The sequence below is a fragment of the Ambystoma mexicanum genome, chromosome 3q, assembly GCF_040938575.1.
Source record: "Ambystoma mexicanum isolate Mex_15411 chromosome 3q, UKY_AmexF1_1, whole genome shotgun sequence".
In the NCBI taxonomy this organism is placed as follows: domain Eukaryota; kingdom Metazoa; phylum Chordata; class Amphibia; order Caudata; family Ambystomatidae; genus Ambystoma; species Ambystoma mexicanum.
Genome location: NC_090926.1, coordinates 753954575 through 754970806, shown reverse-complemented (window position 1 = coordinate 754970806; position 1016232 = coordinate 753954575). Strand labels below are relative to the sequence as shown.

At 46.7% G+C, this 1016232-nt stretch overlaps 2 protein-coding genes across 3 annotated transcripts; one reads left to right on the top strand and one right to left on the bottom strand.

The window, feature by feature from the left end:
• Positions 1 to 239023: 239023 nt before the first annotated feature.
• WBP2 (WW domain binding protein 2) lies at positions 239024 to 656779 on the bottom strand. 2 transcript variants are annotated; one of them, XM_069654739.1, is made up of 8 exons: positions 656529 to 656779; positions 631777 to 631885; positions 592477 to 592612; positions 570326 to 570418; positions 509604 to 509741; positions 372791 to 372916; positions 303929 to 304005; positions 239024 to 240682 (listed from the first exon to the last, which is right to left on the bottom strand). In XM_069654739.1, the coding sequence occupies exons 1-8, from the start codon at positions 656585 to 656587 to the stop codon at positions 240632 to 240634; spliced, it is 789 nt and encodes a 262-aa protein (XP_069510840.1). In that variant the 5' UTR covers positions 656588 to 656779; the 3' UTR covers positions 239024 to 240631. The 2 variants fall into 2 exon arrangements, with proteins under 2 accessions (XP_069510840.1, XP_069510841.1); XM_069654740.1 differs by having other exon boundaries at positions 303929 to 304002; positions 656529 to 656680.
• Positions 656780 to 656902: 123 nt separating this feature from the next.
• Positions 656903 to 927139, top strand: LOC138582946 (E3 ubiquitin-protein ligase TRIM65-like). The gene is made up of 6 exons (XM_069654738.1): positions 656903 to 658672; positions 671687 to 671782; positions 687843 to 688076; positions 832655 to 832826; positions 924199 to 924285; positions 925349 to 927139. The coding sequence occupies exons 1-6, from the start codon at positions 658160 to 658162 to the stop codon at positions 925954 to 925956; spliced, it is 1710 nt and encodes a 569-aa protein (XP_069510839.1). The 5' UTR covers positions 656903 to 658159; the 3' UTR covers positions 925957 to 927139.
• Positions 927140 to 1016232: the final 89093 nt, after the last annotated feature.

Below are 1016232 nucleotides of genomic sequence, written 5' to 3'. Positions count from 1 at the left end.
AGCATACATTAGGGCATGTCAACCAACACGCATGATTTGATCTCCTCCAATTCAGGCCCCTAAAGGCCCCTCGGGTGTGTGGCAGAAAAGCATAGGGGCTCCAGGTGTATGTATACATATATTTTGGAGTTCAGAGAGCCTTGGTGCTTTCAGCATGGAGCGGTGAATGGACAGTCGATGTAGGTGTCTGTTTTCCATGCAAGGTCTATAGTGGGATCAGCATTCCGCAGGCAGCGTGTGGGGAGCGGGCAGGGGGTGCTTGGGTTTGGGCCCACATTAGAGCTCGAAATTCTGGATCACAATGGCATGCTGCTTTTCATTTCGGAGACATGTTTTTTTCTGTTGGGCTAAATCCTGCAACTCTCTACCCATCCTTCTTAATTCCTGATCTAGGCACAAGATTCTGGCCTCAGCGGGTCACTGTGCATCCATCAGGTTGGGTGCCATGAGGGCTTGTGGGATTCAGGTACGAGGTTTTGAGGGGAGGCAATGCTTTGTTGTGCTAGGGCCGCTTTTTTTCTCCATGCATAGTGTGCTGTATCGCTGGCATGGAAACCGGAAGTACAGTTGGACGGAGTTCACATCCGCTTCAGGTAGAGGTCAGGCAGGTAGTTTCCCATTGGAGATTCCACAGAACCTTGTCACCGCTCCCACCTTTAGCTGGTTCAGCCAGGTTTGGAGGAACGTGGGGCATAGTCTCGGGAGGCTCGGCTGTCTTGGCATTTGTAGATGGTGCCATACACATGGTGCTTTAGGAAGGCGTTGATGTGCACCATCTCACGGCCTGTGCACTGAACCTGCGTCTATCGTTTTCTTAGTGATCATCAATGGCAGGATGCACACAGACATGTTGGGGTAGCACAGTAGGTCTTTAGGTATTTCCAGTGAGGGTCATTGCAGGGAAATGTGTAGGGGGACTGGGTACTGCTGGAGGGCCATGCGCTGTTCTTCCAGGCTCTCCATGGCCGTTAACGGATAACAAGATGCACTGGCTCTATGTTAGAAGGTTAGGTTATGTTGTATCTATACATGGATGTACACTCTGTTGGACAATGCCAGGAGGTTTATTCCAGTCGGGTGACTACTGGCGGTGAATGGGCAGGTCTAATTAATACAGACCTGCACTTTATCGCATCTTGGTTTTTGTTGTCTTATTGAATGATTCTCACATTTGTGCGTCCTGTAACCTTGCAACTTGTCTTCCTACTTGTAACTTTAACTAGTGCCAAGATGCAAAACAAAGGGGGGTCTGGGAGTCTCTCTACCAGCACGAACACAGCCCATTGACCTGTTCGTGGGTGAATGGCCACTGGGAGAGTCTCAACCAAGTCTTTAGCTCACTGTCCCTTTCACAGAGGAGAAATATCCCCACATATCAGACTTTGTCCTACCTAGGATCAGTCCAGCACCGAAATGCTAGGCAATTCCTTTCTGAACAAGAGTACCAACAGCAGCCCCAGACACGTGTTTCGGCATAGTCGGGCCTCATCAGTGAGGTGGAGCTGTGCCTCTCTAAGAACAGTGAGCAAGGGATGCACGTCTGGATTCCCCAGGTAACTTAGGGTGAGACCCAAAGTTACTTAATATGCAAATCAAAGGGGAGTCTAGGAGTCTCTCTATCAGCACGAACACAGCCCATTGACCTGTTCCTGGGTGGATGGCCCCTAGGAGAGTCTCAACCAAGTCTTTAGCTCACTGTCCCTTTCACAGAGGAGAAATATCCCCGGACATCAGTCTTTGTCCTGCCCAGGGGCAGTCCAGCAGCGAAATGCTAGGCAATTCCTCTCTGAACAAGAGTACCAACAGCAGCCCCAGACACGTGTTTCGGCATAGTCGGGCCTCATCAGTGAGGTGGAGCTGTGCCTCTCTAAGAACAGTGAGCAAGGGATCCACGTCTGGATTCCCCAGGTAACTTAGGGTGAGACCCAAAGTTACTTAATATGCAAATCAAAGGGGAGTCTAGGAGTCTCTCTATCAGCACGAACACAGCCCATTGACCTGTTCCTGGGTGGATGGCCCCTAGGAGAGTCTCAACCAAGTCTTTAGCTCACTGTCCCTTTCACAGAGGAGAAATATCCCCGGACATCAGTCTTTGTCCTGCCCAGGGGCAGTCCAGCAGCGAAATGCTAGGCAATTCCTCTCTGAACAAGAGTACCAACAGCAACCCCAGACACGTGTTTCGGCATAGTCGGGCCTCATCAGTGAGGTGGAGCTGTGCCTCTCTAAGAACAGTGAGCAAGGGGTCCACGTCTGGATTCCCCGGTAACTTAGGGTGAGACCCAAAGTTACTTAATATGCAAAATAAAGGGGGGGGTCTGGGAGTCTCTCTACCAGCATAAACACAGCCCATTCACCTGTTTTTGGGTGGATGGCCCCTGGAAGAGTCTCAACCAAGTCTTTAGCTCACTGTCCCTTTCACAGAGGAGATATATCCCTGCATATCAGTCTTTGTCCTGCCCAGGGGCAGTCCAGCACTGAAATGCTTGGCAATTCCTCTCTGTCCGTGCCCCCCCTCCTTCCAGCACGAGCCCCACCGTCCTCCTCCCTTTCCCCGGGCGGCGGCGGGGGGAGCAGGGGAGAGGAGAAGGAATCAGCCGCCGGGACCCGCAGCGGCACTCCGCCCACTTCAGCCTGGCGATACCCACCTCGTATCGGCCCGAGGTGCTGGTGCGTTCTGCGGACGGGAACGGATCAGGTTCAGGGAATGTGCCTACAGTCCTTACACTGCCGGGTTCCTAAGTGCGGGCATGTATCTCTTCTTGCCGCTGGCCACGAACACTCAGAGGGGCACCGGCAGACCGCCGTGGGACTCACGGTTGGTGGATGTCTCCACTGCGGTTCGCCTCCGCCGGGGTCTGTTAGGGAGAATTCTCTGTAAGGCTAATTTCCCAAACCTAGTGAGTCCCCCAGCGGCATTACTGGATTTTTGGGGTTTATTTTTTCCTCTCCTGCTAAGAGTGAGATTCTTTTGCTCCCACTCTTAGACATGATTTGAGGTGTTCCTTTAACTTTCCAGGTGTTTTATGGGCTATGGGGTCTTTTACTCAATAGGGTCTCATGTGTTTTTTTGATGTGGGTTACACAGCACCCTCCGTGCCGTAACCCAGGGGTGTCGTAGTGACCCCCAATATAGACTCCATACCCTGGGACTGACTACTGTCTCCCAGGGCATGTAAAGTCACCATTGGCTTTGCTAATCCCAAATTATGAACAGAAACCAGTACAAACCATCATATTGTGGACGTATTGGTCAGGGCAATTCGATTGCCCCGGGGTCTGTTGTTCGAGGGGGCACGTCTCCGTCCCCCCTGATCGAGTTTTGGCTGGTGGCAGTGGATACTACTTTTTATATCCGACCTGCAACGACGACACCACCAGTGGAGCCCTGCTGAACCGTCTCACCACTTTTCCCAATGACAGAGGAGATCTCCAGCCCGGAGAGTCTTCTTCCTTCGACTGGTGGGGATAACCAGTCTACCTTCTTTTTTTGCCTTTCTGGAGCATCTCGTGTCCGCCTTGCCTGTGCCAAGCACCCCGGCAACCGGGATACCACGTTTTCACCACTACCGCGAACCAAAAGGGTAGTACCTTTGTACCGGAGAACTCCGCGGCTGGTTTCTTCCCTGGCAGTGCAACGACCTTCAGCTTTCCTCCACGACGAGATCTTCTCTTCCTCTGGACGACGCTGCGACTTGCACCCCCTGCCAGGAACAACTGCCCCCGCTGGAGGATCCTCTCCATTTAAGGTACCGTGTTCCGCCTGGCTTCCCTTGCAACCGATTGAATGGGGTGTATTAAATCCTCGTCTCTCGAACCTGGGTTAGCCTGGGACACCTTAGCTAACTTTTCTGAACTGAACTAAACCTTTTTCGAACTACCTCCACAAACTTCGAAGACTCTGTGTAACTGTCTGATCTTGGGCATCTTCCGCCTGGCTCCCTTGAAAGTGGGCCTGGCACCTAAACTTCCTTGCTGTGGTTCTTTAAAAAGTGTTTTGTGTGTGTGCTTCCATAATTCTGCTTTTCCCTTCCTTTTTATTTAACTTGTTGGAGTGCCATCGAACGTTAAGCGCTCACCTCTGTCTTGAAATAAGTGGTGTTAACTAAGACTTGTCCAACAAGTAATCAGGGATGTACTTATGATAATAGTGATTGTGTTTTGAACTGATCTTACCAATTTAGTGCTAGTGTGTTTTATAAGTGTGTGTTAAATAAATAATTATATACTTTTACACCCAAGCTCTGGTCAGCGTTTGCTTGTGCTACTGTATTTCTGTACCTATTTTGTATGCTCTGTATACTGCCTAGCTCTTCTTGAGGGAAGTCTGACTGCTCAGCCAAATCTACCAAGTGAATCTGTGTGGTGCAGACTGCTACCAAGTGGGTCTACTGCCAAACACCTGTAGTCTTAAATCTTTTGCAGTGGTCCCTAAGGAAACTGCACAGGTTTCTGCCTAACAGGGTCCGTGTCACACGCTGCTTCGCCACTCCTCGCTGCGCAGGGTGTATGCGCCTGGTGTTATGCAGGAGGCTTACGCTGTCCGGATATCGCTCCCCCAGCAGTATCTCACAGCGCGCCCGCAGCAAATCTCTTCTGCCACGCTGTCTCAAGGGGATAGGTTACTGGGCGACTGTCACTGCGTAGTTGTGGTCCTTACACGCCGCTCCGCTTCATTTCTTGGTTGGCCAACGGCCATTTTGGCCATACCACGTTGTCTGTAGTCACAGCACTTCTGTGCGTAGATCTTTGGCCCTGCAGTCCGGTTCAGTTCCACGTTTCAGCAGGCTCTTCCGTCTATCTTCCGCTGCACACAGATGTTTTCATGGAAGAAATGTTTGCACATTTAACAGGATTTAAGCAGGATATTCCTGGCGGCCTCAGGAGCACCGAGAGTTCACGTCTGCATTGCATGCTAGTTGGCCACGCCCCCCCTGCCTCCCACTGTTGATTAATTAATTCTAGCTCTTTTGACATAGGGTGAAAAACCATGATATAACAAGGCATACATCTTACTTTTATATCCCACTTGCATTAAATAAGATAGCATAGGGGTGTCAGGTGGTTCTTCAGCATATCTGGTCCAGGCATTTCAGAAAATGTTCCTGCTTGGACTTTATCATAATATATATTTGTCAATGTGTGGGGTCTATCAGCTAGCTGCATCCCTGCTTCTGTTGCAATCTAACTTGCAGAATGTATATGACTAAGCGTGGCAACCAATACTGTGTTAGAAGCAGGATCCATGCTGATACAAACACTAAGGGTACAGTTACGGTTACAATGCAGTCTATCTATACACGTTTGGGGGACAAGGACTCACTAATTACTATTATCTTTCCCGGCTCTAAAGCGTCCACAGAGGTGTTGAACACCCCTGGCAAAATCACTGTGTTCTTTCCCATCCTACCGAGACTGAGGGAAAAGTTTTCACTCTCTATGAAGGAGTGGCCAATCATACTTAGAGCCAACCGGGGCGTAATTGCTCATAAGGAGACGCGCTGAAAACTCTCCAACCGATTGATAGCAACTTTTGGGGGGGATTGAAAACTTTGTATTGCCATTTATAGATTACAAGGTAAACAATACATTAATCAAGTAGCTGCTATACCTGCAGCTCCCATTTAAGCAGGAGGATTTGAAAGTAACATCAAATAAACAAACATCAATCTACAGAAACATCAAAACACTGAGGAATTGACCAAATTATGCATACGTTGACGGTGCAAGATGTTAGATTAGATAACAATAATAATGAGTCCCATCAGTTCCACAGTAGGGCGGCTGCCATCACATAGGAGCATTCGAGCAGTCCCATGGCCCGCACTCCAGAGGGGCATCTAGAGTGGCATGTAGAGTCTGCATTGTGTGTCTGTGCATATGCCAAAAATGATCCCTACAACTGAAAAAAGGCCTGAACCTCATTTTCTGAGATGTAAACCACCTTCTCGAATCACACTATTGCCCACATGTGTGACCACCAGTCCTCCAAAGCTAGTAGCATCGGAGTTCTCCCGAAGGAAGCTATTGTGACCTTTGCTATGAGCAGCATAGTGTGCATCAAGGTGATGTTGGGGTTTTGACCGATGCTTGCTCCCCCCCGTAAGACCTCCAGCAGGCAAACAATCGGGTCAAGGGCCAGTGATCACCCAACTATACAGTTAAGCTTGTTCAGCACATCAGACCAGTATCGTGTGAGCTTAGGGCAACGTCACCATGTATGTAAGTATGTTCCTGTGCCCTTGCAGCCCCTCCAGCACAGCCCACTTTCATTCCCTCCCAATATGTGTCTCATCCTATCAGGTGTTAGATATCCTCTAGCTAAGAACCTGAACCTTTGTTCTGCATATTGCACACTCCTATTGGTCCTCTTCAGCCCCCTCCATTCCTCCTTTCGACCCACAGGTGGAAGTTCGAGTCCAAGATCACTGTGCCAGGCCACACATACGATGGGAGAGAATCTGCACTGTCCCCTCTCAAACAATAATAAAGGCCGGACAGGAGTCCACTGGATGCACTGGGCGCTATGTATCAGTTTTTCAAAATCCATAAACTTCCTAGTGGCCGCCTGCTAGATGGTAGGTTGCATCACCTAATGGCACAGCTGCCAATACTGGAACCTGTCACTCTCCTTTACTCCAAAAGTATCCTTACAGGACTCAAAAGACCGGATCTGGACATTATCAAAATGTGTCCTAAGAATTTGCAGCCCCCATCCTCCGGTTGGAAAACATAATCCTGTCATAGGTGTCACGCTTACCTGAGTCTCTGCAGGAGCAATGGAGTCCTCCAGTTCTGTCTCTGGTTCTATACCACCCCTCCATTAGTGGGAGTCTGACCTAACAGAAGAATTAAATGTTAGGGTTGAATTAAAGGGATTGTCTAGCCTCCTGCTCCTTCCCAGCCCCCCTAGATGCCTTATACACTATAGTGCGTGTCTCATCCGGGTGTTTAATTTGGTGCACACTCCATCCTGCTCATGCAGGGGTGATATATCTTGGGAGCTGCTCTGGAATTGCTGGGTTTTCTGCTTTACTTGCACGAGTTTGTGTTATCCAGTTACTGCACTGGGATTTCAGTTCAGGTAAATTCACAGGTAAGTTCAGGTAGGTAGAATCACAACATTCGTAACTGCCCAGTTACCTCACTGGGATTATTCAAATATGCTGTCTCCGATTTACCATGGCGCTTGCTAATTTGATTGCCAGTTCGCAGCACTAGACTGCAGCAAAAGCAGTGAGCAGAGATGGATGAAGAGTTCTAATGTCTTTTCTCTTCCCTTGCAGGTTACCCGAGTTGGGTGGAAGATGCGCGAGATATGATGGATCAATGTAACCGGTGCGCAAGGTAAGTTTTACCATTCTGCCTCAAAGCACACAGCGCAGAAATTTGCAGGCGTGTGTAACTCACTTTCCGCTAACTGCTTTCTCTCTCCCTTTCTTCTCGTTGCAGGGTTGATGAAGCCAGCGCCTACTCCGCTCGTCGGAAGAAATCGTATCGGGTAAAGACTGGAGACTGAAGACGTGGCGGTGGTAAGCATGTGCTCTCAAGCTTACAGGAAGTACACGAAGCACGTGCTGATCTCCGGGCGTGGCTTTTATAGAGAGCCACGCCCAAACATTAGAGACTGGAACGCCTTGCCACTAAACATTAAGTCGTCCAATTCCTTCCAGTCCTTTAGGAAACTTGCCATTGGGTGGCTATTGGCACAAAGTCAATCAGTACGTTAGACACAATTTACTTTCTGTATATACTGTACATGTATCATTTATGTCTGTTTTCATTGCCTTTGACTGTACTCTCTGTATATAACCCTTGCTAAAATTATTACTGTTAATTACCATGCATTGTGCTTTGTAACCTGTCCCAGCGCCCATTTACTCTCGGGTCCGGAGCGCTTTATAAATAAATAAACAAACAAACAAACACACTGTAGCTTCCAGGAAACTCGGATGTTCCACAATGTCCATATTGGAGTGACAGGAAATAATGTAAAAACCAGGAAGGTGTGCAGCTTTCTAAGTGATGGGAGTGTTTGTTTTGAGTGGCTGCTGTGAGTGTTTTGAATGCCAGGCTTTTACCCACTTGGCCCCTACCTGATTTCCCCACCTGCTTCTACTTGCCAGAGTTAAAGGGGTGACTGGTTTATATAATACCCTGAGTTTAGTAATCATGACAGTTCTCACCCTCAAGGCCCCCCTCAATGATGCATTCCCAGGTCCGGGTTTAGTGGGATTATCTCGGTGGAATTTACGTACCAATCGAGAGGCATGGATATTTGTTCTAGGTTCCCATGATCTGTCCTGGGGCCCAAATCCTTTCCAGTCTACTAGATAGTATAAGACCTTTCTTACTACTTTGGAATCTAGGATGCCTTTGACCTCAAATTCTGGTTCGTCACTTTCTATTGCTATGTGATCTGGAGCTTTTGGTAACCGAGTCCCTGGATGTACCAACTTGAGTAATGACACATGGAATACTGGGTGAATGCGCATGTGTTGCGATAAGGTCAACTTCATGGCCACTGGGGAGATTACGGCCTCTATGGTGAATGGACCCAGGTATTTGGGGTGAAACTTTCTAGGGCCTTTTAACAAGATGTATTTTGACGCCAACCATACTGAATCCCCTGCTTGATAACTTGGGGCCTGTTTTCGATAGTAATCGGCATACTTCTTCTGTGTGTCCTTGGCTGCTTGTAAATGTATAGCTGCATCCTTAGTGGCTTGCGTAATACGTTCATGCATGGTTTTAACCGCTGGCATTTCAATTGCCTCTGGTGGGTCATAAACAGATGTCCGAGGTTTTCGTCCGAATAAAATGTAGAAGGGAGTTTGTTGTGTGGAGGAGTGTGTTGCATTATTGTATGCATATTCCGCCATCCATAAGATCTCCACCCAGTTGCGGTCCGTTTGGTGTAGGAGACAACAAAGGTACTGTTCCATGGTTTGGTTTGTGCGTTCAGTTTGTCCGTCTGTTTGTGGATGGTGACTAGTGGACAGGCGAACTTCTACTCCAGCCAGAGAGCACATTGTTTTCCAGAACTGTGATAAAAATTGACTGCCTCTATCTTAAATAATCACAGATGGAAATCCATGTAGTTTCACGATGCGGTCCAAGAAGACCTGGGCTAGTTTTTGAGCAGAAGGAAGTCCTTTTAAAGCGATGAAATGGGCCATTTTAGAGAAAAGGTCAACCACTACTAAAATTGTAGTATAGCCTGAACTGGATGGTAAATCGGTGACAAAGTCCATTGATATGGTGTGCCATGGAGCGGGTGGTATTTCTAAGGGTTGAAGGAAACCAGCTGGTTTCTGCCGTGATGCCTTATTTTGAGCGCAAGTGCCACATGTTTTAACGAACTGTGCTGTGTCTTCTCGCCAAGTCGGCCACAAATAGAATCTTCTGATTTTCTTGAGTGTCTTAACTATGACGGGATGGCCTTCTACGTGTGAATTGTGATAACTGATGAGCACTCTTTCTTGTAGGGCATGTGTCGGAAGGTATAGGCGTTTCCGATAGAATGGAAGGCCGTCTTGAATGGAATAATGTGATCCTTTCATGTCCCAAGCTCTTAACTCTTCCGCGGGTAATTCTCGTCTAATGTCTTCTTTAAGGGTGTCCATTGCTGAAGGGTTATTCCTGCAGAGGCCCAAGATTTTGTCTCCTGGGATGATGTCCACTGGATCGGGTTTTTTAAAAGCTTCCTCACCCTTGCCTATACGGGAAAGAGCGTCGGCTTTACTGTTTTTCACTCCGGGTCGATAGGTCACTACAAAGTCATATTCCATTAGGGACAGGGCCCAGCGAAGCTGTCAGGATGACTGGGCCTTAGCTGGCCTTAGGTATTGTAGATTTAGATGGTCTGTTATGATTGTAATGGTATCCTTGGCTCCCATCAGGTAATGTCTCCACTCTTGGAGGGCATTATTGATTGCCAGCAACTTCTTTTCTGTTATTGCGTAGTTTAGTTCTGCAGGAGAGAATTTCCTCAACCAAAATGCCACCGGATGTAAATGACCTGTGTTTGGATTATTCTGGGATAAGACCGCTCCCATGGCCAAACTTGAGGCATCTGTTTTTATGATGTAAGGGAGATCTGGTTGTGGATGTTGGAGCACCGAAGCTGCAGTGAACTTGTCATTCAAGGCCCGGAATGCTTCTTCAGTGGTCCATTCAAACTTTCAGTTTTTGCATAGTAAAGATGTAATCGGGTGTACCAGATGCGAAAAGCCAGGTATAAAGCGCTGATAAAAGGTTGCAAAACCGAGAAAGCTTTGTACTCCCTTGAGTGATGAAGGAGATGGCCAGTTGAGAATAGCATTCACTTTTCGATTGTCCATTCTTATGCCTTGCGACGACAATATGTACCCTAAATATTCCACTTCGGTAACATGGAAAAAAAAATGTTCCAGCTTAGCATATAGGTGGTTCTCATGCAGCTTGTGAAGTACTGCCTGCACATGTGACACATGTTCTTGGATATTTGCAGACTAAATAAGGATATTGTTAATGTAGACGATCGCACATACGTCAACTAGTTCCCGTAGTACACCATTCATGAAATGTTGAAATGCTGCCGGTGCATTGCAAAGCCCGAACGGCATTACTTGATATTCGTACAGGCTGCATCTCCCTTCCTCACCCTCTTTGACGCACACTAGTTGACAGGCCCCTTGTAGATCTAACTTTGTGAAGACTTGTGCTTGTCGTACCTGGTTCAGCAATACCGGGATTAATGGTAGTGGATATTTGTTTTTCATAGTTATCTGGTTTAAGGCCCTGTAATCGATGCACGTTCAGAGATCCCCCTCCTTCTTGGGTACGAACAAGAGGGGAGAGGCGGCAGGTGATTTTGAGGGACGGATGAAACTGTTTGCAAGGTTTTGTTCCAGGTATTTCTTTAGATGAGCATTTTCCCCTTCCGTTAAAGCCTATATACGACTACATGGTACATGCGCCCCAGGGATTAGATCGATTTGGCAGTCGTATGAGCGATGCAGGCGTAATGTGTTGGCTTGTTCTTTAGCAAAAACATCATGAAACTCTTGATATTCAGCGGGCAAAACTCCTATTACGTTTGACGTTGGCACTGAGCTCAGGGATGTGAGTAGCGGGTGTACTGGAACTCGGTCTTTGGCATAACAGCGATTGCATTCGCTCAAGCAGGTCAAGGTTCTGGTATGCCAGTCTATCAGTGGGATATGTGTTTCCAACCAGTGCATGCCGAGTATCAACTGGAATTGTGGAGCAGTAATGAGATCAAACGTGATTTCTTCCCTATGAGCATTATGGCATATCTACGTAACCTCTGCTGTGCGTTGCATAACTGGACCGGAGAGTAGCTGCATGCCATCCACAGTGGTTACGTTATCCGCAGTGGTCTTGGAGCATACTGGTAATCCCATCCTGCCAGAAATTGCCAAGTCCATGTAGTTACCTACGGCCCCACTATCAATGAAGGGAATCATACAAAAATGTCACCCTCATTTGTGCGCCCCCGTAATTACTGCGACTTTGGGGGCGCACAAGATGAGGGCGACATTTACTGCGCCCAAGCAGAGCGGGGGTTGCGGGGGTGTCCCGCGCTCTGCTTGGGTGCCGTAACGGGAGTCGGGGGTTGCGGGGGTGTCCCCCGCTTACCATTTTGGCAAGCAGGGGACACGAAAGAAAAAAAAAGAAAAGCTCCCTGCGCCGTGAGCTCTAACCCACGTTAGTGGGAGGAGCTGATGCCGCAGGGATAGCAGGGTGCAGGCGGCACACACAGAAGTGTGCTGCCGTGAAAGGTAAGTTGGGAGTTGGGAGGGTGCGTGGCTTGGGCAGCCATGGAATAGGCTGCAATCCCTGTGTGCTCTGTGATCCGGTGACCAGATCGACTGCAAACGCATACTACTTCACCCGATCATAGCCACAAAATACATGGAAAGGCGTGGGAAGGCATCGGGCAGAACATGAGCAAAGCCGAGGAACAGCCAGACGGATACATTGTATTTCAGGACCAGCCGCGAGAGGAACATCAAAATGGCGGCAGTAGCTGAGAACAAAGAGATCCCGAGAAATGCGTCCCTATAATGGAATAGCCGTCTCCGTCAGATGGCTACAGTGACACATTGTGGAATAAAATACACGAAATGACATTTTGTTCGCTGCTGGCGGCTGCTAACAGCGTGTGTCCTCTGCTGACATAGCCGTGGACATTGGTGCACCGGAGTAGCGCATCGAATGAGTGTGCCCGATAATACCCAGTCATACGGCACGAAAAGCAGAACGGAGGAGTCACACCTACTGAGTGCAGAATCGAAAGCGGAGTGCAGCGGCTGACCCTGCAGAACAGTGGGCTGCCGCTGCAATACATATTTGATGCAAGCCCACGGAGCACGCCGTGAGCTCCCGGGACGGGTGCTGTGTGCTGCGAGCACCGCAGCGGAATCCCCGGAAGACTATCTAACGCAGTGGAGCTAAGACCAACATACTGTATCTACAAGAGACAGTCAGTAGCTGGCTGGTAAATGCACACGGACATAACAGAGAGCCGTGTGAAGCGCAGTGCGCGGGCGGACCCTCTGCCATACCGCATCCTGGGACTACGACCTGGGGGAGCCCGGCACTGAAATACTGACATATTACAGCTACACATGCGGATTGAAGGTGTACTGGGGGTAATCTAGGAGGTGGAGCACCACCGTATCCCCTGACAAGGCAAAGAGGGGGTAATGGAAATAAAGCGATCCCGGGCTTATTGATCCAGGCGCTCGACGGAGCTGGTAATCAGTCGTGAGACCAGTGGCACGTGAAACGGATGCAAGATGGCGCCGTGGCTGGAATGGTGGGGTTCCTTGTTGATGTGAAAAAATCCAGCAGGAGAAGCGGCTCCACGAGGAGTGAGACACTAGCAGCAAAACTGGGAATTAGGGGTGTAAACCAGAGGAGCCTGAACGGTTGCTGGAGGACCGCGACACAATAAGCAGGGGTTGTCCGGTCCAGACACAAGCGCCCAGGAGAAACCCGCCTTTGAGGTGGGTGTGTGGTGCTGGACTTCCTGGGGGCCTGAAACACTGTGGCAGTGACGGCTGGGCGGACTGAGCGAGCCTTAGAAACAAGCTGATGGCGCACAGATAATTGTACGCAGAGGATAGACCTGGGAGGACATAATCCACTTGAAATGCAATTTTACACACCGCAACATAACGCAACCGGCTGAGGTTGATGCCCCAGCGCCTGGAGGACCTGGGCGTGATACAACAACACTGAATAGTTGGAACCAGACATGCAGGAAGATTGCACGATGTCAGTGAAAGGACTGAGAGCCAAGTCTAAACAACCCACAATGGAGGTCTTTGCGAAAGCGCAGCGCACCCCTACAATATTGGCACAAAGCACAGGGGCGGCCTCCGCAGACGGCGCCTCAGAAGGAGATAACCATCAGGTCATAGCGCCCATAACAGAATTGAGCACCAAATGGGGTACAGCAATGGCGGACCTGCGGACAGCCCTGGAGAACAAAATTAATGCTGTGGGAATTGAAGTCACCCTGCTACGACAAGATGTTAGGGCGCTGGCAGAGAGAACGAGTGGCCTGGAAAGTGCAGTGAAGATTGACACAGATGTCAGCACGAACAACGCAAAAGAGGTCCACGTGTTAAAACAGCAGGTCGCCAACCTCGAGAATCGAGTGGAAGAAGCACAAGAAGAAACAACATACGGGTGGTCGGCTTGCCCGAGGGAAAAGAGGGCCATGACCCCACGGACTATGTGGAGAACATGATCCTCCAGGAGATAGGAGCAGTCAAGCTCTCACAAGGGTTCACTGTTGAGCGAGCGCATCGAGCCCTGATGAGGAAACCACGACCTGGGGCCCCACTGAGGCCGATAATCGTGAAAAGATCCTGGAGTATTTTTGTAAGAACGGAACAATAGAGAGAACATCCACCAACATCACGGCATACCCGGATTGCATGATGCTGGTGCATAGGCAGAGGTATAGCTACGTGGCCGTCAAGAGGAGGCTGCGCACGGCAGGCATCAATTATATGCTTCTGTACCCGGTGAAACTAAAGGTGCTGCACAAGAGCAGAGCACTTTTCTTTGACACCCCGGAGGAGGCGGCGCCATGGCTGGATCTGCAGGGCTGCCCGGAACAGAAGGCTGAACGAGATCGTCAGGAGCATGACAAGTGAGGAGTCTGTGTCATGGACATTGAGGGGAAAAGCGGGAGGGTGGCCCTCTCATGGCGAAAATGGGAGATTTGATTGACATTCTGTAGCCTTTGGACCTTATGCTCCGGCTGGACTGGAATATAGTGAATTAATTGCATGTAGGAGCTGAATAGCATTAACATTAAGCGTAGTAAAATGGAAAATAGGAGCAAAGGGATGGAAGCAATCTACACCTGAGAATTAGTAGTTAAGTGGCCACTAGGGTGACTTCACCCTACTGAGCCCTGAGTATAGGCTTGCTAGACAGGGCTAGATGTGGGGGTGCTTGAGATCCAGGGATGGAGCTGGGCAACAGTTGGGGAGGGTGTTGTTGGGTAAGGGCAGGGAAGTGGGTGGGAGGTAGGTGGGAGAGTTTGTTGTGTATATAGTTTTGGGGAGTTTAAGTTTGAATATGAGCCTACATAGAAGAGTTGAATGGTTGAATCTAAACTGCACTGGTGGGAGGAGGAGAGGGACTCGATCATGCCATGGGGGACCTTAGAATAATTACTTGGAATGTAGGGGACTTAATAGTTATTTGAAGAGAAATAAGGTGATGCTATATCTCCGGAGACAGAAAATTGATATTGCTTTACTGCAAGAAACTCATCTGACGCGAAACAAGTTAGAAATGATCTAGAGGAAATGGAAGGGAACGATGGTGGGTTCTCCATATTCGGCCTATGCCAGGGGAGTGATCATCTGGGTGGCGCCACACATCCCGTTTCAGCTGTTGCAGACTCGGGTGGAGTCAGATGGGAGACTGGTTGTGGTAAAAGGACTAGTGGAAAATAGGAAAATAAGTGTGGTTAACACGTATGCCTCGAACCAAAACACTGCGGCTTATTTCAAAATGCTGTGTAGCAATCTGAGCATGTGTGTAGGGGTTGCAGTGATTTGGGGTGGGGACTTTAATTGTGTATTAAATCCTAAGGTAGATAGGTCAGACGGGAGGCCGGATAGGCCTGCCCGTCAGCCAAGGCGTTACAGACACTTCTAAATGATTTTGGATTAGCGGATGTATGGAGGGAACACCATCCACAAGCGTGACAATATTCGCATTATTCTGCCCCACAGCAACTACACACGAGGTTGGACTATGTCTTTGCCACTCCAGAGATACTGACTGAAATCACGCAAATTGAATATAAAGCAAGGGTCCTCTCGAACCACTCGCCCCTGCTCCTTCATTGGCAATGTTGTCCCCCCAGAGCAAGAATACCGACATGGCGCCTCAGGGCAGAGGCGCTTAGAGACCCCATCTTTAGAGAGGACATGAGGGAAGAAATTGTTAACTATTTTGAGACAAACACAGGCAGTGTAGACTCAGCGGGCACTTTGTGGGAGGCCTTTAAAGTTGTGATTAGATGAGTAGCCATAGCGAAATCTAAAGGATTGCAGGGAGGGATCCTAGCGGAATTACAGGAAGCCGAAAGAGAATTGGAAAAGGCACTGGGGGGTGGGAATAATGCCATCCAAGACAGTGACCTAATACTGAGACTGCAGCAAAAGTATGCTGAGCACTGGGAAAGATTGTGTAACCTTAACTATAAGAAATATATAGAGAGGCAACATGCAGGAGGCGACAAACCAGGTAGGATTCTGGCATGGCTGTACAAGAGCGAAACCCTGAGACCCCCGATTAGATTGATAGAGAGGGAGGATGGAGTGGAAGCAGACACCCAGGAAGGAGTGAATCAGGAGTTTGCAAAATATTACGGGTTGTTGTATGGATATGACGGGGAGGATGATCGCGAGAGGATAGAAGAAACCCTGGAGGACATAGGATTGCCGCAGATTAGCGCAGAGGAAAGAGAGGAAATGGACGCACCGATTACACTGGAGGAGCTGGGAGAGGTGGTAAGGCAGTTGCCGACTAGTAAGACCCCGGGGGCTGATGGGCTACTGAGCGAGTTCTATAAAGCATTCAAAGATGAGGTACTCCCCCCGTCGTTGGACATGCTAAATGAGGCGCATGAGTGAGGCAGACTGCCAGAGTCACTGAGAGAAGCGATCATAATACCTCTCCTCAAACCTAATAAGCCTGGGCATAGCTGCAGTTCTTATAGACCCCTGTCAATGTTGAATCAAGATAGTAAAATTCAGACTGCTATTCTGGCAAATAGACTGCGTAAAGTTATAGACAAATTGATACACCCGGATCAGACGGGCTATGTCCCTAATAGGAACATATCTCATAATCTCAGAAGGCTCCACAGAGTCATTGAATACGGGAACAAGAGCGAGGATGACCTGGCAGTGGTGTCGCTGGATGCAATAACGGCCTTCGACTTGGCAAAATGGCCGTGGCTGATGGCGACCCTTGCTGGCTACGGGATGGGTCCGGGATACCTACGGTGGGCCAAAATGTTATATAGTGAACCTCTCGCTAGGGTTAAAACAGGGTCAGTGGTATCGGATAGGTGGAAACTTCGCAGGGGTACCAGACAGGGCTGCCCATGGTCTCCTATGCTCTACATATTGGCTCTAGAACCCCTGGCTATCTATTTAAGACAACAATATGACACAATAGGCATCCCTGTGGGCGATGAATGACACCTGATATCATTGTACGCAGACGATATACTACTGTATTTGCGGTAACCAGAGAGAACCTTCAACATGTACTGGGGTGATGGGAAGATATGCGGGAATGTCTGGTATAGCGGTGAACCCCCAGAAGTCTAGCATGTTCCCACTGGGTAGGTATAAAGGGATCCCCCTAGACCGCCTTCCAGTGCTACTGGTACCGTGGGCTGCCAGCACATTTTGTTATTTAGGAATAGATATCTACCACTCTGTGGAAGAAGAACACAAGCGCAATACAGAAGTAGCCATCACGAAAATTGAAAACTGCATGCGGTTCTGGGTTAAGCTCCCCCTGGCAATGATGGGACGTAGTGCAATGTTAAAGATGGTGGTTTTGCCTAGGCTTCTGCACTACTTCGGGAATATCCCGTATTTGAAACCTAAGAAGCTTTTTAGTAGATTGGCCAGTTTGTGTCAGGACGTCCTATGCCATGGCACATGTAACCGAGTAGCTCTCTGGAAGCTGCAGAACCCCTGCGAAAAGGGGGGTATAAAACTGCCTAATTATGAGGTTTACTATGTTGCGAGCCAGCTGCAATACATGGTTAAAGGGCTCTCAGAGGACACGACCACCGAAACCAGGATGTTCCAACGGGACTGCGCCCCATTCTACCTGAGAGAGATAATGTGGTTGCCCCAGGCTGTAATAGAAGGGCGTCCCACGATGATGGTACTAGGCTGGAAGATGTGGCGTAGGGCGTGCCAACTGATGGGGAACCCATGCCGTGCTCCCCTCAGGCACCATTGGTTGCACTGGCGGGTGGAGATGTACAACTTAGGGTGACAATTAGAAACCACTGGGAGCCGGTTGGGATAGTGACACTGGGAGATATCAGGCGGGATGGGACCATAGCAGACTTTGAGGAGTTGGGGGCAGAAACTTGTTTGCACTCCGGTCAGTATATCACGTACCATAGACTGGTGCGGAATCTTAAGAGAATGTGGTCTGAACTGGTGCTTGAGGAAGAACCAGATATTTCTATGGATACAATATATGATATAGCAGAAGGGGGACACAAGATATCTAGGATATACGAGATGATGATGTCTAGAGTGGGAAAGGAGTTTGTGCAACTAAGACTAGATTGGGAGGAAGAAGTGGGTAACCCGATGCAGGACGGGATGTGGGAACGAGTTCAGGGGTATCACAAGAAAGTGTCGAGAAATGCTAGACTTCAACAGATGCAATTGTATATTACACATAGGGCGTACTTGACACCCCAAAAGATGGCCAAGTTTAAGAATATGGGACGGCAGGCATGCCCCAAGTGCGATGAAGAGAATGCGAGCATAGTACATATGTTCTGGTCCTGCCCGGTCATTGAGGGTTTTTGGGGGGAAGTTGCATGCGCTTTGGAAGCAAAAGGTATTAGGCTTGTGGTGGATTCTGTGTGGGCCTGCTTGTTAGGGGGGGTTCCCTAGGCCACGAAAACTTAGGCATATCAGCCAATTGAAAGATCTAGCATATGCGCTTGCTAAGCGGAGAATTACTATGGGGTGGAAGACTTGCCACAAACCACGATTGGAGTTATGGTGGATGGATCTGCAAAAATGGGCAGAGGCTGAAACCATGGTATGGCAAGAAGCTAGCAGTAGTGGGGAGGAGGGAGAAACTGAGATTCTGATGGTCTGGAGACTGCTTATAGCAGAACTATTTGGGACAACTCAAGACCCTTCGGATTTAACAGATAGCGAAACCTCACCATAAAATGCAGGAATTGAATGACAGCAGTTGTAGCCTCGGAACGGGGGGAGGGAAAAGGGAAGCAGTGAACATGTCTGATTATGTATATGTGAAATGTTATTGTATCCACTGCAGCTTTGGTTTGTAATGTTTGTCAAAATCTAATAAAATCTTTTAAAAATAAAAAATAAAAATAAAAAGTTGGGGGTTGGGGTGGGTAGTAGGAATGGAAAAGCAGGCCGGGAAGCGGGCACAGTGATCTATATGATCACTGTGCCGCGTCGTAACTGGCGTCAGCATTTCGGCTGTCGCAGTTATGGGCGGCGCAGTGATCACATAGATCCTCAATGAAGGCTTCAACTGCATGCATCCTGGAAGGATCTTGTGGACCACTGATGACTACTGGCATAGCGAAATGTGAGGTCAAATGAGGTTTCTCCACGCTTGACAGGCCGACCTCTAGATCTGCCGGGCGTTGGAGTTTTCCGACTCAACTGCCTCTTTACCCCCACCCATTTCCCCAGCTGTCTTCCGGGAGGGCTTGGCAGGGCAACTAAGAAAGAAGTGACCAGAATGCCCACAATATAGACATAACTGTTCTTGGCGCCTTCTGTCTCGCTCCGCCTTTGTCAGTGGACCCCAAACTACGCCCAATTGCATGAGCTCGGCATGTCTTTCAGTGGACTGACGTGCGGGCGATTCCTTAGATCGCACGTAAAATGCTCTATTTTCAGAATGGGCGCGATCAATCAGTCTTTCGGTTTTGTAGACGATGATCAAGCTGAAAGGCCAAATCTATTTAATCTGCACAGATATCTGGAGGGTTTACTACCTATGTTAACATGTCCTTAAACTCCCCTCGCAGGCCTCTATAAAACAACGTGGTTCGTTTTTCCTCTGGCCAATTCGCCTCTGGTACTAGGCGATTGAATGTAGCTACATAAGCCAGGAGATCTTGACTGCCTTGTCTGAGAGATAAGAGTTTGTCGTCTAAGGCCTGTCCTTGTGTGCAACAAGCGAAGAGCTTTTCTAATTTGTGTTGGAAGCCTGCAAAATTATGCAGTAATGGGTTGTCCCTGTTCACCAAAGGAACTGACCAGTCTGCTGCATGTCCCCCTAGGTACGATAATACAGAGGCCACTTTTGACTGATCTGTAGGAAATAAACCAGGTTTGCACAAGCAGTGCAAACGGCACTGATTTATAAAGGTCCCAAACCTTTTAGGGTCTCCTAAGAACCTCTCTGGTGGCGCAAGTGGAATATTCCCCAGCACCACCACCTGTACAGGGGTCACGGGTGAAGGCTGTGGTGTCGGTGCTGAAGTAGCTCCACTAAGTAAGGGGGCTAACCCTGCTTGTGTTTGCAATAGCTGTCAGGCTATTTCATCAGTTTTGTCCCTGTTAACTACCAGCCTACGCCGCAACGCATTGGGCTCAGCGCGGGCTGCATGGACTTCTGTTCTCAAGTCCCCCAGTATCTGAGATAACTAATCCATCTCCGAAGTCTCCTTTGCTCAGGCAGAGTAGTTTAAGGATGGCTTTGTGTTCTGTCACGCTTACCTGAGTCTCTGCAGGAGCAATGGAGTCCTCCAGTTCCGTCTCTGGTTCTATACCCCCCCTCCGTTAGTGGGAGTCTGACCTGCCAGAAGAATGAAATGTTAGGGTTGAATTAAAGGGATTGTCTATCCTCCTTCTCCCTCCCAACCCACCTAGATGCCTAATACATTCTAGTGTGTGTCTCACCTGGGTGTTTAATTTGGTGCGCACTCCATCCTGCTCATGCTGGGGCACTATATCTTGGGAGCTGCTCCGGAATTGCTGAGTTTGCTGCTTTACTTGCACAAGTTCGTGTTACCCAGTTACTGCAATGGGATTTCAGTTCAAGTAAGTTCACAGGTAAGTTCAGGTAAGTAGAATCACAACGTTCGTAACTGCCCAGTTACCTCACTGGGATTATTCAAATATGCTGCTCTGATCTGCCGTGGCGCTTGCTGATTTGAGCGCCAGTTCGCAGCACTGGACTGCAGCAATAGCATTGAGCGGAGATGGATGAAGAGTTCTAATGTCTTTTCTTTTCCCTTGCAGGTTACCCGAGTCGGTAACTCCAATGATGGATCACTGTAACCGGTGCTCAGGGTAAGTTTTACCGTTCTGCCTCCAAGCATACCGCGCAGAGGTTTGCAGGCGCGTGTAACTCACTGTCCGCTAACTGCTTCCTCTCTCTCTTTCTTCTCGTTGCAGGGTTGATGAAGCCAGTGCTGACTCCTGTCGTTGGGAGGAATCGGTTTGGGTAAAGACTGGAGACTGAAGATGAGGTGGCGGTAAGCATGTGCCCTCGAGCTTACAGGGAGCACACGAAGCACGGGCTGATCTCCGAGCGTGGCTTTTATAGAGAGCCACGCCCAAACACTAGAGCACACTGTAGCTTCCAGGAAGCCCGGATGTTCCACAATGTCCATATTGGAGTGACAGGAAGTGATGTAAAAACCAGGAAGGTGTGCAGCTTTCTAAGTGATGGAAGTGTTTGTTTTGAGTGGCTGCTGTGAGTATTTTGAATGCCAGGCTTTTACCCACTTGGCCCCTACCTGATTTCCCCACCTGCTTCTACTTGCCAGAGTTAAAGGGGTGACTGGTTTATACGAGACCCCGAGTTTAGTCATCATGACAATAGGCTGGTTGGAAGCTGGGGTTGAAGTGGATGGGCGTGAGTGGGGACTGATACGAGGGCAGCCCCAGTTGCAACGCCACCACATCCTAAACCTGCATAGTCACCCTAGTAGCTGTTAGTTTGTATATTCTTAGCGGTATATCCCCTTCAGACAACCACAGGATGAAGAGAAGTGGTTTACCTGCAACGTCCTCTTCCATCCGACACCAACCTTTAGTCATGAAAGGGTTAATCCAGTCATGTATGACCCTTAGCTGAGCTGCACAGTAATATCTACGTATGTCTGGTAGTACCATACCAGCTTTGTCCCTGGACTTTAGAGAGTAGTTTTAGAGATTCGGGCTTCCCTCCCCCGCTTCAAGACATACACCATAATCTCATGCTTCCGCTTGGCCAGTGTACTGACCGGGATAGCGAGTGGGAGTGCCTGCTAATGGTATAGGAACCTTGGAAAGATATTCATTTTAATTGCTGAGACCCTCCCAAGCCAAGAAATAGCCTTCATCTCCCAGGATTGGAGTTCCTCCATTAATGGTGTCGAACAGGCCTGGGTAGTTAACTTCGTATAGGTCACTGCATCGTGGGGTAAGAAAAATCTGAGATATTTTAGCTTCCCTGGTGCCCAATAAAAGGGAGCCACCTGCTTCTGCACACCGAGAGTCTCTGCCCCACATGATAGATTCAGTGCCTCACTCTTGCCTAGATTCACCTTGAACCCTGATATGGGGTGGAAAGAGTCCAGGGTCCCCAACAACTCGGGGACCGAGGTTTCAGCCCTCAACAGAGTCAAGATCACGTTATCAGCCAAGAGGGATATTTTGTGCATGTCCCCCCATACGTAGTACCCTGTATGCGCTCATCTGCTCTAATCCGCACTTTTCACCTCCAATCAATGCAAATAATAGAGGTGAGAGGGGATACCCATGCCTGGTGCCTGTAGAAAGTGTGAACCCCTGCAGAATCCCACCATTAGCAGAGATCAATGAAGTAGGACATGAATACAGAGAGAACACCCCCTTTATAAAACCATCATCCAGGTTGCACCTCCTCAAGACTTCCCGGAGAAAAGGCACTCAACGCGATCAAGAGCTTTTTCGGCGTCTAACACCAGCAAAATGGTCAGAGTACCCGTACGATGGGCTACGTCAATGAGGTTGCCAATTTTCTGGACGTTATCTGCCCCCAGGTGCCCCCTTACAAAAGCTGCCTGATCGACCCCCACCAGCAGTGGCAGTACTTTATCAAGCCTCGAAGCCAGGATTTTAGCGTACATTTTTATGCTGGTATTCAAAACGACAACAGGCCTGTATGAAGTGCAAGAAGTAGGGTCCTTGCACTGCTTAGCAACTGGGAATATCCTAGCCTGGCCCATGGTCTGAGTTGAGATAACCTGCGAAAACATCCCATTAAAAAGTATACAAACAGGTTCCAAGAGACTACCAGAGAACCTCTTGAAAAAGGATATTATGCCATCCAGGCCACAGGCTCTCCCACCCTCAGGGATGAGATCACCTGCAGGATTTCCTCCTTGGTGATGTCGGTCTCAAGTAGGTCGTGCTGTTCTGCCATGAACTTGGGCATAGGAAATTCCCATACAGAGGCTTGGTCTAGCCGGTCATATGTATATAGTGCTCTCTGAACGGTATCGAACTCCCCCAGCATGATTCAATTGCAACACAATGACCTATCCTTAATGCTGGCAATCCTCCCTGAGCTAGTTCTCTGTTTAAGCTTCCGTATGAGGATCTTCCCTGCTTTGTTACCTTCTTCTAAGTATTTTTGATTGGCCCAAATGATAACGAATTCTGCCCTTGAGGTGTGAAACATAATAACTTGCCATTGAGTCTCCTGTAAGGTATAAAAAGCCTTGCATGAACCCGTTTCCCTGTAACCTGTTGCCCTGCTCTTCCGTTCCTAGGTAAGTAAGAAGGCTTGCTCTCTCCCGAGTCTGTTAAAAGCAGCAGCCTTTGAGATAAAAGCACCCTTTACATATGAAATAAAATTAAATTATATTTTATTCATATCGTGCTCCTACACAAATGTTATGCTTTAAATGCATCCCATCGGGTGACCTCCGGGACGTGACCCAAAGTATTGGTCTGGAAAAAACTCTGTAATCGTCACACTAATCTACTCCCATACAGTGGGGTCATTCAATGGTGCTTGGTTGAGCTTCCGGAATCTGTGACCCGCTTCACTGGGGGGTATAGTCAGGGTCATATGGATTGGAGCGTGGTTAGAGAAATCGATAGTACCTTTGTCGATTTTGCCCACTTTGGAAATTAAAGCTTCCCCCACCCAGAAATATTCTATCCTCGAGTATGTGTGGTGAGTGTGTGAAAAAAAAGTATAGTCCCTCACCCTTGGATGCAAGTGACGCCAAGCATCCACCAGTTGCGAGTCTGAGATCTGCTTGAGAAGAATATTGGAGGGCTGTATAGATCCCCAGTAATCCCTTTTTTGGGGTCCATGGGAAGTTTAAAATCACCCCCTAGAACAATATGCCCCATGGAGAATGCTATTAACTCCCCAAGTGCCACGCAAAAGAAGTCGTTCTGCTCTGTATTCGGCCCCGTAAATGGATGCTAGAGTGACATGAGAGCCCCCAAGTAGGCCTGCAATAAAGAGAAACCGCCCTTCCCCATCATATTTCACACCTTTGACCTGGAATGGGACCCTCTTTCCAATAAGGATGCCGAACCCCTCATTTTTTGAGGTGGTGCATGGGGAAAAACTGTTGCGGGAACTCCGTAGTGCTTAACCTACCCATATCTGCTCTACGTAAATGCGTCTCCTGAATGAAGGCAATGTCAACTTTTTTTTTTTAAACACTTTATTGTTTTTTTTTTTCATAACGTTACAAAAACGAACAAACATATACAATACAACTTATAACACATTACATGACTGGCTGCTTGGTACTCTGTATAAGTGTCCTACTTCTCTTTGCCCCCGAGTGGGCAGGCAACCTTGCCATTTGAGTTTGTTCTGTCTAGGTGGCGGTGTAGCAGTGCAGCGGTTTCCTTTTTCCACCTTCTTGTACTGGGGGGTGCTGCGAGCACCGTCCTCTACTGTTCTTCCTCCCTCCCCGGTTCCCCCTCTTCACTGTCCTCTCTTTAATCGAATAGGACCTGCATCAGGGAGTTCCACTCCATCATTTTTTGTCCCATTCCCTCTTCTCCTTTCTGCGCTGCCCTCATCCACACCACCGTTTCTGTCATCGCCCATTTCTTGAGATCCGCCCACCAAGAGTCATTTCTTGGGCCCTCTTTTGAGTTCCACACCATCAATATCTGTCGTTTAGCTAATATACATATTAAGTCTTTCATTTTTGAGAGGTGCAACCTATGTCTGCCTCCTCTAGGGAAGAGGCCCAGTAGGTATAGTTCAGGGTTCCCTACTTGTATTTGGAGTCCGCTTCCGGCCACCTTGCTTCTGACTCCGTCCCAAAAGACCTGTATCACTGGGCAGGTCCAAAACATGTGCACCATGCCCACTTGCTCCTCCGGACAGCGGGGGCATGTGCGGGGTTCTCCCAGCTTCATTAAATTCATCCTTTTGGGTATTAAGTACGCTCTGTGTGTGACATATAATTGTGCTTGCCTGAACCTTGCGTTCCTTGATACTTTCTTGGGATATTTCAATGCTCTGGTCCACTCCTGATCGGTAAGGGATCGTCCGAGTTCTTCCTCCCAGCTTCCTCTCGTAAGTGGCGCCTGTGAGTTATTAGATTTTAACAGCTGTTCATATAGCCTTGACGTTGTGTGTCCACCTTCTGCTATATCGTACCATACATCTAACTCCCCTTCTTCATCCTCTTGTTCTGGCCACTCAGGCCACCTCTTTTTAATTGTTAGTATCATCCTATTATATAGGATGAATTGGCCTTCATGTACATCAAAACTCTCCACCATGTCTTGGAACTCTTCCCACTGTTCTTCTATCCTCAGATCTCCTATTTGTGCCACCCCTTTGGCTTCCCATTGGGATCTGTATGTTGCAAGCATGTTCCGATCTGTACCCAATAGCCCGGCTAATGGGATCTGTGACGAGTAAGGGTCCATCGCCTTCTGGAGTGTCCACGCCCTTGCCCACAGTTTTGTCGCAAGCCTAAGCATGCTTGGTAAGGTCATGCGTAGGGATTCGTCTAGCCATGGGATTTCTCGTAGGTAGTATGATTTCAGTGCTGGTTGGAAGAGTATTTTATCTATTGCTTCATCCTCCCCCAGCCATTTGACCACAAATTGGAGTTGCCCTGCTAGGTAGTATCTCTCGAAATCAGGTAACCTAATACCCCCTGCTTCGTACTGTCTTTGTAAAGTTGTCATGGCGATCTTGAACCTCCCCCCCGCCCCATAGGAACCTCGGCGCCATTGTGTCTAATTTTCTGAAAAAGGCTCTGGGTATGGCGTGCGGGATGTTTGTGAAATAATATAGCAACCTTGGGAGTACTACCATCTTCAAGATGGCTGCCCTTCCCATCATCCCCAGAGGGAGTGTCTCCCAGAAGCTCATGGCTTTTTGTATTTTGTCTAATGCTACTAGTGTATTGAGTTCATGTGATTCTACAGTGTTATGGTGTATCTCTATTCCTAGATATCTAAAGGAGTTCGGTGCCCATGTCAGACCCATGTCCAGGAGTTTGTCTCGGGGGACTCGTCTGAGGTCCGCCACGGGAAAAAGGATCAACTTCTCTTTATTAATGGCTATCCCTGAGAGTCTGGTGTATGCGTTTGCTGCTTCCAGGAGGCGGGGCAGGTTAGTATGTGGGTTTTCTACAAAGAGCAGGGTATCATCTGTATATATCGAGATTTGATGTACAACTCCGTCTATATCTATTCCTGTGTCTCCGTATTCTGCCCTGAGGAAAACCGCCCATGGCTCCAAGGCCAATATATATAACATTGGAGACAGTGGGCAGCCCTGTTTGGTGCCCCTGTATATCCTTCAAGCTTTTGAGATGTGCCTTCCTGTCTTTACTCTGGCTCTGGGATCCTTGTATAGTAGCCTGATCCATCTAAGGAACCCTTCCCCTATGCCGAAATGGGCCAAAACACTTAGCAGCCACTTCCAGCTAACTGAATCGAATGCTTTGACGGCGTCTAGTGACACCACCGCGCACTCGACCTGTCTCTGGTTCGTCTGCTCTATAACATGATGTAATCTGCAAAGGTTCCATGACGTATTGCGCCCTGGGACGTAGCCCATTTGATCTGAGTGGATCAATGTAGGTATCACTATTTTCAAGCGGTTTGCTAAGACCGCCGTGAGTATTTTGGTGTCTTGGTTGATGAGGGAGATCGGTCTATACGAGGCACATTTCCTTGGGGATTTCCCAGGTTTAACGATCGGTACAATCGTCGTTTCCAACATGCTGTTTGGTAGTTGTATGTTCTCATAAGCTTCCAGGTATGTCTCTAATAGTTTCGGGGCAATGGTGTTCTTGTATACCTTGTTAAATTCTCCCGGGAGGCCGTCAGGACCCGGGGCTTTACCTGAGGGGAGGTCGGAAATCACTGTTTCAATTTCATCTAATGTGATGGGGGCATCTAATGATTGGGCCTGTTCTTCCGTTATCTTTGGTAATCTTATCTCGCCCAGGGCGTCCGGAATGTCTTCCGGTTCCACTTCCGGATTAGGAGCATACAGCTTTTCATAAAAGCCAGCGAAAAGGTTGTTTATATTTTCTTGACTTCTAACCTCTGTCCCTGTTTCATCTTCCAGTACCACTATGGGGTCCCTTTTGTTTTCTTGTTTCGTGAGCCATGCTAAGAGTCTGCGTGCAGTCTCTGTAGGTATTTCCCATAATTTAGCTTTCCCAATTTCTCCCAGAGTTCCATACATCTTATTCTTAACATCAGCAATTCCCTGGGTTCACCGCCCGCCTTTTCTGCCCTTTTTTCCTCCTTTCTTCTTTTTCTATTTTATCCAGTTCCTCCATGGCTGCCCCTTTTAGCCCTCCTGTTTTCCCAATCACCGCCCCCTTATCACTACCCTAAACGCGTCCCAGAGTGTGGCGTTGCTTCCTACACTTCCCTCGTTATGTTCAAAGTATTCTTCTATTACCTCTTGTAGGTGTGCTTCCAATTCGCTCTCCTCCAGCGCCTCCGCTCGGAGGCGCCATGTTGGTATTGGAGTTTTCCTATGGGTATACGCCCATGTTGCTATTACCGGGGCATGATCCGATAGTGTTCGTGCTTTAATGTCTATTCCTGTGAATTCTATTAAGGATTCAGCGCCTGTGAGCAGGTAATCAATCCGTGTGAATACCCCGTGGGGCATGCTATAGTGAGTGTACCCCCTCCCTCCTCCGTGTACCTGCCTCCAGATGTCCACCAGCTGCAGTCGTGTGAGTGTTCTATGAAGTTCCTTGGCTGGAGGCGCCGTACTCTTGTACTTGTCATCTGATCTGTCGAGGAGTGGGTCTAAGGTACAATTGAAGTCCCCTGCCCAGATGAGTGTGGCGTCTCTGTATTGAGCCACTCTGAGTGCCGCTTTCTTGAAAACTCGGATGCTTCGTGGTTCGGAGCGTAAGTATTGATCAGACATATTTCTTTGTTTTCTAGCATTCCGTGTACCAGCACTAGCCTCCCCTCCAAGTCCGGTTCTTGCTTCATGGGCTGGAACGGCACTACTGGTGCAATCCATGTTAGTGTCCCTCTTGCATAATTCGAGTATGTACTGCTATATACTTGTCCTCCCCATTTCTTTGCCATCTTGGCCTGCTTTTCCGATGTTAAGTGAGTCTCTTGGAGCATTGCTATTTTGACATTCATCCTGTTTAGCCAGACGTATACTCTGAGTCTCTTGACATAAGCATTGAGTCCCTGTACATTCCAAGTTGCTATTTTTATCTCGTCAGGGTTCATATATGCATTGATTCCTTCGGCTCCGTTGTCCCATAGCCTTCAATCCGTTTGTTGCCCTGCTTCCTACCAAGTTATCTCCTCCTTCCCCTCTGGGGTGGGTCTGCATGCTTTGCTGTTGTGTGATTTCTCGATCTCCACCCACTCGGGACATGCTGTAGTTGCTTGACTCATCCCACCTGTCGAGGGTGCCGTGTGCCAGTCGGCCATGTCTAATATCAACCAACACGTAAACTGTAACTTTCTTAACCCAAACTTCAACCTTTAAACTAACGCCCAGCCACCATCCCCCCGCTCGGGCTTCGCCGCTTCTCTTGTCATGCTCCTTTGGACAAAGTAGACTCGCCGCAGAGTGATACCTTAGAACTGGCATCCAAACTCTCGTGCGCTCTTCTTAGGGGCTTGGCCTTTCCCCCTCCGCCGGCGCTTCTGAGTGGAGCTAGTCGCTCCATTCTATCTGTCTTCACTCTCCAAACTCCCATTGTATATTCAATGTTTTTTTTTGGCGTCATTATTCCTAGTTGGCTGCGGATCCCTTCACCGGGGTCGGCCCCTTCCGTTATTGGCATCCCTGTGTGTCAGATGGGGGATCCCCTGCGCATCCATCCATGCTTGAGCTTCCTCCGTAGATTCAAAAAAATAAGATTTCCCTTTATATATCACCTTTAGTTTGGCTGGAAAAAGGAGCATGTATCTTATCTCTGCCCTTCTGAGGCGTTCTTTTGTAGGGCCAAACTGGGCTCTTTGTTTCTGGACGGTGGAAGTATAGTCCGGATATATTGTGATCCTGGAGGAATTTCTGATGATCTCTCCCCCTCCCCTTGAGAATGCCAGTATCCTTTCTCTGTCTTTAAAGTTCATTATCCTGGCGATCATTGCTCTCGGTGGGGCCCCGGGCCGAGGCCTCCTAGATAGTGCCATGTGTGCTCCTTCCACCACAAAGCCCTGGGATAACGACCCCGCTCCGATTTCCTGAAGGAGCATATTTTGTACATATTCTGTGGGGTCGTTCCCCTCTTCACCCTCCGGAACTCCAATTATGCGGACGTTGTTCCTCCTGGCCCTGCCTTCCGCATTCTCTGCCCTCCGCTCTACGAGCCTGACTTTCCGCAGCACTTCTGACATTTCTGTCCTTGTAACCATGAGATCTGCGGTGTTTTGTTGTAACTGCTGCTCTGTTGTTGACACCCTGTCCGTCAAGTTCCTAGCATCCTGCCGAAGGAGGCCCACATCCACCATGACTGTGTCCAGTTTCTGTTCCAGGGATGCTTTCAGGACACCTATAGCCATGTCCATTTTGTTTTTGAGACACGTCTTTAGGGAAGCAATCGCCTCCAGGACCTCTCCGTTTGTCCCGTTGACTAGTTGGCGTGGGGCGCTCGCCTCCGCCGCCACCACGTCCTATATGTTTGGTTGCTTATTCCCAGGTGCTGTAGCGAAAGTGTCCATGGTGACTTGTTTGGTTTTCACTTCTCTTTTCTTGTTGGTAGGCATTGCTTGTATATGGGCATTTAGGTATGGCTCTGCTCCCGTCCCTTTCACCCGTGATCTGCTCTCAATTCGAAACCGCTGTTATTTTATCTGGGGTTTAGCTTCCCCCGAGGGGCGAGCTCTTCCGCCGGGTTTCTATCAGCCGTGGCAGCCGGATTGGTGGGTGAGTACCTGCAATCCCGATCTGTTCTCCGCGGTCAGGCGTCTTCCCTCTGCCTCCTTCCACCGGAGGCGAGACTGCGGCCCAGGGCGGGCTCCGCTCCTCGCTGTGTCATTGGTGCGCTCCTCGTCCGCCGCCTCTCCTCCCGGGCCCGCCAGCCGGCAAGTCCGCGGTGGCCGCGAGGTGCAGGAGGCCGTGCCCAGGCTCGGGGGTCTGCGGGGCTCACTCCTCTCCGCCTCTGTTGCTTCAAGCGCTCAGTCGGTTCCCGGACGTCAGGGGTGACAGCGATGGCCCGTCCGAGCCCGCTCGCTCCGGGGGCACTGTTCCCCACCGTGTCGTTCATGTGTTCCTCGGTCACCGCCTCTCCACCAACCCACCTAGGCCTGTCAGCCTGCGGGTCGGTGACAGCCACAAGGTGCAGGCGCGCGGTCACACCCGGGCTCGAAGTCTGCAGGGCTCGCCCCCCGCCGCCTCTTCTGTTGTCTCAGGCGCTCGGTCGGCTTCTGGGGTGACGGAGATGGCCCGCCCGGTTTTACGCGCCTCGGGGAGCCCTCAGCGCCATCTTGGAGGATGCAGGGGGGTCCTGCAAAACAGCCGCTACCACAGTTTCCCTGGTCCGTTTTCTCTCCGGGAGGGCACCGGAGGGTAGGAAAATGGTTCAGCCAACTTTATTTGTGTTTGCTTGCCGTCGGATAAGTCTGTATCCGCCGTTACAGGATCATTTACAGGATCTCAAACGGGAGCTGCGTGGATTCGCGTCTTCACTCCATGCGTGCTGGCCACGCCCCCCGAAGGCAATGTCAACTTGGTGCCACTTCAATCTGTGTAGCAGTAAACTATGTTTCCTGGGGGAATTCAAGCCCCTAACATTGTGGGTCAGACATATTAATTCCATACCACCTGCGAGAGTAACATAGTGCCTACGGACGACCCAAGCCTACCCCACAACGGAACCAATTTTGGGACTCCCCTAACGGTAGTACCGTGAGACCCCTTATGTGCCGAAGCATCCTCCAACTTTACAAACAGGCAACAAGAGTAAGCACAAATAATAAACTTGAACCATATGAGGCGTGTAGAGGCAGATAAGCCCCTTCAGGAGCCACTTTTCCTAATCGGGCAAGTCTGCCTGCCCCTCCGTTGGCGAAGAACCCCTGGAAAAACATCCAGAGTTTAAATTCCCAACCAACATAAAAGGTAAGAGAACTGGTCACCAGACACCCTCTTTTGCTAAGGCAGTGCGTCATCCAGAGAGACCCTGTGCCGGGCCCCACCTCCCCCTAAAGCTCCTGCCCCGCACGCATCTCCATCTTCTCTCTATGTCCTCATAATTTTTCTGCTCCAGTGAGATCCCCAGGTCTTTTGCCACCTCGTCAGGCGCAGTGCAGCACCACTGCTTTCCCTCCCAAGTGAAGAGCAGGCCAAACGGGAATGTCCAATGATATTGAACATGTTCCTGCCAGTGTTTCCCCACAACTGGCCTGAACACCAGACGTTTTTGGAGAGTACGGGCAGCCAAGTCCGCAAAAATGAGGAGCTTCTGCTTGCCGCAGGAAATCTCCCCCGTTGACTTAGAGGCCCTTAGGATCTCCTCCTTGACTGGGAAAACATGACATTTCATAGGGATGTCACTGGGCTGGCGCCGCGGTCCCTTCCGGAGGGGCCCAACCCTTTGTACTCTGTTAAGGATGATGGGATCCATAGAGATGTCGGGGAAGGTATCCTTGAAAAAGTGGAGTACCCATGCCTTCAAGTCCGTTCCTTCAGCTGTTTCCTCAAGGCCTCGAATTCTAAGGTTTTCTCATCTATGTCTATTCTCCAAATCTTCAGTGGTGGAGATTAGCTCTTCGATTCCCTGTTGAGCTCCAGCAAGCTCCTACTGCAGATGGATGACGTCCTCTTGCAAGGAGTGTATTGACTCCTCTGCAGTACCCCAATCACATTTTGATCTGTTTTATGTCCCTATAGACCATATCCTGAGACTTCTGAATCCCTCCGTTGCAGATGCCATCTCTTTCCTGACCGAGGTGGAGAGCTACTCCTCTAAGGTGACCATGTACTTGAGCAGGTATTTCTTTGTGAGCGGGGAGGCCCTAGCTCCCACCTCCTTTGCTGCCTCCGTTGACTCTCCAGCCAGCTTACTGGTGCTGCATGACACTTCACGCTCAGCCACAGGGGTTCACAGGGATATCACCGACCTCAACTTCTTCTGCGCCTTGCAGGGTGACATATGGGTGGGTGCTGCAGTGCATGCCACCCCCCTCAACACTGCTGAGCTCCCCTCTGATGGCCCTGCACCGGTAACCAGTGAACCTCCTGGAAGCAGACCCCTAGATTGTCAGGTAGTACTCTGGCTGACCTAGCAGGGGAGAGAACATTATGGGCCACTAGCGTGCATCCATCCAGGCAGCCAGCAGCAGTAACCTCCACTATTGGGCAGATCCCAGATGGGGTCACGTGGATTGCTCAGCAAGACCCACGGGTCCCTCCTCCTTCAGCCCCTTACTGCTGCCAGCTTCTCAGCCAAGCCTCATCCATAGCTAAATGGCAGCCCCAGGGGCGTAGCTCCAGGTTCCTCAGCTCGCAGCTCCCAGTTACTCTCCCCAGGTGAGGGGGGAAGAAAAAGACAGAAAGGCCCTAACTGGTCTTCAATCAAGGTTCCCCACGTCATCTTCTTCCTACTAGATAGCCTGCACTGGCCCTCATGGGGCCCCCGGCGAGGCAAACAGAGCGCTGAGTAGTGCTCTCCACTCCTGAAGGACCCAGGGACCAGGGCGCGCTCTCCTCCATGCTCCAGCCTAGCCTGGACAACAGCAAGTCCCAGGGAAAGTGTTCGAACAAAGGGGTCCTGCTCCGGCAGTCCCCTGTTGGCAAGTGTCACCCAGGACCAGCCGCTGCTCACGTGGCCAGCTCTGTTATGGTGAGAGCCTGTCACAAGGACCCCTCAGTTACTGGCGTGCTGGGCCTCCATTCCTTCAGGACAAGGGGCCGCAATGCACAGCACCTCCCCAGATGTCACCGTGCAGGCTTTGGCAGACTGTCACGCGGCCAACCACTTCACCCACAGGCTCCAGTGCACTGCGCCTCAGCGCCTCCTTGTCCGGCGCTGCATGATACTGCCTGGGCAATCCGACACCCTGCCAACAAGGATGATCCAGGGTACAAACCGCCCAAAGTAGGCGGAGCTCACTTAAAAAGCAGACATCTTGGTTGTTGCTGACGACCCCCCTAACAACTCACTTTTAAACTAGTGTTATAGCTTGCAGCGGGAAGCAATTGTGGTGGGCCAGCAAAACGTACAGGCTGGTAAAGTGCCCTTGCACCCTAACCTTATTGGCTGTAACTTCTCGGCTACTCCTGATTTGGAAAACCTCTTTTCAGCAAAGAACTAACTCTCTCAGCGAACTATAGGAACTACAGTACTATATGTTCGGAGAGACTTTCAAGTGAGATTGGGGACATCCACGCATTGTTGAAAACTATATTAACCTTATACACGACATTTGCAAAGAACAGTTGAACTGCCAAACAACGCCAAACATGGTTGGTGAGGGATATACGGCACCCACGGCGCATTAGTCTACTTTTATTGAAAACCCCAATTGCTGAGCAATTCAAGCTAATTGGCATTAATGGTACATCTCACATGGAAGAGGGGATTAGGGCTCAGTCACAACTGCAACCTCAGATGGTGGAGGATCTGGCTCGGGAGAGTGAACCACATGTCCTTGGTTGTCAAAACAGCAATGATGTAGGCCAGCCCACAAATCTAAGTGGTGTGTTGGAAATAGACTCACTGCAGCCCATAAGGAAAAAATGCCTAAGGACAAATGAAATCTATGATGGGGCGACCATTTTAGAAAAATCGAACAAGACAACCCTCTTATAAAAAATACTCTGGACGTACTGCCTCACAGTCAATGACCTGTGTATCTAGGACTACTAACCACCAGCTTGTTGAGAAAGAGTCTTCACCTATGAAAATAAAGAAGAGAAGGAAGAATCAGAAAAATGTTTTTAATAAGGGGACACTGGGTTTGCCTGATATCTAATGCACCTAAAGGAAGAACCACCTGCTTCTCTAGTAATGTCGCTAGGTCTGGTAACATCCTTCACATCTCTGAAAGCCAGCTGGAACAGGATACCATCCCTTCTGTGGAATTATCGGTCATTGAAGCAATGGCTGACCCAGCCGATAAATCTATCGCCGGAAATCAGTGGATTAGTGCTTCTCCGCTGAACCTTCACACTGTTCATGAGATGATGATCACAATTACAGAATTATTTTCCACAATGGAAAGCCCTTATTTAAATCCTCTGTCACGGCTGTGCCACTGGAGCACCAATTGGCACACATCATGGACTATTTCGGACTCATTCATCTCCATAATCCTCCCTGGACAATGCCTATTTATATTTTTGTCTTGACTTTCAGTTTGCAAGACTTTGGAACTTCCTTCTTTAATTTTACAAACTACATATCCCATAATGCACAGTGTGGCAGTTCTCATTCCCTGGATATTCCTCTGCAGCAGTATTAGAACTACAATCCCTAGACGCCTTAGAGATCAGGGCTGCTTTCACTGTCCCTGGGTCAGAGAGGGAGGAGGCAGATTACCCTCAGGTGTGATCCTCCAGGTGTTGCTAATGAAACTGCTTCAGCACAGGGCAGGGCAGTATTTAAGCAGCTGCCTGCAGGAGCACTGGGCTCTTTCACTGAGTTCAATCTCAGCACCTTGTGTTTTGATCCTTGCATTTCTGCTGTGTCCTGTTGTTACCATAACCTGCTCCTGTCCCAGTGCCCTGTGCTCTCTGCCTTGCAGCCCTGCTACTCTGCCTGCACTCCCCTGCTTTCTGCCCTGCACGTCTGTGCTTCCTGCACTGCAGCCCTGCTCCCCTGCTTGCCGTCCTCTGTTCCCTGTCTGCAGCCCCTTGCTCTCTACCATCAATTATCTTGTTCCCTGCCGCTGTTCCTTGTTCTGCGCCCATAGTCTGCGTTACCTGCCATAAGCTTCCTAGATTACAGTCCTGGGTTTCCTTGTTATCTGTCTGCATTCCTGTACTTGTTATTCCAGTCCATACTTACAGTTCCGTGTTACGAGTCTGCAGTTCAGTCCTTGCTACCCTAGGCCAGAGTTTCGGTCCTGAGTTGTATTGTTTCTGGTGTATAGTTCAGTCTGCTGTTCCTTGATTCCGGTCTTTCGTTTATAGTCTGCAGTTCCAGTCAACTGTACCTGTGCACATTCTTGTCTTCTTGCCTTTCCTCTTTCTTCCTGTTCTGTCCTGAACTTTGCTCATTTTGACTTCCTATTCCTTCCCTGGATATTTCTGTTACTGTTCTTGTCCTCACTTGTGCTTGTGTAATTCCTTTGTTCAGAGTTTGGCTGCAGGGTTTCCCAGCAGCCAATCTCTGCCCCTTTCCTTTGTCACGTTTCAGTGTTGCACATCGTGCCATATTGTTAACAGTGTGCTGATTCCTGTTTCAGGAGGCAGTCACTGTTCAGTTCCTGCTGGACCCGTACAGGCTTCAGTCTTCTGAGTACTGTTTCCTTGTTCATGCCTTAGGGTGCAGACACATACACCCGCTCCTGCTGCTCCTTTCCATTCAGAGTGGGGTCCTATAATAGTAACCAGCTGAGAAGGCTGGTTTCCCCAAACCCTGAGGGAAACTCATTCTGCATACACCGCAAGTGGAAACCTAACTTGTGTGTCTTACTTGTACTCCCTGCTCCTTTCTGTTCACTGCCTTTGTTGCCTGTCTGTAGTTACTGCCTATCCTTTCTTGTCTGCAGGACTCTTTACATGCCTGTCTCTTGTGCACTTTTCTCCCCTCGGTTTTGAGGGTACGTCTCTTCCTGCAAGCCCCTGACATCCTCCCTCACTGAAGGATGTGGTGTTGGTGGTTATTCCTAAATCTGGATACAAAATAAATGGGGTGCGTTTACATTTTCGAAACAAACGGACTATAGATGTTGTCTTGAACATTGCCCCATATTTTCTAAAAATGGGCTACTCGTTTGAAGTAGGATCACCCTATGTAATTGGTGGTGTGAGTAGACCGGTTATAAAACAACAGGTTATTTCAAATAATCAAGTAATTCAAATGCTAGTAGAAAGTAAAACTGTACAATTTTCATCCGGTGGAAGAGTGGGTGTGGAGGCCTAGGGCTCCACCTTTAATGGTAAACATTGAATAAAGGATACAGGAAAGGGTGACCATTGGAAGTTGATTAGTTGCGCACATTATACGCAAAGGGATGCGGGCTCGAACATACTGCACAGCTATGATATCTTCCCATTTCAGGAAAATTGGTTAAACATCCTGTTCTTGGATGGATACAAGATGATAAATAGGATTGCAATCAGGGGTGTTACAGGTAGATCTGGTGGGGGTTTAGTAATAGGAGAAAGTAAATCCATTTGCTATATTTGCCTGTGTAAATGTTGAAAAAAGGGGTGCCAATTCAATATTATTGGTTAACACCTGCAACCCTCCAGGAGGGCGGGGGTAGAACAAACAAGGCAAATTATTGCATTCCTTAGGGAAATACTAACTGAATGGAACTGGATCTACCCCAGGGGGGAAATTATAACTAGTGGGGATCTGAATGCTTATTGTAGGAAGGCTCAAAGAAGATTGGAAGGTATAAAACTATTAAATGGCCCATGCACCCCAAAGGTGCATAATGACACCCAAATTAACCAGTGACTCAAGTGGTTGAGCTTGCGGCTTAGACCACCTAAACGTGGCAGATAGCAAGGGGTTGAATGATAATGACACCTGGACAAACGGCACATCAAGTAGCCGATTGGACGACATATTTATGTTAAAACAAACGTGTCTAAGTCTCTTGATATTTAAAATGCTGCCCACTTCCCTCAGTGATCCCAGGATCCTAGAGCTAAGGCTTAATGACATTCCCACTAACGAGAGTATCTGGAAGGAGGGTGCAATGACGTAAACGCTAAGGGCAATAGGATTTGGAATGAGCGTAATGCTGGTATACTCAACAAGAAATTATTTGCACACCAATCATGCATGTCAGTTATAGCCTATAGGGAGGTTGAATGTGTCACGGAAACATTCACCCTACATGCAAATCAGGTTCCCAGCCTCCAGTACAAATGTTCTCAGCGGTGTAACATCAACACATATAGAATTTATGATGAACTTATTGCTAAGAAAAAAACGAGTACTGAGATGTAATATAAGGTCGCTGATAGAATTGTGCACGGTGGGAGTTCTATCTGAAATAGAGTGCAGGCAAACCATCTCTAAACTGCGTCCCAAGTACAATAATTGGCTCCATATTTATAAGAATTCTAATAGGATAATACACTGGTAATGAATGTACAATGTGATGTGCACACATGACATCAAGAAGGTTTGGCAAATGATTAGAAAATTCCGGATCATTCCAGTCAAAAAGGAGATTAACCCCATTCCCGAGTCTGAGTGGTTGGGCATATTTAAAAACGATATGGCAAACCACTCGTGCATCAGGTTACTCAGGCCCCTCAGATCGGTTGCTCGACCAAGCTAAGAGATACATTAAATGAAGAGGACTTGTACGAGTTAATATGCAAGCTAAAATCCTCTCGTGCTCCAGGCCCGGATGGATTAGCTAACCTGGCGCTAAGGAAGGCCCGGTGAATTGGTCGAAGTTATGAAGCAGGGTCTTGGGAGGTAGCATACACAATTCTTGGAGAAAGTAATTATTAATTCCTGTATACAAGAAGGGTACTACAGGCGAGCCAACTTATTATATGCGTTTAGCTATTTTGCACGTCTCAAGAAAACTCTTATCACAAGATTTACAAACATGGGCGAATCAACACCAGTTATTACCCCTCCAACAGATTGGTTTTCGTAGTGGAATGGGTGTAACTCATAACACCTGAATTATGCAATAGTTGATTTGCAACACCCTTCGTAACAAGACACCCCCGCTATACATTGCTTTCAAAGATTACACAGGTGTATTCGATTGTGTTGATCCAAGTTAGTTGTGGCAGAAGTTACAAGTCTAGGGTATCGATCAAGGTCTTCTTAAATTGATAGTCCAGTTCTACATGAACACATCGGGCTGCAGTAAGAATGATTCAAGCGGGACAATTAACTGACTATATTCCCACTTCAATTGGGTTAAAGCAGGGATGTGTATTTGCCCCCCTGATATTCAACCTCTAAGTGGCAGATATGCATTTGGTATTGGAGAGATGCAATAATTATCCTCGTAAAATAGGAATGCAGCCTCTTTCTTGGCTATCATATGCCGACGATACTGTCATCATGGCCAACACCCCCATAGGGTTGCAGCAAGCGCTTACTGCCCTATACGATTACTCGGAAGAGAACCATTTCAGAATCAATTGTTCAAAAACTTAAATCAGGGTAGTGGGAAAGGGGCATGCATTTAGTCATTTCAACTGGAAATTAGCTGATACATCCATTGAAAAGGTGATATCATATCTGTACTCTCTTAACCACATCCTTAACGGCAGGCCATCAAAGGAGATCCTACCATCTTGGCCACAGAATAATTTTAGGCAAGTGAAGGACTTTATATTCTATGGAGGGTATGTTAAGAGTGTAAAGAAGTGCTGAATTGATGTGATACTTTGTTTTCCTGTGTGCTAACTGAAATAAACAAGTAAAAAAGAAAAGAGTGCACAAATAATGGTTTAGAGACCTACGTCAACATTCAGTTAATGTGACTTAAAACTATGGAAGGGAACCCCACAACGGATACATAAAATGAACAGTCCGTTCTTGCTACTATGCGGAAGAAGAGGAGACCTGAAACACATGGGAGGTCTTGCCCATAAGCCTGGTTCTTCTGGAAAGAGATAATGGAACACATTAAAGACATAGTGGGTGTGTAGCGCCCTGATACCCAAAAGTGATCCTGCTGTGAGCGATCGCAGAAGACATACGCTGCGAACGGAGCCAAGGCGACGCTTGCGGCAAGAATGACACGGGCCCAGGGGTGGAAAAACAAGGAGGGCCCTTTGGTGGCTTGGTGGTGGGTCAAGATTTGTGCGGTGTTGGCAATGGAGAAGGTATGCGCATTGGCAAGCGGAACATACCAGACATTTTTTAAAATATGGTTTCCCTTTCATGAACATGTCAAAGAGCGGGAACAACAGTTTCATACACCGGGCGTCCTTAAAAGCTTCTCAATGCTGTGAATAAAGGGGGTTGGGAACTCCTAGTGGTCAAGAGCAGTACAAATGATTGGCGTGCTCCATGGATTAATGTTATGCCACACTTGTTTTGGGTTTAATGAAGTTATGGTAATGAAGGGGCGGGGTGAAGTTGGTTATTAAAATACTGTTATTGTCGCTAGTGAAATGCACGGCAAAGGGCGGCATACAAACGATATTTCCTTTCAATTCCTTTATTATTTTGAAAATGTTTGTAAATGAAAATATTTGTATCAAGAGGCACTGGTGATGATGTACAAATAAAAAAAGTTTTAAGGGAAAAAACGGTGGAAGGGAAACTTTAGAGGTACACACTAGGACTCCCGCAATCATTGCCGGTATAAGCAATTAGAATTGTACTTGGGCTGATAGCTCTGTTAACCATAGCAGCAATTAGAATGAGTATATTGCTCTTTAGACTCTTGACTGACAATGGCCAAGCCAATTTGAGCTGGTATAGGGACTTAGGGCCTCATTACACAGATGCCGGAGAACCATGGTGCTATTAGCGCCATGGTTCATACCGGTAAAATACCGGCATCGCCTTCGCGGAAAGGGGGATTACCGCCCTATTCCAAGGTTGGTGGGGCGGTAATTCCCCCTTCCACCATTGCCCTTCCCCATTCCCATTTTTGCCCCATAGGGCATAATGGGAATGGGGAAGGCGCTAATTACGGTACCGCAAATTGCGGTACCGTAATTAGCTCCCTGGGTCCCTTTGCTGGTTGGTTTTTAACACCTGCAAAAAGCAGGCGTTAAATCCCCCAACCCGCAAAGGGACCTCGTAGTAAGGCGGTAAGGATTTACCAGTACCGGTATTTAAACCGGTACCGGTAAACCCTTACCGCCATCCGTGTAATGAGGCCCTTAGTCTCGCCCTACATGGAAACAAATATGCAAATAAAGGAGTTTGTTTCTATCGGTATGAAATTCCACAGAGTTATTGGTTGTAACTTTGACCTGTCCCTTAATATCACACTGACTCGAAAATCGATAATAGATAAAGCTTACCAATGGGACAGAATAAGCAACATTGACTATTTGTCGACAAAAAGGTTGCTAGACCAATATGCCAAGCAAGCAATTCCTTCCCTGTTGCCTTCCGATTATTTGTAGATCAAAATCTGCGGAAGTTCATAATGAAACTACGTCCTAATATATTGCCCTCTCTTATGGTTTTGGGAGGATAGCTCAGCAGCAATGTGCTCGCCTTGGAAGCAAGACGACACGGAGCCACACAGGTTTGATCCCCGGTCCGTGCTTAGAAACCTCTGGGTATTAAGCGCGTTATAAATAACCTATCAGATCATTGTCATTGGTGCCAGAGCTCGCCTCCGGCATGTAGACAGAGTTTGCAGAATTTGTAAAAGGGACCCGGAGACTAATAGGCACTTGCGTGAGGCAATGGAAGAAAGATATAAAAGGTGTTACTCACAATGTGTCCCTGATGGGGAGACATATCAGAAGATCCGTTCTAGGGTTCTTTTATATATGGGTTTTCAGGTCTGGAGTTTGTAGAATCTGTGCTGGACATTAATTGAAAAACCAAACAATCTCGTACCAGACAGATATAATCTGTTGGTCCTGCAATTTTCTAAAAGTATTTGTTGGTATGTTGTATGCACATGCTGATTCTAGATTTGCATGTTAGATATTCATTTGTGTAAAGGTTTTTTCTAGAACCAATAGCTGTTTTTAAATTGTCCATCTATATATATGTCCTCTACGGTATCCCTTATTCCATATTCTGATAAACTCCTATTGCGGCAGCTCTGCACTTTATCATGTTGACCAGGGAATGTTGCATAGCATATTGTGCCATATGTGCAGCTTGTGTTCTGTTTGCTGTGAGTGTCCAGTGGGACAAGTGACTAATTATTGCACCAGGCATTTGCCCCCATATTTCCATTTTAAAATGTCAGAGAATGCAGACTTTGAAATACAAGGGGCTTGAGGAGAGGGGTGCATAAGCACTGCAGTCAGCAGCAAATGTGAAAGTAATTGTAAAGGTCTTTAAAAAGGTAGAGAGTTGGGTCTTATCAGTCACAGGACCCCTTAAGGTGGGTCAGGGGTACAGGACCACTTCAAATACCTCTTATTGCTTGCCTTCGGGGCCCGACATTATCGAGCCAGACTTCTCTGCACTTTGCTGCAGTCAAGCCAGTTTCAGGATGGTCAAGTCATACTTCCCACTGGTGAGTCAGTGTCAAGATTATTCAAGGCAGGAGCTGACAATGGATTGAGTTGGGTCAAGACGACACTTGGCGGTGTCGCGTGTCTGTTTGAGATGGGTCGAATCAATGGATTCCAGCATGTACAGTCAGCATTCGAATTGGGTTGAGTGGATGCTTATGCCGGCTCAAATCGGCAGCAAGTTGGTTGCTTCCATGGAGTAGAGTCAGCGGTCGAATCGGGTCGGTCAATCAGCTTCAAAGTTTCTGGTTGGCTATATAACTGCTCAAAAAGCAGGCAAGCAGATGGAAACTGTTAGAGTGCCAAAGGCAGCACTGGAGGTCCTGTAGCAGATCAAAGTGGGCCGAGCATGGTCATGCTGGCTTGAAAACGCATCGGAAGGTGGGAGACAGACCTTCGGGCTGCTTTTGGGCTTCTGAGTTGCTGGGGGACCAATTTCAAGGTCCTAAAAGCAAGAGTAACCCTTGGATCTGCACTTCTATGCCAGGAAGCCCACCAGAGAGCACCTTCAGAGGCCCTTCGCCTCCAGTGAGTTGGATCCTGGTGCCAGTGTTCAGGCAGCAGATAGCCTTTGGTCCACAGCAGTCACCCCAAAATGTCGCTAGTGATGGCTAGGGAGAGGTTCTTGCCTCTTCCTTGGAGCTGTATGCCTTCACCTCTATGGAAGAGGGCTTTGGAGCAGGCAGTACTCTCAACCGAGTACTAGGTGAATTCTTCTTCTTTCAGAGTCCAAAGATGAATTAAGTAAGGGGTGGGTCTCTCCACCCCTTATATATGCTAAATGCCACAGCAGATTGGTCCATGCCAAGCCTGCTATTTAGGGGTCCAATCCAAGCTACTATGGCCTTTGCTTAATTTGTGCTGGTGTTTGGCGGGGTTGAGCCCATGCACTTTTTCTTCAGCACTGGCACTTACTGGGAGTGGGAGCTTATGCAACAATTGTCGACCCAGCTATTTGTGCAGCAGACAAGTGTAGTGTTTTCTAATTAGGCACGTTTCACTCATAGAGCATTGCTAATTGCTGTTTAAATTCAGAATTTCTTTTGAGGAACAACAGAGGATGAATCTACAGAATTACTTTATAATTTGAAGCCAAATAAACATCAGACAACTTGTATAATGTTCCTTTCCACTTACACCAGAGTTCTGAGATTGCTTGTTGGACTCCCAACCTTTCAGGTGCCATCCACATGCTTTCACTGATTGTGCCGCAGAGACTGGTTAAGGACGGAACACATGGCGAAGCCTCTAATACCAATCAGAGCAAAGGTTATGGCCAGGCTCCCATTCACAGTCAAAACTGTACTATGTATATGCAGGAGAAGTGCTGTAAATACGGTGGGATTGGTTCCATTAAATAATGTCCCCGCAAAAATGTCCCCTGACAAAAAAGTCGCTTTTTTTTGCAGAGACATTATTACATTGAACATGCGGAGGTCACCCCCACAGCCCGTTTTTTTTTTTTAATTTAATGGGAGCAGGGGACATCCCTGCAACCCGTCCCCAAACAAAATGTCATCATATATAATGTTGCTAATGGCGTTTCCGGCGACATTATGTGTGGGGACATTAAGCATGGGCACATTATTACCTGATATCGTGGGATCTGGATCCTGAGAGGAGAGAGGGAGAAGGGGTAGTCCTCCTTTTATGCTTGTGGCTGTTTATCTTGAAAAAACTGGCAAAGGAAAAACTAAGGCCAGTGCTTGCCTCCAGCAGAGAGAGCAATGTGCTCACGTGCACAAGTTGTACACTGCCTGGAAAGGGTTTGCTGTGCTGACAGACTCCCAAAGTGTCGATGTTGGCCCTTGGCAGCACTCCAAGATGTTGTTGCATGGCGTGAGTCATTGCGTGCAATCCCGAGCGTTTATTCTCACCCGCTGTTCCAGCCACCTGATTGGCTGATGGCCCTTCCCCGGGTGCGAATTATAAATAATCAATTATGTGTTTTTGAAGATATTTTCAGAGAACTATATGTGAATATATGAATCAATGGAGGTAGCACCCTAAAAATAATACTTTCTTTAGCGTACAAAAATATATGTGGTATCCACTTGGAAAACGTGCTAAAAATCAATATCCCAACCTCGAGGGCATGTAATAATGTAAATGCATAATACATAACTATATCTGCCATTTGTACATTTAATAAGACATGAAAAACATGTTTCCCCAAATGTAAATGTACAGCGAGAACAAATTAGTTGTCACACACTTCAGTTCAGTGGTGAAGCCGGATGTGAGACAGGTCTGCAACTTGTGCACGTGCACATGTATTTTATCACATGTAGTTAGTTGAAATGAGTATTAAGGTTTGACTTTTAAAAATACTCTTGTTTCATACAGATGACTTGAAAAGTACACTCACCTGGGCATCCCATAATAAACCGACCTGACATGTACATAAATCCATACAGATATATATTAAGCAAAAAGAGTATGATAGCGAATGGAAGACTACAAATACCAGAGCAAAAGCTGCGTGAACTTAAAAACATCCCACTGGGTTTATCAAAAGTACTGTGAACATTTCAGACAAACAACAAAATAAATGGTGCGATTAGGTTACCTGCTCGTAGTCATTGGAACAGGCATGCAACTTGTTGTAATAAACGTTGCAAAGAAAATGTGAATGTACTCATAAGCGCAAACCCCTTTTTGCGTGTAACAAGAAGCATATATAATGAAACTAAGGGAGACAGTTTTAAAAAAATGTATTTCAAATGTCTAGAAAGAAGAAACAGATGTGGGTATTTAACTGGAACAATGCAAGGACTTTCAAAATAAAAACGCACCCAACATTAAACATTAACACTGATTTATTGTGGCTGTATAATTGAGTAATCCCAGCAGCTACAATGTCAAAACCAGGCATGGCTTATATGTAGTTATTACAAACTGCCACCAGACCTCTGGGAGCAGACAATTATGACATTGCGAACCAGACGAGCATGCAGTATAAAAACCTCCCCTGTTGGAAGTTTGAATTCCAGAAACTGTGTTCAGGAATGTGCATGCAACCTTTGAACCTTCCATGTTGCCACTGCAAGGCAGCTGCTGAGGGACACCAGCACTCAGTCACAGCAAAGGTACATGTGTGTGCTATACTTTTGGGAGAGAGCATTATGAGGGTGAGTTTGATTAGCAGAGCCCACTCTCAGGGTCAGAATTAACCCCATAAATATAGCACTAAACATCTAAAAAGCTTGGATTATTTCTGCCCTCACAGATGGCATTCTGTCACATGTGCGGTATGGCTGGCTGCGCTGCTCTCCAAGCAACTGCGTTCCCGAAGATTCGGCTTTTCAGGTACTTGATGCAGCCTTTAATACCTACGTGAATCAATACGTGTATTGTGAGTGTTCGATCGGGACCCGGTTGTGATGTTAACTTGATCTTGATTTACATTACATGAGGCCTAGGGGCCCCCGATAGAGGGCATCAAAATGAAGATTTCTACAGCAAGTGGAGCCGGATCAGAGCCCAGACTGAGTCCAGCAAGCAGGGATATTTACCACAGCAGGTCTATGAATGAAGGAGAGGGAGCTGTGACAGCCCTTCAAGGTCCAAGCTCCAGTTAGGAGGGATGGGGTTGGTTCTATAGTTCTTTATGGTTTTAAGCACATTAATCTCCCTTAAAATTATCCTAACTTTGTATCTAAGCGTCCTCAAAGTAATGCCGAGATCTCAAACCCAATTACCAAGCTATTGAAGGTCATGCGGCCACACCTGAGCTTTCCCAGTCATTCCTCCCTCAACCGCTTCTGACACCCCTGCAGCCCAGAAGCATTCCTCCCTCGCTACACCAAGCCATCAGACTGTTATCAAGTGTGTGTTAGGCAGAAGTGCAAGAAGGAGAAGGAAAATAGAGGCTGGCAGAGAGGAGGAAATGGAAAGAAGTCACACACACCCCTTCAAGAAGTGATCTGCAGCAGCCCCCAGCAATGACCCGCAGTCATATGATTCTTCTATAGTTAGCCGCAACCTTGCGGAAAGGCCTCCGGGTGCAACTAACGAAGATGTAAATGCAGCTTTCCACAAGCCTCTTTACATCTCAACAACCTGGCCAAGAATGCCCAAGCCATCCCCCTGTGCGCCTATTTCCCAGCTTAAGAACATGAAAACTCTGGCAAAGTTCCTGGCTAAAAATGTAGAACGCGTCTCACCACAGCCTCACACCAATAAAGTACAAAAATGTAGGAGTTTGCAGGGGGAAGGAACATGTTCACACCCCGAAACCTTGGATTGGCAGTTTATAAAGAAGAGCGTACAGAGAGTAAATCATAGCGAGAACATAGAGACTCTCCTAACACGAGTGGAACGATTTAACTGGTAGAAAAACCGGTGCACAAAACAAAACACAAGAAGACAAGCCCCCCATAGACTACACTAATTACACTTGGAGGTCAAACCGAGGAAAGAGGAGAGACGGGAAGCAGACTTTCCAAATACAGCGCCTTGGAAGAGGAAACCTTTAAATTCTTCAGTCCTCCCACGTTCTCAAGCATCGCACTGCCTTAGAGGGGACAGGAATGCTGGAGGTAATCTCATGGAGTAACTGCTGAGGAATGTGCCAAGAGAGGCTGCACCAAAAAGTGGACCGAGGGCCAATACCAGCAAAGGAGCTGAAAGTTCTAGAAAGAATATTTACGAAAGAATGGCAGCCCACTAGCAGAAGAGATTTCATAACAATGGGGTGCGTAGAAAGCAACCTCCACCATTGGGTAAGAACCTGGAAAGTTGAACATCTATTTTGAAAATTGTCATAGATCCAATGGACCAAATAGGGAGTGATGCCGGATATCAGGTGGACGGCCACCGCAAACACAGACGCTAATGCAGTCTCGCGATCCTCAATGACATTCCGTTGGTACCGGATTCAATTGACTCCTACTCTTCAGTTGACTCCTACTCTTCAGTTGACTCCTACTCTTCAATTGACCCCTACTCATTCGAGTGATGCCGACGCTCAGGGTTCGCTGGTAATGCCACAGCCTTTGCTTATCCATCACTTTCCTAACCCCTTGGAATATTACCATAGACCTTGCAAATCGTGGCAAAAATTGCCGTTTACACAAAACATTGCTGCAAAAATGCCGTGGTTTTGCCTCTGCCATCTATGTAAAAGATGCAGGGGACACCCCCCTGATCCCCTTAAATGGTATAATGGGGTACACCTTTATCAGGTCAAACCACAGCATTTTTGCCGCGTTTTTTTGTAAAGGCAACATGTTTACTGCAATGTTATTACTGCATACCCAGCAGCACAGTATTGATTCAAGCCAGTAAAGCGCAATGGTTGGTCTGCATGGATGTTCATTGCTCCCTTTAAAACCAAGTGCACCCGTAAGCAGTGTCGCCAGCAGCAACCCACGGCTATGTTTTTTAAATTACAGATCTTAGTATTATTCTTGCATCAGTTCCTTGGACCCTATTTAAACTCATAATTGCACTCAATGGTCAACAAGAGACTCAAGGCAGAGTATTTTACTTTGATTTGTTCTACTGCTCAAATGCTCTTAATTCACATTGCTTCAGACCGAGTTGCCAACAGGTCCCAAGTTATCAGGAACATCTTCATCCATTCTTGCTTTTTAATCAGTGCTGCTTTGCATTGTCGAGCTTGTAACCCCATACTGATCATGATAAAAACGCATTCCTACAAGTCCCAGAATGTAAGGCGCTTCTGGCTACAAAGCCAGGACTAGATAGATGTGGCCCTCACACCCAGGAGTCGGTTGATCATGGTTACAGAGATCAAAGAATGACATAGCGGGATTTTCAACATTCTCCATCAGGCCACGAATGTGGGTTTCTCCCACTGGAGAGCCCAGAACCCAAAATATTTACAACTGGTTTCATTCCGACTGGCATATGATGTATAATGATCGCTTCCCCAGGCGAGTGCGACACAGAGCATCTGGCGCGGCTATAGTGATACTGCATGATTATATTTTCAAGTTGTGAACCCAGTTTTTCTATCGGCCATGCACTTTTATGGAGAGCACATACAAGAGGTTCTGCATTCAAAATTCTCTTGTGTGATGTGGTAGACATGGCTTATGAAGTACTGAAATTACTCGAATGTTCCTCTTTTACAACGTATTGTAAATGTTATGGCTTTCAATCTTTCTAAAAATTGTGCCATAAAGAAACCATTTTAACTCACTATTTCTAAAGACTAGAAATTCAGGTGTGTAGGGGCTGGGAGGGAAAAGTAGCTCCATAAACTGTCCTGCAGGCGTCCTAAGTGTAGTTAGCCCACACTGTTTCAATAGTTAGCAAGCTACCACTAATGACAACTTTGGTTTTAAACCATATAAACAATCAGAAAAAACCCACAATGTCTCGCTGTCTAGGAGCCCTAGAGGGTCTTTTTCCGGTCTTGTCTCGCAACGTGAACTGGAAAAGAAGACGCCACAAACTGGTTCCTCAAGTTGAAGAGTACCAACACTGACAGCAACTGACGACTTAGCCAGTAACTGGCTATGCACAAAGCACAAGATCAGCAATCAGTATCAGAAGGAGCTCTAAAGGAACATTGCCAGCAGAGGAATCAGCAGAAGAGCATCTGTCTGAGGAAGGCTTCCAATCCACCCTACTGTGAGTCCAGAAACCTGTGGGCAGATTATCCACTATCATCTGATCATTATCGTTAGAGCTCCTGCCCTCAGCCACAAACTATCTGATGAGGCAATTAACAACTATGATACCCCAAAGGCAGCTATCATTAGGGTTGATTGTTAGTAGTATCATCATGTCCTCAGGGAGGGTGGGCCGTCTGGGAGCATTTCTTCAGCCACAAATACTGTTGAATTCTGCAGGAATCCTGGCACTGTCCTACAAGTCCCCTTAATTAATTCTTTAGTCAACTCTTGTTTGTTCCCAATCCCCTTCCAATTCTCACACAGCCAGAACGTGGCCTTCTGTTCTTTGTAGTCTTCCCATCTGCCAAATCATGGAAGGACCTAGGTGCTGCTCTCCAAACCTTCCTTGGTGCCTTGCCATCAGTTAGCTTTCAAGCACTTGTTTTAGTTGGTTCTAATTGGTGTACAGCTGCCGTGCTTCTGCATTTTCCAAAATGAAATTGTGTGCCGTTGATCTTAGAATACTGACGCTTGTTTGCTTCCTGAACTCGTATGGGCTGCTTGCTGTTCGTTGTGCCCCTTGTCTTCCCTGTGGCAACATCATCTGTTCCATTATTGTTAAACCGTCTTTATTATTATTTGGCTGTTATGATTACTCTTTCTTGAGTCTATAAAAGTTTGTACTTCAAGTTCTTGTGTTACCTCTAATATTTCCTTCAGTCTATGCAGTATGGAATGTATGCATGTGTGGAATTTAGCAGGTTAGGGAGAATTTCCAAAGGGGAAGAAGTAGGGTTCAGTGGAGTGATCAGTGGTTGGTGAGATATCCTTAGAAGAGTAGGGTCTTCAGGGCCCAACTGAAGTGTAGAATGGCGGTAGCAGTCTTATCTGCCTCGATTACTTTATCAGAGACAGGGTGAATAGCAGGAAATTGTCTGCCTCCTAGTTTTTCAATTGTAGTTTTTTATTTCCAGGCAGTGTCGATGTGGCTTCTGTTGGTGCGTTGGTGTATTGAGTCTGTCATCGAGGTAGGTGGTGTTTTGGTTAAGACAGTTTTGTAGATGTTGCAGTTTTATTTTTATTTTTTTATTTTTTTTATTGTTTAATCAAAAATAAGATTTTTACAATACCGATTGATCATTCACATATTTGCACCATCTGCCTATGTTGTGCGTTTTTGTCATGGGTAAGTCTGTTGCTGTTGTTTGTTGTTTGTACGCATCTACTTGCTTGAATCACACATCAGCGTTAAGTAACTTGATGTCGATATATTCCAAGTTTTTAGCTGTGGCAATTTGCCAGGCTGTTCGGTTGTCGCCGATGAGCCTGCAGCACCATGTGTCTTCTTCTTGTAGGATGTCAAGTCCTACCATGGCGGACATGTATCGCTGTCTGATTTCCTTGGTTGCTGGACAAACCATCAGGAGGTGTCGTATTGTTTCATTTGGCGGCGGTACAGTGTCGTGGCAAAATCGACAGTGGGGCGATTGACCGAAGCCTCTGATATGTAATATTTAATTTGTTTTTAATAGATTCAGACGGGCACGTAAAATTAAGTTGCAGGCTTGTTTATTTGGGAATTGCTTTATTAGTTGTTGTGGCTCATTTCGTTTTGATGTATTCCATGGCAGATGTGAAGTGATCTGTAGTTTTGCTGCAGTGTCAATTGTCTTTGCCCAGCCCGCGTCTTTGATTTTGCGCAAAACTCTGCATGGATTAAAGATGAGTTCTTCTTCATCAGATGCGATTGAGTGGAGCAAGGCTTGATTTTCTTTTTGCCACTCAGTCCATCTCGAGTTTAATCATTCGGAATATTTGGTTGCTGTTTTCCATTCTGCATTTTCTGAACAGCATGATGGTATTTCAGCTCACTGTACTTTCTAGGGACTGGAGACTTAGTTTACGTCTAATTGCCACTCCTGATGTTGAATTAGGAAGTTTGAGCACCTGTCGCCAAAACGAGGCTTCAAGTTTGGCCCATAATTGCTTAGGAATGGTGGGCATTGCTTCAGTGCCGTATGTGACAGCGGGCACGACTTTCATTTTATAGAATTTGATAGTTGGAATCAGGGAGAATTTCCCGAATTTACTGCCTATGGCCTTAGCTTGGGCCGCTAATTTGTTGATCTTTGCATGCAGTTCAGCTTGCATGGTGGATTCGTGCCGCGAGCTGTCCAAGTAGACTCCTAGGTATTTAAACGTTTTGACAATCTCAATTTTTGTTTGACCCAGGTGCCAGTTGAAATCTGTGTTTTTCCTTTCATGCTTTTGAAGGATCATGATTTTAGTTTTGTCTTTATTGATTTCAAGATAGTTGTTATTTGCGTACTGTAAGAGGCCGTTTAATTGGCGTTGCAGCCCTATTTGCGTCTGGTCAAATAACTTGAGGTTATCCGCATAAAGTAGGTGTCCTATTGTGTTGTTTCCGATCTTTGGAGGAAAAGCTCTTGTTGTCTTCTCAATTGTTTGGATGTCTCCGATGTAAGCGAGAAAGAGTGCTGAGGCTAACGGACACCCCTGCTTTACTCCACGTGTACTGGAATTTCAGCTGACAATTCACCTTCACGACTCAAGCGCACTCTCAGCGTGGTGTTACAATGAAGGGCTTGGATTGGGGCTAGGATGTCCTCCGGACAGTTCCAGGTTTTTAATTTACCCCACAGGCGAGATCTTTCGACGCGGTCCAACCCTTGTGTGAAATTTATGAACACTGCGAACTGGCGTTGATTGGTTTGGAGGGCTTTACCTTTTAGGATGCTGAACACCAGGATTTTACAAGTGGTGCCTGCGTTTTTTTTAAAGCCTGCTTGAAGATCATTGTTGCATTTTGCAGTGGTAGCCCATGATTGAAATTTTTTCAATAGAAGTGTGGCATATACCTTGTCCATGACGTCTAATAGGGCTATCGGACGAAAATTTGATGGATCTGAAAGGTCGCCTTTCTTATAAATTGGTATAATCGTTGCCTTTGTCCATGTTGTTGGTATGGAACTGGTTTCCGCACAGCGCCGAAAGATGACACTCAGGAAGTCTGCCCACTCATTTGGATGAGACTTCAGTTCAAAATTTGTGAGGCCATCTGGGCCTGGTGCTCTTGAGTTTTTTATTTTTTTGATTATGTCCAAGATGTCATCTCTATTTTCTAGGTCGACCCACATCCTGACTCCTTGACGCTGGTCGTTAATGGTTTCTGCTGTAACCGCTTTAAACACAGTTGCAAAGTGATTTTCCCATGTAAGTTGGTTGATGTTGTTCAGAATTTGATTGTCCAGGGGTTTGTCTATGGCTCTCAGTAGCGACCAGAAATCTCTGCTGTTGTTTGTAACAAGCGCTTTTGTAATTTGTTCAGCGTCTAACTGGTACAGTTTGTGCCTGTGGAATCTCACCCAGGTTTTGTAAGCTGATTTCAAGCCTTTGATGTTTGCCTGTACGTCTGGTGTTGAGAGTTGTTTTCGTTGCTGAACGCAAGACTCTTCTGTAACTGCATCTTCTGTCGACTAAGTCTTTGTTATAAGAGTGATTTGTATTTGGTCTAGTGTGGTTCAGGTTTTTTTTCGCCTGTGTGGTATTAGCAAGGGTTGATATTCGATTGCACTGCTTGTTTCTAGTTGTGCTTTTTCTTTGTATTTTGACGTTAGGTCATTAATGGCCGCGGCACTAAGTTTTAGCCTGGTGCCTTGGGCATTCGGCTCAAACAGAAGATTTGAATGGATGCATTTTCTACTTGGCAGTTGCTACGCTGTCTCTAGCAAGTTATGGTCACTTGCGGATGTACTCCGCACATTGACCGAATTTGTGATGTGTAGGAGCGACTGGAAGACAAAGATATAGTCGATTGTTGATACAGAATTTCCTCGCTTACAGGTTGGCATTCTGTTTGTTTGTGGAAATGCGTCGCTCAAGTTGTGGAGTCCACGAGAGGTGGTGAAGTTGAGCCATAGTTTGCCTCGTTGTTTTGCGGCAGAATTTGAATTTATTGCTGAGACCTTCTGTTGTGGCTTGCAAACTGCGTTTAAGTCACCGCATAAGATTATGGTGATCGTTGGATCTTCTGTCGTGGCTGCGTCGATCGTTTGTCCACACAGGGCGATTAATTTTTTTGCGGTTGTTGCTGTCGGGTTCCAGTATGTGTTGATTATTACGGCTTTGTGAAGTGGAATTTTATAATAGCTTTCAATTTTCCAGGCAAGTAGGACTGCCAGGATTGATTGGTTTGCAGTTATTATCTTTTTAATGGATGCTCCACGACCATTACGGCATGCCATTATCAATCCTGAGGTTGGACGTCATGTACAACCTCTGGCTGCTGGCGCTAAAATGACTTGATATCCATTCAAAGTTGGAGTGTGTTGCAGCCATGTTTCCTGGAGGCAGATGATGTCGTGTTCGCCAAGATTTAGCCTCCCTGGTTGAGTAAGATGAACATGGCCTTGCGTGTTCCATGAGCAAAACGTTATTTTCTGCAGCCGCTCCTCTGCCTGTTGAGTTGACGGTGCCTCAAGGATCTTGGATGGCTATTTGTTACGTTGCAATGTAAGGGCTTTTGGTAACCAGGCCCATATTCCTTGTTTGTCTGTTCGCTGTGATTTTACCTTTTGAAGAGTGGAAGTATGGACGACTGTTTGTGCAAAGGTTCTTGTCGTCTTAGTCTCACTGTTTTGTGGCCATTGATGTTCTTTCTCTTTTTTTTGGTTGCTTATGCTACTGTTAATTGTGAGATTTTTCTCTCTCAGGACTTCTCTGTTGTGTACTCCTTAGTTTGGCATATTTGGACCCTCAACCGGATTGTGTACCTTTTCTTTTCCATGTTCGTTATGTTGTCTTTTTGATAACACTGTCTTTTCATATGCATTGTTGTCGAACTCGGGTTTCTTGTGTCTTTCTGTGTCCTCATGGTTTTTGTTATACGTTTGCTTTCCTGCTTGCTGATCTCGCTTCGTTGCGTCTTCCACATTAAATCCACACTTGTAGATGTTGTGTTCATATTTTTTTAATCTGTTTGTAGGCGATTGCTGATTCAAAATGGAGCAGCGCTGCTTCTCCATGACAGTTATGCCTGGGATCGACAATACAAGTTCTTCTTTGTTGCTGGATCTTGGTGTCATTTTGATTGACCATCTAAAGTCTTTCCTTTTTTGATTGGAGTAATTGTTGTTCTCAGAACTTGCTCTTAATTGAGTGTTGTTGTCGGTTTTTGATCGCAGTTTACTTGCTCTTCATCCTCTTTCCTGTCGCAGGTTGTGTTCTATGGTGTGGTGATTTGTTGTTGACCCTGCGCCGTGTTTATCTGCTATTTCATATTGATATTTGTTCTTTGATTCGTACTGCCACTTATTGAGTTTGGGTGTAGGGGGGTGGGATCTAGGCCTCCCTTCTGTACATTGTCCCTTTCTTCTGTCTGCGTCCGGGTGTTTGTTTCTTTCGTCTGTGCTAAACCTGGCATCCTTTCAATCCTCCATTTTTGTTAGCTTCTCTTGCAGTGAGTTGCTATTTCGCACTTGTGACTTTTTGTGTTCCCACCGCTGTGTTTTGTTGAGTAGTTGATTTAGTTTTTCCTCTAATGTTTTAAAGTCTTGTTCTTTACAGTCTTTGATATTGTTTTTTTTCCACGTGGGGGATGCTTCATAGACTGAGCGATGGTTCTGCTCTTTTGTTTGCCTACTTGGGAGTGGAGACATTGGTTGGTTTGAGTCGTTATCTGGATACACACTTAGGTTCATTAGTGTGTCATCTGGATCAGAATTTTCTGCTGGAATTGTGGCATCCAGTGGACTGTCTTTGTCTCTTATATCTGCCAAAGGCGCATGAGCGAGTCCGCCTTGCTGTTCCTTTTTGGAAGGCGATGGAATTGGAACGTTCAGTTTGACGGTTGTCGCAGAGGGTGGTGCGCGTTGGCTGTTGTTTGAGGTTTTCTGAGGTCCTGCTTTGACGGGTGGTGTTTTGCTTATGTCATCTGCTTTCTCTTTGCGGTTATGCAATTCAAATATTGCATATGATGTTTACGGGACCTCATTATCGATTTTATTAGTTGTAGTTGGTTTGTTCAATACTAAGACTACTTTTCCGACATTTTTTGTTTGCTCAGTGGTTACTTTGTTTGAGTTGTCGGATTTGTTATTTGAGCCTTTACGTTGGATCAATGCTTCTAAATTTTTGCTTTTGTGTGCATGATCGCTTTGCCTCCTTCGTGGAGTTTGTAGCACAAAGGCAGCTCTCGGGAGTTTGAGAGGTGAAAGATTGGCCGCTAGGGGTGTGGAATATTTCCTTTTGTCTTGCTGGTTGTGCTGTAATTCCTGTTTTGCCGCAAAAAATGCTTCGTTAGATTATGCTGCGTTTATGTGATTAGGGCAAATCGATTGCTCTATTTCCTTGTGGTTTTTTGGATCCGACACACTGTTAATTTCTATCTCTTCTGGCTGACTTGGCTCATTTTGCTTAGTTGTCGGTGTGGTGGAATTTGGTACACTCTGCAAGGGTGATAGCTCGTGAGCAAATTCTAGTTCTGTGCTCTGTTTTTTGGCTTCAGGCTTGAGTGTTATCTCTTTTGCTATATGATGTGGCAAATTTGTTATTTTTTCCACATTCGAGGGGGTTGTATCATCTTCGCCATTGTGTGTTGTGCTGGATTGGTTATGCGGCGAGGTACTGCTGGGGGGGTTCCCTGTATTCAAGAGCTGTTGTATCGTTGAGCGATGCGTTTTGATTTGACAGTGCTTCTGAAGGATTTTCTGACACCCGGGGTTAAGGAATTTCCGGTGGTCCTGCGTTATCTCTGGCAAGTTATTCAGTTTATGTTGTTTTCGGTGGGGAAATGGTTCTCTCACAGCAGCCAGCATTTCAGCGTCAGACAATTCACTGTATCTTTTGTTTTTTGTGAATATTTGTGATTCGAAAAAGTCTGTCAAGTATTGCATTGTGCAGGTTTTATTTCCTGCTGCCGAACTTGTATTTCTAATTGAACTGTCTTTGTTGGGATGCTGTAAATGCTTATTGTGCACCCGTGCGATTCAAATGTGCAATTCTTTGTTTAAATTTTTTTTTTTAGTTTGTCTCCTTGAACTTAACGCTTGTTTTTCACTGTCTTCTCTTGATCTTTTTTGCAGTTTTGTGCTGCTGTTAGTGAACTAGCTGAATGATCCAAGCAATTCTGCATATTGCCTTGCCTCAGTGTTGTTACTATGCCATGTTCATTGGACTGTTCACAGTTGGCGTGCACTTGAGCTATTGTAAGCTGAACAGCCTCTTGTGATATGAATGTCAATGTCCTGGAGGCGTCGTCATTTCCTGTGGCTTTGTGAGCCACGTGATCCTTTGTGATGGTTTTGGGCTCATACTCACGCCTTAGCTTTTGGACTGCCCTCTGCCGACCCGGGTCCTGGCTTGACACGGCGCACTGGTGTTACGATGGAGTCGCTGGACGCCTGGGCTCTGTGCCTGTCGCCAGGATGTTGGCATGTGGGGCTTCATCTGCCACCGCGCAGCCTTCGCTGCGTCACCTCGTCTCCCCCTGGGAGACTACAGCGAAAGCAGCGCCGCCACGCTGGGCGTGGAAGCCGAAACCTTCTGCGACGCGGCTCCAGTCGCTGGCCGGCGGTGGCGTGCTTGTTGCCTCGCGTGTTGTCTCTTCCTCTTCGACTTCAGGTGAGTCGGATTCTTCAAATGGGGACGTAGACGAGCTGGAGATACCTGAGGGGGTAAATCTCTTGTGCGACCGGATTAGATGTCGTACGCTGGCATTGGGGTGAACATGGGTGAGTTGTGTTACACCCTTTCCTTCTGTTGATGAACCATGACCAAAGCCTCCACCCCCTTTTGTTCGACCTACGTAGGCGATGGCTGTCTTCTTCGTCACACTCGCAGCCAAAGGCAACTGAATTTAACAGTTTTGATTTTGTTGCCATTTTCACTTCTTAGCTATATGGAGAGCGGGGGGGGCTAAAAATAGGTGGGGAGGTGGAGTGTATGTCAGGCACAGTTTGTGTGTCTTACCGTGAATCAGATGCACAGAGCCGGCATCAATCATGTGTGGCCAATGGAGTGTTGTTGTTTTGGGCACCCTGTGGCACCCTCGGTCTCCCACCGGACCACGACAGACCACTTGCTTCTCCACGTCCTCTCCGCGCCGCAAATGCTGTTTTATGCTGATAGCAGTCACAGAGAGCTGTGCTGGTCCTCCTCCAAAAGTATCCACGGAAAATAGACTCAAAGGTTAATGGAGTAGCCCACGACAGACCACTTGCTTCTCCACTTCCCCTCCGCATGCGCGTTGCAGTTAATCTTGAACTTGATGCCTACTTGAAGGGGTAGCCAGTGCATCTCCTTGGGAATAGGGTGATGTGGCTGAATTTTCTATGTCGAGTGATGGGGCATGCTGCAAAATACTGTACGGCTTCCAAAGGGGCCATGGATGCATCTGGGACACCTGTGTGTAGAGCATGTACACCACCCTGGGAGTTTGAACAAATTGATCAAAGACCTGACTTTGCAGAGGAGCTCAAGCTGGTACATGCTGTTTGCATCTTCTTGGTGATGATATGTGTTTAGAAAGAGGTCACTGCCGATGCTAAAGCCAAGAGACTTTTCTCTGTATGAAGGTTAAGGCACACATTTGTTGAGCTTCATGTCCTTCTGCCATCTTTGGACTTGGGCATACTTGGCAGAGTTTCCTAGAAGAATGAATTTGGTCTTGGTCAAGTTGAGCTTAAAGCAGGCACTTGACATTCAGGCTTGGCTGAGGGACAGGCAGTGTTTGAGTCGATGGGTGTTGATGCAATTGATCTTTAGGTAAACCCTTGTGTCATCTGCATATTGGTATATCTTGATATTTCTATTGTCGAGGTGTACCCCAGAGGTTCCATTTTGATGTTGAAGATGACAGATGTTGCTAGGTTCTGTTTAGGCCAATGTGGACGAGTTGCTCTCTGTTGGAGAGGTAGGAGGCAGACCGCTGTATGACTGGTATGTTGAAGTCCATGTGCGTGGTGAGGATGTTGAGGAGTGCTTTGTGGTCAACAGTATCAAAGTTGGCAGAGAGTTAAGTACAATGAATAAGTACTGTTCTCCTTTGCCTATTATATGGAGAGTGCTGTTGATAATTTGGAGGGAGGCGGTCTCTGTGCTGCAACATGGTCGAAATACAAATTGGTAGTCCTGCAGGAGATTGTGCTGAGTTATTCTTTCCTGCAATTGGATGGTGCCGGTCTTCTCAAACTCTTAGCTGAGGAAGGGGTGAGGAGTGATGGATATACTGACCAGGCATCCTGGTTTTGGTAGACAGTCCCCCCCCTCTCCTCACAAACTTCAGCAAAACAGTGAAAGATACTGGTTTTGAGGAAAGGCTTTATTACAATATCCTTAGAGCACTTTGCTGATAAATGGAGAGGGCAGGCCAGGGTACAGCTGCAGAGAAATCTGATATCGAAGAGGCATTGCAAAACAGACAATGTGTTTCTACTGATAGATGGTAAGGTGGATAACCGTAAAATAAACAAACTGAAATCAATCAAGAGTTGAAAGACTGCATGGAGAAGTGGTGGAATGCACAGAAGGAGTATGTTGCTTACCTCTAACTCCTGTTCTCCAGCATTGGTATCTTTCATGGATTGACATGCTCTGAATATTCCCTGCCGACAGGCTGCAAATCCACAGAAACATTTTACTATAGCTTATAATAGAGTTTTAAAGCTCATTTTAGTAGCCCACCTATGTCCTTTTGGGTGTATTGTGCCTCAGCCAATGGGACGTCGTGTGACAAGCCCCACCCAGGAGGCCATCTTCAGATTCTAACCCCAGATAGATGAGAGTTGTCAAAATGTAGTCTTTCTCCCATATGTGTGTGGTAGGTAGGTGGGCGCATGTGAATCCATGAAAGGTACCAACGCTGGAGAACAGGAGTTACAGGGTAAGCAACATACCCCTTCTCCAGCACTGACTCTTTCATGGATTCACATGCTTTGTATAGATTGCCACAGCAGTGAACATCTTGTAATACCTGTAATGGGAGAAGGCATACCTTATTGAAACATGCGTTGCAGGACGTCTCTTCTGACATTTGCTTCAGCCTCTCCTTGTCCCTCCATGCAGTAAAGCTTGACAAAGGTGTGCGGGATTGCCCAGCTTGCTACCTGGCATATGTCCGACAGGGGAATCCCTACCCATAGCGCTGCTGAAGACCACACTGCCCTAGTGGAATGAGCATGAACAGGTCCCTGTAATGGCTGATTGGCCCCGGTGTGCGTTGTGGAAATTGTGGCGCATATCCACCTGGCAATACCTTGTTTTGAGATAGGCCAAACTTTGTTAGGGGGCCGAGAAGCCACAAATAGTTCAGGCGTGTGTATGAAATTTGTTGTTCTGTCTATGTAGAACCTTATAACTCTTCGAATGTCTTGCGAGTGTACAGCCTGTTCCGCTGGAGTGAATGGATGTGCAAAGAAAACTGGCAGGGTAACCTCAGTTTGTAAGTGGAAGGTGGATTGAACCTTGGGAATGAATGTAGGGTTTGTTTTCAAGATGACCTTGTTCTTTTCAAACAGGAGATATGGAGGTTTAACAGATTGCGCATGTATTTCTGACATCCGTTGGAAGGACGTGACTGCTACTAGAAAAGCAGTCTTCCAAGACAAAAACTTTATGTCTGTACTCCTCAATAATTCGAACAGAGGTTTCATTGGGTCGGACAGCCCAGTGTTTAATCTTCACTGAGGTGGTGCTTTTTTCTGATGGGGGTAGATGCGGAATAGGTCTCTCATGAAGTGTTTTACGATGTGGGTTCGGAAAATGGGAGCTTTTCCTTGCTTTCTGGTGTATCTAGAAATTACAGCTAAATATTTTTTGATAAATGAGTGTGATAAACCATCTTTGGCTCATTTTAACTGGTACGGTAGGATTTGGTGAGGCTCCACAATTAACGGATCCGACTGTTCTTGAAAACACCAAGTGCAAAACCGATTCCACTTGTACTTGTATGATTTGTTTGTGAACTCTGCCGTGGCAACCTTTAGGATGTTTCTGCACTCCTGTGTGAGTGGGACTTGTCCGAACTCATTGAAGTCAGGAGCCAGGCCTTTAAGTTGATCACCCATGGATTGTGGTGTTGCACCTATGGCTGCACATGGTCAGCAGATCGGGGTCTTGACCCAGAGCAATTGGACGGTCCTGGGACAGGTGAACAAGCTCTGAAAACCATGGTTGTCTCGGCCATGTTGGTGCTATGAGAATGACCATGCACTTCTATGTTGCAATTATTTGTAGGGCCCTGCGTATGACCAGCATTGGAGGGAATGCATAGGCGAAGATTCCATCCCATGACATTGCGAACACGTCGCCTAGTGATTGATGGTGCAGATATCTACTCGCGAAGAGCAGGCATTTCTTGTTCTGCCATGTGGCAAATAAATTGATGGTCAGTGTTGCCCATCTGTTGAAGATTTGTAGGAGTTTGTTGTCTGCCAGTTGCCATTCGTATGACTGGTCATTGGCCCTGCTTAGCTGATATGCAGTTTTGTTTTCTTTTCCTGGAAGGTAAAATGCTTGTAGTTACATGTTGTTTTCGATGGCCCAGTGCCACAGCCGTTGGGCTACTATGGAGAGTACCCTTGATCTTGTGCCTCCCTGTTTTTTCACATAATACATTATGGTTGTGTTGTCTGGAAACACTCGTACCACTTTGCCTTTGAGCACTAGCTGGAATGAGTGGAGGGCGTTAGCGTTAGCCACTGCTTTCAGCTCCAGTATGTTGATGTGGAGTTGTGCCTTGGTCGGGGACCAAGAGCCTTTCACTGACAGTTGGTGTTTGTGCACGCCCCATCCTGTTAGTGAGGCATCTGTGACCAGGGTTTCTTGAAAAGGTAGATCCCTGAATGGGACTCCCTTGGAGATGTGGGATGGTATGAGCCACAACCGCAAGCTGTCTGTGAGCGATTTTGTTACTGTCAACTTGTCGTTCCATGTTCCCATTAGCTGGGACTACCAATCTGCTAAGAATTATTGTAGCAGTCTCATTTGTAACCTGTAATGCTGTAGGGGAATGCAGACATGGTGCCTAAGAGTTGCATGACGGTTCTGACTGTGATCTTGGCGCCCGGGTAGAACTTCATGATTAGACATGGTATTGATGCAGCCCTCTCTACTGAGGAACGTACCCAGCCCTCGTTGGTGTTGAACTGTGCCCATAGGAACACCAACGTGTTTGATGGCTTGAAGCAGGACTTGCTTGAATTTATTGCGAAGCCGAGGTGCAAGAGGGTGCTGGACACCTGCCGGATCGCTCTTTTCGCCACTTGGTGCAATGGTGCTCGTGCCAACCAATCGTCAAGATATGGATATACATGGTATCCGTTTTTTCCTGAACAACGCAGCTATAGGAGCTAGCTATTTTGTGAATGTTCTTGGAGCTGAGCAAAGGCCAAATGGGAGGACTTTGAATTAGTAGTGGTTTGTGCCCACAACAAATCTTAGGACCTTCCTGTGACTTTTACGAATCGAGATGTGAAAGTATGCATCTTTTTAGATCTAGTGATGCTAGCAAGTCATTCTCCTTTATTGACTTGATGACATCTGCCAAGGTCACCATTTTGAACTTTTGTTTCTTCACATATTTGTTTAGACTTCTTAGGTCCAGAATTGGTCGCCATGAGTTGTCTGCTTTTTTGATGACGAAGAATCTGGAGTAGGTTCTTTGCCCCTTTCATGTTGTAGGACTTTTTCGATTGCGTTTTTCATGAGCAGTTTGTCCACCTCGTCCTTTAAGATTTTTAGGTGCAGCTGGTGTTGAGATATTGGGAGCATTGGAGGAGGCTTTCCTTGGAATTCTATGGTGTGACCTTTGTTGATGATGTCTAACACCCACCTGTCTGTGGTTAACTGTTGCCACGGATGTAGATGGTGTTACAAGTTGCCTCCTACTTACTGCAGGTGGACCGTGGGTATATGTGTCTGACGGAGGTCAGGCTTGTTTTTGCCACCTGCCCCTCGAGGTGGATGTTGTTTGTCACCTTCTTGGAGCTTGCATGTAGTCTGTTTGTTTGTATGGGTACGACCAGTGATACCCCTGGTAGTACACTTGCGACTATGAGGATGCCCTCTGGTATGCCTTCCCGCCTCTACTTGTTGCTGTAAAATGACCAGAGGCCCCTCAGAAGGAGCAAATAGTGCACCTCACCGTCAGTGTGGTGCGCGATCTTGCTGTATAGGTGTCTGTTTTTATGGCTTTTAGGGTGTCATCAATTTTGGGACCAAAGAGTTGCTCTCCCTCTAAAGGCATGTCTAGCACCTCTGAAATCTGTCCATTTTAACCATGCCTGTCTCCTAAGTACTATCCCATTACTAATTGGTTTAAAATCTGTTTCCGCTATGTCAACTGCGATGCTGATAGCATGCTTTGAGATGTCTTCACCCTCTCAGAGGATGTCCAGGTCCTGTTTTCTTTTATCTTCTGGTAGGTAGTCTAACAGCGGTTTGAGCCGGTTCCACTTCTCACGGTCATATCTCAAGATTAGTGTCAGTGAGTTAGCTGCTTTTACTCTCGTGGCTCCTTTGGCTAGGACATTTTTACCAAAAGTGTCTTGTTTCAGGCTGCCATTATCAGGTGATACTGCGCATTTTTGACCTTTCACGTTTGACTTTCTGCACGCTGCTGCTGATACCACTGGGTCAGGTGTCAGCTGGGATGTAAGGCATTTAGGGGACACCTGAGGTGCCTTAAATTTCTTCTCCAAACAGCCTTTTAATACTGGTTCTGAGAAAGGTTTTCTCATGAGTAACAGCCCTTCTTTCCAAACGTGGTCTAGGATGGGAGTTGACATTACCGCCTTCCTGCGCATGTGCATTAAATAAAAAAGCAATCCTTTTTCTGCTCCGATGGTATTAGGCCAAATTCCTCCCAGTTATCTGGCTGTGTAGATTTTGAGGTAGAGGTATCAGTGTCTCTGTTACCTCCCTCATCGTCGGTGGTAGAGGATTGGAGTTCTCCTTCCTGTTGACTGTACGTGGAATGGTGTGGTATTGTGGAGGTCCCACATGTTCTATTGGGGCTTCTGGTCCTGTTGGGTCGTCTGTGCCTCATAAGCTTGATAGGAAGTTCTCTTTACCGTAAGGTTGCATGCTTGGTGGGAGTATCGTCTCTTGGCTCGTTCACCCAGTTTCCTGTAGCCATTTTGTCAGGCCTGCTGGGTTCTCCTGAAGTGCCTGCTGCCTCATTGGGTGTTTGCGGGTGAGGCTGGGTGAGGCTGGTTTACTGGTAGTCTGGTATCCAGTTGTTGAAGTAGGTTCTGAAGAGTAGATAGCACTTGTAAATATAACAGGGACTGTCGGTTGAGTAACGGTTCTGTTGGGTGTGGAGGAGCAGACAGGGTTGGTAATGTTGGCTGCGTTAACTCATGTAACCTTGTTCCACTGGTGTTTTCCAAGGCGAATATTGGTTTTCTTCAGATGATTGGGGCGAGTACCCCTGTTCAAACTCTGAATCAATGTGGTGCTCCAGTGTCTGGTCTGGAAGAATTGACGAGACCAGAGATAGTGTTGGACCCTTGGGGGCTATAGGTTCATCAGTGTTCCCTTCTGGTGACTGAGGTAAATAATGTTCCCCAAGTTCTGCTGCTATGTCCTGCTCTTCCACGATGTGAGGCGAGTGCAGGTGTCTGATAGGCAGTTCAAGAACTATTGGGCCTTGTTGTACATGTGCAGAGTCCTGTATTGCCTCTTGTTCCTTTCTATTTGGCATATGTTTGTCATCGGACTTGTGTTTGTGCTTGTTTTTCTAATTTTCCTCATTTTTTATATTTTGTGTGTGCCCATAGACGAGGATGCCTTAATGTCCTCCACCCATTGACGGCACAGTCAGGAAATGTGTTGGTGACCTTCCATGTACTGTTAGGGATGCCGCCGACGCTGTATTGCTTCCTGTGAATTGAACCATCGACAGGGAGGAGGTTTACGCTGTTGACTACAGGGTCTTTGTAGGCACGACTGTCGTCGACAGGCATTTGGTTCGTATTGTGGTTGACGAAGATTTGATCTAGTTTTATTTTATCTGGTTTAATGGTCGTTGACGATAACAAGACCGACGACTATGGTTTTGCGGTCATCAATGACGATTGTGTCTGGCGACGTTCATTGATGGAATACTTTTTGCGGACTCCGTCACCTGCGGGTTGCTCGTCTGCGAGGTTGTCGATGGATGGACCGATTTTTCTGTTTTTCCTCCCTTTTTTCTTTTGAGGGCAGCAGATGAAGAGGAAGATGACATTTTCTCCTCTGACCTTGTCCTTTTATATGTTTTTGGCCTATCTGGTTTGTCCTCCATCACACTTCTAGTGGATTCAGCCCCTGAAGGGGGTATCTACCCTCAATGAGCCAAAGGGCTAGTATTCTTATCCTATCCTTAAGGGTGTTTGTGCTAAATGTGGCACACATTTCACAATCTTCCTGAATGTTACTAGGATAGAGGCATTATTTGCATTCAGAATGCTTGTCTCCAACATACACATTCTTAATCCCACATGACTGGCATGCCCTGAAAAGAGCTTTCTGTTTTCCTTCCATATTATGAAAGTAAGAAGCAATTATCTGTACAAATGCTGTTTTTATAAAGTTGTGAAGAAATATTTCCAGGTTTTGAAGAAATATGCTGGTTTCTGGCTTCATTTGCCAGGAGAGAAAGTCTCGAGGACTCCTCAGCACGATGTGCGGTTAGTATAAGAAGATGGCCTCCTGGGTGGGGCTTGTCACTCGACGTCCCATTGGCTGAGGCATAATACACCCAAAAGGATATAGATGAGCTACTAAAGTGAGCCTAAAAACTGTATTTATAAGCTATAATAAAATGTTACTGTCGACGGGGAATATTCAAAGCATTTAAATCAATGAAAGATCCAATGCTGGAGAATGAATAGAAGAACACATAGACGGTAAATAAAAATAATGGGTTGGTGCAAGGAAAGGAAGGCATACAAATTACTAGATGTGCAGCCATAGCCCCGCTATTGTTTTATCAGAGTCACCATCATAAGCGTACTCTAGGAGATCACATAAAAAGACCCCAAATCTCCCAGAATAGATTTGAACAATTTACAATGTTCCTGAAATGGTTTCAAGAACAATAAAATTACCATGAAAAAGCTAAGTATGTCAAACATTTAGCTAAATGGAGGCAACTTTGTATATCATCAGTTTGTGGGCTCAGTGGTTCTTGTCTACCATATGTATTTTAGGGTTGAGCCTTTGATGTCCTTCTTCAAGGCCGGACTTAGGCATGGGCGTAGTGGGCAGTCATCCCCGGGGAGCCAAACTAATATGATTTGTATAGGGCGCCATAGCCTCAGCCATGCCAACATGGAGGAGCCTTTAAGAAGCTCCTTTGTTCTGATGAAGCAGCGGATGTGACACCCTATGTAAAATAAAAGTCTCTGCAATGCTGGCGCAGCAGCAAAGCGCACTGCTGCCATGCCAGCATGGGGGAGCCTTTCAAGGGCTCCACTGAGCTGGCATGGTGGAGCTGCCCTCTTTAAATGAAAAGCTTCCCATTCTCGTTCTGCCGCTGGGTGCTCCAGAACGGGAGTGAGAAGCTTTTCATTTGACTAGGGTGCCACTGCGCCAGCACATGGCAGCCTTTGGAAGGCTCTCCCAAGCTGGCATGGAGACGACACTCTATTAAAGTGAAAATCTTCATGCTCCCGTGCTGGAGCGGGAAGCTTTTCACTTTAAGAAGGTGTCACTGCAACGACAGCATGGGGCAGCCTTTAAAAGGCCTCCCTGAGTTGCCGGTGGGGCCCTATTTTAGTTAAAAGCTCCTCGCTCCTGTGTTGGAGAGGTGAGCTTTTCACAGGAATAGGGCATCGCTGCCCAAAAACAATGACCTTGGGCATCGCCTCCTCCTTAGGGAAGGGAAGAGGGGGCCAAACCTGGCATTTTGTATAAAATCAAAAAATATTTTGGGAACATTATTTTCCCAAAATGCACTTTGTATTTATGCAAAATGCGTGTTTCAAATGTAAAATCTTGAGCATTCTTATTGAGAAGGTTGTGGAGAATCCTGTGGATCGCCCACCAACACCCTGCCTAAAGTCTCCTCCCAGGTGGCCAGGGGAGGGTAGACGCTTTCTGATCCCAATCCTGGGGTGGTACTGCGGGAGGATCACATAGGTGGAGACAAGGACCAGGGTAGTGGGGAAATTCCGCAGGGCGAGGCATGGTATTTTTCCTCAGATACTCTTAAGACTCTTCCGAGAGAGGTTATAGCCTGCTGCAGTTTAGATGAATTTCTGCCTATGGTTAAGCCTAAACTAATAAAATCTGGGGTTCAAAAGTTTAAATCTGTCAAATCCTCAGAACATTTCTTTATCATCCCTAAATGTCCTCCCTGATATCAAAGGTATACTACAGTGAATGGTGAACGTGTTGCACCTCCTATCTATATCCACAACCCCTCTTCCAACAGCATGAAGGGAAGTAACATCCCTGTTAAAATGAGTAAAGCAGTAGGAAAATCGTATTTCCTTAAATTGTACTACATGCCCCAGAATCCCTCAGGGACTGTAACAAAGAAGAGTGCTGAAGAGGCATGTAGAGCTAAAGGACGGGCAGGCAAGCTTAACAGCTGTACCAGGGTCAGGCATTTACCACAAAGGGCCTACACCTGAAGACAATTAAAACACCTGAGGGGCATAAAAGGCTGCTGCAGGAAGAAGCAGTAGAAAGAAGCTGGAGCAGGAGCTGGAAGGTTGGCAGGAGTAGCAGAAGAAGAAGCAGAGCAGGAGGCTGGCAGTTCACTAAGAAGTGTGACCACAGAAGGGATGCAGGAGCGAAGGAAGAGCAGATTTCAACTGCAGGCTCTGAGTTGGTCTTGTGCTCCAGAGGGGTGTGGGTCCCAAGAGAGGCTGTAGCAGACATAGCAGAAGAAAGTCGGGAAATGGAAGGGGCACGCAAACGCGGTGACGTTGAACCCAGTGAGTGAAGCTCCGTACTCCCAAAGCACAAGAATTAGCTTGCTGGTAAGTGTAGCCAGTTGAATTCACACTGATGTAGAAGTTGAAGTGAGTGAAGTTGTTCGCAGTCGTGGGAAGTCTTCAATATCAAAGGGAATTTGTATCATGCATTTTCAGCACAAGTTAAAGTGCCTGTGTAAGAAGAAAACCTTTCTTTTTTCATTGTTGCCTTTAAAACCATTACCGGGATGTTGTGTGCCTCCTATGAAATGGGAGAACGTTATTGGTGATTAGTCGAGAAGTATTAATTGAATTTCCCAAAGTGGTACAAGAATATTTCACATCACAGAAAGGTTGTGCATGGGAAACTGTGTTTCCTGATCCTTGTTAAAGTAGAACGCTGCCTGAATAAAAGGCAACACAAGTTTGTAAGCTGAAGTTTATAATCAAAGAGAAATCGCATGCACCTACATTTGTTTCAGCAGGGAAAACGGACTCTTGTAACATTCAGAACAAATACTTAAGACATGTAGAGGTTGATGAAGTCATGAGCAGAACAAGCATTACCCAAGCCAGTAGACAGTTCCTTTATAAAGTGAAACCAGCCCAATCAAGTTCTGAACACTGATGCTCTGAAGTTGTTGAAGCTGATACAAACCCAGAGTCCTCTGTTACAAGGGTGACACGGTTTTCCGAGGCGTGAACAGTGGCAAAACAGCTGTAGGGTAATTACTGGAAATCAGAAGGTGTGCCTAAAGCTGGGGAAGGGAGTTGGAAGCTTGTTAAAAAGAATTCATCAATTATCTGTGAAGCTGGCTGAGACTGTTAAAGCTGACAGAAAGAAGCAGTCTAGAAGCCAAGAGAGATTTTTGTGGTAGCTACAAGACAGAAAGCAGAGGCAAAGAGGCTGCCTGTGCTTATAGCAGAGAAAGAAGAGTGCCTTGCAAACCTATGGAGGTTGAAGAGTCTTGTTTAAAGTTGCCTAACATATTTGTAAAGTATTCAGTTGGAGCAGAAGCAGTAGAGCTGTGGTGGTCTATCATTTTGTCAGAATATGTTTGTTTGAATGTAGTTCCCAGTGTCATTTGCAGAAGGGAGTTTGCAAGGAGGGAGCAAGTTCGTTAGAAGAAGCATCAAGACAAATTCTAATCAAGGCGCTGCAGAAGAAGAGTTGTTCTTAAAGCAGTGGTGTTCCTTTTGTTTTGAACTTTATCCATTCCATCCTGGATGGAGGCCATCCAGGATTACAATTGGTGCTGTTTTCTTTGTGGAATTTGGAAGGGGGAACTTTTCCACAAACCAAGAAGGAGCAGTTACTAGTGGATTTTAAGTTAACCTTTGTTTCTTTAGAACATTTCAAGAACTGATTTTAAACTTTTTTTTCCTTGGAAGAAGTTGACTTTGGACATTCCTGGGGAAGAAGATCTACCCAGGCCAGATAGAAGTAATCCAAGACACTGGTTGTTTGGTAATATTTTATTTGTGTTGTTTATGCTTTGTTTGGATTGTTTTGTTGTTTAGAGTGAGGCCCAGTTTTGCATATGCTAGGAGACTTTCCCATAGGTCCTAGACTACGTAGTAAATCCCCTGGTAGAGTGGGCTTAGTTAGGTTTCATTTGCATGTTTCCTTTGAAATAAAGACTACTGAGAAAACTACAAGCAGTTGTCCGCCTCGCATTACTGACTCCTCACAATGCCCACAATGTTCAATTGGAAACATGTCTGTTATGGTGATTCAGCAAGAAATCCTTTTGAGCAAGTAATGGAAGTTGGACTCTTCTGGTCACAATACTCACTCTAAGAAAAGAATGTGTGTAAATTGGAAGACATATATACAAATGTGGACATCTTTTGAACAGGCTGTTTCTGTATTCAGTCTTGTGCCAGGTCTTCTGAAACAGATCTGGGAGCTTCCTTTGTGAGCTCTAGTCCTAAGGAAAGAAAAGCTTCCTGCAGCACAATGGTGGAGCCAGCTCACATTTTTGGGGTGGGTGAGGGGTGGCTGGGTAAAAGTTTGTCTGAGTGCTACACCTGTGATGACCTTCTCAAAGAAGGAGTGGTTTGGTGAGTAGGAAGGCTCTGACTAGCTTAACATGGACCATTCATGCATTATTGCAGCATAGAGCTTTCATTGTTCATCTTTTCTCCTTCCACCCTACACCTTCCCTCTCTATTTCTCTCTGCATGAGAAGCAGTGCTTATCTCCCTGCCCTGAATGATGCATTCTTCTGCTATTGCCCGCCACTGGAAACACATGTTGTCCCCATCTGATTGACACAGTAGCCTTGATCCTGTCTGGGTTTCTCAGGTCGTGACTTATGGTCTAGAGAGGGGCTTCGAGGGAGCTGTTCCACAGTGGAGTAACTTTGCTGAAAATGTTGGGGGGGACATGACATCTGAAGAAAAGGTGCCCCATCCAAATGAATGGGGACAAAATGGTGTGGCATGAAAGTTTGGGGGGGACAAACACCCCTGTCCCCCCTAAAATTACGCCCATGCTGTTACACTTCTTCCTACATGTAACAATCTGAATAAAGGTAGAGCTGCTGCGCAGTCCAGTGCAGTAGGACTGGGCAGCATGTTCTTGTTTGCAACTGGGCCCATTTGTGTGTCTGTGCAGCTGAACAGTGTATGTGTGTCTATTTATTTCCGGCCTCGCTGGCAGGAGTCAGAGGCCTGAAGGTGCATGCAAGGCTTCGTCAGTGGAGGATGTTGTGGGTGGGGAGTTTGACGGCTGCCAGAGTATTGGTCAGTGTTTATGCAGTGCTGAATCTTGTGTTGGTTTTCCCAGATTATTAGGTTATAGTCTTGTTTCCACTATGAAAGATGCTACTCTTGAACCCTACCTGTAACCCCCGGGTGTGTTTCTTATGTACAGCGCCCCATTGCCTTGAAGTTAGGTTTCCACTTTATAAATCGCATGCACACATACAATTCGGTTATCTCAGCTTAGTCGTTTCTGTCCTCCCCTGATAGTACTCTTATCTCTTGCTTTGTTCCTATGCAATGTTCCTCATTTCAGTCCTTACAGATATGTTTTTGTATTATTGCTGTACTAGTGGGAAAGCCCATGTACACAGGCCAAAGTGCGTGAGGAGAGACATTTTCAGTGTGTTATTATATTACGTTGACAAACATACATCTGGCCTTATGTATTTCCTAAAACAACAGCTCCATCTAGCGGTCATAATAGGCGAAGCAGGCAGTCTCTACTGCACATGACTGCATCGGATAAACATACATCTGGCCTTTATTATATTGTATGATGTGTAACTCCGACTTCCTGAACTTTTTCCTGTTGCAGCCCTCAACCTGGCCCAGCATGGTTTTTATCTCAATTCAGCACACAGGTACACTAAATCTGTCACTACTGTTTTGCGCTGTACATATTAACATGTACATATTAACATGTAGTTGCCACTCCTACAACTCCTTTAGAATTCCCTTATTTAAACGCTGCTTGATGGCCCATTCTATCTCAGTTTCAGCAGTTTGCTATTACATTCATGTATTTACTCTTGTGTGGGAAAAAAGAGAACGGTTTGGTGTGAAAGACATTAGGAGTTTCACTGAGGACTAAATAGGTATTGGTTAACTGTGGATAGAGGGAAAATATGTCTGCCAGTTAATCGCTCAACCGAGATATCCGTCTTTCTGCCTGCAGGACATATTCCAATACGGACAAGGTCCACTCAATCTTCATGCTTTCGCGGTCGATACATATTTTTATTGTTATCAGTTTTGATGAAGGACCATGCTATTGAAGAGAACAGTCTAGATAGATGGATTTCAGGGTGCTCACCCTGGCGGCCCGCAGCACTGGGGCCAGCATGACAGCATGTTGTGCCAGGTTCTCTGGTGTCGGGGCTGCACTTGAGGCAGTGGCCATCGTGGCCACAGTGTTGGACACCCCACAATGGGCTGTGCAGTGAGGGATGGCTTCTCGAGTGGCGACTGGGATCTGACCTCTTTTCCTATGGAAGGTTTGGTTAGCTAGGGTGTCTGCTCTTGTCTTGGAGAAATGATTTCCTTGGAAAAGGGATGGTTAGGAGTTTCCCAAACAGTAAGGGTGTACAGATACCACCTTGCTGTCATGTTGTTCAGGTGCGGAAGTTGTTTTTTTCTGCTTCATGTGTCTCGCGGCAGTGGGCTTTGAAATGTGGTTTGGGTTATGGGTTATGCAAGCGCTCCAAGAGAAACGGCATACAAAGAGCGCATATAGCAGGTGTCCAGTTAATTGAGATAGTATAACCTGAACTCTTATGTTATTTACACAGCCAGATATATCATATCTAGTGAGGTTCGTGTTAGTAAGTGATAAGTGCAAACCTCTGTCTTAACATGATGTTATTGACTCCTGTTCATGGCAATATAGCGAACAAAGCAATTGCAAGGGCTGCGTAAATAACAAAATAACAGTTCAGTTTATGCTGCCTCAATAAACTGGACACCTGTTTACATACGCTCTGAATATGCCCTTGTTCTTGGAGCGCTTGCATAGGCATGTACCCACCCATGACTCAAACTAGTGTTACAGTAACACATGGTTGCGTGTTACCCATCCCTGCACTCTGCAGCACCAAGAACCTACACAAACTCAATCACTAGGAAATGAAGCCACTAAACAGAATCAGCCTGGCTGTCAATCAGCCACGCCCATTTTTCACAGGTCTTTGAAACGTGGACTGACCCTGGGTGTCATTTTAGGGGGGTCAAGGGTGTTTGTCACCCCCCCAACCTCAGCTTTTGTGGCACACCATTTTGTCCCACTCGTTTGGCAGTGGCCCCTTTCATTTAGATGTCATGTCCCCCACAACATTTTCTGGGACTGACAGTTATCTGTGTTGAATTGTTCCTGTTGCACCCCTTAACATAGAGGTTACCTCAGTCTGTTGATCATAATTATTATCACATGAATGCTTTGGGATATCTGCGGCCAGGAGCAAAGCCACCAGAAGACAAGAGAGGAGGGACACTGCAAAAGTGGAGGGAGACTGACAAGCAGTGCCAGGTGGAAGGTGCACGCTAGAGCAGAAGAGGAGTTCACCAGATCAAAAGAGGAAGGCTGACAAGCAATGAGTGCCGAAAGGAAAGAAAATCCTACCAGAACAGAGGAGAAGCATCGACGGTGAGTATCCTCTAAGAGGTAATGGCGAGTCCTGCCACGGTGTCATCCAACAAGGCTGATGGAAAACCCTTCATGCCTGACACCAAAGCCATCAGCGGTAGTAGTAAAAGAGAACAGGTGCAGGAGGCAGCAGAAAGCAAGCAGTCAACACCTCTGAGAAAGGAGAGTGCAACTATGTTAGCAAGAAGACAGATAACCCTCCAGCCAGAAAGTCACATGTTAGACACAGCGTCACCAATGTGGTCAGAGGGATGGAGAGTCACAGGAAGCTAAAGAAAGATGGAGAGAGCAGTGGAGATCCCAGGGGAGTGATTTATGTGAAATATCACAGATGTGTGATAGGACAATGCAACTCATATGTGAACAAAGAGGAAGCTCACAGTGGGAGGAAGTAGAAACACTAAAAGCCGCTGAGCAGGGAGCACAATGATTTGTTCCAGTGCTACAGATACCGGTACTGTATGCCTGACCACTTCAAACCCAGAAGTGCTGCCAGCTCCAAATCGGCTGCCTAATTGCCCAGAGGAAATAACGCCCCCAAACTTTGGGAAAGCCCAAATAAATGACCCCCCACTCAAACATGTCTTTACACAGGGCACCCCTAAGGAGAAAAGAGGTTCATAATTATCGAGTGAAACCAGATCAAAAAGGCAATAGACAATCTCAGACAGGGCAGATGGTGCCAGGTCCGTTTCAAAAAGCCAACATGGGTTTGGCTCATGCCCACCTCACCTCTATGCATTTAGAGATGGCTAAGGCCCAATCTCACCTATTGAGCTGCTTCTACTGGCCTGGCATATGGAACCCCATTAAAGGATACTGCCAGCCAAACCAAATGGCATGCAGTGGAGATGTTCCCAAATCCCACTACATTGTCAGATAAGACTGGCCCGCTCCATCCTACTCTTCAGGAAGGACCGGAAGACCCTACTCTTCAAAAGCATGTTAAGAAATGTGCGAAATTAAGAAATGTGACTTAAGCTTTCACTCATATGCAGACGACACTCAGGTGTTTATGAAAGTCAGTCACTTCATGGAGTCATCTCATAGAGTAGGTGAGTGCCTTGACGAAGTCAGCCTAGGGATGTCCCAGGATAGCCTGCAGTTAAACGCCAACAAAACAGAAGTGGCCCTGTTTGAACCCAAACATTTGTTAGCAGATATGATATGATATGATCATTTATTTATATAGCGCCTATACACAATGTGTTTCAAAAAAGGCAAGGGAGGGAACAAGGGAAAATACAATGACATTCTTATAGGCCATGAACAGTAAGGATGTGAAATTGACTATCGTACTTGGCCTGACGATATTTCAGATAGTGCAAGAGCTAAGACATAGATAAGGAAGGGACAGGGAGAGTGGGAAGGAAATGGAAACAGACAGGTGACTACTGTACTAGGCCTGATGACATTTTTGGTAGAGCCGGAGAAAAACAAAAGGTGAGGGAGATTGGTGCAGAAAGGGAGGGGAGGAACAAAACAAGCGACTATCGTACTAGGCCTGATGACATTTCAGATAGTGCTGGGGGGGGGGCAAGTAAGGGGAGAGAGGAGGAGACAGACAAGGTTGCTATCATTCTAGGTCCAGGGACAATTCAGTGCATAGAAGAAAGTAAGGGGAGGAGGGGAGGAGGTAGGAAAGGGGAGAGGAGGAGAAAACAGAGAGTAATCAGTCAAAAAGAATGGAGAGGCAAGAGGGGAGAGCGAATACAATTGCAGAAGTCAGCAGTAACACATAATGTTGCATGCCAGGGTACAAGATGAACATGGGAACAGCATGATTCAGGGCCACCACGAGTACAAGATGCAAAGGAAGTCCAGCATGAGAGTTGAGAAAGGGTGACGCACCGTGAGTCAATGAAGTCCATAAAAGTGAAATCCAGCATTGGCCACAAGACAGTGATGCTAAAACCAGAATGTACCAGGACAGACTCTTGCAGAAGTAGGCTGGAGAGGGCGGAGGGGGAGCTGGATAGATGAATCTAGCAAAACAGGCTACACCTGTGTGCGAGAAGGGGCAGCACAAGGGAACATCATGGGGGGACCAGAGGGGGTGGGGATGGTCTGCGGGGACAGAGGGAGTAAACACATGTTGGTGCATGCTTACCTGCTGTCTGAGCAGGGGGTCGGGCCCTGGGTCTTCCTGGTCCGAACAGGTCCAAACAGGAACTGCCCTTTTCTTTGTCTGCCCTTGTCAGGTCCAAACAGGAACTGCCCCTTTCTTCATCTGCCCTTGTCAGGTCCAAACAGGAACTGCCCCTTTCTTCGTCTGCCCAGGTCAGGTCCAAACAGGAATTGCCCTTTATCTGCCCTTGTCAGGTCCAAACAGGAATTGCCCCTTTCTTTGTCTGCCCTTGTCAGGTCCAAACAGGAACTGCCCCTTTCTTTGACTGCCCTTGTCAGGTCCAAACAGGAACTGCCCCTTTCTTCGTCTGCCCTTGTCAGGTCCAAACAGGAATTGCCCTTTGTCTGCCTGTATCAGGTCCAAACAGGAATTGCGCTTTTCTTCGTCTGCCCTTCGCTTGTGATGCCCAGGGGAGAGACGCACTTGATCTAAGAGTTAAGAGTCAGGGCTAAGAAGGTGGGTGGTGCTTAGGCAGGGTGACCTAGATCCACTTGCACCTGCTCCCCATCTGCAACGGAAAAGAGGCTGGGGGGCTCCTTAAGTAGGGGAAAAGAACAGGAACCTTGGAAGGCACCAGGTGGGCGGGCTTGCTAAGTGGGGAAAAAGAGCAGCAACCTGGAAGGCACCAGGTGGGCGGGGCTTGCTAAGTGGGGAAAAAGAGCAGCAACCTGGAAGGCACCAGGTGGTCGGGGCTTGCTAAGTGGGGAAAAAGAGCAGCACCTGGAAGGCACCAGGTGGGCGGGGCTTGGGCCAGGTGACCTAGATGCCTCTAAATGCTTCCTGGGCTCGAATTTCACCTTTGCCCCAATAGAAAAATCCGTGGAGGTATCTGGCAAGCAAATTTGCGTGGCGAAAATCAAGTGGGAGCCAAGGTACAGTCCTTTTTCTGCTATCTTCGACTTTTACGTCAGGCCCTTCCCTTTGACCATGGGTCAGCAACCTTTGGCTCTCCAGATGTTTTGAACTACGACTCCCATGATCCCCTACCATTGAATATGCTGGCTACAGCTGACGGGAGTTGTAGTCCAAAACATTTGCAGAGCCAAAGGTTGCAGATCCCTGCCTTTGACCATCAGAAGGATCATGCCGTGGTGGTGGGAGCATTAGTCAACTACGGAAATAGTCTTTAGGCAGGTTGTCCTGAGAGACAACTGATGAGGTTACAGAGAGCGCAGAACGCTGCAGTTAGGCCAACTTCTAAAGTACCTAAATCTACCCCCATTTCATTCTGAAGCAGACCTTCACACTGGATCCCGGTGAAGGAAAGAATCCATTTTAAGGTTCTTTGCCTTGTTTTTAGTTGTCTGCATGGTCTTGCGCCATCATACCTATCTGATAAGCTCTCATGTTACCATCCAAACCTGATTCCAAGGTCAGCTGATAAGCTACTGCTTGTAGTTGCACCCTCCCGATGTGTTTTCAGAGGGGACCAGTGTTTCACGGCCTACGGCCCTAGCCTATGGAATTCTTTGCCAATGGGAACTTCGAAATATTACAGAACTACTTCAATTTCGTACATCGTTAAAAACATTTTTGTTCAACCAGGTAGTGAGCACAGACTAGCCTGCCTCCTCTCTTTTAGATCATAGTCAGAGGACAGAGTCATGGAGTCCAAGTCTTCTATATTTTTTATTTATTTAATCTGTCCTGGTTTTACATTAAAACCTTTTCACAAATTCATTCATAAATAGCACAGATCACAAATAAATAACTTATACAAAGCATGTACATATTTTATGAATACCCAACATTAAACTCAATAGAAATACACCGTTATATTTATTTAAGAAAAACACATATCTAAGACTCACTCTACAACTCCTTAATAAAACAATATTAAAAGTTTCATTAAAAATGAATTCTTCAAACTTAATGATAGTTGGGTTTGTGGGGTTATATCGCCCCAACTGTGCAAACATTTCTTTTAACAATGCAACCAACTTCTAAAACGATTCAAATAAAACATGCTTGTTGCCACCAGTGTTCCACATTTTAGAAATGAATGTTGCAATTTCTCTTCCTCATCCCTCTTACATAGTCTACAAGTCCGACCAGGAGCGAGTAAGCCTATCCACGGCCATACCACCTACAGAGTATGCCAACAGTTCAGTCTGAAACCTACAGAGTATGCCAACAGTTCAGTCTGAAACCTACAGAGTATGCCAACAGTTCATTCAGAAACCTACAGACAGAGTATGCCAACAGTTCAGTCTGACACCTATGAGCCAGGTCCCGAAGTCTCTTGAAGGGGTCTTGCTAACATATTTGTGGCATTCAAGGCCTTATGTCCCGCCATAGCCTTACCGATAAATTCCCTGTATAGTGTCAGCTTATCCAAGGATTCTAAACACTCTATATCAGGGGTCTTCAAACTTTGGCTCTCCAAACTGCAAATCCCATCATCCCTACCCAGCATAGTCAATAGCTAGCTATCATGGGAAATGTAGTCCAAGACATATGGCGAGTCAAAGGTTGCAGACCCATGCTCTATATGATCCCATTCTTTCCATTTTTAAATAAGTCGCTGTCCTTTCTTTGAGGATTTATCAACGTCTCTCTTAAACTTCCATCACACTCCTTCATAAACACATTAAGAGACGTATCGAATACATCTTCCCTAATTCTGCAAACAAGTTGCCCCCTACTCCTGCCCTTAGTTTACAGTATAGACATCATGTATTGGCTAGAAGTGTATTCCACCAGGACACGAGGCCTAATTCTAGACGAATGCCACCTGTAGGGACTGGCTGCAGCCTCTTTAAAACTGGCCACCATACTCTCCCTTCCATAGTGTTTACCCACTTTCTCAAATGTTTAGGAAACAGCTCGAGACCATGCACATTCGCAGGAGAAGCCTTCCGCTGATTGGCTCGCTGCCCTGCTGGAGCTGCCTTGTGTAGTTCCTCGAAGCGGACATGCCTTTGCATGACCTCATTAAAAAGTATGTGTAATGGGTGAACAGCGCCATCCCAACCTCACTTTGAGTCACCCTCTACAAAGTTAAATATGCCCCGGAATGTGGCCTTGATTTCAGTGGCACCTTCTTAAAATAAAGGCCACACAGGTCGCATTTTGATGCAAAATAGTCCTTGGCAGAAACAAAGTGAACCATGCACCCACTTTTTGTTGCCTTGAGCAAACCCACCAAGGGAAAAAAATCAACATCTTGTGGAGTTGGAACATTTTCACCTCCACCTTTTGGTTGGAGGAAAAAAGATGCAGATTTTTGAAAGAGGGAAATCGGATCATTGTAACATTTGCAGTTTGTGATGCCAGATTGCCACATGCGGTTATTACGGTTAAGAAATGAGGTACTCTCAGGGCCACCGCGCCATCCCAACTTTACTGCCTGTGGGGACATCACGTGATCGCGGGAACGCGGTCTCACGAGATCTCGGCCAACGTGATCGCGGGAACTCTTGGCGCCAGTTGGAGCCTGGTGGAGCGCCAGACAGGTCGGTCTGGACAGCGCTGCTCCTTATGAGGGGCCAATGTGACTGAAGGCCCAAGTCAATACCAGCTCTCTTCCAGGGCAAAAGTCCAATGCCATAGTAGGCCGCCTGGGGGCCCTGGAAGTACACTGCGTGCAGTCCTCTGCACACCCACTTCCAATGAGGTTAACTGGGAAGCCCAGCCAAGACTGTGAGTACTCGCCCTGTCCCATCTCCCGGACTATTGCTACTCCCGTTCTATTGTTGAATAAAAGCAGTTGCAACTACCTTGGTGTTGGGTGTCCTGTCGTCCTTTGAGGCCACAACACTGCCCTACTAGCAGTAATGCGTGGAGACTTTCAGAAATACTGCATGCAGGACTTTCCAAAATCTGCAAAGCCACTGTTGGTACCCCCCACCAAAAAATCGACTGCGGCTTGCAAGTAGATTCGTACCTCGAGGATGATTGGCTGCTGTGCCGGGTACAGCAACGCACAGAAGCACTTGCACGGAGCCTTCTGTGCATGCAATTGCGCAGAGGGCGAGAATGCGGCCTCCTAGATGCACACTTCCTCTCCCGTTCTAGGGCCGCGCCCTGCGATCATATTTTCCTATATTGGGCTGGATGCGCAAGCGCAGCCCGTCGCATGACGGACATCTTTTTAGTTTTAGGATCACCTTTGCAATCTTTACCTCCATCTCCAGAGCAGAGGTAATCAACGGAGGAATGTTTCGAATGTTTTCCCCATCATAGTCATGCAGGATAGACTGCATATTCGGTATTCACTACATGATGCATTCCCCCAGAATACCGCATACGGTAAAGACCGCATGACATCATTGAGCGGGCAGTAAACATATTTCAACTTTATAACATTACTGGCAAAAGTACAAAGGCTGACCTTAAAAGTAAATACACAGATGTGCACACGCATTTGCATGTATTAGGAACAATGCGGTACGAAGAGGGCTTGTTAGAAAGATACATTAGAGTAGCCAGTGCAGCCAGGTGCCCTGCGTGGGACAGGAGTATGGGTGAGGCACCTGTGGCAGAGTGGAGGAAGGCGGAATATAAACCAGGGACAGTACCGATGCGAATTAACGCGGGGAAATGCACAGCGAGGGGGGTGGCAGTCAGATCACGAGGGTGGCAGGTGGAGGCTAAGGCGTTGCAGATCACGCTGAAGAGGGAGGGGGCTTGCTCACGTGGGAGGGGGTGGCGCGTGAGTGCTGGTTCAAATACGCGGATGTTACTTACTACTGATGTGTTTAATATCGACGGGTATATATGGAGCAAAACAATGCATTCAAGTATGTGTGCCTTCCTGCTACTAACCTGTGCAAATGCTGCCACCTGGGGGCTGCAGAAGGGATTGCAACCGCATTTTATTTGTTTTATTGTTTATGGTACATAACATACCTTTACAATATTACACATGTACAGAAAAAAGAGAACACATTTCCATCATCTAAAATTAATCGAAGGAGAAATGAAAAGAAAATTAACCTCAATAATAAATACATAACGTCCCGGCGAAGCATGACATGTAACATACTCTAAGGCCACCCCCACTTAATTTAATAGCTTTTTAAATTGAGATTTGCGTGGGCTCGTGTAGGCGCAAACACCACATCAAAAGGCGCTTTTCTTGCCCTGCCCAGGGCGCATTCCTCTCTTCCCGCCGGCTCGTTTCACTCGACAGTCAGCTCTGTCTGTTCCATGAGTCACGGGCACTGTTGTTGTTGCGTGTTAATTATTGCTTTCACCAGATAGTTCTCCGTTCACACAATACACCGCCGTCAGCAGGCCTGACCACGTCACAAAACTATCCTAACCATTAACAAGCATATCCTCTAACAGCAAGCCACCCTCTTGGGAATACGGCCGACAAGCCTCCTTGCCTCAGCTCCACGTCACTCGCTTCAGACCTACACGGACATTCTTCGTGTCCAAAAGTTCAGGCTCGGACAGGTGTGTGGCCACAGGTCAGGGCAGACATGCCAACTCCCCCGCAACTCCAGCAGAGGGAGACAAACTCCAGCACTCGTTCCCGCATAAAATATTTCAAGCCCCAATGCAATCCTATGGGGGAAACTTGCCATGTCAGGCAGGGGAGTATCTAGCGTGGCAGGAGTCCAACTATGGAAAAGGTTATTTTTTTGATGGGGGAAATTAAATCAAGTTAGCAAGACATAGCAAGCTGGTTCTTTTCTACGCGACAAAACCACTACAGCCGAGTAGATGGAGCTGGCGAACGTGTAAAATGCGGCGGTCTACATGTTTTCCCTGAATTGAACCGAGCAAGCACACCTAAAACTAATCCAGTACGGTTTTGACCAGTGTGTCCCATTATACATTTGTTAGACTAATGGGTGGAAATTGTGCATTTTACAGCAAACATTTCTCAAAAATTGGTGAACAATGCAGAATTTTCACTCTGTGCTTTAGGATCGTACTGAATCATTCAATTATTTCTCAAATCCAGCTGTGTATGGTACTATACTCAATTGATCTGTTGGACGTGGGCCTCGCTCCCACTACGCAGGACTCTCAAATCCAGTCGCTCTCGCACCATGCAGGGCTCCCGAAATCTAGGCACTCAGCCATACTGTGAAGATTAGGTGCAAAACATATAACCCACTAACCAAAAAGCTCAAACTTTCTGCATACTTAACTCACTCAAAAACTCACACAAACACCTCTCGCACCGCAAGCCGCACGCACGTCACCACACTGCAACAACACATATACCGCCTAACAGCACACAAGGACTAACATCGCTCCGACACTCGCACCAAAGCTCAGCACACAGTGTATACAGAGATGAAGCTGCCAACAGAACACCACTCCTCTCACTATCCTACTCCCTCCTCGCCCTACTAACCCATCCCGCCTTCTCGTTTACAGATGCGCCAGAGCGCCTGGGGACCAACTCCGTTGGTGACAGTGCGCGGTACAAATACCTTTAACATTTAACATTTAACCCTCTGCTCTGCAGGGCACACATAAAACACTCCAATAGATGCCAGGCCACAAACAGCACACAACAGCATTTGTAACAGGTGTTGGTGTTGGCTGTCCCCAAAGAATAAACAGGAAGTCTCACTCAACAATATACACCAGCATTGCCCCACTTTCAAGTAGGTTCTGCCCGAATCAGATCACGTGGCCTCTCCCCCTTCCACGCTCTTTGTGTCCTAAGAAAGTAATGCAAGTGATCTCAACAATACCTGTCAGAATTGCTCCTGTAAAACACATGTCCGTGCTGCACAGTGCCCCAAAAAAGGCCTGTCTGAACAATATATGCTTGCGCTGCCAATCTTTTATGCTGCTAGTGGCCAAATGAATTCTTCCATTCTCTCAATGTATGCACAAGCTGACCCCAGTTCTTCATCATGTCACTCTCAGTGCCCCCAGACACACACACACATCTAAACGGGGGCACATAAACACATTCACACAAACATGCATGCAAACACATTTTTAAACATACATTGTTCTTTGTTATGAGACGTGTTAATTATAAATGGTTATTTATCTCATACCTTTCATTGGAAAACTTGTAACTGTCCAATACAACTTAGTAAAATCAAGACGCAGACGCAGAAGAGTCTCTGAGATAAATCAGTCTACTTCTAATCATTGTTTGCCAAAGGTATGCATTGTGCACATATTTGTGCATCAGACAATCATCTGCGACACTTAAGAAAAGCTGAGGCTTTTGTGAGGAAAAGGCAACCCTTGCATTGTTTGTCATTACTTCTCCCAGGGAATGCAACTACAGTTAAAATGGGGGGTGGGGCTAGGCTAATGCTTCAAATGGTGTCTGTTTTTATTTTTTAAACTTTATTTAAATAGGTTCATGTTTACAACAACATGAATCCGGTGCACTGTCATTGTGGCATATAGATCCACAACTTGAATTACATCACTGTCAGCAAAAACACAGAAACAACAAACGAGCTGGGGGTAGATCCCTGTCTTCGGCTGGTGCCTCCCTTTGGAACAGCCTCACGGCCACCTTGAAACTTGAGGAAAAACATCTTCGGTTTCGGAAACTTCTCAAGACCTTCCTCTTTGCCTCTGCCTTTGCCCCCCTTCTCCCCTGTTGATCTGTTTCTTCTCATGGCATTGTGCACCTGGCCACCTTCTGTTCTTTCACCCTGCCACCCTCCTGCTCTGCCTCCAGGCCACCATCTGCACTAGGGTTCTGTATCTGTACCCATACAGTCCCCCTCCACGTTTCATCTGCACTTATCAGATATAACTTTCTGACTAACTTTCACCTGCCACTTGCTGGCTGCACTACAATGGTTTAAAGCCCTTATTTATTATTTATTCTATTTCATATTTATTTGTTTTTCTCTCCTCTGCTTCGCACTTTTCCCCAATTTTCCTTTCCCAGGCACTTGCGCTTTCTTAAATGTCACTGGACCTAGTAAGATCGCTGTTTCTTCTGTTTTTTCTCTCCCTTGTTCCCCTCCCTTTTTGCCTGGTCGCGCTCTGAAACACTTGTGTACGAGCGCGATATAAATAAAATATCATTTCATTTCAAACACCTGTGTCCTCGCACTCCCACACAATAAACAAGCAATTCTTATGCTGTCTCTGGCCCCTACCGAATTCCGTGTCACATTTCCCAACATTGCCCCCCCTCATATACCTCCCTCATTGGGCAGTCTCTTCCCTAGCAGAGCATGCCCCACACAGGGTCCCAAATCTCTGAGGGCCGGGAGCCCAAAGGTATTGTTTTACAGTACTCCTGCTCCATGTCGCAGCCCCAAGCCAAGTCTCTTAACCGCTTTGCCAACATCGGCCCCGCAGGACTCGACCAGAGCATTAATATACATCTTTTCGCCAGGATCATACATAATCATAGTAATTTCTCCCCACTCTTCGAGCTGCCCTGTACCAATCAGAACATGTAGCTTAAAATAGTCATGGGGGCCCTGCGGTGGACCATGCCCTCAATCACTTCTACCAACTGCTTCCAAAGGTGACCAAATGCGGACAGTTCCACAGCACAAGTAAAATATCAGCATTATCTATACAGCACCGGAAGCATCTACCATCGCTCCCAATGTCAAACTCTGCCTGGACTGCTGGGGTTAGGGATACTCGGTGGAGGATTTTAAGTTGAATCAGTTTAAAATGAGAGTTAATTGCCACTTTCTTAGTCTGCTCACACATGGCTTTCCACCTAGCACCCTCCACCTCCTCACCAATACCCCTTTCCCATTTCGCCCTACAAGTCATTTCTTGCCCAGGTGTATTCCTTTGGGCCCTGGCATATGTTGCTGCCACTGTCTGCCTGCAGTTTGCCGGGTTGACTATATATGTCATAAGCGGGACCGTCCCGGGCTCCACCGGCAGTGATGATGACCACGCCCGGAATGCCTCCCGGAGCCTGTGGAATTGAAATGCCAACCCAAACATATCCCAGGGCTTCTCCTGTACCTTTTCCCATGTAACAAATGATCCCTCTGGGTAGAAGTAACATTTGCACACCGTGCCTCAACCAGTCTCTACTAATTTTCCTTTCACATGTTGGGGCCAGAGCCTGAATATTAAAGACGCCAAGTTCTAGGGTGTACTGAAAGGGGGTATTCCATGTGCATACTGTTCATGCCACTGGATCAAAAGGGCATTTGTCATATATCCTAAATGAGAGCAGAAAGCTCTGTAACGAGTATGGGAATGCCGCCCTCCTTTTCAATTTAACATGTGGGGATTGTCCAGAAGTTGGCATCCAATAGAAGACAAATGACACCTGCGCCGCCAAGTAATATAGCCCAAAGTCTGGCAGTCCAACACCACCCCTATCCCACGGTCTGACTAAGTACTCCCATCTGATCCTGGGTGTATTTGGGCCCCACAGCAGCTTAGTCACTAACGACTTCAGCTCTGCAAAGAATTGGGACCCCAGCCATATTGGGACATTTAACAATAAGTACAATAGCTTAGGTAAGATAATCATTTTGACAATCGCTACCTTCCCGAGGAGAGAGATCGGGAGAACACCCCAGAAATCTATTTGGTTTCTAAGCTCCTCCATATAAATGCCATAGTTATCCTGAAAGAGCTGTGTTCTGGATCTGCCAATGAGTATACCTAGATATTTTGCAGATTCCTGCTCCCATCGAAATCCCTCAGTTTCTGCTGTTCTTTTTATACTCTCATTTAGCGGGAAAAGAATTGACTTGGACCAATTTACTCTCAGCGCTGATATATTCCCAAACACTTTAACTTCTTAGCTGAGGGGGGGTAGATTGCTAGCAGTTTTTTTTTTATTAAACAGAATAATATCGTCCGCATAGAGCGAAACCAATTCACGTGTACCTCCAAGCGCCAACCTCCGTTGCTCATGAAGACTTCTCAATCTCACAGCCAAAGGCTCCATCGCTAGGTATTGTACGAATTTACCGACTATAAAAGTCAGACCCCACCAAAAGACCTAAAACACACACCACGAAAAGTTCTAACTACCAAAAGTTTGAACTTTTTGTGGTGTGTGTTTAGGTGTTTCGGTGGGATCGGACTTGGGGCTGGAGGGATGTGCCCCCCAACCCCCGCTCACTGTAGTGAGCGAGGGTTGCGGGGGATGAGCAGGGGCTGCGGGGGACATCCCTCCAGCCCCCCACCAAATAAAAATAAAAAAGCCAGAGGCTGCAGGGGTGTCCCCCGCAGAACCCCGCTCACTATGCTATGCAGTATAGTGAGCGGGGTGTTGCGGGGACAACCCCCTGCAGCACACCCGAGAAGAAAAAAAAAATACGGGGGCTGCAGGACACAGCAACCACCCCTAACGGCTGTGGGGTCAAACTGAGATTTCCACCAATTGGGCAACCACACTTGAACAACTAGCACCCTCAATGTTCAGGCAGGAACTCCACAAAGGCTGCCACCTCAACTGGGTCCATAAAGAATAATGCCTTGTTACCATACACAACCCTCAACTTAGAGGGATACAACATTGCATACAATATTTCTCTATCCCATAGGAGTTTCTTCACTGCCAAAAAGGATAAACATGCTATTTGAACTGTATGCGTAAAGCCTTGAAAAAAGGATACTCTCACCCCCTCAAACTGAACATCACCCAGTTCCTGTGCTTTTCTCAGGTTGATGTCTCTGTTGCGATAGTTTTGAAGTCTTACAATGACCTGGCTGGGATTCTGCCCCGGCCTCGGGGTCTGTCCCGAGATTCTATGTGCTCTCTCCACTAAAAACTGAGATGATAGTTGCGGGTCTCAAAGCACCTCTTTGAAGAATGGTTCCATAAACTGCTCCAGATCACATGACGGTATGGACTCGTGGATCCCTGTAACCCAGACATTGTTACGTCTCTGGATAGTGTTTCCAAATCTTCATTTTTCTCTTCGATTTCCTTGACCTCCTTCTGCAGATTTCGGATCGCAGCTGTATCTCGACACTCATATCTTCCAGCACTCCGACCCTTTGCTCCTCTTCACTGAGTCGGCAGCTTTCTTTTTCTATTCTCTCCTCCATTCTGTCCATCTTATACTCCATGCCATCAAGTTTGGTGTTTACGGCAGCAAAGCCAGTCTTCATTTTGGCCAGCACCAACTCAGCTCAGAGGGGCGATCTGGTTCAGATTTTGTCAGGGCTTTCTGCATGCCGGAACTTGTTGCGGCTTCCATTCCAGCCATCCTGGGCGAGGTTGATGTGCCCTTATGCAGCGCCAGACCCTCCTTCTGGGTAAATTGCAGGGGGCCCTGCTTCCTGTCTCCCTTTGCCATTCAACTGTGGCAGCCAACCACACCTGTCCGCCCCAGAGGCTCCTCAGGGTTTAACCTCCACTCCCATCCAGAGTTACTGCAGCGACCAACTGTATTCCTCCAGTCGGCAGTCACACCATTCCAGGGTCTCAGCCTGTGCTGCCTCCGTCAGTGCCACTGCACTTATTCCTACTATGGTATGCCCAAGAACAGAGCTCCAGGAAACCCTCTTGATCATCAGCTGGCCTCCTCACCTCTGGGATCCTCCAGCACTCACAGCTGGGGCGGGGGGTGGCTCACACAAGTATCTACTGCTGCTCCGATGAGGCGCCCGTGCCCATTTCGTCTTGTTTCCCCCTCAATTCTATCAGGGCAATACTATGGGACCACCTATCTGCTGTTTGACTTAACCTCCTTGCATCCACCACCCCCTCGGGCCGATCCACGCCTTGCTCCGGTCCCACTCCGGTCCACAGAGCTGCCAACTCCAAGGAGCAACAACCCCCCCCTTTCCAAGCTGCAGCCTCACATCTTAGTCCCTGGGGGGGCACACTGCTTCGCAGGATCGCGGCTGGTCTTCCAGGCTCCAGAATACCCGAGGTTCAACACAGCAAGGGGCCCATATCTTGTTCCGGCGCACACGGTTGTACACACAATCTGCGTGCTCAGCCTCCTCAACTGTGCGCGGCCCCACCTCCAATGCTAGGCTTCCTTCGGGAGCCACCTCAACCAGTCCGTCAGCTCCCCAGGTGCTCAGGCAGCCGGCCTGGCTGCCAGAGCCACGCTCCCGTCCTTCAATCAGGGGGAGCCGCCTTCTTAGCGGGAAGCCGGCCAGGACCACAGGTGGCCGCACCTGCCGTAATCCGCCACTGTTTTTCCTCACAGTTCGGAGAAATTGGGTCATCAGCGGTCCGCAGTGCCCCACAGCAGATTTAAAATTATTTAGCCCAACTTAGGCATGCACAAGCCTCTTCCTCCACAGGGTTTGTTGCAAAGCTCAAATACCGGTGGCCATCTTGGTTGCCGACACTCGAGCGCCCCCCAAGTGGTGTCTTTTTCAAATGCTGGTTCATGGCCCATGTCCATATGCATTTTAACAGAATTCCATGTATGACCGTACTGTTGGAGTGTCTTTGAGATGTTAATAGACAGCCAGAAGGTAGGTCCCAGAAAAATGAATAGAAATAGTGGGCACTGAATTTGTGCAATGGCATAGTGTTCACTGATGCAGTACCACTTACCTAACATCCTATGATAGGGCATAATAAGACATAACAGCTGGAGAAAGAATGTTTTGTATGGATATATACAAATACACATGACTAACTGTGATGTTTCCAAAGTGAAAAAGTTTTCCCCAGGTATTAGGTGGCTTGTTGGGCAAGACATAACAAGAACCACTGCAAAAATAATCTACCACACACCCAAGAGACAACACATCTTGTTGCACGACTCCAGCCCCAAAACAACACAGACTACAATGGAATGCACCCCATCTTCAGACGTGTCAACACAAAATTTCCTTACTCACCACATTAACTCAGCACAGATAGACCGACACAACTCTCGACACTCCTTAAACACCACTTACAGGCACCACAGATAACCACACAATTAATTTACGTTTGCAACCTAGAGCATACATTAACCAAGAGAAAGCGATATCTTATCAAATCTGCGCATATCAACACATTGTAACCTTCCCCGGGCTCAATCTTCTGCGTAAGTCCCCTATCCCACCTCTTGCAGATCATGATGCACCAAGAACCTGTGAAAACAGCGGAAGGTGTGCGTTGCAACACTAAACAACATAACATAACAGGGCATATCGTACAATTTCACTCAATCGCCTCTGGGGCACTACTATGGATGGCCAAAACAACTTCAGTGATTGTCAGCAAGAGGGAAGTCAATTAACAGGGGTTCTGCTGCAGTCATTCTGCTATACTAGAATCTCTGGTTCCCTGACTGGCTTGCGAGACTATGTATATACCTGTCAAACCATGTGTTATGGGACAGAGGTGGAGCCTGTGCAAAAATAATGCAATTGTAGGTGAGGGTGTCAGGGGCCACTAACAGGCAGCACAAGCATTTTGTTTCCTAAAAAAATCCTTCAATCAGACCCATTGAAGACGTTTTCCCCCACCCAAGCGTCTTAACCTAATCACTTCTATGAATCCAATGGAATCTAAGGGTTTGGTGCGCATAACCAAATAAACAAAACAAATAAAGTCTGTTATATTACATTATTAGCCATGGATTACACATTTTGGTTAAGCAGTGAGGTCGATTTTTAACCATCGTGTGCAATTAGACACTTTACCAGATACTTTATAAGTTTTACTTGAAACAAATATTTAAGAATACAGTAATATGGTGTTATAGTGATTACTTTCAAAATGCACAAATCACATAGTTAAGCAACCTGACAATATTTAAATCCTTATAGAAACATGTTAAGCCAACAGACTGTAATTGTGTTTTTTTTTATTGTACTTATACAAAGCAATACAGTAAAAGCAAAAAGAATTGAAGGAATCATTTATACAGAAAGAAAAAGGCAAAAAAAGAACCGAAAACAACCTTCATTAAACATAATGCTCAATGCCCTAAATCCAGAATGCCTTGTAGAAAACTACAACCAGGCTATGAAAAATGGACTAGACATCATTGCCCCTCTAAAAATGCAAAAAAGCAAACAGCAAGCTCACCTGAATACTTGGTTCACCCCACATTTGAAAGAACTAAGAATGCGCAAAAGGAAACTAGAATCCCAATGGCGCAATACCCCCACAAAAGAGAACAAACTACAGCTTAAACTTTTCGCCATTAATTACAAAAAAGAAATCCTTGTCACTAAAAAGAATATATTTAATGAAAGAATCGAAAAATCCAATTCCAATACCAGCGAACTATTCACTATACTAAGGGAACTAGAATCCCCCATACTCCCGCCGGACAACATAACTAAAGACAAACAATGGTGCACCAGCGTACAAAACGCTCTATCTAATAAAATCAAAACACTCCAAACTAAAATCAAACAAAAAAAAGATTCCATAACCCCTAGCGTATCATCGCCTAGTCACCATGCCAAAACTACCAACCCATCATGAAGAATTGAGCAATGTGCATTTAATAAGATCTCTACAAGAACCAGAAGACTACCCAATGAATCAAACAATACAGGAGCTACAAATACAACCAGCTAGCCTAACCAGTAAAGAACTTAAACCAAAATCAAAATTCACATCACAACTATCACCAGACAACATGGTGGATGCATTCTATAAAGCGGTCATACAAGATTTATATCAATTCAGAACAAAACCCAAATCAAGAGGCGGAGGTCCTTCTAACAACCTTACTCAAAACGAAATAATAGCTATACGGAACCTACAATTAAACAAAAACTTGGTCATAAAAGAAGCGGACAAAGGTGGTATCATCATAGTAATGAATCGAGAGGATTATATCATGATGGCCAAGAACCATCTAGAGACTCCGAATTGCTACAAAAAATTGCCAACCAATCCAACGGTAAAAGTAGTACATGATTTAACAAGCTCAATAGATGCCTGGTATCGGCAAGGATTAATCTCAGATGAAGAAAAATTACATCTTCGTGTAACTAAACCTGTAATTCCAACTATATACATTCTGCCTAAAGTACATAAAACCTTTGATACCATCCCGGAAGGTAGGCCAATCATGAGTGGCATAGGATGGGCGACAGAACCATTGGCGGAATATATTGATAATGCGATAAAAGCAGAGGTAACCAAAATTAAGGCGTACCTAAAAGATACAACTGCTGTCATCAGAATTTTGGAAGAAATCCATTGGCAAGATAATTACATATTAGCTACCTGGGATGTCAGAGCACTGTATACATCGATTGGACACCAATTGGCTCTGGATGCAATAGACTATACATTCAAGGACAAGTCTGCCTCTCATTTCAATTATGTCTGCATGTTGAAAGAAAGGTTTATGGCCACTTTGGAGAACAATATTTTCATTTTTGACAACCAATTCTTTTGCCAGATGCGTGGGGTTTCTTTGGGTGTGAAATACGCCCCAGCCCTAGCCAACTTAGTGATGGGAATGTTTGAGGACGTATTTATTTACTAGTTGCAAGAATTTAAAGAGAAGGTAATACAATGGTCAAGATACATTGATGATGTATTTATTGTTTGGAATGGAACATCGGAAGAATTAGACTCTCTACTACATCAAGCCAATTGAAACCAATATGGTTTAGAGTTTACTGGACAAAGCAGCCGGTCAGAAATTAACTTTTTGGACCTAACCATCTATGTATCCAACACCAACTTTACACAAAAACGTACAGGAAAGAAACAGAAGTGAACTCCACACTTTTTGCAACTAGTTGACACCACCAACCAGTTATTTTGAACATCCTTAAAGGAGAATTTATTCGCGCAAGGAGGAATTGTACTGAACCATCAAATTTTGATAAAGAATGCAACTTACTATCGGATCGCTTCACGGCTAGAGGGTACCCTCAAAAAGCAATTACAATTGCTCAGAGAAAAGCACAAAGTGCGACAAGGGAATCAACATTACTTCAAAGGACCAGACAAGTACAATCAGAGAATATGATTCAGTTCATTACCACTTACTGTGTAAACAACAAGGAGATCAAGAGATTTCTCAAACGAAATTGGTATTTACTGATACTGGATCCACATGTAAGCAAACATATCCAAGAATATCCAACGATAGTTTACAGAAAAGCAAAAACTTTGAAAATGATGTTAAGCCCATCAACACTGCCAGAAAAAGAAGAGATGAGACCACAGACATGGTTACAACAACCAGTGATGGGTTTTAGGAAGTGTGGTTACTGCACAATGTGCCAATATGCGGTACCAGACACAGATGGGTTCTCAAATCAAGACGGGGTGAAAACTCGGATTAATTAACAAATAAACTGCAGATCCAAATACGTCATCTATGCGATTATATGTGTTTGTAACTCAATATATATTGGAAGTACCATTCGAGAACTAAGACCAAGAATTAGGGAACATTTATCTATAATTGGAAGCCAAGACAAAAACCTTCCATTGTCCCACCATTGGCAAAACCATCATCAATTACAGAATAAAAAAGACATCAAATTTGTGGGTCTGAAAAGAATTAAAATGGGCAAACGTGGAGGGGATGAAGAGTTACGTTTGCGGCAGGAAGAAATCAGACTCATTTGCCGCTTTAAAACTGTAGAACAAGGTTTGAACTCGGACAATGAAATGATTCATTTTCTTTGATAACAATAAGTGTTAACATTTCTAAAATCGTACCTGTATCAGTATAACAAATAGACAAATGGACAATGTGTACTATGGTACTGATCTATGTTTTGTATTTCTAAAGCTATTTATCAGGATTGAGCAATGTCCTGTATTTCTAAATAAACATTTGTTTCTATCAGTGACACAGGCATCTATACACACTATAATAGTCCCAACTCTTACAAACACAATACAAAGAAACTAAAGGTTCAAATTTGTGCAATGGCCTTCAAATCAGGGGGATAATAGTTCTAAGGGTAGGACCTGAACCAATTAATGGTCGGTTTTTTGAATGATATGCTAACCACTTGCATCACGACTGTAATGAAAATTAATACATCACTTTTTAAGGATGGAACTACATTACCGAGAATTCTTCTCAATGGACTCCACATTAGAATAGATCCTCATACTAACACTTGTGATGCTAATCACTTGCATCACGACTGTAAAGAAAATCAATATATCACCTTTTAAAGATGGAACTACATTACCCAGAATTCTTCTCAATGGACTTCACATTAGAATGGACCCTCATACGAAAAATAAACAATACAAACAATGTGAGGGATTCTTATAAATATAATTACTGATAACTGTGACCAACATCATAATAAAATTTGTCGGCAAGGATATATGTTTATTAAGTTAAATTACTTAATGTAGAGAAATGCACTCACAACGAGTGAATACAGGAAGAGAGGGGCTTAGATAACCCGTTATTAACTAATGCATGGGAAGGTATCCCAAAATATGGCCGCCACCTATAGAGGTGAGGAAAGTGATGAGGGACTTAGGGAAAATGAGTGCTGATAACAATCAGGGACCTCGGGAGAGAAGGAACCCGACGCTTGGAGCACGAGAAATAGAACTTGCAGGTAAGCCCTGGGATTAGGTGGGAAGCCCACCATCGGCTACAGGCACGTTTAAAAATCGTGCCGCACGAATGATACATGGAAAATTAATAAGGACAGAAGGGAAATGAACGCAGATTTCTGATACGCGTGACATGAGGGGGACGCTGTGTTTACGAGTTGGCAGTAATTAGCTTTCACAATGTTAAAACACGTCCATAAATAAATGATCTTGCTTTGTAATTTAAGGGAGGTACAATAAGGGCCAATGAGAAATGTATGTGTACTTTGCAGATGCTTAACATCTACAAATAACATAACACGTGATATTAGGGAAGGTACAACAGCCAGCTACCCAATACTAACATAAACAGCTTACTTAAAGAGCACATGGACATGGTGCCAAGCCAATTCAATTGACCTTTGAATCTGAATAGAATAAACCCTAATTTAACCTATGCTTGTACTCAAACATATATGTGTTTTCTGTGTAGGTGGGATTGAACCCAGGACTTTCTAGAATCAGACTATACAGTGGGTGAATCGCAATTTTACAAAGGGTAAGAGATGCCATTACAATGGGCACGTAATAAGTAGGTCTCAATCATTTTGCTTTACATTGAGGGTGTCGTTTACGTAACATACTTAATAGATATATGGGTTGTGACTATATAAAAAGGCAAGAGCACCTTATCGCCCCCGACCCCTCTCTCTCAGCTCCAATACACTGAAACATGGTTTTTTCAATAAGGGTTACACAAGTTGCACGAGGTGTGATGCTTTTTGCTAAATTGTTTTCATAGAGTCATGGTGTAGGTTTCAAACACAATGAAGTCACATTCTTTATTAAGTGCTGAATAACAGATGAGTATGTTATACATGAACCTTATTTTTTGTATTGTGTATTTGTTTCTTTTTCTTTTTGCATGAACATGAATAGCCCGGATTTGAAAAAGGTGAAGTATAGATGCCGAAACACGTGTCATCCACAAAGGGCTAAACCTTTAACAAAATAAAAACAAATTAACCAGAGACTTGTTTGGAATCATCCTTTCACGTATTTTGGCGCAAAGAAGTGCAGGCACAGGTGTGCGTTTTTTCCCAAGATTCTAAGACGGAGTAGAGGAACTCAGTGTCTCCGTGTTGGCCTACACTCATGCGACAAACATCAAAATAATAAGGAAATACACTAAGGGAAGAATCAAAAAGTACAAGGAGCATTTTCAAAATAGGTCGCGAAGGTACAAGTACATGATATCTGTACAAAAAAGTTCCTCAAAATCAAAAAAATACCAACCCATCAAGCCGGAATCCTTTCAAGTTCACCAAAATATCCATCCTAGAAACTGAAAGGGTTATAGCCTCACTCAAACCATCCAACTGCAAAGGCGACAACTGCCCACCCCAAATAATCAAGGATGCCGCCAGGGACCTAGCTCCCTTCATAACCAAACTGATCAACACATCCTTCTCCTCCAACACCATACCTAATAATCTCAAAGAATCATCCTGGGTTCTGCCTCTCCTCAAGAAGCAAACCCTAGACCCCGGTATTCCCACCAATTACAGGCCCATCACCACGGTACCGTTCCCGTTAAAGATAATAGACGAGTAGCATACCTACAAATCAAGCAATATCTAGAAACTTCCAAACTACTAGGCGCCCACCAATCTGGTTTCAGACCACAGCATGGTACTGAGACAGCCCTTATCAACCTTAAAACCCAGATCAATGAAATCAATGACAAAGGGAACACCGCCATGTTACTCCTACTCGACCTGTCGGCGGCCTTCGACCTGGTGGATCACACAGTTCTGTGCAAACACTTGGCCTCGGCAGCCCACTTCTCGAAAGAGGCCATAGACTGGATACAATCATTCTTGGACAATCGAACTATGAGAGTCTTCTCCTCAATAGCCTCAGCAGACCCCATCAGCATAACTTGCGGTGTTCCGCAGGGCTCCTGCATCTCCCATACCCTCTACAACATCTTTACCAAACCCTTATTTGACAAGTTGGACAGACTGGGTGTCACATACACTAATTATGCAGATGACACCCAGATCCTCATACCCCTTTCGGGTAACTTCGACTCAGATACGGCCTTGGTAAACAAAATATATCTCATCATTCAGGCATGGATGGCCACACACGGCCTATGCCTGAATGATGAGAAAAACCGTAATCCTGCTCCTTGGTTCCAACGCCAATCTAAAAAACTCAGCTCCAGCTATAAAGCGTTCAACATCGATGGCAATACCATTACAGCTGTCAAAACAGTGAAAACCTTAGGCTTTCACCTAGACTCAGACTTGTCACTAAATAAACAAGTAAACTCACTAGCATCCTCCACCGCATACAAGTGCAAGCTAATCAGAGCAAGCAGAGCATTCCTCTCCCAAGCTAGCTGCATCATCATCGCCAATGCCCTAATACTCCCCAGACTTGATTATTGTAATGCCATGTACCTAGGAGCCAACAAATATATAATCAATAAACTCCAAACTCTGCAAAACAATGCACTCAGAGCAGCCCTCAACCTACCCTCTAGGGAAGACATCTCTAACAAAAGAAGAGCACACAAATGGCTCAAAATCTGCGACCGCATCTCACTCAAAACAGCATCACTTACTTTCAAATGCTTAAACAATGCAACCCCCCCCCCTATCTCGCAGACAGGATAGTAAAAAAGACCTACACCCGCCCCACCAGAATGATTAACTCCCACTGCCTTCAGGTGCACAAATTTAGAAAAAAGAAAACATGCAGCAGTAGTTTCCCTGTCATGGCAGCCCAACACTGGAAAGCCCTCCCACTCAACACCAGAGCAGACCAATCCTACCACAGTTTCAGGCGAAACATTCTCACCTGGTTACGATCCAATGATCCCTACGACTGATCTCCGCACCCTCATACTAACAGAATATAGCCAACTTGACTGTATATATGTATATCCCTTAAAATGACCTGCCGAAATGTAATCAACTGTATGTATATATGTAAATATCTGCTTATCTTGTAACTAAGTTTTTATGTAACCTTATCTCCCTGTCCTCTGTTGCACCCTGTTACCTCTAGGTTTTGCGCGCCATACTAAATAAACAAACAAACATAATAGGCTGATTTCACCCTAATTTAAAACCGACAAATTTGTCAAGGAAGAAGAGAGACAAAAAACAAAAAAGGAGAAAGAGAAACTCTGCATTGTATAACCCACTCCCCCGTCGCCCTTATCACACCTGATGAGGTCTCTAGACAAGTCCAGTCTATGAAAGCCTCTTCTAAACATGCCCCTCCAAAACCATCAAGGACAATATTGACACTCTCTCCCCAGCTTTGGTCGACCTCTGCAACCTCTCTTTCGCCGCTGGAGTTTTCCCCTCTCCCTCAAGCACTCTCTTGTGCACCCTCTGCTCAAAAAACCCTAAGCCGACCCATCTATTAGGACAAACTATCGCCCGATCTCCATCACCCCTTTTCTGGGAAAACTCCTGGAGAAGCTGGCTATCACTCAACTTACCCTCCACAGTGAATCTTTTGGTTGTCTCCTTGCCCATCAGTCGGGCTTTAGAGCATCGATAGGCACAGAAATTGCTCTTCTGAACCCCCGTGTCCTCATTCTTCTCGTCCTCCCTCTTTTGCTTTCAATACAGTTAACCACAACATCCTGATCACCCGTCTCCATGATACCCTGGGCTTCACAAATCAGGCCCTGGCGTGGCTCTCCTCCTTTCTCTCTGACCGGCCCTCCCAAGAGGAACTTGGGTCCTTTTTCTCCTCTGTCACTCTCTCTATTTGTGGTGTCCTCCAGGGATCTAACATATATCCCTGGTTCTTCAATATCAACATGGCCCCCTTGGCCCACGAGATCTCTACCTTTACGTCTAACTTTCAGTGAATTGCGGATGACACGCAGCTCTCTTTCAGGCTACCCTCGGCCTCCTCCGCCTGCTTGCTCATCCCTGACTGTCTATCCAGAATTCAGTCTAGGTGTGCTACTAACGATCTGTGCCTGAAAGCCAGTAGACAGAGATCGTACTTATTGGGACCTCTACTCCTGCTTTTCCACTTTCACACTGGCTGGCCTCCCTTGGCCCTGCGCCCTCACCCACCAATGAGGCAAAAAATCTAGGGGTCATCTTCGACTCCACTCTCTCCTTCGCTTCTCACATCTCAGACATCTCCAAAACGTCCCACTACCAACTGCACCTCCTCAGAGGTATTCTACCTTTTCTCACTTTCCCTCAGAGGCTCACCACCTCGAGAGCCCTGGTTCTCTCTCGGCTGGACTATTGCAACAGCCTCTTTCCCAGTCTTCCTACTTCTACTCTCCTTCCTTTACAACTCATCCAGAACAGAACCGCAAGATTTATCCTTGGCCTCAAGCCCAGGGACTGCATCTTTCTGGCGCTGTAATCCCTCCACTTGCTCCCCGTGGCTGCAAGGATAAAGTTCAAGACCCTCTGCATAATCCACAAGGCGTTCTGGGACTAGGGCCCGCATTATCTACAACGCTCTCTTCCTAAATACTCTCCCTCTAGAGTCCTCCGCTCGTCGTCCTCCTCCAACTTTCTGTGGGTGAGCCACTTCCACAAACAGAGATTTGGGGGTAGTACTTTATCCTCTGTGGGTGTATCCCTCTGGAACAGCCTCCCTATCTCTCTCTGTCTTGAGCCGGAGCACCTTAAGTTCTGGAAACTCCTCAAGACCTTCCTCTTTTCTTCCTCCTTCTCTCTCCCTCTCCATCTCCCCTGCTAACCTCTGTTCTTTTATTCTCCTTCTCCTCCCTAACTCTGTTCAGTTTTTGCTAACTGGTTGCCTGGTTCACCTCCAGAGCCTTACAGGTCCCAGGCTCCTCTGCCAGTCTTTTGCACTTGCCTCCGGTCCACTGCACTGTTTCAGCATTACTGCACTTTCAGCTTACGCTCCATGAGCGGGGCAACCTCTCTGCACTTAACCCAGGGCCCTGCTGGACTGGACTCGTTTGCTCTCCCTCACACTACCTTCCTCGCACCTTCGTCTGTACGCATGCATGACCTAAATCTACTAGGACTAGTTAGTTCGTCTGTCTGTGCCCTCCTTTTTTTGTCCCCCCTCCTCAGTTTGGTTGCAACTGTAACACTTCATACACTTGCCCTAGGAGAAATGCCGGCAGGCCTAGTATGCTAGTTTTTCAGTTAGATCATTCAGAAACTTCAAGGCCTAAGAATGATTACTGTATTCCCTTCCCGCCTTGAAGTGCTCGGAAGCAAAGGGGAAACCCAAGACTTCCAAAAAACAGCCAACAGCAAACACTCCAGTGCTTCCAACAAGGAATTCCCCTAGGTTGTCCAAAGTTACACCTGTAACTCCACCTCCAGCTGAGGCTGAGAGGGAGGTACAAACCTGTATGGTGGAGCTAGACTCTGAAGAAGAGCTAGTGGAAGGCCAAGGACTCATTGGAGATCTGGATCCTGTTGACCATCCTGAGCTGCAGTCTTTACTGGCAGACGGTGGACCCAACTGGGCGGACTTCAGTAAGGGACATAGAGAATGTCCAACTCTGGAAGGTCTTCGCCAACAGGCAGCTTCTCAGGCTGATGGGCAAGAGCCTGGGAAGTATAGGTTGCACTGGGAAGATGGCCTCTTCTACAGTGAACCAACTGAGTCTGCACCTAGAGACTACAAGCAGCTTGTAGTACATCAAGAAAACAGACAACAGTTCTTGCAACTAGCCCATGAGATTCCTTTGGCTGGTCACTTGAGTTTCAAGAAGACCAAGGAAAGGCTCTCACTCTACTTTTATTGGCCAAAGATGGGGGCTGACGTAGATAAGTTTTGCAAGAGCTGCTATACCTGCCAGACTTCTGGTAAGGTTGGGTCCAAGAATGTGGCACCTTTAGTGCCTCTCCCAGTTGTGGGAGTCCCATTTGAGAGGGTAGGGATTGACATTGTTGGTCCCCTTGATCCCCCAACCTCCTCAGGCAACAGGTCTATCCTTGTTGTAGTAGACCATGCTACTAGGTACCCTGAGGCAATTCCTATGAGGACTGTTACAGCTCAGGCTGTGGCGAAGGCCCTCCTTGGTATTTTTACCAGGGTTGGGTTTCCTAAGGAAGTAATCTCTGACAGGGGGTCGAATTTTATGTCCCACTACATGAAAGCCATGTGGAAAACCTCTGGAGTTACTTACAAGTTCTCTACCGCTTATCACCCTCAGACAAATGGGCTGGTAGAAAGGTTCAACAGAACCATGAAGAGCATGATAGGTGCTTTAGAGGATCCCCTTAAAAGGAAGTGGGATCTTCTATTGCCATGCCTTCTCTTTGCTTATAGAGAAGTCCCTCGGGAGGGAGTAGGTTATTCTCCCTTTGAACTTCTCTATGGCCATCTGGTCAGAGGTCCATTGGGCCTGATCAAGGAGGGGTTGGAGAGTGCTCCTTCCCCCATGCCAGTCAGAGTGACTGACTATGTGATAGGTCTCCGCAGGAGAATGTCACAAATGATGGCAGAAGCTAGTGATAACCTGAATGCTGGACAAGCCCTGGTCAAGCATTGGCATGACCAGAAGGCTAACATGGTTGAGTTCACTCAAGACCAGCTAGTTCTAGTTATGATCTCAACAAGGCAGAGGGCCTTGCAAGATAAATGGATGGGACCCTTCAAGGTTGTGGGTAAACTTGGAGAGGTGAACTATCTGGTGGACTTGGGCAATCCCAAGGAGGCTCCTAGAGTCTTCCGCACCAACCGACTAAAGGCGTATGTCTCCAGACCTGAAGTAGGAGCCTTGCTTCTAGCTTCAACAGAAGAGGAAGAAGAGAGCGAAGCTCTACCTGATCTCCTCAGAGGCTTACCCTTGGATGAAAAGATTGAAGGAGTAAATCTATCTTCAAATCTGACACCTGAGCAACAAGAAGAGTGCAAAGCCATGTTAAATCAGTTTGCCTCTCTGTTCTCACTTTCACCAGGCATGACCCCTTGGGGACAGCATGATATACTCACTGGTGACTGTCTGCCAGTCAAAAGCAGAGGATATAGAATGTCAGAAAATGTAAGGACCCACATCAAAGGGGAGGTCAAGAAGATGCTTGATCGCGGGGTAATAGAGCCCTCTACTAGCCCATGGTCTAGCCCAGTTGTGTTAGTACCAAAGGCAGGATACAAAGAATTGAGATTCTGTGTGGACTATAGAGCTCTTAATGCAGTCACCAAGACTGATGCCCACCCTTTGCCAAGGACAGATGAGTTGGTGGATAGACTTGGTTCAGCCAAGTTCCTCAGCACATTTGACCTTACGTCAGGCTATTGGCAAATAGCCCTGACAGACCAAGCCAAGGAGAAGACTACATTTTCTACCCCAGTGGGTTCATACCAATTTAAGGTTATGCCTTTTGGATTGAAGAATGCACCTGCTACATTCAAAAGAATGGGGAATCAGGTTCTGAATGGGATGGAGGACTTCTGCATGGCACACTTGTATGACATTGCAGTATTCAGCCAATACTGGGAAAAACATGTGAACCACTTAGGGTATGTTTGCAGTCTCTTGGACAGGCCAATCTGACCATAAAGGCAAGTAAATGCCAAATCGGTCAGAGTAAGGTGGTCTACCTTGGGCATGAGGTAGGAGGAAATAAGGCCTTTGCTCAGTAAGATTGAAGCTGTGCAAAATTGGACAACACCTACTACTCAAACCCAGGTGAGAGCCTTCCTAGGCCTCACCGGGTGCTACAGGAATTTCATTGAGAACTATGGGACCATAGCTTCTCCACTGAATGTGATCTCCTCTCCAAAATTCCGTAAGGGGGTCAAATGGAATGAGGAATGCAATTAGGCCTTTGAAAACCTGAAGAAAGCTCTTTGCCAGCCACCAGTATTGGGAGCTCCTGACTATCACCAAACTTTCATTGTGCAGACAGATGCTTCTAATGTAGGTATAGGTGCAGTCCTTAGCCAACTGGATGAGAAGGGTAGGGAGCACCCCATTTGCTTCATCAGTAGAAAACTGAAGGATCCTGAGACAAGGTGGTCAACAATCGAAAGAGAATGCTTTGCTATTGTGTGGGCACTGAAGAAGTTTAGGCCATACTTGTATTGCTCTACTTTTGTCATTCAGACTGACCACCAAGCCTTGAGATGGTTAATGCAAATGAAGGGAGAACATCCAAAACTATTGAGATGGTCAATCTGCCTGCAAGGGTTTGATTTCACCATTGAGCACAGGTCAGGGTGTCACCATCAAAATGCTGATGGACTCTCTAGGATGTATGGCATCGACTAGAGGTATGAGGTTCATCCAGGAGTGGATTACATCCTCCTGTCCCTTAGTCTGGGGGGCGGGTGTTAGGGAGAATTCTCTGTAAAGGCTAATTTCCCAAACCTAGTGAGTCCCCCAGCAGCTCTGCTGGATTTTTGGGGTTTATTTTTTTTCTCCTGCTAAGAGTGAGACTCTTTTTACTCCCACTCTTAGACATGATTTGGGGTGCTCCTTTATCTTTCCATGTGTTTTATGGGCTATGGGGTCTTTTACTCCATAGGGTCTCATGTGTTTTTAATGTGGGTTACACAGCACCCTCCGTGCCGTAATCCAGGGGTGTTGTAGCGACCCCCCAACATAGACTCCATACCCTGAGACTGACTGCTGTCTCCCAGGGTGTTTAAAGTCACCATTGGCTTTACTAGTTCCAAATTATGAACAGAAACCAGCACAAACCATCATATTGTGGATGTACTGGTCAGGGCAATTCGATTGCCCCGGGGTCTGTTGTTCGAGGGGGCACGTCTCCGTCCCCCATGATCGAGTTTTGGGTGGTGGCAGTGGATACTACTTTTTATATTCGACCGTGAATACATCTCTATGGGATTTTCCCATTGTTCGAGGTTACCAACTTTAATTATTTAATTCTTATAGCCTCGAACATCCTGCCGGTTTATTTATTAATATTAATTCACGGGTTGGTATTTTTTGCCAGAACACGATTCTAAAATGGCGTTTGTGTTCTCTTCTGTGACTCCAACCCAAGTCGAGCCCTTTGTTCCACTTTTTGGCAGGCTTCTCCACAGAAGCCTCCAAAAGTGGTGCCACTCTGTCTGGGTACCACAGGGGGTGCGGGAGGGGGTTTAGGCACCCTGGATTGAGTTACCTTGGTAACTCAAGTTGCACTCTTGTGTGATTGGCCCAAGTGGTGAGCCAGCCGGCTCACCACTTAGCATGTTTGATTGACAGCTAGGCTGAGTGAATGGGGGTGTGCTGCATAAAAGCAGGGCTTTGGGGACTGGAACTTCAGAAGTCGCCACAGGACCTAAGAATCAGAGAAGGGAGAAGCTGAGCCGACCTGCAACGACGACATCACCGGTGGAGCCCTGCTGAACCGTCTCACCACTTTTCCCGACGACAGAGGAGATCTCCAGTCCGGAGAGTCTTCTTCCTTTGACTGGTGGGGATAACCAGTTTTGCCTTCTTTTCACCTTCCTGGAGCATCTCGTGGCCACCTTGCACGTGCCAAGCACCCCGGCAACCGGAAAACCACGGCTTACAACTACCGTGAAGAGAAGGGTAGTACATTTTAACCGAAAGAACTCCGCGGCTGGTTTCTTCCCTGGCAGTGCAACAACCTTCTTCTTTCCTCTACGGCGAGACCTCCTCTTCCTCTGGACGAAACACCGACTTGCACCCGCTGCCAGGAACAACTGCCCCCGCTGGAGCTTTCTTCACACTTAAGGTACTGTGTCCCGCCTGGCTTCCCTTGCGACAGATCGTTCGGGGTGACAGTAAAGCCTCGACTTTCTAACCTGGGCTGGCCTGGGACAACCTAGCTAACTTTTCCTGACTTTAATTTCATCCTTTTTGTGTGAACTATCTACAAGACTCTTTGGGCATAACCCCACTGTGTGAACCTGGACCCCTTCTGCTTGCTCTCTCCAAGAGTGGGCCTTGCAATTGACTTCCTTGCTCTCCAGTAGAACTCTGCCTATCCTGCCTTACTGTGGTTCTTTTAAAAGTATTGAAACTTGTGTGCTTTCATAACTCTGCTTTATTCCCTCCCTTTTTGTATAACTTATTAGAGTGCCATCTTATGTTAAGCGCTCACCTCTGTCTGAAAATAAGTGGTGTTTCTCACTAAGACTTGTCTAATAAGTAATTAGGGTTGTATATATATAAGTGACTGTGTGCTGAATTTACTTACCTCTTTTGTGCTAGTGTAATTTACAAGTGTGTCTTTAAATAAATAATTATATACTTTTACACCAAAGCTCTGGACAGTGTTTGCTTGTGCTACTGTATCTCTGTGCCTATGGTGTATACTCTACATACTGCCTAACTCTTCTTGAGGGAAGTCTGACTGCTCAGCCACAGCTACCAAGTGAATCTGTGTGGTACAGACTGCTACCAAGTGGGTGTACTGTCAAACACCTGTAGTCTTAAATCTTTTGCAGTGGTCCCTAAGGGAACTGCACAGGTTTCTGCCTAACAGTATTCATTTGGAGCAGAAGCAGTAGAGCTGTGGTGGTCTATCATTTTGTCAGAATATGTTTGTTTGAATGTAGTTCCCAGTGTCATTTGCAGATGGGAGTTTGCAAGGAGGGACCAAGTTCGTTAGAAGAAGCATCCAGACAAATTCTAATCAAGGCACTGCAGAAGAAGAGTTGTTCTTAAAGCAGAGGTGTTCCTTTTGTTTTGAACTTTATCCATTCCATCCTGGATGGAGGCCATCCAGGATTACAATTGGTGCTGTTTTCTTTGTGGAATTTGGAAGGGGGAACTTTTCCACAAACCAAGAAGGAGCAGTTACTAGTGAATTTTTGTTTAAGTTAACCTTTGTTTCTTTGGAACATTTCAAGAACTGATTTTAAACTTTTTTTCCTTGGAAGAAGTTGACTTTGGACATTCCTGGGGAAGAAGATCTACCCAGGCCAGATAGAAGTAATCCAAGACACTGGTTGTTTGGTAATATTTTATTTGTGTTGTTTATGCTTTGTTTGGATTGTTTTGTTGTTTAGAGTGAGGCCCAGTTTTGCATATGCTAGGAGACTTTCCCATAGGTCCTAGACTACGTAGTAAATCCCCTGGTAGAGTGGGCTTAGTTAGGTTTCATTTGCATGTTTCCTTTGAAATAAAGACTACTGAGAAAACTACAAGCAGTTGTCCGCCTCGCATTACTGACTCCTCACAATGCCCACAATGTTCAATTGGAAACATGTCTGTTATGGTGCTTCAGCAAGAAATCCTTTTGAGCAAGTAATGGAAGTTGGACTCTTCTGGTCACAATACTCACTCTGAGAAAAGAATGTGTGTAAATTGCAAGACATATATACAAATGTGGACATCTTTTGAACAGGCTGTTTCTGTATTTAGTCTTGTGCCAGGTCTTCTGAAACAGATCTGGGAGCTTCCCTGGTGAGCTCTAGTCCTCAGGAAAGAAAAGCTTCCTGCAGCACAATGGTGGAGCCAGCTCACATTTTTGGGGCGGGTGAGGGGTGGCTGGGTAAATGTTTGTCTGAGTGCTACAACTGTAATGACCTTCTCAAAGAAGGAGTGGTTTGGTGAGTAGGAAGGCTCTGACTAGCTTAACATGGACCATTCATGTATTATTGCAGCATAGAGCTTTCATTGTTCATCTTTTCTCCTTCCACCCTACACCTTCCCTCTCTATTTCTCTCTGCATGAGAAGCAGTGCTTATCTCCCTGCCCTGAATGATGCATTCTTCTGCTATTGCCCGCCTCTGGAAACACATGTTGTCCCCATCTGATTGACACAGTAGCCTTGAACCTGTCTGGGTTTCTCAGGTCGTGACTTATGGTCTGGAGAGGGGCTTCAAGGGAGCTGTTCCACAGTGGAGTAACTTTGCTAAAAATGCTGGGGTGGGGGGACATGACATCTGAAGAAAAGTTGCCCCATCCAAATGAATGGGGACACAATGGTGTGCCATGAAAGTTTGGGGGGGACAAACACCCCTGTCCCCCCTAAAATTACGCCCATGCTGTTCCACCTCTTCCTACATGTAACAATCTGAATAAAGGTAGAGCTGCTGCGCAGTCCAGTGCAGTAGGACTGGGCAGCATGTTCTTGTTTGCAACTGGGCCCATTTGTGTGTCTGTGCAGCTGAACAGTGTATGTGTGTCTATGTATTTCCGGCCTCGCTGGCAGCAGTCAGAGGCCTGAAGGTGCATGCCAGGCTTCGTCAGTGGAGGATGTTGTGGGTGGGGAGTTTGACGGCTGCCAGAGTATTGGTCAGTGTTTATGCAGTGCTGAATCTTGTGTTGGTTTTCCCAGATTATTAGGTTATAGTCTTATTTCCACTATGAAAGATGCTACTCTTGAACCCTACCTGTAACCCCCCAGGTGTGTTGCTTATGTACAGCGCCCCATTGCCTTGAAGTTAGGTTTTCACTTTATAAATCGCATGCACACATACAATTCGGTTATCTCAGCTTAGTCGTTTCTGTCCTCCCCTGATAGTACTCTTATCTCTTGCTTTGTTCCTATGCAATGTTCCTCATTTCAGTCCTTACAGATATGTTTTTGTATTATTGCTGTACTAGTGGGAAAGCCCAAGTACACAGGCCAAAGTGCGTGAGGAGAGACATTTTCAGTGTGTTATTATATTACGTTGACAAACATACATCTGGCCTTATGTATTTCCTAAAACAACAGCTCCATCTAGCGGTCATAATAGGCGAAGCAGGCAGTCTCTACTGCACATGACTGCATCGGACAAACATACATCTGGCCTTTATTATATTGTATGATGTGTAACTCCGACTTCCTGAACTATTTCCTATTGCAGCCCTCAACCGGGCCCAGCATGGTTTTTATCTCAATTCAGCACACAGGTACTGCAAGACTAGGAACACTAGATCTGTCACTACTGTTTTGCGCTGTACATATTAACATGTACATATTAACATGTATTTGCCACTCCTACAACTCCTTTAGAATTCCCTTATTTAAACGCTGCTTGATGGCCCATTCTATCTCAGTTTCAGCAGTTTGCTATTACATTCATGTATTTACTCTTGTGTGGGAAAAAAGAGAACGGTTTGGTGTGAAAGACATTAGGAGTTTCACTGAGGACTAAATAGGTATTGGTTAACTGTGGATAGAGGGAAAATATGTCTGCCAGTTAATCGCTCAACCGAGATATCCGTCTTTCTGCCTGCAGGACATATTCCAATACGGACAAGGTCCACTCAATCTTCATGCTTTCGCGGTCGATACATATTTTTATTGTTATCAGTTTTGATGATGGACCATGCTATTGAAGAGAACAGTCTAGATAGATGGATTTCAGGGTGCTCACCCTGGCGGCCCGCAGCACTGGGGCCAGCATGACAGCATGTTGTGCCAGGTTCTCTGGTGTCGGGGCTGCACTTGTGGCCGTGGCCATCGTGGCCACAGTGTTGGACACCCCACAATGGGCTGTGCCGTGAGGGATGGCTTCTCGAGTGGCGACTGGGATCTGACCTCTTTTCCTATGGAAGGTTTGGTTAGCTAGGGTGTCTGCTCTTGTCTTGGAGAAATGATTTCCTTGGAAAAGGGATGGTTAGGAGTTTCCCAAACAGTAATGGTGTACAGATACCACCTTGCTGTCATGTTGTTCAGGTGCGGAAGTTGTTTTTTTCTGCTTCATGTGCCTCGGGGCAGTGGGCTTTGAAATGTGGTTTGGGTTATGGGTTATGCAAGCGCTCCAAGAGAAACGGCATATAAGGAGCGCATATAGCAGGTGTCCAGTTAATTGAGATAGTATAACCTGAACTCTTATGTTATTTACACAGCCAGATATATCATATCTAGTGAGGTTCGTGTTAGTAAGTGATAAGTGCAAACCTCTGTCTTAACATGATGTTATTGACTCCTGTTCATGGCAATATAGCGAACAAAGCAATTGCAAGGGCTGCGTAAATAACAAAATAACAGTTCAGTTTATGCTGCCTCAATAAACTGGACACCTGTTTACATACGCTCTTAATATGCCCTTGTTCTTGGAGCGCTTGCATAGGCATGTACCCACCCATGACTCAAACTAGTGTTACAGTAACACATGGTTGCGTGTTACCCATCCCTGCACTCTGCAGCACCAAGAACCTACACAAACTCAATCACCAGGACATGAAGCTACTAAACAGAATCAGCCTGGCTGTCAATCAGCCACGCCCATTTTTCACAGGTCTTTGAAACGTGGACTGACCCTGGGTGTCATTTTAGGGGGGGTCAAGGGTGTTTGTCACCCCCCCACCCTCAGCTTTTGTGACACACCATTTTGTCCCACTCGTTTGGCAGTGGCCCCTTTCATTTAGATGTCATGTCCCCCACAACATTTTCTGGGACTGACAGTTATCTGTGTTGAATTGTTCCTGTTGCACCCCTTAACATAGAGGTTACCACAGTCTGTTGATCATAATTATTATCACGTGAATGCTTTGGGATATCTGCGGCCAGGAGCAAAGCCACCAGAAGACAAGAGAGGAGGGACACTGCAAAAGTGGAGGGAGACTGACAAGCAGTGCCAGGTGGAAGGTGCACGCTAGAGCAGAAGAGGAGTCCACCAGATCAAAAGAGGAAGGCTGACAAGCAATGAGTGCCGAAAGGAAAGAAAATCCTACCAGAACAGAGGAGAAGCATCGACGGTGAGTATCCTCTAAGAGGTAATGGCGAGTCCTGCCACGGTGTCATACAACACGGCTGATGGAAAACCCTTCATGCCTGACACCAAAGCCATCAGCGGTAGTAGTAAAAGAGAACAGGTGCAGGAGGCAGAAGAAAGCAAGCAGTGAACACCTCTGAGAAAGGAGAGTGCAACTATGTTAGCAAGAAGACAGATAACCCTCCAGCCAGAAAGTCACATGTTAGACACAGCGTCACCAATGTGGTCAGAGGGATGGAGAGTCACAGGAAGCTAAAGAAAGATGGAGAGAGCAGTGGAGATCCCAGGGGAGTGATTTATGTGAAATATCACAGATGTGTGATAGGACAATGCAACTCATATGTGAACAAAGAGGAAGCTCACAGTGGGAGGAAGTAGAAACACTAAAAGCCGCTGAGCAGGGAGCACAATGATTTGTTCCAGTGCTACAGATACCGGTACTGTATGCCTGACCACTTCAAACCCAGAAGTGCTGCCAGCTCCAAATCGGCTGCCTAATTGCCCAGAGGAAATAACGCCCCCAAACTTTGGGAAAGCCCAAATAAATGACCCCCCACTCAAACATGTCTTTACACAGGGCACCCCTAAGGAGAAAAGAGGTTCATAATTATCAAGTGAAACCAGATCAAAAAGGCAATAGACAATCTCAGATAGGGCAGATGGTGCCAGGTCCGTTTCAAAAAGCCAACATGGGTTTGGCTCATGCCCACCTCACCTCTATGCATTTAGAGATGGCTAAAGCCCAATCTCCCCTATTGAGCTGCTTCTACAGGCCTGGCATATGGAACCCCATTAAAGGATACTGCCAGCCAAACCAAATGGCATGCAGTGGAGATGTTCCCAAATCCCACTACATTGTCAGATAAGACTGGCCCGCTCCATCCTACTCTTCAGGAAGGACCGGAAGACCCTACTCTTCAAAAGCATGTTAAGAAATGTGCGAAATTAAGAAATGTGACTTAAGCTTTCACTCATATGCAGACGACACTCAGGTGTTTATGAAAGTCAGTCACTTCATGGAGTCATCTCATAGAGTAGGTGAGTGCCTTGACGAAGTCAGCCTCTGGATGTCCCAGGATAGGCTGCAGTTAAACGCCAACAAAACAGAAGTGGCCCTGTTTGAACCCAAACATTTGTTAGCAGATATGATATGATATGATCATTTATTTATATAGCGCCTATACACAATGTGTTTCAAAGCGCTTCAAGGCAAGGGAGGGCACAAGGTAAAATACAATGACATTCTTATAGGCCATGAACAGTAAGGATGTGAAATTGACTATCGTACTTGGCCTGACGATATTTCAGATAGTGCAAGAGCTAAGACATAGATAAGGAAGGGACAGGGAGAGTGGGAAGGAAATGGAAACAGACAGGTGACTACTGTACTAGGCCTGAAGACATTTCTGGTAGAGCCGGAGAAAAACAAAAGGTGAGGGAGATTGGTGCAGAAAGGGAGGGGAGGAACAAAACAAGCGACTATCGTACTAGGCCTGATGACATTTCAGATAGTGCTGGGGGGGGGGCAAGTAAGGGGAGAGAGGAGGAGACCGATGAGGTTGCTATCATTCTAGGTCCAGGGACAATTCAGTGCATAGAAGAAAGTAAGGGGAGGAGGGGAGGAGGTAGGAAAGGGGAGAGGAGGAGAAAACAGAGAGTAATCAGTCAAAAAGAATGGAGAGGCAAGAGGGGAGAGCGAATACAATTGCAGAAGTCAGCAGTAACACATAATGTTGCATGCCAGGGTACAAGATGAACATGGGAACAGCATGATTCAGGGCCACCATGAGTACAAGATGCAAAGGAAGTCCAGCATGAGAGTTGAGAAAGGGTGACGCACCGTGAGTCAATGAAGTCCATAAAAGTGAAATCCAGCATTGGCCACAAGACAGTGATGCTGAAACCAGAATGTACCAGGACAGACTCTTGCAGAAGTAGGCTGGAGTTCGGAGGGGGAGATGGATAGATGAATCTAGCAAAACAGGCAACACCTGTGTACGAGAAGGGGCAGCACAAGGGAACATCATGGGGGGAGCACAGGGGGTGGGGATGGTCTGTGGGAACAGAGGGAGTAAACACATGTTGGTGCATGCTTACCTGCTGTCTGAGCAGGGGGTCGGGCCCTGGGTCTTCCTGGTCCGAACAGGTCCAAACAGGAAATGCCCTTTTCTTTGTCTGCCCTTGTCTGGTCCAAACAGGAACTGCCCTTTTCTTTGTCTGCCCTTGTCAGGTCCAAACAGGAACTGCCCCTTTCTTCATCTGCCCTTGTCAGGTCCAAACAGGAACTGCCCCTTTCTTCGTCTGCCCATGTCAGGTCCAAACAGGAATTGCCCTTTGTCTGCCCTTGTCAGGTCCAAACAGGAATTGCCCCTTTCTTTGTCTGCCCTTGTCAGGTCCAAACAGGAACTGCCCCTTTCTTTGACTGCCCTTGTCAGGTCCAAACAGGAACTGCCCCTTTCTTCGTCTGCCCATGTCAGGTCCAAACAGGAATTGCCCTTTGTCTGCCCTTGTCAGGTCCAAACAGGAATTGCCCCTTTCTTTGTCTGCCCTTGTCAGGTCCAAACAGGAACTGCCCCTTTCTTCGACTGCCCTTGTCAGGTCCAAACAGGAACTTCCCCTTTCTTCGTCTGCCTTTGTCAGGTCCAAACAGGAATTGCCCTTTGTCTGCCCTTGTCAGGTCCAAACAGGAATTGCCCTTTTCTTTGTCTGCCCTTGTCAGGTCCAAACAGGAATTGCGCTTTTCTTTGTCTGCCCTTCGCTTGTGATGCCCAGGCGAGAGACGCGCTTGATCTAAGAGATAAGAGTCAGGGCTAAGAAGGTGGGTGGTGCTTAGGCAGGGTGGCCTAGATCCACTTGCACCTGCTCCCCATCTGCAACGGAAAAGAGACTGGGGGGCTCCTTAAGTAGGGGAAAAGAGCAGGAACCTTGGAAGGCACCAGGTGGGCGGGCTTGCTAAGTGGGGAAAAAGAGCAGCAACCTGGAAGGCACCAGGTGGGCGGGGCTTGCTAAGGGGGGAAAAAGAGGAGCAACCTGGAAGGCACCAGGTGGGCGGGGCTTGCTAATTGGGGAAAAAGAGCAGGAACCTGGAAGGCACCAGGTGGGCGGAGCTTCGGCCAGTTGACCTAGATGCCTCTAAATGCTTCCTGGGCTCGAATTTCACCTTTGCCCCAATAGAAAAATCTGTGGAGGTATCTGGCAAGCGAATTTGCGTGGCGAAAATCAAGTGGGAGCCAAGGTACAGTCCATTTTCTGCTACCTTCGACTTTTACGTCAGGCCCTTCCCTTTGACCCTCAGAAGGATCATGCCGTGGTGGTGGGAGCATTAGTCAACTACGGAAATAGTCTTTAGGCAGGTTGTCCTGAGAGACAACTGATGAGGTTACAAAGAGCGCAGAACGCTGCAGTTAGGCCAACTTCTAAAGTACCTAAATCTACCCCCATTTCATTCTGAAGCAGACCTTCACACTGGATCCCGGTGAAGGAAAGAATCCATTTTAAGGTTCTTTGCCTTGTTTTTAGTTGTCTGCATGGTCTTGCGCCGTCATACCTATCTGAGAATCTCTCATGGTACCATCCAAACCTGATTCCAAGGTCAGCTGATAAGCTACTGCTTGTAATTGCACCCTCCCGATGTGTTTTCAGAGGCGACCAGTGTTTCACGGCCTACGGCCCTAGCCTATGGAATTCTTTGCCAATGGGAACTTCGAAATATTACAGAACTACTTCAATTTCGTACATCGTTAAAAACATTTTTGTTCAACCAGGTAGTGAGCACAGAGTAGCCTGCCTCCTCTCTTTTAGATCATAGTCAGAGGACAGAGTCATGGAGTCCAAGTCTTCTATATTTTTTATTTATTTAATCTGTCCTGGTTTTACATTAAAACCTTTTCACAAATTCATTCATAAATAGCACAGATCACAAATAAATAACTTATACAAAGCATGTACATATTTTATGAATACCCAACATTAAACTCAATAGAAATACACCGTTATATTTATTTAAGAAAAACACATATCTAAGACTCACTCTACAACTCCTTAATAAAACAATATTAAAAGTTTCATTAAAAATGAATTCTTCAAACTTAATGATAGTTGGGTTTGTGGGGTTATATCGCCCCAACTGTGCAAACATTTCTTTTAACAATGCAACCAACTTCTAAAACGATTCAAATAAAACATGCTTGTTGCCACCAGTGTTCCACATTTTAGAAATGAATGTTGCAATTTCTCTTCCTCATCCCTCTTACATAGTCTACAAGTCCGACCAGGAGCGAGTAAGCCTATCCACGGCCATACCACCTACAGAGTATGCCAACAGTTCAGTCTGAAACCTACAGAGTATGCCAACAGTTCATTCAGAAACCTACAGACAGAGTATGCCAACAGTTCAGTCTGACACCTATGAGCCAGGTCCCGAAGTCTCTTGAAGGGGTCTTGCTAACATATTTGTGGCATTCAAGGCCTTATGTCCCGCCATAGCCTTACTGATAAATTCCCTATATAGTTTCAGTTTATCCAAGGATTCTAAACACTCTATATCAGGGGTCTTCAAACTTTGGCTCTCCAAACTGCAAATCCCATCATCCCTACCCAGCATAGTCAATAGCTAGCTATCATGGGAATTGTAGTCCAAGACATATGGCGAGTCAAAGGTTGCAGACCCATGCTCTATATGATCCCATTCTTTCCATTTTTAAATAAGTCGCTGTCCTTTCTTTGAGGATTTATCAACGTCTCTCTTAAACATCCATCACACTCCTTCATAAACACATTAAGAGACGTATCGAATACATGTTCCCTAATTCTGCAAACAAGTTGCCCCCTACCCCTGCCCTTAGTTTACAGTATAGACATCATGTATTGGCTAGAAGTGTATTCCACCAGGACACGAGGCCTAATTCTAGACGAATGCCACCTGTAGGGACTGGCTGCAGCCTCTTTAAAACTGGCCACCATACTCTCCCTTCCATAGTGTTTACCCACTTTCTCAAATGTTTAGGAAACAGCTCGAGACCATGCACATTCGCAGGAGAAGCCTTCCGCTGATTGGCTCGCTGCCCTGCTGGAGCTGCCTTGTGTAGTTCCTCGAAGCGGACATGCCTTTGCATGACCTCATTAAAAAGTATGTGTAATGGGTGAACAGCGCCATCCCACCGTCACTTTGAGTCACCCTCTACAAAGTTAAATATGCCCCGGAATGTGGCCTTGATTTCAGTGGCACCTTCTTAAAATAAAGGCCACACAGGTCGCATTTTGATGCAAAATAGTCCTTGGCAGAAACGAAGTGAACCATGCACCCACTTTTTGTTGCCTTGAGCAAACCCACCAAGGGAAAAAAATCAACATCTTGTGGAGTTGGAACATTTTCACCTCCACCTTTTGGTTGGAGGAAAAAAGATGCAGATTTTTGAAAGAGGGAAATCGGATCATTGTAACATTTGCAGTTTGTGATGCCAGATTGCCACATGCGGTTATTACGGTTAAGAAATGAGGTACTCTCAGGGCCACCGCGCCATCCCAACTTTACTGCCTGTGGGGACATCACGTGATCGCGGGAACGCGGTCTCACGAGATCTCGGCCAACGTGATCGCGGGAACTCTTGGCGCCAGTTGGAGCCTGGTGGAGCGCCAGACAGGTCGGTCTGGACAGCGCTGCTCCTTATGAGGGGCCAATGTGACTGAAGGCCCAAGTCAATACCAGCTCTCTTCCAGGGCAAAAGTCCAATGCCATAGTAGGCCGCCTGGGGGCCCTGGAAGTACACTGCGTGCAGTCCTCTGCACACCCGCTTCCAATGAGGTTAACTGGGAAGCCCAGCCAAGACTGTGAGTACTCGCCCTGTCCCATCTCCCGGACTATTGCTACTCCCGTTCTATTGTTGAATAAAAGCAGTTGCAACTACCTTGGTGTTGGGTGTCCTGTCGTCCTTTGAGGCCACAACACTGCCCTACTAGCAGTAATGCGTGGAGACTTTCAGAAATACTGCATGCAGGACTTTCCAAAATCTGCAAAGCCACAGTTGGTACCCCCCCCCAAAAATCGACTGCGGCTTGCAAGTAGATTCGTACCTCGAGGATGATTGGCTGCTGTGCCGGGTATAGCAACGCACAGAAGCACTTGCACGGAGCCTTCTGTGCATGCAATTGCGCAGAGGGCGAGAATACGGCCTCCTAGATGCACACTTCCTCTCCCGTTCTAGGGCCGCGCCCTGCGATCATAGTTTCCTATATTGGGCTGGATGCGCAAGCGCAGCCCGTCGCATGACGGACATCTTTTTAGTTTTAGGATCACCTTTGCAATCTTTACCTCCATCTCCAGAGCAGAGGTAATCAACGGAGGAATGTTTCGAATGTTTTCCCCATCATAGTCATGCAGGATAGACTGCATATTCGGTATTCACTACATGATGCATTCCCCCAGAATACCGCATACGGTAAAGACCGCATGACATCATTGAGCGGGCAGTAAACATATTTCAACTTTATAACATTACTGGCAAAAGTACAAAGGCTGACCTTAAAAGTAAATACACAGATGTGCACACGCATTTGCATGTATTAGGAACAATGCGGTACGAAGAGGGCTTGGTAGAAAGATACATTAGAGTAGCCAGTGCAGCCAGGTGCCCTGCGTGGGACAGGAGTATGGGTGAGGCACCTGTGGCAGAGTGGAGGAAGGCGGAATATAAACCAGGGACAGTACCAATGCGAATTAACGCGGGGAAATGCACAGCGAGGGGGGTGGCAGTCAGATCACGAGGGTGGCAGGTGGAAGCTAAGGCGTTGCAGATCACGCTGGAGAGGGAGGGGGCTTGCTCACGTGGGAGGGGGTGGCGCGTGAGTGCTGGTTCAAATCCGCGGATGTTACTTACTACTGATGTGTTTAATATCGACGGGTATATATGGAGCAAAACAATGCATTCAAGTATAAGTGTGCCTTCCTGCTACTAACCTGTGCAAATGCTGCCACCTGGGGGCTGCAGAAGGGATTGCAAGCGCATTTTATTTGTTTTATTGTTTATGGTACATAACATACCATTACAATATTACACATGTACAGAAAAAAGAGAACACATTTCCATCATCTAAAATTAATCGAAGGAGAAATTAAAAGAAAATTAACCTCAATAATAAATACATAACGTCCCGGCGAAGCATGACATGTAACATACTCTAAGGCCATCCCCACTTAATTTAATAGCTTTTTAAATTGAGATTTGCGTGGGCTCGTGTAGGCGCAAACACCACATCAAAAGGCGCTTTTCTTGCCCTGCCCAGGGCGCATTCCTCTCTTCCCGCCGGCTCGTTTCACTCGACAGTCAGCTCTGTCTGTTCCATGAGTCACGGGCACTGTTGTTGTTGCGTGTTAATTATTGCTTTCACCAGATAGTTCTCCGTTCACACAATACACCGCCGTCAGCAGGCCTGACCAAGTCACAAAACTATCCTAACCATTAACAAGCATATCCTCTAACAGCAAGCCACCCTCTTGGGAATACGGCCGACAAGCCTCCTTGCCTCAGCTCCACGTCACTCGCTTCGGACCTACACGGACATTCTTCGTGTCCAAAAGTTCAGGCTCGGACAGGTGTGTGGCCACCGGGCAGGGCAGACATGCCAACTCCCCCGCAACTCCAGCAGAGGGAGACAAACTCCAGCACTCGGTCCCGCATAAAATAATTCAAGCCCCAATGCAATCCTATGGGGCAAACTTGCCATGTCAGGCAGGGGAGTATCTAGCGTGGCAGGAGTGGAGGGGTCCAACTATGGAAAAGGTTATTTTTTTGATGGGGGAAATTAAATCAAGTTAGCAAGACCTAGCAAGTGCTTCTATCTACGCGACAAAACCACTACAGCCGAGTAGATGGAGCTGGCGAACGTGTAAAATGCGGCGGTCTACATGTTTTCCCTGAATTGGACCGAGCAAGCACACCTTAAACTAATCCAGTACGGTTTTGACCAGTGTGTCCCATTATACATTTGTTAGACTAATGGGTGGAAATTGTGCATTTTACAGCAAACATTTCTCAAAAATTGGTGAACAATGCAGACTGTTCACTCTGTGCTTTAGGATCGTACTGAATCATTCAATTATTTCTCAAATACAGCTGTGTATGGTACTATACTCAATTGATCTGTTGGACGTGGGCCTCGCTCCCACTACGCAAGACTCTCAAATCCAGTCACTCTCGCACCATGCAGGGCTCCCGAAATCTAGGCACTCAGCCATACTGTGAAGATTAGCTGCAAAACATATAACCCACTAACCAAAAAGCTCAAACTTTCTGCATACTTAACTCACTCAAAAACTCACACAAACACCTCTCGCACCGCAAGCCGCACGCACGTCACCACACTGCAACAACACATATACCGCCTAACAGCACACAAGGACTAACATCGCTCCGACACTCGCACCAAAGCTCAGCACACAGTGTATACAGAGATGAAGCTGCCAACAGAACACCACTCCTCTCACTATCCTACTCCCTCCTCGCCCTACTAACCCATCCCGCCTTCTCGTTTACAGATGCGCCAGAGCGCCTGGGGACCAACTCCGTTGGTGACAGTGCGCGGTACAAATACCTTTAACATTTAACATTTAACCCTCTGCTCTGCAGGGCACACATAAAACACTCCAATAGATGCCAGGCCACAAACAGCACACAACAGCATTTGTAACAGGTGTTGGTGTTGGCTGTCCCCAAAGAATAAACAGGAAGTCTCACTCAACAATATACACCAGCATTGCCCCACTTTCAAGTAGGTTCTGCCCGAATCAGATCACGTGGCCTCTCCCCCTTCCACGCTCTTTGTGTCCTAAGAAAGTAATGCAAGTGATCTCAACAATACCTGTCAGAATTGCTCCTGTAAAACACATGTCCGTGCTGCACAGTGCCCCAAAAAAGGCCTGTCTGAACAATATATGCTTGCGCTGCCAATCTTTTATGCTGCTAGTGGCCAAATGAATTCTTCCATTCTCTCAATGTATGCACAAGCTGACCCCAGTTCTTCATCATGTCACTCTCAGTGCCCCCAGACACACACACCTAAACGGGGGCACATAAACACATTCACACAAACATGCATGCAAACACATTTTTAAACATACATTGTTCTTTGTTATGAGACTTGTTAATTATAAATGGTTATTTATCTCATACCTTTCATTGGAAAACTTGTAACTGTCCAATGCAACTTAGTAAAATCAAGACGCAGACACAGAAGAGTCTCTGAGATAAATCAGTCTACTTGTAATCATTGTTTGCCAAAGGTATGCATTGTGCACATATTTGTGCATCAGACAATCATCTGCGACACTTAAGAAAAGCTGAGGCTTTTGTGAGGAAAAGGCAACCCTTGCATTGTTTGTCATTTCTTCTCCCAGGGAATGCAACTACAGTTAAAATGGGGGGTGGGGCTAGGCTAATGCTTCAAATGGTGTCTGTTTTTATTTTTTAAACTTTATTTAAATAGGTTCATGTTTACAACAACATGAATCCAGTGCACTGTCATTGTGGCATATAGATGCACAACTTGAATTACATCACTGTCAGCAGAAAAAACAGAAACAACAAACGAGCTGGGGGTAGATCCCTGTCTTCGGCTGGTGCCTCCCTTTGGAACAGCCTCACGGCCACCTTGAAACTTGAGGAAAAACATCTTCGGTTCCGGAAACTTCTTAAGACCTTCCTCTTTGCCTCTGCCTTTGCCCCCCTTCTCCCCTGTTGATCTGTTTCTTCTCATGGCATTGTGCACCTGGCCACCTTCTGTTCTTTCACCCTGCCACCCTCCTGCTCTGCCTCCAGGCCACCATCTGCACTAGGGTTCTGTATCTGTACCCATACAGTCCCCCTCCCACGTTTCATCTGCACTTATCAGATATACCTTTCTGACTAACTTTCACCTGCCACTTGCTGGCTGCACTACAATGGTTTAAAGCCCTTATTTATTATTTATTCTATTTAATATTTATTTGTTTTTCTCTCCTCTGCTTCGCACTTTTCCCCAATTTTCCTTTCCCAGGCACTTGTGCTTTCTTAAATGTCACTGGACCTAGTAAGATCGCTGTTTCTTCTGTTGTTTCTCTCCCTTGTTCCCCTCCCTTTTTGCCTGGTCACGCTCTGAAACACTTGTGTACGAGCGCGATATAAATAAAATATCATTTCATTTCATTTCAAACACCTGTGTCCTCGCACTCCCACACAATAAACAAGCAATTCTTATGCTGTCTCTGGCCCCTACCGCATTCCGTGTCACATTTCCCAACATTGCCCCCCCTCATATACCTCCCTCATTGGGCAGTCTCTTCCCTAGCAGAGCAGGCCCCACACAGGGTCCCAAATCTCTGAGGGCCAGGAGCCCAAATGTATTGTTTTACAGTACTCCTGCTCCATGTCGCAGCCCCAAGCCAAGTCTCTTAACCGCTTTGCCAACATCGGCCCCTCAGGACTCGACCAGAGCATTATATACATCTTTTCGCCAGGATCATACATAACCATAGTAATTTCTCCCTACTCTTCGAGCTGCCCTGTACCAATCAGAACATGTAGCTTAAAATAGTCATGGGGGCCCTGCGGTGGACCATGCCCTCAATCACTTCTATCAACTGCGTCCAAAGGTGACCAAATGCGGACAGTTCCACAGCACATGTAAAAAAAATTGGGCATTATCTTTACTGCACCGGAAGCATTTACCATCGCTCCCAATGTCAAACTTTGCCTGGACTGCTGGGGTTAGGGATACTCGGTGGAGGATTTTAAGTTGAATCAGTTTAAAATGAGAGTTAATTGCCACTTTCTTAGTCTGCTCACACATGGCTTTCCACCTAGCACCCTCCACCTCCTCACCAATATCTCTTCCCCATTTCGCCCTACAAGTCATTTCTTGCCCAGGTGTATTCCTTTGGGCCCTGGCATATGTTGCTGCCACTGTCCGCCTGCAGTTTGCTGACTTGACTATATATGTCATAAGCCGGACCGTCCCGGGCTTCACCGGCAGTGATGATGACCACGCCCGGAATGCCTCCCGGAGCCTGTGGAATTGAAATGCCAACCCAAACATATCCCAGGGCTTCTCCTGTACCTTTTCCCATGTAACAAATGATCCCTCTGGGTAGAAGTAACATTTGCACACCGTGCCTCAACCAGTCTCTACTAATTTTCCTTTCACATGTTGGGGCCAGAGCCTGAATATTAAAGACGCCAAGTTCTAGGGTGTACTGAAAGGGGGTATTCCATGTGCATACTGTTCATGCCACTGGATCAAAAGGGCATTTGTCATATATCCTAAATGAGAGCAGAAAGCTCTGTAACGAGTATGGGAATGCCGCCCTCCTTTTCAATTTAACATGTGGGGATTGTCCAGAAGTTGGCATCCAATAGAAGACAAATGACACCTGCGCCGCCAAGTAATATAGCCCAAAGTCTGGCAGTCCAACACCACCCCTATCCCACGGTCTGACTAAGTACTCCCATCTGATCCTGGGTGTATTTGGGCCCCACAGCAGCTTAGTCACTAACGACTTCAGCTCTGCAAAGAATTGGGACCCCAGCCATATTGGGACATTTAACAATAAGTACAATAGTTTAGGTAAGATAATCATTTTGACAATCGCTACCTTCCCGAGGAGAGAGATCGGGAGAACACCCCAGAAATCTATTTGGTTTCTAAGCTCCTCCATATAAATGCCATAGTTATCCTGAAAGAGCTGTGTTCTGGATCTGCCAATGAGTATACCTAGATATTTTGCAGATTCCTGCTCCCATCGAAATCTCTCAGTTTCTGCTGTTCTTTTTATACTCTCATTTAGCGGGAAAAGAATTGACTTGGACCAATTCACTCTCAGCACTGCTATATTCCCAAACACTGCAACTTCTTAGGTGAGGGGGGTAGATTGCTAGCAGTTTTTTTTTTATTAAACAGAATAATATAGTCCGCATAGAGCGAAACCAATTCACGTGTACCTCCAAGCGCCAACCTCCGTTGCTCATGAAGACTTCTCAATCTCACAGCCAAAGGCTCCATCGCTAGGTATTGTACGAATTTACCGACTATAAAAGTCAGACCCCACCAAAAGACCTAAAACACACACCACGAAAAGTTCTAACTACCAAAAGTTTGAACTTTTTGTGGTGTGTGTTTAGGTGTTTCGGTGGGATCGGACTTGGGGCTGGAGGGATGTGCCCCCCAACCCCCGCTCACTGTAGTGAGCGGGGGTTGCGGGGGATGAGCAGGGGTTGCGGGGGACATCCCTCCAGCCCCCCACCAAATAAAAATAAAAAAGCCAGAGGCTGCAGGGGTGTCCCCCGCAGAACCCCGCTCACTATGCTATGCAGTATAGTGAGCGGGGTGTTGCGGGGACAACCCCCTGCAGCACACCCGAGAAGAAAAAAAAATATGGGGGCTGCAGGACACAGCAACCACCCCTAACGGCTGTGGGGTCAAACTGAGATTTCCACCAATTGGGCAACCACACTTGAACAACTAGCACCCTCAATGTTTAGGCAGTAACTCCACAAAGGCTGCCACCTCAACTGGGTCCATAAAGAATAATGCCTTGTTACCATACACAACCCTCAACTTAGAGGGATACAACATTGCATACAATATTTCTCTATCCCATAGGAGTTTCTTCACTGCCAAAAAGGATAAACATGCTATTTGAACTGTATGCGTAAAGCCTTGAAAAAAGGATACTCTCACCCCCTCAAACTGAACATCACCCAGTTCCTGTGCTTTTCTCAGGTTGATGTCTCTGTTGCGATAGTTTTGAAGTCTTACAATGACCTGGCTGGGATTCTGCCCCGGCCTCGGGGTCTGTCCCGAGATTCTATGTGCTCTCTCCACTAAAAACTGAGATGATAGTTGCGGGTCTCAAAGCACCTCTTTGAAGAATGGTTCCATAAACTGCTCCAGATCACATGACGGTATGGACTCGTGGATCCCTGTAACCCAGACATTGTTACGTCTCTGGATAGTGTTTCCAAATCTTCATTTTTCTCTTCGATTTCCTTGACCTCCTTCTGCAGATTTCGGATCGCAGCTGTATCTCGACACTCATATCTTCCAGCACTCCGACCCTTTGCTCCTCTTCACTGAGTCGGCAGCTTTCTTTTTCTATTCTCTCCTCCATTCTGTCCATTTTATACTCCATGCCATCAAGTTTGGTGTTTACGGCAGCAAAGCCAGTCTTCATTTTGGCCAGCACCAACTCAGCTCAGAGGGGCGATCTGGTTCAGATTTTGTCAGGGCTTTCTGCATGCCGGAACTTTTTGCGGCTTCCATTCCAGCCATCCTTGGCGAGGTCGATGTGCCCTTATGCAGCGCCAGACCCTCCTTCTGGGTAAATTGCAGGGGGCCCTGCTTCCTGTCTCCCTTTGCCATTCAACTGTGGCAGCCAACCACACCTGTCCGCCCCAGAGGCTCCTCAGGGTTTAACCTCCACTCCCATCCAGAGTTACTGCAGCGACCAACTGTATTCCTCCAGTCGGCAGTCACACCATTCCAGGGTCTCAGCCTGTGCTGCCTCCGTCAGTGCCACTGCACTTATTCCTACTATGGTATGCCCAAGAACAGAGCTCCAGGAAACCCTCTTGATCATCAGCTGGCCTCCTCACCTCTGGGATCCTCCAGCACTCACAGCTGGGGAGGGGGGTGGCTCACACAAGTATCTACTGCTGCTCCGATGAGGCGCCCGTGCCCATTTCGTCTTGTTTCCCCCTCAATTCTATCAGGGCAATACTATGGGACCACCTATCTGCTGTTTGACTTAACCTCCTTGCATCCACCACCCCCTCGGGCCGATCCACGCCTTGCTCCGGTCCCACTCCGGTCCACAGAGCTGCCAACTCCAAGGAGCAACAACCCCCCCCCCTTTCCAAGCTGCAGCCTCACATCTTAGTCCCGGGGGGGGGCACACTGCTTCGCAGGATCGCGGCTGGTCTTCCAGGCTCCAGAATGCCCGAGGTTCAACACAGCAAGGGGCCCATATCTTGTTCCGGCGCACACGGTTGTACACACAATCTGCGTGCTCAGCCTCCTCAACTGTGCGCGGCCCCACCTCCAATGCTAGGCTTCCTTCGGGAGCCACCTCAACCACTCCGTCAGCTCCCCAGGTGCTCAGGCAGCCGGCCTGGCTGCCAGCGCCACGCTCCCGTCCTTCAATCAGGGGGAGCCGCCTTCTTAGCGGGAAGCCGGCCAGGACCACAGGTGGCCGCACCTGCCGTAATCCGCCACTGTTTTTCCTCACAGTTCGGAGAAATTGGGTCATCAGCGGTCTGCAGTGCCCCACAGCAGATTTAAAATTATTTAGCCCAACTTAGGCATGCACAAGCCTCTTCCTCCACAGGGTTTGTTGCAAAGCTCAAATACCGGTGGCCATCTTGGTTGCCGACACTCGAGCGCCCCCCAAGTGGTGTCTTTTTCAAATGCTGGTTCATGGCCCATGTCCATATGCATTTTAACAGAATTCCATGTATGACCGTACTGTTGGAGTGTCTTTGAGATGTTAATAGACAGCCAGAAGGTAGGTCCCAGAAAAATGAATAGAAATAGTGGGCACTGAATTTGTGCAATGGCATAGTGTTCACTGATGCAGTACCACTTACCTAACATCCTATGATAGGGCATAATAAGACATAACAGCTGGAGAAAGAATGTTTTGTATGGATATATACAAATACACATGACTAACTGTGATGTTTCCAAAGTGAAAAAGTTTTCCCCAGGTATTAGGTGGCTTGTTGGGCAAGACATAACAAGAACCACTGCAAAAATAATCTACCACACACCCAAGAGACAACACATCTTGTTGCACGACTCCAGCCCCAAAACAACACAGACTACAATGGAATGCACCCCATCTTCAGACGTGTCAACACAAAATTTCCTTACTCACCACATTAACTCAGCACAGATAGACCGACACAACTCTCGACACTCCTTAAACACCACTTACAGGCACCACAGATAACCACACAATTAATTTACGTTTGCAACCTAGAGCATACATTAACCAACAGAAAGCGATATCTTATCAAATCTGCGCATATCAACACATTGTAACCTTCCCCGGGCTCAATCTTCTGCGTAAATCCCCTATCCCACCTCTTGCAGATCATGATGCACCAAGAACCTGTGAAAACAGCGGAAGGTGTGCGTTGCAACACTAAACAACATAACATAACAGGGCATATCGTACAATTTCACTCAATCGCCTCTGGGGCACTACTATGGATGGCCAAAACAACTTCAGTGATTGTCAGCAAGAGGGAAGTCAATTAACAGGGGTTCTGCTGCAGTCATTCTGCTATACTAGAATCTCTGGTTCCCTGACTGGCTTGCGAGACTATGTATATACCTGTCAAACCATGTGTTATGGGACAGAGGTGGAGCCTGTGCAAAAATAATGCAATTGTAGGTGAGGGTGTCAGGGGCCACTAACAGGGAGCACAAGCATTTTGTTTCCTAAAAAAATCCTTCAATCAGACCCATTGAAGACGTTTTCCCCCACCCAAGCGTCTTAACCTAATCACTTCTATGAATCCAATGGAATCTAAGGGTTTGGTGCGCATAACCAAATAAACAAAACAAATAAAGTCTGTTATATTACATTATTAGCCATGGATTACACATTTTGGTTAAGCAGTGAGGTCGATTTTTAACCATCGTGTGCAATTAGACACTTTACCAGATACTTTATAAGTTTTACTTGAAACAAATATTTAAGAATACAGTAATATGGTGTTATAGTGATTACTTTCAAAATGCACAAATCACATAGTTAAGCAACCTGACAATATTTAAATCCTTATAGAAACATGTTAAGCCAAAAGACTGTAATTGTGTTTTTTTTTATTGTACTTATACAAAGCAATACAGTAAAAGCAAAAAGAATTGAAGGAATCATTTATACAGAAAGAAAAAGGCAAAAAAAGAACCGAAAACAACCTTCATTAAACATAATGCTCAATGCCCTAAATCCAGAATGCCTTGTAGAAAACTACAACCAGGCTATGAAAAATGGACTAGACATCATTGCCCCTCTAAAAATGCAAAAAAGCAAACAGCAAGCTCACCTGAATACTTGGTTCACCCCACATTTGAAAGAACTAAGAATGCGCAAAAGGAAACTAGAATCCCAATGGCGCAATACCCCCACAAAAGAGAACAAACTACAGCTTAAACTTTTCGCCATTAATTACAAAAAAGAAATCCTTGTCACTAAAAAGAATATATTTAATGAAAGAATCGAAAAATCCAATTCCAATACCAGCGAACTATTCACTATACTAAGGGAACTAGAATCCCCCATACTCCCGCCGGACAACATAACTAAAGACAAACAATGGTGCACCAGCGTACAAAACGCTCTATCTAATAAAATCAAAACACTCCAAACTAAAATCAAACAAAAAAAAGATTCCATAACCCCTAGCGTATCATCGCCTAGTCACCATGCCAAAACTACCAACCCATCATGAAGAATTGAGCAATGTGCATTTAATAAGATCTCTACAAGAACCAGAAGACTACCCAATGAATCAAACAATACAGGAGCTACAAATACAACCAGCTAGCCTAACCAGTAAAGAACTTAAACCAAAATCAAAATTCACATCACAACTATCACCAGACAACATGGTGGATGCATTCTATAAAGCGGTCATACAAGATTTATATCAATTCAGAACAAAACCCAAATCAAGAGGCGGAGGTCCTTCTAACAACCTTACTCAAAAAGAAATAATAGCTATACGGAACCTACAATTAAACAAAAACTTGGTCATAAAAGAAGCGGACAAAGGTGGTATCATCATAGTAATGAATCGAGAGGATTATATCATGATGGCCAAGAACCATCTAGAGACTCCGAATTGCTACAAAAAATTGCCAACCAATCCAACGGTAAAAGTAGTACATGATTTAACAAGCTCAATAGATGCCTGGTATCGGCAAGGATTAATCTCAGATGAAGAAAAATTACATCTTCGTGTAACTAAACCTGTAATTCCAACTATATACTTTCTGCCTAAAGTACATAAAACCTTTGATACCATCCCGGAAGGTAGGCCAATCATGAGTGGCATAGGATGGGCGACAGAACCATTGGCGGAATATATTGATAATGCGATAAAAGCAGAGGTAACCAAAATTAAGGCGTACCTAAAAGATACAACTGCTGTCATCAGAATTTTGGAAGAAATCCATTGGCAAGATAATTACATATTAGCTACCTGGGATGTCAGAGCACTGTATACATCGATTGGACACCAATTGGCTCTGGATGCAATAGACTATACATTCAAGGACAAGTCTGCCTCTCATTTCAATTATGTCTGCATGTTGAAAGAAATGCTATGGCCACTTTGGAGAACAATATTTTCATTTTTGACAACCAATTCTTTTGCCAGATGCGTGGGGTTTCTGTGGGTGTGAAATACGCCCCAGCCCTAGCCAACTTAGTGATGGGAATGTTTGAGGACGTATTTATTTACTAGTTGCAAGAATTTAAAGAGAAGGTAATACAATGGTCAAGATACATTGATGATGTATTTATTGTTTGGAATGGAACATCGGAAGAATTAGACTCTCTACTACATCAAGCCAATTGAAACCAATATGGTTTAGAGTTTACTGGACAAAGCAGCCGGTCAGAAATTAACTTTTTGGACCTAACCATCTATGTATCCAACAACCAACTTTACACAAAAACGTACAGGAAAGAAACAGAAGTGAACTCCACACTTTTTGCAACTAGTTGACACCACCAACCAGTTATTTTGAACATCCCTAAAGGAGAATTTATTCGCGCAAGGAGGAATTGTACTGAACCATCAAATTTTGATAAAGAATGCAACTTACTATCGGATCGCTTCACGGCTAGAGGGTACCCTCGAAAAGCAATTACAATTGCTCGGAGAAAAGCACAAAGTGCGACAAGGGAATCAACATTACTTCAAAGGACCAGACAAGTACAATCAGAGAATATGATTCAGTTCATTACCACTTACTGTGTAAACAACAAGGAGATCAAGAGATTTCTCAAACGAAATTGGTATTTACTGATACTGGATCCACATGTAAGCAAACATATCCAAGAATATCCAACGATAGTTTACAGAAAAGCAAAAACTTTGAAAATGATGTTAAGCCCATCAATACTGCCAGAAAAAGAAGAGATGAGACCACAGACATGGTTACAACAACCAGTGATGGGTTTTAGGAAGTGTGGTTACTGCACAATGTGCCAATATGCGGTACCAGACACAGATGGGTTCTCAAATCAAGACGGGGTGAAAACTTGGATTAATTAACAAATAAACTGCAGATCCAAATACGTCATCTATGCGATTATATGTGTTTGTAACTCAATATATATTGGAAGTACCATTCGAGAACTAAGACCAAGAATTAGGGAACATTTATCTATAATTGGAAGCCAAGACAAAAACCTTCCATTGTCCCACCATTGGCAAAACCATCATCAATTACAGAATAAAAAAGACATCAAATTTGTGGGTCTGAAAAGAATTAAAATGGGCAAACGTGGAGGGGATGAAGAGTTACGTTTGCGGCAGGAAGAAATCAGACTCATTTGCCGCTTTAAAACTGTAGAACAAGGTTTGAACTCGGACAATGAAATGATTCATTTTCTTTGATAACAATAAGTGTTAACATTTCTAAAATCGTACCTGTATCAGTATAACAAATAGACAAATGGACAATGTGTACTATGGTACTGATCTATGTTTTGTATTTCTAAAGCTATTTATCAGGATTGAGCAATGTCCTGTATTTCTAAATAAACATTTGTTTCTATCAGTGACACAGGCATCTATACACACTATAATAGTCCCAACTCTTACAAACACAATACAAAGAAACTAAAGGTTCAAATTTGTGCAATGGCCTTCAAATCAGGGGGATAATAGTTCTAAGGGTAGGACCTGAACCAATTAAAGGTCGGTTTTTTGAATGATATGCTAACCACTTGCATCACGACTGTAATGAAAATCAATACATCACTTTTTAAGGATGGAACTACATTACCGAGAATTCTTCTCAATGGACTCCACATTAGAATAGATCCTCATACTAACACTTGTGATGCTAATCACTTGCATCACGACTGTAAAGAAAATCAATATATCACCTTTTAAAGATGGAACTACATTACCCAGAATTCTTCTCAATGGACTTCACATTAGAATGGACCCTCATACGAAAAATAAACAATACAAACAATGTGAGGGATTCTTATAAATATAATTACTGATAACTGTGACCAACATCATAATAAAATTTGTCGGCAAGGATATATGTTTATTAAGTTAAATTACTTAATGTAGAGAAATGCACTCACAACGAGTGAATACAGGAAGAGAGGGGCTTAGATAACCCGTTATTAACTAATGCATGGGAAGGTATCCCAAAATATGGCCGCCACCTATAGAGGTGAGGAAAGTGATGAGGGACTTAGGGAAAATGAGTGCTGATAACAATCAGGGACCTCGGGAGAGAAGGAACCCGACGCTTGGAGCACGAGAAATAGAACTTGCAGGTAAGCCCTGGGATTAGGTGGGAAGCCCACCATCGGCTACAGGCACGTTTAAAAATCGTGCCGCACGAATGATACATGGAAAATTAATAAGGACAGAAGGGAAATGCACGCAGATTTCTGATACGCGTGACATGAGGGGGACGCTGTGTTTACGAGTTGGCAGTAATTAGCTTTCACAATGTTAAAACACGTCCATAAATAAATGATCTTGCTTTGTAATTTAAGGGAGGTACAATAAGGGCCAATGAGAAATGTATGTGTACTTTGCAGATGCTTAACATCTACAAATAACATAACACGTGATATTAGGGAAGGTACAACAGCCAGCTACCCAATACTAACATAAACAGCTTACTTAAAGAGCACTTGGACATGGTGCCAAGCCAATTCAATTGACCTTTGAATCTGAATAGAATAAACCCTAATTTAACCTATGCTTGTACTCAAACATATATGTGTTTCTGTGTAGGTGGGATTGAACCCAGGACTTTCTAGAATCAGACTATACAGTGGGTGAATCGCAATTTTACAAAGGGTAAGAGATGCCATTACAATGGGCACGTAATAAGTAGGTCTCAATCATTTTGCTTTACATTGAGGGTGTCGTTTACGTAACATACTTAATAGATATATGGGTTGTGACTATATAAAAAGGCAAGAGCACCTTATCGCCCCCGACCCCTCTCTCTCAGCTCCAATACACTGAAACATGGTTTTTTCAATAAGGGTTACACAAGTTGCACGAGGTGTGATGCTTTTTGCTAAATTGTTTTCATAGAGTCATGGTGTAGGTTTCAAACACAATGAAGTCACATTCTTTATTAAGTGCTGAATAACAGATGAGTATGTTATACATGAACCTTATTTTTTGTATTGTGTATTTGTTTCTTTTTCTTTTTGCATGAACATGAATAGCCCGGATTTGAAAAAGGTGAAGTATAGATGCCGAAACACGTGTCATCCACAAAGGGCTAAACCTTTAACAAAATAAAAACAAATTAACCAGAGACTTGTTTGGAATCATCCTTTCACGTATTTTGGTGCAAAGAAGTGAAGGCACAGGTGTGCGTGTTTTCCCAAGATTCTAAGACGGAGTAGAGGAACTCAGTGTCTCCGTGTTGGCCTACACTCATGCGACAAACATCAAAATAATAAGGAAATACACTAAGGGAAGAATCAAAAAGTACAAGGAGCATTTTCAAAATAGGTCGCGAAGGTACAAGTACATGATATCTGTACAAAAAAGTTCCTCAAAATCAAAAAAATACCAACCCATCAAGCCCGAATCCTTTCAAGTTCACCAAAATATCCATCCTAGAAACTGAAAGTGTTATAGCCTCACTCAAACCATCCAACTGCAAAGGCGACAACTGCCCACCCCAAATAATCAAGGATGCCGCCAGGGACCTAGCTCCCTTCATAACCAAACTGATCAACGCATCCTTCTCCTCCAACACCATACCTAATAATCTCAAAGAATCATCCTGGGTTCTGCCTCTCCTCAAGAAGCAAACCCTAGACCCCGGTATTCCCACCAATTACAGGCCCATCACCACGGTGCCGTTCCCGTTAAAGATAATAGACGAGTAGCATACCTACAAATCAAGCAATATCTAGAAACTTCCAAACTACTAGGCGCCCGCCAATCTGGTTTCAGACCACAGCATGGTACTGAGACAGCCCTTATCAACCTTAAAACCCAGATCAATGAAATCAATGACAAAGGGAACACCGCCATGTTACTCCTACTCGACCTGTCGGCGGCCTTCGACCTGGTGGATCACACAGTTCTGTGCAAACACCTGGCCTCGGCAGCCCACTTCTCGAAAGAGGCCATAGACTGGATACAATCATTCTTGGACAATCGAACTATGAGAGTCTTCTCCTCAATAGCCTCAGCAGACCCCATCAGCATAACTTGCGGTGTTCCGCAGGGCTCCTGCATCTCCCATACCCTCTACAACATCTTTACCAAACCCTTATTTGACAAGTTGGACAGACTGGGTGTCACATATACTAATTATGCAGATGACACCCAGATCCTCATACCCCTTTGGGCAACTTCGACTCAGATACGGCCTTGGTAAACAAAATATATCTCATCATTCAGGCATGGATGGCCACACACGGCCTATGCCTGAATGATGAGAAAAACCGAAATCCTGCTCCTTGGTTCCAACGCCAATCTAAAAAAACTCAGCTCCAGCTATAAAGCGTTCAACATCGATGGCAATACCATTACAGCTGTCAAAACAGTGAAAACTTTAGGCTTTCACCTAGACTCAGACTTGTCACTAAATAAACAAGTAAACTCACTAGCATCCTCCACCGCATACAAGTGCAAGCTAATCAGAGCAAGCAGAGCATTCCTCTCCCAAGCTAGCTGCATCATCATCGACAATGCCCTAATACTCCCCAGACTTGATTATTGTAATGCCATGTACCTAGGAGCCAACAAATATATAATCAACAAACTCCAAACTCTGCAAAACAATGCACTCAGAGCAGCCCTCAACCTACCCTCTAGGGAACACATCTCTAACAAAAGAAGAGCACACAAATGGCTCAAAATCTGCGACCGCATCTCACTCAAAACAGCATCACTTACTTTCAAATGCTTAAACAATGCAACCCCCCCCCTATCTCGCAGACAGGATAGTAAAAAAGACCTACACCCGCCCCACCAGAATGATTAACTCCCACTGCCTTCAGGTGCACAAATTAAGAAAAAAGAAAACATGCAGCAGTAGTTTCCCTGTCATGGCAGCCCAACACTGGAAAGCCCTCCCACTCAACACCAGAGCAGACCAATCCTACCACAGTTTCAGGCGAAACATTCTCACCTGGTTACGATCCAATGATCCCTACGACTGATCTCCGCACCCTCATACTAACAGAATATAGCCAACTTGACTGTATATATGTATATCCCTTAAAATGACCTGCCGAAATGTAATCAACTGTATGTATATATGTAAATATGTGCTTATCTTGTAACTAAGTTTTTATGTAACCTTATCTCCCTGTCCTCTGTTGCACCCTGTTACCTCTAGGTTTTGCGCGCCATACTAAATAAACAAACAAACATAATAGGCTGATTTCACCCTAATTTAAAACCGACAAATTCGTCAAGGAAGAAGAGAGACAAAAAACAAAAAAGGAGAAAGAGAAACTCTGCATTGTATAACCCACTCCCCCGTCGCCCTTATCACACCTGATGAGGTCTCTAGACAAGTCCAGTCTATGAAAGCCTCTTCTAAACATGCCCCTCCAAAACCATCAAGGACAATATTGACACTCTCTCCCCAGCTTTGGTCGACCTCTGCAACCTCTCTTTCGCCGCTGGAGTTTTCCCCTCTCCCTCAAGCACTCTCTTGTGCACCCTCTGCTCAAAAAACCCTAAGCCGACCCATCTATTAGGACAAACTATCGCCCGATCTCCATCACCCCTTTTCTGGGAAAACTCCTGGAGAAGCTGGCTATCACTCAACTTACCCTCCACAGTGAATCTTTTGGTTGTCTCCTTGCCCATCAGTCGGGCTTTAGAGCATCGATAGGCACAGAAATTGCTCTTCTGAACCCCCGTGTCCTCATTCTTCTCGTCCTCCCTCTTTTGCTTTCAATACAGTTAACCACAACATCCTGATCACCCGTCTCCATGATACCCTGGGCTTCACAAATCAGGCCCTGGCGTGGCTCTCCTCCTTTCTCTCTGACCGGCCCTCCCAAGAGGAACTTGGGTCCTTTTTCTCCTCTGTCACTCTCTCTATTTGTGGTGTCCTCCAGGGATCTAACATATATCCCTGGTTCTTCAATATCAACATGGCCCCCTTGGCCCACGAGATCTCTACCTTTACGTCTAACTTTCAGTGAATTGCGGATGACACGCAGCTCTCTTTCAGGCTACCCTCGGCCTCCTCCGCCTGCTTGCTCATCCCTGACTGTCTATCCAGAATTCAGTCTAGGTGTGCTACTAACGATCTGTGCCTGAAAGCCAGTAGACAGAGATCGTACTTATTGGGACCTCTACTCCTGCTTTTCCACTTTCACACTGGCTGGCCTCCCTTGGCCCTGCGCCCTCACCCACCAATGAGGCAAAAAATCTAGGGGTCATCTTCGACTCCACTCTCTCCTTCGCTTCTCACATCTCAGACATCTCCAAAACGTCCCACTACCAACTGCACCTCCTCAGAGGTATTCTACCTTTTCTCACTTTCCCTCAGAGGCTCACCACCTCGAGAGCCCTGGTTCTCTCTCGGCTGGACTATTGCAACAGCCTCTTTCCCAGTCTTCCTACTTCTACTCTCCTTCCTTTACAACTCATCCAGAACAGAACCACAAGATTTATCCTTGGCCTCAAGCCCAGGGACTGCATCTTTCTGGCGCTGTAATCCCTCCACTTGCTCCCCGTGGCTGCAAGGATAAAGTTCAAGACCCTCTGCATAATCCACAAGGCGTTCTGGGACTAGGGCCCGCATTATCTACAACGCTCTCTTCCTAAATACTCTCCCTCTAGAGTCCTCCGCTCGTCGTCCTCCTCCAACTTTCTGTGGGTGAGCCACTTCCACAAACAGAGATTTGGGGGTAGTACTTTATCCTCTGTGGGTGTATCCCTCTGGAACAGCCTCCCTATCTCTCTCTGTCTTGAGCCGGAGCACCTTAAGTTCTGGAAACTCCTCAAGACCTTCCTCTTTTCTTCCTCCTTCTCTCTCCCTCTCCATCTCCCCTGCTAACCTCGGTTCTTTTATTCTCCTTCTCCTCCCTAACTCTGTTCAGTTTTTGCTAACTGGTTGCCTGGTTCACCTCCAGAGCCTTACAGGTCCCAGGCTCCTCTGCCAGTCTTTTGCACTTGCCTCCGGTCCACTGCACTGTTTCAGCATTACTGCACTTTCAGCTTACGCTCCATGACCGGGGCAACCTCTCTGCACTTAACCCAGGGCCCTGCTGGACTGGACTCGTTTGCTCTCCCTCACACTACCTTCCTCGCACCTTCGTCTGTACGCATGCATGACCTAAATCTACTAGGACTAGTTAGTTCGTCTGTCTGTGCCCTCCTTTTTTTGTCCCCCCTCCTCAGTTTGGTTGCAACTGTAACACTTCATACACTTGCCCTAGGAGAAATGCCGGCAGGCCTAGTATGCTAGTTTTTCAGTTAGATCATTCAGAAACTTCAAGGCCTAAGAATGATTACTGTATTCTCTTCCCGCCTTGAAGTGCTCGGAAGCAAAGGGGAAACCCACGACTTCCAAAAAACAGCCAACAGCAAACACTCCAGTGCTTCCAACAAGGAATTCCCCTAGGTTGTCCAAAGTTACACCTGTAACTCCACCTCCAGCTGAGGCTGAGAGGGAGGTACAAACCTGTATGGTGGAGCTAGACTCTGAAGAAGAGCTAGTGGAAGGCCAAGGACTCATTGGAGATCTGGATCCTGTTGACCATCCTGAGCTGCAGTCTTTACTGGCAGACGGTGGACCCAACTGGGCGGACTTCAGTAAGGGACATAGAGAATGTCCAACTCTGGAAGGTCTTCGCCAACAGGCAGCTTCTCAGGCTGATGGGCAAGAGCCTGGGAAGTATAGGTTGCACTGGGAAGATGGCCTCTTCTACAGTGAACCAACTGAGTCTGCACCTAGAGACTACAAGCAGCTTGTAGTACATCAAGAAAACAGACAACAGTTCTTGCAACTAGCCCATGAGATTCCTTTGGCTGGTCACTTGAGTTTCAAGAAGACCAAGGAAAGGCTCTCACTCTACTTTTATTGGCCAAAGATGGGGGCTGACGTAGATAAGTTTTGCAAGAGCTGCTATACCTGCCAGACTTCTGGTAAGGTTGGGTCCAAGAATGTGGCACCTTTAGTGCCTCTCCCAGTTGTGGGAGTCCCATTTGAGAGGGTAGGGATTGACATTGTTGGTCCCCTTGATCCCCCAACCTCCTCAGGCAACAGGTCTATCCTTGTTGTAGTAGACCATGCTACTAGGTACCCTGAGGCAATTCCTATGAGGACTGTTACAGCTCAGGCTGTGGCGAAGGCCCTCCTTGGTATTTTTAAACAGGGTTGGGTTTCCTAAGGAAGTAATCTCTGACAGGGGGTCGAATTTTATGTCCCACTACATGAAAGCCATGTGGAAAACCTCTGGAGTTACTTACAAGTTCTCTACCGCTTATCACCCTCAGACAAATGGGCTGGTAGAAAGGTTCAACAGAACCATGAAGAGCATGATAGGTGCTTTAGAGGATCCCCTTAAAAGGAAGTGGGATCTTCTATTGCCATGCCTTCTCTTTGCTTATAGAGAAGTCCCTCGGGAGGGAGTAGGTTATTCTCCCTTTGAACTTCTCTATGGCCATCTGGTCAGAGGTCCATTGGCCCTGATCAAGGAGGGGTTGGAGAGTGCTCCTTCCCCCATGCCAGTCAGAGTGACTGACTATGTGATAGGTCTCCGCAGGAGAATGTCACAAATGATGGCAGAAGCTAGTGATAACCTGAATGCTGGACAAGCCCTGGTCAAGCATTGGCATGACCAGAAGGCTAACATGGTTGAGTTCACTCAAGACCAGCTAGTTCTAGTTATGATCTCAACAAGGCAGAGGGCCTTGCAAGATAAATGGATGGGACCCTTCAAGGTTGTGGGTAAACTTGGAGAGGTGAACTATCTGGTGGACTTGGGCAATCCCAAGGAGGCTCCTAGAGTCTTCCGCACCAACCGACTAAAGGCGTATGTCTCCAGACCTGAAGTAGGAGCCTTGCTTCTAGCTTCAACAGAACAGGAAGAAGAGAGCGAAGCTCTACCTGATCTCCTCAGAGGCTTACCCTTGGATGAAAAGATTGAAGGAGTAAATCTCTCTTCAAATCTGACACCTGAGCAACAAGAAGAGTGCAAAGCCATGTTAAATCAGTTTGCCTCTCTGTTCTCACTTTCACCAGGCATGACCCCTTGGGGACAGCATGATATACTCACTGGTGACTGTCTGCCAGTCAAAAGCAGAGGATATAGAATGTCAGAGAATGTAAGGACCCACATCAAAGGGGAGGTCAAGAAGATGCTTGATCGCGGGGTAATAGAGCCCTCTACTAGCCCATGGTCTAGCCCAGTTGTGTTAGTACCAAAGGCAGGATACAAAGAATTGAGATTCTGTGTGGACTATAGAGCTCTTAATGCAGTCACCAAGACTGATGCCCACCCTTTGCCAAGGACAGATGAGTTGGTGGATAGACTTTGTTCAGCCAAGTTCCTCAGCACATTTGACCTTACGTCAGGCTATTGGCAAATAGCCCTGACAGACCAAGCCAAGGAGAAGACTACATTTTCTACCCCAGTGGGTTCATACCAATTTAAGGTTATGCCTTTTGGATTGAAGAATGCACCTGCTACATTCAAAAGAATGGTGAATCAGGTTCTGAATGGGATGGAGGACTTCTGCATGGCACACTTGTATGACATTGCAGTATTCAGCCAATACTGGGAAAAACATGTGAACCACTTAGGGTATGTTTTGCAGTCTCTTGGACAGGCTAATCTGACCATAAAGGCAAGTAAATGCCAAATCGGTCAGAGTAAGGTGGTCTACCTTGGGCATGAGGTAGGAGGAAATAAGGCCTTTGCTCAGTAAGATTGAAGCTGTGCAAAATTGGACAACACCTACTACTCAAACCCAGGTGAGAGCCTTCCTAGGCCTCACCGGGTGCTACAGGAATTTCATTGAGAACTATGGGACCATAGCTTCTCCACTGAATGTGATCTCCTCACCAAAATTCCGTAAGGGGGTCAAATGGAATGAGGAATGCAATCAGGCCTTTGAAAACCTGAAGAAAGCTCTTTGCCAGCCACCAGTATTGGGAGCTCCTGACTATCACCAAACTTTCATTGTGCAGACAGATGCTTCTAATGTAGGTATAGGTGCAGTCCTTAGCCAACTGGATGAGAAGGGTAGGGAGCACCCCATTTGCTTCATCAGTAGAAAACTGAAGGATCCTGAGACAAGGTGGTCAACAATCGAAAGAGAATGCTTTGCTATTGTGTGGGCACTGAAGAAGTTTAGGCCATACTTGTATTGCTCTACTTTTGTCATTCAGACTGACCACCAACCCTTGAGATGGTTAATGCAAATGAAGGGAGAACATCCAAAACTATTGAGATGGTCAATCTGCCTGCAAGGGTTTGATTTCACCATTGAGCACAGGTCAGGGTGTCACCATCAAAATGCTGATGGACTCTCTAGGATGTATGGCATCGACTAGAGGTATGAGGTTCATCCAGGAGTGGATTACATCCTCCTGTCCCTTAGTCTGGGGGGCGGGTGTTAGGGAGAATTCTCTGTAAAGGCTAATTTCCCAAACCTAGTGAGTCCCCCAGCAGCTCTGCTGGATTTTTGGGGTTTATTTTTTTTCTCCTGCTAAGAGTGAGACTCTTTTTACTCCCACTCTTAGACATGATTTGGGGTGCTCCTTTATCTTTCCATGTGTTTTATGGGCTATGGGGTCTTTTACTCCATAGGGTCTCATGTGTTTTTAATGTGGGTTACACAGCACCCTCCGTGCCGTAATCCAGGGGTGTTGTAGCGACCCCCCAACATAGACTCCATACCCTGGGACTGACTGCTGTCTCCCAGGGTATTTAAAGTCACCATTGGCTTTACTAGTTCCAAATTATGAACAGAAACCAGTACAAACCATCATATTGTGGATGTACTGGTCAGGGCAATTCGATTGCCCCGGGGTCTGTTGTTCGAGGGGGCACGTCTCCGTCCCCCATGATCGAGTTTTGGGTGGTGGCAGTGGATACTACTTTTTATATTCGACCGTGAATACATCTCTATGGGATTTTCCCATTGTTCGAGGTTACCAACTTTAATTATTTAATTCTTATAGCCTCGAACATCCTGCCGGTTTATTTATTAATATTAATTCACGGGTTGGTATTTTTTGCCAGAACACGATTCTAAAATGGCGTTTGTGTTCTCTTCTGTGACTCCAACCCAAGTCGAGCCCTTTGTTCCACTTTTTGGCAGGCTTCTCCACAGAAGCCTCCAAAAGTGGTGCCACTCTGTCTGGGTACCACAGGGGGTGTGGGAGGGGGTTTAGGCACCCTGGATTGAGTTACCTTGGTAACTCAAGTTGCACTCTTGTGTGATTGGCCCAAGTGGTGAGCCAGCCGGCTCACCACTTAGCATGTTTGATTGACAGCTAGGCTGAGTGAATGGGGGTGTGCTGCATAAAAGCAGGGCTTTGGGGACTGGAACTTCAGAAGTCGCCACAGGACCTAAGAATCAGAGAAGGGAGAAGCTGAGCCGACCTGCAACGACGACACCACCGGTGGAGCCCTGCTGAACCGTCTCACCACTTTTCCCGACGACAGAGGAGATCTCCAGTCCGGAGAGTCTTCTTCCTTTGACTGGTGGGGATAACCAGTTTTGCCTTCTTTTCACCTTCCTGGAGCATCTCGTGGCCACCTTGCACGTGCCAAGCACCCCGGCAACCGGAAAACCACGGCTTACAACTACCGTGAAGAGAAGGGTAGTACATTTTAACCGAAAGAACTCAGCGGCTGGTTTCTTCCCTGGCAGTGCAACGACCTTCTTCTTTCCTCTACGGCGAGACCTCCTCTTCCTCTGGACGAAACACCGACTTGCACCCACTGCCAGGAACAACTGCCCCCGCTGGAGCTTTCTTCACACTTAAGGTACTGTGTCCCGCCTGGCTTCCCTTGCGACAGATCGTTCGGGGTGACAGTAAAGCCTCGACTTTCTAACCTGGGCTGGCCTGGGACAACCTAGCTAACTTTTCCTGACTTTAATTTCATCCTTTTTGTGTGAACTATCTACAAGACTCTTTGGGCATAACCCCACTGTGTGAACCTGGACCCCTTCTGCTTGCTCTCTCCAAGAGTGGGCCTTGCAATTGACTTCCTTGCTCTCCAGTAGAACTCTGCCTATCCTGCCTTACTGTGGTTCTTTTAAAAGTATTGAAACTTGTGTGCTTTCATAACTCTGCTTTATTCCCTCCCTTTTTGTATAACTTATTAGAGTGCCATCTTATGTTAAGCGCTCACCTCTGTCTGAAAATAAGTGGTGTTTCTCACTAAGACTTGTCTAATAAGTAATTAGGGTTGTATATATATAAGTGACTGTGTGCTGAATTTACTTACCTCTTTTGTGCTAGTGTAATTTACAAGTGTGTCTTTAAATAAATAATTATATACTTTTACACCAAAGCTCTGGACAGTGTTTGCTTGTGCTACTGTATCTCTGTGCCTATGGTGTATACTCTACATACTGCCTAACTCTTCTTGAGGGAAGTCTGACTGCTCAGCCACAGCTACCAAGTGAATCTGTGTGGTACAGACTGCTACCAAGTGGGTTTACTGTCAAACACCTGTAGTCTTAAATCTTTTGCAGTGGTCCCTAAGGGAACTGCACAGGTTTCTGCCTAACAGTATTCATTTGGAGCAGAAGCAGTAGAGCTGTGGTGGTCTATCATTTTGTCAGAATATGTTTGTTTGAATGTAGTTCCCAGTGTCATTTGCAGATGGGAGTTTGCAAGGAGGGACCAAGTTCGTTAGAAGAAGCATCCAGACAAATTCTAATCAAGGCACTGCAGAAGAAGAGTTGTTCTTAAAGCAGAGGTGTTCCTTTTGTTTTGAACTTTATCCATTCCATCCTGGATGGAGGCCATCCAGGATTACAATTGGTGCTGTTTTCTTTGTGGAATTTGGAAGGGGGAACTTTTCCACAAACCAAGAAGGAGCAGTTACTAGTGAATTTTTGTTTAAGTTAACCTTTGTTTCTTTGGAACATTTCAAGAACTGATTTTAAACTTTTTTTCCTTGGAAGAAGTTGACTTTGGACATTCCTGGGGAAGAAGATCTACCCAGGCCAGATAGAAGTAATCCAAGACACTGGTTGTTTGGTAATATTTTATTTGTGTTGTTTATGCTTTGTTTGGATTGTTTTGTTGTTTAGAGTGAGGCCCAGTTTTGCATATGCTAGGAGACTTTCCCATAGGTCCTAGACTACGTAGTAAATCTTCTGGTAGAGTAGGCTTAGTTAGGTTTAATTTGCATTTTTCCTTTGAAATAAAGACTACTGAGAAAACTACAAGCAGTTGTCCGCCTCGCATTACTGACTCCTCACAATGCCCACAATGTTCAATTGGAAACATGTCTGTTATGGTGCTTCAGCAAGAAATCCTTTTGAGCAAGTAATGGAAGTTGGACTCTTCTGGTCACAATACTCACTCTAAGAAAAGAATGTGTGTAAATTGGAAGACATATATACAAATGTGGACATCTTTTGAACAGGCTGTTTCTGTATTCAGTCTTGTGCCAGGTCTTCTGAAACAGATCTGGGAGCTTCCCTGGTGAGCTCTAGTCCTCAGGAAAGAAAAGCTTCCTGCAGCACAATGGTGGAGCCAGCTTACATTTTTGGGGCGGGTGAGAGGTGGCTGGGTAAATGTTTGTCTGAGTGCTACACCTGTGATGACCTTCTCAAAGAAGGAGTGGTTTGGTGAGTAGGAAGGCTCTGCCTAGCTTAACATGGACCATTCATGTATTATTGCAGCATAGAGCGTTCATTGTTCATCTTTTCTCCTTCCACCCTGCACCTTCCCTCTCTATTTCTCTCTGCATGATCAGCAGTGCTTATCTCCCTGCCCTGAATGATGCATTCTTCTGCTATTGCCCGCCACTGGAAACACATGTTGTCCCCATCTGATTGACACAGTAGCCTTGAACCTGTCTGGGTTTCTCAGGTCGTGACTTATGGTCTGGAGAGGGGCTTCAAGGGAGCTGTTCCACAGTGGAGTAACTTTGCTAAAAATGCTGGGGTGGGGGGACATGACATCTGAAGAAAAGTTGCCCCATCCAAATGAATGGGGACACAATGGTGTGCCATGAAAGTTTGGGGGGGGCAAACACCCCTGTCCCCCCTAAAATTACGCCCATGCTGTTCCACCTCTTCCTACATGTAACAATCTGAATAAAGGTAGAGCTGCTGCGCAGTCCAGTGCAGTAGGACTGGGCAGCATGTTCTTGTTTGCAACTGGGCCCATTTGTGTGTCTGTGCAGCTGAACAGTGTATGTGTGTCTATGTATTTCCGGCCTCGCTGGCAGCAGTCAGAGGCCTGAAGGTGCATGCCAGGCTTCGTCAGTGGAGGATGTTGTGGGTGGGGAGTTTGACGGCTGCCAGAGTATTGGTCAGTGTTTATGCAGTGCTGAATCTTGTGTTGGTTTTCCCAGATTATTAGGTTATAGTCTTATTTCCACTATGAAAGATGCTACTCTTGAACCCTACCTGTAACCCCCCAGGTGTGTTGCTTATGTACAGCGCCCCATTGCCTTGAAGTTAGGTTTTCACTTTATAAATCGCATGCACACATACAATTCGGTTATCTCAGCTTAGTCGTTTCTGTCCTCCCCTGATAGTACTCTTATCTCTTGCTTTGTTCCTATGCAATGTTCCTCATTTCAGTCCTTACAGATATGTTTTTGTATTATTGCTGTACTAGTGGGAAAGCCCATGTACACAGGCCAAAGTGCGTGAGGAGAGACATTTTCAGTGTGTTATTATATTACGTTGACAAACATACATCTGGCCTTAAGTATTTCCTAAAACAACAGCTCCATCTAGCGGTCATAATAGGCGAAGCAGGCAGTCTCTACTGCACATGACTGCATCGGACAAACATACATCTCGCCTTTATTATATTGTATGATGTCTAACTCCGACTTCCTGAACTATTTCCTATTGCAGCCCTCAACCTGGCCCAGCATGGTTTTTATCTCAATTCAGCACACAGGTACTGCAAGACTAGGAACACTAAATCTGTCACTACTGTTTTGCGCTGTACATATTAACATATACATATTAACATGTAGTTGCCACTCCTACAACTCCTTTAGAATTCCCTTATTTAAACGCTGCTTGATGGCCCATTCTATCTCAGTTTCAGCAGTTTGCTATTACATCCATGTATTTACTCTTGTGTGGGAAAAAAGAGAACGGTTTGGTGTGAAAGACATTAGGAGTTTCACTGAGGACTAAATAGGTATTGGTTAACTGTGGATAGAGGGAAAATATGTCTGCCAGTTAATCGCTCAACCGAGATATCCGTCTTTCTGCCTGCAGGACATATTCCAATACGGACAAGGTCCACTAAATCTTCATGCTTTCGCGGTCGATACATATTTTTATTGTTATCAGTTTTGATGAAGGACCATGCTATTGAAGAGAACAGTCTAGATAGATGGATTTCAGGGTGCTCACCCTGGCGGCCCGCAGCACTGGGGCCAGCATGACAGCATGTTGTGCCAGGTTCTCTGGTGTCGGGGCTGCACTTGAGGCAGTGGCCATCGTGGCCACAGTGTTGGACACCCCACAGTGGGCTGTGCAGTGAGGGATGGCTTCTCGAGTGGCGACTGGGATCTGACCTCTTTTCCTATGGAAGGTTTGGTTAGCTAGGGTGTCTGCTCTTGTCTTGGAGAAATGATTTCCTTGGAAAGGGGATGGTTAGGAGTTTCCCAAACAGTAAGGGTGTACAGATACCACCTTGCTGTCATGTTGTTCAGGTGCGGAAGTTGTTTTTTTCTGCTTCATGTGCCTCGGGGCAGTGGGCTTTGAAATGTGGTTTGGGTTATGGGTTATGCAAGCGCTCCAAGAGAAACGGCATACAAAGAGCGCATATAGCAGGTGTCCAGTTAATTGAGATAGTATAACCTGAACTCTTATGTTATTTACACAGCCAGATATATCATATCTAGTGAGGTTCGTGTTAGTAAGTGATAAGTGCAAACCTCTGTCTTAACATGATGTTATTGACTCCTGTTCATGGCAATATAGCGAACAAAGCAATTGCAAGGGCTGCGTAAATAACAAAATAACAGTTCAGTTTATGCTGCCTCAATAAACTGGACACCTGTTTACATACGCTCTGAATATGCCCTTGTTCTTGGAGCGCTTGCATAGGCATGTACCCACCCATGACTCAAACTAGTGTTACAGTAACACATGGTTGCGTGTTACCCATCCCTGCACTCTGCAGCACCAAGAACCTACACAAACTCAATCACTAGGAAATGAAGCTACTAAACAGAATCAGCCTGGCTGTCAATCAGCCACGCCCATTTTTCACAGGTCTTTGAAACGTGGACTGACCCTGGGTGTCATTTTAGGGGGGGTCAAGGGTGTTTGTCACCCCCCCCACCCTCAGCTTTTGTGGCACACCATTTTGTCCCACTCGTTTGGCAGTGGCCCCTTTCATTTAGATGTCATGTCCCCCACAACATTTTCTGGGACTGACAGTTATCTGTGTTGAATTGTTCCTGTTGCACCCCTTAACATAGAGGTTACCTCAGTCTGTTGATCATAATTATTATCACATGAATGCTTTGGGATATCTGCGGCCAGGAGCAAAGACACCAGAAGACAAGAGAGGAGGGACACTGTAAAAGTGGAGGGAGACTGACAAGCAGTGCCAGGTGGAAGGTGCACGCTAGAGCAGAAGAGGAGTTCACCAGATCAAAAGAGGAAGGCTGACAAGCAATAAGTGCCGAAAGGAAAGAAAATCCTACCAGAACAGAGGAGAAGCACCGACGGTGAGTATCCTCTAAGAGGTAATGGCGAGTCCTGCCATGGTGTCATCCAACAAGGCTGATGGAAAACCCTTCATGCCTGACACCAAAGCCATCAGCGGTAGTAGTAAAAGAGAACAGGTGCAGGAGGCAGGAGAAAGCAAGCAGTGAACACCTCTGAGAAAGGAGAGTGCAACTATGTTAGCAAGAAGACAGATAACCCTCCAGCGAGAAAGTCTCATGTTAGACACAGCGTCACCAATGTGGTCAGAGGGATGGAGAGTCACAGGAAGCTAAAGAAAGATGGAGAGAGCAGTGGAGATCCCAGGGGAGTGATTTATGTGAAATATCACAGATGTGTGATAGGACAATGCAACTCATATGTGAACAAAGAGGAAGCTCACAGTGGGAGGAAGTAGAAACACTAAAAGCCGCTGAGCAGGGAGCACAATGATTTGTTCCAGTGCTACAGATACCGGTACTGTATGCCTGACCACTTCAAACCCAGAAGTGCTGCCAGCTCCAAATCGGCTGCCTAATTGCCCAGAGGAAATAACGCCCCCAAACTTTGGGAAAGCCCAAATAAATGACCCCCCACTCAAACATGTCTTTACACAGGGCACCCCTAAGGAGAAAAGAGGTTCATAATTATCAAGTGAAACCAGATCAAAAAGGCAATAGACAATCTCAGACAGGGCAGATGGAGCCAGGTCCGTTTCAAAAAGCCAACATGGGTTTGGCTCATGCCCACCTCACCTCTATGCATTTAGAGATGGCTAAGGCCCAATCTCACCTATTGAGCTGCTTCTACAGGCCTGGCATATGGAACCCCATTAAAGGATACTGCCAGCCAAACCAAATGGCATGCAGTGGAGATGTTCCCAAATCCCACTACATTGTCAGATAAGACTGGCCCGCTCCATCCTACTCTTCAGGAAGGACCGGAAGACCCTACTCTTCAAAAGCATGTTAAGAAATGTGCGAAATTAAGAAATGTGACTTAAGCTTTCACTCATATGCAGACGACACTCAGGTGTTTATGAAAGTCAGTCACTTCATGGAGTCATCTCATAGAGTAGGTGAGTGCCTTGACGAAGTCAGCCTCTGGATGTCCCAGGATAGGCTGCAGTTAAACGCCAACAAAACAGAAGTGGCCCTGTTTGAACCCAAACATTTGTTAGCAGATATGATATGATATGATCATTTATTTATATAGCGCCTATACACAATGTGTTTCAAAGCGCTTCAAGGCAAGGGAGGGCACAAGGGAAAATACAATGACATTCTTATAGGCCATGAACAGTAAGGATGTGAAATTGACTATCGTACTTGGCTTGACGATATTTCAGATAGTGCAAGAGCTAAGACATAGATAAGGAAGGGACAGGGAGAGTGGGAAGGAAATGGAAACAGACAGGTGACTACTGTACTAGGCCTGATGACATTTCTGGTAGAGCCGGAGAAAAACAAAAGGTGAGGGAGATTGGTGCAGAAAGGGAGGGGAGGAACAAAACAAGCGACTATCGTACTAGGCCTGATGACATTTCAGATAGTGCTGGGGGGGGCAAGTAAGGGGAGAGAGGAGGAGACAGACGAGGTTGCTATCATTCTAGGTCCAGGGACAATTCAGTGCATAGAAGAAAGTAAGGGGAGGAGGGGAGGAGGTAGGAAAGGGGAGAGGAGGAGAAAACAGAGAGTAATCAGTCAAAAAGAATGGAGAGGCAAGAGGGGAGAGCGAATACAATTGCAGAAGTCAGCAGTAACACATAATGTTGCATCCCAGGGTACAAGATGAACATGGGAACAGCATGATTCAGGGCCACCATGAGTACAAGATGCAAAGGAAGTCCAGCATGAGAGTTGAGAAAGGGTGACGCACCGTGAGTCAATGAAGTCCATAAAAGTGAAATCCAGCATTGGCCACAAGACAGTGATGCTGAAACCAGAATGTACCAGGACAGACTCTTGCAGAAGTAGGCTGGAGAGGGCGGAGGGGGAGCTGGATAGATGAATCTAGCAAAACAGGCAACACCTGTGTGCGAGAAGGGGCAGCACAAGGGAACATCATGGGGGGACCAGAGGGGGTGGGGATGGTCTGCGGGGACAGAGGGAGTAAACACATGTTGGTTCATGCTTACCTGCTGTCTGAGCAGGGGGTCGGGCCCTGGGTCTTCCTGGTCCGAACAGGTCCCAACAGCAACTGCCCTTTTCTTTGTCTGCCCTTGTCAGGTCCAAACAGGAACTGCCCCTTTCTTCATCTGCCCTTGTCAGGTCCAAACAGGAACTGCCCCTTTCTTCGTCTGCCCATGTCAGGTCCAAACAGGAATTGCCCTTTGTCTGCTCTTGTCAGGTCCAAACAGGAATTGCCCCTTTCTTTGTCTGCCCTTGTCAGGTCCAAACAGGAACTGCCCCTTTCTTTGACTGCCCTTGTCAGGTCCAAACAGGAACTGCCCCTTTCTTCGTCTGCCCTTGTCAGGTCCAAACAGGAATTGCCCTTTGTCTGCCCGTGTCAGGTCCAAACAGGAATTGCGCTTTTCTTCGTCTGTCCTTCGCTTGTGATGCCCAGGGGAGAGACGCACTTGATCTAAGAGTTAAGAGTCAGGGCTAAGAAGGTGGGTGGTGCTTAGGCAGGGTGACCTAGATCCACTTGCACCTGCTCCCCATCTGCAACGGAAAAGAGGCTGGGGGGCTCCTTAAGTAGGGGAAAAGAACAGGAACCTTGGAAGGCACCAGGTGGGCGGGCTTGCTAAGTGGGGAAAAAGAGCAGCAACCTGGAAGGCACCAGGTGGGCGGGGCTTGCTAAGTGGGGAAAAAGAGCAGCAACCTGGAAGGCACCAGGTGGTCGGGGCTTGCTAAGTGGGGAAAAAGAGCAGCACCTGGAAGGCACCAGGTGGGCGGGGCTTGGGCCAGGTGACCTAGATGCCTCTAAATGCTTCCTGGGCTCGAATTTCACCTTTGCCCCAATAGAAAAATCCGTGGAGGTATCTGGCAAGCGAATTTGCGTGGCAAAAATCAAGTGGGAGCCAAGGTACAGTCCTTTTTCTGCTACCTTCGACTTTTACGTCAGGCCCTTCCCTTTGACCATCAGAAGGATCATGCCGTGGTGGTGGGAGCATTAGTCAACTACGGAAATAGTCTTTAGGCAGGTTGTCCTGAGAGACAACTGATGAGGTTACAGAGAGCGCAGAACGCTGCAGTTAGGCCAACTTCTAAATTACCTAAATCTACCCCCATTTCATTCTGAAGCAGACCTTCACACTGGATCCCGGTGAACGAAAGAATCCATTTTAAGGTTCTTTGCCCTGTTTTTAGTTGTCTGCATGGTCTTGCGCCATCAGACCTATCTGATAAGCTCTCATGGTACCATCCAAACCTGATTCCAAGGTCAGCTGATAAGCTACTGCTTGTAGTTGCACCCTCCCGATGTGTTTTCAGAGGGGACCAGTGTTTCACGGCCTACGGCCCTAGCCTATGGAATTCTTTGCCAATGGGAACTTCGAAATATTACAGAACTACTTCAATTTCGTACATCGTTAAAAACATTTTTGTTCAACCAGGTAGTGAGCACAGACTAGCCTGCCTCCTCTCTTTTAGATCATAGTCAGAGGACAGAGTCATGGAGACCAAGTCTTCTATATTTTTTATTTATTTAATCTGTCCTGGTTTTACATTAAAACCTTTTCACAAATTCATTCATAAATAGCACAGATCACAAATAAATAACTTATACAAAGCATGTACATATTTTATGATATCCAACATTAAACTCAATAGAAATACACCGTTATATTTATTTAAGAAAAACACATATCTAAGACTCACTCTACAACTCCTTAATAAAACAATATTAAAAGTTTCATTAAAAATGAATTCTTCAAACTTAATGATAGTTGGGTTTGTGGGGTTATATCGCCCCAACTGTGCAAACATTTCTTTTAACAATGCAACCAACTTCTAAAACGATTCAAATAAAACATGCTTGTTGCCACCAGTGTTCCACATTTTAGAAATGAATGTTGCAATTTCTCTTCCTCATCCCTCTTACATAGTCTACAAGTCCGACCAGGAGCGAGTAAGCCTATCCACGGCCATACCACCTACAGAGTATGCCAACAGTTCAGTCTGAAACCTACAGAGTATGCCAACAGTTCATTCAGAAACCTACAGAGTATGCCAACAGTTCAGTCTGACACCTATGAGCCAGGTCCCGAAGTCTCTTGAAGGGGTCTTGCTAACATATTTGTGGCATTCAAGGCCTTATGTCCCGCCATAGCTTTACTGATAAATTCCCTATATAGTTTCAGTTTATCCAAGGATTCTAAACACTCTATATCAGGGGTCTTCAAACTTTGGCTCTCCAAACTGCAAATCCCATCATCCCTACCCAGCATAGTCAATAGCTAGCTATCATGGGAATTGTAGTCCAAGACATATGGCGAGTCAAAGGTTGCAGACCCATGCTCTATATGATCCCATTCTTTCCATTTTTAAATAAGTCGCTGTCCTTTCTTTGAGGATTTATCAACGTCTCTCTTAAACATCCATCACACTCCTTCATAAACACATTAAGAGACGTATCGAATACATGTTCCCTAATTCTGCAAACAAGTTGCCCCCTACCCCTGCCCTTAGTTTACAGTATAGACATCATGTATTGGCTAGAAGTGTATTCCACCAGGACACGAGGCCTAATTCTAGACGAATGCCACCTGTAGGGACTGGCTGCAGCCTCTTTAAAACTGGCCACCATACTCTCCCTTCCATAGTGTTTACCCACTTTCTCAAATGTTTAGGAAACAGCTCGAGACCATGCACATTCGCAGGAGAAGCCTTCCGCTGATTGGCTCGCTGCCCTGCTGGAGCTGCCTTGTGTAGTTCCTCGAAGCGGACATGCCTTTGCATGACCTCATTAAAAAGTATGTGTAATGGGTGAACAGCGCCATCCCACCGTCACTTTGAGTCACCCTCTACAAAGTTAAATATGCCCCGGAATGTGGCCTTGATTTCAGTGGCACCTTCTTAAAATAAAGGCCACACAGGTCGCATTTTGATGCAAAATAGTCCTTGGCAGAAACAAAGTGAACCATGCACCCACTTTTTGTTGCCTTGAGCAAACCCACCAAGGGAAAAAAATCAACATCTTGTGGAGTTGGAACATTTTCACCTCCACCTTTTGGTTGGAGGAAAAAAGATGCAGATTTTTGAAAGAGGGAAATCGGATCATTGTAACATTTGCAGTTTGTGATGCCAGATTGCCACATGCGGTTATTACGGTTAAGAAATGAGGTACTCTCAGGGCCACCGCGCCATCCCAACTTTACTGCCTGTGGGGACATCACGTGATCGCGGGAACGCGGTCTCACGAGATCTCGGCCAACGTGATCGCGGGAACTCTTGGCGCCAGTTGGAGCCTGGTGGAGCGCCAGACAGGTCGGTCTGGACAGCGCTGCTCCTTATGAGGGGCCAATGTGACTGAAGGCCCAAGTCAATACCAGCTCTCTTCCAGGGCAAAAGTCCAATGCCATAGTAGGCCGCCTGGGGGCCCTGGAAATACACTGCGTGCAGTCCTCTGCACACCCGCTTCCAATGAGGTTAACTGGGAAGCCCAGCCAAGACTGTGAGTACTCGCCCTGTCCCATCTCCCGGACTATTGCTACTCCCGTTCTATTGTTGAATAAAAGCAGTTGCAACTACCTTGGTGTTGGGTGTCCTGTCGTCCTTTGAGGCCACAACACTGCCCTACTAGCAGTAATGCGTGGAGACTTTCAGAAATACTGCATGCAGGACTTTCCAAAATCTGCAAAGCCACAGTTGGTACCCCCCCCCCCCCAAAAATCGACTGCGGCTTGCAAGTAGATTCGTACCTCGAGGATGATTGGCTGCTGTGCCGGGTATAGCAACGCACAGAAGCACTTGCACGGAGCCTTCTGTGCATGCAATTGCGCAGAGGGCGAGAATACGGCCTCCTAGATGCACACTTCCTCTCCCGTTCTAGGGCCGCGCCCTGCGATCATAGTTTCCTATATTGGGCTGGATGCGCAAGCGCAGCCCGTCGCATGACGGACATCTTTTTAGTTTTAGGATCACCTTTGCAATCTTTACCTCCATCTCCAGAGCAGAGGTAATCAACGGAGGAATGTTTCGAATGTTTTCCCCATCATAGTCATGCAGGATAGACTGCATATTCGGTATTCACTACATGATGCATTCCCCCAGAATACCGCATACGGTAAAGACCGCATGACATCATTGAGCGGGCAGTAAACATATTTCAACTTTATAACATTACTGGCAAAAGTACAAAGGCTGACCTTAAAAGTAAATACACAGATGTGCACACGCATTTGCATGTATTAGGAACAATGCGGTACGAAGAGGGCTTGGTAGAAAGATACATTAGAGTAGCCAGTGCAGCCAGGTGCCCTGCGTGAGACAGGAGTATGGGTGAGGCACCTGTGGCAGAGTGGAGGAAGGCGGAATATAAACCAGGGACAGTACCGATGCGAATTAACGCGGGGAAATGCACAGCGAGGGGGGTGGCAGTCAGATCACGAGGGTGGCAGGTGGAGGCTAAGGCGTTGCAGATCACGCTGAAGAGGGAGGGGGCTTGCTCACGTGGGAGGGGGTGGCGCGTGAGTGCTGGTTCAAATACGCGGATGTTACTTACTACTGATGTGTTTAATATCGACGGGTATATATGGAGCAAAACAATGCATTCAAGTTTAAGTGTGCCTTCCTACTACTAACCTGTGCAAATGCTGCCACCTGGGGGCTGCAGAAGGGATTGCAACCGCATTTTATTTGTTTTATTGTTTATGGTACATAACATACCTTTACAATATTACACATGTACAGAAAAAAGAGAACACATTTCCATCATCTAAAATTAATCGAAGGAGAAATGAAAAGAAAATTAACCTCAATAATAAATACATAACGTCCCGGCGAAGCATGACATGTAACATACTCTAAGGCCATCCCCACTTAATTTAATAGCTTTTTAAATTGAGATTTGCGTGGGCTCGTGTAGGCGCAAACACCACATCAAAAGGCGCTTTTCTTGCCCTGCCCAGGGCGCATTCCTCTCTTCCCGCCGGCTCGTTTCACTCGACAGTCAGCTCTGTCTGTTCCATGAGTCACGGGCACTGTTGTTGTTGCGTGTTAATTATTGCTTTCACCAGATAGTTCTCCGTTCACACAATACACCGCCGTCAGCAGGCCTGACCAAGTCACAAAACTATCCTAACCATTAACAAGCATATCCTCTAACAGCAAGCCACCCTCTTGGGAATACGGCCGACAAGCCTCCTTGCCTCAGCTCCACGTCACTCGCTTCGGACCTACACGGACATTCTTCGTGTCCAAAAGTTCAGGCTCGGACAGGTGTGTGGCCACCGGGCAGGGCAGACATGCCAACTCCCCCGCAACTCCAGCAGAGGGAGACAAACTCCAGCACTCGGTCCCGCATAAAATAATTCAAGCCCCAATGCAATCCTATGGGGCAAACTTGCCATGTCAGGCAGGGGAGTATCTAGCGTGGCAGGAGTCCAACTATGGAAAAGGTTATTTTTTTGATGGGGGAAATTAAATCAAGTTAGCAAGACCTAGCAAGTGCTTCTATCTACGCGACAAAACCACTACAGCCGAGTAGATGGAGCTGGCGAACGTGTAAAATGCGGCGGTCTATATGTTTTCCCTGAATTGAACCGAGCAAGCACACCTTAAACTAATCCAGTACGGTTTTGACCAGTGTGTCCCATTATACATTTGTTAGACTAATGGGTGGAAATTGTGCATTTTACAGCAAACATTTCTCAAAAATTGGTGAACAATGCAGAATGTTCACTCTGTGCTTTAGGATCGTACTGAATCATTCAATTATTTCTCAAATACAGCTGTGTATGGTACTATACTCAATTGATCTGTTGGATGTGGGCCTCTCTCCCACTACGCAGGACTCTCAAATCCAGTCGCTCTCGCACCATGCAGGGCTCCCGAAATCTAGGCACTCAGCCATACTGTGAAGATTAGCTGCAAAACATATAACCCACTAACCAAAAAGCTCAAACTTTCTGCATACTTAACTCACTCAAAAACTCACACAAACACCTCTCGCACCGCAAGCCGCACGCACGTCACCACACTGCAACAACACATATACCGCCTAACAGCACACAAGGACTAACATCGCTCCGACACTCGCACCAAAGCTCAGCACACAGTGTATACAGAGATGAAGCTGCCAACAGAACACCACTCCTCTCACTATCCTACTCCCTCCTCGCCCTACTAACCCATCCCGCCTTCTCGTTTACAGATGCGCCAGAGCGCCTGGGGACCAACTCCGTTGGTGACAGTGCGCGGTACAAATACCTTTAACATTTAACATTTAACCCTCTGCTCTGCAGGGCACACATAAAACACTCCAATAGATGCCAGGCCACAAACAGCACACAACAGCATTTGTAACAGGTGTTGGTGTTGGCTGTCCCCAAAGAATAAACAGGAAGTCTCACTCAACAATATACACCAGCATTGCCCCACTTTCAAGTAGGTTCTGCCCGAATCAGATCACGTGGCCTCTCCCCCTTCCACGCTCTTTGTGTCCTAAGAAAGTAATGCAAGTGATCTCAACAATACCTGTCAGAATTGCTCCTGTAAAACACATGTCCGTGCTGCACAGTGCCCCAAAAAAGGCCTGTCTGAACAATATATGCTTGCGCTGCCAATCTTTTATGCTGCTAGTGGCCAAATGAATTCTTCCATTCTCTCAATGTATGCACAAGCTGACCCCAGTTCTTCATCATGTCACTCTCAGTGCCCCCAGACACACACACCTAAACGGGTGCACATAAACACATTCACACAAACATGCATGCAAACACATTTTTAAACATACATTGTTCTTTGTTATGAGACTTGTTAATTATAAATGGTTATTTATCTCATACCTGTCATTGGAAAACTTGTAACTGTCCAATACAATTTAGTAAAATCAAGACGCTGACACAGAAGAGTCTCTGAGATAAATCAGTCTACTTGTAATCATTGTTTGCCAAAGGTATGCATTGTGCACATATTTGTGCATCAGACAATCATCTGCGACACTTAAGAAAAGCTGAGGCTTTTGTGAGGAAAAGGCAACCCTTGCATTGTTTGTCATTTCTTCTCCCAGGGAATGCAACTACAGTTAAAATGGGGGGTGGGGCTAGGCTAATGCTTCAAATGGTGTCTGTTTTTATTTTTTAAACTTTATTTAAATAGGTTCATGTTTACAACAACATGAATCCGGTGCACTGTCATTGTGGCATATAGATCCACAACTTGAATTACATCACTGTCAGCAAAAACACAGAAACAACAAACGAGCTGGGGGTAGATCCCTGTCTTCGGCTGGTGCCTCCCTTTGGAACAGCCTCCCGGCCACCTTGAAACTTGAGGAAAAACATCTTCGGTTCCGGAAACTTCTTAAGACCTTCCTCTTTGCCTCTGCCTTTGCCCCCCTTCTCCCCTGTTGATCTGTTTCTTCTCATGGCATTGTGCACCTGGCCACCTTCTGTTCTTTCACCCTGCCACCCTCCTGCTCTGCCTCCAGGCCACCATCTGCACTAGGGTTCTGTATCTGTACCCATACAGTCCCCCTCCACGTTTCATCTGCACTTATCAGATATAACTTTCTGACTAACTTTCACCTGCCACTTGCTGGCTGCACTACAATGGTTTAAAGCCCTTATTTATTATTTATTCTATTTCATATTTATTTGTTTTTCTCTCCTCTGCTTTGCACTTTTCCCCAATTTTCCTTTCCCAGGCACTTGCGCTTTCTTAAATGTCACTGGACCTAGTAAGATCGCTGTTTCTTCTGTTTTTTCTCTCCCTTGTTCCCCTCCCTTTTTGCCTGGTCGCGCTCTGAAACACTTGTGTACGAGAGCGATATAAATAAAATATCATTTCATTTCAAACACCTGTGTCCTCGCACTCCCACACAATAAACAAGCAATTCTTATGCTGTCTCTGGCCCCTACCGAATTCCGTGTCACATTTCCCAACATTGCCCCCCCTCATATACCTCCCTCATTGGGCAGTCTCTTCCCTAGCAGAGCATGCCCCACACAGGGTCCCAAATCTCTGAGGGCCGGGAGCCCAAAGGTATTGTTTTACAGTACTCCTGCTCCATGTCGCAGCCCCAAGCCAAGTCTCTTAACCGCTTTGCCAACATCGGCCCCGCAGGACTCGACCAGAGCATTAATATACATCTTTTCGCCAGGATCATACATAACCATAGTAATTTCTCCCTACTCTTCGAGCTGCCCTGTACCAATCAGAACATGTAGCTTAAAATAGTCATGGGGGCCCTGCGGTGGACCATGCCCTCAATCACTTCTATCAACTGCGTCCAAAGGTGACCAAATGCGGACAGTTCCACAGTACATGTAAAAAAAAATGGGCATTATCTTTACTGCACAGGAAGCATTTACCATCGCTCCCAATGTCAAACCTTGCCTGGACTGCTGGGGTTAGGGATACTCGGTGGAGGATTTTAAGTTGAATCAGTTTAAAATGAGAGTTAATTGCCACTTTCTTAGTCTGCTCACACATGGCTTTCCACCTAGCACCCTCCACCTCCTCACCAATATCTCTTCCCCATTTCGCCCTACAAGTCATTTCTTGCCCAGGTGTATTCCTTTGGGCCCTGGCATATGTTGCTGCCACTGTCCGCCTGCAGTTTGCTGACTTGACTATATATGTCATAAGCCGGACCGTCCCGGGCTTCACCGGCAGTGATGATGACCACGCCCGGAATGCCTCCCGGAGCCTGTGGAATTGAAATGCCAACCCAAACATATCCCAGGGCTTCTCCTGTACCTTTTCCCATGTAACAAATGATCCCTCTGGGTAGAAGTAACATTTGCACACCGTGCCTCAACCAGTCTCTACTAATTTTCCTTTCACATGTTGGGGCCAGAGCCTGAATATTAAAGACGCCAAGTTCTAGGGTGTACTGAAAGGGGGTATTCCATGTGCATACTGTTCATGCCACTGGATCAAAAGGGCATTTGTCATATATCCTAAATGAGAGCAGAAAGCTCTGTAACGAGTATGGGAATGCCGCCCTCCTTTTCAATTTAACATGTGGGGATTGTCCAGAAGTTGGCATCCAATAGAAGACAAATGACACCTGCGCCGCCAAGTAATATAGCCCAAAGTCTGGCAGTCCAACACCACCCCTATCCCACGGTCTGACTAAGTACTCCCATCTGATCCTGGGTGTATTTGGGCCCCACAGCAGCTTAGTCACTAACGACTTCAGCTCTGCAAAGAATTGGGACCCCAGCCATATTGGGACATTTAACAATAAGTACAATAGTTTAGGTAAGATAATCATTTTGACAATCGCTACCTTCCCGAGGAGAGAGATCGGGAGAACACCCCAGAAATCTATTTGGTTTCTAAGCTCCTCCATATAAATGCCATAGTTATCCTGAAAGAGCTGTGTTCTGGATCTGCCAATGAGTATACCTAGATATTTTGCAGATTCCTGCTCCCATCGAAATCTCTCAGTTTCTGCTGTTCTTTTTATACTCTCATTTAGCGGGAAAAGAATTGACTTGGACCAATTCACTCTCAGCACTGCTATATTCCCAAACACTGCAACTTCTTAGGTGAGGGGGGTAGATTGCTAGCAGTTTTTTTTTTATTAAACAGAATAATATAGTCCGCATAGAGCGAAACCAATTCACGTGTACCTCCAAGCGCCAACCTCCGTTGCTTATGAAGACTTCTCAATCTCACAGCCAAAGGCTCCAACGCTAGGCATTGTACGAATTTACCGACTATAAAAGTCCGACCCCACCAAAAGACCTAAAACATACACCACGAAAAGTATTAACTACCAAAAGTTTGAACTTTTTGTGGTGTGTGTTTAGGTGTTTCGGTGGGATCGGACTTGGGGCTGGAGGGATGTCCCTCCCAACCCCCGCTCACTGTAGTGAGCGGGGGTTGCGGGGGATGAGCAGGGGTTGCGGGGGACATCCCTCCAGCCCCCCACCAAATAAAAATAAAAAAGCCAGAGGCTGCAGGGGTGTCCCCCGCAGAACCCCGCTCACTATGCTATACAGTATAGTGAGCGGGGTGTTGCGGGGACAAACCCCTGCAGCACACCCGAGAAGAAAAAAAAAATACGGGGGCTGCAGGGGTTTCCCCCATTTACACCCCGCTCACTGTACTTTATAGTATAGTGAGCAGGGGTTGCGGAGGAAACCCCTGCAGCTGTCTGAAGAAAAAAAAAAGAAAAAAAAAGGACCCTGCGGGGCTGGTTCCTGATCACAGAAGTGAAAGGGAACTGGCGCTGCAGGGACTCAGCGAGTCTTCACAGTTAAGTAGGGTAATGGTATGTTGGGGGTGTGGGTGTGGGTTTGTAGTTTTTTAAAATTTATGTTCGAATGGGAAATGTACAAATCTTTTGTGGTTCAAACATTTCTCATGCAAACTGTAAAAGCAGCCGCGGTCGGATCACGCAGCTCTCCATCGCTATAGTAAATAAAAGTGGGGATAGTTGAAACCCCTGCTGTGTCCCCCGTCCCAAACCGAACGCCTCTGAGAGTCTTCTAAATAACGCGATTCTGGCCCTCACCCCGAATACAGCATCCTAACCTAACACATGACAGAAAGTAAGAAGGGGTCCCAAACTTTTCGAGCACTGCAAACATGTAATCCCATGCCACCAAATCAAAGGTTTCTCCATATCCAGAAGCGCTGCTATTTCCTGACTGAGGGGTCCACCTGGGACAACACCCCAAAGAGCCTCCTTAGATTAAGAGTCGTACTCCTCCCTGGAATAAAGCCTGACTGATCTACGTGTATAAATACTGAGAGAAATGGTAGCAATCTGTCCGCCAAGATTATAGAGAAGCTTTTTGCATCAACATTGATACACTCGAGTCCCTCATCCCACAATTCTAATAAATATTGTGCAACCCCCGGGCCAAATTCTTTAAAAAATCTGAGGTGATCCCCTCAGAAGCCAGAGCCTTAACCCGTGGAAGATCTCTAATTGCTTTAAGGATATCCCCTGCAGTGATTGCAGTACTCAGTGCTTCCACTGCTGATTCGCTAAGCAGGGTCAGGGGAGCACTGGCCACGAAATGACGTAACTTGTCTGGATGGCCTCCAGCCCTCTCGGCGTATAAATTCTCATAGAATCCCTGAAATTCTGCCAGTATATCACCAGAGTCCGTCACCAGAGCCCCGTCCGAGGAACGTATCACTGGTATGTCAGTCTGACCTCTGGCACTACTCAGCATTCTCGCCAAGTACCAACCTGGCCTGCCTTCTTCCCCGTATCTACGAGCCAATTGCGGCATAGCTAGGAACCGCGCTCCCTGTTAGCCTCTGTATTGAATTCACTCAAAACCACCTGGATTTCGGCTAGGGAGTAAGAGCAGCCAGTCTCACCTCTGCCACTTTCCAGATTTGTGATGACAAATTCCAGTCCATCTAACACATTTTGGATGCTTTTCAACACACCACACTCGTCGAAATACAGCATCCCCTCAAGGTGACTTTAAACATCTCCCAGAGAGTTCCAGCGCCTCTCAAAGAATTCCAGCAGACTGTACCGAGCCCACATTTAACTCAAAGTAAGCCATAACACTTTCATGTACTTCACTAAGGTAAACCACATTCAGTAAAGCTTGACCCTTGAACCGTCAGCGAGGCAGAACTAATGACAGGCCTGCCAGCTGGAACTGCCACACCACAGGGGAGTGATCTGACAGTGTTCGCGGCTGCATTGTACAAGATACACTGCCTCAAATCAGCTCTGATCTTGCTAGGATATAATTGATGCGTGAACTTGTGTCATGCACTGAGGAATAAAAGAAGTAACCCCTCACACCGGATACAAGGCCCTCCAAACGTCGATCAAACACAGTTCCGACATCCCCCCCTGAATAGCCCTAGTAACCAGTGACTCAGTTCGCACCCCCATGGTGGATCTGTCCAGCCCTACGTGCAATACTGCATTCAGGTCCCCAGTCACAATTAATTGTGTATGCGTGTACTTCATGCATTTAATCTACATGGTTGTAAAGAAACTGGAATCTTCCATATTCGACCCATGCACATTTACTAACGTGACAGGGCAGCCAGCCTTCTCCCGAGTAACAATAACATGCCTCCCCTCTGGGTCACAATCCTGTTCAGAGAGCCTAAACCCCAGGGATTTGTGAACAATTATGGATACTTCACATGAATAAGAAGAAAAAGATGTGTGATATCTATTATCCCGCCATGATTTTGCCAGTCCCGCCAGTCCAGCATTCAGCCTTTCCAGCAGGTTAGTCTCCTGAAGAAACAATATTGTAGCATCATGCCGCTCGCTATATGCTATGATCTTGCACATTTCTGCATAGTTATTAAGGTCCCTAATGGTCCAGCTAAGGAGGGTACAACTATCAAGGCCTGTATCTTTCACTATTAATCTTGCTGACTGCATTGCCTTTCATCGCACCTGACTCAACAAGGCATAACCCATCAGTGAACTCAACCATAGCAGCGCTAAACCTTTTTTCCAAAAACCACATCAACTCCCCACACCCAGGTCCCCCTTTCGGTAACCCGCATCCTTCCCGTCCCCAAGACTGCATCATCTACATGCAGCACCTCCGCCCCCATTCCCAACGCCCAACTGGCAGTGACCACCTCCCTCCCTCCCCCAACAATGTCAACAACCATTTTGAACCAGGGTGCCTACCCGGGGGCGTCGGACACAGCAACCACCTACACTTCACCCACATCAGCCACCCCTACCGGGGGGAGGAGGCCCTTCGCCCAAGGATATTAAGCGATTGATCCTATTTGTTATATTATATCATCACACCCGGCTGTGGGGTGAAGCATTCCCAATTCGCCCTGCTAATGCCAAGAATCGGCCTATCTCCCAGACCAAACTGAGAAAAGGATACTCTCACCCCCTCATACTGAACATCACCCAGTTCCTGTGCTCTTCTCAAGTTGACGTCTCTGTTGCGATAGTTTTGAAGTCTTACAATGACCTGGCTGGGATTCTGCCCCAGCCTCGGGGTCTGTCCCGAGATTCTATGTGCTCTCTCCACTAAAAACTGAGATGATAGTTCCGGGTCTCAAAGCACCTCTTTGAAGAATGGTTCCATAAACTGCCCCAGATCACATGACGGTATGTACTCCGGGATCCCTGTAAACCAGACATTGTTATGTCTCTGGATAGTGTTTCCAAATCTTCATTTTTCTCTTGGATTTCCTTGACCTCCTTCTGCAGATTTTGGATCGCAGCTGTATCTCGCCACTCATATCTTCCAGCACTCCGACCCTTTGCTCCTCTTCACTGAGTCGGCAGCTTTCTTTTTCTATTCTCTCCTTTTGGCCAGCACCAGACTCAGCTCAGAGGGGCGATCTGGTTCAGATTCTGTCAGGGCTTTCTGCATGCCGGAACTTGTTGCGGCTTCCATTCCAGCCATCCTGGGCGAGGTCGATGTGCCCTTATGCAGCGCCAGACCCTCCTTCTGGGTAAATTGCAGAGGGCCCTGCTTCCTGTCTCCCTTTGCCATTCAACTGCGGCAGCCAACCACACCTGTCTGCCCCAGAGGCTCCTCAGGGTTTAACCTCCACTCCCATCCACAGTTACTGCAGTGCCCAACTGTATTCCTCCAGTCGGCAGTCACACCATTCCAGGGTCTCAGCCTGTGCTGCCTCCGTCAGTGCCACTGCACTTATTCCTACTATGGTATACCCAAAAACAGAGCTCCAGGAAACCCTCTTGATCATCAGCTGGCCTCCTCACCTCTGGGATCCTCCAGCACTCACAGCTGGGGCGGGGGGTGGCTCACACAAGTATCTACTGCTGCTCCGATGAGGCGCCCGTGCCCATTTCGTCTTGTTTCCCCCTCAGTTCACTCCTATCAGGGCAATACTATGGGACCACCTATCTGCTGTTTGACTTATCCTCCTTGCATCCACCACCCCCTCGGGCCGATCCATGCCTTGCTCCGGTCCCACTCCGGTCCACAGAGCTGCCAACTCCAAGGAGCACCAGCCCCCCCCCTTTCCAAGCTGCAGCCTCACATCTCAGACTTAATCAACGCAAGCTTATGACCCGCACTTACTGGGAATTCCTCGTTCATGGGAAATAATTGCAATCCCCAATCCCTATCACGAACGGGGTTCAGCGGGTTACCCGCACCTGTCGGCGAAGGGTAGACACAAGCTGATCCGTTCAGTGTAGCGCGCGTGCAGCCCCGGACATCTAAGGGCATCACAGACCTGGTATTGCTCGATCTCGTGTGGCTGAACGCCACTTGTCCCTCTAAGAAGTTGAACGCCGACCGCTGGGGGTCGCGTAACTAGTTAGCATGGAGGAGTCTCGTTCACATCTCAGTCCCGGGGGGGAGCACACTGCCTCGCAGGATCGCGGCTGGTCTCCCAGGCTCCAGAATGCCCGAGGTTGAACACAGCAAGGGGCCCATATCTTGTTCTGGCGCACACGGTTGTACACACAATCTGCGTGCTCAGCCGCCTCAACTGTGCGTGGCCCCACCTCTAATGCTAGCCTTCCTTCGGGAGCCACCTCAACCGCTCCGTCAGCTCCCCGGGTGCTCAGGCAGCTGGCCTGGCAGCCAGCGCCACGCTCCCGTCCTTCGATCAGGGGGACCCGCCTTCTTAGCGGGAAGCTGGCCAGGACCACAGGTGGCCGCACCTGCCGTAATCTGCCACTGTTTTTCCTCACAGTTCGGAGAAATTGGGTCATCAGCGGTCCGCAGTGCCCCACAGCAGGTTTCAAATTATTTAGCCCAACTTAGGCATGCACAAGCCTCTTCCTCCACAGGATTTGTTGCAAAGCTCAAATACCGGTGGCCATCTTGGTTGCCGACTCTCGAGCGCCCCCCAAGTGGTGTCTTTTTCAAATGCTGGTTCATGGCCCATGTCCATATGCATTTTAACAGAATTCCATGTATGACCGTACTGTTGGAGTGTCTTTGAGATGTTAATAGACAGCCAGAAGGGAGGTCCCAGAAAGATTAATAGAAATAGTGGGCACTGAATTTGTGCAATGGCATAGTGGTCACTGATGCAGACCCACTTACCTAACATCCTATGATAGGGCATAATAAGGCATAACAGCTGGAGAAAGAATGTTTTGCATGGATATATACAAATAAACATGACTAACTGTGATGTTTCCAAAGTGAAAAAGTTTTCCCCAGGTATTAGGTGGCTTGTTGGGAAAGACATAACAAGAACCACTGCAAAAATAATCTACCACACACCCAAGAGACAACACATCTTGTTGCACGACTCCAGCCCCAAAACAACACAGACTACAATGGAATGCACCCCATCTTCAGACGTGTCAACACAAAATTTCTCTATTCACCACATTAACTCACCACAGATAGACCGACACAACTCTCGACACTCCTTAAACACCACTTACAGGCACCACAGATAACCACACAAATAATTTACATTTGCAACCTAGAGCATACATTAACCCACAGAAAGCCATATCTTTTCAAATCTGCGCATATTAACACATTGCAACCTTCCCCGGGCTCAGTCTTCTGCGTATGTCCCCTATCCCACCTCTTGCAGATCATGATGCACCAAGAACCTGTGAAAACAGCGGAAGGTGTGCGTTGCAACACTAAATAAGATAACATAACAGGGCATATCGTACAATTTCACTCAATCGCCTGTGGGGCAGTACTATGGACGGCCAAAACAACTTCAGTGATTGTCAGCAAGAGGGAAGTCAATTAACAGGGGCTCTGCTGCAGTCATTCTGCTATACTAGAATCTCTGGTTCCCTGACTGGCTTGCGAGACTATGTATATATCTGTCAAACCATGTGTTATGGGACAGAGGTGGAGCCTGTGCAACAATAATGCAATTGTAGGTGAGGGTGTCAGGGGCCACTAACAGGGAGCACAAGCATTTTGTTTCCTAAAATCCTTCAATCAGACCCATTGAAGACGTTTTCCTCCACCCAAGTGTCTTAACCTAATCACTTCTATGGAATCCAATGGAATCTAAGGGTTTGGTGCACATAACCAAATAAATGAAACAAATAAAGTCTGTTATATTACATTATTAGCCATGGATTACAATTTTGGTTAAGCAGTGAGGTCGATTTTAAACCACCTTGTGCAATTAGACACTTTACCAGATACTTTATAAGTTTTACTTGAATCAAATATTTAAGAATACAGTAATATGGTGTTATAGAGATTACTTTCAAAATACACAAATCACATAGTTAAGCAACCTGACAATATTTAAATCCTTATAGAAACATGTTAAGCCAAAAGACTGTAATTGTGTTTTTTTTTTATTGTACTTATACAAAGCAATACAGTAAAAGCAAAAAGAATTGAAGGAATCATTTATACAGAAAGAAAAAGGAAAAAAAAGAACCGAAAACAACCTTCATTAAACATAATGCTCAATGCTCTCCCTGACAACCTAAATCCAGAATGCCTTGTAGAAAGCTACAACCAGGCTATGAAAAATGGACTAGACATCATTGCCCCTCTAAAAATGCAAAAAAAGCAAACAGCAAGCTCACCTGAATACTTGGTTCACCCCCCATTTTAAAGAACTAAGAATGCGCAAAAGGAAACTAGAAACCCAATGGCGCAATACCCCCACAAAAGAGAACAAACTACAGCTTAAACTCTTCGCCATTAATTACAAAAAAGAAATCCTTGTCACTAAAAAGAATATATTTAACAAAAGAATCGAAAAATCCAATTCCAATACCAGAGAACTATTCACTATACTAAGGGAACTAGAATCCCCCATACTCCCGCCGGACAACATAACTAAAGACAAACAATGGTGCACCAGCGTACAAAACGCTCTATCTAATAAAATCAAAATACTCCAAACTAAAATCAAACAAAAAAAAGATTCCATAACCCCTAACGTACCATCGCCTAGTCACCATGCCAAAACTACCAACCCATCATGAAGAATTGAGCAATGTGCATTTAATAAGATCTCTACAAGAACCAGGAGATTACCCAATGCATCAAACAATACAAGAGCCACAAATACAACCAGCTAGCCTAACCAGTAAAGAACTTAAACCAAAATCAAAATTCACACCACAACTATCACCAGACAACATGGTGGATGCATTCTATAAAGCGGTCATACAAGATTTATAACAATTAAGAACAAAACCCAAATCAAGAGGCAGAGGTCCTTCTAACAACCTTACTCAAAAAGAAATAATAGCTATACGGAATCTACAATTAAACAAAAACTTGGTCATAAAAGAAGCGGACAAAGGTGGTATCATCATAGTAATGAATCGAGAGGATATCATGATGGCCAAGAACCATCTAGAGACTCCGAATTGCTACAAAAAATTGCCAACCAATCCAACAGTAAAAGTAGTACATGATTTAAAAAGCTCAATAGATGCCTGGTATCAGCAAGGATTAATCTCAGATGAAGAAAAATTGCATCTTCGTGTAACTAAACCTGTAATTCCAACTATATACTTTCTGCCTAAAGTACATAAAACCTTTGATACCATCCCGGAAGGTAGGGCAATCGTGAGTGGCATAGGATGGGTGACAGAACCATTGGCGGAATATATTGATAATGCGATAAAACCAGAGGTAACCAAAATTAAGGCGTACCTAAAAGATACAACTGCTGTCATCAGAATTTTGGAAGAAATCCATCGGCAAGATAATTACATATTAGCTACCTGGGATGTCAGAGCACTGTATACATCGATTGGACACCAATTGGCTCTGGATGCAATACACTATACATTCAAGGACAAGTCTGCCTCTCATTTCAATTATGTCTGCATGTTGAAAAAAATGCTTATGGCCACTTTGGAGAACAATATTTTCATTTTTGACAACCAATTCTTTTGCCAGATGCGTGGGGTTGCTATGGGTGTGAAATACGCCCCAGCCCTCGCCAACTTAGTGATGGGAATGTTTGAGGACTTGTTTATTTACCAGTTGCAAGAATTTAAAGAGAAGGTAATACAATGGTCAAGATACATTGATGATGTATTTATTGTTTGGAATGGAACATCGGAAGAATTAGACTCTCTACTTCATCAAGCCAATTGAAACCAATATGGTTTAGAATTTACTGGACAAAGCAGCCGGTCAGAAATTAACTTTTTGGACCTAACCATCTATGTATCCAACAGCCAACTTTACACAAAAACGTACAGGAAAGAAACAGAAGTGAACTCCACACTTTTTGCAACTAGTTGCCACCACCAACCAGTTATTTTGAACATCCCTAAAGGAGAATTTATTCACGCAAGGAGGAATTGTACTGAGCCATCAAATTTTGATAAAGAATGCAACTTGCTATCGGATCGCTTCACGGCTAGAGGGTACCCTCGAAAAGCAATTACAATTGCTTGGAGAAAAGCACAAAGTACGACAAGGGAATCAACATTACTTCAAAGGACCAGACAAGTACAATCAGACAATATGATTCAATTCATTACCACTTACTGTGCAAACAACAAGGAGATCAAGAGAGTTCTCAAACGAAATTGGTATTTACTGAAACTGGATCCACATGTAAGCAAACATATCCAAGAATATCCGACGATAGTTTACAGAAAAGCAAAAACTTTGAAAATGATGTTAAGCCCATCACTACTGCCAGAAAAAGAAGAGATGAAACCACAGACATGGTTACAACAACCAGTGACGGGTTTTAGGAAGTGTGGTTTCTGCACAATGTGCCAGTATGCGGTACCAGACACAGATGGGTTCTCAAATCAAGACGGGGTGAAAACTCGGATTAATGAACAAATAAACTGCAGATCCAAATACGTCATCTATGCGATAATATGTGTTTGTAACTCAATATATATTGGAAGTACCATTCGAGAACTAAGAACAAGAATTAGGGAACATTTATCTATAATTGGAAGCCAAGACAAAAACCTTCCATTGTCCCACCATTGGCAAAACCATCATCAATTACAGAATAAAAAAGACATCAAATTTGTGGGCCTGAAAAGAATTAAAATGGGCAAACGTGGAGGGGATGAAGAATTACGTTTGCGGCAGGAAGAAGCCAGACTCATTTGCCGCTTTAAAACTGTAGAACAAGGTTTGAACTCGGACAATGAAATGATTCATTTTCTTTGATAACAATAAGTGTTAACATTTCTAAAATTGTACATGTATCATTATAACAAATAGACAAATGGACAATGTGTACTATGGTACTGAGCTATGTTTTGTATTTCTAAAGCTATTTATCAGGATTGAGCAATGTCCTGTATTTCTAAATAAACATTTTTTTCTATCAGTGACACAGGCATATATACACACTATAATAGTCCCAAATCCTACAAACACAATACAAAGAAACTAAAGATTCAAATTTGTGCAATGGCCTTCAAATCAGGGGGATAATAGTTCTAAGGGTAGGACCTGACCCATGTAAAGGTCGGTTTTTTGAATGATATGCTAACCACTTGCATCACGACTGTAATGAAAACCAATATATCACCTTTTAAAGATGGAACTGTATTACCCAGAATTCTTCTCAATGGACTTCACATTAGAATAGACCCTCATACGAAAAATAAATAATACAAACAATGCGAGGGATTCTTATAAATATAATTACTGATAACTGTGACCAACATCATAATAACATTTGTCGGCAAGGATATATGTTTATTAAGTTAAATTACTTAATGTAAAGAAATGCACTCAAAACGAGTGAATACAGGAAAAGAGGGGCTTAGATAACCCGTTATTAAGTAATGCATAGGAAGGTATCCCAAAATAAGGCCGCCACCTATAGAGGTGCGGAAAGTGACGACGGACTTAGGGAAAATGAGTGCTGATAACAATCAGGGACCTCGGGAGAGAAGGAACCCGACGCTTGGAGCACGAGAAATAGAATTTGCAGGTAAGTCCTGGGATTAGGTGGGAAGCCCACCATCGGCTACAGGCACGTTTAAAAATCATGCTGCACGAATGATAAATGGGAAATTAATAAGGACAGAAGGGAAATGCACGCAGATTTCTGATACGCATGACATGAGGGGGACGCTGTGTTTACGAGTTGGCAGTAATTAGCTTTCACAATGTTAAAACACGTCCATAAATAAATGATCTTGCTTTGTAATTTAAGGGAGGTACGATAAGGGCCAATGAGAAATGTATGTGTAATTTGCAGATGCCTAACATCTACAAATAACATAACACGTGATATTAGGGAAGGTACAACAGCCAGCTACCCAATACTAACATAAACAGCTTACTTAAAGAGCACATGGACATGGTGCCAAGCCAATTCAATTGACCTTTGAATCTGAATAGACTAAACTCTAATTTCACCTATGCTTGTACTCAAACATATATGTTTTTTCTGTGTAGGTGGGATTGAACCCAGGACTTTCTAGAATAAGACTATACAGTGGGTGAATCGCAATTTTACAAAGGGTAAGACATGCCATTACAATGGGCACGTAATAATTAGGTCTCAATGCTTTACATTGAGGGTGTCGTTTACGTAACATACTTAATAGATATATGGGTTGTGACTATATAAAAAGGCAAGAGCACCTTATCGCCCCCCACCCCTCTCTCTCAGCTCCAATACAATGAAACATGGTTTTTTCAATAAGGGTTACACAAGTTGCACGAGGTGTGATGCTTTTTGCAAAATTGTTTTCATAGAGTCATGGTGTAGGTTTCAAACACAATGAAGTCACATTCTTTATTAAGTGCTGAATAACAGATGAGTATGTTATACATGAACATTATTTTGTATTGTGTATTTGTTTCTTTTTCTTTTTGCATGAACATGAATAGCCCGGATTTGAAAAAGATGAAGTATAGACGCCGAAACACGTGTCATCCACAACGGGCTAAACCTTTAACAAAATAAAAACAAATTAACCAGAGACTTGTTTGGAATCATCCTTTCACGTATTTCGGCGCAAAGATGTGCAGGCACAGGTGTGCGTTTTTTACCAAGATTCTCAGACGGATTAGAGGAACTCAGTGTCTCCGTGTTGGCCTACACTCATGCGACAAACATCAAAATAATAAAGAAATACACTAAGGGAAGAATCAAAAAGTACAAGGAGCATTTTCAAAATAGGTCGCAAAGGTACAAGTACATGATATCTGTACAAAAAAGTTCCTCAAAATCAAAAAAATACCAACCCATCAAGCCTGAATCCTTTCAGGTTGACCAAAATATCCATCCTAGAAACAGAAATGGTTATAGCCTCACTCAAACCATCCAACTGCAAAGGCGACAACTGCCCACCCCAAATAAGCAAGGATGCCGCCAGGGACCTAGCCCCCTTCATAACCAAACGGATCAATGCATCCTCCTCCTCCAACACGATACCTATTAATCTCAAAGAATCATCCTGGGTTCTGCCTCTCCTCAAGAAGCAAACCCTAGACCCCGGTATTCCCACCAATTACAGGCCCATCACCACGGTACCGTTCCTGTTAAAGATAATAGACGAGTAGCATACCTACAAATCCAGCAATACCTAGAAACTCACAAACTACTAGGCGCCCGCCAATCTGGTTTCAGACCACACCAGGGCACTGAGACGGCCCTTATCAACCTTAAAACCCAGATCAATGAAATCAATGACAAAGGAAACACTGCCATGTTACTCCTACTCGACCTGTCGGCGGCCTTCGACCTGGTGGATCACACAGTTCTGTGCAAACACCTGGCCTCGGCAGCCCACTTCTCGAAAGAGGCATTAGACTGGATACATTCATTCTTGGACAATCGAACTACGAGAGTCTTCTCCTCAATAGCCTCAGCAGACCCCATCAGCATAACTTGCGGTGTTCCCCAGGGCTCATGCATCTCCCCTACCCTCTACAACATCTTTACCAAACCCTTATTTGACAAGTTGGACAGACTGGGTGTCACATACACTAATTAAGCAGATGACACCCAGATCCTCATACCCCTTCGGGCAACTTCGACTCAGATACGGCCCTGGTAAACAAAATATATCTCATCATTCAGGCATGAATGGCCACACCCGGCCTATGCCTGAATGATCAGAAAACCGAAATCCTGCTCCTTGGTTCCAACGCCAATCTAAAAAAACTCAGCTCCAGCTATAAAGCGTTCAACATCGATGGCAATACCATTACAGCTGTCAAAACAGTGAAAACCTTAGGCTTTCACCTAGACTCAAACTTGTCACTAAATAAACAAGTAAACTCACTAGCATCCTCTACCGCATACAAGTGCAAGCTAATCAGAGCAAGCAGAGCATTCCTCTCCCAAGCTAGCTGCATCATCATCGCAAATGCCCTAATACTCCCCAGACTTGATTATTGTAATGCCATGTACCTAGGAGCCAACAAATATATAATCAACAAACTCCAAACTCTGCAAAACAATGCACTCGGAACAGCCCTCAACCTACCCTCTAGGGAACACATCTCTAACAAAAGAAGAGAACACAAATGGCTTAAAATCTGCAACCACATCTCACTCAAAACAGCATCACTTACTTTCAAATGCTTAAACAATGCAACCCCCCCTATCTCGCAGACAGAATAGTAAAAAAGACCTCCACCCGCCCCACCAGAATGATTAACTCCCACTGCCTTCAGGTACCCAAATTTAGAAACAAGAAAACATGCAGCAGTAGTTTCCCTGTCATGGCAGCCCAACACTGGAACGCCCTCCCACTCAACACCAGAGCAGACCAATCCTACCACAGTTTCAGGCGAAACATTCTCACCTGGTTAAGATCCAATGATCCCTACGACTGATCTGCGCACCCTCATACTAACAGAATATAGCCAACTTGACTGTATATATGTATATCCCTTAAACTGACCTGCCGAAATGTAATCAACTGTATGTATATATGTAAATATGTGCTTATCTTGTAACTAAGGCCTTATCTTCCTGTCCTCTGTTGCACCCTGTTACCTCTAGGTTTTGCGCGCCATACTAAATAAACAAACAAACAAACATAATAGGCTGATTTCACCCTAATTTAAAACCGACAAATTTGTCAAGGAAAAAGAGAGACAAAAAATAAAAAAGGAGAAAGAGAAACTTCATTGTATAACCCACTCCCCCGTCTCCCTTATCACACCTGATGAGGTCTCTGGACAATTCCGGCCTATGAAAGCCTCTTCTAAACATGCCCTTCCAAAACCATCAAGGACAATATTGACACTCTCGCCCCAGCTTTGGTCGACCTCTGCAACCTCTCTTTCGCCGCTGGAGTTTTCCCCTTTCCCTCAAGCACTCTCTTGTGCACCCTCTGCTTAAAAAAACCCTAAGCCGACCCATCTATTAGGACAAACTATCGCCCGATCTCCATCACCCCTTTCCTGGGAAAACTCCTGGAGAAGCTGGCTATCACTGAACTTACCCTCCACAGTGAATCCGTTGGTTGTCTCCTTGACCATCAGTCTGGCTTTAGAGCATCGATAGGCACAGAAATTGCTCTTCTGAACCCCTGTGTCCTCATTCTTCTCGTCCTCCCTCTTTTGCTTTCAATACAGTTAACCACAACATCCTGATCACCCGTCTCTGTGATACCCTGGGCTTCACAAATCAGGCCTGGCGTGGCTCTCCTCCTTTCTCTCTGACCGGCCCTCCTAAGAGGAACTTGGGTCCTTTTTCTCCTCTGTCACTCTCTCTATTTGTGGTGTCCTCCAGGGATCTAACCTATATCCCTGGTTCTTCAATATCAACATGGCCCCCTTGGCCCACGAGATCTCTACCTTTACCTCTAACTTTCAGTGAATTGGGGATGACACGCAGCTCTCTTTCAGGCTACCCTGGGCCTCCTCAGCCTGCTCGCTCATCCCTGACTGTCTATCCGGAATTCAGTCTAGGTGTGCTGTTAACGATCTGTGCCTGAATGCCAGTAAGACAGAGATCGTACTTATTGGGACCTCTATTCCTGCTTTCCCACTTTCACACTGGCTGGCCTCCCTTGACCCTGCGCACTCACCCAACAATGAGGCAAAAAATCTAGGGGTCATCTTCGACTCCACGCTCTCCTTCGCTTCTCACATCTCAGACATCTCCAAAACGTCCCACTACCAACTGCACCTCCTCAGAGGTATTCTACCTTTTCTCACTTTCCCTCAGAGGCTCACCACCTCGAGAGCCCTGGTTCTCTCTCGACTGGACTATTGCAACAGCCTCTTTCTCAGTCTTCCTACTTCTACTCTCCGTCCTTTACAACTCATCCAGAACAGAACCGCAAGATTTATCCTTGGCCTCAAGCCCAGGGACTGCATCTTTCTGGCGCTGTAATCCCTCCACTTGCTCCCCGTGGCTGCAAGGATCAAGTTCAAGACCCTCTGCATAATCCACAAGGCTTTCTGGGACTAGGGCCCGCACTATCTACAACGCTATCTTCCTAAATACTCTCCCTCTAGAATCCTCCGCTCGTTGTCCTCCTCCAACTTTCTGTGGGCGAGCTGCTTCCACAAACAGAGATTTGGGGGTAGAACGTTATCCTCTGTAGGTGCCTCCCTCTGGAACAGCCTCCCTACCTCTCTCTGTCTTGATCCGGAGCACCTTAAGTTCTGGAAATTCCTCAAGACCTTCCTCTTTTCTTCCTCCTTCTCTCTCCCTTTCCATCTCCCCTGCTAACCTCTGTTCTTTTATTCTCCTTCTCCTCCCTAACTCCGTTCAGTTTTTGCTAACTGGTTGCCTGGTTCACCTCCAGAGCCTTACAGGTCCCAGGCTCCTCTGCCAGTCTTTTGCACTTGCCTCCGGTCCGCTGCACTGTTTCAGCATTACTGCACTTTCAGCTTACGCTCCATGAGCGGGGCAACCTCTCTGCACTTAACCCAGGGCCCTGCTGGACTGGACTTGTTTGCTCTCCCCCAAACCCCCTTCCTCGCACCTTCGTCTGTACGCATGCATGACCTAAACCTACTAGGACTAGTTAGTTCGTCTGTCTGTTCCCTCCTTTTTTTGTCCCCCCTCCTCAGTTTGGTTGCAACTGTAACACTTCATACACTTGCCCTAGGAGAAATGCCGGCAGGCCTAGTATGCTAGTTTTTCAGTTAGATCATTCAGAAACTTCAAGGCCTAAGAATGATTACTGTATTCCCATCCCGCCTTGAAGTGCTCGGAAGCACTCCACCTGTGTATGAGCGCTGTATAAATAAATAAACAATTACAATAAAACGAAAAGGAATCAAGGTAGTTAAAACAATAAGAATTCCTTGTCAATTCCATGTCATCAATACAATAAAATATATGTTATCGTATTGTCAACCCCACCATTCTAAGCAACTTGACCACTCTAATCAGAAATAGGGTCAAAGTCCCCTCTAAAACATAGTGCCAGAAGCCTTCCTCTTGCAATGAGCCTAGATTATGTACAAAGAGGCCAAAGACATCCTCCCTTATCTTCTGTAGCGCAGGACATGTGTTCACTAAGTGTTTTATGGATTCCACCTCCCTTCCACAATGACGACACATGGGGGTTTCCCACTGGCCTCTATAGAACAACATTTCTCTTGTGGGAAGCAAGTAGAATCTCATTCTCATGAAGGTGTCTCTAACACGGCTATCCGGACACTGTCTAAGGCATTTCAACAGGTGGTCCCTTTCCTCATGCTCCCGTTCTATTTCAATGTAGGGTGTATACTTCATTCTTTCCTCACATGTGCTTATCATATCCATTTCCATCATTCTTTTTCTTGCTTTATCCGGATTCTCCACCAGGGCCTCCAAGCTAATCCCATATGAAACCATTATATTGTCACAATCTTTCCGAAAGGGGGCCATACACTTTTTCTTGGCTGTTTGCAACTTTTTCCCCATTAAGGCAGATAGCGGGGGAGGCTCACTGGCCAGTAACTTTCAATATAACAATGTTTTCTTTATGTGTACCGCATTTTTCAAAGAGCACAGCCCTAATTCGATGAGCAAGATGGCAACCGGAACACAATTTGGAAGACCCAAACCTCTCCTACATATCAATCCCTCTAGTTTGTTCAACTCTAGCTTTTCGTTGTCCACCCCTATTTCCAGGCCATAAAGTAGTGCTGGGGTCACCTTACTCATGAAAAATATGAGCAATGGGCGAAGGGTGAACCAACAGTACTTTTTCTTCATGTGGGCCATTTGGGCAGCAAACTGTTTCCCCTTTGTCCATAATACATCTCTCCAAACCGTAAAATCGGAGGGCCTATCTAGGTTCAATCCCAAATACTTTACAGAGGACAGGACAGTCAATTTAACCCATCCTATTCTCCAACCAAATTGCGTTCTCGTTTCTTTTCTGCCACTAAAGCACATGATGATATAAGTGGATGGATTTACTGCAAGACTATTTATGCCCACATATGCCTCAAAGCTGGTGAGAAGTCTCTGTAGGCCCAACGGTGTCCTGTTCAATAGTAGGACATCGTCTACGTATGTGACCCAGAAACATGGTTCGCATTCCATTTTTGGGGGGGCTAAACCTGCCTTTCCCAGATCAGCTAACTTGAGGTTAAAGAGGCATGCTGCAAGAGGGCAGTCCTGCCCCAAGCCTTGTGCAGTATTAATGGGTCCCAACACCTCTCCCTCTCTCCCTTGGTACTTAACCTCACCTGCACCGTGGTATTCGAGTGTATCTGTACCAATATACCCAACAGATTTCTAGGGATGCCCCACTCCAGCAATTTTGACCACAACCTTGCCCTACTTACCATATCAAAAGCCAAGGTCAGATCAACACTTGCCACATACCGAGGGGCTTTGCCTTTTACACAGGCTTGGTCAGTGAGAGATTGTATAAGTAGGCCACTTGCGTCCATCCCAATCGATCTCCTGAACCCTGTTTGGAATTTTGAGAGTCTACTCGAGGAAGATATTCAATCCTCGAGACTTCCAAATAAACTCTTTGCAAATACCTTGCTCTCAACATCAAGGAGGGGAATTGGGGTCTAAACGGTTACCCTTCTTATGAATGGGACAATTATGGCTGTTTTCCATGACTCAGGCAAAGTCTTCCCCCCCAGTACACCACGAAACACTGTCTGTAAGATTGCAGCCAAAACCTCTGGGTCTTTTTTCCTAACCAAATTGCACAAGCCTTTGAGACCCAGTGCCTGGGAGTTTGAACCTGACCATATTATTCTGATAAGGTTTTCCAAAGCAATGTCGATTTCCCATTTCCCAGTGTACTCAAAGGGGAAATTCACATCATCAGCACTCTCATACAACTCCCCAAAATGGAACATCCAAATCTCCTCCGATATTGGGTTTATCATCTCCGGAAAGCTTGCTACCTGCCTATTGTTTACTAGGGACCAAACGTTCCTGGTGCAGGGCTTCAGAACTGCTTCTCTGCGCAAGAATAAGTGTCTGTGGGCTATCATCCAGTTCTAGTAATGTTGTTTTTCCTTCTAGATGGATAGTATTTTTTCTTTTTCACAAAGGCCAAGGTGAAGTATAACCCTTACTCTCCTTCGCATATTAGCTTTCCTTTCCTGAACCTCTTTATCAAAGGGGTGGGGACGACTCAACCTATGGGAAGTGCTACCTTGTGTTTTACATGCAGTCATCGCCCTGTCCACAAAAAAAGGGAAATTCTCCACAGAAAGTGCAATTTTGTCGGCAAATGTTGTTTCAGACCAAAGTTCCTTAATACATTTGGCAAAGGAGTCTAAGTTCTTATTATTCCAACCCAGGGGATTTTTCTGAGCATTTACCACCAGGTTAGTGCAAAACAATCCACCCAGAGATTTGGCCATCAATTTGAGGTGGAGGAACAACATGGGTGTTGTTAGGTCTGGAAAAGATCCGGGGCTACGCTAATGTCGGGACTGTCTGGACTTAGGGCTAGCTAGCCTTTTGGTTGTAACCCCTGAACTTCAATCCGGGGCTACAACCAAAAGACCCACGTCTTTAGCCCTCTCAGCCCCCCCTAGCAACGCCTCTGAAGACCAAGATATTGTGGTCACTAACCTTAGAGCTCTTCACCTCGAAGTGTGCAGCCTTGTTGAATATGCCCTTAGACACCGCAATATAATCCAACCATGATCTTGATTCATTCCTGTGCCAGATAGGCGTTGGTGGAATGTCCCCCAAAATCTGTCAGTTCGTAATCTGCATTCCCAACCCCCAAAAAGGTCAACCACTGTTGGCCCGGGGGTGCCCTGGCGTAGTTCATATTCACTCACAGACCCCTTTTCCCTCCCCAGTTCCACGGTGGGGGGGGAAGCAGTGAGAGTTAAGATCTCCCACCAAAATGATTTCTGAGGCCGAGTATTTCAGGTTGTACCTTTCAATAATATCTTTTAATGCTCCCAAACACAGCAATAACACATAACGAGTCGGGGGCTAGTAGATGTTGATTAGTAAATCTAAAAATGTGTCATGGGCACCCCTCTATGAGAACGAACACGGCAAAAACGACCTGTTCTATGGGATGGTACCCACTCTAGAGTCCCCAGCCACATTTTAGCTCACTGTACCTTTTACAGATGGGAAATATCCATTTGCATATCAGTCTTTGTCCCACCCAGATGGGCAGTCCAGCACCGAAATGCTATGGAAATTCTCTTCTGAACAAGATTACCAACAGCAACCACATACACGTGTTTCAGCCTTGTTGGGCATCATCAGTGAGGTGGAGCTGTGCCTCTCTGAACACAGTGAACAAGGGGTCCACATCTGGATGACCCTAGGACACTTAGGGTGACTAAACCTAAGACCCTTGAAAGAAATCAATAAATTAGTCATGGGCGCTGCTCTATGAGAACGAACACGGTAAAAATGGCCTGTTCTATGGGATGGTACCCACTCTTTAGTCCGCAGCCACATTTTAGCTCACTGTACCTTTCACAGATGGGAAATACCCATTTGCATATCAGTCTGTGTCCCACCCAGAGGTTGATTAGTAGTATATGGGTATGAGTTTGCCCAAATGCTGACTCAATATTAATCGCAAGTAGCCCCCGGAAAACCTCAGTAATCAAGGTTCCTGTGAAGCCCAGGGTGTGTTGAAGTACCACACATAAACCCCCTCATGGTCTTCCTCCATTTTGTCTGATTGCCCCTTGACAGAAAGTAGAGTAACCATCCCATATCAGGGGCCTCATGACTTCCTCCCCTGGTCTATTCCCTTCTCATTCTATTGCACACCTGCACCCCTTATCACATCCTTCTTTGGAACTTTCCTCCTTGCACCCTAGTGCCCATAATTGCAAAATGCAAAAAACAGCAGCAAATGTCAAAGCTATTGGCTTTGCCAATGCGTGTTTTCAATGCAGGTGAACTACCTGATGTCGTCTCCACTGCCCGTCTTTCATGGCACGTGATCTGCTCTGTGCTGTGTCCACCACCCCTCATTCATGGCATTTGATCTGCTCTGTCCTATCTCCACTGCCAGTCGTTCATAGCACATGACCTACTGTATGCTATCTTCACCTCCAGTGTGTCAGGGGTGGGGATACCACCTCGAGTATTGAATGGCAGGTGATCAGTTCTGTACTATCTCCACTGCCGGTCCTTCATAGCACGTGACCTACTATATGCTATCTTCACCTCCAGTGTGTCAGGGGTGGGGATGCCACCTGGAGTATTTCATGGCAGGTGGTCTGCTCTGTCCTATCTCCACTACCGGTCCTTCATAGCACGTGACCTACTATATGCTATCTTCGCCTCCAGTGTGTCAGGGGTGGGGATGCCACCTGGAGTATTTCATGGCAGGTGGTCTGCTCTGTCCTATCTCCACTGCCGGTCCTTCATAGCACGTGACCTACTATATGCTATCTTCACCTCCAGTGTGTCAGGGGTGGGGATGCCACCTGGAGTATTTCATGGCAGGTGGTCTGCTCTGTCCTATCTCCACTACCGGTCCTTCATAGCACGTGACCTACTATATGCTATCTTCGCCTCCAGTGTGTCAGGGGTGGGGATGCCACCTGGAGTATTGCATGGCAGGTGATCTGCTCTGTCCTATCTCCACTGCCGGTCCTTCATGGCATGTGACCTACTATATACTATCTTCGCCTCCAGTGTGTCAGGGGTGGGGATGCCACCTCGAGTATTTCATGGCAGGTGATCTGCTCTGTCCTATCTCCACTGCCGGTCCTTCATAGCACGTGACCTACTATATGCTATCTTCACCTCCAGTGTGTCAGGGGTGGGGATGCCACCTCGAGTATTGCATGGCAGGTGATCTGCTCTGTCTCCAACTGCAGTCATTTATAGCAGCTGGTCTGCAGATTAGACATAAGGTAACTCCGACCCATTGCAAACAGTCCCTCATGTTCCTTCCTTCACACTAGGGCTGTGCTACATAAAACACCAACTCTGCAGTGAAAGGCTGTGGGTAGAGATAGCATAGAGATCGTCTGCTGTGAAAGGCTGTGGGTAGAGATAGCATAGAGCAGATTGTCTGCTGAAAGGCTGTGGGTAGAGATAGCATAGAGGAGAAAATTGCTGTGAAACGCTGTGGGTAGAGATAGCACAGAGGAGATCATCTGCTGGGAAATGCTGAGGATAGAGATAGCATAGAGGAGATCATCTGCTGGGAAAGGCTGGGGGTAGAGATAGCATAGAGGAGATCATCTGCTGGGAAAGGCTGAGTGCAGAGATAGTATAGAGGAGATCATCTGCTGGGAAAGGCTGGGGTAGAGATAGCATGGAGGAGATCACCTGCCGTGAAAGACAGCAGGTGATGACATCACATAGCAGATCGCCTGCCAAGAAAAACTGCTGGAGGAGAGACAGCACATACTCAATCATCTGCTAAGAAAGATTGGAAATGGAGAGAGCACAAAGCCGATCACTTGCCATAATTGCCTGCTGGTGGAGACAGCACATAGCAGATCATCTGCCATAATTGCCTGCAGGTGGAGACAGCACATAGCAGATCACCTGCCATAATTGCCTGCAGGTGGAGACAGCACATAGCAGATCACCTGCCCTAATTGCCTGCTGCTAGAGACAGCACATAGCAGATCGCCTGCCATAATTGCCTGCTGGTAGAGACAGCACATAGCAGATCACCTGCCATAATTGCCTGCAGGTGGAGACAGCACATAGCAGATCACCTGCCATAATTGCCTGCTGGTAGAGACAGCACATAGCAGATCGCCTGCCATAATTGCCTGCTGGTAGAGACAGCACATAGCAGATCACCTGCCATAATGGCCTGCAGGTGGAGACAGCACATAGCAGATCGCCTGCCATAATTGCCTGCAGGTGGAGACAGCACATAGCTGATCACCTGCCATAATTGCCTGCTGGTAGAGACAGCACATAGCAGATCGCCTGCCATAATTGCCTGCAGGTGGAGACAGCACATAGCAGATCACCTGCCATAATTGCCTGCAGATGGAGACAGCACATAGCAGATCACCTGCCATAATTGCCTGCTGGTAGAGACCTACCATAATTACCTGCTGTAGAGACAGAACATAGCAGATCACCTGCCATAATTTCCTGTGGGTAGAGATAGCATAGAGGAGATCGTCTGCAGTGAAAGGCTGTGGGTAGAGATAGCATAGAGATCGTCTGCTGTGAAAGGCTGTGGGTAGAGATAGCATAGAGCAGATTGTCTGCTGAAAGGCTGTGGGTAGAGATAGCATAGAGGAGAAAATTGCTGTGAAACGCTGTGGGTAGAGATAGCATAGAGGAGATAATCTGCTGGGAAATGCTGAGGATAGAGATAGCATAGAGGAGATCATCTGCTGGGAAAGGCTGGGGGTAGAGATAGCATAGAGGAGATCATCTGCTGGGAAGGGCTGAGTGTAGAGATAGTATAGAGTAGATCATCAGCTGGGAAAGGCTGGGGGTAGAGATAGTATAGAGGAGATCATCTGCTGGGAAAGGCTGGGGTAGAGATAGCATGGAGGAGATCACCTACCGTGAAAGACAGCAGGTGATGACATCACATAGCAGATCGCCTGCCAAGAAAAACTGCTGGAGTAGAGACAGAACATACTCAATCATCTGCTAAGAAAGATTGGAAATGGAGACAGCACAAAGCCGATCACTTGCCATAATTGCCTGCTGGTGGAGACAGCACATAGCAGATCATCTGCCATAATTGCCTGCAGGTGGAGACAGCACATAGCAGCTCACCTGCCATAATTGCCTGCAGGTGGAGACAGCACATAGCAGATCACCTGCCATAATTGCCTGCAGGTGGAGACAGCAAATAGCAGATCACCTGCCCTAATTGCCTGCTGCTAGAGACAGCACATACAAGATCACCTGCCATAATTGCCTGCTGGTAGAGACAGCACATAGCAGATCAACTGCCATAATTGCCTGCAAGTGGAGACAGCACATAGCAGATCACCTGCCATAATTGCCTGCTGGTAGAGACAGCACATAGCAGATCACCTGCCATAATTGCCTGCAGGTGGAGACAGCACATAGCAGATCACCTGCCATAATTGCCTGCTTGTAGAGACAGCACACAGCAGATCGCCTGCCATAATTGCCTGCAGATGGAGACAGCACATAGCAGATCACCTGCCATAATTGCCTGCAGATGGTGACAGCACATAGCAGATCACCTGCCATAATTTCCTGTGGGTAGAGATAGCATAGAGGAGATTGTCTGCAGTGAAAGGCTGTGGGTAGAGATAGCATAGAGATCGTCTGCTGTGAAAGGCTGTGGGTAGAGATAGCATAGAGCAGATTGTCTGCTGAAAGGCTGTGGGTAGAGATAGCATAGAGGAGAAAATTGCTGTGAAACGCTGTGGGTAGAGATAGCATAGAGGAGATCATCTGCTGGGAAATGCTGAGGATAGAGATAGCATAGAGGAGATCATCTGCTGGGAAAGGCTTGGGGTAGAGATAGCATAGAGGAGATCATCTGCTGGGAAAGGCTGAGTGTAGAGATAACAGAGATCATCTGCTGGGAAAGGCTGGGGGTAGAGATAGTATAGAGGAGATCATCTGCTGGGAAAGGCTGGGGGTAGAGATAGTATAGAGGAGATCATCTGCTGGGAAAGGCTGGGGTGGAGATAGCATAGAGGAGATCACCTGCCGTGAAAGACAGCAGGTGATGACATCACATAGCAGATCGCCTGCCAAGAAAAACTGCTGGAGGAGAGACAGCACATACTCAATCATCTGCTAAGAAAGATTGGAAATGGAGAGAGCACAAAGCCGATCACTTGCCATAATTGCCTGCTGGTGGAGACAGCACATAGCAGATTATCTGCCATAATTGCCTGCAGGTGGAGACAGCACATAGCAGATCACCTGCCATAATTGCCTGCAGGTGGAGACAGCACATAGCAGATCACCTGCCATAATTGCCTGCAGGTGGAGACAGCAGATCACCTGCCATAATTGCCTGCTGGCAGAGACAGCACATAGCAGTTCACCTGCCATAATTGCCAGCAGGTGGAGACAGCACATAGCAGATCACCTGCCATAATTGCCTGCAGGTGGAGACAGCATATAGCAGATCACCTGCCACAATTGCCTGCTGGTAGAGACAGCACATAGCGGTTCACCTGCCATAATTGCTAGCAGGTGGAGACAGCACATAGCAGATCACCTGCCATTATTGCCTGCAGGTGCAGACAGCACATAGCAGATCACCTGCTATAATTGCCTGCAGGTGGAGACAGCACATAGCAAAACACCTGCCATAATTGTCTGCAGGTGGAGACAGCACTTAGCAGATCACCTGCCATAATTGCCTGCTGGTAGAGACAGCACATAGCAGTTCACCTGCCATAATTGCCTGCAGGTGGAGACAGCACATAGCAGATCACCTGCCATAATTGCCTGCAGGTGGAGACAGCACATAGCAGTTCACCTGCCATAATTGCTAGCAGGTGGAGATAGCAGATCACCTGCCATAATGGCCTGCAGGTGGAGCCAGCACATAGCAGATCACCTGCCATAATTGCCTGCAGGTGGAGACAACACATAGCACATCACCTGCCATAATTGCCTGCAGGTGGAAACAGCACGTAGCAGATCACCTGCCATAATTGCCTGCAGGAGGAGACAGCTCATAGCAGATTACCTGCCATAATTGCCTGCTGGTAGAGACGGCACATAGCAGATCACCTGCCATAATTAAATGCTTGTAGAGACAGCACATAGCAGATCACCTACCATAATTGCCTGCAGGTGGAGACAGCACATAGCAGATCCCCTGCCATAATTGCCTGCTGGTAAAGACAGCACATAGCAGATCACCTGCCATAATTAAATGCTTGTAGAGACAGCACAAAGCAGATCACCTACCATAATTGCCTGCTGGTAGAGACATCACAAAGCAGATCATCCGTCATGAAAGACAAGCAGGTTACATGCCAAGAAAGACTGTAGTTGGAGACAGTGCAAACAAGATTTTCTGCCATGAAAGACTGGAGTTCACACAACATGAAAGGGATTACCTGCAATTTTTTAAATTTTTTTTCTTTTAATTGAAACACCAGTCCGCCATGTCTCAATGCGAACATTGTGACATCAGACTTTTATTACAGTATAACCATATGTATCAAAAAAAGTTCCCAAAACTTAGTTTCATGGTGCTATAGCCGACACTTTGAGCCGTCTTAGAACATCCTGGCTAAAACATGTGTATCAAATAGAATTTGTATCGAGTCGTAAAGAGTCCATGTAGTCAACTACATCACAGCTTAATTTCATACAGTATCCAGCTGCCGCGTATGACCACCAGTCTCGACTGTTACCGTCCACTGGAATAAAGCCTCCCAAGTGCATCATCCGTTGGGCAGTGGTTTCTTTGCAACTAGTAAGGAGATGTTCCGAAGTTTCAATTTCACAATGAAACAAGCGGCATATGTTGTCTTTCACTTCTTTAAAGTGACGGTTCCACATCATTTCTTTTGTTTTTACAGCATTTAAGTGGAACCTTAAAAACTGCTCGCGCTGATGTCGAGACGGGCAGTTTTTTAAATAGTTACTTGTCACATTTAGCTTGTGTTCCCCTATTCCAGCATCTAAGGTGGTCGGCATCGAAAGACGTAAATCATTATTCGAAATCCATCACCATTGTTCGAACTTTTTTTTGACTTGTTGTGGTCTCAGCAGCAGGTCGTTCAGGTTGAGATCAACAGTAGCAAGAATCGACAGCATGATTTGTTTCCACTCAGCAAGAAGTTTCAAATTCCCTGTTTCGCTTGTAGCAGAGAAGATTTGGAAAACAGGCGCTGTTGGAGACAAATTCATCTTTCGCAATACTGTTAAAGATTTCCACATTACATGAGAGTGTAAAGAGTTTAGTGAGAGTTCGTATCGGATTTGGGTCATTGAAATATAGGTAGGAAGCTTCAAAACACGCCGCCAGAAGATTCCTTCCAACTTTTGCCAGAACGAGACGTCTATTTTTTTTTAAAAAAAGATTTTCAACTTATTTTATTGACTTTTATTCAATTACATACAATTGGTAACAAAGGAAAAGAAAAACAAAACCATGAGAACAAATAAAACTAATAACCTAAACAGTCTTCGATTTTTGCTATATAATTTTCGAGTTCATTTTGGGCAGGGGATCTGAAGGGCTGGAGCTACGGGAGGCCGGGGGAGACTTAGTCAAGGAACCCATGACGTTAGGGTGGTCTTTTGGTCTTTCTCGCTGGCATAGGCGGTCTGCCTAGGGGGGGCTTGTGATCGGCGGCAAAGTTTATGTCTCGGAGGAGCGCCTTTCATGATTCAAGAGTGTCATTCTCGCCATCATCTTCTGCATTAGTTCCGTCCTGCCATGCTCTGGTTTCCGCTTCTGTCCATCTCTCCAACTCCTTGATCCAGCGCTCTTGCCTGGGTCCTCCTGGCACCTTCCATGCCATTGCTATCGTTCTTTTAGCTAAAATACAGGCAATGTCAGCTTGGCTATGTGTTTGTATTTGCTTATCCTGGGATATGTACCTAACAAGCATTCTTTCGGGCTCCATTCATATCTGGACATCCCAGCATCCGTGCAGGTCTGTTGTGCTTTAGGCCAGAGTTTTCTCGTTCTGGCGCAAGTCCAAAACATGTGCATTAAGTCCACATCCTCAATACCGCACCAGGGACACTTCGATGATGTTCTGTAGCTGAAACCAGCCACTCTCTGCGGGGTCATGTACGTACGATACAATACATTTAGCTGTATTTGTCTAAATCTGGCGTTTCTTGACACCTCTTTAGGGTAGAGTAACGCTCTTTCCCATTCGTTGTCTGTTAGTGTGATTCTTAGATCTGTCTCCCACTTTTCTTTCAGTGATGCACTCTTCGGGTTGGGTTTGTCCATTAACCGACTGTAAATTCTAGTTATTGGTTTCCAGCCATCTGTGAGATCATACATCTCCTGTAGGAGGGGGTCCGGGGTGGGTTCTTCCGGCCAGCTGTCCCATTTCTTCTTGGCGATTTGTCTGAGTCGGTGATACCACAGGAACTGGCTGCTAGTGAGTCCTTCCTTATTTGGAGCGATTCGAACTCCCTAAATTCGTCTTCGTCGAACATATCTCCCCAGGCATAGAGTCCGGCTCTTTCCCAGCTTCTTGCTACCGTGAGGTCTGTTTGGGTTCTGCATGCGTCTGCCAAGATGGGGATCTTGGGGGAGTAGGGGTGCTTCGTTTGTCGGATCAAGCAGGTTCTTGACCATATCTGCCTACCCAGTTTTGCGATCTTAGGATCATTCCGTGTCTGCTTCAGTGGGTTCCAAAGTGTCTCTTTGGGGAATAGCTTGGAGGGTGTTTGTTTCAGCATCTCTGATTCGGCGGTTGGGTCATCTGAGAGCCACCTCGTGACATGGGTGAGCTGTGCGGATAGGTAGTATATTTGTAGATCAGGCAGCTGTATCCCACCTTCTTTGTACGGTAGTGTGAGAGTGGATAGTGACATTTTATGTCTGGATGGTCCCCACAGAAAGTCTCTGATTATTGCTTCCAGCTTTTTGAAGAAGGGAGGTCTGATATAGTAACTGATGTTAATAAAGTAATACAAGAACCGGGTCAGAATTATCATTTTGACAATTGCTGCTCTGCCCATCATCGCTAGTGGCAATTTGGACCAAAATTTCATAGAGTTTCGGAGGCCTTTTATTACTGCTTCAGTGTTGTGTTCATGTGTAAGTTCCCGGGTGTGCCTCACATTGACACCTAAGTATCTAAATGTTTCCGGTTGCCATTTCATCCCCACATTTGGCAGGTCAGTTTCTTTCCGGCCCCTGAGCCTAGCCAGGGGAAACGCACAGGATTTCAGCCTGCTGAATTTGATTCCGGAGTAGCGTGCGTAGTTGTCCAGGACTTCCAGTGCCACTTGTGCATTAAGTTGGGGATCTTTCATGTAAAGGAGCACATCATCAGCGTATAGCGATATTATGGAGTACTTATTGCCCATCCTTATGCCCGCATCAAAAAGCTGTCTCCTGAAATTTATGGCTATCGGCTCCAGTCCCAAGATGTACAGCATTGGTGACAGTGGGCATCCCTGTATATCAGGGTTCAGATATCATACCTCCGGTCCGGACTCTTCCCACAGGTGAGTTGTAAAGTACCTTGATCCATTTCACAAAGTCCTCTCCGAAGCCAAATTCTCTCAGCACTTCGATCAGCCACTCCCAGAATATGGAGTCGAAGGCCTTGATGGCGTTGAGCGACAACACTGCCAGGTCTTCGTCTCTCGTGTAGGTCTCCGCCATGGTGTGTTGTAGCCTTCTGAGGTTAGCTGTTGTATTGCGTCCCGGGACGAAGCCATTTTGGTCGTTATGGACTATAGTTCCCACTACTCTTGCTAGCCTCTTGGCCAGGATAGTGTGAGGATCTTACTGTCATAATTTACCATCGCTATTGGCAGTAGGAGTCACACTCAGAGTGGGGTTTGTTCGGTTTGAGGATTGGGGTTATTATCGTTTCCTTCATAGAGTTAGGCAGGATCCCGTTCTCATATGATTCTTGGTAGACCTCGTGGAGTATAGGGGTGAGGGTCGCTTCATATGTTTTGTAAAATTCGGGTGGGAGGCCGTCACTTCCGGGGGTCTTGCATGTCGCTAGGGATCTAATTGCTTCAGCCACATCTTCTGGGGTGTTCTCCATTTCTAGGGATTCTCTTTGTTTGTCAGAGAGTTTTGGGAGTCCTATCTCTTCTAAGGTGTCTCTTATTTCATCCCTGGGTAAATGTTTATCGTGGGCGTGCAGTTTGGCGTAAAATTCCGCAAATGCCATGTTTATGTCTTGTTGCGATCTATGTGTTGTCCCATTGTCGTCTGTGATTTCTGTTGGGAGGTGTCTTGGGTGCTTGCGTTTACAGAGCCAGGCCAGCAATCTTCCAGGTTTGTCGGCTTCTTTATGTGTTCTAGCAGTGTGGGTCGCGAAGTCAAACTTAGCTAGCCTGTCCCAGGCTGAGGCACATTCTTCTCGGACTTCCTTCAGCTTTACCTCCCCCTCCGGACCGGCATTGGAGTTTGTTTCCAGTTTCGTTATTTCCGCCTCGAGTCCTTCTAGTTCAGCCTTCAGTCGTTTGCGGATACCTCCCACTTTTGCTATGGCTTCCCCGCGTGTTACCACCTTCATGGCTTCCCATAGCGTGCCCCAACTTGCCACTGAGCTTTTGTTGTTGTTAATGTATTCCTCCAGTGCGGTGCCCAGGTCGTCTCTGAATTCGTGATCAGTGAGTGCTGCGGTGGGCATTCTCCAAGTTGGGATCGGTGGTCTAGGTCCCCTAACCTTCCACTGCATGAGTAGGGGGGAGTGGTCCGAGATCGTTCTGCCAAGGTATGACGTTGAGTCTGCCTTCGAAACTTGTTCCCGGTCTATGAACAAATAGTCAATCCTAGTGTGGATCTTGTGTGGGGCTGAGTAATAGGAGTAGCTCCGATCTGTGGGGTGTTGTTATCTCCAAGCATCCACCAAGTTTAGATGTTCAAGTGCACTGTTCAGCGACTGGGCTGCAGCGTTTTGCAGTTGGTGTGGGAGTTCGGACCTATCCATGGTGTCGTTCCTGACGCAGTTGAAGTCTCCTCCCCATATAAAAGTTCCGTCCCTGTGGTGTGCCATTTCTTTTCACAGGGCCTTGAGATGTGCGGGTATTCCGTGTTGTGGGAAGTAGGAGTTTACCAGGCAAATGGTCGTGTGTTCAATAGTTCCCCACATAATTAGGTACCTGCCCTCTTTATCGGCTTCAAAGCCCAGTAGTTGAAATGGCACGTTCGGGTTCACCCAGGTGAATACCCCTCTTGCATATTTGGAGTAGTGTGCTTCCCATCCGATGCCACCCCAACGCTCCGATATTTTGGATGTGGATTCTTCTGTGAGGTGGGTCTCTTGTAGCATTGCAATCGAGATCTTCTTTCTGCGGAGGTAGGATAGGATCCGGTTCCTCCTTAAGTATGAGCCCATCCCCCTCACATTCCATGTCATAACTTTAAGTTGGGATGCCATTCAGTTGGTATCTGGGTTCTGTCCCCTCGGGTGCCCCCCGATTTCTCGGGCAGATTCCCCCTCAAGCTGCGGGTTTTCGGGTGTTGGTTCAGGAGTCTCCTTATTCCTGGGTCCTGAATTCGTCCTATCCTGTGCCACTTTGGTTTTAGTGGTTCGAAGACTTTCTAACTAACAAAACATTTAACAAAACTGGAACTGGTGCGCCCAGCGGCTGCATTCATCCTGAGGTGCTCAGTCGCTCTCGTGTCCTCCAGACCCATTCGGGTATCAGGCACGAGTGGGGTCGGACTGTCTGTGGGGGTAGCGTCCTGTGCCTGGTGGGAAGCCGAGCGAGGGCCGCTTCTATACAGCCAACTGTTGTATTGATTACCTACTTATTTTCTGGTTGCCCTGTATTTGCTTCGGTAGTGCTGGTGCTTGGGTAGTTGTGTTCCTCACTTACCCAGGCTAGGTGTGTCTCTGGCTTCTGTTGGATGGCAATCTTTGCCTTCTGCGAGGTTATTGTCCTCAAGCCACATGTTGGCGGCTTCTGGGTTTTCCAAAAATATCGCTCGGCCTTTGAAGATGACTTTCAGTCTCGAAGGGTAGAGGAGCATATATTTCAGGTTGAGCTGACGGAGCCTAGCTTTTACTAGTACAAAAGAGTTCCTCTCCCTTTGGACTTTTTGGGTGTAGTCAGGGTAAATGGATATTTTGGAGTTGTCTCGTTCTATCGGTCCTTCTTCCCTGGAGTGCCTCAGGATGATTTCTCTATCTTGGAAGTTGAGTATTTTGGCAATTATGGGGCGAGGGCGTGAGCCAGGCGGAGGTCTCTTTTGTAGGGATCTATGTGCCCTTTCAACTGAGAATCCTTGTGTTAGTTACCCGGCGCCTACCTCTTGCTGTATCAGGGACTCTATATAGGCAGTTGGGTTCGGGCCTTCGCTCTCTTCTGGTACCCCAAGTATTCGGACGTTACCTCTCCTAGCCCGTCCTTTGGCTTCTTCGGATCGTGTCTCAAGCATCGCCAAATTTCCTTTCTAAGTCCAACACCTTCGCCTTCAGGACTCCTGTATCTTCATATGTTTCCTTTATGGCTGTCTCAGTGTTTGCTACTCTCCCTGTTAGGTTTCGGGCATCCTGACGCATTAGTTAGTTCAGATTTAAATTTGTCAATCCTTGTATCTATGAACGTCTGTAGTGATGCAATAGCTTCTAACACCTGTGATTGGTTGTCGGCGGGTTCACCTGCCCTTGCCTGTGGCGGTTCTGGGGTGGAAAGGCATGGTTGTGCAGGGGTCCTTGTCTTAGCAGAGACATAAGTGTCCAGGGTTGTTGGTTTCCCTTTGTTTCTGTTAGCCATATTGTGGCTTTATTAATGCGTTGTTCAAGTGTTCTGGTTGAGGGGTTTCTGAGCCAACGGGGTATTCTGGTTGTTGTTTGTTGAGCCCTTCCGTGTGGGAAGGGGCCAGTTCTGTGTTTTCCCTGGGATGCGGTTAATTGTTTGGGTGATGCCAGGTGTGTTGCCAGCGCATTATTGTATTGTGTAATGTCACCCTGGATATCGGGCGTATTGCCGCGACTTGGCAGTCTGTTCCTGGGGGAGGCCTTTGACCATGTGGGTGGTTTATGCCCCTGCTTTACATCTCGTAGAATGTGCAGCGTATTACCGCTGGTGCACCCTCCCCACGGATCTCCTCACCTCTGGGTGCGCCTAACCGCCAGGCGCTGGAGCTGAGTGGGGGAAAGGAGCCCTCAGCCTGTGGCTCCACGCGTTGTCTCTCACTCCGTCTCTCCACAAGGATCCCGTGCGTGCTGCTCCAGCCGCGTGCGTGCTAGCAGGCGTTCCCAGCAGCGGCGAGCGGTTTATTTGGATGGCCGTTCCTGGTGGTTCCCGGGGGTCCGTGAAGTCGTTCCGTCCCTCTTCTTCGTGCGGGAGGCGGGATTGCTGCCTCCGGGCGCCTCTTTGCCGATTTGCGGGTTCAGCTGGGTTACTGCCAGTGGATGTCAGTTCACGGCTTTGTGTGTCACTGGGCGGGAGAGAGAGGCTCTCCCTGGCCGCGACTTCTCCAAGGGCTTCGCCGTGGGTATATCGCACGGCGGAGACGAGAGGCGTTATTGGTGCCCCCAAAGTCACTGGGCAGGCGCCATCTTGGATGCGTGTGGAGGCTGGGGGGGGGACCCCGTTCTCGTCGACCATCCGCGAGTCCAATTGTTCTGCAGAGATAGGGAAGTTCACAGTGAATTGCGTTCCCAGTGTCGATGGGCAGTTTGTTTGGTTGGTCATTCCTAGCGGTTCCCGGGGGTCCGTGGAGTCGTTCCGCTCCACTTCCTCAAGCAGGAGGTGGGTTTGCTGCCTCCGGCGCGGGCGCCTCCCTGCCGATTCGCATCTGCTGGGTCGCTGCCGATGGGTGTCTTTTGGCAGCACTGCGTGTTTCTGGGCAGGAGGGAGAAACTCTAATTAGCCGCGGTTTCTCCGGAAGCGTCGCCGTGGGTGAATCGCACAGAGGAGTCGAGTAGCGTTATTGTTGCCGGCGGCCCCAAAGTCACTCGGCAGGCACCATCTTGGATGCGGGTCGAGGCTGGGGGGGGACCCCGTTCTTTTGGACCTTCACAAGTCCCCCGGGTCCGATTCTTCTGCGGATTTGCGGAAGTCTGCAGGGAATTGTTTCAGCTACCCTCGTAGCTACTTTCCAGCGCTGAGGGTGAGGATTAGGTGCGGCGAAAAGGATCAAGAAGCGGCGCCTCGGTCAGAGCTCCGTAGTTCAACCTCTACTCGCCATGAGCTCCAGGCCACACCCCCAGAACGAGACGTCTATATTCCAGCCTGATTCTGAACCAAAGGTGATTGCAGGAACCACCTTTTGGGTGTAAAAAATCAAGACTGGTGCAAGGCCAAACTTGCCATAACTTCTATTCAACAGCTGTCCTTGGATGCCGAATTGAATCATTCGATTGACCATGTCGACCTTCCAGTGATGTTCGTGGACTGAGTTGTTGAAGATAATTCCCAAGTATCTTATTGAGTTGACTGTTTCTAGGCAGTTATCCTCAATTTGTCACTTGAAGGTTTTTTGTCTTTTTGAATGACCTTGGCCGATGAGGATGATCTTAGTTTTTTCAGTGTTTAGCTCCAGGTCGTTTTTATGCAGGTATTCGTGAAGGTTTGATAGTTGCCGTTGGAGTCCTATCTGGGTCCTATCCAAAAGAACCTCGTCGTCAGCATATATTAAGCAGCCTACTTCGATGTTGTTCACTTTTGGTGGAAAGCATTGCACATCTGTGCGATGGGCAGGGATGTCTGAGATAAACAATTTAAAGAGTTCAGTAGCTAGTGGACATCCCTGTTTCACACCTATACTTGATGGTATCCTATTAGGTTTCTTGGGCAATTCCAGTTTTCCAATTTTTGCCACAGTTTGTTACGATTAATGCTGTCGAAAGCTCCTCTCAGGTCTATGAAAGCGAGGAATAATCTTGTCTTTGCCTTTTGGCTTTCTAATTTGAGGATGTTTAGGAGCACCAGGTTCACCTCCACCCCCACGCCCTTTGTGAAACCTGTTTGTCGGATGTCAAAGATTTGCTCTGACATTGACCACGCAGCTAAGCTTTGGCGTAAAAAAGAGGCAAAGATGTTTCCTATGGTATCTAGCAGGGCAATCGGGCGGTAGTTGGACGGATCTGCCCGATTGCCCTTTTTGTAAATTGGCACAATAATCGCATCACGCCAGGAGTCAGGTATCGTTGCGGATGTAAGCACACGGGTGAACAATAGTTCGATGAAAATAGCCCATTGCTCCTCATTCTTTTTTAACATCATATTTGATATTAAAGCTGGGCCTGCTGCGTGAGAGTTTTTCAAAGATCGTATCGCGGCGCTCAGGGCTTTAAGTGGGGTAAGAAATCGAGGGGGGGCCCTCATTTGGGGGCGTGGCTTGTGGGGGGCGTGGCCTAAAACGTACGCAAATCGTAAGGTATGCACACACATATATATGCATGTTATATATCTGTGTGCGTACCTTACTATGGTTTGTGTACTTTGCAAGCCATCTTTTATAACATATTTATTTCTATGTTTAGAAAAGATGGCTTGCAAAGTACACAAACCATAGTAAGGTACGCACACAGATATAGAACATGCATATATATGTGTGTGTGTGCATACCTTACGGTTTGCCTACTTTTCAGGCCATTTTTTTTTTAAACATTTCGGTTTTATAAAAGATGGCTTTGAAAGTACACAATTCAAGCCATCTTTTATAAAACTTTGACTACGGACAAAATTGTCCGTCGGCAAAGATTTATAAAAGATGGCTTGAATTGTGTACTTTTCAAGTCATCTTTCATAAACCTCGAAAAATGTCGAGGAATCCCCAGGTTCGCCGAGGGTTAAAGACGCCTCGGCGACCTGGGGAAACAAAGGGACAGTAACTGCCTCTGGTGACCCCTCGCGCGAGAGGTCACCAGAGGCAGTTACTATGACTTACAGAAGTGGCAGCCAGGCACAGCATCGCTGTGGTTGGCTGCCACTTCTGTCAGATGCCTGACTTCATGGCAGGCGCATCTCCCGTCGCGGCTGCCGCCGCGACGAGATAATGCATCCCGCCAATGTTGCGTACAGTGGAAGGGGGGGCCCCGGCAGGGCCCCGGCTCAGTCCCACTTTTTGGAGACTGCCGGGGCCCGGCCCCGGCAGGCCCCGGCCCACTTAAAGCCCTGGCGGCGCTTATATCTTCCCCTGTTATTAGCAGTTTCCAAGATGTCAACTCTTGTGCTGGTTTGCTGACATCCTCTTTAGGTGCTTTGCAAAAGATGTTGCCATAGTGCTTTTCCCATGAGTCAGCCTCAATCTCGCTTGATGGTAATGACTGGTGCTTCGAATTTCCTGCATTCAAAATTGCCCAAATTTCTCGGGAATTCTTTTGGACTAAATGCCTCATCAGCTGCTTGGCCTTATCCTGCTCTATTATCAATGTTCGTGATTTCAACCAGTTACGGTATTGTTGGCGACGTATTCGTATTGCGTTTTTGATTGCGTTTACGTCGCTAGCAGTTTTACTTGACTTCCTTAGGGTTCTTATGTCTCGTCTCATCACCTGTTTTGCGTGTGTTAAAATTGATGATGAGAGGTCTTTGTGTTTTGAGCCCATTATGCGATCAGCAGCTTTTACTGTGATGAAATCAGAGAGCAAGGGTACATAATTTACAGACAGTTCTGTGTCCCACCGTAATTTCAAGTTTATTCCCTCTATGGTTGGTCTGTCAATCTTCAACCGGTTTCTGCCGCTGTTTATGGAGATTACGGGGTCATATTTTCTTTGCTCAATTGCCCAATCCAGCACACAGGCCAACCGAAGCAGGTTGTGGTAGCTACTTGACATAGGGCTAATTGATAGTCTCATGTCGTTTTCAAAGAGATTTTGTGAAACCCAAAAGTTGTCAATTATTGATTGAGCATTTGAGGAAGACCAAGTTTTTTGGGGTGGTTGGTCGCCAGGAACTTGTCCATTTACGATATTGCAATTTCGATTTCGTAGTGCCTGGCTCCATGCCGACTCCCGACTTTTTACTTCGTCGTGTGTTAATAGCTTAAACTGCTTGGTTACGTGATCGTGTTTGAACCAGGAGCAGTTTAAGTCACCTGCGCAGATTATTGATAGATTCTTATAATTTAACAATGTCTGATCAATGCAAGTTGTTATTGAATCTATGAATTTTTTAGTGCTTATCTTGGCCGGGTTCTAGTAGCTATTTAGAATAAGCAAATGTGTCCTTGTTTCTTTGTCTTTGTTGGTGGTTTCAAGCAGTGCACTTTGCACAAATGGATTAGGACTGTAGAAATCCACGAGGCGCCACCTGTTATTCATTTTGATCATAATTATCAAGCCAGAAGAAGGTCACCCCCTTGCGTTTTTTATTGCAGGATTTAGAAGAGTCTGAAAACCGTCCCTTGATGGAGGCTCGCACAACCATGTCTCTTGTAGACATATAACAAAGACCTTTCCGATATCAGCCTCAAATTCATTAAATAAGTGGGTGAATCATCTAGTGTTCCATGAGATGAATTCACGCATACACTTATTACAGTTGTCTTATGGCTAACGTCGACCAGAGATGTCAGTGTGACTGCCATTTTTTGCTGGATGATTGAGGTTTGTGCGTGAGGTTTCTGTAAATGCCATTTCTCTGTGAAGCTCGACCCGTCGTTGTTCTTGCGAACCTTGAAAGGTGTCTTTTGAATAGGACTCCTGCGTGTCGGACCTGAAGCTCGTCGGTTCCACCGATATGTCAAATCCAAACATTAGCAATTCCTCTGATGCATTCCGAATTGTGTTTCGGACTGAGACTGAATAGATGTGTAGCAGAACCTGATTGCAGCATTTTTCAGTAGCATACTCTACTATACGTATGTCTTCAGACAAAATCGTTCTGAGTGATGGAATGCAAGAAAATAATTTCAGTATGTTTTTGCGATTCAGATTCAGGTCGTGATCTTCCTGATTTAAATTTTGTAATTTCAATTTGCAGTTTAAATAACTTGCTTCAGATCTCAGAGATGAGGAGACATTTGTGGGATATCTGACCTGCTTTTTTTCGTGAAGTCTGGGATTTTTTGGGTTAAGCCGTGTAGGCAGATTTTAACAGTCCCCTGACTTTGTCGGCCTGTTCTTGTAGTTTCTCTCCTTCCCCGCTCTTGGATTTAACCTGTGTGGAGGTTCTCGCAGGGTGTCATCGGGGACCACAATAGAGGGGATGATAGAACGATTGGCTGTAACTTCATCAGAGTAAGTAGAAAAGTTGCATATGTCAATTACTGATCCCGATGACTTGCTCAAGAGACTTTCGCTGTCTGAGTCAACTATTTGTCTCTTATTTGCTGGAGCGACAAGATGGTCTGTTCCACTCAGACTTTTTACTTCTTGGACATTTTTTTGGCCGTCAGATTTTGGCTGATCTGTTCTTCCGAATAGGCCAGCTCGAATATCAGGAGTCACGTTTCTGATAAATTTCTGTGACTTCGATTGTTGAACACGTTTCTTGGGATCTGACAGTTTTTTCCCAGGCGGTAACTGTCTTCCTTTCGGTTGCTGAGTTGTTTGAACTTGCCTCATGGGGACCTTTATTGATTTTTCCAATCCTTCAAAAATTCCAAATGAGGCCGCAGATATTTCAGAAGTCGGTTTCGGATTGAAACAATTTGCTTGATTTCGTACTCTGATCTCCGGCTTCTAGTTGGGTGGTCGTAGCTGGAGCTTCACTAGCTGCGTCAATGCTATTCAAGATTGGAGCAGTGACATTTGTATTCTGTGTTTGAGCATGAGAGTCTTTCGTTGTTTGTGAAGGGGCTCGAAGGTTTAGGTGGTCGAGGCTCGGGTTCATCATGGCTGAAGAGTGTCTCATCCATTTGACGGCTTCGAGCAAACCGTCGGATAAGGAGTCGTTCTGACAATGATGACGTGCTGCGAGGTCACTTAGACGCTCTTGCCATCTTATTGTTTGTTCCGCTTCTTGTGTTAACTGTTGTTGCAAGAAGTTTGTCGCAGAGTCGAATTCATCCATTTTTTCTTTTAAAGTTATTATGAAAGACGTCTGATCTTTATAAGCCTCGTGGAGTGACTCGTACATCTTCAAAAATGGAAGAAGTGCTGCAGATGATGCTGCCAAGACGTTGTTATAGATCTGCATAGCAGCTGCTGAAGACAAACTTAGTTTTGACTCAGTGCTAGTTTTGTCTGATAAGCCTGAGTGCCAAGTATTTGAGTTCTCCAAATGTGGGTCGCTTGCCATCGACGAGGTTGCAACCGTGGTTGCAGGGATTTCCTGTAAGAATTGTGATGTTGTAGGTCTTGCGTTCACATTTCTCGATTTTTTGGAGAGATCCATGTTGAGTGTTTGTCCTCCAGTCTTGGCATGAGGTGTACTCGAGGTACTGTCACCTGTTCTGCAGTTTCGATTGTCACATGCCGACAAACAGTTTTTGTTGATTTTTCCCATCTGAATGCGTCCCATGTTGTCACCTTATCTGTGAAGATATTCGGCATGAAAGCCGTAATTGCGACTGTATTGGTTAAATGAATGTTGCTGACTGCCATTTGCGTTTGTATGGCCGTAGGTGGTCTCGATGGTGTTTGACATTGTTTGTTCCTTAGTTTGTTGGCGCCGAGGAACTCTCAGCGGCGTGTCGACAATTGCGAGGATGTTTCTTACAGTCGCATGAACTGGATCTGAAGAGGGCGTAGTTAATGTGATTTCTTCATGGTCAAGTAAACATTCGTTTCCCTCCTCATCATGTGAAGCTTCCATAATTTCCACATCTGTTAGTTCAAAAGGTGAAAAAAATTCGTCAACTGTTTCTGAAGAAATCTTGTTCGGCTTGATTTGAGATGTGCTATTAAAAGAAAATATTTGTGACGAATTTAGGCCAATTGGAAGTAAATTGTCAAGAGTTAGTAGGGGCCTTTGTGGAAAAGCGTTTGTTAGTAGAGCGGCCTTGTCTGGCGAGGCACCTACTTCGGGTAGAGCGTTTGCTTCAGCCTCCCCAGATCCGAGCTCCGGCACAGACCCCTCAGACCCCATTACCACCGCAGCCCTGTCAAGGGTGGAATCAGACGTGATATGTCCACCTCTATCCGCTATCTGGTTTCCTGCGATGTGTAATGATAATGCGGGCTGCACAGGAGTTAGAACAGAAGTAGTAGGATTCACAGGGCCCGGGGTTGGTGAGGTAGGAGGAATCCTGATGTTTCCTGTTGACGAGCAACAGTTATTTATTTCTAGCTCCACCACCTCTGTGCTTCCTAGTGGGCACGATGTATTTGTGGCTGGTGCATCAAGGAATTTGTCATGTTGAAGAGGAGGAGTCACAGAGGGTTTGGAAAGGGACACAGGAACTAACACTGATTGGTTCTTCCCTATTAGTTCGACAATTTCTGGTGGCACTTTAGACGCACGTTTACGTGTAACAGTGCTTACCTTTGAAGTGTCCAAGGCCGCGTCTGCCTTCAAAGCTGTCCCCGGATTCTGCATCCGACGTTGTTGAATTGTTTTTCTCCTGGTTTGTGGGCCCCCCTGGCCTGATTGAGCAGTCATTGCAAAGGGTACAGCGATGCTGGCCGTAAAAGAACTCGGGCTATTGCGGTGCACAACTCCGCCTAGTTACACCGAATTACCAGTGCGCACTGCACAAGATATGTGGGCACTCAGAAGGGATCAAAGAGGTAATTTCTCCGCAGTCTCCCCAAGTAGAATTGACGCGCCACCAGCGCCAAACAGCCGCACAACAGCCAGCGCCCTTTACCCCGTCGGGCTTAACGCCGGAAGGGCGGGTTGTGCTCCTCTAAATGCCGGCAGAGAGTCACGTGAGCTGTCATGTGAGCGCGCCCGCGCTCCGCCTCCTCCAGGAAGCGAGCGTAAGGTCTTGGGCATGGAAGGCTGTATTTCCAACAGCGAGCAACAGCAGGTATCAGGTAAGTGTTTCCAACAGATGTCCAAAGAGGAAGTACGCGCCGCTCGGGTGGGTTGTGCTCCTCTAAATGCCGGCAGAGAGTCACGTGACCTGTCACGTGAGCGCGCCCGCGCTCCGCCTCCTCCAGGAAGCGAGCGTAAGGTCTTGGGCGCGGAAGGCTGTGTTTCCAACAGCGAGCAACAGCAGGTATCAGGTAAGTGTTTCCAACAGATGTCCAAAGAGGAAGTACGCGCCGCTCGGGTGGGTTGTGCTCCTCTAAATGCCGGCAGAGAGTCACGTGACCTGTCACGTGAGCGCACCCGCGCTCCGCCTCCTCCAGGAAGCGAGCGTAAGGTCTTGGGCGCAGAAGGCTGTGTTTCCAACAGCGAGCAACAGCAGGTATCAGGTAAGTGTTTCCAACAGATGTCCAAAGAGGAAGTACGCCTGCAATTAAACAATCAAGATGGAGAGGTTCTATGTGATATTTCTGCATATTGAAGGCCGAACACAAACAAGGCTGATTTGTTTCGGCTGAATTTCCGTGGCCTTCAAAATGCTGAATTATCACATTCTGGGGTATGGGTTCAACCCCAACAACCCCTCCGAACCTCAGGGAAGCCAATCCCTATTCGCCTAATCCTTCCAAGTAATCCAGTAACGTTCCCAGGACCACCCACATGTGTACCCAGACTACAACAGATATATGTAATTTGCTGTGTAACGATATGCTACACACTATGTAACCTTGTGCAGCCCTATCGCCCTCCATGTAACGCATCATGCACAACTAAGTACACATACGTGCAATTGTAACTAAGTGGAGTTCATGCAACAGCACCACGATGCCTCTGGGCTGTTTTGTGCGCTTTATAAATGCAAATAAAGAAATACATCCCAACCCTCTCTCCCGCTGTCAGGATATCTTAGAAATCACGTGTTTCAGCCCTCAACGCCCCTTTCCTCCCCCACCCAAATCATTCCCCTCAATCCCCACCACTGACACAGACATGCAAACAAACTAACATTTACCCACTCCCTTCCCCAACACAAACGCTGCCTCTCCCCCCCCCACATTGACACTCCCTCACACAAAACACTCACCTCTCACACCCGCGACTTCCCTTGCCAGCAGCCCGTGTGCACTTGTGTGTTTGTGTGCGGCAGGGGCATGACAGATCGATTTAGAAAGCCCACTCTCATCGACCTCAGAGCGATCTTTCCAAATCGACCTTTTTTTCGTTTGGGAAAAAAAAGAAATTTTGACTCAGGACCGGTGGGGATCGCAGAGAGACGATTACCTGCCATGAAAGCCTGCGGGGGAAGTCAGTGCATAATAGAGCACCTGCCATAAAAAACTGGGCATGGAGACAGCACAGAGTAGATCACCTGCCGTCATGGACTAGAGGTGAAGCCAGCATAGAGCAGGCCTCCTGCCATGTGGAGACTACACATAATCACCTAATATTAAAGACTGCAGGTGGACACAGCAGATAGAAGATCACATGCCATGAATTACTGGAGATGGAGATAGCACAGAGCAGATCTCCTGCCATGAAAGTCTGCAGCTGGAGATAGCACATAACAGATCACCACTCGTGAAAACCAAGCCGGTGAACTGCCATGAAAAACTATTGGTGGAGACAGCATGGAACTGATCACCTGCCTTTAAAAACTCTAGGTGGAGACAGCATGAGAGATAACACCGGTAATGAGAGAATGCAGGTGGAGATAGCAGAGAGTAGATCGCCTGCTATGAATGACTGCAGGTGGGGACAGCACAGAGTAGATCACTGCCATGAATGACCGATGACTACAGGAGGAGAAAGCAGATTACAGATCACCTGCCATGAAACACTGGTAGAGGAGAGATCAGAAAGCAGATAATCAGATATGAATAAACAAGCAGATCGCCTTCCTTGATTCACTGAATGTGGAGACAGAATTGAACAGATCACTGCCTGCAATGACTCCAGGCAAAGACAACACAGAACAGACCACCTGCCATGAAAGACAGGATAGAGGAGAGCATCTGCTGTGAAAGGCAGTGGGAAGAGATAGCATAGAGGAGATCATCTGCTGGGAAAGGCTGTGGGTAGACATAGCATAGAGGCGATCATCTGCTGGGAAAGGCTGTGGCTAGAGATAGCATAGAAGAGATCATCTGCGCTGTGAAAAGCCTGGGGCAGAGATAACATAGAGGAGATCATCTGCTGGGAAAGACTCTGGGTAGAGATAGCATAGAGGAGATTGTCTGCAGTGAAAAGCTGTGGGATGACATAGCATTGAGGAGATCGTCTGCTGTGAAAGGCTGTGAGTAGAGACAGCATAGAGGAGATCATCTGCTGGGAAAGGCTGAGGGTAGAGCTACCATAATCTGCTGGGAAGGGCTGTGGGTAGAGATAGCATAGAGGAGATCATCTGCTGGGAAAGGCTGTGGGTAGAGATAGCATAGAGATCATCTGCTGTGAAAGGCTGTGGGTAGAGATAGCATAGAGGAGATCGTCTGCTTGGAAACGTTGTGGGTAGAGCTAGCATAGAGGAAATAATCTGCTGGGAAAGGCTGTGGGTAGAGATAGCATAGAGGAGATCATCTGCTGGGAAAGGCTGTGGGTAGAGATAGCATAGAGGAGGTACTCTTCTGTGAAAGGCTGTGGGTACAGATAGCATAGAGGAGATTGTCTGCAGTGAAAGGCTGTGGGATGACATAGCATAGAGGAAATCATCTGCTGTGAAAGGCTGTGGGTAGAGACAGCACAGAGGAGATCGTCTGCTGGGGAAGGCTGAGGGTAGAGACAGCATAGAGGAGATCGCCTGCTGGGAAAGGCTGTGAGTAGAGATAGCATAGAGGAGATCATCTGCTGTGAAAGGCTGTGTGTAGAGCTAGCATAGAGGAAATCATCTGCTGGGAAGGGCTGTGAGTAGAGACAGCATAGAGAAGATCATCTGCTGTGAAAGGCTGTGGTTAGAGATAGCATAGAGGAAATCATCTGCTGGGAATGGCTTTGGATAGAGATAGCATAGAGGAAATCATCTGCTGGGAAGGGCTGTGGGTAGAGACAGCATAGAGGAGATCATCTGCTGTGAAAGGCTGTGGTTAGGGAGAGCATAGAGGAAATCATCTGCTTGGAAAGGCTGTGAGTAGAGATAGCATAGAGGAGATCATCTGCTGGGAAAGGTTATGGGTAGAGATATGATATGATAGTTTATTTATATAGCGCCTATATACAATGTGTTTCAAAGCGCTTCAGGCAAGGGAGGGAACAAGGGAAAATACAACCACATTCTTACAGGCCATGAACAGTAAGGATGTGAAATTAACTATTATACTCGGCCTGACGACATTTCAGATAGTGCAAGAGCTAAGACATAGATAAGGAAGGGAGGGGGAGAGTGGGAAGGAAATGGAAACAGACAGGCGACTACCGTACTAGGCCTGACAACATTTCTGGTAGAGCCAGAGAAAAACAAAAGGTGAGGGAGAGGGGTGCAGAAAGGGAGGGGAGGAACAAAACAAGCGACTATCATACTAGGCCTGACAACATTTCAGATAGTGCTGGAGGGATGGTGGGGAGGAAAAAAAACAGTAATGGGAGGGTGGAGGAAACAGACGAGGTTGCTATCATATTAGGTCCAGGGACAATTCTGACGAGTAAGTGCATAGAAGAAAGTAAGGGGAGGAGATAGCCACAGCTAAGCGGCAAAGAGGGCTTGGACTAGGGCGTAGTCAGTGCAGAAGTAAGGTCCTGTCAATGCGCTAGAGCGCGATGATAGCTAAAGTGTTTGTGAGAGTAGCCAGGATTTTACTTTGTGCCGGAATGAGAGGAACATAGGGTCTGATCTTAGATTCAGAGGTAGCTTGTTCCAGGCCTTGGCTGCCAGCACTGGGAAGCTGGAACCTCCTGCTTTGGACAGCCTGAATTTGGGAATGTTAAGGCAGTGTGTGCAATTGACTCTGGTAGGTCTTGTGGATTAGTTCTAGGAGAATTTGTCAGCCAGATACTTGGGGCTGCGCTGTTTAGGCACTTATGGATGATCATGAGTGTTCTGAACGCAATACTGTCTTGGATAGGGAGCCAATTCATGCTCCGTCTGATTTGTGAGATGTGATTGGACCAAGGAATGTTTAAGGTGGATCTGAGGACATTATTCTTTAATGCTTGTAGCTTGAGTAGGTTTCTTCGGCTGGTGCCAAGGTAGAGGGTGTTGCAATAGTCCAATTTGGACAGTATTAGGGCTCTTGCAAGGGTGGTGTAGCTACTAGTGGACAGAAAGGGCCTCCAGACAAGCATCAATTTTGATGTGTAGGCTGTTGTGGAAGATGTGGAATTAATGTGTCTTTAGGGTTAAGACAGAATCTAAATAGTAGCCTAAGGTTTTGGCTTTGTTGTCTACTTTAATAAGATTACCATCAATATTGAAGCTGGAATATTTGGGGCCAAGTTTGTTAAGTCTCAATGAGTAATACCTCGGTTTTATCGTTGTTGAGATGTAATCCGTGATTGGCCATCCAAGCCTGAATTTTGCTGTAGATTTTGTTTAGGAGAGTGGAGTCAGTTGGTAGTTGCCTGATAGTGTGATGAGTATTTGCGTATCATGTGCGCAGTTAGTATATGATACGCCAAGTTCATCTAGGAGGTCAAATAGGAGCTTAGTGAATATATTATAAAGGGTGGGGGAGACACAGGAGCCTTGTGGGACTCCACATGAGATGGGGGCAGGATCAGCTGACGCGGTAGGGGAGAAGACCATCATGGATCTGTCTGAGAGGAAGGACTTGATCCAAGCTGCTGCTTTCTTTGAAAAGGCAGCCACTGTGGTTAGATGGTTGGTTAGGATATTGTGGTCGACTAAGTCAAATGCTGCCAACAAGTCCAGTAGGAAGAGTAGTGCAGTTTTTCCATTTTCTCTTGCCTCGTCTATTTGGATTTTCAAATCCAAAAGGGCCGTTTCTGTCCCATGTCTTGGGCGGAATCCATATTGTCTGAGGCCTAGGAGGTTATTGATCTCAAGATGATTCTGAATCTGGACATAGGCTGCTTTGTCTAAGATTTGTAGGAGAAAAGGCACTGTGGTGACTGGTGAAGTTAGTGGGAAAGTTGGCATAGATGTTAGGTTTTTTGAGAAGGAGCATGAGCCAGGCATCTTTGAGGTTTTTGGGCACTGAGCAAGAAGCGAAGGAGGTGTTTATAAAGGAGGTGATAAAGGGGGCAAATTCTTTGGCTTCTTCTTTGATGATTGAAGCTGGGCATATGTCTCCTTGACATTTGGATGGCTTGAGACTTCTAATGATAGACTCTACTTCTGATGTAGTGACAGGGGAAAATTCGAAAGCTCTGGTTGGAGTGGTAGGCAAAGGCTGTTGAGGGTTTAGAATAGGTGGTGGAATGGTTAGGTTTCCAGATGTATTGCCGGACAGTAAACTGGATTTTTTGCCTTCAATTTTAGTTTGTATTAATGACATTTTGTTCAATAAACCTTTTGAATATTAGCACACCAGAGGGTGTCTTTTTTGCAGGTGTCTGATGGGGAGATGAGAGTTTCAAGTTCTTTGATGATAGTGAATAACTCCTTGGTGCTGGATTTGTCGTTAGAGATTCTATTGTTGTAATTTTCCTTTTTTGTTTCTAGGATCACATTTTCGTACAACGGTGAAGCAGTTGTGAAGTTGTCCTTGTTCACCGCCGAAGGGTTCTTTTTCTAGGATGCCTCTGCATCTATTTTCGATTTGCGTAAGGTTTTCAACTCAGCAGAGAACCATTTGTTAAGATGTGCCTGCGGTTTGACTTTCCTTAGTTTGAGAGAGGCTATCTGATCTAAGGCCTTAAGGAGATTTTCATTGTATATTTCTAAAATTTTTGAGGGATCTAGGTCGGGAGGCAGCTGTTCAAGGGTGATGGGTTTGAGTAGAGGGAGTATACTTTCTAGGGAGATAAGGCAATTGTTTCTAGTTACGGCTGGTGGGGCTTAGGTATCCTTAGGTGAGGCTTGTTTTGAGTCAAGACTTTCAAAGGAGATGGCATTGTGATCAGACCATGCGCATAGCTTATTTGAGTGGATTTTGGTGTGGCAGTTAAGGTCAGCGATCCAATCTAGGATTCTACCTTTATGAGTGTGGGGTCGGATATGCGTATTGTAAGGCCTAGTTCAACGATGGAGTTTTGGATGATCAGGTCATTCCTGTCCGATTTGTCTCAAAGCCCTAGATTCAGGTCACCTAGAAGTAGAATTTGTGATCCAGATTTAGTATTTTGAGAGAGAAGATTTGTTAGGTCTTCCTCAAAGGAGGATAGTGGTACGGGTGGTCTATATAGGATGTGGATGAGGAGAGTCCGTTCTGACAAAAGGGGGAGTTTAACAGATAGTAGTTCCCCTGAAAGGAGAGGTGTGGAAAGACTTTCTCTGATGGCCAGTGTGTTTTTATCTATGATAGCTACTCCACCTCCTCTTTTGGCGGTTCTATCAGTTCTGATAATGTTAGACTCGTCAGGGACAGCTAACATGAGTGCAGGGCCTGCAGCTGTGTGTAACCACGTTTCTGTGATTGCTAAGAAGTCAAGCTTATTGACGGTGATGAGGTCTGATATGTCCAGGGCACGGGCAATTTGCGATCTCGCGTTAATAAGAGCCCCTTTGATGGCTGTAGCTTCCGGTTGAACTCAGGCTGAGAGAATGCTAAGTCGAGGGGATTGTGATGCAAGAGTTGCAGGGGAGGGTGCGTCTTTGCTGGATGCACTATTGAGGTGAGGGGCATCAATAAACATGAGAGACTTGTGTTTTGCTCTGAAGTTTAAGGATGTGTAGGCGCCTAGTCTATTGTTTCTACGGGTGATGGTGCAAGGTAGGAATAAGGTGTTGGGTACTGTAGTGTGCATGGTAGGGCTGGGGATTAGGGCATGGTGGAAGATGGGTTTATAGTTTGCAGGGTTAGGAGTATGTTGGACTGCTATGCCTGGATTAACAATGGACAGGGTGTTGTGAGTGCAGACAGTGAGGATACTGCAGTAGGTGTATGACATACCCCCAGATCACCATGGGCAAAGAATCGGATTTGTTAATCACTAGTGTTGGCGCAGGGGTGGCTGAGGCACGTGCGAGTCTGTTTGGTCGTGTTTTAGACAGCAGTGAGGCAGTTGGTGTAGTTAGAGATCATTGGGACAGTTGAAGAGTTCTGTTTCAATAAGTGTGGTATACAGTAGGCAGAGGATACAGTGGGCAGTGCACTTTGTGTAGTGGGCTGAGGTGGGCAGGCAATAGGGATGGCAATGACTAATGAGGTAGCGAAAAGGTCACCAATTATTATGGGAGTCTTTTGGTGAAACACAAGAAGTAACAGCAGTCAGGAAGGCTGTAACTAAGGGTTGCCAGAGGTGCTGATTAGTAAGGATACAGAGGCAATAGGTGGGTGTCAAAGAGTCAGTACTGTCTGCGGTGTGTACAGTTTCCAGTGACGAGCTGACAATGAATGTAATAATATTGCATGCAGTATCAATGGTGCAGAAGTGCCGAAGGTACAAATTAGTGGCAAGTTATCAACAAAAACAGAGTCATGGCACACATAATCAGAAAATGCACTAGCAATGGGGGCAATTATTCAGAGGGTATCAGTTAAGCAGTGAGTAGCCTCAGATACAGTGGCATAGCATACATAAACAGCAAATGCAGAAGCAATGGGGCAATTATGCAGAGGGAATCAGTTTAGAGGTGAGTAGCCTCAAATATAGTGGCAAAGCATGCATAGGCAGCGAATGCAGTAGCAATGGGGGCAATTATGCAGAGGGTACCAGTTTAGCAGCGAGTAGCATCAAATACAGTGGGGTGGTACACAAGTGCAACAAATGCAATGTTAATGTTTCAATGCCAAACAGGTGTGGAGGGGGTACGAAGTCGTTGGTGGGCTAATCGACGTTGCAAAGACCTGCAGAGGGTGCCAATCAGAAGCAGACTATCGTCAATGGCTGGCGAGGCTGGATGCAACCTTAGGTAAGGAGGGGGTCGTCGGCGTGATGCGATTGTGTGCGGACAGGTGAAGGTGCGCACAAAGTATATTAAGATAGCGCAAGTGGTGGGGGGAGCGGACCGGAAGCAACCAGAGTGAATGGGTTTTGAATAGGTGGACTGGCAGTCAGGTTGGGATATCCGGCGATCCTTTACTAAATGGTAGGAGCATGTGGATCGGCAGGTAAGGCTCGTGTTTGAGCGGTTCTTTAGAGGGGGTTGGCGAACAAATCAAGGCATCGATACCTGAAGGATTGTAAGGTCCGAAAGGGCAGAGACTCTGGCCAATGGCACAGACGGCTATGGACAGGCTAGGACAGAAAGTAGCTTTTGTTCGATGGCCTTAGTTTGGAGGGCCGGCTTACTCCTGCCAGCGTCTCATTGGGCACAAATAAGATGGATTGGCCAATTGGGCTGCAGCCAGTAGACCTGGGTGGGAATTAGGCTGGGATGAATGCAGAGGGATCTATGGCGGCCATTTTAGATTGGGCGAGCACGTGAAACCCTATGTAGGATCACAGAATCAAAAGGAGAATAACCAGCGTTACGAGGAAGAAATGCCTGCAACACTATTTCTTGGCAGAGTGGAGTGTAAATGCGCATTCAGCAGCGCTTTTCTGTAGAGAATAGGCAAAATTCTGCCATCGATTGTAATAGGCTCATAGGCTTACCTTGTTGCTGGTAGAAGCTACAGCTTTTCGGCTGGGTGTTGCAGTGCTCCTGCAATGGTAAGGGGCTCCTGCTCCTCCAGTGAGGGTAGTTGTGGATAGCATAGAGGAGATCATCTGCTGGGAAAGGCTGTGGTTAGAGATAGCATAGAGGAGATTATCTGCTGGGAAAAGTTGTGGGTAGAGATAGCATAGAGAAAATAATCTGCTGGGAAGGTCCTCGATTTTTGGACCGGGATGACGTTCCCTCTGTATGCATTTGGGACGATTACGAGAGGGGAAACCCATGGCATCGGACCAGTTGCTGGCTCAATGGTGTCATTGCGTAACAGTTGATCCAGCTCCTTCGAGACTGCCTCTTGTAGATGGAAGCCTACTCTGCGTGGTTGTTGTGGGACTGGTCGGATAGTTGGGTCAATGTGTAGCTTTTTCGGCGGGCCTTTCATCCTGCCTAGGCCATGATACAGTTGTGGAAATTCTCTAATAATGTCTTCCTTCGTGATGGCGGTGGTGCCAGGAGATTCCAGGTCCACGTTGTATACTTGTTCATGTTTCCTGATATGTGTCTCTGATGACTTCATGACATCACAGTCTCGGACGGGTATGTTGATTAGGCCTAGACATGACACCGTTTTGTAGCTCAGCAGACATCGCCCTTTGGTGGGGCTCCGGATGACCTGAATGACAGTGTTGGTAGCTTTGTCACCAAATGTGAGCCTTCTCTTGAACGAACCTACACTGTGCAATGGGGCATCTGCTCCCCATTGATATATCTTTGAGGTTGATGGGGTTAGTGTGGGTTTGCTATGAAGTAGTTGAAATTCCTTCTCCCCATTATGTTTACTGTTGCTCCTGAGACAATCAGAAAACAAAATTGTTTATTGCCAATGTCTATCTGTATTCTGGGTGCCTCCTGAGCTTCCTCCTCATCCATAATGAGATTGACAAACTCATCCTGGGCATACATGTTGTAGTGGTCACCTTCATAATCGAGGTTTCCTTGTGTTTCAAACCGAGGTCCTTGTCGCGCCTGAGGTGGGCCGTCATATTCATCACGCAATTGCTATGTTATGTTCTTGTGTCCCATATTCCTGACTGTCATCCTCAGGATATACTTCCTCTACCACTCGCATGTATCTTCTCGACCCCTGCTAGTAGGAACGTGCCTGGTGAGATTGACTTAGGAATATTCTTTGAATTGTTTTGTATTGCGGGGCGGCACCCATGCGTGGTGTGGGAAACGGTTTTCCTTCCCTAAACACAGATTGAAAATGTCCTTCCCTGCCGCAGTTGCCACATTTTTGGGAGAGCAGGGAAAGCCCCGGCATGAGGAAAAGCAATCCCACATTTGTAACATTGTCTTTGCATTCGTGGGGTGAATGTGTTACTTGGGTTAGTGCTTCTTTCGTTTCCTTTAAAGTTGCCTGTGTGGATACCTGCCATGATGTCACTTTTCTCATGTTTGGTGGCTGTGTTGCTTGTCATGTGTGTGGCTTGTTTCTCCACTCTCTCCAGTATTCGTGCCATCTCGCTCACTTCCTCAATAGTGACAGGTTTCTTTAGAAGTTGTTTCTGTAGTGTAGCTGACACACACCCTTCAATTACTCTGAGTCGAATCGCTTCATCTAGCGAGAATGCATCAAACTGACAGTGCGCACCTTTGACGGGAAGTCTTGTGATGAATTCATCCACCGTTTTGTCATTGCGCTGTGTGCACTGGTTGAAGACATAGCTTTCATTATCCCTGTGTGGAGCGATGACAGCCGTTTGTTTAGTGCTGTTATGAGGCTCGCAAAGTCAGGGATTTCTGTTGGAATAATTTTGATCAATGTCTTTATTTTAGTACCCACAATGTTAATAAACATGCTGCGTAGGCGTGGGGAGGTTTCCTCCCCTGCGGCATCTATGAAATTATTGAAATCCTCCAGCCATTCCACCACCTTGCTCCTTTATCAGCTTGCGGTGTCATGGAGAAACGGTGGGGGGCATGCGCCATGCCGTGGCAGTGGACCTCGTGACTGTTGGTGCCGGTTGTGAGCTGGACGTCGCTTGGTCTCCTACTTTGTGGACTGATGCTTCACGCGGTACTCGCTTTGTGCTGATATTGTTGGCGTCCCACTTTGTCTTGTTGTTGGCCTAGAGATGTCTGGGAAGCCTGCACCGTGTTTGTCTTTGGTGTGATTGCTTGCTCTCGCTTTCCGATGGTGTCTGGTGGTGGGATCACCCCAGTTATTCCTTGTGAGGGTGGGTTATAGGAACGTGCTGGTGGTGGTGTCGCCACAGTATGTTCCTCGTGGGTCCCAAAGGGGGGTACTGGGATGAAGAAGATGATGACCGTGGCGCTGCAGGTAGGAGGCAGGACACAGTGGGATCGCTCGTGTATACTCGGATGCAGGAGTGTCCACACAGCGAGATCGCGCGTGTGTATGGAGAAACAGAAACCGGGTGCGTCACACGCGTGTGCGCGTAACCGGCTGCAGGAGCGGAGGACCGATGGCTAGAGGGATCACTGGCATTCATCAAAGAACACACGCGGAGGGATCGCCGGCGTGTGGAGGAGAAGGAGGACCGCTGGATGGACGTACGTCGTCGCCAGTTGTTGGGGGTTTGGATGGCCCCAAATCAAACACGGACACCAGCGTGTAATTGTAACATCTTCTTTATTCAGATTCCCAAATTAGCTGCCTCTCCCCGGCGATTCCCCCGGTCACCCTACGTCACTTCCTGCCGTGACGTATCCCCCTGCAGTGGCTGCCTTAAAGGGGCAGTCACCCATAACACATGGTCAATGAGCGTCTTAGGTAGGGGGGACAAAATGGGGGGGCACAGGGTTTCACAGGGGGGGACCCGGCCCACCGAGGCCCCCTCCTAGCGACACCACTGTCTGTATGTAACCATTCTACAGTATCCACAAACCTTCCAAAATGATTTAATGGAAGGTCTTTTGCGCCCCTGCACCCAATCAATAGACGAAACAGAAAATGTGACTTTATCAATCACTTCTCTTCTCTCAAGTGCTTTAAGTGAGATGCAGCATCAAGGAGTGGCTCTAACATGGGGGTGTGGTCAAAGAGCGGGCCTGGCCTAAGAGGTGCTCGGCGTGGCCTAAATGAGGGGCAGGCGGCTTCAGCAAGGAATGCAAACAAAACATCACGTGAGCCTGCAAACATGTATTTTGGGATACTCGGAATGTTCTCAAGTGGTCTTCTTTGCATTCAGTCTGCATACTGTAAAAACACATCCCCCTGACTCAGTTTATAAATAAATTACTGTCTGTAAAAAAAACACTTTAATTGTTTTTGTTTTTTCCTCACTCAGTATATAAGCATTTCATAAATTAGTAAATCACCCTCCTTCTGTAAATAAAGGATCCTGGTCTAGGAACAGGGTCAATGTAATAGTCCTTCTTAAATACTCATTTGGGGTTTTTAGCGGCCCGGTGGCTACCTTCCATTGTTCTGCTGTTCCGAGGCCAATACACCTGTTCTGTGATAATCTGCAGCTACTCATCCCCTCCCTCCATTGCATTATTTAGGGTTTTACAACACAATGCAGCCCCGAGGTGGGGCCAGTGGTATGCACATATTTTCTAAAGTGGCATCAGTCTTCACAAACGAAAGGCTGAGTCTCTTTAAATGTGCATTAGGTGGTCAAAGACACACCTCTTTAAACAGTGTCAGCTTGTCACTGTCATGTTTTATCTTGCTTTTTGCTCTTCGGTGTAATGCAGGGAATAAGCTTGGAGAGGAATGAAGTTCCAGGTGGGAGTCAGTGAGGAACCCAGGCAGATCACTCATTGGAGTTTGCATTCGGAATCATCTGTGCATCACGCAGCTCCCTCAGAGGGGCAACGGTAAAGGGCACCAAACCTAATTCTGAAATGGTCCCCCACACATCTTCAGCTGGCCCTGGAATCCCCTATGAAATAAGGGAAGGGGCAAATCCCAATTGCGATGCATACCATAAAAAAGCATTTGGGGAACATATGGCCAGTGCTGGCGATTGGGCCGGCTCTCAGCGTATCCGAGATCCGGCACTAGATGTGCAGCCGGATCTCTGGATCCGGCCAGAGTCAGAGCTGGAAAAAAAAGAAAGGCCTGCCAACAAACTGTAACTTCCTCTGGTGACCCTGTGCAAGGGGTCACAGGAAGAAGTCCCAGTCCTCAGCCACAACCCGGATTATTTATTTATCTATGCAATGTTTGTCGGATACCTGTATCCGACAAACATCACATACATAAATAAATATACAGGTATCCGACAAACATTGCATGAATAAATAAATACCCCATTAACATTGAAAAAACACACACAATGCAGCCACCCAACTGCTTTCAGAGGGGAGTTGCAGAAGCTGTGCCAAGTGCGAACAGAAATCACCCTGTTTGAATAGTACCCAAGGGGGAGTTCTAAAATGGGATGTAAATTGTGCATTTTAAAGAATACTTACTCAGCAACACTAGTCAAAACGATTATCTGCATAGTGAAGTAACTCATCACCAATGCCATGGAAGTGGTTTAAAGTGGAATTGGTATATAGTTTGGAAAAGAAGCGGCATGAAAGAAATAGCGATGTTTAAAACTATCATTTTGGCCATTTCCTTTGATCGGAGGTCAACTGCCAGCTCCGCCCCTCTAAACCCCTTTGCCAATGATGCCAGCCTGTAGCCCTTCTGAGCAGGCATTAGACTGGCTTTGCTGCTTATTTCATTTGTGATAACTCTGAAGAGTAACATTTTTGTAAACCATGAGTCATACGCACTCATTTCTATCACCTCAGTCTTTGAGCTTGAGGCATTGGCTGTCCTGCCTGAACAGGCTTCTGGTTTTCTTACACATATTCCTTTCAGAGCTGGTTCTATTATAAACAGGCAAGACTCCTGTACCTGCTTTCATGAACTTGACTTGCGCTCAGGAAAAATTGTATTGGGGGCTTATTTTGTGGGGACAGATGCAGCCCCACAGTGCCCCGGCAAGCCCGGGCCCACTTAAAGCTTGAGTGCTTGCCAATACAGTTGTGCCATTCAGCGGTGTGGTAAAAAATGGGAGCTATTGTTATCGATTTTAATGGTGATTATTTTATTAAGTCTAAAGGGTGAAAGGCTGAGCCAGTCCTAATGGAATTCATTTGCGCCTTAGATGTGCGGCTGGCTGCAGGTAAAGCTCAGCATGACCACTGAGATATCTCACTGGCTAATGGCATCATCTATGTAACTGCCCCATTTCTGGCAACGGGAAGAAAGTTGGACTGGGCGGGCCATAGTATCCCTGCTGAAAGGAAGGCTAATGCGAACTTCATATCCAGGTTCCGAGCATAGGGTGTCCAGCTCTCGGCAGGGACGGCATCAGGGCCTCTCCACTTTTTCAGTTGAAATGGGCCCCCGAGCTTCACCCCCCCCCCCCAAAACAGATTCCTGCATGTTGGCAGTCTTACTACACAGCAACACATTTGTTTAACTCATGACATTCAGGGCCTGATTCACAGAAGCGCCTTATAATGGTGCAAACCCTTAGGACAACGCTCTGTGAATGAAGCCCCAAGTGTGAGCTTTGCCACTGCACATGCTACAGGCTGCTTTTGCAAGCTCTGAGCATCATCCAGCAGTGTTATCACCTCATTGCCATTGACTACGCTATCATCTGCTGACAAAGAGCAATTGCTAGCTTTTCAGTGCCCATTTAGCATTTTAGCTCCCACTGGCTGCCTGCCCCGTGATAATCTGCAGCGATTAACATCCTCGCTGCATTCCTTGGTATCTTTTATTATGCAAGCACCCCACTGGTGCCAAAGACTGTTTTGCTGAGCTGTAGGCAAGGGAGGCCCGCAAACATCGTAGTGAAATCGGGCTCCAAGACCCCTGAAAAAGCCACTTGGGATGCTGAGATAGTGAACTGAGTGCTTAGGACCCTGCTAGGTAAGTGCAGAGAAGCCGTACTAGAGCCATTCCATTGGAGTCTTTACACTCTGAGCTGGAGCAGTCAAGGACTTGGGAATGCTCAACTCCCCTATGACCAATCGACAAAGCCTCCCTTCTGAGGTTCGATCTCTCCAGCCAAACAGTACAGCTGTGCCCCTCCTCTGTGCCCCTCTGTATCCTACCCCTGCTGTATTTCTGTTATGTTGTTACCACTGAAAAGCGCTCAGTTATGCATCTGTAATGTTGTTACCAGTGTAAAGTGCTCTGTTATGCATCTGTGTTGGGTGTCTACCTCTATAAAGCGCTCCATTGCTTCTCAACGCTAGGTCCACGCTCAATAAATACAATAATAATAATTATCCAGCCTTCCTCGTTTCTTTATCGGGGAGGGTTACATGTGCAGGACGTGTTAGGGTGCATGTTCCGTCATACTCCATGATCAAATCACCATGGTAGCAGTTTCAGAGACCTAGAGGCCGATCCTGAGCTCATGATAAAAAGAGCGTGGAAATATGACATTCACCCCTCCAGTTTCCAGCACCAGCACCACCATTCTGAAGTGGGTGGAAATATTGGAGGAGAGATGTCGTACTTTCCAGCAGCAAAAGCTCTCTCAATGTGGGGCAAACATGTGCTCCGGCGGCATTGCAGGCCTTTCTTTAAAGACTGCCACTTTTCTAATTGGAGAAAGTTTTCTTAAACTTTCATTACACTAGAAAAGTAGTGCTGCAGTCTAAGAAATGCTATATTTATAAAGGGAAAAGGCGTGCACCTCAGAGGTGTCGTATTTGAACTCCTTTTATTCGTGTGGCTGCCCTGCTTTCCTGATGGTTGCTAGGGCTGTTGTCAAGCCATTAATCAGGGCCAGGAAAAAGCAGAGGCATTAGTGTCCCTGCGCCACATTCTTTCCCTGCCAGACTATGGTGCTTTTAAAGAAATGTTTTGCTCAGCTTGGAACAACACATTTCTTTTTTTATTTTTATATATTTTATTGTAATTTTACATAAATGACAGAAATAAGAACAAATGGTACTTTCGATAAAAATTAATCAGTAAAAATCCATACAGAAATCTTGCAAGAAAAGATAATATCTAGATTCTATGGCAAAATATACAAGAAGCACCATATTTACAGAAAACGAGGTTGAGAAAGGAGAAAGAGAAAAATAAAAAAAGGTGTAAATAGAAACAAGGGGTGGGAGAGAAGCAGATGAAAATAGGGCAGAGAGAAAAAAGGAAAGAAGGAAAAGAAAAAGCACCCCATCAAGGAAATAAGTGGGGTGGCAGAAAATCGGAGGGGGGGTAGGTGGAGCTGCAGAGGGACCCAAGGGATATCAAACATATAATTCATTAAAGGCATTGCAAATCGCAAGATACTTGTCCATTGTTTTTATTTGTTGAGGACTGGTTTTCTCTCAGCTAGATAGAATGGACAGCACATTTCTATTTGTACATGGACTCCTGAATCAGGCCCCTAGTGTGTGCGAGTTTCTGGTCTTCCCTGGGATGGTCATATTGTATCAGTCTCTGCCAGCAGCATGGCACCTCCTGTTGTGCATTTTGCTGAAAAAACGTCCTCATCTATGAGGGTCTTCCAGAGCATCATAGACGCCATCTTTCCCGCGGTTACTACACGTGGCGCAGCAACTTTTTGGCTTCTGTTCTGGATTCCAAGATTATAAATGGAGCTTCGTAACCTTAAAGCCTCTGAATAATATCGCCTGCCGCCGTTTTCACCAACCTATTGGATAAGCCTCCTATGCCCCCACTGCGCCCATGGTTCAGCCTCGGCGTTATAGCAGTATGAACCTTTACACACTGGAAGCCGTGTTGGAAATACCAAATACCACAGGGAAATCGCCGGCAGACCCCAAATAATGAAATGACAATATAACGATATTTACCGAGCTGGCGAAGCAGGAATACTTCCGAGACTCACAGAGGGCACGCCATGTCCACGTCTTCTCGGTGCGACACCCAAAGCAATAGTGAACGGCAATGGCAGAGGCCCAATAAGCACATGGGGGAGAGATATGAGGGCAGTTTCCTTCCTGTCCGCCCTTATCACAGCCCTACACGAATGGTCGGGCTGGAGGGGTCCGGATCCCGCCGCGGATCTGGCCACGTTATCCAGTGAATCTCTCAGCTGGGAGCAGTGCCAGCTCTCGGCCGTTGGATCGCGTGGCCGCAGTCCGTTGGGCCTATGCTGTGATTTTTTTTTAACCACGGTCTCTGTACACCCTCCTCAAGCTATGGATTGGAAGTCAGGATGTTTTGGAAAGGCGGGTTCCCAATGCACCCTGTTCTCTCTTCCAAGGAAACTGGATTTCTTCTGCTCATCAATTGTGGCTTAACCTGTGCCTATAGGTCCTTCTAGGCCCTGTCACTGCTGCATCAGAATCGACTTGCACCCAGTTTCTCTTCGGCATCAGGGGGTGGGGAAGGGGCAGATTTAAAGCAACGTGCCCCCGTGGGCAAAAATGACAGAGGGCCCCCATGTGGGCGTGGCACGGAGGCAGGGCTCAAAGTGGGCAGAGTTGCACAATGAGGAATTTTTTAGACAAATGTTAAATTTTTTAAAAACTTGTGTTTCTTTAAACAGTTTTCTGTGTTTGCAGGTCTGACTCTAGCTGGAGGCAGCTGGGTCTCCTCGCCAGGTTTTCCTGTCAATGGTGGTAATATTGCATGATCAAGCCTGAAGCTAATGTTGGAAATAAAAGGGTTCAAGACAATGGGAAGGGACATTGCAGGAGCTAATATCACAGGATAATCCCTACAGCATGTAGATCTGTTTTGTGAAGGTCCCTGGTGTTCTTACCACACTCTTGAAATGTCATTGAACATCACAGGCTTAAAAGGAGTTCACCTTTTAATCTCAAAACATACCAAGGGTCACCTTTTTTGTGGGTGCTGCTTGCAGCACTTGAACGACCCCTTAATTTCAACCCACACTGCCATATATCCTACAGCTCCACAGAGCCTTGCTGCACAGTAGTGAATGCAAATGGAGAGGAACTTTGGGCAGGGGAGGGAGGGAGGGAGGAAAGTAGAGATGGGGCAGGTGACATGAACACTGATGAGACAAGAGAACGAAGGAGGGCAGATGTGTGAGGGCGAGATTGAGAGTGACGGAAGGCCTGCGATGGGGTGATTGCAGGGAGCCAGGTGAGGGTAAATGGGCTAATGGGTACAGAGAATGAACGAGGGCAGGAGAATGGATCAATAGTTAATCAGGCACAAGAGTGAGGGGAAATGGAGGGTAAAGAGGATTAAAGGGAGGGGAAATAGAGAGCAGGGGGTTCAGGAGTGTAATGAGAATGGGGAAATAATGGCGGTCTAAAGAGTCAGGGAGAAATGAACAGAAGGGGGCAGACGGAAGCAAAGGCAGACCAGTGATTGAGAAATGGGGAGTGGAGGGGTAGCAATGTAAAGGCTAATTGTGTGTCTGTGGGTAAACGAGGGAGGGAGAAATTGAGCGAAGGAAGGCAGGCGAGTATGCAAATAGCAGCAAAATGAGGAAGAGGGTGGGATCTTTATAACAAAAAACCTTTGGCAGAACTGGAGAAAGAAAAAGGCAGGAGGAGTAAGGGAATGAGGCAAGAAGAGGGGACGGCAAAGTGTTCACAAAGAGCAGGATAGTAGAGAGGACATTACTAGTAACGAAAAAGAGGGGGCAAAAAGAATGATGTATGGTAGAAAAGGGAAGCAAGAGGGAAAGGAGAAAAAGGGGAGCATAATTTGTGATGAGAGGTGGGCAGGTGCTTGCACTAGCTGCCCACCTATATGCAGTCACAGGTGCAATATCTAAACAAACAGGCAAACAATTAAAAAATGAAGACACTTAAATAAGGTTGTATTGAAATGGGACAAACAGATCCAGATAGTTGACGAAAATCCCCTTTCTCTGAGTTCTTTGTGATCACCTTATACCAAGTTGGCAGCTAAAGAAGCCCAGATGAAACCCAAAGTTGAGGAACAGGGCTGGGTGTGTCTACGTGGTGGCCAACCATCCCGCATTTTGCGGGACTGTCCCAATTTTGTAGGCTCTGTCCCATGTCTCTTACACAGCCAGCTCGGGACCAGTATACGCCCTGACATTTCTCCTTTAAAGCAGGACCAGCTGTCTAAAGAAGTTTTCCCAGTTTACACTTTTCATGTGACAGTTAAAAGCGCAGGGAAGCACAGCACCTTTCCTGCTGTTCCCCGAACACCCCTAGCTTTGTGTCAACCTCATTTCAATAAGCATGTTAGAGGTTGATGACACAGACATGGGAGCACCTGGTTAAGGACTGTTGACCCTTAAAAGGTGCAATTAGTGGCCAATAATAAATGGGAGGGGAGTAGAACGATGCATGCTGTTTTTAAAAACCAAATGATATTGTTTATAGGTCCACATTCCTTTGCAGGATGTTACTACAATCTTGCATTTAGGTCAGCGAAAATAAAGTTATACATGTGTCAGGTTGGTTTCTTACGTGGTTTGTGTACTTTTCAAGGCATTGCTAGAAAACCAAACTATTTCGTTTTTGGAAACTCAAACCTTAAAAAATATTTATGGCCCTATCACTGGGAAGATATGTCATCAAGTGATTAAATCACAGCCTGGGCCCAGATACTGATTTCACCACTATAACGAAATGTGTGAATCTGCGCAAATCATTTAATCTTACTGTGCTTGATCTGCTGACATTGGATGTCACTAGAAGTGATTTAGTTCGCAATGTTTGCTATGAAGAAAAACCCTCATGGTTAACTAAACTATTGAGTTGTTGCATATTAATAATAGTGAATCTGTCTATATATAAAAGGAAAAAGGTGTGTGTCTGTTCGAAATGTTCAACATACTTCCCAACATGCTACAAACATGAAATTTGGCATGTGGGTAGGTTCCATGGTGTAGGCAATGCAAAAAGTATAACATACATATTTTTAGAATTATTATTATTATTTTTTTTAAAGTGGTCTGCAATACTTATCCCTGCCATATGGGGATGTGTGCGTCCGTTTGAAATGTTCAGCATACTTCCCAACATGCTACAAAACTGGAATTTGGCATGTGGGTAGGTTCCATGGTGTAGACAATGTAAAAAGTACAAAATGTAAAGGTTGCTTATTTTTGTGGTCTGCAATTCTTGGATATGTGTGTGTGCGCATCTTTTTGAAATGTTAAGCATACTTCCCAACATGCTACCGACTTGAAATTCGGCATGTGGGTAGGTTCCATGGTGTAGACAATGCAAAGTATAACATATACATTTTTAGAATTCTTTTTTTAAAGTGGTCTGCAATGCTTACTCCTGGCACATGTGGATGTGTGTGTCTGTTCGAAATGTTAAGCATACTTCCCAACATGCTACAAACCTGATATTTGGCAAGTGGGTCGGTTCCATGGTATAGACAATGTAAAAAGTCTAACAAACATTTTTCAAATTTCTTATTTTTTTTAAACGGTCTGTAATGCATACCCCTGACATATGTGGATATGTGTGTCCGTGCTCCTTTTCAAAATGTTCAGCATACTTCCCAACATGCTACAAACATAACTTTGGGCATGTGGGAGGTTCCATGGTGTAGACAATGCAAAAAGTATAAAATATACATTTTTAGATTTTTTTTTTTTAAGTGGCCTGTAATGCTTTCCCCAGCCATATGTGGATATGTGTGTATGTATCGGTTTGAAATGTTCAGCATACTTCCCAGCATGCTCCAAACCTGAAATTTGGCATGTGGGTAGTTTCCATGGTGTAGACAATGTAAAAAGTAAAACATTTACATGTTGCACATTTTTGCGGTCTGCAATCCTTGGATATGTGTGAGTGTCTGTTTGAAAGGTTCAGCATACTTCCCAACATGCTACAAACATGAAATGTGGCATGTGGGTAGGCTCTATAGTGTAGACAATGTAAAATGTATACAATTTACATTTTACCCTCAAAAATATTATGCGGACTGCAATGCTTTCCCTGCCATATGTGGAAATGTGTGTGTGTCTGTTCGAAAGGTTCGGCATACTCTGCAACATGCTACAAACCTGAAATATGGGTTGTGGCTAGGATCCATCGTGTACACAATGTAAAAAGTACAAAATGTACATGTTGCTAATTGTTGCGGTCTGCAATGCTTGAATATGTGTGTGTCTGTTCGAAATGTTCAGCATACTTCCAACATGCTACAGATCAAAAATTTGGCATGTCGGTAGGTTACACAGTGTAAACAATGTAAAAAGTACAAAACAATACATGTTGCAAATTTATAAAATATACATTTTCCTAATTTATTGTTTTTTAAGCCGTTGGCATTGCTTAACCTTGCCATATGTCGATGTGTGTGTCTGTGCGAAATGTTCAGCAAACTTCCCAACATGCTAGAAACCTGAAATTTGGCATGTGGGTAGGATCCATGGTGTAGACAATGTTGAAAGTATGAAATATACCTTTCTCAGATTTTAAGCGGTCTGTAATGCACACCCCTGCCATACGGCTCTTTGTACCGTAGTTCTGGCGTAGTCCTACGTAAACTTCAGAATTTCATTGTTCCTAAACTTTCCACACTATCGGCATTCTAGGTGACATTAGCAGCTCTCACATTTGAAGTCATTCAGGTGACACAAAACACTGCTTTTGTAGTAATGCGGTTGACAGGAAACAGCGCATTTCCCTTCAAAAGTGTCCGCAATGACATTGTCCGTCACATCGTGGCAAATCTCTCATGATAACTACAGAAACTTCATTTGCCACAGAAGGTGATGAATGTATGCCATCTCAACATTACGAAGCTTGCATGCTTCCGCCATATGCTTATGGGTACGGCGCTTCAAACTTACATGCTTCAGCCCTACACATACGGCACTTTTGAGGTAGCTGTAGATCAGAACACCAATAATGTTGCTGTGCAATCTCAATGGTACAACTCAAAGTAGCTGGGTTCAATTTATGGGATTCATGCTTTTCTCATGGTCAGCTTTATGTGGCTTGCTCAAGAGTTAGAAACAGAGAAAACTTGTTCACACTAGCTCCTACAGAAAAGACTAGCAATATTGTCTACAAAGAAGCATTGGTTCAGGGATAAGAGTATACCAATGATGGCAGTAGTTAAATTGTGCCGTCCCGTACAAATGAAACTCCCCATAACTCTCCATACAATACAATTCTCAAACACGGTAGTAGTCAGACAGGCCTGCCGGGACAAATCAAACTCACCATAAGGAACGATGCATGGTCCCCTCCAAGTGTTGTTATTCGGGTAATGCAAACAACCATGCAACATCATCATTCATATTCGTTCATTGAACAAGCGTCAAATTAGGACTGAAGGAGAAATTACTGTCCAAAGCATGGGCACCTACTTATATATATATTGCACAGCACAATATTCTCTTGGCTTACAAGTGAAAACCTATTTTAACATATTTACCAATGGTGTCCTAGAGTATTAAGGACTGATGCAACTGCTTGTAATGTTATTTACTGTGGTGACGCTTCTGAGCATGTCAATCAATATTGTGCAATCTAGGCTTCTGCATATCATCTGCTGTATAGGTCTGGAAGACAAATTAAAACATTTCAGTGCATTGTATGCCTAACAGTCCCACAGTGTTGTGATTTTGTTGTTCTGTCTATGTGTTCAAAAGTCTTGGGGAGGGGGCCAGGCACTGCCCCTATTTTGGCAGTCTTACTACAAAGCAACATATTTCTTTCTTTAATGGCATTAAATGTGCCCTTTGCATTGCATGCAATGGAATGGGGATTTACAAATTTAACGCCGTCTGACTTCCCAGCTGCTAGACTCGTAAGGCACCGGGAGGAAGAGGCATAGACATGGTAGGGCCCGAGCAGGCAGGGCCCGCCCAAAATCTGTAAATGCCCACTCAGCAGTGCTTCGTGGGCATTTACAGATGTTAATGTCACTGCCTTGGGCCCAACTAGATTTGCTTCATGCCCCATTTGTTAGACAATCCTGGCTACTCTTCTGCCGGGAAGTCAGGCACAGGTAAATTTGTATGGGTCCGGCGGTAACCCGCCAGTAGCACCGGCAGGGTTACCACTGGACTCATAATGAGGCCCAATGTAAATTACCATGAAGTAAATGACCACAAAGTAATTTACTTTGATGAAACCACATAAGAGCATATTTGTTTCTGAAATCCCACACACAGCTCAAGTGAGCTACCCAAACGTTGCCCCTATTTTCTTGATGTGCACTTGTGGACCTTCACATCATATGTAGCAACATGCTCCATGCCTGTCTCAAACAAGCAGGCAATACTATCATGCAGTATCTTTTGTTGTGCGGTTTTGCAAGTCATGCAAGTGCATTTGCAAACCTTACAGGGCATTTCCTTATGCCCACATTATTTTGTATTCTAGTACTTGCCTTAAATCATACTCTTGTTGCTTAATATATCATCTTGGTATTTCTGTATTTGAAAGGTTTATTATGTGATTTGTGTACTTTCCAATTCATCTTTTTAAAACATAGCATTAACCAAATAAGGTGAGAGTGAGAACCTGTGCACCAGTTCCTTAAACATGGAAGAGAGGACAGAGAGAAACAGAGGGAGTTGAGAAAGATGAAGTGCGCCATCAAGCTGAGTCCACTGGACAGAAACCCGGGTCCAAGGTATAAAGTTGCACGTCATGACCTACCACAGAGCAGCTTTAAGAGTAAATGCTATGAAAGTAAATATAAGGCACACTGAATACTGGCACTCGGAGTTCAAGTTCCTTGAGCAAACTTAACAATTCTACCTATGAGGAACACAACATGCTGGGAAATAAATTGTGAGTTCCAAGCGCACACTGAGAAGAACAAGTAAATTTCTTACCTCGTAATGTTCTTTCGATGGGTTGTTCCTCCGACGTATTCCTTATCTTTGATGTTTCCCATTACAGCTTGCTGGCCTCGGAAATTATTTTTTTTTCAGTAGAGGGCGCTGCGCGTCGACGTCCGAGTCCCTCGACAGCCTCCGTATCGGCGCCAATGTCATCGTGCGTATAAATAGACCTACGCAGCGTCCGTTGCTCACTTCCGTTTTGAAGCTTAAATTTGCTTTGCATGAATTGGTTATTGACCTTGAAGGAGCGTAAACTGCAACTACAAGGGAAGTTTTACTGCGGGGATGGATGGGAGGGGCGATAAGGAATACGTCGGAGGAACATCCCATCAAAAGAACGTTACCAGGTAAGAAAGTAACTTGTTCTTCGAAGGGATTGTGTCCTCCAACATATTCCTTATCTTTGATAGACTCTCATAGCCTTAGTGTAAAGAGGAGGTGGGAGTAAAAATGAAATATTTCCCTTTAAGAATGTACAGAATGCAACACAGCTTTCCCAAATCTGGTCTCCTGGCTAGAGGAGGAATCCAGGCTGTAAAACTTGGTAAAGGTATGTGCAGATGACCATGTGGCAGCCGCACATATGTCTTTCATTGGAACCCCTCTTTGGAGAGCCGAAGAGGCTGCGATACCCCTGGTTGAATGAGCCCTAAAATGTTGAGGGGGTTCTTTTCCTGCCAATATGTAGCATTCTAGAATGGTTAAAATGACCCACCTTGAAATGGTCTGTTTCGTGATTGGCAATCCTAATTTGTGCCCTGCATATCCTACAAACAGTTAGTCTGCTTGCCTTATCCTAGCAAGTCTGCTAATATAAAAACTCAAGACATGCCTTGGATCCAGCCTGTGTAATCTTTCTTCCTCTTTCCCTGCATGGGGAGGAGAATAGAACGAAGGTAAAGTTATTTTCTGAGTAATGTGGAATTCAGAGACCACCTTTGGGAGAAAATTAGGCTTCACTTGTAAAACAACCTTGTCTTTATGAAAGATTGTATGAGGAGGTTTGCAAGATAGGGCTTGTAATTTGCTCACCCTTCTGGCAGATGTTAGAGCCACTAGAAAGACTGTTTTAAGAGTGATAAATCTTAATGAACAGGAATGCAGTGGTTCAAAAGGAGTACCCATCAGAAATTTTAAGACTAGATTTAGGTCCCACAATGGAACTTGAAAAGGCTTTGGGGGATAAACATTAGTTAACCCGTTCAGAAATTAGATTACCAAGGGTAATTTGAAATATGAAGGCTCCTCAACAGTACGCTTAAAGATTGATAGCACTGCGAGATAGCCCTTGATCTTGCTTTACTTGGAAAATTCAGGTCTTCAAATTGGTACGAACGATAACACCATTGGTGTATTGCATGAAAAGGGTTCAATATTTTTTTCTCTACACCAGCTGCAAAATTTGTTCCAACGGCAGCAGTATAAAGTTTTTGTTGCTAGCCTTCTGGCTGAAAGCAACACCTCCACAACGTCATCCAGGAGATCCCAATCCTTGTATCTCAACCTTTCAGAAACCAAGCATGAAGGTTGAGGGTTCTGATGTCTGATGGAGAACATGACCTCCCTTCTGCGAGAGAAGATCCTCTCTTTGCGGAAGACGAATTGGAGGGCAGATGGACATGTCCAGAAGGTCCGGATACCACGTTCTCCTGGCCCAATCCGGGGCAATTAGGATCATGGGTTTCCGGAATCTTCTCAACCTCCTGATCATTTGAGGAATGACAGGGACTGGAGGAAATGCGTACAGGAGCGGAAACTCCCAGTCCACTACGAACGCGTCTCCTAGAGCTCCTGTAGGGGGAAATTCCCTTGAACAAAACTAATCACACTTCCTGTTGATGCTGGCGGCAAACAGATCCACTTTAGGGGTTCCCCAAAGGGTGAAGATCTCTTGAAGGACTTCCCGAGCTAGCTCCTACTTGTGGGAAACTGTGCTCTGCCTGCTCAGAGCGTCCGCCGTCAAGTTCTTCTCTCCGGCTCAGTGAACTGCCGATTGAGAGATTCCTTCTTGAAGTGCTTAAAACCAGAGCTGCATTGCCTCTCTGCACAGTGGCAGTGACCCTACGCCTCCTCTTTGGTTGAGGTAGTGCATGGCCACTGTGTTGTCCGTCATTATCAGGACATTCTTTCCCTGTACTGATGGCAAAAAAGCTTTCAGCGCTAGTCTGATTGCTCTCAGCTCCAACAGGTTGATATGTAGTCTGGACTCCGATGGAGAACAACGACCGCTGAAGGTCAAGTCGTTGGCATGGGCTCCCCACCCCTTGAGTGAGGCATCCGTGACTACTGTTATCTCCGGCCATGGTTGCCAAAACTGTTCTCCTTTCAAGATGTTCTCCCGACAGGCCCACCACTGAAGGTCTCGAGCTACTCTGTCCGGGACTTGAAGGAGACCCGAAATTCTTCCTGAGAATTGCGACCATTGGTTTCTTAGTGCCCACTGGAGGTGTCTCATTCTTAGGCGAGCCTCTGGCACTAGGAAGATGCAGGATGCCATGAGGCCTAGCAACCTCAAAAAGTCGAAGGATGTTAGATGTTGCGCATTTTGAAACTTGGTGACCATCTGTAGAATATCTTGAGCCCTCACCTCTGGTGGCAAGGCTTTTCCCAGGGACGTGTCCAGGACTGCTCCAATGAACTGGAGTCTCTGTGACGGTATCATCTGTGACTTCTTTAAGTTGAGGGAGAAGCCCAGCTTGTGAAGGAAGTGGCAGACAATCTAGTTGGATCTGAGCTTGTTCCGAAGATACTGCTCTGATCAACCAATCGTTCAGGTAGGGGTAGACGTGGATCCCTTCCCTCCTTAGACTTGCAGCCACTACTGACATTAGCTTGGTAAAGACCCTCGGGGCGGAGGTCAGCCCAAATGGCAGAACTCGAAATTGGTAGTGAGAGTTGCCAATTGCGAACCTCAGGTATTTCCTGTGTTTGAGATGGATTGGCACATGGAAATAAGCATCCTGAAGGTCTAGAGATACCAACCAGTCCTGAGGCTGGAGGGCCTGAAGGATCTGAGAAAGGGTTACCATCTTGAACTTGTCTTTCTTGAGGAATTTGTTCAATTTTCGCAAGTCCAAGATGGGTCTCAGTCCTCCGTCCTTCTTTGGTACTAGGAAGTAGGGGGAATACCAACCCTTGTTCCTCTCCGCTACGGGTACCGGTTCTATGGCACCCTTCTCTAGCAGCTCTACAATCTCCTGCATAAGGAGCAGGTCTGGAAACATCAAAGAGTTGTTCCCCGGTGGATGACTGAGGAATGTGTAGGAAGGGCAGGCAGTAACCTTGGGCAACTGTCTCCAATGCCCAAGCATCTGAGGTAATAGTCTGCCATTCTGCCAGATGTTGAGTTAACCTGCCCCCTACTGGTGTCTTGTGAGGGGAGACCTTACAGGGGTTTAGAAGCGGCTGACGCAGATGCCGAAGGTAAAGTGTCACCTGCTGCAGCTTTTGTACCTTTGACCCGTCCAACACGGGTACATCGTTTCTGGCCCCTTTGAGCTGGCTGTCCTCTGCCTTTTCCGAATGCGGAGTAAAAGCGAAAGGACCTACCCCTCCAGGAAGCTCCTGAGGGGCGATTTGGAGTCTGCCGGATTGCAGCCCCAAGAGATTTCGCTTCTGCTTTGGATGTTTGTAATCTCTCCAGGCTGTCATCAGCCTTCTTACCAAATAAAGAAGTGCCGTCAAAGGGCATGTTCAGAAGTCTGGCTTGTACATCTGGAGCAAAACCAGACTTCCTCAACCACGCAAATCTGCGGATTGTGGTACTTGCCGCCATGGCCCTGCTGATGCTGTCAGCAGAATCAATGCCTGTTTGGAGGGACTCGCACATTGCATCCTTTCCATCCCTGATGATGTTTAAGAATGCTTCCATTTCTTCTCCTTCTAGGAGACAGTCAGCCGCAGATGAAGCACACTCCCAAAGTGTGTGGCTGAATCTTGCTAGCGTGCAAGTGGCGTTGATAGACTTAAGCGCCATGCTACATGCCGAAAAGACTTTTTGACATGGCATCAAATCTTTTATCATCCCTGTCCTGTGGAATAGTAGGGTATGCCGACCTACTGTTAGATGAAGTTGGTGCTTGTACAACTAAATTCTCTGGAGTTGCAAGCTTGCTCAGATATTCAGGATCTCAAGCAGATACACTGTATTTAGCAGAATGTTTTTTATTTACTGCAGGGATAACTTCATGCTTTTCCCAATTTGCAGAAATGTTTCTTTGCAGAGTAGTATGAAAAGGAACAACAGGATCCTCCTGGTGGCCTTTATCTAAAATATCAGTAAGGTCATCCTGCTGAAAAGAAGGTGTAGGTGTAGACCACCCCATGAATTCAATTATTCTGGCCATCAGAATCCTATAAGGGGTCTCAGCATGCTCTCCAGGGTCTGGTTTAGCAAACTCTACTTCTGGAGAAGTATCTAAACCACTTGCCTCATGTAGAGAGTCCTGAAGGTCTTCTAAACTATTCTCTTCAGAGATTAATTCCTCTGGCATGGGTATTGTAGTCCTTTGTAAACCAAAGGGTCTCTCATGGTCGGAATACTCCCCTTCCTCATATATAGAGGACAAGGTTCTAAAGTAGTCAGACCTAGGATATGGTTTAAAACCCATTTCTAGAGCAGAAGGAGCCAAATTGGTTGTCACTGGCTGAGAAAATGTCGAGGTTGTCGACGTGGAAGTCAAAGGCTTCGACAATCCTGAAAAAGGCGTTGAGAAAGTGAAGGGACCTCGATGCACTCGAGAGGATCGGAATCCGACTCGGCGTCGTCGAGATCGTCGATGGCATCCTCGACATCATGGTCGAAGTTTTCGACACCTCTACTGTCTGTGACGTAGTGACAGTTGTAGGTTTGTCTTTTATCGGAGTCGACAGTGGCGTCGAAGACAGCGTTGATGCAATCTATTTATGCGTCGAAGGACCCTTCGACAAAGGGGTCGATGACGCAGATTTGCGAGCCGAAGAAACTTTTGACGACGGCGTCGATGACGCGGTCTTACTGCTTTTACTCGAGGGTTCATGACGCTCTCGAGTAGTTTCTCTCGCCAGGTTCAACGACTCGCGGCGTCTTTCACCCAGGGTATCACCTTTAGACGTCTCCGAGGGGGTCGAGGCCGCTTTCTCAAAGACGCTAAGCATTTTTTTTACGGAATTCCTCCCACTTAGCTGGAGAGCTGTGTTTCGTAGGGCAGGTGACCCTTTCTGGGGAAGTAGAGGAAGAGGAGGAGGGAGATCTACGACGCCTCTTCTTAGAGTGTTTTGATCTCAAAGACTGATGAGAACCGCTTTGAGATCTTGAACGGGAATGTTTCTTTTGTCGACGAGGAGACAAATGTCTCAACTCAGCCGAAGAAACTTTCGAGTGAGTAGATATTTTAAAGCCCTTACCTCTTTCTAACTTCCCCTTACGCTCCTTCAAGGCTTTCGCCGTCATGGACATACAGTCCTCGCATTCCGAACAGTGATGCTCCGATCCCCAGGCACCACAAACAGATCCTGCGAGGATACGTCACAGCATTTTTTGAAACCTGACCGTGGAGCCGATGGTTTCGGATGAAGAAGCCATCGTATTAAGGTAAGAATCTTCGAAGAATAAGAAGGTTTTTCCTAAAGAAAGGAACTGAGCGTGACGTTTTCAAGGCCCAAAAGTGCGGAAAAACGGAACTGAGCAACGGACGCTGCGCGAGTCTATTTATATGCACGATGACGTCTCGGCGCTGATACGGAGGCTGTCGAGGGACACCGACTCAGAGGACGTCGATGCGCAGCACCCTCTACTGAAAAAAAAATTAAAAATTCCGAGGCCAGCAAGCTGGAATGGGTAACATCAAAGATAAGGAATATGTTGGAGGACACAATCCTTTCGAAAGACATACTTTCAAGAAACACAATACGCTGGGACTCATAGCATGAGTTCAAAGAGTGAACCAAGCAAGTCTGGAACACCAAAAACACCTGAAACACTGCATGTTGTTACTTAGAATGCAAGTTCCCAAAGAACACTGATCAACCCATACTGGCAAGTCATTTTGCATGCTGGGACTCTGTGAGGGGGTCCTAGAAAGTACCAAGAATGTTATTCTGTTATACTAATTACATACTGGCTGCAGGAGTCCAAACACTTCAAGCATATGGGAAGGAAACGCTCAAGTGCTTCAGTACCAATGCTTCTCCTCAAGGATCAAGAGAGTGCATGCAGCGAAAAGTGGACTTTACAGCTCCAAGAGCATGAACATCAGCCTGCCTTTCATGCCACCCACAGGCTGGGACTTTGAGGGAGATGAGAGATGAAAAGGACACAGGCGAATATTTGCTAAATGTGACACAACATGCCGTACCTCTGGCTTCGTCACTCAGCGAGACTGTGGCTGCCACCGAGGGTGCCAACTGCCTGTACACCATCAAAAGAGCCCTAACAGGACATAACTCTTCAAATCATATTCTCATTGAACAGACGTGGTCCAGGAAGCATTGAGATTGCATTCAAGATTTGAGTTTACCCATGAGTGACCATGGAGGGTCTAGTGATCAAGAATTTAAGACCCATCATACTGAGTGAGCTAGAGGAGCAGGTGGTATAAGATGCCCATGGAGTGGACTGGGACATGTGAAAAGCTAAGACTAGGATCTAGGAGAAAGTCTGTATCGCTGATCTGCAAAGAACATTGGAATAGCTTGCTGGCAAATGCCACCTATGTCGGGCAACTGAGCCACCGTAGTGACCTCCTATTGCCATGGTTCAAAACTGTGCAAAGTGGGTTTAAGCTTTACCAACAAAAAAAACAGTCCAATTGGTCCAAGTAAAACACAGGCATGTGAGTGGAATATCTAATCCCCAATCTAGAATAGGAACGCAATCCTAAATTTAAGTGTATTAGTGTACCAAATGTCATGGCAGGACTACTTGTCCTGATGCGTACAAAGTTTCAAGTCCCTGTCTTGGGGATCCTTCCTTCGCGGTGGGTGGCGAATGTTGGCCCTCCTGGCTTTGGTGACAGTGATTTCTTCCTGTTGTGTCCTTGGTAGATTGTCAGGCTGCAGTTACTCTTATCATGCCCCCAGCTAGGGGTGGTCACGTTGCATGAATACAGAGGTCCCTTGCCATGAATCTCAGAAGAACCCTCTTGATTCAGGTTCTGTTAGTCCCACCAGAATCTGGGCCATGCCTCTCCACACTAGGCTACAGTTTTGAATCTTTCTGCTTTGATTTATCTTTGGACCTGCTTTCCACTTCTCAAGCATGTGTTACCTTCCTGCACCCGAGCTTTGGCCACACTGGTTTCACGTTCTGCCTCTTAACACCCCATATTGGTATTGGTCCTTTTGGCTTGGCCAATACTATTGTTCTAGTCAGTTCCTCTCTATTCACATCTTCCTTTTCTTTGCTCCTCCTCTATCTGTAATTGCTCTCTCTCCTCCAATGACCCCTCCCTTCTCTCCTTCAACCCCCACCTGTATCACTTCCACCCCTTCCTTCTCTGCCGCTCCTCCAACTCCTTCCTCAGCCTGATGGTTCCCCTCATCCTTAAATCTGCTCTTGCCCTTCTCCACCTCTTTCCTCTCCCCGATGCCTTCAACCCTGTGCGAAACGGGCCTTTAATCACCTTAACCCAAATAGGCCCACCAATTAAGAAGCAAGTGCACATCTGTACGTAAAGCAAGTTTATTGTACAGTCAGCTGGATTACTCATTATTTCTTTGCCAACCCCCAATCCTGCAAAACCGGAATTCCCCAGTCACCTAAAATTCCTCACGCAAACTGCTAGCTGTAAAGTCTGAATTAATCCATGAAAAGCCCACTATATGCAGATTTGTATACACTCCCTTTGAATATTCCTCAGTGTGCATGTCTAATAAATATTATTTCTCCTTTACCATGGGTATTCAGGACAGGCCCCTTCTTCGCATGCGCATTAAAAACTTCCCTGTCTCTCAGTTTCTTTGTACTTCGTAGCAACCCATGTTTGAATTGCGTTCATATTCCATTTGGCAGTTTCAGAATTTCATCTTTATGTGTGTGAGCAAATCTATATATATATACATGGTGGATTCACGAAGATGGTGGGTGGGATCAAAGTCTGTAAATTCAAACCTGTACATGTTGTATGAACCATAAGGGAGAGTTTCCCAGCAATTCCAGTGTATTCAATGGATTTGTCCAGAAACAGCCACATCAACCTCCACTAAACAGTTTTATGTATTCATTGATTTATTTAAAGTAATGTTGTTCTTTTAAAAATATTTAAAAAATATGTCCCATTATATGATTTGATCATTGATATTATAGCTATTCTTTCAAATGAATGTTGTTACCAGCACCTCACAAACTCAATTCTGTTGCTTGGTACTCCGTTATGCAAATCAATGTATAAACGGATATGTGACATGCCCAAAAATATCCACATGCATCCTATTAGTTATCATAATGCTTCTGGGCCTTTTAAAATGTTTTTATTTTACAATGCATTATGATCACTTCGCTGAGAGTACATTGCAATAAGTGGTCTACAACTTGTACTTTGAAGGCTGTCCCTGGGAATAAACAGATGTCATCAGTCTTGCAAGCAGCGTGAGGCATTTCTCCTCACAATCTTGAAAACATCTAATGTTCCCGCTCTTCTAAATTCAGTATTTACACCCCTATTTCACATATACACCTCTTCACCCAGTTTTTAAAGCCAACTTCTAATCCAAAAGACCACTTCTCAGCTTTGTACTACATAACATATACTCACCCAGGACTTTGTCTCCAGTTCCAAATCACTCCTTAAATCTTCTACCAAAAGGGATTTCATGTTGTGTTTATATTCAAAGGTATGAATTTTAATGTTCACATTTTAATGTTTGTTTTTGCTGTGTAACAACCATATTCTTTTCAAGATTCAGTTTCCACTATATAAGCTATTGTTTTGTTGAACCTTTATTTCAATGCAACTTCAGTTTCCGGTCATTATTTTCTCCAGAACTTCATTTGTCTAAAAATATAACCTCCTGTATTATTTTTAGATGCCCAAACTTCAGTCATGCGAGGACTCCCACAACAATTCTGCATATTTACCCGAACAACTTGTCACCGATTTGCTCATGGTTGCTCAACTGTGGGTTTCTAGATTCTGAAGTTGACAGCCATGCCATGCCAATTAAATCTTTGCGGGTGTACGGACCAATCGCTTCCATGTGTGCAGCATGCATTTTTCATCAGAAATGTATGAATCTTTGCAATTCACCAAAAAGGGTAATTCAAGGGAAACGTCCAAGTTACTGCCAAATGCTGCTCCAACTGTCTTTCAGCAGACACAGACAGGTTAGTATAAAGTAGACACGCGTTTTGAATTGATATTGCTTTCAAAATCACCCTAATATTCTACATGTTTCCTTTAATACTTACTCAATGAATTCCTTTTATATTTCTTCAAGAATTAAATGTGACTCATGCACAAATTATGTAATTCTCAAAACATTAACTTTGTTGCTGAATACATCTGTTCAGACCCATGACTTGGATTGATCCCATTTGTTATTTTAGATGTCCTTAGCCTTATAAAAAAATTCATATGGGCCCTTCTAAGTATTACAGTTATAAATTTATAGTTATTTCACTTGAAGTACTATGGAAGAAAGGACTTACTCAGCCATTGACCCACCTGTAAGCATATATATATATTGCATATTGATATGCCTTGTTTTGTAATGTTTGTCTTATCTTTATTGTTGTCTTCTCTTTGAAACAGTATCTTGACACATTACAAGTCAGAGAGGCTTTGTTGGAAACATGTAGAGTATACCAGAAACCCCCGATATGTTGCTTGGCGGTGAAGTATGCTTTTATAGTTTTACATTACTCTTATGCTGATAGTTGATGAATACTGTATTTGTAGCAATATCTATTTTATGCACTTTGTCACATGCTATATTTGAAGCTATTATGTTTATTTTTGCAATAGAAATCTTTAAAAGTCATGTGTGATTTTCTTCGTGTTTTTTTTAATTGAAGAAAGTTATCTGCCAGCAGTCTATTGCTACCATTGTTTTTATTATATAAACAAACCTATGTGAATAACTGTATTTGGAGGATGTGTATGGTAAATTGCTCAAATGTGTTTAGACAAAAACAAGATCACTGTTGTGACATTAACATATGCAAAACAAACAATGTAATAAAACAAATATGGGACAAATATGAATGTTTATATTTTTTATTTCAATACATTCTCTACAGGAGACTAGGACATCAATATTTTTCAAATTATCATTGCAAACCGCACAGGACTCTGAGGTATGACAACATGTACTCTATTGTGACTTCTCGAAGTAGGATTATGAAAATTGTATTTATGTATATATAATGTCGAGGTACTGAGGTACAAAAGGATGTTTTGTTTTTTTGAGTATATATATATAATGTCGTCACATGTGTTTAGCCAAATGTACATTTATTAGCCAAACAGGTAATTTTGTTTGATTCATTACTTAATATGGTCTTGTCCATCATCAACATATTGCACCAGGATGAAAACCTGTCTGCAATGGTGTTCCATTTATCAGGTACGAGGCAGGGTGTGCAGATGCGCATTTCTGTTTATGTAGGTTTTGCAATAGTTCTTCACTTGCATCCTCATTTACAGGACCGGTTTCTATACTCATGACATAGACGGTGGGCTATCAAATAGCGATTTGCATTAGTGCTTATTGATTGTGATCAACCATGTTTTTATCTTTGAGCCACAGGAGGAAACTGTCATGCTCCCTCTTACGTCTGTACCTTATGACACTACTGAACTACAACAGGTATTTCATATAACTTTTTTTATTACCATCACGTCTAAAGTTTTAGAAATGTGAGAGTAGTAATCAACACTGTTAGTATGCTAGGCACCTATAATGTCTGTGCTTTGTCTTCTTTGTAAAAATTGCAACGCAATTAAATTCAAATAAAAAAAACATTTTAGTAAGATCCAGGTTTTCACTTTTCCCATTCTCTGGCAAACCATTTCGATCTAAATCTCACAAGACCGCCCATGAGATAGGCTTCAAGGGTGCAGTTTTACTATCGCTCAGGTGTAACTGTGTCGACTTTTCGAATAAACTGAGCTACTGCGATCACCCATGACGTTGATGTCCCACTCATCAATGCAGTCCATCGTTGGTAATCATCCAATGTTTGTAGGGATCAAAAGAGGGGTGTTAGAATTTGATGCCGCTCCGCAGTCAAGCCAGGACAGTTGATCAAAACATGTTTGATGGATTCATTTTCAGACTCAACCTTGCAGAATCGGCAGCCAAGTGATTGATTCGTCCCTCTAATAATCTGGATGTCATTAGTTGGAATTAAATTGAGGCAAATTCTCATAAACGTGTCTCTTATTCGCCTGTCCGGGAACTTAAGTAGGTACGGCATCAGCTCATTTCTCTTCCGAATTGGGCGTGGTATTTCGCCAACCAATTTTGAGGCACTTGCCTTATTCAAGGTTCGGATCCAGTCAGCGTGAAGGATTTATTCATTTTACCCGCATGGGGTTTAACATAAGGTCTTCTTCTGAGCAGCACAAGTCTGCAAGTAGTTTAAGGTTGCACACCCAGTTGGACAAGCTTACAGACGGGTTGGTCTCAATTTCTCTCTTTATTAGGCCCAGCACCTTCGGGCAGTTCGGTAGCAAGATTTTTCAATACAGAGATAGCCTTTTCCATTCCACTACTGCTTCAAGGATAGTTCTCTGCGCACAACATCAATCTGTACCAAGTCTGGAAGATTTAATGTTTTTTTCCAGATGATTGATTCCAGGCGCCCCCAGATCTCAGCTGGGATGCCCAGGATTCCATCCGAGCCATAAGTTAGCGATGGAGCTATCTTACCCTTGTAGTAAGTTATAGCTGCGGCCAGAGAGAATCGTCCGAATTTTGCATCCAAAAAACGGGGTCTCTACCAAGCTATTGTTTACGATGGTACCCAGGTATTTGAAGATCTCAACTTTTTCGATCAAGCTCGAATCCACTGTCCATGTAAAACGTTCTGTTTTCTGGGTCCCTCGTTTAAAATGCAAGATTTTAGTCTTAGCTTGGTTGATTTCAAGATGGCTCAGAGTGGTATACCTCTGCAAGCTATCCAACTGCCTTTGTAGGCCGATTCTTGTTTGGTTTATTAAAATAAGATCATCCGCATAGACCAGTCGGGTTACTCTTTCATCGCCTATTGAAGGAGGGAATGATCTCAAGTTTGGCTCAAAATTATGGATATCTGAGGTGAAAAAGTTGTACACCGCCGGGGCCAGTGGGCAGCCCTGTTTCACCCCCCGATATGTTGGGATTTGCGATGTTAAGAGCCCTGCTTGATTCAGTCGCACCTGAATTTTGGTTCCTGTGTGGAGTGCTTTAAAAGGGCCTAATATGTTTTCAGGGCAGCCCGTGTCTCCAACTTTTCCAGAGGAGTTGGCGATCCACTGTCAAAGGCTTGGACAAGGTCCACAAACGCTACGAAAAGATCACTTTTTTTGGAGTGCGCCTTCTGTTTCAGCATGCGTAAAAGCATGATGTTTACAGACGTTCCCATAGTTTTAGCGAATCCCGTCTGGAAAGGATCAATTGCGTTGATGCTAATAGACCAGGCCACACATTTTTCCAAAAGGAATGTTCCAAAAAATGTTCCTAATAAGTCCAATAACGCTATTGGTCTGAAGTTCTTCGGGTCAGACTTGTCTCCTTTTTTGAAAATTGGAACTATCACTGCTAGCTTCCAAGAGGCTGGGATTGTTTTTCCTTTCGAGATGTCACGAAAGATAGCAAGGATAAAGGCCGACCATTCCTTTGGGTGTTCTTTTAAGATGGCATTCGTCAGGCCGTCCGGGCCAGGTGCCCTTGATCTGTTAAGCCTTTTTATTTTTTCCATGATTTCAGGTACATCATAATCGAAATTCCATACTACATACAGTTGGTTCTGTTGGTTCTCCGAATCCACTGTGATGGTAAGGGTTGTCAAATAGGGAACCAAAAACCAAAATGGGATGTCCAAGCCCTCTCAATTACACTATTAGTTGTGACCACTGAATTTGTTTTCAAGGCTCCTTGGATCAGAGCCCAAAAGTCTTTAGATTTTTTGTTGCTAAGAATTCTTAACATTTGTTCGGCATCTTGTTGAAAAAGCCTATATTTATGTTGTGTTAACCAGGTTTTGTAGGCTTTGACATGAAGAACCGCGTTAAGTTTGGCCTCTGGGTTAGATGATTTTGTGGCCTGCCGTTTTGCCCTCCTCATGGCCCTTTTTTTCTCATGTACTTTGGGGTCAAAAGTATGGCGGCGAGTTGTAGTGGTCATCTTATTTGAAGGACCCCGGCTGAATGGGAGAAGGAGCGGTCTGTAGTCCAGAATCTTTTGGGGGGGATGTATCAAAATTTTGTGCTTCGTAGTACTTTTTAGTAACCGCTCTTATATCCTCAGAGGATATAAGAGCGGTTAAGAAGTCTATTTCCAGCGTTGTTGGGTTCTAAGCCCACCGTCATTACAGATGACCAGCCCGTGCTAATCTGAGGGAGCAATAATTCCACAATGTTATGGTCGCTATTATGCGTCCTTCTGATGGTAATGCCTGCAGTTAACTGAAAGATCTCAGATGAGACGAAGATGTGATCCAAATCTCCAAATTGGAGGTCTCTTTCGCACGAGGGGATGTTGACGTAGTCGAAACCATCCATTTTGTTTTGGTTTGGTTTTTCTTAAGATGAAGTAAGCCTCTCGCCTTCGCAAAGCGAGTCCATTTAAGACCTCTTGAGGCGGCCATGTTGGTGGCTTTTCGTGGGTTTAGTCCTTTAATTTGCATTTCCAACACAATGTTTAGATGCCCACAAATTAAGGTAGAATCAATCTCGTCTTCTGCCATAGCTTTGTCCAATATTGCCGTAACCAGGTCGATAACTTGCCATCCGAAATTGCTGACGTGTTCCAATAGCAATTTATTATTAGCAAATTACCAGGTCTATTGATCTTAATAAAATCGGCAGATGGTTGCCATTCCACTATGGTCGCCAAACAGGACAGGTCTGAGTGGATGGTTTTAGTAAGATGCAAGCCCACTCCAATTCTCATAGCCGTCAAAAGGCCTGAGTAAGGGCGTTCCATGTTTCCCTTTGCTGCGTCTGCTGTTGTCACGTCGTAGCCGTCTAGATGTGGACGGTTGATCAGCCAAGTCTCTTGTAAGCATAGTATATCATCGTCACCCAGATTTACATCACTTGGGGCCATGAGATGGTGAAAACCTCTGGTATTCCAACTTGCCAACCTTAAAGAAGACTCCTGGGTTTTGTCTGTAAGGCAGATAGGATCCTCATTCCGTGGTGGTTTATTCTGGAGTCCTTTACCATGCGGAGGCCATGTGCTGAGTGGCTATGCTTTGCCCTTACAGAGTGCGTCCTGGATCCATGCCCGATCATCAGCTAAAGGTGCATGAGTATCTCTGTCGACCTGCCATCCGGTTGCAAGATCATTTGCGGGCAGGGTTTCTTCAATCAGTTATTTTAATGTTAGGTCAACGACCTAGAGGCTTTCTTCCGATGTTCATTAAGTCGAGGTCGGTCTGTGATTTCCGCTCCAAAGGGTGCACATTTGTTCCTACAGTTTGTGGGCAAAGCTCCTCCTTATTCATTCGAAACTGGGCTTGATCCCTGACCGTTAAGCTTTCGCTTATAGGAGTTAAAGATCTTGAACGGTCGATCGGAGTTAGGTTGCATCCTAAAATTCACAGGTTTTCCGTCTCTTTGGCAAGCATTGAGCAAACCAGTTGTGATGGAATGTGCAGAAAAACAAAGCCAGTTCTATGTTTGATGCCAAATTCTACAATGCTGATATCTTCAGATTTTAGGTACCGCAAATTTGGGACACTATGCAGAATCTGGATAACTGTTCTGTGGTTCAAGATCAGGTTTGAGGTCTTTTTCAGTATTGATTCGAATGTGAAAGACTGATTACTTCTCACATCGATTTGTTGATGATTATCCTTGCGCGTTGTGTAGGTATTTCCAGGTGGCCGTCTGGCAAGGAGAGGGCTTGTTGATCCGATGTTTCGGGAGTGGGAGCTCTGGGTGCCAAGTTTGCCTTGTTGGAATAAGGGGTGGTCTATAGTTCTCTTTGAATGATGTCAAGAAGCAAGAGTTGGCCACTCCTTTAGTGGTTGGAGGTCATCCCCATCCAATCTAGCCCGTGATTTAAACCTATAAGTCAAATCAGCCTTTAGGTCTCTCAATCCCTGAGGGACTTTAGATGAAATGGACCGTAGATTTCCGTTCAGATTTTTCCTTTTTTCCGATAATGTCAACAATTTAGGAGGACTTTGCGGGTCAAGTGCTGCTATTCTGTTGGTTAGGGCCGAAGCTTTATTGTTTATGTTTCTCCTTTTTTCAGATAGAGTCAAAAATTCTGGTGAGCTTGGCGGGCCGAAGTTGCCATTCCCCTACTTGGGGCTATGGCTTCCTCATCTTCCTCCGTGGTCTGCAACTGAGAAAGATTGATCAAATCTGCGAGGGTCTCTGATGTTTCAGTGTGAAGCCCTGCTAGTATCATCGTCCTCACAAAGAGTTCCGAGTGGAAGCCGATGGTTGATAACCAAAGGTTTTTCGGTCACTCGATTAGCCAGACAAACCTCGTTAGGTACTCCAGAGATTTGGTCCTTTGGTCCTAGACCAAGAGTCGACTGTGCATCAGGTGGATGGCGGATGCCGTTAGGCTCTTGGTTACCGAGCTTCACTTTTCTTTTCTCAAAGATCCGAAAAGCTTTGTTTCTATGCTCTTCTCGACAATTTGTGAGTGGCACATTCCCGGGTTGCTGCCCTGGAGGTGAGTACTGTAAATGATCAGACAGTTTCAGGACTACACAACCGTTGTTAGGTCCACTTAGGGGAAGATCAATAGGAATGGGCCTCTTCTCTCCTACGCTGTTTTTATTTTCCCGACCTTTAGATTGAGGGCGGATCGAAAGAGCCGTTGTACTTGTTAAGACTTCATGCACGTCTCTTGCGAGGTCGATTTGCGAAGGGGTGGTTATCTTTGGAGCTGCCACAGTGTTGACCGCAGGTTGAGCTAGTTGGGTTCCATTTATCGTTTGACAGCCCACGTCTAGCAAGATTGCCTTAGTTTTTTGAAGCAAGTGGGGTGGTTTCTCTAAGGCTGTAACAAAACCTTCCAGGAATATTAATTTCGTATGCATCATGGCGATCAAAGACGTGTGGTCTCTCAGAGTGTCATTTATTCCTTCGTATAACTTTGCAAAGGGTGCAAGGGTGATGGTAATGGAAGACATGAGGGACATCAGGTCTGGTTTCTTAGGAGTAGTGTGAGACTTCTGGTCCAAAATACTCTCCCGACTTTTCTCAGACCGACAGGGAGAGATATGAGTTGGCTCGCGTCTTTCCAAGTTAGACGGTGCATGGGGTGGAAACTGGCCAAAGCTACTCCTCCTCTTTGAAGTGGGTGTGGTTCTCACAGGAACCAATGCTAAGATATTAGAAAGGTCTATCGCCCTTTCCCGGACTGAAAGACCATACCGCTTGACATAGAAAAGGACGAAATGCCAGGACTCCTGGCCGGGGCACTTGAAGCTGCACTCTCAGATAAAATCTGATGTGCATGTGGGAGCATCAGGTCTCTTTGATCTGGTGGTTTGGATGAGGAAGGACAACTAGTGACTATTTGTTGCCTATCCATTTGCTTTTTATTTAGAATCAGTGGACTCAAGACTGTCTTATCTGGATGTGGAACAAAGGTTTTCTCCTTGATGGCTGCTAAATCAGAGGCTTCCAAATCTGCTGATGATGATACTTTTAAAGACAGGTGGTCCACGTTGTTCATGACGGATGAGGCACCCTCTAGGAGCTCTGCATCTGAGAGGTCATGGGCAAAGGTGCCTGTTTGAGCGATGCTCGTTAATCTTTGTTTAAGGAAAAATGTTTTTAGGTCAGCTGATAGTAGTGGCTGATTGCCTTTAATTTTCCTGTAGATTCGCTTTGGTGATTTTTTGGCAATTATTTTGCTGTTGATCATGGGGTTCTTGTTCAAGTCGTTACTAATAGAAGAGCCATCTACATCAGGTAGGACTAGAGGTTGCTGTTTATTTACAGTCATAGGCCTACGCCCCTGCAATAATTTGAGGCGGCAGGTTTTCGGGATCCTTTTTGTCTTTCTTTTTGTTAAAGGGCCACAAGGTCTATTAACAGGAGCAGCGTCACCACGATTTACGGCTTTCGCTATGCTGCGGTCACGCCTGTTTGGCCGGTCAACCTCTCGAGGGATAGGATAGCCAGAGGGCGGTAGGTGGAGCACTCCCCCTCCCACCGGCACTCCCGGGTCGGCCTTCCTCTTTACCTTTTCTGCTCCAGGGGTCACCTCAGGCGATGTCATGGTGCAGGCACCCAAAACCCTGAAACTGGTGGGTCCATCCCAAACTTTGGCCCCCCTTGGGGGCTTATCAGGCACCAGCCAGACTCACCTGGACTCAGTCCTGGCGCCGCTGGCGCCAGGCTCATGGAGGTGTTAGTTACATGGTCCATTAACTTGGCTCAAAGAGGCTGAGCCATTCGGTTCAGGGTGTGGCCTGGAACTACTTTACCTGAGAGAAGGGATACAGAGAAGAGGACTATTTTCTTGGAACTACTTGCAAGGCTATTTAAACCGCACCCAACAATCTGAACACGCTTCGCGTTATTCTGCACTCCTGCAGCGTAACGCTCACCGTGTCAGATCAGTTCTTGCTTCCTTCTGCCACGCCCGTCCAGAGTCTTCCATCCATCGGCACCTGCGAACAGAGAATAACAGGAGTTATTTAAGCATCGAAGGCCTTACCTGCAGTACATCCAGATCTCGTCTCCTGCTTTCCCACGGTCCGTCGCATCTGCAGAACAGAACGAAAAGCACCCTCTCGGGTAGCTACTCACCTGATCGGCCCGCTCCAGGAACTTCATCGGACAGTTCTTCACTCAGCAGCGCGCCACAGCTCGACACCACCACACGGATCTTCTATTCTTCCTCGTGGACTCGCGCCGTACCTGTTGAACAGAAAAGGGCAAACAGGTTAGTCGCACGTAGCAAGGGAAAGCTACAGAGGCGAACATTTGTGCGCCCAGCACAGCGCTATACTTACCGGCAGGAATCCTGAGCATCATTGTCAGGAGTGTCATCCATCATCCGCAGGTCGCTTAACGCCGCACCTGTAAGGCAATAACGGACATTAGTTATCTTGAACTGAAACACTTAAAGGCAGTCATTCCAAGCAGTTATTGGAATAGAGACTTACCTGCTTACTCCCGGGCCTTCTACTTCAGCAACTTCCTTTCGGATCAGTGACGTAACTCGATCCAGGAAAGACTGTGAACCGCGCCCCTGCCAGAGTGTGCAGGACGGAGAGCTCACCCATTAAAAAACAGAGGTGACCCAGAAGAAGTGAAGGTTAGACCGGAAGGAGGTGAAACCACTGACCAGCTCCCTTCGATAGCTAATATCTTGTTTCGACTTGCAGGCTAACATCTCCTGAAGCAAGGACTAAGGGGAGACGCAAGTTAGCATCACCAGCCAAGCCGAGCAGCATCAGGACAGACAACACCCTACGCACACGCCCCTGTGGAGACCAGGTGAGCGTGACAGGCGACTCCACACCGCCTTTCAGCGTGGCGTGGCCCCCACCCACCTCTGGAACCTCTGGAGCCGGCCACGTGGGCAAGAGATCATGGCAAGTCTCGTCCACAGGGACCACATCCCCAAACGATAAGCAGGCCTGGTTCTGCAATGGCCGATTGTCTGAGGCATGTGTATGAATTTGGGCGGTTATAATATTGAACGGCGCACTAGGGGTCCGACAGTTTGAAACAGGCTGGGGCAGCAGCAGCTCTGTGTTAGCGCCAGAAGTTGTGCAAATGTTAAGATCGGGTATGATAAGTGCAGGAACCGGAGCGGATACATCAGGGGCTGCTGTGTTTTCAGTGCTCGGATCCTTGAGTGCCTGTGACGGGGAGCCCCCTGCGGTGTCTCTGCTCCCCGGAGCCAGTGGTGAAGGTGCTGAAATCAGACCATTAAGCGTGGGGCAGAGGGGAAGTTCGGGGGACAATGATGGCTGAAGGGGAGACTTCACCGGTCTTACCTCTTCTTCTTGCCAGCGAGCGTCCTTCTTCCGACATTCCGAGCCCAAGCGCGATGTCGAATACAAACAGGGATGGGTGAAGGCAAAATCACTGTTGTCATTGTCGTTCCTCAGTGGCTCCGTTACGGTGCTGGTTTCTCCCTGTGCCGGACTTCCTCCGAGGCAAGAGAGCAGCTCCGCCTTCACCGCGAAGCCACCAGACAGCAAACAGCACAGTCACTCGCCCTTTCACCGAGGGCTTACGCCGCACGGGTGTTGAGGCAGCCTTTTTAAAAGCCAGTTTGTCTTTTGCAGAGTAGGTGGTTACTTTCTGAAAATTGTTGGACTTGCAGATAAGTATGGCTGTCCAAGACGTTTAGGAGGAAGGGTATGGTGGTGATAGGACGGTAGTTAGTCGGTATAGCTGGGTCTAGGGAGTTTTGTTTTAGGGGTGTGGTGACCCATGTAGATTTGATCAGGGAGTACAATGCTTGTTGCATAGAAAGCATTAGCAAACAGTGATGATGGCTGTGAGAGTGGGGGCACAAAGTTTCCCGATATGGGCGGGGCAGGAGTCTCCGTTACAGTTGGAGGGTTTGAGAGAACTAATGGTGGCAATTACCTGCTCTGGAGAGACTTGGTTAAATGAGAACAGAGGACTTTGTTTACGAGTAGGGCTTTCTTGGCATTGATCTTGGATAGTAGTGTATTGATTTTATTGGAGAGGGCAATTTGAATGGTAGTACACCAGTCATGTCGACACAGGTAGTAACTGTGGGGAGAATGGGAGTTTCCAGCTCTCAAAAGGTATAGCAAAGTGTTCTTTGCTATTAGAACTAGCATTGGCAATTCTATCGTTGTAGCTGTTGGATTTGCAGGAGAGAACTGCTTTTTTTTGTTGTTGCATTTAAGGGCTATGGTTGCGAGGGTCTGAAGCTGTATGGCAGAGGATTTTATTGTTGCAGATGTGTTCAAGAGATCTTTTGTCTCTGCACAATTTGACTCGTTTCTCCGAGAACCAGGGGTTATTAGTTTTGGGAGGTTTGGGAACTTTGGATTTCAGTGGGTCATGTGTGTCGAGGGCTTGGAGCAAACAAGAGTGATAGTGGGTAACTAGGTCATGGGCAGACCTGTTGGGTCCTGGGGCTGAGAGGACGGTGAGTTTAATGTCGTCATGTTTCAGCTTCCATGTATTGCGGACCAGGATGGGACTTGGAGGCTATGGCAGGATAGGTGTTTAGAGAGGGAAATGGAATATTGTATAATAGAGTGATCAGACCAGGAGACAGGGTCAATGGCAGAGATAATGGTATGGGCATTAGCCGTGAGAATCCAATCAAGGATTCGTCCTTTGTTATACGCCGGTGTGGAGATACGTTGGGTGAAGCACATATCACTGAGGGCAGCTGCTAGTGCAGTAGCTTTGGTGTCAGAAGCATCATTAAAGCGGAGGTTGATATCCCCCAGAATGATACATTTGGTTGCAGGTTTCATGAGGGGCGTGATCAGTAGTGGTATTTCCAGGTCAGGGGAGCTGGATCCATTGGGCTGTCTATTTATTAGCAGTATGTTGTAGGTCGTTTGAGGATCAGTGGTTAGTTTCAGGAGTAGCATTTCATAGCCTGGGGAAGGGGGCATAGGGCAGGTTCCGATTTGGAGTGAGGTTTTAGAAATAAGGGCAACTCCTCCTCCTGGCGCATTAGTTTGGTCGGTTCTATGGATGGTATAGTCAGGTGGTATGGCCAGGGACAGGAATGGTCAGGACTCTGTGATGGCTAGGTAGTCAAGCTGAAGCTCCAAAATAAGATCATGGATTTCCATGGCATGTGCACCTAGGGACGTGGCATTGAGGACGGTGCATTTAAGGGAGTCTGGCAAGGGTGTGGTAACTAGGCTTTTGCACAGTGCTGGCTGTGAAGAAGGAACAAGTTACTTACCTGTAACTGTTGTTCTCCAGCATGGGTCTGGCATGGATTCACATGCTCATGAATATTCCCCGTCGTCAGGCTGGGAATCCTCGGTAAAGAAAAAACCAGTATCAGTTTCGTTTCTGATCTGTCTTTCGTAGTAATAACCAATCACTGGTCTCTGCGTCATACTGACCACAGCCAATGACTGCCCTCTACCTAAGCACCGCCTCTGGCAGCCATCTTCAGATTTTTACCGCACGTTCATGTGTTGGGATCCTCGTGCTATTGCTCTCGAGCGTTAGTGCTATTTTTTCACGTTTTTTCTCAAAAACTTCGTTTTTTTGGTCAAAAGAGCCTCAAGCTCCACCGACTCTCCATCCGATTAACCGGGACCCGTGTCGGATTCGTCTGCGCCCCTCAAGGGTGAAGATTTCGTCGAGCTACGCTTTTGGAGGACTCCAGAAGCTTCTCAGGCCCGGACATGGCCCAGGAGAAGGGAAGCTCGACGCCCGGAAAGCTGTTCAGGATCTGCCCTGGATGCCAGCTGCAGAACGTCTTTAAGGAGGACGAACACTCCTTTTGTCTCTACTGCTTACATGAGGACAAGACGCACGTGGAGAAGGACTGTGCGTTTTGCGGCAATATGTGGGAGCGGACCATGAAGGACCGCCATCAACGTCTCGCCAACTGCCTGGAAGGGAAGAGCCCGTCAGGCGAGTAGAAGAGGAAGAAATCCGAGCGGTCTTCTAAGACGGTCGGGCTCTACGGGCGCCAGGCAGGGCGCACCCTCCCCGGCACCATCAGCCACAAGCCAACGCTCTGGGCCGGGTAAGAGGAAAGGCGAGCACCCGGCGAAGCTCCTGGAGAGGCCCCGGTCGAGCTCGAAGGCCCCATCGGAGGGGGAGCGAGGCAGTGCCCCCCCCCCCCCTCAAGGATAAGGCGGTGAGCGCACCTAAGGTGGTGAAGGCCTTAATCCATCCGGCCAAGCCCTCTATCGATACTGTCGCGGCGGCCCTGGCTCAGCCTGTGGAGGCTACACCAGTGGTGGCGACCTCGGGGCTCAGAGTCTCCCTGCCACCTCGGAGGGAGTCCTCTTTTGTGCCCATCGATAGGACCCCCGTGAATCCCCGGCGGGGAAGAAAAAGGGGGGGCAGGGCGTCGTCGTAGATTCGGCCTCAACCTCGGAGGAAGAGCTGATCGAGGTCTTAAGCCACGGCCTTGGCGTGGAAGAAGACCGGCCCGTCGGGATGGATCCCGATGCAGGTGACGACATCGTCGAGGGTGCCGACGGGGCCCCTGATCGCCCGTCGGATTCCCCTCTGCCAGCGCCGCAAGACAACTCGGCGGCCATTTTGTTGGCTATACAGTCCTTATGCTCAGAGATAAGGACGAGACTACCGTTGCCGACGGAGGAACCTCTCCCGTCGGGGGATCCTGAACCGGGACCTTCTGGTGTTCCCCCGCCCAAGAAAAGAAGGATTCACCCTCCACCTCCTTTTCAGCCGTCGCGCCCCGTCCAGCCCTCCTCCCCTTCCACCCGGGGGGATGATACGGGGACTGACACGGCAGCGGCGGGTACGGACGACGAGGTATACGACGAGGATCTACCGTCGTCACCTCCCACTAGGGCTTCTCCGCCCGACGAGATTGGATCGTTCCACTCCATGATCGCCAGGGCATCCGAGCTTTTCCAACTCTGCCCTGAGGAGAAGAAAAAGGAAGGATTCCTTTATCAACGGCGCAAGGCCAAGAGGAAGACGGTCCTCGCGGTGCCTCTACTGGACGACATTTGGGATGAGGGCCTCGCCCTCCTCAAGAACCCTTCCACGACGCCAGCTAGAAGAGACCGGTACGAAAAGAAGTACCGGGTCCCGGACGCAGCCCCCCTGTGCCTCCGGGCGCAGCCTACCCCAGACTCCGTCGTCTGTATTCATGAGCATGTGAATCCATGCCAGACCCCATGCTGGAGAAAGGGAGTGTGTTATCACGGTTGTAGCGGTTGCACAATCTAGGGGTGCCGGCGAGGCAGAGTTTAGACAATAGATTCTGGACCGAAGTCTGTGTCGGCGTACCTGCCTAGGCATGGGGTCCCCAGTCACTAGAAGAGGGTGGCTGACGGTGAGTATCAGGTCAGTAAGGGAGGGGTTTCACCGAGGCTAGGGGGTGGACCAAGTGATGGGGTTTTTGGGGGCAGAGGGTTGCCTTGAAAGTCTTGGATGGTACCCTGTAGTCCGTTCTAAAGGGGCTCTTTGGTGGAGTGCTGAGCCGATCCATGTGAGCGGGGGCAGGAAGGTGGAGGGGGTGCATTACGGGAAAGGCGGACCAGAGAGCCTCAGGACATTGCGTGGTATTTGCACACAGCTGAGGGTGTGGCAGGTGCTTGGGTGGCCAGGAGAAGGGCCAAAGCTGGGGGCCTGTCTGTTAGACTCATATGTAGGCATAGGCGTTATTACAGGCAAGTGAGGGACAATGGGCGTTGAGGCGGATGAAATATCACAATTACAATGAGCAACTTCAAGCATAGACGTACAATAGTGGAGTAAATGCAGGCATTTTGGAACAATTGACAAAAAACTATTACAATAGATCATTTCAGACATGGTCAGACAATTGTGTGATGCAGGAAGAGATGCAGGCACTTGGGAGAGCACTGTTGCAGCTTGACACTTGGAAGGTATGGGAGCACATGGTCGATGTCGGAGCTGCTGCAGGTAAGTGGGGGCCATTTGGTATCGATGGTGCAATACAGTGTGCTGCAAAGTCGTGCAAGGCTCGTTTTGTGGGGCGAGTGAGACGTTCTGGAGGAGGCGAGGTGCTGGATGTAGTGTCATGTAGTGGTCGGCTTCTGACACAGGGATCGAAATTGTTAGGCGAGGAGGGTGGTTAGCAGTGATGGTGTTGCTCGATGTAGCGACCCAGGGCAGCACCATTGTTGAGACACTGATCAGATCGTGAGAAAGAGGTGGACGGGTAATGCAAAGCAAGCGTCGGGCAATGGTCTGTGTTGGAAGTGCCGTTTCTGGTAGCATCCCAGATCAATGCTGGGATGCTACTCTTTTCATGTACTTCATGAAAACAGTGGCTCTGGTGCGAGTCCTTTCGCCTCTCATCTACATTTTCTTTTTGACTTGTTGACGTTCTGATGAATATAGCCTTTTCCAAGTTATAACAGTTGTTGAGTCTGTTGATAGGATGTGAGTTGCAGCAGTTTGCTCATGTTTCGTTGATGATGAAGCAGTCACAGACGGAGTTGTTGCCATCTTTGTCCACTCTAGATGATGAATCTCTGGTTAGTGTCATCAACAAGCCCCGCGTCGCTGAACTATTTCTGGCCGTCAATATCATTAACAAGTCTCTCATCAACCATGTATCACTATTTGTCAGTGCCATTGACGATTTATCTGTTGTAGTTAGCACTACCACACGTCTCTCGTCAATGATATATTTGTCGCCAATGGTAGTGGTTTGCTGTCTGGCAGGTCTGTCGTTAAGGTCATAGACGATTTTGTCAGTAATGTCAGTGACTGGCTCTTTTTCACTTTCGACAATGAGGTATCTCCAGTCTTGGAGGAGTGTGTAGCTGCCTATGACGACAAAGGGATATCACTCATCACTGTGGGCCTTTTGCCGTGTTCTGTCAACTATGCCACCTTTTTAAAATTTCTGTCACCTGCTGGTGTATTATTGTTCTAGCCTCTTGTTGACGAAGAGGACACTGACAAGTTATGTGGAGAGACAGAAGCAATCCTTGCCCATGATGTTCTGCAGCCTGAGGCTGTGTCAGAGGGGCCTCTTTTTTCCATTTCTGTGATCGTCCCTCAGATCTGGATCTCTTTTACACAGGGAGACTATTTCTCTAGACAATGGGAGGGCAACATTGAGGGGAGCAAGGGGTATTTTCCTTAATTTAGCAAGAAGGCCAGGACCCTGTGCCTTTGAGTGTTTGTGTGTAGAAGGCTTGACAAATACCACAATCCTCCCTGATGTGATGAGGATGTAGGCAAAAAAAATGAAATCCTCGTGTCCGTTCCCCCTCAAACATTTTTCATATGTAGCACAGGACCTAAAAGGGGACTTATTTGATCTTTTATCTTCTTGGGAGAGGATACCACCAGGAGAAATATATGTCCTTTCAAACTGAAATTCCTTTGAGCACTTGTCTGTAAAAATAGTACAAAAATCCTGGTCCTGAGGGAAAAGCTTGACGAGAAGACTGAGGACTCCTGTCAGCAGGACATGGCCTCGGGGGTGGAGCTCAGTACTCAAACTCCCATTGACTGAGTACAATTACCCGAAACAAGATGAACATGCTGCAGAGCTCATGAATATCGGGAAGTATGTAACTGAGGATTCCCAGCTTGATGGTGGGAAATTTCAAAGCAGGTGAATCTATGAAATAACTAATGCTGGAGAATCTCTGGGAACCTGGAATAGAATCAATGCTTTGCAGGAATAAAATGTACCCTTCAGTGGGAAAATAACATTTCAGTGTAGCAAACCTCTGCATGAATCAGAGGGCAGCAACCCTCCATCTGGATATGATGTTGGAAGAAAATGGAAGCTCTCAACACACCTCAATGGGTAAGGTTGGAAGGATTGATTATGAATGAAGTAAAGGCTTCAATTGTAGTGTCTGAACAGACAAAAACTGCCACCCACCCCGGAAATATCTATTTCACAAGAGGCAAGTGGAAGGCCCAAGCGGCAAAGTTCTCGGAAGATCCCTTCTGTCACGGAGAAGCGCCAATACTGGTGGACCCTTAAGTGACACTGAAGAGAACTGCAGCAGCGGAACTTCTATTAGTAGCAAATGCCCAAGGAAAAATAGGGAATGTCATATATATAGAAGGGGCCAGCAGAAAGATGAGTGAACACAGGGAGAGCAAACTATGTCAGACTTTATTTATGGTTTCAGGAAACATTTCAAAATGCACCCCAACATATGCATTATTTCATCATATTAATATATTATTTTAACCTAATCATAAATAAACATAAACTAAGCATTTCTTAAAATTACTATCAGTCAGAAAGAAATTAGCAGGAACAAAACGAACAGCGACTTCGCAGAGGGTACGCTTAGGTCTGAATTCAAGGTTGCAATACAGCCAGGCAGTGTGGGGAACAGTCTTAGGGGTGAAATCGTGGGTCGGCAAGTGCAAAGTTCACAGAGGCGATGATCCCAGGGGTAAATAAATGCTCTGTAAATCATAGGCTATGGAGAAGTCAAAGGATGGAATGTTAGCAACAAGGGAATTTCAGGAATGGACTTTGGGCTGCCTGGAAATGCTGGGGGTTCAATTTTAGGCATATAGAAATCTCAGGGATGGAATGCTCCCATATGTGTATCTCATGAGTAGAATGGTGGCTATAAAGGTATCTCAGGGCTGGAACATTTGTTATAAAGACACCTTATAGGTAGAATGGTCATTGCGTCGAAATTCAAGTAGTGGAATGCTTACCATAATGAGTAAATGGCTCTGGCCCTTCCCAAATGTCCTTCAAGAAGCAATGACCTGACTGGAAATCACCAAGTTCCAGGTCAGCTACGTTGTCTCTTAAACAGAGGATATACTGTCCTTGGGACCATGGATACCCTTCAGTGCAGGATCTTCATAGCAGCAAATTAACCTCCATGCTACACAAAAGATTTCTTAAAGTGCATGCCTCTTGAGAAAGATTTCCACCTCACTCATGATGACTGTTATAGTGCGGAGGCCATGCAACCTGTGTGCAATATATGAGAGTGATTGTGTCTTGGGATAACTTTGAAAAACCACTCCTCCAATCAAAGGTTCTCCTTAAAGTCAGCCAGGATGAGACTCATTTTAGCACCGTGACTGTATTTCCGGTTGTTTGGGGGAGAGACCGTCAACTTTCACCATGCACCCATCTTAATAGGTGTTAAAGTCATAAAGTACAATTTTGTTGATTCTGAACAAACCAAAGCAACCAGGGCCTGCCATGGTCACTCATTGTGCCTGCATTAGTGTAGGCACAGCATAAACGGACGTGTCAACAATTATCATTCCGAAAATTAAGGCTCAAATGCAAAAGAAGGGCTGGCACATTGCAATCGTTTTTTGAAATTCAGGACGTTCACAGTTTTGTAAACACATGATGTGGACATTTGAGTGCAAGAAATATGGGCTTAAGGGGATGCAGAAAAAGAGTAACAGCATCTCTGCGCTGAAAGAAGAACTGGTCAAGTGCTGGAGCGTAAGAAGACTGGAAACGTTGGATTAAGCTGCAAGCAGAGCCATCACTTGATGCCAATACTGGGGAATTCAGCAGATGAGGGTACGGGGATATAGAATGCATCTTTTTGGTAGGCAGGAAGAGGCTTAGAACACAGGGGGGGCAAGGGGTAGGGCAGTCATTTTTAACAACAAGGACAATCATAGTGTGTTGAAGGGTTACAGAGCCATAGAGGGAGTGGCAGACTGAAGGTGCGCAGGATTCAGACGAGCAGATTAGTCCAGTGCGCCTTACTGGGTTTTCTTGTCCTCTGGAGGAAAGTAGGGAGGAGGAGGCTGATTCTAAATGAGAAAAAAAAAGTAAGTTATGTAGCTCTTATAGTTAATCTGTTGGTTATAAGACGCTCAGACATTGTTGGCAACAAACAAAAGGTCATGCATGGGTTAAATTGTAGATCCATTTCTTTTTCTCCTCAAATTTGTTTTCATACTCCCAACTGTCCCTGCTCATTTGCTTAGAGGACCCCACAAATGCGCCATGTTATTCTCTGTTAAACTGCTCCTCATCTATTCCTACCCTCTACTCCCTGTTTTTTTCTCCCCTTTTTAGGATTCAAGGGCAGTTTTTGGTTTTACGAGAGTTGGATCATTATCCTGTACTTTCCTCCCCAGAAAAAAGATGAAGAGGTACAAGGAAGCATGAAAGCTGAGCAGCTATGCAATCACACCTCCATGTTGCAAACATTGGACCTTGTTCAAAACAACAACGTGTATTTTCCCTAAATGGTCACTCATGCAACAGAAAAATGGTCTGATTACAGGACTGTATTTTAATTTACCGACCGAGGGCTTTATTCTTAACTTTAGGTGGAAATTTTTTTAAATATAATTCCACCTGCATTTATATAGATGAAGAATTTGGAGCGAATAAGAAAAGTGTTGTTACATCACGTAATGCCAATTTTCGCATTTTACATAAAGTTCTGAATCAGTCCCCGAGTTGTAGAATTGCCACTTGGAGCCCTTGCTTTAAAGCAGGAACCTTTTAAGCAGTCACATTTGTGTCTTCACAGAAGGAAAATAATTCTTAACAGAACAGCTGAATGAATATGCTAGCAAGTCTACATGTCATGTGGAAGCCATATCCTGTGGGATATGATCTACTTCCAGAAGCAGTATAGCTGACAGCACAACTCAACTCTTCAAAGAAAAAGGCAGCATCTATCCACATTTTCTCTTATTTTTGTTTTTCGTTGTATATTAAACCAACAGCCAACAACAAAAGGACCCAGGGAATACTACCAAACCACTGAACCGGACAATGGAGAAGACAACTTCATAAAGACACCTATAAGAGCTAGAGCTAGGCTAGAATCCCTCACCATCTACACTTCTTACATAACCAGAGATAGAACCACCCCGACAACCAAACATCTAACTACGATGACTCGGAACAGAGATACCCATCGGATTGCGCAACCTAGTTGACGTTTTTAGAGAGTGACGTCATCACGCCGTGGCGTGATGACGTCATAGTATAAATAAACGGCCATTTTGGCATTGTAGCACAAACACCGCGATGTGCTGAACGGCTTCACCAAGGTTGCACCTTGATCCAGTGAAGAGGTGAGTGAGGATAGACTAAGTAAGGTCCACTTACTGCATTATAGCTACTACTGAAATAACTAGAATTCTACAAAAATATGATCGTTTGACTTATCCTTTACAATTCCCACTAGATATGTACACCCAAGAGGGACTCCCTTTTGTTGAACAAACACCATCATCGGCTGCCGAACAAACCCATTTGAAATTGGGTGTTTTCAACCCAATTTCTTATCACACATTTTTTAAGGACATTTGTACCACCCCAGATCTGAAGGGAATACCACTTAAATAAGATATATATCTATTAGGATGAGCTCCTGAACAGTGCGAAATTGACAGCAATTTGAATTCTAAACTACCCAAGCTGGGACAGGGCTATCACATTAACTGGAAAGGTGGAGACAAACGATTACAGACTCCAAGGTAATTGCAATTTAGAGATATTCCTAATTAGCGTCAGACTGTGTATTAACAGATCACGGATACTCTGTTGTTTCTTGCAATAAAAGACTTATACATATCCTTTCTTTTAAAACAGTTAGCTTGTTTTTTACGTGGTTTTTAGATTACTTACAAGCTAAGGCTGTTGACACTCTGTGTTAACTAACACCAGACTTTAGATTAAATGATGCCCCTAGATATAAGTGATCATCTAAACGATTATTACTGTTAAAGTGATTATGGCAACATGACAGAGTAATTTATTAAAAATATAATCTAATTATAGCATTATATGTTATAGGTGATTGAAAAAAAGCAAAAGAAAGAAAGAGTGAAAGTGGATGAACAACTCTTGAAGAAGGGGATCAATCTAAACTCCGAAACGCATCGAGTGATTGTTATTAACATTGTTTGCTCATGAGGACCAAGAGGTTCAAAAGGAAATTGAACACATTTTGCAAACTGCATTTTTTCTAGTATGCCTTTAACACAGAAGTAAATGTTTTGATGTACTGAAGTGAAATATAAAATATGTGGATTACAGCAACAATTAATTAGAAATACACCATATTTACTAAAAACTGGTTTCCTAAGTTTTTGTTCCCAATAATTATGGTAAATGTAACAAATATTGATTGTATATACAATTGAAAGTGTGTGCAGGGGACGGGAGAGTTCCATAAGTGCATGGACATCTGTTGGTTTTTCATAGATTAATACAACCCTGTGTCAAAGTTGTTTTTCTCCCCGGCACCCCACAAACTATCCTTCAAATACCAAAAATAATTGAACTATTAGGTGTGCGCTGTGCAAAAATAGTTTTTTTCAAAAGTGAATATGAAAACACAACAAACTCCCTCCGTGCCCAGCTAGAAACTCTTTATCTCAAACAATGGAGAACGGACCTGCTCACAGAGTGGAAAACGCAGCGTTTCTGTAGGGATTAACTCAGCCGCCACCCCACTGGTACCAATCATTTGGAGCAACCATCATATGATCCCTTTCACCATCAAAATCCTGAGCCGCATGATGCACACAAATACAAAGCTCCCCGCAACAAACAAAAACTAGAAAAGATTTAATCTTGAAATTTTAACACATATTAGAGACTACCAAAGCAGACCAATCTGGCTTAAACAAAATGACACCACACAGAGTTGAAGAGAACCTTCACACCTGGATCACAGACGCGTTGCATCAACTAGCACCCTTAAAGCTCTTCAAACTGTCACCAAAAAAACTCACAGCAAGATGGTTCACAGAGGAACTGAGGGAACTAAAAAAAACAAACCCGTAAACTAGAAAAGTGTTGGCGGAAGCACTACAACCCAATGGAAAATAATTATCTACCAATGACAAATTCGCCTATACAAAAAGACAGTCCAGAAAGCCAAGAAAGCATACTATACCATGAGAATCCAAATAAGCAACAAATCCACAAAAGAACACATTATTTACCCTTGGTAATGTTCTTCCGGCTGAATGTTCCTCCCACGTATTCCTCATCTTTGATATATCCATAAGTTTGCTTGCAGCTTCGGACACTTTTTTTTCCATATTTTCGCGTGCCGGGTGTCACGTCGATGCTGGTATAAGAAGCTTTCACAACACTCGTTGACTGTTCTATTTTTTTCCTCCCAATCTCAGCTGTCTTAAAGGAATGACACAGACACAAAGAGAGGAAGGGGTAAGAACACCAACATTCTCTGCAAGATAGAAGGGAAGGATGGGAGGGTGATGAGGAATACGTGGGAAGAACATCCAGTTGACAGAACATTACGAGGGGTAAGTAATTTGTTCTCCGAATGGATTGTGTCCTCCCACGTATTCCCCATCCTTGATCTACTCCCAAAGCAGTATGTAGAATGAGGTGGGAACCAAGAATTTATTGTTGATCAATGCTGTGAAGTATCTCCTTGGAAAATCTTGTCTCCTGACCAGACATAAGAGTCCAGACAATAATATTTGCTGAAAGTGTGCAAAGAGGACCAAGTTGTCGCACTACAGATGTCTTGTACAGGCCTCTCCTCTGAAGAGCCGAAGAAGTAGCCACTCCTCCGGTGGAATATGCTGTTAAATCATCGAGCAGCTCTTTGCCAGGCAAAGTATAGCATTCTGAAATGCATAGAATTATCCAACAAGAGATTATTTGCTTGGTGACAGGTTGTCCCAATTTGTGACCTGAAGAGCCCACAAAGACCATCTTGCCTGATTTTGGACATCTGGATAAAAAGCAGGCAACACTATTTTTTTTAGCTAAATGGAAGTCAGATACCACTTTTGGTAAGAAAAAAGGACGCAGACTCAAAACCCCCTTGTCCTTAAAACAGGTAGTAAAGGGTGGCTTAGCAGAAAGAGCCTGAAGCTCACGGACTCTGCGGGCTGATGTAATTGCCATCAGAAAAATAGTTTTAAGGGTTAACATTCTGAGTGGACAAGAATGTAAGGGTTCAAAAGGTGCCCCCATTAGATACCTCGACACCAAATTCAAGTCCCAAACAGGTACAATAAATGGAACTGGGGGAAAGATATTGGTTAATCCCTTTAAAAACTGAATTACAATAGGGACCTCTAAATAGCAACCCTCATCAGGGCAATGCTTAAAAATAGAAATACTGCCCAATAAAACCCTTTACTGTGCAGATCTGAAGCCCCTAATGGGCCAGATGAAGCAACAAAATAAATAAAGTCGAAGTCTTGAATGTAAAAGGATCAAAACCTTTATCTCTGCCATAGCTGCAAAATTTGTTTCAATGGCAGCAGTACAGAGATTTTGCTGCAAGCCTTCTGGCCGAAAGCAACACCTCCATTAGATCTGCGAGAAGGTCCCAATCGTTGTATCTTATCCTCTCAGAAATTAGGTGTGATGGTTCAGAGTACTGATTTCTCGAGAGCAAGCCCTCTCTTTGATGAAGACGAATTAGAGGGCAGATGGCCATCTCTCGAAATTCTCCGGACCGAATCTGTAGCAATCAGGATCATGGATTTCCCGAACTTCTTCACACTCCTAATGGCACGAGAAATGAGGGGAACTAAGTGTACAGAAGTGGAAATTCCCAGTCCACTACAAACGTGCCTCCTAGAACTCCTCTCAAAGGAAATTCCCTAGAGCAGAATAGGTCACACTTCCTGTTGACACTGGGTGCAAACAGATCCACCCGAGGTTTCCCCAAAGGGCGAAGATCTCTAGAAGGACTTCCTGAGCCAACTCCCACTAGTGGGAGATCGTGCTCTGCCTGCTCAGATTGTCTGCCGCTATGTTTTCTTCTTAAACTAGGAGAACTGTCAGTAGAGAGATTCCTTCTCTTAGTGCCCAAAACCAGAGCTGCATTGTTCTCTGCACAGAAGCAGTAACTATACACCCCCTCTCTTGTTGAGGTAGCACATGGCCACTGTACTGACCACCATTATCAAGACAGTCTTCCCCTGCGTGGAAGGCAGAAAAGCCATCAATGCTAGTCTGATTGCTCTCAGCACTAAAAGGTTGAAGTGAAGTTTGGACTCCGACAGAGACCAATGACCGCTGACTGAAAGGTTGTTTATATGGGCTCCCCGCCCTGTGAGGGAGGCATCCGTCACAATTGTCATCTCTGGCCATGGTTGTCAAAAAGGTTTTTCTTTCATCACGTTCTCCCGACAGGCCAACCACAGGAAATCCTGTGTGACTTTGTTTAGAGCCTCAAAGTCCGCCATTCTGCCGGAGAATCTCAGACCACTGGTGTCTGGGGGTCCACTGAAGAGACCACATTCTCAAACGGGCTTCTGGCACCAGGAAAAGAACAAGTTACTTTCTTACCTGGTAATGTTCTTTCGATGGGATGTTCCGCCGACGTATTCCACATCTTTGACAGGTAATTACCACAGCTGTGCTGCTTTGGAAACTTTTTCGGCGTAGGCGTCATGCGTCGATGACATCAATACCCTCCCCGAAGATCGCCTCCGACGGTCGACGTTACTGGATGTTACAAGTAGGACACACGACGCCCGTAGCCTCAATTGCAGTTTTTTCCCCCAGAACGTGTGGCACCAATCTTCTGCCAGAATGACTACAGAAAGCCTTGCGGAAACGGAAGCTGCAATCGCATAAGAAATTCTGTAGAGGGGCAGGTAGGGAGGGTACGATGTGGAATACGTCAGAGGAACATCCCATCGAAAGAACGTTACCAGGTAAGAAAGTAACTTGTTATTCGAGTAGATTGTGTCCTCCGACGTATTCCACATCTTTGACAGACTCCCAAAGCAGTACCAACGTAAGGAGGTGGGAAAAGAATTTAGAAAATTTAGAATGCCCAATCAAATTGCAGAATAGAGGACTGCCTTGCCAAAGGCTAAATCTTGCTTACGAATAGAGTCCAAGGCATAATGTTTTACAAAAGTATGGACAGAGGCCCATGTAACCGCTTCGCAAATATTGCGAATCGGAACACCCCTCTGTAGGGCAGTGGAGCCAGCCATACCCCTAGTAGAATGGGCCCGTAAAACTACAGGAGGGTCGTTCCCCGCCAAACGATAACATTCAGAGATCGTCAAAATGATCCATCTAGACAAGGTCTTCTTAGAAACAGCCTGACCTAAACGCCTTCCAGCATAACCAATAAAGAGCTGATCGTCCACTTTGACCCGGGACATCAGTGAGAGATAGAAACTCAAAGTTCTCCTAGGATCCAACCTATGGAGCCTCTCCTCTTCCTTACCAGGATGTGGAGGAGGATAGAATGCCGGAAGAATTACCTTCTGGCTCAGATGGAATTTCGACACAACCTTCGGCAGAAAGGAAGGCCGTAACCCGCAGGACAACCCTGTCCTTATGGAACACAGTGAAGGGTAGTTTGGCAGAAAGTGCCTGCAACTCACACTCTGCGTGCGTAAGTAACCGCAACTAAAACTACAGTTTTAAAGGACAACAGTTGCAATGGACAAGAATGGGCTCAAACGGAGCTCCCATCAGGAACTTCAAAACCAAATCAAATCCCATCCCCGCACCTGGAAAGGTGAAGGTGGAAACACATGAGTTGGCCCTTTTAGAAACTGAGATATCAAAGGGATTTTAAAATAAGAACATTCCTCAGACAAGCGCTTAAATATAGACAGCGCTGCCAGGTAACCCTTAATGGTACCCTCTTGCAGGCCCTTGTGGGCTAAAGAAAGCAAAAAAGACAAAACCAAAGGAATGAAACATTGGAAAGGATCCACATTCTGTACCCTGCACCAGTCGCAGAACTTCTTCCAACGGCAACTGTACAGGCATTTCGTTGCGGGCATTTTGGCCGAAAGCAACAACTCCATCACGTCTTCAGGGAGATCCCAATCCTTCTATCTCAGCCTTTCAGATACCAATCATGAAGGCTGAGAGACTTGACCTCTGGATGGAGAACTTGACCCCCCTCTCGTGAGAGCAGATCGTCTCGGTAGGGAAGACAACTTGGAGGGCAGATGGACATGTCTAGAAGGTCTGGGTACCACGCTCTCCTGGCCCACGCCGGAGCAATGAGGATCATCCGGGAACCAAACCTCCGCAACACCTGCGGAATGACAGGGACTGGAGGGAACGCATACAGCAGTGGGAAGGACCACTCCACTACGAACGCGTCCCCTAAGGCTCCTCTTGGAGGAAATTCACGCGAGCAGAATCTTTCGCACTTACGGTTGACACTGGTGGCGAAGAGATCCACTTGCGGGGTCCCCCAAAGGGCGAAGATCTCCAAATGAACTTCCTAAGCCCACTCGTGAGAGACCGTGCTCTGCCTGCTCAGAGCGTCCGCTGCTGCGTTTGTCTCCTGCCAGATGAACTGCCGAGATCGAAATTTCCTGCTGGATGGCCCAGAACCAGAGCTGCATCGCCTCCCTGCACAGTGGGAGTGACCTTGCCCCTCCCCCCCTTTTTGTTGAGGCAGTGCGTGGCCACTGTATTGTCTGTCATAATCGGGACATTCTTTCCCCGCACAGACAGCAGAAAAGCCTTCAGGGCTAGCCTGACAGCCCGCAGCTCTAACAGATTGCTGTGGAGTCTGGACTCCGACAGAGACCAACGACCGCTGACTATCAGCTCGTTGGCATGAGCTCCCCAACCCGTGAGGGATGCGTCCGTCACGATCGTCACCTCGGCCATGGTTGCCAAAACGGAGCCCCTTTGAACAGATTTCCTTCCTCGGCCCACCACGGAAGGTCCTGGCCGACCAAGGGCGGAATCCGGACGGGATCCGACATCCTGCCAGAGAACTGTGATCACTGCATCTTGAGTGCCCACTGCAGAGATCCTCATCCGCAGTCTGGCCTCTGGCACCAGTAAAATGCAGGATGCCATGAGGCCGAGCAACCTCAATAACTCGAACGCCGGGAGACTCTGGGCACGTTGAAATTTGTCCACCATCTGCAGAATGTGATGAGCCCTCACCTGGGGAGGCAAACACTTTCCCAGGGATGTATCGAGCACTGCTCCGATGTACTGGAGCCGCTAGGTAGGTGTCAAATGGGACTTGTTTAAATTGAGAGAGAAGCTCAGCCTGTGAAGGGAGTGGCAGGTGACAGACAGATGATCCCGGGCTTGCTCGGGAGAGCGCGCCATGAACCACCAATCGTCCAGGTAGGGGTAGACGTGACTCCCCCCCCCCCTTTCCTGAGATACGCTGCCACCACTACCATCAGCTTGGTGAAGACCCTCGGGCGGAGGTCAAACCGAACGGCAGGACCTGAAACTGAAAATGCAAGTCGCCAACCGCGAACCTCAGGTACTTCCTGTGCTTGGGATGAATCGGCACATGAAAGTAAGCATTCTTGAGGTCGAGAGACACCAACCAATCCTGAAGTTGAAGGGCGTGGAGGACTTGAGAAAGAGTAACCATCTTGAACTTGTCCTTCCCGAGGAGCTGTTTCAAACCACGCAAGTCCATGATGGGTCTTAATCCCCCGTCTTTTTTCGGGATCAAAAAATATGAGGAATACCATCCCTTGTTCCTCTTCAATACAGGCACCAGTTCTATGGCGCCTTTCTCCAGCAGGGATATGATTTCCTGTGCAACGAGCGGATCCGGACTCTTCAAAGAGAGCTTCCCCGGTGGATTGTCGTGAGGCCTCTGCCGGAAAGGAAGACAGTAGCCGTGGGCTATGATCTCCAGAACCCACACATCTGAAGTAATGGCACGCCATTCTACAAGATGCTGCGCCAGCCTTCCCCCAACCGGCGAACCATGGGACACGCCCTCATGACTGAGCGCAATCGGCTGCGGCAGTGCCTGAGGGCAAAGAGGCAACTGCCAAAGTACCCGGTTTTCCAGCTCTGGTACTCCTACGTTGGCCCCTTTGACTGGCAGCCCCCCTCCATCTACTAAAGGAAGAGTAGTATTGAAAGGAGCTTCCCCTCCATTGATGTCCCCTAGGCCGTAAAGGCGGAGGTTGATGCACTGTAGCGCTCAAGGACTTTGCTGCAGCTTTGGAGGTCTGCAACCTCTCAAGGCTCTCGTCAGCCTTGCTGCCAAAATGATGTACACATCAAAGGGCATTTTGAGAAGCCGGGACTGTACATCAGGAGCAAATCCCGACTTCTGCAACCACGCAAACCTGCGCATCACGGTGCTTGCCGCCATGGACCGGCTGACACAGTCTGCCACATCCAGACCCCATTGAACACTGTCACACTCGGCATCCTTGCCATCCTGAACGAGGGCAAGAAAACCATCCCGTTCCTCCCCTTCGGGAATATGTTCAGCCACCAACGACACACAATTCCACAGAGTGTGTGTGAATCTTGCCAGGGCACAAATGGTGTTGGCTGCCTTTAAAGCCATACCCCCAGAAGAAAATACCTTCTTCGCCCAACTGTCAAAACGTTTGTCGTCCCTATCGGGAGGGATCGTAGGGTACGCCGCCTGCTTTGTTGGGGCCATAGCCGCCTGTACCACCAAACTCTCCGGAGTGGGGTGCGTAGACAAGTAGCAGGGGTCGCCACTGGCTGGAAGGTATTTTTTCGGCAATGACTTATTAACTGCCGGAAGACTCTCCGGAGCAGTCCAAGGTGCCGCCACCCTTCTTTGTAAGGTCATATGAAATGGCAAGACTGGGTCAGTGGGTTGACCTTGGTCAAGGATATCTGTTAGGTCATCCTGCAGACAATCCACAGGTGGAGGAGACCCCCCCCAGATACTCTGTCACCCTCGACATGAGGCGCCTGTACGATGATTCAGCATGCGTACCAGGCTCAGGCCTGCCAAACTCTACCTCTGGGGAGGCATCAAGACCACTGGCGTCGTGCAAAGACTGACGCAGGTCTTCCAGCTGGCTATGTTCAGACAACAAGTCATCAGGAACCTCAGGAGGCACCTCATCCTCGGAGTACATTTCAAAGGTTGAGGAAGCGTCTAAGGGTTGGAACAAGTCCACCGTGGGAGGAGGAACAGAGTATGGGTCAAGAACAGGCCGCACAGACTTGCTGAGCGCCTTTCTAGGAGCTTCGACAGCTCTCCGGGGTACCTCTGGCAAGAATTCCTCCAAAAGCGTTGATGGGAGTGGCGTCGATGTCGACAGAGGCGCTGACAACTTCGACAGCGGCTTGGAGGCCGGAGCCCCGAGCGTGTCCTTCGACGGCCTCGGCGCGGATGGCTTCCTCGGAGCCCGAGCCTCGGGAAAGTCCCTCGACGGACATGGCGCTGATGGCATTGATGCCTTCTTCGAAGGTCTCACAGGCTCCAACGGTCTCGACGGCGTCGAGGACCGGGACCTGTAGCGGGCACAATGGCGATCCTCCTTGTCTGACCGGGACCTGGAAGGTTCCCAGGGATCGCGCAGACCGCCCGAGCCCAAAGGCGTGCGAGCGGGGGCCCTAGAGCGTTCCTTGCCGGCTTCTCTCGAAGGTGCGGTCGGAATGGTGCCCTGAGACTCAAAAATCACCATCATCTCCTTACGGAAGGCGTTCCATTCCTCCGGAGATGAATGCTTGGTGGGACAAGCAACCCGCCGTCTGGCGGAGGCCTCAGACGAGGACGGGGAAGACGACCGATGATGGCGCTTCTGTGCATGCCTCGAAGAGGCAGAGGAATGGCGGGACCCACTCCTGGAACGAGACCCCCTGGATTTACGCTGATGCGGAGCATCGCCCCTCGAATAGTCGGCCGAAAGTCCAGCGGACTTCGACTTACAGGGTTTTGAAACCCTACTCGCTGACAGCTTCCTCTTCCGCTCCCAGAAGGCCTTTGACATCAAAGACTGGCATTCGTCGCAGTCATCCGTGGCGTGGCTCTCACCGAGGCACCAATGGCAGATGTTGTGCGGGTCCATCAGAGACATCTTCGAACCACAGTCCCGACACTTCTTGAAGCCCGACTTCGGGGTAGCAGAAGACAAAGACATATTTTTCATATTAACACAATGATTTTCGAAGAACTAATTAACAAGAGAGAACCGATGCGTGCTGAGATTTCGAAGCGAACACGTTCGCGGAAAAAATGGAACTGAGGCTAAGGGCATCCTACTTATAACATCCGGTGGCGTCGACCGTCGGAGACGGTCCTCGAGGGAGCGTATCAACATCATCGATGCAGGACGCCTACGCCGAAAAAGTTTCCGAAGCAGCACAGCTGTGGTAATTACCTGTCAAAGATGTGGAATACATCGGAGGACACAATCCCCTCGAATGCATGGTATTATGAGGCCGAGCAACCTAAGAAAGTTGAAGGCTGGAAGAGACTGGGCACTCTGAAACCTTTGGACCACCTATGAAAGATGTGGAGCCCTCAGCTCAGAGGGCGAAGCTTTCCCAGAGGACGAATCCAGGACCACTCCAATAAACCAAACCTTCTGCGATGGTATGAAGTGGGACATTTTGAAATTCAAGGAGAAACCCAGCCTGTCGAGGAAGTGGCAAGTATGACAGAGATTATTTGAAGCCTGTTCAGGAGAACAAGCTCTTATCAGTCAATCATCTAGGTAGGGGTACATGCGACTCCCCTCCCTCAGACTTGCTGCCATGAGCTTGGCAAAGACCCTGGGGCAGAGGTTAGCCAGAATGGCAGGATCTGAAACTGATAATGAGAACCACAAACCTCAGGTACATTCTGTTTTTATGATGAATTGGCACATGAAATAAGCACCCTGAAGGTTCAATGACACCAACCAATTCTGGAGTCGAAGGGCCTGAAGGTCCTGCGAAAGAGTTACCATCTTGAACTTGTCCTTCCTAAGGAACTTGTTCAGCCTCTCAAGTCCAAGATGGCTCGCCGTCTTATGTCCATCTTGAGGATTAGAAAATAGGGAGAGTACCAACCTTGATTCCTCTCCGCTGCAGGTACAGACTATCGCACCTTTCTCCAACAGGGTAAAGAGCTCCTGTAAGAGGAGCGGATCCAGATCTCTCAAGGATTGGCCTCCCAGTGGATAGCTCAGTGGCAAGGTGCTCGCTTTGGAAGCAAGACAACACCAAGCAACACAGGTTCGATCCCCAGGTCCGCGCTTAGAAACCTCTGGGTATTAAGCGCGTTATAAATAACATATCATATCAAGGGGAGGCAGGAGCTGTGGGCAACTGTCGCAGTGTCCAAGCATTGGAGGTTATGTCCCGTCATCTCTCCAAGTGCTGAATCAACCTACCCCCTCCCCACCAAATAAAATAAAAAAAACCAACTTCATGCAAAAACAGCGTCGTAGCCTCGCAAACCATATATAACAGCATCACAGCCGACATGAGAGCAAAAATAGAAGCAATACAACCGGCTATCGACGCATCCCACTGGATCATACACAATACCTTCCCAGAAACCAGCACCCCAACAATCAACACAAGACTCAATCAATTTCAAATATACCAACAGAGCAGCATCTACCAGCGATCCAAGTCCACCGGACATCTACAAAATGCTACTCGCCAACAATACACCACCAGCGCTCTACATCCGACTATTAATGAATCTCTCTCTAATCAGGGGAATCGTACCAAATTCATTCAAATCCGCATACATCAAACCTCTCCTAAAAGATGTTCTGGGAAATACAGGTGATCCTACTAACTACAGACCCATATCAAACCTATCATTCCCAGTGCAAATCTTGGAGAACCACGTGTACAAAGAACTACTCTGTCATGTAGAAAGAAACAGAATACTTGGCTAATCACAGGCTGGATTCTGACTCATGAGAGGAACAGAATCGGCACTCCTCTCCATTTGGGAAAAAGTAAAAAGTAACGCCTACAACAACATCCAATCGGCCCTCATACGTATGGACATATCAGCTGTCTTAGATATGAACTAACACACAATTCTAATCAAGAGACTGGGGGAATCCGGTATTTAAAGATTTGCACTACTATGGCTGCAATCTATCCTCACCGACCAAACTGAAAGAACCCACATTCCATCATTTACATGAAACACAACAAATATCACCCATGGTTTACCACAAGGTTCACACCTCTACCCACTCCTCTTCAACATTTATATAACCCCCTAGTAAAGCTCATTCCAACCACTGGACCGACAGCCTACAACTATGGATATGGCACGCAATTTATTTTCAAGATAACTAACAACGACCCCGACAAGGCCCTTAACAAAAGCCTCACTAACAAACCTGGATGGCAAACAACAACCTCAAACTAAACCCAACCAAAACAGAAATAATTCTCTCTCTAGGAGAAGACATTCCAACATAGACATTCCTCACCTGGCTCCCGAGCATGAGAACACAATGATAGATGTCAACAGTGATAACAAATCTGGCATTCCTCAAGACAACACAATAGGAACAAAAATAATGTCTACACCATGCGATTAATGACAGGGATCCTCCCCTACCTCCATTTCGCACACAGAACCCTTGCAATCCTCTCCTTGGTTTTATCTAGGATAGACTATGCAAAATGTCTCTACCTAGTGTAAGGAAGGCATGGTATCAACAGTAAGACAGACACAAGTGACCACAGTTCAAGGGTGTTTACTGAACTTCAATTGGGTTTGAAAAACGCCTATCTAATCCTAAATCTAAAGATGGGAGCAAGCTACGACCATCAAATAATAACGCAGTCCTAGTGGTGTCTTGTCAAAATAAAAGGGCCTATACTAACAGACATATTGCCAATCCTTACCTCTAAATGCAAATAGTGTGGGAAACAATGTTATGCAAAAGAAAAAAAAGTGTTCAAGAAATGATATGTCAAAATATTCAAGCTGTTGGCTTCCCTTCCCCACATTTTCAGCACGGGACAATGCGGCACACTCAGGTTTAGCACAGTCTCTGGCTTCTCTAGCATGAGGGTGCAGTTCAAAACTTCAACATCATGGCCGTCTGTGTCAGAGTCTTTTTGCCATTCAAAGTCTCTTCTTTCAGAGGGCCTGATGCAACAAAGAATAAAGTTCCTTTCCATTATGTATTTCACATATAAACAATTTTCTTAGGTGATTTACTATTCATCTCGGCAGAGCCTCTTCAACACAATGTTCTTAGAATGTTCACATATCCAATTTCTCGGGTGATTCACGGTTTCCCCCAGAACCCTCTCTGCCGGGCTCAGAGCCACTTTTACACAAAATCTTTAATCAGTCTTCCTCCACCAGGCTCGGACCAATTTATCTACTTTAAACACAAACTTCCTTTAACACAACACTTTCAAATGTTCTCCCTCTGCCAGGCTCGGACCAACTTTATGTACTTTGCCATCAATATTCTTTACTGTATCAACATCGAAGATTTTCGATAGTGCACAGGATTTTGCTGACCCGTTGCAGGACCACTTCGATTCACAATCCTTCACCACTCTTTCACTTTTGTCAACTCTCAGCTGCATACCTTAGAGAGACTTTCAATTGTGCATGCACGCGGTGCTGAACCACTCTGTCAAAGGTGTTGTATCTTGGTTTCAAAATTGAATCCATCATCTGCAGTTTAACTTTACTCATGTTGGTTATCACACGTGTTTCATACAGTTCGTTCCAGTTCTCGCCATACAATGTTGCCGCTTGCAACCTTGGCTTCAACACAGACCAGTCTCGTATCTGTCCCCCCAACTCACCGGCTGTGTTGATTTCACTGACGCTACTTTGTTGTTGGAGATAAGGACAGTAACATGGCAGCTGGCGATTCTCCCCACCTTGATTATCGACGAGGGAGGGCCCTGGGTACATGCGACAAACAATGCAGGATTCCTCAGCCTGGTTTCCTGGTCTTACGCTTTCTAATCGAGGTTTCGTGAAAGTAACAGTTCCTTGACGAAAATATCAAGGGAACTCCCTCCTTGCGATCCCCTTCTGTTTCGCTGTCTTTCTCCTCGTGTTAAACTGCCATCTTGGAACTGCTGATTCCTTGTGTGCTTTGCCTCGCTTAAGAGTGTGCTCTTGTGCTCCACCTTTTATCCGTGTGGGGAAGTGCAATGGAAGTCAGGTGTGTGTGATGGTAAGTAGTTTGTTAGCCTTGCCTGACCATTGTATTGGGACATGTCAGGTATACGGCGCAGGTGTTAGTCTCTCATCGCGGGCTGTCTGTGAGAAACTGTTTGTGTTCTAAAAAGGGGAGGGGGATTGAGTTCGTAAATATCCTAGGTAGGATGGGGTAAAGGTGTTACAGGGTATGGGATACCACATCTCACCATCCGGTGCCCCACTCCCACTCATCCCTCACCGTGGCGATCCTCCCGCACTGGTTCACCCCCAGGAACTGGATCCAAAAGCGATGGCCGTGTCGGGCCACCTGAATGACAGATCCCTGGGGACTAATGGGTAAGACACCTTCTGGTTTCTCACACTAGGCATGCCCGAACACCTCACCAAAAAACTACAACTCATCCAAAACACTGCAGCAACGCTACTGCTGAGACTAAATATAAAAGACCACACCACTCCGGCCCGAAGACATTTACACAGGCTACCAGTAAAGAAACACATCAAGTCGAAAGCCCATTAATCACACACTACACACACACACACCCCTCCCCCCAGTTCATCCTGGTTCTACACGCATCAACAGATGAGCATAACATCTATCCTATCCCTCTCTTGCTCACTAGCCAACCCACATGATGAGTAGAAATCAACTTAACGTAGCGTAGTACCCTCTGCCTTCACATTAGTAATAAATATTATTTAAACGTGGTATAGAAAAGCTTCCCAAATAATCGCAATGGTTAGTTCAAAGAATGATCCTCTTGCTAAATATGTTCAAACCCAGTAATTTGTGGCACAGGTTCTTTACGAGATTTGAACAGTGAGCACCGGACCACCTTCCAACTGCTCAATTATCCTCCTGGCATTTGCTATTGCAAATTCTGTCCACCTTCTCTGTTAGTTGGTTAAAGATATTGTCAACACTATTGCTGTTCTTTCAATGGTCATTCATAATGTCTGCTCAATTGCATCCATCACCTTTTGCCAAAATATTAGTATTCCTGGTAATCCCATAACATATGCACAAAAATGCCCCTCTGACCACATCCCATCCAGCAGAGGTCTGCATTAGACTGACAAATAGTTTTCGCGTGAAAAGCGAAGCAGTAAGAACTCTGAAGTATCCTATATGAGAGACATCTAGTATTTAAGTCTCTTGAACCAAACGATCAGCCCTCTATTATATCTTGCCAAACCTCAGAGCTTACATTTAGATCTGCCTCACATGTTCCAAAGCGCTTTTTTCTATGGGCTTCCAATTTATAGAGTATACCTTGTTTAATAGTTTATTAAGCAATTATACTGCTATTGGTGTCTTATATGCACCATTGGCCCACTGAACATTTGTTACTTTATTAATTTTAAAAAACATTAAATTCTGGTTTCATGCATCTTCAATCATGCATCATCCGGGAATACTTGGATGAGGAAATGCTTGTAAGGCAAAGCAAGCAACAAATGAGAGAGATGACTGGTAGCAGGGGCAAAGATTCACCAGATCCCGAATCTAGTCGAATGGAGGACAATTTCACTTGTTGTACCTGCCATTGCTGTCAAGTGATGCCAAGTGTCACGAATATGCTACTGGTAGAGTGTATGCAGTAAAAGAAGGTATGAAAAATTGTGTGAAACGGTTACAAGGACATGGGGCGATGTGCAAGTTCACAGTTGTAATCGTTGCTATGGATACGGGACGCTGTAGCGAGGCAAACCCTTGGCTGTAATCTCGCAGATGGCAGGCCGTCCTGCCCGAAAACAAGATGTGTGCCCTATGGTGCCGATACTGTTGAGGACAAGTCGCCATGTGAATCTAATAGGGGTTTTAGATAACTAGAAACTCCATGTGTATACGAAAGGAGAATATATTGAGTGTCTAATGCTGATGGATAAGGTGACGCCTGTTAGCGAGAATTCTCGGTTTAGGCTGAATTTCCTAACCTAGTGAGTCCCCCAGCAGCTTTGCTGGATTGCTGGATTTTTTTTTCTCCTGCCAAGAGTGAGACTCTTTCTCCCACTCTTGGACATGATTTATGGTGTTCCTTTGACTGTTTATGTGTTTTATGGGCTATGGGGTCCTTTACTCCATAGGGTCGCATATGTTTTTACTATGTGTGTTACACAGCACCCTCCGTGCAGTGACACAGGGGTGTCATAGTGACACCCCACCATAGACTACATGCCCTGGGAGACAGTAGTCAGTCCCAGGGTATGGAAAGTCACCATTGGCTTTACTAATCCCAAATTATGAACAGAAACCAGTACAAACCATTATATTGTGGACGTACTGTTCGGGGCAATTCGATTGCCCCGGGTCTGTTAGTCGAGGGGGCACATCTCCGTCCCCCCTGATCGAGTTTTGGCTGGTGGCAGTGGATACTACTTTTTATATTCGACTGCGAATATATCCCTATGGGATTTTCCCATTGTTCGCGGCTACCAACTTTAATTATTTAATTCTCATAGCCTTGAACATACCGCCGGTTTATTTATTTAATATTAATTCACCGGTTGGTATTTTTTGCCAGGACTCTATTCTAAAATGGCGTTTGTGTTCTCTTCTGTGACTCCAACCCAAGTCGAGCCCTTTGTTCCACTTTTGGCGGACTTCTCCACAGAAGCCTCCAAAAGTGGTGCCACTCTGTCTGGGTACCACAGGGGGTGTGGGAGGGGGTTTAGGCACCCTGGACTGAGTTACCTTGGTAACTCAAGTCACACTCTTGTGTGATTGGCCCAAGTGGACAGCTAGGCTGAGTGAATGGGGGTGTGCTGCATAAAAGCAGGGCTTTGGGGACTGGAACTCCAGAAGTCGCCACAGGACCTGAGAATCCGACGAGGGAGAAGCTGAGCCGACCTGCTACGACGACACCACCGGTGGAGCCCTGCGGAACCGACTCACCACTTCCCGACGACAGAGAAGATCTCCCTGCTGGAGAGTCTTCTTCCCCTGACTGGTGGGCACAACCAGTTTACCTTCTTTTCCTCGCATCCCAGGACATCTTGTGGTCGAATTGCCCGTGCCAAGCACCCCGGCAACCGGATAGCCACTTACCACTGGACCGCGAAAAAAAGGACCGCTCCTTTTAACTGAGAACTCTGCGGCTGGTTTCTTCCCTGACAGTGCAACGGACTCCTGTCTTCCTCCCCGACGAGATCCTCTCTTCCCCCGGACGAAGCACCGACTTGCATCTGCTGTCAGGAACAACTGCCACCGCTGAAGTATTCTCACCACTTTAAGGTACCGTGTCCGCCAGGCCTCCCTTTATAAAGATTGCTACAAGGTAATAATAATCCCTTAACCTTCTGGACTGGGCTGGCCGCCTTGACCATCTAACTGGTCCCTTTCTTTTGGTCCAACTCTTTCTGAACCTTTGAGACTTTTGTGCACTTTTCAACCGTGTGACCTTGGACACATTTCGTTCTGATCCTCTTAAAGTGGATCCGGCTTTCTGAACTCTAACTTCACGGTTTGACTCTGCCTTCCTCTCTTGCTGTGTTCTTGTGAAAGTGTTGGGATCTGTTTCAATGTATACTCTGGTTTTCTCTCCCTTTTAAAACGAATTATTAGAGTGCCATCTGCGTTAAGCGCTCACCGCTGTCTGAAAATAAGTGGGGCTTTACTTAAGACTTGTCTAATATTCTTTTAAGGGAGTGTATATCTTTTAGTTATCGTGTTTTTGAACTGCTTAATATTAGTGCCTGTGTGTTTTATTAGATGTGGTTTTAAATAAATAATTATATCTCTTTTACACCAAGCTCTGGTCAGTGTTTGCTTGTTCTACTGTGTTCCTATTGACCTATTGTGAATACTCTGTATACTGCCTAACTCTTCTTGAGGGAAGTCTGACTGCTCAGCCACAGCTACCAAGTGAATCTGTACAGACTGCTACCAAGTGGGTTTACTGCCAAACACCTGTAGTCTTAAATATTTTGCAGTGATCCCAGAGGGAACTGCACAGGTTTCTGCCTAACAACGCCTAGGACAACTGTCTCGGTGAGAGGCGATCGGGACGTACCGCCTGCTCAAGTGTAACTGTCACATTATAGATGGAGATGTGACTCCGTTGTGTGCGGTATGTGGGAAAACCGCATGCGCAACTACAGCTTATCTGTATTTATATGTGAAAGAGGGGTTACTGCAAAATCAGAGACATAACTGTACTTGGAGCATACAAAAACAGGTACACAAGATTATGGTGACCAAAAGAAAGTATCTCCCAGACAAACAAAAGCTGTTGTGTCTCGTAACATAAGCATATCCCGTTGCTTCCCCGATTCATGCAACTGCGGCATCCTGTTAACATGAGCGGAGTTACTCTTGTGTCAAACTGAAAGTCATGCGAGTAAAAACAATACGACATTCTATAGTCAAATGCGTTTCTTTCGTAACGTGCTCCCACACTCAATATGAAGTCAGATAGTGTACAATGAGTTGAGAAATACATTAAAAAATATGTAAAAACGCTTGGAATGTTGTTAAAAATGTTTAGTGTTTAGGAACAGACAGTGATTAAATATAACAATGGAAATGAATCTCTTCATTAAGTCCATTAGGCGCCAGGGTGCCAAGTCTGTCCATCCAAAATTTCTCTTCTATCTAGCTTCAAGTTCAAATCTTCATGTGGATTGTTTCTGAGAACCACTTCCAAGAATTTGAAACCGGATTTGAGTAAGATTGTGTCTCTTTTCTTTCCAATAGCGTGCCACTGCTGAATTTACATTGGAATTCCGAATATATGACCTATGTTCATTCCATCGCGTCTTGGTAGAGTTTTGATTTGCCTACATAATATAGTCCATAGGGACATTTTATAGCATATATGATGTTGATGCTGTCACATGTTTAGAAGACAACAAAAATGTTAAGAGATCCTATGCTTTTCTAACGGTTTCAAACACAGTTTTGATGGGATTAGCTCACCACCATTTCTGATTTGCTTATCTTCTTGTCTCTTTTCTACTCTCCCCTGACTACACTGTGACGTGACATATGGAACACCCATGGTATGTGTATTTTTCCTTTTGATGTATTTTCTTTTTGACATGTATTGCATTCTATGACTTGTTTAAAACATTGATATTGTTTAATGCATTGCTGTGAAATGTAATGAAAGATAGGGTTCGCCCTGATGAAGGAGCATTTTCTCCAAAATGCATTGGCATATGAACCCATGTTGTACTTACAATAAGCTGACCCCTGTTCCAATAAGAATACATTATTGAACACAAACTACGTTTGGACTACCCATATGACTTTGGTCTATTGAATTTGGAACTAAAGATTCATTTTGGCAACCATGTTTTCCTTTTCTTTACCCTTTATGTAACAATTCAAGATTTTTTGAAAGAGATACCATAACCCCGTGGGGGTACAGTTGGTGAGCGACTGATTAGCTAGATGTTTTCGTGTTTCTGCAATGCTGCTAACACAACAGAACCATTACAACTAAAAGGACCTACTTTAAAAGTTAAAACTCCAAAGAGCTGTTAGCTGTCCGAAGGATGTGAGAATTACTCAACCTGCCCGGCTGTAGAAACCCTTCCCACTTTTGGATTACATCATTAAACCTTGAAACTCATATCATAATAAAGCTCTTGTACAACCTTTGGCTATTCAAAAACAATGTTTGAATCCTTCTGCAAATTGCTCTGAACCAAATGTACTGAAACAACCGAATAACGTTTTTGAGCCCTTGCATTCAGGAAAACGAAAGAAGCTAAAAACTATTGTCCAAGATACAAAAAAATCCAAAATCATAGTACACTTTCAGGGACCAACCACATCAGGTACCAAACGTTTTTTGCAAGCCATTTCACTCAATAAATCACAAAATGTAGTAATGAGTTCAACAATTCAAAAATAAAATATGCAAAACAATGTCTAGATCTGACAACGACACTAATTTTCATAAAGATATACTCACTTATGAACCTTTGGATAAGTTAATCCAGGCCGTAAATTAAGACACCGTCAACAACAGAGTAACATCTCAATCCAACACCACAAAGAAAACAACTTTACCAATACCTATTGAAACCCTAGAGTCCATTGATAAACGATTCTCAACAGTCTAATTTAGAAGCACGACAATTAGAAATTCAAAGGTCGCTCATGCAATATTTTTTGCCTGAACACGTGCTTCCACGTAAGGAGCCAGGGATAACATTCACAACTTTCCAACTGAGTTCTCAGCTTACTAATAATACTCATTAATTCTCATCTTTGTCCTTGTCGGGACAAGTCTCTAAGCCCTTTCAGCAGGAAACCGGAAAGCATTATGCTGCTTCCAAGGCACTGATCTCTTCTACACAAAGAAACGTACAGGCACATGGTCAAACAATATTTCACCACTGCCTTTTACTGAAGTATAGACTTGCCCCCTTTCCCACATACGACCTGAACAGAGCGAGGGTATTCAATATTTTTGGAGAAATATCCAGCTTAGAAGATGTCTCTTCAACCGACAAACCAAGTAGAATTCATTCATTCAACTGACCTATCTGCTGTTAGACTGCTCATTCAATCGGGAGTAGTCCTAAATACTTTATGGAAAGTGGAGAACGACTAATTTGAGCTCGCTCGAATGAACCCAGCCCCTAATGCTCCATAGCCGGAGCCACGCTTTCCAAAAGGCCCACTGTCCCAATCAGCACCATTACAAAGTTCGAGATCACTTTCCAACTGTTTTTCAATAACAACTTTAAAGGCATGGTCTAGTAAAAAATTTCATTTAAAAAAAAATACTAGCATTCTCTTTTTTAAAACTTCCTATGTAAAATTTTGAGCTATTCAAGCTCAAAATTCGCAAAAGCATGCACATGGGCGCATCCATTTTGTGAAATGGATGCCCTCCTGTGCTGGCTTTTGCGGCACTAATGAAGGAAAAGCCAGCCAGCTGTAGTAAACAAAAGCTACCGCTGGGTGGCTTTCCCTTCATTAGTGCTGTACGCGCGGAGGACGGGGACCGGAGATCAGAGCAGGAACGCTGCAGCTGAATCTCGGTAAGTGCTATTTATTTTTTTTTTAAAAAATAATCACTAGCTGCGTTTTTTTTTCTCAAAGTTATCCGGGCTAGAGTAGCCCGGAAAACTTAGAAATAAAACCGCAGCTTTAAAAACATTGTATTTATGTTTGCGGTCTCTTTTGAAGCGACCGCAAACATAAATACAACGTTATTGTGTTGGAAAACGCTGCGGTTTTTCTTTCCAAGTTTCTCAGGCTCCTCCGGCGCAGAGGAGCCTGAGAAACTCGGAAAGAAAAACCGCAGCGTTTTCCAACACAACCTTCTGCCTGAATCTGCTTTCCCATTTGCCCCAAATGGGAAAGCAGATTTAGGCAGAAACAACGCAGCATTTAGCATTTCCCCTTTGAGTCTCTCGGGCTCCCCACGGGGAGCCCGAGAGCCCCAAATGGGAAATCAGCTGTAGGTAGAAACACTACGCAGCATGTAAACAAACATTGCTGACCTCTTGGTAGCTGTAAAAATTGCAACTGGATATATTTGCGAGGCCAGGGCATCCCCCAACCATTAAACACAACTAGTCAAAATCACTCAAGGGTCCTCTTTGGCTCAAATCAATATGTATTGGAACCATTTAAGAACCACAGATAATGGTTTTTTCATGATTTAACTAGAGTTACCACTTTGATTTCAGCCACTGTCACCATCTCAATCATCATCTTGGTAGGTGATTTAAATCTCCACCTATTGAGCGACAAATGGCTTTATCAAGGCACACTCCTTAGTTATGACAAATGGAGCGCTTCCAGGAGACTGCCCAGCCAAAAACACTGGGTCCCAAGGATCTCAATCCTCAATAATTGACTATATATACGTGAACCAAGTTACCTTTGGTCATGACTAGAGGTTGTCAAACAAATTCAAAGTGACCACAACATGGTAACCACTACATGGTCTTGGATTTTGGTAGAGGAAAACATCCTAAAGCATTTATATCCTGGCCAATTAACTTCAACTCAGGCAAAAATCGTTTGATGGACCACAGACCAACTTGGGTATCTTCAAAGTGCCATTATTAATACTCAGCATTCTACTATTGAATCTGATTTTCCCTCGACTGACCCTTATGTTACAGTTTTGCAGCTCTTTGTATTACATTCTTCTAATACACAAAGCAGGCCTACAAACCAAATCATGCCTACGACTCAACTCTGAGAAAAAAAAGCAGAATTTGGCAGAAACAAGGGTGCCATCAAATATCTCAATATTGATGAGCAACTGCAAGCCTTAAAGACTCTAAAAACGAAGTACCGAAATTGGGTTAGAAGTCGAACACTTGCATACCAACAAGATGGAGAATTTATGCTGCACTCACTTGCATCCAAAATCATCGGTTGCCATTTGGAAACTGCTAAATGACACGAATAATACAGCTCAAGAACCAGTACAAATAAATGGAGAGACAGCTCAGTCTTGGCATGATCACTTTCTTCAACTTTATGCCACATCAGACCTCTCTACATCCAGTCCAACAGCAATGCAGGGCCATGCTTGTAAAAATCAAATGATTAACTTGCATTTATATATTACAAAAGAAGACATAATGCATTACATCCAGAAGTCAAGTCGGTCCAGGGCCCCTGGGTCAGATGGACTGAGTAATATGTTCAAGAAACATCCGGTAGAGGGGACAGCAATTTTATATGAAGTCTTTCAACATGTCATTCTAACAAATGCCTTACCAAAATCATGGCTAAAATCAATACTAATACCTATATACAAAAAAGGAGATAGACAACTGCTGGTCAATTATCGGCCCATCACTTTACTGGATGCACCCAGCAAAATGTTCACAAGCTTAATAAGGAGTTCAGCAAATGGACCCTAGAGTCCTGAAATCGAGATCACTATCAAACTGGCTTTGTTGCAGGCATGGGCACACCAGTCAACTTGATGATAATTTCGGCCATTCAAGTGCAATGTGCGGCTCAACATCAGTCCCTTTATTTTGCTTTTGTGAATTTCCCCGCAGCTTTTGACTACGTCTCAAGACACCTACTATGTGCTAAACTTGAAAAGGCTAATTGTCCTTCATCTCTTTTAACCCGGATTATGTTGCTGCACTCATTTGAAGTCCGGCTTTTATTGGATGGCCTTCTATCGAACTTGATACCCACTTATAGAGGACTGAAGCAGGGTTGTATCCTTGCTTCAGCCCTTTTCAACTCTATTTCTGATTTTATAAAAAAAAACAGATACATTTGTTAACTGATGAACCCAAGCTGGGCCCTCATCTCATCCCAGGTCTATTCTACGCGGATGATTTGGTGTTGATGTCAAAGACTCCCAAAGGATTGCGACGGATGCTGGATGCCCTATGAAGCTATGCTTTTTAAAATCTACTAGACATCAATCTAGAAAAAAAAAAGAAAAAACTTATGATATGCCCAGGCTCCAAAGGCAAGAACAAAACCACCACAGCTTGGATGCTCTCGCAATCACCATTGGAAATTGTACACCAATATATCTATCTGGGAGTGAATACAAATGATCAGTTGTCTGATGCTCCCTAATAGGCCTCCATTGTTTCCAAAATGTGCATCACATCTTCTCAAGCTAAAATGATTCATGCCAAGTATGGGAAGTTAATGTATTCCACTCCACTTTTTCTTTTCCTTATCTAAAAGCAGCCGTTCAGGTATTATATGGGGCTCAAACCAAACCAATAATTTCAGAGCGGTTTTGGTTAAAGTTGAAGGGTAAATATTGGAAACAAGTTCTGTATCTACATAAAGCAACACTGATGGCTATTATTAGGCATGAACCGTGTATCACTTCATTGCATTGTTTATATTTATGGAAATTGTGCATGCTATACAGAAAGTGTTTATTGTGTGCAAACGATAATCACCTGCTATCTGTCGTAGCAAACTATATTGGCTCGTCGAACCAAAAGTTCATTCTGACATGGAAAAACGCTGTCACTGCTGCTTTGGCTGAGGCCAATATATCAGACGATCCTTTGCTAAGTGACCCAACCCGAGCGAAGAGAATGCTACTTCTTTTTGACTGGATAAAAACTCGGCAGTCGTGTATGGTTTAAAAAGACTTAAATCAAAATCCTTTTGCTAATAAAGCTTTTCCCTCGGGGGAAGGTTACTTGGCAAAATGTCCCTCCACAAGGCTGAGAAACACATGGCTTCGAATAAGACTAAACTTGTTGCCGACCTACCAAGTTTTGGCTCGCCCAAAAATCATATCTCAAGCACATAATGTATGCCGGTTCTGTCACCAACTCGAGCAGCTGGAAACTCCGAAACATGCAGTAGCTGAATGTCCCGGTTTGAAGACACTGACAGTTCATGAAATATATTCTAAAATGAAATTCTTGCAAAAACTTGATGTTGAAACCTTCTGGTCCATGATCTTTTCAGCTAACAAAATTCCATTAAGAATAACCACAATGCACTTCATACATGCTCTTTGTTTGGATGATGTTGAATACGTTTTTCAATTTTTAATTTAACCCATTTTTTATTTTTCCTTTTGGAATACATCACCTGATGCTTTCTCTTTTAATATGTATTTTAAAAATGTAACTGAATACTGTAAACTGCATAAAAGTATGTTTTGTATCAAATAAGATTGAAAAGTTGATTTAAAAAATATCAGCTAAATCAATAATAGTATTCATATAAGAAAGTCCTGCTAAGGAAGCATACAAGGCAAGGTCAAGTTAAACAGTGTGTAAAATACATCACCAAAGGAAGTCCTCGTAAGGATACAGCAGGACTAGCAAGAGGCTGAGATAAAATATACCCACGAGGAGAGAAAACCTGGCAGGAGAATATATCAAGCATCCAACAAAGATACAGACTAACAGCCAAGTTGTTTTGTATATGATTTGATTTGTATTTATATTGCACACATCCAATGGAACCAAGCAGAAACCTGCATTAATGTGCAGATGTTCATTTCCCAGCAACTTAAGACAGCAAAAGGCAGAAGATTATTGGAACAAGTAGGTTTTTAATTTTTTCGGAAAAGATTCAGAGAAGATGTCTTCTGGAGTTCGGTAGCAATGCATTCAAAAGACGGGGACATTGAATTGAAAGTCATCGATCACCCTGAAAAACAAAGTGAGATGGTGTAATAATCAGCACATTTTGCCCAATTGAGCAAAGAGCGTGACGGCTGAATATTTTTACAGATAAAGCAGTTTAAATTGCAATTTCTGCAATCTTCCCCCTTCCGTTCCTGTTTCTTACCTTCTGGGGATCCTCTGGCTGCATTCTCAGCGAAAATCGGATCCGCCTTCAACAACATCGGCTTGATCCTCGAGACGACCTCCTCTTGCTCCTCCATCAGGCCGGCCCTGAGGGACCCTTCCCGCCTTGAAGGCAGTCATTCCCTCCAGCCTTGCGCTCCGGTGCCAGCGGCAACCCCTGGATCCTCCACCCGCCTATACAACCGGCCGCCCACGGAGCCAGCATCGGACCGGCATCGGGGTCTCTCCCTCCACCAACCTCCACGCGGCCTGGTCCCTCCTCTTCTATGCACGGAGCCCTGGCGGACGACGTGGGCTGGGTCCGTCTGGATCAGCACTAACTTGAGCCCCTCAACGGCCTTCTTCCGCTCCTCCTTCGGACCGGCTCTGCAGGCTCCTTGGCTGAGGTCGCCCCCGCCCACCACTGCGCACCAGGTACCAGCGGCAACTCCCGGGTTCTCCACGCGCCCTGTGCTGCCCCCGGAGCTCCTCTCCCTGATCGGAGGCCCAGGTGCAGCTGCCACGGATTCTGGCGCGGCTGCAGTCCCGGGTCTGGGCCTTCTGCTTCCTCACTCTAGGCCCCAGCGGACGGCGAGGGTCAGCGGTTCCGGGGCTGTGGTCGCCCCCGGCCACCACTGCAGACCAGGTACCGGTGGCAACCCCCGGGTCCTCCTCGCGCCCTGTGCTGCCCCCGGTGCACCTCTCCCTGATCGGAGGTCCAAGAGCAGCTGCCACGAATTCTGGCGCGGCTGCAGTTCTGGGTCTGGGCCCTCTGCTTCCTCGCTCAGAGCCCCAGCGAACGACGAGAGTCTTTGGCTTCAGCCTGAGCGCCGGTGCGGCTTTCTCCCGCTTCGTCAGGCCGGCCCTGCGGGACCCCTCCCGCCTCGCTCTCTTCTAAGGTGGCAGTCATCCCCGCTCACCACTGCACACCTGACACCAGGGACATTCCCATTGTCCCTCCATCTCTCCCTGCAACCACCGGAGCGCCACCACTGCACACCTGACGCCTGGGACTATCCCCTTGACCCTCCTTCCGCCCTCTGCAGCCATCGGAGCACCTCTCTGAGTCACAGCCATCTACCTAGCCAGCACCTAGTCCAACTTGGGATCTCTCCCGACCACCGAGCTCCTCTTCAGTACACGGGGTCCCGACCCCCCTCTTCCATACAAGGAGTCCTTGTGATTAACCAACATCGCCGCTTTGTGAGCCTCTTCTGCACCAAATCTTCTGGCCAAACCTGTATCCATCAGCTATGCTGACTCCAGAGTCCGGATATCATCGAGGGAAATCTGTGTGTCCATTCTGCGGCTTCGGTGCACTCTGTCCATTCACCAGCCCATCTCGCCCACTGTGCCAGAGTTGGATCTGCCTGGTATCTCCTCCTGTCGCCGCCCCTATTCCTGGGCTGAGACAAGGCAGCACTGTGCATCCCTTCCGCAGCTCTGAAGTTCTCCGTGGATCAGTCTTCGGACCCCCTGGGACCTCCCCCTGCATCTCCTCCTGGGTCCTCCACCTTCCTACCCCACTGTGATTCTGAGGCGCCGCCTTAACGGTCCCTTTTCCACTGCACTGAGCTCTGGCGAAACTCCAACCGCACCTGGATTCAGCTACAGGTCCTCCTGAGTGGTGGAATGAACTGCGGCCCGGCGTCGTGGTAACCTCCTTCATTCTGCTCTCATACCACCCACCACAGTCTGCTGGTCTTCCCCCTATCATCACCTCCCATTCCTACTCCTATATATCTCTGGGCGTTGGCTGGACTTCTCTCTGCATCAGCCTTTTTTCCACCTTATAACCTGTTGGCTCATACTGTTGGCTGGTACAGCGGCCCTAAACTGCTACTTTCCTTCTCGCCGCAGACAGCAGTTCTTCCACAACCACGCCCTTGAGTGCTTACTCCTTTTCACCAAATTGGGTCCTGCCGGTAAACTCTCAGCACTAGAACCGTGACCTCCTGCTACAATTCAGATCTTCCGCCCCATCTTCCTGCCTCAATCACCTGGTCTCTTCCAATCTCAGTCAAGCGATCTTGCACCTTCTGACTCCTTTAGCCCTTGCCGGCTGTCTCACTCCACTGACTTGAGTCCACCTTTGTAACATCTTCACTTGGACTCCCCAACTTGTTTACCCATTACCTACTCCCCCTGACCCTATGCGATCCGTCATTTCTTCCTTCCGCCTCCCCCCTCTTTCCCACTTGCCCTCTACTCCTCTCCCTTCTCCCCTCCTCGTTCCTCCTGATGCCTAGCCCCCTCCACTATCCTCTCCCCCGCTCTCCTAGCCACCCTCCTTCACTTTCTCACCGCCCTCACCTTCTCTATCCTCCCACTTCCAACCATGCTACCCACATCAATACTGCTCTCTGGAACGCCAGATCCATCTGTAATAAAACCGCGGCAACACTTTATCTATTCTTTCGTCTTAACCTTCATGTCCTCTGCCTAACTGAAACCTGGATTCCCCCTCATAATACCTCTGTCCCAGCTTCCCTAACGACTTCTTCCTCCTCTTTTCTCCATACTCCAGGCCCCTCTGGCCGCGGTGGAGGTGTCGTTCTCCTGTATAACCCCAAATACACCTCCTCATCCTCATCTCTTCCCTTCCTTTGAATTCCTTTACAAATCATTCTCCTCTCCCCACCCTATTTCCTTCCTGATCATCTATCGTCCCCCTGGCCCTCTCTCCTCCTTCTTCGAAGACCTAGATCACCTCCTCTCACTTATTTCTCCCTCCCCCTCCCCTCTAACTGTGCTTGGCGACTTTAACATCCATCTTCCTTCTCCCCCTCAATCTTCTCCCCTCCTCTCTATCCTTGATTCCTACCTTCTCTTCCCCCTTCCTTCTTCCCCTACTCACTCCTCTGGTTCCACTCTTGACCTCATCTTCAACTCCTCCTATCCCTCCTCCCGTCTCCTCTCTCCCTGTCTAATCTCTCTGACCACGCATTACTCTCGTTCTCCCTTACTCCTCGCTCTTCTTCCACTATTAATAATCCCTTAGTTCCAATCTACTCACGTCGTGACCTGCGTGATTTTGACACTACCCTCTTCTGACACCTGCTCTTCGTCTCTTCCATCTCACCATGACTTTGCACTACTCTCTCCTGATGATGCTCTCTCTTCCCTCTCATCTTACATCTCCACTGCCCTTGACCATCCCTATCCCCTTTCTCTCTTCCGCCCCACTCAGAAACCTCTTCAACCATGGCTTACCTCCCATCTTCGCTATATGCGGCGCCTTCTCAGGCGCCTTGAAAGACTTTGGCTCAAAACTCCCTCGCTCTCTAATCAAACCTCCTACTTCTCCTACCATGCACTTTACAACTCTTGCCTTGCTACGGTCAAATCCACCTACTACTCTAACCTTCTTCAGTCTCAAGCCTCACAACCTCGTCGGATTTTTCAAACTCTTTCCCGCCTCCTCTCTCCTGACCCCTCATCTAATTCCACACTTTCTCCCTCTGACTTCGCCAACTACTTTTCATCTAAAATCATCACACTCAGACAAAAAAATTAACTCCCTCTCTGACTCCCTCTCTTCTCCTCCCCCCTCTCCTCCTTCTTCGGGCATGTCTGTTTTCTTATCCCCTTCCGATGTATCCTCCCTTCTATCCAAAGCCCACCCCAGAGCCACCCTCTCCCTTCCGTTCTCATCCCAAAAATCTACCCTCTTCTTATCCCTTACCTTACCACTTTCTTCAACTCCTGCCTCTCCTCTTCTAGCTTTCCCTCTGCTTTCAAACATGCAACGATCATTCCTATTCTTAAGAAACCCTCTGCTGATCCACTGCCAGCTACAGACCTATCTCTCTTCTGCCTTTCCTTTCTAAACTCCTTGAACGCCTTGCCTACTCTCAGCTCTCTTCCTTTGTCTCGTCTTCCTCTCTCCTTTCCAATCTGGCTTCCGTCCCAAACATTCCACTGAAACTGCTCTCACCTCGATTCTCAACTCGCTCCTCTCTGCTCGCCATGCGAAGCAATCCTCCATACTTATTCTGCTTGATCTCTCTGCCGCTTTTGACACTGTCGATCATCCTCTCCTGCTCCACACTCTCTCCTCCTTCGGGTTCAAAGGCCCTGTTCTAAAATGGCTCTCCTCTTACCTTTCCTCTCGTTCCTTTGTTGTTTCATGGGGAGGCCAGACCTCTCCTTCCTTCCCTCCGATTTACGGTGTTCCTCAAGGCTCTGTACTTGGCCCTTTCCTCTTCTCTCTCTATACCTCCCTCATTGCCCCTGTCATCTCCTCCTTTGGCATCTCCCATCATTTCTATGTGGATGACACCCAACTCTTTCTCTCTTTCACACCTGACCTCCACCTTAAACTCTCCTCTTGTCTCACAGCCATCAAGAACTGGATGTCCTCACGCTTTCTCTCACTTAACACGGATAAAACTGAAGTCCTTTTCTTCCCAGCTAACTCTCTTCCCCCTTCCTCTCCTCCCCGTTCATCCACTTTCCTCCTTCCAATCTCCCTATCTCCACTCATGCTCGCAACCTAGGTGTTATTTTTGACTCTTCTCTCACCTTCTCGCAACACATTTCTCTCACCTCCCGCTCCTGCAGATACCACCTTTACAATATTCGCAAAATCGGTCCCTCCCTCACATTCCATGCTACCAAGCTCCTAATCTCCTCACTCATCTTTTCCGGCCTCTTCTACTGCTCCTCTATAATTTTCGGTCTTCCCTCATCTCAGCTTGCCCCTCCTAAATCTATATACCACTCTGCCATTCGAACTCTCCGTCTCCTTACCTCTCGCGACTCCATTTCCTCTTCGCTCTCTCGACTAGGCTGGCTACCTTTCCACCTACAACTAAAATTCCACTTTCTCTGCCTTGTTTTCAAAACCCTTCACGGTCTTGCCCCCCCCTTATCTCTCCTCCCTTCTCTCCTTCTACTCCCCCTCTCGCTCCCTTCGGTCTGCTGACCACTTCCTGCTCTCTGTACCTCCTTCCCCTTGCGCTTCCTCCCGGTTCCGCTCTTTCCAACTTCTTGCTCCTCTGCATTTGAACTCTCTCCCCCTCTCAATCCGCTCTTCCACTACCCTCATCTCATTTCGCACTTCCATTAAATCCTTCCTCCTCCATTCCCCACCTTGAAGCCCCCCTGCCCTCTCTACTCCCCCCGTCTTTCCCCTCTTCTAATCCCTCCCCTCCCTTTCCACCTTCCCCTTTTCTATTTTACACCCTCCCTCCCTTCCTTCTACTCTCACTCAATCCTTCCCTGCCCCTCCCTTCACTCCCCTGTTCGCACTCCACTTCTCCCCCCTCTTAGTAAATTGCTCTTTGCACTGTTTTGTTGTTGAATGATTCAAGTTGCCACTATGCTCACACTGTTATTTGTTATTACTCTGTATTTTGTTGTTCCATTGTACAGCGCCTTGGTGTAAAGCGCTTCATAAATAAATCTATCAATCAATAAAGACCGATTTTAGAGGCCAGATAACTAGGCGCCCTACCATAGACACGTTTATGTATTAGGCATGAAGTCCTAAACTCAATTCTTAATTGGACAGGTAGCCAATGTAGTTTCCTGCAATGTAGGGAAACGGATGCAGATCTAGAAAGATAATATACGAGTCTAACTGCAGCATTCTGGGCAACTTGGAGGCGATGTATACCAATTGGATTGTTGAGCAACAGAAACCTAAGGAACTGATATTCTTTTTTTTTTTAAATAACACATTTTATTGTTTTTGTTACTTTCAAAACAACAATATTCAATATACAAACATAACTTACATACATTTGTTAAAAGCACTGTGATTAGCCACCATTCTTAGGTAAAGTTCGTTAGCATATATTGTGACAGTTCCCAGGTTGGATCATTTCCATATTTGAGATCGTTGCATTCTAGGGTCGCATAATTTTGGTTGTTTATCACACAGTCTGTTCCCATTTCTGCCAAATGTTGTCGGCTTTCCCAGGGCATCCCCTTGCTTGGTAGACTCGGAGTTCCATTATTATACAAGTGTCCACATCAGTTACCCATTTTTCATATTGAGGAGTAATCTCTAAACCCCATAGTTGTGCAATATTCCTTTTGGCCAGCACTGTGGTCATTGAACGCAGGAGTTTTTCGAAGCGGGTCATTTCTCCCTCCTCTTCAATCCCCAGTAAAAGGATTTTGGTTTGTTTGGGATTGGCCAGCCTATGACCCTTGACAATTTGTCACAGCATTTTTGCCAGAAGTACTGTATGCATGTGCATTGCCATAGGATATGGTAAAAAGTACCTTCTTCCTGTTTGCATCGTAGGCATTTGGCATCTGTGGTTTTGCCCCAATTGTATAGTGCTACTCGGGGGTAGTATATTCTGTGCAGAATCTTTAATTGTATAAGTCGGATCCTGGCCGATATTGCCGTCTCTCTGGGGTACATTAGGTTGACATCCATTCCTCGAGTAACAGCGGGCCCACATCCCTTTCCCATTTTGCTTTTAGACTACACATTTCTTTCGTAGCAAAGTAGGAGATTGCATTGTACATAATAGATGTAGTTTTGGCATTCACTCTGTCTAAGACTATGTTCCTCTCTATCGGTGTGCACTCTGGCAGGTCTACGAGGTTTGTCATTTGTTTGGTGAGTACATGAGATAGTTTAATGTAGTGATAGTTTTCAGTAGGCGGGAGACCATGAGTGGCCGACAATTCAGCAAAGGGTATGATTTTGCCTTCTTTGATCACCTGTTGGATTGTCAATATTCCTGCTGTTTCCCAGTTTGGCCATTTAAGCAGTTTATGCAGTTCCGGGAGGTGGGCATTGTTCCAGAGAGGTTGTACAAGGGTGATTTTGTTTTTCCAATCTATGTCTGTGGGTTTCCCTCCGGATTTGAGTCGTGTGGGTTACTGTGCGGACCAGGGGACGGCCTCCCATATTGTATAGGCTTTCGATTGGGGGTATGCCTTGCCTTGCCGCTTTTTCGGCTCGTATGTGTGGCAGTGCCGGATTACCATGCAGTATATAATTTACAATCGCCATTTGGCTCGCCCAGTAGTATGTTTGGATGTGTGGGAGCCCGATCCCTCCCTCCCACACAGAGCGTTGGAGGGTGCTTAACGCCATCCTTGGGTGTTTCCCTCCCCATAATATTTTTTGGAATGTCTTATCTATCTTGCGATGTTCTGCTGTGCGGATGTGTAGATGGGCATTTTGTAGTATATACAAGAAGCAGGGTAGCGCGAGCATTTTGAAGAGTGCTGCTCTTCGTAGTAGGGTCAGTGGCAATGACCCCGAGTGGCCTACGTCTTGTGTAAAGCGCTTCACAATTGGATGTAGGTTTTGGGACAAATAGTCTTCCAGTCTGTTCGAGATCAGGATGCCCAGATATCGGAATTGGTTAAATTCGATTTTATATGGGGAGCCCTCGGGAGGTGTACAGTCTATCCCCTTAACCGGGAAAAGTAGTGATTTCGTCCAGTTCACTCTGAGGCCGCTGAAGGCACCATATTTTCTCAGTATTTGTTTAACTATAGGACAAGAGACTGCCGAATCACCTAAGTAAATCAGTAGGTCCTCCGCGTAGAGAGATACCTTGTCCTCCCAGGTTGGATTCCGTCAGAAATCAGACCACGTCAGTGTATTTCGGAGCATTACTGCCAGTGGCTCAATGATCAGCGCGAATAGCATGGCCGATAGTGGGCAGCCTTGTCTGGTCCCTTTCCCCAGTTGAATGTTGTGGGAGGGCCAGCCATTCATCCTCACTTCTGCTATGGGGGCATTGTACAGGAGCTGGACCCAGTTTATGAATTGTTCCCCAAAGCCCATTTTCCTCATGATTAACCATAGTGCCTCCCAGTGGACTGAGTCAAAGGCTTTCTCAAAATCAATGGCTATTAGCGCCAGTGATTGTTGCAGAGATGGTGTTCTTTCAAGCGCTAAGTGTAGTCCACGGATATTCATTCTCGTAGATCTCTGCGGCATAATGCCACATTGATCTGGATGGATCAGGGATGTGATTACGTTTTGAAGTCCATTAGCTAGTACCTTTGCCAGTATCTTGGCTTCAGTATTGATTAGGGATATGGGCTTGTAGGAGCTGCATTCGTCTGAGGGTTTGTCCTCTTTTGGTATTACTATTATGGTGGCTTTACGTAAGTCCATTGGAAGTATCCCTTCTCTTTTTGAGTATTCAGACATATTGAGCAGATGGGTTGCAATGTCTACGTGGCTTAGTTTTTTCCAGATGTCAACCGGGAGGCCATTTGGGCCTGGGGTTTTGCCCGATTGAAGTTGGGAGATGCCTGCCGTTATTTCTTCCTCTGTTAATTTACCGTCTAGTGTGCCCACTTGCTCTGAGGTAAGTGAGGGGAGGTCTATCATCTAATGCTGGTCACTATTGGGTTATTTGAGGGGCTATAGAGCTCTTCGTAGTATTTTGCAAAGCACTCTGCTATCTCCTTGTCAGTAGAGACCAGCTCTGCATTTATATCTTTAATGCTTCTGATTTGTCGATGCCCCTCATCCTGTTTTTCCAGCCAGGGCCAGGCTAACAACTTACCCCCTTTCTCCCCCAGTTTCATACAGACGTGCTTTCATGGCCTTGTGTGCCTTCTTGGTGCAGTTTAGTGAGAGATTGTGTAGTTTCTTTTGCGCTAGTACCAAGGCTCGATTTGTCTCAGGTGAGTTGTTTTCCATGTGCTGTATTTCTTTGTGTGTCACCTCCTTTTCAGCGTCTAACACCTCTTTCCGGTGTGCCTTTTTTTGTGCTGCCGTCCATGAGAGGATATCTCCCCTCAGTACCGGCTTATATGCTTCCCATAATGTTCTGGGGTTATCCACGGAACCTGTATTCAACTCAAAGTAAGTGGAGGTAGCATTATCATGGAACTGATATTGTTGAAAGTATAAAACAGAGTGACGAGAAATCCAGAGGAAGGGAACCACCCTGTGGAACAATTAACTCTATCCTTCTGGAACTTTTTGTGTTGTAGAGTTATGCATTTCCTTTTTGAACATTTCTACACCACTCCAGGCCAAGGACATTACCCTTTTCACCTATTTTTGTTATAATGTGAGGACCAGAATAGTACTTTGGACACAGGACAGTTTGCTTTGGACATCTTGACATCGGACAGACCCTTAGTTTTATGTTAGGTGGGGAATACCTCTTAGAGTAGGGACAGAGAGGCATTTTCCAACCCCTTTTGTGTTTTAATAAAAAGTGTATGGCCAAAATCATGAATCCCCTGTGTTGACGTCTCATTCCAGGTTCCTCACAGTTTACATGAGTATATTAAATCTATGGATCAACCCCAGTCCGAGTCCCAAAACCTATATTTTGTCTTGCAAGGGATTTTTATAAAAGTTCCATTTGTGACAGCTATGTCAGCAAGAATGGTCTCACGATGCTCAAAAAAACTCCACTAATGGTCCTGAGGACAAGTTAAGTGATGCTTCAGATACATTCTAATATGGGGAGTGCTTAGGAGGTACCGAACGTTTATAGTGCTCAACAGTAACCTCCAAGCAACCATTGCTTGGAGTGAAATGAATCCCAATTTGTGTTGAACCACAGCAACATAGGAAGTAACAAGAGAGACCAACAAATATGACCCTCTAACCTAGACAGAATTAGCAGATCACAACTGGGATTCAATTCAAGTCAGTTCCTAGCACAATCTCTTATTTGTAATATGTGATCAACAGAATTAATGAAAACAGAAAAAAAATGTTTAAGAATTTTAATTTGGGCAACATAAGAAGGTATTTTGAACTGGAGGTGCAGAGACAGTGCTCCCTTTTATAGTGTTGGCTAGTCATCAAAAAACCTAGCTATATAGACCAATTTACCACTTGTAGGAGAGCATTGTTTATATGCAATTTCATAGTCCTAACAGAGAAACGAACATATAGAATTGTCTTACTTTTACTTAGTCATTATTTTCTGAAAACTCTTGGACACTATTCGGACTCTGCTGCAGCCGACTAGGTAGCTGGTCAAAAATGACAATATAGTCATCATAAGCTAACCAACATATTTTTCTTATTTCTATGCCTGCAGAAACGTTTCTATGGGATTACACTTTCTCACCCAAATCCGATAAATATAAGTTGAAGACAGTAGGTGATGCTAAACTACACCTATAGTGGAGCCACAGCCATGTTCGACATACTGGTTAAACATGCGGCTGAAGACTACCTTTGTATTAATATGGGGATGACTAAGGTTATGGTGGTGTCCCCCAAAAGGGTGAAGTGTCAGAGTTTTACCACCAGTTTGGGGAAGGTTCACTACGTGGCATCATACCCATATCTGGGATTAGAAATGAATGCCAGTAGAAAATACACTCATACAAAAGCTGTTAAGATGGTTAAGGCTCGACGCATGACTCACTTGATTGGTAATTACACAAAACAAACTGCTGGGTTTTCTTTCAAGTGTGATAATTACCCTATAAAGCAATGTTTTTGCCCCATGGTTCTTTATGGCTTGGAGGCATTGGACATTGGGGACTTGCATTGGCTAGATCTGATGGAGGGTTATTTTTGGAAACGCATTCTGAGGCTAAACCCCTCTACCACAGTTGAATATCTCCATCTGGAGCTGGGGGTTGTTTCCCTCAATCGCCAGATGTTGACCAGACAGGGATTACTGCACTTGAAAATGAACTCTGAGCCGAATTGTGAGTTACTCTCGCTGCTGGGGTTTGGTCAGAGTCCCTGCCATATATTCCGGGAAGAGAAGGTCGATATATTAATCTCTAAGTTATACAAGAGTATTGGATGGTGTCCCGATTTCAACAGTGGAACTAGGTATGTTGTTTTAAAACATACTATCAAACGTAAATTGAAGCAATGGTATTAGATTAACAACTATGCCCATTCGGCTACCATGCTGCAGCGACGAGAGGGCAGGAGCCCTCTCCACCTCGAGCTACATCTTGCACGTTACGGAGGATTTCTTCAGCCTCGCTCATAATAACTACGTTGAGAATTGCAAAGCGGAATTCCTCGCCCACCCGTTCGCAATACGCACCACAATTCCATTTAAATGCGATTTTCAATACCGTTGTATTGTCACACCTTGCTAGACACAACCCGATCTCACTGACCCAGCATTGGATTGGCCAGCCTCCCCTGCACAAGCCAATCGCATGGGCCGGTAGGCGGAAGCCGGCACAATCTCACTAAGGAACTATTCAACAAGGCACTGTTTGTGCCGCCGGAGCCGCAGGGCCAGTCACGCTGCCTGTATGCTTTCACATGTCCAAACTTCATGCTCCGTAGGGCACTCCAATTATCTGCCATCCGGCACTGAGATACCACCAAGGCTTTGGTAAGCAAGGCCCTCAGCACTGTACTAGCAAACAAACATTGGAACTCTTACTCCCAGAGCCAACACTGCCCCTACGCACTAACCGCTGCTACCATTGTACGCAAAGCACGCCACCTAACCCGAACAGTATCTTTTGACATATTGCTACTGCATCTCATAGTAACCCTGCTCACTGAAGGGCATTTACTAATTTCCCTAGATTGTGAAGAGTCATGGGTTAACCCTGCTTGAACTATTCTCAATATATTGGCCGAAAGGCGACCTTTGTCTAACTGCCTACGATCTGAGTAGGTCGTTAGCGATGTGCATGACTTAAATGTGTCTTTTTAAACGTACACTGCAACTGTCTATTGCCCATCTGTTGTCTGCCCGAGGCGATATGCAAGTGATCTGCGCGGTCTAGCGTCTGCCGCATTATAACACCATTTTGACTTATGGTACACTCTCATGTGCATTGCTCACCTATTACTTGGTTGGACCTGACTGTAAGCGCCCTGAATGTAAAGTCAAATATGGTTGGGTTATATTCATTGTATGATTCTACATTATTATAGTCAATGTGTCAGCACAGTCCTCCTTGTAGGAGCTCACTTGCCTACTGCAAGTCTATCTACTGTCTAGCCGACCTTGCTTGTTAGCGTCTACTCCAACTAGCTAGGACTTGCCCTCACTGTATGTGTTTATTAGGTTCTTAATTCCAAGGTGTTAACGTCCAGATTGTAAAATTAAATATGCTTGGGTTACATTCATTGTATGACTACTGTGTTCTACTACAAGCGCACTGCTTAACACAGTGCTTACTTCAATGTGTCAGGTACAGTCATCCTCGTAGGAGCTCACTTGCCTACCATTCATCTGCTGTTTAGCCAACCTTGCTAGCTAGGACTTGCCCTCACTGCATGTGCTTATTAGATTCTTAACTCCAAGTTGTTAGTAAACTACCTGTGTAATTTGTGCCTTAACCTGTTATCCTGTGAACAGTATCCCTCATTAGTCACCATATACTATGCATATGAGACCGCTTGTGAACTATTTTGTGCATTAACGTCATGTCCTACATGCATTCTAAACTGACATGAGTCATGTACCCCTTTCTGACCACTAGACTATCTTACCATCAGTCGCTCAAAATACTACTTGTAACATCATTAGTTACATTACTTCCTCTAAGCCTAGCTACCATTCTGCCATTTAGCATAACAACCTATAACAAGATGTCATGTTTGCATAATCTGAGGTTAGTGAGTACAGTACTCCCTCTGTCAGAGTCTATTACACCTACCACATTCCTGCCACCATATTTCCAAGACTCACCCAACCCTATTCAGGTGACCAATTCCAATGTGAATCACTACTCCACACTCTCCCCTGCCCAATGGATTCAACTTTATGCTTCTAGACCTACTCCGAACCAACCTTGCACAACTATCTCCAGAAACCTAACACTAGGCTCAAGACTCATCACTGACCATAAACAACCTACTAACAACAGTGCTAATCCAAATCCTTCACCGGTACTGATCAAAATAAAAACTACCCCCAACACAAGAACATTTGCAAAAATACTATCCCTCTCCTGCCTAACGAACTAGATAACGACCCACCTCATATGAGGCCCTTCTCTGTCACTAGCATTACCAGACAACTATACTTTACTAAGGGCAGACAGAGAAACCTCCTGAGGAGGAGGTATTGCTTTCATTGCCAGAACTAAGATAGGTCTCAGAGTACTCCCTCAACTTCCCTTCCCTTCAGGAGAACTCCTTCCAGTCAAACTGCCTCTCTCACCATCACGAACCATAACCTTGCACCTCATATACCAGGCTCCTGGCCAATCCCATCCTTTGAGGAAGATATCACTTCTTTAATTACCACCAATACAAAACCATTCTCTCAGATTATACTCTTAGGCGATTTCAACCTTGGCCTTAATGACACTAATGACAATATTGCTTCCGCCCTCGCAAATACGATCACTGAACTTGGCTTTACCGACCGTATTAACATGCCAACGCACACCAAAGGAAGACTATTAGACTGGCTTGCTGACTTCGATTGCGATACTAAAATTACCACTAATGAACTATGTGCCTGGACCGACCGTCCCTTGATAATTTTCCTACTAGCAGTTAGGTCACAACCCACCTTTAACCCTATACTGACTAGAAACAAGCAAAATATTACTGTGGATAGTCTATTACCACTAGTCCACCCTATCACCAACCCTACACTCACCAGCCTAGACCCAACAGCCTTAGTCGAACTCTACAAGGAACAAGTTACTTAACTGTAACTGTTCTGCATGCATGGGTCTGGCATGGATTCACATGCTCATGAATATTCCCCGTCGTCAGGCCGGGAATCCTCGGTAAAGAAAAAATCAGTATCAGTTTTGTTTCTGATCTGTCTTTCTCAGTAGTAACCAATCACTGGTCTCTGGGTCATACTGCCCCCAGCCAATGACTGCCCTCTCCCTAAGCCCCTCCTCTGGCAGCCAACCTCGGATTTGGTAGCACGTAAAGTGGCAGTATGACCAAGTGAAGAGCCGCAGAGGGGTAGGAGGGAGGGTTTGCATGTGAATCCATGCTATACCCATGCTGGAGAACAACAGTTACAAGTAAGTAACTTGTTCCTTCTCCAGCATGGGTCTGGCATGGATTCACATGCTCATGAATATAAGAATACATAGCAGTACACACATGCACAACCACGGGAGGTGGCAAGGCTCAACATTAATCATTACATCCAAAACTCAACATTAAGCATTTCTTACCTCCTCACCAGGCTCACCTTAGGCGAACAGGTTGCGTAGCACTGCTTGACCGACCCTGGACTCCTCCCTGGAATCCCAGTCGACGCAGTAGAATCTCGTGAAGGTGTGTGTCAACCTCCACGTAGCACCCCTGCAGATGTCCAGCAGGGACACACCAGACAAGAACGCCGTGGTAGCAGCGATAGCTCTGGTCGAATGGGCTCTCAGACGGCCGGGCAACGGTCGGTTTGCCAACCGATGACAGTGCATGATGCAGCCGGAGAGCCATCTGGAAATGGAAGCCTGCGAGAGAGCCTTACCTTGGTTCACAAGTCCAAAGTTCACAAACAGCTGTGGTGTCCTCCGAAAACTCTTTGTTCGATCCACGTAGAACTTCAGCATTCTAGCTACATCCAGCGAGTGCAAAGTCCTCTCAGCAGGCGACGTAGGTGACGGAAAAAAGACTGGTAACACCAAGGGTTTGTTGTGATGGAAGTCCGATGGCACCTTGGGCATGAATGATGGGTGCGTCCTCAGCACTACCTTCGTATCGTGAAAGGTCAGGTATGGAGGCTTGCAGGATAGCGCCTGGATCTCTCCCACGCATCGTGCGGAGGTGATGGCCACCAGGAACGCTGTTTTCCACAACAGCAACTTCAACAGGGCCGAATGCAATGGCTCGAATGGCAGACCCATGAGCCTGGTCAGCACCACGTTGAGCTCCCACGCCGGGGCTGGTGCCTTCACCGGCGGGAATGATCGAAACAGTCCTTTCATAAATTCCTTAACCAGGCATGACCGCCCTGTAGTCCTGGTGTATCAGGAAATCGCTGCCAGGTGTATCTTGATTGAAGCGTGAGATAGTCCAGCTTTGGCTAGCGACAGTAGGTACGGCAATAATTGAGGGGCCGTAATCCGCAGAGGGTTAATCTTCTGTGCCCGGCACCAGATGGAGAACCTCTTCCACTTATGTCCGTAGCATTTGAGAGTTGAGGATGCCCTGGCCTTCGCAAGAACCTCTCTGCAGTCGGCCGGGATATCGTACCATCCAAACTCTAGTGCTGCAGGAGCCAGGCCTGCAAGTTCAGTGACTCTGGGTCGTGATGAAGAATGGCGCCTCCTTCTCTGGAGAGAAGATCTGTGTCCGTCGACAGCTTGACTGGTGGGGACGCTGACAAGTCCAGAAGGTCCGGGAACCAGATCTGTCTCGGCCACGCCGGTGCGACGAGGATCATCCTGCACCGGGACTTCTTGAGCTGGTTGACGAGTCGGAGCAGCAACGGCAACGAAGGGAACGCATATAGGAACAGGCCGTCCCAGGGGAAAGAGAAAGCATCGTCCATGCTCCTCAGTTGGGGAAACCTGCAGGCGAACCTCTGGCACTTGGAGTTCGTCGCCGTCGCGAACAGGTCGATCTGGGGTTTGCCCCATCGCTGAAATAGTCGGTCCACTTGGTCCTGGCGTAGTTCCCACTCTTTCGACGGGATGTTCCGACGTATTCCTTATCTTTGATAATACGTTTCCAGCTTGCTGGCCTCGGAAATTTTTTCTGTAGAGGGCGCTGCGCGTCGATGTCTGCCGAGTCGATGTCCCTCGACGGCCACCGTATCGGCGCCGACGTCACCATGCCCATAAATAGCCACGCGCTGCGTCCGTTGCTCAGTTCCGTTTTGTAGCATAAGAAAAGTCATGCCTGAATTGGTTATTGACCTTGAAGGAGCGTAAACTGCAACCACAGGGGAAGTATCACTGCGGTGATGGATGGGAGGGGCGATAGGGAATACGTCGGAGGAACATCCCGTCGAAAGAACGTTACAAGGTAAGAAGTAACTTGTTCTTCGAAGGGATTGTGTCCTCCGACGTATGCCTTATCTTTGATAGACTCCCATAGCAGTGGCATGTAATTGGAGGTGGGAGTGAGAATGTTATGTATCCCTTGATTTCCCTTAACTGGCAGGGAAAGAGCCACCCCAAATTCTCATGGCTCATTCAACCAGGGGTATTGCAGCCTCTTCGGCTCTCCAAAGAGGGGTACCGGTCCGAGACATATGTGCGGACGACCATGTGGCAGCCGCACATATGTCTCGGACCGGTACCCCTCTTTGGAGAGCCGAAGAGGCTGCAATACCCCTGGTTGAATGAGCCCTGAGATTTTGGGGTGGCTATTTCCCTGCCAGTTTGTAACATTCCAGAATGGCCAAAATAATCCACCTGGAGATGGTTTGTTTTGTTATGGGTAGTCCCAACTTGTGACCGGAGTATCCTACAAACAGTTGGTCTGCTTGCCTGATCCTAGCCATTCTGCTGATGTAAAAGCTGAGAGCTCGCCTTGGGTCCAGCCTATGTAGCTCTTCTTCCTCTTTCCCTGGATGGGGAGGAGGGTAGAACGAAGGTAAGGTCATTTTCTGAGTAATATGAAATTCAGAAACCACCTTTGGGAGGAAATTAGGCTTCACCTGTAGGACAACTTTGTCCTTGTGTAAAATTGTATGTGGGGGTTTACAGGAGAGCTTGTAGCTCGCTCACCCTTCTAGCAGATGTTAGTGCTACCAATAGGACAGTTTTAAGCGTGAGAAATCTCAGCGAACAAGAGTGAAGTGGTTCGAATGGAGTGCCCATTAGGAAGTTTAAGACTAAATTTAAGTCCCATAAGGGAACCTGGAATGGTTTTGGAGGATAAACATTAGTTAATCCCTTGAGAAATTGTATCACTAGAGGAAGTTTGAAATACGATGGTTCCTCCGCAGTGCGCTTGAAGATAGAAAGCGCTGCGAGATAGCCTTTTACAGTGCCAACTTGAAGGCCTGAGTTTGCCAAGTAGAGTAGAAACGATAACACTGTTGGTGTACCACATGAAAAAGGGTAGATATTTTCTTCCCTACACCAGCTGCAAAATTTGTTCCAACGGCAGCGGTATAAAGACTTTGTTGCTGGCCTTCTGGCCGAAAGCAACACCTCCATGACGTCATCAGGGAGATCCCAATCCTTGTACCTCACCCTTTCAGAAGCCAAGCGTGAAGGTTGAGGGTTCTGGTGTCTGGATGGTGAACCTGACCTCCCTTCTGCGAGAGAAGATTCTCTTTGAGTGGAAGACGGATTGGAGGACAGATGGACATATCTAGAAGGTCCGGGTACTACGTTCTCCTGGCCCAATCCGGGGCAATTAGGATCAGGGTTTTACGGAATCTTCTCAACCACCTGATCATTTGAGGAATAACAGGGACTGGTGGGAACGCGTAAAGGAGTGGAAACTCCCAGTCCACTACGAATGCGTCTCCTAGAGCTCCTCTCGAGGGAAATTCCCTTGAACAGAACAGATCGCACTTCTTGTTGGTTCCCCAAAGGGCGAAGATCTCTTGAAGGACTTCCTGAGCTAGCTCCCACTCGTGGGAGACTGTGCTCTGCCTGCTCAGAGCGTCCGCTGTCAAGTTCTTCTCTCCGGCTAGGTGGACTGCCGATAGAGAGAGTCCTTCTTGGATTGCCCAAAACCAGAGCTGCATCGCCTCTCTGCATAGTGCCAGTGATCCTACGCCTCCTCTTTTGATGAGGTAGTGCATGGCCACCGTGTTGTCCGTCATTATCAGGACATTTCTCCCCTGTACTGATGGCAGGAAAGCTTTCAGTGCTAGTCTGATCGCTCTCAGCTCCAATAGGTTGATGTGTAGTCTGGACTCCTATGAAGACCAACGACCGCTGATGGTCAAGTCGTTGGCATGGGCTCCCCACCCCGTGAGTGAGGCGTCTGTGACTACTGTTATCTCCGGCCATGGTTGCCAAAACAGTTCTCCTTTCAAGATGTTCTCTGGATAGGCCCACCATTGAAGGTTGCGGGCTACCTTGTCCAGAATCCGGAGGAGATCTGTCATTCTCCCTGAGAATTGCGACCACTGACTTCTCAGTGCCCACTGAAGAGATCTCATTCTCAGGCGAGCCTCTGGCACAAGGAAGATGCAGGATGCCATGAGGCCTAGCAACCTCAAAAAGTCGAAGGCTGGGAGACGTTGGGCATTTTGAAACTTGGTGACCATCTGTAGAATATCTTGAGCCCTCACCTCTGGTGGCGAAGCTTTTCCCAGGGAAGTGTCCAGGACTGCTCCAATGAACTGGAGTCTCTGTGATGGTATCATCTTTGACTTCTTTAAATAGAGGGAGAAGCCCAGTTTGTGAAGAAAGTGGCAGACATAATCTAGCTGGGCCTGAGCCTGTTTCAAAGATACAGCCCTGATTAGCCCATCATCCAGGTAGGGGTAGACGTGGATCCCTTCTCTCCTTAGACTCGCCGCCACTACCGACATCAGCTTGGTGAAGACCCGCGGGGCGCAGGTCAGCCCAAATGGCAGAACTCGTAATTGATAATGAGAGTCGCCAATTGCGAACCTCAGGTATTTCCTGTGTTTGAGATGGATTGGCACATGGAAATAAGCATCCTGAAGGTCCAGAGATACCAGCCAGTCCTGGAGCTGGAGGGCCTGAAGGATCTGAGAGAGAGTTACCATCTTGAACTTGTCCTTCCTGAGGAACTTGTTCAATTCTCGTAAGTCCAGGATGGGTCTCAGTCCTCCGTCCTTCTTTGGTATGAGAAAGTAGGGGGAGTACCAGCCCTTGTTCCTGTCCGCTACAGGTACCGGTTCTATGGCACCTTTCTCTAGCAGGTCTATAATTTCCTGCAAGAGGAGCGGATCTGGAACTTTTAGAGAGCTGATCCCCGGTGGATGACTCTGAGGGATGTGTAGAAAGGGTAGGCAGTAACCCTGGGCAACTGTCTCCAATGCCCAAGCATCTGACGTTATAGCCTGCCATTCCGTCAGATGGTGAGTTAACCTACCCCCTACAGGTGTATTGTGTGGAAAGGCCTCAGAGTGGTTTGGGGGCGGATGATGCAGATGCCGAGGGTAAAGAGGCACCTGCTACTGCTGCGGCCTTAGTACCTTTGACCCGTCCACCTCGGGTGGATCTCCTTTGGCCTCTTTGAGCTGGCTGTCCTCTGCCTTTCCCGAATGCGGAATAATAGCGAAAGGACTTTCCTCTCCCAGAGGTTCCTGAGGGGCGAAAAGGAGTTTGGCGGATAGCAGCTCCTAAAGATTTTGCTGCTGCTTTAGAAGTCTGCAACTTTTCCAGACTGTCAATCAGCCTTTTTTCCGCATAGTGAAGAGCCGTCAAAGGGCATATTCAAAAGTCTGGCCTGTACATCTGGAGCAAAGCCAGACTTTCGCAACCACGCATGCCTGCGGATTGTTGTACTTGCCGCCATGGCCCTGCTGATACTGTCAGCGGAATCGATGCCAGTTTGAAGTGATTCGCACATGGCATCTTTGCCATCTTTAATAATGTTAAGGAAGGCTTCCTTTTCCTCTCCTTCGGGTATGCAGTCAGCCGCTGAGGAAGCACACTCACACAGTGTAGGACTGAACCTGGCGAGCGTACAGGTGGCGTTGATGGACTTCAACGCCATACTACAAGCAGAGAAGACTTTCTTCGCCATAGAATCGTACCTCGTCATCTCTATCCTGTGGGACAGTAGGGTAAGCGGTCCTACTGCTAGATGAAGTTGCCGCTTGAACCACCAGGCTCTCTGGAGTCGGGTGTTTTGATAAGTATTCAGGGTCAGCAGCTGCTACCCTATACTTGGCTGACAATCTTTTATTGACCGCAGGGATAACTTCAGGAGTTTCCCAATTAGATGTAATTTTTCTTTGTAAGGCTGCATGGAAGGGGACCACAGGGTCCTCCTGTGGACCTTTGTCTAATATGTCTGTTAGGTCATCCTGTTGAAAAACAGGGGAAGGTGCAGACCAACCCATAAATTCAATAATTCTTGCCATAAAGGTTCTATAGGGTGTTTCGGCATGTTCCCATGGGTCTGGCTTAACAAATTCCACTTCTGGGGAAGTGTCCAGCCCACTTGCCTCATGTAGTGACTCCTGTAGGTACTTCAGCCTTCTTTCCTCAGAGGTGAAATCCTCTGAAATAGGCATTGTGGTCCTCTGTAACCCAAATGTTTCCTGGTCAGAATCTTCCCCCTCTTCATAAATTGAAGATAGTCCAGGGTACTCTGACCTCTGAAATGGTGTAAAACCCATCTCTAAGGCAGAAGGAGCCAAACTCGTCATTATTGGGCGAGAAAACGTTGATGTCGCCGAAAAAACTGGAAGGGGTCTCTAAGAACACGAGAGGATCGGGATCCTACTCGAGGACATCGACGACGGTCTTGGCGTCGTGCCGGAGGTCCTTGGAATCACCGTTGGCTGTGGAGTAGCCTTGGTCTTCTCGTTCATCAGCGTCGATGTCAGCGTCGAATCGATCGACCGATGCGTCGAGGAACCCTTCGACAACGGCGTCGATGGCGCCGATCCATGCGTCGAAGGAATCTTCGACGACGGCGTCGAAGATGGTGCCTTCTTACCTGATCGCTCGTGGCGCTCTCGGGTGGACTGTTTTGCCGGGTGCTGCGACTCGCGGCGTTTTGATTTTTTGGGTTTTTCACCCGGGGTATCACCCATAGCTGTCTTCGAGGGGGTCGAGGCCGCGTTCTCGAAGACGCTTAACATTTTCTTTCTGAATTCCTCCCACTCAGCCTGAGAGCTGTGTTTTGTGGGACAGGAGTCCCTTTCTGGGGAAACAGAAGACGACGAGGAAGGGGATCTTCGACGTCTCTTTTTTGAGTGTCTTGATCTCGACGAATGGTGGGAGCTACTTCTAGATCTAGAATGGGAATGTTTGACGGCGAGGAGACGAATGCCTCGACTCAGCCGAAGAAACCTTCGAGGAGGTTTTGACTGACTTACCTCTCTCGAGCTTCCCCTTGCGCTCCTTCAAGGCTTTCGCCGTCATGGACATGCAGTCCTCACACTCCGAACAATGGTGCTCGGCTCCCAAGCACCACAAGCAGATCCTGTGTGGATCCGTTATCGAAATGTTTTTACCGCAGTCTCGACATTTCTTGAAGCCGGATCGCGGCGTCGTCGGTTCTGATGAAGATGCCATCGAGAACGAGTAGGTATTATTCGAGTAGATGACAATGCATTACTTACTGTAAAAGCATTTCTGATAGTTGTATCTGCTTAGATTCACATGCTGTGCATAGGTCCGACATCCAGTGGTCACTGCAGAGTATTGCATTTTGTTTTTCGTAGTCGAAAAAGGGGACGTCGACAAGGCGTGTCTGTAACACTATCCCTATAGTGACGTGCGTTGTACCCACAATCCCTCACGCGTCGAGGTCCCTCAGATTCTGAGCAACGACGTTCCGAGGCCCCACGAAGCGCGGAAAAACGGAACTGAGCAACGGACGCAGCGCGTGGCTATTTATGGGCATGGTGACGTCGGCGCCGATACAGTGGCCGTCGAGGGACATCGACTCGGCGGACATCGACACGCAGCGCCCTCTACAGAAAAAATTTCCGAGGCCAGCAAGCTGGAAACGTATTATCAAAGATAAGGAATACGTCGGAGGACACAATCCCTTCGAATGGCGTTTTTTATCCCTGCCAGATGAAACGGCACCAGAAACATCCCTTGAGCAACAGCCCAATGCCACAGATCCTGGGCTTCCTTGGATAGGGCTGGGGACCTGGTTCCGCCCTGCTTCCGGATGTAAAACATCGTGGTGGTGTTGTCGGTGAAGATCCTCACAACCTTGCCCTTGAGGGATGGGAGAAAGGACTTGAGGGCCTGGAACACTGCCCGGAGCTCCAGGATGTTGATGTGGAGCGGCTTCTCCTCCGGGAGCCAAAAGCCTCTCGCGTGAAGATCTCCGGTATGCGCTCCCCCCCCCTCCGGGGAGGCATCCGTCGTCACCGTCACCTGGTGGGTGGGGGTCTGAAAATCTGTTCCTGCCGCCAGATGAGCGCGGGTGCCCCACCACCGGATCACTCGACGGAAAGTCTTGTTGAGAGAGATCCTGTCTTTGAAACTGCCCGTTGCTTGTATCCAGCGGGCGTCAAGGAACTCCTGTAGAGGGCGCATCCGAAGCCTGCACAGGCGCACGAGATATATGCAAGAGGACATCCTGAGGAGGGACTTGATGGACCTCACCTTGGCCACGTCCGTGGCCAGCAGACGCTGCACCTTGCCTAGGATGGCCTCTGTCCTTTCCTCCGACGGTGAGGCCAGACGCGCCACTGTGTCCAGCTTGGCTCCCAGAAACAGTGCGACTTGTGAGGGGACCAGGTGGGACTTGGGGAAGTTGGAGAATTCCAGGTCCGTGAGTGGCTGGACGGTCTTCGCTGTGTGTTTCATGGCGAGCTCCCTTGTCCTTGCGCGGATGAGCCAATCGTCCAGGTAGGGGTATATGTGGATCCCCTGTAGGCGCAGCCGCGGCCACTGGAGTGAGGCACTTGGTGAAAACCCTGGGTGCCGATTTCAGTCCGAACGGGAGGGCCTTGAACTGGTAGTGCCGCCCTTGGACCGCAAACCTGAGGAACTTTCGGTGTCCTTTTAAAATGGGGATGTGAAAGTACGCATCCTCCAAATCCAACGACGACAGGAAAACGCCCTCCTTCAGCTGTCCCAGCACGTGCTGGAGGCTGACCATCCGGAACTTCTGTGCCTTGATGTACTTGTTCAGTCGTCGCAGGTCCAGGATGGGTCGCCATCCTCCTGTCTTCTTTTTCATGAGGAAGTACCTTGAGTATACTCCGGAGCCCCGGAGCCTCTTCGGGACGAGCTCGATGGCACCTTTTTTGAGCATCGCCCTTACCTCCAATAGCAGTTGAGGGATGTGATTTTCCTTCCTGGCCATGGGTGGAATGTGGGGGCACTTTTTTAGAAATTCGAGGGCGTGCCCCTGGGCCAGGGCATCCAGTACGCAACGGTCGGTTGAGATGGACTCCCACACGCTGACGAACTTCGCCAGCCGGCCTCCCACCGGGGTGCTTCGTTGGGGGCCGGACACCACAGTCGGTTCAATCTTGCTTGGAGGACGCCTTGCCGCCTTGGCCTCCCTGGCGACGACGGGGGGGGGGGGGGTCCAGCCGACTTGCCTCGTCCTCTTATAGGCTTCCTGCGACGAGGAGCGGGCCGCTTGGCGGTACGTAAAGGAGCCACCACCGAATCCCTTGGAGGCACCCTGCTTGCCTCCGGTGCTCCGAAAGGACGGCCTTTGTTGCCAGAGAACGCCTAGGCCTTAGCTGTCTCCGTGTCTGCCTTGATGGCTTGGAGGGACTCATCCACTGTTTTCCCAAACAGATTGTTCCCGTCGAACGGCATGTCCAAAACCTTGGCTTGTACGTCCTGGCGGAAATCCGTCGCCTTGGGCCACCCTCGTCGTCTAAGGCAAACGCCGTTGCCTAGCTGGCGGAAACCGGTGTCAGCAATGTCTGTTGCCACCGTAATGGCGTGGTCCGATGCCTTTTCGCCTTCTTGCAAGATCTCCAGGACCTCGGCCCTCTCGTCGTCCGGTAGGAAGTCCAACAGGGGGGCGATCTTGTACCATAACTCCCTGTCGTAGCGGGCCACGATCGCGAGGGCGTTGGCAGCCTTAATCGTGGTTGCCGCTGACGAGATAACTCATCCCATTGCGTCCAGCTTCTTTCCTTCGCCGTCCGGCAGGGAAGTGGACGTTGAGGCCGATGACCCCCCCCCCCCGCTTTCTTCTTGGCCGCCGCTGAGACGACCGAGTCAGGGGTCGGTTGTGCCCTAAGGCACAAAGGGGCCGCGTCGGGGACCCGGTACTTCTTCTCGTACCGATCCCTCTTGGCAGGCGTCGTAGACGGGTTCTTGAGAAGGGCGAGACCCTCGTCCCAGATGTCATTCAGCAGAGGCACGGCGAGGACTGTTTTCCTCTTGGCCTTGCGCCGTTGGTAAAGGAAACCTTCCTTCTCTTCGGTGTAGAGCTGAAAAAGCTTGGATGCCCTGGTGATCATTGCATGGAAAGATCCGATCTCGTTGGGCGGGGAGGCCCGGGCTGGGGGCGATGGGAGCTCCGTCCCGTCGTCACTGCCGTCGTCGTCGGTACCCGTCGTGGCCGTGTCCGTTCCCGTGTCATCCCCAGGGACGGGGGACGTGGGCAAAGGTTGAGTAGGCCACGAGGGCTGAAAAGGCGGGGCTGGGTGGATCTGTCTTCTCTTGTTTGGGGGGGCTTCCCGCCGGGCATGGCTCTGGCTCCTCCGTCGAGCCTGGTTCAGGTTCCTCCATCGGTGGTAAGGGCAATCTTGTCCATATCTCCGAACATAACGATTGTATTGCCAACAAAATGGCCACCGAGTTGTCCGCGGGTTGCGGAAGCGACGGGTGACTAGGACCCTCGCCGGTGCCGCCATCGCTCTCGCCGTCACCTTCGTCGGGATACCTCCCGTGGGAACGTGCCTCTTCGACGCCCTCGTCGAGGCCCTCAAAGACTTCTACCAGCTTCTCCTCCGATGCTGTGTCCGTGTCCACAATGGCCCCCGGCCCCCCCCCTCTTTTTCCGCCGGGGTCTTCACAGGGGTCTTTTCAATGGGTCTGAAAGAGGCTTCCCTCCGCGGAGGCAGGGAGACTCTGGGCCCTGAGGTCGCCTCCACTGGTGTAGCCTCCACAGGCTGCGCCAGGGCCACCGCGACTTCCTCGATTGAGGCCTTGGCCGGGTGAATCAAGGCCTTTACCACCTTATGTGGACCTGTGGCCCTCACCTTGGGGGGAGGGTCACTGCCTCGCTCCCCCTCGGCCGGATCCCTTCAGCTGGACCGGGGACTCTCCAGAAGCTTTGCCGGGTTCTCGGCCTTCCTCTTTCCTAAGCCAGAGCGTTGGCTCGTGGTTGATGGCGCTGGAGAGGATGCGCCCTGCCTGGCAGCCGAGGAGCCCGACTGTTCAGCGCTCCCGGTGCCCGCGGACTCGCAGTGCTTTGCCTTCTGTTGGGCCCCCGTCGCGGGGGGGCCTCACAGGACTTAGAAGACCGCTTGGCCTTCTTCTTCTTCTTCTCACCTGATGGGCTCTTTCCTTCCAGCCAGTTGGAGAGCCAAAGGTGTCAGTCCTTCTCCACGTGCGTTATGTCCTCATGAAGGCAGTAGAGACATTTTGAGTGCTCGTCCTCCTTGAACACATTCTGCATCTGGCATCTAGGGCAAACCCTGAACAGCTTTCCGGGCGTCAAGCTTCCTTTCTCCTGGGCCATGTTCAGGTAGGCCGCAGAAACTCCTGGACACCTCCAAGAAGCGCAACTCGACGAAATCTTCACCCTCGAGGGGCGTAGAAAAATCTGACACGGATCCCTGTTAATCGGATGTAGAGACGGTGGAACTTGAGGCTCTATTTGACCGAAAAATGAGAAATTATCTTTGAAAAAAGCGCGAAAACGCAGCCAAAGCTCGAGAGCTTAACACGAGGACTCCCAACACTTGAGCGTCCGGCCTGACGACGGGGAATATTCATGAGCATGTGAATCCATGCCAGACCCCATGCTGGAAAACAACACGATCAGTTTAGCAATTGATAAGGTAGCACCTTTAAAAATGCGCAAAGAGAAACCTCTTGCACACCTTAATTCTTGGTTTACGTCCAACCTTAAAGTCATACGCAACGGGAAAAGAAGTGCAGAAACCCTTTGGAAGACTAGCCCTACGGATGCCTACAAAGAAAAATGTGCTTAAATAGCCCAGACGAAAAAATGTACTTTCAATGATAGGATTAATAAAACTAACTCTAGCACCAGAGAGCGCTTCATTATCCTAAAATAATTAGAGTCACCCTTACCTCCAGTAGAAACTTGTACCAAGAATAAGACTTGGTGATCTAATATTCGAACTGCGCTAGCCAATAAAATCTAACTTCTTCAAGAGAAAATTGAAAACAAAAAACAATCTATCCAAGGATTCAATCACACACAAAATCAAACGAAACTATGAAACCATTTCAAATTTACCACGGTCTCTACACAAGAAGTAGTTGAAATAATTTCTTCTCTAAAACCTTATAGATCCCAAGGAGACTCCTGGCCGGCACCTATAATAAAAGAAGCAGCTAGGGAACTAGCGCCATTCATCACCACACTCATGAACGCTTCATTCAACTCATGCACCATCCCATCTAACTTAAAAGATGCATGGGTCCTTCCGTTCTTAAAAAAATCCAATCTAGATACCAACATACCTACTAATTACAGACCGATAACATAACTACTGTCCCTTTCCTTCTCAAAATCTTAGATCGTGCCGGTTATCTCCAGATTCAGTATTATCTAGAAACAAATAATCTCCTTGGTCTGCATCACTCTGGCTTCAGACCCAAACATGGAACTGAATCCGCCTTATTAGATTTGAAGAATCAAATGGATAGTCCAAAGGAAAATGGGAAGCTTGCTCTCCTCCTCCTTTTAGATCTTTCGGCTGCATTTGACTTAGTTAAAGGCATGGTCTAGTAAAAAATTGTATTTAAAAAATAGATAGGCAACATAAAAAAAATAAAAAATACTAGCATTCTCTTTTTTAAAACTTCCTATGTAAAATTTTGAGCTATTCAAGCTCAAAATTCGCAAAAGCAAGCACATGGGCGCATCCATTTTGTGAAATGGAGGCCCTCCTGTGCTGGCTTTTGGGGCACTAATGAAGGAAAAGCCAGCCAGCTGTAGTAAACAAAAGCTACCGCTGGGTGGCTTTCCCTTCATTAGTGCTGTACGCGGAGGATGGGGACCGGAGACCAGAGCAGGAAAGCTGCAGCTGAATCTCGGTAAGTGCTATTTATTTATTTTTAAAAAAAAAATAAGCACTAGCTGCGTTTTTTTTTCTAAGTTTTCCGGGCTGGAGGAACCCGGAAAACTTATAAATAAAACCGCAGCTTTAAAAACGTATTTATGTTTGCAGTCGCTTTTGAAGCGACCGCAAACATAAATACAACGTTATTGTGTTGGAAAACGCTGCGGTTTTTCTTTCCAATTTTCTCAGGCTCCTCCGGCTCAGAGGAGCCTGAGAAACTCGGAAAGAAAAACTGCAGCGTTTTCCAACACAACCGCGTTGTTTCTGCCTGAATCTGCTTTCCCATTTGGGGCTCTCGGGCTCCCCACGGGAGCAGATTCAGGCAGAAACAACGCAGGCAGAAACAACGCAGCATTTAGTATTTCCCATTTGGGTCTCTCGGGCTATTCTCTAAATATTAGAGAATGCTAATATTTTTTTTTTTATGTTGCCTATCTATTTTTTAAATAACATTTTTTACTAGACCATGCCTTTAAGCATAAGGTACTATGTAACCACCTTACTTCAGCAACACATTTCTCGGAGGAAGCCACAGCCTGGATTCAATCATTACTTGACAATCGTACCATAAGAGTCTTTTTTTCACCTAACGCCTCGGCAGTTCCCATACCCATCACATGTGGAGTCCCACAAAGGTCATGCGTCTCGCAGACATTGTACAATATATTCACTAAGCCTCTATTTGATTATCTTGATAATCTGGGTGTCACCTACACTAACTATGCAGATGACACCCAGATTCTCATCCCCATCACTGGTGATTATGAAACTGACTCCACCGTACTAAATAAAATATATCTGATGATATAGGGGTGGATGGCCACACACGGCCTATGTCTGAACGACGAGAAGACTGAGCTTCTCCTCGACGTATCTACAGCAAGACTAAACAATCTAAGTCATCAGTTCAATTCCTTCAACATCGATGGTAACAATATCAAAGTCTCTAAGGAGGTGAAAACCTTAGGCTTTTACCTAGACTCCGCTCTAAATTTAAAAAGACAGATTAATGCCACTGCATCTGCCACAGCATATACCTGTAAATTAATGAATGCCTGTAAACCTTTCACTTTAACAGCCAGCTGCTCCATATTAACCAGAGCACTACTTTATATCAAAACTAGGCTATTGTAATGCCTTATATTTAGGCTCAAGTACATACAATGTGAATAAGCTACACATTCTACAGAATAATGGTTTAAGAAGTGTGGTCAATATCCCGAGAACCCAACATATCTCAGATATCATACACAGCACAAACTGGCTTGCAGTCAAGAGAATTCAATTCAAAACTTTAACCCTCACGCACAAATGTCTTAATAATATGTTGCTGATACATTTTTTCAAAAAACCTCAGCATTTCCTACCAGAACTGCACATTCTCACTGCCTGAATGTATCTAGGTGTAAACTGCAAAAAGCAGGCGGAAGTAGCTTTCCAGTGATGGCCGCTAAACTATGGAATTCACTACCAGTTGACCTAAGAGCAGAACCGTCCTACTTTAGCTTTAGGAAGAACACAAAAGTCTGGCTCTCAACCTCTGATGCATAATGAATGTACTAACCTGACTTATTTATAGATATATGTATGAAACGTTGCATATACTTGTAACTTATTGTAAATACTGCCTTTGTGTTTTTCGCTTTTTTTCTCTGTGTAACGTATGCAACTTTGTAATGCGCCCAGATACCTCTGGGTTCAGTGTGCGTGATAAATAAATAAACAAATATGTTCCTATACCTATGTTTCAGGTGTGGCGCACCGAATTCTCCAACCTCAAGGATACCCGAGACAGTGACCTAACCCAGAGGTGCAGAGTTTCCTACTGGGGCTGTGGATAAACCAGTTGCCATGGTTTATCTTCTGTGGTGCTCAATTTGGGTTACCCGTCCAAGATAGGGGCTGTCGTATATGTAAGTTGCCTGGCAAATTGGAGTCAGCAAAGCATCTTTTTACCGAATGTGCAGCGCTGGGCAACGCATACATGACCATCTTGGGCAGTTTTGTGCATAACTACGAGTCAATAAAGCCGGAAGCATTTTGGAACTATTGCCTCAATACGGAGACCGAAAGCCTGCACATTGCCTTGTATGGTTATGGTGTATCATCAAAAAACACCTGCCTAATACCAATTGATATTGATGGGATTCTTTTATGAAGAGCTAATTATTGCCTATTTTAAATGTTATTTTATGATTATTTAATATTTTATATTCACATTTTATATAAATTACACATTTTTTGTATGAAATGTGTATGTAGGAATGACAGTGAGTTCAGTTGGTGCGCAGCTACACTAGTTGTGAGATAATATGTGATCTTATGTAGGTACATGCTGTGGCAGATGCAGTGTCTAAACAAGCGGTACTGAAGTGCAACATCATGCTTATAGTATGATTGATTTTAGTGTAATTGGTGATTTTGTGATTTGTAAAAGTTCCTTTGGAAATGAATTCAAATAAAATAAAAAATAAAATGAATAAAACTTATCAATCCCCAGGTACGTCTTTGTCATGTGTCCTTGTCACAAAAATAATCTTCTGCACAACATTTCAAGGATACAACATGTGCATTTAACACTATCTAGTGGTGTCATTGTTACTATAATATGGAAAAACCATGGAGGGCCGGTGTGCCCTTATGCTGTACCAGTTGTCAGAAGAAGCTTGCCTATTCAAACAATGCTTTAAGAAGAAATTGTATACCAGTCGCACACTTTTGTCGGGTGTTACCCACTATCTTTCCAGCTCACTCGCCTGCCATGTGCTTTACACAACCTGCCCCTCACCTTCACTGTGGACACACATGTTTGTAAGATATGGATTTGGCATTCAGTCTATCAATCATTGGGATTTCAAAAAAACAACTTACTTCCAAAATGATTCAATTAACAAGATACAAATTAATTGTACAAAAAAAGCTAAATTGAATAATGTCATAGGATATCGTTTCACATTTTATTATTGGTAGTTGCTCTGTTTTTTCTATAGTGATGAACGTATAGCTTGAAACACAGTGATCAATGATTTCTCAATTTGCATTCTAATACAAAAAATACCGATATAGTAACACCTCGACTTCTTTCATAAAATGATTGTATTTTATGTTGAGTGAATGAAAGTATAATTTGTGACAAGCGACTAAACAAATAGAAAAGTGAGTATGCATTGAATCCGTTTTTGCGTTTTGCATGCATAACGTGATTTTGTTAATGCGTGGACGGTACGCCTAGCTCCATCATGCACCAACATAACAAGGTTCATTGCATAGCATTCGTGGCTGCTGTCACACAGTGGCGTGCGTGTGGCGATTTACTGCACCCAATCTTTAACTTTCACCATCCTATTTAATGAAGTGCATAGGCATATGCCTAACTAGGTATTTTGACTAGTCTGATACTGATATCTGGAAAATGGAAATGCGTCAGACCAAACTAAGTGGAATGATTTCTGTCTTGCCTTAGTGAATGTTGTAATGTGAAAAGGAGCCATTTGTAGTGATAATGTCTAAAATGTGAGACAGGTCTTCTTCCGGGACGATCTGAATACAGCAGCAATGCCTGTTTATCCATTTATCGTGCTCCTCACTGTTAGGTCCATATATCGACATAAGAATTATCTCGACCATCCAATGCACCTTCCACTACGACCCCAGTGTCCTTCTGTTGCCAATTTCACTATCCTCTCCTTAGATAAAATATATTTATGCATCATTAGAATTAAAACCGCATTCTTCTTTTTGAAAGGCAGGTGCAGGAAATCCCTGCCCTTTCCACCTAAGCGTAAATCTTTCCAGTTCCAGCTTGTCCACCTGTGCGTCTTGCAGCATGCATATCATAGCCTTCTGTTTGTGCAAAAAGTTACGATTTTTGCTCTTTTGAAATTCCATGGGATGACGGATATCCCGGCCATCGACGATGATGTAGTTCCTAAACTCCAGATAGTGACATTTTTGTTCAGACTGACCTTGATTAATAGTCTCTAGGTGCTACTCACGGTTTCTTCCTGTAAGTCAGGCTGGTTCATAAACATTTCACTGATTTCTTTGATGAGTCCTTCTGGTTTGACACACTGTCTGAGGCGCTCAAGCTACGACTTCCATTTTGGGGTCTAAATATAGAGAACATGACCGCCAGTGTTTTAACTATGTGGTTTCGTTCTTTCTAACGGAATGTGATTAAAGCTGGAGAGTAATCCCATATGTAGCTGATCTTTCACATCAATGGCTCTTTATTTCCTTCATAAAATGTTCTTGAGTAAGTTGTGGTAGGTTCTGAAAATTGCAAATTTGTGACCTTTCCATGTCATTGGTTGCTTTTGTCTCATTAACTGCACTATCTTTTCCCACTCATAGTATCTTAAAAAACAAATGCGTTACTGGTTTGTCCGGATCAGGCCTAAGCCGTAGTGCTGCACAAGTTTTATTAACTTCCGTAGAATCTGCAATGGCCGTGCCTAAGGTTTGAGGGAGTAACTGAAAGATAAAGGTTTTCATGTTTTGGCCTTCTATTTCTTCTGGAACCCCTAATAATATTTTATATTGTTGGAGTAATCTCTCCCTCCCAAATCTAGCAATCTTCCCTCCAACACAGTCAGCTTCTGCAGTACCTGCCTGGGTCCTCTTTCTTTGAGCTTCAATATCATCCTCTAGCTGTGAGATTCTACTTTCTGCTTCATCAATAGTTTAGGTCTGTCCGCAGTTCTTTGATGTCAGATTTAATTGAGGCCACGTCTTTCGCCACGTTGCGCATCAGGTTAAACATGTCTCGCAGGGTAGGATCTTTCCCTTCCAATATATAATCCATTCACCTGTCTGGCAAGTCCTCATCAGATTATCTTGACTTGCTTTTACTTCTTTTGTGCTGCTTGCTGAATCATCCCATCTCTGCTCATGCTACTGCCGATGCCATCTGAGGACTTCTTCGCAATAACAACTTTAGCCTTTTACCCTCTGAAGTTTTCCTGTTTGCTAATAATGTGGTCTTTGTGCTCAGGTACTATGTAGGCTTCATATCTGGGTGGTCCCCCCCCCACTGTGGTCTGTAATGTGTAGGAATTGTTTTCTGCGCTAGCTCGAGGTGTTTTATACTCTCTTTCTATTATTAGGTTTCCAAGTAGTCTTCCTCTACATGATTATTGAATTCCTGCAGGATTGTAGTAGGGGATTCAACATGACAACTGTATACAGCGTAACCAGACAATTTACAAAATATCCTTTTTACCATGCGTATTTCATGCAGTATGATCGTTAGGGATTCAACACATTTGTGTGCAGCATGTCCAGTCCATTTATAAAATGTTTTTGGCATCTTGCAGATGGCCTTATTTGTAACCAGCCGCAGGCACTGAAATCGGCACAGCATGGGTTATTTACGTTACCTCCTCACTGCCCCCTCCTTCACAGATGCTCAGATTATTTACACATCGGCAGTACACCACCATCTTGCTTAATGAGCACTCAAGTCTTCCTTGTCCAATTTTCATTTTTCTTTTAAAACTCTTTTAATTAGTTTATTTAACCAAAACAAAGAACAAAACAAAGGATAGCAGTTCGTTTACAGACATACTAGGCAAAGTTATAGCAGTAACAATGAGATAGCAGCATCACTGAGACCGATTAATGGACAGATCCCTCTGTGGCGTTGGCATTGCAAAGCGCTCCTGATCTTAAATATGATATGTAAGGCCCCCAGATATTCTTCGGCCTGGCAGAGGGGTGCAGTGCAGGGTGACACAATAACCAGCCTCTATATCATGGTAATACAAAATATCTGCCCAGAAAGCATAAATAGGGGGGGGCAGTACCAGGCCAAGTGTATAAATGTAGCTGGTGAGGAACCACATCTCAGCCACGCATCAGTCTTCTCTGGGAAAAAGGTGCACAGGCCCACTGGGGAGTAGTAGAACTGGTGCAGAAACAAAGTGAATCGGCTTGAATCTGCTATTGATGGCTACCCTTTTCGTCTGAGCGCAGCAGTACCGCCAGACCTCATCTGTAAGAGGGCACCTCACTAAGATTTTATTATCCAGGTTTATAAGAGGAATTGGCCTGTAAAATGAGTATTCCTTAGCCGAGGGACCATCTGGACCCGGCGCCTCACCCGATGGGAGTGCCTTGATGGCGGCATGCATCTCCTGCGCAGTGAGTGGACTGCCCAACCAATCCCTCTCCCCCTGGTCAAACCAATATAACCGTACTTGACTCAAATATGTATCCAGGGCCGACTGACTCACACTGGTTTTAGAGATGAATATAGTGTGCTTTAATAGTCCACCAATGCCCCGGCGATCTCCTCATCCATGTGAAGGAGAACCTTGGTCAGAGACTTGATGTTTGAAATGTGGGAGTCTGGCTTTTTAACCCTCACTGCACGCGCCAACAGCCTGCCTGGCCGCTGTTCCTCCCCATATTGTCATACCAACGCCTGGCGTTAGAGAACCTCTACCTCCCTTTCCGCTGTCTCTCTGAACTGCCTAAGCTCTGCATGGAATGAAGCCTGCAATACCGGGTTCGCCAGAAACAGTGCCTCAGCCACCATATCTCCATACCTCGCAGGAGAGACTCACTATCACCTAGCTCAGCTTGTATGGTCTTAAGTATCCCAGTCTCCTTCGCTATATAGACCCAGTGGAATATGCATTTGAAAACTTCCCATAGCACAGAGTGAGTGGTTACCGACCCTCGTTTTCTTGAACAAATGTAAGAACACTGTCCCCGACAGCCTCCCGAAAGGCCATGTCATTGAGGCTTTCATTTTTGAAAAAAACTGTTTCTGCCACCCCGCCTACTCCCAGGAATAGCTATTGTTGCAACCACAGGAGCGTGATCTGACAATGTGTGTGCCAGGATGCTGCAGTCCACCCAGCCCCCTTGTCGATACCAGAAATAATCGAACCTGGATGCAGTATGATGCACCATTGATCTAAAAGTGTAGCATCTTTCCTGTCGGTGAATGTCAACCCAGGAAACTACCAGCATGGAGGGGATGCCACCACTGTTCACCCATACCAGAAGGGGTAAGGCAATCAAGAGAAATTCATGTGGCACTCGCGTAATTCCTGTGTGAAAAGCAAACCCTCCATGTTTCCCCAGGTGTCCACCTCCCTTCCCCCAAAGACATCTCCAACAAAGGGATTCTCATTCCACTGCCTATCTCCGACTACTATCTTAACTGCCCAACCCTCCGTTCCCACATAGCAATCCTGGTCATGACTCATAGTCCAGATAAAGTGAACTTGGAAACTGTCAACCATCCAGAACAACACAACATTAACAAACCCACCAACTGCAAGTTCCCCTCCAAATCTCCCCCAACCCCACCAGCAACCCCAACCTGCCAGTTGAACCCCCCCATCCACCAGTTGAACCCCCCCCATCCCCACACCAGCGACTTGCACTGAGGCATAAGAACATCTCGAGGCCCAGCCAACTAAACACGCCCGCCGAGTATGAACGTGCCTTGGCATGAAGCTATGTCAGACACCTGTAATTCAGAACAAGGTTAAGAACAAGAACTGAATACAAGAACGATGCACATATGTCATCCAAGGTCTCTGTCGCAGAGCTTGCCTGAGTTGTTTGTAGACTTTGATGCTTCAGTACCACTGGTCGATGCATTCAAGAAATCTGCTAGTTCCTCTGAGTTTGAAAGAACAGTGCTCTCCCATTATGCTCAACCCGAAGCTTCGCTGGGAACAGCATGGCATACTTGAACCCTTTTGCTTCTGGACGCCTGCACTTTATTAGCAGAATTGGGGGGAAAAGCCGCATTTGATCCCTCTTGTAGTTAAAAGTACCCAGCTCCCTGTCCCGATAATTAAGAAGTCTGGCGATAATAGGCCTGGGCGGCGCACCCAGCACCGAAGACCTCCCACTAGAATGGGCCTGTTCCACTATAAATGCCAATGAGAAACCGTCTTGCCCCAGGGCCTCATGCAGGATAGCCTCCACCAGCAACTCCATGGAGCCCCTGTCTGCCTCCTCCGGGAACCCCACAATTCGGTGGGATCTTGACTCCAGATCGTTCGCCTTCTAAGCTAATTCCTTCACTGTTCTTTCAGCTGAGCTGCTTCCACTTCGTCAAGCCTGTCACCATGCTCATTTAATATGACCTGCATATGATCCACTTTACAGGTAAGGGTGTTGAGTGTATTATCCAGCGAGTGGATATCTGCCTAGATCCGTTTTAGCATGCCATTAATGTCCCGTAGAGCATCAGTAGAGGCAGCTGCCTGCAGCTCCTCAGGAGACTATGCCCAGTGTCCCCGGAACAGAGTGCGTGGAAGAGACCTCTTCCGTATGGTATGAAAACAGGCCGGTGTAGGATAATGTGTTACAATTCTCCCAATGCGGGCAGCAGAACCCCTGTGGGGTAGGTGCAGCGTTTCCTCCCCCCAACCAATGATTAATGTCTGCCAGTTACGTACCCCCAAGTGGGTGCCGCAATGTGGTGGCACATCCAGTCGCCTCAACCGGATATGCCGCTCTTATAAGGGGCTCTATGTAACTTTGAGGGCTAGGCTGCATGGGCCTTGCCTTTGCCCGCCCCTTCCCTGCAGCCCTCCGCATATATTCCTTGGGGTGTCTGGGCAGCACCCAGGCCTCCTCTCCCTGATGCGTCCGACCTCGCAGGCTGCAGTAGACTGTGTACCCTGCTCAATCAATCCGTGCATCATCTGGGACTCTCTCTGCTTCACCCCAGCCTCGCAATAGTGATGGGCCGCTGCACACCACATCTATGTAGAGCTCTGCAGAGCAATTCATACCAGGGCACCCCCAGCTGGTCTCTGATCGCCCTCACCTTCTAGCTCCTTGCGGGGGATGCAGGGTTGCTTGTGTCTCGACTGCTCGGGGTTCCAGCTCTCGTCCAGCATCGGGGTCTCCTGATCTGTCATGTAGCAACACCTCCGATTTCCGACTAGCTGGTTGTGGCCACTAGACACCCACCAGTCATCCAAGGGGTGCACAGCGTGGATTTGGGGCAGCTGGGCCGATCACTCCTGTGCCTGAGTCCCCTTCCTCGTCCCGGTGTCGTCACTGTAGTGCTGTTGCTCGCAGACGCACCCTCTGCATCAGGCCCGCTCTCATAACCAAGAGGCTTTCAAAGCTGTGTTGGCATCAATGGTTGTCGGAGTTGCCGCTACCAATTGCACAGGGCCTCTAGCTTTCACATATCGTGTGCCTTGAGACTCTTCGATGCCTATGGCTCAGGATTTTTTCCCGGGCATATCACGGGCAGGCATGGAGCTCACACTAGAGCGCCCATCTTGGCGGGGCTCACGAGCGCCCTCTTCTTTCTTTGTCCAATCCTCTGCAGGTAAATGTGATGCAGCATTTCAATTGCTCCCCACTTTCAGCGAGATTGCCTCCAATGTCCAGTGAGAGTGATCCACCACCATGCAACGTCAGTTGAATTTGCTCTGGGTGGCGGGCAGCTGTCGCCGAGTCATCCTACAGACTCCACTGTGCGCTTCTCTTCTTTTGAAGCTTGTTCCTCCTACTATGGGCTTGAAACACAAAACAGGGATAGAGCTTGAGGGTAGCCACCAGGACCTCGGGAGATGATGTAGACCTCAAGATTTTGGGGTGGAGAGGGTTTTTTACTATACCGTTTCACTCACTTGGTGGAGCCCTCGAGGAAAGCCACCAACTACGACGCCGCTCAAAATTATGCAGATTATCAACTCCCACAATAGCTACAATTAACCAATTAGATACACAGACCTTTGTGTCAGGCATATTTTGTATATATACAATAACAGCAATTTATGTGCTCATTTTGTGGTAAAATTAGTAAGCCCCGTTATCTTTTGTAAATCGCAATACTAAATATGGAACCATTTCTTAGATGTCTGGACACTTTTTAAGTCATGTGAACATACACAATCCAGTACAAAATCTCAGTTGCCATCAAAGACAAGTATATTTCACTACAAAAAACTTGCAGTGTTATATATACAGCAAGCAGATCACATAGAGCCTATGATGCGACATACTTCAACTGTATCAAGCAAACACTTTTGGGAAAATGCAATGAGTGAGCTATCCGGCGAAACCTGTGTAGGAGCAGAAAATAGACAGGATAAAAGCAGCATGCCACGTACAGTATTGGAACCAAAGATAACCAGAGCATACACAACAGTTATTTAGCATACAAGTTTGCCAACCATTTAATAAAGAAAATACCAATGCACCAATGCAGATGCATAACAATGTAAATGCATGGAAGTAAAGACATAGAATTGGGATAGAAAACCTACCATGGGCATGTAGACAGTATGGGGGTTGGTTGGGCTGTAGTATGCGCTGGCAGCAGCTTCAGCAGCTTTCGCCTCTGCTGTGGGGAAAGAAAAGGAACAATGGATTGAATATGCAGTTCTGCTTTTTTTCCACTTTGCATTTTATTTAATTATCAGTTTACTGGGGAAGGAATATCTATTACAGATGGTCATCAGAATGCATGGGTGTGGTTTAAGGTCGGGCATAAATGTCCCCTGGTGCTGTGCTTTTCTCTCCAAGTACCACCCAGCATTCGTGTCTAATTAGAATACAGCACCTGGGTAAAACATCTTTATGGCCACCCTTTCCCCACCCCTGCAGAGCAGCAACCAAGAAATACTGAAATGCAGGTTCTGCTTTGGAGCACATAACTGCCCATCAAAATATCCATGGGGTTGGAGTGTAGTCAATGGGCTGAGAATGAGGATTTTTTTTTGTTTTGCCATTAGGTGGCATTTCAGCACAACCTAATAGATATATTGTATTGAAGTGCAGATAGGATGTGAGAAAGGACACAGCCTGTTGGTGTTGTTTGGCTTTTTACCCACTATGGTGGGTCATATTAACAAAGCTTTATTTAAATAAAAAGGAAAAACGCCTAACTTGCCTTATACATATGAGGGAGTTTCCCTGCCTAGCAAAACAAAAGCTAAGGGTGCTCGTCAAATCCAAAGTAAAAAGTCTTCAGTCTGAATCCTAAGCAAGTAACTGGTCCTACCACTTTAGAAAACACCTAAGCAAAAGGAAAAGTGGATAGGCTTGCACACTAGCCGCGGTAGGGCTTCTGCCTGGCCCAAGATTTGTTAGACTTGTTTTCAGTCTTCAAAGTTCCTTTTTCACAGCAGGATATTCTTCCCGGTCTTGGTATCAAATTATGGCTTTCGGTCTCTCCTTTCAATAAAACTGTCTTTTGGTGCAAACATTTTCATCCCTCCAGGATTGCTTGGAAATAAACACTTTCACGTTCCAGGCATTGGGACTCTCTCAAAGTCCTGAAATCCCCAGATAGGTTGTTTTACTTTCACCTACTTTGTTTCACATAGATCAGCTGTCCAACCTGGGTTATCAGACATTTAAGTGCTCATTTCCCTTTTTTTACCATGACCTAGGGTATTCCTGAACTCTGGTTTCTCAGGCTCCCGTAACATGGATAACTTTCATAGCCGTCACTCACAATGTTCATACCTTGTAGCAATATCATGTAAGCTCATTGGTTTTCCCCAATGCTATTTGGCTATGCAGCAACGGTCTAATGTGTGTGGTGCTCAGGGACTCTGGCTCCCTCATACGTTCTGGTATGAGCCTCATGTCCCGCCACTGCTCGCTCGTGGTCGTGCCACCAGATGAGACGCAGGGATTCCCATATCGGCTGCCTTTCTTGCCTTAGTTCCTCGCTCGAGGAGAACGCCAAAATTCAGGCATTTTTTTTGCCCTCCTTGCTGCCACTGGCTATGCGGGCTAGTGAGGCTCGGCCCCCTCCAGGACATCAACTATGCAGAGGCTCGCCTCTACATAGCGGTTTTCTCTTCTCTGTAGGAGTTTCCTCTTATACACGCCACATGAATAAACAGAAGTGTGTCCTCCTTCACTGATCATGGCGTTAAAGCTGTGTTCAGCATTGCCTGTAGTCAACACATGTAAAGAAGGATCTCTTTAAAATGTAAGTGTTTTTCACATCCATATATTCAGACAAGGAGGTTTCCACTGGGAGTCCTGCTCTGCCATGGGAGTCCTTGTCCCCAAGAGGGGGGTCACTCCCAGTGAGGTCCCACTTGCCAACACCCCCAGGGAGGGTTTTGCTTAGCGGCTCACCTCCCTAGCCTCACAGGGGGCGGATCCCCTCTTGGGAGAAGGGACAAATTGTCCATATTCATCAAACCACCCACTGCCCGAAATGGCCAGGCTAATATTTATGGCCATTCCCACCCAAAAGCCACTCTCCTGGAATCTCTTTGAGCTAGTAATATCTTGCAGTAATATCACACATTGAACTGTAATGGGCTTGATAGAAACTTTCAGGCAGACCTTTTCCACCATGATGGAAGGGCAGGTGGTAATCTATTAAAGACTTCAAGTTTCACTTTGTTGGGGAGAATTCTCTGTTAAGGCTAATTTCCCAAACCTAGTTAGTCCCCCAGCAACTTTGCTGGATTTTTGGGGTTTATTTTTTTTCTCCTGCTAAGAGTGAGACTCTTTTCCTCCCACTCTTAGACATGATGAGAGGTGTTCCTTTGACTTTGTATGTGTTCTGTGGGCTATGAGGTCCTTTACCCCATAAGGTTTCATGTGTTTTTGATATGTGGGTTACACAGCACCCTCTGTGCAGTAACCCAGGGGTGTCGTAGCGACCGCCAAACAGACTCCATACCCTGGGACTGACTACTGTCTCCCAGGGCATGTAAAGTCACCATTGACTTTAATAGTCTTAAATTGTGAATAGAACCATTACAAACCATCATATTGTGGACGTACTGGTCGGGGCAATTTGATTGCCCCGGGGTCTGGTGTTCGAGGGGGCACTGTCTAGTCCCCCCCGACTAGAGTTTTGGCTGGTGGCAGTGGATACTACTTTATATTCGACCGCAAATATATTCCTATGGGATTTTCCCATTGTTCGAGGCTACCACTTTTTAAAATAGCCTCGAACAAACCGCCGGTTTATTAAATTAATATAAATTCACTGGTTGGTATTTTTTGCCGAAACTTGGTTCCAAAATGGCATTTGTGTTCGCTTCTGTGACTCCAACCCAAGTCTGCCCTTTGTTCCACTTTTTGGTGGGTTTCTCCACAGAAGCCTCCAGAAGTGGTGCAACTCTGTCTGGGTACCACAGGGAGTGTGGGAGGGGGTTTAGGCACCCTGGACTGAGTTGCCTCGGCAACTCAAGTCGCACTCTTGTGCGATTGGCCCAAGTGGTGAGCCGCCCGGCTCACCACTTAGCATGTTTGAGTGACAGCTAGGCTGAATGAATGGGGGTTTTCTGCATAAAAGCAGGGCTTTGGGGACTGGAACTTCAGAAGTCGCCACAGGACCTAAAGAATCCGAGGAGGGAGAAGCCGAGCCGACCTGCTGAACCGTCTCACCACTTTTCCCGACGACAGAGGTGGGGATAACCAGTTTGCCCGTCTTTTCGCCTTCCTGGACCATCTCGTGGCCGCCTTGCCCATGCCAAGCACGCCGGCAACCGGAATACCACGGTTTACCACTACTCAGGAGAAAAGGGTGGTACCTTGTAACCGGGAAACTCCGCGGCTGGTTTCTTCCCTGGCAGTGCAGCGACCTTCAGCTTTCCTCCACGTCGAGACCTCCTCTTCCTCTGGACGAAACACAGCTGCCAGGAAGAACTGCCCCCGCTGGAGCGTTCTTCCCATTTTCAGGTACTTTGTCCCGCCTGGCTTCCCTTGCGACAGATCATTCGGGGTGACAGTAAATCCTCGACTTTCTAACCTGGGCTAGCCTGGGGCCTGTTCACTAACTTTTCCTGACTTGATTTCAATCTTTTGTGAACTATCTACAAAGACTCTTTGGGCATAACCCCACTGTGTGATCCTGGACACATTTTGTTTGCTCTCTCTAAGAGTGGGCCTGGCATTTGAACTTCCTTGCTCTCCAGTAGACTTTGCCTATCCTGCCTCACTGTGGTTCTTTTAAAAGTATTGAAATTGTGCGCTTTCATAACTCTGCCTTTTCCCCCCTTTTTAAAGAAATTAGAGTGCCATCTTATGTTAAGCGCTCACCTCTGTCTGAAAATAAGTGGTGTTTCTCACTAAGACTTGTCTAATAAGTAATCAGGGTTGTATATATATATTATATATATATATATATATATATATATATATATATATATATATATATATATTTAAATAAATAAATAAATATATACTTTTACACCAAAGCTCTGGTCAGCGTTTGCTTGTGGTACTGTATCCCTGTACCTATTGTGTATACTCTATATACTGCCTAACTCATCTTGAGAGAAGTCTGACTGCTCAGCCACAGCTACCAGGTAAATCTGGGTGGTACAAACTGCTACCAATTGGGTTTACTGCCAACCACCCGTAGTAACCCAGCACAAGCGGAACTCATCCTATTCCCACCACTGCGGACTGGGGCAGTTTAGCACCAATAGAAAGGGTGACCGACACATCAATTCCTCCCAAACCAGTGCAGCCTTTTTTAGGAGACGTCCGACCAGAAGAGGTCAAAAGAAAGCCACGCCAAAAGAACAAATAGATTCACCATTGATCATCAACATCTCCTCTAGACAACTTTCCAAAGCGCAAATAGATACACTAAGCTTAGGTATCTCATTCATACCTACTAATTCGAGCAATTTGTTTGAAGAAGAAATTAATCTATTTAAGCTAATTCGGAAAATGGAGCTCAAGATTTTCTTTGACACCCTGGGAAATATCACTCCAGCTAACGAACACGATTATCTCGAGATGAAGAATCAGAGTACTTTTCATCCACAAATCAACAATCCACTAGTCAACCTATTCAAATCAAAACCTACAAGAGACCTAAGGAGGATCAAATATGAATGTTCTAGAAACCAAAATATTCGGAAACATCAGCTTAAAATAATCAAAGATCTAGCAGATGACAATTCCCTTACAATCAAACAGGCTGACAAAGGGAGAGCCCTAGTACTCATGGACATGAATCTATACAACACGGGCTGTCTCAAACTATTCAATGACAGACAAACTTATCTTCCACTTGACAATGATCCAACTCCTAACATAAGGACTGTGATTAAACAGGCGGTCGAGAAAGCCAGCTCAATGGACTGGATATCTGATAAAACTGAAGAATTTCTGATTAAAACTAATCCAGTTACTCCAGTCTTCTATGGATTGCCAAAAATCCACAAAGATTCTAAAGATCCTCCATTCAGACCTATTGTCGTGGGTACCGACAGCATCTTTCAACCCTTGGCTGTGTATCTCGATACCGCACTCCAACCCTTGGTACAGAAAATACCAACGTATCTTAAAGATACTACACACTTTCGCCAGACAATTAACACTCTGAGGATTAACTTCACGGACCCCCTTATTTTCTCTATGGACGTAAGTAGTCTATATACTTCGATTCCACATGACGAAGGCATAGCTGCCCTTGAATGGTTCCTTCTAAGCCATGACGACATAAGAATTCAGAAAACTTTTGCAATTGAACTCATTCATCTAATACTATATAACAACTACTTTAGATTTAATGAGCAATATTATCTACAGATCTCGGGAACCTCTATGGGCTCTGCTGTGGCCGCTTCTTACGCAAACATCTTTGTTTCACTTTGAGAAAACCCATGTTCTGGACCACCCTCACTGGAAAAACAAGATATTCTGCTGGACAAGATACATTGATGACGTCTTTGGTATCTGGAAAGGCACAGAACAAGAACTCACAGACTTCTGGCAAAACATCCACCAATGTAATCCACAAATAAAATTTACTAATGAAATTGGTAAACCACAGGTGAACTTTTTAGACGTGACAGGAGAATGGAAAAATAATGAACTGGTGACATCTATGTTTAGTAAACCAACGGATGTAAATAATTCCTTGCACTTCAATAGTTTTCATCCAAGACGAGCTAAACGGATTACTTCCAACACAGCAAGACTGCAGACTGAGCTTGACACAATGAGATCAAGATTTTTAGAAAGAGGTTTTCCAGAGGACGTAGTGAGAAAAGCCATCACAAGGACGGAAAGTAACCCTTGTGAAATATTATTAACTAAACAACCAATACAGACAAAATGTAACCTCATCTACACACTGAGGTACTCAACACAGAGCTTCCAGGTTAAAAAGATCATTACTAAGAACTGGAACCTCATTAAAACAGATCCTAATCTCAACCGCCTCTTTCCATCTCCCCCGATCCGGGCGTACAAAAGAGGGAGGAATTTTAGAGATACTCTGATCAAAGCAGAAAGACCAACAAAAAAAAAATCGACCCAAAGGACACTAACGAAACAAAAGAATGGAACTTTCCCTTGCCTTAACCGTCAACATTGTTCCAATATTATAAAAGGGAACCACATCAGGCATCCTAATAATGGAAAGAAGATACCCCTGATAAACTATGCCACCTGTGACTCTAGAAATGTAATCTACACCATCAGGTTCCCATGCGGGAAATATTATGTGGGGGGAAACAAGCAGAAGAGCAAAGGAAAGGTGGACAGAGCACAAGTCTCAGTTTAGAACCAAAAACTTTAAATCACCTGTATTCCGACATTTTCGGGACAACAACCACAGCATCTCACAGATGCGATTCGCAATATTGGATATAGTCCACCCCCTCCCAAGGGGAGGTGATCTACCAAAAATTCTTGCCCAAAAAGAACTTTACTGGATACATAAACTAGATGCAATGTCTCCTCTTAGCTTGAATGAAGATTATTACTTAGGGCCTTTTATCTAAATTCAAAACCATCAAACCACTAGCGACACTCTCTTTACTCTCTCGCATCTTCTAGCATGTTCTCTTTGAAATGTTCCTTTCTGGACTTAATTCCATAATTAACATTGTGTAAACCACTAGAATGTGAACCAGGGTTGGGCAGTAAAACATGTAATGAAGTAAAACTGATGAGTCATTTGTGTTTTTTTCTGTTCTGCAAGTACTTCTGAATTTGTCACCAACACTAATTAGCCAACAATTGATCCAGATTAGGCATAGAAATGTTTACAGTGCTTAGATAGTTGTAAGATGGTTATTACTTTGTACGAATCCTCTGTCCACCATTACAATCCATGACTTATGTTTTCCTTCCCATACACTCTTGAATGAACACTTCTACACTAAATTAGTCAGCAATTCCATATGGTAACCCTCTCCGAAGAGCTTACTATTCCAAGACTGATTGTTACATAGATTGCACCTTTGCAGTCTTTAGTCTTTATTAGTTTTCTACACGCAGCCTTACCCCCTTAGGGCTTCTTCACTCTGTGGCCATTGACATTTGTCGATCATGCCACACATGTTCATGATCTGGATTTGAGATTTATTAATTTGCTGTTACCTTGAATAACATTTCTCAACCATTTCCTAAGGTGTAGACCACTCGTATCTTGTTTCTTTAAGCCTTTTGGGCTTGATACTGAAGTCTTAAGCATTCCTGACTCGGAAACCATCACCTCAGTCTATTCGTGACCACTGGACTTTCATTTAGTCCAAGGACACGTACATGTGTATTTCAGTCATCAATACTATTCACCCTCATCCATTGGGGTAACAAGTACGAGCACTATTTGACAGCTGTATGCTGTTCCTTACAGTTGTTATTCCTTCATATGCGAGTTATTTTGGACACTAAGGCCGCGCATCTTGATGCGATCGCTTTGGTGTTTACATGTGACTTCACTCACGCGCTAGCGTGGTGACGTCACTATGTAAACATACTCAGCGATTTTTTGCCAACCCCCCCCTTTTTTTTAAAACACAGCATAAATATCTATGGGTACAATCATCACCCAGTTGATGCTATGCCTATAATTATAGGTATTGCACCTTATACTTTTTATACAAACTGCATCCTTTGAGGACCGCGTCAGTGACGTTGCATGCGCGTGATGACGTCACTGATTTATTCGTCAAATTCCCCGACAGCGCTCAGGATGGAATAGGATGAACCTTGGTCTTCCTGCTTCCATGCTGTTGCGCCATTGACTAAAGGTAAGCTAGAGAGATTTTTCTTACTGGCAGCATTAAGCTACCCCATACTTTTAACTATCCATAGTTATTGGGAAACACCTCACTTTGTTTTTCAGTTATTTTTTCTATAGAAACCATAGCCCTTCTCATACAAGCTTGGGTTCCTCTGTAGATGGTTTTTATGCGCCAAGATGATCCTTGCTACTACCTCAACCTGACGAAAACAGTTGGCATTTTTTCAACCACGCTGACATCTGTAAGTTCCATATTACCCCCCTGTGGGTTTGAGATACTTATAACTTGGGACACACGATGTTAATTTCTTTCCCACCCCTGTCTTCCAGATAAAACTAAGCTCCCACACACAGCATCTCGTATTCCGAGTAAACCGGAGACTCCTTCTCTTGTTGCAGACAACCTTTTTTAAAAAAAAATCACAAGGTTAGTTCCTTTAATTGACTAATCTATGCTCTATTAAGCAACGTACAAGAAACAACTCTCTTTTCTCTTAATTAATGGGTAACATTTTATGACATAATATACCTCGTAGTGGTACTTGACCCACACTAAGTTTAAGTAAACTGAATAGATATGACAGTAATTTCAATGGACAATGGGTGCCTTCACATTTTGTCAGGCAGTGCAATACCAGATGGACCAAGAAACGTCTTGTTCACTAGAATACATTCCATGATGACTATAATGCCTTTTTTGTCTAAAAAACTATTGGATATTAATATGATGTTAAAATATCTATGTAAATATGGCGATACATATCTTTTTTAGAAATTTGATCTGCCCCTGATGAAGAGTGTTGAATCACTCGAAACGCGTTGGGCCCTCCACAGCTTCAACATTACGAATAAAATGAAGATTGGTTCTTGTGACCTCATCTGATTGAAAGCCTATTTTTTGAACAATTGTGTTTTTTTTGCAAATCTAGTTAATTTGAATTCCCTTTGGAAATAACACTTGTAATACTGTTTAAATCAAAAATTAAATAATGGTCTGGTTTTCCAGATACAAGAAAGTGTGCAGGGGACGTGAGTTCCCAAGTTGGGAACTTAGCCGTTTCTCTCATTGTTCTACACAGCCTAGGTGTCAAGGTTGTTCCTCTCTCCTCTGCACCTCAAAACTACTTACTTACTTTTCTACTCATCACTTTCCCTAACTATTACCCTAGAGATACATTTATTTCCCTTCTATTAGGGTGTGCCACAACAGTCCATTTTTCTTCTTTACCTTCTACTGCCATGCCTTCTATTGGCTTGTAGAGAAGTCCCTCAGGGGGGAGTTGGATTTCGTCCCTTTGAGCTTTTCTATGGCGATCCAGTTAGAGGTCCATTGGGCCTAATTAAGGAGGGGTTGGAGAGTGCTTCTTCGCCCAAGCCAGTGAGAGTTACTGACTATGTGATGGGTCTCCGGAGGAGAATGTCACATATGATGGCAGAGGCATCAGATAATTTAAAAGCAGGTCAGGCTCTGGTAAAGCATTGGCATGACCAGAAGGCCAACATGGTTGAGTTTACTCAAAACCAGCACGTTTTAGTTATGGTACCTACAAGGCAGCGGGCCTTGCAGGACAAATGGATAGGACCCTTCAAGGTTGTGGGAAAACTTGGAGGTCAACTATCTGGTGTACTTTGGCAATCCTAAGGAGGCTCCCCGAGTCTTTCACACCAACAAGCTTATGTCTCAAGACCAGAAGTGGGAGCTTTGCTTCTAGCTTCAGATCAAGAGGAGGAGGAGAGTGAACCTCTACCTGACCTACACAGAGGACAGCCTTTAGATGAGAAGATAGATTATAACAGAGATTAACTCCTTCTGACACTGGAACAACAGGAGGAGTGCAAGTTTCTGCTTAATCAGTTTGCCTCCCTGTTTTCACCATCACCAGGCTTGACCCCCTGGGGCCAGCATGATATTCTCACTGGTGATGTTTTACCTGTTAAAAGCAGAGGTTACAGGATGTCAGATCATGTAAGAACCCACATAAAGGAGGAGCTCAAAAAGATGCTTGATCTCGGGGTAATAGAGCCATCTACAAGTCCATTGTCTAGTCCAGTTGTACTAGTGCCAAAGGCAGGATCCAAGGAGTGGAGATTCTGTTTGGACTATAGAGCGCTTAATGCAGTCACAAAGACTGATGCCCATCCTTTACCAAGGACAGATGAACTGGTGGACAAACCTGGTTCAGCCAAGTATCTCAGAACATGTGATCTCACTTCAGGCTCTTGGCAAATTGTACTGACAGACCATGCCAAGGAGAAAATTGCATTCTCAACCCCAGCAGGCCTCTACTAGTTTAAGGCAATGCCTTTTGGACTAAGGAATGTTCTGCAACATTCCAAAGGATGGTTAATCAAGTTCTGAATGGGATGGAGGACTTCTGCATGGCATACTAGGATGACATTGCAGTATTCAGCCCTACTTGGAAGGAACATGTTGACCACTTACGATATGTTTTGCAGGCTCTTGAGCAGGCCCATCTGACCATGAAGGCGAGTAAGAATCCAATAGGTCAGAGTAAAGTGGTCTACCTTAGACATGAGGTAGGAAGAGGTGAAATCAGGCCATTGCCTAGCAAAGTACAAGCGGTACAAAACTGGGCCACCACTACAACTCAAACGCAAGTGAGAGCCTTCCTAGGCCTCACTGGCTACTACAGGAACTTCATAGAGAACTATGGGACCATAGCTTCTTCCTTTAATGTGATCTCGCCCAATTTTCCTAAAATGGTCAGGTGGCATGAGGAGTGCACTCAAGCATTTGAAAGCCTTAAGAAAGCCCTTTGTCAAGGTCCAGTTCTAAGTGCTCCTGACTACAACCACACCTTCATTGTGCAAACTGAGGCTTCAAATACGGGTATAGGTGCACTTCTGAGTCAGCTGTATGAGAAAGGTAGGGGGCACCCCATTTCCTTAATCAGCAGGAAGCTGAAGGAAACAAACAAGGTGGGTAACCACTGAAAGAGAATGTTTTGCTATTGTGTGGTCACTGAAGAAGTTTAGACCATACTTGTATGGATCTACTTTTGTGATTCAGACTGACCACCAACCCTTGAGATGGTTGATGCAAATGAAAGGGGAAAACCCTAAACTACGGAGATAGTTAATCAGCCTGCAAGAGTTTGATTTTTCCATTAAACACAGGTCTGGGTGTCACCACCAAAATGCTGGTGGTCTCTCCAGGATGTTTGACCGACTGGAGTAAGGAGAATCATCCAGGAGTGGATTGAATCCTCCTGTCTTAGTCTGAGGGGGGGGATGAGTGTTAGGAAGAATTTTCAAGAATGTGCTAATTTCCCTTACCTTTTGAGCCCCTGGAAAGAGTGTGAGCCTTTTTCCCACTCTCGTATTTTGATGTGCGTTTTACTTTTGTGTTCTTTGGATATGGAATTTTAAACAACTCCATAGGCATCATCTTTTTCTTGTGTGTCACACAGCACCTTCATTGCAGTGGCACAGAGGTGTCTTTCAGACTGTCTCCCAGAGCATGTAAAGTTAAATTGACTTTACCAATCTTTTTAAATCTACAGACCCAGCACACACTATCTTCCTATAGAGTGATGGAGGGGTTGCCTAGCATCCCCTATGTCTAAACACTCATGTAACAGTGAAATGTTACTCTTTCCTCCTGAAATGGCTGGTGGTAGTGGTTTTAGAACGAACTACCATGATTTTTCCCGACCGCGAACACCGGTAGCTAAAAATCGTGTCAGCCATGTTTTCCAATATGGCGCCCAAGACCTATCTGTAAAAACAGACTCTGGTCAACCTTTTTCGCCGTTTCTTTTAGGAAAGGTCCTTCTAGTGTTTGTCTCTACGTGCCAAACCAGGGTTGGTCCCTTTGTTCCTTGGGCTTTGGCGGGCTTCAGAGTTGAAGCCCTCCTCTGGGCCCTGAGTGTCTGGGGTGGACAGGATGCGAGGGAGGTGCCCGAAACTCCCTGTGCTTAGTCTCCTAGGAAACGTGAATGCACTCTGGCGTGATTGGCTGGCTGTCGGCAAGTGTTAGGAAGAATTCTCTGTGAAGGCTAATTTCCCCAAACCTAGTGAGTCCCCCAGCAGCTTTGCTGGATTTTTGGGGTTTATTTTTTTCTCCTTCTAAGAGTGAGACTCTTTTACTCCCACTCTTAGACATGATTTGAGGTGTTCCTTTGTCTTTCCATGTGTTTTATGAGCTATGGGGTCTTTTACTCCATAGGGTCTCATGCGTTTTTATGTGGGTTACACAGCACCCTCCGTGCCGTAACCCAGGGGTGTCGTAGCGACCCCCCAACATAGACTCCATACCCTGGGACTGACTACTGTCTCCCAGGGCTTGTAAAGTCACCATTGGCTTTACTAGTCCCAAATTATGAACAGAAACCAGTACAAAACATCATATTGGGGACGTACTGGTCAGGGCAATTTCATTGCCCCGGGGTCTGTTGTTCGAGGGGGCACGTCTCAGTCCACCCTGATCGAGTTTTGGCTGGTGGCAGTGGATACTACTTTTTATATTCGACCGCGAATATATCTCTATGGGATTTTCACATTGTTCGAGGCTACCAACTTTAATTATTTAATTCCTTCAGCCTCGAACATACCGCCGGTTTATTTATTAAATATTAATTCACTGGTTGGTATTTTTTTGCCAGAACTCTATTCTAAAATGGCGTTTGTGTTCTCTTCTCTGACTCCAACCCAAGTCGAGCCCTTTGTTCCACTTTTTGGCGGGCTTCTCCACAGAAGCCTCCAAAAGTGGTGCCACTCTCTCTGGGTACCACAGGGGGTGTAGGAGGCGGTTTAGGCACCCTGGACTGAGTTGCCTTGGCAACTCAAGTCGCACTGTTGTATGATTGGCCCAAGTGGTGAGCTGGCCGGCTCACCACTTAGCATGTTTGATTGACAGCTAGGCTGAATGAATGGGGGTTTGCTGCATAAAAGCAGGGCTTTGGGGACTGGAACTTGAGAAGTCGCCACAGGACCTAAGAATCCGAGGAGGGAGAAGCTGAGCCGACCTGCAACGACGACACAACCGGTGGAGCCCTGCTGAACCGTCTCACCACTTTTCCCAGACGACCAAGGAGATCTCCAGTCCGGAGAGTCTTCTTCCTTTGACTGGTGGGGATAACCAGTTTTGCCTTCTTTTCACCTTCCTGGAGCATCTCGTGGCTGCCTTGCCCGTGCCAAGCACCCCGGCAACCGGAATACCACGGTTTACCCCTACCGCGAATAGAAGGGTAGTACCTTTTAACCGAAGAACTCCACGGCTGGTTTCTTCCCTGGCAGTGCAACGACCTTCATCTTTCCTCCTCTTCCTCTGGACGAAACACTGACTTGCACCCGCTGCCAGGAACAACTTCCCCCGCTGGAGCTTCCTTCCCATTTAAGGTACTGTGTCCCGCCTGGCGTCCCTTGCAACAGATCGTTCGGGGTGACAGTAAAGCCTCGACTTTCTAACCTGGGCTGGCCTGGGACAACCTAGCTAACTTTTCCTGACTTTAATTCCATTCTTTGTGTGCAAACTATCTACAAGACTCTTTGGGCATAACCCCACTGTGTGAACCTGGACCCCTTCTGCTTGCTCTCTCCAAGAGTGGGCCTTGCAATTGACTTCCTTGCTCTCCAGTAGAACTCTGCCTATCCTGCCTTACTGTGGTTCTTTGAAAAGTATTGAAATTTGTGTGCTTCCATAACTCTGTCTTTTTCCCTCCCTTTTTAATAACTTATTATAGAGTGCCATCTTATGCTAAGCGCTCACCTCTGTCTGAAAATAAGCAGCGTTTCTCATTAAGACTTGTCTAATAAGTAATTACGGCTGTATATATATAATAGTGACTGTGTGCTGAATTTACTTACCTCTTTGTGCTAGTGTAATTTACAAGTGTGTCTTTAAACAAATAATTATATACTTTTACACCAAAGCTCTGGTCAGTGTTTGCTTGTGCTACTGTATCTCTGTACCTATTGTGTATACTCTATATACTGCCTAACTCTTCTTGAGGGAAGTCTGACTGCTCAGCCACAGCTACCAAGTGAATCTGTGTGGTACAGACTGCTACCAAGTGGGTTTACTGCCAAACACCTGTAGTCTTAAATCTTTTGCAGTGGTCCCTAAGGGAACTGCACAGGTTTCTGCCTAACAGCAAGGACAACCACCCTGCTGGGCGAGTGACAGCTAGGCTGCAATGAATGGGAGAAACTGTTTAAAAGCCGGTCTCTGGGACTTGGAAAGCCGAGTCGACCACTGGAACGAAAGAACCGAAAACGAGCTGACGGAAGACTGCTGCAACTCCTGGTCCACCGGTGAAGCCCTGCTGCAGGTCCGTATTGCCTGAAACTCCCTCGACAGAGAAGCCCTTCAAGGACGACTTCTTCCCTTGAGCTGGTGGGAACAACCAACTCGCAAGCCACCTGGACACCGTCTCTATACTGGTAGAATGTTCTTCAGAGTGCTGTGGAAAACCAGATAGCCAGTGAGAAGGATACCCTGGACTTTAAGGCACTCACACCTTAAACCGACGTTTTGCCAAGCTTGCAGCCTCTTCCCTGGGCAGTGCAAGAACCGCCCAACGTCCTCTTTGTCCCCACGACTGAAACTCAGGAACAGAGAGATCTGCAGGAACTGCCTCAGCTACAGCTTTTCTTTATTCTAAGGTACTGTGCAAGTGTGGTTAAGAAATCCTTTCTGCGGCGGTGAAAGTTTGTGAAACTTTCCCAACTTTGCAGGCTTGTTCTCCCCTAAACCGACATATAACTTTTCTTATGGCAAACTACTTCTAAGAACATTGGCAAAGACTTAACCGTTTACCACCAGAACTGTGCTATCCTATCCAAGACACTGAACCATTGACTTTGGCCAAGGCCTATTAAATTGAATTGCCTGTTGTAGTGAACTTAACTATTTGCCCTGCCTATGAAAGTAATTGTGCTTTGATTCTTATAACCTTTTTTTTTTTACCCCTTTTGAAAGTTACTGAAGTGCCATTTTGCTCCCACTTCAGGGGAGCCTGCCTAACTTGTTCAGAAACGTATTGGTTTAGCATTGTAGTGTATTATTGTGTGATACTGAGCTGCATCTTACTATTGGAATGTTGTCCAACTGACTGTGTAAATAAATGTATATTCTTTTACCAAGAAACCTTGAGTGTGTGTTTGAACCACTGTAATTGCAAGTCCTTTGTGTAACATCTTGTACTGCTCACTTCCGTTTTGAGATACATCTGGCTGCTCAGCCACTGCTACCATATAACTGTAGTACAGGCGTGCAGCAAAGGTGAAATTGTACTTACACCTGTAGTCTTAATTGTGTGTAGTGTTCCCAAAGGCTGCTGCATGTGATTCTGCCTAACGGTGGCAGACCTAAACTCTCATTTGATTGGGCTGGAAACAAGGGTAAATGAAGTGGAGGACACCCTATGCGAGCAGGCCCACGATCAGGCGGAACTCACTAACAGAATCCTCTGTGTGGAAGAGCAATTGGAAATGTTATGGGCCAAGCAGGAGGACCTCGAGAACCGCTCACAACGTAATAGCATCAGGATTCATGGCATCCCTCAGGAAATATCGGACCAAGAGCTAGGGTGCTATGTGAAAGAGCTGTTCCGGACTCTGCTAGGCCTCCCAGAAACCGCGGGGCTTGAGCTAGACAGAACGCACAGGGTGTACTCGACACAGCAACGGCACCGCAACCTCCTCCCGGACGTGCTCTCCCGTGTCCACTTTTTTCAACAAAAAGAGCAGATCATGGCAGTGGCGAGGAGGATGGAGCCGGTCCAGTTTCGAGGAAAACAAATCTCACTTTTCCAGGATTTGGCAGCACGCACCCTGGGAAATATGCGTAAACTGTACGTCGTGACGGCCTGCCTGCAGGCACAGAGGATCAAATACCGGTGGGGGTTGCACTGCAAGCTACAATTTGAGCACAACAATCAAAAATATGCAATTGGATCCGAAAAAGAGGCAGCCGCTCTGATGAACGGTCTGTGTGAGGACTCGCCCCAAGGAGCGGGGCCTCAAAGCCAAGATGGCCTGGTCAGAGACAAATCAAGGAGGCAGAGGAAGTTGGTTGAGATGGCGCCAGCACGGGCAAAGGTTGAAGGAGCAAGTGTTGTTATATTTGATCCGCCCGGATAAGAAATGAGAGGCTTATACTGGGGCCTTTCTGCTAGGTAAGCCAATGTCATGCACTCCGTCCCTCTGTCTACTGTTGTCCCTGTTGCACGCACACCCACATCTACTTCCAGTCCCCATTCAGGGCGGTAGCAGTTTGGTGTCCGTTGGCCTCGTTCATGGATTGGTGACAGCCATCATCTGGGGAAATCACTTTCGCATCACACAGGACATTTACGTCCGTTCCTTTACTGGCAACTTCTCTGGTCTATTGGTTCAGGTAGGGCCAGGCATCCTGTTGCTAAGCAGCCACGTTCAATTTCGAATCACGTGACACGGAAAGTCCGCTCACGTGACGTTGCTCCCATGGCGACAGGTTAAAAGCCCCGATCCCGCGCTCTACCGTGCTTCACAGCTGTTCCCGTTAGCACTGTTTGGTGTACCTCTCGAACCTAGACTTCTGGCTTCTTCGATCACGGACTGCGGACTTCCTTTTGACTTGCCCTTTGGATTGTTGCCTCATGAACTGATCTCTTGTTACCTCGACCCATGGATTTTTGAACTTGGATTCCCTTTTGTTCTGTTCCTCGGATTTGGTGTTGTCTTCTGCTTTACCCGGATTAACCGATTTCGGATCTGTTGCACGGATTTCTACTGGCTCCTCCCTTTGACCATGACACTTCAAGATCCAGCTTCCTCCTATTCCCGATTGCAACTCAAAACATCTACAGGTACTTTGTGTTTGGTACGTTCAAATCCGGAGTATTGACCAATCATTTACATCCTTCTGCTGTCGCTCTTACCATACACTGAGAGTACTACCATTAACACCTACCACGGTACTTGCCCCTGGGGCCCTGGTTTTGTCAAAGTTGCACCCCTCCCACAACTAGGTAAGCTATTTCATATTGGCCTGTATTCAATTGTCCCTATTGGTCTTCCCTTACATTGGTGTTCAGTGTTAACTGCTTGTTTGGCTTACAGCGGCCTGGGGTTTCCGGCGTTCTGGGGTTTCCGGCGTTCCAGTACCTATCACCTGTGGCCTCGAGGATTGCACAGGGAGTGGTTTGATACCTTCCAGTGTGGTACTTGGGGACGGAGGCCTTTATAACCTACACGACTATCAAGTCTTGACAGCCAACTCCAGGAGGAGCGGGCGGGGGACAGCACACTCCATTAAATGGGGAATAGGGTGAATGGGGTGAGGATTTGGCAACCTCTAAAATGGGAGTCCAGTTAACTGTCATCATAAGTAACGAATGGCAGGTTTCTTGGTGCGGAGGGGTATGGATCTGTGCAACTATAGATGCTGTTATGGTGGGGACACTCTTTCTGGTTTACGTTTGTTTAGGGTTATTGTTTTTAGGGCACGGTTCATATCCTTATTTACAAATGTAACTACCGAGCAGGAGGTTCTCTACCTACCGCCCCGGCGGGCGCGCTGGACCTTTTCCATAATGGGGCATGGCCAACACAAAGATATAACACATAATGGCTAACCCCAGCATAACATTCCTGTCTCTGAATGTGTGGGGCTTCAAACTCACCTGTCAAGCGTAAAGCAATTCTCCAGAGGCTCACTTCCATGGAGCTAGACATTGCATTCATCCAGGGGACTCACTTAGTAAAGGAGGATGAGAAACGCTTAATTGGAAAGGGATTTATACGGGCATATTTCGCAATGAGTGGGCAGAAGAAGCAGGGAGTGGCAACCCTGGTTCCTAAGGGGGTACTGTTGCGAATAAGGGAGGTGTTGAGGGACACCCAGGGAAGGTACCGGATGGCAAAATGGGCCCTGGCAAATCGAAAAGTCCACTCTTGGGGTGATTAATGGCCCGAATGAGAAACTGGGGGAATTCTTAGAGGGGTTGAATGGGATTATCAGGAGCTTCATGGAGGGTGAGGTCATACTGGAGGGTACTTTAACTGCGTGGTGGACCCAACAATAGATATCCGTTGGGCTCCGACGAACAACGATAACACTAATTTCTACGCCTTCACCACTTTATTGAGGGAATTAACACTGATCGAGGTTTGGCGGTTTGCCCACCAAAGGGAAAAGGGGTATACGTTCTTTTCAGCAGTACATGGGGCTTCTCTCAGTTGGATATGCTCTTGGTTTCTCCCACTCTCATACCACTAGTCACCGTCCTAGAGATCCTGTCAAGAGCACTCACTGAGCATTCCCCGGTGTTGCTGGAATTGGACCTGGATTTAGGGACCCCGCAGAAGAAACCCCCATGGAGGCTCAATGAGCATATTCCTGGGGATATGGTAGCTAGGAAGGCAATCAAGAAAGCAATATCACAGTACTTTTAAGAAAACAAGGCAGGAGAGACAGATGCTCGTACGGTCTGGGAGGAGGGCAAGGCAGTACTCAGGGGGGTCATAATGAGACAGACAATAGCCTGGAATAGGGCTCAGCAGCTAATATGCAATGATCTAGAAGAGACAGTCTGGAAGAAAGAGAAGGCACATATTAACAAGGGCAACAGACAGGCGCTGAGAGAATTTAGAATAGCCAAACAGGCACTAGAAACTCATCTGATGGGGAAGGCAGCACAGTCACTGCTTATGACAAAGCAATTCTATTACTCTAGGGGTAATAAGGCGAATATATTATTGGCAGCTAAACTCAGGAAAAAGGCCACTCGCAACTACATTGGAGCTTTAAAAGCTGGGAATGGGCAGAGGGTCACCACAGATCTGGGGAAGTTGCAGGTCATGGAAGACTTTTTCAGGAATGCCTTTGTCCCACATAAAGGGGATATCTGGGTCATCAGAGAGTTTATTAGGCAAGCTCGACTACCCAAGATCTCAGATGAAATGAGGGAGGCTTTGGAAAACCCAATATCAGCCCAATAGGTGACACGGGCCATCCGTTCTCTTCTGAGGGGGAAGGCCCCTGGACCAGATGGGTTTACCAATGCATTTTAAAAAACATTTGCGGGAAAGTTGCCCCCACACCTTACAATACTTTTCAATTAATTTTCCAGCTTGGGTAAGGTGACTGGCTCTATTGCTGAATCCACAACCACGCTGTTACTAAAGCCAGGGAAAGATCCGGAGGAGTGCTCCTCCTATCGTCCAATAGCGCTCTTGAACACGGATGCTAAACTGTACAGTAAAATAATTGCGGCTGAAGGATGTGCTCCCACACATTATAGATGCAGACCAAACAGGGTTTATCAAGAATAGAGGGGCCCACGAAAACATTAGGACGGTTATTGATTTGATTGCTCTGGCACCCAAGTTCCCGAGAGGGTTCTCGCTCACCTCCCTAGATGTGCACCATGCATTTGACAGCATGGCCTGGGACTTTCTGCAAACTCTCCTGCCATCATATGGCTTTGAGCCAAGCATCAGTATGTTAATCTTAGCAAACTTTCAAATCCCTTCTACTATGGTCAGGGTGAATGGGAACAACTCCCCAACCTGCGTAGAGGAACAAGGCAGGAGTGTCCACTGTCGCCTTTGATTTTCGCTATTACTATGGAGCCGCTAGCGTGAAGAATCAGAGAGAGCCCCCAAATACAGGGTTTGGAGTGGGCAGGAAGTACATACAAAGTAGCGATTTACGAGGATGATGTTATCTGCTTCATACAAAACCCTAAACAATTGCTTCCCCCTTTAATGGACCTACTAGTGGGGTCTCTGGGTTCCAAATCAAATATAATAAATCGGTGGGCATGTCAATAGGGATATCACAGGACGTCCAGTGGGAGCTCCAATCGGCCTTCCACTTTAAATGGGCAGAGAGGGAGTTCACTTACCTGGGGGTAAATATCACGAACACATACGGGGGCCTTCATGGCGCCAATGTCCCACAACTCTGGTAGGAAACAAAAGCTACCCTGAAAGGTTGGGAGTCCCAAGAAATATTGTGGTTGGGAAGGGTGACTGCAGTCAAAATGACAATCTTGCCTAGGCTCTTGAACACATTTCAAGCCTTGCCAATCCGTATCCCTGACAAAGAGCTGTGGGAACTGCAAAAGGTTGTTGGCCAGTACATCTGAAGGGGAAGCGCCCGAGAAACCTGCGACAAACACTCCCCAGAACGAAAGAGATGGGGGGACTAGGAGTTCCCTCTTTGCGCAGGTACTATCAAGCAGCTCAGATCGCTCCAGTGTTCACCTGGGGATCGGAGAAAAGCAAGCCGAAATGGATGCGGATAACACAAGATATGACTGTCTTCCCGCCATTACACCTGCTGTTTCTGACCAGACAGACTAGAGCAGGATTACTGGAGCCCACACGTACATCACTAGACATTTGGGATAGGGCCAGAGCAGGGTTGGGTATCAAAGCTGGGGTAGGTCCACTAACTCCGATTCTGCAGAACCCAGAGTTTTCACCAGGTCTAATAAGGAAGGCGTTCAACCGCTGGGAAGCACTGGGAGTTCTATGACTTAGAGACCTATATAAAGAGGAGCTTCCCTGATCTTTCTAGAATGTAATGCTAAATTCACCCTCCCTGAATCTGAGCGCTTTAGGGATTGTCAAATAGGGAACTGAGTCTCTAAGCACGCCCTCCGAAGGGAATTGAACTGCAATTGGTGGAAGGGCAAGTCACACACTGAATCTCCAGGTGGTATCGTCTACTTGACTACTAGGCCCAACTGGGGGAGATGGGCCTAGTCAAACTCTCCTATATGAAGCAATGGGAGGAGGATGTGGGAGGAGGAGAGTGGGCCCGCACTAAGAGTTCAAGGTGCACGGGACACAAAGAATGTGTGTTTAAACTCTGTCTCAGGTGGTACTTGACGACACAGCACCTACAAGCGATAGCATCAGACTACTCGGATCGCTGCTGGCTTGGATGTGGCCAACTAGGAGTTTCTTCCACATGTAGTGGCAATGTCCAGTAAAACAAACATAATGGCAAGAAATCAAATCGAGAGTTAAGGACATTGTAGGTGCATCGCTTCCATTGAGCCCATGAGTCGTGCTCCTGGGTGAAGTGCCAGAAGACAGTTTACCCAGCCTCAGGGTTCAGGCCTGAACTGATAACCCAGCTTTTATTGGCAGCGAAACTTAATCGGGCACGGTTTTGGAAAGCCAAAGAAGGTCCTGTGGTATCATACTTTTGGGTTAAAGTCTGGGACATAATTGCAATGGAGAAATGAACAGCACACATAACAGAGAAGATAAGGTGTTCTCGCACCTGGGCCCCATTCTTTTACTTTGTGCAGGACGGATAGCAGAGATTTCTTCATCCACAAACTTGGAGGCACTTGTTGCAGGGGCTGATCGTTGATGCGAAGAGGAGGCCATTGGAATAGGGAGGCTGGCGGAGTGGAGGGGGGGGAACTAGGATTCTTGCTCAAGCCATCAGGATGAACCGGACTGTACTTAATTTGGTTGTTTTATGTTATCTAATTGAAGGTTGTTTTTATGGGAATTGGGGGGCTGAGACATGAAATTAATAAAGTTACTCACCGTAGTGACTACCTTACCCCTAGTCCATAGTCCTCTTTCCTCCATACTTATGGGACATTCCTCTGTCCTGTGGGATGGGACCGGAGCATTTTGTAAAAAGCATCACATTTTTAAAAAATGTGTCCTCTTTTTACGCGGGGTACCGCACACGGCGTAACCCCGCCCTCCTTAGCTCCGCCCAGCGCATCGCCCATCAGTCCTTTTCTATCGCCAGGTCTATGACCTTTAAGAAATAAAAGAGGAACCTTTTTAGAGGGGATGGCGGACGGGCGTATGGAGGAAAGGGGACTATGGACTAGGAGTAAGGTAGTCACTACGGTGAGTAACTATTATACTCCTACGTCCAGTCCCTTTCCTCCATACTTATGGGAGATTCCCAAGCACTCCTCACAGGAATTACGGGTGGAAGGAAACTCCTTACTGAAACAGGTTCTTAAGCACAGCTTGACCGAACTGAACATCAGCCCTGGAGCTCAGATTCAGAAAGTAATGCTTACAAAAAGCCAATGGGGAGGCCCATGTAGCCGCTTTCGCGATGGACTCCCAGGGACCATATTTTTGGAAGGCAATGGCAGCCGCCTTTCCCTGCACAAGATGAGCATGAATTCCCTTTGGGGCCTAAAGCCCCTGAATGGTATACGCCTCCGAAATACTAGCCGCGATCCACCGTGAGAAGATCGCTTTCGAGGCCAGCTTTCCTTGAGGATTTCCAAAGGTCACAAAGAGCTGCAAGGAGTTCCTAAGCTCAGATGTCCTGTCCAGATAAAACTTAAGAGCTCTTCTAACGTCCAGACCTCTGAGGCCGGGTCTGGGAAGAATAGAGGCAATTAAAATCGACTGATTCAGATGAAAATCAGAGACCACCTTAGGAAGAAAGGTGGGATTCGTTTGCAGGACAACCTTATCTTTGTGAAAAGTAAGGCATGGATGTTCAACCGACAAGCCTGAAGATGCTTACACGCCTTGCCGAAGTCACAGCAATCAAAAAGGACACTTTCCTGGAAAAGTACTTAAAAACGACAGTAGCCATGGGCTCAAAAGGCTTATGACACAAGGCCGTAAGGACCACATTCAAACCCCACCTCGGATGCAGGTTGCTAACAGGAGGATAAAGATGCATCAGGCCCGCAAAGTGTCTTTTAATGACTGGATTAGACAGTGAAAAGGAACACTGGTCAGTGGACAAATAAGCGGCAACAGCCGATAAATATGTCCTGCAGGACAAAACATGGATGCCACTCTGCCAGATGTGAGACAAAAGACAGGACCATGTCGATAGTAGCCTCCCTGAGGTCTAGCTGCCTAGCCACACACCAGTGACAGAAGCATAGCCATTTACTTCTATACTGAGATCTTGTTGAGGGCTTCCTGGCCGCTTGAATAATGAACTCAGGAACCAAGCCGCCAAGCTGAACGATTGTGGGCAGGGATGTGTAGGGGAGGACTGGTCCAGGAGACCCCCCTCGCCTGCGTTTTATCCCCAGGTGAGGGCTATGGCTCATTGGGCGTCCCCTCATGCCACCCGGGCCCAGGTGGTGGAGGGTTCACGCGCTGGGGACATTGCCCACACGTATTTTGATCGCCCACATGTATTAAAATTTAGCTAGGCCCAGAAACCATTTTGTCTGGTAAAGATGGTGCGAGCTCAGCGCACTGTAAGCGCGGCCCCCACCCTTGGAGAGTCTCAGTCATCCTTGTTGCCGCAGCACCCTGGCAGATCCGCTGCGAGCACGTTCCCACGAACGAGACGAACATGAGCTAGCGTAATACACTAACATTGTATCAGTTCACCTTCCGCAGTGTATCATCGTTCCCAGCATGACCCGACCAGCAGGCCGGGCGATGAAAAGCACAGTAAAATGGTAATCAGATGGCAGACAGTCTTTATATACTAATGTCAGGACCACTCGCAAAGTATGCTTTCTTCCACAAAATCCCTTATGTTACAAAAGCCTGTAAAATGCATAAACATAAGGAAGCATGCTTCCATGATATAAGCAATGACGGGCCCCCACCACTGCAGTTGGGTGTTAGTAATAAAGGAACACACCAAGGATCGATTTGTTACGTGTATCACTGGGAAACTTACACTCCATGGGTTTGCGCCATAACTGAACTAATGCTGCTAGAATACACGAGAAAACGAATGTAACCATACAAAGGGCTCATGTGAAGGATGCGCGAGAATGCACTTGTCATGTGTGTATGTCTAAGCCCCTTAGGTGCCACCACCGTCACATACAGTGGCGGGTCGTTTTCTATGTACTCCACCTACCCGATTACTACCTCACTTATTACAAATGTATATGCATGTAACTAAATACCGTAGCTGTTAAAACATAGTGTACGAATACGGTGCTCAGACTGGGTATAATCAAGACACATCCAGCAAAGTTTAAACGCATGTTTTTAAAGTGATGTTAATAAGTATTATATAATGTTCAAATGTTTGTGATGTTTTTACCTAAAGTCGGCAACACACGAGAGAGATACCTTTGTGAAATACGTGCAAGGCCATTCCCCCTCCCACCCAGCGAAGGCTGCCAAGGCATGAGAGCAGAGGCCGCGCCGCGCTGCTTTACCTCCCCCAACCAGACTGGAGCCGCTTCAAAGATTTGTAGCCCCCTCTGCAGCACCCAAGGCCACGGCCCGCCACCTGCATTATTTACAGCACAGCAGTAAACCTCTGCCTGAACACACTCTTCCAAAGGCGCCCCCTCGTAAACCCCACAACCCATCGGATCATCTTAGACTTATGGCCCTGTACAACCAGGACACCCAACACTTTGACAACACACAGCGGCACATCCATAACAACTTCTAACAAGGCAGAAAGACCTGTACCGCCCATCCCAGGCCCCGAAGCTTAGCCCCTCGACCTATGGCCCCGGTCAACAGGACACTGGTAACCATGTCCTGACGTATTATCTCCAGACCCCTTACAAGGTACATTCCTCCTGTGTTGCATTAACCTGTAGTATAACCTATTGGAAGATTTACTAAAGAAGATAATATTGCAATGTCTGAATGACTGCGGTGTGCATGGCCTAGGGCAAATAAGTCAGGAAAAGACATTCATCTCTGACACCGGCCGAGATGGCACAACAACACCGCCCGGATGAACTTTGCCAACCTGCCAGGCCCAGCCCAACCCACGAGGGTGACCAGTGACGTTCTCCAGCCACGGCCAATCACATCGCAGCAGCACCTATAGTTAGTCGTCGCCACCCAATCCCATTGGACTTCTGCCCCCTATAGTGTGTAGGTTCTTATGACGTTTTTTGTGTATATATACGCCTGTCTTTGCGATTGTCAGACAGAGCGCTCTCGGAGTTTTGCAGAGTTCTTTGCATGCCCTATTCTGATTGATAAACTCCCATTTACGCTCACCCGCACTCTGTCTTGGCCTTATTCCCATCTTGGGAGAGTCCTTCATTGTCTCTCATTGCGGGGAGGATCGTGCTGTTTGGGGACGCTTGCCTTCAGTGGTGACCCCGATAGCGTGATTTTTATTTCTTCCCAACTCCTCATAACCGTCCCCTTTTGGCACGAGAATCTCCGGTCGGAAAGGGATACGCACGGTGAGCCGGCTCCGGAAGGCTGCCCGCCAACGGCGACCGGTACACTAAGAAGTGCGCACTCAATAGAGAGGGGGTACGGGATCCCGGTTGAAAAATCCCCTTTGATTACCGCTCGCCGGAGCCGGGGCTGACTGTTGAGCTGACGGCGACACTGCCTGGACGGACCCAGTTTCGGAGACTATCGGTTCAAGACGGGCACGTGAGTACTGAGTGCGAGCGATTTTAAAGGGGAGCGGGGAGAGAAGTGTAGGACAGGTAACGAAGAGGGGGTACACAGATCTACTAAGGATCGTCTTAAATTTTCTTTGCTTTTTCTTTGCATATGGCCATTAGGATTAAGAGGTGAATAAGAGATAAAAGTGACGGGAACCTAGCTCCGAAAGGGGGTGGAAGGCGGCGCCGCATAGTGCTATCTTGACTAGTACTGGGAATATATGAAGAAGTGGAATATGAAATAAAAGTGTTCAGCAAAAGGGGGCACTGAGAATATATTAGTGATCGCTATTACTTCTTTCTTTTCTTTTCTTTAGGGGTAGGGGGAGAATAAAAAGTGAGATTAACAAACTTAGGGGAACAGAAAGAGAAAAGGAGTCCTACTGGAAGGGGGGAGAGCAGGCTAATATATATATATTACATGAGCATCTATAGATTGAAATAAGACGGATAGGGACAGCCGGCTAGGGAGGAAAGGGAGGGCAGCTTGAATGGTGAATTGAGTGTTACCAAGAGATGTGTGCACCTCGTATGTGTCAGAGGACAATTTGATGTTGTGAATGTGCAAAACGGTTATAAATGTATGATAGTTAAATGGTCATGGTAAGTGTGACCGGATAAAACTTCTCCTTTCTTAAAGACACCGTTGATACAGTGAAGTGAGTGGGTACCTTTTTGATTTCCGGGTTGATACTGTCAAAATATATGATGGGTTGCTCTTGTATGTGCCCCCCGAAGAGAACAGAGTAGACACTGTGTATAGCCAGATTTGTATTGCGCAGTCAGGAGGGGGGGGAAGAGCCCAAAGGAGCCCAATATTGAATGTGAAGTAGAATACGAAAAATAATATTGATACTATATTTACATTGTAGTTGCGGACACACAGAGACACACAAGCACTAGGAGGGCACGGAGATGGGGGCTGAACACCCTTATCACATATTTGTAAGAATCTCCCAGGATACGCGGAGCGGATTAAGAAATATCACGATCAATGGATGACCGAATTGAAGGGAGAGGGGTTACCCCAGATATGGCCAGAGGGAGGGTCATTTGATAAAAGTGTTCTGGATACGGTGGCCACATGCATCTTTTTGAAGTACAAAAGGAAGCAGTTGCAAAATAGGAGGGAAATATTAGATCTTTGGAGGTTATTTGAAGAGATACCACCGCCCAAAATACCAGCATTAAATCCTGATCTCCCGTCCACCACAGATAATCCACTAATGATACAGAAAGATGTCAAGGAATTGTCAAGTGTAGCGCCACCAGCGGAGGTAATAAGTTTGTACCCGATATTAAAGAAGCCAGTACCGGCAGAAGGATACAGTGACCCCACATATGTGCCTCCCCCGACAACTACTACACCCCACCGGCCCACGGCACCCCCGCCATATGAAAGCACGAGAGAGCGAGGCCAGGCGAGTACACAAAGGGTGGACATAGAGAAACTCACAGATGATTTACAGTCAAGACTATCAATAGCAAAAGATGAACTCTCGCGGATAAAAGACATATGCGGACAAACAGCACTTAATGCGGCCAGATCAGGGCGCACGTCTAGAGCGCCAAGTGAGAATAGAAAACCTGAAGATGGGTGGAAGAAAGGTGAGATACTGTTCAGAATTGAAGAAGAACCGACACGAATAATTGAACTAGAGACACGTGAGGAAGATGCTGACAATGATGAAAGGCCTATGGGAGACAGAGAGGAATTACTATGTGACATAAGGGACGAGTTAGAAGAAAGCGACAGGTTGAGCATGGCAATGGGAGGGGGAAGCGAAGGGGGTGATGGTACATGTTCAATGAGAACCCTGGATGATGAGTGGACGGGGCGACTAAGGAACAGAGTGGGGAAAATGGCATCACTGGGAACATCAGCAGCCAAAACGGGTTCGGATGCAACGACGAAAGGAAGGCTACAGCTCCCATTGATACATAGGGGAGGAGGGAGACCTAACTATATCCCATGGGCACAGATGGATAAAGCCAATCTATTAAAGTTGTTGCCCCCGTTATCAGGAGGGGCAAGTAAGTGGATATACGCCTTTGAGAAACATACTGCTGGGGTACCCCTAGCTATAGGAGATGTGAAAAGTTTGCTCGTATCAGCAGTGGGCGATCAGGCTGAAAGAGTATGGGTTAAAGCCGGTTTCCCGGGAGTAACATTAGACTGTGACCGCCATGATGGGGCCTCCTTTAACACAGTGCGTGCCAGGGTGTGGGATGCCTTACGCGAAACATTCCCAGATACACCAGACTTACAGTCAGTGATGCAGTGTACAATGAATGACGGGGAGGAGGCTATGGATTACATTTTTCGGGTCCAAGAGATGTGGAGAGCAGAAACGGGCACGCCCTGGTATCAATCGACATCTTTATTTTACTTCATTATAAAAAGAGGGCTCCCAAAAGAAGTGCAGAAGGCGCTCGACAAGATAGCAGGTATTGAAGCAAAGGGATGGCCAGAAATTCAGAGCATAATAATACACCATTGTAAACGGATCAAGGAGAGGGAGAAGGAGGTGGCACAGAAAAGATTGGTAGACGAAGCGAAGTTAGTACAGACAAAGTTGGTGAAGGTTGCAGCAGCAGTAGCTGCGCTCCCACACAGCAGGGAGGGAGATGATGAGGAGGAGGGGCTGATAGCAATACAAGGGAGGGTGGCAACTAATTGGGCAGGAGCAGGACAGCGGCAGTGGAATGAGCAGGAGCAAGGCGGAGGTCCGCAGTGGCAAGAGTGGACCCCTCGAGGGGGACGAGGTGGGTACAGGGGCCGAAGAGGAGGTGGATCAGGGTACAGGGGAATGGGAGGAAATGGATGGCAGGGTCCTAGAGGTGCACAAGGAAGTTGCTGGAACTGCGGGCGATGGGGGCATTACTCTAGAGAGTGCAGAAGCAGACCCAACAACGGGTTCCAAGAGGTAGAACAGTATGGCCATCCCCACCCGGGAAGCCCATATGGTCTCCCAATGGGACAACTACAACTAAGGAACCCAGGCCAAGGTAATGGTGGCCCGCAACAAGGACCACCATATAGAACACAGAACCACTCACAAAATAATGACAATATGCAATATACGCCAGGTAACCCTTTCGCGACAACAGCAAATGGGGCCCCCGCACCCGCACCTTACAGCGGCATGACGGTGGTTTCAGGAAGTGTCTTTAATGAAGGGGGGGCGATGAGACATCCCGCATAGGACAGCCCACAGAGAACACTTGCGTGTCCAGTTCTATCTACCACCTACAATGCAGCAGAGGAACCGTTGGTAGGGGCGCAGATAGGTGACAAGCAGTTCATATTCATGGTTGATTCGGGAGCGGAGAAATCATGTGTTAGAGAGGGCCGGTTCCCGTTATCTAACAGGAAGTTAGAGACGCAGGGGTTCTCTGGGGCTGTAATTGAAGTTCCTTATACAGAAGCTTTGGATGTAACAGTGGGGGGTAAGACTGTGAAGGCACCCTTACTGTATTACGAACATTCCCCAATAAATTTGTTAGGGAGGGATCTCCTGAGTAAACTTAACATGACCATATCATTTACCGAGAGCGGAATAGTGTGTTCTACACCCGGGATATGTCCCCTGCGTGCGATGTTGGTAGTGCAAGCCTACGCAACCACACAGGAAATACGAGGACTGCCACAAAATGGGAAAATGTTTATTGAAGGGCTAAGGACTTTGGCCCTCATAATTCCAGAGCTAAGAAGCATGGACTGGAGGATTCCAGCGGAGTTTCTCTTCCGCCCTATAGTGTGTCCCAACGCAGCACCAGGATCAGTGGTATCATTAGACTTGCACGCTGTACAGGTATCAGCGAACAGGATCGCTGTGATTGGAGTAGACAGGGAAGGATGCGAGAGGCGCACTGTGCTGTGTACAAACATTAACATCGCCCTCCGAGAGGTAACAGATGAGGACCTCTTTTCAGATACAGAAGGGGATGGTGAGATAGTAATGGAAATAGCGATGCCCTGTGACATTTTGATTCAAGCCAGGGAGACCCCCGTCCAATTGATGGCAGTGGTAGGAGCACCGCCGTCATTTTTTGATGATGACATGAGGCTCGTACCAAACAATTTATGGACAACAGGCCCCCATGATGTAGGGCTGTTACACGGAGTACAACCTGTGGTAATAAAACTAAAGCAAGGAGCAATTTTACCCCGAGTTAAACAGTATCCATTGTCCCGTGAAGCTGAAGAAGGGATAAAAGAAACGATAAATGCACTACTAGCACAAGGGATAATAGTGCCTTCAAACTCCCCATGTAACACATGTATTTATCCAATCAAAAAAGCAAAAGGAGGGTCTTGGAGGATGATACAGGACTTACGCCCCCTCAATGATGTAATTCAGAAGGAATTCCCTCTAGTCCCGAACCCTGCATCAATACTATGCAGCATTCCGAAGGTGGCATCACATTTCACAGTAGTGGACTTGAAAAATGCATTTTTCTCAATACCCCTGGCTGAAGAGAGTAGATACCTTACAGCCTTCACATTGGGGGGTAGGAGATATGAACACTGCAGACTACCACAGGGATACTGTGAGAGCCCGAGCATATTCAACCGCATATTGCATGAAGACTTGGGAAACCTATCAGTTGAGAGCACGATTATTCAGTATGTAGACGATTTATTAGTGTGTGCACAAGACGAAGCAACATGTAGAAGAGATTCAACAACGCTCCTGACTCTACTGGCCAATAAGGGATACAAGATAGACAAGGAGAAGCTACAGTACTGCCTGACTGAGGTCTTATACCTGGGACAGCTCATATCAAAAGATGGAAAAAGAATAATTCCCGACAGGGTAGAAGCAATAAGATCAGTAGGTGAACCCACAACAGTGAAAGACATGCAGAAATTCTTGGGGATGTGCAACTATTGCCGAGCATGGATATTAGATTATGCAGCATACACGAGGCCCCTCTTACAAGCACTAAAGGAAGCACAACAGGAGAATAAAAAAATAGAATGGTCAGAAGAAATGAGCACATCGTTTCAATCATTGAAAGAGCTAATTTCAAGCGCTCCGGTACTAGCAAACCCCGATTATGGATGCGAATTCCACCTATTCTCACACTGCAAGGGAACACTCATGACAGCAGTACTGACACAAAAAACGTCCTTAGGACACAAGCCATTGGCCTACTATAGTGGTACTTTGGACGCTGTGATGCAAGGCCATTTCGCGTGCGAGCAATCACTCGCTGCAGCCGCGTTCGCGATTGAGAAAAGTGCCACAATAGTAATGGGTTGCCCTGTGACATTGTTCGTGGAACATTCATTATTTGCAATACTTGAGAGATCAAAAAGCACACTGACCACACAGCGAGCGACAGCCTACGAGATTATATTGTCTAGCGCCAACATCCATATAGTGAGATGCAAGACAGTGAACCCTGCCACATTCATTACAGAAGCGTGCACACTAGAAGACATGCAAAACCACGATTGCGCAACATACACAGGAGAGAGAGGGGAGGACACAGTAGTGTGTGAGAATGCTCTAGGCGAAGGGGAAGTGTACTTTGTGGATGGGTCTGCATCAATTGACGTAGACACAGGAGAAAAACACGTTGGCATGGCAGTGGTGAGGTTGGAAGACGGTGAGTATGAAACACTGGTGCAATACCGCCTCCCATCACATTACTCCGCACAAGCAGCAGAACTGATCGCGCTCATAGAAGCACTACATGCAGCAAAGGGTTGTGCAGTGACAATATACACAGACTCAGCTTACATGACAACGACAGTACATGGAGGTCTAGCAAGATGGGGGCGTAGGGGATTTCGACGGGCAGACGGAACACCAGTACAGCATGCAGAATTGTTGAAAGAGTTAATTGAGGCCCTACAAAACCCTACTGCATTAGCAATAGTAAAGTGCCAGGCACATACATCCAACACAGACGTTGTGTCTTTGGGGAACGCGGCAGCGGACGCTGCCGCCAAGGAGGCTTCCTATTTTCAGAAATATGACACAGGTGAGTACATGCTTCAGCATAAGAGAAACGAAGACCCCCCAGAAGGGTACAACATGATGCCCATATCTCAAATACTAGAATTGCAGGAAGGAGCCAGTGCAGAGGAAAAATTGATGTGGACAAAAAGGGGGTGCAGCAAGTCGGGAACAGACCTGCTGTGGCGGCAAAACAACTCAGGGAAAGTGGTAATGCCAATACAGTTACTAGAAGTTGCATTTCAACAGCTACACTTCCCTGCACATAATACCAAGCAACACATCGCAGCAGAAATACAGGAAGAATGGTCCGTGCCCTGTCTCCAGGAGCACGTGTCTCGATTAGCAATGGAATGTACAACATGCCAAATATACAATTCAGGAATGACATTACGCACGCTCCGGGGAACAATTCCCAAACCCATTGGCCCATTCAGAGAACTGCATATAGACTACGCAGACATGGGGGAAAGGTGTAATGGCGCACAGTACATGATCGTGGTTGTGTGCCCATTTTCAAGGTGGGTGGAAGCTGGACCCTGTGCACGACCTGATGCCAAAAGCGCCGCCAAGTTCCTAGTAAGGGAAGTGTTCCCGCGCTGGGGAATTTGTGACGTGATTCGCTCAGACAACGGCACTCATTTTGTGAATGAGCTTTTCAAGGAAGTTACTACATTATTGGGAATAAAACATAAATTGTGTTCGATTTATCATCCTCAAAGTAATGGCGTAGTGGAAAAGATGAACGGCCTGTTAAAGGGCAGGTTATCGAAACTATGCTTTACATTGAAAAAGAATTGGATTTACTGTCTACCCCTTGCACTATTTGAATTACGAAATCAGCCAAGCAAAGACCACCATTTGTCCCCGCACGAAATAGTGACTGGGAGACTAATGCACACAGCACACTCCCCGCTGCGCGAACACTCAGATGCACACAGGAGCGCCGCGATATTGGGAGATGAATTTACAGACTATTTAAAGAAATTAACAAGGGCAGCGCGCGCGATATCAAAGCAACTCTCCCCACCTTTCACTAGAGAGGAGGGAAACGTAACAGGATTTGTCACGGAGCCAGAGCAACAGCTACAGCTGATGCCAGGCGACTCAATTTATGTCAGAAGTTTTGTACGTCGGTGGAATGCACCATGGTTTCATGGCCCATACGAGGTAGTGTTCTGCACGCCCACAGCTGTAAAAGTGAAGGGCTTGCAGTACTGGATACACTTGACAGATGTGCGAAGAGCCTATAATAATGTGCAAGAGGAGGCAGATGAGGAGGCACAAACAACAGCAACCAATTTAACTGAATAGAATATCTGAATATGAACTTGTGTGTGTGTGAGGCAGCAATGAACACGAATGTGAAAGTGGCTGACGAAGTATTGTTGCATTCTCTGGTTTATTTGGTTTTTGTGTTTTTTCTGTTTTTGTTTTGACTTATCATATGATTAATGAAATGATCAAATTATAACTTGTAACACCCTTGTCTGTGAATTCCCCACCCTACAACCCTACCCGCTTCCATTACCCGTCAACATATAACGGCACTAATGGTGCCAGCAAACGTTTACATGCATGCACTTATGTATCTTAAACAGGAACTACCATGGCATCCAACAGGCAGCCTGCAACGGATAGAATTAGTAGAATGAGAGAAATATTAAATGAGAGATGCAGATATTCGTATGAGTGCGGATTATCTATATGCATTACAATGTTTTTCATCCTAATGTTTGGCTTGGTTACATATTGGTTTATAGCGTTCATCTCTATCGAGATGAACGAGGGGGGAGGGATTAACAGTACTGGGATTAACAGCACTACTGGGACCAATGCAACTGCAAGTGTTAACATGAGGGAAGGTGATTTTCTGGTATGGGATGGGACTAAACTTGTATGGGGTTATCACACCACACCATCCAATGTTATCATATCGGAAAAGAAAGAGCCACAGGGTGGAGTGCAAAACAACACAGTGTCTCCACCCGGGATATCTAATTTCAATGCCCGTAGCCTAAATGACCGAAACCCGTCTGCCATATCATGGTTGTATAACACCCCCACCAGCCAGCCTGCCCCCATGCTAAAAAACAACCTGCCAGATAACGTCAGGGAGGAAGAGGAAAAGCTACTAACACAAAATATTATACGACGCATGGACCATGGGGGGCGGGAATGAGAAAGGGGGGTCTAGTTTGTCCCTGGCCCAGGGAGTTGGGAAGTACATGAGGAACAAGAACAACAGACGGAAGAGGGGAGCAGAGAGGAGGAAGTATGATGAGTACTATGGGTTAGGTCTGGATAAGATGGAAGACCCACGCCACCCCCACCAAACAAATAAGTGGTATGCAGATATGAGTGCCACAGCTAAACAAACAACAAACGAGAGCTGTTATGTCTGCTCCCTCATCCCTCACGCATCAGGTACACCCAAAGTATTATTACCAAAAGAGTTGCCAATTACAGATGCCCAATGTCTCCTTCATCTCACGTTGTGCAGGATTAAGAACACCTTCCAGGCACATGAAGTGACTTTTCAAATGCTGCAGAACGAGAAAACGTGCTACCCAAAACCGGCAGGGGTAGTATGCCTGAAAGAACCATTTTTTGTAATTGAAGGGACACTTTTTCCAGATAACAAGCGGAAGGATGAAGAAGTAGTGTGCAAAGCGGAAGCACTGAGAGGTGTGGCACCGGAGAAATTGCAGTGGATAAAAGAAACATGCACACCAGTATGGAAAGAACACATTTCAAAACTAACTTGGGTGACCGCCATCGAAAAACCTTTCAAACTACAGAGCGAAATGGACTATGAACTGTGTTTCAAAGGAGAAGGGAAGACCTCCATGGGGACAAACAAGAACTGTAACAAGACCCTCACCATCCCAGATCTAAGAAAAGGGACTGCGGCACTTATGGACACGTACTGGGTATGCGGCAACCAGGCATACCTACACCTCCCCCCGTCATGGAGTGGCAGCTGCTCAATGGCCACTCTGCACTCAGCACTAATGGTGATACCAGAAAGTCACATCGATGGGAGCAAAAAGACACAGGAACACATGCAACAGAGTGTGGTCAAACCAACTGCAGAGCCACAAATGTATGTCCTGTCTTCCGGAAGCAAGGGAGAGGTGTTGACCCGTAACAGGCGAGCATCAAATTACATATCAAAGGCCTCATCAGAACTATTGGCTCAGATCCCAGACAAATATCGATTATTCAGCTCAGCAGAAACATTTTTTGCCTCGCTCGTCTCAAGTGTCCAAGCAAGGGCAAATGCAAAATGGCTCCAGATAACCCGTTGGGAATTGATTCAGCTGGCAAACGACACTAAAGAAGGATTCAATATAATAAAAGTGGAACTAAGAGCTTTGCGACTGATGACCATGCAAAACAGGTATGTCCTAGACCTGTTGACAGCGATGGACGGCGGTGTTTGCCGAAAAATTGGAAGTGCCTGCTGCACTTTCGTACCTTCTGAGGACGCAGAGAACGGCCCCCTGTCCCATGTGATCGAAGCAGTCCACAACCTAGGGGAAAAAATGAAAATGGAAGGTGGAGCAGAAGACAGTACATGGTTCGATAACATCTTCTCCTGGGTCCCCTCATGGCTTGGAACAACTGTGAAATTTTTGATTCCAGCTGTGGTGTTCTGTCATGATCTCTGCTTCCAAAAGGTCAGGGTTTTCCCAACTCCCTTGGAAGCAGATCCATAACCCAGGTTCCGAGTGCCAACCAGTCCCAATTGGGACCTTTTGGACCCAGTCCTGGCGCCAGTGGCACCAGGCTCATAAATATGCCCAGCGCTGGAAGCGCCGGGCTCATAATGCTTGGGTGGACTTACCTTCAGCAGACCATGCTGCTTACTTGCCTGCCAGTTGAGCCTCTGATCCTCTTCTGTTTGGAACTACTTTTCCTGTTGGGTGGGGCTGGAGCCACTCCCTAGATTCAGAACACTGGAACTCTTCTGGAAGGCAGGAACTCTTTTCTTACCAGGAACTCTTATCTTACTTAGGCGTGGCTGTGGAAGGAGACACCTAAGCACTACAGGAGGCTATTTAAACCACACCCGGTGGATGAATCTTGCTTTGCGTTATTCTGCAACCTCTGCAGCAGAACGCTCATCGTGTCTTCTGCATCCGGTCCTGGGCCTAAGGAAAAAGGCTTACCATCCTGAATCCAGTCTTCAGCAACACCTATAAAGACAAGAAAGAACAGGTTAGCATTCCGGCATCTGAAAGGCAAAGGCTTACCATCCTGAATCCAGTCTTCAGCAACACCTATAAAGACAAGAAAGAACAGGTTAGCATTCCGGCCTCTGAAAGGCAAAGGCTTACCTACTCTTCGTGCGCTCCGGAGGTCTTCACACTGCATTCCGGCATCTGAAAGACAAAAGTTTACCAACTCTTCGCACGCTCCGGAGGCCTTCGGCGCTGCATCCCGCATCTGAAAGACAAAACAAGGTGCGTTTAAAGACATTGGGGAACTTTAATACTCAAGTGCCATTACTCCTTTCCACATCTAATCCAGTGGGTATTCCGGCACCCTGCAGCCGCTCCGAACTCGTACCTGCAAAATAAAAAGACAGTTAGAGCGCATAGTGAAGCAGGCAACAAGCGCTTACTTACGTGCTTCCAGGCGCTTCTATTCATCACACGGGCTCCATCTTCAACTCACTTCAGCCCGTCATCCGCCATCGCCGGAACCCTGCAGAACAAGAGACATCATTACTAAAGACTTTAAAGACATTTGAATGACTCGAAACTTACCGCTCGTGCAGTAAACGACGGACAGCAGTCCTCTGAAGTCAAGAGGCCTGCGCTACCTATCCAGTGAAGAAACTGGTTACAGCACCCTGCCCCGAGGCAGATGGAGAGCTCGGCATTCACTTACCTAAGGTGAGAGCGTTAACCTTTGGGGGTCTACAGGAGAGGAGAAGAGGAAAGAGATAGGGACACCCCAATAACCCCAGTTCATTAACCCCATATTTTCTATCTGCAGACATCTTACTCTACACGTCAGGCATACAGTGCACAGAGGTCCAGCCCAAAGAGCCAACCGGGTGCTACACATCACCTTTGAAGATACGGTAGTCGCCCAGTCAAGACCGGCGCCTCTGCGAGAATCAGGTGAGCGTTACATGTTCCTCCTTTTAATTTTTTGCCTGTGCCAGGTGGGTCTTCGAGCTTGTGCTAACGCAGTACCAAATGGTGCAATGATGATGGTGACAATGGGCAACTCACACGGTACAATAAAAACAATGCAAGAAGCACAAGTACAAACAGGGATAGATACACCCAGGTACCAACTGGTGCCTATGTACCACGATAAGGATATTGTAGATAAGTTGTGGCACACCACCATCAAAGAGCCCCGCATACTAGAATGGTACGAGGAAGTTTGGGTAGATTTGGAAGGAGATAGTGGATGTATATATCTAACGGTTACCCCAGATGAATACGCCAGGAGAGGTGAGAGCTTAAGGGGGGTGTGCAGAGCGTGGATGCCCATAAAAGGCACACCTGCATGGGACGAGGCAGTGATGGACGAAGCCGAATGTAGGAGGATAGAGGATTTAAAGAATTCGTTACTTAAGTAACGAAAGGGGGGAAATGTAGGGGAGGACTGGTCCAGGAGACCCCCCTCGCCTGCGTTTTCTCCCCAGGTGAGGGCTATGGCTCATTGGGCGTCCCCTCATGCCACCCGGGCCCAGGTGGTGGAGGGTTCACGCGCTGGGGACATTGCCCACACGTATTTTGATCGCCCACATGTATTAAAATTTAGCTAGGCCCAGAAACCATTTTGTCTGGTAAAGATGGTGCGAGCTCAGCGCACTGTAATAAGCGCGGCCCCCACCCTTGGAGAGTCTGTCATCCTTGTTGCGGCAGCACCCTGGCTGATCCGCTGCGAGCACGTTCCCACAAACGAGACGAACATGAGCTAGCGTAATACACTAACATTGTATCAGTTCACCTTCCGCAGTGTATCATCGTTCCCAGCATGACCCGACCAGCAGGCCGGGCGATGAAAAGCACAGTAAAATGGTAATCAGATGGCAGACGGTCTTTATATACTAATGTCAGGACCACTCGCAAAGTATGCTTTCTTCCACAAAATCCCTTATGTTACAAAAGCCTGTAAAATGCATAAACATAAGGAAGCATGCTTCCATGATATAAGCAATGACGGGCCCCCACCACTGCAGTTGGGTGTTAGTAATAAAGGAACACACCAAGGATCTATTTGTTACGTGTATCACTGGGAAACTTACACTCCATGGGTTTGCGCCATAACTGAACTAATGCTGCTAGAATACACGAGAAAACGAATGTAACCATACAAAGGGCTCATGTGAAGGATGCGCGAGAATGCACTTGTCATGTGTGTATGTCTAAGCCCCTTAGGTGCCACCACCGTCACATACAGTGGCGGGTCGTTTTCTATGTACTCCACCTACCCGATTACTACCTCACTTATTACAAATGTATATGCATGTAACTAAATACCGTAGCTGTTAAAACATAGTGTACGAATACGGTGCTCAGACTGGGTATAATCAAGACACATCCAGCAAAGTTTAAACGCATGTTTTTAAAGTGATGTTAATAAGTATTATAGAATGTTCAAATGTTTGTGATCTTTTTACCTAAAGTCGGCAACACACGAGGGAGATACCTTTGTGAAATACGTGCAAGGCCATTCCCCCTCCCACCCTGCGAAGGCTGCCAAGGCATGAGAGCAGAGGCCGCGCCGCGCTGCTTTACCTCCCCCAACCAGACTGGAGCCGCTTCAAAGATTTGTAGCCCCCTCTGCAGCACCCAAGGCCACGGCCCGCCACCTGCATTATTTACAGCACAGCAGTAAACCTCTGCCTGAACACACTCTTCCAAAGGCGCCCCCTCGTAAACCCCACAACCCATCGGATCATCTTAGACTTATGGCCCTGTACAACCAGGACACCCAACACTTTGACAACACACAGCGGCACATCCATAACAACTTCTAACAAGGCAGAAAGACCTGTACCGCCCATCCCAGGCCCCGAAGCTTAGCCCCTCGACCTATGGCCCCGGTCAACAGGACACTGGTAACCATGTCCTGACGTATTATCTCCAGACCCCTTACAAGGTACATTCCTCCTGTGTTGCATTAACCTGTAGTATAACCTATTGGAAGATTTACTAAAGAAGATAATATTGCAATGTCTGAATGACTGCGGTGTGCATGGCCTAGGGCAAATAAGTCAGGAAAAGACATTCATCTCTGACACCGGCCGAGATGGCACAACAACACCGCCCGGATGAACTCTGCCAACCTGCCAGGCCCAGCCCAACCCACGAGGGTGACCAGTGACGTTCTCCAGCCACGGCCAATCACATCGCAGCAGCACCTATAGTTAGTCGTCGCCACCCAATCCCATTGAACTTGTGCCCCCTATAGTGTGTAGGTTCTTATGACGTTTTTTGTGTATATATACGCCTGTCTTTGCGATTGTCAGACAGAGTGCTCTCGGAGTTTTGCAGAGTTCTTTGCATGCCCTATTCTGATTGATAAACTCCCATTTACGCTCACCCGCACTCTGTCTTGGCCTTATTCCCATCTTGGGAGAGTCCTTCATTGTCTCTCATTGCGGGGAGGATCGTGCTGTTTGGGGACGCTTGCCTTCAGATGCCAGAGTTGTTGATCACTCTGGTGAAGCAGGTAGGGAACCAGTGGAAGCTTGAGCGGCGGGCACACTGATAGATGTTGAAGCTCTGAAAAACAAAACCTGGCTGGCCACCAAGGGGCTATGAACAGCAAGTAGCAATTCACCGTAGTCCTCAGCTTGCAAAGCACCCGATGGATCAGAGGAAGAGGCAGAAAAGCGTAGGCCTTCATGTTGTGCCATGGAATTTCGAGAGCATCCCCGAGTGAGGAGGCTCCGAGCCTGTTCCTGGAGGCATGCAAGGAAAGATTCTTGTTTGTAGATGTGGCAAAGAGGTCCACTTCTGGAGTGCCCCAACAGCGAAAAATGTCAGAGGATCTTCTATGTTCAATTCCCACTCATAGCTGACAATTACTCATCGGCTGAGGCCATCCGCAGTGACATTCAGCTGGCCCGGGATGTGAACTGCTACCAGCCAGATACTATGCTGAATGGCCCATTCCCAGATCTGAATGGCAAGATCCACAAGAGGAGGAGACCTGGTACCCCCCTGCTTGTTGATATAGAACATGGACACTGCATTGTCTGTGCGGACACGGACCACCTTGTTGACAATACCTGGTTTGAATGCTTTCAGCGCCAGGAATATAGCCAGTAGCTCCAGATAAATTATATGAAGCCGTCTGTCCTGTGGTGACCAGAGATATGAAACTTGAAGATGATCCAGCGTCGCACCCCAACCCAGAAGGGAGGAGTCCGTTGTGACAGTCAATAGCAGGTAAGGGTCCTGGAAGGGAGCGCCCACCGACAGATTGCTGAGAGACAACCACCACAAGAGGTCCATCCTCATGAACGATGGAATCAGTATCATTTTGGAGTCTGGATCCACTGCTTGAAGCCATGAGCTCCGAAGAGCCATCTTCGTCCGCCTCATCTTGAGACAAGCAAGAGGAAGAGCAAGCACAAACAAAGCCATGAGGCCCAGAAGCCTCTGGAACCAGCAGGCCGACATGCTCTCTGTCTGCATCAACACCTGACACGTGGTGAACAGATCCGCCATTCTGTCCCCGGTCAGGTATACCTTGCAGTCGATCGTGTTCCAATGAAAACCCAGGAAAATCAAGTCCCGAGCGGCCGTCATCACCAGGGTCTCGTGCCAGCCCCAAAAACCCTAATTTAGCGGGTTTCTCAGAGGTAGGACCCCCAGATCCTGAGGAGGAGGCCGATGACCGAGAGAAAAACCGGCCTTGCTGCTGACGCCGGTGGGAATTTCCATCTTGAGGATCGCTTTCCGATCTAAAAACCCCCGAAAACCAGAGGAAGACCGAGGCTGCGAAGGAGTTCTCCGAGCCCTAAAAAGGTGGTTTTACCAGAACTGACACAGACTTGACCGTCTGAGTGCTGTCCTTTGTTTTAGTCAGCTCTACATCCATTGAAAAATGGAACAGTTCTTTGCCGTCAAAAGGCAGGTCCAGAACTTTATCCTGCACCTCCTTGGAAAACTCTGTGGCATGAAGCCAAGCCTGACGAGACGTGTCCGCGCCAAGCATGATGCCTCGAGCCGAGGTGTCGACATGATGCGCCCCGCACCCTCAAGCATATCCTGCACCAGGACTCTGGCATCATACAAGCCAGCCTTAAAATCATCCAGCTTGTCCGCAGGAATGAACTCCTTAAATTCCGACAGACCTTTCCACGTTTTCATATTTGCCCCTGCTAATATGAGCTGTGCGTTCGCCTGGCGCAACTGTGTTAGGCAAAAACCTGTGCAGTTCCCGCTGGGACCACTGCAAAAGATTTAGGACTACAGGCGTTTGGCAGTAAACCCACTTGGTAGCAGTCTGTACCACACAGATTCACTTGGTAGCTGTGGCTGAGCAGTCAGACTTCCCTCAAGAAGAGTTAGGCAGTATACAGAGGATTCACAATAGGTCAAAAGAACACAATAGAACAAGTAAACACTGACCAGGGCTTGGTGTAAAAGAGATATAATTATTTATTTAAAACTACATCTAGATAAACACACAGGCACTAATAGTAGCAATTTAAAAACACGGTCACTAAAAGATATACACTCCCTTAGAAGAATATCAGACAAGTCTTAAGTAAAGCCCCACTTATTTTCAGACAGCGGTGAGCGCTTAACGTAGATGGAACTCTAATAATTTGTTTAAAAAAAGGGAGAGAAAAGCAGAGAATAAATTGGAACAGATCCCAACACTTTTTCACGAACACAACAAGAGAGGAAGGCAAAGTAACACCGTGAGTTTAGAGTCAGTAGGCCGGATCCACTTTAAGGGGATCAAAACGAAATGTGTCCAAGGTCACACGGTTTGCAGTGCACAAGAGTCTTGTAAAGGTTCAAAAAGGAGTTGGACCAAAGAAAAGAGACCAGTTAGAGGGTCAAGGCGGCCAGCCCAGTCCAGAAGGTTAAGGGGTTATTATTACCTTGTAGCAATCTTTAGAAAGGGAGGCCTGGTGGACACGGTACCTTAAAGTGGTGAGAATACTCCAGCGGGGGCAGTTGTTCCTGGCAGCGGATGCAAGTCGGTGCTTCGTCCGGGGGAAGAGAGGATCTCGTCGGGGAGGAAGACAGGAGTCCGTTGCACTGCCAGGGAAGAAACCAGCCGCAGAGTTTCTCAAGTAAAAGGAGCGGTCCTTTAGTTCGCGGTCCAGTGGTAAGTGGCTATCCGGTTGCCGGGGTGCTTGGCACGGGCAATTCGACCACAAGCCGGTCTGGGGTGCGAAGAGAAGAAGGTAAACTGGTTGTGCCCACCAGTCAGGGGAAGAAGCCTCTCCAGCCGGGAGATCTTCTCTGTCGTCGGGAAGTGGTGAGTCGGTTCCGGAGGGCTCCACCGGTGGTGTCGTCGTGGTAGGTCGGCTCAGCTTCTCCCTTGTCGGATTCTCAGGTCCTGTGGCGACTTCTGAAGTTCCAGTCCCCAAAGCCCTGCTTTTATGCAGCAAACATGCTAAGTGGTGAGCTGGCCGGCTCACCACTTGGGCCAATCAGACAAGAGTGCGACTTGAGTTACCAAAGTAACTCAGTCCAGGGTGCCTAAACCCCCTCCCGCACCCCCTGTGGTACCCAGACAGAGTGGCACCACTTTTGGAGGCTTCTGTGGAGAAGCACGCCAAAAAGTGGAACAAAAGGCTCGACTTGGGGGTTGGAGTCACAGAAGAGAACACAAACGCCATTTTAGAATCGAGTCCTGGCAAAAAATACCAACCGGCGAATTAATATTAATTAAATAAACCGGCGGTATGTTCGAAGCTATGAGAATTAAATAATTAAAGTTGGTAGCCTCGAACAATGGGAAAATCCCATAGGAATATATTTGCGGTCGAATATAAAAAGTAGTTTCCACTGCCACCAGCCAAAGCTCGATCAGGGGGGACGGAGACGTGCCCCCTCAACTAACAGACCCCGGGGCAATCGAATTGCCCTGACCAGTACGTCCACAATATGATGGTTTGTACTGGTTTCTGTTAATAATTTGGGACTAGTAAAGCCAATGGTGACTTTACATGCCCTGGGAGACAGTAGTCAGTCCCAGGGTATGGAGTCTATGGTGGGGTGTCACTATGACACCCGTGTTACTGCACGGAGGGTGCTGTGTAAGACACATAGTAAAAACACATGAGACCCTATGGAGTAAAGGACCCCATAGCCCATAAAACACATTAACCTTCAAAGGAACACCACAAATCATGTCCAAGAGTGTGAGGAAAAAGAGTCTCACTCTTGGCAGGAGAAAAAAACAAACTCCAGAAATCCAGCAAAGCTGATGGGGGACTCACTAGGTTAGGAAATTCAGCCTAAAGAGAGAATTCTCCCTAACAAACTGCAGAGCAGAATTAGCAAAGATCTTCCTCTCCAAAGAGTCAAGTAACTTGTCCTCTTTGGCTAGAACCTGAGCCGCCGTTGTAGATGACGCTGAAGCCGGTCTGGATTGAAGCGTAGCGGCCACCACCACTGTGGAGGAAGGAAGCGGGCAAGTCGCTAAAGGCCACCTCTTTAGAAGTATGAAGCCTATAACGAGCGTCAATCTTTTTGTTAACATGCAGTCCAGAGTGTGGCTTATCCCAGACTTTGCAGACCTCTGCCAAAACGTCCTTCTGAACGAACAAGCCTGTGCGCTCCTGAGGAGACGAGGTGAACGCCCCCGAAAGCACCCCTTCTTGTGGAGGGGGTGCCTCAGGTACTGGAACATACAGAAGAGTCATCTACCCGGTCATGGAACGCCCAAACAGAGCGGGGCTAGTCATCGTCATCCTGATCCCCTTGCGCGTCATACAACGTGTCTGGATCGACCTGTGTCATGTCTGGCTCCGCCGAAGACTTGTCTATTGGAGACAAGGGCGGCGGAGGCAGAAGGGCTGAAGGCGGGCCAACTGGTAGAGGTGGTACAGCTGGCGGAACAACCAGTGCTGTGACAGGAACCGTCGGAACGGAACCAGGCCCTGGAGCGCAGATTTCCTTAAAAAGACCTCTGAAATATTCCTTCACGGTGTCGGAGTGCATTAGCGTCTGAAATTTTCTGAAGGCATTCTTCGCCGAAGGCTTAGGGATAGGGATAGGCGGAGGCCTCTCATGAGAGGAATAGCTCCAGGGGCGCAAAGGAGAGGGTTGCCAAGAGGGGCCCTCACCAGCCGGGTTGACGTAGATCAATGGCGCAGACGCCGCAGGAAGCGAGACCGAGTGCTGTAATGGCATCCGAGTGTTCCAGTCATAAACTGGACGAAACAGTGCACAAGGAAAACGCTGTTCACCCGAAAATATGCTCCCAGAACCCAACGCTGATGGCCTAGGTGTAGGGGAAGAGTCCAAAATGGCCATCGCAGTTCGCGCGGGAACAGGCGCCATTTGGTGAACGCCTGAGACAAACTGCGTCACATGTGTGAGTGAAGCAGGGGTCTCCACAGACAGGTCAGGGGTCTTGACTTTAGCCTTGACACAAGGAACCTCGGCAGAGCTGGTACTGTGTGGCCTAGGATGTTTCTGAGACATACTAATAGCCAAATTAGCCTCTGAAAGAGGAACCTCGGCAACGCCGGTAACAGACGAATTACAGTCAGCGACCTCACTCTGTGCCCCCTCAACAGAAGCAGTATCCCCACTAGAGCGAGACCGATGAGGAACCCACCTCACCGACAAGACCGTAACAGGCCTCTCAGTTCTGTCGGTTACCTTAGCCTCCAAGTCCGGTAACAACTCCCTCACGAGGGGCCTGGAACCTTGGTTCGGTACAGAAAACCTCAATGGAGGCCTCAGGGCACACCCCATTGTCTGTATGAGAAGCTCCAGACAAGAAGACCTCGAAGCAAGCTCTGGTACCCACCGCCTCAGTAGAACTGGGCCGTTGACTAGCCCCCACTGACAGGAGGGGCCTGCGATTGCAATCTGGTGTGAGTAGGCCCCTTACGGAGGACCTCTGAGAAAACTCTGGTACTTTTCTTAGGCCTAGAAGGCACCTGAGGGGAAACCCTGGTGACAGAGCTTTTAAAGCCCCTCCCGGACCGGGAAGACCCCAGGAAGGAGTCCCCCGGTTGGGGTGTCCTAACAACTAAAGAACTTACTGGGTGTCTCTTCTTCTCGTCGATGAAACTCTGAAAATGCGGAGGAGGAACAAGTTGAAACTCCTCCTCCCATCGTTCTAGATGACATTGAAGATCCCGGATCACAAGGGAATCGCAGTAGAAGCACGAGTCCCACCGGTGGTCTGGACCCAACCACTCTAAACAAAGAGGATGGGGATCCGCCCTAGCGAAACGTCGTTTGCAGGAAGAACAATTAGGAAAATCTGGTAACGTTGTTTCGATTGGATGTTCCTCCAACGTATTCCTCATCTTAGATGTATTCTATCCAGCTTTGCTGCTCTTTGGAAATTTTTTCGGCAGAGGGCGCAATGCGTTAATGTCGTCGAGTCGATGGTCCCTCGAAGGCCTCCGTCGAGGGTGACGTCATCGGGTGTATAAGTAGTACGCGCGGCGCCCGTTGGCCTCAGTTCTGTTTTTCCCCTTTTTATCTTTGATCTTGTACTGTGTAGATTGTGCCGGCAGACAGGTATCAGCCTTGCGAGATTTGAGATGGCAATAACCCAGAAAAATCTACAGAGGAGTAGGCTGGGAGGACGATGAGGAATACGCTGGAGGAGCATCCAATCGAAAGAACGTTACCAGTTGGTAAGTAACTTCTTCGAGTGGATTGTGTCCTCCAACGTATTCCTCATCTTAGATAGACTCCCAAAGCAGTATTTTGTATAATTTCTCTGGAGGAGGGGTTAGATTTTTTTCAATGCCCTTAGATGGCGGAATAAAGCACTGCTTTTCCAAAAGTCAGCTCCTTAGACTGGGAAGCATCCAGGTTATATAGTTTTGAAAAGGTGTGTAGTGAAGACCAAGTTGCTGCTTTGCAAATGGATCTTATTGGAACACCTCTTTGAAGGGCTGTCGAAGAGGGGATGCCTCTGGTGGAATGAGCCCTTAACCCTTCTGGTGGGTCTTTTTGTGCTAGTCTGTAGCAAGATCCAGCGTGAAATTGTCTGTTTTGTCACCGATTGACCCAGTTTCCTTCCTGTGTAACCTATAAACAGCTGGTTGTCCACTCTTAAGTCTTGAAAGTCTAGAGATGTAAAAGCTTAAAGCACTTTTTGGGTCCAACCTGCGTAATCTTTCCTCCTCCTTAGAAGGATGGGGTGGAGGATAGAATGCAGGTAAAACTATTTTCTGACTTAAATGAAAATCAGATATTACTTTTGGCAAAAATGATGGTTTTACCCTCAACACAACTCTGTCCTTATGGAACACAGTATAGGGTGGCCCAGAAGACAGTGCCTGCAATTCGCTCACTCTTCTTGCTGATGTTAAAGCAACTAAGAAGGCGGTTTTCCATGTTAGTAATCTTAATGGACACGTATGCATAGGCTCAAAAGGAGCACACTAAGAATTTTAGGACTAAGTTGAGATCCCAAATCGGTACTTGAAATGGGTGAGGAGGAAACGCATTAGTGAGTCCTTTTAAGAATTGTATAATCAAAGGAATTTTGAAGTAGGAGCATTCTTCCGACGAGTGCTTGAAAATGGAAAGTGCTGCAAGGTAACCTTTTATTGTTCCAATATTCAGACCTCTATGTGCTAGGGTCAGAAGGAAAGACAGTACTTCCTTTTCTATGTTCTATTCCGGATCAACATTCTTTTCTCTGCATCATGCAAAACTTTTTTCCAACGGCAACGGTATAGAGACTTTGTTGCTGGCCTACTTGCCGAAAGCAACACCTCCATATCATCATCTGGAAGGTCCCAATCCCTGTATCTCAGCCTTTCAGATACCAAGCATGAAGGTTGAGCGTTTTGACCTCTGGAAGGAGAACCTGACTCTCCATTTAAGAGAGAAGGTTCTCTGTCTGAGGAAGACGTACTGGAGGACAGATGGACATATCTAGAAGGTCCGGGTACCACGTTCTCCTGGCCCAATCCAGGGCAATTAGGATCATGCGGCTCCCGAAGCGTCTCAGCCTCCTGATGACCTGAGGAATGACAGGAATACGAAGGAACACATACAATTGTGGGAAATTCCACTCCACCACGAACGCGTCCCCCAAGGCTCCTCTCGGGGGAAATTCCCTTGAGCAATACCTTTCGCATTTTCGGTTGATACCGGTTGCAAATAGGTCTACTTGAGGGGTTCCCCAAAGGGCGAAGATCTCTTGAATGACTTCCCGAGCCAGTTCCCATTCGTGGGACGCCGTGCTCTGCCTGCTCAGAGCATCTGCCGTCATATTCTCTTCCCCGGCTAGATGAATTTCCGGTAAAGAGATTCCCTCCTGAATTGCCCAATACCAGAGCTGCATTGCCTCTCTGCACAGAGGTAGTGACCCCACACCACCTCTTTTGTTTAGGTAATGCATGGCCACTGTGTGGTCCGTCATTACCAGGACATTCTTTCCCCTGACAGATGGCAGGAAGGCCTTCAGCGCCAGTCTGATTGCCCTCAGCTCTAAAAGGTTGATGTGTAGTTTGGACTCCGATGGAGACCAATGACCATTGATTGTCAAATCGTTGGCATGAGCTCCCCACCCCATGAGTGAGGCGTCCGTCACTACTGTGATCTCAGGCCACGGTTGCCAAAAAGGTTCTCCTTTTAGAATGTTCTCTGTGCAGGTCCACCATAGAAGATCTTGTCGGACCTTGTTCGGAATCTGAAGAAGATCCGTCATTTGACCCGAGAACTGGGACCACTGAGTCTTTAGAGCCCATTGAAGGGATCTCATCCTCAAGCGTGCCTCTGGCACCAGGAAGATGCCGAGCAACCTTAAAAAGTCGTAAGCCTGGAGATTTTGGGCATTTGGAAACCATCTGAATGTCTTGAGCCCTCAACTTGGGAGGCGAGCTCTTTCCCAAGGATGTGTCTAATACAGCTCCTATGTACTTAAGCTGTTGGGAAGGTGTCATTTGCGACTTCTTGAAATTGAGGTAGAAGCCCAGTCTGGAGGAAGTGGCAGGTGACTTTCAGAGGATCCAGTGACAGTCGAGGATTGGTCTTAGCTGCCCATATTCTTTGGGCATGAGGAAATAAATTCCTTCATTTTTGTTGCTAAGAGGGAACTCGATGGCTCCCTTTTCAAGGAGTACTGTTACTTCTGCCTCTAAGAGAAGCTAGTGTTAGAGTTTTGTGTGGCAATGCCTCCTTGGCGGTGCTGTGTATGGAGGCATTGGGAATTCCAGAAAGCACCCGTGGCACACTTTGTCCAACACTCACTTGTCTGAGGTTATGCGCTCCCATAAATGGGCAAAATCGGTTATCCTTCCCTGTATGGGGACAGATCCTCAAAGACAAAGTCATGGCTTTTGTGTCTTTCTGCCTTTCACAGCAACACCTCTACCTTGCCCTCTCTTTTGCTGCTTGTACACAATTTGTTAATAATGGCAAGTAAAACTGCTGCCCCTGCAGATATGGCATTTGGGTGAATTGAACTTCGTAGTAAGGTTGTTGGAGCATGGGCCCATGAGCATATCTTCTGTAACCTGATGTAATGGAGACTCTCCTATTTCTTTCGACAGATCCTCTTGGGGTGTCTACTCGCAGAGTTTCTCATTTACGTAGGTACCCATCACTTCGCCTCTTAAGGTTAACCAGTTTTGATGAAAAATTGAAGAGGGCAAACGTGATTTCTTCTCTACAGGATAAAAGGGGTAATAATATACTTCCTCTTTTCCGGTCACTTTGCCAAGGAGGCATTATATAAGTTGCAAGCTGGGCGGGGAGAGTTACTCATAGTTCTAAAGAGATCACGATCAAATCCCAAGCAGGAACGCAATACTCAAAGACAAAATAGAATATAGCTATTTCCCTCTACAGCTTTTCTTACCAGAAGAATGGCCTGGGTTGTTAAGAGGTGCAAGGCAACTTCCTTAAAGTTTAGGTGATTGTGGGGTTCATGGGCTTTCAATTAACCCTGAACTTGTGGCCCTAATCCACTGAAGTGGAGCTGATCGCTCCCTGTTTCTATTGTATAAGACATACTGTTAGAGAGGATGATATTCGTCCCGTCTCTCGCGGGTGGGTCTCAGACATGGAATTCGAGATCACATTACCCAGTTTGTCATGCGAGTTGCCCGGTTTGTGTCAACTAGGTTGCATGCCACTCCCGACACCATATGTGAAGAACCAGGAATGAGACAAGGACAAGGTGTTGCCATATTTGTTGCCAGATACTTTTATTAAATAAATAGGGGTTGGGGAATTAGGCCACCAGGGGGCGCATGGATGATCACACCCTCTGTCAGTTCAGCCCTCGTAGGTCCCATAAGTGGTCCGAGCCCCCACTTATAGGACCCCCACCCTGGGAAAACTACCCATCACTGCTGCCTGAACATGCCCCCCCCCCCCGCTGAGCAAAATTCCAAGGAGAATCGGTTTGGAATTTGCTGAAAAACAGACTGTAAAAGAACACACTCCTGCGGCGGCCTCGCATGATCGAAGAAACTGAAAACTAAAGTACTGGAACGCGGAGGAAGGCCCAGCCGTGCACTGTTGAGCCCGGAAGAGAAACTTGCATTCAACGTAGGAACCCGAAGCTGAGACAGCAGTCGCCAAGTAAGCCCCGACCTTCGCAAGCAGCGTGCGGCCCCCATGGCACCAAGTAAAGGAATACCGAGGACGAGAAGGGCAACTTCAAGGTAACGCTCCGACAGCGCATTCTCAGTAAACCGGGATGCCCCACCGGCTCCGACTGGCCCCTCATCCGGCCCCTCTTCCCCCGGCTAGTGCAGCTGAGAGCATTTGCCCGAAGAGAGTGGTACACTGCAGGGAGGACCCGCACTGGTACGGAGCGCTGACCGCGCACGGCCCTCGGGCGCTCTAACCTTTACGTATCAAGACCAAGTAAGTCAACATTCTCTTGACTTCCCTCCGGCAATGCCGAGACAGCCTGATAACAGATTACTAAGTGGTCACCTGTATTGCCACTGCTATAACACTTGCAGTCTAACACCCCTCTCCTGACTTTGCCCGAGAAATACGAGACGACCTTCCCCATGCATTGAGACCCACCAGAAGACGCGTGGCAGTTCAGGCATTGGGGACATGCCCCAAGATACCACCGGTGGAGACCAACACGGAAGGAGGCCAGGCCAAGCCACTACTCTTATCGGAGCATCGTTAGAACATCAAATACTATCATGAACGCCCCAAACTGTGGAGCCTACTCCCCCTGCTACACACTGTGATCCTCCCAAGCCTTTTGTGACACATCGGCAGCCGGAGCCTTCTGAAAGGCCTTCTGGACTCATGCTGACTGAGGCCAATACGAACACTGCACACTCCTACAAAGGAATAACAGGCACAAATTAAGTCCTGGAACTCTAGGTATTTCACCACTGATGCACACCATAAAAGGAGCATTTCTCAGCCCATTCAAGGACCAGAAGGCCCGCAAGAATGAGTAGTGTCTATTGATACTATATGCATCCCTGGATACATTCCTGGAATCACTCACAAGCCTCCTCGATTCCTATACCTTATCGCATCCGGGACTATGCCAACGTAGACTCCTGGGAGTACCTCGCACGCCACAACGGGGTCTATGCACGAGAGGCTCTGCAGCAGCACTTAGCCGAAATACAGCAGGCACTACAACACGGTAAAACCATGCCTACCCCCGGAAGACATCGATGAAACCCACCTTGGTGCAGAGTTCAAAAGCACATGGGCTGAGTGACTCGAATCCATTGACAACTGAACCAAAGTGACCACTGCCTAGGGAGACTGGACTCCCTCCATATTAGGTAAACAGATCCAGCGAGAATAAAACATATAAGGCACATTCGTGCACCATAAGGATTCAACAAACGACAAATCCAGTGGACCGCACGTCAGGTGCTTTGTGGACAGCACCATGAAGACTAATGAGAGGGTTGGGCCCCCGATACCGGGGTGTGTGCCCTCCTCTGATAAAACCGACACTTCTGGCCCCCAGTGTGCAACTATTAGCAAACCACACCAACCCTCAATAGGGTCCACATCCAGTCAATATCGATCCACCCAATGAAGCGAGCCCATTTGTATCCCTAGGCACCCTGCTCGCCAATCGTTCAAATTAAAGAATATCACTTATGCGAGTTCAGCCTACGCTGAGGTGTATTCCAGGCACCATTCTGGAATCCACTAACCATTGACTACCGCTACACACAAGTCAATATTACCGGAACAATTCTCACAACTGGGAACATTAACGTGGCATAGGTGAGGACTAGCAGATGGGCTGGGCCCCTGAAATCGGGGCGTGAGCCCTCCTTCGGCCGACCTGTAAGATCGGATGCCAACCAGTACCCTCCATTGAGAGTTACAGGATTTCAATAAAGCCTTCTCCCAGAATATACCCAGCGCTCAAACTGCACAATAATATTAATCCCAATCACACAGTACTCAAGCCTATATTAGGAGGCATGTTTATAGGTATATGGACATAAAGTTGAAACTAGCCAAGTTTGCTTACTCCTTGCCCCCTCCTACTCCCGGGGCTCCCCAGGAAACAAATATGGAGACCTCTAGAACCAAATCAGCAGCCACCACAGGAGATGTTGCGGCCCTGCTGAATGAAATCAAGAACATGGGGGCCAATATAGGTGGCAAAATCGACAAGATCATGCAATGGATGGATAAGATCGAAGAGAGACTCGAAGGAGTCGAAAACAACCAAACCTCCCTAGATACCCTGAAGTCCCAAATGGAACATAGAATTGCGGAAATAGAACAAAGAGAGGAAGAGTTCAGTCTCAACATTGAGGATTTGGAAAATCCTGAGAGGCAAAACAATCTGCGCTTCTTTGGCATCCCGGAGCATGACGGTGAGTCGGAGAGGGACCTCAGGAAGACGCTACACGATATAATCAAACTGTTATTTGAGTACGAAGCAAAGCGATCGATAATGATCGATGATGGAAAGAATACACAGAGCTGGGGGACCAACAGGTGGACCGAGGTAGGTCCTCGCTCACTTTCACAGCTACCAGGATAGGACCAGGATCGTGGAGAAGGCCAAACGTAATGGAGCGGTTGCACTTGGTGAAGTGCAAATCACGATTTTTCAGGACCCATCTGCTTTAACCCTTGCCATGAGGCGCATGTGCAGCCCCCTTACAAAATGGCTGAAATAACGTGGAACACATTATAGGAGGGGCTATCCATTCTCCCTCTCATTCGAGCATGAAGGAAAGAAAGCACAGCTGCGGTCCGAAAGAGATATCAAGAACTGCATATAAGCGCTGCTGAACACCAGTGAAGAGGCCAAGAGGAAGAAGGACAAAGTGGAAGACAGTGGCGCATCCAAGGGCCGAGAAGGAGGCGTGTCAAAGAATCGAGGAAATTCCAAAGAGGAAACCTCTCACCAGAGGGCGAAGATTGACCTTGGCTTATAATCTACTTAATCTCCCAAAGTCACATACGACTCAACCTCAAAGGGACCTTAACGCCCATAGATAAACACCGCCACAAGACGACGCCTGACAAGACAATCTTGTAGCGGTGGTTCTCCCCCGTCATTCGGATTAGGCTGCACTGGAACTTCATATGCCTTAAATACCAAGAGAGTTCTGGGCAGCCAAAGCTAGCTGGTCGGGATCTCTCCTACCCCGACTCTGTCTGGTTCAGACACGGAGACGATTCGACTTATCTGGAAGTCCCTTGCCGGGGGGGGGGGGGGGCGGAGAGGGGGATGAATGAGTTATTGGGACTGAACTAGTATGGGAAGCAAGTTCTCATTTCTTAAGATGTTCATGTTTTGTTCTGTGGGGGATGGGGGGCAGGAAGTGGGGGCTCCTTCTATTCTGCCCCCACAATACGTTTACTAGGATTGACTACATATATCTGTCTGAAGAACTAAAAGATGCTACGATGAGATCTGAGATTGTCCCAGTTTCCTGTTCTGACCAGGACATGGTCACAGTCTACAATCATTGGGACAACTTACCACGAAAGGGGGCCGATGGAGATGCAACTAATCTCTCTGGAAAGACCCTGTCTTTAAGGCCGAAATGGAATACGAGATTAGCGTATATTTCAGAACAAACAATACAGGAGAGATCTCCAAAATTACGGTGTGGGAGGCGGGGAAGGCAACATGGCAGGGTGTCCTAATCAGAGAAGGTTCAAACAAAAAGAGGGAAAGAGCCCTGGTAGAAAACAAATTTAGGAAAGAGTTATGTCTCCTAGATGGGGAAGCCAGGGAAACAGGGAAGGGCGGACCAGATCTTAGAGGCAAAACGAAAGAGGGAAGAGCTCCGACTCCTCGAGGAGGGGCAAATAGTCTGAAAGCTGCAACTTCTGAGACAGAAGTTTTATGAAAAAGGGGACAAGGCAGATGCACAGCTAGCCGCCAGAGTAAGGGAACAAAGGGCGGAAAGTAGGGTGCTTGAATTAGAGAGAGGGGGGACTCCCCAGAGAACAACGAGTGGAGATATCCCTGATGCTTTCGCTACTTTTTATGAGACCTTATATAGATCAGAGGTAGACCCTAGTCAGCCAGAAACGGATAGTTATTTGGCGTCTGTCGAGATGCCAAAACTTTCACATGACGAATCTCTTGACTTAGAGTCCCCGATAACGGAAGAGGAGATCAAAAATGCAGTCAAGAGGCTACCACTTGGAAAATACCCTGGAGAAGATGGTTACACGGCTGGATTTTGCAAATCCTTTCTCTCCCCCCTTCTCCCTTTCATGGTTGAACTTTTTAATGCGATACTGGGAGGCTCCCCCCCCCCCCCCCCCGACTCCTTTGTCCGAGCCCTTGTTCTTGTGTCGGTCATTCCCAAAGAGGGGCGTGACCCCAAGCAGTGCGGCTCTTATCGCCCCATATCTTTGCTAAATATAGACGCCAAGATTTACACCAGAGTCCTTGCTAGAGACACTTATGCCTCGCCTCATACATGCCGACCAAGTAGGTTCCATAGTGGGCAGGCAGGGGGCCGACACCATGCAGAAGACCCTACATTTGATTAATGAATCCCGAAAAATGACCAATGACCACGCCCTCCTATCGGATGCAGAGAAGGCCTTCGACAGGGTGGAATAGGGCTTTCTGATAGCAGTCCTCCGAAAAGTAGGAATAGGCCTGAAATTTAGAAGCAGGATCCATGTGGTATATACATCCCCCAAAAGCCTCGGTCTTTGTCAACGGGGAATACTCCCGCTGGTTTGAGCTGGGCAGGGGAACGCGACAGAGATGTCCCCTTTCAGCGATACTTTTCACACTCTCCTTGGAGCCCCTAGCCCAGAAACTGAGGAATTACCATCTGGTAGAAGGACTCTGATTGGGAGGGAATGAATACAAGGTGGCCCTATATGCTGATGAGCTACTCTTACACATATCAAACCCCACATCATCCATACCCCAGCAGTCTACTTAATTGAAGAATACAGGGAGCTCTCAGGCTTCAAAATAAATAAGGCCAAGTCAATTCTGTTCCTCCTCCAGGAAATCACGCAAACAGACATAGAAAGGTTCTCCCCGTTGGGTCTCATGGTGGAGAGGGTCATGTTGAAATATATGTTATGAAAGACATTAACAAACTGTATGAGATATGATATTTTATTTATGAGGCCAATTTACTCCCCCACCCCCTACTCCCGAGATTTCATGCAGACCTGGCTAGATGGAAAAACTTACAACATCATGGTTGGGAAGGCTTAATGCAATCAAAATGGTATGCCTCCTCCGATTCCTTTACCCGTTCCAGATGCTCCCGATTCGAATCCCAAAGCACTTTTTTGAGGAGGTTAAAAGAACCATGCTGAGGTTCCTCTGGCAGAGGAAGAAGGCCAGTATTGCCTATGATACCCTTACGTTACCCAAAGATAAGGGTGGTGTGGGCCTGCAGACCTGAAGAAATATTACGAGGCTGCCCAATTACAGATCCTGATTCTCCATCCAAGGAATCGTAAGGAACCCCAATGGGTTGCCCTAGACAACCACTATCTAGCTCCAGCAATTGTTTCCGAATGGCTCTGGGTACCTAGAAACAAAGTGTTACAGAGACTAAGGGATCCCCACGATACTGGGGACCATATGGGAAATATAGAAGAGTGACATGCAACAGCTAACTTTGTGGCCGTCCCCCCAAGCCACCTAGGGGCTCCAGGCATTAGAGACATCCCCAATCTGGAGAGATTCCAGCCTTGGTATGAGGCTGGGCTGGAGAGGGTAGGCCATTTGTGGAGAGACGGCTCCATCACATTTTCAGAATTGGAAGAAGCTCTGGGGTTGGGCCCCCTGTTGGCCTTTTATTTTCTGCAGCTCAAAGATATTCTGACAAGGGATGAGTGGAGAGATATCATCAGTAGGAACCTCACCCCATTTGAAAAGTTGTTAAACTCCAGAACGAAAATGACGGGTTTGAGATCTGCCATGTATAAGAACTGATTGAGACTGGGAAGGGATCCACTTTACACTTGAAGAACAGATGGGAAAGAGACTTTGGTGGCAAAATTGACCTGGGTATGTGGGGGAGAATGTGCAGGGCTGCCTCTCCGGTTTCGATATCTAGTCAATAAAAGCTACATGCTATCAAACTATTACACAGGTGGCAATATGACCCGCTCAGACTCTCCCAGATGTCTCAGACAATGAGCCCTCTATGTTGGCGTGAATGTGGAGAAAATGCAAACTACTGGCACATGTGGTGGAGCAGCCCCCGGATCAGAGTTTACTGGGACGAGGTCCTCAGGTGGATCAGAGATCTCAATGGAATTCAAAGACTAGCAGACCCTATCCTTATTCTATTTCGGTACGATATTGCCTTGAACATATGTGTAATGGAAAAAATCACTGCGACCATACATGCAAACGCTATGCAATGTGACCTAATGTAGGGGGACTTGGTGAGTAAATACATGCCTGACACGGTATTATGGCTGATAGAAAGAAAATTTGACAAATTTGCCCACCCAACCAGGGGAAAAAATGCCAAAAGGTACTATCGGAAGAGACCATTACAATTGCCTAGAAAATAATATATGGAGGCAACCGAGCTTATCACTGCTTTTAAAATGTTGACACTGTGCACCAATCACAACCCTCAGAATTAGCCTAACTTTCCAATGCAAGAGGAAGCACTGTTCCGTGGGGGGAGGGGAGGGGTAAAAAATGTTTGAATGTTTTATGCATAAGTTGTTGGGGTGAAGGCAATGTTTGTAAGTATTCTACGTTGAGATACCCTTAATATCTACTTATATTGACCTTTGACTTGTATTGAAATTCTCAATAAATAAAAAACAAAAAAGGGGGTTGTGAAAAGGCTCGACTGTCCCTAAATCTAGGAGGGGCTTCCCCACCTCAACAAAACTAGCTAGTGGCGTAGTTGTCAGGATGTCCAAATAAAGTTCTGCGTCCAGTGTCCAAAGCCTACTCTGACCCTCACACACTAAACTGATCCAAAAAGATGAAAATCATCTCTTAGCTGCTCATTGACAGCTTTCTCCCTAGCTCCAACGTAAAGTTCAAAAAGGTGCCAAAACAAAATGTTCCACAATTAAGGTTCTACACAGTTCAAAGGCGTTGCTTCACTTACTTTTGATAGTCTCTCATGACTGCCCCTTCTTTCTCCTGGAGAAGTAGGTTCCAGTTTACCAGTGTAATCTAGTTGGCTTACTCACCTGCAAAGTATTCTATGGTTTGTTTTCTTACAAATCATTGGGATGAGGAATATTGGGAGTTACTACTAAGCGGTTGTAGGTGAAAGGATCTAAAACAAAAGGATCGAAAAGCATGTGTGTGCCTGCTGTTCCCCGATTGCATCCCTCTTGTGGAGCGGGCTTATTTACCTGCCTAAACCACCAGCTATTTATTCTGTTGTCTGTGGTAGGGTGCTGTGGGGTTGTGTCCCTGTCCACTTTGTTAACTTACAATAGTTCAAAGGCCAGCTCCCCCCCTTCCCGGCAGGTACCTGATATTGTGGTTCTTCGGGAGGTCCTTTGGACAGCAGTCCGGATTCAGACCTGCGAGTCTTCCTGCACTTGGTAGTTCTACTGGAGCTCAACAATGGCACCCGCGACTGAAGCAGGACTGCTCGATCCGTCCTTGCACATCAAACAGTTGCTTGTCGGAGATGTACAAGGGCTGCAGCGATTGATGTGAAGCTCTGCTGGGCTCCTTCTCAGCCTTCCAGTCGTGTACTGACCAGTTATTTGCGGACTCGTTTGTCAGGCTCAGCCTGTCTACCTTTTCCATCCCCAGGCTATGGCACACGTTTTGTGCTTAGTTTCTGGCGTTCGCTCACCCACTGCTTCTCTCGTCTTCCCTGGTTTCACAGTTTCTCTCCTCTGCCCCCACCCCCCCCCCCCCAAGGTATGCCGACTACGTTTGTTTCTGCTCTGCCCAATATGCCATTTTCTCCATGTCCCACTGCTACTACTTCGCCATGTCAAATTATTACAACCACTGCTGCTGCTACTACAACTACTCCATTGTTCTTGTCCTTTTTCCTTTTTATCCTTCGTCTGTTTTCATGAAACAAGGGACAGCTAGAACGTGGAAGGTGGTTTTCGTGCTTATTCCTTTCCTCCTCATATGGTCTACTCATCCCAGTACTGCACATATTGGTAATGGGCTCAAATTCACAGCTGCACTTGGGTTTAGGGGGACATAAAAGGGTAAAAGTTATAGAACCTTTATGATAATCCCATACCTTCAACATATTGGCAGGGTTTCTACAAAGAAGAAAAGGGGTGATATCCTCAGATTCTTCACAGGGGGCTCTGTCTTATTGGATACTGATTCAGAAAACGTCTCTAAATTGGCAGAACGAGAATCCAACCTTTTGGAACTGTGCTCTGTAAAGGGAAAATAATGCTGAAAAATAGGGTAACTATATGAAATGATGCTGCTAAATGGAAAAACATAAGGGAGCTTAGACACACACTTCAGCAAGAGATACCTACAAGAATTTCACTCACACTTAAACAGAAAAGAAGTTCTTCACTCAACAATAAATAAAATGGTTAATCTGGCACAAGAGACAAAATATCGTATGCCTGGAAAACATGTTGAAAGCTAGAGCAACAAAATATGTAATAAAGTATAGTTTTCTTATAAACAATGTGAATGAGAAAAAAGAAATCAGCTGAAATAAATCCTATAGGGGAGACAAAATGGAGTAAACACATTGAAACTTGCTTTGGAACATCTACCGAATGTAATTGTATTAATATTAAAGAAGACATAAAAATAAATTTTAAAAAAGTGTTGCTTGTGATGTCTTAGTTGCAATCAAAATATTAAACAAATTCTAGAAAACCTCCCGGGGGTGGGTCTTGCAATATTTTTATTTTATTTATTGCATTTGATTGTACACCCAAACCCAGAGGTATCGCGACGTAGGTTTACAAAAGTACTTTCAGACGTGTTCGTGAAATGAATACTCCAACTTCTTGGTTACAAGGTTGAAGTGCTTGAAGATAATTACAAATGTACTTTCTGACTTATTGATTACATGATCACTTACAAGCTTTTCGGTAGTGTTTGGAAATAATTACAGGCGTAGTTGCATAGTTTCTGGTCCAACGGTATGGGTGACCTAAGTAGAGTAGTAAGTGAGGTAGTGCTTTAGAAACAGAGGGTGTTTCGTGTAGTGTTAGTTGTGAGGTTAGTATTTATTAAAAATCCAGGTTTTTAATAATTTCTTGAACTGTGGGTAGGAGGGCTCATTACAAATATTGGCTGGGAGTGAGTTCCAGACTCTGGGGGCAGCTACAGTGAAGCTAGAGCCATCTGTTCTAGTGTTCTTAAATCTGGGGACACGTAAGTGGACGTTGGCGCTGGATCTAAGTGTTCTTGCTGCTGTTTTGAGTGTAATGCATTTATTTATTTTTTTTCAACTTTGTTTTATTGGCATTTTCATAATATAACGAAAGGGCGCAGAACATTTTTACAGATTGTGCAAGTAACAGGCCCAAACCCCCCCCCTCCCCCACCCCAAACATCCCCACCCCCCCGAAAAAGGAACAAACCAAAAAACTTAGTCCTCATAGAGCCGTTCTGCTGGGGAACCACTATGTGAGCTCCGAGAGTCTGGAGCCCCAGGAAGAGCGAGAGCATTAACTATTAGAATTGGCTGAAGAACTACCATCCTCCCCCGGGCCGAGGGCCCTGTCCGCTCCTTGTCCCTCTTGAAGATCAGTGCACATCCCAACCCCATGTCTGCTGTGCCTCGTACCAGTTTGCGTGGAAAGAGCCCAAATTATTGTTCATCATTGCCGTCAGTTTATCCATCAGGTACATGTTTTTTACCTTTTTTAGCCAGTTCTCCTTCGATGGGGTCTCCGGGCTCTTCCATTTCTGGGCCAGTGCTACCCTTCCCGCCCTTAGCATTGTCTCCCACATCCTAGGGTATCGGGGAATGTCCGAGTCCTCCGGAGGGAGGCCCAGCAGCATTGTCAGGGGGTTCTGGGGGAGAAGCTCATCAGAAACTTCGGCGATCCAGCCCCTCACCTTCTCCCAGTATGCCTGGGCTTTCGGGCAGTGCCACCACATGTGCCCTCTCGTACCGACCTGGCCACATCCCCTTGGGCACGTGGGGGACACTCCCGTGTACATTTTAGCCAACTTCATTGGTTCTCTGTGCCACCCCTGTAAAATCTTGAAGTTGTGTTCCATGTCTGCCGTAAATAAGTTCCCATGGAAGGCTATTTTAAATATTCTCGCCCAGGCGTCCTCCGAGATCTCATCCCCCGCTAAGTCGTTCCAGAACGAGCGGAACCCCCTCCTCTCCCCTAGGTTAACCGTGTTCAGTAGCTTGTACATCCCTGACACCGCACCCTTCCTGGAGGATGCCGAGTCCAGGAGCTTCTCAAAGGGGGTCAGTTGTCTTTTCAGGTTCTGGCCCCAGGCCTGGTCACATAGAATTCCTTTCAGGCGAATGTATTCAAATATGGAGAGGGACCCCTGGCCGAGGGCGTCCCTCAGTTCCTCATATGGCCGGAATTCTCCTTCTCTGAACATCTGCCCCGCCCATTCCATTCCCATGTCTGACCACAACTGGGCGTTGCGGAACCCCCTACTTCCCAGATTGAGGGGGTGACCCCAAAGAGAGGACATCGGTGATGGCCATGATGTTAGGTGTGCCGTCTGGGGACCCTCCCTCCAGATCGTCCAGAGGACTCCCAGGGTTGGGTGGGATTTGAGTCTGTTTGGAATAAACTTGCTAGGGGCCCAAAGGAGGTCTCGAATCTTCAGTGGGTGGGCGTCCATGTCCTCCAGGTATGACCAGTAAGTGCCCATCCCCTCTCTCATATGTTCTAGGAGGACGCGTAGTTGGGCTGCCCGGAAATAGAGTTGAAAGTCTGGTAACCCAAACCCTCCCTCCTCCCTCGGTAAGGTCAGGACCCTATTAGCAGTTCTCGGGGTCTTACCCTGCCATATGAATTCCCGCACCGCATTCTGGAGGGCTCTGAAGGACCGGTCAGGGACTACCGATGGGAGGGCGGTGAAAAGATAAAGAAGTCGCGGGAGAATGTTCATTTTCACAGCCGTCATGCGGCCGTACCAAGACAGAATCATAGACCTCCACCTCCTCAAATCAGCCGTGATTCCTGCCACAACGGGATCATAGTTAGCAGGGGCTAGGTTGGTTAAGTCCCGAGTAAGGAGGACTCCCAGGTATCGAATAGATGTCTTTCCCACCGATATTCCCTCCAGGCGTGCGAGGGTGTCCAAGCCCGGGTCCCGGGTTCTCATAGGGAGCAGGACAGATTTGGACGCGTTGATCTTGAGACCAGAGAAACGCCCGTAGGTGGCCATCAAGGAGAGGAGCGGGGGGAGCGAGGATTTCGGGTCTACTAAGTAAGCCAGGATGTCGTCCGCGAACAGGGAGAGCTTAAATTCCACCTCCCCCCTCTTAATCCCCTTAATCTCTGTGTGGGCTCTGACTGCTATGGCTAGAGGTTCCATGGAGAGGATATAGATTAGGGGGGAGAGCGGGCATCCCTGTCTTGTCCCCCGCGACAGGGGGAAGGGCTCCGACAACCCACCATTGACTTGGACCCTGGCCCTCGGGGCCCTATATAAAGCCGCCACCCAATCCCTGATGTGTGGGCCAAAGCCCATTTTTTGGAGGGTAAGTTCCATGAATCTCCACTCCACCCTGTCGAACGCCTTCTCCGAGTCTAGAGACAGGACGCTCGCATCCAGGTCTGACCTCTGGGCATAGTGGATCAGGTCTATGGTCTTCCGGATGTTGTCTGAGCCCTGTCTCCCCCTAATAAATCCTACCTGGTCGCCATGGACCAATTTCGGCAAGACCCCCTCCAACCGTCCCCCAAGCACCTTGGCCAGAATCTTCACGTCAACATTCAACAGGGAGATGGGTCGGTAGGAGGAGCATTCCCTAGGGTCCCTGCCGTCCTTGGGGAGCACCACAATAATTGCCTCCATCATGGAGTCCGGAAGAGACCCCCCCTCCAGCACCGCGTTGAACACTTTTACCAAATGGGGGGAGAGGGCCGAGCGGAACCTTTTGTAAAAGTAGACAGAGTACCCGTCCTCGCCCGGGGAAGTGCCCACCTTCATTCCTCCAATCGCACGCTCTACCTCGTCCTCGGTCACCGGGCCCTCCAACCCCTCCGCTATCTCCCTGGACAGGGCCGTGATCTGGATTGAATTCAGGAACCCCACCATCTCCGCCTCCTCCCCATTGTACTCGGACGAATATAATTTCTCATAATATCGGCGGAAGGCTTCGCCAATGTGGGGTATGTCGTGGCCTATCTTTCCCCCCTCGTCCTTAACCTCTTTCACTAATCGGCTTTTCTGCACCTCCCTCAGTTTCCAAGCCAGGATCCTGTCCGCCCTGTCCCCTTTTTCATAGTACTTTTGTTTAACCAGTTGGAGACTCCTCTCCGTCTTGTGGAGGAGGAGATCCTTCAGTTGGAGTCTGTAGTCTTCCAATGCGGTCACCTGCTCGTTGTCTAGGGGAACTGTGGGGAGACCCCCAGGTTGAAGTTGGGCGATTTTCTCCCTGAGGTACCTTTCCTGGCCCTCCCTTTGCCTTTTTCTCTGGGCTCCTATTTTAATCAGGGTTCCCCGTATGGCTGCCTTAAAGGCGTCCCAGAGGGTATGTGGACCCCCCTCCCCGTTGTCATTAAGCTCAAAAAATTCTGTGATGGCCTCGAGGACCTCCTGGGATAGGACTTCGTCCTTTAACAGGGAGTCGTTGCACTTCCATCTCCCTCTGCGTTCGTGTAAACCTCCCCTTGCTATTGTAGCTCGGACCAAGTCGTGATCAGACCAGGGGACGGGGTCTACCCTGTGGCCCGAGACAAATGGACGTAGGGTCTCGTCTACCAGGATGTAGTCTATCCTGGAGAACGACGTGTGGATGGCTGAGTAATATGTAAAGGAGGGGGAGTCTGTTCTAGGGAGGGGGATCGTGTCCAACAGGCCCAATTCTAGGTTGACTTTTTGGAAGGTGCGCGCCATGGTCTCGTCCGCAGCCCTAGAGGAATGCGGGCCTGCTCGTTTCCTGTCCAGGGTGGGGTCTAGAACCATGTTGAAGTCCCCCCCCACCACCACCGTGCCGTGGATGAAATATTTGAGTTTGTCCCCCACCTCCTCCCAGAACTGGGCTTGGCCTTCGTTTGGGGCATAGATGGCCGCTAGGGTCAGTGGGGCCCCCTGCAGGGACCCCCGCACCAGCAGGTATCGGCCCCCCGGGTCTTTCAGCGTGGCTTCTTTCTCGAAGCCCACGTGTTTCGCTACCAGGATGGCGACCCCTCTTTTTTTGCACTTGTGGGATGCAGAGTGGACCTCGCCAATTCCCCCTCCCCGCATTTTGGGCTCCTTCCCCTGTGGCCAGTGAGTCTCTTGAACGAAGAGAAAATCCAGGTGTGCCCTTCTAAATTCCCTGCAGAGCAAGGACCTCTTGGTGGGGGTGTTTAACCCACGGACATTAAGTGAGCCCACTCCCAGGGCGGGCAGCCCGTCAGCCATAGTCACTTTTTTTCACTCTCTCGGTCAACTCCTCCCCTACGCTCTTCCCCGTGTGCTCCGTTATTTCGACTCTGTGTTCCCCTTTTCCTCCCGCGCCCTCCCCCCGGGTGGGCTTAAAACGAAACCCCAACTGCCCCCCCTCCCCAAACCGTAACTGAACTTCCCCAACTCCCGTGGTCCCCCCCCACCCCCCGCCCCGGCGTCCAGCCAAGTAGTTCTGCCATCGCTGGCTTTTGGCCGAACCACCAGCCTGCCCACCTCGGCCAGGCAATCTGCATTAGAAGCTCATCTCCTTGAGCCCCCTAAGATATCCCGCGGCTATGACCCCTCTGCAGACCCCACCTACTTGCAGGTCGTAGGGACGTTGATAGTAGTGAATCCTCTGAGTCTGCGTCCCTCCGACCAGGGCACACCGAGGCGCCCCCGTGCTCAGTCCCCAGAGTCGTTACGTTCTCCGTCCTTTGAAGGGGAGGGGGTGTTCATTTTCCTGAATTTCCTCGCGCCGGTGCGTTTTCTCCTCTCGCCAGGCGGGCCAGGGCCTCCGGGTCGCCCGTGCTCTGGCCCCGATGGGCCCCTCCGGGGGTTCGTGTCCACTGCGTATTCTTGTATGGCTCCCCTTATGTCCTCTTCCGTGATCAGGGTTGATCTTTGGCCCATGTATTCGAAGGTCAGGGAGAAGGGGTAGCCCCATCTGTAGCGCACTCCCTTTTCCTTAAGCACCTGTGTGAGAGGGCGGCACATCCTGCGCCTGGCCAGCGTGTAGGCGGAGAGGTCTTGGTATATCGAGACTTGTGCGTTGTTATAAGTGATTTCCCTGGCCTTTCTTGCCTCCTCCAACACCTTCGTCTTCTCTGAGTAGTAGTGAAACCGGACCAGGATCGACCGGGGGGCCCCGGCCCTTCCCCCCGCCCTGTGCACCCTGTCAAAAGTTGGCTCAGTTGTCATTTCCTCCGTGAACAGGAGAGTAATAATGTCTCGTACTGCTCGGGTGACGTCCCTCTCCGTTTCCCCCTCTATTTCGGGCACCCCAAAGATTCTGAGGTTGTTCCTCCTCTCCCTGTTTTCGAAATCGTCCATCTGCCGGGCCCTCTCCTCGTCCCTCCTCTCCAGGGCTTCCAACCTCATGCTATATTGTATGTCTTGGACTGCTATGGAAGATTGGTTGGACTCGACCTGTAGGAGCCTGTCCTCAATTTTGTCCACCCTTTGGTCCATTTTTTCAAATTTTTGGGCAATGTCGGAGCGCATGTCCCTTATTTCCTGTAGGATCGAGGCAAATCCCCTTTCCATTGCCGCCGAGGAGGGGGAAGCTTCCCCCGATTGGGCCATGGTTCCTTCGCGGGTTGAACCTTTGTCACCTCTTTCACCTCCCCGGAAGCGGTATCTCTGCAAGGCTTCCCTCCAGCTCATGTGGGTCTTCCCTGTGTCCTGTCGTCTAGGTCCCCGCAACCCCGACGGGGGGCGGGGGGTCCCCTACTGATCCGTCCTTCCTTGCTTGGGTTGTGACCCAAATGGGGTGGCAAGGTCCGGGGGGGGGGCACACGCCCCACCTGTTCTCAGGCGGGGGCCTCACACCCTTTTCGAGTGCCTCGTGGTCTTCTGGGGCCTCCTCCGGTCTCCTGGGGTGGGGTGGGTCTTGGGGGCCCAACCTTCCAATCCAAATAAAAGGGGGGGGGACGTTGTGGCTCGCTCCGTGAGTCCTGGGGGGGGCACCCCCGGGCGGGCACACGCCCCACCAACTGCTGGCGGGGGCCTCTCACCCTTGTCGCCCCCGCTTCGAGCCTTGTTGTCTCCGGGGGGGGGGGGGGGGGGGGGTGCCGCCCCGCTCCTTCTCTTCACTTTCGGGGGGGGTGGCTGCCGTTTCCCGGGAGCCCCGCTCCGCTCCCCCTGATGCCGTCTCTTCACCGCGCGGGCCGCGCGGGCCGCCCCAGCGCTCTTCGCTCTGATTTGGGCCGCTGGGGGGGGGGCGGAGCGGGCCGCCCCACTGCCACGTCCCCGAAGTCCCGGGGGCTCGGTCCACGGCCGGGTCGTCTTCCGCACCCGGGGGGCGGGGGGTGCTGGCGGGGGGAGCGAAGGTCCGTCGAGCTGGGGTGCCGTGTGCGCCCGGGGCGAGACCGCCTTGCTCGCGGTCCCGAGGCCGCTCCTTTCCTGCTGCGTCTCCCTTCCCGGCTCCACGGGCTCCGCGCTCCGGCTCCCTGGGGAGCTCGCGCTCCGTTCTTTCTCTCGATGGGGGGCCAGGGGGGGCGCCAAGTCGGTCGCCCCAGTTGTGCTCGCGGGGGGGTATCGGGGGGGCTCAATCCCGTGGAATACCCGTGCCTCGGCGGGAGCTACGCACTCAGGCAGCCATTGCCTGTGCGCCCCCTGGTGGCCCGTAATGCATTTATTAATGTAGATCGGGGCATTTGAAGGGACACATTTGTGTGTGATGGTGAGGGTTTTGTGGAGTATTCTTGCTTGTATGGGCAGCCAGTGTGCTTCTCTCCTATGCTGTGTAATGTGATTGTGATCAATAAATAACTGGAGAAATGAGTAGTTGTTCTGGCAGAAATGTTTAATCATCTGATCACAATTGGGGTATACCCACATCTTGGCAAAAATCAATTATAGTGCCTATTTATATGAACCATAATAGAGGTGGTCTTAGCAATTCTGGAATGATTGCATTACTGAACACACCGAGTAAGCAATTTGCTTTAATACTATTAAATAAACTATTAAATAAACCAATTAATGGGCCCCAAGCAAAAGTACGTATTCCGTTGTTTCAGAGAAGGTTGCTTTGTAATATACAATTTACTAATAATACGCTTCTTAGCTTCCAGAGCGTTAAGACAAGGAAAACTTTGTTAATTTCCTGGACTAGTCCACTGACTTTGATGGGGTGTGCCAAGTAGGTTTATGGAGTAACTTCGAAATGAGGGGCTGTGACCATTGGTTACTTAATCTAATAGTTCTTCTAGATGAAGAGACAGCAGTTACTATTCCCTCTGCACCCACATGTATTGTATCTAAAATATTCCAGACTAAGAGTATTTTAAGTAAGGGTGTGTATTGGTCCCTCCTTTTTAATCTTTATTTAAATGATTTGCCACATGCGCTAGTAAACATAATGAGGGAGCCACCTAAAATGTTTTCTAACCATTTAGGATGGTTGGCCTATGCAGACGATGTGGTCCTTTTTGACCACACAAAGGTGAGCCTACAAAGAACCCTAGAGGCCATTGAGGCTTACTCTCAAACTAAATATTTAGAGATGGATTATCAAAAAATGAAAAATATTTTTCATTAATAAGAGCGCTAGTAGAAACTATACTAAAAATAGGCACAAGTCGAATGAAAGAGATTTTGGAATTCTTTTATCTTTGCATTTTTTTAAATGATAAATCATGTATTAAAGACATACATTTAAAAAAGAGAAAACAAAATAAAGTTAATTATGGCCTCCTTTAGAGGCTCTGAGTGGTTGCATGGAGGTTACTCCTTAATAGCACCCATAACAGCATATAAACAAATGTTAAGTCTATTAAATACATAAGGGAAGGGGTCAAGATAAGATGTAAATAATGAATGGCTCACTAAAACTGAAGGAAAGTTTCGGCTTCCTACATTGGGCCTTCATAAAATGACCCCGGTGCAATAAATATGATGTGAGCTCTGTCTCTTATCTTTAGGCAATTCAGTCAAAATGATTAAAGGGCAATTTTCTGTAAAACATAAGCTCTCGTACAATAAATCTTTGGCTACCTTTCTGAACAAAGCACCTGGGAGATGAATAGGTGAAGCAGATAGACAATTTATGGACACAAATCTTGCACGTTTTAAAATTATTGAATGGGAGCCCGACTAGACTGAAACAAAAAGCGCAACGGTGGATTGGAAAACCTATTATATTTAACTACATAATCGGCTAGAGAATACATATCATTTGCACTGCTATATTTAAAACAGCCATACGTGCTGTGTTTTCGTGATAACAGTAAAAGAAGATTATTAGATTGAGAATAAACCAATTGGAAATGAGGGCAGGGATGTGGCAGAGCACCAACATAAAGAAAGAATTTAGAAATTGCAGGTTTTGCAATAAACAAGATGAATTTGAAACTGGCTGGCTGTCGCGCCAGGGGTGCACATGTCTGTAACCCTAGATCTGGTTTCTTTACTTTTGCCTGCAGCTATAATAAGCAAGCAAAGTTTGTTTTGGGCCTGATCCCACATGCTGGCAGCTTTTAGCTTGTGGCAGAGGAACGAAGGACAGTGATGCATTGGTTCTAGCACCAGCAGACTATGCTGCGTATTTCGGTCAGTTACATGTGAAATGTCCGCTTTTTGAAGGCAGCACATACAAAGACCAATTCATTTCAGTTGATTTTGTGCGGCGCTCTAAACGCTGAAATAGCATGAATTTGGGGGATTTCAACCCACCAACTCCCAGTTTCCGCCCCAAGCATACCCACTCAAACCCCCACCACATTAAACACACTCAAACTCCCGCAGCGACTCCTCTGGGTCCACTCGTGCGCGTCGCAGGGGCTGACAGTTCGATTTAGAAAGAGCGCTCGGAGCAGTCTCCGACCGGTCTGTTAGGGAGAATTCTCTGTTTAGGCTGAATTTCCTAACCTAGTGAGTCCCCCAGCAGCTTTGCTGGATTTTCGAGGTTTATTTTTTTCTCCTGCCAAGAGTGAGACTCTTTTACCCTCACTCTTGGACATGATTTGAGAGTGTTACTGTGACTTGCTATGTGCTTATGGGCTAGGGGGTATTTTTTTCCCCATAGGCTATCATTGGTTTTTGAATGTGTGTTACACAGCACCCTCAGTGCAGTAACACAGGGGTATCATAGAGACCCCCAAACAGACTCCACACCCTGGGACTGACTACTGTCTCCCTGGGTCTGTAAAGTTGCCATTGACTTTACTAGTCTTAACTTAGGAACTTAACCAGTACAAACCATCTTACTGTGAAAGTACTGGTAGGGGCAATTAGATTGCCCCTGGGTCTGTTGTCGAGGGGGTACTGTCCCGTACCCCCTCGCCGAGTTTCTGGCTGGTGGCAGTGGATACCACAGAAATATTCCACCGGAATATTTCCCAATGGGATTTCCCATTGATTTTAATGCACCACTTTTTGGTGCAATGTTAAAGATACCGCTGGTTTATTTATTTAAAATAAATTCACCGGTTGGGATTTTTTGCCAGAACTCGCCGCCAAAATGGCGTCTACGTTCACTTCAGTAACCCTGAACCCGAGTTGAGCCTTTGTTCCACTTTTGGCGGGCTTCTGCACAGAAGCCCTCCAAAGTGGTGCCATTCTGTCTGGGTACCACAGGGGGTGCGGGAGGGGGTTTAGGCACCCTGGACTGAGTTGCCTTGCCAACTCATGTCGCACTCTAGTGTGATTGGCCCAAGTGGTGAGCCACCCCGCTCACCATTTAGCATGTTTGAGTGACAGCTAGGCTGTATGAATGGGGGTTTGCTGCATAAAAGCAGGGGTTTTGGGACTGGTTCTTCAGAAGTCGCCACAGGACCTAAGAAGCCGAAGAGGGAGAAGCCGAGACGACCTGCCAAGACGACACCACCGGTGAAGCCCTGCGGAACCGTCTCACCACTTTTTCCGACGACAGAGGAGATCTCCCTCCAGAGAGTCTCCTTCCCTTAACTGGCGGGGACAACCAGTTGCTGCCTTCTTTTCGCCGTCCCGAAGCATCTCGTTGCCGCCTTGCCTGTGCCAAGCACCCCGGCAACCGGGATACCACTTTTTACCTCAACCGCGAAAGAGGGGTAAACTCCTTTGTGACCGGAAAACTCCACGGCTGGCCTCATCCCTGGTAGTGCAACGACCTGCAGCTTTCCTCCACGTCTAGCTCACCTCTTCCCCTGGACGACGCCGCAACTTGCACCCACTACCAGGAACGACTACCACCGCTGGAGGATCCTTTCCACTTTTAAAGGTAGTAAAACCTTTTCTACTTACCTGCAAAGACTTGCGACATTGTGTGATCTTGGGCATATTTTTACCTGGCTCTCTCTGAAGCGGGCCCCGAACGAATTCTCCTTGTTCCACCATTGACTGTCTTTGCTAACCTTCTGTGAAAAGTGTTTTACCTTACTGTTCTCATTATTTCTGCTTTTCCCTCCCTTTTCTAATAACTTGTTGGAGTGCCATCTGATGTTAAGCGCTCACCTCTGTTTGGAAATAAGTGGTGTTAACTTAGACTTGTCCAACAAATGACTAGGGATGTACATATAAGTAATAGTGACTGTGTTTTGACTTACTTACCTTTTTTTTCTGTGCTAGTGTAATTTTATGAGTGTGCCTTTAAAATAAATAAGTATATACTTTTACACCTAGCTCTGGTCAGTGTTTGTTTGTACTACTGTGACTCTGTACCTATCCTGTATCCTCTATATACTGCCTAACTCTTCTTGAGGGAGGTCTGACTGCTCAGCCACAGGTACCACAGTGCATCTGTGTGGTACAGACTGCTACCAAGTGGGTTTACTGCCAACACCTGTAATCTTAAATCTCTTGCAGTGGTCCCAGAGGGAACTGCACAGGTTTCTGCTTAACACGGTCCTTCTAGGCCTTTTTTTCAAGTCAATTATTAGCAATCGATTTTTTCCCTTAGTACCATTTCAGTCATCCTAATACTAGGTCTATCTGCTTTCTTCTTACCTGGATCGGTGGTAGACATGTCTGAGATGTTAGTGTTCAGATTCCTGGATATGGTTGCTTTGCTCTTACCTGCAGCTGTAGAAGGCAGTTCAGGAGCACTTGCCAGGGGAGGTTCCATGGGCCCCGGGTATGGAGGAGGTGGTGGCTGCATGTAGGACATGGCTCCATCCATCACTGGTGGACCAGGGTAAAATTCTGCATGAAAAAAAACAAAAAAACATTATGGATGTATCAGTCTAAATAGCTGAACAACTACAAAGTAAGTAAATTGCCGGGAAATAGAATCTCTTGCTCCGTCTCTCCCACCCGCCCATTGTCCACTTCCCCACTGCCTATGAGGTTTTAGAGAACGGTCTATAATTTGAACATATGGGTAAACAATCCTCAAAGCTGGTGATGTTTAACCAGTATCTTCTGTTCTGACCCTAAGGAGCAAGCGATCCCATTCTCTACTTTTGCACAACACAAAAACAGGGAAGCTTGAAAACAGGGAGCTGTGGAATACTTTGGTGGGCCTGTGATTGCGGCCTGAAAGTCTCAGCCATACATTCTTTCGGTAGATACACATCACAGATTTGCAAATGCTACAAAATCTGAATTGGGTAATGAGATGACACTAAGAAAAAGTTATACCCCTGGTAACGTTCATTCAACTGGTTGTTCCTCCCACATATTCCTCATCTTTGATATTCGATATCCAGCTTCCCTACTGCTCTAAATCTGCTCCACTACCTACTCATCCTTTCGCTCCTCCCTGAAAGCCCTTCTTCGCCCCCCCCCCCCCCTGGCTCTCCTTCCCTACTTCCCTCCCCTTCTAACCCCTGCCCCCTTCCCCTCTCTCCTTCCCCCACCCCAATGACCTTAAATTGGACAATGAAACCGCTTTGGAGCGTTGGAGGTCACTAGAGCACTCCCCCCCCCTTCTTCCCACTCCCCTGACATCAAAACAGACATTGTATCCCCCATCACCTACAACCTCCCCCCCTTCAAGTAAATTGTTCTTCATATTGTTCCAATGATTTGTTTCATGTTTGTAAATATGCTTCTCTCATTATTGTACCTGTTATACTGTAAAGCGCTTTGGCTTAAAGTGCTATATAAACTCAATAAACAAACTGATTTTCAACAGAGGGCGATGTGCGTTGATGCAGTCGACTCAGGCCTCCACCTCGAGGAGGATGTCATCGAAGGCATATATGTAGCAAGCGCAGCGCCCGTTGGCTTCAGTTGTTTTTTCTTACAATAGAAACTACCCACATAACCACAGGTTTGACCATACTAAACTTTGAAGGAGCGAAAGCTGTAATAGCATGGGAAATTCTACTGTGGGGTAGGCTGGGATGGCGAGAAGGAATACGTGGGAGGACCATCCAGTTGAAGGAACGTTACCAAGGGTAAGTAACTTGTTCTTCGAATGGATTGTGTCCTCCCACGTATTCCTCATCTTTGATAGACTCTCAAAGCAATGTTTGATTTGGTGGAGGGAGTAAGAATTTTGTTTTCAATGGTTTTCGTGAACTGAATGGAGGACAGCTTTTCCAAAGCTTCCATACTGACCGAAGGAAGACTCAAGGCAGTAATGCTTTGTGAACGTGTGATTAGTGGACCACGTGGCTGCCTCACAAAACTTTTGATCAGTACACCCCTTTGCAGGGATGTAGCGGTAGCGTAGCCATGCACCTGGTGTAATGGCCCCTTAATCCTTCCGGAGGATCCTTGCCCGCTAGTCTGTAGCAATCCGAAATTTCCACAATAATCCACCTGGATAATGTCGGTTTTGTCACAGCCGGACCCAGTTTGTGACCTGTAAAGCCTATAAAAAGCTGATTGTCAATACAAAGTTTGGATAGCTTAGATATGTAAAAGCTCAGAGCTCTGCGTGGATCCAATCTATGTAATCTCTTCTCCTTTCCAGGATGAGGTGGAGGATAGAATGTGGGCAATACAATTTTCTGCCCTACATGAAAATCAGAAATGATTTTGGGTAGACATTAAGGCTTAACCCTCAGAACAACCCTATCCTTGTGGAAGATAGTAAAGGGTGGATTGGGTGATAGTGCCTGCAATTCACTCCTTCTACGGGCTTAATGCTAGCAAGAGAATGGTTTTAAATGTTAACCTTAGAGGACATGAATGTAAAGGTTGAAAGGGTGCACACATTAGAAATGTTAGTATCAGATTAAGGTCCCAAAACAGAATCCTGGAAAGGAGATGGAGGGATGGGGGCACACATTGGGGAATACCTTTACAAATGATGTCACCAATGGGATTTTGAAATATGAATATTCTTCTGACAAGCGCTTAAAGATGGAAAGTGTTGCCAAATAGCCCTTAATAGTATCAACCTGGAGCCCTAGGTTGGCTAAGGATAATAGAAAAGATAACACTTCCAGTGTTTTGCATAGAAAAGGGTCCACATTCTTGTCTTTGCACCAGCTGCAGAATTTGTTTCAACGGCAACGGTACAAGGACTTGAGAGAAATCTCCCATTACGTCATCCAGGAGGTCCCAATCCTTGCATCTCAGCCTCTCAGAAACCATGCGCGAAGTCTGAGTGTCTTGACCGCTGGATGGAGAACCTGACCCTCCTGTTGTGAGAGAAGGTCATCTTCTACTGGTAGACCTATTGGAGGGCAGATGGACATGTCCAGATGGTCCGGGTACCACGTTCTCCTGGCGCAATTCGAGGCAATTAGGATCATGTGTTTCCTGAACGTTCTCAACCTCCTGATCACGTGAGGAATGACAGGGACTAGAGGAAACACATACAGGAAAACTCCCAGTCCACTACGAATGTGTCCCCTTGAGCTCCTCTTGGAGGAAATTCCCTGTAGCAGGACAGTTCGCACTTCCGGTTGACACTGGTTGCGAACAGATCCACTTGAGAGGTTCCCGAAAGGGTGACCATCTCTTTAAGGACTTCCTGCGCTAGTTCCCACTCGTTGGAGGCTGATCTGCCTGCTCAGAGCATTCTACACCCCGTTCTCTTCTCCGGCTAGGTGAACTGCTGATAGAGAGATTCCTTCTTGAATTGCCCATTACCAGAGCTGCATTGCCTCTCTGCACAGTGGTAGTGACCCTAAACCGCCTCTCTTGTTGAAGTAGTACATGGGTTGAGGTAGTACATGGGTACTGTGTTGTCCGTCATGATCAGGAAATCTTTTCCCCATACAGAGGGCAGAAAGGCCTTCATCACAAGTCTGATTGCCTTCAGCTCCAAAGGATTGATATGTAGTTTGGACTCCGATGGAGACCAATGACCGCCGATTGTCAGAATGTTGGTGTGGGCTCCCCACCCAGTAAGTGAGGTGTCCGTCACTACGGTCATCTACGGCCATGGTTGCCAAAAAGGTTCTCCCTTCTGAATGTTTTCTTTGCAGGTCCATCACAGGAGGTCCTGTGCGATTCTGCTTGGAACCTGAAGTAGGTCTGACATGTTTCCTGAGAACTGGGACCATTGTGTCCTGAGGGCCCATTGAAAGGATCTAATTCTCATGCGAGCCTCTGGCACCAGAAAAATGCAGATGCCATGAGGACGAGCAACCTCATACAAACGAAGGCCAGGAGATGCTGGGCACTTTGAAATTTGGAGACCATCTGTAGAATGTCTTCAGCCCTCACCTCGGGTGGCGAGCTCTTTCCCAAGGATGTATCCAGTACAGCTCTGATGAACTGGAACTTCAGAGAAGGTGTCATATGGGACTTCTTGGAATTGAGGGAGAAGCCCAGTCTGTGAAGAGAGTGGCAGGTGATGTTGAGATGATCCAGGACTTGTCCAGGAGAACGCGCCCTGATCAGCCAATCGTCCAGGTAGGGGTAGACGTGAAACCCTCTCTTCCGAGACTCGCTGCCACCACCGCCATCCGTTTGGTGAAAACCCTCAGGCAGAGGTTAGCCCGAATGGCAGAGCTCGAAGTTGATAATAAGAACCGCCAACTAAGAACCTTAGGTATTTTCTGTGCTTGAAATGGATTGGCTCATGAAAATAAGGATCCTGAAGGTCCAATGACACCATCCAATCCTGGAGCTGGAGGGCCTGAAGGATCTGAGAAAGTGTGACGATCTTGAACTTGTTCTTCCTGAGGAACTTGTTCAAGTATCTCAAGTCCAAGATGGGTCTCAGTCCTCAATCCTTCTTGGGTTTTAGGAAGGGAATAGTTTCTTACCTGTAACTCCATTTCTCCAGCATTGGTATCGTTCATGGATTCACATGCTTAGAATATTCCCCGTCGTCAGACTGGGAACCCTCGGTACACTTATAAAGCCGTTTCCCATAGAAAAAACTCCCGACACTTCTGTGTCCTATCCACATAGTTTTAGGGCTGCTTATGCATGCCCCAATAGGACGTAGCGGTATAAATGCCCCGCCCCCGCGGCTCCCTTCAGATTTTAACCCCTCCAAGTAGAATGGGGTAAAACACACTTATGTACATACATTGCATTCCAGGGAGGCCGGCAGGCGCATGTGAATCCATGAAAGATACCAATACTGGAGCAATGGAGTTACAGGTAAGAAACTATTCCCTTCTCCAGCACTGGATCTTTCATGGATTCACATGCTTAGAATAGATTGTATAGCAGTAATCCTGAAAAAAGGCAGTGTGAATGCAATCCAACACCTTCCTAAGCATATATATATATATATATATATATATATATATATATATATATATATAACCAACCTATGCATCCAGGTATGTATCTACCTATACAGGCCTATACACAAGTACATATAAATGCAAACATATAAATATATAAATGCATATACATATATCAATATATCTGCATAAAATAAGTAAAGACCCTTCCCGAATAGGGCTTACCTTATTGAAACAGATGGCGCAAGACTGCCCTTCCCATCTGTACATCGTCCGCATGCTGCCGTTCGAGGCAGTAATGGCGGTAAATGTGTGAGGCATCGACCATGCCGCCGCCTGGCAAATGTCTGCCACCGAAATTCCTGCCCACAACGCCGTCGAAGACTAAGTTGATCTCGTGGAATGAGCTCTCGGACGCTCTTGTAGCGGCTTTCCCGCCTTGGAATGACAAAAAGCAATCGTCGAAGAGACCCATCGGGCCAGTCCTTGTTTTGAAATTGCCTTTCCCCTCGTCGACGGACCATATGCAATGAAGAGTTGCTGCGTAGATCTGAGTTGCTGAATCCGATGAAGATAACATTTTAGAGCTCTCTTCACGTCCAAGGTATGGAGGGCTTTCTCCGCAGCCGATGAGGGGGTCGCGAAAAAGGTAGGATGGACAATTGACGAGCGTTTATGATAAGCAGTAGGAACCTTTGGGATGAAACAAGGATTAGTCGACAGCACCACCTTGTCCTTAAAGAACCTTAGGTACGGCGGATCTACGACCAATGCGTGTAATTCGGAGAGTTGCCTAGCTGACGTAATAGCTATTAGAAAAGCCAACTTCCACGATAAGAACTTCATCGACGAGGTAGCCATCAGTTCAAAGGGGGCTTTCATTAACCCTGCTAGCACCACGTTAAGGCACCACGTTAAGGCACCACGTTAAGACTCCACGTTGGTGGAAAGCGCTCAATCGGCGGGAATGTACGGAACAGACCCCTCATGAAGTGTTTTACCAGCCTGTCACTAAACAAGGGAGACGACTGCCTCTTCCTCGTGAACCTAGAGATGGCCGCTAGGTGTACCTTTATTGATGAAAAAGACAATCCGCTCTTCGCCAAGTGTAGCAGATATGGGAGAAGTTGCTCTGGAGTTGCCCTTAGGGGTTGCACTCCCAGCTGACTTTGACACCACCCACAGAACCTCCTCCACTTACATGCATACGACCTGTTGGTGGAAGGGGCCCGTGCCGCCTGCAGGATTCTCCGACAATCCGACGAAATGCTCAGGGCACCACATTCCGAAAAGTCAGGAGCCAAGCTGTGAGATCGAGACTGTCCGGATTGTGATGCCACACTGTCCCTTTGTCCCAGGACAGGAGGTTCGGGACCTTCGGAAATGTTATCGGTTGCTCTATTGACAGTTGAAGCAGGTCGGAAAACCACGGCTGCCTCGGCCAATACGGGGCCACTGGGATGACTCGACACCTGTACCTGCGTATCCACTGCAGGGTTCTCCATATAAGAGGGAACGGGGGAAGGCGTAGAGAAACTTGTCCGTCCACGGGAAGGAGAATGCTTCCCCCAGAGAACCCTCCTGTGGCCACCTGCTGGCGTACAGCTCGCACTTCTTGTTCACCTCCGTTGCGAAGAGATCTAGCGGAGTTTGCCCCGACTTCTCGAAGACCTTCGATAACTGAATGCTGTCTATCTCCCATTCGTATATTTGGTCCATTTTCCTGGTGAGGCAGTCCGCTTGCTCGTTCCTTACTCCAGGGAGATGGTGAGCTACGATGGTTATATCGTGCTTCAGAGCCCAATGCCACACCTTCTGAGCCTCGATGGAAAGGGTTCTGGACCGTGTGCCCCCTTGCTTCCTTAAGCAAAACATTGCTGTCGTGTTGTCTGTCAATATTCTCACTACTGACCCTTTGATGTGTGGTAGGAAAGACTTCAAGGCCCAGCGCATTGCCCTCAGCTCCAGAACGTTAATGTGCAGGAGTGACTCCCTCCGAGACCATCAACCTTGCATTTGGAGAGTGCCCATGTGTGCTCCCAACCCGTCAGGGACGCGTCCGTCACTGGTCAGCCGAAACTCCGGCTCCTGTAGGGTTACCCCTCTGGATAGGTTCTGAAAGCTCTGCCACCCTTGAAGAGCCCGCAGGAGCTCGTCGTCGTCGACGGTCAGGTTGTCCGACAAGAGCCCTTGGGCTTGCGTCCAACGGTCCGCCAGGAACTCTTGAACTGGCCTCATGAACAGGCGGCAGTTGCTCACTAGAGGAATGCAAGATGCCATTGCGCCCAGTATCGACACATCTTCTCACTGATACTCTGGTATTGATCCTCCACCGACTTGCTAACCCAATGAGTTTGGTGATTCTGTCGACGGATGGTCTCACTAACCCTGACTGGGTCTCGAACTGTGCACCCAGGAACACTAAGCTTCTCGAAGGCGTCAAAGATTTCTCGAAGTTTACCGCAAACCCCAGCCACCGTAAAAGTTGCATGGTGGCCTGCAAACTTGTGCGAGTTGACATAGGGGAGGACCCCCTCACCAACCAGTCGTCGAGATACGGGTACATGTGATGGTCTTGCCTTCTCAACCAGGCTGCCACTGTAGCCAAACATTTCGTGAACGTTCTGGGAGAGGATTTTAGCCCAAAAGGAAGCACTGTGAACTGGTAGTGAGTCCGTCATACCACAAACCTTAGGAACTTTGTGTCGTTGACGCATTGGTATGTGGAAGTACGCGTCCTGCAGGTCCAGAGACGCCAGAAAATCCTCTTCTTGAACGGACTGGATCACTTCCTGGAGCGTGAGCATCTTGAATTTTAGGCTTTTCAACGTCTTGTTGAGATTGCGCAGGTCTAGAATGGGACGCCATTTTCCGTTTGGCTTTTTCACCACGAAGTATCAGGAATAAACCCCTTGACCCCTCTGCGATGCCGGAACCAATTCTATAGCTCCTTTTTGTAGCATAAGTGCTACTTCCTGCTGCAACACGCTCAGATGGGGTTGAGCTAAAACCGCCGGTGGAACATGCGGAGGGTTGCTTTTGAACTGCAGGGAATGTCCATACCTTACGGTGTCCAACACCCACTGATCCGTTGTTATTTGCTCCCATTCGTCAACGCAGTGTGATACCCTGCCTCCCAGAACGTTCCGGCGCCCATCATTGTTGGTCTTTGGTCTGCTTATCTCTCGTCGACGAGTAGCCTGTTCTCTTCCTGGAGGTCTGGTAGTCCCGGCGTCGTTTTGCCGCCTGAGAAGCCCGTCTGTACCCCTGCGAGGAGTACGCCGGCCTATTGAAAGATCTGTCTCTCGACGCCGAGAATCGGGAGTTCCCCGATGCTCCCCTAAAGGGACGAAAAGACCGAAAATTCTGTGCACTCTGGAGGGCACCCAAGGAACGCGCAGTGTCAGAGTCCACTTTCATGCCCTTCAAGGCCTCATCCACCTTTTCGCCGAACAGAAGGTCTCCCTCAAAAGGCATATCCTGCACCTTGTATTGCACCTCTGGTCTAAAGTTGGTGCATTTAAGCCACGCTTGCCTTCGTAGAACCACCCTGTTGTTGACTTACTTAAACCCCGATTCTGCGAGGTCCACAGCGATGTTTATAGCATGATTTGAGGCCTCCTCACCTTCCCAGACGAGTAACATCGCCGCCTTCCTATGTTCTTCCGGAAGATGCTCCAGCATAGGTGCCAGCCGGTGCCACATTTCTCTATCATATCTGGCTACTATAGCCAGAGAGTTAGCTGCCTTCACTGTAGTTGCTCCCACCGACAACACCTTCTTGCCAAAGGCATCTGGTCTTCTGGCCTTGTTTTCCAGGGGATGGGGAGGGGGGCTGTGCCTTTGTGCTGGGCCCTCGCTTTTCTCGCCGCCGCCGCTCACACCACCGAGTCAGGGGTTGGTTGGGAGGACAGACATTTGGGGGTGGATTCTGGGGCCTTAAATTTCTTCTCCAGCCGACCTTTTATTGCGGGTTCCGAGAAAGGGTGACGCATCGTCTGTAAACCCTCCTGCCACACATGATCCAGGATGGGTATCGAGAACACCAACCTCCTCCTCTTTCCCATGTGGTCGAAAAGAAAACAGTCCTTTTTCTCTTCCTCCTGGGCCAATCCGAATTCTGTACATGCTTTGCTCATCATGGCGTGAAATGACCCAATGCCGTCCGGGGGAGACAGCCTCTGACTGCCAGGTAGGATCCCTGGGGGGGATAATGAAACATCCGACAGGGTCCTTCTGTCCGAGTCCGAATCTAGCAGTTCTCCCTCCTCCTGACGTGCACCTGCGAGGTCCTCCCTTGCTGGTACCGTCGTCGGCACTGTCGGAGTTGGCCGAAGGGACGGGCCTGGTTCGTCGATGGTCGATTTGGCCGGAGTTGCCACTTGAGGTAGTCTCTCGTCCAATGTTTTCAGTAGGGTCTGCAACATGGATAGAACCTCCAGCGATAAGATTGACTGCGGATTAAGACGAGGGGTAGACACCGGAATGCTGGTTCCCCCGGATAGAGGCTTGCCAATTCCTCGTAACCCGAGTTCTGCAGGGCCAGCTACCCTCTCACACTCCTCATCTCCCGAGGACACCGACAAGGCCACCTCTTGCTGCAGCAAGGCCTCCGGTAAAACCGGGTGGAATACTTCTGGTCGCCAGGCCTCCTGCGGAATCTCTGTCGACGAGGCTAAAGCCGGGCCCGTCGTCGTCACCACCTGCGGCCCAAGAATAGATGAGACTAACTGTCAATGGTAGAGAAGGGGTCGACGACTGCCCTGCCGTCAACGACGGTGGCGGTCGCGTAGGTCCCCGAGGCGTTCCCGCCTTTTCTGAACTTGACCTGCGTTTCTCCGATTCTCGACTCGAGGCTGATCTATGATGATCACCTGAGGATTTCGACCTTTCCTTTCTCTCCTTCTTCGACGAAGATGATGATGACAAGGTTTTCTTCGACGAAGACTCCTTTGCGGAATGGCTTCCCGATGACCCTTTCTCCACCGGCCGTGGTTTCTTCACCGGGGGTTCCGCCGATGTCGAGCGGTGCGGGGCCCCTGAGGATTTTGATGCTGAGGCCACGCTGCATGTGGAGCCTACCTCCGAAAGCGGGTATACCCCCGCTCCATCGCTCAACCATGCCACTAACCGCAGACTTCGGTCTTTAAGAGTCTTTTGGGAGAAGCCTTTACATATGTCACATGTCTGCCGAATGGTGAGGGTGTAGACAATATATGCAATCCATATGTCCGTCCCCCTCATACACTTTCTTCAACCCGCACTTAGTGCACGGGCGGAACAGAGGTTTTCCAGACATCAGGATGAAGCCCAACGAAACAACCTTGATAAAATAGACGACGCGAGGTGATCCCACTACTTTGGAGACGGTTGAAATCTGAAGGGAGCCACGGGGGCGGGGCATTTATACCGCTACGTCCTATTGGGGCAAAACGATGTAGATAGGACACAGAAGTGTCGGGAGTTTTTCCTATGGGAAATGGCTTTATTATTGTACTGAGGGTTCCCAGTCTGACTACGGGGAATATTCTAAGCATGTGAATCCATGAAAGATCCAATGCTGGAGAAATATGGAGAGTACCATCCCTTCTTCCTCTCCGCTACAGGCACTGGTTCTATAGCGCCTTTCTCTAGCACGGTCAAAATTTCCTGCACAAGGTGCAGATCTGGAATCCTCAATGAGTGGCTCCCCGGTGGATGGTTCTGAGGTCTTTGAATGAAAGGAAGGCAGTAACCGTGGGCTATGGTTTCCAATGCCCAAGCATCCAAAGTAATGTCTCGCCATTCTTTCAGATGCTGAGACAGTCTGCCTCCCACTGGTGTTTTGTGACTCAAGACCTCATAGGTTTTGAGGCGGCTGATACAGTGGCTATTGGCAAGGATGCCCCTGCTTGAGCGGGTTTAGCACCTCTCCCTCGTCCACCATGAGGGAATCTTCATTAGCCTCTTTGACCAGCCATCCCTCTCGCTCTTCCAAGGCTGTACACTGCGGCGTAAAGGCTAAGGGTGTTTAATAGTGGCACCTAAGGATTTGGCTGGCGCCTTTCAGGTCTGCAACTTCTCAAGGCTTTCCACCTTGCTGTCAAAAAGGTGAGACCCATCATGTTGAGAAGCCTGGATTGCACATGCAGCGCAAAACCCGACCTCCTCAACCACACATCTGCCTATTACGGTTCTAGTTGCCATGGCTCTGCTGATGCGGTCAGTAGAATCCAGACCCGATTGGAGACTCACACATGGCTTCCTTGCCGTCTCAAACAATAGCGAAGAACCTGTCTCTTTCCTCCCCCTCGGGAATGTGCTCTGTCGCCATGGAAATACAGTCCAATAGAGAGAATGAGAATTTTGCAAGGGCACATGTGGAGTTGGTTGAAGTAGCTGGCTATCCCACCAGACTCTCTTTAGTGGGGTGTTTAGACAGGTAGTCGGGGTCACTACTGGAAGGGCAGTACTTTTTGTTCAGATTCTTGTTTACAGCCGGATTAGTCTCTGGCGTCTCCCAATTTGCTGCCACCCTTTTAAGGAGAGCAATATGAAATGGCAAAATAGGATTGATTTGCGGACCCTTATCAAGGATGTCCGTCAGATCATCCTGTTCAAATGGGAGGGTAGGCCTTCTTCACCCCATATAGTCTACAACTTTAGACATTAGCTGTCTATATGAAGCATCTGCGTGTTCACCAGGTTCAGGTCTACCAAAAACCAGGTGTCTACCCCACTGGCCGTTTGTAGATTCTCAAAGATCTTTCAATTTCTACTCTTCCGAAATAAAGCCCTCAGGCACATTTGGTGTGCCAATTTGAAGACCAAAAGGCGCATCATTGTCTGGTGGCTCATTTTCCTCATAAATTGAGGTGAGAGATTTGAAATAATATTTCCTTGGCAAAGGAATATAGGTCTTATCCGGGATAGGCATCGAAGGCTTAATAAATTGTGAACTCGACGCTCGAGGAGTCGTCGAAATCTTTTTCGGCTTTGATGGTGCCATTGGTTTAGATAGCGTAGTTGGCGTCGACGGTACGGCTAGCGTCGATTGCGCAGCTGGCATCGATGGTGACGCAAATGTCGAGGGCTTAGCTGGCATCAAGGGCGCAGCTGGCATCGATGTCATCGACTACCTCGACTTATGTTTGGACTTACGGCTCGAAGGATCCCTTGATGACTTGTCATCGCGTTGAGTCCTCGATGGCTCTCGATGAGGATCTGGCCTTTGTCCCGGGCTCAAGAGTGCATGGGATGTGGCTCGAGCCCTTTCCTTACCAGCTTCTTTGGAAGGCGCGGTAGGACCATGGCTTGCCGAAGGATTTTGTTCTTGAAATATTTATAGCATTTCAAATCTAAATGCTTCCCATTCAGCAGGTGTGGAGCTTTATGTGGGACAAGATACCCTCCCAGGAGAGGTGTCTGACGACGAAGTAGAAGAAGGTGACCTGTGGTGCCTCTTTTTTGACTTCAATGACTGAGGAGTGATGGGAGCCACTCCTCGATCTTGATGTTTTAACCTTCTTTCGAGGAGTCTCCTCTCGCCTCATCGGACAAAGGTTTCTTGGACGGCGTAGTAAATGGGAATTTTTTTTTTACCTACCGCCAATTTCCCCTTTCGCTCCTTCCAAGCCTTTCTAGTCATTGACTGGCACTTGGAGCACGCCGAGGTCTTATGCTCCACCCCGAGACACAACAGACAAACTCAGTGTGGGTCGGTTAACAACATCTTCGAATCCCAATCCTGACACTTCTCAAACTCGGTCTTCGGGGTAGTAGGTGTCGAGGAACAAGACATTATTCGCAAAGAAAGGAATCGTGCCATAGTTTCTCGAAGCTGGATATCGAATATCAAAGATGAGGAATACGTGGGAGGACACAATCCATTCGAAATGGGGCACAACTCAAAGGTTTGATATAGAAATGAGGTGCAGATAGTCGGTCCAGGATTAGGGCACACCCAACAGTCCCAGCAATGGGCGTAGACCTCAGGCCCAGAAATGGAGCAAAGCCTCATGGGCAAAGAAATGGAAGTGTCCGTTCTGGGAGGGCGAAGACTGCAGATGCTTAATAATAGCTTAGAACTATGCTACAAGCACCACATCTCTCTTGCATCCTAAAGTATAGCAAGAGGCTCAGGTAAAAATACTGGAGGACTGCGGGAGCCAAGCTAATAAGATCCAGAAATGAATATTGTGGTGGCGAGCCTTGCCATTATCACCTGATGGCAGTGGCAATAACGGCAAAGAAATTGTAATCAGGAAACTGTGCAAATGGAAGAACTGGCTCTTGAAGCTAAAGCTAGAGCTTGAAAGCTATCTTTAGGTCCAAGGCCAAAGTGTCTACAAAGTGATATAACTAAATGTGCATTGCTTTGTCAGTTCGGCCAGAGGGGTATGCTAGTCTACAAAGGTGCCCAAGTCTAGTCAATTGGAAGACAAGGACCCAGCTCGAATAAGCAAACTATTTGCCAATTAATTTTAGGTTAGAAGGGAACAGAGACTGCCAAGTTATTTTTTCTATCCTGGTAGCAACTGAGAATGTGTAGTTTTGATTCTGGAGTCCGAAGACCAGCTATGAAAACAAACAATTCAATGAGAGTCTTTAGACTTTTTCTCCTCATTCTTTTTGTGCTGTGCTTCTTATATTTATACACAGAATTAAGGTGACCAGAAGAAGGTTCTGGAATAGAATGCTAAGAAGGATTCTTTGTCTACTCAGTGCAAATATCAACAGAAGCAGGACACCTGCTGTTTTAAGTCTGAAAGGGAAGTTATTGGAACCACCACATATTGATAGTGTGACATGGAAGACCCTCTGGGGAGGCTGCACTTTTCCCTATGAAGACAGCTTTTTCCACACGGAAAACCTAGTTCAGAGTATTTTTCCATGGATGGTGCCTGTTCAACCAGTTCACCTGCCGTGCTTGCAAGGATGCCAACCAAACCAGATGGATCGTAATGCAGTATTGAAACCTTATTATACTTGGTTCTGGACACCTTTAACCTTGAGGTACTAGCTGATAAATGGGCCCGAGATGAGATAACCCAAATAGGTTAGTTGAAGGTGTCAAAATAAAGCAGGCAGCCAGTGTCAGTACCACGCATAATAAAGAGTCTGCATGACATATGTCCAGCAGCTACCACCTGGGGTTAAAGGCCTTTATTGCCGGCAGTGTCTGGACTATTCTTTAACACTGAATGAAGGGGCTTCATGAAAGACCTTTGAGTAATCCTGACGCAGAGGACCCAAGAACCCCAGACAAAAGATACTGAGGCTTTGTGTGGGTCAGCTGCATAAAAGGCACCCCCACACCTATTGCATTACTGAAACCACATCATGTGCTACATGAAATGGAGAGAGGCAGCTATGATGAAAATAAACATCAGGGATCGACATTACAGTTAGAGGTTTAGTCAGTGGTTGTCGCCTTGAATATTCTGGCTACTTGGACACCAAGAACTATCAAGAGATACTTTCGGCTTTCCAGGCCAAATCACCATCATAGAAAACCACTTATGGGGCATTTACCCTGTGTGGTGTGTTTGGGAATGTCCACAAGGAGCATGGAGATACATCAAGGAAACATTTAAAGCCTAGTGGACCATACACAATGGAAACTCCTTATATATTTCATCTAATGTACAAGGTACATTTGCAACACACTATGCACTAGCTCCTCGTGCCCCAGAAGTAGTTCCTGTCCAATACCCAGGATCAGTTATGAACTCTTGCTCATAAAACCTTTATTTCGATCCCAGATATATTAGCAGTGAAACATCTTTTGTTTGAAGTACTGGTATTCCCTGATTACGACATTTCCCATTATGGTGATTAACTTGGGAAAATCAGGTCTTCAATAAAATTTTCAGTTATTAGTCTGCTTTTATTTGGTCACAGTACTTGTGATTGGAGTGGCGCTAGAACCTTTAGGCATCTAAGTGCTCTACTGAGCAACCAAGGAAGAAAGCAGGCCTGGAAGTTTTAAGTTTTCTCCAAAAGAGGGTGCATTTTCTTTCTTTTTTTTACTTTCGCAACTTTCTTATTCACAAAGGTTACCTGGCACTACTTTGGGGTTGTGCAGCAGAGCGAAGGATGGACTAGTCAGCATTCTTGCAAGCTCCCAATGCTAATGTTTGGCGGGCTCCTAACACCCACGTGGGTGCTGGCAGCACATTTCAGATTGAAATGCAAACAAAAAAGTAAAGTAATTTGTATCCCTGTTTAGGGGAGAGAAATGCAAGTGTGAGGCCACCAGGGGGTGCGCTCATGGTGGCTGCCTGAACACTGTGCGCCGTTCTTCAATCCTTGAAGTTGCTGCTTCGTGCTCCTCACATGAAACTTTACTAAAAAACGAAAACTCCCTTTAGTTTTGTAGTTCCCCGTCTCCTGTAATTGTCAAGTGTGGCAGTGATATTTATGTACTCCCCACGGCTGACAGTAAAATTGTTATGTTAGCTGCTAATTAGAATCGTGAATAAAAGATAGCTTTTAGGACTGTTTATTATCCGTCTCAGTGGCAGTTTAGTTGCACCGCGCTTTCAGGAGTGTTTTAATTAGTACTGCTTGGTAAATTGTGATTTCATTGCTTTTTAACTTAAAGCTGCATAGGGACACGTTATTCTTACCTGCACAGCATCGATTAGTGTTGATACTGCTTTCCAATCCTTGAAGTTGCTGCTTCATGCTCCTCATGTGAAACTTTTCTAAAAAAACTACAACTCCCTTTAGTTTTGTAGCTCCCTGCATCAGTGCCAGCGCGTCGGGGTTGGTCAGTAACGGTCCATATAAGGTACGGAAAGTACGAGCCAATAACGCTTTTCACATTACCGAAAAATTGGCCTATGTGAGGTCTTAGAGGCAATAGAATCTGGACGGAAAGCATCTGAGGTAAGTAGTAACAACCTCTGCGATAATGCTTTAAATACTTCTATGCTATTAAAGCAAAAACTGGAAAAAAGTTATGCTAATGCCTCCCGCACTGCTGTAATCTTATCCACTTCTGCCTGCTCTCCCACGGCCTCGCTCTTGGATGCAGTAGGTGAATCATATGGCACGTTCCAGCTAAGGGCCGAGGTAGTGGAATTATACGTTAATACAGCTGATGAGGTGGTTAAGGCTAGACAACCGCATGTGCCCACATATATCTCTATTCCTTCGGATCACGTTGCTTCCTTAATGTCCTTGCATACGGGCGATTCCCTGCCCCATGAGGTAGCTTTCAAGGCCCACTGGTCGAGGAGCCCCCTGGTACAGGACGCCAGTGTTTGTCCCAACAAGGACATGGAAGTAATACATTCACAGAAAACCGATGGGAAACTTAAATGCAGCCTACGCTTGCCGTTGAAATTGCAGACATGATTCTGGAGCAAGATCTGGATATATTATTTATTACTAAAACTTGGATGACTACAACTACTCACCATGCCATGCTATTGGCTACCCCTGATGGAGTTTCAGCCCTCCACGTGGATAGGGAGGAATGCAGAGGAGTGGGTAGGGGGGGCGTGGCTATCATTTTCAAACACCATTTGAAATTGCATACAACTAACGCTCCAGACATAGAAAACTGAGGCAATAATTTAATATAAATCCTGTTTCTTCTATTAGCCTGCTACTATTGTATTGTCCCCAGAGACCAACCCCTCTGTTCTAGGAACAGCTATTAGCCACCATAGGTAACTCCTCTAAAGACTCCACAGCTTTTGTTGTCCTTGGCGACTTCAATCTCTGGCAAAATAACCCATCTGATGAAGAGGCCAGGGATCTGAAAATGGAGTCCATTGGTTTTAAACAATTGGTCCAAGCTGTTACACATAATGGTGGCCACACCCTGGATTGGATTATGGCGAGAAATCAAGATGCAACAATCTCATCTATTTTGGAATGCGCCTGGTCTGATCATTACTTTATACACTGTTCTATACAGTCACCTCAGACATCGTTACCCGTCAAGAACAAGCCACTTAATAAATGGCGTAATCACAAAAAATTTGACTAGCAAGGCATTTAAGGATCTAGTCCTCTCCTACCATCCTTACAGAACCATATTTCTCTTGATGTCTTTACCTACCAGTTTAGAAAGGCCACCAACTCTGCTTTGGACACTCTAGCCTCCCTCAAACCAGCTAAAATGAATAAATCTACGGACCAAAATGAATGGTTCTCGGGGGAAATTCTAGAAGCTTAGATGTGGAGTAAAGTCCCAAGACTAGAAACAATGTCAAGCTATAAACAGGCTGCAAACACCTACAAACTTACGATTTTTAATGCCAAAGCTAAACAATAGAACAATAGAACAATAGAATTCATCAAGCAAAATCCCAGTCTAAAGAGATATTCTCTATTTTACAAGAATTAAAAAATGCCCCAATAAATTGCCAAGAACAAGAGAGTAATGCCTATTGTCAAGCGATTCACGATGGTTTCATTCATGAAACTGAAAAATCAGCAGGCCATTAGAGCATAGCTGAACATATTTAGCAATGATGAAATAACACCCGAGCCCGCAACACACTCTGCTCAAAATCATCCTGAAACTTTCTCTTTTGAAAAGGTATTGGAATTAGAGATCCTAGAAGTTATTCCCAACCTGAAATCCTCTTCCTGCAAAGGGGATATGTTCCCTGCTAAGCTCTTCAAGGACTTTGCAGATACACTTGCACCGTGGGTTGCACGCTTTGTGAACCAGTCCTTTGAGGAAGCCTATATGCCAGGTATCATTAAAGAATCATGGATCATCCCGCTTATTAAAAAAGATAACCTTCATCCATCAGTCCCAGGGAACTTTAGGCCCATTACAAATGTGCCGTTTTTGTTAAAAATAAATCGATAAGATTACATACCTACAGTATCAAAAATTTGTAGAAAGAAACAATATACTTGCGGATGAACAATCGGGCTTCAGTGCTAATTATGGCACGGAGATGGCTCTGCTAGCGTTCAATCTGATCTCTTAGCTGAAAGATTAATAACAGTAGGTAGATGCTCTCCTTCTGCAGCAAACTGGGTTAAGTCCTTTCTGGCACCTAGAATGGCAGCACTAGTCAAGGGAAATTTCATCTCCCTTAAAACATTACTACTCTGTGGTGTCCCTCAGGGGTCGTCCCTGTCACCCTTACTTTTCAATATCTTCTCCAAATTACTGTGCAATATGCTACTAATCCTGGGTGTCAGGTTTACGAACTAGGCCGATAACACCCAGTTGGTTTTTATACTATGAGGAAACTATGAAAAAGATGCCGAAAGAGTCAGGGAGGTGTTCTATGCCATACAAAAATGGATGGCAACAAATCAAATTAATGAGCTCTTAATGAAGCTAAAACGGAACTGCTGATAGTTGGTACATCGCAGAGACTAAAAAACTAGATCATCAAAAGCTTTAAAATCAATAACAACAGCATTTTAGTATCTGATCACGTAAAAACACTTGGAATCTTCATGGATTCACATCTCTCCTTTAAAAGGCATGCTTCTTACCTAAAATCTACATGTGCCTTACCTGACTGAGCATAATCTTGCTGTGATCGCCGGTGCCATAATAAATTCCAAATTAGACTATTGTAATAGTCTACTAATGGGCACGTCAAAATCTAATATAACAAAATTGCAAACAATTCAAAATGGAGCCGTCAATGGGCTCGGCCGACGCTCTAGGAAGCTTCACTGGCTCCCGGTTGAACAAAGAATAAAAGAAAGCTCCTATTAGAAGAAATCTCTGATCAAATAACAACTATGATTTGCATCAACCCCGACAACTTCTTAAAAGAGTTGGCAGTACCAATTTTAACTTTTGGGCACCCATGGTTTGGAATTCCCTTCCGTGTTCCTTAAAAAGCTGTGGAGCGGGGAGGGGGAGGGGAGGCGTGGCTAGGGAGCGCGCCATGGGGCAGCAGCTGCTGTAAACTCTGCGTTGGGACGCCCGTTCGTGCCACTTGCAGCGTCTCAAGCCCTGAAATTTTAGCAACAATGACAGTCGGAAGGTGCGGGAACCTCACTGTGCAAAGACTGCAGTAAACGTATTTGTGTTTGGCAGCCCTTTTTCCTGTTTGAGGTATGGGCTCTGTAACACGCAAGATGGCGGACGATACAACCTAAAGACGGAGCCGGCGGAGCGGGGGCCGCGGAGAGCTGGTGCATTTGCATATGTTGGCACCAAGGAGAGGAACAAGGAAACAGGAAGCCCTGGATATTGTAGTGCCGAGGATGAGGGCTGGTGCGACGCCGCATATGTGGATACCATGAGCCAGTGACGAGAGGCGGCTGTTGGCGGAGGGGCCGGTGACCCACGACTGGGGACCCTCTGTGAGCCGCGCGTCGTCATGTCCTGTGGGAGCGGGCCCCCACTGAGGCCGGGCATTGCAGCGCTGAGAGTTCCCGATACTCAGCAGTGAGGACTGGTCGAGATGACTGCGGCCCCAGGGATCGGGCGAAGAGGAGGCAGAGAAAAGTGCTGTGGCAGGCTTGAGGGGCTACGGCCTCATTGGGGGAGGAGCTGGTGAGCCACGGGCTGCAGTGGCAACATGTACAGCGTGAGGCAGCCTCTGGGGACCACTGGCAGCAATCAGAAGCGGTGCACCCGGTTTCACGCGCCTGGCTGTGGAGGCAGAGTCGTCTGAGGCCGGGCACTGAGTAGTGGCTGTATTAGGAGGCAAGGAGCTTCGGAGGGCATAATGTGAATCCTGGCAGCTGAGAACTGTTTGCAGCCGATGTGTCCGCCGCTCCCATCACAGCATACTCTCTATTAAAGGCAACCCACCGCATTTAGTGAAATTGCCGAGCGGGTGCAAGGCTGAGGTGTGCGTCGGAATTGGTTGCTAGCTCTGATGGCAATAACTTCCTTGCACCAGTATTCCCTCATTAACTGAGCCTAAAGAGAAGCAATGTATGGTTATAAATGGTCTTGGAGCTGAAATTAACCCAAGAAACTACACCTGACATTCCAAAATACTGGCTTGCTCTTTTTTTGAGTAAACACCTGCATGGGGTACCTGCGTGATTTGAGTTTGATCTTTGGCCTGGTAATGCCCAAATCAGCGCACAAACACAAGAGGGGCGGCATTAGAACATATTTGACAGCTGGAGGGATGCGAGAACAGGCAATGCAAACGGTAAAAAGCAGACGTACATCCTCCACCAGAAGCGCAATCCCCTATGGAGCCTGCCCTAACCAAACAATATTTTGAAGTGATGAAAACCCTGAAAATGGATATAACAGGAAATAAAATCAGAAATAAAATCCTCGAGAGACTCTCTCGCACAATCTATTGCAGTTCTGGACTACCATCTGAAAGGCTTGGAAGATAGGGTTAATGAATTGGAAAATGTAACCTGCTTACAGGGGCACGACTACGAGGAACTCTCCAGGAGAATGCAGAGCATGGAAGGCCGGCTGGAAGAAATTTGGGCGAAACAGATAGATCGGAAAAACCGATTCAGAAGAAACAACATTTGGCTACGCCGAATACCTAGGCAGATTTCTGACCATGACCTCCCGGAGTACGTGGGGGCTCTCTTCAAGTCCCTTTTCGGGTTAGAAGAGGCAGATGACTTACTTGATCCTGGATAGAACCCATCGAATCTACTCTGCTATCCAACAAAAGGAGGACTTCTTGTCGGATGTTCTCACTAGGGTACACTTTTTTCACCAGAAAGAAAAAATCATGGCGGCTCCACGTTGCTTCTTTCCAGGATCTTTCCCCATCTACGTTTGCAGACAGCAGACGGCTTCAGAAGGTCACCACTTGGCTTCAACAGAAGAAGATCCGCTATCGATGGGGGTTGCCATGCAGGCTATTTTTTAAATATCATAACCAGACCTATACAATTTGCTCCAAAGACGAGGCCATGAAATTAATGTTTGAGAGGAAAGGGAAGATACTGACCCCGGAAAGAAGGTCAGCTCCTTAGATGACTGGTCACAAAGCCCTACGCCGAAGGATGCTAGAAGGAAGCCCAGAGGCTGGCAAAGGGTAAACGGGGCCTCAAACACAGTGAAAAGCGTGACAGATCCTATATGACCTGACCTGGCGGTCTCTGGATGGCTACTGCCCAGCCTTTTCTGTCTGATCACTGGAGGGCCCGCACAAGGTCTCAAGAGTGACTGACATAGGCATGAAGTGCCTGTTTAAGTTAGAGTTTTGAATGCCATTGTTATAGTTATATTTGTCTCGCATCTCATGGGAAGATGTACACGCGGTTAGGCACAGGCAGGCGCCCACTATGCGGATAGTGCCCACCAAAGTGCTTTTGAATAAGTCACTGAATACAATTTTGCAAGCTTTCATGATTCATTCAGTAATGTTGATTTTTGTTTGCGTTTTCTGTGTTTTTACTAAGTTTTCCCTTACAGAGGATTCTAATGCTAGGTTTGGTCTAAAAGAAGGTTGGCACCAAATGAAATGTCTATATAGCACCAGTGGCACTATAGAAACAGCATCAATCTACTTTACAAATTGGGTAATCTGGAATGAGCTAGGCGCTTCGTTGAAAGTAAAGTTTCAAACTCTCTATGATAAGGGAGGAACAGCAGGGTTTCTTGGGCAGAATGCAGAACCCTGTACGAACTGTCAAATGTGCAGAGAAATTAAAATCAGAATGGCTGCCCCGAGTATAACCTGTCTCACCCTTAATGTACAGGGCTTAAATTCCCCATTAAAACGGAAAGCTCTAGTTCACCGATTGGCAACACTTAACCCCTCTATATTATTTCTACAAGAAACTCATTTATTGTCCACTGATGAATTTCGATTGAACGATAAACTCTATCCTGTCAAATCCTGTGCTTCTTCAGGGGTGAAAAGATGCAGCGTAGCCATTCTAGTTCGAAGAGGGACACTGTTAAAGGTTCATAAGACCCGACAGCACAAAGAGGGGAGGTATATTCTTGTAGTAGCCACACTATACGGGAAGAAGGTAACCCGGATATCACTATATGCACCGAATGTCCCCTAAGACTTCTTTTTAACCTCTGTGTCCAAATTATTATATGAGCAGGCTGAGGGAGATCCCATAATTGGCAGAAATGTCAACGCAATGATCAACCCACTGGAGGATAAATCCCTTCCCCCGACTCTGGCTGACAAGAAAATCTTTGTAGCACTTACTACCCTCCTTCAGGAACATTCGTTGATGAGGCTTGGCGCTTCTTCCACCAAGGGGAGCGAGATTACACTTTTTATTCTGGAGCATATAGGGGGTTTTCTAGGTTAGATATGTTCTTTCTTTCAGATACCTTTATCCCTTACACAATGGGTATAGAGATCCCCCCGAAAGGCTTATCTAACCATGCTCCGGTGTTGATGACCATGTCTCAGTTTACTGCATCCCCAGAGCCCCCTCGTATCTGGTGCTTGAACAAATTCATCTTAGGGGATCCTCAGGCCTGCTCCCGTATTTCAGACTGTATAACTCAATACTTTATGGATAATGACACCGGGGAGTTGGATTACGCGGTGGTCTGGGATGCGGCGAAAGCAGTAATTAGAGGTCAAGTCATAACTTAGACAATAGAAAGGGGGAAAGTTCAAAGGCAAGTTCAAGCTCAACAAGAGTTGGAGCTTCAAAAGAAAGGAGGTGCATAGAAAAAAATGGTCTTCTCGGCGCGCCCTTAAGGATGTTCGTGTGGCTCAAAAAGCACTTGAGGCTCACCATATGAGTCGGCGGCCTACGGGATAATGCGCACTAAACAGTACTACTATTCAAAAGGGAATAAAGCTAACTGGATGCTTGCAGCTAAGCTTAAAAAGCAAGTAAAGCGTAACCATATAGACTCTCTAAAAGAGGCAGATGGGAGGCAAGTCTATGATGAATCTGAGAAGCTCCGGATTGTAGAAAGGTTTTTTAGAAGCCAGTCGACTTCACATATGTCGGATCCACAACTAACCAGAGACTTCATACAGAAAGCATATCTGCGGAACTCCGTGATCGGTTAGAGGATCCGATAACTGTGGAAGAGACGGAGGCAGCAATCCGCTCCCTCCCGCTAGGCAAAGCTCCGTGCCCGGACGGCTTTACCAACAAATTTTATAAAACCTTCAGGGCGGTGTTAACCCCTCATCTAACAAAGCTTTTTAATGCTGTGTGGAAGGTAGGAGTAGTAACTAAATCAATGGCGGAGTCAGCTACAACGTTGCTGTTGAAGCCCGGGAAGGACCCCACGGATTGCACCTCTTATAGGCCAATTGCGTTGTTAAACACAGATGTTAAATTGCTGGGGAAAATAATAGCGGGTCGCCTGGGTGAGATTCTTCCGTCCTTGATAACAAACGATCAAACAGGGTTCATACGTAATCCGTCAACGTATGATAAAGTTCGCTGAGCTATAAATTTGATTGCTCTTGCCCCGAAGAGCCCACTAAGGTTGTTCTTGCTGTCCCTGGACAGTCATAGGGCGTTTGACAGTATGTCCTGGGAATACCTAGAAATGGTATTAGAGGGGTTCGGCTTCGGCCTGGGGTTTTCCAAACTAATACTCTCAAATTTTCAAATTCCCTCGACTAAAGTCAAAGTAAACAAAAATTGGACCCCGTTAATTATGTTAGCCAAGGGCACTAGGCAAGGCTGCCCCCTGTCACCCTTAGTTTTTGCTCTGGCGATGGAGCCTTTGGCCCAGCACATTAGACTACACCCAGATATTCTAGGCTTTGAGATAGCGGGACAATGCCATAAAGTAGCATAATACACAGATGACTTGCTTTGCTTTCTGAATGATGCCCCCTGTTCAATTCCTCCCCTCTTAGACCTCCTAGTGGGGTTTGCCTCGATTTCTGTCTTCAAAGTGAACCCAACTAAATCGGTAGGGATGGCCCTAACTGAAGATCCTAGTAGATTAGAAGAAATACAGGCAACATCACATATTCCTTGGTCTTCAACAGAGATCCCGTATCTGGGGGTAAAATTGACCGACATATGCCGCAATCTATAAGGCGAATATTCCCGCTCTATTTAAGGAGGCAAAAGAATGGTTCCAGCGGTGGGATTCTTAGGAGATCTCATGGTTAGGTCGTATTAACACGATTAAGATGACGCTTCTCCCGAGACTACTATACGCATTTCATTCCTTACCAATTCCCGTCCCTGAGTTTGAACTTATAAATATTCAGAAAGAGATATATAGGTTCATTTGGAAAAAGAAAAAAACGAGAGTTCTGGTAGGCTTTTAACAAGGGGGAAGATGTTGGGCGCTCTGGGCCTCCCTCGATATCACAATATTATAGGGCAGCTCAAGTGGCAGTGATGCTTTCCTGTGAAGATCCGACAGATCCTCCCAAATGGCTAGGGATTGAACAAGCAGTTGCTCCATTCCTCTTGGCTCACTTCCCATTTCTCCCGAAAGAGGCCCGAAGTCACGGGGGTGGTGGGGGGTTTAAGGGGGGGGTTGTTACCAGCCACTATAGCCACCCTTTCAGAGCTGGGATAAAGCATGCTCACAGAGGGGTATCCCATTGGGACTAAGTCGACTGTCCCACATTACTCAGAATCTGGCGTTTACTCCAGGGCTCGTGGCCAAAAACTACCAAAACTGGAGTCAAGATAAGCCTTTAAGACTGACGGATTTATACGTCAAACAGGAGCCTCTGACTATCCAGGAATGTATAAAAAAAAAATTGGAATCCCATCAACAGAACGTTTTTCGATATATACAACTGCGGCATTGGCTAACTAAGAGGGGTACCTGTCAAGCTGCTAGGAGGGCTCCAACGGGTATAGAACTTATCGTTGAGGGGCAGCAATCACATAGAATATCCTTATGCTATCAACTATTAGAGAAAGCTTCAGTGAAAGAGAAACTTCCCTATATGAAAGCTTGGGAGAGGGAACTGGGTCTGGTTCAGAGGAGTCTTGGCAACGGATTTGGCAAAGAGCTCAGACCAGCTCCCGTTGTGCGTTGGTGAAAGAAAACGCCATTAAAGTCTAGTGTAGGTGGTATTTCCCTCCAAGTAGGCTTCATTCAATCAACGCAGAATATCCAGACACATGTTGGCACGGATGAGGGGAACAGGGAGATATGGCTCATATGTGGTGGCATTGCTCAGTTATTCAAACATATTGGCTGGAGGTGAGGTCAAAAATTAAAGAGGTTACAGGGTCTCTGCTCCCTATGGACCCGAGAGTGTTGTTATTGGGGGATGTACCAGAAAATGGGGCTTTTCCCATGTCAGGGCAAAAAGCATAAAGCAGCCTTGATCCCACACTTACTTACCGCTGCTCGTATCACTAGAGCCCAGTTTTGGAAAACGAAAGAAGGCCCGCAGATAGCTTATTGGTGGATAAAAGTATGGGAACTGTCGGGCCTGGAAAATCTCACGCCCATGTTGGAAGGAAAGCTCTCGAGGTTCCGAAAAATCTGGCACCCTTTTCTTTTTCGTTTCCGACAGGGAACACATGTTCTTCCAACCGCAACTTATGAAGCACTTTATGAACTCTTAATACTTGATGCTGACCTAACGAACTTATGATCTGCAGACCAGACCTAATTATTATTATTTTTTTCTCCCTCTCTTATCACCCCCCCATTAATCAACTGACGATGTATGATGAATTTAATTGTTTCAATCAAGCGATGATAATTAAAGGATAATACGTGCTGGAAAATGGATGAATTGTTTGGGGGAGGGAGATTTAAGAAGAAAAATTAATTGTTATGTATTTTTGCCTGTTATGCATTTATAACTTGAAAATCAATAAAGATACATTAAAAAAAAAAATAATTGTGGAGCCATCAACACATGGAACAGTGTAACCAACTCTTAAAAATCACCCCTGTGCTCTTGGAAAATAACACTCTGACTGTTTCGCGATTGCTTGTCTGTTTGGTGTCTGTCTGTCTTCGTGAGCGCTCTGAGGCCTGTGGGCCAACAGCGCTATATAAAAATAAATAGACAGATAGATAATTCCCAGAGGGTCAGAATTGGACTGATCCTCCGATTTGCAACCCGCACCCACGGAAGGCTGAACAAACGATAGTAGTGCAGTACAGGCGTGGAGATCATTCGGTCAAACTTTCGGAGCTCGACTTTAATGGGCTCAGGGGATACAGGCAGAGGATGTTCTGCCATGGAGGGTCACCTTGCTAGTCGGAGGAAGAGCTGAGACTGCCCTGGTGTATGCTCTCCAAGAGGCCCTCCTTGGTGTGGAGGTGACAGATCCCGGGCAGAGCTGGTGCCCCGGAGCCGCCACACAGAGGAGGGGAGTGAGGTTTCTGGGGAGCCACAAGCCTGCAGACTCGACTCCACGTTACCCAGCCGATGAGGCCTGAGGAGCAGGAGTTCAATCTCGGGTGCCTGCTGCAGCGCTGTAAGCCGGAAAATAAAGTCGGGCGGAGGGCTTCGGTGCGGGGGCCAAGGAGAGGCTGGGCCAGCTCTGGCAGCATCACCCGTAGGTGCAATTTGTACCCCCTGGTGTGGGGAAAGGGAGGCTATGGTCCTCCGCCTATGTGGGAAATCTTGCAGTCCCTGGTGCGGCTTGGGACCCTGGTGAATGGCAGAAATGGGGGTGCGATCCCTGAGAGGTAGGTCTGGGAGTGGCCAACCAACAAAATAAGAGTCCTGCCCCTGAGAGTCCCCCGCAATGCAAAAGGGGATACACAGCGGGCTATCAACCCATTACAGACATCTGCTGCCATTTGGGCCTTGGATGGGTGAGAGCTGCTCTGGCCTTGTGCCTCTGTGGACCCTTGTGAGCAGTTTAGCTGAGTTTCGTTGGTGGGCCCCCTGCGGTCTGATGAGCCCCTGAGGGTCTGTGGTCAGCGTTGGCTGTGTGGGTGAGAGCCAGAGTTTATCTGAGCACCGACGTGGTGCCGGTCAGCTGGTCTCCCCTTTACAATTTTACAGTTCTTTGAACTTCTCTCTCTTTGCGACTTTCATTCACCACAGCCCGTTTCTTATCGGCTCTCCCTTCGACTCACCAGCTGTGATGAACCGCGTGGCTTTACTCGTAGCTGAGTCCAGGCTGGTACCAGGGAAGCAGGAGTCTCCCTCGCTCCAGCATACCAGTGTGGACATGCTCCGTCTATCGTTGACATCTGCTGCAACAAACTTCGGCCATTGTCATCGGTCTTACGTTTCCTTCTGTGGAGGTTTTGTGGGTCTGCGTTGAAAAGGGCAAGGTTGTGTCTCTCCTTGTAACGTAAAGCGTGTGATCCATCCAGGGGTGAATTGGGTTGATCAGCAAAGCACAAAACCAAACTAGTGAAACCCATGGCTGATTCTATCAAATTACGTAAGACTCAAATCTCTAAATCACTGATTGCCAATGAGACTTGTAAGGATGAAACATATTTTAAAAAAGCAGTTGGGGCATTTGAAGCAAAGATACTGCTTGCAGAGTCCATTCGCTACAAGGAGTGCCCCAATCTTATAACGGAAAGCCTTGAGACCCTTCTTTGCCAAGTGGACAAGTTTAATGGTATAGGTGAATCTACTCTGGACAAAGAAAAGAGTTCTAGCAATGGTGCTACTGTGCCCAAGCATAACCTCCAACGAAGCATGGGAGGGGAAACGTGTCAGGGAGATGTTCCGGGTGGGACGGGGGGAGGGGTACAGTTCAGGGGGGTGGGGGGGTGTTGAGTGATATCAACACAGATAGTCTTACAAAACCCTCTGCCCTAAAGGAGACATATCCCGAGTATGCTTTTGGCAAACGTCTGGCCATTATGGAATCCATGAGGTGCCAATGTGAATCGAAATTAAACTACACAACTTATAGGGAAGCCAACTATAACTGAACCTTCCACCGAAAGCATTACACATACACATGCTACAGAGGAACCTCAAGCTTTCCTTAAAGGTAAGGGCAGAGGTGCTACCACAAAACAGAAGCCCATCTAAAATTAAGAACCCCTTTAGGTAGAAGCTGACATGGGTGTTGGCAACTCGGCAAACTGTCCTGGGCCTAAGGCAGAAGACAGGACTGCGCACAGAAAAAGAACCCCCCCCCAAACTTTGAGCATCAAAAGTGCTTAATAGTGTAAGGGACATCATAGATTTGACTACTCACTCTGGACCCATAAGAGGGGAGGGCCCCTTGGAAGCACAGTGGTTTGGAGCCTCAAATATCTGGGAAAGGATCACAATCGTCTACCGTTGATTAATTCAGAAGGTACTTCACTTTAAATCTTCCTCCACAGGCTACACTTTTTTAAAAAAACATTTGTGTGTGTGCTTGGTCATCTATTTCAGTACTTTGTACACAGTAGCACTTTACAAATTCCACAAACAGCGAGAGCATAAGTAACATTGGTGTGCACTGACGGAAACCTGGTGTGATGAATCCAGTTGAGGTATCACAGATTCCCCGGTGGTGACTGCCCCCCATGTGGTCAGCAGACAGCTGCCACTACCTGATGCTGACCCTGGCGTTATGAGGGAGGTTCACATGGGAGGAGACAGCTACCAGAAAGATGTGACGTCACTGGACGAGATGTGGTATTTCCCCCATTCCCATGAGGAAGACCCCCTTATACCAAAAACGCGTTTCCATGAGGAAGAACCTCTGATGCACCAGACTCATGGCATAGTGTCAGATACGTGTTCCCACTGGTAGAAGAGGCGACCCCTCTTCTTCATATTTCTATCGCCAAATAAACAACCATAACATCAGCTCACACTGCTCAAACACAACACCTTTTTCTTCTAAAGTTCCTTTTTGTAAAACCAGTAAAGAGAACTATTCAAATACCACGTGTTTAGCAAACTCTATGAACTTCAACTCCCAGAATTCCACAAGTACTGAGACTTGGATGATGCAGGAGTTTGAGCCATGTACCAAGAATTTAAACCACAATGTGCAGTCTAGTTGTTTTTCTAAAGCACCTGTGCACAAGACATTTAAACCTGGGGTGCACACTATTCAGAGAGGCACTGCAGGAGAAGACGTTGGCTCCTATTCAAGGACCCACAAACGCAAAGCTTACGTACCGGTGTGGCAGAGCAGAAGAGGCTGTCACGGGAGAGATACTGAGTCAGAGACTGAGAGGCTGTGGAGCCACGCGTATCCGTGAGGAAGGTCCAGCGAGTCGACAAGTTGGCCTTCTCAATTGCAGATCCTGAAGGGAAGCAGCCGTGCAATTGTGCAACCGCTAGGGAGGCCGGAAGAACGTCTACAGCTTCCAGATTGGAAAGGCGTGTTAAACCAGCATGCTGCAGAAGCGCAAACCCAACCAGAGATGCTGGAGAAAGCCGGTGAATCTACCCGAAGCCAGTTGGGACTCCGGGATGTTCCGCGACCGATACTGTAACCCTGTGACCACGACGAAAGGCTTTTTTGAATGGCGAAAAGCAAAAAGTCAAACCCCAATAAACTGAATATGTGAAATGTAAATGTGGGTCCAAACTTAATGAAACCTTACCAAGAGTATCAACCCGAGGGCCATACCTACAATATTGATGATGGATTGAAGCATATGAGAAGTCCTGGGAAACCACAGACACCAGGCAGGTGAAACATATGAGAAGTCGTGGTAAACAAAAGACACCAGGCGAGTGAACTATATGAGAAATCCTGACAAGCAAGATAGCATGCAATTGAAATATATAAAATTCCTGGCAGGCGAGTAGACCAGGCAATTGCCGTTGCAGAAAGAGTCCTGGCAGGCGAGTACACCAGGCAGCTGACGATGCATAAACGAACCTGGAAGGAGAGTAAACCAGGCAATTTACAAGTCCCAAGAAATATTAAAGGAAAGCTTTGCATTTATTTGTTGAACCCTGGAAAGGTGGTTGTTAACGAAAGACATTTCTATCCAGACTGAGGAGAAAGTTGCATGAAAGAAAGACTGTTAAAGACTTGGTTACCAAAACAGGAAGACACCAAGGAACTGTTTACAAAAGTGACTATTCTTCTTATGAGCAAGAATCATGGGGAAGGGATCCACCCTCGAGAACCAAGGGAATTTAATTTTTTGGAATTACACTTGTTTGTGAGTACCTTTGGGCCTGTTGAACATATTTTCCTTGCACATTTTTCATTTTTTTTATTGTTTGAGGGTCAGGATAGGATGTTCTGGACACAAGGAGTTTTTCAGTTATTGACATTTTGACACAACAGATACTTCGTTTTTAGTTCATAGGCAGGGAAACTCATGTTAGCATGGGGTCAGAGAGGCATTTTTCCAACCCTTTTTCTTTTACACCTTTGGTAGAAACATGACAACCTTGTGTCCGACTCTCATTTCTGACCACTCCCATAGGTCAGTAGTTGACACAGCCACGCAGTTCACATTGTAATCCCTCAGTAAGGACAGCAATATTGAATGTACATGTCAAGACATCTGCAACAGTCTATCCAGGTCAACTTGGGTCTTAGCATAAGGATATAATTATCTTTCAGTCAGGTTGTTTTAACAAAGCTACAGTAGTATGCTCACATATATTTGGGCTTTGAAGCCATCAGCATCATGGCTGCATACAGTTCCTCAATATTATTTGCCAAGGTAACATCTCTCAACCAATTTTTAACTGTGGGAGGGGACCTATGCCTCCAGGACATGAGTATGCAGTGCTTTGCCAACAGGAGACCCAAATTTACAAAACGATGCATCAGCCCTGAATGTTCACACTTTAAACAAACAAATCTTCAGAATCGGCTCCATCGGTAGCCCCACTATTTCCATGATTGTTTTACATACATCCCCCAGTAGGAATGTAGTCTAGGGCAACTCCATAACATGTGCAGGTATTCAGCATCCTCTGTATCACTACTATTTTCCCCATAAAAGCGCTTCATCATGGATGGTGTGTAGTGCAACCTATGGAGTGCCTTGTGCTGTAGTATTCGGAAACACGAGTCTAGACAGATCGCTCGTTAGCTTGCACTTGGTACACCAATCATCATCCAAAATCTCAGCCGACCAGCTACTGCACAACCTGGCTAGTGGCACTGCTATGGAATTCTGTGATAGTGTATATAGTGTTGCAAGTAGCTGACCAATAGGAGTGGACTATGTAAGCAAGGAGAGGGTCTTCCTTTGGTTCAGTAGGGAAAGTTGGCCACGTCACTTTGAACGCTGCTCTTCTGCTATAAAAGTGCAACCTAAATAGGGGAGACATTGTGCGTCTGTTCTCGAGATCCCCCAGTGTGATGAAAGACTGCTTGTGTACATGTCCCCTAGCATGTTGGATTGTGTCCCCTGGCAGCTGGTTTGAGTGGGACCATCAATAGTGGGTGGAATACTGGGTGAATGCCAGAGAGGTACATATTTACTATAAGGTGTTTCTGAATTTGTTATTTGAAATACTTTGACCATGCCAGAAGTGTGACATTGGGTGGATCGAATGTACTTGAATCTTCATATGTATTGGCAATAAGCAGCGTTCGTATATCCGCTTCTCCGGCTGCCAACTGCCCAATTCTCAACCGTAGGTGGTGACCTACGCGTCTAGGACATGAGTATGCAGTGCTTTGCCAACAGAACACCCACATTTACAAAACGATGCATCAACCATGAAAGTGCACTTGACGCTCCAAACAAACAAATCTTTGGAATCTGCTCTATTGGTAGCCCCACTATTTCCATCATGGTTTTACATTCATCCCCCCAGTAAGAAAGTAGTCCAGGGCACCTCCATAAAATGTGCAGGTATTCGGCATCCTGTGTATTGCACCTGGGACATTTGTCACTATGTTCCCCATAAAAGCGCTTCATCCGGGATGGTGTGTAGTGCAAAGTATGGAGTACCTCGTGCTGTAGCATTCAGAACCACAAGTTTAGACACATTGCACGTTATCTTGTACATGGTACGCCAATCCTTGTCCAGAATCTCAGCCGCCCAGCTACTGCACAACTTGACTAGTGGCACTGCTCTTTAATTCTGTAATAGTGTATAGAGTGTTGCAACTAGGTGACGGCACCCCGAGGAGCTGATTACGTAAGCAAGGAGAGGGTCTTCCTTTGGTTCAGTAGGGAAAGTGGGCCACTTCGCATTGAACGCCGCTCTTAGACCACAAAATTGCAACCTGAATAGGGGAGTCATTGTGCGCTTGTTCCCGAGATCCCCCAGTGTAAGAAAAAACTGCTTATGTACATGTCCCTTAGCAAGTTGGATCGTGTGCCCTGCCAGCTGGTTCGAGTGAGACCATAAATAGTGGGTGGAGTACTGGGTGAATGCCAGAGCGGTAGATATTTACTTTAAGGTGCTTCTGAATTTGTTATTTGAAACACTTTGTCAGAAGTGCTTGAATTTACTTGAATCTTCATACGTATTGGCAATAAGCAACATTCAGATATTACCTTTCCAGGCTGCCAGCCACTCAATTTTCACTGCACCAAAGTACCAGAGAAACTGAGATAACACTTTTGTGCAGAATATGAAAATAGGCCCTGCTGGGCCAGATGGGCACATTTTGTAACATAATAGTGAGTTATGGTAGGGACATCATTTTGACCAACGTAATCCAACCATCCACCGCCAATGGAATCTGCCGCCATTATTATTATTTTTTTATTATTCAACTTTGAGATTATCATTATAAAACACGATACAGCCAGTTATAAAACATGTTCCCAAAAATAAACAGGGTGAACTCGCTTAACAATGGGCCATCAACACATCACCCGGCTGTTGTCCTCCCGCCCCTCTCAAATTAACACTACCACCCGACCCAATTCAAACCACAAATGTTACAGCCAGTCCAGTCTGACCCACATAAAGACCTGATTTTCCATCTCAATCCTATTTACACATGATTGTCCTATTGTTGCACAGTCAATACGGGCCCTATGCACATTCTTTCCACCCCCCCCCATCATCTTGCCTCAAATCCCTCGTCCCATGCCTCCCCTAGGCATGTACCTGGTCCGGATTCCTCCCATTCCACTTCAGTAGTCTCGCCCCTGCCGTGTATGGCCGCCGTAATCCTCTCCATCACATATATGTTCTTGCCCGTATTTTTCCATTACTTCTTGCTTAGGAACAACACCCTGTTCCAGTGCATCGCTAAACATGCTTTGCCGCAAAACGCTTTTGCCGCAACTGCCGCAAAACGTGGCAGTTGCGGCAGACTGCTGCTATATTCCCCTTCACTACCTTCTAAACCAAATAGAACCAATAGCAGTGACTTAGTTCTGCGGACTCCTTCCAGCTCCTTAATCCACCCAAGCACCTCATCCCAGTATATGTGGACTCTCTCACAACCCCACCACATGTGCCAATAGTCGGCCCTTTCCACACATTCATGCCAGCAGAGAGAGCTCACCCTAGGAAACATCAAAGAGAGGCTCACTGGGTCATACTGCCATCTGTTGAGTAGTTTAATTGCATGTAGTTTATACTTGGATGCGATTGAGACCCTATATGCCCTGCAGCACATTTTCCACCATAGCATTCCATTCACCTCCATGCCAATATCCCCTTGCCACTTGATCCTGAGCTTCTCTGCGTTACCCTTCCCGGCCTCCCCCACACCTCCATATATGGAAGAGATCAATCCTTTAATTTCCCCTCTTTCTCCAAGGGGGTCAGCTTCCTCTGAACCAGTTCCCTCCAAAGTTTTGCAGTAAGTTTCAGTTACTTACCTGTAACTGTATTCTCCAGCATTGGTATCTTTCATAGATTCACATGCTTGAATATTCCTCGTCGTCAGACTGGGAATCCTGAGTGATTTAAATAAATACATTTAAAAAAAAAAAAAAAATATATATATATATATATATATATATATATATATATATATATATATATATATATATATATATATATATATATATATATATATACATTATTTCCATAGAAATACAATGTAGATTGTCCCTAATGGCCTATGAGCCATTCACTTGTGTAGTCGCTCCACCTCACTTTGGTCCTTGTGGCCCTAACCAATGAGGGGGCAGGGTTTAAGCTCCGCCCCCAGCATCCACCTTCAGATTTGAGCCGTAGAAGACTACAGGAAGGATGGCTGCGGGAAGAGGGAGCAGCCTCTCAGGGGAGGCGGGCGGGCCCATGTGGTTCGTATGGTGGCTGTCATGATCCGTCGATCACGCCCTTTCTGGTCTTCCTGGTCCCTGGCACATCGGGGACTCGCTGTAGTACACCCAACATGGCCGTATCCACGGAACGCGGTCTATCGACCTTTACGTCCTATGCAGCACGTTCTATAAATTAGCCACTCCCCTGCCGTTCCACGCGTCTCAACGCTACCTATAGCTGTGGTCTGACGTGCTCTGTAGTTAGTTCTCCTGAACTGTGTTGCTTCCTGGTTCCCAGACCTTCCTCCTTCTCCTATCCTTCTACTTTCCTTGATCCTGTTCTTCCGCGTTCCGCGCAGACCGCCTCCGTGTGCGGCCTCCATTCCAAGCTTCCTGGAGTTTCCATAGATCCCGGACGAAGAACCTGAACGAATCCGAAGACGGCCGAGCGGGCTTGTATAAGACCCGATCTGCTCGGAAGAAAACCCCGACAAAGGACTCCACAAAACAGAGAAAACAGGTGAGAAAAGGGGAAACCTGTGACAGATTGAGACGCCACCTGACCGATCTCGATACAGACATGGAAGCGGCCGTCCAGGATCTTATGCGTGGCATGCAAAGGCGGAAAACGTCGCGTTAAAACAATTGGTGTTATCCCATGACTCAGCCACGAAGGAGAGTGTAATTCTAGGCAGCATTGTTGACAAGTACGACGGTTCAGCAAAGAGCCTTCGTGGATTCCTAGATTCTTGTTTGGTCGACTTTACATTTAAGCCTTATTATTTATTACACAAGCTCCCATTCTTGCTCAGCCTGATGTTAATCGACCATTCATAGTGGAGACAGACGCCTCCAATTACGCCATTGGAGCCGTCCTAAAACAGCAATTCGAGGATAGCTTGGAACATCCCATCGCCTACCTTTCTCGGACATTAGCTCCTAGTGAAACCCATTACTCCGCCCTAGAGAAAGAGCTGCTAGCCATCCGTCAAGCCTTCACAGAATGGCGTCATTTACTTCTAGGAGCCAAATTTCCGGTCCATGTCCGCACGGATCATCGAAACCTATAAGTGTTGCAAGCCCTGGAATGTAGGAATAGTCGCCAAGCTCGGTGGGCCTTCTTTTTTGCCCAATATCAGTTTCAGATTCACCACGTCCCTGGAACCCAAAATGTAATAGCTGATGCCCTTTCTCGTCGTCCAGATTATGAACCTCCAGAAGATCGGACGTATCCCAAGATGTTTCCTCATACCATATTCGTAGCTCAAGCAAACAACTTCCTGGAAGAGATTTGTATGCAAACTCAGACTTCGGAACTTTTGAAAGGAATTTCAGAAAGGAATCAATGGAACTTGAGAGTCAAGGACGGATACATGTTCAAAGATACCAATCTGGTCATTCCTACACAAAAATTACAATAAAGAATAATAAATCTCTGCCATGATACTCTTCATTCCGGTCATCGTGTATTTCCAACACCCTCCGTCTAATACAAAGACAATTTTGCTGGCCCAAGATGAAGACCGATGTACAACTGTATATTCAATCTTGCTCCGTCTGTAATCAGAACAAACATGTTATGTTATGTTATTTTGCATTTATATAGCGCCTTATATACCATTGGTATGGTCTGAAGGAGCTGGTAGGTTGAAGGCCCTTGGGAACCGAAGTTCAGGTCAGTAGAGAGAGTTAAAGGTGCGTGTGAGCACCGGATATGTGTGCAGCTGATGTGGTATTCGAATAATAGCTGCTTCTTAGCGGTAGGTGTGGTGGTTGAGATATCAGGAGTATGTGTTTGTTCTGGCAGGATTTATCCAGACCGATTGTGGCTGCGTTAGGCCGGAGGAGAACGCCTGGCTGGGCGTGTGCAACCAGCAGTGTTTAGATAGAGTGATGGGGAGTATGCGGCAGATGTTGGTATGAGAACAGTTATACCGAATGGTGTCATAGTATCTCTGTGTTCTAGCTGAGTGGTGGTGTAAAGAAGAGAGTAAGCGTGGTGATAGGTTACATGTTCTTCAATGTTCTAAATTCAACTTTGTACGGAGAGGATACTTGGCACACTTCTAGATTCAACTTAGCACAGAGATGCTTATTAGGCACACTTCTAAATTCAGCCCGGGCACGCCATCAGGCGCACCTCCAAATTAAACTATGAACAGAGAGACTATTAGGGACACTAGTCAGTTCATCTAGGCAAGCTATCAGGGACACTTCTAAATTCAACTTTGCACAGTGAGGCTATCCGGGAGACCTCTACATTTAACTTTGCACAGTGAGGCTTTCAACTTTGCACAGAGAGGCTTATTAGGCACACGTCTAAATTCAGGTAGGGCACGTTGTTAGGCACACTTCTAAATGCAACTTTACACAGAGGGGATATCAGACACACTTCTACATTCTAAATGCAACTTTGCACAGTGAGGATACTAGGCACACTTCTAAATTCAACTTTGTACGGAGAGGATACTTGGCACACTTCTAAATTCAACTTTGTACGGAGAGGATACTTGGCACACTTCTAGATTCAACTTAGCACAGAGATGCTTATTAGGCACACTTCTAAATTCAGCCCGGGCACGCCATCAGGCGCACCTCCAAATTAAACTATGAACAGAGAGGCTATTAGGGACACTAGTCAGTTCATCTAGGCATGCTATCAGGGACACTTCCAAATTCAACTTTGCACAGTGAGGCCATCAGGGACATCTCTACATTCAACTTTGTACAGTGAGGCCAACAGGGACACTTCTAAATTCAACTTTGCACAGTGAGGCCATCAGGGACATCTCTACATTCAACTTTGTACAGTGAGGCCAACAGGGACACTTCTAAATTCAACTTTGCACAGAGAGGCTATCAGGTTCTAAATTCAACTTTGCACAGAGAGGCTATCAGGGACACTTCTAAATTCAACTTTGCACAGAGAGGCTTATTAGGCATACGTCTAAATTCAAGTAGGGCACGCTATTAGGCACACTTCTAGATTCAACTTTGCACAGAGAGGCTTATAAGGCACACGTCTAAATTCAAGTAGGGCATGCTATTAGGCACACTTCTAAATTCAACTTTGCACAGAGGGGATATCGGGCACACTTCTTCATTCTAAATTCAACTTTGCACAGTGAGGATACTTGGCACACTTCTAAATTCAACTTTGTACGGAGAGGATACTTGGCACACTTCTAAATTCAACTTTGTACGGAGAGGATACTTGGCACACTTCTAGATTCAACTTAGCACAGAGATGCTTATTAGGCACACTTCTAAATTCAGCCCGGGCACGCCATCAGGCGCACCTCCAAATTAAACTATGAACAGAGAGACTATTAGGGACACTAGTCAGTTCATCTAGGCATGCTATCAGGGACACTTCCAAATTCAACTTTGCACAGTGAGGCCATCAGGGACATCTCTACATTCAACTTTGTACAGTGAGGCCAACAGGGACACTTCTAAATTCAACTTTGCACAGAGAGGCTACCAGGGACACTTCTAAATTCAACTTTGCACAGAGAGGCTATCAGGTTCTAAATTCAACTTTGCACAGAGAGGCTATCAGGGACACTTCTAGATTCAACTTTGCACAGAGAGGCTTATAAGGCACACGTCTAAATTCAAGTAGGGCATGCTATTAGGCACACTTCTAAATTCACTTTGCACAGAGGGGATATCGGGCACACTTCTTCATTCTAAATTCAACTTTGCACAGTGAGGATACTTGGCACACTTCTAAATTCAATTTTGCACAGTGAGGCTATCAGGGACACTTCTAAATTCAGCTTTGTACAGTGAGGCTATTAGGCACACTTCAAATTTCAACTTTGCACAGAGAGGCTACCAGGGACACTTCTAAATTCAACTTTGCACAGAGAGGCTATCAGGTTCTAAATTCAACTTTGCACAGAGAGGCTATCAGGGACACTTCTAAATTCAACTTTGCACAGAGAGGCTTATTAGGCATACGTCTAAATTCAAGTAGGGCAAGCTATTAGGCACACTTCTAAATTCAACTTTGCACAGAGAGGCTATCAGGGACACTTCTAGATTCAACTTTGCACAGAGAGGCTTATAAGGCACACGTCTAAATTCAAGTAGGGCATGCTATTAGGCACACTTCTAAATTCAACTTTGCACAGAGGGGATATCGGGCACACTTCTTCATTCTAAATTCAACTTTGCACAGTGAGGATACTTGGCACACTTCTAAATTCAATTTTGCACAGTGAGGCTATCAGGGACACTTCTAAATTCAGCTTTGTACAGTGAGGCTATTAGGCACACTTCAAATTTCAACTTTGCACTGTGAGGCTACCAGGGACACTTCTACATTCAGCGTTACACAGTGAGGATACTTGGTACACTTCTAAATTCAACTTTGCACAGTGAGGATACTTGGCACACTTCTAGATTCAACTTTGCACTGCGAGGCTATGAGGGACACTTCTAAATTCAACTTTGCACAGAGAGGATACTTGGCACACTTCTAAATTCAATTTTGCACAGTGAGGCTACCAGGGACATTTTTAATTTCAACTTTGCACTGTGAGGCTACCAGGGACACTTCTAAATTCAACTTTGCACAGAGGATACTTGGCACACTTCTAGATTCAACTTTGGACAGTGAGGATACTTGACACTTCTAGATTCAACTTTGCACAGGGATGCTTTCAGGGACACTTCTACATTCAACTTTGCACAGGGAGGCGATCAGGGACACTTCTAAATTCAACTTTACACAGTAAGGCTATCAGGCACACTTCTAGATTCTAGATTCAAAATTCAATGGAGAGTTCATGCTTCGAAAATTCAACAATGTCACAGACATGCTGTAATGCGTACTTCAAGGTGTTAGGCTACCACCGTACGGAGATTTTTTACAGTGGTTTAGGTTCTAACAATCACATTTCTATCTAGATGCGGCGCAAGCTAAAGTTCAGTTCCCTACATGTGTGGCACTGGCTAAAATTTGCAAGTAAGTTAATATGCATCACAGGGCAACATTTATAATCCATTTACAGTGGTCACAAGTCTTCCAATGTCTGTATTGTTTAAGTCTATGGCATTCTACGCTATGGAAGCTAAGGTAGAGGGACAGGGGCTTTCTGGAGTAGAGTAATTGCTCTACACCCCACCCATGCCACACTCACAGTTTTGTTGGTGTCTGTTGGCTTCCTTGGCTTCCCCTGCTGACACCTGCAGACACGTCTTGGAGCTGCCGATGTCACAGGGGCTGCCGGGCAGAGGGCTGCCCTGGGAGGGTTCATGATATGTGGCCAATACACCAATCAGGGTGCAGGGGGAGGATTGGGAGGCCGGAGGTAGAGGGAGGAGGAAGGACAGAGACTCGAGGGCGAAGCGGGCCGGGGGCAGGGGAACAATACTTTAAAAAAATACACTATTGGGCTAAAATGGACCAGGATGGGCGCAGCACTCACCTGCCTGGAAACAGGAAAAAACATAACCAGAAACCAGCAGATCTCTTATTACAGCCTACACCACCAACCAGACCGTGGGAAATCATTGCTACAGACTTCATTGTGGAATTGCCGCCTTCTAGAGGTTATACCACTATCATGGTCACCATTGATCTATTCACTCATATGGCTCACTTTACTCCTCTGTATAAATTGCCATCCTCCTCAGAGCTTGCTGGTATTTTCCTGGAACACGTCTTCCGACTGCATGGAGTCCTTCCAAGATCATTTCGGACAGAGGACCCCAGTATATATCTCAATTCTGGAAACACCTCTGCAGGATACTAGGGATTCAACGAGCTCTCTCCTCGGGATATCATCCCCAAACCAACGGTGTCACAGAACGAGTAAATCAAACCCTTGAATAATATCTTCGTTGTTTCTCTACCAAAGTCCAGGATGATTGGTTACTTTTAGTACCAGTAGCCGAATTCGCTTACAATAATTCGGGCCATTCGGCTGTTAAGACCAGCCCTTTTTTCTGCAGCCAAGGATTTCACCCTTCGGTCTTACCTTCTGTTCTTCCACACCCTACACCTGTTCCTACTGTCGATTCCTGGATTGAAACACTCATAAATGTTCAGAGAGAAGCCAAGGAACATCTCGAAACAGCGCGAATCCAAACCAAACACTATGCAGATTCAAGGAGAAGACCAGGGCCTTCATACTCCATTGGGGATAAAGTATGGCTATCCTGGAAACTTCTACCCCGACATCTCAGACCGAATAAGTTGGCTCCCCGGTATTATGGACCCTTCTCTATAAAAGAAATCATCAATCCTGTGGCCTTTCGACTCCAACTCCCGGACTCCTGGAAGAAGATACATCCAGTTTTTCACAAATCCCTGTTGAAGCATTTCATCCAAACTACCCAGACTACTGTTAGACCTAGTCCTGTGCTTGTCAATGACCAGCTGGAATATGAAGTTTCTCGTATTTGTGATTCCCGATATAGACGAGGCAAACTTCAATGCCTGGTGGAATGGAAAGGTTATCCACCCAGCGAACGTACCTGGAAACCAGTCTCAAATTTGAACTCCCCCAGATTGCTCAGAAGGTTCCTCCGAATTCATCCAGGTAAACCCGGTGGAACGGGTTTTAGAAGGGGGCATGCTGTCATGATCCGTCGATCACGCTCTTTCTGGTCCCTGGCACATCGGGGGTTACTCGCTGTAGTACACCCAACATGGCCGTATACACGGAACGCAGTCTATCGACCTTTACGTCCTATGCCGCGCGTTCTATAAATTAGCCACTCCCCTGCGGTTCCGCGCGTCTCAACGCTACCAATAGCTGTGGCCTGACGTGCTCCGTAGTTTCCTGTTCTTCCGTGTTCCGCGCAGACCGCCTCCGTGTGCTGCCTCCATTCCAAGCTTCCTGGAGTTTTCATAGATCCCGGACGAAGAAGCTGAACAAATCCTGGAATCCGAAGACGGCCGAGCGGGCTTGTACAAGACCCAAACTGCTCGGAAGAAAACCCCGACAAAGGACTCCGCAAAACAGAGAAAACAGGTGAGAAAAGGGGAAACCTGTGACAGTGGCTCCATGAGCGCAGCTAGAACCATGTTCAGCTTCCATGTAGGAACTGGTGTAGGAGTTGGCGGGAAAGTACATATCAATCCTTTTGATAACGAGTTTGGTGATTAAAAATTGATGACCTGGGTTAGTCGTGCATGCCGATATGGCGGACAAATGAAACTTAATGGATGAAAGGGAGAGCGCTGCTTTTGCTAGGTGCAACAAGTATGGTAATATTTGCTCGATGGATGGAGAGAGCGGGTTCACTAAAGACGTTTCGTACCACTTGGTAAAAGGGGTCAATTTCCAAATGTAGGTTGTTCGTGTAGACGGGGCCCTAGAGGCCTTAATTACATTGCAGAATTCTGCAGGAAGATTCAGATCGATACATTTTCGTGCTCAGGAACCATGCATGCAGTGACAGGCTTGCTGGGTCGTGGTGGAGCACCTTCTGACCTTGTTGGGTTAAGAGGCTCTGATGAACTTTGAGGCGAATCGGAGAGCATCCAGACAGGTGATGCAGGGTTGGATACCAAACCTGTCAAGCCCAATCCGGTGCTATCAGGATCAGAGCAGGCCTGTTCTTTCAGTCTGCGTAGCACTCTCGCTATGAATGGGATAGGAGGGAAGGCATAAAGGAATTTGCCCATCCAGTCCACAGAGAAGGCGTCCCCCATCGAGAGGTGTTCCGGATACCTTGAGGCAAACCTGTGGCATTTTTTGTTGGCCTTGGTGGCAAAAAGGTCAATCTGTGGATATCCCCACATATGGAAAATCCACCGGGTTTCTGCTTCGTCCAGCTCGTGTTCGTGGGATGCTGAAAAATCTCTGCTTAACTTGTCTGCCAGGACATTGTCCACTCCTGGTAGGTTTACTGGCTTGATGTGGACCTTGTGATGCAAAGCCCAGGTCCCTAGCTTTTGAGCCTCTTGCAATAGCAATTCCGACCTCGTTCCCCCTTGTTTGTTCGTGTAGTGCATCGAGGTAGTGTTGTCTGTTTGAACCGTCACCGCCTGCCCTGCCATTAGCGGCAGGAAGGCTTTCAGCACCCATCGAATTGCCCTGAGCTCTAACACATATAAGTGCAGCCGAGATTCTTGAGTGGACCAAGTGCCCATGGTTTGTAGATCTGCTAAGTGCGCTCCCCAGCCCGATATGAGGCATCCGTCCTGAGGAGAAGAGTTGACGTTTCAGCATGGATAGGCATTCCCCGTAGTAGGTCTTGAGGTAAGCTCCACCATCAGAGGGGTTTGTGAAAGGCCGCTGGTAGTTGTATGGTATCTTCCCATGAGCCGATTGCCTGCTTCCATTGGTGGTCCAGGGTCTCTTGGATTGGCCTCATGTGCAGCCTGCAATTTGGTATGAGGAATATGCACAAGGACATCATGCCCAGGACAGATTTGCGGGCGGGAACCGTGGTCGCCCCGTTGCTTTGAAACCATGAAGACTGATGAGTTAGTGCAGATATTATGTCCGCCGATGGTCTTACTCTGGGTATGCTGGTGTTGATTTCCGCCCCCAGAAACAGCACTGTCTTGTTGGGAACAGGACAGGATTTCTCTTTGTTTATCGAAAACCCTAACTCCTTCAAGAGTTTTGTTGTTCTCTCCACTGTGGTGCAAGCCAGTCTGAGTGAGCTGGCCCTTATGAGCCAATAGTCTAAATATGGGAAGACTTCCGTCCCTGACCTTCTGAGGTTCCTGCTACCGGTGCCAGGCACTTGGTAAACACCCTTGGTGCGGATTTTAGGCCGAACGGGAGGACACAGAACTGAAAATGTGACTCCCCTACGGCAAATCTGAGGAATTGCCTGTGGGTAAGATGAATGGGAATGTGGAAATATGCGTCCTCCAAGTCGAGGGTGACCAGGAAGTCATGTTGGTTGAGCCATGGGAGAACGTTCTGAAGAGACGTCATCTTGAATCCACTGACTGTTCTTTTTCTTCACCAGAAAGAACCGGGAGTAGAAGCATCTTCCCCTTTGTTGGTATGGTACCGGTACTATAGCTGCTTTTAGGAGTAGCTTGTGAACCTCCAGCATGACCTGCTTCTGATGATGCACCTTGTGTGGAACAGGGGCAAGGGAAGGAGGTTGGTCCAGGAATTTGATGGTGTGATCTTCGCAGACCACCTGTAGCACCCACTTGTCTGAAGTTACTTTTAGCCAATGCTGATAAAAAAAAACGGTTTACCCTCCCGCCCACTGGGGTGCGTCGTGAGAGAGGAGGAAGAAGATGGTCAGTTTTGCTTGCTCTGGGCCTTGGCGTGGTTGGAGCCACGCTTGCCCCTATGGGTGTACCCGTTTGATGACTGATGGTACCTGTCTTGAAAGGCGTTACTCTGCGTCTTTTGATTGTATCAAGGACGGCTGAAACCCCTATATTTTGAGGATGCACCTCGAAGGGACCGAAAGGATCTACGATCTTTGTCTTTGTCCTTAAGGGAACTAATGGCACGTGCCGTATCGGTATCAGCTTTAATACCCTTGAGATGGCCGTCAATCTTTTTACCAAAGAGGTCTTGCCCATCGAAGGGCATATCTAAGATCTGAGCCTGAACCTCTGGTCTAAAGTTCATAGCTTTGATCCAGGCTTGTCTTCTCAAGACTGTACCATGGGCCATTTGTCTGAAACCCGACTCTGCTATGTCAACAGCCGTGTCGATCATATGTTCAGAGGTGGCCTTGCCATCCGATATGATTGATTTGGCCTCTTCTTGCAGGTCCGCCGGCAAATGCTTGGTCAGTTTGGATATACGGAGTCACAGCTCATGGTCCAGCCGTGACGTCATGGCCAGGGCGTTTCCAGCCTTGATGGTGAGCGAAGCCGAAGATACCTTCTGGCCCATGGCCTCCAATTTACGCCCTTCCTTGTCCGGTGGAGCTGAAAGAAGCGAAGATGGATTAGCCAACCTTTTCCTGGCTGCGACCGTTATGACGGAATCTGGTTTGGTATGCCCCCTTAGGCAGAATGGTGCCGTCTCCTGTGCCTTATTCTTCTCCGGCCTTGAAACTAGGGCCGGTGTGGAAAATGGTGCAGCCAAAATGTTTGCTCCAGTGTCCCATATAGTGTCCAAAAGAGGAATTGTAGTGACTGTTCGTCTACGTTTATCTCTATGTCTATTTCTCTTCTGATGCCACTTGTAAATTAAAGAGGTCTGCCGCTTTACCAATTATGGTATGAAAAGACCACTAGGCTCCTCGACAATGTAATCGTCCCACTCGCTCTGCACGTCTGGCTCCTGAGTAATCTCCTCTTCCTTAGGGTCTGAAAAATTCCTGAAAGGATCTCTTTGCCAGTCGGAAACGGATGCGGTGGAAAGGACTATCGTCGGGTCCCTTGTGAGTGGTCTCATAGGATCCCTTGTGGGTGGTCTTGGCGTAGGAGATGATCTAGAAGGGAAGACCGTTGTCGGCGAAGCACTGAGCGTCCTGCTCTGGACCTGCAGGGAGGTTCCGGCGAGCATGCTCTCTGACAACTGCCTTCGAGGAGATCTATCCATCGGTGTAGAGGAACGATGCCTCTGTCTCCGACGCCTATTGAATTCATCAATGATCCTCTGCATCGAAAGTATGAGTTCTGGATCATATAGGTCTGTGGGTTCCCCTGGAGTGGGATGCCAGGGAGGACTGTTCTCTTTGGCATTGATGGTCGGTTGCTCAGGAATGAGTTCGGAATCCGAGAAATCCTCCTGTAGGATGAGGCCAGGAAGTTCTGCCATTTCTTTTAAAAGGAGATAGTTGAGCTCATATTGGTAGAATGAGGTCTTCCGGTGTATGTAGGCCTGTGTCCATTGGTTTGAAAGACTCGCTTTCCTTGGTCGGCATGTCAGGGATATCTGTGGACTGTGGCTTGGACTTGTTTTTCTCCGTTGACGAGAGGTTAGTAGTCAGACGGTACCTTCGGCGACGATGGTTTGGACTTTCTTCGACAAGGATTTCGTGGACGAAGAAGTCTTCGTGGACGAGGACTTTGTGGACGAAGAGGGCATTGTGGACGGATGGTGCTCCTTGACCGTCGACGATAGCTTCGTTGACGAGTGGTGAGATTCTTTCGTCAATGATTGCTTGGAAGTGGCCAATTTCAACGACGAAGACTTAGTTGTGGTTGACGAGGATTGAAGAGTCGTCGTTGAAGTCTTGGGTTTCGTCGACAGTTTACTCGTCGATGGGCCTCTATCGCTACTGCCACTCGTAGACGGCATTTTTGATGACGACTGCCCTGCTGGAATTTATGAAAACGTCTCCTTACCTTTGGAGGAGGTTTTCTCATCAGGGTGCTTTTTCTTTTGGTCTCCAGATGCAAGGGATGGAGATAGAGATGACAATTCCATCTTTTTCTTGCTTCTAAATGAAGGAGATGAGTTTCTTTCCACTGAAGAGGCCTGTCTTTTTGAAGTTTGTCTCTCTTATGATGAAGAATCACCTAAGACAGCCCCTGTACTGTCTTTGAAACTTTCAGAGTGTCCTCTAGATTACAAATGTAGGAGTCTTCTATGTCTGTCCTGGAGAGTTGTTAGTAAAAGTCTTACAAATATCATATTTGTGAATTTCATGTGGATAAAGACAGTAAATGCACTGCTCATGAGTGTCTTTCATGTAGACCAGCTTCTCCTTGCATGGAACACAGTCCCCGAAAAGGGAAGGCTTCTTGGTAGTAGATTCCACTGACATGGTGTGAAGAGAGGATTCACTCGACGAATTCTGAGTGAAAACGAGTGTTTTCTGAGCCATGAAACACTGTACAGGGAGAGTTTGATCAGGAGATCAAGGTAAAGCTGTTTTACAGAAAAAATTATTAAGCTAACAGCAAAGAAAAATTGAAAAGCTCAGGGAGCGGAGGATTCCCTCTAGTCTGTTAGACTGCAGTGAAAAATCTGAAGATGGCTGCTGGGGGCGGAGCTTAAAACCCTGCCACCTCATTGGTTAGGGCCATAAGGACCACTGAGGTGGAGGGACTACACAAGTGAATGGCTCATAGGCCATAAGGGGCAATCTACATTGTATTTCTATGGAAATAATGTATATATATTTCATTTTTTAAATTATTATTTAAATCAATGAGGATTCCCAGTCTGACGACAGGGAATATTCAAGCATCTAAATCTATGAAAGATCCAATGCTGGAGAATTACACATACCAGCTGTAGATACAAAAAACAGACTATTTCCCAATACCCAATGCCTCCTCTAAGCCTACCAGCGAGATAAACTGGCCATCCTTCCACAACTGCCCCACCCTAGCCAAACCCACCTCAAAACAAGACTGAAACTTGTCCAGATTAGGGATCTTGTTTCTCATTACAAGAGCCCAAAGATGACTCCGGGGAGAGGGCCAAGTCGTCACGCCCTTCATCTCAGAGCCCTTTCACCAAATATTCCAATTAACCCCTAGGATGGGGTGTTCCCTGATCCTTCTAGGGACTAGCTCCCTCGGCACCCATATCCATTCCCCCACCGTAGCCGGTAGAAGATGAAAGTTGTCTTGCCCTATCCATTGACTTCGCTGGTTCCTCAAATGAGGAATCAGGACCCTACGTTTCACCGTCTTAGAAAAGCACCATGATCTCATACGCCACCCTGGCCTTCTTTACCTGCAACAAGAATCTCAGGAGACGGCCCTTAACCTCTCGGAACATAAGAGTCTGGGATTTGAATTGGGAGCATCTGAAATAAATATAGGATTCTGAGGAGGAAGTTCATCTTTATAGTGTTCAACCGTCCCAGCCACGAGATTGTCAAGTTTTCCCATTTCTCCAGACCCCTGAATAGCGTCAGTAAGTGGTGGGAAATTTGCTTCATATAACCCATTTCTCTAGTAAGATGTATGTCTAGATAACGTAACCCATCTCCTTTGATCGTCATCCCCAGCGGGCCAGTCTCCTCGTATCGACGAGAGGGGCAACCCTGCCTCATACCCCTGACCAACCCAAACCATCGGGAGAATTTCCCATTAACAGCCACGCAGGCCTTCGGATCCCAGTAAAATGCTATAATACCTCGCAAGAACTTGTCCCCTATCCCTAACTTAATGAGAGCAGACTTCAGAAAATCCCATTCCATTCTGTCAAATGCTTTTTCTGCATCAACGGATAAAAGCGTTGGGGGCCCCCTCTGCCTCGGACCTAAATGAAGTGTAGGGATTTCGGAATTTTGTCTGCTCCTTGTCTCCCTCTTATAAAACCCACCTAGTCGGAATGCACCAAGATGGCATATGCACATCGAGTCTTGACTTGTCCATCACTGAGATAAGAGCCCGTACAAACATTTTCAGGGCCCGACCAGTGTCCAAGATATTATTAAACAACGTACTAAGTGAGGGATCAAGATGCTTGCAAATGTCTTGTAGAAACTTGCAGTATATCCTTCCTCCCCCGGTCCTTTTCCCAGTTGTAATTTACGGATTGCCAACAAGATCTGGTCTACGGTAATGGAGGTATCAACGGCTTCCTCTGGGGTCAACGTTGGTAAAGACACTTCTGCCAGATAGGCCCCTATCCCATCTCGGTCTGGTTGGTCCCTTCCCTTACATAAACATTCAAAGTCTGCAAACGTCTCCACTATTCCCCCTGTTGACATCTCCAAGGTACCCCCGGCCCCTCCACCCCCGCTATCCACCCATCGGTACACTGGCCTCGCACTCAAGCCGCCAGGAGGGCATCTGCCTTGTCACCTTTTTCATAATATTTCTGATTCAGGAATTGGAGTTTCCGAATTATCTTACCCTCCTCCAACAACCAAAGCTCCTCCCTCTCTTAACCCTCGCTTCCTCTATCCATGCACCCTCCACCCCTCTCTGAAGCCTGAAATCGTCCTTCCAAGGCCCCCATGTCCGTCCACAACCTATTCTCTAGCAAAGTCCTCTCCCTGTTCCTAGGAGCCCCTTCTCTGATCAGCAGCCCCCGCCAAGTCGCCTTACCCGCATCCCAATCTGTAACCTGATCCACTTCCCCTTTGTTGTTTACATGGAAATACTCCTGTATTGGCCCCTCCAACTCCTAGCTGAACACTGTATCCTTCCACAGGCACTTGTTACACCTCCACTTAAAACTATTTGTGCCTAAATCAGTCCAAGACAAGTGTAGGGCTACAGCATGTCGTGATCGGAACCAGACAATCGGGTGGATCTCAGATCCCAAAGCAACTTCCAGGAGTTCTTTTGAGATAGAGGCAATCTATGCGAGTATAGGTCCCATGAGGCGTGTAGTAAAAGGTGACTCCCCTTTCCTGCGGGTGAAAAAAAGCCACACATCACGCAGGTCATGTGTGTGAGGCATGCCTGCAAACCTTGGCCTCCATCCAAAACAGCCCCCATACCAGTCGTTCCCATGGACCTTCTATCCAGCTGTAAATTTGACCACATATTGAGGTCCCCTCCCACAATCAGATGCCCAAATCCCTCATTCAAAGCCCTCGCCAACACAGGCTTCAGAAACTGCAGCTGGCCTTGGTTGGGGGTGTATAGCACCACAAGCGTAAATCGGTCCCCTCTCATGGAGCCAGTCAGCAAAATAGCCCTCCCCTCCGCACACCTCCACACCTTCGTTACCTCCATTCTTCATCTCTTATGTATCAAGATGCCAACATCCCTGTTTCTCACCTCCACAGAGCCCCAATAAACCTGCCCCAAGAGACCACAGGGAATATTACTTTCCTCATCTTTGGAGAACCTTTTTACAAAGGAAGAGAATATCCATCCCCAATCTCCAACACTCTGGCCACTAATGACCTCATAGTCGGTGAATTTAACCCTTTGACATTTAGTGTGCATATCCTCAGATGATCACCCCCTATCCCTTCTCAGCTGGTCCGCCATCATATACATCTGCGACGACCACCTCTTATTCAGAACAATTTCCCCCGGTACATGTTAACTTGCATTAAAATCTTCCCCTTCCCAAACTCCCCTTCCCATCCAGCACCCAACCCCAGGTCCCCTCTTCCCTGAATCGCCCGGTCCCCTCCAGTTACCATCACTGGACGAACACTGGACCACCAATAGGACCCAGACCACCGGGTCCTCTACTACTCCTCCAAAATACCCAAACCCCACCCTCACATTCCCACGTCCTTCTCAGTGTCAATTCCCCTTCCCGAAAATATCTTGCCTCCGAGTCAGACCACTGTGTCCCCCACACCCCTGGGACAGTTGCGCTCCCCAAATGACGTTCTACACAGATCCACTCCCCTCCCTATAAAGCCCCAAACATATCACTCAACCTAAACGGACAAACAAAAACCAAGAACCTCAAGAGTATACAGTGCACAGCCATACTCCGAGGAGGAGGTGGCAAGCCATCCAAGTCAAGTAGGCCCAGCCGGTAGAGTGTTCAATTGAAATTAAATTATATTTTTTATTTATATCGCGCTCGTACACAAGTGTTTCAGAGCGGACAATTGTCTGAATTTTCTCAAACCGGCCACTTTACGCCGGTTTGGCCCTTTTATATGCCATTGTCTGTCTTCAGGACCCTTCACGCCTCCTTCCGTTGTCGACTCCCCCTCGCCCATCAATTCCCCATGACCATCTGTATATCGTCTTCCGTGACCAATTTATAGTTATAACCATCGACCTCAAAGGATATCGAGAAGGGGAAGCCCTCATCTGTATCACACTCCCTTCTCATTCAGCCATTTCGTGAGGGGGGCACGTAGAGGACAGATTCTTAAACTCTTAAAATCTTCTGGGACTGCCGCGGCCCAAACAACTGGGTCTCCCCTCTGTTGCCCACTGACTGTCAAGCAGAGATCTATTGTCTCCACTCCACACGTCCCTCGCCTCCTCGGCAGGCTTACGCCCTTCTCCGTCCCCCAGTCTGGAGGGGGGTGGGGCCACGCACCGAGTGCAGGCCAGGCACTCCTCTGGTGTCTGGGTGCTGCTGATCGTACCCTTCTCCTTGACTGCGACCTCACCACGTAGGCCGACTGCTACACCGGCACCTATGTTGCACAATATTCATATGGAGCACTGCGTCGGGGAAGGCCCCTGTGCTTCCCCGCGGTAGTCTTTGCGTCGCGTATCTATGCACAGTGACTGGAATCACTCAGGATTTCTTGTCCCTTCACTCAGTGTTCCCACACATTGGGGTCCAGTCAAAGCCCGCCTGGGGGGTCTCAAGTGGGAGCTCACTCCACTTTCCACCAACCCGGCAGCATGGGAGCAACACGCTCCGGCATCGTTCATGAGCACGCCCCTTGGTGGCCTCCAATCTGCCGCCATTTCTGTAACATGGTCACCAATATTGTATGCTGGGCCCCGTAGTTGTCGTCAAACAACGTTTGCAAGGTCCTACAGACTTGCATTCTGAAGTATTTTATGCGTTCCACAGATCATTTCAACAGGCCTCTGTCTGGAGCAGGAGCCATAACATCCGGGAATGGAAATATCTCTCACTTGGATTGATTAATACGAAGTCTCCGTACCCGATTATGTCACTAAGTAAAGGGTTAAGGTTGGTACTCTGGTCTCCGATATATAATAAGACATTGTCAGCAAACAGGGAGATCACCTCGGTCACTCCAGTCAAGCATATGCACCAGCCAGTATGCTTCAATCCGACCAGGTCTGCCAGTGGTTTCATGACAAGTGCAAAGAGGAGTGGTGATAATGGGCATACTTGTCTGGTGCCTCTGGACAACTGTATGGACTGACACCTAAGCGTTCAAATAGACCCTGTATAAGGTCTGTGTGTAAAGCAGTCATACAAACCGAAGGAACGGAGGGCCGAACCCGCACTTCTGCAGCACTGCAAATACGAACTGCAAGGAAAACATGTCGAAGGCCTTCTGGGGAACAAGCGATACTGCTATCGCACGTGTTGCAGGATCTATCTGGGCCATTATATTAAAGAGTCTGCATGAGTCTTGTTTTCAAATCCCTCTATGGTCTTGCCCCCCCCTACCTCTCCTCCCTTCTCGCTCTCTCCGCCCTGCTAATCTCTTCCTACTCTCTCCTCCTCTTCCCTACGCCCCCTCCCGCTTCCGATCTTTCCAACTCCTTGCTCCCTTCCACTGGAACCTCCTCCCCCTTCACATCCGCTCTTCCCCTTCCTTCCCTTCCTTTCGCTCTTCTCTCAAATCGTATCTTTTCCACTCACCTCCCTAAGACCCTTCGTTTCCTCTCGCTCTTCTCCCTCCCCCTCATTCCTCACCTCCTACCACTATTCACCCTATCCCTCCCTACCTCCTTTCCCCCCACTTCCTGCTCTCTTCTAGTCCTACTCTTCTCTCTCCTCTTCCTCTCACACTCATACATTCCCTCTTACTCCTGCTCTTACCTCCACTAACATCTCTCTTTCCCTCACTCACCTCTGCCCCTCCCTACTCCCTCCTCACCTCTGCAATATTGTAAATTGTTCTTTACACTGTTTTCAAGTTATGATTCAATTTCCATATTATGCTTGTTGTATTTTGTGTGTTCTCATGTAAAGCACTTTGGATTAAAGGGCTATATAAATGCAATAAAATACAAATACAAAATACAAATGTGTTCAGAGAAGTCGAACGGCTAGGGACAAACCCAGCCTGGTCCTGATTTACCATGAGTGACATAAATGGCAACAGGAGAGTTACCAGGACCTTCTTAAATATCTTGGCATCAATATTAAAGACAACAGCAGGCTTGGACTCAAGGGCAATAGGCCCATGGGCGAATCAAAAACACAAAATGCTGGTGTGGGCCACTTAGTTGGATCAAAGTGGGACACTTTTTTGGGCAATTTGGGCCAGTTTGATGAGCTACTTAACTATGTGGCTAATAGTTTTGACCAATGTTGCTGAATAAATATTCTTTAAAATGCACAATTTGCATCACATTTTATCAAAGAACGCTCCCTTGGTTACTAGTCAAACACTGTCACAAAAGAAATGAACAGATATTTGCAACTGTGGGCTACTTTTTCATTGGTGCCTCAGACAATTTTATGGCCCAGTCCGACACTGGACAACGGCCGATACAAGCTACAGTCTTATTTGGGGGTTTATTGGGTTTGATCAAAACCACTATAGTAGCTTCTCTGACCGTCAATGGGAGTACTCCCAAGCTCATTGACTCCTCCCACAAGGAATGCAAATGAGTCGATAGCATGGTGGCAAATGCTTTGTAGAATTCAGCAGTGAGCCCGTCCGGCCAGATTTCCCAGTTGGTAAATCAGCTATAGCCTTAGTCATTTCTTCTACCGTGAGCAGTTGCCCAAGTTGGTTTCTAGTAGCGCACGATAACTCGGTAATAGGGAGCTCAACAAAGTCATCTATTTCAACAGTTGTTTTTACATTCTGAAGTGCATATCATTTGGAATAGAATTTGTGAAACAAAGTATTTATCCCTGCTAGCCCATTTATCATCTCATCCAGCTGGTTATGTATAATTGGTATGCCATTGTTACCATTTTTGTTACAGAGGAGCCGTGACCGGTGCCTACCAGGTTGGTCACCCTTGCTGTAGCAGCTAGCTGCCGCAGGCCTGGCCTCATAGTTATGTTTCCTGTCAGAATGGGTATGGAACGTCTCCAGGTCCTGGTTAATCTTTGATTATGACAAGTGTAAGGAACTCATGGCGGCAACAGTAAAGACAGACACGATCACAGTTCAAGGGTGTTTATTAAACTGTATAAGGGGTGAGAAATACACTAAATCTAAACCTAAAATGGGAGCAAGCTAAGCTACGACCATCAAATAATAATAAAGCAGTCCTAGTGGCATCTTGTCAAATAAAAAAGACCTATACAAAAAAAACAAATATTGCCAATCCTTACAACTAAGTTACAATATAGTGTGGGATAATGTTCACCAGAAAAGAAAGGTGTTATCAAAATAAGTCAGGTTGGTATGACTGGGGTCTCCCTTCCCCACATTTTTAGCATGGGACAAGGCGGGACTCCTGAGCACAGCACCCTCCTGGGCCACGCCAGCATGAGTTTACAGATGTTTCCAAAATATCAGGGCTTTCGGTGCCTAAATCTCTTTCACACAAAGTCTCTTGCCTCAGAGGACCTGGTGTGTCACAATCAATCAAAACAATTGAAGTTCCTTCAATAAATCTTTACGGGCCGATTACTCTTCGCCTTAGTATCTCCCTCTGCCTGGCTCCGATCCTTCATGCAGTGTGGGCCTCCCTCCGTCGGGTCCACTATGGCCTTTCAATCAAGTCACCAACAGCTTTCAATCTTTTAGACAACCATTCACTGTTGAAAACCCTCATCCGGGTTCACTCTTGTCGACACAATGTTCACGGGTGTATTATTCTTCACCCCAGTGCACAGACATCCCTCTACTGGGTTAACATTGTTAAGGATTTAAGGTTTCAGCCTAGTATGTAGCACATAACATAGGCCTTTTTCTTTATTCTATGCAAATTCAATTTGAGATGGTACACAACTCATATCACACCCCCTTTTTTTCAAATACCCTGGGTCACAATGGACCATGAACCATGGCGGTTGATGAAATTGCAATATTTATTTATTTTTAAAATTCAAGGTGAATCATGCGCCCGGTAGCCCCTGGGCCTGGTGCGCTATATATAAATAAATAAAAAAATACAATTTCTAATATGGGGCAGCAGTCAACAATGGGGTGATAATTACAATGAAAATGTAAGCGGTCTTTTTTTATGTTGATAGGGAGGGAGTTCCAATGATTAGGTGCTAAGACCTGGAAGCTTCTACCACCCACTCTAGTGTTTTTGTATCGTCGGGTCATTAAGAGTAAGTTGTCGTTAGATCTTAAAGTTCTGGTGTATTCTTTTTTCTGAAGGGCGTTGTTGAGGTAGATTGGGGCTTTTTTAGCAAGACATTTGTGTGCGATGCAGAGAGTTTTAAAGATAATTCTAGCTTTGATGGGGATCCAGTGGGCTTCCTTCCTTATCTTGGTAATGTGCTCAAACCTTTTTATCCCAAGTGCTGCTCTTAAGGCCCTGTTTTGAATCAGTTGCAATTTGTTGAGTTTATTGTTCGATATTCCTATAAATAAGACATTGCAGTAATCTAGCTTGGACAGTACTAGGGCCCTGGCCAAGGTGAGGCAGTTAGTGGGAGTCAGAAATTGTCTACTGGAAGCTAGGAGTTTAGACATGTACGCTGAGGTGGAAGAGAGCGTACTAATATGTTTGGACATGGTGAGGTGGGAATCGAGGTATACTGCTAACGTTTTTACTTGCCTGGGTACTGGAATAGAAGTGCCGTCGATATTGATTGAGGAGTAGTCAAGGTGAAGGGACGCTAATTTGGACGGAGGGCCCACAATGAGAATTTCCGTCTTCTCATCGTTGAGGCAAAGACTATTTAACGCCATCCAGTTTTGTATAATGGCGTAGATTTTATTAATGGTCATGGTATCTTGGTCATAGTTTCCTGAGATGGGTATGAGGATCTGGGTGTCATCCGTGAAGTTAGTGTAGATGACACCCACATCATCTAGTGCCGACAATAATAGTTTGGTGTAGGCATTATAAAGTGTGGGAGAGAGGCATGATCCTTGTGGCACTCCAATGGGGACTGGAATAGGATCAGCAGCTTCTTTACCTATGGCCACTCTAGAGGTGCGATCAGCAAGAAATGATTTGACCCACATAGTGGCATCATTGGAAAAGTGGAAGTCTTTGGCTAATGATTTACAAAATTTGTCATGGTCCACGAGATCGAAGGCGGCAGATAGGTCTAACAGCATTAGGATGCAAAGTTTCCCTGAGTCTCTGATGGTATCCATTTGGATTTTTAGGTCCAAAAGGGCCGTTTCCGTGTTATGATTGGGTCTGAAGCCGGATTGTCTAGTTCCAAGTAGGTGGTTCTGTTCGAGATGGGCTTGTATTTGTGTATAGGCTATTTTGTCTATAAGTTTGAGTAGGAAAGGGACCGTTGTTATAGGTCGGTAGTTGGTGGGTACCGTGGGGTCCAACAAGGGTTTTTTCAGAAGTGGGGTGACCCAGGCTTTTTTGATGCTGGTTGGGACTGTATTAGTGAGGAAAGAGGAGTTGACAATTTTGGTGATGGTGGGGGTGAGGGAAGGTGCACAAGCTTTGACTAGTTTGGCTGGGACATCATCTCCTTTACATGTGGATGCTTTTAATTTGAAGATGGTGTCCAGCATTAGTTCTTGGGAGACAGGTGAGAAGTGGAATCGGGAGTTGGTGTTATCATTGGCAGGCGGAGGGGTGTCGGTGGTTAAAGTGTTTTTGCCTGCTAGTATCAGTCTTTTGTTGCTTATTTTATTTTGTAACAGCAATTTTAGAGGCAAGGGCATCTTGAATGGTGGTGCACCATTCTTTGCTTACATTAATGGGAGGCGCAGTGGGGATAAGATTTTCTAATTCTCTAAGCATTGAGAACAATTCTTTGGAATCTGATGCAGCATTGCTGATGCGTGTATTGTAGGAATTTGCTTTATGGGAGATAATGGCTGTTTTATAGCTTGTGTTGGCGTCCTTGAATGCTTTGGCTGAGTCGGGCGAGGGATGTTTTTTATGGGAGTGTTCCAAGGCACGTTTAGGTCTTCTTAGGGTGGCTAGTTCTTCATCAAACCAGGAATGGGATTTTTTGTCGCCATGTCGGGTTTTGGTTGTAATGGGTGCTACTTCATCGATAGCATCGATAGTGAGGGAGAGGCATTTATAGTAGTAGTCAGCAATAGTACTAGGGTCATTGCTGATAACTAGGTTGGTTGCTAAAGTTTTATTTAGGGGTTTTATTTTGAAGACAAGGAAGTGGTTCCATGTGAAGGGGATGCTGTCTAAAACTAAGCAAAAAGGGAACATAGTAAAGAGCATTCTGCCTAGCATAACTATGTTGAATGTAATGTTAGCTAATGGGAGTGAGAGAGCGGGGCTGTGTTTAGCTGGCATAAGTTTCAGCGTGGGGATTGGTGTCGTGTGACAGAGCCGTAAAAGCAGAAATAGTGATACCGTGTAAACTTAGGAGCACAACACTTTGGGCCTCATTACACGGTAGGCGGTAAGGGTTAACGGTCACCAGTAAGGGTACCGGTGACCGTTAACCCTTACCGCCTTATTACGAGGTCCCTTTGCGGGTTGGTACTTTAACGCCTGCTTTTAGCAGGTGTTAAAAAACGAACCCGCAAAGGGACCTTGGTGCTAATGACGGTACCGCAATTTGCGGTACCGTAATTAGCACCGTCCCCATTCCAATTATGCCCTATGGGGGCAAAAATGGGAATGGGGAAGGGCCTTGGTGAATGGGGAATTACCGCCCCCGCTCACCTTGGAGTAGGGCGGGGGAATTCCGACATCCACCAAGGCAGACACAGTAAAATACCGGCGGCAACCATGGCGCTAATAGCGCCATGGTTACCACCTACCCTGTAATGAGGCCCAATGTAAGGGCAGGCTAGAATCGAAGTATTATCAAGGTCACACTATGGCATGACATTAGAGTGCAGATACTCCTGGGCAAAGCACAGTATAGCACAACACAATGTGGGGGCAGGCTACAATCGAAATATTTGACAAGGGCACAACATGGCATGACATTGGAGTGCAGGTGCTCCTAGGCAATACGCAGTGTAGCGCAACACAATGTAAGGGCAGGCTAGAAACGAAATATTGTCAAGTGTACACATGGCATGGCATTGGAATGCAGATACTACTAGGTGATCACAAAGTAGTATTCAAGGTAGAGCGAACAACTTTGAAATAGTGCAGAATCACAGAAAAGAGTGCACCTGAGGTGGATGAAAGTAGTAGCGAACTGCTGATTGTATGGCTCGGCATGTGGTAGAGGCTTGATATTCAACAATTAACATATAGTCATTATTGAGTTGGCAAGTAAGTGTGTGCAGAGGTCAGGCGTATCTGTGATACGCAGCACACATGAATAGCAGCACTTTTTGAGTTAGGAGAGTTAGCACCCAAGTTAAGGTTTCCCCCGGCAATGCTCCCTCAACCCACAATTAATCAGATTCTGAGTGGATGGAAAGAAGCAGCAGGTAGTCAGGAATAAGGGGGAGAAAACAGAATCAGAATCCGACCTTCACTCACAAAATAAGAGGCGAAAACCCTTGCAATAGCATGAAATGACACTCGGAAATGGCAAATAATTAATATGCGGTTAAAACTTTGAAGTAAATATGATTTCTCACTAAGGCAACAATGAACAAACACTAGCAATCACAAGGCAATGGATCAACAAGAAGCATATCATTTGAATATGAGTGGAAGGTAAAACATGCTGCAGCCGAGTGACACGTTGGAAAGTTGCAATTTGTTCAATTCCCGCTTCAAATCACCCAAACGTTTTTTTTCATAAAAACGGGTGAAAAGCTCCGATTTGGAGTGCAGTTTTTGGGCTAGGGGATAGATGTAGATCACAGGGATATTACTGAAGTGAAAGGATGGTAGTTGCTGAAGATTTGGATGAGATTTTCGGGGTGGAATGGTGTTCAGTTTTAGGGAAATAGAGCAGTTAAAATGAAAAGGCAAAGGTTACTTAAAACGAAATTATCTAGACTATATTGTTAAAGAGGAACACAGTAAGTTCAAAGGTTGATTCGGGAGGTTAAACTTGTCCCACCCCCCCCAGTGCTCAACCCCAACAATAAAATATATGGAAATTAGTTTGATTACTTCAAATATAACTGAGGGCTTATAATTTACACCAGCCAAAATTGAAAAGAGATGGCGCTAGCACTTAAACATTTAGGACAAGATATGAGGATAATTCTAACAGTTTCAACAAGTTACATGGGTGTAAATCGGACTACTTAGAGAGTCGACAAGGTAGGCTATGTGTTTCTAATGGGTGGGGATTATACTCACAGTCCACCTTTTAGCTATGCGATTTTTGGACAGTCAACAGGGTCTGGTCACCACACGACGCCGCGCCTGTCAAAGGTCAGCTGGGCAAGGTCTAGTCACCGGTTAGCGAACAGTTGGGCAATTTGGGTCAATGGAGGGCACAGGTACCGCTGGATGCAGGCAAGTAGTTAGTGGGCAGCAAGCCGGTCTGATTTCAGGATGCAAAAGGTACCACCGCTTTCCCCTTGTTGTTAATGGGATATTAGTGGGTATTTTCTGGATCAATGGCCTTGCTGGAGTAGGAATCAGCTATGTTTGGGTTTTGCAGTTAGCTCTGGAATAGGGTCAGCAATGCTTTGGTCTTGTAGGGAAAATCTGGAAGCAGCAAGATGAATGGAAATCAGGAACACAGCGCAGGAACTTCAGGAAGAGTGTCAGTCTAGAGTCCTGTCATGGACTCTTATTTATAATGCATAGTGACATCACAGAAGTATATGGCTGTGCAGGCTTAGCTAAACACACCTCTAACCCACTGGATTGGTCAGGGGTGCTAGTCCCCGCCTCGCTCTCAGTTGGTAGGATTTAAAAAGGCAAGATGGCAGATTTATGATGCGAGTTTTACAATGTTCAAAAACCTCCCACAGTTACTTTAGCAAAAATCTGATTTTCCCACAAATGGTACATTTATACAGTTGAAGTATCTTAGCAAATTACATAAACAGGTTAATATTTTATGCAGACCATTGCAGTCCAACTCTGCAATCTGTGATACATTGTTTTGAACGTTTAATAATCTTTGGTCATTTTCAGTGTGAAATGTTCAGCCTAAAATTCTATAACTTTACAAGTGCGTACATACTATCATAATGCCTATTTCCATTAATTTTTAACGTTCCATCATATGTCCTTTCCCCATGAGTCACATTCTTCTGGCGTTCGTGTCCCATACATGCTATTGACAGCCAAGACCTCTTATTTGAAAACCACAAAAATCACATTTAAACCGCTAAATTTTCATATATTGTTGCAAAGCCCTGCTGCAAAGATAAAAAGTCTATAAAGTTTATTTATTAAATAGTCTTTTGAAACAAATGGGCATCCTTGGTCCTGCACTGGACAATTTTGTTTCCTCTTCAGCTACCACCAACTGTCATTTCCTTCGGAGTAAGGTGGGGTTTTCCCAGCTTGATTGAATGTTTATTGCCCCTTCTCCACCTCACACTTCCGTGTCCTGGAAATTCCATTGTAGAGGGCTCAGACCAGATTCTGTCCAACCTAGTAATTATCACTGGGGTGTTCGTATCTACTGAGAGGGCCCCTTTTGTTTCTGTCATCCTCTCAGCAGAAACCTGTTTTTGGCTGACATCCCCCCTGCAGCCACTGAAGTTTGATGTAATTGTATTTTTGTTATTGTTCTGAATTGGAAGAAAACCTGCAGAATAGAACCATTTCATACATTGTATTTTCACAGTACAATCCCCTTTCATACTGCTAGGCAAGAAGAAGTTTTTGTCCAACAGAGTACTCTCAAACAAGCATTTTTCTTAGTTAGTTTGGAAAGCCCATTTTAACACACGTGGTGCAAGCTGCTAGCACTTTGCTTTCAAATTCGGTATTCGACTTTCCATCTGGATTCCCAAACTGTTTTGCAGCCATAGTTATTTTCCTGTAGGCCGTAGTTTATTTGAACCACCTATGCACTGAAATTGACATAGCCCAGAGATGGAGTTTCTTTGAATTATTGATCATTGACACTTTGTAACTTAAAGGGGTCATACTTGGTTTTGCTGAAGCACAATGGGGATATAAATGGGCATGGCAGGGCCTTATTAATAACAGTAGTTTGAGAAAGAACAGATTAAAAATAGCATCAGAGGAGCATCATTTTAAGGTAAAATACCCCCTTTTCAATGGGGACTTTGGGGCTGGCAGCAAAGCAGTGCTGCTTTTTCACTCTATTTCTTTTGTACATGTAAGAACATACTGGCAAGCTCCCTCAGTGTGCCCCCTTGTTCCATCCTGCCCAATATGTACTTGGCAAGATGGTGCAGCCATTTTTTTTGTCGCTGCAAAACGCAGTTTTGAGGCCATGGTGCTCACGGGAGCCAATCCAGCCATGTTGCTGATAACTGCAGATGCGCAGCTTGGTGATGTGGGGGGGAAGTACTGCTGAGTGGATAAATATATCCCACAACATTTGCCATATACACAGTTCACTTTGCTTTCTCCTAATACAGGATTCACTTCCCTTTGTTCTCGTTCTTGTCTTGGCATCACTCCATCGGGTACATATAGTCATTTTAACACAGTGTATGATTCACTCAGAAAGTGGGGTTCCTAGGGTTATCAATGTGGAAGGCCCTCGTGCACCGTTGACATGTGCTACTCCACACCCCAGCTGTAAACCCCGGTCTTGGGTTTCCTTTTGCAGAGGCTTTGCGGGTCTGGGTTCAAAAGGGCAAGGGCCCTTCCGTCCTTTCGGGTCTCACCACCTTTCTTCTCAGTTTAAACTGCCTGTCTGGAATAGCTGCTTCCTCGTGCAGTTGGCCTTGCTCATAGTGTGCTCTCGTGCTCCGCCTTTATTCCCTCTGGGGAAGGTAACGGGCCGTCTGGTGTGCGTGGTTACTGTCAATTGCCGGACTCTGCCGGACCCTTGTGTTTTGACATGTCAGATGAATGGTTTTGGAGTTAGTCCGTTGTCTGTCACAGTGTGAGAAAGTGTTTCAATGAGGAAAAGGTGTTATACAGAATTATAGCCCTCGTATTAGGGGTTTTGGTAAACTCAGAAGGGTGAGGTTTGTAGGGTTGGTGAAACAAACGGGAATAACCAGGATTATTAGCGTGAAATGAACAGGGGGGATTGCAGGAATGGTAGCGTTTTGTCAAAGCAGACTGGGAATTTGAGAAACAATCAGAGGGACGTGGAAAAAAACTGACTGGGAGTATTTGGGTAGGAAACAGGAAAACAGGGATTCTGGGAGATGTGGTTTCCGAATGCAACAGGGTTTAGGTTTTTAAGGGCTGTACCAGGTGTGGAGGGGTCGTTGGATACAGGTAAGGGAGATTATTTGGGTGGAAGGGAGGTAGATGTAAAACAACCTACAGAGGCCCCAGGGACTTCGTCCTTCTCGCCTTCATCCCTGGTATAATATCGCGTCTCACCTGGGGTATTCCCCTGAGCATAACCCCGGGTGCCCCTACCCAGGTAATCCTCCCTCGCTCTTCCACCCCCAGGGTTGGGATCTGAGAGCGCCAGCCCTTCCCTGGCCACTTGAATAAGGGATTCTCAAGGTCTACTTTGGAGAATACCCTCAGGTTCCTCACAAAGGATTCTAAGCTACAGAGTTCTAGTTCGGTGTCCCTAATGACTTTCCTGATCGCTTTCAGCACTCCCAACTCTATGGCCCTCACATAAACCTGGAACGACTGCCACACCATGGCCATTGAATCATCAGATCCTATATATAGCTCAAAGAAGAGCTGTATATGCTCATGCAGTGTGGAGTGGAACGCTATGGGGCTCATTACAAGTATGTAGGTCCGGAAACAATGGTGCCGGTAAGCTTACCGGCACTGTTTCCAGACCAGCATACTACAGGTCTGCCTGCCGGAGCCACTGTGCCCGACAGGTCTGTCCCTGCCGGGCACAGCGGCCACAGTAGGCACAGCGGCCACAGTAGGCACACCGTCACAGTGCCGGTGCTTCTGTGGGCCCCACTCCCTTAGAGTCCTATGGGACTCTATGGGAATGGGGAACAATATTTTACTGGCGCCTGACGTTCCAGGCCGCCAGAGTTGTAATCCCCCGGTGGCACCGGGAAGTCTGGCACCGGGAAATATTTACAGGTCCGGCAGCAACCCGCCAGTAGCACCGGCCTGGTTACGCCGGATCCGTGATGAGCCCCCATGTCTTGTAGTGCCAAAGGTTTGAACCTCCAGTAAGGACGCACCGTACTCTGGGTATCAAGGATCAGACCAAGAAGGACCAGTGAATGGCCCAAGTATGTACGGGGAGGGATGTATATTGTTTGCACTGCGTGTAAAAGTGAGGCCGAGATCAAGAATACAGCAATTATAAAATACAGGTCATGAACTGACGAATACGTAAAGGCTTGTTCTGCAGGATGTAAGGCCCTCCGTGCATCTACTGCTCAGACTATATAGAGAGGGCCGCCCTAGACACAGTCCTGTGGGCCATGCTAGTGCCATTCAACTGGAGGGAGATCCAGGATCTGATTCATATCTCCACCCTAGATCACTGGGGTGGTAGCATACTCCTGGTAAACCTCAATCATAGTTTTGTAAAACCAAGGGTCATCTATGTTGGGTCCGTATGGGTTTTCTAATAGTACTTCTGTGTTTTGCAGCATCGCATACACAAATAAATATCTGCCCATTGGGTCTAACCTTTTGCGCAGAAGTGTGAATGGCATTGATTTATGAACTATTGTTAGGACCCCTCCTATTGTATTTGTATATTTGTAGAGTGCGCCTTGCCCTGGGGCATCTGGGTGCATAATTTGAAGCAATTGGTTACATAAGGTTTACAAGGTTACAGTGTTTAACAAGGTTACATGCATTCAAAAAGAGCGACTTTCCATATGAAGAACGTGAAGATAGTTGTACAGGCAAAAAAAAACATACGAGCGAAGTTAAAGTACAAAAAGTCAAAGAAAGGAAGTTACAAAGAAGATGCTGCTAATTAGGTATACTACAACAAGAGTACAACACTAAGTGTATTTAGATACAGTTAGTAAGGTCTGGATAGGTGGTGTCGTGAATGTTATATCCACCCAAGGAAGGGCCGCGTGGTTAGGGGCGAGGGGCAGATGCATCAAGTTCGTGAAGCCATAGTTTGTTTTTGTTTTTAAAGGAGTGAACGGAAGGCTCTGTTCTGAGTTGGGTAGGGAGTTCCATAGTTTAGTCGCAAGGACTGGGAAACTAGATCCTCCGGCTGTCTGAAGCTTGTAGTGAGGTATAGACAGTGTGTGTACGTGGGCAGACCTAAGGGGTCTGGTAGCAGTATGTCACAAGAAGCGGTTGGAAAGGTAGGCAGGGGCCAGGTTGTTCTGGGCCTTGTGTGTAAGAACAAGAGTTTTGAGAGATATACGAAGTGCGACAGGTAGCCAGTGAAGGTTACGCCTTGTGTCAGGGATGTGTGATCTCCTGGGTTCCTGGGTATGTTAAATGCAGCCCCGATGGCATTGTTCTGAGTGACTTGTAGCTTGTCCAGGTTTCTTTGGCTGGTCCCAAGGTAGAGGGCATTGCAGTAATCGATTTTGGATAAAATGAGAATTCTGTCAAGGATCGTGCAGTTGTCAGATGTCAGGAAGGGTCTGCAGGCGGTGATGAGTTTGCAGGTGTATGATGAGGCTGAGGCCACCACATTGGTTTGTCTGTTGAGGGACAGAGTAGAATATAAGTAGATGGCAAGTGTTTTTGTGACATTGGATACTTCGATAATGTTGCCGTCAATGGTGAATGATTTATATTCCGGGTCCAGTTTGGTAAGTTTGGTGGGGGAGCCTAGGATAAGTAAAACTGTTTTTTCATCATTAAGGCAGAGCCCATGATGTGCCATCCAAGCCTGGATGACTGTGTAGACAGCATTAACTGCTTTGGAATCAGTTGCATAGTCACCTGTGATGGGGATGAGTATCTGGGTGTAGTCCGCATAGTTGGTGTAGGAGACACCCAGATTATCAAGTATATTGTGTGGAGTATGACGTACAGAATCACGTGTTTCCCCCAGGCTTTAGTGAAAATGTGATTGACATGTGTAATAGTGGCCAGGGGAGTATTAGCAGCCTCCACACCTACACACACGAGGAACTGCGCATTGGAAATCCCCTGCACCAAGAGCAGAAGACCCAGCCATAGGACAAAGTTCAACTGTCTTTATTATACCTTCAAATGATAGGGATTGCAGCATGAACAATGTAACATTCTCCAAACGCTCAGTGTCTATGGGCGGTTGTCAGCCGGTTTTGTTAGTGCGCAACATCACAATACATGGTTACATCCCAAAAACCTAACATGGGAAGGGATTGATTAGTCAGGTGAACGACATATTTTCCATTAGGAATTACTGTATTAATTGGGCAAGCCATATCTGGTGTCTCCTACTGAGACCACCTCCAAAAGTATCAAATGCAGAGTTACAGGTTAGTGAAAGTTGGTTGGCCAATACAACATAGTGTAAGCTTATCGTTGATGGTAAATAGGGATAGGACAGAAAGGGTCTTCTCAGCCTTGGAGCATTGGACAGGTACCAGATCAAATGAAACAACTCAAGGTAGTGGAAACGACCCTAAAGGAGCTGCGTGTTCCCAATAAATTACCTTCTCCGATCTTATAAGCTGTGAAACAGAACATTCAGCTTTGAACCTGTATTCCTTATGTATATTTCTGCCTGTGGTTCGATGGACTATCTGGCCCGAATGAATAGGCTTGGTCTCAGATTCAGGTCACGTGTGCAGGGACCACGAAATGGACCTCGGTTGCCTGTAATAATGAGGGTTTTCGGCTCAAGTTCCTCTGTGGTGCTCGGTCCTTTCTGCTATCTCGAAAGTTTCCTTCTCCCTGCGTTCTTGGCTGTCTGTGCACGGGAACCACGCTAGAAGCCCGTTTTGCCAGCTTCGACTTCATCGGCCTGTCAGCCTTCTCTGTGTCTCGAGTTCTCGAAGTTTCTCCCATTCACTCCAATATACCTGGGGTGTCCATCTTTAGTCGCATGGCCATCCCTTTTAGTTGTGTTAAACTTCAGCAAGCTGTTTGTATGTATTCTTATAAGTCTTGCTGAGCAGAAAACCGCAAAAGGTATACGCGTGTCAGTCCTCTAACTATGTAAATCATAAGCATTTGCTTTGTGTCTATCATCAATAAACCAAATATTTGTGTAGCTTCGTGCATGGATCCTATGTGCTTCATGTCTAACGCATCTATGTCATGCCAGTTGTGACGTCATCAGCATTCTGCGACTGCGGTCAGTTGACCTGATCTATATATTGCAGGCTCATCTCTTCTGTGACGTTGTCAGGGTATGGTTTGAATGGCTGTCTGAGTGAATAACGTTTCTCACACCTGTGATACATCATCGAAGATGAGAAGAAGGAGGAGGAGGAGGAGGAAGGGGCCACGAGCGATTTACTTGTCTCATTTCTCTGTCGACGGGCTGAGAGCAGGATGGGTACAACAAGGGCTATGTTTAGGTCCCGCTCTTAAATCCCCACTCTGGTCGACAACACTCCCCAAACTATTGTCCCTGGTCAAGTATGGTTTTGGGATGCATACCCTTGCCACCTCCTAAGTGTCCAGCACGGCTCACTTGTTTGTCTAAGCTCCAGGTCATGTAGCAGCAATCACTCGGGTTTGCACCACACAGAATTTCTTTAATAGTTGCATGGGTCTGGGGGAAAGGAGAATCTTGTACCTGGCAGGAACAGAGGGATTGCAATACGTCAAGAGTCTGTTTCTCCGTCCGCTTTTGTCTACACATCCAATAAGATTTCATCCCTAGTGCCTTCTTATATTGTGCTATTGCTCTGATAACACAAAAGACAAATAGAACTAGTACTAAAGCTGCTATCTGCACTCCCAGTCCATTGGCCATCCATGATGATATCCAGGAAAAGAGGTACGACAGCCAGTCTCCATCTTCTATCGGATTCGTCACTTCCTCCATTTTAGCATGCAGGTCTGACAATTGCATGATCGCCTTTGTAAGTGTTCCATTCTCTCCATAGCTATGAGTAGATCCAGGACATAACTGTTCTGTTGGGTCATTAACCAAACAGCCCCCAACTCCTCCTTGATAGCATCGAATACCCTTGACAGTTGAGTTTGTTGTATGCAACAGTTCCCATCTGGTGATCTGGAGCCCTTTGCAATTCCTGGGATCACTGAAGCAAAAACATATTCTGTCCTGCTGAACAGCCTGTGCTCTGCTGGTATCGAGTCTAAGGCTTCTTCCAACTTGGTCGAGATGTAGTTAGTTCTCTTCACTCACGCCAGTTCTCCTCACCTTTTCTTCCTCTGGTGTGCTTCCATTTTAGGGAATCCATCCATTTGTATGTCCTCCCGAGGCACTACTAATGATGGTGTGTTCAGTTATACTAGAGAGCATATCCCTCCCAAGTTTGGCGGTAGTTGCATGTATGCTTTGGATCCACAGGCCCAGTAGTGATCCATTAGTACTGCGGTACAAACCATCATGCCTGGTAGCGTCAATATTCGCTTACATCCTTTGTTTGCTACAACCTTCACTGGACCGTCATTCTGGAAACACAAGGAAGCATTGTCAAGTGATATGATGGACAATAGAAGCTTCCTTCACCACCCAGGTGAGCAGTTTTGCACTTGCTGCTCATTCCTTGAGATAATTGTTTTCCTTCTGTACCATTTCTACTGGAACTTTCAAAAGTGTGTGTAATTTTCTCCCTACCATTCCCTCTTTCCTTCCTTCTCCAGTGAATATTTTAACAACTGTGGTCTCTCCCAGCATCCTGGCATTTCTCCCATCTCCCTTTGTCCTGTCCTTGGGCATTGTAGCTCCTCGTGTCACTATTCTAGCTTCTCCTTTGTTTGGTCCGTCGGGAATGTCTCTATTATCTTGTCAGTGCTCCAATAGTCGTCTATCATTTCTTGAGTCTTGATGTAACTACCTTCATACAGGAACATCTTCTGGGACATCCATCTTATTGTAGATGATTTTCCTTGAACTCTCCCTCTTGTAGTGCAGAGCGATAGGTGCATAATGCATTTTGCTCTGGCTGTTGGGAGTTCTGTTGCTATGAATGCTCTGAAAGCGCACATGGCACAGGGAATGAGAGAGCAGCACTCCTTCATTGCCTCTCTCCCCACCTTGGTCATGTGCTTGTACCACATGTTGGGCATGTGGGCTGAATCAGCTAGGTATGGGTTTACTTGTGCAAAATCTAGATCTACGCTTCGCCCAAGCCTCCTTACTTTTCTGGCAGCACTAGTCATTGAACCAGATATGGTTTTCGCAGGATCAGGGGTTGTGTTAGCAAGTATCAAAGCATATGCATCTGACAACGCAATCGTTTGAGGCGCAGTGAGGATAAAGAGGTAGAGACAGCAGGAGGCAACACATTTCAGCACAGTAAACCCTGCAGCAGCTTCCATGTTTTGTACTTTTGGATTTCTTTTATATTGCCCATAGAGTCTGTGAAACCATTTGGAAACGTCTTTAAAATGCAATGTTACTAGTTTAGTATGTTAGTCAAGCTCGTATGTGGTATTACAGAGCATGTTAAGCAAAAAGCAATCGCTCCCTAACAAATCAGATCTTCACACTTTTAAGCAGTGCAATGACCGGTGTATCACCTTGTGTTAGTGCTGGGTAAGTGTGTGGCACGTAAAAATGGAAAGCATAAGAGTACACTTTAGGTGGTATCATTTATCCAAATGTTGTGACAAGTTCAGAAAAGTGCGTTTTCAAATTGTGTGCAGGTATATAATCATTAGTCAGTCCAAAAGTTTCAAGACAAATACCTAGAGTACAGAAATAACAGTGTGCCTATCCTAGTTTTTCATTTTGCTCTCGTCTAACTCTAGTCTATGACCTTGCTTGCATACGTTGCTGTGTACCTTCTTCTCCTTGTATCTGATCGTTTAAGAGTGGGGCCGAGGAGGTCTCACCTCAGCAGGGCTTGACGTCTTCAATGTAGTTCCAGGATTCTTACCAGCAAGCTTCACAGCCTTGTCAGTTGCCTGCTCTACTGAGTAGGGACCCTCGAAACAGGGCTTATGCCAGGAGCGGATGAAGTTCTGTAAGAAGACCCGGTCCCCCGGATAAAGTAGTGGTTGCTTGAGCAGTTCAGAGTCTCTTACTTGAGCATTATCTTCCTCATCCTTTTTCAACCTCCCCCACAGGGATGATTGGAGCTGGAGAGATGAAAGAAGTACTGGCCATCATTGAAGCAACATAGTCGCACATTTCATCACCTAAGACAGTGGATGTGCTCTGTGCATCTCTTAACGCCCTAGTGGCAGGAACAAGTGGGAGGAGCAAGTGGGAGTCACATGCGTCATCCTGTCACCACATCATGAGGGGTTAAATGGTAGACAGATCCAAGTTGATTGCGCAATGCGAACAAAGCTAAGGGCAGGCATTGGAGCCATCCCCTCTTTAACGTTGCTTTTTATTTTTGCTATATTCTTTCTCTTTGAGCAAGCCATTGAGTTGTTCACAAACTCAGTTTGCTTGTGGGTGATAAGCACAGGAAAACCTATTCTTAATCCCCACTAGGATTGTGATGTGCGCAAAGTTTTCATTTACAAAGTGAAGCCCCATTGTCTGCAGGACCTCGCGCACTCCCCCCCCCCCCCCATCATGGAAACACCTCTAGGACGAGGAATATCGCGGCACTGAGGGCATCGAGGTGTGAGCATGGACCAGCTTTGATACAGCGAGAAAAAGGGCATACAAACACTATCATATAGTGGTAGCCATGTCAAATTTGAATCATGTCTACATCATGGATGTGGAGATGCTGGAAGGGCCCACTGGGACGCGGTATTGCTCCTCGCACTCCACGCAACAGTTGACCCGCATTGTACTTTTGGCATAATATGCAAAAATCCATGAAAGAGGCAACAAGTTCCGCCAGGTTGGGACAGAATTAAGTCTTCCCCAATCTGTGCAGTAAGAACATCTTTACTTAGGTTAGTTGGATAATGGAGCTGCATGATTGCAATTTGCAACAATGCAGTCATGATTACTGGCTTTCCTGTGCTCTCCTGTCGCCATAATGCATCTGTATGGGATATTGAACATCTTTGCTTCAAACATAACCCTTTCTCGTCTAGTGATGCTCGCCCCTTGATACTCTACTATCTGGGTAACGGGTAGTGAACTATACCCTTCCCGCGTTATCATGCTGAGCGTGCGTTTGCATGTGTAGGGTAGTATTTCAAACCTTTATTTGAGCGAAAGAGGCAGCTTGCTTTGCTTCCGTATCTGCAGCTACGTTGCTGCATGCGGTCGCGTCCTCCCCCCCCCTGGCACTTCACGACCGCTATGGCTGATAGGAGTTGTAGTGCATCTATGAGTCTGGCCAATAGGGACGCGTACTGCACTGGTGTGCCGTCAGCATGTTAATAGCCCCTCCTCTTCCAACGGGACAGTCCTGAATGTATGGTTGACGTCACGTAGTCAGAGTACACAGCCATCTCCTCCTCCTTGTGTGCTTCTAATGCCATTATGAGAGCAACTTGCTACTATGTCGACTGTTCCGATTTGCTTTAATTTTACCACTGCTGTCCCAGTATGTTTTTCTCCTGTCATCTGACCTATGGTTGAAGATCTGTCAATAAAGAGCACCTCTTCTCCTTTGTGTGCAGTTTCTCCAACCCTAGGAATATCATCATAGGGTACCATATACGGCACACAGTTGTTCATATAGTGTCCCCCCCCTCTACTGGTCTGCTATAAATGTTGCTGGGCTTACAACTCTTCATCTTACTACCTTAATTGCTGGATTAGAGATAATCGCCTCGTATCCTGACGCTCTCGGTGTGGTCAGTGTACCCTTGGGGTTTGAGAATGGCGGAAAGGGCATACTCCACGTACAGCGTGGTACTATAGCCCATTGTCACGCTTGATGAATTCTCTACTGCGCATGCAGCAGCAAACAACGTTTGTTCGCACGGATAGTGTCCTCTCATTACCGGGTCTAATCGCTCACTGTAGTAAGCTATTGGTCATTTTCTGTGTGAGCACTGCAGTAATCACCCCTCCATTGGAGTGTGAGAACAGATAGAATTCCTTGCGAGAATCGGAAATCCCAAAACTGGGGCTGTACATATTGCCCATTTTAGTTCCTCAAATGTTTCAGTCATCTCTTGTGCAATGTTATGTTACTGTCTCCCCTCTGAGCCTTCCGTAGCTGCTTAAAAGGGATCTTGTGAATGTGCTGTAGTCTAACATCCAGGCTCTACAGTAATTAGAGAGGTGCAAAAATTGCTGCATTTCCCTTAGTCTGCTGCGGTTGCGTTCTGAAGATCGCCTCCACTCTTTCTGGGGTTACCTTCCTGCGATATCATCTCTCTGATATACAAAACCTTTCTTTGGCAATATTGCAGTTTTGCCTTGTCCGCCTTCTTGTAGCCCTTTTCTTTTAACAGTAAGTAACCATGCGGATTCCTCTATGTGCTGTTCTTCTGACTTGCTACAAATCAAGATGTCGTCTACGTACTGGATAATCGTGCTGTCTAAATGTATGTTCCCTAAGTCCATTTGGAGCACCCTATGAAATATAGAGGGTGACTCACAGTTCCCTTCAGGAAGTATTGTGTTTTTCCACTTGGTGTTTCTAAACAGAAACGATGTCGGGTCCTATGACCTCTCATGAAGTGGGATAGAGAAGAAAGCATTCTTCAAATCTATCACAGTGAAGTGAGTAGCTTCCGGAGGGATGCTACATAGTATTGAGGCTGGGTTGGAAACTAGCAGAAATTCTGCTTTTACAAAATTGTTCAAAGGGCGCAAATCCTGAATAAAACGCCATGATCCCCCTGTTGCCTTCTTCACCGGGTAAACCTTGGTGTTGCATCGTGATCCTGATTGTACCAAAATTCCTTGCTGTACTAACGCAGAGATTGTCTCAAAAATGCTGTTGTCTGCTTCCCTACACAAGGGATATTGTTTTGCCCTTGGTAGGATTGCTCCTGGCTTGAGCTTGATTTTGACAGCTCCCACTCCCTTCAACAGGCCCACATTATATGGGCCGTTGGTCCACAAAACATTCAGCGCGCATGCTAAATCTTTCTCAAGAAATGGTGCTGGCCCCTTTTTTAATAGGGCCATTCTCTGTGACACCACCCAATAATGGATTCTCAGCCAGAAGGTAATGCTCATAAAATACTGTCTTGAGGTCTGAATAGTCGTCTAGAAACAATTTGTCAGGTCAGTCACTCTGTGCCCTTCTCCTACAGCATATACTGTCCTCCATGCCTGTCCCGAGTCATCTATACCATAGAGTACTGCCCTCTCATCTCTCACTATGGCCATATCTAGCTCTAGTGTGAACACCTGTGCCTCCTTCTCGTCTAAGAGGTGTGGGGGTCTCAGGCCTGAATAACAACTTGTTGAGTATGCAAAGCAATTTACCTTGTATCGCTGGAAGCCATGCTAATAGTACTTCCACTCCATATTGGAATAACTCAGGGTTCACAGGCACCCCCTTCTGTACAGTCAGACCTTAAAAGGCCTGAATGAGTTCTCGTACGTTCATGTAGTGAATTCCTGGGGTTGATCACACTATCTCGGTGAAAGAAATGGTCATGTTGAGTCGGCTCATCATGTCTCTACCCATTAAGTTGATCGGTGTCTGTTGGGGATATAACAGTGGCATGGTGAGGTCATGTTCTCCTATGGAGATCGGGAGTTTGTCGGTGAAAAGAACCAAATCTGTAGCCCAGAGGATCTCTGTGCATTCATGGCAATGCCCGACATTGGGCATCTCCCCTCCCTAACAAAGGACCGAGTCGCCCCAGAATACATGAGAAAAATTGTCACCTATAGTCACACCTACACGTGGTTCCTACTTCAGGTCGGGTGTAACGGATAGGATTGAATACATCAAGTCCGTCTGTGGGCTGCCCTATTGTGGGTACATGGTCATCCCCATCCCCTTGAGGAATTTGCCCCCTACCACAGTAGCTCCCCCTAGTTTCCTAAGGGGAGTCTGCAGTGTAGGATCTGTGTGTCTTTTAGCAATGTAATTCTGCTGCAGAGGTGCCTGCTGGGTTATCTGTGATGCCGTGTATACCCCTGTGTCTGCGGTATGTATCCCATTTGCGGCGCATATGTCTGCGTCTGATCTTCAGCATAGGAGTCGGGCTGTTAAGTCTAATATGTCAACTGGTATGTCGCTCCCTGCTTCCTTCCACCTCCATTTCTGCATTGTCTGTCTGTACTGTTGCCGGTCAGATAGCACAGTGAGCGAAGCGCTCGCCCCTGTTATCTGTGTGCAGACTGCTGTGGCACATTCGAATCCCGGCAGGGTCAACTCAGCCTTTCATCCTTCAAAGTTTGATAAAAGGTCGATTATCTGTGGGGATAATAACGTCTTCGGTTATTGGAGCTCACTGAGACCTATCGGTGTGTAGCGCTATATAAGAAATACATTATTATTATGTGGCCTGTCCTTCTGCACGTCCAGCATTGTGGCCTACAACCTGCTGCATTGAGTATCCAAACCTTTTCCCCCAGGAAAATCCTCTTCCCTGCGTCCACTGAATGGCATCTCCTCTTCCTGCAATACTTCCCCCTGCCATCTGTGGTCAGTTCAGAGTGTTTTGAGTAACTACTTCCTCTCCACTCGTCAGCATAGCTCCTTCCATTGTATACTTTGATAGCTTCTTCTGTACTAGTTTTGCCTTTTCCCGTTTCCTTTCCTCACACTTCTTTTGCACTTTTTTTTGCATTAATCAGCAGTAATGTACTATATTCAACTGGACTTCGAACCATGGTTTCGCATATATCCCCACTAGCTAGTTGAGTTGTTTCTGTACCTGCTCTGGTAGCCTTTGGCTTAATATATGATAAAATAATCCCACTGTTTTATCCCACGGTTCACTGGTCTGAAGACATCAATGCTCTTGTATCTCCTGAATATATTGAAGTGGGTCTATGTCCTCATGCATTTTGCGTGCCATAATCGTGCTTATGTCCGATGTGTCTGGGTATTGCACTCTCAGAGCCTGCCATATGGCTGCTCTGCGTTGTTAAACGGCGCACCATTGTGCGCTGTATTCTGTGCTGTCATTCCGAGGTACCCTGCCCATTTCCAAACATAGTCAGCTACCTCCCCAAGTATGGCTGAAAGTAGGCTCTTCATGTCGCCCACTGCTAGTGTCGTCCCTGCCATCAGCCTTTCTAACTCATATATCCATTCTCCCGCTCTGTCGGTCAACGAGGGTAACTTGCACCTCAAATTATCTTTAGCCATCTGTTGCCACGGTATATATTAGGGTCATCCGCCACCCTTTTCTAGCAACGGAAACTGGGTCACTTCTACTCCCCCGTCGTGCTTCTCCATATCTTACTCACCCTTTTCCGTCCGGGTAAGGCTCTTAGCATCTGCGCATATGTATTACATTTGTCTGCACTATGCAATCTACCTTGGGGACGTTCAAGGCGTCCTTCGGGTCCTAGCTTACTCTTCCTGGTGTTTTCTTCTCTGCCCCATAAAATGTCATGCTCAGGGCTTACTTTCCTAGATGGGCGGCATGGTCTTCTCCCTTTGTTATCGTCCCTTTCTCCTTTGTCTTTGTCCAACCCCACGATTCTTCCACTATCATTGCTGGCCTTTTCTCCCTCATCTTTGAAATTAAGTCTCCTTAATAGGTGTCTCGACTGCTGTTTCCCTGTTATCCTGTCCAGTGATTTGCTCTCCCCCTAAATGGAGACCCTGCTATACTCCTAGCTGGCTTTGGGGCAGGGGCGCTATCCCTCCTGCTGCTATACAGTGTCCCTATTCTCCTCTGTATTCCCTTTTCCTCGTCATCATTTAGGCATGTCGGCCCCGTTCGGATATCTGCGATCTCCCTGAGATGTCTCCCTCTACTCGTGTCTCTTTCCCGTTCCTGTCTCCTATCCCTCTCTTCTTCCTCTCTACGTCAAAGCTCCTTAAAAAGAATTTCAATTTCCAGCCTTCTCTTCTCTCTTCACTTGCAATTGCTTCTCTTTTTCTTCCTCTGCTTTCCATATCACCATTTCTTCTATTTCTGTCTCTTCCTCTCTTTCCTCCCTTTACTTCTCTTCCGTTTTCTCCTTTTCCCTTCTCAGTCGCTCTTGTTCCTTTCCCTCATCCCTCTCTTCTCTACTTCCTCGATTATCTCTGCACATCACCTTCTTTTTTCGCCTCTGACCTTCCTCTTCGGCGCTTGTATGCTCGTCTGTATTTCTGCCGTCTAATTTGAGCGATATCTGTCCTTCTATCCACTCATTCGATGGCACTGTTACTTCGATATCTCCACTGTGTTTTGATGCCCCTTTATCTTTTTTCATCAATTTTGCTTGCAGGTTGCTGTGCGTTCATTGCATATAGCGTCCATTCTCTTACTCGCTTGCTTCGCGCCACTAAGCATGTCTTCACTGCTATATGTGGGTGTTGCGTAAACAGGATTGGTGTACCTTGCCGCTGCTTTTAATTCCTTCAAGGGGTAAAAACCCTGATGTTCTGTAGTGGCGTCTATTGTTTGAGGAGGAGACATGGGTGCTTCACCCCCTGCATCACACTAGCTCAACATTCACTCCTACTTGGGTGGGTCTTCCTTGTCCTCAAACATTTTCAATAGCTCCAAAAAAGCTAACCGCTTGCCAATTCTTTCCCGTTACAGGCGGCATGTAAATAAATACGTGGTCCTATGTTGCAGCACACATATGGAAAGACGGCCCTCTCGGGGCCATGACTCTGCAGTTTTGCACTCTTTATCATAAGTCCATTCCGTGCTATACTTATGTATTTTGTCCTGACACCGCAGAAGGGACTTGCACAAGTGCTTAAGGGATGTGTCCCCATGGTGGCACATGACTTTGACTGCCAATACTCACTCACCCTCAAGTCAGGATTTTTGACATGTTCATTATCATTGAAAATTGATAGTAATTGTAAAATGTCCAATCTGCTTCCCCAAAAAGCATAATAAATCTCAACCGAACCTTTCCAACAGCGTTTCTGGCCCACCACCATCAACAAGAGCATGCGCCGTGCACCGCCCGCACGGTGTTCTCCGCCTTCAAAAGGCCGACCTGCAATTCTTTCATGGACTCCTCGAGCCTCACCCAAAGGGTACAACCTTCGAAGCTAATTTGAGCATCATCTTGACACGTTAAAAACCATCACTTCCTTGTCTCTCAACTCTCTTACGTTAGTGCGCCACTACGGGTCTTCACTTCCACAACAACTCTCTGGATCCTTCTTAGCAACCCTTTATGTGCGATGTCAAAGCAACCTTATATGTGTGATGTCACAAATTTAAGAAAAGCGTCTTAATACTTAAAATGCACCCAACCCCAAAAGTCTCACACTTCTTTGAAACACAAACTATACACAACATAACATATATACTGCCGTCTTCCTGTCCTTCAATCTGTGGGATTTCCAACAAATACATGGTCCTTCTTCTATACCATCACACAGGATTACATCTCCGTGAGATAACCTAAGAAGCCACCTTGCCCGACCTTTAGCTAGCTACATTAACTCCTAGACACAGGATTTCATACATAAATCATCCATAACTAAGCTATCTGCCTAGAACGGGTATTCTTTTTTTGTCTTTTCATAATTTTCATCCATAAGCCAAGCTAGCACCTGGAGTACAGGTATATTGTTTCTTATCTTCTCTTTTTCATTTTTCATCCGTAACCACAAGTAAAAAATGCCCAAAACTGATATTCTTTACAACACCACAAAACAATCGGCAAACAAATAACTTCCCCTTTCCAATATTTGTGGTATGGTTCAGTGTATACTTACACTCTGTGGATCTGCTGATGTCCTCGGGCCCAATATACCATAAAGGGGGAAACCCAATTCATACTACCCGAGTAGTAGCTCTACCTTTTATCGGGAGAATAATAATGTTAGACATAGGAGGTAGTTAGCTATTGTCAACAGTTTACAGTCAGTATGCATTAAATTAGCGCTGTAAAATTCATTATACAATCATTTTTAATAGTACATTTTCAGTAGAAAAACACATTTGCTTAAAAAAAGCAAAGGGCTAATCCCTTTCACTTTACGTAAAACAATTATACACAATTAAATTCAAGTTAAAAAAGACACAGACAATGTCGTCAGGCACCACCTTTCCCCCAATCTGTCCGGTCCTCACGGGTCAAGACTCAGCTCTTCGGGCACAAAGCGGGACAAGGTGGTTTTATCGCCAATGGGTCTTGGTAACCATCTTCCTGCTACCACCTGTAATAGTGGCCAGGGGACTATTAGCGGCCTCCCCACCTACAAAGAAGAGGAACTGGGCCTTTGAAATACCCTGCACCAAGAACGGAAGACCCAACCATTGGACAAAGTTCAACTATTTATTACACCTTCAAATGACACAGACTGCAGCATGAACGACATAACATTCTCCATACGCGCTGTGTCTAGGCGCTTGTTGTTAGGCAGAATTCTGTGCAGTTCCCTTGGGGAACACTGCAAAAAGATTAAGACTACAGGAGTAAGCAGTAAACCCAATTAGTAGCAGTCTGTACCACCCAGATTTACCTGGTAGCTGTGGCTGAGCAGTCAGACTTCTCTCAAGAAGAGTAGGGCAATATGCAGAGTATACACAATAGGGCCAAAACACAGTAGAGCAAACAAACACTGACCAGAGCTTTGTATAAAAAGTATATAATTATGTATTTAAAACACACTTTATGGCATATACTAGCACTCTCAATCAACAGCAAGTTAAAACACAAGTCAGGTAAAGTATACACACCTCCCTTAATAGTTACCAGACAAGTCAGGGTTAAAACACTACTATTTGTTAGAACAGATGTGAGCGCTTAATCGAGATGGCACTCTGATAATGTAGTTAAAGGGAGAGAAAAAGGCAGAGCATAAGAATAAAACAGTTCCCAACACTTTTAAGAGTTCAGAGCAAGCGGGGAAAGGCAGGTTATACTGTAGAGACAAAGTTCATAGGCCAGGCCCACTTTAAATGGAGCAAAGCGAAATTTGCCCAGGATCACACGGTTTAAAGTGCACTGAAAGTCTTTGCAGAGTGTTCAAAAGAGGTTGGGGCGATTCAAAAGATATAGTTAGAAGGCCTGGAGCCAACCCAGTTTAGAAGCCAAGGATTTAAGGATCACCTTTAGCAATCTGTAGAAAGGGAAGCCAGGCAGGACACAGTACCTTAAAGAGAAAGGAAGCTCCAGCGGGGGCAGTTGATCCTGGCAGTGGTTGAAGTTCGTGGTTCCAACCAGGGGAAGAGAAGACCTCGTCGAGGAGGGACCGTGAGTCGTTGCACTGCACAGGGATGAAACCAGCCGCGGAGTTCCCGATTAAAAGGTGCGGTCCTTTTATTCGCAGTCAAAAGTGGTGAGCTTGGCTATCCGGCCACCGGGGTGCTTGGCACGGGCGATTCGACAAAGACGTCTTTGGAAGGCGAAAGGGGCGAACTGGTTGATCCCACCAGCTCAGGGAAAGAAGACTCGTCCAGCAGAAGATCTTCTCTTGTCGTCAGGAAAGTGGTGAGGTAGTTGCAGCAGGGCTTCAACGGTGGTGTCGTAGTTGCAGATGGCTCAGCTTCTTCCCTCTTCGGATTCTTAGGTTCTGAATTTCCAGTCCCAAAGGCCCTGCTTTTATGCAGAAAACCCCCCATTCATCAGCCTAGCTGTCAATCGCTCACCACTGGGCCAATAATAGTAGAGTGCGACTTGGGTTGCTAAGGTAACGCAGTCCAGGGTGCCAATTCCCCCCTCCACCCTTCCTGTAGAACCCAGACAGAGTGGCACCATTTGGAGGGCTTCTGTGGGGAAGCCCGCCAAAATAGTGGAACAAAGGGCTCGACCTTGGTCAGAGTTACAGAGACGGACACAAACGCCATTTTAGAATCGAGTTCTGGCAACAAGACCCAACCAGTGATTTAATATTAAAAAATAAACCGGCGGTATCTTTAACATTGCACCAAAAAGTGGCGCGTTTAAAATCAATGGGAAAATCCCATAGAGAATATTCCGGTGGAATATTTTGCGTGGTAACCACTGCCACCAGCCAGAAACTCGACAAGGGGGGACTGGACAGTGCCCCCTTGAAAACAGACCCAGGTGCAATCGAATTACCGTTTACCAGTAGTTCCACAATATGATGATTTGTACTGGTTCTGTTCACAATTTTGGACTAGTAAAGTCAATGGTGACTTTACATGCCATGGGAGACAGTAGTCAGTCCCAGGGTATGGAGTCTATGTTTGGGGGTCACTATGACACCCCTGTGTTAATGCACTGAGGGTGCTGTGTACCACACATAAAGAAAAACAGATGATACCCTATGGAGTAAAAAGAAACCCCATAGCCCATAAGCACATAACAAGTCACAGACATACCTCAAATCATGCCTAAGAGTGGGAGTAAAAGAGTCTCACTCTTAGCAGGAGAAAAAAACAAACCCCATAAATCCAGCAAAGCTGCTGGGGGACTCACTAGGTTTGGGAAATTAGCCTTATAAGAGAATTCTCCCTAACACTTGTCAATCGTTTTTCTTAGACCGCAACATCACAATACGTGGTTGCATCCCAAAAGCCTAACTTGGGAAGGGATTGGTTAGTGAGGTGAACTACATATATTTTCAATAAGAGATGATTGTATTCATTGGGCAACCCATATCTGGTGTCTCATCCTGAAACCACAAGTATCAAATGCAGAGTTACAAGTTTGTGAAAGGTGGTTGGCAAATGCAACAAAGTGTACGCTTAATCGTGGACGGTGAATAGAGATTGGAAAGAACAAGTTACTTACCCCTGGTAGCATTCTTTTGACTGGATGTACCTCCCACGTATTCCTCATCTTTGATATTCGATATCCAGCTGCAGCTGCTTCAGTATTCATTTGTCGACAGATGGTGCTGTGCGTCGATGCAGTCGGCTCGATGTCCCTCGAGGGCCTCCATCTAGAGGATTTCATCGAAAGTATATATGGCACGGGCAGCGCCCATTGGCTTCAGTTCCATTTTTCTTACAGTAAAACTACCTGCATAACCACAGGTTTGACTGTACTAAACTTTCAAGGAGCCGAAAGCTGTAATAGCATGGGAAATTCTACTGTGGGGTAGGCTGGGAGGGCGAGGAGGAATACGTGGAAGGAACACCCAGTCGAAAGAACGTTACCAGGGGTAAGTAACTTGTTCAACAAATGGATTGTGTCCTCCCACGTATTCCTCTTCTTTAATAGACTCCCAAAGCAGTGTTTGTTTTGGTGTAGGGTGTAAGAATTTAGTTTTCAATGGTTTCCATGAACCGAATGAAGGACAGCTCTTCCAAAGCTTCCATCCTGACCGAGGGAAGACTCAAGGCAGTAATGCTTTCTGAACATGTGAATAGTAGACCACGTGGCTGCCTCACAAAAGGTGTTTGACTGGTACACCCCTTTGCAGGTCGAGGAAGCCATGCCCCTGGTGGAATGGGCCTTTAATCCTTCTGGAGGTTCCTTGCCCGTTACCTTGTAGCATTCTGAAATTGCCAGAATGATCCATCTAGATAAGGTCTGTTTTTGTCACAGCCTGACCCAGTTTGAGGCCTGTATAGCCTATAAAAAGCTGATCATTAATACGTCTAGATATGTAAAAACTCAGAGCCAATCTATGTAATCTCTCCTCCTCTTTGCCAAGGTGAAGTGGAGGATCGAAGTGGGCAATACAATTTTCTTCCCTACATAAAAATCAGAAATGATTTTGGGTAAAAATGAACGCTTAACCCTCACAACAACCCTATCCTTGTGGAATATAGTAAAGGGTGGCTTGCATGATAGAGCCTGCAATTCACTCACTCTACGGGCTGAAATGAATGCTACCAAGAGAATAGTTTTAAACGAGAACCTTAACAGACATGAATGTAAAGGTTCAAAGGGTGCACACAGATATTTTAGTACCAGATTATGGTCCCAAACTGGAACCTGAAAAGGAGATGGGCGGGGGGAGGAAACACATTGGCGAGTCCCTTTAGAAGTGGTGTCACCAGGGGGATTTTGAATTATGAACATACTTCTGACTAGCACTTAAAGATGGATAGGGCCACCAAAAAGCCCTTAATTGTTCCAACCTGGAGCCCTAGATTGGTTAAGGATAGTAGAAAAGATAAGACTTCTGGTGTTTTGCATAAAAAAGGGTCTACATACTTGATTTTGCACCAGCTGCAGAATTTGTTCCAACGGCAACGGTACAAGGACTTTGTTGCTGGCCTTTGGGACGATAGCCAAATCTCCATTACGTCACCCGGGAGGTCCTAATCCTTGTATATCAGCCTCTCAGAAATCTGAGTGTCTTGATCTCTGGATGGAGAAACTGACCCTGCTCTCACAAGAGTAGGTCCTCCCTGACTGGAAGACACATTGGAGGGCAGATGGACATGTCCAGTAGGTCTGGGTACCATGTCCTCCTGGCCCAATCGGGGGCAATTAGGATCATGTGTTTCCCGAACGTTCTCAACCTCCTGATCACATGAGGAATAGACTGGAGGAAACGCGTACAAGAGTGGAAACTACCAGGCCACTACAAATGCATCCCCTAGAGCTCCTCTTGGAGGAAATTCCCTGGAGCAGTACAGTTTGTACTTCCGGTTGACACTGGTTGCGAACAGAGCCACTTGAGGGGTGAAGATCCCTTGAAGGACTTCCTGAGCTAGTTCCCACTCGTGGGAGACTGTGCTCTGCCTGCTCAGAGCGCCTGCCGCTGTGTTCTCCTCTCCGGCTAGGTCAACTGCAAATAGAGAGATTCCTTCTTGTATTGCCCAGTACCAGAGCTGCATTGCCTGTCTGCACAGTGGTAGGGACCCTACACCACCTCTCTTTTTGAGGTAGTACATGACCACTGTGTTGTCCGTCATTATCAGGACATTCTTTCCACGTACAAAGGGCAGAAAAGTCTTCAGCGCAAGTCTGATTGCCCTCAGCTCCAAAAGATTGATATGTATTTTGAACTCCGATTTAGACCAACGACCGCTGATTGTCAGATCATTGGCGTGGGCTCCCCACCACGTGAGGGAGGCGTCCGTCACTACTGTTATCTCCGGCCATGGTTGCCAAAAATGTTCTCCCTTCAGAATGTTGTGCCCGCAGGCCCACCACAAAAGATCCTGTGCGACCCTGCTTGGAACCTGAAGTAGGTCCGACATGTTTCCTGAGAACTGGGACCATTGTGTCCTGAGGACCCATTGAAGGGATCTCATTCTCAGGCGAGCCTCTGGCACCAGAAAAACACAGAATGCCATGAGGCCGAGCAACCTCCAAAAAAAATAAAAATAATAATCCAAGGCCCTGGGTACTCTGGAATTTGGAGACCATCTGTAGAATGTCTTCAGCCCTCACCTCGGGTGGCGAGCTCATTACCAAGAATGTATCCAGTACAGCCTTGATGAACTGGAGCTTTTGAGAGGTAGTCATATGTGACTTCTTGTAATTGAGGGAGAGGCCCAGTCTGTGGAGAGAGTGGCGGGTGACGTTGAGATGATCTAGGACTTATTCGGGAGAACGCGCCCTGATCAGCCAATCGTCCAGGTAGGGATAGACGTGAATCCCCCCTCTCCTGAGACTCGCTGCCACCACCGCCATCAGTTTGGTGAAAGCCCTTGGGGCAGAGGTCAGTCCGAATGGCAGAACTCAAAACTGATAATGAGAACAGCCAACGGCGAACGTCAGGTATTTTTTGTGCTTCAGATGGTTTAGCACATGAAAATAAGCATCCTGAAGGTCCAATGACACCATCCAATCCTGCAGTTGGAAGGAGGCCTGAAGGATCTGAGAAAGAGTGACCATGTTGAATTTGTCCCTCCCGAGTATCACAAATCCAAGATGGGTCTCAGTCCTCTGTCCTTCTTGGGTATTAGGAAATATGGAAAGTACCATCCCTTGTTCGTTTCCGGTACAGTGACTGGTTCTATAGCGCCTTTCTCTAGCTGGGTTAAAATTCCCCAGCACAACGAGTGGATCTGGAACCCTCAAAGGGTGGCTCCCTGGTGGATGGTTCTGAGGTCTCTGAACGAAAGCAAGGCAGTAACCATGGGCTATGGTTTCCAGTCTCGCCATTCTTTCAGATGCTGAGACAGTCTGCCTCCCACTGGTGTTTTGAGACTTGGGACCTCAGAGAGGTTTCCAGGCGGCTGATGCAGTGGCTGTTGGTAAGGATGACCCTGATTGAGTGGGTTTCGCACCTCTCCCTCGTCAATCATGATGGAATCCTATTTGGCTTCTTTGGCCTCTTTGAGCAGCCATTCCTCTCGCTCTTCCAACTGAGGAGCAGTATCGAAAAGACCTAGCCCGCCAAGTCTGTCCACTGGTGCGAAAAGGATGAGGCTGCCTAATAGTGGAACCTAAGTAATTGGCTGCCTCCTTTGAGGTCTGCCACTTTTTACGGCTTTCATCCGTCTTGTTGCCAAAATGGTGAGACCCGTCCAAAGGCATAATGAGGAGTCTAAATTGCATATCCTGACGTCCTTAACCCCACAAATCTGTGCATTACGGTGCTTGCTGCCATGGCTCTCCTGATGCTGTCAGAAGAATCCAGACCCGATTGAAGAGACTCACACATGGCTTCCTGGTCATCTCTAACAATAGCCAAGAAACAGTCTCTTTCCTCCCCCTCGGAAATGTGCTCTGCCGCCATGGAAATACAGTCCCATAGAGTGAATGAGAACTTTGCTAGGGCACATGTGGAGTTGGAGGATTTAACAGCCATGCTCTCTGCAGAAAATACTTTTCTTGCCCATCCATCTTCTCTCATCCCGATATGGAGGGATAGTTGGATAAGCTCTCAGGCAGATTTGGTGTACCAAATAGAAGACCAAATGGCGCTCCATTGATGGCTCATTTTACTAATAAATTGAGGTGAGAGATTTGAAATAATCTTTCCTTGGTAAAGGAATATAGGTCTTGTCTGGGATAGGCATTGAAGGCTTAAAAAACTAAACTAGACGCTTGAGGAGTCAGCAAAATCTTTTTCAGCTTCGATGGTGCCATTGGTTTAGATGGCGCAGCTGGAGTCGATGGCGCAGCTGGCGTCGAAGGTGGCACCCGCGTCGATGACCTCTACTTATGTTTGGACTTTCGGCTCGAAGGATCCTTTGATGACTTGTCATCGCTTCGAGGCCTTAACGGCTCTCGATGAGGATCTGGCCTTTGCCCCAGGCAGGAGGGCGTGTGGGATTTGGCTCGAGCCCTTTCCTTACCAGCTTCTTTGAAAGGTGCGATAGGAGTATGGCTTGCCGAGGGTTTTTGCTTTTGAAATATTTTTAGCAGCTCAGATCTAAATGCTTCCCATTCGGTAGGTGTGGAGCTTTTCGTGGGACAAGATACCCTCTCTGGGGAGATGTGTGATGACGAAGCCGAAGAAGGCGACCTGTGGTGCCTCTTTTTCAACGATGAGGAGTGGTGGGAGACAATCCTTGACCTTGATCTTTTAACCTTCTTCCTTCGAAGAGAGTAGTCTATCGGTGCGTCGGAAGAAGGTTTCTTTGACGAGGTAGTCGATGGGGATTTTTTGGGGTTTCTACCTACCGCCAATTTCCCCTTTCGCTGCTTCAGAGCCTTTCGGTCATTGACTGGCATTTGGAGCAGGTAGAGGTCTTATGCTCCACCCTGAGACACCACAGACAAACTCAGTGTGGGTTGGTTAACGACATCTTAGAATCACAGTCCCGACACTTCTTGAACCCGGTCTTCGGGGTAGCAGGTGTTGAGGAAGATGACATTATCGCATAGTTAGAACAAAAGAAGCACGCTGTAGTTTTTCGAAGAGTAAGCTTACTCGGAAAAAAGGAACTGAAGCCAACGGCCGCCATCTGCCAAAATCTTTTTTCAGAAGCAGCTGAAGCTGGATATCGAATATCAAAGATGAGAAGATGAGGAATACGTGGGCAGACACAATCCATTCGAAAGTGTTTTCTCAGCCTTCAAGCCTTGGACAGGTACCAGGCCAAATGCAACAACTCAAGGAGTGGGAACGACCCCAAAGATGCTGCATGTTCCCAATAAGTTATCTTTTCCGATCTCCTAAGCCGCGAGACAGAACATTCAGCTTTGAACCTGTATTCCGTGTGCATCTTTCTGCCTGTGGTTCGATGGGAACAGTCATCTCTATATGGTCCGAATGAATAGGCTCGGTCTCGTAGATTCAGGTCACATGTGCTCTCTGCACGAAATAGGCCTCTGTTGCCTGTAATTATGAGGGATTTTGGCTAGAGTTCCCTGCAGGTGCTCTGTCCTTTCTGCTATCTCGAAAGTTTCCTTCTCCCTGCGTCCTTGGCTGTCTGTGCACAGAAACCACACTGGAAGCATGTTCTGCCAGCTACAACTGGTTCGGCCCGTCAGCCTTCTTGGTGTCTCGAGTTCTCAAAGCTTCTCCCATTCACTCCAATGTACCTGTGGTGTCCATCTTTATTTGCACGGCCGTCCCTTTTAGTTGCGTTAAGCGGCAGTAAGCTGTTCGTATGTAGTCTTATAAGTCTTGCGGTTTTCTGCTCAGCGAAAGGTGTACGTGTGCCAGTCCTCTAAGTATGTGAGTCATAAGCATTTGCTTCGTGTCTATCAGCAGTAAACTAAAGTGTTTGTGTAGCTTCGTGCATGGATGGCTTTGTGCTTCATGTCTAATTTATCTAGGTCACAATGTCAGTCTTGATGTCATCAGCGTTCTGTGACTCCGGTCAGTCGACTTGCTCCATCGATTGCAGGCTCATCTCTTCTGTGATGTCGCCAGGGTATGGTCTGAATGGCTGAGTGAATAGCATTTCTCACACCTCCGATACATGTTAATGTTAAAGTAGATTTGTACCGCGCACTATCACCACCGGAGAGGTCCCCTGGCGCTCTGGCGGCTCTGAAAGAGGGGGGGGGGGGGGGTGAGTTAGTGGGAATGAGCTGGAAAAGTGCAAGATAGCAGTGATGTGCGGTTGGCAGCCTCAGCCTGGTGGGTGCGTTGGCTGGGCTTCGGGTGTTTTTCAGTCAGTAGTCGTCGTGTGCTGTTGTGCAAGTCTATGTGCAGTTTATTTTGTTGTTGCCGTATAGTGAAGTTTGTGCCGTTTGCTGTATTTTAGGCTTGTGGTTGTGTTTGGTTAGAGTTTGAGAGGTGTATGCAGAAGGATGAAATTGTTAGTGGATTGGTTAGTTGGCATTGCTGTCCTTGCAATTATGTCTTGGTGTGATGCCTGCTATCATTCATTATTCCATCGGAGTGTGGAGCTTGCCAATTTTCAATATTCTGTCTAGATGTGAGGCAGGCTAGTGATCACAATACCATTCAAATGTTGTCGTCATTCACAGTTTCATTTAAGTGTTGTAACATTCACATTTCTATCTAGATGACAGGGAGGGAGGAAGTGGCCACAAGCAATGTACTTCTCTGATTTCTTTGTTGGCGGGCTGATAGCGGGATGGGTGCAACACGGTTTTTATTTTTATTTGTTTTATTGGTTTTAGCTTATACAAAAACAGCGACATATCAACAAACAATACCAGCATCTGACCACTTTAAAAATCTCTCAAGGGATTCCAAGATGGATGCTGGCGTGCCGATGGCAGCTCCAGGACTCCGTGGCCTTGTTCTGGCGGCCCCACCCCCCCAGCAACAAGGCTCAGTTTTGGTGGCAGGAATCCTTGGGGAGCTCAGCAGAGGGGTCCGTGGCACACCTGAGACCCTGCAGCACCATCGGCGGGATGTGGACCGGAGGAGCGGGGAAGCCCCTTCCCTCCCCCCCAGGAGGAGAGCGACGTTGCGGCTAAGGGAGGACCTCTGGAGGAGCCTGCGATGCTGCCGGGGGAGCCGAAGAGGCTTTGGAGGAGTGGCAGACCCCTATGGGAGGCAAAGGTCAGCGGCACAGGAGCCGATGGAGCGGGCAGAGCACCGGCACGAGGCGCGACCTTCGCTGATACGGCTGCAGGGAATAGCGGCCTGAACTGCGAGGCAGATTGATGGATAAGTGAGGAGAATAGCAGATAGAGGCGTGGTGGCGCCTCCACCCGGAACGCAACACCGGAGTGAAAGTGAGGCGTGTGGCAGAGCAAAGGAGGGGAGTGAAAAGGACAGAGGAGAAAGTATTAGGTGCAGGCCCCAGAGGAGGGAAGGAGTGTGGGGCGCGCCCAGAGGAGCGGCTGGGAAGTTGGGAGCACCGGCACCCGCTGTGGAGGTGACGACAAGACTGGGCCTCCGCCGAGCGGCGGATCCCTACACAGCGGGAAAGAGCAGAAGCCCGGGGGACAGTGAGGCCCCTGAACGAGGGAGGGGCCTCAGCAGAACACAGAACAGTGAAGAGGACGTATAAGTCCCTGTCTTAACGCAGGAGAATAAGGGGCGCAATATCAGTACTGGACCAGCTCCAGATCCTAAGGGCAGGTGGCGGAGCATACACCTGGACCTCCACAGATTGGGGGGTCTGGGAGCTTGAAGGGAGCCAAGACCAGAGAGCAGGTACGCAGTGGCGCCCCGACTCATGAGCGGCGAGGATTGGGAGATAAGGAAGGAGAGGCCCCACGGTCTTGGAGGGCTGGGGCGAGTGGAAGTCCACCGGAGGAGGGAGAGACACATGGTTTAGAGGCTGAGACGGCCACCCACATAGAGGACGACGCAGCAGAGGCGGAGTGCGAGGCACCCAAGCCACCGAGTAGACAGCATTGGACCTGATCATCTGTGAGCGACGCAGTTGAGTCACGGGGCGTGCCTATCATAGATGTCTTCCAGGTCCAAGGGGAGGACTGGTCACCTCGCGGGCGAGCCTCAGGGAACATTGCCTACGCTTTGGCCCGCAATGGAGAGCAGGGACACTTGTAAAGGGGCGGTGGACAACCGAGAGAGCAACGGGACAAGGAAGGAGTTGATGAGCCACCGCAGATGACCGAGGCAAGACCTCAGGGGGGAAATGCAGAATTTGAGGGAGTCCCTGGCTAAAACTTTTCAGGAACAATTCCAACTGCTGAGGAACTACCTCAATGAGGCGCTAGGAGAACTGCGGCAAGAAACGGCTCAGCTGGGGGAAAGGACAGACTTGCTGGAAAGAGGCTTCGAGGAGTGCGAAAGGGACAATGGCAAACAGCGAGGCCATAGACTGATTCGACACTGCTACAAGGAATATGGAAGCAATGGTGGAGGATCTGGAGAACAGATCCCGAAGGGTTAACATTAGGATTAAATCACTACCGGAGACTATCACTGATAGACAACTGAAGGAGAGATACAGGGGGTCTTCGCTGTGCTCTTGGGTGAGGAATCCCCAGGCTTGATTGAGCTGGACAGGGTCCATAGGGTAGGCGTACCCCAGGAGGACCCAACGCCCAACCACGAGATGTGTTGGCTGCTTTCGCTAGGTATGGCCAAAAGGAGGCGTGTTGAGAGCGGCTAGGCAGAGCGAACCGTTTCTCTATAAAGGACAAGAAATCTCCTCGTTTCAGGACTTAGCTGCTAGCACGCTGATGAAAAGAAGAAGCATGGGCCCAGTTGTGAAGGAGCTGGCCAAGAAAGGGATAAAATATAAATGGTCCTTTCCATTCGGACTGGTGTTTGAGTGGGAAGGGAGCCAGAGTCGAGCAACTACCCTTCAGGAGGCAGCCAGTATAATACGACTGGAATTGGATAATGGGGGGGGGGGGGTGTTGCCATGAAGCGGGGGCACCAACCCGAGGTAGTCAAAGGGAAAGAGGCAGACCATGGAAATGGTGCACAGTAGGGGAAAGGGGCAAGATAAAGGTTGCGCTATGGGGACCAGCTGCGGGCGGGGGGAAGATTGTGTCAAAGGGGGAGGGAGGCAGCGGAGCGGGGGGTCTGGGTGACTTGATCCCTGAGAGAAGGCTCTTCGGGGGGTGGTGGGTACAGGGCCTTTATACAGGGCCTTGGAGGATGGAGTTGAAAACATTCTGGAACAGGTGAGGGCAGGAGTGTCCGTGGGGGTGGGACGGAAGGGTAGGGGGGAGGGGGCAGTCTCACACTAAGTTGGGGGTTCTGGGTGGGAGAGGGAGGGGGGGCGGGGAGAGGGGAGAGGGCAGGATGGTCGTGGGGCCATAGCGACCGGTGGAGCAGCACAGGCTCTGTCGAACAGGAGGATTGAGGCAGGCGAAAGAGGAGAGGGAGGGGATCAGTATCCCCATAGATGGGGGGGGGGGGAGGAGACCCAGGGTAGACCTGGAGTGGGGATGGTGGGATAGGCAAGGGAGGGCGTATTGGACCTCAGCCTAGACTTCAAGTGGCTAACACATAATGTAAGGGGGCTAAACTCCCCCCTTAAACGGACAAAACTGGAGCAATTCACCAGGACTCATGCGCAAGATGTGCTGGCGCTGCAAGAGACCCATCTATTGAGGAAGGACCAGAGCCGCTTTCGGCTGAAGGGTTTCTCGCAGATACTGTTTGCGTCGGGCCTACAAAGAAAGGGTGAGGGTAGCCTTTGTATTCGGGAGGGGGATGGACTTCAGAATCCAAGACATTCTTAGGTACAAAAATAGGAGATACATCATGGGGAAGGGAGAGCACACAGGCTTATCTTATACCATAGCCTCGGTGTACGGCCCCAAATGCGGGGCAGGACCAGTTAATGCGCGAAACCCTGGGCATTCTGGAGAATTTTGCGAGGGGGCAAGTGATATTGATGGAGGATTTCAATCTGGCTTGGGACAGACAGCGGGACCGAACTCAGCATGATGGGGGCGGAGGGGGAGCGGTGGCTTCTCCCCAGCTAAAGGAGCGATGGGAGGGAGCTGGATTGCGGTATGTGTGGAGAGTGTTATGGGGGGGGGGGGAGGGTTCACGTTTCTCTCCGACGTCCACAGAACCCAATCAAGAATGGACTATATCTGGGTGTCCGCAAGCCTGATGGGGGAGTGGAGCGGGTCGAGGCGGGTCCATGGGGTTTGCTGACCACAAGGTTGTGCAGATGAAGTTGCAGCTGGGGGGGGCGAAGGCCTGGGGTGTGGAATTGGAAGTTCCCAGGGGAACTCCTGAGGGATCAGGTGATGCAGGAGGAGATAGGAAGCAAGATTAGGGATTTCTTTGAGAGGAACAGCTCGGACACGAGCCTTGGCACAAGGTGAGACGCGTTCAAGGCTACTTTGAGGGGAGAACTCATTGCTCTGAAGGCAGATAGAAATAGGCAAATGAGGGGGCTGGAAACCCAGTTGGAAAGGGAGATTGAGGCTGCGAGGGCGCGAGTGAGGGAGACCCCCACAAGGAAGGTATATAGGGAATATAGGTTAGCAGAGGGCCAACTGGGGATCCTAAGGACTAAAAAGGCAGAAGAGGCAATGCTAAGGGTCAGGCAAAAATTTGATGCGAAGGCCAATAAAGCAGACTCACTCCTGGCTCACCTTCTGAGGGGAAGTAGGGAACAGAATGTTATTATGGCCATGAGGGACGAGAGGGGAGAGCGACTCACCCGGACTGAAGAGATAAAGGGTAGATTAGCCAAATTTTACGAATCTCTGTATACCTCACAGAACCTACAGCCACAGCCTCAGAGGGATTTCTTGGGGGCTTTGCCCCTCCCCTGACTATCCTGGGAGGATGGGGAGGAGTTGGGCCGGGCCATCACGGAGGATGAGGTAAGAGCTACCATAATGTCACTCCCCTGCAATAAGGCCCCAGGCCCAGACGGCTACCCAGCTTCCTTTCACAAAACCTACTCCCACCAATTAGTCCCGCATCTAACGCAGCTGTTTAATACGTTTGGGTCCAGGGGAAGCATTACCCCCTCGATGGAAGAGGCCAAAATAACACTTATTTATAAAGTGGGAAAAGATCCGGAAGAATGCACATCCTATAGTCCTATAGCCCTTATAAGTACAGAGGCAAACATTTTCACTAAAATATTGGCGAAACGCCTGGAGAAGCACCTCCCCTGGCTGATCCATCAAGACCAGACTGGGTTCGTGATAGGGAGGCAGACTGCTGACAATATCAGGCGGGTGGCCCACCTGGTGGAGAAAACACAGAAGACGACCACTCCGGCGATCCTCCTAGCGCTAGATGCCGAAAAGGCGTTTGATCGGGTGGAGTGGTCGTTTTTGTTTCAAGTTATGTAAACGATGGGCCTGGGGGCAGGGTTTATTAGTAGGGTCACAGCAAATTATAAGAATCCCACATCACGTATCCTAGTAAATGGAGGTATGCCACACCCAATAATCTGAGGCGGGGGGACGAAGCAGGGGTGTCCTCTTTCCCTGTTGCTTTACGCAATATATTTGGAGCCCCTTCTCCTGACCATACGAGAGGCAGATAACATTCAGGGCATATCATTCTGGGGATGCCAGCATAAAGTGGCGGCATTTGCCGATGATATGTTGCTTACGCTGACGAACCCAACGGAGTCCATCAGGGCACGCATGGAACTGCTGACCAAATTCGGGGAGCTATCGGGTCTGCGGGTCAAATTACAGAAGTCGGAATTAATGAACTTGTGCCTAGGGGAGAATGAGGTGGGAGCGCTGAAGGCAATTTCCCTGTTTAAGTGGAGTTCTGGTGGGATACAATATTTGGGATCAGGATAACCCCCTCTCTGGCGGGTTGGTATGGAGCAAACTATGCCCCCATGTTAACGGCGATCAAAAAAAGACCTCAGGAAGTGGAGCGCCCTAAGGATATCCTGATTGGGGAGGGGGGCAGCCCTCAAAATGGTGGTTCTCCCCCGCTTGCTTTACCAATTTCAGGCTATTCCACTATCAGTTCCGGCGAGCTTCTTCAAGGAATTAGATCGGGCGGTCAAGGAGTTTATCTGGGAGGGCAAGAGGCAGTGTTTGTCCAGATGACTATTGATGGCGTCAAAGGGGGAAGGAGGTCTGGCTCTAACCGGTTTCCGCCGATATTATGAGGCTGCACAGTTTAGGGTGATCAGGGAATGGTTCTCGGAGGAATACAATAAGCACTGGGTGAACATGGATAGACCAGTAGCCCGACATCCCCTGGGGGAGGTACTATGGCTCCCACAAAGGTTGAGGCCAGCTCACCTCTACTTGAGCGCTATAACAAAGGGAATGGTGGATATTTGGGACAGCGCGGTGGAGAGGTGGGGGATCACAACCTTTCCATCACCGTTCACCCTCATCTTCAATAGCAGGGATTTCACCCCGGGGTTAGAGAAGAACAAGGTACTCCTTACCTGGTAACGTTCTTTCGATGGGATGTTCCTCCGACGTATTCCTTACCTATGATATTTATATCTCCAGCTTGCTGGCCTCGGAAAAAGAAATTTTCCCAGTAGAGGGCGCTGTGCGTCGACGTCCGTCGAGTAGGTGTTCCTCGACAGCCTCCGTATCGACGCCCACGTCATCATGCCTATAAATGGCCACGCGCAGCGTCCGTTGCTCAGTTCCTTTTTGTAGAGTAAGGTAGTTATTGCATGAATGGTTACTACCCTTGAAGGAGCGTAAGCTGCAACCACAAGGGAATGTTACTGCGGGGATGGACGATAAGGAATTCGTCGGAGGAACATCTCTTCGAAAGAACGTTACCAGGTAAGGAGTAACTCGTTCTTCGAAGGGATTGTGTCCTCCGACATATTCCTTATCTATGATAGACTCCCATAGCAGTGGTATGTGATTGGAGGCTGGAGTAAGAGATGCCATATTACTCTTTAAGAATGCACAGAGTGTAACACAGCTTTGCCAAATCTAGTCTCTTGACTAGAGGAGGAATCCAGGCTATAAAATTTGGTAAAGGTATGTGCGGACGACCATGTGGCAGCCACACATGTCTTGAATTGGTACCCCTCTTTGAAGAGCTGAGGAGGCTGCGATACCCCTGGTCGAATGAGCCCTTAGATTCTGAGGGGGCTCTTTCCCTGCCAGTTTGTAGCATTCCAGAATGGCTAAAATAATCCATCTGGAGATGGTTTGTTTGGTTATTGGTAATCCCAACTTATGTCCTGCGTAACCTACAAAGAGTTGGTCTGCTTGTCTAATTTTAGCAAGCCTACTGATATAAAAACTCAAGGCTCGCTTAGGGTCCAGCCTGTGTCGTCTCTCTTCCTCTTTCCCCAGATGGGGAGGAGGATAGAATGAAGGTAAAGTAATCTTCTGAGTAATGTGAAATTCAGAAACTACCTTTGGGAGGAAGTTAGGCTTCACCTGTAGAACGACTTTGTCCTTGTGAAAAATTGTATGAGGAGGTTTACAAGATAGGGCTTGTATCTCGCTAACCCTTCTAGCAGATGCTAATGCTACCAATAAAACAGTTTTTTTTAAAACTTTATTTTATTAGCATTTTCATAATGTAACAAAACAGGCTGAAAGCTTTACCATGGAGTATACAAGTCACAAGCCCAAAAAAAAAGAAAAGAAAAGGAGCCCCTCCCCCCCTCATCCTCCCAAAAAGACGAACCCTCCCCCCCAATAACTTGAACCCAGTAGAACCCCCTTCACAGGGAGACGCGTTGCAAACTTTGTGTGACCGGAGTTCGGGAAAGAGCAAGAATTTCAACTGCGTGTTTGGCTGTGTGTCATCCGCTGTCCCCGGGCCGTGGGCGCCCTTTTCCATCCATGTTCCCTCCTAGAGCATCAGCGGACCTCCCATCCCCAGATCTGCTGTACCCCGTACCAGTTAGTCTGGAAAGAGTTCATGTCATTGTTCATCATCGCCGTTAATTTGTCCATCAAGAACATGTTTTTAACCTTAAGTAGCCAGTCCTCCTTTGCGGGAGTCTCCCTGCTCTTCCATTTCTGGACCAAGGCCACCCTCCCAGCCCTCAGCATTGTTTCCCACATTCTCGGGTATCTGTATACATCCGTATCCTCTGGGGGAAGGCCCAGCAGCACTGTCAGGGGATTATGGGGAAGCAGTTCCTCCGTGACTTCAGCGATCCAACCACTTACCCGCTCCCAGTATGTTTGCGCTTTCGGACAGTGCCACCACATGTGGCCCCTCGTGCCTGCCTGGTCACATCCCCTCGGGCAGACGGGGGATGTTCCCGAGAACATTTTTGACAGTTTGACGGGGTCTCTGTGCCACCCCTGTAGGATCTTAAAGTTGTGCTCCATGTCCGCTGTGAACAGGTTCCCGTGGAATGCTATTTTAAATATCCTTGACCAGGAGTCCTCCGAGATTTCTTCCCCGGCCAGGTCGTTCCAAAAAGTGCGGAACCCCCTCCTTCTCCCCAGGTCAACAGTGTTAAGGATTTTATACATTGCAGATACCGCCCCCTTCCTGGAGGTTGCAGTGTCGAGTAGTTTCTCAAAAGGGGTCATCTGTCTCTTTAGACTCTGGCCCCATGATTGATCGCACAGGATACCCTTCAGGCGGAGGTACTCGAATATGGAGATTGACTCCCGGCCAAGGGCGACCCTCAAGTCTTCGTATGGTAGGAATTCTCCCTCTTTAAACAGTTGTCCAGCCCATTACATCCCTGAATCTGACCAGGACTGTGCATTACGGAACCCCCTGCTTCCCAGTCTAAGTGGGTGACCCCAAAGGGATGACATCGGGGACGGCCATGATGTCAGATGTGCCGTTTGGGGGCCCTGCCTCCAGGTTGCCCAGAGAACTCCTAGTGTTGGGTGGGATTTGAGCCTGTTCGGGATGAATTTGTGTGGGGCCCTTAGGAGGTTGCGTACCTTGAGTGGGTGCGCATCCATGTCCTCCAGGTACGACCAGTATGCGCCCATCCCTTCCCTCATGTGTTCCAGGAGGACGCGCAATTGGGCGGCGCGGAAGTAAAGGTGGAAGTCAGGCAGCCCGAACCCCCCCTCCTCTCTAGGTAAGGTAAGAATGGACTTCGCGGTCCTGCCCTGCCATACAAACTCGCGCACCGCGTTCTGGAGAACCCTGAAGGTTTGGTCGGGGACGCTGGTAGGGAGAGCGGTGAAGAGGTATAGTAAGCGCAGGAGTATATTCATTTTCACTGCCGTCATGCGGCCGTACCAGGACAGGATCATGGAGCCCCATCTCCTTAAATCGGCCGTGACCTGTGACATAATGGGGTCATAGTTGGCGGGGCGAGATTAGACAGGTCCCTGGTCAGAAAGATCCCCAGGTATCGGATAGAGGTCTTCCCCACCGCTATTCCCCCCAGACTGTCCCGGGAGTCTAGGCCTGGGTCTCGAGTTCTCATGGGGAGGAGGACTGATTTAGATGTGTTGATCTTTAGGCCTGAAAAGCGCACAAATGCGGACAGCAGGGACAGGAGGGGGGGGGGGGGGGGGGAGTGAGGATCTTGGGTCCACCAGATAGGCCAGGATATCGTCCGCAAACAGGGAGAGCTTGAATTCTACATCACCTCTCCTGATCCCCCTGATGTCTGGGTGTGTTCTGATTGCTATTGCCAGTGGTTCCATAGTTAGGACATAGATCAACGGGGAGAGTGGGCATCCCTGTCTTGTTCCTCGTGATAGGGGGAATGGGTCCGATAATCTACCATTCACTTGGACTCTGGCCTTTGGGGCCTTGTATAACGCGGCCACCCAGTCCCTGATGTGTGTCCCGAAGCCCATCTTCTGAAGGGTGAGTTCCATGAACCTCCACTCGACCCTGTCGAATGCCTTTTCTGAGTCCAGGGAAAGGACGCTCGCGTCTAGGTCCGACACCTGGGCGTAGTGAAACAAGTCTATAGTCTTACGAATATTATCTGAGCCCTGTCTCCCCCTAACAAACCCCACCTGGTCACCGTGGACCAGCTTCGGTAGGATCCCCTCCACCCGGCTCCCGATGACCTTGGCCAGGATCTTGACATCAATATTCAGCAGGGAGATCGGGCGGTAGGCGGAGAACTCCGAGGGGTCTCTACCGTCCTTGGGGAGCACTACAATGATTGCCTCCATCATGGAGTCCGGGAGAGGGGCCCCCCTCCAGAACCGCATTGACCACCCTGACCAGGTGGGAGGCGAGGGCCAACCGAAACCTTTTGTAAAAGTAGACTGAGTAGCCATCTTCGCCCGGGGAAGTGCCCACCTTCATGCCACTGATCGCATGTTCCACCTCCTCCTCGGTCACCGGACCCTCCAACCCCTCCACCATCTCCCTAGTCAGGGACGGGATCTGTATGGAGTTTAGGAATTCCTCGATCTCCCCCCCGTCCCCCTTGTATTCGGACGAGTATAGCCTTTCATAGTATCGGCGGAAGGCCTCTCCAATGTGGGAAGTATCATATCCCAGCTCCCCCACTTCGTTCTTCACTGCCTTCACCATTCTACTCCTCTGTACCTCCCTCAGCCTCCAAGCTAGGATCCTGTCCGCCCTGTCCCCTTTTTCATAATACTTTTGTTTAACCAGGTGGCGGCTTCTCTCTGTTTTGTGGAGGAGGTCTTTTAGTTGGAGCCTGTAGTCGTCCAGGGCGGCCACCCGGTGCCGATTTAGGGGCTCCATAGGGGGGCCTCTCGGTTGGAGTTGGGCGATTTTTCCCCTCAGATGCCGTTCCTGGGCTTCCCTTTCTCTTTTCCTCTGGGCTCCCAATTGGATCAGGACTCCCCGCAGGGTTGCCTTAAAGGCGTCCCACAGAGTGTGTGTTCGCACCTCACCGTTGTCATTGAGTTAAAAAAATTCTGTAATGGCGTCAAGGACCTCCTGGGCTAGGACCTCGTCCTTCAGGAGGGAATCGTTACACTTCCATCTTCCCCTGTGTTCATTAAGGCCCCCTCTTGCTATGGTGACTCGGACCATGTCGTGGTCAGACCAGGGGACTGGGTCAACCCTATGGCCAGTGACAAATGGATACAAGGTCTCGTCCACCAGGACATAGTCTATCTGGGAAAATGATGTGTGTACGGATGAGTAGTAAGTGAATAAGGGGGTGTCCGTTCTAGGGGTCGGGACCGTGTCCACCAGGCCCAGCTCCGAGTTGACCCTCTGGAAGCCCCGTGGCATCATCTCATCAGGTGCCCTGGGGGCCTGGGGACCAGCTCGTTTCTTGTCCCGGGTTGGGTCGAAGACCATGTTAAAATCCCCCCCCACCACCACCGTCCCGTGGACAAAGCCTTTGAGTTTGTCCCTCACCTCCTCCCAGAACTGGATTTGGCCTTCATTTGGGCCGTAGACAACGGCTAGGTTAAGTGGGGCTCCCTGCAGGGATCCCCGCACCATCAGGTAGCGACCCTCTGGGTCCTTCAGCACGGCCTCTTTCTCGAGCCCCACGTTCCTCGCCACCAAGATGGCCACCCCTCTCTTTTTATTTTTGTGGGATGCACTGAAGACCTCCCCAATACCTCCTCCCCGGATTTTGGGTTCCTTCCCCCGTGGCCAGTGGGTTTCCTGCAAGAAGAGAATGTCGAGGTTGGCCCTTCTAAACTCTCTGCAGACCAGGGATCTCTTTGTGGGCGTGTTTAAGCCCCGTACATTGAGGGAGCCCACTCCCAGGGCAGGCAGACTATCAGCCATAGTCCCAGATTCCCTCCCTCTTGGTCAATACCCTCGTATCTCTTTTCTTCGCGTGCTCCCTTGGTTCTACTTTGTGGTCCCCTTTGTTCCCTTCCCCTCCCCCCCAGGTGGGCCTAAAACACCCCAACTGCCCCCCGTACCCCAACCGTGTCTGAACAACTCCAACTCCCGTAAACACCCCCACCCCCCTCCCCGGCGTCCAGCCAATTAGTTCTGCCATTGCTGGCTTTTGGCCGAACCACCAGCCTGCCCACCTCAGCCAGGCATTTCACACATAAAGCTCATACCCTCGAGCCCCCAATGTTCCCCTCCGGCTGTAACCCGACCATGTGTCCCCTGTACTTGCTGTTCGTGGGGACGGTAGTAGTGGTAGACTCTGCGAATCTGCGCATATCCGTCCCGGATTCGGTGGGTCACCCCCGTTCTCAGTCCTCTGGGTCGTTTCGTTCTCCCGCTTTTGCTGGAGATGGGGTGTTCATTTTCCGAAATTTCCTTGCACCGGTGCGCCTTCTCCTCTCTCCGGACGGGCCGGGGCTATTTGTTCTGAGGTTCTCTGGTCCCACTGGACCCCTCCGGGGATGCGGATCCACTGTATACTCTTGAATAGGACTCCGGATGTCTTCTTCCGTGATCAGGGTTGAGCGTTGGCCCATGTATTCAAAGTTCAGGGAGAAGGGGTAGCCCCATCTATAACGCACGCCCTTTTCTTTGAATAGTAGCGTGAGGGGTCGGCACAGTCTGCGCTTGGCCAGCGTGTAGGAGGAAAGATCCTGATATATTGAGACCTGAGCATTGTTGTAGGTGATTTCTCTGGTCTTTCGGGCCTCCTCCAGCACCTTTGTCTTTTCCGAGTAATAGTGGAACTGGACCAAAATTGACCGGGGGGCCCCCGCTCTGCCCCCTGCCCTATGCACTCTGTCGAATGTGGGCTCGGTTGTCATCTCCTCTGCGAATAGGAGGGTGATGATGTCCTTCACTATTCGGGTGACGTCCCTCTCCATTTCCCCCTCCGCTTCAGGTACCCCGAAAATTCGGAGGTTGTTCCGCCTCTCCCTGTTTTCAAAGTCATGCATCTGTCGGGCCCTTTCCTCGTCCCTCTTCTCCAGGGCATAGTTGTATGTCCTGGGCTGCTGTTGATGATTGGTTGGCCTCCACTTGTAATAGTCTATCTTCGACCTTGTCCACCCTCTGGTCCATTTTTTCAAACTTCTGGGCTATATCGGAACGCATGTCCCTGATTTCCTGCAAAATCGAGGCAAAGCCTCTTTCCATTGCTGCCGATGAGGGGGCCGCATCCTCGGGTTGGGCCATAGTTTCTTTGGGGTTCGTACTCATGTTACCTCTGGGGATCTCCTGGAAACGGTATCCCTGTAAGGCTTCTCGCCAGTTCATCTGGTATTTACCTGCACCTCGCAGTATCGACTCCCGCCCACTCCGGGTCAGTACTCAATCTCCCTCCCGGGGCACGGGTGCAGGGGGGGGGGGGGGGGAGAGGGAGGCCAGGCGAGGCCGCCCCGCGCGCGAAACAGATGGGTCTTGGCTGTTTCCTGGGGGTTGGTCTTTTCTTGGGGGGGGGGGGTGGGGCGGGCACACACCCCACCTGTCCCTGGGTGGGGCCTCACACCCGCTCGATGTCTGCCGCAGTGGTCCGGGGCTTCTTCTGGCCGCCCCATAGAAGGGTGTCACGTGTGGCCTGGGCCAGCGGGAGCGGAGGGCACCACGACCCCGACGCCCTGCCCGAGGGCTCTCGTGGTGTGGGGGGAGGGGGCGGGCACACGCCCCACCAACAGTGGGTGGGGGCCTCACACCCCGACCACCCCGAGTTCTTCTGTCTGTAGGGGGGGGGCAGGACACCCAAAACTGGACCCCCCTGGATGGGGTCGATGTATTCCGGGGGTCCCCCCCGCACTTAATCCGGGTGTGATGGGAGATATCCCCAACCGCGCCAGAGGGGGGGGGGGCGGGCCCGGGTCTCCCCGCATCGCTGCCGCTCGCTCTCCTCGCCCCCCTCCTCCGGGACCCCGAGGGCCGCGGCAGCCCGCCCCGGGGACTCCTGACGGGGGCGGAGGCGTCCGAGCGCCGGTCCGCTCCGCTCAAGCGGATCCAACCGCGAGCGCTCCGGGACGGTCTCCCGGGCCGGGGGCGCTGTTCCGTCGCTTCTCTGGTCCGGGCGGTGGGGGGGGAGCACGTCTCCCGAGCCGCCGCCGTGCTCGCTGTACCTCCGGCTTCTCGTCACGGCGAGGGGGCCTCTGGTGTGGGGCCCGTTCGGGTCGCGTTCACGTGTTCAGGCCGCGTCTTCTTCCGCTGGACCCGATCTCAGGAACCCCGGGGTCGTCGGGCTCCGCTCTTTCTCCCGCGGGGCGCCCCGAGGGTTCACTCGTCCCATTCGCCGCGTTGGGCCCGCCAGGGGGGTTTCGGGGGGGGCTCAATTCCCTCTAGACGCCTGGCTTCGGGGAGAGCAGCACGTTCAGGCAGCCATTGCCTGCGCGCCCCCTGGTGGCCTCGTCTATCCAATAAAACAGTTTTGAGGGTGAGAAACCTCAATGAACAAGAGTGGAGTGGTTCAAATGGAGCACCCTTTAGGAAGTTTAAAACTAGATTTAAGTCCCATAAGGGAACTTGGAATGGTCTTGGAGGGTAAACATTAGTTAGACCTTTCAGGTAATGTATTACCAATGGAATTTTGAAATATGAAGGCTCCTCTGCAGTGCGCTTAAAGATCGATAGCGTTGCGAGATAGCCCTTAATAGTGCCAACTTGAAGGCCTGAATTTGCCAAATAAAGTAAGAAGGATAACACCGCAGGTGTACCACATGAAAAGGTTTGATATTCTTTTCTCTGCACCAGCTGCAAAATTTATTCCAACGGCAGCGGTATAGAGTTTTAGTTGCTGGCCTTCTGGCTGAAAGCAACACCTCCATGACGTCATCTGGAAGGTCCCAATCCTTGTACCTCAACCTTTCAGATACCAAGCGTGAAGGTTGAGGGTCTTGATGGCTGGATGGAGAACATGACCTACCTTCTGCGAGAGAAGATCCTCTCTGTACGGTAGACGAATTGGAGGGTGGATGGACATGTGCAGAAGGTCTGGGTACCACGTTCTCCTGGACCAATCCGGGGCAATTAGGATCATGGTCTTCCGAAACCTTCTCAACCTCCTGATCATTTGAGGAATGACAGGGACCGGAGGAAACGCGTACAGAAGTGGGAACTCCCAGTCCACTACGAACGCGTCTCCTAGAGCTCCTCTCGGGGAAAAATACCTTGAGCAAAATCTGTCGCACTTCCTGTTGATACTGGTGGCAAACAGATCCACTTGAGGGGTTCCCCAAAGGGCGAAGATCTCTTGAAGGACTTCCTGAGCTATCTCCCACTCGTGGGAGACTGTGTTCTGCCTGCTCAGAGCGTCCGCTGTCAAGTTCTTCTCTCCGGCTAGGTGAATTGCTGATATAGAGATTCCTTCCTGAATTGCCCAAAACCAGAGCTGCATCGCCTCTCTGCACAGTGGCAGTGACCCTACGCCTCCTCTTTTGTTGAGGTAGTGCATGGCCACTGTATTGTCCGTCATTATCAGGACGTTTCTCCCCGGTACAGACAGCAGAAAAGCCTTCAGTGCCAGTCTGGTGGCTCTCAGCTCCAACAGGTTGATGTGTAGTCTGGACTCCGATGGAGACCAACGACCGCTGATGGTCAAGTCGTTGGCATGGGCTCCCCACCCCGCGAGTGAGGCGTCTGTGACTACTGTTATCTCCGGCCATGGTTGCCAAAACAGTTCTCCTTTCAAGATGTTCTCTGGATAGGCCCACCATTGAAGGTCGTGGGCTACCTTGTCCGGAATCCGGAGGAGATCTGTCATCCTCCCTGAGAATTGTGAGCACTGAGTCCTCAGTGCCCACTGAAGGGATCTCATTCTCAGGCGAGCCTCTGGCACAAGAGATATGCAGGATGCCATGAGGCCTAGCAACCTCAAAATGTCGTAGGCTGGGAGACGTTGGGCATTAATCCTGGTGACCATCTGCAGAATATCTTGAGCCCTCACCTCTGGTGGCGAGGCTTTTCCCAGGGACGTGTCCAGGACTGCTCCAATGAACTGGAGTCTCTGTGATGGTATCATCTGTGACTTCTTTAAATTGAGGGAGAAGCCCAGCTTGTGAAGGAAGTGGCAGACATAATCTAGTTGGATCCGAGCTTGTTCCGAAGAAACTGCTCTGATCAACCAATCGTCCAGGTAGGGGTAGATGTGAATCCCTTCCCTCCTTAGACTTGCAGCCACAACCGACATTAGCTTGGTGAAGACCCTCGGGGCAGAGGTCAGGCCAAATGGCAGAACTCGAAATTGATAATGAGAGTTGCCAACTGCGAACCTCAGGTACTTCCTGTGCTTGGGATGGATTGGCACATGGAAATAAGCATCCTGAAGGTCCAGAGATACCAACCAGTCCTGAAGCTGGAGGGCCTGAAGGATCTGAGCGAGAGTTACCATCTTGAACTTGTCCTTCCTGAGGAACTTGTTCAATTCTCGTAAGTCCAGGATGGGTCTCAGTCCTCCGTCTTTCTTTGGTATGAGAAAGTAGGGGGGGGGGGGGGGAAGTACCAGCCCTTGTTCCTGTCCGCTACAGGTACCGGTTCTATGGCACCTTTCTCTAGCAGGTCAACAATTTCCTGCAAGAGGAGCGGATCCGGCACTTTCAGAGAGCTGTTCCCGGGTGGATGGCTCTGAGGGATGCGTAGAAAAGGCAGGGAGTAACCTTGGGCAACTGTCTCCAATGCCCAAGCATCTGACGTAATAGCCTGCCATTCCGTCAGATGGTGAGTTAACCTGCCCCCTACAGGTGTCTTGTGATGGGACACCTCAGAGTGGTTTGGGAGCGGCTGATGCAGTTGTCGAAGGTAAAGCGCCTCCTGCTCCTGCAGCTTTCTTTCCTCTACCCCGTCCACCACGGGTAAATTTTCCTTGGCCTCTTTGAGCCGGCCGTCCTCTGCCTCTTCCATATGAGGAATAATTGCGAAAGGACCTTCCTCTCCAAGAGGATCCTGAGGGACGAAAATTAGTTTAGCGGATTGCAGCTCCTAGTGACTTGGCTGCTGCACTTTTTCCAAACTGTCAGCCGCCTTTTTACCAAACCGGGAAGAGCCGTCAAAGGGGATATTTAAAAGTCTGGCCTGTACGTCAGAAGCAAAGCCGGACTTTCTCAACCACGCATGCCTGCGGATTGTGGTACTTGCCGCCATGGCCCTGCTGATACTGTCAGCAGAATCAATGCCAGTTTGAAGGGACTCACACATTGCATCTTTACCATCTCTGATGATATTTAAAAATGCGTCCCATTCTTCTCCTTCCTGGAGGCAGTCAGCCGCTGATGAAGCAGACTCCCAAAGAGTGTGGCTGAACCTAGCGAGCGTACAAGTCGCATTAATAGATTTTAAAGCCATGCTACAGGCCGAGAAGACTTTCTTAGCCATGGCATCATATTTTTTATCATCCCGATTCTGTGGAGCAGTGGGGTATGCAGATGTACTGCCTGATGAAGTTGCAGCCTGGACCACGAGACTCTCTGGAGTAGGGTGTTTAGATAGATATTCAGGGTCAGAAGCAGATACCCTATATTTCGATGACAACTTCTTGTTAACCGCAGGGATAACTTTAGGAGTTTCCCAGTTAGTTAAAATCTTTCTCTGTAAGGCAGAGTGAAATGGAACCACAGGATCCTCCTGTGGACATTTATCCAAAATGTCAGTGAGGTCATCCTGCTGAAAAACAGGTGAAGGTGCAGACCAACCCATGAATTCTATGATTCTTGACATTAGGGTTCTATAAGGGGTTTCAGCATGTTCCCCTGGGTCTAATTTGACAAATTCCACTTCAGGGGAAGTGTCTAAATCACTTGCTTCCTTTAGTACATCCTGAAGGTCTTTCAACCTTCTTTCCTCGGGGTCAAAAGTCTCTGGTTCAGGTGATGTGGTCCTCTGCAGGTCAAAAGGCCTTTCTTGACTGAGTCTTCCCTTTCCTCATAAATTGAGGTTATAGGGGGGTGTTCTGAGTGAAAAGGGACAAAACTAATTTCTAAAGCAGAAGGAGCCATCATCACTGGCCTTGAAAAGTTCGATGTCGTCGACACCGATGTAAAAATCCTCGAAGGCGCCGTCAAAGGCGTCGAGAAAACCAGAAGAGTCCCCGTAGAACTCGAAAGGATTGGAACCCTGCTCGAGGATGTCGACGACGCTCTCTGCGTCGTGTCGGAGGCTCTTGACCTAACCGTTGGCTGTGGAGTAGCCGTGTTTTTTTCTTTTGTCAGTGTCGACGCCGGTGTCGACTCAATCGACGGATGCGTCGAAGAACCCTTCGATAACGGCGTTGATGGCGCCGATCTATGCTTCGAAGGGGCTTTCGACGATGGCGTCGAAGATGCTTTACTTCCCGATGGCTCATGGCGCTTTCGGGTCAACTCTTTCGCCGGGTGCTTCGACTCGCGGCGTTTAGATTTTTTGGGCTTTTCACCCGGGGTATCACCCTCAGCTGACTTCGAGGGGGTCGAGGCCGCTTTCTCGAAGACGCTTAGCATCTTTTTTCTGAATTCCTCCCACTCAGCCTGAGAGCTGTGTTTTGTGGGGCAATGTACTCTTTCAGGGGAACTAGAAGACGACGAAGGAGATCTTCTACGTCTCTTTTTCGAGTGTCTAGACCTCGACGAGTGGTGGGAGCCACTTCGAGACCTAGACCGAGAATGCTTTCGACGGTGAGGAGACGAATGTCTCGACTCTACCGCGGAAACTTTTGAGGAAGTTAAAACTGACTTACCTCTCTCGAGCTTCCCCTTACGCTTCTTCAAGGCTTTCGCCGTCATGGATAGGCATTCCTCACACTCCGAACACTGGCGTTCGATTCCCAGACACCACAAACAGATCCTATGAGGATCCGTCAACGACATTTTCTTCCCACAGTCTCGCCATTTTTTTAAACCGGACCGAGGAGTCGTCGGGTCGGAGGAGGAAGCCATCAAGTACGAGTCGGTTTTCTCGAGGAAATATGAATATATTTCGACTGACTAACTGAGCAACGGTATTCCGAGGCACACTAAGCGCGGAAAAACGGAACTGAGCAAAGGACGCTGCGCGTAGCCAGTTATAGGCATGATGATGTCGGCGTCGATACGGTGGCTGTCGAGGAACACCTAGTCGACGCACGTCGACGCACAGCGCCCTCTACTGGGAAAAAACTTTTTTTCCGAGGCCAGCAAGCTGGAGATACAAATATCATAGATAAGGAATACGTCGGAGGACACAATCCCTTCGAAAGGAGTATTCCTGAAGTGGGAGAGTGGGGGAGAGGGGAGTGTAGGACTGTGAGGGACATGTTTCGCGACCATAATGTGAAAATGTTCGAGGAATGCAAGCAGGAGTTCGGGATAGGCGAGGGAGAAAGGCAGATATTTCCAGATTAGACACCGGGTAATGTCGGCGGAGGTAAGGAAGGCTACTACACGCAATCTAACGCAGTTCGAACGATTCCTCCTAACGCTGAGCGGACCAGAGGATTGATCTTGCAGGAGGCCTGGTATAAGTAGATTTACGGTTGTCACTATACCCCGGCCCATCTGCACGTGATGTACCCGGCAATGTCGGGTGATTGTTGGAGGGGCTGTGGGGGAGAGGGTACAGCAGCTCATACTTGGTGGGACTGCCCCATTATTAGACCCTTTTGGCACGACATCGCACGGGCCCAGTCTCAGGCTCTAGGGGAAGGGGCCAGGCAAGATCCCCGGGAGATTTTATTGGGGAGGCAGGCACTGGGAGGTGGACAGGAGAGGGAGTACTAAGGCGAAAGTTATTTTCACCTTGGCAACGATGGCTCTTATTGCACAGAAGTGGAAGAGCCCAACAATCCCGACGGAGCAAGACTGGTTAAGGAAGATGTGGGAAATAGTTTCGATCGAATGGGCAACGTACGCGGCCAACAATAATCTAGGGAATTTTTCAGCGGACTGGGTTGAGACGTTGGCCTATTTAAAAGGGGAGTTCAGGGAGCAGTGGTGCCCTCAAAGACTCAAACTGTTGGACATCTACGGTTGATTTGGTGGAGGGGAAAGAACCCGACAAGATGTTTTGTTCTGTTAATATGACGAAAACAATAAAAAGAAAAATCGCAAAACACTGACCACAAACTCCCCCTTCCCCTATCCTCCCATTCCTCCCTGTTCCCACCCCCCACTTGCCAAGAAACAAATGCTGGTACCATGACTACTAAAGTTAACTTCTATCGCGTGAGACACCTCACTCTGATTAAACTTGATCCACCTCCCCTCCTTCCATAACTGCAGCCACAAACAAATTATGCAACAAGGTCAACCATTCAGCGATGGCAGCTGTGGCCTTGCCTTGACTACCCCACACAGCCAGCTTCCATGCCGCAGTCTCCGCCAATGCCCACTGCTTCAAGTCCCGTCACCAATACTCCACTGCCAGGCCTCTGGGGGATTTCCATGCCATTGCTATCCTGCGTTTGGCCAGGATGCATGCCAAATCTTTCATTTTATGTCCAACTTGGTGTCTTTAGGGCGAGGAAAACGGCCCAACAAGCATGCTCCCAGAGAGTGCACATCCAGATTCAGCACCCCTCTATGTAGTCTATCCACCACCCTCTGCCAGTATAGCCCCACGAGTGGGCATGCCCAAAACATATGCAACAGCCCAGCCTCTAACGCTTTACATCTGGGACACTCCTGTGCAGTCGCACCTGGGAACTGTGAGAATCCTCAGAGGAGTCATATGCCCTGTGTGTCACCAACAGCTGTATGAGCTGCAACCTCACATTCCGTGACGCCCCCATTGCACATCTGTAAACTCTGCCCCCAAGCCTGCCTTCTATTTACTCTGTATCGCTAGAAGGGAGGGAAGGCACATTGGACAGCAGAAGATCACATAGCTGCAATAGTGTGCCCCCCTTGTGCATGGTCATAAAGGACATCTACCACTGCATGTTTCCCCATTAATTCACTGTATGTGGGCCATCTACGCATGATCTCTGCCTTGAGTGTGCTAAGCAACAGAAATTGGCCCCTTAAGTATTCCTGTGCGCGCTACCAACTCTGAAAAGGGTACAAATGCCATATCCTGCAATAAGTCCCCTATTGTGGCCACCTCACAGGTTTCCCATTGGGTGCGTATACCTCCCTAGCCCTGCATTGAAGATGCCATCACTGATACCCAAGGAATATGCACTAAAACCGGTTCCGTAAGCTCCATTGCCGCCAAGGCTCTGTCCCATATTCTCACTCCTAGGGACACTAAGTGGGGCCACCGACCTCCCCAGGGTTTTTTAATCCACACCAATTCTTTCAGGTAATAGAGCGCACCCAAGAGGTGCCTCTCTTGTAACATAGCATTATCCACTTTACATCACTTGAGGAACGAGTGGACCCTATTCCTTTTAAGATAGGCATTCAAGCCCCTCACATTCCATGGGAGGACATTTACAGTTTCAGCCATAGGTTACTCGCCCCCGTTGCTGGGCTGATCAATCCTGACTCGGCACCCATCTCTACATTTCACGATCAGGTGTCATAAGCAAAAGTACTGCATTGTTAAACTTCTTCAACCAACCTACTGGCATGCACCCCCCAACAACAAACATATGCCCAGCTGCGTTACCATAGCTTAACATATGCCCAGCTGCGCTACCATAGCTCAGGCGTGACCGCGTCTCGCATTCGCCCCAAGCAGACATGCCTGGGGCTAGTGCACAGTGGCTAGGCACATAAACAAGTGCCACCAGAGAGAGAATAAATAATAAAAATAAAAAAAATAGAACATGAGGGTGTGGCAGCTGCATCTACAAATTCGGTCTCCCTCACCGTAATGTACATTACTGACCAATAGAGGAGCCCCGCCATGTATCAAGAAAAGAGAATGTTAGCAAGCACCAAGAATCTGTTCCAGGGAGAATCTCACCCCTGGGAAGTGTCCGCTCATCATAAAGTGCCTTCCCAGCGAGCGAACTCGTCAGTGCTCCGCATCACACCCCAGTCCCCCCCTAGAGTACTCTAGACGCTCCTGGCCACCAGTTGCGTGGAGCTGCCTTTATGTCTTTCCTTGTTGTCGCCCCCCCTCTTGGCCGCCCGGGCATATTTTCTCTGTCCATCCATGCCTGTGCCTCTTCCGAAAGGTCAAAGAACCAGGACCTGTTCTTATGTATAATTTTGAGCTGAGCAGGGTAGATCAGCAAATACTTCAGACCAGCTGCACTGAGCCTGGACTTGGCCGCTGCTAATTGCACCCAGCTTTTCTGTACCTGTAAAGTGCAGTCAGGGTACACCCCAAATCTGCCAACGCCCTCTTCAATTTGCTGCCTTGTCTAGAGTAGGCCAATATTTTCTCCCTTTCTTTATAGTTCAAGACCTTAGCAACGATCTGCCTTAGAATTGCTCCTGAAGGGGGCGCCGGGTCAGTTCCCTATGTGCTCTCTCAATCGTGAATCCCTGCGTGAAATTTCCGGTCCCAATCTCCTGAAGCAGCAGGTTCTCAATATAGGATGTAGGGTCAGCGCCCTCTTCTCCCTCCGGCAGGCCTACTATGCAGATGTTATTCCTTATGGCGTGTCCCTCTGCTTCTTCCACCCCATGTTCCAGGTGACAGACCTTCTGCTGCAGCATGTGGACATCCGCACGAGTCCCTCAGAGCGCTTCTATATTCTCCTTTGTTTGGGTCTCCAGGGTGGCAGTGCGCTCCGCCAAGTTTTGCACATCTTGGCACAGCAGACCGATATCAATTTGCGCTGACGCCATCTACATGCCCACTGAGGCTTTTAAACCCGCAATTGCCAGCATCAGCTCCAAAGTCTCAGACCCCTTCCCCTGCACCTGTTCCATATCTCCCCCAGGAACCTATTGCTTGGCCCTGGCAAAGCAAAGCCTCAAGTGTGGGCTGACTATTTTGTTTTGGCCGACAGGGGAGGCTGTAACGCTCATCTGGCTCCCACGGAGGCGCTGGTCTAGTCTGGGTTGCTGTGACCTCTCCTGTTCGGAAGACTGTCTGGACCGGGCCCCCAAATCTGGCTTGTCTGGCTCACAGAAGTATCCTTCTGTAGGCGAAAATAGGGGATTAACTGTCTGCGGGGTAATGCAATCGGCCTCCCACTCTCCCCTCTCACCCTCCTCGAAACCCTTCTGTGATTCCCCGTAGCGTCTCACCTTAGGGTCTGGAAGGACAAGCTCTCCATCCTGCTTCTGATGCAGGGGCGCGTTGGTATCCAGTTACTTCACTGGATTTTCGGATTGGTGAGAACCAAACTTGCTTGGCTTCCAGGTAAGTTTTTTGATAAGAGGTTCCCCTTGTGTCCATGCATTAATGTACTAATGCTAGTGTCTTTTTCCCCATAGGGGCCGGGGTACGGAATGCCAGGGAACAGGCACCGACCCGAGATGAGAGGTGAAATCCTTGTAGAAATCAGGTAAGTCTTTAATGAGCGTTTTTTGGTAATGTCTTTTTATTCGTTCATTAACGCTGATTTCCTTTTTCCCCTTAGGGGCCGGGGTCCGGAAATGCCAGGATGCGGCACGGACCCGAAATGAAGAGGGAATGAATCAACAGGTAAGTCTTAACATGGAGATGTAGCTTTCCTTATTCCCTTCTCTCTCTCACCTTTTGTTCTTGCCTTTTTCTCCCTAGGTGCTGGGGCGTGACTGCAAATCTGTATGGTCGCTGCTGAACATGGAGGCGCCCTGTAAAGGTGAGTGGAAAGCGGCGTTGCAGCGATCGTCGCGATGAGCTTTTAAATAAAAGTCTTCCTTTTCAGGATTGTTGGCGAGATGTCTCCGGGATGCAGATTTAGCAGGTAAGGACTTTTCCTTCTTCTGTTCTCTTCTTCTTTTCCTTTGCAGGTGATCCAGGATGCTGGCAGGCGTGGCAGAAGTCAGGATGCAGGAGCAGACACGGTGAGCATCCAGCTGCTAGATGCAGAACAACGCGAAGCACGTGTGGCTGTTCGGGTGGGGTTTAAATAGCCTTGGAAGAAGTTCCAGGTATGTATCCTTCCTCCAATCAGGTATGTATCCTTCCCCGACCACGCCCGGATGGTAAATTAGTCCCACAGGTAAAGTAGTTCCCTTCAGGCCTCAAGGAGGCCGGGATCCTGCAGCATGGTCTGCATCAGGTAAGTGCACCCAAGCACTCCCATAATGAGCCTGGCGCCTATGGCGCCAGGACTGATGTCTTTTATGAGCCTGGCGCCATAGGCGCCAGGCTACTGTCCAAAGGGCCCCTACATGGGGTTGCTGGGTCTTTCCTTGGGGACTGGATGTCCGCTTTCGGGGACGCAGGGCTTGAACCGGCTCCCCGGGAGCGGGCATCATGACAGCGGCATTCAGCCTGCACATTTCCTGGTGTCTGATCGTGCTCTACTGCTACCTCCGGCCGCTTCTCTGAGTGCCTAGGCGTGGATGTCCGTGTATTATTTGGGACTAGGACCCACCAGAAGTACTTCATATTTATAGCAACTGGACGGGCCACCTTACTTTCCAATCACAGTTACTGCCCAATGTGCTTCAACGGCCTTAAGGCAGTGCACCCCTGTGGTACAATCCCAGAATTGTGCTTCCCATGGACATTCATCTATGCCTGTCCGGACTTTGCACCAATCGTGTCTGTAGTGCTCCAGTCAATGTGCTGCAGAGAGGCGAATTGCATGTGTGTTACTGCTTCATGCCACTAATGGCAGAATATCGGCTGGGCACTGACCCGCGACTCTAGGGGGCCTTACAAGCTGTACTATGCTTTCATTGCACCGCCCGGGTCCATCGGAGTAACCACCAAATGTTCTGTCTACTTCAGAGAACTTTCATGTTGCTTCAGGGAATCTGCAGGCGACATCTAGCAATTTCCTGGAAACTTACGATGCTCATGGGATCCCTCCCCAATGTGGTTTCACTGTTGGTTTCTCAAATATGAGGGTTGGTTGAAGCATTAGTTTCTGTAGTCTGGGCCTGATATGGCTTCTCTGTAGCATGGATCCACAATGGGCTAACAGAGCAGAAGGAACCTCAGTGCTCTGGAAGCCAGAGTGCTGCCTGCGTTTATTCACCACACAGCCCGAGTCCCTCATTTCTGCTCCGCCTCTGATCCAAAATCCTCCTGCTAAGAGGATTTCGGGGCATCCACAAGCTGTAACCGTTATACCCCTGCAGCGCTGGTCAACACGCCGGGACTTGAGATGCTCTCTCTCTTCACCACTGCACGGCCTGGCCAAACAGCATGTATCCTTGCACCCACCGCCACCCCCCATAGAATGGAGACCGTCAAAAGGCGTAGCGCAGCATTTGCCTGACAGTGCAGAGCCCGGTCCTGGATGCTGTGGGGGCAGGGGAAAATCTGGCAGTGCTCCTCCTCTCACAGCGCCTCCGGGCCCTCTCCCTCTCACAGCTCCTTCAGCCCGTCACTCCAGGTCTCCAGTGAAGCTCCTCCGTTGCTCGCTGCAGCAACCTCGTCCCTCACTTTTCTTCCGCTGCATCAGTTTCTTGCTTCTGTGGGAGCACTTCTGTATCTCGATGCGGCGACCCTGTCTCTCACTGCACTGCACTGCCTCTACTCCACAGTTCCTGCATGCCCCACTGAGTCACTTCGTCCGGACGGCCACCATTTTTAACAAAGGCGCCTCGCGTTGTCCCACACTGCTGAACGCTGCAGTCCTTCATGTCACCTATTTGGTTCACCACACTGCAGCTGGGCACTCAGTGTTCACACACGTCCTCACTCATTTTCGGCCAGCTACTGTGATGTTGATCTTGCTAATCATGCAGATCCTTAAGGATCTGGCGCGAGCAGTCTATAGAGGAGACATACTCCATCGGCTGCAAGCCACATCCCTGGTGCAACAAGGGTTATGTTCAAGTCCCCCTCTTCAGGTGGAAGTCGCATGAGTCTGACGACTTTATTACCTAGCAGCATCGTGAATTGCAGTAAGTTTCTCTATTGCAGATCGGATATCGAGCTCCATAACCACGGTTCTCTTGTGTTCAGCATTTGTTAGTATAGTGAATGACCAAGCATTTTTAACATTACCTCCTCGCACCCCGATCCACACCCCCGCCCCCACCCCTCGCTGTCATGCTAACTATAGCAGCGTCATTCCCCAACCACTTCACCAACAAAACAAGTATAACCAGCAATCATGGATGAGGGGAGCCATGCACAGTCCAACACACCAGCACCATCGGAGTAACCACCAGGATGTTCATAGCGAAATCACGAAGTTGCCCGGAGATCGTGGGCGTGCAAAGAGGGAAGGAAACAATATCAAGAGGAAAGGATTACAGTAAGTAGAATTGCTCAAAAGCAGGGAAAGTAGAAAGTCAGCCAAGTTCAATGGCGGCCCCATCCGGAGTGATGCAGTCTTTGGGCCCACCTTGTTTCTCCGGAACATTAGACTGTATGAAAGTAAGGAGAACCTTGGGGATCGTGAAGAACTAGCTTTCATCTGGATTCTCAACTTGACCATGAAAAGCAGTGCGTATGCTATGGTCCTCTCGTGCAATAGTCTTTTTTTTTTACTTCAGCAAGCGTCTTGCACTCAGCCTGCACTGCCGCTGAAAAGTCTGGATATATGTACATTTTGTTGGAGTCGTGGAGCAGTTCCCCTTTTTCTATGGCAAGTTACAGTATCTTGTCTGATCTCTGTATTTAAATATTCCGGCTATAATAGCCCTCAAAGGCGCGCCCGGCTTTGTTCGAGGGGCAAGAATCTGGTGCGCCAGCTCCACAATGAAGTGCAGGGACTGGGCCAGGAGCTCTACAAGTTCCAGCAACAGTCCTTCATCTGCCCACTGCCTGTGTTCTCCGGAACGCCAACTATGCAGACATTATTGCGCCTAGACCTCCATCTTCACACTGTCATTGGGCACTTCATTTCAGTTTCTTAATTTCATGACACTAGACTTCATAATATATGTGCCTCTAAACTCTTACAAGCCTGAATTCTGCTTGTTATCTTGCCGTTTCTTTGTCCAGCTTAGCACATAGAGTGTTAATGTTCACCGTGATGTCGTCGAGCTTTGTGTTCACTAAAGCAAAACCGTCTGCATGCTATCTAGGAGTAGCTGTATATTGGGGGTTCCTCTTCCACATGTTGCTCTACATTCCCCAAATACACGTTTTCTTGTGATCCAGGTTTATGGGCCCGTCTTATAAAAGGCATCCATCTTCCCCCGTTTTTATGAATCCCCCAGTCCACTTCGTCATCATAGAGTCTGGCAATCCTGTGAGGAGGGGATTATGGGGCTGTGCCCACCAATTGTCCAGATGGGGGCTTCTGTAGGAGTATTAGTCTAGAAGTCGCATAGTACTCACTTGCTGTTGGTTTTCAATGGGTGTTAAGTGGTTGGGTGTCAGGCAAGTAGTTACTCACTGAACCAGCCGCTGTGCACAGGGGCCCACGTAGGCGCTCTGGGCGCAGCACACCACCCAGGGAAGTCCGCCCTGATCACTGCACCGGGTCAGACATCCATGCAGACTGCAGTCGCATACACACCACACATTTTCGTAGGCTGAAAGCCGCCAATGCCCAAATCCCAACATGTGGCCAAGGGACGATGTACGACACTTGCTCAAGTCTCTGCTGCCAACACTCCAACCCCGCAGAGGAGGAGTGTATTGAGGGCTAGCCGCTGCGCTGGTCCAAAGCTGCGCAGAGGAGCCGCTGGCCGCTAGTGCCAAGTTTGGAGCCTTGGCATGCAAGACACATCCCAAGGCCATCAATCCGATGCTCTCCGTGAATGGGGTACCAGCTGAGACAGAGACTCATGTATGTGCCACCATATTTTTGGCTGCTCAGCAGCGATCCCCACAGGCTACACCTTTTGTCATGGTCTTGACCAATGTTCCTGGGTTAAATTAATCTGCTGAGGGGGAACACCATTTCTCTTGTGGACAAGGTCTCTCACTTTGTCAAGAATATCTGACATTTCCCCAACAATAGGACAAACTTTCTGATGGCGAAGTGATCATCCTGGGTGGGCTGCAGTAGTAAGACAACCCATGGATACTGCATTAATACCACCCTCCGACATCCAGCAATGGTCTCTGACCTACTATGAAGGGGAACATTTCATTGACCGATTAGGTCAGAGATTGGTTTCCTTCCCTTAGGATTTTTCTATCGACCAGATGGGGTTTGTAGAATTAACAATGCAATCCACCATAGTCCATCGCCTTTTAATTCCTCTTCTAACATTACATGTAACGGTACACAATTTGGAGCCACTGCGTGTCTAACCATCCCTGTACTACACAGATTTGATTGTCTGAATGTTCTGGAAAAAGTGGACTGACATTTGGTTTTAGATGGAAGCCCCAATGTGTTCTCCAGCCGACTTCTCTGTAACCAAGTTATGAACGGAAGGGAGGCTGGGGAGGATCTCCAAGGTAAAGACTGAAGCGCATAATAATTACACGACACCACTGTTCTAAATGTTGTTGTCTGGAACATAGGAGGCTTAGTGAATAAAGTTCAGGACTGTTCATTGAGTAACCTCACTCTGAAATATCAGGCTATAATGCTGCAAGAAACCTGGGCTTTGGAGTATACATGTGTTCCATCTGCCTGCTAGCAGGAGGAGTATAGGAAACCCCTTTGCCAGCTTGCTATTTATGTCACAACTGCTTTGGGATAGGATATTAAGGAAGTCACAGACTTAAAGGATAATCTCCAGTTTATTATTGCCAAATTAAGGGTTTTATAAACATCTATAAATCGAAAAGGCGATAGATCCCATGTCCTTTTGAACGCCTTGAAGGACCTACTGCAGAATGACCCTTAGACTGGGCTCAGGTGAGGATCTCCTCATCAACCAAGATCAGGAGCAGGCCTGCTCTGGTCCCAGTCCCAGCCTGTTGGATCCAGTTACTTCTAGCAGTGCTCTTGTTCTTTGCAACCTAATCCTGGAAACCGGCTACACAGCCATCGAAGGCAGGTTTTATTTGCCGTCAGAGGGTAATTATACCTTTCCTACATTAAGAAAACTTCCATAATGTAGGGCTGGAAGACAGTTTTGTTAATCCTTCAAGCCTTACTACTGTCTCTGGGAAATAATTAAAAAGCAGACTACTTATCCTATGGAATATTAGAAAGGGGGGGGGCAAACCTTTTGAAGCCGTCTGTAAGACAGTACCTCCCTCTCACGCCCTCCAATGGGATGGCCATGTATTTGGACTTAATCACCAATTTTTATCACAGCTCACTTCTGTCTCGAGCCAGAATAAAAAAAAATCCAGCAAGTAAAGGCAGTCACTTGTAAGTGGTCTGGAACAAAATGTGAAAATGACAATTGTTGTATTTGTGGTAAAGCAGAAAATCAGGGACATTTGATCTTGTCCCCTGTATAATGAGTTGCGGAGGATATATCCCCTAACCTTACTTAAATGCTTCAACCTATTCGAATCCCACTTTCTGGCTGCTTTTGAATTTATATGATGTTACTAGTGTTTTTAAACTTGGATGCTATATCCAAAGAATGTTGTTGCTTACTTTTTGAACTAACAACCTAATGTTTAGGACATTTTATACTACTGTATGCTTTTCATGCATCATATCTTGACTCTGGGGTTTAAGAACGCTCTTTTTTATGAACATGGTTATATATTAGATTGTGATATCATGAATGCATTTGAAACTCTCTCCAAGGCCATGCTGCTAGCCGCAAATTAACTTGCGCTCATTAAACCTAGGTCGCTCCGGAAGTGCCCCTCTCAACCCAGGTTTTCTCAGGACTTGAGAACTATGAAATTAAAATTACGCCAGGCAGAGCGTAACTGGCATAAAACCTATAGCTGCATTTTGCATCCTTATCTAAAAATGATTATGCAGCCATATTGGCGAAGCAACATTTTTTTACATTGAAAATTAAGTCGGATCTTAATAGCTCTAAAGAGCTCTTCTCCGTGGTAAAATCGTTCCCTTCCTCATCGCGGTTTCTCTCTACCGCTCCATCCTCCCAGTTACGCTGCGATGCTATGGCAATTTTTTCCATACAAAAATTGAAAACATTCGATATAAAATTCAGTCGGATCAGAGTGCTAGTTCAGCAATAATGCAGCAAGTAGGCACTGGGTCTATCAACTGGTTGAATTTTCCAGTGTTCTTTAGGAAGATGCTGGTTTATCAGCCGATGTGCACCTGAAGTTCGCATCTCCCTTGGATGCTATTCCTCTTAGCATTCTGAAAAATATTTTACTTGATCTAATTCCTCAGATCACCCAAGCAGTTAATGCGTCCTGTCAATCAGGGGTTATCCCCACCATGTTGAAGCAGGCAACAGTGATCCCACTCTTAAAAAGACCTTCCCAAGACGAATCTGACCTGTCTAATTTTCACCAAAACTCATTGCTCCCTTTTTCTATGAAGCTTCTTGAGTCTCTAGTCTCTCTTCTTCTCCCTTCTTTTATTGAGTCTCCAGCTAGGCTCGACCTCTTTTAGTCGGGGTTTCAACCAGGCATGGGCACAGAGAGCGTCTTAATGTCTGTGATGGACGATCTAGCCCATCTACCTGATTAGGGTGATATGGCGGCCCTAATCCTGCTCAACTTGTTAGCAGCGTTTGACACTGTGGACCATACCATCCTCCTTGCTCGCCTGTCCCTGGCGGGCATCTCGGGGCCCCTGCTAGATTGGTTTACATTTTTCCTTCTAAATAGGAGCGTAAATCTTTCTTTGCCTCCTTTCTGTTCTGCTGCTTTCCCTCTGTCATGTGGCGTTCCTCAGGGCTCGGCCTTGAACCCGCTGCTATTTGATCTGTACATCCAGCCAGTTGTTGGTCTTATCCGCTCCCACGGGTTCAGATGCTACTCCTATCCGGCCGACACACAGATTCTGGTGCGTTTAGATCATGACGAGACTGGGGTGTCGTCCCGCCTGAGACTGCCTGGAAGCCGTTAGGGAGTGGATGGGCCTCAACTAGCTCAAGTTAAACGGATACAATACTGAGGTCTTTATAGTGGGCGCTGTATCTTGCACTCACGATACTACTTTATGGTCTTCCTCCTTATGGCCGTCTTTGTTTGGCACTATTCCGGTCCCTGTGACAGTTGTGAATAATTTAGGAGTCTACCTTTCCTCATCTCGGTTTATGGCACCTCAGGTCAGTGCTGTCTGCAAAGCCAGTCACTTTACTTTGAGGCTCTGGCAGAATATTCTCCCATTCCTTCCAACCCACCTTCATCCGATAGCCGTGTCCTCCCTGGTTACGAGTCGGCTTGACTATTGTAATGCGCTCTACCTTGCACAGCCTAAGGGCCTTATTTATCGACTCCAGCTGCTGCAGAACTTTGCAGCTAGAGTTGCCACAGCTACTCCCTATAGATTCCATATTAGCCCAGTTCTTAGAAGTCTGCATTGGCTTCTGGTGGAGAAAAAGGTTGTGTTTAAATCACTTTGTTTAGTACACTGGGCCTACAACAGAGTCGCTGCTAGCTTTCTCCAGGAGAGGTTTGCACCGTATGTCCATGCTAGGTCTCTAGAGAATAACTGCCTCTTAGTGGTACCCAAAACCACCCGGCTAAGCACAGTGGGAGTCTTTCTCAGTAGCTGCGAGTAAATTGTTGAATTCTATTCCTGTTGATCTTAGGCGTACACCCAATCATCTTTTTCGTCGCCTTCTCAAAACCTGGCTATTTTAACTCCTAGTTTGGCTGGCTTTGCGTTGCCTGTATTCTCCACGAGCCAAGATAACTTTGGTGAACGTGTGTGTGACAAGTATAAATAACCTAACATTGTTGTGCTTTCATGGATTGTTTTTACAAATCTGTAATAAATGTATTAATTCATTCACAGATAGGAGAATAAAAGCTGCATATGAATTAGTTACCAGTGTTCAACAGGTGAGTACTCAGATGCAAGGAACATAGGTAGAAATAGTCAGAGTTCAGCACAGATACAGTTTTACTCAATCTTATTAAGTCCAACCCTAAGATGGTATGTGTCCAACATATAGCCTCTTCAAGTAAGGTATTCAGAAATGATGCAGTTGGCTATTGCTTTATAGTGTTTTTAAAAGTAAGTTAAGTATTTACCAAACATCAGGCACATACCACACTCTATCCTATTAACCAGGTATGACCTAGGAAATTAGCCTCAGCCCAGGTCTGATGACCAAAAGGAGTTAGGGACAAGGACTTTACACCCAATGCTACACACAGAGGACAGAAACAGGCATGTTTAATTTACCCCACGATTCCTATTCTTCCAGATACCGCTGAAGATCTTCTGGAATCCATTGGAGATTGGTTCGGGTGAGGAAGGCCCAGTGTTTTCAGGTGCAGAGGTCAATTTTGGGGTTGAGAGATGGTCGTGATGCCCAGAAAATTGTCCCAGTCAGCTTCCAGAAGAGCGCCCTTGCAGGCCCCCTCAGGACACCTCATGGTATTGAAGGATTGTTCCAATGAAGGTCACAATGGTGAGGTGACACTAGGCAATCGTACAGCGGCAAAGGCAGACGCAGACCCAGCACAGCTTACCTTGGAGTGAGATGACTGAAATTACAAGGACCACTAACTTGTCCAAGGCTCAACTCAGAACAACGACGGCTCCAGAGAGGTAGCCCAGGAGTGAGCTGGTCAGACCACCGTTGGCGGGGTGGGGGTTCAGGGACACTTCCGAAGGCTCCGAAGGCACAGACCCTCGAGCACAGGTGGTTGTTCCCACGGGTCCAAGTGCTTCACCGGATAAATCGCTGGAGTTGCTGCTGGTCAGCTGCAGGAGTAGTCGGGTCATCAGTGGGCTGCTCATCTTCGTGGAAGTCTTGGTTCCAACGATGATCTGCAAAACCATTGCAGGAGTCGTCTTTTCCTCCATGATTCACGCGGGGAGCAAGCCCAAGCCCACCAATTGTAAGGATCTGCACCATTCATCAGCCAGGGGTTATCCAATCCTGGAAAACCACTGGTTACTACATCATTCTAGCAATAGAACTTTCATCTGCCAGAGGATGTGGACTGTGACCACACAGTGCCAGCCTCCTCCTCTGGCTCACACACATACAAAGACCCCTTGCCCGCGAAAACAGCAGCTTATCCCAGGAAAGGGATTTCCCCATAAGGCATTTACAGACTTGAGAAGGTAGGAAGAACACGAAACAACAATATGGCCAAAGAACAAGCAAACAATCTTGTGGCACGGCCATCTTATGTTGCTAGCCACCTTTAGTAGCCATTTGTGGTAAATGCAAAAGTGCATGACAAAAAGATCACACAAAGAAATTATACAAAAATAAAAATAATCGCACAGCTGCCATGAACTTGTCCTAGGCACATTAGGGGTCATTACGAGATTGACGGTAAACTGTGTAAAAGAGGGCATGATATGACACTGACACAAGAGTTACAAGTTTCAACACCTTTATTAATTTCTTGGGGTTTGGAAAAACTCCAACTTTGCCCTATAGCTATGATGGGAGTAGTCTCTACCAACAAATAAAGTCTTTGTCAAATCAAAATGGCCTATACTAACAAAACCTAATGCCTGCCCTAGCTCTTATACAAAAAGTGTGTAAAGGGGAATTATATATGCAAAGGAAAGTCAGTGTTAGAACATAAAAAGGTAGCCGAGTCAGCTCTCCTCCCTACGTTGGACAGCACGGAGTAAGGCGGGCCCCGTAAACAGGATGCCATACTCTGGCTCAGGTTATCCAAAATAAAAAGGCAGTTCAAAACATGGGTCGAGTCTACTTGGCCTTCCACGTTAAAGTCACTTATTCCAGTTTTCTATAAGTTCCTTCACAGTTCAACAAACGCTCATGTAGTTAGCCCTACCGGACCTCTCAAGGCATCAACACTTTATGTAGGTCTCACTCTGTCGGGCTCGGACCCTTTTAAAAAAAAAGACATACCTGATTCAACGTAGATCTCCCTCAGCGGGGCTCGGGCCTCGTAATCACAGCACTTGCAGGGGTTCCCTTCCGCCAACTTGTTTCCGGGTCTTCCTCAGTCGGGCTCGGACCTTTCACTGATGTCAAAGACTTTCACTGATGTCAAAGACTTTCAAATGTGCAAGGCTTTTACCATAGACCTCTGCAGGACCACTTCGACCTTCACTTCAGCTCTCCCTTATGTTATTTACCCTGGTGTCTCTTGGGTCTTGGTAGTTCCATAACACAATCAGAAAAGTTCAAAATAAATCTCCCTCTTAAAAGCAATCCCCCTTTTAACTTCCCCTTTCATCTGGGTTAATCTTGACCATTGCACATTTCAGAGTTCGTTCATTTTGCCGCATTCTAACAACACATCAAGCATTTGGAAGAGACTTTTGAGTGGGCTATTTCCTTTCGACGGACCACTTCGCTACTCTCTATCACAGTCTTCACAGTTTTCGGTAACTTGAAAGTTCACTACTGGTTTGCTTTCCTTCGTGTCTCATCAGCATGTGTGCATCTTTCAATTGCGAGATACACTGTTGTGGCTTCAATCTTCACTTGACACAAACTGGCCCTTCATGTCTTTCGCTAACTCACCGGTTGTGTGCATTCCATCCTCGTCTCTGCGGCTTTGATTCACGAGTCAAGGTTGATACCACATGCTTGGTCTCGCCTCCACAACTCTGCCGTTCACCCAGAGGGTCACTGGTGTGCTTGAAACACAATGCAGGGTTCTTCTCGTCTGCGATTTGGCTTTCTCCATGTATCCTTTGTGGTTTCCCAGAGGTAACAACTTCCTGCAGGGATCTTCAGGGTTTCCCTAACCTGGGCTCTGGTCCCTCAATCAGTCGTCTTAATCCAGTGGTTTCGCATTCGCACCGGAAGATCTGCTCCTTCTCATGTCTCACCTTGCTCAGAGTGTGTCTCTATGTTCTGCCTTTTTTCCGTGTGGGGGGAGCTGATGGGTACAAGATGTATGTGATTAAGATCAAGTGCCTGACTTTGCCTGACCTGATTAACGGACATGTCCAATGAGATATATAAGTGTTAGCCTATTTCCTCTCAGCCGTCCTCTTTCTTGGCCCAGTGTTTCTATAGAAAGTGTGTGTTTACGGGGAGTTGGAACGTGGGAGAATCCTATGAAATAGGATGGGGTAGGAGCACGGGAAAGGGGGGTGTGGGAGCAGCTACTGCGTCTCACCATCGGTTGCCTCACCCCCACTCCCTGAAGACTCCCCCCACCCAGGTGATTCTCCAGCACTTGTTCACCCCTAGGGTCTGGATCCAAAGGCGATGGCCGTGCCGTGGCCACCTGAGAGAGAGAGATCCCCGGGACTAGTAAGTGAGACACCCTTTGATTTCTCACAGCTGCCGGTAGTACCAGCGGCTTACCAGCAATCTCGGCTTACCGTTTCCGCTGCCCGTTATCTCAGTATTACCGGGGTATTACAGTAGGCGAAGTAATAATACGTTCCCATTTTGGGAACCACTAAAGCACCAGCACCATTGTTAACGGTGCCAGGGCTTCAGTGAATTCCCTGCCGGTAGGGGCCTGAACTACCGGCAGGTCCGGCCTGCCGGTAGTTCACTGCCCCTACAGGCATACTCTGAGTATGCCAGTCCGGAAAAGGTGCCGGTACACGTTGTTAATGGCACCTTATTTCTGGACCTGCATACTCGTAATTAACCCCATTGTCAAAGTAATCAAAAACCTATTATATACAAAGTTCACAGGATACAAGGTATCTTCACTGCACTTCACTGTAAGGTGATGTGTGCAATTGTAAAAATACAAGAATTCGTAAAGTGGTATAGTCCCCTAGTACTGACAGTCTTAGGGAGTAGTCAGTTTCCTCACAGTAATGAGCAAACCAGGTAAGGAAAACAAAGCACCCGGTGTTACTGACCTCCAAAAAGTCAGGACACGGTTCAAAACATGCTAAAAGAATGGTATGGAGGGAAAGATGCAAAAAGATTTCCTAACATCTACCATAGGACATATTTGTCGACTAGTTTATATAATGGGCACATATGATCTGTTGATCTGTAATTGGGAAGGAATACTTCATGGTGATTAAGGTCGACAGGTCTCCCCTTCCTCATTAGCTGTTAGGAACCATGCTCCTGAAGCGGGCAAAAATGCTTGTCCTATGGCACAGCTGCAGCTGTTTAAAGTATTTCACAAGGTCGACAAAAGTAATCCTGTAGTTAAAGTCAGACTGCACATAGAAGAGAACGGTAATGGCCCAAAATGTCGCCCTCAAAATTGAGATTGACGAAATGGCCGACTTTTTTTATTTTAAAACACCCCTTTACACCTCATATATATGTGGAGGTTTGGGGGCGCGATATTATAGTAATATGGGGCTGCAGGCTGTCTCCCCCGGCATATCTATGTGGTGTAAAGGGGGTTTAATTAAATACATTGTTTTAAATAAAAAAAAATTTAAGTCAGCTTTTTCGGCCATTGCAATTGTGTGTGGTCGCAGTGATCACAGATCCAAGAGAACCTGTTGATAAGCTTATAAAACTTTGGCATCATTTAAGAAATCTTCATGAACCCTAAAAAAATGTAAGAAATCTAGCCCAGACTTTTTGGGGAACGTTTTGTGAGAATTCTTTCCCCCACTGGTTCACCCCTGATCAGTGGCAAATTCAGGAAAGGTGCAACATGTGCCAAAAAACCCATGGACCTGGTAAGAGCCACTGGACACACCAAATCAACGGGGATGCCTGGTCATGGAGTATGGCCACACTGGGTGGGAGCCTAGGTTCCTGGGCTAGTGATAACGAGAAGACTTGAAATGGCTACTGAGGGTGCCCTGCGTGTGGCAGAAGGCAAGACAGCCACAATTTCTATTTGTTCAATATCCGTTGTGCTCGCCCATTCCTATCTTTTCATGCTATAGAGTTCCTCATCAGTACTCTCAAAGTACTCTTGCTTTCTCTCATATCAACAATCACTCTTCCCTTCTCCTTGGTCTTCTGGTTTCCCCATCTTGCTCCTCTTAGCTAAGTCTATAATTCATCTATCCGTCTCTTATTCTCACGCTCCTCAATTACTTCTTCTCCATTAGCTATATCTGTGCTACCTTTTGATGCACTGAGCCCTTTTCACTTTCTCTCTATTGTTTTCAAATGCAACATCCTTCTCCTGCGAATTCATTCATCTTCCTCTCTTCATATTTTCTGAACTCATCTCAAAGCTCACCTTCTCTCATCCCTTTCTAATAACAGACTTTTCTTCCCTCCGTTTTACTGTCTTATTTCACTTGTTATCATTGCACCATTTTTATCATCATGTTGAGTGCTTTGGCCAAACGTACAAAATGCAAATACAAATCTGGGCTATTGACAGTTACCGATAGACAACAGAAATTCTAGCAAACTGCACTGAGAATGGTATAGGGTCCCTCATTATGTTTGAGTTGCACTGGTTAAGAATGAAGTCTAGTCTTCTCTGAAACTAGCCTGCCAGTATATGTTGGAGCAATACCTTGGGGGATTAGGTTGCATTTCTGGCATAGAGGGCACAAGAGTACATGCCTAAGGATGTGACACAGTCTCTAGTGGTTCATGAACTAAGAAGGGAAGGTCGATGTGGATCGGACACAGACCATAATGCCATTAAGATATTGCATTCAAACCTTGGTAAGAAAGGGATACACATACAAATTATATACTGAATTCAGATCCTCATTTTATTGATTTAAAGCCCACACGAAAACAAAGAAAATCCTTTAAAAGTAAATTGAATACTGAAATGCTAAAAGAAGAATGAGAGGGTGTGGGGGGTTGGTGCAGAGAACAGTTGCCAGACTTGTCTGGTACTTGGGGAAACAGGACCTGACTGGTGCATTGCTGGGACTGCAAAGGTACAGGAGAGAGCACTCCTGGCATGTGAACATAAAGAAAACAGCAGTTTTCCGACCTTCAGGATTATTACATTTGTAAAGAGGGACAGAAATTGAACTTGAGAGTAGTATTTGAATCCTACGTGGGATAAGTCTGTACCTTCTCATTTGGGATGCTGCAAAAGAGTTTCTCGGTCTCGGGAGGATAGCTCAGAGGCAATGTGCTTGCCTTGGAAACAAGATGACACAGAGCAACACAGGTTCGATCCTCGGGTCCGCGCTTAGAAACCTCTGAGTATTAAGAGCGTTATAAATAACCTATCATACATTATGCTACCTACCAAAGACCTCAATACTTGTTTGTCAGTCGCCACTTTTCTACATGCAAGTGAGTCGTCTCTTCAAGCTATCCTGTAAGCAAGGGTCAACTTTGGAAGGCCTGGTCTTCATAAAGTTAGGAGTTTGTCCAGTGTTCAGTCCCCTTGAAGTGTTCCTAGTTTTGCAACTTTTTTGTGAAATGTAACCATCTCCGAGATCGGTTTCACTTGAAACATTAGTGTTTTGTGATCGTCTTAAATATGATCAGGGTGCACTGATACTTCTCTCTCAGGGTTTTGTTCTCAGGATCCTTATGTTTCTGACGGAAAAGATCAGTTTGTTCTGGAATTACATTTCAAGTCAATTCAGTATGATAAAGTCCCAAAGCCTGACTTGGAAGGAGGGTAGCGGGCTAGCCAAGGCGGCTGGGTGTCAGCACCCACAGTGCAATGTTGGGTGCGATATGGAGAGAATCCCCTAGCTACCCTGACTAGGCTACAGGCAGGGGTTAGGGGTTCGTGTATAAGTACAGCACATTAGGAACAAGTTACTTACCTGTAACTGTTGTTCTCCAGCATGGGTCTGGCATGGATTCACATGCTCATGAATATTCCCCGTCGTCAGGCTGGGAATCCTCGGTAAAGAAAAAACCAGTATCAGTTTCGTTTCTGATCTGTCTTTCGTAGTAATAACCAATCACTGGTCTCTGCGTCATACTGACCACAGCCAATGACTGCCCTCTACCTAAGCACCTCCTCCGGCAGCCATCTTCAGATTTGGAAGCACGTGAAGTGGCAGTATGACCAAGTGAAGAGCCGCAGAGGGGTAGGCGGGAGGGTTCGCATGTGAATCCATGAAAGACCCATGCTGGAGAACAACAGTTACAGGTAAGTAACTTGTTCCTTCTCCAGCATGGGGTCTGGCATGGATTCACATGCTCATGAATAAAGAATACATAGCAGTACACACATGCACAACCACGGGAGGTGGCAAAGGCTCAACATTAAGCATCACATTAACTCAACATTAAGCATCTTACCTCCTCACCAGGCTCACCTCAGGCGAACAGGTTGCGCAGCACTGCTTGGCCGACCCTGGACTCCTCCCTGGAATCCCGGTCGACGCAGTAGAATTTCGTGAAGGTGTGCGTCGACCTCCACGTAGCAGCCCTGCATATGTCCAGCAGGGGCACACCAGATAGGAACGCCGTGGTAGCTGCGATCGCTCTGGTGGAATGGGCTCTTGGACGGCCAGGCAGCGGTCGGTTTGCCAACCGGTGACAGTACATGATACAGCCGGAGAGCCATCTGGAGATGGAAGCCTTCGAGAGAGCCTTCCCCTGATTGACAGGTCCAAAGTTCACAAAGAGTTGTGACGTCTTCCGAAAACCCTTCGTGCGGTCCACGTAGAACTTCAGCGCTCTAGCTACATCCAGCGAGTGCAAAGTCCTCTCAGCCGGCGACGAAGGCGACGGGAAGAACACAGGAAACACCAAGGGTTCGTTGAGATGGAAGTCCGACGGTACCTTGGGCATGAAGGAGGGGTGCGTCCTGAGCACTACCCTCGTGTCGTGGAAAGTCAAGTACGGGGCCTTGCAGGAAAGGGCCTGGATCTCTCCCACTCGTCGTGCGGAGGTGATGGCCACGAGAAAAGCTGTTTTCCACGATAGAAACTTCAACGGGGCCGAGTGCAGAGGCTCGAACGGAGGTCCCATGAGCTTGGTCAGCACCACGTTGAGCTCCCACGCCGGGGCCGGAGCCTTCACCGGCGGGAACGATCTGAACAGTCCCTTCATGAACTCTTTCACCAGACGATGAGACCACAAGGACGTCCGGCCCGTGGTTCTGGTGTATCGGGAGATCGCAGCAAGATGAATCTTGATGGACGCGTGTGCGGGACCAGCTTTGGCCAGCGTCAGCAGGTACGGCAGTACTTGGGGAGCCGTAATCCCTAGAGGGTTAATCTTCTGTGCGTGGCACCAGACAGAGAACCTCTTCCATTTGTGTCCGTAGCATTTAAGAGTCGAGGACGCCCTGGCCTTTGCAAGAACCTCTCTGCAATCGGCCGGTATGTCGTATCCTCCAAACTCTAGCGCTGCAGGAGCCAGGCCTGCAAGTTCAGCGACTTCGGGTCGTGGTGGAGGATGGCGCCTCCTTCCCTGGAGAGTAGATCCGCGTCCGCCGGCAGCTTGATCGGCGGGGACGCTGACAAGTCCAGAAGGTCCGGGAACCATATCTGCCTCGGCCACGCAGGTGCGACGAGGATCATCCTGCACCGTGACCTCTTGAGCTGGTTGACGAGCCGGATTAGCAGAGGCAAGGGAGGGAACGCGTAGAGGAACAGGCCCTCCCAGGGGAACGAGAAAGCATCGCCCATGCTCCTCGTCTGGGGAAACCTGCTGGCGAACCTCCGGCACTTGGTGTTCGTCGCCGTCGCGAACAGGTCGATCTGGGGTGTGCCCCACCGTCGGAAGAGGCGATCCACCAGATCCTGCCGTAGTTCCCACTCGTGGCACGAGCGCAGCTCCCTGCTGAGTGAGTCGGCGATGGTGTTTTTTATCCCTGCCAGATGAAACGGCACCAGAAGAATCCCTTGGGCGACGGCCCAATGCCACAGGTCCTGCGCCTCCTTGGACAGCGCTGGGGACCTGGTTCCGCCCCGTTTCCTGATGTAAAACATGGTGGTGGTGTTGTCGGTGAAGATCCTCACCACCTTGCCCTTGAGGGACGGAAGGAAGGACCTGAGGGCCCAAAACACTGCACGGAGCTCCAGGACGTTGATATGCAGGGACTTCTCCGTCGGGAGCCAGAGTCCCCTTGCGTGCAGATTTTCGGTGTGCGCTCCCCACCCTTCTAGGGAGGCATCCGTGGTCACAGTCACCTGGTGGGCTGGGGTCTGGAAGTCCATGCCCGCCGTCAGATGCGCGCGGGTGCCCCACCACCGTATCGCTCGTCGGAAACTCTCGTCGAGCTTGATCCTTTCCTCGAAGCTGCCCGTCGTCTGGATCCAGCGCGCATCCAGGAATTCTTGCAACGGGCGCATCCGGAGCCTGCACATGGGAATGAGGTAGATGCAGGAAGACATCATCCCGAGGAGGGACTTGATGGACCTCACTTTGGCCGCGTCGGCCACCAACATCCGTTGCACCTTGCCCAAGATGGTCCTGGTCCTCTCCTCCGACGGGGAGGCCAGAAGGGACACTGTGTCGAGCCTCGCTCCCAGAAACAGTGCGACTTGCGCGGGCACCAGGTGGGATTTGGCGTAGTTCACGGAGAATCCCAGGTCCGTGAGGAGTTGGACGGTCCTTGCCGTGTGGACCACGGCGAGCTCCCTCGTCTTGGCGCGGATGAGCCAGTCATCCAGGTAGGGGTAGACGTGAATCCCCTCGCGGCGCAGCTGCGCCGCCACCGGTGCGAGGCACTTGGTGAAAACCCTGGGTGCCGACCGTAGTCCGAAGGGAAGGGCTTTGAACTGGTAATGACGCCCTTGGACCACGAATCTGAGGAATTTTCGGTGCCCCTTTAGGATGGGAATGTGGAAGTAGGCATCCTCCAAATCCAACGACGATAGGAAGTCTCCTTCCTCCAGCTGACCCAGGACGTGCTGGAGGGTGACCATCCGGAACTTCTGCGCCTTGATGAACTTGTTCAGACGTCGCAGGTCCAGGATGGGGCGCCATCCTCCCGTCTTCTTCTTCACGAGGAAGTATCGCGAGTAGACTCCGGAGCCCCGAAGCCTCTTTGGGATGAGTTCGATGGCGCCCTTTCTGAGCATCGCCTTTACCTCCAGGAGAAGTTGAGGGACGTGAAGTTCTTTCCTGGCCACGGGGGGGACGCGCGGGCACCTTCTTTGAAATTCGAGCGCGTGGCCCCGGGCCAGGGCGTCCAGCACCCAACGGTCGGTGGAGATGGACTCCCACACGCTGACGAAGCCCGCCAGCCGGCCTCCCACCGGGGTGCTTCGGTGGGGGCCCGACCCCACGGCCGGTTCAATCCTGCTTGGACGCGGCCTTGCCGCCTTGACCTCCTTGGCGACGACGGCGGGGTCCGCTAGACTTGCCTCGTCCTCTGTAGGCCTCTTGCGACGACGAGCGGGCCGCTTGACGGTAGGAAGCGAAACCGCCGCCCTTGCCTCCGCCGCTCCGAAAGGGCGTCCGTCGTTGCTGCAGGACTCCAAGGGCCCGGGCCGTCTCAGTATCCGCCTTGATGGCCTGAAGGGAATCGTCCACTGTCTTCCCAAACAGGTTGTTCCCGTCGAAGGGCATGTCCAGGACTCTGGTCTGGACGTCCTGCCGAAAGTCCGTAGCCTTGAGCCATCCACGACGTCGAAGGCAAACGCCGTTGCCCAGCTGGCGGAACCCAGTGTCGGCGATGTCCGTCGCCACGGTGATGGCGTGGTCCGAAGCCACCTCACCTTCCTGCAGGATCTCAAGGGCCTCCGCCCTCTTGTCGTCCGGCAGAAAATCCAGCAGGGGAGCTATCTTGTACCAGAGCTCCCTGTCGTAGCGGGCCACGATAGCCAAGGCGTTGGCCGCTTTAATCGTCGTCGCTGCCGACGAGATGACTCTACGTCCCATAGCATCCAATTTCTTTCCCTCGCCGTCCGGCGGGGAAGTCGACGTGGAGGCCGCACCCCCCCCGCTTTCTTCCTGGCTGCCGCGGAGACGACGGAGTCCGGGGTAGGCTGCGCCCGGAGGCATAGGGGGGCCGTGTCCGGGACCCGGTACTTTTTCTCGTACCGGTCTCTTCTCGCTGGCGTCGTGGAAGGGTTCTTGAGGAGGGAAAGGCCCTCATCCCAAATGTCGTCCAACAGAGGCACTGCGAGGACCGTCTTCCTCTTGGCCTCGCGCCGCTGATAAAGGAAGCCTTCCTTTTTCTTCTCCTCAGGGCAGAGTTGGAAAAGCTCGGAAGCCCTGGAGATCATGGAGTGGAAAGATCCGATCTCGTCGGGCGGAGAAGCCCTGGTGGGAGGCGACGACGGAAAATCCTCGTCGTATGCCTCGTCGTCCGTACCCGTCGCTGCCGTGTCAGTCCCCGTATCATCCCCTCGGGTGGACGGGGAGGAGGGCTGGACGGGGCGCGACGGTTGAAAAGGAGGTGGTGGATGGATCCTTCTTTTCTTGGTAGGGGGAACACCAGAAGGTCCCGGTTCTGGATCCCCCGACGGGAGAGGTTCCTCCGTCGGTAACGGTAGCCTCGTCCTTATCTCGGAGCATAAGGACTGTATGGCCAACAAAATGGCCGCCGAGTTGTCTTGCGGCGCTGGCAGAGGGGAATCCGACGGGCGAGCAGGGGCCCCGTCGGTATCCTCGACGATGTCGTCGTCGTCACCTGCGTCGGGGTCCATTCCGACGGGCTGGCCTTCTTCCACGCCTAGGCCGTGGCTTAAGACCTCGATCAGTTCCTCTTCTGAGGTTGAGGCCGAATCTACGACGACGCCCTGCCCCCCCTTCTTCCCCACGGAGGGTTTCACGGGGGTCCTATCGATGGGCACAAAGGAAGACTCCCTCCGAGGAGGCAGGGAGATTCTGGGCCCTGAGGTCGCCACCACTGGTGCAGCCACCATAGGCTGAGCCAGGGCCGCCGCGACCGTTTCGATAGAGGGCTTGGTCGGATGGATCAAGGCCTTCACCACCTTAGGTGCGCTCACCGCCTTATCCTTGAGGGAGGGGGCACTGCCACGCTCCTCCTCTGCCTTAGAGCTCGACCGGGGCCTCTCCAGGAGCTTCGCCGGGTGCTCGGCCTTCCTCTTACCCGACCCAGAGCGTTGGCTCGTGGTTGATGGTGCCGGGGAGGGTGCGCCCTGCCTGGCGCCCGTAGAGCCCGACCGTTCGGCGCTCCCGGTGCCAGCGGACTCGCGGTGCTTGGCCTTATGTTGGGCCCCCGTCGCCGGGGCGCCCTCAAAGGTCTTAGAAGACCGCTCGGATTTCTTCTTCTTCTCGCCAGACGGGCTCTTACCCTCCAGCCAGTTGGCGAGACGTTGATGGCGGTCCTTCATGGTCCGTTCCGACATGTTGCCGCAAAACGCACAGTCCTTCTCCACGTGCGTCTTGTCCTCATGAAGGCAGTAAAGGCAGAAAGAGTGTTCGTCCTCCTTGAAGACGTTCTGCAGCTGGCATCCAGGGCAGACCCTGAACAGCTTTCCGGGCGTCGAGCTTCCCTTCTCCTGGGCCATCTCCGAGATCGGGCCTGAGAAGCTTCTGGAGTCCTCCGAAGTGTAGCTCGACGAAATCTTCACCCTTGAGGGGCACAGATGAATCCGACACGGGTCCCCGTAGATCGGATGTAGGATCGGTGGAGCTTGAGGCTCTTTTGACCGAAAGAATCGAAGTTTTTTTGTGAAAAAAGCGCGAAAAATAGCACTAACGCTCGAGAGCAATAGCACGAGGATCCCAACACATGAACGTGCGGTAAAAATCTGAAGATGGCTGCCGGAGGAGGTGCTTAGGTAGAGGGCAGTCATTGGCTGTGGTCAGTATGACGCAGAGACCAGTGATTGGTTATTACTACGAAAGACAGATCAGAAACGAAACTGATACTGGTTTTTTCTTTACCGAGGATTCCCAGCCTGACGACGGGGAATATTCATGAGCATGTGAATCCATGCCAGACCCCATGCTGGAGAATACTCTGACCTTTTATAGAGTGGGGTACAGATTACATTGTAAATAACCAGCAAAACTGAAAGGTTTTCAGGCTCTTTAATACAGGACCCATTGTCGAAAACAAATTCAAATTGCACCGATATGCTACCCTCCCTCCCCCCAGAGGAATAATAAGGAGCTCCGCTATACCAAGGTGAGGGCTGGCTGTCGAATACAGCAGACACAGGCACTGTACTGGCTTTGTCTGCAGAACTCGCGCATAGGTGCACATGCACACATTTTACCAAAAGCAAGATGGTGTACCAACATTTTAGAGCAGGGTTGTCCAGCTCCAGGCCCGGAATCATGACAGGTTTTCAGGATAGCCCTCATTCATATTGTGTGCGGGAAGCTCCAAGACCTTTTTTTGCAGAGATCTACAAGACTGTGTTGGACAGTAACTCATTGGAACCTGAAGGAGGGATACAAGTTCACCCACTTCATATTAAACTGACAAGACAACAGAAGCCAAAGAGAACTACAAGAGTGCAGCCTGAACGGCGATGTGGCCCATGAAGCACTGTGAGCTTCCCAAGAGACCAGAGCAGAGACTATTTTTCCTTTGCTTATTCAGGAGACGTTCCGAGATACCCCTTTTTCCTTTTGGCCAAGATACCCGTACAACCCAAAATAAAACCGGTTAAAAGCAGATTTCTGCGTTATGCCCCTTTGTGGGTGCCTCAACTTCATGACATCAGATCATTTCCCGAGTTTTATTTTTAGTTGCTGGCCTTAGTCAACGATTTGTGTCCTGTTTTTCATATAGCTGTTATGTCTGACTGCCTGGTAAATTCAGTCTTTATCATGGCTTTAGTTCTGTTTAGTTTGCAGTCTCGGCTCTGTCCAAATCCTACATCTGATGCCGGGCAGATGGTGCCTTCTCATCTCCTTTGGCAAGGAAGTATATTCCTCTGGCCATCCATGCATGCAGGTCTCTACACATTAGTACCTTCCTCTTAGTTTGGAAGCAGAGAGCATCTGGCCCTTTGTTGTGGAATATCTACTGATCTTGTGGTGATACATCCAGTGCAATGTCTAGTGCCATGGGTAGATACTGATGTTCTGATCTTCTTTAGATATACGTGGGCCTCATTATAACCTTGCCGGTGTGGTAAAAACGTGCTGGTAATTCGGTTTACCGGCCCGTTACCACACCGGCAAAGTACAAGGTTACCTGTGGGGTGGCTGGAATTACCTCCAGTTAAGAGCTGTAGGTAATTCCGCCATCCTACCGGCAAAACAAACAAGTTACTTACCTGTAACTGTTGTTCGCCAGCATGGGTCTGGCATGGATTCACATGCTCATGAATATTCCCCGTCGTCAGGCTGGGAAACCTCAGTAAAAGAAAAAAAATCAGTTTCAGTTTCGTTTCTGAACTGTCTTTCTACTAATAACCAATCAATCGTCTTTGGGTCATACTGTCCCCAGCCAATGATTGCCCTCTACCTAAGCCCCTCCTCTGGCAGCCATCTTCAGATCTGGTAGCACGTAAAGTGGCAGTAGGACCAAGAGAAGAGCCGCAGAGGGGTAGGCGGGAGGGTTTGCATGTGAATCCATTCCAGACCCATGCTGGAGAACAGTTACATGTAAGTAACTTGTTCCTTCGCCAGCATGGGGTCTGGCATGGATTCACATGCTCATGAATACAAAAATACATAGCAGTACACACATGCACAACCACGGGAGGTAGCAAGGCTCAACATTAAGCATTTCAACAACTCAACATTAAGCATTGGTTACCTCCTCACCAGGCTCACCTTCAAGCGAACAGGTTGCGCAGCACTGCCTGGCCGACTCTGGACTCCTCCCTGGAATCCGGGTCAACGCAGTAGAATCTCATAAAGGTGTGCGTCGACCTCCACGTAGCAGCCCTGCAGATGTCCAACAGGGGCACACCAGACAAGAACGCCGTAGTAGCAGCGATTGCTCTAGTCGAATGAGCTCTCGGGCGGCCGGTCATCGGTCGGTTTGGCAACGGGTGACAGTGTATGATGCAGCCGAAGAGCCGTCTGGAAATGGAAGCCTTGGAGAGGGCCTTCCCTTGGTTCACAGCGGCAAAGTTCACCAACAGCTGTGATGTCTTCCGGAAACTCTTCATGCGGTCCACGTAGAACTTCAGCGCTCTAGCTACATCCAGCGAGTGCCAAGTCCTCTCAGCCGGCAACGGACGGCGACAGGAAGAAAACGGGTAACACCAAGGGCTCGTTGAGATGAAAGTCCGACGGCACCTTGGGCATGAAGGAGGGGTACATCCTCAGCACTACCCTCTTGGAATGTCAGGTATGGAGGTTTACAGGAGAGGACCTGGATCTCTCCCACTCGTCGTGCAGAGGTGATGGCAACAAGAAACGCTGTCTTCCACGATAGGAACTTCAGCGGTGCCGAATGCAAAGTCCCGAAGGAGGGCCAATAAGCCTGGTCAGCACGACATTGAACTCCCACGCCGGGGCCGGAGCCTTCACCGGCGGAAACGACCACAGCGGCGACCGCCCGGAGTTCTGGTGTAGCGGGAGATAGCCGCCAGATGAATTCTGATGGATGCATGCGCCAGCCCCGCCTTGGCCAACGACAGCAAGTACGGCAGCACTTGAGGGGCCGTAATCCGTAGAGGGTTGATCTTCTGTGCACGGCACCAGACAGCGAACCTCTTCCATTTGTGTCCAGAGCACTTAAGAGTCGAGGAAGCCCTGGCCTTGGCAAGTACCTCCTTGCTGTCCGTCAGGATATCCTATCCTCCGAACTCTAGTGCTGCAGGAGCCAGGCCTGCAGGTTCAGCGACCCTGGGTTGTGGTGCAGGATCACACCTCCTTCCCTGGCAAGAAGATCTGCGTCCGTTGACTGGACGGCACGCTGACATGTCCAGAAGGTCTGGGTACCATATCTGCCTCGGCCACGCTGGTGCGACGAGGTTCATCCTGCACCAAGACCGTCTGAGTTGACTGGTGAGTCGCAGAAGCAACGGCAACGGGGGGGGGGGGGTGGGAACGCATAGAGGAACAGGCCATCCCAGGGGAAGGAGAATGCATTGCCCATGCTCCCCGGCTGGGGAAACCTGCTGGCGAACCTCCGGCACTTGTTGTCCGTCGTCGCAAACAGATCTGTCTGGGGATTGCCCCATCGTCGGAATAGGAGATCCAATTGATCCTGCCGGAGCTCCCACTCGTGGCACGAGCGCAGTTCCCTGCTGAGTGAGTTGGCGACAGTGTTCTTTACTCCTGCCAGGTGGAAGGGTACCAGGAACATCCCCTGGGCGATGGCCCAGTGCCACAGGTCCTGCGCTTCCTTGGATAGAGCTGGGGATCTGGTGCCCCCCCCCCCTGCTTCCGGATGTAGAACATCGTGGAGTTGTTGTCTGTGAAGACCCATACCACTTTGCCCTTGAGGGACGGGAGTAAGGACCGGAGGGCCCAGAATACGGCCTGGAGCTCCAAGACGATGTGCAGAGACCTCTCCTCCGGGAGCCAAAGGCCTCTTGCGTGGAGATCTCCGGTGTGAGCACCCCATCCCTCCAGGGAGGCGTCCGTCGTCAGAGTTTCCTGATGCGCTTAAGTCTGGAAGTCCATGCCCGCTGTGAGATGCGTGCGGGTTCCCCACCACCGGATCGCCTGCCGGAAAGTCTCTTTGAGGGCGATCTTGTCTTCGAAGCTTCCCGTCACCTGTACCCAATCGGCGTCGGCAGCCGCATCCGCAACCTGCACAGTCGCATGAAGTAGATGCATGATGACATCATGCCGAGCAGAGACTTGATGGATCTCACCCTGGCAACCTCTGTGGTCAACAGCAGTTGTACCTTGCCCAGGATGGCCTTTATCCTCTCCTCTGACAGTGACGCCAACCGCGACACCGTGTTGGGTCTGGCTCCCAGGAATAGGGTGTCCTACGATGGCACCAAGCAGGACTTAGCAAAGTTTATCGAGAACCCCAGTTCCGTGAGCAGGCGGACGGTCCTCACTGTGTGGTCGAAGGCGAGTTCTCTTGATTTTGCTCGGATGAGCCAATCATCCCGGTAGGGGTAGACGTGGATCCCCTGCCGGCGAAGCCGCGCCGCCACTGGCACTTCAAACCGAAGGGCAGTGCCTTGAACTGATAGTGCCGCCCTTGGACCACAAAGCGCAGAAACTTTAGATGTCCTTTGTGTATGGGGATGTGGAAGAAGGCATCCTCCAAGTCCAGCGACGGCAGGAAGTCGCCTTCCTCCAGTTGTCCCAGTGCGTGTTGAAGGGTGACCATCCGGAACTTCTGGGATTTTATGAATTTGTTGAGGTGGCGGAGGTCTAGAATGGGCTGCCAGCCACTAGTCTTCTTTCGGTAGAATATTCCGGAGCCCAGGAGCATCCTTGGGACGAATTCTATTGCGGCTTCTTCAGCATTGCTCGTACCTGCAGAAGCAGCTGTGGAATGTGGTTTTCCTTCCTGGCCACGGATGGAAAATGGGGACACTTTTGGAACTCCAGAGTGTGCCCGTGAGCCAGGGCATCCAGCACCCAATGGTCGGAGGTGGACTTCCACGCGCCGATGAAGTTCGCCAGCTGGCCTCCCACCGGGGCGCTCGGGTGGGGGCCCAATGTCACAGCCAGTTCAGTCCTGCTTTGCCGAGGCCTTGCCAACTTGGGTCCCTTGGCGACGACGACAATATCCACCGGCCTTGTTGCGACCTCTGTAGGCTTCCCGCAACGAAGAGCAGTCGTCTGGCGGTACAACGAGAAGCTGCTGCCGAATCCTTTGGCGGCACCATGGGACTTGCCTCCGGAGGTCAGAAAGGATGGCCATCGCTGATGGAGAGAGCCCAAGGCCCGGGCCGTCTCGGTGTCCACGTTGATGGCCTGCAGTGACCAGTCCACTGCTTTGCTGAACAGGTTGATCCCGTCGAAGGGCATGTCCAGTACCCTGGTCTGCACGTCCTGACAGAAGTCGGTGGCCCTGAGGCAACCGCGTCGGCGAAGGCAAACGCTGTTACCCATCTGGTGAAAACCAGTGTCTGCGATGTCCGTGGCCACTGATGGCAAGGTCTGACGCCACCTCGGCTTCCTGCAGGATTTCCAGGGCTTCCGCCCTCTTGTCGTCTGGGAGGAAGTCCAGGAGGGGAGCGATCTCAAACCACAGCTCCCTGACGTAGCGGGCCAAGATCACGAGGGCGTGGCTGCCTTGATAGTCGTTGCTGCCGACGAGATGACCCGTCGTCCCATGACGTCCAGCTTCTTCCCCTCGCCGTCTGGTGGGGAAGTGGAAGTTGATGCCGTCGCCCCTGCCGATTTCTTCTTGGCCGCCGCAGAGACCACCGAATCCGGGGACGGCTGTGCCCTGAGGCACATAGGCCCAGAGTCTGGGACCCGGTACTTCTTCTGGGACCCGGTACTTCTTCTCGTACCGGCCCCTCTTCGCCGGGGCCGTGGACGGATTCTTCAGAAAGGACAGTCCTTGCTCCCAGATGTCATCTAGTAATGGGACTGAGAGGACAGTCTTCCTCTTTGCCTCCCATCGTTGGTAGAGTAACCCCTCCGTCTTCTGCTCTTCGGGGCATGGCTGGAACAGCTCTGATGCCCTGGCGATCATGGCATGAAAGGAGCCAATTTCGTCGGGAGGGGAAGCCTGGGCAGGGTGTGATGGGTGATCCGTTCCGTCGTCACCACCGTCGTCGTCCATACCCGTCGTTGCCGTCTCTGTCTCATCCCTCGGTGGAGGGGATGGAGGTGAAGGCTGGAAGGGTGGGGGAGGATGGGCTCTTCTCTGCTTGAGTAGAAGACTCCCCGACAATCGTCCACCAGAGGCAAAGGTAGCCTCGTCCTTATCTCGGTGCATAGGGTTTGCAGTTCCGACTTGTCGACGTAAAGGCAGTAGAGGCACCTGGAGTGCTGTATTGCTCGCCAAGAGTGCACGGACAGTTATTTATCACCAGTACATTTGCAGAGCAAAGCAAATGCTTTGAACGCAGGTAGACGGAGCAATAACTCACAACCAGATACACAGTTAGCAAAATAATGAGCACTTATACGGCTATTTATTCATAGCTAAGAAGCACAAGTGATAAAAACGGAAATAAATCACAGAAAAGATGGAGAATTCAAGAGAAAAACATCACCATGGGAGTAACTGAATCCCTCATCTCGCCAGAAGCGGCTGGAGGACCCCGGAAACAGCCAGCCAGAGAGCACAACAGCCCACAGGAAGGTCGGAACAAGGCGTCCCCCCTCCGACTGAGGTCTTTGTGTTTTTTTTTTTCCACCTGACCTTTCCAGAGCTTCACATATATGCCCTCCTCAAAATGGGGAGGCAATTTCTCGAACCTTCTGGCATTAGCGCTTGCGCATTGCTGAGTGACAGTTGGTTGCCGGCCGGGTCAACCGACAGTAACCCCCAAGGAGCAAAGCTTCCCTCTTCTAAAGCACCACGGAAAACAATTCCATAACTCATCCTGAGCAAGACATAACAAAAGCAGGTTTCCCAGCACAACTGAGGCCTGCATACCAGGCTCAGCAACGAATAACATTGAAAGCATGTCTTTTAGCAAAGCAAGTGCAGTTTTCACTGAGGCATGGAATAAATATCCATTATAGCTCTGAGTGCCCCCAGAATGCAGTGCGCATCAGCACCATATTTTAGCTCAAGCATAACAATTGCTCGCCCTCCTTGAAGACGTTCTGTAGTCCACATCCTGGGCAGATCCTAAACAGCTTGGATCCAGTTGGCGTCGAGTCTCCTTTGTCCTGGGCCATGTCCACGTGGGGTAGGCCTCAAAGATCTACCGGAATCCTGCAAGAAGTGAATTTCGACGTAAAATCGCCCTTTAGGGGCGAAGAAATTTCCGAAACGGGTCCCCGTTAATAGGAAGATGAAACGGTGGATCTTGAGGCTCGATTTGACTGAAAAATAAAGAGTAAACTCTTTGGAAAAACGCAACACGCAGTAAAAGCACAAGAGCTAAGCACGAGGACTCCCAACACTTGACCGTGCGGTAAAAATCTGAAGATGGCTGCCAGAGGAGGGGTTTAGGTAGAGGGCAGTCATTGGCTGGGGGCAGTATGACCCAGAGACCAGTGATTGGTTATTAGTAGAAAGACAGTTTAGAAACTGATTTTTTCTTTTACCGAGGATTCCCAGCCTGACGAAGGGGAATAATCATGAGCATGTGAATCCATGCCAGACCCCATGCTGGAGAATAGCTGGTATTACGTGCTGGTAATACCAGCAAATCCGCCCCCATGCAATCCTACAGGATACCATGGAATGGGGATTAACAATACTTACTGGCACTCGTAATCCAGCGGTAATTTCACCGGACCGAGTGCCAGTAACAGTGTTACAGGTTGCCGGTATCCTGGCTGTTGCTGCCAGGATACTGGCAACCTCGTAATGAGGCCCATTGGGAACTGGTACAGGTTCCAGATGGATACAAAAGGGTACACAAAATCTGCTGAAGTGTGATCACTTGAGCCATGGATTAAACTGTCAAATCTGAAGTGCTTGTAGCTAGCTGGAGGTCCCACTCTGCCTTGATGAAAAAAGCAGTTATCAGAACTGAAACACTTCCAAGCTACCCAGTACTGTAAAAAGCTGATTTGGCTCCAAAAGGTTGCAAAGCCCAGTTAGGCCAATTCAACATTTTGAGAACATGGCTGGATTGGTTTCATTTTGGATCTTTCAACCTGCAACCTTCTGGACATAGTCGACGGCTTGCGCAAATATCTGGTCTTCGTGCACAGGATAAGGTCTAGCACCAGTAAACAACTGCTATTAAGAGCTAGCTTAGGAAAGGGGAATCACCAGAGAGGGTGATTAGAAAACAAACTAATCTTCATCCTTCCATTGTTATTTAGACAATCTTAAATATCCTTGAGGAGTGTGCCTGCGTGAAAAATGTCTAACCAGCTGTAAAGGTGGGAAGCGAAAACTCCTAGTACCAAGGAATACAAGAAATTCCTATGCACTTCAGGCAAACAGGTTTAAGGTTTGGCAAGCTATATGTACACAAGTGTTTAAAAAGAATCCTTAAAGGAAGGGGCTAGTAGAAAAGTAAGGAAATATGAAAAAGCCAATCTTCAAGTGCAAGAGATGATTTAGAGGAGAAAATAGGACACAACCAAGGGATGTGATGGTAGGAGGGAAAGGCAGAGTTAGAAGTTTAAGAGAGCAAATCATGCACCCGCTTCAGGTACTATATGTAAGGCCAATAGGTCTAAAGATTATGTACCTGCTCCACTTGTGTGGATATCCCAATAGGTGCAGTAAAGGGACACATGGCTACACTAGTACATCCTTTTTTTCTGTAGGCTATTCCCTCCATCGGCATCCCAACATTCCTCCCCTACTACGCCCTTTGTATATGCAAGGTGGGCCTGTGGATTGGTGTTCTCCAAAGTCTCACTTCCCTTACAGAAATGCTACTTGATGTCTCAGTGCTCTATATACCCAACCAAGCACTTGGCTCAAATGAATGTCAGCAAACTAATGTCTGTTGCCATTTCCCAAACTGTTTTTGGTTATTCGTTTTTCCCCACTCTCTCTGGGTTTTCAGGTATCAGACCAAGTGCAAATGGCCTTACCTTACTTCCCAGCATCTCTACCATAATAGTTATGAATGCATCGATTCGGGGTAGTCCGAGAACCAATCCCATAGGCACTCAACTTGTCACCTTTTGCTGCAATGGATACATTTACCTGAAGTCTGTCCCTTGCCAAGAACTCAAGACAGTTCCTAACAGACTTCACCAAACCAACTCCGACCCAAAGGCTGCGATCCATGTTTATACATTCTTTGAGTGGCAAAGCATCGAAAGTTATTAAGTTTAAACCAAGCACATACATCACAATGTGTACCTATTTCTTTAACATGTTGGGTTGGCATTATTGCCATTGAGGAACCATGCTGCAGTGGTGCCTGTATCACACAATCAAACTACTGGATTATTCAATCACTTCGCTAAAGCCTTCTTACCTGTAGGGGGAGGGGCATATGGGTAACCTGCAGGAGGTGGTGGGTAGATGCCATTAGCTTCAGGAGGTGAGAAGGGATAGGCCCCATTCGGCATATAGGAGTACCCATAGGCATCATTTGGGGCTTCACCCCTGGAAGCTGTAAAAAAATAAATACATTTAAAAAAAAGAACAAAACTAAGTATCAACAGTTGCATTCTCCATTCTTTATCGAAACGTTTTCTAAACAAGGAAAGGGATCTATGCGGTAGCAGCAGCAAACAAAAATAAATATTACCCCCATGGCAATTCAGATACGTACCTCTCCCCCCTTCCATAATGTATTACAACCCTACCCCTGCAGTAGGCGAGGCTAGCACATTGAAAAAGATGCAGCATTAGAATTTAGAACCACGTGGTACTCCAAGATACAGATTACAGTAGAAGCTATTAATTCTCACTGATCCCCTAGAATCATGTGCCCACCACAGCCGAGTGACTCCTGGGATGCACACACAGTCCCAAGGGAAAAGGAGATGTGCATTAAAGGCATGGTCTAGTAAAAAATGTTATTTAAAAAATAGAAAGGCAACATAAAAAAAAATTCTAGCATTCTCTTTTTTAAAACTTCTTATGTAAAATTTTGGGCTATTCAAGCTCAATGGATGCCCTCCTGTGCTGGCTTTTGCGGCACTAATGAAGGAAAAGCCAGCCAGCTGTAGTAAACAAAAGCTACCGCTGGGTGGCTTTCCCTTCATTAGTGATGTACGTGGAGGACGGGGACCGGAGACCAGAGCAGGAAAGCTGCAGCTGAATCTCGGTAAGTGCTATTTATTTAAAAAAAAAAAAAAATAAGCACTAGCTGCTTCTAAGTTTTCCGGGCTGGAGGAGCTTTAAAAACGTTGTATTTTTGTTTGCGGTCGCTTTTGAAGCGACCGCAAACATAAATACAACGTTATTGTGTTGGAAAACACCGGAAAGAAAAACCGCAGCGTTTTCCAACACAACCGCGTTGTGTTTCTGCCTGCTGTGGCTATCACTTTGGGTCTCCGGTGCTCCCAGGGGAGCACCGGAGACCCAAAGTGAAAGCCACAGCAGGCAGAAACACAACGCGGTTGTGTTTACATGGCGCGTAGTGTTTCTGCCTACAGCCGATTTCCCATTTGGGGCTCTCGGAGAGCCCCAAATGGGAAATGCTAAATGCTGCGTTGTTACTGCCTAAATCTGCTTTCCCCATGGGGAGCCCGAGAGCCCCAAATGGGAAAGCAGATTCAGGCAGAAACAACGCGGTTGTTTTCCGCAACGTTATTGTGTTGGAAAACGCTGCGGTTTTTCTTTCCAAGTTTCTCAGGCTCCTCCGGCTCCCCGTGGGGAGCCCGAGAGCCCAAAATGGGAAAGCAGATTCAGGAAGAAACATAACGCGGTTGTGTTGGAAAACGCTGCAGTTTTTCTTTCCGAGTTTCTCAGGTTCCTCTGAGCCAGAGGAGCCTGAGAAACTTGGAAAGAAAAACCGCAGCGTTTTTCAACACAATAACGCTTCAAAAGCGACCGCAAACATAAATACAACGTTTTTAAAGCTGCGGTTTTATTTCTAAGTTTTCCAGGCTCCTCCAGCCCGGAAAACTTAGAAAAAAACCCACAGCTAGTGCTTATTTTTTTAAAAAAATAAATAGCACTTACCGAGATTCAGCTGCAGCTTTCCTGCTCTGGTCTCCGGTCCACGTCCTCCGCGTACAGCACTAATGAAGGGAAAGCCACCCAGCGGTAGCTTTTTGTTTACTACAGCTGGCTGGCTTTTCCTTCATTAGTGCCGCAAAAGCCAGCACAGGAGGGCATCCATTTCACAAAATGGATGCGCCTATGTGCTTGCTTTTGCAAATTTTGAGCTTGAAAAGCTCAAAATTTTACATAGGAAGTTTTAAAAAAGAGAATGCTAGTATTTTTTTTTATGTTGCCTATCTATTTTTTAAATAACATTTTTTACTAGACCATGCCTTTAAATAACAAATCCAGTAACCAGTTAGGGCAGGATTCCAGTTTTGTTCACAAGTCCTCTTAAGAATTTGGCTTCCATGGATTTTCAACTTTCTTTTTGTGATTGGAGGGACTTCTACTGATGTTCACCTGTCGCTGCAATACTTTTTCCTGATGTGCTGCCCTTAGTAGCCCATAGGGGTGATTTACATACACAGTTTGGCCACAGTGTTATTCTAACACCTTGCATGTGTACCAGGCTGTAAAGAGGTAGCAGCTGTAAATTAGTTTTGGCAACACCAGGTTTATAGCCATTTTGATAGCATTAGTAGCACACTGCTCTAACATGGCAGCTGTTGGGAAAGATTTTCTTTTGAGCCTTTCCCTCCAGATTTTGCTGGGACCCCCAGTCTTTTGCTTCTTTTTGTAACCCTGCTCTGACTTTGAGGTCAGTAAAGCCTTCTCCTTTACTCCTCTTGCCCGTTTTGCTCCTTATGGGCAAACTGACTAGTACCCAAGACTGTTGGAATGCTTGTATTTTTACAGTTGCACACATCACCTTACAGGAACTGCAGTTAGGATACTTTGTATCCTTATAACTTGTTACCGAATAGCTTTTTGGTTACTTTGACGATGTGCCTAAGACAAGCTGGTGGCAACTGTAATTTTTTTTACAGTTTTTGTGACTTTTTCTAGAGCACTTTTGCATTTACGTCGAATGACTACTAAAGGAGGCTAGCATCCTAAAATAGCTGTGACATAAGATAGTACAGGGGACTGGACTGTCTGGTTCCAGTCCTCACCCAGTCGCGCCCGAAATTCTGTTGCTGGACAGATGCAATGACCAGTGGTTGTACACGATTGGTCAACCCTGGGCTTTTTTTAACGTTACCTCCCAGCTTGAATCTTGGATAAAAGGAGGGCTCCTGCAGCTATTCCACAGATCATTGATGGAACCGAGACTTGTACGAAGAAGAGTCCCATGTCGACCCGAGGACAACGCCTACAGCCGACCAGCATCGACTCCTGTGATTGGGCCAGTAAAACCCTGCTTCTCTGCCTGATCTCAGAAGACTTTCTAGGGTGCTTCTACCCTTGGACCAGATGGAAAAACCAGTCTTGACCCCAGCTCACAAATCCACACCTTGGAAGCCTTCAGAAGTGTCCCTGGACCACCTAGTGGACTGCCTAGCCCCTTTTTGGGCTACCATGCTGCAGCCATTGTCATTCCAAGAAGAGCCTTGTGACTTGCAAGATCTTCAGTTTATATCACCGGCCGCCGCCTGACCGTGGTGACTGGCGCTAGAACCATCCTTCTGCAATCCTGTGGGGAATCCTGAACGGTCTGCACCGCTTAGGTCTGCATATTTTCGTCATTTGGGGGTCTTCAAGAACTTGCCTGGAACCATCTTGAAGTAAATATTGATCTTACTTTGAAGAACTTTGCAATAACCAACACAGCCCACTACACCAGTTCTGAAATACCTTCCCTGAAGAAACCATAGCTGGAACTTGTGACTGTTTGGGCACAAGGCCCCCTCCATCTTAGGACTCGTCTTCATAAGACAAAGGGAACTGGGTTTTCCAACTGTTCATCCTGCATCCGATTACTCACCTGTTGAATACTGGTATGTAATGTATAACCACCACAGCGGGTAGGAAGAACGCAGAGAGAGGCTTGGGCACGCGAAGTCGGGGACCGCCTATGCCAGCACAGTAGAGGCCCAATATTCTCAGGCCACACAACTCTAAAAGCACCCCACCAGGCCACGAGTGGGCTAACACGCATAAAGGGCACAGCTACATACCAGGCCCATAGGGGTGAAACAGCCGAGGCCCCGGTAAGAGTGGTGGCGCCGTTCCTCCACAAAACAGAGTGGCGGTGAGGGACAAGCTGACTGCACTCGGTGCAGCGAGCTGGAGGGTGATCCACAACAGGCAAGGAATAGGGGTACTGAGCAGAGCTCACCAGCCTAAAGCGTCCCGCATACAAAATCGTAAGACTATATAATCACACCCGCATATAAAACCGCACGGGGAGCAGATGAACGGCAGGGAGCCAAGCACATCAAGGAGAGAACAACAGAGGGCACAGCGTGAGCCCCCAATATACAGTGGGAGCCGGGATAACTACAGAAGAAAGGGGGGACAGTGCATTGACCATCCCACTGGAGCATGGGAGGTGGTGGCGGAGAGCAGCTACGACTGGCATATAGGAGAGTAAGCCTGACCGGGGATGGCCCGCGAGGAAAAGGCAACTCCCTTGCTAAACGCATCTGCGCTAAAGATTGCAGATTTGGCATGGTGGCAGAACTGAGTCCACCGTACTGGCGACCGGTGTGGCCATTGGGGAGTGCAGCAAGTGAGGCAAGGCAGAGGAGGAAGAGATAAAAAATAGCCCTAGCCACAAACCACTGAAGTATGCGACTGAACTGGAGCCTGGGAAAACGAGGACAAGCCGAAGTTTTATGGCAAAAGGCAATAAAAGGCAGACCCGCCTACCATTCACCCAGAAAGAAGGGCTACAAAAGAATACAGATAGACTGGCATCCACCATGGAGACGTCCCTTCCCAAGGAGGAGCAATAGCGGGCCCTAGTGTGGACACCCCTGCGTCGGAACTGAGCCTGGTCCTTACGGAAATGCTCACCGGCTTCGCCACCATTAAAGCCAAAGCAGTAGGACCTCTGAGGTGGAAACCAGAGTCGGCACGCTAGAGGACACCAGCAACGAAACCGTACAGGCAGTGCAGGAGCTACGGAGGGAGGTGAAAGCAATAAAGGACAAAAACGAGGACCTCGAGGCAAGGTCGAGAAGAAACATCAGGGAGGTGGGAATTCCAGAGATGGTCCCGCAACAGACTATGGAAGTCTTTATGGAAACCTTTATAAGAGATGTGCTAAAGGGGCTGTCGCTGTCCTCTCAATTCCTGGTCGAAAGAGCACACAGGATTCCGCAACTGGCTCTGAGACCAGGGCAAAATCCACACCCAGTGATAGCGAAAGTACTCAACTATCGGGACCGAGATGTCATTCTGAGAAGGAGGAGGGAGTTCGGGGGCCTAACATTTGAAAACAGCAGAGTGTTCTTTTACCCGGAATTCCCCCCAGCTGTCCAGAAAGCTTGCATGGCCTTTGCAGCGGCAAAGAGGAACAGGCACTTCAATACTCCATGCACTACCCCTCCAAGCTGCGGGGGGCCAGCACAATGGCAGGGCTCACTTCTTTCCCAATCTGGAGGCCTTACAAAAATTAATCGAATCGCTGCCAAAATGATCCGACAGACAACAAAATATTGGAGACTGATTTCACCACATGAGACTTGCAGCGGTGCAGCGACCTGGCAAGATATTAAGGACAACGGCCGCTCAGTGGGTGGTTCGGTATAGTGATGACCCGATGGATGGGTAATGTTACACCAGCGCTAGAAATGTAATGAATCATTCCTGAAGCGTATGATAAAAGTTTCATCGTTTGTCCTCTCGAGGTTCAGGGAACTGGAGGCTACTTGGGTGATGGTGTCCAGCACCCCCGGGCTGTTGCTCGAACTGATGTTGTTGGGAGGTTGTGTGGGGAGGGATGTTTACACTGCAGGTTGGGGGCGGCCAGTGTGGGTGGGGGCTGGGGGGGTAGTGTTGGGGTAAGTCGGGGAAGGGCGGGCGAAGAAGGGACAAGTTTCCCTTATGGCACGGTTGGGGTATTACAAAATGGTTCACATCTCCTCAAAAGGACCACTAGTGATTCTGCAGAACGACTGGGATTATGGGGCGGAATAGCCCTTCTCTATAGTCCACACCGAAGCTATGGCACTTAAGGTAGTTAGCTGGAACGTGAGGGGGGGATGAATGAGCCACCTAAAGTGATGCAATATTGCTAGGGACATAGGGCGAACGTAGTTGTGCTACAAGAGACCCATCTCAAAGGCAAAGGGAATGAAGGAGTAGCCAGGAGCTGGGGCAATTGCAAATACTTCCCCACATACTCAGCTGGAGTGATGACGCTGGTAGACAAGTCGCTGGGGTTTCCGGTGAGTGGCACTGTAATTGACCCCGGGAGTTGGGGGGTGGTAGGTTTGTTATCGTTTCCGGATCTATAGGAAACACAGCACTCACATTAGTCAACATATATGGGCCGAATGCAGATGGCCCTGAATTCTTTAACACATTACTAGGGCAATGCCAAAAGTTCCTGCACACCACATACTGTGGCCGGGCGACTTAAATGTGGTGCTGGACCCACGTGTGGACAGGAGGCGAGAGGAGGCGCTCAAGAGCAGTCGAGGCAGTGCTGAACGTCATGGAGGCACTTGACCTGGGGGACGTTTGGCGATTACTACACCCGGGGGTGGAGGGATTCTCGCACCAATCCCACGGCGCACAACACCTCTACCAGACTGGACTACATCCTTGTGTGCCCTCACCTGGTGCACTGTACTGAGGAATGAATGTTACTCCCGAGGATGCTCTCGGACCACTCCCCGGTGTTGTGGTCCATGCGCCTGGAGGGAACGGTGCCCTGCCCCCGTTAGAGATTCAAGCCAGCAGCGCTACTGGACATTGCGTTCCAAGAGTGAAATACATACTTTAATCAAACACTATTTATGAGAAAACCAGAGCACTGTATCAACGAAGGGGACACTGTGGGAGGCTTTCAAGGTGGTGCTGAGGGGAGGATGCTTGTCCACAGAAATAGGGGTACTGAAACTGATTTGTAGGAAACTAAATGAAACAGAGCTTGAAATACGATAGATAGGGGGAGGCGAGCAGGTTGAACACCCCGTGCTCGCTTGCGAAACTAAAGGAGGAACTGGATCGCTTTCACGACTTGGCCGAGCAGGAGCGGAGGTCCTTTGCCCAACCAGCAATGGCGCGTAGATATGGGGTGGTGGGGAAGACATCTGGCGGCACTAGTAAGACACGAACGAGGCTACAAAGAAATCACTGCAGTAAGGACAACAGCTGGGAAGTTAGCGGTGAAACCAGACGAGATTGCGGAAGTATTTTGTGGGTATTATGAATCCCTTTACTCCACAAGGGGCACCTTACTGAAAAACCGAGCTCAACTAGTATATTGAGGCAGCGGCACTCCCCAGACTCAGTGTTGAAGCAGCTCAGGCCCTGGCGGCTCCCCCTCACAGTAGAGGATATACTGGGTGTGGTGCGGAATATCCCCTCCTCCAAAGCGCCTGGGACTGACGGCATAACAGCCAGGTTTTATAAGGAGTGGGGTCCAGAGGTGGCTCAGCATATGCTGGGAGCCTGGGAGGAGGGAATGGTGTTGGGGCAACTCACGCCCACGATGCAGGAAGTGGGGATCACTGATTGTTAAGCCAGGTAAGGACCCGTTGGATTTCTCTTCATATCGCCAGATATCACTGCTGAATCTAGATACAAAAATGTTCGCTAAAATACTGGCAGACCGTCTCCTGCCGCACATCACGCCTATAATCCATAGGGACCAATCCGGGTTCATACCAGGGAGGTCGACCTCCCTGAATCTTCGGCAGTTGTTTGCGATACTGGCACAGATAGATCCCTCCACGCAGGCCATTGCAGCGTTGTTAGACATGGAAAAAGCATTTGATTCTGTCGAGTGGAGTTACCTTAAATATTGTCCCAAGTAGAGATCACTACATATTTCTAGAGAGCAGAGCAACTAATGTACGCAGACGCCAGCGCTCAGATCAGCATTGGGGGCACACTGTCGGACCTGAGGGGGACCCGGCGGGGGTGCCCACTGTCTCCCTTAATCTTTGCTATTGCAATAGAGGTCCTCGCAAGTAGGCTGCAGAGATTTCACGGACGCAGAGGACCATCCATGGGGGGGGGACCGAGTGAACTAATCTTGTTATATGCAGATGATGCAATTATCTACATCAAAAACCTGGATGTAAATCTGACCCCACTAACACAGGAGATTGTGGAATTCGGAGGTGCCTCCGGACTCAGGTTGAACTGGGCCAAATCCTTTCTGTTGCCTATGAATAAGAACACCACCAGCCCGCCGAACACAGAGGGGTTTGGATGGGAGCAGTCCATCGTTACATACCTAGGAATCAAAGTCATAGGGAAGCCCAGTCGTTGGTAAGGGATAACCACGAGAGCTGCCTGCAGATCCTAAAAACAAACGTGGATGGATGATGCAGACTCCCACTCACACTCATGAGCAGGATCGCTTTGGCCAAAATGGTAACGATTCCAAAGCTTCCCTACATGTTCCAAAACATACCTGTATGGCCGGGAGTGAGCTAATTCCAAGAAGTGCGCTCCCAACTGATTAAGTTGGCCTGGTCGCCGAAGACCCCTTGCATAGGATGGGAGGTGTTAACAATGCCATGGGAGGAGGAGGGATTTGGCGCCGCCGACATCGAGGCATATTTCCTGGCGGCTCAACTATCTTTTGCACAGTTTTGGATGCCGGAAGCACAGTCAACACCCCATGTATGTATAGAGCTGGGCTCGGTGAGCCCTCACTCCCTACAAGGAGTTTTGATCTTAGGCAATCTTTATGCGGATAAATGTAAAATAGTCCATGTGTCCTGCACAGTGCATGCATGGAGGAGGGCCCTGAAAAGACTTGTGTGGTGCATCCGTTTGACCCGGGCATTTCACTCGGGCATATAGAAATCTTGAAACCAACCTGCGACAAGCTACTGGCAAGGGACTGGGAGGGGGTGGGTATTGCATGGGTGGAAGATATGTATCCGAATGGGGAGTTTGTCTCACAAGAGGAATTTGTAGATAAGATGGGTAACTGGTTCCAAAGTAAATTGCAATACTTCAAGATGAAGGCAGCCTTCAGGGAGTGGTTACCAACATTCCCTGCAATGCCACACACAACTCCGCTATTGCAATACATTAGAAATTCCCCGGGATGTAGAGGGGTGATCAATATATAAAATCATCCAGGCTGACTCGCAACGCAAACCCCTTTGTTGCAAAAGCAGGTGGGAGGAGGACACATGGGAGACCTTTAGCGATAAATAATGGAAGGTGCTGTGTGGTATCACATACAGGAGCCCTCAGCTCCAGACTACAGCAAATACAACTTCAGACCCTACATAGGGTACATCACCCCCGCACGGGTACATACATATGATAACACTAAAACGGCCAAGTGCCCGAGATGCAACATAGAACCAGCAGATACTGTACACATGTTGTGGTTGTGTGATAAGTTAAAACCCTATTGGGAGGGAGTGATCAAGATCATGTTGGAGATGCTGGGGCAGACAATTCCATGTACAATGTTGTGCAGCATGTTTGGGTGGTCCCTGTGTGCACCAAAGCAATACGTTAAGTTGTTAGCAACCTGTATGATAGTAGCTAGAAGGTGCATACTGATGAAGTGGATTAATGCATCCTCGCCAGGAGTGACTAAATGGTTGAGTGATTTAACATGCCTGAGCAACATGGACAGGGACTAAGCAGCCATCTGTGGTCATCATAATAGACCTAAAAACATCTGGGACCCTCTCATGGCATACCTCTTGACTCAAGACAAGGCCCTAAAGAGCGAGGAAGCATGATTGAGAAGGAATAAAGGTCATATCAACGGCTCTGTCTGGGAAGGAAACGCCTTGACTAAGTGGACTGATGAACAAAGTCCAATCGAGGTGGCGAATACCCCGCAGAACGACACATCATACGACATATATTCACTGACAAACAGTATAATAAAGACATGTTTAAAATAATAAAATAAAAAAAGAGCCTTGAAAACTTTACCACTCTACCTTGATTGGGTTTTGGCTAATCTCCCAGTATCTTCTGGGTTTACCATAAATAGGGACGCCTCCTAAAATTCTGCCCCAGGGCTGATGTTAGATCTTCATCTTAACAGTAGCCATTGTGGTTTTAATATGCTTTTTAGTTCCAGCTCATGGTCATTTTGTTTTGCTCGCCTTCTTTGTCCGAGTAGTTCAGAAGACATGGCTACAATTTTCTTTTTGTTGATGCTGGCTCATCCTCTGCTCACAATTGCACACTCGGTTTATATTTAGACCAGTGCAAACTTGTTAAAGTCCCCCAGATATCCCAATTTAAATCCAATGTGGGGGTCCCTTGAAACATTTGTGCGTGGCTTGGAGTTTGATTAGTGAGTGAATGTGTTGATCAGTGGGAAACCCTTGCATCCCTAAGATTAAATTCCTCATCTCATCTGATCGTTCCTGCTGAGATTGGCTTCTTCCGAGAATCTGTGTGTGGCCATACTGGCTGGTCCCTTTGTCCTTTGCAACCAGCTTTTCACTGCTGGTGGAATCTCTCGCTGTCCCTTTGCTCTTTTAGTTCTCCTTTCTGGATGGTTCCTGGCCTGCAGATGCTGTACCCCCTGGTAAAACATCCTTGGTGCCCACTTGCCTAAAGGTTTGGGGTCTCTCCTTGTGGTGCTGGACTGGACATTTGATTCACTGCTAGCTGCTCTGCTCGGTCATGGGGAATCTTGGGTCCCCGCCAGCAGTGGTTTCTCCACAGGACCGATTCCTTGCAGGCTGGCTGTATACTCCTGCTCTCCTGGATGAACCTTTGACTCCTTGCTGGGCCTTGTAGAGTGCTTCTTGTACTCATGTTGTTGTGTTCTTCACCTCTTGGATCAGCTGTCAGGCTGCTCATTTGTCATCTACTTCTCTTCCTGATCCGGGCTGGGACGCGAGTTCGAGACAATACATTTGGAGGCCCCAACTAATGCCATCAGTACCCAATTCAGACAGGAAATGCTGCCTATCCCCAAACGATACTGACCCATTTTTTAAGCCAACACTGCCAGAAGCATCTGTCCCTAGGTCCTTAGGTCCTGATGTCATAGTTGGTCCTGTTACCAAAGGTTCTCTGGAACCTGGAGTAGTGTTTTTTGTAGCTCTCCCGTACCATTGATCGAAATAGGCCTTGGGCTCCCTATGCAACCAACTTTTTCTGCCCTGTTTGTATTCGAACCTTGGGCTGGAATTCTTTTTTGGGTTGCCTCAGGCTACCCACGTGCTGTAACTGTAGGGTAGAGCAAGAACTACTTTTCCACATAAGTGCCACAGGCCATTTGCATTAATCTGACATTTCTCCTTGGTCTGTCCTCCTTGGGGTCCTTTACTATCCAGATCAGAAAAAATAATTTTAGATAGTACCCGTGATTTTATATACATTTTAGCATAATGAACTACTGCAGTTCACCCTTTACTACAAAATATAAAAGTGCTACCGTAACAGACTCTAGTTAAATGTTTGCAACTTGTTACGTGGGACAACTGAGAACAACAATTCAGGCACATGACTGCATTTATAATTATATCTATTTGTTGGACCTTTGTGCCAGTTTCTTGAGTGGTTTAACCCCTTTCTTCTCTCCTTTCTAGGACACACAGTGGAACAATACTCCCCGGTTAGGTTTGTCCTTTACACTGCGTTTTATGGTGGTGGAACCACTGACTAAGCCGTATTTCATATATTTACAGGCTTTGTTATTATAGTCTCCAAGTAATTATTTGATCATGTGTTTAACCTTGATGCAATACTAAATGAATGGTGTGCATAGATTATACAGTAGATTAGATTATTTTATTGTGCATGTGCCTCTGCCCAACTGTTCTTAAATTCCAGCCCATCTGACTGAGTGTTTTGCCAAGTACTACCCAATTTGATCGAATTTTATTGATGGAATGATAAATCTGGCCGAATTCAGCCAGTAACATTGAATCAAATCGATAGAATCAAATTGGGTAATCAAGACCGAACATGGGGAGCGAGGGTTGCAGATATGTCCCACACTCCCCATGTTCGGTATTGATGGCCTTGCGGGGGTTCGAGGGGTGTCCCCGCTTCCTGAGTATTGGAGACAGGGGATGAAAAACAAAAAAAGAGAAAAGGGGACCCTGCAGAGTCAGATCCGATCCACGGAAGAGGGACGCCCCCGATGCCTCAGGATCTGGAGAAGGAAGCGGACGTGCAAAAGCGGGGGGGGGGCATATTTCATAGATTTGAGGCGTTTGGGTGCAGCAAAATTGGTTTTGCAGCGAAATTGACTGCAAACAATTCTGCCACGGCCAAATCACTGATCTTTCTGCCATGGCAACAATTGTGAGCTGGGACTAACTTGATGGGCTACTTAACTAGGATAAGTCTTCCTTCACAACCTCAACATAAGGGAGAAATAAAATATCAAAACTCTTTGTCTTTGGTTTCACAAGGTCTAGAGGAGAGCTAAGCATAAGAAATGCTAGGCTAAGCTACATGCACTCCCTCTCCACCATTCTTAAGCCTTCATACCAAATCCATCCCCCTTGCTGCCAATGCCTGGCAACATCTGCACATATGCTGAGGGGTTAGCAATTTATGGCGTTTAAGCTTCTTAAAGATTTCCTCCTTTTTTCGCAATCCTAACCCTAGGGAGATCCTTGGGGTTAAACATTTCAGGGAAGTGTAAATACTCATGTTCTGACGGTTTCTTGAAAAAAACATACAACTTTTGTGGACACCAGCTTTACCGAAATTCTTACTCTACCTAACTCTTCAAATATGCACTTCAGATGCCAGTCTCTACATCCTCCTTTACGTAGCAAAGCAATCTCCAACTCCCTTGCGGAGTGCAGAGTTTGTCCTTCTGAGACTATCCTTTTTCTGTACCTTAGAGAATAATTGTCTGCTCCATGGTAGCCCAGTCTACACTAGATTGTTGGTGAAATAGCTAGCTCCTGGAGCTTTAAGTTGTGATCTCCACATATTTGTTTCTCATCTTAGCTGTGCCACCAGTTAGTTACTGTGACCCACTTACTTTGATGCAGTAAGAGTGGTCCCAACATCATGCACTGTTCTCTAGCATGTTGATGTGGAAAAAGGTGAAGCAGAGTGAGTCGTGCCCTATGGATGCCAGGACTTTACCTCCCCTGCGACCAAATGCTGGTAGTGTAAGCTCAGTTTTACTTAAATTGGGTTTTGCGCAACACATGAACAGTACTAGAGCACAGGTCTTGCTTCGCTGCTCGGAGGGAGAAGTCTCTCCCTACTGGAATTCCCAAGGGTTCCAGTCGGCCTTCAAATCATGAATGTGCTTGTGAAAACAAAGCAAAGGCCACATCTTGGCTCACATCCTGAGACATTGATGAAAGGTGGTTGACATAGCTTGTGCGGCCCCTTCATGCACACCACTGCACAAGCGTGTCCCCAACCTTTTTATTTTCAGTTGCAGATATCACCATGTTGAAGTGGACAGCTGATCCATTAAATTCATTTAAGTACAATAACTTTTTAGTCCTCAGAATGCTCCCCGGTAACCTGCGGCAACTCCATAACCCAAAATGGGCAAATGATCGCTCTCGCCCCCGAGATAGGAGCACTCACCTCCTGTCCCATGTACAGCGACACCTCTAGCCCAAATTATCTCAACTCATAAACAGAGGCCCCGAACATTTGGCCTATAATAAAAGTTTTTTCTTCAAGGGTAGGATTCGAAAGCTCAGCTAGGCAAGATAATCGGATCAGAGTACCAAAACGTAGACTGCCTGCTCTTAGCAATTAGGATCATCACAGAAACCCTGTTGAGAAAACATCTCAATAATTCTGAAAATCAGAGGCATCTGATGGAAGTCTTAAAGGAACTTGCCTGAACAATTCAGCAGAAAGACATCTGCAGGAAAATCTAACCTTTCCTATCCAAAGTGCATATGTCTGACACTTTGAATCCTGTTTGATAGCAAACAAGTCTACTAGAGGGAAACACCATTGAATGAAGATGCTCTGAGACCCTTCGTGGCTCAGTTCTTGAATCGATTGACTAAGAAGCCTGTCCGACACTGTGTTGATCAAGCTATTATCATGCGCATTCACAAGAATATTCCTGTGAGCAATTACCCAGTGCCAAAGCTTAACTGCCATCAGACACAACAAACAGTAAGAGTGCCCCCTTACTTATTCAGATAAAACTTTGAGACGTTATCTGTGTGGATACATTACTTTGCCATGGAAGAAACCCCTGACAGCAAGAAAGATATATTTTAAATACAGCACACATATGTGCTGCTTCTTTTGTTGAACAGACCACAATCAGATCACCATAAGCACACTGCAATTTGTGTCCTCCATCCGAATGTGTCCAATGTCAGTGATATGACTTTACAAAAAGCATCCCCAGAAAGCAGTAACTGTGAGGACACTACCAAGTGTGTTTTCAACATCTACATGCTGATCCAATTTACTGGACAACAGAAACTTTTCTTCTCGCATTCCGAGTTATGTCAAGTGCACCACATGCATGCAAGATGTCACGAGGCCCGGAATCTGTTGAAACTAAAATACTTGAAGCATGGATTGGTCTTGGAACCACATGGTTTTTCCTTGAAGGTTTACAATCCTCTGGAGCAGGAAATATGCCAGACCCAGAAATCTATCCCACATGTTCATCAGAAAGTGTATTCCATTCACTAGAAAGAGATTGGATTTCTTTTGATGCATCGAAAATTCAAAAATGAACAGCGTCGCACACATGCTGCACATTCTGCAGAAGGAACGTGATGGAGGGGCGCATTGACCGCTCCCTTGTATGGAATACAAACTAATTCCCTGAAGTCCGAGATGCTCTGCCGCCACTCACAATGCCTTGGTGAAAACTACAGAGTATCATTCAAGCTGAAAACCAAGTACAGAGGCTTAACGGATAAAAGCCTGGATCTAATTTACCAATCCAGCAGAAAGAAAGCTACCATGAGAATCACCTTAAGGGTGAACACCTTAAAGAACATGAACGAAGGGGCTCAAACGTAGTACCCATTAAAAACCTTGTCACTAAATTTAAATCCCACCTCGGGTCACAAACTGGCGTGGGGGAAAAATTTTGAATGGCCCCTCAGGAATTGCATAACTGTGGATCATGAAGATGCCCCGCTCCGGAGTTCTCTTGAAGACCGAAACGCTGCAAAGTAACCCTTAACTGTACTAATCTGTAATATACACCTAGGCCAAGTATAGCAGATACTCCAAAACGGAGCGTGTGGAGCCTGTCAACTGATCCCTCTCCCGGCACCAAGTTGAAACGTCAACCGTCTGTAGGCATAGATGGATTTGGTGGCGGGCCTTCTAGCAGAGAGGAGTATGCCCAGAATATCCTCTGAAAAATCCCATTCCTTGTACCTCACCTTTTCAACAGCCAGGCATGGAGGTTTAGACTGCAGAGATGTGGGTGCAGGGCCCAACCCTCCGAGAGGTCCATCCTCTGCAGTAGCTCCCAGGGAGGGAAGTTAGTCATGTCCAACAACTCCAGGTACCACGTTCTCCGGGCCCGATCTGGAACAATTAAGATCATTAAGGGACCGAACAGGCGCAGCCCCCTGAGAAGCAGTGGTATGACAGGGATCGGCAGTAAAGAATGGAGCCGATCGAAGTCTTACTAAATTGTCAAGGTGTCCCCCAGAATTTCCTGATTAGGGAGTTCAATGGAGCAGACCAACTTGCACTTCCTGTTTACAATGGAAACAAAGAGATCGACCAGAGGAGTGCCCCAATGTGAAAAAATCTCCTCCACAACATCTTGGCAGAGCTCCCATTCATGGTAGGTTGAAGACTGTCGGCACAAAGCATCCACCAATATGTTAGCTTTACTGGCCAGTTGGGCCACAGTCAGACAACTTGTTCTCCAGAGCCCAGAACCAAAACGACATTGCTTCTCTGCACAGAGGAAAGTAGCCCACACCACCCAGTTTGTTGAGGTGCATAGCTACTGTGTTGTCTGTCAGGACCACCACTGTCTTCCCTTTCACAGAGGGGAGAAAAACGACTATGGCCAGCCAGATCACTCACCTCTAGCAAATTGACATGTACCAGGCACTCCAACGGGGACCAGAGATTGGGCACGATAAGGTCCTGAAGTTGAATACCCCAGCCTTTCAGGTATGCATCCGTGACCAGGGTCACCTGGTGCCTAGGTTGATGAAACAATACACTCAGGAGGTTGTCCTACACAGACCCCCATTGTTGGTCTCAGGTACACCTTTCGAGACGTGGAGGTCTGATGTTCGTCCCTGAAACTGTGACCACAGAGCTCAAAAGCCACTGCAGTGACCTCATGCAGAGTCGACCCCTTGGCACCACAAGGAGGCAGGTGGCCATAGGATCCAGTGATTGCAGAAATGCCCGTGCTGGGACCATTGCCTGTGAATTGAAGACTTGGACCATCTTGTGGACATTCGCTATTCCGCCCTCGGGCGGGACACCCCATCCCAAACGAATGTCCAAGACCGCTCTGATAAATCAGAGGGACTGGGACGGTAGTATTTGAGACTTTCTGAAGCTCAGTGAGAAGATCAAGATGTACAATAGGCTGCGTGTCCGGTAGAGGTGTGCCTACGATGGATCTGGGGAGCGGGCTAGGGAGAGCCAGTCATCCAGATAGGAAAAGGCATGGATGCCCTCCATTCTGAGGCAAACCTCCACCACTGCTAGCAGTTTGGTGAAGAACCTGGGTGCCGAAGGTAGACCGAACGGCAGAACCTTGAACCAGTAATGATTCTATCCCACTTTAAAGCTCAGGTACTTCTTGTACTTCCTGTAGATGGGAACATGGAAGTATGCATCCTGGAGATCCAGGAAAAACAGACAGTCGTTCAGGTCCAGGGCCTGAAGGATCTGGAGTAGGGGAACCATCTTGAACTTGTCCTTGCGTAAGTACAAGTTCAGCAGCTATAGATCCAGGATGGGTCTCAGGTCTACGGCTTTCTTTGGCACCAGAAAATGAGTTCAATACCAACCCGATCCCCGTTCTGAGCATTGCACTTGTTCTATGGCCCCTTTTGCTAGAAGCTGACTGATCTCCAGTAGGAGAGGTTCCAGAGTTAAGAGTTGGTGATAGGATTGGCAGGGGAGATTGGGTCTTCATGGCAAAGGGCAAAAGGGAGGCAGAACCCTGTTGGATGACCTGTAAGGTCCAGGCATCGAAAGTAGTGAGCTTCCATTGTTTGCCAAACTGGGATATTCTGCCTCCCACAGGGGATCGAGCGGCTGAAGTTTCCTATGTAGAGGCTTCATGGCAGAGGTTTTGTTGGGCACAAATGAGGTAGAAGCACCTCATCTGGGTGCGCACCTGCCCCTTCCCCTGTAGGGGTGACGCTGACCTTTCCAGCATGAGGAGGCCCAACCTCCACCTATTTGGACGTAAGTGGCGAAGGGGCAAAATCCTCCACCCCTGCCTACAGGCCTTGCTGGATGCCATTACTGGACTGCCAGCCCCAATGACTTTGATATAGCCTTGAAGGCATGGAACTCATTGCCTATGTGCCGAATAAGTTAATACCATCAAAGGTCAGGTCTAGATTTTTCTTCCGAATGTCCGGCCTGAAAAGCAGCCCTGTAGCAGCCAGAAGGATGTCTGCTTCCGATGAGGTGTCTAGTCCACTCGTCTCTCGTTAAGTCGGTTGCCAGGTCCACTAGTTCACCTTGTTCCTGTAAAATTCCACCAGGAACTCACTCATCTCCCTTATATGGCGAGGTTCCAGACCAAACGCACAGGATCCCTTTCCTCGTCATAAATGTCTTCCAATTGGAGCATGTATGCTCCTCTGTAGAGCGACACAAATTCCCAGTGCCATGTGAGGAAGAGGGCCGTCATCTGAAGACGGAGCAGTCTGACCTTTTGACGTGACCTTGTGACGTGACTCAGAGTCTCGGCCAGCTTGTCTGAACGCAGTGATCCATCAGCTTGGCTGAAGCTGTCGGCACTAGGGCCTTGGTGAAGATGTCAAGCACCTTCTTTTTGAATTGCTCCCATTCCTCAGTAGTATAAGACAGTGGGACAGGGTACCTGTGGAGTCCCTTCCTCCAGGACATCCTTGGAGTGGCAGCGCTTCTTTAGCAAAATCAAAAGGGGATGGCTAGAATAAGAACCACTGGCACATCTCTGGGCAACCCCCAGACCAGTGTTTTTCAGCCTGTCAAGCCACTACAGAAGGGGAAAAGACCATCTGCAAATCAGGCTTGGTCCCACCCCAAAAGGGGGAGTCCCGCCCAAACTGCTAGGCCACATCCCTTCTGCACGAGACCACAAGCAACATGTTTGGTGATGCTTGTGGTCTCGTGTAAAAGGGATGTGACCAAGCAGTTTGAGCTGTACTGCCCCTTCTGGGGTGGTACCAAGCCTGATTGCATATGGTCTTTACCCTTTTTTAATGGTTTAGCAGGATAAGAACAATGGGCTGCCCAGAGCAATGCCAGTGGTTAAGATTATTCTAAACCTTTCAGCCATTACCTCTTGTTTTGCTGTAGGCTCCTCTTCTTTGACAATCAAGAAGAGTGATGCCTCAAAGAACGTCTAGGGGATCTGGAGCTCTTGCAGTATTTCTGGTCCTTTTGAACTGGGGATCGTTCCTCTGTGCCGCAGTCCACGCCCGGTGTCTTCAAACAGGTCCGTTTATCACCTGTCTCCTTGAGGAGGAAGGTAAAGAGTTGTGCCTCTTGCTCTTGAAGCCCCTTTGGGTGCATCAATGGACAATGCGCATTCCTACACATCGTAGCCCCAGACAGTAGAAGCAAATGAAGTGCACATCCAAAATGGACCTTTGACACACACAATCTATGTAGGATTTTGTCGCCATCATATCAAATAACAAAAAGCCATTCATTAGAAATTCAAGCAAGTTTTAAAGAGCAGTATTCCTAAAGCGAGCACGGACTGCAAGAAAAAAAAAAGTGAGATTACAGGGCTCCATGACACTAGTTATACTGGTACCAACGTCATATCTGGAGCAGGGGCATCAGGCGGAGCGGATGTGGAGCTGCCCTGTGCCACCTGGCGGCAGAGAGGTTGCTGTAGAGAAGCTGCTGGGAGATGGATATAGATGATGAATCATAGATGAGGTACCTGTGGGAGGGAGGAGTCCATTAGAAGGTAGAGAGGGTGAGGGGAGAAGTGTTAAGGCCAGTAAAACCAGGTGGTTGTTCAGGTCCATTTTAGAGGAGTTCTGCACCAGAGAGCATAGTGTCACCCAGTGGGGTATGGTGGCCTGGCAGTCTGATGCGGAAATATAACTTTGGAGTGAAGAACGGGAAGGGAAAAAGATGTGTTGGACATCAGCAAAAAAATGGGCTTGCCAAGGGATGAGGTAAAGAGTGAACAGAAGGGCCAAATCACTGTGAATGAGGTGTGGCTGAGTATGTTTCAGGAGATACAAAACGAAAGGCTAGCTTGTCTAGTGAAGGGCAGTGTCCTGAAAGCTGAGCGAGAGATGAGGAGGGAAGAGTGGCCAACAGTATCAAAGCCGGCAGAGAGATCACAGATGAAGAGTCTAAGTGGGCGATATGAGTAGCAGTGAGGAAATTAAGACACATGGCTGGGCGCTGTTCCATAGAGGGACATCTATAAAACCGGGACTGGAGAGTAAAGTTGAGTTCACTAATTTCAAGGTAAGTAGTGCTGTGGTTGAACAGCACACACCCTAGGATTTTAGAACAGTGAGGGAGAAGGGAAACAGATCGGTAGAGTGATAATCTCAAACAATGATAAAAGAACCAAAGTGCAATATTGTATCAAGAAAATGATTTATCAGGAGATCTGGAACTCTGAGGTTGGTTTCAGAGTATGTCATAGGATCCTTCTAGTTTCTTAGCATTTCACTTGTCTATTAGAGCTGAGATTTTAACTTCCAGCTCACAATCTGTACGAGTTATCCTTTTTTCGGAATGCCCAAGGGATTGAAAATTCAAGTCCCAGCATGCACCCTTCCTCATTACCCATTCCTGGAATGTCTCAGGGACTTTCAGGTTGAATGTTTCCAGGACTTTGACTTCCGGTGACAGTATGTATGCTTTTCTGCTTTAGGAAAATAGCCTTGTGGTACCAGCCATCAGGATTTACCTCTCAGGGAACTCTACCAAGTTTCAAGACTCACCCCTTCAAGTTCCAGCCTGCAGCAACCCTTCTTTCACAGCGAGTCTTTGCTCCTGGAACATTTTCTCCTGGTTCAAGCCTGATGCCTTTTTCTTCTTTACTTGCTTACAACCTCTGGGAACTTATACACCAAATTCCAGCATGCACCATCTCTGTACGCAATCACTTCTCAAGAGAATTCTACAAAACTTTCTGCACATCCAATTGCCAGTTTCTCTCCTTTCTTCATCTCTTTATATTAATTAGCGCTGTCTCTCTTCCATTTTATGACCCCTTGCTCTCGCTCCTTCCCCTCCATACCTGCGTGTGTCAGTGAGCATTTCTCCAGCTTGGGCTGCGTGGCTCCATATCTACCTTTGCTCCGGTTTTCAACGTAGGACTCCATTATGGTTTCGTGCCCGATTTACCTTGTCCACCACTGGCATAGAATCTGTGAAGGTGGTGTTGCCCTCTAATGGTGTCACTAGAGTGTGCCTTGCTTTGTCCACACTGTTTACGGTGGATTCTGTATCCAACATTCATCAACTCTGCACCATTCCATCAGGCCTCAGGGAGTCTCCATAACTTCATTTCTGCTTCTCCAGCGATAGCTCAGTCAGTGAGTGCATTCTGCTGGCAGACCATACTCCTCGTACTGTTCATCTTTTTCTTGGCATGCTTTGCAGAGGGCTGTCACACAAGATCACTGCTATGAAAGAAAGACTGGATTCCGTCAGTGGTCTGTGGAATGTGATGGTACTTCTCCACAGCAGTTAGAAGGGTTTTAGGGTCAGCCAAACTTTAAGGGTTAGATGGTGGCCACCTTATAATGGGCTGCAAAGATCCCAAAGGACAGCGTCAATGTTAGTGAGATTGATCTTCAGCCACATTTCTGTTTCGCCAGAAAATTGGTGGACACCTTAAGATCCCAAAGGAAAGGGTCAATGTTAGCGAGATTGTTCTTCGGCAACATTTCCGTTATGCCCGAAAATAATGGGGGGAAAAAAATGCAGAATGCGCCACTACTGTGCATTCGGCTGGACCAAAAAAAAAAATAAAAAAATCTCATCCCATAATGCCGAACATCGGGAGCCGTGGCAGGAAAAAATAAAGGCACCCTGCAGTGGAAGTTTCGACCCATAATTGAGAGAAGGAACGGACCTCGCAGGGAGAGGGCTGAAGAAAAAGTAAACAAGATAAGTGTGCAGCGTTAAAGGGGTCACGGGGTGGCAGGTAGAGGGAAGCAGTCAGTCAACATTTTTGGTATGTGAAGCTTTTTGTGTCACTGAAATGGGCCTCATTCTTTTCGGCATTGTACTTTTCACGTAGATCCCACATTTCTGTGGGACAGATACATCAATATACTTGGTTTGCAGGGTGTTTGTGTTGAGCTCCTGACTCTACAATAAATAGGATGGCTAGGCAGTCAAAGAAAAGAAGAGCTGGTTTAAAGGTACAGTAAACACTTTGATATATGCACAATAAGGGAAGGGCCACACAATAACAGTCCAAATATATTCTTTATTATAAAGTGGGGCATAGTAATGACTTAGTAACTTTTTGGAATATGACAACCAAAAACACAGAATAGGGATCTCACAGGATCAATAAATGTAAATCAGGGTTGAAAAAGTCCAAATGCACTAAAACCCCTAAACCCATCGTTTGCCTACGGCCTCCTGCACAATGGGCCAAAGGAAAAGAGGACAACTAAGAGGTCGAGCTACAGCATTAAACTCGCAAATCACCAGAAGGGGTGATAGCATGTTACAAGCAGGGAAGGTTGCAGTTCTATTCTGGTTAGACAGACTCAGCTTGGGAGTCCTACAGCCACGGTAGAACAGAATACAGGTCCATGGGGGAGGAATGCGATCCCCAACAGTGGATCCCCAAGAAGAAGTCTGTTTGGAGCAGCTCAGGTTTGGTGCCTCGAGAAAAGGTCTCAGGCACAGCAGTAAGAGAGGTTGCAACAGTCCGATGGTTGAGCAGGGTTCAGCACTGGATCTTTGCAACATCGAAGGAATAGAACCATGACTTTCAGCAGCGTTGAGACCTCTGAAGAACCACTGATGAAGAGCCACGCAATTAAGGAGCATGTCGGGTGAGTCCTTGGAGCAGTAGTAGGAAGTGTTGCGATTTTCAGTAACACAGGTTTAAAGAAGAAAAAATGAAGATAAAAGGAACAGAGCCTCAACAACTTTTCCATAGTTATATCAGCAACAGTGACCCTTTTCAGGTCGCAGTTGAAAGAGTGCATCAGGGCACACTACTGGAGGTCCTCTGGATGGGAGAACGTTGCCAAGGTCCAGCTACACAGATGTGATGAACGAAGGATCCAGGAGAAGCAACAGCCCATCCAGGATATCACAAAGATGTACTGCCCAATTCTAGACATCAAGAAGCAGAGGCAAATCCCAAGAGTTGCAGTCTCACAATAGTGCCTCTGGATTAATGGATCCAGCTGTAGCCTGAATCGCTAAAAAGAAGCACCAGAAAGAAATCCATCTGTCAGGAGAGTGGCGTAATGAAAAAAATGCTTTTATGACTACTACTCCATAAAACTCACTTGTCCGTTTGATTTTATTAACTATATGTTTTAGATTGTAAATCAATGTTGAGTCGTTCTCCTCATTGAGCAGGAGGTGATGGCTATTTTTGCCTAGACTTTAGAATTTTCCTATTCCAATTCCATTGGGGATGCACCTTCTGCACTTTCTTTACCCACTGCACTTTAAATATTTATAATGTATTCCTGATATGTGCATTATGCTAGCAGAATGCTGCTACAAAATGACAATGTTTAAATAAACTGTTATTCTTGTTTGAATGACACCTTCATTCCAATCTCGCGCTGTGATCTACAGAGGGAGGCAGAGCCACACAGTCCAGATTTTAAGAGTGCAAAAGATGCTGTAGACCTCCTCGGGTCAGTGGTTCCTTTTCATGATTTAGGAACAAATCCCAGCAGTTGACCACATTTATTTACTGGAGTTTTCTAAGGTGCTAGCGGTGACGAGTCCCTTCCTAGCGCTTCCAAAGCAAAAGCGTATGGGAATGGGGAAAAGTAATCAGTCACAAGCCTTGGAAACATTTGGATTTGTAAAGTGTAGGATAGGGTAAATAGAGTGATAAGAACCTGCTAATAAGGGCTGAAACAAGTGAACATTAATACTTAAATGCAAAATATAAAAATAATGGCAAGGAAGAACGGGATGGAGTTGAGCAGTCCCTGAAATCAGGACTGAGGGAAAGTTTGGATGAGCAACAGGGGTCGGGGCTTAAGTCCAAAAGATGTGGTCAAAAGAATGGTTTACAGCCTTTTAGAGAACTAAAGATTGTTTTGTACAGATTTGATGGCGGCTGGGCCTTTGCCCCAGAGAGAGGATCCTGCTGCACACCATCTGCCAGCCAATGTTTTTTTCTCTTGAAAGTTGTAACGATAGTTGCCATCAAGCATGCTAATCTCTGGGCCTGACGGGACAAAATTGCTTGATTTCAGTAGAGCTATGGATGAGGTAGAGGACTTGATATGAATGTGTACGATGACCAGAAACTAGAGAAGGAATAGTAGTGATGGGTCAAGTGGTTCCAGGTTTGAGGCCTAAAATGAGTGCGGCTGCCTCATTCAGTATGGTTTTTAATTGCTAGGAAATGCCTATAAGGGAGAACCAGCAGCAGACTATAACGGTAGACTTAGCGCAAAAGAACCATAGCAGATGAGTCCTCAACAAAACCCTTTGAGTCATTTCCTGTAGCAGAAGAATGTGTCTTAGGACCTGGAGTTGAAAATAACACTTCTTTGTGAGTGCTTGTATCTCAGCGGAGCAAGACATGATATTTTCAAAAACGACAATACATTTTTTTGCAGAACAGGATCTGTGGGGCTTCAAGCGATGCAGGGCGGGTAAAAGGAGGAGAGTGTAGATTAGAATATGTCAATTTAAGTAAGTCACCTTAGTCTTCAAACAAAACAGAAAGGTGATGGCTGGAAGGTTTTGAATTAATCATAACCACGGGCAAAGCTCTGGGCAACCCTCCAGACCATCGTTTTTCAGCCTGCCAAGCCATTACAGAAGGGGAAAAACCATATGCAAATCAGGCTTGGTCCTACCCCAAAGAACGGTGGTCTGGAGGGTTGCCCAGAGCATTGCCAGTGGTTAAGATTAAGTCTAAACCTTCCAGCCATCACCTCTTTGTTTTTGCTATGTTACCCCGAGTGGGACGGGTATGCCCAGACGTGGGTCCCGTGCCTGCTGGGCCTAGAGACCCAGGCTACTCCTCACTGATGAGCCCCAACAAGGGCGAAACATGTTTGGGGATGCTTGTGGTCTCGTGCAGAAGGGATGTGGCCTAGCAGTTCGGGCTGGACTGCCCCTTTTGGGGTGGGGCCAAGCCTGATTTGCATATGGTCTTTCCCTTCTGTAATGGCTTGGCAGGCAAAGAACGGTGGTCTGGAGGGTTGCCCAGAGCATTGCCAGTGGTTAAGATTAAGTCTAAACCTTCCAGCCATCACCTCTTTGTTTTTGCTATGTTACCCCGAGTGGGACGGGTATGCCCAGACGTGGGTCCCGTGCCTGCTGGGCCTAGAGACCCAGGCTACTCCTCACTGATGAGCCCCAACAAGGGCGAAACATGTTTGGGGATGCTTGTGGTCTCGTGCAGAAGGGATGTGGCCTAGCAGTTCGGGCTGGACTGCCCCTTTTGGGGTGGGGCCAAGCCTGATTTGCATATGGTCTTTCCCTTCTGTAATGGCTTGGCAGGCAAAGAACGGTGGTCTGGAGGGTTGCCCAGAGCATTGCCAGTGGTTAAGATTAAGTCTAAACCTTCCAGCCATCACCTCTTTGTTTTTACCTTAGTCTTCAAAGCCTTCATGGAAAGGCTATTGTCAATCATCCATTCCTGTGTTTAGAACAGATAATCTGAGCTGTGAAGAAAATAAGGAATACTACAAAGGCTGAAGGAAATCTGCATGTAATCGGGGTAGGTCTGAAAAATGGCAGAGTGCTCCAGAACAAGAACTGTTACCATTTTACAGTTGTGTAGCCCAATTTTCTTTGATTTTGCAGATGAAAGGGGTGTTGGCAACAGTGCTGTAGTTACCTGGAATGTTCTAATCAGCATTTCTTTTTTTGGAGGGGTGTTGGATGACGTCAAGTTTCCAGGAAACAATTTACCAGGGTGGTGAATGTTGGTGTGGGGGTGAGAACTTGATCCTTAGTTTTCGCCGGGCATGGAACCACCTGTACAGATGAAGTGTTTATTGTTTTGGGCACAAGCATGGAAGGGTACAACTGGTCCAGCGTCCTGAGCTGATGGGGCACCTGATCTGAGCATGGCTGTGATTGCCATCTTGGTGAAGAATGTCAGCTTTGCACCAAACCAGAAGGTAGACAGTAACCCTAAACATCAATCAAACACACACGCACGCACCATACTAACATTTGGCCAACACAATCTGCGCATGCATGATAGATAATCTTCTCTTGGACATCAGTGTTAATGTTTTTAGTCTTAACGTAGTGTGACAAAATCCCCAACACAAACATGCAGACAAACAGTGGGGTGGTCAAAAGGGACCAGGTGCCACCCCAGGCTATTGAATGCTGGGCGCAGAAGTAGAGTACAGGGGATGCCCATGCTCTCTCAGGGGGTACCAGCACCAAGGCACAGGGTAATCACAGGATCATAGACCTGTCCTCTCCCTCTTATAATGGCCACTTCACAAACCCTTTTTGGATAACAATGCTCAAAGTCATGACAGTCAGGGAGTGCTTTCCTACCCTATTAGCTGGATCCAAACACACAGCATGGACATCGAGGAGTTTAAGGGGATGAACTTGCAGCATTCTAAATGTAGAGGCAAGTGTTTAGAGACATTTCCATTTCTCAACATTTTTACAGAGGAAATCAGTGAAACCAATGAATCAAGGCTCACGACGCATGCAAACCTGAGCATGGTCCACGTGACTGCCACAAAAACAAATTTTGCAAAATAAACATATCAAGGAAAAGGAAAACGTTTTATTGTATATTTCAAGATTATTATTTAAAGTTTACTTAAAATCAAAGATAGTTGTTTATTAATGTGTAAGCATAATGTAAAAGGTTTATCTTAAGATCTGGCAACTAAAATGCACTATAATAAAATAAACGAGCATTGGCAAAGCAAATAGTTTTGGCAATTTATTTAAAGTACTGTGAATATTAATGATGTTTGTTAATCAGTGTGTTAAAAAATTTATTTAAATATACATTGGATTTGTATTTATGCTAAAGATTAAGTTTGACTATGAAAGTTTGAATACATATATATATATGACCTGGGTTAGCGAGACAACCACTAGATTGTCCCACTGTGCGCTTGCCTGAGGCCACTGTTTCGTTAACCATTCCTGCATTGGGCGCATGCACAGGTGCGCGTGAGGAACTAAATAAATCCAAGAGTCCATCATCCCTAGCAAGTGCATTGCTTTGCATACAGTTATCTGGCGACCAACCTTATATTGAGGTACCTGCAGCAGCAGATTTCATTCTCTCTCGTTTGAGGGGAATGCTAGCTCCTCTGAGTCTAGAATAACCCTCAGAAATTATTTTGTTTGGCTGGGTATTAGACTTGATTTTTTCTCGTTGATGGACAAACCCAGATTGAAAAGGAGGTCTGTAGTTTTTCGTGTATTTAGTCTGCAAATTTGAGGAGATTCCCCGGTGATCAGCCTGTAGTCCAGATATGGGTGTACTTGGATGGACTTTTTGCGCAGGTGTGCTACAACTACTGCGAGCACCTTGGTGAACACTCTTGGTGCTGAGGTGATGCTGAATGGGAGTACTTTTAACTGGTAGTGTACTCCCGCCATCTTGAAACGTAGGTATTTTCTGTGGTCAGGATGCATTGCAATATGAAAGTAAGCATCTTTCATGTCCAATGTCGCCATGTAGTCCCCCTGTTTCAGGAGTAGAATCACCTCCTGAAGTGTGGTCATGCAGAACTTCTGTGTGGGTGCAGATCTAGTACTGGGCGCATCATAAGGTCTTTTTTTGGCACAAGGGAGTACGTTGAATAGATACCCTTGTTTACCTGGTTCGCTGGGACGATTTCTATTGCGCCCTTTATTTCCTCCAGCAGTATGGCCGTTTCTTCTGCTGTTAGTTTCTTCTGTCTTGGCGGGCGGTAAGGTGGTTGCTGAATCAACTCGATGCAGTACCCACCTGATACGGTGGACACTACCCATTTGTCCGATGTTATCGCCTCCCATGCGTGGGTGAATTGAGAGATTCGCCTCCTCCTGGAGTTGCATGGGAGGGGACCTGAAACGGCATCTCATTGTTTGGGAGGAGCTGAGCCTCTCACAGGTCTGCCTCTACATAAGCCTCTTTTATTCCCTCTTTGAAAGCTGGACGAGAATCCCTGGCCTTGAGACTCGTTCCTCCCCGAGATTAGCCCGAGGAACATGGACTGCACTGTGCCCGAAATGTTTTTGAATTTGGGGAACCCCGTTGGGACCAAGGTCTGTTAGTCAGTTGCCCAAGGGACTTAAGAGTGTTGTACTCATCCTTGGCACTCTAGGGCGTTCTCTACGGCCTTACCAGATAGGATGTTTGATTCTAGTGGCATGTTCAGGAGGGTTGCTTGGGTCTTTAGCTTAAACCCGGACTGCCTAAGCCAGGCATGCCGCTTAATGAGGGTCCCTTCGGCTATGATGCGCTCCGCGTTGTCCGCTGTATCGAGATTGTTCTTCAGGATGCAGCTTCAGACTTGCTTGCCTTCTGAAACAGTTTTAAACAGTTGGGGCTTCAGTGGTTCTGGGAGGGCCTGTAGTTGTTCAAGCTTGTCCCATTTGTGGCAGCCGTAACTAGCTAACAAGGTTGTATTGTTGGCAATTCTTATCTGATGCTGCAGAGAAAGCTACCTTTCTCCCAAATGTATAAATCTTTCTACTCTCCTTGTCTGGCGGGGCCTTTGCTGAAGCCAGGGGAGGGCCTGCCCTCTTTCTGGTGGTAGTAACTACCAGATAATCTGATTTGAGCTGGCCCCTAGTGTGCAGGGTTTCAGTGGGTGTGGGCCTCAACAACCTTCCTATTCTTGGGTTGACTGGTCTTGTAAGACTAGGTGTTAAGAGGGATGATTGAATACATCTCTGTTGTGATTGCAAGGGAGGTATGAACTGCATGGCTGCCTTTTTGTCCCCCCAGGTGGTTTTCAACAAAGTCCTTATCGAGTTGTGTCTCCTCAGTGTCAATGGTGAAATGGTGCACTGCCTTCAGTAACAATTTGTTATACTGCAGTTGGTTGTCAACTGGTGAATCGCGAACCAGCTGGTCCCGATGGTCGGGTGACTGTACTACATAAATGTCGTCATTATCATTGTAGTACTAGTCTTGATCTTCGCTATAGAGATCCCCCGGAGACCCTGCTTGGTCATAATAATATGGGTCATGCGATGGGTCTTGATATTGAGAGCTGTCTTGGGGTGCCTGAGGCCGGAGTGTCTAGAGCAGAGGTGCTGGGCTGTGGCTCAAGGCAGAATTTCTTCATAGGGGGTTGCTCTGCTAATGCCCCTGGCTGTGAGGCATTTGAGCACTTTAACTGATCTGGTTGTCTGTCCATAAAGTCCACGAAACAGGACATTCGCCCTAAGATTTTGTTAAATTGTTCCGGTGTAAAACGACATTCTGGTGGGAAGCCAGAGATGACAGGGCCCTGGTAAGGGGTGACATCTTTAGTAGGTGTGGTTTCTGTGGGAAGGCTGCATTTATGGCGCACAGGTTGTATAAGGGAGTGGAAGACTGTCTGGGTGGCCTCGGGAGTTAATGGCATCGACTTTGACTTTTTTCAGCAACCTGCCTTTAGAAGAGATGCGCTAACATGTTTTTGAATTAGCGCCTGTATTTTCAGCTCTTTTTTAGGAGACGCTGAGATGCCTTTCGATGCCTGTTCATCGGTGCGCAAATGAGGGACCTTTTATGTGTGGTGTCCAAACAGACCTTAAGTTTCACTTTTCAGGAGCTGCCAATAGGCAAAAGCGTGCGCAATGGACCAGAGGACAGTAAGGAACCTGAGACTTTATACCCGGTCACTGCATGGGCCTCGACGATAGACAGTGTCTTTGAGAATCGGTCGTGGGGTATGTCGTTAGCCTGTTTATGCTTACGTGTGCTGTGTCTTCTCCATCACAGGACCGCCTGCCTGCTTCTCAGAGTTGGGGGCCTGCACTTGGGGTCCGGAAGGATCCCGATCGCCTTAGGTGTCACTCATGACTCTCACTGCCCTCGCTGGAGTCTTCCGTCACGTATATGGAAGCCTCGGCCAGCATAGCGTGCAGCTCAGTGTTTCGCCACCAAATCTTTTAGGGTTTTCGGCCGGAAAAGCTCACAAGATTTACAGTGCTTTTGGGCGTGATCCCTCGGCAGACAGTGGTTGCACACGCAGTGCGTGTCTTTATACAGAAAATGTAGACGGCAAGAGGGACAAAATTTAAATGGAGTTTTGTCCATTATGTGTAAACATGGCAGTTGGGTGAAAAGAGAAGAAAGGGGCTTATAGGATAAACATTTTCTAAAAAGGAGTCAGTATAGAGAACCTACCCACTTCTCTCCCTTCTGTACTGGGCCAAAGCCCGAAGGGGCTTGTAAGGCCGCGTCTGGGCATCGATCGATCAGTCGTCGCCGACGTGGGTGTTCGTCAAGAGCAGTCGAGTGGATGAACAGTCGTGCAGCGAGGCGAACAATAAAGGAAAGGAAGAAATTCTACCAATATAACTTTAGTAAATCTAAAGGCATCAGCCTAGAAGAGAACTCTGCATTTGAGACAGACTGAGGGACCACGACACATGAAGGACCATGGGTACAGTACATGTTACACTAGGGATAGTATTACTAATCACGCCCTGTCTACGTCCGTTTACAAGCTTCGAAAACAAATCTTGTAATACTCTGCAACTTCCAAGCTCCAGTTGTGGACTGTCGGAAGCGGCCAGCCAGTTAATCAGTCTAACGAGACCGAGACTGCGATCGAGGAGTTTTTTTCCTGGTGCGGCTTGACGGTCCATAGGGTGCCTTCTTCTAACTCCCCTTTCCAGGCATGTCGTACGGCGTCGGAAGGTGAGCAGTGTGCAGGCAGCGGCGGGAGCCGAAGATGTCGTGAATTGAGGGCTACAAGCAGCAGCAGCAGCCAGTGGTAAGCCAGTGGGCTACGGAATGTGAGCAGTGACACCAAGTGTGATGGAGCAATCTTAGCTCGCGCCCCCCCCCCCCTTATGTCTCTGTGTGTCTCTGCCTTTGAAAGCCTGCAAAGCCTGAGATACTTATTGGGGTGAGTAACTCGCTGTGCTCCTTTTGAATAGTCCTAGCAGGTCCTACTTCTACCAAGGTGCCGATTATATGTCCTACTGCTCACAATTGTTTTATTGTGATATAATATGCAAGTCTGTGAAAACGCTTTACGGCATGAGTGGACCTGATTTCTGGCCCGTCTACTACTTAAATCTATACAAGTTTCTTTTGAGGCATAAAAATGTGGTATGCTATGTAAGGGAAATACATTTACAATTTGTAGTTACCTCCCTAATCCCCCCCTGGGCTGTCTGAACCGGCCAGTACTCTCTAAAGTGCCATAGAGATCCTGGTGTGGCTTGAAGGCCAGAATGGGTGTCATACCCTAACCTCAGTAGAGTATCGGAGCTCAGCCGGTCTACTTCTTAAAAATCACTGTGGCCTTACATATCTGCTGCAGTATTGAACCACAGACACCGGGGCTTTTCTGATCCGTCTACCCCTTATATCCAAGTAATAGGAGGGTCATCTTAATTAGTGTGTACGGGAGACTGTGGGCCGAGTGCCTTTGATCCCTACCTTTGCTGGTATAGCTATAACTTGATAAAAAGGTGCGCGATTCAGAACTCAGAATGCCAGCCAACAAAAAGATCACCAAATACAACCTTCGTAACCCGAAACTTATCAAGCTTCATCGGAGTTAGCCTAATTACAATCCTCGATGGCTGCACTTCAATTTGCGTTAAAAATCTTATTGAAGATGTGTGGTCGTATTTTGGAAAATACAAACAATTTGGCCACTATGAATATTATTGCCTTTAATAACAGCGAGGAAGCTGACCATAATCTGTCTGAAGCAGTAAGAATTATTGAGGCCCCCCAAGACTAATTCAATCCCAGTGGTATTAAGAACAGCATCAGATGAATCTTCCAGATTTTTCTCAAGGAAACAAGAGACTTGCAAAAAGTACGGGAAATAATAAAAAAAAACATCTGAGATGGCCTCACCACTGAAAGAAACAGGTTTGCTAGACACAGCTGCAAGTAGGGGTCTACTTCATCGCTTCACAGACATCTGGTTGCCGTTAATAGACTACGACGAGAGCTATCCGGCTCTAACATTCAAGCCACATGCGGTGGCAAACGCCTTATTGGCGGAGGACACAGACATAGAACGGCGGGCAGACGACAAGAATTGAGTGAAGACTGAGGGTTGGCGGGAGGAGGGGTGAGGGCTAGCAGAAAGAAAAGGGACTGATTGGGCTTAATAGTTTGCTATAATTTTGTTTGTTATGATGTATGCTCTCTCGTGTATCGAACAAAAATAAACACCTTTAAAAAAAAAAAAAAAAGAACAAAAAAAGCAAAGAAAAGGGTGGTAAGAGCCAAAAAACGCAGGGCAAATGCAGGGCGTAGACTCACTAGTTGGCTCCTCAGCAACAAAAGGAATGACCCTCAGGAGGAGGTAAACCATGACTCGGATGTACTGCAATCTTAGGATGACGAGCTCAGTAATTGTTCAACGCCATTGAGAACTCTGGCCTATCGTCGTACCTATAGAGAATAGGACACTAACTAGGCCGAAGCAGGAAAACATTTTTAACACATATAATAATAGGCTCGGTCTCATTAAGAAACTCTTAAGAAAGCAAATGTAAATGGCTCACGAGGTCGGAATTCTTGATTAGGCTGCATGCGGTACCACAATTAAGAGTATTGAATACAGAGGATTTCGAGTTTGTGGAACCATTAAAGGGAAAAAATCCTAATGTGTCAGCAATCCATTGTAAATTTCAACTGCTGCATGATTGGGAGGGAGGGGACTTCGACCAACCCTTACTTAAAGACCAAGTGCGCAATGACCCAGGCGGAAAAGGACCTTAAGGGTGTATCCTGGTTAACTTTTTTTGAAAACTGGGACTTGGAAATGGTCAATGGGAGGACATTCGTCAGCCCTCCGTTAGCATCTCGAGTAAAAGATCTAAATGTCAACCAGAATATCTGGAGTTATCATGACTCACTTACATTAACATTGCAAACTGAGAAATGCTCAACCCATATTAAATCTGTGGGGAACTTGTTTACCAATCATGCAGGTACACGAATCAGCTGGTCTAAGATTAACATTGAAAAAGTGGCTGTTGCACTACAAGGAGAATGTAAATTAGACAACTTTCAATTTAAAGATATGTCGTAGCATGCAATAGAAAGATGGATAAGTGCATTGTCCTTCACCCATGCGACTATTCCAATAGAAATAATAGGGTATGAGTCAAATAAGAACTATCGATACGATAGATATATAAGACACCTAAAGAAAATTAAGAGCCGATATCCGTAGGGCAAAGAAAACGAGCGCTACCTACGAAATTTTCCACCTAATATCTAGGGCTTTGAAAAACAAATACAGAGCTAAGCTTGAAGCCAAGAGGAAAGAGGATAATATTTCCCATTGGCAGAAAGCAATACAAGCAATCTTAAAAAAACACCAGAAGTATCTGGGAAATCCTCAGAGAAGCAAGAGGAGGGAGGAACACCCAGATGATTAATCCGATCAGCGAACAACAATGGATTAATTTCCTAAATAATCGGAATAGTCAGACATCTCTTGAAAACATTGAACATGAAATTCAGGCTTCCCTATATCTACCAACTAAAATCGCGTATGATCAAATTCTGACTAAGATCAAGAGCCTAAAAACATTGAGATCCCCGGGCCCAATAGTCTGGCCAATGTCGGGATTAAAAGTAGACCGGAATTTTGGGCAGGCCTTTTAGAGATCTGTTCGAAAAAATATTGGCAGAAGGAAGAATACCTGCTTCCTGGCAGAAAGCAATATGAATTCTGATCTACAAGAAAGGCAGTAAATTGAACCTGGGGAACTACAGGCTCCTGTCCATGCTTGATTGCACGGGCAAAATATTTGCATCTTTTTTGCTAAAAGAGCTACAAGCATGGATTGAGGAGACAGGAATGCTGAGCCATTTTCAATCATGATTCAGACAAGGCTACTCGACTAATTATAACTTGATAATCATTGATACTCTCCGTACCAGAGAAAGAACTAAGGGTAACCCACCGCTATATGCTCTGTATGTTGATTTTAGAGCAGCATTTGATCTGATCCCTAGGGAAAAAACGTGGCCAAGTTCAAATCTATGGGCTGCCCTCTGGGACTTACTTACGGCTATTAGACCAAAATAATGATGTGTCCCTCAGATTGGATCAACAAGGGAATCAGGTTAGCCCAGTAATACAAAATAGAGGGGCGAATCGGGGATGTGTCACGGTACCAACATTGTATAACCTGTTTGTATACAAACTGCCAGTGGCAATATCTACAGTCCATAACTGCCCACCTAGAATTGGAAGGTCCCTGTGCTCAGTAATTAGCCTATGCACACGATCTTGTGGTAATGGACCACACGTTTAGCAGGCTTCGTAGATCAGCGGAAGCCCTATCGGTGTATGCAGATAAAAATGGCCTAATAATCAATAATGAAAAGACACAGCTGATGATTTTTTCTAGTAAAAGAAAATAAGTTGCTTGAAGCTGAAGGTGGCGGGAGTGGAAATTCTATATACACCACAATACAAATACCTGGGGGTTGAAATAGATATGAAAGGGGACTACCCCACTTGTAAAAGTGTATGCAAGATCAGAGCGGCCCAGGTTACTGCACTGATGAAGCAGTTATTTATTAAATACGGTGGCTTTACCTTATGGGGGGCACACCAATTATACATACAGGTTTTTGCCCCCATGATTACATACAGGCTTAAATCCCTGCTTACAATTGACCTACATTGGCTCCAAGTCATAGAAGGCACATTTGGGCGGAGAATACTGGGCCTCCCAGTATGTATTCCAATCGCAATTATCCGATTAGAATTAGGATTAATATCTTTGAAGGACATTGTCCTGAAGAAAAGGGCTGAACTTTATCTTAAAATGTGTAACAATACCAAAAATGGTCTGCTGGCGGCTATGCTATACGAGACACAGAAGGAAAGTACACCCTGCCGTATGAAGGAGATAATTGAAACATTTCATAAAGAAATGTGTTGGACCCCGAGATGGGGTAATGAAACGACAGAAATGCAACGCTCGCTGGCCAAACGCATCGAACTTTGGGACTGGTTCAAAAATTACACCCACCTCAATAGTCTGAAAACATATCAGTTTGTCACATATGTTTTATACACATTTAAAAGTTCCCAACCTTATCTGAATCAGTGACCTTCCATGAGACTTCGATTCATTCTGCTTTTGAGAATTGGTCATCTTCCTGTTCTTACAGTGACGGGTATAATTGATAAAATTCCTGCCCAGGACTGCCATTGTAGAATATGGACAAATAAGGATGAATTGGAAAGAGCTGAGCACCTTTTGACCAGATGTCCTGCGTTGCAAAGTACATATCGATTACATTATGAAAAATATGTACATAATCTGCAAAGTATTGGTGAGAAGCTATTTTGGCATAACAGTATCAATACCACCAACATCAAAATGTATATCTCCTTATATAAAGTCTGGATAAAAATAGAAAGTCTGTTGGGCATTAATATCTAAACCATTAAATAGATATTAGACCTAGAACACACTTAGAGACAGCATACCTGACGAGATGAGTGAGGATGAAGTCCCCTACAAGGCTTTTGAGAACTTAATGCGAATAAATAAATGGGAAACCCTTAGTTCGTAGGACAATCATTAGAGTTTTAATCCGGTAATATGTACCAAAAGAGGGGCGGTAAGGACTTTTATTAGGCTGAGAATGACTATTAATGAATCATGTTGGTTCAGTCAAAAATAGAATATGGGCTCCTACACTTGCATTGTTTTTGTATTTTTCTAACAATTTTTTTTTAACACAAACAACCAAACACTCCACTGTATTACAGTGCAACAACATGATTATCATCATAACCAAATTTCCACCCCCCCCTCCCGAGCTCACACCATAACACTGATTCTATACTTATTCTGAGGGAATAAGTTGTACTTCGCTTGTCGTAGAGTCGTTTTCATCCACTTCGCCTGAGCCGGTTCAAATAGCGTTACTATTAGTTGTCTCCAAGCCATCAGTGTCTCCCCCAAGTCATCACCCCCTCTGTTGGCTTCCTCGCTCCACATAACCGTTTCAGCCTCCCCCATTGTTTCAGATCGTGCCACCGCACCTCTACATTAGGCCTACTGCTTGCCTTCCAATGCATAGCGATCCTGCGCTTAGCCAGAATATAAGCCAAATCCTTAAGCTTGCATAAGTGTTTCAACTTGCACAGCCTGGCGAAGCCTCCAAATATGCACGCCCCAATGGGTTCTATGTCCAGTGTAATGTCTTTCTCCGACAGGTGAAGTGCCACTTCTGGCCAGAATCGCTTTATTTCAAGGGCACCCCCAGAACATGTGTAGCATGCCCGCATTTACTTCTCCACATTTAGGACACGTCTGTATCCCACCTTTGTGGGGTTATATATGCCCTATGTATTATGTACAACTGGATTTGCTGCATTCTCGCATTTCTAGATACTTTTATGATATCTTTGGGCCCTAACCTATAGTTCATCACTCACAGGTTCCCCGACTTCATCCTCCCAATCCTGCTGTAACTGGAGTACTTCTCTGCCAACACGGTAGATGAGCAGCTTGTAAATACGGGAGATTTCATGCCCTCCTTCCGACACATCGTAGTGTTTCAATAACCGGATCGGGCTCCCCCTCTAACACAATGTCCCCCCCAATGTATTTTTGACTAATCGTACCAGCCTAGCGTACGTGATGTATTGCCCTCACGGCAGCCCGGTGTCTTGCACCAGTGCGTCAAATTCCGTTACCTTCCCTTCTTGCCACACATCCCGATCGTTACGATGCCATTCGGCTCCCAATGTTTACGTATTATCTTCCGCAGTTGATCATCCACGCCCTTTAGTGCCACAAGTGGTCGGTTTCTCAATAGCCTGGCAAACTCTCTGCCATATCTTCCCTCCCAGTCCCAACATTCCTATGCATCCCTTCCTTTTTACATTTGGCAACCAAACCCATTCCAAACAAATTGAGCACATTCTGCCTTTAATAGTCTAGAGTCGGGGGGTCGGGTCATCAGAGGGCAATCTCGCAACGTATTGCAGTTGGCTAGCTAAGTAATAAGTTTCAAAGTTCGGCAATCTAATGCCCCCCCCCCCCATCATACGTGTTTTGTAGTTTCCACAGTGCTACCCGATTCCTGGTGTTGTGCCATATAAATCCCCTACATAGGCTGTTGAGCTTAACAAAGAATCGCTGGGGTATCATATGTGGTATGTACCCAAAGTAGTGTAATAACCTAGGCAACAACACCATTTTTAACAAATCTACTCTCCCCATCATGGTCAGGGGAAGCTTAGCCCAGAATTTCATGCTGCGTTCTATATTCACTACCGCCTTCTCCGTATTGTGTCTATGCTTAGCCTCTGGTGTATGATATATATCGATCCCCAGGTATCTAAAGGTCTTCGTAGCCTATTGGATTTGGAGTGTCGGTAGCCTATGCCTATGTATTCCTTTATATCTGCCCAAAGGGAACATCCAAGACTTCTTGGCGTTCACAGTTATTCCAGAAAATGATGCATACCTGTCCATTATTCTGGCTATCGCAGGTACAACAGCATGTCATCCGCATACATGGAGATCAGATGTGGTCCCACTTTCGTGTGGATCCCCACTTCCCCATTCTGCTGCCTCAGGTATATCGCCAAGGGTTCCAGTGCTAGGATAAACCACATCGGGGACCACAGGCATCCTTGTCTGGTACCCCTACCTAGTTGCCAATGCTCAGAAATGACCCCACCTATTTTGACCCGAGCAAGTGGCGCACTGTAGAACAATTGCGCCCACCTCAAATATATTGGTCCTATCCTGTAACCTCAGGGCCACCATCAACCAGGGCCATTTGACGGAGTCAAAGGCCTTCACTGCATACAATGATATTATTGCTAGCTCCTGTGAGCCCTCCTACCTCTGTTCTAGGACATGGTGGTGCCTCATGAAGTTATTGGATATGTTCTTGTGCGGGACATACTCCGTCTGACCAGGATATACAAGTTTATCTATGACCGGTCGCAACCTGCTCACCAGTACTGCAGTCAATATTTTACTATCTTGTTTCAATAAGGACAACGGTCTGTATGACCCACACTCCACACTGGGCTTTTTAGGTTTAAGGAGTGGGATAATAATCACCTCTCTCAGAGAGTCAGGTAGTGTACCCCTTTCCAATGCTTCATTAAACATTTCCAACATCGGGGGGGGAAGCAACTCCACCCTGTATGTTTTATAGAATTCACTAGGGAGTCCATCTGCTCCCAGAGCTTTGCTAGAGGGTAAGAGCTTGATTACCAGTTCTTCCAGGGTGATCAGAGCCTCCAGGTCTTCCCTCTCGTGTCCCCAGTTTGTGAAGGCCAATCTCATCCAATGTGTCTAGTATATCTGCGTCGGATTCCCCTCCCGTGTCCATGTACAGCTGCTGATAGAACTCTGTAAAGCCCTCGTTCACTTTAATCTCAGTATCTAATGTGTGCCCATGTTTGTCTCTAATCTCTCTTATTGGTTGTCTATGCGTCTCACTCTTGTATAACCAGGCTAGCATCCTGCCCGGCTGGTCTCCTCCCTCATGCCGTCTCTCTACATACTTTCGATAGTTTAAGTTACCCAACCATTCCCATAGCCCTTCACTCTTGTTTTAATCTGCCAATACACTACATCTCCTCCTTGGAGTGTTCCCACTTGAGCATGATTCTTTCTAATTTCACCTCCACCTTGTGTAACTCACTTGTTATCTCCTCCTGTAGACCTTTAGATTTAGAAATCGCCGCTCCTCTCACCACCACCTTAAATGCCTCCCATAGTGTACCAGTTGAAACCACGCTCCCCGTATTTAGTTCAAAGTATTCACCTCTCTCTTTTATCAAGTCTTTGCTGAACTCTACATCTTTCAAGGCCTCCGCCCTCAGTCTCCGTGTCGGTATCCGTGTTCTGGGTGGCGAGTACTGCCACTCTACAATCAATGGCGAATGATCCGATAAGACCCTCGCCTTGTATTCCGAATGCCTTAACTCTCCTGTCAAACTGAACGTAACAAATATATAGTCCAGCCGCGTGTGCAGATTATGTGGTGCTGCATAATGCGAGTATTGCCTTTCCATTGGGTAGTGCATGCTCCATATGTCCTCTAGGCCAAAGTCTCTCAGCAGGGCTCCTAGCACCTTGGCTGCTGGGGCAGGCCTAACCAGCTTTACATCTGACCGGTCCACCTTGGGATCTAGCATACAGTTAGTCTCCTCCCCATATAACCTCTCCTCCCATGTAAGGGCGTATCTTACTATACAGGGCCTTGAAGTATCCCACTGGGTCTTCTTTAGGGGCATACGTGTTGATGATACACACCTCCCTGTTTTCTACCAAGCCCTTAACCAGCATCATCCTTCCATCAGACTCTATAGTTGTCTGCAACTGCCTAAAGGGGACATGTGGCGCTATCCATATAATAACCCCTCTGTCGTACGCCGAGTAAGTCGCTCCTATAGTAATACCTCCCCACTTCCTCTCTATCGTCTTCAGTTTCGCCTTCGTGAGGTGGTTTTCCTGTAGTAGGGCAATATCTATTTTCTGCCTTTTCAAATACATCATTATTTTATTTCACTTCAAATAGCTATCGAGTCCCCTGACGTTCCAGGTGACTATCTTCAGGCCTCCCATCTTATCCGTATCCCGTTCCTCCCGCCGCCCTCCTTGTCCTCCGTTTCATGTATAGTGGTGTATGTGTGCGAGCTTGTTCCCTTAACACCCCCTTCAACATCCCCCCCTCCTCCCCACACCCCCCCAACCCAGTCGCAACTGTTGCCCCCTCCCTCTTGACCCCCACTCCAACTTCCCCCAACCGTTGCCCAGCACCATCCCTGGATCTCAGGCTAACCTGCATCTAGCCCCTTCTCGGTATACCGGTACTCGGTACTCTGCAGGGGGATACCGCCCTGTAGTATCCTAACCAAACTACCTCCAAGGGGGTTGGTAGCTTGTCTCCTGGTGCTACCTCCTGCTATGCATAAACAGCTTGTCGTGATATAAGCCTTTGAATCTAGTCCAACAATCTCACGTTCCATCAGCTATAATCTAGTCCCAATGTCACATACTAGTTGTACTTATCACTTCAGGAAGTCGTTTAGAAATTGAGTGCTGCTCCCGTCCCACGCCCGCTCATTTCTCCGTCGCACTCTCCTTCTGGTCTTCTGCCCCTGTCGGGCAATTCCTCGAATCCAGCTATGCCGTCCATCCTCTGGCGATTCAAAGAGCAGTGCTTTATTTTTCAGGAGTACCTTCATCTTTGCTGGGTATAGCAACATATATCTGTAGCCAGCCACGTGCATCCTCCTCTTTACAGCCACATAATTCAGGCGTTGCCTCTGTACCCCAAGTGTGTAGTCCGGGTACGCGGTGACCGTCGCCGACGCTCTGCTTATTGTTCCTCCTTTCCGTAAGTGCTCCAGGACCTTCTCCCTGTGCTTATAGTTCAGGATCTTTGCGATGATAGGTCGTGGTGGGGCTCCTGGTGGTGGTTTCCTTGTTAGGACCCTATGCGCTCTTTCGACTGTGAACCCTTGACTTAATTTTCCTCCCGTAATCTCCTACAGCATCATGTTTTCCACATAGTTCGTCGGGTCGGATCCCTCTTTCCCCTCCAGAAGCCCCACAATGCGCATGTTGTTCCCGCGAGCCCGCCCTTCTGCTTCTTCAGCTCGGTTTTTGAGGTTGCGTACCTGCTGTTGCAACACGTGAACGTCTGACGCATTGCTCCTGCATGAACTTGTATGGTCTTTCACTTCCTTTTCCATGGTTCTCGTGCGCTCGGGCAATCCCTGCACATCTTGCCATAGTAAGTTCACGTCTATACTCACAGCATCAAACTTTGCTTCAAGTGTGGACCTCAAGTCTGAAATGGCTGTATCTATTCTGCTTCCCATAGATACTTTTAGTTCCGCTACGGCCTCCAGTATCTGCCGGTTGTTTAGCGCCACCGTTTCTCCTTCACTGCTGCTCTGTCCTTTTCCGCCGGCTCCCTCCGTCGCCTGTGATGTCTTGGCATATTCCTCGATAGTAGGTTGCTTCCCTTTGACCTTGGGCCCATTGTTAACCATTGATCCTGTGTATGGGCTGCCCTTCCAGTTATGCCTTCAGACTCGGTGCCTTCTGTAGTTTAGGCCCTTCCGTTCTGTGCTGTGGACCTCTTCCGCAGCCCCCACATGGTGGAGTGCTCCCACCTTCCCCTGACATGGTGGCGCATACACCTATGGAGTGCCTACAGCTGCTGTGACCGCTGGGATGGCTGAGCTCTCCTGTCTGGTGTGTGTTGCACTGCGGATAAGGTGTTGGCGGTCGTGTTCACGTATCTTCCGGGAAGTTGAGGCCCCCGATTATCAAGATCCCAGTGCCTGGAGCCTCAGGCCCAGTGTTTCCCCTGTGAGCTCCTCTGAGTGCTCTGGCTTCACTGTGTTACAAGTGTGCAGTCCCAGGTATCACACTGCCTTTATATGTGCATTCCCCGTGTCCAGTGCTGTACCTCACACCTGACGCGCATTGGAGCGTGTGTAGCGGATACGTTCCAGTTGGGTTGGTTTGCGGAACGATCATTAATTGTTGTGCACCCTGTGCGCAATGTTCATATGGCTGGTGTGCCCGTTTGCTGCGGGCTCAGGCTGCCTTCTGCTAATGTCATGATTCCTGCCCCTCATGTCCCCAGCCCTCCAAGATGTCAGGCTGGAGTCAGGCCATGATCACCTACATGGCCCTCAAGGGCCTCTTCCTCCCTCCAAAGACCCACTTGGAGTCAGACTTGGCGCTTGTGGCACCAGACTCATTCACTCCCATAGGATAAGATTGGGGATTGGATTTGTAGTGCATTGATGGGGACAAGATGGATGCCCCCACATATTTCGGTTCCCAGAACTGCATGTGCGGTCTAGTCTTTTGGGTGTGGTTCAGCCCAGAGACACCTGGGATATCCAGAGACTATTGAAGCCACACCCAGGCTGAGAAACATGCTTTGCGTTTTCTACACCTGCAGCGTGACACTCACCGTGTTCGGATCGGTCTCCAGTAGGCCTGCATCTTTCTTCTGCGCTCGGCTCCTGCAAGAACAAGAACACTGTTAGGAACAGCCTTACCTTGCGGCGCTTCTGCCCATCATTCATCGCTCCTTCTGTTCTGCGGGCATCTTCGGCGGTGTCATTCCCATCACGGCACGCCGCTTCCTAAGGAAAAGGGAAAAGAACAGAAAAAAGGCATTAGTAAGCACGAGCTTCAAACGTTTAACTGAATCCCAGCCGCTCTGGGGGAACTCTGTCTCTGGAACTTCTCATCCATCTGCAAGAGGGGAAAGTCATTCCAGGTTAGCGTGGAAACATCTAGAGGCGCTGCATACCGCGCTTACCCACCGCATTTGTTCTTCATAACCGGCATCCACGCTTAAAACGTCGCGGCACCTAAAAGACACAGGAAAAGAACTCAGTTCAATACAAATACGCAAGGGGCGCATCAGGCTCTCACTCACCTTCAGTGCCACTCATCTCAGCAGCACGCCGCCATCCCCGGACGCCGGCCATCATCTAAGGAAGGAAAGGAACAACATTAGAGAACTGTTCAAAAGACTCATTATACTTACCTGTCGGACTCTTGCCAGTGAAGTAACTAGGCAGCAACGAGCCTGCATCAATCAACGCGCCCCTGCGCTGAAAGCAGGACGGAGAGCACACTATTAAAGAAAACAAGGTGAGCTGTGGATCAAAGGGAAGGGTTCGAGCCCGGGGAAGAAGGGGTTCAAGCACACAGACAATAGGGAGTTAAACTCTACCAATCCTGTGTTTCAAGCCCAGTCGCAAGTCGAATAGCCTCCAGGGAAGGGTTCGAGGTCGTAAGAGGTCAGAACAGGCCGAGTGACGTCCCCGTGGATACCAGGTGAGCGTTACATCCAACTGTTCTCAGGTACGCCTCCCACCCCGATATATCGCAGCTGTGGGTACCGGTGGACCCCCTTTGCCCTGCTGCAGACCTTGTTTCCAGCGCCTTCCGCGTCTCAGAAGGTCATAATAGAAAGGCCCCTTCGTTCAGTTTCCAGGGCTCCGTGTGCTTCACTCGGTATGATGTTGGGCATCGCGCCTGGCCCGCCGTGCAGGCAGCTGTGGTTATCTTACTGGCCTCGGCCACAGTCGCTGTGCCGCCTACCAGCAGCTCTTCCCCCTGGGGGCTTATCTCTGCGATCCTCTTGTTCGCTCCGCCCCCACCTTTGGGCAACAGCTCCTCGCTCCTTCTTCCCGCAGTATCCTACGTTGTACGAGGCTGCCACAACAGCCCCCCTCATTGATCCGGATAGTCATTCAACCTCCAATGAACTTTGTAGCGGGCGGGTACTACTCTCTGTGCTTATTGTATGCGAGAGCTCCAGCCGTTCGTTCTCATATGTCTGCTCTCACTGCAGCCGTCCTTTGTTCCATGCAACCGGCCATCTTGTTTCTGTTTCCTCCACTGCTGGTTACAAACTTGCAACCACCAGCTTCAAGTCATATGCCTTCCTCCGTGTTCTAGTTTCTTCCCAGACGTGCTCCACCATTTCACCCTCCTATCCTTGTTTTACTATGCACGAATGCTCATTGCAGATGCGCTTTCTCACTCAGGATCTGCAGGAGCCCTCCTGGAGACACGTCTTACTCCATGGCCTCTTAGCCACGCTTACATTTTATTTTATTGTGATTCATTTAATATGATCGGAGATATTACCACTGATTATATATATGTTAAGACATTTTAACAAATGACAGATTGGGATAAGGCATATCCTGTTTTATTAATTCTAATAGCTTATTTCACTTATTCTTGATTATATGTGTATGTTTGGTTTAAGTTCAAAATTGTGTATTTTTTATTTGTCTTTTGAATATGTATAATGTATTTAGTATGTGTAAAGTTTAAATGTAAACTACATCACATATATATATATATATACACACACACACACACACACACACACACACACACACACACACACACACACACACACACACAGAGTGTGGGGGCGGAAAGATCTCCTGACCATTTCCTCTTGAGCACGGTGTTCCCCAAGGTTCAGTTTTAGGTTTGTTTCTTTTCTCACTCTACACTTCGCTTCTTGCTCCTGTGATTTCCTCCTTTGGAATCTCACCTCACATTTACACTGACAATACACAACCTTTTCTATCCTTTTCTTCTTTCACACCTGAAATCCACCCCACTCTTACTTTCTGTCCGTCAGCCATTAAATCTTGGATGGCTTCGCACTTTTACTCTTAACACTGAGGTCTTATTTTTCCCTGCCAATACATTTTCTCCTCCACCTTCCATTTCTTTTCCACCATCAACTCTTTCTTGTTTCCCCCACTGCTCGTAACCTTGGTCTCTACTTTGACTCTAATCTTTCCTTCACCCATCACATTTCCTTAACTTCCCGTTCCTGTCGTTTTCACTGCACAACATTCGCAAAGTTTGTTCTTCTATCACTTTTCATGCAACCAAATTGCTTATCTCTTCCCTTATTTTTTCTCAACTTTTCTACTGTTGTGTTAAGCTCTTTGGTCTTCCTTCCTCTTGTCTTGCTCCTTTGAAATCTATTTTTCTATTTCATGTACTTTGCCTTCTCTCTTATCATGATTGTATTTCAGCCTCAGTTGTATCCTTTGGATAGCTGCCTTTTCAGTCCCAACTTAAATTTCTTTTTCTCGGTTTGGTTTTTAAATCTCTATGGGCTTGCGCCAGACTATCTTGCTGTTCTGCTTTCTTTTTATATTCCTTCTCGCTTTCTTCGTTCTTCTTGTCTTTTTAAGTTGAATGTTTTTACTCTTTTGAACTTCTTGCTCCTTCATTGGAATCTTCTTTCGCTATCTCTTAATCACTGTTTATTCTTGTGTTTGTGCTTTGTTGAAGAATCCCCTACTTCACTGCCCATGATTGTTTTCTGACTTGATATTTGGATGATCCAATTTCACTGATTTTGCACCATGTTTTTATACTATGTACAGCGCTTTGGATAAAAGTGCTTTATAAGATTTAATAAAATACAAAATACTGTCTCTTTAAACCCTTCTTGGGGGTAACAACTTTCATTCCTCAGTCACCCTGCCTGGGTTACAATTGTAACAATCTTTTGCTTTAAGCGATTCAACATTCACATTCTCAGAGGCTTACGACAAGGCGTTCACTTTCCACCAGACCACTCTGTTGTATATCGCACTAAATGAGAACTACATTGTCCTTCAAGAAACAAAGTAACAGAGACCTTCGAATGAGCACACCCTCGGGCGCCGAACCACTCTGTATTTGGGATGTGATTTAGTTCCCAACAGTTCGTTTCCTCCTTAGGTTTCCAATTGTTTGTGCCTCTTCACCCATGCGCTTCAAACACAGTCCTTCGTAGAATTCTTCATACAATGTTGCCGCTTGCAACCTTGGTTCAAACATATGGTGATTTTGTGTTTGCCGACTCACTGGCTGTGCTGTCTTAATGTCTTTAAGGCGTCCTCTCCGGCCCCTCAACACCTCTCCAACTCTTTCTTGAGTGTTGCTGCAGTCCCTGAAAAGGGAGGTCTTTTCCTTCGCAGCGTGCTTCTCTGGCTCCGCCACAAGGTGTCACATGGGCAGCTAAAATCTGACACATTTCGGTACAAAAGAATGAGCCCAGGAAACACCTTAGCCAGTGATGGCAAAACCCCAGCAGTAAGTGCCTAGCCATGGAATTGAAGAAAACCCTGTTTAAGTAATAGGGTAAAAATAACTCAGAGAGCAAGAGGATTCCCCTATCAGAACAACCACTGTGACAAATTTGAAGATGGCTGCCTGGGATATGGCTTAAGCACTGTCAACTCATTGGTTGGGGTCTAAAAGATGGAGGTGGAGGGGCTACATACGTGAATGGCTACACAGACCATAAGGGGCTTGTTGTGTAGCATTTTCCTATGGAAACAGTTTTATTTTAATGACAAGTTTCAAATTACTGAGAATTCCCAGTTTGATGACAGGAAATATTCAAGCATGTGAATATATGAAAGATCCAATGCTGGAGAAAACATTTATTTACCTAATGATGTAGATCTGATCCTTCCTCTGTCTCCTTACCTCGAGACAAGGGTATTCAAACCTCCTTATGTTCCCTTCTCTGAAACGGAGATATATCCCACACAACGTTGTCTTTACCCACTGAGGAGGAGCTACACTACAATAATTCATTACTACACAATGCTGTCTTTCCCCACTAAAGGGCAGTTTCTTCACACTACACGTCTTCTCCTCAATAAATCATCAATACACATGAAATATTATACAACGTTGTCTTTCCCCACAATACTTCATCAATAGCAATACACAAGCGATGACAAACGTCAACACTATTTTGTACAAAACATGCACCCAACTTACTATGTGTCCTCCGAGAGCTCTTATGACGCACCCAGACATCCTGCACTGTCCAGCCGCCCCCCGGCCCCACCCTACAATGTTAGTCAATTAGTCATTCTGTGCATTGTGATGGAAGCTCTAGAAGAAGTGAGTTAGTGACTGCATTTGATTCTGTGGGGAATGTTATGTTTGAAAAAAGAGACTGTTGTGGAGAAGGGCAAGAATCTGGGGCTGCTGATGAATTGGCCTGACATAAGGAAAATGTATCAAGACTTACTGTGTCAAGCATATCTTTGGACGCAATACTGGCAATGAGGAATCATTGAGTGTGCAGCGTTCCAGCAGCCCCAGCCAGTTGGTTGCCGTGCAGGAGAGCTGAACGGCATGGCAGCAAGCATCAGGGGTCATTGCATGGGCCAGGAGTACTCCAAGCTTCAAGGTAGGAGACAACAGTGCCTGGGAGTGCCACGGTTAGGTCCACAAGCCTCTAAAAAGGAGGCACAGCCCAGCGCCGGGAGAGTGAGGGAAGCGAGTGAAGGACAGCGCCCACATTTTAAGGGACAGCCCAGCATCAGGATTCAGCACCACCGAGCCCCACTCATGCGCACAGCAGGCAAGGAGCTGCAAATGTAGGTGTTCCTCCGACGTGGTGCTAAAACGGGAGATACTACGGCTGGCAACGATCTCAAATACGTGGGAAATCTCGCAAGATTTCCCGGCCGCCATCTTGCAGGCAGGCAAATCAAAGACATTGTGTCATTTCTGTATCGGCACCGCCATTGTAAGGTCAGGCGTGCTGAAGGAGTCCATTTAAAAGGTAGCTAAACACAAGGTTCTGCAAATTGTGGCATCCAGCAGGTTTAAAACACTATCATGAGGAACTCCACAACAAATTTTGATGACATGTGGGTGTGCTGAAAACCATTTTGCAGTAAGAAACCTGATGGCGTTTCCTGGTCATTTATTGAAGTCAAACTAAGCACATTGAAAAAATGAGCATACCTCGCCCTGCGTTATTTTTGGTCAGCCGAGGAGAGCCAAATGTCAAGTGGGCTGACTGGAAAGATGCTTTCATGAAGTATCTACATGGGGTATATGGAAGCAATTTTGCTGTTGACCGCAAAGACTCCCTATTATATCAATGTCTGGGACAGGAAGGTCAGACGATATTTAAGAAGCTTCCCGAGTTGCTTGCTCATGAAGCAGAAGGATTGAACATATTTGAACAAAGCCTGGTGAAGCTGGACAAACATTTTGTTGTCAAGGAAAACACATTTTTAGAAAGATACCATTTCGCCATAAGGGATCAGGGTGTTGGAGAGACAATTGAAGAATTTGTTACCTCCCTTCGCCGTTTGTCAATCAAGTGTGACTACACTCACTGTAGAGATGAGCACATTAGAGATCAAATTATGATTCGATGTGCCGACCACAAGTTAATGGAAGCTTTGTGGCGAGAAGGAGCGAGTCGTGTAGACTTTAGCATTGGAGCGGGCAATTGCCATTGTGAAAATGGTAGAGCAAACAGAGAAATGCATTAAGACTTTGGATGCAGAATCTGCTAAGTGTGCTGTCGGCTGTGCAAATGCAGCGGATCAAAGTAAAGTTCGCACACAATATAACAAAGAAGAGGTAAAACAAGTAAACAAGAAGAGAATGGATCCCAAGACACGGATAGAGGGAATATCGTTTTTTGTCAAGAGATGCTTCAGATGAGGAAATTAGGATCATTTAGCTAGTAATACGCAATGCTATCCACACCATTTAATATGCAAGGACTGTGGACGAAAGGGGCATATGGCTCGATATTGTAGGCATTGCAATAAGCCTGGTAGTGTTGAAATGGTACAGGATTGTACAGTCTCTTGGCAGGGTGAAGGAAATGATAATAGTGGTGGGGAGGAGGGGGGGGGGGGGGGGGGGGGGTGTGTGTGTGTGTGTGTGTGTGTGTGTGTGTGTGTGTGTGTGTGTGTGTGTGTGTGTGTGTGTGTGTGTGTGTGTGTGTGTGTGTGTGTGTGTGTGTGTGTGTGTGTGTGTGTGTGTGTGTGTGTGTGTGTGTGTGTGTGTGTGTGTGTGTGTGTGTGTGTGTGTGTGTGTGTGTGTGTGTGTGTGTGTGTGTGTGTGTGTGTGTGTGTGTGTGTGTGTGTGTGTGTGTGTGTGTGTGTGTGTGTGTGTGTGTGTGTGTGTGTGTGTGTGTGTGTGTGTGTGTGTGTGTGTGTGTGTGTGTGTGTGTGTGTGCGTGCGCGTGTGTGTGTGTTTTATACACTGGTAAATATGGAAACGTGGAAGGAAAAATGCAATTGTTGTGAACTGCAAGAGGCAAGCGTGAGTGCCCATTCTTATGGGGATATTCCCATCAACATAACTGGAGAATTTTGGGCCCAATTCAGATATGTTGGGAGTAGTGCCCAAGGTATGGTTAGGGTGACTTCAAAGGGAGGGGAATTCACTATCATGGGATGCCCACGGCGCTCCAGCATCAGTGCAATCCGTCCATGTGAAGGGGACTGGGGTGTCTCCAGTTAACGTGTTTCCAGCTAGAATGGGGTGCCTTAAGGGATTTGTCAATTTGATCAAGTTGAGACATGGGGGCTTTACCAATAACAGCGAGAGCGTGCACCATACCACTAGTATGATGATTGAGGGCATAATTGAGGAGATGGATGCGGCTTAATGGATAAGCCCAATTGTGGCAGTGGGCAAGCCCAACTGGGTTTTGAGGCTTTGCATCGACCTCAGATGATTTCCACTTCCCAAAATTGATGATTTGTTGGTCAGAATTGGTGGGGCTGCAATCTTTTCGACTTCACTTAAAGGCAGCTTACCATCAAGTTAAGTCACATCCGGACTCCATGGATCTTACTGCTTCTTTTTTATTTATTTTTATTTGGAATTATTTAAATTTTCAAGTTATAAAAAGGGGCATTACAAAACAGTTGACAATAAACAGATCCAGTGGATCATATCTGTGTGAAACATTTTCGCCCCCCAAATAGGAAAACATGTACTTTATTCAAAATAACTTTTTGTCCCTCCCGCCAAAACATTCCCCCCACCCCCTTCTTAATTTATTGAAATATATCCTCAAGAAATAGAGAGTAGAGGCTTGTTTGGTGCACATTAAAACATATCCGGTAAGTACACTGACATGGGTTGTTCAGAAATAGAATCCTTGGGTCATAATGTATATCTTTTCCAACAAAACAGATTAGAGTGTTCTCCTCAGGGGGAAGGGTACAACTTTTCAGTTTCACTGCACAGTTTACTGATTAGCTCCCGGCATGTACTTACAGACAAAGTCTCCCCACAACATGTCACATTGGGTTGATTTTCCATGCAGGGCTGCAGTGATTCTTTCCATAACACATGTGTTTGATGCTACATTAATCCATTCACCCTTGCCTGGTGTTTGTTCGGACTTCCATTTGATGACTAAAGTGGCACCGCCTGCTAATAAAAAGGTGGGCTGCTAGGCCCTTGATATTCTCTTTCGTCTTCGCATTGCTCGAATCCAAAGAGAACCAAAAAGGGATCTGCAGACCTCAGGACTCCATTGAGATCCTTGATCCACCCCAAGATCTCATTTCAGTAGACCCCGATTCTGGGGCAGTCCCACAACATGTGCCAGTAGTCAGCTATTCCACCACACAAATGCCAGCATAGTGGGCTTAGTGACTGGAACATTCTAGAGAGCCAGAGTGGGGCATATTGCCACCTGTGTAGCAATTTGATTGCATGAAGTTTGTATTGACTAGCTATAGAGACTTGAGGGGCAGCGCTGCACATCCTAGCCCACATATTCGGGTCAATCTCCTCTCCAAGATCCTTCCCTCATCTATTCTTCAGGTGCAACGTGGAACCCCTCCCTGCCTCAACCAATTCTCTGTACATGGCGGATATTAACCCTTTCATTTCTGTTCTGGAGTTCAGCAATTTCTCAAAGTGGATAGAGAACTCACCCCCTTTATCTTTCCATTCGACCCTTGTCAGAGCTCCCTTGATCTGCAGGAAGTGTAAGACAGGGAGGGGACCCAGCCCGAGGTTCTCTCCCAGTTCCAAAATCGTAACAAGGACCCATTCTTCCAGAGCTGACCCCTGTCCATTGCGACCCATTGAGGTTCTTTACAATTTCTGAGGTGGGGAATCACAATTTGAAGCTGAGCAGCTTCATATTATATCTTCAGGTCGGGTAGTCCTGTTCCTCCCTTATCTTTAGGCAACGTTAAAGTGTCATAAGCTACTCTCGCTCGTTTACCCTCCCATAGGAACTTCACGATGGCCCTTTTGGCATCAAAGAAGGTGTTCTGTAATTTTATGGGGAGCATTTGGAAGGGATATAGAAAGCGGGGGGAGACATACCATTTTGATTCCATTAAGTCTACCCATCCACGATATCCTGAGTTTCTTCCATTTGGCTAGGTCTGCATGGAACTTGAGGAGGAGGGGTGGGAAATTGGCTTCATAGAGTTTTGTAAAGTCTCTCGTGATCTGTATGCCTAGGTATTTAAACTTGACATTTTCCAGGATAAGGCCCAGAGAGGAGGATCTATCGACATCTGCGTGTGTCTCGTACAGGGGAAATAAGATGGATTTGGCCTCATTGATTTTGAAAGCCGAGAGAGTACCGTACTCTTTAATAAGCTGGATTGCTCTTGCTCTGGGGATGGAGGACATGGGGTTCGAAATGTGCAAGAGTAGATCGTCCACGTACAAAGCTACTTTATAATCCGTGGCTCCCAGTCTGAGTCCTGAGGGTCGTCTCTCAGTTTCTGGGCTAGGGGTGCCACAGAGAGCGCAAAGAGTATTGCAGAGGGGGCATCTCAGTCGTGTTCCTTTACCTAGTTCAAACCAGCGAGAATATTCACTGTTGACAAAGACGGAGGCTTTGGGTGAGGTGTATACGGCCTGTACCCCTGGGTCATTCCTCATGGTTCGGGACGCATTCATTAAGTGTAGGGTCTTCCTCATGGGGTCAGCTCCTGTCTACCCAGTATGAAGCCGACCTGATCAGAATGTATTAGATGTGCCATATACGTCTACAGTCGGGCTGCCAGGATTCTAGTATATATTTTTGCATCAATGTTTAGTAGGGATATGGGGCGATACAAGGCGCATTTCTTAGGATCCCAACCTTATTTGGGGATCTCTGAGATAAGGGCTCAGACAAAAGCGTCTGGTGCTCTTCCAGTGTCTAGGATCTCATTAAGGAGTTCTACCATAAGAGGGAGGAGGGGGGGAAAAGGATTTATAGAATTCAGCGTTGTAGCAGTCTTCCCCGGGGGATTTGCCTAATGACAATCTCTTGACCGCATTCTTAACCTCTTCCGTTATCGGACCCTCTAATGCACGGCTTTCATCATAAGTTTTTTGGGGAATTTTCACAGAGGACAAGTCTCGATCAGTATCCGACTCCCAGAGTTGGGCTTCCGATCTATATAGGGCCTCCTAAAATATGGCAAAGGCCTCAGGGATGTCTGCATTGGTTGCGATGCGGGAGGTGTCCTGGTTTTCTATTTCCAGTACCTTCCGCTCTATCCTTTGGGCACGTAACCTGGCAGCCAGTAAGGAATCCACCTTGTCCCCTTTCTCATAGAACTTCTGTCTTAGGAGCTGTAGTTTACTGGCTAGCAGTCCCTGTTCTAGAAGGCGAAGTTCTTCCCTCTTTCTTTGCCTCCAAAATATTTTCGGCCTTCCCAGTTTCATCTTTCCCCGCTTCCCCGTCTAGGTGACAAATCTCATGCCCGAGTTTGTTTTCGACCAAGTTTCTTTCCATTTTCTTGCTAGCCCCTTCTCTAATCAGGACTCCTCGCTAGGTCGCTTTCCCAGCTTTCCACACTATTAGCTTGGAGACTTCCCCGGTGTTATTGGTATTAATATATATTCAGTAATCTCAGTTTCCATCTCTGTTTTAAAAACTGGATCTTTCCAGAGTCTCATTACACAGCCAACGGCCTCCTTTCCTAGGCAAGATATCCAAGTCAATGTCAGCCATGACCATATCGTGATCCAACCAGGTGATCGGGACGATATCTGACCTTATAGTGGCATTATTCGTTTCCTCTGTTAAGTATATGTAATCAATCCTTCTAAAGGTATTGTGTGGGGCGGAGTAGAAGGTATAACCCCAATCTTCTGGGTAAAGTTGCCACCATGTGTCTCTCAAGCTATATATATATATATATATGTATAACATATTTGCAACCTCACCGGACCCTCCTTCAGTGGGGTCCCTCGTTTCAATTTTACCCGCTTTCCTATCCAAGTTGGGGTCCACCCACAGATTGAAATCGTCCCCTAGGAGGAAATGTCCAGTGGCTTCGAACATCATTTTGGGGACCGTCTTGGGGGGTGTATATGGTAGCGAGCGCGATACTTACATTTCCCATAGTGCCTACAACAAGTAAGGCCCGCCCTTCGACACCTCCCCACAGCCCCCCCCCCCCCATGTCTTGGAGATTGTGAAGCCTAGTCCCTTTCTGATGAGTATCCCCACTCCTCGTCTCAGAGGTCCGGATCCCCAGAATTCTATCCCTGTTCGCGCCCCTAGGAGCTTCCATTCCTCTCCCTTAGCATATTTTGTTTCCTGTAGGAAAAGGATATCCACTTTTCCCCCTGTGGAATTCCCGGTGTACTAAGGATCTCCTTGTCAGGAAATTACGACCTTTAACATTGAATGTACCCACCCTAAGGAGGTCTCCTACCCGTTGGTCTGTATCAACTGCCATTTGCCATCATACATTTTAGGAGGACCCTTCAGCCATAATTGACTCCATATTGAGATGTCAACCAACCGTGCATGCACCCTTACAAGTCTCAGTGAAGATTCTGTCCCCAGCCCACCACCCCCCTTCACACTTCACCCCTCTTCCCACTCGGACCCCCCCACCCCCCCCCTCTACATCCCCCATCCCTGGTTGATGGTGTCCGATCTGGACCGGTTGGAAATATTGAGCCGACGTCGGACCACCAGTGGGAACCGTTACCTCACCGTCGGTCTTCAAAAACATTCTCAATAACATTTGAGCCCCCTTCCTGTCCCCCCTCCCTCCTGTCCCCCTCTCTCCCTCCCATCCCCCGGAACAAAACAAAAGGATATATGGTGTCTCATGCGATATCGCCGCCTGTTGTCAACAGGTCGCCAGTTCTCTCTTTTGAGAGGAGCATCGCAACAAGATGTGTTGCCTCTGGATTGGAACCCCAAGCAGTTCGGATCACTCATGGCTTCTCGAGCCGTCCGTCTTGTTTCTTGGTAACCGTTGTACAGCGTTCGCTCCAGCAGATCGCTTTCTTCATTTATCTCCTTCGGGTGTGACATTGCCTCGCCTGTATTTCCTCGATCCCTTAACTCTTTTCCTTCGTGGTCCTTGGAGTTCCCAATGTCTCCCATTCTGTTCTGCTTCCTACTGGTCTCCACCTTCTGGACGCATTTCCTAAGGCACATCAGTGCAGTCGCGAATCTCCCTTTCCGATTTCAGTCATATTTTCCTGCCTCCATATTCAAAAGAGGGAGAAAGGGTAGCCCCACCTGTATCTAGTTCCTCGTTCCTTGAGCCATTTCGTTAGGGGGTCGCACATTCGCCTTAGGGCCAAGGCGAATGACGATAAGTCCTGGAAAATCGTGATCTGTGCTCCTCCAAGGGTGAGTGGGCCTCCAGTCCTGGCTTTCTCGAGCTTTCTCGAGAATCCTAGCTTTATCCTGGTACCTGTGAAACCTGGGGAGGACGGATCTCGGACCACCCGTAGGGCCTCCAGCCCTATGTATCCGCTCCGTTTTGGGCTAATCGATCTCTTTGTCCGCTACCAATATTTTGATAATATCATGGATCGTTTTCCTGAGGTCTCCTTCTGTTTCGCCTTTGGGGAAGCCAAAAAAAAAAAAAGGAGTAGGTTATTTCTTCTCTTGATTTTCCAAATTGTCCATTTTTTTCAATCTCCCTTATTCGTAAGTCCATCTGGGATTTGAGGGCGTTGTTGGAGGCTTGATTGCTTTCAACACCTTCAAGTCTCTCTTCAATCTTGTCCATTCGCTGTGTTATCTTATCTATTTTTCCACCCATGTTGGCTCCAACTGTCCTTATCTCATTCAGGAGGGCGGCAATGTCTCCTTTTGTCGCAGCTGCTTCCGTCCCGGAGGTATCCATGATCACTGTATTTGTACCGTCTGTGACAAGTAATGGTGGGGAGTAGGCGTATTTGGCTAATTTTAATTTAATGTCCATGTAGTGCCTGTGGCACTGGAGGAGGCACTCGCCCTGGTCCAGGGGGCCCTACCCTCCGTATCACTACTCGGTACTGATGGCCCCAGAATGATTCCAGGAGCGATTAGGTGTTCAAAGTGTCTATGTGAAGCCAAGTGCCGGTTAACAGTATACAGGTTTCTTCGATTCACTTTGCGAAACCCCCACTTCACAGACAGTGGAAGATTACTGTTGTGTTCCTCTTTGCTGTAGTCCCCCACCACGTGTTCTCGTCCTGCGGGTGGGGGGGGGGAGGGTGGCGAAGGAATTCCTCTTTGTTACAGGAGATGTGGTCTCATGACACCTTGAGGTGCAGGGGTCTTTGGATCAGACCTTTTGTTTTGCGCTCATCCTCTGAAAGTCGTTTGCCGGCATCGAAAAGTCATGGGGACGGAACGTGTGATGCAGGCAGAGGGCGCGACCCTCAATTTGCAGCACTAGGTGTTCCCTGTGTGTTGGGACAATTGAGAGGCGTCTCTTCTTTCCTGTGGGTGGCCCAGCACAGGCCCTCCGGTCTAATTAACGGTGGTCCCTGTAAAGTGAGCCGGTTCTGAGTGAGCCAGGCAGTATTGAGGTCAAGTAGTGGCCAGGGCTGATCACTTACAACTTGCTTGTGGAGGTGCGACAGGACCGCCTGTATTCAGGAAAACGTTGCCCCAGTAGTTCGGTGAGCTTTTCTGGGTGTGGGGTTCCTCCTTCACCGAAGGTACGCGGTTCCAGACCGGCTGATCCGCGCTAGTCGCTTGTTTCTCAGGTTCTTCTACTCATTGGGTTATTAGTACAGGGTTCCCAGTGCCACGGTGCGAGTCTGTGTCAGTTGGGGTGTGTTACTTCTTTGCCCCAGCGGCCCCATTGAACAGCTTGGCAGAGCGCACATGATTCCACGTGGGGTTGACAGTGAATGGCTTTTAGTTTTATGTTATGGATTTTTATATGGGACCGTGAGCTGCTGAGGGTGTCTCTTCCTTTAGCCCAGGTAGCCTAGTCGGTCCGCGTGGCGCCACTCTCGCATCACGATTAGGGTCCCTATGCGTTGTTATTTTCACCGCTGTTAGTGCTATACAGTGGCTGGCGAGGGTCGGCGGCGTTCACTTACTGTTTGCACTGTGGATCGCGGTCCCGTCGTGGTTTATGTTGGTCGTGCTGCGCCTGCAGCTCAGCGTGGTCCCTCGGCGATTCAATGCTCATGTGTCATCGCATGGTCTCCCGGCGGTATTTAGTTTAATATTACCGGGGTCCATGGGCCTCATAGGGGTTCTGCTTTCCGCCGGCGGAGGTGGTGGAACGCCAGCATTTGCTGTCTTCTGGGCACAGCAGGTTCCGGCACCATCACATCCCGGGCAAATCTGCGGTTTGCTCGGTGGAGGAGGGGCAACGCTGGTCCAGGAGCCAGGCCAGGGCGCTCCCCCGGAGTGGATGGGAGCGCACTGCTCTCTATTGCCTTGCACCCATCTTCATCGGCAACAGAGTCGCACCTTTCCACACAAGTTGATGGTGGGCAAGGGATGAGGCCAGGCCTCTGGTGTTCAGTGAGAGAGTTTTTTCACTCGGCTGCGAGCATCAGTGGTTCGTCCGTAATTCGTAGTATGTTGGGGTCCTGGTTTCGATTTCGTATGGGGACAGCTCCCGACGTCGTCTCGATTACACGAGTTTCACAATTTCCCCTGGCTAATTCTTTCTGTGTTTTCTTCTGTGTGGGGTTGAGGGGGCCTTCCCACAGCACTGGATCACTTTTCTCCCGTGTATTTCAGAGAGTCATGAACAAGTTTTTAAAGGGGTTGACAGGAACGTGCTATTATCAGGATGATATATTGGTATGGGGTAAGAATGAGGAGGAGCATGATGTGCAGAGGTATTGACAAGAATAGCAGATGCAGGTTTGACTATTTCAACGGGGAAATGTAAATTCAAAGTTGCAAAAGTCCAATGTTTGGGACATGAATTATCAGCAGATGGGGTGAAACCAAAATATGCAACCTTGGAGGCAAGAAGGGAGATGAATGCGCCAAGAGACAGTAAGGAGCTGTCTTCGTACCTGGGGTTGGTTGAATTCTATAGAATTTTTGTGAAAGATTTGGCTGGGAGGACGAAAAACATGACAATCTTGGTGAAGGAAGGTGCGAGATTCACTTGGTGTGAACGACGCAATGATGAATTTCAGGACGTAAGGAATACTTTAGTGAGTGTGCCCATATTAAAAGGATTTAAGGATGATTGCGATGTGGAGTTATTTACTGATGCAACTGAGAGCGGACTTGGATGTGTTCTGATGCAAAGGAAATGGGATGAGTTACACACGATTGCCTTGGCGTCTGGTGTCCTTAAAGATGCAGAGGCGATATTCGGTTGTTGAGAAGGAAGTTTTGGCCTGCGTGTGGGGAATTGAGAAATTTCAGCAGTTCGTGTGTGGGAGAATATTTGCTGTGGTAATGGATCACAAGCCATTGGTGGGCATTTTTTAAAGAAAAAGGTTGGATGGAGTTTCGAGGCGGATTGCTAGGTAGATCTTCTCTGCGGGGATTGGACATGGAAGTGAGACATGTGAAGGGCAAGCTGAATGTTATTGCTGATACGTTGTCACGCAATCCCATAGAGGAGAATGAGGCAATGGTGTTTGAGGAAGAGTGAGAGGTTTTTGTGAACTGTAAGGTTGCTGAGGAAAAGGAGTGCAGAGGGAGCAAAGGATGCAGTATACAAAATGGCGATGAAATATGTCCACGAGGGTTGGCCAATTGGAGAGGTTGATGAACGGTTGAGGGGTTACAGGAGGGTGAAACAAGATTTGAGTGTGGAGAAGGTAGTATTCTCAAGGGGGAGCGATTAGTGGTGCCAGAGGGCATGATGAGAGTGGTGTTGGAGATCGCTCATGCGGAACATTTTGGCGTCAGTAGGACAAACGGTCTGATACGGCAGGATTTCTGGTGGCCGGGGATGGACAACGATATTGGATTGTTTTTGAAGAGTTGTGAAGCGTGTTTGGATAGTGACAAAGCTCTTAGTACCAGAGTGCCGCCTATGAGCATTGTGGAACTGCCCAGTTTGCTTTGTGATGTCATGGTGGTAGATATTTTGGGCCCTGTGTCAGTGAAGGGTGCCCGAGGTGTGCATTTGATTGCCATGATGGATTTGTTGTCGAAATGGCCTGAAGTATGCATTAGCGAAGTATGTGAAGGACATTAGCTTGTACAAGATAATACAATTCTTAGAATCTGTGTTCTGGAGAGAAGGATTTCCCAGGAGAATTGTTTCATATAATGGCCCCCAGTTTGTGGGCAGCAAGATGCAGGAATTTTTAGATGATAATGGCATTGAACACACTACCACTGCCCTCTATAACCCCAAAGGCAATGCCACTGTTGAAAGATTCAATAGAACGTTAATGGAGGTGATTAGAATTGCGATTGAGTCAAGTGGTGATTGGGAGTGGGCAGTTTGAGTAATGGTGAAAGGGGGAGTAAAGAGAGAGTGGCTGTGATGAAATGAGAGGGTGGTGTTAAGGGCAGTCGTCATTTTCAATGCTAATAGTTAGAGGAGAGAAGGTGTGTTATAGTGTTGCACTTAGTCTTAGGTTTGTACATAGTTATAGGATCTATGTTAGAGATAAACAGGGCCTTGCTATGCCTCAATTTGTCGTTCTGTGCATTATGATGGAAGCTCTAAAACTGAACTAGTGACTGCATTTGTTTCTGTGGGGAACGTTATGTTTGAAAAGAGACTGTTGTGGAGAAGGGCAACGGTCTGGGAATGCTTGAATTGACCTGAAATAATCAAAACGTATCAAGACTTAGTGTCAAGCATATCTTTAGACGGAATACTTTCTCCTTCCTGAGACCAGATATCTTGGCATCCCATGCTACTCTCTGCACCTGCAGCTCACCTACGTCAAAACCGATCCTTGTTACTATTGCATTTTTCTCTGGCTATGCCAAAAACGGAAACCATGATTTCGTAATGTGCTCCACTCGCTTGGGAAAGATTTCATGAAAAGGCATAACAGAGGCTTGACTCTTAGAATACTAGCTAATATTTGTGCTTTCTACGAAATGGCAGAAACAGAATCCAATTTGAAATTGGCAGAAACACTCAAATAATATGGCTGACCACTCAGGCCTACTTCTTCGTACAATGGTCAATATTTATGCGGCTAGCTCACCACACCGCCTACTTGGCAGTCCACGGACTCTCTAGACTGATGCAGAAACAAGGCATAATTCAATACCACTGTCAAAAACTCTCCTGTTAACAGCAGTCCCTAAGCCTATATTTTCTCATACTTTACGTTTGCAGCCCCACATTAACAAAAGGTTAGTACGGTGAAACCAAAGCCTGAAAAGAGTGGCCCTGAGAAGCGTGGTAGGGGGCAAAAGCATGGCAGAGGGTCAGAGAGGTACAGAGGGATCACTGGGGCTCGTGAGGAGAGGATACAGGAAAAGCGGGTGCGAAGAAGCCCCAGGAATAAAGAGGGAGGTGTTTGAAGATAAAGAGGTTGAAAGTAAAGCAGAGGGAATCGCACCCTGAGCCAGGGGAGCGTGACAGAAGGTTGGGTGGTAGTATGTGATGAGGCATTGTGGAGGTGGAAGTAGGAGAAGAGAACAGGCAGAGCAGGAAAGGTCCCTTTAACAACAAGACTGCTCCAACTCAAAGAGGATGCAGACAAGAACTGGTGTTGTGGATCAGAGCCAGGAACGGAAGACTAGAAGGTGATAAGGAAAAACAGACCCAACATGGTAGAGAAGTCCAAGTGGCTAGCCTAATGGTGGAAAGTCTGTGACTCACTTCACCTCACCCAGTCCTAGCTTTTGCCACTTCCCGGGCCCGGCATAAAGGAAATCAAAGGGCCCGAGACCTAGACAAAGGGGCCTTCAGGAGAAGCAGAAATACAGGAGGAGGATTAAGAAGGGAGACAACACCCCAGGAAAGGATCCCTGGATTGAAAAAAATGAAATATAAGACCATGTACTGAACAAGAGACTATTTGCTGAACCAGAGATGTTTTTTAAAACCCAATGAGAAGCTCTAGTGTAAAACATAGGGGAGTGTACTCAAATCCTCCCATCATCCTGTCAAATAGAATAAACAACCCGATCTGGCATGTCGTGTGATATGTAGCGTTCATTAAAACAGATAAACAGAAACTGCAGGTAGGAAGTCCACAAGGCGAGGCAGAATCCCTAGTGTATGCAGAGATGCACCATTTCCCTGCACATGTCCCAGTGCGAGTACCTTCTACCGTAAATAGTTAGTGTTTTTAATTGAAAGGAGGAGTTTGGCCTGCTCCAGGAGCCAGGTTTCCAGCATGTTGGGAAAGAGGGAGCATGGAGGACCAACGATTATATTTCATGTGGTATCAGAAAACAGAGTGCAACATTACACATTTTATGCTACTCACCAGGCTCTATGGTCACTTGCCACCATGTGCCAATATAGATTGTTCAGTAAACATAGTACAGAATCACACAAAAATATGCAAAGTAAATTGGAAATGCTTGAAAATGTAGTTGCACTTCATCAATATTACGTTGTCCAGTCAACCCAGTCTCTCATATCCCCCTTCCAGCCAAAGGAGACCAAGTGCAATCTGAACCAATTTAGTAAGCCAATGGGGTCGGAATTGTCAAAATGTAGAGTATCACATTCTCCCATCCCAGAGTTAGCTTACCTGAATTACTGGAACTTGACATATTTTTGACACACAGCCGCAGGCAACATTCACAAATACTTTGCGTCATGCCATATGTAATGTGATCGCCAATTGTTTTTTTTTTGGGCATGGGGAGGAGTTTAATATGGGAAGTAATGGTATATCTTTCACATTTGTTGTTAGAAACAAAAGACCCTCAAACCATGTATTTTATGAAGGACTTACATTCCCATATCCACAAGATATGCTTACACAATATCCACATTCTATAGTTCGCTAACATTTCTTCTGCCTGTAAATAAATAGTAGTGATTCAACAAACATCTGGTACCTTTATTCGCAGAGCTCCTGAAAGAGGTCTTACAAGTGAAGACCAAAGGAAACTAACAGATACACACAACATTTTGAACTTAGAGACCATTTAGACAGTACCATGATACAACTGTGCCGCGTAAGACCACAAGCAGAGGCCCTAAATTACAGAAATTGGCAGGAGAAAATGTAACAGTCATACAGTGAACACAGCCGTGGGGATGAAGCCGGCACTCTCATGCACTAGTAAGACTGGTGTTGTAGAAGAATACTTTAGTCACACATTGATCAACCCAAGGACAGGGGTGTAGACCCTGGCATTAGCAGCACTATATGGTGTGAGAAATACAGTCAATCATGTAGAGATTTCTCCCACAGGAACCTGGGTGCAGACGGAAAGACACCCAAGTAAGTCAATGCTATGTTTGCTTACGTCTCAAACAGCTCCAAGATGACACTACTTTCTACCCAACCTTCAGTCCCAGACATCTTTCATCAGTGTAGTGGTCTACACCCTCAATGCTTAATCCTGCCTTCTCAGTACCTTCAATCAAACCCATCTTTACATTCTTCTAGCTCTTTAAATCCCTTCATCTCCATCCCCACACAAAGCTTTGAACAGCTCCCTCCATTCCCTTGTTCACACTCATGTCCATGCTTTGTCCAGCTCCCGCCTGCCCGTTACCTCACCCCTTCATTCACCAATCAGCTCCTCCATACTCTATTACATTTATGTATTCATTCTTATGGCCATTCCCATGATACCCCTGAAGCCCTCCTGCAAACCTATAACAACTAGTTAGCAACGTCTACCCAATTCAGGTTTCTCATCATTGCCAGCTCTACATCCTTTGCCCAGCTACAGACAGACAGACAGAGAACTCGGTACAAACCGTGTGTGTCTGACAGACTTATTTTTTCTTAGTCAAGCTCTCTCCAGAGCCTTGCGTCTCACACCTCTTCTAATCTCACTCTGACCACCCCAATCTCTCTCACTTCTACATCCTTTGTCCGTCATACCTTGCGACGCCAGTTGCAGCATCCGCTGTCCGAACTCAATAGCACCTCCCGCAGAGAATACAAGTTTGAAGGTTGCAGATCCTTCCCAGCCTCCTAGGAGAGAAGAGAAGAGAAACACCAAGCCATTAATGGTGGGCACACAACACACATACCAACAACATGACAGCAAGACATTGAAAGACACATCTGGAATGGCTGAACACAGACCAGATATTTACATCATTAGCATGTTGCCTGTCTGGTCTCAGACACAAACTGCCAATACCCCCACAAACAAGGAGCATAAACAATATTACACCCTGGAACAGAAACATACCCTAGGATATCAACAGAAAGTATGTGGAAATGCTGAGATGATGTGCAAAGGTGATGTGTAGTCCCATAGAGATTGAGATGTTTTTCCAACGAATAGTAAAGCAGATACTGATCGGCACCCACTCGTTTCTCACTTAATCCCATATCAGTCCCCACCAAATAGTCCCTTTGATACGGGATTACTCCTTATTAGACGAACAAAAAATTTCTCCCTTCAAGCAAATATCTTGAAAAATAGGTTCACACGTCAAGGAATGCTCTATCCAGGTCAATCAGTATGGTTTCCATCAGAGGAAGGTTCTTCCCAGCACCTTAAGTCAAGTTTCTACATTGCACACCGTCTCAGCAGGCAATCAGTCGGGTTTCTACACATGGAATGTTCACTGCAGGCATTTAGTCTGCGTTCCATCAGTGGAGAGTTCATAGGCCCATCAGTGTGGTTCCCACCCAGTGAATGGTCTCTTCAGGCCCATCAGTCTGAGTTTCACCTAATTTCCATGCTGAGCGCTAGATGGAAACTGCACTAAGTGGTGACAGGCATAGCATATTTCAAATACCAGAGCCAGCATTATTTATGTCTGGTCCTTTAGATACATGTATGTGCAGTATGACACTAGCTACAGCAGGGGGTTCCAGCTTCAACTGACTGTATACAGATTTAACTGATCAGAATTTCTATTGAGAGCAGATATTCTCTAGGAGTTTCTACTAGAGGATCATTCCATATCTGGGTGGGACGAAGAACCAGGAAGGCACTTCCATTAATGAAGATTCATTAGCTTAGGATTGATGCATTACAGGGTTCTTAAATTCAATCATGAAAACTGATAAACTTTAAGGTCCAGGTTCTTTTTTTTTTCTTAAAAATACCCACAATATAAAATCGTACAGAGAAGAAATGTATAATGATAGAAGTGAACAGAATTTTTAATGAAAAGTTGCCTAGCTATGCCAACAGCAATAATGTTCGTTTTTCCTTGGGTTTCCATGCTTTGGATACTGAAAACAGTTTCCTTTTTAAATTAAGAGGCCATGAAGACTGATGAAATGTGCTGAACAACTGCAACATGGATTCCGGTATATCCTGTACCTGGACTTCAGGAAGTATGTGCCGTCTAAAAGGCTTAACACTCCTCATCTCGGAAACAAAGCCTTGAAAACAGGTGTCCTCAGGTTAGGGCCACTGGCTTCCAAAAGCAGCCCATTAAAACTGGATGCAAGCTGACATCACTCTGTTGCAGCTTGCATCCACAACAACACAATACGTTTGGCCATACTGTTCAAAGCCCTTTTCCCATGGGACAATATCGACTTGAATCCTTTCTAAAGGGCTTGCTTTGCTTAGTACTATGGTAGTGTATTTAAGATCAGAATTTTGAAAAATTACTGTTTTCATCACCAAAAACAGCCATTTCAAATCGCTATTATTTTTGGTCCTGTAATGTCCCAGATACATGGCTGAGGTAGCCATGCAAGACAGTTTCTCCACCAGATGTCTCATTTTCAATGCATGCAGCGTTCAAAAGCACATGGGCGCACAGTTCTTGGGCCCATGACATTTCAGATCACTTCCTAGCCCGAGCCCTAGTGGACTGAAGGTTATAAAACTTGCCCAGGAGAAGCAATCAACAAAGAGGGTGGCGCTTGAGCCTGATTACTGATACTCCCCTTCTATTGATTTTGTATTTCAGCCATTAAACATAGGGATATGGTTTACTCTAGCATCTTGTAATTATTAAATAATTTTTAATATAGTCAATTAACTTTCAGTCGGCATAAAGTCATATCACCAACAAACGGAAATAATTGGCAATTAATGCCTGACCTACATATTCGGTAAGGGGACGACTGGCCTAGGGTAAGGGAACTGGCTAAGTCCCATCATTAGTTGGAATTCAAACAATTCAACTGTGTCAAGTTCAATCCCTTCAAGGCCACCAATGCTGGTAGGTGAACAGTACTGCAGAAGGGCATGAACCACATTTTTAAAACGTGCTCTTTTTCCCCCCATGTATATTTTGGGGAAGAGAACAGCTGAATGAAAAGGTTGTTAGAATGATTATTAAACCTGAATTAATGTAACGTAATGGGCATTTGTATAGCCCCTTTCACCATTGGTATGGTCTGTGTGCATATTATCCAATACTAGGTAGGTAGGGGTGGTCAAGTCCCTGCTGGTCACCCATGTTATGCCGGAATGTGGGCGGGGGCGCATCGGTAGTCTGGAGAGTATGCGAGAGATATTTTGTGGGCAGCTAGGCCAAATTTTTTCATGGGGGGGGATAACTGCATTCTAATGGCAGAGGTGTTGTGCAGAGTATGTGAAATGGGAGAGACTTAATTAACTCCTATAGCACACCATCACTGCACACTGTGTGCTGTCCGATGCTCAAAAGATGATTCCCCATTTTGGCTCCCTTTGATTAACCAAACATTTATTTTAGGGGAAACGATCAGCTGAAAAGCGTATTTCACAGTGGGCAATTGAGTCCCTATACACAAATATTTAGCAGGGGCTCGGTGTGACTAAGTGTTGGTAATCTCCATACAAAAATACTACAGAAGAACAAATGACTGGTAATGTTCTTTCGACTGGATGTTCCTCGTACATATTCCTCATCTTTGATACTCTGCATGCAGCTTTGAAAAAAAGAAAAAAAAAAAATACATAGTATTTGGGGCCATGCAGCGTAGAGTCATGGCCCTGAACAGCCTCCATATTGTATTCAGCCGTGACGTGGACGGTGCTGCCTAAGTTGTAGTTTTTTTCTCTCAATGCGCAGCCGTCTTTAATGGGTGAACCAGGCGTTGAAAGAGAGAACGGAGTAAAATAACAGAAATTCTCTGTAAGTAAGAAGGGAAGGATGGGAGAGCAATGAGGAATACGTTTCAGGAACATCCAGTCAAAAAAACTTTACCAGGTTAAGTAATTTGTTCTTTGAATTGATTGTATCCTCACACGTATTCCTCATCTTTGATACACTCCCAAAGCAGTCAGAATAAGGGAGTGGGCACAGATAAATCTGACCTCCTGACCTGACAGAGTCCAGACCATAGTATTTGCTGAAGGTATGCAAAGAGGACCAAGTTGCCGCGCTACAGATGTCTTGAACGGGCACCAATCTTTGAAGAGCCGAAGCACTATGAAATGGAATGCGCCGTTATGCCATCAGGCAAATCTTTGCCAGCTAGTGAATAGCATTCTGAAATGCATAGGATTTTCCAGTGTGAAGTGGTTTGCTTAGTGATAGCTTGCCTGAATTTAGTGGCCTATAAAGAGTTCGGCGTTACGTTTGACATTCTGGAAATGTAAAACTTAAGAAGGATGAGGTGGTGGATAAAAGGCAGGTAACACTATTTTTTGTGTTAAGTGAAAATGGGTAAGAACGAAGGACGCACTCTCAACGCCACCTTGTCTTTAAAAAAGGTTGTAAAAGGTGGTTTAGCGGAAAGAGCCCGTAGCGCACTAATCCTGCAGGCTGACGTTATTGTCGTCAAAAAGACAGTCTTAAGGGTTAGCATTATGAGAGGGAAAGAATGCAAGGGTTCAAAAGGCGTCCTGGTTAGATGTCTTAACACAAAGTTCAAATCCCAAACCGGTACAATAAAAAGGGACCAGGGGAAAGATTTTCATTAACCCTTTCAAGAATGGAATTACAGTGGGGACCTTGAAATATGAACCCTCATCAGGCGAGCGCTTGAAAATAGAAAGTGCCGCCAAGTATCCCTTTACTGTGGAGACCTGGAACCCTAGATGGGCCAGATGGAGCAAGAAGGACAGTACTGTAGGGACATTGCATGTGAAGGGATCCAAATTGTTTGCCCTGCACCAGATGCAAAACTTGTTCCAACGGCAGCAGTACAGAGTCTTAGTTGGTGGCCTTAACACCTCCATTATGTATTCCGGGTGGTCCCAATCTTTGAATCTTACCCTTTCAGAAACCAGGCGTGAAGATTCAGAGTACTGATTTCTGAATGAAGACCACCCTCTTACAAGTCCTATCTTTGGGTAAGACGAATTGGAGGGCAGATGGCCATCTCTAGGAGATCCGGGTGGCACATTCTCCTGGCCCAATCCGGAGCAATCAGGAGCATGGCTTTCCTGAACTTCCTCAACCGCCTGGTGACATGAGGTGGAAAATCCCAATCCACCACATACACGTCCCCTAGAGCTCCTCTCGGAGGAAATTCCCTTCAGCAGTATAGGTCACACTTCCTGTTGACACTGGTTGCAAACAGATCCACTTGAGGGGTTCCCCAAAAGGCAAAGATCTCTAGAAGAACTTCCTGAACCAACGCCCAATCGTGGGAGATAGGGCTCTGCCTGCTGTGGGAAACCTGAAGGTGTCTATCTAGTCCCCGGGAATCAGTGGACCAGTGAACGAGGATTGCCTGGATGGGGCAGGGGGGGTGGGGAAGAGGGTCCTTGGGGAATGGGAGTGAGACACTGATGCATGAGACAGGTTATCCCCTTCTTTTTACACCTTTTCCCCCATCCTACCATGTAGGACATTGAAAAACACTGCCCCACCCCCGTTTTCCGACACAAACACTTTGCACAACAAGACAGACAACTGACTAACATCCGAGCCGTTTATGTGACATGTCCTAATATAAGGGTCCGGCATGGTGAGGCAATTGACCAGAATAACTAACACTAAAACACACAAAAACACACAAAAACACACAAAAACACACACCCCCCCCCCCTCCCAATAACAGGACACTCTTCGCCCATACTGAGGGCAGAAAAGCCAATTAGCTCTACTACGATGGTTGATTTTAAGTATGGACTCCAACAGAGAACAATGACCGTTGATTGAAAGGTTGTTCATTGGGGCTCCCCATCCTGTGAGAGTAGCATCTGTCAAAATTGTCATCTCCGGCCATGGTTGCCAAAAAGGTTCTCCTTCCATCACATTCTCCCGGCAGGCCCACCACAGTAGATGCTAAGCGACCTTGTTAGGGACCAGAAAAAGGTCCGTTGTTACGCCGGAGAACTGGGAACACTACGATCTGATGTCCCACTGAAGAGTACTCATTCTCAGACGGACTTCTGGCACCAGAAAAATGTAAGATGCAATGAGCCCGAGCAACCTTAGGAAGCCAAAGGCCAGGGCACTCTGAAATTTTTGGACCATCTGCGAAAGATGTTGAGCCCTCAACTCAGGAGTCAAGGCTTTGCACCACCGCCATACGCTTGGTGAAGCCCCTAGGGGCAGAGGTGAGCCCAAATGGCAGAACCCGAAACTGATAATGAGAACCACCAACCACGAACCTCAGGTACTTTGTGTTTGTGATGAATGGGCACATGAAAGCAAGCGTCCTGAAGGACCAATGACACCAACCAATCCTGGAGCCGAAGGGCTTGAAACATCTGCGTAAGAGTAACCATTTTGACCATGTCCTTCTTGAGGAGCTTGTTCAAGCGTCTCAAGTCCAAGATGGGTTGCAATCTTCTTGTGAATTAGGAAATAGGAAGAGTACCAACCCCGAACCCTCTCCGCTACAGGTACCAACTCTACTGCACCTTTCTCCAACAGGGTAAAGACCTCCTGTAAGAGGAGCCAATCAGGATCCGACAAGATCAGCCTCGGACGACAAACTAGGAGCCTTTTTAAAAATGCTTGGGCCACTGCCTGTAGTGCCCAAGCATCGGAGGTTATGCCCTGCCAATTCTCCAGATGCAGAGATAGCCAACCCTCCACCACAGTCCTGTGGACAAAGGACTCAGAGGAGTTTGGAGTGGAACCACTGGTAGCTCTTTATGACCCCTCTGTGCAAATTGGCCCATTCCTCTTGTAATAGAGCAGTATAAACGATAGGGCTGACCTCTCCATCTATGTGAGGACCCTTGGTTCTGACTTGGCTGGCGAATCGCAGCTCCAAGTGACTTCGCTGCGGCTTTAGTTGCTTGTAGCTTTTCTAGGGTCTCCTCAGCTTTCGAGCCGCAAAACCGGAAGCCATCTAAAAGGCATATCCAACAAGTGTGCCTGAACGTCAGATGCTAAGCCTGACTTTCAAAGCCATGCAAATCTCCTGGCGATTGTGCTGGCTGCCATTGCTCTGCTGACAGAATCTGCTGAGTCCAAACCAGATTGTAGAGATTCTAAATCTGGTACTAGATGGCATCCTCGCCATCTAGTACCAGATTTAGAAAGCTTTCCCTCTCCTCACCCTCAGGGATATGTTCCACAGCTAAAGCAATAACATCCCACAAAATGTGAGTGTACTTAGCCAAGGCACAAGTTTCATTTATAGACTTGAGGGCCATGCTCCCTGGACTGAAAACTCTTTACCCAAAGTATCAATAATTTTGTCCTCTCTATCCAGTGGGATAGATGGATAGGCCACAGCCTTTGAGGACGACGTTGCTGCCTGCACCACCGAACTCTCAGAAGTTGGGTGTCTGGCATTTTTCTCATTCTGGATTCTTCAGAAATCAGTTTTTCCAGGTACATTAGTCCTCCTCCTCCTCCTCCTCCTCCTCCTCCTCCTCCCCTTCCTCCTTCCTCCTCCTCCTCCCCTTCCTCCTTCCTCGAAGACCATGGACCTAAAAAACAGACTTTGGCAGAGGCGTGTAGGACCTCGATGCCTCGAGCAACAGTTTTAAACTCTTCAAAAGGCGTTGAAGGGATTAAAGACGTTGATGGTGTTACACAGGGGATGCCTAGTTAATTATTTAGGCACCCAGAAAAAAAAGTTGTTTTTAAAGTCAAAACAAAAACTACTCTGTTTTTAGTACAGAGCAGATCTGCAGGTAGAAATAAATGTACTCTAAACTCCTGCTGTGATCATATCCCGGCACTACCTAGGCTTTTTATTGTGAAATATATACACAGTGGCATCCTTGTGAGTCTGATTGAACCTGTTCCCAGAATAGATTTTAGGGTCAGTCCGTCGATAGGCCGCGCACCACTGCATCCTAGGGGGAGCTTTAGGAGAAGGTACAGTTCGAAAATGTTGGAGGGTAAGAATAAGTGAGATTATTCGATGCAATTGTATAAATAAGAATTGTGACCTGAACTCCTATGTGTGAAAAAACTGTGGGCCTTTGGTTTAGGTCGAGCAGCCCGTATTGGGTCCCATTTGTGTTTTGTGGTATCAAGAGATGACACATACAAACATAACAGTTTCTAAAACCTTTATTAAAATATCAGGATCGCTAGAACGCCTAACTTGCCCTATAACTATGGTGGGAAGTGGCCTACCTAGAGAAACTGGGGAACGTCAAAGTCTAAAAGTCCGAAACCAAACGTCTGTCTGTGTCACAACCTATGGTTGGCCTCATATTCAACATCTTAATGTAGTGTAGGACTAGTCTAACTCAAAATAGTGTTTTAAAGTAGCAGATTGGAGAAATCTATGGCTCCCTTGTCCAAGTTCAGGATACAGTTCAAAGGGACAATGTTCTCAAGAGTTCTGTTGCAAAATAAATAAAAGTTCCCAAGTGGCTCAGGGCTCTTCCCTGAGCAAGATACACAACGAACACAGTTCCAGGGCTCTTCCCTAAGCTTCCTGCCTTGGTTCATACCACAAGCGTAAAAGGCCTCAGGTGTGCCCTTCCTCAAGCTGTATCTTCCTTCTGAATGGGCTAGGTCCTCCCTGGTCTAGCCGCAGTTTATGGGCCACTCGGCCCACCCATTACAGGCCACGAAACCAGCCGTCCTTGGCCCACTTCCTGCCACCTTGGCAGTTCTTTTAAGCTCAAAAGTCCACAATAACTTGTATGATAGAAGTCTTTCTCTGTTGCTTTAATGTGGGTTTGCTGATTTAACAAATCTGCTCACAGTATTTTGCTCCCACGTCGCTGGTTCCCCTCGGCTTCACGTTTATACTGCCAGGGTCTTAAGAGTTTATTTCAATAGGAGGCTTTTGGAGTTGTGCCAAGTGCACGCGAGCCCTCACGGTACAATGTAATACTTTCGCTTCTCAATGAAAATCATGCGATGGCTTTCGGAGACGTGCCAACTGCAGGCGAACGCTCCCAATACGTTGTAATCTCTTTACTTCCCTTACGCGTACCGGGTTTCAACACAACCTTTTGAAACTCACTGGTTGCCGCCTTCTTATTGTAGTCTGCTGTTTTCTGGGACTGGAGGTCAGGGTCTTCTGGTCTCCCCCCCAGGTACCCCTGAAGGACTCCTTCATTCAGAGGGAACAGCACTTCTTGGCCATGTAAAAGGGACTGCCCAACTCTATGGCTCCCTTCTTGATCTCGAACTCCGGCTTCTGGAGACACGGATCTCTCACCATGCATCAACCCTTCACCGCACAGGGTCTTCCTCTAGCATCTCAGCGTCCCATTTTCCTCAGACTTCCACAAGCTATCCTGGCCTTCCTGCTGCTGCACTCACGCATGCTTCACTCTGCCTTTTATACACCTGTATACCTGCATCTTCAAATGATTTCAGGTGTGCACAATTCTCCCTGTTTGCCCAACCACAATCAGGCCAATTATTGGGATGTGTGAAAGCGAACCCCAATTTACAGGGGCGCCCCTTAAATATTTTGGGGTACCCCCTGATCACGCTCACAGCAGATTAAATGCACCCCTCTAGGGCATTAAGGCCATGAGTCCATCTTGCAAAAAAATAACACATTTTTATCTTTACAGATCATGAGGATTGGTGAATGGCAGAGAACTCCCCCATTTCCGACCAGCATTCTGTCGTCTGTGGCTGGCTCCCAGTTCCCGAAGACTGGTGCTGGGCCTGGGGCTTAAATACTCTTGACTTGATTACTGGATACCGGCAGAGCTCATACAAAACTGTTCTTCTTGCCATACAAGGGATGCTGTAGTCTCCAGTGTTGCAGGGCTAGTTTTACATTTAGACAAACCTATGTAACATACTGCTGCCTCTGTAGGAATACATTTAAGCTCTTACTTAAATGTATTTGCTATGTTATAAACATTCATACATAAACACACCTTCCCGCCATTCTCTAACCACTTCACTCAATAAAATGATATTTGATCTGGTCCAGTAAATTGTACAAAAAAACCCCGTTTTCTCTGCAATGGACAGGAACAGTTGCTGAATTACCTTGTGCTCTCTGCTAGAGCTCGCCGGGCCCCACGCAATGGCTTATAGTCTATTTTTAGTACAGGCTGCATTCTTTGCGGGAAGGGTGGGGGAGTATTTTTGAGATATAAGCTAAGAACTGCATAAGCTTTCACACTTACAAATTCATTATTCAGCTAAGGCCCCTTATATTTAAATAACTGCCTTCTATTAATGCCAATCCCCCCACCATGTTTTTTGTGGTGCCTACAAATATTAACAGAATCTTGCCCTTTCCTAATTCTAAAGCGCCTGGAAATTAAGGAAAGCACTAGGGTCCTTCCCAACATTGCCCCCTTTCGGTACTTCTACAGTAACAAACTCATCCCCACCCCACATATCTACAACCCCAGAAATATTAGTTTGAGTTACGCTGTTCATTGTATGGCAAGGTGTTTTAGATCCCTAATTGATATCATCTTTGCACTATTAGGGACTATAGGAACTCATCACCCGAGACCCCATTAGCACGTGCAGAAGAGAACCAAGAAGAACAGGATCACAGGCACCCGTAGTTTTACTGCTGCCCCCAGCCATGACGAGACCCAATGAAAGACAAGCGATTGCCAATGTATGTACTGAACTCCACCTTCTTTCTTCATTTGAACACCTAGATTGTGCACCGCCTTGATGACGTGGGCTAGTGACTCATTCTCAGCATCCTCCAGGGGTATAAAAGTGCAGCAGCTGTGTGTACTTCAGGAGCCAAAAAAGATCAAAAAGAAAGTCTCTGCTGAGCTAAAAAGTCAATACTTGTTAGGTATTCCTCTCAGCAGTGCGAAACAGTCTTTTGAGGCAGTTTGAGCTGTTCTTTCTTCCCCGCCGTAAAAATCGTCCTTTCTCTGGCAGCATACCAAATTCCTGCGTGATCTGCAAGCTTCTTTAGGTGCTAGAGTGGCTGTCGGCACCTCAACAGGCATTTCTTCTCCCTTCAGGTGTTCTTCCAGGATTACTAGTAGCATGGAGTGCAGGGTGGCCAGTGAACACTTGCCCCTCCAAGATGGTAGGAGTTGAAGGTAGGCTTGTCGGCCACAAACCCAGTACTAATCCATCACTGCTGCTGTACCTTTAGTCATACCAGGGATCACAAGAGTGTGGTTGCACTCTGTTTGCGCCACAAGGAACTGTTCCTTCATTGCTAAAACAAATTTCAATCTTTTTGGCCCTATTTATTCACACTGGCTTCTTCATTGTTGTAATCCGGGTCAGCCTTGTGATGTGTTGGGACCATATTTGCGCACACAGTCTCTATTTGGGATATTGCTACTCCACTGTACTCAATCTGCCCATCTGCCAGGAACATGACTGTGGTGCCCGGTCATTTGTCATTCTCATTTGAGTAACCTCCCAAGGAGAAATATGGTCCTTGTAGACACTGGCAATATTTTGTGTTGCCATTGCATAACACTGGGTCTAGATCAATGCTCTTCAACTGCACACTATGTGCCTGGAATGTGCCCTTTATCCTGCATAGTGCAAGATGTACCCAGAATTGTGCCTCTGTAATTGGACTGGATGTGGAACTAAAACTTTAGGAGCCCCTGATGTGTGTGGGATAAGTGCACACACGTAACAGCTTTCATTGATTATATTCCTTCCTGCAATGCACATACCAGAGTACCAGCTATTCAATGTTTCTACATTTGGATGTCAGAAATAGTGTAGAAGCCCAACCCCTTATATAAATCATATGCATTCATACTTCCCGTTTCATTCGTCTAAGAAAACTTGTAGGGGTGGCCGGCAAAAAGAGCGACATATTGTGATTGTGTTTTTGTTTCATGCATATATTTATACTATCTGTCCATCCCCTCGACCCCCTTTATATTGCCACCCCATATAACAAACATACCATCATCCACTCCAACAACCACAAACGCTGTCATACAAAACACAATAGTACTTTATATAATACACAGTTCCTAGAAGAAATTACTTTTTTCTTAATCTAATCCCTACATAAACAGAGAGGTCGGTCAGCCATCTTTGCTTATTCCTGGAGAGGAGAAAAAGGTTAACGGGAAAGAGAGGGAAAGAGAGAAAAAGAGAGGGAAAGAGAGAAAAAGAGAGAAAAAGAGAGAAAAAGAGAGAAAAAGAGAGAAAAAGAGAGAAAAAGAGAGAAAAAGAGAGAAAAAGAGAGAAAAAGAGAGAAAAAGAGAGAAAAAGAGAGAAACCCTTTTCCACCAGGGCAACTGGAGAGATGCACCCAATATCAACTCTTTCAAACGGACGGCGAGAGGAGTACCGAACACCACCTCATATGGACCTTTAAACCTGGGGCTAATCAGTTCCCCAGATAATAATGGTCCAGTTGTAATATGGGCAACGCTGTGTATGGAGCCATAGTCTCGCTTTCTACAGGGCTGGTCACTATTCCCCCCCTCCCTTTCCCGCACGCCACTACCGCCTCTGTGTGCTTCTGTCCCGGCCCCTGGTCAATTATTTATGACCCATCAACATATGTCTCCTTCCGTCAGTGCATGAGCCATTCATCGGAGTGGGAAAATAAATAAAACTCCTGTATATAATCCGGAGTTGCTAAAACAGGGGCTGTGCAAATAGCTCAAGTCCTCAAATTGTCTAGTCATGTTGCTGGGCCGTGCAAATAGCTTAAGTCCTGAAATTGTCTCGTCATTTTGCCAGTCCATTCAAATGTACTTGTAAGTCCTCTGTCCTTCCCTGAGCCTTTGTAACAGTGGTCTTGTGTAGACTGCATAGTCTAGGATCTAAGCCCTACAATAATTACATAAGCCCAAAAAACTGCTACATTTCCTTCACAGTACTTGACCTAGGGGCGGTGCGTACTGCCGCCGCCCTATCTGATAAAAATGTTTTCCCCAGTACAAAAATGAGTTGTCCCAAGTATAGTCCCTCCTGTTGGCAGTATTATAGCTTCTTTTTATCTGCTTTGTACCCTTTGTGAGCTAGCAACTGCAATAATGCAACAGAACCCCCTCCTGCACGGATGATCCTTTTCACTACATACCAACCGATCATCCACATACTGGATGATTGTGCGAAGCACCGGACTTCAATGTAATCTGTACTGGGGTCATATCGGTCAGTAACCCAACATCATGTGGATTAACAGTCCATAATTATGCTGGCACATATTGCATGTCCTCCTCAAAAATTAAAACATCTGAGTTACCAATGCCATCAGGGTGCACTGTACCTCCCTATACTGCACCATGATATCACAGGGGATGCAGATTCCCAAAATCACCCCCTTTTTGCTCACTGTCCTCAAATAACTCGTTATCCGTCATTTACTTTAATTGTAATGTCAGGTCTTTACATAATATTGCGCGCCACTCGCACCCTTCCTGGTCTGTTCCAATTAGGAATGCTCTTTTTTCTGATACTACTAGTCCTTGTAAATTCTATGACAATATTGTCCCTTCCACCATCTCGGGTGGCACCACGGGTTGGAAAATAAAATCTGTAGGCACTCTCCAACACTTTGTCGCAATTTGAGGCATTGCTTTTACTAATACCATAAAAATAAATATATCTAGGACCACAGGAACCCCATGGACTACTGACTCCCTTGCTATTGCATTGATTATTACCATTGCTTGAGCTACACACATCCCTGGAGTGGAACACACTACCCCTTGATCTGTGACTGATACATTTCTATTTAGTTTACCGAGCAGATCCCTACCCAACAAGTTCACAGGGGAACTCTCTGAATATAACAAGGGGGCTCGTCCTCCCCTCCAACTTTTATATCCAGCTCTTCAGTGTATGGAACTGAAGAAATAGCCCCAGAGGATCCCTGCATGTAAAGAGTTTTACCCGATAATGGAAAGTTTACTTCATGATGCACGATTTGGTTGGACCTGAATTTACCATAAATACAAAATGCCCGTTTCCTATTTCCTCCTCCACCAATGGCTCCTTTTCAGAGTGTGCGGTTATCAATAGGATTGAACATGCGTGTGCTTTCTGTGGGCTGTCCTAATCAGAATATGTATTTGTCCTGGGGAAGGAAAAAGGGCTGCCCCCGTCATTGTAACTCCTTGGAATGGGGCACCTGTAACCCCATGACATGCTGTTCAACTGTGTTCCTTCACCCTGCTGTAGCTGTTGCCCTTACCCGTCAGCCCCATAAGGGGACTGATTTTGACCACCTCGCCCAAATTGCTGCTGTCTCCTTACTTGAGGCCCTTGGAATCCCTGCCCTGGAGGTGATGGCCCATAATTAAATCTCATCCCAGGCCGGTTCCTGCATTCCCTTGCGAAATGCCCCCATTTCTTGCAATACCAGTACTGTGATAGTCCCAAGCCTCCTCCCCGAGGGCCTATTCTCCCAAAGCCTCTTGCTCCTCGAAATCCTCCTTTTTCCCCTTGGTGCTCCTTCATACTGCCACTGTGGGTTGGGATACTGTTCTTCCCCCCGACCCCTTTGTCCCTGTCTGTTCTCCCCCCCGAACCCCATTGTCCCTGTCCTCCTTCACCCCATAGTTCTGCAATTGTGGCATTCCCAATTTGAGTGTCTCCGGTCCTTTCCCCCTGAGCCAGTGCCTTCACTGGTGCTTGAACCACAACCTTATTTAGTTTCTTTTCCACTAGTGTTGCCTCGTCAATTTTCCACTTCGGGGCCACATCCCTGCCCTGCTCCTTGATTCTCTTACAATTGTGGACTATTATACTTTGCATCTCTGCCCACCCTTTGGCTTCAATTCCCACAATTGATATGTAGTGCCTTCTGGGCCTCTTTTGGTAGTCCCCTCTTTACAATAAAATAGAAAAATGGCCCTGTCAACTCTCCACATTTGCCATAATTTAAGAATACACCTAACTGGGTCCTCATTATCACCCATTGTGCACTGCATTAAAGAATGTAAGTCAGGGGTATCTGAGTACTTCCTTCGTAGGGCAGCCCATACCCTTGCCCTCACTCACCTCATCATTATCTGCATGACTTACCCCAGCCCTTGCCCATATGTCCCCAGCCTGGTCCCAAACTATGGTGATCAGTAAACTCTTAAGTCTCCTACTGCTAAGGCTGCCCCTTCTGTTTGTTTTTCAAATTCATAGATCCATTTACTAGCTCCATCTATAAATTGGGGGAGAGCTTTAAACAAATTATTTTTGTCAATTTGAGGCCATGGTACATACTGTGTTATCCCTACTTTATGTATTAGAGGCATATATATATCTATTTTGTTTTCTACAACTTTAGTATTCTTCTCATCTTGAACTACCATGTTTAAATCTGGTCTATGTCTTGGTCTGTCCCTCTTGTAGCAGGAACGGGTTTCTCAATGCCTCCTCTCCTTGATCTCCTTCTTGCCCTTCCTCTTCATTATTTCTACCACCTTGATCTTCCCCTCCATTATCCCTTGCTTGTTCTACTTCTTGTCCCAGGACCGTCCATACCCTCTGCCCATCTTTTTCAAACACAAAAATGTCTTACTGCTCCAGAGTTTAACCTGAACAAAAAAAATAATCTCCCGACTTCCAACCCCCGTTTTTTTGCACCGGTACCCTAATTTCTGGCGATCCTTCTTCAGGTTCTTGTAACCTGACCAACCTTTCCTGCAATGCTCTTAACTCGTTGTCTATGTCTACTTGTGGACCCACTGGGTACACCAATGCTACAGGCGTATTAGCGCTTGCCGATGGGTTATATGGAGGTGCAAAAGCTCTCGAGTCCCCACTTCTAGTTGCTAATCCTGATAATCCTGTTGACACTCTCTACCACTGGAGGTTTATAAACTGGGTTTTTATACCCTACTGCAGGTTTAGGTGTTACAGGGTATATCCCCTTACATTGGATCTCTTTTTGACCTTCCTGATCTTCCATATCCTCAACTAATTGCCTGAGATCTAGAATCTCTTCTCTTTTGTTCCCTTCTTACTTTGTTGCTACAAAGATGGACATTCTTTTCTAGCATGTTTCCGTTATGGGAGGCCTGCTCTGGCCAGGAGCAGGCCGTCCCCCCCCCCCTTCCTTTGTTTCTACTATTAATTGTTTATTCTGTCACAACACAGTGGCAAAACCCTATGCATGTGTTTTATTGGAGTTTCTTCCTCCATAATGTTGCGCACATCCCTAATGCTTCACTTAAACCCTACTGCTATGCTGCACGTGCTTCAAAAACATAGATCAACCCACTTTTTTCCCTCACCCACCCATACTTTTTCTCACTTTGATTTCACCCACACCCACACCCACACCGCTACTCATCCAGCTTTCTTCCTTTTTTGCCACAAAAGACAGCAAGAGAAAATATACAAAAAATAATTGACTACCATCCAGACCCATTCCTTATACTGAGCCACTGCATAATACCACTTATTGCTTTTATCATCATAAGAAGAATAATGTGTGGTACTACCTTCTCAACCTGTTATGGCTGAGGATCCCACCTCCCAGTCCTTATAAACTGAGGATCCCTTTCATCTCAGTCTTTTATATATGTTGAGGTTCCCGTTTCGTTATACAAAGTGGAAAAACAGAAAGAAATACGTGACAATTTCAATACATAACCCACCTCTTATCCAATCTACGCCTCAACACAACACCTGCAATCCAATCCAATCTGCCCTATCCAATCTTTATCACCAAAAGTCCTATTTTATACTTCATCAATACTACATCACCAAAAGTCCTATGCCATAATACATCACCAAGTCATATTCCATTGACCTCGTATAACATCCACATCACCATACCATTCACATCACCACATCAAACATACATGTTGCCATTTTGTTATCGCTTGCAAGAGTATACTCACATGGGCATAGTTCACTTGAGTTTCCCTCTGTTACAAAGTCCCCGTGCCTGTCGTTCTGGAGCCACGCCCTGCTCCAGTGAGCAGAAATGATTTCTTTTAAAATGGCTTCTACTAAATCTGTTCAGGATACATGGGTCTTTTGATTTAAGGGTCTGATCACTATAGTTGGGCGTGGCTGACTGGCCTGGGCTTCGCAAAGTACAGGGGCAAGAAACTAAGTAACACGTCGGGTCGTCACCACCGAAAGCGAACCCCAACTTACAGGGGCGCCCCTTAAATATTTTGCGGTACCCCCTGATCACGCTCACACTAGTTTAAATGCAACACTCTATGGAATTAAGGCCATGAGTATATCTTGCAAGACATAACATATTTTAATCTTTACAGATCATGATGATTGGGGGAATGACAGAGGACTCTCCCATTTCCGACCGGCATTCTGTCATCCGTGGAGTATTGTTGAGTCATGTGCTAAGAACTGCATAAGCTTTAACATTTACAAATTAATTCAGCTAATGCACCTTATATTTAAATAACTGCCTTCTAATAATGCCCCCTCTCCCCTGGTCTTTTGTGGTGCCTTGAAATAGTAACAGAATCTTGCCCAAAAAACTATTAACAGAAGTCTTGCCCAATTCTAAAGCGCTTGGAAAGTTCAGAAATTAAGGAAAGCACAGGCTCCTTCCCAACATGTGCTTGACCTTCAGATTTGTACCACTCAGGCTCACTCTTCATCGTCCCAGTACCATAATGGCACTTTTCATAGGTAACCTGCATTACTCTTGGGATGATCTTCATCCCAGTACTGGCCTTCACTTTGGGGGGAGAAGTAGGATACGAACGACAATATCCTACAAATGCTAATCGAGTGTAAATTAGGTAATTGCCAGGAAAGGGGGTGGGGGGGAGAATACCATGTCTCACCCTCTGGCACTCTCTCCCCAATTCTCAAAGACCCTCCACCCAGGTGATCCTCCCTCTTTAGTCCAGCCCCAGGTTCAGGATCCAAAAGTGAGGACCCTTCCCTGGCCAACTGAACATAAGATCCCTGGGAAGTAGATGGGAGAGTACCTTCAGGTTTCTCACTGAGGACACAAATCCATTTGCATTATGGCCTTTAATTTCTCGACCAAATGCATAATGCGACTTGTAGACTTGTCTCCTCTTGACTCTTGCTCTTCTTTTGATCTTGCCATTCACTGGGACAAGTATGATGAATGCCTGAATGATTCTCACTTTTTTGGTAATGTCCGGATTCAGGAGTAGGTTTCCTCCAATCATTATATTCAGTTTGCTTATTGTGTGGAATATTACTGTCCCTTTTTTCCTCTACACCCAGTTTCCTGGGTCTCCCGCTTGCCCCATTACCTCCACTGTAAAGGGTCTGTGTCACCAGATTGGGGTTCTCTTTCTCTTCTTCGTATTCGCGTCAGAACGGCTCTCTCTGGCTTTTCTCTTGCCACTCTTCCAACCCGCTTCAGTGTCCTATGGTGGTATAAGCGATGAAAGGGCTCTTCGCTCATTTCCCCTTCCACGCCACCGCTTCCCCCCCCCCCTTCCTTCCTCATTCGGTTCCCTCCTCAGGTTCTCCTTCTGTGAACAGACTACCTCGTATCCGTTCTTAGCATATTGCCAATCCGGCACGCCAATGTTAGGGCTCTTGTGCGACCCTGGTCACTTTGACAGTCTTCCTCAATTCTGACGTTCGTACCTCATACTGTTGGTACTTCTTCTGAGGAGCTGCTTCCATGTATGTAAAGCAGCATCTTCTTCGGGTTGCCAGCCTTCTCGATCTGGCCAGTTTGAACGCCCGCCCCCCCCGTTCTCACTTCCTGGTTCTCTTGACTCTCCTATTTTTATTACGCACTGCTGGGGCTTCCCCAGCTTCTCAAGTCCTTCCTTTGTGTTAGGGCCTTGTTCGTCATAATTCCCGTTGGCTGCTTCGTCTCAGCGATTGACAGGTGAGCATTCATCACTCCTATGTTCTTAATCTTCACAGAACCAGGCTGCTACTAGTTATAGTTATCTATCAATTAATAGAGATGTACTGGGTTTTTGAGTATAATGAGAAGGGAGTTCCTCATTGGAAAGGGAGTCCTTATCCCCAAGAGGGGAGTATCTTCCTGTGAGGTCCCGCTTACCGCCACCCCTAGGAGGACTGTTGCGTAGCCGGCTCCCTACCCTAGTGTAAGGAAGGCATGGTATAAACAGTAAGACAGACACAAGTGACCACAGTTCAAGGGTGTTTACTGAACCTTAATTAGGTTTGAAAACACCCATCTAATCCTAATTCTAAAGATGGGCGCAAGCTAAAACCATCAAATAATAATAATAACAGTCCTAGCGGTGTCTTGTCAAAATAAAAGTACCTACACTAATAAACCTATTGACAATCCTTACCTCTAAATGCAAATAGTATGGGAAACAATGTTATGCAAAAGAAAAGTATTCAAGAAATGACATGTCAGGATATTCAAGCCGTTGGTTTCCCTTCCCCATGTTTTCAGCATGAGATAAGGTTGTACACTCTAGCTTAGCATAGTCTCTGGCTTCTCTAGCACAAGGGTGCAGTTCAAAACTCCAACATCAAGGCCTTATGTACCAAAGTCTCTTTGCTGTTCAAAATCTCTTCTTTGAGAGGGCCTGATGCCACAAATAAATAAAGTTCCTTTACTTTCAGGATTCTCCTACGCTCACGCTTCTCAGGTGATTTACTGTTCACCTTGGATCCCCCTCCACCGGGCTCAGATCCACTTTAACGCAAAGTTCGTTTTTCACATATACCAAATTTTCTTAGGATTTCCACGTATAGAATTTCTTCGGGTGACTGACGGTTCACCCCAGATACCCCTCTGCCGGGTTCAGATCAGTTTTAACACAAAATCTTCAATCAGTCTCATTCTGCCAGGCTCAGACCAATTTATCGGTATCTGGTAATATTACCCCCACACAAATGGTCGCCATACATATAGTCGCAGTGGCGACATTATGTATGGTGCCCATTTGTGAGGGGAGCAGCGCTGTCCCCCGCTCGTCTTGGGGAAAAATAAAACAAAAAAAAAAAGAATTTAAAAATGGGTTTGCGGGGGTGTCCCCCAACAGGTTCCATGTGATAATCCACAGCATTTTTTTCAGCAACTTTTTTGCCACACAGCCTTTCTGCTGGGACATGATCACATGGAACCAATTTATCTATTGTAACACAAACTTGCTTGAACATAAAGCTTTCAATTGATCTCCCTTTGCCGGGCTCGGACCAACTTGATCTACTTTCCCCCATCAACTTTTTTACTGTATCAATATCCAAGACTTTTGATTGTGCACACCATTTTGCTTGACCCGTTACAGGACCACTTTGATGCACAATCCTTTGTCACTCTTTCACTTTTGTCAACTCTCAGCTAGACACCTTACAGAGACCTTTGATTCTGTCAAAGGTATCATATATTTTGGCTTCGAAGTTCAATCACTCACCTGCAGTTCAACTTTACTCACGTTGGTTATCACACACGTTTCATTCAATGTTCTCAGATCCACTGCTCACCATACAAGGTTGCTGCTGGCAACCTTGGCTTCAACACAGACCGGTCTTGTATCAGTCTCCCCTAGTCGCGGACTGTGTTGCTTTAAAAGACGTGGCTTTCTTGTTGTAGCCAAGGACAGTACCACGACAGCTGGCAATTCTGCCCGCCTGGACCATTGACGCAGGAGGGCTCTGGGTACCTCTGACACACAATGCAGGATTAATACCTTAGCCTGGTTTACTGGTCTTATGCTTTCTACTCAAGGTTTCGTCAAAGTAACCGTTCCTTGTTGAAAAGGTCAAGGGAACTTCCCTCCTTGTGATCCCCTTCGGTATCGCCGTCTTCCCCCTCGCGTTAAACTGCCACCTTGGAACTGCCGATTCCCCGTGTACTTTGCCTCGCTCAGGGTGTGCTCTCGTGTTCCTCCTTCTATCCATGTGGGGAAGGGTAATGGAAGTCAGGTGTACATGATGGCCAGTAATTGCCGGACCCTGCCTGACATATTGTATTGGGACACGTTACGTATACGGCTTAGGTGTTAGTCCGTTTTCTTTGAAAGGCTGTCTTTGAGAAAGTGTTTGATATGATAAGTGCTTTATAAATAAGCAAATACCCAGAGGTCTCTAAGCGCGGAGAAAACCTGTGGTGCTCCGTGTCGTCTTGCTTCCAAGGCAAGCACATTGCACCTGAGCTATCCTCACGAGACGGGATGTGTTATGAAAAGGGACGGGGGTTGGTGTTCCTAAGTATCCTTACAGGGAACGGGATACTGCATCTCACCATCAGGTGTCCCACCACCACTCCCCGCAGACCTCTCACCCAGGTGATCCTACAGCACTGGTCTACCCCCAGGAACTGGATTCAAAAGAGATGGCTGTGTCCTGGCCACCTGGATGACAGATCCCCGCGGACTAGCGGGTGAGACACCTTCTGGATTCTCACACTAGCCTCACAGAAAGGGGCTTCCCCCGTTGGGAGAAGTGACTGAATCCCTCAATTCGTAACACAGCACAGAGGAGAGACAGTGCACGGGGGAAAGTAGGAGAGACTGCGCACATGGGATGGAAGGAGAGACAGGACAGCACACAGGGTGGGGTGGACGGAGAACACACAGACTGGGGAGGGGGGACAGCGCACGGGCTGGGGAGGAGGTACAATCTCTAGTGGGAGTGACATCTGTTGGTTGTATGTATTAATTGCAATCTTTGGTCGTCGATGTCCTATATCTTAGTTTTGCAGTACCACTGACCACATACAGATGGCCATTTGTATGTGGTCAGTAGTACTGCACCGCTCCCAAAAATAATTGCTTGCATGGTAACAGTATCCAGAAAGGGAACCTATATGTAGCTCAACTGCGCCAGGAAAGTAGCCCAACTCCCTCTGGCTGTGAAAAAACCTATGCCTTCCCAGCTTTGAAAGTGACAGTCACATGACGTGGTGCAGAACTCCTGATTAGAAGAAAATTAGTTACAGAAAACAAGCCACTATTGGATTACATCGGAGCAATGGAACAAGAAATACCATTGAGTGTGTCAGCTAATTATGCCACAGCATTTCCAGTTTTCATGCCCACCACAAAGTCGGCTTTCTGGAAACCCTTTACTCTTGCTCTTCTGCGTAGCAATGGTGTTCGCAACATTATGGTGGCTGTGCCACCAAAATGCGCCAAAGCCAAACATGAAACTGTATGTGTTAAAATTGAAGGCATTTACCTATATAGGTCCCTTCTACTGGCTCTTGTATAGCAATTCTACCAATCGCTTGATTTTATTTTCATCTAATCCCGCCAACTCTACAGACCCCAGACTGACATGGGAAATGTCAATCCTCAGTTTCAAGGTGAAATCCCTATAGGAAGACTTTGCTAGAAGGGTGTCTTACATAATCACTACTTAACAGCAGTTTCAGTTCCCCTACCCTCTTTAAAGTACAGCCTGCATGTGATGAAAATGTACATATTTAGTTGTATTTTGTGCTGTGCCATTATATGCAATTTTAGGTCATAAGAGTGCAAATTCTTTTTTAATTAGTTTCGAACCTAGCTCAAATAGTTGCCCTTTTTTTCAAGTTGAGTGTTCAAAATTCTACTACCAATGAGGTGTCATATGGTGCGTACAAGGTCAGGGGGGGGTAGGTTGTTGCCACCTCTGGGATGACAGGGAGTGCTTACCTTGTAGGGCAGTTGTTTATAATGAGGCACACTAGATATGGCTAAAAGCTTACCACCAATTGGGTAAAAAAAAAAAAAAAACATTGTGGGGTGGCCGCTCACGAAGATGCAGGGTATCGATCGTGGCAAGTGATATCTCATTACATGTGGGCATATATTACAAATATCAATGGCAAGTAAAAAAAGATTTCAGACCAACAAAATAAAGAAATGTATATTCCTAAACATAACTTTATATGACTTGTTTCACCAGCTTGAACAAGTGCAAAAGGTGTGTTAATATTTAATACAGAAGCCTTTTGCTCATTCAGTTTGTACGTACCACCAGTTTCGGCCTTAACTGTGCCCTTGATGCAGTTGGCGCCAAAGACAGGTTGCTTGATCTCACAGTCCTTCATCAGGTAGAAAGGCATCATGAAGGACTGCAGGGGATCTCTTCCTTTGGATACAAAGATAACCTGAAGGTGAGACGGTTAAAGGAATCAAAACAGCGGCAGGTGCAAGGCTGGTCTTAAAAAAGCATGCAAACTGAAGCCTGCTCCCATTCTCGGACAGTTCCAAACAGAGTATGTAGGAGCACACACCATTTACAACCAATTCCCCACCTTTCCACTACGAAGTCCGGCATCTGCAGGGTTTAACAAAACAAGGCTGGATGGTAACAAACATGCACAAGGACTGAAAAACAAGATACAGAACTAAAACAAAAATAAATATATATATTACATTAATGCAGATTCAAGTACTTTTAGACTGTGGCCTTCCTGACTTCATTAATTAATGGGAAAGGCCTGCTCCAGTCTGGTGTAAAACTGCCCTACAGATGCTGTATAGAGCAGCAATATAGATTTAAGAATAATGAACTGGTATGGGAGCCATCAATTATGCACCCATGAGCAGATTAGTTGTATGTTCCCTTTAGAAAACCGTTCCTCTGTGCTTCAACCACCTATTTCTCCCAATTTTACACTCACAAAAATGACAATTTTAGCACTGGTATATGATGGAGGGGGAAAATTGTGAGGCAGTCAGAGCCATAGACTAAAAGGACCTGAATCATCATGAAGGTACATTTGTTATTACTCTTTCGTCCATTGGCCCCTCCACCTTCTAAATTATCAGGAACAGATTACATAACACCACCTTGATGGGAAGGCGGTGCAGACATGTCAGTGCACAACACTTACTGGCCAAAAGAAGAACGCCATCTGCAGAAAATGTCCTTCAAATAGTGCTTGCAGAACAAATGGGAGAAGCCCAAGGGGGCAGCCCACAAATCTCAGAGAGGGGCCATGCCCCAGCAAAGTAACCAATACAGCATTAGATTTTGAGGAGAAAAAAAATTCTCACCCCATTTTAAGTAGGATGCATTAGTAACATATATAATACAAATATGTTTGCAAAAGCCAATATTAATGTCTGAACTGGTCAAACAAAACAGGAGACGGATTATGTTGTTTATGGATGCCATCAAGAGGATAAATGCTACTCTTTAGAGCCCAAAGCAAAAAAGCTGAGTGTAGCACAAGCAGCTAAACGGTCGCTCTCACAAATCTCCTTCAACTGAGGTCACTCAGAATTGGTGAAACATTTTTTTTGGAAGGAAAATTTTATCAAGTTCCTATTACTTTTTATAGGACTAGTACAAAAATAGTTATACATATTGGTATTTGGACTCATGTACGGTAATCCTTTTTTCCATAGTTTACTGTTGCCTGGAAGATAGCAAACCTAATCATTGCCAATGCATTTCGGAGGTTGTAATCTCCTTCATCAGGGCCATGCTCTCCATTTACAATGAACACGTACATTACCATAATATATCATGTATTTTTAGCCATCATTGAATTTAACAAAAACAGCAAACATGTGTTTGGCGCTCCAGTTTTTCACTAAAATAAATGGTTTTCTTTGAGACACTGCCAAACGTGTGTGTGCTAGGCTTCCTCGACTTATATGTCTTACAGACCTGCAAATAATTGTAAGAGAACCCACAGGCTTTAGCTTCAGAGGAAAAGGAGCAGAGGAACCAGACAGTCTGAAAGTCTGATTTTGCACAGTTGCAGGACTAAGTCCGTATTTCCGATTTGAGGCAAATAATGTATTCCCATTAAAGGGGAAGTCAAAGGCCTTCTCCTAAATGTCAGGTTTTAGGTTTGAAGACTTAAGACAGGCGTGTCTCTGCAGGATACTGCTCGCGATATACCCCGATGTACGATGTCCATCATAGCGTTTCAAAGAAGTGAAGCTGCTGAAATGTAGCATCCTTGGTGAAATCTCAGAGGATGAAAAACTACTAAGCGAAAGCTCATCAAACGTATCCTCACCCTTAATAATTAGAGCCGAATAACAGTAGGATAGAGGCACTGTGAATCCTCCAACACTTTTCTACCAGCGTTGTCACAAGCTCTCACCATCCAGAGAATCTGTCAGCTGGGAAGCCTAGACTGTCCCCTTACCTAAAGCAGATAAAAAGCATTGCCGAAGGCAACCAGGCGGCACGCTGATGCTGGGACCGGAGCGTGATCCTCTGCCACTCCGGGCCCGGAAAAGATGTTGAGCCCCCACTTTTATGCAGTCCCGCAATCCAGACACGTGAAAGGCGAACCCCCGCTGCAGCTGTATGAGCGAGAACAGGCAAAATCTGCCCCGAATTGAGGGAGAACGGCTAGCGAACTGAAAACGAGAGTGAAAATTCCCACACAGGAGAGGCAGGCAGAGGAGGAACTCGTCCCGAAGACGCACCGGCGGCCTGGCCAGGCGACCGAGGAGCGAAGGAGGCGGACCCGGGGAGAGAAGGGAGGTGAGTGCAAGCTGGCCCCCACCCCCCACTCGGCGACTCACACAATAAGTGCTCTGGAGGAGGAAGGGCCCCAACCCCCACCACCACTCTCGGCCAGAAAGGACATGGGAGGCCAGCGTCGTTGGAGGTGCTGACTGTTACTTTCCGCCCTGCGTCCCGCTACCCGGTGACGCCGGGCGTTACTAATAAAAGCCCTGCGCTCGCGAGGCAGTTCCGGGGCAGACCACCTACACGTGTGCGTGTGCTTCATTGCTGCTCCCGCTGGAGCTGCGCCACAGGCCGTGCAGCCTAGTACAGCAACGCCAGCCCCCCCCCCCCAATGCCGAGGGCTGGAACATAACAATGGCGATGAGGTGGAGCGAAGATTAACACGCGCTCGGCGTTCACGGCGCTTAGATGGCCCGCAGCCATCGCGGCGAAATTTTTGGACACCCGGTGGGGGTGGAGAATAATCGCACACGTGACCCACCCCACAAAAAAAAAAAAAAAAAAAAAAAAGTTTTTTTCTTTGCTTCTCATTATCACTCGCCCTCTACTTGCCGACTGGGCAGTGTGGAGCCATCTGGCCTCCCACACTAGAGGGCAGCAACACGAACTGGCATCAGAACCACGTGGGAGCACCAGTTCCGGAACTTTCCGTCACAGTGGTTGGAAACCACAGCACTTCCAGGAAAGGCCCAACTTCACGGTGCTGGTGGTCGCCCGAAGAGCTCACGCCAACACCGACCAGGTACACATCGACATGGCGGCCGGTACGTCCACCCCTGGGCCCACCACGCCATCCAGAATTGCGGCAAACCTATCGCTGACATCCCCACAGCCTCGCACACAAGGAGGTTCATCGACACTGGTCCAGCCTTTTGACCCCTTTACGACCCATCATCGAGTGGACCCAGATGGCAGCTGTGGATCCAGAAATTCGAGATGGCGATGGAGTGCAAAGATGTAACGTCGGCCAGGAAGATGAAGGCGCACCTACTACTCAGTGTGGGTGACGAGGTACTGCGCATTTTCAACTCCTTGAATGTTGCCGATGGCCAAGATGCATACCAAAGCGCAAAAGATGCCCTCACGGCTCATTTTCTCCCTCAACTGAACCCGGACTATGAGACTCATTTTCTGCACCACCATACAGGCAGCGGACGAAACCCTGGATGCCTACCACACTCGGTTGAGAAAATTGGCCATGTCTCTGCGAGTTCACAAATGTTGAGAGGGAGATCAGGAGGCAGATTATGAACGGCATACAATCAGAAAAACTAAGACGCCTGATACTCAGCGAGAGAGGCATTCCCCTGCAACGGATCCTTGAACTTGGACGACAAAGGGAACTAGCTCACATCAGAGCGGCCAACATGGAGGCCACGCTACACAGATTGCAACTTGCTCTCAACACAGCCATGGTGGCCCAGATCACCAACAAACAATCCTCAAGGGATGAATACAGTGGGGGCTATGGCCAGAACAGGTGGCAACCGCGCATTCCTGGGCCCACAGAGTGTGGCTGGTGTGGTGGCCCACGACATGGCCGCCGCAACTGTCCTGCACAAGGCACCACATGTGGCGCCTGCGGCAGGAAGGATCATTATGCAAAGGTATGCAGATCATCGGGCACCTCCACGCAGCCCCCACAGAACCTTCCGGCGAAGAACGCGACCAAGAAAAAGAAGCAAGCCAGTGCAAGGAGGGTCGCAGTGGCCAACTCTTCCACGGAGGAAGAAGGGGATGATGTCTCGGCAGGGCAGCAGGATCCCGGCAAGGATAACGAGAGGAAAGGGAGAAAGATATACCTGGTGTCTGCATTAAGCCAAGGTCAAGAAACACAAAGAAAATCTGTCCGAAGGCACAAGTGCATGGTCACCGTCCAAAACCAGCGCATTCTCATGACCATTGACACAGGCGCCTCTGTGAATGTTATGCCAACAAGCATATTCCAGACTCTAAATCCTCAACCAGACCTGAAAAGCACAGACACGCTGTTGTATGCATACGGCAGCCGGAAGCCCCTACCAGTCATTGGGAGGTTCTGCACTACGCTGGAGCACGGCGAAAACAGACTATGGTCGAAAGTCTATGTCGTGAAGGCAGGAATTGAAAGCCTCCTGAGTGGGGACGCAGCAGAAGCCGAGGAGGTGGAGAAAATGTTGAGTCAATACCCCAAGTTGCAAGATGGAATAGGCTGCTTGAAGGGCAAAATCATCAGGCTGCACATTGACGAAACAGTACAGCCGAAAGCCGTAAGGCATCGGAGGACACCTTTCCACATGAGAGAACAAGTGGAGCAGGAACTCAAGGCTCTGGAAGAAGCTGGCATCATAGAGGCGGTCACAGGGCCCACACCATGGGTCTCCCCTATGGTTGTCACGTGAAAGCCTAAACAGCCCGGAAAAGTCCGGATTTGTATCGATATGCGTCTCCCTAACACTGCCATCAAACGAGAACGCCACATCACCCCAACGATCGACGAAATCGTGGCGGACCTCACAGGGTCTTGTGTATTCTCGAAAGTTGACTTGAAGGCGGGGTATCCACAGAGACTCGCGCTACATCACAATATTCTTGACGCATTTGGGGTTGAGGAGATACAAACGCCTGAGTTTCGGGATTTCGTCCGCTGCTGAGGTATTCCAGCAAACTATCCAAGAGGCCATCAGGGGCATCCCTGGTGTCCTCAACGTGAGCGACTACATTCTGATTCACGCCCCGACAAGAAGGAGCACATCGAGAGGCTTCATACCCTACTGGGCAGACTACAAGAAGCTGGGCTGACCATACACAGGGAGAAGTGCGAGGTCCTCAGATCGGAAATCACTCTTTGGTTACAAGTTTGGCAGCACTGGCATCTCCCCTGATCCCCAGAAGGTCGCAGACATTCAGGCGGCAAGCCCACCGATGACCCCCACAGAGGTACGCAGTTTCCTAGGTATGGCTACCTACTGCGGGAGGTTCATCCGAAACCTGGCCACCCTATCTGAGCCACTACGGGAACTGACGAAAGCAAACATCAAGTGGGACTGGGGGCAGAAGTGCCAAGACTCGTTTCAAAGCATCAAAGAATCCCTGTCCGTCGACACCAAAATGGCGTATTACAACACCGAGCTGCCCACAGAACTGTTCGTGGATGCAAGCCCAGTTGGGCTCGGAGCCATCCTAATGCAGGTGACGAAGGAAGGGGAGAAAAGACTGATAGCCTACGCCTCGAGAGCCTACGCCTCGAGAGCCCTCACGGAAACCAAACAGAGGTACTCCCACATTGAGAAAGAGGCCATCGCCGTGCTGTGGGGGTGCAGGCACTTTCATCTTTACTTATATGGGCGGCGGTTCACGGCAGTCACTGACCACAAACCCCTACTGCCCATCTTCATGGGAACGTCGTCACACCCTCCGGCACGAATCACCAAATGGCTACTACATCTTCAGCAATACGACTTTGATCTCATCTACCAACCAGGCAGTGGAAACCCCGCGGATTTTCTCTCGAGGCATCCGCGAGCGGCAACCCAACAAGAAATCCAAGTGGCCGAAGATACTGAGGAACATATTTGCCAAGTGGTACGCGCAATGAGACCAAAGGCGGTGAGCATCGAGGACATCGAGTCAGAAACTCACAAGGATCCTTGTTGCAACTTAGTGAAAGATGCCATTATCTCAGGGGACTGGAAAACCTTCATGAGACACACACACAACAGAACAGCGGAAGCGAAAGGGTTTCTGTCCGTCACGTTTACCGTCCGGCAAGACTTGTCGATCACAGAAGGCGGATTGATACTAAGAGGAAACCGCATCGTAATCCCTCTCAGAATACAAGACAGGATAGTGGCCCTAGCGCATGAAGGACACCAAGGACTGGCAAGGACTAAAGCCCGCATAAGGCACAGGGTATGGTTTCCCCAGATTGAGGAACGGGTCGAGACACTCATTAGCATGTGCCTAGCCTGTCAGATAACGGGGGACCCGCCAGAACCGGAACCAATTCTATCGGCGGAACGCGGCCGCTCTCGGTGGGAGGCCATCAGCATTGACTTCTACAAGCTACGAGAAGGCCTCCACCTTTTGGTGGCCGTTGATGACCACTCCCGATATCCGGAAGTTGAAATAGTCGAATCCACAGCAGCGGAAGTGGTCATTCCAGCCATAGAGAAAATGTTCGCAACTCACGGACTACCTACCTCCATCAAAAGTGACAATGGGCCACCGTTCACCGGGGAGGAATTCAAAAACTATCTGCAGGACCTTAATATAAAGTATCAGCACATCATGCCGAGATGGCCCAAGGCCAATGGGGACGCAGAACGTTTCATGAGAACCATTAACAAGGTGCTAAGTGTATCCAAGGCGAACGCCAGCCCATGGAAGGTTGACCTCTACTGTTTCCTCCGGAACTATCGGGTCACCCCCCACAGCACAACCGGCATACCGCCGGCGGACCTCATGTTCGGCACCGTCATCAGATCCTCGATTCCGCACCATCCAAGCAGGACCCCGGACGAGGTCAATGAAGGACGCACGGAAATGAGGAGAAGGAGTGCCAACGCCCACATGAGTGGCAAGAGGAGAGCGAGGCCGTCCAATCATCAGGTGGGGGACCAAGTCGTCATGCTACGCAACCCCACCAAGTCAAAACTCGACACCAGATACCAGGAACTGCCATGGACCGTCAGTGATCGGCACGGAACCATGGTGACTGTGACCCGAGGACACCGTCAAGTGACGAGGAACTCGTTGTGGTTCAAGGCGGTGCCTCGCAACCTGTGGACTGACAGTGAGTGCCACCTGGAAGACAAGGACGCTCAGCCCAGCGAAGAAGAGCCTAGGTCCATCCCGGATGAGACAGGAGCGATGGATGGAACTTGGGAACCGCTGGAGGCACCCGGCCTCGAGGATCTGACAAGTGAAGGCGAGCCAGATCAGGAGCATGGGGGGGGGGGGGAGGCCCCGAGAAGGGCCGATACGGTCTGAGATCTGCCACGAGACCGCCAGCCAAGTTAAATGACTATGTGTGGTAGTTTGATGCACCCGGACCACGAACATTAATGGCCGGGTAGCTATTGGTTAAAGGCGTGAACAGATGTCGAACTCACAGTTGATGCCAGTTATTGTTATGTTTGTTTGTTTTATAATAAAGGAGGAATGTTACGTTCCGCCTGCGTCCCGCTGCGCGGTGACGCCGGGCGTTACTAATAAAAGCCCCGCCCCCGCGCTCGGGAGGCAGTTCCGGGGCAGACCTTCTACACGTGTGCTTCATTGCTGCTCCCGCTGGAGCTGCGCCACAGGCCGTGCGGCCTAGTACAGCAACGCCAGCCCGCGCACGCCGAGGGCTGGAACATAACACTGACCTGCTTGGAGATGCGAAGTGCCCTTTTAAAAACTGCTGCAGGACACTTGAGAAGTTGAGAGGGCGCCACAAACAAACAGGGCACCCGTGTGGTGACTAGCAGACCCCCACGGTGACAAAGAGCGTGGGAGGTTGGTGGGCCGGAGGAGACGATCCGCCTCGGGGAGGGGGGGGGAAAGAGCCCTTTTGAGGACTGCTGTGGGAGACCTTCGAGGGCGCCCTAAATAAACAGGGGGGCTCCTGGAGTCTGTCAAACCCCCGCAGCATCATATACGCAGGGACACTACGGAGGAGGGGTGCAAGTCACAGCCTAGACCTGGGTATAACATCCCCTACAGAAGACCTTTGTGCCGCGTAGGCCCAGGAACCAAGGCAGGAGGGTAGTGGCCAGGAGGGAGCACATGCCACTACTTCCCAGGGAGAAGAAAGAAACAAAGCCCACATTGTGGCCCATAATGAAGAGCCCTACCTAGAGGTTCCACTCAGAGGACAGTTTGAGGCCCAACTGAAGGCTGCTAGGGCCGCCCAGCAGTGAACAGTCAAGCCCGAGACAACTACGGGGGTCCTGAGGTGACAGAAGGAAGGAGCCCATGGGTAAAAGGAGAAAGCGTGACCATCCGGTGCACCAGGGGGCCCAAAACATATACCCCGGAGGAGGAGGAGGGCCATCTTGACAACCTGAAGCAGGCCATAGGAGGTAGGCTCCCCCCCACGTGAACCACCAGACCAGCGGCTGTAGGTGGAGGGCCCCAGTCTCCTGAGTGGGAAGAAGAAGCACTTGGTCAGGGCTGGGAGGTGAGGGCTCCCCAATTCTGGGGCGTGTGCCCACCCCCCGGGCCGTAGATGGAAGAAACAGACACTGTCTGGAAGGTATTTTCCAGGGAAGAGACACAGGAGGCATGCCGGCCACTGTTGTCCTGGTCGATCGTGGATGAGGTACCCTAAGGGGGGACCCACTTGGAACGCAGGTAGAGGTGTATGGAGGCGAGACCGAAGTTGGCCACCTACGAATACACACCGGGCTGCCCTGGAGTAGGGGCCCTGGCACAGCCCAATATAGGAAGGAATCCAGAGGAATCCGCTGCTACCAAAAATGATGTTGCTACATTGATGGAAGAACTTAGGAGCATGAAGGCTGATATTGGGAGCAGGGTAGATAAAATCACCCAAAGAATAGACAAAATGGAGGAAGTCGAGCACAAACAATCCTCACTCGACACCCTAGAGGCACAAATGGACATGTGGATGTCTGAATGAAGAGACATGAGGAGGAGGTTAGAATGAAAATGGACGATTTAGAAAAACGAGAAAGGCGGAATAACCTAAGGATTTTAGGAATCCCGGATAGAGGCAGGGAGACAGAAGTGGACCTTAGGAGAACATTACGTGAAGTCACAAAACTGGTTTGAGGATGACACCATCGACAAAGCAAAACATCGAGAGAATTAACTGAGCAGGTGGGGCGGTAGGAGGCCCGAGGTTTTTCCTCGCCCGGTTCCATAACTATTTGGACAAATTGAAGATCCTCAAGACAGCTAAAAAGAGAGGCCCTGTCATGTATGGCATGTCCAGAGTAACACTCTTCCAGGATCTGTCCTCCTTGACCGTGACCAAGAGAAGGATGTGAGCGTCCCTGACGAAGTGGCTTAATGAGAAAGGAGTGAGGTACAGATGGGGGTTTCCGTTCTACATCTCTTTTGAAGTCGATGGGTACAAATACAGGCCGATGGAGGACATCCGAAGGGTCACAGGGGAGTTGGTGGGAGAAGCCGACAACTCAGAACCGAAGAGAAAAGGTGGATGGTGACAGGCATGGGTCAATCATGGGAGCCAAGAGGAGACGGATACAGGAATCCAGAAAAATACAGGAAGTAGAATTCATCATCGCCCGCGGCAGATACCTGATTTGCAGCTGGAAAACAGCTTTGGAGAAGATATAAGTACTGGGGGTCCCCTCTTCATTGTAAGGCAGTAATGTGGGACCAGTTGGACCCTTAAGGGTCGTGTTACAGCTGTATTGTTTGAGAGGGGCGGTTGCGGAGGAGCAGCGGCCGGCTGAAGCCGGGAAAGTTGATATTATGGTTGTTGTTAGGTGGGGCGCTAGGGGGCTCAAGAGTAATGAGTTGTTGAAGGCACGGGATCTGAAAGGGGGAGTGAGAGAAATCAGGTCCTGCTGGTTGTCGGGCTTAACCTGGTGAAGTCAACCGGGAGGAGTCGGTTGCCCGTCTGGGTTATGGAGGTGTGGGGGGAAATCAAGGTTGGGGTCATGGTACGGGTCTTCTCACAGTGGTTGTCGGGAGGTGGTTTGTCAGGCATAGGCCACCCAGAGGGTGACTGGGACCCTCACGTAGGGGAATAACAAGATGGCTGTAGTGTCAGATGCAGCAAGTCAAAGTCACCCGAGGGTGGGGGAACATCGAGGGGATGAACTCGCCCACAAAGAGGTGCCTGGTGGCTAGGGAGTTTCGAAGAAGTGGACTTGATGTAATGTTCCTCCAGGAGACTAAATACGCCAAAGGTCAGGAACGGAGAATCCCTAGTGGTGCGTTAGGTCAGGAATACTGGGGATCAGGGCCCTTGAGGAAAGCGGGGGTGGGAATCCTCATAGGTAAAGAGCTGAGAATGCCAGTCTCAAAGGTATCGGCAGATGAGGATGGTAGAGCTCATCTGGTTTCGGGTACCATAAAGAAAAATCGTGTTCACCTTTGCCACAATCTATGGCCGGAACCAAGGTCAACTGAGGTTTCTGAAGAAAACCCTCCGGAAAATAATGATGCAAGCCTCAGGCCACCCAATACTGGAGGAGATTTAATATATGGGCCGATGTTAATCTAGACAGACAGGTAGGGATGGCGGGGACACATCAAATGCAGAGACTGGGATACGGGGAGTTCATAGAAACTTTGGAGGTCTACGGGCTGCAAACATGTGGCAGCACTTGAAACCAAACGAAAGGGGGGACACTTTCTACTCTGCCCGACATGGTACCTTCACCAGAATCGACTATATGTATATCTCAAGGGGCTTCTGGGAGGAAGCATTGGGCACAGAGATTTCCCCGATCACTTGGTCAGACCACAATCTGGCATCAGTGGACCTGAACTGGGAGGGTTTGGTCCCAAGGTGGTCCAAATGGAGGTGGAAGAGACCCTATTGAAGGACTCGGTGTTCCACTCAAAGTTCACCAAAGAAAGTGGAGAATATTTTAAAACAACACAGGAGAAGTCTCGAAGAGATTTATATGGGAAGCAGGGAAGGCAACATTGATGGGAATTTTGATCAGGGAAGGGGCAAGGAAAAAGCAGGAGCGTACATTAATTGAAAACAGTCTGAGGTCAGAGATTAGCCAGCTCGACAAAAGGTCTTCCGATGCCACCGAGGGGTGGGAGGATCAGGTCTTGGAGGGGAGGGGGAAAAGGGAGAAGCTCAGACTTCTGGAGGAAGGTCAAATAATTAGAAAACTGCAATCCCTAAAACAAAAGTTCTAAGAGAATGGCGACAAAGCGGACGCCCTACTGGCCGCAAGGCTGCGGGTACAGCAAGCCAAAAAGTGGGAGGCTAACCCCAGAGACAGGAGACATATTTGCAGATCTAGCAGAAACCTGGATGCCCAGGGAGCCTCATGAGGAAGCAGAGGCCCTGGAGGTCCTACTATCTGAGGAAGAAATTAAGAGAGCAGTGGCAAGATTGCTGATGCGAAATGCCAAAGGGGAGGAGGGTTTCTTGGCAGGTTTTTATAAGACATTCATCGCCTCACTTCTCCCGTTCATGGTGAATTGTTCAATGACATCCTAAAGATGGGGGAAGCAGCGGAATCCATCTCTTGTGGGGTAATAACGGTGATACTTAAAGAGGGCAGGGACCCCCGCTTATGCGGATCCTATCGCCCCATTTCCCTCCCGAACATAGAGGCCAAGCTCTATACACGGGTGATAGCGGCAAGACTCCAGGGGTACATGCCCCAACTGATCCACCTGGACCAAGTGGGCTTTATAAAGGGACGACAGGGTGCGGACACAATGATGAAAACCTTGCACCTGATTTATGAGGCTCGGGGGATGGCTGCGGACCCGTCCCTCCTCGCTGTGGATGCCAAGAAGGCTTTTGACAGGGTGGAGTGGGGCTTTCTTCAGGAAGTTCTCACTAAGGTGGGGCTGGGAACTAGGCTCAGGCGTGGGATAATGGCAGTTTATGCATCCCCCTGGGCGTGCGTGGCAGTGAATGGAGGTTACACCCGCTGGTTTGGCCTGAGCAGGGGTATGAGACAGGGTTGCCCTTTCCCCGCTGCCCCAACTCTATTCGCACTCTTCCTGGAACTTCTAGCCCAGAGAATTAGAAAGGATCCCCAAGTAGAAGGAATCTCCTACCTGGGGGAAAACAGACGTGGACTCCCTGCTCACTGTGCTCAGAGAGGCACAGCTCCACCTCACTGAGGAGGCCCAACAAGGCTGAAACACGTGTATGGGGTTGCTGTTGGTACTCTTGTTCAGAAGGGAATAGCCATAGCATTTTGGTGCTGGACTGCCCATGTGGGTGGGACAAAGACTGATATTCAAATCATTATTTCCCCATCTGTGAAAGGTACAGTGAGCAAAAAGCGATGGCTGCGAACTCTCAAAGTGGGAGAAGAAAAAAAAACACCACCACAGAACAGGTTATCATGCCATGTTCTTTCTGGAGAGGGGCGCCTGCTACCTTTTTTGTAGAAGGAATCTTCTCTTGCACAAAAGGAACCCCCTTGCCTCCATACCCAGGGTAATTCGGTTGATTCAGCAGTACGGAGGCCCCGGCAGCTTTAAAATTAACAGGACTAAATTAGTCCTTTTCCCCCATGGATAGGGACATTAATAGGTTTACACCATTGGGGGTAAAAGTTAACCTGGGCATGCTGAAATACCTGGGGATCAAACTCAGGAGGGACACGGACCAATTTGATGCTAACTTCCCCACACACCTGTCTACATTTCAGGCAGATCTGGTAAAATTGAATACATTGACCAGATCATGGCTCACACTCCTCAATGCCCTTAAGATGGTTTGTCTCCCGAGGTTCCTCTGTGCATTCCAGATGCTCCTGATCCGGGTCCCTGAAGCCTTTTTCTGCGAGATAAAGGTTGCTAGGCTGAAATTCCTGTGCGCGGGAAAAAAGCGATAATATCCTGTGAGGTGCTCACCTTACCAAAAAAGAGGGGTGGGGTAGGGCTCCGAACATGAAACTCTACTATAAAGGCGTTACAGCTTAGGGTCCTCATACCCCATCTTAGAGCGCAGAGGGACCTCCAATTGGTTGGTCTAGACAATCTTCATCTATCACCCCCGCCACTGTGGTGGAATGGCTGTGGGTCCCAAGGAGTAAGCTCCACCATAGAATCCGTGACTACCCGATCGTAGGAACCATATGGGACATATGGCGACAAAGTGTGGAAATACAAGGGGTTACGACATGGCCCTCACCCTTGAGCCACGTCTGGGCGCATGGTGTACGAGAAGCGCTCCCCAAACCCCGAAAGATTTAAATCATGGTTCAGGGCAGGTCTAGAAAGGGTTGGCACATTCATTACCATAACCGACCTGGAGGGAGCGCTGGGCATAAGTACTCTCTCTGTATTCTCATACCTGCAATTGAAGGGGTGATAACGGAGCGAACATGGAGGGACACGATACATCGGGACCTTACCCACTTTGAGCTACTTTTAGACAAAAGAACTGGAAGGGCTTCATTTCTGCTATTTACGGGGAACTGGTGGTCGCAGGGAACAGGTCCAGAGACATTGAGAAGGAGGTGGGAGAGATATAGAGAGAGCAATAGATCCAGCCCTATGAAGATTATGTAAGGGGGCATCTCTGACATCGATCTCGAGCCAATACAACTTGCATGCCATCAAGCTCCTCCATTGGTGGCAATACGACCCTGTCAGGCTCTCAAAGATGTTTCAGACTGCAAGCCCTGTGTGCTGGCGCGGATGTGGGGCCAGAGCTGACTATTGGCATATGTGGTGGGGATGCCCCCGAATAAAAGTGTTTTCGGATGAAGTAGTGGGATGGGTCAAAGATCTAGAGGGGATCCACCAAACTAAACTGTCATTATTGATCCTGTTTGGGATGGAGAAATTAGAGGGGGAACAGAGTAGGCCGACAGGGCTGGCAGTGCCCCTGCTGCTCGCAGCACGAGCCCGCTTAGTGATGAAGTGGAAATGCGGTCAGACTCCATGTAAAAGGGACTGGATCAATGTGGCCCTGAATATATGCATTATGGAAAGAATAACTGCTGGGCTCCATGCTAGGGCCACTCCGCATGAGAGGAAATGGGGGTGGGGGGAATCCATTAATAAATACTTGAAAACTGGAACGTACAGAATGCCACAAACAAGGTTTGATTGAATTAAACACCCAGGAGGCGGCCAAGGGAATGTGATAGGCACAGAATGAACACTGCTCAGGGTAGACCATGCCAGTGGAAAAAGAGATTGTCCATCTGCCAGTGATCTTGAAAAGTGACTATCATGTTCCATCCTTCATTTGTTACTAGATATCTCCTTTGTAGGAAGCATGTGGCTCTGCCGCTTAAAGACTGGTATCCATTTTGGAGGGGCACAAAAGTCATTAAAAACATGTTTGGGTTCCTCCATCATCCACCTTAAAATGTTTCCTAGGTCACCATCTGCTACAGCTTTCTAAAACAAAACCTACATTTAATGGGCAACTTCCAAAAGAAAATGTTATTAAACTTTTGTCAAATTCCTCCTTACCACAGGTTATGGATGCGGCAAGATATGTCCTAATAACACAGATTCATTATTAGACCAAGCCTCCAAAGTAACAGGTCTGAACACAACTAACGTTGGAGATAGAGACCCAGATTAGGTTATGCATCAGTCTATGAGATCCTCCTAAGCATTTATAGAATTTGAAGGAGGGTGAAATCCTGAAAACAAGGATGCAATGGGACAGGCAGTCTGGAAGATACAGATGATTTTAGGTAGAATGACGTTTAAGAAGACCGTCAAATTGGTGGGAACACCTACAAAGTTCCATTCACATAAATAGATTTATGACACCAGTCCCTGTAACTCCACTCCCATTACACACACACAAAGAGAAACCCACAAAAAACGATCACTTAGGAAAAACTATGCGCAACAAAAATCATACGTTTATTGCAAAATGGGTAAAAGACTGACACGAATTTGGAGACTTCGCCCCTCCTTCTCTAGGCGTAGCCACCCACTTTGAGGCTAGGGAGGTAAGCCTGCTCAGCAAAGCCCGCCCTAGGGGCTTGGAAAAGCGAGATCTCACTGGGATTGATTCCTCTTTAGGGAACAAGGACTCCCATTCCCATGGGTGCGGGGGAACTCCCTATGCCCAAGGAATTAACATCCTACATGGGAGTAAGAAATACTGACAACACAGCTATGTATTTGGCTCAAGGTAGTGCTGACCTTTCCACATGCTTAACAACCTGTAGTGAACAATATGCCCTTTGAATACCGGAGCAAGAATAAATGGCCAACAACCCTTGAATGGAGTAAGAGAAACTCAACACAGAGGCAAGTCTTAGATGTGAAAACTTCAGCCAGGGCAGGAGCAGCGCAGACCAGCAGAGCCGGACTCAGAGTGGAAGGAGGCGGGCGCCAGAGGAAGAAGCTGTACACCAGCTGAAGAATGCCAGGCTGGAGAGGCATAGGCTGCATGAAGCAAACCGGACATTATCATTACCATCGCCAGTCTCTTGATTGGCTCTTTCTCAACTGGAAGACCTCCATGATCTTCTGAAACCGTTTCTGGGAGTCTCCTAAGAAGGACCCAGTACGGTATGACATTTTTTCAATTTTTTCCATTTTATTCATACTCTGCAGGGACAACCTGTAAATGTACCCAATAGGTTTCCTGAGGCCCGGAGAAAGATCATGGAGGACGAGCTTTCAGCCATGCTTAAAGCAAACATAATTGAACCCTCAGAGTCCCTGGTCATCCCCCAAAGCTTTGGTGGCGAACCCAAATGGGAGATGGAGATTCTGCATTGATTTTCAAAACCTTAATTCGATTTCTAGTTTTGATCATTACCTCATGCCCCAGATAAAAGAGCTTGTTGCGAAATTAGGACAAGTACAATATAGAACCACATTAGATTTAATGAAAGGATAATGGCAAGTTTCCCTGAATCCATCCGACAGCGAGAAAACTGCCTTTTCTATGCCACAGGGACTCTTCCAGTTTAAGGTCTTACCCTTTTGGTTACAGTGGGCTCCCCGTCCACATTCCAGAGATTAATGGACAAAGCACTTCAACCATACTCCAATTTCGCAGGTGCCTACCTTGCCAATATTGGCATTTATAACACCAGACCAGAACATATGCACCATTTCTACAAAATCACTTGTGCCTTGCGGAAAGCAGGCCTTCGTGCTAACCCCAAGAAGTGTCACCTAGCTCAATCAGCAGTGAAATATATAGGATACTTCATGGGGAATGGGTTCATTCAGCCTCAAGCCGAGAAGGTCAAAGCAGACCAGTTAACACTGATCCCCAAGAACAAACGAGACCTCCAAGCCTTCGTCAGAGTAACAGATTATTACAGGCAGTTTATCCACAACTACTCTACGCTGGCCGCCATTCTCACTGATAAGTTAAAAAAATTCCCAACCACAAACATATCTGGGGACGACAGATAGTTGTGAAGGCCTGAAACAAGAACTTCGTCAGGAACCCATGTTGAAGATGCCATACTTGAACCAGGAAATTATACTGCAAACTGATGCATCCAAAGTGGGTTTTTGAGCAGTATGCCTGTGCCCCCCATTCTCCACTACCTGCCTAGGGAAGAGGGCAGGAGCCCTCTCCCCCTCCCTGAAGCCGCCTCCAGCAGCCAGCGTCGACAAGGAGGTCCCGAGAGACCTGCCTGACCCGGTCCCGAGGCCTGCCTGACCTCCCAATGCCGGGCGCATCGCGGCGCCGAAACAAGGCTGAGGCCGCCTCCTTCTGCATCCGTGCATCCGCCGGCAGGCGGATACGCCGGCGGCCTACACGAAGGCCATACTAAGGCCTGTTGGGTGCCTGTGCCCCCCATTCTCCACTACCTGCCTAGGGAAGAGGGCAGGAGCCCTCTCCCCCTCCCTGAAGCCGCCTCCAGCAGCCAGCGTCGACAAGGAGGTCCCGAGAGACCTGCCTGACCCGGTCCCGAGGCCTGCCTGATCTCCCAATGCCGGGCGCATCGCGGCGCCGAAACGAGGCTGAGGCCGCCTCCTTCTGCATCCGTGCATCCGCCGGCAGGCGGATACGCCGGCGGCCTACACGAAGGCCATACTAAGGCCTGTTGGGTGCCTGTGCCCCCCATTCTCCACTACCTGCCTAGGGAAGAGGGCAGGAGCCCTCTCCCCCTCCCTGAAGCCGCCTCCAGCAGCCAGCGTCGACAAGGAGGTCCCGAGAGACCTGCCTGACCCGGTCCCGAGGCCTGCCTGACCTCCCAATGCCGGGCGCATCGCGGCGCCGAAACGAGGCTGAGGCCGCCTCCTTCTGCATCCGTGCATCCGCCGGCAAGCAGATACGCCGGCGGCCTACACGAAGGCCATACTAAGGCCTGTTGGGTGCCTGTGCCCCCCATTCTCCACTACCTGCCTAGGGAAGAGGGCAGGAGCCCTCTCCCCCTCCCTGAAGCCGCCTCCAGCAGCCAGCGTCGACAATGAGGTCCCGAGAGACCTGCCTGACCCGGTCCCGAGGCCTGCCTGACCTCCCAATGCCGGGCGCATCGCGGCGCCGAAACGAGGCTGAGGCCGCCTCCTTCTGCATCCGTGCATCCGCCGGCAGGAGGATACGCCGGCGGCCTACACGAAGGCCATACTAAGGCCTGTTGGGTGCCTGTGCCCCCCATTCTCCACTACCTGCCTAGGGAAGAGGGCAGGAGCCCTCTCCCCCTCCCTGAAGCCGCCTCCAGCAGCCAGCGTCGACAAGGAGGTCCCGAGAGACCTGCCTGACCCGGTCCCGAGGCCTGCCTGACCTCCCAATGCCGGGCGCATCGCGGCGCCGAAACGAGGCTGAGGCCGCCTCCTTCTGCATCCGTGCATCCGCCGGCAGGCGGATACGCCGGCGGCCTACACGAAGGCCATACTAAGGCCTGTTGGGTGCCTGTTTGGAGCCATAGGAGCCAGGGGCCAGGAACTTTGCCCTTACTGCTCCAGGTAAGCCAACGCTGCCACCTGTTTCTGTGCCTGTTTTTGCCCGATTCTGCCGTCTGCCACACCCTATGCCCATCTTATTCCAGGTAACTTTCGGCCAACACTACTGCACTACTCCCAGCTACCTATTATCTCCAGCACTATGTGTGTCTGTGACACCCCAGGAAATAGTAACCAAAGTGCATAACCCGTGTGCACCACAAGACTGTTAGGTGTTACCCCACTGCATTTTTGCCTAATTGTGCTATTTGGAATCTAGGTGTTACCCCACTGCATTTCTGCCTAATTGTGCTATTTGGAATCTAGGTGTTACCCCACTGCATTTCTGCCTAATTGTGCTATTTGGAATCTAGGTGTTACCCCACCGCATATTTGCTGCCTACCACTATTCCTGCACATGTTCTGTTTACAAAGCCACCTATGTCCTCCCAGAGCCCACAGAGCTCCTACCGCAATCCAAAGTTCACCCCCTGATCACAACTGAATCTAGGTGTCACTGCCCTATCTGCATACTGCACTTTTATTGCCCTGCCCGAATTGAACTGTACGTGTTTGTATTGCTTCTCGCCCTGCCTACCCCATCTCTCAGATAACACCTACATTGCTACTCCCACTCTGCTCACACAACGCCAGCGCAGTACTGCAGAAAATGCTAACTATATTACTCATCTTCTGTGCAATGGCCACGCCCGCATCCCCAGACACGCCCATCCAGGATACTGACTCAGGAGCCCCCCCTCCCCAGCCAGGCACTAGTCTCACCAACGACTCCCACACAACTAGGTACTATCCTGACCCTTCCTACCCAAGATATCATTGCAAGTCAGGACCTACAACCTTTGCCACCCACCCCTGTACTACCACTGAAAGAAACAACAAACTTCGCGCTAGACTCTCTAAACTTTATGAGCCGCCCCGAAGATTCCTGTCTGATTCCAAATGCGATGCCAAAAGTTCCGCCAAAGGCACCACTATTCCCACAACCAAGTCCAAACCTATCATTCATACAAACATCTCGGTAAAAACGGATGTACACTCCTACAAAGGAGCTCTCCTCAATACCAGATCATTGGTCGCACATGCCCTTGATATAGCAGACCTAATTATCAAAGATAAATTAGACTTTATTGCTCTAACTGAAACGTGGCTCCACAATGCAGCAGGCCCATCTCTAATGCTGGCCATCCCAGACGGCTACACTATATCTAGGCAGGACCGGGTAGGTAACCGGGGTGGTGGCATCGCCTTCATATCTAAAGTAAGCTTAGCTCTGACTAGCCCCGACCCAAACTCTGCATTCGTGTGAATCCCTCACTGCCAAACTCCCCATAAATAATACCCAATCCCTCACTATCCACCTGATCTACAGACCACCAGGTCCACTCGGAACCTTCGAGGAAGATCTACACAACCTAATCTCTAACAATGCGAAAACCACTTCACAACTACTACTACTAGGGGACCTTAACTTAGGGTTCAACGACCCAGCAGACATACATGCCTCCACCATAGCCAATACGATCTCATCACTCGGACTCTCACAAAAAGTCAACCTACCCACCCACCTGAAGGGTAGAACCCTAGACTGGGTTGCAGATGCTAATTGCTCAGCGGTCATCTCCGCCACCACACCACTACCCTGGACCGACCATTCGCTGGTCTCATTTAACCTACTGAGCTCCAGATCACCTACCACAACCGTGTCACTGGCACCACCCTGCCTCACAAGAAACAAGAAAAATATCTCAATAGAAAAAATCATCCCAGCTATCCTTCCAACCCTAAACGCATTGCCAGACAATCTAGATCCCAACACACTAGTTCACGAATATAATAAAATCATGTTAACTACCTTGGACAAAATTGCCCCACTCAAACTTCGCACCAGCAAGCCAACAACCCATTTAAACAAATGGTACACACCCGAACTCAAAGCCCTCCGCCTAAAAAAGCGAAAAAGTGAAGCTGATTGGAAATCATGCCCCTCCAGTGAAAAGAAAGCCATCCTTGACACAATCTCTCGGCATTACAAAGCTGAAATCTGTTTAGCTAAACGGAATTCCTATAACATCCGCATTGCCAACTCCAACTCAAGTATGAAGGAGCTCTTTTCCATACTGAAGGAACTTGAGTCACCCATTGCCACACCCGACACCTGCACTAAGAACCAGACCTGGTGCACAGACATCCAACAAGCACTAGCAAATAAAATAAACACCTTACAAAATAAAATTCAACTAAAAAAAGACTCCCTAAACCTCACTAACTTTCCCACATCTCCGCCCAAAGCCTCACCAAGTACACACACTAACTCATTCACCTTCTCTAAAACCACCACCCTTGAGGTCGAGAAAATCATCCTCTCTCTTAAACCATCAAACTGTAAAGGCGATATCTGCCCTGCACACATAATAAAGGACGCAGCTAGAGACCTGTCGCCCTTTATCTCTAAACTTATTAACGCTTCTTTTTCCTCAGGCAGTATCCCTTCCAACCTAAAACAATCTTGGGTGCTCCCAAAACAGACGCTTGATCCCCTCATCCCCACCAACTACCGTCCCATCACCACGGTACCCTTCCTACTGAAAATCTTGGACAAAGTTGCCTATGTCCAGATTCAAAAATACCTAGAACTACACAAGCTACTAGGCGCCAGACAATCAGGTTTCCGCCCATTACACGGCACGGAAACAGCCCTCATCGATCTGAAAACCCAAATTGATGATCTGAGGGACAAGGGCAAAACAGCACTCCTCCTCTTACTCGACCTCTCCGCGGCTTTCGACCTCGTCGACCACAAGGTCCTCTGCAGACACCTTGACTCAGCTGCTCATTTCTCCCCAGAAGCTATCAAATGGATTGAATCCTTTCTGAGTGAGAGAACTATGAGAGTCTTCTCCCCTTCAGCAGCAGCAGACCCCTCTCCTATCACTTGCGGAGTCCCGCAGGGCTCATGCGTCTCCCCCACACTATATAACATGTTCACCAAACCCCTGTTCGACGATTTGGACCATCTGGGCGTCACCTACACTAACTATGCTGATGACACTCAGAATCTCCTCCCACTTTCAGGGGATCACAGTAAGGACAGAGAGTTGGTGAATAGGGTATATCTCATCATTCAGGCATGGATGGCATCTCATGGTCTATGCCTGAATGATGACAAGACAGAGCTCATCATCTTAGGTACCCCTGCTAATATCAAGAAACTAGGCCTTGAATATGCCGAATTCAACATAGATGGCAATCTCATCAGAGTATCCAGGGAAGTAAAAACCCTTGGCTTTTATCTGGATACCACTATGTCATTCACTAAACAGGTCAACTCACTAGCATCTACCACTGCGTACACGTGCAAATTAATAAGGGCAGGCAGACCATTCCTATCCAATGACAGCTGCCTGATCCTGCCAAGAGCACTCATACTATCTAGGCTTGATTATTGTAATGCCCTCTATAGCGGTGCCAACAAAGCCATTATCCACAGGCTTCAAATCTTACAAAACAATGCCTTGAGAGCTGCCCTCGGCATTAATAAGAGAGATCATATCTCCACCACCAGACGCCAACAGAAATGGCTCTCCACAGACAACAAAATCAAACTAAAGTTGGCTTCCCTAACCCATAAAGCCCTCAACAATGCCGCCCCCAGTTATCTGATGGACAAGGTAAAGAGAAAGTCCTCCACCCGACAAACAAGAACTACCAATTCCAACTGTCTGATAATTCCCAGATTCAAACTCTCCACCATTGGCGGGAACAGCTTCCCGGTGAAAGCTGCCACGCTCTGGAATTCTCTGCCACACAACCTAAGAGCTGACCAACCATACTTGCACTTTAGAAGACACCTCATCAGTCACCTTAACTCCAACAACCCTTGTATTTAGCTGCACTTTCTACACCTATGTATAGATAGTGACACTTTTGTTCGTGATTCTGCCCTCGCCTCCAACAGCCCTGTACACATCTGTACACTTACCTCCTGTATAGATATTGTCTTTTTATGTTTAAAGATTTGTATACCTCTTATTCCTGTAATCCTGAATATTTTTATTTCAGGATTACCCGCCTCTAACAGCCCTGTACATACCTGTATATCTACCCCTGCATAGATATTGACTTTGTATGCATGAAGATTTGTATATTTCTTACCCTTGTAATTCTGATTATTTTTATTACTACTTCAAAGTGTATATTTCTGCAACATTGTAAGCTTCGAATTATCTTTTGCCTGCGCCCTGTTGCCCCTGGGTAAGGTGCGCCATGCAAATAAATAAACAAACAAACAAACATTCCCAGGAACATGATGTATACCAGCAGGAAATAGAACAGACATTCGCCACTCTCAGACTGGAAGCCTTAGCCATTAAGTATCCAGTTGTCAACCTTTGCTACTATTTGACGGGGAGAAAGTTCTGAATAATGAATGATCATTCACCCCTAACCTGGATGAGTCTAAGGAAGGATTCTAATGCCCGGATGATGAGGTGGTTTTTGGATCTACAACCTTTTTATTTTTTCTGTGGAACATCGGAAAGGAACAGTGAATGTAGTTTTCCTTAGCTGTTCATTTTCCCCTTACTCCTGAATGGGGGGATGGGGGGCAGCCACTCACTTAACGGGAGGAGTAGTTGACAAATCTAGAAACTACATCCCTTCTTCCCTAGGGAGAGGCACCCCTTTGAGGCCAGGAAGATGAGCCTGCTCAACAAAACCCTCCCTAGGGGTTTGGGATAGCGAGATCTCACTGGGAGTGTCTTCCCCTTTAGGGTTTCAACGACTACCATTCCCATGGAGAATGCCCTATACCCAACCCATTTTTTTTTTTTTTTTTTTTTTTATTGTTTAATCACATTGGATTTTTACAATACAGCTCTTCTCATCATTTCATACGATTATTTATCTGATCAGTTTGTCGCTTTCTGTGGGCAATTTGTAATTTGCCGGTTCATTTGATGGATGTTGTGGTCACTGTTGTATTTGTTCTTGGTGACACCCATTGTTGTTGAGTAGTTGTTGGTCGATGTATTCTAACATTTTTGCTGCTGCAACTTGCCATGTGATTTTATCACCCCCAATGAGCCTGCACCACCAGGTATTTTCCTCGTGTAATATGTTAAAACCGGGCATGTGTGACAAATACTGTTGTCTAATGAAATTCGTTGCTGGGCATGACATGAGCAAATGTCTTATTGTTTCTTTGACAGGGTGGCTGGCATTGTTGCAAAAACGACAATCGTTAGTTGCTGTTTGTCCTCTGATATGAAGTATCTCATTTGTTTTCATTATGTTGAGTCGTGCTCGTAAAATTAAATTTTGCGCCTTTTTATTTGGAAATTGGTTTATGAAGCCTTGCAACTCGTTTCGTTTCAATATATTATGTGGTAAGTGAGCCATGAGTTTCGATCTTGTTGTAACGTCGATCGTCATTGCCCAATCTGCATCTTTAATTTTTTGTAGAACTTTGCATGGATTTTCAATCAGTTCTTGTTCGTCCGATGCTATATCACATAATACACCTAGATTTTCCTCTTGCCATGTTATTAGCATCTGACAGTTTCTGGCATCCATTTCGCATTTAATCATATTGAAGATTTTATTGCTGGTGTCCATTCTGCTTTTCCTAAAGAGCATTATGGTGTTGCACACCACTGTGCATTTTAAAGATTGCAGGCTGAGTTCTCGGCGTATGGCCACCCCTGATGTCGATTGGGGTAATTTCAAGACTTTTCGCCAAAATCGGGCCTCTAGTTTAGCCCATATTTGCTTTGGCATCATGGACATCGCTTCCATCCCATATGTCAAGGTAGGTACGACCTTCATTTTATAGAAGTTTAAAACTGGGACAAGTGAGTATTTCCCAAATTTGCCATCGATAGCTTTTGCTTGGGCTGCTAGTTTGTCTGTCTTTCCAAACAGTTCCGCTTGCATTGTGTTTTCTTGGCGTGAACTGTCTAGGAATACTCCAAGATATTTGAATGAGGTGACAGACTCGATTTCAGTGTGGCCCAGCCGCCATCTGAAATTGCTGTTTTTTTTCTCACGATTTTGGAAGATCATAACTTTTGTTTTGCTTATATTAATTTCCAGGTGGTTGCTTATTGCATATTGCTGTAGGGCACTTAACTTTCTTTGCAGACCTATTTGTGTTTGATCAAAAAAAGTTAGATCGTCCGCATATAGGAGATGGCCGATTTCTGTGACTCCGATTTTTGGCGGGAATACCCTTATTGTTTGCCCAATGTCTTGAATGTCCCCAATGTAGGTGATGAACAGCGCTGAAGCCAACGGGCATCCCTGCTGGACTCCTCGGGTGCTCTTGACTTCATTAGACAAATCCCCTTCTCGGCTGAGACGAACTCGCATTTTGGTTTCATGATGCAGAGCCTGTATCGGGGCTAGTATGTCTTCCGGGCAATTCCATTTTTTTAGTTTTCTCCATAGGATCGGCCTTTCAATACGATCGAAAGCTTGAGTGAAGTCAATGAAGACTACAAAAAGACACTGTTTGTGTTGCAGTGCTTTGCTTTTTAAGATGTTACACGCCAGAATGTTACACGAGGTTCCTGCGTTTTTCTTAAAGCCAGTTTGATAATCATCATTGCATTTTGCTGATGCAGCCCATGTTTGAAATCTTTTCATTAGTAACGTTGCGTATACTTTGCCTATCACGTCCAATAACGCAATCGGACGAAAATTTGCTGGATCTGTAAGGTTCCTTTTTTGTAAATCGGAACTATTATAGCTTTTGTCCATGATTCAGGTATCGACTTTAGTTCTGTGCAGCGTCGAAAAATAGCACTTATGAAGCTTGTCCATTCGTTTGCATATTTTTTTAATTCAGCGTTGGTAATGCCGTCTGGACCAGGTGCTCTGGAGTTCTTTAAGTTCTTGATTATATTCAAAATGTCTTCTTTATTTTCTACATTGACCCAGTTTGTTGCTTTCGATTGTGTCTCAATGCTGGTATATGGTTCTTCTGCTTTGAAAACTGTTTCAAAGTGTTGTTCCCACGCATGTTGACTAATGTTGTTCAAAATTTGTCTCTCAAGGGTTTGCTCTGTATCTCTTAATAGAGTCCAGAAATGTCTGCTGTTGTTTGTAATGAGAGCCTTGATAATTTGTTCCGCGTCAGCTTGATACAGTTTATATCTATGGGCTCTTACCCATGCTTTGTATCTTGATTTTATGTTCCTGATATTTGCGGGTGTTTCATTGATGGATTTTTTGCGTGCGTTACGTAGCGCTTTTCTGTATTCACGCCTTTTTGCAATAAGTTCTTTATTATATGCATGTTTTGTGTCAGTTTTCATCATGTGTCCTCTTCCTTTTGTCGGACATATGTGCGGAATTAGTAGTGGTTGATAATCAATGTCGGGCACTGTTGATGTCAGTGCATCTGCTTCGTATTTTGCTGTCGCTTTGATGATCTCATTCGCACTTATTCTTATTCGTGTTCCTTGTGCGTTCGGTTCGAGTTGCAAATTTCGGCCGCTTTTGTTGTTCTCTGCCAGCCAAGATATTACCAACATGTTGTGATCACTCATGAACGTGCGTCGCACATTAAACTCTTCGATGTCATGCAGTAGTGATTCTGATACAAATATGTAATCAATCGTGGTTGCCAAAGGCGCACGCTCCCATGTTGGTATTCTGTTTGTTACTGGGAAAGCCTCATCTACGTTGTGAAGTCCATGCATGCCGGAGAATTTGAGCCATTCTTTGCCGCGTTGTTCTGCGGCTTGCAGTGCTATGGTTTTGCTTGCCTTTTGTGTTGTTTTGCAATTGGCATTCAGGTCTCCGCACACGAGTATTGTTGATACTTGATACTCACGCATTGCTACCTCTATTGCCTCGTTGCACATTGCATTGAGTTTTCTTGCACTTATTGTTACTGGATTCCAGTAAGTGTTGATTATCATAACTTTTTTGTTTTTCACTTTTTGTTTGCCTACCTCACCCCAGGTGAGTATTACTGCTAAAATTGACTGGTTGGAGGTTATTGTTGTTTCCATTGAAGCTCCACATCCATTTCGACATGCTATCATCAGTCCTGAAGTTGGACGTCCTTTAATTCCCCTTGCGGCAGGTGCCAGAATGATCTGGTAGCCTTCCATCGTGGGAGTTTGTTGCAGCCATGTCTCTTGGAGACATATGATATCAAATTCTCCTAGATTGGGGTCTCCTGGTGTGGTTAAGTGGGAGTGTCCTCTCGTGTTCCATGAGCATAACTTTACAGTTTCGCCCCGCTCATTGTTCTGGTCGTTTGTTGCCGTCTTGTCTTGCCAGGATGGCTATTTGTTATATCGGCGGGACAATGCTTTCGGTAGCCAACCCCATAGTCCTGTTTTGCTATTCTGTGGAGCTTCTTTTTTCTGTGTGGACGGACTTTTGTCTACTCTTTGTGTCACCGATCTTGTTATCACCTTCTCGTCAAATTGACTTCTTTGTACCTTTGTCGTATGGTATTGCTCACCTGTTCTTCTTTGCGTTAGAGCCTGTTTGTTTATTTCACTTTCCCTGATCTGTATTCTATTATCCCTTATGCATCGACTTTGTGCCACTTTCTTGGCCTGTGTTCCTTTGTGTTCTTTTTGCAAGTTCTCCCCCCTTAGTTGGTCAGCGCACATATTGTTACCGCTTCGATTTGCTTGTTTTCTCTTTTGATTTCCGATTTGTTCCTCTGTGCTTCTATATTTGCTTGATGTTTATTTATCATGATTTCTTCTATGTGATATCCATGATTATAGAAGTCGTCATGATGTTTCTCAATCATTCGGCATATTGTACTGGAATTAAAATGTAACAATGCTGCTGCCCCCTTTCTGGTATGCCAAGGTTCCACGATTTGTATGTCTTTTGATATTATGTATCGTAGGTCGCGCATGTAATGTAATATGTCCAAAATTGTTCTTCTATTTAGAATGACCTCTTCTTTATTACAACTTCTTTGTGTTATTTTGATCATCCATCTACATTCTCTTTTATTATTTGTTTTGACATTTGATGTCCTCGTCTATTCTTCTCCCCTGCCTTATATTGCGAGTGGTCGCACCTTGGGCTGCCGTGTATCTTTTCTCTGATTGATCTCGCCTTTTATCATGATTGCTGTTTGCTTTCGTTATTGTTTCCCTATTGTAAGTGGCTCTTTGTTGTTCTCTTTTTGATTTTGTCGCTGGTACTGTGGTTTATACTGTGTATGTGTGTATTCCAATTTCCCTTCTTGGCTCCTGCTTTTATTGCACGTTTGATCAAGATTTTTATTTACTTCTACGTCACTACTTTTGTGTTGATTATGCAATTCTGATTTTGTTTTTTCATTGCTTACAGAGTTTTGTTTTATCATGTCCCGATTTTTTTTCTCACTATTATGTACATGGTAGATCAAACGATTTTGTTTCTCTTCAAGAGTTTCAAAGTCTCGCTCCTTGTCTACCTTGTTACAAACTTTTTTTGATTTTGGCGACAACTCAGTTTCTGAACGATGGCTCATCTTTGTCAGTTGCTCTGTGTATCCCGGCATTATGGGGGGATTTTCAGCGTCATCTATATACAAGCTGACATTCATTAGTGTGTCCTCAGGCTCTGGAATTCCTCCTTGGTTTATTAGCACCACCGACTCTTTTGCTACTTGGTTGCCGCAGTTCTGGTTTCCTTTGACTGGCATCTGGTTTTGTTGATTTCTCTGCAATTTCATGTCCTTTGACGATGTCATTGGTGTCTTCCAATTTTCCACTCTCACCGCTGTGTCTACATGCTCCTTAACGTTCCTGTCTATCATTGGATCTCTGTTGTTATCTATGCAAGATCTTGTGTTTCCCTTGTTAACATCATTATTCGTGGTAATTTTGTCAAACATTTTGTATGTTGTTGCTACACCATCCTCTTGTTGTTCATTAAGTGAGGGGGTTTTGTTTAACATTAGGACCACTTTTGGTGTGTGCTTTATGGTACTTGTGGGCTGCATATCGCTAATGCTCCTTGTTTCCATTTTGTCTTTCATTTGGGTCTTAATTTCTACACTTTTGGTTGTTTTCTGTTCTATCGTTAGATCGATGACCGTTTCAGTTTGAGTTTCAGCTTCTTTCAGCTTGTTTTCTTTACCTTTAGCTTCATGCAGCGCCCCATTCCTGTCACTGTGATTTGGCCCATCAGAATTGATTTTTTGATCAGTATGTTCTTGACTGTTTTTATTTGCTGTTATGTATCCTTCCAGCAAGAGGACTTTCGTTAGAACCATGGCAAGAGTGACCTGTTGATCCTTTACTGTGTCATTTAATGTCTCATACAGTTTGCAAAAGGGATTTAGTGCAATGGTTATCGATGACATGATGCTTAGTAGATCCGTTTTCTTTGTCGTTGGCTCATGCGATATGTTCGGAGATTGCAATGCAGTGTTCCTGCTGTGCACATGCGGGAAGTCACGGAGTCTTCTTCTTGGCGTTTGTGGCCAGCCGCTGGAGTTCTGTGTTCTCAATGGGGATACATTGTTCACATGCTCTGTACACTGTGTTCTGATTTTCGTTTGCTTGTCTTGGTATTCTTGCTCCTCGATGTCCTGCTGTGTACTGGTTCCTAATGTTGGTCTGGAGTGTGGGCTCGTTATAGCTTTCTTTTGTACTGGGCTATTTGTTATTTCTTTCTCACTTCCCCCTGTTATTGTGGGCTGTGGTGTTACAGATTTTTCTTGTGGTGTGCTCCTCGCACGTGCTTCCTTGTGGTCTGCTTCTATCATCTTCTCTGCGTCTGGTTCGTTATCTACTTTTTGTGATCCTCCCTGTCCCTCTTTTGATGTTGGTACAGGCTCTGGCATTGTCACTTCTCTGTTTACTTTGTGAGCATCTGTTGCTTCCATGAGCACGGCAGGTTGTGCTGTTACTATTATCATGGGACTTGTGACTATTTCTTTGTTCTTTATCGCTTTTTCCTCGTTTACCTTGTCGCTGATTGCTACTATTTCATCCCCTATGTCTAGCATTTGTTCGTCTGTCACTGCTTCATGGTCTTGCCCACTTCTTGTTGTGTGTTTCATTTTACGCTGTTTTGCTAGTGGCATGGTGTTTACTGCTGCGAGTATTTCTGCATCGGATAGATCACTGCATCTCTTGGATTTGGCTAACAGCTGATTCTCAAAGAAATCAGTTAGCAATTTCATTGAACTTGGTTTTCTTGTAGTGATGCCTTTGTTTTTACATAGCCCATCTTTGCTGCTTTGCAAGCTTTTGCAATTGACAGTGTTTTTTGTTCGCAATTGCCCCTTTTTGTTTTTCTGATGTTTTATATTATTTCGTGTGATTGTCTTCCATGTTGTGTTCTCCATTGATTCTCTTGGTCTCTTCTTATGATTTTCTTCTGTTGATAGGAGGGGCTCCCTGGGCTCATCTCCCATTACGCTGGTATTGGTTTGTGTTGCTCCCGCCGGGTTTCGCACCTCCTCTTCTGTGTGAACTGCATGCACCTGAGCAGTGATGCTCACGGTTGCAGCTGTAGGTGTAGCGTACCTCGGCTGTTGGTTGATCTGATTTGTCATCTGGGTGTCTGATTCCTGTTCGCCTCCTCGGGACTCCTCTCGATTTCCCGACTCTCTTACTTGAACCGGGGCCATCATCTCCGTTTGCGTTGTGCTGCAATCATTCTCAGCATCTTCAACACTCGCCATTGCGCTATCTCCGTGAGCCGCAGCGCTGTCTCGCCCCGCCTCCCCTCCGGGGGGCTGTAGCGAGAACAGCATACCTGTGCCCGGTGATGCGGCGCTTTGCGTGTGGTCTTCTCTATTGTGTGTTTTTTTTACAGGTTCCGGCACTTTCGGCACATCCTCTTCTATAACGTCAGGTAAGGTTGTTGTATTCGAAATTCTGCATGCATTTTCGTTTTCTTTAATAAGGTTGTGACTGTTGTCTGTTTGTACGTTAATCATGGAATGACTTTGAATGGGTAACAGCAAACCCTTCGAATTTCTTATCACTTCAAGCACAATTGCCCCGCCTTTCTTCGCGCTGCGAAGACGGCGACTATCTGCTTCCATGTGTTTTACAGTTCGGGGGGGGCTGGGGGACTGTGGTGAGACTAAAAATGAAGTCAAGGCTGAATTGTATGGAAGATTGCGGTTACAACCGCAAGTACACAGTGCTTGCTGCTTACTGTTCTTTAATTGGAGTTAATGTTACACGGAATGATGACTTGCCTGCGAGTTCTGCCGTAGTTTCCTGGGGGGATTCACCTCACCCCGTCACCACGCGGGCATTAAACCGCGTTAATCCGTTTCACTCCCGAGCTCAAAGACAATGCGGCACGGGAGACTTCCACGCCTTCCGGAGCCGGAGCCGGCGCTGGAGCTGGAGAGGAGCCGACGGGACCCACCGCCCCTTCAGCCCTGCCGCCCTTCAGCCCTTCCGCTCTCCGCTCCGCTCTATGATAGACGTTCACGCAGTTCCCCACAGCACGGCGCCTTCCGTTAATTATTGTGTAATTCTCTCCAATTACATACCCAACCCATTTCCTGCCTACATGGGAGTAAGATATACTGGCAATACAACTTTGTGTTTGGCTCAAGGTAATGCTGAAATTTCCACACGTTTGTCAACCTGTGGTGAATGTTACGCCCCTTCTGAATACCAGAGCAAGAATAAAGGACCAACAAACCTTGAATGGAGGAGGAAAAACCTAACATTGAGGGGAGTCTCAGACAAGAAAACCTTGTCAAGGGGAAGAGCTGTACAGACCAGCACAGCCGGCGGCAGCGCAGAAGGTGGTGGAAGCCAGAGGGAGACATACACCAGATGAGGAAGCACGCAAGGGCGGAGAGGCAGAGGCCGTGCAAAGTAAACCAGTCATGGAGGCACAACCACAGGACATGGTGGACCTGGAGCCCGCAGTGAGCGGGGGTCGAGGAGGAGTGTGGGGGTGGGGAGGGGAGGGTTCAGAGGGGAGAAGGAAAGAGATGCAAAGACTGCTAGTCTCCAGAAGTGAAGATGAAAGCCGTGGAGCATGCACCATCACTTACGAGGTGGACCCTCACTGGAGCAAGCACTGCAACACAGCAGGTACGCAGGTTGCCCAGGCCGGAGGGAGGAGAAGAGAGAACAAGTGGGGAAGAGGGAAGGACTATGCTAGCCCCATCCAAGGGTTACGGGAGCCCAGGAAACCAGAGCAGCATAAATGCTGAGAAGGGCCACACAGACCTAAGAAAAACTAAGAACCAGAAGCAGAGAGGGGGTCGGAGTACCCCCAAAAATTTAGTCAAAGTGTGGAGAGATCAACCACATGTTGGCGGAAGCGGATCAGGGAAATCTCCCTCCTCCTAAAAAAGTTTAGACATTTTGTTCTTCCAGGAACTTGAGACGGTTTTCAAAACTAGGAACTTTTGATAGACTGACGAGAACAGTTTTCTTTGAGTGGAACTTTTGTTTACTTCTAACCATTGGATCCAGGCGTAGGAGGGACTCCTGGGACAGCCAGAGATACATTTGTGAAGAACCAAGAGTGCGGGGCACTCAACCTATTTCTTTAAACTTTTTGCTAAGTGGTAGGGCCAGTTTAGTGGATAGGTTTTGACCGGGGACTCATTTTTATTATGTACTATAGACAAGCACCTTAGTTTAGTTTGGAAGGGAACTCCCTTTTAGTAGTAGGGTCATTGAGCAGGTTTTCTTTTAATATAAATAAAACTACAGTCAAACATGTCTTTTGGTCCGAGTCCTCCTCCTGGCTTGCCACAACTGCTAGAAAATGTTTCAGATGCTGGACAAAGCTGTGAAAAGAACTTGGATGGACATCCTTACATAGCAATGGGCCAAAGAAACTGCAAACTCAGGATTGCCTTATTAGTGGACTGAGAAAAGCAAAAGGTCAGGAGCACACCTCTGTATCAAAAATTGTTTGTAAAGGGTGCGAGGAGGAAGAGCAACCCTGGTACTAGGTTGAGTATACTAAGGACAAACAATGAAGTGCCCACCAACCGTGAGTCACTCCCATCCACCACACACCTATGGATACTGGGTACCAGTCAATATTTGAAGATCATATGGATAACTTCAATACCAGACTATCTAAAAATAAATAAATACATTTTTAAAAAAGGCAAACGAGTCCACACTCTTCCATACCATTATAACACAAATACCATTTTTGTTGGTCTTTCTTAAGTGAAAAAACACACTTCACTGTTTTTCCTTATTTAAGTATATTTCATAAATTCGAAATTAAACACTCCAAATTATATGTTTACAATTTAACATTAAATCAAAATACAAATAATGAGGATTACATTTTTGGTTGGCTCTATGCTTTTCGGGAATCCCCCTTTCTCAGGGGCAATCAATCTTCACTTTATCTTTGATATTCTTCATTCCAATTCAGGATCTATGATCTAAACACATGTATATCACATTAGTATTACACTTCACCCCAACATTCTCCCACTTCTTACACCTGTCGTGGTTTAATGAGCATGTATTCACCTGATATGGATTGAGTGTTGTACAAATAGTACATCCAAATGGAAATGTTTCACAACGAAGGGACTGGTACTATGATTACTATATGATTAGATAGTGACCTAGTCACTACTCTCAAGATTTATGAAGAGATTATATACACAAGTAAGGCACCCCTACCTTATGCAGTAGATTTTTCCTGTCCTTGTGCATTTAGGAAACCTGACAGTGGACTATATCAACACGTATTTAGGAGTCCTGACAGGAGACTATATCAAATCTTCGGTCCTGCTTCTGGAGTTGCAATGTGGCTTAGTTGTAAAGTAAAAGGAAAACCATCAAGAAGTGAAAAATTCACTGTCGGCCAATCCTCTGTGTTATCCTATTCTCAACAAGTTAATTTATACAAAAGAATAGAGAACAAAAGTGAAAATATATACCTCTACTCAACTAGGTTGTATTGTGTTAGTTTTCCAGCGTGCGGAGAACCCGCGCCATGTTAAAAGAATCAAAAAATGCCTACTATTTATCTTGTCAATAGGTTAGGTTAGAAATTTATATGGCGCATATCCATTGGAACCAAGCAACAAGCTGCATCTAGGTGCAGATCAAGTCAGCATAGCGTATCTACGTAATGAGATCCCAAATTTATAAGAACAGATAGTCTCCAATTTCTTCCTGAAAACGAACATAGACTCAATCTACCAAAGATAAGGAGGAAGTGAGTTGTAGGCCTGAATGGCCGGCCACCGAAAAAGGTCCATCACCCCATATAGTTTTAGATGAGGGAATCATCAATAAGCCCTGATCTAAAGATCGCAAACACTGTGAAGGTTTATAGATCTTAATTTTGGATGACAAATAAAATGGTGCCACTTCATGAATGCATCTGAACACAAGGCACAATAGTTTGAATTGAATCCGCCACTCAACTGGTAACCAATGAAGTTTTATGCGGAAGTCAGAGACTGATGATTTCCAGGGCAGGGAGAAGATCCGGCGTACAGCTGTGTTTTGGGCCACTGTAAGGCGCTTTAGCTGGTATTTTGGACTGCCTACCAACAGCGCTTTGCAGTAGTCCAGCCTAGCATTAACAACCACTACCCGGTCATGTTCAGCCACCAGAGGAAGAATTGGTTTCAAAATGTTCAGCTGATAATATACAGCCTTAATAATCTGGTTTACCTGTAAATTGCAATCCAGGTTGTTGTCAGACACAACCTAGGTTTTTCACAGAGTCAGTAAATTTGGAAGCAATTCCAAAAAGAGTTGGACATAGTAGTATTGGGAAAATGTTCCCCAATTTGTTTTTTTATCCAAAAATGACGATTTCCGTTTTACTGGGATTTAGCTTAAGTTTATTTTCAACCATCCAAAGACGGATTCTTTCTGCACACTGTACTATGCGCTCTGCCTGCAATGGTTCTTTCAAGGTCACATAAATCTGTATATCGTCTACATAAGAGTGGTACTGAAGATCAATTTCGGCAAAGATTTTTAGCAGTGGAAGAATGTACAAACTGAACAAAACAGGTGACAGATGAGCCCTGTGGTACACCACAAGGTACTGCCAGCTTTTCAGATACATACTGACTAGTCTTAACCTGTTGAAATCGATCGTAAGAAAAGAAGTAAACCACTTCAATGCTTTTTCAGATACATGTGCAAAAGATGTTAACCTAGTACCAAGTATGTCATAGTCCATAGTATCGAAAGCCGCAGACAGGTCTAGCATGACAAGCATGCCGATATCCTCCTTGTCTGCATTTACAAGTAAATCATCCCAGACATTTACCAAAGCAGTCTCTGGCCTGAAGCCAGACTGGTGGACATCTAGGATATTATTGGCATCCAAATCATCCTGGAGCATAGAGGTTACCACTTTTGCAAGGATTTCTGTTGGCCATAATAATCCTGCAATGGGGTGATAATTAGCTACAATCTTAGGATCCAGGTTTTTTTTGGGGGAGGGGGGGAGGGTTTAGCAGCGGTGTGAAATAGGATCTTTTGAACTTCTCCTGTACAAAGCCATGATCCAAGGAGGCATTTATAAACGCTTGAATAGGTTCACTCAGAGCCTGGGCATGTTGTTTTGCCAGATATGCTGGAATTGGATCATAGACAAAATTGGTTGGTTTAAGATGTAGCATTAGTTTTTCAATAGTTTCTTTATCAACTGAGGTAAAGTTAAACTCTGCTGGATAGGTCTCCTTCTTGACCCTCGATTCTAGTTTATTTAACAACAGTCATATTTGAATGCACATCAATGATGGTTCTAATCGGTTTCTTTTTGTCAAGGAAGAAATTGTTTAAATCATTTGCCATCTTCTGGAGATGGAACCAGACTGGGGTTTATACTGCTTGGATTAAAAATGGATCCAATAGCTGAAAAAGCACCCTGTGTTTAGTGGCTGCTATGTCTATTTGTCTTTGCAGTCTTTGTGCTTTTGCCTGCACAATATCAATTTTATACATGTTTAAAGCCTGCTTGGCTATTACATGATCTACAGTGGTTCTGGTCATAAGCCACTTTTTTACCACTTTCCTATATGCTGCTTGATGACACTTAACCTTTCCATCAAACCACTGATTCCTATTCCTCGATGTCAGTTTTTAGGCTTTAACTGGTGCAATAGCGTCACAGTTTACTTGGTGTTGTCGCATTAGCCTCGTATAGGTATCCATCCCTGTTTCACCTTCAAACATATTGGGGATACCCTTCAGAAAATCATTGTGGGAAATACAATCCAAATCCTTCTTCTGACTAAATAAGGTAAATAAGGAACCAATCGCATTCCGAGTGTTCAACCAGGTAGCTTATTAAGTACGCACCACACACACAACTAATGCGATGCTGTAGGCACACACAGAAATGTGTATGTATTGTGACTACAGCAACCTCTTGAGGTTTTTTCTAAAATTACATACTCTGCTGTTAGATTATCAAGCCATGTGATGAGTAGTTTGACTCATAATCAAATAAATTCGAGTTGTCTAGTGCTACTCGTTGCTATCCGATCTGGTTTATGTAGGATGGGTGCTCCATTTCTTAAAGGAAGAAAAACCGGTTGGGAATGGCTTAAAAAAAAGTAATATAATACACTAAATGTCAGAATATGTAGTCCTTATGGGTAACGCTGCAACTACAAATACTGTTTTCAATGGGAAGGAGCCTGATTTCTAAAGAGGCTATAGTGAGTTAATGTCTAACTAGGACTACCCATAAAGCCTACATATTCTGTCATTTAGTGTATTATATTCCCTTTTTTCTAGGCATTCCCAACCGTTTTTTCTTCAAGACAATGGCGCACCCATCCTGCATAAACCAAATCGAATAGGAAGGATTTCCCTTACATCGGAGTAGCACTAGACAACTCAAAATTATTTGATTATGAGTCATACAAAGTACTCATCACATGGATTGGTAAACTAACAGCAGAGATTTAATTTTAGAAAAAACCTCAAGAGGTTGCCGTAGTCACAATACATACGCATTTCCGTTTGTGCCTACAGCATTGCGTAATGAATTTTACTTAATAAGCTACCAGGTTAACACTCAGAATGCAATTGGTTCCTTATCCAGCACAGTGTCCGGGAGAAAGAAATACCTGGATGTTGACAACATAAATATTGGACATTTTCCGATTCTTTTTCCAGCGTGCGCGGGTTCTCAGCACGCTGGCAAACGAATACAGCACAGCCTAGATGAATAGAGGTAAATCACTTTTGTTCCCCATTTTTTGTATAATTTAACTTGTTGAGAATAGAGCAATAGTGAATTTTTCACTCCTTGATGGTTTTCCTTTTACTTTAGAACTAAGCCACATAGCAACTCCATAAGCGGGACAGAGGATTTGATATAGTCCCCCGTCAGGACTCCTAAATACATAAGAAGGACATTGTTGAATCCAGGAGAAATCCACTGCAGGAGGTAGGGGTGCCTTACTTGTGTATATAATCGCTTTATAAATCTTGAGAGTAGTGACTAGGCCATTATGTAATCCATATAGTAATCATGGCTCCACCCCTTTTTCTTTTACAGAGTGCCAGTCCTTTGGTTCAGAAAAATGTCCCTTTGGATGTACTGTTTGTCCAACACTTAATCCTTATCAGGTGAATAAGTACTAATTAAACCATGAGAGGTGTAAGAAGTGGGAGAACATTGGGGTGAAAAGTAATACTAATATCATATACATATGTTTAGACCATAGATCCTGCCTTGGAATGAAAAATATTAAAGATAAAGTGAAGATTGATTGCTCCCGAGGAAGGAGGGTTTCCCCGAAATGCGTAGAGCCAACCAAAATTTGAATCATCATTATTTGTATTTACTGTTAAATTGTAAACATTATAATTTAGAATGAAATCTACTAAAAAAGGAAAAAACTGTGAAAGTATGGGTTTTTATCACGTAAGAAAGAAAAAAAACAAAAATGTTTTTTAATTATAATGGTGTGGACTTTTTTTAAAAAAAATTTTATAGGAGAGTCCTGGTATTGAAATTATCGATATGATATTCAAATATTGACCGGTACCCAGTATCCATAAGTGTGCAGGGGACGGGATTGACCCACGGTTGGTGGGCACTTCATTGTTTGTCCTTATTAGTTGACTGCCCATCCTATGCCCTCCCCCCCACCCATGCACCCTTTTGCATGCATCTCCTCATTTCCCTGCAGCCATCATACCACCTTTAGGCCACAAGATGCTGCATCAAGCTTTGTGGGGCACTCTGAGGAATCCACACTCGCCCTCTAGCTTTTCTGCTTCTCATTTCACTGTAAAACCCCTCTGCCGGGTTGCAGAATCACATTGAGCTTAAGTCCTGGTGCGGCATCACACCTGGTGAGTTTTGTCCATTGGGGGTGGTGGAGGAATTTAATTTTGGCTGTTGGTGGTGTGACGAGTGATAAAAAGCAGGGCAGACCTCTGCGAGAAACAAGCAGGGATTCTGGCCCGTGGCCTGACAAACGCAAGTAGAACATTACCAGGTAACTAAAAAGGGAGCCCAATTGGAAAAAACATGTTTTTGCTAGCTTTTGGAACAAGCTTCTAAACTAGTAAAACACAATCCTCTGACAGTGTTCCTCAGAAATACCAATTTGTTTAAAAGTTTAAAATCCTAAAGCACAAATCAGTAAACCCCACCTAAGTCCAGAATGGCAGCCTCTCCATCCCTTACTCTCTTTTGTAGAGTAACTCGATGTTAATGGGGGAGGCATTACCTTCCCAACTCCATGTAGGAACAGCTCACATTGTTAGCATATGCGAATAGCAGTCAGCCCCTCCTTACCCAGTAAGGGCATCCCTTGATATCTGGATGAATAAGACCTACCAGTTTTGCACTGATTTTGTTTAATCATTGAGCTGATCCATACTTTTTTTGGCCAATGCACTCCTAATAAGGCATAGCAAGGTATCCAACTGGCTTTTCAACTATGAACTCCAACCCACCCGACATACAACCATTTATTAACATGTATCAACTCCAAATGAATAATGTTGTAGACTGAACATTCCTAATGATTAAAAGTATTTCCAATCATTTGTTACTAATAGAGAGAGGTATTTTATGCTAACAAATACTCAAACATTCCCAGAATTCAACAACTGAAATACCTATTTTCACATTTGTAGCAGCGCTCTCAGCCCACGGGCATCTAGGCCCTAGTTGCATTACCATAGAAATAAACAGAGTATTCAAGTAAAACAGAAATAGGTTTATCTGGAGTATTCCAGGTCGCTCTATGTGATGAGCAGTGTTTTCAATTGTCTGAAGGCCCAGTAGGTTTTTTCATCTCTCAGGGCTGGAGATAGTGAGTTCCAATGTTTTGCTGCCAAGACAGGGAAGCTGGTGCGGCCTACTTTGGCCGCCTGAATGTTGGTGTTAAAAGCTGGTGGGCATAGCTAGATCTAGTTGGTCTTGTAGATTGGACTTGGTGAATTTCTGCGAGAGGCATGGGGGGGGAAGAGGACTGAGTTAGAGATGCACTTCTGGGAAATGGATAGCGATTTGAATGCGATGCGCTCTTGTAGGTAGCATTAACTCACCATGCAGCACTAACCATCCCCTCTCCACGCCTGGAAAAAAAATAATAAGAGGATGGGTGTTGGCTGTGCAGCGATTAATGCTTGAATAACAGGTAAATCTCTGTGGTTTTGTAACCTTACTTTGAAAAGTAATGTTTGGCATGCTGTTCTGCTAAAAAGTAGGATCATCCCTCTACCAAACTACTTACAGCCATATGTATCCCAGAATGCAGACTATGATGCAAAAGGATTACTTATTTTCCCATATTTACAGCATTATTCATCCAAACGGATACTAGGTTTTAGTGTTTAAAAGCACAATCTTGCACATGTTTAGTGCAGTCGTCATTCTGGCGAACCTCATACACATACACAAAACATGCCGTTCCATTCAGGTAATTTTGAGTGACAGTCGTGGTCGTGTCCTCGAATGATTGAAATGTGGGTCAGTAAAGGAGGAATAGAACAAACTTTTTGAAATCCATCCTATAAATGTTCCCAGTTTGACAGATGTGGGGCAAACAGGTATTCTGGAAAGCTTGCTGTGGGTCTGTCAATACAGACCTATGTACGTCAAAAATCATCTTGATCTACATTGAAATATTACCATCGAGCAATTTAAAAATGTATGTCTATATATTGCACACAACTGGTTGGACCAACTTGATTTTCCTGCTATGGGAGCTGCAAGTTGAGAGGATTCACAAGTCTGGAAGTTAACATGCTTCAGAACGCCATGAAGTTAACTCCTTTGTAGGTAGAACAACATTTTCCATAATTTCAATCTTTGTTTCCCTAACCACAATTGACAAGCGCTACCTCAGCACGCACAACCAATGCCACTCACTCGGTAGGGTGTCAGGAACACGCTGCCCTTCTTGGTCCCTTTGAAGAGATCGGGAGTAGACTCCATATCACTGAAAGAGAGCTCGACATGGTCATAGTTCATCAGGACACTGCAAATGAAAAAAGGAATACAGGATTGCTAAGTACATTTGTAAAAAATAAAAAAACACACCTCATGATTATTTTTCCCTGGAACAACAAACTGGTAAATTACCTGCATGAAGCACACCAACACACCAATCTAATGGGAAGAGACTGTAGATCTTAAGTAAAACTCTCAAAGGAGTGTGGTTTGGCACTTAACGAGATGGTCACCTGGTCCATTAGTCCTGCCCTTTTTTACCACTTTCATTTACTTTTGTCAATTACCCTCACAGATAATAGCTCCTGTCTCTGGTGGTACCCCCTGCACCTGTCAGTTCACATAATTTCTGAACATACAGCGGCTTCCTTTCCATTGGCATGCTCCTCAACTGTACACGTCAGTGAGAGGGACGCTGCTGGCCTTTTATCCAAAACAGTCATCTCTTCTCTGGAGGTACAGCAGTGAACATTAATAAAGTATACCATTTTTGATAATTTTGAATATTCTTCTGGAAGTAGAAATATAATGACATTAGCAGTTAGCTATCAAATCTTATGTGCAGAACCTTACATTGAAGTAAAAGGTAATAGGGCTTTACATCAAGTCAAAGGTCAGAATTTCCCTTCCAATCAAGTGGCACTTTCACATCTGTTTTGATGCGGCAATTAAACAGCGCTACTCCCTTTGTGTTATTTATTACACTGCAGTTGAGGGGGACCCCTCACACAACAAAGGAAGCAGTGCTCAATTTGGTTAGATGAATTGCTCCATATTTGAAGAAATTATTTTATTTCATTTCTTCTCTGCATTCCTAACTTTTGCTTCACACAGCATGCATTTCCTACTTGACATAACCATGTGAAACAAAAGCGCACCCTTCGATATGCTAAAGTGCCTTTTGTTTTTGCTCTACCTAATGTGCTGCTACTAACATTAACAAAGATGGGCCTTATTCTCAGAACTCATCATGCTTAACACGAAATGCACCAACACTAGTTTCCTTTTAAATGTTTACCCATGTTATGTTAATAGAATTTATACAACGCAGCGCACACCCGAAGGCATCACAGCGCCAATAAGTGACAGAATAGGAAAAAGGGTAGTTGTGAAAAAGGACTAAAACAGCAAGTAACGTCATAAGAACAGATGGTTACCTATAGCTCGAAGATAAAAGGAAGCTTATTCCTGTAATGTCCTCTTTCTATGCCCTTGGTCTCAGGACGTGGGGACAGGCAAGTCACCCGTTCCCTTTTTACTCCCGTTATGGGTGCAGGCAGCCAACCCTGAAACCTAAATGCGGGGTTACTGCAGAATGTCCATTTCATGTTGCTAGATTAAAGAGGCTAGACCTACACACCATGGCGCCTGTGTTTGATTTGCTACGCAGATATAACATTGGCGATAAGTGTACCTTCCCGTGCCTCTTCATTCGGGGAAGGGCATCATTGACTGCCGAGACCGTGTCGCCGGTCTCCGCCTTCCACGGACCCATCTGATGCCCATGAAGTCGCAGCAGTGCACCGCATCCACACCAGGAGTGCTTTTCCCCGCCCCACCCAGGAACCAGTGGTACGGCTCCACTTGACACCAGGCGCTCCAAAACAAATACCCGCGTGCGTCGGCAGGCCTGGCCGGCGCTGTGAGCCACTTCGCACAGCAGTGCATACAGGTGGCATCAACTGGCGCCTGACCTCGTCGGCGCGTGCGGTGTGCCTGCCGCTTGTGCTGCACATTATCCCTGCACCGCCACGGATGAAATTATATTAATTTAGGACATTATTTCTCTGCACTGCCACGGAGGAAAGTATCTTCATTTGGAAATTAAAGCTCTCAGCACAGGCAGAAAAGGGAAAGCACGTGACACAGGAAGCCCTGGGTCCACTGGCACATGTAAACAGTGCTTCCTGCAGGAACACTCACGTGTGTCCTACAAAAGGCTAATAAAAGACAGTTTTCAAGGTGAGATTTCAATCCAATCTTAATATACTATAACACTGTCATCATCTCAGACAATGAGCGTGTTAGCAGCTCACAAAGCCCAACAACAAGCGCATCCCCTCGCAACCCAGTGCACAGGGTGGAGGGAGGCAATGAATCCCTACAACTCCAAGCCATGCAGCTGTTTGATATCTCAGATACAAGCAGTTTGGTACCAAGGTGGAGAAGATGGCCCAAGAAACTTAATATTTACATTGATGCAACAGGTGTCAGGGAAGAACGTCTCCTCCGAGGCAATCTCCTGCACTCGCTGGGCCCCATTCTGAGAGACATTGTATTTGAAATGCCGGATAATTCGACGGACACTTTCCAAGGTATTATTGACTCTTTGAATAATTATTTCGCCCTGCTAAAGAATGTAGATTACGAACCACACATCTACGCAAGACAAAGGGGAAAGCATGGACAATTTCGTCATGAGACTATGGAAAAGGGCAAAATATTGCGACTTCGACTGCTATTCAACAGATGAAGCCTTAAAGTCACAAGCTATCACAAGGTGCGAATCGCCTGACTTTAGGAAGAAACTAACGCAGAAGAGCAGGACTTTTGAAGGAATCCTACAACTTGCCAGAACAGACACGGCATTGTCCATGCAGACTGAATCCTTAAGCAACATTAAAATCACGCAGGCTGCCTCAACAGCATCCCTATGTCCCGTGCATACCTCGGAACGCAACCAAGAACAGAATAAATTCTATAGATGTGGCTATATATTCCCATACATCGGCCCATGCCCTGCCATAGGCCACAACTGCAAAAAATGCAGAGGAAAAAAACATTTTCAATCTGTGTGCAAAAACATTATATTCTTCCAGAAGACAAACTCAAGGAGAAACAAGAAGGCGGGAAAGCCATCGCCCGAGACGAGCAAGCCCTCGACGTGGCGGTCTCCAGCACCCAGTAGACACAGTTTGCACAGCAGAAGCAGGGAATCGTCTCACAGGGACAGACGGCATGAGGACAGAAGAGGAGACACCGGACACTCACGGTAACAAGGCGAATCGAAATGGAGAGCGACCTGACAGCAGATAAAATATCTATAGGCCTCGCCGAGGCGGCAAAATGAGTCAGATTCATCATCGAGTGCTGATCGGGAAGAGGTTATAGGCATGCCATAGGAAACGCCACAGCAACTCAATACAGGCCAACTCTGGTGTTACAAATAAATGGACACAGTCGAGAATTTCTCATAGATACCAGGGCCACAGTCAATGTAATCAATGAAAAGCCTACAAATCTATCCACATTCAGAAAGAGTTAAAGAAGGCAGACACTGACATAGCCGTATGGCACAAACACACCGCTAGACTGCAAAGGACTGTTCAAGGCTACATGTACATACAAAGAGGGTCACGATATACGTAGTCAAGGTGAAGTCCCAGGAGGAAGCATCCTTAGCTTCCGATCGGCCATCCAGATGGGTCTGGTGCATGTGAATCATGTCAGCCTACACGACCAGCCCAAATGACAAAAATGTTCCTGTCGCTCTTTAAAAGGTCTGGGAAAGTTGAAAGGGAAGCAAATCAAGTTGTATTCTTGAGCTCATAAAGAGTTTCTTTCTCCTTTTCAACAACTCCACCCGATATTAAAATTAGTGGGAACGAAGATCCTGGGATATCAGGAGAAGTGGAGTCTGAAGAACCTATTGAGGTAGACAGAGCATAAGGTTCAGAGATCAGTGAAGAGTATTTTAACCCCCCCACCCCCTTCTGAAGATTTTGAAGAAAGTTTGGTAAGAGAATTAAATTAGCGCATCGGACGTTGTCACCTTGGCTAAAATAAATGAACTATTAGTGAAGTTATCCAAACAAAAGATTCAGGCTGAAACTAGGTTTCAAGAAGGGCTGGAGAGAATCATAGTGTCTGCACAGAGACCTTTGACTCCAAAAGGTGTGTTGCAACCATATAAGGAAGAGGAAGACGTGGGATTTTATTTGTGTCAACTTCAAAAGGTTAGCCCATAAATTAGGGGCCCAGAATTAAAAACCTGTTATTTGGCTACCCTTCTCAAAGGTCAAAATACTTATCACCTTAATCCAGAAGGTACTATCCCTTTTCCTGAAATCAAAGATGGCTTATTAAAGAAAGTGTGTCAGACTGACTTCTATAAGCAAAAATGCATAACAAATTAAATCCGGATGAAAGGACTATAGAATTAGCTGCTAGGGTTCAAAACACGTTATCCTTATGGTTGGTGAAGAAGCGGAAGTATTAGAAACACGGACTACAGAACAATGTATTCAGTTCCCCTTATATACAAAAAGCCATTCTACAAATCAATAAACCTAATTTATCTTTGGTTGTAGAAACACCCCAAATTTCTTTAGAAGCCAGCAAACATGTACAGAATCTACATAAAAATGAGGAGGTGAAAAGGGAACCTAACATTATATCATCTTCCTTCCATAAAGTAGAGAAGAATAAACCCCCAAGGAAATGTTTCTAAGCCCTCTCCTAGAGACAGTGGAGGTGAGCCAAAAAGAACCCCCGAGGTGAAAGGAAAAGGGAGACCTAGAGTGTAAGGAATTGAAAGTCCAAAACCCTTAACAAACAAATGTTTTTCTTGTGGACAAGCGAGCCACTTAGCTAGACACTGCCCCCCTAATAGAAAGGAAGAACCTATGGAGATTGGATATGGTTGAAAATGAGGAATTCGATGAAGAACAGGCAGAAGATCATCCCATAGAAACTATAAATAATCTATTTCTAGGAGGATAAAAATTCAGAACACACGACAATGCGTTAGTGAACGCTATTCCAGTAGCCACCAAACAGCTACAAGACCTACCTAATCTACTAACTTCAATCGACCCCTCAGAGCTATTTGTGTTAGTTGTGATGAAGAGATCCATCATGGCACTGCTGTTACCATTGGAATTCAAGGGTCAGTTGTCGGAATTAATGTTGCCGTCATTCCAGGGTTGCCAGAAGAAATCCTCATCGGCACCGATTTTCCAAATTTTGAGAAATGTGCATCGGATTGCAAACAGTCATACAAAAGGTTTATACTGTCCTTGGTATTCTTGGGCTCATGAAGATTTGTTTCCAGGGGACCCCGTCTGGGACTGGAAAACTGGTGGACTGATTAAAAATACAGGGGTGGCCAAGGTAAAAGGAAAAATAGAGACCTTGACTGGGAGGTCAGGTGTTTAGGGGATGGGGATGTGTAGAATCCTGTGGATCCCCACTAAAACCCTGCCTACAATCTTCTCCCAGGTGGCCAGAAACTTCCCGAATTCAGTCCCAAGGGTGGTGTACTGTGGGAGGATCACCTGTGTGGAGACAGGGCCCAGGGTAGTGGGGCGATTTCACAAGACGAGACATGGTATTGTTTCATGAATACATGTAAAGTCATTCCGAGAGAGATTACAGCATGTTGCCGGATTTCAGTCTTCTGTTAAAACTAAGCTTAAAAAGTCTAAATCTGTCATATCCTCAGAACAAATCTTTGCTACTGAAGGTAAGCCCCTTTTTACGCACACTCCAGAATAAAGACAACCCGCTAGGGAAATAGGCCAGGAGATAGCGTTGCAAGGGTAACAAGGTTTAATAGTACAGAATACAAATATCAGCAAAGGACTCTGCTGCACGAGAGCGCTCTGACTTACAGTTGCAAAACAGGGCTTAAAAAACACCCACAATCTTCACAATATACAGTACAAATGTGTGCCACTGATTGGAGGCACCCTACACAAGAACCTGCTCCCTAGGGGATGACAGGCAGTAATTGGTTAGTTCTTTCCCGTCGGCCTGGATCCACATGGGTCAGCTCGGCTCATCCTTGCGGTGAAGGTCGGGTGCACATTAATACATTGTTTCCGTCTAAACTAGACATGTTAAGCCTGGTTATTAATTCATTGTGGCAGGCACCTGGGGCGGCATGGGAAATGGTGCCCAAGGCAAGGGAGGATAAAATACAGTCACGCTGACCCACACATTCAGGGCTTCATCGATACCACAGTTCTTGCAGACAAGGTCTCCACCAGGGTTTTGTTCTTTAATTTATCCCTCCCTGTACCTCGTGTTACAAGGGATATGTTTTTACACTTGAAAGAAACATAGCCGCACATGCTTAGATCTTCTACGAACACTTGATTTGTGTTGAGGTGCGGGGGTAGGGTCGCTTCCTTATCAGGGAATGCAAAGGTGTGGGGGTCGGGTCAGTGGTGTGGGGCTGGCTCCGGAATGACTGGGTGGGGGTTAGAGGTCTAATGGCAGTTTAGTGGAGATGAATGGATGCAGCGCAGAGCCTAGTGTTGTCTCATGCTCTTGCAGGGCGCATTCCTTTGGAAGATACTAAATATTCACAACACTGGAGGAACGAGGGGAAGTGGACTTGCGTGGGAACGGGGCCCTGCGGAGTCAGTCTGTCTTACGAAAAGTAGGCCTAGTGAGCCAGGAACGTGACCAGCACGAGCCTGTAACTTATCCCTTTTGGGCCTAATACAAAATGGAGTAATGGGCTATGGATTTTCAAGTGCCGAGCATCTACTTCTAAGTGCTACAGTGCATGTACATGTTGCCTGATAGTGCGGATTACCCCCCCCCCCCACTGTACATTACATCACCTCATTTGGTGTTCGCCTTACATTGAAGCGTCTTGGGGGGGTGAAATAGGCTCATTTCCATCCCAACATTACCCCTTAAGGTCCTCTTCATTATCAAAGGTACACTACAGAGAACAATGAAAGCGTTGTACCCTCGGTCTGTACTCATAATCCCTCGTCTAAAAAAAAAAAATAAATTAAAAAAAAAAAAAAAAATCAAGGGAGGTGAAATCACTGTTGAAAATAGTAAAGAAACAGGAAACCCAAATTTGCTTAAAAAGGACAGGTCCCACAATCCCACAGGTACTGTGGTGAAGAAGAGAACCGAAGAGGCATGTACAGTTAAAGGACAGGCAGGGAGGCCTAAAAGACTTTGGCGGGGTCAGGCAATTAATTCTAAGGACCTGCACCTGAGGCCACTTAACCTACCCGAGAGGCATAAAAGGCTCCAGCAGAAAGGAGCAGTAGAAAGTAGCTGGAGCAGGAGCTGGAATATCGGAAGCAGTAGCAGAAGAAGCAGAGCACGAGGCTCGCAGTTCACTAGGAAGTGGACCACAGAAGGGACGCCGGAGCGAAGGAAATGCAGATTCCACCTACAGTCTCTGAGCTGGTCCTGTGCTCACAAACCAACCCTGTTTGGCTGTGGCTGCATTGGAAGAGACTGGGAGAAGCTGGCAGTCTTTACAGGTGCGCCTAATTGATGTGAAAGCAGAGCTGAAGTTGTGCGTTTGCCCGGGGTCTGTGTGAAGAAGCAAATAGAGGCAAGCTGGAGAAAATTTTTGCTGAGGCCGGATAGGAGACACCTGTACTGAAGAGGGGTGTGGGTCCCAAGAGAGCCTGTAGCAGTAGTAGCAGAAGCAAGAAAGTCTGAAGTGAAAGTCACCCGCAACTGCTGTGATTTTGGGGCCAGTGAGTGAAGCTCTGTACTCCAAATCGTATAAAACTCCTTGCCGGTAATTGTAACCAGCTGAATTCGCACTTGGGTACAAGTTAGAGAGTGAAATTGTTTGCAGTAGTGGGAAGTCATTGATGAAGGGAATTGTATCACGTGCATATTCAGCATCAGTAAAGTGCTCACGTAAGAAGAACATCTTTCTTTTCCCATTGGTGCATACATCATTACCGGAGAGGTTGTGCGTCTCCTATTTAGAGGAGAACGTTGTTGGTAAAACACTGTTTCCCCATCCCCGTTAAAGTAGAACGCTGGCTGAATAAAAGGGAAGGCAAGTTTATAGATTGATGTTTTGTCATCAAAGTGAGATTGTGTGTACCTAAATTTGTTTCTGAAGTGAAATCTGACTCTTGTAACATTCAGAACAAAGACTTAATAGTTGTACAAGTTGCTGAAATCATGAGAAGAACAAGAATTACCAGCCAGTAGACAAATCCTTTCCTAGGTGAAACCAGCCCAATTAAGATCTGAACACCAAGGTTTTGAAGTTGTTGAAGGTATTATAAACCCAGCGTCCTCTGATACAGGGGTAACAAGGTTATCCAAGGCTGGAAGAGTGGCCATACAGCTTTGGGGTAACTACTGGAAACCAGAAGGTGTAAACAAGCTGGGCAAGGGAGCTGGGTACGTATTCAAAATAACTAATCAATCATCGATCTGTGAATCTGAGACTGCTAAAGCTGGGAGAGAGAAGCAGTCTAGAAGCCAAGACAGATTTAGTGGTAACTGTAAGCAGGCAGAAGAGGCAAAGAGGCTGCCCTTTCTTATGATACAGGAAAGAAGAGTGCATTGCCTACCAGTAGAGGTCGAAGAGTCTTGTCTAAATTGATAATACATTTTCAAAGTGTCAAGTCATAGCAGAAGCAGCAGAACTGTGGTTGTCTATAATTTTGTCAGAAGCTCTTTTGAATGCAGTTGTAGACTGTGGCAAAGGAGCCTGCTTTCACAGTATCATTTGCAGAAGGCAGTTGCTAAGGAGAGAGCAACCCTCTTGGAAGAAGCATCCTGACCTATTGTATTCAAGATGCTGTAGAAGTCACACAAAAAAAAAGTAGTTGTTAAAAAAAGAGTAGTTGTTAAAGCAGAGGTGGTATTTCTTTGGTTTTGAACACTATCCATTCTATCCTGGAAAAAGGCTATCCAGGATTGCTAATGGTGCAGTTTTCTTTGTGGAACTTTTCAACTAGTGGATTTTTGTTTGAGTGAACTTTTGTTTCGTTGGAACTTTTCAAGAACTGCTTTTAAACTTTATTTTTCTTTGGGAGAAATTGACTTTGGGCATTCTTGGGGGAACGAGATTTACCAAGAACAAATAGAAGTCATCCAAGACACTGGTCATTTGGTAATCTTGTCTTTATGTTGTTTATGCTTTGTTTTGATTGTTCTGTTTAGTGTATGCTAGGGGAATATCCCTTAAATTCTAGACTAGGTAGGGAATCCCCTGGTAGAGTAGGCTTAGTTAGGTTTTAGTTGCATTTTTATTTTGAATTAAAATGTCAAATACTGAGAAAACTACAAGCAGTTGTCCGCTTTGCATTACTGACCCCTCATAAGAGCTTGGGGCTATTTAGCTCTTACTTCTAGCACAGGAGAACCTAGTTAGCTTGAAACCAACCGCTACCAGAAGCTACTCAGGAAAGTGGTGCCTTACAAACATGCATATGTGACACTAACTTTGAGCATCTGAGAATGCTCATAAAGAAGAATTAGGACACATCTAGTACATATTAAAACAATGATTCGTACATAATGGACAAGAAGTTAAAATGTGCATCTCATTCACGCCCGGCTCTCCAGCGGTAGCTCCTGCCTACTAGGTGATGCCTGACACCCAGGAGCTGGTTTTAACTCTGGCTCATCTAATCTTAATTTCGAACACGGAGTGTTGTTTACATGTTCCAATTTAAGAGTCAGATGGCAATCAAAGATTAGTGACCTGGCAGTAGATAAGATGACATCGGATGTCATCCAGTGCTTAAAGGCATGGTCTAGTAAAAAAAAAAAGTTATTTAAAAAATAGATAGGCAACATAAAAAAAAAAAAATACTAGCATTCTCTTTTTTAAAACTTCCTATGTAAAATTGAGCTATTCAAGCTCAAAATTCGCAAAAGCAAGCACATGGGCGCATCCATTTTGTGAAATGGAGGCCCTCCTGTGCTGGCTTTTGCGGCACTAAGGAAAAAAAATTCAGCCAGCTGTAGTAAACAAAAGATACCGCTGGGTGGCTTTCCCTTCATTAGTGCTGTACGCAGAGGACGGGGACCGGAGACCAGAGCAGGAAAGCTGCAGCTGAATCTCGGTAAGTGCTATTTATTTATTTTTTTAAAATAAGCACTAGCTGCGTTTTTTTTCTAAGTTTTCCGGGCTGGAGGAGCCCGGAAAACTTAGAAATAAAACCGCAGCTTTAAAAAGGTTGTATTTATGTTTGCGGTCGCTTTTGAAGCGACCGCAAACATAAATACAACGTTATTGTGTTGGAAAACGCTGCAGTTTTTCTTTCCAAGTTTCTCAGGCTCCTCCGGCTCGGAGGAGCCTGAGAAACTCGGAAAGAAAAACCGCAGTGTTTTCCAACACAACCGCGTTGTTTCTGCCTGAATCTGCTTTCCCATTTGGGGCTCTCGGGCTCCCCACAGGGAGCCCGAGAGCCCCAAATGGGAAATCAGCTGTAGGTAGAAACACTACGCAGCATGTAAACATAACCGCGTTGTGTTTCTGCCTGCTGTGGCTTTCACTTTGGGTCTCCGGTGCTCCTGGGAGCACCGGAGACCCAAAGTGATAGCCACAGCAGGCAGAAACACAACGTGGTTGTGTTGGAAAACGCTGCGGTTTTTCTTTCCGAGTTTCTCAGGCTCCTTCTTGGAAGGAAAAACTGCAGCGTTTTCCAACACAATAACGTATTTATGTTTGCGGTCGCTTCAAAAGCGACCGCAAACATAAATACAACGTTTTTAAAGCTGCGGTTTTATTTCTAAGTTTTCCGGGCTCCTCCAGCCCAGAAAACTTAGAAAAAAACCGCAGCTAGTGCTTATTTAAAAAAAAAAAAAAAAAAAAATATCACTTACCGAGATTCAGCTGCAGCTTTCCTGCTCTGGTCTCCGGTCCCCCTCCTCCGCGTACAGCACTAATGAAGGGAAAGCCACCCAGCGGTAGCTTTTGTTTACTACAGCTGGCTGGCTTTTCCTTCATTAGTGCTGCAAAAGCAAAAGCCAGTACAGGAGGGCCTCCATTTCACAAAATGGATGCGCCCATGTGCTTGCTTTTGCGAATTCTGAGCTTGAATAGCTCAAAATTTTACATAGGAAGTTTTAAAAAAGAGAATGCTAGTATTTTTTTTTCATGTTGCCTACCTATTTTTTAAATAAAATTTTTTACTAGACCATGCCTTTAAATTTGTAAATAAATAAGTGCCAGGGCCATAATATTTTCTAGGATCTGCATTGCCATCCACTTAAGAAAAGCCAGCACCATACTGAACCTTGCACAAACCACAAATGCATGTGCGTGCCCGTCTGCAGAGATAGTGAGCTGCACCTGGTGCCACGGCTGCTACCGCACCACACACCCAATCCACCCACCATGCTGCTGCAGTGCTGCCAGTGAGGTAGGCTGTCTAGAGCACTTTACATGTATAAACAGTTATTCGTACGTGTAAAGTACAAAGAACTCTGAAGCGCTTTGAAACTCATTGTGTATCGGCTCTATATAAATAAACTATCATATCATTCTTGAAGCTAGTTATCGATCACAGCAGCACTGGTGTGGTACACACTATTGTTGCTTGATGTGTGACTTTAAACTAACCGAAACACAACGTCATAATTAAACAGAGTTTGAGACAATAAGTACTGGTGCTCAGAAATAACTGCTGGGGCTCAGCCTTGACAAACACCGCACAAATTAAGCACTGATGTCATCATCATCACCACTGTGGTTCCTATGTAAATACTTTTCAAATTCCAGTCACATAGGTGGTTTTTCTGGTTGCATTCTGGCGTGCTGCCAGATGGCACCTCCATAGAAGATTTTGATATGCGAAAGAAAACAAAACTAGTGGTGGCGCCAGCCCGTGTGACCTCAGAGCCATGCCTACTAAAATAGACAAGAATGGGCATCACAGCGCTGCATTCTACTTAGTAGAGCCTTCACCCGGACAGAGCAGAGGAACTCAAATTTAAAAAAGGAGGCGATCGCCATGGTCTGGGTGCTAAACACTGCAACCACTATCACTAATTTTGCCCATTCAAAGTAGTCACCAGCCACAAGCCATTACGTAATATTCTACAAGGGTCAGCTCAAAGACCTATGCCTTGGATAGAGAAATGCCCAATGCAGTTGCAAGGGCGTGCTTCTCCTTAGAATTGACATGGTGACGTCAACACAGCTGACTTTCTCTCATGTCACTCTCATGAATCAATGCGCAAAGAGAAGCATGTGTGCAGTACTCGAAACACGTAAAGTCAAATAAATGGCAGACGTAATCAGTGACATCGGAAAAGACAAATGCCTTCAAGTTACTTTGGAAGCAGTGGAGTCCAGAAGATGGAAAAACATCCTACAGGAACAAGCCCACAAGAAAGCAACTTCTCAATCAAGCCCACCACCAGGGCGATCTAAAGTAAATGATTTCCATCGTCATCCCAAAACGGCTTATGGATTGGATAGTTCAACTTGCACATGATGGGCCATCAAGGCTTTGTAAAGATGTAAGCCATACTATGAGGGTAGGTATGGTTCCTTAACATCAACACTACAGCTGATGCACTAGTAAGCACGTGTGATGTACTAAGCAGCAGGACATATCAAATCACTGATCTGCTCCCAAGACAGGGTTGAAGCACTCTTGGACAAAGTAAGCCGTCCTGCCGTATTTGGGAAAAATCATAGTCTTGCAAAGGAGCCCACATTTCTAAAAACAGACAATTGGTCTACGTGTCTATATCGCAAATGTCTTGAGTATGTGGAATGACTAGGCATTCACCACCCGAAACACACTGTGTTTGCAATCTGTGACACCTATCGGTTAATTTCAAATCTAAAAAATTGATCCGAACCTCCACTAAAAAGCAAGCAGATATCAAACATGAGGTTTAACTGTTCCTTTCGCAGCTATCATACCACACACACTCGCCTCAGGCTACCCCCTGGGAACACTAATCAATGGGCATACCATCCATATGACAACTCCTGTACATTCATCATGGAACCCTCTAGAGACCGACAACAGGTGTAATTGCATCAACACAACACTGGCATGAGCATGGCCAGGCATGTCAATGAGCCCAATATTGAAATAGGAGACAGTGTCCGCGTTAAAAACATTCACGCTCTAGGAAAAATGACATCATTTGAGGCAACTCCACTACGAGTTTTCCAGCCAAGAGGGACCCATGAGACAGCAGGCAACAATCAAGATCAGGGGTGTCAAATTCAATCGTACGAAGGTAGTAGTTTGGATTAAAGTTTCTCACACAGTGGTGGTTGGATATTTAAGGCAGTTCGTGCACGTGAAGTGAAACAGCCTGAAACCTCTTGAGAGGGTTAAGATGGGATTTTTCTCCAGGAAATCGTTAAAAATAGGATCACATTTGGTATTTAGGAATAAAAGGTGTCAAAATTCATTCGATTTAAAAACATTTCTGTAGGGCAAAACATGAAATATTACAACTCTACGCATGCCAGATTACAGTACACAGGAGCATATCATGGATGTACCCATCGGGAAATCGGGAACACAGCATACAATTCTCCATTAGTGCCACATCAGCACTAAAGTAGGCCATGGTGCAGGTGCAGTTGCAGCCATCACACTGGTGGACGGGGTTCCGTAGATTTTGCACCATCTTAAAATATTAAATGGGTTGGAAGAGCTGTATTTTGACCTACAGCCTTAATTTAATTTCTGGTGCAAGTTGAATTTTTCATAGCAGGAAGCGTTTATATAAGTCCTTTTTTTAAATTAAGGGTGTAAATTGATGCTGCACCAAGAACCATTCACTAGACTCCACAAAGGACACACGATGCTTAATGATTATAGAATAAATCTTGTTCCAGATTTTTAAACTGGATTCAGGCACGGCACCCTTGTAATGATAGGCCATGGTTACAAGTCATGTTTTATAGGGCATTTATGTGCATTTTCTTGAGCTCATAATAAGGCTTCCATATCTATTAAAAATGCCAAATTATTTTGGGGTAGGTGAAGAAACAAATACCAAGCAGCTTTTGTTTAAAAGAAGGGCACTGTTTAATGGTAAGGTGACCGATTAGTTTTGTGCATTTATTTGGTTACATTTTCATTCATCACCCAGTTATTAGGTTTATGTTAATTCGTTTTTATACTGCAGACATCAAAGTCACTGAATGGTTTACTTTGTTGTAACAATCAATCCTTTTAGGATGTTTTGCTTTTAATCCAGTGGAGCTCCTGAATGATTTGGAGGGAACGAGGTATAGACAGCAGCGCCTTTCTCTCACGATATGCATACTGAAGCCACTGCCGTAGAAGAGCTTTGTTTTTGGTCTCCCATCCAAGCCCATTTCTATACAGTATACATTGCCCATGTGAAGAACCAGATGAGGAGGTTTCAGAGGCTTGATCTTGTATGAGGGCCTTATGTTTGGCACCGCCGACTTTTGCCAGAAACACAGCACACTTCAAGAGGCTTGAAGTGCAATTGTGAAAAAGAAAAGGGCAAGAGATGGTGCTGAACGAACCTGCACTTTGCACGATGACGTACCGATACTCTCAGCAATAGAACAGATATGCCTGTGTCATCAGAAATATCTGCAGAATTCACGTCTAAAACACCACCACTGATGAAACCCTACTGTAAAGGAATGACTATCCCCCCCCTCTTAAACTGAATGTATTGGAGATAGACCCCCCTCCCCCGTAAACCGAACGTAGATAACTTGGTGGGGTGATCTAGTTTTCTGCACATTTGAAGGCATATAATTATAGTGCTTCGCAGCAAAGCGCTTTAAAAGCCGAGTTATGTTTATATGGTCAAAATGTTTTAAATAATGAAAGGCTTGTTAAGTACTACATAAGTATATTGTACTAAAAAACTACTTAAAATGGTCCAGGTGTCAAGATATGACCAGAAATAGGGTAATCAACCATTTTATGATAGGTCAAGAGTCAGGCGATTCCTAAAATGGTGGATTGTTGCAAGTCATGATGACACCAGTGGGGATTTTTTTTATAAGAGTTCAGATAAAGGACAAAGGAGGGGGCTAGGAGTGAGCAGAACCAGTTCAAAACTAGGCTCGAGTGGCAGATGGGCCAGTCGAGTGGCAGATGGGTCAGCCAATCACAAAGTAGAAATAGGAACAGCTCACTGATCATGCCATAGGAGTTAACGAATCAGAGATAGGAAGGGTAGTCTTTGTGACCAAACCATTAGCTCACCTCCCTAGGACTGTATACAAGGGTGAGTAACCCCAGTGTTTTAGAGCAGAGTTCCAGAGAGTCCCCTGAAGTATGAAGTGTATTGCCTGCTGGAGAAAATAAACTGAGGTCTTTAGAAAACTGCCTCAGTTTCCTGCTTGCTCAAGTCTCTTTTTGACCCCCAAGAGATGTCAAGGCCCAGCAGATGGGGGTGTTGGGACCCTCATGAACACTCCACTGACACAGCCACCTACGAAGCACAGAGAATTTGAGAGTTGGCAGTTTAATTGTTGCCGGCCTGAAAAAACCATAGCAAAACCTTTCTGAACCGGGAATCAGATGTTGTTATAACTTTTGCATGAATGGTATGGTCATACTTGTGGCCTGCCCAGAAGGAGCAATCACACACACTCAAACATGCGTTCCCCAGATCCAAGAATTAAACTGTTTCTCTGGCCTCTGTGGTGTCCTGATGGCGCAGACGTTCGTATGGGCATGGGTGCATGGATGCCTTGCCTGCACCTGAACAGAGACACAGACACAGCTTGTACACTGTCCGGTCCCTGCTCGTGCACTGCCTTGCGAGACGATGCAGGCCTTATTTATTGGCCTGGCACAATGACGTAGCCTGTCACTGTGCCTTAAAGGAAACCGCACTCATTTTTCCTAAACAGAAAAAGCATAACCATGGCATATAGAACAATAAACAAAAACAAAGACCAACACCCCCCTACCATCAAACATCCACCACATAGTCCTCAAGTATGCCGGCCAGCACCTGGTTCACAAGCAGGATACCTCCTCTTGCTCACTGGTTCACGGGGCGCTCTCTCCTGTCCATCGGCGCCAAAGTTCTCACTCACAGTCTCGCTCTGCGTCAACTACCACTGGTCATAATCTACTTCATTGCTGTCTCACTTCTATAAACTTGGCGTTTGTCCATCCACTCTCCCCTGGACCTTACCTTTCGTAGTAGCTGGAGAGCCTGCAAGCATATGAAAGAAACAGGAATTCCAGGTGAGTATCCCCTGTCCATCGGACGCCGTCATCATGGACCCCTGGACGTCAACCACCCGTGTGGCCTTGGCTCGTAGGTAAGATACAGCTTCCTGGTGGGGTACCTTATTATTGTCCATCATCCCCAGCGCCCTCTCCTCACACTCTTTGAAACAGGACTTCAGCCAAAGCCACACCAGTAGAGCAGTGAGGTGTTGTGTGGTACTCCTAACATTGATTGAAACAGCACGTTTCTCTCGCATAGCCCCTGGCCATGCGCGATCTAGAAGGCCTTCTTCAAGGGGAGCATGAAGGGTTCCACCTCCCTGTTTGCTCGAGGCCACACTGGGGTGATCTTTCAGTGGCGCACTCCCCGTTTCTTCAGGAACTCCAACAACCCTGCACTCTGAAAACGAGGTCCATTGTCTCAATATATGATTTTGGGAAAGCTATGTGTGGCGAAAACCTTCTCCATTGCTGGTATCACATTGTGAAGTACAGTTGAAGAAACAAACTACCTCCGGATAACAGGAGCAATGGTCCGCCATGACCATGAAACGAGAGTCACGGCAATTGAATCAAAAATCCATGTGCATGCACTGCCAAGCTGTCGCACCATGCACTCTATCCTGGGCTCCTTGTGCTTCGGGGAAGCCGCCTGCCACCATACACACACCTTTACAAACTCATCCACATTCAGTGCCAGAAACCACACTTTGAGGCACAAACGAGCCTTAGTTTTGGCGACCCCTTGATGTCCTTGGTGAGTGAGCCAATTCCAGGGATGCAGGAAGCACCATACGTGATCCTCACAGTAGGAAACCCTTGTCGGTGAACGTGAACTTGTGCTTCACACGCCACAACTGCTCCAACATCGTCCTAGCCACGTGCGTTCTTCTCTCAACTTTCACCAGGACACTTCTCCACTTACCCCTCCTCCACTTACACCTCATCAATAGGTTAAAGCATTTATACTTCTCCGACTCGTCCCTCAACTCTTCCACCTCCAGCAAGTTCAGAACGACCCCTGCAGGAACCAACCTCACAAAGTCTTCCATCTCAGCTTTGTCCCTCTTCATGTCATCAGGGCTCCCCACCGGGTGTTGAGACAAATAATCGGCAGCATTGCATGTGCACGATCGATACACCAGAACCACATTATACTCCTGCAAGACAAACTTCTCAATCCGGACAGGAGGTTTTGCCAATGCACCAGTCAGGATGGGAAGGAGGGGCTTGTGGTCCATCACCAACTGCAGAGGTTTGGCAAATATATACAGATCGTGGCGACAGCCACGCAACACGGCCAATGCCTCCCACTCAATCTGGGAGTACCGCTGCTCCATCATTGACAAAGCCCTGCTGGTATATACTACTGGCTGGACTTCCCCATTCAGAGTGTATTGCAGGATTACCGTTTTCAGACCAAACGGGCTAGCGTCCACAATGATTTCCGTGTCCAAACTGGGATTAAAAAAAGGCCACGGTACACTCAGCCAACTGGGCCACTTTTAGGTCCTCAAAAGCCCTCTACTACAGGGGTGTCCGCTGCCATGCTGACTCTTTTCTAATGATATTTTTGAGAGGCTCTGTAATGGTCGCCAAGTCCTTGATGAAATGGCCACAATAAGTGACCATACCCAGAAAGCTCCTGACATTGGACACAGTTTCAGGGGACTTGACCTCCCAGATGTCTTTGGTGTAAAGCGCTCTATAAATAAATAAATTCTGCCGAAATGCCTCCCTCCTGAAATATAAATCCAAAAAGCTCAATCCGCCTTCTCAGAAACTCACATTTCTCCTCATGGAGAGTCAACCCCATCATGCAAATTCTCTCCAAGACCTTATCTAGACGCTCGAGGTGCGCATCTCGACCGGGCAAACACCAAAACATCATTGCTGATCTTCAGCGTCCCTTGGATGCCAGCCAGGAACAACTCTGCGGCTGAAGAAATCCCGAAACGGAGTCCCTTGCGTGTTGTAAAAGTTGTTGTATATCTTGAATCTTGATGCAGAACCAGCTGATGATAGCAAGCCCTAAGATCCAATTTTGAGAAAGCGCCCTGCAGGTCAGCCACAATCTCATCTAGAGTGGGTGTGACATGGTGCTCCCTTTTTATCGCCTTATTAGGGAGGTGCATATCAACGCAGATCTGGGCAGACTCAGGTTGCTTATGTTTGCAGCCAATGACAATCGGAGAGACCCACAGGATGTGCCCATTCACAGGTTCAATCATGTTCAGTTGGATGAGTTTTTACTTTACTTAAGCATTTATAAAGCGCAAACATTGGACCCATAGGCATTAGGGCGCTGACAAACAAAAAAGCAATGCATTAGTAATGAACAGACTAGAAAACTCATAAGTGGTGAACCTGCAGAGGAGATCATGCAAACATCCACATTTTCAACTTCACTTTTTGAAGTTCCTACTCCACCTGTTCCCACACTGAAACGGCACCCGCCTATGCTTCAGCACCATGGGTTGCACAGTCTCATCAATTTAAAGCCAAATGGGCTCTCCTGTAATGCGTCCAATGCCAGTTCAGACATCTTTGAAAATCACCCCACCAGTGACTGCATGTCCTCCACAAAAACACCATAATACACAAATGGACCAACTTGAGTACCACCACTGCTGCACACCCCTGTATGGTCTGTTCACTGAACTTTGATACAAAGAAACATGCTCCAATAGTCTCTTCCTCATGCTGAACTGACAGCACAAACACCTTCGAGAGGCAGCAGGTAAAGTGAATATGCGCACACTGGTGTCCCATAGCGGCGGGGGTTGCTGAAGAGCTATAATGCGTCTCAGACATCACATTGATGGATAGCGCCAGTGTCAATGAGCACTGGGATGCTCATGTTCAGGATTTCCACCATGCACCTGGGTTGGTGCTTCATCTTACCACCAATGTTCATCACAGTAGATATGAAGAACACGTCTTCATCACCCAGAGGGGGCTCCTCAACACACACCGCCGGCTCGACAGTCACCACCTCTGGAAGAACGCTTCTGGAATGGGACCCTCGGGCATCCTTTCCCCCCCTTCGAATGAGTGGCTGGTGCTGAAGCCCTGCACACAATAGCAAAGTGATTCTGTATGCCACACCAACCACATGTTTGTCCCTTGGCCGGGCTTTCATTTGCATGAGGCAGATTATAGCCACACTGAGGGCATGCCCGACTAGGAACCAGCCGAGACGCCTTCTGCCCAACTACCATCTGCTCAAAATGCTTCTCAAACACAGCAGGCCCCGAGAAAGCCTTACAGCATCCCCTGGGGGAAAGTTCCAAAATTGGGAGAGACTGCACCGTTTTTGAATGAGGAAATGTATGTCTGTGCGTCAGCAGGGGAGCCACAACTCTCACCTCCTTACCAGCGGGATACGCAGTATTGATGAAAAAGGCTGCGGTATCTTGACCGCCGCCGGAGACACAAAGCATGTTGTACACGGGCAGTGTGCATCTTCACAGCAAAATCATCAGGGTTGGAGCCGGTCGCACGGGGGTACAGTGACACAACTTGTACACTCTCCAGTCACCGCTCGTGCACTGCCTTGCGTGCCAACGAGCATCCGTATTTATTGTCCTGTGTGAGGACCTATCACGCAAGATCTTGCGGAGCCGAGATCTCTTAAGACTGCACGCAACGGGACGGAAACCCGGCAGACTTGTAGCGAGGCACCAGGAGGACGGTCGGGCCTCAGCGCTCCTCTTTTAAGAGAGGAAATCAGCTCCAGAACTGAAGTCTGCACCATAAGCAAATCCGTGTGCCTGCAGAGCATAATTCCAGGGCTGAAAGCAAGCCTCGTGGGAGCTCCAGCAGGTAGAGGATGTAAATACTATCCACTGTATTATCAGTGCAGTGAAGCCAACTGCACTACTGCAACAATACAGAACTGTGAGTACTACTCCCCCCTTTGTTTATGCAAGGAGGCAAAATAAACACCTCTACCCCAATCCAGTGTCCTGTGGTCATGGGGGCAACCACATAATTGGCGCAGAGGACCAGAAACAACCCACGCTTCAACCACACCCTCTCACGCTTTCCTTCAGTCCCCCGGCAGGCCTGCCACTCCCTGGCAACAATGGGAGCCACTACTTTCTACATATTTGGAGGCTTTGGGAGGCATAGGCTATTCGCCGGCCAGGAAAAAGGCCATGCTACCAAATGCCATGGGGGTTCAAGGGCAGTGCATATTTGCAGGCTGTGCGCCCCACAGACGAAGGCGATGATAGCTACCAAGGAAGCGATTCGCTGCATTAAGAGGTTCTCCAACAAAGAAAATGTGGTCCTCCATAGACTAAAGCTCAACACGAGAAAACAAGAAGCTACTGAACCGGTTGACGTTTACATCACCAGAATGCGATAACTAGCGACCTTGGACGGATTCGTGGAGCAAGTCATTTGTGACATATTGGTGGTTCACACCAATTCCCGCACAGTTCAGGACAAGTTAATCCAGGAGAAGGAGCTGGACCTAGACAAGGCTATTCAAATAGTGAGAGCCGACGAGGAAACCTCGAACAGACGCAGAGAAGTTGGAGGATCCTCGCCCACACCCGAAATGGGGGCTGTGCAATTAAAAGGGCACAGAGACAGGAAGCCACGAGAAGCTACCAAAGAGAAAGGACCCAAGTGGAGAGATTCTCAAAAGTGTTACAAATGTGCCAGCACCAAGCATGTGGCCAATGATAGACCAAGTTCTCCAAGTGCAAGCAATTTGGTCACGTTGCTGTAGCCTGCATGTGGCGGGAAAAGAAAGTCACCCATATCAAAGGAGACAGAGGAACGAGCGTTGAGAAGGAACCAGACGATAGGCTGATGGTAATCATGGTAAACTCGTCTTGAGCCAGAAGGAAGAAACTCCATTGTGTAGTGGAGGTGGACGGAAACGAAACATGTGTCATGGCTGATCGGGGTCTCACATGACCATCGTCCCCATCCAGACATACAAAAACATGGTAGGATGTGACTTGGATGAGATTAAAAGCACCAAGCAAAAGCCCAGAGTCTTCAGGGAAGCCACCATAGACCTCTTGGGCTACATCAAAGATAAACTCGAATTTGAGGATAGATGCACGCCAACGAAAAGTCTACTTCTCGACCGAAGGTTCTGCACTGCTGGGATGGAATGACCAGCACAAACTGAGCATCCGGTTTAGACCCCAGCACTGCTGAACAGGTGAGGCTGGTCTCCTCAGGAAGAGCGTCAGATCTGAGAAGTGATTTCCCCTTGCTGTTCTCTGAAACGCCCGGAAAGATAAAAAAATGACATGCACAACATCTACTTAAAACCCAATGCTGTGCCAGTCCAAACACAAGGTCAGGTGCGTTCCAGCAAAGGCGAGGTCAGCTCTGGAATCCCAGCTTCGCAAAATGGTCGATGAAGGCTCTATGGAGTCCTCTGAATGGCTAAGCCCGGTGGTCCTTCTAAAGAAATAAATCCTCCAACGACGAGTGTGCGCATAGACCTACTCAGCCTCAACTTGGAAGTGGTCACAGACAGTTTTCCTTTGCCCAGCATCAACAAAATTATACTAATGATGAAACAAGAGAAAATATTCTCAAACCTCGATATGCATGAGGCCTTCCATCAGATTGATCTACACAAGGCCTCAAATCCCCTCACAGCATTCATCACGTCATTAGGCACATTCCAATACAAACAAATGCTGTTTGGGTTGTCATCAGCCGCGTCAGCTTTACAAAGTACCTGGGTTAATGGATCTCGAAAGAAGGGGTGAGCCCAAAGAAAAACCTGCGCCAAGCCATAGTTGATGCCCCAGCCCGACCTCAAAGGCTGAGCTCTGGTCATTCTTGGGGCGCGCAGAGTATTACGCAAAATTAGTTCCCAGATTCAGAAATCACGTTCCCATTAGAGGGAGTACCTGAGGAAAGGAGCGGAGCACACGTGGGACTCACAGCAAATTGAGGCCTTCACCAAAATCAAGAAGAGAATCCTACATGCCCATGTTTTAAACCGTTTCATCCCGAATGGGAAACATACATAACGGAAGCCAGTGCATAGGGCTTGGGTGCCTCACTGAAAAAAAGGGATACCGAAAACATAGTTGCCTACGCGACAAAAGCACTGTCAACTTCAGAGAAAAACTACTAGTGGAGTACTTTAGGTTGTATATTTGGGGAACCAAGTTCCACCTGGTCACTGACCACAAACCCCTTGTGCACATGTTGAGCCCCAGGGGCACAAAGACAGCAACGCCAGGCCTAGCAAGAATTGCTGCCAAACTGCAAGAGTGCACATACGAGATCACCCATATTACCAGCTGGAAGAACGCTCAAGCGGACTGCATGTCCAGGTTAGAGTACGCCAGGCACCATATTCCTGGAAGACGCATGCGTGCTGGCATCCATAGGAGACCTAAGAAACAAGGACTTCATGGAAATGAGCGAGTCTCATTGGCAGGAGGAAATGAGACACAATGATGCCCTGGGTCGACTAGCAGAATGGGCCCGCAAAGGTTGGCCAAACGACAGAGAAATTCCAAAAGGTCTGCGAGCGTATTGGAAGGTCAACGACTAGATCGCAGAAATGGATGGCCTAGTGATGAGAGGCGACCAAGTAATTCCTCCAAGAACCATGCAGCTGCAAAGTTTTACTATGTAGAGCCCATGCGGGTCATCTGGGCAGCCATATGACACGACGTAGAGTGCGCATACAGGTGGCCCGGAATGGACCAAGAAGCAAGGGCAATGATCAAGAGGTGCCATGAATGCACAAACGGCGACAAACGGCTAAAAGTAAGGCAATCACCCATGATACCCACGGAAACTCCAGCTGGTGTCTGGCATAAAATAGGGCTAGACCTCATTGACCCATTGGATGGCATGTCGAGTGACAAGTATGGGGTAGTCATGGTGGACTAACTTTCCAATTGGTTGGAAGTTGAATTTGTGCCGGACATCACCAGGGCCACAGTCATTGCAGTACTCGGCTCCATCTTCCAGAGAGCAGGACTACCAAAGGAGATTGTGATGGACAATGGAGTTCAATTCGTTTCCAGGGACATGGAAAGCTTTCTAAGGAAGTACAATATCCAGCAATTGAGAGCAATCCTGTATCACCCACAAGCCAACGGGCTGGTAGAAAGGGCAGACCGATTTGTTAAAGGAGCCCTAAAACTGGTATGTGCATCAGGCATGAATCCCTGCAAGACAGTCAAGGAGGCTGTGGAGCGCATCACTTGATGCCAAATGCCATTATAGGCATGTCGGTCGCCGTTTTAGATGTCAAGAGGGAGATGGGCTGCATTCACACGGGTACCACTGTGGCTACACAAGCGCAGACAGGACAACATCGACATGAGTGAAATTGTGTTTAGACTACAGAAGTGCAAAGAGATCATGACATCTCAGAGCAACAAGCAGAGCAGCATATCGCACGGAGGTCAACGAAGGGGATTTGGTGAAGATACGCCAGACCCATAAAGGCACCTTAACGGGCTCCAAGTACAGCCAAGCCATAGAAGTCACATGGAAAGGCACCAACCACGTCTATACCAGTGACATGAAAAGGTGGAACCTTGAAAGGGTGGCCGTGTACAAGAAAAAGGTGTGGACAGCTGGCCCCTCTATGGGAAAAGGAGATGGCAATGACCCATGGGGATTAACCGACAGCCCTGAACAGCAGGAAATGGTGGTCACGGAAGAAGAAAACAAAAAGTGAGTGTGTCCCTATGAGCCCCACACCCCGGGCTACTAGAGACACACCAAGAAGCGACCTCAGCAGACCAAACCCCAATCCACATCTCGCATGACCACTCATCCCCCCCCCCCCCCCCAAGGCAGTCACTGACCAGAACTGATCCCAACGTAAAAGAAGGCGGCCAACCAAATTCACAGACTTTATCATGGACTAGGACCAAGCTTTTCCAATGAAAGTAGAGGTATGAAGACCTACAACGCAGGAAGCGTGCAATGGGCCGGAAACCCAGCAGACTCGGAGCGAGACACCAGGAGGGCAGTTGAGCCTCAGTGCTCCGCCTTTAAGAGGGGAATCCGCTCCCAAACTAAAGTCTGCACCATAAGCAGATCCTTGTGGCTGCCTAGCGTAATTCCATGGCTGAAAGCAAGCCTTGTGGAATCTCTAGCAGGCAGAGGATGAAAATACCATTCACTGTATTCTCAGTGCAGTGAAGCCAACTGCACTGCTGCAATAGGACTGAACTGCGAGTACTACCCCATGAACTGCGTACTCCATGAACTGCGAGCACCTGCTCTCCCCTTTGTTTATGCAAGGTGTCAAAATAAACACCTCTACCCCAATCCAGTGTGCTGGGGTCATTGGCGCCGCTACAGTCTGGCGCGATGATGTAACCAGTCCTTGCGCCTTAAAGGAAAGCACACCACAGCCTCTACCCCGCTTTTCTTTAGGCCTTAAAACCCCGGGTTACTTTTGCCTTTTCTCGACATTTGTAACTTCTAACAGTAACCGTTTACTGTCAAAGCGAAACTCCATGCACATCTTTCTTACTCTAGTTTTGCCAACAGTAGCTCATTTATTTATGCATAAAATTGTAGTCCAACACTGCACACTTGACTTGTCTGTATCCGATGCCCATGAATAAAGAAAGCATCCACTGAAAATTGAGCAACAGTAAGCAAGCCCGTCCCACTTTTCTAATGGAGGGTTGGAAGGGAATAACTGCAGGTAACAGGCAAGGAGCGACGTCACATGTACGCAAGTGCATTGTAGCTTGCCCTCATTTCTCCCCAAAGACATTAAGCATAATCCTCACAACTGTCCCATACCTCTCGCTGTTGGTAACGATCACTCCACCACCGTCCGAGTGGTTCCTATTGACCGCCATGACTGGTCAGAAAACCTGAAGACACTTAAAGCCAATGCAGACATGAGAGTACTAATTAAGAATTTGACCTATCACATAGCGTTGCGCTTTAAGTCGTAACCAATTAGATTGCTAGTGGGGGAGGACGCAACCAACCACAGAGCGCACAATATACTATGACGGCAATGAAAACAGAAGTCGCAGTCCAAGTCTGTGTGCGCTTGCGCACATCTGATGTCAGCAAAGTAGTACTAAAATGGGAAGGATAACGAAAATATAGATCAGGGCTTGTGGGTTCAGAGGGCGTGTGGTTGGGTAGGCGAACTATGATTCGAAATGTCTACGCAATTCTGTTGCGTAGAAAGCATGAAGTGGAAGAGATCATGTACTGGTTGGCATGTCATTGTTTTATAGAAAAACAAGCGTGTGGGAAACTGCGCATATACTGCAAACACTTTACATGTTAGAATTAACTTCCTTATGGCACACCTTTGGTTTAGGCCAGCTACTCGCGTTCTGATCACGCCATTCCTTTGTAGGTTTTTGGTCGTCGCTTTTCTTTGTTGATTGTGTCGCGTACCCTTCGTTTGTGGGCTGGGTTACATTTCGGCTTATTTTGGAGTTGCATTGCGCGTATTTTCTAAGAGTCCGCCTATCGTATGACAGCACTACCTGTTGCTTCCTGTTTTGTGGACTGTCATACCCGTTTTTGTACCCCGAAATCCCGTGGCTTCTCCCCACCAATTCCAGGAGCCTCCTCTCAATTCAGGATTACCTGTACTTAAATTTCCATTAATTACTTACGTAGATTGCACTTTGTCTCCGTCCTTGTTTCTCTCTACCAACACTCCCTTACCTACCGATGGTTTGCGAGGACGTCATCCACGCCCAAGTTTCCCTTTACCACACCCTTAGTGATCCTTTATAACTTTTTTCTGGTGTCCACTGTGCCACATCGGCCAAGAATCCTCTACCTAGTATCAATCTTATTATTTTTATTTTGGGTATTTTCTTTCAGCGCTGTTGGAGTTACAGACCGACATCGTTTCGCACTGCTCTCCTCTTGCTGCATGTGCTTGATCTGCTGTACTCCACCACCTCCTCTTCCTCATCGGAACAAGGTTACCTCTTCGACCCCAAGATCCCTTTAAGCTCTGCCCAGTTGCTGCGCTCCATGTAGCCTCTCTTTAAATCAGGATTCTGCTTCTCAGCTCTAGAATCCCCTCGTCTTATCTCAACAACTCTTTAGCCCAAATGATCTTACCTTCTTTTACTGCAGGACTTTGGTACGCTTCCCTTGCCCACCACTGCGCAATTTTTCCACTTTCCAGTAGCCTTTCACTATCTTCTACGTCAGGGCCATCCCTCCACGATCCCCACACCCTGGTCATTTTGCTCCCCTCCTCCCCCTTAGATTGCTTTTTCCTCCCGGCCTCCCTTCTCTAAAGTTAAACTAGTTTGTACTCTGCAAGCCAAACCCATCATCACTCCATCCTCCTCACCACTCCAGGCTTCTCTCGCTCCCTGAAAGGGTCTGTGTCACTAAACAACTCTTAGCTTCTCATTTCCCTGGCTTCTCGTTTTCTTTCTAAGATGACGGCAGACCTAAAGCATAAGTTGCAATGCCCCATCTGCTTGGAAATATACAAGAAGCCAGTAACCTTGACCCCAATCTGTGGGCACAGCTTCTGTCGAGAGTGCATTGAGAAGCACTGGGACAAAGAGCACCAAGTACAGGTGGTTGCTAATGGGGATCCCACTTTAGAGGGAGGGCAAGGCTACAGCTGTCCGGAGTGTCGGCAATCTGTGCCTCAGAGGCCCCAGCTTTCCATCAGTGTCGCCCTATCCAGCATTACGGAAGATGTGATGACTGGGCTCCACTGGAAGATCCCAGAACCTCAGGAGGAGCAGTCCTTGGAACCGCAGCCTCCATTGTACCTACAGCCTGAGCTACAGCAGGGCATACAGGCATTCTGCTCCCGGCACAATCGCTCGCTGGAGTTGTACTGTATCCCGGATCAGCGCTGCATCTGCTGCGAGTGTACTGTGCGAGAATGCAAGGAGCATCCAAGGACCCTGCTTTCGGAGCAGAGGAGGGATAAGGAGGTGAGGGCCGTGGGTGCAGTGGGATACTGGGGTTCATTGGTGAGCCCGGATGTGAGAGACCTGTGAACTGAGGATATGTGGTGGGTTATTGACTAGATGCCGAATACGGGCTAATAGTGGAGAGCCCTGGTGATGAGGACTATGAGTAGAACAATATTTTTTGCCATCTTAGTTATAGAAAAATCAAGCTTTTATTAAAGGGGAACTGGCATGAAATACATATATTTTTTGTAATATTGAAGGAATTGTGTGAGGACGTCAAGTGCAACATGAAAGCATTGACAGGCCTCCACGGAGAAGGAAGGAATTGGCCTGCAACACTGATGCTGGGTCGAATTTTACGTGGTTGGCTTCACATGCAGACTCCCATTTACTGTGTGATCCTTTAAGTTGCCTAGTAGTTGAACATTTGCTGTTCTTTGGGTGGGGGGGGGGGTTGGGGTGGCATGCAAAGTGGCTGGATCTCTGAAGTGTCAGGGTATGCTGAAGTTTGGAATTGTCTGAAAAGTGGTTCGGAGCAAGGTAGTGATCGGGATGAATGATGTGTCTGGGCAAGGTAAGAAGACAAGGAGCAGGAACCAGACTGACCCAAGTAAGTAGAAAAGAAAATTATGCTCTATTCTTCGTAGTTACAGCAGAGCAGGTTAGAGGTGGGAGAGAAGCTTACATGTGTCCACTCTAGTCTCCATCTTTACTCAAAGTCCCCTAACTGCCTTTCCTGGAACCCTGTGTTTCCCCAGGTTCCACATACCAGCTAACATTCCACAAGGTCTCCCACTGCATTCAATCATACACTTACACTGGCACCACAATAATGAGTGCATGGTTTCTTTTAGAAAAGAGTTTGATCGTATCATCGTCGCTATGTTACAATAGTTAAGAAGCCATTATGTGACCAATTGGAACTATGAAATTGCAACAATATTTATACTTTGGTTTCCCCATAGTGAGGTTGAGTCCACAAATTATTTATTTATTACAGGTTTATATTAAGAGCGCACATTGGAGAGTGCTTTGAGAGTGCTATTCCGGTTGGTTGCTATCCCCCGCACCTCGCTCCTATCTGCTGCTCATTTGAATCCATTGACTGGACTGCCGGTATCAGCAAACCTGATACAAAGTATCCTCAAAACATGGACTGCCGACTCTAGTTAAGCCCTGTCTCCATCTACCCAGAAGCACTATAAAACATTGTGGCCGCGCGCATTGGAGAGTGCTTTGTGAGTGCTGTTCTGGCTCATTGCTATCCCTCGCTCTTCGTTGCTGCTCATTTGAATCCATTCACTGCACACCCGGAATCAGTAAACCTGATACAAAGTATCCTCAAAACACAGACTGCTGGCAGGACGAATATTACATCTGAGTATTTGGCTACATACCCCACAGAACTGATAATAAGGTAAATAAGACATTATCATTGCTTTTTTACTTAGACTCTGGTTTAGCCCTGCCTCCATCTACCCAGAAGCACAATAAAACATTGTGGCCGCGCGCATTGCAAACGTGCATTGGAGAGTGCTTTATGAGTGCTGTTGAAACTGTTCAGCGGAGCAGAGGACAGCACTCGCCATAGCCCCATGTCCATATATTGTGCAAATAGCTGTTTTACCTTTTGATTGCTTGCCCAGACCCTTGCCTAAGTGATTCTGTAATGGCAACTTACACTCTAAAAATTAAACGTGCCGTTCATCGGCCATATCCAATTCATACCTTCACCCCATGCAGGCGTGTTGGAATCTAATGACGGCTGTAAAAGGAAACCAGCTAAGGTCGAACGCTCTAAATCGCTGACGACAGATATAAGGGAATTCTGGCAACCATTGTTGAAAGCACACACCGGTGCCGACTCACTTGTGACAACTGAACTTGCATTGCCGAGTTTACTACCCTCGCAATCGCAAAATGGCGAGCTGCTCAGTTTGGCAAAGATGCCGATATCCAAAAGCAATGTACATATTACTGCGGAACACAAGATGGATTAACGCACTGTGTGCCTATGATGAACTTGTGCTCGCCAACTGCGAAAAAATATAGTGATTCTGCGAACATGACCATCACTGTATCTGCAAGTTTAAAAAATAATCTTTACATGACTCCAGAATGGAAACATCGGAGGACCCTGCAGAAAATCGCAGAAATCACTCTGAATAACAAAACTGAAGATCATAAGCAAACAAATGTGCCTATCCTGAAGCAATCAACTCTGGCACCTCAAAGTCTGGCTTGCTTATAGAACAGCTGTTGACATAAACAAAGAGACTCTGCCCAATCAAAATGTGCAGAATACTATAATGGAAACTCAGTTCGCCTCGCCCAATGTGAACATTTCCAATTTGTCTCACTCTCCCATTCTTTATCTGAATGTAGCTAACGCCACTGTAAATTCCTCTGAATTATCGGATACGCCCTTTGTCAAACCTACTCCTAGACCGTCGTTTGGTTTAAAACAACTACCCGTTCTGGCTTATGAAATTACCTTAGCCGCTATGAACAATGGGCTGTATAACCTGATGAAAATCTACAAAATGTTGGGCAAAAAAGCAGAGGCTCATGCGCTATTGATGAATGGTCATCTCTCTGCTAAAATGTATGTATTAATTGTAGATGTGAATGATCAAAAGAATTTGATAGAAAGGGAAAATCAAAAAAGCCCCCAACTTATACTAACTCCAGAGACCTCACAAATTGAGAAAACGATACAGCCGGTGACTGATGTAGTATGTTTGACAACTAGGGCTAGGTTCGAGATATCTGCTGAAAACATTGAGGAAAATGTGTGTGATATTGGTATAACACTTGGTGCAGAGACACCTGAGAAATCACAGGAGTCAGTATTTGAAATAGTTAACCACAAGTAGCGCAACATCAAATCAGGAAAACGGGCAACCTCTGCCCCTGAGAAAAAAACTAAAAATCAACGCACAACAAAAAAAAGTCAAATTTTTTAAATTTATTTATTATTTTTGTATTTTATTTGTAACAATTAGTTTGTATTCAAACTTCAATTACAATCAAAATTCTAATTCATCTACTCTGTACATATGTTCACAACAAAGGAAAAACCATCAGATTGAATAAATTGAAATAAATTAAATTGTCTTTCAACCGATAGCATTGATTGGCAAAGAAATATCATTGCTCAAATTATTCTCCAGGAGATCGCAACTGCACATGTAAGTGGCACATTGATTCCAGACAGTACCCAAAATCACCACTTAACAATGTCAACATCAGCAGGAGCAAACTTTCCAAGATAACGAGATCTAGAGTTCATTAGTTTTTGACATTCTGTAATCAGGTGTTTCAAAGATTGTCAGTAGTGTTTGTATCACGTCTAAACCATAAGATCTCTTTTGTTTTGTATACAGTCAACCGAAATCTTAGGAATTGGTTGCAGTGTTTTCTTGACAGGATTTTTTGAAGATATTTAGGTAAATGGTCAAAGCTGTTTGCTGGAAGTCCCAAGTCGATTGAGGATTTCAACATGTTCATTTTTTCAGAATTTTGAATCCATTTCCACTGTCTCCATTTTTTTTTTAGCTATTTGCGGAGTTGATTATAATGTTTCCCAATTTATGTACGCATAGTCTAGTATCTTTTTTAATTTGGTTGCCCATATCAACAAAATACCATGATATTGGTTAGATGTGGCTGGTGCTAAGATTTGGTATGCATGAGCTTGATCTTTCAGAGACATCTTCCATAGCACAGCCAAGGATTTCCATATGACTATGTTATACATAGACTCCAGCCCAAGCTCATGTCTTATGGAGATCATTGAAACGCTCGTGGGCAGTTTTAGAACACGTCTCCAAAATAGCCCCTCAAGTGAAGACCACAGTTGATGACTTAGGTTCCAACCAGCCTCGGCACCAAATGTGATTGATGGAATCACTTTTTTGAGTGTAAAAAGTTATGACTGGTTTCAATGTAAATTTGCCATATTCGGTGTGCAACTTTGCCCCTTGAAGCAAGAATAACACCATTCGTTGTTTCAAGTCTGTCATCCATTCGTATCCTCTGATTGAGGTTTTAAATTGGATGCCTAAATATACCACCACTGGAACAAGCACGATTTGTGAGTCAGCAAGTTTCCATCTGAATCTTTTATGTATTCCTTTGGTCATTCCCCCATTTGCCATGATCTTTGTCCCGGCCACATTAATTTCCAAGGCGTTGTCATTTAGATAGCTTTGCAAGGCTGATAAGTGTCATGCTCACCTGGTCTCCACGGGGGCGTGCTCGTGTGCGAAGGATGATGTCTGCACTGGTGGTGTTCTGCTTAATGAGGGCCTGCTTGCGTCTTTCCTTCTGTCTTGCCTCGAGAGATGTTCGTCTGCAAGTTGAAACAAGATATTAGCCAACTGTGTGGAGCTGGTTTTGGTTTTCACCTCCTTCCGTGTTATCCTTCTCTTTCCCTGGCTCACCTTGTTTATAATATGGGTGAGCTCTCCGTCCTGCACACTCTCTGGCAGGGGCGCGGTTACTCTGTAGTTCCAGGATCGAGTTACTTCACTGATCCGATGGAGGTTGCTGAAGTGGATGGACCGGAGTAAGCAGGTAAGTCTCTATTCCAATAACTCCTTGAAATAGCTGCCTTAAGTCCTTGCATGCAAGATATCTAATGTGCATTTTTTGTCTTTCAGGTGCGGCACAAAAGCGGTTTTCTGATGATGGATGACTCTCCTGACAATGATGTGCAGGATTCTTGCCGGTAAGTAGAGTGCTGTGAGATATGTGCTAATAGTTTGCTTTATTTTAGCCTTCTTGTTGTGTGCGACTAACCTGCTTTGTCTTTTCTGTTTGGCAGGTGCAGCGCTTTTCCAGGAAGAAGATGGAAGGTCCGACTGACGGTGTCGAGATGCGGTGCGATGCAGAATGATGGAGAACTGCTCGCTGGAGTTCCTGGAGGAGGCCGAATCAGGTGCGTCGCTACCCGAGAGGGTACCTTCTGTTCTGACCTTCTACAGATGCGGCGGCCCTTGGATAAGCATGAAGGCGAGGTCCAGATGTTCTACAGGTAAGGCCTTCAATGCGTGAATAACTCTCGTTCTTCTATTTTCACAGGTGCCGATGGATAGAAGACTCTGGACGGGCATGGCAGAAAGGAAGCAAGAACTGACACAGTGAGCGTTCTGCTGCAGGAGTGCAGATTAACGCGAAGCATGTTCAGTTTGCAAGGTGCAGTTTAAATAGCCTTGCAAGTAGTTCCCGGAAAATAGTCCCCTTCATCGTATCCTGTCTCTCAGGAAAAAGTAGTCCCAAGCCACACCCTGTACTGAATGGCTCAGCATCTCAGAGCCAAATAAATGGACCATGTATTTAACATTTACCATGAGCCTGGTGCCAGCAGTGCCAGGACTGAGTTCAGGTGAGCCTAGCTGGTGCCTTGGAAGTCCCAAAGGAAGCCAGAGTCTGGGCTGGGCTCGTGGGTTTCAGGGTTTTGGGGGCATGAACCATGACAATAAGAGTCTTTGAAGACCAATTGGAGATGAGTCCATTAGAACGATATCATCAGCATAGATAGACCAACTGATGGGCTGACCATTTATTTTTGGAGGGAAACCGCAAACTTGTTGAAATGCATCTGAAACGTCTGATATAAAGAGGTGGAAGAGGAGAGCAGCCAAGGGGCACCCATATTTGACTCCATTATTTGTCATTATTTCCTCTGTAAGATCACCTGCTTCGTTTATGCGCACTCTGATGGAGGTCTTCTCATGAAGTGCCATTATTGGCTGCAGTAGATCCAGAGGACAAGACCATTTCTTCAGTTTCGGCCAAAGTTTATGGCGATTAAGTGAGTCAAACGTTTGCTTCATATCAATGAACTCAAGAAACAAGTTTTTTTTCTTCTGTTTAAGCGCTTCCAATTTCAACTTGTTAAGTATTATCAGGTTCAACTCTGTGCCGACTCCTTCGGTGAATCCGGACTGGTGTATATCAAAGCGACCTGAATCCATTTTCCACTTGGAGAGTTTTTGCTGTAAAAAGGTTGCAAAAATCTTGCCCACAATATCAAGAAGGGCAATGGAACGATAGTTTACCGGGTCGTCCCGATTGCCCTTCTTGAATATGGGAACTATGATGGCAGAGTTCCACGATTGTGGGAGCAACTTAGTGGTTGCTATCAGTCGAAACAGATGCTCAATCAATGATGCCCAGTGCTCATTATTTGTTTTTAGCACCCTGTGTGCTTTCATCAGTATTGAACACCTTATCAAAATGTTGTTGCCAACTCTCTTTTGATAAGCCATTATGAATCTTTGCGTTCTGAAATACAGACTTGTTGTTTATTGTATACCATAATTATTTTGTCTAATGGCATGTAATCAGCTTTAGTATTCGTTCACCACGCTCTTGGTCTCTCATAATTTCAAAACTCTTCAGCCAATTGCGATATCTAGTCCAATTCCAAGAACAAAAAATATTATCAATAATTTGACAATGCCCAAATATTGCACCTCACTTAAAAATGACGCAAATGACAGAAAATCAATGGCTGACTCCGGCAAGCAGTGTTGACGCAGGTACCTTCACTAGTCACGAAGACGAAATGGCCATAGTTCATAGTGAGGAGAATGACGAAGAAATCATGAACCTTTCTACTTACTCAATTACCACCCTAGACCAAGATCTAGAGAAAGATCATCCTGACCCTTGTTGGCCTACATAAAAAGCCAAAGATAATCAACAACACATTAATATTGCCGGCCCAAAAGATTCAAGGAGAGAGACAAGTCAAGGCGATACTGACTTTCTAACCCTTGAACAAAAAAGAAAACGCCCTGCTAAAATTGCAAAATCCTTAGAAGCTGGTGCAAGCTCAATTGAAAGGAAAAAGGTTCCGCATATTAGAACCTTGCCTGCTATCTTTCACGATGAGCAGCAAGAAGACCCTGATTAAAAAAAAAAGTGACAAAAGTAGGGAGCCCTGTCTGGATCGATCTGACAATCGCATCATAACTATGTTAGACAGGCACAGAAGAGACCTTTATCCTATTAGAACAACGATCCTGACTGGTTTTCAAACAATATCCAAATTGAATTTAATTGATACTAAAATAAATTGCCTCAATGTCTTTTGTAAGTCGCGAAGAATCTATACTGAAACTCTAATAATATCTTCGCAAATTGTTAAAAAAAAATATGCATTGCGAAAGACCTACTATATGAACAAGGATTTGATGTAAACATCAAGAAATCCGATAGGAGATTGGAAAAAATAAATCGACCTTCATTAAACAATGACCAAGAATATGTGGAAAAACAAGAGGAAACTAAACAACTAGTTATCAATTGGGAAGGGACTAGAGGGAAGCTAAAACGTGAAGTGTATTATGAGTGTGATCAAGTGAGTTAAAATACTACAAAATGGTCCTTGCTCAAAAATGCTATAATTAACACCAAGCACAATCTAAAGGAATAGAGCCAAATCAATTCGTCCCCAACATCTATTTCATATGGCTGTGTGGAACACTAGGGGCTTTAAACACTTACTAAAAAGAAATACAAAGCATCCTTTAGGCAAATTTGATCTCATATTACTACAAGAAACCTGGATATCCACTCAACCCATGATACCAAACTATGAAACATGTTGGTTTCCGGCCATTAAACAAACTAAAGGTAGACCGATGGCAGGCCTTTTGGCAGCCCTTAGATTGAACTCTGGGAGTAAAATAACGCCTTGGGTTTCCCACATGCATGTATACAGCTATTAAAACTAACATTTTCAAACAACACACATCCATTAGCTCCGTACACAGCTATCATAAACATAAATTGGAACTCGGTTATCATATCTGATGATTTGTTCTTTGAATAAATAAACCAAATGCTTGACATGATTTATAGCAGACAGTACTACACCATCCTAATTGTGGGCAACCTTAAAATAAGGTGCTTGCCAAAAAAGAACAAACTTCTGTCGCCGATAAGTTGTAGATGGTTGAATCTCATGGCGGATAGAAATTTCACTCTCAATGGAACCATCAATGGTGACATTCCTCCAAAACCTACGTGGAAGTGCGATTGCTCATCCACCATTATAGACGTATTCATCTCGACCCAAGAACTAAATAAGTCATGAGATTCACGGTAAATACCACTACTGAAAGCGGTCATAATTTACTTGAAATAACATGGAAACATACTAATGGCCCTACAAAACAATAGCATAAGAACAAGTTAGAACTAGTGGATGGTAGAAATAGAATCAAATGGACTGGTAACAAATGAAAACAATTATTAGGAAAAATTACTGCTGAATCATCTAATCTTCAAAAAGAGAATTCTCAAATGGTAAATACCTCTTACGCACACTTCCTGGCTTTATTTACTGAAAAACCCCAAGCGCGGCTTCACAACAAATTTGTGCATAAGGACAAATATGACCCTGAAGTTAAAAAAATCAAAAAGTGAAAATGAGGAGAGAATTCAAAACCATTGGAGCACTCTCAACCTATATAGCGACTATAATCAGAACCAGTTATAATAACTCTCTAAAACAGTATGAGCTATTAAGACTAAAAAAATAATGAGAATATGATTAAAGCGCTAGCTACAAAATCTAGTGCACACATATGGCATCTGTTACCATTGGAACTGTTTGCGGATCTGACTAATAAGGTTGAGAAACAGTCTTGATATAGCATCTTTCAAATTTGACCAAAATGACATTATCAGTCAAATTAAGAAACTGAGCTCCCCTCAAGCACCGGGCCCGGCGAGCTCTCAAATGCAATGCTAACAACCCATCCTGAAGTATTGGCTGACATTCTATATTTTGAACTATTAATCGAACAGGATCCATCGTGGCAAAAATCTGTTCTCATCCCTATTTTCAAAAAGGGAGATAGGAATGATCTGACAAATTAGAGACATTTGGCCTTATTAGACACCCCTGGTAAAATATATGCCAGATGCAACATTGGCTAAAGGCAGCCAAGCTGATGGACCCACATCAATCGGGAATCATCAGCAGGGTAGGAATTGCGAGCGACTAACTTACTAATAATATCTTCTTTAAAAAAAACAAGCCTTTGCAACAAAACAACCAACTTACATTGCTTTCATTGACTTCAAACAAGCCTTGATTCCATTTCCCACACTCTACTGTGGCAAAAACGAATTAATGCAGGTTGTCCAAGTTACATACTAAATCTATTACAACAATTGTACTCTAATACGTCTATACGAGTTAAGCTTAATCGGCAAGGCCTGCTATCCTGTCCTGTTAAGACATTCCGTGGGCTTAAGCAAGGATGTACACTTGCTTCAACATTGTTTAACTTTTATATCAATGATATTGGTGAATATCTAAAAAGTGTCAGGGCCTTCCCACCAAATGTGGGCGGTTATCTGATAGCTTGGCTTCTCTACGCCGACGATTTAGTGTTAGTTGACGAAACTTCCATCGGACTTCAAAGGCAACTTGATGCCCTACAAGAATACACTCAAGTGAATAATGTATCCATTGACACTAATAAAACAAATATCCTGAAACTCCAGAGCAAGAAAGGGACAACCAGAAACACGGAATACAAATGGTCGATAGGCACCACCCCACTCACAATCATACATGAATACAAATATCTAGGGGGGAACATTAATGGCAACTAAGTGGAAACACCTTACAAATGGGAAATAAAGCAAAAATACAATCGTTATGCTCACAAGCAAAGGAAATACATTGCAAATATGCCCCTAATAATATATTACAAAAAAAGGTTATACCGACAATAACGTACAGTGCCTAATCAAAATATCTAGAAAATCATCCTGACTGGGAACACCTAGAGGGTGTATTTTGGAAATCATTATTGCCAATACAGAAACGCTTCCCAATCACTATCATTATATATGAATTGGGTCTAATTTCGATAAGAGCAATAGTAAGTTGGAATGCAATATCCTTATATAGAAAGTATTTAATGAAAGGGTCATTTGAGGCAACACTAATACCCTCTGTCACAACGACTATGAATAACAAAGCCTATAAAATACTAGACTCCTGGAAGAACCATTGTGTAGTAATCATGAAAAATGCAGATATCAACAGTATGATCTTAATATCCAACCCGGAACGAGTGAAGAAAAAGCTCTGGTACTATGATTTGACAACCACTATGACCAAATGTATAATGTATAAAATATGCAAAAGTACCTTCTCTGAAAATGTTCATCAAATTCCGAGATATCTACAGAAATTTCCAAATCAAAATGACTGGGTTCAAATTATGAGATTATGGTTCAATCTATGGCCCACTAGAGCAATGTTGGCAACTCGAATTAAAGACAAAGAGAATTAAGGTTTATGCAGATTTTGTAAATTTGTGATTTTGAAAATAACACAGAAACATTAGAACATCTGATTGTACCAAGGTAACTAGCATCCACAAAGACTAATTTCATACATTTCGCAATTTAGACCCCTCCCAAATGTGGAGCATTATAATTAATGCTGAACATATCTTGTTAAATCTAGCCACAATTAAGTTTGTAGAAAGTTTAAAATTGTGAATCTGTAAAATGAGAAAGCAAGAATAATAATTTTGGAACTGGAACAACACTTCCACACATGATAAAAGAACTCAAGACATGCAAAATCCTCATGCACATTTGCATATTGTGGGTAAACTAAGACGTATTTAGTAAAGATGTGACTAGATCACGCCGGTTAGTTAGGAAAATTGAAATAACATTTGACGTTGTAATATAGAGTTACTTTTGAATATTATATTACTCATTTCTGTCACCAGCATAGTGCGGCTACTCTTGAGGTGAATGGCTCAACTTGTTTCAAAATCAAATCATTGTTTATATTTAACATTACACACAGTATGAAAGGGGATAATATACTGTTGATTTGTATCATAAATTAGTTTTAGCTGTATTTTTCTGCGATCAGAGATTCAACTGTAATGTGGAAATGTTGTCACCGATTATCGCAGTTATTTTTATCCTTTGTGTAAAAAGACATTGTGAAAAAGGAATTCATATGTGAAAGGTTTTAATTTTTTTAAACCAACCAAAACACAATTAAAAAACAAATACGAATTAAGAGTGAATAACGCTGTACAGTAAACCTACACACTCAATAAAATAAACAGACCAAATACAAAAATAAAAGCTAAAATAGCAAAAAGAAAATGTAATCATCCTACATTTCAGATGGGGATCGTAGGTACGTCATAAGGAAGAGCAAGCAAATAGAAGACAGCAGCACCAGACAAGAACTCTATGGGGGAAGTTTGGAATTGGAAATGTTATGTACTCCCCTAGTATACTGTTGCGTTATGATATTGAGTAGGCACTGTAAACCGGCATGTTTAATCACTGTTTCTTGCCCATGAAGGTGAGTCTTTAGGCTTTTCTTTGCTTGTCTTTGCAATGAAGGCTCTTCGCCTAGTGTGTAGGAATGCTCACCTTCACATCTCTCGCTTCTGGTATGTTTCCCTTTTGGCATATGTAAGTGTGTTTTAGGCACCCAATTTCTTAGGAAAAGCGGCTTTAGCAGCTTTAGCAGATGGAAGTCCTCATACTGTAACCATTCTTGCCAGCCTCAGAGCGTGTGATATATGAAGTATATTCAACCTCACTAAATGTATCACGTTATGCTCTCCTCCCTGATAACACTGTCTAACATGTAAGAACACAGCTGGTATCAAAGACTTGCATAGTGGGGCTTTGTTCCCTGCGTGCAACATTGACTCGGTATGATTATTTTCCCTGCCTGGACCACCCCTTCCATTGAAATGCATGTGTTCCTTTGGATATAATAGATAAGCTCACACAGGGAGGGAGGTTCTCAGTTGCGCCGAAGTCTTGTCCTGTCGTTGGTGTGTTTTGTCCTTTTGTTCGCTTTCTACTAATAAATGGTTCATCAATCCACCAGAATAGTCGGTAGTCTTTTTTCCACGATACCTCTTATTGGAAGAGAATTGCCAAATCGTATGTACTTCTAACTATAGCATCTCCTGACTCAGAATACCACAAGGACACCCCAGAAATCTTCAATTTATCAGCAAAATATAGGGGCTCTGAATAATGTACAGCTCTGTAACAAATACAAATTAGTTTCAAGGATCTTCTAGAGTAAGCTAATGAAGACAGAACATTTGATTGGAAACCCCAATCAAATGTTCTGTCACTGAAGTTCAGCTGGCCAGTAGGATGAAAAACGGCCTTTACCGCAGCCAATCTGATAAAACCGCAAATGAATTGGTTAGTGGACAGTAGACATTTTATGTTGATTGAACGATAGGATAGGAAGTATTAGGCCAATGGGTACCTTTATTCTACTGTAGCCAATTGGCAATAAACTGGTTTAAATAGCCCTGAAAAGGAGCTCTCCAGTTGCTCCTGAGGGCTTCCATCTTTTCCACTGACTTGCATAGTGCCATGGCCTATGTTACAAAATATCAACATCAACGGTCACTGCAGGATACCTTTTGCAACAATGATGGGCAATTACAGATGTTATAATGCATCAACAATGGACATGACTTGGAAGCATTTTTCAATTGCGAAGTGCAATGATGCAATTCTGAAATTCAAGTCCTATTTTTGGAATGATATTTTAGCCCTCTTTAGCACATGTATTTCCTTATTTGTATTCTTGTTCCTTTTCTTTGTCTTCCTTTTTATATTTATTTCTTTTATTATGTTGTTCATGTTTTTCCCTTCTTTCCATCTATCCTCCTTTCCTTTATCTTTCCAATTCTTTTCTTTCATTTCCATCTTTCCACATGAATGACTAGCCTTAGAATTTGTGGATGGAGTGTGCCTACAGAACTCAAAGAGCTGGGAATAGCTACATGTTCAATAAGCCTTGGAATAGCTGTGAAATTCATAGACCATGGAATAGGTTCAGCATCCATATTATGGGAATTGTGACCCAAGTAAAGTGGGGTGACAAAATGGGGGATGATTACTTCGGATTAACACAAGGAAGGTGGGAGCTGGTTAAAAGGGAACCTGTTCTAATATCTGATTGTTTATTTTTTTTAGAAAACATTGCACAAGACTCTGCTGGAAACTAAACAGCACCTGAATTCAACAGAAGCAGAAATGTCAAAAACAGAGGAAAAGGCAAAGAACATTCAGGTGAGAAAGGGTATCCACCATACCCGCAGAAACATAAAGCTTAACTGTTCTACAACCATTGTATAGATTCTCTGGGTTGTGCCTATATGTATTAATTCGTCTTTTATTCTTTTGTCACCTTTGTAGAAAATGTGATTCTGGAAATGCTTGTTTTGTATAGCAGTACCATTTTCATAATTCTTAGGGTACGTACTGATTTTTAATTTAACCTAAGTGGAAGAAGAGCAAAGGAAAGGGAAGAGAGTTAGGGTGCGCCGTGTGCCACTAAATCTTCATTTAAAATATTGCTTTTAGAGGAGGAGTGCTGGACACAGTTTGAGGGCTGTCTGTGTAATAAAGTTCCTCTCTCTGCCTAGGGTAACCTCTTTGCCTGCTATAAGACATGTGTTTAGGTATCATTTCATTAAAAGCTGTAATCGATTGGAGGTCTTTGCAATTGCATGGAGGCTTTTTAGATGCTCCGTTTGGGACGTTATTTATAAAATTAAGAATGGTGAATTTGTCAGGAAAGTGGAAGTCTCTTTTACCTGGACAAATAAATGTGCAACATTTTTGGATCAGTTGGGGAGATCAGGAAGCTTTATTGACCAGACCGAATGAAGTGAAAAAGCACCTAAGTGAAAATTACTGGATAGAAAATAGATCTAGGCTGATGAACTATGGTATCTATAGTCATTTTATAACATAAAATCCAATAATTTGCTACAAGTCATTTTGCTAAAATATCCATCAAAGAGGTGTTGGCAAGTCTGGTTGCACCTCAAACTAAACATATTTCCTACATTAGAAGTACTAGGCGTGAGAGAGTGCGACGTTTTTTGTAAAATGGAAATTGAAATGCAACAACATTTAGTTATGCTGTGCCCTTTAGTAATGACCGTATAGCTATATTTGACAAATTCTTTCATGCTCTACAGATAGAGGGTGGAGAGAGATTATGGCATGTCTTACTTTGTGATCCACCCTCCTCTCTGTTAATTGCTGCTATTAGATTTGTAGACTTGATATTTGGGGCCGCATCTTAAAGGAGACATATATTTCTTTCTCTCTTTTTTATATAATCCAATGAAGATCTTTTAAGAATTCAGTTAGACTATGCATTTTAACTACTAAGGTGGGTATGATTTTGTTTGAAATAGGGTTCTCATGGAGATTGTTTCGTTTCCATTTTTTTTATATAGGAATGTTTGTGATTTTTATTTTGTATATTTTAATTAAATGAAATGTTGAGTGTTTTTTAAACAATGTGATGTGATGACATTTAGGATTTCTCTTATTTCTATGTGTGAGACATTTGATGTTAACTATAACACAAAAGAAATGAATAGGAAATTGTTTTTACACCACTTTAGAATTGTTTTTCTCTTCTCGGTCTGTGTCTGTATTAAAAATTGTATTTAATGTTTAATGTTAGATGGACTTCGTATCCTGAAATAAATCTTGCATAGAATGACAAGTTCACAGATAGCCACCACTGCACTGCCGCAATTCTTTCCTGCACCATCGTACTTTGAATGAGGCCATAAATCTTCCGCCCTCTTGCCCACATCCTCTCCAATAATGAGGTCATTTACGAATACATCTTATGAGGTTTGTCAGGTGTCCTGTACCAGCGTAGTAAAATCTTATGATTGATTTCTCACAGTTAAACACTTTTAGGCTGGTAGACGTAGCTATCCTCACCCATACAACTTCAACAAAACTTCCTTTATTCCAGATCTCCATTCCCTCGGTTACAGATTGGGATAAAGAATCACTCGGCAGCCACATATCGGAAGAGGAAATGCAGTTATTAAGTAGCTCCCAAATAGCAAATCCCCATTTCACAAATGCTAAATCTAACTGATGCCTCATCTGAAATATTTCAATATTGTCTCTGTATCTGGCATAGTCACGCCATCCATGAATCAGTCCTCTGTTACCCAGTTGGTTATACCTAGGGAAGACTCCCCTCTATATGAATCATATAGGCCAAATACACTGTTGAATAAAGATGCAAACGTGTTTTCTAAGAAAAATAGCAAACAGTTTAGAACCCATCATCACAAAACCTATTTATTGGGATCAAACAGGGTTCATATGGGCCTGACAGACATTTGATACTCTGTGCAGTGATAGGAGTCATCAATCATGACCAAACATTTAATAAATCATTGATATTGCTTTCCCTAGATGCAGAAAAAAGCATTCAACTGTGTTGATTTGACCTTTTTAAAATGTAGTGTTTCTTAAATTCCGATTTGCTCCCCGGGTAACCAAACTAATTTTAGCTAATTTCCAAACCCCTTCTCCGCACTATTAAGATGAATGGAACATTCTCTGACACTATTACCTTGCGCAGGGGAACAAGACCAGCATGCCCGCTCTCACCATTTGTATTCTTATTTTATTCATATTTATCATTAATGCTACAGCAAATTAGAGCAAATAGGCATTTCACAGATTTCTCCATTGGAAAAACAAGTCACTAAGTTGAAACTATTTGCAGATAACATTCTCATTAAGTTTCATAAACCAATCTCACTACTCCAAGAAATAATATTTTGGCAGGCCATATGGATTTAAAATTAATCTTCAGAGAAGTCTTATGCAGTTAGCATTTCATAAACACATCAGAATTTTAAGAAATCTCTTCCAAACCCTCCCCCTTTCCTGGGAAAAGAAAACCATCAGATATTTGGGCACAACTCTCACCTCAAACAGTATTCACATCCATTCTGAAAGATTTATTTGAGTATTTGAGAAAATTGCCTGCATTAACGTTGTCCTTGTTTGGTAGAATGGCTATCATGAAAATGAATTTACTGCCCCACGCCCTATATATAGTACAAGCTTTGCCCATTAAGTTACTGATTAATTTTGGGAGACATGCAAAATAAAGTCTTTAATTTTATATGCTCCCACAAACACCCTATAATCTTGAAAAAAGTAATGAGTCCAATTTCTCAGGATGGTCTCCCGCTCCTCGACTTTAATAGATATATTATAGCATCCCAGCTTCGGGGCTGCATTGATTGGTGCCATGTCAGCATCAAGCGGAAACTTTGGCTTGAGAAGAACAAGTAAACACTCCAGTTACTTCAAATAAAATCAGCTCACTATCTTATAATTCTTGCAACATGTTTATGTCGTCTAGTGATGTTGTCAGATATGCTTTCTGCAGATGGGGAGCCATACTGAGGACGTTCAAAATATGTATATACCCATCCCCACTAACCCCAGTTTTTGGGAATCTGGATTTTCCTCTGGGACTGTACCACGTTTCTCCAAAAGGCAAGAAGGAGTTTTAACAATTCTGGGACAACTATTTCATAATGCCCCTCCCCCATATCCCCTTACATTTTTGAGATTGTAAGACTAGTTTTAGTCTTGGAGAAAATAAAAGATAACAATACTTACAAATAAGACACAAGATTTCCAATCCCTCCATGTATGGGAGCCTGTTGATAGCTGACCCATGTTGCTTCCTTATTTGAGTGGCACTCCACTTCAAGGTGGTCACTCGCCTCTATAAAGTCCTTGAAAATATCAAAATTCCACTTACATGCAACAATGCGAAAAAGACCTACATATTGAAAGCACAATGGAATAATGGTAACGCATATGGACGTGGGCTTCCACCTCCGGTGTGAGCTCCTAAGTGACTGAGAATGCGTTTATGATACTTCTGAGACAATATTTGCCACCCATTACATCTATTTAGATATGTCATACGGTGGTAATGCCGAAATATACAGATATACAGGGATCAACTTTTGTGTAAGATTAAAAACATTACCAGAATTACCAAGAGCTCCTGGAGACTGCGTGGGTGCTAGCAGTGCACGGCATAAAACAACATAACATAACTTTACTAAAGATCCTCTCTTAATTCTACTAGTCGATTCTGGTCAAAACCAGGATACTCACCCATGGGTAAAAAAATAACATATCTTTTAGCAATTGCTAAATTGACCAGAGCAACAAGGTGGAAGTCCCCGGACTCCCTGCATTTAATCACATAGGTGCATAGCGTGTGGGCAGTAGTAACAATGGCTGCAGTAGCCTATAACAAATGTAGTCTTCCATGGCCGTATGATCACCTTTCATCAACTTTATGAATCAATATGATCAGACGGAACTACACAGAGGAACATTTGAGAGCTTTCTCACTTGTATAGGTTGAAGATCGGCCCAGTTTACTCGCCATCTCTTGGATCTCCTAGCCTGCAACATCTTCCAACGTTAGCCTTCTCAGACTGCACACAAGTATGATACTGAGCTTAGACATATATTTAACTGAGACAAGTGGACAAAGAGAGAGTATGATACGCAGGGGAAGCCCTCTGATGTTATCACGCCTTGGAGGGGCAGAGCAGAGCCAAGCCGCGTAGCCAGTGTAAGGAAGGCATGGTATCAACAGTAGGACGGACACAAGTGACCGTGTTCAAGGGTGTTTATTGAAGTTCCAAAAAGTCTTAAACACCTATCTAATTCTAAATCTATAGATGGGAGCAAGCTATGACCATCAAATAATAACATAGTCCTAGCAGTGTCTTGTCAAAATAAAAGGGCCTATACTAATACACCTATTGCCAATCCTTACCTCTAAATACAAATAGTGTGGGAAACAATGTTACGAAAAAGAAAGATCACAAAATAATATGTCCGGATGTTCAGGCCGTTGGCCTCACGTTTTCAGCACGGGACAAGGCAGTACACTCGAGCTTAGCACAGTCTCTGACTTCTCTAGCACAGGGATACAGTTCAATCATTAGCATCAGGGCCTACCGTGCCCAAGTCTCTTTGCCTTTCAAAGTCTCTTCATTCAGAGGGCCTCATGTGACAAACAAACAATAGGATTTTTTCCTCTTTCATATTTTCACAAGAACTACATTTCTTAGGCAATTCACTGTTCACCTCGGATCCCCCTCAGCCGGGCTCTGATCCTCTCAACAAAACGTTCATAAATTATTTATGCATCCAATTTCTCGTAGGATATTCTTTCTCGGGTGACTAACGGTTCACCCCGGGTACCCCTCAGTCAGGCTCAGATCTTGGATCCCCCTCAGTCGGGCTCAGATCCCTTTTAACACAATGTTCAATTGGTCTCCCTCCGCTGGGCTCAGACTAATTCCAGTTTCCAATATAACATTGCACAAACTTGCTTCAACCAAAAGCGTTCATCTGATCTCCTTCCGCTGGACTCGGACCAACTTCATATAGTTTTTCACAGTTCAACTATCGAAGACTTTCAAATGTGCACAGGGTATTGCTTGACCCGTTGCAGGACCACTTCGATTTCACAATTCTTTATCACTCAACATTTAACACCTTTCTGCTGAATACCTAACAGAGACTTTCAAATGAATACCTGACCACTCTGTCTACGGTATTGTATCTTGGCTTCAAAGTTCAATCACTCATCTGCTGTTTAATTGTGTTTGCGTTGCTTGCCACATACGCTTCATACACTGTTCTCTTCAGTGTTCACTATACAATGTTGCCATTACCAGTCTGGTATTAGTCTCCCCAACTTACCGGCTGTGCTGACTTCACTGGCGCTGCTTTGTTTTAGGAGCCCAGGCCAGTACCACAGCGGCAAACGATTCTCCATGCCTTGACTATCGACGCAAGAGCCCCGGGTACCTCTGACACACAATGAAGAATTCTTCAGCCTTGATTCCTGGTCTTAAGTTTCCTATTCTCGAAGGTTTATGAAAGTAACAGTCTTTGGTTGAAAAGGTCAAGGGCACTTCCCTCCTTGCTATCCTCTTCGGTTTTGCTGTCTTTTGCCTTGTATTAAACTGCGATCTTGGGACTGCTGCTTCCTTTTGTGCTTTACCTTGCTCAATGTGTGCTTTCGTGCTCCGACTTTTATTTGTGTGGGGAAGTGTAAGGGAAGTCAGGTGCGTGTAATGGTCAGCAGTAATTGCCTGACCCTGCTTGACCATTGTATTGGGACATGTCAGGTATTCGGCTCGGGTGTTAGTCCGTTTTTTCTTGTAGTGAGCTGTCCCTGAGGAAATGTTCGTGTTGGGAAAGGGAGGGATTGAGTTCCTTAGTATCGTACTTGGTAGGATGGGGTATTTATTTTATTTATATATTTATATACTTGTAGAGTGCCGAAAGCCTGCAGGCATCGGGGCGCGTAACATAGAACATATAAGTAACAAACAGGACTATTAAAGCTCTAACCTAAGCTGACTGGCAATCCGGGATATTCTATTTAAATAAGTATGTGTTGAGGTTTTTTCTAAAGGCCTTGTAACTTGGTTCAAGTCGGAGAGTTAAGGTTAGGTTGTTGCAATGCGTTGCTGCCAGAACAGGGAAGGCTCTGCCTGAGACTGTTGCTCGGCTGTGGGGAGGCACTGTGATCCTGCCTTGAGCATCTGATCTCAGAGAACAATTCGGGATATATCGTGACATCTTTTTTTGAGATATGCCGGCACAGTGCCATATAAGCACCTGTGCACTAATGTCAAGATTTTGAACTGTATCCTATCTTTGATCTTAAGCCAATGCAGTGCTTTCCTTTCCATGGAAATGTGATCTCTTTTCTTCATACCTTTCGATAATACATACAGCATTATTTTCCATGATCTGTCATGTCTCTATGCAGTTCTTGGTGGCCCGAGCATAAGAGAGTTTCCATAGTCCAGTCGAGACAAAATGGTTGCCCTAGCGATTGTTGCAGTATTCTTCTCGCTCAGGAACAGATGGATGGATCTAAGTAGGCAGAGATAGTAGGAATTATTCTTGTGTAGGTAATAAACCTGCACCTATGCTCCCAAAGATGCCTCCATGATCATTCCGAGGGTTTTAACCTGCTCTGACATTTGTTTGCATGTGTCCTTGGTGTAAAAGGACTCATAGTCCAGCCCTAGTTTAGCTCGGGCTTTACGGGTACTGAAGATAATCAACTCCGTCTTTTTACTGTTGAAGCATATCCAATTGCCCTTCATCCAATTTTCTATGATGTTGTACAGTGTTGAGATTTTGCCGCTGTCGTTAAGATAATCGCCCTCCAGCTCTACCACCAGCTGGGTATCGTCGGCGTAGTTTGTAAAAAAAAGCACTGACGCTTTCCAGTAGTTCACACAAACATTGCATATACAAGTTGAAAAGGTAAAGGTGTTAGAGGGAAGGGGATACCGTGTCTCGCCATATAGTGTCCCACTTTGACTCCCCGAAGACCCCTCACCCGGGTGATCTTCCTGCACTGGTCCACCCCCAGGAAATGGATCCAAAAGCAATGGCCGTGTCTTGGCCACCTGGATGACAGATCCCGAGGGACTAGCGGATGAGACACTTTCAGGTTTCTCACATCAGCAACTTTAGAATCAGTGTGGAACGCCACCGTGAGACACCGAGAGGCTGGCGAACACGGCAACAGGGATGCTGCTTGAGTAAGAGAAGAATCCAGGAGCAGGTTGGGGCGTGGTCACAAACGCCTCGTGGTGGGCGAGACACCCGCTGAAGGACGCAGAGACCATCACCGCTGGGAGTGCGAGAAGCTCCCTCACACCCATATCCATAGATGGCTGCAGCCTGAGGGGAAGCTGAGAAGGAGACGCCGCAGAGAATCCAGAACGGGAAAACCGACAACGGGGAAGCATACCCGAGCGTGAGCCGAGCCCTGCAACGTTCCCCAATGCAGACGAAGGTACCGGGGAGAACAGAAAAAGCGGCAGGCTGCCAGGGCAAGAGCGGATGAAGAGTGCAACTCGTACCAGTCATAAAGACGAGGGATGAAGTTGTTTGATTGCCAATGTGAAAGGCTCATAAAGCCAGTAACAGCCCTTTGAAGAGAATAAAGAGGGACTGGAGACAATTAGCTTGGGATGAAGCAGAACGGACTTATGAACAAAGCGACAAAGAGTGGATAAAGTAATGCCCAAGCACAGCTTCTGTGGAATATGGTATAAGACTATCAAGAGAACCAGAATAGAAGAAAGAGTAATAAAGAGTGAACCCAGGAGTGGGGGAATCTAAAAGGAGATCAATTCCCATTCAAAGCAGCTAAGGATGAATTGAGAGACTGTGAAATGGTCACAAGTTAAGACAAGAGTATGAGAGACCTATCTCAAAACAAGCTGTAAGCAGCATAGCCTTAAAAAGAGCGCCAAGCCCAGAAATGCTTTACAACAGCTCATGTGTTCATATCCAGAGCTTACCAAAGAAGATTGTATGAAGAAACACAAGTGTAAGAGAGAGAGATTTCCATACATAGACTATCAGAAACTATGAGAAACCCTGTAGAAGAAAGGCCTTCTCTTGGCTGAATTTAAGTTGGTTAAATTAGTGGTAGGGTCAGGTAGAGTTAGGTTTGGACTGAGGACATTTTTACTTTGGGACTTCCTGACGACAGACACCCTTAATTTCTTCAGATAGTCAGAGTGATACCTTTAGCAAAAGGGAAAGTTAAGCCTTTTCATATCATTTCATTAAATAGAATTCATAATGTCCTTAATCTGTCTGACTTCTTCTTCCAACCCAACACAGCCCCCAGGCCCTTACTAGCAGTAGTAGCAACAAGCTTTCATGTAGATATGAAAGCTCACCGTAGGACCAAATAATTTCTGTGCAGGGAGCAGCTTATTCGCAATGTTGTGATGATAATTCTTCAATGAGGCTGCAGCATGACTTCTGCTCACCCTTCTCCTTCTGTAACAGGCGGGCGAGGAGGGGACTGCATAGGCCTCTAACTGCAGCCATGAAGGTGCAGGAATCCCTGCTGGGGGCGTGGGACATCAGGCAGAAGCTGCCGGTCCCCAGACAAAGCAAGCATTTCGTTTTCAATTTGATGTAATCTGTAGGTGGGGAGATGAGAGCATGTACTTAGGGAATCAAGCTTCTCACTGATTATGCCCAACAGGTCTGTAACATGCTTGCCATTGCTTGTTTTCCCGTGCAGAGGGGATATGATCTTTCAGCTCTGACTACACTGTTTCCATTGGTGGCAGGACTAAGACTTGTTTGCAAATGTCTGGTTTATTTCTCTATTGGCGCAGAAATTCCAAAGTAGTTATCACAGGGAATGTTGTCCAGAGCAATGTGATTGGTTATGATTCACATACAACCTTCAATGCATCACCTTTTCGTTTTCGTAGGAAGCAGAGAGTCATTACAAAACAAGGCCTAGACAGTGTGTCCCCCACAGGTAAGTAAGTGCCTGTGATGCCACCTCTTGTGCGGTCATATTGTGTGGTGTTATTCCCTGTCATTTCACCTTTTTTTTGTTTATGATATGATATGGCATTTATAACGTGCCTATACACAAGTGTTTTCAAGGCGCGACGAGACAAGGGAGGGGAACAAAGGGAGGACAGACAACGATCCTACTAGGCCAGGTGTCATTCAGATCACGCAAGTTCATGGGAAGGGGAGGGAGGAGAAGTGCAGGGGGAGGGGGAGAGGACTGTGCAGTACATGGGATAAGAAGAAAAACAAAATAAACAAGTAAAAGTACGGCCAGCAGGTGGCAAGTGCAAGGGTAAATGGAGACATCAGGTGTCAAGTGCTGGTAATGGGACTGTAGGGATACAGAAAAGGGTCCCCCAAGTGCGGGGGTTGCCAGGAAGGCAGTGTAGGGTGCGACTTGCGGGGGGGAGGGGCCTGGGCCCGAGACCAGAGGGTGACCAGGAACCAGTAAAATTTCAGTGTCAGCCAGGAGGTCAGCAAGGGAAGAGGCGGAGAAAAAGCAGAAGCAAAGCGAAAGGTTTTGAGGTCCTTCCAGAACCGAAGATGATTCTCCTCTAGTTGCAGGGAGGCTGTTCGGCTGGGGCCTCCCTCTGGAAGAAAGCGATCTACCACCAACACGTTGCTTGGAGAAGCGGCTGACCCTGAGGGAATTTGAGGTAGATGAGCGAAGAGCTTGAGAAGGAAGGTATTTAGCGAGAGAGAGTTGAAGGTATTGAGGCCCCAGGCCCCAGAAGGCCTTGTGGACGATGCACAGGGTTTTGAACTTAATCTTCGCAGCCACTGGGACACAGTGCAGAGATTTCAGTCCTGGAGAGATACGATCCCTGGGCTTGAGGCCAAGGACAAGTCTTGCAGTCCTGTTCTGGATAAGTTGCAGAGGGTGGAGAGTAGAAGCAGGCAGATTTAGAAAGAGGCTGTTGGAATAATCCAGCCTAGAGAGAACCAGAGCTCTGGAGACCGTGAGCTTCTGGGGGAAGGAGAGGAAAGGAAGAATACCTCTGAGGAGGTGCAGCTGGTAGTGTGACTTCTTAGAGATGTCAGAGATGTGAGGAGAGGAGGAGAGTGGAGAGTGTAGAGTCGAAGATGACCCTGAGGTTTTTTGCCATGCAGGTAGGGGCAGGAAAATTATTTTTCTTAATTTCACGGTTGGAGCAATGACATTTGCAATTGACAAGACAACAACTTCTGAATTTATACAGTACAATTAACATTCCGAGTCCTTTGGTTCCCACTCATATATTGAGGAGATTATGAACGCCGCGTTTTACCCCCCTGGGCTCCTATATATGTTATGCAGACCAGTCCGCACCCCTCATCCGTTCTCGCTCCTGGGCCCAAATAGAGTATCACCAGACGTGGTTTGAATGTCAGGGTCGGGAAGTTAAGATCATAGTCCAGCAGTGGTGACCAGATTGTTTGAAATTGGTGGAGTTTTCCCACATCTTCCAATTGGTGTCCTAAATCTGCTTCCCATTGGGTCATGTAGTCTGGGCGGCATGGGGTTAGCAGAGCCTCCCTCAGAAGTCTGTATGGTTTTGAAATCCCACCCTTGTCTAGGTGCTCCCAGATGGTTAGTTCAAGTGGCCTCAACGTCTAAATCCGAGAGGTGGAATAACCTCTTACAGTCTTCAAATGAGCATGGTTGGCCTTCCACAAACAGTTGTCCCTGAGTGAGTCAGCCCCCTCTTTCCATCACCTAAATGCCCTTGGATGCATGCCCAGAGTGAAGGCGGGGTTACCAAAGATCGGAGAGAGTGGGCCCATACCCCTAGTGATCTTTTCCCTTCTTAATACCTTGTCCCATACCTTTAGAATAGTTTTTGTCGATAAGAGTAGGTGCAGACATTGCTTACGCATCGTATGAGAAATGAAAGGTAGGAATCGGAGGGGAAGGGAGCTTTTGGATTGCTCAATTTCCATCCACCTAGGTGCAGGAGTATCAGCAGTCCATGTAGATAAATGGGAAAGCTGGGCTGCCTCTGCATACTTCAGTAGATTGGGATCCCCCCATCCCGGATCCCCCACCCCCATCATCACCCTCTTGGGGATTCTAGATTTTTTACCCCGCCATATGAAGCCCAGGCGTTTACGTAGGAGCCTTTCTAATATGGGTTTCGGGACCGCCACTGGGATGGATGTACAGCAATATAATAACCGAGGGAGGAGATTCATTTTGACTGCCGTGATCCGTCCCATCAACAAAATCTCTTGCCCCGCCCACCTTTCCAGGTCCTGTTCCAAAGTGTTAAAAAGGGGAAGGGGGAAGTTGGCCCCATAGAGGTCTTTCGGGGACACTGTAAGCTGAACCCCTAAGTATGCAATGGAAGTGGTATCCCAGCGGATAGGGCAAATAGCTGGGAGGGAACCGATATCCTGAGGTGATAACCCCACCACTAGCACAACTGATTTCCCAAAATGTATGTAAAATCCAGGTACCTGACCAAAGGCTCGGAGTTCCCATAGGGCCACCTGCATGGAGGATCTGACGTTGGTAATGGACAAGGGTACGTTGTTGGCGTATAACGATACCTTATGGGGGGAGCAACCATCCTCTGGCCCCTGAATTGTGTCATTTTTACATGCCTGGGCCAGGGTCTCCATAATGAGGGCAAACAGAAGGGGATAAGGGGGCACCCCTGACATGTACCACATGTAAGGGGGATTGGAGGTGAGCATTCCCGGTTAACCTGGAGTGAGGTATCGGGGAGAAATAATTGGTGGCAATCGATTTCCTAAATTGGGGACCAAAGGCGAATGCCTCCAGTGTCAAGTGCATGAAAGACCAGTCCACCTTATCGAACACTTTTGTTGCATCCAAAGCTAGGAGGGCCAGTTTCCAGTTGCTCTTAGTGGTGGATTCAATTAGGTTCACCGCACGCCTGATGTTGTGTCCCGTTTTCCTTCCCTGAATGAAACACGTTTGGTCAGCATTGATCAATCACGGAAGGAGCGGGGCTAGGCGGTTCGCCAACACTTTTGAATAGATGTTGGCATCAATATTCAAAAGAGAGATTGGCCTATAAGAGGCAAACTCTTTAGGGTCCTTGCCGGACTTCACCACTAGTATCATGGAGGAGCTTTGCATAGAGGGGGTTACGCCTCCCACTTCTCGAAACGAGTTAAAGAGGGACGTTAGGGGAGCAAGCAGATGACCACTAAAAAGCTTATAGAATTTGGGGGAGAAACCATCTGGGCCTTTGGCTCGGGATTTCAGGGATTTAATTACTGTCTTCACCTCCTCCTCCTGTCGGATTGGGGCTTCTGGGGCGAAGTGTGGACGAGTGTGATTGCAGTCGCTGCAGTCCCCACAGTCTTTTTTTCCCTGCTTGCTGTTTCCTGAAACCTGGAGGCAGAGCTCCTGCAGATACAAATACCCATTCATTCCACAGAGTGTGGACGTATGTGATTGCAGTCGCTGCAGTCCCTGCACGTGCGCGAGTGTGCCACAAACCACTTTGGGACCCGCAAAACCAGCTCTCCTTTCCAAAACTTAAATCTCTAAACACTGTCGGCTGCGACCGCGACCAACGACGGAACGTCGATATAGGTGAGGGAAAACAATGCTGTTATACCACGCTCGCGATCACCTCTTGGTCGCAAGAACAAAGACCCAGCAGAGCGATGCCAAATTGATACTATCTCGTCCCGGCGACAACCTGAACAGTTTCCCTCCCTGTTCCCGCCCCCTTCCCCTCTTAAACAAACCCTTTTCGCTCTCACGGTTGACCTCTCTGAGCAGCGGTACCAAAGGACTCCTCCCAATTAATCTCAAGTGAACCGGCAGAAAGCATCCCAAACTTACAGAAAACTTCCCTCCCTAAGAAGCCCGGACCAGTTTCCAACTCCACCCCGGCAGTACTAAGTACCTCTGAAGCAACGACAGTAGACCTACTTTTGAAAAACAAACTCGACAAAATAAACTACAGCCTGAAGCGGCTAGCAGACAAACAAACCTGGAGACTGCGGGCCAGCGGCCTTTGATCAAAGCTTTACAGCAATAAGAACGACAAGATCACAACTCTGATACTCTCCCCCACTACCACCAACGGCACTGGGGACTGTAGGCTTTAGCCTTTGACCCAGCTGCCTAGATCCTTTTCAGGTATCCGGAAGCATCCACTTCACACAGAAGTTACGAAATATCTTCTGCTACCGGACATCTTCGGCTGAAAACCAACGACTCTACTGCTTCCGACGAGTACTGTACCACTGGGGACTGTGGGCAACTGCCTTTGACCCAGGATTACATAGCCAAGCCTTTTGAAAAGGAAGCTCTTAGAAACTTCACTGAGCTGCCAAAGGAATATGGAAGCCGTCCATGCGACGGAGACGAAAATATAATCCCAAATGGGTTCACGGACGAGACAACGCACCAAAACCATATCCAACATATTTATATTCCAAAAACACAGAAACGAGCAAATGGAACAATGAAACAAAACCAGAGCTTCACGGAGGCCCCCCCCCCCACAACCTCTTTAGTACACCGATACAAGAGCTACATAACCCCACTCCTATTTTGAATACAGCACGTAATGCAGTGGATGAGAAAATAATGGACAAACAAATGGCACAAACAACCCCTAAATCACCTGAGATCATGTACAAGAAAGTAGAAAAAGAACCAGAGTTTGCATGGAAAGTGCTCTGACTGACATACACAATTTCACTCCACTTTATACTATATGAAAACCTAAACATGCTAATCAAAGTCCATTGTTAAGTTCCTTGAGAGCTATTTTATTTGATACACATAAATTAGTCATATGTGCGGCCCTCCTGGTAGCGTGGGTCGGGTCCTTTCCAAGGCTGGGCCTCTTTAAATAATAACATCTTTTTAACCAAAAAGCGAAATTACAAATAATTCATGGAAACAGTAATTCCCCACAGCAAACCATAAAAAAGCAGTCACAGTGCACCCAACACATTATATAAAAGTCAAATATGAATCCCCATGATTATGAATCATAAACAGCCCAAAATGTCATGCCATTTTAGACCGCAAAAAAACGTAAACACAAATTTCAAAGAAGATATCATTAATTGATATTTGTTCATTATTCCCACATGTAACACATAATAGTGACTTGGTGCAGTGAAAGGTTTGATTAAAAAAAACATGGAAAACCAGACAAACAATACAAAGATGGGGAAAGCAGAAACAAGAAAAAGTATACAATGAGTTTCAATCTTATGAGAACATTCATAATGTGAGATAAGCCACATTTACAAATATATTTAATTTGTGATTGATGCCCTAAGCATGCTTCAGTCCATGCTTGTTTGTTCATAATGTGGAGCATGCCTAGCCCCCATGCAGTGCCCATAACTGTATACCTAGGTGTACTAATTACATCGGTGTGATTCACCTCCTACTCCCCTGTAAATGCTAGTGATGGCAGGCAATTTTAGATCATACTTAATCACCTTTTCAGACCAGCACCCAAAATATGTGACTATTCAAATGCAATTGAGTAGCATGCATATGCCCCTGTTTCCTACGTGATTCTGTTCCGTTGTGAAGGTACCTAAAAGAATCCAATTAAAGATCAAGCAAAACTACTGGCTCTAATACATTCAAAACAAATATTTATGGAATCATTCATGTTAGAAATTCAGGACCACCTAGAGAAGGAAGCAGAAGCGAGTAAAATGTAGCAAGCCCGTTTATTCTACATAGCCAGAAACAACAGGTCTGACAAAACCCAACATACTGAAGCCCTAATCGCTATGGTGACATCTATTAATCTGCAGAAATCACTGCAGAACCCGGCTAGAATCGAACCAACAAAAGACACCATCCACGGACGAAATCCAAATAAAAAGACAAACCGCGAGTCTAACTCAAATAAGGCAACCTCAGGTACACCAATAGAGGCAAATCTCATTGATCTGGGCAAAGACTCAACCCCCATCCACCAGGCCTCGACACCAAAAGAGATACAAGATCCATCGATAAGCAATATTGATGACAAGATCAACAAACCAAAAAAAATCCCAATCAGAGTATTTTATAAGCAAGTACAAATATGTTTTAACTCGGAAACACAACTGTTTTTGTAATCATTATTAAAAAGATACATGTTTACTTCTTCCAGTCAGGCAGTAATAATAGCAATGTCTTCCTGTGGTACTACGTACACTGCTGGTCCAAACATATTTGTGGAGCTGTGTGGGTGAAAGCAGGAGCACAGGATCATATGAGTTTGTACTCTCTTTTTTTTTATTTTTCGGGAGTATTTGCCTATTTTGTGGCAGTAAAAGTGGCCGATATACACCTTATCTGTATGGCTGCTTGAAGCATTGTAACTCTCAAGTCCCAGAAATATGCCAACGTGTAACCATTTCGAATATTTTCTGTGTTGCAGCCATGTGCATTAATCATCTTCACATACCATACTGTTGGGTTGCACTGGCATGCAACCTGTTTCTTGCTCTAATCATTTGAAATACATGTATGCTGTACATGAGAATACCAGGTTTGAATCTGCTGCTGTGCTCTGCGTTCTATACACTAAGATATACTATGATCACTGAAGTGAGCGGCTGCTATACATTAGAATGCACTCTGTACAACGTATTGAACTTGCTGCCCTCCTTTTCCTTTTTATTGTATTTGTCCATTACTTTAGGAAACTGTATACATGTCATTGAAGCTGCTTCTGCTTTTACTCCTTTGTAAAAATAAGTATGTATTATTTTCTAAAACCTTATACAAGCCATTGAAACGGATGATGGATTGGTCTAGTATAAGTTGGGATACACTTGCAGCCTGTGTCATGAAAGTTGCCCCTCTGTTTTGCTGCTTTGTAATATATAGGTACATTACCTTAAGATGTACAGATTATTAAAAATGTCCCCATTTCTGGTTGTTCAGGAAAACTCAACCAAATTCATTGATGGGATTTCCAAGCGCTTTGCTGAGCTCCGCCGGACACTGGAGGAATGCCAGGTCCTGTCCGAGGAAACCATCCAAGGGGTGACGCAGAAGGCGCTGGAGCAAGCACAGTCCAACCTGGTGCAGCTGCAGAGCCGCAGAGATGCCCTGCTGCAGCACCAGCAGCAAGCAGAGCAACTCCTCCGCAACCCAAATGATGTGGCCTTTCTGCAGGTATTCTGTCTTCACTGGGTATACAAGATGAGGTGTGCCCTGTGGCATTGAGGGCGGTCCTGAATGTTCCTTTTGTGATTCAGTCATATGACTGTGATCTGTAACATATAATTCCCAAAAGCTGTTGTAGTGCAGCTATCCACAAGTCCCAGAAGACTATTCCATTAAGAGAGACAAAGCTGTAGTGCAGCTATCTACAAGTCCCTGAAGACTATCCCATTAGGAGAGAGACGAAGCTCTAGTGCAGCTATCCACAAGTCCCTGAAGACTATCCCATTAGCAGAGACGAAGCTGTAGTGCAGCTATCCACAAGTCCCTGAAGACTATTCCATTAGGAGAGACGAAGCTGTAGTGCAGCTATCCACAAGTCCCTGAAGACTATTCCATTAGGAGAGACGAAGCTGTAGTGCAGCTATCCACAAGTCCCTGAATACTATTCCATTAGGAGAGACGAAGCTGTAGTGCAGCTATCCACAAGTCCCTGAAGACTATTCCATTAGGAGAGACGAAGCTGTAGTGCAGCTATCCACAAGTCCCTGAAGACTATTCCATTAGGAGAGACGAAGATGTATTGCAGCTATCTACAAGTCCCTGAAGACTATTCCATTAGGAGGACGAAGCTGTAGTGCAGCTATCCACAAGTCCCTGAAGACTATTCCATTAGGAGAGCCGAAGCTGTAGTTCAGCTATCCAAAAGTCTCTGAAGCCTATTCCATTAGGAGAGACGAAGCTGTAGTGCAGCTATCCACAAGTCCCTGAAGACTCATTCACAGGTGAGCAGAAAGTGGGATCAGCTTATGTCTGATACTAGCACTCCATGGGCTAGATTGACACTGTATCACCTCGTAGATTGGACATGGCAATCTATTAAAAGAACCTCCCCGTTCCCTCTACAGATCGTGCAGATTTAGGTCTCGCGGGACCCCAACTGAGCTAGTCTTGGCCCTCTTGAGCTAACTTTAACCCCACACGAATTCTATTTCACAGGAAAATCATGTCTGGATAGTTAGTTTGAGATCATTTGGGTAAAATAATCTGAAACCCCTCCCCTACATTCTGTGGGGAAACTGTTATTGATCTTGCTACAAGGGACTGTCTTTACATCGGTGCCAGACTATCAGGTCTCAAGGTAACTTGTCTTGCTGATCACAGATTGCAACTATTAGCAGAACTTCATGTCACCACCAGGAGATGGTGCCAACGCAAATAAAAGCAAGCATTGGCAATGCCAATAGTTTTGCATTTATATGTACCAGGGTGCAAAGTTTGAAAGGATGATGTGATAAGGGACTCAGGTGCACAAGAGAATGAGAAGGAAGGAGAATAGAGCAAGGCAGGAAATGATTAAGCGAGGGTGCCATTGATGATGAGCAAGAGGAAATAGTGAGAAAGGTTGAGAGCAAGAGGGTAAGAAATAAAGAAAGTGTGTGAGAGAAAGTATGAGAGGGGGTAGAGAGTGGGGTGAGGTGGGTGAGTTGGTTGTAGAGAGAGTTGGGTGGGTGGAGAATTTGAAAATACTGTAGTGGAGACCAAGGCCAAGATAGAGCGAATCAGAATAACCTAGATGTGATTGTAGAAGTGTATACATATGGGCAGAGTGTTAAAGTAAAAATCTGCAATAAAAGGCAAGGTTAATACCAGCAGTAAGATAAGATATAAGGAAAATAAAACATTGTTCCCCTACCCTGGTAACCTGAAAACTGGACCGGAGAGTGAACAACGGCAGCTGACACCCTGCTGGGACAAAACACGCACAGGCTCAATGGCAGGCAGTGCCACACAGCAACGTCCACCCCTCCTCCCAGGATCAGGAGCACTGACAGGCACTTCCAGTTACCCCTACCCTCGCCATGACCCGGGAGCCCAAGCCCCCCTCCAACCTCCCTCCCCCACAGGACTGTGCTGGTCCAGGGCACCTAGCTACAGGAAGCGGCAATACTCTCCAGTGCTGCGCTGATACAGGCAATAATGATGGGCACAGGGCAGCCGGACTTCTGGAAGTGGAGGCATCAGCCTGCAGGGTGCCCCTTTATTGTGTGGCAGCGACAGGTGCAAGGAGCCCTTCCGGAGGGGCGACTACGGACCATCAGTATCACAGCCGCACACCTGGGGTGCCCTGGAGCACCCCAGGATATAGCAATAAGTCCGCCCGCCCACCCAGCCACACCCTCCACCAAGACAAGCCCCGGCACACTGCACCCCACCACTGGGGCTCAGGAGGGGCGTGCAAAGCCAATGCCATGTGTATGATGAACCCCCTCCACCATGCAAGTGCCTCAAGTGCCCTACAGAATAATACCCCTGCTGAGTGACATTAAATCAGGGCTCAATATCACATTTTACAGATAGATGCCCTTACGGCCTTCATACCATAGATATCTACACTAAAATTCGGGATCTCGCCGTAGTGCAGCGGTCTTGAAACTTTTTAGGCCTGCTCCCCCTGTCCCCGAGCAAAATGTGGGCAGACCGGGCACCCCCAAAACTGCCAAATAGACAGTAAGTTCAAATGTCTATGAACTCTTGCGGGCTCTCACTGCATCCTACTCCCAGCATAGTCCCTGCCCCCCCCACCTGGTCCCATCACACTCTCTGGCCTCCCTAATCCCACTCCTAGCCCAGTCCGTATGCTCTCCTCACCCCACACCACGCCAGACCCATTATTATGTGTGTATGCAAGGCGCTGGGGAGGCCAAGGGGCAAATCATGGCCGTTTTGACTGGACATCTATGATGGTTATCCAGCAAAAAAATAACATCCCTGTCCCCTGGGCTCCACAGCGCCTCAGAAGGAGAACTGATTTTGGCAGATGGGTAAGGAGATTATGCAACAAACCTTATGTACTGAAAAACAATGTATGCAAATCTAGGCACTTGTAACTCAAGGTATCCTTTTGGGAAGAGCTAACCTACTTAGAAACCCTTAACTTTCGTGCAATGCAGCTTATTACAAAGCCGTTAAACGTTTGAAAATGAACTGCCACTCGGGAAGCTGACCTTTCCGTCAGCCTGCCCCACAACGCGCAAGCAAGTTGCCACACACCCTTAGACCTGTTGCGGAAAACTCTGGTGTGTAACATTTGATGCAACTTAAGCTGAAAACATGACCTCTTGATATGGGGACAGGATCCCTGTGCCCAGAAACATTGTCCCAACCCTCCCCTTGGGGGACCGTAAAAACGTTGTAACCTGCATAAAATTACACCAATGGCCAATATCATGTTATTCATATGGCGCCTGATGCACAATTCCGCATATCTCCACGCGCTTTTAAGCTAGATGACACCCATCTGATACCGCTCCCACACGCCGCCGGCAGGAAATTCGGCCATCCTCTGACTGTCAACCTCCTTTGCACTAGCTTTTAAACAGTGCCAAATTGAATATTTACGCGCGCTGACGCCAGGACTTTTTTTTTATGAACACTGCAAAGAACTGTTGCTGTCAACCCTGTTGCTATTTCGTTTCAATAGTGCCAAAAGTAATACAATACCCCTGCAGCAGGCGGCACTGCATAGAACTGCTGTTCTCCCTCCTAGCATGTTGGACGGGCCTCCGCCAGATCCATTTGCCCCGTGCAGAAATTCTGAGGAGCCGCAGGCTGTGCCCAACCTTGGCTCAGGTCGTACAACACAATAGTGCGTCGACCGCGAGGCAGGGAACGGGGCAACTTGTACCCCCGACAGGGATCTACAACCGTTCTTCCTCTCACTAGAACAATGAGCTTGATGTTGCTTGTCGCTATGAAAGCACTCCCTTGCCCCTCACACTGGATTCATGTTGATGCCCTGCCCTTAACACAGGATGTCCGCAGGTACCCTTACCCTAGCACTATGTGTATGCTGCTCCTATCCCCTGGTCTTATCAGGCAGTTCCCCCTCGAAATACTCAACAGACCTTGCCCCTCTTATCTCTGGCCACGCAGAGCTATCCATCCACTCTCTGCCGGGCCTGCTCCTTATCTTGTCTGGCGCTCAAACGCTATAAACAGGGGTGGGAGGTACACCCCATCCCCTACCGCCCCCTTTGCGGAAAGCCATGCGGGTAGTGTCTGGACTGATGCTGGGGTAATGCATCCGCACATGCTGCAACACCCAATTCACCCTTTGCATCCAGCTGCGTTCGCCGGGCACCTTCAGATCGTCTGCTACCTAATTGACTGTCCCGCGTTGCTAAAACAGTTGGCCTGCAAATGTAGCTAGTGTCCCCCGGTGTAGCTAGTGTCTCTACCTGCTGATCGTGTTTTTCTTCTCGCTTATGTACATCACCTCAGCCACAACTCAGAACTCCCTGGAAGCTGAAAGCCGACCGTCCTAGTCCTGACGCATACCAGAGCCCACCCAGAACATGGGTCCATGGCACAGTGCGAAGAACGTGTCAAAGGGGATACTTAGGGAGTGAGCATGGGTTCTCCGCTGCATTCTAACAACAAAGGCAGCTCGCCTGTCTCGTAAATCAGAGGCCTGCATAGCTGCCTCAGTCTCCGTCTGCCAACAGATCACTCCGCTGTACTTTAAACATAGTCTGACAGGAGTTCATCTGACAAAAAGCATTGGTGCATACAAATGAAAATCTAATGTGCATCTAGTTAAGTGCAGTCATTTTTCTCCTACTTCGGTAGCACGCACAACTCCCCGGCAACAGCAGAAGGCCTGCAGAAACGAGCGAGAGGGTCAAGGCCCGACTGGTGCTTCAGCCATTTCATAGCCAAACATCGGCAAGTTACCATACCAAAGTCATGCACTGCTCCCGAACTTCCCTTTCTCCTTTTTCTTTTTTAAAAACATTTACAGTGCCAAAACCAACCAGGAATATCTAAGCGGTTTGACACCATTGTTGACCAAAAACATCTTCACTGTACCGGAACAAACTGCAACACACTACCTTTTATATGTCACTGTCGGGTGGCAATCATGAAACCTACAAAGAGCCTACAACTGAGAGTATTAAGCCTGCACTTTGGGAAGACGGGCTTGTACCCCATTCATACCTCGACATAACAGTCTGCCATCAACTCAGGTGATTGTCAATTCGGAATCACATGACGAATCGCTCTGAAAGCTCCCTTGCCAAACCTTCCGCCTCCTTACAGCTCTACATCCCTCAACAATGTCCATTTTCAACATTCTGGTCTGTACCAGTTTATATCACATGCCTGTCAAAGTCCTGGGTGCAGGAAAGTGTAATACAGCATTTATTTTTATTTTTTTATTTGTATCAGCTGAATTAAATCAACCTTTCAAATATCAATTACAAAAATAATTTGTGCATACTAAATACAAAACCATACACATATTATTTACATTTACATTACGATTACCTAACATTCCACAAAAACCACGAGGACTATGAAAGAAACAAAAATATGCATACACATATAACCAATATATAATAAAATCCACACATGCATTTGAACATATTTTTTCTATTTGTGGTTTCTTAGTGTCACAGAAAAAGTAGAAAACTTTTACTATTAAAAATTAACAAAATTGATCCACCACATAAATAATCATGTTTTCCTTTTTGTTCCTTATTCAGTGTCAGGTTTGATTTTCGGTAATCTCCAACTTTAGACATGTTAAGAAGTTAACAGTTGCAATTTGTAAGGGTAAGTAACAGGCACCCAAGATTAATGACCAACACAAACCCTGGTCTGTAAGACATAGGTATTTAGAGTGCCTTGTATAGTGTATTTCACGTAAAGGTCGTAAAGCACAACATTCTGAAATGATGTGTTCTAAAGTTTCACAAGCGTCTCTCATCAAACAAAAGCGGCAGAAGTTGTAATTTATGGCTATTTGTTTCCGCTTGGCTTGAACATCCCTGGTACGCCATAAATTAAAGCGTAATCTTAGAATACCATTGCGGATTCTAAGCGAGGGGCACCGAATCAAGTAGGATGGCAAAGTTCGTATTTTTTTAAGTGGAATTCGGGGTATCTCCATATTATGATATGAAAGACATCAAGTTCTGGTGGTAATCCAATCAAGCTCAAACAGTTTTGATTTAGCTTTATCAGGATTCTGTATTCGTAGGTCTAATGACACATCTGCCACATTTAGCATATGATAGACTCTTGTGAGCCATTGCTTAATAAATGGTTGATTGGTGGTAAATATGTAATTTGTCAGAGTTTTCAACAAAACATTTAGGGTAGTTGAAATCAAGCATTTCCTAAAAAATGCACACAAACGCCACTGATATATTGCGTATATGGAAATCAAACCCAGTTCATACCTTATCCAGGCGCGGGTACGCAATTCGGTAGATGTAATATACACTGCCAATATTTTGCTTCCCATTTATCAAACGGAAAGACTGCATTAGTGTTTAGGGTTTCAAGACCATACAAAAGATCCGGAATTGTTTTCATGTTCCATAGCAGCAGTGCAGGCCTTATTGAGAATTTACCATATTTAAACATTATAATTCTGGCTTGTGAAATTGATGAAGCAAGTTTTGCCTCTAATTGTGCTATGTGGGCTTTTGCATGGTACTGGCCCTCAAACACTATTCCAAGATAGGTATACTGGGATACCATTTGTATGGGAGATCGATCAAATGTCCAAGCATATGATAGTGGGCCTTGACACTTAGGTGAGTAGGCAACAATTTGAGTTTTGCTTATATTGATTTTCAACTCATTATCTTGAGTATAAATGTAGAATGCTTCCAATAGGCGGTGCAGACCTAGTTGAGTTTTTGAAATGAGAACTAGGTCATCTGCATACATAAGTGTTTTAATGGGTTGATTATTAAGTTTTGGAGAATCTGACATTACATTTACCAAGGCAGATCTAACGTCATGAATGAAATAGTTGAATATTGCTGAGGCTAAAAGACCTCCTTGCTGTAAAGCCCGGAAGGTACTAATATGCTCGAATAGTAAACCGTCTAAAGTTAGCCGAACTCTGATGGAGGTTTGAGAGTGCAATGAGTGTATAATATCATACAATGTCACCGGACAATTATCTTTTCGAAGTTTAGTAAGCAGAAGAACCCGGCTCACCGAGTCGAAAGCAGTGTTGAGATCCACAAATGCAAAAAGAACTTGTTGTTTAAACATATGACATTGTGATTTAACCGAGTTAAGGGCAAACAGATTTATGGTGGTTCCCATGCCGGCAACAAATCCTGTTTGATGCGGGTCTCGAAGCTGAGATTGTAAAGTCCAGGCATTAAATTGGCAAAGAATCGATTTGGCAAATATTTTTCCTGGCGCATCCAGTAAGGCGATTGGCCGATAATTAGCTGGAACACTGCGATCCCCCTTTTTGAAAATAGGAGCGATTATGGAAGTTTTCCAAGATAGGGGGACGGCACGAGAGGTCAATATTTCCTCAAAGATGGAATATAGGATATTAGCCCATTCATCTGGGTGGGCTTTGAACATAAAGTTCGAAAGCCCATCTGGACCCATCGCCTTAGAGAAACTTGCCAGCATAATGATAGCACGAATGCTTTCTATAGAAATCTGTAAGTGCCACGATGAAACAGAAGTAGGTGAATATACAATTTTTGAAAAAACAGGGTTAGCATACAATGAAGAAAAGTGGGAGATCCAAGCTGATTCCTTGACGCCATTGATTTGTGTGTGTCCTTGAAGATAACATCTATGGTCATTCAGTAGCTGCCAGATGGTGGCAGAGTTTTTTTTAGACATGGCATTTTGCATAGTCTCACTATCCTGTTGGAATTGAGCTGCTTTTCCACTCTTTAATAATTTTTATAACGACATTTGGCTGTTTTTAGGTACTGCCAATGTAGTGGATCGTGAGATGCTGCTCATTTTTTCTTAAGAATTTTGAAATCTGCTTTAATGCGATGAATCTCTGCATTAAAAGTATGTGGGTGTCGTATTTGATTACACCGAGGGATAGTTATGGTCTTCATGAATGGTTTTAAGAGTTCAGAGTATTGCTTAGTATTAACGTGCAATACATTGTAGTCCACTCTATTTTGAAAATTGATTAAAGTCTCAGAGTTCCACCGGAGATGATTTCTTGCAGAATTAACTGTTGCCTCTGCGTGCAAGGTTGGCTTGTCTCTGAATATCTCCGAGTTCCAGGTGGAATGTACAATCAACAGTCTGTGATCACTATGTGGATGGTCACAGATGTCCAGTTTGATTACATTCTTGAATAATCGGGCACTCATATAAATATAATCAATTGTACTTCTGCTAGACCCACGCTGCCACGTATGTTGAGGAGGTATGTCTCCTTCGACAGCACCATTGAGCATATAAAAATTACGATCTTGCATGAGGTTGTTCCATCTCTGGGCATCCTGGGTGCTGCCAGTGGGCTTCCAGCAGTCCAAGTTAAGATCACCCACAATGATAGCTTCTGAAATTGTGTTATTCATTGCTATTATATCTAGAATCTCGGATAGGCCATCATAAAAGATGTCATCAGACATGACGGCAGTATTTCTGTAGATATTAACAAATGCTACCATCTGCGTGTGGCTAACAATTTGGACTAGTTGAATTTGAGCCCCAACTTAAGACCACGGCTCAACATGCAGGCCACTCGCGAGGTGCACAAGGAGACCTGAAGACGGTCTACCCCCACTGGGCAGTGCAGGAAGCAGGGCAGTCTCATACCCGTCCCACAATGGGCAGTCGATAAGTCAAGTTTCCTGTAATGCTATCACCTGGCAGAGATTAGTCAATTTAGTAATGGAGGATTGTAAATGAAAATTGCCCCTCGTATTCCAACTTGCTATTTTGAAGGGGGCAGGACATATTGATGTTTAATAGTGTTGTGTGGCGCCACTGTGAGCGATTACATTGTCTCGATTTGCTCCATGATAGATGTTTGGTTTCACATTGACATTTTGAGTTTTGTGGTGGACACCTGCTGGGTCCTCAGCTAAAAGGAAACCCATGTCAAACAGTTGCATCCTACACCTCCAAATGGAATCTTGCACTACTCCAGAGGGGAGCCATAACCTCACAATTGTGCGTGTCAAGTCCGAGATAAAGTCTATTTGATCAATGTCCTGGGATGATACATTACATAGCTCGGGGACATCTCCAAAGATGTTTAACACACTGTGGCGATTCAAGTCATAGGATGGAAAATTTCCATCTCGGCATTTTAAAATGAAAGTATGGAAGTGTGCCCTGCGTGGATGTAAGTGGCGTGAAACAGGTTGCAAATTGGAGTTTGGTGGTTCCCAAGTTAGTTTTGAGTTGTCGGTGCTTACATTCCGATGACCACCACACATTTCCTCCTGCATCTGCAGTTCTTCATGAGAGGAAATCTTTGGGCTTTGACCACTCGCAATAGCCACCGCTGCAGGAATGGTGTTTTGCATCCTGGCAATGTTAGTGGCCAAATATTCATCTACCTTCTGCTTGAAATTCTCAAACACATGTTGTGTTGCCAAAGCAGCTGTTGTAGATGCATGTGTTTTAGGAAAAGAGGCATTAGCATGTGTTATAGTAGGCAGTCTAGAAGGTTCACAAACTTGTTCACTAAAAAATTTAGTTGGCAAAGTTGGTAAGTTGTGAACCCTGGGGACTGACAGCACTTCAATGACCCGTTATAAACCCGTTATAAAAACCTGGGTTGAACCAAACCAATCAGGGTTGAACCAAACCAATCAGTATTATGTTTCTTTAAGGCAGCAAGTTGATTGTCAGCCTCATTATTGCGGGCTATTGATAGTACTAGTTGTGAAAGAGGAGACGGAGGACCGCCCGACCATCTGTTACTTAGTCCCATTGTTACAGGAGGCGCTAAAGGCAAAACTGGCAGTGCTATGGGTGCTGATGTTACAATAGGCACAGTTTCAATTGCCACAGGAACATTTTCTGTGGCGCTGATGTTTTGCTCAAGGCTTTAAAAAAAGAATTAAGTGTTTTTTTGGTATGTTTGATGTTTACCATATTCTTCGGGGTTTTTTTTGGCAAAGAGAGCGATTTCTTTTGAACAACTTTAGGATTTCTAGCTTTCAGAGCCTCTAAATGGCTTAGACCTTGGCCTACTGGCCGTTCAGGTGCAGGCACCATATTCACCTGTTTTTCTCCAGAGGCGCATTTTTGAGGTAGATGTGCAGTAAATGCAGTCTTTGTCTCATCACTCGGGCCAGAACACGAGCTTATACTAGAAAGTTATATGCCAGAGATTAGGGGCAGAGCACAAGCCTCAACCGCGACCTCCTAATGAGCAGTGTATATCTGTTCACTACACCTGCCTGATTATGAACAATACCATCAACATTTGAATCGACACATTCCATTGAATTGTTCACTACATACGACTCATTGTGCGCAAGCATACTTTTGGACTGTGTAGTTGAAAAATATGTTGATAACCACTTTGTTAAATCATCAAATTGTTTCGACTGATGTGAGACCTTTGTATCAAGTGACTCAAATAGTTTACACAGACTCATAATGGTAGTGTTGATAGCAATGAGAGCTGGTTGAATCATAGTTGAGTGCTGTAGAAATAAATGAGCTGGAACTGTTTTGATTGCTCTAGGTGTAGGAAAGGCAAAGGACTGTGAGATAGAATTACAAGTGTCTACTCGTGACCCTACTTGGGTAAAATCCTCCTCTCCAACATGGACAACCTCACCATAACAATTCTTATCTCTCCATAATATTGGAGATTCACATTGGCTTGCATGAATGGACAAGCGGGTATGATCATTACACAACAGAGGAAACTTTATGGGTGAGGTAACAATGTGGGATGAAGAATGTGTTTAGTGGATACTAGCATTGTGTGATCAGAGAGTGGTTGCGAGTTAACCCTCACACATGGTGTACTCACAGGAAATGGTAGACTATTAGCCTCTGACCCACCGGATTTGTTATAATCAACTAGATGGGATGTAGACATGGTAGAAATAGAAACAATAGAGTCATTCATATGATTATGAAAAGTACATTTTGGTTTCGAAATGAAAGACGCTCGCATTGGCGTGGTTGAAGTGGCAGAGTAGAATTTCTGTTGGATAACGTCCGAGTCACCTTGAGTTGATGATTTCCTAACTGATGTTAAATGAGGGATATTCAGTGGCATACTTGTTGTTAATTTGTATGCGATAATGGGCTCACTTCACGTAGATAAAAAGCAGATCATGCTCCTGAACCAACCGACAGCGGCCCTTGGACCTTGGTCACCTCCAACAGTTCACCAAATAATCTTCTCCAAAATATAGATAAGATTGCTGTCAAACAGTAGCAGGTGGCTGGCTAAATCGGCAAATTCTGCAGTGTTTTAATGCCAAGTGGTGCTCTTCCGGAACTCTCACAAATGCACCTTTTTAAATGACCCAGCCACGATGATTAGCTCGACTGCTCAAAGGGAATAGCCCCGCAGTCACAGTCAAGCCAGTTGGGTCAGTACGAGAATGCGTGTATAACGATTGATGTATTGGTATGTATTAGCAAGCACAACTGCTCAAAGGTCCATGCCCCACAGTCACAGTCGCGCGATTCACAAATTAGAACCACCAATGCCCTTGTGGTTTTGATGCGTTTACGCACCGAAGGCAAGATGAAATTGACAAAGCGATTGTGATAAGGAGCTCTGGCCAGATAACGCTCACCTTCTGTTGTAGTCCGGTTTGCCGCAGTAGCGGATGCAAGGACCTCTGTATCCCTCAGACCGGCGTACCAGTACACGGCACAAACTCAGGCAGCTTTCCACCACCTGGCTGGGTATAACGGGAAGGATGCAACCTTTCAAGTCGGCCGGAGCACGCACAGCTGACTTTACCCTTGCTTCGCCACCAGAGCCAAACAGCAGCCTAACAGCTCTGCATTTCACAATCGCACCGTCCTTGACACTGCAGCCGGGCTTTACAGCATTTTTGGAGACAGAGTCCGCGCATGGCAAATGAGCACACTTTGGACATAAAACGAACATTGCCATCAATTAGTAATTTCAAAATACAATTACAGTAAGTCAGTTCAAAATACAATTACAGTTAGTCAGTTCAAAATACAATTAAACTGAGTCCACTGTAAGAGCAACTGTTAATTCAGGGAGACAAAAACAGTTCACTGGCATTGAAACATTGGGCTTCTTAGCATATCTCACAAGCAAGACCTCCCATCAGAGTTGTATACCTCTCTGTCAACTCTAACACTAGACTACAATATCAGGCCTTTGACACTGGTTGCAGTTGTGAAGGTGTACACATTAACCTTGCTTCTACTTCATATACAGCAGCATATTATTAGACATGCTAAGGAAACAGATAGAGTATCAGACTTATAGCGGTGGTTGCTATTGTTTTTTCCTGCACAGTTTCAGTTAGCATATACCTAACAGCAGAAAGAGTGAACAGAGTAGCATACCGTTGAGTGATCAGAAAAGCTTGGTCTTCTTCAGCAAATGCCATTTCCAAAACATGTAGCTGTCTTTCTACTTCATCAATCATTGGCACCTGAGACTAACTTTCTACGCGCTTTTCAAACCTTTGTGGTATCAGTCCGGCTTGACACTTGCCACCTGTGATCTTTCCATTGGCCAGAAACCTTTGTGTACTTGTTCTGAGTAAAAAGTGTATAGCAACCAATGGCGTTCTAGTCATCCAGATGCTACTACGTTTAACAGTTATATGCCTTCTAGAGTGGTACATACAGCGAATCCCTCCCAATACATCCTGTTCCCAACTAACATCATCTGATCTCTAACTTACTAAGACATTGCAGCCGAGGAGAATGAAAGGGCCATTATAACCAATCAGTTCCTAATCCTATCCAAATGTCTCAGGTTACCCCTGGGACACTTGCCAGGTTTCAGGCTTGTGATCCTGATGCTTTTACTTCCCAGATAAATCTGTAAGCCACCCAGTCCCTACTGCAACCAGCCTTTGAAAAGGTAAGATATGACTGGTCGTCACACAGACACCATCAATGGGTCCTCAGGCTTGAAAAGTGCATTTAATTCCTGGTCCCCACCAACTACTGTATGTCCACATCATCTGCCAGGGCCAAAGATATTTAGAAATCCCAGAATTCTTGCCGAGCTCTCACGGCCAGGCTTGGTGCTGCACATCTTCACAGATGTTTACAAGGTGGTTATTCAGAAAATCTTGAACCGCTGCACAAGCACATGTCCATTCTATTGCAGCTCCTTTGGTTGTGAGGTTCCGGATAAGGTATGTCAACAGTTCTTTGTCATTGAACTGAGCGTAGAAGTGATCCTCAACACGCCAATATTCACATCAGTGTTTGCTAGCTGTACCCCAGTGATAAATCCAGTTGCTCTTTCAAATGCAACCCCAACGGTCGCTAAGGGACTGACCCCAATACAGACTCCACGCTGCAACTGCTGTGTTTGTATCATCCCATACCCTACCGCCCTTTCCTTTCTGTTTCTTTGGGATTGTAATACTTGGGCTGCTGGGCCATGCAAATGGTCCCACCCTTTGTGCAGCTAGGGAAGTGTGAAGTTACTTGAAAAGTAGAAAAAGGCAGTGAAAAAGGGGATGGTCCCCAGAGATGTACTTGCAAGAGTATATCTTTCCCCCGATTTATCTATATCCCCTAACCATTTCATACCATAATGACTGTGGTGACACTGACTTCACACCTTTACATTGTCACATTCATAGCATGAGAAACGGATGCCTACACTATAGACCAAGAATAATCTCCTGGTTTAACATCATAGGAACAGTATAAGTAAGGCTTAGGCACATATGCACTTTCTACTACCGTTGTTTTCTCTGGCCAAGTGAGTTACCAAAAAAAGCAGAAATTGTCACTGTACCTTTTCACTCTCCCCTGCATCTATTTCTTCCCTCACTATATCGCAAGAACCAGGTATGGCCACTTTGTCCATTTTAGGGAAATCAATCCTCCTTCTCTTTTTCTGACGTCTACTACATGAGGTGTGATATCTCATACCAATGCCTGCATGATACTGTTCCTGTACAAGGTCACTACTCCCTATTTGTATCAATCACATCTATGAAATTGTGACCAGGCCAGTATTCCAAATCGGGGAACTAATACATCCTGGTCATAGTCCAGTGTGCAACTCGATATCCGGAAGCCTTCCCAATGCGCATCAATACCACCACAGCTATATTGAAGGTACTCATACCATTCTTCATGACAGTGGGCTTCTCTACATAAATCCTAGCAGACCAGGGGAATGAAATGAAGGAATTGGTGAAAATCAAAACCCTGAAAACTTCCATTTATCACCCTGTAAGGGTGTAGATGTATGAGACGGACAGAGAGGTGGCTTGGTTTTGGTTATAAACCTTGATTGAGCTTTGCAAAAAGCTATCTAACCCTATCTATATGAGGGGTTTCACTGCCTTAAACTAAAACTAAGGAAGTGTCAGAATGTCTGTCAAATAATATTCACCGTCCTTGTCCAAAACCCTATTTCTATCCCTTACAGTTAAACCTAAGAATGCTAAATAAAGTAAAGTCTTCCACCCGGAGAATGACTCCCTTTCCCTGGTACTCGGCATAGTTAAAAGTCCAAGCCAATGCCTCCTTTCTCCCGGCACAGTCCAAACACAAAAGATTTTCAACCAGGAGAATGCCTCCCTTCTGCTGGTACACTCAGAAATGTTTGGTTTACAAAAAGGCACAAGCCAGGGGGAATGACTCCCTTCCCCTGACGGTCTGCTGACTTCTATTTTAGTTTGGCTTTCAGATACCTCTTTACCAGGAGAGTGCCTCCCTTCTCCTGGGGGTCTATGGATGTATTGCAGTGTCCACACAGTTTGGACCAGGGGAAATGACTGCCTGGTTCTCGACCTATAACTTCTAACGTTCTTAACACCTGCCAGCTTGGCATTTCCATTGGCCTCTGGTCCCAGGCTCTTACAATACCCCAACTTTATCTATGAGTTTCAGTGACATCCCTCTGGTCACTGAATTGGGGAAGGTTTTCCATGCTGTATTGCACTTTGCTTTGGGGTTCCTATCCAGTATTCAGGGGTCTTCCTGTGGCCACTGGGTTGAGGATGTTCTCTGTTGCTTCTTTCAACTATTTTAGGGTCCCGGCCCCTTCTCTGGTGGTCAGTGATTTCTCTCTCTCTCCACTGAGATGAGGAAGTACTCCTTGGATGCAATCTGTATTTGTTGTGGAGTCCCTGACCCTTCTCTGGTGGTCAGTGGTTTTCCTGTCTCCAGAGAGATGAGGAAGTACTCCTCTGATGCACTGTCTTTTCCTTATAGGGTCCTGACCCTTCTTGGCCCACTTTCAGGCTCTGCCACATTGATGGCTGGAAGCTGAGACCCCTCGACTCTTCCCTTGTCCCCACCAGTCCGCTCGTGCCTACCGTTACCTGTTGGGAGCTGCTTGCATGACGCAGGTTCTTCCAGGGACTGATGTCTGTCTCTTCCTGGCTTCCCACGGTCTTCAGTGGTTTCGCAGCGTTTATGCGTCTGTCGGCTCCCTGCAGTCTCTGCATTATTGTTGGACCAAACGGTCCATCCGCAGTGGGAGGTCAAGCCACTGCCTCGACTTCTACTACCATTCCTTGGATCCGCGGCTGCTGTCTAGCCCGCTAGAGACACTGTCTGCTTCTAGTCTCTGGTCTCCGCTCCTGCATTGGGAGCTTGCTCCCCTCTTGCTACTCCGGTGATGGCTTGACCCAGCTGGGGTCCTTTGTCTATTCTACTTTGTTGCCAGCCTCTTCCTTGCGGAATGTCCTTTATTCCTTTTGACATTTGCATCTTTATGTCTCCTCTGGGCCATCTCCTACCAGTACTTGCCTGACCAGTACTTTTCAGATCTTTTGTGATCTTACTTGTCATAGTCTTTTCTACCTGGGCTGTACGTAAGGTTTTACAGTAGTACATATATTTATCCTCAAAGGGGGTTGTGATGGTAGGGGGGGCCAGAGAATGTTTGGGTATGACGTCAAATGAGAGCCTATTTTTTTCCTTTATTGTGATTTAGTTAAAAAAAAATAAACCTTACACAAATAAAATTCACATTAAGACATATAAGCATAAGCATAAGAAAAAAGAAAAAGAAGAAAACTTTGAAATACAATAAATCGTGATAAAATCATAACCATTCATTAGAGAGTTCCTCCAAAAATGTACATAGTGCAATGATCAAGGATACATTAATTCCCCACTCCAATCTTGACCAGATCCCATTTTTTGAGACAGCAGTGTTAAAACGTTGTAATTAATTTTTAAAATGTCTAAATCTAAGCAAATTAAAATATGGACAATCCAAAACCAAGGGGCATAGGGGTTCACAAGATTCAATGTCTGTGCAAAATCGACAAGTAGAAATAATGCTCTGTGCAGAATCCAATTTCCAATATTTAATGCGTTCCCAAGTTGGGAACTGATTGAGTCTAAATCTCATATACAAAACCTGTGCTTTGTTGCATGGAAAATGGATAGGTATATCGAAATTGATTCCTGTCTGTGTGGACAATTGGTATATTCTGTGAAAGAGGAATAAGCAATATTTAAATCAATGGTATTTGCCCAATCATGTTTAAATAATGTCTTCTTCACTCCTCCTGGTCGGTTTACCAACTCCTCCTCTGTAGACACTATGGCCACAAGTATGTATTGCATTTTATTTTTAAAACCATCAATTGATACGACAGTAGCCTCCTGAAGCATAAAACCAAGGTCAATATACAATGAATTATCATGTGGTTGTAAAAATTTAGCATAATTCGTCAATAATCGCCACTCATGTCTTGTTTGTAGAGAATGAAGACCAAGTTCATGATGAATTATTGAATTGGGGAGCGCGAGAGAAAGGCCCAGTGTTGCTTTCCAGAGCTTCCACTGGATAACATTTAGTCTCTTTCCTATATCAATCAAACACATGTCCAATCCATATAGCAAGACAGGTACTATTTTCATGGTATAGAATCTGAGAACTGGCATGATGGTATATTTGCATAGTCTAAACATCAAATATTTCATTTCAGAGGTTAATGGTTTAATCTTTTCATCTAATATGCACTTCATATAGTGAATGAATCAATATTCAAGAGACAATAACCCAGATATCTCATACTATAGACTTTTTGCAACTTTACTAACCCCAGAGCCCAACACATTGGCCTCATTACGAGTCCGGCGGTCACCTTGCCCGGTGCTTCCGGCCGGTTGCTGTCAGACTTGTGACATTTTACCGGCACCTAGATTGCCGGTGCCATCGGGACATTACAAGTCCTGTCGAACAGGCAAGCTAGATGCCGGTAAATGTTGTTCCCATTCCTATAGGACTCCACGGGAATGGGTTCATGGAAGTTCTTCCGTGAAGAGTCTGTCTACCGTGGCCACTGCGCCCGGCAGGGTCAGACCTGTCGGGCGCAGCAGCCCCGGCAGGCAAACTTGTAATTTACGAGTCTGGAAACAAGGGTGCCGGTGAGCTTTCCGGCGACCTTAGAGAAAATAGCAATCTTAGTTTTATCCCCATTAGCTTCCATGTTGTATCTATGGGCATAATTACAAAACAGTTGAAGTTTGGGTTGGAGACCAATTGTTCTATCAAGGAATATAAAATCATCAGCAAAGGCCAGCCAATGGAGTTTAAGTTGGCCCAATCTAGCTGGGTATGTATTAGAAGACTGCCCCAAGGCCTCCATATCACTGCCGTACACATTAAACAGGGCTGGAGCGAAAATACAACCTTGTGTAAAACATTCATTCAGTTGGAACAGATGCAGTAACTGACCTTTCCCGAGACAAGCGAACCTTCAAGTCAGTATTTTTGTGGAATAACGCCAAGAGTTGGACCATCTTTAAAGGAACCCTCAGTTTGATTAACTTAGTCCACAGGTTATTCCGAAGAACACAATTAAAAGCAATGGTCATATCTAAAGCGGTCATATACATTGTTCCATTGCCATTGTATTTGACATCAGACAGAAGATAGGACAAGACAGTCCCATTCAGAGCGGTACCCATGCTTTTCCGGAAAAGCTACTTGAGATCTCGAGGAGAACATTTTTAGATATGAAATGATGAAGATCTCTCAGTAAAAAAATTGCAAACACCTTGCATAAATCACCTTTTTTGTAAAATTGGTATAATGATGGATTGGGTCCATGTTACAGGAAGAATATGTGTCTAATAAATTGCTGCAAATGCGGGTTTCAAGGTTTCTGACCACAAAAGAAGGGCACCTTTTAACTCAAAAGGAGGAATACCATCCAGACCAGCTGCACGGGAAGGGTTATGTGTATTGAAAGCCCAAACAATATCATCCACCTCCCAAGGACACTTCCCGTAAACCACAGGTCCATCAGTAGGATCCTTGATGTCAGAGTGACCTATAGGAAGTCGATATTTGTTAGCATAAAAATTCACCCATACATTTTCGATAATAATAGAAAAATCAGAGGCTCTCTTATTGCCTATACATTGATTAATCATGGACCAGAACCTCCGCCTTCATTCTTAACCAATTTATGAAGCATTGATTGGTTATCCCTGTTATACAGATCAATTTTAAGTGACTTAACAAAGTTCTTGTAATCCTGGCAGATTTCTTTTTTTACGTACCATGTATTCATTGCCTCGCAGTCCTAACACCCTAAATTCAGCAAGTTCGCTATGCATCGACTTCTTTGAGTTAAATACTCTTATGTCAAAAGTGTGAACTTTACTCTTATTAACCCAACCTAAGGATCTGGAGCTTATAATTCTTAGACAAGGCCTAATACAACAATACATTCTATCAGAGGGATTACCATCACACACATCCGAAAAGAGGCCAAAGTCCAAGGCTTCCTCTAAGAGTAACTTGTTGAAATCATACCCCCATCCATTATTCCACTTGATCGACAGACCCTCTCTATAAGAAATAAGGCAGGAAAGTGCTGGTACCATTTCATATCTTTTTATAACAAAGGGGACAGCCTATGGTAGGGCAGGACGTAAAGGCTGGGCTAATACTTTGTACAGGGGGGTAGTCCTGTCCTCAAACGTTTAAACTACAATGAGTTGTTGCAGTGATAATTCAAACAGACCTCCATATTAGTGATAATACATCAAAACAAGTATGCATTAATGGAAGAAGGTTCTAATCCAGATACTGGAGAAAAGCTACGGTGTCCTTTATTTTGATTAGGCCACAAATGTAGGAATTGAAGTTAGAAATTAGAAAATGAGACAAATCACCAAAGAAACATGTTATGTTAGAAAAGTAACATGTAGTTCAAATGTTCAGTGCACATTGAATAAAGTTACATGTTCACTGGTGACAGGTAGGCATTGAATCTAGCCTTTTAAAGACAATGGAAAACGAAATTCTAAAGTGGCATTTTGAAATGCACTGGAAATTCAAAAAGGTACATTTGCAAAATGCATGCGGTGTGCTGCCAACACACCTATACAATAATACAGTGTTGTTTTACCTGTGCAAAGTTTTGCAAAATATTACTTCATATTTGGCAAACAAACAATGTATTTCAACAGAATAAACAATATTGTGTGCACATCAAAGCAAAAATGCTTAATGATCAAGAAACCTAAAAATTGGGTCTGCTATGGGCGACGTCAACATAAAAGGTAGTGATGGTAGTTAGGGTCATGGTTCGAAAGGTTTCAGTAAGAACATGATGACACTGGACGTTTCGGCTGTAAAGGTGTTGCAGCCTTCTTCTGGGGCGGGGTAAAGCAGGTCTCCCTATAGATAAAAAACAATATGAAGATATATTGTTACATGGTCCAGGAGGTGGATCATTCCTAAAATGTAAAGAAAAAGAGCCAGTGAGAGGCTGTTCTAGGGGGTGACTCTCAGATCCCAAGCACGGACCTTGCACGTGGGTGAAGAGATTCAAAGCTGGTGTGAATTGAACCCAAAGGCCGGGGGTAGAACTCCAGGCTTCAAAAAGGTGTAGGTAGGTCAATCTGGGGTGATCTGTGAGTACAGAAAACAAGCAGGGGTGTGGGTCAGCTGAGGCAAAAGCAAATAGCTGCAGCTATGAGGTACAATGAGAGCACAGAGGGTACCTTGAGGCTGGGGCGGTGCAGTGTAGAATTCTGCAGTGCCTCCGAGGTGAAAGTTCTCACAGGGAGGTGTAATCCCGTGCCAGCTGGGAGTTCTGGAAACTGGGAGTTTGATTAGGAGGTGAGGAGAAAAGATGCAAAAAAGGCAGATTAAACCGTCAGTTAATGCCACAGATGTACTGGAAATACCTGGAAATAGGAGCGTGAGGCAGGAGAGGCCTAGATATGGTTGGAAACTGACCTGTTAATCAGTACGAGCCTTGTACGCTAGATCCGTGCTGCTTGGGAACTCGCGTTCGTCTGAAGGCGAGCTGTGTGTTGAAATACTAATGCACATGGGCGCAGGATAAGTGTGTGGGGATCGCGCTCGCGCGTCTGGGAAGAGTTGCCATGGCGTCGAGGACGCGTGTAGGTGCGCGACTGGAAGAGGTGTGGCTGAGGCTGCTCGTTAGATACGGTGGGCTGGAACTGCGGGCAAATCTGGGCTACCGCGTGTCAGAAAGCGGGTTCTGCTGCTAAGTGAGTGTACTGGCCTGTATGAATGCAAAGTAGCCAGAGTTCAGGGAAAAGAAAAAGGCAAAAGAAAAGAAGCCCTGAGCATGGTGCCTGATGTGTGTGTACAGCTAACGCTGTACAGTAGTGTATTGCTGACCTGAGTGCTGGAAGCGTTCCAGGAGGCATGAAAAAAGGCACAGAGTGCCAAAGAAGTGTAGAAACTAACAAGCACTTGCTTGTCAGGAGGGTGGCGGATTTACAGGGGGGAGTCCTGGGTATCACTAGACAGGAGGGAGGGAGTGAGTTTACAGATATTCAAAGGGAGTGAGCTCATTCAGACCTTTGGTGGTGGTCTGTAGTTTGAATATCCACCACGCCTCTTTAAAGTTCAGGGCATTGGTGATGTTAGAAGAGTCTATCACCTTGTCGACTACCCATCACTTGAAGGAGTCACAGCTATGTTTAAATTCAAGAAAATGTGAGACAAGGGGTGCATTATGTGTTTTGCATCTGATCCTTGACCTATGTTCACCGATCCTTTTATGTACTGGTCTTGTGGCCCTATGTATCTGAGCTCACATGGGCATTCGATGAGATATATGACATTAGGTGTTTTGCAGTTGGAAAAATGGCGGATTTCCCATTCTTTGTCATCTATGGGGAAGGATCTTATTTTCCGGGTCTGGTTGCAGGCTGTGCAGCTGCCGCACGGATGCTGACCACGTATTTCCCGCATATTCCAAAGAGTGGGTCTGGAGTCCTTGCATTTGGTTCTGGCATGGGTAAGGAGATCTTTTAGATTTTTGGATCTCTTGAGGGCCATCCTGGGGAGGGGTTCTTCAGGCAGACTCTGCTGGACAATGAAGCAACATTTTTTGATGATCCCCTTAAGTTGTGATGTATTAGCGTTGAAAGTTGAGATGCATGACATAGGATTTTCAGTGTTTTGGTTGTGAGATTTGGGGATGAGTAATGGTTCCCTTGGGGTGTAGAGGGCTCTTTTCTTAGTGTTCCTGAGCAATGTTTTGGGATATCCTCTGTCTTCAAGTTTTTGCTGTAATTCTGTAGCATGGATTTTGAAATCCTTGGTGTCCGTGCAGTTAAGCCTGATCCTTAAAAATTGACCATAGGGCAAGTTGTCCCGGAGGCTTTTAGGATGGTAGCTCCTGTAGTGCAGTGTTGTGTTGCAATCTGTCTCTTTTTTGTAGATTTGTTGGAGGCCAAAATGTTGAGATCCAGAAAATTGATCTTCTCGTTGTTATTGCTCATCGTGAATTGTATTTCTTGGGTTTGGTTGTTGATCCAGGTCAAGAGGTTGTTGAGTTCTTGTTTATTGCCATGCCAAATGAAAATGATATTGTCAATGTATCAAGACCAGAGACGGATGTTATTATGGAATGGATTGGCATTATTGAGTATGAAGTTCTTCTCATATTCCGCCATATAAATGATGGCTACGCTGGGTGCCGCATGTCTGTAGGTAAAAGATATCATTGAATGAGAAATAGTTATTAGTAAGGGCGAACTCCAGAAGTTCTAATATGAAGTTGGCCGGTACTCTTCTCTGGGTCATGTGTGAGGTAAGATGTCTGATACATTCCACCGCTAGATCCTGGGGAATGCTGGTGTACAGGCTCTTGATGTCCATGGTGACTAATTCTTCATTGGTGGGGTCCAAAAGCTGATTTTCAAAGATGGCGATGCTCGCCATGGTGTCCTTCAGATATGTAGGTGTGTTCTGACACAGTGGTTTCAGAAAGAAGTCAATACATTTGCATAAGGGTTCTAGTATGGAGCCGCATCCTGAGACAATCGGTCTCCCTGGTGGAGAGGTACTGTTCTTATGTATTTTCGGCAGGGCGTAAAATGCTGGGATCCTGCCCTCGGTGGTATTGAGGAATGCCTCTTCTTTGTCTGTTTTCCAATTTCTTTCTGCTGCAAATTTAGTCATTTCTTGTATTCTTGATTTCAATGCATTGGTGGGATCTTCTTTGAGTTTCTTGTAGTTGTTGTCTTCATTGAGTAGGGTCATAACCATAAGCGTGTATTGTTCTCTGTTTTGTATGACTATGCCTCCGCCTTTGTCAGCCATTTTGATAACGATGTCAGAGTTATCAGCCAGGGCTTTGAGGATTTTGTGTTCGCCGGCAGTAAGGTTTTTTCTCTGATGGTCCTTCGATGATTTGAGTTTTTTAATTTCTTGTCTAATGCATTTCTCAAAGGTGAGGAAAGAAGAAGGGATGTCACTGTCTCTTGGGTTGAAATCACTTTTAGGTCTAAGACCTGTATCTTCTATTTCCGGGGGACAGTCTTTGTCCTCGAAGTACATTTTTCTTCTGATTGTTCAAAGAAAGGTAGAAAGTTCTCCATCCAATTTGAACCAGTCTGTGGTGTTAGTGGGTACAAAAGATAAGCCTTTGGCCAGAAGTGAGGTTTCTTCCATGGAGAGTGGTACACCCGAGAGGTTAAAGATCGGAAATTAAATCTGGCGTCTTCTGTTGCCCCTGCGTCTCCTGCCGGGTTGGCCCCATTTGGGGGGAAGTTGTAAAAGGGCATTTGTAATTGCGCGGGGGGGGTGCACAGAAACCGCCTCTGGGACCCCCTTGGCCTAAAAATGCATCATGGGTGGTGGTTGAAATTGACCAAAGTTCGGGTTGTTGCCTCTGGGATTGCTTTGATCTCCTGATGATGAGCCTGAGCTGGAATTGTCCGAGCCGGAGAATGAGACTCCCTTTCGTCTATTTCTGTTTAGTCCTCCCTGCCTGGCCATTCTTTCTTTTTCCTTGTTGTCTTTGTAGTCAATTGCGAGGTATGGATATGCATTTTCCAATTTGAAGTTTTTAATATCCTTTGCAAGTTTCTTGTGTTTTCTCTCCAGTGTCAAAGCTGAGAAGGTTGCCAGGGTTGCATCGATTTCTTTGAGTTTTTCCCTTGCGTTGGTAATGGTGTCGTCCCTTAAAAACTTACAAACTTAGTTTCCTCATTTTTCAAGTCCACCATCATTTTGAAATGCACTGGAAATTCAAAAAGGTACATCCACTGCAAGCCGAGAGGTCTGGAAACTGGGAGTCTGAGTAGGAGCCCATAGCAGACCCTATTTTTAGGTTTCTTGATCATTAAGCATTTTTGCTTTGATGTGCACACAATATTGTTTATTCTGTTGAAATACATTGTTTGTTTACCAAATATGAAGTAATATTTTGCAAAACTTTGCACAGGTAAAACAACACTGTATTATTGTATAGGTGTGTTGGCAGCACACCGCATGAATTTTGCAAATGTACCTTTTTGAATTTCCAGTGCATTTCAAAATGCCACTTTAGAATTTCGTTTTCCATTGTCTTTAAAAGGCTAGATTCAATGCCTACCTGTCACCAGTGAACATGTAACTTTATTCAATGTGCACTGAACATTTGAACTACATGTTACTTTTCTAACATAACATGTTTCTTTGGTGATTTGTCTCATTTTCTAATTTCTAACTTCAATTCCTACATTTGTGGCCTAATCAAAATAAAGGACACCGTAGCTTTTCTCCAGTATCTGGATCAGAACCTTCTTCCATTAATGCATACTTGTTTTGATGTATTATCACTAATATGGAGGTCTGTTTGAATTATCACTGCAACAACTCATTGTAGTTTAAACGTTTGAGGACAGGACTACCCCCCTGTACAAGGTACCATTTCATAGGCTTGAACAACCAAACCTAATGTGAAGAAAAGAATCAAATGATCACTCAGACCTGGATCATAAAACGAAACACAACTCCTACTCAACCTAAGGTCCTCAATTGTAAAGATATAATCCGTTCTTGAAGAGAGATTCCCTCTCTGCCATGCATATCAATTAGGTCGGTGCAAATCATTATCATTCAGTATTGAAAATTCCTAACTAGTCAAAAAGTTAACCCACGACATACCTCTAACAAGACTGATTTTTAACGCCTTAAGAATACTTAAATTAAATTATATTCGGCCCCTGCCATACAGTCAGCATTAAAATCTCCACCTTACCCAATTGAGTGAGAGGGAACTCTCGCCAGCCAGTCCCCAAAAGGTTCAGCTAAAATCGGTTGGAAATCCTCAATGTTTACCTTAGCCGGGTCCCAATAAATGTTTACCAGCAGAAGAGGAGTACTTGCTCCATTGACTGAGAGGCTTACCGCCAACACCCCATCAGCGGAATGAATCGGAGACAAAGTAGTATTCAAATTTGCATCAATGGCGATAATCAAACCTTCACTGGGACGACCTCCATAATGACAGGTTGCAGGACATGAGAATGTACAAAACCCCTCAATTAAAAAAATGGGAGGTACACATGGTTTCCTGAATCATTAGTCCTTCAAATCCTATGCTTGCCAAGGACTCATTCAGAAAACGGTTCACATTGGCATACCCACACACATTCTAGGACATAATTGTTAGGCTCGATATCTAAGGTTGTTGTAACCCTTGAGTAAGCCCTGCAAAAGACTTTAGGGCTGACTCAATCCAACTCTATTTTGCATCCTTCTGACCACCCCTCTCTCCTGGAGCGATCACTCCCTCCTCTCCTCTCATCACTCCCTCTCTTCCCCCCAAGCCAAGCTTACCCCAACACTGCCACTTAACTTCTCGGACATCCGGCCCATGAAGAGTGCGTCAGTTGAGGCTTTCGCCGCTAACCTTCTCTCCCCCCCCCTCCACCTCTGGCTGTCTCACATCCTGACACATCCCTGTCTCTGCTCTACTCTTCAATTTCTGATACTCTTGATGCTCTTGCCCCTGTCATGAGGATCTGTTTGAAGTCCAACGCCAAGTGCAATTCCTGGTATGACTCCGACCTAGCTACACTTAAACGTAAGTGTAGGGCGGCTGAGAGGAAATGGAGGGCTTCTTGTTCATCCTCTGACAAACTAGCCTGTCGCCTACTCCAAAGGCAATACCGACTCTCTGTCCTTACCAAGAAGAGAGTCCACATTCAAGCTTGTGTCTCTGCGGCATCTAACAACTCGGCCGAACTCTTTAAAATCTGCAAGGAGCTGGCCAACCCTGCTGCCGTCTCTACCCCTCCTGTTGCCTCCCAGGCTCTTTGCAATGCCTTTGCCTCTCACTTTATCTGAAAAACCCAGGACATCCTGTCCACCCTCTCCACCCCTCCACCTCCTCTCTGTCTGTGCTTGCTGACCCTCCTTCAGCCACCCTCCATCTCGTCCTTTCCTCTTTTCTCCCCCTAATGAGGTCGCTAGACAAGTTCGATCTATAAAAGCCTCATCAAAACAGGTTCATCTCTGTTCCTCTAAAACCATCAAGGACCACATTGACACCCTCACTCCGGCCCTTGCAGATTTTTTAAACCACTCCTTTGCCTCAGGATCCCTCCCCTCCCCTCTGAAGCACTCCCTTGTGCATCCTCTTCTCAAGAAACCCACAGCGGATCCTTCTTGTCCAGCTAACTATCGCCCAATTTCCATTACTCCCTTTTTGAGCAAACTCCTGGAAAAGTTGGCCATCTCTTAGCTTAACCTTCATTCCTATTCTGTTGGCTGTTTCCATGACCACCGGTCTGGATTCAGAGCTGCCAGAAGCACAGAAACTGCTCTCCTGAACATCCGTGAAGATCTGCTCTCCAACCTTGACTCTAACATTCCCTCTATCCTCATTCTCCTCGATCTCTCTTCTGCCTTCGACACAGTCAACCATACCATCCTGCTCAACCGTCTCTGTGATAACCTGAGTATCACTGATCAGGCTCTGGCCTGGCTGACCTCTTTTCTCTCCGTTCGACCCTCCCAGGTCCAACTTGGGTCCTTCCTATTATCTATCTTCCTCTCTAACTGTGGTGTTCCCCAGGGGTCTAACCTCTCGCCCTAGCTTTTCAACCAATACCTGGCAACTCTCGCCCACTGCATTGCCATTTTCTGCTCAAATTTCCAGTGCTACGCTGACGACACTCAACTCATTTTCAGGCTGCCCTCGGCCACCTCCTCTCCCTCTCTCATCTCTGATTGCCTAACTGCAATTCAAGATTGGTGTGCTGCCAATGATCTTTGTCTGAATGCCAGCAAGACAGAGATCCTCCTCATCGGCACACCTTCACCATCCTTTCCCCTCACTCTCTGGCCGGCCTCTCTTGGCCCTCCTTCTAACCCCACCTACGAGGCAAAGAACCTCTGGGTCCTCTTTGACTCCACACTTTCCTTCTCCGCCCACATCTCTGATGTCTCTAAAAAGTCAAACTTCCTACTGCACCTCCTCAGAGGTACTCTGCCTTTCCTCTCCTTCCCCCAGAAGCTCATGGTCTCCCAAGCTATGGTTCTCTCTAGGTTGGACTATTGTGACAGCCTCTTTCTAAATCTGCCTGCCTCTATTCTCCGCCCTCTGCAACTAATCAAGAACAGGATTGTGTGACTTGTCCTTGGCCTCAAGCCCTGGGATCGTATCTCTCCAGCTCTGAAATCTCTCCATTGGCTCCCAGTGGATGCAAGGATTACATTCAAAACCTTCTGCATTGTCCACAAGGCTTTCTGGGGCCTGGGTCCAAAATGCCTACAACTATCCCTCCGCAAATACCTCCCCTCTCGAGCTCTTCGCTCCTCTACCTCTAACTCCCTTTGGGCCAGTCGTTTTTCAAAGAAACGAGTTGGGGTAGATCTGTCTTCGGCTGGGGCCTCACTCTGGTACATCCTCCCTGCCACTCTAAAACTTGAGGAGAACCATCTCTGGTTCCGGAATCACCTCAAGACCTTCCTCTTTGCTTCTGCCTTCGCTCCCCCTGTCCCCTGCTGATCTGTTCTCTCTTGGCACTGTGCACCTGGCCACCCTCTGTCCTCCAGGCCCAGGTACCTGCTCACCCTGCCATTCTCCCGCACTGCCTCCGGGCCACCCCTTGCACTGGGGTCTGTATCTGTACCCATACAGCTCCCCCCTTTTTTCTTCCTGCACTTATCAGACCTACCCTGTCTGGTGCCTTAAACCCAGCACTTGCCAGTTACTGGCTGCACTACCACTGTTTGTTGCCTTCATTATTTATTTATTTATTAACATTTATCTGTTTCTCCTTTGCTCAACAAATGCACTTTTCCCCTCCCCCTCTCCAATGCACTTTTTCACATTCTCAATGTCACTGGGCCTAGTAAGATCGTTTCTTCTCCCCTGTCCTCCCGCCTTGCCATGTCATGCTCTGAAACACTTGTGTACGAGCGCAATAGAAATAAAATATCAATATCAATAAGTTTAGAGAAAGAGGCCATAGTAGATTGCCCCTCATTAGGCATGTTATTGACCATTGGTGTCTCATCTACTCCTCTTTTGACCTCTTGCACTTTTGTAACCAAAAAAAACAATGGGGCCTCCCCAGTGGTTTCAATAGCCACCAAGTCATAACCAAGAGACTGTATATTAATTCTCTGGTCGCAGACCATATTAGTCACCAAGGTTGAATGGAAATAGCACATCATCCTATAGTTGTTTATAAGTAGTAATGACATCAAATCAATATCATCCGAGGTCACGGAATGAAGTAATGGAATTTCCCTAAATATAAGTAATAATTTAGATCTGTTAATTCGTACCTTTTCTGAGGTCAGGCGTGCCGAGGACCATCCCATGATTTATTTTAACTAAACCCATGTACAGTCAGTACTTTAATCCCTGACCCCTCATCAAACGCTTGGATCTCTAACCTATGAACCTCCAAGGGTTCAATCAGTCCAGAAATGGGTTGCTGAGATACATCAGTAGTTAATAGGTTGGGGAACCCAGACAAATTGGTACCAGCCAGAGCATTTGGTTCCACATTGCTTACTAAAGAAATGGCCTCTTCCTTATGAACCTTTTTTCCTTTACCTCGTAGTAAGAATGTTGAGATTCTAGACTAGAATTTTAGGGCGACCTTGCACCAAGACCTCTCAGCTTGATGGTCCCAAAGTTGTAATTACTTCATCATTAGTGAATATCTTAGAACCCCCTATCCCACTTTCCAACACTGTGCAAGGATCTGTACCCATATCTTGTGTATTTGCAAAATCTACAGATGTCGCCATAGACCCTGTACTCCTAGATTTGGTCAAGACAGTATTATTATTCTTCACCCTTACAGAGTCACTGTCAGTCGGTCCCTGAACACACCCGTTATTACCATTCATTACAACCACTTAGGGTTCCAGATAAGGCGAGTGCCAGGCCTTTTTACGCATGAAAATCTTGTAAATACGCCAGCTTTATTATTTTCCTGAGTACATTTACACACAGGTTTAGAGCAGAGGGCCGTGCAAAGGTCAGGTTACTTGACAGAAACCAGAAGGCTTCTTGTGATTTTTATCTACATGGATGTAATTGCAAGCCACCTCTGATACATAATGTATTTCTCTGAAGCCTTTCAAAAAAATAAACTGTACACTGATAAAAGGAATGGTTTCTTTCCATTCAGCTTCAGAAGCACTGTGCATGTTTTCCTAGAATTTTAGGATTGTTTAATTAATAAGATGGAAAACTAAGTTGCAATTGAGAATTATCATTATTTATTTTTTTAACAAGTTATGATTTTTTTCCAGTGAAAGCAAACCAGTATTACACAATTGTATTTTTCAGAGTTCCCGTGTTGTGTGCATAATCATGCAGAGGCAGATCATTTTTACACTTCTAATTTAATTTACAGTCTAATTATAAAAACAGTGTATAAAATGATGACTATGCACAGTCTAGTTTACATCCATTCAACCTTGCAGTCAATGGGGTACATTACCATAAATGGTCAGTGGCAGCAGAGTCTTTGCTCAAGGGTGAGTAATTGTCATTACACTGATCACAGGTGTTCTAGTCTCTCAAATCTTCAAGACTACAAATAAAACATCCAAAACCGGACTCTCAAGAAAGTGCAAGCGCTTTTCAAAAACAAACAAATGAAAGTTACTTTGGTAATTGAAATAGAAACTCAGCAAAACCTATCCCTGTGATAATCCAGATAGGTATTTAACTTTATGTAGCGCTTCATAAATGGTTCCTCATACATCTAGGTACTGTGATCTCTGTGTGATCTGTGGGTTGCGGGTTCAAATCCCGCCAAGTCCAACTCAGCCTTTCATCCTTTCGAGGTCGATAAAGGAGTACCGACTTTGGTTTGGTGGTAATTGTGATAAATATGTTCTATGTACAGCACATTGCCAAAAGAGCTATATAAATAACCATTTGACCACTAGATTAGATATAGAATTTAGCATGGAGTCCTTGCCTCTCTGCACTGTTGTATCATAACATTGGCATACCATTAGGTATTAATAGCTCCAGGAAATTAGGACTTTCATTAAACATCAAAAGACAATTCTGCTATCGAATCTCAAAACACACAATACAAATTCATGTATGCTTTACTATATAATTGGCTAGGCTTTTGTGATTTCAACATTTAAATATATACATGAGAGATCAAATGGCCAGAAATAATGAAAGGTCTATTCTGTCACAATGCAGAAAGCTGCCGAATAGTAATGATTTCCATACAGTTTTTCAAACGTCGGCTGGATGTTGCATAAATTTTACTCTCTTGCAAAGGAGAAAAGTCATTTTTACTCTCTTAAAATCACATTTACTCTCAAAGTTTAAAAATAGAGGGTAAAATACTCCCACCTCAAAATCTTATCTGGAGCACTGCAACCACTACCTCATCATTCACACCCTTTGAGTTGAGGTCAATAATTTCCTCCTCATTAGGTAAACCTCGAAGCCACTTAAGCGTAGTGTTTACCATTTAACTTCAGAGCAGGCATGTTTTTAGTTTTCCTTTTCTTATCCTGATTGCCCTTTTTTCCCCTTTATATTATGGTTTATCACATTCTGGCCATCGATTTCATCACTCAGCGCTGGTACACTCTAGGATATCTGTTGTGGAAATAATGTAGGCGATAGACTTAGACGGTCAATGTATTCCACTAATGAAGTAGGACTATTCAGGGTTTGACTAATACTTATTGATAACTGTATGGAATGCTCCCCTTGGCCTTGACCATGGCCTTAAACTTACATCCTGAATAATTAAAATACTATCAGGATTTGGCTGTACCACAGGTTCTTGTTAACGCTAATGGAGTTCTGCAATGTCAATTAATGGATCACATTTACAAGCCCTATGGATAACATATTCCGTGTTAACTGTAAATAGTTTTTCCATCATTATATTCAAATTATCCTAGATCACATTTGTTTTATTGGGATTGCCCACAACAAACTCTTTTATATTATCGTAAAATTGGAGCATGCATTCCCTCACTAAATGAAGGGCAGAAATGGAGGCAGGACCCACTGACTCAACTTTGGGAAAAATGGCAGACTGCCTCTTTACATGTATATTTTTAGGTATACTAAAATTATTGTCCGGAAATGTAAGCCCTACAGGGTGGTTACCCCCAGAACTACCTGCCACTGTATTAGTTTTACTTGTGACATCCATCGCATTACATAATCTAATAAAGGACTTGTCCAATATTACAGAACTGTCCAAGGTGCACAATCCAACTGTACATTCATCCCCCACCTCTATAGAATCAACATCATTCCGATCCGAGTGGTTGTTATGTAATGTAAATTGATCCTCTTGTGGAGAGGATAGACCCTGAATATTAGATTCATTAGGACACAGTACGTGCGCTTATGTAATAATTTGACTAGGCACCAAAGGAACATCCTCTTCACAATTGCCACTATCTGTAACTTCGGATATGAGGCCTCCTGCAAGAGGTACCTCACCCACTTTAGGACCCTGGCCAACCCGATTTTTAAGCCGAGAAACCTTAACGGGGATAATATCAGTACCTATTTCCTTTACACTAGCAACTTGTAAAGTAACAGCAGGGTCAACTGCCCGCACTTCGCTCCAAATCCCAGCCGGCATAATCACACCCAATTGAAGAATCACAGTATTAGCGTTAGCAACCCAGTAGAACTAGAGCACACTGGCAAAATTAGGCAGAACTATCCATATACCCACAAACACACCCTACTAAATTTGGCCTAAGCCACAAAACCCACTTTTTCAATGCTTTAACTGGAGATCAAAGGCTAATAGCTCGCAGTCTCTCCAGTTGCGTTCAAATGTGACAATAATTTTCACGAGGAGCGTTGGTAACGAACAGTCTTTTGGGATCAAAAGATCTTTTTAATCCCCCCCACTCTCAAGAATACACAAGTCAATTCCTTAGCGAGGGAGATCAAAGGCCAAAGGCCTGCAGGCTCTCCCTTCACGTGCAGACTGTCTTGTTCAGTTATAAGCAAATGATATTAAAGGCCCATATCTCACAGTTTCTCCAATGCGTAGTTCAAACAGGATGAAAAGAAACAATCCCACAATAATTTTCACAATCAGCATTGGTAACGAACGTTCATCGGGGATCAAAAAATGAAGATTTTAAATCCCAAGACTCTCCAAGCAGTTGTTCAAAGGTGTACACAAATCATTTACTTAGCATTGGAGATCAAGGCCAAAGGCCCAGAGGCCCTCCCTTCACGTACAGACAGTCTTGTTCACTTATAAGCAAAGGATATCAAAGGCCCATAGCCCGCAGTTTCTCCAATGCATAGTTCAATCAAAGATGAAAGGGAACTGTTCCCCAATCAGTTTAGTTTGCCAATAGAATAGTATCAATCAAGCTGCCTTTTAATCTTTAGCAAATAACATTGTCTGTTTGTTGTGGGCAACGTAGTGCGCGCACTATTCTTGTAACAACGAAAAGCCAACGGCCACTGCCGTCTTACCTTCTCCCACTCTGCACAACTGGGAACTAGTTGCTCACAAAACGGATGGCGGACGGTGATCAGTTGCTGCTCCCCACCGCCCGCACCGAACACCCCATACACTTCCGTCCACTTTGCTCCCCTTCGCGGAGTAGGAGTGTTTAAAAAGGCTTGTTTCCTTAAAGTGACAGCAGCTAGAAATAAGCAGAGCAGAGCTGACGACCTTCCTCCTTCTCAGGTAAACGGAGAGTGAAAACCAAAAACTAAGGGCCTATACCTTAGGTGGTCGTACTTATCCCCAGGTGAGGAGCTCCTCCCCACGAGGTCCTCCCGTATTAAACCACCCCTAGGGGGAGTATTGGGTAGCAGCCTCACCTCCCTAGCCTCATGGGAACGGGCTCCTCCCTCGAGGAGAAGTGATCACACCTAGTGAAACATCACACACCCACAGGCGAACAGTTTGGCAGAAAGTTTTAATAAAAAGGAAAGGTTACTCGCTGTTCTGACTACTGTACTCCTAGTCCCTTTTTGGCCATACTTGTGGATTATTCCGTTCTTTGGGAAGGGACCGGTACATTTTGTAGCACCGTACAAGCATTTTCTGTCCTATCTTTATGTCACAAGGCCTGAGCCTGGCCACATACTCCGCCTCTGAGCATCGCACCTCAGTCATTTTTTAACAGTTTAGGTCGGTACGACATAACTGAGGGCATTTTAGGGGGATGGAGGAAGGGAGTATGGAGGAAAGGGGATTATGGACTAGGAGTACAGAAGTCACTACAATACTTACTCCTACATCCCGTACCCGTTCCTCCTTACTTGTGGGAGATTACCAAGCACATGTTTCCTCAAGGGTGGAAGGTACCCCTTACTAATTTAGCTGAACAGATTTTTCAATGCCGCCTGACCAAACTGAGCATCGGCTCTCAAGCTCATGTCCAGGCAATAATGCTCACGGAAGACTGATGGTGAAGCCCAGGTTGCTGCCTTTACAATGGTGTCCCACGGAATATGTTTTTGAAATGCCACTGAGGCCGCTTTAGCTCTGACCAGGTGGGCAGGAAGACCTTTTGATGGCCAGAATGGCTGCCACAATCCACCTGGCAATGGTGCTTTTGAAGCAGGTGCGCCCTTGCTTGTCCCTCCGAATGTAACAAATAGTTGAGGAGATTACCTAAATTCCCTAGACCTATCCAGGTAGAACTTAAGGGCTCTACAAACGTTCAAGGAGTGAAAAACGGTCTTTTACTCTGAAGTTGGGTTTGGAAAAAATACTGGGAGGCAAATCTCCTGGTAAATATGAAATTCAGAGACTATCTTGGGTAGAAATGACGGGTGTGTGTGTGACACCACCTTGTCTCAATGAAAGGTCGTAAGCGTCTCATCTGCCGCTAGGGCCTGTATTTTGCTTATTCTCCTAGCTCATGTTATGGCCACCAGGAATGCAGTCTTCAAAGACACCAGTTTAATATTCGCAGAAGCCATCGGCTCAAACGGTTTGTAACAAAAGGCTGTTAGGACAACATTTAAATCACATTTGGGATGAGGAATCTTTACCACTGGAAACAACCTGTGCAGTCCATCAAAATGACGCCTTACCACTGGATTCCTGATGGAGAAGGTTTGGCTGTCTGAATTCAAATAGGCACCCAGTACTGTAAATTCTGCAGGTTTCGGGCTTATTGCCAGACTCTGCCAAGTAGGAAATGAAGGAAAGAACATCATCTAGGGAAGCCGATAAAGGATTCTTGTGTTTCTCCAATGAACAGCCACTTATGGCCTGCTTCTAATATTCACAATCTTGCCATCTCCCATCTGGGAGTCCAAGGTGACCTAGGGATCAGACCTCAGGAACCATGCTGTCAAGCTCCTAGATTGTGGGGAGGGTTGGAGAATCTTGCCCTCCTCCAATGACATGTTAACAAATTGTTTCAGACATAATACAAACCTTTGGGGGAAAACCCTAAGTGCTAGATAAATATGAAGGCTGTCGCTGCTTTACGCCTATTATTGTGTCTGCCCAATATTCAAAAGTTAAATTAATACAAGAGTGAAGTCAACATTCTGCGCCAGTACCCAAAACTGTCCACATGGGTGCGTGCTTTCAGATTAGGAAATAATCATTCTAGTGGTAATAGATTTGCTGCAAGGTTTTGGCTTTATTCAACCTAATGTTGCTCTCTTCTTTGGCAATGTACAGGTATAAAATTGCTTGATCAGTACTTTTCGCGTACTTAAATGTCGTCTTATTGTCTTGTCTGTGTGGTTATCCTCATAATTGTCCTAACTGGTTATCCCAATCCTCATAAAGTTATCCTCTCATATGGTTTTCCCAATTCTCAAATGGTTATTTTCTACACGTGTTTCACCATTCTAATTGGAATGGATCTTCAGGAGGAGAGAAGAAATGCTGCTCTAATTTATATAGATCCAGTATCTTGTGACTTCTTATTATTGTGTCACAGAGATTCATGGCCAAACATACCATTGGAGATCTGAGGGAAATCCCTTGTCGGGTGTAAATGCCCCTATAGTTTTTAATTGCTTGCTGGCTTGTATTTCTCCACCCGTTGGCTTCTAGACTGCTGATCCTGTAGGATAAAATGGTATGCAGTGATTATACTGAATCCAAAACAACTAATGAAAAAATAACGAATGAAAAACAACTAATTCCAAAATAACTTATTTGGGATTGTGAGAGGGAATAGTGGTTTTGGTGGTGGGGAGAAAGTATTTAAAAAAGGGGAGTTTGTGGGGGAACCCCCCCAAAAACAATGTAGAACATTGACGTTGACGTAGAACATTAAAACAACATTGTCCTTTCTTATAGACACAGTTTTGCCCTAAACATTGGGTATAAAAGCCTTTAACGCCAGAAAGATGCCTTTCAGTTCCAAATAATTGATGTGACTGGAACGGCCTACACCCGTCCACAGATCATACACTTGGAAATCGTCCAGTATTGTCCCCCCCCATCCTAGCAGGGAGGAGTCTCTTGTGATGGTCGCCTGGGATAACCGGTCTTGGAAGGGTACCCCCTGCAATAGTATCTGGGGATCTGCCCACCAGAGAAAGTCCTGAGTGAAGTCCTGAGGAATCTGAATCCACTGTGACTGATGGTACAACCCCTGTGACTAGGAGAGCCTGAGCGTCAGCTGAGTCCTCCTCAATTTCTACCTGGCTAGCGAGATTACCTGCACACAGGAGGCCATCCACCCCAACAGCCTTTGAAACCACCATGCCGTGCTGCTGCTAGGCGAAAAAAAACTGGGAGCAAGTTTCCTGAATGTTCTTTACTCTCTCTGCTGTCAGGAAGACCTTGGCTTCCTGAGTGTCCCAAAGAAAGCCGATAAAGAGCAAGCGTTGACGCAGGGTCAGATTTGACTTCTTCCAGTGGACTGAAAGACCTAGGTCATAAAGTATGTCCAGAAGGTAATGAAGGTCAGAGTTCACTTCGGGGAGAGCCCCCTGACTAGCCAGACGTCCAGGTACGGATAGACATGAATACCCTGGAGAAGGAGGAAGGAGGCCACTGCACCCATCATTTTTGGGAACACTCTGTGTACTGAGTTGAGACCAAAATGAAGCACTCGAAACCGAAAATGTTGATCTCCCACTGATTATCTCAAAAACCTCAGATGAGGGGCCCATATAGGGATATGCAGGTAAGCATCTTTGAGATCCACTGCACAGATACAGTCGTCCTGCTGTAAGGCCAACCGTATCTGTGCAGGGGTGGTCATCTTGAATTTTTGGAGTGGGAGGTAAAAATTGAAGTCGGCAAGGCCTGCCTGGTTGGACTTTGGTACCGCGAACAGGCAGGCAGACGGGCATAGAACCCTGTCCTATTTGTGGGGCTGGAACTCTCTCTATTGTCCCCATCTCTAGGTGCTTGGAAGTCTATATCCCAAGTGAGGGGCACCCAGGGAGGGTGCTTGTGAGCCCTACCAAGATTGCTGACTAAGATTGAGCTCCCCACTCACCCACCAAATATCCAGACATAATCCTAAACCATCGCCGCTGGTGAAACAACAAATGTAGTGCGTTTGCAAGCTTGTGGTCGGTGGATGCAAGCAGGGCCGCGATCACATTTCGGTGGCCTTCATTAAAGCGCATAGTGGCCCACTACAATTTCCTTGCTGGGGTGATAAAATAGTGCAGTCACAGGGAGAGAATCCTTGCTAATGGCGCTGAGCGCATTGCTTGGCGCATCATAACGTTGAACACTGTAGCTGGAGGAGTGTGCTGTTTCTTACCATTGGGGAGAGGATTGCACTGTAAATCGGGACTCACTCTCTAAGTGCCAGACCAAACTCCCCTACTCGACTCCCTACCAGTCTAAGCCCTCTACTAGGGGTGCACTGGACACAGAATCTGCAGAAGAACCGCAGGCCAATGCCTCCATTGATGCATTACAGGATATCAAAGGCATGTTGACACAGCTCCAAGTGGGTATGCATTTGTTGGACAGCAAGTTAGATACCCTTACCTGTAAGGTAGATCCATATGCAGGTCAGGCTAAATAAACATGGCAATAGACTTGATGAGGCTGAAACCTGCCTTTCCACTGTTGAGGGTGAATCCTTGTCAACCTCCAGGCAAGTGGCGCAGTTGAAAAAAGCAGTTAACGAGCTAACTGCGAAGGACGATCTGGAATTAAGATTGCGTCAGAATAACTTCAGGATTGTGGAGGTCCCTGAAGTGGCCGAAAAGGGCCCCATGGAGCTGCTGATAGAGACTATCCTGCGTGACACCCTGGGTCCGGATGGCTTCTTCTCATCAGCGTTTGTAGTTGAGTGGAACGAGCCCACCGTATATCGGGGGGACGCCTCCAGTACCTGGTGCACCACCAAGGCCAATAATCGCTAGGCTCCTCAATTATAGGGACAGAGACTTGCCCTCCACCGCTCCAGGGAACTGGGCCCCTTGCTTACAACGGAGAACAAGTGCAGCTTTTTCCCAATTTCTCTAATAGGGCCCAGGCATCCAGAAGAAACGTTGTTGAGGTTAAGAAGGAGGCGTGCAATTCTTTTGGATGAATCAGCAAATGGCCCATGTTCACCGAAGATCAAAAACAAACCTTTTAACCCTCAGGACAGAGACCTTGGATGACTTGCTCGCACTTTTTTTTCACTCTTTTTCTTTCTTGACTCACAGGTGACAGTTGTAGCTCCATGCTGAGGCATGCAAGAATCATGCGGGCGAGTGAGAGTGGCTGAGCCTTGAGAGGTCCTCATGATCCAGTGCAAATTTCAACTGGTGGGGCCATAGGAGGTTCTAACTGGCAGATTGAGGTTACTATGTGGGTCCGGGGGTGGGGAGGGGGTATCTGGGGAAGTTTTGTGGCTGTTTGGTTTGTTACTGTTCTGTTGTTTTGGACGGCATGCTGTCTTTACTTTCAAGGTGACGATGCAATGGGCTGTGGCCGTAATAAGCCTGGCGGAGCTGATAGCGGGAGGGGGCTGGAAATCTTCCCAGTACGTTCATAACAAACTCAGGTATACAAAATCTGAAAAGAAATATAAAGATGCTGTAATTAAATCTAAGAAAGGCCCATATGACTTACGGATTGTTGAGGTCCAACATGATTCTAAGGAAATCTTCAAAATCCTGATGGAATTGGAGAAGCCGCACAACACTCTAAAAGAAAATCTTTGAAAAGATATTGAATGGTTTGCTTGTATCCAGGAGGCCATGGTGGATAAAGTGGGAAAAATTAAAACCACCATTCAGAAAGAGAAGTCCTGAAAGCACAGACATCTACCTCTAATGAGGCAGGAGTAAGGGGAGAATTTGAAATCCCAGTTTTTAAATTTAGGAGCATTTCCGAAGATGAACCAAGAACTTTCTTGCTTAAACTTAAAACGTCATCGTGTAGAGGGGATATTTTTCCAGCTACAGCCATTAAGGCATGTTCTGAATTATTGATTAGTACCATTACAAAAATTGTTAATGCCCCCTTGAATTAAGGTTATGTTCCTACACGATTGAAGGGGGCTTGGATTACCCCTCTTCTTAAAAAGCAAGGTCTTCATCCCATGATCCCAACAAACTATAGGCCCATAACGAATTCCCCTTTCCTGCTAAAAATATTGGATAGGGTGGCTTATGAACAAATATTGGAACATTTAAAGAGCCACACTGTTCTGAATTACTGGCAGTCAAGCTTTCAGACAGGTTTTAGTACGGAATCCGCTCTGTTGGATTGAAAGTCCAATATGCTGGAAAAGATAAACCAAGGCCAAACCATGATAATGATGACATTGGATCTGTCGGCCGCGTTTGATTTAGTGGATCACACATTACTTTAAAACAGATGGCAAGAAGTGGCCAATTTCAGTGATCAAGCAGTGTCCTGGATGCAATATTCTTTGGGAAATAGTACCATGAGGGTGTGTAGTAACACGGCAGAGGCACAGCCAGTCCCTTTGAGATATGGAGTCCCTGAGGGCGCCTGTTTGTGGCCAGTCTTGTACAATATCTTTAGAACACCACTATTTCAGGTGCTAGAGGATAATAAGATCTTCTTCTCGAATTACGTGGATGACACCCAATGTCTCATTCCTCTGACAGGAAACTACGAGGAAGATGCCAAAGTGGTTAAAGAGACCTATAACCTCATTCAGGATTGGATGTGTTTGAGTGGTTTGGCGCTGAACCATGACAAAACCGAACTTATGGTTATAGGCTCCAGTCCTAGACTGAATAAACTGAGTGTAGAATATAAAAGCGTCCTAATTGCAGATCATGGAATACCAATGTAAGATAAGAACGCCAGGGGTCTTATTCGATCAAACCCTTTGCATGAAGGCTCAAGTGAGTAGTCTGGTTTCCTCTTCTGCGTATTATATTAGACTTCTATCCTACATTCGCCCATTTCTGTCCCAAAAAAGCAGGGAGACAGTGGCCCGAGCGATTATTGGATCTAAAATAGATTATTGCAGCAGCCTGCTGTTGGGGATTGGGAAGGGAGAGGTGGCGAGATTACAGGTAGTACAAAATAGTACCATCAGAGCCATAATGGGGCTGAGGAAATTTGTCAAGGATTGAGTTTTGGCTACTCACCATCACTCATAAATGTTTGTCTGGACATTATTCAGCTTATATGGTGGATAGACTCAATAGAAAAAAGGAAATCTGGACTCTTAGACCGAATGATCTAAAACTTTTAGAAGTACCAGAGCTAATTTATCCAGGGTTAAAAAGAGTACATTCTGGGTGGCAGCACCCATGGGTTGGAATGCAATGCCCCCTGATCTCAGAATGTGCATGTCCCTGGATAGCTTTAAGAAAAAACTCAAAACCTACCTATTCAGAGAACTCCTTTTCAGAGTATAGCCAACATCACCTAGGGAATTGAGTACCAGGCGCCTGTATGCCTCTGGGCCACTTTGGTCACGCCTAACAATTAAAGTAAAGTAAAAGTAAAGAGCTACAGTGTTAAGAACTGGGTGGTGGGATGAGAATCCTGGTGTCCTGATTGTTTATGCAGTGGGGGGTATCGGGCTACGGGGCTACATGAAGAACTTGCTATTGATCTTAGAACTACAGGGGCCTTCCTTGAGTTGGTTGCAGATGTCGCTCTTGCCTGCCTTGAAATCCATGGCGTTGGTGACTAGAAGTGGCACTTCCGCCTTAATAATTGTCTTCTGGGTTTCACATGGCCAATACCTGGGTCAGATGCATGGCGTGGAATGTGCACGGTCTGAAATGCCTCTCCAAATCGAGGAAAGTATTGTTTTAAATGCAGAGGCATCACGTGGACGTGGCCTTTCTGCAGGAGGAGCAACTCTCATCCTTGGATGAAGATAATTTTGCCAGATCCTCGGGTTGCCATAGACATTTTCCCTCCTGCTTGCATTACTCAAGGGTTGGGCGCAGGGGTGAATAGCTATACGGGGAATGCTGGGGTTCTGTTATTTGGACATGGTGAAGGACTCTGAGGGGAAAGCACTGATCCTTTCTGGGGTGGTGCAATGCCAGGGGATTACAATAGGTAATTATGATGGTCCCATACTGATTCCCTTGTTACGCTCAAGTTTATTGAGGCATACCTTAGGAAATATCCAGCTAACATTGTTATTTGGGCAGGAGATTTCAATGCAGTTTTAAGTCTTGACCTGGATAGATCTGGGGGTGTTACCAGATCAGTCTCTAGGGCCACACATAAACTCCATCAAATCTGCATCAATGGAGCACTGTTGGATGTGTGGAGGGATCGTCACCGACATGACAGGGTCTACACGTTCAGGTCTAGTGTGCATCATACAGTATCCAGACTCGATTACACATTAGTTTCGCCGAGGGTTGCAGGGTGGGCATCGGACTGTAATATCCAGGCGCATACTTTATCAGATCACGCTATTGTGGTTACAACCGTGGTTATTCCTGGAAAGAGGCTGGATGGAAAAGGCTGGTTTATCACGAATGAGAGCCTTAGCGATGTAGTCTCTCGGGAAACTGCCAGTGATTGCAATTTTTTCAGGAAAATGAGGGGCCAGTCACCTTCTGCTCAATGCCTTGGGAGGCCTTTAGATGTGTAATTCATAGAGTTTGTATTTCTAAGAAGGTGGGGATTCTTAAGACCATACGGGCTGAGATGGCCGATAGCGAGTCTCTCTTACAGGGCTTGGAGACTGTGGCTAAGCACCTTACAGACATTGAGTTGCAAGAACGGTTTCATGCAGACCTTGGGTGGTTCAGAGAGGTAGGTCAGGTTTCTGCATCGACACATGGCGGCATGTCCATATGGTGAGGGACAGTGACCTGGCAGGTTGTTGCCACGCACAGTGAGGGTGGAGACTCCTGGTTCCCACATTTCTGCCATAAGGTCCCCAGCTGGGGCCCTACTACACACTGACAAGGATATTATTGCCAGGGCTCTGGTAGACTTTTACAGCATACTATATTCGTCTAAAACTGTCATGATCTCTGCTTCCAAAAGGTCAGGGTTTTCCCAACTCCCTTGGAAGCAGATCCATAACCCAGGTTCCGAGGGCCAACCAGTCCCAATTGGGACCTTTTGGACCCAGTCCTGGCGCCAGTGGCACCAGGCTCATAAATGTGCCCAGTCCCAGCGCTGGAAGCGCCGAGCTCATAATGCTTGGGTGGACTTACCTGCAGCAGACCATGCTGCTTACTTGCCTGCCAGCTGAGCCTCTGATCCTCTTCTGTTTGGAACTACTTTTCCTGTTGGGTGGGGCAGGAGCCACTCCCTAGATTCAGAACACTGGAACTCTTCTGGAAAGCAGGAACTCTTTTCTTACCTAGGCGTGGCTGTGGAAGGAGACACCTAAGCACTACAGGAGGCTATTTAAACCACACCCGGTGGATGAATCTTGCTTTGCGTTATTCTGCATCCTCTGCAGCAGAACGCTCATCGTGTCTTCTGCATCGGATCCTGGGCCTAAGGAAAAAGGCTTACCATCCTGAATCCAGTCTTCAGCAACACCTATAAAGACAAGAAAGAACAGGTTAGCATTCCGGCATCTGAAAGACAAAGGCTTATCTACTCTTCGTGCGCTCCGGAGGTCTTCACACTGCATTCCGGCATCTGAAAGACAAAAGCTTACCGACTCTTCGCACGCTCCGGAGGCCTTCGGCGCTGCATCCTGCATCTGAAAGACAAAACAAGGTGCGTTTAAAGACATTGGGGAACTTTAATACTCACGTGCCATTACTCCTTTCCACATCAACCCCAGTGGGTATTCCGGCACCCTGCAGCCGCTCCGAACTCGTACCTGCAAAATAAAAGACAGTTAGAGCGCATCGTGAAGCAGGCAACAAGCGCTTTCTTACGTGCTTCCAGGCGCTTCTATTCATCATACGGACTCCATCTTCAACTCACTTCAGCCCGTCATCCGCCATCGCCGGAACCTGCAAAACAAGAGACATCATTGCTAAAGACTTTAAAGACAATAGAATTACTCGAAACTTACAGTTCGTGCAGTAAACGACGGACAGCAGTCCTCTGAAGTCAAGAGGCCTGCGCTACCGATCCAGTGAAGAAACTGGTTACAGCACCCTGCCCCGAGGCAGATGGAGAGCTCGGCATTCACTTACCTAAGGTGAGAGCGTTAACCTTTGGGGGTCTACAGGAGAGCAAAAAAGGGAAGAGATAGGGACACCCCAATAACCCCAGTTCATTAATCCCATATTTTCTGTCTGCAGACATCTTACTCTTGAAGTCAGGCATACAGTGCACAGAGGTCCAGCCCAAAGAGCCAACCGGGTGCTACACATCACCTTTGAAGATACGGTAGTCGCCCAGTCAAGACCGGCGCCTCTGCGAGAATCAGGTGAGCGTTACAAAAACTTCAGTGAATCAGTCAGCAGTGGATGACTATTTTAATCAGGTTGGGTTGTATTGGCTCACCAAAGGGGAAAGAGACTGGCTGGGCAGCCCGCCTTCTACACAGGAGATTCATGCAGTCATTAAGGCACTTCCCTCTGGGAAGGCTCTGTGCCTGGACGGGTTCTCGGGCGACTTTTATAAGGCATATGCCGCGATACTGGTGCCTCACCTGTTGAATATGTACCAGCAGGTGTTGGCGGCTGGCAGACTCCCGGCGTCGATACGTGAGGCTGTGATTACCCTGCTTCTAAACCCTGGGAAGGATGCTGAGGAATGCTCGCTTTACAGACCAATTCCTCTTATAGATTTGGATAATAATATATTATCAAGGGATCTCACATCTAAGCTTGCTGCACTGATGTCCAAGAGTGTTAAGGCGGATCAGGCAGGATTAATTCCAGGGATGTCCACCTCGTATGGGTTGCACAGTGTGTTTTGACTTTTGTCAGTTCTGGATCGCCAGTCCCCAGTTGTAGCCGCCCTTCTTGATGCCGAGAAGGCATTTGACTTCGTGGAGTAGCCCTTCTTTTCACAGTGCTCAGACGCATGGGAGTGGGCGAGGAATTTATTTCATTGGTCACCTTGTTGTACACAGCTCCAGTAGCACGGTTGAGTGTGAATGGTCGATTGTCTGACCCCATTAGGATGGGGCAGGGAACGAGGCAGGGGTGTCTCCTATCCCCACTTCTGTTCGCCTTGGTGGTAGAACCCTTGGCAAAGTTGGTTAGATCCAAGCACATTCACGGGGGAACTGGCCTGTTTACGCATCATTTGGTGATCTCACTGTACGCCGACGATATGATCTTATTTGCCACTGACCCGAAGTCGAACTTGGGACCTATTATGACAACTATAGTTTGGCCAATATTCTGGGCTTAACATTAATTCTGCAAATTCTGCGTTGTTTCCCTTGACTGATCGTGTGGTACGGTACTGCGAGGGGTTGGCCTTTCAATGGCACGAGGAATGTACTTGTTTTCTGGGATCAGTGCTTGTGCGATCCCCTGAGGTTCTGTACCAGGAGAATTATGTAGCGAACGTACTCAAGCTGAGTCCACACTGGGGAGGTGGAAACATCTGCCTTTGTCTCTATATAATGATGGATTTCTTTGATTAAAATTTTCATCCTCCCTAGATTTCTGTACATGTTTTTGAATGTGTGTAAAGTGGTCCCTCCGTCTTTTTTTTAAAGAAAGTGAAGTCTTTGATCTCTGGGTTCATCTGGCAGGGAAGCAGACCCGCTTACGCAGATTGCCCTGTTGCAAGAAGGCACTTCCGGACCTTCAAACCTATTGGACCGCTGCGCACGCATTATTTCTCGTCTACTGGTATGACCCACTGCCTGACGGATCACGTGTTTAGATTGGAAGAGCACTGGCGGCACCATAACTTTTGAGGGCAGTGATACTGGGTTTATAGTGAAAAGACCGAAAAAAAATATCGAAAAAAGGTCGAACCAAAAAATCTCGAACAAAAAAAATCAAATTTTTTTTCAATACGTTTTGTTTTCAAAATGGGGGGGTTCCCCCCAACCCCCCTTCATTTTTTTTTTATTTAACCCTTTTTTTTTTACTTACATGACCCCAAAAATACATATAAATAAATGAATAAAAAATGTGATGAACACCTCAGCAGTAATGACACTAACCTCTAACTACTGCCAAATAAAAGCACAGGCAAATGCTAAAGAAGAGAAACTTCTTATGGACTACTGCCCATTACTCCAACCATATTACATTAAAAAGACGGGAAACAGGAAACAAGCAAAGACCAACCATTATAACAACGAAACCCTCAGGAACAAAAGACGGGAGATGAGAAGAGCTGTGAGAATGGCCAGGAGCTCACCATCACGCGTTAACGTTGAAACAGCTTCGAAAGCCACTAAAGCCTATAAGACCTGGTTGAAAGGCTTTAGATTACAACTTTACCAAGACGACTCAGAACAAATGCTGCGAGTGCTGGCCGGTAAGCAAACAAAATCATTCTGGTCGCTGGTCAATTCTAACACCTCATCAAGCAAAGACGCCTTAACATCAAGCGTAACAGAAGAAGCTTGGATAACACACTTCGCCACCCTTTTTGGCCCAGTGGACAACGAGATAAAACCCAGGAAAAATAGACCTAACCGATGGGCAATAGAACCTGACCCACTCAGCATTGAAGATAAAATTAAGAGCCTCAAATCATCACGAGCTCCGGGTCCTGATGGTCTGTCGAATATGGATTTAAAATCTAACCCAAAAGTCTGGTCAACTTTAATAGCCGAAATTTTCAAATCCTGTACAAACTCTACATCTGTTCCGAAGTCCTGGAAAACAGCCAATGTAGTCCCCATCTATAAATCTGGAGACAGAAGCGATCCCAACAACTATCGCCCAATAGCATTGTTGGACTGCATTGGCAAACTCTTCGGTTCATTTTTACTGGACAATTTCAAAACCTGGATAGAGTCCTCTGAAGGATGGGATAACTTTCAAACAGGGTTCAGGAAAAACTTGAACACCATGGCGAACATTTTCACCATTAACATCTTGAAAGCCGGAGTGCAGGAAGGAGCCCCTCCCCTTTGCATGGCATTTATCGACTTATCCAAAGCCTTTGATAAGGTAAACAGAGAAAAACTTTGGATAAAACTTGCCAACTGGAACTGCCCCGAGAACCTTTTAGACCCAATTCAAGAACTTTACTCGGAAACATCCATGAGAGTCAGACTGAATGGCACTGGGCTACTATCGGCAGTGATAGGAACATCTAGCGGAGTTAAGCAAGGATGTCCTCTGGCTCCGGCACTTTATAACGCCTACACTGGTGATTACCAACACGCCGAAAAGAACGTTAAAGCTTTCCCGCCCTCCATAGGATCCGAGAAAGTCAGCAGATTATTCTATGCGGACGATATAATCCTTATTGACCAGACAAGGATAGGGTTACAGCGAAAGCTAGACAATCTGAATGAATATCTCCATATCAACGACCTTGAGAGCAATACCACAAAAACTAAAGTGATGCGACTAATGAAAGCGGCTAAACGCAAAACTTCAAAGGCTTGGTTTTTTAACAACATTCGGCTGGAAGAAGTCGACACCTTCAGATACCTGGGTACGATGTTCAGCAACAACAGAAACGAGCAACCTATGCTAGACCTACTGACCAACAAACAGAAAACTTTACTAAACCAACTGATTATAGTGGACAAAAAATTTGGCCGCTTCTCAATAAAAGCGGCGACAAATTTTTACAAGATGAAAGTGGTGCCAGCACTCACCTATGGGACAGCTGCATTCTTTGGTATTCCTGATTCAACATGGCCCAAATTGGAAGGCGCACTCTGGAAAAAAGTGCTCCGTTTACCACCCTCGATTCCAATAGCCTTGATAAGAAGGGAATTGGGCCTCACTTCTCTACTAGGAATAGTATCCATCAACACCTTGATGTTTTACAGAGAAGTCAGATTATCGGCGGAGAAAATATATGCACTGATTCGAGAGGAAATTGGAAAAGGGTTTAACAAAACTCTCAAAACCTGGTGGGAAAAAAATCAAAAGCTCCTTGTTACAATTGGAAGCTCAGACGAGGAGCTTTTGGCAAACCCGAAGAGAACGGCTAAAAAACTCAAAGATCTAGATTGGTGTGAGACCCAACAAACATCAGCAAACTACAAATCAGTAGCCCACTTGCCGGCGTTTGCCCAAAAACTGAACGAACCTATCGGCTACCTACTTCAATTTGCGAATAAGATCTACCGAGCCACCTTCCTAAGAGCAAGATTAAACATTCTAAAGACCAACGAGATACTGAAAATTAGAGGAAAATCTAAATCCGATGGCTGTAGATTCTGCCGGAATCCCGAGCTAAAGGAAAGTCTAAGACACCTGATCATCCATTGCCCAGGGACTGTTAGCAAACGGAAAATCCACCTGGACCACCTCTACTCAAACTTTTCAAAGATGGACGAGGACTACTGGTGGGCGCACTTGATGAACGGGCTAAGTCGCAGACCGGTCATCGCGGTGGTAAACTTTATACACAGTCTGAAGTTGGACGCCTTCGGGGAAGGTTCAGAGAGCCCTTAAAAGACTTAGCCTGTTTTTGATGAGAATCTAAGAAGAAGAAGAAAAAAAAAAAAAAAAAATCTCACCTCCACTTTTGTAAAAACTGCTAACAACAGTTAAACACAATAAAAAATAAATAAATAAATAAAAAAAATGTGATTTTTTTTTTTTCGAGATTTTTGTCATTCGATATTTTTTTTCGGCCTTTTGACTGACCACCATGATATTGACTTCCCTGCAGTGCGTTGGCAGGGCCACAAACATAATTGAGATCACTTGCCAGGCTTGGCGATGCATTCCGGGGAAGTCACGACAGGAGGTCCTATACACCCCTTTCTTGCCTGTTACGCATGTCATAGGATCACGCTGACTAGCAAAAATGTGTATGTACGATGCATGGCTAGGCTGGCTATCTCCAATGTCTTTCCCAGAGGCCAATTTTTGACGATTGATTAGTTTAGAGGTAAGGGTGGCACCTCAGCGCTTGATGTCTTTTTATATTTTGCCCCCTAGTGCCCCAGTGCTGGCTGGTATTGTCAGCGCTGAGGGTAGTAGGAGATTGGTATCGGGGCTACACGCAAAAATAATAGACACTACAGTAGGTTGGGCTAATGATTCCCGTGAAAAATGGATGAACTCCCTCGGTGTCCCTATCCCGCATGCTGTTTGGCAATATTGCTGTGCCCAGACGAAAGGGGTGGCACTCTACAGCAGATTTATGTTAATCCACTTTAAATTCCTACACCAGTTTTACTACACCCTGGCTGATCTACACACGTTCTTTCCTGAGCTGTCCGATGCATGCCTGAGATTTGGTTTTTCACTGGCAACATTTATACATCTGTCATGGCAATGCCCTGGAGTCTATGCTTTCTGGATTCAGGTCTTTGGTACTTTAGATTGTGGGAGAAAGTATTGCACCTTCCCTTATGGTTTCTCTGTTGGGATACATGAGAGAGGTGGCAGGGCATGTTAGATGTCTCCTGGGCCCCCTATTAGTGCTGGTAAGAAGAAGAGTTGCTATGGTGTTGAGTAGTGGTCCCCCTCCAATGAACAGTGGAAAGCCGATATACTGCACTGCCATGCTGTAGAGGTTGAATGTTGTTCCACTTGGCATCCTCATCACACTCTTAATACTATGCTTTTTGATCATCCTTTTACCCCGTGTCTCCTTAATACTCGCTCTTCATGCCTACATGACACCAAACTTTGTGATTTTATTTCTGAAGTTTCACGAGACTTCCCAGATATCTGCCGACAATACTATGCCTGAAGGATATAAAATGTAGGACTGATCGTATTGACCGTAGAGGAGGCAGAGTGGTACTTGTGGTTAAAGAACACCTCAACTCCCATTTTGTCCCTACTCCTTTCTTAGAAGGCTGTGAAGATGTATGCATTGAAATGAAAGTGAATCGTAACGTCTCTTTGACTATAATTCTCTTATACCGTCCCCCCTCAGGCCTTAACCTTGTTTGAGGAACAATTTCTTGCCCTTCTAAATGACCTCTCCAATGCTAATTCCCCTGTTATTATTCTGGGCGACTTCAATTTATGGGCCAGTGAGCACTCTGATAACAAAGCTGTTTTGTTACTTTCTGCCCTTGAGATCATCGGCTTCTCCCAACTGATAAAAACCAAAACCCATCAAAGTGGTCACACTCTTGATGGGATTTTATCGCCTAACTTACCGCATAGTCAGGTTTACACCGAGATTTGTCCTTGGTCTGATAATTCATCAATTTACTTTAAGACCTCGCTACCTGCAGCCCCACTTAAACAGGAATCTGCAAATTGAGGTCAAATTTAGGAACCTCACAAATATACTCCCAGTAGAATTTAGGACTCTTCTAGCATCGAATCTTGACTCCACAGAAACACCTATGACTGCCTCTGACCTAGACTGCCATCTCTCCAATGCTCGATATTTTGGCTCCTGTGATAACGAAGAAAATCAAAACTGAAACCATAAAAAAATCTTGGTTCTCCAACAACATTATCAATGCTAGGAAGATGAAACGAGCATTCGAGCGGGAATGGAGGAAAAAATCCTGATCCTTCTACACTAGGAAAATATAAAAAAAGAAGGCCACTACATTCTATAAGAACACCATTATTGAAGCAAAAGCGAAAAACTTTAATTCACGGATTAATAAAGCCAACTCATCCCTGAATTAACTATTTAAAATTCTTAAGGAATTCGAGAATGTTACCTCTCCCTTCGCTTCCATCACTAAGACTCGCCTGGTGTCAGCTCATTCAAGATGAGTGTACTGCTAAAACCACTAGCCATCAAGTGAACATTTCTAAAGAACTGAATCTTCTTACTTCTAATGCTAAACATATTCCTATGAAATCTATCATTCCAGATGCCCCTGGTTCATCTGTACCTTAATTGGAATTTCGACACTGTACTGAAGGAGAAATTCATGACATTATTATGAGTCTTAAATGTATCACCTGTTCCGGGGACCCCTGTCCTACTAGTGTCCTGAAAGACTCCTTAACTGTGACTATTTCTTGAATTGCCAAGCTCATTAATTCGGTATCCAGTCTTTCCATCAAAAAATGTTTCATCGAATTAAAATCCAATGAAAATGATCCATTGAAATGCATTTCCATCGAAAAGCATATTCATTGAATGAATTTCGTTGGATGCGTTGAGGAAAGGGTTAATTTGTACTTTTTGAAAATGGGGTTTGGGGCGGGATGGGGCAGGGGATCCACGGGGGTTGAGGGAGGTTTTGGGGGAACTCCCCCCCAATATAAAATAAATATCACAAGTTATAGGAAGCTGTCCAGTGCTGAAATATATTAAACATTACAGCACTGGACAAGGGTTACATTTTTAAAGTGGAGTTTGGGGGGGGGCATAGGGGGTGAGGACCCATGGGGGTTGAGAGGGGTTAGGGGGGGCCCAATAAAAAAGAAATACCCCAAGTTACAGGGAGCTGCCCAGTGTTAAAAAATATAGATTTCAGCACTTGGACAGCTCCCTGTAACGTTATGTTTCATGGAATTTCCATGCAGAAAAATTGAAAGTGTTTAATATAACGAAACCCTATTCGATGAAAGGGTTTCGATGCATAAACACTTTGCACTTTATGTATGGGAATTCGATTAAACATTTTTCGTTGGTTGAAATTCGATGGTACTTACCTTCCATGGTAAATATTCGATGGCAAGACCATAAACCAGGCACTGTGCCAACCTCGCTAAAGAACGCTTCGATTACTCCACTGCTCAAAAAGAACTCTTTAGATCCCTCTATAGCCAAAAACTATCGCCCTATAACTTGTGTCCCATACCTATTACACATTCTTTCTACAACTACAATATTTTGTAGAAGAGAATAAACTCCTGGGCACTCATCAGTCTGGTTTTAGGGCTCGGCATGGGACTGAGACAGCTTTGTTGGACCAACATTTCTAAGATCGTAGAGAAGGGCCATCCCGCCTTGCTCATGTTATTGGATCTCTCTGCTGCTTTTCCTCTTATAGATCACAATCTCCTTCGTGAAAGGCTGCTCAACATTGCTAACGTCTGAGGTAAATCAGCTGATTGCATCTCTTCCTTTCTGATCTCGAGAAGCTCAAGAGTTGCTTTCAAGGATGCTGAAGCCACTCCTATTCTTTCTACAAGCGGAGTTCCTCAGGTCCCTTGCTTATTTCCAACCTTTTTTTTTAACAACTTTATTTATATCAGTTAAACATATGAGATGAACAGTCCCTTACACAGCATAGCATATCCCTCCCTCCCCCCGAATCGCCTCCCCCAGAGCCCTGGAAGGCTGGAGTTTGTGGGTAATTGCTGCCGCGGAGCTGGGCGAGGGCCTCTAAGATCCCAAAAATGTTTGTCGCCAGCTGTGATTGAGAAGTCAGTGCCGGGAACCGGCTATGGTACTCCAGTACCGGGGACCAGCAGTTTGTGAAGTGGTGTAATGCACCCTCCTTTGCCGCCGTGACTTTCTCAGCCACCAGGATCTCACACACTTTTATCCACCATAGAGGTACCAGCAGTCCTATCTGTGTTTTCCATTTTCGGGCCACTCTTCTTTTGGCCGCCAAAAGCAATTGCATGAGCAGTTTAGCGGTGCACCTTCCTCTGGGTTAGCACTCCTCCAACCTTGTTTAATATATACATTAGACCACTTCTTGATCTTTTTGAGGACCTGGTTGTCCAATATGCTAATTATGCAGATGACACCCAGGTCCTCTTTGAGCTTACAGTTATCTAGGACACCGATCTTAACAAGGTGAATTGCATTTCAAATTAAATTCAAGCCTGGATGGCTTATAACTCCTAAGCTCTCAACTGTGATAAAACTGAGCTTCCCATTGTTGGCACCGGTCCCCGGCTGAAGAATATGGACCCCAGCTATTCTCTCTTTTTCCATCTCAGGTAATAGCATTCCGGTCAGTAAATCAGTTAAAACTTGTAGAATGCAGCAAGGTAGGCACAGAAACGCAGTACTTAGTTGACATGTATTTATTTATACACAGGTATGTTTATATTCTTAGTTGGATGTATGCAAGCCCTGCCTGTCTCATATCTCTCTAGCCTCACCTATCGTCCTTCTTGCCCATGCTGCTCACGCTCTCCCCAGTCTCGTGCACCTCAGGCTCAGTCCTTGTGTTACGGGCTGCAGGTGATGCCGTGGCTGTGTGAGACACCATCGATGTACTCTACACATCCCCTTCTCTTCACAAAACCAGTCAGAAAAACTACACAGCTCAAGTAAACTCCAGTTAGGTTCTCAAAGAAACTATGTACAACTTGGGAAACTTCTGTGCAACTGCCTTCTACACATATCCCGTTAGACGTTTGGATCGCTGATACAGTCTTCCTGACCTTGACTAGCCCGGAAACCCAGCTGCATGACCAGGCAAGGAAAATACACACTTGCATTTCCCTAGAGTTCTCACATTTTCTGAGGAGGTACATTTTCTATCACTTTGGAGTTCTCTGGTAACATTATCTCTCTCTCTGTGGTAACCTTCTCTCTCTCTATCTCTGGTAACACTCTCCTCCTTTCTCACCAGAAACACACTCTCCATGTTCCATACTCTCCCATCATCCACTCTGACAGCATGTTTGACAACTTCAGTAACCACACTTGGCTTGGACCATCTACAGCATCCATCTTCGAGGGCAGAGGGAAGTTTGATCCTTACTTTATCTACCATAGTGGGAAAAGCATCACCTTTCCTAATACCAGTGTGATCATGAGCCTCTTCGTTCCTCAAATGACTGCACCTGATGTTACCACTAAGATTCTCCAATGGCAGTATCTCTGCCTAACCATGCCGGTACCAGCTTGGTATTGGCTTTCCTGCCTCTGCTAAATTCAAAAGGAGAAACTCCTGTATTGCAATGAGAAGTAAATCACTTCCCTCACTGCTCTCTCCCAGCTTCTACCGTTAGCCCAAGACCACCTGATAGTTTGCTTGAGAATTCTGCTGAAACGTTCTACAAGCGCATTGGTTTGCGGATGATATATAGCACTTCTCTTTATGCTCAATGGAGTTCTTCTGACAATATTCTACCATTTCCCTAGATCTAAATTGTGACCCATTGTCAGTTATGCTGACCCTGGGAACCCTTCCCGTACACCGACTTCTTCTAAGAACTCAATGACTTTTGCGGCTGTTATATTAGGTTTGATCAGAACCTCAACCCACCTAGTAAATAAGTCAATAACCACCAAGCAGAAAGACTCCACAAAGGACCTACAATGTCCATTCACAATTTATCCCATGGGCGTTTGTGGATGTCTGTGATGACCATGGGGTATTTAGAACTCATAAATGAGTTGACTTTCACACAATAACTGTGCCACACTTATAACCCAATGCTAATCTGGTTATTTTATTTCATAGTCATTCAACTCCCGTAGGAGAGCCCTTAGTGATAACACATGTTTCGGCACGTCATGTGCCCTTTTCAAATCTGAGCAATTAGTGTTACAAACTCGCACATGACTTTCAAACATAAATGGCAACGGAAAAGATTAATATATAAAACATAACTGTACATAGTCCATGTCATAATCAAATAGAACAAAATAAATAATCATATTCGTATCACAGAGATGAAGGAGTGGTGAAGGGGAGGAAGGTTAAGGTCAGGTGAAAAGCCACATTTTACAAACAAAGCATGATAATTAGAGGGAAAAAAACAAATAAGAAAAAAGAAAAAGAAAAAACATAAGATTAGATCACTTCCCAAGTGGCTTCTTCACTTATCAAAATCTTACCATCATACGAGATGGGGCTTTTGAGTGCAAACACATGCTATTAGGTACTTGGGAGTAGAGATCACAGTCCCCCTAACAAACCTCTTTGATGCAAACTATGTACCCCTGTTGAACACTATTAAGGAAGACCTCAACAGATGGACCAAGCTACCCCTCTCCTGGGCGGCGCGGTTCACCTTGATAAAGATGAACGTTCTACCCAGGTTCCTCTTCCTCTTACAATCTCTCCCAGTTATCGTTCCTGACGCCTTCTTCACAGAGGTCAAATGTACACTATTGGCATTCCTCTGGGCAAACGCGAAACCTAGGGTCAACTCTGATTTTGCTGAAGAACAAGGGAGGCATGGGATTCCCTGATTTATTAGAATATTACAAAGCCTCCCAACTTCGGATCCTCTCAGATCACCTATGGGAAACACCAAAAAGCAATGGGTATCCCTTGAAAACTCTCTTTTTGCACCAGTCACTGTGGGGGAATGGTTGTGGTCCCCCTTTCCACCATGCCCCAAAGAATATGAGAACACCCAGTCCTAACAGTGTTATGGTCGTTGTGGCGTCCCTCCCGCTCCATGAAAGGAGTTAAAACATGGCCGTCCCCTCTCAGTTGTATCTGGTCCCCCCCAATTCGCAATCACCTGAGTGAGGTACTCTGCTTCCAGCCCTGGTATGAGGCTGGTCTAGTTAGAGTTGGGCAAATGTGGAGAAAGGGTTCCTTTTTATCTCCAAGGCAGAATTAGAGGAGTCACTCCGTGGTGTCCCTGGACCTCCCCTACTCTATCTTCAACTGAGAAGTGTCCTACGGGAGCCGCGCTGGGGCCTCTCTCCGTCGCTCACTTACACCATTTTAACAAATCCTCAGCGTGCCCCAAACTATCAAAGGGTTGATAGCTCAGTTATACAGCCCTCTCCTCACCAGGGGTCACCCTGCGCGCACCACAACTGAAACCACATGGGAAACAGAGCTGGTAGACCAACCAGATGCATGGAGGGTTGTGTGCAGAGCTGTGTGGAGCTCTTCAGTCTCTGTGCAGTATAAAATGCATAATGCTTGCCTTTTGATGAGATGGCACTACACCCCCCAACGGCTATCTAAGATGTTCCCCGGGGTCACCCCATATTGTTGGAGGGATTTCGAAGAAGTTTGTGGTGATTACTGACACCAATGGTGGTATTGTGGGAAAGTCCAGACATACTGGAAGGAGGTCCTGGGATGGATCCAAGCAATAGACTGTATTACCATATCACTCATTCCATTGTTGGTACTGTTTGGGGTCGAATCAGACGGAGAGGACTCACACACAATGCTCTCGCACATGCCCCGAAATCTGTTACTTGCAGCAAGAGTGTGCCTTACGATTAAGTGGAAAAGTACCACATTGCCCATGAAAAGAGAATGGCTTACGAAAGCTCACTCAATCTACGAGATGGAAAGCCTAACGGCCATCCTTTCAGAATCCCGCACACACATAGACTCGATCTGGCTACCCTTCAAAGAATACTATTCGGCATATTGCGACTCCCTGAAAATAACACTCTAATACGGAACAGTTTCGCTTCTAGAACTGTTTACTGGAAAACCAGGCACGCCTTGTTGCAATCAATTCCGATTATACCGTAATGTGAATGAACTGTGGAACTGTTAATGACTTCCTAAAAACCTAATGTTACCATAATGTTTTTAGAGGTGAGTTGGGGAGGGAACAGGGAGGGTATGGGAGGGTTTATCTGAGGGAAGAAGAAACAAGTTACGGTCTTACTATCTCCAAATGCTTTTTATACAATCTTATTTTATATCCGTTACTGTGATATTAACATGTAACATTGTTACACTTGTTGAAAAACCAATAAAACTATGTTTAAAAAAAAGAAAATCTCACCATCATTCGTCATGGTCTGTTTAGCCATTATTACTTGGTAATTAGGAAACTTCCTTAAAATTTTATTTACGTATTAGTCTGCAGTTCAATTAGTGTCAAATACAGGTCTCATTTTAATTTCTTCTGATAGGTTGACATGAGTAAATATTGTTGTCTTACCTTAAGTCTATCAGTTCTTATATACTAAGGTCTTTAGGTAGCAATGGTTCATGGGTTCAGTCCCACCTGCAACATCATTTTATGTCTTATTCCAATGATTTCGTAAAGTTATGAATTTAATATCACCATAAACAGCCCTGCCCCGTTGTGACGCCATACTTTCAGTATTTGCAATGCTGTTGTGTATTGTTGTGACTCATGTCCTAAATAGGCTTAGACCCAGTTTGCGTGAATATATACTTTAAATCATATGAGATTCAGAATTATTGCTAAATTGCACGCGTCAGTTCCCGAGTGTGTATACACATGTGTCTCATGTACCTCGGACTGACTCGTTCATAAACTCATCCGACATATCAGTTGGTGCGCTTAATGGCTGTCTGCCCATATAATTTACTGCTAAGACTTACGACTTAGCCTTACTTATCTTACTTAGCCTTATCTTTTGGACTGTCTGACCATATGTTTGTCTTTTAAGTTTCAGAAATCCTTGTTAACTTGCACCCGTCATTTTCCCGAACACGTGTGCATATGTATCTAATATAGCTCATAATGGAATAATAATCTGTCTTGTATCTATACATATCAGAAATGCTGTTCAATGCGCATAAATGCTGAATATCCGTCTAAGTCCCTACTACAATTTACAGCTTTGTCTCACTTAAATCGCACTTAAACTCCAATTGTCTAGAAATTCCTAGATTTAAATTAACTAAATCAGGAGGTTCCAGCTTTGCGGTTAAAGCTGCACAAACCTGGAATGCACTACCCCAAGCCTTCAGAACTGAACAGCCATACCTTAGATTCAGACGCAACATACTAAACTGGATACGATTGAATGACATTTGATACCTGTTCTCACTGCCGCACTAACCCTGCACCTGACCATGTATATTATACCTTCCCGTATGTACCTTTCGGTCAGGACCCACCTATTGTATTACTGCTTTTACTGTACCATTGACATGTTGAAACTAAGCCTTAAGTTTCCTTGTATTTGCTGCACCCAGTTACCTAAGGGTTCCGTGCGCATTACCAAATTAATAAACAAACAAACCGTGAAATGCAGGTTTTATGGCCTTTATCTAACAGCTGTTCTAAATTGATGCTTGATGATTATCTCATCCAACTATCCCCCGCTAGGGCTTACCTACAAACTCTCTTGTCTCCTCCGTCCGCGTCAGCTCTCCAAAATTAATGAAGGTGCCCGCTTGCGAGTCCCTTATATACTTTGGTTGCCATAGTTGCCGATTGTCCCTCATTCCTGTCTATTACTCGGCCGCCATCATATGGGAGTGGGCTCCCATAATCTCAATCTGACTCTATGGGTTATTACCCACACTTGTTCTCTAAAGTTATTTGTTCAAATGGGCATATCTCTAAGATTCTAAAGGTATGAATTTAATTCCCTGTGCCTGTTAGGACCACATGTAATTACCAATTTAGGTTCATAATTACGTGTTCTTTGTATGACAGACGTTCCATTCACGTTGAAACCCAAAACAATTCCTCTAGCATCGGGTTCTCGGTTACGTGTTCCACGCGTCCTGTAGTCCCGGTTACTAAGGTAACCTAATATGTTTACACCGCATTAAACACTGATACAAGTACAGTGAGCATATCTTGCCATGATAAGCATCACACTGTCCTGGTGTTGTAAGTGCCACTGTACCTTATCTGCAGAATCCATTTATTACTAATTAAATCGACCTGTGTGCAAGTCTAACCCAGGCTAGTCAAGCCTTATGCTGTATATACCTATTCCATAGTCTTCATGGATGTTGCACATAAACATAAAGTGAAAGTTACAAAGAAATAAATAGATTACAAAATATATATATATAATACATGAGTATAAAAAAGAGGGGAAAAAGAACTCTTCCCAAGTCGTTAGTTCCATACTATGTTGTCCCCACAATTATGATACTTCCTGCATTATTCCTTGGCATGTTGCATGTCCTAGCCTAATAGTATTTCTTCTGAAACCCACATTATTCCTAGGCATATTATGTATTAATGCATCATGGACTAGTAAACTTTGAACAGATTACATGCATAAATACCACTGTGGTTGTTTGTTCTGCTTACCTGCTGAGAGCAGCAAATCCTGTTGATTATGATATTCATCTGCATTCTAAGATCTCACTGGTTATGAGATATTTGTAAGACTTCACATACCATACGTTATGCCATATTCATTCTTGTACAGCATTGTACATTAACTTCTCCAATGTAACATCCAATTCTGTTGTAATTAAACATACATGCAATAGATGAATATTAGAAACCTCAAATTACATTGTCTACAAGAAAAAATACATTTCATTCTCCGTATTTAGTCCAATCTCCAATTTTCTGAATCTGCAGATGAGCCGGGCTTCAGCTTGCCTCAATAGAAGCTCTCTATTGCCACCCCTCTTACCGAGGGTCACTCTTTGTAATCCTATTAACCTGATGTCTTGCTTTCTGTCAATTTGGTGGTTCTTTTCACAGTGATGCGCAGGTGGTAGTGTGGCATCTTGACTTCCAATTGATAAGTGTTCATGTATCCGTGTTCTCAACTCTCGTATAGTGCTTCCTATAAATACGCGTTTGCATATACAAATTATGGCGTACACCACATACTTTGATCTGCAGTTAATATTCTCCTTGATTCTTATACTGATACCTCTCACATCCTGAAACTTGTCCGTACTGACATGAGCATATTTACATAGAGTAGATGTGCCACACTTTCTGAAACCTGCCACCTTCAGTTGCAGCCAGGTTTCAGTCACTTTTAGGTTATCATCCGGGAGTAACAATGGACTCAAGTTCATGTTCAAGGTCTTTGCCCTTCTAAAAATCAAACTCGGGTATTCCTCGACATATGTGGATCCAGTTTCAGAAGGTGCCAGTTCTTCTTAAGAATTTTCCTTATCTCATAATTGTTGATACAGAAGGTGGTTATGAATTTTACTTTCTCTGTCCCCTTTGTGCTTGATCGCTCTTTAGAGATCAGAGTTTGTTCCCTTGTTGTTCTTTTTGCCTTATCACAAGCGACTCTGATACACTTGTTCGAGTAGTAACCTCTCTGTCTAAATCTTGCATATCACAAGTCACATTCTTGTGCAAATTAATTAGGGTCTTTGCAATTTCTTCGTGCTCGGATGAATCCCCCCGTTGGTATGTTCTGTTTCACTGGTTTGTGGTGGCACTGTTTGCATAGCGTTGAGTTGACTTCTGTCTCTTTTCAATAGGTTTGATTCTGAAGCTGGTCTTCGGAAATGTAGATTTTCAAGTCTAAGAAGTTTATGCTGGTCCGACTATTTGTCACAGTGAACTCAATTCCTGCATTATTGCGATTCATCCTTGCCATGAATTCGTCCAGTTCCCGTGATGTTCTGTTCCAAATTATGAGCACGTCATCGATATACAGGCCAATTCATGGAATTAATGTGCGCCGAAAATCGCAGCGCTAGCGTGCGAAAGCCACGTTCATCGATTCATGGAAGTCCGTGTGCGTGTAAATCCTGGGATGTGTGCTAAAATCGTGCGTGGCGCACGCGAGTGCACACGTCATCGAACGCCGTGCGCTAAGCACACAGCGAAGGCGCACATAGGGCGGCGCTCACAATAAAAGTGGGCGGAACGCGAGGCGTAACACGCGGAATGGGGAACAACGCGTGAAAATGTGGGCGTTACGGGGGAAGTACAGGAGGTAAATGCGCGGAACGCCCACACGCGCACCTACAACACGTATTCATGGAATCGAACAGGGGAAACACGTGCGCCAAAAAAGACGCGCTAATCAAGAAACACGTACGCCAGCAGGAAACAGGCGTACGCGGCCCAGCGCAGCATAAAAGTGTGCGCAAACAACAAACAAGCTCAGACGCTATGATGAATATACCGTTCCTCGCAGCAGGGGTCGTGGGACACCGCAGGAGGAGGAGGATAGCCAGGCCCAGAATTTTTACACCCAGGACCAGCCTTTTTGGGATGCCTGATGACCAGGTGTATGGGAGGTACAGGTTTCCACCACACATAATACTCGACCTGGTGAGTGAGTGGGAGGATGACCTCACATCACCCACCCTGTGCTTGGAGAAGGTGCTCCATGTACTGCACTTCTTGGCCACTGGTTCATTTCAGCGGACAAGTGCCATAGTGGGGGGGTGTCACAGGCCACGCAGTCACGCTGCCTACACCAGGTGTTGGCCATCACGACTGCACGCCCCTCAGTCCGCAGGCACATATACATGCCCAGAACACCTGCAGAAAGGCAGGCTGCCGTCCAGGACCCATGTGGCTCTACGTCCACCCAGGGCAACTGAGCACATCTATAGAAACCGCAAGCATTGGCATTCCATCAACGTGCAGGTAGTATGTGATGCCAAGGGAATCATCACCTCAGTATATGCCAACTATCTAGGGTCCACCCATGATAGTTTCATTTTCAGAATGTCACCCCTAAACCGGGACCTAGAAGCTGGGCGGCATGGAGATACATGGCAGCTTGGTGAATATAAATGCCTCTGCACATGCATGCATATCAGATACTGAATAATGTCACAACCCCACTAATGATACCCATCATCACCTCCCCAGGGGACAGTGCCTACTCTCTGAGCACCCACATGATGACGCCAATTCGGAACCCCACCACACCACCTGAGGTAAGATACAACACAGCCCATATTGCAACCCAGAGCATAGTGGAGCGCACATTCGGAGTGCTCAAGTCACACTTTCGCTCCCTTGACCGCTCTGGTGGGCAGCTGCTATCCGCACCCCCAGTAGTGTGAAGGATCATAGTGGCAGCATGTGTCCTGCACAACGTTGCAACCCGCCGGGGCCTGCCGGTTGGACATGGTGGTGCCCCCACATACCCAACCACATGCACGCCCGCTGCGCATGGGAGGTGAAAGGGCACGTGGTGAGGCAGCCCGTACCCAGCTGGTGGCTAATTACTTCACCTAAAATCCTACCCATGTGGAGTGCACACAGCCCTGGCACATACCAGCTGACAATCAATGATGATGACTGACATAAGGGACAGCCAACTGTCACAACCATACCAGCCTGAGATTGGTCACCTGGAAGTGTTACATTGTGTGCATCCCTACCTACTTAAAGACAACCAATGCTGTGTGAAAAAAAACACATTCATGCTGCATGAATGACTACCCCCTTGAAAAATACTACATGAAAATATTGCCATGCCACCCAACCCCTCCCCATCTCAGCTATCCAACACACCATGGCATGTCATGCAATGTGAAAGCAACAAAATGAATGCATGACACCAGTGTCACAAAGTGCACTGTTCCAAATGTAAACAAGCCACAGACAATATGCTCCCATTAATCAATAAGAAACAGCACATATGAACAAATACTTACCAGCAACACAGAACAGCAACACAGGATGAAACAGTGTCAAAATACGACAGTACAAAATCAAAGTAGTGCAAGTCTCACAACCTGACTAAGGCAGCACATCGACCCCTTCCAACTGCAGAGTGTTGCTGTCAGGCAAATGTGTCAGTGTACCGCATACAACGTGAAGTGCATCTGCAAAGGAGATGGCCTTGTGAAGACATGAAGAAGGTACATGTGAATAAGGAGAAAGTCATGGATGCACAAGCACATATCAATACACCATGCAGTGTTCAATCCAACAACAATCCCCATTAGGGATGTCCACACAGTTTTAACTACAGACTGCCCACACAGCTCATGGGAGCCCAATGTCACTGTGTAAGTTACTGTCACTTGGTCACACCCTTTGCAAGCCCATGGAAAGGGGAGGCAGGAGGGGTGTGTGTGTCAGGAACCCAAGCATCTAACCCAAAGACAGGACAAGCCTGCATGTGCCCAGCTGGAATACACAGTAGATGCCCACGGGAGCCACACAAGGCAACACACTGTAAAAAAAATATATATATCAAAAATGGCCATGTGTGGACCAGGGGCAGAGGGAGGCCATCCAGGGGGTTCAAGGACAGGGTGCACACCAACACCCACATGCATGGATGTTGCGGAAAAAAAATACCTCCATGGGCTCATGGGCTGCACGGCTACGCTATTGTGGGAGAACTGCTGCCGCTCTCTTCACCCTCTGCTGCTACATCAGGAGGTGGCTGTGCTATTGGAGGCAGCCCACGTAAAGCCCTGGTATGGTCCTCCATGGCAGCAAGCATGCAGGCTTGGAAGGTTTCGTTCTGGAGGATGATGGTGTGGAGATCCCCATGCAGCACCTCACGGGAAGCCTGCATTCCTACCCGCATGGCCTCGCGTGATTCCCGGATCTCCGCATGTGTTGCCTGGAGCTCTACTGAGAGTGAACGTGTGAGCTGCTGCAGCTGCTGTTGTGACCTAAAATTTTGGGAAGCCTCAAGTTCACCCAGAGTCTCCCTGAGGAAATGGAGTTCTAACCTCAGGGCTTCCCTGCGGCCCTGTGACTCTACAGATATCGCTTCGCGCAAAGTCTCCAGTGCCGCCCATCAGTCCCTGTTGGACGCCAACATGTCTTCCCTGTGTGATTGGCAAATGGAGTCTGTTGCCTGCTGTTGTTGCTCCATCTGCCTTTCAGGGGGGAGAATGGAAGTGGCCACCCTCTCCATTGCCTGAGCCATCATTTCAACCGATGCGCCCTGTTGTGCTGCTATACTGTACATGGAGTTTTCCCATACAGTATTGCCTGGTGGCGTATGGCGGGCACCACACCTGTTTGGGGCAAGGCGATCTGCACCTTGCTATGCTGGCACTGCCTGAGGCTGCAGGACTGCATTCCCCCTCTGATCTGCTGGCCCAGGAACAGGTTCAGATGTTGTTGAGCGTGACCCTGCATCCGTAACCGCCAAAGGCATCCCCATAGAGGGGTCTCCCCCTGGTGCAGGTGGGTTGGTCAGAACAGCATCCCTCCCAGTAACACTCACCTGCGACGCCACATATGTCTCACTCTCCGATTCAGCACCTGGGGAGGTGCACCCAGAGACACCCGTGGACAATATGGTCTGCAGGAGGATTGGGTTTTCACCCACCACCACCCCACGCGGCTGAGTTTCCTCCTGGGTCTGCACCATCTCCTCCACCGCAACAGCATCAAGTGCGTCATCACCTGCAAAAACATGAAAGACAACAAATGGAAACAGGCATGAGCACCATAACACACACATAGGCCTGACAAGCCAGAGATCCAGTACATGAATTACACATGTCCCACATGACTATAACCCTGGCATGCATGCACTGTCAATGAGTTGGAAGGGGAGGCAAAAAGCAGACTCTGAGGACTCCAAGATGGAAAAGCAACACATGTGCTGCATGCTGGATAGCACTGGCATCACACATTAGCCTGTGAGTGGCATGGCCAATCCACATACATGACACATGCCAGCACACAGATGGCGCGTAGCATAGCCATGGTCGATTTGACAAGTACAGCCATATGTTAGTGAATGAGTACTGTCACCCATCCATGTGAGATGGACATGATGAGATGAAAAATTCCAAATAGTGTGACAAAATACGCATGTGCCACACACTGCAGCACATCCAGTGTACAATTATACAGTGATGGCAGGCAGACGGATACATCAATGGTTGGTCACTTCAACATGACAGGAAACGACAATCATGTTCCACATTCAAACAGACCACAAAAATTAATGTGAGCAGGCCCTTACTCAATCAGCTTGAATGCTCAAATCATTCCCATAACAAGGTAATAAATGTCGGCCATTGTGGGGTGTAATATATGACAGAAGCATTTCACATATGTGGCATTAGGGCTGAAAAATGCGTTGCAAAAATCGGAGGATTGAAACAATCAGGCTGAATGAACACTGAAAATTCTGAACAATGTTGCAAGATGACCGTTCAAGGGCAACTGCAGTAATGTGGTGCTAATTGGCTACTGTGGTCAGAAGAGATACTGTCATACCCAAATCCAAGGGCAGTGAATGGTTTGGAGGAAGCACATGGGTGACCCATACCACTCAGGACTACACACCCTCACCTGGCACTCAATCAGAACACGTCACCCAAGCAACGTACACATGGATTACACACACATGCATGGGCACTCACCGGACAATGCTTCGTAATCTGGTAGGTCTCCCACGCCTTGGATCTGTTCCTCTGTGACAAAGGTTCCAGCAACACATGTTCAGTGAGTTGGTCGTCCTCTGGTGGAGACCCACCGCCAGTCACCAGAGTAGAGGCATGTTTTGAAGCCAGCTTGTTCTTTGCTCTGCGTTTCAGGTCATTGCACCGCTTGTAGCAATCATCAGCTGTGCGCCTCACAAATCCAAGGGCACTAATGTGGTCCGCGATGGTCTGGGCCCTACGTTGGCCAGGCGTAGTCTTGCACCCTGCACTCACCACCATTTTGCGGCTATGTGCCAACACATAGGCCACAAGTGCATCAAGTTTGGCGTCATTAAAGCTAGGCTTCCTTGACGTGCCGGAGTGTGTAGCCGTGTCTGGGGTCTCAGCCTGTAGTGCTAGAGCACCCTTCTTCTTCTTGGAAGGTGGTGTGGATCCTGAGTGGCTTACGCCGCTCTGGACAGTAGGGGCAGAAGCGGAGGTGGACTGGGTACTTGAAGCCTGTAAAGGCACAATGACCAAAGGTCTTGGTGCAGGCATTGGCTGCAGGGTGATGTTGGCAGGGCCAACGTCGGTGTGATGGACCTGGTCCGACACTGTCCCGGCTGGGAGACTCGGAGCTGGGGTGGATTGAGCTGCAGCTGCCCCTGCAGCCTCCCCACCCTGGCTACTTGGGGCAGCAGATGACATTGCTGCCCCAGATCCACGTGGCCTGGTGACAGCAACTTTCACCGCCACACGTGGCTTAGACTTGGTGACCTGGAAGTCAGCCTGGGAGTCATCCTGTGCCGGTTCAGTTGACAAAATGGGCCGGTCCAATAAGGGCTGAGCTGGGATGGTGTCAGCTACGTTTCCCACAACCATTGGGGGGGCATAGGTGGCCCCGCTTGGTCCTCCACACACGGGGCTCTAGGGGCACCCTGCAAATTCTGGCCACGTCCCCTACCGCGCCCACCACGCCCACCTCTTTTAGATCGGCCACCTTTGCCTCCCTTACTGCTTGGTCGCCTCCCAACCATGGCACTGATGTTGTTGTGCGTATGGGAGTTGCAGTAAACAATTATCCTGGGCAGTTGGGTGAAAGGGGTAGGGTACTAGATGGAATTCGTACCCTAGTGCTCTAGCAAGGCTGTCTGTGACCCCTGGGGGAAGATGACGGGTCACGCAATGCACAGGCACCCCAAAAACAAAAGTACACGTGCACGCAACCCCTGGTAGACCACGTGCGTGGAAAAATGAACCTGCACTACGCTGTGGCACCCAGAAACACAAAAATAAGTGTACGCGTATTACACGCAGCCTACAATGACCTCTGAAGGGGTACGTGACACACGGGGGCAACCACAGTTGGCAAATATGTGCGTGACTCACCGTCTGCCTTGAAAAAGAAAGTGAAAAAGAAGCGCGTGTGCGCGTTGGCAACACCCCCGCCCAAAGAAGAAAAGAACGCAGTCTGAGGAAACAGGGAGTACGAACTGGAAACATTGTGAAGTAATCGCATGTGAACCGACAAGAAGTACAAGAACCACCCGCTCTCTCTCCACAAAAAGCACGTACAAGAAAATAGCGTGATACTTTTTACTTTTAAGCCAGCCCCACACGTGCAACGTCGCTTATGCGCTAAGGCCCTTTCCTCCAATAGCACGGTGACATGGTTTTCTCACGTGCTGATTCACTATGCACCTGTGTTGTGGAAAACACCCGCGCGCGTAACGTCACTTACGCGCTAATGGCCTTTCCTCGGATTTCACGCTGACATGCACTTTTTTCACGTGCCAAATCACTCCGTATCAAGCTGGCCACGCGAAAACACACGGAAGACCACGCTCCTGCCCAAAAGGCCATTTTCCTGCCCCGAAGAGCCCCGAGCATGCTCAAACCTGACATCTGCTGCTGCCTGCCCACGTGCCCTGCTATTTGGTACCTGCACGTCAGCCATCTGCAGGGGTCCAGTTGCTGTGTCCACTCCTGCTGGAACAGAAGACTCCTGACTGGGATAACATCGCTCCACAGCCCAGCCCCAGGACCCAGTTGCCCACCCAGGCCTGCCTCGGGGGTCGCCATGTCGGGGCAAACACCATGGCGACCCCCAGCCAGAGAGGCAGAGGGCCACCAGCTTCAGTGAGAAGGAAGTTGGTGTCCTGGTGGAGCATGTCCTGGGGCATTATGATGCCCTCTTCACACCATTGCGCGCCGACAAAGAAGGATGGAGGAGGATCTGGATGGACATCGTGGGTGCCATCAACGCGGAGCGGGTGGCACCTCGAGACCTGAGACACGTCCAGAAGCGCTGGGAGGACTACAAGTCCAGGAACCTCAGGAAGGCCCGGCGCCTCTTAGAGGCAGAGGATGCAGCGGGGCGCCGGGGCCAGTTTACCAACCAGCAGATGCGGGTCCTGGAGCGCATTCGCCCAGTGCTTCACCACCAGATCCTCAGGATGCAGGCCCTTCTGGAGTCGAGCGGTAAGTGGCCATGCATTGCTGTGTGAAACAGGGCATGTTGCAGTGTGCTGGCAGTCAGCTACTTGCTTGTATGTGTAACATAGGCCATATATGGATGTGTGTGAGCCGGGACATCATGGTAGTGCATGTGAGACCAGTAATGCGTGAACCACATGGATGGTGCATGTGTTCCAATGAGACATGGGGAGCTGCATGCGGAATGCACACATGAATGCATGCCAGTCCCTGTTCTTGGACATGGGTGGTGGGTGAGAGATGGGTGCTGCTCTCATGTACATGTATGGTGTGCATGTCTGTGTGTCTGAGAAGCGTGTGTGTGACTTTGAAACGACATGGATGCATGACACATGTCCGTGACGATGTGTAGATTCACTCATGCAGTCTGGGCACCGTTGTATCAACTGTGTCTGTGTTGTACGAGCCATGATGCATGTGAGTTTGAAGGCAACATTTATGTCCATGGAGGGCCTTGTACATGGATGCTGATGTTGATTGCATGCGTCGTGCCTGTTTCTGCATGTGTGTTGTGTCCTTGCCCCATGTGTTCTGGAGGGACAGGATGGAAGTGACATTTGACAGTGCCACTCATGTGTTATTGCTTCCTGTCTAGGGGACTATTGTACAGTGCCCTGATGCTTGTGTTCTATGCCTCCCTCTACGAAGCGTCGAGTGTAGAAGAGGGCGGAGACGGCGATGTGGAGCCAAGCGACGGGGATGCCTCCACCGGGCGGTGACGCAAGGCCCAGCCACCCTCCCAGGAATTGCCATCATCTGGGAGCAAGGGGACTGGTGCCGCGTCTGCCACTACGGCTGTAGCGGAAGGGCCGGGTGAGCCCCCACAGGGGCTTGTAATGGCAGAAGACGGTCCAGAGACATCCAGGTTGGTGGTCTCCACAGAGGAGGAGGAGCCCGCTACTGAGCCGCACATGGGGCCTGGTGGGGGTAGTACCACTGGTGCAAGTGGTGCAGTCCAGGGTCAGGAGGCAGCACAGGTCACCGCGGAGGGGCTTGTGCATGTCGCTGTCCTTGACCCTGTGACTGCACCACCATGCACCAGCAGGGATGCCCCGTCCCAGGCCCGTCCGCAGGTAGCGGGGAGGCCCACGTCATCTGCCTCTCCACTACCTGCGGACGAGGGGTCCCATGACCGTATGGGCTCCGTCCTGATTGGTGTCGCGTTGCGCACGCGTGACATTCGTGATGACGTGCGTGCTTCCTGGGGGGAGCACGCACACCATCACGAAGAGCAGCGTCGCGACGTGGCACTGTTGGGAGGGGCCCTGGTCGGTGGGTTCCTACATGTGTCGCGCACTCTGGCGGACCTCTCCTCTGTGGAGACTACGCGCCAGTCGTTCTCCCTGCCGTCTTCCGGCCCAGATTCAACCAGGGCCCCCTGTGGACCTGGCCGGACCAACACAGCCAGCTTGGTGGAGATCCCATCCCTGCCACAGTCGGGAGTCGGCGGTCCAGCAGGGGTGGACACCACAACAACTGGAGACCAGCAGATGGAGGATGTGCAGGCATCATCGGACAGGGCATGGACAGCAGCAGCAGCAGGCTCTAGGTGGGAGCAATGATGACTCGGGGCCATCGACATCAGAGGGGCAGGCATCGGCCAGAGGGCAGGAGGACCCTGCAATGGGTGTGTCTTCCGTGTGGCTACGGTTGGGCCGGTGCATAGATGCGAAGCGGCGGCGAGCAGAAGAGGCACGGCTCACAATGGTCAGGGCGGAGAACTCCATGCGGAGAGCACTGAGGCGGGCCGAGTGCCTCAAGGCTATTCGCAGGGAGTTGGACTCCAACATGGCATCGTCCCTGCGAACCCTCGGGGCCATGGAAGAGGACCGCCTCCAGGACATTGACCAGGAGTTCGATGATACCCTGGCCCGGGACATCGGAGGGTGAGCCGTTGGACTAGCCTGCCGCCATTGTAAATAGTTTTTAGTGTTCGGTTTCCTTTTCGTTTTCATTTCTTTTGGGGTGACTGGACTATGCCCCACACTTTTGTATATAGTTCTTTTCTTAGGTAGTTTTTTTAGATAGGTTTCATTTCTTTCGTTGGGCTCATGGACCCTTTCAGAATTGATTGTACATAGTTGGACTTTGGATTTATGTGTGCATTTTCTTTGAATTTCACCATGGGGCAATGGATTTTCATTTTTACGTTTCCTTTGGATTTGTTTCGGTGGACAATGATTTTGGACCATTTTTCTTCTGGATTTATTTGGATTGCATCTACATTTCATTTTTCATATTTTTGGAAATGCATTTCATTTCATTTTTGTATTATTGTTTTGACTTTCATTTCATTACATTGATTTTGTTAATAATACATTTTGATATTTTAATTCCATATGTGGGATTCGCTCATTGGGTTCATGCATGTCAAATTGTGGTTTTGCACAATCTATGGCAAACAGTGTGTGTATGTGACCAACATGTGTTGATGTACATGGTTGACTTTTGATTTGTGTCGTGACATAGGCATGTCAATGTGTGGTGGATTGGTGAAATCATTGCATGTCAAGAGTGGGGTGGGCTGCTGTGGAATTGTGGTGCACATGAGGGCCATGATTGTGCAGCTTCCTTTCGTGTTGCTGGGGGACATGAGTCGGGGCCTGCTGGGAGGTGCCCCTCAATGCTGGGTAGATGGGGTGCTGGGGGACATGAGTTGGGGCCTGTTGGCAGGTTCCCCTCAATGCTGGGTGGATGGAGGTGCTGGGGGACATGAGTCGGAGCCTGCTGGCAGGTGCCCCTCAATGCTGGGTGGATGGGGTGCTGGGGGTCATGAGTCGGGGCCTTCTGGCAGGTGCCCCTCTATGCTGGGTGGATGGGGGTGCTGGGGGACATGAGTCTGGGCCTGCTGGCAGGTGCCCCTCAATGGTGGGTGGATGGGGTGCTGGAGGACATGATTCGGGGCCTGCTGGCAGGTGCCCCTCAATGGTGGGTGGATGGGGTGCTGGAGGACATGAGTCGGGGCCTGCTGGCAGGTGCCCCTCAATGGTGGGTGGATGGGGTGCTGGGGGCCATGAGTTGGAGCCTGCTGGCAGGTGCCCCTCAATGTTGGGTGGATGGGGTGCTGGGGGACATGAGTCGGGGCCTGTTGGCAGGTGCCCCTCAATGCTGGGTGGATGGAGGTGCTGGGGGACATGAGTCGGGGCCTGCTGGCAGGTGCCCCTCAATGCTGGGTGGATGGGGGTGCTGGGGGGACATAAATCGGGGCCTGCTGGCAGGTGCCCCTCAATGCTGGGTGGATGGGGGTTCTGGGGGACATAAGTCAGTGCTCACTTGTGCATGGTGACATGTGGGCTGGCTGAGGGGCTTCAGCAGGGTGGATGGGCTGCCTGTGGGGCATGGCCAGGGGTGCAGTGTGTACCCCTGTGTTGGGGTCTGACTGCAGGCCCTGGGGAGGGGGAAGAGGGCACACCTGGGAGGACACACACTGCCAATTCATTGGGGTACCCTCCGAAATACACGTACCCCGCTCGCATAGGGCCAATCGTGTGTGAAACTTCCCACGCACCCCAGAAATACACGTACCCCGCTCGCAGAGGGTCAATCGCGTGTGAAACTTCCCACGCACCCCAGAAATACACGCACCCCGCTCGCACAGGCCCAGTCGCGTGTGAAACTTCCTGCGCACCCCCGAAATACACGTACCCCACTCGCAGAGGGCCAATTGTGTGTGAAACTTACCGCGCACCTCAGAAATACACATACACCCCTCGCACAGGCCCAATCGCGTGTGAAACTTCCTGCGCACCCCCGAAATACATGTACCCTGCTCGCAGAGGGCCAATCGCGTGTGAAACTTCCAGCACACCCCAGAAATACACGTACCTCGCTCGCACATGCCCAATCGTGTGTGAAACTTCCCGCACACCCCCGAAATACACGTACCCCGCTCGCGGAGGGCCAATCGCGTGTGAAACTTCCTGCGCACCCCCGAAATACACACACCCCGCTCGCACAGGGCCAATCGCGTGAGAAACTTCCTGCGCACCCCAGAAATACACATACCCCTCTCGCACAGGCCCAATCGCGTGTGAAACTTCCCGCACACTCCCGAAATACACGTACCCCGCTCGCAGAGGGCCAATCGCGTGTGAAACTTACCGCGCACCCCAGAAATACACGTACCCCGCTCGCACAGGGCCAATAGCGTGTGAAACTTCCCGCGCACCCCAGAAATACACGTACCCCGCTCGCAGAGGGCCAATCGCATGTGAAACTTCCCGCGCACCCCAGAAATACACGCACCCCGCTCGCACAGACCCAGTCGCGTGTGAAACTTCCTGCGCACCCCCGAAATACACGTACCCCGCTCGCAGAGGGCCAATCGTGTGTGAAACTTACTGCGCACCGCAGAAATACATATACATCCCTCGCACAGGCCCAATCGCGTGTGAAACTTCCTGCGCACCCCCGAAATACACATACCCTGCTTGCAGAGGGCCAATCGCGTGTGAAACTTCCCGCACACCCCAGAAATACACGTACCTCGCTCGCACATGCCCAATCGCGTGTGAAAGTTCCCGCACACCCCTGAAATACACGTACCCCGCTCACGGAGGGCCAATCGCGTGTGAAACATCCCGCGCACCCCAGAAATACACGTACCCCGCTCGCACAGGGCCAATCGCGTGTGAAACTTCCTGTGCACCCCCGAAATACACGTACCCCGCTCGCACAGGGCCAATCGCGTCAGAAACTTCCTGCGCACCCCAGAAATGCACATACCCCACTCGCAGAGGGCCAATCGCGTGTGGAACTTCCCGCACACCCCAGAAATACACGTACCCCACTCGCACAGGCCCAATTGCGTGTGAAACTTCCAGCGCACCCCAGAAATACACGTACCCTGCTCGCACAGGGCCAATCGCGTGTGAAACTTCCCGCGCACCCCAGAAATACACGTACCCTGCTCGCACGGGGCCAATCACGTGTAAAACTTCCTACGCAGTGCGGTACGTGTATTCAGAGGTGCGCGGGGATTTTTACGGACTTTTTCATGGTTGGGGGACTGTATGCTGGTCCACTGGCCTGTGCGCCATGTATAGGATTTGTGCTCTGTTCATGGCGCACCGGGAGGGGCTGGGGGCATAACTGGTGCTGCTGCAGGGTCGCTGCGCCACGGCTGGTTTTGGGTGTTAAAATCTATGAATACGCTGTGCGCTGAAATGGATTTTGGCGCATGCGGCTCGTGCAGACTGCAGCACGCGCACACTGTGCGCCAGCCGCATGCCCCACTTGTGCGCTGAATTCTATGAATTACCCCCATAATGTGCCCATAGAATCACCCTTTTCAGAAATGCCTCATCTGTATATAAATTGTAGTCTTCGAACATCTCCCTATTTGTGCCACTCCCCTTCTTTGTCTGTAATACTTGTTGTTGAAAATGAATATGTTGTATTCTAAGGTTGCCATTAGCATTTCTTTCAGCATGGATACATAGTGATAATGTGATGCAGAATTATCTTTAAATACATAGTCGATGGTTTCCACTGCTGAGTCATATCTGATTGATGTGTACAGCGCACGCACATCCCAGATGGCCAGAAGAAAGTCCAGTTGCCAATGTAATTGTTCTATGATCCTTATTGCGTCAGTCGAATATTTGATAAAGGCCCTCAGTTTGGGTACCCTTGGGCGCAATGCATTGTCAATGTATTCAGAGATTTTTTCCGTGGCCCACCCAATGCCACTAAGTATGGGTCTCCCCTCTGGGACAAGATCAAATGCTTTGTGCACTTTGGGAAGGAAACGCATTGTCGGCAAGACTGGTTGTCTTATGTGTAGATACGCTTTTTCATCTGTTAACAATCCTTTCCTGTGCCAACCCGTGATCAATTCTTCTAGCTGCTTGGTGATTTCATTGCTTAGATTGCTAGGCAGTTCTTCATAACATTGTGGAGTACTCAGGTGGTTATTAGCCATTGCTATGTATCCTTCTGTTCATAATTATGATGTTCCCGCCCTTGTCTGCTTCTTTAATGACTATTCCCTTGTCTTATTTGAGTTTAAGTGCTTGGTACTCTTTATCCGTTACATTGCCCTCAAATTTCCTTTCCTTTCTGTTCCTTCTATGCCGATCTGATGTGTTGTTAAAGTCCATAACGACGAATTTGTAGAAGGCATCTATCATATTGTCTGGTGGCAACTGTGGCGTGAACCTTGATTTCGGTTTCAATTCTTGCCTCAGTATGCTCACAGGTGCAACTCTTAGTTCTTGTATTGCATTATATATTTCAAAAGATTCTGGTTCTTCCAAGGATCTCAGTTTATGAATATTGCTGAGGTCTTAAATGGTTAATATGCTCTTCTCTCTCTGGGCTTGAACTGCTTGTTGCCGTGTTATTTGAGTTGCAAAGAAAATGTTCAGCTTGAGCTTACGTACGAATTTGAACAGATCTATTTGTACCTCTATATTGTCATATTCACATGTGGGTGCAAATGATAGTCCTTTATTCAACAATGCAGTCTCCTCAATTGATAATACTCTGTCTGATAAATTCATGACCAAATTATTTATTTGTTCCTCCTGGCCGCCTCTCTTGCGCCTGCCCTCGTCACTCTCCTGTAATCTTCTAGTGCTCCTGGATTTCCTGCATCTGCCCCTCCCCCTCCTTCCTCTCCTCCTGTTGAATGTTGGTTCTTGTACGTATTGCTGGGTAACTGAAAACGGACTTGCTTGTAAGTTGTGTTTCTGTTTCCTCTTTTACATCAACAGATTTTATTTAAAAAATAAAAACGTATCCTTGTTTTTTGTCACCTTCCACTGATGTTTCTTCGTCATTCTCTGATTCCACATCAAAGCTTCCCGAGGAGGTATTTGGCGTGATCCCTCTTGACATTAGTTTACTGTATTGATCAAATTTCTCCTGAAATGTGTAAACTCCATCCTCCTGATAATCTCGTTCGTCCTGAAAATATTTCCGTAACTTTCTAAGTTTAATGTCGTCCTGGTAATCCTTCAGAATTTCATGCATTTTTTGATAGTTCTTATCTTTAGTTGCTTCTAAAGTTTTCATATCAGATATCTCTTTTTTTTTAATGATTTCCATCTGTTCGGTTGCCCTCTTGTGCTCCCTTGTGGCATGTTCAACCAATAGTTCCAACATGTTCTTAGAACTGGTATTCAAATTGTGTTCCCATTGTTGTGCTAAGTCTTTGTCTTCCTTGTTGGTGAAATCAGGAAAGATCAGTATGCGTTGGCCTCTTGGAATTTGCTGGTTTGTTAAGTTATTTAGAACTCACACACATCTTTTCACTTCTATTACAAAGGATACATTCTCTGACTGATCTCTCGATTTGTAGGCCACAGCCTGGCCACCAATAATCATTTCTTATCCACTGCTTTGTCATGATGATACCTTGGTGACCCTCGTGCAAGATTTATAAGCTTGTCACAAACTTCAAAAGGAGGAATTACTAGAGCACTTTCCAGCCTCTCACCACAGAACTACATTTCTGCACTTTCGATTAAACGCCTTCAAAACCAAGGAAAGACTGAGCACATGGACCAAAAACCGCAATCGAGACACAAGATGTAGATTTTGTAACCAACACGAGGAAACTCTAAAACATCTGGTTTTATTTTGCACTGCCATTCGATTGCAAAGGACAAAATGACTGGTGTCAATCATTGAAAGCCAGCAAACACTGCGCAGTGAAGAATGGTGGCAAATGATGTTTAGTGGACATAACAAAAAAATAATTTATGCCCTAATGTTTTTCTTAGAAGATTTAAGAGATTTATTAGCCACCACAAACTGTGGATTTGAATGATTAAATCTGACACTATCCCTTCTTGAAACAAAGACCACAAAACTCGAAGGCGGACCTCTGGAACTTGAGGACATTATGACTGGACACCTGATGATGGAAACTCACAAATGGAAAATCACAAATTGAAATGTTACATGTTGGTCTTCTCCATTTATGTTTCGTTTCCTTGTATATTTTGTAAAATTCTCTTTTTTTAAGGTTTGTATAAAGCGTATAAAATTTCTTTTTAAAAAGAGGAATTATTTCATCTCCTCGCATGATTTTGTCCCCTTGGATGGAAAACTCATCTATTACGTTCCAAAACGAAGACAGACCCAAATCGTCAAACGATTTCCTCTTAATGTGGGAACTGTTCCCCTCTAGCTCTAGTTTGATCCTGTTCAACTTAATTTCTTCTCTCATAGCTTCTTCCCACTCCTCTCGTGGTACTGGCACAGAAGTTATGGACAAAACAACTCCTTGTTCCTTTTCCTCATCATCAACTTCTATAACAGATGTCAACCTTGACAGTCTGCTGCACAGTTCTTTACTCCAGGTAAATACTTAACCTGCAATTATATTCCTGCAGTTGAGACACCCATCTTCTGATGCGATTTGATACTTTATCAAGGCCCTTTGATATGATTATTTCTACCAGCGTCTTATGATCAGGGCAGAACTCAAAACTCATGCCCCAAATAAAATTCTTACACTTTTCTGCAGCTCATTTAATTGCCAATGCTTCCTTTTCAATTGTGGCATATGACTTTTCTGCCACCTTTAGTAACCTGGAAGCAAATGCTATTAGAAATTTAATTTCCATCTTCTTCTTGCGTCACCACTGCACCTAAACCAACATTACTGGCATCAGTAGTTATGATTGTTTGCCTGTTGCTCCTAAAATTCTGTAATGCAAGAGCTTCCTGGAATGACACAAATTCTTCTTTGCATTCCTTATTCCATATAAATTCACCTTTCCCTTTGATGACCTCACGCATGGATGTGGTATGTTTCACAAAGTTTCTAATGAATTTGGCGTAATACTCTGCCATTCCCAGAAACTTCATTGTGTGAGGTTGGTTCAGGCAGATATTCGATTGCTTCTGCCAGTTACTTTTTTGGACGTATACTTTCAAATGAGATAAAGGGCCTTATTATGGCTGTGCCGGTCCGGAAACACCGGTACCGGTGTTTCCGGACCAGCACAGTACGACTCTGCAGGCTGGTGTTGTCCTGCCCGCCAGGGTCAGACCTGGCGGATGGAACGACACCCACCCGCAGTGTTTTACGGAAGCACCAGCACTGTTATTAAGGTGCCGGTGCTTCCGTGATCCCCCATTCCCATTGAGTCCTATTGGACTCAATGGGAATGGGGAATTACAAAATTACTGGCGCCTGACTTCCTGGCCGCCGGACTCAGAATAGCCCAGTGGCACGGGGAAGTCACGCGCCGATGATTCATTACGGGTCCGGTGGCAACCTGCCGGTTTTACCAGCACAGTTACCCCCAGACCCGTAATGTTGCCCAATCGATCTCTTGTCTATTTATCTTGCATTTCTCTTGACTTAAAGTCATATCTGCTGCATGTAATTTCCTGAACTCTTTGTCTAGCCTCTCATCGTGAATCCTTAAGTTGTCACCATAAACCAAAATGTCGTTTTGAAAACACAGAATACCTTCATCTCCACCAAACAGTTTATGCATGACTTTCTGAAACACAGAGGCAGCGTAAACTAATCCAAATGGCATCCGCTTATATTGAAACAGTCCTTCAGGTGTGATAAATGATGTGAGACATTTGGATTCGTTGTGTATCTTCACCTGATGACAAGCTGATGCAAGATCTAAAGTTGAAAAGAATTTCACTGGGGCTATTGTCGATATGATGTCCTGTATGTTGGGAAGTGGGTGTCTCTCCGGAACTATGCACTTGTTAAGTTCCCTCATGTCGACACAAATTCTAAGTTTCCCTGTTTTCTTCCTTAAAACAACTAAAGGGAAACCCATTCTGCTGCATCTATGCTTTCTATAATTCCTTGACTTTCCAGGTTTTTCAGTTCTGATCTAACTTGATCTCTCATTGATAAGGTGATGTTGCGTACTTTCTGCGCTACAGGCTTGTAGTCATCCTTCATTTTGATTTTGTGCACAAACCCGCATAGACAACCTATCTTGTCCTTGAAAACTTCATTCATTATAGTTTCTCTGTTACTGACAATCCCTACAGCCAATACCGATTCTTTGGCATTGGGATCTAATTTAACTTCGAGATTCCTTTGGTGCGTCCAACTAAGCAACGGAGTGTGCCATTTCATGGTCACTTTCCAATTTGCCCTTGGCTTCCCTCTCCTTGAATTTCAATATTGCCCAGAACCAGCCAATCAATTCCATCTCAACTCCACCATATGCTCTGGGATGGATATCCACTTCATGGAGAAATTCCTGGCCCATTTTTATTTAATTCACTTTGGGGTAATAAAGTGTGTTTGGCACCAGAGTCAATCATCATGAACATAGCTCTGCCGTCCACAGATACGAGGGCTTTGGGGGTATCTATCTCATCTTCATTTTCGTCGACTACCATGGATATGCATTCCTCACCACCTTCTTCACTATGGTCACCTCCGATCCAATTAGTGGAAGTATTCTTCATTCTGCAGCATCTCGAGAGGTGTCCTTTTCCTTTGCATATCCTACAAATGATTTTTAAGGCTGGGCATTCAGGGTTATCCGGCCAATGATTCGAAGTATCGCACCTAAAACATCTTCCAGGGCTGCTCCTTCTCGGCACGAGTTCTTCTCCTAGTGCGAAAAGACACTCTACCTCTTTTGTCATCTCTCCACGTGGGTATTTTCATTCTGTCAGTCGTTTTTCGTTTCACAGCATCATCATTGTCATGATCTCTGCTTCCAAAAGATCAGGACTTGCCCGACTCCCTTGGAAGCAGACCCATAACCCCGGTTCCGAGTGCCAGCCAGTCCCAATTGGGACCTTTTGGACCCTGTCCTGGCGCCAGTGGCACCAGGCTCATAAAGATGCCCAGTCCCAGCGCTGGAAGCGCCGGGCTCATAATGCTTGGGTGGACTTACCTGCAGCAGACCATGCTGCTTACTTACCTGCCAGTTGAACCCCTGATCCTCTTCTGTTTGGGACTACTTTTCCTGTTGGGTGGGGCAGGAGCCACTCCCTAGGTTCAGAACACTGGAACTCTTCTGGAAAGCAGGAACTCTTTTCTTAGGCGTGGCTGTGGAAGGAGACACCTAAGCACTACAGGAGGCTATTTCAACCACACCCGATGGATGAATCTTGCTTTGCGTTATTCTGCATTCTCTGCAGCAGAACGCTCATCGTGTCTTCTGCTTCTGATCCTGGGCCTAAGGGAACAAAGGCTTACCATCCTGGAATCCAGTCTTCAGCAGCACCTGTAAAGACAAAGAAAGAACAGGTTAGCACTACGGTCTTCAGTGGCAGCGCATCTCTTACCTGGTTCATCGGCTGTCACCAACGCCTCGCGCTGCATTCCGGCATCTGAAAGACAAAGGCTTACCTACTCTTCGCATGCTCCGGAGGTCTTCGCACTGCATTCCGGCATCTGAAAGACAAAAGCTTACCAGCTCTTTGCACGCTCCGGAGGCCTTCGGCGCTGCATCCCGCATCTGAAAGACAAAAGAAGGTGCGTTTAAAGACATTGGGCAACTTTATTACTCACGTGCCATTACTCCTTCCCACGCCGAATCCAGTGGGTATTCCAGCACCCTTCAGCTTCTCTAAAGCTCCGAACTTGTACCTGCAAGATAAAAGGGGACAGTTAGTGCGCATCGTGAAGCAGGCTACAAGCGCTTACTTACGTGCTTCCAGGCCCTTCTATTCCTCACGCGGGTTCGATCCTCAACTCTCATCAGCCCGCCATCCACCATCGCCGGAACCCTGCAAAACAAGAGATATCATTACAAAAGACTTTTAAGACATTTGAAGTGCCCAGAACTTACCGTTCGTGCAGTTAACGACGGACAGCAGTCCTCTGAGGTCAAGAGGCCTGCACCTTTATCCAGTGAAGAAACTGGTTACGGCACCCTGCCCCGAGACAGATGGAGAGCTCGGCGTTCACTTACCTAAGACATCTTACTCTTCGAGTCAGACATACAGTGCACAGAGGTCCAGCCCAAAGAGCCAACCGTGTGTTACACATCACCTTTGAAGATACGGCATTCACCCAGTCAAGACCGGCACCTCTGCGGGAATCAGGTGAGCGTTACAATCATTGACAGTAGATATTGCATCATTTATCTTGGGCATATTCGCAGGCTGTGGTGTGATCTCCGTCTTCAAAATCACATCTTTCATTCTGTTTTCTAACATGCAAACACATCTTTCTGTATGCTCCACTTCTTTAGCCACTTTTAAGACCTATCTAGGGGAGGATCATCGCTGTCATGGCCACAGGCCCCAGAACACAAACACCACAACATCTAGTGATGGGGGCAATGGGTCACTTGACTCACTTATGTCCCTTTGGGACCCATACACACAGGGGCCCTAGCTGGACTCAGTCCTGACGCCTTTGGCGCCAGGACTCATATAGATATGTGAGCAGGAACACTTTATTTCAGTGCAGTAGTGCTTTTACTTTATTTCAGTGTAGGAGTGCTTTTATTTTACAAGAACTTTCCAGGAGCTGAAAGCCTTTATTCCAGAGAACATCCTCATCGGGTGTATCTCCCTAGGCCTGGTCTTCATGTGCTGACTCATCAGATGTGGCAGGTTGTGGCAGGCAGGCTGAACCTGGTCAGCGTGGCTTCAGAAGCTCATCTATATAAGTTGCTCCATCCTTAAGGCCGGTGGTTCGCGTTACTGTGCACTTGCATGCAACGTGGCGCTCACCGCCACTTGGACCAGTTTACTTACCTTTGAAACCAGGCATTCTCCTGCATACTCACCTCCAGGAAACCGGTGCTTCATCGCTTCATCTGCAGACTCATCTCCTGACATCCAGTGATCTTGATACCGACGCTGCGGCACCGCACTCCGCGTCCACAAACTCGGACCCTGTGAAGAAGAAGAAAGACAAGGTTAGAACATCCGTCCTAGGGCTGCGCCGCATTTGAACCCCGCACGCCCCATAGCTAACAATTTACCAGCTACTGTACCACTGCAGCTTCGTTCCTCATTCCCTCTGGCTGCCGCCTCGAGCTCTGCAGCTTCTGCCGGGCCGGCAACATCACCTGCAAGGGAAGAAAGCAAAAAGGCAAACATAAAAGTGGAACGGACAGCAATACAAGACAACAAACTTTACAATACAACAAAAACAGACGAGGAAAGACAAAGGCAAACGGGAACACGTACCTGAAGTATAGTGGCTTAGTCGCAGCAGGACTGGATTACCACGTGCAAGGGACCAATGAAGGAACTCGGTCCAGATCATACAAGCACACATGCCAGAAGCAGCAGGATCGAGTGCTCGCCAAATCTAATCAACGGGTGAGCTTTCCAGGCACAGCGCATCCCACTGGTACCACGGTTTGGGAGAAGGGTCTGGAAGGGGATCAAGCGCACAAACTGGCATACTCACGCCCCCTATTCTCCACGCAGGAGCACTCCCGAGCAGCACTACCTATTACCACCAGTCACCACATAAGCGCAGAGGGCGAAGTCGGACCCAAGCAACTTCACCCCCGGGATGGCTGCAACAGTGCCCCAACGCCTCTGCAGAGACCAGAGGAGCATAACAGTCTTCTGACCACAACCTTTCTCTGACTTTTCTGATATTGCACTCTAACATGAATTGGTCTCTTAGAAGCTCATCTAATTGATCATTGAAATTGCATGCCCTGCCCAATTTCCTCAAACTTGTGATGTACTGTTCCACACTTTCACCTTCTTCTTGTACTCTTTTCCCAAATTTATAGCGTTCTAGTATAATGCTAATTTTTTTTTCATCGTGTTTGCTGATCTTCTTTATGGCTCTTTTGTATTCATTCAGGTTTCCATCTTCACTTTCCGGGAGGTCTGGTAAGTCTTCTAATTTTTCTTGGACAGTAGTCCCTAGGCAATGTAATAGTAGAGATTTCCTCCTCTCCACACTGTAATTGGTACCGCATACTACACTTACATAATGCTCAAATGATTTTATCCACCTTTTCCAAGGAATTGCAGGTTCTCCGCGTTCAGGCAGGAAGAATGCAGGTGGTGGTACACTGTCGAACGCCATTGTTACGGCAGACGTGAGTTAGCGTGCAGGCAGAATGTATGATGGTTGGAGGTGTGCCGGTTTCTTCAGATTCCTTTCAGGTTTACTCCTTTGCCCTTTTATTTGTTAGCCAGTATAGTGTGATTATTCACATATATGTATGTGGCTTTTCCTTTGTGGAAGTGCAGCTGTCAATTTTCTCCTTAATGTTGGGGATACCTGCCTTTGTGTGCCCTATTTGCTTTCACTGGATTCGATCGTGCGCCTACTACATCGTGGAGAGTGGGAGAGGGCTCTCCTATACTGTGCAATATGGTAAATTGTAACGAGGATCCGTGAGGTGGCGCTGTTGAGTCGGTTTTCATGTGCTCATTGCTATTTAGGTTTTTGCCATAATTAGTAGATGGCTCCCTTCGTACGTGGCTCCACAGTGGGAAAGGAAGGCTCATTGGGGTGCAGTGACAGTCTATACAGGCATTGACGTATGGATATATATGGATATATATATATATATATATTTCTGAGGCTTGTGGAATCTGCTTAGATCACATGCTGTGCATAGGCCGACATCTAGTGGAAGCTGCGGAGTATTACAGTTTGTTTTTCGAAAGTCGAAAATGGGCGTCGACACAGGCGTGCCAGTAATACTATCCCTAGTGTGACGTCCACTGTACCCAAGATCCCTCACGCGTGTAGGATCCTCAGATTGTTTTTTTCCGCCATACTGGTCGGAAGCATCTTGCGGAGTTCCCTGGCCTTAGCCATACTTTTGCTGTTATTATAATTATAATTCTTATTCATTCCCTTCCCCACCCCAACGTCGACCCTCAACCTCGACGACGGCTGGAGAAGTCATCGACCGTCGACTGCTGCACGACGGATCTGGGCCTCGGAAGGCCGCTGGCCTCGGCCCGGGCCTAGTAGGCCGCTGGCCTCGGCCCTTACAAGTAGGGAGAGTGGGGGGTGGTACATACTCTTCACTCTTGATATATAGTTACATTTTATATATTCCTACACTTAGCAGCCCGCTGCCTTAAGGTGCGTATGGAGGGTACCCCTTTTCAATTCTGCCCCAAGTGCAATCGCAAATACCCTTGGGTCGACAGGCACGCCACGTGCAATCTCTGCTTGCCGAGGGATCACCCCGAAGCGAACTGCAGAGCGTGTAGTAGGTTTAAACCTAAGACACTTAAGGACCGTTCGACAAAGCGTTGGGCCCACCACGCCAGGCAGGAGGCCATGGCAGCGGAGGGCGCCTTCAGCGATGGCAGCGACGCCGTACTTTCGGACGGCGAGGGCATTATGGCGTCGAAAGACAGCCGGCGAGCGCAGGTCCCCGACCTCGGAAGGTCGTCCGGCAGGGCGGCTATGGGGAAGACCCCCGGCGACGCAAGCGCTACACACCTAACACACACTAAACACACTAAGACCAACCGGACCTCGACGACGTCGACTTCCCGGAAAGAGGCACAAAAAGAACGGTCCGACTCGGTGTCCTCTGGGCGCTCTCGATCGAGATCACCTCACGACGCAAGGCAATCATCCACTCTTGCCAAGAGTGCCTCGCTACACACATTAACGGAAGTTCGATCGTCGGGAGACGAAGACGACTTCCACCCCCAGGCCGCGCTCCAAGATACCGAGACCGCGGTTAACACCAGTGAGGCCCCACGCCCGAAGCACACAGATACCTCTCCAGACCCTCGGCGCCAGGCGTCGAAAGTCTCTGGGGCCTCCAAGGGACAGGGAAAACATTTTTCCACGCACGGGGAGGGGGGAAAACAGCGGAAAGCACAGCCTTCCACCCCTGTAAAGCCATCCTCTCACCCTAGGCAGACAAGCAAACACAAGTCTACCCTTGAAAAGTCCCATAAATCATCACCTGCTAAAGTAATACCCTGTTCCAGGGAATGGTCCAGTGAAGACATAGACAGGGTTATGTCTAGGATGTCTTCCTTGGCTGATTTTTATGATAAGAACCCAGAACACTTTCTTTCATATAACCCTCAAGGGGCCACACCCTCAGGCTCCTCCGATCCTATCCCGCTAAGTAAAAAGCCCCGGTTCGAAAGACCTGAACCCTTCGAGGTTCAGCCTTACTCCACTCCATATTCTACTCCACTCCCCAGTTACCAGGGACAAGTTTTCCCTGAAGAGGACCAGGAGTTTGAAATTATGGAAGAACAAACCGGGACAGATTACTATGCAGAGGATGAGGACCTGGAGGAGGGAGAAGATGAGCAGGAAATTTACAGAGTAGATTCCCCAGTACAAAGCGAAGCCCCAGTTACCGACTCTCCAGTTGATAACCAGCCCCTCCTTAACGAGGTTCTCGCTCGAGCAGCGGAACATTTCCACATCGACACCCACGGTGTACAGAAGGAAAGGGACTTCGCGGAGGAGTTTGTAGGAGAGAGAAGACCGGTCGCTCAGACCATCCCTATCCTCAAATCCATCCAACGAAGAATAGATCCTTCCCTGGTGAATCCTAACCTCACCAGAGCTGTCAACCCCAGAATTGAAAATATTTTCCGGGCAGCCCAGTCTGACCCTCTGTATATAAGGGGACATCTTAAACCAGATTCCCTAGTGGTTACCAACACTAGAAAAAGGGCTGGCACGCCCTTATCTTCATCAGAAGCTCCTCCCGACAAGGAGAGCAAAAAACTTTACGGGTTTGGCAGGAAGGTAGCCTCAACGTCCGCCTACCAAGCAAGGATTGCGAATTCCACCACCCTGTTGGCTAGCTACAATTGCCATCAATGGGAAGAAGTCGCGGCGCTCATTGCCTCTGCTCCAGAACCGTTAAAGGGCCAGCTGGCTCGGATCTCGGCAGAGGGGAGAGCCGTGTCTGGTTGCATTTTAAAAGCAACTTTCGACGCCGCTGACAACGCAGGGAGATTGATAGCAGAAGGTACTGTTATCAAGAGACATGCGTGGTTACGGCAGTCGGGATTCAAGACAGAAACCCAGGCTTCTTTAATAGACAAGCCAGTGGAACCCGACCTATTGTTTGGGAAAGCGGTCGAAGACGCACTTAAAAATGCCAAAGATGAATATGAGACTCTCAAATCCCTTGGCCAGCTTACCAACAAACCCCCTAACCAGAGGGGGAACAGTAATTTTCGTCGCCCACGCGGCCAAAATTCACAAAGAGGCAACTATGCCCAGGGACAGGGTACACAATGGAATAACAACCAGCAGTCTACCCAGAGTTACGGCAGGGGTAACAAGAGAGGTCGTGGAAGAGGCAGAGGCAGCCCCAACAAGGGAGGTTCAGGGTCCCTTGTCACGCAACCCCAGTAGGGGGACGCATTTCCACCTTCACCCAGGCTTGGGAAGGGATCACCTCAGACAGATGGGTGCTGTCAACAGTATCCGCAGGATATTGTATAGAACTACTGCAGCGTCCCCGGAACCATCCTCCACGACAAAGAGTGCACTCCCTAGAGCATCAAAGGATCCTTCTCGAGGAGATCGCCATTCTGCTAGAAAAGGACGCGATAGAACTCGTCCCAGGACACCAGGTAAACAAGGGTATCTATTCAACTTACTTCCTTGTGCCAAAGAAAGATTTGACAATGCGCCCAGTATTGGACTTACGGCCTGCCAACAAGTATGTCAAGCCCCAAAAATTCCGTATGACCACGCTACAAGAGTTAATCCCCCTCCTAAAAAAGGGGGATTACATGGCAACCTTGGATATGAAAGATGCTTATTTTCATATTTCCATGCTCCCAGCGCACAGAAAGTACTTGCGCTTCAAGGTGGACAGTCGCCACTACCAATTCAAGGTACTGCCCTTCGGGATAGCTTCAGCACCAAGGGTATTCACCAAGGTACTGGCGGTGGCGGCTGCACACCTACGCAGGGAGGCAATCCCGGTGTACCCTTATCTGGACGACTGGCTCATAACGGGGGAAACCCCAGGAATTTTCAGGTCAAACATTCAGAGGACTATCGACCTCCTCCACGAATTAGGCTTCTCTATCAACGAGAAAAAGTCAAGTCTGGTGCCAAGCACCTCAAAACAGTTTCTAGGAGCTATCCTAGATACTCAAAAAGGATTGACCTTCCCTTCGGAAGAGAGAATTCGGAATATACTTCTGCAAATTCCGCATTATAAGTCAGGTCAACAGATAACAGTACGCAAAGCTATGCGGTTACTGGGCATGATGGCGTCATGCATTTACCTGGTCCCCCACGCGCGTCTGCGCATGCGTCCCATGCAGGAATGGTTGGCGAAACAGTGGTCTCAGGCAAGTGGTCATTGGGACGATCTAGTGGTCGTTTCGCCAACACTCGTACAGAGCCTACACTGGTGGACAAGAGAGAATCTCGCAAAGGGGAAACCCTTTTACGATCCCGAAGTACAAGCCGTGGTGACTACAGATGCATGCCTGACTGGGTGGGGAGCTCACCATCTCCACCACACAGCTCAGGGTCTCTGGTCTCACTCAGTAGCCAAGAACCACATCAATCTGCTAGAGCTTCTGGCAGTATTCCGAGCGCTAAAGGCGTTCGAGCCCCATCTACTGAACTTGTCGGTGCAGATCAGGACGGACAGCACGACAGCCATGTTCTATCTGAACAAGCAAGGGGGGACTCGTTCGCCAAATCTGTCCAAGCTTGCCCAGAAAATATGGATATGGGCACTCAGACGGAACATCTTCCTGTCATCACAACATGTTCCAGGGGAGCTCAATTCCCTAGCGGATGCTCTAAGCAGAGACTCCCTCCCAGAAGAACACGAATGGGTCCTTCACAGAGACGTAGTAGAAGATCTCTTCTCTCAGTGGGGTTTCCCCACTATAGACCTATTCGCCACAAGCGAAAACAAACAATGCCCAGGATTTGCATCCAGGTTCCCCCAGCCGGACTCCCAAGGGAATGCCCTGTGGATGAACTGGTCAGGGATGTTTGCGTACGCTTTTCCACCAACTCCTCTCATCAGGAAGGTGGTGTACAAGATGAACAAGGAATCGATGACGCTCATCCTAGTTGCTCCCATGTGGGCGAGACAACCATGGTTTCCACACCTACGCAGGATGGCGGTGTGCGAGCCCATCAGACTCCCAGCCTGGTACAACCTACTGTCCCAGCAACAGGGTCAAACAGTGCATCAGGAACCCAACTCTATGAACCTAGCAGCATGGCTCCTGAAGTCATAGAGTTTGGACATCTCAAATTACCACAGAGGTGTATGGACATTCTAAAGGAGTCCAGGAAACCAAATACAAGGCACTGTTACTTTGATAAGTGGAAAAGATTCGTTATCTGGTGCCAGAATAAACAAATCAACCCGGTTGATTGCACTCCTTCCAACGTTGTGACATACATGCTCCACCTGCTGGATGCAGGGTTGGTTTTTAACTCGCTGAAAGTACACCTGGCAGCCCTCTCGGCTTACACCACATCCCATAACAAGGTCTCGTGGTGGAAAGTACCAGTGGTTAAAGCCTTCATGGAAGGAGTAAAGAGACTTCACCCTCCTATTTCGAACCCACCGCCAGGATGGGACCTCAACGTGGTGCTAGCTAAGCTCATGGGACCCCCATTCGAACCCATGCATAAAAGTAGTCTCAAACACCTGACTTATAAAACGGCCTTCTTAGTAGCCATTACCTCCATAAGAAGGGTCAGTGAAATTCAGGCTCTGTCAGTGCAGGATCCTTTCTTTACTATCCACAAGGACAAACTGGTTTTACGCACACACCCTAGGTTCTCACCTAAATTCATATCCAAGTTCCATGTAAACCAGTCCATCGAGCTTCCGGCTTTCTTCCAAAACCCGCAAAGCTTGGCTGAGGTGAAACTACACACCCTAGATGTGCGTAGGGCGGTCCTATACTATGTAAATAAAACCAGACCGCTAAGGAAAACAGATCAACTGTTTGTCTCCGTAGCTACAGGCAGAGAGGGGGATCGCGTCTCTAAGGGCGCTATCTCAAAGTGGATTATCAACTGTATACAGCTGTGTTACTCTCTTTCTGAAAAGACTCTGCCTTTTACGCCAAGGGCCCACTCTACTAGAGGCATTGGTGCCACTCTGGCTTTCATTGCAAATGTTCCCCTCGACACCATTTGCAAAGCAGCTACTTGGAGCTCTATTCACACTTTTACTCAGCATTACTGCATTGACACTCATTCCAAGACAGATACACAAGTGGGACAAGCGGTTCTAAGACACCTGTTTGCTCATGACCCTTCTCACATCCCACCTCCTTCTTCTGGTACTGCTCGCTAATCTATGCACAGCATGTGATCTAAGCAGATTCCACAAGCCTCAGAAGGGATACATTACTCACCGTAATCGTATTTCTGATGCTTGTATCTGCTTAGATTCACATGCGACCCACCCTTCCTCCCCTCCGAGAGAAGGCGCATGATTGCTTGTAGTCTTACCTTTCTGTCTATCTGCTTGGATTATCTGTACTCACGCTACTCCTCATGCTTCCTCATGTCAGAAAAAATACAATCTGAGGATCCTACACGCGTGAGGGATCTTGGGTACAGTGGACGTCACACTAGGGATAGTATTACTGGCACGCCTGTGTCGACGCCCATTTTCGACTTTCGAAAAACAAACTGTAATACTCCGCAGCTTCCACTAGATGTCGGCCTATGCACAGCATGTGAATCTAAGCAGATACAAGCATCAGAAATACGATTACGGTGAGTAATGTATCCCATATATCCCCACAGCGGGAGGATGGACGCTGCGCTGCTGTCAGTTTACCTTGAAATTCTGAACAGGCCTCCCCGGGCCGACAATACAGAAGTGATGGGGTTCGTCACTCGATCTGGTTCATGGAACGGAGGACACAGAGCTGTAGGTACGCTCGTGCTTGGTGTCAGGCCTGCGGGGACTATTTCTTCCCCCTTGTACTGTTTCTTTGCGGTGTCTCCTGCCTCAGCCTCAGCAGTCTTGCTTTCTTTCCTAGTAACGCCACGCGCTAGTAATGTCACTTACTTCTATTAACTGTGTGCCCGTTTCTCCGGTTATCTCTCATATGGGGGATCGTTTGTCTGAAGTCCTTGTTTTAAGTGCACGCAGGAGGCAGCAGATTCGTGCCAAGCATGCTGTGATACCTTCTGACCCCAGGGTTTCGCCTGTCAAGCCTTTTGTAACCCCTATAAAAGGCCTAGAGCTGGGTCAACATCTGATGAGCCCAGTCATTAAGGGCCAAGATAAAAAATCCTCTTCAGCCCATTTGGCAGTAAATAGTGTGGAATTTTCGACTTCCACGTCCATGGCAAGTTCCCTTCAGGTGGAGGGGGCTGTTAAATCCAGTTATGTTCCTTCTCTTAATCCTGTTAGTAGTGGTGATTTGCCAATTCCCACTCTTTTGGCACCCTCCCCTCAGTTGGTTGGGGCTGCAAAATCTAATCATGCTTCCTCGCTAACCCTTTTGGTAGGTAGGGGCGTGGCTACGGTGCCATGTGAGAGGACGAGTCTGTGGAGGAGCTCCTGATGATCCTGTACGCCGCGGACAAAAACGGGCGAGAAATGAGGCGCACGGCGCTGAAAAAGTAGGAGCAGTCGTGTGAAGTTCCACCGCATGCATGTGGAACGAATCGCGACGAATGCAGCCGGCACGCAGTAGATAAAGGCAAAAACATCAGCCCGCTTCTCGCCGGATTGGGATTCAAAATGGCGGCCCATCGGAACAAAGGAACGGGTAGGCGCCGCGGAGGCTTGGCGTCCGATCGGCGCTGATGTGGACGCCGACACCGTGGGATGTGCGAGGCCAAGTGAACAATAGCAATCGGCAACCGTGAAGTGCCCCCCATGCGGAGACGGCTTGAGGCGAGCGCGGGACGCGGGCATGCTGAGGTGCTGCAGACGAAGAGTGCGAAGATGATCGCACACGCTGGCCAAGATACATTGTTGCAGGCGCCGATGGGATTCGGCAGTGACGCGCGTTCCGTGCTTAGACCCACGCGAGGTTGCAACGTTGTTGCCTCGAACTAATCTGCTTGAGCGGAGAAAAGTTAAGCTCCAGGAGTCCCGGAAAACTTTCGCGCGCGCCCGCACTACGCCAGGAATTATTTTATGGCAAAGGCAGGGAGATGCCCTTTGTGCCATCTGTTTGATTCCATCGGAGAGGGAGCCCCATAACGGAGCCCACCTACAACACGCCTGTTGGCCTGCTGATAATGGGGAAGAGCAGAGGAGCCCGCAGGACAGGCCACGCAAATGCTGCAGCATAGGGGGCCGCACCAGCCCCCGGAGTACACCGCCTGAGGGGGTTGAGGCAAGGTGATACTGCATAACATTGGCTCCAAGCACGAGAAATGACCTGCACTGCAGACACTGGACGTCACTCGCCCCGAGGGAGGTGAGAGAAGGTAGCGAAAGCTAGGACCTGCAAAGTCTATAGCAAGGGGCAGTAAATAGCCGAGCTCCGTGCAGGCAATAGGCCGCAGGCGGAGACACGCCTAGGCACATCACCAAGAAACAGTGTCGGCGGGGGAGTGGCCACCATCCGCTTGGGTCACACAAAGCGGATCGCCCCCTGAATCTCAAGGTTTAACGATAGACTGTTGTTAACGAAATGGCCAGCAAGCCCCCGAGAGCGAAAGCTAAGCAGCCTACGCTAGATGAATACACCAGAACGCCGACTGGCCCTGAAGGAATCAAGAGCAAGGATAAGACCGCAGCAGGTGGAATGACCGCCGTGAGTACAAATCATGAGGTCCTGGAAGCAATTGCGGACTTGAAGGCGGCCTGGGAGTCCAAGCTCCAACTGGCTGTGTCGGAATTGAAAACAGCGATGGAGCGGCAAGTTGGGGCAGTACAAGAAGATGTGAACCTCCTCAGGCAAGATGTCAGGACTCTGGCGGAGCGCACGGAGACCCTGGAAAAGGAAATGGGCCCGACCACTGCAGACTGTGCTGCACACAAAAGGGAGCTACATGCCGTGGTGCAACGATTGGGCAATTTGGAGAGCAGAGCTGATGAGGCAAAAGGGCGCGCTCGGAGAAATAATATTCGTATTGTCGGACTGCCGGAAGGAGCCGAGGGCCACAATCCAACGGAGTACGTGGAAAATATGCTGCTGCAGGAAATCACCGGGGGGATCCTATCACAGGGATTCGCTGTGGAAAGGGCGCACAGGGCTCTGACCAGGAAGCCACCTCCGGGTAGCCCGCCCAGGCCATTGATTGCCAAGATTCTGAATTATCGGGATCGCGAACGAATCCTTGAACACTTCCGTAAGGGGGGAACAATACAACGGGGTGCGGCGAACATAACTGCTTATCCGGATTACACCCTGCGGGTGCAGCGAAGTCGCATGAACTTCGGATCGGTGAAGAGGAGATTGCGGGAGGCGGGCTACAGATATATGCTGCTCTACCCGGCTAAATTAAAGGTGTTCCACGGAAGCAGGATGCTGTTCTTTGAAACTCCAGAAGACGCTATGGGGTGGCTAGACACGCAGAGCTGCCCCCAGGAGCCGGATATCCAAAAGCAAGATGCAGTTTGACGGGACGAGCAGAGGGATGGAGTTAGCTGGATTAAGATCTGTGGGACTTGATTATAGTCATTGATGTGGCTAGGCGGCTGGCACACTTCGGCTGGTGGAAAGCATGAGCCGTGCGCATGAAAAATGCTATGTAAGGTAGGAGTCTCCCGAGACCGATCTCTCTACCCCCATTTAGAGGTTAGTTAGGTCACTGTTAGTGAGGTGACGCCCTGCTGGGTTCTCAATTGGGTAGCCAAGGGAGAGCCAAACGCGGGAATGCCTGAGATCCAGGGATGGAGCTGGGCAGTTAGTTGGGTTGGGATGTTGGGGTGTTTAAAATACATATATGAGCCTGGTGGGCGTTCTATTACAGGGAATCTGTTTGGTGTGAAGGGGAGGGCCGGGGGGGGAGGGGATGGGGAGCAATTGACAGACCATGGGTGATCTCAAAATATTAACCTGGAATATTAGAGGGCTCAACAGTTACCTGAAGCGAAATAAGGTTATGTTGTACTTGAGGCGACAGAAGATAGACATCGCCTTGTTGCAAGAGACACATCTCACGAAGGAGAGGTTGGAAGTGGTGAAGACGAAATGGAAAGGAATAGCGGTGGGCTCATCGTATTCTGCTTATGCAAGGGGAGTGCTTGTGTGGATAGCGCCGCATGTCCCATTTAAGATGATTGAAGAAACTGTAGATGCAGAAGGGAGGCTAGTCATAATCAAAGGGCTGTTAGAAAACAGAGAAGTATGTATAGTGAATACTTATGCCCCAAACCAAAATACGGCGGCATACTTTAAGACGTTGTGCACTAAGCTGAGTGCGGGGGTGGGGACTGCGGTGGTGTGGGGAGGGGACTTCAATTGTGTCTTGAACCCAAAAATAGATAGGTCGGACGGGGGGGCGGCTAGGCTCAGCCCAGCGGCCAAGGTGTTGCAGGGATTGCTAACAGACTTTGGCTTGGCTGATGTGTGGAGAGTGAAACACCCTGAGGGGAGACAGTATTCGCACTACTCGGCTCCGCATCAGCTATACACGAGACTTGATTATATCTTTGCCACCCCGGACGTGGTTACTGAGAGTACCCACGCAGAATATAAAGCTAGGGTTCTCTCGGATCACTCGCCCCTGGTCCTCAGGTGGCAGTATTGCCCCCCCAGGGCGCGAATACCAACATGGCGCCTCCGTGCGGAGGCGCTCAAAGACTTGGTTTTCAGGGAGGATCTGAGGGAGGAGATTATTGCTTACTTCGAAATGAACACTGGCAGCGTGCAGTCAGCGGGCACTCTATGGGAGGCCTTCAAAGTGGTGATGCGAGGGGTTGCCATTGCTAAGTCAAAGGGGTTGCTGGGTGGGGTCATGGCTGAACTACAAGAGGCAGAGACTGAACTAGAGAAGAAGCTGGAGGGAGAGGAGGCAGACACGAAAGAAATATCTAGACTACAGCGGAAGTGTGCGGAATGCTGGGACAGGCTCTGTAATCTAAACTACAAAAAATACATAGAAAGGCAACATTCGGGAGGAGATAAAACGGGCCGGCTCCTGGCGTGGCTATATAAGAGCGAAGCCCCCAGATCCCCGATTAGAACTGTAACCGATGAGGAGGGTGAGACGGTGGATACTCAGGAGGGAGTAAACGGGGCATTTGCGAAATATTATACTGCCTTATATGTAGATGATGGGGATAGCAACCAAAATGAGATTGAGGAAGTATTGGAGGACATAGGTCTGCCCAAGGTGAGTGACGAGGAAAGGGAGGAACTTGATGCACCAATCACTCTTGAGGAACTGAAAGAGACGGTGAGGCAGTTACCTACTTGCAAAGCCCCGGGGGCAGATGGGTTCCCTAGCGAATTCTATAAAATATATCAGGAAGAGGTGCTTCCACCCATGCTAGACATGCTTAACGAGGCATTTGAAGTGGGACGGCTGCCGGAGTCGCTTAGAGAGGCGATTATTATACCGCTCCCCAAACCCAATAAACCAGGACATAGCTGTAGCTCTTATAGGCCTCTGTCGATGTTAAATCAGGACAGTAAGATCCTCACGGCGGTCTTGGCTAATAGAATGCGGAGAGTGATTGGGAAGTTGATTCACCCTGACCAAACAGGCTATGTCCCGAGTAGAAACATCACTCACAACCATAGACGACTCCACCGAGTGGTCGAATGGGGATGTGGACAAGATAGCGAAATGGCGATTGTGACGCTGGACGCGGTCAAGGCGTTCGATTCTGTGAAGTGGCCGTGGCTGCTGGCGGCCCTGCGGGAGTATGGCATGGGGCCGGGTTACATTAAATGGGCTAGAATGCTATATAGCGAACCGTTAGCTAGGGTCGGTACGGGGGCAGTGGTGTCTGAGAGATGGCAGCTAGGCAAAGGCACTAGACAGGGATGCCCGTGGTCCCCGATGTTATACATCCTGGCCCTGGAGCCCCTAGCGATATACCTCAGACAACAATATGAGCTGATTGGCATTGAGATAGGAGAGGAAAGGCATCTCATCTCCTTGTACGCGGATGATCTGTTGTTATATTTAATGTATCCGGAAGAGAATCTTCAATATGTCTTGGAGGTGATGGAGCGGTACGCCAGACTGTCTGGTATAGCAGTGAACCCCCAAAAATCTAGTCTATTCCCGCTGGGGAGGTACGTGGGAAAGCCTGTGGAGAGGCTACCTGTGTTGCAGATCCCGTGGGTGGTGGGCTCCTTCCGCTATTTGGGGATAGACGTATATCACTCCGTTGAGGAGGAACACAGGCGCAACACCGAAATTGCTATAGGAAAAATTGGAAAGTGTATGAGGTTTTGGGAAAGGTTGCCCCTTACGATGATGGGCAGGGGGGCTATGCTTAAAATGGTGGTCCTGCCCCGACTTTTACATTATTTCAACAATATCCCTTATATGATCCCTAGGACGTTTTTTGCTAGACTACACAGCTTGTGCAGGGACTTTTTGTGGCATGGCACCCGACACAGAGTTGCATTATGGAAACTGCAGAACTTTTATGAGAAAGGCGGTATCAAACTGCCCAACTTCGAGGCTTATTATGTAGCGGCACAACTGCAGTACGTAGCCAGGTGGCTCTCTGATGAGGAAACCCCGGAACACAGATTGCTCGCGAGAGATTGTGCTCCTTTTTACTTGCGGGAAATAATTTGGGTGGCTAGCTCTGAGGTGAGGGGGCGCCCTAGGATGCTGTGGTTGGGATGGAGCATGTGGCGCCGAGCCTGCCGAATGATGGGGGACCCTTTCCCTTGTGTCCCGCAGGTGCCGCTGGTTGCACTGACGAAGGGAGATGGGCAATTGAGGGTAATCATTAGGACTTATTGGGAGTCGGTGGGACTAGTCACCTTGGGAGACATCTGGCAGGAAGGGGCTATCGTGGAGTTGGGGGAGCTAAGGATGATGTCGGGACTGCATAGTGGGCAGTATATAACTTACCACAAGATAGTACAGGAGATCCTGAGTAGGTGGCCCGAAGCCAGGTTGGCGGAGGAACCGAACACCACCGTTGAGGTGATATACGACACTGCAGAGGGGGGACATGAAGTGTCCAGGTTGTACGAGATGCTGATGATTGGTATCGGGAAGGACCTGAGACACTTGAGAACAGAATGGGAAACAGAGATGGGAGCCCCGATGGAGGATGGGATGTGGAAACGGGCTATGGGATATCATAAGAAGGTGTCGAGAAATGCTAGGTTCAAGCAACTACAGCTGTACATGACGCACAGGGCCTACATGACCCCTCGGAGAATATCAAGGTTTAGAAATGTTGGGCGCCAGGCTTGCCCTAAATGCGACGAGGAGGATGCAGACATGATACATATGTTCTGGGCATGCCCAGTAATTGGAGCCTATTGGGGGGAAGTGGCTCTGAAGTTAGCGGGAAAAGGGATCACACTAGCAATAGACTCGGCCTGGGCCTGCCTGTTGGGGGGGTATCCCAGAACGCGGAAGTACAGACATATTGAAAAATTAAAAGACCTAGCATACGTGCTGGCGAAACGCAGGATCGCCATGGGGTGGAAGAAGTGTCATGGGCCGCGAGTGGAGGTGTGGTGGAAAGACCTGCAAAAATGGGCTGAGGCAGAAACAATTGTGTGGCAAGAAGCCAGTGGCGCTGGGGGTGAAGAGGAAACGGGTTCTTTAATGGCATGGAAACTGCTGATAGCCGAAATGTTCGGAGCCGCAGTGGCCCCAGCAGGATCTGAAAGCAGTGAGACCCCGACACATGAAACAGATATCGAAAGCAAGGAATAAACAGGCTCATATGGGGGGAAGCGGGGGGGGAGTGCAGTGTTTATGTTGTTTCTGGTTTTATGTTTATTTGCTGTTTAATGTATTGTTTGATCAAAATAATAAAATTATTTTAAAAAAAAAACCCTTTTGGTAGGTATTGAGAGCAATTCTGCCTCCGAGCACTGGAGGGATTGGAAGGACATTAATGAGTTGAATAGCTGTGCTACGGCTCTGGATTTTGATGCGTGGCTGGTATCCTTAGACATTTCTGCTGAGAAATATCACTACCTCACCTTTGAAAAATGTCTTCAAACAGTCCAGGCTCTATCTTCGAGCCATTTTCTCCCTAACAAAGTGAACGGTTCCTCACAAACAGACTTGCCTCTAAAGGTTGTTGATATGCAGGTGTTTACCTCGGGGGCTCCCTGTGTTGGCCCTACCCCCGAGACCATGTAACCTTTGAAGGAAGCATTACCCTCCCTCTCCTATTCAGGCAAAAAGCAGCCTCAGAATATTTGTTCTGTTCCTTTTGAGTCTGCAGCTGCTTTGGGGAATCCACGTTTGACTGGCCTTCGGGAGTCTATGAATCCCAAATTGGCCAATCTGAGGAGTCTGCGTCTAAGAAAATCTAACATCTTAATGCCTAAAGATGATGCCATTAAAGCTCTGGTTCTGGATCACAGAAATTTCATCATCAAGAACATTATGAAACCTGCCCAAAGAGAACCAAGAGATGCCCTTCGAAACAAAGTCCTTGCATCGCTTCGTGCAAGATCAGGGCCTGATTTTGTTTGTCGTTCTGACCTGAAGTTCTTGTGCAGGATAGAACTGGAGGATTGGTGTGCCCAGGGGAATAGGGATTGCATATTGGTGGGGCGTGGAGTCAGTACCCTGCCCTGTTATCTGAGACATTGTAAATACTTGGCCATGTACTCCTCGGAACTCGTACTTGTAGTCTGAGTTTGATTTGACGTTTGCGGTATTGAACTGATGGGTCCTTTCTGGTTAATTTTTATTGCCCATTTCTTTTTTTTCTTTTTTTCTTTTTTCGTTATCTGTAAATCTGTATTATTTTGTAAGTTATGTTTCTTTGTAGCACTTTGAGGCCTTTGGGGAAAAAGGCGCTCTATAAGAAATCTAAATAAATAGATTATTGCCGTCAACTACAAGCCGCTGCCAGGCCCCATAAGATTGTGGCTTGTTGTCTTGAAGATTAGCTGTGACGTGGCCCACCAAAGGAACAAAGGGAAGTAGCACACCGATTTACTGATGCATCGGGAAGAACGTGTGAGCTCCTGCTGTAAAGCCTTCAAGTATTTGGGCTTTTAATTTTGATAGGATCTGGTTGTGCCTTGAACTGGACGTGTTTCCATGAGGAGCAAAGGAGGTGTGGGGGGACAAACTATGGCGGCCCCTTGAGCTAGTAGAGCATTCCTTGCTCTCATGACTGGATAGTATGGACTCTTTTTTTCTTTTTTCTTTTTAAGTAATCAATTTTAAAGATTTTACATCTTTTCTTCCTAACTTGTGGTTTCATTAGAACTACTATTTATATGTATTCTATACATTTTGTTCCTGTTGCATAGAGACTTTACTATCGTTGTGCAGCACAATACTCTGCGCTGATTCAGTTTTTCCCTCTGCAATCTATCATGCTGTCAATTGGAGTGGAGAGAGTAGCAGAGGGGCACTCAGGGAAGCTCCTTAAAAGGGCTGTGGAATGACTAGGAAGTGACTGTATCAGAGATCAGGAAACTATTATTACAAAGATCAGATTTCACACTATAACCATGTCAAAAAGGAAGGCCAACGTCCCCATCTCACCCCCGGACAAATCAAAGCACCTATATATAATTTTCAAACCCATAAATGAAGCGAATGTGCTAGAAATATAGGGCCTTTTAAAGGACATTTCGGTCCCAGGCCTATCCAATGGGCTTACTAATAGCAGTTTGCAAAGTGCTAATTTAGCAAATGGTTTTAATGCTGTTATTATCCCAATTCTGAATGAAATGGCCAACCATGCTGGCTTAGATTGTTTTGCTCAGGACAGTAACATACATCCGATTGTCCTATCTCCCAACAAACAGCCACATGCTCCAACTATGAACCCCCCCCCACACAAAGGTTTAGCATAGGGGTCTTGGAGATTTCTTCTGGGCGATTATGAAGTAGGGAAGCTGGTGGGTCAAGTAAGTACACTCTTGAATACTGCATCTACATTGGTAGAAAAGGTAGATACATTGGTCGAGGGCAGGGCTTCGCCCACCCTCCCCAATCCCACCACTATAGAGCGGTAAAGGGATAATTCTCCCAGGGTGATGATGGGACAAATATGCATGGTAATGTTGTAGGAAACCCCACAAGGCTTAATGAACAGAGAAGCTCACAACTCGGGCAAAGGGGTTTGGGCACTCGGCCTCCGAGACCAGATCCATCGTTGGACTCCCTCCCCACTGACTAGTCCAGTCGCAAATGCCCAAGGTAAAACAACCGGGGAGGGGGTTCCTTGGCAAGGGGGTGACCCACTTGCAATACCAAGATCCAACCACAGTGTGTTAGGCAACCTGGTCCATTCACGGGTGAGGGCCTTGAGGGTATAGATTGACACTTCCAAGAGGTCGGCCTGTTTTACCCAGCCTGCAATACAAACTGGTCTCTTGGAATGTAGCTGGCCTGGCAAAACATGTGGAAGACCCAAATTGGTGCTCTTTTATGAGAGGCTTTGACCTGATATTTATTCAGGAAACCTGGGCCATAGACAGCATTGATCTCCAGGACTACCAATCCCTTGCCATTCATGCCCAGAAGGTCTCCTTAGGGCGCGCAACAGGGGGACTAATGACATGGGTGAATATCAGCCTTAACTGGCAAGTAACAGCGTGCCAGACAGGTCTTACTGATCTACAGTATCTTGTGGCCCAAGTGCCAGGTGCCCATACGTATTTCTTGTTTATTGTCTATAATAGACCCAGCGTTAAGGACCACCCTATAATCTTTAAGAAGATGCAAGAAATGATCGGTAACAGGGTGGATTTCGACACAGATATAGTCCACACACTAATCTCGTGAGATTTTAACCTCCAATTGGAACCGGTCAAAGACCTCAAGGGACTATGGGAGGACCAGGATCAAGCATGGGGCATACCAACATTTTTCAGCAGGCATTAGACCTATGATCTGGAAATGCGGACATGCAATGGAAGACATGCATTAGATCGGCTGGCTAAGGACGCTTATTTTGGCCATGTGTCCTCTTCACGTGTTGATTACATGTTAATCCAAGCTAGGGTCTGGGACTTGCTTGCTCATTTTGAGGTACTGGATAGGCATAAGAGACCACAAGCGACTAGCCAGTTATTAAATCGGGCACAGGGTATTGATGTGGCAGGTAATGCCTGCAAAACAATAAAATCGGTTACAATAATGGAGGGAAACACCAAGTCTGAAATTCATGAGGTTTGCCTCCCCCATATTGAAAGCATTGGTAGGGTGGATAGCTCTGATCAGTCGTTTGTGTCTGAGTTTGAGGCAATGGTAGTGAGCATCGCACCCCATATTACCCACCAGCAACACCTGGTAAAACAAAACATACATTTTAAGTCTGGTTGGATGATGAGTGCCGAATGGCAAAGCAAAGGATTATGGATAGCCTGGCAAGCGGCCCAAAGGTGGACAAGATGCACCTAAGGACCTGCAGGGGGTATTATAAAAGCTTGATGAAAGCAAAGAAAGCATCCTCTGTGAGATCAAAATGGGACAAATTACTGGCTGCCCTTGAGAAAGGAGACATTAGCATTCTGGAAGCTTGTTGCAGGTGGGAGCACAGGGGTTTGGGGGAGGGAGTTCTCACTTAAGGTTGCAATAGTACAAGAAGAATGGCGCTCTCATTTGAATTACATTACAAAGTATTATATGACAAAGCATTGATTGAGAACAATGGAGGACATTTTCTGGGAGGGCACCATTGAGCCCTTGACAGCGCTGCAACACCCTTTTCCTTAGAAACGCATGAGGTCCTGGAGGCAATATTACAACAAAAGGGGGCAAGGCAGCAGATCCAGACATGGTCCCCATAGATCTGTTTAAAGATGAGTTGAGTATATGGGATCCAATCCTGCTGAAAATCTTCAATGCTGTGATCAACACAGGGTGGTCCCCAGCTATTGGCGCAGAACAGTTATCACCCCTTCTGCAAAAAGGGTGAGAGGGGCGAACCTGCCAACTACCGGCCCATCTCCCTCACAGATACTGCGGGTAATACATTTGTAAGGACAATATTGGGTCATCTTCAAGATTGGATTGACAGCCATGGATTAATACATCTACTTCAAGAGGGATTTCAGAAACACAGAAGCATCATCGACCAGTGTTTTTGCTTATTTTTCTTAACCCAAAAGTACGTCACTTTGAAGGGCATGAAACTCTATGCAGTTTTCGTGGTTCTTCAAACAGCATTTGATGGAGTGCCACGAGACCTATTATGGAGTGTTCTCTGCAGAATGCAAATTCCCCAGCACCTGTTCGAAATCGTGAAAGGGTTGTACTGTGAAAATGAGGCGATGGTACGCTTTAGGCTGGGTGGGGAGACTACAGATTCCTTCAGGGTCACCTGTGGCATCAGGCAGGGGTGTGTACTCACCCCTCTGCTGTTCTGCTTGTTTATTGACAAGGTTATTACAGAATTGGTGGACAAATGCCTAGATGCCCCTACGATAGGAAATGACAAGGTCCCGGCACTGTTCTTTGCTGACGATGCCGTCCTATTGCCAACCTCGCCCATGAGCGTCAAGAGCACAATGACGTTTTTCTTGGAGAAATGTAAAGAAATGGGGTTGACACTGAACCGGATCAAAACAAAAACAATTACCTTTATACCAAGATTGACTAAAAATATGTATTTAATGTATCAGTAATTGGCCAGGGGCTTGAGCAGTTCTCCTGCTTTGACTATCTTGGTTTGAGATTTAAAGATAATTGCTCATGGTGCGCCCAAACAATGAAGGCGTGTGTCAACCTCAAAAACGTTAGCGGTGTGGCCCAAAGTGTTCCATAATCGCTGCAGAGGGGGAGCATTCTCACCAGCTCTAGAGCTGTACAAAAACAGGCCATTCCCTCAGCCTTATATGGAGCAGGCGTGTGGGGACATGTTAAAGCTCCCAAACTTATAGTAGCTGAAAATGCCTTCCTAAAAAAGCTGGTGATCCTACCCCATGGCGCACCCAATGCCATCATCCACTTAGAAACAGACCTGTGCTCAATAGCAGGCCTGTTCAGCACCAGATCGGCTCTGTATTGGCTAAGGCTGTGCACAACAAAGGGCCTTGAATGTTACAGGGACACCATGAACCATTTACTAGAATTGGAGGGGGTCAGGAAGCTCCTGTGGGTCCCCCATGTGAAAGAAACCTTTGGGAGGCTACAACTGCCGGGGATGTGGGCTGACCCCAACACGTTGGTTAGAGCGGTGAGGGCTAGACTAAAAGAAGCCATCCTACAAGAATCCAGGAGAACCATGGGGAACATGTTTCACCAGGTAAGTCTGGGGCCAAGTTACCTCGAATCAAAAGGTGACGTTGAGTATGAAGAGTACCTGGACATCATTACCCCGGCTTTCGCCAGAGCACTTTATCTTGAATTTAGAATGTGTACCCTCAAGCTCGCTAACTTTACAAGTACATGGAAGGCAGGTAACACAAGGACCTTCCCATTGTGTGAAGCGCGTGATGAAACAGCTGTGAATTTCATGTTGTTCTGCGACAAGATATCTTTCAGATCACAATATTTGAAGCCGATCTTTAGGGCAAGAGGCATAGCCAAAGTTGCAGATGCGATGGATTGCTGTAAATGTACATTTGAAAAGCTGATGGTGAACCTGGAAGCCAAATACATGCATCAGGCCTGGCTACACAGAGACAGTTTGGTCAAAGCTTATGGCTCAATTATAGATCAAAGTCTGAATGGATAAGGTGGGCACCACTGTCTGGTAGAAAAAGAAACTTGGTTGTCAAAGGTAAGTCGCTCTAGTCTCATTAGAGTTGGTTCAGAGGAGCTGCGTTGTGTAAAAGGATCCAATGACACAGGGATCAGAACTAGGTGTCTCCACTCAGAACGGGCTCCCGGAGTCACTGAGGGAAGAGAGTAACCACCCCACCTCCAGGAAACATCTGAAGACCAAACTATTTGGTTAGATAGAGCCCCGATCTTTTTTAAGCCTGTGTTTTTCAGTTTGTTGTCTGTTGTGTGTCTTTTTGTTCTGTGTAGCGCCAGGATGCCTGTGGGCTTTGGCGCTCGATAAATACATAGAAATAGAAATAGATAGCCAGGCGCTCTCAAACGTGATTTTGATGTAAGCTGCAATATTCAATGAATTTTTGCTTAATCTCAAATAGAAAGGTAGAAGATTCACTTTTCAAAGTGAAGTGCATACATTTATTAGTATTATTCAAGGCAATAGCATTCTCAGGTATGTTAGCTCATATGCCAGTGCATCTCGGAATAAAATTCCATCTTCAGGTTTGAGCTCTTTGCAGTTACAGCACGTGATTGCCTTTTAAAGTTAATTCACCTTTTAAAGTTAATTTCCCAGAGTTTCGTTCACTTTGGGTTGAAATACACATTGGATTTGATGGCCTTGTTAAAGTTGTAATCTGTTTAGAGTTCATTAAACATTGGTTTCTTTGAAGTAACTCTTAATTGTTCTGTACAAATAATATATGTGAATGTTGCTTGCAATGTAAATTTCATTCACTTTAAGAATTGGCACACAGTGTATTTAGTTAGGTGGAAAAGCTTCATTTATTTTAAGTAATGGTTTTCTGTTACACAGTTGATGGTCGTGCAGAGTATGGGCTATCCCTCTGTCCCCAAGTATCAAACTGACATCCACGATAATACCTGTCAGAATGAATGTTTAGGGCCAAAGATGGTAGTCCGTGGAGTCAGGACGCGGGAACAACCGGAAGAACCCCTGGAGCGCTGTAAGGGAAGGTAATTGGTTATGTACTGTTACAGAGAGCAGTATCTGAGTATAAACATCCGAAACACTGAAGTACCTGTGAGTGGTGGAGCGAGGACCCAGGGAGTGGTTCTAATGGCAACTGGTCCGGGTAGAGCGTGATAAAGTCCTGGCAGGCAACCACCTAAGGCAGGACCGAGGTCCAAAAACAGGAGATCCAAAAAGGAAGGCTAAACACAAGGCAGTCCGTAATGTGGAGAGTAGGTCGGTAACAGTTGATCAAAGTTCCAAGGCAAGTAAGGGCAAGACACAAAACAATCCGTTAGGGGAAAAAAACAGTTCGGCAGCCAAATATATCCAAAGTTCCAAAGTAGACAAGGGTTGACAAAGAGCAATCCGTAGTTCAAAGCCGTGGTCAAAAAGTGAAAGTCCTGAGCGAAGCGAGAGCGACACGTGATCCAAAAGAACAGCTGTGAAGCAACGCTGTCAGTAACCGGACTCCTTTTATCCGACGTAGGGAAACACGTGACAACGGTCACGTGACGCAAGTTACTAAAGCGTTGCAGTATTGCTAGGCAACTAGTCACGTGATCCGTGCCGTGTTGTGTCGAACAGTCCTCCGTGGACGGTGTGATTGTTTGTGATGAAGGAGCCTCCAATTAACTTGCCACAAACGTGAAGGGCGATAAACTCCAGTTTTGTCAAGCATGCCATGTCGTGCCTTACAGTGTGAAACCTGTTGAGGCAGTAAGGTACCTCTGTTGGGACGTGTGTTTTTCAGTGCTGCTTGAGAGGAGGATGTAGAGGGGCGTGTCTTTTGTGCGGGGGGCGGTGAGGGGCGTGTCTTCTTTTGTGCGGGGGGCGGTGTGACATTTTCTTTCAGTGCAGTATTAAAAGATGTAGAGATCTATTGATAGGAGCGTCGTTGGAAAAAGCCCAAAATGGAAACAGAAGCACCCGCCCATGGCAATCAACTGGACAAGGAGAGTCTGGTCACATATAACTATGGAACACATAACGTATAACATACAAGGGAGCAATCAAAAATTTAGAGACGACTGGGGCAAGACCCTCGAATACCTCCAAAGCAACTATATGGAGCAATGGTGCCCACACAAAATAAAGATACTGGACATGTTTAATTAAGAAGGAGAGGAAATACCTCGGAAAACACAGACTTATACAGAGAACTCCCCGGAAGGGTGTAGGGGGGAGAGAAGGGAGGGAGGATAGGGAATGTTCATGTTTAACAATGACAAGTTATATGTTGTAAAACCAATAAAAATATATATATTTTTAAAAGATGTCCAGATATATAGTTTAGCTTTATGTATAGTTTTTCCGTTCGGTATTCAATAATGCTAAAAGGTTTGCATGTAAGTAACTCTGTTGAAGTGGTCAAGTCCTAAAAATTAAAGTTGGGGGACTCATTAACATACCAATTGAATGTGGTGTCACCAGAAATTAGCATATTAACTTGCCCTCAGAAAAAAGTGGGGGACACTTCTGAAAAAAGTGGGGGAACTTGTCCACTCGCATGTCCCCTCGACTTGAGCCCTTCTCTGTTGTTATTTTCAATTAGCTTTGTAGTATTATATCGTTTTAATTTGCTTTTAATTATGCCCAGCGTGCAGAGACTTTTGAAAAAACTTGCTTTCACCTGCACGCGACCACTCTGTAAAAAAGTATTCACTCTGATTCCACAGTTAACAAGTCTTATTGTTAGCTGGTTTGCAAGGATTTGAATTGCAGATCTTCGAAAACGTATCTCACCATTCACGTGACCATTCCGATACAAACTATCATTGTGCGTAGGATTAAACTGCTTTGCTGATTGCTTAGAAACTCACTGGTTGCTTCGATGCGAGTTCCTGCAGTGCAGATCTTCTGGCCTTCTGGTCTTTGCTTCAGGGCTCCACCTCCTGCCCTTCGGGCACTCCTGGGTCGGCTTCTGGCCCCAGTAGAACAAGCACCTCAATCAATAGAAAAAGGGGGCAGCCTTCCGGCGCGGCTCCCCTTTCGTGCCTCTTTTGGTTCCACAGGGTCCCAGCTCCTGGGTCACTCTTCCCTGAACCATATGCGTGCTGCACACAAACAGCCCCTTGCTGTTCTTCTTGGCCTCTCTGCTGCTGCTGCAATTTTGCTGCCACTGCTCCTGTCACCACCTCCTCTCTCACTCTCATTTGGTAGGGATTTTTATACACCTGCAGCCCTCTAACAGGCTGCAGGTGCGAGTTCACAATTGGCCCTGCCTGACCATCATTAATGGTACATGCCTGACCTCTACTGCTCTCAGCAGGCCTCTTCCTCGTCCCAGTACCTAAGTGGTGAAAGCAACTAGTCTTCATTACTCCCAGTTGCCTCTTCCTCCTCTCAGTACTTTTTGCTTTTTGTAGTCATGTATGAGGAAGCCGGGGGTGGGGGTTTTGGTGTATAATACCCCATGGAGAAGGGTTGGGTTGGTCATTAGTAGGAAAAGGGGATACCATGTCTCTCCAAAGAGCATCTCAATCGCAGTCCACACAGGCCCTCCACCCAGGTGATCCTCCCTCGCTTGTGATGTTGGGTGATAGCTTTTCATCCCCTGGACCTCCCTCATCCAGGCTTGGATCCTAAAACAGTTCCTATCGATATAAAGGCCTTCATTGGTTGTGGTTTCCTGCTCCCGAGGACCTGATAGGTTTACCGAGGAAAACAACAAACTAACACAAAGTTCTGTATTACGTATTTCTTGGGTGATGTATTCACCCCTGGGTCTGCCTCTTCCGGGCACAGACCCCTCGTTGCTTTCAGCCTCCCTCCACCGGGTTCACTATGGCTTTCCCTTCACTAACAAATCTTAATGTCTTTTTAAACAGATGCAGTGGACATCCCTCGGCCGGGTTCACCTTTGTCAGCACACTGTTTCTTGGGACTTTAGACTTTGCCCCTTATTTGTTAGCATGCCTCTTCCAGGTTCACTCTTGCCAACTTCACATTCACTTTACTTTCAATGATTTGTGGGATTCACTTCCCTTGCTTTCTCACGAGGCAGGATTCACTTTCCTTACTTTCTCTACAGTTCTTAGGTCAAAGGCCTTCGACTGTACAGGGATTTTGTTTGACCTCCTGTATGACCACTTAGACTTAACCTGGCGGCTCTCCTACGGACTTCTGGTATCTATAGTTTCATTCGGACAGGGATAGACCAGAGTCTCTCAAGTTAGCACCCACGTGGTGCTGGTTCCCTCTGCAGCTGGTCTCTCCTTAACACTTTTACAGTTATTTGAACTTGGTTCAACTTGCCACCTTGCGACTTTCATTCACCACAGCCCGGCTCTTATCGGCTCTCCCCTCGACTCACCGGCCGGGATGAACCGTTTGGCTTTCCTCGTAACTGGAGTCAAGGCTGGTACCATGGTAGCAGGAGTTTCCCCTCACTCCCGCTTATCGGCGTCAACGCGCTCTATGTACTGTTGAAATCTGTGGCAGCACACTTGGGCTATTGTCCTCCATTGTACGATTTCCTCTGTGGAGGGTTTGCGGGTCTGCGTGGAAAAGGGCAAGGTTGTCTCTCTCCTTGTCAGCCTCTTGATATTCGCCACCTTTCTCCTCCTCTTGAACTGCTGGGTCTTGATAGCTGTCTCATCGTGCAGTCTTCCTTGCTCGTACTGTGCTCTCTTGCTACATCTTATATCCCTGTGGTCAAAGGAAAGGGCCTTTAGGTGTGTTAATTGCCTGACTCTGCCTGGCCCTTGTGTTGGGACATGTCAGGTAAACAGATTTCATATTAGTCCATGGTCTGTTACAAGGTAAGGAAGTGTTCAGGTTGGAAATGGGGGCGGTAGAGTTCTTGAGTATCCTACAGGGGTAGGATGGAGAAAAGGTGTTATAAAGGATTAGAGTTCTCTTACTAGGGGGTTGGTAGGGGTTGGGGAATGAACAAGAATGACCAGAGTTTTTATTGTGATCTGAACAGGGGGGATTGTGGGAATGGTAGTGTGTTGTCAATGCTGTATACTGGGTGTTCGGGACAGAATAACCAGAGGAACGTGAAGAAGAATGATTGAGAGTATTCGGATAGTGAAAAGGAAAACAGGGATTCTGAGAGAGATGGTTTCTGAATGCAACAGGGTGTGGGATCCTAGGGGATTTGTTACATACGGAGGGGATGGTAGATTTGGGTAAGATAGATTCAACGGGAGGAAGGTGGGTTCATGTATTATAGCCTACAAAGGCCTCAGGTACGTCCTCTCCTTCTTCCCCGATACAATACCTAGCATAGCCTCGGGCTCCCCTACCCAGGTGATCATCCCTCACTCGTCCACCCCCAGGGTTGTGATCTGAGAGTGCTAGCCCTTCCCAGGTCTAAAACGAAAGTGCGTCACAGGTGAAACTCTTTTCCCACCTGTGATCCAGGCCCAGGTACTCCAAGCATAGCGCGTGCGGATACGAAGCCGAGTAACTTCTAGAATACCATGCACAGGAGGTAAACTCCTTTTGACCCAGCATAAGCATGCCAAAAAAGACTGCGACGCTGGAGACGAGGGGAAAGAATTTTAACAGGAGAAAAAGAGTGTAATAATCTCCTGCCGGTGCTGTAGTGTCCGATTCTGACCGCACAGAGAAAAGGACTGGGGTTCCGAGGCCCAGAGGCAGGGCTTGTGGATGCAGAGTCTGTGTCCAAGAATGCGCACGGGCCTGTAACATAAAAATAGGACAGAACAGTTTTGTATGCTGCTTCAAAAAGTACCAGTCCTGTCCCGAAGGACGGAATAACCTTCAAGTATCGAGGAAAGGGGACAGGTCGTAGTAGTACCCTGAAGCACATCCGCCAAAAACTAGTCTAAGATGATGGGCGTAACTGGGATGACTTAGTTCCACGGGCACAGTTTGCAGTAAGAAAGATGAAACAGGCCTCAACCGTTTTTTCGCCCTATCGAACTAGTGTATGGTAAAAACCCCAGAGACAACCTAGACATCCTCCAAGAAGAATGTGAAGGCCTCAAAAGCCGCCAGACTAGTGATCATTCCATGACCCGAATAACCAGAGAATACATGAAAAAGGTTCAGGAGTTGGTGAAGACCTTTTCACAAGAAACCCAAAGATGGCAGGAAAGGACATATAACAGACATGCCAATGTACGTACTTTCCAAGTGGGAAACCAATTGGTGGTCCTGTTGTCAACCATACAAAACAAACTTGGTGAGATGGCATGGACCTTCTACAATCACCGAAGTTGTCTCTCGACTAAGTTTTACATTTTCTATTTAAGTTTGCAATTTCACTGTGAAAGCCATATTCTGATGACACTGGCAGATTTGTGGGAGTTAGGGGCTTGATTAATGGGGCTGATTTGTTCTTGTTAAATTCATAGGCACTTAATGTGAATGACCCTAGGTTTTTCGAAAAGATGTCCCGCACACTGCTAAACCACACGGGGTGTATAATTGTAGGTGGAGGGACTTCCATTGTATCCCTGACACGCCATTGGACAGCTCCAGGAGAACGTGGCACACCTTGGTCCCTGCGGCTAGGGTGCTAAAGCAGACGCTAGAGATGTTTGAACTGGCAGACGTATGGAGAAGTCGCCACCTTGTCGTGGCGGGGCACTCGTTGTGGTCACAAGGGCACAGCACGTTCTCGCGTATAGATTTGGTTTTTGTAAGTTGCTACTACATGCATAGGGTGGGTCAGGTTGTGTTCTTGGACAGATCAATTTCCTACCATTCGACATTGCGAGTTGTGGTGCATATAGGGAGGAGTCGTTTAGACACTGCAATGAAGGCTACAGCCCTCAGCACTCCAAGATTTTACTTACAGGCATCTGATAGGTGGAAGAGATCCGCTTTTTTTCATGATAATGAAGGCACAGTGGAATCATGGGGGGGGGGGGTACTCTGGGAAGCATTCAAAGCCACTTTACAGGGGGTGGAGATGGCTACAGCATGGTAGGATCACTGAGCTAGAAGGGCAGTTACAAGTGCTCGATGCATTACATCACTCGGACAGCACAGGGACTGCGGAGCTGGAGGTGGCGCAGGGGAAGCTGAACTCTGCTAGAGGCGGGCTGGGCAAGTTTGAGTATCCAGAGTACTTCAAGCACCAGCATGAGTACGGTGATAAAGCTGGGAAAGCATTCGCTTGGATGATCGCAAGATAGGGGCCAATCACCCACACAGAAATAACTGAGGGGCAATTCACGCATGACCCATTGTTGATCAATACGGCGTTTAGGGAATATTACACTAGTATGTATGCCAAGCGCGATGCGGGTAAGAGGGGGCAGGTGGTTGGATACTTAGACAATGTCGGGCTACAATGGCTGGTCCAGAGGGACCTGGAGGCACTTGAAAGACCCATTTCTCTACAAGACATAGAGTGGGCTATTGCAAACTTGCTGAAGGGCAAAGCCCTGGGTGGTCCTGATGGCCTACCTGCAGAATTCTATGCTGCATAGAGTGATCTGTTGGTACCGCACCTACAAGGCATGTACAAGGAAGCCCTGGAAAGTGGGTGACTGCCACCTACGCTTACAGAAGCAGCAATTATTCTCTTGCTGAAGCTAGGAAAGGCAGACACTAAATGTGGGTCTTATAGGGCCCTTTCACTAATTAATACGGATGCAAAAACTATAAGCATCAATCTGGCAAGGAAGAATTGCGGAGGTTGCGCAAGGGGACTGTTAGAGGATCAGTCTGGCTCTATTGCAGGCAGGAACACAACACACTGCTTGCGCAGGCTCTTGATGGTTCTCGACGGGGTGAGGGGGAAGGAGGAAGACTACGGCCTGGCCAGTCTCGACGCAGAGCAGGTGTTTAACTCAGTCAACTGAGCTGCGCTCAGGGGTGGACTGGGAACCAAAAGAGGCCCTGGAAATAATGTTCAAAGTGGCCCCATATTACAAATTACACATTTTCAGCAAGCCCAACCATTTGCCTCAGAGAAAATTTGAAAATAAAATAAGTTACCACACAAAAGAGGCCCAGGGTGCAAAGACCTACCGGTAAATCTCCAGAGTTCCTTATAGGCCAGTCCACCCCTGGCTGCGCTGCATAGATATGAGTTTGGACCAAGAAAGCTTAAGTGGATAGCAACTCTGTATCAAGACCCGGTGGCGACAGTGAGGACCAGCAATGTTACCTTGGCACGGTTTGTCATAGGGACGGCCACTGGGCGCTGATAATTGAGCCACTTGCAGTGACCCTCAGAAGGGAATTAGCCTGCAGATGCATTGATCTCAACGGGAGGCAGCATCTTATCCCGCTTTACGCGGATGACATCCTTCTATATTCAAAAGAGCTGGTGCACAGTATGCTGCAGGCATTGGGGGAGATTGAGCTCTTTGTGCAAGTGTCAGGATTACAAATGAACTGGGCAAAGTCACTGTTGTACCCCGTTCAAGGTAAAGCAGTTCTCCGCTTCTCGAGATCTCAACTGCGTCTTTTAGGTACCTGGGGGTGATGATCAATGTAGACTTGGAACTGGTCTACTGTGAAAATTTGGAGAGCATGCTACAAGCACTGGCCAGTCTAGTGGCGAGGTGGGCTAACCTGCCCCTAACGCTCATGGGTAGAGTAGCGCTCTCCAAGATGGTCATACTTCCTAGGCTACTGCACCTCTTACAGGCCATTCCCTTGAACATTCCCCAGGCATACTTCAGGCAGTGGGATGAGTTACTGCTCAAACTATACTGGGGTAAGAAGAACTCATGTGTAGCCTTGAACACGCTGAAGTTACCAATAGAGAAGGTTGGGCTGGGTGTCCCAGATTTTGAAAAATACTACAGGGCTGCACAAATGCAACACATGGTGTAATGGTGGGGAGGCGCTGGGCTGGGTCTCCCCGGGAAAGATGGTGAGGGACAAGAGAAGCAGGGGCGGCAGCTGTTGAACATACTCTGTGAGGGGCCAGTGAAGAGCAAGGCTCTGCCCTTGATGCTGCTGGTGCTAGCTTATACATGGGTGAAACCTGACCAACATAGAAAAAGCAGCCTGTGTGGCATTAGGGTCTATAAGGGCCGCATAAGTGAAGTCCGAAGGAGGATGTGGGGAGCTAAGGTATGCACAACTCTGGTAGACCTGTACGAAGGGGGCCATGGCGTTCAGCGACTTTTGCATAAAGTGGAAATTAGCAAAGAATCAGTTCTTGGCATATGCTGCGACCATCTCCACGATACCTATGGCCTGAACGGGTTTCCCCGACATGCCGCCGGAGCACAGGATAGTCGGGGTGATTAGCGGTGCCTGGCGGGGTGAAAAAGACCTTCAGTTTATACAAAGCACTGGTCTCCGAGCGCTTTCCGGGGGGTATTAAGGGTGTGGGAAAGGTGGGAATCGGATCTAGGCATGTTTTTTTTTTTTTTTTTTTAAATATATTTTTATTTTATCTCAACCAAACAACATTACAACGAAACATAAATAAAACACCTCAAACAAATAAAACCAAACAAACAAAAAATAAGGCACTGCAATCCCCATCCCTCCCCCCTATGAGCCTGTAGAGTGTCCGCCCTCCGTGTCCGTTCCATGCGGTGGGGCCTCATCGCTCTCAAGTCCAGCCGAGGCCGACCCCATACCAAACAGCTCAGCTAACAATAACTTCCATGCCGTGAGAGAGCCTGTTTCTTCCTCCTCCCCTGTCATACTGCCATCCTGCCACGCTGCCGTTTCGGCATCAGCCCATTTCTGGAGATCTCGCCACCAGACCTCCACTCGCGGCTTTTGACATTTTTTCCACCCCATGGCTATCCTACGTTTGGCAAGCACATAGGCCAGATCTTTAAGTTTCTCAACATGTCGAAGTTTACGCGCCCTGGGATACCCTCCCAGCAGACAGGCCCAAGCCGAATCCACCTCAAGTGTGACACCCCTCCCTGCCAGCCTCAGCGCCACTTCACCCCAGTAGGTTGCAATCACTGGGCACGCCCAGAACATGTGTATCATGTCCGCATTCTCTTCGTTACACTTGGGGCACGCCTGGCGCCCATTATCCAGAAATTTGGAAATTCTGAGGGGGGGTCATATATGCCCTGTGCGTAATATAGAACTGTATCTGCTTAAACCTGGCGTTCCTCGATACCTTTTTGTGGTACCCCAGGGCGCGCTCCCACATCCCATCCGCCATCGGGGCCCCCATCTCCGCTTCCCATTCCAGTCTCAGGTGCCCCAAATCCTTCCCAACCTTTGTCATCAACATCTCGTACAACCTAGAGACCTCGTGCCCACCCTCTGATGCGTCATACATTATTTCCAGCGTGGCATCCGGTTCACCGGCCAAGGTAGTTTCGGGCCATGTGCCCCGGACCTCCCGGACCACCCTATGATATTTCACCTATTGACCCCTGTGTAGCCCCGACCCTGCCTCCAGTTCATCGAACTCCATCAGGGTCCCATCCTGCCAGATGTCGCCCATAGTGATCAACCCCACTGACTCCCAGTATATCCGGAGAATAGCTCTCAGCTGCCCGTCTTCTTTCGCTAGGGCAACCAGAGGTAACTGCGGCATACACGGCAAGGGGTCACCCATCATCCGACAGGCACGCCGCCATATGTTCCTGCCAAGGACTAGCATCTCAGGACGCTCCCTCATCCATGAACCGGTCACCCAGATCACCTCCCGCAGATAGAAGGGGGAACAGTCTTTCCCTAGCAGCCTGTGTTCGGAGGTCTCTTCATCCGAGAGCCACCTGGCCACATATTGCAGTTGCGCCGCCATATAATAGGCCTCAAAGTTTGGCAGCTTCACGCCACCTTTCTCATAAGAGTTCTGCAATTTCCACAATGCGACCCTGTTGCGCGTGCCGTGCCATAGGAAATTCCTACATACACTATGTAACCTAGCAAAAAACTTCCTAGGTATCATATACGGGATGTTATTAAAGTAATGCAGGAGCCTGGGCAGCACCACCATTTTAAGCATAGCTCCCCGACCCATCATCGCTAAAGGCAATCTTTCCCAGAACCTCATACACTTCTCAATCTTTCCCACAGCTAGTTCGATATTATGCCTGTGTTCTTCCTCGGTAGTGTGATACACGTCAATGCCAAGGTACCGGAAGGAGCTCGTCGCCCACGGGATCCGCAGCACTGGCAGCCTCTCCACCGGTATCCCCACATAACTGCCTAGCGGGAATAGTGCGGATTTCTGAGGGTTGACCGCTATGCCGGACAGCCAGGCGTACCTCTCCAATATCTCCAAGATATACTGCAAATTCTCTTCCGGATGTTTCAGGTATAACAGCATGTCGTCTGCATACAGGGATATAAGATGGCACTCCCCTCCCACCTCTATGCCCACCGGATCATACTGCTGCCGGAGGTAAATTGCCAAGGGTTCGAGGGCCAGTATGTACAACATTGGGGACCAAGGACACCCCTGCCTAGTGCCTCTGCCTATCTGCCATCTGTCTGACACCACTGCGCCCGTACGGACCCTAGCCAGGGGCGCACTATATAATAGCTCGGCCCACCTCATGTAGCCTGGTCCCAGTCCAAACCGTCCCAAAGCCGCCAGCAGCCACGGCCATCGAACAGAGTCGAACGCTTTAACCGCGTCCAACGCCACTATCGCCATTTCGCTGTCCTCATTGCACCCCCATTCAACCACCCTGTGAAGGCGTCTATGATTCTGAGTAATATTCCGATTCGGGACATAGCCTGGTCAGGATGGATCAGTTTGCCTATCACCCTCCGCATTCTGGCCGCCAGGACAGCTGTTAGGATCTTGCTATCCTGGTTCAGCATCGATAGGGGCCGGTAGGAGCCACAATCATGTCCCGGTTTATTGGGTTTGGGGAGCGGTACTATAATCGCCTCCCTGAGCGATTCCGGCAGCCGCCCCACCTCGAACGCTTCATTAAGCATCTCCAGCATGGGCGGGAGCACCTCCTCTCCATACGCTTTATAAAATTCACTGGGGAACCCATCCGCTCCTGGGGCCTTGCAAGTGGGCAGCTGCCGCACAATCTCCTGCAGCTCCTCCAGAGTGATCGGAGCATCCATCTCCTCTCGCTCTTCGTCACTTATCCTGGGCAGGCCTATGTCTTCAAGTACTACCTCTATCTCCTCCCGGCTTCCCCCTTCTCGATCCTCATATAATGCTTGATAATAATCCGCGAATGCCCCGTTCACCCCTTCCTGGGTGTCCTCCTCCACGCCCTTTTCAGTGATAACTGATCGGATCGGGGATCTCGGGGTCTCGCTCTTATACAGCCAAGCAAGAAGCCTGCCCGTCTTGTCCCCACCCGCATGCAACCTCTCAATGTACTTCCTGTAATTCAGGTTACAGAGCCTGTCCCAGTGTTCTGCGCACCTCTGCTGCAGATTAGTGACCGCCTCCGTATCAATCCCACCCTCCCCCAGCTCTTTCTCCAACTCAATCTCGGCCTTACGCAGATCAGCCAGGACTCCACCCATTAATCCCTTGGACTTCGCAATGGCAACCCCCCTCATTACAACCTTAAAGGCCTCCCACAAAGTACCAGCCGACTTGACACTACCTGTATTCGCCTCAAAGTAAGCAACTATCTCCTCCCTCATGTCCTCCCTGAAGACTGGATCCTTGAGCGATTCCGCCCTAAGGCGCCATGTTGGAATTCGCGCACGTGGCCATCGCATGACCAGGGGCGAGTGGTCCGAAAGGACTCTCGCCCTGTAGTCTATCTGGTCGCACTCCGCGACAACGTCCGGAGTGGCGAAAAAGTAATCCAGCCTTGTGTGTAGCTGGTGCGGGGCCGAATAATGCGAATATTGCCTCACGCCAGGGTGTCTCGTCCTCCACACGTCTGCCAGGCTAAGGTCTACCAGCAGCGTCTGCAGTATCCTAGCCGCCGGGCTGGGCCTGACCACCCTGTCATCCGACCTGTCCTCCCTGGGGTTTAGTACACAATTAAAGTCCCCACCCCAAATCACCGGACCCCCCATCCCTTCACCAAGTCTAGTGATCAGCGTCCTAAAGTACGTCGCCGTGTCCTGGTTGGGAGCATAAGTATTTATAATACACACTACTTTATTTTCCACAAGCCCCCTTACCATGACCAGCCTCCCATCAGACTCCACAACCTCCCCAAGTAGCTTAAACGGGACATGTGGTGCAATCCAAACCAGCACACCTCTAGCATAGGCCGAAAATGTAGATCCCACTACTGTCCCTCTCCACTTCCTCCCCACCAGTTCCAGTTTATCCCTTGTCAGATGCGTCTCCTGTAACAAGGCGACATCTATCTTTTGCCTTTTTAGGTACAACATGACCTTGTTACGCTTAAGGTAGCTGTTAAGCCCTCTAACGTTCCACGTTAGTATCCTAAGGTCCCCCATGATGTATCAGTAGCTCCCTCCTCCCTCCCAGGTCTGCTCGCCTCCCCCCCACCTCAAAGACCCCTATTTCCAGTTTCTCTCCCAGGCTCATACAACAACTAACACACCCCACCCCCCTAACCCAACCAACTGCCCAGCTCCATCCCTGGATCTCAGGCATCCCCGTGTTCGGTTCTCTCTGGAGCCCAAGTAGAGAACCCGACAGGGTGTCACCCCACACACAGTGACTAACTTAATTCAAACTGGGGTACAAAGAGCAGCCCCTGGAGGCTCCTCTCCCTCGTATCCGTATCCGCGCACACGGACCGTGTTCCAAACTCCCAACGCATACACTTCCACAACAAAGTCACAAAGACTATATTCCAGTCCCAATGTTCATAGCCCAACCGGGCCCGCAGCGTCACTTATCTCTTCCCGTTCCGTCCGCCGTCCGCTCATCTGGCTCCTGAGGACAGTTTTGTGCATCGAGCCACTCCATGGCCTCCTCCGGAGTGTCAAAGAACAGCATCTTAGTCTTGAAGAAAACCTTCAGTCTGGCCGGGTAGAGCAACATATACTTGAACCCAGCTGCCCGCAATCGCCTCTTAACCGCCCCAAAGTTCATGCGACTGCGCTGCACTTGCAAGGTGTAATCGGGGTAAGCAGTAATGGTCGCCTCTCCTCGCCGTATGGTGCCCCCCTTACGAAAGTGTTCAAGGATCCTTTCCCGATCCCGATAATTGAGGATCTTGGCAATCACAGGCGTAGGCGGGTTCCCCGGCGGTGGTCTCCTGATCAAGGCCCTGTGCGCCCTCTCCACCGCAAACCCCTGCGACAGGGCTCCCCCAGTGATCTCCTGCAGCAGCAAGTTCTCAATAAACTCCGTGGGATTCTGGCCTTCAGCCCCCTCCGGCAGGCCCACGATGCGAACGTTGTTTCTCCGGGCACGTCCTTCCGCCTCTTCAGCCCTACTTTCCAAGTTGCCCACCCGCTGCACCAGGGCATGGATATCGCGCTTATGTGCAGTGCAGTCCGCCACAGTAGGGCCCATCTCCTTTTCCAGAGATTCCGTGCGCACAGCCAGGGCTCGCACATCCTGCCTCAGGAGGTTCACGTCCTCCTGCACCGCCCCAACCTGTAGTTCCATCGCAGTTTTCAATTCGGCCACAGCAAGTTGGAGCTTGGTCTCCCACGTCGCCTTCAGGTCCGCGATCGCCGCGAGGACCTCCTGGTTCGTACCACCAGCGGCCATCTCCTTGGTCTGAGCCTTATCCTTGCTCTTGGCTCCTTCCGGGCCGGGCGGTGTCTTGGCGTATTCGTCGAGCGTGGGCTGTTTATTCTTCGCTCTCAAAGGCTTGTTCGACATATCTCCAGTCAGGAGCGTCCTTCTGGCCGCGCTCAGGTCCAAGGCAGGGAGGCACTATGCCCATACACCACAACTCAGTTTGAAAGTCACAGCTCGCCCAACAATCTCGGGCACCGCTGTTGTCCGGCGCTCCCCCCAGATGGGCCGGGTCGCGCTGCCCCCTTCGTAACGCCGAGAGGGCGCACGTATGCTGTGGTCCCGGTCCACCGCTCCTTTGTCCCCTCGTCAAGCGGCGGCGGCCATTTTGTCGTCCGTCGAGGTCTTGCCACCAGCGCTTCACTCGGCTCCTAAGTACACGTACGCAATGCGAGCCCGTGTAAAAATGTATCCTCGCGTGCAGCCAAACTTCATGTACACAGTCATCCCAATCTTCGCCAAATCGCAGCGGTCCTTGCGCGGTATCAGTCGGATAATGTACGGATCAGCGGGAGCCCCCGTACAGGCACGTCTTTTCACATGGCTTCCAAGCCACGCCCCCCGGATCTAGGCATGGTTATTGCCAATGACCATTGGGCCGTGATATATCGTAATGTAAAGGAAGTGTCCAGAAACGAGCAGCTGAAACTTGTGCAGTTTAAGTATGTGCATTGGGTGTAGCTGCCCTACCAAAAAAATCTGGATTGAAAGTGGATTGCTACTGGATTTTCCCAAACATTTAAATCCTCTTTAAATCCTCTTTAACTCCAGAAACTCCCATTGTACTCAGTGGATTGCTTTTGGCTTCCTTTTGGCTTCATGCACCCTGAAATATGCTAATTAGCAATCCTCAGCGGAATGCAATCCCAAAACAATCCAAGCAATCCAATCCTCAAATAATCCACTAAAAATCCAAAAGCAATCCAATCCCCAAACAATCCATTAAAAATCCAAAAGCAATCCAATCCCCAAACAATCCACTAAAAATCCCAAAACAATCCAATCCCCAAACAATCCACTAAAAATCCAAAAGCAATCCAATCCTCAAACAATCCACTACAAATCCACAAGCAATCCAATCCCCAAACAATCCTCAAGCAATCCAATCCCCAAACAATCCACAAGCAATCCAATCCACTAATAATCCACTCCCCAAACAATCCTATAAAAATTCAAAAGCAATCCAATCGTCAAACAATCCAACTAAAATCCCAAAACAATGCAAACCCCAAATAGTCCTATAAAAATCCAAAAGCAACAGATTACATCTGGCTTCCGTTTGGCTTAATGCACCCGAATCCCTCCTCGTAGAGATCCAAAAGCAATGCAATGCAATGCAATGCAATCCCCAAATAAACCTTTTGAAATCCAAAAGCAATTAATGTAGTCACCAAATAATACTTTACACATCAAAAAAACAAAGCAATCCCCAAAATATATAGGCATGGTTTCGGTTTATGAGCTGGAAATAAATTTAGGAGTTAACAAAAATAAGGTTTACTATAATCCTGAAAAGAAATGCTTAGAAAACACATTTCGTGCACCTTGTTGAATTGGGCTTTAAAAGCATCACTGTGGCTTAATTGCTGCCCATTTCAGAGAGTTGCATTTTGAATAGCTTTTAGAACAATAGTGATGACTTATTAGGTCAGTCATTTAGGTAAAATGGCCATGTAATGGCATATTAACAATATTAAAAAGAAGCAACACATTTTTTGCCCCACTATATTTATTAAAAAGAGGCAGAGGTTCAGTTGGACACTGTGTACATAGCACAAAAACACAACTGTAGCAATCCCAAACACGGGTGCTTTACAATTTAAAAATAAAGGGTGAGCGGGGACCCAGAACCAGTCTGGTGTGGTCCAGCCCAGGGAGCAAGGGTGAGAGGGGACACGGAACCAGTCCAGGTGGATTGGGGGGGTCACACGAGTATACAGGCCCAGCCCAGGGAGCAAGCAAGTCCGGTGGGGTCCAGCCCAGGAAGCAAGGGTGAAGGGACCCAGAACCAGTCCAGAAAATCACACGAGTATCCAGGCAGTAAGCAAATCCGGTGGGGTCCAGCCCAGGGCGCAAGGGTTGGAGCGGTCCCAGAACCAGTCCAGGGAATCACACGAATATCTAGGCCCAGCCCAGGGAGCAAGCATGTCCGGTGGGGTCCAGCCCAGGGAGCAAGGGTGAGAGGGGACACAGAACCAGTCCAGAGAGTCATACAAGTATCCAGGGCGAGGCCAAAGAGCAGGGGAATGCAGAACTTCACTTGTGTAGAAAAGACAAGGTTTGGCTCCTTCATCCGGTAGTTCCCAATTTTATTTTGGGGGGGCTTTTCTGTACTCTGATGCAGAGAGTACTGGAATGCCAATTTCCCTGGCTTTAACATGGATAAATTCTGAAATGCAAAAAAGATGTATAAAAAGTTTGAAAAGAGCAATCAAAGTACTTTTTGTTTAAAGTGCACCAGACCCAAAGGTATTAGGGCACAAAAAGCAAAAGAGGGCTGTTCAGCTTAGGTTACATTGCTGTGTGTTACAGTACAATACATGATAAACAGTGCTGGCAGATATCATACAAGTAAGCAAATGGTGGCAGGAGGCATCAGACAATTATATACAGTAGTAGTAGTGGTAGGAAGTCAGATGTCATGTTCCTTAATCCAAGACATGTCTTGGTGGGAGAGAATTCCAATTTTGGGCTGCTTTGACCAGGAAGCTATTACCACCTGTCTTCATACGTTTGAATCTGGGCACTCGAAGTAGGTTGGCTGTTCTGGAGGGGCGATTGGTAGATTGTCACAGGAATCTAGTGGTCAGGAATCTAGTGGTGAGGTACTGTGGGGTGGCCATGTGTAAACATTTATGAGCCAGGGAAGCTGATTTGAGGAAAATGTTATCTTTAGTGGAGAGCCAGTTATTGGATTTTCTGAGGTCAGATATGTGTTTTTTTTTCAGGAATGCTCTCTCAAAGCATTATTTTGTAGGATCTGAATTTTGTTGGTGATATATTTGTTACACCCTACATATAGGGCATTACAATAGTCCAATTTGGATATTACCAGGGCTCTTGCTAGTATGATGCAGTTATTGGGTGTAAGGAAAGGCCTAGCTGCTCGAATTAGCTTGCAGGTGTAAGCAGTAGCGGAGGCCATGGAGTTTACTTGTTTTTTGAGTTTTAACTTCCTTGGCTACTGTAATGTTATTGTTGTCTATGATGAAGCTAGAATAGGATGAAGTTAGAATAGAGAAACATTTATTTCATAGGGGCACAAATCAACTTTTGTTTAACTCTAATGGCACTTACTTACCTCTGATGCTTTTGATGGACCAGGGTTGGGATTTGGATCGGGGAAAACTTTCTGTGGCTCCCGCCTCCGCCTCTTTATCCACTGAAGGGCCAGTTCCAAGCAGTGCACAACTGCTACCTGCTGACGGGAATCCACTGTGTCCCAGTATGCTGAAATAATATTACACATTTTAATACAGTATACATTCTAATGACAATTACCAAGATTGCAATGCAGTTTTTCAAAGCACATACCGGTTAAGCTTTCCACCATATTGTCATCTTTGTCTATGGGGGGCCAATCAACCTTCTGTTGTCCCTGGTCCATAATCTCCAAATGAAGATTCCATGCTCCTCCCTCAAGACACTGCTCATGTCTCCATGTTCAGTGTATTGTTCACAGTGGGCTAGGTCCTGGGGCACATGAGCACCGGGGGACTGTAATAATGGTGGTGGCGCGCTACACAAATCAACTCATCATAAACATTCCTATATGATTCTTAACAAATACCCCTTGCATTATTGAAATACACCTTGAGAAGCTACGAGAGATTCAGATGGCCGGCATAGTATCAACTAGTGACTCACAAAAACTTACCACCCGACAATACAATTGTTCCAGAGTAATCCTTTTTCATAATCGCATCTTTTCCGTCGTGGTCCAGTTCTACAGTATCAAAAAAGGCACGAATGAAGCGCACCCTGTCATTGCCACGCAAGTCGTCAGTAATAAACTCCAAATCCTCTCTTCCCAAGCACTGAATGGTATTGGTGGTATGAAAGACACCCAAATGTTAAATACCCAATGCAAGGCACAAATTAGTTTTCTAAATTTGAAAACAGATATTTAATTTCAACTATTCGCTGATATAAACTTTATGAAAAATAGCAACTAGTAATGCATGCTATTTGAGCAAGGGGGGAACAAAAACAGCAATCTTACTAGGCCCAGTGACATTGAGAACGCGCAGGTGCATGGGAGAGGGAAAGGGGAAAAGTGCATTGAGGGGGCGGAAAGTGTGGAGCAGAGTAGAAACAGATACATTATAGAAAATAAATAATAAAAAGGCAACAAACAGTGGCAGTGCATCCAGCAAGTGGCAAGTGCTGGGTTAGGGCAGCAGACAGGTTATGCCTGATAAGTGCATGAAGAAAAAGAGGGGTGGGGGGCAACTGTATGGTACCCCAGTGCAAGGAGTGGCCCGCAGGCAGTTTTGGGTGGGTGACAGGTACCAGGACTTGTCTAGAGACCTCATCAGGTGTGACAGGGGAGAGGGAGGAGAGGAGAGAAGAGGGGGGCCCAAAGAGATCAATTACAAAACAATGTGTGCACCAGCAAGATCAATCTCTAGTATTGCATATGAGAAAACAGTCACAAAATGGCTTTCTACCCACATCTCACACACACTCCAAACTCACTTCGCACTACCATGGAACTTCAGAGAGATTGCAGTGTGTATGCCACAGGTGCTCACAGAGCTAATGTAGGTGTATGCAAAGTGAGAAAAGGTGGTCACAGAAGTGGTCACAGAAGTTGCTGAGAGTTACACAGAGCAGTGTCAATGCACACATAGTGGGTACAGGTACCCACCGATGTGGGCTAGGTGTGTACAGGGGCAAACCCTTTGCACAACTAGTGAGTTCAGGTGCCCATAGAAGTGCCCACAGATGTGTTCTCTCGGTTCACAGTGCCAGTAGCGGAGAATGTACAACTTTGGTCTCAGACTGCTCTGCGTCAAACGTAACATAAGCAGCACACCTAGTCTTGCTGTTTTCTTCAAATTCTGATGTTTTAGTCCCTATTTTAAAGGAGGACTACAAGTACCAGAATGCAATGAAAACCTGAACTGTATGTAGCACTTACAACTGACCTGGGGCAACTTAAAATCTCTCGCTCAGTGATTACCGGTAGTCACAAAAGTGCCTCTGTTGCCCAAAGCTCAGTGAAGGAGCTCTGAGTGAATACAGGGCATTGCAGCTAGCACCGTGGGCAAGAGCAATAGGTGGAGGGGATAAGGTCTCTGCCCCTATTATTTAGGGAATATTCAATTTGCTGCCCCCTCACTCCCGCCAACCATTTGAATTTTAGCCTATGGCAAGGAGAAGCCTGGACACTGTGTTCAGTAACCAAGTGCTGCTGCTTAGAAACCTTTCTATTGTAAACTGCTTAATCACAAATAAATGCTTCTGTTGTGCTGAGAGCAGTTATTACGAAATTAAACTGTGGGTTCATGGGTGCCAACTTTTGATTTCCACTACAGGGGCAGAAGTACTTCCACCTCCGCCCTGAATATAAGCAAGCGACCAGCAGCCTAACCCAAATACATTTTTATAAATATAGCACTTGTTTTTTATAAGGAATTGCAGAAGGTCATACAATTAACAACTCGTTTTTAATATATAATGCCTCAACAACACTCTGCACAGCAAGGAAATGCAAGCTAATAAGGTGGGTCCCGTGTTATTGTTATTTTGACTTTGTATCCCAGCTGAATACAAACTCAAAACGAACAATAGAACATGTATTTGGTGCCAATAACGAGGCAAGGCCTGTGTTCCGCACTAAAATATTTCCAATATTTTAGTGCGGAAGACATGCCCTCATTATTGGTTCCAAATGGGAAGATTATGGCTATGCCTGCCTCTGCAGAGCAATGAGGCAGGCTGAAGGTGACAGTCCCGTCTCACCTGAAATAAGAATATAGTCGGGAGAGAGGGGCTGTTCACCAGGTACAGTGGACTTCACTGACAGTGTTCAATGAAGTCCACTGAACCGTCCCTCTCTCCCGACCCAGTAGTACACTGGCCTCTGCCTCCTCCACCATTCCCTACCAGCAATGCAACTCCGACCTCGACTGTCGGGGCTCAGCTGGCGGCTCCGCGGCTGCATCCAGTGAGGTATTGCCAGCAACAGCAACAGTGTTTAGGCTTGACCACTGCCTTGGCCCACGCTTGCGCATAGTGTGGGCATGTGAGGAAATTACACAATGTCACTGCTCAATGCGCAGGCGTGGGCCAAGGCTATGCAAGTGTGATCCAGTCTGGTGCAGCTTGTATCTCTCAGTCAGAGAGTGCAGTGCTGCTGATTGACTTCGCACTAAAACCCTATAGTTTTATTTTAAAAAGAACCGCACCGGAGCGGTTTCTTTTTAAAATAAAAATATAGGATTGGTAACAGTGGAAAAAAAAAAGTAGAGGAGCACCGTTAACACCCGCTCACCCTCACTTTGATCACTGGTATACAGAGGGGCACAGAGGAGAGGGGCACAGCTGTACCAGGTGGCAGGCAGGAGACAGGCGGCCACCATCTAGCGAGTCAGGTGGCGCGATGGGAGAAGGGATGGCCGAAGTGTTAGCTATTTCTTCTACCCATTGCTGCAAATTCGTATACCCAGAATGTTAGCGACTAGGCATTATTTACTGGAGAATTAGTCAAGTGCAGTTGGACAAATAAAATGCAAAATAATCGAACCTAAACTCTGTGGAATGTTTAGCCAGTTTAAAATGCTAAATAACTGCAACCAACATTGAAACTAGTTTGACATTATTTTACCAACATATAAATGCAGTATAAATGTGTGACTATGTTGCAGGATTGGTTTTATTGAGAAACAAGTCGGAAAAAATCCAAAAGAAATCCTCCACTTTAAGACCAAACAATCCTTGCTTGTCAAAAAATCCAAAATAAATCCTGTAAAAATGCGTGCCTGCCAATTAGTGTTAGTGGATTGTTTTTACTGAGAAACAAGTCAGTAAAAATCCAAAATAAATCCTGTAAAAATGCGTGCATGCCTGCCAATTAGTGTTAGTGGATTGTTTTCACTGAGAAACAAGTCAGTAAAAATCCAAAATTAATCCTGTAAAAATGCATGCCTGCCAAGTAGTGTCAGTGGATTGTTTTTACTGAAAAACAAGTCAGTAAAAATCCAAAATAAATCCTCTAACCCACGTCCAATAAATCCTTGCTTGGAAAAATCCCCAAACAATCCAAAATAAATGCAAAAGAAATCCTCAGCTTGAAAACAAGCCAGAAGCAATCCCCAAACAATCCAAAAAGTGGATTTCTTTTTTACTAGGGTGACGCTGGAAAGCAAGGGTGCAAAATGGCGGAATTCAGTTCTGTAGTCTGACGGCCAAGGAGCTTAACAGATTTCTTGCCTTCAACATGGCAACCTGTTTTACCTTTCCTTAAATATTATCCCACTTCCCTGTTCAAAATACACTTGCTTGCACTAGGGACTGCTGTGATATTACTCTTTAAAGCGTCCGGTGCATTGCTTAAATGTAGTCTGCTGTAAGTCAGCTCCATGCTTCTGAGCAACATATAATGAGCATAGATCGTTTGTCGAATTATTTACTTCAAAAATATGTTGAGTTCCTGCCTAACATGTAGCCTAAACTCCTCCATTTGTTATGGTTTGCAATCACTGTACTCTTGACTTGCATTAGCCTGATTGCTCCATCAACAAGGCACTATGGTCGGGCAAGGCTGCTGCTTCGTATTTGCACTCCATACATATGAGCAGAGTTCGAATCTATATTATCACTGCACCATCCGTAATTCCGCTGCTGAAAATGTCGACTGCAATTACGGTGCAGCGCAGTGATCAGATAGATCACTTCAGCCCGCCTGCCCTGGCCTACAATCCCGTAAACTGCCCGCCCCCCTTACCTTTACTGTGACGCACTCCTGTGTGTGCCACTGACATCCTTGTACCCCTGCGGTGCCAGCTCCTCCCACTTTTTTTAAAAAAAAATCTTATCCCCCACTTACTGTAATGGTAAGGGGGGTACCCCTGCAACCTCTGACCCCCGTTACTGCGTTCATGGTGAGCGCAGTAATGGGGTTCGGGAGTTTTCTTTTAGTAACGTCGCCACAATCGTGGTGACATTATAGTATGATTCCTAGAGTTCTGGGAGCATATGCTTAGACTATTTGGGAGTATTGCTGGTGTGGTAACAGACCAAATGAGATGTTGCAGGCATAAAGGATGTTGTATAATTTATTTATTTGTTTTTAGTTCATAAATGAACTTTTACAAATACATATGATAGATTTAGAGCCCAATAGTAAAGTGCGATAATACAATGCAATACAGTGCAATACAGTGCAATAACAATGGTGTTAATGATAAAAGTAAGTAATAATACAAATGGTTTATAGTGATAATACCGAAATACAAAATCTCGAAAAAAAAAATCTCGAGTTCAAAATCTCGAAAAAAAAAATCTCGAATTTTTTTTTTAATACGTTTTTATCTCGAAATGGGGGGGTTCCCCCCCCAACCCCCCTTTTTTTCTATTTTTTTTTTATTTTAACCCTTTTTTTTACTTACCTGACCCCAAAAACACATATAACTAAATAAATAAATAATTCGAGATTTTTGTTTTTCGAGATTTTGGATTCGATATTTTTGCAGTTCGAGATTTTGTTTTCGGTTTTTTGACTGACCACCAATACAAATAGAATAAAATCATCATTATTACTTCTATTTAAAACTCACAATTACTTAGTTCCATTACACTACATATCATATATAATTTCATTCTATTTCATTGCGATTCATGTTTCACAATCCACTAATCACAAGCTTTACACACTCTCCGCTCTAAAACCCAAACTGAGCAGTCAATCAGGCTTCACAATACTCAGTGGGGTAAGCCCATTGTCTAGGTGTTTCCCCATGTTAAGAACCGTTATCACATACATTCGTACGTAGGTCATTGTTTTACAAAATTTTGCGGTAACTCATCTAGTATTATTATTACTCCGATTATATTCAATGATGACATGGACAAGATGTATTTAGGACTGATCTCTGGCCATATCTATAGCCATGGTCCGTACAGCATTTAAATGGGAAAATAAGATTTGATCTGTGACAATAATCCAAACAATGCTACTGGACCTGAGTCCATATTCAGGCGATGGTGCCAGAAATGGTTCGTATTAATGCCATCATACTGACTGGCAAACTGTCCCAGCATGCACGTGTAGTTCGACCCCAGTTTCGCACACTGGGCCTCATCACGACTTCGGCGGTAAACCTTAAAATCGGCGGTTCCACTATCAGCGCCAATTTTAAGGGTCCGTCGGATCGCGAGTCCAAATACCGCCTGCACCATTACAGCCGGCGCAAGTACAGCCAGCTGTACAAGTGTCGGCTGTAAAAGCGCCAGTAACCATTCGCGCTAAAACATCACAATCACGAGTCCAGCGTAGGCGCAAATAGCGCCAGAAAAGCGGCGGATAATCCGCTGAAAATACCTCCGGCAAAAAGCTGGAGGTAACAGAACACAGGCCACAGCAATAAGGGCCCAGGTGAAACCAATGCAAATCAGAGGCCTACAAAGGACCCACCCATGCACAACACACCCTCCCCAACACTATTACACCAGCAGGATCAGGGAGGAGACAGCAATAAGGGCCCAGGTGAAACCAATGCAAATCAGAGGCCTACAAAGGACCCACCCATGCATAACACACCCTCCCCAACACCATTACACCAGCAGGAGCAGGGAGAAGACCGCAATAAGGGCCCAGGTGAAACCAATGCAAATCAGAGGCCTACAAAGGACCCACCCATGCACAACACACCCTCCCCAACACCATGCTGCCATTTGGAGCCAGGAGCCTAGATGGTGACTTCTACTTGCTGCGCCTGGAGCTACAGAGGCCAGCCAACCACGCCAGGGCCCTGGGAGTGCAGGGGGTAGTGGGGATGAGGAGAAGGAGGAGGAGAGCAGCACCAGCAAAGCGGCCAGCCATCCCCAGGGTCAGGCCAACACCCTGGGCCCTGACTGATGGCCAGTTGGTGACCGAATATCAGATGGACAGGGCAACCATCAACCAGTTGCTGGACACAATCCAGGGCGACATTGGCAGCCGCATAGCCACCAGCACAGCAGTACCTCCCCTAGTGAAGCTCGTGTCTGTGCTTCAATTCCTTGGGACTGGCAGCTACCAACATACCGTTGCCATGATGCATGGAATGGCCCAGTCCACATTCAATGCCATGCTGAGACAGGTGCTTGATGCACTGTTGAATCATGTGAACGAGCACATTGCATTGCCAGCCACACAGACACAGGTGCACCAGCTGAAGGGTCAATTCTATGCCATTGCCCAAGTCCTGAATGTAATAGCAGCCCTGAACTGCACACATGTGGCACTCGTACCACCCCAGGTACATGAGGCAGCCTACAGAAACCGGAAACAGTACCATTCCCTCAATGTGCAGATGACATGTGGTCCTGACCGCACCTTCAGCCACTGCTGTGCCCCTACCCAGGATCCATCCACGACTCCATGGTCCTGCGCAACAGTACCCTGCCGGCGTACATGGAAAGGCACAGAGGCCAAAACACATGGCTACTGGGTGAGTACAAATGTATAACATAATGCATGTCAATCCACAACTAATTGTGCCTGTCAAGAAATCCATTATTCCCAATAGGCAGCACCATTACTGCAGCATTCACATTCAAGCAGCTTGCACGATAAACCTTGGACATGTCCAACACAGCAGAACATACCCATGCAGGATGTAAAACTGTGTGAGTAGCACCATGGCTCCCAACACTGACACAGTACAGAAATCCCACCCTGCCCACCCGACAGTAATGAAATTCTAAACCATAAGCTGGCACATCCACAAATGCACCACACATAAGTAGCCTAAGTAGTGGCAATGTCCCCAGAATGGCCAAGCAAATGCATGGAGAACAGTACGGAATAGTGACAACCAGCAAATGCAACTGCAGCCAAATGGAATTGCAATGAGACATGAGGCAGCCACTTCTGTCATGCAGAAGTAGATGGAAGGGCTCCCTTACCCAGCGACAAGTGAAAGAGTACTGTTACATCCAGAAACATAGGCGTACCAAGTTGAGAGTACCTCATTGATTCAATTGTGCCCGTAGAACAGCACACTCCACAATGTTGTAGACCTAATGACAATTATGGCAAAATGACACTGATGACAGAGCTCTGTACACCCACTGCACTTACCTTGTCCCCAGACCGGTTTTCTCTCCCCTGCAGGTGATTCTGGATATCCCCAGTACACGTGGCTCATGACCCCTGTGCGTCATCCACACACGGCAGCGGAGCGGGCATACAACCCTGCCCATGCTCGTACACGGATCTGCGTGGAGAGGGCATTTGGACTGCTGAAGGCACGCTTCCGGACCTCGACCGCACGGGAGGGAGGGGCAATGATGTATGCACCAGAAAAAGTTGGCAAAATTGTACTGACATGTGCCATGCTGCACAACATCTGCTGTCACAGAAATGTGCCACTGCCCCCTGATGCTCATATGCAGCCACCTGAGGATGGAAGTGAGGGTGATGACGTGCCAGAAGGTGTTGGACATGCACAAAGGTTTGGGCTGAGGGAGGGTAGGTTGGCCAGACAGGGATTGATTGATGCATTTGTTTAAAACGGGTGATGGGTAAATTGAACAGATGTCACTCCAACATTAAATTGGATTTGTCAGCAATCACTACTGTCCATGCATTGTGATTTTTCAAACGTGATTTATTTTCAGTCCAACAAACCCCCTTCGCCCCAGTGAACACCCAGTACACCATCCCCCCTCCCCCCAGTGAACACCCAGCACACAATCCCCCTGCCCCCAGTGAACACCCAGCACACAATCCCCCCTCCCCCCAGTGAACACCCAGCACACCATCTCCCCTCCCCCAGTGAACACCCAGCACACAATCCCCCCTCCCCCCAGTGAACACCCAGCACACAATCCCCCCTCCCCCCAGTGAACTACCCTCAACTGTGCAGATAGGCGCATGTGTTTTTTCAGGGCACCAACAACGATGCCATGCACCACTAGGATGGTCGTGGGCGCTTTCCTTTTCCGGGCCCCACTGTGCGTGCCCTCAGGTGGCGCATAGACTGGCGCCTAGGAGATGGCTCGAGGGAACCCTCCGTGGGTGTGGTTGATGTTGAAGGGACTGAAGCGGCGGCCTGCATGTGCTGTCGCATGAGGTTGTTTCCCTCCCTTGTTTGCTCAGCAAGTGCTGAGACTGCCTCGCTCAACACCCTCATTCGTTGTCCAAACCCTGTCAGGGCAGCGGTACATTGTTTGACGACTCTGCGTGTGCACGCATTGTCACGCGCTATGTATTTGCATCCGTGCCGTATAGATGCACTGACAGCCTTGATCTGACGGGTCTGCACCTTGGCCATTGATTCCACCCTGGCCAGTTTGGCCACAATAACGTCGAGTCGGCCCATCACTGCTGCCCCTGTGACGAAGGACACCCCTGGTGTGTCATGTGCTGGCTGTGACTTGTGCGCTGGCGGGGGCGGGAGGCTGCACGGGGACATGGCGCCGGCTTGGATTGGGCTGCCAGGCTCTGAGTGCCGGTCTTCTGGGCTGCCATATGATGGCTTGTCCTCGTCCGGCTGTGGTGTGCGGACACGACGCAAAGGCACATGTGGGCTTTGTGCTTGCTATGTGCCAGGCCCTGGGGTTCCCTGTGGTGTGACCATCCCTTCTGCGTCACTGCTTCTGGGTGAATGCTGTCCTCCAGCATGATGAGCACGTGGAGGCGTGACTCCCACGTCGGGCTCAGATCCACAGATCAGTCCCTCTGCATCTGGGCTGTGTCTGGTGGCTTGGGGCGAGCTGGCGGTGGCCTCCCTGCGGCCATGTGGGTGCTGCTGCCGTCTGGTAGGGCTGCGTTGGGGTGAAGTGGGGGGTGGCATGGGTCGTCTCCCTTCTGTGCGGCCTGTACATGGGGTGCTGGTGGAGGCTTGCTGCCATGGGCGCTGTGTTGGTGTGGCCTCCTCCCCATCATCCTCGTCCTGTTGGGTTTGACGTGTGCCTGTGGGGTACATAGGGTGTGGTTTGAGTTCAATGCTACATACATTTGTGTGATGCAGTTCATGCCAACAAGTGGGATTGAAGACAGTATCAATCACGCATTCACCTTGCATTCTGTTCAGTCGCCATGTGGTGCTTGTTGTGAGTGGGTATGGAGGTACACTGCATGTGAATGTCGGAGTGACAAGATTGCATGCGTGGGTGGGGTGCACTGTGCTCAGTGTTTTGGGGGTGTATTCATGCACACTCAAACTCTACGTAGCTGTCCTATGGCTATGGATGTCTATCCCCGGCCCCTGTCATTCATGCACTGCACGTGCAGGGTCGTCTAGGCAGCACTACGGTTCAATGGATGTAGGCCTCACTTATGGGTGTATGCAGTTCCTCACACACATTTCTTCGCATTCATTCACTCAGGGTCTGCATGTGTGGTACTTTCAGCTGCATGCATTCGGGGGTGGGACTCACCTGCAGTTGGATCGATGCCAGTGCCTGCCTCTGCTCCACCAGTGCCCTCGATGGTGCCAACATCTATCAGGGCACTCATTTTCTCCTCCCAAGGTGTGAGTTTGGGTGGGGGTGGTGGTGGCCCTCCTCCAGTGCCCCTGCTTGCACTCCTGTGCTGTGACAGGATGCCGTGGACTCGCACGCGCAGGTCGTTCAGGCGCTTGCAGCAATCCTCCCCATCCTGGGGCATGCGCCCCACAGCAGTGACCCTCTTGTTGATGTTGCGCCAGATTTGTGCTCTGCGCTGGCCACTTGTTTTGCGCTGCTGCAGCTCCTCATGGTGTGTCTCGGCCTCCTCCACCAGTATGGCTAGCTCCTGGTCGCTGAATTCGGGCTTTCTCACCCTGTCCTGGCCAGTCTTGCCCCTAGTGCGCTCCTGAGACATGTTTTGAGGTTGGATGGCGTGGATGGCTTCCAGGGGCTGTGATATCCGACGGATTTTGATTTCCAAGATGGCCGCCGCCTTGTTTCCCATTCCGGCGGTGACGCGTTTCCCGCGCGCTCATAGCACGTGCTATGAGCGCGATATGGCGGTAGCGCACGGTGCGCCGGATTTAAAGGTTCGCGCTATTTGCGATAACGCCATGGACCGGGGCATGTGCACGATAACTCGTGATTTGGCGGATTGTCCGCCGGGGGCCTTGGCGTTAGCCCTATTTACGTCCGGCAGGAAAACCGCCGCATTACTGCCGAAGTCGTGATGAGGCCCGCTGTGTCTCCAATTTTCAATTTTGCCCATCCTTTACACATACAGCAAATTCTCATCCCTCTTGGAATTTTTAAATAGGCCACCCTCATAGCGAGAAGAGGAAGTTGGTTTACTCTCAATCATAGTATGAAACTACAAACTCATGTGCTAGGGCATTTTAATAAGTAGCGCTGGGTTTGCAGGTAATTATGTGTAACCTCAATCACATATGTACAGTTTTTCAGTCTTTCCAGATGGTTGTAATGGCTTATCCAATAATGAGAAGCCATTTGTCTCTTGTATATGCTTTTTAACGTAGTAAAGCTCATACTACGTTCAAAGTCAGGCTTCTAATCAATGGAAAGGAAACACTTGTCATTAATTGATTGGGAATCACAAGTTCTTTTATTACAGGGGGTAGTTTCTGTACACTGTCCCAATATCGCTGATAAGGGGCATTTGGGTTTAGTTCTTGATTTTATATACAGAAGACCTCTGTGTATCATTACCTGAGATCGCAACAAAATCAACCCCAGCTCAAGCCTCAAGTAGGCCATAGGAGTGGACAAGGGTAGGGTTAAAATATGCCTCCAGAGGGACCCTTCCAAGACATCTAGCCAACCAAGGTAACCCATGGCTAGTGCCTCCAGGCCGTATAAGATTGTTGGGACAATACTCTGTTTATAGAGTTTGATAGTCTTCAATTGAGAACCCTGCTGTATGTTTAGTAAACTGGACTATGACATATGTCACCTGTCGGGCCTTGCACTTGTTCGATAATATTATTATATCGAACTGTGGCTGACTGCTCCACACCCCAAGTAGGTGTAGGTCTGCACATACTCAATGGGACCTAGGTCCGTCTCTAGGTTTACCAGATGTAGCTTTCATCCAGAGTATACCATTATTTTGTCTTCTTCATGTTGATGGCAAGATCATTTCTACGCACAAATTTGATCAATGCCTTAGATTTACCCCTGACACCTGTTATTGTGCCGTCCATCAGGACCAGATCGTCAGCATACAAGATGCTGGGTATACGGGTATCTCCAATCTTGATCGAACAGCCCCTCTCAGAGGTTACTGCTTGTGGGAGATCTGATAAGAGCAGATTAAACAACAGGGGGCCCGGTTACAACCCTGCTTGACCCCCCCCTGTTGATATTTATCCTAGGCGATTATGTGCCGGCCTCATCTAATCTTACTCGCGCTCCTGTATTTGTGTGTAATGTGACAAGGATAGACAAGATCCATTGAGGGCATCCCAGGGTTGTCCAGTTTTGCCATAGGTTAGCCCGATTAACCGAGTCGAAGGCCGCGCTGAAATCTACAAAAATAAGATATAGAGCTGGGTTTCCCCTCACTGCAGCCTCCTGCATAAGTGTATCAATAAGCCTGATGTTATGTGTGGTACTGGACCGTGGTATAAAGCCAGTCTGTGTCGGATGCAGAATGTTACAACTCGTGACACACTTTTGCAGTGCAGTCAGGACTAAGGTGGCAAATAATTTCCCTGTCATATCCAGGAGAGAGAGGACCCTATACTTTTCTGGCATCTCTCTGTCCCCTTTCTTGTGTAGATGGGGAGAAAAATTGCCTGCTGCCATGTATCGGGCACCATACCGTCACTACAGACTCTGCTGTTGAACATTTCCAGGATCTTAGACCAAACTGCAGGGTTTCCTATTAGGACTGTATTTGACAAACCATTTGGCCCAGGGGCTTTCAAGTCCTTAAGTTTACCAATGGCTATGTATATTTCCTCGGCACTCATTTTCTGAGGATAGTGACCATCCCCCTGTGGTACCCTCCAAGCTGCAGTCGGTTGATCAAATTTGGCATTGAGGAAATCTACCCATTTGTCCGCTGGAATAGGGTTAATGGTTTGTCTTTTGGAGTATCACTTGGCTGTGCCAGCAGCTGCCAGATTTGTCGAGAATCCCTGCTACATAGAGTGGTAAAAATCTTTTACCGCTGCATAGTTGTCTTGGAGCACCTCTGTCTGACGACCCATTTCCTATAGGTGGTTTTGATCCTCCATAGTCTAGCATCCACCTCTTCCTGCATGCCCCCTGTGCTTTTAGCTACCTGTACATTACTTTGCATTTGTCTTTTTGCGTCTCTAATTTCATTATCAAACATTGGACCAGATTTTGCACTGTGGACATTTATATGCTTGATGGGAAGTATCCCAGCTTCTCACGCGAGGACCTGCAACTGCTCACCCATCGTGTTTTCATCAGCAGACCCAAAAGTCTGGTACTTGTACTTTGAGACCATGGGCCGCTCTAGATGCCTTATTGATGTTCCTCAGGGTCCAACCTAATCTGTTCCCTGCTGGGTTTACTTCTACCCCTCCACCGCCAACCATACACTCACACAAATTCAAACACAGCGCAAGTTTCAACAGAGAATGGTCACTGAAATCTGTTCTCCGTATCTCGAAATATTTGACTCTTTCCGCACAGGTGTTACTAGCAAAGAAGTAGTCCAGAGTGGAAGACATTTTGTTCATCTGCCAGGTGCACTGCCCAGGTTTATCACCATATGGCCAGCCATTTAACATTGTTAGGCCCCATCATTTTAGAAAGGACACCCATTTCTTCCCCTCGGTATTCTCTCATTTCTTGACCATAATGCTCACACGATCCATATATCTATAGGTCTCCCCACTGTCAGTCTCTCTACAACCAGCATTCAAGTCTCCACCCAAGAATACAAACCCATGACCTACAGTGATTAACCATCCTGCACACATAGAGTCGATACTTTCCTGGATGCCGTCTAAAACCAGCATAGGGGGCACATATATGTTGATCAGCAACATTTACATAGGCGTTTTCCTAGACCCCCCCCCCAGTCAGATAGATCTCAATTGCAAGTACATTTGGGGTATTTGTTATCTCTTCTACACTCTCTACTGGGAGTTTCTGCTTAATCCCAATTAACAGGCCACCAGTTGGACAACCACTTTTGCCCTTCTTTGCCAACGACTGGAAAAACACATAGCCCTCTAAATATATTGGTTTTGGGAGACACGTCTCCTGCAGAAATATTATATCACATTCCTGCACATTTAAGATAGATCCCTTGGTACCCATGGCCACGAGGCGACCTTCATCAATCAATCTGATTGCACTAGGTGTCTTAACAAGAACTTCCTATCTCATTCCCAGCCCATCGCATCTTCAGCCAGGTTGGGGGTGTAACATATTCTAGACCCGGGGCACCTGAAGGTGTTGGCTTTGCTACTCTCCTTGCCAACTTGGTGGCTGCTAGGGTTGCTGCTTGTTCTTTAAGGCCAACATGCGATGGTCGATCAATTATATACTCTGCTTTCTCTATTTCTCCCTGATAGCATCTCACCAGAGAAGAGACCTCAGGGGTAACACAGTGAACCCACCCAAAATGCCCCCGCTCAGATTGTACGGGATCAACAAAACTAAAGTCTGATGGTGACAGACCACGCAAAGCCAGAACTCTTTTACAGACATGGACCACATCCGATCTATTCACACTTTTTTTTTTAGAATGTTTGTGGGCCTCGGGCAAAGATAAATGTCTTTGGATCAAGGATAGCAGAGGGATTTACCAAAGTGTTAGGCTTCAGTGATGCTAAGCCGACAGCTGACACTACTTGTCTCATTTGGCCGGGCTTCATCTGAGCCTGCAGGTTTCCCACTTGCAGAGCCTCCCATGCAGGTGCTAGACAGGCAACCGGGGCCGAAGATGTAGTAGTAATATCATTTCCTAGATCGTGTGCTAGGGCAGGTAGCGTCTCACCAATTAACAGCTTGTCAGAGTTCCAGCTGATTTTTGTCTGCGTCTTTTCCGTTTCGCCTTCTTTTTGTCCGCCTTACTTTTAGGCTGGTTAAGCGAGATACCAGTAGAGTTTACTTGATTGGTGGCCTGCTGCCTAGTCTTTGCACTCTTTGCCAGATGCCTTTCTTTCCTGGTCATGTACAAGATGGCATCGGGGTTTGTATTACCAGTCAGACTTATTACACAGGATGGGCTGTTAGGCCCTGCTTTTCCAGCCGGTGAGTCTATATTTTCATTATGATTCACAGTCCGGTTTGACGCCGTAGCTGACCCCTGCTGGCCAACTAGAGCTGAGAGTGTCTCGTCCAAAGAGGCGGTGAGCTTGCCCAGTTTTTGAATTTCATCCAGTGAGCTTAAGAAGAATTTTTATGGCAAATTGCTGTATCCCAGTAGATGTATTTCTGCTCACTGTTTGATCTGCAAAACTATTGTTTTGTGTGGCACTTTGGCTTTCATCAGTCCTTGTGTTATGAACAAATCTGGTGATGCCGATAGCCGCTGGGACAGTGCCAACCATATGGGGGAGTTGTGCACCAATGCAGTTGTGACCACCTGGTTAGGTACCAGGTCAGCTGGCTCAAAGTGTGCACTACTAGACCCCATGGCACTTTGCAGAGTGTAACATAGGCCCAGCAGAGAATTGAATTGTTATCAATGTCACTGTAGTCAGATTTAGAATAATTTGATGTTTCAGCTGCCATAATTAAGCTTCTCTCCCCCTGTGTTGACTTATCACCCTTAATGGTGCGATAATAGTTGGTAATTTCCCACAGGCCGGGTGGGGAGATGGATATAGGCCCGGCCAGCCCCCCACAGGTCACACGTACCCGGGGGGGACCTTTGTCAGGTCCACGCTCTTGTTTCCATCTTTGTTGCCACTTTACAATAGGGTTTGCCAGTACAAGATTTGGGGTTTCTAGATATTGGCATTGTCAGGACATCTCGCCTAAGATCACGCACTAAACCACCCTGGGTTCACCACACCCACCCAATCTAGACGCCTAAACCATTTAAGTATAACGACATTGGATTTACCAAAACACAAATGAGGTCCAACACCGAGACCCCCTTCAGAACACCCAAGGAACCTAAACCCCAGTCACCCAATCAGGCCCCAATAGCCAAGCCTGAGCCCCCCAGTTTCAAATGTGCCCTCATTAATGCCCGATCTCTAGGAGCCCACGCCATCGAAATCCATGACCTTATCATTGAACAAAACCTGGACATCCTAATAATCACAAAATCTTGGCTCCACCAAGCATCGGGTCCATTACTAGCTTTGGCCATACCTCCCGATTACAACATACTAAGAACTGATAGAACGCATGCCACAGGTGGCGGCGTAGCTATCATAGCCAGGATCAACCTACAACTCAGGTCAACTCCCATTGAAGCTATCTTAGGCTATGAATTGCTACTAGTCAAATTTGCCACAGATAAGAATACCACTATCAATCTTATAGTGAAATATTTATTTTATTATTTATTCACATTTGTATAGCGCACTTGCAGCCCATAACTCCTACTTCAAATAGCCACCCAGAAATAGATATCCCTCTTCTACTCGCACCCATCATCAAACCTAATACAAAATGTATTATCCTTGGAGACCTGAATTTGGGATATAACGACAACCAAGACCACAAAGCTCCAACCCTACATTCAGCTCTCAAAGATATGAAGTTTACCCAAATGGTGAATGAACCCACGCATACTAAGGGCAGAACTCTGGACTGGATCCTGTCTCTAAACACAAGGCTAACTATTGTAGCTATCACCCCCATTGACTGGTTGGACCACTACTGCATCAAATTCACCCTCATGAGTGATGAACCCCGCCCTCCCAAGCCCAAACAAATGGACACTTTCGAAACCAGAAATCCTCGAAAGCTCACTGTAGAGAACTTCACCCCCACGCTTAATAAGACCCTTGAATCCTACCTAGTCACTAGTGACGACCCTAGCACCACTGCAGATTACTACCACAACTGCCTCACTCTCACGATAGACGAAGTAGCGCCTGTCACAACTAAAATATGTCGCACCGACAAAAGAACTCACTTTTGCTTCAACAAAGAATTAGCCTCCATAAGAAGAACTAAACGCTCTCTTGAACATGCTCACAATAAACTTCCCACCACCGACTCTGCTGAAGCCTTCAGCCATGCTAACAAGATCTATAAATCAGCCATAATATCACATAAAGCAAATGCATACAATACAAGGGGAAACAATGCCTCATCTGATTCCAAAGAACTCTTCGCTATCCTTAAGGAATTAGAAAACCCCACGCTTGCTACTACCTCGGACAAGGCCAATAATGTATGGTGCACCACCTTTCAAGATGCACTCTCAGCCAAAATCACTCTGCTACATAACAAAATGAATACCAAAAGATGGCTACTAGCCGATAGAAACACCATAACCACGAACTCCTCACCAACCTCTCATGAAATACCTAAGCCTCTATTCCACTTCGCCCCAGTCTCACAAGAACTAGTACTCAACACCATCACCAAGCTCAAAGCCTCCAAAGGTGATAGTGTCCCAGCTAAACTAGTAAAAGCTTGCGCTGGCATTCTCACCCTCACCATTACCAAATTCATCAATTCCTCATTCTCCTCCAACACAGTCCCAGCCAGCATCAAAAAAGCTTGGGTCACCCCCCTCCTTAAAAAACCTACATTGGACCCCACAGTACTTACTAATTATCGACCAATAACAACGGTCCCCTTCTTACTCAAAATCATTGATAAAATAGCATACACACAAATCCAAACACACTTAGAACAGAACCAACTCCTAGGAACCAGACAATTGGGGTTCAGGCCCAACCACAGCACAGAAACGGCCTTCTGGACTTCAAAATCCAGATGGACATTATCAGAGACTCGGACAAACCTTGCATCCTTTTGCTGTTAGACCTATCTGCAGCATTTGACCTTGTGGATCACGATAAACTATGTACCTCACTAGCGAATTACTAACTTATCGGATGATGCCACAATGTGGGTGAAATCATTTCTGGCAGAACGCACATCCAGAGTGGCCATAGGCAAGGAAGCTGCCGATCCCATACCAGTTCCCATAGGAGTACCCCAGGTATCATCCCTTTCACCTATACTCTATAACGCTTACACAAAGCTCAGTTTTTCTGCTTTAGATGATATGGGTGTCATCTACTACACACATTTTGCAGATGACACCCAGATCCTCATTTCCATCTCAGGTAACTATGACCAGGACACCATGGTCATCAACAAAATATACATGATCATTCAAAACTGGATGGCCGTAAACAGCCTCTGTCTCAACGATGAGAAAACAGAAATTCTCATTGTGGGATCGCCAACCAAAATAGCCGCTCTCCAAGCGGACTACACCTCTATAAACATAGATGGCTCAATGATACCAGTACTCAAGCAAGTAAAGACTCTAGGTGTTTATTTAGGCACCAACCTCACTATGACCAAATATATCAATTCTCTCTCCTCTGCCACGGCCTACACCTCCAAATTGATAGCGTTAAGTCTCCAATTCCTGACCCCATCCAACTGTATTACCTTGGCCAGAGCGTTGATACTATCAAAACTGGATTATTGTAATGTACTACTGCTAGGCATCTCTAAGGCCAACCTGAGCAAATTGCAACTCATGCAAAACAAAGCCCTAAAAGCAGCAGTAGGGATAAATAAATCATATCAAAGACTTGGAAAGATGCCCATTGATTACCCATTGAAGCTAGAATTATTTTCAAAACTCTCTGTATTACGCACAAATGTCTTACCAAAAAAGCACCAATCTATCATAACAATGCAGTTCAGAGTAAAGAAGCCACCAGAGCCCTAAGCTCCAATAATAATCTTCTTCTGTTATCACCCCGCTTTAATAATACCAGAGCAGGGGGTAGCAGCTTCAAAGTCTTAGCACCCAAACACTGGAACTCCCTCCCCATCAACATCAAAAAAGAGACCTCATTCTTTGGCTTCAAAAAGCAACTGAAAACATGGCTATTTTACCAATATTAGTAGCCCGGAAATCCTGCACCAACTGACTTCTTACAAGCCTTATCGCAAATAGGCTTGCATTGTAACTATGTTTATCCTGATTGATGAGTATTACCTAATTAATTGCCTGTAAATATGCTACTCGAAAGTGTAACTAACTACTAAGCTGCCTGTAACCACGCCGTGATACCCCAGGGTCTGGGCATGTACCAAATTAAATAAATAAATAAAAATTGGCATTGCCTTTCCAGGCATAGTTACCCCTCACGTGAAACACACAAACAACCCAAGGAAATGTGGCCATGTGAACTGTGTATGCGATCAGTGAGAGCCTGCAGCTTCTCCCTTTAGGGCCTAATACAAAACGGAGACCAGGGCTCCACGCTTTTCTAGTGCCAAGCGTCTACATCTAAGCGCTATGGGGCTTTTACATGCTTTTACATGTAGCCTAATATGCGGGCTGCTCCCCCCTCCCCTTGTGTAGATCACTTCATATGGTGTCCGCTGCATTTGGAAGTGCCTGGGAAGTGGGATATGCTCATTTCCATCCCAACAATGTCCACAATTGATTTGTTGATTTCAGACTTTCAGTTTGATCAGGAGATACCACATCCAGGAATAGTGTGGTCCTGGGAGCTAACAGATGGTGCTTCTACTTATCATTCTCCGTTTGCCCAATGCACCACCGCCCCAAAACTCCCAGGCAGCTTTTAGTTGAGTTTCCAGGAAAAATGATTGAGGCAATGTGATCATTGTGGTCAATTTACGGTTCTATGTGATTACATAGAGTTTTTTTCATTACTGGAAAATTCATTGAATGTATGTTTTCTTTTGGGACATTTTGCTGCAAAAGTATGCAGGTGAGACCCGGTGAGAGCCGCCGAAGCCTCCCCTCAATCCCCTGTACCTTTTTTATTACCCTAATCCATGCAGACCATTTTTTTCATTATATCACTGGTTATTGCAAATCTTATATATTTTAAAAATCCATAAATCCAAGCACCACAGCATCAATAACAAATGCAATAAAATCTTATAAAATCAATAGTTCTCTACACAAGAGTATGGGGTGCAGTAAAAAGTGTTAGTAAAGTTTTGATGGGAAAGTGGAAGTGAAACATCCACTTCACTGCCAAAAGTCGTCGGAAGTACTGCCTGTGGTAAGTAAAAAAAACATCACTGTGGTGTCCTAGGGACTCCCAAACTGGGGGCTTACACCACCGGGCCACCAATTCCATGGATTGCCCACGATTTAACACCAAACTCATAAAGCGGACGAACGTACTTCATCCTGGTGACTCCTCTCGATTCCTTTGGTAGCCAGTCTTTCCATCGAAAAATGTTTCATCGAATTAAAATCCATTGAAAATTATCCATCGAAATGCATATTCATTGAATGAATTTCAATGGATTTCCAGCTCAAACATACCTTTTAAAATAGATGTATGTTTGAGTTGGAAATTCAATGGGTTAATTTTTGAAAATGGGGTTTGGGGGATAGGGGATAGGATCCCTGGGGATTTGCGGGGGGAGCCCCCCCAAATAAACAATAAATACCACAATTTACAGGGAGCTGTCCAGTGCTGAAATATATTAAAGATTTCAGCACTGGACAAGGGTTAACATTTTGAAAATTGGGTTTAGGGTGGGGGTAGGGGGGGCCCCCTGGGGGTTGCCCCCCAATAAACAATACATAACACAAGTTACAGGGAGCTGTCCAGTGCTGAAATATATTAAAGATTTCAGCACTGGAAAAGGGTTAACATTTTGAAAATTGGGTTTAGGGTGGGGGTAGGGGGGGGGGGGAGGACCACTGTGGGTTGCCCCCCAATAAACAATACATAACACAAGTTACAGGGAGCTGTCCAGTGCTGAAATATATTAAAGATTTCAGCACTGGACAAGGCTACATGTTTTAAATGGGGGGTTGGGGGTTTAGGGGAGGCGGAACCCTGGTGGTTGAGGGGGGTTTGAACCCCCCACTTCCCCAATAAATAACACAAGTTACAGGGAACTGTCCAGTGTCAAAATGATACATTTCAGCAATGGACAGCTCCCTGTAACGTTATAACATTATGCATGTTTCATCGAATTTCCATGCAAAAAATTTAGAGTGTTTATATAACTAAACCCTATTCGATTAAAGGGTTTCGATGCATTAATTCTTTGCACTTTATGTATGGCAATTCGATGGAACATTTTTTGTTGAATAACTTTCGATGCATTCTATGTTCGATGCTAAATCTTCGATGGAAAGACTAGTTACCGATTCCTTTGGTTTTTTTCATATTGTTCTAATAAACTGACTGCACCCAGGAGGCTGCTGATATTATTGCCTGCTATTAATGCCTACCATATACAGCCCCATTTCTGGGTGATTTTACCTTTTGAAGCTGATTTCTGTCCCGAAACCTTCACACTCATAAACAGATCCTATTCTCTCTCAGATTTCTGTCCAAGTTCCGGTGTTTTCAGAGGTGTTGATCACATTGAAGATCATTTGTACATTAAACGCCTTAGGAAGTGAACTTGGCTGGGAAGCTGGACTGGGTGCTGGCTGAGTGACAGGCATCATCTATAAGTGACATTGCAGAAGAGTTTGTTGTTGAGACATACCGATTTATAGACAATGAACTGAACGTCAAAGGGTTGATGCATATACCAGACACAGTGGCATAAAAAAGGAGGATGCATGGCCCAAGATGATGCAGCCTGATGCACTCTGTTTAGAGGGTAACGGTAAGATAGCTCAGCTGAGCATGATCTGCAGGTCGCAGGTTCGAATCCTGGCGAGGCCAACTCAGCCTTTCATCCTTCCGAGGTCGATAAATGAGTACCAATTTCGGTTGGGTGATACTGTATGTAAATATGTGCTCTGTAAAGCGTTTTGGATTAAGGCACTCTATAAATAACACATCATTATCATTCTTAATTACGTCGATCATAACTCTGATTAGGAATGTGTGAAAATAATGAACTCTTGTGAAATGTGTTTATTTACATGTGCGTTCTATGTTTAAAAAGTTCAAATGCTTCTAACCTCTTTGTGCATTGTAACAAATAATATATGTGTAGGTAGTGTGTTCTGTTGCGGGGACCATTCTGGGAGCTCTATTGTTTGCCTCACCCTAGAGAATTGTCTTCCCGTTCTGAAAGCCACTTCTCCATAAAGATAGAAACCGACAGAAGACCATTCACAAACTGATGGTTAAAAGGCTGCATGTTTCAAACCACAAGCCACGTGCAGGGCTGGCTCAACATTTAAACGTGTAGTAGAGAAAATGATAATGGTGTGTTATATAGCGCTTTCGCCAAAGTGCTTTACAGAGAACATATTTACATACAATATCACCCAACCAAATTTGGCACTCATTTATCGACCTCGGAAGGATGAAAGGCTGAGTGGCCATGCTGGGATACGAACCTGTAGCCTGCAGATCACACACCCATCACAGCAGCAAGCCTAAACCTGCAGAGCTATCTCACCGGCTGCGGAAGGAAGGATGTGTGGGTAGTGTTCCTAATGCTAGATGTTAACAGTATGAAACTGCAGGGATGGCTTCTGGAGAATGAGAAACCAGCGCACTGGAGTTGTGGGAGTCGCAAAAGCAATGAAAACAGGATTTTACTGAAAAAGAAAGGATTGCATGATATGATCGTTTATTTATATAGCGCCTATACACAATGTGTTTCAAAGCACTTCACGACAAGAGAGGGAACAAGGGGAAATAAAATTACATTCTTACAGGCCATGAACAACAAGAATGTGAAATTAACTATGTACTAAATAGCTAAAACACAGATATGTAGAAAATGGGAACAGACAGGCGACTACTGTACTAGGCCTGACAACATTTCTGGTAGAGCCGGAGATTAACAAGAGGTGAGGGAGAGGGGAGGAGAAAGGAGGGAGTGGAACAAATCAAGCGACTATGTACTAGGTCTGCCACATTTCAGATAGTGCTCTGGGGCAACTAAAGGGAGGAGACAAACATTTGTTGCTATCATACTATGTCCAGGGATCATTCTGATAGAGTAAGTGCATAGAAAAATGTAAAGGAGGGCGGGAAGAGGGAGGGAGACGGGATGCAACTTACAACTTACGGATGCAACTTACAGCTGATAAAAATCGAATCCTAAATGAATTACACATTTATCAGAACAACTTGGAATACGATGTACTAAGGAAGGAAAGGTAAAACACTAGGCTGCGTAAAGGCTTGGGCGGTCGCACAGAGTGGATTGCCCCGGCAGGCATCAGGTTGTGTGTGATATTTCCGAATATTGAACTCTGCATGCAAAAAAGACTGTTTATTTTTTCTCCAACCAATTTCGTGCATCCGTCAATATTCACAAATGTATACATTTCCGGGCGGGGGGGTCTGTTTACCCCACCACCCACCGAAACCTATCTAAAGCCGACTTCCACCGCCCGCCATCTCCGAATATGGTAGGCATTTACCGTAAATGGGGAGTTTCGTCGCTCCGAACCCACCAGTACCATTTCCACGCAAATGCACACTTACTCGCTCACCCGGCCCCACCGTCCTCGCCACAAACACTCCTTCCCGCCCCCACAAAGACACACACATTGACAACGATCGCTATAAACATACATTCCCCCACAACAGATACAGTCACACAAGCACGTAAACACTCATCTGTCGCACTCGCATCTTCTGTCAGCCCCTGCGTGCACTTGTGTGTGTTGGGGGGGGCATGACCGTTCGATTTAGAAAGACCACTTGGAGCGGTCTTTCTATATAGTTTTGTTTCTGTTCAAGTGAAAAAGATGTTTTCACTTACAGCGCAGGCATCATCTGCCATCATAATCTGTACATAATACCTGGCAGCCTGCAATACCCATATAGGAGCCTGTAAATAATGTTCTGATTACAGGTCAGTTGTGGCATCACTACGGACCTGTAATAAGGAAATTGCATCAGTACTCTTCTGTAATCAGTTATACTTCAGTTGTGACGTCACAAGGCCGGCTGCTTGAATCAGTACAGAATTCTAGCTTCCATTGCAGTACTTTACTTAAACCTGTGACAAGCTTTTTTTGTATTCACATATTTATTAATGCATTTACAATAAAACAATACAAACAGACACCGGCCAGGTAAACCGAGCACAGATCAAAGTAAGTCACACCAGTTCCAAAAACCTCCCCCAGATTCCCTCATACAAATTCAATTTCTTCTGCTTACGTAAAATAACCCTTTTCAGCAGTAACATTTTGCTCAGGTCATCAGCCCAGGCTGGACTAAAGGGAAAAACAACACTCTTCCAATCCCTCAGTACGATTTTCTTAGCAGGAAGGGCAGCTCTAAAAAAGCATCCTCTCTGTGGATAGGTCAGATCCTCCAAAAGATCATCTCCCCACCCCCCATTGAGCACTCCCATACCATGTGCTCAAAGGAGCCAGCCCTGTGGCACACAACCCCGGCAGATACCGGAGTCGACCAGCACTCTCGCACACATCTCAGCAAGGGTCCAGTAAACCTTGTTTAGAATTTTGATTTGGCGTACTCTCTCTCCAATGTTCAAAGATGTCAAAGCCACATTCCTGCATAACCTTCCATCTCTCCACTGTCATTTCCGTGTCCAGTGACTCAAACTAAGTACTGAGGAGCTGCTCGTTAGATTGCCTATATGCCATCAGGAACCTATATATATTTGATGCACAACAAGCTCTCTCCTTCAGACTCATCCACTGTGTTCCGAGTACATCATCCTCCACTTCTTCAACGCCGCCAAGTGCCATGTTCAATTTCCAATGTTCACCATAGGTGCAGTCATGCAGAATCTTCAACGCAGACAGTGGGGGTCATTACGAGTATGGAGGTAGCCATGGTGCTATTAGCGCCATGGCTACCCCCATACCGGGCCCGGGTTCCCTGAATGGGGAAATACCGGGCCATTCCAACCTTGGAGGACCCGATATTTCCCCATTCAGGGAACCCATCCCCATTCGAGCCCCCATAGGGCTCAATGGGAATGGGGAGGGAGCCAACAACGGGCCCGTTCATAACGGGCCCGTTGTTAGCTCCCTGGTCCTTTAGCAGCTCCCACTAAGGGCACCTGGTAAAACTAGCCACCCTAGTGGGACCAGCTAAAGGACCTCGTAATGCGGCAGTAAGGGGTTAACGACACCGGCACCCTTACTGGCGCCATTAAACCCTTACTGCCAACCTCGGAATGAGGCCCAATGTGTGAAAAGGGACACATTTCTTGCTCACAAACAGATCCCCAAATCCATTGCACCCCACTCGAAAACCAGGGAGGCCCAAAAAAAGGTTTCCCATCAATTCGCACTCTCGTACTCAACCAGATGGAGTACGTCTAGGCGGTATAGAATGTTGCCCTCCAGCCAAGTCCTCCAGTTTAGGCCATGATTTCCGCAAAAAATATCAGTTGCCGCTGAAGTTGCAAAACCTCTCCCATTTCCAACCCATGACAAGCTTTACAAATTCCTTTCTTGTAAATCGCTTTCTGTGACAGTTTACAGCCATTAACTGATAAGGTCCTGTTTGATAGTGTGTTTATTTTGTGCACTATTGGAATTTAACACATGGCTGCAAAACATTAGAAGATGCATATTATATATTTTTTTAATCCAAACATATTCTACATTGGTTATATGTATTAGCAACTAAAAGATTTTACATTGTGTAGAGAAGCAGATGTACACATCACTCATGGAGCCCACCCCCTCAACCTAAGTCATATTGGAAGAGCAGCAAGAAAGCACTGTGCATGACACCTGGTATCATCCCAATACTGCACCGAAGATATGAGAGACGTTATGCATTCAGACACCCCTATCGAATGTACCCTTGAACTGATGTGGTAGAAGCAAGTCTGCAGACATCACTGGACATAGAAGAACTAAAAGTAAAGTCTGACAAGTATAAGGTGACGTCATGAAGAGAAGAGACGAGGACGCACTGAAACGATATACAAATAGTTAAAGAAGGAAGATATGAATAAAGAAACGAAGTGAATATGCATGCAAATGCGAAGAATTCATAAATGCTGAGAAGATAAGTGCAAAGAGATGCAGTAGATGTATATATGCAGAAACGCATGGTATATAAGATATATAGAAGCTTGTTGCAGTAGAAAACATACCACGAGTAAAGCAGCCATGTTTAGAAGATGGACGTCGGTTTAATATAATAGCAAGCGAGAAGTCTGAAGGAAAGAGGTCAAGGCTGCAGAGGGGCCAGGCACTGGAATACAAATTTGTGCAAGAACAAAGAATATTTGTTTTGCTTAGGATCAAGGATACCGCAGCAAGAAGCAACTACAAGGCAAGAAAGGAGTCGAAGTGGATAAACCATGTACGTAGGACATATTTCTCTTAGATTAAGTAAAGGAGTGAACATTTGCGAGTGCCTCGTATTGAATAGTCAAAGATTTAGACAGCTCATGCAACACGCAGCAACCAAGTCTCCAGAGGCCAAGGAGAGTAACAGCACCCAGTATAATTGAATCAAATGCCGCTAAATAGGAGGGTAAGATAGAAAGAAAATCATGGTCTCCTCATAAGTGTTGCGGGACCAGAAGACTAGGCCTATTTATAACGCTCAGATGACGATAGCGATGTATTTCACTCCCTTTAAAGTTCTAAGGAGGAGAACATTCAGCAAGGTCAACTACAAAGAAGAGGCCTTGTCTTAAGGCCTCACTAATGAGTGATGTAGGCTAATTGGCCAAGTGGACAGTTGTCTGACTTTGTTCCCCGCACCTGGGTTTCGTTTTCCTTACGTGCTGCTAACAAGCCGAATGTCCAAGGTTGGAAGAGGGTTGCCAACAAATCAGGATGTTCTATGTGATGATGGACTATACATTGTTTCAGAAGCCAATCTGCTGCTGTCATTCTATTATCTGTATTATACGCAGTTAGAGGTTGTTTTAGGCGTGTCTACTCCATAACACCCAAATAAGCTATAGGTATATATGTTCCCTTGACCTATCCCTGTGCCCAATTTGGTTTTTCCTATTTGCCACGTAGGATGAAATAGCTGCCGTATATTGAGGTAGAAAGCCTTTGTGTAACTGAAATATTTTCGTGAGTGTGTGAGCTGCGATTTGTTATGCTTCCCAGATTTCCCTACTTTGTTGAACTGATGATAAAGTAGTATTTTGTCATCTTCTTTGAGTCTGGCTGGTTATTTGGGCCTGAAATCAGTCATTGTGGTAATCCCATCCAGCACCTGACAGGCTCCAGGTGCTACTGCACAATTGCATTAAGCAAGAGGCCAGGTACTTAAGTGTATGATGGTGTATGGCCATGTAAGGAAATAAGTAAAAATAGGTAAACAAGATATTGCAAGTCACCTCGGAGTACCATGAACTTATAAAGAAACTCCGCCTTTGGCCCTGTTCCTCTACTTGGTGACCAAACTCCTCAGTGCAATATCCTTATAATGTACATTTGGGTTACTTTTTTCCCATATGTGTTCAACACTGGCACAAAGTCAATAGACGTATTTTGAAGTGATTCCCAATGCCAACCTGCAAGGGATAGTGATATTTGACAGGCATTTCTAGATGCCTGTAGTCAGGCAATTGGAATGCTACAGAGCTTTTCTCTTGCCTACAATCATAGCTCAGAAATGGCCTTCTACAGTTTGCCAACAAACTAATCTCAAGAATGTTCAAACACATTTTTTGTGCATTTTCTGGATGCCCACAGTCAAATATCAAGAATGTTCGGGAGTATTTTTGTGGTAAAGGCATCAAGCCTTCAGCAATGTTCCCTGATGAATACAGATGACCACTGAGAATATTTGAAAATGTTTGTTGACTGGTATACTATGTTCCCACACAGAACCTCACTCTTCTCTCCTCACCCGGGGCCTCTGCTGTCCTGCCAGCGGTTGATTTTCCAATCAGTCAGAAGGTGGCACCCATCGTAGAAGTCCTGTCCCAGACCTCAAAGCTGCTCCAGGATGGTTTGGCAAACTCTCTGCTACCTACACCCAGTGCAACTGTAATAAAAGGTAAGACTGATATTCGAAAGTTTAGGCATTAGCAGATAATGCTAGAATTATATGCCATAAATCCTAGTGTATTCCTGAGCATTTCTGTTTTTTTAATAATCAACTTTGGTTTTTTTAACATGAAAACATAAAACCAAACACAGTACAACCCGCATTGTGACTCAGTAGCCCCCCCCCCACCCCAATCCACCCAACCCCACCCCGGCGATCCCCCGCCAACCCTGCTGCTCAAATGCCTGGCCTTCCCTCCTCCGACTCTCCTCACAAATCTCCCTCCCCTTCGAAGCCCTATCCCCCTTTCCATCACTATTCCTTGTTCAGTTGGTCCTGTTAAATCTTTCAGTCCATATCCAGCCACTTCCCCCATATTTTGTGATGGGCATCCTCTAGACCAGGGGTCTCCAACCTTTACGTTAGCTAGAGCTACTTGTAGTGGAGGCCAACAGTGGAGAGCTACTAGCGGGCAATATCGGGGTGGGGATGTATATAAACCTCAGAATTTTAACCAATATTTTTGGGCCCAATTATTTCCCCTCTATAAACAGATGGAATAACATATGCCTTCACGATTATATTAAGAACTTCAAAAACCTCTTTGTTGCATTATTATTTATTAGTAGCTGTCTCAAAAAGACAGATATTTGTTGGACTACCGCACAAATATCCTGTAAATTTTGCGCCTCTTGCTTTGCGTTTTATGCAGGCTTTCTACATGCTAGGCACATTATTGTTTTCCAAATGTGCATTTCACACTTCCATAAAAATACAGTAATTTCCAAATTGAAAAATGCTGCTTGCGTTCACTAGTTTTCTTTGAAATGTTTTTTTTGTCAGACACCACACATACTTTGTTATTTGTGTGCCCCTCTGTGTTTTAGCACAGGTTATATTTATAAATATGTTATCTGCTTGTCAAACTGGTTAATCACAGATAAATGCTTCTGTTGTGCTGACAGCAGTTTTTAGGAAATTAAACCGTGGATCAATAGGTGGCAACTTTTGATTTTCACTACAGGGGCAGAAAAATCCCCCCTCTTCCCTGAATATAAGCAAGCAACCAACCCAACCCATGCCCTGGCCAAACATATTTTATAGCACTTTTTGTTATATAAGGCATTGCAAAAAGGCATACGATTAACATGTAGTTTTGAATATATAACATCTCAGCATCAGTCTGTCAACCTGCTGAGCTACCCTGGTAGACTTTTACTGTACAGCGTGTCTATGGATCGCTTAATGTACTAAAAGTTGGTGTACCTGTGTTATGGAAATGATATAAGTGGAAATGTACAGTGTGGAGTTTGGAAAGAAGCCACATGAAAGAAATTGCACCCTTTTTTAAATATTATTTTGAACATTTCCAGGCGAGAGGCAGTGCTACTGTGACATTTTCATTACATGGTCACAATGATCCTGATCCTCCCAGCCCCTCAGAGCTGCAGGGTCCTTTCCTTTTTTTTTTTTTTTTTTTACTTTTTACGGACCGGCTGCGGGGCCACCCCCGCAACCGTCTCTCACAATATAGTGAAGAAGGGTGCGGGGGATCCCCCCCGCAACCTTTGCCACCGAATGGGGGATTTGGTTGAACATTTTGGCTGTTCTGAATTTTCGATCAGCCGAAATTCGCCCAAATCTCCCATTCGGTCTTTGTTTCCCCGGACATTTTGGACTTTTCCAGTTTAACCAATGGTGGAGAAGTGGCACTGCTTATCACCTGATATAATATATTTATAGCTTTTACTTTACGTTCCCCCTCCAGTAGGATTATCCTCTAATGGCGATTGTTCCGGGATATCCCAGTCTTCTCTTCCTTCTCAGGCTATTGCATGCATTCGACGTAAATATTTATATTGTTCTCTGTCAGTCAGATCGTAGGTGTCAGCTAAAGGATGCCATTTGTTTTTGATCGAGAAGGTGTCAGATTTTCCTGATCCCCTTCAATTAGCATTTCTGTTTTGAACCATGGAAACCTTCAATTTAAATTATATGCATTTATTAAAATAGCTGTAGCTTAATACAGCTTACCTGGAACTGCAACGTTTGTCAAGAGCTCACTTTCGGTCATATTTAAGGTGAAGGAGACAAGAGAGCTGGCAAATTCCCTTCCCTCTTTCTCTTGCATGCCATACCAAGAATGTCAGGCAACCACATGTTATGTTGATTTATACTGCGCACTGATATCATCCAGCAAGAGAAAGGGTTACTTTCACTAATTGACAGTCCTTGTAAGATGATGCATCTATTTGGGGCCCCTTTAGCAAACTATATGTCTAGACTTATTATTGCTCTTCCTGGAAAACTGATTTGATTTGGCTCGCAATCTAACCCCTTCCCCATTATACATCTTCCTTTCTGTAAATCGTGATGTGTACCCACTGGTGAATGGATATGCTCACCAGGGCCTGCAATATATGTCCCGTATAAAGTTAACTTGGTATTTGTCATGCAAATTGTTGTTATATTTGGTGTCCGTAGAAATTATCGAATTGGAAAAAATCAAATGGCGAAATGACCACGTTTTTACAGATTTCGTTCGGAATTTGGGGACATTTAACTAAAATATAGTTGTGGGGTAAGGGTAATAGTTAGGGTAGAGGGTGCCGGGGCTCTCCCCCCGCATTTATCATGGACAACCTTATACTCATGTATCTGGTAGGCTTTTGAAAATAATACAAATATTTGAAGAAGAAAAAGTTTCACCATCTTTGTCAGCAGACTGCCAGTTCTCATGGCACATGGCACATCCCAACAAGAGCAGAAAGACAAGATGGTGTTGTGCACCAGCAATAATCCTAGTTATCTGTATCTCATGGCTTGCAAAAGTTGACCTGGCCTGTAGGGGAGTCGAATAATGCCTTCCACAGCCAAAACTTCTGAAAGGCCTGTAAGACTAAGGCAGAGTTGGCTTCTTCCTGATGTGCAAGTGAGGCACTGCCCTCTTTGGTAACTTTTAGTTGTGCGTTTAGGTGGTGCTTAAACGCCATCTATAAGCCAAAATGAATGCATTGGAGTACAGCTTGGAGAGAGATGACATGTGAGGAGGGACATAAAGGTTGTGGGTGTTTGGTTATTCATTTGCCCATATCCATGCCAATCACTTATGGTTCTTCCCACCCGCTATCGGCCCCTCCCACCCAAAACACATCCTCCTGGGATCCCTTTGAGCTAGCTCTGTCAAACAGTAACATTAATCTTTGACCTGTCCGTGTTATTTGTAAGCAGCCTTCTTAGAGTTAATTATCTGCTTGCAGCTGTAAATTGGCTACTGTTGTTATGAAAATGTCTTAACCAAGTGTGCCTTCAGCCACTTGATATGTATCTGTTATGTGCATTGAAATCCTGTTAATAACAAGGGTGGGCAAAGCCAGGATAGGTATTAGAAAGGCATTTGCCATGCACTGCAATCATATGCATATGTAATAGCACCATTTTGCACCTGTTGCCATCTTATGGCCAAGAAGTACCATTATGGCAGTGCCTGGCAAATGACTATCCCTTGCCTACACAAAGGCCAAAACCGCATTGCCAATGCTTGTTTTTTTCTGTTGTGAAGTGCGCCTCTACCATTTATTGATGGCTGTGGAGTTCTTTCTTGTGAAAGTGATGGTGTTATGTTTGCCATTTGACTAGATTAACCATTTATGAATTTCTTGAATGTCTATGAATTAACTCACTGTGTTCTTAAGACCAATGATTAGTGAGACCTGTTTGATTTCCATGACTGATAGTGGATTATGGCCAGTGCAGCCATTAAGACGGATTATGATGAACGTTTTCTGAAGAAAAGGCCTGTTCCTATGCTGTTAGGAAGCAGTATATCAAGATAGCAATCTCAAATACAACACACTGATAAATGGTACCATCTAATCTAACAATATAATAAAAGGCCACATGTATGTTTGTCCGATGCAGTAGCTTCGTCTGTTGTCCCTGCTAGAGGGAGCCGATTGCTTAGGCTATATAGTGGTCCTACTGTGACAATGAAAACCTGCAATTTTGCCCGTGTACATAGGCCTGTACACTAGTTAAAGAAAAACACATTGTGCTTTTACCTTTACAATTACCTTTCCTTTCAGCAGGTTCATCTGTGCGTTTGTATTTATTCATGAGGCAGAAATTGTGCTTTACACTTTACAGAAGGACACGGTTTTGTACGATCTGGCCGAAAAAAAAGCTCTGACCATACAAAACGACCGAAAAATGCTATCACCAAAGGTTCAAACACCAAAAGTTTGAATCTTTGGTGGTAGCATTGCAGGTAAGTAAAAAAAAAAAGATTGCGGGTGTGTCCCCTGCAACACCCCGCTCACTATACTGTGTGGCATAGTGAGCGGGGTGTTGCGGAGGACACCACCGCAGCACACCCACCAAAAAAAACAGGGGCTGCAGGAGTGTCCCCCACAACATCCCGCTCACTATACTTTACAGCATAGTGGCGGGGGTAACCCCTAATGCCCCCGTAGTATGTAAGTGTGTTCGCATGAGAAAGGTGCAAACTTTTGGTAGTTCGCACCTTTCTCATGCAAACCTTCCGGCCGCTGCAAAATCAGCCGCGGTCGCATCTCTTAGAATCAAGGACACATTGCAGGCCCATCAATCCTGTTAGTGTATGTTTTACAATCTTAGCATATGGATCGTGAGAATGTTGCAAGGTCCTAGTGGTCGGGGGGGATCAGCACAGTCAAATGCAAGCAACATAGAAAGTAATAATATATGTTTTTTTTTTTGTGGAAACAGTTTTATGAATCGGTTGTAGCACGAAAAAGACAACAAAAAGAAAAAACATGACATCAAGGTTATTACATAAAGTCATAACATTCAACTTAAATCATCCAGTTTGCGCCACAGTGGATTGCCAATACCTAAAGAGAAATGATCCCCCCTGAGATCCCGCACAACCGGTTTATCCCGCTTACCCCCAGCAAACAAGTATTCCTTATTTTCTACGGATACAAATAGTGTTTCGCCAGGCAGGGTTTAAATGTGAACGCTGGGTACTTCAGATCATAATCTAACGGGGGAGCCCATAAAGACAGAAACTTGTGGGTCTTTCCATTCTTTGCCGCCATAACCTTCTCCTCCACCAGTACATCCCATACCTTTATCCACCATAAAGCCAGGCCCGGGCCCTCCGCCGAATTCCAGCAGCGGACGATTGTAATACATGCAGCCAACAATAAATGTGTCACTAACTTCGCCCGCCCCCGCCCAGATGTAGGGTATATCTCCTCACAGGGGCCCCCAAGAGAAGAGTTTCGGGACACATCGGGAGTTTGCTGCCAGTCATAGCTTCTATGGTCGCCCCAATACTTTCCCAAAAGGAATGAATCAGAGGACAGTCCCACCACATGTGAAAATAAGAGCCTAGCGCCTGGCAATTTCGCCAGCAAGAGGGTGGTGGCGAGGCATGGAAATGATGTGTCTGTACTGGGGTGTAAAGGCACACTCATTGTTGGTCACACGTCTGGAGGAAGAGTATCTCCTGGTCCAAATGGCTATCCACGATTGATCGTCCAGTCGGTGACCCAAATCTGTCCCCCACCAGCTCATGTAGTGGGGACGAGAAGCCAGCAAATCGTCCCCAACTTCTTCACTTGTCGTTGGAGATCTCGTTTCCTGTTTGCGACTTCTTGATCAAAACAGTGATGTCTAACAAATGAAGGCTTCATACCACGATTTTCTTTTTCTGTAAACATAAACATAGAAAGGACTGCAGTGTAATCTTTTAAATTCCTTGCATCTGTCTGCACATTAGCTCGGTTATTCTCAATTTTTGTGTCATACTGATGTTTTCTGGAGTAAGTGTCAAACTAGTGAGACTTGTGTTTACTTCAAGTTCCTGACTCTTTTTAGTTACATCATTTGTAGGCCAGTGATCTAGTACAACCTTTATGATATTGTGGTCACTGTTGTTAGTTCTCACAACTTTCAAAGACTTGAGTCTGTCATAGATTAATCCCGCAGCGAAGTAGTCCAAGATCTTTGAATCTTTACCCCTCGTCCAAGTAATTGTTTCAGGCACATCTCCTAGGAGGTGACCATTCACTATGGTTATGTTGTGATCAGCTAAAGCTTCTCTCCATCTCAAGCCTTTCACTATAGCCGGAGAGGCATTCAGTGGGAGGTCAGTAATGAGCTCTCCTGATGTATGCAAGCATTGTATGTTTAAGTCACCGCAAACTATAAATGCTAGATTGGGGTATTTACCCAATGAGTCTTCAATAAGTGGCAGGACTTGGCTTTCAAATGATATCGCCAAGATCGAACCAAAGTTCCAATAGAGGTTCAAAGCCTTAGTATTTACACAGATTTTACCTTTTGAGTTTGTCATCTGAATTAACAAAGCCTGTATTAGTGGTGTTGGTTGCAGGACCTCCAAGACTTTCAAACCTCATATGTGTCTTATTACTGTTAAAAGGCCGGTCATAGGCCTGCCCTTAGGGCCCTTAGTTGCAGGGTTTAAACATGTTGAAAAGCCTTTCAGTGTAGGTCGTTCTGGCAACCAGGTCTACTGGAGGAATACCATATCAAACTGGGCGAAATCCATGTCTCCCTGCCCAAATAGGTGCCAGAACCCCCTAGTCTTCCAGCATCCTAAAGTAAATACTGATTGTTTTTCTGGGCAAGGATATCTTTTGACGTTACAATCTTAATGACTTCGGGGCCAGAACCCCTGCTAACCAGCCCCAGTCATCTCCTTGTATGCCTCTTGTTTTTGATACTGGTTTGTTCCATTTATTTTTTGAAGAATGATATCCTGCCACTGTAATATTCAACTCTGATTGCATTCTTTCAGTTTGCTTATTGTCTTTTCTTCTTGCTAATATGATTGTTCTCACAGAAGATTTCAAAGGCTACTTTTTAGTTATTGGAGTCGCGTTCTTCATTGAGAACTTGCTCTTTGGTCTCCCTGGAGAGCCCTACTCTGAGTTGGTTACGTTGTACTCGCATAACGATAATCCCATTAACAACATCTTATGTGTTTCCTGCAATAGAAGATGTTTTACTTTAACAGACGAAAGATAAAGAGCCACCTTATCCAACCAATCCAGAAACTCGACCAAATGTAATTCTTCCGTGGCAATTCCTTTTCAGGTTGGAATAGAATGGAAGAGTCTCAGGACATTGGCCCTATTCAGGATAAGATTGTCGTTAATTCTTAAGACTCCCTGGAAGAGAAGCTTAAAGGTTTCATCCTTTTCTCTCGGTTCCTTGTTCGTAGGATTAACGTTCAGTTTGCTTTTTTTCAAAGGTCTATTATCCAGGATAGTTCTCGTGGGGGATTACGGAATTGTTGTTTATGCACCAAGGCCTTCATCCTCTCCTCCAAGGTGACAAAATAGCCATCCGAATCATGCAGTTTTTGTTTGTTTATTCTCCTTGGAGAACGGGAATCCATGGTTGCAAGTATTTTGTTGCAAAGTTAAAGCCCCCTACATGTCTTTTTTGCAGAGAAAGGTGGTTTACAGCCTTTGAATTATCTCTTTCTTCAATCTTTGATTGTATTACACTTCTGCTACACTACTCGATGTATCACCTCATAGTAGCCCTCTGACTCGAAGACATCTCCTATAACACAGGAGCTTCCCGCAGAAGTCGATCTGTCAACTTTGCGCTCATCACCCTCTTCCTGGTACTCTGCTCCTGAGTATGAGTATGTAGATAAATTAATTAGCTCTTCATAATCAGAGTCTTCTATGAAGCTAATTGCTGGCTCTCTTTCCTTAGCCACAAGTTGCGGAGGTAGAAGTGGCAGCGATATATTTGCCTCGGGCTGACAATCCTTTTGGTTGACGGGTCCTTGTGTACCCATGGTGTTATGAATCGGAGTAACCCGATTTTTACACTTGCTTACCTTAAAATAATTTGATGTAATCTTAGGCGCAAGTATATTTTGGCTCAATATTTTCAATTCCTGATTTTTCTTTTTATCCAGTTTTTGTTTTAGTGCCTTCCTTTTTGTGTGTGGCAAGAGACACAACAAAGGATCCCTGCTCTTCCCCCCCTGTCAGTTTTGAAAATATATTAAACTGTTTTCTGACAGAGTTGTTGGTGTTTAATAGCTCCTTTTGTGGGCAATTTACTGGATCCCTCACTCCTTCCTTCAAGTGTGTTGACCATTCACCTGATGACTCCCACTCTTCTCTTCAATTAATATTACCTGGTTGTCGGTTTTAGGCGGGATCAGCTTGACCTGTTTGGGTTCTTTTCCCTGATTCATCTCCCGGGCCCCTTTCTTCTACTACGTTAATATTGCCTTGTTGTTAGTATCCGTCGATTTTATCTGGGCCTGTTTGAGTTCTTTTCCTTGACTCACCTCCATCAACCTCTGGGTTGGATCGTCATTTATCGCATTTTCGTGATTAGCCAGACTGACGGTTGAGGGGGCGTCCTCTCTGATGGTAGTCATCTCCATTGTGCTCAATGAGCTTTCTTTCCTGCATTTCGATCTGTCCTCCATAATGGGTTTGGTTAATGAGTGTAGAATCCGGGTGATCTTTGCTGTGTTGTTGTCCAAGTTGGATTGCAGAGCCATTACAAAGCCCACCAGAAATATTAACTTTGAATAAAGCATTGCGATCACGGTTGTCTGGTCCTTTAATGAATCATTGAGAGTTTCATAAAGTTTTGTAAACGGTATCATGGATAAAGTGATCGCTGCAATACTTTTAGCATTTATTCCAGTATTAGATTGCGATCCACATCCCGGTTCAGCCTCCATCTGTCCAGGAATAAATCCTCCTCTATTGAGATAGAGGTGCTTACAGGCTGCTGTGTCTCAGAATGTAAGTTTCACCTCCTATCCACCTGAGCCGTTGGATTTACCATTTGCATGTTAGTCTCATGGCAGTTGGAATTAATTTTTGCCTTCTTACCCAGCCCGATTTGGGTTGTATCAGAATGCATTGGGCAGAGTCTCTTCTTAAGATGGTTTTGGGCCCTTTGCCTGACCATTGGGTCCCGTAGTGGGTGTATTTTTCCCCAACATCGATCGCCATTATCGCGCGCTCCGCTTTCGGAAGTGCCTAACTCATCAGAGTTAAAGGAGGTGGCGCTCCTTTCAGATATGCCGTCTGGTTTACCAGCCTCTTTTGAGTGTTGGTTGTTATTGAGGGGCAAAGAGACCTGTTCCAGATCCACAAGACTCTGGCCAGGATCCAGAGTAATCTGCTGCTTGTCTAATATCTGAAGGTCAGGGGCCCTGCTATCCGGGGGTGATCTTAGATCCCCTCCCCCTTCCAGAACCCCTGACATTGGTTGTTTCTTATAAAAGAACCTCAGTTTTAGTAAGGGGCCTTACGTTATGCCATTGTGTTGCCATACAGTTTTTAAGGATGATTGACGATATTGTCTTGTTAAGTGGGGGGCTTTGGTATTTTGAGGGGCCCCAAATATAAACATTGTTGATTTTAATGCCCTGTCCCCACTCAGGGCCACACCATTTTCTTCTTTTTCTTCATTTTTACCATTTTCTTCATTCCCACTCTGAAAGGGGCCCCTAGGGGTCCCTTACGTCTATGGAAACAAGGCGAGTCACCACACACGATAGATACGCCAGACACAAGGTTGTATTCCCAAAGCTAGGGTTTATTGCAAAGCAAAAGTCTCAGTTGGCCAACTCAGTCTCATGCCCCGCGACGTGTATCTCTAGACCTCAAGGGGCGCAAGAGAGTGAATTACGTACATCAGTTACACATATACAGAATGCATATCAAACAATCAGCTATGACATGTTTAACACCCCCCTCTATTGGGTTTGTTTGAACTTGGTGTGATGATGGACATTTTCGACAACTATGACACCTTCAAACATCTATTCTAGTAACAATTTGCAATTTGTTAGTGCGGAAGCATCTTTCAGTTGTTGAACAGAACACAGTGCTTCTGTTCTTGGAAGCGAGCTACATACAGGGGGAGAGTTGCATTCCAGGCCTTGCTATCTATGAGGTGCTATTCGTGTCCTGGGAGCCGACAAGCTCTAATGGGGCTCAGCAAAGGGGGGGCCGTAAGAAGAGCATAATTCAAGCCTTTAGCTGCTTTATTCTAACATATTCTACCATATAACGAGACTGGCTGGCAGCTGCAAAATGATTAAATGCCCTGCAGCTCTGCTTCAAGGCTACATTCGGGAGGGAGACGGGCATTCTTCCTGGCGCTGCCTACGTTGTGTTTCAACGAACTCTTGCTATCCTCGTGGCCCTGCGGCCTTGTCCTTTTACGTGCAGACAACAATGTTTTACAGTCGAGCAGTGTAAGTAGAAAAATGTACTGTGAAGCAATAAGAACAGAAAGCAATGAGCAATGGTTAGAAAACAAAATGGCGATTCTTTTTACATCAAAATGGCCGTTCATTGGCAAACTCGGAAACCTATATTCTGTCACATCGTGCATGAGACGGTTGGCCCACGGCCATCAAAATACGTTTGCGGTCACAAAGTAGAGGTATCCATTTTTCTAGACTGACAACTCATCGCATCTTGTTCCGACTGTAGTAGTTCACGGTCAGAAACTGGCATCAAGTCGTGGGGGCTATTTCGAAAAGCTTCGGCCCTTCGCTGCAGGTAGGCTTGCATAATTCAGAGCTGAGCTGTGCTGAGCGAGACAGCGTTTCTGTGGCTGGTGACACTGCTGCTAATATCATTGCTTACTTTTTTTGCCTGGGCGCACAAGCGAAGCTCAAGCGGAGCGGAGTGTTTGTGTGTCATTCCAGGACTGCAACTGCCTGCAAGAACTCTAGTACATAAAAAGGTGCGGGTCCCTTAAGAGCTTCGAGATTGTAGCTCCGCCCCATTTCTAACCAGGAGGAGGATTTAAACTGAACATCAACGCCCTTGCGGCGTGAAGCCCGCGCACGTAAAGGGCGTGCATTTCTGAGGCTGTTTGGCTGTTTGCTGCTTTGTTGCTGGGTTGCCTGGCCAGGCTGTCAATTGCGCTCTCAAGTGGTGCAATTCAACAAGTGACTGTGATTTTCATCAAAGCAAGCGTGGTCTCCAGTTCAACCTCTATGACCCGATCAGCGGAAGGTCCTCAGACCACAAGGAAGACGCTTTACCATCGAAGAATGGTAAATCCATGGACCACGCTGAAAGCCTCTGCCCCAAACATCCCAAAATCTTTCACAACTTCTGTGTTAGATACACACTTGCAAAATGACCCTCCTGCCGTCCATGGTGATCATGATACTGGTCCTTTTGAAGTGCAAAGTTCTAAAGTGCAAACCTCATTGCTTTCTCCGATGACTTCAGCTACAACTGAATGCACAGACATTCAGAATAACACTCAAGTGGTCGCTACTGTTTCTTTTGATCAATCTCATCTTAAAGGCAGCGCTCCAACTCAGCTACTGCCTAGTGACATTTGCGGAACAAACGAGGAAAATATAATAAAGGAATGTGGAACTGCCTCCTTGCATACTCCGCCCCGGACTCTGACCCCTAGTGTTCAATCACAGTCGGTCCCTACAGCTTTGTGTTCTGTGCACACAAAGATGCATACGATTAACTCTTTCTGTGATTTACCTGGTAGTCTGCCATCATCAATGATTACAACTGTAATCACTGACGATGAGTTAATAAGTGTTTTCAATGCTCCAAAGGTTGTCCAGCACTCTGTCACTACAAACACTCAGGCTTTAACGGATGGAGCGTGTTCACAAAGCAGATCTAAAGAAAATGAGCTTCAGCCATTCCGATCACCGAACAACAATGCAGCAGCTTTACCAACATCTTCGTGTTTTCCCATCCGTCAAGCCTTGTCTACTGGCACAAGACTACTAAATCTTAATTCGTGTACTATGGCTAAAAAAGTATGTACCCCTAAGTTGTGCTACTAAAAACCTACATCAATGAAGCAACACCTAAGATCGTTCCACGGTGGGGCTATTCGTAAGGTTGTACCTTGTGATAAACGTAGTAGCTTGAGTTCCACTGCAGCATCCTCTGTTTCGGCTCCTGTCACCACAAGAGACACTCCTGTGGGGCAGCGCATCCTTCCAGCTGCCTCACAGGCCATACGTGATGCTGTTGACCCGTACCTTTCGAGGGTCACAGTATTGTGCATGTACTGCGATGCAGTACTATGCAGGGGGGAAAAACTTTGAAGTGCTTTCGAGGCTGTGGTCAAGGAGCATGAGAAGGACTGCCCACTACCTGAATAAGGTCCACCCTACATCTTCCTCTGTCCACCTGCCCTTTCTTATCCCCATGGTTGGTGTCCCTTTCTTGCCCTCCTTTCCTCCTTTCCCCTCCTTTCCTTGTGTGTCGTGTTTAAAAAAATATAAAACAACAAAAACCAAAAAAAAGGCTCTTTTCAGAGCCACCTTTCACAGTTTAAAAATACGAGTGGCTAATAAATAGTGCAGGGCCCTGTGCATTTTTAGAAGTCTGCAGATATCTAACATTTTGGGGTGCTGACCTATCAGAACCATTGCAATTGTTTCTCTGAGGAAGTGGTGGCTCTGAAAAGAGCTTTTTTGTGGTGTTTTTTGTGTTTTAAAAACTTCGAATGGTCAACACCTATTGCAAAATGGATTGCTATGATTGCAAAAAGGGTTCCAATGCTATTTGTATATTTTACAGAAAAATCTGATTGCCAGCACAAGTAAAATGTACTCCGTCTCTGCGAAAAATGTGTGTGCTACGGAACATAATATTTTCATTGTGAAAAGAGGACATGCCAACATCTCTCAAAAAGCACAAACAGCCTTGTTGACATTGTGCCTCGCTTTCTCCATTTGTGGACCAAATGAAGAAGAACGCAGCCACATTTGTCTCTGCGCAATGCGAGAAAAAATTACTCAGGAGTTTGGAAACATGTCCATGACTTTCCCAAGTCCTTATTTCATTGCAAAGTGCAAAGAGATTCCAGACACATGTCCTAAACTGTTCCCTCCACAATGAAAAATAATAATGTGTGGATGACATTGTGTCACCAAAGTAGCACAAAGAGGTACCAAATCCAGCCACTTCATTCCACACACTCCATGCCAGTGCACTTCCACATGAGGGAATACAATATGTGCAGCCACTCCACAGCGATATTCATGCACCTCCAACCAATTTATCCAAAAATCTCCCAAAATCCAGACAATCTGCTTTCTGAAACACAGCTATCTGCTCTCCTTTCAGGAAAAAGACTTTCTGACAAAGTCTTTCCTTACACATCACACCCAGTAAACCTTTTTGACCAATCCCCTGCTCTGCCAAGTCTCATTTGCATACCTCTCAACCTCAAAATCCCTGTATGTAATACGCGCTGTCCGTGGACAACCGCGGTGTCCGCTGACAAATCAAAAAATCTGAGAGTCGGGAATGAAAATTTAAATAGTGTGCCCCATTTCCCCTTTCACGTTGGCTCTGAAAAGAGCCTTTTTTGGGGGGTTTTCTAAGATGCTTCAGAAACACCTTTTATTTTCCCTTACTTTCCTCCAAAAATCTTCGCATTAGCTTCTCTAAAGAAATCCTTATGTTCCAAAACAGCATGGCATTTCCCATAAAAGATAAAGACATGCCATCTTCTTTAAAATAATCAACATTACCACAGTCAATGTTGTCATTGTTGCAAAAGAACATGCACACATACACTGCACAACAGCCCAACCCACACTTTCCGTTTTTCTCCAACAGACCCCAAAGAGTGCCTACCAAAAAGCAACTCCATAGAAAGCATCCACCTTTAGCAGAATTTGTACAAAAAGTTCAAAGAAAACAGCTAATACAGTCATTAAGCGAAACAAAACAAGCTTCCAGTACAGAAACTTTGCCTCCTCTTTCAAAATATAAAACAAAACAGTAAGTGATTAACAAGACTTCAGCTACCACTACTGCTAACACTGCACCTATAACTCTTGATGTAGTGGCAAGTAAGCATACCAAAAAAATTATTTTACAAAAAATTTTCCTCCACAGAGTCCTTCAGAACCTTATAAAAACAGGAGAGAAATCATGCACAACCCTTAAAACCTACCGTAGAAAATTAATCCTAGAAGCTCTCATAGACAGCACAATCCTTCTCAAAAGGAAGTTATTTATTTTATTTGTAAACAGAAGGAAACCACTAGCAAAACTAACTACTAAACTACAAAAAAGACTTCTCAATAAATGGAATATCAACAAAAATAGATTCTCAAACATCTGTTTAGGTGAATGGAGTCATACCATGAGCACAGAATCATATTTCAATGAAGAAGCATACAAACAAAAGCAAACAACCCCAATTGCCATACATAGCAGTGGACAAGGGTATGAAAAACGTAATAATATCATTATGGAACAAGAAACGCTGCTCACAAAAATATCCCCAGAATACTCAGTATCACCTCTCCAATCCACTGAACCAATACGTCCAGTCTACAAATCAAAATGATAACAACACATCATTCAACTATAAGAAATAAGAAATCTGGTCCATAAACTCTACTATGCTAAACGTCCTGCTTTAGCACTAGCCAATTTAAATAACAATCTTCTACATGGTACAGCCAAACAACTACTCAAATAAATAGAGCATATCTAGAGAAAATATTTTGGAAGTGAACGCCACTTAGAAAATGCAATAGCTTTACAACAAACTAGCAACAACTGTACAGATGGCAACCTTCTATTACACATGCAAAAAAGGAATACTAAAGTTTAAAAGTACATCCACTGAAGTACCAAACCGTGTGTGTGGCCGCAGGACTTTTTTTAAAAATAAAAGTAGCACAAAATCTGTAGACATAACGTAAAAAATAGAAGACAATGAAGATTCCAAATGGTTCCAATCAGCTCTCTACCTTATAGCAGAAAACAAATACAAAATTACTGACCCCTTCATACTTTGCAGTTATTGCATTGCAAAACTTGACAACAACCAAACACCTTCATGTGCTATCACAAATAACTTGGAATTATTCCAACTACCAAAACTCCTGCAACAACTCAACTTATATGAGAGCATCATAATTCAAACAGTGCACCCATTTCAAGTAATAATACGCCTTCAACCAAAAACAGCAAAATTACCTCCCTCTGAATTAGTGAAAGGCATTTGTGGCAAAGTAGTTTATTTACCTTATTTAGATCTCAAAGAAAATGTACACACTCTGGGAGTGCAACGTCCAATAGATCAATCTTTAATTGTCTTAGTAAACAGCGTACCAGCAAAAGAAAAAATAAATTGGCAGCAACTTGTGGACTTACATAAAGTTAGACAAGCCCTGCAATATCTAAAAGACAACAATGAATATTACAAATAAATTAATATTGAAGAAAACCTGAGAGAAACCATTGAAATCATTCAAGAGTCATCAGAACTGGTCAATTTCAACTTCTTGATCCTGCTACAGAATTCAATATTTTAGACCATTATACAATTCATCCATTACAATCTAAACACATCATAGGTGATGCACTGGAAACGTACCAAATGCGACAAGCCAAAGGATCTCCAATCAGCATATCGGAAAAAGGTAAAGAAGCACGTGCCTTTGCTCTACTCTTTCCTACTGGAAAAGAAGGAAGGTACGATGATAGACCCACACAAATAACATCATCAGAATACCGCTCTTTACGAATGCATTCTGACGACCCCAGATTCAGACAAAACGTGGAATACATATTCCACCTTCTCTTTGAAAGTGAACTAGCAACTCTATGCTATGGAGTTGCACACACATTAAAATCAGGTACCCATTTTCAAAATATGTCAGCTACGCAATTACTACAAAAACTACAATAAAAAGATGAGGTTTTACAGTCAATTATTACACAATTTTTAGCAAACATGCATGGTAAAAAGAATACTGGTTCCGATGTCACAGAGATGTATGCTGTATGATAAGAAACCTTGGCCCACCCACTTGATTTGTTACATTAAGTTGTGCAGAATATGCATAGGAAGATTTACATGATTTCCTACGCATAGCAAACAAAAACAAAACAAACATAGATATAAAAACACCAGGAGAACTCTGCTCTCTAGATCCTTTAAATGTATCAAGATATTTCCATCATCGCTTCATTGCTATGCTACACTTTATTTGTAATAAAACTGTTCCTCCCCTCAGAGAAATGTAACACTTCTTTTGGAGAAAAGAATACCAAGCCAGAGGAGCACCACACATCCACATGCTTTTATGGATTAAAGATGCTCCTAAATTTGGTCAGGACAGTGATGTCACAAAAATATGTCAGTTGTGAAATCCCTTCACAAACAACACATAGTGACATTCATGCACACATTTTACAATTTCAAAGACACAAATGTGGGAAATATTGTCGTTGCAAATATAAAAACAAAGGAAAATACTACACCAAATGCTGCTTTGGTTTCCCTAGACCAGTTACAACAACAGGTCAAGTAAACAACTTCATGTCTTCAGTTAGACATAGTGTCAAAGGTAAATCACCTAAGAACACATATTACATAAAAAGAACAGAAGAATCAAAATACAACAATGATTACAATGCAATCATTGCCCTCCTATGGAATGCAAACATAGATGTGCAGTACATTGCAGACAATTCCATTGCATTTGCACAATATGTCATAGCCTACCTACTTAACCAAAGCAGAGAAAACAGAGCTTCAAGACCTCTGCGATTACATATCATCTGACAAAACACTGTCACAGAAATTGTACAGCTTAGGCATAAAAATGCTCCCTCATAGAGAATGTGGCTGATATGAAGCTGCAGACAGTTTAACCGGTACTGCCTTGTATGGAAAATCTGAAAATATAGTATGGCTAAGTCTTGGTCCTGCTAAATCTAGAAAAAGAGTTCTCAAATCATATGAGGACATAGAAACAATAGCCAAAAATTACCCTAACAGCCAGGACACTTTGAAAAACAATTTACTAGACACAGACTACTCAAACAGGAGTACCACTTTGGAAACCATGTGCCTATAGCACGTAGCCCAAAACTTCACATACAAAAATAATATTAAACCAGATGAAAAGAAACGTAGATGCAGAGTGGCAATTGTGAAGGCAGCTTAGTGAACCTTACCAAACAAAGCTTAATTAATAATATCAAATTGTCATTAAAAACTCCTCAACATAAAGAACTGTATTACATGTCCCTGCTACAACTTTTTAAACCATGGAAAAAAGACGAAGATTTACTAGATACATATGACTCCTATGCAGATGCTTTTAAAGCAAATGAAAGTACTATAACAGACGTAAACTTTATACAGTACAAAACAATATTGCACAATGAACAGCAACACAAAGAAAAACTCCAGGCCCAACTAGATGTGGACACTCCCGACAGTAGTCAACCTTCTGTAACAGGAAGCCAAGAACCACTTGAAAGCAAATGATGCAGAATTAGCCATGACAGAAGTAGAAGACACCATGTGTCAGTATGAACAATCTACAGAAGACTTTGCTGTACTGAAATCTCAACTGAACAATGAGCAACGTAGCATTTTCCAAGAAGTAACAAAACAAATTGAACATGGTGTGCAACATGAAAATAAAAACGGTGCCTGTCAAGACTACAAACCTATACTGCTATACGTCAGTGGTGAAGCTGGTTCAGGCCAAATATTCTTAATCAAAATCATCAGCAAGTTCCTCCAACAATTGACAAACAACAAACTGTCAGCTGTTGTAACTGCCCCCACAGGTTTAGCTGCCAACAACATAATCACTTTACACCGATTACTACTCCTTCCAGTAGAACACCAAAATAAATTAGTCTATTACAAACTTTCTACAGATGCTGCAATGGAACTACAAGTTTTCAAACAAATGAAAATGCTACTAATAGATGAGGTGAGCATTGTCTCCAACCTAATGTTTGCTTTGATTCACCTCAGATTACAAGAGGTCCTCAAAACAGACTATGAAGAGCTCTTTGGAGGAAAACACATTATTGTTTTCGAAGATCTTCAATTAACACCAGTGAAAGGTGAACCTCTTTTTAAAACCTTAGTGAACAAACTGTGCCGTAAAACTCTTGGCAGCATAGGAAATGTCAACCTTTGGTAACATTTCCAATACAGAGAATTAACTGAAAACATGCACCAGTTTCCAGACCAGGATTGATATGCTACTATGTATGTGTTGCACCAACGGTTCCATAATTAAGGCAAACATCAGGGGGGAGAGGGGGCAGCCTTGTCGTGTTCTACATATAAGGGGGATTGGGGGTGATAGTTCCCGGTTAACCTGAAGTAAATTATTTGGGGAAGTGTAGTTGGCTGCAATAATTCTTCTAAACCAGGGTCCAAAATGAAAGGCTTCTAAAGTTAAATGCATAAAGGACCAATCCACCATATCAAACGCCTTAGTGGCATCTAGGGCTAAAAGGGCACATTTTCGTCTGTTCATAGTGGTAGTCTTTATCAGGTTCAGAGCACGCTTGATGTAATCCCCTGTCTTTCTTCCGAGGACAAAACCCATTTGGTCAGGAATAATCAGTGTGGGGAGCAGTGGGGACAAGCAGTTTGCCAAGACTTTCGAGTCAATATTTGCACCAATATTCAACAGAGAAATTGGCCTATAAAAGGCACAGTCCCTCGGATCCTTATCGGTTTGCAATAATAATATTGTGGTGGAAGTTTGCATATAGGGGGTCACACTACCCACCTCCCTGAAGGAGTTAAGAGAGGCGTTAAATGAGGCAGCAGTTGGCTACTAAAGAGTTTATAAAATCTCGGTGAGAATCCGTCAGGGCCTGGGGCTCTAGCCTTCAGAGATCGAATTACCACCTTCACCTCCACCTCCTCCTGCTGAATTGGGGCCTCCAATCCCTCCATCTCCTCCTACGACAGACATGGCAGGGCAGCCTCCTCAATGTACCTTTTTAGCCACGGTCGATCCAACCGGAGCTGACATAGTCTCCAGCAGGTGGGCTTTTGCTAGTTGTAATTTACTCTGTTCCCCATACAGCATTACCCCTCACTGGTCTTTGAGGCCTATAATAACGTTGCGTTTTCTGGATTGGGCCAGTTTCCTCGCTAAGAGTTGGTTGGCTTTATGGCCTTTGGCATAGTATACCTGTTTGATAGATAGCAGAGACTGAGCCGTCTCCTCGGCATATAGGGCCACTCATTTATTACGGGCGATAAGGAGGGCTGAGTGGAGTTTAGGCGACCAACCCTTCTTATATTTCCGCTCAATCTCTTTCCTGTTCCAGTTGGGCTCAGGTTTGTGTTTTCCGTTTGTGGTAGGCCGCCGTATGGGCTATTAAAACCCCCCCCTGACAACTGCTTTCATAGCATCCCATGTCATTGCCGGGGGACGTCCGGTCAGTGGGGTTCTCCCGGGAAGTAGTCCTTTATTGCTTTCACTACCTCATCCCTCAGGGCCATATAGTTTAAGATCGGGTCATATAGGTGCCATTGCGGTCTCGGGGTGGGGCTGGGTCCCTGGCTCTAATTTGCTGAAGCACCGGGGCATGATATGAGACCACCCTGGGGGCAATGACCACCGATTTTGGAGAAGGGGACATGCGTTTTGTCCTTGTTAGGGTCAGGTGAATATAATTGCCCCAAAAGCATACCTTTCACTCCAATGAACGGGCCTTCAGGGTCTCAAATAGATTCCAGTTCTTCAACCTGAATGCCCCTCACCATCCGGATCGCTGTCCCTCCTGTTTTAGTTCCCCCAGAAGCCAAGAATTGCTTAGGGAAGTCTCTGCTCCGAAGGCAAGTGTATTCTGCTGGAAGAAAGTGAGTTTCCTGCAATAAGGCAGGCCACTGTACCCTCTAAGTCCCTCAACCGCTTCAGGATAGATTTCCATTTTATCTGAGAGTTCAACCCTTTCACATTTACCAAAACAAAGTTCAGGTTCTGGTGGGAAGCTGCTGAGCTGTCCTCCAATGTCACGGGAGGGGGTAGCGGGCTTTAGGTGGGTTTTTGTTGCCATCCAAGGTAAAGGAATTTTACAGAGGTTTTTACCTTGTGAACAAAAAACTGCAAAAAATAGAGTTCCAACAGAGAACTCCAAAACTTAAGGTTGCGAAAAACATAACGCCAAACACCCCAAGGAACTTCAGGTTACACCCCCCCTTGAGGTCTGGCGTAAGCCGTGTGAAGCCCATCTCAAGCATTGCATTGATCGGAACTTTAGGTATCAATAGGAGACTAGGGGATCCCTTCAGCACCCGCATATTTCTGGCTCAGGCTTTCTGGCTCTTTCTGGACATTCCCTTCTCACTAGAGACCTCACATGCACGGAACAGTAGTTAATGCAGAGGGACTAAATGGACACTCACCTCAAACGATGGTGCAGAGAATCAAGTTGATATTCTCTACTTGTAATAATGGGCACTATAAAGAAAAAACAAAAGAAAACCACTTTGTTTATTGGTGCCAATTGAATATAATCAAATGTGCTTAGTTTTTCATTAATTTATTTTCAGCCTCCTATTGTTCCGCTAATGTTAGACAACTAAAAATCTGTCCATCGGGGGATTATTTCTTCCACTCGTGCTTGAAGGAAAAGGTCAGATGGGCTATTCCCTTCATTCAATATCATTACCCCAAACTAGATGCTGCTGTTACATTTAGGACATCAATCCTCGGTTTCAAACATCAATGGCGGTAGTAAATACGGGCACACACTCTATTACGATAATGAGAATTCCCTGCGGGCTGTCGCATTTCCAGTCATAGTAGACATGGGATGGGGTTTCTCCTTCTTCAAAAACGATTTCCTCAGTAAGGAAACTGGTCACGTGAGTCAAGTAGCCAATCAGAGAAAATTTACAGAACTTGTTCTAAGACACTTTTTGCAAAAAAAACGTAATTCAGAAATTGTGGAAAAATCATGCAATCATAGTTTGAGTGCATGAGTTTATTCCATTTAATGGAGACATTCAATCCTTGTTTTGCACTGTTCAGGGAATGTATCCACCTTTGTTCAGCGCGGTGTAAAATCGCTGACATGTCACCCCCTCTCGTTGGTATTTTTAACTTCTGCAAGACAAACCACCTAAGATCTCTGTCTGAATGTCCTTTTTGCACAAAATGATCAACCAGGGGTTTGTCCTTGATTTTATTACGTATACAGGAACGATGTTCCGATATACGTTGACGTACCTGGCGAGAAGTTTTCCCCACATAGATCTCATTGCAGGGACACATAATTATGTATATTACATTTGTCGTCAGGCAGTTGGTATGGTCATTCATTTTCCATTTGATTGCACGCCCCTCAAAAGTCTTTCTTGTTTCAGTGAATTGACATGCAATGCAATTTCCGCACTTATGGTGACCCATAATAGGTTCAAGGCCCCATTGATTTCTCACAGTCTGTTCTGTTCTTTTTTTCTTCCGTGTACGTATGAACAAGTTTTTGTCTTAAGTTCATATTTCTCTTAAAGGCAAATAGCGGTTTCTTGGCTAGACTCCCCTCTTGTCTTATTAAATGCCAGTTCTTGTTCACACTTTTCTTTAGTGTATTGCTGATGGGTGAAAATGTTGACACCCACACCAGTCTTTGGTTGTCAGGTTTCGGTCTCGTAGTGAGGCATATTTCACGGTGGGTATTGGCCGCCTGCTTGCATTGTTGTTTGAGCAGTTTATTTAGGTACCCACGATCAATCAATCTCTCTTTGAGAGTTTCTGCATGACATTTGAAATCAACAATTTGGCTGCAGTTTCTTCGGATCAGCAGAAATTGGCTATATGGGAGGTTTTGTTTTAATCCATTGGGGTGGAAGCTGGAAAAATGTAAGAGGCTATTTTTATCGGGTTTCTTTTTTTATAGAGGGTGGTTTCCAAGATGTTATTATTCTTCCTAATCAGCAGATCCAAGAAACTGATCTCTTTTCAGTTTCTCTCCATTGTGAATTTTAAATTAGGATCACATGAATTTATCCAGTTCGAGAAATGTGTCAGTGCATCATCTGACCCCCTCCAAATCAGGAATATGTCATTGATAAAACGCCTCCAGACCACCACCATCCCGTTGAACACCTGTTTACTTAGACTGTTCTCGGGTCCAGATATAAATAACTTCTCGAAATTAGCCATATACAGGTTGGCCACATCCGGAGCGAATGTGGCCCCCATACTCACACCCCTCAGTTGTTTGTAGATGTGCTTTTTGAAAAGAAAGAAGTTTTCACTCACGGCCAGTCTTGCGCATTCCTGAATAAAACTTGTAGGTGGATTCTGTGACCTGTCTCTTGTGTCCAAAACCAAACCCAGCACATCAAGGCATTCTTTTTGAGGGATGGATGTGTATAACAATTCCACATCCATCGTTACTAAGATGTCCTGACTCTCTATGACTATCTCCTTCAGGATGTTAATCATATTCGTTGTATCTTTGATGTATGCCGGCATGAGTGCTACATGAGGCTTTAGAAATAATTCCGTTGGAACAAAGGTTCCAATTTGGAGTCTATAGCTGACACTATTGGTCTCCCTGGTGGACATAGTGGATTCTTATGAACTTTAGGCAAGATGTAAAATGCTGTTCTCTTTGGATAGAATTTACAGAGAAATAACTGTTCATCTTTGCATATCCACTCTTTTTCCATTGCGTGTTTCATGAGATTTGTTATCTCACTTTGAAGCCTTTCAGTGGGATCATGATCTAGCCTCCTATATGAGCTTACATCACTTAATAGTCTTAGGCATTCGTTGTCATATTTACTGATATCCATCAGGACAATACCTCCACCCTTGTCGGCTGGTTTGATGGTCAGTTGGTCATTATCACATATTTTTTTAGGCTGTCTCTTTCATCTCTCCTCAGATTGTCCCGATGATAATTGTTTTTTCGCAGTGCTTCTTGAACTTTCTTGTTACTTTATTTTCAAAAGTTAATATTTCAGGCGGACACACATATGTTGAGGGTGTAAAATAGGATTTGTTTTTCAATCTCGTAATGTTAAGTATCTCCTGTATAGAGTTTGTACATAGGTCAGCTTTATTTTTGTTCTGACTGGGGATGTAAATCTCAAAATAGTGTTTTAGCCTAATATTCCTAAAGAACTTCTGAAGTTCCATTTCTCTGGTAAATGCATCTGCCTTAGCCACTGGGACAAAAGAAAGACCCTTAGCAAGGAGTTTCTGTTCCCTGCCTGTGAGGATCACTGATGAGAGATTGAAAATAGGCATCCTATCTCCTTCTATTGGTTTTGGTACCATTGGCGTGTTCCGACGCCCTGGCTAAATTGTTGCTGTTGCTGTCTCAGCCGTCCTCTCGGGCCCCCTCTTAGAAAAAAACCTGCGGATCGACCTCTTGGAGCAAAGCCTGTTAATTGACCTGTTGTATTACCAGGGTTTCCACTAGGGGCTCCCGTGGTCGGATCCTCGGACCCACTTGATGAACCAGAGGAATTGGAGAAGGTAACAAATCTATTTTGTCTCCATTGGTACGGACCACTAGGTATCTCAGTGTAGAACCCTTCCCGTAAATACGGGTAGGTCCTTTCTTCTTTGTATAAATTTAGATCTTTCTTCAATTTATTAATTTTACGGTCCAGATTTAATTGTTTAAATTTGTTCAATTACTCCTCCAATTTCTCTAGTTGTTTCTTCGCCTCTAGGATTAGATCATTCTCTACAAAGCCCTTTTCAAGGCGGTCTATCTCCTCACTTTGTGTTTTTGCTTCCTCCTCAGCATTTCCTATAATCAGAATAATAAGGTCTCTTGAGCATTTATTGCATACCCCGCTAAAGTTTTTTAAGAAACGTGGGTTGTCAATAAAACTTCCTGGTATGTTTTTGACCTGGAGGCCCTCTGGTATTATATAATCTGGATTATATGATGGCAGTCGCTAATTCTTGTAACATTGTAAGATTCACATATACTTTTTTCTGCTGCGCCCGGTTACCTCTGGGTCTGGCGCGCATTATAAATCAATAAACAAACAAACAAACATACCTCCCTTAAGATACTCTAACATAAAACTGCCATGGAGCTGTGTACATATCAACTTTTTCTTTTTTTGTGTGAGTTTGTTCAATTCACTTGTACCGTCAATTACTGCCGTCAATTACTGCCTTCAAATAAGGCTGGTGTATCCAAAAGTCTCCTATAGTGGTCGTCTGAGAAGGAGAAGATATTAACCTTCTCCATTTATTGATTCGCAATTTCCATTTGCTCGACACACACCTCTGTGAAGTCTTCAATATGGAGGGAGCATGGCAAAGGCTGATAGTTCTTTCCAGGGAAGCAATCCGAGCTGGAGAATAATCTTTGTCCTTCACTTGGCGCTGCTGATTCACGACTCGCACACACTGTCACTGGCCAGATGGTTAAGCGGACCATCAGATCATTCCACGATCAGAGCCTCCGTTGTATCTCTTTGCCTAGTTGCAGCTTCGCGTATTTCAGGGCTGCCTGTGTGCGGGCGTCTCCAGCGGGTTCTGTTGCAGGCACTGTGGCTCCATCTTGTTAGTGCATTGTTGTTGCAGAGATGCAGGCTGCAGAGCTTGTTCCGGTTTACGGGCCGCCTCACTCCCCAAAGGCTGCCAGAATGTGCCTCAAGCCTTTAGCAGAGCATGGTTGGGGGTCAGTTTCATCACAGCAAGCAGAAAGTGCAGTAAATTCTTCTCTTACGACAGGCTTCATACAGCGGCCATCAACAGAGCGTCCGCATCGACGGCGCCGTTGTCCACGCCCCCCATAATATATTTTAAACTATAAGTACTAAAAGCTGCATCTGACTGGGTGAAGGTTCATTGGGCAAGTGATGTCGCTTTCCAGGGATGCTATAAGGGCTAGAAGGAGACTTTTCAGGACAATCTCAAACCCAGAAACTGAGGTGAGGAGGGATTTCTGGTGGTGGCATAACAGAGGGGTGACTGATTGGAAGCCGTGGGTAACTCATGATGTGTTGGGGACTTCAAGGTGAATTAGGGTTTGAAATCAAAGAGCGTGAGCTCGAGAGTAGCAGGAAATAGCCAGGAAGTGGGTTCTAACCGTGGATGGATTTGAATGTGGAGACTCCTTAACATTTTTACTCTGGTACAGCAGAATTTGTTCTTGCACTCCGACACTCCCTAAAGACTTGACTCTTTGGGCTTTCTCGCAAATACTGACCTTCTGCTTGCACCAAGGTACCCATTGTAGCTTTATGTTGCACTCTACTAGAGGAAATTTCAGAATAGTTGCATGCCAAGATAAGAAATGTATGGATGGAGCAGCTTTCCATGGAAAGGCATCCCGCTTGACAGCAGAGAGGAGGTTTTTTCTTTTTTTTAAAACAATTTTTATTATTTTTTATAAACAACACACCAAACATTTCAAACAATGAGTACATTCGTATCACATCGTTAAATTCACAGGTAGTGCATCGCAGTCCTCCCCCTCCCACTCCCTTTAACCTGAGCCCCTGATTCAATGCCAACTGCTTGTGTGTCTCCGGGTTTAGCTTCCTCATCACTCTCCCTCATGTCGTCCTCACTAAGTTCGCCTTGGGAGGGTCCCACCATCGTGGCTACCAGTTGTCTCCAAGCTATCAGGGGTCCCGCTTCCTCCTCCCCTCTCCTACTGATTGCTTCATACCAGACTGCCGTTTCTGCATCTGCCCACTTTAGGAGGTCAGCCCACCACGTCTCTATTCTAGGTCGTTGGGCTGCCTTCTAGCCCATTGCAATTCTTCGTTTGGCCAGGATGTAGGCCAGGTCCTTCATCTTACTAATGTGCTTAAGGTTGCGTGGTCTGGCAAAAACCCCCAGCATGCATGCTCACGCAGACTCTACCTCCAGTGTGATCCCTTTTCCGACCAGGCGTAGCTTAACCTCTATCCAGAATCTCCCCACCTCTGGGCAAGCCCAGAACATGTGTAACATCCCAGCTTCCACCTTCCCGCACCTTGGGCATTTCTGTATCACTGAACTTCCAAATCTGGCAATTTTGCTAGGGGTCATATATGCCCTGTGGGTGACATATAACTGGATCTGCTGCAGCCTCGTGTTTCGGGACACCTTCTTATGGTACCTTTGTGTCCTAGCCCATTGTCCATCCAGCATAGGTTCTCCCACCTCCTCCTCCTCCCAATCCCGCCTCAGTTGGGGTAACTCCTTGCCCACCCTAGTCATCAATAGCTTATATATGCGGGACATTTCTTGCCCACCCTCCGATACATCATACATCGTCTCGATGGCCGTATCAGGTTGCTCCGCTAGCACTGCCCCAGGCCACCTCTCTCATGCCCCTTTGACAATTCTTGTGTGAGTGATATATTGGCCTGTGTGCACCCTGGTGTCCTCCATTAATCTCTGAAAATCCAGTGCCTCCCCCTCCTGCCATACATCTCCAAGGGTCACAAGGCCCATCGGCTCCCAGTATCTGCAAATCATTTTTATCATTTGCGGGTCCTCCCCACATAGCACCACTAGCGGCACCTGCAGGGAGCATGGGGTCAGGTTTCCCACTCTTTGCCATGTTTTGCTTCATATTTCCCAGCCCAGTGTCAGCAGACTCGGCCATCCCTGCAACATTGGTTTGGGCAACCACACCACCTCTCTTAGGAAGAAGGGGGCGGGATCCCTACACAAAAGCCTGGATTCGGCCGTCTCTTCTTCCGTCAGCCACCTGCCCACATACTGCAGCTGTCCCGCCAGGTAGTATATCTCGAAGTTAGGTAGGTTTATACCCGCCCTATCGCACAAGTTTTGCAACTTCCAAAGGGCCACCCTGTTCCTGGAATTATGCCATATGAAGCCCCTACATAAGCTATGGAGTTTCACAAAAAAGCGTTTGGGGGGCATGCACGGATGTTCATAAAATAGTGTAACAATCTCGGCAGGACCACCATCTTGATCAAGGCCGCCCTACCCACCATGGCTAGAGGTAGTTTGGACCAAAACCCCATGCTGTTCTTCATGCCTTCCATTCCCCTTTCCGTATTGTGTTTGTGCTCCTCCTCGGCCGTGTGATATGTCGATTCCCAGATATCGAAATGTCCTGGTCTGCCAAGGTATCGGCAAGACCGGTAGGTTCCTATGCGAAGCCCCCTGTATCTACCCAAGGGGAACATGCTTGATTTCTTGTGGTTTACAGCCATGCCCGAGAGGGTAGCGTAGCGTTCCATCACCTTCAGGACATATTGTAGGTTTTCGTCTGGGAAACACAAGTATAGCAGCATGTCAAGCACAAGTATAGCAGCATGTCATTGGTGTACAATGATATGAGGTGCGATCCTCCCTTCGTTGGGATCCCTATCTCCCCATACTGTTGTCTGAGACAGATTGCCAGTGGTTCCAGGGCAAGGATGTAAAGCATGGGCGACCAGGGGCAGCCCTGTCTGGTGCCCCTACTAAGTAGCCACTTGTCAGAAATTGTTGCGCCAGTTTTAACCCTGGCGATCGGGGAGCTGTATACCATTTTGACCCACCTCAGATACCCTGGCCCCATCCTGTATTCTTTCAGCGCCGCTAGCAACCACGGCCATCTCACAGAGTCAAAGGCTTTAATAGCATCCATCAAGACTATTGCCATTTCGCCGGGGTTCTTCTCTGTCTGTTCAATAATGTGGTGGAGTCTTCTATGATTGTAGGTTATATTCCTACCCGGGACATAGCCTGTTTGATCGGGGTGTATCAGTTTGCCTATGACTCGTTTGAGCCTGTTTGCCAGCGTAGCAGTAAGGATTTTGCTATCTTGGTTGAGCATCGATAGGGGTCTGTATGACCCACAGTCCGTGCTAGGCTTGCCCGGTTTCAGGAGCGGAATGACCATCGCTTCCCTCAGGGACTCCGGCAGCCTCCCTCGTTAAAGCGCCTCATTTAGCATGGCAAGCAGCGGGGGGAGCACCTCCTGCTTGTATGTCTTGTAGAATTTGCTTGGGAGCCCGTCCGACCCCGGAGTCTTACACGTGGGTAAGTGCTGTATAACTGTCTCTAATTCTTCTAGTGTGATTGGGGTATCGAGGTCCACCCGTTCCTCATCGTTTAGTTTAGGCAAACCTATGTCTTCAAGTGTTTCCTGAATCTCCCAGCCCATCTCCTCCCCCGTGTCCTCATAGAGGCTTTTATAGAATCTAAGGAACCCTCGTTAACTCCCTCCTGGGCATCCCATGTCTGGCCATCTTCCCCTTTTATCTCCTGACCACTGGTCCTGGTGTTTCATCTTTCTATAGCCATGCTAGCAGCCTTCCCGGTTTGTCACCCCCCGTGTGTTGCCTTGCGATATATTTTTTGTAGTTCAAGTTACATAGTCTGTCCCAGTGCTCCCTGCTAGTTTGTTGTAACAAATTCACCCGTTCGGCATCCTCCTGTGAGGCGCTCCCCCTATGCATTATTTCTTCCAACTCCTTCTCTGTCTCCTGCAGCTCACGCTCTATGCCCCCTTGAAGCCCTCTGGATTTGGATATGGCTGCGCCCCGTACTACCACTTTGAACGCCTCCCATAAGGTTCCTCCTGACTGCACACTCCCCGTGTTGAGGTCGAAGTACTCGACAATCGCCTCCCTCAACTCCTCACGGAATCCCAAGTCTTGCAGGCCCTCAGCTCTGAGCTTCCAAGTCGTGATTCTCGCTCTGGGGGGCTTGTGCTTCCATTCCAGGACCAAGGGAGAATGGTCCGAAAGCACCCTGGCCTTGTATTCCAAGCCTATCATTTCTCCTACCAGCTCCGAAGCAACAAACATATAGTCCAGTCTTGTGTGCAGGTTGTGTGGGGCTGCATCATGTGAGTACTGCCTGTCTTCCGGGTGTAGCTGTCTCCAGATATCCTCCAGCCTGAAATCTCTCCGCAGGGCCTGTAATGCTCTCGCTGCGGGGGTGGGCCTACTTAGCTTGCTATTCGACCTGAAGAAAACACTTTTTTCTTTTTTCACCTGTCCATTTTGGGGTGTAACGTACAGTTAAAGTCCCCGCCCCATATATATCCAGTAGAGGGCTAATTTTGCCATATAGGGCCCTAAAATAGGCCGCTGTGTCTTGGTTAGGGGCTTATGAGTTTATAATGCTCACTTCTCTGTTCTCCAGCATCCCGCGCACCACTATCATTCTACCATCTGGGTCCCCTGTGGACTGAAGCAACTGAAACGGTACATGAGGTGCCACCTACGTGACCACCCCCTCGCATAAGCTGAATATGTGGCTCCCGTGGTAGTCCCTCTCCACTTTCTCTTGACCACTTCTAATTTCTCCTTAGTAAGGTGCGTTTCCTGTAACAGTGCTATATCCACTTTCAGCCTTCTCAAGTACATCATTACTTTATTCCTCTTCAGGTAACTGTTGAGGCCCCTCACGGTCCAGGTTACAATTCTAAGGCTTCCCATCGCCATGCTTGGTTCGTCCCCATCCTCCCCTCCCAGTTTCTCTCCCCCGTCTAGTTTGACATGAACTTGGGCTCGTTTCCCTCCCTCTACCAACATCAACTCCCCAACTAACCACCCCGCCCCTTCCCTCCCATCCCAACTAAAAACACTGCACACCACCCCTTCCCTCCCCCCTCCCTACCCAACCCCAACTGATGCCCAGCTCCATCTCTGGATCTCAGGCTCCCCCGCGTTTGGTCCTGCCTCGGAATGCCGAGGTCAGGAACCCAGCAGGGCGTCACCATCCTACCGTTAACCTAGCTGGTCTATTCGTGGGGGTGAGAGGGCTGGTTCCGTTAGGCTCCTATGTGTTATTCTAAATGCCTATGCTCAAAGGACCGTATGTGCACAGCCCTGGTCGCACTGCATCGGCAGATTATATCCTGTCCTATATTCTAGTCCCAAAGTCTGAGACTGCAACACCCTGGGTACCGCAGTCTCCGTGTCACTTATCTGCGTCTCCTTCTTCCTGGATACCCAGTTCCGGGGGACAACTCTGCGTATCCAGCCAGTCTGTCGCATCCTCCAGGGTATCAAAATACAGTGCTCTGTTTTTGTGGAACACTTTCAGCTTAGCAGGGTAGATCAGCATGTACTTATAGCCTGCTTCCCGCAATCTTCTCTTCACTGCACCAAATTTCATGCGTCGGCGTTGCACCTGCAGGGTGTAGTCCGGGTGTGCCTTTATATTTGCCTACCTCCCTTCCGGAAAGGCTCCAGATTTTTTCTCGGTCTCGGTAATTCACGATCTTGGCAATTACCGGCCTGGGGGGCGCCCCCGGTGGTGGCTTCCTCATTGCATGAGGGGATTTTATTCTTGAAGTGATCGATTTTGCAAGGGGTCTTGTGTGTTATTGCACCACGGAGGATTTCTCATCTTGTTTATGTTAAACAATTCTTTCTGAGTGTTGTTGGCTTTTGTGATCCGCTCATTGTAGTATTTCTTTTTCGAGGAGATTGGGTCCTCTGACGTATTCCATATCTATGACATGTAATGTCCACAGCTGTGCTGCTTTGGAAAATTTTCGGCGCCTGCGTCAATGATGTGGATGCGCCGTCCCCGAGGACCTCCTCCAATGGCCAACGTCACCCGATGTGATAAGTAGGACGCACGACGCCCGTAGCCTCAGTTCTGTTTTTTCCGCGAACGTGTTCGCTTCGTGAATCTCGGTACGCCTCGACTCTTTGGAGTTTGTTGTATTCTTCTCGGTTCTTTTGAACCTGTTCGGTTTTTGTGAAAACCTGTTCGTGAAACAATGTCTACCTCGTCTTCCACCCCACGTCTAGGCTTCAAGAAATGTGGGGACTGTGGGTCCAAGATGTCGGTCACGGACTCCCACGACGCCTGCCTCTGGTGCCTCGGGGAGGCCCACGATACGGACGACTTTGTCGACTGCCAGTCGCTCACGGCCAAGGCCTTGCGGGATCGCAAGAAGTTGTTGTCGGTAGGTCGGGTGTCAAAGTCCCGGAAGTCGAGGTCTACGGGGCTTTCGACGGATGTTTCGAGAGGCGACTCTCCGCGTCATCGTCGGAAGTCCAGTGGGTCTCCTTCCAGGAGTCGGTCTCGCCACTCCTCTGCCTCTACGAGGCATTCCCGGAAGCGTTGGCATCGGTCGCCTTCCCCGTCCTCTTCCGAGGACTCCGCCCGTCGGCGGGTCGCTTATCCCACCATGCAAGCGACACTGGAGGAATGGGCTTCCTTCGGGAAGAAAATGTTGGCGATTCTCGAAGCAGGGCACCGGTCCGTCTGCGCCTTCGAGTGCAGTCGGTCGGCACCGGTCGAGAGACACCACCCATACGCCTTTGGGCTCGGGTGGTTGGCACGGCTTGCGGGAGAGGTCCCGCTCGGACCAGGTAGCCGTTCTCACCATGCCCTTTCCAGGTCCCGGTCCTCGACGCGCTCGAGACCGTGTGATCCTGTGCCATCTTCAAAGAAGACGTCGACAATCTCTCTCGAGGCTCCGCCTCCGAGGGGGGTCATCGACGCTGTCGGCGCCTAGGTCATCGAGAGACACGCTCAGAGCTCCGGCTTCGAGGCCTGTGTCGACACCGTCAATGCTGGCGGCGCTGCAGCTGACGTCGATTCACTCGACGTCGACACCGATTCTCTCGACGCCGGCGCCGACTCGTTCGGCGCCCTCGACGCCTTTCGATGCAGTGGTGTCGGAGGGGCCCCGTGGTATGGGGTTAGCGCCTAGAAAGGCTCTGGCTAAGGTCAGGCATAGCTTTGGTCCCCAGGTGTCTTCGTCTCACCGCCTGGAATACATTTCAGAGGGTGATGAAGGCTCTGATGAAGGCTTGGTTCCGGTTACGGTGCCAGATGAGCTTCTCTCGGGCCATAGCCAGTTTGATGACCTGAGGCAGTCACTGCATGATGCCAGTGGACTGGACACCTCTCCGGAGGTGGAGTTTTGTAGGCGGGACCCTGGCACTCATGCCGATTCTTCGTACCGGCGCCTTATGTCTCAGGTCACCGAGTACTTGGGATGATCGGCTCCCCCAGGGGAGTTTGTTTAGGATGATCTCACGGACAACCTTGATCGTGGTCCCCCCACTGACCCAGTACTGCTGTTTCATATGGCTCTGCAGAGAAGGGTGGCGGCGGCTTGGACTGCTCCGGAGAGTCTCCCGGCAGTGGGCAAGTCTTTGTCGCGAAAATACCATCCAGCCAATAGCGACCCCTGCTACTTGTCCAGGTACCCCACACTGGAGAGTTTGGTGGTGCAGGCGGCTACGGCCCCGGCAAAGCAGGCGTCGTACCCTACCATCCCTCCGGATAGGGACGACAAATGTTTTGATGGCTGGGCAAAGAAAGTGTTTTCTTCTGGGGGTATGGGGCTTCAGGCAGCCAACTCAGTATGTGCCTTGTCTAGTTTCACACACACTCTGTGGAACTGTGTTGCATTAGCGGCTGAACATATTCCCGAAGGGACGAATGGGATGGTTTCCTTGCTATGGTTCAGGATGGCAAGGATGCCATGTGTGAGGCCGTTCAGTCGGGTTTGGACATGGCAGATTGTGTCAGTCGGTCCATGGCGGCGAGCACCGTAATACGCAGGTTTGCGTGGTTGCAGAGGTCTGGGTTCGCTCCGGATGTGCAGTCCCGGCTCCTACTTAAAGACGCCCATGAGAGAGCACAGGAGCAGGACTCCGGTCTACGATGTCCTTCAACATTCACTCCGCAGGACAATCAAGTGCCTAAGGAAATTTTGACATTTGAGAAAATGGTTCTCAAGGACTTATCTAACCTAAAATCTTCCGACAACAGATTTCATATCAAGCACAATTTGAGTTTAGAAGAAAACCAAGCCCTTACAGAATTAGCTTCCAATGATGCCATTGTGATCAAGCCCGCGATAAGGGAGGCGGGATAGTTGTCATAACTAACACCCAATATTTGGAAATGGTTAACAACTTATTGAATGATCCAGCAAGCTACAAAAAATTGAAAAAAGATCCCTTGAAGGACATCAAAGTGGAAATCGACCAAGTAGCAAAATATGCGTTTGATCGCAACTGGATCAAGGAAAATGAATACAATTTCTTAACAACTAGCCAAGGTCGCACCCCAACCTTTTATGCACTTCCTAAGATACACAAAAATACCACTAACCCACCTGGACGTCCCATAGTTTCAGGCTGTGGCACCTTACTTTAACCACTATGCAAATTTATTGATACGTTTCTCAAACCATTGAGCACAAAAACAAGTACCTATCTACGGGATACTATGAACACTATTCAAATTTTCGAACATCTGGAATTCGACCCTAACAAACAGATCTTAGTCACAATGGATATAACCTCTTTATACACCAGCATTCCAGGTAGAAGCATTGGAATGCATGCTGGAACTACTGACAGATTCCAATACCCAACAGAGAGTGCCAATTAATTTTATTTTAGAATTGATGGAAATAGCACTATGTAAAAATTATTTTGAGTTCAATGGGGATTTCTTCCTACAAATAAAAGGAACCGCCATGGGTGCGGCTTTCGCACCCAGTTTGGCTATTCTCTTCATGGCTAAATTTTAAATTGCACACTTTCTTTGCGAATCCAATCCTTTCCAAAAATCTATCTTACATTGGAAGCGGTACATAGACAACATCATTTTTATTTGGGAAGGACTAGAGGATGAACTCTTAGAGTTCTTTTCCTGGCTGAACCAGATTGATGGACATATTCAATTTACACTTGAACATTCCAACAACCAAGTCATTTTTCTTGACCTAGATTTTCTGTGTAGGCTGTATTTAAGCTGGCCATTTTGGGCATCAAAATGGCCAGCTTAAATACAGCCTACACAGAAAATCTAGTGCAAGAAATACATTATTACACTACACAAGTGACCACCCTCGGCACCTTAAGGACAACCTTCCGTACGGGCAGTATCTCCGCGTAAGAAGGAACTGTACTGATATTCATGATTTTAACCAACAAGCGGATGAACTGGATACTAGACTCCGTGAAAGAGGCTATCCCAAAACCCTCATTAAGAGATCTAGGAAACGGGCACGATGCACGGATCGTGCTCTCTTACTCACTACCAAAACACCTCAAACCGAGAGCAACAACATGACTTGTGTTCTTAAACACGGCACTTCAGCTTTTCGAATCAAGAAACTTATCCTAAAACATTGGGACATAATTAGGCTGGATCTTCTGGGTGAACCTTTACCTCGGTTTGCTTTTAAAAGGGCTCCCAACATTCGAGACAAACTAATACATTCCAGCTTTAGCAAGAATCAACCTAAAACTCGTCTATGGGACCTGCGTTCAGTCAAGGGCCATTACCCATGTGGCTCATGCAGTGTGTGCCCCTTTACAAGAAAAATAAAGATTTCAAAATAAATGACCGGGTATGGACTTTTCCTAACCAGACCAATTGCAAAACCAAAAACGTGATTTACTGCAGTGAATGTCCGTGCGGACTTCGGTATGTTGGTCAAACCAGCAGAGCAGTGCACATCAGGATTGCGGAACATCGATCACGCATACGATGCAAAGTGGTTACGGCACCCCTGGTTAACCACTACATGACTGCCAATCACTCACCCAATAATGTATTATGGTGGGTATTGGAAACATTCAAAAATTCCAGTAACATACAAAAAAGTCTATTGGACAGGGAGGCGAGATGGATTTTCCGATTGGGTACTCATGTACATGGCTTAAATGAGGAATTTATTCCACCTTTATGACGCAGTTATTTATTATATATTTTTTATGATGCAGCCACACCCCCTCATCTTTGACATCTCAGCATCCTACACTTCTATCTGAGATGTACAGGCTTCAGTGTCCTATTAACCGTAGCCTTTCCGGTTTTCAATACGAATTTTGGAAGAACACCAGCTCAAACACAGTTTGTGGCTTTTCCTCATCTCTTTCAGGACCAGTAATGTGTTTGATTCTGTAGGTGCCCATTCATATTCCAGCTAAGCATGATAAACACATAATTAGGCAGCCTTTATTGGTTGTAGCTTTTCCTTTATTCTTTCAGGACCCGTTATTTGCTCCATTTCTCAGGTGTCTACTCATATTCCAGCAGAGCATGTTTAATACATTAGGTAGATCACACTTTTTTGGCGCGCATTACATTAGCTTCATGCTCGTTGCTTTGTCCGGCCGCTTCATGTGCTTCGCACACTGTGAGGCTCCAAGTCCGGTTTCCGTTTCTCATGGCCTTCTTTGCCCAGTTGGGTGTGTCATACCACAACCACTTGTGATTGGCCGCACATTGTAAGCCAATAGTTACGGAGGTGTGTCAGCCTTGTCAACGTGATGCTTTCCATACGCCTACGCGTCTCCTCCCTCTCGAGGCGTCACCACGCTGCCAGCCCCAACATAAGCTATTCTGCAGCCGAGGCCTCTCTGCCAGACGCATGCAGGCACTTCCCCTGTCAACATCGGTACAGGCTATAATTCTTTGTCCGTCCGTACTCACGGTAAGCTTCTAAGTCCGTAATGCTTTTTCATTACGATACGATTTCATTTTCACTCTGACGGGTTCTATTATCAATTTTCTCTCTGTGCATGCATTTTCTTTATAAACTCATGCACTTCATGTACGGTTTAACACGATGCATGAAGCTGACGAGTGCCTTTTTATTACAATACTATTTCACTCTATTTCACTTTCATCACTCCAAAGGGGCCATTAATCAACATTGTTCTTGTGCATGCATCCCGTTTTCACTAACTCATGCACCCCATGTACGTTTGAATATGATGCATGATTTTGATGAGCTCTTCAATACAGATGCTCTTTATTAATTTTTTTAATTCAGCCATTTCAAGTTTCTTAAACCTGACATTAATCATGGAGTTTTCTCTGTTCTGTTTCCTCCGTATGTTTTTTCTTCGTTGCTTCTGCTTTTCTTGTGCAGATTAGATATTCATTACCGAATTATCGTCCCTTTATTGGACATTCATTTGCCAGCGACTCGTGGCAGTTCTTTTTCCTTTGTTCCGAAGTTTGTAATCTAGATATTGGCTTTGATTTTTCTATGTCTGTTGCCATGATGTGAGAATTCAACAGACCTTCACATTCAGGTACAATTTTTGTAATCCTTTTCTCTTTCCCACTTTTCTGCCTCTAATACTTCCTATGGCAGTTTCTGCAAGCATTTTATATTTATGAGCGCTAATTTTTACAATCATTTGACTTCTAGTGATGACTTACCTCAATTCCTGCTGCATCACGCTTCACCCTGAGGTTGAACTTTGCGTCTAGAAATTCTGCCCTTGATGAATTCCACCCACATTTATTTTAGGTAAGGTTACTCTCTTAGGTAGACCCTAATCAGTAGTCTGTTTTATTCTACAATTGTTTGGCCTGAGTAGTTAGGGCCCCTATATTTGATATACCCAGGTCATGTGTTTGAGAGACATACAGCAAGCCACAGTGTCATTTTTGTGTTTTATTTATTATTCTATGTACATATTTATATGTGAGGGATTGTTTTGTCTGCTTCCCCGTAGGGATTACCATCAGTTACTCAGCCCCGAGGAAGGCGGTTCTCAAAAGAGGCCTTACAGGTGGCCCGCCGAAACGTAACAGTGGTCTCATTTTGTTGAAATTTATTTCTTTGTCTGTTTTTCACGACATCATTTTTTGTTCGAGACCTCGACGTCTGCACTAGAACAAAGTAAAATGTTTACGTAGGCAGACCTGCATTATGTATTGAAAATATTTCTGCACAATTGGCAGAATTGCACTACCAAGAAGTTGTACTTGGTTGTCTTTATGCACTTGTTTTAGGCACATTTAAGCATTTGTTTTAAGCACAAAATTTCAAGCATATGGTGCATTCTTATGGCAAACTAGGACATTGACCAAAAAAAGCTGACTTTTTGTTTTGTCTTCATGCATCCGTTGCAAATACTCCAAGCACAAAATTTCAAGCATATGGTGCATTCTTATGGCAAACTAGGACATTGACCAAAAAAAGCTGACTTTTTGTTTTGTCTTCATGCATCCGTTGCAAATACTCCTACCACATTCTTGTTAAAGGTATAGGAGGATGTGTATTGGTTATATGTATTCACTTTTGTGTAATAAAAAATTGTAACACATTTTTATCAATAAGTTGTGAGGGATTTGATTTTGCATTGCTTTATGTCTCTCTTGGACAGTCCGGGAGGTTTCAAGTTAGGATATCCATTTGTTGGATACTAAGGTAACTAATTTAGTAGCTTTTCTTTGAATTAACTTCTTACAGCTTGTGTACTTTTTGTGTGAAACAGTCCCGGCTCCTCAACATGCCCTTTGACGGTGAACATCTTTTTGGCAGCAAGGCTGATAAGAGCCTTGAGAGGTTGCAGACCTCCAAAGCTGCAGCGAAGTCGTTGGGCGCTGCAGTTCGACAACCTCTGCCTTTTCGTCCTAGGGGACAACAATGGAGGGGAGGTTCCTTTCGCTATTACTCGTCCTTCAGTAAAGCGAGAGGAGCTGTCAGTCAAAGAGGCCACCGTAAGAGTGACAGAAGTGGAAAACAGGGTACTCGAGATGCCAAGGCCGCTTGGGCAGTTGCCTCTTTGCCCTCAGGCAACGCCGCAGCCGCTACCTCTCAGTCATGAGGCCAGGTCCCATGGTTCGCCGGTTGGAGGAAGGCTGGCGTAGAATCTTGTAGAGTGGCATGCCATTACTTCAGATGTGTGGGTTCTGGAGATCATAACCCACGGCTACTCTCTTCCTTTTCGGCAGAGGCTTCACGACAATCCACCTGGGAACCTCTCTTTGAAGAGTCCGGATCCGCTCCTTGCGCTGGAAATTCGAGCCCTGCTAGAGAAAGGCGCCATAGAACTGGTTCCTGTAGCGGAGAGGAACAAGGGATGGTATTCCCCTTATTTTTTGATTTCGAAGAAAGACGGGGGATTGAGACCCATCATGGACTTGCGCGGTTTGAACAAACTCCTCAGGAAGGACAAGTTCAAGATGGTGACTCTTTCTCAAGTCCTCCAGGCCCTTCAACTTCAGGACTGGTTGGTGTCTCTCGACCTCAAGGACGCTTACTTCCATGTGCCGATCCATCCCAAGCACAAGAAGTACCTGGGGTTCGCGGTTGCCGACTCGAACTTTCAGTTTCGGGTCTTGCCGTTCGGATTGACCTCCGCCCAAGGGTTTTCACCAAGCTCATGGTGGTGGTGGCAGCGCATCTCAGGAAAGGGGGGATTCACGTCTACCCCTACCTGGACAATTGGTTGATCAAGGGGGAGCTCTCCCGCGCAAGTTCTGGATCATCTTTCCGTCACCTGCCACTCCCTTCACAAGCTGGGCTTCTCCCTCAATTTAAAGAAGTCCCATTTGACGCCAACACAGCGGCTCCAGTACATCGGAGCAGTGCTCGACACATCCCTGGGGCTGTGTTTTCCTCCCCAGGTGAGGGCTCTTCACATTCAGCAGATGGTGCACAAGTTTCAACTTGCCCAGACTCTCCCAGTGTCCGAGTTCTTGAGACTGCTCGGCCTCATGGCATCCTGCATTCTTCTGGTGCCAGAGGCCAGGTTGCGGATGAGATCTTTGCAATGGGCACTCAAGCTCCAGTGGTCTCAGTCCTCCGGCAGGATGTCGGACCCTGTTCAGGTGCCGCCCTCGGTCGCCCAGGACCTTCTGTGGTGGGCTGTCGAAGGCAATCTGATGAAGGGGGCCCCATTTTGGCTGCCCTGGCCGGAGGTGACGATCGTGACGGACGCATCCCTCACGGGATGGGGAGCTCATGCCAACGAGTTGACAGTCAGCGGTCGTTGGTCTCCATCGGAGTCCAGACTCCATATCAATCTGTTGGAGCTGAGGGCCGTCAGGCTAGCCCTGAAGGCTTTTCTGCCAACTGTGCGAGGAAAGAGTGTCCTGATTCTAATGGACAAAACGGTGGCCATGCACTACCTCAACAAAAAGGGGGGGGGGCAGGGTCACTTCCTCTGTGCAGGGAGGCGATGCAGCTCGAGTTCTGGGCCATTCAGCAGGAAGTTTCGATCTCGGCTGTTCATCTGGCCGGAGACGACAGCGAGACGGCGGACACTCTGAGCAGGCAGAGCACAATCCCAAACGAGTGGGAGCTGGCTCAGGAGATTCTCCTGGAGATCTTTGCCCTTTGGGGGACCCCTCAAGTGGATCTCTTCACCTCCAGTGTCAACCGGAAGTGCGAAAGGTTCTGCTCATGGGAATTTCCTCCAAAAGGAGCCTTAGGAGACGCGTTCGTGGTGGAGTGGTCATTCCCACTGCTGTACGCGTTTCCTCCAGTCCCCGTCATCCCGCAAGTACTGCGGAGGTTACGGAGGTTCGGTTCCCGGATGATCCTCATTACTCCGGCGGGGGCCCGGAGGACGTGGTACCCAGACCTTCTCGACTTGTCCATCTGCCCTTCACGTCGTCTTCCCTACCAAGACGATCTGCTCTCACGGGAGGGGGGGTCAGGTTCTCCATCCAGAGGTCAGATCCCTCAGCCTTCACGCTTGGCTTCTGAAAGGTTGAGGTATAAGGATTGGGACCTCCCTGAAGACGTAATGGAGGAGTTGTTCTCGGCCAGGCGGCCGGCAACTAAGTCTCTCTACCGTTGCCGTTGGCGGAAGTTCTGCGACTGGTGCAGAGTTAAGAATGTGGATCCTTTTGAGTGTGACATTCCCATGGTTCTGTCTTTTTTGCTTTCCTTGGCCCACAGGGGCTTGCAAGTGGGGACCATTAAAGGTTACCTGGCGGCGCTGTCCATATTTAAGCGCTCGTCTGAAGAATGTTCCTATTTTAAGATTCCTTTAATTTCTCAGTTTTTGAAAGGGCTCACTAATGTGTTCCCACTGTCACCTTTTCTTGTGCCGTTTGGGATTTGAACCTTGTTCTTAAGTTTCTTATGGGTGCTCCGTTTGAGCCTTTGCATTCTTGCCCTTTAAGACTGTTAACTCTGAAAACTGTGTTTTTGGTTGCGGTTACTTCCGCTCGCAGAGTGAGTGAGTTACAGGCACTTTCAGTTAAGCCACCCTTGACTGTGTTTCATAAGGACAGGGTTGTCCTTAGAGTTCGTCCTTCCTTTCTTCCGAAGGTGGTTTCAGAATTTCATTTGAGCCAGAAGGTTGTTCTTCCAGCGTTCTATCCTCCTCCACATCCTGGTAAGGAAGAGGAGAGGCTCCATAGGCTTGATCCTAGGAGAGCGTTGAGCTTTTATATTTCGCGCATGTCCCGGGTCATAGTGGACGATCAACTTTTCATTGGTTACGCTGGAAAGCGTTTGGGACAAGCTGTGACGAAACAGACTTTGTCTCGTTGGATTATTTTAGCTATCTCCGAGTGTTACCGCTTGGCGGGTAAGGACCCTCCGGCTGGCTTGCGGGCCCATTCTACCAGGGGAGTGGCTGCATCTACTGCCCTGCAGAGGGGTGTTCCTATTCGTCACATCTGTGATGCAGCCACCTGGGCTTCGGTACATACTTTTGTACGTCACTACTCCCTCGATTCCATCTGAGGGCAGGATCTGGCCTTTGGCAAGGCAGTCCTTTATTCCACAATTTGATTGGGCATGCTAAATTTGTGTTCTAAATTCTTTTCCCATCTCCTTGCTTGGTACTGCTTTGGGAGTCTGTCATAGATATGGAATACGTCGGAGGACCAAATTCCCCTCGAAGAACAAGTTACTCTCTTACCTGGTAACGTTCTTTCGATGGGATGGTCCGACGACGTATTCCATATCGCTCCCTCCCTAACTTCCCCGCTGCAGAATTTCTTATGCGATTGCAGCTTGCGGTCCGCATGGCCTTGTGTGTCTGACTGGCAGAAAACTGGTGTCACACATTCTGGGGGAAAAAACTACAACTGAGGCTACGAGCGTCGTGCGTCCTACTTATCACATCGGGTGACGTCGACGCCGAAAATATTCCGAAGCAGCACAGCTGTGGACATTACATGTCATAGATATGGAATACATCGTCGGACCATCCCATCGAAAGAACGTTACCAGGTAAGAGAGTAACTTGTTCTTTGCTTCGAGAATTTCGGCTTTGTATGATCGCATATGTCTTTGATACGTTATTCTTTTGTCTTGTTCATAGTATTTTCTCCCTTCTTGTTCTATTTTGCGGTTTGTTTTTTTCATTGCTTTGAGATGGGGTGTGAACCATCAACCAACTGATTTCTTTTGCAATGAGATGACAGGTTTTTCCCAGTGAGATGTTATTTATTGTTTTTGTGGTCCAGTTTGTTCTTTCATCTATGTCAGTTGCGTTCAGTGTGGTGATCGATTAGCTTTGAGGATTATGGTTTTTCCTCTATGTCACTGCTTTTGACGATTCTCCAGTTTCTTTTCCAGATCGGTGGGTTATTTCGGGGCTGGATTGATGTATTTCGATGGTATTTGGACCATGAAGGGTTTAATGAGGTGGCTGCTCCAAAGTATTTGGATTGGAGGCACTGTTGTCATTAGATTATTATTGGCGAAGATTGCATCTAGGGTGTGGCCCACTGTGTGCGTGGCTCCTTTCACCATTTGTTGTGGGTGCATCCTCAAGCTCTTTAGTTAGTATTTTCTGCGATATGTCAAAGTCGCAGAGAATGATCAGGTTCAATGGCTATATTAGTGACACCTTCTACCAAAGTGTCTGCGAAGGTTGCGTCATAGTTCGGGGGTCTATACATGAGTATAAATGTGAGGTTTGTTTGCGGGTCTGAGGTTAGGTGTAAGACAAGGGATTTGCAGTTTGGGATGTTCAGTGGATCGGCTGTTCTTATTTTTAGATATTCCTTGTATGCCACTGCAAGTCGTCCTCCTCTTTTTCCTTTTCTATTTGCCTGTATGGACTTAGTTATCAGGCAGACAGCTGTGCAGAATAACTTTGTAGTTTTGAGCTAGCCAGTTTTCCATGTTGAATCGGATGTCTGTCCCCCCGTCCAAAGTAGACCATAGATCTCTGTTCTGTGTTTGTACATAGATTTGGCATTGATTAGGTTGCATTGTATTTTTTTCTTTAGTGTGGCCTGTTTATTCTTTGATTGTGTCTTCTGGTGGTCTTGTTGAAAATGCTCATTATTTTCATCAGGGTGCAGGTTATGCTCTGTTAAGTCTGTTTCATCATTAAGTAGTTCGGGTAGGTTTCGTATTGGGTTCACGACATCTTCTGGATCCTCTTCTGTTTCATGTTGATGGTGCTGATGGTCCCCGTGGTTTTTTGTAACGTATGCAGTGGAGGTGTTGTTTCCTATTATTTTGTTTCTGTGTATTTCTTGCCTTTCCCTTTGGAGTCCCGATATCCTGCTGATGTCTAATGTTTCTGATTGTTGGTTGCTGCTCTGGCGGGTGGTCTGTTGACAGGTAAGGTGTTATGTAGAGTGATTTGTGTCTGGTTTTCGTCGTAGTTATTTCAGTGGGCGCGCAGGTGTGTGTTCCATTGCTGTGTTTGTTTCCTGGCGTAGTAGCCTGATGTGATTACATTTCTCTTGTCCATTTTCCATGGTTTCTTGCACAAAGTCCTCTCCTGTGGCATGGCATATTCTGTGGTTCTATGTCTTCTAGTGGTTTTCTATTGGACACTTGGATGCATTGGTATATTTCACAGTTGCAAATACCTTCCTGTAAATCTGAGGTTTGCTATTTTATTTTAGTGTTTTCTTGTGGCTTTGTGCCAAAATTGGTACTTGCTGATGTGAGGTCCTACCTGTGGCTTCTTGGGTTTTCCGCTCAGTACTTAAATGTGTTGTTGTAGTTTACAGTTGCAACTTCCTTCTTGTGAATCTGAGGTTCCTCTTTTTTGGTGGGTTTTGGGGCTTTGTTCCAAGGGTGGTAGTTGTCGATGTGAATTTCTTTCTATGGTTTATTTGGTGTTTTTCCTCTTTTGTTTTCCTTCTTTCCTTTTGTTTTGGGTTCCTTTGGTTGTGTCTTTGGTGTATATGTTATTGGATTACAGCAGAGTTAGCCTTCGTGTGACATTTAAGTGGATTTTGACGACATGGTTAGTTCCTCGGTGGTGGTTTTGTATATGGGTTCCTTTATATTGTGGCTTTTATTTGTATTGTTTGTTGTTAGTGTTGGTGAATTGTGAGTGGGGCTGGGTTAAGGGGTTGGTAGTTTTGAATTGGCTACCACGAGCTATTCAGTGCCAAGAAGAGCGTTACTACCTGTACCGCATAGGGGAAGGTGCAAGGTCCTATTGGGGCATGGCAGGTCAGAGGGCAGCAAACCGTAGAGTGGCTATCCTTGAGCGCAGCTGGAAGCAAGACACCAAACAGTCGCTATCCCAGTTTCTCGAAATCGGGTATAGCACGATACCTACCTCGCACGCAGCAGGAAATAGAGTTCAGAAGAATGTAACTATGACCCATCTCTCAATGCAACAGGGAGCAGAACTTCACACAATATAGATGTTAGACAAGCCTATCTCAGAGCGTGGCAGGGGGGTATATAGCTAACCTATACAATTTGGGCCAGATGCGAAATAGGCAGACTTACTCAGTTTGGCCAGTTGCAAGATGTGGGCACCTTAAACTGTGGCTAACTCACACACGTAGGCTAAATGCAAACTGTGGCTAACTCACACAATTATGACACAAAGATTGTCACGCTTTCACTTAGCGATGCAAGGCGGCGTTCACTCGGCCGCTGCAGCTCTAGCTCTGCGAACTAAGATTGCCATCTGGATTACGTCCAGCTATTGGATCGTGTGTTTCTGTTGACTACATTGGAAGACAACGCGGCAGATACAAACATAGCACCATTCAACCTCTTTTTGGCTTTACACTTCTCGTGACCTGACCATAGACTTGCCCTGACGAAGGAGATAAATGCTCCGAAATGCATTGGCACATTAAGTCTATTCAAATTATGGGATGTGGTAGCCGCACCCTCACTAAGATTTGATTAGTGATCATTTTTTTAAATTGTTCTTTTGATAAACAAATATCACTCTGACTAAGACTTGGACTTTATTTATATTTTTGGGAAATTCATACTGCTCAAGTAGTGAACATTTATTATTTGGAATAACATTTTTTTTGGAATCAGATTACCCTTTTTGGGTTTAAACGGAGAGCGGCTGTGTGACTAGGTGTGTTATCTAGTCTCCTGCTTCACAAAGATTGTTCCTGACATAAGTCTAACTCCGCAATTGCTTCAAATCTGGACCTAGCAATTCAATGCTATCATAATTCAACAGGCAGCTTGAATTGGGTATATATTATGTAATTATCTTAAATACGTATTTTTAATCATTTCATTTCTTCATGATTACATATAAAACACAGACCAACACATTTGACATTCCTACAACAATAAGTTAAAAGGGCAGGATAGTTTGGAGAATTACCCAAAGGGTTTGATTCATACAGCTAGTCTGTAATGCAAAATTGCATGGTGCAAAACAAATATCTAATATGTAACTTGGGGCATATATACTTTGTCCTAGTGGGTACTCTAGTCACCCTGTATTCACATATTATGGTACTCATTTCTCTTCTTCATACCACCTCCTTTTTGGCATCCATCAGAATCCATTTGTATTTTTTTGTATTTTATTAATTCTTATAAAGCCCCTTTATCCAAAGAGCTGTACATAGTTTAGAAACAACGGTACAAACATTTTTGGAATACAATAATTTAAATATGAAGTCAGGAAGTAAACAATCATGGACAGTGAGGTAGGTGATTTTTCAAGGAAACACGGAAACAAGAATAAACAGTAATAGATTGAGGGGATAGCAGAAGAAGATTCCAATGGAGAGGAGCAAGAAGTTCAAAACGAGATTGGGCACAGGGAAAACGAGGAACAGTCAACTTAAAAAGACAAGAAGGACGAAGAGAGTGAGAAGGAATATAAATGGAGAGCAGAACAGCAAGATAGTCTGGAGCAAACTCATAGAGAGATTTCAAAACCAAACAGAGAAAATGAAATTTAAGTTGGTACTGAAAAGGCAGCCATCCAAGGAATGCAAGTGAAGCTGAAATGGAGTCACGGTAAGAAAGAAGGCAAAGGACGAGAATAGAAGAATGACTAATAGATTTCAGAGGAGCAAGAGGAGAGGGAGACCAAAGAGCGTAATAGAACAGTAAAAGAGTCAAGTAAAAATTAGAGAAGAGATAAGACAATTTAGTCGCATGAAAAGTGTTTGAAGAACGGACTTTGCAAATGTTGTGCAAGTGAAAACGACAAGAACAGGAAGTTAAAGAAATGTGATAGGTGAAGGAAAGATTAGAATCGAAATAGAGACCAAGATTACGAGCAGTGGGGGAAATAGAAAGAGTTTATGGTGGAAAAGAGAAGGTGGTGGAGAAAATGTATTGGCAGGGAAAAATAAGACCTCAGTTTTCCCAACGTTAAGAGTAAGGAAGTGCAATGCCATCCAAGATTAAATGGCTGAAAGACAAGAAGTAAGAGTGGAGTGAATTTCAGGTGTGAAAGAAGAGAAAGATAGAAAAAGTTGTGTATCGTTGGCGTAAAAGTGATGAGAGATTCCAAAGGAGAAGATCACGGGAGCAAGAAGAGAAGTATAGAGTGAAAAAAGAAATGGACCCAAGACTGAACCTTGGGGGCCGCTGTGCTCAAGAGGAAACTGTGAGGAGGTGTTTCCACCCCACGAGACTGAAAAGGTTCTATTGGATAGGTAGAGGAAAACCATGAAAGAACAGAACCCCTGAAACCAAAAGAGGAAAGAGAGTCCAAGAGAAAAGACTGGTCAACGGTGTCGGAAGCGGCAGATAACTCAAGAAGAAGAAGAAAAGAAGAGTGTTTAGAGTGACAAGCCGACAGATGAGAATTGAGTACACACATTAAAGCGGTCTCAGTAGAGTGATAAGGACGAAATCCAGATTGAAATCGTGGAAGGAGAGAGAATTCGTTAACAAAGGAAAAAATATGAGAATAGACAAGTCGCTCCAGAAGCTTAGATATGTAGGGTAGAAGAGAAATAGGGCGAAAATTAGAGATAAGAGGATTAGCTGAAGGCGTTTTAAAAATGGGAATAATAATAGCGTGTTTGAAAGTTGTGGGAAAAGTAGATGTAGAGAGGCAAAAGTGCCTATGTGCTTTCCAAATGTGATGCCTTCCCTTAGTTCTGTTACATATATCGTTTGGAAAGTTCAGCAAACACAAAGCATTCCTATACATTCAGCAATGATACACTTCTCAATACATTTTGATTGTGGATTTGTGTTTATGTTGAGCCTTAAATAAGTGCTATAAAGTCAACAACGCCTCCTGAGTGAGTTAGACTGTAACAACTTGCACTCTACTAAATGGCAGTATTTCTGTTCCATTACCTTCGTCAGGACCTTGGATGGACCCTGTATTGAGAAAATCGGATGGACATTATTTTACTGTGCATTCTAATTACTTCAAAACTACCCTATTCTTAATAATGGCTTCATCTAAATAACAACCTTATTCGTCCACCCCTCTTTTAGATCGCCAGCGTAGCATCATGTTTGTTATCGTTATGCCTCATAGTGGCCACCTCGTCACAGTACTTTGTTAATCCCCTGTACTGTGTTTCTGTATGTTTCTTTGGTTCTTCCCCGTCTCTATCTGGTTTTACAGGTGAGATAGGAGAGACTTCCCAATAACCTACAGTAATTTCTCTTAAGTCCTGGCTCTGCCTCCTTGCCAACTGGTTAAGTGCACCTGCAATTGCAGGCAGATGGAAAAGGCTGGCTACAAAAGGTAGCTGCCCGAGACCACCAGGGGGGGTGCGGACCAAGTTGGACGCGTAAAGACTAGGCTCTGCTGTATGCCACCGAGGTAGAGCTTGTAAAACATTGCCCTCAAGCCACAGTGAGAGCGCCCCAGTCAGAGAACTCTGCAAAGGTGGAGGAGAGCTAAGAGGCAGGTGATCGCTCAGTGCCCGCACTCTGGGGCTGCCTGGAGCCGCTTGCAAGGTGCAGCCAGCTGGTCCAACGCCTGAAGGCCGCAGGGAGCTTGTGTGGGCGAAGAGGAGCCACCGCAGTGGCCTCAGATCCCAGGAGGCTGCGGGAGGGATCGAGAGGTCACTTGACAATCACAATTGGCGAGCGGAGTGCTTTGCGGCCGTTGGTGTTGCAGGCTGCTGGTGTTGGAAGAAGGCACTCCGCGGTTGGCAGAGTCACCAGGGGCTGTAGAAGAGCGAGGGATGCAACCGCCCGTGGGGCCGCAGACTGCCAAAGGAAACGCTGGAAGGCATGGGCCAGCTCCCAGGAGGGTGCAGCGAGAAGTGTGGGAGCCACTAGGGGACAGTCAAGGGGAAAACCAGCTCACATAGGCACGGGCTGCCTGGTATTGACTGTGGGACCCAGTGGCTAGTAGAACTGCAGGAGGCCTGCAGCAGAGGAGGTAAATAAGTGGCCAGAGGAGCAGCAGGCTGTCTGCGGACATCGCAGTAAGAGCTGGCTGAATCTCAGGTGCAGGCCCAAGGGACTTGTGGTGTGCAGGGACCCCAGAGGCTTGAGGCAGCCCGACTGGCTGCCGGTAGGGGCCGGGGGGTAACACTGGGGAGTTTGAAGGAGGTGCATCACCAAGCGGCCTGCGCCGCTTGCCCTCCGAACAGTTGAAAAGCGCACCATGAAGAGATAAGACTGGGGGCCAACCCGGGCAGGGTCCCTTACATCTGAAGAGCTCGACTCATCCCACTCTGAAGGCCACATAGGTCGGGGGCCAGTCGAGCAACGGCTTGGCGAGGAGACTGCCAGAGACACTGGGGGGCCCCCTGAATTGCGCAGTGAGTGGCGGCCCCCTCCCTGGGCTCTGCAGCACTGTTTGAACACATGGTTGTGGGGCAGATAAGGAAAGAACAGCGGTGGGCCAGCAGTGTGTGGCTGCTGAAGTGGGGCCCTTAGAGACTCCACACTACAACACACGGAAGGGGACTGAGCACAGTGAAGGGAGAGGGTGTGACACAGGATGAGGTCCTGGCCTTGGCCAACCTGGAGAAGCGAGAGGCCTCAGGACTCCTATATCTGCAGTGCTAGCGGTGAACGCCGGCGATGGATCACGAGGGGGTGCAGAGCGGGAAAGAAGCCATGTTGGATGGAGGTGCTGCCCCTTCCCTCACTGGAGATGATCTGAAGGAGATCTTTGAAGAAATTAAGGCCATTCGGAATGATATCCAGGCATCAATATGTGACCTGAGGGGTAGGGTTGACAAGCTTGAGGACAAAATGGAGGGTATCGAGAACAAGGAGGAAACCTTGTTGAAACTGGACAACCTCAAAAATAGAGTACTTTGGAACAACATACGTATTCTGGGAATCTGAGAACAAAAGGGGGAGACTGCTGCTGATGTGGGCAGAAAAGTGCAAGGACTCATTAATAACCTCTTCCTCTAAGATGGCGGGAAAGAAGGACAGCTAGAGAAAGCGCACAGAGGTGGTAGAGGAGGGGGCAAAGGGCCGAGGTCGAAAGTGGTCCGATTTCTCAGATAGAGGGAGAAGATGGAACTCTCGGAGAAGGTGAAGTGCCTGGGCAGTGTACAGTTTGAAGGAGACGATGTGAAGGTCTTCCAGGACTTGTCTGGTCTAGCCTTGTCCCAGCGTCGGAACTGTCGCCCCCTCACACTGTGGCTAACAGAGAAGGGAACTGCTGGTCATTCCCATTTGCCTTGGTGTTTGAAAGGGGAGACATTGACTATCGGGTCACCAGTGGCCAGGAAGCGCAACAGGTGCTGCATGCACTGAAGGAGGAGGTCGATGCTACCGAGATAGTGGGAGGGGACGGGGTGACCCCAGCAGAAGTGAGTCGGCGGAATGGCTTCCACGCAAAGAGGAGGATGTCGGGGGCATGAAATACAAGAAGCTTAAAACACAGCCACCGATGAAATGAACAGCTACAGGACACAAGTGCAAGTGTTTTGTGACTGCACCTGTGTTGCCCAAAGGGTTATGGGCCAAAGTTAAGCAGGAGGAACAACGGGGGTGAGGGAGGCGGCAGTGGAGGCGTGGGTAAACCTTGATGACCCATCGGATGGTGGGCATCTCCATTGAGAATTCAGAGTTTTGGGTGAGAGGGGGAAGGATGATATGGGTGTTCAGGGCTGGTGGGGGGAAGTTGGGGTACAGTTGAGGTTTCTTACCAATGTTGCAACAAAGGGGTCTGAAAGTGGGCTAAGTTACGGAAATGGTGTGCACTGACGGAGGGGGCCGGGCCGACACACTTAAGGTGGGGACCTTAAATGTTAAGGGCCTCAATTCATACACCAAGTGATCCTTGACGTGTTGGGAGATCCGCAAAAGAAGGGTTGGATGTATTGTTAGTGCAGGAGACGAGACTCATACAGAGGGAGGAAAGGCGCATCCTGGGGTCTCAGATTGGGCTGGTGTTCTGGGCATCGGGACCTTCCAAGAAGGGTGGAGTGGGCATTCTCCTCAAACAGAGAATTTGTTTAGGGGACCCGCAGGTGTGGTGGAAAGCGGATGGTAGAGCTCTTATAGTCTGTAGCATGCTGGAGACAGCCCAGGTGGCCCTGGCCACGGTATACTTCCCGAACATGGGACAACTCCAATTTCTGCAGGAAGTTATGGGGGGGATACTTAGACGAGTGTGGGCTTATTACTGTTGGGTGGGCCGACTGGCACATGATTCACAGTGGGGGAGGCCGTCAGATGACCGGTGGGGAAGCGCAGGAGGGGGGAGGCACCCTTAGATACATGATGGAGCAGGGTCTGGTGGACATATGGAGGGAATGTCACCCAGCGGATACGGGCAGGTGTACTTAGCTCATGGCTCTAGGACACGGATTGATTACTGGTTCACGCATCAGCAACACTTGAAGAGGGTTTCGGGTAGTGAGCATGCTCCCAGTAGCTGGCCAGATCACAACATGGTGGACTTGGGAAACTCAATGGTGGGTCTGCGGACGAGGGCCTCCCTATGGCGCTGCAATGATATGCTCTTAAGGACGAGGTGTTTGCTGGAGAGATGAGGACAGCTATAGAGGAGTTCTTTAGTTTCAATGACAATGGGGAGGTGGACCATGGAACTGTGTGGGAGTACGCAAAGGCTGCTTGGACAGGCCTGCTGATACGAGAGGGTGCAGCAAAGAAAAGGGTTAGGACCCGTTTGGTAGAGGGGCTCAAGGAGTGACATTTGTGGATTGGATGCTGGAGCATTGAGCCAGCAAGGGAGAAACAATGGGAGTTGAAAGAAGTGGAGGTGGGGAAAGTGGTGTCCAGCCTACAGTTCCTTCGACAGCGATATTATGAAAAGGCGTCAAAGCTGCAGGGGCAACAAGCAGATCGTTGGGTAACTGCAGTGGAAGACGCAAGGGCACATTGCACTCCATTACGGGGGAAGTTCTACAGGAATTTGCCACGATCTATGAACAACTGTATGGGGAGGTGTCATGGCCACTAGTCAAGGGCCACTACCTTTATCACTCAAAGGGTCCAAATGGACCCAGTCCTGGCGCATTTGCCGCCAGGCTCATAAGAAAGTGTGCTCTGCACACTTTGTGTCTAGGGCACTTGCATCCAGGCCAGGAGTGGCCATTAAAAGACATTGGAGGGCACGTGCAGAGATTTGTGGGAGGAGCAAGGTGGAGCCACAAGGCGGAGCTAAGGGGAGTGGCTGCGGCCAGGCTATTTAAGCCAGCCCCACCCGCATGCAAGCGATTCGCGTTAATCTGCTATCTGCAGTGTAACGCTTACCGCTGTCGAAGCCTCCTTACCTGTTTCCAGCTCATCATCTCAGCACGCGACTCATCAGGTTCCTCCTGACTCCAGCCACACCATTGCTTGAAGCGCAGCATACCTGATTCCAACACTGCATCTTCATCGCGCATCTTACCTGACTCCAACAATACCATTGCCTGACGCGCGTCTTACCTGTCTCTGCAGTACCATCGATAGCAGTGCATCGTATCTTACCTGATTCCCTTGTCATCGGAGTCGGAGCGCATCGTCACCTGTTCCGAGCGTCCAGCTACGCAAGAGCCTTCTTCTTGCCCAGCATCCTCACGGATCCATCCATCCAGCAATCATCGGTAGGTCTTCTGATCATCGCTCCCTATCAGGCGCTGCCAGGCCATCCCTGCAAGAGAAAAGGAGCACAAGGTTAGAAACTGTATAAATACCTTACGCTTGGTCGCGCAACATATAAACCTTGCGTACAACTTTGAAACCCTACTTCCCATCTAAGTGGGGACTGCGCAACCCCCTCTGGCACCATTCGGACTCGCTTCCAACACTGCAACTCTGCGTGGCCATCTTCACACCTATTGGGGAGAGAAAGGACATTGCAAAAGGGTTATGGACAATAATCATTGAGCAAGGACATTGCAAAAGGGTTACAGACCATAATCATTGTTACGAACACTTACCTTCAATGTGGTTCGGTCACAGCTGGTCTGGGCCGCCACGCACACGGACAAGTGAAGCAACTAGGTCCATCAACGGTGCCCCTGGTGAAGAGAAGCTGGACGGAGAGCTCATCCTCACAAGAAAACAGGTGAGACTGTATGGGTAAACGCATGCTGACCTCATTCGGGAACGAAGGGTTCGAGGGGAATCGCTATCCATCCGCAGCATTCTCACTGCCTCTCGTCTTCTCTCAGGGGCAGTGCCAGCAGCTAGAGCAGCCCTCACTACAGCAGCTGGGGAAAGAGGCCGATCCAGAGGAGCCAAGTCCAGGGAGGGCTCCAACTGTGCCCCAACGCCCACGCAGAGACCAGGTGAGTGTAACAGGAGGAGAGGGGGGTTGAAGAGTCGGACCTGGAGCAATACCTGAGGCGAGGCGTGCCGCTGCCGGTCCTGCGCGAGAACAAGAGAGCGTTTAGAGAGGCCGATCACTCAGGAGGGGGTATTCCTGGTGATTCGAGGTTTGAAGGTTGGGAAGGCCCCCGGGGACGATGGGTACAGCAGGGTTCTACAAATCGTTTTCTGTCTGCCTGGCTCGGTACATGGCAAAGTTGTTCAACTGTATCCTGACCCCGGGAAAGGCGCCCCCGTAATTTGTTAGGGCCTTAATAACGGTCATTTCAAAAGCAGGGAAAGACCCCAAGAGTCATATCGCCCCATATCCCTCCTAAATGTGGATGCTAAGATCTTTACCAGGGTGCTCACCACCAGAATGGAGGAGGTCATGCCAAGATTAGTACACTCACACAGGGGGCCGACGCTCTGCGTAAAACGCTGCATCTGATGGCGTCCGAGGCAAGAAGAGACAGTAACCTGGTACTGGTTGCCCTGGATGCCGAAAAAAGGCCTTCGACCGGGTAGATGGGGGGTTCCTCTATGGGGTATTACACAAATATGGGTTTGGTGAAAGAATCCTCAAGGGCATACAAGCACTATACTCATCCCCGGTGGTGCGGAGTGGGAGTCTGTCATGGATCATCAACCTGAGGAGGGGTGAGAAACAAGGGTTCCTGCTATCTCCACTTCTATTTGCACTCTCAATGGAGAGGCTGCGGAGGCCGCCCCAGGTGGAGGGCATCAAGGTGGGGAGAGGGAATTCAAGGTGGGGCTCTATGCGGACAACATCCTGCTGCATTTGGTGATACTTGGGGTTTACTGGGAGGTGTTAAGAAAGGGAGCAGGAATGCACGGAATCACTACATGGCATTCAACGATGAGGCATATTTGGGGCCCCCCGGTGCAGAGAGATAGCCGAGCCAGAGAGATATCAGAAATGATTTGAGGCGGGGCTAGCCAGAGTCGGTCAACTGTGGCTGCAAGGACAATTCATAGGGATCCAGGAGCTGGAGACTAGCTTGGGTATTAGAAGGTTGACCGTACTTCTCTCTATCTCAGGCTGAAAGGGGTCTTCACAGCGGAGAAATGGAGGGAATTGATTCAAAAGGACCTTGCATCGGTAGAGAAGGTGCTTGATACACACACTGCGATGAGGGGTCTCATCTCAGTACTCTATAGGGCGCTGGTTGAGACCTCAAGGGGCACAGTCGAGGGACTCCGGAAAAGGTGGGAAAGGGACCTGGGGCTTGAGTTGAGCAGCCAAAGATGATGGCTGCCTAGCCTTCGAGCTCCGCACGTTGGCACCAATATACTTTCATTTTGTGGCAGACCCATGATTAGCTTATACCCGAAACCACAGCCTTGATTCCTTGTGGTGGCCGTGCGGCCCATATACCTTGAGGGAACTCAGCAGTATCCGGATTCCTGTTCTGCCGACTGAGCAGCCCTCTGCCCCCCGGGGCCTGCTTCGGAACTGCGTGTCTTGCGGTGCAGCTGGGTCCCTGTTACCACTGCGCCTCTGAGTGCCTGCAGCCTGCCTGGGTGCGGCTGGGGGGCCTCGCCAGTGAAAATCTAAGGCCGTCCTGGGGGCGGACCTCTCCGCTTGACGGCCCATTGCTGTCCTCCCTAGGCTTTGCGCCTTTTGAGCTGGGCTGTCCATCTTGCCCTGGCGTGGGAGAGGTTGTCTTGCAGGACCTCGAGGGAGGCTGCGCCGATACCTCCCCCCACACCCTACCCCTGCTTCCCCCGGTGACGCTGGGCGCAGCGGTTCGCAATACTACGAGCAACTACCATATGAACCACTTGGAGGAGCCCACCTCCCAATGCCTGCCGGAGCCCCGCTCCTACTCTGCATCCACATCCCTGGTATTTTTCCAACGGAGCTGTATTGCCTCCACATTGTGGCCCGGTCTATAGTCTGCTGCCGGCCCCCTGGAAGGCTGAGACTACACCGCACAAGTTGCGGGTGATGCTGATGCCCGGCTGGATTCGCTGCCCATCTCCTGGTGAGTGCTGAGCTGTCCCTCCCTGTGGGGGACAATCTTGTTCTATGTGCCGCCCTTGGTCCCAGCCATAACAGGGGAATCCATCCCGCAGCACCTCTCAGTGCACTGCGCCCCACCCCAAGTGGTTTAAACTCCTGTATTTCACGCTGTTCAGCTGGGGGGCTTCATACCTTATAGCACTATCTGCTGGGAGCTTTTCCCTTGTGAATGCTGGGCGCCTTGCCCCAAGGCTGGTTCTTGATCAGTGGGTGCTGCCCTGTTGAGGCCCTGCGTAACACACCGCCCCACCACCCCCAGCCTTTACTCTCCTTCATCTTCAAAACATGACTAAGGCAGCAGGTGGGTTAAAGAGAACTGACACCATTGGATAATTTTGCCAAGGTGGCTCCCTGTTGATGATGAAACTAACGGGGATCCTCCTGCCTCACCTTCGGTAGACCCCCGACCCAAATCATCTGCCCCAGACCTCAAACAAATGATGGAGGCCATGACAAGAGGTTTTGCAGCTGTGCATGAAAAACTAGATGACATAATGGCAAATGTTTCATAAATGCGCTCCCAATTAGCTAAAGAGGTCCAACGGATTAATGAAGCTGAAGAAAGAATTGGGGTTACCAAAGATAATGTGCAATTGCTCCAATGTGCTGCGGTCACTCTTGTGAAGGGCATGAATCTGGTTAAACCAAAATGCGATTATTCAGAGTCCTGGTTGAGGGGGAACAACATTGTGGGGGTCGCCAAGGACGCGCTGTCTGGGGGCATGGAGCTAGCAGTGGAGCGCCTGCTCAAGGAGCTCCTTGACGACCCACAACTCTCACCATACTTTGCAGTGGAATGTGTACACCGGGCACTCTCTGCAAGAACCAAGCCCGACCGATCATTGCTAAAATCCTGACCTACCGTGACAGAGACCAGAAACTTCGGCTCGCCAGGGACAAGAAAGAACTGCGGATGGGGTCTCAAACCATTCAAATCTTCCCTGACTTTTCCATTGCGGTCCAACAAGAATGTCGTCTGTTCATTGGATTCAAGAAAAGGCAGAGAGACCGCAATATTCAATGCGCGTTGCTATTTCCAGCTCGCTTGCACTTTCACTTTCGAGGGAAGTTCTATTTTTTTTTACTGTCCCAGAGGAGGCAGTGAAATTCATTGAGTCCCAGATTCCGGTGGACAATCTTGAGGGTGCCCCCTATTGACCCACGCATGAAATCCTGTAAGCTCCTTGTGTACATAACACACTTGTTTGTACCGCCACAATATTTAATATGCTCAGAGTACCCCGTTTAGCATGCCGACACAGGGACAGGTTACCCCTAAGCAACTGCTTCATATTTTTTGACGTTCAGGGGTCTAACCACTAGATGGGTTGACGAGGGGCAGGGTGGGTGGATGGGAGATCAATACACTGCTGGTTGGGGGGTGGCAGTGAGGGTGGGGGAGGGAGGTAGGGAACTAGTTGGTTTTCGGGTCTGTTCATTCATGGAAGGGTTGGTTGAAACTGTTAAAATCTCTTGGCTGGCGGGCGGTGAGGCATGGGCGGGAGGCAAGCATTCCAGAGGAGCATGCAGTGGTCAACAATCTGGTCTGGTAGGAGAACTGTGAATCACTATTATGAGCTGGAATGTTAAGGGGTTGGGGAACTATACCACGTCGTGGAAAATAAGTCTATGATGCCAGGCATGGGGTCAAATTTCTTTTGTTACAAGAAACCCATGCTAGGGCCAATACCTGTCGGCGTATTGCCCCCACTTGGGGTGGGATTAAATATTTCACCTCCTACTCGACCCAGTCTTGTGGTGTGTTGACGCTGGTGCATAAAACTGTGAAATCTGACGAAAAAAAGTCACACATAGACCAGGCTGGACGATATGTCATTATACATTGTATAGCTAACTCCTGGGCAGGGTTCTTGGGGTCCAGATGCAACCCTGCACATTATCTGACCATTCCCCAGTAATTTTGAATATGAGGACGAATAAATCCCTGTCCCCCGGTTCTACTTGGAGATTCAAGTCAGAGACTTTGTAGGACAGTGGGCCTCATTACGAGGAAGGCGGTAGAGGGTTAACGGCACCTGTAGAGCTGCCAGCGCCGTTAACCCTCTACCGCCTCATTAAGAGGTCGCTCGCGGGTCCCTCTAAGGACGTCTGGTAAAAGCAGACCAGGATGCTAACAACGGGCACGTCATTAACGGGCCCGTTGTTAGCATCCTCCCCATTCCCATTGAGCCCTATGGGGGCTCAAATGGGAATGGGGATGTACCGGGTCCGGGTCCCAGGAAAGGGAATTACCGGGCCCTGCAAGGTCAGAATGGCCCGGTAATTCCTCATTCCTGGAACCCGGAAGTCGGTATGATTGCCATGCTGCTAAAAAGTGGCATGGCTACCGCCATACTCGTAATGAGGCCCATAGTCTTTAAAGCCGACATTAAATCTGACATTGAAACCTTCTTTGCCTGCAATGCCGCTGGAGAAACATCCTTGGGAACTCTGTGGCAGGCCTTTAAAGTCTTCATACGAGGGATGTCTATATCCAGGGAGTCAGGGGTCCTTAAAGCGATCAGGAATGACTTTTGCCTCATTGAGGCCCGACTCCAGGCTCTTGAGACCGAACATGCTCAATCTCTTGAAACGAAAACTCTAGCACAGATACATACTGAGATGGAGAAGTTCTGTGCACACACCTTGCGTGAAAGTTAACTTTCTCGCCAGGCCAGTAGCCGCCAGGAAATATGGGGGGGGAGAAAGGCCCGGTATGACACTGGCCAGAGCACAGGCCGAACGCAAGAGAACCCAAGTCGACAGTATCCTCAACACATAAGGGGATATCAAATGGGAGGAACACGATGTTCTGGTGCTACTATGGGGCCATATACGAGGTGGACCTATGATCTGACCCGTTGCCACTAATGCCTGGCTAGAGGGAGTGCCACTGTCAAGGTTGAGTCCACAAGCTACTGAAAGCCTCAACAGCCCGGGGGGCGTGGCTAGGCAGCCATGCAGTAGGGACGCTTTTCTTAGAGCTCCTCAGATCCGGCAAGATCCTGGCCTACAATATTGGCCCAGGCGTGTGTGAATTCTCCACAATGCACCACCAGAAGGATGAATGATGCGGGCATAATTGTGGGGAAGTCGAACGTTGTGGGTGCACAGCGTGAAGAAATACAGTCGTGTTCAGAAAAGGACTGGACCAGCAGTGGCTGCAACAAGATGGCGGACGCAAGGCTGTAGCCTAAGTTCACAGAAGAACAAAGCAAGACTAGGTGGGGCAGACGTAACCAATACCCCGGTGGCAGGCGGATCACTATTGCATCCACAGCGAAGCCCGTTGGTTAAGCGTATGCTGTAGGTAAACGGGGCAACATTCACGGCATGTATGGCCACGTAGAGCGGGGAGGAATGGAGTAGCCCGGGAGCCGAAGCGCAAAGTAACTTACATAAGTGGCTGACAAGGCTGCCGGAGGAGCCGCAAGCAGAGCTGCGAGTCAGAGGCAGCGGGGCTCACTGGAGATACAAGTTGCTGGGCAAGCATAATGTGCATGGTTGGTGCGGCGGTCAAGGTACAACATCCGAAAACCCCCACCCCCCAACGGTCATTGGATTTCGGATACGGGAATGAAAGCAGATCATTAGCTGACTGATATGCAGCACAGCGGGCGGACAGTGGTACTAAAAGGCCCTGTCCCACATTAGCATATGAGGGTGTGCCCACCCTTGGAACGAACTGCCAGAGAGCATGGCTTACCGCAGTGCAATCAACATATATGCAGGCTCGCCCCACGAGTGGGAGAGAAGCACGCGATAAGCGCCGGAGCAGAACAAATGTATTTGGCCTAATATCAACATCAGCGGATTAAAGTCAAACATGTTAGAAAGCCATATAAAGCAACAAACCCCATGTAGCATGGCAAGCTGCAGATAAGGACTGGCCATTAAAGCAAACAGGGTCCAGCTGGGGGCCTAGCCTTCAGATGGGTGTGAGAGTACACATCAGAAGGCTAATACAAGCAATCGGGGGACAACAGCCTGAGGGTAAGCCAAAACAGTGGCAAAGAGCAATCAGAAAAACAAAAGCTAGCCTCCATTAGGCAAGGGGGTCCCCAGAAGGGGCCACAACATCGACACACTTCCTGAAGAACACAGGATCAAGTGGAAGCTCACAGGCACTGGCCAATCTGCTGTGGGTGAACCACGTCATGCAACAACACGTGGATAACACAAGGGTGCAAACAGCTATCTCCTGACGTAGCATAAGGCCACTAGGATTACGGCAATATAGGCGGTGTCACCCAATAGTGGATTACAACTGAAGAACCTAAGAGGCAGTTTAGCCTCCCTTGAATATAACAAACAGCCCCAGTTGTCACCAGCTGGCGACCTATACTAAGGAATTTAGACAAGCGTATAATTAAAAAGGGTGGAATTACCGGGTCCAGAAGAACCGCTCATGGCATCCAAGTCCCAAAAAAACAAGTCCAAGCAGCCGGCATTGGACACTTTCACTAAATCCACGAACCTAACGGAAAATGCCATACTAGGGGCCTCATCTTCTCATCGTGAGCAAAAGCAAGCGAAAGGAGACCAGCAGGTCCTGGATGCCATAGCCACCCTGAAGATTGCGCTAGAAGCCAAAATGGACGCCATCAGCTTTGATGTGAACCTTCTGAGGCAGTATTTTCGGGCTCTTGCAGAACGCACAGGGACTCTGGAAAAAGAAGTAGCAGTGAACACAGCTGGCCTGAAAGACATCTCCAGGGACATAACAGTGCTGCAGCAGCAACTGCCGAATCTTGAAGGGAGAGTGGAAGATGCAGAAGGTCGAGCAAGACACAATAATGTAAGAATCATCGGACTTCACGAAGGGGAAGAGGGCACGAGCCCCACCAACTTTATTGAAAACCTACTACTACAAGAAATTGGCTTGGGCGCCCTCCCTCAGGGCTTCACAGTAGAAAAGGCACACAGGTCCCTGATGAAGAGACTGCCGCCATGTGCCCTTCCGCTGCCCATAATAGCCAGGATACTCAATTACAAAGATAGAGTAAAGATCCTCGAATATTTCCGGAAAGACGGCATCTTGGAGGTGCAGGGACAGAGGATGCACTTCACGTCTGTCAAGAGGAGGCTATGAGGAGGGAATTTTAAGTACATGTCATTATATACAGCAAGGCTGAAAGTGTTAAAACAAGGGCAGAGCCATCTTTTACGACACCACCGAAGACGCACATACATGGATGGACATGGAAAATTGGTCAACTGAAGAGGCCCAACAAACGACCGATAAAGGAGAAACACGCTGAAAGGCCTGTGGTGTTCTACGGAAAGAGACCGGGCATGAGCAGCAGACTGCAGGGGACGAAGACCTTTTGCACACAATTCGGGCATTAATACTTACGCGCAACAGGAGCCTGCAGTGCACACTCCACCTGAGGACACGCTGCAGAGAAGAGTTCTTCCCCTAAGTGTTTATTTGTTTTCGGATACCAGTTGAGTATCCACCTGCCAAGTAACTGGGGCAGGGGTGAGAACCAGGGATGCCCGAGCACCAAGCTATTGAGTTGGGCAATTGTTGGGGGACGTTGAGGAGGGCGTTGGGGTCGTTAGAGGGAAGTTAGCCACACAGGGAATGTATAATTTGTGCATCAGACTGTTGAGGTTGCAGAAGAAGCAGATAAGCTAGAGACCCCCATAACCACAGAGGAGCTAGAAGCTGCCATACGGAAGTTGTCGACTGGGAAAGCACCTGGGGCGGATGGATTGCCCAGGGAATTTTACAAGGAATTCATAACAGATGTGGTGCCCCCGTTTCTAGCTATGTTGAACGAAGCGCTGGACACAGGCACGCTGCCCATGTCATTGAGAGAGTCTATTATAGTCTCATTATTGAAGCCCAACAAGCCTGACAACGACTGTGGTTCTTATAGACCCCTATCATTGCTTAATCTGGACGGGAAAATCCTCACAGCCTTAATGGCCAATAGGCTTAAGCCGGTAATATCCAAACGTATACACCCGGACCAGACAGGATATGTTCCAGGCAGAAATATTACATGAAACCTGATAAGGCTGCACCATGTTATAGATCATACCCAGGCCAGTACACACCAATATGCCGTGGCCTCGCTTGACACGGTCAAAGCATTTGACTCGGTAAGATGGCAATGGCTGTTGGCGGTGTTTCAGCGTTTCGGCATGGGGCCAACATACATAAAATGGGTACGGCTGCTGTATAGCAGCCCCAAGGCGAGAGTCAAGACAGGTACCAATATTTCGTATCAATGGCAGTTGGGGAAACGCACCAGACAGGGCTGCCCATCGTCTCCCATGCTATTTATACTGGCCCTGGAGTTGTTGGCAGTGTATCTTCGGAAGGAATACAAGGAAGCAGGCATAGTTGTACAGGGTAGTAGTAATTTGATCTCCCTATATGCTGACGATATGCTTCTATACCTGCAACACCCAGAAACCAACGTACAATATATTTTGGTTGTGTTTGAGCGTTATGCAAACCTATTGGGCATTGCGATTAATGCACAGAAATCATGTTTGTTCCCTTTAGCGGTGCATAGGTAGAAATCTCCTAGCGCATTACCTGTGCTACCGATCAAATGGGAGCTAAACACATTCAGATACCTGGGAGTGGATATCTTCCACAACCTCAAGACAGAACACTCGCAGAACACACTAAAAGTGGTGGAGAAAGTATAAAAGTCCATGGCCTTCTGGGCCAGGTTGCCACTCTCACTGATGGGGAGAGCTGTGCTTTTAGAAATGGTGGTGCTTCCGAGGCTTCTCCATTTCTTTGCTAATGTCCCGTACAACATCCCCAAAATGTTTTTTTAATAAGCTTGACATTTTATGTCCCGGTTTCTTGTGGCACAACTCAAGGTGCCGTGTGGCACTTAGTAAATTGCAGAGACCATTTGAGCAGAGAGGCCTAAAGGTACCCAGTTTCGAGGCATATTTTGTGGCGAGTCAGCTGCAATTCGTCACAAACTGGTTGTCTGATGAGCAGACACAGGACACCCTGATGCTGCAGATATCATGGCCCCATTTTATTTGAAAGAAGTGATATGGATAGTGGCGCTGTGCGCCCGAAGTCCCCGCTACTGCTGACTAAAACAACCCTTTTAAATGGAGGGAAATTAAGGAAACATCTTAAAGCTGAATCAAGCAGATTGGACATAACTGATAAGGAAATGCTTTCCTTGGCGAGTGATAGCCCTTCTAACCCTTCTGGCCCTAATGTTTCAACTCATGCTGTGGGTGCTGTGGATTCGGCCCCTGTAATCACAGCCATGGAATCCTGTGTTCTGCCAGTACTTTTACCGGCTGAAGGCCTGACCCCTCCTACCATGCCGTACCCCCAGACTGGCATATTGAGGAATCTGACCTTGCTCTTGGTTGGTGGCCCTGAGCAAGAGTCTTCTGCTGGGCTTTTGAGCAATACCCTTTTAACTGTGGACGAGGGCGGACCAACTTTGAAGTCACCTCTATCTGCTGTGAATTGGGCCACCTCCGTTGATCAGCCTCCGCCTGCATTATCATCCTCGCTTTTGGCACTTTGCCTGTCCCAGGTCATAGCCCTCACTCAATAAGAAATCCAATTGGGAAAGGAATAACCTATCACTGCAGGTAAATGAATTGTTAAAGGAATTGGCATCTCCTATTTGTCTAGACCAGCCAACAGCACAAACTCACCTTGTAAGGCCACGGAAAGCATTGTCTACGTTTGCCACCACTCCATCTAATACGAGATATCCACCCCAAAACCCAGGATAAGGAGTGGGTCTGTGGCGTTAAATTAGACGGCCATCCTTCCGAGGCCCGAATATCCAGCTAGGCATTCTCCTACATTTTCTGCAATTTTGCCAGAGTCCACGAAAGCCATAATCATGTCAACGCTATCTATTTCGCTGGCCCCAATTATGAATCTCTGCAAAATGATCAGTGAGGACTTCAAGGACCAAGCCAACTTGCTGGTGATGGTCCATTCAAAACTGATCTACTTAGAAGCAGTTTCTAATTGTCTCGGGAGGATAGCTCAGGGGCAACGCGCTCGTCTTGGAAGCAAGATGACGCGGACCAACACAAGTTCGATCACCGGGTCCGTGCTTAGAAACCTGTGGGTATTAAGCGCGTTATAAATAACCTATTACATTACATTACAATAGATTGCAGATGAGATTGGATCAGGAAGCGGAGGCCTCAATTTGATGGCAAAACAGGCTATGCGATATGGCAAGTGTGGAACAAGTTGACAAAAGATCTCTGATGGAAGCAATTTTGGAATCACATAGGTGGATACGTAAATCCAAGGAGCAGAGGGACAGGATCACCTTGGGGGGGCATGTTAGGCTAACATGTGCCCCACTCCTAACAAACATTGTGTGTAGAGATGAAAATGAGACCCTGCACGGTGACACAGGCCCCCAAAATAGTGAAGTGAGGGATGATGCTTTGTCTCGGAGTATGTCAACTGGTCAGAGGACAGAGGCCCCAGGGGTACCTTGTCTGGCTCCCCCTGTGTCCGCATGCAATAGGGAATATACCCTCCAGGATCAAGGGATAGAACTGGTGGCCATTCCTTTGGTGATGTCGGACCAGAAGGCCCCGAGTGCCGGGGTCCCGAATTCTAGTAAAGAAGTCCTAAAGGCCAGAGATACAACCTACGCCATATTCAATAAGAAACGAAAAACCAAACATGGAAGGGCGCTACTCCAAAGGAAAAAAACAAAATACATGGTGTCGAACTGTAAGAAGAAATCCAACTCTTCAAGGGCAATTATAAGGAATTTGAAATCTCTGGAGACTGATGCCCAGTCTCTCTCTGAACTGAATAGCCCCATAGCGATTCCCACAGTGGCTCCTCTATCAGTCTCAGTACCAAAGGACCCCGGTCCTATTGAAGCCGGTCCGGAGGAGTGCGAAAGCTTTGCAAATGACTCAATATCTATTTTAGACCTGTCGACCTACTCAGTTGAGTAATCGAAGGCGGATATTCAACCAGCTCCTCCTATGACTGTCCCTGCAAGGAGGCCCCTGGGCCCGGCGGGCCTGTCTACCTCTGCCCCACAAAGTCGACAGGGGCAAAGTGAGTGTCTCGAGGCAGAGGAATCCTACATGACCTTGGAAGCAAGAAGGTCACCCCTGGAGGAAAAATCGATCTGGCAAGCCTCCTTTTATTAAAGTCCAAATGCCACAAGGGAAAAAGGGGTGGGGTTGGCTAAATTGGATCTAAAGAAAGGGTCTCCCAGAATCCTATCACTGGAACAGTGCACGTTCGAAAGTGATGGCCTGATGTTGAATCGTTCGAATGTGATGATTCTTCTCCATTATATACCGGCCCTGCGTTCCCTGTCGTCCAAGGATTTACTGGTGGTAGAGTTTGCACAGGAAAAAAGAATGGATTGGGTTCTGCTACACTTAAGATCGGATCAAGTTATGCCAACCCTTTGGAATGCCACTCTGGCTTTTCGATTGCGGGGCTTCGAACTTGGAATACACAGGCTTTGTGCACCTCATGACCAATGCCTCTATAGATTGGGCCCCATATGATGTACTTTTCTTCCAGGAAACTTAACTTTGTGAGGCTCCGACATGTGATGGATATACCGCCTTACTTAATCTTTCCCAAAAGGGGCAGAGTGGGCGTCCCTTTTTCGGTCCTATAGACATTGGTAAAGACTGATACGCGCATAAGAGTTTTACACCATGAAACACCAAATCCCTGGCTGCAGGTCATACCGATTCAATGGCCTTCGGGAGATTCTCGAGATTCCGTAATATCCGTATGGATTAATGTCTATTGGAACCCGTCAAAAGTATCATGTGATATTTTTATAACCTGTGTGACGACAGTGGTCGACTAGGCTAGATTGAACAATGTTGCCCCCCACATTTTATTAATGGGTGATCTTAATATTAATTGTGTGAATGCTCTGGGGTTGAGTCGGGGTTGGAATCGAGGCATCAGGCTAGTAGAACCAGGTCTGTAGCTTGGCTCCAGAAAATGAATGCCAGAGATATGCTGATGCTTAATAATAACACTGCAGGCGATATTCCAGCTAAACACACAGGAGTCAAGATGAAGTGAAAGCGGTTCCTGATTATTGCTTTCTGTCTCGTAATGTACAAGAAAGAATAGAGTCGCTGGTGGTCTTGGGATCTGACCTAAGCTACCACTATCCATTACGGGTACGCTGGGCTGTCTCACTCACAAGAAGGAGGTCCTTCTGGCCATCACAGGTTCTAGTCTCGCAAGGAAGGAATAGAATCCGTTTGGCCCCTCAGGATATCATTGACGTAACCTCTGTTATGGCCAACAGTCTGAAGCAGGGCATTGATATCATCAATTATGCACCGCTTCTAGCCAGATATGAGCAAGTAAGTTATAAGGGAGGTACACCCAAATTTGCTCATAAACACAAGTTCAATACTCAACTGGTCATTGAGCGGAAAAAATATGGGGCCGATATTAAAAATCGTAAGAATATGCCCTATTTATGTGGAGTGGGGTGGAGAAAGAAAAAAATGCAGCAGTATAAAAACTGACTACGCTGCTTTAAAGTGTCTAGAATGCAGGCTGATAGAGAACTAATGCTCAATGTTCTAAGTAAAAAGAACTGTAGGCTAACCTGGGAATGGATAAACAAACCTGGAACTTCCCGGAGTGCGGTGAAAATGCAAATGGTGGCTGAGCAGGAATGGGTCTCCCACTTTAGGCATCTTTTCTCCTGCGACTCTGCTGACCCTCCGGCACCTTATCTCAGAAAGGTGGATCAGTGGTCCTGGGATTTGAATAAAGAAGATGATGTGGATGCCATTTCAGGACTTAGCACATCTATGGCCCCTGGCCCCGATGAGCTATCCAGGTGTGCTTTGAAGATGGCCGTGGAGAAATGGTCGGAATTTGTTTATGTACTCTTGACCAAATCTTGCAAGAAAAATAGATCCCTCCAAGCTGGAAGAAGGCAGTGATTGTCCCTATTTTTAAAAAAGGTTCCAGGTTGGACCCAGGCAATTACCGCCCCATAGCATTGTTGGATAGCCTGGGAAAAACGTTGTGACTATTTTGCTACGTCGTCTGACAAAATGGACCAGAGATTTGGGCCATCAAGACCCCAGACAATCAGGTTTTGTCAAGGGGATCGGAACTAGTTTGAATCTATTTCTGTTAAATAATTTAAAGCTCCAGACCATTTAGGGGAAAACCAAATTGTATGTTGCCTCAATTGACCTGGCACAAGCCTTTGATACTGTTGATCAAGATCGTTTATGGGCTAAATTGAGGGATTGGGGGTTGTCCGGAGGACCTGGTTGAGCCAATGGAGGCCTTATACTAGGATTCGACAATTCAGGTGCGCCTAAATCAGGAGGGGATTCTATCAGAGGCTATTGGGGTAGATAAGGGATTGAAGCAGGGATGTGCCCTTGCTCCGATCCTTTTCAGCCTATATATCTCTGATTTTGGTGAACAGCAAAAGGATGTGCAGGGATTTCCTCCTCAAATCAATGGGATGTTTATCCCGTGGATTATCTACGCGGATGACATCCTCCACCAATCGGTCTACCAAAGTGCCTGGATGCTTTAAACTCCTATATGACCTTGAACAAATTAAGAGTTAATGTTGGTAAAACCAAAATCCTAATTTTCAATGGGAGGTTAGGTGGGAAGCGAACACAAGCTTATAAATGGCATTTGAATTGTAATTCCTTGGAATATGTTGACTCCATTACGTACTTGGCAATCTGCATTAACCAAAGTGTAGCGGAAAGTCCCTGGGCACAATTGCTAAGAATGAAGATTAAAAACCTCACCTCCGGCGACGGCCACCAGGGGGCGCACGGATGGAGACGTTCTCCGTGTGAGCTCCGCGCAAGGGTCCCAAAAAGTGGGTTGAGCCCCCACCATGAGACCCCCGCTGGCTAAAAGAACGTCGGAACCTGGTGTCGGAACCTCCCGGGCACCGTCTGGTTCCAACTCCGATCGAAATCGGATCTTGCATTCCGGAGAAACACTCTCCTGCGCCATACGGAAGGAGGACGCGCGAGGCCTGGAAGCTTCCAGCACACGCTGCGCTGACACGGCCCCAGGAAACTGGCGACTTCGTGGACCCTCGACTCGGCTGAATCCTGCGAGAAGGTGCGTGCAACTTGAAAGACGCACAGGCCTCACCTGATCGGCGTAAGACACGGTCCCAGACTTTAAGCCGCGCCCGGTGCGCGGGTCCCCGCCAGGGCGACAACGGAGGAAGGCCTTCTCTACGGGGATATACCGAACCCTCCCCCGAGCTCACAGTTCTTCTGGTGGAGAAAAATGCACTCCGGGGATATCAGCGCTACGCGCTTCCCTCCCCTCCGGCGTGCAGTGGGCTGAGGGTTGGGCCCCTGGACTCCAGGGCGTGTGCCCTCCTCGGCCCCCGTTCCCGGCCACTGCTCCTGCTGGTCCCATCGAACTGTCACTTCGCCTGGACGGGGACCTCCGGACACGGCCACAGGCCTCGACGACACGGAACCTATCCGGCCCGCAAGACACACCACCACATGCAGACGCTGTCCTGAGAGCACCCCATTGTGTGATTGTGACCCCACTACCCAAGGACCCTATGGACAAATTGGCAAAATACAAGTTTACCCCATCGCAAGACGACCCCCGAGGCCCGGACGAGCAAATGATGGCCTCCCAAGGATCTGAGGCCGCGGCAACTAAAGGGGACGTTGCTGACCTACTCAAAGAAATGAGAAGCATGAGAGCAGACATAGGGGGTCGGATTGACAAGATCACGCAAAGGATGGATAAAATGGATGATAGAGTGGAACAGCTCGAACACAATCAAACCTCCTTAAATACGCTGGAAACGCAGATGGACCTTCGTATTGCGGAGTTAGAACATAGGGAAGAGGAAATAAAGCTGAAGGTGGACGATCTTGAAAATAGAGAACGCCGTAACAACATACGTGTACATGGCATTCCCGAAAAGGAAGGGGAGACTGATCTTGATTTGAGGCAATCCATCCACAACATCCTGAAACTCCTCTTTAAGGACGATCTGGTAGACGAACCCAAAATCGACCGCGTCCACAGGGCAGGAGGCAGGGCAGGAGGTCCGCGTTCGGTCCTAGTCAGATTTCACAACTACGCTGACAGGGCCCGCATCTTGGAAAAAGCTAGAAATGCCCCACCACTCACCATGGGTGACGCGACTGTCTCTCTTTACCAGGATTTGTCATCCCTCACGCTTGCTCTGAGAAGAAAATGTATCCCAATTACAAGGATGCTGAAAGACAAGGGAAGCAGATATCGATGGGGGTACCCGTTCTCTCTCACCTTCGAGTGGCAAGGCTCGACAATAAAGCTCGCAACGGAGAAGGAAATTGCAGACTGCACAGCTGATCTCTTGGGCGATCACGCAGGGGAGCCCTCCCAGGGGGATCCAAATATAAAGGAAGCTGAATGGCGCATCAAGGGCCCCCGCCGGAGGCGTATCCAGGGCTCCAGGAAATTTCGGAGGATGGATGACTCGCGTGACATGGAACACTAGCTTGGACAGGGGTCGTGTGTGCTCAATTATTGGGGGAAAAATGCCTTCCTCAGAAGGGTGCCTTACCCCGATCGCTTCATTTGGGGCCCCGCCTGATGGGCCGAGGGGTCGACTGAGGTGTTATTTGCTCATTGAGGATCATGGATCCACACGCCTTCCTCGAGGCGCTCCTTGACTGCGATATATCAACCTACGTATGGAGCATTCGATTCTGTTTGCACGGTGAACTTGGTGATGGATATGAGGTAATATCCATGCAGCATAGACATTCTGGGGGGAGTCGATAGTACTGTTTCGAAGCTGCGGTTTACTCAGGTTTTTGTGTGATTTGTTTGTTGGGGGCTCACTGTTATGTTTGCTTGTAATGGGAAGGGACTGCTTGTTCTTGCGGTCCCCGCTGATGGTCCGAATTCGACTGGGTGAGGTCAACCCAGCCGGGTCGGGCGCCGATCATAAAGGGGATGGGGGAGGGTGGGGAGGGTGGGGAGGGTGGGGAGGGTGGGGTAGAAGGGCAACATTTAATCGACCACAACTTAGATTTGAAGGGAGAAATAGCACAATACCCATGTACGCGAGGGCTTTACACACGGAATTGGCGCTGTCGCAGGCACACTCGAGGTGCATACACACGTATATGACCTAAAATGACACACACACTTTCCACAGATAACATACGTATCTGCACGCTTAATGTTAAGGGGCTGAACTCCCCCACCAAGAGATCTATGGTGGCAAGGGAATTTAAGAGATCGAAGATCGACATTCTCTTTCTTCAGGAAACGAGATATCGGAAGGGTGAGGAGAGAATGATTCCATCACGGGAGGTTGGGCCCACCTTTTGGAGCTCGGGCGCTCTGAAGAAAGCGGGGGTGGGAATCATAATCCGCAAGAGCTTGCGGAGCACTATTATGGAGACATGGACAGATCAGGAGGGGAGGGCCCTCATAGTCATTGCTAACATAAGGGGCACGATAGTCACCCTCGCCACACTCTATGCACCTAACCAGGGGCAGAACAGATTTCTGCATAAAATCAGTGAAAAGGTCTTTGGAATGGCCAAAGGACACACGGTCCTCGGCGGGGACTTTAACACGTGGATGGACAGCTCCTTAGATAGACAATCCAAAGCAGACGCAGCAGACCCACCCGGTATATCAAACGAGGCGAACATCAAGCTGACCCTTGACCTCTTTGGCCTCACTGACTCCTGGCGTCACTTACACCCGTTGGAGAGAGGCTTCACCTTCCATTCCCTCCCCCATGACACGCTTACGCGCATTGATTACATTTTTCTCTCAGAACATCTCACGCGTATAATGCAGGCAGCTAGTATACATACCTCCGCCTGGACGGATCATGATATGGTGGCGGTGGACATACCCTGGCACGATCTAGCCCCGCGAAACTCCAAATGGAGATGCAACGACTCTCTATGGGCCGATTTGGCCTTCAGAGAAAACCTGGAAAATGAAATAAAACAGTTTTTCCTTATAAATGATACGGGGGAGGTGGGGAAGCTACACGTCTGGGAGGCCGGCAAAGCGACGCTGAGGGGAATATTAATAAAAGAGGGAGCCGATAAAAAACGTGAACGTGCTCTGGTGGAGACGGATATAAGGGAAAGGCTTGGGAGGGCGCAGGCCATGGCACAGTCATCCCCATCTGAGAGGGCTGCACATATTGCCGAAGTCCGCCGTCTCAGGGAGGAGTTGAGGATACTCATCGCCGGTAAGACGGCACAGACCCTACAGTATCTCAAGCAGAAGTTCTATGAGAAGGGTGACAGGGCCGACGCTCTCTTGGCGGCCCGCCTTCGCGCGCAAAAAGCGGAGAGATGGGTTGAAACGATCGAGAGACTTGATGGCACTCTCACAGACACGGTAGTCACGGCCCCTGAGGACATACAGGAAGCATTTGCTTACTTTTATGAAGACCTATATACATGTGACCCGCCCTCCCCCGTAGGGAGTATAGATGCATATCTGAAGGAATTGCAGATCCCCACACTATCACCCACTGATGCGGATTCCTTAGACATGCCTGTTCTTGAAGAGGAAGTCATAGAGGCCATCAAGAGGTTGAAAACAGGCAAAGCCCCAGGGGACGATGGATTCACGCCTGGGTTCTATAAAACGTTCTCCCCCTTCATTGCTCCCTTTCTTACATCACTATTTAACCACATCTTTATCACAGGCCAGGCACCTCCATCTTTTTCGCAAGCCCTCCTCGCGGTCATCCCAAAAGAGGGCCGTGACCCCAGACACTGTAGCTCTTATCGCCCCATCTCCTTGCTTAATATCGATGCGAAGATTTACGCCAGAGTGATTGCAGCCCGGTTAGAGACATTCCTCCCTAGGCTGATAAACTCCGACCAAGTTGGCTTTGTCCTTGGCAGACAGGGCGCGGACACAATGAGAAAAACGCTGCACCTAATCCACGAAGCAAAGGAGATGGAGGGAGACCCGTCTCTCCTGTCTTTGGATGCCGAGAAGGCCTTTGACCGGGTCTCCTGGGAATTCCTAGAGAGGGTATTGAGTTCATACGGGCTGGGACCACAGCTCTCCCGTGCCATTAAAGCACTTTATAGCTCCCCTGTGACGTCCGTGGCGGTGAACGGGGGATACTTTCGGTGGTTTCCCCTTGAGAGAGGCACAAGGCAAGGCTGTCCACTGTCGGCGATCCTATTTGTGTTGTCTCTAGAACCGTTGGCACAAAAACTGAGAAATGACGCCAGAGTTAAGGGTATCACGGTGGGCGACCGGGAATATAAATTGGGACTATACGCAGATGACATTTTGCTACATGTGACCGACCCTTTAAACTCGATCCCGGCAGCATTTAGTATTATTGAGGAGTATGGAGCGTTGGCAGGACTGAAAATTAACACGGGCAAATCTGTCGTCCTTCCAATAGACACCCGCAGAGACGCGGACGTCGAGCGCTTCGCCCCCTTGGGCGTTAAGGTCAGCCTCACTACGCTCCTATACCTGGGCATTAACGTCACCCGAGACCTTGGATCCCTGTATGAGGCCAACTTCCCCCCAATGTCCATTGCTCTCCAGAAAGATGTCCAAAGGTGGTCCAAACTTACCATCTCGTGGCTAGGGCGTCTGAATGCTGTAAAAATGGTCCTGCTCCCTAAAATATTGTACTTATTTCAAATGCTCCCTATTCAAATGCCCCCGGACTACTTTACAGACATAAGGAAATTGATACTAACCTTTTTATGGCAAGGCCAAAAGCCAAGAATCCCGAGACCCCTCCTTCAACTTAGAAAAGATAACGCTGGGGTGGGCCTCCCAGATATTGAGACATACTATAGAGCCACTCAGCTTAGGGTCCTTGTCCCACATTTCAGACAGCAGTCAGAACCCCAGTGGATAGCGCTTGATAATTACCACCTCCGTCCCTTTATCATGAGTGAATGGCTATGGGTGCCTGGACCACAACTACGTAACACTGTCAAATCCCATCCCATCATAGGCACGATATGGTCGATATGGAAACCAGGGAGGAAAATGGTGGGTGTCACAACGTGGCCCGCCCCACTGGGGCATCTCTGGTCACCAGGGATCCGCGATGCTATTCCGGAACCAGGGAGTTATGAAGCATGGTACCAGGCGGGGCTAGAAAGGGCAGGACAACTGCGCCGCAATGACTCCTTTATTACCATTCAGGAGTTGCAGGAAGCCCTCGGCATAGGTAATCTCTTGGTCTTCCTGTATCTTAGACTCAAGGGGGTAATGACCAGACCCATATGGAAGCAACAGTTACAAAGAGACCTCACGCCGTTTGAAGAGATCCTCGATCGGTGCACTAGCTCCAAGGGTCTGATCAGTGCTATGTACCTCGCACTCATTGAAATCGATATTAAACCCTCCTTGACACTTAAGAAAAAATGGGAAGCTGATATGGGCAGGCAAATCTCCCCAAAACTATGGTTACAAATGTGCAGAAGGACGGCGAAGTCCTCCCTCTCGTGCCAATATAAATTACATGCCACCAAATTACTATACAGATGGCAATACGACCCTGCCCGGCTGGCCAAGATGTACCAGGGAGTGAGCCCGAACTGTTGGAGGGGTTGTGGGAGGCGGGCCGATTATTGGCATATGTGGTGGGGATGCACAAAGGTCCAACTCTATTGGTCAGAAGTCCTTAGCTGGATCAGGGACCTCGACGGGGAGGAAAGAGAGATGCATCCACTGCTCGTTTTGTTTTCTTTAACTGAGGAAGGGGATAGAATAGTGGTGGCATGCAAAATGGTGCAGGGTCTATTGATGGCTGCTCGAGCATGTCTTACTATGACATGGAAGAGACCCACGCTCCCCAGCAAGAGTGAATGGCGAGCAGTCGCACTGAGCATTTACAGAATGGAGTGCCTGACTGCAGCATTGCATGGGGATCATTCCACGGTAGAGAACGCCTGGTTGGAGTTTCGCTCTATATATGCGTTGTAAGGTGTGTCTGACACACGCTATGTCCAAAGCTACGAAGGCCTAACGATTGGATTGACTCGAGTACGTGTCTGTTAAATCAATGTGCGACTTTTATGCCCACTGCCATGACTGAAATGACGGTTAATTAATGTTGTTCAACGCTCTCTCTAAGTTCTGGTTTGATATCATGTGCGGGGGGTGGGAATTAGGGGTGGGATATGTTTAGATGCAATAGTTTGGGGTTTTCTTTTTCCTTTCTTTTTCTCTTTCCTTTTCTCAGGTATGCGATATAACTGATTGTTATAATACTTACATGCTCGCTTTTTTTCTTTCTGTAACCAAGAGATGTAAGCTGCATTTATGCGACTGCCGAACTTTTCAAAATCAATAAAAGTGAAATTTAAAAAAAAAAAAAAAAACTCACCTCCCAAGGTTTGGTTTTACATAGGAGATTTGGAAAATTCTCTTTGGCCCCTCTTATTATCTTCTATACGCAAAAGGTGATCCCAATAATAACAAATGGATCTGAAACAATCCTGAATTTGACATGGCGTATCTGGGAGATATTAGAGGGTGCCTTTTGGAAGCAAATATTACATCTCCTGCAAGGTCTTCCGGCATCTTGTATAAGATTTGAATTGGGCTTGCCTTCCCTGTATTCTATTTGCCTGTGGAAATCCCTTTCTCTATTCCGCAAAAGCTTCCTCTCCTCTGAAGCCCCAGAATTGTGTCTTTTGGGTGAAAACCCTTTCTCTTTGGGCCCCAACCACTTAAAATTATGGAAATTGAAATACAAAAATATTCTACAGGATTTGTATTCCTCTGTGGAAGCCCCGATATCCAACCCTGTCTCTGTTAAAACAAAACTGAGCAGACAGGATTGGATAACCACTCAATCTCAAAGGAATGGGTTATCCTTGATGAAAGACTATGCGCATTTGGGTGTAAGTCATTAAGGGTTGTACCTAAATACCTTGAAAGATGCCCTTGTCCAGTGATTAAGGCTAGTTTTTTGCAAGTCGGTTTAAACCTCTATCACACTAAAGAGATGCTGCTGGCTCGAAAGCAGTTACCTTTCCAGGATTTGAGGTGTAGATTCTGTAAATCTCTGGTTGAAACGAAGTCCTTGAAACATTTGCTGACTGCCTGTTTGGGTTTGACCGCTAGGCGTACCCAGTTCTTGGGGGATAAAATAGCATTGGCTCCTACACTGTCTAGGGAGGAATGGTGGCAGAGATTTCTGCTGGGCCATCACCTACCCCTGGTATTAGCTGTGGTCAAATTCCTTGATGGGTTGATGGATCATGAGGGTGATGACAAGGACTTAGAGGAAGGCCAATAAATCCTGTCATCTGGTGCCTCTAAAAGGGATGGTCTGAGTTTTTTCTTGGCCCTCTTTTCCTTCAGGATGGATGACTGGGAAGGAATCGGGAAACGTGGGAGTGACTTGTAGAAAGAAAGGACCTGCTCTGATTTTGTGGGACTATTAGCATGTTGAATTATTGGAAAGGTGGGACTTGATGTCAGCCGTAGAGTGTCCCCTCTGGTTTTTCCCCTTGACATTTGATTGGCATTTAGTTTTAATGATTTTATTTTTGTATTGATTATTTTTCCTTCCTTCCCTTGTTCTTTATTTCTAAAAAATAAAAAAGGCCCCTACTCACTAGGTAGGGATGGCATGTTCAATCTTCCAAAATATTTACAAATGCATGGGGCGCACCTCCTCTTGCATTCAAAGGTGTTCACAGAATCTGGCAACACTGAGATATCTTCTCAGAGCATTACAGTGAACATTCTTCTCTTGCAGCTTTCCAATCTATTTCAATTGGACCCACAGGATATCTGCAAAACTGCTGTGTGATCCTGCCGACGTTTGAGAGCGGGGTCCTTTTCATCTTCAGTCCCTGGCCTAACCCATTTTGTTTTGGGGACAATGGGCAGTCTTTACGGTTACCATTGCACAGGGTCCCTGCCCCTGCCCCACTTAAGGCTATTGTAGCACTACAGCCTCCCTTAAAGTGAGTAGTGCAGTGAAATCTTGTTTTCACATTTCTGGGGGGTATTTATCCCATACTAAGAGGAACCAAAACAGGCTTGTGGTGCTAGAGGTACCTTTCATATAAAAATGTTGGGTGCACCAAGTGCACCTTTTCCTATTTTTACCTCATGGCATAGTAAAGGACATGACAGACTGCACGCTGAGCAGTATATATTGACAGTCTGAGGGAAGCAGTGATTGAAAAACAATTAATTGGTGTATGTGCCTCAATGTCTTGCTCTTTTGATTAGATGCAGCACCACATTCATACCCACAAACCTCTATTAACAAGATTTGGCATTAGTGGCGTGGCTTGGAGCCAAGAGTGCATTTGTGAAATTGATCAGCTCCCACTGCACCCGCTGATCCGTCATTGATATCTGCCTTCATCGCTCATAAACGAGAATTCTCCTGGCGGTGGTGGTACCGGCAAGCCCTGGCGGGGATACAGATGAAAGTAGATGTTGAACTTGATCGAATTGAAGAGAAACTGAGACTCGACAGTGGCGCGGACGAGAAGAGCAAGATGGCCGTCAGGCTCTGAGGATGAATGAGCGGGAGAGGAAGGATTGATAGTGGTGAAATGCAGCATCGGAGGACTGAAGTGGAGGTGGTTTGCCTCCTGGCGAGTAGACAGCACACATGGATCGGAAGTCAGGCTTCAGACCAGAGCACTGGATTACTGGAGTGGAATGGAGAGGTGCAACTAGATTAATGAGGCACGGAAAGGAGGGGATAAATACCACATTGCACGGTTGGAGTGGCAGGAAGGTAAAGTAGTACTGGAGTGGCAGGAAGGTAAAGTAGTACAGGGGTCCTGGTGTGCCCTATTAACAGACGACCTGAGACAGTATTTATGCGCATTCCTCACCTGGTGCATAGGAGTGGCACAGCTGGGGACAAATAGTCGGGAGAGAGCAGAGTGCTGCTGAAAGAAAAAAGGCCTTGCAGAACAAACAGACGAGGATGGATCGGTTTACGCAAGGAGGGCCCTCTAATAAGAAAACGCCCTTTCTGCAACAAACCCGCAAACAGGACAACGCTTTGGCACCACATTCGCAGGAGATGGGGTCGAGAACAAGTGGTATTGGAGGCGATTTCCGCCTTACGTACCTCTGTGGAAACATGAGTGGATGAAGTTAGAGTAGATGTGTAACTACTGAGGCAAGATCTGAGTAACCTCTCAGAGACAGTGTAGGAACATGGTCGTACTATTGCAGACATGACGGGGACAACCTCTGCACTGAAAGATCAATCGTCATATTGTCACCAATGTATGAAATACTTAGAAGAAAGGGTGGAGGATGCGGAATGTAGGGCCAGGGGGAACAACATCGCATTATTGGGTTGCCGAAAGGAGAGGAAGGGCCTGATCCCACTGAATATTTGGAAAACAACTAGAACTGGGAGACAAGTTGGAAGATGAGTCCGAGAGACTTGATACAGAAGACGACCAGAAGAGGAATAGGAGAATGAAGACATCTGTGCTAACCGGTCACAATACTTTGGAGGATGGGAGTGACAGAAAGGGATGGCTCCCCGAGAATGGGAGTGACTACTTGAAAAGTGGATGAAGGGACCCTTTACGGAAGAACCAGTGAACTGGAACACTGAATGAAGTAATGGCACGGTATGCAGCGATAAATGAGTAGACGAAGAGGTGGGGGACAACGAGATGGAAGGGTGGAGCGGGTTATAAGTGTGGTGGACAAAACAAGGACACCCCTGGGTAAACGTTTGGTATGGTTGGTGAATAAGGAAAAAAGAGCATGCAATGTGATGGTGATTCGCAGCCAAAAAGGACACATGGTACGCAGACAAATAGATATGATCAATTCCTTATAATATAGTGAATTATACGAGGAGAGCCCTAGAAATGTCAGATCAGATATAATAGACACGCTCTAATTAATTGCCATGCTCAGATGGAACACAGAGGTGGCCGCATAGTTAGTTGAACCTATAACGACACAGGAAATTGTAGATGTAATCCAAAATCTACCTGGGGTAAAACGCTGGGGCCGGATGGGCTGCCAGGGAGGTTTTTTAACACCTATAGGGAAGAACTAAGCACCAAACTTTTGAAAATGTATCAGCTTGCCTTTGAAAAGGGAATATTGCCAGGATCAATGAGAGAGGCATCGATCATTGCAGTACCAAAAACAGGCAAGCGTGGCACTGAGATGGGGGCCTTCTGTCTTTGTTGAACTCATATGTTAAAATCCTTACTACTGTGATAGCTAATAGATTGCAAAGAGTGATTACGAGTCTGATACATCGTGATTAGGCTGGCCTATGCCAGGTAGAAATACTTTGCACAACCTAGGTCGTTTTCATCATGTGATAGCACAAACTAGGGAGGATAAACATGATATTGTCGTAATGTCGTTAGATGCGGAAAAAGCATTTGACTCTGTGAGGTGGTGATGGATGTGGTCAGCATTGGAAAAATGTAATATTGGGTCAGTAGTAACACGGTCGATCAAATTGTTATACACATCTCTTACCAGCTAGAGTTAAAACGGGGAGCTTGGTTTCTGTACCATGGGCAATTGGTAAAGAATCAAGACAAAGATGCCCCCGTCATTGATACTGCTACCAATGGCAATGGAACCATTGGCATTTGTGTTGCGGAAAGTTACGGAAGCGGCAGGAGTACGGGTAGGAGGGGTTACACAATTAGTAACGCTATATGCTGAAGACATATCGATATATGTCACCAATTTGGAAATAAACGTACCCGTAGTAATAGAGATATTGGACTCTTTTGGGAACCTGTCTGGCATTAGAGTGAAAATTGAAAAACGCTGTTTTTACCCGCTGGCGGCAATGGCAGGTATACTGATGTTGGAGCTGCCAAGATTGCTAGTTCTGTGGGAGATGGAAGCGTTTACTTATCTGGGCATTAGGATTTAGGGTCATTTCCAAGATACTTATAGAGACAACACATTAAGAGAACAATTGGGGGGGGATCGGGAAATCGAAAAAACTTTGGAACACACTGCTTCTCTCTTTGCTGGGTAGAATATCATAGATAAAGAGGATTGTCTTGCCTCTCCTTCTGCATTATTTCACAAATGTTCCTTACAATGTGCCGAAGGGTACGATCCAGAAGCTAAATACCTTGATGCGCACAGCTTTGTGGGTGAAAGGCCGCAGGAGAGTGGCATTAACTAAAATGCTAAATAGGGTGCAACATGGGGGACTACAAGTATGAAGACTTTTAAGATTTATTACTTGGCTGCACAGCTACAGTTGTAGTGCAATGGTTGTCAGATGAGAAGAATTCTGAAATTAGATTACTGGTGGGCGACAATAGGCAGTATCCACTTAGGGGTACTGTGGCAAGCAACAGACGCCACAAAAGAGGTATCGCTGTTTGAACTAGGTCAACAAATCTGGAATAGAGCATGTAAGGCGTCAGGGGAGATGCACCCGTATTCCCCCAATATTCCACTGCAAGTGAGTATGGATGGAAAGAGCATAACGTGTTAAAAAAAGAGTTTGTGAGATGCTAGCACTTAAGGGATTGCTGACATGGGGATACTTATTTGCAGAGGGACGATTGATAACATATGATGATTTGAACAGGGTTTGGGAGTTGGTGTAGGAACATATCCTGTATTATGCAGGATTGACGGGTAGAACATGCAGGTGTGGGAGAGCCTTCTGGAGGAACCCAAGAGTAGTCAATTATTGGAATGCTTGTACGACATGGAGGGTGGGAGGAGACAAGTATCCATAATGTAAAATATTCTTTTGGAAAACAGAAGAAAGATTAAAGTGAGGGTGGACTGGGAACAAGATGTAGGTATACCCCTGTAAGAGAACAAAAAGGAGACGCTGGGCCTCATTACGAGTCAGCCGGTCCGGAAATAACGGTGGCGTTAAACCCGCCGCCACCGTTGTTTCCGAACCGGCTGAACTGGAGTTCTGCAGGCGGGAAGTGTCACTCCCGCCAGGTCTGACCTGGCGGGTTTAACACCACCCACCTGCAGGCGAACGTGGAAACACCGGCACCATTACAGCATGGTGCCGGTGTTTCCACTTCCCCATTCCCATGGAGTCCTATTGGACTCCATGGAAATGGGGATTTACCGAATTCTGCCTCCGGAATTACCGGGTCACTGGGGTTGTAATGCCCCGTTGATTCCGAGAATCACGGAGGCGGAATGGTAATATGAGTCCGGCCGGTTTTTCCGGCTCGGTTACCGCCGACTCGTAATGAGGCCCAATTTGTAATTATACAAAAGTGCTGTCGCGTAATGCGTGGCTGAAGTTAATACAATACAATATATACAATAGGATGAACTCGGCCAGAAGCACTGAGTGCTCGAGGTGCGGAGTAGCAGAAGCAGAGTTCTTACACATGCTGTGGTCATATGTGAAAATGCGAGAAGTATGGGAAGGGGTGGTGGACAAATTGCATAAAATGGCAGTCACGTGGTTAGAGTGAGGGCTGTTGTGTCTCCTGGGGCAATTCCCATATGAAACAATTAAGTAAAATGGTATTTCGAAGGGATTGTGTCCTCCGACGTATTCCTCATCTTAGATATCTCCTTCCAGCTCTGCTGGCCTCGGAAAATGTTTTCTCTAGAGGGCGCTGCGCGTCGACGTCCTTCGAGTCGATGTCCCTCGACAGCCGCCGTATCGACGTTCGACGTCATCCTGCCTATAAAGGCCGCGCGCAGCGTCCGTTGCTCAGTTCCGTTTTTCCGCGCTTACTCGGTGCCTCGGAATACCGTTGCTCAGTTCTTAGTCAGATTAATCCTATTTACCTCGAGTTATTCGATCCGTACTCGATGGCTTCCTCGTCGGAACCGACAACTCCTCGATCCGGCTTCAAAAAATGTCGAGATTGTGGGAAAAAGATGTCGTTGACCGATCCTCACAGAATTTGTCTGTGGTGCTTGGGAGCTGAACACCATTGTTCGGAATGCGAGGACTGTATGTCCATGACAGCTAAGGCCCTGAAGGAGCGTAGGGGGAAGCTGGAGAAAGGTAAGACTTTTAAAGCTTCTTCTTCGTCGACGAAGTCGAGACATTCGTCTCCTCGTCACCATTCGCGCTCCAGGTCTCGGAGTGGGTCTCATCACTCCTCGAGATCGAAGCACTCGAAGAGGAGACGTCGAAGATCCCCTTCTCCGTCTTCCTCTTCCTCTGTTTCGCCAACAAGAATCCCTTGCCCCACAAAACATAGTTCCCGGGCTGAATGGGAGGAATTCCGAAAGAATATGATGAGCGTCTTCGAGAAAGCGGCCTCGACCCCCTCGAAGACTGCCGAGAGCGATGCTCTGGTCGAAAGACCCGAAGGTCAAAAACGCCGCGAGTCGCAGTACCCGGCGAAAGAAACCTCTCGAGCGCGTTTCGAACCCTCGAGCAGGACTATGACCTCCAAACCTTCCTCGAAGGTTCCGTCGACGAAGGTCCCGTCGACGTCGAGGTCGATGTCTTCGACGCCGTTGTCGAGGGGACCTTCGACACACGGGTCTGTCGACTCGACACCGGCGTCGACGCCAAGAAAAGTCACGGTTACCACACATCCAGTGACTATCCCCAGGCCCTCGACGTCGATGGCTTCGATATTGTCGAGTAGAATTCCAATTCTGTCGAGGTCCTCGAGGCCTCCACCTCTGTTTTCGACGCCACGCTCGAAGCCTTCGACGTCGCGTCGACATCGACGCTTTCGAGGCCAATAATGACAAGTTCGGCACCCTCTGCCTTGGAAATGGGATTTACTCCCTTTATGAGTTCAGAACAATTGAGAACTATATCCTCAATTTTAGAAGAGGGTGATTTGTCTGAACAAGACACATTTGAGTTACAGGGACCTGTAACCCCAGTTAGAGAGGAATTTTCCTCTGAAGAGCGCAGATTAAAGGATCTTCATGATTCTTTACATGAGGCAAGTGGGTTAGACACTTCCCCTGAGGTGGAGTTTGCTAAGCCAGACCCGGGGGAGCATGCTGAAACCCCCTACAGAGCCTTAATGGCCAGAATTACAGAGTTCATGGGGTGGTCTGCACCTTCACAATCTTTCCAACAAGATGACCTCACGGATATTCTTGACAAAGGCCCACAAGAGGATCCTGTGGTGCCCTTTCATAAAGCTCTTCAGAGAAAGATCATGACAAACTGGGAAACCCCAGATGTAATACCAGCAGTAAATAAAAAACTGTCTACAAAGTACAGGGTATCTTCCACAGACCCAGAGTTTTTGTCTAAACACCCATCCCCAGAAAGTCTAGTGGTACAAGCAGCATCCTCTACCGATGTCAAGACGGCTTATCCTACAGTCCCACAGGACAGGGACGATAAAAAATATGATGCTATGGCAAAGAAAGTCTTTTCAGCATGTAGCATGGCGTTAAAGTCTGTTAATGCTACATGCACCCTTGCTAGGTTCAGCCATACACTTTGGGAGTGTGCTTCTACAGCGGCTGACTGCATCCCGGAGGGAGAAGAAAGGGATGCGTTCCTGAATATTATATAGGACGGTAAAGACGCTATGTGCGAATCCCTCCAGACGGGCACTGATTCGGCTGACAGTATCAGCAGAGCAATGGCGGCAAGTACATCAACCAGGAGATTCGCTTGGTTGAGAAAGTCGGGTTTTGCCCCAGATGTGCAAGCCAGGCTCTTGAACATGCCATTCGATGGCTCTTCTTTGTTCGGGAAAAAGGCGGATGACAGTTTATAGAAACTGCAAACTTCAAAAGCTGCAGCAAAATCCCTAGGAGCTGCAATCCGTCAGACTCCTTTTCGTCCCACAGGAACCTCTGCGAGAGGCAAGTCCTTTCGCTTCTACTCCGCATTCGGAAGAGGTAGAGGACGACCGGCTCAAAGGGGTCAAAGAAGAACTACCCGAGGTGGACGGGGTAGATATTCTAAAGCCGCAGCAACAGCAGGTGCCTCTTTACCATCGGCATCTGCATCAGCCGCCCCAAAACCACTCTGAGGACTCCCCTCACAGGACACCTGTGGGAGGCAGGTTGACTCAACATCTGACGATATGGCAGGCTATCACGTCAGATGCTTGGGCATTGGAAACAGTCGCCCAAGGTTACTGCCTGCCTTTCCTACGTATACCTCAGAGTCATCCACCGGGGATCAGCTCTCAGAAAGCTCCAGATCCGCTCCTCTTGCAGGAAATTTTGGACCTGCTAGAGAAAGGTGCCATAGAACCGGTACCTGTAGCGGAGAGGAACAAGGGCTGGTACTCCCCTTACGTTCTCATTCCGAAGAAAGACGGAGGACTGAGACCCATCTTGGACTTGCGAGAATTGAACAAATTCCTCAGAAAAGACAAATTCAAGATGGTCACTCTTTCTCAGATCCTCCAGGCCCTTCAGTTCCAGCACTGGTTGGTATCTCTGGACCTTCTGGACGCTTATTTCCATGTGCCTATCCATCTCAAACACAGGAAATACCTGAGGTTCGCAATTGGCAACTCTCACTATCAATTTCGAGTGCTGCCATTTGGGCTGACCTCCGCCCGAGGGTCTTCACCAAGTTAATGTCGGTAGTGGCTGCAAGTCTAAGGAGGGAAGGGATTCACGTCTACCCCTACCTGGACGATTGGCTGATCAGGGCTGTTTCTCCGGAGCAAGCTCAGATCCAGCTAAATCACGTGTGCCACTTCCTTCACAGACTGGGCTTCTCCCTCAATTTAAAGAAGTCACAAATGATGCCATCGCAGAGACTCCAGTTCATAGGAGCGATCCTGGATACCTCCCTGGGAAAAGCCTCGCCACCAGAGGTGAGGGCTCAAGATATTCTACAGATGGTTACCAAGTTCCAGCATGCCCAACGTCTCCCAGCCTTCGACTTTTTGAGGTTGCTAGGCCTCATGGCATCCTGTATTTTCCTTGTGCCAGAGGCTCGCCTGAGAATGAGATCCCTCCAGTGGGCACTGAGGACTCAGTGGTCACAATTCTCAGGGAGAATGACAGATCTTCTTCAGGTTCCCGGCAGGGTGGCTCGAGACCTTCAGTGGTGGGCCTGTCAGGAGAACATTCTGAAAGGAGAACAGTTTTGGCAACCCTGGCTGGAGATAACAGTAGTCACGGATGCCTCACTCACGGGGTGGGGAGCCCACGCCAACGACTTGACCATCAGCGGTCGTTGGTCTCCATCGGAGTCCAGACTACACATCAACCTGTTAGAGCTGAGAGCCATCAGACTTGCGTTAAAGGCTTTCCTGCCAGCTGTACAAGGGAAGAACGTCCTGATAATGACGGACAACACGGTGGCCATGCATTACCTCAACAAAAGAGGAGGCGTAGGATCACTACCCCTGTGCAGAGAGGCGATGCAGCTCTGGTTTTGGGCAATCCAAGAAGGAATCTCTCTATCGGCAGTTCACCTAGCCGGAGAGAAGAACTTGACTGCGGACGCTCTGAGCAGGCAGAACAGTCTCCCACGAGTGGGAGCTAGCTCAGGAAGTCCTTCAAGAGATCTTCGCCCTTTGGGGAACCCCTCAGGTAGATCTGTTCGCCACCAGCCTAAACAGGAAATGCGACCTGTTCTGCTCAAGGGAATTTCCTCCGAGAGGAGCTCTGGGAGATGCGTTCATAGTGGACTGGGAGTTTGCGCTTCTGTACGCGTTCCCACCGGTCCCTGTCATTCCTCAAATGATCAGGAGGTTGAAAAGATTCCGGCGAACCATGATCCTTATTGCCCCGGATTGGGCCAGGAGAACGTGGTACCCGGACCTTCTAGACTTGTCCATCTGCCCTCCAATTCGACTTCCACTCAGAGAGAACCTACTCTCACAGAAGGGAGGTCAGGTTCTCCATCCAGACATCACAACCCTCAACCTGCACGCTTGGCTTCTGAACGGCTGAGGTACAAGGATTGGGACCTCCCTGATGATGTTATGGAGGTGTTGCTTTCGGCAAGGAGGCCAGCAACAAAGTCTTTATACCGCTGCCGTTGGAACAGATTTTGCAGCTGGTGTAGAGAACAGAATATCGACCCATTTTCATGTGGTACACCAATGGTTTTGTCCTTCCTACTATATTTGGCAAATTCAGGCCTTCAAGTTGGCACCATTAAGGGCTATCTCGCAGCGCTATCCATCTTTAAGCGTACTACGGAAGAACCATCCTATTTCAAATTACCCTTGGTAATACAGTTTCTAAAGGGGTTAACCAATGTTTATCCCCCAAGACCATTCCAAGTTCCCCTATGGGATTTAAACTTAGCACTAACTTTCCTGATGGGTACACCTTTCGAACCTCTCCATTCTTGTTCGTTAAGATTCCTTACCCTTAAAACTGTTTTATTAATAGCACTTACATCTGCTAGAAGGGTGAGCGAATTACAAGCTCTTTCTTGTAAACCCCCTCATACAATCTTTCACAAAGACAAAGTTGTCCTGCAAGTGAAGCCTAATTTCCTCCCAAAGGTGGTTTCTGAATTCCATATCACTCAGAAGATTACCCTCCCATCTTTCTATCCTCCTCCTCACCCGGGGAAAGAGGAAGAGAGGTTACACAGACTAGACCCTAGGAGGGCTTTAAGTTTTTACATTAGTAGACTAGCCAGGCTAAGACAGGCAGACCAGCTGTTTGTAGGTTACACAGGTCACAAGCTGGTGTTACCAATAACTAAGCAGACCATTTCCAGATGGATCATTCTAGCCATTCTGGAATGTTTTAAACTGGCAGGGAAAGAGCCCCCTCAAAACCTTAGGGCTCATTCGACCAGAGGTATTGCAGCTTCATCGGCCCTCAAAGGAGGCGTGCCGGTTAAAGACATATGTGCGGCCGCTACATGGTCGTCTGTCCATACCTTTACACGTTTTTACAATCTGGATTCCTCCTCCAGTCAAGAGACTAGGTTTGGAAGGGCTGTACTGCATTCTATTCATCAATAGAAGACAGCGTGAAGTCAGTACTCCCTCCTCCGAATATAGAATACTGCTATGGGAGCCTATCTAAGATGAGGAATACGTCGGAGGACACAATCCCTTCGTAGAACAAGTTACTTCTTACCTTGTAACGTTCTTTCGACGGGATGTTCCTCCGACGTATTCCTCATCGACCCTCCCATCCATCCCCGCAGTTCTACTTCCCTTGTTGTTGCAGCTTAACGCTCCTTCAGGGTGATTAGTCTAGTCCAGACAGTAATACTGTGGGCTACAAAACGGAACTGAGCAACGGACGCTGCGCGCGGCCTTTATAGGCAGGATGACGTCGATACGGCGGCTGTCGAGGGACATCGACTCGAAGGACGTCGACGCGCAGCGCCCTCTAGAGAAAAAAATTTCCGAGGCCAGCAGAGCTGGAAGGAGATATCTAAGATGAGGAATACGTCGGAGGAACATCCCGTCGAAAGAACGTTACAAGGTAAGAAGTAACTTGTTCTTCTGGCACTAAGAGACGCACAGCAATGTGTTGGTTTAGAACAGAGGGCCCCAGATAAAAGGAATGGAATAATAGCATGGGAAAATGGGCTAATGCAGAACTGGTGGTACAGGCTAGATTGGAAATTATGTATGTAAATGTATCAAACAGAACTGAATAGACGGTTCTACTTGAGGGTTCGACCACCAAACGGATAGCATGGAGGCGATAATATTGTATTGGTGGAAAGAATAATGACTATTAAAGAAACACGAGAGAGGGCAGAACAGGATCACATTGGCGGGGTCTGCAAGGTGTAAAATGGGTGTTGAAATTGTAAGCGTAACAGGGAGGAGTTTGTTGGTGGGTAGTTGCGGGTGGGGGGAGTTGTGGAGACACAAAGTACACTGCAGTGATTATTGAACTGTACTTGTGAACATTGTGGAGGACTGTTTAATGTAAATGCTAAGAAATACATTTAAACAAATAAAACAAGATTTGACACTAATTGTTATTCATGGCAAATTGGACTTTTATGCTGTTTATAAATCATGTAGTGTTGGATATTTGAGTGGAGCGCAACGGTATTGTTCAAATGAACCTGTAGCAATTTTGCTCAAACTCTATTTCTTTACTTGAAATTTGGTATTGTACATGCCCTTTGCTGACACTAAACATGTTATGCAAAAGCTCGACCAGAAATGTGCTAAAATGTTTTGCTGTAGGTCTTAAATCGAGGTTAAATTGAACCTTACAGTGCGAGATTTTACATTGTCCCTGAGGATCATTGTCAAATCAATGATCGATTGTTTCTTGATTGGAAAGGACATATTGGTGTAAGCTGTAAAGGCTCAAGGTGGTAATATGGGTACCCAGTGATTTAATTGCTGGAAATAAACATGGAAGGGAAAATTATATTTTTTAAAACCACTATCCAACACTGTCCCCACAAATTCTAGGACTGAAGTTTGTTTATATAATTCCACCAGTCATACAATATGTTGGGAAAGGTGTTTAGTGGCCTTATTTCCCTCTATTTGCTTCCTTTTTGACACTATTCTGTGTAAATTGGGTTGGATGTCACTAAAGGCAATTCATTGTAAACATCTGACTTATCTGGTGTGAAGGGGGCGAGCCGCAAGCAACTCTGTTGACCCACCCACTATACAATGTGCCTCCTAAAAGTGGATGACGTAGTCTCGCCACCCACTCCAAGACTGGGTATTACTCCACCAGGGACATCTATGTTCAAATGCCAACTGGGACAATGCCTTTTCAACACCTACAGACCAAGCACAAGCAGTTAAAGAGACAAAGCAGGTTAAGACATAGATGTAATCCGTCTTTATTCACAGACCGATGGAGTCTGGGGGTTTTATTTGTAACTCTCCCCAAACTTACAGAGGGGGGACGGAAAACAACGCAACTGCAAACTGCACGATTGAGCAGAGATGCTGCTGCATCCCACTCCCCAAGCCTCGGGGGAAGTGGGACACTGTGCAGTAGAGAGCTGCTACAGGTGGAAATCCAAGATGGAGCTGCTGTCAAGTAACACATACCAAACCGTGGAACAACCAGATGAGATTAGCACTAAATTTAGTCAGTGTGGAGAAGGTACTAATTCCATGTTTAATGGTCACGGAAAAGCCATGGAAAAGCCCAATATCTAACAAAATTCATTGGTGGCCCCAGCCACTCACAATTAGCTACACAAATATATGCGCCATTAAAGCACTATAAAAGATGCTGGATGAGCCTAGCAAAGATATCAACAGACTGGGAGAAGGACGTTTTCCTTGCCACTCCCTCCTAAAACAGGAAGATCACCACTTGGTACAATATGGCCACTTTGCTGGGGCCCCTACTTGCTACGCAGACCCTCATACAAGAGTGTGATGCCTACCATAGGTCTGAGAGCCCTGAAACTGGTTACTAAGAATGCATAGGGCTATGAGAGTCCTGAACAAGTGAATGCAGCTCTGTGTGCGACCTAAACAAGCGAATTCTGAGAAATCCGAGATCCAAGATCTGTGAGAGACCTGTCCTAAAGGCTAAGAGTTACTATATCTGTAAGGGACCTACCTCTTGTCATGGTATATCGGACATTGGGAAGATGCTCAACACTGCAGAAAGAAGCACTGAAGAACACCCAGTACATTTAAAAGATGTTTCATGAAAGCTGGACAACTGGAGAAGGGTTGAGACTGTGAACAACACCTCAAACATCCTTACCAGATCTTTTCTTTCAGTTGTGTTTAGACTAGTGCTGGGCATTTAGGAATAGGATTTGTGCACTTTATTTATTTGTTTTTTTATCGGCCTAGCCTTGGCAAATTCTATGTTTTACCTTAGTTAGCCAGGAGGCTATGGGACGGTCAATACAAGGTTTTTTGATATTTCTGTTGGCCACATCTTTGGCCCTTTCTTTATAGATTAAGGATGTCCATGGAGGGAAAATGACATTTTAACACTAGGTTAGAGACTTTGACTTTGGGAATCCCCCAGTGGAGGTGTTGGATACATCATAAATACCTGCTCTGTTATTCTTTCATCACTTTGGACCACTGCTGGTGTGCATGAGTGGTGCAGATCCTTGCTATTGGTCTATTTGCGCTTAGAGTTCTTTGAGGGTAGCCTGTCTCTTTGCACAGATGATCGTATCTCAGAGCAAGTTCAAAGAACAGCTAGCTCCATCAGAGCTTTAGGTATGTATAAACGCACCACTTCAGTGGACATCTGCCGCAGGCACGGCTATCCATCCACACACTCTAGAATGAGACTATAACAAATTTGGTCTAGCTGGACACATAATGGCTTCGCTCCTTTACACCAGATTTGGCTCAACACCTCTGAAATTAGAATACAGCAACAACCTGCAACAATTGTCTGTCTAGCTGGTCACATATCGAGTCTCCTGCACTAGCGCTCTGTCGTGACCTACCTCAGCACCCATCCACATGCCTGACCTCTTTTGTTGTTTACTGGAGCCTAGCCAGCCCATCTAATTCCTAATCTTCTCCAAATGCACACACTCGTTCTAAGCCTTATTCCCATACCTGGACTTCGGTCTCCGAGGGCATTCCTACCACAAAGTGCTTTGAAGCCATGCAAATGGGAAGAGGTGCTATATAGATGACAATTACTACTAAAATGGTTTCATTAGGAACTTCCCTATCATTTATTGTTCTTACCCTAGGTCCTATAAGTGTTTGTTACAACCCCGTCCCTGATTTAACACAGAATAAACGTACTTGTTTGAAACACACATATATTGCGTCACTAGCATCCCTCCTCGAATTTTCTAAATTAACAACACAACAATTTGTATTGATATATTTAGACAGTCAGGATGTCATTGCAAAAAGAAATACCTCACATTGTATAATTTATCAGAGAACAGAGGCAGCCCCTGGATAAAGGTGGCTTTACAACAGGTGTTGGTTTTTGGGTTGTGGGTAAGCCTGGTGATAGTGGGGTAGATTGAACAAGGAACATAGATCAGGGACATTAACAAGTGGGCAGGTAATAGGAGTAGGATGTTCATTTAGATTCTACGACCATTATAGTACATGCAGCACATGCTCAATACAAAAGTAAAAATCAGGAAACTGGGAAAAACCTCTCAGCTTTGTTGTCCATCCCAGAGTGGGGCAGTCCTAGTAGACCAAGTAAATAGTGGCTTTTCTGGGTCTCATCCACACAGCTCCCTAAACCATATCCTCTCCTCTAGCCCAGAGCCAAATCTGCTTTTTGTCACTCATCTTTAACTTGATGTTATGCCAACAACCTGATTTACAACTCCAGTTGGATTTGGATTCAGGAGTTCCCTCCCACACAGTCTAGAACCCAGGGTCCTTCCCCAACTCCAGGGTCACGCCCCTGAAGCGTTTTATTCATCACATCTCTAAAGTGATAGTAACCTTCCTGTCCTCATCTCATTCCTCCTCCCACTGTTTGGTGCTGACTTGATCTCACCAGTCATGCTTAAACCTCCCTGTTCTTAATGAATTCATCAGCACCGCATCCAGCTTTCAGAGCTGCACCCCTCCTGATGGTAACTCGTCCTCTCACCCCATCCTCCCAATACAGTCATCTTCTTGCCTCCACTGAATAGTACCACCTGTGCCTCTTTCTCTTGCCACTTAGTACAATTACCTCCTCCAGTCCTCACCACCACCCTGAGGGGATCGCCTTGTCCAATCTTATACCACTTCCTTCTGGTGTTGCCAGACCCACCAGTCTTCTAATACCTCCTCCTGATTTCATCACCTTCTCCAACCTTCTACTCTTCCTTACTCGTCTTTGCCTTCTCTTCTCCAGCAGCCTCTCGTTCCTCATAACATGCCCCAAACTGCCCCTACCACCGGCTACAATCTGCTCTAACAACCCACATTCTGCAAATGTGGCTGACTGTATTTAAACTGTTTCTTCCTCCCCCTGGTTAGGGCTTTCACTGATGGTCTGCACCTGTGAGCTGTAGTTGAGTGAAGGCTGGGATTGACTAGGATTGTTTTGAGAGCACCTGGTTTGATCTGCGCTGAGGGGTTGGGACCAATCCTTTATTTGGCCTGCCTTCAGTTTAGATGAAGTTGGTATGTTTTCTAACTCCCCTGATTAATGTATAATGCCGGCAAGCGTGAACATGGATTCAAATATTAAGTAGGGTTTGTGAAATAGAAGGTGTTATTGAGCACATAGAATTGGGTTGAGTGGAAGGCATTAAACATGAGGAGGAGGAATTTAAAATTAAAATGATATTGTTCATAATGCAAATGCAGTGCTTACAAATAATTTTGGTGAGCACTGTAATAATAAAAATAATATCTAGTTGTATATAGCGCTACAAGCCTGCGGGCATCTGAGCGCTGAGATAACAGTTGATATTATTATCCCACAGCGTGGTACTCCTGATTTGTCGAAGGGTAGCACTTTTAATAGCACTCTCTAGGATTTTAATGGAGATTTCAAAGTATTAGGATAGCTCAGCACATCTCATGCACCCAGACTATACATATATATATATATATTTACAACACATCAGTCTTCAATCAACCGCTTACATGCCTTCTCATGCGCCAAACCAGATTTGATTTCAATACGTTTCCTTTCTTCTTTTATATCCCACACACTTTTCTGGTCATTTCACCCTGAACAGACTGAGGTCTCGAGGCGGGTCTCAATGCACCTTAACTCAGACAAGGTTACGCGCTTTGAGACTACAACGGTGGTGAGCTGATGCAGTATGAAAAAACGAATAATTATTAAAACTTTATTTGCATTGTCTATGATGGATATTGTCATAATTACGTATGTATTATGCCTGATATAACTTTATATAGGTATATTTTGTTGTTCTGCATTTTACTAGTGTTTAAGGTTTTGTGTAAACCAAGCAGCAACTAATTATAAAAATAAATAAAACATTCCCCCAGTATTTGCTTGCCAGGGAGCAATGATGATGTAATTTTGCTTTTCATATCACTTCACTAGTTTGAGAAGTCACAGCTTGAAAGATTATGTTCGTGGGACTGCAGAAATCCCTCTGGGTTCCAAAACACATTAATGTGATTCTTCAGATGTGCAGGCTGAGTGTAACTCTATTCAGGCCTATGCTGTGCAGGCAAAGCTGGTAACTCTATTTAGACCTAGGCTGCCTTAATGCGATTCTTCTGATGTGCAGGCTGAGCTGGTTTCTCTATTCAGACCTATGCTGCCTTAACGTGAGTCTCCTGATGTGCAGGCTGAGCTGCTAACTCTATTCATACCTATGCTGCCTTAATGTGATTCTTCAGATGTGCAGGCTGAGCTGCTAACTCTAGTCATACCTATGCTGCCTTAATGTGATTCTTCAGATGTGCAGGCTGAGATGGTAACTCTATTCAGACCTATGCTGCCTTAACGTGAGTCTCCTGATGTGCAGGCTGAGCTGCTAACTCTATTCATACCTATGCTGCCTTAATGTGATTCTTCAGATGTGCAGGCTGAGCTGCTAACTCTAGTCATACCTATGCTGCCTTAATGTGATTCTTCAGATGTGCAGGCTGAGATGGTAACTCTATTCAGACCTATGCTGCCTTAACGTGAGTCTCCTGATGTGCAGGCTGAGCTGGTAACTCTATTCAGACCTATGCTGCCTTAACGTGAGTCTCCTGATGTGCAGGCTGAGCTGCTAACTCTAGTCATACCTATGCTGCCTTAATGTGATTCTTCAGATGTGCAGGCTGAGCTGCTAACTCTAGTCATACCTATGCTGCCTTAATGTGATTCTTCAGATGTGCAGGCTAAGATGGTAACACTATTCAGACCTATGCTGTCTTAATGTGATTCTTCGGATGTGCAGGCTGAGATGGTAACTCTATTCAGACCTATGCTGTTCAGGCAAAGCTGGTAACTCTATTCAGACCTATGCTGGCTTAATGTGATTCTTCCGATGTGCAGGCTGAGCTGGTAACTCTATTCAGACCTATGCTGCCTTAATGCGATTCTCCTGATGTGCAGGCTGAGCTGGAAACTCTATTCAGACCTTTGCTGCCTTCATGCGATTCTCCTGATGTGCAGGCTGAGCTGGTAACTCTATTCAGACCTATGCTGCCTTAATGTGATTCTGCCTTAATGTGGGTCTTCTGATGTGCAGGCTGAGCTGACCTATGCTGCCTTTTTCCGACACAAGGAGAGGGATTCTTTGTTGTATATTTGGTTCTGGCTTGGAGGAGCTTTCTGCTGTCTTACTGGGGGATGGGGATCCTGGGGTGGGTCTTTTTTGAGGCCTTGGGGCTGCCGCACTGCTGGGTAGTGGGGACCCATGTAGGGTGATCAGGTGATGCCACCCATACCACCCCTGGGCACAATATCCTTTGGCCCAGGGTGGCACCCAGTCCCGCGAGTCACCTTCCTGCGGATCCCCAGCCCAGAGGAGGGACCTTGTCACAATGTATATACATTTGTATATAAAACTCTGCACATAAACAGTATAGTAAGCACAAAATAAATCTGCAATTACCACTGTTTTGAGAGTGAGGTTTTCCTTATCCCCTGCATACAAATTACATTAGAACCTCTGCTGTTCTGCTTCAGAGTTATTGAGTTACCTCGCTTGCTGAAGCTGTACTGGAAACAGACCTGCTCACTCTATGGCCGAGTCCTTTCACAACTCTGTTTTGCGACTAACCCCACAAACCCAAACAATAGGTTGTGTGTATTACTACATTTAGAAACTTTATTAACAATCTAAGCTCCTTTGAGAGTAAAACCAATGCACAAATCAGTACCAGTTTAGTATAACCTACGAAGTATTGCTACTGCAGAAAAACGACCGTTTCAAGTATCTTGGATCTTTGCAATACATCAGCACATGATGTTGTTGGGCACCTCATTGTGCCAGGCGACTAAGGAGGACGCAAGCACTCACTTGTTGTTCCAAGTTGATGCCCCTGAGTAAAGCATTCTCTCTTTACTGCTGTGGTGGTATGGCGTCCTACCTCAAAGACTCTCCTATCGGTACGCGGACCGTGCCTGTCCATTAGGAGTTCTATTTTTGTCATGCCCACTGCTGGTGAGTCTGTGGGTGGAGGGGCGTTCACATCCCTCCTTTATCATGAGACCATTTGTTCTCTCTGTTTACGTCTCTTGTTTCCTTAGAGTCTCCAATAATGAAGGCCCCATCGATTGTGAAGCCTGGACCTAGCTGCCTTCCAGAAGGGGGCCTGAGAACCATACTGTTAAAAGGTAAGAACTTGCATGTGTTGTGTCTGTTTTCCATGTCCTTTGTGGAGTATGTGAAGGGTGCTTGGCTTGCTAGTGAGGCGCTTGTGAAGGGTGATCTTGTCTACAATAAATGAATTAGAGACGGTATTACTCTCTTTATGAAAGCACTTGGGTTGGATGTTCCTCTTTCCCTCTACAATGTCCCCCACTCTTCTCCCACTTCAAAACATCACCAGGATGCCAATTGGCATTCCATTAAAAAAAATATATATATATACCCTACTGCTTGTGTTCAGATCACTGCATGAGCTGGCACCCCACCTAGCTCACACTATCTCCTGCTATTCTCTTGGTTACATTCTTTGATTTAGTACACTCTGCTATCTCCCCAACTGCAGCTCCATTTTCTTCCACTCCTTTTCTTTTCTTGCCCCACTCCACTGCTCTCCCATGTTATGAACGCTGCGTGTATCACACCACCTCCTAAATCGAGAGGAGCAACCGCCTCTTACTCCCACATTTCTCCCCTTCCGGACTGCTACTCCTAAACCCACTGTGCATACCACCTTATATGTAGCGTCCCAATGGACCACAGTCGTTTACCTGTCTGCGTTGTCCTCAGTTTATGTACCACGCATTCCCTTTCACTCACACAATCCTCTACTACTGTACTTCTCCTTCTCTATTGACTGTTGATTTCCTTTGCATTTCTGTGTGAAACACCCTGTACTCTTAATATATACATATACTGAGGAGCTACTTTTTGAATGATTCTCCTTTCTCCAGTGAGAAGCTTCTAGAGTGTTCTCCTTTTACCAGTAGGGAGCTTGTGAAGGGAGGTTGATCCTCTGCATTTAGGAGCTTGTCTCGGGTCCTCCTCTTTTTGTTGTTCTCCAAATCCACAAGAGCTGCACAAATAATGCCTGCAAGTAACTTTGGAGCTTTACAGAAATCCTTGCGATTGAATCACTTGGCCTTGCCCTAGAATTCTGCAGATTTTCTAATAGACCACATGCATGACATTAAGAGGTCTCATGTACCTTATCCCACAGAGTGACACACATGTTTCTTCTCTCCCTTTCAGACTACCGGAATCTAACATTTGATCCAAATACAGCAAACCGATACTTACGACTGTCTGGGCAGGACCGCAGGGCAAAACACACCGAGTCTCCAGACAGCCAACGGCTGGAGCATCCTGATCGCTTTGAGTCATGGCAGGTGCTCTGCTGCCAGAGTTTCCAGGAAGGCAGCCACTACTGGGAGGTGAAGCTTTCCGATCACTTTGTCTACCTTGGCGTGGCCTACGGAGCCATTGACCGCAAGAGGAAAGACCGGAAGACGAGTATCATTGGGCGCAATGCCGAATCTTGGAGCCTGCAGGTGCAGCGCAACTGCCACATCGTTTGGCACAGTGGCCAAGATCAGAAGCTGATGGCACCTCTGTACAGCCGCATTGGTGTGCACCTGGACTGCTCTGCTGGCACCCTGTCATTCTATGGCATTGAAAAGAAGATGGAACTCTTGCACACCTTCACCTGGATTATCTCTGCCCCAGTGTACCCTGCTTTCTGGATTGGGGAAGGGGTTGAGGTTTCTCTTGTGCACCAGAAGCCAAAAGACTCTCCTGAAAAGGAGGAGGCCATACCACTGCCTTCTCCTGAAGAACATGGCTCTGATTTAAACAAATGACGGTGAACTGTGGTCAAAGCATGTTGTCCCACATTCGTTCCCAGAGGGCGACTGTGACAGGTGATCCTAGTTTGTGGACACAATTCTTGGGGAAAGATGATTTTTGAAATGTTATGTAATCTACAGCAATGCGTGCGGGACAGAAAATATGATAAACTTCAGGCTTGCCGATCAAAATGGGAACAAAATCAGTGACTCAATCCCCTTACAATGCCATAGCCTGCTGCGGGTTTGAGGCTGTCAAAGGAACTCCTTTCACTAATAATCTGGGGTGGGTGTGGTTACCTACCTAAGAAAAGGGAAGGGGAAATAAATGTGTTTCCTCTGTGGAACAGCACATTGTCAGTCATAGGGCACCTTCCTTATTACCCTATAGAAAAGCTTCATAACATGTACAAAGCAGTACACCACAACTAGTTTGCTGACTCAGTAAGTGAAGACAAAAAGTAAAATCTCATTCCCAAGGTGGAATGTCCCCACTGGTATAACCAGCAGCATTTGTTTATTGAACTGGGATCCTGGGTGTCTTGTTGGGAATGTCTTCATGATTCTTCCCGACTGCCCAGGGAAAGCACGATTTCTATTAGACAGGGAACTCCATGCACATTTGACAGCTGTCTGTGAAGAATACATAGGCTGTCTCTGCTCAAAGCAAAACAATGTAAATAAAGGAAATGGAAAAACATGTTTGAAGAGGGGTAATTGGGAAGTCCATATGAGAAGAGAAAATTGGCAAACTCCTTTGAAGGTGGAAAACAATAGCTCTCCTTAGAACAGGGTCTGATGGACAGAGCAGCTTGCTAGGGGCAGGTCATGACACTGTCTTCCTCAAAATGCTGAAAACTAACCTGTTCAACTAAGTCTGTCACTGCCCTGCAAGTACAACATACATGTACCACCTTGCTGTTCGATATAACCACATGAACCTGCAACAATGACTAGTACCACTATGCTCTGTATTATTGCTCCATGTATGGCTGTGTGTACCAAGCAAGTATTCTGTAACAGCGCCACGATGCCCCGATGACACATTTTTAGGTAACCCTTATCTGATCCTGGAAGAGAGCTGGCAGGGATTTGGTTATCTGGATGTAATCCTAATCCATTGCTTGGTGGTGGAAACGACTGCACCTTTCAGAACAATGTAACTATGTACTCTTGAATAATGAATTCTGCAAACTTACCGAACAGACTATAGTTTTAATTTGTATGTTATTTAACTTTGTTCTGGCTAGAGTTTCCCAGAATGTTCTTTTGTTTAGTGCTTCTATTTTGTTTAGAAATAGTGTTTAATTTATTTTGAAGTACATCTAATTGTAGCAAGAGACATGCCACAAGAGATCTTTTTCTTGTAAAAACGTTTTGGTGAACACATAAGCTACCAAAGCTCTACATCCTACCCTCTTTTCTCCATACTATTGGTGAAGCCTGGTTACATGTCTGGATATTTCAGTGCAATGCTCCACTCCTTATGCAACCTCTAGCTTTGCCAACTTGTGCTCTACATTCTCAATTTTGTTTTTCAGTTTTACATTTGATGGCTTCCACGCTAATCCCTTTCCATCCGTTGCTAGTCTTGGTATCTTCACAAACTGAATATCGGGTGTGTTCTGTGTTATGTACTTTCCTTTATAACACTATAGTCTCATCTTTGGCCCTCCTCCTCCAGCAAAAGAATAAAGCAACAAGGCAAGTCATCCCTTGATCTCTGCAGCAACCAATCCTTCTGAGCGACTTAGGCAATGGGTCTGTTAGTTCTAATCCTGTCCTGTAGCTAATTGCAAGGTGTGTCTAACACCAGTGGCTACAGGGGACCCCTCCGGCCTAAGGAATCCGTTATAGGGACGTAAATACAGTGCTGCGTGCACAGATGGGCTGCCCTACACCGGTGGACACCCATTAGGTGCCCCACAGGCAACCTAACACCATGCCAGCAGACCAAATACTGGCGTTTGGTCAAGTACAAGTACTAGCACAGGTCCATCGCCAGGATCCTTGCCATGGTGTCCCCTCTAGCCATCCCCAGGTTCCAACCCAAGGACTCGCATGGACACCCCATATCTGGGCCTGTGGCATTACTCACATAAAAAAAACACATGCAGCCAAACCTCTTGCTTTGGTACTAAACGTATGCCTTCTAAAATGGCATCAAGACGGGAGGTGCATGCCATTGGGTTCCCCATCCAAACGTCTGGGTGCTACAGACAAAGAGGCTCCCAGACTCATCGTGTACAGGCCCTCAGTCACCACCAGGTGCCTTTCCGTTCCATAATAAAGTAATAGCGTGCCATGCTTGGTTCAAGTATAATTACATCTTCCGGTAACCTACTGGACTAAGACTTTTGGGTAAGATTTTGAAGTTGCAAATAAAAGTATGTTTTACAGAGTAAAACATCAATTTCCCATTTCCAGTCCCAAACATCTGGAGGACCAAGGGTTATGTCATGAGTTACTTTATACTCTGTATGCCAGAGCCTAACCTCCACCCCAAAGAAGGTTCAACTGCCCACCTAGGGCTGTGGCAGGTTATTGCGGCAGAGAATAGTGCTGTACAGGAAGCAAGGCTCTGGAGAAAGTTGGGTCTCTGCACTTTAATGCAAGAGAAACTATTACCCCTGAGGAACTGACATGCTTACTATTTAACAGCAATATTGTTGCGGGTCCACCTTTTTGGTGAATCTGTATCAATGCTCATTACTGTTATATGATAAACCTTAAAGATGATCTTCCCTACAGTTTCTTCACTAAACCAACAAGTGCTTGCACTTGCAAAATAGTGGGCCTCATTACGAGGTGGGAGGAATGGGTTTAACGGTGCCGGAAATGGTGCCGGTAAACCCATTCCGCCCTATTACGAGGTTCCCTTGCGGGACCCGCTCTGAACGTCTGGTCAGACCAGGGCCCGTTATTAGCTCCCTCCCCATTCCTATTGAGCCCTATTGGGGCTCAAATGGGGATGGGTTTTCTTAATGAGGAATTACTGGGTCCTCCAAGGTTAGAATGGCCCGGTAATTCCTCATTCAAGGAACCCGGACCCCAGTTCAAGGGCTGCCTCCAAACTCGTAATGAGGCCCAATGTCTTTTATATTCATAAATAGAAACACAATAATACTCTCACTCTTGTTTAGCATATATGTATACTTATCCATTATAGAGATAATATTTAAGAATTCAAAATTGAATAGTCAAGCAATATACAGTTCCTAATATCATAATGTAGTGGAGCATTTTTTTTTAAGATTTACATATTCAGGAAAGAGCAATGATCTTTTGATTGCAAAAGAACGTACTATAGATACGATATCTGATTTGACAGAAAGCAGAGAGCTTCTTACCATGGGGTGAGTTCAAGTGTCCTCCTGATCAGGTTATTGTGGGGAGTAAATGGAACAGTTACCGGGGACAATACATGGGTGGACTTGCATAGATTGAAGACAATCAACCTTAGACATGTTTAAGTGCAAGTAGGCTGTACGGCCAGCTACGTTAGGGATGTGACCATGATGGCTGGAAGTGCTAGAGTGGAGGTGGAGAAAGGGGGGACAGAGGCAGGTTAGACACAAGGGAAACATGTTAGATTGAAAGCAGATGAAAGGTAGGTTAAGAGGGCTCATAGGCTTTCAATTTGGCTTTGAACAAATCGGTGTGGACTGTTTCTTTGATGTCCAGGGGAAGAGAATTCCCTGCAGCTGGAGCAAGAAGAGAGAAAGAGCGGAAGCTAGAGGGAAGCACAGGGAGTGAAAGGTGCCACAAAGTTAGTTGAGGCACAGCAGAAGGCTTATAGAGTTCAATAGTGGAGCATAGATACAGTGGTGCCTTACCATGGATATATTTGTGAACCAGGTGAAGAAATCTAAATCTGTTTTGCATCGTCTGCCACCCAGCCTGGTGATGGTAAGAGGAAGTAGGTGTGAAGTGAGGGAATTCAAAGAGATTCCTGTTAGTGATCTTGTGGAGAGCACAAAGCATAGTTGGGGAGCCCAAAGAGGATCCTGGCACAGTAGTCCTGTTTAGAAAAGACACTGGTTAAGAGATGCTTGGCGGTGTTGAAAGGAAGGATGTGCCTCATTTTCCTAATGTTTAGGAGGTTGAGGCGAGCCACCGTTACAGTTTTGGAGATGAAAGTTGAGAAGGTGTGAAATGAGTCATCGATTACACTGAGGTTTCTAACTGAAGAAAAGCCGGGGAAAGTGACAGTGGGAACTACATAGGCAGGGGAGGAGATGAAACAGAGTATTTGGCTGGATAGAAGAACACCTCTATTTTGGAAGAGTTTAACAACAGATAGTGCAAAGCCATCGAATAGTTAATGGCAGAGAGACAGTTGGACAGGTTGATAGAGATCAGAGGGAGAGTGCAGGAAAAGTAGATTTGGTTGTCTTCTGCTAAGAGTTGGTATGAACACAAAGGAGGAGATTAGTGCCTCATGAGCAGAGGTGTAAAGTGTAAAGACGAGCGCACCCAAGAAAGAGTCTTGCGGAAAACACCAGCAGTTAGAGGAGTAAATTGAGAGGTGTTGTTCCAGGAGTCTGAGAAATGGCAAGGTGTTAGGTAGGAATAAATCCAGGCACGGTTTTAATCTCCAGTCCCAAGAAGAGAGAGAGTATTGAGGAGGTCACAGTGATCGACAGTGTCAAAGGCAGGGGGCAGAGGTAGGAGTAGATACCTAGCATACTACTCTTCTAAAATGTTAAAAGTACCTACTACCAATCACAAGTGTATGTAGCCATTGTGGCACAGTAAAACACAAAATCATACTCGCATTTGTGTTGCTGTGGATTGGCAAGCCAGGGGACAGGTGAGGTTATACAGACCAACCTCTGGATAAGCCATTAGGTGGCAAGGGTTAAAATCTCTGTCAAAGATTACATAGCTTCTATGGGTAGTTAACTAAGAATAGAACAGCCGAATTACAATCTAGAGCCACAAATCAAAAATAGATTTCAGGAAAACCATTTCAACCCCCCCTGCCAAGGATTCTAATCGCCCTTTTCTGTGCTTTGATGGATCCACTTATCCTGGCTGGAGAAGCACGAGGGGCAATACAGGTTACATATGGACACTGTGTTGAAACTCAGTACCACCCTAAACTCAGTACATCACCAGCACAGGATAGATTGAAAGGCTAACCTAACAAAAATACATTATGGTGTCTCTTAATAGTCCTCCCATGGAAAAGAAAAATGTAGGCTGAAAAGATGGCTTATGTCAGCCACAACAATATTGAAACAGTCTAAACATAAGAATTTTGAAAAATAGCCTAATGAGCAGTTGACTGTGTCAGGGTGAAGGCACCTAAAACGGTTTCTGCTTGTTCTCAAGGCAATTCAGCTTTGTAAACTAGTGCTGCCTCCCAACTTTTAAAGCAAACATTAAAAAATCGAAATGTAGAAAAATTACTTAAGGTCTTGGCATACCCATTGAATCTGCTTGCTTTTTTTGCCTAGGCAGGTCAAGACTTGTGGGGGGTAGGAAAAGCACCAGGGAGATGGTGGCAGACTGGTGGGAGGGTTAGATTCCAGTGTTTACAGGGCCAAACCTGTCAACCTTATGAGTTGCCAAGGCAGGTGAGGAGCGAAGATTGATCTTGTTAATGCAGGTGGGACTGCAGTGTCCTCCCGTCCCTACTCCTTTATTGATCAGAGCTGTGTGGCCTTCAGTGAAATAGTTGGGCCCCTCTTTGGATGCAAAAACAGCTTCCTTTTAAAGGCTAAGTCGCACCGTTGTATCCCTGTTAGCCAATCACATTGGAACAGACAATGATGTCATTCATTTAATTAGTAAGACCATTGAAACTAAACATCTTGCTTATCCACATTTGAATTAAAGCCAATCTTGTTATCTGTCGCTTACATATTAACTTGTGGGTTTCAACCAGATGGGCTTTTGCCAAATGATAAAATAGATGTCGCGGAGTTGGCAGCAGAGTTGCTGCAGTCTATAGCAGTCTTTCTTTAGAATTTTCTACGTGGAAGTCTTTCCACCACCTCTACTGGGCTGCTGTCTCTGACCTGCCTCCTCAAATACTCCATTCTGCCACGGAACGGCCGCGGAGTTGGCAGCAGAGTTGCTGCAGTCTTTAGCAGTCTTTCTTTGGAATTTTCTACGTGGAAGTCTTTCCACCAACCTCTACTGGGCTGCTGTCTCTGACCTGCCTCCTCAAATACTCTATTCCGCCGTGGAGCGGCTGCAGCGTTGGCAGCAGAGTTGCTGCAGTCTTTAGCAGTCTATGGCAGCTCTGGCGAACAGACACTTGAAGTCTAAAACTGGCGTAAAAACACGCAGTATCAGACTGTTATCAACTGATTTTTCATTAATGGAACACTCAGACAAAAGCCTACTTTGCTAGATGAAATCTGCCAACCAAAATCTCTGTTGGATCTTGCTGCCCGGGTTAGTTCGATCTACCCAGCGTCTACAGACGCCATCCTATTGGAAGTGCAGGAGCCAGATCTTCAAGCACACGGAGACTCGGGTAGGCAAAAATCCCTTCAAACTATTCCTCTGCCTTTTGGACTCCCTTTACCCCTTAATTTTGGAAGTGGGAATCCATAATCACACACCAATGGACGCTCTTTGCGACCCCCCATAGCACACATCAGCCTCACAAGATGGGGCCGGTTTCTATGGAAGGGGAAAGTGGTTCAAAATCAAATTCGCAGGCAGAGCCTCCCGCCACTTGTTCCGACAATGAGAATAATATCTCTCTAACAGAAGCCCAGGTTAAGGCTGCAGAAGCCGAACAATCGTCGGACAAGTCCCATCCCATTCCTATGTGGAAAATCCATCTATTTCGCCAAAAGAGTGCTCAGAAAAGGCGAAATATAACAAAAAGACTACTTCAACTCCAAAATGTCCCCAGAGAAAAACATCAAGAACACAAACACTGAAATATAAGAAAGCCCAAAGGGACAAACCGAGAACTTTCCTGAAAATAAAAACACCCTCGCATTACACCTCGACAATTTCTGTGGAAAAATATTTCTTTCAAAAAAAGAAAAAAAGATTCTGCTTACTTAGGAAACGCCATCATTGACGAAATTTCAGACGCATAACTCCTAGATGAAGTACTTGATCTTGTTGACCCCCTGAAGGAATTGGAAAAGGAAAAAGAAGAAGCCAATGACCTCTTCCCTTCATTAAGGAATAACAAGGTCCACCCTCAAACAAAACTATTTCCACTTGATCCCAGAAAATGGCATTTTGGCAAACCACCTTCACTGGACGTTACAAGACAACCAGATGGCGATTCCAACCCGATGGAAAAATCACCAAACCAGGTGCATTATTTTGGTGCCGCCAAGGCCAAAAGGCCTACTTTGACCTCGCCCATCTCGGACCTAGCACTAAAAGAAGTCCATCAGAGCCCCCTGAAAGCAAACGAGGCTCCCCCTCAAGGTCCCGGAAATGTTAAAAACATTGACACAATTCAACCTTCCGTCATCAACTTTCAAGAGCCGGAAAGGGAATCCATGGAAACCCAAACCTCCCCACCAAAATCCAACCATTCTAGTGATGAAAGGATCTCAGGGAGGACCCATGATGGGCCAGAAGTTGACTCTCAAGAGAGAAGGCAGATCAGCAGATCGTTTACACCCCCGGATGACCAGTGCTATATAGCTAAGGAGCTTAACATGCATAACGTCAGTGAAGAATCATGCGCATTTAATGCAACACCACACTCTAGAAGATCTAGAACTTCAGGCCCGCAATTCATTAAAGATACTCCCTAAAAAAAAGGACCTAATGACAATAATGTCTACTGTGACCATAGCTCTAGCACCTTTCTCCAAATTATATGAGGCTATTAACGACACAATGAAAGACCACTCGTCGTTACCAGCCTTAATGTACACTAAACTCATCCACCTGGATGGATACATCACAGCCAAAGAACAACTTAAGCCAACTGCGAGACATCAAGGGTGCATGGCAGATCCTGAAGAAAGCTCCTTCTCATCTGCTAACCAAGCTTGTGACCTAGAGGCATGGGTTACACCTGTGAAGTTTGCCATCCCCAAAATAGGGGACCACCCAATGGTCACCTACATCAAAATGCCCAAACAAGAAAGCAAAACCCTGTCCATTCAGGAATCGGGAAATCCTGCTTCCAAAGAAACACCTCTAAACCCTACGATGTCTACAAAATGCAGAAACAATCTCAATCCCGCAACGATCGACTTGACAGAAAAAATTCAACAAAACAAGAGAAATGGATGTGTAGATCTAGAGTTAGCCCCACTATTTCAAACACCAAGCACAATCAATAAAAACCCAAAGCTCGCTCAGAGTCAAAAGTCAATTGAAGATACAGAGATTTTGCAATTTTCGAAAACAAGAAAAAGAACTGTGATGATCAAAAGCAAAGTGAGGAACCGGGACCTATGATCAAGTTGACCACTCAAAAACGAAAAGTAATTGAAGAAGTTATAAAATCACAATCCAAATCATCCTCTCAAGTCGCCAAAGAACAGAGCGCCAATGTCGACAAGCTCCTGCAAAAAAACACACAAGTACAAAGAGTTCAAACTACATCCAGGACCTCGCCTGATTCAACTGCCGACTTGATGGACGTGAGTCGATATTCAATTAAAGAATCTGACTCCTTGCAGGTTTATGAGGACCATCAACAAAATCCAATGAGATCAGACGGGTCTCTAGGACACCAACCTAAGGAGCTCAAAGAGCCTACCAATGAATCTAGCTCCCCAGTATTTCTGACCATGGCAAAAAAGCGAGAAAGACTGATGGCGACCAGGACCCCTGGAAACATCGATGAAAATGAGCTCCATCGGCGCCCAGAAAGAGCAGCGGCAAAGAAAAACATGTCGGATACATGAAAGAGAAAAGCATGGCCCAAAGAAGTCCAAGACCCGTACCAAGCGACCAACATCGCAATGGCAAAAACACGCAAGCACATAAGGGGGAGGAGCGTCGACCAGCCAGAGAACTAAACAAAGGCAACCGCACCTTCAAAGTGGAACAAATATTTGACAAAAAAAACAAGAAAATCATAATGAATGGAAAAACAATCCTAGCTCTATTCCAGGTGTTGCCAAATTTAAGGCAATTGCACACAGATGACCTAAGATTTATTGAGTTCTGTGAGGATGGTCGTTTTGATCAAGTATATCTCCACATTCCGTCTTCAATAGTCAAAAGAATGTTGGTAGACTCAATTGAAAGCTTTCTAGCTTTGGGCTACGACCGAACTGAATTAAATAAGGATGCTGATCAGGATCAAAATAGAACTCTCAACCAGAAAATCAGGAATTCGACAGCTGAACAGCCGAAAGCTGTAGAGCCAAGTGAAGCATTTATATCATATGCAGAATACATCCGACGAGCGACAACAGAAAGACCAACAGCCAATCAACCTATTGCTAACCCTCAACTAAAGGATAACACGATTAAGATTCTGACCTTAGCTGAGGATAACGATATGCAAAGGGGAGGTGGTGAAGCCATTACAGAAGAACAATATAAAGACCCCTTGGGAATGGGCAGAAAACCAAAAGGCCCACACTCTACGTTCAAAGTCACTTTTGAGCAAGAACTCCCAGGAGAAATCAACGTCAAACCCCAGCTGCCCAACAAATCGATTATACCGCGAGATAACAACAACGAGGACTGGTCCTGGCTGGCGAGTGCCTTGAACACCGACCATCACAAATAGCAACTCGAATCGGGAGCATTGAAGCAAGATCAGGGAACTAAAGACCATCACTCTAAGACCATGGCTCTCGCCTCTTGGAATACAAGAGGCTTCTCACACTTAACAAAACCAAGCGACGTAAACTTGGGGAAGTTTGATATCCTTGGCTTACAAGAATCATGGTTAATGAGAAAACACCCTCTAGATGAATACGAAATAGCAATATCATCAGCAAACAAGGGGGTAAAAGGGAGGCCTACCTCGGGACTGGTAACTGCTATTCGAACTGGTGTCGGCCTGGAGCTAAAAGAAACAATCGTGACCCATCCTATAATGCTGATAACTTTGATAACCTGGCACGAACAAAGTGATCTTGAAGGGTTTACTTCTAAGTTAACGCCCAAGCAGATTTCGGGTCTACGGTTGATAGCAGTGATTAACGTATATTGGAACCCGAAAGCCACAAGTAAGAACAATTTTCTGAAACTCGTCGAAAACTCCATTGATGAGGCCCGCACAAGCTTTCAAGCAACACACGTAGTAGTTTGTGGAGACCTAAATGCTATTTGCCCAAATAGCGCAGAAGACCTAAGGGAGAGAAACACAGACTTAGCAGTATATACCAGAGGGCTTGCTTGGTCTAAATGAATGGCCTCCAGAGACTTACATAATCTGCACACGCCAGACATGGGTGTTCAAATACCATCGTGGGAAAGAGATGACCAAAGAGCCACTATCGACTATATCTTTATGTCAAGGGAATTCCTTTCACAAGTCATGTTTTTCCAAATCATAAAAACAACAAAGAGTGACCACAATTTACTCAGAGCCACATGGAAAGCACCAGAACACAAGAGAGCACGAATGACAACTGATATAGAAAAGAGCTCAGACCGAACCCGCCTTAAAATAACAGAAGCCATGATAACATCACTAACTAAACGCTACAAAGACTCAACAACTATTGACCTGTGTGTCAATAAGTGCCAGGCGGCGGATTACCAACCACTATTGATGTATTACCATCACACTATCGATCGCTCAAAGACCAAAGTACGCAAGCATCTCCATGTCTTTAACGAGCTGGTAGCTGAGAACAAAAAGTAATGAGACGGGAGAAAAGACGAGCATTAAAAAGTGGTGACGAAAACTCTAAAGAGAAGGCAACTAAAATTGCTAAAACTTACAAGAATTGGTTGCTGTTCCACAGAAACAAACTTTATCAATTGGACGCCGAAGAGATGCTTAAAGCAATCTGTGGAAGCAAAACCATGTACTTCTGGTCTTTGATAAGGCAAACATCGCCAGAAAACCAAGAAGCCTTACAAAACAACGTTAGCGAAAAAACCTGGACCTTGCATTTCCTGAGTCTCTTTTCAGGCATTACTAGTACTGACAACAACTACCCACCTGATTGGGAATTCCCATGGAAAATCCCATACGATGAAGAACTCATTAAGCAAAAAATGTCAACTGAATAGATCTAGAGCCCCGGACCCGACGGGATCAGAGACATTGACCTCAAGCAACATCAAGATCAATGGGCTCCTTTAATATCAGAGATCTTTAAAAGATGTGCGCTAACGAAAACAGTCCATCCATCATGGAAACGTGCCACAATCGTCCCGATTTTTAAGAAAGGGGCGCGTGATTGTCCAAAGAATTACCATCCTATAGCCCTCTTGGACGTCATAGGAAAGGTATTCGGATCCTTCTGCTTAGACAACTTTCAAGAATGGGGAAGAACTGCTACTTGTATGGACCCTTTCCAAACGGTTTGTTAAAGAGACTGGTAGATCTGCTAACATTATGTTATTAAGCTCCCTAAAAGGGAAAATTAAAGACGGAAGTCCAAGAATCTTCATCCCCTTTATTGACTTTGTTCAGGCGTTCAACCAGGTCGACCGGGACTGCCTATGGCACAAGTTCAGCCAATGGCAATGTCCGAAGTCAATATTGGAACCAATTCAAGCACTTTACACAGATACGAGCATGAATATCAGGTTGAATGGCGAAGGGCTTCTCTTGGAGAGTATTGCTACGTACAGAGGAATAAAGCAGGGGTGTGCCTTGGCCCCTGCTCTTTTTAATGCATACCTGGGTGACTATCAATACTCTGAAGAGAATATACGATCATTTCACCAACCCTGGGAGATGCCAAAATATTGCGTCTCCTTTACGCCGATGACATGCTACTGCTCTATCAGACCCCAGTAGGTCTCCAGCGGCAACTAGATAATTTGTCAGAATACATCAGCAACAACAAATTGGAGATGAACAAGAACAAGACAAAAATAATGATTATGGAGAAGACAACCAAAAAATCCGATAACCTTCAATGGTACCTAGAAGGAGTCAAAATTTAAAAGGTGAAGGAATTCAAGTACTTGGGCATTCTATTTAACAACAGCGCGGTCGAGAAACAAATGCAGTTGACTCTTTTTGAAAAGATCAGGAATTTGGTATCACAGCCCAAAATGATAGACAGAAAATATGGCTGATTCTCAATTATCCCCACAATCAAATTCTACAAGGCTAAGTTTGTACCTGCCCTAACTTACGGAACAGAAGCACTACCTCAACTACCACAGAATATATGGTTAAGACTGGAAGGCTATTACTAGTGTCGGATCTTAAACCTGCCATTTTCTACACCTATGCCGACCATTCGGCGTGAATTGGGATTGGTGTCTCTGCAAAGTATTATAGAGCGAAACACGCTGATGCTATATAGGAAATCATAGCCTAAACGCGCCCTGCAGTGTTTACAATAATTCGAGCGGAACTTGAAAAAGGAAAAAACACTGTCATTAAAACATGGGGAGAGAAGAATAAGGCAGTCTTGGAAAGAATAAACTGCACAGAAGATGAACTATGCATAAACCCAAACAAAATGAAAACAAAACTGCTTGAACTCGACTGGATCAACACACTTGATCTATCCAATAAATATAAATCAATGGCAGATGTACCAATTATTCCAAGAAAACTGATCCAGCTACCGGAGTACTTAAAAAAGTTCCCGAATAAGACATACAGAAACTTCTTCTTAAGGTTCAGGCTTATCATCTTGCCTACGGATGTAATCCTGGAAAGAAGGGGACAATCGTCCAGTACAGACTGTCGATATTGCCTCAAAGCGGAGTACCCTGAGACTTTGAGACACTTACTGTTGTCCTGTGGCGCAGTTTCACCTCAAAGAGAGCAATATCTGGGTCATGTTCTTTCAAAGTTTAAAACATCTTCTGAAGAAGACTGGTGGTCTAGTCTGCTAAGTGGAGAAAGAGTCCAATGGGTAATAGCAGTGGTGGCATTCATACGAAAATTGGATTTGGGCAACAAAACAGTGCGACCTTGTGACACTGGATAGTTGGCGCCCTATTTTTCTGGTGTAACTCCCCTCGCAGACTCACCAGCGTCACTCTCGAATAGTACCTTAGAGTTCTGGAACTCTTAAGACCCTAAAAGAGCCAAAAAACAAACGGACATCAAAGACTCTAATGTGAATATGTTTTTCTTTCTCTCTTCTGTGAAACTTCAAGGGATTCAAAAGTTTTTAAGATGGGAAGGAGGATTTCTTCTTGTAAAATATTGTAAATCAATTAAACAAGTAAATTAAAAAATTAAATAGTAGATGTCAGTGCTTTGCTTTTTTCATAACATGTTCTAATTCATCATGTCCCAATTAAAACATTTAACCTTGGCTAGTTTTTATTTTTCAATGTTGGCAAAAACCTGTGTTGTTTTTGTTTATATAAACCTATTTGAATGTGGATGTTTTGGAATTCTTTGTGCTTTCTGCTGCTATGTCTTGATAATAGTACACGCAAGTTTATACATGCTCATTAAAACATGCAGGCAATCTCTTTTCTTGTGCATGCCAAATAGGAACAATTCATGTGTTACCTAAACACCTTAAGCGCTTAGGATTCCAGTGAACACATTAACCCCATCATGTATTCTGAAAATGTGTGTTGTGTATATTTCCAATTGAGCTTGAGAAGAGAATGCTGGCAAAGTCAATAGTCGAAATGCACAAGTCCTAACAGGCATGTTTCATTTATGGCTACGGGCTGATGTGGCCTTGTTTGGTGTTTGGCATAGCTGTTCATATTATAGGTATGTAATGCAATGTACAACAGTTAAAACTGCCACTTTACAACATCACCTCAATGTTTTAACATGAACAAGCATTGTGGAACCAGAGGCTGCCTTTCTGTAGGATGGCCCTTAAGCTTTGGCATCCGACATGGATCTTGGCATCTATATCATGTTACCTTTTCAGCGGCGTGTCTCGGCTGATAAGTGTCCAGGACTGCCACTTGATCATACCTCTTGCCTTCTGTAAGTGCTTATCTCTGGACTCCAGTTCATGCTCTGACACCCGATTTAGTGAGGCTATCCTGATGAATAGGTTAGGTTTGACTGGCTCGTTTATTCTCTTCTGTATGGGAATGCTGTCTTAATGTTTCCAGTTGTATTGAGTAGAATGGATGGACACTGGAATTAGTAGTAATGTTTCACCACAGTGTCCCTTGCACTCCTAGCCGCCTTGCCACCATACAGCTCTCCCTCTGCCGTCCGAATAAATATACCCCTGCAAACCCTGTACCCCCCCCCCCCCCCCCCCACAACCACATCCTTTTCCAGCTCCCTTCTCCTGTACGAAGGACACCCCTTCAACCGTACCTGTCAACTCACCCACTTATGACGGGTGTCACCCAATGGCGTACCGAACCGGGGCTGGCTGGTGAAGGGGGCCAAGCTGCACCCCCAGAGGCTCTTTTTAGAGCCAGGCCGGGATATTTGTCAGTGGGACACCTCTCCCGTTCGTCACCTCAATAAAGGTGCCTAACAGGAAAGATGTCCCGCTGGCAGGGCAATGTGTGCTGAGCAATTCCTGCCCAGCAGCCTCATTGTCCTGGCAGCGGGACACCTTTCCCTTTTTGAACGGGAGAGGTGTCCCGCTGCCAGGACAATGTCCCAAGGAGCTTGGGCATCAGAGGGGCTCTCACGTTGCTCTGTGTCAACAGCGCAATTCAATGTGAGCCATTAGGTACTGATGGGAGGGGGGCTATTAGCAGAGACTTGTGTACCTTTAGAATGGGAATGGGAAGACTTGAGATGGGTGCATAATGTTGCATGCTTTATGAAATTACTATGGCTTTAAAACCCAAAGGGGACTTGTTAGGCTCACATTAATCTGACGTTGCATGCAGATGGGGAGAGTAAAACTAAAGCCATGCCCTTATTGCTCAACATATTTCTAAGCCAGTGTAAATAGTGTATAGTTAGCTTAGTATGAAAGATTAGTTTATTATGTAAAGTGCTTTGCTTCCAAGGCATTTCTATGAATAAAGTATTATTTAAGCACATGAAATGCAAACCAAAACCTTAATAAATATCTATTATCAACTAAACCTGGGAAGATGTGCTCAGTTGCTTAAATTGTCCACATCCCGGTCTCGCCGGTAACGTTTGTGACCCTGGGCACATCATTTCATGGCACTGTTTCTTATCTGCTGCTCTGTAAGTGATTCACTTCATAGCTTATGTTAATATATCATGCTGTTTTTTTTTTTTTAAAAAAAGGCTAATTACTATAGAGTTGCTCCATACATAATAATAGTGTAATTTAAGTATTTTGCACCACAACGTTATTTGCCACTTGGCTTACTTATGGCAACTTATTCTAAAGTCGCTTCCATGGTGCCTCCAAGTATGAAAGTCTGATGATGCGCCTTGCGATGTACTTTTCTGTGAAGCCATTTCTCTTGGTGCAATTCATATGCAAATTAGGAGGTGTGCATGTTTTTTGCCCCAGAGCCTTTGACAGAGCTTTAATAGATGAGTTTCCTGTATCTGTGATGATTCTGCAGTTTGATTGTTTTTTGTTGTGTGTTAAAGTGTCATCTGCCACTAATGTGACCAAAAAGTAGATTGGGGGGGGGGGGGCGCAATGAGATCGTATGGAATTGCGCGTACTGCATTTGGGGGTAAAAGTAGCAGGATGTTTTTCTTGGCTCGTCCCCCACTCTTCAAATGCTGAATACTCCCCTGGTGTCACCCACCCCAGAGTCAGTAGACTCACACACCAATACCCTTGCCAGTCCATAGGTGTCCATGGTGCCCTCACCTGCATTAACACAATCTTCCGTTGTCACCCGCTTTGACAATTCAAAAGGTTGATGGGTTTGCCCCTGGGACCTCTGGCCCATATCCTCCCCTCCCCTCTGCCCCCACTAGTGTGCCACTACCGCCCTGATTCTCATACTCCTGGCGTAACTCCATTCCTGTCACCCAACGCCCGGCCTACTCCTTACCTTACCGGGAGGCCGTGCTGCTCCCTGTGCTCTGAGTACATGCGCTAATTCCCGACAGGCTGCCTGTCAGATGGGGGGGGGGGGGGGGGTTGGAATTTTTATGAAAGTAGGTAGTTTGATTTTTTATTAAATCATTTGCTGCATAAAACTACAGCATACGTTCCCTGGGTGTAATGGATGTTCCAATAGTGTGGCAGAAAGGAACTATGAAGTAGGAGCAGATCAGCAACAACCATGTGACTACAGAAGTAAGTTTAACCTCGTTCATTTTCTCACACTGGGAATGGATGGCATGAACACCTGTGGAAGCGAAGTGTCCATTCCAAGCAGAACAAGAATGCCTTTCCTGGGATGGGTCTATACAAACTGTCAGGGTGGCACGAATCATAAAGTGTAGGGGCTTTTTCTATCATAGTGATACTGGTCTATAAAGGGTTTGGGCCTCATTACGAGTTTGGTGGTATCCCGGCGGTAAATCTGCCGAGATTCCACCAAATGGAATTACCGCAGGATTACAAGTGGTGGTAGGCGCTGTAAATCCCCATTTTCTGGAGTCAATTCCGCCAGTTTTAGGAGGTAAAGTGAAGAATTTTCCCCCAGCTTCAAGCTAGAGATAGATTCTCCACTTTTCATCCAAAAATGTGCGGAATTACCAATAGGTAATTCTGCCAGTGGTAACTCCACCAGAATTGTAGTTTGGCAGTGTGGGAAAAATGGAGGTAACGGAATTACCGCCACTTTTTTACCGCCCCATCAAACTCGCAATGAGGCCTTTAGTTCTCTATTGCTAGCTGACTGGTGTTTAATACAGCCTCATGGTTGTGGTGTTCTATCATGTCTTGCTGAATCTCACACCCAAATGTCCAACTGGAACGCGTTTGGGTAAATAGCAGAGAGTCCTGCGTTTTCTATAAACAAATATCACATTTCAATTTTGATATAAAGCATCCAGCTGTGATAGTGCTACCAAGGTTTCTCTATTATGAGGATTCCTCGACCTTCCCACCATCTCACCCCCTCCTCCCCGGTTCTCTAAATAGTACAACAGTTTTAGAGGAGTACCGCCCATTCGCTTCATTATTCATCTAACAGTCCTAGGGATGCAGTGCCCATCCGCTTCTTTATTCATCTAACAGTCCCAGGGATGCAGTGCCCATCCGCTTCTTTATTCATCTAACAGTCGCAGGGATGCAGTGCCCAGCCAATTCTGTAATTCATCTAACAGTCCCAGGGATGCAGTGCCCATTCGCTTCTTTATTCATCTAACAGTCCTAGGGATGCAGTGCCCATCTGCTTTTGTATTCATCTAACAGTCCCAGGGATGCAATGCCCAGCGATTCTTTATTCATCTAACAGTCCCAGGGATGCTGTGCCGATCCACTACTTTATTCATCTAACAGTCCCAGGGATGCAGTGCCCATCCGCTTCTTTATTCATCTAACAATCCCAGGGATGCAGTGCCCAGCCGCTTCTTTATTCATCTAACAGTCCCAGGGATGCAGTGCCCATACGCTTCTTTATTCCTCTAACAGTCCCAGGGGGCAGTGCCCATCCGCTTCTTTATTCATCTAACAGTCCCAGGGGGGCAGTGCCCATCCGCTTCTTTATTCATCTAACAGTCCCAGGGATGCAGTGCCCATCCGCTTCTTTATTCATCTAACAGTCCCAGGGATGCAGTGCCCAGCCGCTTCTTTATTCATCTAACAGTCCCAGGGATGCAGTGCCCATCCGCTTCTTTATTCATCTAACAGTCCCAGGGATGCAGTGCCCAGCCGATTCTTTATTCATCTAACAGTCCCAGGGATGCAGTGCCATCCGCTTCTTTATTCATCTAACAGTCCCAGGGATGCAGTGCCCATCCGCTTCTTTATTCATCTAACAGTCCCAGGGGGGCAGTGCCCATCCGCTTCTTTATTCATCTAACAGTCCCAGGGATGCATTGCCCATCCGCTTCTTTATTCATCTAACAGTCCCAGGGATGCAGTGCCCAGCCGCTTCTTTATTCATCTAACAGTCTCAGGGATGCAGTGCCCATCCGCTTCTTTATTCATCTAACAGTCCCAGGGATGCAGTGCCCAGCTGATTCTTTATTCATCTAACAATCCCAGGGATGCAGTGCCCATCCGCTTCTTTATTCATCTAACAGTCTCAGGGATGCAGTGCCCACCCGCTTCTTTATTCATCTAACAGTCCCAGGGATGCAGTGCCCAGCTAATTCTTTATTCATCTAACAGTCCCAGAGGGGCAGTGCCCATCCGCTTCTTTATTCATCTAACAGTCCCAGGGGTGCAGTGCCCACCGATTCTTTGCCACGCATCCTTTTCATAGAGTTATAGCACCCTGCTTGCTATCTATAATAGCATATGGCTAGTGTCTGTTGCACTGTTTCCTGATCGGGGGTTATAGTGCCCCAATTTACTATGACTGTTAGGGAGCACCTTCCCTCCCACTGCGGGGTCTCTCGCACTTCTCTCCATCTTGCTGACTTCGAAAGGGATATTGTGATTGGATGAGTAGTAACAAATGCAGCATTGATCCCAGTCACAAAGAGGAAACAGTCACTGCCCAACAGTTACCGCCTTCACCTCTCTTGGAAACGTGGGCAGAGGGCAGGCTATACTCTTCAGGAGGGGTGTGAGCTGGGACCGAAGCAATCCAAACGCCAACCGCACTGTGGTACCAAAATAATGCAATGTCCAACCAAGGTTGTTTACAAACTGGATTTTAAATTAAACCTACAGAAATGTGCATAGCAAATAAACAGTACTGGCCCGCCCCTGTAAGGCAAAACGCAGACACAGCAGACTTAAACATAAAAGGGCACTCTGGATTTCTAGAAAGAGGTACGAATGCAAAGATTTAGGTAGCAAAATGTTTTTCAAAAGGTAGAGAAAGGGGGGCTTCTCTACCTCCTTCTACTCCAGAGGTGTGGGATAGGGATACCTTCTGTTTTTGTGTTTGCGGCTCGCTTTTTGGCATCAAACCGGGAGTCTGGCACTTTTGGTGCCGGGCCAGGGTGTAATCTGGCAGTGGCAGGGCTGTGTTCTCACAATGCCATGCTGTTGGGCTGTGACAACAGCTTGTTGGCCAAAGACGCTGGAGACAGCAGGCAATGTCCTGTGCGGAGAAACGGAGAGTGGCCTTCTGTTGCGGATTGACTTGGCTGGCTCAGCACGGCATCGGATTACTTTGCGCGATATGGTGGAGCTTCGGCATCAACTGAAACTTGGAGATGCAGAGGCGGTCAAATGTTTTGGAGATGCAGGTAGAGTCAGGGATTTCTTCCTTTGTGCTGTGGTTGCTGGGAGACCAGTCAAAACTCCTAGGGGCATAGTGAGTAATTTCCTCGGCCCTTCCCAACCAGAAGGATTTGTGGCAAGCACTTGCAGGGTTCTGTCACCTCTAGTGAGTAGGGTCCTTGGTACCAGTATCTCAATTGCAATAGACGTTGTCCAGCCAGCTGGTCATCCCAAATAGGCCCTCAGAATGGTTAGAGAGAAGAGCTTTCCTCTTCCTTGGAACTCCTGTCTTCACCTGTCTGACTGTACTCCCAATCAGATTCCAGTGATCCTTCTTCAAGCTGTGTCCAAAGATGAATCAAAGAGAAGCCCCCAGCCTCTTTATAGTGCTATAGCAGATTGTTCCAGAGCAATCCTGCTGTCAAGACTCTTATCCAGACTGCTGTAACAAGTGTCCTTTTCCTGCTGTCATACCCAGATGTCTTTGTCTGCAGGAAGTAGGAAGGGAGAACAGGAGGTTTGAGAGCCGTAGCAAAATCCAAGATGGTTATAACCCTCTGTGGGCGGAACCTTTCTTGTATGCTACTCAAACTCTTGCCCCAGCCTCGGTCTGCCCCCTTCAAAATAACACCAGTAATCAGCAATCTAGTGTGAGATTGCCATTATCATGAGAGTACGGTCTTTGACGCATGTGGTCCCAGAGGACGTCCAAGGGAGGGTCTCTGTTCCCTTGGAGGAAGGTGTTGAACCTCCTCAAGGGATCAAAGACATGGTCCGTGGACTGAAACAAATATGCTTGTTATGGGCACACCCATGCAAAATAGCTAATACATGCCAGACCCTGCCATGAATGAGCCACATCACACAAAGCTAATAATAATGATATCCCATGGTTGTGGCTGTATTATTGTGTAATCTGAGTACCCATCATTTCATACCTAGAGATGGCTTATATTTAGATTTTAATGTCTGCCTCCAGACTGCTGGGACACTCAATTATAATATTTGGAACCAGAGGTGTAGCCGGGTAACCAGCCATCTCTGCCTGTTGTAAATTTGTATTCCAGCAGCTGTGTGCAGGAATGTACATGTGACCTTTGAACCTACCCAGCTGTCATGTCACTGTAGAGTAACTGCTGGGGATGCCAGAAAATGGCAAGGCACGTATGTGCATTAGGCTTTTTGACATGAAGCATTATGAAAGGGAGATCCAATTAGCAGATCTCCCATTCACAAACTGAATTATCCGCATCATCTTATGATTAAAAATCAAAAAGCTTCAGGCTATCCTGTCCTCACCAGATGGCATTCTGTTACAGATATATTGCTCTTCCCACTGGAACGATGGTCTTCCCCTTGCACTCTAGAGGATATGGTATCCTCCTCACCCATAAGGCTTGTAATAAGGAATATAGAGCCCTTCACACCTTAAGGGGCAGGGGTGGTTCCCTTCACACTCTTGTGGTTGTTCTAGCCTTCGGTACAAGTGACAATAGTATACTTCACACCATAAGTGCACTTTAAACGGGTACAGAGCTTAAAAGATCAAAGAGGTTGTAGCTTCCAGGTCCTTCCTTTTATGAAACTTTAGCTGTGAAGCCGATTCCCCAAATGCCTATGGGTTAGCAGTACTTGCCCCTTTATCAGAACTCCTGGCTTTAGTTGGGGTCTTCTCCTTCTGCCTGGATGGAGTAGGTCTTTGCAGTATCCCCCAATCTGATACTGATGTCCTGAAGTTCCTTGCTGTGGTCCTACGCTGTTCCCTCCGAACGCTACGATCTGCTCCTTCACATCCAGGGAAAATCTGTCTCTGGCCTGCCATCCCTCTGAGCCACTGGGAAGAGCTAGATCCTTCTCCACGCAAGCCCTGTATGTGCCACTTGGGGCTTCTGCATCCTTTGTCTGTGACTAGGACAGGTGTAGGTGCCCCTGCTGGAAATAAGATGGTTTTGTTGCTGCTACTCTTAGCCATCTGCTCCTTCATGCGATGCACTGACTTGGACCCTGCATCCTGTCCACCACAGAGCATCACTGACCTGTCTGGAAGGTTCTGTATTATGGATTATCCCTGATGCCGATGCCCTGCCATCCACCATTGTGAGATTCACCTGCTGTGGGTTTGCTAACTTAGTCTTGATCGATGGCACCATTCTAAGGTGCCCAGGGGCACAATGTGCAGTCCTTGGATGGGAGTTATAACTGTGATCGTCAAAACCCAACATCTAAACTCACCCCCCCCCCCCACCCACTTGAACTGTGAACCATTTCTGCAGCGCTTAGCAGCCTTTTCCACATGCTTGGGGGGCTTTGGGCCTTTAACAGGTTACTGGTGAAAATCGTCAGTCCAAGCGGGGCTCTGTGTGCAGACATCGCAAAGGTACTGCCTCTGCAACTCTATCTGCTTCTTATCATAAGAGTCATTCGCTGCCCATCGAACATGAGCCGGGAACTCGTCTGGCTCTGTCCCTCATAATTTCCACCCTTAGGTTTGCTTCCTTTGGAGCTCCCTTGGAGCGCGGTTAATACTCCTATTGTCGTCATAACTGGGGGCTGACTATTGACTTTGTGCAATTCATGTCTGGGAACAAGCCTTTCCAAACTTCTTAAACTCTCAGCATGTCAGTGAGGAACGTACTTGTAAAGATGTGCTCAATAGCTGCTCATATTGTGGTTAAGATGTTTTTGGGACCCGAAGTTTATTTGTACCACTTACTTTCTGCTTTATGTACTTTCCTGAATATTAATCAACAGCCACTGTTAGACATTTTTTAAACCTTACTAACCTATCTAAAATTATACCGACCTGTGTAGTCCTTGGCATACTGGTTTTAAAAGTATTTGGGTCTTTGATAGACCCCTTTTTACAATGCGTGCCTCTTTGTAGTACTTGCCTGCAAACATGTATTTTCATTAATGTGTCTACTTAAAAGAGTATAATTTCAGTAACATACTGTGTGGTCTATCTTTTATTGGGTTGGCAAACCCTCATGATAACACCTCTCCCCTCCTGAAAGTGCAGTTTGGTTGCTCGCCTATATTTAATAAAAACATAACTCAAAGTAAGAATTGGGTCTAAATTGGTGGTAACCCTGCCTAACACTACATCAATCTATCGTGTCTGAACTGTGTACCTGGTATCCTTAGAGTAGTTGGGCAAATCCTTTCGGAATCAATTTTCTGGTTCAGCTTGATGTCCCCAGTAGGAAGAGTGATGTGAGGGACCTACCCCTTGCTAGACTTCTAGTCAAAATATAGAAGAGTTCACCAGCTGCCTGACTCCACACCACGATCTCCAACCGTCCACGTTTTGTGGGGGAATAGGAACAGTGGATAAACACTGCGAATGGCTGAGGCCAATGCGATAGCTCGAGAGGTCATTGGAAACAGGAAAGGGAAAAGGATAGACAGTGCACTGAAGGTCAGGATACTGAAAGAGTAGTAGGCAAGGTTACAGAGGCCAGTTGCTGCAGGGGAAAACAGGTGGAGAGAGGGAAACTAAAGAAAGCAGGCAACAGGTGCTGGCACGGACTCTAGAGGAACACAAAAGGCTAACCATCACCAGATCGGCAGAAGAAGGGTCAAGATAAACTGTAGAACAGGAACAGGTCCAAGAGAGTTATGAGTACACATGAGGCACAGAGCATATGACGGGCAAGTCTTTTATGCTACTCTGTGATGCAGAAGTAGCTACGGCATCATTTGCCAGTTTTCCTTGGTAACCACAGGACGCGAGGGATCATGCGTGCACTGAACTCTGCTTGCAGACACCCGCACATGCATTGTATGGCCAACATGGTGGCGGCCGATGGCACCTCACCAGACAATCCATACCGGCCTACTGCGGACTGCCTTGTGTGCTGAATCAACTATGACTTGCGGCTGCAGGTTCCACACTGCCAACAATCATGGGCTCCCACAGCATACTGCCACCAGGGATACAGCCGCCAACCCCACGGTGCACCGATCTCTGTGGGTGGTGACAATAAGCCCTCATCAGGTTGATACTAGACACATCTCTTTAACAATCCCCATGAGCACAAATCAGCGTCTCCATCTCTCCCAGAGTAGAGGAGGCCTGTAACGAGAAGATCTCGCAGAATAACATTTAGTCTGCTTTTTTAATCTAGGTGGGCCTTGTTGGTTTGTTTGGACATATCTGTTGGGATTTTGTAATGTTTGGTTTACTTACCAGTTATCTTCATTACTCCTACTATTCCTCATCACAGTGGTCACCTTTCACCTCACCTTTGACAGGAACCCATTTCAAAACCTTTTCAGCCCCATCCTTTCCTCCTGTGGAGGTATAATACCTCCTGTAACCCGTAATCCTGCAGATAAATTTCCAAGTAGGATCGTGGTGCCTTTCATACAGTAAATAATCAAATCATTACCTCCATGTCGTCCCTCTTTCCCCTTGCAGTATTTGCATTTAGATCGTTTGTGTAACTCAAAGATCAAAGATGAAAGGCTCATGACAAAGCTAATGGACCTACAGTATGCTGCTGCTGCACACCCCATCGACATTTCTTTTTTACCAGAAGATCTACACCCACTGTCCAGAGTGAATGCCAGACCACAGAATACTAATGACTGTCCATATTGTCTAATAAACGTATTGTATTAGTGTACCATTTTATTATAGTTGGAGTGTTTAATGGAATATGGAACTTGGAACACAAGCACAAAGATGCATATTCATATTCAGTTGTAAAGGAGTCATTGATGTATCCAGTGGGGTGTGTATATAGTGCTCTTAATAAAAGGCTTGTTTCACTCGCCAGTGTCCACGGATAATTTCACTGGCAACGAGGTACACTATGGGCACCCCACCGAGCAACCGCTTTGTGATCCGGATCCAGCTTTCAAGTGCTGCCATGACCCGCATTTCCTCTCGGGAAAGGATTGCATGCTGATTGCGCAAGGTGAGAAGCGCTGCCCCTCTGCATCCTTTTCCAAGTCTGATCTCAAGCCAAATTTGTTATATATCCCCAAAGGGATAACTTAAGCCTCACGTGTGCCATAGCGCAAACTCTGACGCTGCAACACCACCCTTGCGCATTAGAAGAAGGGTCCGGTGAACTTCAGGAAGCGTACTGCCATTTTGGTTATCGCGATAACAACAATAAACCTACTCTGCCATGGCTCTGAAGTTTCACGTTGAAGAGTCTTCTCTCTCTCTCTCTCTCTCTCGCTAATTAAAGAAAGAAATAAAGAACTGCTAGTATTTGTGCAAGCATGGACAAATAAAAGTGCAAACAAGGCAAAACAACAAAAAGGGGAGACATGTGTAAGTAGCATTTCCACTCTGGCAATAACAGTGATACAAACAATAAGACATTAACTATGTTGCCAGCAACAAGCAGTGAGACAAACAAGGAATACTTTGTCACACCAGCAGCAATAAGGTGAAAACACAAACGAGAACAAAGAGGACCAAAATACCCTTTATTTGACATGGCTATACAAGGTGTGCCCCCCCCCCCCCTAATTATTTCATGGAGGTGCAAGGAGAACCTTCCATTCCATGTATAAGGTGGAAAAACGCTTTGACCACTTTGTTTTGTCAGTGCATCGATTGAATTGTTTTTCCAAAAGAAAACATTTTTTTGGAATGCACTGATTGGGGATCTTTGGCCAAGAACAGTTCGAACATTTGCCACCATTGTCAGAAGATGAGTCAGCAGGCCTCACAGAGTACGAGAAGTGCATAACAATGCTTGAGCAAACATTATGAAAAGTCAGTAAGTATTAATTTGGTGAGGTATCACTTCTGCAAGAGAAAACAGAACGGAGAAAAATACATCACTGCTTTCAGAGGTTTGGGGGCCTCATTTGACTATGGGGTATTAACATTTTGGCTGCCCCTGATGCATGATGAATGAGAGAGCAGAAATGTCAGCTCCCATTTGACCTCTGCTTCCTCACTGAGCGCTTGTGACTATACCATAGATCAGTGAACTCTGGATGGTGCGTATCAGCCATCATATCAAGCACAACCCCTTTATAATTGTCGTACTCTGCTGCTTTCTCAACCCCTCTTTTCACTCTAGGCTTCAACTGCCCTGCCACGTGACTGGATCTACTACCCATATTTGCTCCATGTTTAATGCATTTCTTGTAAACACCCCATTATGAGCAGTACCATAAGGAGAAAAATCAACAAAATCATTTTTTACATTACACTGCCCCTTTATCTGATCTACTCATATAATCTGATGTAGTAAGCATATACAAAGACCCAAAAGGAAAGCAACAAATATGCACAACAGTACTATAATTACACAGTGCTTGTGATGAGATGTGCAGGGGGCGAGAAGTATTAGTTAAACATATACAGTACTCCTATATATGCATACACTTCTTGATATAATTCTTCTTCATGTTATTATTCAAATTACTGAATGCAGTAACAATAGCTTGATACCAATAGATAAACATACAGTAAACAGAATACACATACTTTAATACATTGAGAATCGCTCCGAAAGAGATGATAGAAAAAGTATATGTGAAAAGCATAAAGGCAGTGATAGAAAAGGAATCCACAAAAATAGTAGTGTCGGGGCGAAGCCCAGAAGACAATTACTTTATGGCACAGACAGAGAACCCGGCAAAGGAGGTGCTGTATAGCCCTGTGACCATCACAAGCACTCCGCGTAGGTGAAAGCAGCATGTGCATGTGACGCCCTTTACAATTTCATGAGGGGTGAGGTGATGGTCCTTGCAGACCGAATAGGGCCAAGGGCAAACAGTGGAACCAATTGTTTTTCAAGGTAACGCATAATTTAGATCTTTTGCCTTTAAGATGCTGTTAATGCACTCAACAATACTGTTGGCTTGAGAGTGATATATTGGGCACATTTATGCTGTATTCCTAAGAGAGCTGTTATTTCTGCATAGCGTGTTAAAGAAGTGGGTACCATTGTCAGATTTAAGGACCTGGCACACTCACCAGAGGAGAAACACTTCTCACACTAAAAATGTGGTTGCCGACTTAGCGTCTGGATGTGCAGATGGTCCAGTCTCCACCCAACGGGAGATGGGTCGATCGACAACAATTAAGTATCGGTACACATTGCCCTGTTCTCTGATGTCAGTGTAGTTTATATGCAATTCACGGAATGGTCCGCTGCGGTGTGGTAATGTGCCTCGCAGCGTCCACCATATTTGACCAGTATTGTATGTCTGACAAACTGTAGAGTTAGAAATAAACATAGTCAGTATTTCCTGAAGGTTAGGTACATACCTGTCCTCCTGTATATCCGCAGAGATATGCTGTTTCCATACATATGAGAGTTAATGCAGCTGCTCAAAGGCCACCATCACCAATTCCTGAGGCATTACCACAACAACATTTCATCCTGAGTTGTCTGCCCCTGTAGCCCAATGATTTGGGTCACTGGTACTGCAGTATAGAGAACTTCTAATTGGAGCTGCATGCTAGCTATTTGTGGGTACTCTGCGATATCTGGTACTGGAAGATAGGCAGCTAACATGGCTGCCCGGTCTGCCGCCTGGTTATGGAGAGAGATGGAGTCTGTATTGTTAGTATGGTCAGCAAACTTGGCGACCGCGACAAGTGTAGGCCGCGAGAGGGCATATATTAGTCTTTCTAACAGAGTAGCATGTAGCATCGAGGACCCATTTGCCCTCCAGAACGCTCTCCTCCATCATCGTGACAGCCAAGATTGAACGGTCATAGTAACGTATGCAGAATTAGAGTAAATGGTAGCTCGACACCCTTGAGGTGCTTCTAGCACTTCTATTTGAGCAATAAGCTCTGCAGAGTGGTGCACAGGTACTCTTTTCTTCACCAGGACTTCATACTTTCCGTCCACTAGACAGATCACTGCTGCACCTGTGTCTTTACCCGTCACCTGGTCCATAGTGGCTGAACCATCAACATAGAATACTTCGCTATCCTCAAGAGCTGATCCCTCACTTTTGGTATGTCATCGTCAGAGCCTTCATATGTGACAGTCATGCATGTCGTCAGTTTCTGTTCATTTATGAATGTGGCTGGGTTCACTGTCTTACACTGTACAATATGGATGGATGGATGGACTGCATTGCCACGTATGCGGACACCCTCTGTGTTGTCAGTGTGCATATAGACCTTTCTAGAATAGCAAATACTGCGTGCTCTACATATAAAGTCACAGAACATCCATTGTTATAGAGACAGACTTCCCAATGACAAAGACTGTGTCAGCCATAGCTGTTCACAGGGGAACTGTCCTTGCATCACGCTAAAGGTTTGTTACCCATGGTGCTTTTCTGTATCAGGACAGCTGTCATCATTTGCCTGTCTGAATGTGAAAACCAAACTATTGTGTATAGTCAGGTGTTGTTAACACTGTGACAATGGCAATTACATCCTTGAGTACTTGGAAGCAATTGATCATCTCTTCCGTCCATGTGAACATACTCTTAGTCTTTTGGGCTTGGTAATGTGTATGTCATGTAGTCGAATATCCAGGCCCGACAGTAATGACATAACATCCGGACCAAGCCCATCAGCCCCGGGAGCAGGCATCTAGACATTTAATAAAACCTCAGCAGCCCCGGCTAGGGGCTATCTGGGTTCAGTCCTGGCGCCTTAGGCGCCAGGCTCATAGTAGGAATCAGTCCTGGCGCCTAAGGCGCCTGGCTCATAGTCATTACTTACCTCAGGCAGACCATGCTGCAAATGACTCCAATCCAACATGAAGCCTGAAAGGGACTATTTTTCTACAGGGACTATTTTTTACTCGGGTGTGGTTCTAGGGACTTCTTACCTGGGACTACATTTGAGCCTATTTAAACCACACCCGACCAGCAATACACGCTTCGTGTTATTCTGCATCCAGCAGCGTAGCACTCACCGTGCCTGCAGCCTGCATCCAGTCTTCTGCCACGCCCGCCTCGAATCCGGAGCTCCTAAAACAAAGAGGAAAGAAAGGGACAAGGTTAGAAAACAAAATTATTTCTATTCCACACCTGATTCTGGATCCATCTTGTCTCCGGACCTGTAAAGAACATCATTTCTGCACGCGCCGCACCTCCAGTTGCAGCACCGCGCCATACTCACCAGTCTTCACAGCATCCTTTGGGCCGGCGCTGCCTCCATCATTTCTTCGCCGAACTTCGGCACCTAGGAGACAAAAGAAAACCACAAGGTGAGCCGAGGGAACCAACAAATATAATTCTTACCACCATAGACTTACCTGATTTACCACCGGAGGCATCCTTTTGTGACTCTCCATATTTTCACGTGCCGCATCTGTAAAGAGAGGCAAAACAACACGTTTTCCTCGTTCAACATTTACCGGACAGCGCCGGGTAATACAGACTCTTACCTGAGCGCCACCAGCTGCCACAAGATCATCTTTTCATAGAGCCAGCTGCAAGACAAGAAAGGAAGGGGGGAACAAGAGTGAACATCGGACATATTGAACTATATGAACTTAATACTTACTGGTCCTCACCAGGAACCTCAGAGTCAATACTCTCCGGAACTCTCCTGAGCCTTCAAACCAGTGAAGTAACTGGAATCAACGCGCACCTGCAAATCCACGCAGGATGGAGAGCTCATCTTTCAAGAATATAAGGTGAGATTGCTGTGAGGGCATTTCGGAGGTGATTAGTTGGGGAGGACTGTGGGGGTGCCATCACTTGAATCCACAAGTGGCTAAATCCATCTCTCCACTTGTCTGCTTAACCCGTAGAAATATTCTACTACAAGATTAGGAGGGCAGATCCAGTCAGTCATCGCTGCACTACGCATCACGTGGGTGGAGACCGCAGCTGTCCGGGTCTGACCGACGCCCCTGTGGGAGCCAGGTGAGCGTAACAATAACCCCAGAAACCTCTACATGTCTTTAACCATCACTGGCCGGGCTGTGCTATGCTATGCACTGCGGCTGCATGCTCCAGAATTATCTTTTTGCCATTAACAGAAATAAGTTGGCCTAAATATAGGACTTCTTGTTGAAAATACTGCAGCTTTGCTCTGTCCACTTTGTGCCCGTTGTCAGCCAGTAATCTCAACAACATGATGTCCGCCCTACACTGCTGCTCATTGATGCTACACATTAGCAAATCATCAACCTACGGAATAATGGTACTCAGCACATAAATGTTGCCCAGATCCTCATGCAAAACCATGTTAAAAATACTGGGGGACTCACAGTACCCTTGCAGGAGCCTCATGTGCTGGAACCGCCTCCCGCCATATGTGAATGCGGTGAGGTATTGAGAATCAAGATGCAATGGGACAGAAAAGAAAGTGTTCTTTAAATCAATGACCATGAAATGGGCTGCTGGGTGGGTATGTTACACAATATGGTAACAGGGTTGGGCACAATGGGAAACTCATCCTGTACTATATTGTTTAGAGGACACAGATCCTGGATTATCTTCCAACTTCATCCCTTCAATCTCTTTACAGTGTACCCCAGGCCGTCCTTGAGCTTACCGGAAATTGATGCTATTAATAAAGTGTACATGCTGTACAGACGTGGATGGTGAACAACTGCTTTGCCCTTAACCGAGACAAAACTGAGTTGCTGATTGGAGCCTCAGGCCCTCGCCTGAAGAAACTTGACCCCGCCCACAGTAGTTTCAGTATCGCGGGCAATTCCATCAACATCTCTAATAGTGTGAAGACACTCAGCGTCCTTCTTGACGCCAAACTTTCCATGAAAAATCATGTCACACACGCATTAGTTATGCAGCTATACAACAAAGCTGCTGAACCATATTCAACCTTTTATCTCTGCCAGCAACTGTTCGCTGCTAGCCACTGCATTTTTTAACTCAAGGGTGTACTATTGCAACAGTCTGCCCGACAGTACCTCGCAGGCCAATATAAATTTGCTGCAGGACTCACAAAACTGTGCCGTTCGTGCCATCGTTGTGAAGGCGGAATCACGTCGCAGAGGCACGAAGGGAGCTTAACTGGTTTCCTATAGGGCAGCGCATTACTCACAAAATGTTGACTTTGTCCTATAAATGCTGGAATAACATAAGTCCAAAATATCTCGAAAACCGGATCAAGGTAAACAAACCAGCACACTAGTTGTGCTGTCATGACAATCTGAAATTGGTCCTTCCTAGATACAAGCTTGTTAGGCTTGGTTGTTTCAAACGTTTCGATGTACTGGCCCCTTTGGCATGTAATGCTTTACCAGGACTGATAAGATCCGCAGACACACTTGCTATCTTCAAAGAATTGGTGAAACGTCACCTCTTCAATCCTAAACCCAGCTGAACAGCTAGCCCCTCTTCCGCACTCCTTCCCTGGCTCTGATTATGATCTGTGTTGTCTGTTCTCTTGTCTTTCATGTTCTCTGAGAAAGAAAGAAAAGCTAGAAAGAAAGAAAAACGGAATAATAATTAAATAGCCGTATTGCAGTGAGAATTTGATGGTACGAGAACGCCTCAGTGTAGGTGTTGTATATCCCTTTCTCAGCTTCTTTGGACAGTGAGTACTGTTTGACTCTGGGCAACACCAAACCTGGTTTAAGTGTAATGTGTATTGGAGCAACACTACATAAGAAACCCACATTGTCGGGATTACTTGTCCACAAATTGTTCAGTACTTGTATTGTATCTGGTTATTTATATAGTGCTCTTTCCCCATTTGTATGGCCTCAATGTGCTTTGTGCTAGATCACTTTGGGCAAAGGGTGGGACACTATCTTCTAACAGCATGGGCATGGGATGTGCAGATATTGCACCATTATCTCACAGGGAACACACATTTCCAGTATTATCTCCCCATCGTTGTCCATATCTTCAAACAAATCGCTGTCTGTAAAACTCCTCTCAAAGGCTGAGTTGGGTCAATGGGCAAGACTTGGCACCAGTATCCTTCCTCGGTATCTGTCCTTATGAGGACAAGCTTCTCTTTCGACACCACCACCACCACCCCATAGATCGAGCATAAGAATGGTTCCTGCAACATGTTCCTGGGGCTGTGCTGGTCTGAACAAAAACTCAGGTGGCACTCTCCAAGCCGGTAGGCTACGTTTGGTACTGCATTCAGCAATACTGTAGCCCTGTGCATTAACAGGTCTGGTTGCACTGGTATCCCCCAGAGTTGCTGCTTCATTCGCCAGTGCATGTATGATCATCATCGCCCTTACATAACATATACCTAGAGTGTAGCACACAACCCTTCTCTCGGTGAACGAGATGGTCATATTAAATGTACTGATCATATCACTCCCCAACAGATTGATAGGAGAAGCCATTTACAAACAACAATAGTGCTCATACCATCCTGTCCCCTACCTTAATAGGCAGATCTTCCATGGCCACGACCGATTTTATTGCCCCAGAGAACCCCTGCGTGTCCATTACCTCACCTGACCAAGGGAAATACCCGTCCTTGATGCACGATTTAGTGGCACTTGTCTCTCCATCGTGTCTACCATAACGAGGAATGGTTTGTTACCTATCTCCATGCCTACCAATGGTTACTCTTCTGGATCGGCAGTCACCGATATGACTAGGCATGCTAAAGTTCTCTGTGGGCTGTCCTAATCTGAATAAGTGTTTGTCCCTGGAAAGACGAAAGGGTTTCCTCCGATTACGCTGGCCCCGTGATAGTTTGTCACCGTGCCCTGAGGCACTGCATTACTGTTGGGGGCTTGTGGCTGCATGGGATGCACCACATAAGCTGGTGTGCCACTAGGCACCGGTGCCTGCAGCTTCGGAAACTGGGGTGGTTGAGCAGGTGGACCACTTGGGGGTACTCAAGCATAGGGCTGTGGGTACAGGGAAGGAGCGGATTGTCCCTGTGGGGGCATTTGCTGGTTGTATGCAGCCGCTTGTCTGCTCCTACACTCCCGTGATAAATGACCCATTCCCCCAAAGGTTCAACATTGCCCCATGTTTCCCCCATTTCTCTAAAACCCCTCTTGCTCCCTGGGGGCTTTCATCCCCCCTGGGATACTCTTCCGGTGGCTGTCCCTGATGCTGTGGCTGGTACGCATCATTTCAACCATTTCCACCTCCCCATGTGGTGGCTGCCCACACCTCTCCAAGGATCACTCTCTGTTCTGTCTGTCCTTTCTGATGCGTAGCTACACCCGCCACCTCCACTGATAACAAATCTCACCACTATCACCATGCCAACACACACACTTCACTGTCCAACACTCACTCTTCCCCCCACCCGCGTTGTTTTTTCCAGCAAAGGTGCACTTACATCTATGTGTTCTCCTGAGATCCTACCTGACCGGGTCCCATCAACGTCCTGCACAATTCAGGGGCGGCGCCCCGCTCCAAAGACCAGACAGGAATTCAGGCAACACAGCTCCTTGAAACCTCTCTAATTTGTGCACAAGGGGCTGGTGTTACGCTCACCTGGTATCCACGGGGATGCCACTCAGCCCTGGTTGGATGATATGCGCCTCGAACCCTTTCCCCGATCCCTGGGTAGTGCCTCCGATGGAGGTTGAGCCTGAAATACAGGAGAGCTGGATTCAAGACTTAACTGTCTCTGGTAGGGTGTCTTCCCACCTCCCTTGGATTCAAAACCTTCCCTTGGCCCTCTCCTCATCTTAATTCCTTAGAAGGCGTGCTCTCTGTCCTGCTCTTCGTGGCAGGGGTGCATAGTCTCGTGTGGGCGTGAGCGACCAAGTTGCTTCACTGGTGCGAGCCCTTTTGAGTGTCTTTAAGGTAGGTCTTGCTGCTTTACAGTCTTTGTATTCTATTCTGTTCTTTCCTTCCTTTCTCTTATTGTTATTAATGTCTTATTTCCTCTCTTTAGGTGTGCAAAGAGGTTTTGGCGTTTTCGTGCGGGTTGGAGCCGAGCATGAGCCGGTAAATGAAGGCGCAGTGTGCGTGATGCTGTCCGGTAAGTAATGCGCGATGCGCGGCGCTGTTTTGTTTTGTATATGCTAACCTGTGTCTCTCCCCTTCCTTCGTATGCCACGGTGCTCTACTCCGGTTGCAGTGATGTTCTGGAATGATGCTGAACAAGAGGCGACTAATCCGGTAAGAATCTTGTGATTTTCATTGTTCGTGTGGAACCGTGAGTATGCGCTCACTAATGCTGTTCTTCTCTCTCCCCTTTTCAGGTTGCTGTGTTCCGGGAAGCATGCGGTGCCCAGATGATGGAGTTCGATGGATCGAATGTCTCCAGGTAGGCAGAATCAGGAGCTGACGATGGGCTGAAGACAGGATGCTACTCACAGGTAGAATTCCAATAACATGTTCTTTTTCTATCTGCAGGCACGCGGTTCCAGGGAATAGCTGGCATCTAAGAATACTGGAGATCCAACTGGACACAGTGAGCATTATGCTGCAAACAGAATAACGCGAAGCGTGTTCTGCTGTTTGGGTGTGGTTTCAATAGTTGTCAGGTAAAGTAGTCCAAGTAAAGTAGTCCCAGGCTAGCCACACCCTAAACACTATCCCACATAGCTTGGTTCTTGGGAACTGAGCTATGTGAGTGCCTCCACGTTGACTGAAGCCCCCAAGAAATTAGTTCCAAGTAAAATAGTCCCAACCTAAAGGTGTTCTTCATATTGATTATGAGCCTGGTGCCAAAGGCGCCAGGACTGACTACAAGAGAGTCTCGAGTGAGATTTTAAGGCCTTTAAGGCCATAATGGAACTCCAAAACCTGGCCCTACTTGACAGGCTGACTTGCCAGTGGGGGTCCGGGGTAGGGATCATGACAGCTGGTCGCTACAGGTGGGCACATCCCCTCCAGATGTGCGGCCAGGAATCCTGCATCTATGTTATTGCTGCTCCTTTCGCCAAGGCCTGCAGCAAACTAGGCCTTGCTTTAAATATGGCAGTACCTCACTGCATACCTCCTTGTCAACCAGACCAAGAAAAACAATCCTCTGAGGAAAAAAGCTTGGTGCCCCACTTTGGAAGGAAAACAAGATTTGGTCTGTACACAGAAAGGAAAAAGGGGGTGCCAAAGAATCCAACTACCATGGAGCTCACTGGGTTAGTTCAATGAATACAGACAGTTAAATACCAAATAATCATCACTCATGATGCAAACAGTATAAAGTGTTATCCCACCACCCTCATTGGCTACCACCTATATACATACTATCAGGCTCCAATAGTCCCTTGATGGATTGGCCACATCTAAAACGACCCCTGTTCTCTAACACGTGGTCTTCTACTCTGTCACCTTGGTTCGCCGCTACCCGATTTGCGGGTTACGCGTTACGTTGCCTTTCTCATGGGCCTAGTCACATGCCATGCACCTGGTTATTAACATGTGTTCAGCGGATACACTCAAGGTCAAATTAGCCCTTTGGAATAAATAAGAGCTTCTCTGGTTCTCAGACACAAGGGCACCCCCATCACGCATCCCCATCGCATGGCTACATTTGTTGGCCTTACCTTGTGTCCTCATAGTACAAATCGCAGGATGTTTTACTCCTTGTTGACTGCTCCTTCCTGGGGGCTTGTCCTGGGCCTCTTAGAGACCACACTAATCAGCCATATTCTGAAAGATTTAGGGGTCCCGTTTGTGGGCTTCTGGCAGTACAAAAGGGACGGACATTCTTTTGGGGAGTGCTCAGGTCCTAAATCTAGACTGGACCTTTGGCAGCTCGTAACCTCTGGCTCGGCTCCCATAGGCTAGTTCTTCCGGGATGGGTGCTGTCCAGTCCATGCACATCCATTCACATTCCTTTCAGATTTTGCAGGCCTGCAACATGAGACAGTTGTATTTTATCTATCTGACTTGTCGGCCTCTACATTCGGTTTCCATGCTGGGGCTTGGGATGGAGAAGTGATACAAAACTCATTGCCATGTTATTGCTGCTACTTTCGCCAAGGCCTGCAGCAAACTAGGCCTTGCTATAAATATGGCAGTACCTCAATATTTCTGGCGGGGACCAAGGACTACTTTTGCATTGGTATACTACAGTTCACTTATTATGCTTCGATATTATTAATGCCCTATATCGGGACCTACTTACGTTCCTGTGACTATTGGAAAACACTAAATGTGTTATTCCCACATTGCATGCTGCATGCCCCTGCAGTCGCGCACATGCATTTCCCCATGCACTATTATATTTTCCTTAATCTAAATCGTTTGGTTGGGCATGGGACCTGAACATCTATCCCAACAATTGTTCCTATGATCACTAGCCAACGTGAGTGGTCATTCCTCATGGTGGCCATTCTCAAATCGATTAAATAATTACTGAACAAAGGAGCCAATCTGGTTGACTGCTCTCAGGCTCCCTTACCACTCTAGTACATCTCCCTAACTTGGGACTCAGGCAGCAGGTCCTCTACCATGCTGAACAGCTCCAAAGTTAGAGGAGCACTCTGGCGCTCCAGAAACCTCTCCTCAACATCATCCAGACTCCACCCCTTTATGGATAGTATAGCTAAGTGGCAGGAAGACAATGCAGAGCAACACTGGTTCGAATCTCGGTCCGCGCTTAGAAACCTCTTCGGTATTAAGCGTGTTATGAATAACCAATTTTAATTACATACCTCCCTTCCTCCTTAATGTGACATAACCAGTAGCATGCATTCCTCCCATGGCCTTCGCAGACAACCCCCACTAGTTCCATGCAGGCTTTGCTCCAGATATATATACATCTCACACACTCACACACACACACCCACCCACCCACCCACCCCCACCCCTCCTCATTTACACCCGTAAGGCCTCCATCAAGTCACCCAACCCACCTCAACCTACCATACAACACACCTTCTACCCACACCAGATGCCACTCCCCCTGCTCCACTGGAAGTCATTCCCCGACCTTCTCACTGGCCTTAGAAGACATCCCCCTGACCTCTCTCTTGCAACAGGAAACCAGCATGATGTCCCCAGTCGCTGCCCTGCTCATCCAAAAAAATCCTCCCCAGTTTCCACATCCCCTCTCGCAACTCAGAATAGGGTCTTCACCCATTTAACCCCATAAACACTACGACCTCCATTAACTACCTCACCAGCCATTCCCCAAAGGGCCCTAACCTCGCGAGAGCTCTTCTCACATGCGCCATCAATACAGTCAACCTCCCTCACCAGGCACCAGAACATAGACAATAGGCTCACCCCCCCACCATCTACTAGCCCCTTCTCCGCACTGCCCCCTCAAACCCTCCCTCAGAACCCACCCCTGTGACCCTGAAGGCCCCTCCCAGTGGATCCCAGTTGCAGCCCTCCTCTACCCTCTCACTCATACCACCTTTACACCCCCTACCTGGGGTCAACAAGCTCCACTCCCCTGATCCCCCATAATCCTCCTCTCCTCGCTTCAACCACACATCCGCAACAATGGACTAACAAGCATCCTAATCATTACCAGATCTGTTGCAAAAAACGGGCACAACATTTACGACAATCTCATCTGAAGGCCCAGACATCCTTTTCATCACAGAAACCGGGTTCTCTCAGAACTTGTTACCCATTGCGCACAAGGCCTTCCATCCAGGCTACACACTTATCATGCATAACAGAACCTGCAGGGCAAGTGGAACTGCTAACCTTTACAAATCCCACCTCTGCAACTCAGACTGCAAATCCTTCCTGGTGAAGTTTCTCATCACCTCTACACTTACAGCTTCTTACTCATATACAGATCCCCAGGCTACAATAAATATGTTCCTTAACAACTCAGTGACTCATTCGTTTCCATCCTGGTTACTCACCCATCCCTTACCATGCTAAGGGATTTCTATATATGGTTCGATGTCCCACATAAACCCTTGACACGGCCCACCCTGGACAACCTGGAATCCCTTCATCCGAGTGTTACAGCAAACTTCTCTTATGACTAATGTACCTCTATATTTGTGGGCCCCCTCCAAACATGTTGTTTTTGTTTCAGCATCCTGACCAGACTTTTACCAGTGGAGCACAGCCTTCAGCTACACTCCACTGGGCTTTCGCTCATAATTATGGGGAAACTGAAACGTCTTTCAGGCTGTCAGTACAGACAAACATTGTTTCTCTTAGTTTTTTGACTTTGTTGCCTCTTTTGGTAACATTTTAACATTGCGCGAAGTACATTACTGTACCGTGCAATGGGGTCCTTGTGTTTATTTGCCCAAGTCATCTACTAAGGATTTTTTTGGTGACTGGGCAATGTGCCTAGGAGTGGACCTGTGGATGGAGAAGGGTTTTCATGTACTTTTATAACTTTTACTGAGCCATACTGGACTTACTGATCTTTGCTCATGACTGTGGCTAGTGTCCGTCCTGGCCATGCCACAAGGTCTTTTGTCTCCTCCTTTGACCATTTTGCCGTTGCCTTCCCCCTGGTCTTTGTGATGCGGGAATTCCTTATTTGGGCATGCAGTTGCCAGCGAAAGCTAGGTCTTTCACAGACTAATGCAGGTCATGTATGTGGGTAGCCAGGAAGTGGGCTCGGACAGTCTGGTCCCAATCCACACTACTGGTGCCGGGATATCTGGTGTGCATGAGAGACACAGTGGATATGAGGAGGGGTCCTGAACGCAGACCCACAGATCAGCAACAGGACCGAATCATCCTGTAAACGGAGCCAAGTATCCAGAAAAGCTGAGCAGGCCCAAGGACTATCCAGAACCTCGCAGAAGAAGGTTGGCACCCTGAGCCTGCTGTTATCCCAGTATAGCCCTGCTTTGCTCTCAGTCTCGGAAGGCCTGCAAAGGTGTTTCAACCCCTTGAAGTGGTGGGACCAATCACTCTCAACGGCTCCTGGTTGCCCTGCAAAAGAGCTTGTTCAAAAATGTTCCTGGGCCATCCAGTGGACTCTCTAGCTCAAACATTGGCACCCATGCAGGAGCCTTGTCACATCGAGTTTTGCCTCAAAACCTTGGGGAAAAGCTTGCACTGCAAAGCACTTTGTCTCCCAGCTGGTTTGGGCCGAGAGAGAGAAGTGTGCATCAGATTGCGAGATGTGGGTGCTCCTGCCTCACTGTGCGACAGTGATGGTCGCTGAAGGCGGTTTTCCCGTGTTCCTTCTTGTGCCCCGAGACCAGCTGCATCAGTGTTTTCTTTGTTCTTCAACCGAGACGAGAGAAATAGCTCCTAGTGTAAACCAGACCCGCATCTGCACCTGCAGCACCTGTGCCCTTTAAAGCCAAATCAATGGTGAGAAATCTGACCTCTGGTGAGCCCCTCCAGACCTGCCAAGTTTGGACTCAAACCGAGTTAAGGGTGGTGAGTACTGAACCCACTTACCGGTGGCACCTTGTTCATCCACTGTATTTCACGCACAAGGGATCCGTTGTGGTCCTCTCATTGGCTTGGGTAGCCTCTGCATCCTAAAGTCCTCTGAAAATTGGGAATAGCCTTGTTCATTGCAGCAGATCCTCCCCTGACTCTTGGAACCTGTTCTACCCTTCAGAATCCTTTCTCTAACTTTGCCAGCTCCTTAGAAATTGTATTTTGTGACTTTACGCACGACTGATCTCTTTTACGTATGCATCGAACATTGAGCACAAGGCTAGGTTCATCCTACGGATGGACTTATAAAGTTAGCGTTATGTATCTCTGAAGACTGTCTATGCTATAAAGTTTGCCTACCCTTTTCCTTTACAGTTTTTGCCGGGACTCTGCACTTTACCCCATTGATCAAAGTGACTGTATATATTTTACAAAGTGTGTTTAAGTGGTGTTTTTACTGTGCATTTCATTATTCACTTGTGTTTATTCTTTGGTCTAACAAATTGTATATTTTTGTATGCTACTGTCTAAGAGTAATTCTTGGTATCGTACTGTGCGGGCTCATCAAAGGCCTCAGATCACCCCCACTCGCCTGTTACTTAGCCTTGACTGCTCTCCAAGCTACCATGAATTGGTCTGGCTATCTTCCCAGATTTGTCCCCTTTTTCACTAACAACAGTGGCCTCCAAAACCTCTGTTCACCAGAGCAGAGTTTAGAAATCCACAATAGTATCAGGCCCCACACACACTGCAGGACACAGTCTAGACTCAATCTTCTGCTCTTCTGAACAGCTCACCATGCTCCCTCCTCAGCCACTTGTCCGTACGGACCATGCAACCGTATAACTGGCCATCCTCCAAGACAGCACCAGGACCCTCCTCCTATCCCCCTCTATGGAACAAGGTCAAAGTAAGGAATACTGTCAATAGACAGCCAATGGGTATCGTTTTCTAGGCAAAATTCAATATAATGATTTAACTCAACATCTTAAGATAAACAATTTTCGACAAAATTCAGTGGGTAATTCTTTTGATAATATAGTGAATCTAAGGTCTATTCTACAAAGAAGGAAAAAGTGATATTTCAACAACTATTCATTTTTTATCCATATTTATGACTGATTATCTTCACTATGATTTCTAGAAACCAATTATGTATTCACCAATGTTATTCAGTTTAAAATTCTACGGTTTTCCGTATTCACATAAGTCCACTTATCACAACAAATACATTGTACATAATGCAAAGTTGTGCACATATTTAACCATCTCTGTTATTTTTCACAGTATATGTTACATAACACTCAACGCGTTTCAGGAAAAATCCCTTCATCAGGAGTGGATAATAGGATTTCTCAAAATATATTAGTGTCCATAGAGTTTTTCAAAGTCTATTAATATCCAACGTCTTCCTTTTCTAAGCTTCACTGTTGCTGTTTCAGGATAGCTATAATAGAAATCATAATTCTCAGAATATATCATCTTCATATTACACAACTGCTTAGCTATAGGCAAGACTGCCATTCATTATACAGTTTCCTACCTCGCATAGGTGCCCCGACGGTGTCTCTACTGTTGCAGTAAAAGCTGTTATTCTGGATAATTTTCGGTCACTTCTTTAGGTAAATATTTCACCTACAATTACAAAGTGGCTTCCCTTAGTAAGAAGGTATGCACATGTTAACTGATTAAATCATAGTGGGGATATCAGAGGGATGTACCTTAAATATCTGTATATCTAAAATTCTTGCATTAAAAACTTGTGTGACACGAGTTTTCAGGATTGGATTTCCAAGAGCTGCCAAATGGGACCCATAGGGTAGGCGAAATTCCAGAAACCTTGGACAGATTGTTCAAGCTCAGAGAAGTCTTCTAAAATGGAGAGACAAACGGGGGGGCGGGTGGAGGGTGGCGAATGGTAAGTAAGTCTTGTAGCAATGTAATGGGGTTGAAGAGTTTAAAATTAAACTACAGCTGCAGGGTTTACCTTCTTAGAGTCACAGGAGGTCATTCGCGGCCATCAATTCTGATGAAAACGCTTGTTTTCCATCGTTCCTGCTGTGCTTAAGGCTCGCAAATACGAGCACTAAAATGGCGTCTAGCGTCAGGTGCGCAATGACGTCACGCACACCATGAGTCACATGTAAACACGTGACATCACTACATTGCGCAACGCCATCGCGATCCACTGACGCGATTGTGTTCAATGAAGGATGCGGTCTGCCTTCCAGGTAATTAATGGTATACCACACCTGGTTTACAATGTGTGTAATTCACCGTTTTCCTTTTAGAAATACGTGCAATCCCATCTGTAGCAAACTAAGGTCTGATGGTATACCGGCAGATGCTTATGGGTAAAAGGAAATTTGCAGATAAATTTCAAGTGGTATTTTTTAATTAATTAATTAAGAAAATATATTTACAATTTCAGTGCTGATGTCAATTTAAGTGCTGATGTTGATTTCGGTGATGGTGAGGAACAGTCTCAATCCTTATGGAAATAAGGGGATGGAACAAGAGGGATCTCTGTGAGATAACGTATATTCTGGGATTACCACCTATCAAGTGGCATCTATGGCTATGGGGCTCTTGCGGAGAGCTGATGGGGGTACATATGCAGTGAGTAAACAAATGACACAAGTACTGGGCATATTCTAAACCTTTAACCATATGTTCTTGAGTCAACCTTAGGGCACCATTACTCACAATCTGTTCCAGTACGTTTGTTCATAGATTGAGTGTACTTGTTGGTAACATCAATGTTAAGGATAATCGGTACATCAAGTGGTCATATGCTGACAACAATACTTCATAAGATCGAACAACCTTAGCAATGTATTTAGGGTTAGCTAGGTCTACTACTCGTGGACTAAGGTCCACTAGTGTCTGGTCGGTCTTATTAGTGGTCTTCAGTGGTTATGTGTGGTGTGATGCTGGTTTATAGAAAAGCCTCTAGGTAAAAGTGTTTGTTCATTCCATACGGATTGATGCTGTCAAGTTTGTCGATCCAGTACAATTCGCGCTGGTCCAATCTTTTGGCATGATTGCCACCTCTTGGTGCTTTCGTGACAACCTCCAGTATCTGAAACCGTAACTGTGCTACTGTATGTCTGTTGTTAGTGAAATGTCGTGCCACAGGTGATCGTTCATTCATAGTCCGAATATTACTTTTTTGTTCATTGCACCTCTCTTTCATTTTCCTTTTTGTCTGACCCACATAGTAAATCCCACATGGGCAACTCAGTGCATAAATGACTGACTTTGTGTCACAGGTGGCATAATGTTTTCATTTGATCTTGGCGCCTGTTCTTGGATGTTTTATGTAGTCCCCTTTCATAATGTTGTTGCAGTTTCCGCAATGCAAGCATGGAAAGGTTCCAAGTTTCTTAGTATGGAGTGTTGGTTGTTGTTGTGCCGGGGGGCGCTCTGCTCTCACCAATCGGTCCCGAATTATTTTTCCTTGTTTATAGGCGATTAGTGATGGTTCAGGAAAGAGTTTCTGTAGATGGGGATCCATCTGGATAATCCTCCAATTTTTCCTTATCAAGCGGGTGATGTGGTGACTTTGATTTGAATATTTTAGGGTGTATAGGAATGGTATCTCCTTATGTTCAGGTTTTTTCCATAGAAGTTCTTCTCTTGATTTCAAAGTAGATCTGTCTTTTGCGGCAATGATAATGTTTTCTGGATAGCCTCTCTCAAGATATTGGTTAGTCATCTTGTCCATTTCGATTGTGAGTGTTGATTCAACTGAAGTGATTCTTTTGGCTCAGAGAAACTGACTGTACTGTAGGTTACTTTTTAAGTGTCTTGGGTGATGACTCCGGTAGTGTAGGCTATTATTCACATCAGTGGGTTTTGTAAAAATAATTGTGACGATTTCTCCATCTTTCAATTCCAATTCGACATCAAGGTAATGAATTCTTGGGTTACCAATATTCATTGTAAATTTGATTCTGTCATTCACAGTGTTAATATATGTTGGGAATGTGTCGAGTGACTCTTTGTTGCCTCGCCAGATGACGAACACGTTGTCAATATATCTCAGCCAACAAATCAGTCTGGCGCCCCAAATTGAATGAGATATTATTTTTTGAGTTTCCAGGTGATGCATAAACAAGTTGGCGTATGCTGGTGCCATTGCTGAACCCATTGAAGTGCCTGATGCCTGTAGGTAGAATTGTTGATTGAACCTGAAGATGTTATTCTGTAGGATGATGGTAGAGAGTTCTAGTATGAATGTTTTTTCTGCTTTACAGTCTTGTTCTTGCAGCAGTGCCCATTCTAATGCTTATAAACCTTTATCATGGGGAATGGAGGTGTAGAGACTTTGTACATCGAATGTTACCTGTAAGTCTCCCTGTTGTAGGTCAGTAGGTTCTGTATGCTGTTCAAAAAATGGGTTGTATCGCGTAAGTAAGTGCTGGTCTTTTGTACTACGGGTTGAATTATCTGGACCACATAAATGGCCAGTGGCTGGAATAGAATGTCAGTTCCTGCAACTATTGGTCTCAGGGGTGGTTCTGGTAGTTGTTTCTGAATTTTGGGAAGTTCATAGAACATGGGTATTATTGGATCTGTTTTATGTAGGAAGTGTCTTGTTTTTTCCGTTATCCAACCATTCTCTGCTGCTTTCTCCAAAATGCCATCAATCATTGTCGAGATTCTGATTGTGGGGTTCTCGTCAATAGGAATGTATGTGTCTCTGTCATCCAGTAATTTTAGGCATTGGGAGTTGTAAAAAGAGGTATCCATAATCACTATGGCTCCTCCTTTGTCCGCTGGTTTCAATGTTATCGTGGTATCATCAGCCAATTCCTTGATTATTTTACTCTGGTGTTTACGAATATTGTATTTACTTACTTTGTTGTAGTCAAGTTTTTTCAGTTGGTTAAGCATTTGATTTTCAAAAATGTTTAGAGTCGTGTTCTGGATAGGGGGGTCAAATGTAATCTTGGGTTTGATTTCCAGGAATTCTGTTGGTGAACGATTTTCAGTTGGAGGTTGTATGTCGAAGAAGACTTTTAAGTCTCATTTTTCTCATGAGTCTGTGTAAATTAACACATTCTTCCAGATGTGTAGTGTTCTGTGTGGGAGTAAATGAGAGGCCCAGGTTAAGTACTTCCAGTTGGTTGTTGGAAAGTGGTTTTGAAGATAGATTAACTATTAGGTGTTATTGGCTTTTTTCTTGAACCTTAGGTTTCTTGAGCCCTCTGTGTGGTCTTTCGTCTAAAAGACCCTGTGGAGTCGCTGCTGATGTCGTAGCTGTTAGTAAATAATGTAGAATGCCACCTCTCGAGTTGGTATTTGTAGGTAAATCCTCTCTAGTGTTCCTTCTTCCTCTCGCTTCTTCACTACTTGAGGGGATATCACCGCTCTTGTCACTGGTATCTTGTCTAGATTCACCTGGAGGTGGTCTATTGGGTCGTGGGGGTCGATTGGTTTGATAAAATTCTTGCCATGTATAGACAATGTCTTGAGAATGGTCGAGGGTATCTCTCCTGAACTTGCGAACCTTCCTCTGTTCGATTTCCTTTTTATACTGTTCTAGAGATGTATTTATGTCCTCCAATATAGTTTTAAGTTCTTCGCTGGTTTTGAAGGAACTAAGTTGGTCACTTAATTCACTAATTTCGTTGTCCAATTTAGATACTGATTTAGATAGCTCCTCTATTGCCAACAGTATTAAATCTAGTGAGCACTTATTTAATATTTGCTCCCATTTCTTCACAAAGTCAGGGATTTCTTTACACAACGTTGGTTTCAGGTAGACTCTCAAGCCCCTCGGTATCCTCTGTGCCCGGTAGTACTGTGCTAAGGTTGTAGCGTGTAACTTCTGAGAGACTTCTCTGCGTATTAAGTTTTCTAGTCGAAAAATGATTTGTTCCTGATTTGTAGCAGCTGGGGTTGTGGTTTCTATATCTTTAATCAAGCCTAAAATGCAGGTTGCCTCTTCTTCATTAAATCCAAAGGTTTTTGCATGTTTATCGGCAATTGCATTGATTTTGGAAAAGGACATATTTTTGTAGGCTGGTTTATTTACTGTGTTAAAGGGTGCAACTTGTGTTGTTTTGTCACACACTCAAAGAGTGTAAGACTGTTTAACAAGAAAAGAATTAACACGTATGCACACCTGAGTGGTTCAGGAATGGACCCGTTTGATGGTTTTTAGATTAATAAAGAGGTGCGGGGGAGAAAGACACAACCCTGACACTAGAGACACCCTCGGGGCACCTATATGAGGTAGTAAACTGTATAATGAATGGCAGTCTTGCCTATAGCTAAGCAGTTGTGTAATATGAAGAAGAGATATTCTGAGAATTATGATTTCTATTATAGATATCCTGAAACAGCAACAGTGAAGCTTAGAAAAGGAAGAAGTTCTATGGATATTAATAGACTTTGAAAAACTCTACGGACACTAATATATTTTGAGAAATCCTATTACCCACTCCTGATGAATGGATTTTTCCCGAAACGCGTTGTGTTATGTAACATATACTGTGAAAAATAACAGAGACGGTTAAATATGTGCACAATTTTGTATTATGTACAAATTATTTCTTGTGATAAGTGGACTTATGTGAATACGGAAAACCGTTGAATTTTAAACTGAATAACATTGGTGAATAAATAATTGGTTTCTAGAAATCATAGTGAAGACTATCCGTCATAAATATGGATAAAAAAGGAATGGTTGTTGAAATATCACTTTTTCCTTCTTTGTAGAATAGACCTTAGATTCACTATATTATCAAAGGAATTACCCACTGAATTTTGTCGAAAATTGGTTATCTTAAGTTGTTGACTTAAATCATTATATTGAATTTTGCCTAGAAAATGATACCCATTGGCTGTCTATTGACAGTATGCTTGAGTGTGCAGGGGACGTGAGGGGTCCACAACCTGTGGATATCCTTCTTCTTTCTGTTTTCTTAAACTCACAACCTAGTGTCAGGGTTGTGTCTTTCACCCCAACACCTCTTTACTAATCTGAACCACTCAGGTGTACATACGTGTTCATTCCTTTCTTGTTACAAGGTCAAAGTAACTCCAGGACCTGGCTGATTCCCTGCTTAATTCCCTACTCTCTCTTCCACCCCAGTCGGGTCAAATCTCCATCAGCCATTTTGACCATTGGCTCTCTGAAGCTCTCAGCCCTCTCACCCCATCAGACCCTTCTCCAACAGACAAGGCCCTTATCCCATATGGTTTACCCCAGCTCTCAAATCTCTCAAAACCCGAAACCACATCCCGGAATGAGATGGCAGACGGACCCTTCATCACAAAACAGAACATGTTGCGCCAAGCAACTCAAAGCCTACAGGGCAGAAATGTGCAAGGGCAAGAAGTCCTTATACGGGAATAGAATCACCAATGCCCCAACACCTGTAGGAAACTCCATAAGATCATCTCAGAAACCAAGGACCCTAGTTGCACCTCCTCCTCCCCTTCCCACACCCAAGCACCCTGTGACTCACTCTCTGACCACTTCCGCATCATAGCCCTAAAATGAAACCTCACCATTGGCACTAAAATAGCGTTGGATCCCATTCCACTACCTTGCTGTCATGATGCCTACCTCTAAGGAGCCAGGCCGGGCCCAGCAACCCCAGAGGCAGACATCATTTTCCCCAGGGAAGTCTCAGCGGGCCCAAGTCGGGGCCCTTTGGACTCAGTCCTGGCGCCTTAGGCGCCAGGCTCATAGCGGACCCCAGTCCTGGCGCCTTAGGCGCCAGGCTCATAGAAGAGGATATGTGTTTAAGTGCTTGGGTGCACACTTACCTGATGCAGACCTTTCTGCTTCATCCAGGCCCTCTTGAGGCCTGAATGGGACTACTTAACTTGTAGGACTACTTCACCACCCGGGTGTAGTCGGGGAAGGATACATACCTGATTGGTGGAAGGATACATACCAGGAACTTCTTCCAAGGCTATTTAAACCCCACCCGAACAGCCACACATGCTTCGCGTTGTTCTGCACCTAGCAGCTGGACGCTCACCGTGTCAGCTCCTGCATCCTGACTTCAGCCACGCCTGCCAGCACCCTGGAACACCTGCAAGGGGAGAAAGGAAGAGAATAGGAGAAGAAAAGCCCTTACCTGCTAAATCTGCATCCCGGAGTCATTTCTCCAACGGCCCTGAAAAGGAAGACATCATTTTAAAGGCATTTCGTTTCGATCGCTGCAGCGCTGCATTTTACTCACCTTTGCAAGGCGCTTCCATCTTCAGCACCGATCTTCCGGATTCAGCTACGCCCCGGCGCCTACAGGAAAAAAGACAAGAACAAAGGTGAGAGGGAGAAAAGGAATAAGGAAAGCTCAGTTTCCTTTTAAGTCTTACCTGTTGGATTATACCCACTGCATTTCGGGTCTTGCCGCTTCCTGGCATCTCCGGACCCCGGCCCCTATGGGGAAAAAAGACAAAGACATTGAATGAGCGAATGCAAAGACATTACCTGAGCGCTCATCCAGAACTGTTTCACTTCGGGTCGGCGCCATATCTCCGGCACTCCGAACCCCGGCCCCTAGGGGGAAAAAGACATAAGCATTAGCGCTTGCTGCAATTAGACAACGAACATTATTATTAAGCTTGAACTTTTGAACAGAACTTTTACAGCGCCTTACCTGAACAGTCAAGCTTACCTGAACTCCCATCAATCCTCAATCCAGTGAAGTAACTGGGTTTCAACGCACCCCTGCATCAGAAGCAGGATGGAGAGCTCATCCTTCCAAACCCTAAGGAGGGTATCCAACGAGCCAGGGAAGCCCTTCCTGTCCATCTTCAGAGTTCTGCGCCTTCGACGCCGCGCCTCCGTGGGAACCAGGTGAGCGTTACAGAACGCGAAGCCTTACCACAATTTCCCACCTGGGCGCTATGGAGACTTCCGAGACAGATCAGCTGGCCCATCTTTTAGGGGAATTACGGGCAGAAGTGCACTCAGCCCGCCAGGAGACTAATGCTCTCAGAAGGGAACTAATCCTATCCAAGGAAAGAACTGATGATCTGGCCAAAAGGTTATTGCAGGGCCAGGCAGAGCACACTCCTTTACCTGTTTCCGGAGATATTTCTACAACAATGGGTTCGAATAACCCGGTACAAATCAATCTACCTGGACACATGCCTTTGGCCCCGCCGGAACGTTTTGCGGGGGATCCCAAGAAATATGCCGTTTTTATGAACCAATGCCGTTTACACTTTTTATGCAGGCCCGGGGCCTTCCCCAACGACCAGACCAAAGTAGCCTTTGTACTATCTTACCTCAGTGGCTGTGCTGCCGATTGGTCTATTCCATTGGTAAATCAGGATGATCCCATTCTCCGGGATTTCCAGGGCTTCCAGGCCAGCATGGAACGATTGTTCGCTCGACACTCGCAGGGACAGGCCCTTGACAACGAACTGCTATCCTTACGACAAGGTAATCAGGATCTTTTGTCCTATATCGCCACCTTTAATAGACTAGTTGTGGAAACCGGATGGCCTGAAAATAAAAGGATCACATTGTTTCATCGAGGCCTGCGCGGAGAGCTTAAAGATGTTATAGCTCAGATAGTAGATCCACCCCAGGCCTGCGCAGACTACATAGACTTAGTGGTTCAACTTGATCACAGACTTCAAAATAGAAAAGCAGATCGGCTCAAGTATGAAACCAGCGTACCTATCAAGACCCACGTTAACTCCAAGAGTACTGACGTTTCCGAACATATGCAAATTGGCAGTTTTAAATGACCATTAACGCAGAAGGAACGAGAGAGAAGGCGACAAATGCAACTTTGTCTGTATTGCGGAACTTCCGGTCACTTTCTTCAAAGTTGTCCAGTTAAACCACCCAAGAAGGTGGTTGGAGCCACTGATAACGAGTTATTGACACCTGGTTCGGGAAACTACCTAGCCCGACAAGCGTAGGGGTCCGCTTGCCGAGCTTGAAAACAAACTCTTTGACCTCGCATTTTGTCATGCCAATGGTGCTTGTGAACCCAAAACAGCCTCAGCAGTTGCATGCTATAAAAGCATACATAGACAGTGGAGCTATTGGAAATTACATAGACCGTGAATTGGCTTCCAGGATTAAGCTTCCTCTCCGCCCGAAAGTAATCCAAGATGTAATTACTACAGTTGATGGAACCGAAATAGCCTCAGGGCCTGTAACGCATTCCACAGTTGAAATCACTCTGGTGGGTCAGGACGGACATCGGGAAGCAATCGTGTTTGATGTGATCAAGGCCACACAATTTCAAGTACTTCTTGGAATCCCTTGGTTAGAAACACATAATCCGAGAATAGACTGGCGAGCAAAGAAGATAACTTTTCCTGATTGTGAACCAACCTGTTACCGAAGGAATCCAGCTATGGGTCTAGCCTCTGTAACTTCCACCCTGTACAGCTACCATCTGAATACCAAGAATTCCAAGACGTTTTTCAGAAAGAGCAGGCTAACACCTTACCTCCCCATCGATCTTACGATTGCCAAATCGACTTGGTACCCAATGCACAACTACCTTGTAGTAGGATTTATGCTCTTACTGAACCTGAGAACCTGCATTTGCGCCAGTATTTGGATCAATACCTGGCCAATGGTTTCATTCGCCCATCAAAGTCACCAGTCTCTTCCGCTTTGTTCTTCGTACCTAAAAAGGAAGGAGACCTTAGGGCCTGTATTGACTACCGCGCCCTAAATCAGATAACGATTAAGAATCGTTACCCTTTGCCCCTGATACCTGAGCTTATCGACCAAGTAAAAGATGCTCGTGTGTACACCAAGCTAGATCTCCGAGGAGCTTACCACCTGGTACGTATAAAAGAGGGCGACGAGTGGAAGACTGCATTCCGCACCAAATTTGGGCTCTTCGAATATCAAGTAATGCCCTTCGGTTTGTGCAACGCACCTGCCGCCTTTCAGTACTTCATGAATGCTGTTCTTCGGGAACTTATCGATGTTTGTGTCATCGTTTATATTGACGACATCCTGGTGTATTCCTCCTCAGAATCTGATCACAGAAACCATGTTAGGGCAGTTCTTGAGAAACTGCGCCAGCACAAATTATTTGCCAAGCTCGAAAAATGCGTTTTTCATACCACAGAAGTGGAGTTTCTCAGATTCATCCTGACACCTCAAGGAATCCGAATGGACTCGCGGAAAGTGGACGCCATTCTCAAATGGCCATCTCCTAGCTCTGTGAAGGGAGTGCAAAGCATGCTTGGCTTTGCCAATTTCTATCGAAGGTTCATCCCGGAATTTTCTCGAACTGTTCAACCCATCACAGCTCTCCTAAAGAAAAATAAACGCTTTGACTGGACTCTTGAGGCTGAACAAGCCTTTCAGGACCTGAAAACCAAATTCACCTCTGCACCTGTATTGAAGCACCCGCGCCCAGATCTCCCTTACATCGTGGAAACCGATGCATCCAGTTCGGCCATGGGAGCTGTCCTGTCGCAAAGAGACCCAGAAACTAACCAACTACACCCTGTAGCCTTTTGGTCCAGAAAATTCTCTCCACCTGAACTCAATTACGCAATTACCGACAAAGAACTACTGGCTATTAAATCAGCTTTCAAGGCTTGGCGTCACTATCTTCTCGGTGCAAGACACACCATCACCGTAATTACGGACCACAGAAATTTGCAGTATTTAAAGACGGCCAAAGCTCAATCTTCGCGACAACTCCGATGGGCTTTATTCTTTGCGGAATTTGATTTTGTAATTACCTATCGCCCTGGCTGCAAGAATGGTAAGGCAGATGCCTTATCCCGGATAGGCATGGAAGAACCCAATTCGAGTTTAGAACCTGTGCCAATCATACCGGAACAAAGAATTCTGGGCTTGACTTCATTGCAAACCATTGAGGACATCCAAGCTCAAGTAAAACAGCATTTTGACTCTTCTGCCTTACTGGAATGGAGTCAAAAGGGTCCTCACTACACCGTTAAGGATGATTTACCCTACTTCCAAGAGCGGTTATTTCTGCCAAGTAAAGAATTGCAGGAACTTGTCATTACCCGTCATCATGAATCATTAATGGAAGGACACCCCGGTATCGCGAAAACAGAAGAAAAGATCAAACGCCACTTCTGGTGGCCTTCTTGGAGAAAAGACATAAAGTCATTTGTGTTGTCTTGCGGAATCTGTGCCCAAAATAAGAGTCAAAAGAAAAGGCCAGCCGGCCTACTTCAACCTTTGGACATTCCACCAGCACCTTGGCACACCTTGTCAATGGACTTTATAACTGACCTGCCTCCTTGTGGTGGTTACAACACGATTCTCGTAATAGTGGATCTATTCTCCAAAATGGCCCATTTTATCCCTTTAAAAGGATTGCCGTCAGCTTCCACCTTGGCCAAGGAATTTATGGAAAATATAGTGCGGTTACATGGTTTCCCTTCCATATTAGTCTCAGACCGTGGAAGTCAATTTATCTCCCACTTTTGGAAGAAATGTTGCCAACTAGCACAAATAGACGTGCGGTTATCCACCAGCCACCACCCCCAGACCGACGGACAAACCGAGAGAACCAATCAGACTCTCGAGCAATATCTGCGGTGCATGTTACACCAATCCGAGTTGAATTGGAAGGACATCCTTTGGATTGCAGAATATGCATACAACAATTCAGTGCATTCTGGAACCGGACAGACTCCTTTTTATACCCTGTATGGTCACCATCCTCGGACCTCTGACCTAGATCCACCTCTGACCCTGGAGATGCCTGCAGTAAATCACCTACATTCCACAATAACCCAAGCCTTCAAAGAAGCTACAACCCACTTACAGCAAGCCAAGAAAAAGTATAAAGAAAACGCTGATTTGCACCGAAGTAAAACTCCTCCTTACCAAGTAGGAGATCAGGTATGGCTAGCAACTAAACATCTACCCCTCAAGGGTCAGCGAACTTTTAATCCCAGATTCATTGGGCCTTACACCATCAAAGCTATTATCAACCCAGTGGCCTTTAAACTCGATTTACCATCCAACATGCGGATTCATCCCGTTTTTCACGCATCTCTTCTAAAACCAGTACAACCTGGAACCAGACTGTCTGAGCCCCCAGGCCCTGTCCAAATTGATGGAGAATTAGAATTCGAAGTGAAAGACATTTTAGATTCCAAGATAGTTAAGTCGAAACTCTTCTATCTTGTTGATTGGAAAGGATATGGACCTCAGGAAAGATCTTGGGAACCCAGTAACTATGTTCACGCACCACGATTAATTCAAAGATTCCATCGAAGATTCCCGCACAAACCAAAACCCCCGGAGGAAAAGACCTTGGGAGGGGCCTTGAGGGGGGGTACTGTCATGATGCCTACCTCTAAGGAGCCAGGCCGGGCCCAGCAACCCCAGAGGCAGACATCATTTTCCCCAGGGAAGTCTCAGCGGGCCCAAGTCGGGTCCCTTTGGACTCAGTCCTGGCGCCTTAGGCGCCAGGCTCATAGCGGACCCCAGTCCTGGCGCCTTAGGCGCCAGGCTCATAGAAGAGGATATGTGTTTAAGTGCTTGGGTGCACACTTACCTGATGCAGACCTTTCTGCTTCATGCAGGCCCTCTTGAGGCCTGAATGGGACTACTTAACCTGTAGGACTACTTCACCACCCGGGTGTGGTCGGGGAAGGATACATACCTGATTGGTGGAAGGATACATACCAGGAACTTCTTCCAAGGCTATTTAAACCCCACCCGAACAGCCACACATGCTTCGCGTTGTTCTGCACCTAGCAGCTGGACGCTCACCGTGTCAGCTCCTGCATCCTGACTTCAGCCACGCCTGCCAGCACCCTGGAACACCTGCAAGGGGAGAAAGGAAGAGAATAGGAGAAGAAAAGCCCTTACCTGCTAAATCTGCATCCCGGAGTCATTTCTCCAACGGCCCTGAAAAGGAAGACATCATTTTAAAGGCATTTCGTTTCGATCGCTGCAGCGCTGCATTTTACTCACCTTTGCAAGGCGCTTCCATCTTCAGCACCGATCTTCCGGATTCAGCTACGCCCCGGCGCCTAGAGGAAAAAAGACAAGAACAAAGGTGAGAGGGAGAAAAGGAATAAGGAAAGCTCAGTTTCCTTTTAAGTCTTACCTGTTGGATTATACCCACTGCATTTCGGGTCCTGCCGCTTCCTGGAATCTCCGGACCCCGGCCCCTATGGGGAAAAAAGACAAAGACATTGAATGAGCGAATGCAAAGACATTACCTGAGCGCTCATCCAGAACTGTTTCACTTCGGGTCGGCGCCATATCTCCGGCACTCCGAACCCCGGCCCCTAAGGGGAAAAAGACATAAGCATTAGCGCTTGCTGCAATTAGACAACGAACATTATTATTAAGCTTGAACTTTTGAACAGAACTTTTACAGCGCCTTACCTGAACAGTCAAGCTTACCTGAACTCCCATCAATCCTCAATCCAGTGAAGTAACTGGGTTTCAACGCGCCCCTGCATCAGAAGCAGGATGGAGAGCTCATCCTTCCAAACCCTAAGGAGGGTATCCAACGAGCCAGGGAAGCCAGAATAGAGGGGCCCTTCCTGTCCATCTTCAGAGTTCTGCGCCTTCGACGCCGCGCCTCCGTGGGAACCAGGTGACCGTTACACTTGCTTCCATTTTCTGGTTTCTCCGAACGGCCCACTGCCCACCTGTTCTTCTCTTTCTTCTTTCCCATCTCCACCCTGAATTTCTAAAGCTGCTAGTTAGAAGCTGTCCCTCAAGAACCCCTGGAGATCGCTGCTATCCTTCTCTTCTAAAAGAAATCCTTTCCTCAACTTGCGCTGGCAGCACCGCAAGAAGGATCATCAATTCATCCCTCACTTCAGACACTTTCCCAGCAGATTTCAAGACATCCCACATGAAATCCCTGCTTAAAAACCCTCCCTGTCCCCCTTCTACGGGCCAACTACCGACCTATCTCAAACAACTGTTTCATAGTCAACTAATTGACTGAAGAGCTGGAGCCATGTCCAGTTCTTCGAGTGCTACTTGACCAGATGCGGGGTAGGCGACGTATTTCATGGATATATATAAGGCTCTGGGGGAGGGGTAGGTAGGGGGAGAGCTGAAGGTTAAGGGGAAGTGGGAAGCAGATATGGGGCGGCCTATATCAGATGAAGAATGGGGGCAGGTTTGGGACCTGGTCCGGAAGTCTTCGAGGAATGCCCACTTCCAGCTGGTCCAATTTAATATTTTGTATAGGGTGTATGTCACCCCTCTGGCACTCAGGAGATGATGGGGGATCGATTGGGTGAATGTCCTAGATGTGGATTAGAGCAGGGCGGGGTTCTGGCACATGGTGTGGGAATGTGAGGTGATAGTAGAATACTGGGACGAGGTCCTCAGGGGAGTGAATGAGGTATTGGGAACCACCCTGGAGCGATGTCCGGAGACCTGTTTGTGGGGGAAGCTTCCGGGGGGAAAGCAAAATAAGGTACATAACAGAATGGGCTGTTTTTTGCTGATATTGGCTAAGCGCCGAATGGCAATAGCGTGGAAATCACCCCAGGGCCCGATGGTCAATTAATGGGGGAAGGATGTACGGAGGTGGGGGCTAGCGGAATTAACGGTGCTGCAGAATTGGGAGACGAGTGAAGACCGGGAGGTGGTGACGGTCCATTTGTCCCAATTGTTAAATGATCTGGCGAAAGACAATGATTTACGCCCTCCGTGAAGAGGCAGGGGTAGGAGGGGGAATATGAGAGGGATATGGGGGAGGAAGGGGGCCAGAGGGGTGAGCGGAAGGTGGATTGGCCTGATTCTCAACAAACAATTGACACTGAAGCCTGCTGTGCTGTGACCACTGGAGCAAGAGGAAGTAGATGAGATACTGGGAAGTGGTGATGTTGGGGGGTGGGGTTGGGAATCGGTTGGAGGGGCTGTTTAATGAAGTTCATGTATGTGGAGGGCTTGATATTGGAGGGTTAGGGAGGGTGGGGGGAAGTTGTGGAACTGTTATGTTGAAATGCCAATAAAGAGTGTTAAAAAAAACGAATTGACTGAAGAGCCCAAACCCAGTTATGCCTTTTCGCAGAAACCAACCTCCTCCTCCCCCTCGACCCCACCCAATCCAGCTTCAGACCTCTACAAGAAACTGATTTGTGCCTAGTCTCCATCTGAGATGATCTCAAAAAACCTCAGACTTGGAAGGTTGTGCCACACTAATCCTTCTAGCCCTCTCAGCAGCCTTCGAAACCATTAACCACTGCACCCTCACTGACAGAGTCCACTCCCTTTGCATTAGGGATGAACATTGAAGAGGAACGCCTCCTTCCTCTCCAACCAATCTCAAATAATACACATGCCTCCCTTCTCCTCGACTCTGTGCCCTGTCTGCAACGGGGTACCACAGGCCACCTCTCTCTCACCCCTGCTCTTCAATTTCTACCTAAGCCCCCTCAACGCTATAATCCGCTTGCACGGCCTGTCATGCTACAACTACGCAGATGGCACCGAAATCATCGTCCAACCCCTTCCCCGACCTGGCTTCATGCCTCACAGAAATGGACCACTGGATGACAGCTAACCACCTCGTCAACCCTGTAAAGTTAGAAGTCATGATCTTCAGGAAGACTGCCCTTTTCCCCAGCCCATCCCCTGGCCGCCCTTCCTAGGCCCACCCCCATACCTCCAACACTGTAAAGAACTTTCGACACGTGTTTCGACCCTGAACAACGGGTCCTTTTCAAGGCAAGGCTGTTCATGCATGCATAACAAAAATCACAAAACGCAATAAACATAAAGAAGCAATATTATGCAAATCCGAAACAGAAAGGGAAAACAGATTTTGATTGTGAAACAAAAATCAGTGCATAAGGGCCAGAGCCAAGGAAAAAACCACAAGGGCATAAACGCAATATACATAAAATATGCAAAAAGCAATGCCACATTATCTTATATAAAATTTTACCATTAGTGTCAAGTCATTCGGTAATCAGTGTCCATGGGTACGTGATCCAAAAGTTTCAATCATATGGGAAAAGCAAGAGATACAGCAAAAAGTAAGTGTAACATCCAGATACCACAAGATATACAATCCTATTACATTACATAATTAGCTGATCCGTAGCTGATGCTTAATAAATCACTGGTGTCAAAGTCATAAAGTAGTGCTGGCCAGAAGAAAGTACAGAAAGTGCATATTGAAAAGAAAGTACACAGTGTGCCACATCCACACATATATAATTGTCCATCGAAGCAAAATCCACCGAACATGCAGTGATCTGTAAGTTTGGGAAAGGGTTAATTACCGTATTCAGATAGGGAAGCGAGTTGCCTCAAAGTGCGTACAGTGGCACCAGTTGGGCAATAAGGTAGAAAACAATCTATTGAAATGCCCGATTGGTAGTGGTATCCATAACAATTTGGCGCCATATTGACATAGCGTAATCTGGAAGAATGGCAAACCACGACAGAACTGTGTCACATCTCCTGTGCACTTCAAAGGGTTGCGAGTAAGATAAAATGAATATACATAAAAGTGCCATACCTGAAAATGAAGGCACGATAATAAATGCTCAAATTGAAAGGATGGATTATTCCCTGATGATCACATGGAATTCGACATCTGTATAGAGAGGTGGTCATGGTAATGGGCATCACTCACATTGTAGAAAGGATAGTGAATCGTGTCTTCGCCGGATTCGTACTAAAAAGTGTTACCTGTAATGCTCGGGAAAAATCCCAGAAGTATGCGTTCTTCCAACCAAAATTGTTAATGGAGACGCTCGCTGTCTCTCCCGTGTTAGAAGAAAAAGGAAAGGACCTGCACATACATCACGTGACTCTGGCTGGGTCACGTGAGCCTGCAACGTCTTTTCTCGTTTGTCATTGGGTACAAGTGAGAACTGTGCAAAAGCATAGTAGTTTTGCTGTTTTACTCAGATGCAAATACTGATAACAAAAGAAAAACATAAAAATATCTATACCATGGCATGATAATTGAAAGTACGACTGTTGAAAGGAGTTACCATTGTGTTATGATCGGAACGGAACAAGAACAATTACGAGTGTTAATTCCTCCCTTTTGCCCAGTATAAAATTGACAAAGGTGTAAACTTCCATATAATTAGAGGGGCTAGCATTGGAAAGGAAAGATGTAAATTAAAACGATGGACAATAGAAGATGGGTGGCATTGGCACAATAGCAGTATGTTATTAGTTAGTGATGCAGTGTTAAAGTAAACAAAAAATCATGCATGGTTGCTAAACAATCAAGACATGCTGATATGAGATGCAAATGACAAGAATAGAACAAGGTGCAGTTACAAACGAATAAAGCAGCATGGTTCACTGTCCCTTTAGGGCGGATTACTTCAACTCCCACCACATCCTCCGAGGAGGAAGACGAAGAGGATCAAGGGCCAGACAAAGGGAAAAATGTAAACAAGCGGTAAACCCGCTCCTGTTTCAAGAACCAGACACCCAAATCTATTCTTCGAACCTAGTTTGTAACCTCTCAAGTAGAGTTTTGTCTAAAGCTGAGTAGTCCTTGTTGAATAAAGGTCTTTCTTTTGTACCGAGTTGCCACATTGATTTTATTGAATTTCGGATCGACTTATTTAAGTTTGTTCAGAAGCTTAAACTAAAAAAGTTTTCCATAATCAGGTTTCCACATATTCCACGAAAGTGATAGCCCCTCCAGCCAGTCAGCTAACTATAAGTGACATTGAAGACACTAGACTAATTATGTCACTTACAGATGACACACAATCCACCACAACGTCTTTGCAACGAGACCTTGGTATTCACCAACTGAACTTGAAATTGACAGAACATAAACCAAAATCTAAATTTGTTCCAGCTACACCAAATGAATGTATTATTGATACCTTCTACCAGGCAGTTTTGCAGGACATCTACCAACATATTGACCATTCCTACCCATTGACTTCCAAATCTAATCTTACACTGTCTGAAAAAACTGCCCTCAAAAATCTTGCGCAAGACAGATTGTTATCAAGGAGGCAGACAAGGGTGTCAATATTGTGATATTCAATACAACAGATTACATTCAAATGGCCAATGAACATCTTAACACTCCAGGTTGCTATCAACGTTTACCACGTAATCCCATCCATGTAACAGTCTCCCAACTTAAAACCCTTATACAAGACTGGCATTCACGTGGGACGCTCACTGACGATGAAAAACTGTTTTTGTTTCGTCCTAATCCTATCATTCCAACCATGTATTTTCTCCCTAATATTCATAAGCACTATACTACACTTCCTCAGGTTCGACCGATAATGAGTGGCTTAGGTTGGGCCACTGAGGGACTGTCTCAATACATTGACACAGCAATAAAGGACCTTGTCCCCACGCTACCGACTTACCTGCGCGATTCCACCCAAACATTGCAAATTTTAGAATTTTTGGAGTGGCGCCCTAACTTCTTTCCGGCCAGTTTTGATGTAAAAGCCCTATACACCTCCATTCCACATCACTTAGCATTGCAAACTATTGATTTCACCTTTCAGCATCACTCAGCCTCGTACACTTTACATGTTAGCATGATCAAAGATTTCTTACAATTCACATTAGCCCATAATCAGTTCCTTTTTAACCAACAGTACTACCTACAAACCAAAGGAGTGGCCATGGGTGCAAAATATGCCCCATCCCTGGCCAATCTGTTCATGGGCTTCTATGAGGAGAAATACATCTTTAACAATCATGAATTCCGACATAATCTTGTTCTATGGAAAAGATACATCGATGACGTCCTAGTTATTTGGAACGGGACGTCATCGCAATTTAAAAATGTTTCCAACTACTTGAATCATAATTACTTTGGTATTGAGTTCTCTGGCCATATGAGCTCTGAATCATTAGAATTTTTGGATTTGCAAATACACATTAGCAACGGTATGCTACAGACCCAAACCTTTTGCAAATCAACTGCAGTCAATGCAATTCTCCATGCCTCCAGTTGCCACAGGAGATCTACCATTACCAATATCCCATTTGGGGAGTTCCACCGTGCACGACGCAATTGCAGCACCGAGGCGGCCTTTGAACAAGAGAGTGCCATGATTAGGCAGAGGTTTCCGGAACGTAGATATTCATTAAACTCTATTAACAAAGGGTTAAATCGTTAGCAAACAGATGACCAGAAATTCGATTCTAAACAGTCAAAAAGTAAGCAACACCAATCAATTTGACATTGTGCAGTTTATCACCAAGTTTTCACAAGAAAACAGTACGACTTACCAGCTTTTGAATAAGCACTGGCATCTATTGGGTCTTGATCTGGATTTACAACCATATATTACCAAGAAACCAAAATGTATCTTTTTTACTCGCAATACAACTTTGCGTAACAGACTGTGCCCCTCGTTCCTCAAACCAACGCCTACGCATGAACACCCTCACACATGGCTCCCGCCGAAACCTTCTGGCTTCTTCAAATGTGGCGCATGCAATTTCTGCAAATTTGCTCTTAATCAAGATGTGTTTAGCTGCCACCAAGGGCTTACGATACGTATTTCTGATTTCATCAACTGCAAATCTAAATTTATAGTGTATGCTATTCAGTGTACATGCAGCAAAGTATATGTTGGATCCACTATACGAGAGCTACAAGTACGCATTTGAGAACATTTTGCCCATCTGAAAAGCCAAGATCCGAGATTGCCTCTTGCCATGCATTGGCCACAATACCATCAACTGGATTCAGTTAATGACCTGAGGTTTATTGGTCTTATGCAAGCACATGCCCACCCGAGAGGTGGCGATCGACAATTGTTACTGTGCCAGCTGGAGGCACGGACCATTGCCAAACTTCGTTGCACCAGTATGGGCCTAAATTCAGACACGGAATTGAATGTATTCCTCTAAATGCACGCGCAACGTGGGTACATCTCTCCTTTATCTGCACCTTGTTCTATTCTTGTCATTTGCATCTCATATCAGCATGTCTTGATTATTTAGCAACCATGCATGATTTTTTGTTTACTTTAACCCTGCATCACTAATAACATACTGCTATGACAGTATGTGCCAATGCCACCCATCTTCTATTGTCCATCGTTTTAATGTACATCTTTCCTTTCCAATGCTAGCCCCTCTAATTATATGGAAGCTTACACCTTTGTCAATATTATACTGGGCAAGTTAATTGACCAATGTAAGTCATGCTTGTTGGAATTTCTACTGCAGAGGCTTGCAGGTTAAAATAATGTGAGTATTTCTTACTCAAAGTAATGGAGCCAAATGTTCTTATCCCAAACATTATGTATTTATACTTTGGCTCAACATCCCTGTGTGTAAATATCTTTTCCCTTCCAATTAGTACAATGACCCATATTTTCATTCTGTGGAGTGTGTTGGAGGATCTACAGGTTTCCTTGTTTAGGATTTCTGTTGTAGTTGACCCAATAAAAGAGTAGGTGGGAAAGTGTAGCCGACCCGGACTTATGAATTGTCCAAATAGGAGATTTTGATTGAGTTTGAATGAGCACAGCCATGTATGTATTTCTTTTTTTATTGGCATCCTTTGGTTTTTACATGCAAAACCTTTTAGCCACCTTTTTCATTTACATTTCATAGTTTACATTAAATTACATTAGGGATGTAGATATATTTACATTTCCTTATGTTTGTTTCACATTTTACATTAAAGCTAAAATTAGAACTGTCTATAAAGATCTTTTTTCACTTCCGTTTCTCAATTATCATTAACAAATATGTCCTTTAGGAATTTAACCAGCGCTAAGATCAGTGTTATCTACTGTCCTCTCAGGAGCTCTAGCGACCAGTCTTCATACGTTTTTCCCACGTATTTTGTGGTAATGTCAGCCATATTTCTTTGACATTTACATTCCAGACCTGGGCAAAACATGACTAAATGTTTTAGTGTTTCCACTATGTCCGGATTTTTACATCATCTACATATTATTTTTGTCTTTTGTGATGCCCTCACATTTAGAATTTCCCCTGTTGGGAAAAGGTTTAGTCTGAATCAGAGATATTGGTCCCGAAATTCCCCGTTAGGAAATTTCTCCAGGTATTGTGTTAGAGTATTTAGTTTTCTGCTTTCCACAAATGATTTACCATAGTATTTGAGAATCTGGCGTTCATCTTGCGTTCTTATCCAGTCCGTTCTATATAGTTTCTTCTTTATTCTTTCAGGGTTTTCTACTAACATTGCCTCTGTTTCACCCAGATCTTCAATTATGGCTTGCCAGATTTTTTTCCATTTTGTTAGTGTAACGTCAGCTTCATTTGTCATTGCCTCTTTAAGGACTGTGAAGCTTCCGATGCTGGGCACCTCCAAACATTTTCGGTATAGTGCTATAGTTTTCCATTTAACTATCGTCTTTAATGCATTGAGGCCCAATTCCATTGTTAATGCTTGCATTGGTGTGCTTTTTGGTATTCTTAATATTGCCTTCCAAATCATGCCTTCAATCACCGTCCAATTTTCCTGCTTAAATGTGAATACAGTTTATGCCCCATATGTTATTATGGGTATTACTTTTAATCTGTTAAACTCAATCAAGGGTTTGATTGTGAATCCTCAGAATTTCCTCCTCAGGACTTTCCCCTGATTTGGGAGAGTCTTCACTTTGGCTTTCACCGTTATTAACCTTTGATAATCCGTTTTTGAAGTGTTCAATAGTACTTCCAGGTACGTGAAAATGTAACTTGGGGTATCTTCTTCCCATCCAGTTGCAGCTCTTTTTTCACTTTTGGGTTTCCTTCCTCAAAATACCATTATCCTTGACAATATCATCAGCATAGAGTAATCTATCTATTTTCCCTTTTCCAATTTTTGGGGGGAAGCATCTGATCTTGTGAAATGCATGTTCTATTTCTGATATGAAGTTGTTAAATAGTCCTGCTGCAAGGGGCCAACCTTGCTTTAATACTTTATTTGTTTCTATGCTTTCGGTCAAAGTGCCAGCTCGATCTAGTCTTATCTGTATCAGTGTTTTATCATATAGATCTTGTATTGCCTCAAGTATTGGTGGTGAGCACCTCCATTTCTTTAGTTTAAGCCATAGTTTTGGATGGTCAATTGTATTCAATGTTTCGGTCAGGTCTATGAACACTATGCCTAGTTTTTTCTCTTTTCCCCTTTGTGCTTGTGCTTTTAGGATGTTGTTTGTAAAAATATTTAGCATTGTTCCAATTCCTTTGGTAAAGCCACTTTGCCACAGGTCTTGATGCTTTGTTTTTTCACTCCACTCATAAATTTTTTGGGAAGAAATGCTGCAAATACTTTCCTTACCACATTCAATAATGCGATGGGTCGTTAATTGTGTGGATCAGATCTTAGACCTTTTTTTAAAAATAGGAATGATAATTGCACACTTCCAGGTTCTTGGTACTTCTTGTTTGTCAATGATATGTTGAAATAGAACAGATAGAACCCCAGCCCATTCTGATGGATTTTCTTTCAGTTGTGCATTCGTCAAGCCGTTGGGGCCTGGTGCCCTTGACTTGTTTCGTTTTTTTATTGCCTCCATTATTGTTTGACGGTCTACTCTTAGAGAGTTCCAGTTTTTGCTTTTGTTGTCCTATTGTTTCCCTTCTTCCACACTTATATCATAGAATTTAGAACAGTAATCAATCCATACTTTTGCAGATATTGGATTATATAGGATTGCCTCCTGCGGAGTATCCATGTTATTAATTTGCGACCACATTCCTGACATGTTTTTTTTCTTTTTTCTTAATGTTATATAACATTCGTTCAGCATCAATTTGTTGCAGTCTATTTTTATGATTTCTTTTTGCCAATTTCTGTATTTTTGATGGATCTTTTTGGTTTTTGCCAACCTGTTTTAGTTCTTAGTTCTTTTCTTTTTTTTCCTCTTTTGGTCGCCTGCAGCTTGGTAATAACTGTGTTTATGTTTAAAGTGTGTTTTATTCGTTATCGGTCTCTTTAGCTCAAATGCCGATAGCAATACTGTATAATCCATTGTACCATATGTTTTCATGACCTGATGTTTTGTTATTGCATTCTCCAGATTTGTTCCAATGTTCTCAATCTGGTGTTCATTTATTCTCAGTCTGTTATGTCCAGGTACCACTCCAGGATCTATGTTGTATTTTTTCGTCTCTTCATTATATTTTTGGCACCAAGTTACGTTTAGCAGGTTATGGTCGCTTTTCTTTTTTACCACCATATCTAAAATCTGATCCTTTTTCCTTCTTCTCCATGTTGTCATTCCGGGTTTGTTTTCATCCCTGTTATCTGTAAGGAGATGGATGTTTCTTAATGCCATCGTTCTTTTCCATTCTAACCCCCTGTGGTTCACAGTTGTTAAGGTCACTGGATCGTCATCAGTTTCATACCCTTCTTTACTCCAGCAATTTGCATTGAGATCTCCATAGATTATGACGTGTGGATTTTTCCATTTCTGTCTTTAGTTGTCAATTGGTTCTGCTACTTGTTCTGGAAAATCCCATAGCTCTTTTTTGGCGGGGTTCCAATATACATTTACAATTACCAATGCAATTTCATCATTAACCGTTTTCAAATTTCCCACAATTGTTTGTAAGTGTGGATTAGGATTCTTTTTTTCCAGAATAGTCAATTTGAGTATATTTTTGATTATTGTTAGAAGACCTGATGCAGGTCTTCCTCTCTGACCCTTTATACCTGGGTTAAGGTGCTCTGTATAACCTTCAACAAGGGGGGGCTCTTGCATACAAACAAGATTGCATGTTCCATCTATTTGATTTTGAGACTGAAATAAATGTTTAAACCCCCTTGTGTTCCAACTTGCTAGCGCTAGCCGTGACTTATCGTTCTTTTTAATACTCTATGCTTTGCTCATTTTTTGTGCTACCAGCCCTGCCAAGCATCTACAGTTTCTTCTGTTCCTTCTTCTTGCTGTGTCTGCCCTGTTTTTACTCTGTATGTCCACTATTTTGTAACTTATCCTTTCCTTCCTGTGTCCTCTTTTTTCCATTACTCAACTTATAGCTATTACTTCTTCCCTTTTGTGTTTGTTCTTGTTTTGGTTAATCTCTCACCTGTTGTGGATCGAACCCCATCGGTCTTAAATTTCTGGCCTCTTTTAGTAATAGATGTTTTATTAGGGAGCTTGCTGTGTAGAGGTTGACTGTATTCGTATATTCCTCATTTACAAATTCTATGGTTATCAAGTCGTTAGTTGTTAATAATCTCAGAGCTGGTAGATGGTGGAACAGTCTCAGTACATTTGCTCTGTTCAATATTAGTCCATCTTTTGTTGGAATCATTCTTTCTAACCTCAATCGCAAATCAGCCTTATCAAATTCATCCATGTTCTCATCCACCTCCTTTGCTATTTGGCGGGCTGGACTTTTTTCCCCTCATTATTCTTAAAGGTGAAATAATGTATGCATCTCGTGTTTCTTTTTCTTTAGTTTTTTAGTTTTTTTGTGTTATCATCTTGTCCTTGAGGCCTTTCTCTTTCTTCTTGTAGATCTATAATTTTAATCCGTAACCGTGGCTTTTTGTTGTGTGTTGTTCTCGTAGTACTCTTTTGAGTTCGTATTTTCATTTTAGTTTGACAACAAAACCTTTGGTCCTTTAGGCTGCCCTTTCCACTTTGGTTTTTTACTGATTTATGATTCCTCTTTGCTCTCGGATGAATCTGGCTCACACGATGATTCTTCTTCAGAAATCGATGATATATTTTCAGACATCGTCACCCAATAGGTGGATAAGTTCATGAGCTTAGCCTGCGAAATATCAGCTGTGAATGTGATTTTCCCGTTATTCTTCATCTTCTTTCTCAGCTGCTTTCTTATGATGTTTTTTGCGTTTGTTGCCATATTTGTTGGCAGATTAATGTTTCTGATTAAACATTTGTTTCCCTTTGTTCTGCGTTTTCCTTTCTCCCTTTATATTCTTTGTTTTTTTACTTTGTTGTGATTTATCTTTTATTCCAATTTGGGTCTGTGCTTGAATTTTATTTTTATCGTTTTCAGGCACCGCTCCGGACTGTGGGATTTCTGTGACTGATTTGGTAACTTTAGCAAATATAGGGCATATCTTCACCGATGTATCAGCTTGTGTTAAATACATTTTTTGATTTGATTCATCTCTTGCCTTAATAAATTCTTCCTTTGTACACGGGTTATCTTTAGTCCCTGATCCTTTCGCATCTTTTGTTTTTTTCTGATTCCACAGATTCCCTACTACTTATACTTGGCCCTTCTCTAATTATTTGTGTTTCCTCCATTGATTTAGATTCTCTTAATTTCAGAGATGTGTTTTTATTTATTTTTGTGAGATTCACTAAGGATTCATCTACCTGACCCAGGGTTCTTGATAATCGTCGGGATTCTTTCTCCTTAATTACCGAATCCAAGATAGTATGTAATAGGGTTACCACATTTGCCGTGCTGTTGTTTATGTCCTTCTGTGCTCCCGTTTCAAATCCCTCTATGTCTATCATTTTGGAGTGTATCATTGACAATACTATTGTATTGTCCTTTGTTTGTTCTCCAATTTTCTCACAGAGCTTCATAAAAGGGGCGAGTACTGATGTCAGTGTTGATATTAATAAGTAATCATTTTCTGTTTTATTCTACAAATTTTCCTCTATTTAATCTACATTGTTCTTTGCTTTTTCTGTTTGTGTTTCCACTGACACTTGTTGCAACAATTGCTTTGTGTAGTCTTTGTTCTTTTGGCTTGGGGATTTGTACCATCTTTTCCACTTTTTGATCACGCATCATCCTGTATTGACTCTGGAGGTTTTTCAAGCGAGGTGGCACTGACCAGTTCCGTCTTGGAGCCTTTGAGCTGTCTTCTTCATTTGCCCGCTCAGCTTCCATTGATATCGATGTTTCCAGCAGCAGGTCATTGGGTATTTCGGGGAGATAGTGTATCCTTTTAGATCGTCATATATACGTATCCCTTGGTATCTGTTCAATATCTCTTTCATTTTGGTATGGGTTGTTTATATCTTTGTGTTTTTGTATCTGTGTCATTACAACCTGCGATGGTTGTTGCAATTTCAGACTCACTGGTTTCCATATATTTGTTCTCTTCGAAGAGTTTGTTACAATAGACTGTTTGGATTGGAACCATTTGTGCTTTCTTTTTGGTATGTCTGTTGTGTCTCCCCGATTATTCTATTGCCGTCAGGTTTCTCAAACAGGATTTTTCCTTCCCGTTTGTTGCTTTTTTTGAGGACTCCCTTGATCCATATTAGTGTGCCCTTGTCCTTGCCGTATTGCTACGTTTGTGACATCTTCTTTTTCATTGTACATCATTTGCGTCCCTTGGTCCTATGTGTTGCTTTTGTTATAAGGGCTTTGACCACTATGATTGTCTTTGTCGAGTTCTGTACTTGTTTCTCCCAGAAAGCTCATTTTGTCATCCCCTGATTTTACTGACTCTTTGTTTTGAAAGGTATTTATGTGGGATATTGTTGACGCCTCAATCTCAACCGCCACGTTAAATGGAATCAGCAGTCGGAACCCAGACTGTAAATGCTGGGTATGGGTACATCTTTATGGGTTCTATAACCCATTGTGCCCCTTACAGCCTTGTGTTTATTTATCATGCCCTCCTCATTCCCCACGATTTTGAAACCTTCTGTGTTTTGCATGTTGTCTTCCACATTAGTTTCAAGTTCGAATACATTATCATCTTCTTTTGTGATATTCAGTACCATCGGGCTTACCTCACTGGCGGTGCATTGCGTTGTGTTTTCATCCTTATCGCCCGTATCATGATGTTCAAGGCTCCTCGGGCTCATAAAGTTCAAACTCCTAAGGCCGCCATTTTCCTGATTGCCCTCTGTCATCATACTGCAGTTACTAGCTGTTGTTCTCAAACTGCTCTCAGGGGCACGTTGTATACCAGGGAATGGTTGGTTTAATGACAGTTCACTCAGCCTCTTTTATAGTAGGTAGCTGAGGCTAGGCGTGTTTTGTCTGTTGGTGCGGTTCAAAAGAATTGCTTCCCACAGTCACCGCTCATACAGACCTTCCATGGACCTTTCCCAGCCCGCAGCTGCACTATATACATACAACTCCAAAACTTGTCTGTACTTGTGGATTCCAAACCAGCAGTTAAGGTGGTGCAGTTCTTCCTATATAAAAGTCAGACAGCCTGGGACAGTTGGCGAGTATGTGACGGGTGGTCTCAAATTCTCCAGCACAGAATGGACATACCCTATCCTCATAAGGAATCCCAACCCGGCTGCCTGATACCTCACTGGTGGGGAGAATGTTAAAGCGCGTGTATGTAATGAAGTTTCTAAGTTGGTATGAACATGGCTCAGATATGTGTGGAGGGGTATTACAATTGAAGCCCTGTCTAGAGAATTGTCTTAGTATGGAGCCAACACAGATAAACTTTTTATGCACAGTTAACAAACCAAAGGTTGCACTCATTAAGTGACCACGGAAGGATAAAAGGCTGAGTTGTCCTTGCCAGGACTCAAACCAACAATACAGATCGCAGCAGAGAGTACTTAAAGAACTGATCTTGCCGGCTTACCTCAGTGTAATGAGGTATAAACATCCTGTCTGTATTAATAGCTTCAGGTAGCATTGTTTGGACATCCAGTGCTTTACTTATGTAAAATCTGATATAACAATAACTATTTCTCAATTTACTTGCTGTTTTTGAATGGTTAGTCTGGTTGGATTAAAAATCCTCTCTTTTTATAGCTTCACGTTTTGTTTGATAGAATCTTGTTGCTTAGTAACTATGCTTGTCTTTTTGATGGCTTAAGCTGTGAAAACAAATTTCACTCGTTCTAGTAAGGTTTTTACTACAGATTTGTATTTAAAGTGAACAGATCTGTGTCTCTTGTATGAAGCGATTAGCCATTTAGCTGACGATCTTGTATGTATTTAGATGCAGGTGTGCCTAGATTTTGGATTATACACATTATGCTCAATTTTTTGTACCATGTTTATGATGACTGTATTGGCTTTGAATATATTTAGAGACTCATTTTGGTCTGAGAGTGCGCTCATTTAGAATACAGGATCATCTTATTTTATAAATGATAACAAATGTTGTATTTTGCTTTTGCTGGAAATGATAGGGATATATTTCTGAGCATTTAACAACATTGGACATTTCTTTTTCCTTATTCAAAGAAGCTTTGCGTTGTTTTGTTACCATTATCCACTGGTTATATTTTTCTGGTATATTTTCTGGTAAGATCCATTTTGAGGTGGTGTAAGTGCTGAATGCTGTTTTTTCACTCATTAGAGGTGTTGGTCTCTAAAACATGCCCATACACATTCTTTTTGCATTTGAATATTGCACCTATTTATGACTTAATATAGACTTCCAATGTATTGCCTTTAATACGTGGATGTCTGATCTTAATTGGTAGAATTCCTCTGCTTTTGAGTGCTGTGATGTGATTTGCACTAAGATGGTACTCCCATTTTACTGGAGCGGGTACTGTTTTTTTCTGTTAATGTGCATGTTATAATAATGGCTCATGACATATTTTGTATGAGCCTATTTTGTGTGGCAGGGCTTTGTTTTTTTTTTACTGACCTCCTTCCCCAATTGTATTGGTTAAAATATATGCAAAGAGCTTTTTGTTTGACGGTATTGAGCCTTGGATACAGTATTTTAATTTTATATATTTAGTCAATTTAGTGTTTGGCTTACAAGAACGTCTTTCACTTATTTAGAAAAAGCATCCATAACATCTTTGACTTTCGTATACAACATAAAATGTCACTTCTCCACCTAAAAAAAGCAAGAGACCAGACACAGAATCCACAGTACATGCTACATTGTACACATCAGCCAAAGCCAGTTAAGAGCCCAGCCCATAAGTTAGATCAAAACAGCTGGGTTAGAGACCTTATTAAATGCCCTGTCCTGATCACCCTAAAGGTTCACTTAGTCTCACTGGCCAGCCCCCCGAATGATGTCCAGATATTTGAGCAGGGCGATGGTCAGACTCACACTTTCTCCACCCATGAGCTTACTCCACCATTTGTCAGGTGTTAGCGTGGTCAAACTATTCATGATTTTATATTTAATATAGTGTTCTTTTCTCTGTCAAACCCAAACCCTCAACAGACTCTTCAGTGCGTGGTCTGTTACATAATCTACAGTTTACATCTGATTCCTGCCATTGTTTTCTGTTCAGCAAAACCTTCTTTGTAGGAAGTACATTTAATCTGAACCTCAGGAATTTAGACCGAATTGAGCTACATGGAAACAGTCTAAGATAGCTCGGGATGGTATTCCGATGCCTGCATTCCATTTTGACATTACAGTAAGTATTATACTGTTCCCTTGCCATTGTGTCCACCCAACCCTTCACCCATAGCTTGAGTTTAATAGCCTCTGCGTTGCTCAACAGTTTGGATTCAGAAAACCCCAATTCATTCAGCATTTTGACACACGCTAGGTTCCAAACGTTCAGGATAGATTCACTCTTTGCCTCTAGTGCCTCTTTCAAGATGTTAAACCTCTTATTGGGGGTTGCATTCTGCACTTTCTGTAGAGAGACAGAGTTTTCCACTCCATCACTGTGCACAGGACATTAGACCCAACTTGTATCTAATTGCTGGCATTGGCGTGCACCTCGGCAGCTCTAACACTCTCCGCCAGAACCTGCCCTCCAATGCCATCCACCATACATGGTCCGCTGCAAGGAATACCTTTGAGCCATAGGTGGCGATAGCCATCAACTTGACTTTATAGAATTTGATCACCAAGATGAAAGAAAAGTGTCCAAATCTTTTTAGCAAGATCCGTGCTTGTGATGCCAAATGTGTGACCCTTGTCTTTAATTGAGCAATCGTTTAAGCTAGTATTCACCAACATACCCAAGTACATGAAGGAAGCAGTCACCTTTATTTGTTCCCCATTTAAATGCCATACTGGTCTATATTTTTTCCTCCCAACCGCAGGCTCCAAGATTAAATGTTTCATCTTTGGGACATTAATCCTGAGCGTATTTGCATTAACATACTCCTGCAGCTCATTTAGCTGTCGCTGAAGCCCAATGGGTGTTTGGTCAATTAAGACCAAATTAGCCATGTAAAGCAAATGCCCAATGCGCTGCCCATTGAGCCTCGGTGGAAACAATCTTACCTTGCCCAATGATGGTCCTAAATCCATTATGAAGAAAGTAAACAATTCAGGCGCCAAAGGGCATCCCTGTTTAAGGTTGCACCTTGTTTCTATTGACTTCGAGAGATGTCCTCTGTTGTCTAATCTTACTCTGACTTGTGCCGGAGTAAAGAGACTGTATTGCTAGAAGCAATTCCCCCGGGCAACCACCCTTCCTTAGTTTGTCTTACAACAGCTGGCGACTGACCGAATCGAAAGCCTGTTCGAGGTCCACGAACGACAAATATATATTTCTTTTGCTCAAAAGGGCCTTCGTTTTCAGATTTTTCAGGAGAAATGCATTTCTCCAGCATGGGGTCTGGCATGGATTCACATGCTCATGAATATTCCCCGTCGTCAGGCTGGGAATCCTCGGTAAAGAAAAAATCAGTATCAGTTTAGTTTCTGATCTGTCTTTCGTAGTAGTAACCAATCACTGATCTCTGCGTCATACTGACCACAACCAATGACTGCCCTCTACCTAAGCCCCGCCTCTGGCAGCCATCTTCAGATTTTTACCGCACGTTCAAGTGTTGGGATCCTCGTGCTATTGTTCTCGAGCGTTAGTGCTTTTTTTCATGTTTTTTCTCAGAAAAATTTCTCTTTTTTCGGTCAAAGAGCCTCAAGCTCCACCGTCTCTTCATCCGATTAACGGGGACCCGTGTCGGATTCGTCTACGCCCCTCAAGGGTGAAGATTTCGTCGAGCCACGCTTTTGGAGGATTCCAGAAGTTTCTCAGGCCCATCTCGGACATGGCCCAGGAGGAGGGAAGCTCGACGCCCGGAAAGCTGTTCAGGGTCTGCCCTGGATGCCAGCTTCAGAATGTCTTTAAGGAGGACGAACACTCCCTTTGCCTTTACTGCCTACATGAGGACAAGACGCACGTGGAGAAGGACTTTGCGTTTTGCAGCAATATGTCGGAGCGGACCATGAAGGACCGCCATCAACGTCTCGCCAACTGGCTGGAAGGAAGGAGCCCGTCAGGTGAGAAGAAGAAGAAGAAATCCGAGCGGTCTTCTAAGACCTTTGAGGGCGCCCCGGCGACGGGGGTCCAACAGAAGGCCAAGCACCGCGAGTCCGCTGGCACCGGGAGCGCCGAACGGTCGGGCTCTACGGGCACCAGGCAGGGCGCCTCCTCCCCGGCGCCATCAACCACGAGCCAACGCTCTGGCTTGGGTAAGAGGAAGGCCGGGCACCCGGCGAAGCTCCTGGAGAGACCCCGGTCGAGCTCGAAGGCCCCATCGGAGGGGGAGCGAGGATGTGACCCTCCCCCCAAGGAGAAGGCGGTGAGCGCACCTAGGGTGGTGAAAGCCTTAATCCATCCGGCCAAGGCCTCTACCGAGACAGTCGCGGCGGCCCTGGCTCAGCCTGTGGAGGCTATACCAGTGGTGGCGACCTCGGGGCCCAGAGTCTCCCTGCCACCACGGAGGGAGTCCTCTTTCTTGCCCATCGACAGGACCCCCGTGAAACCTCCGACGGAGAAGAAAAAGGGGGGGCAGGGGGTCATCGTGGATTCGGCCTCAACCTCTGAGGAGGAGCTGATTGAAGTCTTAAGCCACGGCGTTGGCGTGGAAGAAGACCAGCCCGTCGGGAGGGACCCCGACGTAGGAGACGAGAACGTCGAGGGTGCCGACGGGGCTCCTGACCGCCCGTCGGACTCCCCTCTACCAGTGCCGCAAGACAACTCGGCGGCCATTTTGTTGGCTATACAGTCCTTATGCTGTGAGATAAGGACGAGACTGCCGTTACCACCGACGGAGGACCCGCTCCCAACGGGGGACCCGGAACCAGGCCCTTTTGGGAGCCCTCCCCCTAAGAGAAGAAGGATTCATCCTCCACCTCCTTTTCAGCCATCGCGCCCTGTTCAGCCCTCCTCCCTGTCCACGACACGTGGGGATGATACGGGGACTGACACGGCCGCGACGGGTACGGACGATGAGGTTTACGACGAGGATCTCCCATCGTCACCTCCCACCCGGGCTTCCCCGCCCAACGAGATTGGATCGTTTCACTCCATGATCGCCAGGGCATCCGAGCTTTTCCAGCTCTGCCCGGAAGAGAAGAAGAAGGAAGGTTTCCTTTATCAACGTCGCGAGGCCAAGAGGAAGACGGTCCTCGCTATACCTCTACTGGACGATATTTGGGATGAGGGCCTCGCCCTCCTCAAGAACCCATCCACGACACCGGTTAGAAGGGATCGGTACGAGAAGAAGTACAGGGTCCCGGACGCGGCCCCCTTGTGCCTTCGGGCACAGCCGACCCCGGACTCGGTCGTCTCTGCGGCGGCCAGGAAGAAAGCGGGGGGGGCGCGGCCTCTACGTCGACCACCCCGCCGGACGGCGAGGGTAAGAAATTGGACACGATGGGACACAGAGTCATCTTGTCGGCAGCGACGACGATTAAGGCGGCCAACGCCTTGGCTATCGTAGCCCGCTATGACAGGGAGTTGTGGTACAAACTGGCCCCCCAGTTGGACTTCCTACCGGACGACAAGAGGGCGGAAGCCCTAGAGATCTTGCAGGAAGGAAAGGTGGCATCGCAGACACTCGATTCCGCCAGTTGGGCAACGGTGTGTGCCTTAGGCGGCGTGGATGGCTCAAGGCTACGGACTTCCGTCAGGACGTGCAGACCAGAGTCTTGGACATGCCGTTCGACGGAAACAACCTGTTTGGTAAGACAGTGGACGATTCCCTTCAAGCCATCAAGGCGGACACGGAGACGGCCCGAGCTCTGGGGGTTCTCCAGCAACGGCAGCCGCCCTTTCGGAGCGGCGGAGGCAAACAGGGTGCCTCCAAAGGTTCCAGCGGCGGATTTTCCACCTACCGTCAAGCGGCCCGTTCGTCGTCACAGGAAGCATACAGGGGACGAGGCAGGTCAGGCGGACTCCGTCATCGTCGCCAGGGAGGACAAGGCGGCAAAGCCTCGTCGAAGCAGGACTGAACCGGCCGCGGGGTCCCCCTGTGGCCAGGAAGGAACATCACGTCCCTCAACTTCTCTTGGAGGTAAAGGCGATGCTCAAGAAGGGCGCCATCGAGCTCGTCCCAAAGAGGCTTCGGGGCTCCGGAGTTTACTCAAGATACTTCCTCGTGAAGAAGACGACAGGAGGATGGCGTCCCATCCTGGACCTACGACGACTGAACAAATTCATCAAGGCACAGAAGTTCCGGATGGTCACCCGCCAGCACGTCCTGGGTCAGCTGGAGGAGGGCGATTTCCTGTCATCATTGGATTTGGAGGATGCCTACTTCCATATCCCCATCTTAAAGGGACACCGAAAGTTTCTCAGGTTCGTGGTCCAAGGGCGTCACTAGCCTCGCACCGGTGGCGGCGCAGCTGCGCCGAGAGGGGATCCACGTCTACCCCTACCTGGACGACTGGCTCATCCATGCAAAGACGAAGGAGCTTGCCGTGGAGCACACGGCAAGGACCGTCCAACTACTCACGGACCTGGGATTCTCCATAAACTACGCCAAGTCCCACCTGGTGCCCTCGCAAGTCGCACTGTTTCTGGGAGCGAAGCTCGACACAGTGTCGCTTCTGGCCTCTCCGTCGGAGGAAAGGACGAGGGCCATCTTGGGCAAGGTACAGCGGATGCTGATTGCGGACGCGGCCAGGGGGAGGTCCATCAAATCCCTCCTCGAAATAATGTCTTCTTGCATTTATCTCGTCCGCCTGTGCAGGCTTCGGATGCACCCGTTACAGGAATTCCTGGACGCGCGTTGGATCCAGAGGACGGGCAGCTTCGAGGAGAGGATCACACTCAACTAAAGTTTCCGACAAGCAATCCGGTGGTGGGGCACCCGCGCGCATCTGACAGCGGGTTTGGACTTCCAGACCCCCGACCACCAGGAGACTGTGACCACGGATGCCTCCCTGGAAGGGTGGGGAGCGCACACTGAAAATCTTTCACGCGAGAGGCCTTTGGCTCCCGACGGAGAAGTCCCTCCATATCAACGTCCTGGAGCTCTCTGCAGTGTTTTGGGCCCTCAGGTCCTTCCTTCTGTCCCTCAAGGGCAAGGTGGTGAGGATCTTCACCGACAACACTACCACCATGTTCTACATCAGGAAGCAGGGCGGTACCAGATCCCCAGCCCTGTCCAGGGAGGCGCAGGATCTGTGGCATTGGGCCGTCGCCCAAGGGATGTTTCTGGTTCCGTTGCATCTGGCAGGAATAAAAAACACCATCGCCGACTCGCTCAGCAGAGAGCTGCGCTCGTGCCACGAGTGGGAACTACGACAGGATCTAGTGGACCGCCTCACTTCAGAGGTTGGCGGTAACAACCCCCACTCGCGCTGGGACTCAAAAAAGGTCAATGTAATGTTTCACCCATTGTTGCTCGGGTACTGCATTAACTTGGACCCCTCTAGGATCCGACCCCACTGAATTTATCATCTTCCACCTCTTAGCAACGTTTTTGTTTCTCATCTGAGCTAGCAGCAGCTCGATTTAACCTTCATTTATACCTCCTCAACCAGTTGCAGTATTTCTGGTGCCTTTTCCTCAACTTCTCTCCCATTAATTTGCCCTTAACTGCCTGAATATGTCTGACATCGGCTCTGAGGAGCCTCTTTTCTTTCCCAATGTCCCAGCTGAATGTGTGTTTTGGAGCAAAATCTATTTTAGTCGATCTGCCCGCCACCTAAGAGAAGTCTAGCAGAAATCTTGGTTGATATCCTTCCAGGAGGCCAGATCTGGTGAACCCCTCCCATTTCCCCATAATCTCGCGTGCAAGATCTCAATCTCCCTTGATGTCATTCGGAGTCTATTACAGCCCTGAGAAACCTCCAACTCAGGGGCAAAACTTTTTTTTTTAGGTGGAGCCAGCTTGGTAGACCAACAAACATATAAGACGTTGTGGTCACTTCCTAAAGTGTCTCTTACTTCAAATCTTCAAACGCAATCCAAAAGCTACTCGGTTACAAAGACATAGTCAATTGTACTAGATTTTCCCTCACCTTTCCATGTGATTTTTCCCGGGATGTCGCCCTCTACCTGACCATTCAATTTGTGTAGGATTCTCTCTTGGGTTTCTTGGGCCCACAACCCCCTCTTAGACCCCTCACCCACACCTTTACCGTCCCCACCCTCGAAATCTGTGAGATTGAAATCACCACACACTGTAATCTTGGAGTGAGGATGGGCTTCCAGGCATTTATTTAAAGTGCCTCACTTGCTGCGCTCCTGACTTGTGGTTATTAGTGAAAAAGAATATATCAAGAGGAATGAAGAAACATCACACATTACATTGAAATCCTTGGAAGACTGACAACAAAAAAGGTTCTTAAATGTCCATGGATTTTTAATCAGACAACGCCCATGCTCTAACAAGGACGCGACCGACAATCGGACATGAACTAACGAACTGACACGAACGCAATGAAGCTGCTAATGAGTACATAGGAACCTATAAGGAGGATCTAAGGCAAAGATACTAATGGCACACCGAACCATCATGCAATGACTATGCACAGAAAGCTATTTACTTGCTGATATGAATAAATATTTGGAAGCCCACTAGCGAATTTATGGTTAATCCACGCCCTCAATTAAAATTTATGGATGACCATTTTCATGGTTTGAGCTATCAGTGGCACAATCCGTGTTTATTGTTTAATGTGTTAAGCACATGTATAATTTGTTACACATTCTGGAAAGGAAACACTACTTATAACGCCCTGGGGACGGCCTTAAGAGGGCTGAAACACGTGTTGGTGTGGCGTTTCAGTGGATTAAAAATCCATGGACCTTTAAGAACCTTTTTTGTTGTCAGTCTTCCAATGATTTCAATGTAATGCGTGATGTTTCTTCATTCCTCTTGATATATTCTTTTTCACAAATAACCACAAGTCAGGAGCGCAGCAAGTGAGACACTCCCCCCTTGTTTTTACAGTCATACTGGTCGATTCATGGAATTAATGTGCGCCGAAAATCCCCGCACAGAGGTGCCAAAATGTGCAATTTGCAGTAAAAGTGCGAAAATCGCAGTGCAACTGCAAAAATCGCAGGGAAACCAGCGCACATCGATTCATGGAAGTCCGTGCGTGAGAAAAACATTGGATGTGCGCTGAAAAAGTGTGCGGCGCACGCCGGCGCACATGTCATCCAATGGCGTGCGCCACGCCCACTGCGAAATCGCACATAGCGCGGCGCACATCACAAAAGTAGGCGTAACAGTCGGAATGGGGAACAACGCGTGAAAATATGGGCGTCACGGGGGAAGTACAGGAGGCAAGTGCGCGGAACGCCCACACGCTCGCCTACAACACGCATTCATGGAATCGAATAGCGCAAACCAGCGCACGGTGAAAGACGCGCACAGGGCCAAACAAGTACGCCACAAGAAAGCAGGCGGTAGCGTCTCTGCGCCTGAAATAAATGTACGCCAAAATGTGCGCTAACAAAAAGCACCCATATACAGCCATGATGAATGGTCCATACAGTGGCCCTCTAGGACAAATGAGGTGCAAAGGGGTACCGACAAACACAGAGACCCGCTGTGTGAAAATTAGCGTGTGCGTGTATTACGGGGTTCGCGGGAAGTTCCACACGCGATTCATCTGGGCATGTGTATTCCGAGGTGCGCGGGAAGTTTCACACGCAAATTTGCAGGGTACGTTTATTACAGGGTTCGCGGGAAGTTCCACATGCGATTGCCCTGGGTCCGTGTATTTCGGGGTGCGCAGGAAGTTTCACACGCGAATTAGCATGGTACGTGTATTTCGGTGTGCGGGCGAAGTTCCACACGCGAATTAGCAGGGTACGTGTATTTCGGTGTGCTTGTGAAGTTCCACACGCAATTTCAGCAGGGTACGTGTACTCCGGGTGCGCGGCAAATTCCACACGCGAATCCAGCAGCCTATGTGTATTTCTGGGGTGCCGGGGAGTCCCACATGTGAATTGGCCGTGTTGGTCCTCCCAGCTGTTCCCTCTACACCCTCCACGGCCCCTGCAGGCGGCCCACACCACAGGGGACTACCCTGCACCCCTGCACCCCTGCACATGTCCCGCAGGCAGCCCATCCACCATGGCCATGCGTCCCAGCCAACCCACATGTCACCTTGCACTACTGCCCACCAACGCATGTCTCCCAGCACCCCCACCCCCCAGCATCCAGGAGCACCCTCCACCAGGCCCCCACACATCTCTCCCAGCACCCCCACCCCCCCCAGCATCCAGGAGCACCCTCCACCAGGCCCCCACTCATGTCTCCCTGCACCCCCACCCCCCTGCATCCAGGGGCACCCTCCACCAGGCCCCCACTCATGTCCCTCTGCACTCCCACCCCCCACCAGTCAGGGACACCCTCCACCAGGCCCCCACTCATGTCTCCCAGCACCCCCACCCCCCAGCACTGTGGGGCACCCTCCACCAGGCCCCCACTCATGTCTCCCAGCACCCCCACCCCCCTGCATCCAGGGGCACCCTCCACCAGGCCCCCACTCATGTCTTCCTGCACCCCCACCCCCTGCATCCAGGGGCACCCTCCACCAGGCCCCCACTCATGTCCAACTCATGTCTCTTTGCACCCCCATCCCCCAGCATCCAGGGGCACCCTCCCCCAGGCCCCCACTCATGTCTCCCTGCACCCGCACCAGTCAGGGGCACCCTCCACCAGGCCCCCACTCATGTCTCACAGCACCCCCACCCCCCTGCATCCAGGGGCACCCTCCACCAGGCCCCCACTCATGTCTCCCTGCACCCCCACCCCCCTGCATCCAGGGGCACCCTCCACCAGGCCCCCACTCATGTCCTCCTGCACCCCCACCCCCCCAGCACTGTGGGGCACCCTCCACCAGGCCCCCACTCATGTCTCCCAGAACCCCCACCCCCCACCAGTCAGGGACACCCTCCACCAGGCCCCCACTCATGTCTCCCAGCACCCTCACCCCCCAGCACTGTGGGGCACCCTCCACCAGGCCCCCACTCATGTCTCCCTGCACCCCCACCCCCCTGCATCCAGGGGCACCCTCCACCAGGCCCCCACTCATGTCTCCCAGAACCCCCACCCTCCACCAGGCCCCCACTCATGTCTCCCAGCACCCCCACCCCCCAGCACTGTGGGGCACCCTCCACCAGGCCCCCACTCATGTCTCCCTGCACCCCCACCCCCCTGCATCCAGGGGCACCCTCCACCAGGCCCCCACTCATGTCTCCCAGCACCCCCACCCCCCAGCACTGTGGGGCACCCTCCACCAGGCCCCCACTCATGTCTCCCTGCACCCCCAACCCCCTGTATCCAGGGGCACCCTCCACCAGGCCCCCACTCATGTCTTCCTGCACCCCCACCCCCTGCATCCAGGGGCACCCTCCACCAGGCCCCCACTCATGTCCAACTCATGTCTCCTTGCACCCCCACCCCCCAGCATCCAGGGGCACCCTCCACCAGGCCCCCAATCATATCTCCCTGCACCCCCACCCCCCAGCATCCAGGGGCACCCTCCACCAGGCCCCCACTCATGTCTCCCAGCACCCCCACCCCCCTGCATCCAGGGGCACCCTCCACCAGGCCCCCACTCATGTCTCCCAGCACCCCCATCCCCCTGCATCCAGGGGCACCCTCCACCAGGCCCCCACTCATGTCTCCCAGCACCCCCATCCCCCTGCATCCAGGGGCACCCTCCACCAGGCCCCCACTCATGTCCCCCTGCACCCCCACCCCCCAGCACTGTGGGGCACCCTCCACCAGGCCCCCACTCCTTCCTACCACCACCCCCACCCCCCAGCAGTGCGATTCGCCTGTGTACGTGTATATGTCATAAATCACCAATGTATCAATTGAAAAGGATACGGTAACCAAAAAAGGATACAATTGGTAGGGCTCTTCCGGATCCTTTTCACATGACTTGATTGTAGGTAGGTCAAATTAGACCTTCCAAATGATACAACTCTCTGACTGATAAAACAGGCAGAGAGATGGATCACTGGAAAGGGCGTGGGTATTGTATCGTAAGATATGCCTAGGATAGATAAAGTATCATAAGAAACTGTCCCAAACTCAAATCACTATGATAGTACAGTATTAGCATTAATTTGAAACACTAATCTTAAGGCCAAACTGAAGAATTCAACGAAAGTCTCATGAAGAAAACTAGGAGTGGAAACAACGATAAAGGAGGGGAAGATTAGTAAGGGAGACTTATCCCGAACGGCACGAGGCTCACGCTAGATACCGGGTTGGTGCACCACAGGATAGCGTCCAAAGTACTGTGCACAATCACCTTCCGATAGTTCATGAAATACTCTCTTACCCACGAAGAACAAAATTAGATTTTCACCTGTTAACTGTCACAGGCACCAATGGTTCAAAGAAGTTCAAAAAATCACGTGCAGGATTGCACGCGACAGCGTACACGCAGCCAGGCCAGCTGCGCTTGGAGACAGCGTTTCTGCGTGAAGATTTAGCAAGCAAACAGGATACAGGCAGCCCAGGGCAGCCGCGCTTGCAGACAGCGTCCGCGTGGATTATTTGGCAGGCGAACAGGATACACGCAGCTCAGGACAGCCGCGCTTGCAGACAGCGTCCGCGTGGAGATTTGGCACGCGAACAGGATACACGCAGCTCAGGACAGCCACGCTTGCAGACAGCGTCCGCGTGGAGATTTGGCACGCGAACAGGATACACGCAGCTCAGGACAGCCGCGCTTGCAGACAGCGTCCGCATGGAGATTTGGCACGCAAACAGGATACACACAGCTCAAGGAATTAGCGTGTGGAGGAAAACACGCTCAAAAAAGGCCAAAGAAGTTGCTGAAGAGAATGCGAGAGCGCAAGTCAGGAGTTCAGCTACAAAATGCCAAAATTGACTTAATCAGAAGCAGCGATCGGCGTTTCCACGCTGCTTATGTACGCACTGCCGTGATACACGTGACGGAACTAAGTCACGTGAATTTTAACGACGTGAAAAATGCAGACGTCGTTTTCCGGGCAATGCATCGAACAACCTCCATTTCGAGTAGAATGGTCTAGTGGTTCTATGGGCGTAACTCATTTTGTATGGAGAGGTCGTTCCTGGTCCAGAGATATGTCCAGCAGGCATGACAGTGCCACCCCCCAAAGGAGCAGCCTCTCCCCTTTTCGAGTGGAATCACCTTAATAAAGCAGGAGCATGAATGTTAGACAGAGGTTCCCAGGATCTATCATCAGGACCCTAACCTTTCCAATCCAACAGATAATACGGTTTCCCAGACCGTAGCCTCATGTCCAGTATGTCTTGTACTTCATATTCGTCTGACCCTTTCACAGAAATAGCAACAGGCCGTATAGGCAATCTAGTAGCATCCGAGCACAGTTTGATGAGTGACACGTGGAATACAGGATGCACTCGCCACCGTTGTGGCAATGCCAGACGGACAGCAGCCGGATTTATAACGTGGAGCACTTCATATGGCCCAATGTATTTAGGCAACAATTTCTTTTTACCGGGTATCCTCAAGTTTTTTGTGGACAGCCATACCTTCATACCTGCTTTGTAGACAGGTGCAGGGATTCTATGAGCATCGGCATAGGTCTTATCTCGTTTTTTAGCTTGCTCCAATTGCTGCTTAACTTTCGTCTGTAGACTCTTTAGATCTCTAATTTTACTTCCTGCTGCAGGAGGATCCAAAGACAAACTGGAGTCCAAAGGAATGGATCGTGGGTGTTGCCCATACAAAGCATAGAAAGGCGAAGTACCTATGGCACTATGGTAGGAATTATTATAGGCGAACTCCGCTGAAGGCAGAACATTGAGCCAATCTGACTGAAACTGCAGGCACAAACATCGCAGATATTGTTCCATAGTTCTATTGACTCTCTCAGTCTGTCCATCTGTTTGAGGGTGATAAGCACTAGACAATCTGTCATCAATTAGCAATGCCGAATTTAGCGCTCTCCAAAAACGTGACGCAAATTGTGAGCCCCTGTCAGTGATTATCACTGAAGGTAAGCCAAAAAACCAGAATATATGCTGGATGAATAGATCAGCCAGACCAGCAGCTGTTGGTAAACCAATACGGGGGATAAAAAGCGCCAATTTTGTAAAGTAGTCCACCACCACCCATATGGTATCGTAGCCTTTATTTCTTGGAAGTTCTACCACAAAATCCATTGATATCATGTCCCATGGTTTTTTAGGAACAGGTAGGGACTGGAGTAAACCCACTGGTTTGCCAGGAGTGTTCTTGCATTGACTGCATACAGAACATGTTGAAACATAATTTATAACATCTTGTGTTATAGACGGCCACCAACACCATCTTTTCAGCAACTCTAGGGTCTTCTTCTGTCCAGGATGGGCGGCAATCAAGGAATCATGGCCCCAACTGAGGGCTTGTTCCGAGTGGTACCAGTTGGTAGATAGAGTACTCCTTGTTTGAAAGGCAAACCATTGTATATATCAATATTCAATTCCTGAATCAATTGTGGATTTAGTTTCACCCACTCCTGTAACTCGTTTTTTAGGGAAGGTTGTGCAGAACAACTACATATCACGTGATCTGCCAACAACTTATTTTGCACCGATGGTTCTTCCTCCACCTCTTCACCAATGCGAGACAAAGCATCCGACTTGACATGTTGTCTGGCAGGGCGATAAGTAATTCGAAAATCGTATTGAGCAAAAAAGACATGCCATCTGGCCTGTCTAGCTGTAAGACATTTCATAGTTTTGAATGCCTGAAGATTTCTATGATCCGAATACACCAGCCCCTGATGTTTGGCCCCAAGAAGATGTCACCATTCTTGGAAAGCATCCTTGATTGCAAGTAATTCACGCTCAGTAACAGTATAGTTTTGTTCATATGAGGTAAGCTTACGTGAGAAAAAAGCAACTGGATGCTCCTCCTTGGTTTCTGCACAAACTTGCGAAAGTACAGCTCCTGTAGCGACACTGGAAGCATCTGCTTCAACGATAAACTGACAATCCGGATCAGGATGTTGAAGTACGGGTGCAGTGGTAAATGCTTCCTTTAACCTCTCAAAAGAAGCGTGGGCATTCTGGTTCCAACAGAATGGAACTTTAGAACTAGTTAAAGCTGTCAATGGGGCCACTGTTTTGGAGAATGAACGAATAAATCTGCGATAAAAATTTGCAAAACCTAGGAATGACTGTAATGACTTGACATTGTGTGGAACAGGCCAATTCAATATGGCCTTCACTTTGGAGCGACTCATTCGAACACCTTGATTGGTAATGTCGGAACCCAGAAATTCCACTTCTTGTGTATGAAAGACATTTCTCGGCTTTAACAAAAAGTTTGTTCTCTCTCAGTCTTTGTAAGACAGCTAACACGTGTTTAACATGTTCTGGAAAAGACGATGAATATATCAAAATGTCATCCAAGTAAATCACCACGAATTGGTCCATCATATCTCTGAAGATATCGTTCATGAAGAACTGAAATGTGGCGGGAGCGTTACAAAGACCAAAAGGCATCACTAAATATTCATAAAGACCGTACCGCGTCTTAAAAGCGGTCTTCCATTCGTCTCCTTCGCGAATGCGAACCAGATTGTAAGCACCGCACAAGTCCAATTTAGAGAAGTACTTGGAAGTTCCTAATTGATCTAACAGAACATTAATCAGTGGCAAAGGGTACTGATTCTTTATGGTGATGTTGTTAATAGCCCTGTAATCAATGCAAGGCCTTAGATCTCCTTCCTTCTTTGGAACAAAGGATAAAGGAGAGGCAGCCGGCGATTGAGATGGCCGTATAAATCCCATATCAAGAGCTTTATCGATGCATTCTTTCAAGACAACATCTTCTTTGGGAGTTAAAGAATAAACTCGAACAGTAGGAATTTTAGCTCCAGGAATTAGTTCAATTGGACAATCATACTGCCTATGTGGAGGCAGCTGTTCTGCCTGACCTTTGTCAAACACATCAGCAAAATCTGCATATTCACTTGGTATATGTGTACCACTCTGATGTACCACACTAATAGTGGAAATTCCCTCCATAGAGGCCAAAATATGTGATTTATTTGACACCACCTGACTGGTAAAGCAATGTTCATTGCAAAAAACGGAAGGATATTGGATCAATCCCGTAACCCAGTCAATGGCGGGATTATGAAGAGTCAACCAATTAAGTCCAAGTAATATTTTATACTGAGGAGCCGCAATGACATCGAAGACTATTTCCTCTGAATGACCATTTAATAAAGTCATCTGAATTGGTACAGTCTCCTGAGTTACCATGCCGGAAATCAAGACTGATCCATCCACAGTATTAACAGTTTCAGGTTTGTTCTTGTCTACAAGGGGTATAGAACATTTCTTGGCATATGTGATATTGATGTAATTATTAGTGGCTCCAGAATCAACCATAGCCTTGGAAACCAATTCTTGATAATTGAAACGTAAAGTCATCTCAACAGCTATAGGTGCATGCGCTGGAAATGTAATGGAGTCCGATGTAACACTCGACACAGGGACTCCTGCTACTGTCGAGTTTTGGCGTTTCCCGAAGGCTTACTTGGTTTTTTTAGGACATGCCGCCAGTAAATGCTCAGATGAACCGCAATTCATACATAAATTATTTTTTCTTCGGTTCTCTCTTTCTGTTCTAGACAACCGGCCTCTCACCGCACCAATTTACATTGGTTCGGGATCATTCGAAGAAGCTGCCGGTGTATCAGAACGAACCGGTACATGAAGGAAAGGTTTTCTCTCTCCTTTGCGGGCATTTCTTAGGGCATCAATTTGTAAAATGAAATCAAGAAATTCTGAAAAACCTGTAGGAACCACTGGGACCGTGGACAAGGCAACTTTGAGTTCTTCTGAAAGACCCTTGTAGAAAACAGCCGTCTTCTCGTCTTCCGGCCATTGGGGTTCGGCTGTTAATTGGTTGAATCGTGCGATGTAAGCCAACAGAGGACGAGTGCCTTGTTGTAGATTCAGCAACTCCAGATCTGTGGCTTGAGTAGCGTAGCGCATATCAAAGACTTTGTTCATAGCAGCCAGAAGATCATCGCAATCGTACAACAAGGGGCTATTTGATTCCAATAAAGGATTTGCCCAAGCAGCAGCTGTACCCCCCAAATGGGAAAGCACGAATGCTGCTTTAGTAGTTAGATCGGGAAACGAATTAGGCCAGCAAAGGAAATGAAGTCGGCACTGATTAACAAAAGTTCTATAGGTTTTAGGATCACCTGTGAACCTTTCCGGGGGAGCCAAGGGAAACTGTGTGGGCATAACCACTTTAAGAGTTTCCTGTGATAATGATGGTGTCGTAGTCCGAGACCCAGATGCAGTGGCTACTGGAACCTGCGCTCCCTGAGGAGTGGCATGCATGGCATCTTGCATAACATCCATTCGATGCCGTAGCATGTCCTGTGCGGTGATCATTTCATTTCTCAAGTCAGTGATTAACTGAGTAAAACAGTTAAAGGATCCGTAACCTCCATGGCTTCTGATTCTGTCATAAATCACCAATGTATCAATTGAAAAGGATACGGTAACCAAAAAAGGATACAATTGGTAGGGCTATTCCGGATCCTTTTCACACGACTTGATTGTAGGTAGGTCAAATTAGACCTTCCAAATGATACAACTCTCTGACTGATAAAACAGGCAGAGAGATGGATCACTGGAAAGGGCGTGGGTATTGTATCGTAAGATATGCCTAGGATAGATAAAGTATCATAAGAACTGTCCCAAACTCAAATCACTATGATAGTACAGTATTAGCATTAATTTGAAACACTAACCTTAAGGCCAAACTGAAGAATTCAACGAAAGTCTCATGAAGAAAACCAGGAGTGGAAACAACGATAAAGGAGGGGAAGATTAGTAAGGGAGACGTATCCCGAACGGCATGAGGCTCACGCTAGATACCGGGTTGGTGCACCACAGGATAGCGTCCAAAGTACTGTGCACAATCACCTTCCAATAGTTCATGAAATACTCTCTTACCCACGAAGAACAAAATTAGATTTTCACCTGTTAACTGTCACAGGCACCAATGGTTCAAAGAAGTTCAGAAAACCATGTGCAGGATTGCACGCGACAGCGTACACGCAGCCAGGCCAGCCGCGCTTGGAGACAGCGTTTCCGTGTGAAGATTTAGCAAGCAAACAGGATACAGGCAGCCCAGGGCAGCTGCGCTTGCAGACAGCGTCCGCGTGGATTATTTGGCACGCAAACAGGATACACGCAGCTCAGAACAGCCACGCTTGCAGACAGCGTCCGCATGGAGATTTGGCACGCGAACAGCATACACGCAGCTCAGGACAGCCGCGCTTGCAGACAGCGTCCGCGTGGAGATTTGGCACGCAAACAGGATACATGCAGCTCAGGGCAGCCGCGCTTGCAGACAGCGTCCGCGTGGAGATTTGGCACGCGAACAGGATACACACAGCTCCAGGAATTAGCGTGTGGAGGAAAACATGCTCAAAAAAGGCCAAAGAAGTTGCTGAAGAGAATACGAGAACGCAGGGCAGGAGTTCAGCTACAAAACGCCAAAATTGACTTAATCAGAAGCAGCGATCGGCGTTTCCACGCTGCTTATGTACGCACTGCCGTGATACACGTGACGGAACTAAGTCACGTGAATTTTAACGACGTGAAAAATGCAGACGTCGTTTTCCGGGCAATGCATCGAACAACCTCCATTTCGAGTAGAATGGTCTAGTGATTCTATGGGCGTAACTCATTTTGTATGGAGAGGTCGTTCCTGGTCCAGAGATATGTCCAGCGGGCATGACAGTATATCAGGGTTGCGCGTGTAGTCTGACACGCGATATCAGCAGGGTACTCGTATTACGGGGTTCGCGGGAAGTTCCACACACGATTTCAGCAGGGTATGTGTATTTTGGGGTGCGCTGGAAGATTCACACGCGAATTTTCAGGGTACGTGTATTTCGGTGTGTGCATGTGAAGTTACACACGCGACTGTGCCTGTGAGAGTGGGGTACGTGTATTCCAGGGGTGGGTGGGATTATTTACTTGTGACTGGGCCTGGGAGAGCGTGTTACGTGTATTCCTGGGGTGGGCGGGAAGATTTACACGCTCGCCTACAACGCGACAAAAAATAAAAGGACCAATCCTGAAACACGTACGCCAGCATGAAGCAGGTGCACGTCCCGCGCAGCATAAAAGAGTGCGCAAACAACAAACAAGCTCAGACGCCAGGATGAATATACCATTCCTAGCATTAGTGGCCATGGGATACCGCAGGAGGAGGAGAAGGATAGTCGGGGCCAGAATCTTCACACCCAGAACCAGCCTATTTGCTATGTCAGATGACCAGGTGTATGGGAGGTACAGGTTTCCACCACACATAATACTGGACCTGGTCAGTGAGTGGAAGGATGACCTCACATCACCCACCCTGTGCTCCCAAGCACTCAGCCCCCTGGAGAAGGTCCTCAATGTACTGCACTTCTTGGCTACCGGATCATTTCAGCGGACAAGTGCCATAGTGGTAGGGGTGTCACAGGCCACGCAGTCACCGTGCCTATACCAGATGTTGGCCATCATCACTGCACGCCCATCAGTCCGCAGGCACATATACCTGCCCAGAACACCTGCAGAAAGGCAGGCTGTCAGCCAGGATTTCTACAGGGTGGCACAATTTCCCAAAGTGCTTGGTGCCATTGATTGCACCCATGTGGCTCTACCTCCCCCCAGGGCATCTGAGCACATCTATAGAAACCGCAAGCACTGGCATTCCATCAACGTCCAGGTAGTATGTGATGCCCAGGGAATCATCACCTCAGTATATGCCAACTATCCAGGGTCCACCCACGACAGCTTCATTTACAGGATGTCAACCCTAAACCGGGACATGGAAGCTGGGTGGCATGGCGATGCATGGCTGCTTGGTGAGTAGAAATGCCACAGCACACGCATGCATGACAGATACATAGTAATGCCAATACCCCACTAATGATCCCCATCACCACCTCCCCAGGGGACAGTGCCTACCCTCTGAGCACACACATGATGACGCCAATTCGGAACCCCATCACGCCTTCCGAGGTAGATACAACACAGCCCGTATTGCAACACGGGGCATAGTGGAGCGCACATTAGGAGTGCTCAAGTCACGCTTTCGCTCCCTTGACCGTTCTGCCGGGCAGCTGTTATACGCTCCCCCAGTAGTGTGCAGGATCATAGTGGCAGCATGTGTCCTGCACAATGTTGCAACACGCTGGGGCCTGGCTGTGGACATGGTGGTGCCCCCACATCCCCAACCACATGCACGCCCGCTGCGCATGGGAGGGGAAAGGGCACGGGGTGAGGCAGCCCGTACGCGGCTGGTGGCTAATTACTTCACATAGAAAGCACACCCCTGTGAAGTGCACACAGCCCTGGCACATACCATCTGACAATCAATGATGACTCAATCTGACAATTATAATGAACAAAGGGGCAGTCAACTGTCAGAACCATAGCAGCCTGAGATTGTTCATTTGGAAGTGTCACAATGTGTGCATCCCTACCTACACAAACACCACCAATGCAGTGTCATCAAAAGACACACTTCCATGCAGCAAAAATGAATACCCACTTGCAAATTACAACATGAGAACAGTGCCATGTCACCCAACCCCTCCCCGGCACGGCCACACAACACACCATGGCATGTCATGCAATGTGAGAGCAAACAAATTAATCCCCACAACATGCCCCAAGTGTCACCAACTACAGTGTCCCTAATCGAAACTGGCCACACATGAAATGCTCACAGTAATGCAGGACCAACAACACACATTACCAAATACTTACCAAGAATACCAATCACCTACACAACCTCCAACCTACCATAAACATGACAGTACAGACTTAAAAAATTGATAGCCTCACTACCTGATAATGGCAGCACTTCGAACACTTCCAAGTATACAGTGTTAGCGCCACGCTTACAACATGGACTCCAGTCCCAAAGTAGACCGCCTTGTGAAGACATGAGAAATGGACCTGCAGATTAGGAGGATGAAATGGATGCAGAGGCACATGTCAATACACCATGCAGTGTACAATACAACAACAATATGCACTAGGAATGTATACACAGTATTGACTACAGACTGCCCACACATCAAATGGGAGTCCAACGTCACTGTGTACGTCAATGTCACTTGGGCACACCCTTTGCAAGCCCATGGAAACGGGAAGCAAGAGGGGTGTGTGTCACACAAACCCAAGCATCTGACCCAAATTCAGGACAAGCCTGCATGTTCCCAGCCACAATACAGCGTATGCCCACGGGAGCCACACAAGGCAACACATGGGGGGTGGGGGAGGCCACCTAGGAGGTCCGAGGACAGGGTGCACACCAAAACCCACCTGTGTGGATCTTGCGAAAAAAAAACACCTCCATGGGCTCATGGCCTGCACGGCTACCCTATTGTGAGAGATTCGCTGCTGTCGCTCTCCTCACCCTCTGCAGCTGCATCAGGATGTGGTGGCACTATCGGAGGCAGCCCACTCAAAGCCCTAGTCTGGTCCTCCATGGCAGCAAGCATGCGGGTGTGGAAGGTCTGGTTCTGGAGGATAATTGTGCGGAGGTCCCCATGCAACAACTCACGGGATGCCCGGACCTCCGCCCTAGTTGCCTGCATCTCAGCTGAGAGCGTACGTCTGAGCCACTCCAGCTGCTGTTCTGTCCTCGTGTTAGCTGAAGCCTCAAGCTCAACCAGAGTTGCCCTGAGCTGAGGAAGTTCCACCCTCAGGGCTTCCCTGTGGCCTTGGGACTCAATGGAAATGGCTTCCCGCAGAGTCTCCAGTGCCACCCGCCTGTCCCTGTTGGACGCCAACATGTCCTCCCTGTGTGACTGGCTAATGGAGTCCATTGCCTGCTGTAGTTGTTCAATTAGCCTTTGTTGGGGGACAATGGAAGTGGCCACCCTATCCATGGCCTGAGCCATCATCTCAGTTGATGCTGCCTGTTGGTTTGCCATACCGTATATGGATTGCTCCCATGCGGTATTGCCTGGTGGCGTACAGCCACTGCGTCGCCGGGCACCACACCTGTCTGGGGCAAGGCGAACTGCGCCTTGCTGTGCCGGCACTGCCTGAGGCTGCAGGACTGCATTCCCCCTCTGATCTGCTGGCCAAGGAACAGGATCAGATGTAGCGGAGTGTGACCCTGCATCCGTAACCACCAAAGGCTGACCTACCAACACTGACATCCCCATTGAGGGTTCGACCCCTGGTGCAGGTGGGTTGGACAGTACAGAATCCCTCCCAGAGACACTTACCTGCGACGGCACATAGGTCTCATCATCCGAATCGACACCTGAATAGAGCTTGGGGGAGGTGCACCCAGAGACACCCCTTGAGATGACGGCCTGCAGCAAGTGTGGGTTCTCACCCACCACCACACCACGTCCCTCACTGGTGCCCGGTCGGGCCTGAGACCCCTCCTGGGTCTGCACCATCTCCACAACCCAGCAGTATCAAGTGCGTCATCCCCTGCAAAGACATGAAAGAAAAGAAATGGGAACAGGCATTAGCAACATTGAACACAATAAGGCTGAGAAGCAACAGAAACAGTAATTCATTGACACATGTCCCACATGACTATACCCTCCCATGCATGCACTGTCACTGCGTATGAAGGGGAGGCAAATGGTGCACATTGATGACACCAAGATGGAAGACCAACAAATTTGCCGCATGCTGCCTAGTAGTGCCATCACACATTGGCCTGTGATTGGCTTGTCCAATACACATACATGACACATGTCATCACACAGATGGCATGTACCCTAGCCATGTCACACATGTGACTATAGGACTGAGAAATGCCTAGTGAAAGTGGTGGAATGCAGACAATCATCCTGAATGAACACAGAATAACAGGCAACTATTTTGTGGCAAGATGACAATTCAAGGGCAACTGGCGTGAGGTTGGGCTGAATGTCTACTGTTGCCAGAAGGGATACTGCAACACCCAACTCCTGGTGCGCAGAATGTTTTGGATGAAGCACATGGGTGACCCAAACCACTCAGGCACACACCCCATCACCTGGCACTCAATCAGAAGCACTCACACACACGCCATGCACATGGATGAGACACACATGCATGTGCACTCACCGGACAATGCCTCGTAATCTGGCAGCTCTCCCACACCTTGGATCTGTTCCTCCGTGACGTAAGTCCCAGCAACATACTCATGTGAGTGAGTTCTATGTCCTCTGCCGGAGACCCACCTCCAGTCACTAGAGTTGCGGCATGACTTGAGGCCAGCTTTTTCTTTGCCCTGCACTTAAGGTCATTCCAGCGCTTGTAGCAATCATTAGCTGTGCGCCTCACGAATCCAAGGGCACTTATGAGTTCCGCAATGGTCTGCCAGTGTGCCTGACGTTGTGCAGGTGTGGTCTTGCATCCTGCAGTAATCACCAGTTCGGTGTCATGTGCGGACATATACTCCACAAGTGCATCAAGTTCGACCCGATTGAAGCAGAGCTTCCTTGGTGGGCCGGACTGCGTAGCCGTGTCTGGGGCATCAGCCTGTACTGGATGAGCACTCTTCCTCTTCCGCTTGGAAGGTGGTGGTGGTACTGAGTGTCCTACGCTGCTCTGGACACTAGGGGAAGGAGCCCCTGTGGACTAGGAGTGTGGGAATGAACACTCACCATGGGAGTTGGTGCAGGCATTAGCTGAAGTGTGATGTGGTCAGGGGGAACGTCAGTAGGATGGTCTAGGACCGACACTGACCTGGCTGGGACACTCAGAGCTGGGGTGGATGGAGCCGCAGCTGCCCCTGCAGCCTCCCCACCCTGCCTACTCGGGGCAGCAGATGACATAGCTGCCCCTGATCCACGTGGGCTGGTGACACCAACGTGCACCGCCACACGTGGCCTAGACCTGCTGACCTGGAAGTCAGCCATGGAGTCATCCAGTGCCAGGTCTGGTGCCACAATGGGCTGGTCCAACAAGGGCTGAGCAGGGATGGTG

Excerpts from the sequence above, each read along its gene's own strand:
- WBP2 (XM_069654739.1), bottom strand. The coding sequence starts at position 656,587 with ATGGCGGTCAATAGGAACCACTCGGACGGTGGTGGAGTGATCGTTACC. Across the intron at positions 592,613-631,776 it reads TGTTCCTGACACCCTACCGA|GTTATCTTTGTATCCAAAGG; the intron begins GTGAGTGGCATT and ends TCTCACCTTCAG. Across the intron at positions 570,419-592,476 it reads AGTTAAGGCCGAAACTGGTG|GAGGCTGGGAAGGATCTGCA; the intron begins GTACGTACAAAC and ends CTTCTCTCCTAG.
- LOC138582946 (XM_069654738.1), top strand. The coding sequence starts at position 658,160 with ATGACGGCAGACCTAAAGCATAAGTTGCAATGCCCCATCTGCTTGGAA. Across the intron at positions 688,077-832,654 it reads ATGATGTGGCCTTTCTGCAG|AACCTCACTCTTCTCTCCTC; the intron begins GTATTCTGTCTT and ends GTTCCCACACAG. Across the intron at positions 832,827-924,198 it reads CAGTGCAACTGTAATAAAAG|AGTCTCCAATAATGAAGGCC; the intron begins GTAAGACTGATA and ends TTGTTTCCTTAG.